The 1153433-nt window shown below is 44.1% G+C and overlaps 1 protein-coding gene, 2 non-coding genes and 1 pseudogene across 3 annotated transcripts; 3 read left to right on the top strand and 1 right to left on the bottom strand.

Moving 5' to 3' along the window:
• The first annotated feature begins 61771 nt into the window (after positions 1–61771).
• On the top strand, positions 61772–61845 carry Trnat-ugu (transfer RNA threonine (anticodon UGU)). Its single transcript has one exon. It is a non-coding gene; the product is annotated as a tRNA-Thr (tRNA).
• A 13247-nt stretch (positions 61846–75092) lies between these two features.
• LOC126178668 (U6 spliceosomal RNA) lies at positions 75093–75199 on the top strand. Its single transcript, XR_007536551.1, has one exon. It is a non-coding gene; the product is annotated as a U6 spliceosomal RNA (small nuclear RNA).
• A 526037-nt stretch (positions 75200–601236) lies between these two features.
• On the top strand, positions 601237–1141293 carry LOC126176013 (GTP-binding protein GEM-like). Its single transcript, XM_049923131.1, has 4 exons — positions 601237–601511; positions 1090748–1090830; positions 1090929–1091118; positions 1139257–1141293. The coding sequence occupies exons 1-4, from the start codon at positions 601472–601474 to the stop codon at positions 1139526–1139528; spliced, it is 585 nt and encodes a 194-aa protein (XP_049779088.1). The 5' UTR covers positions 601237–601471; the 3' UTR covers positions 1139529–1141293.
• LOC126177523 (5S ribosomal RNA) lies at positions 852041–852157 on the bottom strand (annotated as a pseudogene).
• Positions 1141294–1153433: the final 12140 nt, after the last annotated feature.

Below are 1153433 nucleotides of genomic sequence, written 5' to 3'. Positions count from 1 at the left end.
GAGATACTGTGTCAAGCGGTGCGGTACCATATATATTTTAGGCTGAAATTTCATCAGCATAGCATACAGACATACTCCCTGGAGCAGCGTCTGAGATACTGGAGCAGCACGCAAAACTGTCTCCAGACAAGCTCTATGATACCCTGGAGCGGGGTACATACAGTTGTTTCTTGGCTTTGACTTTTCGTTATGTCCAGCATCTACGCCACTTGTATTGCTTGCTGCACCGATCAATGTGGTGTTACTCCCTGCAACTTCAAATGTGTCATTATAGGATTGTCATCAGATCAGGAGTTCAGAGTAGTGTTAATTATTTTGAAAGTCCACGATTTTCTGACATGAAAGTAGGCTGTCAGTTGGCCATCTTGACTTTTATATTTAGTAGAAGTGACGTCCTTCCACAAAGATGACAATCTTATATTTTTTGAATTTCCTGCCAATGTTTAGTCAGGACGACACCAGTGCTTTCACAGAAATACCATAGGAGTGGTGAAAAACTAACACTATTCCACTATTTTCAATTTCTTAATTAATTTTTGAACTTACTGCCAATTTATACTTAGGAAAACAGCGTCACTTCCAAAGTCATATTATAGCAGTGTAGGATCCCGTGAACACTTTTGAATTTCCCTCCATGTTTTGAATTTATCGCCACTTTATACATAGGGCAATTGGCGTACGTCATAGGGGTGCGGAAGGGGGTGGGGAATCTGGTAACAGAGCATGATGTCATAGGAAGAGAGGAAGAGGTGGAGAAATTTGACCCCTCATCGATGACGTCATCAGTGACCTGCTTTGAACCAAAATCGTCAGTAGCTAACTATTCAACAAGCTGGATGACATCCTTAAGGATACACACATCCCTTGCTGCTATTTCCCTGGATGTGCTACTGTTAACAGTATTTTTGAACTATCAACTACGAACAGAACTCTGCCTTTTTGTGTTTGCCTCTCATTTCTCATTTTGCTTCGGTGGAAGACAGCACGACGGACCTGTTGCTTCTGTATAGCTCCTGTCTCCCCTGTACACGGCCCCTAGATCTACGCTGTTGTTGTTGTGGTCTTCAGTCCTGAGACTGGTTTCATGCAGCTCTCCATGCTACTCTATCCTCTGCAAGCTTCTTCATCTCCCAGTACCTACTGCAGCCTATATTCTTCTGAATCTGCTTAGTGTATTCATCTCTTGGTCTCCCTCTACGAGTTTTAGCCTCCACGGTGCCCTCCAATACTAAATTGGTGATCCCTTGATGCCTCAACACATGTCCTATCAACCGATCCCTTCTTCTAGTCAAGTTGTGCCACAAACTCCTCTCTCCCCAATCCTATTCAGTACTTCCTCATTAGCTATGTGATCTACCCATCTAATCTTAAGCATACTTCTGTAGCACCACATTCCGAAAGCTTCTATTCTCTTCTTGTCCAAACTATTTATCGTCCATGTTTCACTTCCATACGTGGCTACACTCCATACAAACACTTTCAGATACGACTTCCTGACGCTTAAATCTATGCTCGATGTTAACAAATTTCTCTTCTTCATAAACGCTTCCCTTGCCATTGCCAGTCTACATTTGATATCCTCTCTACTTCGACCATCATCAGTTACTTTGCTCCCCAAATAGCAAAACTCCTATACTACTTTAAGTGTCTCATTATCCTCGTTTTGCTTTTGTTGATGTTCATCTTATACCCTCCTTTCAAGACACTGTCCATTCCTTTCAACTGCTCTTCCAAGTCCTTTGCTGTCTCTGACAGAATAACAATGTCACTGGCGAACCTCAAAGTTTTTATTTCTTCTCCATGGATTCTAATACCTACTCCAAATTTTTCTTTTGTTTCCTTCACTGCTTGCTCAATATACAGATTAAATAACATCGGGGAGAGACAACAACCCTGTCTCACTCCCTTCCCAACCACTGCTTCCCTTTCATGCCCCTCGACTCATATAACTGCCATCTGGTTTCTGTACAAATTGTAAGTAGCCTTTCGCTCCCTGTATTTTACCCCTGCCCCCTTCAGAATTTGAAAGAGAGTATTCCAGTCAACATTGTAAGAAGATTTCTATAAGTCTACAAATGCTAGAAACGTAGGTTTGCCTTTCCTTAATATATTTTCTAAGATAAGTCGTAAGGTCAGTATTGCCTCATGTGTTCCAACATTTCTACGTAATCCAGGCTGATCTTCCCCGAGGTCGGCTTCTACCAGTTTTTCCATTCGTCTGTAAGGAATTCGCGTTAGTATTTTGCAGCTGTGATTTATTAAACTGATAGTTAGGTAATTTTCACATCTGTCAACACCTGTTTTCTTTGGGATTGGAATTATTATATTCTTCTTGAAGTCTGAGGAAATTTCGTCTATCTCATACATCTTGCTCACCAGATGGGAGAGTTTTGTCAGGACTGGTTCTCACAAGGCTGTCAGTAGTTCTAATGGAATGTTGTCTACTCCCGGGGCCTTGTTTCGACTCAGGTCTTTCAGTGCTCTGTCGAACTCTTCACGCTGTATCGTATCTCCCATTTCATCTTCATCTACATCATCTTCCATTTCCATAATATTGTCCTCAAGTACATCGCCCTTGTATAGACCCTCTGCATACTCCTTCCACCTTTTTGCTTTCCCTTCTTTGGTCATCATCATCATCATTTAAGACTGATTATGCCTTTCAGCGTCAGTCTGGAGCATAGCCCCCCTTATACAGTTCCCCCATGATCCCCTATTCAGTGCTAACATTGGTGCCTCTTCTGATGTTAAACCTATTACTTCAAAATCATTCTTAACCGAATCCAGGTACCTTCTCCTCGGTCTGCCCCGACTCCTCCTACCCTCTACTGCTGAATCCATGAGTCTCTTGGGTAACCTTGCTTGTCCCATGCGTGTAACATGACCCCACCATCTAAGCCTGTTCGCCCTGACTGCTACATCTATAGAGTTCATTCCCAGTTTTTCTTTGATTTCCTCATTGTGGACACCCTCCTGCCATTGTTCCCATCTACTAGTACCTGCAATCATCCTGGCTACTTTCATATCCGTAACCTCAACCTTGTTGATAAGGTAACCTGAATCCACCCAGCTTTCGCTCCCATACAACAAAGTTGGTCGAGAGATTGAACGGTGCACAGATAACTTAGTCTTGGTACTGACTTCCTTCTTGCAGAAGAGAGTAGATCGTAGCTGAGAGCTCACTGCATTAGCTTTGCTACACTTCGCTTCCAGTTCTTTCACTATGTTGCCATCCTGTGAGAATATGCATCCTAAGTACTTGAAACCGTCCACCTGTTCTAACTTTGTTCCTCCTATTTGGCACTCAATCCGTTTATATTTCTTTCCCACTGACATAACTTTCGTTTTGGAGATGATAATCTTCATACCATAGTCCTTACATTTCTGATCTAGCTCTGAAATATTACTTTGCAAACTTTCAATCGAATCTGCCATCACAACTAAGTCATCCGCATATGCAAGACTGCTTATTTTGTGTTCACATATCTTAATCTCACCCAGCCAGTCTATTGTTTTCAACATATGATCCATAAATAATATGAACAACAGTGGAGACAGGTTGCAGCCTTGTCTTACCCGAGAAACTACTCTGAACCATGAACTCAATTTACCGTCAACTCTAACTGCTGCGTGACTATCCATGTAAATACCTTTAATTGCTTGCAAAAGTTTGCCTCCTGTGCCATAATATTGTAGAATAGACAATAACTTCCTCCTAGGAACCCGGTCATATGCCTTTTCTAGATCTATAAAGCATAGATACAATTCCCTGTTCCACTCATAACACTTCTCCATTATTTGCCGTAAGCTAAAGATCTGGTCCTGACAACCTCTAAGAGGCCTAAACCCACACTGATTTTCATCCAATTGGTCCTCAACTAATACTCGCACTTTCCTTTCAACAATACCTGAGAAGATTTTACCCACAACGCTGATCAAAGAGATACCTCTGTAGTTGTTACAATCTTTTCTGTTTCCATGTTTAAAGATTGGTGTGATTACTGCTTTTGTCCAGTCTGATGGAACCTGTCCCGACTCCCAGGCCATTTCAATTATCCTGTGTAGCCATTTAAGACCTGACATTCCACTGTATTTGATGAGTTACGACTTAATTTCATCCACCCCAGCCGCTTTATTGCACTGCAATCTATTGACCATTTTTTCCACTTCCTCAAATGTGATCCTATTTCCATCATCATTCCTATCCCATTCTACCTCGAAATCTGAAACATTGCTGATCACATTTTCACCTACATTGAGCAACTCTTCAAAATATTCCCTCCATCTGCCCAAGGCATCCACAGGATTCACCAGCAGTTTTCCTGACCTGTCCAAAATACTTGTCATTTCCTTCTTATCTCCCTTTCGAAGACTGCTAATTACACTCCAGAATGGTTTTCCAGCAGCTTGACCCATAGTCTCCAACCTGTTTCCAAAGTCTTCCCACGATTTCTTCTTCGATGCTGCAATTATCTGTTTGGCTTTGTTTCTTTCTTCAACATAACTTTCTCTGTCTACCTGGGTTCTGGTATGTAGCCATTTTTGATACGCCTTCTTTTTCCTTTTACAGGCTGCCTTGACTGTATCATTCCACCAAGCTGTTTGCTTCATCCTACTTTTACACACTACTGTTCCGAGACATTCTTTTGCCACTTCTAGTACTGTGTCCCTGTACCTTGTCCATTCCTTTTCCAATGACTGTAATTGGCTACATTCAACTAACTGGTACCTTTCTGAGATCGCTGTTATGTACTTGTGCCTGATTTCCTTATCCTGAAGTTTCTCCACTCTTATCCTCCTACATATGGACCTGACCTCCTGCACTTTCGGCCTTACAATCCCAATTTCACTGCAGATTAAATAATGATAAGTGTCATCAAAGAATCCCCTGAATACACGTGTGTCCCTCACAGCCTTCCTGAATTCCTGATCTGTTATTATATAGTCAATGACAGATCTGGTTCCCCTGCCTTCCCAAGTATACCGGTGAATGTTCTTATGTTTAAAAAAGGAGTTTGTGATTACTAAGCCCATACTGGCACAGAAATCCAACAGTTGTTTCCCGTTCCTGTTGGCCTCCATATCCTCTCCAAATTTACCCATAACCTTTTCATACCCTTCTGTTCGATTTCCAATCCTGGCGTTAAAATCACCCATGAGCAGAACACTGTCCTTGTCCTTTACTCTAACAACTACATCACTGAGTGCCTCATGAAAACTATCCATCTTATCTTGATCTGTCCCTTCACAATGCGAATATACTGACACAATCCTAATTTTCTTGCTAGACACTGTCAAATCTATCCACATCAGTCGTTCGTTTACATACCTTATTGCAACTACGCTGGGTTCCATTTCTTTCCTGATTTAAAGCCCTACACCCCATTGTGCTATTCCTGCTTTGACTCCTGACAGGTAGACCTTGTATTCTCCCACTTCCTCTTCTTTCTCACCCCTTACCCGAATGTTATTGGCTATGCAGTCAAATTACAAATTAAGCCGGACATTTAAAAAGAAGAGCTGATACTAAGTAGAACCGTTCAGCGAATTGTCTAGATCAAAATCCCTAAAGTTCCAAGAAATGCACTCTGGGGAATATCTGCCACCGCCATGTTGAAATTTTCATGTTTTAATCAAAATGGTTCAAATGGCTCTGAGCACTATGGGAAACATCTGAGGTCATCAGTCCCCTAGATCTTAGAACTACTTAAACCTAACTAACCTATGGACATGACACACATCCATGCCCGAGGGAGGATTCGAACCTGCGACCGTAGCGGTCTCGCGGTTCCAGACTCTAGAGCCTAGAACCGCTTGGTCAATCCGATTCGGTTCATTTTTGCCCGAAATTAATGAGTTTACGCATTTCTGTCGTTTAAATTGATGAAATTTAGAACAGTTCAGTTTCGCTTTTCAGGAAGCAATATTTATTGTAACTGAAACCGCGTAGAAAAAAAAAATTGACCAAAAACTTGGCAACTTATGATGCTGCTAATGTGTTTTAATTTCGAGTAATGTTATAAAGTTCTATAGAAACAAAATTAAATGTAAATAATTTATATGAAACGGGAAAACAGCAATACTGTTAAATTATTTTTCAGGAAAGTGGGCAGAGTTTAAGTTCAAACGGTTTCCGAAACGATACTCACACACTGGCCGAAAGTTAATAATAGGAAGACGTTACCTATAACAAAAATTGCTTTACAAAAGGGAAAGAAACAATGGTCAGAACTTTCAAAATTTTGTGCTTATTTACCGTTTTTATGTAAACACGTCGTCTTCGAGGACATAATCTGCCAAGTTCATCCGATTTGTGTACCGTTGACCGGCGCAGTGGCCACACATACTTGTACAAGCGAAGCCGCGTGGCCTGCAGACAGACTCGTTGTTTTCGTATCCAGACATACAGTTGTGGGACATAATGTGGAGTGCGCCTGCCTGCAGCGGTGCTGGTTCGTCTTCAGTCGGAATTGGTTGAAGGGGCTCCGGAAAGGCTCAAATTCATGAAAAGTTCAATTTTTAATTTTTTGCGTTTTCTGAATCTGCCGACTATTACCTTTTAATAGATATATAATTTATTCAATTCCGAAGACTACAACTATTTTTAATTTTTTTTTGAAATGTGTTCTACATGGGCGTGACCCACTGTGGCGCTGTTAAACTGCTGTCAAATGGTGTTATTATTAACGTCCGTGTTCATCAGGTACATTTTAGTGATGTGAGATAAAGTATGTGTTGTGGCTAACCTGTGATGGTTCAAAATATATCGCTGGTGTGATTGTCGATTGTTTCATGTTTATTTACTCTGTCGTTATCTCGAAAATATTCGTAATTAATTCTGTTTCTTGAGTCTCTGTTTTGTTGAAGTATAATAATGTGTAAAAGTACTTGTATAATGATGGCAACATTGTAAGGTGCAAGGTATTTAGAAATATGGGAATGAAGATAGGTTCTAACATGGTACGAGCGATGCTTGCTTTAGACAAGGAGCGCCTTCGGGCTGCAGACAGGGCTGTAAAGAGTCTAGAAATACAAGCAAGAGTAAACAGGAGGAGGAACAAGAGGAAGCTGGAGGAGGAGTTTCCAGAGGATGAAGATAATCCATCCTATGGACCTGGAATGAACAAAAAAGTTAATCCAATCTTTGTCGCTCGATTCCCAAAACTTTTATTTTCTCATACTAATTACATGTTTTCTAAGGATCTTCCAAACATATTTGTTTCAAACTTTCAGTAAATGTTACACAGTACCTTCTGCATAATTTAACACAGCCTTTTTCCAAAAACTGTATATTTTTTAATATATAAATAAAAAATTGCAAAAAAATGTTGTGAATTTTCATTAGAATTGAAAAAAAAATCATCTTTAATAAGTGAACTAAAATTTTGTAAAATCCCTGTGTTAAGTTGTAGCCCATATTCCAATAAATAATCTGTAAAAAGTTCAACTTCCTACCTCAAATACTTTGTGAGGAAAGATGTAATTTATAAGCGTTATTTTAACATTGCAAGTATAGGGCGTTCCGGAGCCCCTTAAGCTGACCGGCATGCACGCTCCATTCCGAATCCCTTCTTGGAAGGTGATTTCCCATCCGTCTTGAATCTAATGATGCGAGTCAGCTAAAAACCCAAGGGTTTACGTTTACGTTTTTTACATTTACCTGATAGTAAACTCGACACGTATGGTGTTCAACCGCTGCGGATGTTGGCTGTAGTGCAGCCAAATCAAATGATGTTTCGACGGAGTGCACTCCAACAGTCCCACAGCGCAGCCGATGTCCGGCTCTGGTCAGTTTGTCTTCAACATCACAGCCTTACAAAGCTAAAAGGAAACGACACCCAGCTTCTGTGATTTCCTTGTTGCTAGCATCCGGTTTGCTGAAGACAGAAAATTTTCCCTTAAACAGACGTCTTCTTTGACCTTTTTGCCTTTTCTGAAGGGAGGAGAAGTTGTGTCGCATCCACCTGCGAAGTGGAAAGAAAGATGGCCTTTACGGAATCTTCAAGGGCTGTGATGAGCTCTTCGCTGTTGAAAACCCGGCATTCGGCATTTTTCATCTCTGGTGTTAGCATTCGGAAGTTAATTCTAGGGCTGGATGTAGTGACCATCAGGAAGAGGTGGTCTGTGTGTTCGCCTTCTACCGCTGACGCCTCACCGTTGTTGTCATTCCGCGTATCAGTCTTCACCACCGCAATATCCGCGCCGCCAGGAACTTGAAATACTCGATCGCAGCCCATGTCAGATGTCTCGATAAGAGACCAACGAAGCGCTCTTTGTTTTAAACACTGGCCAAAAAGGCTCCTGGAGGAGTTGTTGATGGGGCAGCATCGTCAATTAAGGGAGAGTGATTGCACAGCGACGTCCTGACCGCAGTTGTTACTGACGTACTGGAGCCAGAGTTGGCTGCAGTTTCCTGGACACGACCACACGACCCCATGCAGCAGGAGCCCACCACCACCTGTAAGCACTGAGTTGGACGGAAAGTCATTTTTGCGCGGCGTCCGCCTTTCAAGGAAGTCGACGAATACAGACTCGGTGCCTTTTCGCATCAATGTCCCGATAAACAGGGCAGGAGCCCTTGCTGCTAGTTCGTATTTCATTTATTCTCCAATGCGTACAACACACAGCAGTCGATGAGAATGTTGATTTGGAATTGTTTCGACGACACAGTCATTGATATTGGCCGTTTTACATATACCGGCGACAGTCGCGACTTTATTTTTTATCTGTAAGTGGGCATCTCTGTATCACTCACCCTCAATCGATGTCGTTCTTCACGCAGACCGAGGGAGAGAGCCGCGTCACGGGAGGCGGTTGCCACACAGTGGTTCAAATGACTCTGAGCACTATGGGACTTAACGTCTGCCGTCATCAGTCCCCTAGAACTTAGAACCACTTAAACCTAACTAACCTAATGACATCACTCACATCCATGCCCGAGGTAGGATTCGAACCTGCGACCGTAGCAGCAGCGCGGTTCCGGACTGAAGCGCCTAGAGACCAAGCGAGGTGGCGCAGTGGTTGGCACACTGGACTCGCATTCGGGAGGACGACGGTTCAGTCCCGTCTCCGGCCATCCTGATTTAGGTTTTCCGTGATTTCCCTAAATCGCTTCAGGCAAATGCCGGGATGGTTCCATTGAAAGGGCACGGCCGATTTCCTTCCCCATCCTTTCCTCACCCGAGCTTGCGCTCCGTCTCTAATGACCTCGTTGTCGACGGGACGTTAAACACTAATATCCTCCTCCTCCCGAAGCGCCTAGAACTGCTCGGCCACAACGGCCGGCTCCAACCAGTGGACGCGGGCGCGAGAGGGCTGTTACGGCCGTCAAAAGCACTGAAGGCGGCCGGCTCGGTCTCTGCTCAAAATCTGCCTGATCCCGAAATCTGCGAGACACTCTTTGCTCCAGTTGTTGGCCGGAGGTTTCGGAGAATGATCCAGAGAAAAGTTCCGTGGCATCGTTTCCATCTGAACAGCAGACACAGCACGAACCAACCGAACCGACACGGGTTCTGACTGTCCGCGTTAATGCGTGAGCCCGGCGGCCTTGTTCGTATTTCTCAACACCACTTGCTGTATGGTCCTGTCAGTCCATACGCCCGACCAGAAGTTTTCAGATCGTCGGACAGTGAAGAAGCTCTCGTTGACGAAATGGCGATACCCCAAGAGAGTCAGAATGTTTTCAAGCTGTAACATTTGCTCTAGGTAGATGGGAGCCCATCTCGCGTAGCTGAAGTGTCTCACAGAGTGAAAAAAATGGAGTCGTGCATCGGTCGCAGAGCAGGTGAAGGGGCCAGTCTGCCGAATGATGTCCACCATTTCGACATATTGTACCTACAGTTTCACTGTGCGCCATACAGATGACGTAAAGAGTTCTAGTTTTGCGTCGAACGAATCTGCTGCGTGGTCGATGAACTCTGTCAGAGTCAACGGAAATCCCTCCAGAAAGGAGGTCAAAATGTGTTTACTTCAAACGAACGCTGAGACAAGATTCTACTTCTTCCTTAACTGCAAATTGTTCATTGCTTTTAATCACAGGGACACATAACAAATATTCTCCAAAATATACTGGATACTAACTCTGAAACCTGGTAGTCGAGGGAAGGCAGGATTCGGTTACGATTGTGGACGGCGCCGTAATCAGTTACTAGTGGTTGCCTTTTACAGTTACACTCAATTTATTTTGAACCAGTAATTCCAGACTCCACAATAAATAAAAATACCACACGTTATTAATTAAGGAATAAACAACTGTGTAAGTAATAGTGTTTTCAGTCAGTTACAATTTAGTAAATCACCATTAAATACAGATACAGCAGATAATGTTTTAAAAGCAAGCGACTGTGATCTGGCAGAAGGCCTTACACGCCAGGAATCAATAAATTAACAATTTTTTAAAACTCGCTGACAATTGTTTAAAACTCGCTGCAGCTCACAAGTATATTAAAGGCAAGTCGCCACAAACCAACAGAAGGCATCAAACGCCAGGAATAGCACTTAATAAGGTTTTAAAGACTTACTGCGTAAATAAAAATACCAATTAGAATTTTAAGGCAAATGACCACAATCACGGGTGAAGGCCTCACACGCCAGGAACGGCAATAATACAAAAAATTTAGAAACGTGCTATAAAACAGCAAATACAATAGGAAATGTTAATTAGAAAACAAGCAGCTGATCACCCAACGGGTGAAATAAGATAATGGAAAAATTTGTAACACAACTTTTAACATCCACTGAACACTACACTGCTAGATTTATTCCAGAAGGCGACCAGAACTATTAATTAGACATATATAACCTTTAATGTAGGCATTACAAGGTATTGTAATAAATAATACAATAATAAAACACGAGGACCAGTACATAAGTTCCTTAAAGGGTACTGAGGCACGTTATACCCGCAGAAGGCGTGTAGTGAAAGAGCGTAACACTGAACTACTGGCCATCAGACCTCCTTTTAGAACACACATGTCTTACAAGAACCAAGGGGCCACAGACGGTGCTCCAGGAATAGACCTCTCAGAAGGTCCGGCAACAAACACTTTCGCGAGCGATGAGATAGGCAGCCAGGAGCTGCATTCACTTCACAAGATGGTAACTTAGACTAGTGGTAGTCTAACGAATGACTAATGATTATCTATCTGAAGCTACCCGACGTTCGATAAACCAAATGAAACTATGGAACAATACGCCAAAGCCGGAACCGGCGGTCTGCACTACATCCCCAGAATACTGTGTTTAGAGCGCCTGAAACGAGAAACGAATCACCAACCGGCCTACAATCAAGAAAGCCGTAAAAACTACACGCGTTACCGGAAAGCAGCGGCGAGGCGAGGAAATGTACACTGCTATTATATACACTGACCCCCAGGGCAGGTAACTGGGGTGTTAGCGGCCACCAGGCAAGAAAAATTACCACTGGTTGAACTTGTTGTTGTGGTCTTCAGTCCTGAGACTGGTTTGATGCAGCTCTCCATGCTACTCTATCCTGTGCAAGCTTCTTCATCTCCCAGTATCTACTGCAACCTACATCCTTCTGAATCTGCTTAGTGTACTGCTTAGTGTATTCATCTCTTGGTCTCCCTCTACGATTTTTACCCTCCACACTGCCCTCCAATGCTAAATTTGTGATCCCTTGATGCCTCAAAACATGTCCTACCAACCGATCCCTTCTTCTAGTCAAGTTGTGCCACAATCTTCTCTACTCCCCAATCCTGTTCAATACCTCCTCATTAGTTACGTGATCTACCCACCTTATCTTCAGCATTCTTCTGTAGCACCACATTTCGAAAGCTTCTATTCTCTTCTTGTCCAAACTAGTTATCGTCCATGTTTCACTTCCATACATGGCTACACTCCATACAAATACTTTCAGAAACGACTTCCTGACACTTAAATCTATACTCGATGTTAACAAATTCCTCTTCTTGAGAAACGCTTTCCTTGCCATTGCCGGTCTACATTTTATATCCTCTCTACTTCGACCATCATCCGTTATTTTACTCCCTAAATAGCAAAACTCCTTTACTACTTTAAGTGTCTCATTTCCTAATCTAATTCCCTCAGCATCACCCGACTTAATTTGACTACATTCCATTATCCTCGTTTTGCTTTTGTTCATGTTCATCTTATATCCTCCTTTCAAGACACTGTCCATTCCGTTCAACTGCTCTTCCAAGTCCTTTGCTGTCTCTGACAGAATTACAATGTCATCGGCGAACCTCAATGTTTTTACTTCTTCTCCATGAATTTTAATACCTACTCCGAATTTTTCTTTTGTTTCCTTTACTGCTTGCTCAATATACAGATTGAATAACATCGGGGAGAGGCTACAACCCTGTCTTACTCCTTTCCCAACCACTGCTTCCCTTTCATGTCCCTCGACTCTTATAACTGCCATCTGGTTTCTGTACAAACTGTAAATAGCCTTTCGCTCCCTGTATTTTACCCCTGCCACCTTCAGAATTTGAAAGAGAGTATTCCAGTTAACATTGTCAAAAGCTTTCTCTAAGTCTACAAATGCTAGAAACGTAGGTTTGCCTTTTCTTAATCTTTCTTCTAAGATAAGTCGTAAGGTCAGTATTGCCTCACGTGTTCCAACATTTCTACGGAATCCAAACTGATCTTCCCCGAGGTCGGCTTCTACCAGTTTTTCCATTCGTCTGTAAAGAATTCGCGTTAGTATTTTGCAGCTGTGACTTATTAAACTGATAGTTCGGTAATTTTCACATCTGTCAACACCTGCTTTCTTTGGGATTGGAATTATTATATTCTTCTTGAAGTCTGAGGGTATTTCGCCTGTCTCATACATCGTGCTCACCAGATGGTAGAGTTTTGTCATGACTGGCTCTCCCGAGGCCATCAGTAGTTCAAATGGAATGTTGTCTACTCCCGGGGCCTTGTTTCGACTCAGGTCTTTCAGTGCTCTGTCAAACTCTTCACGCAGTATCTTATCTCCCATTTCGTCTTCATCTACATCCTCTTCCATTTCCATAATATTGTCCTCAAGTACATCGCCCTTGTATAAACCCTCTATATACTCCTTCCACCTTTCTGCCTTCCCTTCTTTGCTTAGAACTGGGTTGCCATCTGAGCTCTTGATATTCATACAAGTGGTTCTCTTCTCTCCAAAGGTCTCTTTAATTTTCGTGTAGGCAGTATCTATCTTACCCCTAGTGAGACAAGCCTCTACATCCTTACATTTGTCCTCTAGCCATCCCTGCTTAGCCATTTTGCACTTCCTGTCGATATCATTTTTGAGACGTTTGTATTCCTTTTTGCCTGCTTCATTTACTGCATTTTTGTATTTTCTCCTTTCATCAATTAAATTCAATATTTCTTCTGTTACCCAAGGATTTCTATTAGCCCTCGTCTTTTTACCTACTTGATCCTCTGCTGCCTTCACTACTTCATCCCTCAGAGCTACCCATTCTTCTTCTACTGTATTTCTTTCCCCCATTCCTGTCAATTGTTCCCTTATGCTCTCCCTGAAACTCTGTACAAGCTCTGGTTCTTTCAGTTTATCCAGGTCCCATCTCCTTAAATTCTCAACTTTTTGCAGTTTCTTCAGTTTCAATCTGCAGTTCATAACCAATAGATTGTGGTCAGAATCCACATCTGCCCCAGGAAATGTCTTACAATTTAAAACCTGGTTCCTAAATCTCTGTCTTACCATTATATAATCTATCTGATACCTACTAGTATCTCCAGGATTCTTCCAGGTATACAACCTTCTTTTATGATTCTTGAACCAAGTGTTGGCTATGATTAAGTTATGCTCTGCACAAAATTCTACAAGGCGGCTTCCTCTTTCATTCCTTCCCCCCAATCCATATTCACCTACTATGTTTCCTTCTCTCCCTTTTCCTACTGACAAATTCCAATCACCCATGACTATTAAATTTTCGTCTCCCTTCACTACCTGAATAATTTCTTTTATCTCGTCATACATTTCATCTATTTCTTCATCATCTGCAGAGGTAGTTGGCATATAAACTTGTACTACTGTAGTAGGCATGGGCTTTGTGTCTATCTTGGCCACAATAATGCGTTCAATATGCTGTTTGTAGTAGCTAACCCGCACTCCTATTTTTTATTCATTATTAAACCTACTCCTGCATTACCCCTATTTGATTTTGTATTTATAACCCTGTAATCACCTGACCAAAAGTCTTGTTCCTCCTGCCACCGAACTTCACTAATTCCCACTATATCTAACTTTAACCTATCCATTTCCCTTTTTAAATTTTTTAACCTACCTGCCCGATTAAGGGATCTGACATTCCACGCTCCGATCCGTAGAACGCCAGTTTTCTTTCTCCTGATAACGACGTCCTCCTGAGTAGTCCCCGCCCGGAGATCCGAATGGGGGACTATTTTACCTCCGGAATATTTTACCCAAGAGGACGCCATCATCATTTAATCATACAGTAGAGCTGCATGTCCTCGGGAAAAATTACGGCTGTAGTTTCCCCTTGCTTTCAGCCGTTCGCAGTACCAGCACAGCAAGGCCGTTTTGGTTAATGTTACAAGGCCAGATCAGTCAATCATCCAGACTGTTGCCCCTGCAACTACTGAAAAGGCTGCTGCCCCTCTTCAGGAACCACATGTTTGTCTGGCCTCTCAACCGATACCCCTCCATTGTGGTTGCACCTACGGTACGGCCATCTGTATCGCTGAGGCACGCAAGCCTCCCCACCAGCGGGAAGGTCCATGGTTCATGGGGAGGTGGTTGAACTTAACAAATTGTAACAAGTTGAACACAGTAAATAGTAATAAGAAGCTAATTAGATCCGCCTTCACCAAGTACCCCACTCGCTGCTCTTCGCCTCGGCGACACTACGAGCAGCAACACGAACCCAAGTCACGGGAGAATCGCGAGATATCACAACAGTGGAGGTTTCTCTGCTTGGATTGAAATGCACTCATCTTAAAGCTTGCTGGCTTCGGTTTACGACAACGTCGTGCACCATCGTGATCACAGCCCTTCTATCCGGCAGTCCGTGCACGCTGCGGCGTGTTCCCGCACTGTGCGGACCTGGCTCCTCGTGAGTCTCCAACCGAACTCGCAAACTCACACGACCTGGGATAGGGCAACAGTTATTTCATATCGATAACCGCCGCTGCTGCCACTAGCGGACAGGCAACGCTTGCGAAACCGAGTGGCACCAGACAACACGAGAAGAAGACAAACAACTGCAACCATGCCAACTAAACGATACCGTCTGGCCTCGAACAGAGGGCGGAAACCTGCAAACAGCGCCAACGCGAGCCACAGCATGTCTCAAACTCTTTCTGACTTATTTTCTTAAGAAAAAAAAACACTGTATAGTCAATTATTTTGGCTGTTAGATTGTTACGGCCTAAAGTCACCGCCGGCACACCAGTCGGGAACGACAGAGAAGAGAAGGCTGTGAGGAAGGTCAGCCAATCGCACGCTGACAGACCTCCCTCCAGGACGACAACGCTACAGTAGCGGCCCCTAGGCGAAAACTACGTAAGCGCCGCGCCCGACTGGTAGCAGCTTCAACGTCAGCCACTTCGTTAGCCGACGCATCGAGGTCTCTTCATTACTAATCCCTACATAGTGCAGTTAGATATCAGCAGTCATTGCAATTCAGTTGACAGACTTTCGGTAGAAGCGGCCGCTAGGACCAGAAATGTTACTGTTTGTCTATTCTGAAAAAGACTGATTATTTTGTATGTCGCCCTTTGCTTGCTTGCGACTCGTCTGTTAAATGCACTTGTGGATGATTATACATAAAGGACTACAAGAATTCTCAGATCAAAGTTAAGTATTTGTACCTGTCTCCTTGTAATAACACGAGTTGTTTGATTGTTTTTCCAGCGAACCAGGTTTTCAGGATTCCTAGACACAACATATATTTTTATTTTTGGTTATAATAGACAGCAAAACAAACAGTTTGGTGCAGAAATGAGGCCATTCGGACTCTTGGCCAGTTACTATGATTAAAACTCGAAAATTACAAGGCTTTGGATTTTCCCCAATTTGAATTTTCAGAGGCTTTTCTATTTTTGCTCTGGAGTTCATCCTGAGCGTTTCTGCTAATTTTCAGCTTTTTTTTTTTAATTTCCGAGTTAGGGCGATTTTTTTGTCTAATTTGACTGGACTATAACCACTGACATGCCAACGTCCTTGCCGTAGTGGTAATACCAGGCCCCGTCAGATCACTGATGTCTGCGGATGACACGGCGACCGGTGGGTACCATTGGGTGTTCAGGGCCTGTTCGGGCGGAGATTATTTTCAATACCACTGACACGCCATTCACCATCAAGTAGTCGAGCACCGACGACAGTACGTCAGCTACCTTTGGTATGCCTGGTACATAACTCTCCACATCTCGCCCAAAACAACCGACAGCTTGCCAGCAGTCAGAGCTCACGAACAGCGAGTTACTCTAGTCGAGCCTTCACAGTGGGATTGTGTTGTTACTGGCGCCGTGTGTATTACGTGGCCGATCGTACTAAACTGACTGAAATAGCTATCCTGAGAATAAATTACAGGACCAAGACCCGTCGTGGAGATAGTACCAACAGACGTCTCCCTACAAGATCCTACAGTCCGAGTTTCGTATTTACTTTTATTTTGAAACTCAATTGAACTTTAGAAACATTGAGATCCAACAGAATTTGTTAGATCGCGTGACTATCAAAAGACCGAACTCAAAACGAAATTCCTCGAGCCCCAGGGCTAGGGCGGGTTGCTCTCTCGATATCCTTGAACTTTAGAAACATTGAGATCCAACAGAATTTGTTAGATCGCGTGACTATCAAAAGACCGAACTCAAAACGAAATTCCTCGAGCCCCAGGGCTAGGGCGGGTTGCTCTCTCGATATCCTTTAAACAATTAGTTCATCTACCTGGACAGTTTTCAGGTTGTCTGCCTCTTCACTCTGCGACGGTAGATAGTGGTTTAGCCGACAAAGGTAGCGTTGTCTAAAATTCGAGTAAATACCTACCACACGCAAAGGCCACATGGGCAGTAGCTGAAAGTTAGTTAAACTATGGCGCGTTCGGTATTCTTGCATGAGTCGTGTGAAAAAATGTCGTTTTCCTTTAAGTTGGTTTCTTGTCTTTAATACACGAAAAATGGCTATCAAGTCTGTATTAAATATTCCACCATCAATTATGCGATGTTGGTTACTGTCTCTGTTACAAGTTCACACCCGAAAGCAGCTAGAAGGACCTGATACTTTGAACGTGTTAAACAGCCACTGACCCACGACTAATTGCGAGTCAACACATTCAGTCGTTCAGAAGGCGTCTTGTACAAGGTGTGTTCACGCCGTGATGTCTCGTTACCTGCAGGAAACGCGAATATCTCGTAAAATAAACCACTCACAAAGCTCAAACTTTCGTAAAATATTTTAGTCGATTTTCGTCGACGAGACGAGAACCGATAAAACGCGCGAATTTCTTCGTTTTGGTACAAATTTGATCAGCGCTGTTTAACATAGATATTTACCAGAAGACGGTTCCCGAACCGGCTCTCCCGACTCACAGATGTGAGGCACCAAGCACTACTGAAACGCGTGGCAAACCCTGAAATCCTATTGGCTAGTATGTTAAGCAGCCAATCAGATCATCTCGACCGATTCTACAGTCGCTGTACTTCTAATGTCACTCAATCACATTAGCACAACTAATTTAGGTTAGAAACTTCGTAAATCCGAAACTAAACAAAATTTAATGAAAACAAAATACGATTCCTTTCCACTAAATAAATTTTGTACTCGACACCATTTCTGGTTTGCCTTTTTCAAAATTAAGCTCACTCGGACATACGTGACAAGTTCTCCTATTGCACAACTTCCTTACGCTTACATTTACATAGTTTTAATAAAATATCACATTCTCACTCTACATGTTTCTACCATTCACTCACTCTCTCTCTCTCTCTCTCTCTCTCTCTCTCTCTCTCCAAAACACTCTCACAACCAAAACACGATGAAATAATAATATTCTAAAGTATTTTTAATTACGTCAGAAATCTGTGGTAATGAAACTAAAGAATATTCCAGAAAATTGGATTATGTGAACTTAGCATCTTGATTGTAGTTTCAATTAGTACAGGGCTTCACAACATACGTGCTCGCGGAGCAAGCTGTGAGCAGCAAGGCGCGAGCACAAGCACGGAGCAGCGCGAGCACGCTACCCCCACTACCGGACCAGAGCGGAGAGTGGGGAGAGTCACGTGGGGCACACAACAGCTGCCGCCAGTCAATGTAAATCCGCGGCCACCTGCAGGGATATCACTCACGAATTATTACTGCGACAAATGAAACAAATAAAGGAGAATGTACACATGCCACATAATTTTATTAGCTTAGTGTATGCCTCTACATTCGCATTAATTTGTGAACTGTTTCACAATAAAAGGTGTCACTGAAGTGTGGGATTCTCGGTTATCTCTTACTTTTTGCCCTTTACAATTGCGTCTATGTTCGGAGTAATTGTTCTTGTGCATTTTAGGCGCAGCGTGCAGTTTAAATTTCGATCAGACAATGCGTTTCTCAGGCGCGTCTTGTTACATTTCATTGCAGAGAACAGTTGTTCACAAACATACGTGGAACCGAACATTGATATTATTGTAGCCGCCAGTTTGTGCAAACGAGGAAATCTATCCTGAGGGAAGTGTCTGTAGAATTCCAAAATGTTTTTCTTGTTCTGAAATTTGTCTCTGTATTCTGTCACACTGCAGGTCAATAATTTCTAGTTGCAGCTCAGGACGAATCTCGTAAATATTCGCTGAATATGGTGAGGACAGATCAAAATCACTGTCTAGTGCTGTCAGATCTTGAAAGCGCTGATCAACTAAACTATGTGAATAACGTTCACAGTCTTTGTGAACATCTTGCATGGATGATAATTTAGGAAAATGAGCTAGGTTTCCTGTTTCCAGCTGATTCACCCAAAGTGTCAATTTCATTTTAAAAGCTCGTATTCGATCTATGAAATGACTAATTAGCAGATCTTTACCTTGTAGTAAAATGTTCAAAGCATTCAGATGGCTAGTTAAATCTGCTAAGAACGCGAGATCACATTCAAACGTGCGCGCGCATTTCCCCTCCCTCCCCACCCCTCCCTCCCTACTCCGCGTCCTTGCACCTGCTCGCGAGCACGTGCCTGAGCAGACGCGAGTACTCGCGCTCAAAACCGGCCAGTTGTTAAGCCCTGAATTAGTACGATACATGAACACAGTACAGTCCTTAACTCTAGTTTCACAATGCTAGCACAGTAATAACGTGTTTTAGGTGAAAATTTATATGTTCAAAAGTATCGAAGTTATTGATTTTAATTTTATGTTTGTGTTATCCATGTAATTTGGTACACTAAGTATGAAAGAACACTCGCTGAGCTTCACAGACAGTGTGTGTTGCACGCAGCATTAGGCAGGTGATCGGGCCGCGCGGCCCGGCAGCCAGCGCCGGCGTGGGGACCAGTTCAGTATCTGCTCGCTTCCCGGCTCCAGTGCAAGATGACAGCTCGTGATAATTTGCTACGTTTTACTTTTAGTGGTGTTGGAGGCCTGCTCTGCCAAAGTACTACGAAAATGTCTTCTAGAATAATTAATGATTTTAAATTGCATCAAAATTAATGTCGGACAATTAAAACTTTCTACACAACTTAACATTTTTTTGTTGGGATGGTATCTTCATCTAAGATACGCATGTTTTGACCGTATGAAACTTGAGGAGCACTATTTAAAGTAAATATGTTCGTCCATAAATAAGTAACTTTTACAGAAAACCTAACTTTCTATTAAAATTTTTGTACCTCTTCTCCTGATTCAAATAAAATGATACACTAAGAGAAAACAAAGAACAGTTACTCGTAACGGAAATGTCCCGATGTGTAGTTGGTTCTGTATCTTACAAGGGGAAGCCACGACGTTGGGATCACAGATTTATTTCAGACTTTCTAAACCTTCAGTAGGCCATTAAAACAACATAACGTGAACGTAGTAAGGAGCACTAGTCTGGCAATTCCGAAAAAATCGCAAGAGACGTTTTACGCATCTATTACGTAATTATGTATCTGTGCAAAGGGGCCGGTTGTAAGCAGTCCGTTAGTATGGAGTCACTTGCAGTTGCTGGTATTGACTTTACCAATTCTACATCTACATCCATACTCCGCAAGCCACCTGACGGTGTGTGGCGGAGGGTACCTTGAGTACCTCTATCGGTTCTCCCTTCTATTCCAGTCTCGTATTGTTCGTGGAAAGAAGGATTGTCGGTATGCCTCTGTGTGGGCTCTAATCTCTCTAATTTTATCCTCATGGTCTCTTCGCGAGATATACGTAGGAGGGAGCAATATACTGCTCGACTCTTCGGTGAAGGTATGTTCTCGAAACTTTGACAAAAGCCCGTACCGAGCTACTGAGCGTCTCTCCTGCAGAGTCTTCCACTGCAGTTTATCTATCATCTCCGTAACGCTTTCGCGATTACTGAATGAACCTGTAACGAAGCGCGCTGCTCTCCGTTGGATTTTCTCTATGTCTTGTATCAACCCTATCTGGTACGGATCCCACACTGCTGAGCAGTATTCAAGCAGCGGGCGAACAAGCGTACTGTAACCTACTTCCTTCGTTTTCGGATTGCATTTCCTTAGGATTCTTCCAATGAATCTCAGTCTGGCATCTGCTTTACCGACGATCAACATTATATGATCATTCCATTTTAAATCACTCCTAATGCGTACTCCCAGATAATTTATGGTATTAACTGCTTCCAGTTGCTGACCTGCTATTTTGTAGCTAAATGATAAAGGATCTGTCTTTCTGTGTATTCGCAGCACATTACACTTGTCTACATTGAGATTCAATTGCCATTCCCTGCACCATGCGTCAATTCGCTGCAGATCCTCCTGCATTTCAGTACAATTTTCCATTGTTACAACCTCTCGATACGCCATAGCATCATCTGCAAAAAGCCTCAGTGAACTTCCGATGTCATCCACCAGGTCATTTATGTATATTGTGAATAGCAACGGCCCTATGACACTCCCCTGCGGCACACCTGAAATCACTCTTACTTCGGAAGACTTCTCTCCATTGAGAATGACATGCTGCGTCCTGTTATCTAAGAACTGTTCAATCCAATCACACAATTGGTCTAATAGTCCATATGCTCTTACTTTGTTCATTAAACGACTGTGGGGAACTGTATCGAACGCCTTGCGGAAGTCAAGAAACACGGCATCTACCTGTGAACCCGTGTTATGGCCCTCTGAGTCTCGTGGACGAATAGCGCGAGCTGGGTTTCACATGACCGTCTTTTTCGAAACACATGCTGATTCCTACAGAGCAGATTTCTAGTCTCCAGAAAAGTCATTATACTCGAACACAATACGTGTTCCAAAATTCTACAACTGATCGACGTTAGAGATGTAGGTCTATAGTTCTGCACATCTGTTCGACGTCCCTTCTTGAAAACGGGGATGACCTGTGCCCTTTTCCAATCCCTTGGAACGCTACGCTCTTCTAGAGAGCTACGGTACACCGCTGCAAGAAGGGGGGCAAGTTCCTTCGCGCATTCTGTGTAAAATTGAACTGGTATCCCATCAGGTCCAGAGGCCTTTCCTCTTTTGAGCGATTTTAATTGTTTCTCTATGCCTCTGTCGTCTAATTAATACAACATTCTCGGGTTTCAAGCCGCGTCAAGTGGTTTACTGCCCACGAGCTTCCGGCAAGTGGATGACTGTCGTGTGGTTGTCATTGCTGTCGCTCGTGACGTCACTGGTGCTCGGTCCCGCACCATGTACGGTAATGTTTCGGCCGCGTCACCGCCGGGCCCGCTTTAGCTCCCTCGACACCGGATCCCACGCTGTACTCAGCACCCTATTGAAGGTGGTGTCAGAAATTCTAATTGAATATACCAGTGTTCTAATGTTCAACCTCCTGCAACATCCGTCGTGAACGTTGGTCTGATCGGCACAGATTACAGTGTTACAGTGGAATTCGTTCCGTGGAAATGCATGTCAAACGCAATATTCCATAACATTTACAAGTGTGTGGTTACCGCGTTCTTGTCATGTGTACTGGTCAAGAGGAAACCTGCTTCCTATTTAATGAAAGTGCACACTTTCGCTCTAATTGCCCACGAAGGATTTTTGTATTAAATCCGTCATTAGTGGAGCGTCACAAATTGACAGCTGCTGATATTGTTCCTTCCACTGCCGACGACGGAGCTACTTCTACTTCGGATCATAATGAACAAAAAGTCAGTTGTGATATTCGTGTAAACGAATTTCTGCCTTTACCGCCGCAACAGGTTCAGAATCCTATTTTCCCCACAATAGACCTGTAACAGTGACGAACAAGCGACTTCGCACTCAAGATGGTGAGGCTGAGGATTTGGCTGTGCCTGCTGCCCTCGATGTCGTTCATGGTACGGTGGCGAAGAAGTTGTCACCAACATCCCTCCTGCTCGCGAAATGTCTCCTTCTCAGCTGCCTGTATGTGGAGAAGGAGCGCAGCCCCCCCCCCCTTCATCTTTGTGTCCTCCGTTACAATCTGAGTCGGTGCAACGTCCTCCTGCTCCGTATTCAGCCGCCGACGGTTTCCTGAATTTGCAGTCTACAGCAACTCCCGAGGACAATGAAATTAGAGACCATGTATCACCTGTTGCATTAATAGTTCCACAGAATGCTTCCGTCTTGGTGACTGGGCCTGCATTAGTGACCCTTGTTCTGATGGGCAGATCCCTTCCACACCTCCGTCTGTAGCCGACAGAAACAGCGCATTCAACCTGACCGTGCGGCGGTACGTAAGAAATCGAAGAAGAAGGTTGGTGATGACGGGGTTCTGGTCCCCATTCCACAGTGGACCCTGACTCTCAGCTGTCTACCTAGTTCTGCTCTGAAGTTCTGTAAATCCCTGTGTAGCTGTGATCAATGACCCAAGCCTACACGTTCCTTTCCTTAAATGTTAATCGTGTGAAACCAGAATTGGCTTCGCTGCGTCAGTTCATTTATGATTCATGTGCGGACATAGTACTCCCACAGGAGGCGTTATTTAGGCATTTCTTCTGAAATGGTTTTAGTGTGATTTTTCATGTAGCTCCCAAATAATTTATAGAGACCGTCTTATTCTTTCGCGAAGGCATTCCTATTGCTGAGGTGGAAATGATGGATTCTGGCAGGGCCATAGGTTGCCAATTTTTTAGCCTTACCTTGGTTCTTTTATATGCCCCTGATGGCATTGGTCGCACAGTGGATCCTTCGCGTTTTTATAAACAGGAAATTCTTTATCTGTTGCGTAAGAGTCCTTCGGGTATTCTGTTGGTTGTGATTTTAACAGTGTGTTGCGTCCTGCAGATTAATCTCCAAATTTTAATTTATCTCGTGAATTACATGAATTGTCCGCTGCTTGCGCCTGAAAGACGTCTGGATGTGTAAATACCAGACGTTAGCTAAATTTACCCTATTTACTTCGACTTGTAGTAGTAGGTTAGATAGGTTTCACTTATCGGACTCCTGCCCGATCGTATTCTTAATGTTGAAGTCACTCCAGCCTCCTTTAGGGATCACTGTGGTTCAAAATGGCTCTGAGCATTGTGGGACTTAACATCTGAAGTCATCAGTCCCCTAGAACTTAGAACTACTTAAACCTAACTAACTAAAGGACATCACACACATCCATGCCCGAGGCAGGATTCGAACCTGCTACCGTAGCGGTCGCGCGGTTCCAGACTGTAGCGCCAAGAAACCGCTCGGCCACACTGGCCGGGGGATCACTGTTCTGTGACTACAACTCTCAATCTTGAACGGCAACCAGTCAAATTGTTTCGCAATCCATGGGCGTTAAACGTCGCTCACCTAGCTGACCCCTCTCTCGATGACGTGGTGCGAGCCGTGTGGGAGCGTACTCTACTGTCCGCTCGGAAGTACTCTCCCATCTTTGACTGGTGAACACAGCTGTCAAAACCGAGGCTCAGGAAAACTGATGCTTTTCTGTGCTGCCAAAAGCGTGAGACTTTCGGCGACTTTACGAGTATTACTGTTCCATCCTGCGTGAACTTCATGCTTCTGCGGACCATGCCCCTTCGCGCACTGCGGATGTTTGGTGTATACAGGCAAAATTGTTGACCTCGAAGAGAATACAAATGGAAGGTTTGAAAATGCGATCCAAGCCACGTTCATTGGTGACGGAAGAACTGACTTCCTTGTATCATTTGCGTCGGCATCAGACCCGTCGCCGAAGCGCTTGTATTCGTTCTCTCGTGACAAATAATGATCTATTGTGATCGCGCAAGATGATGTGGTGCGTCTCTTACACCAATACTGTGTAGACATCTGCAGCAGCGATGAATCGAGTGAAACCTTTCACTACCCACTACTCAGCATCTTGGATACGACAATTACACCTGAACGTAATGAAACGCTCTTAGCTGCATTTCAGCTTGAGAAATTTTACAAACCTATTGTGGGATCGCCTTCTCAAAAGTCTCCGTGTCTCGGTGGCCTTCCCAAAAAAATTTACTTGCGCTTTTGGCCGCTGTTCGGTGTTACTTTATTTCCCTTTTGAATGAAATGCTGCATAATACAGTAGTGCCGACCTCGTTCAAAGTGAGAAAAATTGTTATAATTCCGATACGCCCTGTACCGGTTGCTCCTGACAGATTTCGTCCAATAACTTTGTTAAACTTTGGTTATAAGATTGTGGCAATGGCAGTTAATAGCAGGATGTCGGCTCTCATGGAGAAGATTGTCGCAAAATATCAATGCTGCGTACTTGGTCGCACCATTCTTATCCCTACAGTCGAGTGTCGCGACATAGTTTCGGTCTGTGCCGTAACGTCCTTCACGTGTGCCTTTGCTTTTATAGTCTTTGGTGAGGCATTTGATGGTGTTAATCACGACTTATTGCATCGGAGTCTGGAGGCAGCTGGTTTTGATATTGACACACGGCGAGTGCGCTCTAATCTGTTTACGCCGGCCGCTGTGGCAAAGCGGTTCTAGGCTCTTTAGTCCGAAACTTCACTGCTGCTACGGTCGCAGGTTCGAATCCTGCCTCGGGCATGGTTGTGTGATGTCCTTAGGTTAGTTAGGTTTAAGTAGTTCTAAGTTCTAGGGCACTGATGACCTCAGATGTTAAGTCCAATAGTGCTTAGAGCCATTTGAACCATTTTTGAAATCTGTTTACGGGTATTTCAGCTTCGCTGGCTGTTAACGGCCAACTGACACCCCCGATAAATATCCGTCGGGGAGTACCTCAAGAATTCCGCTGTCAATGGCTTCGTGTTGTCTCTGGAGCCCTACTTTGGATGCTAGCATCGCAGCTGAAAGATTGGACTCTTTTTCGCAGTGGCTGTAGCCGTTCGCGCGAACGTGGATGACGTGATAGTTCTACTCCTCAATTCTCCAGAGATACCTCGACTGAATGCTGTAATCGATGATTATTGTCGGAGTTCAGGTACACTACTTAATGAAGGTAAATGCAGGCTACTTCCTTCGCGAGGTTTTCATGACGCCGTTGTTCCATGGGCTACTGCAGTGGATCGGCTATACGTCTCTCGGTATCATCATTAATCGTTGTCCACTAAAATGGCTACGCTTAACAGGGAGCAATATTAGAACATGAAAGGAGTTTTCTTTCTCTCCTCCAGAAGGTCCGAATACTGCATACGTATGCCTTATGCAAAACTTATTACGTGGCCAAAGTTTACCGCTCCCCTCGATGATGGCGAGGAAACCACAACAATTGTCTGGTCGTTTCTTATGGGAAAGACATATATTTCGCTTACGGTATGCGGTGGTCACAAAGCCTCGTTCCTCTGGGGGGGGGGGGGGGGGTTGGACCTGGCTGACATACGAAGGAAGACGCAGATGCTGTATGTGCGACTTACTGTTTCTCTGTGTCCGTCTTGAATCCCCTATTTACGGTGGCCGTGCGGTTAAAGGAGCTGCAGTCGGGAACCGCAAGACCGTTACGGTCGCACGTTCGAATGCTGCCTCGGGCATGGATGTTTGTGATGTCCTTAGGTTAGTTAGGTTCTAAGTTCTAGGGGACTAATGACCTCAGCAGTTGAGTCCCATAGTGCTCAGAGCCGTTTGAACCCTATTTACGTTGGTCGCATAAATTATAAGTTAAAACACATTCGTGACTTCTACTTTGCGGTGAACTATTTAGGGGCTGATATTTTATGGAGACACGTCCTCACTATGAAATTCCTAAGGACTCGTTGTACGAACTTCGTTGAAAGACCTGGACGACAGTTTGGTTCAATATCAGTCTTCCATTTTTGTCGATGTGTGTAGCGTCCTCGGGGCATAAGGTAATAAACAACTTGGTTCCGACGAACGAGTGACTTCCTGTATTGGGCTTCGCGACACGGGTTTATGTAGTCGTTGTACGTGTACAGATACGATACGGTATCGCCTCACTTGTTGAGGTCATATAGCAAATTGCTCTTGGATTAGGACGCAATTGGCCTTCCTCAATCTTCTGAGAATGTATACACCATATTGCGCCCAGATTCTTCCTTCTTTCCATGGTCGAAAACCCATACCGTTGTGTGGTTGTTAGGACACTTTGTTCATTATGTTGTAGAAGGTGAGGGGAAAGATCACATGAACTTGCGGTACATGATCACGGCCCATTGAACATGCTTGCGAATGCGTCTATATCGAGACCTCTTCGACATCATGCTGAATCTTGCTTACCGTCGACAAGGTGTTGATTAATTTTATTTTTCTGATGATAGGTGTTTTCCTTGTTATGCATATTCCCCATCTGATTTGCTTCCGCTCGTTCTCTCCTAATTTCCCTGCTCGTTTCGTTTTGTGTTTTGACTCCATACCGCTTTAGTTCTATCGCATATATATATATATATATATATATATATATATAATGAGGAGCGTATACAATTCTTGCAATCAAATTGGAATTTTTCCTAATTTGCTGTTTAGAGTATAACCTGATTACATTCTATAAAAAAAACTAAAAAATAAATATAAAAATTCAAAATAAACATAAATTTTAAAAATTAATAAAATATCAAAAACGATATAAAAACTATTGATACATGTCATGAGATCTTGTTGGTGGTTTGTCGGCTATGCTCTCGTTGTTTCTTTCCTTTCTCTTTTTCTTTTATCATAATTCTGTTATCATAGTTCTCTTTAACCTAATACTTCAGAGAGTCCTGATAAAGGTAGCAAGCGTAGAGACAGGAACACAGCTGGGAAGAAGGATCAACACCTTGGCCTGTGCGGATGATTCAGTTCTAATAGCAGAGAAAGAGCAAGACCTGGTTGAGGTGACGAGAGCATTAATGGCAGCGGCAATGAGAGCAGGTCTGAAGTTGAATATGGATAAGACAAAATATCTCGTAGTTAGCAGAGAAAATGATGACAGGCCCCTGAAAGTGGAGGACAAAGTCTTTGAAAGTGTAAAAGACTTCAAATATCTTGGGGCTATACTCAATGAAAGGAAGGAGATAGACCACGAAATTACCGCACGAATACAAGGAGAAAAGAGATCAAGGTTTGCTCTAGGAAAGCTGTTAAAGTCCCGGCTTCCATCGACATCCTCAAAGACCAAGATACACAAGACAACGTGTAGTCTCTGGCGTTAGGAAATATTGTTGTTGTTGTGGTCTTCAGTCCTGAGACTGGTTTGATGCAGTTTTCCATGCTACTCTATCCTGTGTAAGCTTCATCTCCCAGTACCTACTCCAACCTACATCCTTCTGAATCTGTTTAGTCTATTCATCTCTTGGCCCCCCTCTACGATTTTTACCCTTCATGCGGCCCTCCAATACTAAATTGGTGATCCCTTGATGCCTCAGAATATGCCCTACCAGGCGATCCCTTCTTCTAGTCAAGTTATGCCACAAATTCCTCTTCTCCCCAATACCTCCTATTAGTTATGTGATCTACTTATCTAACCTTCAGCATTCTTCTGTAGCACCACATTTCGAAAGCTTCTGTTCTCTTCTTGTCCAAACTATTTATCGTCCATGTTTCACTTCCATACATGGCTACAATCCATACAAATACTTTCAGAAACGACTTCCTGACACTTAAATCTATACTCGATGTTAACAAATTTCTCTTCTTCAGAAACACTTTCCTTGCCATTGCCAGTCTACATTTTATACCTTCTCTACTTCGACCAACATCAGTTACTTTGCTCCCCAAATAGCAAAACTCCTTTACCACTTTAAGTGACTCATTTCCTAATCTAATTACGGCAGCATCACACGACATAATTCGACTACATTCCATTATCCTCGTTTTCCTTTTGTTGATGTTCATCTTATATCCTCCTTTCAAGACACTGTCCATTCCGTTCAACTGCTCTTCCAAGTCCTTTGCTGTCTCTGACACAATTACAATGTCATCGGCGAACCTCAAAAAGTTTTTATTTCTTCTCCGTGGACTTCAATTCCTACTCCGAATTTTTCTTTTGTTTCTTCTACTGCTTGCTCAATATACAGATTAAATAACATCGGGAATAGGCTACAACCCTGTCTCACTCCCTTCCCAACCACTGCTTCCCTTTCATGTCCCTCGACTCTTATAACTGCCATCTGGTTTCTGTACAAACTGTAAATAGCCTTTCGCTCCCTGTATTTTACCCCTGCCACCTTCAGAATTTGAAAGAGAGTATTCCAGTCAACATCGTCAACAGCTTTCTCTAAGTGTACAAATGCTAGAAACGTAGGTTTGCCTTTTCTTAATCTTTCCTCTAAGATAAGTCGTAAGGTCAGTTCTGCCTCACGTGTTCCAACATTTCTAGGGATCCAAACTGATCTTCCCCGAGGTCCACTTCTACCAGTTTTTTCATTTGTTTGTAAAGAATTCGCGTTAGTATTTTGCAGCTTTGACTCATTAAAATGATAGTTCAGTAATTTTCACACCTGTCAACACCTGCTTTCTTTCGGATTGGAATTATTATATTCTTCTTGAAGTCTGAGGGTATTTCGCTTGTCTCATACATCTTGCTCACTAGGTGGTAGAGTTTTATTAGGCCTGGCTCTCTAATGGGATGTTGTCTGCTCCCGGGGCCTTGTTTCGGCTTAGGTCTTTCAGTGCTCTGTCAAAACTTCACGCAGTATCATATCTCCTATTTCATCTTCATTCTCTTCCATTTCTGTAATATTGTCCTCAAGAACATCGCCCTTGTATATACCCTCTATATACTCCTTCCACCTTTCTGCTTTCCCTTCTTTGCTTAGTACTGGGTTTCCATCTGAGCTCTTGATATTCATGCAAGTCGTTCTCTTTTCTCCAAAGGTCTCCTTAATTTTCCTATCTTACCCTAGTGGTATGCGCCTCTACATCTTTACATTTGTCCTCTAGCCATCCCTACTTAGCCATTTTGCACTTCCTGTCGATCTCATTTTTGAGACTTTTGTATTCCTTTTTGTCTGCTTCATTTACCGCATTTTTGTATTTTCTCCTTTCATCAATTAAATTCAATGTCTCTTCTGTTGCCCAAGGATTTCTATTAGCCCTCGTCTTTTTACACACTTGATCCTCCGCTACCTTCACTATTTCGTCTCTCAAAGCTACCCATTCTTCTTCTACTGTATTTCTTTCCCCATTCTTGTCAATCGTTCCCTAATGCTCTCCCTGAAGCTCTCTACAACCTCTGGTTCTTTCATTTTATTCAGGTCCTATCTCCTCAATTTCCCACCTTTTTGCAGTTTCTTCAGTTTTAATCTACAGTTCATAACCAATAGATTGTGGTCAGAGTCCACATCTGCCCATGGAAAGGTCCTACAATTTAAAACCTGGTTCCTAAATCTTGCCATTATATAATCTATCTGATACCTTCCAGTATCTCCAGACTTCTTCCATGTGTACAACCATCTTTTATGATTCTTGAACCAAGTGTTAGCTGTGATCAAGTTAGGCTCTGTGCAAGATTCTACTAGGCGGCTTCCTCTTTCAATTCCTTACCCCCATTGCATAATCACCTGCTACTTTTCCTTCTCTTCCTTTTCCTACTGTCGAGTTCCAGTCACCCATGACTATTAAATTTTCGTGTCCCTTCACTATCTGAATAATTTCTTTTATCTCATCATACATTTCATCAATCTCTTCGTCATCTGCGGAGCTAGTTGGCATATAAACTTGTACTGCTGTGATAGGCGTGGGCTTCGTATCTATCTTGGCCACAATAATGCGTTCACTATCCTGTCTGTAGTAGCTTACCCGCATTCCTATTTTCCTATTCATTATTAGACCTACTCCTGCATTACCCCTATTTGATTTTGTATTTTGAACCCTGCATTCACCTGACCAAAAGTCTTGTTCCTCCTGCCACAGAACTTTACTAATTCCTTTTATATCTTACTTTAACCTATCCATTTCCCTTTTTAAAATATCTAACCTACCTGCCCGATTAAGGGATCTGACATTCCCCGCTCCGTCCCTAGAACCTCCAGTTTTCTTTCTCCTGGTAATAACGTCCTCCTGAGTGGTCCCCACCTGAAGATCTGAATGGGGGACTATTTTACCTGCGGAATATTTTACCCAAAAGGACGGCATCATCATTTAACCACACAGTAAAGCTGCATGCCCTCGGGAAAAATTACGGCCGTAGTTACTCCTTGCGTTAAGCCGTTCGCAGTTCCAGTATAGCAAGGCCGTTTTGGTTAGTGTTACAAGGCCAGATCAGTCAGTCATCCAGACTGTTGACACTGCAGCTACTGAAATGGCTGCTGCCCCTCTTCAGGAACCACACGTTTGTCTGGCCTCGCAACAGATACCCCTCCGTTGTGGTTGCACCTACGGTACGGCTATCTGTATCGCTGAGACACGCAAGCTTCCCCACCAAGGGCAAGGTCCAGGGTTCATGGGGGAAATATTAGTAAATAATAATAGTGATGCTGTCACTGTTTGTGTGGCCATTGCAGTAAGTATCATAATTAATTTTTTCTCCCATTTTCAACTTATATTACATGATGATTTGACTATGTGGTCTACAGGAGTCTCGGTTTAGGTTAGGTTAGTGTTTTTTTAACGTTCCGTAGACAACGAGGTCACTGGAGACGGAGCGCAAGCTCGGGTTAGGGAAGGATGGGGAAGGAAATCGGCCGTGCCTTTTCAAAGGAACCATCCCGACATTTGCCTGACACGATTTAGGGAAATCACGGAAAACCTAAATCAGGATGACTGGAGACGGGATTGAACCGTCGTCCTCCAGAATGCGAGTCCAGTGTGGTAACCACTGCACCACCTCGCTCGGTACAGGAGTTTCATGATGGTACCAAGTCACTGTGATAACAAAAAATAAAGAAGAATTGTAGTCATGTGGTTAGAGTTCGCGCGTGATGAGGCGACGGTACGAACTCCACCGGCACTCCCCTTTTTAATCTATATTTTTTCATCACTGGTCTCATGATTTTACCTGTATGACATTTGAGAGTTAATATAATGCAAAAACCCATGAAGTTGTAGTGAATTTCGTGATATTTGTCTATTTACTACTTGTAATTAAATTTTCAAGGACGAGTGACAGGCTTGGAATGACCAGGTCAAACGTCGACAAATAATGATGCGAGTGACATTATTCACAATCAGTGATACAGTAAGTCACAGTGTGCCAGACTGAGACAATAATGTAGAGTTACTTGTCGGATGAGCTCTCGTTGCAAAATGTCATTTGTCATACAGACATGGAAAACATAAATTGAAGCTTCATGAACATGCACTTTTTTTCTTTACATTACCTCTCAAATGTCACAAATTAAATAATGACATTAATGATGAAAAAAGTATTGATTAAAAAATAAGTGTTGGCGGGATTCGAACCGTCGCCTCCTCCACAATCATTGTACAGTGCGCAAACGTTAGCCACATGTCCACAATGAATTCTTATTGTTACATTATTTGCCCAAGTACATGATGTGTATAAACAGACGTGTGCGGACTCGCCCACTCGTCGCTAATATGGTGCCTAGTGGATATTGCCCTCTCGGAATGCTATACAACAATTCAAACGAATAACATTAGTAGTTTCATTTCCGTAAATCAAACTGACAATACTTGACTTTCTTTACAGCAAATGTCGCTAGCGAGAGGCGCCGTGAAAACAATACAGTTCTTGCTATACACCACGTTGCAGACTCGGGCCGACCCGAGCGGCGCTCAAACGCACTCGCTGCAGGGGGTCGCGCGCGGTCCAGATCCGCGCGCCATTGGCCGCCGCTTCCTCACAGCCTCCTCTGCTCTTGCGTTCCGCCTCTTCGTTCCGTCGTTTGTGGTTACGCCAGAACAAGACGCATAAAAATTCTCTTACTATTTTCTCGGAATTTCCAGAGTATCGCACCTCACCACTTTCACATTACGTTGTTTTCATGGCCGACTGAAGGTCTGCAAAGTTTGAAGTAAATCCGTAACCCCAGTGTCGTGGCCTCCCCTTCTTAATATAACTTACTGTATAATTTACATAAAAAATTCCACTACCTATTTTCTTCTACACTGACCTGTCTTTCGCCACTTCTATTTTGCGATGGAAAAGAATCGAAGCGCTTATCTCTCTGATTATCTCGCCAAACAGAATATCGTCACAAGTGACAGAGGCAGGTATTATCAGCCAGTAGAAAGCGAATCCCTCGTTTACGACAAAACATGCCTTCAGCAGTTCCAAGAACTGCAGCGCCTGAATGCAACTGATGAGGCGACTCGCACGAAGATAAAATATTCATCTAAGTAGAAACGGGAACAGAAGGGAAATCAATAATGTATCGTTTTCGTTTCTGTTAATATTGTGGTTGTAAGAAGCACGGTTTTACGCTGCATTGGACGAAAGAGCCACAGTCTAGTTGGATCCCTTAACAGCAGCAGCATCCATCCAGATGTGAGGGAACTGACGACGATGTCTTAACATTCTTCTGTGGACGAGCTTCTGATATGTAACCGAGAATAGATATCTGCAGGCAGGCAGGAACTGCTAAACTAACAGTTTATCGGTGAAGTGATTTATTACGCACCGGCGCTGGTGCCAACTTGACGAAACGCCGTGTCCCGTTGCGAAAGCGCCGCCCGCCAGCGGACCGTCCGTTGTGTGGCGACTTGTTGGAGCCCGCGAGTAAGAGAGAGGAGCGAGAGAGAGGGGCTGGAAACGAGCTCCTCAACTGTTGAGAGGGGAGGCTGGTACAGAAAGTTTATCGACTAGGTACCAAGCCGCCGATTTCCAAGATCCTCCTCATAAACAAAGCACATAGAGTAGAGACTTCTATTCTGATGGGACAACAAGATATGATGTCGTGTTCCCAGGTGAAGTAAATGTATGGCACATTGGCGAGGCTGTTGACGTGTTCACTGTTTTGCCTCGCGTTTCTGTTATTTCTGGGCGCGAACGAAACTAATCTGTCTGTCTGTCTGGTCCCCATGCTCACGCTCGTCAGTGCACAACAAATAATCCAGTTCCGACTCGGGTGAAACTTCCAACAACTGGAGCCTGTAAATTCAAATCCGCGAATATGCGCAACAGATGTTTAATTGAAACTAAGTCGTGCCCAGAATATACCTTTGACTGCGTTCTTGGATAGATTTTCTCCTACACGAAGTATTAAGCTCAAGTCTAAGAGTTTTTATGAACTGCAACGAATGGCCATGCATTTCGGTTCTCGTAAATACATTTCAAATTAAATAAATGTTGCACTTATTATTAAATACCACTCAATTATCACAGTTCATTAGCTTTTAGGAAAAGTTGTGAGGTTCACCAACAGAAAGTGCCTGAAATATCCCAAAACTACTTATATATATATATATATATATATATATATATATATATATATATATATATATATATATATATATATATAGTGTGTGTGCGTGTGCGTGCATGTTAGTGTAAGTTGTCTATTTTCGACAAAAGACTTGTCGGCCGAAAGCTCAATTTCCTACAGTCTTGCGCTTATCTGCGACGCTGCATCTCTGCTATGTGGTGAAAACTGTACTGATAAAATGGGTGTTTCATTACTGATCTGCATATGGTACGAGACTGTTTCCAGAAATACTATCACATAACACGAAGTGTATACAGTTTTCGCTATTTGTGCCGTGAAGGTTCTGCATAATGAGTTATTGTGCAAGTTTACGAGCCTGTGAAAATATGTTTCAAAGCTTACGGACAGCGTAGAGGCAAAAAAAAAAAAAAGTCTTACCGCTTGTCGAGAGGGTATCTGAATCCCAGTAGAGGTTAGGATCAAGTTCATCTAAATCTACATCCATACTCCGCAATCCACCATACGGTGCGTGGCGGAGGGTACCTCGTACCACAACTAGCATCTTCTCTCCCTGTTCCACTCCCAAACAGAACGAGAGAAAAATGACTGAGTATATGCCTCTGTACGAGCCCTAATCTCTCTTATCTTATCTCTGTGGTCTTTCCGCGAAATATAAGTTGGCGGCAGTAAAATTGTACTGCAGTCAGCCTCAAATGCTGGTTCTCTAAATTTCCTCAGTAGCGATTCACGAAAAGAACGCCTCCTTTCCTCCAGAGACGCCCACCCGAGTTCTTGAAGTATTTCCGTAACACTCGCGTGATGATCAAACCTACCAGTAACAAATATAGCAGCCCGCCTCTGAATTGCTTCTATGTCCTCTCTGAATCCGACCTGCTAGGGATCCCAATCGCTCGATCAGTACTCAAGAATAGGTCGTATTACTGTTTTATAAGCGGTCTCCTTTACAGATGAACCACATCTTCCCAAAATTCTGCCAATGAACTGAAGTCGACTATCCGCCTTCCCCACAACTGCCATTACATGCTTGTCCCACTTCATACCGCTCTGCAATGTTACGCCCAAATATTTAATCGACGTGACTGTGTCAAGCGCTATACTGCTAATGGAGTATTCAAACATTACAGGATTCTTTTTCCTATTCATCTGCATTAATTTACATTGTCATTTTGTATCCTCCTACAGTCTCCCAACGACGACACCTTCGCGTACATCACAGCATCATCAGCAAACAGCCGCACATTGCTATCCACCCTATCCAAAAGATCATTTATGTAGATGGAAAACAACAGCGGACCTACCACACTTCTCTGGGGCACTCCATATGGTACCCTCACCTCCGATGAACACTCAACATCGAATTCTTTGTGGTTTCTGGGTTGTCGTATTGTGGCAGAAGGCAGCTTTTTTTTTTCAGAACTCAGACGTAGTTAGTTTCTGACGATATACTTCAGCTACGCTCGCGTTTAGTTTGAGATCCAGATTTTGGGCCCATCTGACCACTGAAGACGTGCCGATATTCACCTCGACGACGGCTGCGCCAGTGCCCACATTTGTATACATAATCCGCAAACATCCGTACGATGTTTGGTGGTGGGTAGCTTACATCACAACTATTCATTCACCACGTAGCTGGACGCAGAACGCGTAATTTTGAGGACAAACGAAATACGCTTTTAAAAATACAGGGGTTTGCAAAAATTAAGGACGAAACTAACTTTGGCGTGCCGTGTCACTGCCAAGTAATATAGCTCGGTGCAACTTGGACCAGACATGCAGTACAGAAGATACGCAATGAGACGGACAAATATGGCGCTTTCATTCAAAGACCGTAATTACACTGAATGAAGTATCCGCGATTTATCACAGTCCCTTGGACATCGTGTTCGTCAAGATTGAGGACGTACCCATTTACGACGAGAAGTGAGAAGCTGCACTGGACCCAAGAACATCGTCCGACACGATTATTTTCGTGGTCAGGTGTTACGATGTGGGGAGGTATAATGTTGCACGGATATACTGATCTCCAAATCTTTCAACTAGGTACGCTTAGGAGTCTACGTTATTGTGAGGCTGCGCTCCTATCCCGTACGTGACTTTTCAGGGTTGCATTCCGCCCTAACATCATTTTTATGGGTGACTGTTTCGAAATGGGCAGGTGGAGCATCCCTCTAGCCGGGCTTAGATTCCATCGAGCACGTGTGGGCTGCTTCGGGGTGACGTGTCGCAGCGCGCCGGCCATCCAGCAGCTGTCAGCCGAGCTGAGGGAGGCCTGGGACGCCCTGCCGTGTGAACTCTGTTACCAGCACACGAGTGCGTTACCGGGAATGCATTCGCGTCAGTGGACTTCACATACCTTATTAAGAAGCGTGTTCCGCGTTTTTTAACGTCCAGGGGACAATCGTAAATCGTCACGACGTCCGGGAAATTATTGTCTTTGAATGAAATTGTCATATCTGCTCGTTTAGTTGCGTGCTTCTTTCAGTTACGTTCTGTTCTATACTCTAGCAGTTATTTCTGTATGTACAGTCCAAGTGCCATAGAGCTATGTCACTTGGCAGAGTCATCCCAGTGGGTTGACTCCACTTTGAGATAGACAAGCGCGGCTGTAGAGATCAGTGAACTCTTGCAATCTTCTTCCACAATACTGGTAGTAAAGCTATGCAGAACTCACGTCCGAGCACGACATAAAATGTGTGAATCGCCTATACGCATTTACATCGTTTCAACAGTCGCCGGATTTCTCCTACCACAACGAACAAGGGAATCGGTTCAATTGCGGAACGCGCTGCGTCGTGTAGCTGCACGTTTGATTCACTGCTGTGGGTTTCAAAATGAGCCTAGGTTGACGACAACTATTGTGAGAGTACGGCGTACATTTATAAATGTCGATATACACTGAAGAGCCGAAGAAACTGGTACACCTATACCCGCGAGCACGCAGAAGTGCCGCAACAAGGCGTGGCGTCGACTCGACTAATGTCTGAAGTAGTGCTGGAGGGAGATGCGCCACGAATCCTGCGAAGTTGTCCATAAATCCGTAAGAGTACGAGGGGGTGGAGATCTGTTCTGAACAGCACGTTGCAAGGCATCCCGGATACGCTCAATAAAGTTCATGTCTGGGGAGTTTGGTGGCCAGCGGAAGTGTTTAAGCTCAGGAGAGTGTTCCTGGAGCCACTCTGTAGCAATTCTGGACATGTGGGATGTCGCATTGTCCTGCTGGAATTGGCCAAGTCCGTCGGAAAGTGCAACGGACACGAATAGATGCAAGTGACCACACAGGATGCTTACATACGTGTAACCTGTCAGAGTCGTATCTAGACTTATCACTCCAACTGAGTACGCACCACACCAGTACAGAGCCTCCGCCAGCTTGAACAGTCCCCTGCTGACATCAGGATCCACGGATTCGTGAGGTTGAATCCATAGTCGTACACAGCCATCAGCTCGATACAATTTTAAACGACACTTGTCGGACCAGGCAACATGTTTCCAGTCATCAACAGTTCAATTTGGTGCTGACAGACGGAAGCGAGGCGTAAAGTTTGCCTCGTGCAGCCGTCAAGGGTACACAATTGGGGGCTTCGGCTCCGAAAGCCGATATCGATGATGTTTCGTTGAGTGGTTCGCACGGTGACACTTTTTGATGACCCAGCACTGAAATCTGCAGCAATTTGCTGAAGGGCTGCACGTCTGTCATGTTGAATGATGCTCTTCAGTAGTCGTCGGTCCCGTTCTTGCAGGATCTTTTCCCGGCCGCAGCGATGTCGGAGATTTGATGTTTTACCGGATTCCTGATATTCACGGTACTGTTGTGTCTAGACAAGACAGTCTAGACACAAGGCGAGGAAACCGAAAGGGCACGCGTCAACTCAGGCCGACTGGCGTGAAGTCTGGAACAGGATAATTAATGAATGCTATAAAGAAAAGTACGTAACTGCTGTGATACTTAACTTTTAATCCATCATTTGTATACAGCGTTCTTGATGATACAAGTGAGACTCTCTATAGAAATGGTTAATGGCGCCTTGCTAGGTCGTAGCCATGGACTTAGCTGAAGGCTATTCTAACTATCTCTCGGCAAATGAGAGAAAGGCTTCGTCAGTGTAGCCGCTAGCAAAGTCGTCGTACAACTGGGGCGAGAGCTAGTACGTCTCTCTAGACCTGCCGTGTGGTGGCGCTCGGTCTGCAATTACTGACAGTGGCGACACGCGGGTCCGACATGTACTAATGGACCGCGACTGAGTTAAAGCTACCACCTAGCAAGTGTGGTGTCTGGCGGTGACACCACAGGTACACTCGTGAAATAGTCGTACGGCAAAATCCCCACTTCATCGCTACGTCGGAGATGCTGTGTCTCATTGCTCATGCACCGACTATAACAACACGTTCAAACGTTGATAACCTGCCAGTGTAACAGCAGTAACGCTTCTAACAACTGCACCAGACACTTGTCTTGTATAGGCGTTTCCGACCGCAGCGCCGTATTCTGCCTGTTTAGCTATCTCTGTATTTAAATGCGCGTGCCTGTATCAGTTTTCCTGGCGCTTTAGTGTAGTGTCGGCTGTTGCTCCCGGCCTTGGGAGTCTGGCCTCGATTACCACCGCGGCTGGAGCGGTCCTCGGGGCAGAAGAGCGCTCAGAGCTCGGCGGAGCCCCCTGGCCGGCGCCGCCCTCCAGGAATAGAGAGGGGCGGCAGGGGGCCGGCTCTAAAAGTAGCCGCCACGCCGCCGCTGCTAATGAGATGGCGCGCTTTGTCCCCACAAGAAGCGGAGGCGACTGCAGCCGCAGCCAGAGCCGCGCCGCGCTGCCCGCCACCGGCTCCTCGGTGGGGTGTGGGCGCCTCCCACTTTGACGCCTGCACATCCACCCCGCAGCCTCAGGACGGCAGCGTACTGCACACGTCGTGCGGCTCCAGGACTAAAGTCAGCACATATGTAAAGTGACGAGCCGAAACGTAATTACCAACCGATGCAGCAGCGGTTCTGCGTGCCGCGGGTTACGAAAGCTTTGCTCCCGGTATGCCACCGGCGGCGTGTGACACCGGGTTTCCGCGCAAAGGTGACGTCCTTCCCGCAGACGGAGACTTGGGAGCGAAGGGCCGGCGCCGAAATCGTCCCACATATGTTCCACTGCGTCGAGACGACACAACTTTAATGGCCGATGGCCGCGACATCGACGCAACTTCACTATCGTGTTCCTCAAAGCACCGTAGCTACAGGGTGTTTCAAAAATGACCGGTATATTTGAAACGGCAATAAAAACTAAACGAGCAGCGATAGAAATACACCGTTTGTTGCAATATGCTTGGGACAACAGTACATTTTCAGGCGGACAAACTTGCGAAATTACAATAGTTACAATTTTCAACAACAGATGGCGCTGCGGTCTGGGAAACTCTATAGTACGATATTTTCCACATATCCACCATGCGTAGCAATAATATGGCGTACTCTCTGAATGAAATTACCCGAAACCTTTGACAACGTGTCTGGCGGAATGGCTTCACATGCAGATGAGATGTACTGCTTCAGCTGTTCAATTGTTTCTGGATTCTGGCGGTACACCTGGTCTTTCAAGCGTCCCCACAGAAAGAAGTCACAGGGGTTCATGTCTGGCGAATAGGGAGGCCAATCCACGCCGCCTCCTGTATGTTTCGGATAGCCCAAAGCAATCACACGATCATCGAAATATTCATTCAGGAAATTAACGACGTCGGCCATGCGATGTGGCCGGGCAGCATCTTGCATAAACCACGAGGTGTTCGCAGTGTCGTCTAAGGCAGTTTGTACCGCCACAAATTCACGAAGAATGTCCAGATAGCGTTGATGCAGTAATCGTTTCGGATCTGAAAAATGGGCCAATGATTCCTTTGGAAGAAATGGCGGCCCAGACCAGTACTTTTTGAGGATGCAGGGACGATGGGACTGCAACATGGTGCTTTTCGGTTCCCCATATGCGCCAGTTCTGTTTATTGACGAAGCCGTTCAGGTAAAAGTAAGCTTCGTCAGTAAACCAAATGCTGCCCACATGCATATCGCTGTCATCAATCCTGTGCACTATATCGTTAGCGAATGTCTCTCGTGCAGCAATGGTAGCGGCGCTGAGGGGTTGCCGCGTTTGAATTTTGCACAGATAGAGGTGTAAGCTCTGGCGCATGAGACGATACGTGGACGTTGGCGTCATTTGGACCGCAGCTGCAACACGGCGAACGGAAACCCGAGGCCGCTGTCGGATCACCTGCTGCACTAGCTGCGCGTTGCCCTCTGCGGTTGCCGTACGCGGTCACCCTACCTTTCCGGCACGTTCATCCGTCACATTCCCAGTCCGTTGAAATTTTTCGAACACATCCTTTATTGTATCGCTTTTCGGTCCTTTGGTTACATTAAACCTCCGTTGAAAACTTCGTCTTGTTGCAACAACACTGTGTTCTAGGCGGTGGAATTCCAACACCAGAAAAATCGTCTGTTCTAAGGAATTAACCATGTTGTCTACAGCACACTTGCACGTTGTGAACAGCACACGCTTACAGCAGAATGACGACGTACAGAATGGCGCACCCACAGACTGCGTTGTCTTCTATATCTTTCACATCACTTGCAGCGCCATCTGTTGTTGAAAATTGTAACTACTGTAATTTCGAAAGTTTGTCCGCCTGAAAATGTACTGTTGTCCCAAGCATATCGCAACTAACGGTGTATTTCTATCGCTGCTCGTTTAGTTTTTATTGCCGTTTCAAATATACCGGTCATTTTTGAAACACCCTGTAGATTGTGGGTTGTGTCACGGGAAGACATCCTGCTGGAGAACGCCGCTGGGGAAGACGTGAAGCGTGGAGCGATGAAGGTGGTCCGCGACAATGCTGTCACAGTGCTGCCGGTTACTAACACAGGTGCGTCGGGAGGCGAGACGAGCGCCTCCCTCGGCGTGACGCCGCCCCCAGCTGCACGTGGTAGTGGCGCGGTGCGGGCGTGTCTCGTGCACACGGCCGTCCAACACGATCGACGGTTCAGTCTCGACGAACCCGTGTTCACTGCGAGCGTCGATGGGTCAACAAAGTAACAAGTAGACGTCGCCTCTTGCGGAGACCTACGTTCGACAGCGTACTCAGAAATACGGTACTCTTGTCGTCATTTCGCTCCTAGGCTACATCGCTTACGTTGGTCGATTTCCCATTTGCAGTCCGTCTCGTCGCTAGTAAGGCTCCGACGTCTAGGGTGGAGACCGACACCGGCTCCGTTGTGGGCCGGCGGAAGAGATCTGGTATTTTGCGCGTCAAATTTTGGCTCTCTTTTTACGGATGTCGCCCTCGTATGTCGATTCCCGCATTCTCCTCTACCCAGACGCCGTTTATTGCGCGAGGACGAAACACAGCGCTATCACGTAGATATGAGCTCACGCGATTCATTATTTATTTGGAGGCGGTGTCAATGAACTCACGGATTTTTGTAAAGCTCCGGAACGCCCTATACTTGCAATGTTAAAATAACGCTTATAAATTACATCTTTCCTCACAAAGTATTTGAGGTAGGAAGTTGAACTTTTTACAGATTATTTATTGGAATATGGGCTACAACTTAACACAGGGATTTTACAAAATCTTAGTTCAGTTATTAAAGATATTTTTTCAATTGTTATGAAAATTCACAACGTTTTTTTGCAATTTTTTATTTATATATTCAAAAATATACAGTTTTTTGGAAAAAGGCTGTGTTAAATTATGCAGAAGGTACTGTGTAACATTTACTGAAAGTTTGAAACAAATATGTTTGGAAGATCCTTAGAAAACATGTAATTAGTATGAGAAAATAAAAGTTTTGGGAATCGAGCGACAAAGATTGGATTAACTTTTTAGTGCATTCCAGGTCCATAGGATGGATTATCTTCATCCTCTGCAAACTCCTCCTCCAGCTTCCTCTTGTTCCTCCTCCTGTTTACTCTTGCTTGTATTTCTAGACTCTTTACAGCCCTGTCTGCAGCCCGAAGGCGTTCCTTGTTTAAAGCAAGCATCGCTCGTACCATGTTAGAACCTATCTTCATTCCAATATTTCAAAATACCTTGCACCTTACAATGTTGCCATCATTGAAAGTCGCAACAGCATCATACACACCAAAGTGAAGTGTTTCTATTCCAACAAATACAGTCTTGGGGATTCTCGACCATATAACACTATTTACACTTTCATTGGGGTTTTGAGTTTTTCCGTGAATACACTTTTTCAACAGTTCAGGTGCTGCCAAGTCTCTGAAAATAGGTTTTATCACCTCCATTATTGCATGAGGCAGACTATGCTTATGAGTGTACACTTCACCAGTTAGCAATCCTTTGTTATATTTACACCAACTGTCTTCTTCTTTGGGACACAAGCTATGTTGGGGATTTTCATCGGTTGAAGAAGTGTGAAAAAAAAAAGCCCAAACAGCCTTCTTCATTTCGTCGACACTTTGTGTATTTTGCGTAATAGCCATTTCATAATAGTTCTGTATTTTGTCAATTACACTGTCAGTTAACCTTCCCTTCCCATCCAACCCTTTACCATCACAGAGTTTTTGTTTTTTGTACGAAGCTTTCAGTCGCCGAAGTCTTGTTCCCATTCGCTTCTGTACGTGTCCAATACACTCAAATTTCTGCACTACAACATCATCACCATAGGGCTTCAGTCCTTGAACATGTTTGAAACTTTTAGAATCACCGTCACCAAGGTAATTAACATATCGCACAGCGCCACAGTGGGTCACGCCCATGTAGAACACATTACAAAAAAATTTAAAAATAGTTGTAGTCTTCGGAATTGAATAAATTATATATCTATTAATAGGTAATAGTCTGCAGATTCAGAAAACGCAAAAAAGTAAAAATTGAACTTTTCATGATTTTGAGCCTTTCCGGAGCCCCTTAAACGTTATTGAGAACCCTAAGTACTTTTCGAACTTCTTGCGGAGCATCTTCCAAGATCCGCTCCGTAGCTTGGTTATTTATAACAGGAGATAAATTTGATTTATTCACTCGAGGAGATGAACAGACAACGGTACCTACACGACATTGCAAGAAGACGTGCCATGAAAATGGGGCTGCGCCGTCCGTGGCGTATCGACGCCGCATGTGCGTGTTACAAAAGTATAGCTCTGGATAAGACGGATTTATTTTTGTCAATAAATAAATGACTATTCAAAAAAAGGGTAGCGTCTTTGATTACTAATAAAAACGACCTCGATCCGGGGTCCCAAACCCGCCATCGCTTCAAATTCGATTAATAAACAGCATTGGCTGCCGAACATTTCCGGCGTAAGAAGTCACCCTCATTCTGCCAACGGCTTTGTCATAGAGGGCGGACCAGCGGACAGAAGTTCAGAGTACTCTCTTGTCTTTGGGATGGGAAACTTCCCCTAATCAACGATGATTAACGGTATGAGGATGCACAAGGCAGTGGAAACCAATGTATTAAAGACGCATAACGCGTATCCACAGGACATGTGCCTGTAATTGAAGAAGTCTCATGGTGATCTCTCCATTGGCAAAAATATTCTGGTATAGCAGCCCACTCCGATCTCCAGGAAGGGACCGCCAAGGGGGGCGTAACCGCGAGAGAAAGACTGAATAACCAACCCAAGGATAACGTTCTAAGAGTCGGGGCGTGGAATTTCAAGAACTTGAACGTGGTAGGTAAGCTATAAAATCTGAAAAGCGACATGCAAAGACTCAATCTAGATATAGCAAGGCTGAATGAGGTGAAATGAAATGAAGACAACAATTTGTGGTCAGGTGTGTATGGTAAGATAGTAATCTCAACAGCAGCAGAAAATGATATAACAGGAGTAGTATTCTTTATGAATAGGAAGGTAGAGCAAAGAGTGTGTTACTGTGAACCGTTCAGTGATAGGGTGGTTGTTATCAAAATCGACAGTAAACCAACATCGACAACGACAGTTCAGGTACATATGCCGACATTGCAAGCTGAAGCTGAAGATGAAGAGGGAGAGAAAGTATGTGAGGATATTGAAAGGGTAATACAGCACGTAAAGGAAGAAAATGTAATTGTTCTGGGGGACCGGAAAGCAGTTGTGGGCGAAGGAACAGAAGAAATGGTTACAGGAGAATGTGGGCTTGGGACAAGGAATGACAGATGGGAAAGACTGAGTTCTGTAATAAATTTTAGTTAGTAATAGCGATGGGCCAGCGAACATAGGCCGGTGTGAGGTTGAGTGTACACCATTAAGTTAAGTAGTGGTTTTGACTTTGTACATATGTACTGTTGTGTTTTCCTTTTCTTTTTCGTTTATAAATGTATAACTATGATGTTCTTTTAATAATTGAGAAAGGTCTTTTTAGGCACTTGTGATTTTATTGTTGTTCTAAAGAAGGTGTAGTTACCTACGCCCAAACCTGGGTTAACATTATGTGCTTTTTACGCAATCGAGGCAGGTATTCAGTTTTTTAATATATTAACCGGCGAATACTGATGCGCTGCGATGTTGAAGGTTATCAGATTTTAGTGCATTTAAGTTGTTGTTTTAATTAAAATTTGGTGCTCAAAATTTTATTGCCTTTAGAGATCACAGGTGTTGTTGTTGTTGTTGTTGTTGTTGTTGTTGTTTTCAGTCCTGAGAATGGTTTGATGCAGCTCTCCATGCTACTCTATCCTGTGCAAGCTTCTTCATCTCCCAGTACCTACTGCAACCTACATCCTTCTGAATCTGCTTAGTGTACTCATCTCTTGGTCTCCCTCTACGATTTTTACCCTCCACGCTGCCCTCCAATACTAAATTGGTGATCCCTCGATGCCTCAGAACATGTCCTACCAACCGATCCCTTCTTGTAGTCAAGTTGTGCCACAAGCTCCTCTTCTCCCCAATTCTATTCAGTACCTCCTCATTAGTTATGTGATCTACCCATCTAATCTTCAGCATTCTTCTGTAGCACCACATTCCGAAAGCTTCTATTCTCTTCTTGTCTAAACTATGTATCGTCCACGTTTGACTTCCATACATGGCTAGGAAAATTTTGGTATTGCGATGTGGCGTTAGAATCTTTTATTTAACCTTCCATTATGCAATTTGTATTTTCTTTCCTTTGCTTAGAATGGGATTTTGAGGTTTACGCGTTGTAAATTGATCCTGAGAGCTGTTCTTTGATGTGTTATTATTCAAGAGACTGTTGGTTAAATAATGCTTCAAGAATTAACGAACTACGTTGAGGATCTTGCAGTTCATGATAACGAATGTTCAGTTACTATTTTAAAATCAAGTTAAGAAAGTTGCAAAATTTTAAAGATAAAAAAAATATGTATTGGAGAAACGGTGCCTGCCCGTACTCCTCCCCACAATTTCCACGTACTCAAGGTATTGGCCTTGGCACGTTCCCTGATGTTTTCGCCGTTATCTGCCCAGGTAACGCCTGCGGGGCCGTGTCAAGTGTATCAATGAAGTGGCGATGACTGCGATCGGAGCGTGTGATCTTGTGTCCGCTCGTCTCGCACGACGACGAGGGAAGGCCTAGAGCAGGGGCGGGCAAACGTTGCACGCGGCTCATGAGCGCACAGCGCTGCACGTGTGCTGCTCGCGTGCAGGCGTCGACCGGGGCTGTGGCGACAGCCGGCAGGTTGCGGCAGTGTAGTGCCAGGCTAAGCTGCGGACATTGATACGAAGCGAGCACTATGTAGTGAACGTTGTATTTCAAGAAACGGAGAAGTGGAGATTTGCTATCTTTTAAAAAGTAATGGGAGAATCATTTTTTCTTTGTGCAAAAACATGAAAATTCAAAATGTTCAATATGTGGCGAGAACGCTGGTCAACGGAAGTTTAGTATTGAAGGCCATTATAATAAATTTCACAAGGACGAGTACAATTCATGTCGAATTCTGAGCGGATGGGGAATTGACTGAGCTTAAGAAGAGCGATCTGACGATACCAGATGAATCTGTCGTAGTTGGCCGGCCGGAGTGGCCGAGCGGTTCTAGGCACTACAGTCTGGAACCGCGCGACCGCTATGGTCACAGGTTCGAATCCTGCCTCGGGCATGGATGTGTGTGATGCCCTTAGGTTAGTTAGGTTTAAGTAGTTCTAAGTTCTAGGGGACTGATGACCACAGCAGTTAAGTCCCATAGTGCTCAGAGCCATTTGAATTTGTCGTAGTTGCTGTTGTCACGAGAGATCTGCGACCTTCTTTCGTCACGTTTCTCATCTAACTGATTTAACATTTTATGGAGCACTGTTTTCAAGTTTTCAGGACGACAACAATAATAGCCCAGCGGTATGTGCAAGTTATAAGACTGCGCTTAATATAGCGAGAGATGGAAAACCGTATTCTGAATTAATAAGTCTCGGTTAAGAGCAAACATCAGTGATGAAAATTTACGTAACTGTTTGTGTTTGTCTGTATGTAGAAATTTTGTTCCAGATATTAAACGTATTGTAAACTCCACCTGTGATAATTAAATAAAGCGTATCGTAGGTAATAGGTACTCCTTCAAACCATGATTTCTTTCAAGCACTTCTTTCATTCACTCAGTAAAGCAAGCTAGGAAACAAAACGCATTACAGAGGAAGGAGCGGATAGAAGGTATGGTGGGGATGGGAGATAAGCGGGTGGCCAGCTTGCCCCTGTGTGCACGCGGAACACCTGTTAACTGCACGCGTGCAAGTGCACCGCACATGTGCAGGATTCCTGCCCGCCCCTGGCCTAGAGGGAGGAGGAGGTGGAGGCGGAGGCACCCTCCCCCCCCCCCCCCACAGCGCTCGCGTGTCCCTCGGCACAAGGAACTGTGAACTGCTGTGAACTGTGGAGACCCACCCGCCGCCAAGGCAGGCTGCTGCGGTGGCGCTCGACTCGCAGGGAGCTCGTTCCAGTCCTGCTGTCGGAAGAAATTCTCCCCGCTGCTATTTTGTCGGCAAGGTGAGGAAAGACAGGCGGTTGTCAGACGTTCTGTACGTGATATCGCTGCGAAACGTGTCGAATTGACTATTCCACGTAGCTGCTACCACCAACGTGCTTATCAAATATGATAAATACGTGCAGCTATGGATCTCTGAGTGCATTTCAGTAGGGCCCGTATAACGTTTTACAGCAGTACAGGAAGTGTTGTAAGCTGCCGCCTGCCTCTGTTTTGTTCGACTTCACCGGGCGTTGCTGCACGGAAGGGAAGCGACGCTGTGTGACCCTCCGCTGGTGCCGTCTAATCGAGCTGTTGCGGAAGGAGTTCCGGAAGGCTAGTCCAGGTGACATCACAGGCAGAGCAATTTAATTCTACTAGTCCTAAGAAGCTATCTAAACGACACTTCACTTAACCGTAGAAACCTGCAAAAGTCAAATGATACTCAGAGCACTTCTTGTGAAACGTGTGGTAATGGGCTGGAGATGTGAAGTTCCAAAGTGACTGAACTGAGACTGAATTGTAAATGTGACGCTAACTGCAATATGAAATGGATACGTTGCCAGACTGTGCGCTAATGCATACGGGACAGTGATTAAAACAACTCTTTCTTATGGACTAGTTTATAACCTCCCCCTCAGTTACCGACCTTAATGACAGTGAAAAATTAAACCGCGTGCACCAATGGAAATTTGGGAAAAGCAATCGTCACCGAAGTTAATTTATCGGTGAAGAGGGAGGAAAGGATTTCATCTAAATGAAAGGAAAAATGCAAATGAAATTGGTGGAAATTAATTTTGAGAAAAGGGTAAAATTAATACAGAAATTAAATGTGCGGTCGTTACGTTAACAATTAACTGGCGTTAATTAGATATTTGAGATTTGGGGAAAATTACAGTCGCCAGTCCTATGGACAACTACTATAACAACTGAAAATGAAAGATTAATGCACATATAATTAGCACTAGAAGCGTGGCAACTGAAGGTTGACACGTGTTGTGTGAAAACTGAATGTTTGTCAGAAGTAATAAATTTCGCTACACTCTGACTTAATTTAGCAAAAGAATTAATTAATAGTCTTGGGCTACCTCAACAATCATTTCAAAAGCTACTTGAATCTATGCAATTTAGAAATAAGAGATTTAACTTTGAACTTGAATTAAATGGTTCTGAAAAATTAACGATAGTAAAATTTAGTACGTACGAAGCTGAGCTGCAGTCACAGGTAAACTAAAATATGGTAACAAAACTCGCACACTTAATTTCTGCTCGTGTAATCTAAATATTGTAGCCAGCTATGAATACCTTAACTGAACTTTGAAATTAAAGCAGTGAAATGGAATGATATTACTTTAATGCTGGCGTATGAATTTCAATGACCCTCGGGTTCATTCCAGAAAAGGAAGGGACCCTGCTTGGTAATGCAATTGGGACAATGAGCAACAAAGGTTCATGCTAAGTTGCCGTATTTTTGTGATGCAACAGTTTGAAAAGCTGAGGTGTGCCATACAGTTCTAAAACTTTACGTTTTTCTTGTTGGTTGACTGAAGGTTTGCAGTCGTCGATCGGGGAGGTGGCGACAGTCACTCATTGTCGGCCGTCGCTGTTGCAGAAGCTGGATGTTGGCGCGCCTTCTTCTCGACACGGTCACCAGGCGAAACGGGCTCTTGACGTGCGCCAGCTAATGCTTCCCGTCCGCGACACCGTGTCAGAAACTATCATAGCAAGTCGAGCGCAATTACATGCTGCCAAACCCCGAAAGCGCGGCAACTCGCGGGAGCGTCACACAACACACCTGCTCCACCGCCCTACTCCAGCCAGACTCTCTCAGCCCTCGCTCCATGCGGCAGAGTTAACACTACCAAAGATCCTAAACACTTTGGTTCTCCACACGACCTATCGATGTAATCGTTCAATAGCATAGTTTTCCCTAGGCCAGTCTCAGCGTAAAAATACAAATAATATTTACAAAACAAACCAATTATACATCGACATAAATGCACAAAGATATATATATATATATATGCGCACACACAAATAATAGAACAATTACAATATATAAAGACACAGAAATGTCATATCTTTAGGTAACAAAATAAGGAAAAAAATTTATAGTACAATAGATGGAAATAGGATATGCATTTCCGGCGTTACAAGTTTTTCAAATTCCTGTTCTGACAACCACTTCTAAGTTTCTCGCTGTCAGCTTGAATCACTTTGAGCGACCACCTTTTGGACAGCATGCCGGAGAGGATCGAAGCGCGTTACAAAAATGCAACACGATTACTGAATGTTACCCACCACCATATTCTAATCTCAAGGATGTGCAAACGTGGCCATTATTGAATCGACTGTTTTTGCTTAGGTTACTGCTTTGTTTTCATTTAACAGTAAAGCTATAGTTTTTAGTGTCATGTGAATGATTCTTTCATTCCTCGATCGCTTTCCGTCGAAGCCAGGACACGTCTGCAGATATGCAGAAAGTGCAAAAATTGTTTTGAGAAATAATATGAACTGCTTTTGATACCGCTGTTTGAGGGAGTAATTAAAAATGAATGTTAAACAAACTTTTTTACCCGGAACGAGCTGCCGGACGTGCATGTTTACCACAGCAGTGGCAGAGTTCAATTTTTCTGATCGCTGCCTGCGGACAAATTCTTTTAATTTCACCTGTCAGACGCTCAGTTTTAAATCATCTACATCTACATTTACACTCCGCAAGCCACCCAACGGTATGTGGCGGAGGGCACTTTACGTGCCACTGTCATTACCTCCCTTTCCTGTTCCAGTCCACGACTGCCGGAAAGCCTCCGTGCGCGCTCGAATCTCTCTAATTTTATATTCGTGACTTCCTCGGGAGGTATAAGTAGGGGGAAGCAATATATTCGATACCTCATACAGAAACGCACCCTCTCGAAACATGGACAGCACGCTACACCGCGATGCAGAGCGCCTCTCTAGCAGAGTCTGCCACTTGAGTTTGTTAAACATCTCCGTAACGCTATCACACTTACCAAATAACCCTGTGACGAAACGCGCTGCTCTTCTTTGGATCTTCTCTATTTCCTCTGTCAACCCGACCTGGTACGGATTCCACACTGATGAGCAGTACTCAAGTATAGGTCGAACGAGTGTTTTGTAGGCCACCTCGTTTGTTGATGGACTACATTTTCTAAGGACTCTCCCAATGAATCTCAACCTGGCACCCGCCTTGCCAACAATTAATTTTATATGATCGTTCCGCTTCAAATCGTTCCACACGCATACTCCCAGATATTTTACAGAAGTAACTGCTACCAGTGTTTGTTCCGCTATCATATAATCATACAATAAAGGATTCTTCTTTCTACGTATTCGCAATACATTACATTTGTCTATGTTAAGGGTCAGTTGCCACTCCCTGCACCAAGTGCTTATCCGCTGCAGATCTTCCTGCATTTCGCTGCAATTTTCTAATGCTGCAACGTCTCTGTATATTACAACATCATCCACGAAAAGCCGAATGGAACTTCCAACAGTATCTGCTAGGCCATTTCTATATATTGCGGAAAACAATGGTCGCATAGCACTCCCCTGTGGCATGCCAGAGGTTACTTTAACGTCTGTAGACGTCTCTCCATTGAGAACAACATCCTGTGTTCTGTTTGCTAAAAACTCTTCAACCCAGTCACACAGCTGGTCTGATATTCCGTAGGGTCTTACTTTGTTTATCAGGCGACAGTGCGGAACTGTATCGAACGCCTTCCGGAAGTCAAGAAAAATGGCATCTATCTGGGAGCCTGTATCTAATATTTTCTGGGTCTGATGAACAAATAAAGCGAGTTGGGTCTCACACGATCGCTGTTTCCGGAATCCTTGTTGATTCCTACAGAGTAGATTCTGGGTTTCCAGAAATGGCATGATACGAGAGCAAAAAACATGTTCTAAAATTCTACAACAGATCGATATCAGAGATATAGGTCTATAGTTTTGCGCATCTGCTCGACGACCCTTATTGAAGACTGGAACTACCTGTGCTCTTTTCCAATCATTTGGAACCTTCCGTTCCTCTAGAGACTTGCGGTACACTGCTGTTAGAAGGGGGGCAAGTTCTTTCGCGTACTCTGTGTAGAATCGAATTGGTATCCCGTCAGGTCCAGTGGACTTTCCTCTATTGAGTGATTTCAGTTGCTTTTCTATTCGTTGGACACTTTGAAAGGGTCCTGTAGCCACCTTTCATTAGTCCGGTAGCCCAATTTCACAAGTATTTCTCTTTCTTTTCCTTGTTTCTCTTTTATCTTTACTCTCATAGTGGCGTGATTGAATGAATGTGGTTGTGTGTCACGTTGCTAGACGGTGGTGTAGTCTGCTGCAGAAAGTCTGCGATAGTGGTACAGATTCAGCAGCACTGGTACAGAATAGCCAACTCTCGTAGTGGTCAAGCAGGCAAAGAGGTTTGCGCTACTTGTGAGAAATCCACCTGCGTTAGGTTGGTGGCGGAAATGGCATCTTTGGGCTTTCCGGTCCACGCGGAGCGTGGAGGAGGCTGGAGAGGAAAAAGGGGGCAGTCTGCCGCCGGTACGGGAAGCGTCCACAGCTGTGCTCCAGTCGAAGAAGGGTGAGTTAGACTGACCGCGTGGCGCGTTGTTACTTGGCGAGGGGAGAGCTGTTAGCTTTTGGTCTCGCTTTTCAAGTCTTTGCCTTGTCGCAGCAAGAAATGCTAAACTTTGGCAGATTTTTCTTTTAGCCAATTTCTGTAGCAGACTTGGATCCGCCGGAAGAGCGCCACACAAAGGTGTCGATAAGAAGTGGGCACTCGCTTCTGTATGAATGTCTGTTTGCCTTCAGCTGTGCCTGTATAAGCTTTCACCTTTCTAAATATTTAGAGCCTTGCCTTCTCGCAAATTTTCCATGCTTTATGTGTCTTTCGTCCGTGGGGAGCCAACCACGTGGTAGAACATTATAGTTGTTGGGCTACCGGCATCACTAACTGTCCGATCGCATGTTTGTTTTAGATAATGTTAACATGATTGTGTGATGTGATATTGTTGCAACTTGCCCACGATACTTCACGAATAGTTACAACTTATTTCGATGTCAGCCATTTTTCCGTTTGTGCGAGGATTTAGAGAAGGAACTGCCACTGCTGATAACGTCTGCGTCGGTCAAAGAGGAAGTGTAAGACTACGGAAAGTGTGTGACCGCAGGACAACAGTGGTCACGCTACTCAGGGGGCTGTTTGTTCCGCCCTATTCCAGCCTCGCCTACGGAGCGTGAGATGGGAAATCTCAGAACCTAGGTGAATTTGTGTCGAAAACCTGAGAGCTATACAATGAGGTGACTAGAGACGTGGGATAGCAATATAAATATGCGCATATGGCCGTAGTACCGCGTACACAAAGTCTAAAAGGGCAGTGCTTTGGCGGAGCAGTCATTTGTACTCAGGTGTTTTTTTTTTTTTTTTCGTTGGAGAATTCAGTATTTCACGATCCACAGTGTACACTGTGTCGAGAATACCACATTTCAGGCATTGCTGCATGACAACGCTTTGGCCGACGACCTTCACTTACGGGCGCAGAGTAGCGACGTTTGCCGTTTGCGGCGAGCTGTCAGTGCTAACATACAGGCGATACTGCATGAAATAAACGCAGAAATCGGTGTGAGACCTACGACGAACGCATCCTTTAGGATGAAACGTCCCCTTAGAACAACTGTATACGAGACAAAAGAATGGCCCAGACAAACATTAAACTATACGTTTCACAAATCACTTACCTCACCAAAAATCTTCCTTACTCGAACTACTGCAATACAGCGAGCGCCAATACTGCCAGCTAAATAAAAGATTCAAACTACGGAAGGCACTAACTACTGATAGGGATAGTTAGCAAATGAAAGATTTTAATGGAGAACAAACAATGTATTTACCTTAATATCATCAAAAGTCATAATATATGTAATTTCAAAACTCCGCCATCTCTCTCCTCACATCCACCACTGCTGGCGGCTCACCTCCAACTGCCCAACGCTATGCGCTGTTAACATCAAGCTGCCCAACAATACAATGTCAGACAACAATGCAAACTAGCCACAGACTGCACACAGCACAGCCAGTGATTTTCATACAGAGCGCTACGTAGCGTTGTTAATAAGAAAACATAAACAGCCTACTTACAAGGAGAGTGCGGTGAAATTTGCCGTTAATGAGATACGGAAGCACATCGCCGACGTGAGCGCCTCTGCTATCAGCACGACATCGCCTCTGCCGGTCTCGTGACCATGTCGGTTGGACCCTAGAAGACTGGGAAACCGAGGCGTTATTACATGATTCCAGATTTCAGTTGGTAACAGCCGATGGTAGGGTTCGCGTGTGGCACTGACGCACGAAGCCACGGACCCAGGTTGTCAACAAAGCACTGTGCAAGCTGGTAGCGGTTCCATAATGGTGTGGGCTGTGTTTACGGGCCGGCCGCAGTGGCCGAGCGGTTCTAGGCGCTTCAGTCTGGAACCGCGCGACCGCTACGGTCGCAGGTTCGAGTCCTGCCTCGGGCATGGATGTGTGTGATGTCAGGTTAGTTAGGTTTAAGTCGTTCTATGTTCTAGGGGACTGATGACCTCAGATGTTAAGCCCCTTAGTGCTCAGAGCCATTTGAACCATTTTCGTGTTCACAGGAAATGGCCTGGGTCCTCTTGTCCAACTGAACGCAGCATTGACTGGAAATGGTCATGCTCGGCTACTTGGAGACCATTTGCAGCCATTCATAGACTCCATGTTCCCAGACGACGATGGAATTTTTACGGATGGCAATTTGCCATGTCACCAGTTCACAACTGTTCCGTATTGGTTTGAAGAACATTGTAGACAGTTCGAGCGAATGATATAGCCACCCAAATTGCCCGAGATGGGACGTAATGGAGATATCAATTCGTGCACAAAATTCTGCACCGGCAGCACTTCCGCAATTATGGACGGCTATAGAGCCAGCGTGGCTCAATATATCTGCAGGGGACTTGTTGCTTCCACTCCACGTTGAGTTGCTGCACAACTCATTCTGTTGCAGTGCTTCTTTTCCGTCACGTATCCACCGACGAGGTCTTCCTATCCGAACATGTAGCTCAAGTTTTCAATGCCTTATGACAACTAAATATACTACCAATACATGGCATTGATTGGCGACTCCGTGGAGTGTTCTGTGCACCACGATCAGATAATGGATATAATTGGAAGGAGAAACAGCATTGGTCGTATTTTTTTGTTTTATTATCCGCAAAATCGATTTTCGGTCACTTAGTGACAATCCTCAGTGCTAGAAGTTAAAAATTTCACATAACGATCAGAGAGTATAAAACAGAAAATCACAACTACACCTGCGCATGAACATAACAGTTGGTAGGAACATACCTGTAATATACAATTAAAATTGGTAGGTACTGGTATCAACAAGCTTAGGGCGATCACATAAACTGAGGCCGCTGTTTACATGCACCTGTTCAGCAGACCTCGGTGTGACAGGGCTTGGAACGCCCTCTATGTGACATGTGTCACGTGAAGACTTAATATTACTGGTTTTGCAAGATATTAACACAAAATAACTCTTGTGCATTTGTGAATCATGAAGTAATTCAAATTTAAAATGTACGTAAAACACGTAGCAGACGAAGGGGGAAGGAAACATCTAAAATACATCGGCGTATTGTTTAAAAAAAAAAAACTTGCAAAACATAAAACACATCGATAATAAGTTGTCAGAGTGCAGGACAGGTAAAAGAGAAAAAGACAATGAAAGAGAATAATATATGAAATGAGGTATAACACAGGTTTTTAAAAAACATAACGCACTCCCTTAACGGATACGTTCGTCGTATGTCTTACACTGATTTCTGCGTTTATTTCGTGCAGTATTGCCTGTATGTTAGCACTGACAGCTCGACGCAAACATACGAGGTGCATTCAAGTTCTAAGGCCTCCGATTTTTTTTCTAATTAACTACTCACCCGAAACCGATGAAACTGGCGTTACTTCTCGACGTAATCGCCCTGCAGACCTACACGTTTTTCACAACGCTGACGCCATCATTCCATGGCAGCGGCGAAGGCTTCTTTAGGAGTCTGTTTTGACCACTGGAAAATCGCTGAGGCAATAGCAGCACGGCTGGTGAATGTGCGGCCACGGAGAGTGTCTTTCATTGTTGGAAAAAGCCAAAAGTCACTAGGAGCCAGGTCAGGTGAGTAGGGAGCATGAGGAATCACTTCAAACTTGTTATCACGAAGAAACTGTTGCGTAACGTTAGCTCGATGTGCGGGTGCGTTGTCTTGGTGAAACGGCACACGCGCAGCGCTTCCCGGACGTTTTTGTTGCAGTGCAGGAAGGAATTTGTTCTTCAAAACATTTTCGTAGGATGCACCTGTTACCGTAGTGCCCTTTGGAACGCAATGGGTAAGGATTACGCCCTCGCTGTCCCAGAACATGGACACCATCATTTTTTCAGCACTGGCGGTTACCCGAAATTTTTTTGGTGGCGGTGAATCTCTGCGCTTCCATTGAGCTGACTGGCGCTTTGTTTCTGGATTGAAAAATGGCATCCACGTCTCATCCATTGTCACAAGCGACGAAAAGAAAGTCCCATTCGTGCTGTCGTTGCGTGTCAACATTGCTCGGCAACGTGCCACACGGACAGCCCTGTGGTCGTCCGTCAGCATTCGTGGCACCCACCTGGATGACACTTTTCGCATTTTCAGGTCGCCATGCAGGATTGTGTGCACAGAACCCACAGAAATGCCACCTCTGGAGGCGATATGTTCAACAGTCATTCGGCGATCCCCCAAAACAGTTCTCTCCACTTTCTCCATCGTGTCGTCAGACCGGCTTGTGCGAGTCCGAGGTTGTTTCGGTTTGTTGTCACACGATGTTCTGCCTTCATTAAACTGTCGCACCCACGAACCCACTTTCGACACATCCATAACTCCACCACCACATGTCTGCTTCAACCGTCGATGAAATTCAATTGGTTTCACACCACGCAAATTCAGAAAACGAATGATTGCACGCTGTTCAAGTAAGGAAAACGTCGCCATTTTGAGTATTTAAAACAGTTCTCATTCTCGCCGCTGGCGGTAAAATTCCATCTGCCGTACGGTGCTGCCATCTCTGGGACGTATTGACAATGAACGCGGCCTCATTTTAAAACAGTGCTCATGTTTCTATCTCTTTCCAGTCCGGAGAAAAAAAATCGGAGGCCTTAGAACTTGAATGCACCTCGTAATACGCAGGTGTAGTTGTAATTTTCTGTTTTATACTCTCTGATCGTTATGTGAAATTTTTAACTTCTAGCACTGAGGATGGTCACTAAGTGACCGAAAATCGATTTTGCGGATAATAAAACAAAAAAATACGACCAATGCTGTTTCTCCTTCCAATAAATGGCAAACACTGACGACATCTTAGTTCCATGCTATTTACTACGATGAAGGAGAATTGTACATATCGTGGTTTACATAAAACTCTATATCATGATATTGGCTTGCACCAGTGAATTCTGTGATTTAATTTAGATTTATATACTTGTTTTTTTTCCTTCAGAATGTTAGTTTATGTGCTTTTATTGTATTTATGTAGATCTTGCAAATTTTCAGTTACTCTCTGTAAGTAATTAGTATCTGCTGAAAATCAAAACTGGAACAACAGAAACATAAAAACAGTATTATTTTTAAATTACAAATTTTAAAATATATGGACAGGAAAGAAGTACTGCATTTTTAAAAAAGGGACTGTGTCTATCTTAGGGTCATATTCTGATACAGGTATTTGAGTGTAGTTAAGATCGTTACACGCTGTAAAAGTTTCTACCGACCTCAGAAAAACTTTCCTTAAAATACCTATGTACACACACACACACACACACACACACACACACACACACACAAACGAACGTTGGTTATTTCAGTTTTCAGAACTATGGCTAAAAATTACAGAGATCAAAAGAAAAGGGATAGAAGTGTTATAGCACATCGATGTTGCCAGATGGAGAACTTCCAAAGTTTTAGATCAAGTGAGACGCTCGTTTCGTCGTCAGATGCGACTTGTATAGAAACCATACTGCAGTCATATGCGAGACGAAGGACGTGACAGGTGGGCAGTAGCTCAGAGCGCAATGAGACAGGTTGTGGCGTGTCCTCCGTGTTATTCGATTTGTTCATTCAGCGAGCAGTTTGCAAAGTGGATCAAAGTTCGAGGAGAACAAACTGAACCTTTAAGAAACTTCCTGGCAGATAAACCTGTGTGCCCGACCGAGACTCGAACTCGGGACCTTTGCCTTTCGCGGGCAAGTGCTCTACCATCTGAGCTACCGAAGCAAGACTCACGCCCGGTCCTCACAGCTTTACTTCTGCCAGTATCTCGTCTCCTAACTTCCAAACTTTACAGAAGCTCTACTGCGAAAGGTCCCGAGTTCGAGTCTCGGTCGGGCACACAGTTTTAATCTGCCAGGAAGTTTCATATCAGCGCACACTCCGCTGCAGAGTGAAAATCTCATTCTGGAAACATCCCCCAGGCTGTGGCTAAGCCATGTCTCCGCAGTATCCTTTCTTTCAGGAGTGCTAGTCCTGCAAGTTTCGCGGGAGAGCTTCTGTAAAGTGTGGAAGGTAGGAGACGAGATACTGGCAGAAGTAAAGCTGTGAGGACCGGGCGTGAGTCGTGCTTCGGTAGCTCAGATGGTAGAGCACTTGCCCGCGAAAGGCAAAGGTCCCGAGTTCGAGTCTCGGTCGGGGACACAGTTTTAATCTGCCAAGAAGTTTCATATCAGCGCACACTCCGCTGCAGAGTGAAAATCTCATTGTAGAACCTTTAAGGATTGATAATGTCATTGCGGTTCTGTCAGAGACGGCAAAGGACTTGGAAGAGCGTTTGAATGGCATGGGTAGTATCTTGAAATGAAGTGAGAAGTTGAACACCACCAAACTTAACATAAAGCTAAAGGAGAGTAGTCGAATAAAACAGGCGATGCTTAGGTAATTAGATTAGGAACTAATGCACTAAAAGTATTACATCAAACTTTTATCAATTAGTAGCAACTCTGCGCTGCATTGCACGGATAGCATTAAGCAGAGGACTTGGGTGGCGGAGTGCATTTTGTTTGCGGGCCACTGCGTAGAGTTATGAATAAGTTTCAGAGAACAGTGTAAGGTAACTGAATATCTTCACTTTCACATAACTTACGCGAAACACGCAGTGCATGGCAGGAGAGCGGTCTGGGGGCATGAATGTTATGCATCCCATATTCAATTGGCGTTAGGAGTGACGTCTGGTGGCAATGATGGGAGTACATCGTGATGTAAATATTATCGTTACACCCAGTGTAAGTACTCTATGCGAATCATGGGTGTGTGTGTGTGTGTGTGTGTGTGTGTGTGTGTGTGTGTGTTTCAATATGTATTGGAGTTTGGCTTAGGTGGCACGAATGAAATAAATAAATAAGGAGAAACACGCACGAAGTACATGTTCAGCTCGTGTCACAGGACTACTCCTCTCAAGTTTAGCACGCCATCTGATGCAGTCTGGAGACTAATTGCCGCTGTTCTTTATCATAAACTCGTTGTAACTAACTTCTTCGCCATGCCACGCAAAGAATCGTGTCCACATCAAGAAAGACAAAGATCCTAGCTGAATCATCGGCTGCACTGCTGAGAGAATGTACTGTGTGTAGAAGAAGCAAAGTTGCCGAAAAGGTTTTCCGGAAAACATTTTACTTGTAGCATAAAAATAAAACACCACATTCGCGTGTTTTTTCGCCACGCAACTGTTTTCAAACGATTACAGGGAAACTACTGGTTAAAAATATTTGATTGTTTCAAGTTGTATGTCTCATCTCGCAGCCTGATGGTCATGTTTATTAGGATACTTCAAAGTTCAGTAACTTTTGCCCTTTGTTCGAAGAATCTTCCGTGAATTAAGAGTGTGAACTATGATTGATAGTGTGAGAGAAGCAGAAAGTGGAAGTCCAAAACTGTCGTTTTTCGACATGCATATCTCTATGTATCGGTTGGTAGGCCATGTTCTGAGGCATGAAGGGATCACCAATTTAGTATTGGAGGGCAACGTGGAGGGTAAAAATCGTAGAGGGAGACCAAGAGATGAATACACTAAGCAAATTCAGAAGGATATAGGTTGCAGTAGGTACTGGGAGATGAAGATGCTTGCACAGGATAGAGTAGCATGGAGATCTGTATCATACCAGTCTCAGGACGGAAGACCACAACAACAACAACATCATCATCTCCATGTAAGTGAGGTGAATGCTAAGTTAAACAGCAGAGTGAATGAAAGTTACCCATGTGGTATTCGATCCAACCACCTCACACTCTCCAGCTGTATGCTGTACGGCTAGACCACCAGAATAGATGTAAATTACGTTCCACGTGCTACGTTCTCAAGGCACAGCCGCTCTCAAGAGTTATGGCAGCTATTCGGTAGGTGGCGTTGGCATCGTCTTCAGAACTTTAATTCATTGTAATTCACACAATTTGTAAGAAAACTTTACAAATTATACAGAAAAATCTTCCTTTTGGATCAGTGTATCTACTAGTCAAAAGTGGATCAAAATCCCTACAGCAGCTTTTGGGGTTAACCTGTATATACAGACGGACATGAGCAAGCGATTTCGATTTGTATATACAGACAAGAGAAGAGAAGAGATATAGACTGTGAAAGTAGTAGATAAGTTTTTCAATTGGGGCAGCAACGTAGCAGTCGATGACTAGAGTGCAGACGATGTAAAACGCCGTTAGGAAACAGCGGGAAAAGCATTTCCGAGAAAGAGACATTTCTTAGCATCGCCTATGTAAATTTAAGAGCTACGAAGTTTCTCCTCAAGGTGTTTGTGAATTAGGGAAAAATTGTGTGCCTCCTATCTTCTGTGACGCCGGCCGGGTGGCCGAGCGGTTCTAGGATCTACAGACTGGAACCGCGCGACCGCTGCGGTCGCAGGTTGGAATCCTGCCTCGGGCATGGATGTGTGTGAGGTTAGTTAGGTTTCAGTAGTTCAAAGCTCTAGGGGACTGATGACCTTAGAAGTTAAGTCCTATAGCGCTCAGAGCCATTTGAGCCTTCTGTGGTGTTGGTCACTAAATGCCTTTTTACCTAGAAGTATTTAACTACCCAGTGAGACAACTGTTGGTGAAATGAAATGTCTTGTGGCTAGGGCATGCCGTCGGGCAGACAGACAGGTCGCCTGGTGCAAGTCTTTTTAGCTGACGCCACTTCGTCGACTTGAGCGTCGATGGGGATGAGACGATGATGAGGACAACACCCAGTCCCTGGGCGGAGAAAATCTCCAACGCAGCCGGGAATCGAACCCGGGCCCCTTAGCATCTTAGATCTGTTCAGTCAGTTTTTTTTTATTATTACAGAGAGTAGCTAACCCTCCGACAGAACACACTGAGCTACCGTGCCGGCCCCACTCAGCTCTCGAGGCAGACAACTGCTGGTGATAACAACTGTTGACATTAATTATTCTTGGAAATGTTGCTTTCTCAAATTTCACAGCCATCGACTTCTCGGTGTGATGTAAACACCCCCGTGTTTGAATTCCAGAGCAATCGGAGCATGGGATGGCAGTAATAAACGAGGAAACTTCTCTGGATGATGGGTGACCATAGGGTGTTCGACATATGCTTCTGTAAAGTTTTCAGTCAGAATTACATGTAAAGGTATCATCTGACAAATGCTGATATTTGTTTCTTCCTTTGGATAGCGTAAAGTGATTAAAGGGAAAACTTGATATTTATTGTCGGAACGATTTGTCTACGCCGTGTTCCCCTCGTCTCTCAGACTCGTTACATACTTGGTAGATCAGTTGTGACGTCTCTGAATGACGAAGATAACTTAAGATGATGACTGCGACAGAGCACACAAACGTACCAACGGGACGTTAGTTACAATATAGAAAGGTAGGGAGGTCCGCCTCTACTGAGCGCTGTCGTCTTGGAGCGTCGTGAAAATTGTGGCCTGTTCCACGGTTAAACACGACGCTGTGATACCAAGGAATGCTCACAAAAGTTCGCTGGCATGCATCCAACAGCCTAATGACGACACATGACCGCAAACAACCTCCGCTAAGCGGCGAAAACGTTTTCGCCTCAACAGGTGCTCCCGACACTGATGGTAGCCAAACGACGCTCCTTCCTTTACTTGCTTCACGCAAAGGGGAGGGGAAGGTGGGGGATGCAGACAGTCAATGGTGTTTCCGCCTCCTGTGGTACGATCCGAGGGCGTCCTTACTTCCTGTGTCCGGTCCTGGCCCCTTTCCTGTTTCACCCGTGGCTTCGCGGCTGTATGGAAATGCCGTCGCATTTGCCAAACTTAAGGGTTAATGGGAAAATCACTTAGTGCGTCCAGAATTTCGCCGTTCCTTTATGCCGTGTTTCTCCTTGTCTGTCGGACTCATTACATATTAGCCTTCGCGTTTACATACATAAAAATACTAAGATGGTATCTGTACTAAGATAGTATCTGTCCGAAAGAACAGATACCATCGGTGACCAAGCAGCTCGTTAGAATGAAATTACAATGAAATGAACACCCTCAGCTCCTTACAGGCGTTGACATACGTCAACGGGGACAGATGAAAATGTGTGCCCCGACCGGGACTCGAACGCGGGATCTGCTTACATGACAGACGCTCTATCCATCTGAGCCACCGAGGACCACACAGGATAGTGCGACTGCAGGGACTTATCTCTGGCACACATCCCGCGAAACCCACATTCTCAACGTATTGTTCCGCACTACATTCGTAGTGCCCCCGCCCATTATACTCATTACTCGCTCCGCGTTGTCGATTCCCGTAAGAGTTCGGGGCACTGTTTGTGTATTCGCACAGAAGAAGAAGATGGTCAAGTGGCCGGTGAGCCTTAACTATATATATACACTAAAATGGTATTTGTTCTTTCGGACATGTCCGAAAGAACAGATACCATCGGTGACCATGCAGCTCGTTACAATGAAATTACAATGAAATGAATACCCTTAGCTGCTTACAGGCGTTGACATCCGTCAACGGGGACAGATGAAAACGCGTGCCCCGACCGGGACTCGAACCCGGTATCTCCTGCTTACATGGCTTACGCTGAGAATGTGGGTTTCGCGGGAGGCGTGCCAGAGATAGATCCCTGCAGTCCCGCTATCCCCTGAGTCCTCGGTGGCTCAGATGGATAGAGCGTCTGCCATGTAAGCAGGAGATCCCGGGTTCGAGTCCCGGTCGGGGCACACATTTTCATCTGTCCCCGTTGACGTATGTCAACGCCTGTAAGCAGTTAAGGGTGTTCATTTCATTGTAAATACATAAAAATGAAAGTCATCGTAGTGTCGTAAGTTGAGCTCCATATAAACTTCATTATTCGGTGTGTGAACACTCCACCGTGCAGTGGGAGGTGGCTGCCGTCAAGAGCGTCACGTGATGTTCAGAGTTTTGAGCAGCCCGCAGCTGAGAGGTGTCCAGGGAATGAGGGCATCTCGTTATTGGGACCGAGAGGAGAAATACGAGTAGGAAGCAAAGCACAAGTACCTCGAGGTAATATTCGTACGAATGTTTCCGACACACAGATTTCGTTTTGCAGAAGCGTATGTGACGGTTTCACGCGATGGAGAGAGCTTCACTTGCCAGCGTGCAGTGAATTTTCGGCATTTGACCTGAGGCGCTGTGCCCACCTGAGGCAGTATCCTATAAGCAGGAGAACTGCTGGTGTGTTCTGAAGAGCATACGAGAAAGAGTAATTTTATTACAGCGTGCACAGAATAACTTGGCAGCTCCGTGTGTCACGAATACCAAACGAGGTTTCCCCTTGCTCAGGAACATTCCCTCGCAGTCTGTACCGTCCATTACACGACGCCCTGTGCCGTGGGCGTCGTCCCTTACACGTTTCTTCGATTGGTTGGTTTGGGGAAGGAGACCAGACAGCGTGGTCATCGGTCACACGTTTCTTCGAAAGCCACATCAAACTTAGAAACTGTTTATTTCTCCGGGCTAGCACTTTTGGGAGAAGGAACTGAAGAATAGTGGCTGACTCGCAGCGTACGCATTAATTCCGGCGCGAAACATCCGCCATGCCTCTGTGATGAAATTGTCTCAGAAAGTAAGACTGGGTGTTGCGCTGCCGCCTTCTCGTCTTTTTACTGGGACAGGGCTTATCACGAGCAGGCTGAATTCGCGCAAACGAAAGTCGAATCAACTTTCTTGTTGCCGATTTTCATACAGAAAACTGTAAAAATTTCGTGCACAAAACAGCAAACAGAACACACGATCGTTATTTTGTTCCTGATGGCTGCAGTACTTTGTTCGTATTTAGGTCTTTAACAACGAGATGAAAAGCATGCAAGCTACCTCACTCTCCTTTGGATTAACAATTTATTTTTTCGAACCTACTTTTGGGTCAAATTCCATCTTGAGACAGCAGCATATATTTCTTACATTCTTTGATCTTGAAGCTAAATTCTTCTTTCTGCCATACAGGTTATCTCACACATTCGTACGTAAAGACCACCATAACTGTATTCGTAAGAAGTGGAAAGGCTGAGTCATAGTTATTAACAACAAAACAATAGAATTGGCCAACTGTTTTTTACGCGTGTTTTCCGAGAGTGTTATTACACTAGCCCATTATACCGTTTCAAAGCTACAAAAATTTCAGTTTCCTCGTGACACAATCGAGAGGAACTTCTGGTTTAGCAGATGAGAGAAACTTCTAGGATTGCGCACAGCTGTAGCAGTCCAAACATTAGTGTACGTAAGTGGATGTTGCTCACCAACGAAACAATACAACAAAAGCGTGCGAGAGCAGAAATGAGAATTCTTAGAAGCATTGCAGGCTGTACCCTACTGGATAGGAAGACAAATGACTACCTCAAATGGGGTCTTAAGGCAGTAACCCTTAAAGAAGAAATAACAACACACAACGAAATGTAAGGAACATGTGACAAGAGTGGATGTAGCCAGAATTGCCATGTATCTAAGCTATAAGAGACAGTCAAATGAAAATGACACTTATTAAAAAAAGTAAATAAACTGTTCATTATTTCAAAATTAATCGCTATAACTGTTAATACATTAATGCCACTGTGAGGTAAGATGGTTAGTACAACCAGGGGGAAAATGTTTGCACTAGCCTATACAACCTCAATTGTTCCCAGGGCTGCACCTGTCCGGCCGAAGCAAATCAGCACTCCTAAAATATGTAAATCGCATGGGGAAAGATCGGGTGTGTATGAAGGATGTGAAACTGCTGCAGGAACACGTGGACACTTCGCAAAAATGTAAGGGTGCCATCCAGTCCAAACGCCCAGGAGTGTTGACGGGCGGCATCAGGCAGGGTCTACGATATTTCCGAACTGTTGGAAAAACTTAAAAAATGACGCGGCTCCCCTAGCTCCACTCAAGCGTTTGAGATAAAGACGTCAAAAGTTTTAAAGAAATCGATTTTTTAAAAATATCTTCATTTCGTAGCGCACATCTTTCTGAAGAGTTCGATATTATGAAACATGTATGTTCGAGGAAACGTAACACATGTTATTTGGTCTTAAGTGTGCCAGAGTGCAGTACCACGCCTCTTTACACAGCATTCTTCTATTGCACGACACTACATGTCGCTCTGTGGAATTCAAACCACTCGGTTTTGTAGCGAAAAAAAAAAAAAAAGGTTGTGTGTGCGATTATTTGTGGCCCTTAGAATAACAACTCTTCAGAAAATTTGCACTCTTTATTCCCTTCAGCTAAGAACTTCCTCTTTTGTGTGACAGCCGGCCGGAGTGGCCGTGCGGTTCTAGGCGCTACAGTCTGGAACCGAGCGACCGCTACGGTCGCAGGTTCGAATCCTGCCTCGGGCATGGATGTATGTGATGTCCTTAGGTTAGTTAGGTTTAATTAGTTCTAAGTTCTAGGCGACTGATGACTTCAGAAGTTAAGTCGCGCAGTGCTCAGAGCCATTTTGTGTGACATAAAAATAAATATAGGAAACGTTAAAGCAGTACAAGACAAGACAATACACATTTTTTCCATTCTTAGGTCCCAGCATTTTTTGTCGCTAATTTTGCTACAGCTTTACACGGCGTGCTTTCATTTCTGTGAAACAATCTTTTACTTCGTAATAGTTCGTCTCACAGGCAATTTTATTTTTAGTGGCTACAATGACGAAGCCAGATAGGCGTTCCTGACTCATTGTTGAACGCCGATAGCTTGTAATTATTTTCAGTTTGCTCAATCTTCGATCACAGCTTGCAGATGTCGTCGGTAGTGTGCAGAATATCCTTAAAGCTGTACTACTGTTAGGAAAAACTTCTTGAAAGTCATGCTTGCACAAATGTCGTAACGAGTCGAACGCTCTTGCTTTTTCATTAATTTCGATTACCAACTTTTTGAATACGGAGAATTCGAGGTAAAATCAACTGCATTCAAGTCTTTTAAATATTTTCGTCCAACATCGGCTCCATTTTTCTGAATATCCTTAGTCGGAATATTTAAAAATGCGATGCTACTGAGGAAGGCGAAATTTTCATGCAGACTCTTTGCGCTTTCTACCATTGTTTCAATTTGTGTTACAATTTTGTCAAATACTACTTTTAAACCTTTGGAAAACAGCTTATCCGGGTCTATTATCTTGATTCGTCCTCGCAGATTTCGTCGCGTTGCCTTTTCTTTCTGAAAGTTTGCTTGCTTTTGAGGACAAGCTTGATTTGCAACTTTTCTGAAACAGGTATAGCTTCTTCGATTCACTGTTCTATTGGTTTCTTTCTCATTTCTTGCAAGACCGTAACAAGGCCTTGCATTAACACCACAGAGCGCGAAATGATGATCTCCTCTTTCTGCATTTCGACGTTCACCCTGTTATTCCGTCGAAGAATACCATCCCAAATTGTTAAGTAGAGGAAAAATTTAAAATCCGTCACCGCATGTTGTAGATGATCAGCTTCGTACTAAGATTCTGCAGCAAGAAAGGGTTCTTCAATTTCTTACAGAGCTCTGACATCTTCCGGTAAATTATTTAATAGAGCTGTAACAGCTAGGTGTTTAGCCGACCGCCTTGTTTTGCTACTTCCTTTAACTTGGTTTTTGTACGCTTCTGCATTATTTTCCACCGTGTGGTGGATCCAACACAAAAACTTCTGTACAACTCCATATAAATTAACTGCTTCTGGACATGATGACCCAGGATGCACGCCCACAAGACTTATAGTGTGTGCTACACGTGGCACAAACTCTCCTAGCTCGTTCATTTCCATAATTCTGGGTTGGACGCCTTTATATACACCGGCCACATTAGATCCGTTATCGTAAGACTGTCCACGACATTTTTGCACATCCAGACCATCAGCTTCTAGTTCTTCTAGTATTCGCTGTGTGATATGTTCTCCAGTCTTCCCTCAACTTCCATAAAATTCGTAACGTTTTTCTTTATTTCACATTCAGTTACTGTTATTTTTATACGACGAGTCACTTGACTAGTTCTGTGTGAGGTACATCAGGAATGCATTCAAACATGATACTGAAATAGTTGGTCCCCTTGATCTCATTGATAGTGGTATTTCGAACGTTGTTTGCCATTACATCGAAGATTTTGTTTTGTATTTTTTTTGAGCAAATACGATACCTGTTTTTTTCACGTGATGTAAGTGGTACCTGAGAGCAGGATCGTATTTGGCGAGCAGAATTATCAAATTAAGAAAACTCGCTTGACTAGGCTGAGGAAAATTTTCAGTGAGATCACTCGGTGTTTATTTGTTGTTGTTGTTGTGGTCTTCAATCCTGAGACTGGTTTGGTGCAGCTCTCCATGCTACTCTATCGTGTGCAAGCTTCTTCATCTCCCAGTACCTACTGCAGCCTACATCCTCCTGAATCTGCTTAGTGTATTCATCTCTTGGTCTTCCACCCTCCACGCTGCCCTCTAATACTAAATTGGTGATCTCTCGATGTCTCAGAACACGTCCTACCAAACGATCCCTTCTTCTAGTAAAATTGTGCCACAAACTCCTCTTCTCCCCAATTCTATTCAATACCTCCTCATTAGTTATGTGATCTACCCATCTAATCTTCAGCATTCTTCTGTAGCACCACATTTCGATGGCTTCTCTTATTGTCTAAACTATGTATCGTCCACGTTTCACTTCCATACATGGCTACACTCCATACAAATACTTCCAGAAATGACTTCCTGACACTTAAATCTATACACGATGTTAACAAATTTTTCTTCTTCAGAAACGCTTTCCTTGCCATTGCCAGTCTACATTTTATATCTTCTCTACTCCGACAATCATCAGTTATTTTTCTCCCCAAATAGCAAAACTCCTTTACTACTTTAAGTGTCTCATTTCGTAATCTAATTCCCTCATTATCACCCGACTTAATTCGATTACATTCCATTATCCTCGTTTTGCTTTTGTTGATGTTCATCTTATATCCTCCCTTCAAGACAGCATCCATTCCGTTCAACTGCTCTTCCAAGTCCTTTGCTGTCTCTGACAGAATTACAATGTCATCGGCGAACCTCAAAGTTTTTATTTCTTCTCCATGGATTTTAATACCTACTCCGAACTTTTCTTTTGTTTCCTTTATTGCTTGCTCAATATACAGATTGAATAACATCGGAGATAGGCTACAACCCTGTCTCACTCCCTTCCCAACCACTGCTTCCCTTTCATACCTCTCGACTCTTATAACTGCCATCTGCTTTCTGTGCAAATTGTAAATAGCCTTTCGTTCCCTGTGTTTTACCCCTGCCACCTTCACAATTTGAAAGAGAGTATTCCATTCAACATTGTCAAAAGCTTTCTCTAAGTCTACAAATGCTAGAAACGTAGGTTTGCCGTTCCTTAATCTTTCTTCTAAGATAAGTCGTAGGGTTAATATTGCCTCACGTGTTCCAACCTTTCTACGGAATCCAAACTGATCTTCCCCGAGGTCGGCTTCTATCAGTTTTTCCATTCGTCTGTATAGAATTCGCGTTAGTATGTTGCAGCTGTGACTTATTAAACTGATTGTTCGGTAATTTTCACATCTGTCATCACCTGCTTTCTTTGGGATTGGAATTACTATATTCTTCTTGAAGTCTGAGGGTATTTCGCCTGTCTCATACATCGTGCTCACCAGATGGTAGAGTTTTGTCAGGCCTGGCTCTCCCAAGGCCGTCAGTAGTTCAAATGGAATGTTGTCTACTCCCGGGGCCTTGTTTCGACTCAGGTCTTTCAGTTCTCTGTCAAACTCTTCACGCAGTATCATATCTCCCATTTCATCTTCGTCTGCATCCTCTTCCATTTCGATAATATTGACCTCAAGTACAACGCCCTTGCATAGACCCTCTGTATACTCCTTCCACCTTTCTGCTTTCCCTTCTTTGGTTAGAATTGGGTTTCCATCTGAGCTCTTGATATTCATACAAGTGGTTCTCTTTTCTCCAAAGGTCTCTTTAATTTTCCTGTAGGCAGTATCTATCTTACTCCTAGTGAGATATGCCTCTACATCTTTACATTTGTCCTCTAGCCAACCCTGCTTAGCCCTTTTGCACTTCCTGTCGATCTCATTTTTGAGACGTTTGTATTCCTTTTTGCCTGCTTCATCTACTGAATTTTTATATTTTCTCCTTTCATCAATTAAATTCAATATTTCGTCTGTTACCCAAGGGTTTCTACTAGCCCTCGTCTTTTTACGTATTTGATCCTCTGCTGCCTTCACTACTTCATCCCTCAAAGCTACCCATTCTTCTTCTACTGTATTTCTTTCCCCCATTCCTGTCAATTGTTCCCTTATGCTCTCCCTGAAACTCTGTACAACCTCTGGTTCTTTCAGTTTATCCAGGTCCAATCTCCTTAAATTCCCACCTTTTTGCAGTTTCTTCAGTTTTAATCTACAGTTCATAACCAATAGATTGTGGTCAGTCCACATCTGCCCCTGGAAATGTCTTACAATTTAAAACCTGGTTCCTAAATCTCTGTGTTACCATAATATAATCTATCTGATACCTTTTAGTATCTCCAGGGTTCTTCCAGGTATACAACCTTCTTTCATGATTCTTAAACCAAGTGTTAGCTATGATTAACTTAAGTGTTTATTTAGAACCTCCAAAAGTATGACAGTTTGCGGCGGCATACATAAGAACGTCGCTTACTACATGCAGAATATGTCTCCACTTTTTTTTCTTGGAGTGAATTAATATCTGTTTTGCCATCGATACCCTGACACGGTTTCATTTATTGCACACGGGTTTTCCATTGGATAATACATTCTTTATTTGTTTGTGATGCTTCATGCACAGATAATCTTGCTGAAGCTTTTTCCAATTAATGAGACCCACCCTACACAAGGCTGATGTAGAAGAGCTGCCGACTAGCTTGCAGTCAGTACAGTAAATTGCTTTTTTTTTTGCTCTTGAATAAACAAGCCAGGATCTTGTAATATTTTCTTGATTTGCTATTGTTTCGATACGTCAAACGCCTGCCGTTGCGTTCAGTGACCCAATCTCTATGATACCTGGTTGTTTATCATTTAGTAATGCAGCTTGTTTGCTGAAGAATGACCTTTGTTGATCTGTAATTTTTTTTGTGGTCCGGCCCTATACCTGGCTCCATTAGATCTATAATTTTGTGTATGCTACCTGTGTGGAGTAAGTCAGCAGATACCAGCTCAGTGTCATCTCCCTACCGAGATAACAGTGGCAATGACGGGTGTTTACCATCATCTGAGGCTCGAACCTTCGACTCTTCAGTCGAATTATCTTAACGTCTAAATTACAAGAACAGTTCGAAATACCTGAAGTCATATTATCAAACGTATCAGTGGAGCTTAATGATGGACATGCTTCGTAAAGCAGTCTTATCTTAGAAGCCGATTTATTGATTTCTTCAACTTTATCCTTAGTTATTTTTCTGTTTTGAGGCCAAGAAAGCGTCTTTCTTGGTGCGCTCATCATTTGCTCTTTACTGCCTAAAAATATAAATAAATGTATTTCAACAGTGTCGTATCGTTCTTACGAGGGTCACTCCAAAAGGAATCCACACTATTTTTTTTAATCCATCTTTTATTCTACACGTTTTAAAGTTTTACAGTGTGTACTTACATCCTTCAGGAATAATATTTTCATTTCTCCACATAATTTCCATCCCTCTCAACTGCCTTACGGCATCTTGTATAACCGCACGGTAAAATTCTGAACCAACCTGTTGGAACCACTGTTTGGCAGTGTGCACAAGGGAGTCATCATCTTCAAACCTTGTTCCACGAAGAGTGTCTTTCAGTTTCCCAAAGAGTTGATAATCACATGGAGCCAGGTTAGGACTGTAAGGCGGGTGTTTCAGTGTTGTCCATCCGAGTTTTGTGATCGCTTCCATGGTTTTTTGACTTACATGTGGCCGTACATTTTCGTGCAACAGCAAAACATCCTGCTTTTGCCGATGTCGAAGGCGACTCAGTCGAGCTTGAAGTTTCTTCAGTGTCGTCACATATGCATTAGAATTTACAGTGGTTCCACTTGGCATGATGTCCAGAAGCAAGAGTCCTTCGGAATCGAAAAACACCGTGGCCATAACTTTTCCAGCAGAATTTTTTTTTTCTTGGGTGAATTTGCATGATGCCACTCCATTGATTGCCTCTTCGTCTCTGGTGAAAAATGATGGAGCCATGTTTCATCACCTGTCACAATTCTTCCAAGACATTCATCTCCACCATTCTCGTACTGTTCCAAAAGTTCGCTGCATACCGTTTCTCTTGTTTCTTTGTGAGCCACTGTCAGCATCCTGGGAACCCACCTGGCACAGACCTTTTTTAACGCCAACACTTTCAGTATTCTGCAAACACTTCCTTCCCCTATCCCAACGTAGCGTGACAATTTGTTCACTGTGATGAGTCTGTCAGCAGTCACCAATTCGTTAATTCTCTGCACATTGTCTGCAGTGTGTGCAGTACGAAGCCTGCCGCTGCGAGGACAATCCTCAATATTGCCGTGCCCGCTTTCATCACGTAACCTGCTTGCCCACCGACTAACTGTACTGCGATCGACAGCGGCATTTCCATACACCTTTTCAACCTCTTGTGGATGTTTCCCACTGCCTCGTTTTCGCAGCACAGGAATTCTATGACAACACGTTGCTTCTGACGAACGTGAAGTGTAGCAGCCATCTTGAAGATATGCTGTGACGGCGCCACTCACGGGAACAGGTTGAACTAAGTTTTAAAACAAGCGGGAAGTATGTATCTACACACTGTACAACTTTCACACATGCAGAATGAAAACCGTATTTTCACAAAAATAGTGTGCATTTCTTTTGGAGCGACCCTCGTGCATGAAAGATAATGGTCATGTTTGTTAGTATGTATATATAATGTATGCCTTTTATATTGCTATCAAACACGCGCTTTTTATGTTAGCCTATTTAGAGACAGTTGTACAATCTCGTAATAAATCCAGTCGGTGGAATAGGCTAACCATGGTATAACTTTGGGGCGTACATAATGATCTTGGGGTTGAAGCTCTTTTTCGTCCGCGTTTGCTTTAACAATACATACGTTTTTGAATGGGGTCCGCCTCCAGCAAAACACAAATTTGTTTTGTATCCCGAACATGTTCCACTGCTGCTGCAGTATCGTCAGTGGGCTTTTATTTTGTAGCTTTTTAATCACAGCTGGTGAACAGTGAAACGTTGACAGTGACAGCTCAATATATAAAACGTCACAGTGAAGAAGATGAGGAAAACAGAAAACATGACAAACTGTGAAAGGAATCAGTCACTGCAAAAACATAACGCATCAGGAAAACCACACCATGTTGTAAAAGCCATAAAATAAAAGACCACTGATAATGCTGCAACTGCAGTGAAACATGTTTAGGATAAAAAACAAAACTGTGCTTTGCTAAAGGCGGACACCATCCAAAACATACGTATTGGGGCGCACATTTTACGACGTCATTTTATTCTCCGGTTAGTTAGTCCTGTCTACGGAATAGCGTACCCATCTAGTTAGGATGACAACAACAGTAGAGCATGCTGCGTAATTTCGCGTGCGTCATTCGTATTTAAAGCCCCTATTACACGGTACAGCTACGGAATACAAATCTGCAGCAGCGCACCTAGCGTACATATCTGGAATTGCAAACTGGTTCACGTCTACCGATTACACGGTGCATGCGGGATACTCAGGGCGTGAATCCGCGCATGTGCACTAGATGGAAAAACGTGCAAAACCAGAATTGGAATGAATGATTCCTTGTAACGCCAAAATAACGGCCACAGAAATAATATGGCTGTGGTTGCGCGAACGCTTTTCACAGTAAGAGCCTGCTGGCATGAGTGCATTTTCTAGAACGGTAAGGTGCGTCGAGGAAAGCGAGAGAATTGCTGAACCGCCTCGCCCCCCTTACCTCACACCCCTCTGCGTCTACACGTTCGCCAGCACGGCCACGGATACGGGCTGGTTTTACAACCCTTACCTGTCCAAGGAAAGGACACACTTTCTCTGTTGTGTTCCCTTTCGAAACCATGAAACATGGGGAGAGAAGAAAAAAAGAAAGAAAAGAATCGCTTTGTGCCTGTATGTAAACGGCAACAACCTTTCTTGAAGTTAGTAAAAAATCAGGTATCTGTTGATTGACGATTAAGAGAACGCTCTAAATTTCTGCACAAAGGATGGGAAAGTCTAAGCAACAGTTTTAGCTAATGAATGACTTCAGATATATTGATAGAGCAGCTACATATAGCCACACAACACTTTAACGAAAGTAACTCGTGAGTATTATGCCCAGAAAAAGGATACAAACTGACAGTGGCCCGTACGCGGAATGTAACTTCTAAGGTGTGTACACTAAAACACACGATTTGATAAGGTTACCAAAATAAGGGCGCCACAGTATGACCTATTCAGATGCAACATTTCTAAGTAAGATAATATTCCATCAAACGTAGTAGCTGTACGGTAGATGATGAACTGTAAGTAGGCACCTAATGCATTTAAAACATGGAAGCCCAATCTGCTTCGTGAAAAAAGTGATCGTTTACAGACTCTTAATGAAAATGTGAGAACACAGACATCGATTTGACAGGCTATTCTAAGACTTTTACTCATTGGCTACCTTGCTCTTGTATCTATGGTTTATAGTTAGAATTGTCGCGGCACCACCGTTTATCATAGGGAAAGTTAGTTTTGTGCGATATTCGGAGCGCGAGTTACAGCCAGGTGTGGGTCAGATTGCGGCAAGTTACGCATTCCAGCAGCTGCGAAGGCAAATAGAGGCCACAGTGGCGTAGAACTGCCGGAGAGGGCGCAAACAGCTGTTTCCGTGGCGCAAGCTACAGCCAGAACAGAGCCACTGGCCAACCTAAGTGTTACGCATACGTGACACGAAGCGACGTGCTTGGCAAAACAGAGGCGCACAGCCGAGTATAAATAGGTGCCGTTTTCTAACGAGATTCATTCAAGAGTGGCAGCTCTCCTGCACGGCGAGGCGTGTCACACCACCAGGCTACACGCAGCAACAGACGGGGCGACGGCATCCCTGTCGACAGCGGGTCGTCGGTTCGAGCCTCTGAGGCCTACGCGGGGTCCCCGGCCAGCCAGTGGCGGGCCACTCTTCGGCTCGCGTCTCGGCTCCCGGCACACGCCGAAGACTTCCGAGGCGAGGGCCGCAGATCCGGACGCCGGATTGCGGGTGGTCGTTGCAGCCGCGTTCTCAGCTACGCCAGCGAGCAAGAAGCAGCAGCGGGGTCGGCATACAGCCACCGGCGGAGTCAACGGGGACGGTGGCCGCTGAGTTGGCTGCTGGAGCAGCCATCCTGACGTAATCGGAACTCTGCAGCTGGCGAACAGGGCCGGCGCACAGCGTTGCCTTTCACAGGCTAACCTTGAATTGTTTTGCAATGTTAATAAGATGTGAATCGGGTATATAAGGAGTAGCGTTGTCTGTATATCATTAGTTTCATTTTGTTAACGATGGGTTATGGAGTCTCGTTGTGGCAAGAGTAGTGGAAAGTTTAAAACGTATACCGTTCGTGGTGAAAAGAAACAATTACCTTGGTCAGCAATACGTGAAATTAATCGTAAACGTGCAGAGAAACGTAAAAGAGGCAGTTTAGACGAATCGTTGGATTTGACGTCTGTTGATACCGATTTTTTCGATGCATTGGGAGAACTACATTTAACTGAATTGTTTGGTGAAACTCCGTCAGAACCAAAACGTCCCAGACAAGAAAGCGAGCCTACAGCAGGACCTTCTTTGAGACCTGACATTCAACCAAACTTGATAGACAACGAATTAGAAGAACGAGGATACAAATTCCAAGTACCTCTGCATCCACGACGATGGAAATAGACGAAGTTCTACAGTCTGCTCAACAGATACGTCAAGGTAGTAACAACAGTAATAATACTTCAACTAGTGGAACCAGTTCTACACAATCAACTCCACTTCAATTGTGGAAGTCAGTGGAACAAATTAAACAAAATAGTGTTATAATTGTTAATACTCACATATTTTTTGTATGGGGTTATGCATATAAATGGTTTGATGTTGTTGCTCCTGAGAATAGTAACAAAGTTGTAGCAAAGAGGTTAGTTACATCTGGAGCACAATTTATGACGAATGAATTACGTCAATTTTTAAGACCGAGGTGAACGGAGCACTGTAGTGGAAACAAATCATTTGGAATCTTGTCGCCGAGTTTTAATACGGCACCTCCTGGCACCCATCCACTGCATTTGGTGTCTTCCTGCTACATTTGGTCATCCTGATACATTCGGTGGTGTAAGCCGCCACAACAGAATGGTTAATTGGTTCAAATGGTTCAAATGGCTCTGAGCACTATGGGACATAACATCTATGGTCATCAGTCCCCTAAAACTTAGAACTACTTAAACCTAACTAACCTAAGGACATCACACAACACCCAGTCATCACGAGGCAGAGAAAATCCCTGACCCCGCCGAGAATCGAACCCGGGAACCCGGGCGTGGGAAGCGAGAACGCTGCCGCACGACCACGAGCTGCGGACAATGGTTAATTCATTACAGCACTAATTGGTGTTCTACAAAAACTAAATTTGCTGAATTATTGATCACTATTTCTGCATCCACTTTTACAGTTTGTGACCATATACAAACCAATTACTCTTATGTGATGGTTATTAATTATTGTATTAGTGTCACATATGGGGAAGAAGTTACCAGGAATTTCAATGAACAATCATAATTCTTATAGATCTTATAATTATATGTTTCCCTTAGACATTTAAGTCTCTTTTTATTATCTACGATAATGATCGAAGCAGACGAAATGAATTTAAATTCTTGCTGTGGCCGGGACTCAAACCTGGGTCTTCTTGCTTGCTAGGCAGAAATGCTAACCATTACAGCACTGCAGTGCTTGCCAATGTCGGAGAGCCCTGGCAGTATTGACAGTATGTAAGAGAAAAAGAATAGAAGTTTTTTCTGGGGATGGCACTCAGCTTAGGTAGTTAGTGCAAAAATCTTGACCATCGTACTGTATTCGCTTCGGCGGTACATATACTAAAATTGGAACGATACAGAGAAGATTAGCATGGCCCCTGTGCAAGGATGACACGCAAAATCGTGAAGCGTTCCACATTTTATAAAAAAATATAAATAAAAAAGAAACCAATATAAAAGAGTCAGCATAGTAGCTCAGCGTTTTTGGTAAGAGGGTAATGTGCCCTCTGTAATAAAAAAAAAACTTAACAGATCAACCGCGAACTTAAATGGATGTCTTACGACGTCCGCCCCGAGCAGATACAACGAACTAAAGCGAACAAAATGAAAATTAAAAAAAAAATTAAATATAGTGGTGTAATGTTAACATGTCTGCCTAGCAAGCAAGAAGACCCGGGTTCGAGTCCCGGTTGGAGCACAAATTTTAATTCATTTCGTCTGCTTCGATCATAATCATAATTCTTTTTATATTGCTGGGGTAGAAGTGTAGCTATGCTCATCATCAAACTGGATGCTGTTGTTATAGTTTGAGGAACAGTAATAGTAGTATACATAACTTTGGCTTATGCAATCATCTCTAGCTGCCATGTGTAGTGTGTGAGGGAAGGGGAAGTAACTGGAGACATAACATATTCACTGTGTTCTTCCTTTTACTGTAAATCTTCTATTTTAAACAGTCAATTTTATTTTCAGAATAAAAACACCTATTCCCAGGTGTGAAAGAACTGGGAAGAGTTGCAGATGGTGCTGCATCAAAAGTAACATAATGAGAACCAGACAATGGCGGAAAAATTGTATCAGATAAAATTTTATTGTGTTCAAAATAATATTTATCAATGATAAATGAAACCAAGGGTTTCAACAAAAAATTAATCCATATACATTAGTTTCTTTTATTTTCGTTTAATCACAACAGAGAACTAAAGTAATGGACAAAACAGTATCTTGTGCATGTTGTACATTGTCATACACACCCTTTTGGTAATCCTGCTGGCTGTCTAGTTATCAATATCAATGAAGTCTCCAACGGAAACAAAGAAATCACCAGACGCAAAGTATCTTAATGTCAATATCAGCTAATTAGTATGTGGAACAGAGTTACTTCTGACAGCAAGGAAAGAGTTACAAGTAACTGTCCTGGACGCCAGGGGTAAACTATCGTGAACCGACATTTTACTAACTTTACAGGAGATTAGAAAAAAGCTTCTGACACGGACTTTGCCACCTATAAAGTAAGTCAGAAACACAATTATGAACAGTCGTGTCTTTTATGTCCTTTCCCACTAGTCTCTATGTACACTTTGTCTTTATTATTATCACTTTCCATTGATCACCGCTAGGTTCTGCTCCCACATACGATTCAGTCACGTCGTTGATTTCCTTTTCTGTGAACTATATACATACGATAGTTTACCACTAAGAAAGTACGACTTAAAGAAGCCACATGCGATAAAAACCTCTAAACCGTCATTTTTGCACTTACGATAGTTTGCCCCCCTGACGTCCAGAATTTGTGTGACAGTTTAAGAGAAATTTAAAAACACTGCTTGTCAGTTAGCCCCCTCTACATGTTACGATTAGGTATATTCAGTAACTGAAGAATGCCAAGTATCAGTGCTCTTACAGCAAAGAACTTTTATTTTATGGTAAGTGTCGATGTTCTCATGCGAATAATACTAATAATTAACAAACACAACATCTATAGTCCGTATCTGAGGAAGCATCATCTTTCTTTTGTTTCTCTTTTCTTTTATTAAAAGGAAAGACAAACTTGCCTTAGGTAAGCGAAAATAGTTTACATGTTTATGAAAACAATACTTAGTGGGACACGCTTCTGCTGCTCTGAAGCATTAATCATCCTTTGGGATAATTAACGTGGTGAGTAGAAGCAGCATTTTCTGGCACATAAAAAAAAACTCAGTAGCTTACTGAGTCAACAATGTGGGCTCTAATATTTTGAGTGAAAGACATTAAGTTGTTCTGTCACTGCTGTACTGTTTACAAATGGATCATTCCCAGTGGGAACTGACGCAATGTGCCTGCGTGAAGTCGGGATCTAGTGCTCTGTCAAACGTTTTGCTACATGATACGAATAGTACCCACGGTTGGTGTGATTTCTAGATTTGATTACGTCAGTTTTGTCACTGTCTGTTAGATAAAATCTAGGAGCTACAGTCTGGAACCGCGCGACCGCTACGGACGCAGATTCGAATCCTGCCTCGGGCATGGATGTGTGTGATGTCCTTAGGTTAGTTAGCTTTAAGTAGTTCTAACTTCTAGGGGACTGATGACCTCAGAAGTTAAGTCCCATAGTGCTCAGAGCCATTTGAACCATTTTTTTGTTAGATAAAACGAACCAGGTCTTTCTAATATTGCAACAATGGTAACACACGCTAAATAAGCTACACTGTTTTGGCACAAAAGGTCATCTTTATGTGCCTCATTAGCACAAATAACATGACAGAATATAATTCACGGGGTAACAATGTCAAACACCCATTAGACTTACTACAAGTAAACAACTTTATGTTAGGAAATAGTTCCCATTTTATTCATTCGCTCCAGTTTCTCACGTATGAGATCCAGAAGCAGTAGTACGAAATTTTTATGTATAAATTTGGAATTGTCATATTCTTCTATATAATTTGTGTGATGTCCCCGCTTGTTTTCCTTCACCGTTCTAACAAACAATCTCGTAATCAATAATTCTGTAACTAGTCCTGCCATTGTCAGAATTTATTCTCCGGTTAACTTGGCTAACCCTGCCAGAATCACCGGCTCAGTTATTCTGTTTCTAAATTTAGGCGTTACTACGTGTTTTCTGTGTCATTCCTGGAATAGAACTCAAGCGCCTGCTAATCTGCGTCTGTACAACTGGCCCTTAGTAGTGTAGCGTACTGCCAAAAACTTTGTCAAAATTTCATTTTCTCGGATACACCGCGAAGATAATATCGAATCTTTCTTACCTGATATTCCTGTTAGTCGTTTATTTCCACTCTGGTAATTTGACTCTATGGATTTCGCGAATAATTATAACAACGCTGATCATTCGCGCAGGCAATCAACCACACGAAACAACCAGCGATTGGCTGGATTCCCCTGGCAGAGAGATCACGTGCACTATGCATACATTCAAAAATCAACTTACAGAAATAAACTCAGAATGTGTTCAAAAATGTTAAATGTCATATGAATAATCGGGAGACCACCGTGCGCTGGATGCTGGGCTCTTGGTGAAACATGGTTTATTTCTTCAAGAGTATGAATTTGGCACCTCCTGAAATTTCCGCCCGGGGCAGCAGATACCCTGGTTTGCCACCGCTCCCCCCCACCCCCTACCCCTAGCTACACCAGGGTCTGGACGGTATTATTACACTCCTGGAAATTGAAATAAGAACACCGTGAATTCATTGTCCCAGGAAGGGGAAACTTTATTGACACATTCCTGGGGTCAAATACATCACATGATCACACTGACAGAACCACAGGCACATAGACACACGCAACAGAGCATGCACAATGTCGGCACTAGTACAGTGTATATCCACCTTTCGCAGCAATGCAGGCTGCTATTCTCCCATGGAGACGATCGTAGAGATGCTGGATGTAGTCCTGTGGAACGGCTTGCCATGTCATTTCCACCTGCCGCCTCAGTTGGACCAGCGTTCGTGCTGGACGTGCAGACCGCGTGAGACGACGCTTCATCCAGTCCCAAACATGCTCAATGGGGGACAGATCCGGAGATCTTGCTGGCCAGGGTAGTTGACTTACACCTTCTAGAGCACGTTGGGTGGCACGGGATACATGCGGACGTGCATTGTCCTGTTGGAACAGCAAGTTCCCTTGCCGGTCTAGGAATGGTAGAACGATGGGTTCGATGACGGTTTGGATGTACCGTGCACTATTCAGTGTCCCCTCGACGATCACCAGTGGTGTACGGCCAGTGTAGGAGATCGCTCCCCACACCATGATGCCGGGTGTTGGCCCTGTGTGCCTCGGTCGTATGCAGTCCTGATTGTGGCGCTCACCTGCACGGCGCCAAACACGCATACGACCATCATTGGCACCAAGGCAGAAGCGACTCTCATCGCTGAAGACGACACGTCTCCATTCGTCCCGCCATTCACGCCTGTCGCGACACCACTGGAGGCGGGCTGCACGATGTTGGGGCGTGAGCGGAAGACGGCCTAACGGTATGCGGGACCGTAGCCCAGCTTCATGGAGACGGTTGCGAATGGTCCTCGCCGATACCCCAGGAGCAACAGTGTTGCTGGGAACTGGCGGTGCGGTCCCCTACGGCACTGCGTAGGATCCTACGGTCTTGGCGTGCATCCGTGCGTCGCTGCGGTCCGGTCCCAGGTCGACGGGCACGTGCACCTTCCGCCGACCACTGGCGACAACATCGATGTACTGTGGAGACCTCACGCCCCACGTGTTGAGCAATTCGGCGGTACGTCCACCCGGCCTCCCGCATGCCCACTATACGCCCTCGCTCAAAGTCCGTCAACGGCACATACGGTTCACGTCCACGCTGTCGCGGCATGCTACCAGTGTTAAAGACTGCGATGGAGCTCCGTATGCCACGGCAAACTGGCTGACACTGACGGCGGCGGTGCACAAATGCTGCGCAGCTAGCGCCATTCGACGGCCAACACCGCGGTTCCTGGTGTGTCCGCTGTGCCGTGCGTGTGATCATCGCTTGTACAGCCCTCTCGCAGTGTCCGGAGCAAGTATGGTGGGTCTGACACACCGGTGTCAATGTGTTCTTTTTTCCATTTCCAGGAGTGTATGTTGAAACATAATGCCCGTACACATTTTGCCAAGATTGTTTCCAATACGCTGCTGAAATATCGCTGAGAAGTCAAAATCTCAATCGCTCCCCATGCGATTTCCATACATTTGGAGCCCCGAAGAAAGCCATTCATTGCTGTCGATTTGTTTCGGATGCAGCAGTGCACGCTTGGGTGCAATTACGGTTCTGCAGGCACTGACCGTCTTGTCTCCTAGTGGGAGAAATGTATTAGCAGTATCGGCGATCGCTTTTGAAGTATTAAACAGTTTACCTTAACTTTTCCCGGCGAATTGAATGTTCAAATGACTTACGGGTTTGCTGCCGGGTGACGAAGTCGACCAACGCCGATATTTCGACAGGAGCACACCCTGCCATTCTAAAGGCACAACTGCAACGAGGAAGCAATGTGCAAGGGAACTTAATACCTCACACAGAACAAGTAACCGCAGAGTCAACACACAACCAAAGAAACCAACATCAGAAATATCGATAGCGACTATTGATCAACAGGTGAGGTAGCACTAATTCTGTCCCTCTGTTTTTTGATGAGAGACAGAGCCGGGTTCCAATCAGTATTTAAACGAAATCCACCATCTCTGCTAACAAGGTTGCTTGATAGTTTGATTTCAGCAGCTTCCTTAATAACACTATCTCAACAGCTAGACGCGCAAGCCAGAATGTCCGTGTTGTTGTATTCCATAGGATGACCGGTGTCAAGGCAATGTTCTGCAATAGCGGATTAGCTCGGCTGTTGTAAGCGCGTGTGACGCTTATGTGCAATACACCGTTCTTCCACAGTCCTGATTGTCTGACCAATATGTGACATGCCTCAACTGCAAGGAATACGATAGACACCAGCCTTACGCAAACCATCTTTTACGGACGCCAACATGGCCTTAATCCTAGAAGGTGGTCGAAAAACACATTTCACATCATATTTCCGCAAAATACGGCCAATCCTGTTGGAAATACTCCCTGCGTAAAGCAGAAAGGCCGTAGACTCAGGTGTCACTTCTTTGCTATCGTCACTCGCCCGTTGCACAGAACGCTGATAGCGAAACGCACGTTTGATCTGCCTCTGCCTATTACTCAGATTCTGGCTTGCACGTCCAGCTATTGGGATAGTGTTATCAAGGAAGCTGTTGAAATCAAACTATCAGGCAACCTTGTAAACAGAGATGGTGGATTTTGTTTAAATGCTGCTTGGAATTGCTTGGAATGCGGCTCTGTCTCTCATAAAAAAACAGAGGGACAGTGCTACCTCACCTGTTGATCAATAGTCACTATCGATATTTCTGATGTTGGTTATCTTTGGTCTTGTGTTGACTCTGCGATTGCTTGTTCTGTGTGTGGTATCTTCCTTGTTTCTCCTCTGTGAACCGAGGTATTAAATTCCCTTGCACTATGCTTCCTCCTTTCAGTTGCGCCTTGAGAATGGCAGGGTGCGCTCCTGTCGAAATATTGGCCGTGGTCGACTTCGTCACCCGGCAGCAAACCCGTAAGTCGTTTGAACAGCTTACTTACATTTTTCCATCTTTCTATCTTTCATTTGACTGTCTCTCATACAGTGCGAAAAACTTAGGAAAGCAATGTCGGACGGTTGATGAATTACTGTCAGGACCAAGACTTGTGAAAGTAGAACAAACCAGGAACTGTCCGAACGTTGATGATGATTACATGTGTCGATTATTATTTCAAACAGCCCTATTTGACTGCTGCAACACTGCCACTCATGGTTACACCTGTCAGCCGCTGTTCTGTGTATTACGTGCTGTTTTATACTGCCTGCGTGTCCTCTTCAGGTCTCTTTTCTGATGTATTTCTTCCCGCTACATAACTACAGGTCATCTGTAAGTACGCACGGCAACGTACTGATTATGCCGTGACAGTTGAAAGTTGTCCAGATTTTTACGAGTGATCGCCTAAGCCATTCGGCTACTTGAGCACACATCTAGTCCTGATTCATGTGCCCCCCCCCCCCCCCCCCCCCCCTCCAGTGACTCAACAGTACCGGTGGTCTGCTGTCCGCCGTTAAACGAAGCGCAGAGCGCTCCCGCAGAGAAGCGCCGAGTGTCGCCGGCCTATGTATAGCACGAGTAGAGGCCGAGTTTAGCTCGAGAACTCTCCCACAACGTACTCCCAGCAGAGATGGGCTGAGTGGTTGTTTTGGAGTATCAGTTATCTCGGTTACTGTTATTTTTAACCGTTATAAATAATTGTCAGTTATTTTTCACTACCAAATTCTCCAGACGGGTTTACAGTTCAATAACTAAGTGGAATCCATCAGGTTAGTTTGTCAGCAACTGCGATTAGAGAGAGCTAAGCGTCAGGAACGTCGCATGAATCGTGCCACAACCTTCACTAATCAACTGTCCAGTACACTTCAATCGATGTTTGAACGCTTATTGGTGTTTCGTATCATGTGTACATAGGTTATCGGTCGCTATTAGAAATTTTATGCTCGCAGCCGCAACAGAAAGTAAACGTAACTTTGCTAAAGCACTGTTAAAGTGAAACGCTAAAAACGCGCTTCCTCAGGTATGAACTAATACATTAGCTCAATACTGTTGGTAGAATTCGAAGCTTAATTTCTGGCGCTGTCCGCGTGATGGAGTAAGTGTAGGGCCTTGTAATACAATAGCCCGCATCTCGTGGTCGTGCGGTAGCGTTCTCGCTTCCCACGCCCGGGTTCCCGGGTTCGATTCCCGGCGGGGTCAGGGATTTTCTCTGCCTCGTGATGGCTGGGTGTCGTGTGCTGTCCTTAGGTTAGTTAGGTTTAAGTAGTTCTAAGTTCTAGGGGACTGATGACCATAGATGTTAAGTCCCATAGTGCTCAGAGCCATTTGAGCCATTTTGTAATACAATACAATGATATACGCAACGTGGTAAGATTCTTTTACTCCTGTAGAAGATAACCCATTTGAGGTAAGTTTTATGTGAGACCTGGAAAACTGCTCGATTTTTTTTCAGCTACCGGGAAGATCGTAATTTTTAGGTGGGAGAATGGCTAATTACACTTGTCCAAGTTTCCAGATTGCTGACTCTCTCTTACGTTTGCATTACTGTATGCAGAATTCCAGTGTATGATTGGTTGTTTTCCCTCTTGTGATCAACACATTCAAACGCCTCAGATGTCATTACTATACCTATTTACTCTGTTACTCTAATTCTTCTTTGGGTATCCAGATTGTGTGATTTACAATTCATAGTATTGATTGGTGGAATACGAATTTGCTTTAAGTTTTCAGAAATCTGTCAAAAACAAAATTTCCTGTCCTGCGGAACACCTCACCTGTCGATTACATGTTTCGCCTTCTTTTTTCAACTTAAATGTGATGATAGTGTACATATTCTGTCAAATATATGAGGCATAACTTGCGCTCTTTCATTATAGTTCATCTCTCAATGTCACCTTCCTACTTTGACTTTTTCCTTTCTTTTTATAATTTAATATCCTGGCTGTTAATTGTCTACATATATAACAGGCTACTTCATGAATGAGACAGATTGTCACTCAAAAGATGCGCTAAGTTTTGTATGTAACAAAACTCAACGCGGTAATGAGTGCACCAGACAAAAAGTTTTTCAGTGTTACCTAACGTAGTCGAAAATGAACTGACTTAAGCTCTTTGAAAACAAAAGACATGTATTATTCAAATATATTCATGTGGTATGCACAAGTACTAGTAGGCTTTAATGTAAGTAAATTTATACTTTTATTTAAATAACATTGACAAATATCTGACCTGATTATTAATGTAAACACCTGTATTCACTCCAAATTTGCCTCCATGAAATACTTAATTTGCCATAAGTATGTCTGACGTGTAAATATTCCATTTGTACAATTTTCCTGTATAAAACTGTTGTACTTCATACTTTGTAGAAATTGTTTACAAGTCAGTAGCTAAAGACCAATAACCATTTGGGATATGATATAATGTCAAGGTAGTCAACTATTTTCCGTTTCAGATCACCTAAAATACTCAAATATTTCAGTGAGTTTAAAGTCTCAAAAAATTATTAACATTATTAACATTACAATACGTCGTAGCTTTCAGTATTACGTACAAGACAAAACACAGTTAGTGTTTTTCTTCACAATAATGCCACAAATTATTAAGTACATTTTTTTGAGAAGGTTGTCTGCTGACATAAGTTTACTAAAAATGACTCTGAGCACTATGGGACTTACCTTCTGAGGTCATCAGTCCCCTAGATGTTAGAACTACTTAAACCTAACTAACCTAAGAACATGACACACATTCATGCTCGAGGCAGGATTCGAACCTGCGACCGTAGCGGTCGCGCGGTTCCAGAGTGTAGCGCCTAGAACTGCTCGGCTACTCCGGCCGGCAAGTTCGATCATAAGGATATGTTTTTATGTTGTGTTGTACGCACATAGACTGAGCGATAATGTGCGTGACGACAGCTTTACCGGTGCATTAAACTTGGACAACATTGGCCAGCCAGCGGTCCAGCTAGCCTGCACTGATGTGATAAATTGCAGTTCAGACATAAAAAGAGACGGGCAAAGAAACAATATAGCTTTGAATGTCACTTAATTTTTAAAGAGAATGAAATAATATTCGGTAAAACTCCAACATTACCGCGCGCTTCTTAGGTGACCAGACGGAAAGTGTAAAACTGCTCTCGTTTTCTCTAGACATATTATTCTAATTACAAACAAGAGTAACGAAAATTCCTAACTTAGGTTAATTGTTCTGAGCGAGCTGTGTGTGATGCAAAAGCATACTGCAGGGATTTCACCGTTCTGTTGAAGGTATTAATTACAGTCAGCCGTGTTGTAATCTCTTCGCTCCTTCCCTGTCGGAATCCCGGAAATCCACGTCCGTACTGGAGCTGTCATCTGCTACGCTGATAACGAGCCGATCAACAACAGAATCCATGAAGCCACCCAGGCGCCGCATTTTCTCCTCTTTTGTGACGTGCCGTTATGTATCCCGCCAACGTTCGGCAGTGACACGCGAAAAAGCTGCGTGCGTCTGGCAGCTCAACAGACACAAATGTTGGCTCCAGATCAGTTCTGTTGAGTTCATATTGTAATGGTACAATGGCAAATGCTGCATTTGTATGGTGTGTTCGATGCTGTGGAAATGATTGTTTCTCATGTTTCTGCGACACATATGTATACATACGTATCTACATCTGTGGTATAAAACAATGGACAAGGTCCAAATAAGTATTTAGTTTTTCATTTTTGCCTTAAACAACCTTCATTAACAGTCTTTAATAAAATACTGATGTTTAAGAAATTGTATATGAAATGAAAACACGAATTTCGAGTTAAATATGCAATTAAAAACAAGAAGACGTGCATCATTCATAAAAATCCCGATGATGAATTTTACAATTACGAGATGTAGGTAATTCATACTGAGCGAGAAAGAAATTGACTCGGGCGAGACTTGAACCAGTGAACCATTTACTGATATGTATTATAAAGTTACGACGCTACCCTTTTTTTTCCAACTTGGTTTGTCACCACAGATTACAATATGATACCACGTATTACGAAACTTACAGTAGTGCAAAACACACATTTAAATTGTATCGTGGCCAAAATACAACTAATAACAGTATTAGAATTCATTCATATATTACTCATTTCGTGCCGGCCGCGGTGGTCTAGCGGTTCTGGCGCTGCAGTCCGGAACCGCGGGACTGTTACGGTCGCAGGTTCGAATCCTGCCTCGGGCATGGTTGTGTGTGATGTCCTTAGGTTAGTTAGGTTTAAGTAGTTCTAAGTTCTAGGGGACTTATGACCTAAGATGTTGAGTCCCATAGTGCTCAGAGCCATTTGAACCATTTGAACTCATTTCGTCTATATGAATAATCATAATCGTCTCAAGGCACGTGAGGGCTTCGGGCTCCTTCTTGCGTCCCCAATCCATCTAAATTCTTCAAGTCTTAGTTCGAGTTTTATTTTCTTCCGAAGTACTTTGTTTTTTTTTTCGTTTGTAATTATTTACAGTGTCAGCTGACCAGCGACGAAATTTCACGGTTCTGCTGAGGCCTTCGCGGCTGTCGTAGCGGCCTGTGGGCGAACGGAGTCTCCACCGTACTTGGCCCTCAGCACCCGCCCCTTGCTTGTTGCCATCACCCCTACACGCTCCACAACAATAAGTTGAGCAGCTACATGTTTCTAATCCTATACCCGACTTCTCGAAATGGATGTTAAGCAAATTTCCAAATTGTAGTTTGTGATCTTTTGATGAGAGTGTGTGAATAAACTCTTTTTCGACATACGTTTGGAACTCCAGTAGGCTGTCATCACCTTTCTCGCTAACAATGTAACCGACACAGTTCCCGAAAAGCCACAGTATGGTGTTGGTTTTCATGTCAGGATAAGCTACCTGATCTGGAACCAACAAGTCGGAGATTTCTACATATTTACTATCAGTTTGTTTTAGCAAAACTATTTTTCTTTTGATGTCCTTCCGTCTATCTAAATAGCGAGAACATGTAAATCTGTGTCTAGGCATTTCTGACATTTTGTGTCTCATAAACCAATAGCATTAAGTCTCCAATTTGTACTTATCACATTATTGACGACTCTGTACCAGGAGTCCTTCACTTCACTTGATAAAACTTTAGTGACAAGATTTTTCCAGTCTGTGTTCCAATTCTTATCTGGAAATTTCTGTTAAATTTTGTTCCGTTTCATAATCTGCATTGTCACTTCTACGATCGAACGGTTGTTTGCGTCTGACTGGTTTCTTCGCCGAATTGTAATAGACCGTAGCTGAGTATGATGTGAAATTGTCGTACATGTTTTAATTTAGGACTTATCGATGCAACATTCGTCGGCGGATCGAGGCACCTGCAGCAGTGCAGCAGTGGCGGTGTCCGGATGATTTTCAATGCACTCTAAATTTCTCTTTAAATACAAAGCTGTTATTTGTTTGTAAATATCTATTAGACCTAGGTCTCCTTCGCCCATATTTAGCGTTAAAGCACTAGACGCGACGTGGAATAGGTGCCCTTGCCATATATAGTCACATACTTAAGTCACATACTTAAGCCAGATACTTAAGTCAGATACTTAAGCCACATACTTAAGCCACATACTTAAGCCACATACTTAAGCCACATACTTAAGCCATATACTTAAGCCACATACTTAAGCCACATACTTAAGCCACATACTTAAGTCATTACCGACTTCGCTATCCCTTTGGGTATTGGCAAACATTGTCCGAAATAAAGTGCTTTTGCCAGAACAGTTATATTAACAAGCTGAAGCTTGTGCAAGACGCTCAGATCTCTGCATCCGTTTTCTCTTGTGGCGGATCTAATATTATGTAACACTGCCTTCGAATTTATGGCATTCATTTTAAGAGAGCACTTACGGAAGACGATGCCTAGGGATGTGTGTTGCTCCGCTTTTTTTGCCCAGTCTAATTTCATCTGTGCAAATCCTCTTAAGTTTAGCATGGAACTTTTGCTCTCACTGATCAATGCTCCTGAGGACTGACTGTAACGGCCCAGTGCAGTTTTCAAAGAAGATCGTCTCTGCTCCTAACATACCCAAGTCGTTTGCATAGCCTTTTCAGTGCCCATAACGGTGATGCCTTCCAAGTCACAGTGTAACTTCCTTACGCTACCGCAGAGACCAACGTCGATTTGTTTTGTGCGCTGGCCATTTATAACTATTTTCGTCGAAATGCCTCTCACCATATTCCCCATTACTTGCGGGAATCCGTTTCAAAAACCCATTTTAAACAATGTCTTGAATAGGTATTTATGACTCACACGATGAAACACTTTTGCGAAATCGATAAATACTGGGGCTCCTTTTGAAATGATGGTAGAGGAAATCGAGATATCACACTCCGACCTGGTAGGCAGCTTTGGTCTCTACTTACCACGCTTCAGAACATTCGTTACGCGTTATTTGACGGCACGGCCTATCGGTTTGTAGTCGGTATCCAGCAGGTATGTTAGGCGTTTTTATTATCTTTAGTAAGCTTCGCTTTATGAATAAGAGTTGTAAGACTTTCTGTAAAATCTCTGGGAAGTGACTCTCGATTTAATACTTCATTTATAATGTCTGTAAATTTTCCACCGATAATGTGCCAGAGTTTTCTATAAAATTCAACAGGCAAACAAACGGGACCAGGTGTTTTTTTCGAAGCCGTAGCAATCTATATGCAATAGATCTTCACTTCCGAAGCATGTCACAAGATCCGTGTTTCCTTCTGTTGAGATCCCATCAAGCAGTTCGTCTACAGAGCGCTCATTGTAAGCAGTTTCACTGTACACTTTGGAGAAGAAATGTCGCACCACACTGATTATGTCATTTTGCTCTTCCAGCAACACATTGTCTCCAAAGATCATTTTGTCGATGAAGGCCTTCCGCTGACTCCGCGCGAGCGTCAGCAGGTGAGGTAACGAGGCACTCTCTGCTTGTAGGGTCGTTCTGGAGTTAAATCATATTGTTAGACCTCTGAGCTGTTTTCGTTTTAAAGCCAGGCGTTTAACTATGAGTTTTTTGATTTCCATGTAGTGTGCAGTGGAATTCGAAGGTTGATCGTAGAGCTCCCTGAGACACGTATAGTAAAATTCAATGGTGTTTTTTTGTTAATTGAACCCTCTCTTTCCCGTACTTAATCACTGCGGATCTTTACTTCTTCTTTGCACACGATGTCTACCAGGCAATATCAGGCTCTGAGAAATGCACCTCAAATGATTCGTATGCATTCTTCTAACTTGTTGTCGTCGAGTCTATTCGCATTCAGCTTCCAATGACTACGCCGCCAGTATGTTTTCTGTTTGCTCAGTTTAATACAACATTTCACGGCACAGTGATCTGTAAAACGAGCCGTGATTACTTCAGCAGAAGAGACACTTCGTTCCAGATTACGTGTTATATACACACCTGGAAATGGAAAAAAGAACACATTGACACCGGTGTGTCAGACCCACCATACTTGCTCCGGACACTGCGAGAGGGCTGTACAAGCAATGATCACACGCACGGCACAGCGGACACACCAGGAACCGCGGTGTTGGCCGTCGAATGGCGCTAGCTGCGCAGCATTTGTGCACCGCCGCCGTCAGTGTCAGCCAGTTTGCCGTGGCATACGGAGCTCCATCGCAGTCTTTAACACTGGTAGCATGCCGCGACAGCGTGGACGTGAACCGTATGTGCAGTTGACGGACTTTGAGCGAGGGCGTATAGTGGGCATGCGGGAGGCCGGGTGGACGTACCGCCGAATTGCTCAACACGTGGGGCGTGAGGTCTCCACAGTACATCGATGTTGTCGCCAGTGGTCGGCGGAAGGTGCACGTGCCCGTCGACCTGGGACCGGACCGCAGCGACGCACGGATGCACGCCAAGACCGTAGGATCCTACGCAGTGCCGTAGGGGACCGCACCGCCACTTCCCAGCAAATTAGGGACACTGTTGCTCCTGGGGTATCGGCGAGGACCATTCGCAACCGTCTCCATGAAGCTGGGCTACGGTCCCGCACACCGTTAGGCCGTCTTCCGCTCACGCCCCAACATCGTGCAGCCCGCCTCCAGTGGTGTCGCGACAGGCGTGAATGGAGGGACGAATGGAGACGTGTCGTCTTCAGCGATGAGAGTCGCTTCTGCCTTGGTGCCAATGATGGTCGTATGCGTGTTTGGCGCCGTGCAGGTGAGCGCCACAATCAGGACTGCATACGACCGAGGCACACAGGGCCAACACCCGGCATCATGGTGTGGGGAGCGATCTCCTACACTGGCCGTACACCACTGGTGATCGTCGAGGGGACACTGAATAGTGCACGGTACATCCAAACCGTCATCGAACCCATCGTTCTACCATTCCTAGACCGGCAAGGGAACTTGCTGTTCCAACAGGACAATGCACGTCCGCATGTATCCCGTGCCACCCAACGTGCTCTAGAAGGTGTAAGTCAACTACCCTGGCCAGCAAGATCTCCGGATCTGTCCCCCATTGAGCATGTTTGGGACTGGATGAAGCGTCGTCTCACGCGGTCTGCACGTCCAGCACGAACGCTGGTCCAACTGAGGCGCCAGGTAGAAATGGCATGGCAAGCCGTTCCACAGGACTACATCCAGCATCTCTACGATCGTCTCCATGGGAGAATAGCAGCCTGCATTGCTGCGAAAGGTGGATATACACTGTACTAGTGCCGACATTGTGCATGCTCTGTTGCGTGTGTCTATGTGCCTGTGATTCTGTCAGTGTGATCATGTGATGTATCTGACCTCAGGAATGTGTCAATGAAGTTTCCCCTTCCTGGGACAATGAATTCACGGTGTTCTTATTTCAATTTCCAGGAGTGTGTATTATGACTATTAAGGTAAATACATTGTTTGTTGTCTATTAAAATCTTTCATTTGCTAACTATGCCTATCAGTAGTTAGTGCCTTCCGTAGTTTGAATCTTTTATTTAGCTGGCAGTAGTGGCGCTCGCTGTATTGCAGTAGTTCCAGTAATGGAGATTTTTGTGAGGTAAGTGATTTGTGAAAGGTATAGTTTAATGTTAGTCAGGGCCATTCTTTTGTAGGGATTTCTGAAAGTCAGATTGCGTTGCGCTAAAAATATTGTGTGTAAGTTTAAGCACAGTCATGTATAAATGTTCAAAGGGGACGTTTCATGGCCACGTCAGTGGCAAGTCAACGGCCGGAGAGGTGGGCCGCGGCAGTTGGGCGAAGCGACGGCGCGAGTGCGTGGTCCGGAGAATCTCGGCTGGCCGTCGCGTATGACCGGTGCTCAACAGCCCGACACAGTGGCGAATGACGGGATGTGTCTCACCAGATCAATTTCCACCTGGCGAACGCCGTTCAGCACAGGCAGTGGAAAACCGCTACCCCACCTTTCGTCAGTGACTGTATATACGAGCCCACATTGAATAAGCGCTCGAACTAGTACGATCAGGTGGAATCTCAGAAGATACACACGCGGGCAGTACGGAAGCCCATTCCTGCATGCGACCTTTCGTCTCACTAATATTCCCACCTGTGTGAGTGAATTGCAAAGTACTGCCACATTTTTCTACAACTCGATTTCACAGTTCGTTATCCGACAGTTTGATGTAAACCACAGCAGCAGTCTGTGACACTAGAATTCCAATTACGTGAGATAAAGGGGATTCCTGTCGGTCCAGTGACAAACATATGAATTTAAAGTGAACTCGTCTTAGGACATTCACGATTGGACGGCAAGTTGATCGTATTTCTACGAGAAATTATATTCATTTCCAAAAATTAAATAAAACAAGCTAAATGCAATTACAGTACACAGCTACGAAGTGCAGCAGCAAAGTAAACACGCTTGCCTCGCGAGCGACAGCCACGCAGACGTCGGAAAAGCGAACGGCTGTCTTCAGGTACCTCCGCTGCCGCCGATTACGCTGACTCGCTCGCTCTCCGACATCGCAACCACACGGCAACACCGTTTAGAGGTGAATTATACTAATTTGATATATTTTTCACGAAATATGCGAAAATTGATGGTTGTTGACATTACTAACCAGCGATATACCGATTCCGCTATACACGAATATGCATTTGTACGTGAACTGCATGTAACATAGTTCCTCGGAAAATTTCAAGGCCGATTATCTCTCTAAATTTATGACAAGCATTAAGAATAACCTATTTGTCGGCACTTTTTAACCGTGTTCCACACGCGTGTCTCACTACGGAACAGGACGCAACCTCATTCATTTTCATACTGCGTATTAACAGCACGACAGTGAAAGCACAACACTGCAGAGACTGTGACTATACCCGCTTTTTGAAATAAAAACTGCATAGCTAAAGCGTGGTTAAGGAAAACGTTGATGGCTGTTAATATATTTGAATATGTTAAAGTTTCATTTAACGTAACTTACCTGCTACACGGGTGAGACCTACTTCTGAGGGCGCAACAACAGCCGTGTACGTGTGCCACGGCTTCTGGCCGATCGTCCCGTTTGGGTTTGTTTGGATCAGGTTTATTCTTATGATGAACGGAGTATAGTATAAGATGAGCAGTCATTACAGTAACTGCTACTTCTCAGTACGCGCTTATTTCTATCAGATACGTTAGTTTTTGCCACCTTTAACTCCCAGACTTCCTCCTCCGTCAAAGATACATAGCTGCTTGATTGGTCGCGATACTTTAGGAATGATGCGTGCATTACATGTCATTGATGATCATGGAAATCAAACACGATTTCTGTAAGTGTCTAATCAACGATAAGACGAATAGAATATAATGCAGTTTTACAGGATGTGACCTGTGTTTTCCGTCAACTTAAAAGCCCAAGGATGGGATTAACGACTTGTAACGTCACCATACTGCATAAAATGAAATTATGAACTGATTAATGCATTCGTTTTCTTTCTTAAGAAGAATAGCCCCTAACACGTTTATGCCGCTGCCAATGGTACGGACCACACCACACTAGGATCCAAAGGGTGAACGGATGCAAATCGCCTGCATCCTTTCCCAGGGCACTGCACTGTCACTCGTGTTAAGCGATTCAGAGAAACCGCGGAAAATCTGTTTCTGGATGATGGCATGTGTATCTGACACGCAGTCCCCCAGAAATAAAGTTCCACCGCTTAGCCGTTACAGTGGCAAGTTCACTCTGTACAGAAGTGGGTCACGTGCAACGCCAGTAATGACCGTAGCATAACCTGTTTAAAAAAAAAGAACGTCCTTCTGAAAACTTCATAATTTATACATGCACTGGTGTGCAAAACGTAAGGACGTAGGTCAGTTCCACATCAGGTATCGCTGCCATGCAACATAGCTTGATCACACTTGGAGCATGCATATAAACAACTGTTGCAGCATAGTAAGGCAGATATCTGAAAGAAATACGCAATGACACGAATACAAATAACTCCATCGAAGTCTCCGCAACTTGTGGTGGTCCCTCGGACGTTATAAAAGGCGGGGCATTGTCCATAAAATGGTGTGTGATCGGCCCCACCCAAAAACTGTTCGCTGGAATTTAAGTTGGAGGAACGGGCGGACCAGTCCATTTGCTGAATATCCGCTCGTTCCACGAGCTCTACCACGTGCACGGTTGGATGCTGTCTCGTGTGCTGTTGTGGTATTCAATCCAGAGACTACTCTGATGTAGCTCTCCGTGCTACTCTACCGTGGGCAACCTCTTCATCTCCGAATAACTACTACAACCTATATCCTTCAGAATCTGCTTATCATACTCGTCTGTTGGTCTCCCTCTACGATTTTTACCGTCGACGCTTCCGTCCATATCAAATTGGTGATCCCTTGATGCCTTATAACCTGTCCTGACAACCGATCCCTCCTTCTAGTCAAGTTGTGGCACACATTCCTCTTCTCTCCAGTTCTATTCAGCACCCCCTCATTAGTTACGCGATCTTCAGCATTCGTCTGTAGCACCACATTTCGAAAGCTTCTATTCTCTTTTTGTCCTCACTGTTTATCGTCCACGTTTCACTTCCATACATGGTTACACTCCATAAAAATACTTTAAGAGCAGACTTTCCAACACTTAAGTCGATACTCGATGTTAACGAATTTCTCTTCTTCAGAAACGCTTTCCTTGCCATTGCCAGTCTACATTTTATATCCTCTCTACTTCGACCATCATCAGTTATTTTGCTCCCCAAATAGCAAAATAGATTAGAAAATGAGACACTTAAAGTTAATTCCCTCAGCATCACCAGACTTAATTCGACTACATTTCATTATCCTCGTTTTGCTTTTGTTGATGTTCATCTTATACCCTCCTTTCAAGACACTGTCCATTCCGTTCAACTCCTCTTCCAGGTTCTTTGGTGTCTCTGACAGAACTACAATGTCGTCGGCAAGCCTCAAAATTTTTATTTCTTCTCCATGGATTTTAATTCCTACTTCAAATTTTTCTTTTGTTTCCTTTACTGCTTGCTCAGTATACAGACTGAATAACATCGCAGATAGGCTACAACCCTGTCTCATTCCCTTCTCAACCACTACTTACCTTTCATGCCCCTCCACTCTTACAACTGCCATCTGGTTTCTGTACAAACTGTAAATAGCCTTTCGCTTCCTGTGTTTTACACCTTCCACCTTCAGAATTTGAAAGAGAGTATTCCAGTCAACGTTGTTATAAGCTTTCTCTAAGTCTATAGATGCCAGAAACGTGGGTTTCCCTATCGTCTAAGTCATAGGGTCAGTATTGCCTCGTGGTTCAACATTTCTACGGAATCCAAACGGATCTTCGTCGAGGTCTGCTTGTACCAGTTTTTCCATTCGTCTATAAAGAATTCGTGTTAGTATTGCGCAACGGTGACATTAAACTGATAGTTCGGTAATTTTCAAACCTGTCAACACCGGCTTTCATTGGGACTGGAATTATTATATTTTAAATTAGCCATCCATGAAAGCGAACTTACGGCCGAATGCACGCCTGAATAGAAGCACGCAGGAAAGGACAGTAACGTTGACAGGTGAGTGTCCAACGGCTCGGAAGTCAGTACACCAATGCAGCGATATGCCTCCCCACGCTTGGATCACCAAAACTATGGCGTTTAACAACGTTCTTGTGTGCATTGTCTGTTCCCACTTCTCGTCATATGAAGATACGTCCAGAATCACGTCGGACATGACATACAAGAAACCATCATTATTGCCTTTGAATAAAAGTGTCATTTCTGTTCGTCACATTGCGTATGTCTTTCCGTTACCTTCTGCACTATACTGCAACAGTTCTTTCTACGCATGGTCCAAATTTCATCGAGCTATGTTATTAGGCATTAACGCATCATGTGAAACTTACTTCTGCTCTGGAGGTTTCCACACCAATGTATATATGTAACGCGTAACATGTAAATGACTTCGTGTTTCGATATTTTTTCGCTACCGGTGTGGGATTTTATTCATCTTTTCAAGTAGATATATGGAATACTCTGGGAAGCCTTTAGCAAGATCATCAGAGCGCAATTGTATTGATCTTGTGGTCTGTAGTTCGAAGACAGGTTAGAAGCGTCTCTCCACGCTTGCTGTATCTGTTCTCCATTACGAAACTGATGAATCGCTGATGATGTCTCAGAACGTGTTCGATCAAAAGATCCTTCCTTTCATTCAGTTTGTTCATACGTTTTTTCCCAAATTCGATTCAGTACTTCTTCCTAGATTGTTCGATCTGCCCGTCTACTAATCAGCATTAATCTGCTGCACCAATTTCAGAAGCTTCTATTATCTTCTTATCTGAACTGTATATCATACGCGAATCACAGCCTTACTAGGCTGTCTTGAACATACGTACCTTTATACAGCCTCTACTTTGGTCATAGTTACTTTGCTGGCCAGACAGCAAAAGTCATTTACTAATTTTAGTACCTGATTCTTTATTTAATTAGCCTACATTACTCTACTCTTACTTCACTTTACTTCAATGCACAGGTTGGCGGGAGGGGGGGGGGGGTGGGGGGCTAGGAGCCCCTCTCTCTCTCTTCTCAACTGCTGCTTCCCTTTGATGTACTTCGGCTCTTATACCTTCAGTCTCATTTCAGTACGACTTTTAGATAACCTTCCGGTCCCCGTATTTTATCCCTAGTGCCTTCAGAATTTCAAAGAGTGTACTCCAGTTAACATTGTGAAACGATGTCTCTTAACTAATTGCTCTAACTACAGGTATGCCTTTCTTCTTGTTTCTGAATAACAAGTGTGAGGTCATACACGTGAGTATACAAATCCATTAAATTTCGGTTACACGATAAATCACACGAATTTACGGGTTTTCCATTTAACTAAATACCTGCAAATTACAATTGCGAAAAACTTAAATTGGAACGATCACACACACAGTGTTCTGGGGAACACTATAAAGATGCAACAGGTCTGCTAAAGAGACTGCCAACATTACGCTTATCCGTCCCCTGCTGAAAATGTCTACAGAAGGGTAGCTCGCTTTATATTATCGTGAAATAAGGGACAGAGTGTCATGAATATGAAAAGGGAGTTGGGGCGGCAATAATTAAAACAAATGCGGTTTTCAAGCGTGCGAGATCTTTTCACGAAATTTCACTCACCAACTTTCTCCTTTGAATGCGAAAATATTTTATTGGTGCAACCTACATAAGGGGAATTATCATCGTAATAAAATAAATCAGATTTCGCACGGAAGACTTTAAGTGTTTGCTTTTCCTGGGGGCTGTAAGAGTGTTCTGGTGGCGAATAGTCAGAAGGTGATTGGAAACTCTCCTTCTAGGCACTGAAGTGTAAGTTGCAAAGAAATCATATACATTGGCTACTATAACTCTGACGGGGAATATTGCCTCGCCTGTTCCTACGTGTTGTACCACGAGGTTGGTAAACAGAGGAATTCGTTTCACTTGTTTGCAAGTCTGACTCGTTAAACTGGTGGTTCCATAATATCCACATCCGTCAGTGCTTGCCTTCCAGAATGAAATTTTCACTCTGCAGCGGAGTGTGCGCTGATATGAAACTCCCTGGCAGATTAAAACTGTGTGCCGGACCGAGACTCGAACTCGGGACCTTTGCCTTTCGCGGGCAAGTGCTCTACCAACTGAGCTACCCAAGCACGACTCACGGTCCCTCCTAACAGCTTCAATTCCGCCAGTACCTCGTCTGCTATCTTCCAAAAAGCGCAGAAGCTCTCCTGCATACCTCTTCCCTCCCTCCGTTTCCCATTCCAGGATCATTTTCGGTATTCTGGCATCCTCCATTCTTCTTACATGCCCATACCATTGTAACTTCCTTCTATCCGTCACGTCACTTTTTTTACTTTTTTATCTTTACTATTTTGTCGTATCTTATTTTCTATTTTCTAGAAATTCTTGCTAATCTTCTTTGGAAGTCCATTTATACTGCTTTAAGTGTTTTGTGTTTCATATTGGTAGCTCATGTCCCAAATCTATTCATAGCTATACTCTTCAGTGTCGATATATACACGTATGTATTTGGTTCGGTGTATTACACTTCTGCTCCATAAGACAGATTGAGCATTCCAGTGACCTTCCTTCCACTGCTAATCCTTTTATTTATTTCTGCCTCTTTTCTTCTTATACGATGGTGGGGAAATATAGACAGAATATGATGACAATGGAGAAAGATTGATGGAAATTTATGATCAGTTTGATCTGAAAATCACCAACACATTTTTAAACAGAAAGATGTTCTTGAATGTACTTTGGAACAGAATATAGAGAACTTCGTTATGTAGTAGATTATTTTATCATTAGACAACAAGTAGTTTCAAGGCAGCAGATGTTAGATCTTATAGAGGATCCCAGTGTGGATCACATCATTATCTAGTAAAAATGAAGAGTTTTTGTCCAGGGAAGAATACAAAGAATGATTCACACTACTAAAACGAATTGTGCTGAGAAAGCTTCAAATATACATTTACGTATTGACAGCCTACAAGATGAAAGGATAGTAACATTCTTTGATGCCAGAATTGAAAGGACATTGGAAGAATCATTTGAAGGAAGTACAGAAGAAATATATGAATACATAAAAACCAGTGTTATAAATGTAGCAATAGAGGTGCTGGATATAAGCAGAAACAATCACAACCATACAGGAGAATGGCGGTCGGAGCAAACAGAGCTCGCAGTCAGTGGCTGAACGATAAATCGGGAGCAACAAGAGCAATCTACAAGGAAAAGAAGAAAAGAGCGAGGAAAAAAATAAGCAATGTAAAAAATGAAGCATGGGAAAGAACATGTGACAATGTCAATAGGAAACTAGGATTTGGGAGAGGAATGAAGCGTGTTCAGTAGCAAAAGCTCTTCGACTAGAGATGAATGCCAAAACCAATCTTCAACTGATAACACCAAAGGAATGGAAAGCATATTTCCCGAAATTATTAAATGAGGACAGATAAGTATATCTGGAGGAAGAAACAGTGGAAGGAAAGGAACAAGAAGTGAAGGAGATCCAAATTTCAGAAAACGAGGTGAGTAAGGTATTAAGAACAGGGAAGAATGGTAAATCACCTGGACCAAGCAATATCAATCTGAAGTTCTTAAAATATGATGGTGACAAAACTGTGAAACGAATAACATGGTTATTCAATAAAATTGTACATGGAGATTCAGTACCAAAATAAATGAATCCAGGATATATTATCACATTTAAGAAAGGGGATCTCAGAAGATGCTCGAACAATCGAGGACCTTGTGTTATAAACAAATTAATAAGAATTTTTGTAAAAATAATTAAAAGTAATCTGGAAATAAATCTCATTTTCATAATTTTTTACAATTTTTAAATTTTGATGTGTACGTCGTAACAACTAAATTATATTCAGAGTCCATGTCTTCCTCTGGAAAGTCTTACAGTTTAATATCTCGTTTCTAAATCTTTTTCCCTCATTATAGATCAGTCTGAAGCATTCTAGCCTCCAGGACTTCTCCGTGTAAACAGCCTTCTTATATGACTTTTTAAAACAAATGTTAACGATGAGTAAATTAAGCTCGATGTAAAATCAGGGGTGTCCTCTTTCATTTTCCCTCCTGTGGAATTTCACTACCCGAATAATTTCTTTCCTCTCATCATACATTATTTCAGTCTCATCGGCATCTGCGGAGCTAGCTGGCGTGTGATGGGTATTAGGTTTTTGTCTGGCGTGGCTACGATATTGAGTTCGCTGTGCTGTTCGTAGTAGCTAACTCTCATGCCTATTTACTTATTCGTTATTAGACCTACTCCTGCAATACCCCTATATGATTTTTTATTTATAATCATGTACTCCGGTTCTTCCTACCACCGTACTTCACTAATTCCTACTATGAAGCAGGCGAAAAATTGACGTTTTTTGCTTTTTTTTAATCTGTAGTCAAAAAGTAAAAAAAGTTGTCACGGATAACACAATACAATATGCATGTCTTTTCATAGCTCATCATTAGTTACTGACGCTGTTAATATTATGTCATTCAGCCGTTTCCCATAGTATCGCCCCATCTTTTTAGTAAAGTTTTTAATCGGCATTTTATGTGTACACTCCTGGAAATTGAAATAAGAACACCGTGAATTCATTCTCCCAGGAAGGGGAAACTTTATTGACACATTCCTGGGGTCAGATACATCACATGATCACACTGACAGAACCACAGGCACATAGACACAGGCAACAGAGCATGCACAATGTCGGCACTAGTACAGTGTATATCCACCTTTCGCAGCAATGCAGGCTGCTATTCTCCCATGGAGACGATCGTAGAGATGCTGGATGTAGTCCTGTGGAACGGCTTGCCATGCCATTTCCACCTGGCGCCTCAGTTGGACCAGCGTTCGTGCTGGACGTGCAGACCGCGTGAGACGACGCTTCATCCAGTCCCAAACATGCTCAATGGGGGACGGATCCGGAGATCTTGCTGGCCAGTGTAGTTGACTTACACCTTCTAGAGCACGTTGGGTGGCACGGGATACATGCGGACGTGTATTGTCCTGTTGGAACAGCAAGTTCCCTTGCCGGTCTAGGAATGGTAGAACGATGGGTTCGATGACGGTTTGGATGTACCGTGCACTATTCAGTGTCCCCTCGACGATCACCAGTGGTGTACGGCCAGTGTAGGAGATCGCTCCCCACACCATGATGCCGGGTGTTGGCCCTGTGTGCCTCGGTCGTATGCAGTCCTGATTGTGGCGCTCACCTGCACGGCGCCAAACACGCATACGACCATCATTGGCACCAAGGCAGAAGCGACTCTCATCGCTGAAGACGACACGTCTCCATTCGTCACTCCATTCACGCCTGTCGCGACACCACTGGAGGCGGGCTGCACGATGTTGGGGCGTGAGCGGAAGACGGCCTAACGGTGTGCGGGACCGTAGCCCAGCTTCATGGAGACGGTTGCGAATGGTCCTCGCCGATACCCCAGGAGCAACAGTGTCCCTAATTTGCTGGGAAGTGGCGGTGCGGTCCCCTACGGCACTGCGTACGATCCTACGGTCTTGGCGTGCATCCGTGCGTCGCTGCGGTCCGGTCCCAGGTCGACGGGCACGTGCACCTTCCGCCGACCACTGGCGACAACATCGATGTACTGTGGAGACCTCACGCCCCACGTGTTGAGCAATTCGGCGGTACGTCCACCCGGCCTCCTGCATGCCCACTATACGCCCTCGCTCAAAGTCCGTCAACTGCACATACGGTTCACGTCCACGCTGTCGCGGCATGCTACCAGTGTTAAAGACTGCGATGGAGCTCCATATGCCACGGCAAACTGGCTGACACTGACGGCGGCGGTGCACAAATGCTGCGCAGCTAGCGCCATTCGACGGCCAACACCGCGGTTCCTGGTGTGTCCGCTGTGCCGTGCGTGTGATCATTGCTTGTACAGCCCTCTCGCAGTGTCCGGAGCAAGTATGGTGGGTCTGACACACCGGTGTCAATGTGTTCTTTTTTCCATTTCCAGGAGTGTATATATACACTCGTAAAAGCGTGATACAGTCGCTGCTTTTCGGCGGCCTGTGATTAATTAATGCTGACACCAAGCACAGAAATACTTTTAATCGTTTATCTTGATATCCACTTTCTATTCAGGAGCCTCGGAGTCACAAATGGCACGAGATTGGAAAGCCGCAGTACGTCATTAATCAAGGGCGATGTTATCCGGCGGCTGCTGCGCTTGCGAAGCCTGGAGCGGCGATACGATAAATCCATTTGGCTGAGTCTGCATGGGGCGAGGATTGATGCGCTGTCGCCCGTTATTAGCCTTTTGTGGACCAGAGTCAAGCCTGAGTGGCGAGTGGGGGCGTGAGAGTCGCCAGTGGGGGAGGGGCCGGAGGCGGCTCCCGACTCTGTTGAGTGATGGAGTCCAGGGGCTGGAGGCGTAGTCCCTCGTTCCCTGCTGCCTCCCGCCACCCCTGCGGCGCCCTACACGCAGGACAGCGGATTTTAATCTGACAGACACAATATTTCGAGGTCACAGCAACTGGGTCGCCCTTTTGGATCCGAAATTTGCAAGCTGCCTGGAATTTAATAGAGATCTATAGTGTTGCGCCTCAGTGTAGCAATAACTTCCAGTTTCAGACTCCGTTTCTTCCCTCGGAGGTTGAAGAAACCTTCGTGCAGGTTCGCTTTTACAGCACGAGAAGTCAGTAACTTGGTGAAAGATATTGCAAAGAGGACGCCAGTGCAGGAAAAAAAAACCATATTGATTCTGCCGTGTGCAATGTTTTCAGAGAGATTTTGTAGGAGCTACACTCCATCAAGAATTTTAACTGTGGATAACATCTTTTCTTCTCACATGATAAAATTAAATATCAAGAACCAACCTCATCTTGTTAAAATAATTAGAAATAAGTTTCTGTAGATTCTGCGATCAGTTTGGGTTTAGGAAACATAAAGACACCAGAGAGGCACTTCTCACGTTGCGCATGTTAATAGAAATGAGGCTGAACAAAAATCGAGACACGATCTTAGGATCGTCGTTCTAGAAAAAGGTTCGACAGTGTAAATAGCTAAAGATTTTAGAAATTCACAGAAAAGTAAGCGTAAGTTTAGGGGAAGGTTGGTAGCATACAATAGGAGCCAAAAGGGAACAATAAGACTGGAAGACGAAGAACAAAGTGCACTAATTAAAAAGTGTGTAAGGCAGGAACGCAGTATTTCGCCCCTGTTGTTCAGTGTTTATATCGAAGAATCTATGATGGAAATAAAAGAAAGGTCAAAGAGTGGTATTAAAATCCGAGGTGAAAGGATATCAGTATTAAGATATAGTGACGGCGTTACTCTCCTCAGTGAAAGTGGAGAAGAATTGCAGGATTCGCTGCATGGGACAATCAATCTAATGAGAATACGGGTTGAGAGTAACCCCGAAAAAAGACAATGCTAATGAGTGTAGCAAAAAGAGAACACGGAGAAGCTTAACATCAAAAGTGGTGAACACGAAGTAGACGATGTTATGGAATTCTGCTGCTTTGGAAGCAAAACAACCCATGACGGAAGGAGCAAGAACATAAAAAGCATGTAACACAGGCGAAGAGGTCATTCTGGGCTAAGAGAAGTTTACTAATATCAAGCATTGGCATCAATTTCAGGCAGAAATTGCTAAGAATGTACGTTTGAAGCACAGAATTGTAGGGTAGTGAATCATGGACAGTGGGAAAATCAGAAAAAAAGATAATCAAAGCGTCTGATATGTGCTGCAAGAAAACAATGTTAAAAATTAGGTGGTCTTATAAGATAAGGAATGAGGAAATTCTGCACGGAATCTGCCAAGAAACGAAAATACGCAAAACACTGACAAGAAGAAGGGACAGGGTGATAGCAAATGTGGTAAGGGATCAGGAAATAACGTGTATGGCACAGAAGGCTGCTCTAGAGGGCAAAAACTCTAGGAGAAGACGGAGATTTTAATTCATCTGACAAATAATTAATGACATAGGTTGCAAGTACTACTCTGAGATGAAGAGGTTGGCGGAAAAAGACTCCGTATGTTAGGAAAACTTTAAAGCTCCCTCAGTGATCAATTACAAGTTAGCCACAAATCATCAGATCATCCTATCATTGCATGGTACCAACGGTAAGAACTCCACATCTACATCTACATCTACATCTATACTCCGCGAGCCACCTTACGGTGTGTGGCGGAGGGTACTTATTGTACCACTATCTGATCCCCCCTTCCCTGTTCCATTCACGAATTGTGCGTGGGAAGAACGACTGCTTGTAAGTCTCCGTATTTGCTCTAATTTCTCGGATCTTTTCGTTGTGATCATTACGCGAGATATATGTGGGCGGTAGTAATATGTTGCCCATCTCTTCCCGGAATGTGCTCTCTCTTAATTTCGATAATAAACCTCTCCGTATTGCGTAACGCCTTTCTTGAAGTGTCCGCCACTGGAGCTTGTTCAGCATCTCCGTAACGCTCTCGCGCTGACTAAATGTCCCCATGACGAATCGCGCTGCTTTTCGCTGGATCATGTCTATCTCTTCTATTAATCCAACCTGGTAAGGGTCCCATACTGATGAGCAATACTCAAGAATCGGACGAACAAGCGTTTTGTAAGCTACTTCTTTCGTCGATGAGTCACATTTTCTTAGAATTCTTCCTATGAATCTCAACCTGGCGCCTGCTTTTCCCACTATTTGTTTTATGTGATCATTCCACTTCAGATCGCTCCGGATAGTAACTCTTAAGTATTTTACGGTCGTTACCACTTCCAATGATTTACCACCTATGGCATAATCGTACTGGAATGGATTTCTGCCCCTATGTATGCGCATTATATTACATTTATCTACGTTTAGGGAAAGCTGCCAGCTGTCGCACCATGCATTAATCCTCTGCAGGTCTTCCTGGAGTACGTACGAGTCTTCTGATGTTGCTACTTTCTTGTAGACAACCGTGTCATCTGCAAATAGCCTCACGGAGCTACCGATGTTGTCAACTAAGTCATTTATGTATATTGTAAACAATAAAGGTCCTATCACGCTTCCTTGCGGTACTCCCGAAATTACCTCTACATCTGCAGATTTTGAACCGTTAAGAATGACATGTTGAGTTCTTTCTTCTAGGAAATCCTGAATCCAATCACAAACCTGGTCCGATATTCCGTAAGCTCGTATTTTTTTCATTAAACGTAAGTGCGGAACCGTATCAAATGCCTTCCTGAAGTCCAGGAATACGGCATCAATCTGCTCGCCAGTGTCTACGGCACTGTGAATTTCTTGGGCAAATAGGGCGAGCTGAGTTTCACATGATCTCTGTTTGCGGAATCCATGTTGGTTATGATGAAGGAGATTTGTATTATCTAAGAACGTCATAATACGAGAACACAAAACATGTTCCATTATTCTACAACAGATTGACGTAAGCGAAATAGGCCTATAATTATTCGCATCTGATTTATGACCCTTCTTGAAAATGGGAACGACCTGCGCTTTCTTCCAGTCGCTAGGTACTTTACGTTCTTCCAGCGATCTACGATAAATTGCTGATAGAAAGGGGGCAAGTTCTTTAGCATAATCACTGTAGAATCTTAAGGGTATCTCGTCTGGTCCGGATGCTTTTCCGCTACTAAGTGATAGCAGTTGTTTTTCAATTCCGATATCGTTTATTTCAATATTTTCCATTTTGGCGTCCGTGCGACGGCTGAAGTCAGGGACCGTGTTACGATTTTCCGCAGTGAAACAGTTTCGGAACACTGAATTCAGTATTTCTGCCTTTCTTCGGTCGTCCTCTGTTTCGGTGCCATCGTGGTCAACGAGTGACTGAATAGGGGATTTAGATCCGCTTACCGATTTTACATATGACCAAAACTTTTTAGGGTTCTTGTTTAGATTGTTTGCCAATGTTTTATGTTCGAATTCGTTGAATGCTTCTCTCATTGCTCTCTTTACGCTCTTTTTCGCTTCGTTCAGCTTTTCCTTATCAGCTATGATTCGACTACTCTTAAACCTATGATGAAGCTTTCTTTGTTTCCGTAGTACCTTTCGTACATGATTGTTATACCACGGTGGATCTTTCCCCTCGCTTTGGACCTTAGTCGGTACGAACTTATCTAAGGCGTACTGGACGATGTTTCTGAATTTTTTCCATTTTTGTTCCACATCCTCTTCCTCAGAAATGAACGTTTGATGGTGGTCACTCAGATATTCTGCGATTTGTGCCCTATCACTCTTGTTAAGCAAATATATTTTCCTTCCTTTCTTGGCATTTCTTATTACACTTGTAGTCATTGATGCAACCACTGACTTATGATCACTGATACCCTCTTCTACATTCACGGAGTCGAAAAGTTCCGGTCTATTTGTTGCTATGAGGTCTAAAACGTTAGCTTCACGAGTTGGTTCTCTAACTATCTGCTCGAAGTAATTCTCGGATAAGGCAGTCAGGATAATGTCACAAGAGTCTCTGTCCCTGGCTCCAGTTCTGATTGTGTGACTATCCCATTCTATACCTGGTAGATTGAAGTCTCCCCCTATTACAATAGTATGATCACGAAACTTCTTCACGACGTTCTGCAGGTTCTCTCTGAGGCGCTCAACTACTACGGTTGCTGATGCAGGTGGTCTATAGAAGCATCCGACTATCATATCTGACCCACCTTTGATACTTAGCTTAACCCAGATTATTTCACATTCGCATTCGCTAATAACTTCACTGGATATTATTGAATTCTTTACTGCTATAAATACTCCTCCACCATTGGCGTTTATCCTATCCTTGCGGTATATATTTCATTCTGTGTCTAGGATTTCGTTACTGTTCACTTCCGGTTTTAACCAACTTTCCGTTCCTAATACTATATGCGCACTATTTCCTTCAATAAGAGATACTAATTCAGGAACCTTGCCCTGGATACTCCTGCAGTTTACCAACATTACGTTAACTTTTCCTGTTTTTGGTCTCTGAGGACGGACGTTCTTTATCAACGATGATAATGTCCTCTCTGGTAAGCCGTCAGGTATTTTATCGTTTCGCCCAAGGGGGGGTCCCTCTAACCTAAAAAACCCCCGTGTGCACGCCACACGTACTCTGCTACCCTAGTAGCTGCTTCCGGTGTGTAAGATCAGTGGAAATATTTATTGTATAGTTGACTACATAAGAGGATGTACACTCAAGTTATGACAGAAACTAAAGACTTCTTTGTTAGTTGTGAAAGGGAGAGTTCTGCTAACAAGTTTTGAATTCTTTTAATAAAGGCATTTGTGAAATCTGTCGGACACATATTGCCCGTCCCATAGGCGTTGGCAACCAGACGCACATTGGACTAGTCCACATGCGCTGCTGGCCAGGCACATGTGGCCCGGGCGGTAGGCAATGGCGGCCAGACACCTGTGGCCTGGCCCATATGTGCTGGTGGCCAGAAACACATGGCCTATTCCACATGTGCTGCTTTCCAGGCAATGGTGGCCAGACACACGTGGCCTGGTCCACATGTGCTGGCAACCACACACATGTGGCCTGGCCCACAAAAGAAAAAAAAATTGTTGAAATGGCTCTGAGCACTATGGGACTTAACATCTGAGGTCATCAGTCCCCTATCCATGCTCGAGGCAGGATTCGAAAGTGCGACTGTAGCAACTGCACAGTTCCAGACTCAAGCGCCTAGATCCGCTCGGTCACAATGGCCGGCGCCTGGTCCACAGGTGCTGGCAGCCAGACACACGTGGCCTAGTCCACACGTGCTGCTGGCAAGGAACATGTGGCCCGGCTGGCAGGCAATGGCGGCCGGACACACGTGGTCTGGTCCACAGGTGCTGGCAGCCAGACACACGTGGCCTAGTCCACACGTGGTGCTGGCGAGGAACATGTGGCCCGGCTGGCAGGCAATGGCGGCCAGACACACGTGGCCTGGTCCACAGGTGCTGGCGGCCAGACACACATGGCCTAGCCCACACGTGCTGCTGGGGAGGAACATGTGGCCCGGCTGGCAGGCAATGGCGGCCAGATACACGTGGCCTAGCCCACACGTGCTGCTGCCCAGGCACATGTGGCCAAACTCGCAGGCGCTATCAGCCAAACACACATGGCCTGGCTCCCTCCCGCCACGTTCTGTTCGCTGCCCTCTCAATCCAGCGACCTGTGACCAAAAAAAAATAGAACCCTCTTCTGCAGTTCAACAAATTAATGCATACTCAGTTCACTCAAAAGAAGAAACACTAATATGCCAGTAAGCTAATGCCCGCGAAAATTTGGGACACAACAGATCTAGCTCAGCCTTGATTATGGAAGACTTATCAAGTCCATTGCTAGTTGCAGTGGATGCCAATTAATTAGGAAACTGGAGGTCTGTACACCATCTATCCATAATGTTCAGAGACAAATTTTATTTTTGGCATACAAGCGACGTAAGCATTGCAACTACCTTTGCAGCTTCAACAGGTTGTCAAAAGAAAGGACATTCGGCCATCACTCTTAAGCTAACTACGCCAAATCGTTTTGTAACCCTGCTGACTCTGTAATGATGCGGGGCAAATGCACAACGAAAAGGAGAATGAGCTGTATTCTTCCAAAATACATAAACACATAGCTGAGATCAGCTATCACTGACAAGTTAGTGCTACTTACATACATGGATAGCAGTTAATGAATGAAAGACAATACGTGCAAGGTCTTTAAGCTGCCCCTGTCGCCGGGTTTTATGCAACTGGAAACACCTTTAAATGTCTCTGGCGATTTTCACATTCTCTCACTTACTATGTGCGAACACTTACTCATACAAAAGAATGAACAGATTTTTTTGTAGGATATTTGTCGTAGTTGAATTCTGTACTGGTATCAGTTTTCGCTAGAGACCATAGTTTTCGAATTATTCAAGGAAAACTTACAAAATGACCTTCAAAATCGAAAACCGGTGTTTAGCTGCTTTGAGTTTTTGTGTAAATGTTTTGGCAGGAGAGGTTCATGAGGACACACCAGACAGTTGTATCCAAAATACATCGCAAAGCTGATAAAAGACATAGACCTGTACCAGAAGGCAAAATATATATCAACTGCAATGTAAGCCTGGTGATGGCAGATACGTAGTGCAAACAGGCAGAACTTCATATGTCAGATACAACGAACACATGAGAACGTCGAAGTATCGGACGAACCACTCCGCATTTGCAGAGCCCCTGAGAGAACATAACCTCTAGCCACTAGATAAGAAGAAACGAAAATAATTGGAATATACAATAAAAAAGACACCTTATAACTGCAAAAAGAAACTACCGCGTACAAAAAACCAAAGCAGGAAAGAAAACCGTGATGAATGATCAAAAATATATAACAAACGGCTTAGGGTTACATTAGTAGATAAAATAGTAGAATAGCCCTCCAACAGATGTCATCATAATGATACAACCCAACCCAACCCCTTTCCCCTTTCTCTTCCATGAACCCACATCTACATCTATATCTACATAAATACTCCACAATCCACCATACGGTGCGTGGCGGAGGGTACCTCGTATCACAACTAGCATCTTCTCTCCCTGTTCCACTCCCAAACAGAACGAGGGAAAAATGACTGCCTATATGCCTCTGTACGAGCCCTAATCTCTCTGATCTTATCTTTGTGGTCTTTCCGCGAAATATAAGTTGGCGGCAGTAAAATTGTACTGCAGCAGCGTCAAATGCTCGTTCTCTAAATTTCCTCAGTAGCGATTCACGAAAAGAACGCCTCCTTTCCTCTAGAGACTCCCACCCGAGTTCCTGAAGCATTTCCGTAACATTCGCGTGATGATGATCAAACCTACCAGTAACAAATCTAGCAGCCCGCCTCTGAATTGCTTCTATGTTCTCCCTCAATCTGACCTGATAAGAATCCCAAACGCTCGAGCAGCACTCAAGAGTAGGTCGTTTTAGTGTTTTATACGCGGTCTCCTTTACAGATGATCCACATCTTCCCAAAATTCTACCAATGAACCGAAGACGACTATCCGCCTTCTCCACAACTGCCATTACATGCCTGTCCCACTTCATATCGCTCTGCAATGTTACGCCCAAATATTTAATCGACGTGACTGTGTCAAGCGCTTCACTTCTAATGGAGTATTCAAACATTACGGGATTCTTTTTCCTATTCATCTGCATTAATTTACATTTATCTATATTTAGAGTTAGCTGCCATTCTTTACATCAATCACAAATCCTGTCCAAGTCACTCAACGACGACATCTTCCCGTATACCACAGCATCATCAGCAAACAGCCGCACATTGCTATCCACCCTATCCAAAAGATCATTTATGTAGATAGAAAACAACAGCGGACCTACCACACTTCCTTGGGGCACTCCAGATGATACTCTCACCTCCGATGAACACTCACCATCGAGGAAAACGTACTGGGTTCTATTACTTAAGAAGTCTTGGAGCCACTCACATATTTGGGAACCGATCCCATATGCTCGTACCTTAGTTAGGAGTCTGCAGTGGGGCACCGAGTCAAAATCTTTCCCTCCACAAAACATTTAAATCCGAACTGCATTCAGCTGAACACCGAAATTTACAGCTAGCCCTAAACACACACACACACACACACACACACACACACACACACACACACACAGAGAGAGAGAGAGAGAGAGAGAGAGAGAGAGAGAGAGAGAGAGAGAACAGAAATGAACCGACACTAGTTTGCAGCATGTAATTCGTCGGGTTGGCAACTTGTAGAGAATCAAACCCGATAGGAAGAGATATGAAGCGAAGCAATCCTCCGCCCTCACAGCTCTGTATGGGGAGTCTGTGGCATGTTACGGGCGTACAGTGGCTCAGTGGCAGACTGACTGCCTTGAAAGGCGAAAACCTCATCTGCCGACAAAATGCGGAGCAGGGGCTTACCACAACCGACTTCTGCAAATTGCAGTGTTTTGGGGACTCGTGCACCACAGGGCAAACACCTGGACCTGCTCGTTTCTAACAATAAAATGTGAAACCTCCTTCCCTAGTTAGCAAACTGTGTACTCTCTTCTGTGTCGTCGTTGACACAGTAGTCTTGTACCATGAAAAGCAAGGAGAGGATGTTGTTTGGTGGCCGGTATCTTCTACAACACTAACTGCACACATTTGTTAACAGGGTTCTTCATTCATAAGAACAAGAAGATACTTGTCTTTAAGCAAGCTGTTGTGGTACAAGCTCTTCCATAATAGTCTACGTTAGCCTCACAGCTGGTTAAGTACAAGTCCCGCTATAGCTCTCATAGCTGGTGATGTAAACTGACAGACGCCAACGAGAATAGTGGCGGATTCTGTGACTTGGCTGACTGTCTGTGACTGACTGGGGCCTCTGGTCCGCGGCGGCGGTCTAAATACTGGCCGTCGAGTGGGCGTTGGCGGTTCGTTGCTTGCGAGTCTGTCTCTGGCCTCTCTCCTGATACACACACACTTGAATCGGCGCCCGTTATGGATCATCTTGCTACCTCTTAGCCGACTGGTGTGCTGGTGACGGCTTATGCCAGCACACTCTCCTCGACAAATAGCGTAGAAACAAGCAGAAAAATAATCAAATATGACGCAGAGACGTGTGACTGTCACATAGATCAATCTAAAAAGGGAGGAGGGGTATTAACCCAATGGATATAGCATTTTGGATTGCAAAAGTTGGAGGAATTATGTGGAGCAATTTGGGTTTTCATGTATGTTTTACGTATTATCCCTCCCTGAAAAATCAAAATTTTAGACCATTTCTCCCTTGTGCATTATCTGCCGCCCTGAAAATACCGCAGATAAATGGTGTGGTCTCAGTTTTTCCTCAGTAACTCGCTGCCAGTGTATTTTACGTAAAAGTATGTCAGTATTAATTGCAAGTTTCATATATATAACATGTTGAAAAATTCAGAACAGCTAGTGTGATACGAGACTGTGAAAACCTACAAAAAGTCAAGAGATCGCAAAACGTTGGATATATCAGTGGTTTCGCCTTAGTACGTTTTTTAGTGCAGTTTTGTACGCGACGCATTGTAGAGGATTTAATTTCCTTCAAGATACATACAAAAAATTTGTAATTACTCGCCGTACAGTCCAGAAATATTGCATTAACAGTTTTGGTGAACGTGGAATCAAAAATGGTTCAAATGGCTCTGAGCACTATGGGACTCAACATCTTAGGTCATAAGTCCCCTAGAACTTAGAACTACTTAAACCTAACTAACCTAAGGACATCACACACACCCATGGCCGAGGCAGGATTCGAACCTGCGACCGTAGCAGTCCCGCGGTTCCGGACTGCAGCGCCAGAACTGCTAGACTACCGCGGCCGGCAACGTGCAATCGAAACTGAAAATACCATCCTTACTCAGGAAAAGTATTCATGAATGTAATAGTATCTTTAAGCCATTCTGTATGCAATACATACTTCTAGTTAATTAGAATCATGTAATTTGTGGGAAATAAGTGCTTTCGAAGAAAAAGAATTTTTTTCAGCTCTTTTACATGCACTCAATTTCAACAAAACACAGCTTAAAAATTGACCTCAAATTTTATTTTAGTGTTATATACAAAACTTTAACTTAAATTTCATCATTTTCTGTTGTTTTGGCTCAATTATGGTCGATGTGTACAATTCATCACTTCGACCAATATTCAATAGGTCACCTAAGTCTTCTTCTTCCATGCTGAATTCAACCTTTGGTGTACTACTGCACGATTCGAATCGACAATGGCAATGAACATATACAATGGACCACAGAGGTGCTTGCAGTAACAAAGATGATCCCTACCAACGCATGAAATATACCCTCTTCACTCAACGTGTTAATGTTTAAGTCGGCATTATCAAATGCAGCATGTGTCCGGGTGAAGCACAGCAGACAGCTGAAGTTTAGAAACATCACAACTGGAACAAAATTCCAGAGATGATATTTACACGAAGTCGTTATCCAAATCTTTTGTCTCAAATAACTACCTACTCTAGTGAGAAGTGATGATAAAAAGATTATTGTCTTACCGCGCATATCAGATAATGTGACAATACCACACACTTTTTCCTCCACCCATCTAGCTCACGTTTGTTGTGTTTCAGTACCACACTTTCAGTGAAACACGGTAAAGAAGGCGGTATCATAGATTCCACATTCTGAAGGAAGTCAGTTGAAGGTGTTTGTGCACTACTGCTATAAACTTGAGAACAAATTTCTTCTACAATTATGTCAGCTACAGGTTTCAGAATTTGAAAAGTGTTGACTTCCAGCTTACTTTTCGTTTTTTTTTTTTTTTGTACCAATTTGTAACCTCCCTCTTCTTAGTCGGTCTACTGGATTGCGACATAATTTACCGTGATCGCGTATGCGTAATGAAATTTTACAGTGACTGAGGCTGCCATTGCCGAAGGAAGATAATACCGTCTAGTAGGAGGAAGGCGTACAATAGGCATTTCTGAAGCAAGAATCTATTCTAAACCTAATCTAAATACTGATGATAATTTTGAAATCGGTAGAAATTTTGCGCACTCGCTCACGAACCATAGAAGAGGGAAAAGGATACCACGTAATATTTAATAGAAAGGAAATACTGATAGTACAAAAAATATTGATAGTTGAAAAGGGGATAATGAAACGGTCGCCAGATCACTAGGGCAATGAATCTCCAGAATCTGAAGAAATGTAATGGCAAAGAAATTTAAGCAAATAATCACTGGCGTGGCAACAGAAGGTTGTCAAGCTTTTCCACAACATAACACCGGGTTTGCAGTTACTTATTCTGAAATACTAAATTTTGAAAGTAAAGTTGAATGAAGTTACTGGTTAAAATAAATTACTGGCTTAACTTAAAGTTCGTTGTGTGAAAAATGACTTTCGCTAACCTCATTGTAACGTAACGCAAAATTTAGAAAAATGCAAGCAACTTCCGATTTTTGAAAGATTGAATTTACTTTAAGCAAATGGACAACTGATTTTTCTGTTAATATAACAACGATAAAGCACACAGCAAGTCAGCAGAAATCACTCGCGAAGCTAAATACAAAATAAACGAAATTGCTCACACTTAATTTGTATTAGTTTTTCCAGTGAAATTTTACGTTACTTTAAGTGAATGAAGTTAGTACTCAAAACTGCGAATTAGTTAAGCCTCTGTTATACAATACAAGAATCAGCAGTTACTGAGTCAGAAAATTTAGACTGAAACTGTTCATTAGCAAACAGACAAAACTGGTAGTAAATAGTTAATGAATTTTCATATTTTTATGTCACTCGGTGGCTGCATGGAAAGGAACCGGTCCCTGCTTGGTAATAATGTCTAAGGACAATGACAGCACAGGTGGCCTACAAGTTTTAAGTATTGCAGATTATTATTCAAGTCTTTAATTCACTCATACTTTTTGAAAGAAATCCCACTGGGAGATGCCTCTACAAGGTTATATTTTTCTCACTTCACAGTAGTCTTACGATGCCTTAGCTGTGTGGACGACGACGACCAACTTAGCCGACGACAATGCTGGGCTGCCGCTGTTGCTGGTGCTGGTTGACAAACCCGAGTCGCCTCCAGAGCCACGGGTTGTTATTGGGCAGGCAATGGTTGGAGTTGCATCTTCCTCCCCCTGTCCACTCCTGCCGTGCTCTCTGAGAGCGCCCGACAAACACTCTTCCGAGACCCATGCTGCTCTCCCTCCTCTCTGCTCGCAGCGCCACAGAGACTCTGCATACGCAAACGTAAACAACTTCGTAGTTGCTACTGATACATTAAATTAAAGTTCCTTTGGCTATTACCCACAAATTTACAATATTCACTTTATAATTGCACAGTCAGAAATAAATACAGTATTACACCCATTGCATTGCATTGTACTGTATTGTACGAGGGCAGTTCAATAAGTAATGCAACACATTTTTTTCTGAAACAGGGGTTGTTTTATTCAGCATTGAAATACACCAGGTTATTCCCCAATCTTTTAGCTACACAACACTATTATTCAACGTAATCTCCATTCAATGCTACGGCCTTACGCCACCTTGAAATGAGGGCCTGTATGCCTGCACGGTACCATTCCACTGGTCGATGTCGGAGCCAACGTCGTACTGCATCAATAACTTCTTCATCATCCGCGTAGTGCCTCCCACGGATTGCGTCCTTCATTGGGCCAAACATATGGAAATCCGACGGTGCGAGATCGGGGCTGTAGGGTGCATGAGGAAGAACAGTCCACTGAAGTTTTGTGAGCTCCTCTCGGGTGCGAAGACTTGTGTGAGGTCTTGCGTTGTCATGAAGAAGGAGAAGTTCGTTCAGATTTTTGTGCCTACGAACACGCTGAAGTCGTTTCTTTAATTTCTGAAGAGTAGCACAATACACTTCAGAGTTGATCGTTTGACCATGGGGAAGGACATCGAACAGAATAACCCCTTCAGCGTCCCAGAAGACTGTAACCATGACTTTACCGGTTGAGGGTATGGCTTTAAACTTTTTCTTGGTAGGGGAGTGGGTGTGGCGCCACTCCATTGATTGCCGTTTTGTTTCAGGTTCGAAGTGATGAACCCATGTTTCATCGCCTGTAACAATCTTTGATAAGAAATTGTCACCCTGAGCCACATGACGAGCAAGCAATTCCGCACAGATGGTTCTCCTTTGCTCTTGATGGTGTTCGGTTAGACAACGAGGGACCCAGCGGGAACAAACCTTTGAATATCCCAACTGGTGAACAATTGTGACAGCACTACCAACAGACATGTCAAATTGAGCTCTGAGTTGTTTGATGGTGATCCGTCGATCATCTCGAACGAGTGTGTTCGCACGCTCCGCCATTGCAGGAGTCACAGCTGTGCACGGCCGGCCCGCACGCGGGAGATCAGACAGTCTTGCTTGACCTTGCGGCGATGGTGACACACGCTTTGCCCAACGACTCACCGTGCTTTTGTCCACTGCCAGATCACCGTAGACATTCTGCAAGCGCCTATGAATATCTGAGATGCCCTGGTTTTCCGCCAAAAGAAAGTCGATCACTGCCCGTTGTTTGCAACGCACATCCGTTACAGACGCCATTTTAACAGCTCCGTACAGCGCTGCCACCTGTCGGAAGTCAATGAAACTATACGAGACGAAGCGGGAATGTTTGAAAATATTCCACAAGAAATTTCTGGTTTTTTCAACCAAAATTGGCCGAGAAAAAAAATGTGTTGCATTACTTATTGAACTGCCCTCGTATGTTAACAGGGGACCTAGAAACGACGGAGTGGCTCCGCCCCCGCCGCAGCCTCAGTGGTCCACAACCCCACGACGACTACCGCAGTCCACTTCACCCCTCCGCCGCCCCACACCGAACCACCCTTTCTGGGTTCTTGTGCGGTTCGGTCCCCGGTGGACCCCCCCCCCCCCCCCCTCTCAGGGAACGTCTCACACCAGACGAGTGTAACCCCTATGTTTGCGTGGTAGAATAAAGGTGGTGTACGCGTACGTGGAGAACTTCTTTCCGTAGCAATCTCCGACATTGTGTAGCTGAGGCGGAATAAGGGGAACCAGGCCACATTTGCCGAGGAAAATGGAAAACCGCCTAAAAACCATCCACAGACTGGCCAGCTCACCGGACCTCGACACAAGTCCAACGGGCGGATTCGTGCCGGGGACCAGGTGCTCCTTATATCGCACGCCTAACCGGGCTGGCATTGCATACTAACTATACTTTCTGTAATAAATGTAATATATTCAGAATGAGAAGTACAGTACACGTCATCAGCGGATATTAAACGCCGAAATATCTTGGATGGTGCATTTTTGGTGTTACAAGCTCTCACTGAGAATTTTTTTTTTCAAACATAAAACTGGTGTTTACCAATATGAGTCAGCAAACAGTAGATCACCTCCATGTGTTTTTACCCCGAAACTTTGCTTTTAAGCCTCTACTGTACGAACGAAACTCTCCTTCAGTTGGTTGATCAAGTCTTCAAACGGGAACTGGTACTCATCACAATTCTGTTCCTAGTAGGAGAAAATGAATTCCATGGATACATCGATGTTATTCTTCATCTCCGTAGGTACTCTACTATATAATTTATTGTAACCTGCTACTCAGTCAGTTCCCTCACGTAGAGTGGAAAAGCGTTGAAGTGTTTCTGTGCCCATTGGTCGCCTCACGCACTGACAACATTGAGAAGTGGTTCTTTCCTGGACAGTTTTCCACTCAGAAATACTCGGCAACATCCAGCCAAAGGGAGTTTTTTCTGTGTCTACTCAAAAGGCTTAGGCACTTCGTTGCCACAGAGAAAAGGCTGAACTTTGAAAGGAAAAACGTGTTATTTCACCGATGTAAACGATGGTTCAGGTGCAGACTGGGGAAGCCTATCTTTGGAGATAAGCTGCTGTTAGCTTGTTATTATTATATCTAATTCCGCACGAAGACTGAACCTGGAGTTTGTTCACGCGATTTAGGAAATCGGAATGTGCTCTTCAGTTTACGCTCTGAAATCGACTGACGTAGTCTATTCACACCTCTCTCTTTCCCTGACGACGTTTCACCTTCATACTTGCAACACAGGTTAAGCACTCATCCTAATGCGAATCCGACATTTCGAAACACTGAGCACTCAGCACAGCATGAACGCGCATTCGTAGGCTTCAGACAGTAACTGACAGAAACCTTGCAGCACTCCAAGGGGGAATGCTGGTGAGAGAAGGGAATGAGGGGAAGACGTGTCAACAATGGGTCAACCATAAAAATGATATAAGTTAATTTTAAAACTGTATTTTTTTTTGAAATGTTGAAAATTTGTGTTTTTTATTTTTCAAAAATTCCTGTTCCCCAGAAATTACACAAAGCTCATCAAGTACCTGTACTGTATATAGCTTATGTAATGGCTTAAAGATATAATTACATTCGGGAATATATTTTTGACTGAGGATTGTATCTTCAGATTGAAGTCGCCTTTCACCAAAATTTCCCGACGCGTGTAACACACCACTTTATTTATTCGTTCGGCATATACAAGGCAAATATTACAGTGTCATTACAATCCACCAGGAAATTACAACACTACACAATGCTACTTATAGTTTTGAGCCAATCTATGGCTAGGTCAGGCAGGTAATGTATGTCCTTCAGTTCACCACTATATCCTACCACTTCACACACCAGTAGGTGGTCCGTTGTCTGGATTTCACCACATTCCCACACGGGACTCTCCGCAAGTCCCCACTTATTCATTAGATGTTTGCATACACTTGTTCTAAGGCGATTTAAGGCAACCAAGAGCTTCCGAGGGAGATAAAAACCATTTATCTTCTTGCTGGGGTCATCGATAAGCTTTTGGTTCTTGTGTGTCCCTTTGCGCCATGATTCCCCCCTGGCTAGCTTTGGGTCGAAGTCCTGTAATTCCCTGCCAATCTTCCAAACGAGGGACCTAGATTTTAGCCTGTTGATGGGTGATAAGTCTTGGTGTATAGGGAGTTCTGGATTGTGTACGATCTTCCTATATATTCTTGAGGTCGCCATGGAGCGCCTTATGTCAGGGGGTTCTATGTTGGCAAGGACTGGGAGCCAGTCACATGGGGTAGCCCTAAGTGTGCCTGAGATAATTCTCATCGTCTCTTTCAATTGGGTATCTACTTTATTTACATGCGCACTTTTCGCCCAGACTGATGAACAATATTCAGCCACGCTGTACACGAGGGCTAATGCTGACGTCCTTAGTGTATTAGCTCCGCACCCCCATGATGATGTTCCGGCCAGTTTAGACATAATGGCATTTCGAGATTTTAATTTCTGTTCGGTGTCTTCCAGATGGGAGCTAAACGTTAGTGTGCGGTCTAATTTTGCTCCCAGATATTTGGGCTTATCTTCATGTCTGATATGACGGTCATTCAGGGAAAGCTGTAGTTTCCTGCTTGAAGCTCTGTTATTAAGGTGCATTATGGTACTGGCACAGACAAAGATATGTTTACTCTGTGGTACTGGTCGTTTTATTGGGGTTGGGATGCAATGCCACTTAAGGTAGTAGGTGTTCAGCGCTTCAAGGTCTGCATTCAATGTTTTTTCAAGATCTTCGAAATTTTTGCTTTGGTATGCGATGGCCAGATCACCCGCATACGCAAATTTACGCGACCTGGTGCTCGGCATATCAGATATGTATAAATTAAAAAGGGTCGGCGCCAGGGCTGACCCCTGCGGCAGGCCATTGTTTATGACCGTGCTTTTGCTGCTCTTTCCATGGAGATAGACCTTGATCTTCCTGCCTGTCAGCATATTTTTTAGTAATGTGTACGTCTGATTGCATCTGATAATTCGAGTAAGCTTGAGCAGTAGTCCTTCGGTCCAGACAGTGTCATAGGCTGATGTAAGATCTATTAATACCAGACCTGTTTTCAGCTTGTTCTGATAGCCTTTCTCTATATATGTTGTAGGGACAAAACTTGTTCACAGCAGTTCCTTCCCACACGGAACCCTGCTTGATAATCCGGGAGGTTCGCCTCAATGTATGGTGCTAGTCTGGCCAGTAATATTCTCTCAAATAGTTTGTAAGAAGTACAAAGCAGTGAGATCGGTCTATAGTTCTTTGGATTATCTCCATCCTTCCCTGGTTTCAGTACCGCTATTACCTTAGCTACTTTCCATAACTTCGGGAGTGCACCTGATTTAATGCATTCCGTGAAGAGCTTGGCCATCCATTTCCTCCCAATGGGTCCCAGCTCCCTCAAAAATTCTGGGAGGATTTCGTCGGGTCTGGCTGCTTTACCTGTTTTCATTAGTGTTAGGGCCTGGGTAATCTCCTCGACGTCTACTGCTTTGACAGTATCTAGATTAGTTGGACTATTGGCTAATTCCTTGGTTAGGTTCCTGGAGATCCTTTTCTTCTCCTCAGTCTTCAGGCGTACTTTGGAGGTCTGTTTCATGGCAGTCGCTATTTCGGATGGGCCCACACCCGCGGCCGATCTTCGTGGTGTTGTGGCACCACCCAGTTTCCGTAGTAGACCCCAGCTCTTCCTGCTAGAATGGGTAAAGTCCAGATTCTCCATTCCCATCTTCCACCTGTTCCTACGTTCCTCGTTCATAGTGTTGATCAGTCGTTCTGCAGCCTCGTCCTCCCCATTCCTCTCATACTGCTCTAACAATGACTCGCACTCCTCTGACCAGCAAGGTATGTATTCCCTCCGGGCCCCTCGGAGGATAGCCTTTAGGGCCCCTTTATATATGAGGTTTACAAACCTTTGGTAGTCTCTGGGCTTGGTGGTATTCGGTTTATTGTCTTGTTAATAAAAGATTTATATTTCCCCCAGTCTGCTTTTCTCAGATTCCACCGTGGAATCGGGGGGCTCTTTATGATCGGGATGGAAAGGCCGATCTCCACAATAATCGGGAGGTGTTGGCTCCGTGGGAAAGCTTCGAGGACTCTTCTTGTAGCTTGCATTGGTACGCCCGTTGCGCCGCGTGTGACAAAGGTCAGGTCAGGTGTCGTCTTTGTGCCCCATACTTTTGAATTGAAGGACGCCCTGTCCTTGGGATCAAACAGAAGGTGTAGGTCCCGGTTGTCAGCCCAGTCACTTAGTCCAACGCCTTCCGGAGTGGATCTCTGATATCCCCATCTAGTGTGCTGGGAATTAAAGTCGCCGGCATAGATTGCTGGATGATTAGCCTGCGATAAGATTCCTATAGGCCATTGCTGCGAAGGTGGTTTGTAGACATTGTAGACACCACTAAAATTTTATTAAAAATAAAATTCAGAGATACCTTACTTTTCGCGATTTTTTGACAGTTTTGCAAATTTTCACAGCCGCGTGTCTCAGTAGCTTTCTGAATTTGTTATACTGTATATAGAACCTGCAGGAAAAATACCTTTCTTTAAAATTGGTAATGGCATCTTTTTGTCTACAATGCATTGCAAGCGAATTACTGAGGAAAAACTGGAAAAATTGCCATTTCTTTTCTGTATTTTCAAGATGGCAGATAAAGCACAAGGGTGGGAGAAGGTCTAAAACTTGAGTTTTTCAGGAGAGGGGTAATACATACAACATACGTGAAAATCAAAATTATTCCACCTCCTGCAACCCAACCCCATTTTACAGAGCTGTCTTCACTGGTCTATATTTACACGGGCTTGGCTGGCCCCGGTTGTGCCGAAGTGTCGGTGTGCACCACACAGCTCCAAGCAGCGCCCTGGCTGGGCCGTGAGACGGTGAGGACGGCCTGCCGCCTGTGTCACGCCAGCGGCTAACTGCAGCGCCACCAGCTTACTAGAGATGGGTCGAACTCGTTCATTCCCGTGAACTGCTTCATTCATTTCACTCTTTGCCGTGAAGCGTTCAAATGAAGTAGTTCATTCATGAAGTACGGAAGGCTGGCGAAGTTGGCCAGTTCGCCGCTCAGCCGCGGCTACGCTCGCTTCGCCTCGCTCGCACAATAAAGCTTCGTAATACTTCATAATTTTACCAACAGATGGCCGAACTATGCACGCAACGTTTTACGCTCTTACAGCGTCTGAGTTAACTTAAATAGAGCATGGTCGAAGGGGACAAAGGAAAGATAAACAGAGAAGCCTGTCACATATAAAGAAGGTATTACATTTAATCTTGCTCGACATTTTCTCATGAAGCGCCCAAAATAGTCTTTATCTGCCAAATCAAACATTATTTGTTGTATTCATGGACTGAAAACTAGGGCTACCAACGAAATGCAGTCCAATTTTATGTTCGTTTTAAAATTTAATCCAAAATAGAATGAGTATGTTTACCACTGTCACAAAGTCTATATACCTAAGATAAGTAATTATTCAGAAGTTTTCCTGTAGATTTTATTTTTGTTGAGAATAATAATCCTCCAGATTCAAAACGTGAACTGTCACCTGTAGTCATTGGTGCGATTTCAGGTAAAATCCCTCTTTTAGTGTTATTAATAAACCTTTTATTTTCATGTTGGCTGTGCGTGCTAACACAGCCAACCCGCTTCGTTTGTATCTTTAATATTCATTTGTCTGCAAGCGCAGCCAACTGTAGGCTACCCGTAGACGCGAAGTTTAACTGCACAAATAGTCACGGGTAATGATGTCTGCACTGCAGGAAGCAGTTGACGCTGCCTTCCCCTCGCCCCTCACCACCCCAAACCATCGTAAACCTATCGTTCCCCATAAACACCGCGCGATTCGTCGACAGGCAGTAGAGGGAGGACTTAAGGTTGACTGAAGTGAAGGGAGGAAGGGAGGGTGAGTGACGTAGAGCCGATGTAGTGGGGGAGGGAGAGGGGAAGAGAGTGAGTGAACTAGAAAAAAGTGTGAAGTGTGCTATCTGTGAAGAGTCTGAAGTACCAGTTCATTGAAATTGAGTGGAAATTCACTGGAGTGAAGCGTTCATTTGAACGACTCATTCACGAGCTCCCCATCACTACAGCTTACATCTGCTGTGCTTCTGTCCATGCAGCCCCGCTTTGTACTGCTTCAGGGGGCTCGTCGTAGTAATTGCGGGCAGTTTCCGAATTTTGCTCAACCACCCGAATACAATAATAACTGCGGCGCAAAGCAATAAACTTCTCGCCAGTCCGCAGCGCACTGTTGTTTCGATTGAAAGTCACGTAAGCTGTCACGGTGCTCCAGAGTTGACCCTGCAGAGACGCGACAGGTGGTGCCACCAGCGCCAGAGTCTGGAAACAGCCCTTGTCAAGGACAGGCCGCTGCTAAACCTCCTCCTACCACGTAGTTGGAATTGCTGAAAGTGAACACAGCATTCCTCATCGATGTTTGCAGGTTAACTCTAATCTAAAGATTAGAGAAGCACAAGCTTGTGAAGAGGCAACATCGAGACAGTAGCAGACGTCTGGGCGCAACGGATGCTCAGTAGCCGCAAACGAGGCGTTACTTCACAAAAGATAAACGTATCCTCAAAACAATGTGTGTCAACACCTCATGCAGTAGCTAGTTACAGTCTCGCAGGGCTCTTTCGCAAATTATAAAGCGCTGTGGTGCCGGACGTTGTCGTTCCTCACTGGAACGTAAACTTCGAGTTTCAGTGAAGTCATTGAAACACCGCTCGTCGCAAACATCTCAATACAGTGATAACAGTTGCATTGTGGACATACCTGAAATGCTCTAGCGTGTCCACAGTTCGCCTCCTCAACCGTTGTCTTTAATCACTTCACTGAAGCTTCATTTTTTCACTTCGGTGACGAATAAGGAGAGAACGTGCACACAGTAAATCAGATTTTCGGAAACATGATTCTGTAAGAACTGCGTGTATTCACGTATTTTGTTGCAAGCAAATGTTCAATTTTTCCCACATCGTATGTCATCTGTAGCTTTGGCAAATTTGCTGGTTATTGTTGTCTGTTATGTGGCATTATTTCTTAAATGACATGTGCTTCTGTACGCTTAGAGTCGTTAACCTTCAAACATCTACTTTAGAAAAATGCAGAGTTTTACAGATAAACGACCTGCAATACTTGGTAGAACGGAGTCATCGTTGTGTTTTTACTCGGTTTCAGCAGTACCAACAACGGTACTTTCCTTCTTTAGGATGTGTTGTGAGAAACTGCGTCTTTAAAGTGATCTTCACCCACTGCCTTACTAAACTGGGCTCTTTTTTGGGTATATTTTAAACTCCTAGATTTACTGCAGAGTATTTTCGTTGAGCCCAGTAATGTATTCTAGCTTGTCGACGAAGATTCGATTTCTGAGATACCATTAATAAAATAAAGAAAGATAGCCGGGCTCTTAAAAGTAGCATAAGCGGAGGTCACTTGAAATCTGTAAACAGAAATAACAAATGAAAGTAAAAATTCTCTTAACGATATTTTGGGCTTGGCATAAGGTGTTTGGTACTGGTTCCATAGTACTGAACCAACGCAAGGGATTTTTCTAACAGGTGGCCTCAAAGAAAGAAGGAAATGACGAACGTAATTTTATCTGCGCAGTTTTGTCAATCAATCAACAGACAAAAACAACTCCTTATCAATACTGCATCAATACGACGGCGTGTTTGGGCTCTTAATTCTAGACGTCTTACCACGTGCCTCGCACTCCCTCACGATGGCCTGGCAACACAGCCGTAGAGCTACTTTTCTCGATAACGAACCGAGTTGGAAGTTCCAGATCTCGCCCAGGATCGGCAGGTGTTTCTTTTCGCCAGACAGAGCAGCCCTGTAGGTCTCGATCGACGGACGACTGCAGCCCCGCCACGTCTGCGCCTTTCCAGTTGCCGACGCCTTCTTCCGATAAGCGACTGCACCGCATGTCACGCGCACTGCCGTCGCATCAGAAGCGCGCACGCCGGTTTTCCTTCCTGCACTCTTCATATTTTCCGGAACAGCCACCTCTTTCTTTCTGCTTTGATAACGTAACGAATATTCTGACCATCAGATATTTATTAATTCGCTTACAGACGGTCAGACTGTCGCAGTAATAAGAGATGTACCGATCCGGCCGTCAGCAGTGACTCCTGTGTAGAATGACGCGCGTGCAGTTCAGTCGGTGGCGCGTACGCCTATGCCCTCGTGTCCGTTTGTGCCTTCTTATGTTTTCGGTCGGTTGTTACAGCTAAAGGTCAAGTGTTAAACAGTTTTAAAACTTGGGTCACGTGGCAGTGCTTAAGTGATGTTTTTATTTGCGGAGTGGCTTTGAAATGTCCCCTTAGAAAAATTAATGAATTACTGTGCTGATAAACCTTTTACATTATTTGATTTTCAAACAGCTGAGCAGAACTGAACGTACTCAGACATTTCGCTCTTTACCTGTTCTAATGGTTCTGAGCACTATGCGACTTAACTTATGAGGTCATCAGTCGCCTAGAACTTAGAACTAATTAAACCTAACTAAGCTAAGGACATCACACGCATCCATGCCCGAGGCAGGATTCGAACCTGCGACCGTAGCGGTCACGCGGTTCCAGACAAGCGCCTTTAACCGCACGGCCACACCGGCCGGCAATTTACCTATTCTGATCAACACTAAACTGACACACAATATTTTTAGCGCAACGCAATCTGACTTTCAAAAATCCCTACAAACGATTGGCCCTGACTAACTATAACCTGTAACTTTCATGAATCACTTATCTCACAAAAATCTTTGTTACTCGAACTACTGCAATACAGCGAGCGCCAATACTGCCAGCTAAATAAAAGATTCTAGCTACTGAAGGCACTAACTACTGATAGGCATAGCTAGCAAATGAAAGATTTCGACAGAAGCAAATAATGTATTTACCTTAATAGTGTTCAAAAGTCATATTAGTTCATGACATCGAGTCTTACAAATTTACTGTCTCTGATGGACACACGTCCAGATCATCCGCTATCAAAACTCCGCCATCACTCTCCCCACATCCACCACTCCTGGCGGCTCACCTCCAACTGCGCAACGCTGCGCGCTGTTAACATCCAGCTGCCCCACACTACAATAGCAAATTCCAACAATGTCACCCAGCCACAGACTGCACACAACACAGCCAGAGATTTTCATACAGAGCGCTTCGTGGCGGTGGCGTTACCAATATAAGAACCTAAACAGCCTACTTACAGCTTGAATAAGTAATCAATCAAATGCAATAGTTACTCATTATGATTTAGGCGTCATTTTCAAGTTTTCTATAAACCTATAAAAACTGACAAGAAAGCTAGATGTGACATATGGAGGGGACTGATGAGGAGAGATGAGGACTAGGGGGCGGGTAGACGGCTGTCTGCCACGTGTGTTGGCGGAACGTCTGCGATTTCCTGGGGTGCGTTGTCACGAGGCAGTGGGATCCCTTGGCGCACCATTTCACGGCGGTGCTCTGCGACAGGCATGCTGCGCCATACACAGCCTTCATTCTCCGATGATTGTCTGCTGGTGTAAGTCTTTCAGCAGCCATCATAACCATAACAGCACGTTCGTCGTGTTCGGACGCATTTGATAACAACGTCGCCATACTTCAAATTTCCGCATTTACCTCGCTCACGTCGAAAAGAGACGAATGCCAGACTAATACCTTGCCGCCATGTGGGTGCTTACATACCCGTTACGGAATCGAGCGAAGTTGCATATCGCTGCAACAACGTTCTCAAGCCGAAACTTTGTGATCGCCCGTCGTAACTTCCATTTCCATTATACAGCAACTAGGCCGTGCGTAATTTCATTTAAGTGATGGGGGGGAGGGGGGCGGCAGGGGGGAGGGGTGTCCGGAATCTCTGGACCTCCCGCTCCCTTTGGCTACGTCTTTGATTGTCGCTAAAACACCAGCAGAAAATACCTGGGAAGTTTGTGTGCATAACCTCTTCTTTTTTTCAGTTTCAGTGAAAGTTTTGGTATCAGAGAACGGACCTTTATTCGCATTAATTGCCTGCAGGGAGTTTCCAAAACTAATTAACTTCTGCGCCTTCCGCTGTGCCCTCGCGCTTCGCTGCACCGGTGAGTGCGCCAGCAATCCGAAAGTCGCAGCAAGTCTGAATAATCTTACCATTACGCAGTGTAAGTTATAAGCATTTTAGGAGTAAAATAATACAGGAGGTGAGTAACTCTGGCAGTGGTAGTTTTTCAGGAGGTTTGTATAGTGGATGCCCCAAATAACAGCTACGCTACATTTTCTTCACGAAAGAACGTCCCGAATTTTAAAGAATATCACTCAAGCGGAAGATATTAACCCCGCATCTTTCTTCTCTCTCAGCCAATGTTTATGATGGCTAAGAGAGAGACAACTAAAACAATATATTTACGAAGAAAACAAGGTTAAAACTATTTATGAGACGACACACACAAGAAACTATAATACTATCAGTGTACACGATATTCGACAAAATTGTCGCCGACCACACAGAAAAAAGATTTGTTGTCTGAAGTCTGCTGTAAGAGGAGATACAGCACGATGGATCGTTTGTCGCTAACGGTACTGATATCCACTGAGAAACAAGGCACTGACTGAAACTGTGTTGTGCATTTCAGATTTATTTGTCAGTGCTACACGTCCCATTAAACGTGATAGACATTCAGAGCTGAAAGGCTATAAAAACAAGTAAATTTCGTTATATCAAAATTAACTTCAAAAGTTCGTTACTTAAATATTTCTGAACTTTTGTGTCAACATCGTGGCACTGTACCCCATGTTTTCACAGCAGTGCGGAGTGTATGCATCAGCTGATCTACACCCGGGTCACCCCTCACCCACCCCCGCCCCTCCAAAGGCACTGGACAAAACGTGTATCAGGAGTGTGTAGTGGAAGTCGTCAGTGACTCACTCTCTCTTTAATATACTTCCAGATATATTCAGATAAATATACTACCTATCCACTGAGATTTTTCACAGACAGCAAATTTTTGGTTTTTATTTATGTGTTAGCAAACGGTAAAAGATTATTCTGTTTATATTCAGTTATAAAAGCATGTAATCAGAAATATATTCAACAGAAACTGAAAATACTTAGAAACTTGTGACAAACGTATTTTTCCAAATTTTGAGAAAAACGTTAGGAAATTATTGTTATTGTTATTTCTACAATTTTCTTTGGATGATGGAAAGCAATAAATAAATAAAATAAATAAGTAATTTGAAAACATTTGTAAATTATGCAAAATATTTCGTCTTTGAATGCTCAAATAGATATCTTGTAATATCTTTGTGCTGCGAGAATTGCGTCGTTGATTGACTTTGCCTAACTTTTTGGAGGGTATTGATGAAGTTCTGTTGTAGAAGTTGTGTTTTGTATTATCAGTTCTGTCCTGTTTCATGTTTGAAAATGCTGTCCATGCTTGGTGACACTCGTTTCAACAGCTAGAAGCGAATTCATCACGTTTTTGATAGCCTTCGAACATGCTAAATCACCTCGAAAGTGTATCGTCTTGAACATAGGATCGAGCATTGTTGATGGTTTCTTTATTTCTGTTACGATGTTGCTCTCAGTTTCGCTGCAATACTCCTGTTCGTACCATTTCAAATACTTTTATATTCGTCATACTGCTTACTGGAATTATTTTACTTTTAACAGAGTACTTATCTAAGCAAATTTCACGAGTTGCAGAATGCCACAAACACCTTCCCGCCCAACAAAAACTTCGCCTGTCAGTATGGGTGGTGCTCCAGCAGGGCCGCTGATAATGCAGCTAACCACTGGACACAGCTGCGAAAATATATCAGACTGAAATATGTTATGTAGAACGTTGAATTACATCTACTTCTTGAATTAACATGTTTCCTGTCTTAGCTCATCATTTGCTACTGGGTTTAGTTTAAATCACGTTACAATCCTTCTTTCAGCAGCAGTCAACTCAGGCAATTGACCAATCTTTCCGACGGATGTTTTCCTAACAAACTGAGCATGTGGGCAGAATCGGTGTACTTCTTGCAAAAGCTATTTATACTTATTTAGCTTTATTTGCTCCTGCGTCGTTCACCACCCGCAGTACTTTGCTGGTGTTTGTTCTCTGTTTGTTAAAAATCCGTAATAACCTACTCGAAATTTATTCACCCGTGTGTGATAACTTTATTTTATTGCCATCAGAATAATGTACGGAAACGAGGTCATTAGAGATGGAGCACAAGCTCGGATTAGGAAAGGATGGGTAAGTAAATCGGCCGTGCCCTTTCAAAGGAACCATCTCGGTGTTTGACTGAAGCGATGTAGGGAAATCACGGGAAACATACATGTGGATAGCCGGACGCAGGTTTGAACCGTCGCCCTCCCGAATGCGGTAACAACTAACCTGATTTTACTACTAACGTCAATGATCGATACTGTTTCTTTAACACTGATGTTACTAAGTTTAAAAGACAACAGTATGTATATGGAAACTTCAGTGTTTAAAATCGCTATAAAGAGCATAGCTATTTGTAAGTGGCCACGTGTCCCCTCCATGCTTTGGTTCAAAAATGGCTCTGAGCACTATGCGACTTAACTTCTGAGGTCATCAGTCCCCTAGAACTTAGAACTACTTAAACCTAACCAACCTAAGGACATTACATACATCCATGCCCGAGGCAGGATTCGAACCTGCGACCGTAGCGGTCGCGCGGTTCCAGACTGTAGCGCCTAGAACCTCTCGGTCCATGCTTTGGCTCCTTAGGCACAAGTTGAGCTTAGTACACCAGCACCTCGTGAAAAAATCGTAGTGACAAATAAATTGGCCAAAAAGCCCTTAATGTAGCACAAGTTTTCCTATAATTTTCCTAAATAATTAAATCATTACGCGACTAGCAGCTTTAATACGGAATGGGAGGAATGGAGTCTGGACCCAGCCCAGTACCACGCGATAAAGGCTTCTACGTCAGCAAGCATGAACCATTTTGAGAATAGGTACGCTGATGTTTTTAACTTCGCGCTCCATTATCACGATGACGACAAACTACCGATAGGGCAAACGAGTGATAATGGCGTGACGAGACATCAAGCAAATGTTCTGATTAAAACGTCATGCCCGATGTTGAAGTTTTACTCCGTGAATAGCGAAAACGGTGTAAGCGATAAACTTTTTTCCTTTCATTAGTTTGTGTGTGTGTGTGCGGGGTGGGGGTTGTGTATCAGGAAGAAAAATTTCGAAAATGTTTGAAATTATGTGTCAAGTTTCTTGTAAGTCGCCAAGTGCTCTCATTCCTAAATGCAGGATGGATGTGGTCTGCGTAATCTGGCGCGCGGTGCGTACCTACCTCAACGCATATAGTGTCTATAACTTGAATACTTGACTTTTTTATTAAGCTTTTAGCTGGGGGTATACCTCTGAATGAGCAGATCACGACAGCATTTAAAATTTTAAAAATAATTATACCAAATTCTGAACATCAGATTTTAGTTGCTCCTGTAAGATGTTATATAGAGAAGCTATAAACTGAGATAGTGCAGCGTGCAGCATTTTACCCGCTCAGTAGTGCAGATGGACAAAAAAAATGAAGGAAGCAACTGTTCTGCAAGTACTATGTCAGTTTCCAGATTTCGATTTCAGTCCGTTTTCAAGAGAGAGACACACGAAAAATCTTAAGTCTCCTGTCGAATACGTCTTTCCTGTGAAGCAATTAATGACACTGTAAGTATTAGCGGTATGAATTCAAATGAATATTTCGGTATAGCTCGGATTGCAAGAATGACTAACATTCACTGTTTCCAACGAACAGCACAAAATAAGGTCACTGTTATTCCAACACTTTGTGAATTATAAGTATTATTATTTAAGCAAAAAAGAACGAGATGTAAATGTTCTTGTACATAAATACCTTTTATTTCCTTGTACAGCAAGCACTTTTTAGGATTTTACTTAACTCAGAGAAAAATGTTGAATCGGTCAGTTATAAATTTGATTGTTTCAATTTATCCGATGTGTGACAGTAATTTTTTTCTGTGAGGAGTGTGCTCACGGACTTTCGTTTTCATTTCAGGTACGATTCCAAACAGAAGACGAGGCTGACTGTGCGCAACGCTGTGCTAGCTCAGTAGGTAAGAACGGCTACGCCGCTTAACGTAAAAGTCTGCTACGCCACACAGTTGTAATACGTCAGGGAATTTCGTTACAGTGCACTCTCCGCTGTGAAGTGAAAATTTCTTTCTCGTTGTGGTTATTAACTTCTCCGCGTAAGTGCTTAAATAGAAAATTTATTATTTTACTTACTTTGTATTACTAAACGCTTATACAGTAATATACACACTGTTGCAAAATAATCAAACAAACTTCGAGGAATGGAGTATGGAGAAGGGTAGTCGTATTAATTTCAGATGAGGAACGCTGAGTCCAGAGTTCCAAAGACGGACGTCTCGTGGGCTGACAGCGCCACTGAAAGACTTCGAAGCCTTACTTGGATCACGTAATAAACTGGTGTATTATGAACGTGAGTGCTAAACTTCTGCGATGGGTAAACACGAGTAACGTGTAGTCGTACGCCACAAATGGTGGGGCTGGGACACACCACCGACGAGTGTGGCTGGACTTTAGTGTGCAAGGAGGCTGAGTGACGCTGTTGTACTACTGTGAATACAGCGCCTGGTGCAAGACATAATACAGTTACTACAGAAAAAAATGTTTCGCTTGGATATTTATCATCGCCAGCTCTTTCTGACATCTCTGGAAGATTGTACTATTAGCATCATCATCATCATCATCATCATCATCGTCATCATGGGGCCATTTTGCAAAGATGGATGGCATCAGTACATTACCGAGTCTTCCTTCTGTTGTCTTTTTAAACTTAAAGAATTAGATCCGATAATTGTTTAAAATGTCAGAGCACTCAACCTCGAGTATGAGTTTTGGTGGAAGTGTTAGTCCGGTAGTGTCTCGTTGGTAAGGTCATGGTGGGGTGCCGATAGCATAGCGTATCGTTGTGTTTGTGAGGGTCTGGATGATGTGTGAAATGAAGAGATGGTTTGGAGGGAAATTCAGCGTAGGCGCAGCGCCTCATCTCACAGCGCCAATCTTGGCGGGGTTCTATGGTGAAGAGGCTGGACCCGCATGCCGTCCAGATTTACTTTTCCCGTTGTTTCGCTAAATCGTTTAAGGCGAATTCTGGGATCTTTCTTTTTCTCTTGCACAAAATTTGGACGGAAATGAAAACTACAATTGTTCAAGTAGGCTGACCAGTGAACACAGAACTAAAAAAAAAAGTACGAGGTAGTCATATATGGGGAAAGTCGTGCAATCAATGAGAAACAGAAAGGAAAGAGTTTGGTACGAAGTATAGCGCGTCGTATACTTTAAGTAATCCGTCCGAAATAATCAGCTAACAGATCGCAGATGAAACAGCTGGGACGTCGTACATTAGCGGTATGCAGCTCAACGGAGAGTTCCGAAAGGCGTAGGGAAGTGGCAGAGCGGCGAGTGCTCTGTTTACTCCAGACTGTTGTGAAGGTGGCGGCCGCGTGCCTTCCTGTGACTGTCTAAACGCTCTTCCGTTCGTGCTGGTGACGGTACACACGCAGCAGGTCTGTCTGACCAGAGCGCAATGGCGCGCCACTGTACTTGGCGCCACAGCGCCAGGAATATACCTTGCAACGAATCGTCTGCTCTCCTGTTAAATCGGGTGGCATTCATCTGACGCTAGGTGAGGAGACGCCTACGTCGTAGTGACGTAACGCTACGTCATTGTCACGCAAATAACCTACATCGACTACATGAGAACGTATATCGATCTTTGCAGTTGTACCACAGAGGTTTCACCGATAACGTGAAAGCTAAATGTAAATAGATGTGTACAATCGAAGTGAGAGCAGCTGCGTGGTATGCTCATCCCACTTGAATTACTTACTAAGCTGTAATCCGAACAATTTTTGATGTTACTGTGCGTTTCTTGAATATAATGAATGTCTGAACAGAGGGACCATAACAATAACGAAAGTCAAAAATAGCGTTTAGTCATTTTTTAAAAAATCCGATTAATGGTGCATGAATCATGGGGATAGAAACGTGAAATAGAGAGAAATTAAAGTGTTCCGTATTTTTATAAAAGCCAATAGATTGTACATAATTCTTCTGGGCATAAACGTTAATAGAGGAATTAATATAGTTCCAAAGATAATTCCGAATGTTGCTGGAATTTTAATTTTGACTCCATGTTGTAGATCAACTTAGAAAATTTTGCTCTTCAGAAATAAATTATTGCTGATGATTATAATGTACTGAACTGTTTATAACACACATTATTTTTCTTTATACGCTGTATACTGTGAAAAACAATGATATTTCGTCTATAATTTTTACTCACATTCTAATATTTAAGCACTATCAACTATAAAAAGAAAATAAGTTTCCTAGTAGTTGCCAAATGATGTCAACACTGACTGTCACAATGGATGAACTATTTGACAAAGTAACCTCAACAGCCCTTTGTTTTTAGCAACACTAAGTGATGTTTCATATGCGATGGTGGAACACTGTGTTTGTTTATTCCCTCAATAAACATGGTATACATTTTGGGGGTGTTTGGCGTGATTACTATAGTTATTTACACATTCCGTAAGAGTCATACAAAAAGTAGCTGAAAATGGCAACAGCAGTCATTGTTTTTAGTTGCTAAAAATGGTGGTAAATGTGAATTGCTGTCATTATTTGTTCACAGTATACAACGTATAAAGAAAATAATGATGTGTATTATAAACAGGTCAGTACATTATAATCATCAGCAATAATTAATTTCTGCAGATCAAAAGTTTCTGAGTAGATGTTCAACACGAAGGAAAAATTAAAATTCCAGCAACATTCGGGATTATATTTGGAACTACATTAATTTCCCAGTTTAGCGTTTATGCCCAGAAGAATTAAGTACAATCTACTGGCTTTTATAAAAATACGTAACACTTTAATTTCTATTTCACGTTTCTATCCACATGATTTATGCGCAATTAATCGGTTTTTTAAAACATTTGACTTTCGTTATTGTTGGGACTACAGACTAATAAGTAATTCAAATGGGATGAGCATACCACACAGCTACTCTCACTACGATTGTACACATCTATTTACATTAAGCTTTCACGTTATCGGTGAAACCTCTGTGCTACAACTGTAAAAATCGATATACGTTCTCATGTAGTGGATGTAGCTTAATTACGTGACGATGACGTAGCGTTACGTGACTATGACGTAGGCGTCTTCTCACCTAGCGTGAGATGAATGCTACCCTGTTAAATCTGCTTCCAGAGTATATATGCGTATGTATAGGATGGCCCCTGCACGCAACAAGGAATGAGAAGCAGCTAGACAGACCAGGGTAAATAATGATCAGGTCACCAGGAGAGTCAACACTCCAATAAAAATAAAACGTTTGCTTACTTTGATCAAACACCACTGACAGTGAAGCATAACATTAGAGCAGTAAGGCAAACTTCATCACATTTGGCCAATGACAGCTCACATATCTGATTGTAAGCCAACGCCAAACATCTGACAACTCGTACCTCTGCTTCCAAGGCACCCCATAGTGCACTCGATGCGGTGGTTCAGCCCTCACTGCAGCCTGAGTGGCGGGTGGAAACGCGTTCGCTTCGCTCGAGGCCAATGTGGAGATCGGCCGTGTGGCCTCGCCCAATTTACCCTCTTTCCGTAGGGGTCCGAGTAGGCACACGGGGGCGGGGTTTACTAGTTGCTGCGAGCTCCAATGCAAGGCGCGTTATGGAGCCCCTTAGCCAGATACCGTTCAGGGATGGAAGGAAAGCCGATGTGCACTCGGTTCGTCCGCCGAGGGCCCCATCCGAGGTGTTTAGGCGGCCTCGCCTGCGGCTGTCGAGCGTGGCGCGTGCAGCGGCCTGCCAGCTGTGGGTCACGTCGGCATCAACGATGCCTATCGCACGGGTTCAGAGGCGATCCTCAGTTCGGACGGGCGGCTGCGGGGGTGGTGAAGGCTGCTGCTGCTGGCCTCGCGCGCGGGGTGCAAGCAGAGATTCCAATTAGCAGCATCGTTCTCAGAGTTCATCGGGGTCCTTTAGTTAGGAGCCGTGTGGAGTGTCTCAACCAAACGCTTCGTCGACTCTGTCTTGAGTGCATATTTCTAGACCTGCGTTTTCGTGTGGAGTTTTGTAACACTACCCTTCACATACATCTACATCCACACTCCGCAATCCACCACACGGTGCGTGGCGGAGCGTACCTCGTACCACAACTAGCATCTTCTGTCCCTGTTCCACTCCCAAACAGAACGAGGGAAAAATGACCGACTATATGCCTCTGTACCAGCCCTAATCTCTCTTATCTTATCTTTGTGGTCTTTCCGCGAAATATAAGTTGACGGCAGTAAAATTGTACTGCAGTCAGCCTCAAATATTGGTTCTCTAAATTTCCTCAGTAGCGATTCACGAAAAGAACGCCTCCTTTCCTCTACAGACTCCCATCCGAGTCCCTGAAGTATTTCCGTAACACTCGCGTGATGATCAAACCTACCAGTAACAAATCTAGCAGCCCGCCTCTGAATTGCTTCTATGTCCTCCCTCAATCAGACCTGATAGAGATCCCAAACGCTCGAGCAGTACTCAAGAATAGGTCGTTTTAGTGTTTCATACGCGGTCTCCTTTACAGATGAACCACATCTTCCCAAAATTCTACCAATGAACCGAAGACAACTATCCGTCTTCCCCACAACTGCCATTACATGCTTGTCCCACTTCATATCGCTCTGCAATGTTACTCCCAAATATTTAATCGACGTGACTGTGTCAAGCGCTACACTACTAATGGAGTATTCAAACACTACGGGATTCTTTTTCCTATTCATCTGCATTAATTTACATTTATCTATTTATAGAGTTAGCTGCCATTCTTTACACCAATCACAAATCCTGTCCAAGTCATCTTGTATCCTACAGCCACTCAACGACGACACATTCCCGTACACCACAGCATCATCAGCAAATAGTCGCACACCCTATCCAAAAAATCATTCATGTAGACAGAAAACAACAGCGGATCTACCACACTACCCTGGGGCACTCCAGATGATACCCTCACCTCCGATGAACACTCACCATCGAGGACAGCGTACTGGGTTCTATTACTTAAGAAGTCTTCGAGCCACTCACATACTTGGGAACCAATCCCATATACTCGTACCGTAGTTAGGAGTCTCCAGTGGGGTACCGAGTCAAACGCTTTCCGGAAGTCGAGGAATATGGCATCCGTCTGCTACCCTTCATCCATGGTTCGCAAGATATCGAGTGAAAAAAGGGCGAGTTGCGTTTCGCAGGAGCGATGCTTTCTAAAGCCGTGCTGATCCATGGACAGCAACTTCTCTGTCTCAAGAAAATTCACTATATTCAAACTGAGGATATGTTCGAGAATCCTGCAACAAACCGATGTTAAGGATATTGGTCTGTAATTTTGAGGATCCATCCTTCTACCCTTTTTATATACAGGCGTCACCTGCGCCTTTTTGCAGTCACTCGGGACTTTACGTTGGGCAAGAGATTCGCGATAAATGCAAGCTAGATAGAGCTAGATAGATCACTTGTGGAGTGCACATGAGTGTTTGGTGTCACGTCATAAGCGAGTGACTGCGTGTGAGATTGCTCTCTAAGTTTTCATATATTTTTAGGTTTCAAATACATATTTTAACAGTTTTTGTGATAATATTTACTATATATGTGACGTATTAGTGGTTTCTTCATTCACCTCTGCCTTACTTGTGTTGTGACCTGATATTTGTGAGTGTTTCGTATCGAGCAACTTAACCTCTTGCCTGTGTTTACATTCCGCGCTGACCAGTTGCAGCTGTAGCGGCGCATCGAAAGCTAAGTACTAATTAATTGTTTGTGTATAGTGGTTTATTTAGGAACTTTAGTAGTCTTCAACCGGTGTTCTTGGTGTTTTCTGGTGAAATAATTTCAGAAGAACCTTTTGGGAACTGTTTACAGCTTCGTTACTGTGTCATTAGACGTTTGATTCTCTTTCTGTATTAGTCTTTTGTCATATTCACATTTGTTGTTTATTAATACTGTTAATAATAGTAGTTACTTCCCTTGTAGAGTAAGTTTGTGATTATTGTAGTCAGGTTTTTAACATATTCTTATTGCACTAGCGGAACTTGGAAAAAGTAAAATTTTACCATGAGTGAGAAGTGTGGGCTTTGCCGTAGGTTCGTGAGTAGTGGATTGCGGTGTGAGACTTGTTCGAAGTATTTTCACTGGGGGGAATGCAGTGGGGAAGCCAGTGGGCATTCTGGTGAGATTCTCTCCTGGAACTGCAGGTTATGTAGCAAGAGTAAATTGATAGAGGAGCAGGAGCGTAAGATCTGTGCCCTTCAGGTGCAGTTGAAAAACGCACAGGAGGAGCTAGATAGGATGAGGAGGGAGAAGGGGGTTGGGGAATGGGAGCTGGCTGTTGGCAAGAGATCTGCTAGGAGAAGAAGATTTTCAGATAGTTTTACTATTGGTGTTTACAATAGATATGACCAACTGTCAGAGTCTAGTGGAGAGGAATCTCTAGTAGCTGTAGATGTAGGAAGTATGCAGCAGACCTCAGTAGTTACTGTGCCTAGAACAGTTGCAAAGTCGGAGAGGAAGAAGAAGGTTCTGCTGTTAGGTAGTTCTCATGGCAGAGGTGTAGGCCAGCAGTTGCAGAAAGTGCTGGGGAGTACCAGGTCACCAGCATTGTGAAGCCTAATGCAGGGTTGGCTCAGGTGACTGTTAACATAGCGGGGTTATGTAGGGATTTTACAAAAGAGGATCAGGTAGTGATTGTGGGTGGGGCTGGTAATAGTATTGGTAGGGATGGGGAGTATAACATAGATGGTGACCTGGACAAGATAGCCACTCAGACTGGCAACACGAATGTGCATTTCGTGGAACTGTTTCAGCGTCACGATCGGCCTCATCTTAATACAGCCGTCAGGCGTAATAACATGAGACTTGGGGGTGCGCTGATGACAGAAAGCATGGGTCACATTTCAGTGGTGTCGGTGGAGTCTATCAGCAGGACGGGTTTCACTAGACACAGCCTGCACCTCAACAGGTATGGGAAGGGGAGGTCGGCAAAGCTTATAGGTGACAGCATAGGTGGGGTTGGTGGGATCACTCATGGGAAAATTCCTGCAGTAGTGGCTGTTAGAGCTGCACCTTTTTTAGATTGAAGTCAGCTAATAGGTATTCCTGCTTAAGGGAAGTCTCTCTAACAAGGGAATCACTTTTGACAAAGCTTAGGTATCCGAGTAATGAGGGAATTAGTATATTTCATCAAAATATACAAGGTATTAGAGATAAAGTTAGTGAACTACTTATAGATGTTGACTCTGAAATTATTGGTATATCTGAACACTTCTTAATTAAGGAGATAATTCAGAGGCTTCCTTTACCAGGATACAGGTTGGCTGGCTGCTTTTCGAGGAGCTCTTTGCTGTGTGGGGGAGTAGCCATGTATGCGAAAAACGGCATCGCATTTGAGTCAATTGATGTTTCAAAGTACTGCACTGAAAAGGTGTTTGAATGTTGTGCAGGTGTGGTTAAATTTAACGGAGCTAAACTTGTAACTGTTGTTATTTATAGATCCCCAGACTCCGATTTCACGACATTTTTGCTAAAGCTAGAGGAGGTTATTGGTTCATTTTATAGGAAATACAAAAAGTTAGTTATATGTGGTGACTTCAATATTAATTGTATAAGTGACTATGCAAGGAAGAGGATGCTGGTAGACCTCTTCAATTCATATAATCTTATGCAAACCGTATTCTTTCCAACGAGAGTGCAAGGGAACAGTAGAACAACCATAGACAACATTTTTGTTCATTCCTCATTACTAGAAGGGCATTCTGTTAGCAAAAAGGTGAATGGCCTTTCAGATCATGATGCGCAAATTTTAACTTTAAAAGATTTTTATGCTGCAACACGTGTTAAATTTAGTCATCAGCTGTTCAGGAAATTTGATCCAGTTGCTGTAGAGACCTTTGCAAACCTTATAAAGGAACAAGAGTGGCAAGATGTTTATAGCGCTGGTACAGTAGACGATAAATATAATGCTTTTCTCAAGACTTTTCTCATGCTCTTTGAAAGTTGCTTTCCGTCAGAACGTTTAAAACAGGGTACTAGCACAAACAGGCAGCCTGGGTGGCTGACTAGAGGGATAAGAATACCTTGTAGAACAAAGTGGCAATTATATCAAAACGTTAGAAACAATCAAAATCTAAATGCAGCAGCCCATTACAAACAGTATTGTAAGGTGCTTAAAAATGTTATTAGGAAGGCAAAAAGTATGTGGTATGCAGATAGAATAGCTAAGTCTCAGGATAAAATTAAAACCATATGGTCAGTCGTAAAGGAAGTGGCTGGTCTGCAGAGACAGGTCGAGGATATAGAATCAGTGCGTAGTGGGAATGTCCGTGTTACTGATAAGTCGCATATATGTACAGTATTTAATAATCACTTTCTGAATATAGCAGGTGAACTAAATAGAAATCTAGTCCCAACAGGGAATCATATAGCGCTCTTAGAAAAAAGTGTTCCGAGACTATTACCTGAAATTCTCCTCCATGATACTGACAAGAGGGAGATTGAGTTAATAATTAAATCACTAAAGACCAAGAACTCTCATGGATATGACGGGGTATCTAGCAGAACACTGAAGTATTGTTCTATGTATGTTAGCCCAGTTCTCAGCCATATCTGTAACTTCTCCTTTAGGAGTGGTCGGTTTCCTGACCGATTAAAGTACTCGGTAGTGAAGCCACTTTATAAAAAGGGAGACATTTGATAATTTTGACAATTTTAGACCTATTTCTATGCCATCGGTGTTTGCTAAAGTTATCGAGAAGGTTGTATATACAAGGTTACTGGAGCATTTAAATTCACATAATTTGCTGTCAAATGTTCAGTTTGGTTTTAGAAATGGTTTAACAACTGAAAATGCTATATTCTCTTTTCTCTGTGAGGTTTTGGACGGATTAAATAAAAGGTTGCGAACGCTAGGTGTTTTCTTTGATTTAACGAAGGCTTTTGACAGTGTTGGCCACAAAATATTACTGCAGAAGTTGGACCATTATGGAGTAAGGGGAGTACCTTACAATTGGTTCGCCTCTTACTTTAAGAACAGAAAGCAGAGGGTAATTCTCCGCAATATTGAGAGTGGTAGTGATGTTCAGTCCCAATGGGGCACTGTTAAGTGGGGCGTTCCCCAAGGGTCGGTGCTGGGGCCACTGCTGTTTCTTATTTATATAAATGATATGCCTTCTAGTATTACAGGTGATTCAAAAATATTTCTGTTTGCTGATGACACCAGCTTGATAGTGAAGGATCTTGTGTGTAATATTGAAACAGTAACAAATAATGTAGTTCATGAAATAAGTTCGTGGCTTGTGGAAAATAATTTGATGCTAAATCACAGTAAGACTCAGTTTTTACAGTTTCTAACTCACAATTCAACAAGAACCGATATTTTGATCAGACAGAATGGGTATATTGTAAGCGAGACGGAACAGTTCAAGTTCCTAGGCGTTCGGATAGATAGTAAGCTGTTGTGGAAAGCCCATGTCCAGGATCTTGTTCAGAAGCTAAATGCTGCTTTATTTACCATTAGAACAGTATCTGAAATAAGTGACACTTCAACACGAAAAGTAGTCTACTTCGCATATTTTCATACGCTTATGTCGTATGGTATTATTTTTTGGGGTAATTCTTCTGATTCAAAAAGGGTATTTTTGGCTCAAAAACGGGCTGTTCGAGCTATATGTGGTGTAAGTTCGAGAACCTCTTGTCGACCCCTATTAAAAAATCTGGGAATTCTGACATTGCCCTCACAGTATATATTTTCTTTAATGTCGTTTGTTGTTAGCAATATTAGCCTATTCCCAAGAGTTAGCAGCTTTCACTCAATTAATACTAGGCAGAAATCAAATCTGCATGTAGTATGCACTTACTTGACTCTTGTGCAGAAAGGAGTGCAGTATTCTGCTGCATCAATTTTTCAATAAGCTACCACAAGAACTCAAAAATCATAGCAGTAGCCCAAACTCTTTTAAGTCTAAACTGAAGAGTTTCCTCATGGCTCACTCCTTCTATTCTGTCGAGGAGCTCCTGGAAGAGCTAAAAAATTAAGCAAATTCCAGTGTTGCATTGTTGATTGTCTTCATTTAAACTTACGACTTGTCACCTGAATATGTTTTTTTTTTTATATTTCATTTTATCTGTTTCTAATATCGTGTTATAATTTCATGGATTGACTCGTTCCATGACCATGGAGACTTCTCTTTAATTTGGTCCCACGGAACAATAAATAAATAAATAAATAAATAAATAAATAAATCGCTAGGCGGTAGTTTGAGGTGCTCCGATGCACTTTCTCCAGTCGATTCACAGCAATGCAAGTCAAACGGCGTCCAGAATAAACACACTTCGACTGTCACAGTTTCATCAGTAAACTGTCAAAGTATTCATGATAAGCTTCCCGAATTTGCAGCTCTCCAGGAAAGTTCTCACGCTCAAACTATTCTTGGGACCGAAAGATGGCCAAAACCCGAAGTGGAGAGCTCTGAGACATTTAGCGAGCCGTTGAACTTACATCGGAGAGATAGATTAGAAGCCGCAGGAGAGGCAGTGTTCATTGCAGTGGACAGAAATATTCTCTCTATTGAGCTGGAATTTGAGTGTGACGGTGTAGTCATCTGGTCGTGTATAACAGGTGTAGTTGAAACCAAGTTAATTGATGGATGTATTTACGGGCCACCCAATTCTGCTGTGACAGTTCTAGAGTCATTAAAAGGGAGTCTACTGCGCTCAACAGCGCGTAAATACCCAGATCATACACTACTAGGTGGAGGCGACTTTAGCCTGCCGAGTCGAGATTGGCATGTCTATGGATTCACTGCGGGGGGGGGGGGGGGGGTACTGAAGTCATGTGAAATATTTTTGAACATGTTTTCTGAAAACTGTCACGAGCAGTTAGCTCGGCAGCCCAGAAACAATGGAAATATGACCTTTTAGCTACAAATAGGCCGGTCCTTATCGACAGTGTCAGTATAGGAACGGGGATTAGCGATCAAGATGTCAATATAGCAAGTATGATTACGAAAGTTAATAAATCAGTCAAGAAGTCTAGGAGAGAGTTTCCTCTGCAGAGAGCAGATAAGCAGTTATTAACATCTCAATTAGACAGTGAATTGGCATCGCTTAGTTCTAGCAAAATGGATGTAGAGGAATTATGGGCAAAATTTAAGCAGATTTTAAATCGTTGTCTGGAGATTTGTGTGTCTAGTAAGTTGATAAAGGATGGAAAAGACCACCATGGTTTAATAACGAATTTCGGCGGATGTTGAGGAAGCAGGAGCTGTTGCACTTTCGGTTTAAAAGGGGACGCACAATGGCGACAAGCGAAGGTTACTAGAGATTCCTCGGTCCGTGGAAAGTTTTATGCGCTTAGTATACAGGGTGTTACCAAAAGGTACGGCCAAACTTTCAGGAAACATTCCTCACACACAAAGAAAGAAAATATGTTATGTGGACATGTGTCCGGAAACGCTTACTTTCCATGTTAGAGCTCTTTTTATTACTTCTCTTCAAATCACATTAATCATGGAATGGAAACACACAGCAACAGAACGTACCAGCGTGACTTCAAACACTTTGTTATAGGAAATGTTCAAAATGTCCTCCGTTAGCGAGGATACATGCATCCACCCTCCGTCGCATGGAATCCCTGATGCGCAGATGCAGCCCTGGAGAATGGCGTAGACAATAGCTTTCAAATGCTCCCATAAATGAAAGTCAAGAGGGTTGAAATCAGGAGAGCGTGGAGGCCATGGAATTGGTCCACCTCTACCAATCCATCGGTCACCGAATCTGTTGTTGAGAAGCGTACGAACACTTCGACTGAAATGTGCGGGAGCTCCATCGTGCACGAACCACATGTTGTGTCGTACGTGTAAAGGCACATGTTCTAGCAGCACAGGTAGAGTATCCCGTACGAAATCATGATAACGTGCTCCATTGAGCGTAGGTGGAAGAAACTAAAATGAGCTCTAACACGGAAATTAAGCGTTTCCGGACACATGTCCACATAACATCTTTTCGTTATTTGTGTGTGAGGAATGTTTCCTGAAAGTTTGGCCGTACCTTTTTGTAACATCCTGTATAACTACCACCTTCACGCCTTAACAGAAGACCTGGAGAAAATCCTGGTCGTATGTAAAATCACTCAGCTGGTCGAAGGCATTCATTGTCTCCTGTTGACCATTTTGGTGTGGCAGTTGAATATAGAAAAACTGAAGCCGACGTTTTAAATTTCACACTCAAGAAATCGTTCACACAGGTGATTCGTACAAACATTACGTTATTTATCGGACTGACTCCCCTATGAACGACATAGTAATAAGCGTACCTGGTGTAGACAAACAACTGAAACATTTGAGAGCAAATAAATCACCAGGTCCGGATGGATTCTCAGTTCGATGTTTTTCAAAGGGTACTTTACGGCATTATCTCCTGACCTATCTTGCATTTATCGTGAATCTCTCACCCAGCTCAAAGTCCAAAGCGGCTGGGAAAGAGCGCGGGGGAGACCAGCATGTAATAAAGGTGACAGAAAAACCAATATCCTTGACTACTGTTTGCTGCATAATCCTTGAACATTTTCTCAGTTAGAGTATAATAAACTTTCTTGAGATTGAGAAGCTTATGTCCACGAATCAGCATGGTTTCAGAATGCATCGCTCGTGCGAAACTCAACTTGCCATTTTTTCATATGATTTATTATGAGAACTGTGGATGAAGGACAACAGGCAGTTCCCATATTTCTAGATTTCCAGAAAGCATTCGACACGGTGCCCCATTGCAAGCTATTAACGGTTGAATCAGCACATGGAAGAAGTTCACAGGTATGTGAGTGGCTCCAGGACTTCTTAAATAGTAGAACCAAATATATAGTCCTCGACGGCGAATGTCCATCACAGACAAGGGTTTCGTCAGGGGTGCCCCAGGGAAGTGGGATAGGAGCGCTGATGTTCTCTCTCTCTCTCTCTCTTTCTCTCTCTCTCTCTCTCTCTCTCTCTCTATATATATATATATATATATATATATATATATATATATATGCGGTTGTTTACCGATGATGCTATGGTGTACGGTACTGTGTCGAAGCTGAGGGATTGTAGGAAGATGAATGGCAGCTAGCCCTGGATGTGGAAATTAATGCGGATGAGTCGGAAGATCAAACCTGTAATGTTTGGTTACAGTGTTATTAATGTGTTGCTTGACACAGTGAAGTTGTTTAAATATCTGGGCGCAATGTGGCAGAGCGATATGAGATGGAACGATTACGTGAGAACTGTGGTAGGAAAGGCGAATGGTCGACTTTGGTTTATTGGGAGAATTTTAGGAAACAGCGGGTCACCAGTAAAGCAGACCGCATATACGACGCCAGTGCGACCTATTCTTGAGTACTGCTCTAGTGTTTGGGATCCGTAGTAGGAGGTCGGATTGGAGGAAGACATCGAAGCAATTCAGAGTCGGGCTGCTAGACTTGTTACCAGTAGGTTCGAACAACGCGTACGTGTTGCAGAGATGCTTCGGGAAACCAAATGGGAATCTCTGGCGGGAAGGCGAGAAACAGTATTGAGAAAATTTAGAGACCTGACATCTGAAGGTGACTGCCGAACAATTCTACAAACATTCGCGTAAGGAGCACGAAGATACGAGAAATTAGGGCTCATGCAGACAGTCTGCTTTCCCTCGCTGTAACTGCGAGTAGAAGAGGAAAGGAAATGACTGAATGACTGAAAATATTAGGCGCTTGGTGGGAAATAAGTGAGCCATTAGAAAACAATGTGCACGATGTGAAACAGAAAATGGAATCTTTACAGATATCTTAGTACTTCAGGTCCAGCTCTCGTGCAAGAGAGAAATTTTAGGGCCTACACAATCGACAACAATTGGAAATCTGTACATGGTACCCTCGGCCACGCACCGTACTGTGGCTTGCGAAGTATCTCTGCAGATGCAGCTGTAGCTGAAATATTCCTGTTCTTTTGCTGAAATATAAAAATAATTTGAGTGCGTTATCATTTGTACACAGGAACACGTTCGTAATGCGACTACGATATTACGATCCTGTACACACTAGCCCAGCGGAGCCCAACGAACGACAGCCAGCGATTCGGCCGGAAGTTGGTCGCTACGAATTGGCATTCGGTCTGTCATTCTCACCAAACCAAGAGGTCTGGGCTAAGGGATTCGGCCGTGTGGAACTGCAGTCGGCCCTGATAACTTGTCGAGGCTGCTCCCAGTTTGTTATTCTTATAAAGTAGTGCTTTGATAATAACTTCACTGGTCGATATTATGAGAGGAAAAAGAGGATTTAACAACCGTCGCATGTGTCACATATATTTTATTGCAGGAAGCTGGTCACCAGAAAAAGAAGAAACGACGCTAGTGGACGATGTATCTTGTAACAAGTAGGGAGCAGTGTGGTGGGACAAAATTAATGTCTGACCCTAAAGCTGAGTTGGAATATGGGCTAGTTCATTTATTTTTTATGTTATTTTTTACGAATGTGAAATACGGATTTCCAATTGTTGTTGATTATGTAGGCCCTAAAATTTCTCTCTTTTATGAGAGCTGGACTTGAAGTAAAATGATAACCGTAAAGATTCCATTTTTTGTTTCACATCGTGCACATTGTTTTCTAATGGCTCACTTATTTCCCACCAAGCGCCTAATATTTTCAGTTTGTTTTTACAGTCGCATATCGTAGGGTCCCATAAACATTCCCGTTACTCCTATTCACGATAAAACTATCAGCTGTAATGCTGTCACCGTGTACCACTTAATACTCAAAACTGTCAGACACAATAAATGCATTCCAGTTCATAGACACAGCAAATCGCTGCTGAACCTACGAACATTCTGCGCGGCGCCCTCGCTAGGAGGTGGGTGCCGAGTCCAACTCATCGCCAACACTTTGAAGTCACCGCCAGCGGCCAGAACCGCAAGCAACGAGCCTCGCTGGCTCCGATTTGCCGCCCGCACGCGTGAAGCAAATTTCAGCCAACGAAGCAGCTTTTTGTCGTTCGTTGGCCATCCTTGTCTAGCTTGTACCCGCCTTAAGGGGCTCCGGAACGCCCTATACTTGCAATGTTAAAATAACGCTTATAAATTACATCTTTCCTCACAAAGTATTTGAGGTAGGAAGTTGAACTTTTTACAGATTATTTATTGGAATATGGGCTACAACTTAACACAGGGATTTTACAAAATTTTAGTTCAGTTATTAAAGATGATTTTTTTCAATTGTAATGAAAATTCACAACATTTTTTTGCAATTTTTTATTTATATATTCAAAAACATACAGTTTTTTGGAAAAAGGCTGTGTTAAATTATGCAGAAGGTACTGTGTAACATTTACTGAAAGTTTGAAACAAATATGTTAGGAAGATCCTCAGAAAACATGTAATTAGTATGAGAAAATAAAAGTTTTGGGAATCGAGCGACAAAGATTGGATTAACTTTTTAGTGCATTCCAGGTCCATAGCATGGATTATCTTCATCCTCTGCAAACTCCTCCTCCAGCTTCCTCTTGTTCCTCCTCCTGTTTACTCTTGCTTGTATTTCTAGACTCTTTACAGCCCTGTCTGCAGCCCGAAGGCGTTCCTTGTCTAAAGCAAGCATCGCTCGTACCATGTTAGAACCTGTCTTCATTCCCATATTTCAAAATACCTTGCACCTTACAATGTTGCCATCATTGAAAGTCGCAACAGCATCATAGACACCAAAGTGAAGAGTTTCTATTCCAACAAATACAGTCTTGGGGATTCTCGACCATATAACACTATTTACACTTTCATTGGGGTTTTGAGTTTTTCCGTGAATACACTTTTTCAACAGTTCAGGTGCTGCTGAGTCTCTGAAAATAGGTTTAGCCACAACACATACTTTATCTCACATCACTAAAATGTACCTGATGAACACGGACGTTAATAATAACACAATTTGACAGCAGTTTAACAGCGCCACAGTGGGTCACGCCCATGTAGAACACATTTTAAAAAAATTTAAAAGTAGTTGTAGTCTTCGGAATTGAATAAATTATATATCTATTAAAAGGTATTAGTCTGCAGATCCAGAAAACGCAAAAAAGTAAAAATTGAACTTTTCATGATTTTGAGCCTTTCCGGAGCCCCTTAACGCGAACTGAAGATTTCACGCTAACAGGCAGGGCAGGTAGGTGGCCAGCGTGGAAGCGCACACCTGCCAACCGACGACAGAGCCCTCTTCTCAGTGCTCAACTGTTCTTCGCTGTCAATCTCCGTGTTGCTCTGATTCAGATACGGATAGGATGATTTCGTACTTTCCTATTACTTCGTTTTTTTTTCTTTTTTGACGGAAGTGCAAGGATGCCACTCCCAGACAGTGGTCTTCCCCCGATGACAAATGAGCAATTATTCAAAAAATGCGCCCCCAGTGGACCGTTTCACGAACCCTCCAGCAAAAGTGGCACCGCTAGTGACGTCCTCGGCAAACAGCGGCCGGCTTGTCAAACCGCTCCACGTAAGCGCGCTGACACAACAACTGCAGCTTACGAAAAATCGTTGTTGACGGGATGTATAACAGCCGTCAAGTCCGCCGCGCGGGATAGCCGTGCCATCTGCGGCGCCTTGCCACGATTCGCGCGGCTTCCCCCTGTCGGAAGTTCGAGTCCTCCCTCGGGCGCGCGTGTGTGTGTGTGTGTGTGTGTGTGTGTGTGTGTGTTGTCCTTAGCGTTAGTTAGTTTAGCTTAGATTAAGTTTGGTTGCGAGGTGCCGGGGCAAGCAGTGTATTTAACACTAAATTCTTCTAGAATCTCCATATGTAAATGATGCTCTAATCCCCCCTATTCTAACTCCGACTTTTGCTGTTGCACATGGATTAAAAAATATACGCGAACTGACTGTAATCAACCCTGCAAGTGGAGTAGAAAAGAGTTTCGCACCTGCAGTAATTTAATTTGATAAATAAGTTAAATAAAGGAAGGTTTCATTAACGTAGTGAGAAATGATGGGTTGCTCTACCGATTAACAGAATGAAAGTTCTGTCCAAAATAACAATATGATTTATTAAGACTAAACACAAAATAATAAACAAAAACACATGAAACATTTATAATACATCAAATTGGCTCAAATTGGATACTCAAACAAACGCTATGAAGGTGAAGTTGTCCCTAAACTAGATTGTGAGGATTATGACGAAGTGGTATGTGGAGCCATTTCCTTGCCACTCAAATCTTAAGAGAGACACAAAGCTAACCCAACATTAATTGCTGCTAATCAAGACAGAACAAAAAAAAGCTCTGATTATCACCTAGGAAAATCCCTATCTGCCGGTGCTGCGGACATACATTACCAAACTGTCTTCTTAACTGCCAGAACACGATCTGGCGTACCGGAGGCGATGGCTGGTTGCTTCGACGTCCTCGACCGAAAGGCGAGAGCCGACTACCTAGAGCACCCGTACAGGCCGAACACACAACATTTCCGCCCCCACGACAGTGGCCGCGGTTAAACGTTCCAATCAGCAACTCGAAAACCGGCGGAAAATTCCACTCTATTGCCGGAGCACTACCATTCCACCAATGGAGATTCTTGGCGCCAATTTCTGCGCTGATTTTGCTACGTCACGGAGCTATGCCCTGAGCAAGCCAATCACAGTTACTATTTTGCAGAAAGCGCTGGAATTTTCCCGCCACAACTGCCTGGGTACACAAGTCATTCCCACACCTCGCTGGTAGCCCGCCAGAAAGTGTTTTCGCTAAGTTTCTGCGAAGTAACGGAATCTCTAGCCCAGCCGCTACTTCAGACCCCTCCGGGCGTGTCTTTTGACAATGTCGGCGTCTGCAAAGCATTCACTCGACTTCCTCACACCCGTCGGCTTAACCCCTCCCAGATCAGCACAGCCCGCCTGTCACCAGACCACCGGTGACGAGAGACGCTGCGTGGGAAGTCCGCATGTGAAGGAATAGCGACTTTTCACTGCATGCAATTAGAGAGGAAAATCGTAAGATAGAAATATGAGAGGGGGCTCATGGTCCCATAGGGACTTACCAAGAATTTCCAAAAAAAATTATCTCAAGTCCCAAAAATCAAATGGCTCTAAGCACTATGGGACTTAACATCTGAGGTCATCAGTCCCCTAGACTTAGAAGTACTTAAACCTAACTAACCTAAGGACATCACACACATCCATGCCCGAGGCAGAATTCGAACCTGCGACCGTAGCAGCAGCGCAGTTGCGGACTGAAGCGCCTAGAACAGCTCGGCTACAGCGGCCGGACTCTCGCGTCCCAGTGCACCTTCGTCTGGTGCCACAGAAGCTACTCCTTGACGTATTTGCACATGTCCTGTCATCCTGTCTCTTGTTCTTATCAGTGTTTTCCACAGGTTCCTTTCTTCGGCGATTCTGCAACAAACCTCCTCATTCCTTATTTTACGAGTACACCTTATTTCAACTCCCTTCTGAAGCACCATACGTTCCCATTCTCTCCTTTTCGGGTTTTTGACACTTCACAGTTGACTACTATACAAAGCTGTGCTCCAAACGTTCATTATCAAGATTACTTGCTCCGGTTAAGAGCAATGTTCGATACTAGCACACCTATCTTGGCCAGGAAAGTTTCCGTACATCCAGGCCTTTTCCAAGCATATCCACTCCTGTTGTGATTTGCGGACAGTGTATTCGCTATTACTGTCTGCAGATTATTGCACTACTCAATTAGTCTTTCTCATTTAACTCTTATTCTGTCCCTTCCGCTACTACCGCGTTCCATCACTGCATGATTAAATCATTATCTCCTTTTACATACTAAATTACATTTTCGACATCCTCATAAACTTTCTTTGTAGCTTCTGAGTGTGACGTCGGCATGTTTACTTGAACTTCCGTACGAGACGTGAAACCGTGTGGCGCTGCCGTGGAGTTGGGACATGCGTAACACCCCACCAGTTGCTTGTCCGATTTTTGCGTGTGTTCGCCCCTCCAAACAACTTACAGAGAAATTGGGAGTGGAACTGTACGCAAAAATGGATAACGCTAGATTTAAATGTGGCCCTGTCACCTCTAATGAATCTGCGGTGGTAGCGTTGACGATAAATCACACCTGTTTTTACTTCCAAACGTGAACGATCCCGAACACTTCGGGTGTTCAATGACATCAGACACATACACAAAAATAAAATAAAACAAAAGGGTGAATTCAGGATCAACTACTGAAAGTAAAGGCTCTACTGAATCACAATAATTTTATTATAACCTTCAGATCAATGTTGAATAAAACACAATGAACAATTTACAAATTATCCTCCTGACTGGCATTGGCAGTGAGCTGTGTTAAAATTGGTCCAAAACGCGATCTCTTATAACATGGCTGGCCGACTGACATCGACACAAAACGTAAAATACGAAGAACCACTACACTCCAAAGTACCGTGAAACCTCTGTGGAAACAGCAATTGCACGTGATCCAACTATTTAGCGTTACTCCTAACACAGGCCGAAGCGGGAGCCATCTCAGCGTAATGTTCCTGCTGCGGCGGCGGTCTCCGACGGCGACGGCGTGGCTGTGCGGTTGGCGTGTGGCGTCTCGGAAAGTACACTCCTACACTACTCGGACAACAGACCGCTGTCCATAAACTTCTCTATTTGCAACGATCTTCCCGGCAGCAAAGAGCTGGCGCGGCTAACGTCCACTCAGAACGAAAGACCAAGACAGGAGACGACTTGGCTAACGTCCTCTCAGTACGAGAGCCCGGAACGGAAGACATCGACTGAGAGTCCAGCAAGATCGCTCTTCACCTTTGTTTTCTCCCCTCAACTTTTACCGAGCGAATCACATCACTAGAAGCTCTCAAAACACCCAGTTTGCCAGTGCCGACCAATGTACGGCCTGGGAATAGCACTCTTTTCCACAATTCTTTTATTTCTACAAAATTTCACAAGTAAACTCCGCCCTCGCCGGCTGGGAAGAACCACAGCTGTGGGCAATAACACGTTTACTGGAAGTTTTTTCCCAAGAGACCACCCGAGATTTTCCCAGCAAGATTCCCCGTCGTAGCGAACACACATTCTTGCATTGAAAGTTTGTTATTCGGAACTCCTGGCCTGCCCCACTTGTTACTCGAAGGCGTAAAATTAGTGGGACATAGGCGAGAGCACGCACAGGAAAGCCCGTCCAGCTATCCACTGCTCTGTTTTGCTGAACACTTGAACACTTGCAGCCGCACGTCCTTCAGAGGTTGGCGACCGCTGTGGCCTCTCTAAACGGACTGCAGAAATCCGCCAGTTTACCATTCATACAGTCAGGCTGTGGCCTTCGGCGGCTAGGCGGGGATGTAGCCGAGCTCTGTCTCGCGTACTGCCTTTCCGCAAAATCTTACAATTAAGAAATCGCTGAATTCTCGCGTGCCAATGCGTTTCCACATAGATTTCCTACACCGCAATGTAGGGTATTACTCCAACAAAACCTAAAGTTTCACGTTAAATGAACTCATGTAGGATGCAAGGCCGTTGCCACCTTACACATGTGCAGCTTATATCGGATGTCCCTCCTACAGGCCGTCAGGCGCATTTTCTTTGATGTTTCAGCAGGTATTTGCCAACGCGTTTCAGAAATGTGTAGTCTAAGTCGGCCCAAACAAATTGTTCTCAGTACATCTTTCACTCGATGCCCAGTGTTGACGGAAAGTGTCGGTTTGTTTCCTGTACGAACAATATTATTTTTAAAGCGGAATTTTACGTGCCCAGTCGACAGAGCGGTCCAGAACTAATCTAGTGCGATGCTCGTTCTATCGACGTGTTTTAACAGCGGCAGGGAAACTGGAGCAGCGACAGAGCAGCGCTGCCGCGCGTCGCCAGCGGGTCTGCGAGGCACCGCCGGGCCGGCGCTGTCCCTCGAGTGTCGCTACCTGTTAACACGTATCGATAAAACAAACGTCACACTGCTCTGATCTGGAACGTTTGCATCGAACGAGCACGTAAAATTCCGCTTTAAAAATCGTTTTGTTTGTAACGGAAAACAATCAAACGGTTGGCGTCGACTTTGGGCTTCGCACGGAACACACGGCAAGCAGTTTTTGTCTGGGTCGATTCCGGCTACACGTTGCGAGAACGATAGTGCCAGTATCCGCCGAAGCATCGCACCCTGTGTGTACTCCAGTAACGTCCTCTGTAGCTGCTTTGTGAATGACCGGCGGTGTCTCCAAGTTCTCCGCTCACGTCGTCAAACAGCGTGTCTGCGGGAACTTGGAACGACTTCACTTCGCAGCTTATACAGGTCTATTACAAATGATTGAAGCCATTTCATAAATTCATTGTAGCTCCATTCATTGACATATGGTCACGACACACTACAGATACGTAGAAAAACTCATAAAGTTTTGTTCGGCTGAAGCCACACTTCAGGTTTCTGCCGCCAGAGCGCTCGAGAGGGCAGTGAGACAAAATGGGGATAGTAGTCGAGAAAGCGTATGTCGTGCTTGAAATGCACCCACATCAGTCAGTCATAACAGTCCAACGACACTTCAGGACGAAGTTCAACAAAGATCCACCAACTGCTAACTCCATTCGGCGATGGTATGCGCAGTTTAAAGCTTGTGGATGCCTCTGTAAGGCGAAATCAACGGGTCGGCCTGCAGTGAGCGAAGAAACGGTTGAACGCGTGCGGGAAAGTTTCACGCGTAGCCCGCGGAAGTCGAAGAATAAAGCAAGCAGGGAGCTAAACGTACCACAGCCGACGGTTTGGAAAATCTTACGGAAAAGGCTAAAGCAGAAGCCTTACCGTTTACAATTGCTACAAGCCCTGACACCTGATGGCAAAGTCAAACGCTTTGAATTTTCGGCGCGGTTGCAACAGCTCATGGAAGAGGATGCGTTCAGTTCGAAACTTGCTTTCAGTGATGAAGCAACATTTTTTCTTAATGGTGAAGTGAACAGAACCAATGTGCGAATCTAGGCGGTAGAGAACCCTCACGCATTCGTGCAGCAAATTCGCAATTCACCAGAAGTTAACGTGTTTAGTGCAATCTCATGGTTTAAAGTTTACGTCCCCTTTTTCTTGTGCGAAAGAAACGTTGCAGGACACGTGTATCTGGACATGCTGGAAAATTGGCTCATGCCACAACTGGAGACCGACAGCGCCGACTTCATGTTTCAGCAGGATGCTGCTCCAGCGCACTTCCATCATGATGTTCGGCATTTCTTAAACAGGAGATTGGAAAACCGATGGATCGGTCGTGGTGGAGATCATGATCAGCAATTCATGTGATGGCCTCCACGCTCTCCCGACTTAACCCCATGCGATTTCTTTCTGTGGGGTTATGTGAAAGATTCAGTGTTTAAACCTCCTCTACCAAGAAACGTGCCAGAACTGCGAGCTCGCATCATCGATGCTTTCGAACTCATTGATGGGGACATGCTGCACCGAGTGTGGGAGGAACTGGATTATCGGCTTGATGTCTGCCGAATCACTAAAGGGGCACATATCGAACATTTGTGAATGCCTAAAAAAACTTTTTGAGTTTTTGTATATGTGTGCAAAGCATTGTGAAAATATCTCAAATCATAAAGTTATTGTAGAGCTGTGAAATCGCTTCAGTCATTTGTAATAACCCTGTAGTTCGCAGAAGAGGAGCTGTTACGCGGCTTCGTCGCCTCCATCCTCCCTTGTATTGTTCTTCCCCCCCCCCCCCTCCCCGCTGCTCATCCTCTGTTTACAAGTGATATTACAGTGAGCGGCGCCGGCGCATTGGAAATGTCTCGAGTCCGACAGGATGCGGCGATGGCTTCCCGTCTGCTCCGCGAGTTCCAGCCGATAACCTGATCTGCGGCCACCCCTGGCTCTTTTTTTTTTTTTTTTTTTTTTTTTGGGGTGCTTAGCGGGCCACTTTCAGACGCGCATGGAAATACCAGCTCCAGAAAGTATCATTTCAAAAACGCTTTTTCTTCATTTTCATTCATTTCGGGTACCACAGTCATAAATTTATTGAAAGACAATTACAGTTTCCTCCGTGGCTGTTTTGCAATTACTGTCATGTACACCACGATCAGACGATTTCGGCTGTTTGCCGTATTAAAGTTGTTACTCTGGTACTCCAAGTTTAGACCGTAACCCTCTATGGTCGTATATAAATGTATATCTGTAATGTTACTACGCAACATCTGTCGCAATACGTATGATCAGAAAACAGCGTTTCGTATTCGTCAACACCTTCAAATAACATTAGTGCCGTAGTGGTATAGGATACGTACATAAACATAGCATCGCGAAGTAATATATCGTGCACAACATTCGTAAACCGGGTTGATCCGCCATTGTCCAGAATTCATAAACAGCTGTGCAAAGATGTATCGACGAACAGTCACTACTTTCCAGGTATCGATAAGTGCCGGCAGCCGTCGTGACCCATTATTATATCTCCTTTGTCGGTGTGTGTAAAATTATTGTTACCGCGTATGTATTGCACACAAATACGTTCATACTTACGTCATGTTATACGAGGTGTGGCTAGAAAAAAACCGGACTAGTACTGGTGAAACAATAAAACGAATGCAATAAGGCTGAAAGTCACGTGGCCTGTCACGTGACTCTCGCTCCGCCTACTGCTCGAGTTTCATCTGCCTCCTGCACTCAGTCTGCCCATGGCGTCTGTTTTAAGTAGTTGACGTTTTGTCTGTGCGTCGGAAAATGTTGCGTGTACAGAAAGAACAGCGTGTTAACATCAAATTTCAAACTAGCAAAATCTGCAAGTGAAACGTTTGTAATGTTACAACAAGTGTACGGCGATGATTGTTTATCGCGAACACAAGTGTTTGAGTGATTTAAACGATTTAAAGATGGCCGCGAAGACACCAGTGATGACACTCGCACTGGCAGACCATTGTCAGCAAAAACTAATGCAAACATTGAAAAAATCGGTAAACTTGTTCGACAAGATCGCCGTTTAACAATCAGAGCAGTGTCTGAGTTAACAGGAGTTGACAAGGAAAGTGTTAGGCAGATTCTTCATGAAAGTTTCAACATGAACAAAGTGTGTTCAAAAATGGTTCCAAAGTGTCTCACAATTGAACAGAAGGAACGCCGAAGAATGATTTGTTCTGACATCCTGGAAAACATTGAAAGTGTTCCCACCTTCTTACAAAATGTTATTACTTGCGATGAATCGTGGTTTTTTACTTACGATCCCGAAACTAAACGCCAATCGATGCATTGGAAAACTCCTGGTTCTCCACGACAAAAAAAAGCACGAATGTCAAAATCGAAATTCAAGGCAATGATGATTGTTTTTTTTTTTTGACATCAAAGGGATTGTGCACATTGATTGGGTACCAGAGGGACAAACAGTGAATCAGCATTACTACATTAGCATCCTGGCTACCCTACGTGAGCGAGTACGGAGAAAACGGAACGATTTGTGGAGAAAAAAGTCATGGATCCTTCACCAAGACAATGCCCCAGCTCACAGTGCGTTGTCAGTGAAGACGTTTTTGGCAAAACACAATATTCCCATCTTAGATCATCCACCCTACTCACCTGATTTGGCCCCCTGTGACTTTTTTCTTTTCCCTAAAGTCAAGTCAGCTTTGAAAGGAACTAGATTTGAGACTGTTGAAGCAGTAAAAGAAAAAGCGACGGAAGTAATGTATGGACTTACCGAAAATGATCTGCAGCATTGCTATGAACACTGGAAAATTCGTATGGAGCGGTGTAGAGACCGAGGAGGAGAGTACATTGAAGGAGATAACATGAAATTGTAAATAATTGTAAATAAATGTTTTTTCCAGCATCAGTCCGGTTTTTTTCTATCCGCACCTCATATAGTAAGTCATTCTATAAAATGAATGCAAAACTTTAGAAAAAAAACAATTTGAACAATTGCAAATTAAAACCCTCACGAGCCTGACACGGTTGTAAAAGTGTCATGTAATTGCTGACTCTCAGACCTTTATGGCGTTACGTTTTACAAAATACACGGATGAATTCTGCAAACATAGTGGTGGCGGTCTCTTTCAAATGTGTTGCCATTGTGGAATCCTTGCACTCGGTAAACCTAGTGTATTCTTTGAAACTGCTGTTGTAATTACCTCTTACCTGTAATGAAATATCTGGTTTTCGTCACAGCTAATTTTCGAGATCGCAGACCTTTGCAAGTTATGCGCTACGTTTTTGTTGCGCACCAACCTATCCAGTGTAAGATCAGTACGCAAGGTGACATGTGTTTTCGTTTTTCTAAACGTGGTTTTACCAATATATGGTACCGTGTCGTATTTTTTTTCCTCGGTATTTAGTCTTCTGTAAAGAGGGTACTGAGTATTCCCAACAGAAAATCCTTTTCCACTGTTGTGTTGGAGTGATGGTTTAGTCAGTACTTGATGTGGAAGTGTTTTGTTCGCGGGAGGGGCCTCTGAAAGCCACCTGCAGACGCTACGATAATGATGGAAGCTGAATAAATGAATTAAAATTTGTGCCACGGCTGGGATTTGAACCCGGGCCTCCTTGCTTACTAAGCGGGAATGCTGAAAATTTATTTCACTGTCAGAAGCTCTTCCAACTCTTTACTTTGGGTGAAGAGCATTATAATATGTTTGACAGTAGTTAAGTGCTGGCAACAGTCCTCCGATGTCAGCACGACGCGGGAACCGTCGCTCGCCTGTCAAAACGACAGGCAGAGATCAAAAGCAGTCTTACGCTACAGTGTGTTAGGGGAACTCCCTTAACTGGCCCGAAAATTTACATGTATTGCTCATAGCGCGTTTCTGTAACTTAGCTCCTTCAGGGGACAACCCAAAACTTTAGCAAATCTCTTAAGAACCAACGATCTTTCGTATTGTGTCCGAATTTCCTTAAGTAATAATAAGTGTGACACTGAATTTACAGAACGGCCCCTTTTAGAAGACTTGACGGCTGGGGTCTGTACTGACGAACCTAAGCCCAAGACCGTTACCCGAAGACGGAAAAAGATTTTCTGGAAAGTATCTTCACTAAAAAAAGTCCACATCAAATTATTAGTGCAAAATACAGCTTGAGGCATATTCTACAAATATACTCGTAATTATGTACGAAACTTCATTAGCATAAGAAAAGTAACTGCATTTGAACCACGTAACAAGTGTCCAGGTGTCCACTAACATGAGGTTGCACGCCTTGGCAAAGTTTAGCCAAATCGTTGTTTGCAGCTGTATTCGGCAGCCAAGTATTCTCCTGTTGCTCTTTCGAATGCATTGTCCTACTGAGATTAACATCGGCTTGCAGACAATTCCAGCACGCTATACACCATCAGCTCGTACAGACTTACAGTGCTGCAAGTGCTTTTCATCTAATCCCTTTGACTTCTGTAGGGGAATTCTCTCAACTTAACATTCGAATACTGTCAACTTTGCGTCTTTCAGTTTCAGATCACGAGTTCGTCGGCGATGCGACAACTTTAATACAGTCTTCTGTATTCTTGTATTTCGTGGAATCTTCTTCATCTCAACGAACTTCCCACCGTCATCATCCATTCTCTGTATTACACGGGTGAATTTTTTTGTATGTTCTTGTTGTTTCTTTCTCTGCTGTGCTGCTCCCACCGTCAAACTCAACAGTACCGAATGCTGAAGCATGTTTCCTCTCCTACGCTATTACCTCCTGGTTTAGTACTTGTCTGTCACCTTGATATTCAATATCCGCCCGTAGCAATCTATTGCATCGCTTGCACTTTCTTCGTCCCCTTTTCCCCATTGCCCACGCGCGCACGGTGCTAAGTCAGAAACAAACCTTCGTTTCCTTTAGTAATCTTTACGAAAACCTTTTTTTTTTCTGTGTTGTGTCTAATTATGTTTTGCTGTTAAACACTCCAAAACACTTCACTCTGTTGACGACATGCTATTGTAACTCTCTTGTAATATTCGCTGAAGTGTATTTTACACTAAAACACGGTCACGTAGACAGAATAATTTTCCTGGAACTAGCTTTTCTTTTGCTGCCTCATTTGTTCTTAAATTTTGCTAACATTTGCCCAACTTCAACCGCCTTTCTTCTTATATGACAAAATTCTTTGACTTCACATCAGCCGCCTGTCGTGTTACTCCATAACGTAAATCTTCCTTTCAACTATTTGTAACTATTAATCTGTAAACCTGTTCTTGTTCTGTGATTATCTGTCTCTGAACACGGTCAGCAGTGCAGCGATCGTCCACAGATCTGTGTGATGTACTTCCCTCCAGGCTCGCCTAAAACTAGGGATCCACTGCTTTACCTTCGCAGCTATTGCCCCACTGTTTACGGCAGCAGTACAGTCTAATCAGCCTTGTGTCAAGTGTCAGTACCAAATTTTCGCGTCGCCATTTGTGTAGAATTAATGCTGAGACTTTCACGTCCAGCGTCCGAAATACACGGAGACTTGGCCAGGCTGGTGGGCCGCATGCCACACATCCGCTCCTCGTCGCACACCGTTTCAGCTACAGCTGTGCCGGATATCTTCAGAGCTCTGGTGTTCCTCTGATGGTTAGTTGTTATTTGGCAGTGAAAACAGATCTGTCGTTCGTAATAAATAGGCGATTCGAAAAATGGCTCTGAGCACTATGGGACTTAACTACTGTGGTCATCAGTCCCCTAGAACTTAGAACTACTTAAACCTAACTAACCTAAGGACATCACACACATCCATGCCCGAGGCAGGATTCGAACCTGCGACCGCAGCAGTCGCGCGGTTCCGGACTGCGCGCCTAGAACCGCTAGAAATAGGCGATTTATTGGTGTTGTTTTCACTGTTTGAACTTCGTAATTATGTGGTATACTCGGTACGTGCGTTGTTGTTTACTATGTATGGCAGCATCAACTGTGGTATCAGCTTTCCTGGGTCGCACGGCGGTGACCTTGCCATTCTTGCAACAGACCGAAACGGAATTTCGCTTTTATGGATTCTGTACAGTCCATAGAAAAGCGGTGTCATTGACAACGTTATCATCTTGGGAATGTGAAGAAGTCTTAGACCATTTGTTGTTGTCGCTCTTCGGTACTAATGTTTCATTTTTGATCTTCAAGTGTTATTACACGACGAGCTCCAAGTACTGAGAATATTTCACTCACTTTTCCTCTAGACTGTTTTTCACAGCAGACTTGTGTGAGCCTGCAATAGATGAAAACGAAGTCAGCACGTATTTATAATTATGTAAATGTACTAGAAACGGCCTCACAGCTTTACTTCCGCCAGCACCTCATCCCCTACTTCGCACTGCGTCCCTGCAGGATTGCCAGTCCCGAAAGGTACGCAGCAGAACTTTCGTAAAGTTTCTTTAATAGGATATGATAAATTTAACCAACATGATAAGGAGGTAACAACTACATGTTCTTGATGATCAGTAAGTAAAAACAGTCAAGATCGCAGAAATTCGATGATCTGTTTTTACTATTTGAGGTAGAAGACGAGATACTGGCGGAACTAAAGCTGGCGGGAGGAGGGGAAGGGGTCGCGAATAGTGCTCGGATAGCTCAGTGATGGAGTACTTGCCCGCCAGAGACAGAGGAGGTCCAAGCAGGTCCGGCACGCGGGCCACGCTGCTCCAATCTGCCAGGAAGCTACACCGCTTATGAGCAACAGCTCATGCATTCGTGTATTCAAGCACCGGTTCTTATTCGGGAAACCAAAAACAAATGGATCGAAATCCTAACGTCCTATTAGTTGAAGTATGATAAATAGTAATAATTCATAAAATGTTTGATCGCCTTAAAACACCATCGATGCGTAACTGTTCGAAATGTGTTAGAGCTGCAGTGTGGTTTGTATAGCACGGAATGAAATGCATACGAAAATGTTCTGACCGACGTACATGAATACTTCTGTCAAACGTGTCCTGTCTTGACGTTACTGTAGAAGAATCAACACCAGCACTCTTGTGAAAGTTTACCTCAACAGAGTGTTACAAAAAGGTACGGACAAACTTTCAGGAAACATTCCTCACACACAAATAAAGAAAAGATGTGATGTGGACATGTGTCCGGAAACGCTTAATTTCCATGTTACAGCTCATTTTAGTTTCGTCAGTATGTACTGTACTTCCTCGATTCACCGCCAGTTGGCCCAATTGAAGGAAGGTAATGTTGACTTCGGTGCTTGTGTTGACATGCGACTCATTGCTCTACAGTACTAGCATCAAGCGCGTCAGTACGTAGCATCAACAGGTTAGTGTTCATCACGAACGTGGTTTTGCAGTCAGTGCAATGTTTACAAATGCGGAGTTGGCAGATGCCCATTTGATGTATGGATTAGCACGGGGCAATAGTCGTGGCGCGGTACGTTTGTATCGAGACAGATTTCCAGAACGAAGGTGTCCCCACATGAAGACGTTCGAAGCAATTGATCGGCATCTTAGGGAGCACGGAACATTCCAGCCTATGACTCGCGACTGGGGAAGACATAGAACGACGAGGACACCTGCAATGGACGAGGCAATTGCTCGTGCAGTTGACGATAACCCTAATGTCAGCGTCATAGAAGTTGCTGCTGTACAACGTAACGTTGACCACGTCACTGTATGGAGAGTGCTACGGGAGAACCAGTTGTTTCCGTACCATGTACAGCGTGTGCAGGCACTATCAGCAGCTGATTGGCCTCCACGGGTACACTTCTGCGAATGGTTCATCCAACAATGTGTCAATCCTCATTTCATCGCAAATGTTCTCTTTACGGATGAGGCTTCATTCCGACGTGATCAAATTGTAAATTTTCACATTCAACATGTGTGGGCTGACGAGAATCCGCACGCAATTGTGCAATCACGTCATCAACACAGATTTTCCGCGAACGTTTGGGCAGGCATTGTTGGTGATGTCTTGATTGGGCCCCATGTTCTTCCACCTACGCTCAATAGAGCACGTTATCAGGATTTCATACGGGATACTCTACCTGTGCTGCTACAATATGTGCCTTTACAAGTACGACACAACATGTGGTTCATGCACGATGGAGCTCCTGCACATTTCAGTCGAAGTGTTCATACGCTTCTCAACAACAGATTCGATGACCGATGGATTGGTAGAGGCGGACCAATTCCATGGCCTCCACGCTCTCCTGACCTCAACCCTCTTGACTTTCATTTATGGGGGCATTAGAAAGCTCTTGTCTACGCAACCCCGGTACCAAATGTAGAGACTCTTCGTGCTCGTATTGTGGACGGCTGTGATACAATACGCCATTCTCCATGGCTGCATCAGCGCATCAGAGATTCCATGTGACGGAGAGTGGATGCATGTATCGTCGCTAACGGAGGACATTTGGACATTTCCTGTAACAAAGTGTTTGAAGTCACGCTGGTAGGTTCTGTTGCTGTGTGTTTCCATTCCATGATTAATGTGATTTGAAGAGAAGTAATAAAATGAGCTCTAACTTGGAAAGTAAGCGTTTCCGGACACATGTCCACGTAACATATTTTCTTTCTTTGTGTATGAGGAATGTTTCCTGAAAGTTTGGCCGCATCTTTTTGTAACACCCTGTATAGCAGGCATAATAGGATTACTGAATGTCTACACAGTGCCAAGAAAAAACTGCGAAATTCGTTGTAAAATTTTTTAAAGTACTTCTTTCACACGTCGCTGCTTGGCCGAAAGTAATCGAAGTCCGCAGTTTTGTCACTTTGCGCTACTCATGAAATCGAGCGACTTGGTTTCGGCGTAGCTTTACTGCCGACTGTCTCTCCTGCCCTGTGTCCCATGCGTTATATGTACTACTAGAGCGTTCCCGATACAAAACACTTGTTGATTTTCACGAGTTACACAGACCTGAAAATAGTCAAGCTTTCGTACAATGAAACATTGAGCCGCTTCTGCTTACCTATACGGGCAGCAACAAGCTTCCCAAAATTTTCCGCAAAACGAGATCACTAGTCTTCTCCTCAGTGCTAAGCGTATCTCCTTATCCATAAAATTGTACCCGAAGGAATCTTTCCTACTGACAAAATTCTGTTTTTACGACTTTACGAGATCCTTCGCAAATTCCTAAGCCCGGCGTTATCGGTTAGGAGGACCTCAAACTAGGGAGAGCTGTCTCGTTTGAACTGACATACGCAATTCCATTATTAATTTTGACCCTGACCTAAATTGAAACTAGTTAATGTAAAGTAACATTACCAAAAAAGGAAATAAACACGAATAACTCAAAAACTACCAAACTAATCATAACAAGGCTCTAATACCATAAATGTAATGTAACACTGAACCTTCGTACGAAATTCTGTGTTCGTAGTCTTAATGTACACCGAATCTGAGTTTCAATCAAACATCGATAAAATACGGTAAATGTTTGGAATGGTTTCAAGTAAATCATTTTGACGGTGGCGGCTCGTGAGCATACGTTCTGGTGTGCATAAATTTTTAGATTCAGATAAATATGAGGGAGGGAAATTAATAGCATCTCCTCTATAATAATTATGCCAATGAACATATTTACACAACTACAGATGCTGCCAGTACTAATAACAGCAGTAATATTAATAATAATAATTCCCGTGGAGGCCTGGGAAAAGAATAGGCCTCCGGTATGTTCTGCCAGTCGTAAAAGGCGGCGAAAAGATCAAACCACTAATAGGGCTAACCCCCCTTTAGTGTAATTAGTTGGTTCAGGACAGAACTAAAGAAGCCTCGGACAAGCGCCGTCATGGTCGGGGACGACGCTTGAACCCTATGCCCGCCCACAATGGTAACGACACTGCTAGCCAACTGGAAAATTATTTAAATCAAAATAGAGGTGTTTTGCAGGATATGCTTCCTGCAATCACCCTAGAAGGAAAACAAAGACAGAGGATGAGATGGTCAGATGAAGTTAATCGACACCTCATGTTCTATTATTACCAAGCAACAAACTTAGGAACCAACAAAACTGGATACAGGTCACAAGTATACACAACATTTATTACCAGATACCCAGAATTAAAATTTTTAACAGAACAACGACTAGCTGATCAGATCCGTGTAATAATAAAAAATAACAGGATACCCCAGTCAGACTTAGAAAACATCAAACAACAAGTACAACAAATACTGGAACAAAATAATGTGCCATCAGAAGAAGCAGAAAATACAGTAATGGACTCAAACATCCCAGAGCAAACAAACAAAGACCAACGCGCATCAATTAAACAATCAGAGGAAAACGAAATCTTAAGACAGCCACCAGAACAAGCACAAATAGAACACGAAGTGACACAAGTGTTAGATATAGAAGAGAAATTTCAGCTGACATATATAGAATACAAATACACAAATACAGACATTAGACCATTCTTGCATAGACCGTCAAATAACCCACAAGTCGAAACAACAATAAAAACTATCAACACAATCATACACAACAAAATAAATGAAAACACAACTATGGAAGAGTTACAACTACTGGTTTATATAGGAGCACTCACTATACTAAATATTCACACTAGGCAGAGATCACAACCAACCAACACACAGAAGAAACCCACAAAACCAGCATGGCAACACAGGCAACAGATCAGAATAGAAAAACTGAGAAAAGACATCGGACAGCTAACACAATTTATAAGAAATGAAATGTCAGAAAAAAAACGAAAAAGGTTAGGTAAAATCTCACAACAAGAAGCGATAGAGCAATTAGATGAAAAGAAGCAGAAATTACAAACATTGGCCAAACGACTTAGAAGATACAAAAAAAGTGAAAATAGAAGGAAACAAAACCAAACATTCAACACAAACCAAAAGAAATTTTACCAGACAATAGATAACACACACATTAAAATAGACAATTCACCAAGCATAACAGACATGGAACACTTCTGGAGCAACATATGGTCAAACCCAGTACAACATAACAGGCATGCACGGTGGATACAAGCAGAAACAGACACATACAAGATGATACCGCGGATGCCTGAAGTGGTAATTTTGCAACATGAAGTCACCCGAGCAATTAATTCTACGCACAATTGGAAAGCCTCTGGAACAGATAAAATAGCAAATTTCTGGCTAAAGTAGTTCACCTCAACACATTCACATCTAACTAAATTATTTAACACTTACATTGCAGACCCATACACATTCCCTGATACACTTACACATGGAATAATCTATCTGAAACCTAAATATCAAGCAGACAAAGCAAACCCAGCTAAATATCGCCCCATAATATGCCTACCAACAATATACAAAATATTAACTTCAGTCATTACACAGAAATTAATGACACATACAACACAGAACAAAATTATAAATAAAGAACAAAAAGGCTGTTGCAAAGGAGCACGAGGATGTAAAGAGCAACTGATAATAGATGCAGAAGTGACATATCAGGCTAAAACTAAACAAAGGTCGCTACACTACGCATACATTGATTACCAAAAGGCTTTTGATAGTGTACCCCATTCATGGTTACTACAAATATTGGAAATACACAAAGTGGATCCTAAATTGATACAGTTCCTAAACATAGTAATGAAAAATTGGAAAACCACACTTAATATCCAAACAAATTCAAATAATATCACATCACAGCCAATACAGATTAAGCGTGGAATATACCAAGGAGACTCATTAAGTCCTTTCTGGTTCTGCCTTGCTCTGAACCCAGTATCCAACATGCTCAACAATACAAATTATGGATACAATATTACTGGAACATACCAACACAAAATCACACATTTGCTATACATGGATAATCTAAAACTACTGGCAGCAACCAATCAACAACTCAACCAATTACTGAAGATAACAGAAGTATTCAGCAATGATATAAATATGGCTTTTGGAACAGACAAATGTAAGAAAAATAGCATAGTCAAGGGAAAAAACACTAAACAAGAAGATTACACATTGGATAACCACAGCGACTGCATAGAAGCGATGGAAAAAGCAGATGCCTATAAATATCTAGGATACAGACAAAAAATAGGAATAGATAATACAAATATTAAAGAAGAACTAAAAGAAAAATATAGACAAAGACTAACAAAAATACTGAAAACAGAACTGACAGCAAGAAACAAGACAAAAGCTATAAATACTTATGCTATACCAGTATTGACCTACTCATTTGGAGTAGTGAAATGGAGTAACACAGACCTAGAAGCACTCAATACACTTACACGATCACAATGCCACAAATATAGAATACATCACATACATTCAGCAACAGAAAGATTCACATTAAGCAGAAAGAAAGGAGGAAGGGGATTTATCGACATAAAAAACCTACGGTATGGACTGGTAGACAATTTAAGAAAATTCTTTATATAACGAGCAGAAACTAGCAAAATGCACAAAGCAATCACTCATATAAATACTCGTACATCGGCTGCACCATTGCAATTTCAAAACCACTTCTACAAGCCTTTAGATCACGTAACATCAACAGATACGAAGAAAGTAAATTGGGAAAGAAAACACTACATGGCAAGCACCCATATCATCTAACACAGCCACACATAGATCAAGACGCATCCAACACATGGCTAAGAAAAGGCAATATATACAGTGAGACGGAAGGATTCATGATTGCAATACAGGATCTAAACACCAGATATTACAGCAAGCATATTATTAAAGATCCCAATACCACAACAGATAAATGCAGACTTTGCAAACAACAAATAGAAACAGTAGACCACATCACAAGCGGATGTACAATACTAGCAAATACAGAATACACCAGAAGATATGACAATGTAGCAAAAATAATGGATCAACAACTTGCCATACAACATAAACTAATAAAACAACACGTTCCCACATACAAGTATGCACCACAAAATGTACTGGAGAATGATGAATACAAATTATACTGGAACAGAACCATTATAACAGATAAAACACCACCACATAACAAACCTAACATCATACTCACCAATAAAAAGAAGAAATTAACACAACTAATCGAAATATCCATACCCAATACAACAAATATACAGAAGAAAACAGGAGAAAAAATCGAAAAATACATCCAACTGGCTGAGGAACTCAAGGACATGTGGCATCAGGATAAAGTTGACATTATACCAATTATACTGTCAACTACAGGAGTCATACCACACAATGTCCACCAGTACATCGACGCAATACAGCTACATCCAAACTTATACATAGAACTACAGAAATCTGTAATTATTGATATATGTTCAGTTACCCGAAAGTTCCTAAATGCAATGTAACATATACCGTACAGTTAAAAGGAAGTCACGCTTGATCAAGGTCCGCGTCACTTTCCATTTTTAGCCGGCCGATGTGGCTGTGCGGTTAAAGGCGGTGCAGCCTGGAACCGCAAGACCGCTACGGTCGCAGGTTCGAATCCTGCCTCGGGTATGGATGTTCGTGATGTCGTTAGGTTAGTTCGGTTTAACTAGTTCTAAGTTCTAGGGGACTAATGACCTCAGCAGTTGAGTGCCATAGTGCTCAGAGCCATTTGAACCATTTTTTCCATTTTTAACCAGACATAACGTCTGAGAAAGGTAATAAATAATAATAATAATATGCACATTTTTCTGAAAAAAGAAAGACTCGTTTTTGGATAATTGAGTACATTTTATGCCAAGAACGAAATAAGGTGTAAGCTTTCGTTACTCTCAATTGCGAATTTTTGTGTAAGTGGGAGCTTCCGTGCTTTCTTATTTTTTCGGACAAGTGTTCATCATCCCTAACGCACTTCTAGTTAGCGAGTTAACTTGCGGGCTGAATACCAGATATTCTTATGTGGCGCCCGCGCTCACACACACACATACAAACAACAACAACAACAACAACTTAACGCTCGTTTTTCTCTTGTTGTCACCATTATTTGATTTCGTCACTTTCTCCGTCAATGGATATGGTCTGGGACGCCCTAATTCCCTTGCGGCTACCTTTTCCTGGTAGTTTACTTTTCTGTTTGCACTTAAAGCTGTTTCAGCAGCGTTCATATTGAGACTACACACGAAAGCAGATTGCAGCACAGTAAACAACCAACTCCAAACACAAACTGCCGTTTGTGGAAATGATTAAATTCATGTAGTACTGTCCGCCAACATGATCACCTGACTGGAATACAATTGAACCATTAGAGCCAAAAGCACACCGTCGTTGATCTCACAATTAACTGAATATAAAAGAAATCAGTGAGACTCCATTTCGTGAGTGTTCATCCGCAGAATGTGGGCCCTCAGCACAGATAAACCTGACTCCTCATAAGATGAACAGATGTCAGAAGCATGAATACATGCTACAGTCTCACAATCGATGATGATGTACTGTAACGCCGGAAATGCATATCCTCCTATTTCCATCTATTATACTATAATTTTTTTCCTTGTTTTGTTAACTGAATATATAACATTTCTGTGTCTTTACATATTGTAATTGTTTTACTATTTGTATATATATATATATATATATATATATATATATATTTATGCATTTATGTCGATGTATAATTGGTTTGTTTCGTAAATATTATTTGTATTTTTACGCTGGGTCTTGCCTAGGGAAAACTGCTATCGAACGATTACTTCGATAGGTCGTGTGAAGAATCAAAGTGTGTAGGATCTTTGGTAGTGTTAACTCTGTCGCGTGGAGCGCGGGCTGAGCAGAGAGGGGGTCTGGCAGGAGTAGCGAGTGGAGCAGGTGTGTTGTGTGAAGCTCCCGCGAGTTGCCGCGCTTTCGGGGTTTGGCAGCATGTAATTGCGCTCGACTTGCGATGATAGTTTTTGACACGGTGTTGCGGACGGGAAGCATTAGCTGGCGCACGTCAAGAGCCCGTTTCGCCTGGTGACCGTGTCGAGAAGAAGGCGCGCCAACATCCAGCTTCTGCAACAGCGACGACCGACAATGAGTGATTGTCGCCACCTCCTCGATCGACGGCTTCAAACCTTCAATCAACCAACAAGGAAACTGGGAGCACGTAAAGTTTTAGAACTGTATGGCAGACCTCATCTTTTCAAACTGTACCATTTTCGTAACTATAATCACAGCAATATGAACATTTGTTGCTCATTGTCCCAATTGAATTACCAAGCAGGATCCCTTCCTTTTCCGGAATGAACCCGAGTGTCGTTGAAATTCAAACGCCAGTATTAAAATAATAATATAGCTTTCACTGCTTTAATTTCAAAGTTCAGTTAAAGTTTTCATAGCTGGCTACAATATTTAGATTACACAAGCACGAATTAAGAGTGCGAGTTTTGTTACCGTATTTTAGCATACCTGTGACTGCAGCTCAGCTTGGTACATACTAAATTTTACTATTGTTAATTGTTCAGAATCATTTAATTCAAGTTCAAAGTTAAATCTCTTCTTTCTAAATTGCGTGGATTCAAGTAGCTTTTGAAATAATTGTTGAGGTAGTCCAAGACTAACCGTATTTTACTGAATTTCGATGTGCTTCAGAAAGAAAGCTCACTATTAACTTCAGTCACTAAATTAACTTTCGATTTTCCGGTTTTATTAATTCTTTTGCTAAATTAAGTCAGGGTGTAGCGAAATTTATTACTTCTGACAAACTTTCAGTTTTCACACTACACGTGTCAACTTTCAGTTGCCACGCTTCCAGTGCTAATTATATGCGTAATAACCTTTCTTTTTCAGTTACTATACTAATTGTCCTTAGGACTGGCGACTGTAATTTCCCCCAAATATCAAATACCTAATTACCGCTAGTTAATTGTTAACGTAACGGCTGCACATTTACTTTCTTTATTAACTTTACCCCTTTTCAGAATTAATTTCCACCAGTTTCATTAGCACTTTTCCTTTCATTTAGATGTAACCCTTTCCTCCCTCTTTACCGACAGATTAACTTCGGTGACGATTGCTTTTCCCAAATTCCCATTAGGTACACGCGCTTTAATTTTTCACTGTCATTAAGGTCGATGAGTGAGGTGGAGGTTACAGTACTTCCTGGTTCTCAGCGCCTCAAATGGATTACTTACTTACCTTCAGAATCCCACAAAATAGGTTTTTCTTTCGGTATAACGTGTATAGATGTCCGATCTAATTTTACTGTATAGTGAGTAAATTGTCATATCTGAGGAGCGTGCTAGCGTGTAGCGGGATTTATGCCAAGCGAAAGGGGATGCTACCATCTGGTGGCATTGACATAGACTTGTAGTTGAGTCGTAAGGAGTAGCACTGCACACCGGGAACCGTGTATGTTGTTTATCCGTACGTATCTGGCCCGTAAAGCAATTACGGCACGCCACTTGCGCATGCGCAAAAGGTCCTTAAAACGTTCACAGCTCAAGGTGTGCTCGCGATCCCGATACCGTGTTTCACAGAGTCTAAACAAGTAGTAGTGACACAGCACAGCGCGGTAGATTTAGCGCCGTGTATTTCAGACTAACGCATCTACATTGCGTTCAACAGCATCCAAAGAAAAGTAGCCAATAACTCCAAAAGCTGTCAAAAGTTAGATGGTTCACGTGCTCTTACACAACATCCACCATTGCGTACTCACCTGGTTGGAAGCTCCTGTTGACTTTGTTTCCGTGTCTGCTAGTTAAGTACGGGACCTGAGCGTTTACTCAGATACCATTTGGGCAAAAATACGTGTGATCAAAGAAAAGATGAGAGTTGCACATAAGAGAAGGTGTCGAGTAATGTGTACACAATAGCAACAGAAAGAGAAACCCGCCAGAGATGCACAACTCGATGGAAAATATGATGTGCTTTCAAAAACTATTGAAAGTTACAAAGAAACTGTAAAAAACAGTTTTCACAAGTAATGTAGTAGACTGTATAAGATTACACTTAGCTGTCGAAACATGTCTGGGCTAATGAAAAGAAAGTACATTCTAATTTGCATATAGCGGAGATTAAAAACACCCAAATGGATATAATGGTAATAAACTGTCTATTGGCTTCTGTCTCGGGTTCTTCGGCCGACGTTCATCTAATGATTTTCCTGACGTTTCGCCAGCACGAGTGGCTGGCATTGTCAAAGCTTCACCCTCCATTGCCGGTGGTGAACTGGAGGCGAGCTCGCGGCCGCAGGCTACATGTACCTGGCGCGCCAACGTCCGAGGGCTTCTCCGCGGTCATTTCCGGTGCGGTTCTCCTCTTGCTACCTGTGACGGTCGTTCGCTGCAGTACGGGAAGCCAGGATCCGTTTACCTTAAGGCTCTCCTCTTTCTTGTTCGCGTGTTTTATATTCCTACAGCTTCTTTGAACAAAAACACGCGAACAGTTTCAACAAGAAAGAGGATAGCCTTAAGGTAAACGGATCCTGGCTTCCCGTACTGCAGCGAACGACCGTCGCAGGTAGCAAGAGGAGAACCGCACCGGAAATGACCGCGGAGAAGCCCTCGGACGTTGGCGCGCCAGGTACACTCTTTGACATAAAACTTGACCGGCGGCCGGCCGCTTCAGAGGCTAAATCCGCGCCGATCGCGACATGGGACAAAGAAACTGGCCAACTCGCTAATTCTCTAAGTCCGGTTATCTGCACAATCTGGCAACACTGTAGACTGCGGCACTTCCTGGAGGAAAACTTGTCCCAAGATAGAGAGACTCTAGGCTGATTACGCCTGTGGTCTAGCGGTAGCGTGCGCTGTTTCTGTTCATAATGTCAGTGGATCGAGAGCAGCTGGCATAAAATATTTTTATAGCCTCTTCTGTCTGAATGCTGAAGACGTGAATGTAATGATAGCGCAGATTCAATCTATTTCGCTTTGTGACACACCGATATCAAAATTTTATCTAGTAACGATTTTGCGGCAGATTTCCTGCAGACTGTCCTCCTCTGGACGCCGTATGCGGCAAAGCTCCGGGATCCATTTGCTGGCTACTGGCAGCGGCCGTGGCGACAGCAGCGGCGCTGCACTCCCCCGTTCTTTATCGAAAGCGCCTGCTACCGCTCATCGCTTTTGATGATTTGAAACGCTTTATTATTAAATGTTGCTCCACAGAAAATTTCTACAATTTCCATTCACGCTCAAAAGCAACGGAGACAGACGCCCTGATTAGTAGGCGGGTAATCGGCAAGAGCTGAGTATGGCCCGAAATTAATTTTATAGACTGGGACGAAATTAAACCACCTCACTACATTCGATGAATTTATAAATGCTTCATACCTCGTTTCTTTTCCTTTCAAACTTAATTATTTGTGCAACGTTTGGTCAATGATTGGATGTTTTCGTCAAGCCAGAGTGAGCGTCTGTGGTGTAAAATGTATTACAGTTCTTGTTTGATTCCTTATGGTAAGTCTATGCGATAAACTGTGTGAATACCTTGCAATGCATGCTCTGTAGCAGTGCAGGCACACTGCACATTTGGAGTTCCATGTATGGGTTCATGAAGTATTTATTGTTGATCGGAAGTGATAGTTAAGGTCATCAGATTTAATCCAGATAAATTTGTCGTTTTGAAGGTTTCAGAGAACGGAAAGGAATTGCTAACGCCGGTGTTAGAAAACGTCTACAGTTAAATGCTATTGCAAAAATTTAGAAGATGTGAACTATATTAATGAACATGTGCACTTCATAAACAACCTTCTGACATGTTAGACCTATATGACGAACAAAGCTCAAATTTATATCGTTGACAGTCGGTTTGAATCTTTTCAGGACCTATTTTACAGTGAAGCACCATGGAATTTGCAAAGCAGAAATCCATGATATTAACTTAATTTACTAAGTCGAAATCGGACGAAGATTGATGTTTAAAGGCATTCTTCAGATTTCGCATAAGAAATGTTTACTAGCAGTTTGCAACTCCATTAATTAAAATGGAAAATAAAAGGTTTTAGTCAGCGGCTTCTACCGTGATTCGAACTTACAGTACAAGCACTGCAACGCACAAGGGAACCTCTGAGCTAACGACACACTGGCGGCCAGAGGCGGACTATAGTCACTGCGATGTTGCCTGAGCCTCAAAACGCAACCTTAAACACAGAAACAGAGGAGGTGGAGATTACTGTTTTAACGTCCCGTCGACAACGATGTCATTAGAGACGGATCACAAGCTCGGATTAGGGAAGGATGGGGAAGGAAATCGGCCGTGCCCTTCCTAAGGAACCATCCCGGCATTTGCCTGAAGCGATTTAGGGAAATCATTGAAAACCTAAATCAGGATGGCCGGGCGCAGGATTGCACCGTCGTCCTCCCGAATGCACACACAAACAGGTGTTACTTATGTGAAGAACGCCGTTCTTGGAGTCCAGAAATTAAATATACTTTCTAATTGTGTCATCTTGCAGCGGATTATATCGTACGAGTCTTCGATGTGGAAAACGAATGTTAAGTGAATTTAGCGAGGTAACGCCGACCTACACCCGGAAGTAAATGCACTATCAGAGTGTTGACAAATACTTGCTACGACGATGCCATTTCTCGGCTCTCTGACGAGGCAGCTCTTCAGCGAAATGCTTGCCGTGATTCTCCGATACGGTTCTTCAGAGTGGAGACGCGCGCGCACGTTTGGTTTTTATGCGGCGTTCTCCCCTGGTGGTTTCTGACGTCGCCTTGTGGGCTATGTATACATATGAGACATTCAATTATCATTAATCCAGAATGATACAAGTTTCAGCTTCCGGCGTGGAAGAAGGCTGTTGACGCCGACATTATATCATTTCAACGTAGGGAAAGCAAAACGGATCATTCAATGTTTCTCATTCAACATAAAGCATGTGAGATAAATTTCCGTAACGTTCATAATCATCTAAAAATACAAACGAAGTAAAAATACACCGGAATCTTATTCGAATTGAATATAATGTAAGATACCAAACGCTTTGCACCTCGATGTCGAATTTGTCCACTTGCAATCGTTTGCAGCATGCACATAGATTGTCATGATTACCACGAGAATGAAGAAATATGTTGGTAAGGATGGAAGCAAGAAGAGACGCAGTCAACAAATATTCTATTCCTCATGGCATTCATTTCATTTGACACGTAAGAAGAGGTAAAGCGGGAATTTACTTTCGTTAACACGAAAGATATGCCGCACATATTTATAACGAGGAAGTCTGCGTCTTCATACGTTTCCTCCTTGAAATCTGTATGCTCTATTATATACTAAGTAGCCCGATCACTGTTTCAGTAATGTTACCCTCTTGTTTGACCCCGTAACGATGAACAGATTCCAAATGCATGTCTCTGCGTGAAAGTAACTGTTCGAACCCTTCCTGGGTTGTTTTTTGTGTTTTATTGCTTGGAATTCCTGAAGCAGACACTGTGCCTTCCCCCCTCGTGGGTTAGGTCTCAAAACTAAACCGCTTTGTATCCAATGGCATAATTTATTCATACAGCATCAGCATAAGACTCTTGCGAGTGAGAGAATGACAATAACAATCGTAACAAGAACAAGCAAATAATGAATGATGTTTATTCCAACGCAGAACGAGAATGGCTTTAAATATAAAAATCTATATCTATATCCATATCTATTGATCTTTGAGTTGGCACAATGAAAATATATTCTTAGCATTTAGTTACTGAATTTAGTTCTGGATGTTTGCAGAGAAAAGGAAAAGTCGGTACTTCTCGCTAGTGTAATATAATGTGAACCAGCAACTACCCTTTCCTTAGAACACGACTCAAGCAGGTCCTCAAGTAGGCACTGCTGCACTCTGTTCCCTGACATTGCTCTGATGTCGGTTAATGCAGATAGTTCCGATTATGAAATACAAAACGTATTGCACGTTAGTTCCTAGGATAGTAACATTAAATTTGCGTTGTAGACGGCACATGAACGTGACGACTATCCATATTACTCATCAATATAAAAAGACAATATTTTGGGAATTTAACAGGATTACTCAAAATGAATTCTGAAATTGGGTGACTGACCGCACAGGTGCTAAACGTCGTCAAGAGTATACGATGTCCTAATCGCATTAGGAATATGAAGATCGTCTTCGACAGCTCGCAACTTTCACATTGCTATCCCCACCCTACTCCAGACAGCTCTCGGTGGAGTTGCACTACGTTGCCGATGTTACGGAAGGCCTTCAAACCGACAACAGACCACATATTGAGAAATACAAGCGAATTCTCTTGCAGCGTAAGCTTATTGTAACTAATCTAAAAATTATTGGAGAGGAACATTGTCCTATTCAAAAAAGTAAAATGTTACACACTGTTGACGTCAAACGGACATTATCTATGTCCTGTCTTGTGTCCTACTCATCTATAATATCAAGTGTACTATGAAAATGATTATATATAATGGATTATAAGGTAATGCATTGATACCAGATGGTGGGGGCCGGCCGATGTGGCCGTGCGGTTCTAGGCGCTTCAGTCTGGAACCGCGTGACCACTACGGTCGCAGGTTCGAATCCTGTCTCGGGCATGGATGTGTGTGATGTCCTTAGGTTAGTTAGGTTTAAGTAGTTCTAAGTTCTAGGGGACTGATGACCTTAGAAGTTAAGTCCCATGGTGCTCAGAGCCATTTGAACTATTTAACACAAAATGACATTAAAAATTTAAGTTATTCACGAGCAGCTAGTTGAGAATATGTATGAACATTAAATGACACGACGAACCGTCATGTTCTGCATATGGATTCAAACCCAGCTCATGCAGACTAAGCAAAGATTTCGTGACTGACGGAAACTAACAGTCATTCCTGATTAGGCATACAGAGAGTGATATACCTCGATTTTAGACAGTATCAGTTAGCAAATATCAACTTTAAATTGCATAACGCAAACATTTTTAACAGACGCGAATTCCTACCCAGCATCTATTGTCCCTGTTAACGAACTACGAGAGATGTTAAATATTGCTTCTTCACAAGTAACTTACTTGAAATGCCGTGAGGTAAAGCTGTGTGTTGGACACGGATTCGAACCCGGAACCTAATCGGATTGCTATCGAAGCACAGTCAAATGTGACATATCGGAATTTCGCAGCAGTAACTAGATGTTATAACTGAAATGACGAGACGAAAAATTAATTTTTTCCTTCCCAGGACTCCAACCCGGCACCTATCGCTGTTATATTCTAGAGAAAACTAACGTTAAATATGGGTTTGTTGCACCAGCAGTGACATGTGAGCATGTTTGAACTGAAATAATATGACGAAGAGTTCAGCGCTCACTGGGAATAGAGCCCCACACATATCGTTGTTGACTACATACAAAGAGACGTCAGCTACCGAATTTTTCTCCACCAGCTGCTCAGAATAGCATCTTGAACTTACAGTCATCTCGCAAATAGTTCTGTGTCTCACTGGGAGTTAAAAACGTTAGATATCGTTAGTGTGACAGCGAATGAAAATACATTAAAAATCAAAATTATTATCCACCAGCAGACAGGTGTTCTCATGCTAGAGCTTGATAATACATAATTAAATCTTTAGTGCCGGGCCAGGATTCGATCCCATTCACGCATAATATGTGAAGGTGTTGAGGAATCTGCAGTTTTGAACAAACAACAAATTGTAGCCGAGCTGTATTGCCACGAAGGGATCAAATTCCGCGTTAAGGGCGGTCTGAGTTGCATTCCCAGTTCAGAACCAATTTTATCGACATACAGAAGCTCAAATAAAAGATGGAATAAGTGTCCTGTGACCATACATAGCGTTTGTGTCGTCACTTGAAATAAATAACTAGTATAAGAAAGGTTACTGGTGGTAGAGTTTCTACATGTCGCCACTCCAGACTTTATTGTGGTTCAACCTACCGTCTACTTGGTAAAGAAGGAATATCATCTTTAATGTGAATTTTCTGACCATGCAGCCATTATATCTCCTTCACTTGGTGTAGCCAGGAGAGAATGGAATCTGTCTCTCCCTGTCTAAAATCATTGACAGAAGTGGGAATCGAACCCAGACCATAGGTATAACAACCTACCATCCGTCCAGCAGGCCACGAAATCCTCTTCTCTGCGAGTCATTTTTCTATCGTAACGCAGTTGTGCCACACTGGATGAGAATTCTGACACACAGGCTCCCTGTAGTAATTTGCAGCATGTTCAGTAAATTCATTTACTTGGTTGACCGAATCACCATGAACTAGCTGCCTCGGCTACCCAGTGCATACATTCGACTATTTTGTAATCACAGAAATAAAATCACGTTACTGCCACCTACACACAACTGCCAACATTGTAGGATGCAGAAGTTTAAATAAGAAGTGTTCCTTTTCACTTGAGCTATTCTATTGCGCTATCTGTTACTAGAAAACGTCGTTCAGTCCAAAAGAAAAGCTGTAACTGTTTGTCTCTCAGAAGTCAAGACATGGCCATATGCATAATCTCACAGTGCTGTGGAATCCAAAAGTTCTGAAGGAATAGTTGCCGAGCTCTGGAGCTGTTGTAGTTCCGTGTCAGCTTGTAGCATAGATAAGATGTCGCGAGTTCGAATACATTCAGTGCTACATTTTTTAAAACGCAATTCTGCTCTCTGCTGAAGTTATCAATCTAATGGAACTTTGAACAAATTCCCTTCACTTCTCAACCCAAAGTAGTCGCATGTGGAAAAAGGACTAACTACTGTGACATTTTGTCCTATTCAGGTTTAATAGACAGCAGGCAGCAGATGCATCTCGAAGATGTGCAGGGAGAGCGCATCGTGCCATAATATGTCAGAAAAGTATTTTCTACATTAGCCGTCGTGTGGTAGTGATATTTTATTCTTCTTCAAACTTTGATTGACAGCTTTAACTCAGAACAAATTTTCTACATGCATGTAATCAATAAACTGCATGTGCATTGTCAGACTGTCATAGGTAACATCAGAGAATTCGCATATATCGTTGATGATTAATTTCTCTCTCATGTTTACTATTGTTTTAACAACACTAAAGGAAACCTTACGAAAATTGTGCACTGTATTATAAGAAATGAAATAAAACTAACGATGATAACCTTACGACGAAAGTATCTGTACACAAGCATGCCTCTATCGACACGAAGTAGTAAAATACTACTCACTTAGATTTTGATAGGGTCTGTGTTTAATTGGTATGCTGTGTCATACTCAAGAGGTATGCAAATGTGGCATTTCATAAATATAGTTACGTATTCCTAGAAACCCAAAATTCGCTTGTCAGCAGCGGAAAGAGGCGTTACCTGTTGTGCAGCATTGTAAGTTTTTCAACATTGCACTATGAGCTGAAAGCATTTTCTTGCGATTTCCGTATTGATGTTTGATCTGACTGCTTGTAGCTCTTTCACAGAAGGGATAAAAACGTTTCAGTCAGTGAGACTGGAACTGCGAACCGCAACAGACGCTGTTTCACATGTCAGCACGTTACCACAGAGCTGGCGAGGGGGTATGGGTCTCAGCTTCCTATTACGACGGCAATAGTAACTAGAACTCGTAAACCGCTATTTAAAGGTCGAGATTAGTTGCGATTTCCACCTGCAACGACTTTCTTGGGCTGAAAACCGTAAATTTTCAATCTTTTGTTACCCTTCAAGCTATAATAACTCAGATTATTCAATGGAAATGACAGGTAAAATCAAGTGAACTTTGAGGCTTAATTCCGTGCACACCAGGAAGTAACTCGTCGATCACAGAGTTGCCAAACATACGTTGCCTTACAAAATTGTTGAGGCTTTCGTGGCCACTTGTTGACAAACTGCCTATTGGCTTCCGTCTCGGGTTCTTCGGCCGACGTTCATCTAATGATTTTTCTGACGTTTCGCCAGCACGAGTGGCTGGCATTGTCAAAGCTTCACCCTCCATTGCCGGTGGTGAACTGGAGGCGAGCTCGCGGCCGCAGACTATATGTACCTGGCGCGCCAACGTCCGAGGGCTTCTCCACGGTCATTTCCGGTGCGGTTCTCCTCTTGCTACCTGCGACGGTCGTTCGCTGCAGTACGGGAAGCCAGGATCCGTTTACCTTAAGGCTTTCCTCCTTCTTGTTGAAACTGTTCGCGTGTTTTTGGATTTCTACAGCTTCTCTGAACAAGCGCGTGTGATAGTGCTTCTCTACAGCCAGAACTTCCGTGTCGGCGAATTTTATTGCGTGGTCGGTCTCATTCAGTGCGTGCTCTGCCACGGCCGATTTCTCCACCTGCCCCAACCTGCAATGTCGCTTATGCTCTTTGATCCTGGTGTTAATGGATCGTCCAGTCATTCCGACATAAACTTTTCCGCATGTGCAAGGTATACGGTATATTCCCGACATTGCAAGTGGGTCTCTTTTCTCCTTCGCCGATCTAAGACACTCTTTGATCTTCCTTGTCGGTTTGAAAATCGTCTTTACGCCGTGTTTGCGCAATATACGGCCGATTCTGTCCGTCACTCTGGGAATGTATGGCAGAAAGGCCGTACCCGACATTTCTTTTTCTGGTTCCTTACTTCGCCGAGTGTTTGGCTCTGTTACACTTCTAATGTAATTTGTGGAGTACCCATTGCTCCTCAGAACAGTTTCCAGGTGTTGCATTTCTCGTTTGAGGTGTTGAGGCTCACATATTCGTCCTGCTCTCTTTACGAGCGTACTAATCATGCCTCTTTTCTGGCTCGGGTGGTGGTTTGACAGTTTGTGCAGGTATCGGTCCGTGTGTGTCGGTTTTCGATACACGCTGTGTCAGAAAAATCATTAGATGAACGTCGGCCGAAGAACCCGAGACGGAAGCCAATAGGCAGTTTGTCATACGTTGCCTTGTTGCCAAATCTCAGTTACAGTACCAGCAGGAAGAAGACGAACCGATGTGATCCTACAGCGGTCTGGGAAGTGACCATAGCTGGTGTCTCCAAGTCGCGGCTGCTACGGCCTGGAATACGTAATGCGTCTGATTCGCTTTCTGTAACTAGGTTTAGGGACTGGAGCGTAGTTACTAATAATACTCAGAACTGACTGCAAACTGAGCATCATAAATCAGTAACTCTCATTGTTGTTTTTATATTTCTTTCGTAAGTGCACTCAAAACTAAGAAAGTCATTCACAGGCGTTTTCCTGCCTCGCCGATAGTCGAGCAGAACATACAAATAAAAATAAAAAAGAATGTGTGTGTGTGTGTGTGTGTGTGTGTGTGTGTGTGAGAGAGAGAGAGAGAGAGAGAGAGAGAGAGAGAGAGAAATAAAAAGCAATGAGAGAGTGTGTAAAAAATTGTTGTAAAGAAATTGAATCATGGTATTTAAAGAAATCTTTCATTAAAATGACACGTTCCACATCATTACGAAATGTCGTATTCATGATCTATGGAACAAGAGTTGATCTAATGTAATGTAATCTAATCTAATCACATCATATTGATTATTAGCCATGAAGAGTCATGAACTACCGAAAGTTTTGCCAATACCAGTAACCAAATCTAAACTTGAAAATAAAAGACGACAATTTTTGTAATAAACCGTGACTCCTATCAAGACCCTTTCATCCCTGTTATCTAACCACGAAAGATGTCTGATATACCTCCATTCTGAAGTAACAAAGTGTGCATGCATTTAAAGATGAAGTGCATGATGTGAAGTTCTGTGACGGAGATACGAACCCAACACGTAATCCGATTGTTAACTAAGAAAAATCAAATGTTACGTATCGGTTTTTCTTACGAGCCGCTAGGTGTCTGAATCTAAAATAAGGATACAAACTTTTGTGCCTAAGCGACAATCGAACTGCACACCTACCGCGCATCCACGAATATAGCTTAAGTATCAGTTGCTTACTCATGAACAGTAAGATGTGTGCGTGTTTGACCAGAAATAACGACACCTGTTGCGATTGTTGGCAACACATGAACAGACATTGAAATTGCGCGTTAATTTTCACTAGCAGGTGGGTGTGCACTTGATAAAGCTAGAAATGAAATTATGAATATTTTTGTACTGGATCAGGTTTCAGACCCACATACTTACCTTTGGAAGAGAGCTAGAGAAGATTGCAGTCTTGGGAAAAGGAACAAAATGACTGAACTATACTGTTCCGAGAGATTCAGATCCTCGAAAGAGGAGATACGAATTCGAATCACAGTCCAGCACCAAATTTTTAAACGTCTCTAGTTCAATCAAGTACAAGTAAAATAAGAGCCCTGTCCCTTTAAATGGCTATCGGTTCATCAAATAAAATAAAATTTTCTAATGTAAGTAAGTTAACTGGCGACTGTATTTCTGTTTACCATGACTTCCGCTTTGTCATTTCCCAACGAAAACTGGCTCTGCTCAGTTGGTTATGAAGGAACGTGATGTTTAATGCGGATTCTGGATTATAACGTCTTTCTCTTGAGGTTACCAGAGGTAAAATAAATCTGTTTGTGCCTCTTAAAAGTAAATGCCTGAACCCACGCATTGCACCTGTGATAGCTCGTTCCACCAGACCATTGTGGCCACATTACCCAGCCCCAGGAGTGTGCTGTAACGGATGATGTGCTTAGCTTACAAAATTAGTCACGGTGGAAAAAATGCGAGTCTATTAAATGGTCAAGTAGAAGCAAGCTTCTGACGCAGAGATTATGCTATTCTCATGTCAGCAGGATGTAAAGACTCTTCTAGGCATCATAGGCTGGATGTGAAGACATTTTGATTTTTCACAAATTCAGCAAATTTCTTAGTTCGAGAAAATCCACTGTGAAGTGTGAAGTTGCCGGATAATTCGATTATTACTGTTATTATTACTATCATTTTATTCGTACCGCTGATGGAACACGACCGTAGTCTTGAGGTAAAACGCGAGACCAGCTAATATGACGTCTTGCGACCGAAAGCACGTATCAACAGAATTTTTATCGCCCCTTTCCTCTCGGTGCTGAAGCTATGAGTGTAATTCAAGCGAATCTACAATATCATATTAGCTGGTCTCGCGTTTAACCTCAAGACTACGGTCGTAGTTTAGAGTAATGTACTAAGACTGGAGTCAAGACATCCTCTGGGAAGTGCCGCAGTCTACATGTTGCTAGATCGAGCATATTGCCAGACATAGAATTCTGAGAGGAGCATGACTGTATTGTCCACCTTACGTGAACGACTCGGCGGTCAATTTTTTGGTCTGAGACTGTATCTACAACACATATTGCTCGCTTAAGACCCAGAAGAATTTAAAAAAAAAAAGTAGTTTATGAGAGCAACGTTAACCATAGCGTTCGAAGTATTCATAGTATTGTATACGTGTGTGTAAACGCCTTCCAGTGACCACTCAAGAAAGACAAGGATACACAGTCTAGCTTCAATATTATAAATACGCCTCAGTTTGTGGATGAACTCAGACTTAAGTTGATAATAATTTTGAAAATATAGCAGCACTGTACCCATTGGTGTTAAACTCGTTTTCAACCAATGATTCCCACAGCTACAGGGATACTACTTGTGATACCTCTTAGACAAAATACTTAAGCAGTGTTATCAGACGAAAAGATCAACCTGACACAAACTGTGGGAAGTTTGTTTTACAACCTTCGTACCTGGATATTCAGCTTTTTCCTATTTGAGATATCTGTGAACGTTGCTGCTTAAGACGATTTAAGCAGAAAATAAATTCCCTCAGCTTCGACAATGTTTAAAGAAATCGTCTTATCGGCACTAAATCGTGATTTGTGATTTGTTTACCGGCTGTACTCTTCCGTATTTTGCCGGTTGGAAGGCGAAAGCTTATTGACAAATTTCACACAGAAATTACTGTTACAGTGTACTTATGGAGCCAAATGAGTCAATTGCGTATTTTCCGGTGAGAAAGAGCACTGGCAAACAGTCTTCGCTACATTAGGTTATTTAAACTGGTGTCACTCTGAGCTAGAATTTATGGTCAGCGACTAAGTGTAAGGTCAACGTTTCGGATGCGAGTTTTGAGACTGTGAAATACTTTTATACATTATAGAAGCGAATATTAAATGTGCACTAATATTGCGAAAATTTTGTACTTGGACAGCTTAGAATGAAAATACTTCTGTTTATTGCAAAGGGAAACAATAGATTTTCTAAAACACTGTCTGTCATACACTACTTGAAACAGGTCATGTCGACCAAATCATGTGGAAGAACTAACAGCAACGTATATCGGAGGGCAGTAAGATCTCTTGCCTTTTGGTTTGTCAGTACTCGATAGCCACTTCTAGGCGAAAGTAAATGAAGAAAGGCAGTGCGTTTTTGTTACCAAGTAACGTCTTCGTCAATTACTTTAGTTTTAATGTAATCTACGAGTAATTGCTGGTGTTTGATATTAACATGAAAAGGATTCCGTAGACAGGGAAAGAACCTGTTCTTGGGAAACTACTTCTATAGTGACCAAAAGATACTAAATGATGTTCAAGCACTTGTGTTACAGCAGCAGTATGAATAAAATGATATTATTAATAACAGTAATAATCGAATTATCCGGCAACTTCACACTTCACAGTGGATTTTCTCGAACTAAGAAATTTGCTGAATTTGTGAAAAATCGAAATGGCTTCACATCCAGCCTATGATGCCTAGAAGAGTCTTTACATCCTGCTGACATGAGAATAGCATAATCTCTGCGTCAGAAGCTTGCTTCTACTTGACCATTTAATAGACTCGCATTTTTTCCACCGTGACTAATTTTGTAAGCTAAGCACATCATCCGTTACAGCACACTCCTGGGGCTGGGTAATGTGGCCACAATGGTCTGGTGGAACGAGCTATCACAGGTGCAATGCGTGGGTTCAGGCATTTACTTTTAAGAGGCACAAACAGATTTATTTTACCTCTGGTAACCTCAAGAGAAAGACGTTATAATCCAGAATCCGCATTAAACATCACGTTCCTTCATAACCAACTGAGCAGAGCCAGTTTTCGTTGGGAAATGACAAAGCGGAAGTCATGGTAAACAGAAATACAGTCGCCAGTAAACTTACTTACATTAGAAAATTTTATTTTATTTGATGAACCGATAGCCATTTAAAGGGACAGGGCTCTTATTTTACTTGTACTTGATTGAACTAGAGACGTTTAAAAATTTGGTGCTGGACTGTGATTCGAATTCGTATCTCCTCTTTCGAGGATCTGAATCTCTCGGAACAGTATAGTTCAGTCATTTCGTTCCTTTTCCCAATACTGCAATCTTCTCTAGCTCTCTTCCAAAGGTAAGTATGTTGGTCTGAAACCTGATCCAGTACAAAAATATTCATAATTTCATTTCTAGCTTTATCAAGTGCACACCCACCTGCTAGTGAAAATTAACGCGCAATTTCAATGTCTGTTCATGTGTTGCCAACAATCGCAACAGGTGTCGTTATTTCTGGTCAAACACGCACACATCTTACTGTTCATGAGTAAGCAACTGATACTTAAGCTATATTCGTGGATGCGCGGTAGGTGTGCAGTTCGATTGTCGCTTAGGCACAAAAGTTTGTATCCTTATTTTAGATTCAGACACCTAGCGGCTCGTAAGAAAAACCGATACGTAACATTTGATTTTTCTTAGTTAACAATCGGATTACGTGTTGGGTTCGTATCTCCGTCACAGAACTTCACATCATGCACTTCATCTTTAAATGCATGCACACTTTGTTACTTCAGAATGGAGGTATATCAGACATCTTTCGTGGTTAGATAACAGGGATGAAAGGGTCTTGATAGGAGTCACGGTTTATTACAAAAATTGTCGTCTTTTATTTTCAAGTTTAGATTTGGTTACTGGTATTGGCAAAACTTTCGGTAGTTCATGACTCTTCATGGCTAATAATCAATATGATGTGATTAGATTAGATTACATTACATTAGATCAACTCTTGTTCCATAGATCATGAATACGACATTTCGTAATGATGTGGAACGTGTCATTTTAATGAAAGATTTCTTTAAATACCATGATTCAATTTCTTTACAACAATTTTTTACACACTCTCTCATTGCTTTTTATTTCTCTCTCTCTCTCTCTCTCTCTCTCTCTCTCTCTCACACACACACACACACACACACACACACATTCTTTTTTATTTTTATTTGTATGTTCTGCTCGACTATCGGCGAGGCAGGAAAACGCCTGTGAATGACTTTCTTAGTTTTGAGTGCACTTACGAAAGAAATATAAAAACAACAATGAGAGTTACTGATTTATGATGCTCAGTTTGCAGTCAGTTCTGAGTATTATTAGTAACTACGCTCCAGTCCCTAAACCTAGTTACAGAAAGCGAATCAGACGCATTACGTATTCCAGGCCGTAGCAGCCGCGACTTGGAGACACCAGCTATGGTCACTTCCCAGACCGCTGTAGGATCACATCGGTTCGTCTTCTTCCTGCTGGTACTGTAACTGAGATTTGGCAACAAGGCAACGTATGTTTGGCAACTCTGTGATCGACGAGTTACTTCCTGGTGTGCACGGAATTAAGCCTCAAAGTTCACTTGATTTTACCTGTCATTTCCATTGAATAATCTGAGTTATTATAGCTTGAAGGGTAACAAAAGATTGAAAATTTACGGTTTTCAGCCCAAGAAAGTCGTTGCAGGTGGAAATCGCAACTAATCTCGACCTTTAAATAGCGGTTTACGAGTTCTAGTTACTATTGCCGTCGTAATAGGAAGCTGAGACCCATACCCCCTCGCCAGCTCTGTGGTAACGTGCTGACATGTGAAACAGCGTCTGTTGCGGTTCGCAGTTCCAGTCTCACTGACTGAAACGTTTTTATCCCTTCTGTGAAAGAGCTACAAGCAGTCAGATCAAACATCAATACGGAAATCGCAAGAAAATGCTTTCAGCTCATAGTGCAATGTTGAAAAACTTACAATGCTGCACAACAGGTAACGCCTCTTTCCGCTGCTGACAAGCGAATTTTGGGTTTCTAGGAATACGTAACTATATTTATGAAATGCCACATTTGCATACCTCTTGAGTATGACACAGCATACCAATTAAACACAGACCCTATCAAAATCTAAGTGAGTAGTATTTTACTACTTCGTGTCGATAGAGGCATGCTTGTGTACAGATACTTTCGTCGTAAGGTTATCATCGTTAGTTTTATTTCATTTCTTATAATACAGTGCACAATTTTCGTAAGGTTTCCTTTAGTGTTGTTAAAACAATAGTAAACATGAGAGAGAAATTAATCATCAACGATATATGCGAATTCTCTGATGTTACCTATGACAGTCTGACAATGCACATGCAGTTTATTGATTACATGCATGTAGAAAATTTGTTCTGAGTTAAAGCTGTCAATCAAAGTTTGAAGAAGAATAAAATATCACTACCACACGACGGCTAATGTAGAAAATACTTTTCTGACATATTATGGCACGATGCGCTCTCCCTGCACATCTTCGAGATGCATCTGCTGCCTGCTGTCTATTAAACCTGAATAGGACAAAATGTCACAGTAGTTAGTCCTTTTTCCACATGCGACTACTTTGGGTTGAGAAGTGAAGGGAATTTGTTCAAAGTTCCATTAGATTGATAACTTCAGCAGAGAGCAGAATTGCGTTTTAAAAAATGTAGCACTGAATGTATTCGAACTCGCGACATCTTATCTATGCTACAAGCTGACACGGAACTACAACAGCTCCAGAGCTCGGCAACTATTCCTTCAGAACTTTTGGATTCCACAGCACTGTGAGATTATGCATATGGCCATGTCTTGACTTCTGAGAGACAAACAGTTACAGCTTTTCTTTTGGACTGAACGACGTTTTCTAGTAACAGATAGCGCAATAGAATAGCTCAAGTGAAAAGGAACACTTCTTATTTAAACTTCTGCATCCTACAATGTTGGCAGTTGTGTGTAGGTGGCAGTAACGTGATTTTATTTCTGTGATTACAAAATAGTCGAATGTATGCACTGGGTAGCCGAGGCAGCTAGTTCATGGTGATTCGGTCAACCAAGTAAATGAATTTACTGAACATGCTGCAAATTACTACAGGGAGCCTGTGTGTCAGAATTCTCATCCAGTGTGGCACAACTGCGTTACGATAGAAAAATGACTCGCAGAGAAGAGGATTTCGTGGCCTGCTGGACGGATGGTAGGTTGTTATACCTATGGTCTGGGTTCGATTCCCACTTCTGTCAATGATTTTAGACAGGGAGAGACAGATTCCATTCTCTCCTGGCTACACCAAGTGAAGGAGATATAATGGCTGCATGGTCAGAAAATTCACATTAAAGATGATATTCCTTCTTTACCAAGTAGACGGTAGGTTGAACCACAATAAAGTCTGGAGTGGCGACATGTAGAAACTCTACCACCAGTAACCTTTCTTATACTAGTTATTTATTTCAAGTGACGACACAAACGCTATGTATGGTCACAGGACACTTATTCCATCTTTTATTTGAGCTTCTGTATGTCGATAAAATTGGTTCTGAACTGGGAATGCAACTCAGACCGCCCTTAACGCGGAATTTGATCCCTTCGTGGCAATACAGCTCGGCTACAATTTGTTGTTTGTTCAAAACTGCAGATTCCTCAACACCTTCACATATTATGCGTGAATGGGATCGAATCCTGGCCCGGCACTAAAGATTTAATTATGTATTATCAAGCTCTAGCATGAGAACACCTGTCTGCTGGTGGATAATAATTTTGATTTTTAATGTATTTTCATTCGCTGTCACACTAACGATATCTAACGTTTTTAACTCCCAGTGAGACACAGAACTATTTGCGAGATGACTGTAAGTTCAAGATGCTATTCTGAGCAGCTGGTGGAGAAAAATTCGGTAGCTGACGTCTCTTTGTATGTAGTCAACAACGATATGTGTGGGGCTCTATTCCCAGTGAGCGCTGAACTCTTCGTCATATTATTTCAGTTCAAACATGCTCACATGTCACTGCTGGTGCAACAAATCCATATTTAACGTTAGTTTTCTCTAGAATATAACAGCGATAGGTGCCGGGTTGGAGTCCTGGGAAGGAAAAAATTAATTTTTCGTCTCGTCATTTCAGTTATAACATCTAGTTACTGCCGCGAAATTCCGATATGTCACATTTGACTGTGCTTCGATAGCAATCCGATTAGGTTCCGGGTTCGAATCCGTGTCCAACACACAGCTTTACCTCACGGCATTTCAAGTAAGTTACTTGTGAAGAAGCAATATTTAACATCTCTCGTAGTTCGTTAACAGGGACAATAGATGCTGGGTAGGAATTCGCGTCTGTTAAAAATGTTTGCGTTATGCAATTTAAAGTTGATATTTGCTAACTGATACTGTCTAAAATCGAGGTATATCACTCTCTGTATGCCTAATCAGGAATGACTGTTAGTTTCCGTCAGTCACGAAATCTTTGCTTAGTCTGCATGAGCTGGGTTTGAATCCATATGCAGAACATGACGGTTCGTCGTGTCATTTAATGTTCATACATATTCTCAACTAGCTGCTCGTGAATAACTTAAATTTTTAATGTCATTTTGTGTTAAATAGTTCAAATGGCTCTGAGCACCATGGGACTTAACTTCTAAGGTCATCAGTCCCCTAGAACTTAGAACTACTTAAACCTAACTAACCTAAGGACATCACACACATCCATGCCCGAGACAGGATTCGAACCTGCGACCGTAGTGGTCACGCGGTTCCAGACTGAAGCGCCTAGAACCGCACGGCCACATCGGCCGGCCCCCACCATCTGGTATCAATGCATTACCTTATAATCCATTATATATAATCATTTTCATAGTACACTTGATATTATAGATGAGTAGGACACAAGACAGGACATAGATAATGTCCGTTTGACGTCAACAGTGTGTAACATTTTACTTTTTTGAATAGGACAATGTTCCTCTCCAATAATTTTTAGATTAGTTACAATAAGCTTACGCTGCAAGAGAATTCGCTTGTATTTTTCAATATGTGGTCTGTTGTCGGTTTGAAGGCCTTCCATAACATCGGCAACGTAGTGCAACTCCACCGAGAGCTGTCTGGAGTAGGGTGGGGTTAGCTATGTGAAAGTTGCGAGCTGTCGAAGACGATCTTCATATTCCTAATGCGATTAGGACATCGTATACTCTTGCGACGTTTAGCACCTGTGCGGTCAGTCACCCAATTTCAGAATTCATTTTGAGTAATCCTGCTAAATTCCCAAAATTCTGTCTTTTTATATTGATGAGTAATATGGATAGTCGTCACGTTCATGTGCCGTCTACAACGCAAATTTAATGTTACTATCCTAGGAACTAACGTGCAATACGTTTTGTATTTCATAATCGGAACTATCTGCATTAACCGTCATCAGAGCAATGTCAGGGAACAGAGTGCAGCAGTGCCTACTTGAGGACCTGCTTGAGTCGTGTTCTAAGGAAAGGGTAGTTGCTGGTTCACATTATATTACACTAGCGAGAAGTACCGACTTTTCCTTTTCTCTGCAAACATCCAGAACTAAATTCAGTAACTAAATGCTAAGAATATATTTTCATTGTGCCAACTCAAAGATCAATAGATATGGCTATAGATATAGATTTTTATATTTAAAGCCATTCTCTTTCTGCGTTGGAATAAACATCATTCATTATTTGCTTGTTCTTGTTACGATTGTTATTGTCATTCTCTCACTCGCAAGAGTCTTATGCTGATGCTGTATGAATAAATTATGCCATTGGATACAAAGCGGTTTAGTTTTGAGACCTAACCCACGAGGGGGGAAGGCACAGTGGTCTGCTTCAGGAATTCCAAGCAATAAAACACAAAAAACAACCCAGGAAGGGTTCGAACAGCTACTTTCACGCAGAGACATGCATTTGGAATCTGTTCATCGTTACGGGGTCAAACAAGAGGGTAACATTATTGAAACAATGATCGGGCTACTTAGTATATAATAGAGCATACAGATTTCAAGGAGGAAACGTATGAAGACGCAGATTTCCTCGTTATAAATATGTGCGGCATATCTTTCGTGTTAACGAAAGTAAATTCCCGCTTTACCTCTTCTTACGTGTCAAATGAAATGAATGCCATGAGGAATAGAATATTTGTTGACTGCGTCTCTTCTTGCTTCCATCCTTACCAACATATTTCTTCATTCTCGTGGTAATCATGACAATCTATGTGCATGCTGCAAACGATTGCAAGTGGACAAATTCGACATCGAGGTGCAAAGCGTTTGGTATCTTACATTATATTCAATTCGAATAAGATTCCGGTGTATTTTTACTTCGTTTGTATTTTTAGATGATTATGAACGTTACGGAAATTTATCTCACATGCTTTATGTTGAATGAGAAACATTGAATGATCCGTTTTGCTTTCCCTACGTTGAAATGATATAATGTCGGCGTCAACAGCCTTCTTCCACGCCGGAAGCTGAAACTTGTATCATTCTGGATTAATGATAATTGAATGTCTCATATGTATACATAGCCCACAAGGCGACGTCAGAAACCACCAGGGGAGAACGCCGCATAAAAACCAAACGTGCGCGCGCGTCTCCACTCTGAAGAACCGTATCGGAGAATCACGGCAAGCATTTCGCTGAAGAGCTGCCTCGTCAGAGAGCCGAGAAATGGCAGCGTCGTAGCAAGTATTTGTCAACACTCTGATAGTGCATTTACTTCCGGGTGTAGGTCGACGTTACCTCGCTAAATTCACTTAACATTCGTTTTCCACATCGAAGACTCGTACGATATAATCCACTGCAAGATGACACAATTAGAAAGTATATTTAATTTCTGGACTCCAAGAACGGCGTTCTTCACATAAGTAACACCTGTTTGTGTGTGCATTCGGGAGGACGATGGTGCAATCCCGCGACCGGCCATCCTGATTTAGGTTTTCAATGATTTCCCTAAATCGCTTCAGGCAAATGCCGGGATGGTTCCTTAGGAAGGGCACGGCCGATTTCCTTCCCCATCCTTCCCTAATCCGAGCTTGTGCTCCTCTCTAATGACATCGTTGTCGACGGGACGTTAAAACAGTAATCTCCACCTCCTCTGTTTCTGTGTTTAAGGTTGCGTTTTGAGGCTCAGGCAACATCGCAGTGACTATAGTCCGCCCCTGGCCGCCAGTGTGTCGTTAGCTCAGAGGTTCCCTTGTGCGTTGCAGTGCTTGTACTGTAAGTTCGAATCACGGTAGAAGCCGCTGACTAAAACCTTTTATTTTCCATTTTAATTAATGGAGTTGCAAACTGCTAGTAAACATTTCTTATGCGAAATCTGAAGAATGCCTTTAAACATCAATCTTCGTCCGATTTCGACTTAGTAAATTAAGTTAATATCATGGATTTCTGCTTTGCAAATTCCAAGGTGCTTCACTGTAAAATAGGTCCTGAAAAGATTCAAACCGACTGTCAACGATATAAATTTGAGCTTTGTTCGTCATATAGGTCTAACATGTCAGAAGGTTGTTTATGAAGTGCACATGTTCATTAATATAGTTCACATCTTCTAAATTTTTGCAATAGCATTTAACTGTAGACGTTTTCTAACACCGGCGTTAGCAATTCCTTTCCGTTCTCTGAAACCTTCAAAACGACAAATTTATCTGGATTAAATCTGATGACCTTAACTATCACTTCCGATCAACAATAAATACTTCATGAACCCATACATGGAACTCCAAATGTGCAGTGTGCCTGCACTGCTACAGAGCATGCATTGCAAGGTATTCACACAGTTTATCGCATAGACTTACCATAAGGAATGAAACAAGAACTGTAATACACTTTACACCACAGACGCTCACTCTGGCTTGACGAAAACATCCAAACATTGACCAAAAGTTGCACAAATAATTAAGTTTGAAAGGAAAAGAAACGAGGTATGAAGCATTTATAAATTCATCGAATGTAGTGAGGTGGTTTAATTTCGTCCCAGTCTATAAAATTAATTTCGGGCCATACTCAGCTCTTGCCGATTACCCGCCTACTAATCAGGGCGTCTGTCTCCGTTGCTTTTGAGCGTGAATGGAAATTGTAGAAATTTTCTGTAGAGCAACATTTAATAATAAAGCGTTTTAAATCATCAAAAGCGATGAGCGGTAGCAGGCGCTTTCGATAAAGAACGGGGGAGTGCAGCGCCGCTGCTGTCGCCACGGCCGCTGCCAGTAGCCAGCAAATGGATCCCGGAGCTTTGCCGCATACGGCGTCCAGAGGAGGACAGTCTGCAGGAAATCTGCCGCAAAATCGTTACTAGATAAAATTTTGATATCGGTGTGTCACAAAGCGAAATAGATTGAATCTGCGCTACCATTACATTCACGTCTTCAGCATTCAGACAGAAGAGGCTATAAAAATATTTTATGCCAGCTGCTCTTTTTTTTTTTTTTTTTTTTTAAAAACTCGAACCCGGGAGCTCCTGCTTACATGGCAGACGCTCTATCCATCTTTTTTTTTTCAGTAAACAAAAATGAGTCGCCTCCGTCTTATTGGCGAAGCAATCGTTTGGAACAAAAAAAGTTTCTCAAAGCCAAACTCAAATTGTGAGGAATAAATAAGGAAATTTTTTGTTTTTTTTTTTTTTTCAAAAGAAAACAAATACTCCAATTATACTGGTTTCGCCTTCCAGTAAACAAAAATGAGTCTCCTTCATCTTGTTGGCGAAGAAGCAATCTTTTGGAACAAAAAAAGTTTCTCAAATTCAAAATCAAATTTCTTGTTCCTTTAAGAACAAACTATGAAGAATAAATAAGGAAAAGCGTTTTAAGTCGTCGTGCGACTTGTAGTTAAAGTCCAGTTCTTACAGGAGCTCCTGAAGTGTCCGCCTACAGCATGCCAGCTCGTCCAAACGTGTCTTCTCATGGCGTAGGCGTGGGTTCCGGGTAGCAGTGCTATTCAGTTCGGTTCGTTTTATACAGTTTTCAGCTTCTCATGGCTTGGACGTTCCAGCTACTAGGTGGGTCATCGAAAGTGCTCCGTAAGAAATTGGAAAAATATTGTTTATAGCGTGGGTTGCGTATCAGGACGCAGTGTCGTTCGTTGAGATAAGTCCAATATCCTAGCGTAGACTTGTCGCCAGAAGTAAAAAGATAGCGGATCGTGTGGCCACAGATCCAATTCACAGAGTTAGTTTTGGCGGAGGGGTAGAAAGTCTTATCGGGGTGCAAAAGCATGTGGACGTCGATCTGAGCCGGTGTCTGGCGAGTAAGAAACGCCAAAATTCGCCGCGCAAGTGTCCAGACGTCTAGCGCTGTGCCACAGTGGAACCGGTGGACATCCGTGTCATCCACTCCACAGTGGGTGCAGAGCGATGAATCGGCGAGATGGATGCGGTGCAGACGATCTCGGTTAACTTGCTTGCCATTCACGGTGATGTACCACGCTGATTGAACGTCTGATTCGAGAAAACGCGCATGGATCGCCTTCCATATGTGTCTCCACACGTACTGTGGATACTTACGTTCGATGGGGTTGGACGGGCGGCACTGTTGTAACAATTCGGAGACTGTTTTCGTGAGGTACAAACGTGTAAGTGGTAAGGACCGGTAGATATAACTGAACTCCAGGAAAAATCGTTGGATGTAATAAAAGGGGGTTGGAATGGTCGATACCAGTACTGGGGCGGACAAGGAGGCCGGTGCAAAGTTGTGAAGCAGGAGGCTAGTAAGGCTCTGCGGGCAACGATGCCAAAGTTTTAGTTGGGAGCTGACGTATAGTGCCTTGACACGAGTCGGCACGTGGATGAGTCCCAAACCGCCACGATCTCGTGGCAGTGCAAGGGATTCATACTGCACCTTGAATAACATCCCCGAGCTGACGAAGGAGCCGAAAGCCATCAACAGTCGTCGCGCCAGGAGATTTGGGACTGGTAGTACTTGAGCCACGTGTGGTATACGGGAAGCATGATACATGTTCACGTATTGCGCGCGTTGGATAATGTCGAGAGCTCGTAGCCGGTGATCTGCGAGATTTGCTCTGATTGTCTGTAGCAAGCGTCTACCATTGATAGTCGCTGAGCGGCGCAGGTCTGCTGTGAAATCAAGTCCAAGACACCGTATGGTGGCGGAGACACTAAGCGGGGCAGCGCATCTCTCCGGCAAGCCCTCACCAATGAGCAGGACCTTGGATTTTGACACGTTGAGGCAGCTCCCCGACGCTTCGCCGTAAGTCGCCACCCATGCCAGTGCTGCTCGTACTTTATCTTCACTGCGCAGATATAGTACTATGTCGTCTGCGTAGGCTGTACAACAAAAACGGTGGCCTTGCACAGCCATGCCTTCCAAACGTTGGCGCATGCCCTGGAGCAGGGGTTCCAAGGCGAAAGCATACAAAATCGTGGAAAGAGGGCATCCTTATCGTACAGATCGTGCGATGACCAGGGACGGTGTAAGACGACCATTGTACATGATTTTGGAGGTTGCACTACTCAACAGGCGCATAATCACCGTTACAATACCGCCAGGAAAACCCATATGCTGAAGAACTGTCCGTAAATAGAAGTGGTCAACACGGTCGAAAGCCTGGCTAAAGTCCAGTGAAGCCAAGGCGCCAGGGAGACGCTGATGATGCGCTAATGCTATCATGTCTCTGTAACGGCAAAGGGCCGTACGGATGTTGTTGTCGCCTCCTAGGGAAGTCTGGTCGCAGGATGTGACGTAACGTGCGACCTTCTTGAGACGCGATGCCAGTAGCCGTGTGAATATTTTCATGTCGCTGTTGAGCAAAGTAATTGGTCGATAGTCCTGGACCCTCGATAACCCACGCGGTTTATGTACGGGGATAATAATTCCTTCTAGAAAGGCGCTCGGGACCACTGTCATCGGTGACATCAGCTCTTGTGCGATTGCCGTCCACGTGGAAGCCAACAAATAGTGAAAACTTTTATAAAATTCGATGGGGATACCGTCAGGTCCAGGAGATCTGTTATCGGAACCCGCCTTGATAGCGTCTAGCACTTCATCGGTGGTTACGTCGTCTTGGAGGTCGTGCACTGCATCCTCTGGAAGAGTGGTCGTAATAAGCTGAGCGACTTCTGTGATCAGTGCTGCAGAATGCGGTACGGCTGCGTATAGCCCGGCAAAATGAGCATGGAGAGCACGACCGATGCTTTGTTGGGTGTCGTGCCGGCGCCCTTCCACATCAGTGAGGACTTGGATCAGAGCTCGTCGTCGTCGTTGTCTTTCCTGAAGGAGGTGGTACATCGACGGACGTTCTTGAGGGATTCGATTAGAAGCTCGAGAACGGACTACAGTGCCTTCCAAGTTACGCCGCATGATCATGGAGATCTGCGCCTTCGTGCGATGGACCATTGACTGCCGGGCTGGCGAGAAAGGCATCGTCGTACAGTCACGTAGAATGGTGTAGTAGAAGTGCAGGGTATTAGTTTGCCACGCCTTTAATTCCTTCCCATAACTCATCAGAGTCTTCCGGAGGGTCGGCTTTGCACAGGAGATCCACCATGATAAGGTGGAGGCATAGGCTTCTCGACGATGGTGGCAGCGTGCCCACGCTTCTTCGACCATACGGCGACAGTCTGAGGAGGTCAGGTGAGCGACATTGAGTTTCCACAGACCACGACTATGCCACACTTGCTGTCGGGCGAGAGTGACGTCACAGATGTACGCATCATGGTCTGAAAAGGCCAAGGGCCAGATTTCCGCATGACGTGTGCCATCAGCAAGGGAGCGGGTAACGTAGATGCGATCTATGCGGCTTGACGAGTGAGAGGTGTAGAATGTATAGCCCGGTTGATTTTTTTTTTTTAAACCTAACTAACCTAAGGACATCACACACACCCATGCCCGAGGCAGGATTCGAACCTGCGACCGTAGCAGTCCCGCGGTTCCGGACTGCAGCGCCAGAACCGCTAGACCACCGCGGCCGGCTATGCTGCTCTCGATCCACTGACATTATGAACAGAAACAACGCACGCTACCACTAGACCACAGGCGTAATCAGCCTGGGGTCTCTCTATCTTGGGACAAGTTTTCCTCCAGGAAGTGCCGCAGTCTACAGTGTTGTCAGATTGTGCAGATAACCGGACTTAGAGAATTAGCGAGTTGGCCAGTTTCTTTGTCCCATGTCGCGATCGGCCCGGACTTGCCTCTGAAGCGGCCGGCCGCCGGTCAAGTTTTATGTCAAAGAGTGTACATATAGTCTGCGGCCGCGAGCTCGGCTCCAGTTCACCACCGGCAATGGAGGCTGAAGCTTTGACAATGCCAGCCACTCGTGCTGGCGAAACGTCAGAAAAATCATTAGATGAACGTCGGCCGAAGAACCCGAGACAGAAGCCAATAGGCAGTTTGTCAACAAGTGGCCACGAAAGCGTTAACAATTTTGTTTAATGGTAATAGCTTGCGAGCTGTTGCTCAGAAGAGCACGAAAGTCCGGCTGCTTGGCTATTCGTACATTCTCAATACAAATCCGGGATTATAATAGTTGGTCATAATAGAAGGCAATTTCAATCATCGGAAAATATTTTTAACGCTGGTGCGGTGACGGGTTATGGCTTGCTGCTCGGCTCCGTACTGTCGTCGTACCCGCACGACTGTCGTTAGCGGGCTCCTCTGCATACTACACGTATAATTTCAAATGTTGACTGGGGAACTTCAGTTGTACTCATATTTCTGTAACTATCGCTGAGATTCACTTGCAGATGCGTACCAACAGGACAGAAGTGCGTTATCACGTGTACTGACAGCTAGTAATACACTCCTGGAAATTGAAATAAGAACACCGTGAATTCATTGTCCCAGGAAGGGGAAACTTTATTGACACATTCCTGGGGTCAGATACATCACATGATCACACTGACAGAACCACAGGCACATAGACACAGGCAACAGAGCATGCACAATGTCGGCACTAGTACAGTGTATATCCACCTTTCGCAGCAATGCAGGCTGCTATTCTCCCATGGAGACGATCGTAGAGATGCTGGATGTAGTCCTGTGGAACGGCTTGCCATGCCATTTCCACCTGGCGCCTCAGTTGGACCAGCGTTCGTGCTGGACGTGCACACCGCGTGAGACGACGCTTCATCCAGTCCCAAACATGCTCAATGGGGGACAGATCCGGAGATCTTGCTGGCCAGGGTAGTTGACTTACACCTTCTAGAGCACGTTGGGTGGCACGGGATACATGCGGACGTGCATTGTCCTGTTGGAACAGCAAGTTCCCTTGCCGGTCTAGGAATGGTAGAACGATGGGTTCGATGACGGTTTGGATGTACCGTGCACTATTCAGTGTCCCCTCGACGATCACCAGTGGTGTACGGCCAGTGTAGAGATCGCTCCCCACACCATGATGCCGGGTGTTGGCCCTGTGTGCCTCGGTCGTATGCAGTCCTGATTGTGGCGCTCACCTGCACGGCGCCAAACACGCATACGACCATCATTGGCACCAAGGCAGAAGCGACTCTCATCGCTGAAGACGACACGTCTCCATTCGTCCCTCCATTCACGCCTGTCGCGACACCACTGGAGGCGGGCTGCACGATGTTGGGGCGTGAGCGGAAGACGGCCTAACGGTGTGCGGGACCGTAGCCCAGCTTCATGGAGACGGTTGCGAATGGTCCTCGCCGATACCCCAGGAGCAACAGTGTCCCTAATTTGCTGGGAAGTGGCGGTGCGGTCCCCTACGGCACTGCGTAGGATCCTACGGTCTTGGCGTGCATCCGTGCGTCGCTGCGGTCCGGTCCCAGGTCGACGGGCACGTGCACCTTCCGCCGACCACTGGCGACAACATCGATGTACTGTGGAGACCTCAGGCCCCACGTGTTGAGCAATTCGGCGGTACGTCCACCCGGCCTCCCGCATGCCCACTATACGCCCTCGCTCAAAGTCCGTCAACTGCACATACGGTTCACGTCCACGCTGTCGCGGCATGCTAGCAGTGTTAAAGACTGCGATGGAGCTCCGTATGCCACGGCAAACTGGCTGACCTTGACGGCGGCGGTGCACAAATGCTGCGCAGCTAGCGCCATTCGACGGCCAACACCGCGGTTCCTGGTGTGTCCGCTGTGCCGTGCGTGTGATCATTGCTTGTACAGCCCTCTCGCAGTGTCCGGAGCAAGTATGGTGGGTCTGACACACCGGTGTCAATGTGTTCTTTTTTCCATTTCCAGGAGTGTATGTACAGGATAACTGTCTGCCTGAGGAAGAAGGTGGTGTAACCGGGCTGTCTCGGAGAGCAGACTGCCGAGCTGTTCCCGTTACCGGTCGTGGCCCTGGACCTCAAGCAGTGCGCCACACACGCGTGCAGGAGAGAAGCGCAGCGCCCGCCTTGAACGGCTTCCAAGGCGCAGATGCGGGAGTGGCGTGGAGCTAATGTGCCGAGCAGTGGCGGCGCAAAGCAAATGTTCCGTGCAATTAAGCAGCCAGAGCCAGTGGCAGTGGCTAGGGGCTGACGCTCGCGGCCCGGCTTCAAAAGGCGGCCGTGTGTGTGTGTGTGTGTGTGGCTCCAGCCTCCAGATGCCCAGCCGGCACTGGATGCAGTTCGCCCCGCCTCGGCCCGGTGGCGCGGTGCTGATCAAATCCGTCAACTGTGTGCTAAATCTTGACCACTCACTGTCATTTACTTATACCTTCTACGTATCGAGTTCTGCCCATTTGAAATGTCAGTAATACGAGCCTTCGTCGTATTCATAGCTACTGTGCATGTTTGTCGGTCGTTTGTTGTCCAGGGTTGGAGACCCAAAGGTCCACATTTGCGTCGAAGATCTTCGTACCTTTGTAAATAACGTTCAGAACTTCGAGTAATGTTCGTTTGTTATTAGTCAGTAGAAAACCGTAACAAAGGTGCTCGCATTCGGGAGGACGACGGTTCAATCCCGCGTCCGGCCGTCCTGATTTAGGTTCTCCGTGATTTCCCTACATCGCTCCAGGCAAATGCCGGGATGGTTCCTCTGAAAGGGCACGGCCGACTTCCTTCCCCGTCCTTCCTTGATCCGACCGATGACCTCGCAGTTTGGTCTCTTCCTAGAAACAACCCAACCCATAACAAAGGTGCGATATACTGAGCTGTGTAGAGGCGTAAGTGTCGGCAGTGCCAGACCAGACGAAAACGCCGCCCTCTCGAGAACGAGCCCGCCTGTCTGGAGGTGTGAGGGCGGGGCGGGGCGCCTGCCAGCTGCTACACGTCACTCTGCCCACAGTTAATTGACTCTACTGCCAAAGTCACGCCTCCCCCGCCTCCGGTCTTTCAGCCGCGGCTGCTCCTTCCACTGTAGAGGCATGTGACATCACTCCCTTAACGTAAAAACAAGCCCTACATCAGAATTACAATGTTTTATGAATCAAATTAAGTTTAATGTAAGTTATGTTTCATGTAAATTAAGTTTCATGTAATTATAAGCTATTTTGGCAGCCTTATATCGATAATTCGAGGCTAAAAATTAACAAAAACAAAAATATCTAGAAAAATTCCGAAATAAAAATCAAACAGGACGTTATCGTGAGGTATATTAAACGATCCCTTTTGATCACAAAATTACGAGACTCTAATTGGATTTTGTCTACATAGTATTATGAGCGTTATCGATATATATATATATATATATATATATATATATATATATTAAAGCATGGGCATATATATATATATATATATATATATATATATATATATATATATATATATATATATATATATATATAGGGTGAGTCGCGTAAGACGTAACACCCCCATTATTCCGGGGGCGATTGTACGTATCGACAAGCGGTGTTCGGCGAATCGTAGCCGACTATGGGGCACATACTTTGGTACATGCACAATAATCACAACGTTTATATTGTCCGAGATAATGATGCAAGTACATGTTTTTTAAATGGGACGCTATACTTTTTTTACCATCATTCGAACGTTCTGGAAAAGACGCGTATAGCGATGTAAGGCATGGTGCTATTGTGATTCAAATTTAGCTTTAAAGACGCTGGGAAATATTGTACGATTGGAGGTCGAGGCGGTCGGAAGCGGCTGCAGACTGTAAACACGCCTCGCGCGACCCGCGAGCCGAGTTGCCGTGCTGTGTGCAGCATGCACGGCCCACGCTACGTAAGTAAATCCTCGTCCGCCCTCTTTTAAGCAAAGTTTGAGTCACAATAGCAACATGCGTTACATCATTATACGCGTCTTTTCCAGAGCGTTCGAATGATGGTAAAAAAAAGTATAGCGTATCATTTAAAAAAACATCTACTTGCATCATTATCTCGGACAATATAAACGTTATGATTATTGTGCATGTACCAAAGTATGTGCCCCATAGTGGGCTATGAGTCGCCGAAAAACGCATGCTGATACGTGCAATCTCCCACGGAATAAAGAGGGTGTCACGTCTTCCGATGTTTTAATTAACTGACAGTCATTAAAGAAGTATATTTGAAGTAAAACTAGCTATTACTATGAGGTATTTTGAGCTCGTCCTTCCACTGAAATATATCAATTGCTTGAGAAGGCTCTTCTAAAAAATAAAGGAAAATTGATGTCAGCAGTGTGTACATAGCTTGCTTGCTTTTTAGGACCGAAAATAGTTAATTATGAACATGTTCACATATTCATTGCGAAATTTAAAAGGAGAGCGACTGTGTTAAAGGGGAGAGCGAGAGCGAGAGCGAGAGCGAGAGAGAGAGAGAGAGAGAGAGAGAGTGTGTCACGCTGTCAGCAGGGCTAATGGCACAGTGGCCGGGGTGTCCTTGGATCTCGCACAGGACACCTTGTCGACGTAGTGCACACCCTGGTTCCTCGATTCTACGCTCCTGGGAAGCCGTCACCGCCAGAGCCAGACAGCGACGTGCCTCTGACGGCTTGCGACGAGCGAGACTCGGCGCCATACATCAGTGGCCAGTTCAGTGCTGGAGGAGGACAAGAGGTTCTGGCTGCGAGGTGCAGAACTCACCACCCCACTCGACCAGGCCTGCCTCTGCCGACGAGGCACACACGAACGCAACAACTCCGCCAACAGGCCATCGAGGAGTGGGAGGGGTCGGCAAGACGGGTGGTGGACGGCACACGTCACACGCCGATCACAGGGCACGGCTACCTCGTGGGACACGTGAGCCAGTACGCTCCTCTTGACTGTAGGTCGCATCCAATACGAGCAGCTGGCGGCAGAATTCTCGTGCTGGGGGGACGTCTCTCTGGAATGAAATCTGACATTGTTTACGGACTATACAGGGTTGGTTGGTTGGTTTGCGGAAGGAGACCAGACAGCGAGGTCATCGGTCTCATCGGATTAGGGAAGGAAGGGGGAGGAAGTCGGCCGTGCCCTTTGAAAGGAACCATCCTGGCATTTGCCTGCAGCGATTTAGGGAAATCACGGAAAACCTAAATCAGGATGGCCGGAAGCGGGATTGAACCGTCGTCCTCCCGAATGCGAGTCCAGTGTCTAACCACTGCTTCCCTCGCTTCAGTCCAGACACTGGTTTGATGCAGCTCTCCATGCTACTGTATCCTGTGCAAGCTTCTTCATCTCCCAGTACCTACTGCAGCCAACATCCTTTTGAATCTGCTTAGGGTATTCATCTCTTGGTCTCCCTCTACGATTTTTACCCTCCACCGTGCCCTCAAATGCTAAATTTGCGATCCCTTAATGCCTCAGAACATGTCCTACCAACCGATCCCTTCTTCTGGTCAAGTTGTGCCACAAACTCCTCCCCAATTCTATTCAATACCCCCTCATTAGTTATGTGATCCACGCATCTAATCTTCAGCATTCTTCTGTAGCACTACATTTCGAAAGCTTCTATTCTCTTCTTGTCCAAACTATTTATCGTCCATGTCTGACTTCCATACATGGCTACACTCCATACAAATACTTTCAGAAACGACTTCCTGACAAATCTATACTCGATGTTAACAAATTTCTCTTCTTCAGAAACGCTTTCCTTGCCATTGCCAGTCTACATTTTATATCCTCTCTACATCGACCATCATCAGTTATTTTGCTCCCCAAATAGCAAAACTCCTTTACTACTTTGAGTGTCTCATTTCCTAATCTAATTCCCTCAGCATCACCCGACTTAATTCGACTACATTTCATTATCCTCGTTTTGCTTTTGTTGATGTTCATCTTATATCCTCCTTTCAAGACACTGTCCATTCCGTTCAACTGCTCTTCCAAGTCCTTTGCTGTCTCTGACAGAATTACAATGTCATCGGCGAACCTCAAAGTTTTTATTTCTTCTCAATGGATTTTTATACCTACTCCGAACTTTTCTTTTCTTTCTTTCACTGCTTCCTCAATATACAAATTGAATAGCATCGGGGATAGGCTACAACACTGTCTCACTCCCTTCCCAACGACTGCTTCCCTTTCATGCCCCTCGACTCTTATAACTGCCATCCGGTTTCTGTACAAATTGTAAATAGCCTTTCGCTCCCTGTATTTTACCCCTGCCACCTTTAGAATTTGGAAGAGAGTATTCCAGTCAACATTGTCAGAAGCTTTCTCTAAGTCTACAAATGCTAGAAACGTAGGTTTGCCCTTCCTTAATCTTTCTTCTAAGATAAGTCGTAAGTTCCGTATTGCCTCACGTGTTCCAGTATTTCTACGGAATCCAAACTGATCTTCCCCGAGGTCGGCTTCTGCTAGTTTTTCCATTCGGCCTGTAAAGAATTCGCGTTAGTATTTTGCAGGTGTGGCTTATTAAACTGATAGTTTGGTAATTTTCACATATGTCAGCATCTGTTTTCTTTGGGATTGGAATTATTATATTCTTCTTGAAGTCTGAGGGTATTTCGCCTGTCTCATACATCTTGCTCACCAGATGGTAGAGTTTTGTCACGACTGGCTCTCCCAAGGCCGTCAGTAGTTCTAATGGAGTGTTGTCTACTCCCGGGGCCTTGTTTTGACTCAGGCGTTTTAGTGCTCTGTCAAACTCTTCACGCAGTATCGTATCTCCCATTTCATCTTCATCTACATCCTCTTCCATTTCCATAATATTGTCCTCAAGTACATCGCTTTTGTATAGACCCTAGGGATACAATATTACGATACGCAGTGCGTGTGCTTTTCTTTAAAGAGATTATCATTTTATCTTTCCATCCGGCCATCCACATTTAGGTTTTCGTGATTTCCCTAAATCGCTTCAAGCAAATACCGGGATGGTTCCCTTGAAAGGACACGGCCGACTTCTTTCCCCATCCTTCCCTAATCCGGTGGGACCGACGACCTCGCTGTTCGTTCTTCTCCCCCCACTCAACCAACCAATCCAATTTTAGTCTTCCTGAGTTGTTCGCAGCTTTCTTTACAAATTAAGTAGAGTAAAAGTGAGACTATTTTACTTTCTAGCAATGTGCAGGTGGGTGGCACTGCACTGTATCCGGAAGCTGACGGGTATCAAAGGGTCGCATAGAACTCTGGTCACAGTTCCAGGTACTTGTCTGGAGTGCTGGCGGCACGGGGACGAGGGGGGTGGAGGAGGGAGGGGAGGAGGGAGCGGGAGCTTGGATGACGGACGTTTCGCCGTTTTATTCGGGCACGTTTCAATGTTGCATCTTCCCGTGATCACGGCACAGGAGGGCGCAGTACAGCAGAGATGAAAAACTTGAACCCCCTTTCCTCCTTCGGATCAGGTTCAGATATCGTCGATTGGTTTTGTGACGGTCCCTAGTGGTTCCAGTCTCGTACCAGGATGAAAATTGCCCTTTCGCTACACTCCGAAAGAGTGACGTCACGGTGTCCTCAGACAAGGGGTGAATCGTCTTGGAGGATATCGACACTGTCATAGGCGGTCAAGAACATCTTTCTGTTGCACATCGCACTGCAGACTGCCGTGTTCGACAGCGAAATGTGTGCCAGTGAAGGATTCCAGGGAAGAAGTGGCCTCATTCGCGTCCTTTTGTGGCACCTCCTGAGGGCTTTTCGAGTCGATTCTGAGCTGCGACGTGTCAGAAATGTATACATCGACCATTCAGAAAAAGAACCCGCGTGATTTCAACGCTGGGTTTCGCGCTCGTGACCTCCATTGTGGAGGCGTCAAGGAAAGGGCGAGACCCAGTTGAGGAGGGGTTTGACGGACTTCCCATCTAGTGACACGCCATGGCGGCGTTGTAAATAATTTTGGTTAAATTCTTCTGCCCTTGTGACCTCATGCCACAGGAGCCACTACTGGCCTCTGGCCTTTCTTTCGTTTGTGTCGACACGTTGCCGTCTGAGGCGTCGCAGAGACCGAGGGTGACGTTGGAGGTCGCCACGGGCACAGAGGAAGGCTGTAGGCACCTCTGAGCAAGGTCTACGCTTCTGTGCCGCAATGGGGGAAAATAACGGGGTTTAAAAAAATGACTGATTATTCCTTTTTCGTAATGTATAAGTAATTAGATATCCGGTTGCGAAACCCGTTTAAAGCTCCATAGAAAAGAGGGCCGCCACGAAGTTAGTTAGTACCTTTCCACCTGTCTCCTGCTACAAACTTTGCGGGGGCGATTGTCTCGTGCCGCTGTGTGGGCGGTGAGAAAGACGCGGGCCAGCAGCCAGCCGGCGGCGACAGCATGGTGTGAGGTGCGAAGCAAAGGCGCCCTGACAGCCGTCCCCCCCCCCCCCCCACACACACACAGGGCGCGCCGGCCGCCCGCCTGTCCGTCCACACGTCCGCCGTCCCAAGCCTCACAAAAGCGACTCGCCCCCGCCCCCGCCCCCGCCCCCTCCCGCCCCCACGAACCCCGCGCCTCGCCTTCGCCACTGCCGACGCCTCCACTTCCTGCAAGAGCAGCGGCGCTCATTCAGCGCGCTGGACGCCTCTATCAGATTCGACCGCTCTATTGAATATTTGCCGCGCATTCGTAGACGATCTTTGACTGCGTACTTTTCCAGCCTCAGTATTTCGAATAAAACAGTCGACCGTTCTCTCGCCCGACGTAAACACGAGGAAAAAAATGTGTGTGCTCAGTTCCCATCTGCGACGTGCATTTTTTCGTGAAAGCGTCTGGATAAAATAGTAATACGTGTTTCTTAGAAATATGTAATTTAATTATCATCCATTTTAATACAATGATTACACGAAGTACTGCCTCCCAACTACATCTGCCGGCCGTAGTGGCCGTGCGGCTCTGGCCGCTACAGTCTGGAGCCGAGCGAGCGCTACGGTCACACGTTCGAATCCTGTCTCGGGCATGGATGTGTGTCATGCCCTTACGTTAGTTACGTTTATTGATTGGCGACTCCATGGAGTGTTCTGTGCACCACGACCAGATAATGGATGTAATTGGAAGAAGAATCAGTATTGTTCGTATTTTGTTTGTTTTATTATCCGCAAAATCGGTTTTCGGTCACTTAGTAACCATCCTAAGTGCTGTAATATACAATTAAAATTGGTATGCACTGATATCAACAAGCTTAGAGCGATCACATATCGCTCTAAGATTGTTCATATCAGTGCATACCAATTTTAATTGTATATTACAGCACTGAGGATGGTCACTAAGTGACCGAAAACCGATTTTGCGGATAATAAAACAAACAAAATACGAACAATACTGATTCTTCTTCCAATCATAGTTAGGTTTAATTAGCTCTAAGTTCTAGGTGACTGATGACCTCCGAAGTTAAGTCGCATGGTGCTCAGAGCCATTTGAACCCAACGGCGTCCGCACTTGACCCGCAGACGTTCGCGCTGTTGCTGGCCAGTATAGGCTGAGGTGACAATGGGTCATGGGGTAGCGATATGCAACTGTGCAGGCAGCGGCTGTATCGCGTACGCCAGGTATAAGAGGGCAGTGCATTGCCGGATCTGTCGTTTGTACTCTGGTCTCGGGTGGTTCCTGTGAAAAGCCTTCCGACTTGATTACGGCCGCACGTTGGCACTTAACAGACTTTGAACGCGGAGTGGTAGTTGCAGCTAGACCCAAGAGGCATCCCACTTCTGAAATCGTGAAAGGTCTCTGTTGGATTCCTTTCATGTTTAATTTCTTAAATCTATTGTCATTTACGGCATAAATTCCTCTTCTAAATTTACTGTGGCGTTTCTGACTATCTGGGAGGAGACTGAGTAGTGGAACGTGTTACTTTTACACATAAACAAGAACGATCTGTCACACTACCACACTTTAAAACACAGTTTATATGTCATTCATGTCACACAGTCTCATACGGAACCTACATCTGCTTTCTTTTATACACTGTGTATGATAAGACACTGTCATCCCCCTTCCCTTCTGTGTGAGAGGATGAATGAGCAAATGTATTTGTAGTTGCATGCTTGAGGGTAGCAGACAAGCCTGTCTGCTAGAGAACAGTAGAACCAACGTCGGAACAGGTAGCTACGCTTTCTAAAAGCAAAGAGGTTTCTATCCTTAGTATGGTCCTGTCCCTCCGTTGTCATGTTGGTATAGGAAGCTGCCCCTCTGGTCACTTCCGTTTGTATTTGGGAAGCACGCTCGGTAGGAGCGCAGGTCAGTCGGTCCGTGGCGAGCGTCTGAAGTGGTAAGATCTCCGGCTAAGCGCGTGTCTGCTAAGTCCGTAGGACAATGGATTTCTTAAGTTCAGCCTAACTGAAAATTTAATCACCTTTATTTCAGGTTTAGCTCTAAAATATCTAATGTTATCTTAAATTGCAGCGCAGTGTAATTCTCGTGCGAAGTTCAGATTATTTTCCGGTAGTTGCTTTGTCACTACTTTGTGAGTAAAGTGGAACCACGTGTTTATCAGTAACTCTAACTAAGATCAATCTTAAATGCGAATGTTTGTGTGATTATAACGTCTCGTCTTGACAATATTTTTCAATATAGCAACTTTTCTTTATGTTCAACCCACGTGGGGTGTACTTTGCGAGACCAGTACCACGTGCTTATATAACTTTTTGACCCATCAGGTTAATAGTAAGACGTTAGTAACCAGTTCGAGGTTTTTCTTTTGTAAATTGCTTTTCGATCTAATTTATTTTAATTATCAAAATTATTGTCGAGTTATACGCTTTGTGTAAACCAAGTTGACCACGTAAAGCATGTGGTGTAATCATCAAAGTAGCCCTCAGCTATTCTTTTTGGGAAGATTTCACAGAGAGTTAGTACGAATTTATACCAGTGTGTGGTAATTACATGACGGACAGGATTGTGCTATGAACGTAATTTCTTTGGGTGAAAACTGAATCTGTTGGTTGTTGTTAATTTCCCCTTGCTTATGTTTCAACGTTCTTTGTGTGTTATTTTTTGAACGCAGTGTTGTATGCAGTCTCCCAATCTTGGTTCCATATTTGATGTGTTCCGTAAGATTGCAAACTCACATTTTCACAGTCCTAAATAAGGCACCAGCTCAGTTATAACTCACGTTTAATATGCTGAAATTTCAATGATCAATGTTAAAATAAATTTCCAAATATAAACTGATTTATTTATTTTTATTTAAATTCACTTTTTTATATATATATCACCGGTTGTCGTATGACTATTAAAAGATTATAATTAATGTTAGTCTGGTTGGGAATTTGGTAAGCTAGACTGGATACCTGGTGAAACAGTTGCGCAGTAATGCAAGGCTAACTTCCCCAGACAGCTCACAGCTTTTAACCCGCTTTTATTGTCCATCAGTACCGCTTTCATCATAGCAAATTAAAGTAACAAACTTATAATCGTTAAGAAATTCAATATTCCGAGATCTACAATGTCAAGAGTGTGCCGAAAATACCAAATTACCTCACTCCATGGTCGACGCAGTGGCCGATATCCTTCACTTAATGACCGAGAGCAGCAGCATTTGCATAGAATTGGCAATACTAACAGGTAAGCGTGGAGTAATCGCTGATATCGATGTGGTTTCTACCGGCAACGTATCCGTAGGACAATGCGGCGAAATCTGGCGGTAATGGGCCGTTGGAGCACACCACCGACGCGAGTGCCTTTGCCGACAGCACGACATCGCCTGCAGCGGGTCTCCTGGGCTCGCACCTTATTCGTCAGACCCTAGGCGACTGCAAAACTCTGACCTGGTCAGATGGATCCCGATGTCAGTTGGTAAGAACTGATGGCCGACGAGGCGCAGTGCAAGCTGGTGGTGGCTGTGCTTACATGGAACTGACTGCGTCCTAAGGTCCAATTAAACCAATCATTGAAACTTCCTGGCAGATTAAAACTGTGTGCCGGACCGAGACTCGAACTCGCGACCTTTGCCTTTCGTGGACAATTGCTCTTGTGTAGCTCAGAGCAATTGCCCGCGAAAGGCAAAGGTCCCGAGTTCGAGTCTCGGTCCGTCACACAGTTTAAATCTGCTAGGAAGTTTCATATCAGCGCACACTCGGCTGCAGAGTGAAAATCTCATTCTGGAAACATCCCCCAGGCTGCGGCTAAGCCATGTCTCCGCAATATCCTTTCTTTCAGGAGTGCTAGTTCTGCAAGCTTCGCAGGAGAGCTTCTGTAAAGTTTGGAAGGTAGGAGACGAGGTACTGGCAGAAGTAAAGCTGTGAGGACGGGGCGTGAGTCGTGCCTGGGTAGCTCGACTGGTAGAGCAATTGCCCGCGATAGGCAAAGGTCCCGAGTTCGAGTCTCGGTCCGGCACACAGTTTTAATCTGCCAGGAAGTTTCATATCAGCGCACACTCCGCTGTGGAGTGAAAATCTCATTCTGGAAACGAATCATTGGCTGAAAATGATTATGTTCTGCTAGTTGGAGACCATCTGCAGCCATTCGTGCTTTTCATGTTCCCAAACAACTATGGAATTTTTATCGATGACAATACGCCATGCCACCGGCTCGCAATAGTTTGCGACTGGTTTGAAAAAAACGTTCTGGACAGTTCGAGCGAATGATTTTCCCAGCCAGATCGCCCGACATGAATCCCACAGAACATTTATGGGACACACTCGAGAGGTCAGTTCGTGCACTAAAAACTGCACCGGCAACACTTTCTCATTACAGGCGGCCATAGCGGCAGCGTGTCTCAACATTTCTGAAGCGGACTACCGACGACTTACTGAGTCCATGCCAAGTCGAGCTCCTGCAGTATCTTTGGCAAAAGGAGGTCCGACACGATATTAGGGGGTGTCGCATGACTTGTGTCACATCGGTGAATATCCGATGGTGCAGCTATATAACTATTTTGCAGCATTTTTTCATTTCCTTTTTCGACGCTGTTTAACTCTCACATTCGATCGGCTCTTTGGATTTCTTCGGACACGAGCTTTGCTCTCTCACTTTGAGTCCCATTAGCGATTCGCACTTTATTCACGCTGACACCCGAATCAGTGTTCTACATCACGATACACCAATGTATAACTTCATCTAAAGCTACAGGTAATTCGTAATAGTCACGTACATTTCCTACACCGGTACTACGACGACACAGGCAAAACAAATACTCTCCGACAAATGAGTACACACGTGACCCACCCGTAGTGGGCTTCACCATTGTTTACGCATTATTAGCCTTGTGCTTAGTAGCGATTCAAATCTAGCAGTATGTTGGCACACAAGAAAGTTCGACAGACTACCACTGTAATGAGTGAATAGACGCGTTCACACCAAAACCATTCACTGTTGGGGTTGACACGATGTTCCGCTTGTATACGCCCGTTGGCAGCATCTGGAACCTCCCGTAGGCAGCCACGATGACGTATGCCGGGGAAGGCCTCGGGAGCGGCAGTACCGTCCCTGACACCGAAGTTCCCGCGTCTGTGCGAACGTCTTTGCTCCCGTTCGATACTCGAAACCGTCCCCCCCCCCCCCCCCCATGTCCTCCTGGCTGTGTACTTCCGCTCTTTCTTAAAACTACTCTCGTCCACTTCCCTTGAAACGGAATCGCAATATAACCAAGCCGAGACTCTCACCGTGTCAAATTGTACATGTTGTGTGCTTTCTCCAGGCAGTGTTCAGCCATGTGTTTTTCGCTATAGTGCAATCGAACAGCAGAGAATATCTTCGCCTATTTATGCACCATAAGTTAAATGTATGTGAGTTCTAGGTTGACGGAAGGCAACCGCAGTGGCTTGCTCGTTTCGGGGTCCACGCTTCGCGCTACCACGGCCACGTTGCAGAGGGAGAGGTTGTCTGTCCCACTGGGTGGGGGATGTCAACACTCTTTACGCTCGCCCAGCCCGTGGAAAAGACGATACACACTAGGCGTTTCAGTAAACTCTAGCCGATTATGGCCGTTGTTCTTCCGGAATGCTAAAGAAAATCCATTCTCGGAAAACCTTCGACCTTCTTGTCTCTGGACCTGTAGAATTTGATCATGCAGTTAAACGATCACCAAATCCTGTATTATTATTCCGTAGTGCCGTATGCCTTTGAAGAGGATCTCAAAACGTGTGTTGCTCCGGATTATATACTGTTTTTCTGACAAAATAATGAGTGGAAAGAATATAAATTTGTATGCGTGAACGGTGCTCCTTCTACGATATCGTGAACCGAGTTTATTTAATTATTACTCAGGGTGTTACGGCAACGCAATATAATTATTTTTTTATTACAGCGTAACTTTTTTCTGCATTGTAGGCTGCTAAGTCAAACTGTGTACAAATTAATTTTAGTCAGGGAGCTACAAACGTTCAGGATTTCATTGTAATTTCATTCATCATTCAATTTCATTCATCATTCAGAAATGTTCAGAGTTTTAGTGGCGGACGCAACGTACTGCAGATAACTGTCTGTACTCAGACGGGTGCTCTGCTGGCGGAACGTTCATTTCAGTGAGGTGTTTAAGGGGCTCCGGAACGCCCTATACTTGCAATGTTAAAATAACGCTTATAAATTACATCTTTCCTCACAAAGTATTTGAGGTAGGAAGTTGAACTTTTTACAGATTATGTATTGGAATATGGGCTACAACTTAACACAGGGATTTTACAAAATTTTAGTTCACTTATTAAAGATGATTTTTTTCAATCGTAATGAAAATTCACAACATTTTTTGCAATTTTTTATTTATATATTCAAAAATATAGTTTTTTGGAAAAAGGCTGTGTTAAATTATGCAGAAGGTACTGTGTAACATTTACTGAAAGTTTGAAACAAATATGTTTGGAAGATCCTTAGAAAACATGTAATCAGCATGAAAAATAAAAGTTTTGGGAATCGAGCGACAAAGATTGGATTAACTTTTTAGTGCATTCCAGGTCCATAGGATGGATTACCTTCATCCTCTGCAAACTCCTCCTCCAGCTTCCTCTTGTTCCTCCTCCTGTTTACTCTTGCTTGTACTTCTAGACTCTTTACAGCCCTGTCTGCAGCCCGAAGGCGTTCCTTGTCTAAAGCAAGCATCGCTCGTACCATGTTAGAACCTGTCTTCATTCCAATATTTCAAAATACCTTGCACCTTACAATGTTGCCATCATTGAAAGTCGCAACAGCATCATACACACCAAAGTGAAGTGTTTCTATTCCAACAAATACAGTCTTGGGGATTCTCGACCATATAACACTATTTACACTTTCATTGGGGTTTTGAGTTTTTCCGTGAATACACTTTTTCAACAGTTCAGGTGCTGCCAAGTCTCTGAAAATAGGTTTTATCACCTCCATTATTGCATGAGGCAGACTATGCTTATGAGTGTACACTTCACCAGTTAGCAATCCTTTGTTATATTTACACCAACTGTCTTCTTCTTTGGGACACAAGCTACGTTGGGGATTTTCATCGGTTGAAGAAGTATGAAAAAAAAGAGCCCAAACAGCCTTCTTCATTTCGTCGACACTTTGTGTATTTTGCCTAATAGCCATTCCATAATAGTTCTGTATTTTGTCAATTACACTGTCAGTTAACCTTCCCTTCCCATCCAACCCTTTACCATCACTGAGTTTTTGTTTTTTGTACGAAGCTTTCAGTCGCCGAAATCTTGTTCCCATTCGCTTCTGTACGTGTACAATACACTCAAATTTCTGCACTACAACATCATCACCATAGGGCTTCAGTCGTTGAACATGTTTGAAACTTTTAGAATCACCGTCACCAAGGTAATTAACATATCGCACAGCGCCACAGTGGGTCACGCCCATGTAGAACACATTTCAAAAAAATTTTAAAAATAGTTGTAGTCTTCGGAATTGAATAAATTATATATCTATTAAAAGGTAATAGTCTGCAGATTCAGAAAACGCAAAAAAGTAAAAATTGAACTTTATATGATTTTGAGCCTTTCCGGAGCCCCTTAAACGAGAGCCCATTTTCCTGAATTCACAAATCGAACCGCCTTCTAAACGGCTTGCGGACGAGATGTGAAGTTGCGACAGGCTTCCTCGACGTGCTGTTTGCAGTCATATTAGGTTACATTGTAGAATGTATCCCTATCCTGGCGTATACAAGGTGCGTGGGAATGCACAAACAAGCGATGCTCAGTCTGTCACGGGTATTGACGTGTGTTAAACATCGAGCGTGTGCATTGACATGTTGATGCTCGACGAACGCCGACGTGATGTTAATCAAGGCCCCGTGGCTTATGCTGTGTAGTTACCTGATAATCGGATAGTTTAGAAGGTGTACTGAATTGTCCCTTCAAGAAAATGGGCACTTGTTTCAGCACCAAAACTTTAGTGAGAACAGAGCTCATAATGTACAGGACTTCCTTGTACTTGGATAGGTACCGCCCTGAGCAAACACAGTTATTGTTGTTTTTGTCGAGACATGTTTCGCTCAAGTTACAGCATTATGAGAGGATTTTGTTTTCCTTATTAAAAAGCAGTAAAATTTGTATCTCCAGTCTGAACATATAGAACTTCAGTTTTTAAAAAGTATACACACATTCGAAAACCAAGAAACTGAATTTTTTTATATATATATATATACCTTGTTAACACATGTTGTGGTTGTTCTCGCTTACTGTATTTTTCTGCCGCAGTCTGTCATCTGCAACCATATAGAACTTAAATGTATAAAAGTTTTTTTTACATCGAAAATTTTCGACTGTCAATTTAGACGGTTGTGGTTAACATCACTTTATTCTATGTCAAAGAAAATGTGTGTACTCGGCATGTTATACGTTCCCACTTACTTTAAGTTTCCCCGTTTACCTTCCCTGTGAAAATGTACTTTTAAAGTTGCACTGTGCCACTGTCTATAAGATACGGAAACAAGATGGAGAACAGTTGAATGTGTTGTGGGTGGGAGCTCTGAATCTTGTCTTTATCTTATTGTTTGAAATGTGTGTTTGACACAGCGCGCTTTGTGTGTGTGTGTGTGTGTGTGTGTGTGTGTGTGTGTGTGTGTGTGTGTATGTGTGTGTGTGTGTGCGCCGGCCGCAGTGGTCTAGCGGTTCTAGGCGCTCAGTCCGGAACCGCGCGACTGCTACGGTCGCAGGTTCGAATCCTGCCTCGGGCATGGATGTGTGTGATGTCCTTAGGTTATTTAGGTTTAAGTAGTTCTAAGTCTATGGGACTGATGACCTCAGACGTTAAGTCCCATAGTGCTCAGAGCCATTTGAACCATTTTTTTTCTGTGTCTGTGTGTTTAAGTAAATAAGTAAGAAAGAATGTGTCAGAGGGATTTTATAATTCCATTTCCTAATTTTTTTACGCTGCTATTGCCGGGCAGCAGTGTTGCTGCCCAGTTACTGCCGAGGTAGCGCCTCTTCTATGTTTTATATAGTCCTTATTATCACATACTGAAAAAACGAATATCGCACTAGACTAACCTCGGACCACTCATCTAATGGGCATGTAACATTCCGCCTTAAAATTCACTGTTTTCTATATGTTGGGAAACAAACCGACAGTGCCCATCGACACTGCATATATGGTGTTTCAAAGTGTTTGCATCAAATATCTGCGGCTGATAGGTCACGTCGTACTTGTGTTCGAAACATAACGTTCACTGCCACTCGCTGGCAGTAGTGGTTATGCCCTTGAGAGATGGCGGGGCGTAGGCACTGCGATGCACGTATGCCTTGTGTGTTGCCCATCATCCTGTCATGTGCGCTGTCTGGAAGGGAGTAGGCCCAGCGATGGTAAAGTTCCTCAAACATCTTTCTCTCCTTAGAAAATCTCTGGTGTTATTGTTGGAAATCAATATTTCAGCGCACCTGGTTATTAGACCCCTTCGGTTGGGAGAAATCTCTTCGCTCCAGGCCGGGCGGATACTAGAGGGCGGCCAGCGTTGCCGGGTTTGTCCCCCAGGACGTTGTCTGTCACCTCAGGTCGTTTGACGAGAAGACCCTGAAACACACATAATTACTTCAGATTATACTGCCTCGGACCAAAGGCCGACCACGTGCAGTGCGTTTGGGTGAGCGCTGCGCCGTCTTTGGACACAGGCCCCACTGCGACAGGTGAGTGGCGGCCTTCAGTCGGGCTCAAACGCGCAGTCTGTTCGTCCGGGAGTCTGCACCTCCGCGCGTTTTCTGTGGACGTTGCAATCCGGAGCGCAGTTTGTCGAGACACCTCCAGGTCGTCCACTGCTCGTCGTGTCCCGGAGGGAGGGAGCCGCTCTGTCGGTGCCGGACTGACCCCGAGGCGCAGTCTCGTGCGTTGCGCTGTATCGTTTAGGCCTCGTGTGGTGCGCAGAAAGCTCTTGCTAGACTGAATCCGCTGATGGGCTGGCACGCAGCGGGTATTTCGCCGATACGAGTGCCCTCGTGTTCTTCTTCTTTCTGGCCGGAGCTTTCCGTCTGACGTCTGCTGGAGCAGTGGCAGCGAGACTGGGCAGGTTGACTTCTCGCGTTGGCCCTGCGCTCTCCGTTACGGTGCAACGTAATTCGTTGAGCAGTATTTCGACCTTCTCGGCACGCCGTGGCGGGCACGCAAACGCGAGGGCCGTGGTGCCTATTGCAGAGGGCTGTGCGACCCGTGTAGCTCCTGCCAGTTTGCGGATGAGATTGTTCGTGGCTGCAGCTCCCTGTTTAATGTTCGTACAGTGCGTTCTGTAGGTCAGCGTTTCTAACCCAGGTGACCCCTAGATATTTTTGAGCCGCGCAGTATTCAAGTGGAGTGCGTAGTATATTACTTTATTATTATAGATTACTTCTGATTCGAGCAAGGCTGTAATACCGGACGTATTACGTATGAGGCAACCACGACAGATGCCGGTACCTCGATACGGCGGCCGAGGAAAGAACTTGCGCTCTTCTCGGCTGCCGTAGTCGAAGCTGGATGCAATTATCCTCTTGCAGCGCGCCAAACAGATTACTCTCACTCATTTACAGTAACTCAATTAATCTTCATACATACTCCAACATAGCGTGGGATGCCCTACCCTCTCAGAACCTACTATTATCATCTACCTAATTACAACATCATTTCGTAGTTAATTTTACGTCGGAAAATTGACGTTCTTGAGAGACACCAATCATCCCGTCCGTGTAACGAATGACTGCCCAACGAAGTGGTTCGCACCGACGAGTGTGTTACGTCTGAGGGCGTAATCTGCGAGAAAGGCGCGTTGTATTGTGAGTTAAGGAATGTGTAATTCGCCTTGTGATATGTTAATACTACAGGGTGTTTCTAAAAGAACGACGTGATTTCAAAACTCCATATTTATTGATAAAAAAGTGCTTCAAACACGGGGTACGTTGCAAAACACTCAAAAAAACCTCAAAGTTTTACTTATGCTATTACAAACGCTCTCAGTGTCCACCAGCAGCAGAAAGAACATCATCAGACCGTAGCTAAATTCGTCATAAATTTCAGACATTGTATCTGCTTCTACAGAAGTTACTGCTGCTGTTATTCAGTTCTTCACCTCTTTATGTCACCAGGTAAATGGGAGATGAAGACGCTCTCCTTCATATATCGCCACAAGAAAAAATATATGTAGCTCAGTTGTTGAATACCTCTACAAATATCTCAGAAACGCGTCACTTTTTGTTTCATTTGTGGTGCAAAAGTGTGAGGATGATGATGATGTTTGATTTGTGGGGCGCTCAACTGCGTGGTTATCAGCGCCCGTACAATGACCCAATCTTTGCTCAGTCCAATTTCGCCACATTCCTGGATGATGATGAAATGATAAGGACAACACAAACACCCAGTCATCTCGAGGCAGGTGAAAATCCCTAACCCCGCCGGGAATCGAACCCGGGACCCCGTGCTCGGGAAGCGAGAACGCTACCGCGAGACCACGAGCGGCGGACGAAGTGTGAGGAAATGTGGTCACGGCTGGAGATTTGCAGGCCAAGAATGCAGGACAGTGTTTCAGGGTCCCGTGCGCCCTGTCCGGCGCGGACGCAGGCTGTCATTGAGAAACTGGTGTACGTTGTTCTACCAGTGTGACGGAGCTCCATGCTGTTGAAATAAAAAGGTCATCGGTATTGTGGAAAGAGCCAGTTCTGCAGCGTTTGAAGACCGCTCAACGCTGGATAGGACCCGCGGGATCCCGGGACACTGCCCTGAATTCTCAGCCTCCAAGGCCGCCAAACATGACCCCGTTTCTTTCTTGTGGAGACGTGTGAAGTAAAGTGTGTTGCTCGTCTCCCCTTTACTCGTGACACAGAAGAAGTCAAGAACAGAATAACAGCCACCATAACTTTGTAACTAACCGGTTACTACGGGTTATTACGTTATTATTGGGAATGTAAATGCTTATTGCTTGTGAAGTTAACTTGAGAAGATTAGGGTCGCCACCGACTCTAACCATACAACTAAACGAAGGTTTGGTCGAGTCGGAAAATAAATTAATTTGATCACAGACCAAAAACTCACAAAAATGCACACGTGGTGAGGTCGCTCATAGCGGATACGATGTAATTAATAGTATTGCCCGTGCACTGTTCACGACAATCAAACATTTACAATAAAATAGAAAATGCATGAACACTGCATAAGATCAGCTCCCAGCAACACGCCTGAAAATAAGACTTAATCCAAAGAATTTGTTATGAAATACAAGGGGAGACTAATCACTGGACCTGTGCGTAAGGAAACGCATTGGATGTGCTAACGGGAAAGCTACGAGGTGAGTGACTTAGATGCAAAAACGTAATCTCGGAACACAAGAGAAAATTGTAGATAAAATCATTTATTCCTAAGGTAAGGATGTGAGGCATGTACACGATTCCTGATAACACGTGGTTTGTGGAGACACAATTTCTAGGTATAGTGCCAAATTCCAACAATATCACATCATACAATCATGTTAACATTATCTAAAACAACATGCGATCGGACAGTTAGTGATGCCGGTAGCCCAACAACTATAAAGTTCTACCACGTGGTTGGCTTCCCACGGACGAAAGACACATAAAGTAAGGAAAATTTACGAGAAGGCAAAGCTCTAAATATTTAGAAAGGTGAAAGCTTATGCAGGCACAGCTGAAGGCAAACAGACATCCATACATAAGCGAGTGCTCACTTCTTATCGACACCTTTGTGTGGCGCTCTTCCGGCGGATCCAAGTCTGCTACAGAAATTTGCTAAAAGAAAAATCTGCCAAAGTTTAGCATTCCTTGCTGCGACAAGGCAACGCAATCTTCCAGATTTGAAAAGCGAGACCAAAAGCTAACAGGTCTCCCCTCGCCAAGTAACAACGTGCCACGCGGTCAGTCTATAACTCACCCTTCTTCGACTGGAGCACAGCTGTGGACGCTTCCCGTACCGGCGGCAGACTGCCCCCTTTTTCCTCTCCAGCCTCCTCCACGCTCCGCGTGGACCGGAAAACCCAAAGAAGCCATTTCCGCCACCAACCTAACGCAGGTGGATTTCTCACAAGTAGTGCAAACCTCTTTGCCTACTTGACCACTACGAGAGTTGGCTATTCTGTACCAGTGCTGCTGAATCTTTACGACTATCGCAGACTTTCTGCAGCAGACTACGCCACCGTCTAGCAACGTGACACGCAACCACATTCATTCAATCACGCCACTATGAGAGTAAAGATAAAAGAGAAACAAGGAAAAGAAAGAGAAATACTTGTGAAATTGGGCTACCGGACTAATGAAAGGTGGCTACAGGACCCTTTCAACTTCTGTAAAAGCAGACAAATTGTCTAAAGTTTATGACGAACTGAGTTATCGCCTAGATGTGTTTCGTGCTGCTTCTGGTGGGCACCGAGAGCATTTGTAATGCCGTAGCTAAAAGTTCAAGATTTTTAGAGTATTTTGTAATGCATCCCATGTTTGCAGTATGTTTTGATCAATAAATATGGAGTTTTGAAATCAGGCCACTCTTTTTGCATATATTGCTCAGTTATAAAGCCATGAAGGACTGAATTTTGATTAAGGAGAATAATTGCTGATGTGTGGTGCGGATTTAATAGGTGTACATCGTAGAAGTTAGTTTGTTAGTTGCTCTGACGAAAAGTACTTGTCATAATTCCTATCAACAGTTGACTCATTATTTATACACTGACACGAGTCGTGGAGAAGTGAACTCGACGTTTAACCGATTACACTGACAACATACACAACAGCAAAAGACAACTGGAAGCGTGTGTTGACTGAATGGCTTCGAAGGATGAAGAAAGTTTGTGTACGGGCGCTGTAGAGTGGAAGTAGAAGTTTGGAACGAGTTGCGCAGGCGGCAGTGCCGGTGAGGGCGTGGCAGGAGAGCTACGTGCTGCGCAGTGATAAGGTATGCACGGCCTCCGCTCCTCTCTTCCCCTCGCACCATACACCACTCAGGAGAGCAAGAAAGGGGAGGAGGGTGGGGGGGGGGGGGAGGGATGTGCTCACAAAGCCCCGAGCCGCTGGCCCGCGGCGCCTCACGTCACGTGACGTCACGCCACCTTACACAGCCGCGACTGCCTCAGAGGAGATTCCTCTCACGCTCTTCTTTTGGTTCCCGTTATCCAAGCCGTTCGACAAATAGCGCCACAGTTCTGGTTCAAAATACATTTTTTGGTTTTGTTTTCACAGATTACATAATAGTTAAAAATATCAATGATTTCCTCCATCGTTGCATGTTAGGACAATTACGTATTTAGTACCTTCTACAGATCAAGAACGAAGTGCTCCGATTAGAAAGGGTGTAAGACAGTGAAACGTCCCCTTAGAAAAATTATACAAGACTGTCCTTAAACTAACACACAATATTTTTAGCGCAACGCAATCTGACTTTCAAAATTCTCTACAAAGGAATGGCCCTGACTAACATTAACCTATACATTTCACAAATCACTTACCTCACCAAAAATCTTCGTTACTCGAACTACTGCAATACAGCGAGCGCCACTACTGCCAGCTAAATAAAAGATTCAAACTACGGAAGTCACTAACTACTGATAGGGATAGTTAGCAAATGAAAGATTTTAGTAGAGAACAAACACTGTATTTACCTTAATAATCATTATATATATATATATATATATATATATATATATATATATATATATATATATATATATATATATATATATAGCAGTTCAATTTCAAAACTCCGCCATCTCTCTCCCCACATCCACCACTGCTGGCGGCTCACCTCCACCTGCGCAACGCTACGCGCTGTTCACATCCAGCTGCCGCTGCCCAACACTACAATGGCAGACAACAATGCAAACTAGCCACAGACTGCACACAGCACAGCCAGTGATTTTGATATAGAGCGCTACGTAACGTTGCCAATAAGAAAACATAAACACCCTACTTACATAGCCCCCATGCTCCCCACAAAAAATTTTACAAATTGTTTTGGCCAGTGGCCAATAATGATTTGATAAAATTTTTCATAATTACAATAACAAAGATATCAAATGCACACACTTATTAATACAATGGTGGTCAAAAGCTAAAATTTTCTCACAGTCCATAAAGACAGTCCTGATCATTCATCACAGTAAAACTGCCGTTTCTTTTATCAAAGTCTGAGCAGTAAAAGACAATGCACACGGAAGTAGTGGATTTCCATGCAGTCTTGAAGAAGTAGTGTTGTCCTTCCAACAGAAAGACAGTGCTGACTCTTGACATGCTGACAGGTAATGGGCCACAACAGAGCAAACCCACAGCAGAGTCAGTCGAAGTTGATGAATATTGGTAGGTAGGTCATCACAGAGTAGACCCACTGTAGTCCTGGTAGAGATTGTGGTATTGGTGGGCCACCAGAGGTGCAGACCCACTGCAGTCCTTGTAGAAATAATGGTATTGGTGAGTCAGCAAAGGTGTAGACCCACTGTAGTCCTTGTAGAAATAATGGTATTAGTGAGTCATCAAAGATGCAGACCCACTGCAGTCCTTGTAGAGATGGCCAGCAGCCATCACTTACACTCAGCCGCGACTGCCTCAGAGGAGATTCCTCGCACGCTCTTCTTTTGGTTCCCGTTATCCACGCCGCTCGACAAATAGCCCCACAGTTCTGGTTCAAAATACATTTTTTGGTTTTGTTTTCACAGCTTACATAATAGTTACAAATATCAATGGATTACTCCATCGTTGCATGTTAGAACAATTACGTATTTAGTACTTTTCTACAGATCAAGAACGAAGTGCTCCGATTAGAAAGGGTGTAAGACACGGATGGAGTCTTTCGCCCCTACCGTTTAATCTTTACAACGAAGCAGCGTTGATGAAAATCATACAATGGTTAAGGATGAAAGGGTATCAGTTGTAACGATTGTTGATGACCTTGCTATTCCCAGTGAAAGTAAAGAAGAATTAGAAAGTCTGTTGAAAGTCTGTTGAAAGTCTAGTACAGAATATGAATTAAGAGTAAACCGAGGAGACACGAAAATAATGAGGATTAGCAGAAATTAGATTACCGATAAACTTCACGGCAAATCTGGTGACCACGAAGTAGACGGAGTTAAAGAACTCTGCTGCTTTGGAAGGAAAATAACACGTGACGGAGGAAGCAAGGAAAAGACAAAAAGCAGACTAGCAGAGGCAAAGAGAGCATCTGTGGCCGAGAGAAGTAGGTTGGTATCAAACCTCAGCCTCAATCTGAGGAAGAAATTTCTGAGAAAGTACGTTTTGAGCACAGCACAGTATGAAAGTGACGTATGAACAGCGGGAAAACGGGAACAGAACAGAAACAAAGCATTGGAGATGTTGTGCTACAGAGGAATTATGTGGACTGATAAGGTAAGGAATGAGGAGGTTCTCCACATAACAGGCAGGGAAAGGAATATATGGAAAACAGGGACAAGAAGAAGGGACAGGAGGCACGGATATTTGTTAAGGTATTAGGCAATAACTTCCATGGTGCTAGATGGAGCTGTAGAGTCTAAAAACTGTAGGGAAAGACAGAGGTTGGAATAGATACAATAAATAAAAAGAGAGAGAGAATAAAAAATTTGTGTGAAACTTTTCATCTTGATTAATCGGGTTTTTGCCAGTTATTCGCGTCTTTGCTGCACGAGATTTCAACTACGTGACTTGCAGTCCTCTTCAGGTGCTGTCTGATATCTGATTCCTGTGTGGAACGAGTCCGGTATTCATGCCTAAGTTCCCTCTGGTGCTATGTCCGTGGTGAGCGCCGACCAATAGTAACGGCTGTAGCGTTTTCTTCTAGCCGCGGCTGTTCCGAACGCTGTGCGCGTACTGCGTGGTTATTATCCGTTGTCAGTACAGGTCAATTAAGTTGTGAATGGCGTCCAATCTGTGCTAGAAGTTCAGTCTTCCGATTGTAGTCATTTGAGTCCTTCCGTGAATTAGGACGATCTGTTACCGTGCTGTGTCGTGTTACACATTCCATCCGAAGTTCTTGCCCCCTCCCCAGTGCTATTCTCAGGCCGATTGTGTTGAAACTGTGGCTCGAGACTCGGAAGAGCGTCCTCAGATACTATGTATGTCGTCTGAGGTGCCATTTTACTTCACTTCCGTCCTTTGTTACGTGTACTGGGCTGTTGGATTCCATCCTTATACTTGTCCCTTGGGGTTTGGATGTTGCCTGCGTTGCGTCTTCAGAAGATAGAGTGCTGGGTTCAAAGCCGAGCTCAGCTGGAAACCGGTGTCCCGGTTAATGAGATTCTGCGCAACCTTAATTTCAATAGAATCTTTGATGACGCTGTCCCGGTATCTCGATGTTTGTGTTAAAATCTTGACATCATCGTACTTCATAGAATGAGTTCTAAACAACGCTCGGCAATCGCTGAATTGGTTGCCTGTCTCCGTCTTTGTGCCTTTGGTGCTCTTTACAACTGATGTCGACCGTCCTGGTCGTCTGGCCGATGTACGCCACACCACATTCACACGGTACGTGGTAAACGCCCGGTTTCTGTGGACGCAGGTCATCCTTCGCACTGCCTAGCAGAGCCTTAATGATGGCGGGTGGATAGAACACGCCTTTAATGTTACGTTTGCGGAAAATACTGCTGATTTTGGTAGGCCATATGACAAAGGTGTCATCCACGTATCTAAAAAAGCACTTCAGTTGATCTGGGGCCGATGTCTTTGTATAGAGAGATTGCCCACCACCGGTGAGAACGGGCTGCCCATTGCCACCCCTTCCGTTTGCTCGTAGAACTGACCCCCGTACAGGAAGTACGTCGAAGTCAGTATGTGTCTGAATAAGTCCAGGAGCGCACCGTCGAATTTTTCTCGTATCAGCTCAAGTGAATCATTTAGTGGTACGCGGGTGAACAGGGAGACCACGTCGAAACTGACCACAGAGTCCTAGATCTGTAGCTGTCTGAGGCGTTGTAGGAAATCCACTCAGTTGCGAATCTGATGGGCACACTTGCCCACATATGGCGAGAGCATTTTCTTAAGGTGTTGAGCATTGAGGTAGGTGGCTGCGCCAATATTGCTGACTATTGTACGTAGAGGAACCCCTTCCTTGTGCACCTCAGGGAGACCATAAAATCTGTGTGGTGCTGGTGTTTAGCTGCTTAACCGTCTTGTCTGGAAGGCCGGTTTCCTTTAGAAGAGCTCTCGTCTTCTTATCCACCTTGTCTTTGGGGTCCCTTTCTATTGCTCTGTACGCCGGGTCGTCTAGAAGTTGTCGCACGCTACCGTCATAATCTGCCTTCTGTAGGAGGACGGCCGCATTCCCCCTATCTGCTGGTAACACCACAGTGTTGCCATCTTCCCGGAGTTGTTTGAGAGCCAACCTCTCGTCACCGGAGATATCTGATTTGGGCAGCCTGGTTTTAGTGAGCACCTTACACGTCTCTCGTCGGACTTCTTCAGCCTCACTGGTAGGAAGTTTCAGGGCCACCTGCTCCACTGCACTGGCGAAGGCCGCAACAGGAATATTTCTGTGGGTAACTGCAAAACTGAGACCCTTGCTCAATGCTGACAGCGGATAATAACCACAAAGTACGCGCACAGCCGCGGCTATAAGAAGTCGCTACAGCCGTTTTTATTGGTCGGAACACAGCACGGACAGAGCGGCAGGCGCGGCGTGGGCGGCGGACGGAACGCCTAGCACAACGTAGGCATAAATACTGGACTCGTTCCACGCAGGAATCAGAATCAGACAGCACCTGAAGAAGACAGAGCCACGCAGTTGAAATATCGTGCAGGAAAGACGCGAATAACCGACAGAAACCCGATTAATCAAGATAACAACGCTTGAAGAGCTTGAAGAAATACATTAGAAGAATGTGTGTGAAACTTGTTTCGCCTTACAAGCACATCATCAGATAATTTTGCCAGGTATGTCCTTGCAGTATAAAAGCCGGTCACAGAACAAATTAATATCGCACAACGTACTCATTTTCTGTTTATCACTGATAAATGTTAGAAGCCGGGGGGCTACACACTGGAAATTCGAGGTACCGTTTGATGTTAAATTTGTTACCATGTATCACCCAGTATGCTCGTTATCCTATGTCATAAATTATTTCGAATGCATTATCTAACACTCTGAGATAACTGTAAAACGACATTCCATTAACACGACTTTATCGAATGCTATGTTACCACACGTACAAGTTTTGCAGTACGCTATTTTGTGAAAATAATTATAATAAAAAGGCAGACAGAAAGCGAAAGCCTTGCATCTGGGTTTCATCGACATAGTAAAAGCATTCCACGGTGCTCTGGGATTACGGCGTTCCAGAGATACGTATTGACCTGGTGTCAGTCTTAAGACAGGTAGCGGTCTCCTTTTATCTCTCTCCTCTCCGCCTCTTCCTTAATCACTGCTAACTTTGTCCAGTTTCAATGCCATCCAGCGTTCTCAGTCTTCTATCAAATCTTCCTTCCGATGACTCTTCGTCGGAGGCAGCCTCTTCGCTACGCACCATCTATCGCAGCCAAGACGTTTCTGTCACTACATCCACTAGTTTTCTTTCCTGCCCCATTCTCAGAAATACTTCTCGATTCGTCATTCTGTCGATCGATACCATTTTTAGCATTTGTCTCCAAAAACAACATTTCAAAACGACCCACGTATTTTTCCTCTTTTTATTTTTGATTGTTGACGACTCGCAACAATTTAATACTGCCGACAAAACTCTGTCTTGTGTTTACGGAAATTATACCTGCTGTCAACAAACATTTCACCATTTGAGGAGCTGTTTTACCAAAAGATATACTGCTTATTTTTTGCACTAGCTTCCATTATTTGTCACCGAACTTCTCAAGTACCTAAAAGATTGTTCTTGCTAAGACGTATTTCCTTCTAACAATATTGTTACTGCACCTTCATTTTCTCTGGGTGAAATGCTGCGCAGAACTGATGTGGGTGCGCGTTACTAATCTGCTGTTGCCAGCTGCGCCAGTCATTCTTATCGTGTTCACGTTCCCTCATTACCTACAAAGAGCGGCTCCCCCCGTCGGAGGTTCGAGTCCTCCCTCGGGCATAGGTGTTTGTGTTTTTGTGTTGTTCTTAGCGTAAATTAGTTTGAGTTAGATTAAATAGTGCGTAAGCTTAGGGACCGATGACCTAAGCAGTTTGGTCCCATAAGACCTTACCACAAATTTCCAATTTTACCTACAAAGAAAGTCTCACACATTGTACTGTGATGACGTCTTGCTTGATGCCACAACCGGACAAAGCCTGCTCAAACAAACTGAAAACAGGGATGATGGACTGCAACACAGCGGTCTGCGTCTGAACGCCCACAAAAGCAAATACGTGGGACTCGTACAAATCTCTTTAACAGGAAGCAAGATTACGATTTAACATCCCGTCGACGACGATGTGATGAGGGGCGAGCTCAAGACCGGCTTGCCAAAGAAACATTTGCCTGGAGCGGTATAGGGAAATCACGGAGAACTTAGATCTGGGTGGCCGAACAGGACTTGAGTCGCCGTCCACCCGAATACGAATCCACTGGCTGCCTCACCACTGCCTTAGATACCTCGCTCGTTGCCATGACACAGCACGGCGTCGCGCTTCCTGGGTGGAGGCGAAACCACGGTGCCGTGAATAACACGGCACGGACGCGACAGCGCAACGACACAGGAGCTCCGTGAGAAATTGCACACCAGGTTAAACTCAAAAGTCCAGCGCGCGCGCCGATCCGGACTGGAGCTCCATTAGTAACTGATGCCGACGTCTGAGTGACGTTAAATAAAGAAACTTGTAATTAATTTCAAAGTATGTCTTCTACAGCATAGAAGATTAGCCACCTACAAATTTCGGGATGAAAGTTCAATTGCGTAGTGAAATTGGCTCTCGATGACGTCAGAGTCCAGTCAGAATGACCGCTGAGGACGACAAGTTTTTTCGCTTCCGCTCTTCAAGAAATTCGTCGCAATTGATGAACTGACTGACAATATTGATAGATGAGACGTTGTATTAATGTGTATGCTGTATTTCTAAGAGCTCTTGAATTGTATCAACTTTGGTTTATTTGTTTTTATGCTACAACACCAATGAGAAAAATGTAGAATTTCCGTAATTTTTCAAGATGTCAAAATTTAAAAGAAAAAACAAGAAATGTGGTATCACGTAAACAAGTAATGGCACGGAGAACTTACAGAAGACGTTTCGATCGAGATGCAGTCCGCATGTGTATGGTATCGCACGGGAGTTCGAACAAAATCGAGGTGTTTGCGAATTTGAATGTTAATTTACGCTCACAACTGCTTCATCATTCCGATATTTTAATAGCGACAGCGTCCACAATTTGACTAAATTATAGCATTCAGCCTCAATGGCTGCCATTGGTTGGACGAATGTGTATCTTTATTTTATAGTAATTGCAACGCAGATTCGGATCTGAGGCTATTTACAAACGACTGTCTCAAAAATGATGGTTGCAACGACAGTAACCACACCACAGTACTCTTTCATCAAGAGGTTGCAGCATTACTCTGTGTTTCATGTTGTCAGTGTTATTTCAGACGTGCTTCATACCGTAAGACAGAATTGAAGAAAATAATTTATTTTACAGAATACCTTTACTGGCTTTCAATATAATCTGATTTCTTGCTTGTGATATCGTCCCAAAGCTTTGGCAACTTCTGCACTCTGGATGAGTCACCTTCCTTGCTGAGCTGTCTGACTACTCGGGACACCTAACTGGAAACTTCATCAGTTGTACACAACGTTTTCCACGGAGTTGTTCCTTCAATTTGAGAAACAGATCAAAGTCTGACGGGCTCATATCAGGACAGCATGGACGTTGGGGAAGAATTTCCCATCCGTATTTGTCGAGCGTTTCTCTCACCAATAGGGAAATATACAATATTGCCGTATCGTGCACAAATAGGGCATCAGCTACATGAGTCTCGAACCTTCTTTGACGTATTTTTGAGGGCGAAACATTTTTTAGAAACAGTTTGTAGAAGCCGCCTATGACAGATGTCCCATGGGGCACTATTTGTAGCTATATTTCCATACATGTCATACAGAAAGATCGTAATCAGTTTCATCTTTGCTTGTGGCGGGGAAATGTTTTCGGATGTGGAGTCGGAACTTCACTGCGACGACTGCGACTTCAGTCCTGGCTCACGATCAAGTGTCCAGGTTTCATTAGGTGCAGCAGTCCTTATCAGAAACCGTTTTCCTTCTGTTCTATAACGTTGAAGAAATTCTTCTGCAATTCTTTTGCGACATGCTTTCTACTCTACACTCGGATCGTGTGGGACCCACCTCGCCGCAACTTTTCTCACCTGTACCTTTCAGCAATGATTGCGCAAACAGAAGTGATAGTCATTTTGACCTCATAGGCAACTTCCTCGCATGTCTTTCACCGATTCCATCTCAAAACGTCATTAACAATGACCTGAAAGGTGTAATATGTTGCAGTTGACGGCCATCCACTTCTCAGCTTGTCCTGAGTGCTTACCGACCTTCACGGAAAAAAGCAGACCACAGTGATGCTGTGCTACCATCGACTACACTGTTACCACACTCCTCTATCAAAGCGTTGTAATTCGTGTTGGGTTCTTAGCACTTGGGGATTCTATTTTCATGTAGGAACTTTGGTCACTACGTGTAATCCGACGTGACTCGATTTCAGCTTCCGGTTTATAACCGAATTACTCGTGGACAGCCACGCGAACCATCAAACACATGCGCGACCGTCGAGACTAATGCCTCGCTCATGACTGACAAGGATCTCAACTCGATCACGCCACCGTAACGGTCCCGCACGCGCAGCGTACAGCACTGAAGTGACCTCGTGTGTTTCGGCTGTTTCGCATTACAGGATTAGGTTAGTGGACAAGGGCCAATTGGTCTGTTTTCCCGTCATTTTCATGGTGTGACACATTATCCTGCTGGAATTAGAGTTTCCTGACAATTTTTTTCTGGAGGGTTAGGTTAGTGGAGATAGCCTTTATGTGTGATTTGGTATGGTTGGGGATATGAATTGAATGTTTATTACATCGAGACGGTACTCGGTGATATATTCCCTGGTTGGAGATCGGAAAGTGTAGCAAAACTAGCAGCCGACTTTAATTCTGGGCAGAGTACAAGTGTGTCTGAATACACAGCACACCAAACAGTCCTAACGGTGAGCCTTTGCATCCGACGAACCACGCACGTACCAACGTTAACGCCACGACATCCGCAGCTACGGCTGAATTGGGCCCTGGACGTTGGCGCAGTGTCAGAGCCGCTGCACGGGCTGATGAAGCCCGATATCTTCTTCATCATGGGAGGGCACGAACCCATCGCATTCCAAGGGAGCAGCTCCTTGACACCGGTACTTAGGGACGGAGACAAGCTGGCGACGACTCCGTTATGTTTTGAGGAACATTCACACGGTCATCCATGGGTCCAGTGCATTTAGTGCAAGGCACCGTGTCTGGCCATGGGTCGTCCAATGGTTGCAGACCACGTACACCCCTTCATGACGATCATGTTTCCCAACGGCAGTGGCATTTTCCAGCAAGACAATGCGACATGTCACAAGGCCGGGAGTGTGACGCAGTGGTTCGAGGAGCGCAGTGGTGAGTTACAATCGATGTGCTGGCTCCCCGACTCGCCAGATCTGAACCCGATGGAACAGATCCACTCGCAAATGGAGCGAGGGAAAGACGACTGTATGTATGCCTCCGTACGGGCCCTAACCTCTCTAACCTTATCTCCGTGGTCCTTACGCGAAAAGTACGTTGGCAGCAGTAGAATCGTTCTGCAGTCAGCCTCAAATGTCGATTCTCTGAATTTCTTCAACAGTGCTCCTCGAAAAGGACGTCGCCTTTTCTTCAGTGATTCCCATTTCAGTTCCCGAATCATCTCCGTAGTACTTGCCTGCTGTTCGGACCTACCGGTAACAAATCTAGCAGCCCGCCTCTGAATTACTTTTAAAAGGACAAACAGGACGTGCCTTCACTACCAGATATAAAGAACACTTGCTAAGAAAAAATGACACTAGCCCCCAAAATTCGTCTTTTGCCGACCATCTTCTAATTACAGGTCATTCACCTAAAGCCATCTGCGATAGCAACATTTTGCACACCGAAAAGAAGAGGCGCAGACTAGATATTCTAGACGAATTAGAGATTTCAAGCATTTTGCTCGAAAGGATAGCTACAGCTACGTAAAAAATTTTTTTTTTCAACGGTATAAAGACGTTACTTGATATCTGACTTCGGATCTCCTTGTGCAGATTGCCGAAAAATATTTTTTTCCTTCTAAGGTAGTCCTATGTTTTTCAATCATCAAATGTTTCTTGGCTGCATTTCACGTCAATATTGCTTTCTATAAGTTATCATTCAGTCCTACCTACATTTTCGTAATCATGTTTTCATGTTTTATCTTACTGTTATAAGCTTTGAGGTAGACAAAATGTTTGCTACTATCAAACAAACATTGCTTACCATTATGTACCAAATGCTGTTTATTTATAGTCATTTCTGCCTATATTTCAATGTTAAGTAACCTAATTGTATCTACGGCGCTCGTTGCAGTGCCATGTTCACCTGGCCGCATTTGTTAACGCGGGCACCTCAGTCCGCTTTGCAACCTGCACCACGCAAGTAACGAGCAGCCCTTAGTGGCTCGCCATCACAGTTTTTCTTTATCTTTAATATTTTTTGTGACTAATGCCCTTTTGGCGTATTTATTATTTTATAAATGACATATAAGTACTGCCAGTCTTTCACGACGATTCCGTACTTATACTCTATCATACGTTCTTAGTCATAATTCTGTGACCATGTTATAGAATATAAACCATTCTTTGATTTAAATTCTGAGGAAGACACTCCTAGCAGTGTCGAAACCAAGTTAATTTGTTAAAAATAGTGACCGAGGGCTGATTTTCTTTCAGTTGTAATTACTTGTATGTCTTCCTTTAATTCGACACTTTGTGGGTTAGAAACAATCGAAAAGTACTCAGCAATGGGTCACTCCGTTACAGATGAGCCACAATTTCCTAAAACTCTTCTAATAAACCGAAGTCGACCATTCGCCTTCCCTGTTACAATCCTTACCTGCGGATTCCATTTCGTACCACTTTGCAACGTTACGCGACATGACTGATGCTGTATTTGAAAATTACGCCTTTGTTTTTCCTACTCATCTGCATTAAGTTACATTTTTCTACATTTAGAGCAAGCTGTCACTCATTACACCAACTAAAAACTTTTATCTAAGTCGTCTCCTACCCTCCTAGATTCACTCAACCGTGACACCATACCGTGCATCACAGCGTCATCGGAAAACATCCGCAGGCTGCTGCTCACCCTGTCTGCCAGATCATTTATGTACGTAGAGAATAGCAACGGTCCTGCCACACTTCCCTGGGACATTCCTGGCGACGAACACATGCCGTCGAGGACAACATACTGGTTTCTGTTACTTAAGTCTTCTAACCACTCACATATCTGGAAACTTGTTCCTTATGCTCCTACCTTCGTTAACAGTCGGCAGTGTGGCATCGTGTCAAATGCTTTATGGAAATCTAGGAATATGTAATCTGCCTGTTGGTCTTCGTCGATAGTTCGCTGCATATCATGTGAGGAAAGGGCAAACTGAGTTTCACACTGGCAGTGCTTTCTAAAAGCGCGCGGATTTGTGGACGAAAGCTTTTCCTTCTGAAGAAGATTTATTGTATTCGAACTGAGAATATGCCCAATGATTATGTAGCAAACTGATATTACAGATATTGGTTCGTAATTTTGCGGGTCCGTTCTTTTAGCCTTTTTATATGCACGGGTCACCTGCGTCTTTTCCCAGTCGCTTGGGACTTTCCACTGGATGAGAGATTCGCGATAAACAAAGTAAGAGAACTGGGATTCCATCAGGATCTGGCAACTCTTTCAGTTGTTTTTCTACACCAAGGATGGTTATTACTCTGTCCTGCATACGGGAGTCTGTGCGGTGGTCAAACGACGGCCCGTTTATACGATTCTCTTGGGTGAACCATTTCTTAAATGAGAGATTTAAAGCTTCGAATTTACTTTTGTTATCTGCTACTGCCACACCAGAATGGTGAACGTGAGACTGGATAGAAGTATTAGACTTACTTAGCGATTTTCCGTAGAACCACAATTTTCTGTCGTTGTCTGCCAAGGTGTGACGGTGGTAATTGTTGTATACCTCACGCATCGGCCTTTTTACTTCTATTACCTTTTACGTCTCGTCATTTTCACGTTCTCTTTTGAGCCGACAGTGCAACGACCTTTGCTTCCTCAGCATTTTCCGAATCTGTTTTTACACCACGGCGCGTCTTTCGCGTCCTTACTACTCTTACTCGGCACATATTTCTAATTTTATTTATTTTTATTTACACGTTTAGTTCCGTTGGACCACACTGAGGAGCAAATCTCCAAGGTCATAGAACGTGTAAGTGCATGAAATTACATCATAAAAGTAATAACAGATAAAATAAAATCTTTATGAACCCAAAAAGAATCAACACATAAGTTTACTTAAAAGCAATCAACAATATAAGATAGGAATCAGCTTAATTTTTCAAGGAAACCTCAACAGAATAGAAGGATTGACCCATGAGGAAACTCTTCAGTTTCAATTTGAAAGTGGGTGGATTACTGCTATTCTTGTGGTGGCTTATCCAAAATGGTAGCATCGGTATACTGCACACCTTTCTGCACAAGAGTTAAAAAAATACGATCCTAATGCAGCTTTGATTTGCGCCTAGTATTAACCGAGTGAAAGCTGCTATTTCTTGGGAATAAGCTGATATTGTTAGCAAGAAACACAGTAAAGAAATCGTATTTTGATAGGCCAACGTCAGAATACCCAAACTAGTGAACAGGGGTCGACAAGATGTTCGCGAACTTACACCACTTATTGCCCGAATTGCCATTTCTGAGCCAAAAATATCATTTGAGAATGGGAAGACTTATCCCAAAATGTGATACGATATGACATAAGCGAATGAAAATAAGCAAAGGGCAGTACTTTCGGGTGTCGAACTATCACTTACTTCAGACACCGTTCGAATAGTAGAAATGGAAGCATTAACTCTTTGAACAGGATCCTGAACGTGCGCTTTCCACGATAGTTTAATATCTATCTGAATACCCAGAACTTTGAACTGTTCAGTTTTACTAATCGTATGCCCATTCTGTGAAATTAAAACGTTGGGTTTTGTTAAATTGTATGTTAAAAACTGTAAAACTTGAATCTTACTGTGATTTAGAGTTAGTTTATTTTCTGAAAACCATGAACTTATGTCATGAACTGCACTATTTGAAACATAGCCAATGTTGCACACAACATCTTTTACTACCAAGCTAGTGTCATCAGCAAACAGAAATATTTTAGAATTACCTGTAATACTAGAAGGCATATCATTCCATATTCCATAACGGTCCAGCTTCTGGAGCAATCTTTTGTGGTCAACACAATCACGTGTTAGTTAAATCAAAAAATATGCCTAGCGTTCGTTCCACTGTATGATCTACAATCCGTTTAAACTTTACCCATATCGCCTTTACGTCCTTGCAAAGCTCTTTCTAGCAGAAATTCTCTCCTACCCTTCCTGAATGATTTATTAACCTCAGTAGCGAAAGTCGCTATGATATCATGGTCTCTTTTCTGACGCCGTCGATCATGTCTTTCTGGATGTCAGGCCTGTTTGTACCTACGAGGTCTGAAATGTTTCGTTTGCTCAAGACAGTGTTCGGAAAACGTGTTCAAAAGAACTTCACGAGACTGTCTGTACCGCCAGTAATGAATCCAGAGACGTCCCAGTCTGTGCTCGATAGGTTTAAGCCGCATCCAATTTATACAGCGTGATCTGGCTATTTCCGCGCTACTGACCGTAGCCTTTCTTTCGTTGACTAAAACCGTCACAGCGGAATCGGGTGACCGGTAAAAACAGCCAAGAGTTAACTTGATTTCAGCTAGACTTGTTATACGCGACCAGATAGCTTCACTGCCGTACTGAAATTCGACCTCAATAGAGACAATATTTTTGTCAACTGCAATGAACAGACCAGCTCCTATATCGTATAATCTTTCTTTTCGTCATACTTTCCATGAATCGCTATATATCTCAGATCTTTCTACTTCGGGTTTCAGCCAGCTCTCGGTCCCGAGAATAATTTTAGATCAAGAAGTTTCCTGGCCGGCAGGAAAATTGGGAAATTCGTTACGAATACTTCGACATATTGCTGATAAGATTTTGACAGTCGAAGTGGCGGTACTCTGAAGGTGATCTGATTTCGCAGGTCCAGAAATTTGCAGCCGAGGACGTCACAGAGTCGACGAAGCCTTTGGTTGAGACCTTCAACTCGGCTCCAGACCAAAGGAGCCCGATGGACTCTGTGAACAATGCTGCAAACAGCGAGCTCTGCTTGCATCCTGGACGTAAGGCCAGCTGCCTTCGTCACCTCAGCCAGCCGCCTGTATGAGCTGAGGATGACCTCAGAACCCAAGCGACAGACATTGTTGTTGCCAACATAAGCCACAACTTGCGGATGACTGCATCCCGCACACTCAATAGTCACAGGCAAGGCCTCTTCCACATTTCGGATACTACCAGCAGGCATACTGTGTGCACATTGGTTTTCTTTCCAGCTTTTATCGCTATCTACGTAAGGGGACCCATAACGCTCTTAACGTTGGAGCTCCCGATAACCAGTAAACCATTCCCCCCATGTGCATGCTTGGACCTTGCTGTGAAAGAGCGGCCACTTGTCGACGCACAGGGTGAATGGGCGAGGACAGACTACCAGCCTCTCCCTCGAGTGACGCACCTGCCACCACTCATCCTCCTGCGAGAGCAGATCCACCGTGTCGTGTACACTGAGAGGTGCCTCGGCGGCAGAGCCCGTGATACCTGAGGTACAATGCGCCACACTCTCCTCCAGACGCAGCTGTTGGCGAACTGCGACCATCTCCTCCTGCGTCCGCACACAACCGTCACGCACACAGCTTACTGATCCTAGTATTACTGAGTCAAGGACTGGCTATACAAGCACAGAAACAAACCTAGACATGCAGCTTGCTAATCTCCTGACCTGTCACCAATGGAGACTGGCCCTGACTCTCAGCAGAAGTGAGAATTGCGGTACAGACGGCCCGATAATACTTTACATTCACAAAAACGCTAGATTACAATTTTAAATAGAAAAAGAAACGGTCATAAAACTTAAGGAATATACCACTAAGAAATCACTAGAGAAGCTAAATACCTAATGAGTCGTTGTCCAGGTGTGTACCAGACGGTGGTAGCAACGTGACGTCAATGTTGGCCAGCACTGTTTGAATAAAATAAACAAATAATGTGAGCACGACTAAAGGGACAGAACTGAAACAACTGGCAGTTACTAACCAACATACTACTGAAGTGTTCGTATGATTCCCACATTACACTTATCGCATTTTTTACAAAAATAACTCGATGTCAACTGTATATTATTCACCATGGTAATATTTATACTTCCATATTGTCCCTTTGATAAACTTGACGTTAGTAAGTTACGAAACACATGCACTCACAAGTCACAACATTCAACGTGCTTACATAGAAAAACAGAAGCTATAATCAAAGGGCTTAGATCTAAGAAGTTCAGAGATGTTAGTGAAAAAAGTAATGTCACTAATTACAATCTTACATGGTTTGCCAGCAACCATTTTACATATTATAAATGACAGTGTGGTTCCATAACCATGTAACAATTTTGTTTTCGTGATCAGTAATATCTGTTACACTCTGTTTGTGTTCCCCTCTTTACTTCTCCGGTCTGCACTCTTTAACCATAACCTCTGTTTTCCTGTATAAACACGTAGGATGTAGTGAGCAGAAGTACTTGTGAAGTTACTAAATTGTACTGTATCTAAGGTATAATATGGAAATGTCAATAATTACCATGGTGAATAATAAACAATTAACGTGTAAAAAAAGGTTTTTTTTCAAAAAAATGACAGATGTAATTCGGATACATCATGGATACTCCAACTGTATGTAAATATTGTAATATTTTATAAAACGTGTCGCTTAGCAACTTTCTATTGTTTCAGTAGTGTCTATTTAGTCATCATCACATTATTAGTTTTTTGATTTAAACAGTGGTCTGCATCACAGAACACGGAAACATGTAGTTAAAAATAAACCATCTGACGATGGTCAAAAGTCCGAAAACGATCAGGCATTAAATGAAATCATATTCTGTTGTGACTGGTAGCGTTTATTATTCTACACCCTACAAACATAAAGGAACACTCACGGAGTTCAATTGCATCCATTATGCATAAAATTCACTTCTCCTGTAACACCATATCTCAAGTACATCGATTCTCTTCTTTCCCTGTTCACCCATGTAACGCAGTTTACTTCCACACAGTGCTGTGCCCTCTCAGAAATGTTTCCTCAAGCTAAGCCGTTAGCTGCCAACGGCAGTCTTCTGCTACCGAGGTGTGTTCCATTTGCCTGTCCTAATGTTCTCCTTATACCCAACTCGCTTCTTCTGTCGCATCTTATTTTGATACCGATGTAGTAGGATTCACTCATTTCGCCTACTATTTATTGCTGGGTATATCTGAGACTTTACTTTCATATTGACTGCCTACAAGAACGAGGATGTTTTATGCTTATACTATGTTATGTAGACGTTTTATGCCGGTTTGCTGCTTGCTTACTGATTTCCACATCTGTGCAGTTGTCCAGAGACCTTTTCTAGATTAGAAGCTCCAGAAACATTGGGATAGGACCGCCGACACAAGTCTCATATTGCTTGCTTTTGGCCGTCTTTTCAAAAACCGGACACACATCCAATCTCAGTTTAGACATATCTAAAATATATTTATTTTCCAGTTAGAAACGAAGCAGCAGTCTCATATAAAGCATCTTTACAACAAGGATCGACGTATGTTTAAGAACTTCCTCGTACTCACTTGTCTGTGTCATACACAGAATATATCGGGATAGGTAGTCTCAACATCTATATTGTATCTTCTCTAAAACGACCACTTCGTCCGTTTCCTCGTCGTCATGTGCAAGGCAGCTATAAAACGCTTTGACTATCTACCCATAGAAATAAAATATATTACTGACAGAGTAAGTACCTTCAAATGTAGATTATAGATCTTTCGTTTCTCCTTAGCAACTCCTTCCATACCATAGAGGAATTCTTGAACATAAATAACTACTCATTTTTACAACAAAAAAACTGTAAAAAAGCAGCACATATACCGTATATAAATATACACCACAGATAATGCGGAAATGGAAAATGCAATTGCCGGCCAGTGTGGACGAGCGGTTCTAGGCGCTTCAGTCTGGAAACGCGCGACCGCTACGATCGCAGGTTCGAATCGTGCCTCGGGCATGGATGTGTGTGATGTCCTTAGGTTAGTTAGGTTTAGGTAGTTCTAAGTTCTAGGGGACTGATGACCTCAGAAGTTAAGTTCCATAGTGCTCAGAGCCATTTGAATCATTTTTTTGAAAATGTAATTGATGTGCGGTTTGCACAGAATGGATTGGTATTCAGGGACTCTTATTTTGTCAACCGATAAAAGTATAGTAGTAACACTTAGAAAGTGTATTTCTTGCGAAGACATACACTTCTTTGAATTGAACAGTGGCTGTTGACATTAACAAGCGAAAATTATGGTGGATTGGAATGTCAGTGGTGTTGTCTGCAGGATTCTCGTGCAAGTTGTTTGCGACATATCGTATTTTGAGAAGCTCTCACACTGACACTTTTACAATACGTGAGGTACCGTACACTAAACAGCAACACACGTGCGTACACTTGTTATGTGGATTCTGACCAGTAACCAGACAACTGAGCATCACAGCTTGTCTTCAAATCCCCACTGGCAGCGGAAATACACTCTTCTAGTCCGGTAAGAAACAACGCTGGTAGCATTTCAGCGGAGATGTCCGAGCAGGCTGCAATAGTGCGTCGTTGCTTATCACGGAGTTTAGACAGCATTTTTCAGCTTTCCCCGCAGAAAAAAAAATCTACAGACGTCAAATCCGGGGAATAGGCCGGCAGAGGCACAGTTCCCCTGCGTCAAATGCAACGATTTGAAAACAAAACGTGAAAACATGCTGTAGTACTTAGTGCACTGTGGGATGGACAGACGTCATGTTGGTACCACAGATTCCTCATAGTCTGCAGAAGAACGTCTTCTGGCATCTGTGGAAGATGGTCTGTCAGGAGGCTGCGATACTTGTTTGCTTTCAGTGTTGCGTCTATGAAAAACTTGCCTATGTGCTAAAGATTCAGTATCCCACACCAAACGTTTACACTCCTTGAGTACCGACATTCCACCTGATTAAGCCAACAGGGTTTGTCAACAGACCAGTAATACATGTTTCGGCGGATTGCCTGTCCATGATTGTCAGATGTTCCTTCAACGCTAAACAAGATACAATGACACATCTGGAGTGTTCTGTCTTAATGCCCTTGTACGGAGCCGGCCGCTGTGGCCGAGCGGTTCTAGGCACTTCAGTCTGGAATCGCGCGACCGCTACGGTCGCAGGTTCGAATCCTGCCTCGGGCATGGATGTGTGTGATGTCCTTAGGTTAGTTAGGTTTAAGTAGTTCTAAGTTCTAGGGGACTGATGACCTCAGCAGTTGAGTCCCATAGCGCTCGGAGCCATTTGAACCATTTTGAACCTTGTACGGAAGTCAACACGATTCCCATAATTGTTTCCATGCAGCTCTTTATGGAGAGATTTGATAAGCAGGGAACGTATGTTGCTGGAAAAGGCTTAGGACAATGGTCTGACTGATGCCACTTCCTCGTGCGATTGCGTGGGAGGTAACGTGCAGATCAAATTCAACAGCTTCATGAACATTAATTTCCCACTCTTCTGTCGTCAGTTTCTTCGTTGTGTTACGTTGTCTCGATGTTACACTACCACGTGCACGTAACTGGTTGGAGAGGTTGATACGTAATTGCCGAGGTGGTTGAAGTCTAATGAGATATCTTGCCGCATACGCAGTACAATGAAGAGCTGCATTCTTCCAATTCTCTCCATACACCACGACCATGTTGGCTCTCCCCGCGTTGGTAAATCCCACCGTCCACTCACGCCCTACTGCTTGGGCTGTCACAGAATAACTGTCTAACGAGTCGCAGTGCGATCAAGAAACACACAAGCACACTGTAAGCAAGGATGGCAATATCGCACTTAACAATTGCGCTGGTTGAATGGCACGAAAAATTACGGGTGTGGGAGCTTTTCAAAGTAGGATACGTTGTAAACGACTCGCACCACAATCCTGCAACAAAGAGCACTGACATTTTAATTTACCCTGTCCTTAGTCTGTTAATGTCAATAGGCACTGATCCATTTTAAACAAAAGGTCTGCGTTTGTACAAAAATAGACTCCCTAAGTATTTATACCATTTGTTTACTGGCTAACAAAAAATGGTTCAAATGGCTCTGAGCACTATGGGACTCAACATCTTAGGTCGTAAGTCCCCTAGAACTTAGAACTACTTAAACCTAACTAACCTAAGGACATCACACGCACCCATGCCCGAGGCAGGATTCGAACCTGCGACCTTAGCAGTCCCGCGGTTCCGGACTGCAGCGCCAGAACCGCTAGACCACCGCGGCCGGCGATAAACGTAACTGGACCATTGAGGGCTCTCTACGTGCAATGTCACGAAATCGGTATAAAATTCCTTTTATAGCTGAAAGATCGGAGACGAAAAGAAAGGACCTGATATGTTATCGCTTTGGTTTGTTTCGGCCAGCTACGCGCCACATTATTTCAATCGTAGAGTTTTGTTTGACCTTGCATTATCTTTGCGTCGATAGCGTCAATAGGTCAGTAATGTGGTAACAAATCAATAGTATTGTTGAAAGAGGAGGGGAGTATGGAACAAGGAGACATAATTATAATGCGTGTACGAAGTAATATACAGTATTTGATAATGCTGTCTTGTTTAGTTTCCATGGGCACACAAAGATATTTGCACGTAACTTCATACTTCACTATCAGTTTCCCGATCAATCTTCATCGGTAGAGCATATTTCATGGTCCTTCCCACCGCCTACTACCTTCTATGGTTACGTTTACACACTCAGTCGCCGTCATTGACCCCAGTGCTTTTATCGACGCTCATGACAAACTGCCTGTATCCAAGTTGTCGGCTGCTCCTTACACCACACCAGCAAACAACCTGAAGGCTCCTCTCACAGCACCTTGTAGGTCCACTGCCTTGCGGCTTTCACAACGTCGCCTTCATTTCTGTTAAGTCTGGACAACCGTTCGAGCGTTTCCGTAGCTGAAAAGAAGTTTCTGAATTTGTCTTCTTTCGACGCTCACACATTATAACCATACTTTCCTCATTTACAGTATCATTGAAGCCTTAATACCGAGACGGATAATTTACTTAAGAATTTCAAAATATTGTAGAAGTCGTCATCGGGGTAGATTAGTTTGGGTTCCGGAGAAATGTAGGAACCTGCGAGACCATAGTTGTTCTACGACTCATCTTACGAGACAGATAGAAAAAAAACAAAGTTAAGTCTATAGCAATTGTAGATTTAGAGAAAGCTTTTGACAATCCTGACTGAAAATTCTGGGCGTAATAGGAATAAAATACATACACAAAATGGTTCAAATGGCTCTGAGCACTATGGGACTTAACTGCTGAGGTCATCACTTCCCTAGAACTTAGAACTATTTAAACCTAACTAACCTAAGGACATCACACACATCCATGTCCGAGGCAGGATTCGAACCTGCGACCGCAGCAGCAGCAGCAGCAGCTAGGTTCCGGACTGAAGCGCCTAGAACCGCTCGGCCACAGCGGCCGGCTACATATACAACTTGTACAGAAAGCAGACTGCAATTAGGAGAATCGAAATACGTGAAACGGAACCAATAATTTAGGAGTGAGTGAGACAGGTTTGTAGCGTACTCCCGACGTTATTCAAGGTATACATTGAGCAAGCAGTAATGGAAACAAACAGAAAACATGGAAAGGGAGAAGAAACAAGAACTTATTTTGTCCATGTTGCATACGTTAACTCCGTGCTCGTTCCACACGAACAAGAAATATAAAATTATTGGATATAAGGTCCACCTGTTATGCAAAAAGCTCTTTTTCCACGTGACGCAGACGTTTCAGCATTCTATCATCAGTGGCTCATCTTTATTAAAACCTGTGAAATGTGAAGATGTATTGAGTGATAAGTAATATTTGAAAATTAGGCCTACAAAGCAGTTTTGTTTGTTTTATTTTTCATTATCTAAATTTTACATCATTATATGCTTCTGCGGAACCATTTCCACATTATGATCACATACAGAAGCCAACAATAGGAGAAAAACAGGCTATAAGTAAATACACTACACTATGCAAAGACACACTACTTAACACGTTAAAGGAACATTGAGAGAGAGAGAGAAAGTAAACAAATTTCAGAGCTGGTGCCAAATTGATTTGATATCAGGTCAATCGAGAATACTTACTGGGACAGGACATCCAATAACCACATTTACAGGGTGAGTTGGCGGATTGAACAGTATACGTTACAAATAAAATTCTGCCGAAAATGAGCACTGTGTGAGTGTGTGTGTGTGTGTGTGTGTGTGTGTGTGTGTGTGTGTGTGTGTGTTTCACAATAACTCACGGGAATGCTAAAGAAAACGGATAAGCCGAAGCAAAACGTAAGTAACTGCAAATATGGGCCTCAACAAAATTACGTTATAACATAAAGAGATGTGTTAACTCGCCGACCAAACCCAGATTAACGTCATTTGGTTGGAGACGAAACGCTGCCAGTACATCATAATGTGCAAACGGTCCTGCAGAAACGTATAGTGGTATAGTGTAAAATTTAGGTAATTACGAAACTAGACACAAACTGTTCTTTAGGCATAGTCATCGTAGATTAGGTACCATTCAAAATATGCTCACACTTCATACATTTTGTCAAAGAAAATACGTTGAGGTGCTGCAACATATTTGGGTCACATGGAAAAAATAGCGTTTGGCACAACAATCAGACCTTATATCCAATAATTTCAACTGCAAATACGGCAAATAGAAGACCAGCGGTTTTCCCATGAGATTGTAATTGTGTGAGAAACATTGACTGACTTGCTAGAGTAGTTGAATGGAATGGATGACGTCTTTAACAGAGGCTATACGGTGAATATCAACGAAACTCGGATAAAATCAGTTTATGCTTAAAGGATTGAGTTGCGAAATGAGACGCTGAAAGTACTTGGACAGTTTATAACTGACGCTGATAGAAGTAGAGAGGGTATAAAATGAGGAGTGTCAAGTGCAAGAAAAGCGTTTCCAAGAGAGGAATTTGTTAACATTTGATGTAAATATAAATGTTAGGAAGTTCTTTTTGAAGTTATTTACCCTGGTGTGTAGGACTGAAGGGAAGGGAGACGTGGACGATAGTTGACATGTGAAGACACTAGAAACTTTTGATATGTGGGTGCTGCTGAATAAAGCTGAAGATTTTTTGGGCGGAACGAATAACTAATGACGGGGTACTGAACTGAAATATGGAAAAAATAAATTTGTGTGACAACTTGGCTAAAAGAAGGTATTGCTTGATAGTACAGTTGGCAAGAGAATCGAGGAGTAGTCAGTTTGGTATTGGAGTGAAGTGCGGAGGTAAAAGTAATACAGGGAGAGCAAGGCAAGTTCTAATGAATGTACGAGCGAGTTGCTGTCGCTGTTCGGAGATGCTGTGGCTTTCACGGGGTAGAGTAACGTGGAGAGCTGCATCAAACCAGTTTCAGGACTGAAGACAGCAACATTAAGAACGTCACGGTATGAACCTCACATTTTTAGCACCCTGTAGTTTATTGAAACATCGGTACTATACTGGTTTTGTCGATTAACGGAGAAATAAAGCCTCGATATACACCTCTGTAAGATACTCGTGGCGACATCTGTGGTGCAGACATAAAAAGATCTGTGCGATTTATGTGGGCGCTTTCCATACAATTTAAAAGGAAGACCAATGTAAAAATTTAAATAGTAACCAGAACGCCGTTGTGGCGGTGCGCCTGCAACGGTTCTCACTCTGCGTGTGGAGTGGGGAGGAGTGGTGGGGCCGAGTGGTCGTTGAGGTGGAGGGGGAGGGGAGGGGAGGGGAGGGGAGAGATAAGGCCGGTCCTCGTCGCCGCCGCCGCCGCCGCCGCCACTACACCAACGGCAGCTGCGGTCGCTCGCCACGCCATGTCGGCCGATCCTCCGCCGCTGTTGTTCGGAGCCGCGTACGGTGGAGCAGTACTGCTGTAGCTGAACTACTAAAATACACCCAAACCCTGTAAATGTTGCCAACACAGGCCCTCATATTACTCTTTGTCCCAGTCTAATACCAACAGCGTCGCAGGTAAATTCACGGTAATCCTCCGACATCTACATCTACACATGACTACTCTCCAATATACACTCAATTGCCTGACAGAGGGTTCGTCGAACCACTTTCACTCTATTTTTCTGACGCTCCTTCCTCGAACAGGGCGCGGGAAAAGCGAACACTGAAATCTTTCCTTGCGAGGTCTGATTTCTCTGATTGATCATTTCTCTCTATGGAGCTGGTTGTCGACGGAATATTTTTTCATTCGGAGGAGAAAGTTTATTATTGAAATTTCGTGAAAAGATCTTACTGTAACTAAAAATGCCATTGTTTTAATGACTGCCAGCTCACCTCACGTATTATATTTGTGACACTCTCCCCCCTATTTCGCGATGATACAAAACGAGCTGCCCTTCTTTGAACTTTCCCGATGTCCACCGTCAGTCTTATCTCCACCTCACAGCAATGTTCTAGCAGAAGATGGAAAAGATAGTGTTGGCATTCTGTTTAGTACAGGTAGACATGTTGCATCTTCCAAGTGTTCTGCCGATAAAACGTACTCTTTGGTTTGCCTTCCCCACAACATTATCCACTGCTGTTTTTCTCGGGAAACGCTAGGGGATGCGTACCCCTAAATTTTATCGTCGACAATGTAATTTTTTTACGATGTTGAGAACTTGGAAGCGAGCCAAAGATTTATTTCACGGACGTAAATTTTTTATTTCATTTTTTCGTGTTGGTAATTGCAATACGACCGATACCAGAGCAGTTTTTGGTGGGAAAAGCGATGTCATTGACTGTTTCAAGCGTTGAGAAGTTGCGGCAAACGTTCTCGACAACTGAATCGCTGGCAGCCAGTTCGACAAGCATGTAGTGCCCTCGCCCGCTAATAGTGGGCGATGATAGTGCTAAATGGATACGCGTACGCTCAAACGCCAGCTACCGACAAATGTCTGTACGGTGCCGCTACCATGATGATGTTGATGACGTCGTGGCTAAAAGCAGACGGCTGGTATCCCATGATTCAGTTATAAGTAATCTTCGCTTCATTATATCCAATGTCAGAGTACCCTCAAACTTTTTTATTTACAAAAAAACACTGACATTATCTATGTGATCGTTCCAATTTAAACCGGCCGGAGTGGACGTGCGGTTCTAGGCGCTACAGTCTGGACCCGAGCGACCGTTATGGTCGCAGGTTCGAATCCTGCCTCGGGCATGGGTGTGTGTGATGTCCTTAGGTTAGTTAGTTTTAATCAGTTCTAAGTTCTAGGGGACTGATAACCTCAGAAGTTAAGTCGCATTGTGCTCAGAGCCATTTGAATCCAATTTAAGTTGTTCGTAATTGTAATTCCTAGGTATTTAGTTGAACTGACAGCCTTCGGATTTTTATCATTTATCGTGTAACCGAAACTTAACAATAAATTAATTACTTTTGAATACATTATGCCGGCAGCTCGTGATCGTGCGGTAGCGTTCTCGCTTCCCACGCCCGGGTTCCCGGGTTCGATTCCCGGCGGGGTCAGGGATTTTCTCTGCCTCGTGATGGCTGGGTGTTGTGTGATGCCCTTAGGTTAGTTAGGTTTAAGTAGTTCTAAGTTCAAGGGGACTGATGACCATAGATGTTAAGTCCCACAGTGCTCAGAGCCATTTGAACCATTTTTTTGACTCATAACGATGTTCGTTCCCGTCGGTGTGACGTGGAACTCCACCTGTGACTCTCGTAAGAACACAACTACTCGCGTGGTTTAGAAATATTCTGTTATCTGTTCGCAACAGTCTTCTCAGTTTGTGCGAACTGGCAAATTGCAATCGTTTATTTTTATTTTTATGCCAGGTTAGTTTCGTGATGAAATAAAATCTCGATTCTTGATTTCGTCATTACGGTCGTTTTTCATATCATACATAGCGAGGATGAAAATTTTCTGACTACTATTCCGTTGCTACGTCCAGTTATTAACAGCGGTCCGACGTAACTCCAGAGATAACTTATGTTGGAGTAAATGTTTTTTTTTTTAGTACGCCGTGATACTGGTTTAAACTAATCACTCTTCACTGTCCATTATTCATGTACTCACTTAGTTACTTAAAATGTTTAAGGAGTTAGGCGACACGCAAGATTTATCTTTTGATTGAGATTTTATTGTTCTTTCGGTAATTAATTGTTTGTCGCTACGACACACGCACACCGATATGTCATTCAAGATTAACTTCTGTTCAGTTCAGTAATCGTGACGCTGACGACAACTTTTGAGTAATCGGCGGTCTTATTTTTCTTCGTGTCTTCGTTTTATTGTGTCCAACTCAAGACTACGAATTGTTTTTCTGTCGTTGATCCATTGCTCTCAAAGTTTTAACTGTTCATCAGTACAGTGTGCTCCCTGCCGCCGTTGGATAAGCAGCTGCAGCAGCAAGTCGTATACTCCTAGCTCACTCATTTGTTACATAGTTTAATTCTTAATTTCTTTGCGTGTTTTTGGTACTTGCATTGTTTAATTCATAAATTTCGAGCGTATTATAGTATTTGATAGTTGTAGCATCGCGTTTTAACACCTGAATAGTGTAAAATCGCGTAGTCTCCTTCCGCCGCCGAGCAGTGTGTCAGCAGTGCGCAAGTAGCAGCATTACTGCATTTAGTAGGCAATCTTGTATTTTAATAACCGTTTAAATTTTGTGTCGATTTTTTTGCGCTCTCTGTAGATTAGTTCAGACGTTCTTTGCACAACAGTTTTTAGCATGGATAGGCACTGCAACTGCTGTATTCGGATGGAGGCTGAGGAGGCTTCGCTCCCAGCTTCAGGCAGTGTTGGCTTCGGTCACACAGCTTGAGGCTGTTGCCAATGGGCATCACTGTGGGGGTCCGGATGGGGGTTTGTCGGGGACGGCCAGCTCGTCCCACGCATCCCCCGATCGAACTACGACTGTGGTTGCCCGGGATACTGCCCGCATTGAGGCTGATCCCTCACCTGTGGTAGAGTGGGAGGTCGTCTCAAGGTGCGGCAGGGGGCGAAAGACATTCCGGAGGGCTGAACGGAAGGCCTCTCCAGTTTGTCTGACGAACCAGTTTCAGGCTCTGTCTCGGGCTGATACTGATCTTCGGCCTGACGTGGCTGCTTGTCCTGTTCCAGAGGTTGCCCCTCAGCTTGCAAGATCCGGGCGGTCGCAGACGGTGGGCTTACTGGTAGTTGGGAGCTCCAACGTCAGGCGCGTAATGGGGCCCCTTAGGGATATGGCAGCAAGAGAGGGGAAGAAAACCAATGTGCACTCCGTGTGCATACCGGGGGGAGTCATTCCAGATGTGGAAAGGGTCCTTCCGGATGCCATGAAGGGTACAGGGTGCACCCATCTGCAGGTGGTCGCTCATGTCAACACCAATGATGTGTGTCGCTAGGGATCGGAGGAAATCCTCTCTGGCTTCCGGCGACTATCTGATTTGGTGAAGACTGCCAGTCTCGCTAGCGGGATGAAAGCAGAGCTCACCATCTGCAGCATAGTCGACAGGACTGACTGCGGACCTTTGATACAGAGCCGAGTGGAGGGTCTGAATCAGAGGCTGAGACGGTTCTGCGACCGTGTGGGCTGCAGATTCCTCGACTTGCGCCATAGGGTGGTGGGGTTTCGGGTTCCGCTGGATAGGTCAGGAGTCCACTACACGCAACAAGCGGCTACACGGGTAGCAGGGGTTGTGTGGCGTGGGCTGGGCGGTTTTTTAGGTTAGATGGCCTCGCGCAAGTACAGAAAGGGCAACAGCCTCAACGGATGCGGAGCAAAGTCAGGACATGCGGGGACCAAGCAGCAGTCGGTATTGTAATTGTAAACTGTCGAAGCTGCGTTGGTAAAGTACCGGAACTTCAAGCGCTAATAGAAAGCACCGAAGCTGAAATCGTTATAGGTACAGAAAGATGGCTGAAGCCAGAGATAAATTCTGCCGAAATTTTTACAAAGGTACAGACGGTGTTTAGAAAGGATAGATTGCATACAACCGGTGGTGGAGTGTTCGTCGCTGTTAGTAGTAGTTTATCCTGTAGTGAAGTAGAAGTGGATAGTTTCTGTGAATTATTATGGGTGGAGGTTACACTCAACAACCGATCTAGGTTAATAATTGGCTCCTTTTACCGACCTACCGACTCAGCAGCATTAGTGGCAGAACAACTGAGAGAAAATTTGGAATACATTTCACATAAATTTTCTCAGCATGTTATGGTCTTAGGTGGAGATTTCAATTTACCAGATATAGACTGGGACACTCAGATGTTTAGGACGGGTGGTAGGGACAGAGCATCGAGTGACATTATACTGAGTGCACTATCCGAAAATTACCTCGAGCAATCAAACAGAGAACCGACTCGTGGAGATGACATCTTGGACCTTCTGATAACAAACAGACCCGAACTTTTCGACTCTGTATGTGCAGAACAGGGAATCAGTGATCATAAGGCCGTTGCAGCATCCCTGAATATGGAAGTTAATAGGAATATAAAAAAGGGAGGAAGGTTTATCTGTTTAGCAAGAGTAATAGAAGACAGATTTCAGACTACCTAACAGATCAAAACGAAAATTTCTGTTCCGACACTGACAATGTTGAGTGTTTATGGAAAAAGTTCAAGGCAATCGTAAAATGCGTTTTAGACAGGTACGTGCCGAGTAAAACTGTGAGGGACGGGAAAAACCCACCGTGGTACAACAACAAAGTTAGGAAACTACTGCGAAAGCAAAGAGAGCTTCACTCCAAGTTTAAACGCAGCCAAAACCTCTCAGACAAACAGAAGCTAAACGATGTCAAAGTTAGCTTAAGGAGGGCTATGCGTGAAGCGTTCAGTGAATTCGAAAGTAAAATTCTATGTACCGACTTAAATCAGTAAGTGGCTCGAAACAGCATATCCAGACACTCCGGGATGATGAAGGCATTGAAACAGAGGATGACACGCGTAAAGGTGAAATACTAAACACCTTTTTCCAAAGCGGTTTCACAGAGGAAGACCGCACTGCAGTTCCTTCTCTAAATCCTCGCACAAACGAAAAAATGGCTGACATCGAAATTAGTGTCCAAGGAATAGAAAAGCAACTGGAATCACTCAACAGAGGAAAGTCCACTGGACCTGACGGGATACCAATTCGATTCTACACAGAGTACGCGAAAGAACTTGCCCCCTTCTAACAGCCGTGTACCGCAAGTCTCTAGAGGAACGGAAGGTTCCAAATGATTGGAAAAGAGCATAGGTAATCCCAGTCTTCAAGAAGGGTCGTCGAGCAGATGCGCAAAACTATAGACCTATATCTCTGACGTCGATCTGTTGTAGAATTTTAGAACATGTTTTTTGCTCGAGTATCATATCGTTTTTGGAAACCCAGAATCTACTATGTAGGAATCAACATGGATTCCGGAAAAGCGATCGTGTGAGACCCAATTCGCTTTATTTGTTCATGAGACTCAGAAAATATTAGATACAGGCTCCCAGGTAGATGCTATTTTTCTTGACTTCCGGAAGGCGTTCGATACAGTTCCGCACTGTCGCCTGACAAACAAAGTAAGAGCCTACGGAATATCAGACCAGCTGTGTGGCTGGATTGACGAGTTTTTAGCAAACAGAACACAGCATGTTATTATCAATGGAGAGACGTCTACATACGTTAAAGTAACCTCTGGCGTGCCACAGGGGAGTGTTATGGGACCATTGCTTTTCACAATATACACTCCTGGAAATTGAAATAAGAACACCGTGAATTCATTGTCCCAGGAAGGGGAAACTTTATTGACACATTCCTGGAGTCAGATACATCACATGATCACACTGACAGAACCACAGGCACATAGACACAGGCAACAGAGCATGCACAATGTTGGCACTAGTACAGTGTATATCCACCTTTCGCAGCAATGCAGGCTGCTATTCTCCCATGGAGACGATCGTAGAGATCTGGATGTAGTCCTGTGGAACGGCTTGCCATGCCATTTCCACCTGGCGCCTCAGTTGGACCAGCGTTCGTGCTGGACGTGCAGACCGCTTGAGACGACGCTTCATCCAGTCCCAAACATGCTCAATGGGGGCAGATCCGGAGATCTTGCTGGCCAGGGTAGTTGACTTACACCTTCTAGAGCACGTTGGGTGGCACGGGATACATGCGGACGTGCATTGTCCTGTTGGAACAGCAAGTTCCCTTGCCGGTCTAGGAATGGTAGAACGATGGGTTCGATGACGGTTTGGATGTACCGTGCACTATTCAGTGTCCCCTCGACGATCACCAGTGGTGTACGGCCAGTGTAGGAGATCGCTCCCCACACCATGATGCCGGGTGTTGGCCCTGTGTTCCTCGGTCGTATGCAGTCCTGATTGTGGCGCTCACCTGCACGGCGCCAAACACGCATACGACCATCATTGGCACCAAGGCAGAAGCGACTCTCATCGCTGAAGACGACACGTCTCCATTCGTCCCTCCATTCACGCCTGTCGCGACACCACTGGAGGCGGGCTGCACGATGTTGGGGCGTGAGCGGAAGACGGCCTAACGGTGTGCGGGATCGTAGCCCAGCTTCATGGAGACGGTTGCGAATGGTCCTCGCCGATACCCCAGGAGCAACAGTGTCCCTAATTTGCTGGGAAGTGGCGTTGCGGTCCCCTACGGCACTGCGTAGGATCCTACGGTCTTGGCGTGCATCCGTGCGTCGCTGCTGTCCGGTCCCAGGTCGACGTGCACGTGCACCTTCCGCCGACCACTGACGACAATATCGATGTACTGTGGAGACCTCACGCCCCACGTGGTGAGCAATTCGGCGGTACGTCCACCCGGCCTCCCGCATGCCCACTATACGCCCTCTCTCAAAGTCCGTCAACTGCACATACGATTCACGTCCACGCTGTCGCGGCATGCTACCAGTGTTAAAGACTGCGATGGAGCTCCGTATGCCACGGCAAACTGGCTGACACTGACGGCGGCGGTGCACAAACGCTGCGCAGCTAGCGCCATTCGACGGCCAACACCGCGGTTCCTGGTGTGTCCGATGTGCCGTGCGTGTGATCATTGCTTGTACAGCCCTCTCGCAGTGTCCGGAGCAAGTATGGTGGGTCTGACACACCGGTGTCAATGTGTTCTTTTTTCCATTTCCAGGAGTGTATATATATATAAATGACCTAGTAGATAGTGTCGGAAGTTCCATGCGGCTTTTCGCGGATGATGCTGTAGTATATAGAGAAGTTGCAGCATTAGAAAATTGTAGCGAAATGCAGCATTAGAAAATTGTAGCGAAATGCAGGAAGATCTGCAGCGGATAGGCACTTGGTGCAGGGAGTGGCAACTGACCCTTAACATAGACAAATGTAATGTATTGCGAATACATAGAAAGAAGGATCCTTTATTGCATGATTATATGATAGCGGAACAAACACTGGTAGCAGTTACTTCTGTAAAATATCTGGGAGTATGCGTGCGGAACGATTTGAAGTGGAATGATCATATAAAATTAATTGTTGGTAAGGCGGGTACCAGGTTGAGATTCATTGGGAGAGTCCTTAGAAAATGTAGTCCATCAACAAAGGAGGTGGCTTACAAAACACTCGTTCGACCTATACTTGAGTATTGCTCATCAGTGTGGGATCCGTACCAGATCGGTTTGACGGAGGAGATAGAGAAGATCCAAAGAAGAGCGGCGCGTTTCGTCACAGGGTTATTTGGTAACCGTGATAGCGTTACGGAGATGTTTAACAAACTCAAGTGGCAGACTCTGCAAGAGAGGCGCTCTGCATCGCGGTGTAGCTTGCTCGCCAGGTTTAGAGAGGGTGCGGATCTGGATGAGGTATCGAATATATTGCTTCCCCCTACTTATACCTCCCGAGGAGATCACGAATGTAAAATTAGAGAGATTAGAGCGCGCACGGAGGCTTTCAGACAGTCGTTCTTCCTGCGAACCATACGCGACTGAAACAGGAAAGGGAGGTAATGACAGTGGCACGTAAAGTGCCCTCCGCCACACACCGTTGGGTGGCTTGCGGTGTATAAATGTAGATGTAGATGTAGAAGGCTATGTCCGATAAACGAACATCACTCTTACTATACCATCGCGTTGAGAACGGTAAAGATTAACTTTCATCAGTCGAATGACTGAGCAAGACTTCAGTCTCTACCTCACTAATTATCAAACTTCTAAAGCTGAAACAATCGAATAACGTTCTCGTCCAGACAACTACCGCAAAAGTACTCTAGAGCGACTCAAGAGCAACTAACTAACTGAACATTTCCATATCCGAGCTGCATTGTAGTCACATTGAATTTCATTTTCGATGCGGCTACGACTCTTTTCCATGGCAAATGTTATCTTTGACTGAATTACGTTCATGGATTCGTTCATATGATTTTGAATTTATTCTATAGATGGTAAAGAATCTATGATAATCATTTCCTTTTATCTCCTCTTTTTGTAGGCTCTTCTCAATATTTGAATAATATAGGTGTTAATCAAAATATTACCAGTATAGATTTTATCGTCAATAGTGCCATCACTGTCAAGATGACTCACTTCCGTACTTTAAGTTTCCACAAAGTTTGTTAATTGGGATTTTCTGTCCTTGGGGCGTTACAGTACACTAGACGGTAAATGACAGCATCATCTTTAACAATCTAAGATGTGGTGTCACCGCCAGACACCACACTTGCTAGGTGGTAGCTTTAAATCGGCCGCGGTCCATTAGTAAATGTCGGTCCCGCGTGTCGCCACTGTCAGTAATTCCAGACCGAGCGCCACCACACGGCAGGTCTAGAGAGACGTACTAGCACTCGCCCCAGTTGTACAACGACTTTGCTAGCGACTACACTGACGAAGCCTTTCTCACATTTGCCGAGAGACAGTTAGAATAGCCTTCAGCTAAGTCCATGGCTACGACCTAGCAAGGCGCCATTAACCATATCTGGAGATAGTCTCATTTGTATAGTCAAGAGCGATGTACCACAATGATGGAATAAAGTTAAGTATTCGAGGAGCTACGTACTTTTCTTTATAGCATTCATTACGTATCCTGTTCCAGACCTCACGCCAGCCGGCGTGTGTGTACGCGTGCCTTTCGGTTACCCGTCACTGTGGACTGGCTGTCTTGTCAGTCCACAACATAAGATGGCCTTTCATACTGTCTTCTAAATCATTTATATAGATTAGAAACAACAGAGGGCCTGTAACATTTCCTTGCGGAACGCCAGATATCACTTCTCTTATACTCGATGATTTTCCGAATTTTGTGACAGGATATCACGAACTCAGTCGCACCCCTGCGACGATACTCCGTAGCCACACGGATTAGAAGTCGCTAGTAGGGAACGGTATTAGAAGCCTTTCGTGAATCTGGGATTACGCATTCAGTTTGAGATCACATTCATCATAATTGCTAACATTGTACGTCATTGTACACAAATTGTGTTTATTACAGGCACATTCGAATAAATTGGCAACAAGTGTTCAGTCTGACCCTGGCCCCATTACGTGCGTGCTAGTCTCTTAGAGTTGGATTTTCGCCCGAGACTCGGTTCAGTGGGAAGTGGCTCCTGATTTACTTTAAAGTGACCTCTTCCCAGTGTGGATCCGTCTGCTAACCGGATGGTGGTCGACAGGAGACCACGAAGATCGATGATTCAAAGGGAGAATTGGTTCCAGTACTGTCGGCAGATTATTTTTTTAACAAAAGCATTGTGCACAGGAGGCTGTGGCGTACGTCAATTGCGAGATCGAACGGGCTGGCATAGAGTTCATCCTCCGGTCTAGTAACCACCTCAGACAATGGCCTGCACCTTGGTGGAATGACGACTGTCGCTTGGCACTCAAAGCCAGACGAACACCTCTGCAGAACTTCGAACACCATCCAACTGCAGAAAACCTTCATGCCTTCAGATCTGTGAGAGCATATGCGAGACGAGTGATAAAAGAACGGAAAAAGGACTCCTGGAAGGTATTCACGACTTCCATTAATCGGTCCACTTACACTGCGCAAGTTTGGGAATCAGTAAGGCGGATTTCAGGCAAGGCCAGTACCCATCCCCTTAGGCCTGGTCTTGGTGGATGCGCCTAAAAACATGGCTCAGGTCTGAGCTGAACACTTTTTTACAGTCACTGCGTCATCCAGACAAGCTTCAGCGTTTCATGTGTTTCATATGACTGTGGAGATGAAAAAGCTCCATTTCTTCTCGCATAGTGAGGAAGTCTACAGCCTTCCATTCTCCATGTGGGAACTGGAATCAGCTCTGTCTGCGGTCAGACACTGCTCCAGGACCTGATGAGATTCCTCATGCCACGCTCTGTCATCTGTGCCTGGTTTGATTGACAGTACCCCACGACTTGGAAGGAAGGACTATTAATTCCATTATCGAAACCAGGCAAGGACTGTAGCGCCCCTAACGGTTATCGAAGTGTAGCCCTTATCAGGGTCAACCGCCGGCTCGTCTGGCTGCTCGAATCCCGAGCTCAGCTGAGCCGCCCCCAGTGGTTCCAGGCGCCACCATTCCACCCTTGCCGAGCTGTCTGGGGCGCTGCAGTCATGGACTGTGCTTCTGGTACCGGCGGAGGTTCGAATCATCCCTCGGGCATGGGTGTGTGTGTGTGTTTGTCCTTAGGATAGTTTAGGTTAAGTAGTGTGTAAGCTTAGGGACTGGTGACCTTAGCAGATAAGTCCCATAAGATTTCTCACACATTCGAACATTCCACCCTTGATAACTTAAATTCTACTGGAGACGGCGATACAGAGAAAATGTTTTATGGAGTAGTTTTTTCGTTTTACTGTTCGATAACATAGTCTATCGTAGAGAAACCGGGAAGAAGGATGTATCTCGTCCGCTTGAAATACATTTCTTATGTTGTGGTACTAACAGCGCCACATTCTATACGACTGATTGGTCGGAAACCCGAGCGATCTAACATTATAACCCGTTTTAAGTGCACAGCGTTGTAACCTTAGGAGTGCGTGTGTTTATGTTCTCTCTTACCAATACCTTCCAGGCACTGATCCTAGACTCTAGAACAAGACTTTAGAGTCGATAGCTTGGTTGATTTACGTAAAAATGCGCCGAACTCCATCCGTCTGGAGCTCCTTTGTGCATAAAAATAATCCGTTTCTTGTTCTTCTTAACCGTCTGCTATTACGACACTTTGAAATCTGCTACTATACATCGATAAGGAGTGCTAACCTCCTCGACATGGGTGCATCTCGAGCAATCTTGTGCACTTGGATGGGTGAGGACTCGGCAAGCTCCATTAATTCACGATACGTGGGGTGCAGTGGCCTAATTCTGGTCGGTTGCAGATTAAATCGGTAACAGTGCTGCAGGGTGGTTTGGTCAATGACAGTGTGAGGGGGTCTTTCACTCTCTAATTTTACCCAAAGACAGCGAGAATGCGCTGTGACTCCCATACGCAGAGAGATAGATCGTAAATTAGGCACTGTGTTCGAGGTGTCAGAAATACACTCCTGCAAATTGAAATAAGAACACCGTGAATTCATTGTCCCAGGAAGGGGAAACTTTATTGACACATTCCTGGGGTCAGATACATCACATGATCACACTGACAGAACCACAGGCACATAGACACAGGCAACAGAGCATGCACAATGTTGGCACTAGTACAGTGTATATCCACCTTTCGCAGCAATGCAGGCTGCTATTCTCCCATGGAGACGATCGTAGAGATGCTGGATGTAGTCCTGTGGAACGGCTTGCCATGCCATTTCCACCTGGCGCCTCAGTTGGACCAGCGTTCGTGCTGGACGTGCAGACCGCGTGAGACGACGCTTCATCCAGTCCCAAACATGCTCAATGGGGGACAGATCCGGAGATCTTGCTGGCCAGGGTAGTTGACTTACACCTTCTAGAGCACGTTAGGTGGCACGGGATACATCATGCGGACGTGCATTGTCCTGTTGGAACAGCAAGTTCCCTTGCCGGTCTAGGAATGGTAGAACGATGGGTTCGATGACGGTTTGGATGTACCGTGCACTATTCAGTGTCCCCTCGACGATCACCAGTGGAGTACGGCCAGTGTAGGAGATCGCTCCCCACACCATGATGCCGGATGTTGGCCCTGTGTGCCTCGGTCGTATGCAGTCCTGATTGTGGCGCTCACCTGCACGGCGCCAAACACGCATACGACCATCATTGGCACCAAGGCAGAAGCGACTCTCATCGCTGAAGACGACACGTCTCCATTCGTCCCTCCATTCACGCCTGTCGCGACACCACTGGAGGCGGGCTGCACGATGTTGGGGCGTGAGCGGAAGACGGCCTAACGGTGTGCGGGACCGTAGCCCAGCTTCATGGAGACGGTTGCGAATGGTCCTCGCCGATACCCTAGGAGCAACAGTGTCCCTAATTTGCTGGGAAGTGGCGGTGCGGTCCCCTACGGCACTGCGTAGGATCCTACGGTCTTGGCGTGCATCCGTGCGTCGCTGCGGTCCGGTCCCAGGTCGACGGGCACGTGCACCTTCCGCCGGCCACTGGCGACAACATCGATGTACTGTGGAGACCTCACGCCCCACGTGTTGAGCAATTCGGCGGTACGTCCACCCGGCCTCCCGCATGCCCACTATACGCCCTCGCTCAAAGTCCGTCAACTGCACATACGGTTCACGTCCACGCTGTCGCGGCATGCTACCAGTGTTAAAGACTGCAATGGAGCTCCGTATGCCACGGCAAACTGGCTGACACTGACGGCGGCGGTGCACAAATGCTGCGCAGCTAGCGCCATTCGACGGCCAACACCGCGGTTCCTGGTGTGTCCGCTGTGCCGTGCGTGTGATCATTGCTTGTACAGCCCTCTCGCAGTGTCCGGAGCAGGTATGGTGGGTCTGACACACCGGTGTCAATGTGTTATTTTTTCCATTTCCAGGAGTGTATGTAGAGCGCTGTCTGGTATACTTTGATGGTGTATGTGTTCAAGAATTAACAATGAATGGATGTGCTGCACAGTCGTCTATCCACATTCGCAATGATCGGCAAAGTGGAGAAGGGGTAGTTTAGGTATGATACTGAAATTGGGAAACATGCTGTTGCATGATTGGTCGGTGTTGAAATTACTCTACAATTACTAAAATTGTTCACACTATTACCTGTGATGCTTATTATTAGAGTACATCGATGGTGTCTTTTTCCATCCTGTCCGTCCACTGGCATGCTGTTGGTTACCGCGTAATGATTGACTGACATCGCTTGTTTGAGCTGGAGAGTTTTGGTGCATGGACAACACCTTCTTTGGTGGACAGCACCGAAACTGTGATCGCGTACATGACTGCAATACGATGAATTAGTCGAAACGGAATGTAGAGTCATCAGCTATTCCATGACTATGACAGATGAGTTCAAATGTAGAGCTCGTGAATCACTTTAGGACTGTAGTTTGGAAACCATCCACAATGCCGCAAAACTCTTCCATTTTCCTTATGTTGTAACTCCCTTTTATTTAAAATCATACCTGTTTGTGGCGTGTTATGGTAGGTGCAGTAAAGACTTTATTTACACCATGCGATGTCTATTTTTCTGCGAGAGGCAATGGATCAGAGCGTGTTAATGTCAGTTTAGAACCTGAAGTCGTGGCAGAAAAACAAAATGTATGGCAGTGTACAACACGTGTCAGAAAACAATGTTTCAAACAACGACACAGGGTCACAGGGAGCATCTCCTGCGATTTACGGTATAGTCTGTGGGATGCGATCATCCTCCTACAGTACAGGTGATGAAACTGTAAACTGGCCTCTGCAGTGGGTCAAAAGCTGTATATTTACTAGGAGTGTCCCACATCGGCAGCAGCATCAGCTTGAGAGGTAAATTTGGTGACGGACGGGGTGTCCCGTTAGGAATGCTATTCTGGGAAGCATTGCGACATCTCTCTATCTGCGCTGGACAACCGTCACAACTATGTGTCATCATGCCAGCAATGGCGCCTAGGTGAGTTCTACATCGGAAGAAGTTAGTGGAGCTTCTATAGTTCGTAATTTTTCTTTGTTTAATGGTACAGAATAACGATGATAGCATGTTTGGCTGATAGGTGTGAATGGACGTAGGTCTGCTTCGGACTAGTACCTGTATCTGGTTTGGAGACCCGCCACAATGCACGCATTTCCACCGAATGGTCAAAACACTGTCCTGTTGCACTAACTGGGGTCGTTCTGTTTCTTCATGTGCTGCAGAATGTGGCGGATATGGCTTTCTTTGACTTCTGCTCAGTTCCGACTTAAACTGGGACCATCACATGCTGCAGAAATCGGGGCAGTTGCAGGATGCATGGGGACTGACAAAAACGATATAGAATTTTACTGTAGCAGACAGGTTCGAGAAAGGTGTCTCGTTTCGAGATATGAGAGTATCAGAAATATGATTCACTTGTAGTTGTGATCCAACACAGGTATGTGGTTCAATGGAGAGACTGGATTCCAAATAATAGACAGCATTTCTAGCATAACACTAGAGATCTGAAAAGCTAGTCATACATTTCTTACGACCTCAATCAGCACACCATCTACTATTGTTTGTGATCCTTCTCAATCAGTCATCGCCTATAGCTCGGTGCATATAGCGCAGAACCTCTGACATGGTATTGAGATGGAATACGTTACACATATTGGAGAAATATCTAGCGGCATGAGGGAGTTTCAGATAGTGGTTTCATACCACATTCCTTAGCTGAAACACTATCAAAACTGAGATATTTTATGACGAGGTTGCATAGTGGGGTATATGTAACCTGACTGCTGGTCTAATAATATACACTCCTACGATAACCGTCTCGGTATTTATCTGGAAAAACCACGTCATTTGTAGGTAATACCATACCTCGATTTATAAAGCGAATATAGCTTGTATAGCTTTTAACATGGATATTTGAGTGCACCTGTAGAACCAAGACCGCTTGTGACAGTAACATACAGTAGTTCTTGCGAACCGGTTTTTTAACATCTGGCCAATTACGCCTCTCTTTCTAAGACACAATGGTAACACTTGCAAGAAAAACTTGTGAGACATGCCCACCCATCGTTGACTTTCTCTCAGTATTACCTTATGTCGTGTGGAATCATTTATTGGCCAAGTATTATACTTAGTAGTAGTAGGGGATGCATGATAGGTTCACCTTGTGCATCAGGCTTATAAAGTATGTGTTTGTGATCAGATGTGTGCAAAACGGAAGGTATGGATTTGATGTCGAACACTGTGATAGCAAAGGGAAGAGTATGTCTAGTTATAAGAATGGTACTGATATTTCGATTTCCAGAGCCACAGGCGTCAGCAGGATGTATTTCCGATACTTCGCTCATTCTCGAATGTTGTTCAGCTGAGACCGCAATCGTAACATTTAGTTTTAAGTACAGGGACCGATTTCTTAGAGTGATGATTCTACCTGTGTGTGCTTGGCGTGCAGTGCTGGTGACCTGTACGGGGATGATTCATGTTTCCCGTTAACGGTAGAAGCCCTCCGAATGGAGATCATAGGAATGTAGACGTCTTAACCGGGTTGTGCTCTAGACGACCGAATATCGAAGTAATACTTAGTATGCATTGGATAGCTTCAGTGATCGCGTGGGAATCTTCAATATGGACATGTGTTTGCGCTGGGCCATTATTCCCTCTCATGTAAATTGCTCGGTTAACTGTTTCTTCACATTTCCCATCTTTATTTTGTTGAGAGAATATAGATTGTGGTGTGTGTGTCTAGCAGGTGGAGGACACGTTTGCTGATTCTTTAGATATGAGAAACACCTTAGTTGGCTTTGTAAATTATAGGGATGATTTGGAATCTGTTACATCAGTATTTGCGAGTGGAAATATCTATTTCCTCTATTTGTTTCAGAGTTCTCACATAAAGGTCTTCACAGACAGGATAAGTTTCTAGTTAGTGGTCTAGAGCACACTCCACTTAGGTAAAGTTTGGGGTTTGTTGAGAAATAATTCCCAGTCTGCATCTTCGGAGCTATGTTGCATGAGTGATTGGTAGGATACTGCAAACCATCCGAAAATATATTTGTTATTGTAATCCAACAGTCTGGAGATAGGTGTAGAAAAAAGCAAGCAGTGAAGCAGTAACGCATTTGTGTCGAGGGGGAACAAGCCCAAATTTGTAGAACATTTCTGAGAGTGACTTCAGCCTGCTGAGGGCGCTTTGGTCACCTATTGGGAGTGGATAACCGCCGACCTCGCAGGGAAATATCTAGTGCCGCAAGTATTACTACACTGCTGTCTTTCTTCACAGTATATATACAAATGATGTAAACAGGGCGATTTTTGAATGGCATAGGATACGTATTGTATGTTTACTGCATCGACACGGTACACAGTGATGTATTGGTGGGGTGGAGATCGGCTTCATGCTCTGATATTCAAGCTCCTGTCCTCAGTCGGAGGGCAGTGTAACAGAGTAAAAGTCTTTCCGTATTTGACGATATGTATGGCACATTGCGAGGTTAAGTTGTCAGTGCAATATGCCGATCAGTGTAAAACAGTTTTTTGCTGCTGAAAGTCTCATCTGCAGAAAGAAAAAGAAAAGGCGGGCGGTACTTCCACACTGACGGCATCAGTAATTCGGCGGGTAAATTCGATAAGAGCCAATCATTCACAAGACATGCTTTGTGCTGGGATATAGGAGTCTCTACATAGCATTGAGAACGTTTGTGTATGTTGAAAACAGGATGGGTAACAGGGGATGGGCGGGGTGCCATGCTAGGACCGTGAGGAAGAACGAATTCGCATTTTCCTTGTTGTTCTGTCGATAGTGATGATGATTACAGTACACCAACCTGCATCGGTGATGCCTTTCCAAGCATTACGTCTGTGGGTGCAGCATTGGCATTCATTATCACACACAGTGCCTGATGCCTGTCCTTCATAACATTTGTTTAAGAGGATCCTGGCAGGATGCATCACTTTCCAGAAGCGCTGATTGTAAGACTTTGTCAGATAATTTCCTAGGACTGAGGAGAATCGAGACAGTGTGAGTGTAGGCATACCATAATTTTTTGGGTGCTGTATGGATGTAAAAGATAACTCACTGTTTCTGTAAAATGTGTATATATTGCATTGTAAAGTTACTGTGGCTTATGTTCTGGCATGAGTGTGTGTCCGTAACAGCTTTGTCCCAATACTGCTGTCCACCATGAGGACATTTGGATACCGACTGGAGTCTTTCAGACTAGCCCAGTCTGAGTCTGTGTGTGGAGGCTGGTGAATCACCAGTCTGGATTCGGTGATGTATCCTTATGGCTCGACAGCCGTGGGAAACCTCAGTGTCACCTCAGTCATTGGCATTTTGTTCAGTGGTCCAACCCACATCTGAATGGCTGTTCAGGAATTGGCCACATGCGACCAAGCCATTTGGGATACGTGCTACTGACTGTATCAAGGATCTGTATCTATCAGATATCCGAATACATGGCCAGGAATGGAATGTGTTGCCAGCTTGGTGTCCTCTAAGGCCCAACGTAATTTTAAGCTTGATGTGGCACAAGAAAACTTGTACTCCTGATAACGTTTTTGCAACTTCGTTTTCTTCCATTTTAAGTATGTATCACAGTTTTGTCGTTGTTTATACATACTGATCCCACCAAAAGAGTGTCCTCGGTTGTTCTGCTGTTTTCTCTGATAGCGTTTTCAAAGTGCGTCTTCCCAAACAATTTGCGAATTATGATGCGGATTTACTTGGCAATATGGTGGCACTGGAGAGAATTCACAGACATCACTGTGCAAGGTTTCTTGAATGTTCCAACTCGCTTAGTTCGCTACAACCACTTCACCAAATGTATCCAGTAGATTAGTTGATTCAGCTCATCCATGAGTCCTTATAGCAGCTCCAACGCTGTGGCAAGGAGGTGACCTTTTGCTGGGCACCCAGCCACATCGGGATACAGGGGAACGACATGGCCGACAAAACAGCCAAGGAAGAATGTCGGGATGGTGTTGTTCGTCAATCTCCCATCCTGGCGCACGCCAACATCTCATTTTTTGACATACACATCATGCATCAGTGGGAGATTAAATTGTTGCAGGTGACAGAAAACAAACTGCGGCTGGTCTAATTGATCATACAGGCATGACGGGCTTCATGTCAACCTCACCGCTGGAAGAAGGTTCCGATTACCAGGTTGACATCAGAAATAGCCCTTTAACAATGGCGGAGGGAGGATCCACCGTTTGGTGACGTTTGTGGTGTGCTGCTTTCAGTTCAGCATATTTTGCCAAAATGTGTGTTACTTTCTGACATCAGAGCAGCTCTCAGTCTCGATAGAGATCCGCCCACCATCCTTACTGATACTGATTCCAGTGTTAGAAAAGTGGTGAAATTTGGTGAACTGCCAGGACCATCCATAAACTGGTGAGGAAGCGAGGCAGACTTTAATGCAATAAAATATGGCGCTTCAGTCTTCGATCGCTATTCTTTATTTTCAATTACCGGTTTCGGGCTAGCTGCCCATCTTCAGATCATGTGTTGTAGTTACAGAGTAACTTGTCCGTACAGAACCCACAGTTCACTGTCATAAGTAAAGTAAATTTACTTTACTTATGACAGTGAACTGTGTGTTCTGTACGGACAAGTTACTCTGTAACTACAACACATGATCTGAAGATGGGCAGCTAGCCCAAAACCGGTAATTGAAAATAAAGAATAGCGATCGAAGACTGAAGCGCCATATTTTATTTAATGAACGATCGCGAAATTCCCAGTGAGACAACCATGTCTAGTTTTGATAGACTTTAATGCATTATAAACTGCTCCGCATGTGGAGACAGCCTTCGTCCTCTCCCATGAGATTGGCATGCTGACTTTCCGGCAAGGTGCTGATGACAATGATGTTGAGCACACCTCACCTAAAATCGTGATCATCATCATCATCATCATCATCATCATCGATCACCTGTATCATAGCTTGTTTGTACGTCTTTAGAATGAAGTATATCACTGATTCTGCATATCAGGCATCCGATAGTTTGTTGTTAGGTTTGTGGAGGTATGTGGCATTAGGTGTCCACGTCCAAGTCGTGTAACTCACGTAAATGATAATTAATTGAAACCCTCAGCTGCCGACAGGTGTTGTTGATATATCTCAATGGGGACAGCTGAAAATGTGTGCTCCGACCGGGACTCGAACCCGGGATCCCCTTCTTACATGGCAGACGCTCTACCCATCTGAGCCACCGAGGACACAGATGAATAGCGCGACTACAGGGATTTATCTCTTGCACGCTTCCCGCGAGACCTACATTCCCAACTGTCCACAATCTACATACGTAATGTAAACAATGGGCCGCTGATTTGCGTACACGGTGCTACCGCCTGTTAGCGACGTAGATGAGTTGCACAGAATTTACGTTAGAATTCGGTCGATGAGACATCATCTTAAGTTCACTACAGTCCTCCTCAAACTACCGTAGCACGGTTCTGGCTCCGAGACCAGCGCAATTACACTGCTGAAAGATAACATCGCCGTCGCGGAATACGTCAAGAATGAAGGGATGTAGTTGGTCCGCAGCTGTCAGCGTGTCTTCGATGACTACCACAGGTCACACGAAAGCGCAGGAGAATGTCTTCACTGCTGACTTTTTTCTTCTTTTCCCGTCTTCGGTTCCATCCTTCTAAGACGTTATTAGTGCGATAGCGCCTTCCACTGCAATTCCACATGTCTCTTGACGTATGTTCGTTATCGAGCCACTGGTCCCCAAAGTAATCATAAAAGTCCTGCGTTCTTCTGGTTTTCAGGCGTACTCATCTAAATACACAGCCGACTATCAACCAACATTTCCAGGGGAAGGTGTCCTAGAGCAGAACACATTCTTATTTGACAGTGGACTTCCTCGTTTTCCTTGTAAGATGGAACGAAGCCACAACACTGAACTTGTTTCCACGAACATTGATTAAAATGACAATTGCAAAGCAGCAATCTCTGTTCCAGGAAACAGTTAGATGCTTGGACGATGGCAGTTTCGAAGTCCATCATCAGAGATGCAGTGTTCCATTCAGGCATGTTAGTTCAATAGCTTTAAAAAAACGTTCATGTGTTTCTTGCTTTTTATTTGGCAGCAAAGCCTGAACAACTGGAATGGTTTTGTTTCCTTCGAAAACTATTGAGGTCGGCATGGATTGTAAACAAATTTTCAAATTGCTTGCTCGAACTTTTGAACGCTCCAGCCACAGATAATAGTTCGCTTTACGCATTTCCCTTTCCGCTAGAAGACAGCAGTTTTCTGTCATTCGGCCCCTGTTATCATCTGCAAGTAAAAAATTGCTCCCGTCACTCATCGGTAAATTATTTCCTTGGAAGAATATTCCTACAGAATCTGTGGGATGTTGTGTTGTTCCCAGATATTTTCGCCTAATTCGATGCAACGATTGCTTCGCACTTCTATATGGTGGTACGATTCCACTAAGTCGTAGCCTCGATTGAAGAGCTGCCCTACTTCTTCATCGTAAACTGACGAAACTGTAGCGCCTGTTTCTTTCGCCGCTACTTTGCGCTGAAGAAACTTCATGTGCTGCTTCATCTGGAATACAAACGGCTACCTTCCCCTAAAACTGTGTTTATTTTTGTGGATAGCCTTCCTTTGCATTTATTCTTTTTAAAGTTTACGCAACTCCAATAAGTCAGTTGTTTGTATAGACAACTATATACTGGTGCCTGTTGTGAATCAGGAAAGGCTTCCCTTTGGTGGTCTCACTGAATTCCATTGTCTCAGCACTAAAACATGAAACATTACTTGCCAGTCAGAGGTCCACTGCAGTACTGAAATAGGGGAGAAAGCCACACACACTACGAACTGGTGTGGGGAACGGGCTTAGGCCTTCCCCATAATATGTCGCACGTAGCGGCGGACAGGCCGGTGTATTCTAATTCTGGAACAGCCTCCCCACTACCTACAGTGTTCCGGGCTCCGTGCAAGTGTCAACACGCTCCCTCTTTGTACAAGTGTCGCTCCGTGCAAGCGTCACAAACTTGCCTGTGACCTACCCATTGTTCCTCTAATCGAAAGTTTGCTAACTTCAAGAATGAGTTCTGATATCTTGAGGAAGCTTCACCATGTTGGAATTCGATTTTGCTGCGGACTTGAGATACTGTGTCCACATGTGTCATAGGTACGGTACACAGAATTCAGTGTTAAGCTGATTCACTCAAGCTTATTCTCAGAACAGCAGGTCGCAGTAGGTGATTCTGCTCATTCCAGAAGACTGATGAAAAAGAAAAGTTGGAAGCAGGTGATAATGACTCTGTATATGCCTTTGTGAGTAAGACGGCATCAGTAGAACTCTGAAGGAGAAACCACAGAATTACGTACACGTTGCCGAATCCTCTGCGGGCGGTAGATATACAAGTTGTGCCCTTTGGTAACGGTTGCGTGGCCAACGGCCACACCACGGCTTTCTGGTAGGAGGGTGACTCTGGGACGACATGCTTGTAATACGACCTTCAACTTTCTGTTTCTGTTGTGACTTGGCAAGACAGCCAAGCCATTATGATTGGTAGCCGAAAGGCACACGTTAAGCTCACGCAGGCTGGCGAGAGGTCTAGAACATTTAAGGAAGTTAGACTTTAGCAAAAAAGGTCGTAGCTGTTGGACTGTTGGAATACTTAACTTTAATCCATAATTGTTGAACATCGGTCTGACGTACATGCATCACAAGATAAATAGCAAATGATAATGGCGCCTTGCTAGGTCGTAGCAAATGACGTAGCTGAAGGCTATGCTAACTATCGTCTCGGCAAATGAGAGCGTAATTTGTCAGTGAACCATCGCTAGCAAAGTCGGCTGTACAACCGGGGCGAGTGCTAGGGAGTGTGTCTAGACCTGCCGTGTGGCGGCGCTCGGTCTGCAATCACTGACAGTGGCGACACGCGGGTCCGACGTATACTAACGGACCGCGGCCGATTTAAAGGCTACCACCTATCAAGTGTGGTCTCTGGCGGTGACACCACAGTTTCTACAAGTAGCTGATGAAGTGCAGCAAAGTTACTGCGGTGTAGATGTCTCCTATTAGGAAAACTACTCTCGTAAAGACAATGACTTTAACCTGTGGTGGCCTTCACCTCACCGTAATGCAGACCGAAGCCAGTTAAAATAAATATTTCGTCGTCCAAGCTATTTACTTCGTCGTCCAAGCTAGTTGCAGAACATCAGAAATACTCAATAACAACTGGCAACACATCGGGAAGGCACAAAAGTAGAACCAGTGCACTTCTCTCTCGGCAATGATTCACACATGTCTCTTAACTGGAAGGTGATCCTCATTCTGACAAGAGAACCTCCCCATCGCAGCCCCCTCAGATTTAGTTATAAGTTGGCACAGTGGATAGTCCTTGAAAAACTGAACACAGATCAATCGAGAAAACAGGAAGAAGTTGTGTGGAACTATGAAATAAATAAGCAAAATATACAAACTGAGTAGTCCATGCGCAAGATAGGCAACATCTCGGACAGTCAGAGCTCTGCAGAGCCGTGGTCCCGTGTAGCGTGAGCAACTGCGGAACGAGAGGTCCTTGGTTCAAGTCTTCCATCGAGTGAAAAATTTAATTTTTTATTTTCAGACAATTATTATCTGTCCGACCGTCTGCCCGATGCGAGGTAACTGCGCCGTAGTATGGGAACGCTACACCTAAACAAACATCGAAACACACTTTTTTGGGAGTGGTTATCACATCCACAAGAAAACCTAAATCGGGCAAGGTAGAAGAAGCTTTTTACCCATTCGCCAACTGTACAAGTTAGGTGGGTCGACAACATATTCCTGTCATGTGATGCACATGCCGTCACCAGTGTCGTATAGATTATATCAGACTGTTTTCCTGTGGAGGAATGGGTTGACCTATAACCTTATGATCAAATGTTTTCGATTCCCATTGGAGAGGAACGTCCTTTCGTCTACTAAACGCACGGTTTTGCGGTGCGGTCGCAAAACACAGACACTAAACTTATTACAGTGAACAGAGACGTCAATGAACGAACGCACAGATCATAACTTTGCGAAAATAAAAAAAGTAAACTTTCCACTCGAGGGAATACTTGAACCAAGGACCTCTCGTTCCGCAGCTGCTCACGCTAACCACGGGACCACGTCGCTCCTGAGCTCAGACCATCCTTGATGTTGCCTATCTTGCGCATGGACTACTAAGTTTGTATATTTTGCTTATTTTTTTCATAGTTCAACACAACTTCTTCCTGTTTCCTCGATTGATCTGTGTTCAGTTTTTCAAGGCCTATCCACTGTGCCAACTTATAACTAAGTCTGAGGGGGGTGCGATGGGGAGGTTCCCTTGTGAGAGCTGTCGTCCCCAATGTGACACTGAGGTTCTGAAACGTTCTGTACAATTCACTAAAGAAAGATACATAACTGTTGCAGTTCCCCCAGAAAGAGCTAAGATTCGCTTTGGCATCAGTCAGACACAAATTGCTATGCAAGGAAACTTTTATACATAACCATGTCTACCACAAGAACTCACGCAAGTTAACCAGTTCATTTGCTTGAAGATCTTACGCGTTAACGAATGTTACGATCCCAGTTACGAACGATGAAACTAAGCAGAAGCTTGATCCAGCCGTTATAACAATAGCCATCTACACCCAGACCCCTACTCAAAGTGCATGGCAGCTGGTATTTCCCATCGTACCATAAATTATCCTATACGTAGCTGGAAGAACGACTGCTTAACTTCCCCTCTGCCGCTGTAATCGGTTTCATTTTGCCTTCGCGGTCCTTGTGATACCGCCACGTAAAAGGCCTTAGTGTACACCATGCGGTCAAAAGTATCCGGGAGCCTGTTAGTGGACTTTAATAAGCGAAGTTCCCACACTCCACTTTTATGACAGCTTAAGCTCTGCTGGATACAATATCGGTGATGTGTCTGGACGTCTGCGGAGGAATGGCACACCATTCTTCGTCGAGACCTGAAACCAAAGCAGGTAATGGTTTTGGTCGCTGGAGTCTGAAGAAAAGTCGAAATTCGAACTCACCCCAGAGGTTCTCCATTGGGTTCAGATTGGGACACTCCATTTCTGGAATGTTGATGTCCAAAAACCATTACCTTACAGACGCTGCTTTGTGACAGGGTGTAATCTCCGAACTGTTCCTCTACTGAACGTAGTGCAGTACAAAATCCTGTAAAATGGGTTCACATTCTCTCACGTTCTGTTTTTCCCTAAGCGCTGTAAGGAGAGACACTCTGCCAAGCGGTTCTAGGAGCTTCAGTCCGGAACCGCGCGACTGCTACGATCGCAGGTTCGAATGCCGCCTCCGGCATGGATGTGTGTGATGTCCTTAGGTTAGTTAGGTTTAAGTAGTTCTAAGTTCTAGGGACTGATGACCTAAGATGTTAAGTCCCATAGTGCTTAGAGCCATTTGAACCATTTTGAACGCACACTCTAACAACGAAATGGCAGCCATACTGTAACGCCACCTCTGCCGTATTTCACATCTGGAAATAAGTGGATAAAGAATGGTAGGTACCCACCATGGTTTGATAACGAGATTCGAAAACCTCTGAGGGAGCAGAATCTGTTGCACTCTCGATTCAAAAGAGGACGCATAAATGACAACAAAGAAAGGTTAGTAGAGATTAGAGCGTCTGTGGAAAGATCTGTGCGCGAAGCATACTACTACTACCGCCGTCATACCTTAGCTAAGCATCTGGCAGAGAACCCGAGAAAATTCTGGTATTGTGTAATATCACTTGTTGACAAATCTGGTGTGGCAGTAAAAGATAGCAAAACGAAAGCCGAAGTTCGAAATTTCACGTTTAAGAAATCGCAGAACATCAGCGGAAATGGTACGAAAGTCCTGTCATTTGACCAACGTAACAGACTCCCGTGTGGACGACTTGGTAAGAAGCGTCTCTTGCGTAGAGAAACCACTGAAGGAGTTGAAAAAAAAAGTCCAGATGGAATTCCAATTCGATTTTTCAAACAGCACCCTACGGTGTTGGCCCCTTACTTAGCTTGCGTTTACTGCTAGTGTCTGGCCTAGCGCAAAGTCCCAAGCAGCTGGAAGGAAGCGCACGTGACTCCAGTGTATAAGAAGGGCAGAAGAACGGACCCTCAAAGTTGCAGACCAATATCCCTAACATAGGTTTGCTGCAGAATCCTGGAACGTATTCTGAGTTCGAATACAATAAATTTTCATAAGACCGAGAAGGTAATGTCCACGAATCAGCATGGTTTCAGAAAGCATCCCCGTGCGAAACTCAGCTTGCCCTTCTCTCACATCATATTCTGCAAACTATGGATGAAGGGAAACAAGCAGATTTCATATTTCTAGATTTCCGGAAAGTGTTCAACACGGTGCCCCATTGCAGGTTGTTAAGGTACGAGCGTATGGATTGTGAGTGGTTCGGAGACTTGTCAAGTTACAGAAGCCAGTATGCGGTCCTCGCCAGAGACGAGCGTATCGTCAGGAGTGCCCCAGGGAAGTGTTGCAGGGCCGCTGTCACTCTCTCTACATACGTAAATGATTTGTGGAGAGGGTGGGCAGCAATCTGCGGCTGTTTGCTGTCGATGCCGTGGTGTAGATGAGGTATCGACTTTGAATGACTGTAGGATGATAGATGGACTTGGACCGTATTCATAGTTCGTGTGATGAATGTCAATACAGTTCTAAATGTAGAAAAACGTAAGTTAACGCGGATGGATAGGGAAATCAAAGCTCTAACGTGTGCATTTAGTAGTGGTCTGCTTGACACGGTCGCGTCGTTAAAATATCTGGGCGTAACGTTGCAAAGCGATGCGAAATGGAACGGGCGTGTGAGGATTGCGATAGGAAGGGTGAATGGTCGACTTAGGTTTATTGGGAGAATTCTAGGAAAGTGTGTTTCACCTGTTAAGGATACCGCATATAGGACGCTGATGCGACCTTTTCTTGAACACTGCTCGAGTGTAGAGGAAAGGTACCTAATATTAGACACACTTTTGTAAACCCATTTGAAAGACCTAAAAGAAAGTGCTATTGTATTTTTATGATGGTAATAAGATCTTACATTATTTAATTTTATCATACAATTATCGTATTTGCAATAATAAACAATCTTTCAGAGTAGTTATTAAATCTTCACAAACAAGGTATTTCATAGAAATGAGATCAAGGTTTCCTAATATGAGACAGTAATAATATTTAGTTTTAATTATTTTATTACATAATAATGACATATGAATACACAATTTTTACATGTTCATTCATTTATGTTATCCTTCACTCATTTCACACTACTTAGGTTTATATTTACGACGTCCGGGACAAACAAAATTCTCTTCTGTGACACCGCAATCTTCATGAGCCCAGCGATAACATTTCGTGCACTGTGCCCATTTCTCCCCGTGTCTGCCTTCAGAAAAGCGCTCAGTACAGAACAGACACTCTGCGTCATCGTCATCACTGCTGTCTGAATCCCCACTGTCATCAAGATGGACATCGGATGCCGAGTCACTACACGATTCTTCTGCTTTAGGTCTACGATTGGAAGATTTTCCACTCTTCCCCCCCAAATAACTTTCTCGCTGCTTTCTTAGCTTCAGCCTCTGATTTCTTCTGTTTAGATTCTTGAAATTGCTTCACATAAGGAGTTGAAGTTAGTAACACAGCAGAGCACGAACGCGATGTTTGACCTACTTGACTAACTCCAGGCGGTTTTGCGATGTATGGGAGAGGTCTGATGTCTGCCGGGCTGACAGGTTGACCATCACCATCAGTAGTTTCATTTTCGCTTTTGCCATCTCTTTCTTGAAGAGCGTTAGCATGGCGATGAATTGAAAATTCATGTTCCCTAAAGATGTTTCTATTGCATGGGATGAGACCTGTTTTTCTGAAGGCATTCACAGATGCTTCCATTTCTGCTGCTCGGTTGTAAGCTGCCCCAAATAACTTGGCTATTAATAATGGGATGATAACACGACCTGGGTTACTTGCCAACCACGTTTCTATCTCTTGGGCATACTAGGTTTTCAAAGGCCCCATAAATCGGACGTCAAGTGGCTGCATTTTATGCGTTGAGTGAGGTGGCAAACATACAATATGAACGTTGTTTTCGCGTGTTTTATCTAACACATCGAGATTCTTTGTGTGGGTATAATGCCCATCAAGAATCAAAATGACAGGGTCATTTGAAGATGGCTCACAAAATGATCAAACCACCGAGTAAAAATGTGAGTTTGTACCCAGTCACTTGGGTGACAAACTGATATTGATCCTGCTGGTGCATCGTCCATCAAGTTCCAGAAAACATTCCAATTTCTAATCATAAGACTAGTCAAAGTAATCCCTGCTTATGATAATTTAATCGAATTCAAATAAACGCAGTTGCCAAAATTTTTCTACAATAAACGATGAAATATTGTTATGATAGTAGTGCGTAATTTACATATAAAAATTCGTGAGAGAACGAGTTCCCCCAATATGCGATAGGTATCGTAATATGCGAGACTGTCACGTATTTGGATCCCCATACTATCGCATATTAGGAATTTTGTCATCTTACACAAAGAATCACGCACTTGCTAACAACGTTCGTTGGAAAATGAACCTAATTATCAATAATTATAGGTAATACTGTTGCAAATAACAACAATAAAAGAGTGCAGTAATATACACTCACCTTTAAGCTGAAATATTGTCTCAATACCAATGTCGGAAAAACTCCAAACACAAGAAATTTTGTATGAACCTCTACGTACTGTGTCCGGCTCAACTACGGCGTCCTGCTCGCTGTGTCGTCGTCGGGCACGCAGTAGACGTGTTTACGAAGCTCTCCACCAGAGTGCAACCCCTAACATGAGCACAGTTAGGGAACTATCGCATAATAGGCACCTTTCCTCTACCAGGTCGGACTGAAGGAAGAAATCGAACTAATTCAGAGGCTGGCTGCTAGGTTTGTTACCTGTAGGTTCGAACAGTACGTAAGTGTTACGGAGATGTTTCGGGAACTCAAATGGAAATCCCTGGAGTGAAGGCGCGTGATTTTCGAGGACAATTGAGAAAGTTTAGAGAACCAGCATTTCAAGATGACTGCAGTACGATTCTGGTGCCTCCAACATACACTACGCATAACGACCACGAAGATAAGATACGAGAAACTAGGGCTCGTACGGAAGCTTATAGCTAGTCTATTCTTCCCCTTCCTGTTTGCTAGTGGAAGAAGAAAGGAGATGACTGATAGTGGTACAGAGTATCTATGTAGATGTAGACGACGGCAGGTGACGTCCTCCACGCATTTGCCAAAGCCAGATCCTTCCGTCAGATTGCCGTAAGGTACAGGATGATTCGCCACTCCACATCGTTCGTTTCGTATCGTGCAGTGTTGAGCAACACGCAGCTCTTGTGTCAGGTGGACTGCTGCACTCTGGAAACCACCAGTGATTCCTTCCTTTGACTTCACGTGGTTTTGCAGAACCACCCTCCACAATGATGGACGGTTCTATCCGTCAGTACGGGGACATCTGTCTGGTCGTGGGTTGTCTGTGATTGTTCCTCCGCGTTTACACTTCACAGTCGCATCAACAACAGTCGACGTAGGCGGCTTTAGGAGCAGCAAAATGTGCCTGGTGGATTTCTTACTCCAATGACTGGACCACATTCCAAGCCGCTGAGCTCTCTTGACAGACGGACTCTGCAGTTGCCGCTTTTCTACTGGCAGCACAATACTCTCTGCCTCCATATGTACTTGCAGTTCCACCTCTCGTGATATACAGGGTGAAAAGGTTGTAGGGGACAGCAAACGTCCGCAGCTCGTGGTCGTGCGGTAGCGTTCTCGCTTCCCGCGCCCGGGTTCCCGGGTTCGATTCCCGGCGGCGTCAGGGATTTTCTCTGCCTCGTGATGACTGGGTGTTGTGTGCTGTCCTTAGGTTAGTTAGGTTTAAGTAGTTCTAAGTTCTAGGGGACTGATGACCATAGATGTTAAGTCCCATAGTGCTCAGAGCCATTTGAACCATTTTTTTGGACAGCAAAACAAATATTTTTCCCTAATGTCATTTTTTCCTATGAGGATTATTTAAACCGGTGGAGGCTGTACTACGCTCTTCAGTTGTTAGAGGCCGTATTACGATCTTCAATTGTTAGAGGGCTTAATACGCTCTTCAGTTGTAGGCAACTCCTGTCCACCAGTGTAGTAGTGCATTGTCTCTGTTTACTAATGGAGCGATACACCTGGAATGAGTACACTGATGCGGTTGGTGTGCTCTACGTAGCGCACCACAACGGACGAGTCGCACAGCGGATTGATCAACAACAAGTGCGGTTCTTCGTTAATGTGTGAGTCGGTGTTGGGGACTGATTAATTGGGCCGTATCTGCTACCTAGGCCATTAAATGGCAGGCACTATTACAATTTTCTCGCCAGAGCATTTCCAGACTTGCTGGAAGACGTCCCGCTCCCTACAAGACAACGCATGTGGTTCCAACATGACGGGGCGCCAGCACATTTCAGTCGTCGTGTGCGTCGATTCCTGGACCGACGGTTCCCAAAAACGTGGACTGGCAGAGGTGGTCCTGCACCACGACCTGCTCGATCCCCAGATATGTCCCCTCCGGACTTTTTTGTGTGGGGAGAGATGCGCAACCTTGTTTACACAACTCAGAAGAACAAATCAGAAGATGATCTGGTAGCCCGGATAGTAGCAGCAGCAGCAGGAATAATTCAAGATACTCCTGGGGTTTTTGCCCGTGTCAGACAGAGCATGATCTGACGGTGTAAACTTTGTTTACGTGTCAATGGAGGCATTTTTGAAAATCTACTGTAATTCAAATTGGGTTGTGTCAATGTGTTGTCTCTTGCTCATAAAAAAATGGAAAAGTGTTTGTTGGTTTAATTAATTTGCCGCCAGAGAAATCTTCCTCTACCGGTTTAAATACTCCTCATAGGAAAAAATGACATTCGTAAAAAATATTTGTTTTGATGTCCCCTACAACCTGTATAGTTCTCAGTTACGCACTACAAAGGGGTGGCCGAATATTTCTGATCAGATAATGTGTCGACAGGTTCGTACCTTAATAAAGGTCCTTGAAAGATTCTAAGTGGACGTTCGTGTGGTAACTGACGTCTAGGAGCAAGAGTTTGCCAGTTCAGGTTTTCGACAGGCTCTGCCACCCTTGCTGAAACATTTCCTATGTGACCTGTCTAGTAGGGGTTGCATACACACGAGCAGCATTCTCTGGTGGGTCGCACGAACGGTTTGTAAGCAATTTTGTTTGTGGACAAACTGTATTTTCGCAGTATCCTACCAGCGAAGTGAATCCTGCTACCTGATTTACTTGCGACTGAGCTCCTATGATCCTTCCATTTCTTATCCCCAAACATTGTTGCGTCTGGGTATTTCTATTTCAGATCCTGTGGCTACGACTGTGTACATTCACTGTATTGTGTCTTCATCTACCTACATCTCCACGGATACTCCGCCTGGCAGAGGGTTCATCGAACGGCGTCAACAAAATATTTTCGCCTTCGGAGGAAAAAGTTGGTGATAGAAATTTCGTGAGAAGAATCGGTCGCAACGAAAAACGCCTTTAGAATGAAATTTTCACTCTACAGCGGAGTGTGCACTGATATGAAACTTCCTGGCAGATTAAAACTGTGTGCCGGACCGAGACTCGAACTCGGGACCTTTGCCTTTCGCGGGCAAGTGCTCTACCGACTGAGCTACCCAAGCACGACTCACGCCCCGTCCTCACAGCTTTAATTTTGCCAGTACCTCGTCTCCTACCTTCCAAACTTCACATTTCTTCCAGGAGTGCTAGTTCTGCAAGGTATGCAGGAGAGCTTCTGCGAAGTCTGGAAGGTAGGAGACGAGGTACTGACAAAATTAAAGCTGTGAGGACGGGGCGTGAGTCGTGCTTGGGTAGCTCAGTCGGTAGAGCACTTGCCCGCGAAAGGCAAAGGTCTCGAGTTCGAGTCTCGGTCCGGCACACAGTTTTAATCTGCCAGGAAGTTTGTAACTTCCCCACAAAAATTTTTAAAAGAAAATGACAATATTTAATACAAATGGGAGCCAAGTGTAACCTCCCGTAATGAAATTTACTGACAATGACAATTAAACAAAAATTAGCAATCTGACTCACAAATAAAAAATGAAAAACAATTCAGTGGTAATGAAAATCAGTGGCAGTGAAAATTCAATTAAACCGAAATATCGGTCTTTGGCCCTGTACAAAAATCAGAATTAAATTCTTACCTCATTGTAACTGCTAGTCACATTTCTGCTCTTATTCTTGCGCACAGCTTGGAGGAACTGCATTGCAAATAATAATATTCCTTTTTTTTTTAATTTAACTGAGACTTTTGTTTAAGGGAAGTGGAACTTCAATCAAATAAATTCTTTTTTGGAAAATTGCTTTTGAAATCCAAATTATTATTGGGGCACTTGTTGGAAATTAATTACAATAAATAAACTTTACATTATCTGATGATTACCTTAATTAACAATATACGTCATTCAGCATCTTGACCAGTGTTGCCCACAGACTGCTCTGCATGACGACTACTAGCGTACTCCACGACGACTACCACTGAACTGCTCTCAACGACTACTAACAGAGTACTGCCCTCAACTAGACAGAGCTACAGACTCGCAACGACTGACTGACAGACTGAGAACCGCTCGCAACACTCGCGCGGTCAAGCGCATACTCTCTGGTCACAGATGCTACAATGCCTCGCCATCGCTGCTATGTTACATACGTGTTTCATAACCCTCCACTGGGGGGGCAAAAATTTGGCAGCGATGGTGAGTCATTTGGACTTGCCAAGCGCGGCAAAATTTTTCTTTAATTAACAAACTTCTATAACTTACAGAATATTTAGATGTAGTACATGAATTAAATGTTGTGCACACGCACTAAGTACAAAATATATCAGACAAAGACAAAATGTGAGTACAAAACATAGTAGCAAATCAGAAAAATGTATATACAAATTATTTGACAGATAACAAAGTGCACAGGCACTGAAAAAATTCTTTAGCATATTCAGAACAAATAAACAGACTGGCAAAAAATATTATGTTGACAAGTGACATGAGTGCACATGCACTGCAGTTGAGAACATATCAGTAAATGATGAAATGTATATACAATTAGTAACAAATGACATAAGTGCATACGCACTGAAGTATTGAATATACAGAATAGTACAAATCATATTGAAAAATGAGAAAAGTGCACAGGCACTGGAGTTCAGCAGAGAACATATTAACACACAACATAAGTGCACATGCACTGTAGTTCTGAACATCATTAAAATAAAATACTAAAAAATTGTATATACAATATAAAAGACAAGAGTGCACATACTGTACTTGAGAACAAATCGAAAAAATGTCTTAGGTATTTTTGCAATAAATAAACATAATGGCAAAAATCATATCGACAAGTGACATAACTGTACTCGCACTGGAGTTCAGCGAATCAAAAAAAATGTATAGTCATGAACATAAATAATGTTAGCAAAAAATTATTTTCACTATGTGACAAGAATTAGGATAGGAAAGGGAAGGACTGCATCATGGTTGTAGCACTTTAGATTGCACACAGCTGTTCTGAAAGTCCATATCTTTCCACAGAAGTACAACACCAAGTGACACAATTTGCAGTTCTTTTCCCATCAGAATTCATCAGTGTAGCCAAGACACTGAACTCTCGTAGTAATATTTCATGTTCTCATTTTGGCAGTACATTAGGTACACCAAACAGTGGGACCATAATAACGTCTTCATCGCTCATGCTGGTGGACAGCATGTCGTGTCAACACCACGCTTTTACAAGACACACCAACGTAGAAGTAGTGCAAACCCAAAGGTAGTGCTCCATGATCACTAGGATAGACAGGACAAATGGACATTGCAGTAATTCAGGGTAGTTGGCTCATGAGGTGAAGGACATTAAGTCACATAATATTGACAATTACAGTTTTCATTTGGGGCATTCATAGCCCAGTGTTGAACATTTCTGTACCATGAATGTAGTATTACAGAAAAATGTTCACAAAATTAAATTATTGGCATCATGGGTAATCGTATTACAATAAACAGTGGCAGTCCTTGGCCGGTTACAAAGCATATTTAGTATGACAGAATAATGTTCATCATTGGCACTCAGTGGCCAGCAAGTATTGAATATTACAGAACATTACACTCATTCTTGGCACTCAGTGGCCCAGCAAATATTGAATAGTACAAAACATTGTTCCTTATTCAGTATTATTTAGATCATTAAGAAGTAATAACAATTCATTGAGTGACATTCAGATCATTACAAAGTCATTATTAAAAATCAGCTAATTACAGTCATAGCATTAATAATCATACACATTATAAGTAGTCTCATTACAATAAACAGTGGCAGTTATTAGCCAGTTACAAAGCATTATTTTATACATATATATTTTTTTTTATCTTTACGAAGTCATTACTGAAGTGACATACTATTCAGAGTTGATCAGTATTATTCAGAACTTTCTCAAACTGGTATCACTATTTGGGACTGGTAATACATTTTTTTGTTAGCAATGCATTGCGTTTGGTAATTATAAGAGAAAGCAAGAAGAGAAAAGGAGAAAAAAAAAATAATTGGTAGTGGGTTGTTCCTGTAAATGAAAAATGTGTAACGTCATTCGTCATGAGTCAGCTGTAGCAAGATTGTGAAACAAGGCAGTAATGTGATCACATGTATAAATGATAGACACAAATGGGTAAAAAAAATAAATGCAAGTACTAGAACAGGTATAATAAGTAATAGGTTTAGTATGTATCATGAAAAACTTCTCCTGGAAAAAATACAAAATGGATTATTGACCTGAAAGAAGAAACGCACACTATGCTGAAAAGTAGTGAACTTCGAATTAACAAGTAGTGAAATGTGTATAAAATGTGTTCCATAGCTGTCCTTTCCAAAACTTTCCGTTATCCTACTATGCAATATAACACCTGCTGTCAAAACAAACTGCAACAAATACTTAAATAACTACGTAGCATAAATACATGACTTCAACATTATCCTCATCTGTAAAGAAAAAACTTCATTATTCATCACTTCATTATCATAATTCCATCATTATCATCACCTGTAAAGAAAAACTTCATTATCCATAGTAGCACACTCTTCATCATTATTCATCATCACTCATTATCATCTGCAAAAAATCACTTCATTACTCATTACACAACTATTCCTTATCTCTAACATATTTCATCACTAAAACTAAGATGTGTAGTTCTGTCTGACAGCCTGCATCAATCACCTTGTATTCTGAAAGAAAAAATTAGTTAAGACTGCTATTCTACGATGAGTATAGTATATTCTTGTTAATGCTTGTTAATCCTGATCCATTTACTCTTCCTCATAAAGTTATTGCATCTTCTATCGTTTATTCCGTAGGTGAAATTCCCATTTCTGTTTAATTTATTTTCTTTACACGTTATTTCTTTCTGAAAATGATGAACAGAGATTAATGTCTTGCATTTAAATCATATACCCACTAAATAATTACTGATTAACGGTAACAGAATCAAGCATACAGCATAACGTGACAGAAAACGTAATATGTCAAAAGCATAGACAGTGTTCAAAGGCAAAAAAAAATGTACACGGAATATCACAATGCAGCAGCAAAAAAAAGTAAAGTAGTCATGATGTTGAGATTTCATAAGGCAAAAATGTCAAAGTCAACTGGTGTGTGTTATATCTTAACTATTTCATAATGCATACTAACAAAACAGAAAAACAATCATGCATACAAAAAAAATGGCAAATATGCACGGTCTGAGGTGTATAACGACAAGAAAAGCGACCTGCTAACCTTACCTCGCCGGGCACTTGCCAAGAAAAAAAATACGATAATCATCAGTAAGTATTCATGAGAGTATAATTGCATACGTGATCATAAAATTAGCAAATGGCATTATAGCTTGTTAAATCATAAAGTGATTTCATTCAATAAACGGTTTAATGTTTGAGACATGGTGGTTGCCTTTCGATTTTCTGGTTCTCAAAGTTTCGACGTGTACAACATTGGGGTGAGGGATGCTGCGAATCCGATATGGACCTGCGTATAGAAGTTCAAATTTACTGCACTTACCTTTTAATTTGCTGGATAAATAGTGTGTACGTACTAATATTTTCTGTCCAACGTGAAAGTCGCGGCGTGTACAAACCTGTTTTTGCTGTCTTCTCCGGCGCTCTGCGGCACGTTTGATATTGTTCAGCGCAATGTCAATTATTTCGTGGTGTCGTAAGCGACGAGATGTAGGAAAATGTACAAATTCTTTAATTTTGTTTGGTGGTTCAACATTTTTAAGTATAACAGACGGAGATAGCATAGTGGATTCATTTGGAACGGAATTAATTACATCTTGGAATGAGAGTATGTGTGTATCCCAATCAATATGTCTTTTGTGGCAGTATATTCGGCACAGCTTACCAATTTCTTTCATTAATCTTTCACAGGGGTTCGAAGAAGCGTGGTACTTGGATATATAGATCGGAGAAATGTTTCTAGCTCGTAACATACGTGTCCATATTGCAGATCGAAACTGTGGTCCATTGTCGGAAATTACTTTCATCACATGCCCTACATGAAATAGAAAATGTTTTACAAATGCTTTCGAAACAGTTTTAGCAGTAGCTTTGCGTAACGGAGTGAAAGTAACAAATTTTGAAGTGAGCTCAACAGCGACAAAGATGTAGCAAAAACCTCTGTTAGTTCTGGGAATCGGACCAAAAATATCTACTGCGGCCATGTGTCTTAATTTAACAGGTACAATGGGATATAAAGGAGGAATATGTGAAGTGGTGTCTGATTTAGCTTTCTGGCAAATTTTACAAGACGCTAAAACTCGTCGTATACGTTTCTCCATGTTGTTAAAATAACAGTTCTGTCTCAGTATAAGAAAACATTTTCTTGCTCCATAATGTGCGTAACTTAAATGAGTGTACCAAATTAATTTGTTAACCAGTTCGTCAGGGATGCATAATAACCAATTGTTGTTGTCAGGATGAGAGCGGCGAAACAGAATGTCATTGCGTACAGTGTAATGGTTTCTAATGGTAACATTATTCCTATCTTGCCAAAGCTGTTTAATTTCTTTCCACACGTTGTCTTTACTTTGCTCTTGTGCTATGTCCTGTAATGACGACGAAATAAAGTTTTCAAATGCTACTTGCTGAATGTACATGACACTGAAATTTGTTTTGCAGAAGTTGGTTGCTACGTCTTGCTGATTGTTGCTGAGAGAACGCGATAGTGCGTCTGCTACTACATTTTGCGTACCGGGAATGTGAACTATTGTAAAATTAAATTCCTGTAAATAAAGTTTCCATCTGCTTAATCTGTCGTGTGTGAATTTAGCTGAAAGTAAAAATTGTATAGCTCTGTGGTCTGTGTACACGGTGGTATGTCTTCCGTAAAGAAAGTGCCGAAATCTCGTAAAAGCCCATATAACACATAATGTTTCCAATTCTGTAACGGAGTAATTTCGTTCAGCAGGTGACAGAATGCGGCTTGCAAATGCGATGTTTTTAATTACTGTAGAACCATCTTCTTCAATTTCCTGGAAAATGTGTACGCCTAAAGCGGTGTTAGAGCTGTCGGTGGCAATGGAAAAATTTCTGGTAAGATCTGGGTGCGATAAAAGTGGAGCATTCAACAAGGCTTCTCTCAGGTTCACAAATTCAGAATGTGCTTGCTTATCCCAAGACCAAATACTGTTTTTACCTGTCAGTTGACATAATCTAGGTGTGTCTAAAGCGGAGTGATGAATAAATTTACGAAAAAAGTTAATTAAACCCAAAAAGCTGCGTAATTGTTTCTTCGTCGTAGGAACAGTAATGTCACGTAGAGCTTGAAGTTTTTCCGGATCAGGTGCAATGCCTTCCGCTGAAATAACGTGTCCAAGAAATTTTATAGAAGTTTTGCCAAAGTGCGATTTACTAAGATTAACTGTGAGTCCTTGTGCATGAAAAGTTTGTAACAGTTGTTCAAGAATCAGATTGTGATCAGACCAGTTAGCTTCTGCAATAAGAATGTCGTCCACATACGTCGTAATTCTGTCCTTAAGTTCTGTCGGAAGTATTGTGTTCAAACCGCGAATAAAAGCTGCAGAAGAAATAGTTAAGCCAAATGGTAATTTACAAAATTGATAACAGTCGCCGAAACAGAGAAAAGCTGTATATTTTCTGCAATTTGGATGAAGTTGAATTTGCCAAAATCCCGATTTCAAATCTAATGTGGAATAAATGGCAGTACCGTGAAATTTCTGTAGAAGTTCCTCTAGTGTCTGTGGTCGATCTGTTTCATTAATAATAATGTCATTAATGTGACGTGAATCAAGTACAAGGCGAAGTGAGCCATCTTTTTTCTTAACAATATGTAGCGGGTTTATGTACGGACTAACTGCTGGTTCTATAATTCCTTGATCAAGCATATCCTGCAATTCTTTTTTAACTTGTTCTCTGTGAATATATGGAATGGGATAATGCTTTGCTTTAAATGTATCATGCGGTTTGACTTGAAATTCATACATAAAGCCGGACATAGTACCAGGAACATTGTCGAAAACTGGAGCTTGCTGTAAAAGAATTTCGTGTAAGTGCGTTCGTTCGTCGTCTGTAGTTGCACTGCTTTGTCTAACTTTATCGGAAATCATTTGCATTACGTCGTAGTCAGCTTCGTCTGGAGTATTATCGTTGTGTACGTACGTATTCGTGAACAATGTGGGATTACAGTCTATGTTACGTGTTGCGGAAATGACCTCTGTGCGGTTAATTGTTTGTTCTTCCGCAGATAAAGAGTGCTGAAATTCTAAAGCAAGTTGTACATTTTCATCCTTTAGCATTAAATAAGAATTTTGAAAATCGATAACTGCGTCGTGTTGTACCAGAAAATTCGTACCTAAAATTACGTCTGTTGTCAACAAAGGAACAATCCAAAAATTAGAGTGGAAAGTATGACCTCCAATACAAAATGATAAATGTGTCTGCAATTTAACGTCTACTCCTTTACTCGATACTGCTCCTTTCACTTTTGTTTTGCCTAAAGGTAATGTCGGATAAGTATTCTCTTTGTTGCACTCGTTAAAAGTCTCCTCATTTATTACTGATATAGGTGATCCGGAATCGATTACTGCTGAGAATTTTGATGAACCAATTTTAATTTCGATGACAGGATGTGAAATAGTTTTCTGAACAAATGGTCTTTCCTGCAAGAGAGTGTCTCTGATATCGTCAAAAGTAATTACATTTTCGTGAACAACATTTTGCGTGTCAAACGTAGTGCTTGTGTTATTGGAAGATGCGTCCTGTACAGTATCTAGTCAGATTCTATCTGACGTGTTATTATTATTAGGAGGATTCTGTGGCATTTCTACTATTTGAACCGTTCTATTACTTCTTCCAGACGTATTACGCTCTGGATGGTACCTACTGTCGGGTTCATTCATGAGAATATGTTCTTGTTGATTACTTTGTTGCTGGTAAGACCGACTGTTATTATATGTACGCTGATAATTGTGCTCATCGTTTTTACGTCTGTCGTGATAGTCACTCCTATACGGTGCATTACGATAAGAATTGAAATATTGTCTTCTTTGTACGTAGTTGTTTCCTTGCTGTCGTGCGTTACTATTTGTTGTATCAGGGACTATACGTGCTCGCGGCGGAACATTATAGCCTGGTTGACCTTGTGCATTCCATTGTTGGTTAGGTGTGCTAACCGGCTGGTTTTGATGTTGTTGTTGTGAAATACCTCTATTGTTACTAAAGTGTGGTTCCTGTTGCTGAAAATTTTGACAATATTGATAATTTGAATTTTGTCTGTTACCAAAGTTCTGGTAGTTGTCGTTCCTAAAGCGTCTGTTACTTTTCCTATTGAAGTTACGTCCCTGATCATAATTACTGTAAGTTTGTTGACCTTGGTTATTATACGAAAAGTTTTTGTTTACAAATGAATAATCAGATTGCTGTACTTCTAAAAGCTGCAACAGATCCCTAAATGCTGAAATGTTTTCTTTTTGCTGACCAGTTAAAAGTGACACTCGTAATGACCGTGGTAATTTAGAAATGCATAATTGAATGAGTGCAGATTCACTATAGGGTTCACTTAAGTACTGGTTTTGTTGCACCATATGCTCGAAAAATTGCGTGACGCTGGGAAAATTTGTGTTCTCATAATTTGGTAAGCTAATTAACTGATCTTTAATTCCGCGCTGTGTCGTCTTCGACCAGTACGCTGACAGAAAAGCATTCTGGAATTCTTCTATCGAGTAACATTGCCTCGCGATCGGTCTCATACGAGTTGCCGGCTCGCCTTCCAAAAAACTACAAATAAATTCAAGTTTGTGCGTTACAGGCCAAGTCGGTGGAAGAGCAAAGCTAAATTGTTGAATCCAATCCAGTGGGTGAATCTGCGTTCTATCATTTTTAAAAACTTTAAACTTTCTCACTGACAGAAAATGTTTGTAATCGAAATTATCATCTCTGTGTGATGCAACAGGTTCAGGATCGTAAGAGTATCTATTGAACTGTGGTTGTTCGGAATCTAAGTCCCGCACTCTCTGTAGATTACTCAAATTATATGCGCTGCGTGAGTCTGGCAAATGTTCATAAAGTGGCGTCTGTTGTGGTATGTTATTAACTGAAATGTTTTTAATCTCTGTTACTTCTTGTTGTAAATTTGACAACTTCCTACGTAACGTGTTGTTAGATGAATCGATCTCATTAATTGTCTGCTGTAAATTCTGAAATTCTGGTGTTTGGTTAAAGGAAACCGGCGCAGTATCGTCTGATTTATTCTCATTAGCACTTTCGATAGCATCAATACGACTGGCCAATTCATCATATTTTTCAGTCAGTATTTTTGCCTGATCATCAGTTTTAGAGTCGGACGCATTAATCTGTTTCTGCAACTTACGCGTAGTTTCGCTCAGTTTTCTAACATCAGCTTTGATAACATCGCAATCCTGTGTTAGTTCTAATTGTTCGAATCTGTCTGTTACTGTTTGAATATCTACTGTCTGTGTATCTGTTTTTGATTTAAGATCAGAAATTTCATTCCGTAATTCCGCGTTCAACTGTTCTATGGTATTAATTTTGTCGGACACTGTAGTAATATTATTGTCTACATACGTCTTCGCTTTCGCGAACATTTTACGTTTGTCTTCTTGTCTTTGTGCAGTGATTGTTTCCATGACTTGACGTTTGACTTTATTTTGATCCTGAATAAATTTGCGGAAACGCGTATTACTGTTTTCTATGTGCTGATTAAAGCGCTCGTTAATCTGAGTGTTCTGCTGTTCGAATTTCGCGTCTATCTTTTCATCCATTGTGCGCGAAAGTTCTGCTGTCATTGCTTTAAACTCGTCGCGTAATTGTGTAGCCTTATCAGAGCATTGTTTAGCGACTCCGCTAATTTCGTCTCTGAGTGTTTCTGTTGCGGCTGTTTGCATTTCCCTTAATTCTTGCGCAACAGACTTAATTTCTTCGCTATTTTTACGTGAACAAGCCTCAATTTCCATGCGCAACTGTTCCTTAGTGTCATGGCACTGCGCGGCAACGGCTCTAATTTGTTCACTAAGCTGTCTGGAATTGTCGTCTAATTTTTCATTTAACCTGTCTTGTTTTTCGTTCTGTTGTTTGACCTGTTCACTAAGTTTGTCTTGTTTTTCGTTCTGTTGTTTGATCTGTTCACTAAGTTCTTTGTGATTTTTGTCTTGTCTTTCATTCTGTTGTTTGAAATCTTCCCTAAATTGTTTGTTATCTTCGCTATTTTTGTCTAATTTTTCATTAAACTGCTTAGTCATTTGTAGCAACAATGCCATAATTGGATTCGACCCAAAGTCAGCATTTCTATTCTCTCCACTGTTTAGTGGTGTACCTGCAATTGTCTCGTTTTGCGTGACCATTTGGTCATTCTGTAATTTACAAAAAGGATTATCATTCGGATGTACACTGTCAGACACTATTTCGGAATTAAATAAATCCGTCGTACTTTCACTACACTGACCATTTTCATTAGACAAATTTGTCTGTACGTTACTTGAATTTTCCAAATCGGGTGCGTTAAGCTGGGCAGCGCTCATTACTATAGACCGCTCCGCGTCATCAATTGTCGTCAAATTCACAGAGGAGACAATTGAGTTGGCTTGTTCATCATTAAGAAAAAAGTCATCATTAATGGTTGGAGTGCACTGATTGTTAGTGAACGCAGGATTGTCATCATTACACTGCGTGTCACAATTACTTTCGGTTAAGTTGTTTGAGTCAGTAATTTCGTTCACAATACCTCGCGATACACTATTCACAGTCTTTCGCGGCATTTTTACAATAGTCACAAATATTCACAAAACAAATAAGAACAAATGCAAAAACAACACACAAATACAACAGAGCAACGAATTGCCGTTGACCTGTAGAAAGAAAGTCACAAGATTAGTAAAAGCGTAGCGCCAAATCCTAATTATATCTAAGCAAATAAGAGCAGATATCTGACTGTTTTTCGGAAGACTCCCAACGAAATACGATCCTGGACTGGGTGTCGCCAAGTGTAACTTCCCCACAAAAATTTTTAAAAGAAAATGACAATATTTAATACAAATGGGAGCCAAGTGTAACCTCCCGTAATGAAATTTACTGACAATGACAATTAAACAAAAATTAGCAATCTGACTCACAAATAAAAAATGAAAAACAATTCAGTGGTAATGAAAATCAGTGGCAGTGAAAATTCAATTAAACCGAAATATCGGTCTTTGGCCCTGTACAAAAATCAGAATTAAATTCTTACCTCATTGTAACTGCTAGTCACATTTCTGCTCTTATTCTTGCGCACAGCTTGGAGGAACTGCATTGCAAATAATAATATTCCTTTTTTTTTTAATTTAACTGAGACTTTTGTTTAAGGGAAGTGGAACTTCAATCAAATAAATTCTTTTTTGGAAAATTGCTTTTGAAATCCAAATTATTATTGGGGCACTTGTTGGAAATTAATTACAATAAATAAACTTTACATTATCTGATGATTACCTTAATTAACAATATACCTCATTCAGCATCTTGACCAGTGTTGCCCACAGACTGCTCTGCATGACGACTACTAGCGTACTCCACGACGACTACCACTGAACTGCTCTCAACGACTACTAACAGAGTACTGCCCTCAACTAGACAGAGCTACAGACTCGCAACGACTGACTGACAGACTGAGAACCGCTCGCAACACTCGCGCGGTCAAGCGCATACTCTCTGGTCACAGATGCTACAATGCCTCGCCATCGCTGCTATGTTACATACGTGTTTCAAGTTTCAAAAACGCCTTTGTTTTAATGTTGTCCATCTCAAATCCAGTTTCATGTCCGTGACAGTCTCTCCCCTATTTCTCAGTAATACAAAACGTGCTGCCTTTTTTCGAACTTTCTCTTTAGTAGATCTGTTACGTTTTCTATGTGTTCTGCCAATAAAACGAAATCTTTGGTTTGACTTCCCCACAACATGTTCTATTTATTCTTTCCAATTTAAATTATTCGTAATTGTAATTCCTAGGTATGTAGCTTAATTTACGGCCTTTAGATTAGACTGATTTATCGTGTTACCGAAGTTTAACGGAGTCCTTTTTGCGCTCGTGTAGATGACCTCACACTTTTCGTTATTTAGGGTCAATCGCCAATTGTGCACCATACAGATATCTTTTCTAAATCGTTTTGCAATTTCCTTCCATCTTCTGATCACGTGAATAGTCCATAAACGACAGCATCAACTGCAACAACCTAAGACGGCTGCTCAGATTGTCTCCGAAATCGTTTACATAGAACAGCAGAGGGTCTACAACACTACCTTGGGGCACACCAGAAATCACTTCTGTTTCCATCGATGACTTTCAGTGAATTACTACGAACTGTGACCTCTGTGACAGGAAATCACGAATCCAGTAACATAACTGAGACGATATTCCAAAGCACGCAATTTCACTGCAAGTCACTTGTGTGGTACAGTGTCAAAAGCCTTTTGGAAATATACAAACACGTAATCAATTTGAAATCCCTTGTCAATAGCACTCACCACCTCGTTTGAGTAAAGAGCTAGCTACGTTTCACAAGAACGATGTTTTCTAAATCCGTGTTGAGTATGTGTCCATAGACCGTTCTCTTCGAGGTAATTCAAAATTTTCGAGCGCAATTCATGTTCCAAAGTCCTGCTGACACGGGCCTGTAATTTAGTGGATTAGTTCTACTACCTTTCTTGAATATTGGTGTGACCTGTGCAACTTTCCAGTCTTTGAGTATGGATCTTTTGTCGAGCGACCGGTTGTACTCTGAAAGGAACCTAATTGGTTTATAGTCTGGACCAGAAGACTTGCTTTCATTAAGAGATTTAAGTTGCTTCACTACTCCGAGGATATCCACTTCTAAGTTACTCATGTTGGCTGCTGTTCATGATTCGAGTTCTGGAATACTTACTTCGTCTTCTTTTGTGAAGGGATTTCGAAACGCTGTATTTAGTAATCCTGCTTTCGCAGGAATGTCGTAGATAGTATTTCCATTGTTATCGCGCAGGGAAGGCATTGACTGTGTCTTGCCGGTAGCAGGCTCTGCATACGACCAGTATCTCTTTGGACTGTCTGCTAGGTTTCGAGATAAAGTTTCGTAGTGGAAACTATTAGAAGCACCTGGCATTGATATCCGCGCTAAATTTCGAGCTTCTGTAAAAGATCACCAGTCTTGGAGATTTTGCGTTCGTTTAATTTTTGTATGCTTTTTTGATTCTCTCTGCAACATTGTTCTGACCTGTTTTGTGTACCAAGGGGGATCAGCTCCGTCGTTTGTTAATTTTTTTTTTGTATAAATCTCTCTATTGCTGCTAATACTATTCTCTGAATTCAAGCCACATCTAGTCTGTACCTACTGTGTTAATCTGGAAGGAGTGAAGAGTCTCTCTCAGAAAAGCGTGAAGTGAATTTTTTGCATAGGTATATTTTTTGTTTATTTTTGGAGGATTTGTAGTTACAATATTCAGCCTAGCTACGACAATTCTGTGTTTACTAATCCATGTATCCGTTTTCATGCTCGCTATTAGCTCAGGATTATTTGTTGCTAAGAAGTCAAGTCTGTTTTCATAACCATTTACTATTCGTGAGGGCTCATTAACTAACTACTCAAAATAAAATTCAGAGAATGCGTTTAGTAGAGTTTTGGATTATGTTTTATGCGTGCCTCCGGATTTAAACATGTATTTCCGGGAACATGTCGAGGGTAAATTAAAGTCACCACCAACTAAAATTGTATGAGTCGGGTACGTGTTTTAACTGCAATAGAAATATTTTTGCGCAGTGGAAACATGAGGTAGACATTTGGTAATGGTAAACCTTTGATCGTGCTGCCAGCTCTTGGGCATCTCTATGAAAATATCAACAAGTCAGTGTAGCAGCGCGCAGCACCTCGTGGCGACAAGAACACGCGGTTGCGGTCGGCTCGGTACTGTTGTTGTTGTTGTGGTCTTCAATCCTGAGACTGGTTTGATGCAGCTCTCCACGCTACTCTATCCTGTGCAAGATTCTTCATCTCCCAGTACCTACTGCAGCCTACATCCTTCTGAATCTGTTTAGTGTATTCATCTCTTCGTCGCCCTCTACGCCCCTCTCGCGGCTCGGTATATTCCACTGTAAAATTGAATGTCGTTAGTGTTATTTTGCACAGTAATTGTTGACTTTATTTATCACAACAGAGATTATTTCATAATTAGTTATTTTAGCGCATAAACTGAATCGAAGTGTACAAAGCATATTCCGAAAGCGGGTAAAGGGTTGGTTGGGTCATTTGTGGGAGGGGACGAAACAGTGAGGTCATCGATTCCATTGGATTAGGGAAGGATGGGGAAGGACGTCGGCTGTGCCCTTTTCAAAGGAACCATAGCGGCATTTGCCTGAAGCGATTTAGGGAAATCACGGTAAATCTAAATCAGGATGGCCGGACGCGGGTTTGAACCGTCGTCCTTCCGTATGCGAGTCCAGTGTGGTAACCACTGCGCCACCTAGCTTGGTGTCTGAAAGAGTTAACTGCTTTTGTTGCTAATGACCTTACGCAATAGACCCTTCTACGAATGATAAACGGTTACCTGGCCTCATAGACCTCCTTACAGGTTACACCGCACGCCTTAAGACAGTTATCTGAAGTCTTCCTCTCTCTCTCTCTCTCTCTCTCTCTCTCTCTCTCTCTCTCTCACACACACACACACACACACACGGAAATGTATACAGTTTATCACGGTCCAGTGTAAACGGACAGGCTTGTTAACAGGAAAGGTCGAGCGCCTCTAAGAGTACAACCCTTCTTCAGGCGCTCAGAATGACAGTTGGGAAACAGAGTGAATTATTTTGTCATTATGCAGCTCCCACCATTATTTTCTATTTTTCTTTCGTGAATTTCTTGCCAACCTTCGCCTCAGTCGGCCGGAGTGGCCGTGCGGTTCTGGGCGCGGTCGCAGGTTCGAATCCTGTCTCGGGCATGGATGTGTGTGATGTCCTTAGGTTAGTTAGGTTTAATTAGTTCCAAGTTCTAGGCGACTGATGACCTCAGAAGTTGAGTCGCATAGTGCTCAGAGCCATTTGAACCATTTGATGCCCCTCCCGTGTTCCACTCGCGAATGGCGTGTGAGAAGAATGATTGTTTTTAAGCGTCTGTATTACTTGTAATTTCTCTAATTTTATCGTCGTGGTCATTTCGCGAGATGTATGGGGAAGGTAGCAATACGTCGTCCGGCTCTACCCCGAAAGCACTCTCTTGAAATCTGAACAGTAAACATTTGTGTGAGGCTCCGCGCCTCTATTGTAACGTCTGCCAGTGGAGTTTGTCTCTGTAACGGTCCCGCACCGCCTAAACGATCTCGTGACGAAATGCGCCGCTCTTCGTTGGAGTTTCTCCATCTCTTATTTCAGTCCTACCTCGTAATTATCATAGACTGATGGATAATACTAAAGAGCCGGTCGAACAGGCGCCTGTAAGCCTGTCCCTTCGCGGAGTTACATTTTCTTAAGATTCTGCCTATGAATCTCAGTCTGACATCTGGTTTTCCTACTAATTTGTTTTATGTGGTCATTCTCCTTAAGGTGGCTCTCGATAGTTGCTCCAGGATATTTTACGGTATAGTAGATTTCTGATCAATAGTGTAGTTGTACAGCAGTGGATTTATCCGCTCCCAATATGGTACTTTTATTTACTTTCAGCGTCAACTGGCCGTACCATTAATCAGTCCTCTGTGGGTGATTCTGCATATCAGCACTGTGTTCAGGCGCTGCTACTTTCTTGTAAATAGCTGCATCGTCCGCAAACAGTCTTAAAGAGCTTCCGACGCTTTCAGCTAGCTCGTTTATACAGATTTATTAACATCGGCCGAGGGAGTTGGCCCAGGGCATTCGACAATAAGAAGGTTCAAGCAGCCGTTTAGATATCCACGTACAGATTTCTCACATTGTTTACTCAAGTCTTTTGAAGCAAATCTAGGAGACGTTCGTTTGATAGGACTGTGGTCGGTTGTCTCCTCGTAGTGTCTGTAAATCAACTCACCCGCCCCCAGCAACGCAAACCCTAACCTTTCTTCCTTTTTATTTTGTCGCACTAATTGATGGACGTCCCCTTCCGCCCTCCCCCTGCCCCTCCCCCTAGACGAAGGGACTCCGTAAGCGTTCAAGCCTGAGTGCAGGGTTTCTACACTGAGACAGCCATTGGTACTCTGCAAAGGCAGTTTTCCTCTCTAGCATAGCACGTCTTCACCGTTTCCTCCAGTCCTGTGGCGCCTCCCTGCGTTCTGTACTCCACAGCAGAGGACACGCGATATACCGGAAACATCCTCACCCCCTCCTGATCCCTTCCAGAAGATGCTTACGAATGAAGAGTCCTATTACTCCCCTATACACTCCTGAATACCACCAATTTTAGTTTTGCAGTCGGTATTCGACGTATAAGTTGTAACGCGTTTTGTGATTCGTACTGAAACACGGACGATGGTCGAAACAGAGAGAATGTAAAATACAAACTGCCGATGCCGTGAAAAGCTTCATTGAGAAAGAGAAACATGAATTAAACTATCAGTAAATCGTTTCTGATCTATTTGTTTGGGGTGCAGCGGTGTACGGGAGTGAATCGATCAGCTTCACAGTCGAGAAGCAGCTTTTGAAATGCGGTGCTACAGAAGAACGCTGAAGGTTGGGGTGGCTTATGGAGATGCACTGGACAGAACTGCCGAGGAAGTAAATTTATGGTACAACCTGGATAAATGAAGGGATCGGTATATACAACACACACTCAGGCACCAAGGAATACTCACTATGGTATTGGAGGCCAGAAGGTGGAGACGACGGGTATGGGGAATGGCTAAACTTAATAAGATGCCGAAAGCTGACTGCAGTAAGCAGGTTGAGGTCGATACATTGTAGGTTGCGGTAGTGATGAATAGACTTGCACAGGTCTCAACATGGTGACAAGCCCCACCAGACTAGTCTTCGGACTGAAATCAACAACAAACAAATTGAGTCCTTATCTTTTGGAATTTGATGACAAAGATGCTGAACGCTCTTCTTGTATCTTCCTGAAGAAATTGCAGTGCCAGTTGTCTTTGAATCGTCGCTATCACCACTGTTAGTGCAACTTGTTAAGCATGTCAGACCGAAGGACAGTACTCGGTAATTGTTCGGACTAGGGTTCGCAACTGGCGTCGCCTTGTTCGTGGGTGCAGTCTGCTTCCTTACGATTCTCGCGCTGTTCGTCCACGAGACTCAGAGGGCCATAGACACGGGTTCACAGGTAGATGCCGTGTTTCTTGACTTCCGCAAGGCGTTCGATACAGTTCCCCATAGTCGTTTAATGAACAAAGTAAGAGCATATGGACTACCAGACCAATTGTGTGATTGGATTGAAGAGTTCCTCGATAACAGAAGGCAGCTTGTCATTCTCAATGGAGAGAAGTCTTCCGAAGTAAGAGTGATTTCAGGTGTGCCGCAGGGGAGTGTCGTAGGACCGTTGCTATTCACAATATACATAAATGACCTTGTGGATGACATCGGAAGTTCACTGAGGCTTTTTGCGTATGATGCTGTGGTATATCGAGAGGTTGTAACAATGGAAAATTGTACTGAAATGCAGGAGTATCTGCAGCAAATTGACGCATGGTGCAGGGAATGGCAGTTGAATCTCAATGTAGACAAGTGTAATATGCTGCGAATACATAGAAAGAAAGATCCCTTATCACTTAGCTACAATAGAGCGGGTCAGCAACTGGAAGCAGTGAATTCCATAAATTATCTGGGAGTACGCATTAGGAGTGATTTAAAATTGAATGATCGTATAAAGTTGATCGTCGGTAAAGCAGATGCCAGACTGAGATTCATTGGAAGAATCCTAAGGAAATGCAATCCGAAAAGAAAGGAAGTAGGTTACAGTACGCTTGTGCGCTCACTACTTGAATACTGCTCGGCAGTGTGGGATCCGTACCAGATAGGGTTGATAGAAGATATAGAGAAGATCCAACGGAGAGCAGCGGGCTTCGTTACAGGATCATTTAGTAATCGCGAAAGCGTTACGGAGATGATAGATAAACTCCAGTGGAAGACTCTGCGGGAGAGACGCTCAGTAGCTCGGTACGGGCTTTTGTTGAAGTTTCGAGAACATACCTTCAGCGAAGATTCAAGCAGTATATTGCTCCCTTCTACGTATACCTCGCGAAGAGACCATGAGGATAAAATCAGAGAGATTAGAGCCCACCATCAGAGGCATACCGAGAATCCTTCTTTCCACGAACAATACGAGACTGGAATAGAAGGGAGAACCGATAGAGGTACTCAAGGTACCCTCCGCCTCACACTGTCAGGTGGCTTGCGGAGTATGGATGTAGATTCTTTCAATAAATCGTAGTGTTTCATCTCTCCCCTCCCTTCCCCCCTACCCCTCCGCCCCACATTTCTACTTGCCGATACGTTTGTGAGTTCACTCCACGCTAGATCGCTCTGACAGATGCTCGTTGTGGTATACCAGTGTGTGTCGCCGATCGTCGAGTAGATATCTAGGTTTGTTTTCGCTGTTTACTCGCCTCGCGTTACATTTACGGTCACCTGCCACTGACTGTATCATCCGCTGGTCATCTTCGCGTCCCGGTGTACTGTGTGGGAACGTGGTGGACGACGCGGCCTCCCCGTGCACCGCCACGTCCTCTCCGAGCAACCGGCAGGCGACTAACATTTCTGTCAGTGAGAGCAGACACGTGGCAAGCCGGAGCGGCGTCCAGTGCGGGAGACGCGGGCCAGCTGCGAGCGGCAGCGCCGAGGCTCGCGGGCCTGGGTTCGGTGCCAGTGGCTGCCGCCTGTTTGTCCCTCACTACGAGCTGACCGGCATTTGTTGGGAGAGCCGAAATAGCTGCGCGACTCTCTCACAGCGGCGCCTCTCTGCGAGGCGCTCTCCGGCGTGCGAAAATATTTGCTTCGCTTCGCCTCCCCGCCCCGCCCCGCCTCCTTGCAGAGTGCGCGGCTGTTTGGACGGCCGGCTCTTCAGTAAGCAAACAGCCCCAGTCTGGTGCGGCCAAGGTCTCCCGCCACAGTACTCATTGTCTGCCAATCGTGACCGCAATCGTAACTGTCGAGAGAAAGATAATTCTGGAAGTTACGTGTACATGAAGATGTCCGCACTTTTGAAACTTGGGAATCGGACAAAAAACTGACATTCTAGCCGGTGATGCTGCCATAATGTAACTAAATTTTGTTTGCCGGTTTCGAACAGAACAATTTTCCAGTATACATTTTTGTTAATAGCAGGTGTTACATAAATACTATAGCATAAAACAAATGTTCCATATATATATATATATATATATATATATATATATATATATATATATATATATATATATATATATATAGGGCTATTACAAATGATTGAAGCGATTTCATAAATTCACTGTAGCTCCATTCATTGACATATGGTCACGACACACTACAGATACGTAGAAAAACTCATAAAGTTTTGTTCGGCTGAAGCCGCACTTCAGATTTCTGCCGTCAGAGCGCTCGAGAGCGCAGTGAGACAAAATGGCGACAGGAGCCGAGAAAGCGTATGTCGTGCTTGAAATGCACTCACATCAGTCAGTCATAACAGTGCAACGACACTTCAGGACGAAGTTCAACAAAGATCCACCAACTGCTAACTCCATCCGGCGATGGTATGCGCAGTTTAAAGCTTCTGGATGCTTCTGTAAGGGGAAATCAACGGGTCGGCCTGCAGTGAGCGAGGAAGCGGTTGAACGCGTGCGAGGAAGTTTCACGCGTAGCCTGCGGACAATTGGCTCATGCCAGAACTGGAGACCGACAGCGCCGACTTCATCTTTCAACAGGATGGTTCTCCACCGCACTTCCATCATGATCTGCGGCATTTCTTAAACAGGAGATTGGAAAACCGATGGATCGGTCGTGGTGGAGATCACGATCAGCAATTCAAGTTATGGCCTCCACGCTCTCCCGACTTAACCCCATGTGATTTCTTTCTGTGGGGTTATGTGAAAGATTCAGTGTTTAAACCTCCTCTACCAAGAAACGTGCCAGAACTGCGAACTCGCATCAACGATGTTTTCGAACTCATTGATGGGGACATGCTGCGCCGAGTGTGGGAGGAACTTGATTATCGGCTTGATGTCTGCCGAATCACTAAAGGGGCACATATCGAACATTTTTGAATGCCTAAAAAAACTTTTTGAGTTTTTGTATGTGTGTGCAAAGCATTGTGAAAATATGTCAAATAATAAAGTTATTGTAGAGCTGTGAAATCGCTTCAATCATTTGTAATAACCCTGTATATCTTAATGTTGTAACACCTCACCCGTCACGTATCTGGTTTTGGTGTGTGTTCATCCCAGGTAATTGACTAAAAGATCAACAGAGAGTGCAAAACTGCCGCAATGTCGGATAATGCAAAGAAAGTAATATGTCCCTGTAACTCCTGATTGAACTGCGGTGGCCGTGTTGTCATTAATTGATTCACAATTGATCCCTTTTAATTAAAAAAGGGGTGCACATTGATGTTATATTCAGCTATTGAACACCAGAGGCAAATATTGAAAATAAAATTAATTAAGAAAGTGACTTGGGATTTCAACTACTTGATTGAAAACAGTTGCAGTCGATTAGCACAGATTTATTTTAACTCACGACCTTCAATCATCACATTACATGACTCTCCGAACAGGCAGTGGGAATAAATTGCGTTTGCGTGGAGTAAAGCGCGATAAAAGTAATTCCTGTCGACTGACCCAGGCGTAATGCGAAGTGCGAAAAGAATTCTACAATACACGGCCCATGAAACCCTCGTGGAAACTTTGCCGACGTGATCCAGCAAATTAATCAGTGGCCGGAGCGGGCGCAATATCACCGAATACAGCGTGGCGGAGCGGTGTCGTTGTGCAGACGTCGGCCGACCTCGTGGTGCTGCAAGGCTGCGCTCGTCTGTTCACTCCTAGCTATCTTGCTCAGTACATAGATGAATCAAAACTTCCTATCTCCAAGCTTAATCATTCCATTTGCTAAGTCCTAAACTGCAGAGATGCTCACTCTTTTTCAGGCAAGCTGAGTAAAGAACGCCACGTCCGCACTCTAGGCATGCTGGGAAGACCTCTATGGAGATTTCTCACAGTTCGCTCTTCGCCTCGGTTTCCCCTCCAGCAAAATCACTTACGCCAATTGCAGCGCAAGTCACGTTAATTATGTGTCGCTTCCCAGTGCTGACCAATGCCTGCTCTCGGAAGTGAACAAATTCCCACAAAATTTCCCTTCCTCTCAACTTCTGCTATTTAGCTCCTCCAAGGCCACCCATTAAGGTTAGCGTCTGCACAAACACGAATTTTTCTGTAATTCTGACTCCCAGGAGAGTACTTCAAATTCCTCGGTTCTATGTTCCCATCGGAGGCCGGCGTTTTTCATTCTGTCGCTCTTCACCTGATTTACTTCAGGCTCTGTGGACCGTGAATTCAGCGTGAAGTTGCTATAGCCACGAACACGCATATTTTGACCTGTGTTGACCACTCCACCGTAGCTTAGCTTTGCACGGCTTTCTCGCATGTTTCACTGAAAACGGGACGACGGACATTTATCAACAGGTGTAAAAGTTCTCCGTCTGCTTCCCAGTACACCAGCATGGGGTCAACCACCCACTCACTGTCACTCATCTTAAGGCAGCTGGAGGTCGCGCCCCGTTACCGCTTTCTCAGAGCTCGAGCCGCCCTAAGCTGCCTATTGTCACTTCCCTTCGCTGCTCCCCTGCCGGCCACGGTCACTCGAATACTTCCCTGGGATAAACTAGCCTCCAGTAAATCGACGCGTTTCCACAAAGTTTTCGTGTCATGTGAATTACTTTAAAACCATCACCTGACATTAATTATTCCAATACGTCCATACTATACCATCTACAAGATGCATTGTGCCTTGTCAGTCATTTTTGTTGAGCCCTAATGTTCGCTCAATGTGAATTAGGTGATCTTTAATGACTTCATGTAAGGGGCATAGTTCTTGCCATCTTACAATGTGACCACCGCGGGTGTTCGACTCCATCGTTCAGTAACCACAAACAGACGGCAGTTGGAAGCACTAACAGTGGAGGGTATATAAAGTGTTTGGTGCGGACACGGGAAGCAGTGCCTTCGTCGTACTAATGGGGGAATGGAGCGATCTGGCGTCCAAATGGGCCTAATCATTGGCTTTTGGGCCAAGGGAGGAAGTATTTCCAAAACAGCTAAGTTTGTAAATTGGTTAAAGTGGATGGCAAAATGGCGCTATCCGTAACCGGTGCCGAGGCAACTGTGGTCCACCACAGCCGTGAAGGACGTCTGCGAGCGAGTGGGCGCGCAGCTGTCGAGCAGCTGACCGCCCAGATGGTTGTAGGCATAGATGGTTTGAAACGTCAGGCAGGAAACAGCCTGCGACAATTGTCGGAAGGGTCGAGGACAGTAGGCATTTCGTGGGTGATCTCGTCAGTCTGGAATGGATCAACACGAGCACGCGTGTTTATCCTCGGAGACCATGTCCACCCCTGAATGCAGTCTGTTTTTTCTCGGCACGACGCCATCTACCACCGGGACAACGTAATGCGTCGCACAATTCGCATCGTACGCGCACCGTTCGAGGAGCATCGGGATGAGTTTCCCTTAGTCCGTTGCCCACCAAACTTCTCTAGAATCTGTAGGATCACCTCGGTCGGGCACTTCGCACCACGTTTCCTCAACCGAGAAACACAGCCCAGGTGGCCACAGCGCTGGCTCTGCACCCCTGTCGGTACATTCTAGAACGCCACTGACTCGACTTCTGCACGTCTTGCGCTCCGCGCTACAAAAATCTGTTATTTACGCTTTTGATAGCTGGTCGCATTATTGCGATTGGACAGCTCCTGCTGTTGACAAAAATTTGTTCTGGATAATGGCCTCTCGTCGAAACGGGTCGTACAATTTTGTTCATGGATGTGACAGGAACGATCACTAGAAACAAAAAAAGTCTTATAAACATGGATTCTAAAATGCATACCTTACTGGCTATGAGAACTAATTCAGCTTCGAACTGTGAAACAAAGGTCTTTTGGTGCAATCTTTTAGCTTTCCATACTTTCGGATGAGATAGTATGGACCAAAACAAGAAAAAAATTGCTTATTAAAAATGGGGTGTAAAATACATATCCGAAGAGCTATGAGCACTTTATATCAATTTACAGAAATTAATACGCGGGAAGCAACATCGTCGATAAGATACTAGAGCGTGTTCGAAAAAGTCCAAAACTATATCCACATGAGACAACGGAATGGAGGTGTTGTCTCGATGGGTACCTGTAATCGACGATATAGTGAATGGTAGTTGGTATTTCGTGTTAATATTAGGTTCCCCCGTCCAATTCGATTCGTGCTATGAGGAAACTGCCGCTATCTGTATGTCATAACCCGCGTCTCTCTTACTGTTGGGGAATTAGAATCGTTGAGCAATCGACTTTATTACTGACAGCACGAGGGGTAAAATATACCTGTAGTACAATCGCCGAAAATTGATCCTTAACATGTGGCAGTACTTGTCAGCTTTCAGTTGCGAAGCGTAGATTGCAGCAACCGAAAACATCGCCTGCACAACTGCCATAACGCTGAGCCGTTGCCATAGAGACGCACACAGAATCGCTCTACTTGAGCGGTTGAGGTCGATCCGCGACTCTCAGCAATCCGCTCTCACCGACCCTACTACAGAACTGTTGCCTTATTATTGTTTTCCATTCTTTACTCTGGAACAAATGTAGTATCTTGTCTAAGCCGTAAGTTTCTGTTAACGTAACTGCAAAGTGAAAAGAACTGTCTACAATTAATCACTTAATTCTTCGTTACTTGCCTTACATTGACTCCCATTTAAGTTGCCTCGGCAACCGTACGGCTACTACCGACTTGTTACGATCCTCGCAATACTCAGTCCACCAAACGGAAATAAAATTCTCTGCATTTCCACACATTCATCAGGTTTTAATGCTCAATTTATACAGATGTTTGTTTCCTGAGGACCTTTTATAAAACCAGTAAAAGATTAGTTCTTACTAGAGCGCCAGGACGCTAATATCAACTAATATGAACTGTACGTGAATATTGGGTTAAGAATTCGTAATTTTAGAAGTGGAAGAGCCTCGTTAAATATTGATCAAGTGGCTCTAAATATTCAAATTTCTTGTGCAGTGCAGGAGCACACGACATACTGTTGCTCAAAACATCCATGTAAGTGGATATGTTAGCCATCTGAAGATGGGTATGGTAGCCCGGGACCGGTTGTGGCATTGAAATAAAACAATTTAAAAGCATTTGTGGCTGGGTTCGTTATTCACCAACAACTAATTCGATCTGGATGTTCACTTTCAGCTACACTTTTCACTGTTTACGTTGACAATGTGGTAACAACTATCGAAAGCAATACATTACACCAAATTTCAGAACTTCATTATTTTCTCACGATATCTGTAAGAGATGAACGTAAGGTCCATGTTGTGTTATATAAATTCAGTTTGCTGTTAAATACGGAATGGAAGTTTCAATAAGTACATCTCAAGGGCTGGTTGGATGCTATAAGAGTGTCGTTATAAACGTACAAAAACATTTAAGTACATACATTATAATTTTCAGCATTGGAAGTAGAAGGATGTGGAAATAAATCACAAAAATTTCAGCGTTTCTGTTGTACAATATGACGAACATTGAAACACGGCTTAAAAACGAAACTGCATAAATCGTACGAAGTTATTACCCTGCGGTTAATGCCCTGTATGACTGGAGATGCGATAGCTAGGCTCCAGTGTCTGGAAAACTCCGCTCCGCTCTATTGCAGAATACTGTAAGGATACGATATTCTAGCGCAGCTATGGAAGCCAGGCAGATGAAGTATATGCGCGGGGTTTGCTGCACTGAGCGGGTCGGCCGCCCGAATGCCGAGTTGTGCCCATGGCATTTTCTGCGCAGTGACCACCCAAAAGGACACAGCACTGGCGCAGCTGGGTTTCCACGAGCAGTAAGGGTTGGTTAGCAATGGCCGGGTGCCAAGTGTAAATCACAAAATTTGAGTAACAGACCGATGATTGAAACTAGAGTTTAGAAGAGAGAAGAAGTAGCACTGGATGGAGACGAGAGTGTCAGAAATCCGCGAATAGAAAGTTGAATAATCAGATATTGAAAGATAATAGCAAAAGTAGAAGTGGGCAGGGGAGGAATGTGATCGGCTGGCAGAACGTGCCAGCTGTCCAGAATGCCCACTCACTTCGTAGGCAGGCGGCACGAATTTCGACTCTGGCCGAGACTTGTCGTCTTTGACTTTTCACGTACGCTTGGCGGACTGGACAAAGACGGGTAGTATACCGTCTTGGTTGTTTGTAGCGGTGTCCAAGCTCATTTCTGCCCGCAAAACTTTAGACACGTATATGTTTCTGTTGAAACTGTTAGATTTTTGTGGACTCGTGTGTTAAAACCAGCAGCGTATTAGACGTGCTGACTTTTGCTTTTCTAACAACGTTAGCGGTGTAGATGTAATAAGGTTTAATTAAGTAGTTACATGTTTCACTGGAGTACTCATACCCTCGGCGACCCGGTCATAATGCGAACTGTAATGTAATTGTCACTTTTCAGCCGACTTCCCCGGCCGCTGTGTACAGGCACTGACTTCGGTATAAGTAAAAAACGGTTCAAATGGCTCTGAGCACTATGGGACTCAACTGCTGTGGACATAAGTCCCCTAGAACTTAGAACTACTTAAACCTAACTAACCTAAGGACATCACACACATCCATGCCCGAGGCAGGATCCGAACCTGCGACCGTAGCGGTCGCGCGGTTCCAGACAGTAGCGCCTTTAACCGCTCGGCCACTCCGGCCGGCTCGGTATAAGTAAATGCACCAAGGCTTTCCTCGTCCAAGCCACGTAAGTTTATAATATTTACTCGTCAGTTCAGGCAAAATGTTGGTATTAGTCGAAAGACAAACCGATTTACTGATACAGTTGAAAAGTATTGAATAAACTGGTGGTGTCCACCAAATAATAGATCAAATGAAAGTCTGTGGTTCCAGAGACCTTTCCAATTCTCAGACATCTATGATGTATGCTACGAATGGAAATTTACGTACGGAAATGTGTACCACGGAGGATCCTCCATTTCTTTAGATGTGAGATGCAATTCCAGTACTGTTGGAGAGCGTGAGCAATGTTGTTCGAGTTTAGGAGCAATACCAAGTGGTATGAGGCGTGCATGGGAATTTGAATTGAGGAGGGAGTCGTCCGTGCTGTGGTGCAAAACCAGCGTCTGTCTGCTGAGCGGAAGACACGGGTTCGAACCCCGGTCTCCGTACAAATTTTCATTCGTCGCTTCAGGCTGCATATACGCATCATAAATAATAGACAGCAGAATTCCTAAATCAGTCTAGCAGTATAATAGCAAAGGAAATGGAAATGTGAAACATCATTCAGAAGGGAAACGTGAGAAATTTTGGGGCGGAACTGGGTAATCCGCCTTATCCACGTTGTTGCTGCTGTGTCCCTCGATTTCCGCAAGACATTTGATACTGTTCCAGAGAGACGTTTAGCGAACAAAATACGAGCTTGACGGCTATAGGACAAGATTTGTGACTGGATACAGGACTTCCTAGCAGTTGAAATGCAACACGTAGTTGTTAAGGGACCAAAACCCAAAACATAATTTCGGGAGTGGCTGCACTATGTTTCCCTCCTCTCGCCACGTGAGGGTACACCCGGTGTTATCGAACACGATCGTTCTGGTGGTCCAGGTGTTAAGGTGACCACCTCAAGAACTCCTTGCCAAGCTCGTGCCCAGCAGGGAGGCACGTAGCACAGCACACATTGGCTTCCGTGGTCATTACACATCCTATTAAGGATCGTATCCCTCTGTTTGTAATGTACACTGTTAGCCGTGGTAAAAATTGCTGTTCTGAAGAGCGCGCCGCAGCGCGTAGTGTGAAGCAGTCGCCCTCCGTTTCCGGCGGTGGCGCCGCTGTGGCAGTCGCAGCTTTGGTGTCTCCCTCTGGTGGGAGAGGGGAAAGGTTGCCTGTTCACGTGTATTTAAGGGGCGCTATGAGCTCGCCAGTGGTCCTTCACACCTACAAATCCATGATCCGCCCCATCCTTTGTTATGCCAGCATCGCTTGGATTTTCGCCCCTCATCGGTTCTATACAGCCCTTCAAATCCTCGAACGCCATGCACTCCGCCTCGCCTTCCGTCCCCCACGCGCATCCTCTATGACCTCATCCCCTTCCCCCACCTTCTCTGTTTCCTTGAACACATCCGCACACTATATATTGTCCGCCGCCTTGATCCCCCTCACCCCCTGGTGTCTCCCTTCCTCTCCACTCCCAACCTGTCGCCGCGCCTTTACCGTTGTGTCCCTCCCTCTCTCCATCTCCACACCCTCCATCTCCTTTCCCAACACAACTTCCACCGTCTACCCCTCCCGGATGATGAGCTTCGCCCTGACATCTACCCTTCCTACCAACTCTAACCCCCTCTTCCTGCCTCCTCCTCCGGGCTCCCTCTCCTCCCCCTCCCTCCTTCTGAGCGGACCATCCTGCCCTGTCTTCCCTTTTCCTCTCCCGCCCCACGTGTCTCCTACCTCTTCGTGAACCCACGGTTGCCCCTCCTCTCTTCATCCCGCCGCTTCCCCAGCTGCCCCATGCTCTCCCCTCCTTTTCCATCCTCTCTGACCTTTCCCTCGGCAGGTCCCACCTGGTAGTTTTACTCTTCGTCGTGTGTGCTCCAAGTGGGTTTTAAGTGTGTTGTTTCGGAGTGTTTTTAATACTGTGGCCAACTTTTAACCTGTACATGAGCATCCAGTGTCTTCTCTGTGTTTTAAGAATCGCCAACTGTGTTTTTTAACTTTCTGGTGACTTTTTTAACTGTCCCCCATGAACGTCTACATGTCCTCCATTTTCTCCCCTTACTCTGTTTTATGTTCCCCTTTTTTATCTCCTTATATATGTATTATTTTATTCTTGTTTTAGTTGTCGTGTCACTCGGCTGAAGAGCGGCGGATTGTGCTCCTGACAGCCCTCCCCTGCCCATATGGGGCAGGGGAATGAAATCACAATAAAGAAAAAAGAAAAAAACTCGCCAGTGGGTCAGTCTGGGTCAGTCTCTCGTCCCCAGCTTGCTAGTCTGTCCGCATTTATTAGGCAGTAAGAGAACTCAGCGAGTTGTTGCCCGGTCAGGGCTTAGTTCCTGCATCTGAGTCTGCGCGTTAGGCTGCCAGTCTGCTTGAGTTTGCTCAGGCAATTGTCATTGGCGGTTGGATTAATCGGTTGGTCGGTCGCGCACTGAGACACAAGATGACTTGTCCGTCTTGAGCGTCGGCGCATGTGAGGTCGCCACTTGAGTCCAGTGGGCCGCGGCGTATAGCGAGGGGTAGTGACTTCGCGGTCGACACGAGAGCAACAGGAGTCAACCCACGACATCAGTCTGGCCGGTGCGAGCTGCGACGCCGTGAGACGGGAGATCGGCGCGCCTTCCTGCGTCCGTTGAAGCGATTGGCAGTAGACGGTTCGGGGTGCTGCGCCAGGTCTTCCCGAGAAATCGCAGTTTATTAGAAGTTCAGTGATTGGTGATATGTTGTTTGATTTACTCTTGTTAAATTCTACTTGTGTTCTTGGTGAGGTCACCAACCGTTTTGCTTTGGCGTCGTTCCACCATTCTTCTCCGTTTGCCCACCTGCGGGAAGGTGGTTGTTTATGAATTGGGTGGTCCGTTTTTCCCTTGTGGAGTAGGGGCGGGTTGTTCGGTAATCTCCCTATCAATCTACCGTACGTTAGTAGCTGCCTCTGTCATGTTTGTCGGATTTGGTGTGTTAACGAATTTATTGCTTAGAGTGTAACGGCCTAATACCTGATGTATGTTTTGATCTTTGGAAACTTTGATATTATTGCCTATGATCTTGAGATGCGGAATCTGTGTAATGTAGAGCATCTTAACTATTGTTTGGCCAACCTTGTAGAATTTTATATAAGATTGCATTTCATGGGCTTTTATTTAAATGATCGTCTCAGTATATAAAGTTGCCACCATTTCACCGTAAACTTTTCTTAGAAGTTAAAATCAAGTTGCACCGCCGGAGGCAAGGTTAATATTTTTATTGTTAGTGTTTTGTACCATTTCCATTCCTCCTACGGTGTAAATTGTTAAAACTCTTAGTCCAAAGTTATTTGGCGTGTTGCAGATTTGCACCAGTGTAGTCTTTCAGAGGCTGTTGTGAGCGGTCGTAACTACGGCCGTGTCAAAAGGGAGCGGCAAGGTTCTCTGCCAGAAAGTTCATACAGTCAAAACTTGTTTCTTCTGCCTCTGAATAAATTGTAACTTTGATATTTAGAGGGTGCTTTCTGATTATAATTTTAAATCTTTCTTTTGTAAAAAAAATGCTTTTAGGCGCTATTATAGTGAATAAAATTCCCATTTGTTAAAAGGAATTTGGTTATGATTTCATCAGTTACTCCCTGGCAACTACTTACATGCTTACATAGTGTGATTAAATGTGTCAATGTTCTTGATGAATCGCTAGTAAATAAAACAAATTCTTAAGAATATTGTTTGAAATTAATTCACGTTTCACACTGTACGACCTCTGTTCGTCTCATTGTGTATTTCTTTCAGTTTTCACTGTGTTCTGCTGCACTGTACTATAACGCAGCATCTGTTCCTATGTACGGTTCAAGTTTCACCGAGCTATGTTATTTGGCAGCGGCACGTTATACGAAAGTAACTTTCGTCCTTAAGTTTTGCACGTCGTACTTTCTCGAGCACTATAGCCGTTCTTTCGGAACACCTTCTTCAGATATCCGATCTCGGAATCTAAATGGCTCACCTCAGTTTTGAATCTATATGTCAGCCTTTGTTAAAACAGTTTCGTTTTCGGTTGATGACGAATCGTTTGCGCACTGACGTATAGGTCAGTACGTGCTGGGTTCCGGTAAGCAGTGACTCAGCCACCCACTTGACTCTGGTCCAAGCAAAACGTCTAAAAATTTGAAACGTTTTTATCTTTTTATCGAAGCTACTATATTTTTAAATAAGTGTAGAGTTAACAGATGTTTGAATATATTCCACGGTTCCTCTGCCAGCTGTCATTTGTTGAAAACCTTTTGTTTTTGTATTTGTTCTGTCTGCACCACACAAGGCAGCGTATAAAAGCGAGAGCTGCTCGGGAAACACCCGCTGTTTCGGTTCAGCATAGCGACGCCTTGTAAGGGAGGGGGCGGCAGTTGGGGTGGAGGCGTGGGGCAGGGTGTTGGTTGGCACTGACTACCCACAGTGCGCTTACAGCTGCAGCGGACAGGAAGTCACACTGCTTCTCGGGCGTCTCTAGTAGCTGATGAAACAAATTAGCATTTCACTCGAAAATGCCTCCAAATGTAAAGTAAATTCTGAAATGCGGCTTTTACTGCCAAAACTCTCGAAGTAGTTCACATTACTCGCTATATTTGTGCTGTAAACGGACCAAAAGCGACGAATGAAAGTGTTTTTGTGTCAGTCGTATCGTCTGTTACGAGTCGATGGTCGGATGCTCACTATGATGCCAGAAGGCACCATTGCTATGTGGTTAACTTCGAACTGGTGCAGCAAATTGACGAAGAAACATTGAAAGCAATTTTTTTTTCGATATCTCAACTGCAGTACAACTTCCCGACGACTTCTCGAAGTGTGTAGCGTGAGATGCTGACTAAAAAATTAGATTGTGGCAAGTAGTGTGCCCGCTAGAGTGGTTTCAGGTCTTCTTTAAGTATTCCAGTATTCTGTGCAGAAGAGCCTACTCTGCTAGTAGTCGTCGGGGGAATGTCCCGCTTGCTGCTAAAAAAGTACAACTACATTTCAGATTAAAACAATTATACGCAATAAAATGACTATTTCTCTTAACTCGTTTCTTGTGCAGCGTGACAGAATGGCACTTGCTTCTTACTCCGTCGCTGGCGGATTTCGAGCCGTCGCTAGGCAACGAAACGACGCTTCCCACATGTCGTTACCGTCCAGCGCGGACGCCCACTTAGTTTTCTCAAGGATCTACGCTGTTTATCTTTCTTCGGAAACTAAAGTAGCTATCGATATAGTGTGCAACAACTCTGTCTGCGTGACAGCAAATTATGGAGTTAGTGCGCAATTAAATTTTACATTTACTTGTTGTTCCAATCGAGGACCGCTGATCTAGAGCGAAACAAAGTTTATGTATTCAGCAGGTTGTAACCTATGTGTAAATACAGTTTTAATACATAAACTGGAAAAAACTGCGAGGAATGTAGAACTCTAGAGCATATTTAAGTCGCTTGTTATAACTTCAGAATAGAAATGCAGACATTTTTGTAATATTGTCGCTTATTCGCAGGTTTTGTTAAATATTTTCATTATTAACCACCTACGAGCGACAGAAGAATCTATCAGAAGATTACAATTACACTCCTGGAAATGGAAAAAAGAACACATTGACACCGGTGTGTCAGACCCACCATACTTGCTCCGGACACTGCGAGAGGGCTGTACAAGCAATGATCACACGCACGGCACAGCGGACACACCAGGAACCGCGGTGTTGGCCGTCGAATGGCGCTAGCTGCGCAGCATTTGTGCACCGCCGCCGTCAGTGTCAGCCAGTTTGCCGTGGCATACGGAGCTCCATCGCAGTCTTTAACACTGGTAGCATGCCGCGACAGCGTGGACGTGAACCGTATGTGCAGTTGACGGACTTTGAGCGAGGGCGTATAGTGGGCATGCGGGAGGCCGGGTGGACGTACCGCCGAATTGCTCAACACGTGGGGCGTGAGGTCTCCACAGTACATCGATGTTGTCGCCAGTGGTCGGCGGAAGGTGCACGTGCCCGTCGACCTGGGACCGGACCGCAGCGACGCACGGATGCACGCCAAGACCGTAGGATCCTACGCAGTGCCGTAGGGGACCGCACCGCCACTTCCCAGCAAATTAGGGACACTGTTGCTCCTGGGGTATCGGCGAGGACCATTCGCAACCGTCTCCATGAAGCTGGGCTACGGTCCCGCACACCGTTAGGCCGTCTTCCGCTCACGCCCCAACATCGTGCAGCCCGCCTCCAGTGGTGTCGCGACAGGCGTGAATGGAGGGACGAATGGACACGTGTCGTCTTCAGCGATGAGAGTCGCTTCTGCCTTGGTGCCAATGATGGTCGTATGCGTGTTTGGCGCCGTGCAGGTGAGCGCCACAATCAGGACTGCATACGACCGAGGCACACAGGGCCAACACCCGGCATCATGGTGTGGGGAGCGATCTCCTACACTGGCCGTACACCACTGGTGATCGTCGAGGGGACACTGAATAGTGCACGGTACATCCAAACCGTCATCGAACCCATCGGTCTACCATTCCTAGACCGGCAAGGGAACTTGCTGTTCCAACAGGACAATGCACGTCCGCATGTATCCCGTGCCACCCAACGTGCTCTAGAAGGTGTAAGTCAACTACCCTGGCCAGCAAGATCTCCGGATCTGTCCCCCATTGAGCATGTTTGGGACTGGATGAAGCGTCGTCTCACGCGGTCTGCACGTCCAGCACGAACGCTGGTCCAACTGAGGCGCCAGGTGGAAATGGCATGGCAAGCCGTTCCACAGGACTACATCCAGCATCTCTACGATCGTCTCCATGGGAGAATAGCAGCCTGCATTGCTGCGAAAGGTGGATATACACTGTACTAGTGCCGACATTGTGCATGCTCTGTTGCCTGCGTCTACGTGCTTGTGGTTCTGTCAGTGTGATCATGTGATGTATCTGACCCCAGGAATGTGTCAATAAAGTTTCCCCTTCCTGGGACAATGAATTCACGGTGTTCTTATTTCAATTTCCAGGAGTGTATAATGTAGCAAGAGTGCTGACGGAGTAGGATTCATCGGCAAAAGGCTGTTCTAATTAATTTGAGACTGCATTGCATTTATTATCACGGTAGAAATTCCAGTCGCATCGGCGTCAGCATTTGAGTCGGTATAGTCGCCTTCTGCGCGCCTCGAACAGTCACCGCCTCCCTCCCTCCCCCTTTCTGTCTTTAAAATCTAGCGTCGCGAGCAGGTCGGAACGTGTCGCATATTTCTTTTTCCCACAACAGCTGTTCATCCTTCAGGGGGGGGGGGGGGGGGGGGGGGCGCCCAGAACAGTCACGGGCATGCTGCCGACCACAGCTTAACGTTAGATACGGCAGTCTCGCCGCAACCTACGCTGTAGTGTCCTTTCCCTGTTGTTGCAACAGTGCCTTTGCTCGATTCCAGAGTTGCTACAGTCCCCTTCACAAGTGCAGCAGAAGGATATAAAAGCGCCCCGTCTTGGTCCTCTTATCTCTGTCACTGAACGCACAAGTTCGCTGGCCCGGTCGCTTTTGTTTCACCTCGTTACTCCACGGGTTGCGTCGAAGTAGCCGTACTCTGGGTTCAAACAGCAATTATCAAACGCTCATATCAAAAATGTAATACGTTACAAACTAGATTTCAGTTTAAAACAGTTAATCGCAATAACATCACGATTTCTTGTGACGCGTTTGTTTTGCAGCGTGACAGAATGGCACCTGCTACCTGCTCGAGCACTTTCCGTCGCAGGTTGGTTACGCACGCTTCTCAGCTTTCGGTACCGACGACACGTCTACGAGACTACAGAGAGCAGAGTGCACGATATGTGACCACTACTGGGGCTTTTTCCAATAATTCCAGGATGTGTGCGACACCGACATGAGACACGATTTAACCCATTCACCAGTCACGCAATGAAGGCAACCAAAAGATTTATGCTTAGACATTTTTTTAACCGAATAAATTTGGAATGCTGACTCTCGTGTCTGGTGCTGTTATCAGGTCGAGGTGTGGCCTGCGTACCGAGAACTTCTCAACTTTCAGCTGGTGATGTCTTTTTAACGACGCTGGCGCCATCGATCGGCTGCTGATCTCTCCAGCACCGATGGCTGCGCATCCTTTTAACCCTCCACGTCAAACGACTCAAACAGTTACGGAGTCTCGGCCGAAACACGTCTGGAAACAACAATCATTGTAGTCTCGGCAAGTCTATCGTCTTGGCTGTGTCCTATTTAAGTGGCGCAGAGAGCGCAGTGGGTTTTTGCTTGTACTGGGCCCACTCAGCCTCGCCAGGTCGCCGGGGACGTGGAGGAGAAGTGGCATCCGCGCCTGGGCAAGACGACGCGCCAACGCGTGCCACAACAATCATCTGACCACAAGGCGTACACCCGCATCTAAAATCGTCACTCCATCGAGTCCACGCAGAGAGAACTTCCCACTGTAATTGTAATTAACGCTTCTACGCCTTCCGTTCGCGTATGTAGCGTGGGAACAGTGATTTCTTAAACTGCCCTGTGCATGCTGCATCTAATCTAGTCTAGTCTTGTCCTCGCGATCCACACGGGAGCTAAGTGTAGGGATTTGTAGCACATCCACATTTAAAGCTGCTGCTTAAATGTTTGTAATTTCCCTGGGAAAAAATGGTTCAAATGGCTCTGACCATTATGGGACTTAACTGCTGTTGTCATCAGTCCCCTACAACTTAGAACTACTTAAACCTAACTAACCTAAGGACATCACGCACATCCATGCCCGAGGCAGGACTCGAACCTGAAACCGAAGCGGTCGCGTTGTTCCAGACTTTAGCGCCTAGAACAGCTCGGTCACTCCGGCCGGCTATTTCCCTGTCAATCAAACGAAGGCTGCCACCTGTTTCACCTGCGACTGAGTGGATGTGATCGTTTCATTTTATATCCCCACAAACAGTTACGCCCAGGTGTACACATATTGTTTGCATGGGGTAGTCAGTTTTTTCATTTTGTCAAGCGCACAATTTTACATCTGTGAGCATCGAAGCAAGTTGCCAATCTTTCCGACATTTTCAAATGTTATCAAGCTCTGACTGAATATCTCCGTCCATAGTTTCAACGCTGATGTAAGAAGATTGCACTGAGCTGCCAATATATTAGCAGTAGCTCTCCCTCTTCAGGCCACGAGTGGCCTACGGACGAGAAACAGACGAGCAACCTGAGGACGAGAGACTGACCAAGGAAACAAGTAGAATTTAACAAGAGTAAATCACACAACATATCACCAATCACTGAACTTCTAATCAACTGCGATTTCTTGAGAAGACCTGTCGCAGCACCCCCAAATCGCTCTCCCGAACCGTCAGCTGCCAGCCTCTTCAACGGACGCAGCAAGGCGCGCCGATCTCCCGTCTCACGGCGTCGCAGCTCGCACCGGCCAGACTGATGTCTTAGTTTGACTCCTGTTGCTCTCGTGTCGACCGCGAAGCCACTACCCCTCGCTATACGCCGCGGCCCACTGGACTCACGTGGCGACCTCACATGCGCCGACACTCAAGACGGACAAGTCATCTTGTGTCTCAGTGCGCTATCGAACAACCGATTGATCCAGCCGCAAATGACCATTTCCTGAGCAAACTCGAGCACACTGGCTGCCTAACGCGCAGACTCAGATGCAGGAACTGAGCTGTATGTTAGCTACTAACATTAAAAGGATTTCCGTTATCCATTTTCCTTTTCAATATCTAAGCTGTTTTTCCGGAAATAGTTTCTAGTTTGGACACCACCATTCTAAACTTCTTCGGTTAATAATCCTTTGCCTTACTTTCGCCAAACACGATAGCAAGGTGACAGACCAGTATGACTCGGATTTATCACATCTTCTTCCAGATTTGTAATTAGGGACGAGACTAAACGTTTTTAGTCTGCGAATTTGATGCTTTGTGTCCATATACTACTGTAAATTTTGAACAATAGGAGTTTCTCATTGAGAGGCATGTGTCGTACCACTGGGCAGTCAGTATAATCCGGGCCTGGTGCAGTGCCCTTCCCTCGGGAGAGCGCAGCGAAAAGGGTTATGTAACGACGCTGTTGTCTTTTTTATATTCTACCTTTCCTCCTTATCCATTACGTCAGGGGAAACTATCATACACAATAACGATTCTAAAAGTTCCTCAGATCGTAGAGGTGTGTGTATATTCATAGTCAGATCGCTTTAAATGTTCCGTATTACATTCCAAATCCTAGTTAATGAAGTTTCCTTGCTAAAGTGCAGAAACTGTGCCACGATTTTTCGTTTTTGTGTCTGAACATTTTCTTGGTTGCTGCTCATGCTTTCTTAAGGGCAAGGAAGTTTGTAATTTGTTAACGCCTGCCTTCAAGCCTTGAGGGATGCGTCACATTCTGTATCCCACCAACAGGCGGATGGCCTATGAGTGGTCCGCTTATGCCCTATTCGAGCCACTGAGACTTCCCCTGCTTTATTGATAAGCGATACCAAGACCCCTACAGTGCCTTTCGGGATTCTCAGTTTCCAGTAGTGTTTCGTATAGGTTCCAATTGCCTTTGGTTGTGTTCCATTTCCGGCTGATTGCTTATTTAACGGTCTCCCTAGGTTGTTCGTTTATTATAATTTGAATTGGCAAGTGGTACCAACATTAAGTATCCGGCATCCCTTCCCATATTGCTTCGGCAGGCAGTGCAAGGGATGATATGCTCAAGTCCACTGTTGGTCGGGGCTTCATTTCATCTGACTATCTTGCGGCTGAGCCATCATTTAGTAGTATGATGTATTCCGAATCTAGTACATACACAAGCATTTTTTCCCCTTGCATTGGCGTTTTTGCAGCCCCACTGATGAAGGTGGTTGTTAAGGTCTGCTAGTAGCAGAAGGGGTTTTCCCAGGGAGACAACGATTGTTTTTGATTGCCATGTGAAAGGTGTGTCTTTAGGTACTTTGTATGCTGAGATCGAAGTCAGATAGAGGTCTTTGATTCGCAGATGAATACCCACCATTTGCAATGGTTCATACTGCACTGCCGTCGCCAGCATCTGTATCTTCTCTAATGACAGAGAAGCCAGAGAGAACGAACGGTTCGTTCGTTTTCACCTACGTTTCTGTGATGGCACAGTTGTCTACTTGACTTTCGAGCAGAAAATGTTGAAAGCTATCTTTGTTTGGCTTGAGGGATCTTGCTTTCCATCAGATGATTTTACAGGCCATTTTGGGCTGTAGGGAGTGGGTTCAAGATATTTTGGATTGACATCCGAATCGATTCTGTTTGGGCGCTACAGTCTGGAACCGCGCGGCCGCTACGGTCGCAGGTTCGAATCCTGCCTCGGGCAGGTTAGTTAGGTTTAAGTAGTTTTAAGTTCTAGGGGACTGATGACCTTAGAAGTTAAGTCCCATAGTGCTCAGAGCCATTTGAACCATTTTTTTTTTTTCGATTCTGTTTGGGTACTTCAGTGGGCCGATTAATAGATATCATTCACCCCTGAGATAATTATACTTAAAATATTGTTAATGAGGTAGTTTCCAACATCACTGTTTTGGTTGAGTCTGTGAAATTGTGGTGGGTATGTGTTGGGACACACGGGGACATCAGGAAGGCAGAGTTCTGGTTGGTCCAGTTGGTCTCTCAGGATCACGTTATGATGGGGTCCTCTGTGTTCTACATAATTTACGCGTTGCTGGTAGGATAGTTGGTCATTCCGTGGTAGGGAAGGGGGCGGTGATACTGGCGTTGAATCCACTGGAGCCGCCGCTGCTGACGTCTGCGGCAGTGTCGTCATGACACGCAGATCGTTGCTGCGGATCATAGGTGCCGGGGCTGGTGGCTGCACTGAGCCGCTATTGAGTTGGCAGGGGCAGGAATTCTGCACCCTGTCTCGTAATGTTTGGTGGAGAAATAACTGCCTTCGCATAAGGCCTGTTTTCAAACACAACTGCAACTAGTCGGAAGGTAATGTTATTGACAGATATTATTTTATTAATTTTCTTGTTTGTAAGGTACGTCGGCCGGGTTCGAGATAGGGCAGTGTGACCGCCGGCATGATGAACGCAACTCGGTTGATTGACCCCCACAGGCATTACTTCTGTGTGGTCCTGCACAGTACGCACATCTTGTGTTACTTCTGTACTGTTTCCTGCTATGTACATGTCGCAAATAATTACAGCATTGTTAAGACTGAGGGTACACACACTGAACAGCGAACAGCATTAATATAAAGCAACTGTAGGAGCCAATGTGATCTAAAAATCACAATACAAATTGGAAACGGCTTTGTTACCTTTCCCCGTTCAGAATTACAATTTTGTTTAATCGCCTGATGGCAGTAACTTCGTAGCAGCAGGTCATTTCAGTGAGTAATTCGTCCTCCGTAATGGAGGTTTCAGCATTATTGATGATGCCTTATTTAGTAGCGAAAAACTTCGGAATTTATGCCTCCGGCTTTGCTTTGTCTAAAAAGGAGTACCGAACTAAGGCATCTGTCATCCTGACAGAGTCTGTTTTCACGCGGCTTTTCCTTGCCGCCGAGGTTTTGATTATGTGCTCGAATAACGACTCTCAGTCCCTCCTAATAAATCTGCCTAGTGTCACGGAGCCTGCCTGTGTTTCTGTCCCTGCTTTCAACAAATAAGAGGAAAGGCCCCTTTTCTGTAGTTGCGTACAGAGTAGCAGCGCAGCTTAAATGTTGGTGGGTGGTGGTACCTTGTGGGTGGCGTCGACACGCAGGACTTGCTTCATTTTGCCTCGCTGGGCGTCGCCCCCCTCCTCCTCTGTGCCATCCCGTTGGGATTTCTGCGAGGGCTCCAGGCCTCTTGCTGTAGTTTCATCGGCGGTCAGAACATGTTTGTGTGCGCGCACGCGCGTGTGTGTGTGTGTGTGTGTGTGTGTGTGTGTGTGTGTGTGTGTGTGTGTGTGTGTGTGGGTGAGTGTGGGTGAGTGTGGGTGAGTGTGGGTGAGTGTGGGTGAGTGTGGGTGAGTGTGGGTGGGTGGGTGGGTGTGGGTGGGTGTGTGTGTGTGGGTGTGGGTGGGTGTTTGCGTTGTGGGACACAGTAATTGCATCTCTAATCAGTGCGTGAACTGCTTCAATATGCATAGCGCCATTGTGCGGCTGGTTTCGTGAGCTTCGTGGAAGGGGGGATGCAGTCGCCACCGTACGTAGCGGTGTTCGCAGAACAAAAGTTTTAATGATTCAGCAGAGGCTGTGGGAGCAGGACAAACACCGAAACGAAGTATCACCATGTACACTGCTCGAGCACTAGCCGGGTAGGAGGTGTTTACACCGTAGCGAGCCGACATTGTTTGTTCTCTTTCACTACTCGGATTGGACTGAACTTTGATACTTGACTTGTTGCGTTACATCTTTAACTTTTGATGATTTGATTAAGACAGCATTTTAAATTCGGTCAATAATTGTATGAAAAATAGACAATAAAACGTTTGTTGGTCCTGGAAACCGTTAGGTAGTAACCCTGGTACTGGGGCCGGGTTAGAGGGTGTTTTGTGTTATCTCGTGACATAGTAAAGCATTTCGGGATCCAGGAGCACATATCACATTGTCTTCTCGTGCGTCCTGAAAGTGTTACCGTATCTCTCTGTCAGACGACGTGCGAGAGATCGTGTAAGACAGCAGTGTACAGCAGTTGCTGTATTCCTGGTGAATTTTGTTTCACGAGCCTCGAACCGTGCCTAATGTACCGTCTGTTAATGCTGGAGACGTCATCAGTGGCTATAAAGATTCAGACAGCAGTTTCAGACTTATACAGTTCCGGAAAGCCCAGTTGTTTGTAATCATCCAAGCAAAGGTCTGTTCGTGACGTCACCGGACCGCAGCCTGAGACCGCAGTGACGTCACCGTGTGCTGCGCAGCTTTGTTTAGTGCTGGCGCCCACGACTTGTCTAATTACAGCCCTCCTTCTTCCCTTCTGTTGCAGTTGTTTTTATACTTTCGAATTTCTATGGCCTCTCTGTACGTCCTAGCATAATAATGATTCGATCATGACTGAACCGAGGTACTGGAGAACGGGTTTGGTCGTTCCCTCGTACCAGTGCATGGACATTAGTATTTACAATATGAGGATTGCTTTGGTCTCCCTTAAACCTGTTACTGTGTAACTTACGTACGCTTGACTGCCTATGCAACAGATTGTGTGCTCTACTGGTTGGGTAAACCGGAGGAGCACGTCCTTCGCATTGTTAAAATATTCACGCAGTTTTCATCTTGGATTAAACGCTGCTTAATACCTGTCTTCTCACCAATCTGCTGATGCGGTCTGTGACTGTTGTTACGAATGGGAGGAAAACTTTCCCTTTGGGGGGATCTATTCCACTAGTACCCTCTCCATTCCGTGCTCATTTCTTTATCAGTGTAGTCGGTTCTTCTGAAAGTAGATCTTAAATTTTCGAGCTGTTCTTCCAGGTATTGCGGTTCACAGATTCCTGAAGGTTGATCCACCGATACTTCGGTCATTCCCATTTGTCCTTCTGAACTGGTGATTGGAACTTCCGTGAAGGTGTTTAATTCGTGTGAGTTGGCTTTCTGCAAACTTTTTATGTCAAAAGATTCGTCAGGTTTTCTAAGTACCTGTATACCCAAAAATTATATTTTGACCTTCTTTTTGTTTTCCTATAGTGAACTTAATATTAGAATTAATATGATTCAGAAAGTTTACAAATTATGAAAGTTTTTATTCTCCATGAAAAGAAGGATACTCTATCATGAACGTACCGAAACCGACAACAGCCTTTTTTTTTAATGAGGTCACGTTACTTCTAGGTGTTACTTTCTTTGTTTTACGATGGAATGTTAGCATTTGTGCCATTCTAAGCAACTACGAACCATAGCACAACGTACTGAGGAAATGTGGGATTAACAGCACGTACAAGCAGTTTTAGTCTGACGTCTATAGCCTTGCAAGATTTTTGACATGACGTTGGGTAGAGATTTCAGCGTAATGTGGATGCACATCGAAGAGCAATCAGTCACTTATCGATTACGACATTCATTTTATGTACTATAATACTGAGTGCATTATGTGCATCGAGAGTGTTTGACACATCTATAATAGTTTAGAGCAAATGTCTAAAAGAATCGAGAAGCATGTGGGCGGGCAAAAGAGTGAATGTTGCGAAGGTTGATATGAGTACGCTAAGACGTTTCACTGAGAGCGGCTCCCTCACACAGCCTCCGTAGGGTCCTCATCTCCCTCTCATGCGGTTTCCATGTGTTTGGAGATCTGAAGAAAGTCGTTCGTGGCCGTCGATTTGCTTCGGGCGAAGCGATGCGCACCTGTGTACAATCGTGGTTCCGTAGTCAACCACATATATTTTGCCACGAAGGCACTGACCGCATTGTCTTCCAGTAGAATAAATGTGTTATTAGTTATGGTGATAACTTTTGATATAATGAAGTTTACTTATTTTTTCTATCTTTCGCGTTTTCTTTTGACTCCCAATTATACATAATCCGCTCAAAATTACGAAACATAAAATGGAATGTCAAGGTCGATAACTGACGGGAATGGCTCACTGCCTGCTCTTTTTCATTCACATTGCGTTGTAATATCTGTCCGATGTCAACTCCCAAGTAAAAAAATTCCTATTATATGAAGATCAAATGCAAAATTGGTTGTACATAGAATTAATCCCGTTTTACATCATTATCAATACGTTGTATTACGTTTTGTAGATGCTTGAAAACGGCACACGTGGCGAAATTGCAATATTGAAATTGAAAACATTCACAGTTAAGGGGGACAGGACGTCAAACGGGCCGACTTGAAGCAGGAGAGGCACCACAGGACACTTCAATTTCCACTGTCCATACTTTTACAAATAAATTCATAAAACTTTGTCATCATGACCAGGAAGGATTCAGAATTTACACTCATAGCAGTGGAAGTTCTAAAACATAACGAAGTAATTAATTTTTGCGTGTGAAATTTCGTCATTTTTTTCCCTTACTAATGGCAGCATATGTTGCTATAGGGACACATTTCTTCATAAGTAAGAGAGAGTTTTCGATGAATTTTACACAGCATACAATTCATACTGAAAGGTGTATGAAACTCTATAATTTTCCAAATCTATTAAAAACTGTGGCAAAAATGAGGTAATTAACTATAAAATTTGTGTTTTTTTAAAAAATGAAGTTTAAAATATAACAGTTCATTCGTTTTTTCATAAATTAAATAAATTCTAGAGTTTCATGCACCTGTGAATATGGTATGTATGCTGTGCAAAATTCATGGAAGAATCTCTCTAACTTATAAAGAAAAGTGTACCTGTAGCAACAAATGCAGTAAGTGAAAAAATGATGAAATTTCGCGCGTAAAAAAATTATTTTGTTATGTTTTCGAACTTCCACTGCAATGAGTGTGAATCCTGAATCCTTCCTGGTGATGCTGACAAAGTTTCATGAATTTATTTGTAAAAGTATAGACACTGGAAATTAAAATGTCCTGAGATGCGTCTCCTGCTCCAAGTCGGCCCGTTTGACGTCCTATCCCCCCTTAAAAGCAACATGAAATCATTTTAAAAATTTCTAGAAATTGTGGGCCCATATTATAAGAAAGTAAGAGGGTTCGCTTCTGGCCATGCGAAGGGCACTTCGATCAAAGTTTGCCATACATAAATTCGTAACATGTACTCGAAAGTCTTCCCCGCAGTCGCGCCGTTAGTTTGCGGTTCTCACATAGTATAAAGCCCTCGAATCAAAATTCATCGAAGACGCAAATACTGGCCTTTGCAAAGTTAGTCTGTGGCAGCTGTCCCACAGTGTTCCTTAGAGGCGGAATCGGCGGGCAGCTGTTGTCGGGCGTTATCGCGGCTAGGGCCGGCCTGGGGTCACGCCCCGGAAGCTCCGCCCGTGCTGTCCACCCCCCGGCACGCCGGGACACGCCCACGCCGGGTATCGACACCCCGCAGGCCGACAAACGCAAACAGAGGGCGGCGCGCCACCTGCGCGCGACCGCGCTAGCCGCCAGCGGCTCCGGTAGCCCTCCCAACAGCACAGAACGGCACAGCACAGCACGAGCAGCCGCTGCCGTCCATCGCCGGCTGCTGCGGGCTCGTTCCCACCGCGCAGCCTCACTCCTCACCTGTCTTTCCATACCAGCCGATCCATTCTCGTTGCCGGCCGAAGTGGCCGTGCGGTTCTAGGCGCTTCAGTCTGGAACTGCGTGACCGCTACGGTCGCAGGTTCGAATTCTGCCTCGGGCATGGATGTGTCTGATGTCCTTAGGTTAGTTAGGTTTAAGTGGTTCTAAGTTCTAGGGGACTGATGACCACAGATGTTAAGTCCCATAGTGCTCAGAGCCATTTGAACCATTCTCCTTCCGCCAGAACTTCGCCTGCGTCATAGCTACCCTGAAACGCGTCCATAAAAACTTGGCTGATCGATTTCGTATTTTCCGAAGGTTAAAAACCTTCAGCTCCCTTAAAAGAGAGTAAAAGTACGGAAATACGAGGTGCATTCAAGTTCTAAGGCCTCCGATTTTTTTCTCTGGACTGAAAAGAGATAGAAACATGCGCATTGTTTTAAAATGAAGCCGCGTTCATTGTCAATACGTCCCAGAGATGGCAGCACAGTACGGCAGATGGTATTTTACCGCCAACGGCGAGAATGAGAACTGTTTTAAATACTTAAAATGGCGACGTTTTCCTTACTTGAACAGCGTGCAATCATTCGTTTTCTGAATTTGCGTGGTGTGAAACCAATTGAAATTCATCGACAGTTGAAGGAGACATGTGGTGATGGAGTTATGGATGTGTCGAAAGTGCGTTCGTGGGTGCGACAGTTTAATGAAGGCAGAACATCGTGTGACAACAAACCGAAACAACCTCGGGCTCGCACAAGCTGGTCTGACGACATGATCGAGAAAGTGGAGAGAATTGTTTTGGGGGATCGCCGAATGACTGTTGAACAGATCGCCTCCAGAGTTGGCATTTCTGTGGGTTCCGTGCACACAATCCTGCATGACGACCTAAAAATGCGAAAAGTGTCATCGAGGTGGGTGCCACGAATGCTGACAGACGACCACATGGCTGCCCGTGTGGTATGTTGCCAAGCAATGTTGACGCGCAATGACAGCATGAATGGGACTTTCTTTTCGTCAGTTGTGACAATGGATGAGACGTGGATGCCATTTTTCAATCCAGAAACAAAGCGCCAGTCAGCTCAATGTAAGCACACAGATTCACCGCCACCAAAAAAATTTTGGGTAACCGCCAGTGCTGAAAAAATGATGGTGTCCATGTTCTGGGACAGCGAGGGCGTAATCCTTACCCATTGCGTTCCAGAGGGCCCTACGGTAACAGGTGCATCCTACGAAAATGTTTTGAAGAACAAATTCCTTCCTGCACTGCAACAAAAACGTCCGGGAAGGGCTGCACGTGTGCTGTTTCACCAAGGCAACGCACCCGCACATCGAGCTAACGTTACGCAACAGTTTCTTCGTGATAACTTTGAAGTGATTCCTCATGCTCCCTACTCACCTGACCTGGCTCCTAGTGACTTTTGGCTTTTTCCAACAATGAAAGACACTCTCCGTGGCCGCACATTCACCAGCCATGCTGCTATTGCCTCAGCGATTTTCCAGTGGTCAAAACAGACTCCTAAAGAAGCCTTCGCCGCTGCCATGGAATCATGGCGTCAGCGTTGTGAAAAATGTGTACGTCTGCAGGGCGATTACGTCGAGAAGTAACGCCAGTTTCATCGATTTCGGGTGAGTAGTTAATTAGAAAAAAATCGGAGGCCTTAGAACTTGAATGCACCTCGTAATACAGGGAAGAGCCAAAGAAACGGGCCCACCTGCCTAACATCGTGTAGGGCCCCCGTGAGTACGCAGAAGTGCCGCAATACGACGTGGCATGGACCCGACTAATGTCTGAAGTAGTGCTGGAGGCAATTGACACCATGAATTCTGCAGGGCAGTCCATAAATCCGTAAGAGCACAAGGGGGTGGAGATCTCTTCTGACCAGCACATTGCAAGGCATCCCAGGTATGCTCAATAATGTCCGTGTCTGGGGAGTTCGGTGGCCAGCGGAAGTGTTTAAACTCAGAAGAGTGTTCCTGGAGCCACTCTGTAACAATTCTGGACGTCTGTAGTGTCGCATTGCCCTGCTGGAATTGCCCAAGTCCGTCGGAATACACAATGGGCGTGAATGGATGCGGGTGATCAGACAGGATTCTTACATACGTTTCACCTCTCACAGTCGTATCTAGACCCATTGGGGCCCATATCACTCTAACAGGACACGCCACACACCATTACAGAGCCTCCACGAGCTTCGACAATCCCCTCCTGACATGCAGGGTCCATACATTCATGAGCTTGTCTCCATACCCGTACACGTCTATCAGCTCGATACAATTTGAAATGAGCATCGTCCGAACGGGAACATGTTTCCAGTCATCAACTGTCCAATATCAGTGTTGATGGGCCCGAGCGAGTTGTCAGGCTTTGTGTCGTTCAATCATCAAGGGTACACGAGTGGGCCTTCGGCTCCAAAAATCCGTATCGACGATGTTTCGTTGAATGTTTCGCACTCCAACACTTCTTCATGGCACGTCACGTTGAACGATTATCTTCAGTCGTCGTTGCTCCCGTTCTTGCAGGATGTTCTTCCGGCCGTAACGATGTTTTAACAGATTCCTGATATTCACGGTACGTTCCTAAAATGGTCGAACTTCATCACTTGTACGCCAACTATAGCACCACGTCCAAACTCGCTAGATCGGTTACTGCTGCTACAATGGCAGATCATCAAGATTTAAGCAACTGCTTCAGACACTTGTGTTTTATAGTTATAGCCGGACGCAGAGTTGTAATCTGCCAGTTTACATATCTCTGTATTTGAATACGCATGTGTATACCACTTTCTCTGGCGCTTCGGCATATAACTGACTGACAGCTCCTGGCAGATACCATTTGCCTTGAGCCACTTTCTTTCAGTTTCGAATGGTAATAGTTATGATAACGAGTGGGCAGCTTTCAAAATCCCGCTGGCAGAGAAGTCAATGACCAGACGGACCACTTAGCAGGGGTCACGTGCTTTCCGGATGACCGTCGAGAAACTGGTGCGCTGTGATGCGGGGCACTCCTACTTTTCAGATCTTTTCGACCAAACGGAAAAGTTACTGCTCCGCTGCGAACATTCGCCGCAGTCGAGAATCTTAAAATGTGATGTCATACGACTTCGTGTGTTTTCACGTCATTTTTCGATATTTCGTGATTTTTTAGTTGTCAGTATTTTTCAGTGAGTCTATTTGATTTCGACCACGACTGAAATGGTGGGCTTCATGGTTTCTAGTAGTTTGAAATGCGTTTTCGGAGTGCTTCACGCTCGACATATTCATTCAACTGATGTTTGTACAATATTTTCGATATTTCACGATTTGAACTGTTTGCCTTTAAAGGCTAGCCCTTCCGTACTGCCTAGCCACCTGTGGTCGTCGCATCTGCAGTGACGAGCAGTCCCTCTCAAAATATACCGACGGTCTCACTGAAGCCTTCAGTGACCGTAATTATCCTCCCATCCTTGTACAAAAACAAATCTCCCTTGCCTTATCTTTCCAGTCTCCCACCACCTCCCAAAGTCCGACAGTCCGACCACAGAAGAGCATTCCCCTCGTAACTCAGTACCATCCAGGAATAGAGCAACTGAATTCCATTCTCCGCCAGGGTTTCGATTACCTCTCGTCATGCCCTGAAATGAGAAATGTACTGCCCACTATCCTTCCCACTCCTCCTACCGTGCTATTCCGCCATCCACCAAACCCACACAATATACTTGTCCACCCTTCCACAACCCCTGCTCCCAATCCCTTACCTCATGGCTCGTACCCCTGTAATAGACCTAGATGCAAGACCTGTCCCATACATCCTCCTACCACCACCTACTCTAGTCCGCACACTATTATCACCTATCCCATCAAAGGCATGGCTGCCTGTGAAACCAGTCATACAAGCTAAGCTGCAACCTCTGTCCTGAATTCTATGTAGGCATGACAACCAACAAACTGTCTGTCTGCTCGAATGGCCATCGACAAACTGTGGCCAAGAAACAAGGGGACCACCCTATTGCTGAACATGCTGCCAAACATGATATCCCTCATCTTAATGACTGCTTCACAGCCTGTGCCATGTGTGTCCTTCCCACCAACAACATCTTTTCTGAATTGCGCAGGTGGGAACTTTCCCTACAATACATCCTACGTTCCTGTAACCCTCCTGCCCTCAACTTTCATTAGTCACTGTCGTCACCCATCCAGCCCCCTCCCTGTTCCCATTCCAGTACTACACAGCCGTCATTTCACTGCCACACCCAATCTTTCAATTTCTTTTATTTTTCTCCTTTCCGCTACTTACCCCCTCCCCCCTCCACACATTCTCTCCTGCCCTCCATCTAAACTGCAACACTTCACTGTCTGCCACTCCCACCATACTAGTAGTTAGATTTTGTAGGTTCTGGACCACCAGACCAATCTTATACAAAATAAAAAATTACTCTTTAGCACTCGCAAATTTTTATGTTCCATAAGATTGATCTAATGATTTCGAACCTACAAAATCTAACCACTATCCTTTTTACATAATAATAATATAATATAATATAATAATATAATATAATAATATAATAATAACTATAGTAAAAATCATTTATCTTGCATACATTTCCCATAGGTGAATGTAATGTAAATAAATAAATTAGGTAATTAACTATTATTTTTTAAAAAAGCATTTTTATAACATTTTCTTAGCTCCAAAAAATGTCCTATTTTCAGAAATTATATTAAAGAATAAGTATATATAATTATTTACTTTCCACTTTAGCAGCCATAAGATTGAATGAAACAAATCAGAAATCATTTAATAAGTACGATACTAAAATTTTCAGTTTTTATTTTTTCTTTCTTAAAATGCTTCAGAAATGTATACAAGCAAGAAGTTAACACTTTCATAAATTTTTTAAGTTTCTCATCCATTTATATAGAAGCAAATGTTAATAATTAAAAACTTTCAGTAAGTATATGTTGTGCATCATATGTGCTGAACATGCTGCCAAACATGATATCCCTCATCTTAATGACTGCTTCACAGCCTGTGCCATGTATGTCCTTCCCACCGACAATACATAATTACATAAGCAAGTGCATCATTTGGAATTTTATCATTAAAAGTTGCACAAAGTTTCATAGTAGTTTTCTGTGTAGCTACAACATTCCTTCTGCATATCATATTGATTACATAAATTGGATAATTATTTATAAAACTAAATGGACTAATATCATATACGTAAAAAAACCACATCGCTATGCTTTCAGATACCTAGTTTCAGCTACTTTTCAATTTTCTATTTTTTAACCTTTTCTACTTCTAGCTACTTTTTGCAAGTCTAAAGGCATTTTTATATCCCTAAATGGAAGCTGAAATTAAAATGTCCACTACAAACAAAAAGAAATATTCCATAACAGAACTGCTTTGAAACAAAGTAAAACTAACTAACAAAAGAATTGGATTATGGTTACTTACAAAGAATTTAAATAATAATAATCTTGTTACAAATATTGGAGGTATAATATACACAAATGAAGAGCAAAAATTAGAGGAATTTAAACCAATTACAGAACCATTTTGCGATAATATAATGATAATTAAGATAACAGATTTTATAGATCGCGAAGGAGAAATGAAAAATGGAAAATTTCTTGTAAAAAAAAAAAAAAAAAAAAAAAAAAAGGAAGCATGTGGTGGTTTTAATAGCATTTTAAGATCTAGATTTTCTAATTTTAATTTGGCAAGACATGGAGTTAAAGCAAAAATTCCATATTTATTTGTTTCCAGTACACAAATAATTAAAGGTACTAAACAAATTATTAACAAAGATATAAAAATTATAGAACAAAGGTATTGTACGTATTGTTATTCCTTACAAAGTAGAATTAGCAGATGTTAAACTCGATACACTTTTAAGAGAGTTACCAGAAATTTTAGAAGAACTTAAAAAGTAACATTATTATTTATTAGATTTAGACATAACACAGGATTTTACAGCAATTTTTAACAAGGAAGAAATGATCGAATACTTAACAAATAATATTAATTTTAGAATGTAAGTACAATATAAATAAAATATAATGTAATAATTAACAACAATAATTCTGTTGGAAAAGACTGTTTAACATGGACTAATTCTAATTCTAGAGTTAAAATCTACAATAAATTTATTTGTCAATGAACAAGTCCTGTTGTTAATAAACAACTTGGTAACCATATTATAGATTTTTTAAATTGTCCAGACAAAATATTAAAGGAAACCTTAGCTTCTACATTAGCTAAAGAAAATGGAATTACAAGATTAGAAGCAACAATTAATAATTACATTAATCCAGATTTCCAAAAATAACAAGAATTTGATCCATTAGCAGATTTTTTATAACTAATAAAAGCAAATATTTCGAAAAGCCCCATTTTATTCTGTTCCACTAGCTAAAATGTGGCAAACAGATACGTTACAAAATAGTTGATGTATTATTTTTAATGATCTTCTACAATATGTATATTGGGGTAACAGAAATACTAATAAATTAACAGGAATACAAATAAAAATTAAAACAGATGATAAAGAAGAAAGAGAAAATTAGTTAAATTTGTTTTATCTGCATTTAGTTTTAACTTGTTGCCTATTAACTGTATAGAGATTTTCAAAGAAACAGATAATGTAATTTCTGTAAAACAAACATGCTTTATAAAATCTGGAGAAACATATTTTTCGAAATCTAATACTTTCTTTGTACAGTACCTAAAGAAATAAATATCGAAGAATTAGGATTAATAAAAACAAACAATATTATTCCATTTGTATCTAGAAAAAGAATCAATACCTACAGCAAACTTTATCCATATTCCATTAAAGAAATCGAACCAATTGATACACCATATTTACAATCCACTAAAAAATGAGAACAAGAAATAGAAAATTTAAATATACAAGAAAGAAAACTAGAATATTTAGATAAAACACAATCTTTAAAGGAAGAATACAAAAATAATTTGGAAAAAGAACAAAAAATAAGAAAAATAGAAGAAGAAATTAAAAATTATTTTAAACAAGAATGGATAGATTTCCCTACAAGTGGAGTTTTTAATATTTAAGCCTTTGTGGTAAACGATAAAAACAAGTTTACATGTGTTGGTGTATTGGGTGAACAAAATGCTAAAATATCTATATATATATTGTTACAGGTTACAATAAAAATACATTTATAGAAATTAAGAAAGATAGAGATATTCTTAAAAAAGAAGGATTTATCTGCATTTCATGTAACAGTGTTTGACAAGAATTAGACATTTTCTACTGTCAAAAGGGAGAACCATTTTTAGAAATGAAAACAGATGGTATTACTACTTTTAATGTACATTCGTTTCCTAAAATAATTCACTTAAAAACAAAAATGATTTTCGAAGACGAAGATAGTTTATTGTATAAAGAAGAAGATAAAGAAATAATTGAAAATGTAAAAATGGACCAAATATTAGGAAAAATAAAAATAAAAAATTGTAAACACTTAGAAGATCTAGAAGAAGGATTACAACTAATTATTTCCAACATTAAAATCGAAAAACATTGAGGAAAAGATGGATATATTTTTTAATTTGAAAATATACCAGATTGTTATTGTTCCAATTATTGGTTGGAAGAAGAAATTAAAAATAAAAATATAGATCTAAATTACAAGATTAAAGTTAAACTCGATAGAATTAAAACACCACCAAATAAACACAAGGAAAGATTAATGTTTGTTGTCTAATTTTTATGTGCTATATATTTTTATGTATCTATTTTAATTGTTTCGAATTTATCTGGAATAACTATATTATTCTGTTTAAAAAGTCTAACATTAATGGTGGATATTCGTAATTAAGTCCAACTACACTTGCTATATATTAACAAATGTAGTATTTTCAAAAAGAATAAATAGGATAAATTAAATTCCATCCTCTGCAGAATAAATATGGTAAACATTATATCCTAAATAACTAAATAATAACAGAAACCATTCTTTTTCTATAGTTTTCTTAGTTATGTAAACAAATACATCTGTTTCCCAAGGAGCAACATCTTTAGGAATAATTAATTTATCCATTTAATCTACATAGATTTATTTAGAAAAAGTAAAATATGACGATGATAAAATTATTAGAAAATCTTAGACCATCCAATTTGAGACATAAAAAAGGTAATGTTAAAAAAACACTATATTTATTAATGAATCTGGATTATTTTCTTTAATTTTAAAATAAATCTTTCTCTAGTTTATTAAAAATATATTGTAGTAAATGGAAGAAGACAGAAACTCTAAAATTATAGATCTATTTTTTAAGAATAAAATGCATTACCAAGATACAAGAGAAAAATTAAATAGTTTATTAGACGAAGAATACCAAATAGAAAGTTTAGATTTAGTTTTACTTAAAAATGGTTGTGCAAAAATTATAGTTTGACAAACAAAAAGATGCTTTTGTAGAATTAAAAGATTTAAATAAACGAAGTAGAAACAAATATATAAACAAGATTCTTATGGTGATTAATAAATGTTATTTGGAAGAAAACGATTTAGATTCTAACGAAGAAAGCGAAGAAGATAGCGATAAATATTATAAAGACGATTTTCCACATAAAGAAGTTGTAAAAGAACACAATCGTGGTTGAATTTACAGAAGAAAGTTTTAAATTTTTATATATTTTACAATACTTTTATGGAGCACTGTTTTAGTGCTACCAAACTGTTTATATCATTTTAGAATATTTTAGGTAGTTTGTTATAATTATTTGCCATACAATAGCAGTCTTTGTTCTAGTAAATTTTCTAATGATGTTGGAGGAAAATGGAGATAAATTAATTAAACTTGGGACAAAGATCAATTAAATTCGAAATTACAGTAAAACAACCAAACGTTGAATAAATGTTAAACAAACTTTAAACTAATTTTATGTGTTAACCTAAACATAAACACTAAACATTAACGTTAACATTCACAAACTCTTTTATATTTATTTTTATGTTAATGTTAACATATGTTTACATGTTTATTTTTAAATGTTAATGTTTACATTTAACATTTAACGTTTGTTTAACGAATGTTGGTTGTTAAAATTTATGTCAAACTCCCGAGATTGTTTGGGGGCCTAACCCTTAATGCTCCAAACGTTCTTAATTGGGAGACATCTGGCAACCTTGCTGAGCAAGATAGGGTTTGGCAGGAACGAAGACGAGCAGTAGAAATTTTCGCTGCACTCCCTTGCTGAAATGTAAGTAGGGGATCGCTTGCCACAAAGGGCAACAAAACGGGAGCGGAGGATGTAGCGCCGTGCCACGTATGACAACCCAGGGGGTTCTGCTATGAAAAGAAGGCGGCACCCCAGACCAGCATTCCTGCACGTCAGCCAGTATGGCGGCCACAGTCAGACTGGTATCCTACTGCGCCGTCTCTCGATAGGTCGTCGCTGTTCACCGGGGCTCAGTTCAAAGCGGAACTCGTCACCGAAGACAATTCTACTCCAGTCAGTGAGAGTCCAGGCTGGATCACCTCCCATTTGGATGCATCCTTTCTGGCGCTTCTTGTTTTTTACTTAGACTTTTCTTGACAGAGGACAGTATTCAGATTCAAAATTACCATCCGAATTTTGGGGCAATTTGGCGATGTTTTTATAAATAAGAACCTATGTTTGTAAATGAAGGCTCAAGTTTTATCATAATTGATTCTGTGTATGGAACCATTCGAAAAACTGATGTTTGTAATGTGACTAGTTAATCTAGTATCTTTCCCTTACTACCTTATATACAATGCGGCAGCCAGTCAGTGATCTCTGCGTGATTTATCCTATGTGTACCTGAAGTGATCGAGTGTAACGTAGCCTAACGATGAAAAATGTGTATTATGCAAAATTCATATTGTGGTTTTTAATGTACACACTATATTATTTTTAAAAATACATAGTGTCGGAAGTTCCAAGCGGCTTTTTGCGGATGATGCTGTAGTATACAGAGAAGTTGCAGCATTAGAAAATTGTAGCGAAATGCAGGAAGATCTGCAGCGGATAGTCACTTGGTGTAGGGAGTGGCAACTGACCCTTAACATAGACAAATGTAATGTATTGCGAATACATAGACAGAAGGATCCTTTATTGTATGATTATATGATAGTGGAAGAAACACTGGTAGCAGTTACTTCTGTAAAATATCTGGGAGTATGCGTGCGGAACGATTTGAAGTGGAATGATCATATAAAATTAATTGTTCGTAAGGCGGGTACCAGGTTGAGATTCATTGGGAGAGTCCTTAGAAAATGTAGTCCATCAACAAAGGAGATGGCTTACAAAACACTCGTTCGACCTATAATTGAGTATTGCTGATCAGTGTGGGATCCGTACCAGATCGGGTTGACAGAGGAGATACAAAGAAGAGCGGTGCGTTTCATCACAGGGTTATTTGGTAAGTGTGATAGCGTTACAGAGATGTTTAGCAAACTCAAGTGGCAGACTCTTCAAGAGAGGCGCTCTGCATCACGGTGTAGCTAGCTGTCCAGGTTTCGAGAGGGTGCGTTTCTACTTACACCCCCCCCGAGGAGATCACGAATGTAAAATTAGAGAGATTCGAGTGCACACGGAGGCTTTCCGGCAGTCGTTCTTCCCGCGAACCGTACACGACTGGAACAGGAAAGGAAGGTAATGACAGTGGCACATAAAGTGCCCTCAGCCACACAGCGTTGGGTGGCTTGGGGAGTATAAATGTAGATACAGATGTAGATGTAGATTTGGGTATTTTAATTGTGTGAGGGTCCTTCAGCAGGTAATGGTGACCGGCTTTGCCACAGTGGTAACACCGGTTCCCGTCAGATCACGGAAGTTAAGCTCTGTCGTCCTCGGCTAGCTCCTGGATGTGTGAGCGTCCGGATTATCGAGCACGGTTGGCAAGCGGGGTGCACTCAGCCCTTGGGAGGCAAACTGAGAAGTAGCGGCTCCGGTCACGGAAACTGACGACGGCCGGGAGAGCGGTGTGCTGACCACATGACCCTCCATATCCGTATCCAGTGGCGCCAAATAGTCCGAGGATGACACGGCGGTCGGTCTGTGCTGTTGGGCCATCAGAGGCCTGTTCGGACCGAGTTCAGTTTAGTTTAGTTCAGTAGGCAATGGAACACATCTTTTTTGTGAAACCTGCTTGTTTTTACTCAGAATTCCAATACACCATGTTGTTCCCACCCTTCCGGCTACAAAACCCCATTTCTTGTGATACCATTCAACTGTGGACTGTGTCGGAGCCGCCGTCTTGCCACATCAGTCGCCTGCCCTTACTGCATCCCGCCGAGTGCATCCTTCATTACACCAAACACGTAGAAGTCGGGAAATACGAAATCCAGGCTGTCGTATAGTTAGTCCAATGAAGTTTTGTGAGCTGCTCTCGGGTGCAAAGACTTCTGTGAGCCTCTTTGTTGTCAAGGAGAGGGAGAAGTTCATTTGTATTTTTGTGGTGACGAACACGCTGAAGTCATTTCTTCAATTTCCTCAAGGGAGCACAGTACACTTCAGAGTAGCCAACGACTCACCGTGCTTTTGTTTTCTGCCAGGTCTCCGTAGATATTCTGCAAGCGCCTATGCATATCTGCGGTGCTCTGGTTTTCTGCCAAAAGAAACTAGATTGCGAGTATCTACTTGGAACGCGCCTCTGTTCCACACTCCGTTTTTAAGGCTCCGTATAGCGCCGCCATCTATCAGAACTTCATGAAGTTACAGGGGTTGAAGCGAGAATATTCCACTATGTCCCACAACAAATTCCGTATTTTCTCAACTGAAACTGGCAGAGAGATAATTGTGTTGCATTACTTATTGAAGTACCAATCCATTCTGTGGAAACCACACGTCAATAACAATTTCTATTTCCACAATATTTGCGGTGCAAGATTTAGGTGATTCACCCAGCATATTTCATATACAATTTCGATTTATAATATGAACTTCAAATGTCAGTGTTAGTTGTTGCGCTGGTTAGTACTATGACAGGCTCGTTGGCTATTCTTTATTTACAGCTGTTCGTTTTGGGAAAAAAATAACTTCACTTTTCTACCTTCTCGTGCATGTATTTGGTTCATAGTGTTGTGATTGTACAAGCTGTCTTGGCAGATTTTGTTACAGTCGTACTGAGCCTCTGACTAAGAAATATCTGGGAACAGTACAAATTTTGCGAAGAGAGTATATTTCTGATATTTCGAAAACGAATATGGTAACTGAGATAAGTGGTGTACGTCGCGTAAGACGATATAAAAAAGGTGTAAAAGTGCTAACGCACCCAAAGCTTCCTTCTGACATTTGATCAGTTGGATAGTCTAAACTCCCTGTTCCTAAACCGCCAAGGGCTTTTTATGGTGATAACCTCTATGTTTATGATGATGTGAATTAGTTTTTCTCCACTGTACACTACTTTTTTTTGCCAAACCATTTTCTTATAGTTTCTCAATGCATTTCTTCCAATCCATCATAGTTAGTTTCTTATATAGTCTATCCCCTCTTAAGCTAACTTAAATCTACTGAGCTCAGATGCTAAACTAAGGGTCGAGGCAATGCAGCAGCACAAAACAATTAACACAAACAGGAATGATAAAAAATACAAATGGCAAAGCAAGCAGCATAAATTAGCAAAGCAAATGCAATATTACAACTAATATAAGGCAATGCGCAGCAAACAAGAAAAATAAATTCGTAGTAAAACTGGCTTAACAGCGTAATACAAAGTCAAATTCAGTAACATTATGCCTGGCAAACATCAGCAGCAAATGCAATAACTTATATCTGAACATGACAAAGCTCAAGCAGAAAAAAAAATATTACACTAAAGACAATAATGCAGACAAGGGAAATGTATATTCACATCTTAATGTCTATGAAATTAATGTGGTGCACCACAAGAAGTTATTCTACAAAAAAATTACCAAGTACTTGAAAAGAAAATTATATATGCAGTTATTGTTATCAGTCCCTTCTTATTGTTCTTTCCATTCCAAGAGCTCCTTTTTCGAAGAATGTGGATCATAAAATAATTATTTAATAGATCTGTTGACAGAAAGTGTTCACATTAGCAAATGCATCTAAGTTTATTTTATAAAACTAATGCTGAAACACAACTGGAAACCAGATATTAAACAAAATGAGCAATCTCTCAACTACAAAGACAATAGATGTAAAATGTTTCTCATCATTTCATTAGGCATTTTAGTAAATATCATAAATTAATAGCTCCACAGTGTTATCATGTTTTCAAGTTTGAGGGTGTCGTATTTACGATGCTTTCTACAAAGGAATGTCAATAGCGAGGATAATGGCCTCCCTTTTTTTTTCTACCTGTGCCTCTGAAAAGGCACACGCTAATGCCTTTCTCTCCAGCCGTCTGACACAGCTGGGTGCCCACGACGCATTACGTGCAGGTGGTCACTTAACTTTCTTACGGAAATATTTACGACAGCAGTTTCCGCTACAGTGACAGTCTCATATAAAAATATTTCACAGGTCAAGAATTTGCGTTACAAAGCTGTAGAAACAAAATCCTATTGATATAACAGTGTCCAAAAATTTTCGTCGGTGTTGTAATACATTCACGCATTTACATACATTTCATAACTCTTAAAGTACGATTCTTGGTTTCCAACAACCTTTTTCACAAACCAGAGTCCCTAAACACTACTCATTATTCCTTACCTTATTCGTCGACACTTCTTAAATATTTCATGATAACAGCTACGTAGCATAATCAAATAACTCGTATAGCATCAGCTTATTGATCATAAACGTACCGCAACAGCATAATACACATAGTCATCGTAATAATAACATCATAACACCTCAGTCAACTCTCAAAATCGTCGTAGCTTCCTCCAATAACTAAAAAAAATCTATGCTCATGTTTAAAGTGTCATCTGCCTCAAACGTACTTTAAAATCATGCTCCCTTACCAAATACGTCATTCAAAGCTCTCATAGTATCACAATGGTTCCAAAAAAATATGAACAGTTCACAAAGTACAGACAAAATACAATTTCATAAGTGTGAAGTTACCCAACTGTGTAATTGCGTAAACATGTGTCACTGATGTAAAAAAAGTTTATCTCTCAGTTAAATGATCAGATAGCTGTGTAATTTATGTGTTAGAGGAATATGGTACCGATGTGTAAAGTTGTATAAGCAAATACCATATTAGCTAGAGCTCCTTGTGCTTGCCAAACACATGGTACACAAAGTAAGCGTGTACTCCCCTGAGGATTAATGTAATTATACCCTCAGGTGTTACAGATTACAAGAATGGAATGAAATGTATTACGGAAAACCTTTGTATCATTGTACTTCAAATATCTTTAAAAATAAATGATTTAAGTACAAAATTAATCACTCAAATACGTGTCCTGTAGCGCTAAATGTGCGTCTTGCTATAAGATAATCTCTGTGGAAGTGTCGTAGTTATTGTCCTCCGAAAATTAAGTTCTGCAGAAGTCAATGTACTTACCTCATGATAAACAAAAGTGAAATGCTTTGCGTATAGATATCTTAGTTATTACGCTTATTGTTGTGATGAAGAAATGACTGTGCTGTAATGTATTGTTGTGCTACGGAAAAGGCTGTCTCATTGTAGCTATACCACAAAAGTTACTACTAAAACATGTTTTACTTTCCAGAAGAATCCAGAAAAACTGTGCAGATGTAAAACAAATACAGCACAAAAGCAACAATGTAAATTGTGTCACACATTAGTAGCGTCGTGATATAATCGTGTAGCTCTCAAAGAAACCAAATCCTAAGTCATCTTTAATCTCACATAAAGTACTTCAAATAAAAAATGGCTTTTCAGGTAAACCAAAATGTTGCATTAAAATCTCATTTGCAGTATATGTTCTAAGTATGTAAGCCTTATAGTCGTTACGTAATCGTGCAACTAACAAGCAAGAATTTACACACACAATAACACTGTGTCGTCTGTTCTCAATAACAATGCATTCGTAATTTCTGTTTAAATAAGTTCTCTTGGTTCTTGACTGGATATTTAACTTCAAATATTGTTGCATGGTAACAGTGTCTAAAGCATACTAGTAATGTGAAGTGAAACGTTTCATGGCAAAGACAAAGTTAAAAAGCAGATTATCTTTCAATAAACGGTTTTACATGTGAAATGTGGTGTAAACCTTTACTCTTCCTAGTACGCAGAGTTTCAACTTCAACGCAATTATCATGTGGTATACGTCGGATTCTGTAAGGTCCATTGTTAACTAGAAAGAATTTGTGACCCAAGTGTTTCTTCTTATGTGACAATGAATGAGCTTTAATGAGAACTTTCTGACCAATACATAATTTCTTTGCATTTGCTTTACCGTGTGGTTTTCTCCTTTTGTCTGCTGCAGATTTTATATTTTTAAGAGCCAAATCAATTATGTCTTTGTGTCGAAGTTTACGTGTATTCGGGAAAGGTACAAGCTCTCTGATTCTGTTCGGTGGTTCTTCATTCTTCAGTACAAGAGTTGGTGGTAAAGCAGTGGAGTCATGAGGCATTTCATTCAGCACGTTTTGAAATAAGTGTAAATATCTGTCCCAATGCTGATGCTTTCTGTGACAATAAAGTCTGCAAAGCTTATTGATTTCTTTCATAATCCGTTCGGAGGGGTTACAATGTGGTGAATACAATGAAATAAAAACAGGTTTGATTTTATGATTCCGAAGCATGCGTGACCAAACAGCAGATCTGAATTGCGGTCCGTTATCTGAAATGACTTTAGCAACGTGGTCAACTTCACGTAAGAAATTTTTAACAAAGGCGTTGGATACAGACCGTCCAGTGGCTTTACGTAACGGAGTGAAAGAAACAAATTTTGAAGTAAGTTCAATAGCGACTAGAACGTACGAAAATCCATTCGATGTTCTGACAAGGGGTCCCAAGAGATCAACAGCAGCAAATTCTTTTAATTTAGAAGGAATAATAGGAAACAATGGAGCACGATGTGAGATAGTAGATGGTTTCGCCTTTTGACAAAGTTTACTAATAGACAAGACTCTTCGAAGTCGCTTTTCCATATTGTTAAAATAACAAGTCGTTCGAAGAATATGATAACATTTTCGTGGGCCAAAATGTGATTAGCTGAAATGAATGTACCAAATGAGCTTATTAACAAAATCGTCTGGAATGCAAAGTACCCATAGCTTGTCATCAACAGTGCAGCATTTGAAGAGTATGTTGTTTCTAACCAGGTAATAATGCCGAATCTGAGTGTGTGTCTTTTCATGCCATTTACTTTTGATGTCTTTCCAAATCGGATCTGTATCTTGTTCATGAGCAATGTCCTTTAAAGATGTGGTGATGAAGTTTTCAAAGGCGACTTTCTGAATGTAAAGAATACTGAAATTTTTCTCAATGTTGCCTTCTGCGTTACTTTTCTCAAGCCCAGCCGGTGCGCGTGACAGCGCGTCCGCAACAATGTTCTCCTTGCCGGGAATGTAGACTATTGTGAAGCGGAATTCTTGCAGAAACAATGCCCAACGTTTTAAACTGTCATGATTTAATTTTGAAGACATAAGAAATTGTAATGCACGATGATCACTGTATACTTTTACGTGCTTACCAGAAAGAAAGAAACGGAATTTGTTAAATGCCCAAACGATAGCTAAAGCTTCTAATTCAGTAACGGAATCATTTTTTTCAGATTTTGTTAGCACTCGGCTAGCAAAAGCAATGGTTTTCTGAACAGTAATGTCATTTTCTATGGCTTGTTGAAATAAATGGGCACCAAGACCGACTTTAGAAGAATCCGTGCTAAGGCAGAAATCTTGTGACAGATCTGGATGAGCTAGTATTGGCGCGTGAAGTAACGCTTCTTTCAAAGAATTGAATTCCAACTGTGCTTGTTCGTCCCAGTTCCAAATAGTATTTTTTCCAGTGAGAGAACGAAGTTTTGGTGTAACAAGAATTTGCATATTCAGAAAACGACGGTAAAAATTTACGAGACCTAGAAAACTGCGGACTTGTCTTTTTGTGGATGGAACTGGAATGGCTCTGATTGCTTCTAACTTTTCAGGATCCGGCTGAATGCCTTCAGAAGAAATAATATGTCCCAAAAACCTCACCTTTGACCTACCGAATTCAGACTTTTCCAAGTTAACTGTAATTCCAGATTCTGCAAAAATACGTAACAAACTGTTGAGGATGCGATTATGTTGTTCCCATGAAGCTTCTGCTATTAGAATATCGTCCACATATAAGGTGATGTGACGTTTTAAGAACTCAGGTAGTATGGAATTTAGCCCGCGAATGAATGCTGCCGAAGAAATGTTCAAACCAAAAGGAAGTTTCAGAAACTGATAACAAACGCCGAAACAAAGAAAAGCTGTGTATTTTCTACATTCTGGATGAAGTTCGATCTGATAAAAGCTGGATCTGAGATCAATGGAAGACAACACTTTTACACCATTAAAATTTTGAAGAAGTTCTTCCATCGTCTGCGGCCTGTCTGTTTCAGGAATAATGATAGTATTGATTTGTCTCGAATCTAAGACAAGCCTGATCGATCCATTTTACTTCTCAACAACATGTAACGGATTGTATGAGCTTACTGCAGGCTCAATAATACTCTCGTCAAGCATAGATTGTATTTCTGTTCTAACACGGTCCCTATAACGTGCTGGAATGGTCTAACACAAAATTTAGTATGTTCACGAACACGAAATTGGTATTGAAATCCCTTGATTGTTCCTGTTTTGTGAGTAAAAACTGTGGAATGTGCTTGTAAAATCTCAAAAAGGTCCTGCCTATCAGTGTCATTACAGTTCACAATTGTTTGAATTTTATTCTGAATTAACTCATTAGTTTCAAATATGCCGTCGATATCATCCCTGTCAGTACTTGCAGAGTGATTGTTAGTGTCTAGTTCCGTAGAAAATTCCGAACTGTTGTCTAACAGAAGGTAAAGCCGATTAATTTCCTCGTCATGGTTTGAGAGCCAGTCTTCAAATTTCAAAGCTATTGACTTACCTTCTTTCTCTAAACTTATTTCAGCATCGTAAAAGCTTAAGATTGCTTTGTATTCATTCAAAAAGTCTACTCCCAGTATAATTTCCGTCGACAATAATGGAACAATAAGAAAGTTCATAGAGAAGCTGTGTCTTTGGCAAAAGAATTCTAAATTGGTTTGTTGGCGTACATCTACACTTTTTCCAAAGATTGCACCTTGTAATTTAATCTTACGTAACGGAAGTGTGGGGCAATCGTTCGATTTGTTGCATTTGCTAAAAGCTGTTTCACTAATTACTGAAATGGGACTGCCAGAGTCAAGTACTGCCGTAAATTTTACGTCATTTACAGTAATGTGAATCACAGGATATGCAATGTTGTTATTTTTTACGTCGTGTTCCTGGAGTAAGATGTCCCTAATGTCTTCCACTTTTACGTAATTACTAGCTACGGCAGCTGCGTCGTCAGTTTCATAAGTACGTTTTGTGGCTGCCAACGGTGTGAGTCATTGCCTATTGTCTCTTTGTTGGCGCGCGTCGTTATTGGAATTTGGAGACCTAACTTCTACAAATTCAGTGTGACGAGAGGGCCCTGCCCTGTTTAAATCCCGCCAGTTCTGATGCTGTTCAGGTCTGTCGTTACGATCATATCGTCTGTCGTCATGTCGGTAGATTCCATAGTTTCTTTCTTGTCGGTCACGTGGTGGAGAATTTATCCCTGACTTGTAACTGCGCGCTGGACCGTTGCGTCTAAAGTTATTCTGTCTCCCTTGATAATAATTATTTTGGTTCCCATATTGTCTGTTTCTCTGATTGTCTCTGTGATAGTCATTACCGCGGAGAGGTGATCTTTCCCTGTAATTATTACTACTCTGCCAATGGTTGTCATACGGGTGGTGTCTGTTTTGGTCACGATTTACGTTGTAAGAATAGCCTTGTCGTGTCCATTTATTATTTCTGTCGTCGCGGAATTGTGACAGATGTGACCTGTAATTGTTGTACTCCTGTTTTCGCGTTCCGCGATTGTCGCTGTCAATTTCCAGTTCTTGTAACAGTCCCTGAAAAGCTTCAATGTCGTCTTTGCAAACGTCCTGCTAAAATATGTCGTAAATGTTCAGGCAGTTTGATTAAGCAAATGCGGATGAGTTCTGAGGGGCTGTATGGGTTGAGATATACTGATTCTTATGCAACGTGTCTCCAAAATATTTCATAAGACTGGAAAATTCAGATTGTTCGAAACGTTTCATCATTATAATGCTATGTTTTACTCGGTCTTGTGTAGCTTGAGACCAATACGCTAAGAGGAAGGCATGATAAAATTCTCCTTCACTGTGACAATCGTGAATGACCGATCGCATTCTTACAGCTGGTTCATTCTCCAAGTAGCCACACATAAATTCTAACCTGTGCGCCAATGACCAGGTGGGAGGAAAACAATGAGAAAATTGATGAAGCCATGCTTGTGGATGAATGTCGTTGTCAGAATTCTTAAATGTTTTGATTTACGTGTAGTAATGAACAGCTTATAGTCGAAATCATCGTGTCGGCGAGTCGCACATCGCTCATTGTTACTTCGTTTCGGCGGTTCCATCTCAAAATCCAATGCGCCTTGCCAGTTTCTTTCATAATTTCCGAAGTGTCCTGTGTTATTATTTTGTGGTTCTTCCGTATTTCTATGTCCCTCTTCCCGTACTGAAGCGCGAGTGTCCTCTGAAATATGTAATTCTTGTATTACCTGCGTCAACTGATCTTGCACTTCCCGGATTTCTCTTTTGTACTGTGTATTGATTTGATTTTGATTTTGTTTGAATTTTCTAATTTGTTCATACTCTTCTGTGTCAGTGAAGGCTACGGGTCTTGTGTCATTCAGATCATCATCTACCTTTGTAGATAAATAAGTGACATGATCCGAAAGTTCGGCTACTTTCTCCGATAGTGAACACATTTCCTCAGTGTGTTTTTCTGAACCAAGTTTCAGAGAGTCCATTTGTGTTGAAATCGAATCTACTGTGTCCTTTAAGTTTTCCTGAGTTTTTGCAAGTTGCGTAACCGAATCGGTAGATGCAACTGAGTCAATTTTATCCCACAAGGTCTCATGATTTTCATAAACAATGGTTTGCAGTTCTTTTATGGCTGCTTCGTGATTCTGCAATGCATTTTCATGCCGCGAAAAAGTAGGTTGAAAATGCTCACAAATTTGTGTTTTTATGTCATTACAGACTTTTTGACATTTCGATTCAATGTTATGTAACTCAGTAGTTAAATCTTCACGTGTTTGTTCAAGCTTATGTTCCACTGAGTCTAACGTTTGAAACTTTTGTTCCATTGCGTCTAACTGTTGCTGTGTTTGTCTCTGGTGTTGTTCCATTGTGTCTAACTTTTGAAGATTTTGTTCCATTGTGTCTAACTGTTGCTGTGTTTGTTTCTGATTTTGTTCCATTTGTTGCATTAATTGCAATAATAATGTATTAGTGTCTGGAATCTGTTTCTCTATGCTTTTTGGCAGTGCATTTTCACCGGCAACATTCACATTTTGACAAGCAGAAAATGTGTCTTGACTCATTTGAGAAAACGGTGAGGACCCAAAACCTAAGTCTACAGTATTTGCAATATTGAGTTCTGTCATTTCGGATTCCTGATGCGAGCTGTTGCCGACCGATCGATCGATAATGCTTCCCTGTTCACTAATTGTTTCACCGTCTACACCATTATTTGCCGCCCGCTCCATTTCCCTACGCACAGTTACCAAATTACTACTTTGAATGTCTGTTAATTCACTACACAGTGGTGCTGATAAGCTACGCTCGTCGTCACTATTATTTCTCAGTTTACTTTGGAGCCTAGTGTTACGTTTTTCACACGCCATTATTGTCACAATATTTCACACGATAACACAGAAAAGCACAATTTGAAGAGCAAAAATAAGAGAACACATTAACATAGCACTGAAAATAATATGTAGTTAATTGCAAGCGCAGCTGCGAAATACTTGGTCCAAATCTACATGCATGCCACAACTGTTTTACTGTACAACAATGAAAGACTGCAACTACAAAGGAGATTCTCTCTACAATTACGCGCTAGCAATAAACAAAATCTACACAAATTACACAAACTACAAGAAAAAATCAGAAGATTCCAGTGAGGTATCCTCGGCTAAGGGTCGACATATGAAACGTCCCCTTAGAAAAATTATACATGACTGTGCTTAAACTAACACACAATATTTTTTTTTTAGCGCAACGCAATCTGACTTTCAAAAATGCCTACAAAAGAATGGCCCTGCCTAACATTAATCTATACCTTTCACAAATCAGTTACCTCACCAAAAATCTGCGTTACTCGAACTACTGCAATACAGCGAGCGCCACTACTGCCAGCTAAATAACAGATTCAAACTACGGAAGGCACTAACTACTAGTAGGGATAGTTACCAAATGAAAGATTTTAATAGAGAACAAACATTGTATTTACCTTAATAGTCATAATATATATAGCAGTTCATAACATCCATTCTTACAAATATCAAAACTCCGCCATTTCTCTCCCCACATCCACCACTGCTGGCGGCTCACCTCCAACTGCGCAACGCTACGCGCTGTTCACATCCAGCTGCCGCTGCCCAACACTACAATGGCAGACAACAATGCAAACTAGCCAAAGACTGCACACAGCACAGCCAGTGATTTTCATACAGAGTGCTACGTGGCGTTACCAATAAGAAAACCTAAACAGCCTACTTACACTTGTTCTAAAATTTAGAGCGTTCGCACTCTAAATGTTGTGTGGGGAACAAAAAAGTTACTAGAAGTGCTTTCCTTTGGGCATAAGCACACTACAGCCATATCGGCTGTCTCTACTATACAGAATTTTGACTCAGCAGACTGTTACCCGCGCGCATGTGTCAATATGTCGGAAAGGATCATTTCGTGAACCCTGTGTTCGGCGATTTTTGTCATGTGCACTAGTATCCAAAATTAAAGCAACAAACCTCTGTTTCCCCAACAAACCTGTTTCCCGTCCTGTGACTAACTCGCGATATAATCATGTAAACTGTCAACAGATTTTCATACGAGTGTGTTGTGCACGGAATACGGCACCATTTGGACGTGTTCTACGCAGAAGATGGCATTCCGGTCAGCGGACGACGACGCCAGTTATGACGTCAGTGCACCTTTCAAACGGAGTAGCGTTTGCCTGGTAGTCCCATATCCGCAGTCGCTGTATACAGTCACAGACGGTGCAGTATGGCACGTATGGTTCAAATGGCTCTAAGCACTGAGGTCATCAGTCCCCGAGAACTTAGAACTACTTAAACCTAACTAACCTAAGGACATCACACACATCCATGCCCGAGGCAGGATTCGAACCTGCGACCGTAGCAGCAGCGTGGTTCCGGACTGAAGCGTCTAGAACCACTCGGCGATAGCGGCCGGCTATGACACGTGAAGCCCCTACCAGACCCTCTGCAGTGAAGAGGCGTAGGAGGAATTGGAGCAGGACATTCGCAAACTGATGTGCCCCTGTAGCTTAACGTAAATTTTCCTGTTGTTTCTCGGATGTGGTGACAGCTTCTAGATACCGAAACTGCATCCCAAAGACCAGGGCAGGCCTGAACACATGTGACATCAGGAAGAGAATAGATTCATTTCGCTGTAAGGGCACGACACTACAGTTTTAGTTCTGCACGGCAACTGGCATCTGACATCGCAGCTTCCAATGGAAGTGTTGTGTCGTGGCAAAGGACAGAGCGGCCTTTACTGTAGGAGACCTGCTGTATGTGTACCTCTGGCGCGTCTACACAGAAGGGAACGTCTGGAGAGGAGTTGTCAACATGTCGCCCGGACAGTAGAACAGTGGGCCAGTGTTCTTTTCACAGAAGAGGCCTGATTTGGTGTGACGAGAGGTTCTCGACGGATTCACATCTGCAGGGAACGTGGGACACGATTTCGGGACCCAAACATTGTGAAAAGAGACCGATATCGAGAAGAAACCCTAATGGTGAGGGCGGGGATAATGTTGACCACTCGAACACCTCTTCATGAAATTGTATGAGTGAATCGTTAAGGTTTAACTGCTGTCACGTATTGTGGCGAGATTTTAGGACCTTATGTGAGGTTGTTACGAGCTGCTGTGGGCCCAGACTTTGTATTGGTAGACTTAAATGCTCGACCTCATACAACACAGCTGGCCGATGTTTTCTTGGAAACGGAACATATTGCACGCTTGGCGTGGCCTGGTCGCGCTCCCGGTTTGAATCCCATGGAGCATGTCTGGGACGCACTGAGGAGACGGGGTGCATCACGCCAGCAGCCACCAACCACTCTCCAAGGCTTACAAGCAGCCCGGCGAGAAGAATGGGCGTTACTGCCTCATCATGAGATTGATGACGTCATTCACAGCATCCTCCGTCTTTGCAAGGCCTGTATCGCTGCCAGAGGTGGTCACACCCTTACTGAGCAATTAACCAGTTGTCGGAATGTGCGTGCAAGTCCGTTAAGTTGGAAAAAAACGAAGAATATTTGTCTACCGTTATGCAGTTGCTTACGTTGTGTATTCTTACATTGTTTCTACTTTACGATCATCTGTTTATACTGTTTTGTGGCAAAATAAACGCGACCTTACAATATTTCCGTTTGTTGCTTTAATTTTGATACAATTTGGGTGTTAGAACACGAAAGCTCTCTGTAACATCGACGTTTCGACTGTCTTTGCATCGGTCACTTCAGGGTGACAAAATGATGTGATCTGGACATAGTGTTTCCTTTTCATATTTTTTATTTTAGGTATGACGAAGAGGAATTATACCTGCATCTGAGAGGGCCCGCAATATCCCTTTTTTTCCGGACCACATAGGCGTCCTTAGACGTTCTCAGTGCTTCAGGCGTTTACGAAATTGGGTGTGAACGGAGCGACATCAACATTAGCGAAACTGGGAGATTGGTTAACACTGGCATGTCCGTAGATACCTTCGACTGGGGCAACGGTGTCTGTGCTGTGGTCGGCAGCCGGTTCTGTAGACACTCGTCCGCCTCCACAGCTGAGTGGTCAGCGCAGCAGAATGCCAAGTGACGGGGCCGAGTTCGACTCCCGGCAGGGTTGGCGATATCTTTTGCTGAGGGATTCGGTGTCGTGATTTCATCCTCGTCGACACGATGGAGCGGCACAACAGCGTGAGCAGGGGGGGCGGCTACAGCCTGGCTGCCACCGATCCCAGTCCAGGGGGCCAGTCCAGTCCAGTCCAGCGGGCCAGTCTAGTCCAGCCACGGCCTTTCGAACAGACTGCGCTCCACAGACTTCTTCACTAACAGCTGTCCAATGACATACCAGAAGCTGACAGCGTTTGTCACATGATAACCGAGGAAATAGTATCCACAAAACTCAGCAGTTTGCTCACCCTGAAGCGCGCGGTTGCAAAGATATTCGAAACGTCTGTTTTGTAGTTGCTTTATTGTTCCATAATGAGTATGTTCGTTGTGCTACTGGAGGAAACTCTCCTGTCATTGCTTCAGTGGAAACTTAGCACAAATGTTTCTGCAGTTGAACGTAATGATGTTAATTGTTACTGTGCAAACTGATGAAAGCTAAACAACATTCATTTAAAACTTTCGAGTTTACATAGACACTGTCAATGAAAGCCTTTTCTATTATCAAACCAAAATTGTCTCCACGTCGATTGTCTTTAGGTTTACTATCTTCGGTCGTGCTGCTGAAAGAGTGTTCCATTGATTCGATTTTGTGCTTGGTTTCGGGTTCATACCAATACTAACATGTCAAGTTGCCCGTAATGCAGTCTGACAAGAACCATTATGTTATTGATTTCGTGTCCACAAGTACAAAAAGAGGCCGTCAAATAGCAATGCGAATACACGGACTCCAAATTGACTGAGGTGACAGCACTATTTCAGAACACTACTAAATACTTTTTGGTCTGCACTCATAAGGTGTACGTCTACCCTTCAGCGAAAAGGAGAGCTGATCCACAGGCCTACGAAACAGTATGCGGCGACTAAACCATTGTGAGTATTTCTAACAACCCTCTGTTCTACAGGGTCAATAATTCCAATAGAAGACTTTCGTGTAACATACAACTTGTCAGTGACACCGCCTTGTAATATGTAGTGAGTGAAAATACCATCCAGTGATAACTCTGTTCCGTCAGACTGACGCAACTCAGCACGATTCTGTGCAATATTGTGCCAGTCCAGCGTGAATGACGTTCAGCTCAAAGTGACGCGAGTTTTCGATACCAGTTTACCACTTTTTTTTTTATTTTGGTCATCAGTCTTTTGACTGGTGTGGTGCGGCGCGCCACGAATTTCTCTCCCGTACTAATCTCTTCATCTCAGAGTAGCACTTGCAACCTACGTCTATTTGCTGCATGTATTCCAATCTGTCTTCCTCTACAGTGTTTGCTCGCTGCTGCTCCCTCTAGTAGCATGGAAGCCATTCCGTCATGTCCTATCATTCTGTCCCTCCTTCATATCAGTGTTTTCCGCATGTCCCTTTCATCTCCGATTCCGCGCAGAACCTCCTCATTCCTTACCTTATCAGTCCACCTAATTTTCAACATTCGTCTATAGCACCACGTCTCAAATGCTTCGATTCTCTTCTGTTCCGGTTTTCCCACAGTCCATGTTTCACTACCATACAATGCTGTACTCCAGACGTACATCCTCAGAAATTTCTTCCCCAAATTAATGCCGGTGTTTGATATTAGTAGACTTCTCTTGGCCAGAAATGCCTTTTTTGCCACAGCGAGTCTGCTTTTGATGTCCTCCTTGCTCCGTCCGTCATTGGTTATTTTACTGCCTAGGTAGCAGAATTCCTTAACTTCATTGACTTCGTGACCATCAATCCTGATGTTAAGTTTCTCGCTGTTCTCATTTCTACTACTTCTAATTATCTTCGTCTTTCTCCGATTTACTCTCAAACCATACTGTGTACTCATTAGACTGTTCATTCCGTTCAGCAGATCATTTAATTCTTCTTCACTTTCACTCAGGATAGCAATGTCATCAGCGAATCGTATCATTGATATCCTTTCACCTTGTATTTTAATTCCACTCCTGAACCCTTCTTTTATTTCCATCATTGCTACCTCGATGTACAGATTGAACAGTAGGGGAGAAAGACAAGGATGTAGTCTTACACCCTTTCTTTCACGAGCACTTCTTTCTTGATCATCCACTCTTATTATTCCCTCTTGGTTGTTGTACATATTGTATATGGCCCGTCTCTCCCTATAGCTTACCCCTACTTTTCTCAGAATTTCGAACATATTGCACCTCTTTACATTGTCGAATGCTTTTTCCAGGTCGACAAATGCTACGAACGTGTCTTGATTTTTCTTTAGTCTTGCTTCCATTATTAAGCGCAACGTCAGTATTGCCTCTCTCGTGCCTTTCCCTTTCATAGAGCGAAACTGATCGTCATCTAGCGCATTCGCAATTTTCTTTTCCATCCTTCTGCCTATTATTGTTGTAAGTAACTTGGATGCATGAGCTGTTAAGCTGATTGTGCAGTAATTCTCGCACTTGTCAGCTCTTGCCGTCTTCGGAATTGTGTGGATGATGCTTTTCCGAAAGTCGGACGGGATGTCGCCAGACTCATACGTTCTACACACATTCTGTCACTCGTAAAGGAAGTCCCGGATAATCTACATACGATACGTGGTCAGTAAGGAGAGGGCACCATATGGAGAACTATCTGCTTGACGTTAGGGAGTGCATACGTCTCAAACAGTGGCAATTTTTGTGTCGTCGTTGCCACTGTAGAGTCTTGTACTGTGGAACAAAACTGCACATATATATTAACAGGGTTCTTTATTAACCAGAACAGTGAGCTACTTATCTTCAAACTGGCCCATGTGTTGTGGTACAATATCTTCCGTAATAATCTACATCAGCGTCACTGCTGGTGAAATACAAGTTCCAGTATAGACACTACACTCTCGTAGGTGGAGATGTGAACTGACAGACACGAACTGGAATAGTGCGTGAGCTACTTACTGAGCTAGAAACTGAGACTACGATCGATAGGGCCCTCCGGTCCGCGTCGGCGATCTAAATACTTGTGGTCGAGATGACGATGGCGGCTCGTTGCTTGCGAGTCTGTCTTTGGCGTCTCACCCGATATGCGCGCTTGCTCCAGCGGCTACTGTCGATCTTCTCGCAACCCCTTTGCCGACCGGTGTGCCGTCGACAGCTTAGCCAGTACAGTAATAGTTCTCACAAAATAGATAGCAGTGACGTATCGTACTGGGTGTAGCCGATAGCCGAAGGCCGCGTGAGACCTCGGCTAAGCTGCGCACGAATCAAAACGGGCAGCCGCGTCGGTTTCCTGCGTCCAGCGGTAGTGCCGCTGGCACGGTTCTGGACCGCAGACTGGACAACGGAGCCACTCGCCACGGCATCTGCCGCGTCGCCGGCAGGCGGAAGCGTGTGTCCGAGCGGGGGGCGGCGGGAGGCGGGAGGCGGAAGCGTGTGTCCGAGCGGTGGGCGGCGGGAGGCGGGGGGCGGCCGCCGCTGGCTATTCTGGGCGCGGCGTGGCGCGGCGGGTTTGCACGCTAGCTGGCGACTGGCGACTGGCGACCGGGTGCCACCGCGCGGCTAGGGCGCTGCCGACGCTCGCAGCGGATCGATTCCTCCGCCGCCCTCCCCCTGGACAGCCTGCCGCCGGCCTCTCACCCCTCGAAGGGACACGCACACCTCCTCGTGATTGCGCGCCGACGTACGTGGCTTTCAAAGTCCCATTCTTGCCTGTCAACGTGCGAGAGGCGCCCAGTATGTTTCCTGTTTACCTGCCAAACAGTGGCGTGCGTTCAGTGGCTGCTAAGCCGGCTTCCCTCATCTCGGTGTATCAAACGCGAAACTGTCACAGTTACAGTTTGTAATGGTAGTTGAATTACGTAACCATTACGGCACCTCACCTCAACCTCTCCATACCAGCAATATTCTACCGTGTTTCCGTATAGTAGTTAACATATTTCTGAGACAACATTCAGATTTGATTTCATTAATGTAGAGGTACTTTGATACATCGATATGTTTATATTGCAATGACATTATTCTTATGTGAATTCTTTCTTTTGTCACTATGATCTCTGACGTATTTGTAACTCTGATTTTTGGGCGCGTAAGCGGTTATTAGAGAGTCAAGTCTTGTTAGTCATGTTGAAAAGACGCAAATTGTAGTCAGTTCATGTAATGTGAACTTTAGCAGTGAGGAAGATGTTTTCAAGTATGTTTTGTATTGTGAAGAGATGTTTTGGAATGACTTGCACGATATTGCAACAAAACCAATAAAAAAGAATTGTAACTTAAATTCAGAGTGCTGATTACTTTTTTTACATCACCATTGTGCTAACTTGCAAAAGTTTAATATTCAAGAATGGTTTATGAAACACATCTATAAAACTTTCGAATATCGCAGAATAACACCTAGGCCTCTTTGCGTGCGAGCTTGGAACCATCACTACCTAGATTTTCGACGATTGAGCCATGAGTTCACAACGAGACCAGCATGTGAAACACGAAAAGATGAGTGCCTAGTTTATCCATTATCTCATGAAATGACTTTAACTGTGCTCTAATGACACCTGCCACAAAATATAGCTTTGTTGTTGTCCGAAAATGCAATATTTAGCAGCGTGAGCAACACTTCAAATCATAATTAATTTCCGACCTCTGTTGTGGTAGGGTTGTCAGAAGTTCTTTCGCTTTCTCTGCGTGTCATTCGTTTAGCCTACTGCCTCCCACCACCGGCGCTTAGACATGAGCTTCCGCAGCGTGCGTACAGTGAACCCCACACCGCCCACTAAAAAAATACTGTGGAAGATTGCACAGCTCACATTTCTCCAGAAGTAGTCTAGCAGAGCTGATCCACAAAACTGCCGTCCACTGTCATCTTTCATTAAATGGCAGTGCGGGACTGTGTCAAATGCCTTACTGAAATCGAGGAGCATGGCATCAACCTGAGCGCCATTGTCCACTGCTCTGTGGACAAATATGTAGTGCTACGTGAATCCTAGAAAGTTTCAGATAGATTATATGATGGTAAGACAGAGATTTAGGAACCAGGTTTTAAAATGTAAGACATTTCCAGGGGCAGAAGTGGACTCTGACCACAATCTATTGGTTATGAACTGTAGATTAAAACTGAAGAAACTGCAAAAACATGGGAATTAAAGGATATGGGACCTGGATAAACTGACTAAGCCAGAGGTTGTACAGAGTTTCAGGGAGAGCATAAGGGAACAAGAATGGGGGAAAGAAATACAGTAGAAAAAGAATGGGTAGCTTTGAGGAATGAAATAGCGAAGGCAGCAGAGTATCAAGTAGGTAAAAAGACGAGGGCTAGTAGAAATCCTTGGTTAACAGAAGAGATACTGAATTTAATTGATGAAAGGAGATAATACAAAAATGCAGTAAGTGAAGCAGGCAAAAAGGAACACAAAAGTCTCAAAAATGAGATCGACATGAAGTGCAAAAAGGCTAAGCAGGGATGGCTAGAGGACAAATGTAAGGATGTAGAGGCTTATCTCACTAGGGGTAAGATGGATACTGCCTACAGGAAAATTAAAGAGACCTTTGGAGAAAAGAGAATCACCTGCATGAATATCAAGAGCTTTGATGGAAACCCAGTTCTAAGCAAAGAAGGGAAAGCAGAAAGGTGGAAGGAGTATATAGAGGGTCTACACAAGAGCGATGTTCTTGAGGACAATATCATGAAATGGAAGAGGATGTGGATGAAGATGAAATGGGAGATACGATACTGCGTGAAGAGTTTGACAGAGCACTGAAAGAACTGAGTCGAAACAAGGCCCCGGGTGTAGACAACATTCCATTAGAACTACTGACAGCCTTGGGAGAGCCAGACCTGACAAAACTCTACCATCTGGTGAGCAAGCTGTATGAGACAGGCGAAATACCCTCAGACTTCAAGAAGAATATGTTAATTCCAATCCCACAGAAAGCAGGTGTTGACAGATGTGAAAATTACCGAACTATCAGTTTAATAAGTCGCAGCTGCAAAATACTAACGCGAATTCTTTACAGACGAATGGAAAAACTGGTAGAAGCCGACCATGGGGAAGATCAGTTTGGACTCCGTAGAAATGGAACACGTGAGGCAATACTGACCCTACGGCTTATCTTAGAAGGAAGATTAAGGAAAGGCATTTGTAGACTTAGAGAAAGCTTTTGACAATGCTGACTGGAATACTCTCTTTCAAATTCTGAAGGTGGCAGGGGTAAAATACAGGGAGCGAAAGGCTATTTACAATTTGTACAGAAAGCAGATGGCAGTTATAATAGTCGAGGGGCATGAAAGGGAAGCAGTGGTTGGGAAGGGAGTGAGATAGGGTTGTAGCTTGTCCCAGGTGTTATTCGATCTGAATAGTGAGCAAACAGTAAAGGAAGGAACAGAAAAGTTCGGAGTAGGTATAAAAATCCATTGAGAAGAAATAATAAAAACTTTGAGGTTCACCGATGACATCGTAATTCTGTCAGCGACAGCAAAGGACTAGGAAGAGCAGCTGAACGGAATGGACAGTGGCTTGAAAGGAGGGTATAAGATGAACATCAACAAAAGCAAAACGAGGATAATGGAATGTAGCCGAATTAAGTGGGGTGATGCTGAGGGAATTAGATTAGGAAATGAGACACTTAAAGTAGTAAAGGTGTTTTGCTATTTGGGGAGCAAAATAACTGATGATGGTCGAAGTAGAGAGGATGTAAAATGTAGACTGGCAATGGCAAGGAAAGCGTTTCTGAAGAAGAGTAATTTGTTAACATCGAGTATTGATTGACGCGCTTGGAAGTCGTTTCTGAAAGTACTTGTATGGAAGTGAAACATGGACGATAAATAGTTTGGACAAGAAGAGAATAGAAACTTTCGAAATGTGGTGCTACAGAAGAATGCTGAAGATTAGATGGGTAGATCACGTAACTAATGAGGAGGTATTGAATAGAATTGGGGAGAAGAGGAGTCTGCGGCACAACTTGACTAGATGAAGGGATCGGTAGGTAGGGCATGTTCTGAGGCATCAAGGGATCACATATTCTGCATTGGAGGGCAGTGTGGATGGTAAAAATCGTAGAGGGAGACCAAGAGATGAATACATTAAGCAAATTCAGAACGATGTAGACTGCAGTACGTACTGGGAGCTGAAAAAGCTTGCACAGGATAGAGTAGCATGGAGAGCTGCATCAAACCAGTCTCAGGACTGAAGACCACAACAACAAACAACGTGAATGCCTTCTGCTGTGCACTTCAGTATCGCTTGCGGAATGCAGAAGTAGATGGAGGTGCTGTTGCGTTCGTTATTAGTGCCCCAGTACAGTAGGCTAGAATACGAGAGCCGTCTTATAAGGGCTTGTGAGGAGGCCCGCCGGCCAGCGAGGCGGCGCCCCTGTTTCAGTCCCAGTGTGAAGGCGACGCGCGGCGCGCGGCGGGCGGGCGTCGGCGGCGCTGCGACCGGCGGCGGCCGCGCCGTTTATTTTCCTGTCGCCGGCCGTCGTTGGCCGCACAAATACGAAAACACGCCCGCTAGGAAAATACACGCGCGTCGCCGACGGCCGGTAAACCGCAGCGGCAGAAAGAGCCGGACATTCACTAAACACTGGCCCGAAATTCTGTGATTAAGGTCCGCCGTAAACTTCTACCCGGCCACTAGATGATCTGCTTCAGGCGGTCTCCGAAGTTCTGGTGAAGTCTTCCAACTGGTGTTCTCTTACAGCCAGTTGTAGATTACTTGTAGTGCAGTGCCAAAGAAAAAATAGTAAGAGGACCGTCAATACGGTCGTGGGAGGAATATAAAATTTCTCTCACACGTTGTTGGTAAACTACTGAATAGACTTGGCCACTGTTTCTATGTTTCGATACAGCGTACCGATACGTGGAACTGTTTCAGTGTTTCGGAACGGCTGTGGTTCACTGTTTCGAAACAGTGGTGTTTCATTCCGCCCCTGTCTCGGGTAACCGGACCAGATTCGATCTCGAGCCAGACACAGAAACTGTATCGTTGTTTCAAAATAAGGCTGTTTCAGTCCACCTCTGCTTGGAACGGACTAATTGTATCGAAACAGTGATGTTTCATTCCACGCTGTGTCGGACGAGATTCGGGCTCGGCAAAGGTACTGAAACACAACATACCACTTCTTGAAACACTTTCAAGAGTGTCGAAATCTTTTTGACAAGCAATAGCATGAAGCTTAAGATATCCGAAAATAAAGTTTCTTTTCTAGCTGACTGTCCTATTACGAAATTGCGTAACATCTGCTTTATAAACACTAACCAAACAATGAAACAACGCGTACTATTCACATTCAAAATAGTAAATATGTGAAAATCATTCGATTAAATTACACTTTTTTTTATAACATACGCGCTTCTCTTTTCGTGTACAGTAATCGTATTAAGAAACGCAAGTAAGCCTACAACATTTTGAATAAAAAAAGGCGTAGAGTGACAGTTATTAGACATTTACATAAATTTGATCTAGGTATAGTTGCAAGCAATCTGTTTGACACATCACTAATAGTGTAATGGTGAACGGGAAAGGCTGGGAAGCATGGTGATTTTATAGTAACGGTTCGAAACACCTTGAAAGCAAAATTTTTTCTGTTATATTTTGTTATTTATTCGAATTATTTGGCGTTATTTGTGAGTCTATAGTCACTGTGCCTATTATCCACAATGATTCCCTTTGTGTGCATGGAAATGAGCAGGATGGGTATATTACCCATACTAACGGAATGTGGGAATCCGAGTAGCATATCCGTTGTTTCTGCAGTTTGGTCCTACCTCCAGTTCCGTTCGTGGTGGTTCTTCTCTCTTCAGCTATGGCTGTCCTGAGCCAATTGAAAAGTATGAAAGTCACACGACACGAAAGCAGCGCATTTGCTGCAGGAAATACGAAACTGCCAAGACGCCCAAGTGATAGTTTCATACTTTCTGCGAAATGATTTGGCGCTCTCGCACCTCATTTGTGTTTATATGGACATACTTATACAGAAGACATTCAAGATGATAAAATGTGTACGTTTATTAGATTACAAAACACAAACTGTTTCACTGTTTCGAAACAGCGTATCGAAACATTACCTTGTACTGTTTCATTTGTTTCGAAACAGTTAAGTGTTTCTGTTTGCCCATCTCTACTACTGAAGTCTCGGACGGATATCTGTATCCGAGTGTTTTGTTCCACCTCATCTGCGTTTTTTAGCCTTGTATGTAAGCGTCAGAACACTAAAACAAAACATTTAGCGTTCTACACTCATTTGATACTAGCACTTTCCCCTAACACTTTCTTCTTCTTCCACTCCTGGTAATGATTTCCTTAAGTCAGTGACACGTAGCCCCGTTATTTTGAGGTCACGTTAAACTGACGGCCCTCCTCTTCCCCCGTCCCCTCTGCGGTTGGACATTTCAGACAAAGGGGGAGGCACAGGACCGCGCCTAGTAAAGCACGCCTGTACTTTCTCTAGCCTTTGCCTCAGGCACATACTTTTCGCTCCCACCCCTCTCCCCGTGAGACGCAGGTTATTCCTAGACTCCTGAGCACTAGGACAGTTGCAAATAGTTCTTGTTCAATGAGCATCTCAAATGTGCTGACAATACTGCAGCCACGTTCGAAAAGGACTTTGGATTACCTCTAAGCTCGTCTTAAGTTTCGGAACATATTTTCAAATGTTTCAAATGGCTCTGAGCACTGTGGGAATTAAAATCTGAGGTCATCAGTCCCCTAGAACTTAGAACTACTTAAACCTAACCAACCTAAGGACATCACACACACCATGCCCGAGGCAGGATTCGAACCTGCGACCGTAGCGGTCACGCGGTTGCAGACTGTAGCTCCTAGAACCGCTCGGCCACACCGGCTGGCGGAACATATTTTCAGGTAATGTGAAAGATACACTTGTGCAATCATTCGCTCTGCCGAATTTCCACAGTGACAACTCTAGACGGCTAGTATTAACCGTGGGTGGCTGCGTGCAGTACATCGGTTACCCGTGTCCACTTGATCACGTCGCTGCTTCGCACACCCAGTTAGGCAGCTCAGTGCGCACCGCAGGACTTCACATCGCAGAATAAGCGTCTGCCGTCATAATCGCAAACACGGGATCCCGGCTGTGCCCACTCGTAAAACAAAACCACTCAAGAACTGCATCGTCAGCCTCTGAAACAAGCTAATTCGCTCTCTGTGCCGTCTCCATGTTGAAAGAGATGCTGAACCACTTCCTTAGTCATCCTCACAACTCTTACTGTCAAAATTAACACACGCGGGCGGCCGTTCTCTGCAGAACGCGACAGGAAACGCTCCCTTTTGTGATAAACCTTCTGCATTTCCTTTATGTTTTCGTCTTCTTTAAAGGCAAAGAGTAGCCCATCATAGAGCCTATGCCTACCGTCATGTATTTTTTGACTTTCAGTTGTTAAAAAACAGAGGATTTCTTATCTGGTACCAGTAGGAGGAAGGAAGGATTCGCGCTCAGCTAGTGAACGAGTGAGAAGCACGCCATTTTTAGCGAGTAATTGTAGACCGCCATTTTGGGGTCGCTATGAATAAGTGAGGAGTATGTATTTCATATGTGCACCGTTTAGAAAAATACAGTATTGTTTTATTAACAGAAAGGTCGTGTGAGTTGTTATTTCAAATAGTACAATAATTACAAGAACTGAAGCCCACCTGTGTACTTTGGAAAATTACGAAGATCCGATAAGCTTAATGGGAACACGGTCAAGACTTCAAAGGTGAACACGGCGACCAAACGTAACATTATAAAGAATGGTAAGCACAAATCTACAGCGGAGAAAGAAACTACTTCGCCCTGCAAAATAATATGAACTAATACGAACTTATTTCCAGGCATAGCTCAGCTTATTGTGCTTGTCATTCATGCCGAAAAATTAATTTCATTAATTCAATACATTTTAAAAAGCCACGCATTTTATTATCATCTATTCCATTATTTTATTATATTATAAAGTGGCGACCGTGACAGGACGTTTTTCAGTTCAGTGCGCAAAATTTTTACGTCGTCTGAAATGTGTGTCATGTTTGTATTAACCTTCTCGATCTCGGACTTTACTGTGGTCATGTCTGCTTGTATCGTTTGTAAACTTCACATTTTAGTCTCTAAACCCGACATTTTTGAATTTATGTTTGCTTTCATTGCATTCATGCTTGTTTGCATGGATTCTGTTGGAGACAGTATACTTTCTCTTTTAGTTTCCCACCCAGTCACGCCACTTTGCTTCCCCCTCCCTTCGTTACTTGTCTTACGTCACGTTCTTCTGTCTCCGCCCTCACTGCCTCTCACCCAGCATCCTCGGTCTCTGTCTGCCTGACAGTAATTTGCCCCCACTGTACCACTTTCCAGGAGCTAACATAATCCGAACAGTTAAGGCTTTCAAGGTCACTGTTAACTTAACGTCTGTGTCGGAAGCCGTGGCGCTGGAACTCGCTTCGCGAAATGCTAGTCCCTGTTTTTGAAAACAGTGTGCCTGCTTCTTACGTATCAGCTTTCATAAATCAAAATTATCATGCCATTATATATTGTCTACTATTGTTAAAAATAAAATTATGAAACCAAATTAAGTGAATTTATGAAAACGGGTCCCTGCACCGCTTTCAATTTTCAGCGTCTGATGCACCGCTGGTAACCCTCTAAAGGGATTAAAAGAATCGTTCAAGTCACCAACACTTTTAGCTCGAATACCAAACTATTCTCATGACATACAGGGAGTTTATTTTTAGTTGAGACAACTAAATAGCTCGATAACGACAAGTCGTACTAGAAAAACATTCCAGGTGAAAAGTTAATATTAGTAAAGAGGACATCTGTTTTACAACTGGCCACCCGCTAACCACCCTTCCTGCGTACGTGACGTCACCTGAATTTTCAGATGAGAACCACCTTTTTTTCCCACATTCGGCTTCTGTGCCGAAAAATAGGTAGTGTTTACCCAAACCATTGTTTCCCATTCGTGGTAGATGGCGCTGTAATCGACATATATTAACTGTGCCTGTTTTTCAAATTAAGAACCGACGCATTTATTTTGCATTTCACTTACAACGCAGATATAAACCTTTGTGTTCTAACGGTAGACATTTATATTCGATATTTACTTCATCGTTGCAAATGTGATTGTACAGTATTATATGATCCGCCATTTCAGTTTTTGGTTACAAACTACGTGTAGCGTAATCCAGGAACAAGGACGTGGATGCTGTTCCCATCGAGATGCTGATGTTTGTGAGTCCCCTTGCCTCTCACCACTGAGGTGCTTGATTTAGGCGAGTATCCATGGCAGGTGCGCCTGTCATTATAAATTGGTGGACAATTTAGTTTTTACAATGGTTGTGGTTTGTATTTCGCCGGTAACTACATGGCGGCCAGCGCGTTACTTACGGTAGTTAAGTATAGAAGAACAAACCGAAAGTAGTCACCCTGGAAGCGGGGTTCGAGGGCAGCCACCGAAGTCAAGCATCTCGACGATTTGCAACTACTGGCGCTATTTGCATAGACAAGCAATAATGGGGTGACTGGAATTCGAGTGTAGGAAAAGGGAGAGAAGGAAACGAAGTAGGTGAATATGGATTGGGGCTAAGAAATGAAAGAGGAAGCCGCCTGGTAGAATTTTGCACAGAGCACAACTTAATCATAGCTAACACTTGGTTTAAGAATCATGATAGAAGGTTGTATACATGGAAGAACCCTGGAGATACTAAAAGGTATCAGATAGATTATATAATGGTAAGACAGAGATTTAGGAACCAGGTTTTAAATTGTAAGACATTTCCAGGGGCAGATGTGGACTCTGACCACAATCTATTGGTTATGACCTGTAGATTAAAACTGAAGAAAATGCAAAAAGGTGGAAATTTAAGGAGATGGGACCTGGATAAACTGATTAAACCAGAGGTTGTACAGAGTTTCAGGAAGAGCATAAGGGAACAATTGACAGGAATGGGAGAAAGAAATACAGTAGAAGAAGAATGGATAGCTTTGAGAGATGAAGTAGTGAAGGCAGCAGAGGATCAAGTAGGTAAAAAGACGAGGGCTAGTAGAAATCCTTGGGTAACAGAAGAAATATTGAATTTAATTGATGAAAGGAGAAAATATAAAAATGCAGTAAATGAAGCAGGCAAGAAGGAATACAAACGTCTCAAAAATGAGATCGACAGGAAGTGCAAAATGGCTAAGCAGGGATGGCTAGAGGACAAATGCAAGGATGTAGAGGCTTATCTCAATAGGGGTAAGATCGATACTGCCTACAGGAAAATTAAAGAGACCTTTGGAGATAAGAGAACCACTTGTATGAACATCAAGAGCTCAGATGGAAACCCAGTTCTAAGCAAAGAAGGGAAGGCAGAAAGGTGGAAGGAGTATATAGAGGGTCTATACAAGGGCGATGTACTTGAGGACAATATTGTGGAAAAGGAAGAGGATGTAGATGAAGATAAAATGGGAGATACGATACTGCGTGAAGAGTTTGACAGAGCACTGAAAGACCTGAGTCGAAACAAGGCCCCTGGAGTAGAAAACATTCCATTGGAACTACTGACGGCCTTGGGAGAGCCAGTCCTGACAAAACTCTACCATCTGGTGAGCAAGATGTATGAAACAGGCGAAATACCCTCAGACTTCAAGAAGAATATAATAATTCCAATCCCAAAGAAAGCAGGTGTTGACAGATGTGAAAATTACCGAACAATCAGTTTAATAAGCCACAGCTGCAAAATACTAACACGAATTCTTTACAGACGAATGGAAAAACTAGTAGAAGCCGACCTCGGGGAAGATCAGTTTGGATTCCGTAGAAATACTGGAACACGTGAGGCAATACTGACCTAGCGACTTATCTTAGAAGAAAGATTAAGGAAAGGCAAACCTACGTTTCTAGCATTTGTAGACTTAGAGAAAGCTTTTGACAATGTTGAATGGAATACTCTCTTTCAAATTCTAAAGGTGGCAGGGGTAAAATACAGGGAGCGAAAGGCTATTTACAATTTGTACAGAAACCAGATGGCAGTTATAAGAGTCGAGGGGACATGAAAGGGAAGCAGTGGTTGGGAAGGGAGTAAGACAGGGTTGTAGCCTCTCCCCGATGTTATTCGATCTGTATATTGAGCAAGCAGTGAAGGAAAGAAAAGAAATAGGTTCGCCGATGACATTGTAATTCTGTCAGAGACAGCAAAGGACTTGAAAGAGCAGTTGAACGGAATGGACAGTGTCTTGAAAGGAGGATATAAGATGAACATCAACAAAAGCAAAACGAGGATAATGGAATGTAGTCGAATTAAGTCGGGTGATGCTGAGGGAATTAGATTAGGAAATGAGACACTTAAAGTAGTAAAGGAGTTTTGCTATTTGGGGAGCAAAATAACTGATGAAAGTCGAAGTAGAGAAGATATAAAATGTAGACTGGCAACGGCAAGGAAAGCGTTTCTGAAGAAGAGAAATTTCTTAACATCGAGTATAGATTTAAGTGTCAGGAAGTCATTTCTGAAAGTATTTGTATGGGGTGTAGCCATGTATGGAAGCGAAACATGGACGATAAATAGTTTGGACAAGAAGAAAATATAAGCTTTTGAAATGTGGCGCTACAGCTGAAGATTAGATGGGTAGATCACGTAACTAATGAGGAAGTATTGAATAGGATTGGGGAGAAGGGAAGTTTGTGGCACAACTTGACCAGAAGAAGGGATCGGTTGGTAGGACATGTTCTGAGGCATCAAGGGATCACCAATTTAGTATTGGAGGGCAGCGTGGAGGGTAAAAATCGTAGGGGGAGACCAAGAGATGAATACACTAAGCAGATTCAGAAGGATGTAGGATGCAGTAGGTACTGGGAGATGAAGAAGCTTGCACAGGATAGAGTATCATGGAGAGCTGCATCAAACCAGTCTCAGGACTGAAGACCACAACAACAACAACAACAACAACAGCAACAATGATCATTTGAATTGCATCTGACTTCACCGGTGATACCTAAATAGTGGTTAAAACCTAGATTTGCGATAGCCAGACTACTGTCGACTGATTTCTGTCGATTTTCGCAACTTGAAGCCCCCATATAATAAGTACATTAGCTACTTCCAATCGCCGGCCGGGGTGGCCAAGCGGTTAAAGGCGCTACAGTCTGGAACCACGCGACCGCTACGCTCGCAGGTTCGAATCCTGCCTCGGGCATGGATGTGTGTGATGTCCTTAGGTTAGTTAGGTTTAAGTAGTTCTAGGGGACTGATGACCTTAGAAGTTAAGTCCCATAGTGCTCAGAGCCATTTGAACCATACTTCCAATCTTTCGAATTCGTGAAACGTATCTTTTGTGGATGTTTTTCGACTGGCGGAATGTTTTCAGATGCCACTTCTGATTCTGCGATTGAGTCTTTCGCTTCAGTTTCTGGAGCAATTATCGATGTAACGTTTGAAATTTTCCCAGCGCATTTCTTCTTCTTACAATTTTCGGGTGTGCAGCCGGATGTCGTCGACATTCTGTCACAATATTTCGGCCCAGAGACATCAGGTCATCTTCAGGCGAGTAGACAATTACCAAACAGCTCAGATACATTCACGCTATTTATGCCGAATCTCGCGTATGCGAAATGTGCTGGCATCTTTCGACGCATGCATCAGGTGATGACATGCGCGGGACAGCCAAGTTGTGTGTGCTGCCCTCGGTGTTGGAAGTGACAGATGATTTAATCATTGAGTATTGAATGACCCTGTCGATTCCTCTGTGACTGGATAATTTTAATTGTATGCTTCCAACTTTTATTCAGTTGAAAGCCGTTGTCGCCATTTATATTATCAGCAAGACGTATTTCCACCGATTCTTTGACTACTGTATACCAAAACCTGGAAACTGGAGCTAACAAAAATTTTCGTTCATAAAAATTTTAGCTCCTGTTTCCAGTTTTGGGGATTTCTGTTCTAAAATTTTAGCTTCTGTTTCCAGTTTTTGGGATTCAGCAATCAAACAGTCAGTGGAAATATGTCTCTTTGATAATCTTATAAATCGAGACAACGGCTTTGAACTGGATAGAAAGTGAAATCCTATAATTAAAATTATCCAGTCACAGCGGAATCGCTTGGTCCTTCGATCATGTCTCACTTCCAGCACCGAGGGCAGCGCAGACAACTCGACGGTCCCGCGCAGAAAGATTCCAGCGCATTTCGCATGCGCGAGTTTCGGCATGAACATCGTGAATGCACTCGAACTCTTTAGAAGTCGTCCACTCACCTGAAGGTGGCCGGACGTCTCTGGGCGTAAACATCGCGGCACAATGACGATGGGATGCAGCTGCACACCCGAAAATTATTAGAAGCAATCGATGTTTCTTAGAGTCCCTTGTAAATAGATATTATAACATTGTCATGTGAATTATTGCCTACCGATTTCAAAGATAGCAGGTAAATTAAATGCTCTAGCAATTTATTCGGGTTATTGTGATCGATGTTGTTGTATACCGTCTTCCAGTCATCATAATGATCCGATTTTTCTCCTTCGTCACCATCGTCTTCATCTTCCTCATCAAAATTGTCGTCTTCTTCTTCTTCTTCTTCTTCACGACCGTAATGGTCGTAAATTAAAAAAACTGAAGATAATGGATGGCGGTAAATCACAATGCGAGATTCGATTACTCATCAAGAAATCTTCGTAATGTGTGTGTGTGTGTGTGTGTGTGTGTGTGTGTACTTCTATGGTTTACTCGTTTTCGTTCTTAATGTTTATGTCAAATAATGCATTGCCTTGGCACAAATTTCATCTCTCTCTCTCTCTCTCTCTTTTCATACGTCACTAATGTTTATGACAAACTACTGGGCTACCTCATCATCAACATATTTCTTGTCTCTATCAGTTTATGTCAAGCACTGAACTGCCTGATCATCAGTAAGTTTCATCTCTGTCTTTGTAATGTATTGCACAGAGTGTGGGAAAGGAAGAAAGAAACCTCACTCAGAAAGTGCTGTAGATATAAAATTTATTTTAAAAAACGATTACATTCCAAAGAAAGTTAAATGCACATCTGACTGAGCACATTTACACACACTCTAAATATGACAAGGTTGTTCAGAATGAAATTCTACAGTGTTCTTTTATTGTTAATTTTTTTTACATTTTTACACACATTTAATGTTTTTCACATTTTTTACACTACAAAAATACTCCAGTATCTTTAATTGTAGTAAGCAACCAGTTTGTTATATTGAAAAAGAATCACTTTTCATGCTACCACACATAGCCTCAATATAAAAAGTCAGTAAACATTCTACTTCATCTGCAACACTCTTTAGAAGAGCATCAATTGCAAACTGTAGATTGTTACAGTTTGAGTAAATATTTGAGAAATCTCCAGAAGCTAACAAGCTGCATCTGTCTTAATAAAATAGAAATGAGACTGAATTACATTTTGTAGGTAAAATGTATACAGTATGAATAATATGCCATTAATTTAATAAGCAGTTAGTTTGCTATATCGTAGCGGAATCACTTCAGTGCAATAAACACATTCATACTTTTCGTACATTGCAAAAGCAACCAAGTGTCCAGAAACCGTAAAGCACTCTTTTTAGAGCATCTGTATTATTATTTTCTTCTTCACTTCTGACAAAGTGATTAGATCGTAACCATGACAAATGACTTTAAATGTGGAAACTCAACACTGTCGCGAATTAAACGCAGAGCCACAAAAGTCTTCTTTTAGAAAATGAACATTAACATCCCATATATTTCTACTGCATGGTATCTTATGAAAGGAAACTGATATTTTTATATGTACTATTTTCTATTAGACACACGTGAAAAAATAAATTAGTTGGTATCATTATTTTCGAAATCAGGTATGTCCGTGAGGTTGAGTCGTCCACAGCATATAATGCACGTGGCGTTGTTGAGAAAGTCCAGCCTCTCTGACAGTCACGCAGACAGACCGGCACTCGCACTCCAGGTCTGGAACGGACGCGTCTTGCTGTCAAGACTGTGCGCCGCTCACCCGTCTCCGACGGTGAAAGTCTTGTGATGCGTATTGCGTTTCCCTCATTACCCAAATGCTGCAGCTGGTTTCTGTAGGGGGAGTGGCCTTTTGATTTTGATAATGCCATTTTTATTGTTCGTATTCGTAACGTTTGGCGAAGTAACAATATAGCCTCGTATTATTTGCTTTCTATTCATTTGCATTATATTACGTCAAAGTCGGTAGCAAAACTGCTTGTCTAAATCGGCAAATTTGTTGTATGTATTCTTAGTCTGTGTTGTGACTTGGCAAGACAGCCAAGCCACTATGATTGGTAGCCGAAAGGCACGCGTTAAGCTCACGCAGGCTGGCGTGAGGTCTGGAACAGTTAAAGGAGTTGAGTCTAGTAAAAAAAGAACGGAGCTTCTGGAATACTTAACTTTAATCCATAATTGGTGAACATCTCTCTTGACGGTACATGCATCACAAGATAAATAGCAATTGATAATGGCGCCTTGCTATGTCGTAGCAAATGACGTAGCTGAAGGCTATGCTAACTATCGTCTCGGCAAATGAGAACGTAATTTGTCAGTGAACCATTGCTAGCAACGTCGGCTGTACAACTGGGGCGAGTCTCTCTAGACCTGCCGTGTGGCGGCGCTCGGTCTGCAATCACTGACAGTGGCGACACGCGGGTCCGACGTATACTAACGGACCGCGGCCGATTTAAAGGCTACCACCTAGCAAGTGTGGTGTCTGGCGGTGACACCACAGTCTGTTTTAAATAAAATGACAGAATAACACTATAAACCACTAACAGAAGTTTAAAAGGAAAGAAAGATAGAGGAGTGACGTATAAAAGAACCACTTATCAAGATTCCTGGAAAGGTAAAAACTCTTCACGACTTTGACTATTACTCTCCAGTACAGAGGCACGGTAGTAAGCTTTCTGGTCGGCTGTTCGGTAATGTGAAAAAAAGTACGCTGAGAAGGAATAAATTGTATCACTGAAGCAGCATCGTGACATCCTCAGAACCATAACGACATCAATGTACTGCATTATGACTCTACAGTTTGGAACAGAAGAGTAGCAGTAATTTAAAGTCCAAATGTCCTTCATCACTGCCAAAGCGTGAGGTATTCAGTAAAAAAGCACTACAAGTTCAATGTCCAGACTTCTGTTAGTTATGCATATTGTGGGGAGTCAGCTGTAGTAGAGATACTCAAAAAGTACAGAAATCCTCGACAGCCATGGACACTGTATAAAAAATGAAAACGATTGAGCATGTCAGATAGCGAAGTTGTCGAAGATTTATGAAGATATATTGAAGGGAAATTGTGCTGCGGATAGTGAAAATATAAGTAAATAGATGGAATTGGATTGCCATAAACTAATAAAAATTTGTCTTAATGTAATTACTGAATTCTCCATGAGTAATATTTAAGAAAGTTACATGTAATATGTTTCTTTATTGTGTTTACTTGGTAAACTGATGAAAAGAAAGAAAGTTGTACATCGATATGTAAAATTGTGTGCCGCATTTACTCTTTGTTACAATATTAAAAAGTTTCCTTGCTGTTCTGTAGTCTTCCATCCTGCATGTGTATAAAATTTGGCTCGGCGTTTTCTGATTTCGTCTGTTACTGTGTTGGTTTTTATATAGAGTTAGTTTTGTTGTCTCTTCGTCAATATGCCGTTTTTGTTGATTTCCCCGTAAATCTTTCAGAGAATTTTTCAATCCTGATTTTCTATCTATCTAATTTTTTAATGACCATCAATCACCATTGTTTCAGCTGCGCAGGTTCCTTCTGGAAGAATTACTGTTCTACAGTGCCTTAATTTTGCGTCTGTTGAAATGGACTTCTTGTTGTAATACATCCATGTTAGCTCGTAGGTCTTCTGGAGCTTGGCGACTCGGTTTAATCCTGAGGACTGTATAGTTTCTCCGAGGTATTTAAAATGGCAGACTTGTGCAATTTTACCATGTTTTGTGATCAAAGAGGATTTACTTTCTGGCTGTCTTTCCGTGTATTTGGTTTTTTCATAAGATATCTGTAGTCCGGCTTTTTTTTTTTGTGAAATTTCTTGTAGTTTTTCCAGAGCGTGAATCGCTTCTGTTCCGTTATTGGTGATAACTGCAATATCATCAGCGAATCCAAGGCACTTGACTTTAATTCGGTTCTCTTTTTTGATACCAGTTGGGTGCCTCTTACATGAGATTCCCATTCCCTGATGATCTTTTCTAGAACAATATTGAGAAGCATTGGAAATAGTCCGTCCACCCTGTCGGACCCCAGTTATGATTTCGAAGGGTTCTGATTTTTCGCCTATGAATTTCACTTTGGATGTTGTTCCTGTAAGTGTCTGTTCTGTGATTTTTCGGTCGAGCCCAAATTCTTCCATGATTTTAAACAGGGTTCCACCGTCCACTGAATTGTATGCTTTCCTGAAGTCGATGAATGTAATTACCGTGTTCCTGCATTTCCTCATTTGTAATATCGTCTGTAAGCACCAGATCTGTTCCTCACATGATCATCCTTTTCTGAATCAGGCCTGGTATTCACTAATTAGTGGATCTGCTTGGGGTTCTATCCGGTTTAAAAGTGCTTCGGAATGGATTTTGTAAGCGGCTGGGAGTAGGAAAATCCCTCTGTATTGTTGCTTGTCTTGTCGCCCTTTTTGTGTTGCGGGTGAATTAAAGCGCATTTCCAGTGCTCTGCTATTTGCTCCGTCATCCATATGTCTGATATTATATAATGTAGTTGCTGCATGAGTGTAGGATCGTTTAGTTTCCAGAATTCAGCGTTGATCCCGTCTTATCCTAATGCTTTGTTATTTTTCAACTGTTTGACTATCTCCATAATTTCTTCGAGATCCGGGGCATGTGAGTCTGGGTGTGTGAATACTGGAGAAGAGAAGACAAGTTTTTGTTGGGATGGTTCGCAGTTGAGGAGGGAACTGAATTATTGGGCTAAGATTTTGCAGTTATTTTTCGTGTTGGTTTCCAAAGAGCGATCGGGGTTTTTGAAACACGACCTAGGCGCTTGGTATCCCTGTAAGTTTTCTCTGAAAGTCTTATAGAAATTACTTGTATTATTTTTGATGAAATCCTGCTGGATTTCGCAGAGTCCGTTGTTGTCATATCCACCTTTTCCTTTTCTAGTTTTTTTAGACCTGTTTTGATGTTTTAAGAAAGTTCTCCACGCAGAAAGTTCTCCACGCAGAAAGTTTTCCACGCAGTATTCGGTTGTCGACTGCCGGATCGCAGGTTGCGTTCCACCAGCGATGTTTCCTGGTGCGAGGAGGTTGTCGTGCTTTCATGGATTCCTGAACTTTCTCTTTAGTTTCTGCTAGTCTGTTGATTTTTCCTGATTGATTTGCATGATGATTTTTTCTTTGTTGAGTTTCAGGTATTCCTGAACTTGTTTTTTACTTTGGAGTCGCGTTTTTACCAATATGTTGGGTCGGAATTTTGTTTTTATTTGGAGAAGATGATGATCTGATGCAAATACACCTTTGCGTGTTGTGAAGTTTAGAATTTCTGTTATGTTTTCCTTGGAAACTGCGACATGGTCAATTTGGTATTCACCCGTCTAAGACTGGGTGATCTCCATGTGGTTAATTTATGAGCAGGTTTTTGAAATCGGGTACTCATGATTTTAAGTCCGAAGTTTCTGCATTTACAGGAGGTATCCGAAGTGATGACCATTGGTATCAATGGAGTGCTGCAATATTCTTATCATGTGTGGATTGGTATTACTTATCACATCGGCACTTAGCGAAGCACATGCTCTGACAATTCTCTCTCGCGTATTTTCAGGTGTAGTTGGAACGTCTTTATAAACAATGTATTTTACGAATTCTCACAAGAAAAATCCACAGGCGTCAAGTCTGGCGAACGAGCCGGCCACGAATCATCTCCCCCGCGTTCAGTCCAACGATTTGGGAATTGTCTCTGCAACTCATTCGTAGTCATCAGCGAAAAATGTGCCGGACACCCATCATGTTGATACCACATTCTGTTCCTTGTTCCTAAAGATATTTCTTCCAATAACAGACCTAATGTTTCTTGCAGGAATGTGGCGTACTTCCTGCCATTAAGATTTTCTTCGATGAAATAGGGGCCTATAATTCTGTCCTCCAGAATCCCACACCATACGTTCACCGACCACGGTTTTTGGTGTGCAACTTGACGCAGACAACAGGGATTTTCAGTTGCTCAATAATGAATGTTATGCAAATTAACATTTCCATGGTTTTCCATGGTTCGTGAATGTAGCCTCGTCAGTAAATAGAATCAAACTAATAAATATGTCGTCCCTCTGAGTCTGAAGATCAGCCCATCGGCAGAATTCAATGCGACGCATACAATCCGTACCAGTTAATTCATTGTGGACATTGATGTGGTAAGTGTGATATTTACGGCAATGCAGAACAGGAACAAAACTACTCTGGCTTATGCCAGATTCCCTTGAGATTTGACGCGAACTAACACACGGATCTAGAACCGCAGTGGCAAGAGTACCAATTTCTGTTTCCTCGTTAGTAACTTTCCTTCGCCACATCTGTTTCCGATGCGTTAAAGATCCAGTGGTTCTAACTTTATCATACACATATTTAAATGTACGACGTGCAGGGTGAGACCGTTGAGGATATCTTTCAGCGTATAAGTCTCTAGCTCTGACTGAATTTCGTTGGCATTGTCCGTAAATTAGAAGCATATCGACATGTTCTCCGAAGGAATACATCATTCCTTACCGTTCCTATTAGTGCTGTATTGCGAAACCATCCAATGGTGTTTACAGGGTGTTTCAAAAATGACCAGTATATTTGAAACTGCAATAAAAACTAAACGAGCAGCGATAGAAATACATCGTTTATTGCAATATGCTTGGGACAACAGTACATTTTCAGGCAGACAAACTTTCGAAATTACAGTAGTTACAATTTTCAACAACTGATGGCGCTGCGGTCTGGGAAACTATATAGTACGATATATTCCACATATCCACCATGCGTAGCAATAATATGGCGTAGTCTCTGAATGAAATTACCCGAAACCTTTGACAACGTGTCTGGCGGAATGGCTTCACATGCAGATGAGATGTACTGCTTCAGCTGTTCAATTGTTTCTGGATTCTGGCGGTACACCTGCTCTTTCAAGTGTCCCCACAGAAAGAAGTCACACGGGTTCATGTCTGGCGAATAGGGAGGCCAATCCACGCCGCCTCCTGTATGTTTCGGATAGCCCAAAGCAATCACACGATCATCGAAATATTCATTCAGGAAATTAAAGACGTCGGCCGTGCGATGTTGCCGGGCACCATCGTGCATAAACCACGAGGTGTTCGCAGTGTCGTCTAAGGCAGTTTGTACCGCCACAAATTCACGGTGAATGTCCAGATAGCGTGATGCAGTAATCGTTTCGGAATTGAAAAATGGGCCAATGATTCCTTTGGAAGAAATGGCGGCCCAGACCAGTACTTTTTGAGGATGCAGGGGCGATGGGACTGCAACATGGGGCTTTTCGGTTCCCCATATGCGCCAGTTCGGTTTATTGACAAAGCCGTCCACGTCAAAATAAGCTTCGTCAGTAAACCAAATGCTGCCCACATGCATATCGCCGTCATCAATCCTGTGCACTATATCGTTAGCGAATGTCTCTCGTGCAGCAATGGTAGCGGCGCTGAGGGGTTGCCGCGTTTGAATTTTGTACGGATAGAGGTGTAAACTCTGGCGCACGAGACGATACGTGGACGTCGGCGTCATTTGGACCGCAGCTGCAACACGGCGAACGGAAACCCGAGGCCGCTGTCGGATCACCTGCTGCACTAGCTGCGCGTTGCCCTCTGTGGTTGCCGTACGCGGTCGCCCTACCTTTCCAGCACGTTCATCCGTCACGTTCCCAGTCCGTTGAAATTTTTCAAACAGATCCTTTATTGTATCGCTTTTCGGTCCTTTGGTTACATTAAACCTCCGTTGAAAACTTCGTCTTGTTGCAACAACACTGTGTTCTAGGCGGTGGAATTCCAACACCAGAAAAATCCTCTGTTCTAAGGAATAAACCATGTTGTCTACAGCACACTTGCACGTTGTGAACAGCACACGCTTACAGCAGAAAGACGACGTACAGAATGGCGCACCCACAGACTGCGTTGTCTTCTATATATTTCACATCACTTGCAGTGCCATCTGTTGTTGAAAATTGTAACTACTGTAATTTCGAAAGTTTGTCAGCCTGAAAATGTAGTGTTGTCCCAAGCATATTGCAACAAACGGTTTATTTCTATCGCTGCTCGTTTAGTTTTTATTGCCGTTTCAAATATACCGGTCATTTTTGAAACACCCTGTACATGTCAATGCCACGTTAGATGGATTCGCTGTATTCCGCGAATATTTACTGTTTCCACGATATACGAGATACAATTGTCAGAGCATGTGCTTCGATAAGTGCCGAAGTGATAAGGAATATCACTGAATCCACGATAAGAAGATTACAGCACTGCGTTGATACCAATGGCTATCACTTCGAACACCCTCTGTAAACCTTTCTGACCTTCTTTACCATCAAAGACCTTACTGTTACACATTATTCGATTCGTCTCGATAGACGCTATCAGAAAATAAGTACCAAACTATAGCATTCCATTAAAAGAAAACGAAGTTGACCTTCACATCTCTTACGCGACCCCGCCTAGCAACATTAACCAACGTTATATTATGGCCCCTGGTGTCGCATGCAACATTTCTCCCACAAACTTTTCAGTCACTATCATACTTTCGGAGTTATTCTAGTTGGAAATAGTTACTAACTCACACTGTATATGCAGATTCGCATTTTTATTTATGAATGTATCAATTCCTGTTTCGAAATTAGTACACTACATTTGAAGTTCGCAAAATTTTCGTCCATGTCCATAAACAGTCGTTCGCATTTCATAAAAAATTACGATTTTGTAGAAAGTAGACCTCAATAGTATAACAAGTTAATTATAAGCAAATACAAATTTTATTAGTAGTAGCGTATAATATACTCATATTTCTTTCTAATTGAGGGCAGCGGTAGTAACAATATCAACGGCATCTTCTACCAGTAGTTGTCTCGCGTTTACACACATTCTGCTGCTGAGACGGCAACTGCTGACTTGTGACTAGTAAAAGTAATTAGCCAGCAAGTCTGTTACACATCCCGTTTTCATATTTCACTGACTATACAACTCAGGACAAGATGGGGCTTGCAAAATGTTTAGTCAATGACTTCACTCTTGCTGATGTCTATTCGACGAGTTTGTCATATTACACCAAGCCAAGAGTCAAATCCAATGGCAGAATCATCGGCCATGTAATGAAATCTCTATATGTCCTCCTTTTTAGAAATGGTCGTGGGACTCGGCAGTTCGATAGAAGATGTCAAATACCTTTCAGCCGTCAATTTTCAGCCTTATTTTATTTGGCAAACACTTTCAGCGTTTTACTCCGCCATCTTCAGGCGCCTGATCAAAATGGTTCAAATGGCTCTGAGCACTATGGGACTTAACATCTGTGGTCATCAGTCCCCTAGAACGTAGAACTACTTAAACCTAACTAACCTAAGGACATCACACACATCCATGCCCGAGGCAGGATTCGAACCTGCGACCGTAGCAGTCGCACGGTTCCGGACTGAGCGCCTAGAACCGCTAGATCACCGCTCAGGCGCCTGATCGACGTGCAGGAAAAACCTACCTCGGTTGTGTTCAAAACAGGGGCCAGCAATACTGGCATTAGTAGATACCTACTTGGTACAGTGATCCCTTCAGCCATCACCTGCCGATTCATCACTGAAGGGATCACTGTAGCAAGTAGATATCTACTAATACCAGTATTGCTGGCCCCTGTTTTGAACACAACCGAGGTAGGTTTTTCCTGCACGTCGATCAGGCGCCTGAAGATGGTGGAGTGAAACGCTGAAAGTGTTTGCCAAATAAAATAAGGTTGAAAATTGACGGCGAAAGGTATTTTAATTTGACATCATGTAATGAAATGGTTTATAGATATATCAAGCATTATTTCACCAAGCATTAGTTATAAAATTAACCTATGTTAATTGTATGATTGTTGATTATGATAAGTAATGGAGTCCTATTGAAATTTCCAACAAATCATTTGGAAAACTGTTATACGTAACTCCAATTCACGCAAAATTAAGATTATTTGGTTATTTTTGGACTCGACTGTAATTTATGCAAATGTTTATTGAAACGTAAGACGTAGTCAGCATCTACAAAAACGAGGTGTGTGCAAATAATGTAAAACAAGGAATACTTCTTACAACATCAGAAGATTATAGTGAAATGGATTGGACACTGAGTGTAAAACCTCTGAAGAGCAAACACAACGATATTTCGATTGTTTGTGGTGTTACAACTCAGATGTCGCTAGTTTCACCTTATAGGACAAGAAAAGAGACTTTTCCGGTGTTGTACCAGACTTTATTGTATTCTTGGTCTTCGTGCCAACAAATTTTGCAGTAGCGAGATTGAGGAATGGCTTTGTACTACGAGAAAGTAAAAGTGACCTCCAAAATGAAGTGTGTTTAAGAGGTGCAGTCGACTGAGATGTATAGCCTTTCACATAAAACACATCTTTGTATCACCATGTTGATTAACAACCATTGCGTTCACTGTTTATGTCGGTTTTAACTATGTTTGACGTACGACTACTTCGCTTCTCTATAACAGGATTCATCACGCATTCGGTACATGATATAAGCTGTCTGTAAATGAAGCATAGAGCGAAAAATAAGTAGTCATTTGGATACTGTAAGTTTGTCTTGGCCACCAACTCGCCTGATCTGAACCGATGGAACACACCTGGGACGCTGTCGGTCTCGAGCTCACAAACCGCAGGCCCGTAATTTACGAGAATTGCGTGACTTGTGCGCAGACGTCTGGTTCCACAGTCTACAGGAAACCTGCCAAGCACTTGCCGAATCCGTACCCCCACAGAATCGCTGCTACAGGAAACCTGCAGAGGAGTTGACGAACCCATGCCACGCAGAATCGCTACTAGAGTGAACCTACCGACGACTTGCCGAATCCATGCCACGCAGAATCGCTGTGTTCCAAAGGTGGACGAGCACGGTGTGAAGCGCGTGGCCACAATATTTTTGCTCGTCAGTGTATAGGGCATCCTCTATGAGCCCTAAAAGTTCGAGTCATAGTCGTAGGAACAACCTTCATAGCTGCGACGGCACTGTCCTGGTGAATGAAATCAAATGTGAAATGTAAGAAAATTATTACAATAAATTCGGAGAGAGTGAAGTAAAATCAGTCATCTCATACACATAAATAAGTCAATATAAGGAAGTATTTGTGTTTTAACCTTGTAACACCGGCAAATGAACTTTCTTTCTAATAATAGAAGCCGCAATCGTTAGAGAAGTTCAGAGACAGTGAGAGTCCTGCACTAAAATCAAATATGCTGGATTTTACTAACAACATCACGTAACACCATCCTGTCATGTGCCAAGTAACAAAAGATACGAGCCCGATGCACAGCTTGATGTCCATGCTGAAGCCTCTGAGCTTCACTTGTTTGATAAGACACTGCGCCGAGAAAGCATTCTTCTGTATTCAAAGAAAAATCGTATCATCTTCGTACAAGGCGCTGTCGCTATTGAATAATACAAAAGAGAACTCTGCCGAGAGCCTCACGAGAACAAAGCTCTCCTTATTCAAACATAGCACCTCGAGGCTTCCTTCAGTATGCAGGCTTCTGCTTCGACGGTATGGTAATGAAAGAGAAGCAAGAAGACTCGCATCGTTTGTCATAAATTTCGCGGGGGAAAGAGAAATATTTACTTCACAAAAATAGCTACGGTGTTCCTCGGGCAGAGAACGCGACGAGATCGAGCCGTGTAGCGTGGGTGTGGGCGTGAACGGTGCCGCTGACAGGTTCTTAAATGAGGAAAGTTCTCACCGAGCCGAGTGTGCCGCCACGGCCTGCCTAAAACGTCACGCAACAGCCCAAGACTGGCAGGCAGTACAAAAAATACACAAACGAGACTCCGAAAACGACGAGCAGAAAGTCGGCAACACAAACTGTGTAGCGTGACGTTCCACGAAATGAAGAAGAAACTTATGCTATCGAGAGCCACAACAGAGTGATTTTTGTACGATAAACTTTAGGGGCTCCGGAACGCCCTATACTTGCAATGTTAAAATAACGCTTATAAATTACATCTTTCCTCACAAAGTATTTGAGGTAGGAAGTTGAACTTTTTACAGATTCGTTATTGGAATATGGGCTACAACTTAACACAGGGATTTTACAAAATTTTAGTTCAGTTATTAAAGATGATTTTTTTTCAATTGTAATGAAAATTCACAACTTTTTTTTGCAATTTTTTATTTATATATTCAAAAATACACAGTTTTTTCGAAAAAGGCTGTGTTAAATTATGCAGTAGGTACTGTGTAACATTTACTGAAAGTTTGAAACAAATATGTTTCGAAGATCCTTAGAAAACATGTAATTAGTATGAGAAAATAAAAGTTTTGGTAATCGAGCGACAAAGATTGGATTAACTTTTTAGTGTATTCCAGGTCCATAGCATGGATTATCTTCATCCTCTGCAAACTACTCCTCCAGCTTCCTCTTGTTCCTCCTCCTGTTTACTCTTGCTTGTATTTCTAGACTCTTTACAGCCCTGTCTGCAGCCCGAAGGCGTTCCTTGTCTAAAGCAAGCATCGCTCGTACTATCTTCATTCCCATATTTCTAAATACCTTGCACCTTACAATGTTGCCATCACTGAAAGTCGCAACAGAATCATAGACACCAAAGTGAAGTGTTTCTATTCCAATGATTATACTTTAACAAAACAGAGACTCAAGAAACAGAATTAATTACGAATATTTTCGAGATAACGACAGAGTAAATAAACATGAAACAATCGACAATCACACCAGTGATATATATTGAACCATCACAGGTTAGCCACAACACATACTATATCTCACATCACTAAAATGTACCTGATGAACACGGACGTTAATAATAACACCATTTGACAGCAGTTTAACAGCGCCACAGTGGGTCACGCCCATGTAGAACACATTTCAAAAAAAAAAATTAAAAATAGTTGTAGTCTTCGGAATTGAATAAATTATATATCTATTGAAAGGTAATAGTCTGCAGATTCAGAAAACGCAAAAAAGTAAAAATTGAACTTTTCATGATTTTGAGCCTTTCCGGAGCCCCTTAATACAACTCAGTATGTTCTGGAGACTGAAATACGACGTGTCCCCTTTACTGTGATAATTCTAAATAACGTTTTGTCTAGAAGTAAACAAATGGAAACACAAGGAAAATGCAAAGTGGTCTTTCGATCAGCTGTCTCGAGTTGAATGTCCGTGCGAATAAAATGTGAGGAAGAGGAGGCGGAACCGAGCGGGGTGGCGCAGTGGTTAGCACACTTGACTCGCATTCGGGAGGACGACGGTTCAATCCCGTCTCCGGCCATCCCGATTTAGGTTTTCCGTGCTTTCCCTAAATCGTTTCAGGTAAATGCCGGGATGGTTCCTTCGAAAGGGCACGGCCGATTTCCTTCCATATCGTTCCCTAACCCGAGCCTGTGCTGCGTCTCTAATGACCATGTTGTCGACGAGACGTTCGACACTAATCTCCTCCTCCCTCCGTCTGTACACACGCATGCAGGAGGCGGAAATGCTGCTCTATTAACAGCCAGAGCGCATGTCGGTGTGTTTCTGTCGATTGGCCGTGAATAGCAAACGTTCGTAGCCAGTCGAGTTGCCAACCCCTGGTCTGCTTCTGGTTTAATGAGGATAGCTATCGCCACGGGACCCTATTCTCCTTCTTCCACAGCCTCCGAACCTCCTCAGTGCTGCCTGTTCCTTTTAAGCACAGCGAGTCGATGTCAACTTCCTCATCTTCAACGGCTCAAGAAAGACCGCTGTTAATGCAAAGTCCACCAGTCTCCAATAAAGCCTGCATTTCAATAGTTGCCTTTCCTTCCACGCAAGAAATTCTCTTCGCTACACCCTCGTCTGCAATAACCAACGAGCCCTTTCCCTGTGTGCTGAACGTTATACTACGGTCTTAACTAACAACCTCTACAGTCCAACATGCAAAGAAAAACCTGCATTATTAATGAGTATGAAACAGATCTGGGACTGCTACCTACACACTTCACCAGGATTTTCCTACCTGTCATTGTAACCAAAAGTGAAGAGAATCCTTACCTAAATCAACTCCCTCTTCCTCCACGTGATATTTCACCTCCCATCCTGTTTGACATATCCTAGTCCAGCCTTGTGCCATGCTTACCCCCCGACACCTTGAGACTTGGTCATATCTCTGTGAAAGAGCTGTCCTATGTACTCACTCAGAATATCCATTTCAGTACGATCGTGGTATTATTTACACCATTAGAAGCGCCGATCACCAGCGAAAAACATCAATTTCTCTGCAAATTGCCGGCCGGAGTGGCCGTGCGGTTCTAGGCGCTACAATCTGGAGCCGAGTGACCGCTACGGTCGCAGGTTCGAATCCTGCCTCGGGCATGGATGTGTGTGATGTCCTTAGGTTAGTTAGGTTTAATTAGTTCTAAGTTCTAGGCGACTGATGACCTCAGAAGTTAAGCCGCATAGTACTCAGAGCCATTTGAATCTCTGCAAATTCTGCTCAGGTGTGCACCCGAAGGAACAGTCGCTGCAGAACTAAGCTGAGCAGCCAGTGGGAAACGTGCCTATGAGCCCAGTAGCTTAACTTCAGCGGCGGCTGCACAACCAGAGCCATTTGGATTGATAAGTATGTTGTCCCAGTTACAAGTACGACTGTTTGCGTACATACATCTGGTAGCAGACTGAGCACTTTACAAAAAAATATTCTGCAGCTCACGGGACACTTGTTCTAAGTGATTAACGACTTCTTACGAAGATGATGTGGATATTACTGACCATATTTCATCAAGTAGGTCTGAATTTATCGGCTGTGAGATTCAGCGCACTTCGAGCAACCTTTATCCCGCATCTCGTGGTCGTGCGGTAGCGTTCTCGCTTCCCACACCCGGGTTCCCGGGTTCGATTCCCGGCGGGGTCAGAGATTTTCTCTGCCTCGTGATGACTGGGTGTTGTGTGCTGTCCTTAGGTTAGTTAGGTTTAAGTAGTTCTAAGTTCTAGGGGACTTATGACCACAGCAGTTGAGTCCCATAGTGCTCAGAGCCATTCGAGCAACCATTCGACGGAGGCGGCTTCAGAACAGTGAGGTAGGCTCAGCGATTAACCCTCTGACTGCTCCACTGGTCGTATGCCACAACATGACATCTAGAAGTGACACTGTGGGGCAAAAGAAAATAGTTTCCGATTCTGCGATAACAGTGGGTGTTCTAGATTCCTGGAGAACAGAAGTGCTGTTTTAATACAGGTGCAAAAAAATTGTGACAGTTGTGCTGTATGATTTCAAGACTCTAGTGTTATCCGGAAACTGGAAAGATGAGCAGAAAACTGAGTCTGTCTCGTTCCTCTTACGCTTTGTGCGCACATTCACTTGTCACGGAGAAAATGCGCCGTGGGGTGTACCGCCCGCCGAGCTCTGAACTGAGTGAGCCACCCAGCTATACGGGGATCTACAGTTTCAAACGAACGCCCAAACAAAAAAATGGTTCAAATGGCTCTGAGCACTATCAGTCCCCTAGAACTTACAACTACTTAAACCTAACTAACCTAAGGACATCACACAACACCCAGCCATCACGAGGCAGAGAAAATCCCTGACCCCGCCGGGAATCGAACCCGGGAACCCGGGCGTGGGAAGCGAGAACGCTGCCGCACGACCACGAGCTGCGGGCGAACGCCGAAACACTTTCTCATTAAGTGTAAACTGATATTAAAATGTGGAAGGACACCTACTTATCCTTATAAAACGAAACTTATTTTAACATAGTTCGCAGCTGAAGTGATGCGTTGCTTACTGTTATATACACCACCACTCATTCTCATAGAGACACGGAATGCAAGTAGGAAAATGTCTTTCTCTCAAAAGGAGACGAAATATCCAGTTTTGGAAACATTTATGTGCACTTCTTAGTGCTCCGTGTGGTCGATTTTGACAAGACAGATGCAAGTGCAATGTGACACTCTACGAACTTCGATAATAGTATTGCAGACACATGTCCGTTTCATCTGGGATGAATACAGTCGAAAATTACACGAAACACTTCTACAGCACAGAAGTCAGTAACAAAGGCATAAGAGAATTGATAAAGTTCATAGCTTACGTAAAGCGACCAATTATTCGGGGTACGTTATCGTGCTGCAATTACGTATGCGGTGCAACACTTTGGTGATGTGATAGTTCCCTCCTTCATAAAACATTAGAATAAATAAGATACGGATCGTAACCAGAAATAAGCAAATAACACTTGACGGATATACTTTTGTGCCTGAGTGCGACATGGCGGATGCTGCAGCCCATAGTAATGCTCGGTTCGGCCACGCAGGGGGTCTGCGACCACAGGCCCGAGTTCTACTCGCAGGTGGCGCAGTCCGGAACCGTCGCGGGGAGTGGGTGATCGAAAGGGGTGGCAGAAATCCCGCCAACACGAAGGGGCAGTCGTCGGTCAACGACGCAGCTGCTGCGTACAGCGGACCACCGTGTGTGCGCCGGGAGCATAAACGCTAGAGCGCCGTTGGCGGCGACTTTCCAGCGCCGCGGCACGGAATCCTGTCAACACGAATGCTGTGCTACAAGTTCAGTCGGATCCACGGCAACTGGCTCAGAACCTGGTGTAGCATCGTGTGACATCTACATTGTAAAACAAATTACCGACATTCAACCGTAATAAATTCTGTTAGTTCAAAAATGGTTCAAATGGTTCTGACAAGGGAACCTCCCCATCGCACCCCCCTCAGATTTAGTTATAAGTTGGCACGGTGGATAGGCCTTGAAAAACTGAACACAGATCAATCGAGAAACCAGGAAGAAGTTGTGTCTAACTATGAAAAAAATAAACAAAATATACAAACTGAGTAGTCCATGTGCAAGATGGGTAACATCAAGGAGAGTGTGAGGTCAGGAGCACCGTTGTCTCGTGGATAGCGTGAGCAGCTGCGGAACGAGAGGTCCTTGGTTCAAGTCTTCCCTCGCGTGAAAAGTTTACTTTCTTTATTTTCACAAAGTTATGATTTGTCTGTTCGTTGATTGACGTCTCTGTTCACTGTAATAAGTTTAGTGTCTGTGTTTTGCGACCGCATCGCAAAATCGTGCGATTAGTGGACGAAAGGACGTGCCTCTCCAATGTGAAACGAAAACATTTGATCGCAAGGTCATAGGTCAACCGATTTCTCCACAGGAAAACATGTCTGATATATTCTATACGACACCGGTGACGGCATGTGCGTCACATGAGAGGAATATGTTGTCGACCCACCTAACTTGTACACTTGGCGAATGTGTAAAAAGATTCTTCTACCTTGCCCGATTTAGGTTTTCTTGTGGATGTGGTAATTACTCCCAAAAAAGTGATGAAAACCTAAGAGTTTGTCACATAAACTGCAACAAATGAATGCAACAGTTTCACAGTCGCACAGTTTTCCCTGTGCTCTGCCAAAACATATGTTTTTAACGTTCTCAAATTTTTCCGTGTGTAGATCGTCAAATCTTGCATACGTCGAAGCAAATCTGAATATGTCCTGGAATTTTGGAGAGCGAAGTTTATTATGTGTGAGTGCCTGAACTTTGATAATTGTCTGAAAATAAAAAATTAAACTTTTCACTCGAGGGAAGACTTGAACCAAGGACCTCTCGTTCCGCAGCTGTTCACGCTATCGACGAGACCACGGTGCTCCTGTCCTCACATTCTACTTGATGTTGCATATCTTGCGCATGGACTACTCAGTTTGTATATTTTGCTTATTTTTTTCATAGTTCTACACAACTTCTTCCTGTTTTCTCAATTGATCTGTGTTCAGTTTTTCATGGCCTATCCACTGTGCCAATTATAATTAAATCTGAGGGGGGTGCGATGGGGAGGTTCCCTTGTGAGCACTATGGGACTTAACATCTGAGGTCATCGGTCCCCTAGAACTTAGAACTTCTTAAACCTAACTAACCTAAGGACATCACACACATCCATGCCCGAGGCAGGATTCGAACCTGCGACCGTAGCGGTCGCGCGGATCCACACTGGAGCGCCTAGAACCGCTCGGCCACATCGGCCGGCTATCTGTTAGTTAGAGTGACGTCTTAAGAACGAAAAATTATTCATTTTCTAACCAAGATAAGTGTTTAACGCAGTAAAGAGTGCCATGTCTCATGCAATTGCTAATGAAGAGTGATTTTTGAAGACTATGTACTGTAGGCGGAATGTTAACGCCCTCGTTCTCACGTTAAAGGCACTCTTACAAATGCGGCGCCGAACAGATACACTTTTTACTAATAATTTTACGTTATTCGTCGATAGCTTCCCACACATGTATCAAACGCCTCATTTTTTTGTGGTTAGCCAGATCACCGAAAGCAACGAATCTGGCTCCTGCCAGTAAATGGGAAGGAAATGAAATTAAAGGGCCTCCCGTCGGGTAGACGGTTCGCCTGGTGCAAGTCGATCGATTTGACGCCACTTCGGTGACCTGCGCGTCGATGGGGATGAAATGATGATGATTAGGACAACACGAAACCCAGTCCCTGAGCGGAGAAAATCTCTGACCCAGCCGGGAATCGAACCCGACCCCTTTGGATTGACAGTCCGTCGCGCTGACCACTCAGCAAACGGGGTGCGGACAATGGGAAGGAACAACTGCCTGTCTAGACGAGGGACATCCGGACGGTTGTTCGCCTCTGTGCCACTGGAGCGCACGCGAGTTGAGCAGCCACGGGACACGCGCCGCAAACCGACGCGAGCGCTGCCCGGTGCTGCCATCACTGCAGCGCGTCCATACAGCTCGAGCCGACCCAATACCGGTTGAAACATAAAAAAATTTAGTCGCAACAGAACAAGCAGCGATAAGAACGTACTGTGTCATTCGAGAACACTGGGCATTTGTGATGGACAACACCTGTGCCATATGACGGACTTGAGACTGGAGACTGTGTACATTTTCGCGGTGAATAACAGGCAGCGCTCGCATTCAGGTGAGAAAGCGTCCGAACTCCCGTTGTGCCTACTCGATTTCATTGTCCCGTGATTTCCCCAGGGCACTGGCGCTAAACGCCGGGATCTTGGATATCTGTCCTTATCCGTTTAAAGCTTCACTGCTGCCTGAAATCGGCTCGACACAGGTGAAATATTAAATCACAGCCCTGTCTTGTTTCCCCTCTGCTCTCAAATCTATCGCCCAATCACCAGGGTGCGTGTCTGCGTTGTTATGCGTTAGTTCTTAGCGGGCAGCAATCGGCGTATGTGGAAGTATACGTTGAGTGTTGTATATCACACAGTGTGTCCCATTTGTATTGCCCAGAACCAAAATAGAAAAAATGTATCGAGGAAATATTGTTTAACTGCCACGGAGATACTAATCAGCACGATTCCCTTTCTTGTAACTTTGTTCGTTGTGAAAATGCAAACAACAGTACGTCATTTTTTAACTATCACCCTATACTTTTCTACTCAGTAAACGTATCTTTAATAGCATTTTGCTCTACTGCAATCTATCGTAAGCACATAAATGGGTGCTCCAAGTGCTACACATGGGTGGTGATACAGGTCATTTCTGACGTACCCCGAGGTAGTGTTACATACCCTTTGCTCTTCCTTATCTACACTCCTGGAAATTGAAATAAGAACACCGTGAATTCATTGTCCCAGGAAGGGGAAACTTTATTAACACATTCCTGGGGTCAGATACATCACATGATCACACTGACAGAACCACAGGCACATAGACACAGGCAACAGAGCATGCACAATGTCGGCACTAGTACAGTGTATATCCACCTTTCGCAGCAATGCAGGCTGCTATTCTCCCATGGAGACGATCGTAGAGATGCTGGATGTAGTCCTGTGGAACGGCTTGCCATGCCATTTCCACCTGGCGCCTCAGTTGGACCAGCGTTCGTGCTGGACGTGCAGACCGCGTGAGACGACGCTTCATCCAGTCCCAAACATGCTCAATGGGGGACAGATCCGGAGATCTTGCTGGCCAGGGTAGTTGACTTACACCTTCTAGAGCACGTTGGGTGGCACGGGATACATGCGGACGTGCATTGTCCTGTTGGAACAGCAAGTTCCCTTGCCGGTCTAGGAATGGTAGAGCGATGGGTTCGATGACGGTTTGGATGTACCGTGCACTATTCAGTGTCCCCACGACGATCACCAGTGGTGTACGGCCAGTGTAGGAGATCGCTCCCCACACCATGATGCCGGGTGTTGGCCCTGTGTGCCTCGGTCGTATGCAGTCCTGATTGTGGCGCTCACCTGCACGGCGCCAAACACGCATACGACCATCATTGGCACCAAGGCAGAAGCGACTCTCATCGCTGGAGACGACACGTCTCCATTCGTCCCTCCATTCACGCCTGCCGCGACACCACTGGAGGCGGGCTGCACGATGTTGGGGCGTGAGCGGAAGACGGCCTAACGGTGTGCGGGACCGTAGCCCAGCTTCATGGAGACGGTTGCGAATGGTCCTCGCCGATACCCCAGGAGCAACAGTGTCCCTAATTTGCTGGGAAGTGGCGGTGCGGTCCCCTACGGCACTGCGTAGGATCCTACGGTCTTGGCGTGCATCCGTGCGTCGCTGCGGTCCGGTCCCAGGTCGACGGGCACGTGCACCTTCCGCCGACCACTGGCGACAACATCGATGTACTGTGGAGACCTCACGCCCCACGTGTTGAGCAATTCGGCGGTACGTCCACCCGGCCTCCCGCATGCCCACTATACGCCCTCGCTCAAAGTCCGTCAACTGCACATACGGTTCACGTCCACGCTGTCGCGGCATGCTACCAGTGTTAAAGACTGCGATGGAGCTCCGTATGCCACGGCAAACTGGCTGACACTGACGGCGGCGGTGCACAAATGCTGCGCAGCTAGCGCCATTCGACGGCCAACACCGCGGTTCCTGGTGTGTCCGCTGTGCCGTGCGTGTGATCATTGCTTGTACAGCCCTCTCGCAGTGTCCGGAGCAAGTATGGTGGGTCTGACACACCGGTGTCAATGTGTTCTTTTTTCCATTTCCAGGAGTGTATATGAGCGACGTTGGTCCACTACGCATCGGATGAATGAATATATCGCAGCTACTTCTGTTGTACTCTGAACATCGTGATAGACAAGTCTTTTCTGCATCCTCAAATAGAAACGTCTGAAGGAGAAAAGTGAGGAGACCGTCCAAGCCAATCCACTGTTCCTCCACGAGCAGACCACTCCATGCGGCGTGATATCTTCGGTTCAGAACACGATAGGGGCGCTAACGATTGTGTGCTGGCCATCCATCGTGTTGGTAACACACAAACATTCTGATTCTTAGCAGCTCTTGATCAAGAACTTGAGAAATAATTCGCCTGAGAATCTGGTACATGTCCTGTCGTTTAGCTTACCGTTGATGGAACTCTGGCCAATAACTGCCGTACCAGGCATCCCACACCAAGCATTAACTCCTCGCTGACACTCAAGCTCCCCCTGTCGGAGTTTTCGGTGGACCAGTAACGCGTGTTCTTTCTGTGACAAGAGACATTTCTCGACAAAAAGAACAGTGGAGAAGAAGCTCTACTTGGTGGGGAATTGCTGCTGAAGAACAGCAGATGACAGCTGGCTCCGTCTGTGCGAGTTCTGAGACTATTTCGTTGCGTTGGGCGGGGGGAGCATTCTCGTTTCCTGAAGTGTGACAAAAAGACGAACAAGTCGAAAAAACATCCTTCGGGAAGGTGGATTCTTGTCAGGATATCATCCTCTGTAGGGTTCCTGCGCCTGAGTAACATTACTCCTACCTCGACCACGATAAAAGGGAAGTATTGAATATGCAGTTTTTAATCAAGGACTGTCTTTACTGTGGACAACATGTAATTTAATATGGTTGTTAAGAATCTTACAGTAATTCTGTGCCTTCCGCAGGTTAGATTTTTGTTGTCTCCTACTTCTCAGACGCTTTGATGCCTAGTAATAACACAATTAATTAGAACACTCTGAATAAGTAATACTTTATTAATTGCAACAAAACTTGTCTTTGCTTGCCAGCGCCTGCCGTAGCTACGAAACTGCGCAAGTGGACTTCGGTTCAGAACGCACTAAATGAGCCACGATTACAGAGTGTCGAACTGATACGTGTTCAGAACGGGTCTACAGTGGCTTCCCTACAGTCACTAGAAAGCACAAGTTCGTAGACACTCGTCACAGTTGTGATACCGCTGAGGCTTGGGCGGAAGTGTCTTCACCGCCCCACGGTTGACGCGGGCTGAGTCACGGCGGGTAGGCAGCACGACGTCGGTACTACTTGCTGGGAGTGGGCAGCATCCGACCTCCAACAGGACAGGACTACCCCCTGGCCTCTGGCGACGCTACCCCAGGGCAGAGGCGCGGATTCCTCCTAGCCTCGCGTCGCGATACCGCTCTCTGCCGTGGTCGGTACTTCTTGCGCCGCTCTCGATACTCGACGGCACCACTGTTCACGTATTTGTTCAAACTGAAATTACCCTGGAATGAACCTCGCAGATACATGGATGGTATGACTGACTGCAGCGATTGTCTTCACATCTGTTTCACCTACACCTACAGCTACCTGATTATTTTGCAATTCCCCGTTAAGAGCCAGGGGGTATGTTCACTGAACACCGCTGCCTCTATATCACATGGTCCCGGGTTCGATCCCCAGCCGGGTTGGGGATTTTCTCTGCCCGGAGACTCGCTGTTTGTGTTGTTCTCATCTTTTCATCGTCATCGTGATTATTATTTGTGCGAGTGACTAGACTGGATTGTGAAAAGAAAATGGACTCTGTAAAAATTGGGACTTCGTACGGGCGCTGATGACCGTGCAGTTGAGCGACCCACAAACCAAACATCATAATCATCATCATCATCATCGAACACCCTCAGACCATTTATCTACCATTCCATTCTCGAACAACGCGCGGGAAAAACGAGCACTTAAAACTTTCTGTGCGAAATCTGATTTGTCTCATTTTATCATATGAGCATTTCTCCCTACGTAGGTAGACACCAACAGAATATTTTGGCAGTTGGACGAGAGAGTCGTTATAGAAATTTTGAGAGGTGGCGTGAGCCACCTCTCATATTTCTATCTTACGATTTTCCTCTCTAATTGCATGCGGTGAAAAGTTGCTATTCCTTCACACGCGGACTTCCCACGCAGCGTCTCTCGTCACCCGGCTGGTCCGGTGACAGGCGGGCTCTGCTGATCTTGAAAGGGTAAGCCGACGGGTGTGAGGGAGTCGAGTGAATGCTTTCCAGACGCCGACATTGTCAAAAGACACGCTCGGAGGGGCCTGAAGTAACGGCTGGGCTAGAGGTTCCGTTACTTCGCAGAAACTTAACGAAAACACTTTCTGGCGGGCTACCAGCGAGGCGTGGAAATGACTTTGTACCCAGGCAGTTTTGGCGGGCAAATTCCCGCGCTTTCTGCAAAATAGTGGCTGTGATTGGTTTGCTCAGGGCATAGCTCCGTGACGTAGGAAAATCGGCGCAGAAATTGGCGCCAAGAATCTCCATTGGTGGAATGGTAGTGCTCCGGCAATAGAGTGGAATTTTCCGCCGGTTTTGGAGTTGCTGATTGGAACGGTTAACCACGGCCATTGTCGTGGGGGCGGGAATGTTCTGTGTTCGGTTTTGTACGGGTGCTCTTGTGGAGTAGTCGGGTCTCGGCTTTCAGTCGGAGTAGGTTACAACACTGAGCTCTCGCTGCTCTGGACAGCCTGCCTTCCGTTGGCTGTCTAATATACTTTTATTTGATTGTAACTGTTTAACGAAGTTGCTGAAGTTTCGACTTCAACGTAACTTTCCGAGTACAGTTGGCAATTGAGCGTTCTGCGTACAAGCGGCGAATGTTGTCTGTCTTGGGCAGTTTTGGCTAAAGTTGACTGTATCGGAGTTACTGTGTGACTTCGCTTGTGAAAATCAATCACTGTACTGTCAGTGATTGTGTGCCGAGCCTTCTTCGTCTCCCTCAGAGGCGCATTTGTATTGATAGGAAGTCTTTAGCCTGGAACAACCAGACCAGGATAATTTGTTTCGTGCTATACTCGCTACATTATCATCACCACGACGGGACGTCGAAGCAACCAGCCATCGCTTCCAGTACGCCAGATCATGTCCTTGCAGCTAAGAAGACAGCTTGGTAATGTACGTCCGCAGCACCGACAAAGCAGGCATTTTTGCTAGGCGATAATCAGAGCTCAGCAGAGCTCGCCTGTTCGTCTTTTCTAACTTTGCTCTACCTTGGGTGTTCATTGTCTGAGTTCTCACTAATGTAGCAGCAATTAATGTTGGGTTAGCTGTGTGTCTCTCTTAAGATTAGAGTTGCAAGGAATTGACTCCACATACCACTTCGTCATAAACGTCAGAATCTAGTTTAGGGACAACTTCACCTTCACAGCGTTTATTTGAGTATCCAATTTGAGCCAATTTGATGTATTGTAAATGTTTCATGTGTTTTTGTTTATTATTTTGTGTTTAGTCTTAATAAATCATATTGTTATTTTGGACAGAACTTTCATTCTGTTAATCGGTAGAGCAACCCTATCATTTCTCACTACGTTAATGAAACCTTCCTTTAACTTATTTATCAAATTAAATTATTGCAGGTGCCAAACTCTTTTCTACTCCACATGCAGGGTTGATTACTATCAGTTCGCGTATCTTTTTAATCCATGTGCAACAGCAAAAGTCGGAGTTAGAATAGGGGGGCTTAGAGCATCATTTACATATGTAGATTCTAGAAGAATTTAGTGTTAAATACACTGCTAGCCCCGGCACCTCGCAATTTCACGAGAAGATCCTGTCGCAACGAAAAACGCTTTTGTTTTGAGGTTGCCACCCCAATCCACGTAATATATCCGTGGCAATCTCTTCCCTATTCTACGATGATGCAAAACGAGCTGCCCTTCTTCGAACTTTCTGGATGTCCTCCCTCAGTCCCACCTGATCCGGATCCCACACCGCACAGCTATGCTCCAGAATAGGGAAGACAAGCGTGGTGCAAGTAGTCTCCTTAGTAGCCCTGCTGCACCTTCTAAGTGTTCTGCCAGAAAATCGCAGTCTTGCTTTATCCGCAACATTATCTATGTGATCGTTCCAGTTTCAGTTATTCGTAACAATAATCCCTAAGTATTTAGCTGAATTTACGGCCTTTAGATTTATGTGATGTATCGTGTACCGAAATTTAGCGCATTCCTTTCAGTACTCATGTCGACGTCTTCACACTTTTCATTATTTGGAGTTAATGCCACTCTTTGCACTGTGCAGATATCGTGTCTAAATCATTTTGACGTTGGTTTTGATCATATGATGAGTTTATAAGAGAATAAATCACTGCATCATCTGCAAACAATCTGAGAGGTCTGTTCAGATTTTTTCCTACGTCGTTTATATAGGTGAGGAAAAGCAAAGGTTATAACATTTCCTTGTACAAACTGCAACCTTTCTGGCAGGAAATGTTGAATTCAGTCACAGAACTGAGGCGATGGTCTACAGGCATGCAATTTAAGTGCATTTATTTGTGCTGAAGGTCAGGTGGCAATCTTAACACAATGCGCTGAGCATCTGCAAGCCGCCGCCCTGCATTTTGTAACATTTTTACGGTTTTCTGACGATGGAACCTGTCTGTCTACAATTGCGGCATCTGCAAGAAGCGTCAGAGAGCTAAACATTTTGTGGCTCTATCACACTTCCTCCTCGTATTCCGGATACCATTTTCGGCTCTAACGAAATCTGCCTACTAAGAACGACGCACTCGGCTGTGATAGCAGGAGGTCTTCGGGCCGCCCGTACAGACTCCATGTGAGTGTGTTTCGTGTACTGGCAGGCGCCACGGATTTGTCCCGAAGGCGTCCCGGAAGAAAAGAAACTACGGTGTTCCGCGCCTGCTGCCTTGTGTCTTTCGTGAATGAAGAGAGCAAGATGAGTTTGACATGAACAGTGCTTGAGAAATTCGTGTTGATTCCTTGATACAAGTCTCCAAAAAAAATTCCATCATAAGTGTGTAGCATACGTGCTCCACAATTCTACTAGAGACAGACACCAGTGAGGCAGGTCTAACATTGTGTCCCACAGTCCAGTGACCATGCTTATGGAATGGTCCCTATACAGTCACGTGGCACGGTCCGCTACTCTTAGAACAGTGTCCGCAGCACATGAAGGTAACATCAGGAGATCGTTACCGTGATGAGTAAGGTGGGAGAGAGAAAGCGGTGGCACATAAGCACAAATCCGGAACGCTTTGAGAAGTGTGAACCAAAATTATTATCCGGAAAAATATACTGATGGTGTAAGACACCACTACCAGCACAAGGGGTGAAGTGGGGTTTTAAAACTGGCGCTATGCAAGGATATTCGAAAGCGAAGTGCGTTAGTGACGAGTCCACAGTTTTCAGTGTCGCTAGGCTGACTGGAGGCAGTCGCGTTGGCACTTACCCCTTAATGATGACGTATAATGCGTAACTCTGGAAAATTTGAACAATGAAATAAAAATTCATCGCGTAAGTTGAGGAGAACAGCTGCCTCGCATTTCTGGACGCCCACATACAGATGAAACGCGATAGCACTCTGGGACATGGGGTGTGCAGGAAAGCCAGCCACACGAACCCGTATCTTCTAGGATCTAGGAAGCAGCTGGCACCATCCAGGGCAGAGGGACTGCATCCTGACAGAGCGAACGCCATATGCGACTATAACGAATTACGGACGGAAATGGACCGCCTAAAAGAGAATTTCGCTTTCAACAGCTACAGAAGGAGTGTGTAGCTTCCCGAAGAATCGGTCGCACTCTGCCTGTGAAATGCATGGAGCCCATATTTCTAAGCCGGCCGCGGTGGCCGTGCGTTTCTAGGCGCTTCAGTCCGGGACCGCGGGACTGCTACGGTCGCAGGTTCGAATGCTGCCTCGGGCATGGATGTGTGAATGTCCTTAGGTTAGTTAGGTGTAAGTAGTTCTAAGTTATAGAGGACTGATGATCTAAGATGTTAAGTCCCATAGTGCTCAGAGCCATTTGAACCCATATTTCTAGCACCTGCAAAAATATGGAGCTTTCCGGGCGACGCTAAAGGTAACCTCGTCCTTCGTACAGTTAGCGCCCATCACACTCCGTCACGTGTGGAAAATCGTACGAATGTCTCTAACTGAGATATTGCTTGCTCTAATGCAGTAACCATTTAGGAATAAAGTCTTCTTGTAACAATGCCGGTTTGTACCTTGTCTGAATATTTTCTGTTGTGTTATGAACTCTAGTCACCCCCTTGCGAATTAATAATCCTATATTCGATCTCATTAGGCAATGATCTAACGATAATGAAGTTCGTCTTAAAAATGTGTTTCGTTCACTAGTAGTGATACTTTCTTACTAGCAATGTATAGTCGGCAACAGATGTTGATGACTTGTAGTTGTCGATGTGTATTTATTAACGTCCTCCCTCCTGAAGAAAGAGCTAGTTATTATTCAGTTTGGTAAAGTTGCACAATTCCCTTACTTTTCACCCTTTCGAATGTATGTGGTTTTCGAAACTGTCCCACTGCATTTGGAATTTTGTTCGTTTTCCACTCATGCATTCATATCTCCTGAAACCAGAATACAGTTTTCTGTCAGGAATTCCCTTCTTAGTTGCGCATACAATAAGTGTTGGAAGATGTCGACTCTCTACTGGAAACCTGAGAGTTAAAGTTGTTTCACTGATACAGTAACATAACACAAGCACGTCCTTCTCGTTTCCTACCAGTTTGCTGCTCCTACAGCTTGCCCTCGTTATTTTGGTTTCAGCTATCGTAACTAAATTTATCTACCTGCCTCATAATTCTCTTTCTAGGCCTGATTCTTTATCGCTTACTCCACGTACATTCCTGGTCGCAGTTCATTTGAAATCCCAACTGCTGTACCTTGGATAGGTGCTCAATTGTGTTTTCCCCCCTGTTCCGACAGCGCTTAGGTATGTGTTGTTTAAGCAGGCTGCCAACCTCTGATAACGTAGCTGTCACATGCCTGCCTCTCATCATGTCTCATCTTCTGTCAGGATTGTCTGTCAGCTGAAGACTTCCATCTTTACAACGTCAGCCCCCCCCCCCCTTCGCCCCGGCCACCAAACTTTCTTACCCCTTCTCCTTTACAGCCTCTCCGATCTATGTGGTACGTGCGAGACGAGTGCATAGCCCAGGGGTTGCAGCTTGGGGGCAGGATTTCCTGGCGGAGCTGGTAAGTGCTAGCAGAGTCGTCGGTCAAGTGCCTACTATCCTCGCGCCTACTCGCCACCAATCTGGGCGCTTTAGACCATTTCAGCACAACGACGAGTGATCAGCTCGTACATAATTAAAACTAATTTTGTTTCCACGGAGGTCATGCGGTCTGTATGCCATGTCGTGGTGTAAAATGATGTACCGACGTTTCGACTGCTATTGAAACTGACGATATCCACGGTATGTTATACTGGCTACGTCTACAACCCAAAAAAATTTTGTGCACATGACTCCGGTAGCGAGAGTCTGCAGGATTGTGCGAGTGAAGAAGAGCAGCCCCTGCTGTGTAGGCTACCGCGGCTCACCCAGGGCGCGTGCCCGCACTTGCATCGCCTGATGGAATCTGTCGCTGCGTTTGAGCGACTCCGCACGATAAATCAGTGTTTTGGAAACAAATTTGCCGCTAGATTTTGCGTTAAAATAAGCGCCGAGTTTTTGTTTTTTTGATCTGTGCAAAAGGTTCCCCAAGCTTTCCCTTTAATTAACGCTCAGTACAAAATGTATGACCACCGTCCAGAGGGCAGCCGCACCTGCCGTGTACAGCAGCTGCCCGCACTCTCTGCCCGTTCGTATCACTCGTGCCTACCCCACTCTGTCACCGTTACGTTTCGGCTCATCTAGCGCCTTGCTGCGTCACTACGGCGCGGGGATTTTGTTGTACCAGGACTGCAAAAATTTACCTGCGAAACAAACAAAATATTATTTGTTTCAACTATATATGATGTTAGTATCTGTTCCCGAAAGAACAGTTACCGTGGATGACCATGCAGCTTTGCTAGAAATGAAATGATAACTAAATGGACACCCTAGCTGCAAACAGGCGTTGATGAACTTCATTGGGGACATATTGAAAATGTCCCCAATGAAGTTCATCAACGCTTGCGAAATGATAATTAAATGGACACCCTGGCTGCAAACAGGCGTTGATGAACTTCATTGGGGACATGTTGAAAATGTCCCCAATGAAGTTCATCAACGCCTGTTTGCAGCTAGGGTGTCCATTTAATTATCATTTCATTATTTGTTTCACATTATTTTTTCGGCGTTATGATTAAAAGTTTGTGACTACCCTCGTACGTCTGGCCACGAAGTGGAGATTAGCTTCTAAGCTCGTAGCTTTCCGACCGTTAAATAGAGTACAAACTTGGTAAGGTTTAGGACTGGTAAGCGGGGCACATGGGCTGATGGAGTGGGTGCCGACCCCATTTGAGGATACAAAAATTTATTTTAACAACGTTAACTAAAACAGAACACTCGTAACAACACAATGATTAATTAGTATTTGCAAATTGCGGTGATCTACACCGATTATTCAAATGTATAAAAGCAATGAGAATAATTCAGCCGTCGGAGCGGCCGTGCGGTTCAAGGCGCTACAGTCTGGAACCGAGCGACCGCTACGGCCGCAGGTTCGAATGCTGCCTCGGGCAGGATGTGTGTGATGTCCTTAGGTTAGTTAGGTTTAATTAGTTCTAAGTTCTAGGCGACTGATAATCTCAGACGTCAAGTCGCATAGTGCTCAGAGCCATTTGAACCATTTTTAGAATAATTCAAAAATTTTAAAAGAAAACAGCCTTATGGCCCTAACTTTAAGGTAACAAAAAATTTCTTTACACTAACATAACTTTAACGTAACTTCAGATCTGACTAGTCAGTTATCAGGCCTTGTCAATATGAAAAGTAACGATTTGTAAAGGTAGAACGTTCAAAAAGAATATTCAAATAGCAATATCTCATAAATACGTGAATTAAATATTATGGAAAACATCCGGCAATATGATGTTATGATAGCCTGAAAGATCTATACACAAATCAGCACATTATCGACATTTGGCGTTGACATCGGCCGCGCTTTTGAATTCCGTGCTCGAGAGCTCAAGTGAGAACATGGTAGGAGGGCCTGCGCACCCCAATAACGGCTTCAAGAACACGCAAACCCAGTATTAACGCACAGTTCACTAAAATGCTGTAACCAACAGCCAAGCACTGGGTAGCGCCAAATGCAGGAAGAGATGTTATAGTGTGACAACCGCAGTTACTATTAAAGCAATAGTTCATTACACAATCCCCAATGACGTGAAATTTCACTTGATAAATAGTTGAAGATGACAATGACCAGACAATCCGCACACAACTTTAAATACCAATGCTCTGTTTGACGGAGTAAAATTGTTACTATTATAGTTGCCAATAAAAAGAAAGTTGGCAATTCCAATTTAAATTTGTGGCTGAAGTTTTCTACAGAGAATAAACTTTGATTCATAAAATTGACCACTTAACATGTTAACAATAATAATAAAAAAGTTTTCTCCTAATATCGGCTACACTTTTAATTCAAAACAAATGCAACGGAACCAGGGCACAGCACAGTTACATGGACTTGATATACCTAGTATAATGGACCCACGTCCAGTTGGTTTAAAGAATGACTAGCGAAAATCAAAGTGGCTACACGGAGTAATTACATTTATTTATTTATTGCCAAATTATAGACCTATTACCTAATGTTCAAAATAGGTCGTACATCTTACAGTTTTTGTATTTCATCTTTTTAGAGTTTTCTTTTCTATTGTTTTATCTACAACATTTACAAAGAATGATACTTTTCAAAGTAACAATAATTTAAGGTTGAAATATAAATAAAATTTTGTTGCTTTTTTAGGGAGAATAGAAAAAGATGATAGCATAGAGGAGAGTATTGTTAGTACCATCACCGAATGTGACTGACAGTGAATATCTCGAAATGCTTTCTTCGAGCCGTTGACCGCCAGTCACACACACACACACACACACACACACACACACACACACACACACACAAATGGTTATTAGTTGAGAAATAATTTTGCTTATCCTATTTATTACTAATCCTATGTATTAACTACTTTAGGCGCCCATCCATGTCTACATCTACATTTATACTCCACAAGCCACCCAACGGTGTGTGCAGCGTTTTGTGATTTCTTGGCTAGATCGCCAGCACCTTATGCTTATTTACTGTCAGATCTCAGCTTCCTCCTGCTGTTCCTTCTCCTTGTCACCATTTTCGCTGTCACTGCGAGTACCGCTGACCACCCTCTGGAGGTTGTTGTTACGCTGCACATAGGCATGGCTGTAATCTCGTGTCCGCATGTACTCTTCATGTGTTGTTTTTGAAATACTGTTTGTCAGTGCGTTTAATTGTGCCCATTGTTCTTCGTCTCTTATTGCTGAGTATAGAGGGTGTTACAAAAAGGTACGGCCAAACTTTCACGAAACATTCCTCACACACAAATAAAGAAAAGATGTTATGTGGACATGTGTCCGGAAACGCTTAATTTCCATGTTAGGGCTCATTTTAGTTTCGTCAGTATGTACTGTACTTCCTCGATTCACCGCCAGTTGGCCCAATTGAAGGAAGGTAATGTTGACTTAGGTGCTTGTGTTAACATGCGACTCGTTGCTCTACAGTACTAGCATCAAGCACATCAGTACGTAGCATCAACAGGTTAGTGTTCATCACGAACGTGGTTTTGCAGTCAGTGCAATATTTACAAATGCGGAGTTGGCAGATGCCCAGTTGATATATGGATTAGCACGGGGCAATAGCCGTCGCGCGGTACGTTTGTATCGAGACAGATTTCCAGAACGAAGGTGTCCCCACATGAAGACGTTCGAAGCAATTGATCGGCATCTTAGGGAGCACGGAACATTCCAGCCTATGACTCGCGACTGGGGAAGACCTAGAACGACGAGGACACCTGCAATGGACGAGGCAATTCTTCGTGCAGTTGACGATAACCCTAATGTCAGCGTCAGAGAAGTTGCTGCTGTACAAGGTAACGTTGACCACGTCACTGTATGGAGAGTGCTACGGGAGAACCAGTTGTTTTCGTACCGTGTACAGCGTGTGCAGGCACTATCAGCAGCTGATTGGCCTCCACGGGTACACTTCTGCGAATGGTTCATCCAACAATATGCCAATCCTCATTTCAGTGCAAATGTTCTCTTTACGGATGAGGCTTCATTCCAACGTGATCAAATTGTAAATTTTCACAGTCAACATGTGTGGGCTGACGAGAATCCGCACGCAATTGTGCAATCACGTCATCAACACAGATTTTCTGTGAACGTTTGGGCAGGCATTGCTGGTGATGTCTTGATTGGGCCCCACGTTCTTCCACCTACGCTCAATAGAGCACGTTATCATGATTTCGTACGGGATACTCTACCTGTGCTGCTAGAACATGTGCCTTTACAAGTTCGACACAACATGTTGTACATGCACGATGGTGGAGCTCCTGCACATTTCAGTCGAATGTTCGTACGCTTCTCAACAACAGATTCGGTGACCGATGAATTGGTAGAGGCGGACCAATTCCATGGCCTCCACGCTCTCCTGACCTCAACCCCCTTGACTTTCATTTATGGGGGCATTTGAAAGCTCTTGTCTACGCAACCCCGGTACCAAATGTAGCGACTCTTTGTGCTCGTATTGTGGACGGCTGTGATACAATACGCCATTCTCCAGGGCTGCATCAGCGCATCAGGGATTCCATGCGACGGAGGGTGGATACATGTATCCTCGCTAACGGAGGACATTTTGAACATTTCCTGTAACAAAGTGTTTGAAGTCACGCTGGTACGTTCTGTTGCTGTGTGTTTCCATTCCATGATTAATGTGATTTGAAGAGAGGTAATAAAATGAGCTCTAACATGGAAAGTAAGCGTTTCCGGACACATGTCCACATAACATATTTTCTTTATTTGTGTGTGAGGAATGTTTCCTGAAAGTTTTGCCGTACCTTTTTGTAACACCCTGTATATCTATGCCTGCATCTGTGTAGTCTAAGTATAGTGTATATCTATTGTTCACGTATTCCCCGCAGAAAAAGACAGTGTGTTCTGGGGAACCTTCTTCCCCGCATGTGCATGTAGGTGTCTGCCTCAGACTCACGTGGCTTAAGTGCGTGGGTTAAGGTCCGTGCCCGGCTAAGAAATGTACCATACCGCGGCTGGGATCGATATGTCTCATTCTCAACCGCTCCCTTATGTCAGGTAGGAAGTCGTGCAGTCTACGTCCCTTATCACTTACATCCCACTCATCTTGCCATGTATCCAAACGCTAACTTTTAAGGTGATGTATCGTCTCTGTCGGCACACCTGTCATTATGTGTACCTTATCTAGTCTCCCCACCTTTAACCAGTAACTTGCAGCTCTGTATTTGATCGTGATATCAATGGGGCATATTCCGAGCACCACACACAGTGCATTCGCTGAGGTGGTGCCGAAGGCTCCAGATAGCCTAAGTAGGACACTTCTCTGCCGTCGTCTCATCGATGCTTTGTTGGTGACCACGCTCAGTCTGTGCCCACGTGCTAGCTGCGAAGCTGAGTGCTGATTCGAAGAGCGCACAGTGGTATACCCGTATGACTGGTAGAGATAGTCTGTACTGTTTTGAATTTAGCCTCACCAGTTTGTGTAGTATTTTTTCAGCTTTGTCTGTTGTTAGCCTTATGTGTTCGTGGAAATTCAATTTTTCATCTATGTGTACTCCAAGATAGCGCGTATCGTGTGCTCGTTTGATGTTTGTGTCCCCAATTTTAAGCGAAGGATTCCTTTGGACTGATCCTTTCAGTAAAGTGTATGTTGTTTTGTTTTCGGCTATCCTGAGTTCGTTGTTGTGACACCACTGAGTAATTGTTTGTAGTATTCCACTGGCTTTCTCTTCTAACTGGGCTCTGTTGTTTGCAGTGACTGCAACTAATAGGTCATCTGCATAGGCGACAATTCCGTCTGACCTGTCATCCCCATTCAGAAGTTGTAGGAGGGGTTCGATTGTTATGTCCCAGAAGATGGGGCTGCAGATAGACCCTTGAGGACAGCCTTTGGTAATTCTTTTAATTCCGGCTGACCATCTGCTATTCGACCACTCGGTCTTTACAGTAGTCTACTGTTGTACAGTGACTGCGGTACCTCCAGATGTCTTAGCCTCTGAAACAGTGCGGCCCACCAGAGATTATCAAAAGCTCCGGCAATGTCAATCATTATTGCCATGGCGTATTTCTGTTGTAGTGTGTTAACTATATGTAGGGCCTGGTTGATGGCATCATCTATTGATCCCCCAGTTCCGAAGCCGAACTGGTGTTGGCTCATACACCTGAGAGCTCTGTGTGTTTTCAGGCGTTTACACAGTTTGCTAGGGTGTTTATTAGGCGTATTGGCCTATAAGTCTTTGGATCTGAAGGATCCCTGTCCGCTGATTTCTTAATAATGACTGCTTTGGAGGTTTTCCATACTGTAGGTACCCTGCCCAGCCGTAAGGCAGCGTTCAGTAACGTTGTTAGGAACGGGATGCTCTGCGGCGCTATTTTCTTCAGTGTTTCCGAGTGAATACCATCTGGTCCAGGCGCTTTCTTGTTTTTGAGCTCTGAGATTGCTATCGCAATCTCTTCTTGCGCAAAATGACAGGTGACAGTTGCAGTGTTGTATGGTGTGTGTAGGTTTTGTCTTAGTGTTGCATGATATTGTGTGTCTGTACCGATAACGTCGTCAGGGAGCAGTTTATACAGCAGAAACTCCCCTGTATTCCTCCATGCCCTCGTCATCGTGCTGTCGTCCTGCCTTAGCGTTCCCAGAACTAGTGGGGTTTTTATCTTCTCTGTCAGTGTTTTGTATGGTTCCCCCCATATATTTTGCTCTTTTTGTGTTGCTACAAATAGCTCCCATGCCTATATGCTTCAAGTCTTATTCGTCTGTCCCTGTCTGCTATCGCCCTTTCGTTTGCGTCTTGCATCTTGTTTGAGTCTGGAGAGTTCGTTGGTCCATGGTACTGGTGATCATTTTGTGTTCTTTGCTGTCGGTATTGAAGTGTTTTGTGCATGTTGTCTCACCTGTGTTTACTTGTGTGCTCTATAATCGATACTTCCATTGATGTATTCTATATCGTATTGTTGGATAATTTCCGTTAAATTGTTCCAGTGTACTTCGTGCAACAAGTATTTGGTGTGTGATTTGGTCATTATGTTCTGAGTGTGAGTTAAAGTGTATGTTATGACATTATGATCACTACTAGTTGTGTTGTCGTGTACAATCCAGTTTGTTACGTATGCCATTGCTGCATTATTTGCTAGCGTAAAGTCGATATTACTGCTCGTACCATCGAATCCTGCTTATGTTGGTACAGGTCCTTCTGTATTCATTACATGTAATTGTGTTTCTTGTATTAGGTCGTTGATTGTGCGTCCTCTGTCATCTGTTCTGTCTGAGTTCCAGGGGGTCGATCTGGAATTAATGTCAGCACTTACCACTAAATTTTTTGCCTCTGGCATACATTAGTAGGTCTCTGATTTAGTCTGCGTATGGCTGTATTCGATGGCTGTGTTGGGCATACATGGATGCAATAACCCATGTCACGTTCTCGTTAGTTATCTCTATGGTAACCAAGTGTTGATTACATAAACGTGTTACCTTATTTATGTTATAGGTTCTATTTAGAATTACTATTGCAGCCTTACAGTCATTCCTGCCTGTTATTGTGGTAGCATGTTTCGGTAGACATAGTAGTTGCCCATTTCTATTATAAGGTTCTTGTAAGCACATGATGTGTGCCTGCAAGTGTTGTGCTATTTTAGGGATTTCCGCGCTGGCTGTCGTACTGTTTTTGGTATTATGTTGTAAGATATTCATTTTTTGTCAATGTGTTCTGGGTGTTTTACGTGTACAAGACATTTACTGCCAGTCTGTGAGTAATCGAAATATGCCCGTCTGTGTGCTCTTACATGATCTATATATATTTTGTCCAAGTCGAATGCTTCTGACCTGCGCAGGCAGACCTGGAGCTAGAGGTCGAGCAGCGGCTCTGCTGAGGTAGGAATATTTCCTGTCCTTAGGATGATTCTGTCCGTGTGCTCAGTTACTGGAAAACAGAGAGAATCTCCCTTTGTATGGCACAATCTAAGTAGCATCCGCTGCGCCGTGACATCCAAAAGTTCCACGATAAAATGGCTCCACATTTGAAGTTAGTCCAGGAGCTCGCCATTAACATGCGCGCCAGGGTAAACTCCCGTGCTCTGCTCAGGATTCGAGGCAGACACGAGTTCGAGGCGAGGCAGACACGAGTTCGAGGCGAGGCAGACACGAGTTCGAGGCGAGGCAGACACGAGTTCGAGGCGAGGCAGACACGAGTTCGAGGCGAGGCAGACACGAGTTCGAGGCGAGGCAGACACGAGTTCGAGGCGAGGCAGACACGAGTTGGAGGCAGACACGAGTTGGAGGCAGACACGAGTTGGAGGCAGACACGAGTTGGAGGCAAACACGAGTTGGAGGCAGACACGAGTTGGAGGCAGACACGACTCTTAAACAGAGCCTACATTGACCGGTGACTGCTTCCGCACTCCAGTTCCTCTCGCCAACAGACCCACGCGCCTCGCAGTGCACCCAGCGCCGACTGACCACTCGCGATGCTCCGTGCGCTGTCTTCCGTCTGTCACTGCCGCTAACCGAGTCTCTCCACCTCGCTAACCACGACCGTCCTAAATGGAGGGCGCTAACCGACCAGGACGCCGCAATGCGCGCAACTTCGACAGAGAAACTATCCTGCCAAGAGCATCGCACGAAGTGACGGCTCAAAACTCTGAAAGTCAAGTGAAACAAAACCAGCAAGAACAAGCTCATAGCGACTCATTTGTTGCATTGTGGGCAGAAACGGGACCGCAGCCGTATGGAGCTTCACGTGGTGCCACGAGGGACGATGCAATCTATGCTGAGACAACGTGGTACCTGTCTGGTACACCCGTGATCAAACCTGACTAGGTGGCGAACAGTTGCTTTATTAAAGTAGTTCACAACTTAGCTTTCCAATGCTACAAGCTACTAAGTAAACAACGAACTTCCACAAACATTAGAATACTAATGTTCAACACCTCATCCACAATTCAGCTGCTACTGTTAACATGCAGCACTAACTGTGAAACACGTGAGCGGCAGCCTCAACTGGCTACCGAAGCGTTCTATAAGGAGCAGCCAAACGAAAACGAGACAGATGGAATAAAAACTGATCATTATTTCAAAATTAATCACCATAACTGTTAATACATTTATCCGACTGTGAGACAAGACGGTCACTATCCTCGCCGTTGCTTACGAAACCGTGACTGCCCCCGGGAGTGCATCTCTTCGTCGGGAGCAAACAGACGGCCACGGGTGTCTTCCTTCGGGGCTCCAGAAACGCTGAAACGACGTGGAGACAGATCGAGACCGTACGAATAATGTGAAAGGGCTTTCCAGCGGAACCTGTGCCACGTACTGGAAACAGCCTTTGCAAGACGTGGGAGCGCACTATCCTGCAGCGTCCCCGGACGTTTGGACGCGGTGGCGCCCTTCAGGATTTGCAAACTGTCCTCGGCATCAGTTGTGGCGCCGTGACTCAGGTCGGTAATTCCTCACATCTTGTCGAGATTATTTCGCTGGGAAGGCCTTACATATCCCCAAAACAGTACCGATCCCTGATCACGCGATTTCCACATTTTTGGAGCCCTGAAGAAATAACTTCGTTGCCCTCGATTTGCTTCGGATTACGGGGTGCACGCACGGGTACAGTCACTGTTCCGTAGGCAACCGCAAACGTGTTTCCGTCGGTTGGATAACTGTATTAATAATTATGGCCATTACATTTGAAACTTTACTTTTTTCCATCAGTGTCCTTTTCATTTGACTACCCCTTATACGTACCCCGCCCGGTTGGCCGTGCGGTCAAACGCACGGCTTTCCGGGCGGGAAGGAGCGCCTGGTCCCCGGCACGAATCAGCCCGGCGGATTTGTGTCGAGGTCCGGTGAACCGGCCAGTCTGTGGATGGTTTTTAGGCGGTTTTCCATCTGCCTCGGCGAATGCGGGCTGGTTCCCCTTATTACGCCTCAGTTACACTATTTTCTCAAAGTACGCCTACACCACCATTGCTCTACCACGTAAACATAGGGGGTTACACTCGTCTGGTGTGAGACATTCCATAGGGGGTCCACCGGGGGCCGAACCGCACAATAACCCTGGGTTCGGTGTGGGGCGGCCGAGGGGTGAAGTGGACTGCGGTAGTCGTCGTGGGGTTGTGGACCACTGCGGCTGCGGCGGGGACGGAGCCTCTCCGTCGTTTCTAGGTCCCCGGTTAACATACAATACAATACAATACCCCTTATACGTGACTAATAGATCATTGTACACTGGCGGCTCTAAATCGGATTAACTGACTGCGATAAACTTGAATTTTTCGTTAACCAAACTTCGGCCGGCACCGGCAGTAACTACAGCAGAGATGGTGCGTTGACGGTGGACCGTCCATCACCCTAATTCCTGCTTAAAAACTCATGGGACAGTAGGTGATATTTTTGTAAATGTAGTCGTGTAGCTACGATCTACGTAGTAAGAAGGCAGACCAACTGACGAAACGAATAACTTGTAAATGGGACTTACTCGCACTTAAAACTAAAACACAGAAAAGACGCAACCTAGTCGGATGGTAGAAACATAATCCAGGTAAAGGAATCACTATGGATATTTATAAGCAGAGATCATGTGACGGAAGTAGTTCTTAACAGTTAAATGAATTTGGTCATGGATTATATAAGACACATTTAAACGCAAAATTCAACAAGCAGACAGCAAGAAAATTTAAGTCTACTTTTACATTTATACTCCGCAAGCCACCCAATGGTGTGTGGCGGAGGGCACTTTACGTGCCACTGTCATTACCTCCCTTTCCTGTTCCAATCGCGTATGGTTCGCGGGAAGAACGACTGCCGGAAAGCCACCGTGCGCTCTCGAATCTCTCTAATTTTACATTCGTGATCTCCTCGGGAGGTATAAGTAGGGGGAAGCAATATATTCGACACCTAATCCAGAAACGCACCCTCTCGAAACCTGGACAGCAACCTACACCGCGATGCAGAGCGCCTCTCTTGCAGAGTCTGCCACTTGAGTTTGTTAAACATCTCCGTAACGCTATCACGGTTACCACATTGTGACGAAACGCGCCGCTCTTCTTTGGGTCTCCTCTCCTCTGTCAACCCGACCTGGTACGGATCCCACACTGATGAGCAATACTCAAGCATAGATCGTCCCTGCACCAAGTGCCTATGCGCTGTAGATCTTCCTGCATTTCGCTGCAATTTTCTAATGTTGCAACTTCTCTGTATACTACAGTATCATCCGCGAAAAGCCGCATGGAACTTCTGACACTATCTACTAGGTCATTTATATACACTACTGGCCATTAACATTGCTACACCAAGAAGAAATGCAGATGATAAACGGGTATTCATTGGACAAATATATTATACTAGAACTGACATGTGATTACATTCTCACGTAATTTGGGTGCATAGATCCTGAGAAATCAGTACCCAGAACAACTACCTCTGGCTGTAATAACGGCCTTGATACGCCGGGGCATTGATTCAAAGAGAGAGTGGATGGCGTGTACAGGTACAGCTGCCCATGCAACTTCAACACGATACCACAGTTCTTCGAGAGTAGTGACTGGCGTATTGTGACGAGCCAGTTGCTCGGCCACCATCGACTAGACGTTTTCATTTGGTGAGAGATCTGGAGAATGTGCTGGCCAGGGCAGCAGTCCAACATTTTCTGTATCCAGAAAGACCCGTACAGGACCTGCAACATGCGGTCGTGCATTATCCTGCTCAAATTTAGGGTTTCGCAGGGATCGAATGAAGGGTAGGGCCACGGGTCGCAACACATCTGAAATGTAACGTCCACTGATCAAAGTGCCGTCAATGCGAACAAGAGATGACCGAAACGTGTAACCAATGGCACCCCATACCATTACGCCGGGTGATACGCCAGTACGGCGATGACGAATACACGCTTCCAATGTTCGTGCACCGCGATGTCGCCAAACACAGATGCGGCCATCATGATGCTGTAAACAGAACACGGATTCATCCGAAAAAATGACGTTTTGCCATTCATGCACCCAGGTTCGTCGTTCAGGACACCATCGCAGGCGCTCCTGTCTATGATGCAGAGTCAAGGGTAACCACAGCCATGGTCTCCGAGCTGATAGTCCATGCTGCTGCAAACGTCGTCTAACTGTTCGTGCAGATGGTTGTTGTCTTGCAGACGCCCCCATCTTTTGACCCAGGGATCGAGACGTGGCTGCACGATCCGTTCCTGCCATGCGGATAAGATGCCTGTCATCTCGACTGCTAGTGATACGAGGCCGTTGGTATCCAGCACGGCGTTCCGAATTACCCTCCTGAACCCACCGATTCCCTATTCTGCTAACAGTCATAGGATCTCGACCAACGCGAGCAGCAATGTCGCGGTACGTTAAACCGCAATCGCGATAGGCTACAATCCGACTTTTATCTAAGTCGGAAACGTGATGGTACGCATTTCTCCTCTGTACACGAGGCATCACAACAACGTTTCACCAGGAAATGCCGGGCAACTGCTGCTTGTGTATGACAAATCGGTTGGAAACTTTCCTCGTGTCAGCACGTTGTAGGTGTCTCCACCGGCGCCATCCTTGTGTGAATGCTCTGAAAAGATAATCATTTGCATATCACAGCATCTTCTTCCTGTCGGTTAAATTTCGCGTCTGTAGCACGTCATCTTCGTGGTGTAGCAATTTTAATGGCCAGTATATTGTGAAAAGCAATGGTCCCATAACACTCCCCTGTGGCACGCCAAAGGTTGCTTTAACGTCTGTAGACGTCTCTCCATTGAGAACAACGTGCTGTGTTTGCTAAAAAAACTCTTCAATCCAGCCACACAGCTGGTCTGATATTCCGTAGGCTCTTACTTTATTAGGCGACAGTGCGGAACTGTATCGAACACGTCTTTGTTGGACGTAAAAAGTTTTCAACGAAATCAATAAATCCAAAAGGAAGCCAGTAAGCTTCAATATTGTTAAGTGACAGCCTGCCCGAGGACTCTGATGTTAACAGACCTAAATATTTGCACATCAAAATAAACTGAAGAGCCGCAGAATCTGGTGCACCTGCCTAATATCGTGTAGGCCCCTCGCGAGCACCCAAAAGTGCCGCAACACGACGTGGCATGGATCCGACTAACGTCTGAAGTAGTGCTGGAGGGGACTGACACCATGAATCCTGCATGGCTGTCCATAAATGCGTAAGCGTACGATAGGCTGGAGATCTCTTCTGAACAGCACGTTCCAAGGCATCCCAGTTATGCTCAATAACGTTCATGCCTGGGGAGTTTTGTGGCCACCGGAAGTGTTTAAACTCAGAAGAGTGTTCCTGGAGCCACTCTGTTGCAGTTCGGGACGTGGGGGGTGGGGGGGGGTGTCGCATTGTCCTGCTGGAATTGCCTAAGTCCATCGGAATGCACAATGGACATGAATGGATGCAGGTGATCAGGCAGGACGCTTACGTACGTGTCAGCTGTCACAGTCATATCAAGACGTATCAGGGGTCCCATATCACTCCAACAGCACAGAGCCTCCACCAGCTTGAGCAGTCCGCTGCTTATATGCAGGGTCCATGGATTCATGAGGTTGCGTCCATACCCGTACACGTCCATCCGCTCGATAAGATTTGAAACCATACTCGTTCCACCAGGCATCATGTTTGCGGTCATCGACAGCCCAATGTCGGTGTTGACGGGCCCAGGCGAGGTGTAAAGCTTTGTGTCGTGCAGTCATCAACGGTACACCAGTGGGCATTCGGTTCCGATAGCCCATATAGATGATGTTTCGTTGAATGGTTCGTACACTGACCCTTGTTGATGGCCCAGCATTGAAATCTGCAGCAGTTTGCGGAAGGGTTGCACTTCTGTCAAGTTGAACGATTCCCTTCAGTCGTCGTTAGTCCCGTTCTTGCAGGACCTTTTTCTAGCCGCAGCGATGTTGGAGATTTGATGTTTTACTGGATTCCTGATATTCACGGTACACTCGTGAAACGGTCAAACGGGAAGATCTTCACTTGGTCGTTACCTCGGAGGTGCTGTCTCGTACCGCTCGTGCGCCGACTACAACACCAAGTTCAAACCCCCTTAAATCTTGGTAATCTTCCATTGTGGCAGCAGTAACCTACGTAACATTTGCGCCAGACACTTGTCTTATATAGGCACTGCCGACCGCAACGCCGTATTTTACCTGTTTACATATCTCTGCATCTGAATATGCATGCCTATACCTGTTTCTTTGGCGCTTCAGTGTGAAACGCTTTAAGTAATATTGCAACGCCTGTATCATGCAGAACATTACGTGTATTACGTTATAAAAAAGTTGTTGTTGTTGTTGTGGTCTTCAGTCCTGAGACTGGTTTGATGCAGCTCTCCATGCTACTCTATCCTGTGCAAGCTTCTTCATCTCCCAGTACCTACTGCAACCTACATCCTTCTGAATCTGCTTAGTGTATTGATCTCTTGGTCTCCCTCTACGATTTTTACCCTCCACGCTGCCCTCCAATGCTAAATTTGTGATCCCTCGATGCCTCAGAACATGTCCTACCAACCGATCCCTTCTTCTGGTCAAGTTGTGCCACAAACTTCTCTTCTCCCCAATCCTATTCAATACCTCCTCATTAGTTACGTGATCTACCCACCTTATCTTCAGCATTCTTCTGTAGCACCACATTTCGAAAGCTTCTATTCTCTTCTTGTCCAAACTAGTTATCGTCCATGTCTCACTTCCATACATGGCTACACTCCATACAAATACTTTCAGAAACGACTTCCTCACACCTAAATCTATATTCGATGTTAACAAATTTCTCTTCTTGAGAAACGCTTTCCTTGCCATTGCCAGTCTACATTTTATATCCTCTCTACTTCGACCATCATCGGTTATTTTACTCCCTAAATAGCAAAACTCCTTTACTACTTTAAGTGTCTCATTTCCTAATCTAATTCCCTCAGCATCACCCGACTTAATTTGACTACATTCCATTATCCTCGTTTTGCTTTTGTTGATGTTCATCTTATATCCTCCTTTCAAGACACTGTCCATTCCGTTCAACTGCTCTTCCAAGTCCTTTACTGTCTCTGACAGAATTACAATGTCATCGACGAACCTCAAAGTTTTTACTTCTTCTCCATGAATTTTAATACCTACTCCGAATTTTTCTTTTGTTTCCTTTACTGTTTGCTCAATATACAGATTGAATAACATCGGGGAGAGGCTACAACCCTGTCTCACTCCTTTCCCAACCACTGCTTCCCTTTCATGCCACTCGACTCTTATAACTGCCATCTGGTTTCTGTACAAATTGTAAATAGCCTTTCGCTCCCTGTATTTTACCCCTGCCACCTTCAGAATTTGAAAGAGAGTATTCCAGTCAACATTGTCAAAAGCTTTCTCTAAGTCTACAAATGCTAGAAACGTAGGTTTGCCTTTTCTTAATCTTTCTTCCAAGATAAGTCGTAAGGTCAGTATTGCCTCACGTGTTCCAACATTTCTACGGAATCCAAACTGATCTTCCCCGAGGTCGGCTTCTACCAGTTTTTCCATTCGTCTGTAAAGAATTCGCGTTAGTATTTTGCAGCTGTGACTTATTAAACTGATAGTTCGGTAACTTTCACATCTGTCAACACCTGCTTTCTTTGGGATTGGAATTATTATATTCTTCTTAAAGTCTGAGGGTATTTCGCCTGTCTCATACATCGTGCTCACCAGATGGTAGAGTTTTGTCATGACTGGCTCTCCTGAGGCCATCAGTAGTTCTAATGGAATATTGTCTACTCCCGGGGCCTTGTTTCGACTCAGGTCTTTCAGTGCTCTGTCAAACTCTTCACGCAGTATCTTATCTCCCATTTCATCTTCATCTACATCCTCTTCCATTTCCATAATATTGTCCTCAAGTACATCGCCCTTGTATAAACCCTCTATATACTCATTCCACCTTTCTGCTTTCCCTTCTTTGCTTAGAACTGGGTTGCCATCTGAGCTCTTGATATTCATTCAAGTGGTTCTCTTCTCTCCAAAGGTCTGTTTAATTTTCCTGTAGGCAGTATCTATCTTACCCCTAGTGAGACAAGCCTCTACATCCTTACATTTGTCCTCTAGCCATCCCTGCTTAGCCATTTTGCACTTCCTGTCGATTTCATTTTTGAGACGTTTGTATTCCTTTTTGCCTGCTTCATTTACTGCATTTTTATATTTTCTCCTTTCATCAATTAAATTCAATATTTCTTCTGTTACCCAAGGATTTCTATTAGCCCACGTCTTTTTACCTACTTGATCATCTGCTGCCTTCACTAATTCATCCCTCAGAGCTACCCATTCTTCTTCTACTGTATTTCTTACCCCCATTCCTGTCAATTGTTCCCTAATGCTCACCCTGAAACTCTCTACAACCTCTGGTTCTTTCAGTTTATCCAGGTCCCATCTCCTTAAATTCCCACCTTTTTGCAGTTTCTTCAGTTTCAATCTGCAGTTCATAACCAATAGATTGTGGTCAGAATCTACATCTGCCCCAGGAAATGTCTTAGAATTTAAAACCTGGTTCCTAAATCTCTGTCTTACCATTATATAATCTATCTGAAACCTGTCAGAATCTCCAGGCTTCTTCCATGTATACAGCCTCCTTTCATGATTCTTGAACCAAGTGTTAGTTATGATTAAGTTATGCTCTGTGCAAAATTCTACAAGGCGGCTTCCTCTTTCATTCCTTCCCCCCAATCCATATTCACCTACCATGTTTCCTTCTCTCCCTTTTCCTACACTCGAATTCCAGTCACCCATCACTATTAAATTTTCGTCTCCCTTCACTACCTGAATAATTTCTTTTATCTCGTCATACATTTCATCTATTTCTTCATCATCTGCAGAGCTAGTTGGCATATAAACTTGTACTACTGTAGTAGGCATGGGCTTTGTGTCTATCGTGGTCACAATAATGCGTTCACTATGCTGTTTGTAGTAGCTAACCCGCACTCCTATTTTTTTATTCATTATTAAACCTACTCCTGCATTACCCCTATTTGATTTTGTATTTATAACCCTGTAATCACCTGACCAAAAGTCTTGTTCCTCCTGCCACCGAACTTCACTAATTCCCACTATATCTAACTTTAACCTATCCATCTCCCTTTTTAAATTTTCTAACCTACCTGCCCGATTAAGTGATCTGACATTCCACGCTCCGATCCGTAGAACGCCAGTTTTCTTTCTGCTGATAACGACGTCCTCCTGAGTAGTCCCCGCCCGGAGATCCGAATGGGGGACTATTTTACCTCCGGAATATTTTACCCAAGAGGACGCCATCATCATTTAATCATACAGTAGAGCTGCATGTCCTCGGAAAAAATTACGGCTGTAGTTTCCCCTTGCTTTCAGCCGTTCGCAGTACCAGCACAGCAAGGCCGTTTTGGTTAATGTTACAAGGCCAGATCAGTCAATCATCCAGACTGTTGCCCCTGCAACTACTGAAAAGGCTGCTGCCCCTCTTCAGGAACCACATGTTTGTCTGGCCTCTCAACAGATACCCCTCCGTTGTGGTTGCACCTACGGTACGGCCATCTGTATCGCTGAGGCACGCAAGCCTCCCCACCAACGGCAAGGTCCATGGTTCGTGGGGGGGTATAAAAAAGTAATGGGTCTGAAATCCACAACATAATGCTGTACGATGCAATGTGGTAGACAGTTGAAATCAGCAAGCATGTGTGAGTGTGAGACGCTGTTAGATGTATTAATAATAACAGCAGCTATTAGCAATCCGAGTGGTTGTATGGACTTGGTCCCCAGTGTTATTTAAATACAGTGGAAATACAATTAAAACTTTGCAGTATGGCGCCTTCTGTAAATTGTTTCGAACAGCTGGTCCCGTGGAAGAAACTTTGGCGCAGGTTTGCGTGTCTCTTGGCTGTAAACGCTTTGTATACACAGGTGGCCATTTTATGTCATTGCAGGTTTCTTCGGAACGCCGTCCTTCCCAGTAACGGCTGTGTAATAATAATTTTCCTTTCTTTATATCAATTTAGGTGTTTTTCCAGAGATGCAATCCGATTCTACTGCTAAAATATCATGACTAGTCTGTCTGGAAAGAGAGAAAATCCGTTTTGGTTAGGGACGTGTTGTACAAATCGCTTACGGCTTCTATTGCTTCTTTTTACGTGTCTTAAAGACAACTAACTTTTTCTCACGCTGTCAGAATATCTGGCGGTCTAGATCTAGTCTAGATCACTCTTACTGTGTTTCTATGCGTTCCTTTGTTTCTCGTCTGTGTTGTGGGTACTGTAAACATCGTGTTTGTGGTTTGTTAAGTTCGTCTGATCGTTTCAAAGCTGTTTCATTTGTGGTTTTGTCGTATGAATCTACTAGTGTGGGCGCTACAGTTTGGAACCGCGAGACCGCTACGGTCGCATATTCGAATCCTGCCTCGGGCATGGATGTGTGTGATGTTCTGAGGTTATTTAGGTTTAAGTAGTTCTAAGTTCTAGGGGACTGATGACCTCAGCAGTTAAGTCCCATAGTGCTCAGAGCCATTTGAACCATTCTACTAGCGTGGTTCTGCCTTTTGCAACACCCTTACATGTTTCGATGTAGCTTCATTTTGTTTCTTAATATCACGTATTGTTGTTTGTAAGGGTGTCATCTGCAATACAGCTGGTATTTTGCTCGAATTTGTCCTTTTTTTGTTGTTTCCTTGTTTTCGTGCGTCTGTGGAAACTATACTTTCTAATAATCACTCTGTCAGTGTTACAGGTTACAGAGTGAGCGTTGGAAAGAACAGTTATCATGAAACCGTGAAAGCAAGGAATCTATTTGCGATACGTGAAATAACGTAGCCGATCCACGTAGTTTTTTGGAAGAACTCTTATTAGTTCCTAACACTGTTTGTAACTTTATTGAGCGAAAAATGTATTATTAAGTGAAGTTGCATTCATTAGCCGACCTTCGCAATGTGTTGACCTAAGCTCTTCAACACCAGAGATAGGAGTGTGTCCACGTCCTTCTGTCTGGACGCACGTCTTTTCCCTTCACAGTGACGGCTGAAAGTCGAGACAGCAGCAGAAATATTTTCCACAAAGGATGTTACTCCCCCGGTCGATAGCGAACACAACACTTGCTGTAGTCCAGAGGAACGCTAATCATCCCACGAACGAGTCGTGTCGCCACAGTGAGACTCAGAGTGCATTCTCGGATGGTCGGAGCTCAGCTTGTTTGGATTTCAGATCGGTTCTCGTCGCGGTCTCTGCTGGGAGGGAGTGCAGCGACGCACTCGCCCTTCCAGAGGTTCCGTTATTGCTCAGTATGTGGGCCACTTTCGCCGTAGATTCCCTAAGTCCAGAGGTACTGCCTCGCCCGGTCCCTCCCCCACAAAAATATAGCCAGCTCTGGCCCCCAGTCGCAGAGCCTTGCATATCGATGTAGAATGGGCGACCAGAAAGTTTCCGTTCTAAGACCTTACGGTCAGAATCGTTACGCCAATCAGGCAGAATCGCCGTGATCACTGAGGCAGTCGTCGCACCGACGCAGCAGATCCGAGGTACTCGTTTGGTAGAACACGGTGTCCTGCTGCGTGGAGAAGCAGGGTGGGAATCGTGGAACGTTCGAGGCCTTTCCCAAGGGGCCGGAAGTGTGATGAACACTTTGGGAGAGATCAGACCTCGGACTATATGTCCTACTTGAGCTGGAGTAACGTGTGCCGTACGACATTCGCGGTATGAGGACGTGCTGTGTGGTCGTGAATCGGCAGAGGTACTCGGCGTACCACTCTGCGACAGTGGTTTTCGACAGACGTGCTGCCGCATACACGTCCTTCACTGTCCGATGGATACGTGCCGATGTTTGTCCTTCGGCAGCCGACAAATGAGTAACAGTAGCTTGGTCCTGATTGGACGCATCTGGTGCTAACGTCAACGCAGTTCACGTTTGTTCATTTACAGGCGCACACGTCGAAAAGACGGGAATGCCACACTAATGCCTCGACTGCACGTCGGTGCTTATGCAGGGTGATTCAAAAAGAATACCACAACTTTAGGAATTTAAAACTCTGCAACGACAAAAGGCAGAGCTAAGCACTATCTGTCGGCGAATTAAGGGAGCTATAAAGTTTCATTTAGTTGTACATTTGTTCGCTTGAGGGGCTGTTGACTAGGCGTCAGCGTCAGTTGATGCTAAGATGGCGACCGCTCAACAGAAAGCTTTTTGTGTTATTGAGTACGGCAGAAGTGAATCGACGACAGTTGTTCAGCGTGCACTGAGAATCCGTGGGAAACAACTCAGTATGAACGTGACTCGCCTAAGGCGAACGTTTTCTGTGCCATTTCAGCCAATAAAGTTTTTGGTCCCTTTTTCTTCGAAGGTGCTACTGTAACTGGACTACAGTATCTGGAGATATTAGAGAATTGGCTGTTCCCTCAGCTCGAACAAGAAGCACAACAATTCATATTTCAGCAGGATGGAGCGCCACCACATTGGCACTTATCTGTCCGTAACTACCTGAACGTCAACTACCCGAGGCGATGGATCGGCCGCCAGGCAGCCCGTGACAGAGCACTTCATCACTGGCCTCCAAGAAGCCCTTATCTTACCCCCTGCGATTTTTTCTTATGGGGGTATGTTAAGGATATGGTGTTTCGGCCACCTCTCCCAGCCACCATTGATGATTTGAAACGAGAAATAACAGCAGCTATCCAAACTGTTACGCCTGATATGCTACAGAGAGTGTGGAACGAGTTGGAGTATCGGGTTGATATTGCTCGAGTGTCTGGAGGGGGCCATATTGAACATCTCTGAACTTGTTTTTGAGTGAAAAAAAACCTTTTTAAATACTCTTTGTAATGATGTATAACAGAAGTTTATATTATGTTTCTTTCATTAAATACACATTTTTAAAGTTGTGGTATTCTTTTTGAATCACCCTGTATATCCGCATCAGAGTCGGTCTATGTTGCATATAAGCTGCAGCAACTCCTAATGCGTACTCCCAGATAATTTATGGAATTAACTGCTTCCAGTTGGTGACCCGCTATATCGTAGCTAAATGATAAGGGATCTATCTTTCTATGTATTCGCAGCACTTTACACATTACACTTTCAGTTCCTTGTGACTTCCCTGTCAGTACATAAAAACTGCGAGATGTTGCCTTCAAAAAGGGCACGAGCGATTTCCTGTCCTATCCTTTAGTAATCCGAGCTTGTGCTCAGTCTCCACGCTGTCGGCGGGACGTGCCTTCCTCTTTTAACTAAGATGTACTGTCTGTTGCACCCTTAAGAAGCAATGTGCTGATGACAGCCTGTTCAGAAGTGGGTTTGTGCGTCGGCACCACTTGTGACTGAGTGGTTCCCTTTGATACTTGTGTGCCGGCCGGAGGCGCTGTAGGTTCCGGCCGCCGCAGGCGTCGAACCGCGGCCGCGGCTAATGAACGGCGCGCCTCATTAGGACAGCGCCGGCTAACAAGGCGGCGGGAACCCACTCTGACGTCCCGAGGCAGCCACTGTCGCAGCCGCTGCGAGAGACAGTCTGCGCGTCACGCCGCCCTCTCTCACACTGTACACAAGACGATCAGGACTTTAGACTGGCACTAGCCAGCCTCAAACGGGAAGCTACAACACTCGTCGCTGCAATTCGAGCGTAAAAAAGTCACTACCGCATGCACACACCCTGACAGGAAATGAGGAGTCGTAATGTTTCGCCAACGACGACAACGGATCCGAGATGCAGACTGGACGGTATCGTGGTCTGGGATGGAGCTAACGCCCTCTCTCCGAATGTTCACCCTGTCGTGCGGGGTCCACTGTGTTCGCGATTTCGCAACCTTTTTTTCTTTTTTATTTTAGCTTTGTGGCCCGATGCCCTTCCGGTCTCCGCAACCGTTAGTTAACCTTAAAACTCTCACCAGATGTCTGTGTATCGCGTAACTACTGCCTGTGTGTTACCGTATTGTAAAGGGAACGTGTTAAAGAGAACTGGGAACTAGCAAATGAGGGGCAGGACGGCCGGCGCTGGCGAGTGGACCGCGCATTCGGCAGCTTCGCGACCTCCTCTCTGCTGACAGCCTGTGCGTGCCGCGAGTCTTCAGCGTGGTACTGCAGCTCAGGTCTTCATACCCAGGCCAGAACTTAATAAGCGACACACTAACCCCGACCTTACCCGGACAAGGAATACTCAACGATGAGCAGAACGCAGCATGTCATTCTCAATGGAGAGAAGTCTTCCGAACTAAGAGTGATTTCAGGTGTTCCGCAGGGGAGTGTCGAAGGACCGTTGCTATTCACAATATACATAAATAACCTTGTGGATGACATCGGAAGTTCACTGAGGCTTTTTGCGGATGATGCTGTGCTATATCGAGAGGTTGTAACAATGGAAAATTGTACTCAAATGAAGGAGGATCTGCACCAAATTTACGCATGGTGCACGGAATGGCAGTTGAATCTCAATGTGGACAAGTGTAATGTGCTGCGAATACATAGAAACAAATACCCTTTATCATTTAGCTACAATATATCAGGTCAGCAACTGCAAGTAGCTAATTTCATAAATTATCTGGGAGTACCCATTAGCAGTGATCTAAAATGGAATGATCATATAAAGTTGATCGTCGGTAAAGCAGATGCCAGACTGAGATTCATTGGAAGAATCCTCAGGAAATGCAATCCGAAAACAAAGGAAGTGGGTTACAGTGCGCTTGTTCGCCCACTGCTTGAATACTGCTCAGCAGTGTGGGATCCGTACCAGATAGGGTTGATCGAAGAGATAGAGAAGATCCAACGGAGAGCAGCCCCCTTCGTTACAGGATCATTTAGAAATCGCGAAAGCGTTACGGAGATGATAGATAAACACCAGTGGAAGACTGCAGGAGAGACGCTCAGTAGCTCGGTACGGGCTTTTTTTGAAGTTTCGAGAACATACCTTCACCGAAGAGTCGAGCAGTATATTGCTCCCTCCTACGTATATCTCGCGAAGAGACCATGAGGATAAAATCAGAGAGATTAGAGCCCACACGGAAGCATACCGACAATCCTTCTTTCCACGAACAATACGAGACTGGAATAGAAGGGAGAACAGATAGAAGTACTCAAAGTACCCTCCGCCACACACCGTCAGGTGGCTTGCGGAGTATGGATGTAGATGTTGTTGTTGTTGTTGTCTTCAGTCCTGAGACTGGTTTGAAGCAGCTCTCCATGCTACTCAATCCTGTGCAAGCTTCTTCATCTCCCAGTACTTACTGCAACCTACATCCTTCTGAATATGCTTAGTGTATTCGTCTCTTGGTCTCACTCTACGATTTTTATCCTCCACGCTGCCCTTCAATGCTAAATTTGTGATCCCTTGATGCCTCAGAACATGTCCTACCAACCGGTCCCTTCTTCTTATCAAGTAGTGCCACAGACGTCTCTTCTCCCCAATCCTGTTCAATACCTCATTAGATATGTGATCTACCCATCTAATCTTCAGCATTCTTCTGTAACACCACATTTCAAAATCTTCTATTCTCTTCTTGTCCAAACTATTTATCGTCCATGTTTCACTTCCATACATGGCTACACTCCATACAAATACGTTCAGAAACGACTTCCTGACACTTAAATCTATACTCGATGTTAACAAATTTCTCTTCTTCAGAAACGCTTTCCTTGCCATTGCCAGTCTACATTTTATATCCTCTCTACTCCGACCATCATCGGTTATTTTTCTCCCCAAATAGCAAAACTCCTTTACTACTTTAAGTGTCTCATTTCCTAATCTAATTCCCTCAGCATCACCCGACTTAATTGGACTACATTCCATTATCCTTGTTTTACTTTAGTTGATGTTCATCTTATATCCTCCTTACAAGACACTATCCATTCCGTTCAACTGCTCTTCCAACTCCTTTGCTGTCTCTGACAGAATTACAATGTCATCGGCAAACCTCAAGGTTTTTATTTCTTCTCCTTCGATTCTAATTCCTACTCCAAATTTTTCTTTGGTTTCCTTTACTGCTTGTTCAATGTACAGACTGAATAACATCGGGGAGAGGCTACAACCCTGTCTCACTCCCTTCCCAACCACTGCTTCCCTTTCATGCCCCTCGACTCTTACAACTGCCATCTGGTTTCTGTACAAATTGTAAATAGCCTTTCGCTCCCTGTATTTTACCCCTGCCACCTTCAGAATTTGAAAGAGTGTATTCCAGGCAACATTGTCAAAAGCCTTCTCTAAGTTTACAAGTGCTAGAAACGTAGTTTTGCCTTTCCTTAATCTAGCTTCTAAGATAAGTGGTAGGGTCAGTATTGTCTCACGCGTTCCAATATTTCTACGGAATCGAAATTGATCTTCCCCGAGGTCGGCTTCTATCAGTTTTTCCATTCGTCTGTAAAGAAATCGCGTTAGTATTTTGCACCCGTGACTTATTAAACTGGTAGTTCGATAATTTTCAAATCTGTCAACACCTGCTTTCTTTGGGATTGGAATTATTATATTCTTCTTGAAGTCTGAGGGTATTTCGCCTGTCTCATACATCTTGCTCACCAGATGGTAGAGTTTCGTCAGGACTGGCTCTCCCAAGGCCGTCAGTAGTTCTAATGGAATGTTGTCTACTCCCGGGGCCTTGTTTCGACTCAGATCTTTCAGTGCTCTGTCAAACTCTTCACGCAGTATCGTATCTCCCATTTCATCTTCATCTACATCCTCTTCCATTTCCATAATATTGTCCTCAAGTACATCGCCCTTGTATAGACCCTCTATATACTCCTTCCACCTTTCTGCTTTCCCTTCTTTGCTTAGAACTGGGTTCCCATCTGAGCTCTTGATATTCATACAAGTGGCTCTCTCTTCTCCAAAGGTCTCTTTAATTTTCCTGTAGGCAATATCTATCTTACCCCTAGTGAGATAAGCCTCTACATCCTTACATTTGTCCTCTAGCCATCCCTGCTTAGCCATTTTTCACTTCCTGTCGATCCCATTTTTGAGGCTTTTGTATTCCTTTTTGCCTGCTTCATTTACTGCGTTTTTATATTTTCTCCTTTCATCAATTAAATTCAATATTTCTTCTGTTACCCAAGGATTTATACTAGCCCTCGTCTTTTTACCTACTTGATCCTCTGCTGCCTTCACTACTTCATCCCTCAGAGCTACCCATTCTTCTTCTACTGTATTTCTTTCCCCCATTCCTGTCAATTGTTCCCTTATGCTCTCCCTAAAACTCTGTACAACCTCTGGGTCTTTCAGTTTATCCAGGTCCCATCTCCTTAAATTCCCACCTTTTTGCAGTTTCTTTAGTTTTAATCTACAGTTCATACCCAATAGATTGTGGTCAAAGTCCACATCTGCCGCTGGATATGTCTTACAATTTAATATCTGGTTCCTAAATCTCTGTCTTACCATTATATAATCTATATGATACCTTCTAGTATCTCCAGGATTTTTCCATGTATACAACCTTCTTTTATGATTCTTGAACCAAGTGGTAGCTATTATTAAGTTATGCTCTGTGCAAAATTCTACCAGACGGCTTCCTGTTTCACTTCTCTCCCCCAATCCGTATTCACCCACTATGTTTCCTTCTCCCCCTTTTCCCACTCTCGAATTCCTGTCACCCATGACTATTAAATTTTCGTCTTCCTTCACTACCTGAATAATTTCTTTTATCTCATCATACATTTCATCAATTTCTTCATCATCTGCAGAGCTAGTTGGCATATAAACTTGTACTATTGTAGTACGCATGGGCTTCGTGTCTATCTTGGCCACAATAATGCGCTCACTATGCTGTTGGTAGTAGCTTACCCGCACTCCTATTTTTTATTCATTATTAAACCTACTCCTGCATTACCCCTATTTGATTTTGTATTTATAACCCTGTATTCACCTGACCAAAAGTCGTGTTCCTCCTGCCACAGAACTTCACTAATTCCCACTATATCTAACTTTAACCTATCCATTTCCCTTTTTAAATTTTCTAACCTACCTGCCCGATTAAGTGATCTGACATTCCACGCTCCGATCCGTAGAACGCCAGTTTTCTTTCTGCTGATACGACGTCCTCTTGAGTAGTCCCCGCCCGGAGATCAGAATGGGGGACTATTTCACCTCCGGAATATTTTACCCAAGAGAACGCCATCATCATTTAACAATCCAGTAAAGCTGCATGCCCTCGGGAAAAATTGCGGCTGTAGTTTCCCCTTGCTTTCAGCCGTTCGCAGTACCAGTACAACAAGCCCGTTTTGGTTAGTGTTACAAGGCCAGATCAGTCAATCATCCAGACTGTTGCCCCTGCAACTAGTGAAAGGGCTGTTGCCCCTTTTCAGGAACCACACGTTTGTCTGGCCTCTCAACAGATACCCCTCGGTTGTGGTTGCACCTACGGTACGGCTATCTGTATCGCTGAGGCAACGCAAGCCTCCCCACCAACGGCAATGTCCATGGTTCATGGGATGTAGATGTAGATGTAGAAAACTGCGTTGCCAGGCGGGGATTTGAACCGTCTTGCTCCCGAATGTGACTTGTTTTAGTTAAATACTATCCATACATTGGCCGCGATGCCCCAGCGGAGACTGTTCCAAGCCATACGAGCGGCTCGGAGACTTCTAAAGTAATAGAGCCCAGCACGTCATCCTCGACGGCGAGTGTTCATCAGAGACAATGTTATCGTCACGTGTGCCCCAGGGAGCAGTCATAGGACAGCTTTTATTCGCTGTATATATTGAAACTTCTTAAAATGATTTTACTTACTTAAACTGAATAACTGTGAAGATGAAACTTGTTAATAAAAATTTTCTGCTTATATAGTTGTGTGAAATAGACTATATACTGTGTCTTTAGTATTCTTTATCGTTTCAACACTGACCCACAGAATTTGGCCTGACAAACAGGACTCAAACTTTTCCTGTTCATTAATTACTCACAGTATTCAAGGATAACGCGATCTGACTGCTTTAAAATTGATAAATTGACTTCAAATAATTAATACAAAAGAATGGCCCTACATTAGAAGAAAAAATGGTTCTGATCACCATGGGACTTAACTTCTGAGGTCACCAGTCCTCTATAACTTAGAACTACTTAAACCTAACCAACCCAAGGACATCACACACATCCATGCCCGAGGCAGGATTCGAACCTGCGACCGTAGCGGTAGCGCGGTTCCAAACTGTAGCGCCTAGAACCGCTCGGCCACTTCGGCCGGCCGCTTAGAAAAAATCCTAACAATAATGACTTCATAAGTCACTTACCTCACAAAAATCATCATTACACGAACTATAGCAAAGCCACAAGCACCAATACTGCCAGGTAAATAAAAGATTCTATCAACTGAAGCGTCTAACTACTAATAGGAAAGATTTTATTGCAGAGCAAACAATGTATTTACCTTAAGAATGTGACAACCAGTTCAAAAATTATATAATCGTGCATCACATGCAGTTCCAAAAATTGTATAATCATCGACAAATTACACTTCCATGACCTCCAGATCGTCCGCTCGCGCTAATACTGCAAACCTCCAACAGTGCTAATTGTTGATCTCCAACCTCCATCACTGTAGACTACTCACTGCCAACTTCCATCTCTGCTGGCCGTTCACCTCCAACTGCGAGTCCGACCAGCCAGAGTCTCCTACAGCGCTGTCAAGAGTTATTAATGCAGAGTCTTACTTAGCACTGCCAACATACAAACACATGAACAGCCTACTTACAATATGTTACGGTAAAAGTGGAAGATTAGGGAAGGTAAGCCTTCCCTAGTGGATTTACACCATCATTAAAATGACCAGTGAGAGCTTACCATCGACTGAAACTAACACCTCCACTAGTGAAGGTGAGTCATCACTGTACTCGGATAGGGAAGGTGTACAGCAGCATATTATCCATTAGTGAGGGTGTACCGTCGCTGGTCCCGGGTTATTAACGGTGCGTCCAACAATGCGACCATGCATCAACATGAATATAACTGTCGTCAACTCGTTATTCTTACGTTATACAGCAGTGCTCTTATGGCTGACAGCGGTGCAGCTGCGGTTCATTTCAGTACAGCTATGGTTCAATCATTGAAGTTCTACGAACATCTCAGAGTGGAACGGGGAAGTCTCAGTTATAATTCTATCTTCATGGACAGAGAAAAGTACGAGTAACTTATCAGCAAGGCTAAATCTCTAAAACCTGGACGAAAAGGGACGGCAACGGGAGCATGTTTTTGAAGAGATATGAAATGATGTAAGTCAATGGAATAACCAAATTAATAGCGTGTTTATGATGCAGAACTGTATGATATTCTGCTGAGGCTCATGTAATAACTGAATGATGAAATGCTGAAAGTCAAAGTTCTGTATGTCCAAATTTATCTTAGCTTGTGTGAGCCTTGTTTACAAAAGCAAAGAGGTCAGAAAAAAGGAATAGTAGTGAAGCCAATGCTGTTCATGGAGCTAAAGTCTGATGTCAAGTTTATATCATCGACTTCCAATCGCAAGCAGATGGAGTTCTTCTTCTTCTGACTGGTTTGATGCGTTCCGCCACGAATTCCTCTCCTGTGCTAACCTCTTCATCTCGGAGTAGCACTTGCAACCTAGCTCCTCAATTATTTGCTGGATGTATTCCAGTCTCTGTCTTCCTCTACAGTTTTTGCCCTCTACAGCTCCCTCTAGTACCGTGGAAGTCATTTCCGCGGTTCTAAGCGCGTCAGTTTGGAACCGCGTGACCGCTACGGTCGCAGGTTCGAATCGTTCCTCGGGTGTGGATGTGTGTGATGTCCTTAGGTTAGTTAGGTTTAAGTAGTTCTAAGTTCTAGGGGACTGATGACCTCAGTAGTTAAGTCCCATAGTGCTCAGAGCCATTTGAACCATCATTTCCTCATGTCTTAACAGATGTCCCATCATCCTGCCCTTCTCCTTGTCAATGTTTTCCACATATTCCTTTCCTCTCCGATTCCGCGAATAACCTCCACATTCCTTATCTTATCAGTCCATCTAATTTTCAACATTCGTCTGTAACACCACATCTCAAATGCTTCGATTCTCTTCTGTTCCAGTTTTCCCACAGTCCATCTTCCACTACCATACAATACTGTACTCCATAGTACATTCTCAGGAATTTCCTCCTCAAATTAAGGCCGATATTTGATATTAGTAGACTTCTCCTTGCCAGGAATGCCCTTTTTGGCATTGCTAGTCTGCTTCTGATGTCCTTGCACCGTCGTCATTGGTTATTTTACTGCCCAGGTAGCAGAATTCCTTAACTTCATCTACTTCGTGATCATCAATCCTGATATTAAGTTTCTCGCTGTTCTCATTTCTACTACTTCTCATTACCTTCGTCGTTTTACCCTCAATCAATAATCTGTACTCATTCCGTTCAGATCACTTTCACTTAAGATAGCAATGTCATCAGCGAATCATATCATTGATATCCTTTCACCTTGTATTTTAATTCCATTCCTGAACCTTTCTTTTATTTGCATCAATGCTTCCTCGATGAACAGATTGAACAGTAGGGGCAAAGGGTTACATCCTTGTCTTACACCCTTTTTAATTCGACCACTTCGTTCTCAGGTCGTCCACTTTTATTATTTCCTCTTGGCTGTTGTACATATTGCAAATGACCTGTCTCTACCTATAGCTTACCCCTACTTATTTCAGACTTTCGAACATCTTGCATCATTTTACATTGTCGAGCTCTTTTTTCCAGTTCTACAAATGCCATGAACGTGTCTTTATTTTTCTTTAGTCTTGCTTTCATTATTAACCGCAAAACCAGAATTGCCTCTCTCTTGCCTTTACCTTTCTTAAAACCAAACTGATTGTCATCTAGCGAATCCTCAATTTTCTTTTCCATTCTTCTGTGCATTATTCTTGTAAGCAACTTGGATGCATGAGCTGTTACGCTGATTGTGCGATAATTCTCGCACTTGTCAGCTCTTGCCGTCTTCGGAATTGTGTGGATGATGCTTTTCCGAAAGTCAGATGATATGTCGTCAGACTCATACATTCTACACACCAACGCGAATAGTCGTTTAGTTGCCACATCCACCAACGATTTTAGAAATTTTGATGGAATGTTATCTATCCCTTCTTCCTTATTTGATCTTAAGTCCTCCAAAGCTCTTTTAAATTCTGATTTTAATATTGGATTCGTCATCCCTTGTAAATCGACTCCTGTTTCTTCTTCTATCACATCAGACAAATCTTCCCCCTCATAGAAGCTTTCAATGTATTCTTTCCACCTGTCCGATCTCTCCTCCGCATTTAACAGTGGAATTCCCGTTGCACTCTTAATGTTATCTTCCTTGCTTTTAATGTCACCGAAGTTTGTTTTGACGTTCCTGTATGCTGAGTCTGTCCTTCCGACAATGATTTCTTTTTCGATGTCTTCACATTTTTCATGCAGCCATTTCGTCTTAGCATCCCTGCACCTCCTATTTGTTTCATTCTTCAGTGACTTGTATTCCTGTATTCCTGAGTTTCCCGGAGCATTTTTTGTACTTCCTCCTTTCATCGATCAATGGAAGTATTTCTTCTGTTGCCCATGGTTTCTTCGCAGTTACCGTTCAATAGGCTCTGAGCACTATGGGACTCAACTGCTGTGGTCATAAGTCCCCTAGAACTTAGAACTACTTAAACCTAACTAACCTAAGGACAGCACACAACACCCAGCCATCACGAGGCAGAGAAAATCCCTGACCCCGCCGGGAATCGAACCCGGGAACCCGGGCGTGGGAAGCGAGAACGCTACCGCACGACCACGAGATGCGGGCGCAGTTACCGTCTTTGTACCTATGTTAACTTCCCAACTTCTGTGATGGTCCTTTTTAGAGACGTCCATACCCCTTCAACTGTACTGCCTACTGCGCTATTCCTTATTGCTGCATCTATAGCCTTAGAGAACTTCAACCATATCTCGTTATTCCTTAGTACTTCCGTATCCCAATGCTTCGCGTATTGACTCTTGCTGGCTAGTGTCTTACACTTCAGCCTATGCGTATTGACTCTTGCTGGCTAGTGTCTTACACTTCAGCCTATTCTTCATCACCACTATATTATGATCTGGGTCTATATCTGCTCCTTGGCACACCTTACATCCAGTATATCTCTGTCTGACCATGATGTCATGTAACTGAAATCTTTCCGTATCATCCGGCCTTTTCCAAGTATACCTCCTCCCCTTGTGGTTCTTGAACAGAGTATTCGCTATAACTAGTCCAAACTTATACCTGAACTATCGTTGTCGGTGTTAGTTTGCTGTCGGTTCTGATAAGAAGAACCCTGTCATTGAACTGTTCACAGTAACACACTCTCTGCCCTACCTTGCTATTCATAACGAATCCTATTCCCGTTATACCATTTTTTGCTGCTTTTGATATTACCCTATACTCATCTGGCCAGAAGTCCTTGTCTTATTTCCACTTCACTTCACTGACCCCTCCTATATCTAGATTGAGCCTTTGCATTTCCCTTTTTCAGATTTTCTAGTTTCCCTACCACACTCAAGATTCTGACATTCCAAGCCCCGACTCGTAGAACGTTATCCTTTCGTTGATTATTCAATCTCTTTCTCATGGTAACTTCCCCCTTGGCAGTCCCCTCCCGGAGATCGGAATGAGGGGCTATTCCCGAATCTTTTGCCAGTGGAGAGATATCACGGAACTTCTTCAATTACGGGCCACATGTCCTGTGAATGCACGTTACGAGTCTTTAATGCAATGCTTTCCATTGTCTTCTTTATCCTCATGGCCTTGATCATTGCTGATTCTTCCGCCTTTAGGGACAGTTTCCCACCCATAGGACAAGAAAGTTCCCGGAACCTCTGTGCGCTCCTCCGCCCTCTTTGACAAGGCCGTTGGCAGAATGAGGGTGACTTCTTATTCCGGAAGTCTTCGGCCGCCAATGCAGTTTAGTAGTCAAAATTTAAGCAGCGGCAGGATACGAACCCGGGGCCGAAAACGTTTTAATTATGAATGAAAGACGCCACCCCCTCCCATTTTTTGTCACTCGTTGCGTTTGGTCTGGGCGGACGTCACAGAACATCCGTTCAATTGGTCGTTGTTTTCTTTTACTCAGTTTTTTTTTTTTTATTACAGGGGGCTAGCCGCCCCTGAAGGTGGCAGGGGTAAAATACAGGGAGCGAAAGGCTATTTACAGTTTGTACAGAAACCAGGTGGCAGTTATAAGAGTCGAGGGGCATGAAAGGGAAGCAGTGGTTGGGAAAGGAGTAAGACCGGGTTGTAGCCTCTCCCCGATGTTATTCAATCTGTATATTGAGCAAGCAGTAAAGGAAACAAAAGAAAAATTCGGAATAGGTATTAAAATTCATGGATAAGAAGTAAAAACCTTGAGGTTCGCCGATGACATTGTAATTCTGTCAGAGACAGCAAAGGATTTGGAAGAGCAGTTGAACGGAATGGACAGTGTCTTGAAAGGAGGATATAAGATGAACATCAACAAAAGCAAAACGAGGATAATGGAATGTAGTCAAATTAAGTCGGGTGATGCTGAGGGAATTAGATTAGGAAATGAGACACTTAAAGTAGTAAAGCAGTTTTGCTATTTAGGGAGTAAAATAACCGATGATGGTCGAAGTAGAGAGGATATAAAATGTAGACTGGCAATGGCAAGGAAAGCGTTTCTCAAGAAGAGGACTTTGTTAACATCGAGTATAGATTTAAGTGTCAGGAAGTCGTTTCTGAAAGTATTTGTATGGAGTGTAGCCATGTATGGAAGTGAAACATGGACGATAACTAGTTTGGACAAGAAGAGAATAGAAGCTTTCGAAATGTGGTGCTATAGAAGAATGCTGAAGATAAGGTGGGTAGATCACGTAACTAATGAGGAGGTATTGAATAGGATTGGGGAGAAGAGAAGTTTGTGGCACAACTTGACTAGAAGAAGGGATCGGTTGGTAGGACATGTTTTGAGGCATCAAGGGATCACAAATTTAGCTTTGGAGGGCAGTGTGGAGGGTAAAAATCGTAGAGGGAGACCAAGAGATAAATACACTAAGCAGATTCAGAAGGATGTAGGTTGCAGTAGATACTGGGAGATGAAGAAGCTTGCACAGGATAGAGTAGCATGGAGAGCTGCATCAAACCAGTCTCAGGACTGAAGACCACAACAACAACAACAGCCGCTCTCTGACCGAACACACTGAGCTACTGTGCCGGCTGCCCCTAGACCACGGGCTCATTACAAATTCGTAATGGTTTATCAGGACCACCTCGCTAAACTGTTTTTCTCAGGCCACTGAAATCCAAAACATCTGAAGAGGTGTGCGATAACATTACTGACATTTTTACGTTGTTAGGCGCTCCCTCAGTACTGCAGTTTGACAATGTAGAGAGTTCAACAAAATTATGAGCAGCTTAACTCAAGTATGGCCATATTTTTAGATTGTCCACGGTAAACCAATACAGAATCAGTGCCACAGCAGCGTAGAGCGAGCAAATCAAGACCTAGAAAACACTAACCACATGGATGGAGGAGCACAACACTGCGGAGTACAGCCGTGCATTAAGATTTTTGCAGCTAATGAAGAATAGCGCTGTACGTTTTGGACTTAAAAGATCTCCATACGAAACGATGTTCGGCTGTCCTGCTAAACATGGTTGTCTTCAACAAGTTTACCTCCTGAAGCATTGATGAACATTCACTCTGAGGATGACCTTTAAAATATAAGCAAGTGAGTGTTGGCAGTGAGACAGGGACTGAAACGTTGCAGGATAATGATCACAGCAAATCTCCATTGCAAGAGGATAACATACCAACCGAAATGGACGTCGGGAACATAGAGAAAGAAAGTATTCCTGACAGCATTGACTACCGCCTGACTGATTTAGACGAGTCAAATCGTGCTATTAAAAAACTCATAACTGAAATTTAGAAGCTCTTATAACAATAAGCGCAAAAGATGCGGCAGTGTTCAGATCGCTGCTTTCCAACAGTGGAAAAGGGCTGTACTATGAGAGTTCCAGTTCCCGACTTCGATAGAGGAAGAGGAGATACTAGGTCGATCTTGGGCATCGTCCAAGAGACAACGGCCGATGACTTTTGCCGAATCGGGACAGAGGTGGTGTGCTGAGCCAACTATACGTACGGCAATAAATTGTTTTTAGATAATTATTGAAGAGACGATAGTATATGCCACTGCGGCATTTTGTTTCAGGTGCCAGTTCAGTACTTGCCCTCTAAGAATAATCGCAGAGGAGGAACTTTCAGCAGAGGAAACTGTTGCCCTGAGGACAGCTGCGACGACGCAGTCGATGGAAAGCGGCCAGGGATTCTTCAGATGCAACTGCCAGCAAAAATGTCAGCTTCTGGGATGTTTTTGCAAAAACAAAAATGTGTTGTGTTACTCAGAGTGCCATGGTGCACGTCCTTGCTACAATAAATGAATTTTACATTATATGACTATGTTTTCAATATATACATCTGCATCTACATACATACGGTGCGCGGCGGAGGGTACCTCGTACCACAACTAGCATCTTCTCTCCCTGTTCCACTCCCAAACAGAACGAGGGAAAAATGACTGCCTGTATGCCTCTGTACGAGCCCTAATCTCTCTTATCTTATCTTTGTGGTCTTTCCGCGAAATGTAAGTTGGCGGCAGTAAAATTGTACTGCAGTCAGCCTCAAATGCTGGTTCTCTAAATTTCCTCAGTAGCGATTCACGAAAAGAACGCCTCCTTTCCTCTAGAGACACCTGCCCGAGTTCCTGAAGCATTTCCGTAACACTCGCGTGACGATGAAACCAACCAGTAACAAATCTAGCAGCCCGCCTCTGAATTGCTTCTGTGTCCTCCCTCAATCCGACCTGATAGGGATCCAAAACGCTCGAGCAGTACTCAAGAATAGGTCGTATTAGTGTTTTATAAGCGGTCTTCTTTACAGATGAAGCACATCTTCCCAAAATTCTACCAATGAACCGAAGACGACTATCCGCCTTCCCCACAACTGTCATTACATGCTTGTCCCACTTCATACCGCTCTGCAATGTTACGCTCAAATATTTAATCGACGTGACTGTGTCAAGCGCTACACTACTAATGGAGTATTCAAACGTTACAGGATTCTTTTTCCTATTCATCTGCATTAATTTACGTTTATCTATATTTAGAGTTAGCTGCCATTCTTTACACCAATCACAAATCCTGTCCAAGTCATCTTGTATCCTCCTACAGTCACTCAACGATGACACCTTCCCGTACACCACAGCATCATCAGCAAACAGCCGCACATTGCTATCCACCCTATCCAATAGATCATTTATGTAGACAGAAAACAACACACTTCCCTGGGGCACTCCAGATGATACCCTCACCTCCGATGAACACTCACCATCGAGGACAACGTACTGGGTTCTATTACTTAAGAAGTCTTCGAGCCACTCACATACTTGCGAACCAACCCCAAATGCTCGTACCTTAGTTAGGAGTCTGCAGTGGGGCACCGAGTCAAACGCTTTCCTTCATCCATGGTTGGCAGGAAATCATGTGAAAACAGGGCGAGTTCCGTTTCGCAGGAGCGATGCTTTCTAAAGCCGTGCTGATGCATGGACAGCAGCTTCTGTGGCTCAAGGAAATTCATTATATTCGAACTGAGAATATGTTCGAGAATCCTGCAACAAACGGTTGTTAAGGATGTTGGTCTGTAATTTTGAGGATCCGTCCTTCTACCCTTCTTATATACAGGCGTCACCTGCGCTTTTTTTTTTTGTCGCTCGGGACTTTACATTGGGCAGGAGATTCGCGATAAATGCAAGCTAAGTAATCAATGAGGCCCTCCGGTCAGCGGCGGCGGCCTAAGCACGAGTTGAGAGGACACTGGTGGCGTCTTGCTTGTCGGCGTGTCCCTGTGCTGGCGACAGCTTACGGCAGCGCAACCAGGTAGTCACAGAGATGAGTGGCTCGCGCTGTAGAGACAGGGACGGCGCACAGCTGGGCGCTCTTCCCGCACTCCAGACACAGAGTCTCGAGTTCGGCGCCGGAGTCTGAGTGGGAGGCAGCCCCGTGTCGAGCGGGCTGCCTGCCGGCCCGGCGGACTAATTGCGTCGCAGTCACTCGATCGGGGTGAGAGGCGGCAGGGAGGCTGCGAGGCCCCAAATGTCAGGGGTTTCGTCCGGCCTCCACAAATGCCAGCTATCCCGCAACCCCGACGCGGTACGAGACGGTACAACACACAGCAGGGTCTGCTCGTCTGTGCCACTTGCTGCGCCCCGTCCTGCTGCTCGCATTTCTAACCGCGTACTGGCGCCGAGTGACGTCACTCGAGTCAAACTTCAGACAAACATACAGGGTGTTTCAAAAATGACCGGTATATTTGAAACGGCAACAAAAACTAAACGAGCAGCGATAGAAATACACCGTTTGTTGCAATACGCTTGGGACAACAGTACATTTTCAGGCGGACAAACTTTCGAAATTACAGTAGTTACAATTTTCAACAACAGATGGCGTTGCAAGTGATGTGAAAGATATAGAAGACAACGCAGTCTGTGGCTGCGCCATTCTGTCGTCGTCTTTCTGCTGTAAGCGTGTGCTGTTCACAACGTGCAAGTGTGCTGTAGACAACATGGTTTATTCCTTAGAACAGAGGATTTTTCTGGTGTTGGAATTCCACCGCCTAGAACACAGTGTCGTTGCAACAAGACGAAGTTTTCAACGGAGGTTTAATGTAACCAAAGGACCGAAAAGCGATACAATAAAGGATCTGTTTGCAAAATTTCAACGGACTGGAAACGTGACGGACGAACGTGCTGGAAAGGTAGGGCGACCGCGTACGGCAACCACAGAGGGCAACGCGTAGCTAGTGCAGCAGGTGATCCGACAGCGGCCTCGGGTTTCCGTTCACCGTGTTGCAGCTGCGGTCCAAATGACGCCCACGTCCACGTATCGTCTCGTGCGCCAGAGTTTTTTTTTTCTTTTTTTTTTTTTCTTTTTGGTTGGGTTTAAGGGCGCTCAACTGCTGAGGTCATTAGCGCCCAGTCACTGTTGTTAGAGCACATGGAATCTGGTAAAACTCAAGGGGATGGAGGGGACACCAGAAGGACCCGACAAAGATGCAGACAAAATAAGTAAAAGGATTAAATGTCTTTGGACAAGCCAGTTAAAGTTATAAAACGCAGAATACGAGCAGCTGCTCGAGCGTCATCAGCTAAAACATCCGGTAAAGTAGATGGCAGGGACAGGACAACACGAAATTGACTAAAACGGGGACACGACAATAAAACATGGCGCACTGTTAATGCCTGACCACAAGGGCACTGCGGGGCTGGGTCACCGGAGAGCAGGTAGCGGTGGCTAAACCGGCAATGCCCAATCCGCAACCTGGTCAGAAGGACCTCCTCGCGCCGAGATGGTCGGGAGGATGTTGTCCAAGCAGTTGGTAGCGGTTTTACTGCCCGGAGCTTGTTTCCTTGGAGGGATGACCAAGCATCCCACCACAACGACACAAGCCTCTTACAGACGTCGCCACGAACGTCGGATGACGGGACACAATGGGAGGCTGGCCGAGGCAGGAGGACTGCAGCCTTGGCTGCAGCATCCGCAGCCTCATTCCCAGGCACTCCTACATGTCCGGGAACCCACAGAAAGCTGACAGAACCACCGTTATCAGCGAAAGAATGGTGGGACTGCTGTATCCGTTGAATCAAGGGATGGACCGGATAGGGAGCTCCAAGGCTCTGAAGAGCACTGAGTGAGTCAGAGCAGAGTACATATGATGAATGGTGGTGGCGGCGGGCATAGTGAACGGCCTGATGGAGAGCAAAAAGCTCGGCCGTAAAGCTGGAACATTGGTCGAGGAGCCGGTATTTAAATGTGGCGGCCCCGACGACAAAGGCACAGCCGACACCATCGTCAGTTTTGGAGCCATCGGTGTAAATAAAGGTGTGACCGGCAAGTCGAGCACGAAGTTCGGCAAACCGTGAGCAATACACTGAAGCCGGAGTACCATCCTTCGGGAGTGAGCTGAGGTCGAGATAAATATGAACCGGAGCCTGGAGCCAAGGTGGTGTCGGGCTCTCACCCTCTCTGAAGGTGGTAGGGAGGGCAAAATCCAATTGTCGAAGCAGGCGACGGAAGCGGACTCCGGGGGGGCAGCAGGGCAGACACATACAACCCGTACTGACGGTCGAGAGAATCGGCGAAGAAGGACTTGTAAGAGGGGTGGTCGGGCATAGACGACAGCCGGCAGGCATACCGACACAGCAGTACGTCGCGCCGGTAGGTCAACGGTAACTCGGCAGCTTCAGCATAAAGACTCTCGACAGGACTAGTGTAGAAGGCTCCGGTCGCAAGACGTATCCCCCGATGGTGGATGGAGTTGAGCCGGCGTAAGAAGGACGGCCGAGCGGACGAGTAGACGAAGCTCCCATAATCCAGCTTCGATCGGACTATGGACCGATACAAGCGAAGCAGGACAGTGCGATCCGCTCCCCAAGATGAACCGCTAAGAACTCTCAGGACATTAAGGGAACGTGTACAACGAGCCGCCAAATAAGAGACATGTGGAGACCAACACAGTTTCCTGTCCAACGTGAGCCCTAGAAACTTAGTTGTGTCCACGAATGGGAGAACAACGGGATCGAGATGTAAGGATGGCGGAAGGAACGCTTTATATCGCCAGAAGTTGATACAAACCGTCTTTTCTTCAGAGAACCGGAAGCCATTTGCCACGCTCCATGAGTAGAGGCTGTCTAGACAACGCTGAAGGCAGCGCTCCAGGAGGCATGTTCTCTGGGCACTGCAGTAGATCGCGAAGTCATCGACAAAGAGAGAGCCTGAGACATTAGGTGGAATGCAATCCATAATTGGATTGATAGCGATGGCAAAAAGGGCTACGCTCAAGACGGAGCCCTGAGGCACTCCGTTCTCCTGGAGGAAGACGTCGGACAATACGGAGCCCACACGTACCCTAAACTTTCGATCCGTTAAAAAGGAATCAATAAAAAGGGGCAGGCGACCGCGTAGGCCCCACCTGTGCATAGTGCGGAGGATACCTCCTCTCCAACAGGTGTCATAAGCCTTCTCCAAGTCGAAGAACACGGCTACCGTTTGGCGCCTTCGCAAAAAGTTGTTCATGATGAATGTCGACAAGGTCACGAGGTGGTCAACAGCGGAGCGGCGGCGATGAAAGCCGCATTGGACATTAGTAAGTAGCCGTCGAGATTCAAGAATCCAGACTAACTGAGCATTAACCATGCGCTCCATCACCTTACAGACACAGCTTGTAAGAGAAATGGGGCGGTAACTAGAAGGAAGGTGTCTATCCTTCCCGGGTTTGGGTATAGGAACAACAACGGCGTCACGCCAACGCATGGGGACTTGACCTTCGGTCCAGACGCGATTGTAGGTACGGAGAAGGAAGCTTTTGCCCGCCGGAGAAAGGTGTGCCAGCATCTGAACGTGAATGGCATCCGGCCCCGGAGCAGAGGACCGGGACAGTGCAAGCGCACGTTCGAGTTCCCGCATAGTAAAGGGGGCATTATAGGTTTCCAGATTCAGCGAGTGGAAGGAAGGTCGCCGAGCCTCTTCTGCCTCTTTCCTGGGAAGGAATGCAGGATGGTAATGGGCGGAGCTTGAAACCTCCTCGAAAAAGCGGCCAAAGGCGTTGGAGACAGCCACAGGATCAACAAGGACCGCATTACCTGAGGTCAGGCCAGGTACCGAGGAGTGGGCCTTAATGCCCGACAGCCGGCGCAGGCTACCCCAAACGACGGAAGAGGGAGTAAAACTGTTAAAGGAGCCGGTGAAAGAGGCCCAACAAGCTTTTTTGGTGTCTTTGATGACTCTACGGCATTGCGCTCGGAGTCGTTTGTATTCAATACAATTCGCCAACGTAGGATGGCGGCGAAAGGTGCGTAAAGCACGTTGTCGAGCACGGATAGCGTCCCTACAAGCCTCGTTCCACCAGGGGACGGAAACGCGACGTGAAGAAGTAGTACGAGGAATGGAACGTTCGGCAGCATGGATGATAACAGCCGTGAGGTATTCGACCTGACTGTCACAACTGGGAAAATCGTGGTCCGGAAAGGTCGCCAGGGATGAGTAAAGTCCCCAGTCAGCTTTCAGTATATTCCAGCTCGAAGGACGTGGGGATGGGGTGTGGTGCAGGAGACGAACGACACAGGGGAAGTGGTCGCTCGAATAGGTGTCAGAAAGGACATACCACTCGAACCGACGGGCAAGAGTGGTAGAACAGATCGAGAGGTCCAAGTGGGAGTAGGTATGAGTGGAGTCCGAGAGGAAAGTCGGGGCGCCGGTATTGAGGCAGACAAGATTGAGATGGTTGAAGACATCTGCCAAGAGTGAGCCTCTTGGACAGGATGCAGGAGAGCCCCAAAGGGGATGATGGGCATTGAAGTCGCCAAACAATAAAAACGGCGGGGGAAGCTGAACGATCAGGTGCATCATGTCAGCCCGACTAACAGCAGACGACGGTGGAGTGTAGATGGTACAAACTGAAAAAGTAAAAGCAGAAAGAGTAATGCGGACAGCTATTGCTTGGAGTGGGGTGGTCAATGGGATGGGATGGTAATAGACGTCGTCCCGAATGAGCAACATGACCCCACCATGAGCTGGGACACCGTCCACAGGGGTGAGGTCATACCGCTCCGAGGTATAATGGGTAAAGGCAATACGGTCAGTCGGGCGCAACTTGGTTTCCTGGAGTCCAAGGACGAGCGGACAGTGCAGGCGGAGGAGCAGTTGTAATTCCTCCCGATGAGATCGAATACCTCTTATGTTCCAATGAAACAACGCCATCGCTAGTCAAAAAGTCGGGGGAACGAGACGGGGGAAGAGCTGGTCACCTCGACGGCCGCGGAGGGCCAGGTTGCGAGGGAACAACGCTACAACAGACGGGAGGCGGATCCGGTTCCATCGACTCGTCGCCAGCTGCGGCCGCTGTCCCTGGTTGTGTAGGAGGGGCAGCATCATTTGCCGACGAAAGGCCAGCTGAGCGCCTGGCAGCAGAGCGTCCCGGCGAAACTGAGGACGGCCGGGAGCGGCGACTCACGGATGGAGCGTCAGTCGAAACGCGCCGGGGTGGAGAGGGGGATCCAGACTTCTTCTTGGAGGCCTTCTTGGAAGGCCGAGGAGGCACAGGGATGGTAGGCTGGACCCGAAGAAGGTCCTCACGCGCGGGGTCCGTTTTGGAACGCCGGACCTCAGAAGCTGGGGTCCGGAACGTTTCCCTGATGGACGCCTGAGAAGAGGATCGCTTCTCAGGTGGCGTGGGGGGAGAAGGAGGAGGAAGGGTGGCCCCTGGGGCAGAGGGGGTGGGGGCCACGGGGGAGGAGGATTTGGAAGGGAGGGATTTGGGAGGCGGAGGCAGAGCCCCCTGATGGGCGGAGGAGGCGGAGGGGGGACAGGAGAGGGGTGAGGATACCGCGGAAGGAGTGGACACAACTGAGGCAAACGAAGTGGTCAATGGCACGGGATGGAGGCGGTCATACTTCTTCCTGGCCTCAGAATAAATGAGCCGATCCAAAGTTTTGATTTCTTGTATCTTCTTCTCCTTCTTTGTGCGCCAGAGTTTACACCTCTATCCACACAAAATTCAAACGCGGCAACCCCTCAGCGCCGCTACCATTGCTGCACGAGAGACATTCGCTAACGATATAGTGCACAGGATTGATGACGGCGATATGCATGTGGGCAGCATTTGGTTTACTGACGAAGCTTATTTTTACCTGGACGGCTTCGTCAATAAACAGAACTCGCGCATATGGGGAACCGAAAAGCCCCATGTTGCAGTCCCATCGTCCCTGCATCCTCAAAAAGTACTGGTCTGGGCCGCCATTTCTTCCAAAGGAATCATTGGCCCATTTTTCAGATCCGAAACGATTACTGCATCACGCTATATGGACATTCTTCGTGAATTTGTGGTGGTACAAGCTGCCTTAGACGACACTGCGAACACCTCGTGGTTTATGCAAGATGGTGCCCGGCCACATCGCACGGCCGACGTCTTTAATTTCCTGAATGAATATTTCGATGATCGTGTGATTGCTTTGGGCTATCCGAAACATACAGGAGGCGGCGTGGATTGGCCTCCCTATTCGCCAGACATGAACCCCTGTGACTTCTTTCTGTGGGGACACTTGAAGGACCAGGTGTACAGCCAGAATCCAGAAACAATTGAACAGCTGAAGCAGTACATCTCATCTGCATGTGAAGCCATTCCGCCAGACACGTTGTCAAAGGTTTCGGGTAATTTCATTCAGACACTACGCCATATTATTGCTACGCATGGTGGATATGTGGAAAATATCGTACTATAGAGTTTCCCAGACCGCAGCGCCATCTGTTGTTGAAAATTGTAACTACTGTGATTTCGAAAGTTTGTCCGCCTGAAAATGTACTGTTGTCCCAAGCATATTGCAACAAACGGTGTATTTCTATCGCTGCTCGTTTAGTTTTCATTGCCGTTTCAAATATACCGGTCATTTGTGAAACACCCTGTATGTACTCCTCATGCCGCTGCTCTGTGCACGGTGGAGGGATGCCTCCGACCAGTATTGTCGATATTCGACTGTATTTACTGCGAAGGCAGCATACCAGCCATACCCTATTTCTTCCGAGGAGTCTCGTTTAATCTCCCCGAACATTTCTTATACAGCTGCATAAGAGCTACTCTTACTGTTGTAGCAGTCCGTCACCGAATTCGTACCAACGTCTATTTTGACAGGCACGTCCAACGCTGGAACTACTGTCCCTGACCGGCCGGTGTGGTCGAGCGGTTCTAGGCGCTACAGTCTGAAACCGCGCGACCGCTACGTCGCAGGTTCGAAGCCTGCCTCGGGAAGGGATGTGAGTGACGTCCTTAGTTTAGTTAGGTTTAAGTAGTTCTAAGTTCCAAGGGACTGATAACCTTAGCAGTTAAGTCCCATAGTGCTCAGAGCCGTTTCAACTATTTGAACTACCGTCCCTAATTTGTCGCGCTAGTGTCTTCTACGAGATTTTCTTCCCAGAATCTTTCCAACAAATCTAAATCTTCCATATGCTTTCTCTATTACTAATTTTACACATTGCTACTTATTTTTATCCCCAAATACACTCTAAGAGAAAAAAAGTTGCATTACGAACGAATTACAGGCATGGAACGGAAATCGGTGGATGTGATGTACCGGGTGATCAAAAAGTCAGTATAAATTTGAAAACTGAATAAATCACGGAATTATGTAGATAGAGAAGTACAAATTGACACACATGTTTGCAATGACATGGAGTTTTATTAGAACCAAAAAAATATAAACGTTCAAAAAATTTCCGACAGATGGCGCTTCATCTGATCAGAATAGCAATAATTAGCATAACAAAGTAAGATGATGTTCTTTACAAGAAATGCTCAATATGTCCACCATCATTCCTCAACAATAGCTGTAGTCGACGAATAATGTTGTGAACAGCACTGTAAAGCATGTCCGGAGTTATGGTGAGGCATTCGCGTCGGATGTTGTCTTTCAGCGTCCCTAGAGATGTCGGCCGATCACGATCCACTTGCGACTTCAGGTAACCCCAAAGCCAATAATCGTACGGACTGAGGTCTGGGGACCCGGGAGGCCAAGCATGACGAAAGTGGCGGCTGAGCACACGATCATCACCAAACGACGCGCGCAAGACATCTTTCACGTGTCTAGCAATGTGGTGTGTTTTTTTTTTTTTTTTTTTTTTTGTTCTAATAAAACCCAATGTCATTCCAAGCACGTGTGTCAATTTTTATCTCCCTATCTACATTATTCCGCGGTTTATTAAGTTTACAAATTTATACTGACTTTTTGATCACCCAGTACATATAAAGACGAACAATATTTTTCTTGGAGGTTACTTTTACGATATGACGTGCTCCGGGTGTAATCTAATAGTTTCGGATTCTTTATTTTTACACTGTGTTAATCTACGTTATAGCAAGCGGAACGTCTGTCCAGGTCTTCCTGCACTTCCTTTCGGCCCCCCAACGACGCTGACGACAGTTCCCTGTAGACAACACCACGTTCAGTGCACAGTATTGTCGTAGATTTTGTCTAACGAATCGTTTATGCATAACGTTAGTTGCGTACGAACCGCCGTCCGACCGACCTGCTTCATGGTTTCTGCGACTTAACCTAAACCACTCGAGACAGAAACAGAAAACTGGACTGATTTCTGGTAGCTTCCATCTCCAAACTCAACTACCCTGGGAGTCAGTCAAGTGGCACACTTCCACTTTCCTAGTGCATGTAATTAAATGATCCAATCAACAACACTTTCGGTTAGACACTGGACTCGCATTGGGGAGGATGACGGTTCAATCCCGCGTCCGGCCATCCTGATCTAGGTTTTCCGTGATTTCCCTAAATCACTCCAGGCAAATGCCGGGATGGTTCCTCTGAAAGGGCACGCCCGACTTCCTTCCCAATCCTTCCCTAATCCGATGAGACCGATGACCACGCTGTCTGGTCTTCTTCCTCAAACCAACCAACCAACCAACAACACTTTCAATTGATTTACTTGTTGACAAATTACGACTTTTTCGACCTCATGGATGGTCAGGATAAAGTGCGCGCATGATACTGGACAACAAGTGTACAGTCACCGTACGGGCATCTAATACTGATATGGAAAGTCTTTTTATACATTACAAGAATAAAAGTAAAAACTGCATATGCTTGCCAATACATGGCACCTCTGTTCACGCAGGTTCGGTGCCAGCTGAGAATCCAGAACTCCAGTCCGAGCTCGCCATCATCAGACATCAAATATCCATCGTTGCAGAGTGGCCTGTAGATTTATGCACGAATTACAATCTTTATCTTCCATTTCGATGGCGTGTCGCTGGTTTTTTTTCTCTTGGAATCCAGCGTAGAACTTTTATAATCCAACCGTATTCACACGCCTGTCTAAACGTCCCGCACCCCTCCAGCCGATTTCCATCGCATTCCTAACTTCCTCTCCCACTCCAGTCTCTTCCCCGACCTTTTCGTCCCTTACTCACCCTTCCTCTCGTAGCAACTCGCATTTCCGCATTTGTTGTATGGTTTCTACTGAAGTTTCATACCTAACAGTCAACACACACACACTAGTTATGAACCCTCCTTTCCACACACATGGCAAACTTAGTCTTGAAAATCAAATTCCGACTAACAAAAGCATTCCTTGTCATTCTTACTCTTCTATCGATCCCTTATTTCATCCATCCAATTGCCTTTAAACAGCCTACACAAAAAATCTGGCAACTGTTTGCTGAGGTCTTCAGTCTAAAGACTGATTTGATGCAGTTATCCACGCTACTCATTCCCGTGCAAGCCTCTACATTTTCGTGTAGCTTCTTCAGCCCATATACATTTGAACCTGTTCACTGTATGTACCTCTTCGTCTCTCACATCTCACATCTATTCATCTATCCCCCCCCCCCCCCCACACACACACACGCACACTTCCATCCAATACTTTTCACAATTCCTTGATGTCTCGGAAACTGTCCTATCAATCGACCCCTTCCTTTTAGTCTAATTATACCTCAAATTTGTTTTCTTCCCAATTCTGTTCAGTACCTCCTCATTACTCCTAATCTTCACATTTCAAAAGCTTCTGTTCTCCTCCCGTCTGAACAGCTTCTCCTCCATGTTTTAGTTCTGGACAGACAAATGCCTTCATATAAGACTTCCTAGCATTTAAATTTATGTTGGATGTTAACAAATTTCTCTTCTATAGGAACGCTTTTCTTGACATTTCCGCTCTCCATTTTATATCCTCTCTACCTCGTACATCATCACTGCCAGATACCGAAAACAATCTGCCGTTTCTAATGTCTCCTTTGCTAATCAAATTATCTCAGCATTGCCTAATTTAATTTGACTACATTGCATTACCCATGTTTTGCTTTTGTTAATGTTCATGTTATATGCTTCTTTGAAGACACTGTCCATTCCGTTCAATTGAGTTTCCAAGTCCTTTTCTGTCTCTGACCTCAAAGTTTTCATTTAGTCTCCCTCAACTTTAATTCCTTTTCTATTTTATCTCACTCCCTTCTCAAACACTGCTTCCTCTTCATCCCCCGCGACTCTTATAACTGACGTCTGGTTTCTGTACAGGTTGTCAATAACTTCTCTTTCCATTTATTTTGTTTCTGTCTTCAGATTTTAATGAGTGCATTCCAGTCAACGTTGTGAATAGTTTCTCTAAGTCTAAAAAGCGCGTGAACATATATTTGTCTTTCTTTAATCTACCTTCTAAGACATCTGGTAAAGTATTCCTAAATTTACCCGGATTTCAAACTGAACTTCCCAGAGATCGCCTTCTACCAGTTTTTCCTTTCTCCCGCGAATAATTCGAGTTAACATTTTGCATCCATGAGTTTTCAAACTGATAGTTCTATAACATTCACATCCACCGGTACCTGCTTTCTTTTCAGTTCTAATTATTATGCTCTCCTTCTACAAGTCTGAGGGCATTTCACCTGTCTCATACATCTTGCAGACCAGATGGAGTAGTTTAGCAATGGCTGTCTCTCCCGAACATATCAGCAGTTTTGAGAGAATATTGTCTACTCCAGAGGGCTTGTTTCGACACAGGTCTTTCGGTGCTCTGTCAAATTCTTCTCGCAATATCTTATCTCCCATCCCATCTTCATTTACTTTCTTTTGCCTTCAAGATCATTTCCTTTGAGTAGTCCCTGTGTACAGGATGGTTCATCTGCCCCTCACTAGCCGGCACGGTAGCTCAGCGCGTTTGGTCAGAGGGGTAGCTGCCCTCTGTAATAAAAAAAAAAATCTGAGTTAATCGATCAATAACGAACTTAAAAGGGTGTCTTAAGACGTCCGCCTCGAGAAGATGCGACGAACAAAAGTGAGCAAAATGAGATTAAAAAAAAAAAACTATAGGTCTTATGCAACCCACAACACCTTCAAATACCACACACAGAATTTTCACTTTCTGTCGTTCGCCACGTTTAAACTACTAGTCCTCCAGAAAATATGAAAGGGCCATTTTGTAGAAAATTTAATGTAGTTCGATTCTGTTCTGGGACACATTTCCGATGGAGGCCATCGTTTTTCTTGAAAAATTTGCAAGCTACGGCCGCTAGCGATAACGTATCCCAGCTTCTTATTTCAGTTTTCTTTATCTTCTTCTATCTTTCATATCACCCACATTTTCAGTTCTTCTTCCTCGTCCGGTAGTTCCTTTGATCTTCCCTTCGATGACATCGTCTATGACCCCCTTGTGCCTAAGTATGTGTCGATCCAGAACAGTTTTCTCCTCCCCTACGATTCTCAGTACATCACCTGGTCCGTACAGAGCAATGCTCCAGACGTAGCACTTCACTAGTTTCTTCCTTAATTCCAAGCTCAGCTTGCTGGTCAGCGGAGTCTCTTTCTTGTCGAATGCGTCTTTAGCCATGGCGATTCTTGCTTGAATTTTGTTTGTGCAGTGGGCATCTTTTGTTATCTAGCTTCTCAAGTACTTGAACTGCATCACGTTCTCCAGTTCTTGATTGTCGACAGTTATCCTCAAAGGTTTCTCCCGTTTTGATGTACTCAGCGCTTCTCATTTCTCGATGTTAGTTTCCGTGCCATATTTACTTCTAATTTCCACCATCTGTTTCATCATGTACAATGTTGTAGTTGTCTTTGACTTATAGCGAACACTACCGTGTCATCTGCATACTTGATAGTCACAATCCTATCCTGAAGTTTCCGCATCCTTTGAAAGCTTCTCTCGCCAACCATTCTCCACACAGACTGAAGGTACTCGGCGATAGACAACACCCTTGTCTTACTCCTTCTCTTATTTCCTCTCTGTTTGTTTCTGTGTAGATAAGTCGCACCTTTACTCTTTGTGCCAGGTACAAGTTGAGTCTCTTCTGTTGAATCCTATTTCCTTAAGGATTTTCATAATTTTTGTGCAGTTGACTCTGTCGAAGGCCTTCTGCTTATCTATAAAACAAGTAAAAACTTCTTAGTTAACGGCCAAAACTCTCTGTGACAAAATCCTCACCAGGCTGATGGCGTCTCTGGTTCCGTTTCCTTTCCTAAATCCAATCTGGTCTTCTCCCATTATTCTTCAATTTTATGTTCCAGACGTCTGTTCAATATATCATATGACAAAGTTCAAAATCTGGTCGGCAAATTTGTGTCTTAAAGTTATATAATCAACTGAAGTCTTGCAGTATTTATGGGTCTGTTGCACATATACAATCTTTTTTCATGATTCTTGTAGCAAATGTAAGGAATGATTTAATTATGCTCTGTCGAAAGATCTACCACGCGGCTCCCTGTTTCATTCCTTTCTCCCAGTCCATATTCTCCTACAACGAGCATAATCTTCTTTGAGGTAATTGTTAACTATCTGAATTACATATTGTTAATCTGTTGAGTTAGATTTTAATCTTAGTACAGTTAATTTGCAAACCTACTTTCAAACATACTATATTAAGTTTCTTGTTCATTGCTGATCTTTATCTGACTTAGACGCAAGGGAAAGAAGGTTTTCTGTAATTATTCTTCGTTTTCTCAATTTAAGAATCTGAAAACTTTCTCTGACGTAAGAATAACTGTGTTATGGAATCACCTTGAAATACTCGATTTTTAATTTTAAACTCCTTACTATCCCGAGGAATTCTAATGGGTATCACAACTTATTGTTCAGTAGTATATACTGACGTACTGTAGGTTGAACAAGTCCCTCGTTCCTCAAGGACCTTTAGTTCAAATTTTGGTGGAACGAAGTCGAAAACTTCCTTTCATTCTATGAATCCCAGGCAATGCCGTAATTGATTTACATTTTTTGTTTATTCCTGATATCTGACGTCCTGTTTTTATGTAAATGTTGTCCACTTTTGTCTGCCGTCTTGTTTCATTCTCTGTTTCCAGTACATCACCCCTACTTCCTCTCTCTCCCTGCCTCTCTCTCTCTCTCTCTCTCTCTCTCTCTCTCTCTCTCTCTCCCGAGCTGAATACTAGACTCCGTAGACTTCTTCTCCAATCGTTAAGGACTCGAATTATACGCATCCACGTTAGTATTGTATGTTTTCCAGCAGCGCCCACCACATTCCATTAGGTCTCCACTTCACTCTTTTCTTCTCTCTTAGAATTTAACAAGCAACTTTCTCGGTTCCTGAAACATTCACTCGCGTGGCTACATTTTCGCCCCGACTTCGCTTCATTTCCACTAACGTGAAATTACGCCTTACATTCCCATCCGTTTGTCTGCTTTCCTGTCTCTCGTGGTGATTCCAGACACGCCCTTATCCACTGCGCGCTCTCTCATTAGAAGCCTACGTTTCACTGGCCAATAACAACATAAGTAAGGACAGTGTGAACCGTGGTCTTACCCTTCAGCAATACGGTACATACAACAATATTTAGTGTCGTTAACCACAGTCTCTATTAGCTCCACTGTAGGAGAAGGTGACTGTACCTAGCCGGCCGCGGTGGTCTAGCGGTTCTGGCGCTGCAGTCCGGAACCGCGGGACTGCTACAGTCGCAGATTCGAATCCTGCCTCGGGCATGGGTGTGTGTGATGTCCTTAGGTTAGTTAGGTTTAAGTAGTTCTAATTTCTAGGGGACTTATGACCTAAGATGTTGAGTCCCATAGTGCTCAGAGCCATTTGAACCATTTTTTTTACTGTACCTACAAAAGCTGAGGGTTAGCAGAGGAGAAAATCCTCCCTCAGCTGCTCCTCAGCGCCTGTCCTCCAGACGACCACCGCCTGCTGCGGAACCATAAACCTTTGTGCACGGCGGCTCCTCGCAGCCTATCGCGTTTACGCGGCGGCCAGTTTGCCATGCTGGACAACAGGCAACAGCTTCGTGTCTCTGACTTACACGGCGGCGGCTGACCCCTCCTAGTAGGCTAACCGGTGGTGGCAGTGGACCCTGACGTGCAATCGAACCGAGTCGTCTGCGCCACAGCGAAAGAACGGATTAAACCGCGGGACTCCCGGAGAGGGCATTTACTAAAACTGTTGCCCTTCCTAGTAACAAATCGTAATAGTGTCACTAATACTCGATGAGACTGGGAAAGTTCCAGCAGATTCTCAAGAGACACTCGTGAGGGTAACAGGAGCGGACAAATAGGAAAAGTTACTGCACAGTGAGTCTAGTACCGCATGAGTCAAACATTTTCACGATTATTTTCCCGGAGAATGAAACAGAAAATTCAAAGTAAGTTGAGCAGTTTTAATTTAGGAGAAGTAAAGACACGTCAGAAACAATTTAGTAGTGGGGCTGATAATACAAGGTAAAATTTAAGAAACACGAGGATAGATGAGCTACGTGTGTTGAACTAGAGAAGGCTTTTGGTAACGTGGAATCGAATAAAATGTTTCCCGTTCTTAGACACTATTAACTACGTGCGTAAAACGGTAAACCTCTATGAACCGTTCCACCGGCAGACCTGTTTTCGTCAAGGCCAAAGATCAGCACGATACGGTTCGTTGATCACACAGCAGTGGTCGCCGAAAGTGAGCACGCGTTTACGCTTTATTGTTGTCTCATATTGATGGTATTCGTATCGAGTGGCGCCATTTATTGATGTGAAACGTGGACAATGAACAGATCACACGAGACGAGAATAGAAGGTTTTGAAATGTAGTGCTACAGAAGAATAGGGAAGATTAGATGGGTGCATCGAATAATTAATGAAAAGCTACTTAATCCAATTGAAGAATCCACGGAGAAGCGAGGTAAGTCACGTTTAGTACGTTATTCGGGAAGAGCAAATTTGAAGTCTCGAGATTAGAAAAATATACTTAACCATTCTAATCGAGTGTAAAGAATATAATTCCGTTGTCAAGTTTAATGGTTGTAGAGGAATTGCGTAAGAAAAAAATAACTTGTAATTATATGATAAAAAAGAGATTACAAGCAAGGAAAGTAAATCTTTGGCACGAAAAGAATATGGTAAGCGCGCAACTTTTTGGTAGGCTTTTGTCCCATCTTTGTGTTCTTTAGCTTTGGACATTTTGTTGGTCTTGAATTTTGGTTCGTTATAGTGTAGACAGAAACAGAGATTTCTTGCGTCTTGGTCAAAAACCTGTTTAAGTTCTTGAAGATCACCATTTTTTTAAGATATTGGCAGGAACTGTGAAAGTATACCCCTAGAATTAGTTACCTGCAAAACAGTCTTCCTTTACCTTACAAAAACTTTAATATTACAAAACATGTATCATTATATCCTCGGTGAGACCATAATAATTCGTCAGGTCGCTGCAATTGATACTCAGGCTACACGTGTAAGCGTACACCACCTGAACATTGCAATTGCTATAACTTATCTCTTTTTAGCTGATTGATAACAGATAGTTTCTCATTGTCTTTTGATGATTCACACATTTTGAAAATCCTAAGACGACCACACAATTAACACACTTCAAACTAAACACTTCTGCTGTAAGGAAACGACACAGTGTAAGAAACTCAATGGATCATGTTTGCTGTCGCAATCTAATTGACCTAACAGGTGTAAGGTGAACAGTGGAAATCCTTTGTATCTCGGTGGCTTGCTACTTTATTACAACGTCATTTTGGCTGCCTTATAGTGCCGACGACTAGCCATCGGAATGGGCCATAAACTCGTTTCCCGGTGATATGGACGTTTTTGCAGGAGGGTGGGGGGACTGAAAGCTAGAGGATAAATGAAATTTGTCGCCCAACTAAAGGAAGAGACCCGCCCAACTAAAGGAAGAGACCCGTTGATAGGACATATACCGTGGCATCAAGGAGTATTCATTTTGGTTACTGGGGTGAATGTGGGGAGATGAAACTGTAGAGGGAGACAAGTGTATGACCACAGTAAGCAGATGCAGAGGGATGAAGATCGCAGTAGTTACGCAGAGATGAAGACACTTGCCCAGGACAGACAAGCGTGGAGGACTGAGTGAAGACGACAACAACAACAACAACTCATTTGACAAATTATAGTGTAATTAATTATTTTTATGTTTTCGTGATCAGGCTGTAAGGCATCTTTAAATCGACAATGGGATGAGTTCTCGAAACTGATTGTGGAATTAACTCAATATATAGAATGTAATTACAGCTGAGGCGGTTTCAGACATACAGTGGCCAACTTAAACAAAATTAATGTTGCGTGGCTCACAATACGCTATCAGACTCTTCAATCGAATTGCCCAGATCGCTTGTTGTTCAGCTAACATGTCTTGGATTTGTTTAAGCTCGTCAACGACGCTACGTTCCAACAGTTTAATTCACAAATGACGTTTTCCTGTGGTTCTTGCCTCGATAGGGCGCTGCCTCATTCTGCGTAAGACTTTGGTCGCATTCAGTGAGGTTCTTGTATCAGTGGGTGTCCTGACGTCCGCCATATTGCCTACATCTAGGAACAACTTGCCGCAACATGTCGGTGCAGGTGGCCGATGCGCAGTGACCAAATTTCGTCCAAAGCGCAGGGCGATTTCATTCGTTTGTTCAGAGGGGCAGGTCAACACTGTCCGCGATGACAGAAGTACGCTTTGCAATCTTTCTCAAGCGATTTTACGGAAACTATCCATTTAAAAAAATTCAATTTTGCTTTATTTGTAATTTTATATGTCAGGTTCATTATGATGTGCCCATCGTTTCGTTAATGTTCATAGTTACTGTGATATTTACGTGGAAGTAAGACACTGCGTGAAATTCGAAAAAGTTTGCAATGAAAAATAGGGGCCGATATGATTTTGCGTTTGGTGCATATTACATAATATCTTACTGCATATGAAATTTAGCTAACATACTGAATTTGTCTTTAGGCTTGGATGGAGATCTCTATCTGTCACGAGTATCGAGAAAATTGACCTGGGTAGCACAATCACTTGCTTTCGTGCCCCACCAGCGATAAAGCCAGAGTGAGATATCTAGAATCATCATCGATTGGATGTATCGAAATGAGATTTTGGCAAATGATAGCACGCAAAGAGGCGAGTGTCTTGTCGTATGGTTATTATGTAAAACTTCTTTTTCTACCGTGTTTTTCCAATAGCTACAGACTTTTTCATAAAGGTGTAATTTTTAAGTGCCATCGATAGCTGGTGAAACGAGAAATGCTATGGGTTTTGGAACAAGATACGTGAAGGAGACGAGTTACTGGCAGAAGTAAAGCTGTGAGTACCGGGCGTGAGTCGTGCTTCGGTAGCTCAGTTGGTAGAGCACTTGCCCGCGAAAGGCAAAGGTTCCGAGTTCGAGTCTCGGTCGGGCACACAGTTTTAATCTGCCAGGAAGTTTCAAGATACGTGAGGACTTTATGTGTTTATTTTGTACCAAGGATGCGCTATTTCACAAGGTACTGCGCTGTTTCATAAGGTACTGACCTTAAGTTTACTCGTTTCCTCCATTAATAAACTTAATAAAGCGCTGTTTCAGAATTCTGTCGCAGTTGCGTGTGCGCAACGTGTTCGTGAACTGACTCTGCGTAAACTCCATTGTGGTTTGACAAAAGAAGTAGATTTTAACACGGTAACAAGAGGTAGTAGGTTTTACTACTGATGACACTTCTGTGAAAGCTGCAAATGGTCAACAAGACAAGCGAAAATAAATTGCTGCATTTTCGGTGAAATTATTTTTAGATACGAACCGAAGCAGATTTGACAGGTATTTTGAATAGTTACTATACCAGTCTCGGCTTGCAGCGGGTCCGCTTAATATTTACAGAATATCTTTTTGTTTCGGTTTAGAACGGCACTTCCTTCCAGCGTACGGCATTTACCCCACACTGCCTCCTGGTAACCCCCACCACAAATGCCCCCCCCCCCCCCCCCCTCACGCGTGCCCTACCCTCTGCACATCTATCAGCCATGATATTCTGTGCAGACCCGATCTGTATAGTGAACTGATATTACTTATGATCTTAACTGCAACACTTGATGGTCACTAAGTCAAACTTAAGAGGCTACCCTTCCTTCGAAAAATGAATAAGGCCAAATACACTAAATGTAATCTGGCAATTTACAGTTACGGTTCTGCAGACATTCTTAGTTATATAGAGCAAATATATGGTAGCATTTTGTTTAATATCTGTAATACTTTAGTACCATATTTTGGTTAACCATCCCACAATTGAATCCAACTTACGTCCATCAAATAACATTTTATATTTGCCTAATAAGGAAGACAGAAACCCATATAAGTATGAAGTTGTTATATTTCGCTGACCACGACCTTGCAGCACCACATATTACAAACACAGTAAATAAAATGTAGGGTAGCCACCGTCACGAATCTCTCGAAGTAACTTACCATCTGTTATCCGAGAATAATTTATTAATCCAAAAAGTGCTTCTTTGTGAACATCTACAACGAGCAGCAATGGTTTTAATTGAAGCAGCTAATTTGAACACGGTATGAGAATATTTAGTTTCATTATTCCCACACTGACGTTGTGCTGTGCCTCAAGTTTGCTCTCTTCCAATATCTCACAAAATGGTACTTCAGTTGATGAAATTTATGAAGAGTGCGAATTTGAAAGATATGATATTTGCGTTAACTTTGTAAATATTACTGTCCTTCAGAATTACAAAAGTCGTATGTGCCGGCAGCGGTGGTCTCGCGGTTCTAGGCGCTCAGTCCGGAACCGCGCGACTTCTACGGTCGCAGGGTCGAATCGTTCCTCGGGTGTGGATGTGTGTGATGTCCTTAGGTTAGGTAGGTTTAAGTAGTTCTAAGTTCTAGGGGACTGATGACCACAGCAGTTAAGTCCCATAGTGCTCAGAGCCATTTGAACCATTTTTTGAAAGTCGTATGTAGTTCAAATCCATTGCAGTTTCTCACACACCTATTGGTCTTACAATTAGCGCAAGACCAGTTCGATGGCGTACATTTCAAGAGGCATAGAATTTTGTAAAACCTATTTGATATCGTGTTGCTAAACTCGATCACGAATCAGAAACAACACGTAAACAGAACAGGGGTGTGTTCCACAGTTCAAACATAGCTAGGCAGGTCATAAAATAAAGGAAGACATTGCCTTGCGTTGCAAAATATCCACATAAAAAGGAGCTATATATGGTTTTTACCGTCACTGCCTCAATTCAAACCTGTTGCTGTCTTGATACAGAGTTCCCTGTCTTTCTGTCAGTGTGTGTTAATAGAGCCACACTTGTTAACAGACCGTATCACTCACGAGAAAAACATAACTTCACCACAGAGCAGTTCGTAGGGAATAGCCTGAAGCAGAACGCCCTGTTTCCCTTTCCAAACACGCAAGCCACCTGTGGCGACCAGGTCCTCGCCGGACACCGGTCTGACTGTAAGCCACTCTCAGCCACATGCACCGCGCTGCCGATGCAGCCGTGAATGTCCGTAAGTCGAGCAGTGTCCACTAATATAACAGCAAAGGTAGAACGGGGATATACGGAGAGTGGGCGGTTATAATTACTATGTGCGCCATGCGGTAGGCCATGCTGGCATGCCTCCCAGGTAATTTATTTATTTTTCCTCCCTAGTCTCACTGGCACTTTGTAATCACACGTTTGTCTGGCCTCTCAACAGATACCCCTCCGTTGTGGTTGTACCTACGGTACGGCTATCTGTATCGCTGAGGCACGCAAGCCTCCCCACCAACGGCAAGGTCCATGGTTCATGGGGGGGGGGGGGGGCGAAACAGGTTATGATACCATTTTTGTGGGCTGAGGCTGAAATATATGATTAAAAATGTTGTGTAGGTGTTGAGCGTAGGTGACGGCGAGCTTAAAATTTTTATCCACAAGTGTTTTAATATCAGCAAAGCGGACCGTCAGCGAGTAAAAAAAATATTCTTGAGAACTGGAGGTATCAGGGAGTCTGTATCAGTTGTCACAAAAACAATGGAAGGAATAGTTTTTGGAAGAAATCGTTTTATTGTTTCGCATGCCTCCGAAACAATTCTGGGAACTTTTTTGAACTATCTTGTTAATACCTAAAAAACACGCTTTTGGCACAATTCGACAGATTCCTAAGAAGATGAAAATTACGGTCTACAAAAAAGTTGTTTTACGTATGCGAAGAAAGAGTAATCGTTAGGCGATAAATGAGGTGAGTGGTGGGGATGAGACATTGCAATTATTCTTTGTTGTTCTCCGTCAATTTCATCCACGACTCGTCGCATACATTTGTTGTATACCATCCACAATTAACTGGTCTTCCATCCTGTATGGCAATAATCACAACTGTTCCGGCGCAAACAAAAAGACGATCCTTTTCCCGGAACTACTTTCGGTTCATCTTGAAAGACGGAGAAAAGTTAACAGATGTTTAGTTTCCGGCTACTACTATGTCAAAATTTCGTCTATATTTAGGTTTTCTAAACCGGATTTAGCATTTCCTCTGTCCAATTTTTTTGAGAGTTTCCTCACACCAACAGACACGATGTTGCTTCTGTACTTGGGCCGAACTGTGCGCCACCCATCGAGGACAGACATTATTCAGAGCGAAACTTTGGTGCATATCGAATATGTGAGAGGATGCTCCTGTTGTCACGGTAAGTCACGTACCGAATCTCTTCAAACATGTTGAGCCCAACTTTTTTTTTTTTTCTAAACAACATACTTTTGTCGACTAACACGTAATTCATGGTTAGCGGAACCAGGACCGTGACAAAATCCGATGCTGTAAACAGTCTTTTCTGAAGATAACTGATTAGTAGAAACTGAACGAACTGATCCTAAATATTATTTTCGAATGGGACGTTAATGAAATCGTAAGAAAATCGTGTCTCCAAAAGTCTTCACGTGAAATTTGATTTTTTCTACAACGTGCTCACTTTATAAACCATTTCTCTAACGGAAATAATATATCCTGGTACGGTCCCATATATACATGGTTCGATATGAAGAGCATCTAGTTTACAGCCTAGCCGTAAAACCATTCATCACTGTAACCCAAATTATTCACTGAATACGAATTTCATGACATCAGCTGCAGCAGATTGTAAATACGAAAATTTGAGCCGGATCGGGACTCGAACCCTGCCTTCCCGCTCGTCGCTAGCAGCCGCCTTCGCCGTTTCCGGTATCCGTGCTGCACGCTGTCAAACAGTGTCCAGACCTCCAAAAAAAGTTACATGCACGGATTGCCGAAATGATCACTGTGGCCGCTCGCGTTAAGAAAGAAGTCTGTGTTCGAGTCCCAGACCAGAACGAATTTTCATGTGTCACAGTTGGGTAACACATTCGTACCTAATGTAACTGATGTCATGAAATTCACATTCAGCGAATAATTTGCAATAATATTTTATTCAGCTGCTGATCGTCGAATCGTTATTCAAGTATCATTTCAACACTTTCGCTTTAAGTAATTCCGAATTCAACTTAATCGCCCAGCTAATCTGATCTGTACTTAATACTGCTATCTTTATAAAAATTTCATTTTTATTCATTTATCGTAAGGTCAGAGTATCTTGCCTAACTTTATTCGTAGGAAATCTATCTTATTCTCTCTTAATAATTAGGATGGGTTGTCACATATAAGTATTGAGTTTATTTTAGATATTCCACGAGAATGATTTATTCTCCAAGTACATTTCATTTGATTTGAATACTTAAAGGAACTAGACTTGTTCACATAATGCGTAGCTATTGTCACTACATTACGAGTACATAAAAAAATTGAATTTGTCGGCATTTCTACATTAAACAGAGACATGGGCGGGCCGGTATAAGTTCACGAAAAACACCTGGTTTAGGATACGATTTTCATAACTACACGCTTGTTCACACATGAATGGACGGTAACGGAAGTAATTCTTCACCTAGAAGCCGTCTGCATTCTTGGCAGAGAAGTCTTGGCTCAACACAGAGCAAGTGCCGAACCGAGAAAAATCCATCGAATTACACAACATAAAAATGAAGAAAAATAATCGACCCACGTAAGAATTCGTTCTGTTCCGCAATATTGTATTGTATTATATTGTCTTGAACTGGGGATCTAGAAACGACGGAGAGGCTTCCCCGCCGTAGCCCTCAGTGGTTCACAACCCCACAACAGGCCACAGCGGTCCACTCACCCCGCCTCCGCCCCACACGGAACCCAGTGTTATTGTGCGGTTCGGCCCCCAGTGCCCCCCCCGGGAACGTCACACACCGGACCAATGTAGCCCCAAATGTTTGCGTCGTGGTGTACGCGTACGTGGAGACAGTGTTTGCGCAGCAATCACCGACACAGTGTAACTGAGGCGGAATAAGGGGAACCAGCCCGCCTAAAAACCATCCACAGGCTGGCCGGCACACCGGACCTCGACACTAAGCCGGCGGGCGGAGGCGAGCCGGGGACCGCTTACGCTTTCCCTCCCCGAAAGCAGTCCGTATAGTCGCACGGCTAACCGGCGGGCATGCTTCCGCAATATTGTTTCTGTTCAGTGCCGAGAAAGAAATAAGTTTTTGTGCGGTCTGAGTGGCAAGTGATTGTACACGCTAGTGTGTGGACAAAGAAACTCTATCTCTTTTGCAAGAGAAATTACATCAAACTAGAAAAATGGTTCAAATGGCTCTGAGCACTATTGGACTTAACTTCTGACGTCATCAGTCCCCTAGAACTTGGAACTGCTTAAACCTAACTAACCTAAGGATATCACACACATCCATGCCCGAGGCAGGATTCGAACCTGAGACTGTAGCGGTCGCGCGGTTTCAGACTAAAGCGTCTAGAACCGCTCAGCCACTCCGGCAGGCACATCCAACCAGAAAAACTGCACATATGTAGTAAAAGCACTGAAGTTGCAAGCATTTGATCTTGTGGGATCGAAACTCAATAAAGCCACCGTCGTTTCAGTCCACGAAATCTAAGAAAAAATATAAAATTCTACTCTCACTTTGCGCAGTTGTGCTCTGCGAATTTACATTAGAGTGACTGTACCAGAGAATGAAGTCAACACCAGGTGGTACCCGAGACACTCCAAGACAAAGCACCCCCACCTCTCAGAAACAGAACAATAACCGTAAATCCTCACTCGAAAGTACTCACATTGACATGAAACGAAGATTGTTGAATAGAAACATCACGCATTAAGGAAATTAAAATACTTCCATCTATAGGATGAAAACAGTCAGTGATAGCAGCGAAGTGTGCAGCTGGAAACCACACGTAGTAGAGGTAGCCACCACACCAACTTTCCAACCAAACCGCGAGCACCTGCCCTGAAGGTCAACTTAAACGTCTCTCCGTTTCTGCATAAGCCACAGCTGTAGGCAAAGCTGCGCCAGCATACAACAGGCAGCGGCCATCCTCAGGAAACTCGTATTTGCTCAACTCATTTACACGTACTGCATTAAAGAATAAGAAAATGATGCCGGAAGGACACATGTGCACAAATAGAAATGTAAATATTGAGAATAAAATGAGACACTACATTGTGAGAGGCATGCTTCCATCACAAACAGTTAGTATGCGTTTATGGAGAACACAACAGGCCTACAATAGCAGGAACAAATATCACGCGAATCTGCCGGATCCGTCTCAAGTCTGAATAAAGAGCTCGGCTAGTTTCTGAGCTGCTATTGTTTTACCAATAACAAACGACAGATATTAAAACAAGGGTATTCTTCGATATCAATAGCGCCACTTAGAAGTCGTTTCTAAAGACTTACAATTTTGACCCCCGATATCTGCTTCAAGTGCACTTCGTTCGAATGTAAGATTTGTGTTGGTTCCGTAATTGGGTCGGTGTTCATGTAGGGCGAAACTCGGGGAGCAAGGTGTTATAACGAGGGCTTGCTGAAAAGAAATACCTCTGATTTTTTATGTGAAAACTCTTAAAAGCTTTCTAATCAAAACAGACGTTTTTAACATTCCACATGATTATTATTCTTGTCTGCGTATTTATTTCTGAACATAGTCATCCTGGCGACAAACACGTTTCTCCCAACGAGAGACCAGTCTGTTGATGCCGTCCCTGTAGAATGTTTCATCCGGTTCCCCTCTGCTTGCACCGCTTCATCACTATCAGAGTCCTCGAAGACGTCCTTTAAGTTTCGGAAAGAGATGAAAATCGGACGGGACAGAGCCGGAGGATAATCGATGACAGTGAAAAATTCGAAATTCCATTACAGCACGCTATTCATCAGGCAACGTCAGAGTCGCGTCGTACGCCGCCATGTTATGCGTTACAATATGGAGCCCTCTATTTGCAGAGGGCTGCAAATATGTAGGAGAGAGTTTTCATGTTTTCATGTAGTAAATTCGGAGACATTACCTTTGAGCACGCCTTCGCACTATTGTACGATGCGTAGATTACTTCCCCCGCTCTGTTGTGACAATGTAGCCAGCAGCTCGACATGCGAACAACGTGCACGGGATTATCGCGTTTGTGCCGAGTTGGGCGAGAAGCATCAGTTTACGCACTGTCTAGGGCTCTGTGCGCTATCCCACGAAGAAATAATCGCTACTGCCACGAATATTCGGACGCCAAAATAACACGCAGGATCCTGTTAATGGAAGTGGGTAGAGCGGCTCATAGTATGCTATTCGTATGCAATCTGTGCACGCTAACAGCTTAAGCGTGCTGTGGGCCGCGGAGCGTACAATACGTGCGTGTGTCCTGGGCAGGGGGGGGGGGGGGGGTGCGAGGCAGCGGAAGTGGGGAGGGAGGGCGGGGCTGGTGTTGGCCAGCTGTTATACCAGCTACCAGCTGCCGGCTGCCAGACCTGCGATAGCGGGCATGCAGCGCGGCGCGGCTCCAGCAGTGTCCAGCGGCCCATCAATCAGCGAAACGTGCGAGCGGCGACACGGATCAGCGGCCACAGAGCCGCAGCGGAGACGGGGAACCGCGCCGCGCTCGCAGCTGTTCAGAAATGGATACGCAGACACGAAGGATAGACACGTGGAATGTTAAAAACGTCTGTTTTGATTAGAAAGCTTTTAAGAGTTTTCACATAAAAAATCAGAGGTATTTCTTTTCAGCAAGCCCTCGTTATAACACCTTGCTCCCCGAGTTTCGCCCTACATGAACACCGATCCAAGTACGGAACTAACACAAATCTTACATTCGAAAGAAGTGCACTTGAAGCAGATATCTGGGGTCAAAATTGTAAGTCTTAAGAAATGACTTCCAAGTGGCGCTATTGATATCTAAGAATACCCTTGTTTTAATATATGTCGTTTGTTATTGCTAAAACAATAGCAGCTCAGAAACTAGGCGAGCTCTTCGTTCACACTTGAGACGGATCCGTCAGATTCGCATGATATTTGTTCCCGTTGTTGTAGGCCTGTTGTGTTCTCCATAAACGCATACTAACTGTTTGTGATGGAAGCATGCCTCTCAATGTAGTGTCTCATTTTATTCTCAATATTTACATTTCTATTTGTGCACCTGTGTCCTTCCGGCATCGTTTCCTTATACTTTAATGCAGTACGTCATGTAAATGAGATGAGCAAATACGAGTTTCCTGAGGATGGCCGCTGGCTGTTGTATGCTGGCGCAGTTTTGCCAACAGCTGTGGCTTATGCAGAAACGTAGAGAAGTTTAAGTTGACCTTCAGGGCAGGTGCTCGCGGTTTGGTTGGAAAGTGGGTGTGGTGGCTACCTCTACTACGGGTCGTTTCCAGCTGCACACTTCGCTGCTAACACTGACTGTTTTCGTCCTATAGATGGAAGTATTTTAATTTCCTTAATGTGTGATGTTCCTATTCAACAATCTTCTGCCTTTACACGGCAGCGCGCTGCCACACTCCCTGCTCCCTGACCGTGCATAAACGCATCCACTTCATCTTCATCCTCCTACGACAGGCGTGACTCCATCTCTTCTTCACAGTTACGGCGGAGTAAGTGAGGCTCGATGATAAAGCTCAGAATAAGATAGCACGACTACACTTAATTAAACAGATTCAGTTAACACCCGCAAACACATTAGTAAGAAAGCTCATATGCTTGATCAAAGTGAAAGGGCATTGAGATGAGTGACAAAAGTACCTGGATAGGAGGTAGAAATTACGGACCAGGCGGCAACGCTCGCTCAATCGAAAAAAACAACACACACAAGTAATCAGAGCACACACACTGTAACTAACCTGTTTCAACGGATTATTACGTTATTATTGGGAATGGAAATACTTATTGCTTGTGAAATTAACGTGAGAAGATTAGGGTCGCCACCGACTCTAACCACACAACTAATCAAAGGTTTGGCCGAGCCGGAAAATAAATTAATTTGATCACAGACCAAAAACTCATATAAATGCATACGTTGTCGTGTCGCTCATAGGGGATGCGATGTAATTAACAGTATTGCCCGTGCACTCTTCACGAGAATCAAACATTTAAAATAAAATAGAAAATGCATGGACACTGTGCATAAGATCAGCTCCCAGCAACACACCTGAAAATAAGACTTAATCCGAAGCATTTGTTTTAAAAATAAGAGGGGGAAACTACTCACTGGACCTGTGCGTGAGGAAACGCGTTGGATGTGCTAACGGAAATGCTACGAGGTGAGTGGCTTAGGTGCAAAAACGTAACCTCGGAACACAAGAGAAAATTGTGGATAAAATCATTTATTCCTAAGATATGGATGTGAGGCATGTACACAATTCCTGATAACATTAATTCCTAAAACATTAAAGAAAAGCATCGATACATTCACCGTTATAATCTACACCTAAAATCATTGGTGTGAATCATTCATACAACTGCTGTTGCCTGATAACTGATCGCAATAACTCGTAAAGCGATACACGTTTCGTAGTACATCCGCGTGCCCACGTGGTTTGTGCAGACGCAGTTTCTAGGTATCGTCGCCAAGTTGCAACAATATCACATCACACAATCATGAACAGTTAACATTCTTTAAAACAAACATGAGACCGGACAGTTAGTGATGACGGTAGCCCAACAAACTCTAATGTTCAACCACGTGGTCGGTTCCCCACGGACGAAAGATACATAAAGCAAAGAAAATTTATGAGAAGGCAAAGCTATTAATATTTAGAAAAATGAAATCTTATACAGGCACAGCTGAAGGCAGACATTCATACAGAAGCGAGTGCTCACTTCTTGTCGACACCTTTGTGTGGCGCTCTTCCGGCGGACCAAAGTCTGCTACAGAAATTTACTAAAAGAAAAATTTGCCAAAGTTTTGAAGGCCTTGTTGCGACAAGGCAAAGCAATCTCTCAGGGCTGAACAGCGAGTCCAAAAGCTAAGAGCTCTCCTCTCGCCAAGTAACAACGCGCCACGCGGTCAGTCTAAGTCACCCTTCTTCGACTGGAGCACAGCTGTGGACGCTTCCCGTACCGGCGGCAGACTGCCTCCCTTTTTCTTCTCCAGCCTCTTCCACTCCCCGCGGGGCCCAGAAAACCCAAAGATGCTATTTCCGCCACCAACCTAACGCAGGTGGATTTCTCACAAGTAGCGCAAACTTCTTTGCCTACTTGACCACTACGAGGGTTGGCTTTTCTGTACAACTGCTGCTGAATCTGAACGACTATCGCAAACTTTCTGCAGCAGACTACGCCACCGTCTAGCAACATGACACACAACCACATTCATTCAATCACAGCACTATGAGAATTATGAGAAAAGAGAAACAAGGAAAAGAAGGAGAAATGCTAGTGAAAATGGGCTACCGGACTAATGAAAGGTGGCTACAGGACCCTTTCAATACAAAATTAAATAAATAAATAAATCACATATTTGAGGGCTAGCGAGAAAGATAATGTCTAACCGTGGCACGTGGCAGTAGAGCGTAGAAAACCGCCCTGTTTGCAGCGTGCAGGCGTCGGTGATCGCGGTGTGGTCGTAATTATGAGTTTTCATCGTAATTGCGGATGATCTGACTGACGCAGCTAGGGCGCCACAAGTTCATCAGCGTTTAGTACGTCCATCCTTCTGACTGAATGTTTGAGGGACTTGGACCGTTCACTTGTGTAATAAAATGCAACATCTACAGATATCATTTCCATGCTATTTATTACACAGCTACCAGTTTCCGTGATTCACTACACCATCTTCAGGTCTTAGCTGACGGTGAAGCGTTTAATTCCAATAGTACACACGATTCCATCAGTACCCACTGGTTTCTGTAGACCGTAACGACGATGTTGTATCTCCAACTTAGTTGGTGGTTGGACACATCATGTATACAATTGGAATTAACCACATCAGAATAAGATAGCACGGTAGCCTGAAGATGGTGTACTGAATCACCGAAACTGGTAGCAGTATAACAAATGAGATCGAAATGACGTCTCTGTGTGTTCCATTTTATTACATACGGGTCATTAACTGTTTCTCCTGCTAACTGGCAATCTTTTATCGACCTTTGGTACCTGTTTCACTCAGTTAAACTGTCTCAATGTGGCTCCTAAAAGTTAGGACGGTACGTTCTGGAGCAGACGCACGATACAGCAAAACAACTCGAATTCCAGTGAGGCAGAGGCGGTGCTGTGCGCTTACTTAAAATCTCCACTTACTGCCCAGAGAGCTCACGTTTCCGCAGCCAACCCGACTGTGCTCGTCCACACGATTTTGGGCAGGCTGCTTACTCGAATTACATTGCCAGACACTAGCTTCTTCTCACGACCAACACTGCTTCTCTGTCGCCTCTCTGATGTATTCGTGCCTGAAGCACCTCCCAAATTTAGCACAAAGTGCTCCCTTACAACAAGGAACGCGAAAGCTACAAACTCCTGAAGTCGTAGCGCTTACGACCAATAAAGGTTCTGGACAATCTCAGGCCCTGATGTGGCGATAATAGTTAGCCACAGCTGGAGAGCGTCACAGGACAACGCTCGTGCAAAACTGAAGAGCACGCGGCTCCTTTGATCTAAACCATTTATTCGAGCACCCCCACGTGTCACACAAGCTCGTAGGACAAAGTACCAGTCCGCCCCCCCCCCCCCTCACCCCGTAAAACAGAAGACTAGTCCTTTTGAAGCCCTGCAAATACTGGATTACTGTTACCGAGCAGACATGCGAGCCTCCACCGACAATTACCTGCCACTCTGATTTAGATTCTCCACAGTTTCCCTCAGCTGGTTAAGACAAATGATGGGATAGCGCCTTTCGGAAGGACACGGCCGAGATCCTTCTCAACACCGAGCTTATGGTCAGTTCCTAATGACCTGGTTGTCGACGGTGCGTTAAGGACAAGGGCAGGAGGATAGCTGTGCGGCGGACGGTACATATCTTCATTTGACAATTAAATACACATTATATGAATGCGCGGTGTCTGTCCTTTCGGACATATCTGAAGACAATGACCACGTCTTTGTATAACTGATTCGCCTTGATGGGCAATGGATCCGCCTTGTTCAGTGCGGACGCACAAGTGCATCCGATCTCCAGGGTGGAGTGTAAAGAGCAGCGAACTTGCAGCCAATGGACAGGGACTGCAGGCGGGCAGGGCAGGGCAGCTGGCGCTCAGTGGCAGCCTGGGTCGGCCGTGCGGCATGCCCAGGTAGTCCGCGCAATTCCGATGTCACCGTGCCCCAGAGGGCGCAGTGGGTACCGTACCTGCCTAGTAAGCAGAAGGTCCCAGGTTCGAATCCCGGTCTGGTACACAGTTTCACCCATCGCTGAAGATTTTGCGTAATGTCCCGATGCAAGAGATACGCATCTCTTTCCTTTCGTTTCTCCCCCTTCCACCTTCAATTCACGTATGAAATACAAATTTACCAACGAGATTAAAAAATACGTAACACAATGGCATTCTGATACTACTTGGATTTACTCATATAACAAACACGGTTAGATAAATCAGCATACAGGAACAATTCTTTCAACATACTAAAAAAAAAAAAAAATTTATAAGAGTGCTGCTGACTCACGTAAAATTTCTTGAGAAACAAGAAAGTAAGTACGCAAATACTAGAAAAAGTTCTAAGAGTTAAAAACATCGCTTGAAATAACGTAGATTTTAAAATACAGGGTGTATGAATACATATAAGAAACATTAACGATTTTTCCTTGACATTAAAACATTACAAAATGTTCATATCAACATGGGTCCGAAAATCCTTAGACGAGAATGTGTATAAGCATTTATTATTCGTGGCACTAAAATAATGCACTTACCAAACACATTTACATTTATAAAATCGAAGTGATCACCTTCGGCTTCCATGCATATCCTGAGTCTGCACTCCATACTTTGCCGGTCATTGTGAAAAACACCTGCTGGGATAAGTGACTGTGTAAGTAGGCTGTTTAGGTTTTTATGTTGGTAACGCCACGTAGCGCTCTGTCTGAAAATCACTGGCTGTGCTGTGTACAGTCTGTGGCTGCTTGGAATTGTTGGAGTATTCGCTATTGTAGTGTTGGGCAGTTGGCTGTGAACAGCGCGTAGCGTTGCGCAGTTGGAGGTGAGCCGGCAGCAGTGGTGGATGTGGGGAGAGAGATGGCGGACGATCTGGACGTGTAGCCGCCAGAAACAGTAAATTTGTAACACTGGATATCATGAACTGATAATTATATATAATGACTTTTGAACATTATTCAGGTAAATACATTGCTTGTTCTCTATCAAAATCTTTCATTTGCTGACTATGCCTATCAGTAGTAGTGCCTTCAGTAGAATCTTTTATTTAGCTGGCAGTAGTGGCGCTCGCTGTATTGCAGTAGTTCGAGTAACGAAGATTTTTGTGAGGCAAGTGATTCATGAAAGGTATAGGTTATTGTTAAATGGTTCAAATGGCTCTGAGCACTATGGGACTTAACTTCTGAGGTCATCAGTCCCCTAGAACTTAGAACTACTTACACCTAACTAACCTAAGGACATCACACACATCCATGCCCGAGGCAGGATTCGAACCTACGACCGTAGCAGTCGCGCGGTTCCAGACTGTAGCGCCTAGAACCGCTCGGCCACTCAGGCCGGCTGGCTATTGTTAGTCAGGGCCATTCTTTTGTAGGGATTTTTGAAAGTCAGATTGCGTTGCGCTAAAAATATTGTGTGTCAGTTTAGTGTTGATCAGAATAAGTAAAGAGGGTAATGTCTGAGTATGTTCAGTTTTGCTCAGCTGTTTGAAAATCAAATAGCGTAGAGGTTTATCAGCACAGTAATTCATTAATTTTTCTAAGGCGACGTTTCAACTGGTCAAATCCATTTCGATTACGTTCCCTCACAACACCGATATCCCCGTACAAACGTACTTATCCGTGTAGATAGACGTCCGCCTTCTTGACTGAGTGGCGCGCGCACGGTAGCTCTGTGATCAGGAAAAAAAAAACTGAGCCGAGTACACAACGGTCACCGTGAAGGACCAAATGATTAGGACAGTAACGAACAAATTGGGAAAAAAAGTGGTCAGCGTGTCTGACTGCCATGCAGCGGGCACGGGTTCGATTCCCGGGCGGGTTGGGGATTTTCTCTAGCTCGGGGACTGGGTGTCGTGTTGTCCTCATCATCAGGTCATCATCATGGACACGCAAGTCACCCAGTGTGGCATCAACTGCAGCTCACTGATGGAATTTCTCCGCGTGCGGACTCCCTGCCACCGGTGCCATCGGATCACTTCATTTCAGTAAACTTGAGCGGAGCTCGGTCAGTAGCGACGAATCTCCCAGTGTCAGCAGCAGCTAGCGGAGCCGAGTGATTCCCATCGAGAATCATCACTAAAGGTAACGACAACGGTATTCACGTCTCCGTCCTCTTTTGCCGTCGTTATCGAAAAGCAGCAAAGTCGACCACACTGACCGTGCAGCAGAGTAAGCGATGCGACAGTGTGTACAGGTTTAGCCTGGAGGAAAGTCTGCAGCAATCTGGGCCGGCCGCGGTGGTCTAGCTGTTCTAGGCGCTCAGTCCGGAACCGCGCGACTGCCACGGTCGCAGGTTCGAATCCTGCCTCGGGCATGGACGTGTTTGATGTCCTTAGGTTAGTTAGGTTTAAGTAGTTGCAAGTTCTAGGGGACTGATGACCACAGATGTCAAGTCCCATAGTGCTCAGAGCCATTTGAACCATTTTGCAGCAATCTGCCCGTCGTGCGCCGCTGAGGTGATACACTGTGACACGACTCGTCAAAGTGGAAGGACAGAGTTCAGGATTGCATAGTTAAGCTAGTTGAAATAATTACTCGGGAAAGCTGTAAATAGTTCCCCAGGAATGCAAACAGTGTTGGTTTCTTTGTGTAATGGTACACGCCAGTTCTCAATTCAGTAACGATTACTATCAAAATATACTCCAACATATACATAGTTTAACGGGTATAAGAGCAGATATCTGTATTGGTCACTGAGGACTGTGTGCTGAACAACATTACATCACAATTTACTATCACATTCACAACACCCTTAGCAGACTAATAATTATCAATGTTAGAACAGGGCACATACATTACCTTTAAAACCCAAAGCACTAACACGAGAAATAGGTACTATAAAAACAATTGCAGTAAGTAATGGTTACTCTGTAAAATCAATTGATAAACTATCTAGAAAAATTCAGACCAATATCACTCACAAAAACACTGATAAGAAAACTACTGACACAAAACAAATGTTCACAAGCATTCCATACTTAGGCACAGTATTACAAAAAAAAAGCTAACTTATTAAAAAAACAATATTAAAATATCTTTCTCCACAAACAACAAACTTGGATACCACTTACCTCACACAGTGAACACAAACAAGCCAATAACACAGTGAACACAATGTAACAGTTGCCTTGCATTTTACATAGGAAAAAACTGGAAGAACCTTCCACACGCTGTATAAACAACACACCGACGCCTTTCGACTAAACCATTTTGAAAAATCTACAATAGCTAATCACATATATATTAATAAATACAGGCTTGACGACATCCACAACAGCCTAACTGTACTTCACCCAGCAGTAAAAAACTTAATCTACTTGAACAGTTACAAATAATGCTACACAAAGAAAAATATTCTGAAAACTTGTTGAATTAACAAACAGAGTTTAACAGCCACAATTTTTTCTACACATTTAAAAGTTTATTTTTTTCCTGAGGAATCAAATCTATCATAGTACAAACAGCTGACAACCTACAACACGGTGCCAAATAATTATTTCAATAATACCTGTGTACTAATAATACTATCTCATATTATCTTCTGTGAAAACAAGAAAATCGTTTATATTTAAAAGTAGAACATCTGTATGAACGAGAATCTTTGGTGTGTTTACGTTCTGCTACTACAATGTGCGAAAAAGTGTGTGACTATGTATATATCCCAGTATGTACTGCAAAATTAAAGATGTGTATTGTGTATACCAACTGCACAACAGAAGCAGACATCATACAATGTTAAATTGTAAGTTAGTTTCATATTATTAACGCTGTTAAACTTATATCTACGCCGGCCGTAGTGGCCGAGCGGTTAAAGGCGCTACAGTCTGGAACCGTTCGACCGCTACGGTCGCAGGTTCGAATCCTGCCTCGGGCATGGATGTGTGTGATGTCCTTAGGTTAGTTAGGTTTAAGTAGTTCTAAGTTCTAGGGGACTTATGACCACAGCAGTTGAGTCCCATAGTGCTCAGAGCCAACTTATATCTACAATATACCATGTTGTAACACAAAAATGTAATATCAACAGGCAAACAACTAAAAAACCTGATGTAGATCATTAAAAAGCACCCGAAGATGAGCCTCCAGGGCTCGAAATGCATAGTGCAGTAAATAAACGCAACTTGTGACTGAAGGCGGTTTGTTCTTCATTTTACGAAAGTAAAACAGTTGCGGACGAAACACTGAAAAACAATGGATAAAATTAAGTAATAATTATAGCCATTACAAGTCTTATCTTCTTAGGTTGGCTATTACATAGACGTACATGTAGCAAGCAAACTATGTATTTTCCCCTGGACAGCGGTCAGGTGTCGAAGTGAGGACGCGTGAACGCAAAACGGTTAATATATACTAACAGCGCAATTCACTTGGTGTAGTATGACTGCTTAGAAAACGGGTCGTAAAATTTGTGACATGTTCGTGGGAAGACTGCACGACGCGGAGAGAAGACAGCCACACACTGGTGAGTGTACGATATCACACATAAAATTGTCAGCACTCACACTCCTTGCACCTTGTGTAGCTGAAATCCATCAGTATCTGCGATACAAAAAATTCTACATATTTTGTGGAATTTTTACAGCAAACATAAAGACAAGTCTTCACAATCAAACACAATGGTTTTCTGTATCCTTTGTTTTGCGCATGTAGATTGCGTTGGAAACTGTTGGATTATTTATGAGTAACAGAAGATTTTCTTCGTTCAAAAACATTTGTTCATTAAAAGTCTACACATTGACGCTTACCAAGTATTTCCTTTGCGAGAAAGAGCGTAAAACAATCTGTACCTGGTAATATAAACATTTTTAAAACCATTCGAGTTATTAATAAGTATCTTCACAACACAAAAATTTGATGCTCTCCGTTATTTCATAAGTTACACACTCACACATTATTGCACAACTGTCTTAGTCGGACACACACAATGTTTTTGTTAGTAATTCCACCTGCTGATTCTCTGTATTTACTCATGAAACAGCCGGCTGGAGTGGCCGTGCGGTTCTAGGCGCTACAGTCTGGAGCCGAGCGACCGTCACGGTCGCAGGTTCGAATCCTGCCTCGGGCATGGATGTGTGTGATGTCCTTAGGTTAGTTAGGTTTAAGTAGTTCTAAGTTCTAGGTGACTGATGACCTCAGAAGTGAAGTCGCATAGTACTCAGAGCCATTTACTCATGAAATAGTAACTATCTCTAGAACAAAGAAGTTTTTTATCCGTCTGTAAGACTCATGACTCTGTGCGAGTTCAACAGTAGCTTCATTGTCCACTCGTAGGCAAGGTTTCGAAATACGATGCCGGGTTTGATTTTATTTTGACTTCTCTTTCAAGATGTTCAGTAAAATTCTTACGTTAACTATCATTCTTCGCAGGAATCAACATGGAGTACGAAGAAAAATCTTTAAAGAACCTTTCTGTCTGATAAAGAGGCAGGAATCAGCTTCATTTATCTGAAATTGTAATTCCATGAATTAATTAGTGAATCTCTCATTCCAGAAAAGAGCAGGCTGTTAGAGGCCACATAAGCAGTAGTCATATCTATATATCCAATGTTCATCTTCTTCGCTGCAGCGCTGAGTGATGTTGAAATGGACGCTATCTTCGCCATAGCGTTGAAATTTTGTTCATAATCAGTCACTTACTTTTGAGAATATGCTTTGATAACCAGTCTAGTTTGCAACCTGTCAACCAATCCATCATCACTCTTCTTCAGTTTTTAGATCCACTTACATGGAGATCCAGAAGGTAAATCTTCCAATGTGCACGTTCTTGATGTGCTCCCATTTCTAGAACCATTGCTGCTCTTCAATCGTATCGCTGATTACGTCACAGAAAATTCTGATTCTCAAAGGTGATTAACTGTATTAAGTAGTCTCGAAGTCTTTTTGGACGATCGCGCAGTTGTGGCATAAGCCTTTCATCGTTAGACTGTTGTGTTCAGTTTCAGCCTGTAAATCATCATAACTGTAGGACTCATTTTCTTCTGCAAAACCTGATTTCACTTTGCTCTCAATTTGGTCTGACAGCTCTTGAGACTTCCGATAAGAGAGATCAAGATTCGCTGGAGCTACTGGAAGGTGCCGTTCCATTCACGGCGTACGCTGCAGAATTTATCATTTCAGCCCAAAACGCCTGAGGAATGTTCCCGAGAGCTCGCATCATAGACCTTGCTGTTTAAACAGGAGTAGGATTTTCTCTTTCATTGTATCAATTTTGCTTTGCGGTGTATGGCATATTGAAACACTGGATTATGCCCTCCTTCTGTAGAATCTCCCTTGTCTGTTTATTGTTGTACTGTCCTCCATTGTCACTTAGAAGATTTTTAATTATGTGCGCAGCAGTCATTGTTTCGGTTATAAATTGTCTTAGTTTATTAGGACATTCTGATTTTCCTTGACGAAGTAAAGAGCTCGAACTTTACTGTAATCATCTTTGAATAAAATAAAGAAGAAAAGCTCAGACCTGGAATTTTCAAAAGGACCACAGACATCCGTGCGAATCAGCTCGCCCGGTTCAGAATGCCAAATGAAATCCAATGTGCCTCACGACAAACACAGCCTTCACAGAGCTCAGAGTCCAATCCCACGTTTATGCCTAAGATCTTGGGCATTCACATCTTGACATGTCGCTTATTTCGATGTCCAAATCTTTCACGGTACATTTGTAGTACTTTTTATCAACTGATTTCATGTACTTCTCCAGGAAGAGAAGGTTTAATGCTTCTCATCATTAATTTAAATTGTCCACCATAGCGATCATGATTGCTAGCTAGTTTTGTCACTTCACCAATTTTAAAATAACACCATTTTGCTGTGGGTAAAAGTCTTTTTTTGGATTTTTACCTTATGCCGCTAGGACCGAAAATATATTCTTTATACTCTTTGGTACATCACATCATCACATCACACAAAAAATGGAAAGCAGTGGTCATATACAGTATCTTCAGAAAGACCGTCAAATTATTTATGTAATTCACCCCGTTCTTCTCGAGATGTATTAAGACACATTATTTTCTGCAGCGTGTCCTCTGTCATACTCGTAGTCATCAATCATTGCTATCTTCCATGCGACAAATATTTAATGCGTTCTTATATGCCTCTTTTACCTGAGAAACAGTATCTTCCGTAGGTTCCACAGGTTAAACTATCCTACCTTGAATAACGTCAGGCGCTCCAGGAACACCATATAGACACGATTCCTTGTACTGCAGTTAAATTGTCCTCCCAGTAATCCAATGCTTATCACTCTTGTCGATTGCAAAGTCGAATTCAAAAACTGACTCCAAAACTTACTCCGACATACGAAAGTCGCAATAAGCTAATTCCAAAATTTACGCAACTTTTTCAACTTATGAAACTTTGAACTCGTGTTTCTTCAATTCGCTTTAAATTACATATTAGCGCTCCTGGGCCCATAACCTATTCGATTATTTAGGAATAACACAAGTTTTTCTTCGTTCAAAAACGTTGGTTAGTTAAAAGTCTTCACATCAACGTTGAACAACGCTAATAATCACTTCTATTGCTGCAAAAAGTGTAAAACAATTTGTGTCTGGCAAGACAGAGATATTGAAATATTTTTGTTGTTGTGGTCTTCAGTCCTGAGACTGGTTTGGTGCAGCTCTCCATGTTACTCTATCCTGTGCAAGCTTCTTCATCTCTCAGTACGTACTGCAGCCTATATCCTTCTGAATCTGCAAAGGGTATGCGTCTCTTGGTCTCCCTCTACAATTTTTACCCTCCACGCTGCCCTCCAATACTAATTTGGTGATCCCTTGATGCCTCAGAACATGTCCTATCAAACGATCCCTTCTTCTAGTCAAGTTGTGCCACAAAATCCTCTTTCCCCAATTCTGTCCAGTATCTCCTCATTAGTTATGTGATCTACCAATCCAATCTTCAGCATTCTTCTGTAGCACCACATTTCGAAAGCTTCTATTCTCTTCTCGTCCAAGCTATTTATCGTCCACGTTTCACTTCCATACATGGCTACACTCCATACAAATACTTTCAGAAACGACTTCCTGACACTTATATCTATACTCGATGTTAAGAAATTTCTCTTCTTCAGAAACGCTGTCCTTGCCGTTGCCAGTCTACATTTTATATCTTCTCTACTTCGACTTTCATCAGTTATTTTGCTCCCCAAATAGCAAAACTCCTTTACTACTTTAAGTGTCTCATTTCCTAATCTAATTCCTTAAGCATCACTCGACTTTATTCGACTACATTCTATTATCCTCGTTTTGCTTTTGTTGGTGTTCATCTTATATCCTCCTTTCAAGACACTGTCCACTCCGTTCAACTGCTCTTCCAAGTAGTTTGCTGTCTCTGACAGAATTACAATGTCATCGGCGAACCTCAAAGTTTTTATTTCTTCTGCACGGATTTTAATACGTACTCCGAATTTTCCCTTTGTTTCTTTTACTGCTTGCTCACTATTCAGATCGAATAACACCTGGGACAGGCTAGAACCCTGTTTCACTCCCTTCCCAACCACTGCTTCCCTTTCATGTCCCTCGACTCTTACAACTGCCATCTGGTTTCTGTAAAAATTGTAAATAGCCTTTCGCTCCCTGTATTTTACCCCTGCCACCTTCAGAATTTGAAAGAGAGTATTCCAGTCAACATGGTCAAAAGCTTTCTCTAAGTCTGCAAATGGTAGAAACGTAGGTTTTCTTAATCCAGCTTCTAAAATTAGTCGTAGGGTCAGTATTGCCTCAAGTGTTCCCATATTTCTACGGAATCCAAACTGATCTTCCCCGAGGTCGGCTTCTGCCAGTTTTTCCATTCGTCTGTAAAGAATTCGCGTTAGTATTTTGCAGCCGTGACTTATTAAACTGATAGTTCGGTAATTTTCATATCTGTCAACACCTGCTTTCTTTGGAATTGGAATTATTATATTCTTCTTGATGTCTGTCTCATAGATCTTGCTCACCGGATGGTAGAGTTTTGTCAGGACTTGCTCTCCCAAAGCTGTCAGTAGTTCTAATGGAATGTTGTCTATTCCGGGGCTTTGTTTTGACTTAGGTCTTTCAGTGCTCTATCAAACTCTTCACGCAGTATCATAACTCCCATTTCATCTTCATCTACCTCCTGTTCCATTTATATAACATTGCGCTTAAGTACATCGCCCTTGTATAGACCCTCTGTATACTCCTTCCACCTTCCTGCTTTCTCTTCTTTGCTTAGAACTGGGTTTTCATGTGAGCTCTTGATATTCATACAAGTGGTTCTTTTTTCTCCAAAGATCTCTTTAATTTCTTAAATGCCATTCAAGTTATTTAATAAACCTGTTGTCAACACAAAACGTTAAGAGGGGCAAAGCTCTATATCATTGCAGTTCGTAAAGTGGAATGAGTGTCAACAATATTTTTTAACCCTCTGCACTGGCCAGTGGGAACCGCGGACATCCTCCACATGAGGAACACCGGAGCGAGGCTGAGCAGCGTACGGCGGCGGCGGTCAGGCCCTGCCTGCCTGGCTGGCTGCCTACCTGCTCAGACCACAGGCGCTCCACGTGGCGGCCTCGTGGCCAGTGGCTGCTGGCGCGTCTCAGCCCTCCGACTAGTGACAGTCGTTCTCGCAGAACGGTGATGCTACTTCCCGACGCTGCTCTCCATATAAACATCCATATCGACACATGTTACAACTTCTAGTTTCCCACATTAGTGTCAGCCAGCTTCGTAAATATATATATATTCAGAGTACTAATTGGGCTGCCTAGTTACTGTGGTGTCACCGCCAGACACCACACTTGCTAGATGGTAGCTTTAAATCGGCCGCGGTCCATTAGTACATATCGGACCCGCGTGTCGCCACTGTCAGTAATTGCAGACCGAGCGCCACCACACGGCAGGTCTAGAGAGACGTACTAGCACTCGCCCCAGACGTACAGACGACTTTGCTAGCGACTACACTGACGAAGCCTTTCTCTCCTTTGCCGAGAGATAGTTAGAATAGCCTTCAGCTAAGTCCATGGCTACGACCTAGCAAGGCGCCATTAACCATTTCTAGAGAGAGTCTCACTTGTATCATCCAGAATGCTGTATACAAATGATGGATTAAAGTTAAGTATTCCAGCAGCTACGTACTTTTCTTTATAGCATTCATTACGTATCCTGTTTCAGACCTACCGCCCACCTGCGTGAGTTGACGCGTGCGTTTCGGTCTCCTTCTCTAAAAACAGTGTCGGCACGTCTGCCGACACTTCAGTTGCAACATTCCTCTTCATTTAATCCTATACCTGTTTTTGCTAACGCAGTAGTTTGTAAAAGACCAGATTTTTTTTCTAGAAAACACTTCAAACGTTTACTGGCGTCATCCGCATCAATAGTCGCGAATAACAGTGGCATTAACATATTACCCAGAGGTACGCTCATAGTTTTAAATAAGGAAATACCGCATCAGCTATGTCTATTCAAGAGTAGCACAATATCTTTAATAGGATGATCTGTCTTCAGTAGTGACATGGGCGAAAAACCTGGGGCTTAAAGTAAATGCAAAAAAGACGCAAGTAATCTTAATAGTCCAACAGAAATTAATAAGTTCAGATTTCCGCAAACGGCTGCCTCGTATTCTGCTCGACGGTACTCCAATACCATATCAGAAAACAGTTAAGAACTTGGGTGTACTTTGAATGAGCATCTCAACTGGGCGGAGAATGCTGTCGCAGTGTGCCGGAAGACGTCTGCTTGTCTCTATGCTCTCAAAAAGTTTCGGAACATGTTTCCACAGGATTTGAAACGCCAGCTCGTGCAAGCACTCGTTCTACCGAACCTCCACTATTGTGATGTAATTCAACAAGGCACGAGTAGTGAAAACCAAAGACGGCTAGAACTAACCACGAATGCCTGTGTGCGTTACACCTGCAACATTCGCCGATACGATCATGTTAGTGCTTCATACTCCGAGCTAGGGTGGCTGCGGCCGGACAAATTGCGTGACTACCACACTCTATGTCTACTTCACAGACTCCTCGTCGCGGAAGCACCCCAGTACCTTGCTTCAGAGATTAAAAACCTGTCATGCCATCATAATCGAAACACGAGGTCACTCTTATTTGGTATCCTAACTGTGCCCACTCACAAAACAAAAACTTTTGCAAACTCCTTCTCAGTTGCCGCTGTCCGCCTCTGAAACAAACTGCCCCTTACCTTGCGCAAAATTCAATCCCCTGCTGCTTTTAAGAAGAAGTTGAAGCATTTCCTATCATCACCCTCATAACGTTCTTCACAAAATTAATGTACAAGGCCAATCCTCTCATCTGTCAAATAGCAAAGCTAGCGTCTCCTATCTTGCTCCTGACATGCCTTCCTCTTCATCTATCTCTATTAGCCAAGCAATCTTACTTTCTTCTTTTCCTTTATATTTCCTTAATTATGTTTCATCATGTCTCTATTCTTCTCCTCCCTTCACCATAAGTCTCCCTCATACTCCCTGCTGCCAGCACTCCTATCTAAAATCTGTCTCTTCAATTATGTCTAATTATAACAGTACTTATCATCTACAAATATAAACTCTATATGTATGTGTTTTTCCAGGTGTCCCTTTGTAATTGTTTATTTCACTTTTTGTACTAGATGTAGTTTAACATGCCTACTAAAACATATGAATGTAAAATAAGTAGAATGCCTGGTTAGATGTAAGAGAGGGCCTGATGGCCCTAATCTTGCCAGGTTAAATAAATATATCCCGGCACAGTCAATCCCGCCACAGTTTACTCCCATTCTCAAGAACTCTGGGAGTTTCCACCAGTACAGTATGCGACGTGTGGGTGTGTGTGTTGTTTCGCTTCTCTGCCCTTGAAGTCCCCTTTTTGTGATTTTACTGCGACTGTAAAATCGGAACATATAATCTTGGAAGTTTTTATGCCTCCGTCAGAACAAAGTATTTCTTCTGTAACTACTACAGGTACCGCACCTCCGTCCTTACGTAGAAATTACGACACACGCAAAACATCGGTCCCATCCCATCTTTCCTTACGTAAAATCATGAGATGCTATGAAGGTTTTCTAAGTTGCAACACAAAAAAAGCAAGTAAAAAAATTGATGTAGAGTAACGAAATTTCGGTAACACATTTGTCTAGGGAACATATTTAAGCGATTAACATTGCAAGATCACAGGTTAATGTAAGAGCGATATAAGCCACTGTAAATGTGAAACGCTGGAACATTAATAACAGGCGTAACCGCCAGGTTGTTGAATGCAAACATGCAAACGTTGTGTTGTACAGCTGCCGGATGTCAGTTTGTGGGATGAAGTTCCACGCCTGTTCCACTTGGACGATCACTGCAGGGATAGCTAGTGCTGGCTCTCCCGCTCAAGGGTTAAAGGCGTTGTTGACTACACATCAACTCACCACCGCGTCCAGTATCAAAGGTAACTGACGCTCGGGACCGTCGCAGTGTGTGTGTAAAGCAAACCTGATTTGCATGCTCGTAGTGGCCCTACCAGCCCTACTCTTATGCGAGTGGTCCCGAATCATTTTTCAGATGAAGGAACACGGCTACCAGTTTTAGTTGATGTCGCACAATTCCTTCTTGGTGTCGCGATTCTTTTTCCGTCATAGTATGAAAGAGACTTTGTGCTTGTGTTACGTGTATACCACACCATAAACAAATAAATACACAACCGAGAAATCACCATTTAAAGCAGGCAAAACGATCTAGGACATTTTCAATGTGCCGTCAGAATTCAGTGTCGTGAAGAGACGACACCGCAGACTCGATGAACCGAAGCATCGCTGCCTCCCCACGCGTGATGTATTGTTACGTTGACGTGACGGCACGCTACACCGCTACCAGCACGGACAACGGCCTGCTCCGCGCCGTGTCCTTAGCGGCCATTGTTCGCCGCTGCTCGAGGCGCGATATGACGTGAGGAGGCATCCACCGTCCTGCCGCCGTAACAGTCGAGCCACTGTCTCCGCTTCTGCCGCAGGTGGTGATGAAATCACACGCGTCGCTGTGAATTACCTTAGTGTCTAGATCTGCGCCAAATCACTGAGCCAAATTCACAGAGCCGTGTTCGTCAGACTCTTGCGTCAATTGTTAGCCGTAAACTGTGTGCAGAACGTCCAAGACGTGTGTGTGTGTGTGTGTGTGTGTGTGTGTGTGTGTGTGTGTGTGAGAGAGAGAGAGAGAGAGAGAGAGAGAGAGAGGGAGAGAGAGAGATAGAGAGGGAGGGAGGGAGAAAAGGGGGGAGAAAACGGGGGGGTTGGAAGGGGGGGTGAGCTGCTGGAGAGTGATGCATTATCGAACTACTGGCAGGGCAATGTGCCCATAAAGTTTTCGTGAGTTTCCGTTAGTTATTCTTCCACATTTCATCAATTAAAAAAAAAAAAATGTGGGACTTAACATCTGAGGTCATCAGTCCCCTATAACTTACAACAACTTAAACCTAACTAACCTGTCACACACATCCATGCCCGAGGCAGGATTCGAACCTGCGACCGTAGCGGTCGCGCGGTTCCAGCCTGAAGCGCCTAGAACCGCTCGGCCACAGCGGCCGGCCACATTTCATCATCAGACAAGTAAATAATAGGGTCTGCAAAAGCTTATTCATCGCTGAAAGCTACTAGGACACCAGACAAATCATCAGGCATTATGCAAAGATAATACAATAGATGAGTAACTGAATGAGAATGCACCCTGCCTAGTGCCGTGTGGTGCACCGTCATCCTGACTACAATGGCGACACGGATTCCACAATAGGAGCAGTGTTCAAAAACTAACAGGAATTTTGTAAGTTCGAGTGCTGTACTAGCCCATTTCACGTGATAGACATTCTTTGGTGGTATCGGCGATCATTTACATAGAATAAAAATGCATCAGAGAGTATGTATTACATTTGGCTATAACAATGAGGTAAAGTACTGCATAGTTTTTTAAAAAAGTTAAACATTGCTATTGGTGAGTTTGTCCTTGCTGTAAGCGCACGCTACTGATACAAACTTTTCGAAGAGGGCCGTGATGACGTTATTTATGACTAGCGTCGCAAACATTCCGACGCATCAACTGACTAAATTGTCAGAACAGTGGAGGAAATATTTATGAACTATCACCGAAACAGAATCACAGAAATCGCTGATGACTGGGTCATGACATGAAATTTTTTCTCATATTTGAGTATGAAACGTGACATCAAAATTTGTTCAAATTCGAAAAAGAACGGCGGCGAATGCAAAGTTGCTCGGGATTCGCTAGATGAAGCCAACAACGGTGCAGAAGTACTGAAATGTGTCATAAGGGATGATGAAGCATGGCTTTAGGGATATGACAACGAATATAAGGTTGCATCGTCCCTATGGAAGTATTATGGGTCTCCAAGATAGAGAATACTCGACGTTTTCTGCGGTCAGATGTAAAGGTTAAGTTCACTGTGTTCTTCGATTTTCACAGAGTCATACGCCATGATTTCTTACCACACGGCAGAACTATCAGTAAAGAGTTCTTCTCACATCTGCAACGCTGTTTGCGTGAACCACCCGAGCCACGCGGGATTAGCCGAGCGGTCTAAGGCGCTGCAGTCATGGACTGTGCGGCTGATCCCGGCGGAGGTTCGAGTCCTCCCTCGGGCATCGGTGTGTGTGTGTTTGTTCTTAGGATAATTAAGGTTAAGTAGTGTGTAAGCTTAGGGACTGATGACCTTAGCAGTTAAGCCCCATAAGATTTCACACACATTTGAATATTTTTTTTGAACCACACGAAAAAGCCTGTATTTGTGTTGGAAAAATTCATGGCTTTTGCCCCAGAATGATGCAGCTGCTCAAAATTTGTTTCTTGTATGGGAATTTTTGACCGAAAACAATAAATCTCAATAACTGCCCTGTGAGTTTTTTTCTGTTCCCAAAAATAAAGAAAACCTTAAAGTGTCTTCGTTTTATACGCATAGCTGTGATTATAAACGCACGACTGAACGAGCTGAGAACTGTCCCAAAGATAGAGTTCGAGAAGGTTTCAGGGCTTCGAGAAAGTGTCGGCATAAGTGTATGGTAACTAACAGCGATCATCGAGGATTATTTTGAATGTGGTAAAATTGTTGTTGACGATGAAATAATATTCTTTCGAAAGAAACAAAAACTCTCTTTCGTTTCTGTGCACACATCGCACATATAGCATAGCCTTCCTGACCATGACTGCAGAACTCAAGGAGGAGCGCATCGCACATCTCTCTCGATGAGGGAGAAAGGTTAAGATTTAATGTCCCGTTGGTTGAGGTACGCAACTGGCAGCGAAGAGGGCAAATGTCACGTGTGTCTGTTGTAATAACAACATGTTCTGTCTAAACTCTAAATATACGAGAGGACTTCAAAAGGTAAGTCACGAACTTATAAGCTTCATAACAATTTAAGCAGCTTGCGGCCGCAAGTATGGTTAGAAAACTTTATTAAAGTCAAACCATCACCGATTTAGGATTTCTTACTACTGCGTCGTCCGAACAAGACACAGCCGGGGCAAGTGCACCACAGGCGCGAAGATGCGGGCTCTTGCCGGTGCCATAGAGAATCCAGCAGCGCCACGGGCGGCGCGGAGGACGAAGATACCGACTTCGCGTCGGCCAGTTGCCGGCCGAGCGCAATCCGTCGACAGCGGACAGAAGCCTGCTCGGAAGGTAGAAGAGCAGCTCTCGCCGAGTTGGTTATAGATCATCGTCCAGGGCCGACGTAGACAGGGAACGTCGTTTAGCGAACAGAAAGTTGTTGATATATACTGTTAAGGCTACCTACGGTTATTTTTAGTTAGCCATTGAGGGCTTTTTTTGTGAAATATTACATGCAGTTTTGCAGACTTAATTATTCGACAAGATACAAAGATAAGTATTTGTGTGATTTTGTACTAATTTGTTGGAGTGTTGTAGAACATTTGTTCTCATGTCCTGTTATCGGACCTTGGGGCAGGGAGAAATTGTCTTAGCGGTGTACTGCATCAGAAGCCGTTTCACGAACTCACAAACTCGACCTACTGTAACAACAGCAGCAACTCGGCCTCCACAACAGTAGCGACGATGCCTTTACAAAACCGGCGACGAGCGTTTACAGAGCTTACAAATCCATCTTACAGATTTTCTTCCTTCCCTACCACGGCCTCGTTTCGTTCACGTCACTGGTTTCGTGCAGTGATGTACATTTCTGTGCGACGAATTCGTCACCAATTTTTACTACGCATTTTCAATTTAACACAGTTTTGCACACGTATTGTGAATATGATTTCATTCCGTGGAAACGGTCTGTGGTGAACGTGCGGGTGCTATTCTGTCGTTCTGCGCAACGGATTAATCTAAGATGTATCCTTTACCCTGTGGCTCCTGCAAGATGCAATTTCCATCCCCACACTACTACAGAAGTCAGACAGGCGCTCCTAACGTTCTAAAGAGAAATGCCTGAAAAACTTTCAGCAATAAATATCTTCTGGAGTCGTCCGCTGTAAGGAAATGACACAAAAATCCACAAAATTTCTTGCGTAACTAGTGGGATACTTGGATGCAGGAGTAGTGCTAGTTAGTGTAAGAAAAACATGAAACTAAGGAAAATAATTATATTTTTTGCAAAAATTCTGAGAAATCACAATGGCACTTTTAGTTATGAACTGAACAAGTTATTTCCGGGTTCTTTTTGGAATGTGAAGTTACCTCTTTAGGATAGAATTCGCTATTGAAATGTGTATATAAGATTGTTACTGACTTGGCAGAATGGCTGAGAGCCGCACCTACTCAACTTGAATAATTATCCGTTAGAATGTTGCTAGGTATGGTCGAGGCTGTCGCGTGTGAAATGCAGTCAAGTGTACTGTTGTGGAGGAAATATGGGGCTCGCAAGAGCTGTACTGCACAATACCGTAAGCTGCGATGACTGCTGTCTGCGCTGCTCGCTGCTGACAAATAAGATAACTCTCGTTCTATCTGGATTGACCTTCTCCAATCAAACTCTCCCTACGCCTTGATGAAGTCAAGGACTCCTATTCGCCCCTAGTCTAACTATTGGCGTGGTACACCGGTCAGATAACCAGTCCACCACAATGCCACTCAAAATTCGCTCGCAGGCGTTTAACTATAACTCTGTCCGTTCACACCGCACATTAAGTGTGGCGGCCAACACAGTGAACAACGCTTAATCGCAAGGACTCGATATAGAAAGTCGCACTTCGATTCGCTCTCGAAAGAGGTGCTCTCCCAGTGAAGTAGTGAAGAGAGACTTGTTCCTCGCTCTTTGAGTACACGTACGAGCGCACACGCGCTCGTTACGTGTTCTCGCTCCAAGAGCGACAACAGAATGGTCCTCCTCCAGGCCAAACATGATTGGGTGTATCTTTCGGTCTCTTCCATTACCCCTTCACCTCAAGGCGTCAGGAATATCGTCTGCCAGTCAGCATTGCTCTTCTAAAACGGGAGAATGACGTTTCGTTTAAGGCGACCAATCCGGAAATCTGTAGCATCGGCGTTTGGCGCTTGCTGTCTCCCTGTGAAAACCTCTGAAACTGCATGCTATGTTTGTCAAGAATGCGTAGGCTGGGTGGTCCCACACAATGTAGCGGAATTTGCTTTTATGCCGAACACGGGGTCATTCTCCCTTTCACTCGGGCAAACGCTGTCTGCTCTACGGGCGGTCGCCGGCCGACGCAGATAGGTTGACTCATCCTCTGAATGGACTGGCGTCCTGGCGTGCGGTTTGCCTCCTGAACTAAAAGCTTTTGTGACCGTCGTGTCTTGAATGTGTGTGTGTGTACGCCAGCCTCGAGTATTTCAACCTCAGTGCGCACTTGCGAATTACTTGTTATTTGCATATCGTTTACATGAATTCGTACAACATTGACTTTGTCTTATCGAGTTTGGGTTCGAATGAAGCGTCTTGATGTCCGGAATATGATTGTGAGGGCGGAATATGTAAGCAATGAAGGTCAGGAGACCACGACGTCTTACTACAGCTTTAACACACAGCATTATATGTTTCTTGATAGCAGACACGCTCAAGCACTTACAAAACGTTGTCCAAATTCACACAAGCAACAGAAACAATAGTTTCAAAGATATCCTGACTTCCTGGTGTCACAGCCACACTGCGGTACGGCCAACAGGTGCGCCACAGCGTGCGACTGAAGTGACGTGGCAACCGGAAACGCACTCCAGAGCTGAAGTTCTATTGTTGAGGGCAAAACGCCTGAACTGGTGCGTACCGTACATTCCCGGAGAGATTCAGTAGGCGAATCGAGCGAATGCTGCGTCGTGTCCAGCCGTGGTGAAATAGCGCCAGCAACGTGACCTAGGCCGCGCAGACGTGGGCATTGCTGACCCAGAATGAATGCCACAGACGACCGTGTGCAGGCAATCGAGTAACCGATTAGCAGCAATCGTAGGTTTTCTGACGCTGACGATTGTTACACAGCGGTTTTCGGGCGACTCTGTGACCATAGCACGGATTTCTGTCGTCGAAGAGTTCAACGATTGGTAGAACGTTCCGACTGTTCACTATAGAGACTTGATGACCATGTAGGAAAAATAAAATAGGGTCTGTATCTCTTTCGCTTTTAAGTGTTGTGCAGAGTCCAGTAACAGTTACTTCGACTCCATAGTAATATATAATTCACTTTTAGACGTCTCCTCGCATTTGCTCATACTCGCGATAGTGGACATATACACTCCTGGAAATTGAAATAAGAACACCGTGAATTCATTGTCCCAGGAAGGGGAAACTTTATTGACACATTCCTGGGGTCAGATACATCACATGATCACACTGACAGAACCACAGGCACATAGACACAGGCAACAGAGCATGCACAATGTCGGCACTAGTACAGTGTATATCCACCTTTCGCAGCAATGCAGGCTGCTATTCCCCCATGGAGACGATCGTAGAGATGCTGGATGTAGTCCTGTGGAACGGCTTGCCATGCCATTTCCACCTGGCGCCTCAGTTGGACCAGCGTTCGTGCTGGACGTGCAGACCGCGTGAGACGACGCTTCATCCAGTCCCAAACATGCTCAATGGGGGACAGATCCGGAGATCTTGCTGGCCAGGGTAGTTGACTTACACCTTCTAGAGCACATTGGGTGGCACGGGATACATGCGGACGTGCATTGTCCTGTTGGAACAGCAAGTTCCCTTGCCGGTCTAGGAATGGTAGAACGATGGGTTCGATGACGGTTTGGATGTACCGTGCACTATTCAGTGTCCCCTCGACGATCACCAGTGGTGTACGGCCAGTGTAGGAGATCGCTCCCCATACCATGATGCCCTGTGTGCCTCGGTCGTATGCAGTCCTGATTGTGGCGCTCACCTGCACGGCGCCAAACACGCATACGACCATCATTGGCACCAAGGCAGAAGCGACTCTCATCGCTGAAGACGACACGTCTCCATTCGTCCCTCCATTCACGCCTGTCGCGACACCACTGGAGGCGGGCTGCACGATGTTGGGGCGTGAGCGGAAGACGGCCTAACGGTGTGCGGGACCGTAGCCCAGCTTCATGGAGACGGTTGCGAATGGTCCTCGCCGATACCCCAGGAGCAACAGTGTCCCTAATTTGCTGGGAAGTGGCGGTGCGGTCCCCTACGGCACTGCGTAGGATCCTACGGTCTTGGCGTGCATCCGTGCGTCGCTGCGGTCCGGTCCCAGGTCGACGGGGACGTGCAACTTCCGCCGACCACTGGCGACAACATCGATGTACTGTGGAGACCTCACGCCCCACGTGTTGAGCAATTCGGCGGTACGTCCACCCGGCCTCCCGCATGCCCACTATACGCCCTCGCTCAAAGTCCGTCAACTGCACATACGGTTCACGTCCACGCTGTCGCGGCATGCTACCAGTGTTAAAGACTGCGATGGAGCTCCGTATGCCACGGCAAACTGGCTGACACTGACGGCGGCGGTGCACAAATGCTGCGCAGCTAGCGCCATTCGACGGCCAACACCGCGGTTCCTGGTGTGTCCGCTGTGCCGTGCGTGTGAATATTGCTTGTACAGCCCTCTCGCAGTGTCCGGAGCAAGTATGGTGGGTCTGACACACCGGTGTCAATGTGTTCTTTTTTCCATTTCCAGGAGTGTATATGTCCAGGCGGAAAAATGTTTACATTTCTAGAACACTGTAGGACTGTGGATGCAAGTAAACGCTAAAAAATTGTCTTGTAACTGTTCTCAGATGTACGCCGTAAATTTGTGGAAATCTGTCGTAAGGTTCTGTGGGATCAAACTGTCTGGGTCATTGGTCCCTAGACTTACTTAATCTAACTTAAACGTATTTAAACTAAGGACAAAACACACACGCACGCACACACACACACACACACACACACCCCTTCCCGAGGGAGGACACCAACCTCCGCGGACCGTGACAAGACGGCTGCTACCTCGCGGTTGATCGCAGTCTTCCTGTGCTCCCCAGGCGAAGAGATCTGACAAGGCACAAGGCTGCGCTACAGGCTACACTCACTCACACGCCACCAGACTGTCGACTGATACCACAAGTAGTTTTCCATCCCTTCTCGAACTTTCTGGAAAGCGCATAGTAGTTGACGGAGGAGGGAGGAGGAGGATATTAGTGTTTAACGTCCCGTCGACAACGAGGTCATTAGAGACGGAGCGCAAGCTCGGGTGAGGGAAGGATGGGGAAGGAAATTGGCCGTGCCCTTTCAAAGGAACCATCCCGGCGTTTGCCTGAAGCGATTTAGGGAAATCACGGAAAACCTAAATCAGGATGGCCGGAGACGGGATTGAACCGTCGTCCTCCCGAATGCGAGTCCAGTGTGCTAACCACTGCGCCACCTCGCTCGGTAGTTGACGGAGGTAACTTTCAGGATTAATCGAGGTGTCTTTTCACGTCTTCAAATTTGCCTTGTCTTGTGATACAATTCACCTTACATCTTGTACGATGACTGTATCTTCACATCCAGCCGCACTCACTGGGGACAAAGCAGCTCACAGGAGGCATCTGGTGCCGCATGTTCGTGTGGTGATGAAGACACAAAGAATGGTTCAAATGGCTCTGAGCACTATGGGACTTAACATCTGAGGTCATCAGTCCCCTAGAACTTAGAACTACTTAAACCTAATGACATCACACACATCCATGCCCGAGGCAGGATTCGAACCTGCGACCGTAGCGGTCTCGCGGTTCGAGACTGTAGCGCCTAGAACCGCTCGGCCACTCCGGCCGGCGATGAAGACACATCTTCATGTATTACGAACAGGGAGTTCAATATGAAATTCGTCGGACCACTCGGTCACACCATACTTGACAGACCGGGGCAAGTCATCAGAGAGAAAAGCAATTGCAATTTACTCGTACTAGGGGACACTGCTTTGGTTTATTTTATTATGGTCCCGCTAATCCTTTCCTGCAAGATCTGTTTCGCTGCTGTTGTGCCCTTGTTTTACATACATAATTTTCATGGCTGCGCTAAAGATCTTCCCTGATGAACCTTTTCAAAAAAATTACTTCTGTGCAAAGGATATTATACTTCAACATTCCATAAGTAGCTTACTAAATGACGAGACAACACACTGACAAAAAATGAGCAAAACATTGGCATGTCAACTTTTTTATATGACAATCTCACCAAACTGGTACTGAGCATTTAGGCAAAAAATATCTTTAACGTAATCACCTCTGTATCCAGTTGACACACACAGATAGCCGCTTACTTTAGCATGCTGCTTACGAGATTTGGGGAAACGCACCATCCTTGCCAGCCTGGAGATCGTCTTTAGACGGTTTTCCACGTCTGACTAGGTGAATACTGGGCTGGTCCCCACGTCCCCCCTCAGCTACATGATTCACGAACATTTCGAAAACGTTCTCAAATTTGCACATACTGTAACGCTAGACGGAGAGAAACTTGTAAGTAGTGTGAGTAAATGGTCGCTATGTGTAAGGTGCGTGAAGCGCACTTCGAATAAGAAAATGCTGTCTTACACTGAAGTCAATGTAAAAGATTGGGTCGCCACCAACTCTAGCCACATGACAAATAAGAGGTTGGGCTGAGTCGGAAAGTTACTTAATTCATTCATAAGAAGAACTCATAAAAGAACATTCATTATAAAGTCACTCATAAAGAATGGGATGTAATTATTAATATGATCCCGGTATTGCTCACGTGAATCAAATATTAAAGTAAAGCAAAGAGTGCGTGGACACTTTGCATAAGAGCAGCTTGCAGCAACATTCCTGAAAACGAGATCTATTCTAAGGCATTTGTTTAAAATAAAAAGGGAACACTAATTATTGGACTTGTGCGCATGGAAACGCCGTGGATGGGCTAACAAGGAAAACTACAAGGTAAATGGCGAAGGTAACGAAGACGTAACATCGGTACACTGGATAAGTTTAGAGATAAAATTATTTATTCCTTAAAACATTGATGTAAGGCATCTACATAACCGCTGTTGCCTGGTACAATTGCTTGTGAAACGCTATACGATTCACAACAGACTCGTGTGCCCACGTGATTCACGGAGACATATTTTCTACTTACCGTAGCCAAATTTTAGTAACATTAAACCACGCAGCCGCGAACAATTAATATTTTACAGAGGACACATTTGAATAGACAACGGGTAATGGCAGAGGTCGAACAAAGTCTAATATTAAACCACGTGGATGGTTTCCAACGGACACTTACTAATGAAACAAAGAAGATTCACGAACTGGCAAAAATTACCAAGGTTCGGAAAATAATAGAATCTACACACACGCAATCGCAGGCGCACAAACCTACGCACTGAACTGAGAGCGCACTTCCTACGCGAGATAGCTTCTGCATTAGGAATCAAACTGAAAGTCTGCAAAATCGTTGCATTCCTTGTTGCGACCCAGTAAAGCAATCCTTATAAGAGGAGACGCAAGACCAAAAGCTAAAAGCTCCCCTCTCGCTATGAGAGAACTTCGAAGAGACCTCGGCCGCAGACCCTCGGCGATCTGGAAGCAGACTGACCGTCTCACACCAAAACTTCTCCCACGCGACCCCGTGGCCAGGAAAACCCAGAGACGAGGCTCCCGCCACCAACGTAGCACCGGTAACTTTCACACGAGGGGAGCAAACCTCTTTGTCTACCTGAAAACTACAAGGGTTGGCCATTCTTTACCACTACCGCAGATTCTCTGGGGCAGAGTAAACCACCGTATAGCAAAATGAAACACGCCCACATTCATTCATTCATTCATTCACTCACGCATGCCAGAGAGTTCTGTATCACTGGAAAGCAAATAAAATGATAATAAACGAGAACTACAGGACCGTTTCAACCTCTCTGCCAGGGTGTGAAACACACATCTTGTACTGAACGAGTACTCACAGTTCTTCAGTTGTGCGTTTTAGAGCCAGTGTTTACTAGACAATTCTTTCTTGTTTTGGTCCATTGCACCTGCTGCCAAAATATGGCGAGCAAACGCCTTCTACTAGTCGAGATGTGTTTCACAGTATCGGAACTGAATAAGTGCTCGTAGCTCTTAAGGTTTTATTAGGCTTTTTCGCTTCGAACGGTTGTTTGTGTAATATCCCTGAATGCTAGCTTGTCAATTAGAAAATTAATTGACAACATTCAAATGGACTTCCAGGAGCTCCAGGATGTTGTCCTGTGGCTCAATACACTGTAAAAACTTTATCCTGTTCGAAATGCGATGCATGATGGGATATGTTGGAATAAAATGGACAAAGGTCGATGCACTTTCAACAATGACAACTACGTAACTAAGCTTTAACTGGCAAATTGTACTTTTATTAATTCTCGAAGCAAATTAAATGATCCGCCCATGGGCCCTATGTTTAGCGTAACCTTTAAAGATACGCTGCTGGCCATCCAAAATGCAGCAACAAGCAGGACCGGAGATATCACAGCCGGAGTGATTTGGGAGGTGAGATAGTGCGTTGTACAAAAATCACACGATTGAAATATACAGCCCCTTGTGAAGTGAGGAAGATGATGCAACTGCTAGCTACAACAGCTGCTTCACGCGTCGGCGTCGAATCGGAGAGGCTGCCGGAGGGTAGCATTCGGCGCCGCTTCCACAGACTCTGGTGCGGCAGCGCGCCGCGTGTCCCGGGCCAGTCGTTCTGCAGCCACCCAATACAGAGCAGGGACGCCAGGGCAGCAGTGCAGTGACCCCGTGGTCGCGCGTTGTCCTGCTGCAGGGTGGCCGTCTGCGAGGTGTGGGAGGCAACAGGCCGGCCGTTCAGTGTGCCGGCAGTGCGTACGAGAGGGCTGCGGAATCCAGTGCCACCCGAAACCACAAAACCGGCTGCAGGACCAGTATGGCGATGCATAACGCAACAGTTCGACAGTCTTTCGTCACCGTGTCTCCAGACTCTGGCCCGACCGAAGTGGAAGTGCAGGCAGAATAGGGATTCGTCGCTGAAAACAACGTCGTTCCATTCGGCTGCCCGTGCCCGTCGTTCGTCGCACAATTACGGGCGGAAACACCTGTGCCGTCGATTCAGTAGTAAAGGCAGCAATGGGCGCCTTGCGGACAGTCTGGATCGCTTCGAGTTACGTCGAACGGTACTTGCGGACACTGCTTGTTGCGCAGCAGGCCGAATTTGTCGTGATGCGGTTTTTGGCAAAGCGAACCGTCACTGCGACGCGCACAGTATGGCTGTCATCGCGCGTAGCGCAACCGGCGATTACAGATCCGCATCGCGGGAGCTCGGTTCCATCCGCCACGATCACCGATTTCTCTGAAGGATAATCTGCAATCCCTACAGGAGTTCAGTCGAACTCCGAAACGTACTCAGGAAACGCTCGCTCTCTTCTACGAGGCGCCCTGAACCTGCTTTGACAAAATAACGGCACTACGGAACAGATTCGGTGCACCCACGCGGCCGTCCCTTGCCCCTTTATACGGCGCTACTGTCGCCCTGCCTGCGCCAAAATTTCTAATCGTGTGCATCTCTCGTCGTCGCAAACTCGTCTCTCACCTGATCTCAGTGCTTCCTTCAGGGTGCTGCATTTCGAGTGGCCGGCAGTCTAATTCCCCGTTCAATGAGCAGAATAATACCTTCCGGTCTCCGCTTGTAATCTCTCCGTAGAACACTAACGTTTGCAGTTTGTTGTTGTTTTTTGGGGAAGGAGACCAGACAGCGAGGTCATCGGAAAGCGATCGTTTTCCACAGTGGTTTGAGTTCCATTTCGTCTCGCGTAATAAATTACAGCATTCTCCCCATCTCCCTCAGTAGACTGTACATGCGATGTTCCAATCTTCTCCTCTTTCCACCATTACTAAAACTGTTCTTCTTTCCGTGAACCAATTAGTTTTGCTCAAATTTATTTCGTAGACGCCCCCAACCATCCAAACACCTTCGACTCCCACTGCAAACTACTCGCGACTCAACTCGCACTTCTTTTACATAGATAACTTGTTTCCTACTGGGCCACAGCTTCCAAAAATACATTGAGGTTAGGTACAATTATACTGAACTATAACATTACAGCTCAAACATTTTCTTTACAATTCCTCATAGTCAGTCATGTAATAAATAAAGGAAAAAATACAATTTTACCATATATTACTACGAAATATTAAATTGGTGCAATGTTGTTGTCTAACCACTGAAGACGTTCAAACGTGCTTGTTACACAACATCCGAGTCACACGATAAGAGTACAAATAGCTGACTTTCTGTCATTATGCACTATGCGAAATGCAGCCATCATTTTGTAGCGGCACCACCGTTTAGGATAGGGAAAGTTGGTTTTGTGCGATATTCGGAGCACGACTTACAGCCAGGTGCGGGCTGGATTGCAGTAAGTTACGCATACCGGCAGTTGTGAAGGCAAATAGAGGCCACAGGGGCGTAGAACTGCCGGAGAGGGCGCACACAGCGGTTTCCGTGGCGCAAGTCCCAGGCAGAAGAGGGGCACTGGCCAACCGAAGTGTTACGCATACGTGACATGAAGTAGCACGCTTGAGAAAACAGAGGCGCACAGCCGAGTATAAATAGCTGCCCTTTTCTAACGAGAATCATTGAAGTGTGACTGCTCTCCTGGGCGGCTGGGGGTATCACACCACTGGGCTACACGCAGCAACAGATGGGGCGACAGCATTCCAGTCCACGGCAGGTCACTGGTTCGACCCCCTGAGGCCGACGCGGGGTCCACAGCCAGCCAGTGGCAGGCCACTCCACAGCTCGCTACCACAAGCTACGCCAGCGAGGAAGGACGCTGCGGCTGCTCGGCGGCTCCCAGCCGAGCAGCGCTGAGTCAACAGGGAGGAAGACCTCTGAACCGGCTGTGGGCGCAGCCCTGACGACGAGATCCTACAGGGCCACTACACTAGGTCGCTGGGGTGGTGGCCTCAGCATTGCGGGACCCTGTGATGCGGACCGAAGTGAATGGAGCGCTGTATTGGAAGCAAATAAATCATTTGGAAAGTTCTCGGCGAGTTTTAATACGGCACATTCTATCTCCTGGCACCATCCACTACATATGGTGTCTTCCCACTACATTTGGTCATTCTGACACATTCGGCGCCTGACGCCACAAAACTTTCTGGTTTCTCTCATTTACAGCTGAAATCGAGCATTTATTTTAACAATTGAACAAATTGTTGTATTAGGAAATAGTTAACCCAATTTCTCCAAAATTCTCAATATTAATGCGACAATTGTCGGTTTTACATTTGGCCATGTGAATGGGCAAGAGACAGTTTGAAACTTTGTACTTACATTCCGTTCATTTTAGAGATGACAGAATCACAGATCTTATGTGAATTGCAGTTTTAGTTGTACTATTAGTTTACCATTTCCACAGGAGTAGAAAGCTAAATGTCAGTTCGGCAGGAAGCATTTAGTTTTGTAACAATTTCTCATCAAAATGCGTGACATATTTTTTTATGTTCTTATAAGAAATGGCCTTCTGTTTTTAAACAAAATAAGCATTAGTTTTGTTTAATCAACTACGGATACCAAACCAGTATCAAGCTAAGAAGCATGTTGTTGTTGTTGTTGTTGTTGTTGTTGTTGTCTTCAGTCCTGAGACTGGTTTGATGCAGCTCTCCATGCTACTCTATCCTGTGCAAGCTTCTTCATCTCCCAGTACCTACTGCAACCTACATCCTTCTGAATCTGCTTAGTGTATTCATCTCTTGGTCTCCCCCTACGATTTTTACCCTCCAAGCTGCCCTCCAATACTAAATTGGTGATCCCTCAATGCCTCACAACATGTCCTACCAACCGATCCCTTCTTCTGGTCAAGTTGTGCCACAAACTTCTCTTCTCCCCAATCCTATTCAATACTTCCTCATTAGTTACGTGATCTACCCATCTAATCTTCAGCATTCTTCTGTAGCACCACATTTCAAAAGCTTTTATTCTCTTCTTGTCCAAACTATTTACCGTCCATGTTTCACTTCCATACATGGCTACACTCCATACAAATACTTTCAGAAATGACTTCCTGACACTTAAATCTATACTCGATGTTAACAAATTTCTCTTCTTCAGAAACGCTTTCCTTGCCATTGCCAGTCTACATTTTATATCCTCTCTACTTCGACCATCATCAGTTATTTTGCTCCCCAAATAGCAAAACTCCTTTACTACTTTAAGTGTCTCATTTCCTAATCTAATACCCTCAGCATCACCCGACTTAATTCGACTACATTCCATTATCCACGTTTTTCTTTTGTTGATGTTCATCTTATATCCTCCATTCAAGACACCATCCATTCCGTTCAACTGCTCTTCCAAGTCCTTTGCTGTCTCTGACAGAATTACAATGTCATCGGTGAACCTCAAAGTTTTTATTTCTTCTCCATGGATTTTAATACCTACTCCAAATTTTTCTTTTGTTTCCTTTACTGCTTGCTCAATATACAGATTGAATAACATTGGGGAGAGGCTACAACCCTGTCTTACTCCCTTCCCAACAACTGCTTCCCTTTCATATCCCTCGACTCTTATAACTGCCATCTGGTTTCTGTACAAAATGTAAATAGCCTTTCGCTCCCTGTATTTTACCCCTGCCACCTTTAGAATTTGAAAGAGAGTATTCCAGTCAACATTGTCAAAAGCTTTCTCTAAGTCTACAAACGCTAGAAACGTAGGTTTGCCTTTCCTTAATCTTTCTTCTAAGATAAGTCGTAAGGTCAGTATTGCCTCACGTGTTCCAGTATTTCTACGGAATCCAAACTGATCTTCCCCGAGGTCGGCTTCTACTAGTTTTTCCATTCGTCTGTAAAGAATTCGTGTTAGTATTTTGCAGCTGTGGCTTATTAAACTGATTGTTCGGTAATTTTCACATCTGTCAACACCTGCTTTCTTTGGGATAGGAATTATTATATTCTTCTTGAAGTCTGAGGGTATTTCGCCTGTCTCATACATCTTGCTCACCAGATGGTAGAGTTTTGTCACGACTGGCTCTCCCAAGGCCGTCAGTAGTTCTACTGGAATGTTGTCTACTCCGGGGGCCTTGTTTCGACTCAGGTCTTTCAGTGCTCTGTCAAACTCTTCACGCAGTATCGTATCTCCCATTTCATCTTCATCTACATCTTCTTCCATTTCCATAATATTGTCCTCAAGCACATCGCCCTTGTATAGACCCTCTATATACTCCTTCCACCTTTCTGCTTTCCCTTCTTTGCTTAGAACTGGGTTTCCATCTGAGCTGTTGATGTTCATACAAGTGGTTCTCTTATCTCCAAAGGTCTCTCTAATTTTCCTGTAGGCAGTATCTATCTTACCCCTAGTGAGATAAGCCTCTACATCCTTACATTTGTCCTCTAGCCATGCCTGCTTAGCCATTCTGCACTTCTTGTCAATCTCATTTTTGAGACGTTTGTATTCCTTTTTGCCTGCTTCATTTACTGCATTTTTATATTTTCTCCTTTCATCAATTAAATTCAATATTTCTTCTGTTACCCAAGGATTTCTACTAGCCCTCGTCTTTTTACCTACTTGATCCTCTGCTGCCTTCACTACTTCATCCCTCAAAGCTACCCATTCTTCTTCTACTGTATTTCTTTCCCCCATTCCTGTCAATTATTCCCTTATGCTCTCCCTGAAACTCTGTACAACCTCTGGTTTAGTCAGTTTATCCAGGTCCCATCTCCTTAAATTCCCACCTTTTTGCAGTTTCTTCAGTTTTAATCTACAGGTCATAACCAATAGATCGTGGTCAGAATCCACATCTGCCCCTGGAAATGTCTTACAATTTAAAACCTGGTTCCTAAATCTCTGTCTTAACATTATATAATCTATCTGATACCTTTTAGTGTCTCCGGGGTTCTTCCATGTATACAACCTTCTATCATGATTCTTAAACCAAGTGTTAGCTATGATTAAGTTGTGCTCTGTACAAAATTCTACCAGGCGGCTTCCTCTTTCATTTCTTAGCCCCAATCCATATTCACCTATTACGTTTCCTTCTCTCCCTTTTCCTACACTCGAATTTCAGTCACCCATGACTATTAAATTTTCGTCTCCCTTCACTATCTGAATAATTTCTGTTATTTCATCATAATATATTATAAAACGTTGCTTAAAGAGAAAACTCTCAAAATCTTCATCATTTATATCGAAACTTTCAGAAGATATGTTGATAGTTTATTTTTATTTATTTATTTATTTATTTATTTTTATTTTTATTTTTTTTATTTTTATTTTATTTTTTATTTTTATTTTTATAAGAACAATACACACAAATTTCGTTGCAGCCAAATGCTACACAACATTTCACTATAGTAATACAGACACCTTTACTGAAATAACTGCAGGTCGGATAAAGATAAAGTGAAAAGTAAACAGTATTCCAGAAGTCGCCTGCAAAAATATACTGCCACTAGTCAGCTGATGGCAGCGTGTTTCAGTATGATGATACCAGGTGTGATTGCGTCATCTATGTTCTAAAGGTGTCCGTAAAATATCAACAGTAATAATATTGCGCAATATAACCAAGGTAGCGACCAGACAGCGAACTAACACTGCACGAACATAGGTCACATCTCGGAGGTGTAAACCTGGCAGATGCGGATGCCAGCTGTTATTTACTACTTGGGCTGACTTTGCGCTGGCGGAGAGAAAAGTGGAAGCTTAGATGAATGAAGGAATCATGTAAGAAAGCAAGAATTTGATATATGTAACTATACTTGGTGGCTTGAGGATAAGCGAGCCAAATGACTGTCAGAACGTAAAGAGAATGGACTCTCGATCATTTTATGTACTTTCGGAAATGATTGCAGCTGTTATTAAGGAAAATGTTTGGAAGCCAACGCGTTCTTATAACTAGTTCGCAATGAACTGAACTTCCTTACTGACTGAAGGTTATCTGCTCCTGGTTACGTTTATCGATATTTTTACGACGTCTAATAGAATTGCTAGGTTTTCTTCTAATGTTTATTACACTCTTTTTACACAGCGAAAGGCTGGCAAGCCTGCTTAGGCTTCCAACAATTTATTCGAAAATGAATGTGTGTTCCGCTGAGTACGAAACCATTGCCACAGTTCACTTCAAGGCGTGTACGCAAGAGGCCAACGAAGGCCAGCAAACGAAGAAGACTGGATTGGGCCGAACTTTGGTCGGCAATACACTGTGCTGGGCTTCTCATCGACACCAAACGAAGGGTTTGGCCCAGAGCACTCGGCCGTGTGGAACTGCACGTGGCTCTGACAACTTTCCGATGATGCTCTCGTTTTGTTGTTGTTATAAAGTAGCGTTTCAGTTGCAATTTCACCAGGCGATATTTATGAGGGAAGGGGAGTATTCAGCACTCGTCGCATGTGCAGCGCTTACTTTACTGCAAGAAGCTGATCAGTAGGAAAAGAAGAAGAAGAAGAAGAAGAAGAAACGACGCTAGTAGACGACCTCTCTTTAATAAAGAAGGGAGCGGTGTGGTGGGACAAAATTGTCTGACCTTAAAGCAGCGTTGGAATATAGGCTATTTCATACTTTTTTCCTAATGAAAGCTAAAGATTTCGAATTGTTCTTGAATTGTGTAGGCCCCAAAATATCCGAAGATAACATTTCAGGAGAGCTCAACCTGCAGTAGAAACTTAATGGTCGCTCTCACTTTTGTTTGCTTTTCTTTGTCGTACACGGTTAAAAATTTCAATAAATACACCATTTTCTTTTCCACATCCTGCATATCATTTTCTAATAGTCATTTCCTTCCACACGTATAATTGTTTCAGTTTATTTCTATAATCGAAGTTCGTAGAGGTCCATAGACATTTCTGTTCACGATGAAACTCTATCGGCTGTAATGTCCTGTCCATATTCCACTCTAGTATTTTTAAACATAATAAATACGCACCCCCAGCATTGTCTGCTGGCTAAATAGCGACTTTTGAAATTAAGTTGTTCGGGACAGCCACAAATCGCTCTCAATATGTTTTATTGACTGGTTTCGCTCTTTAATTTAACAGCCGACTACTGTATGTAAAACTGTAAATTTCAGAGTTTCTGATTATGCCCTTGTTAAATCAAACGCGAAACCAGTCAATAAAACGTATTAACAAAGGGACTTTCCGGTCTCGGAAATCCAGTTCGCGATGAGACGTCGGAGGTTAGTAGTGTACTTGAAGGGTGTCGGTACATGGTAGTCTTGAAGCGCAATATCGAGAAAATTCCGAAAAAGAGAGAGTTGTAAAGTATTAGACGTAACTCGTACACACATCATAGGTTGCAGGCCAGCAGGTGAGTGAAGCAGTTCAGCCCGTGGTGCGCTGGGCTGTCGTTCGGCCGCCCTGTGTTTGTTTCTACCTACATGCCGGTGCGATTACTTTTTTTTAATTGTTTTAAAAATTTAAAAACTGTTAAATAAAGTTAATGACCGAAAGTCACCGCTAGCACCCCGAACAGCAACCAAGGCCAACCGCTTTGTTGCCTCCCATTTACCGCCCGTCCACATAGCGAATCTCGGACAACGAAGTCGTTGGTTGTCGTTCGTTGGCCTATAGTTAAGCGCATTTAAACAGCACAACAAATCACGCATTGAGCCGACGCTGATGTACAACAGCAGTGTGAGACTATGCAGTCTAACCAGTTTGCGAAATTAAATCTCAATTTCAGTAGATCCAATACTGTGCAATAAACTGCATAAACTTCAACCTCGTCCATAGACAGTGAATAATACAGATACTGCCCAGCAAGAGGCAACGTACGTTGGCGACAAAAATCCTGTTCTGCGCATCTGAGTGCTCACTCCACAGATATTACGACTGGTTATGAAGACTTTCGCTTGTGAAGCGCAGTGACGCATTGCTGGTCGGTGGTCTATGGCGAGGAGCCCGGGCGCCACAGTTGGCGACCCTGAGAACAACTGCCGGCGATCGGCAGGCAGCTGTTCGCAGCCGCGCAGGCCCCGCTCACCTCGCGCGTAAACAACCCGTGTCTGTGTGAAAGTCGAGGCGCCGCCTTATCCTCGTCACGCTCACCTAGCGGCAAACAAACGAACTAAATCTACCCCACCCTAAATGTACACTGTGGCGTGGATTTCTCTTTGAAGTCGAGGCGAAAGAAAACATCAAAGGGCACTTCTATCTATATCAGTGTTCACGCCACGCTCCTACTGAACGGAGAGCCTCCCAGGTTATTAAAGTACGGCTACTGTTAAAAAAAGAACAGAACTGCAGCGTTATGGAGTGGAAGCAGTCTTTACCGATGATCTTTATGGTATTGATTGCGGATGAACGCTGTGTATTTTTAACGCCATTACAAAGTAATTTGTCGATGCTTTGTTGGCAGTGACAGTGTATCCTGTCTGGGTGTGATGACCGGAGATCATCATAATCCGTATCCTTCCTTAATTGGTGGACAAAAAGTGTCACCAAAGCGCAAAAGGAAATGTTTCCGATTCTGCGCCCACATGAGCCGCTTCCGTGGGACTTCGGAAATTTCTGGAGAAAAATAAACTGAACTGTTTCAATGTCAGTGAAAAAAGTGTGACCGTTACGCCGTATGATTTAAAAGTCTAGTGTGATTTGTACTATGACAGTCTGAATGGTAAACTGACTTTTTCCTACTGCACTTCCGTTTCATTCATATAATCTGCTGACGTCCAAAACAGTGCTGTGAAATATAGAGGAAACCAATAAATTAGTGATATATATGCCGAACCTATAAGTACGCGTAATTCGTGATGTCTGCTGTTCGAAATAATGTTGACGACTCTCAAATAAAGTTGACATTGTTCGCTCTGGCACGCCACTGTTGCTGGAGTGAACTAAGCAAGTACTTAATTAAGTACCGGCGCCGCCGGCAGATGCTTCGGGATCGGAACATTTGCACGGAGTGACACTTGCACGCAGCCTGTGGCACTTGCCGGGCTAACTTGCTTATCACAGGTACACCCACACCAAGATGTCTCACAGATCAGACCACAGCAGTGAACAACCATGTATCGCTTCATGAAGGCTCACTAACGGATTTCGTGGCAAATTTACAAAAGGCTGTTGTATTAATGAGAATCGACAATGAAATTCAACATCTCTTCTAATATTTTGACGATGCAAAGAACGGGGGGGGCAGCTAAGGAAGTGGTATTTCTTTCTTACAACTGTTGCAGCCTTATGATGACTGTCATTTTAGGATGAAACTGAATTTATATTTCTTTACCGTTTTATTTGAACGTTAAGCACAAAAACAGAGAATTTAGATGAATATTACTTATTCTGCTTTTGACTAAAGGATCAATATCTGGGACCACTTTTCGAGTAATGCTAATTCGAAGACAAGCTCTTAAGCTGAAATCTGGCAGTGAGCTTATGTGGGTGCATTTCGTTCTCTTCATTTCATATTAAAGTGGCATATGCATGTAAGTCTAAACATCGGCATAATTGTAGCTCCAGATTTGTAAAGCCGTGAAAATTTACGTTGAGGAAACAGAAGTCTATGAGACAAATTTAGCTATAAAACGAGTCACACAAACGTCACATCGTAGGTGTATAAGTTCTAACTCAAGCCAAGTTTGCACACTTTCAACCTAACCCGAAAATCAGTGAAACTCCGCAACGCCTTGCAAGCTTAAAAGCAATATGGTAACTTGGTGTAACTGTAGATTCAATCGTTGAATGTACCTGCTGAAAATAAAAATATATTTTCATAATGAAAATGTTGGGAAAATTATCGAGACGTTTATTTCTCTGCATCCATGAGATGAATACTTTCTTCAGTCATATCGCTTAAAAGCGTTTTTTTTTTCCTCGTTGTGTTGAAAGTTTTGAAGCACATTAAACGAACACACAGCCTACTAAGACACAATCGCATACAATAAACACTCAGACTAGGCATCCTGCACTGATATGTTGATGTTGATGTGCCTGACATCTATGAAGTTCCTGATCCGACCATCATGCCACTTTTCATCTCTTTTAAATCAGCTATTCCCCAATTTAAGGGGAGACACTATCCTAAAACTGCAATTTCTTACAGAGAAATTGACAGCTGTTTCACAACTTTACAGTGTTTACTCTTACATCCCAAAAGGATTTGACTGTATTCGAATTACAAGTACGTCTAAGAAATGTTTGAAATATGTATTGTGTAAGGGGCTGTGACACATCGGAAGATGCCAAAGATAATTTTTTATTTTTATCACCATGAAACACAACCATCTTTACTCAACTTGGTGTAAACCCAAACTGGGAAAAGCAAGTTCCAAGATTTCCAGGAAAACTGAAGCGGAACAATTGGCAGCCAGTCGTAAATCGGTTACTTTGCCAGATTCTGATGTTTTCTTCGTCATTGTGACTTCTGTGCGTAGGCCACACAATTCACAAATGATTTTGAGTTCCCATTAGTTTGGAGATTCCTTAATCATTGCCGACCTTTTCCTAGAAACTTCTTGATGCAATAATTTACCAACAGCCGTATGTATTGTAGAAATTTATTTAATTTTATGAACTTCTATGTGCTACTAGTTTCGGCATTACATTCATGCCATCTTCAGGCCCCTGTAGAATGAGTAGAAGAAATGTAATATTATAAAAATTGATAAGATTCATAGTAAAGTTCTCAAAAAAGAAATCCAATTTACTGCACGAAATTACTGTATCCCGGAATGAAAGCAATAAAAAGATACATTCTAACATGGAATTCGTAGCTCCTACCCTTACAGAGTCGCGCAAACGTTCCGTAAAAACGATATAGAATTAGGCTTTACCAGTAAAAACACATTAGCAAACACACTCATTCATTCTATAGAAAAACGCGACCCTCTTATGAGATCTGGATTCTACAAAATGAAATGTAGTGACTACGACGGAATATATGTTGGTCAGACTGGAAGGACATTTAAAGAAAGGTTCCGTGAACAGACAGCTTTGCATACTATTAAGCACTCCACCTTTAAAGAACATTTGCGAAAAACGAAACATACGATCACAAATATTCATGATAATTTAGAAATACTACATATTGTCGATAAAGGAGGGACGATGGATATACTTAAAGAGTTAGAAATTTACATCAATGCAAAGCAAGAGGATAAAAATCTGTTGAATGAGCAAACTGAGTCTAAAAATAACTTCTTTTTCGAAATTTTTCATGATTTATTACCCTGATATCAAAAACATTTAATAGTTCCTGGATACGTTTGCCTCCCTATATCTTGATTTGTAATGCGTCGTCCTCACTAGAGTTCCACTAGAAACGACTATACTATTATCGATCCTTACCAGCAACGTTCCCTATAACCTTTGACACTGTGATTTCATCTTTGACCACACATAGATCTTTGCAAACCGCCTCAGTCTGTGTCGCCTGGCCACCAAGAGCTGTTGCAGAACGGTATGTAGAGCATAAAACGTAGTGTGTTGACATCTTCTTGAAACTCTATTATCCCCCGCTGTTTCGTATTTTAAATTTGATTCACGGATCCAGTTATATCGCTCCTTCCGTATATAGTGATTTTACGACTATAACGAGTGACGAGTAATATATATTTTACTCTATAACACACTAATTACAAACTTCTTTGATTATGCATCATAATATTGCAGAAGGTATTAGACGAGGTGCTTGAAAGGTTATAAGTAGCGTGTGAATTAGATTCTTTTGTATAAATATCTCACCCGATAAAAATATTTTAGGTGTTGATTTTTCATACAGCTTTTTCGTAATGTTTACTTTGTCCAATTACTTCCGACACCTCTCTGGTACATTGGGCAATAGGGTTACGCAATATTTGCATTTCGTCTGTCAGCCTCTTCCTACATGAATCTTAGTAAATGGGTATATTAACTTTTAATACCACGTCAACGCCGATGTTGATGCAGGTGACAGGATGGAAAAAAAAGAAAAAAAAATAGTTTAGACTAAGGTGTAGATAGCCATCGACACGTAAGATAAGGGGTTTTTATCCGAAGTTCACATATGTTATATTTTTAATTTTGACTTGTATGTGTTGAGTGTTTGTGCTTGGTTCATATCAGATTTGTGTTATTTGAACTTAATCGAACCACTGCGTCCCTATCGAATTACGTGGTCTCTGATACATTTGAAGCTAGTGTGTTTTTACACCTATTTGGTAACGTTGAGATGATGATTTTGACTTACATCTGATAACATTACCCGGTTGGGTATTCGTATAACCTTACCACAATTTAGTTATGAGGGAGGGTTTACCACACTGAATATATGGTTTCCCACGCCCGGGTTCCCAGGTTCGATTCCCGGCGGGGTCAGGGATTTTCTCTGCCTCGTGATGGCTGGGTGTTGTGTGCTGTCTTTAGGTTAGTTAGGTTTAAGTAGTTCTAAGTTCTAGGGGACTTATGACCACAGCAGTTGAGTCCCATAGTGCTCAGAGCCATTTGAACCATTTGAACTGAATATATGGTTAGCTGATACCGAGGATGGATCAAGTTTTACAGACACAGCGTTATAGATTTTACTCCCTCAAGATTTAATGATATTGGTACGCTTAAATAGTCAGTGACCTATATTTTAACTTTGTATAGGTCATCAGTGATGTACCAGCAAAATTACTTATATTCGCATAGATATTGTTAGGTCAATGTTGCCACACATCTGCAAATGAGATAATACTCGAGTACTGATGATCATGGGGATTGTAGTATAATACTCTGGAATTTCGTGTACTATACTTGGATGCTGTTTTGATATTTGCCAATATAAGGCACAATAGTCAATACTACATTTTTTCCCTCCCATGGAACTTTTCTAATGTCATAACTGAAAAATATGTCCAACATCATTTTCTAATTCTTTTGTATTACTGTACTGTTCACCTATAATTGCACTCTTGAGTTGCCACTTAACTAATTTTATACTTGATACAACATTGCATTACCTGACATTCAGCTAATGGGTATAAGTACATTATTGTTTGACTTTAACTAGTCAAGTATTTTGACCAGTTTTTAGGTACCGTGACATTTTGACCCATGCAGATAGTTTTCGACTCATTAAGGTCATTGGACAGAATATGATGACACTGGGTGATGTACTTAAGATTCAAATAGTCGTATCATACGCTACTACACCCGGCCTTAATGCAACCTGAGAATGATTTGACGTGGTTGTGATACCCTTAGTCATAGGGATGATATACATTTAATTTTGAGATTTATGTTCAGACATACAGGCGGCCTCTTATATTTCTCTTTTTCTTCCGTTCCTTTTATGCTATCGATTCTACTTGGTATAATTCTGCGTAGTTGTATAGGACTTACATCTAGGGAGATGGACATTTTTTGATACACGGAGACTGAGAATCTTCTTTGTAAGCATGACTATATGAGCCACCTACTGATGTTGCATTAATCCACTCAGCACAATGGGGGGTTGCCCTACATAAGGGTCCTAATGAAATGTTTACGATGACCAGATGTTTGGTTTTATAGTACGATTGCATTGGTTTACTTTGTGAATGCAGTTGGGTTTTAAGACACTCTTTTATGCTTTTTATCAATAATATTGCGGCAGCTGTTGGTCGTACCACACACAATACGACCTAGTTCACACATAAGTAACTATGTATTCTGACATGGTTGTCACATTTTATTGTATTTTAATTTCTTATTGTTATTTATATTATTATTAAAAAATAAAATTCTTCCACTGTTCCGCTGGACATACGAATCTATGCAGTACACCTGATATGTTGCCATCGCCTATTACAACTGTGTTACGGTTTTATGAATAATAGCGTATACATATGTTCATATATCATGGTTTGAGTAAAACAGTGAAAACTATTAACAACAGCATGACATAGGCAACGTTCCATTCACAAGGAATGATTCGCAGTTTGATAAACACGGTTTTCCCTTGTCTCAGGCAAACACCAGTATTCTGTGGTTCAGTCTCCTGTTATCATCCGAAAGTAAAAAATTGCTGCCATCACTCTCATCAGTAAATTATTTTCTTGGGAGAATATTACTCTAGAATCGGTGGGATGTTGTGTCGTTCCCCTACATTTTCGCCTAATGCGATGAAACGATTGTTTCGCATTTGTGTGTGATAGTAACGATGGTACCGAGTCGCAGTCTACGACTGCGACGTAAACTGATGAAACGCTAGCGTCTGTTCCTTTTGCCCGCTTCTTTCCGCTGAGAGAATGTTTTCACGCTCTATTTGCTGCTTCATCTGGAATACAAACATGGCTACCTTCCCCTAAAACTGTGTTATTTATGGTGAATAGTCTTTATTTATTCTTTTTAAAATTTACACAACGCTATGAAATCAGTTCTTGTTTTTTGGTATATACTGATGCCCTTTGTAAATCCGTAAAGAGTTCCATTTGGCGGCGGTCTCCGTAAACTGCGGTATCTCAGTGCTAAGACGCGAAACACTAATTACCTCGACAGTCACGGTAGACTCCACAGCAGCACACTATCGACCGTCTCACTCTCCCAGGTATCCCAACACTTTTGTTGCACTGCTTCCGCGGCTGGCTGGCAGGTCCCTGTCACTATCGCCTGGAAACTAGGCTGTTCACGTGCCTCTCCCCCCCCCCCCCTTCCTTCCCTTCCTGAACGAGTCCATCAGTGCCGTGTGTAATGGCAGAGCTGCTGACGGAACACCGTGTACAAAGAGTGCCGGTGACCGTCGTGTAGGAAACTTACATCGTCTATAATTTGTGGGAGGACATATTTCAAGAAATGTGTTGTACAGTTCAATTCATCGGGAAATAAGAAAGATCCAGCCGCCTAATCCATGACAGTACCAGCCGTACATTCACAGCAACTTTTTTCGAAAGTCTTTGCACTTTTCAAATTGGTACAACACTGGTAATTGCTTCATAATACGAAGTGTGACTGTAAAATAATGGTATTGCCGCTGTAAAATATTTTACTTACAAAAACATGCATATTTACTTATTGTCACTCTCAATATATTTCCCTCCTCCATCCCTGCACCGCCCCACGTGAATTTTCCATTTGTGGAAACAGTGCAGGAAGTCTTACCTCTGTGAGCTCCTCGATGTTCCTTTTAGTGCAGATGTCACCTTGCTAGGCCAGGCGAATGAGGTGAGACCTCTAACACTGGGATGCTGTAACTTGCGAACTTCCTGCTGCACGCTTCCGGCCATTTGTTTCTTACACTGAAGCGCCAAAGAAATTGGTACAGGCATGCGTATTCAAATACAGAGATTTGCAAACAGGTAGAGTACGGCGCTGCGGTCGGCAGCGCCTACATAACACAAGTGTCCGGTGCAGTTGTTTGATCGCTGACAGCTGCTGCAATGGCAGGGTATCAAGATACAAGTTAGTTTGAACGTGGTGTTACAGTCGGCGCATGAGCGATGGACACAGCATCTCCAAGGGAGAGATGATTTTCCCGTACGACCATTTCACGAGCGTACCATGAATATCAGGAATCCGGTAAAACATCAAAACTCCGACATCGCTGCGGCCGGAAAAAAAGATGCTGCAAGAACGGGAACGACGACGACTAAAGAGAATCGTTCAGCATGATATAAGTGCAACACTTCCGCAGATTGCTGCAGATTTCAGTGCTGGGCCATCAACAAGTGCCAGCGTCCGAACCATTCAACGAAAAATCATCCATATCTGATTTCGGAGCAGAAGGACCAATCATTTACCCTTGATGACTGCACAACACAAAGCTTTACGCCTCGCCTGGGCCCAACAACACCGGCATTGGACTGTTGATGACTGGAGACATGTTGCCTGGTCAGACGAGTCTCGTTTCAAATTGCATCGAGCGGATGGACGAGTATGCGGACCCGTCAGGAAGGGACTGTTGAAGCTAGTCGAGGCTCTGTAATGGTGTGTGTGTGGGGGATGGGACCTGTGATACGACTGGATACGACCCTGACGGTTGCCACGTACGTAAGAATCCTGCCTGATCACCTGCATCCATTCATGATCATTGTGCGTTCTGCCGGACTTGGGCGATTCCAACAGGACTGTGCGACACCCCCCCCCCCCCTCACGCCCAGAATTGCTACAGGCTCCAGGAACACTTCTAGGAGTTTAAACACTTACGCTGGCCAACCAAACTCCCGAGACATGAACATTATTGAGCATATCTGGGATGCCTTGAAATATGCTGTTCAGAAGATATCTGCACCCCCTCATACTCTTACGGATTTATGGTCAGCCCTGCAGGATTCATGGTGTCAATTTCCTATAGAACTGATTCAGACATTAGTCTAATCCAGTCCGCAGCTCGTGGTCGTGCGGTAGCGTTCTCGCTTCCCACGCCCGGGTTCCCGGATTCGATTCCCGGCGGGGTCAGAGATTTTCTCTGCCTCGTGATGACTGGGTGTTGTGTGAGGTCCTTAGGTTAGTTAGGTTTAAGTAGTTCTAAGTTCTAGGGGACTGATGACCATAGATGTTAAGTCCCATAGTGCTCAGAACCATTTGATGAACCATATTTTTATTCTAATCCATGCTAGGTCCTGTTGCGGCACATAAGCGTGTTCGCGGGGACCCTACACGATATTGGGCTGTGTTCCAGACTCTTTGGCTCTTTAGTGTATTTTCTCACGGAGCTGAGCAACCACCTCAACGTAGTAATGTTGATCAATAACTTGACCTTCAGGAGACCAGTGAAGATACGCAAGACCATGAATATCTCCAAAAACAATCGTCATCGCTTTGAATCTTCATTTGCTCATTCGAATTTGTTCCACTGTCGTGCAGTTGGGCCCTTCCAGTGCTGTCGCGTAATTTCTGGATCGTTAGTGATGAACTAAGTTTTCGTCACGTGTTATCACACTTTACAAAAAAAATAGGATAATTTTGAATGTTTTTCAAAGTATTAGTAGAAGCAATTTCATGAGCATCTTTTCGTTCGATCGTGAGAATTTTCGGCTCCAGTTTCAAAACACTTTTCTCACGCGAAATTGGTTATGCAAAATTTGGCTTACGCATTGTTTGTCGCAAACGATCGAATGCTCAACTGACAGTCAGATCGAATCAGATTACCCACTTTTGGACATTTTCATCCGTTTCAGATGTTAAATGACGTTCTAGGCGTCAGTAATCTTCATCATCTTATTGATCATCTTGGAAGCGCTTGAATCTCTCACAGCCTAGCATACGTAAAAAAACGATATTCACCTTACACAACTCTTAGTAAAAAATACATTTCAGCAGCAGTTTCTCCAAGTTTCATGTGAAACTTCATGACAATTGATTGTTCCATTGTTACAGTTACCATTTTTCCGGCAAAACAGATTAACAGCTCTTACACAAACGAAGGCCGTGGTTGCACTGATTTGTCTGCCGGCAACAGAGATGCCGCGTTCCTGTTATTTTATAGGCACAACTCTTACATGCGTCTCATGTTATTCAAAATCGTAGTCGTCGTCATCTTATGCACAGGGATTTGACGTATGCATGTTTCGTCTTCAGAAAGTTTATATCCGCTGATTCCTTGGCCGATCTCTGTCCCCGTCCTTTTCAGTTTTATTTTGCTGTCATCTTTCCTCTTAGTTATCTAGTTCTCACTTCCACACAACAGTAACGGTATCGCCATAGTTTCATAAAATTTAGGTTTCGTGTTTCTTCGCGTTTTGTGGTTAACAGTTTTGTTAATTGTTGGATATACAGCTTGAAATATGTGAAGCTTTTCACCTGTATCATTATCAAAACTCGTGTCGCAGCGCTAATATACCTTGTTGTTGCGAAACTCTATTTTCTCCGGTCGGATAAAATGTACAAAGACTTCTCGTAAATGCAGCATGGTGACGTATTCGACAACCGCCGGTATTTCGAGAGAGGCACAGCCTGTTATTTTCAAGGCACACATGCAACGAGCGAGACTGAACAAGGAGATTTAAAACCTTCGGTATGACGGCCGTATTTCCGTGCACAGTGCTCGCGCGTTACAGTTGTTCCTTGAAAATGATTGGATGTACAGCTCTCAAAATATCGGCCGTTGTCGAAGATATCACCATACTGCCCTCCCGTGAGATGTTTTTGGCACTTAGTTGTTGATTACTAGTTTCGAGCATACTGAGTATTTGGTACATTGAGTATTTGGTACATTGAATGACCATAACGTCAGTCTTATCTAATGACATTTAAAGACTGTAGTCTGAAGACACAGTTTAGCCGGTATACTGTTAACGGGAGGTCGTTATTAGTTTTTTGTATTTTAAGATGTGCGAATAGTAATATACACAGACTAGTGTATTTATCTAATTTAATTCCTTTTTTACGGGCACAGTCATTACAAATGTTGCAAAGACTGGATGAAGCGAAATTCTCCTATCCAACTCCTTGCTCAATTTATGTCTCATCTACGCTCAGTAATGAATGATAGTAGTTGCAAACCACACCTCATAAGAGCAATCATAAACTTACACAGTGAAAGAAAATTAGTAATAAATACGGCAGAGAAAAGAAGAAATGAAATAAATATAGTGACAGTTTAGTAGATTTATAGGTTTGAGCTTCGGTCCTAGTTTCTGGCCTTTAGTTAGCCTTTTTTTTTTTTTCCTACTCCTGAGTGGTTTGATGCGACCTGCACGAATTCCTCTCCTGTGCCAACATTCTTGTCTCAGAGTAGCTCTTTCCTCAGCGTCCTAAACTACTTGTGAGATTTACTCCAATCTCTGTCCGGTCACGTCCCGGCACAGCCTCACTATACCAGAATGAAGTAAGTGCGGACTGCGTAGCGCAATGGGTTAGTTATAAATTGGTGTCAACCTTCATATCGGAGATGAGAGGGAGAGAATCTCATTGGTTTGAAGCAAATACGTTTCCTGGAAACAGGTTACAGAATTGCAATAGGCAGAAAAGATTGGTTGGTTTCTATCAAGTTCATTCTCACATACACGTATGTGAGGTGTTGGACCATAAACCCTTTAGCAAGATTCAGTCTATTTATTCGGACCTGCTACTTCAAAGCTAATTGCCGGTACATATAAGAAACAAGTACAAAGCAATCACTTGTTCTTGGTTAGCGCTGAAATCTCTCTAAGTAATTGAGACAAAGACTGACAGCCTCTGTTCAACACTACTCCAATGAAACTCTAAAAATCCTACTTGACCTGCAGTTCCTGAGTGTCCACCAGAGTCTATCACCTTCTTCTCGTAGTTTAAGTCTTTATCAGCTGTTATCAGCTGCTATGGGCCTACTCGGCCCTGCTGTCGTCTCGCTGCGGAATCTCCAAACTGCCAGCACTGGCTCTGAATCTGCACCTGAATCTATGCCTCTAGCTATTCCGCTGCGTGGCCTTATATTTCGTTTCTCATGTACTTGGGTGCACACGTGTTAATTTGTTTCACACGACCCTTTCATTTCTAAGTGATCAGATTGCACAAGAATGCCTATGGTTCCACACGACACTTTCGTTTCTAGCTGCACACAACTTAATTTGGTTCTACATGAGTCTTTTCCGCTGGTGACTGACACTCTCTCTTGCTGTATTATCTGGTAGGAAGTCAAACACAAAGTTATTTGATCAACAAGCCATACTTGGCAGCCTCCGCTGCTTGTCTTGTCCCTACATCCTGGTGGACTATTTCTTAATGTCGGCTAGATGTTTGCCTATGGAGCCTGGACTCCTGTTGTGGTCACAAAAGCAAGAATAAAAATTAAAATATTCTACGGTCACAACAGTCTTCCCGTACAGCTTTTACTCTCTACATCTCCCTCAAGTTCCATGATACTGGTTGGTTGGTTGGTTTGTGGGGTTGAAGGGACCAAACTACAAAGGCCATCGGTTCCTGTGATAGTTATTACTTGATGTGTTAACCTTAACACGTGTCCTGATATCCTGTCCATTCCCAGTGTCAATCTTTGCTGCATCTTCATTTACTTCCTGATTCTGCAGGAGAGAACCCAGTACAATTAATACCGACAGGAATTCCGTCTGTACCCGTGTTAGTACGCGTTTTAGCTGCTCCTGTAAAGTGCATGCTACGCTTTTATGTAATTAAGTGCACTTGTTACTGTGATGAACGTGGTGACAATTAAAAACGAAAGGTAAAATGAAATTTGTGTTCATTAATAGTAGACACTGGAAATGCAGTGAATATGGAAATAATTATAAAAATAAATGAGTCACTTCAAAAGCAAAACAAGGTCAAGTAGAAACAGGAGAGGCGACTTGCATCCAACCTCACACATCCCTCGTGACGTAGAGGCTAGCGAAGTTCACTCATTTTGCAGATTGGAGGTACGTGCTCTGATTCCCGATGACCACATCCAATGTCCATTATGCAGGTCGGGTCTCGACTGAAGGTGACCCAGTCCCGTGTCAGATGAGATACTATTTTAATAAATAAGCAGCAAAATCGATGCACGAGCTGAAAAACCGAGGCTGAACTGTAGCATTTACAGCTGCAATGGGTTTCCATATTTAATGAACGAGCCAAGCCTGTCGCGGGAGGACTAGCGGGAACCAGAAGAGGAGGAAACTGTGGTATACGTTGAGTTGCAAAAAATCACAGGATAGCGATACGTACCTACACAGACCACGGTAGTAATGCGTAGGTAGTAGAACAAAGTTCGTACCAGAGCATTTTGTTACTGCGGGTTTCCTACATCAGGGGCAAACATATTGTTCTCCTTTGATTGACAGGTGATTAACCTATCGTTCTCCTTTGACTGACAGGTCCTTAACAACTGTTCTGCTAAAAGCATACTTCCCTTTGATTGACAGGTCCTTAAACTATCGTTTCCCCATCCCCTCCCCCCACCCCTCAGGAAACCACCAACCACACCCTCCCCCTCACTGCTGCAGGTACACTTTCAGATCTGAGTTATTGGAATAGCCCCTGTCACACTTACCAATTTGATTGACTGCTCGATTAAATTGATCAATTAATTAACTTCTCCCCCTCTGGTAAACTCTCCCGTGCTCCCACCCTCCCTCTGGGAAATTGATGGCAAAAAGACTCAGTTGTTTGGTCATTTGGAGGGAATTTGATTGCAGTGTGTGGAAAATTGGTTAAACAATTTTGACAATGTATAGAATACTGTTTATTTATGGCAGTATATGGAATATGGTTTATTCATTTAGTTACATTATTTGTCTGGAAATCGAATGCAGAGTATGGAATATTGTTTAAACAATTTAGGCAATGTGTGGAATATTGCTTATTTAAATAATTTATAGGATTCAAGGGAGTGTATGGAATATAGTTTATTTATTTGTTTAAAATTTTTTCCATAGAATCGATCCCCCTCCTCGCCACACCATACCCACCTCCCCCACTCACCCCATGACAACTCACCCTCCACTCCTCTGCTTGGAAATGACTCTGCAGTGGAGAGGAAGTATCTCTCGCTCACATTATCTGCTGTTTGGAAAGATGCAGGTCTTGTAAGAAGTAATTAAATCGATCGCATTTCTTTTTATTCCAACAGTGCAAGGAATACTGCCATGAAACACACATCGCACATAATAACACAGTAAAAAACCTTTCGACCATGTTGCACGCACCGGCTGCCAACCCCTCTCCACTGAATGCCACCGCACACGCTCCCAGGAGTCGGGGTGCACCAGCATCCCTGCAAAGCTGCGACGCAGCTGTCAGCTGTCAGTTCCGGTCACGTGAACACGGGGCAGTGGCATCCTTTCATACTTGGAACTTGAGAAATATCTGTCAAAGCGTGTGTCAACCTACACACCATTGCCGATGCGATGGCGCATAGCCTTTGTCCCTGCAGTCCAGCGAGATGTACGCAGAGTGGACCACCACCCTCAGCAAGATGTTTGCATAGAGGCTCACCATCGCAGACGCAGCTAAAAAGTTCTCAATGTTATACTGACATGTGTATGTAAATAAGAGCCAAGTCTACTAAAGTGCCACAGAAATAGTTAACAGTTCATTTTGTAGGAGGTTTCGTGATTTCTCAGCTTGTGTGCACGGAAATTCTTGCCCTTACAGAACTTGTTTACGAAAATAGTCCTGAATGACCCCGAATGCATTCGTCCTGATGATCCTAACGGGACAGCACATCTGTCACTGAATTTACCCTCCAAGCTGCTGCTGCTGCTGCTATTGTGGGACCACCGTCCGCCATTGTTTCCTGCAGACACGACTTTCAGTGGCAAAATTATTTTGTACAGGCCGCCACTGACAGTTAGATCCTGCTAAAGTGGTCTACAGATCATCAAGTACGTCCCATGCACTCACTGTGCATCAGTGCAGCGGCGACAAAGGAAATCGCCGCCATAAGTGCGACCCGAGACCGCAGCCGCGAGAAGTGTGTGTCAGCCAGAGAGAGGCCGGACGGCCATGGACGAAACCCTCACCCTAGGAATGTGAATGCTATCAATGTGCAAACACTCGTCATATTCAATGTCCTCAAATTTCCGCAGAGTATACACACGACACACGCAGCCACAAAGGCGACTCAGTCCAAACTGGGTATTAGTTCACTATTTACCCGTTTAGGGGAGCCACGAGCCAAATATTCGTAAGTAGGAAGCTTTCTCGGACTCTCTGAACTGCTGTACAGGGGATGGGCAAGACCCAGCTCGGAACAAAGGCGTCACTGTTTCTGGCCCCTACCTGCTTCCTTGCCGCTGTGCTTTCTATGGCCGTCTCTCAAGAATATTGGGGCCAGGCAAATATTTATCAGTGTAACTACAATTAAGTGTTAGGATTGCTACTGCATTCTGACGCCGAGCTATGTACTGGAAATGTCTCCTCTTGACAGCCATCGTTCTGGAACGAATGTCAATGTCTACAGTACACATAATTTTCCACGTAAAAAAAAATCTTTCATTCCCCTTACGGCTGAATCTATGCCTCCCTCACGAAAGGATACTCAGTAGGACGAGACGCTAGAACGTACACCGCGAAGACTGTTGCACAAAGGCTGGCTCCGTTCCCCTTGGCACAAAGGTGTCACTTTGTAAGTAGCCTGTTTAAGTTTTTATGTTGGTAACGCCACGTAGCGCTCTGTATGAAAATCACTGGCTGTGCTGTGTGCAGTCTGTGGCTGGTTTGCATTGTTGTTTGCTATTGTCCCAGCTGGATGTGAATAGCGCGTAGCGTTGCGCAGTTGGAGGTGAGCCGCCAGCAGTGGTGGATGTGGGGGGAGAGATGGCGGAGTTTTGAGAGCGGATGATCTGGACGTGTGTCCATCAGAGACAGTAAATTTGTAGGACTGGATGTTATGAACTGATTATATATATATATATATATATATATATATATATATATATATATATATATATAATGACTTTTTAACACTATTAAGGTAAATACATTTTTTGTTCTCTATCAAAATCTTTCATTTGTTAACTATACCTATCAATACTTTGTGACTTCAGTAGTTAGAATCTTTTATGTAGCTGGCAGTACTGGCGCTCGCTGTATTGCAGTAGTTCGAGTAATGAAGATTTTTGTTAGGTAAGTGATTCATGAAAGGTACAGGTTATTGTTAGTCAGGGCCATTCTTTTGTAGGGGTTATTAAAAGTCAGATTGCGTTGCGCTGAAAATATTGTGTGTCAGTTTAGTGTTGATCAGAATACGTAAAGAGCGAAAGGTCCGAGTACGTTCAGTTCTGCACAGCTGTTTGAAAATCAAATAATGTAAGAGGTATATCAGCACAGTAATTCACTAATTTTTCTAAGGGGACGTTACACCTTTTACTGGCCCTGACATATTTGCTTGCTTGCTTGCTTTCTACACCGATCTCCAGACTGGAGAACACGAGTATTTTCACGTGGTTTGCCAGAATATTCTACTAGTTACGCGATACTTCTCGATATCAAGAACGTAGTAGTATGCTACAGATCGCTCGTGCAACATAATTCCGAAGATATAGACTGGAATGTATTTCTCTAGAAACCCGGAACTTTAGCGAGGTAAAGCATGCTCTAAACTACTGAGTAATTAGAAACTTATCCCATCTGTGAAGACCTTTATGTGAAAACTCGAAAAAAATAGAGGAAACTAATATTTCCACTCGCGAATAGTGATGTCGGTGATGTAATAGATTCCCTGTAGTTCACAAAGTCAGCTAAGGTGTTCCTCGCGTGTAGAGAACCAGCAATCGTGTATTCCACCCGTCTCTCACCTGCTGGATGCACAAACCACAATCAGTGTTCTCTAAATTAAATAAAGGTGCGACATGTGCAGAAGCAGTCAACCAGACAATTTACGTAGGCGGGAATAATGGTACAGCGCAAATACACGTCCATATTCAATCCTGCATCTTTCCAAACAGCAGAGAATGATGAGCAAGAGAAATCGAACCCCCTGCAAACTGATTTCTTTGTATAAATAAACAATATACCCTTGAAGTTCCCTTTGTGAGTTCTTTCCTCTCCATTGCAGAGTCGTCATTTCCAGGTAGAGGGAAGGGGGGAGTGAGGTGGCCAGGCGGGGGATCGATTCCATGAAAAAATTTTAAAATAAATAAATAAACTATATTCCATACACTGCCTTGAATCGCATAATTATATTTAAATAAACAATATTATACACTTTGCCTAAATTGTTTAAACAATATTCCATACTCTGCATTCGATTTCTGGAAAATTCTTTCACTAAATGTATAAACCATATTCCATACACTGCCATAAATAATTAAACAGTATTCTATACATTGTCTAAATTGTTTAAACAATATTCCGTACACTGCAATCAAATTCTCTCCAAATGACCAAACACCTTTTTCCCACCAATTTCTGGGGAGAAGGTGGGAGGGGAGAAGGGTATACCAGAGGAGGAGAGATTAAGTAATTGATCAATTTAATTGAGTAGTCAATCAAATTGATGAGAGTGAGAGGGGCTATTCCAGTTACTCAGACCTGGTAGTGTAGCTGCAGCAGCGATGAGGAGGAACTGGGTTTGAGGTTTCCTGAAGGGTGGGGGGTGGGAGAGGGGGAGAACAATAGTTTAAGGACCTGTAAATCAAAAGGAAGGATCCTTTTAGCAGAGCAGTAGGTTAAGGAACTGTCAATTAGAGGAGAACAATAGGTTAATGACCTGTCGAAGGAGATCAATAGGGTTGTGCCTGAGTGCGTACCTGCCCCTGATGTGGGCGACCTGCACCACTAACAAAATGCGCTGCGTCCAACTTTGTCTTACTACTCACGTCCACAAGGTAAGCGCATTGGCGGAGTTGTTCTCACGTACTCCTGGGAAAATATGCCTGATGTGGTTATGGCCGCTCGATGGGAACTAACAACTTCGAATGCAGAAAGGTAGTTGGAGCTAAACACATGGTACAATCCATTTCGGAATTCAGTATTCCGAAATCCACAGCGTCAAAACTATACTGAGAATACCAAAATTCAGGCATTACCTCTCACCACGGACAACGGAGTGGTCGACGGCCTCCACTTAACGACAGAGAGCAGCAGCGTTTGTGTAGAGTTGTCAGTGCTAACAGACAAGCAACACTGCGCGAAATAGCCACAGAAATCAATTCGGCACGTGCAACAAACGTGTCCGTTAGGAGAGCGTGGTAAAATTTGGCGTTAATGGGCTATAGGCAGTAGACGACCGACGTGAGTGTCTTCGGTATCAGGATTGCGTCGCGTGCAGCGGCTGTCCAGGGCTCGTGGCCGTATCGGGTGGACCCTAGACACTGGAAAACTGTGGGCTCGTAAGATGAGTCCCGATTGTAGTTGTTAAGAGCTGATGGTAGGGTTCATGTGTGGCGCAGACACAACGAAGCGATGGACTCAGGTTTTCAACGAACTATGGACGCTGGTGTCGATTCCACAATGGTGTGGGCGGAGTTTACATGGAAAGGGCTGAGACCTCGGGTCCATCTGAACTTATGGTTATGTTCGGCTACTTCCAGACCATTTGCATGCATTTACGGACTTCAAGTTCGGAAGTGTCGTGTCACTGGGGCACAATCGTTCGCGATTGGTTTTAGGAAGGTTCTGGACAGTTCAGGCAAATGATTTGACCACTCAGATCGCACGACACCAGTCCCATTGAACATTTACGGGACATAGTCGAGAGGTCAGTTGGTGTACAAAATCCTGCAGAGGCAACACCTTAGCATTTATAGACGGCTACAGACGAAGCACGGCAGCATTTCTGCAGGGGACTTCCAAGTGTCGTGGAGTCCGTGCCGCGTCGAACTGCTGCAAAAGGATGTAACAGCACTTGGTAGATGTTTCCAGAGAGGCATACGTAACATAAAAAAGCAGATATGTTGTTAGATGAGAAAGATGTGACTGTCACTTTCTTTGAATTCCGGAGAAACAGTGGAGTCTGCGGTGCGTGTTGAGGAAGGGAGTATGCGAACGTATCTGAATAAGATTGTATTTTGAGTTAATACAAAGCGAAATTCGGTGCCTATTTATTTGACAAACAGTTCGTCTCACCGCATCTAAATAGAAGTTTCTTTTATTAGGCGACAGGATCAACAATTAGCAACTTTTGTGGCGGCTGTATTCGAGACGACCATCACAGCAGAAAGACAGGTATAGTTTTCCACCGAGAAGAAAATACACCTAAGAACATCTGCTATTAAATTTGCTATAAAGTTTATTTCAGTTTTGATTGATGGTGTGTGATCGGCAGCCAGCTGCATTTCATTAACTTCCATTTATGACTCACGGTTAAAAGTCATAAAAGTTCCAATTCAAAAGCTGTAATTCATTACCAAGCCAGCAAGTAGTAAAAACAGAATAGAACACAAGGGAGGTGTGACAGGATATCCCGTGACGTTTGTGTGTAAGAATCTGTTAGGAGGCTACCGAGTGTGTTATGACTAGGTGACGAGGATAAAGAGGTACGTGGGTCGCGGGGGGGGGGGGGGGCAGAAGGGAAACACTTCTGATAGGAAGGAAAACAGCTTCTCGTGGGGAGAACAGGACAGTTAGCAAAGCCGTGGCGGAAGCTAATTTGTCAGAGTTTATGAACTGGTCGGTGTTTAAGTCTTTTAAGCGAGAGCCCCGAACTGCTCAAGAATCTGGCCTCGAAAAGAAAACCCCTCTCGTCTCCGCGCAAGAGGAGCAGCGCGTGTACGAGCTGCTCGTCAGTCCTGCGGCGGACACAATGGCCATTGTCGCCGCACGTCGGCAAAACTTCCGGCGGGCCGTGGCGCTCCTCCCAACTTGCACCCACGCAGCCCGCGTCGGCGCTCCACTCCAAACGCCAGCTGTTCCGGCCACCAGAGCGTACAGGCTTAAAGCAGCTACACGAGGCGACGGGGAGCACTAAAAAGTGGTTAGAGTCTACTCAACAATAATCCTGTTACTCAGGACGTGAGCGTAATTGCTTCAGCTTCAAAATCGTGTTAGGCTGACTTTATGCGTTTGTTCCAACAATTCACCCTCTGGTGGAAACAGTTCTTAAGATCGTCCAAATTCTTGCAACATGATACCACTGTAGCTGTGACCAATTTCGTAAGCTCGTGTGGCCGCCAGGTGTGTTGTTGGACTGGCGGCTATTTCGTTACATACCAGTAAATAACGGTATTTAATGAAGAGTAGGGACGTTGTGTCGACAGAATCACCCCGAAGAGATAAGACCTTCCGGTAGAACAGAGTCTCAGATGTCTATCTGCAGCGCTAGCAGCAATTTATTCATCGTTCTCCAGATTGGCGATAACTTTTAAAGCCTTATTGACTGTTAATCGACCGTGTTTGTTTAGAAAATCTGAAAAAGTCTCACAAACGTTTGTAAAATATTTTCACAAATGATAACTTACCTGAACATCGATTGGCGACACCATGGAGTGCTGTGTGCACAACGACCATATATGTTAAATTAAAAGGAAGGTCAGCGTTCGCCGTAATATTGATGTTTTATTGATAGCAGAATCGATTTTCGATCACATAGTGATCATCTTCGGTGCTGTACAAATTAATCTCAGACACTGGTACCAAGTTATCAATGATTGGTAACTTCATACCAGAATCTGAGATTAATTTGTACAGCACCGAAGATGATCACTATGTGATTCTGCTATCAATGAAACAACAACGCTGACCTTCCTTTTAATTTGCCTGGACATCTGCTGCCTCCTCGGCCAGGGCAGCAGGCGCTTCAGGCTCCTACTGATGAGGAATGTAAGGGCAGGGGGACGCCGCCAACTAGTAAGAGGGCTGAACCTCAGTTTATATTATGTATACAGGTACTGAACCCTTAAACACAGTAAAATGTGACGAACCCTTTATGCAGCGGGACAGCATCAATCCAAAATACTGACTTGTCCAGAGTATCTGCACTCCTCCTCGGAAATACGAATTTACAGGAATATTGTAAATTTCTTTACGCCACCTCACAAGACAGTTTCTAGCTTTAATACTTGGCTTATTGTGTTAAACTAGCTTGATCAGCACACTACGGTAGCATTTCAAAGTTTTGAAGTTGATCACTAATATACATATGAACTACCGATAACCAAATTTTTGTGGCCCTTGACGGCTCTTAGAAAGACAACCTGCAAAAGGGATTGCTTGATCGCTTTAGCTGATTAATAATATAGACAAGTGACATGTAGTAACCAGAGCACAAGACTGTTATCACTTACCACATATCTTCTTTCTGTATTTCCATCCATTTTCTGTTTCCGTAAAATTAGTCCAGTGTTCTCTAAGGAGTAAAATTAAAATGGGTTCCATTATCTACATCTACATATATACTCCGCAATCCACCATACGGTGCGTGGCGGAGGGTACCTCGTACCACAACTAGCATCTTCTCTCCCTGTTCCACTCCCAAACAGACCGAGGGAAAAATGACTGCCTATATGACTCTGTACGAGCCCTAATCTCTCTTATCTTATCTTTGTGGTCTTTCCGCGAAGTGTAAGTTGGTGGCAGTAAAATTGTACTGCAGTCAGCCTCAAATGCTGTTTCTCTAAATATCCTCAGTAGCGATTCACGAAAAGAACGCCTCGTTTCCTATAGAGACTCCCACCCGAGTTCCTGAAGCATTTCCGTAACACTCGCGTGATGATGATCAAACCTACCAGTAACAAATCTAGCAGCCCGCCTCTGAATTGCTTCTATGTCCTCCCTCAATCCGACCTGATAGGGATCCCAAAAGCTCGATCAGTACTCAAGAATGTATTAGTGCTTGATAAGCGGTCTCCTTTACAGATGAACCACATCTTCCCAAAAAATACCAATCAACGGAAGACGACTATCCGCCTTTCCCACAACTACCATTACATGCTTGTCCCACTTCATATCGCTCTGCAATGTTACGCCCAAATATTTAATCGACGTGACTGTTTCAAGCGCTACACTACTAATGCAGTATTCAAACATTACGGGATTCTTTTTCCTATTCATCCGCATTAATTTACATTTTTCTATATTTAGAGTTAGCTGCAATTCTTTACACCAATCACAAATCCTGTCCGAGTCATCTTGTATCCTCCTTCAGTCACTCAACGACGACACTTTCCTGTACACTACAGCATCATCAGCAAACAGCGGCACATTGCTAGCCACCCTATCCAAAAGATCATTTATGTAGATAGAAAGCAACAGCGGACCTGCCACACTTCCCTGGGGCACTCCAGATGATACCCTCACCATCGAGGACAACGTACTGGGTTCTATTACTTAAGAAGTCTTCGAGCTGCTCACATACTTTGGAACCAACCCCAAATGCTCGTACCTTAGTTAGGAGTCTCCAGTGGGGCACCGAGTCACGTGCTTTCCGGAAGTCAAGGAATATGGCATCCGTCTGATACCCTTCATCCGTGGTTCGCAAGATATCATGTGAAAAAAGGGCGAGTTGGGTTTCGCAGGAGCGATGCTTTCTAAAGCCGTGCTGGTGCATGGACAGCAACTTCTCTGTGTCAAGGAAATTCTACAACCTGTAGAAGTGTGTAGCATGAATTGTGGAACACCCTGTGTATGAAGATGAATTTAAAAGAGAAAATTGCGAACGATGAACACACGGTTCGTCCATCCCGTTGGCAGTTCTAAAAAGTAAAATGTAAAAAGCATAAGTACAGCCTTGAGACGAAGTGGTGGATATTACTGAGCTTAAGAGAATGAAATCTTAATGGGAAGGGCGGCATGTGCGGTAACTCTTACCAAGCAGCACCGTCGGGACGGAGGGCAGACTAATTCCAGGGATGGCGGTGGCGGTGCGCGACCGCCCACGACGTGACCCTGCCGACGCGATTCTGAGCACGTCCGACTCCAGGGCAGTGGATAGCCGATACGGCGGCAGTCTGTTACCAAACAGCGCCGGCGCTGAAGGTGCAGTTTCGTTAGTGTTACTGCATCGGTGGTATATCTGCACCAGTAGGGAAGTAACTCCTGCAGCCTCGCTTACTGGGAAGGCTGTGCTGACGTCTCCTACGGCTTACACGCGGTTGGTGGGCGGGGGGGGGGGGGAGGGAGGAGGAGGAGAGAATCTACTCGCTGTCTCTTAGCTTGGCCACTCTACAGCGGCACCACTTGGCCACTTTGCGGTGAAAGGATCTAGCTCCGTGACAGTGGCCACCGATCCGATCTGAAGTAAACGACTCGTTTCCTCCAATCGGTCACGCCATATTGGGGTTTTGTTTTGTTAACAACATGCTAGGCACACATTAAAATTTCTTTGACTTTACCTCTGATGGTCCTGTACTTTCGCAACACATTGATGGGTGATACTGAGCAAAACAGATTTTTTGATTTCTTAAATACTGCGAGCTAACACGCCATAGATGTCCGGGCTCGCATGCGGTTCCTCTTCGTCGTAATGTCTTGGCTCACACTCGTCTAGGGATTGGGCCGCACGTGTCGCATTACAAGCCCTAAATTAGACACATGTGACCCTTCGGTTAAATTGTCTGGCTGATGGCAGGTCTGCAAAATACAAAGTTAACATAACATAACTGTAGTAATAATACTGGGAACTAAATTAATGACCCATAAATTTTCAAAGTCGTTTCACTTCCTAGCTGCCTAAGGACCGACCGACCGTCCGCTTTCGCGTCTGCGTCCGAACTGTCCACCGTGGTGCCTCCGGCCGAACTGTCCGCTTTCCGTCTGGCCGCAGCACTGTCTCACTCTGCCCGTCCCCGGCCGAATATCGTCGCTCAACTGACCGGGGCAGGTCCCTTTCCTGAACCCGTCCATCTGATTCGCTACAGCTCATTCTACATTATTTTATATTTTAACATATTTAAATAATCAAAGCTTGACCACTTTCATCTTCTAAATGAAGTAACTACAATACCCATTACACAATAAACGTTAAATTCTTTTACACAAAACCAGTACATTTTCCTTCTTAACTTTGAATGCCACGGCCAGTAGCCTTGCGCCAATGTGCTTACTGATAAATAAATAAAGAACGAAAGTAACTATTATGCACTAAACTTTACAACAAATATTCTGTTACCTAATGATTCAATAAGGTGTCATGCTGTCATCGTTCAATGTGGTTTGTGTGCAGATCATGATCTGATGCTTAACTGAAAATACTGATAATTTTTATTTACCGTATCTTTTAAACAAATCAAGTTACAGTGTTGATATTTACGACATTTGTCATTTTAATGATGCGCTTCTATACGAAATGTCTATCGTTAACATCGACCAGAGCGTTCAGATTTCAGCATTCAGCTCTGTGTTGCAAAACTTGTTAAATTCACTTTAACAGTAAATCCTAAACTATGAGGGCAGTTCAATAAATAATGCAACACGTTTTTTTCTGAAACAGGGGTTGTTTTATTCAGCATTGAAATACACCAGGTTATTCCCCAATCTTTTAGCTACACAACACTATTTTTCAACGTAATCTCCATTCAATGCTACGGCCTTACGTCACCTTGAAATGAGGGCCTGTATGCCTGCACGGTACCATTCCACTGGTCGATGTCGGAGCCAACGTCGTACTGCATCAATAACTTCATCATCCGCGTAGTGCCTCCCACGGATTGCGTCCTTCATTGGGCCAAACATGTGGAAATCCGACGGTGCGAGATCGGGGCTGTAGGGTGCATGAGGAAGAACAGTCCACTGAAGTTTTGTGAGCTCCTCTCGGGTGCGAAGACTTGTGTGAGGTCTTGCGTTGTCACGAAGAAGGAGAAGTTCGTTCAGATTTTGTGCCTACGAACACGCTGAAGTCGTTTCTTCAATTTCTGAACAGTAGCACAATACACTTCAGAGTTGATCGTTTGACCATGGGGAAGGACATCGAACAGAATAACCCCTTCAGCGTCCCAGAAGACTGTAACATTGACTTTACCGGCTGAGGGTATGGCTTTAAACTTTTTCTTGGTAGGGGAGTGGGTGTGGCGCCACTCCATTGATTGCCGTTTTATTTCAGGTTCGAAGTGATGAACCCATGTTTCATCGCCTGTAACAATCTTTGACAAGAAATTGTCACCCTCAGCCACATGACGAGCAAGCAATTCCGCACAGATGGTTCTCCTTTGCTCTTTATGGTGTTCGGTTAGACAACGAGGGACCCAGCGGGAACAAACCTTTGAATATCCCAACTCGTGAACAATTGTGACAGCACTACCAACAGATGTCAAGTTGAGCACTGAGTTGTTTGATGGTGATCCGTCGATCATCTCGAACGAGTGTGTTGCACGCTCCGCCATTGCAGGAGCCACAGCTGTGCACGGCCGGCCCGCACACGGGAGATCAGACAGTCTTGCTTGACCTTGCGGTGATGATGACACACGCTTTGCCCAACGACTCACCGAGCTTTTGTCCACTGCCAGATCACCGTAGACATTCTGCAAGCGCCTATGAATATCTGAGATGCCCTGGTTTTCCGCCAAAAGAAACTCGATCACTGCCCGTTGTTTGCAACGCACATCCGTTACAGACGCCATTTTATCAGCTCCGTACAGTGCTGCCACCTGTCGGAAGTCAATGAAACTATACGAGACGAAGCGGGAATGTTTGAAAATATTCCACAAGAAATTTCCGGTTTTTTCTACCAAAATTGCCCGAGGAAAAAAATGTGTTGCATTACTTATTGAACTGCCCTTGTATTATAGATATGACAAATATTCATGTTTTATTGGGATTACCATGAAAATTTATGGCCGCACGGGATTAGCCGAGCGGTCTGAGGCGCTGCAGTCGCAGACTGCGCGGCTGGTCCCGGCGGAGGTTCGAGTCCTCCCTCGGGTGTGTGTGTGTGTGTGTGTGTGTGGTGTGTGTGTGTGTGTGTGTGTGTGTGTGTGTGTGTGTGTGTGATTCTTTTTGTCCTTAGGATAATTTATGTTAAGTAGCGTGTAAGCTTAGGGACTGATGACTTTCGCAGTTAAGTCCCATAAGATTTCACACACATTTGAACAATTTTTTGAAAATTTATGGAGGATGTCAGATTAAAATTACTGTGGCTTGATTCCCTGCATTACTACAGAATTAAATAGTTTTCATAAATGTTTCCCTTTATGGCCGATCTTAGGTCCGACATATTTAACACTGCTACGTCTCCTTGGCCACAAAGGGCTTCCACTGGGTGTCCCTATGACGTAGGTTCTCGTCCGTCTCACTCGCACACTACAGTGCTTAGGGCTCGACAGACAATAGACGCCTGTGAGTTTCCCTACCTCGTGGTGAATCTGTGCCCTTTGTGGCTCGCAGTCCTGGACGACAGAGTTCGTTTCACAATTTCTGTAGGCTGACTCTTTCGGCCATATATTTAAATGAGCGTGCAGTGCTCGTTAAGTCACAATACTCACGCAGTCGACTCGTGATTGCGGTCATTCCCCTTCCTGTATGAATCTCTGAGTGTGTGAAGTGAATAATTCAGTACTCTTTCTTTGTAAGCAGATGGGCCAAACAGTCGCTAAGGCCTCTCCAAGCGTGTGGGAAAGATCTACTAAAAGTCTCAAGGTAAGTGATTTTTGGTACACCTCACGTATGTCCTAAAATTTCTTACCTCCCTTTTTATTCCAGGGAACAGGCAACCATCAAAGGTGGCCATTGGAGAATCTTTCTCATTACGTTTTCGGCCAAAATCTGCCTCACATTTGAGTAGCGATCGCTGGCCGGTTATTCACGCCATTTCTTTCGGGGTACCAAACTGCACAGGAGGGGAGGAAATTTCACAGCTCACGTCGGTGGTCTGGTAAAACCGTTGCTTTCTCGAATCCAACACACAGGTTGCGGCATCTGTTTCAGTGAAGATACTTTTTCATACGCTAAAGATACTAATTTTGTTTCCTGAACAGTCATTTTGGGCGAGTTTCCCATACTGTCAGCTAATTCATTAATAATTACTATTAAAAACAGTCTTGATCACGATTTATTTAACAAGGTGACCGGTTTCGACCACTACTGTGGTCATCTTCAGAGTAGGAACCTCTTTCTGTTGGAGAATCAATGGAGTAGTGATTCTCTAAGAGAAAGAGGTTCCTACTCAATGGTCTGAAGATGACCACAGTAGTGGTCGAAACCGGTCACCTTGTTAAATAAATCGTGATCAAGACCGTTTTTAATAGTAATTATTTACAAGACATTGATCACTGCTGTTCCCGTAATGCATTCAAAAGTAATTCATTAATATCTTCAAAATAATGCCAGTACGTTACTAAATATTTTACAAGCAGCACAAATCGAAGGAACTTCGGCACATGCACAATACACCTCCCGTCAACAAAAAATCTGACAGGGTTCGTCACTCCACTGGTGCAACCGCAAAATCACACGAAGTGGGTGAGGAAAGACAGACAGGGGGGAAAAACAGGAACACCGACTTTCGCGACTGTATGGGGAAACGACCGACACACACAGCGTTCCCGCCACCCTGACGGTCACACAGCAGTCGTTCTGAGTGGAAAGCTGATAATGGTGACCGCCCTCTTTTGTGTAAATTATTATTCTGGTGAACAATGCTGAAGCGGTGTATCAAATTTTAATGGAAACAGTTAGTTCTTATTCTATTGTAACATTTTATATATGCTATTATTATTAAATCCTAGCGAATTGTGGTACGTTAAAAATGTGAGTTTCAGCAAATTATATTTGGAGGGAGGAGGGGTGGGGGCAGAAGAAAGAGAAATTACCAAATTGTGAAATTTCAGAAAACCTGATCATGAATACGACATTGTTTTCACTGTTACTACTTCATATCTACAAATTTATCTATTGTGTAGAAAGAAACCTCATTCAGAAATTCTTTTAATTTGTTTTTAAGTGCTGGTTCGCTATCAGTCAGCCTTTTCATGTTGTTTGGCAAATCACCAAAGACTTTTGTGGCAGCGTAATTCACCTCAGTCAGATTTAACCCAGAACAGTGAAGATCATCCTGTCTTCTAGTCTTACAGCTACGCACTTCGTTATTATTTTTGAATTGGGATGGGTTATTAAATACAAATTTCATGAGCGAATATGTCTTGCGAAGGTGCTGTGAACAAGCCGAATTCGTTAAATAAATGTCTGCTAGGTGATCTCGGGTGGGCTTCAGCTATTATTGTGATTACACGCTTTTCTGCAATGAATACTTTCTCTCTGAATTAATAACTACCCCAAAATATGCCATATGGAAGCAGTGAATGAAAACAGGCATCGGAGGCTAATTTACTGGTACTTTTGTCACCAAAATTTGCAATAACTCTCATACTATAAGTAGGTGAACCTGTTTTAGCCGATCATCCATTTGTTTCTTCCATTTCAGTTTCTTGTCAGTGCACACATGTTAATGTTGTGCAGGCTTGTCAGTGATAGGTTAATCGGACCGTACGTTCTTCCATTCTGCAGCAGCGGACGTAGATACCGCATCTTTGTGGAAAATGTGTTGCCAGAATTGCTTCGGACGTAGCTCTGAGTGTCAGACACAGGATGTACCTGCAGCACGATGGGACGCCAGCCTATTTCAGCATTGGTGTCAGAAATCACGCGAGAGCCCCCGTCGGGAACGGACGACGTGGCCACTCAGGTCATCTCACCTCACGTGTCTGCATTTCTGCCTCTGCGGGCATGTGGTGTGAAGCAGCTGGTGTGTAGTGGGAACAAGAGAAGGCCTCGTCGCTAGGACTGCCGTCGCCGGTGGCACCACTGCAGACATGCGGGGAATATTCTAACGGATAGGATAGTCAGTAGCCCGACGATGTACAGACCATTGGCCGCGCATTCCAGCAGGTCCTCTGAATATCACTGCTGTAACGAGCATGGTAACCTACTTTCTGTGAAAATCGTCCTAACATCAGAAACTACCATCAAGGACCGCGGTTGCTGAGTTCTTCACAAGTACCTCTGGGTACAGGACATATGGAGAAGAGACATACAGGGTTATTACAAATGATTGAAGCGATTTCACAGCTCTACAATAACTTTATTATTTCAGATATTTTCACAATCCTTTCCACACACACACAAAAACTCAAAAAGTTTTTTTTAGGCATTCACAAATGTTCCATATGTGCCCCTTTAGTGATTCGGCAGACAACAAACCGATAATCAAGTTCCTCCCACACTCGGCGCAGCATGTCCCCATCAATGAGTTCGAAAGCATCGTTGATGCGAGCTCGTAGTTCTGACACGTTTCTTGGTAGAGGAGGTTTAAACACTGAATCTTTCACATAACCCCACAGAAAGAAATCGCATGGGGTTAAGTCAGGAGAGTGTGGAGGCCATGACATGAATTGCTGATCATGATCTCCACCACGACCGATCCATCGGTTTTCCAATCTCCTGTTTAAGAAATGCCGAACATCATGATGTAAGTGCGGTGGAGCACCATCCTGTTGAAAGATGAAGTCGGCGCTGTCGGTCTCCAGTTGTGGCATGAGCCAATTTTCCAGCATGTCCAGATACACGTGTTCTGTAACGTTTTTTTTTTTTTTTCGCAGAAGAAAATGGGGCCGTAAACTTTAAACCGTGAGATTGCACAAAACACGTCAACTTTTGGTGAATTGCGAATTTGCTGCACGAATGCGTGAGGATTCTCTACCGCCCAGATTCGCACATTGTGTCTGTTCACTTCACCATTAAGAAAAAAAATGTTGCTTCATCACTGAAAACAAGTTTCGCACTGAACGCATCCTCTTCCATGAGCTGTTGCCACCGCGCCGAAAATTCAAAGCGTTTGACTTTGTCATCGGGTGTCAGGGCTTGTAGCAATTGTAAACGGTAAAGCTTCTGCTTTAGCCTTTTCCGTGATATTTTCCAAACCGTCGGCTGTGGTACGTTTAGCTCCCTGCTTGCTTTATTCGTCGACTTCCGCGGGCTACGCGTGAAACTCGCCCGCACGTGTTCAACCGTTTCTTCGTTCACTGCAGGCCGACCCGTTGATTTCCCCTTACAGAGGCATCCAGAAGCTTTAAACTGCGCATACCAGCGCCGAATGGAGTTAGCAGTTGGTGGATCTTTGTTGAACTTCATCCTGAAATGTCGTTGCACTGTTATGACTGACTGATGTGAGTGCATTTCAACACGACATACGTTTTCTCGGCTCCTGTCGCCATTTTGTCTCACTGCGCTCTCGAGCGCTCTGCCGGGAGAAACCTGAAGTGCGGCTTCAGCCGAACAAAACTTTGAGTTTTTCTACGTATCTGTAGTGTGTCGTGACCATATGTCAATGAATGGAGCTACAGTGAATTTATGAAATCGCTTGAATCATTTGTAATAGCCCTGTATATGAGTGCATAGAGCGCGTGTGCGAGTTATCACAGATTTCAGCCGATCTGTATGGACAGCATTTGTGAAGCGACAAACAGCAATACGTGCGTGCGACTGCTACGGGCCGCTGCAGCTGACTGCGAAGGAGGAGCACTGGGTCGTCAGTCTGCAGGCGCCAACTGTGCTGAAGCAGCACCGTGGAGCGGGTGATTTCTGTACGTGTTCTGACAGGCCTATCCCCTTGTAACGCGCTCTGGAACTACGTCACGATGTGTATTAGGGTTGTGACGCCAAACCCGTCACTTATCTGGTTTTGGCGTGTGTTCACCACAGCTAATTGACTAACAGATCAACAGAGAGCGCAAAAACTGCCGCAATATCGGATAACGCAAAGAAAGTAATAAGGCCCTGTGACTCCTGATTGACCTGCGGTGGCAGTGTTGACATTAATTGATTCAGAATTGATCGCTTTTAATTAAAAAGGGGTGGACATTGATGTCATATTCAGCTATTGAACACCAGATGCAAATGTTGAACATATAATTAAGAAAGTGACTTGGGATTTCAACTACTTGATTGAAAACAGATGCAGTGGATTAGCACAAATTTATTTTAACTCACGAACTTCAGTCATCACATTACATGACTCTCCGAACAGGCAGTGGGAATAAATTGCGTTTACGTGGAGTAAAGCGCGATAAATCAAAATTAATTCCTATAGACTAACCCAGGCGTAATGTGAAGTGCGAAAAGAATTCTGCAGTATGTGGCCCATGAAACCGTCGTGTAAACTTTGCCGACGTGATCCAACAAATTAATCAGTGGCCTAACTCAAGCCGTAGTGGCCACAATTTCACCGAATTCAGCGTGGCGGGGCGGCGTCGTTGTGCGGACGTCGGCCGGCCTCGTGGTGCTGCAAGGCTGCACTCGTCTGTTCACTCCTAGCTATCTTGCTCAGTACATAGATGAACGAAAACTTTCTATCTCCAAGCTCAATCGTTCCGTTTGCAATGTCCTAAACTGCAGAGATGCTCACTCTCTCTCAGGCAACCTGGGTAAAGAACGCCAGATCCGCACTCTAGGCAAGCTGAGAATGGAAGACCTCTACGGAGACTTCTGACAGTCCACTCTTCGCCTCGTTTCCCCTCCAGCAAAATCGCTTACGCCAATTGCAGAGCAAGTCACATTAATTATGCGTCGCTTCCCAGCGCCGACCAACGCCTGCTCTGGGAAGTGAACAAATTCCCACAAAATTTCCCTTCCTCTCAACTTCTGTTATTTAGGACCTCCCAGGCCACCCATCAAGGTTAGCGTCTGCACAAAACATCAATTTTTCCGGAATTCTGACTCCCAGGAGAGTACTTCAAATTCCTCGGTCCTACGTTCCCAACGGAGGCTGGCGTATTTCATTCTGTCGCTCTCCACCTGATTTACTTCAGACTCTGCAGACCGTGAATTCAGCATGAAGTTGCTACAGACACAAACATGCATATTTTGGTCTCTGTTGACTGCTCCACCTTAGCTTTGTGCAGCTTTCTCGCATGTTTCACTGAAAACGGGACGACGGACATTTATCAACAGGCGTACATGTTCTCCGTCTGCTTCCTGGTACACCAGCATGGGGTCAACCACCCACTCACTGTCACTCATTTTAAGGCAGCTGGAGGTCGCGCCCCGTTACCGCTTTCTCAGAGCTCGAGCCGCCCTAAGCTGCCTATTGTCACTTACCTTCGCCGCTCCCCCGCCGGCCAGGGTCAGTCGAATACTTCCCTGGGATAAACTAGCCTCCAGTAAATCGACGCGTTTCCACAAAGTTTTCATGTCATGTGAATTATTTTAAAACCGTCACCTGACATTAATTATTCCAATACGTCCATACTATACCCTCTACAAGATGCATTGTGCCTTGTCATTGTTCAGCCCTACTGTTCGCTCAACGTGAGTTCGGTGATCTGTAATGACTTCATGTAAGGGGCATAGTTCTTGCCATCTTAGTGTCGAAGCTTTCTCTCAATACCTGGAAGTACTTACGAATAACGTGTAGGTGTGTACACATGCGCAATGTTTCTGTCGGATATTTTGGTCCATTTCTACACAACTATCCTCAAAAATCATCATGTGTATGCCTCCTTCGTCGTACTCCCTCATTATCTGGCCCCTTGTCATTATGATAACCTTCGTAGCATAACTTTAAATGATTTCACGTTGCTCCCCCTGTGACATAGCACCACCCACCCGAGTTCTGTATGTTTTTTTTTCTGGACTTTCGAGGAAGTTCACACGTCCCTTCGTCGTTTAAAGGAGTATTTACAAGGACGTGCAAAAAGCCGTACAGCAAGAAGATGTGCTGCATAAAGAACTGAAATATGTTTATTAAAGTGCACAACTAACTATACGGGGTCAGTTATAAAAGAGGAGAAATATTTCATGCGTGGCGTTACACACTCATTTACAAACACACGATTGTTTTCGTCGTGTTTTCGTGTCAGTAAATGGCAGTGCAACAGTATTTTGTAAAATCGAGAAAATATGTGAAGGGAACTTTTGGGCCATCGGCCACTGTTCCCAGTGCTGTTCACGCTGCTCAAGTACAAGTCTCTGAGCCCGCACCCTACTACGAGGCGGTCTTCCCAAGGCTGGCTGATGCGAATCGTGACTTTGGTGTGTCACGTGATACAACGTGATAGGCTCTCGAAGCTCCTCCGTGTAACGGTAAATGGTAAACTGATATCTCGTATTTTGAGAATAACGACGCTGGGAGGGAAAAGGAGAAGTAATAGTGCAGTGCACAGTTTCGTGCTCAACTGTAAGGAGAGGTGGGCTACGGAGAGGTGCGGCAGCTGCCGTAGTAGCAAAGAGGGACAGGAGCAGAAGTGATTACCGAACAGGGCGACACAGCAAACAGAAGATGTACTTAACTTGTTTTCTCCATGCATACGAAGACTCACTGCAAGTAAGCCACCAAGAAACAGAGTCCAGCTCATAGGACAGCAACCAGGATGGGGCTCGCTGTACGGAGCACGAAAGGAGGTGCCGTCCCAGGTGCAGGGAGGGGGGGGGGGAGGAGGGCTGCGCCCTCCCCCCCCCCCTACTGCGTGGTACGGAGCCACTGGGGGCGTGGCTCACACGCAGACCTGCAAGTGTCAGGCACTCAGGTCTGCACGTCGATAGAGCATCAACCAGAACTCAGATTTAATTGTGCTTCGTACTATGTGCTGTCGCCCAGAAGAACGGGCGTAAACGTTAATTAAAAGTAACACCAGAGGAGAGTAATTAACACGCGTGGCTTCCGTCGTCTGGAGTGCTGTGGGTTCCTCTCTTTCTGTGCGCACCTGGCTCTCCGGCACCGAGGCCCGCGGCTCGTTGCCGCCCCGTGTCGTCGCCGCTGCGGCCTGTCCCCACCTACACGCGCGCTTCCGCCCTTCACTAAGGCGAGCCAGCCATCCTTCCGTCCTCCCCTTCCGACCCCCCCCCCCTCCTCCTCCTCCTCCTCCTCCTCCTACTACTACTAAGGAGCGCTCCCAGACTGTCGCAGCCTAAAGAATGGCGGCAATTTTAAGAATTTATGGAACCGCTTATTTCGCCGTAGTCGTGAAATGATATATGCGCCCGTATTTGGAACAGACAGAAGCCTTTTTTAGTGAAATCGTTCTTCGCATGTCGTCCTCTACCAGAGCTTCTGGTTATTAGAGGTACTCCACACATGCGACACTGGAATAATTCATAACGTCAGATACCTTAAAAATATCTAATATTCGCTGTGTCGGCAGCTAGTTGCCATCTTCAGATATGATTAATCCGCTTAAAAAGCATCGATGTCGACACATGGTAAAAAAGACTCAGTTTTGTCTGTGCTTAACTGTACGTTTTACATATTTTACGCTGATTTTCAACGCATTAGTCACATCTGAGGATGGTAGCTCGCTGCTGACACCAATAATGTGAATATTTCATATTTTTAAGCGATTGTTACGAAATAAATCATTGTTTCATGTAGGTCGCTTACTTGCAACTGACAATATTCCCGGTTTTAAAAATTACTTGAAGCAGATCATATGACAATCACAATTTCTGTGGCGACTCAGGCATCGTGATTCATTTCTTTCGCCATTTCTGAAGCTGCACGGGTCATAGACTATCACGGAATTCCTGAGCTCTCCCATAATGACTTTGCAACCAGAGTAAGCTAACCAGTATTCTCTAGATCTGCTGTATTCTGTAGTAGTGTTTCTGCCTTATACTTTCTATGTTTCCAACACCTTCACGCTACAAAGTCCGCCCCCCGGTACCCGAGTGTTCAGCGTGACAGAATGTCGATCCTAAGGGCCCAGGTTCGATTCCCGGCTGGGTCGCAGATTTTCTCCTAATCATCATAGTTTCATCCCCATCGATGCGCGAATCGCCGAAGTGGTGTCAGATAGAGAGACTTGCAATTGGTGAACCGTCAACCCGCCGGGAGGGGAGGCTCTAGTCACACGACGTTTACATTCTACGCTATAAAACTTACTGTACATAAACTGACGCTTTTATTTAGAACGTTTGCTTCCCGTAAGGAAATTATTTGTAATGTAGTTCAAATAAAGTACTATAAAACAGTTGGTACTAGTCTGATGAGATAAATAGCCCTACAGTGAATTTTTAAATTTTTTTAATGTCTTACGTTCGCCATGGACTACACTATACACACTAATATTATAAATGCGAAAGTAAGTCTGTCTGTTACTTATATGTAGACAGCTTGAGCGTCCAGGAAGAACACGGGCTACTTTAGAAAGTGTGCAGTACAAGATTTTTATTGATCTGAAGAATAGAACGCGAAATATGGAACAGTAATTACTCTTTGGCAAAAATATTTATTCTTTAACTTTTGAACTGTATCATATTTCAGAAATGCTTTTATTGCTTGATATGTTCTACATAATACGGTTTAACGTCATGAATACAATGCTTATACAGTGAGTTCGGAAATTCCCGTTACAAGCTTCTAGGACTTGGTAGATGGCTGTGGGTACATAATATATTTGAACAGGAGCCCATCTCCGGAAGTGTATCGTTTCCGTTGGAAAGTGCAATATTTTTGGTTTCCTTATTTTACGACTGAAGACAAATATGTAAGTATAAATGGCATGTTTAATGTCGCAGTATTAAAACAAAAATACACGATTTTACGCAATTGTCAATGTGACAACAAAAAACAGTTGTCAGGATAATGCATCTCGTCAACATCAAAAATCCTAAACACAACAATATTAAATATTAACTCTCAGAGGGTTAAATTATCCTGAACACGACAATATTAAAGTTTAACTAGAAATTTCTTTACAAAATTTTTCCTGCACTTACGTTACGATGTTGCTCAGTACTACGAAAATCGTCTGATTCCGGTTCGGTACTATTTTTAGGATGACAATCAAGTCTGCGGTGGATGGTTAGCGATGTGACAAATTGAACGAAAGATTACCCGAGGTCGCTCGATTTTACAGTGCACGCAAGCTCGTGAGCCAACAAGTTTATGCCTGTGCACGTGATATTTACTTTAAGCTTCGATGAGCTGTCGTCGGCTACGTCGCTCTCTTCTGCTGAAATTCCTATAAAACTAATTCCACCTTTGCTGAATTTTCCAGCAGAAAGTTTCCCTATGTTTCTCGTTATGTGAGAGAACATGTACTCATACCTTGTCTTAGAATGTGGTGATATACACGCGCGTGGTTGGAGCAGCGTGCATATTGTAGTGCCCTCTCAGTTCTCGCAAGAACGGTTAACTAATTGGCTGGTTCGTTTCTCCACAGTTGGAGCTAAACGATGGTACATCTAATTTCTAGCTGAATATCACCGCTGTGAACGCAGTGTTCACACAAATTAGTCCTTTGTGTCGTACAGAGCGTATGCGCTCCATTCAGCACTTGACGCCAGTTCAGAGAACGAAAATTTCCGTCTTGTCTTACCTATAGCAGAACTGTCTCCCCCTCTGGGTTCTTTCGTTCTTCACATCACGGCTTTTTTCGACCAATAGGAGAGTTCCTCTTATTTTGTGGAAACACTCTGTACCAATCGCAAGGTCACTTCCATTAAATTGCGTCGAAACTTCCGCTCTTTTCTCCTTCCTAGCCCGTTTCCGCCAATCGGACGTTTTGTGCCCGTTCCACTACACTGACTCTCTCATGTGTGTACTAGAGATGGGGGATCTGCTCTTGAACTAATTCATAGAGTTCAATCTTTCAAAGGAGTGAACAATCAGTGATTCAGAAAAAAGAACGGTAGCTTCAAACGTTTCCCACGGCAGAGAGAGAGAGAGAGAGAGAGAGAGAGAGAGAGAGAGAGACGGAGCATATCAGCAGCGCCTCTGCTGGTCAAAGCACAGTGCACGCCACACAACACAGCCAGCGCCGGCCTCTGCCCTGCTTCTACCTTGGCTGCCTGCATTGTGCAGTGCCCCATTGGATTTTGTGTTTCACATATGCCGTGCCGTCTCTGTGCGTCGTCTGCCGCGCAGTGTCTGGCGCAGCGTAACTTCGCATCGCACTCTGTCGGCGATCGTTTCAGTCGCACATCCTGCCCTCTAGGCAGTTGATGCGAGCAACAGGACAGAGCCACCTAGCGGATAACATAGGAACTACTTGCAACAACCTGCTCGTAAGGGAACGGACGATTTGTCTCGGAGCGGGTGAGTTCACCGCTCCCCCCCACCCTCGGAACTCGCCCGCTCAATGCTCACCCCACTGTCTCGACTCTAGCCAGAGCGTTGAGCAAAGCGACTCAGGTGTCACTGTGGTCTCTGCGGTCTCAGCTCACGCAGTAATACAGCTCGCGGCTCGACCTGCTCGACTCAGCACCTCTGCATCGGAGTTCGTCCTTGCTGGATATTGTTCTTCGTAGTAATACCGCTATGTATATTACATTACTATGTTATGTATACATCAATTGTTTTTATTTTATTTTTATTTGTTTAAACTGATTAGATTAGGTTCCTGATGACTCCTCTTACTATAGGATTTTTATTACGGACACTCGAATTTATGCTTTAATTACGAGCGAACCGATAAACATATCGCAAAATGTGATACACCAATATTTTCCTTGTTTTATTCTGCGTAAGGCTATATGCAGCACTTTCGTTTCACAGTCAAATTTATATTTTTTTTTCTTATTCTGGTACGGATTTTGCGATTTTAGGCGTCTTCGGAAGGAAACGTTCACTTTAAAAATATATGGCTTGCGATGTATTTGTATGAGGTTAATGAAATTTTAATACATTATAGCCAAATATATTGTTAATGTAAATCTCAAGTTACAACATTTTCCGATCACCCAAAAAACCACGATAGTGCAAAATAAATCAATAATCAAAAACTTTGTCATATCGTGGAAATTTCAATAAACAATACAAAATTCTTACTCATTATCTGTGTTACTTCAAAATAGGATCAAATAAGATCAAAATACAGGTATGGTACTGGAATAAACCAAGTTTAAAGGGCAATGTGCCTTCCATTTATTTTCTATTGTAAATGAGTGGTGAGTCATGAAAAAGAGCTAATTCATTTCAGGGAGTGAACAGTTCAGATCCAATCTCTGAAAAGAACAGTTTTGCCCATCTCTAGTGTGTACCACTCGCTGGACACATGATCGAAAATGCGTCACTGGTCTTGTTTCGTATCCATTTGGAATTCCGAAGTGTAGTTTTCTAAAAGCTTTCTTTCCTGTCCTCCCTCAGATGGCCCGTTACATCTGGTCTGTCGTTGACTTTCCGTCTGGGACACACCTGTAAGTGGTTTCGGTGGTGCCCCCTGTAGTGCGGCCTTGCCTCTGCATCGTCCCTCTGAATCCCAAACTAAAACGCCTCTCGCTACTTGTTTCACCTTCTGTTCAAAGATGCATTAGAGGAACGGAGTGTTAATTACCATCAATTGAATGTCATCCCTTTTTGCAGTACATACTGCTAGGCAAATTTGCTCATTATCTCCAAATTAAGTTAGGTGCCATATTCACCTTCCCGTTGTGATGTATAAAGCTCTCATGTAAGGCGCGAATCTGACCTTCATTTATTCTGCCACCTTACACCGTTCAGCGACGGTTTTAATTATGATGTTTAACTTATCCACGTCTGCTTGGAGAACTGAATTAGGCATGATGCTATACAATTATTAGACAAAAATTCGAAAGGTAAACATAAGGAAATAACGAATTATCACTTAAGCACATTTGTTTGAATTAATGCGTAACCATTACAGTCTGTGCATACTGTACACTGGGTTCTTTTGCGCTTTGGAATAATGTAAACACAAAATGTTGAAGTATCAATAGAAACAAATGTGCCGAAGTGATAAATCAATATTTCATTATGCTCCCTTTCGAATTGTTACCTGGTAATTGTACTGTCACGCCTAAATCACTTCCTCAAGCAGAAATCGTGGTAGAATGTAAACGGTTCATTTCCGGACGTAGGTTACTGTTGAAAATATTATATATTCACTCCGCTCTACAAGTCCTAGAAATTTGTAATGGGAATTTTCGAACCCAGTACATATCTAAACTTGTTCAATTCATATCCTTATGTAAATATAATGAAATGGAAAAGTAGCTGTGTTGGTTGTGTTCCCACGGCAAACCTCTGAACCTATTTTCATGAAATTTGACAGGAACATATCTTGGGCGATGAGGAAGACCAAAGGCTGCTTTAGAAAGTAGAAAACATAACCGACCCTTAACAGAGTGAAGTCAGGAATGGTGAGTCTTATTGTGCATCAGTGAAAATAAACTTGCTAAAAATTATTTATGAACTTTCCTGCATAATGTACACCTTGCATAGCATACATGCACACGCTCTTCTGCACGCACCGCTCGGTGACACAGCCGTGCGTGGCATGTCAACGCACCTCGGAGGAGTTGTGGAGGGAGGTGACATCACAAGCCGTGCTCATCCAGACAGACAGACAGACACGTGGTGGCAGCTGACATTATTGCACGTGCAGAACCTTACTTGCTAAGTCATTCATCATAAGAGAGGTGCTGATACGTGAGCACACCTGTGGGTGAGAACGAGTTTATTATGATTTCCACATCTGCCGTATCGACTTCTAAATATTTGTTGAGTGATTAAGATGCCAAAAAATAGCAGATATCAACATTAGTAAAATAAGTAAAAAGTTTGTCTCATGTTACCATTTGATACATACATAAATCAAAAAAAGTTTTGCATTACCTCGGTTATGAGAGTTCTGGAACGTGTACAGAAAATTGGAATAGAGATCAACATAACCATCATTTCTGCCCTTTTTATTACTCATGAAAATAACACATTGCATGTTGTACCACCATACAGCGACACCTTCAGAGGTGGTGGTCCAGATCGCTGTACACACCAGTACCTCTAATACCCAGTAGCACGTCCTCTTGGAGCGATGCGTGCCTGTATTCATCGTGGGATAGTGTCTACAAGTTCATCAAGGCACTTTTGGTCCAGATTTTCCCACTCATCAACGGCGATTCGGCATAAATCCCTCAGAGAGGTTCGTGGATCCCATCGTCCATAAAATTTTCAATCTATCCCAGGCGTGTTCGATAGGGTTCATGTATGGAGAATATTCTGGCCACTCTAGTCAGGCGATGTCGTTACTCTGTAAGAAGTCATTCACAAGATGTGCTGGATGGGGGGCGCGAATTGTCGTCCATGAAAACGAATGCCTTGCCAGTACGCTGCCGATATGGATGCACTATCACTCAGAGAATGGCATTCATGTATCGTACAGCCGTTACAGCAGCTTCCATGGCCACCAGCAGCTTACGTCGGCCGCACATAATGCCACCCCAAAACAGCAGGGAACCTCCACCTTGCTGCACTCACTTGACAGTGGGTCCAAGATGATCAGCCTGACCGGATTGCCTCCAAACACGCCTCTGACGATTGTCTGGTTGAAGGCATATGCGACACTCATCGGTGAAGAGAACGTGATACCAATACTGAGCAGTCCATTCGGCATGTTGTTGAGCCCATCTGTACCGTGCTGCATGGTGTCGTGGTTGCAAAGATGGACCTCGCCATGGATGTTGGGAGTGAAGTACCGCATCACGCAGCCTATTGCACAGAGTCTGAGTCGTAATACGACGTCCTGTGGCTGCACCAAAAGCGTTATTCAACATGGCGGCATTTTTGTCAGGGTTCCTCCGTGCCATAATCCATAGGTAGCGGGCATCCACTGCAGTAATAACCCTTGGGGCGGCATGAGTGAGGCATGTCATCGACATTTCCTGTCTCTTTGTATCTCCTCCATGTCCGAACAACTTCGCTTTTGTTCAGTCCGAGACAATGGACACTTCCCTCATTGAGAGCCCTTCCTGGCACAAAGTAAAAATGCGGATGCGATCGAACCGCGGTATTGACCGTCTAGGCATGGTTTAACTACAGACAACACGAGCCGTGTATCTCCTTCCTGATGGAATGACTGGAACTGATCGGCTGTCGGAATCCCCTCTGTCTAATAGGTGCTGCTCATGCATGGTTGTTTACAAATTTGGCCAGGTTTAGTGACATCTCTGAACAGTCAAAGGGACTGTACCTGTTATATAATAGCCACAGTCAATGTCAGTATTGGGCGAAGGCGGTTTCTGGCCCAAAATACCGTTATCCAAGACGGCGGCGATGATGTCATCCAAGATGGCGGCCTTGCTGTCATCCAAGATGGGGGATTTTGGCGGGACGATAGGTCAATTTGGCTACCTCCACTAACCTAACCCCCCCTCCACTCCCCTCCCCCAGAAAAACGGCGGGAAGTCCAAATTCCAACAGGATAATACATCACACCAAGGTTATCTCCACTAACCTAAGTCACCCGACCGCCGCCTCCTCCTAGGGATTCGTGGTAAAATGACTCGACCAGTGTTGGACATTAGTCCTTTTTATTTTGCATGCACTATTTTATTTAAACAAATAGAGGCACTACCACCATCGAGTGTGGTCACCATCGGGTCTGGACTCCAACTGAACTAGTACACAGTACCACTGCCAGAGGGTGCTATCATCGCTCCTGCGGTGTAATCCAAGTTGGTGGGGGGAAATGGCGGGAAAGAATGTGGTCGCCATGGGGTCCGGACTCCAACAGTGAATATAGACAATTTTATTACGAGGGTGCACCGTCGGCGACGTGTAACCGCAATGCTGGTGTCATAATACACACTCTGGCGATCACCATCTACATTCAGTGTCATGGTATTTGTATGGAAAAACCACATCATTTGTAGGTAATGCCAAACGTGCATTTATAAAGCTGGTATAGTCTTTAACGTGGATACTTGAGTGCACCTGACGAACCAAGACCGCTTGGAACAGTAACATAGAGTAGTTGTTGGGATCGGGTTTTTTAACATCTGGCGGTTTATAAGACGATTAGGCATCCTTTTCTAAGACGCAGTGGTGGCACTCACAAAAAAAACTTATGAGACATGTCCACTAATAGCTGATTTTCGGTCAGTATTATTTCATATCGCCAGCGATCTGTTATTGACGAAGTATTATACTTAGTAGTAGGGGGTGCGTGATATATTTCATTAGAGCATCAGGCTTATCAAGAATGTGTTTGTGTTCCAACATATGCAAAGGAAATGACTATGTCCATTCGTAATGATTGTATGAACTCGACGTTGTGTACTGTGATAACAAAGGGAAGAGTATGTCAGGTCGTGAGAATGGTACTGATATTTCTTTTTCCAGAGCCACAACCGTGAATAGGGTGTATTTCCAATACTTCGCTCATTGTCAAGTGTCATTCAAGTGAGACTGCGATCGTAACATTTAGTTGCATGTACAGGGCTAAAATATATGTGATAGATATGTGATTGATTCGACCTGTGCGTGCTCGGCCTGCAGCACCAGTGACCTGTGCAGGGGTGATTCACGTTTGCTGTTAACGGTAGGAGCTGTCAGAATGGAGAGGTCTGTTGGAGTGTAGCAATGTAGATGAATTAACCGTGTTGTCCTCTAGAAGACCGAATAGCGAACTAATACTTAGTATGTGTTGGATGGCTCTCGTGATCATGTGGAAATTTGAGAAGATTGAATATGGAGGTGTGTTTGCGCTGGACCGTTATTCCCTCCCAAGTAAATTGTTCGGTTGACTGCTTCTGCACATTTCGCGCCTTTATTTAGTTGAGAGAAGATCGATTGTGGTGTGTGCATGTAGCATGTGGAAGACACGTTTGCCCATTCTCTAGACATGAGAAACAACTTAGTTGACCTTGTAAATTATAGGGATGATTTTGAATCTGTTACATCGCCAACATCGGTACTCGAGAGTGGAAATATCAGTTCCCACTAATTGTTTCGAGTTCTCACGTAAAGGTCCTCGCAGTTTTGGGTTTGTAGAGAAATAATTTCCAGTCTATATCTTCGGAATTATGTTGCGCGAGCGATCGGTAGGCTACTGCTGTGTGCTTGATACCGAGAAATACCGCGAAAATGGTATAATATTATGGCAAAGCGTGCGAAAATCATGTGTTCTTGCAATTCCAGAGTCTGGAGATGGGTGTAGAAAAGCAAGCAAGCAGGTCCGAACCACAAACAGTAACGCGTTTGTGCCAAGGGGAAGCGAGCCCGAATTTGTAGACCAGTTGTGAGAGTGATTTGGGACTGCTGGGGGTTCTCTGGCCACTTGTCGGGCTTGGATGCCCGCTGTATCTCACAGTAAATATCTAGTGCCGCGAGTATACATACTGTGCTGTCTGCCTTCGCAGTATATGTACGAATCATGTAAAATGGGCTGACTTTGTTTGGTGCAGGATAGGAATTGTATGTTTACTACATCGACATGGTATGTGGTGATACAGTGTTGGGTCAGAGATCAGTTTCACGTTCTAATATTCAAGCTCCTGTCCTCGGTGGAAGAGCAGTGTAATTGAGTAGGAGTCATTCCGTATTTGACGATATATAGGCTACATGGTGATATATTGATGGGTTGGAGATCGGTTTCAAAGTCTAATATACAAGCTCCTGTCTTCAGTCGGACCACAGTGTAATTGAGTAAGAGTCTTTCTGTATTTGACGATATGTAGGGGCACTTTGCAGGGTTTAATTTTCGATGCAATATGGCTATCTCTGTAAAATAGTTTCTTCCTGGTGAAAGTCTCATCTGCAGAAAGAAAGAAAAGGGGGATGGTGCTTCCACGCTGGTCGAATTAGTGATTCAGAGGGTAAATTCGATAAGAGCCAATCATAATGCTCGATTCATTCACAAGACAATATTTTATGCTGGGATATAAGAGCCTCTACATAGCGGAGGGAACGTTTGTGTGTGTTGAAAGCAGGAAGGGTAACACGTGATGGACAGGGTACCACATCAGAACCACATTCTTCTGCGCTATTTTCGTAAACAGGTTCTGTTAGGGAAAGAATTTCCGTCTATACAAGCTGAGACGTCAAGAAAGCGATCGTTAACTATATCTGCGAGGGGAGGGGGCTTAGGTTAGTGGATGTAGCTGTGACAAGTTCGGAAGGTAGGAGACCAGATACTGTCGGAAGTGAAGCTGTGAGGACAGGTCGTGAGTGTGCTTAGGTAGCATAGCTGGTAGAGCACTTGCCCTAGAAAGGCAAAGGTTCCGAGTTCGAGTCTCGGTCCGGCACACAGTTTTAATCTGCCACGAAGTTTCATAATGAAATACATGTTTACTGCTAACTAGGAAAGCGGTCTAACTGAATCCTTTCGATGTTTGTAAACCGGTACGACTAATGTTTCAATTTGGACAGTGGCTACGTAGAAAAATAGATGAGATTTCAAATACGTTGCAAAGTAAGTTTTCTTTCATTATCGTAAATAAAGAAACCTAGAGAAAAAACGTTTTTTAAGCTGCTTTTACATGGATACAAGGACTCGCGGAACTAGTTTGTTGAAAGCAGTAATTCGTAACTAGTTTCGCGAACTGCTAGTCACTGTTCAGTTACGACATAAGTACCGAAACATGATTTTAGTCTGAAGTGACAACTGGGCAGTTCAATTAGTAGTGGTGGAGTTTTTACTCATCTGCTTGAAATCAGTGCAAAAGAAAAGGAAAGAACACATTCGCATTCATGATCGGATAGAGATGAGACATCACCTCCGGTGTTCAGCTCTTTTGTTAAAAAAAAGCTATTGTGCAAGACTCCAGAAGCTACTTTAACCACCTAAGGATTCACAGATCTTCTTAACAGAGTTGAAAGGTCGGGGATGAAGGCCACTGTTCAGTCTGTCTGCTTGCCGGGGGGTCTCATCCGAGATGTGGAGGAGACCCTGCCGGCGGCGATAGAGAGCACTGGGTGCACCCAACTGCAAGTTGTTGCTCATGCCGGCACCAATGACTCCTGCCGTCTGGATTCAGAGGTCATCCTCAGTTCATACAGGCGGTTGGCGGAGTTGGTGAAGGCGGAAAGCCTCGCTCGCGGGGTGGAATCTGACCTAACTATTTGTAGTGTCGTTCGCAGAACCGACCGAAGTCGTCTGGTTTTGAGCTGAGTGGAAGGCTCCGGAGATCTGGGGTGCAAATTTCTCGACGGCCGCTATGCGGTGGAGAAATGTAGACCCCCCCCCCTCCAAATAGGTCAGGCGTGCACTACACGCAGGAAGGGGCTACAAGGGTAGCGGAGTACGTGTGGAGTGCACACGTTTTTTTTTAGGTAGACCCGACAAGACGCCTCCTGAGACAAGACAAGATAGCAGTAGGGAAAACGCAACAGAGAATGACAATATTAATGTGGTAGTAGTAAACTGCAGGAGCGTCTATAGAAACGTCCCAGAACTGCTCTCATTAATAAACGGTCACAATGCCCACATAGTACTAGGGATGGAAAGTTGGCTGGAACCAGATGTAAACAGTAATGAAACTCTACACTCAGATTGGAATGTATACCGCAGAGACAGGCTGGACAGTGAAGGGGGAGGCGTGTTTATAGCGATAAGAAGTGCAATAGTATGGAAGGAAATTGACGGAGATCTGAAATTTGAAATAATTTGGGTGAAGGTCACGGGTAAAGCAGGCTCTAGCGTGGTAACTGGATGTGTCTATAGGCAGGGCTCAGCAGCTGTTGTGGCAGAACACCTGAAGGAAAATTTGGAAAATATTTCGAGTAGATTTCCCAGCCATGTTATAGTTTTGGGTGGAGAGTTTAATTTACCAGATATAGACTGGGAGACTCAAACATTTATAACGGGTGGCAGGGACGAAGAGTCCTGTGAATTTTTTTTAAGTGCATTATCTGAAAACTTGGATTTAAGTGTCAGGAAGTCGTTTCTGAAAGTATTTGTATGGAGTGTAGCCATGTATGGAAGTGAAACATGGACGATAAATAGTTTGGACAAGAAGAGAATAGAAGCTTTCGAAATGTGGTGCTACAGAAGAATGCTGAAGGTTAGATGGGTAGATCACATAACTAATGAGGAGGTATTGAACAGAATTGGGGAGAAGAGGAGTTTGTGGCACAACTTGACAAGAAGAAGGGATCTGTTGGTAGGACATGTTCTGAGGCATCAAGGGATCACAAATTTACCATTGGAGGGCAGTGTGGAGGGTAAAAATCGTAGGAGGAGACCAAGAGATGAATACGCTAAGCAGATTCAGAAGGATGTAGGCTGCAGTAGGTACTGGGAGATGAAGAGGCTTGCACAGGATAGAGTAGCATGGAGAGCTGTATCAAACCAGTCTCAGGACTGAAGACGACAACAACAACGACAACAACAACATCTTGAGCAGTTAAACAGAGAACCGACTCGTGGCGATAAAATATTAGACCTTCTGGTGACAAACAGACCCGAACTATTTGAAACAACGCATAACAGGGAATCAGCGATCATAAAGCGGTTACAGCATCGGTGTTTTCAGCCGTAAATAGAAATATTAAAAAGTTAGGAAGAGTTTTTTGTTTAGCAAAAGTGGAAAAAAGTAGATTTCAGAGTACTTGACGGCTCAACACAAAAGTTTTATCTCAAGTACAGATAGTGTTGAGGATCAGTGGAGAAAGTTCAAAACCATCGCACAATATGTATTAGATGATTATGTGCCAAACAAGAAGGTAAGAGATGGAAAAGAGCCACCGTCATACAACAACAGAGTTAGTAAACTGCTACGGAATCAAAGGGAACTTCACAGCAAACATAAACATAGCCAAAGCCTTGCAGACAAACAAAAATTACACGAAGCGAAACGTAGTGTGAGGAGGGCTATGCGAGAGGCGTTCAACGAATTCGAAAGTAAAGTTCTATGTACTGACTTGGCTGAAAATCCTAAGAAATTTTGGTCTTATGTCAAGGCAGTAGGTGGATGAAAACAAAATGTGCAGACGCTCTGTGACCAAAATGGTACTGAAACAGAGGATGACAGACTAAAGGCCGAAATACTAAATGCCTTTTTCCAAAGCTGTTTCACAGAGGAAGACTGCACTGTAGTTCCTTCTCTAGATGGCTCAAAAATGGCTCTGAGCACTATGGGACTCAACTGCAGAGGTCATTAGTCCCCTAAAACTTAGAACTAGTTAAACCTAACTAACCTAAGGACATCACAAACATACATGCCCGAGGCAGGATTCGAACCTGCGACCGTAGCGGTCTTGCGGTTCCAGACTATAGCGCCTTTAAACACACGGCCACTTCGGCCGGCCTCCTTCTCTAGATTGTCGGACAGATGACAAATGGTAGATATCGAAACAGATGACAGAGGGATAGAAAAACAATTAAAATCGATCAAAAGAGAAAAGGCCGCTGGACCTGATGGGATACCAGTTCGATTTTACACTGAGTACGCGAAGGAACTTGTCCCCCTTCTTGCAGCGGTGTACCGTCGAACAGATGTGCAGAACTATAGAAGAGATAGAGAAGATCCAACAGAGAGCAGTGCGCTTCGTTACAGGATCATTTAGTAATAGCGAAAGCGTTACGGAGATGATAAACAAACTCCAGTGAAAGACTGCAAGAGAGATACTCAGTAGCTCGGTATGGGCTTTTGCTGAAGTTTGGAGAACATACCTTCACTGAGGAGTCAAGCAGTATATTGCTCCCTCCTACGTATATCTGGCGAAGAGACGATGAAGATAAAATCAGAGAGATTAGAGCCCACACAGAGGCAAACCGACAATCCTTCTTTCCACGAACAATACGAGACTGGAATAGAAGGGAGAACGGATGGAGGTACTCAAGGTACCCTCCGCCACACACCGTCGGGTGGCTTGCGGAGTGTGGATGTAGATGTATATATAAGGAGAAATCATAAAGTTTCCGTTCGAAGGCCGTACAGTACAGAATCGGTAAGCCAATCAGGCAAATTCGCCGTAAACATCAAGGATATCATCCCACGACGCACCAGGTACAAGATGCCTTTTCGATAAAATACCGTGTCCTGCTCGCGAAGGAATCCGTAGCTGCCTGCTACACAGCCTCGTCGACCACTGAACGCCTTTAAGGGACCGAAGGCGTGACAACTGCGTGGGGCAGGATGCTCCAGTCTCTCCCACTCCAGTTGGCTCCCCAGATCGACAAGCGTCTTGTGTCGGATTGTGACTAACACGGAACTTGGTGCATCATTCCAGAGCGCTGCTTTTCGACAGACGTACTGCCTCTACATATTCTTTCTCCGATCTTAGGTTACTGATGTTTGCCCTTCGGCAGCCAAGAAAAGAAAAGCAGAACGTTGATCCCGGTTGCACGCGTTTTGTAACAACGTCGTTATAGTTCGTTTTCGCACTTCCGTCGGAAGCACACGAATAGCACACTAATCCACTGCCGTGTGGTGCATATAGGCTGCAGCAACGCCCTGAAGTGGAAAGAACTCCTTATACGTTAAGAATGAAGCTATTGAGTGCGAGAAGCATTATCATCGAATACAAATTGCAGATTACATAGTTTTTACTTTGGCAAGTGAAGATTCTCATTTGTCTCTGTAGTATCCATGTTGCATTCTAAACTACATAATTGTGAAATTTTCTCGAGACATCTGAGATCTCTGATCTGTAGTTCGGAAAGTTTCTTTTCTCCGACTTTCGATTTCTACATCCACTATGTGATCATAAGTATCCGGACACCTCCAAAACCTTCCGTCTTTCACATTAGGTGCATTGTGCCGCCACGTACTCCATATCAGCGACCTCAGCAGTCACTAGACATCGTGAGAGGGCAGAATGGGGCGCTCCGCGGAACTCGCGGTCTTCGAACGTGGTCAGATGATTGGATGTCACTTGTGTCATACGTCTGTACGCGACATTTCCACACTCCTAAACATCCTTAGATTCACTGTTTCCGATGTGATAGTGAAGTAGAAATGTCAAGGGACACGTACAGCACAAAAGCCTACAGGCCGACCTCGTCCGTCGACAGACAGAGAACGCCGACAGTTGAAAAGGGTAGTAGTGTATAACAGGCAGGCATCTGTCAGGACCATCACACAGGAATTCCAAACTGCACCAGGATCCACTGCACGTACTATGATAGTCAGGCGGGAGGTGAGAAAACTTGGATTTCATGGTCGAGCGGCTGCTCGTAAGCCACACATCACGCCGGTTAATGTCAAAAGACGCCTCGCTTGGTGTAAGGAGCGTAAACAGTGGACGATTGAACAGTGGAAAACGTTATGTGAAGTGACGAATCACGGTACACAATGTGGCGATCAGATGGCAGGGTGTGTATATGGCGAATGCCCGTTGAACGTCATCTGCCATCGTGTGTAGTGCCAACAGTAAAATCCGGAGGTGGTGGTGTTAGGGTGTGGTCGTGTTTAACATGGAGGGGGCTTCCACCCCTCGTTGTTTTGCATAGCATTATCGCAGCACAGGCATACACTGATGTTTCAAACACCTTTTTGCTTGCTACTGTTGAACAGCAATTCGGGGATGGCGATTGCATCTTTCAACACGATCGAGGACCTGTTCATAATGCACGGCCTGTGGCGGAGTGGTCACACGACAATAACATCCCTATGATGGACTGGCCTGTCCAGAGCCCTGACCGGAATCCTTTAGAACAAATGGTGCAAATGGCTCTGAGCACTATGGGACTTAACTTCTAAGGTCATCAGTCCCCTAGAACTTAGAACTACTTAAACCTAACTAACCTAAGGACATCACACACATCCATGCCCGAGGCAAGATTCGAACCTGCGACGGTAGCGGTCACGCGGTTCCAGACTGTAGCGCCTTTAACCGCTTGGCCACACTGGCCGGCAATCCTTTAGAACACCTTTGCGCTGTTTTGGAAAGCCGACTTCGTGCCGCGCCTCACTGACAACATCGATATCTCTCCTCAGTGCAGCACTCCGTGAAGAATGGGTTGCCATTCCCCAAGAAACCTTCCAGCACGTGCGTATGCCTGCGAGAGTGGAAGCTGTCCTGTCCTCTAGGTTAAGGGTGGGCCAACACCATATTGAATTCCAGCTTTACCGTTGGAGGGAGCCACGAATTTTGCAAGTCATTTTCAGCCAGGTGTCCGGATACTTTTGAACACATTGTGTATTAAACTTTTTATTTTCACCAGTTAAGTCCACATGGTATTCTTTGTATAATTTCCGCAGTTGCACGGCTGTCTTTACCGAAATATATATTTAAACAGTATCTCCACGATGACTTGAGAGCATTTACCGATTGTTAACCTTAGATTTCATACGTACTTTGCTCAGTAGCTCTGACAGTATCAATATTCTGATTTTTATATGTTGCAGCACTGCGACGTACTTTATTCTGGTAATGATTTTAAAAAATGGTTCAAATGGCTCTGAGCACTATAGGACTTAACATCTGAGGTCATCAGTCCCCTGGAACTTAGAACTACTTAAACATAACTAACCTAAGGACATCACCAACATCCATGCCCGAGGCAGGTCATGATTATCGTTAACGTCCCGCGAACACCGGTGCATAGCAAAACTGCCCATAAGCCAACAATTTTCACAGTTTCCCACTTTGTGTCCTCCTCATTGAAACGTTTCCTGGCGTAAAAGCACACGCAACTCACAGTTTCGTGTCGAGAAAATTGGAAGGCTGAAACTGAATAGTTGCGCCATTGGCTTTCGTCACCGCGCGCCGCGCATGCGCAATGGCTCCAGGACAGTTTCGAACAATGAGTTTAAATTTCATAGAGTGGCTAAACGACCACCATATTTGAAGCCAACTCTATTCCTGTCCGCCGTTTTCTCTGTAGGCAAGTGCTTCGTCTGCTTTATCATGCCCCTCGTATTTACTTTTAGCTAAATTCAGAGAACTCACGTTAACTTTATTTTCTCTGAAAAAGGAACAAGAAAACATTCTCATTTTAGTTTTATTTTCTCTCGAACAAGAAAAAATTAACTGCGGTCATTTCTGTGTGTACTGGCAGCGACAAGTGAAGTTTTGGTCGAAATGTGAAACAACTTTTGGATGCAGATAATTCTGCAGATTTGTGTTCAACATAATGCATTTCTTCGCCAAATTCAGTTGCTACTTACAAATAACAAACTCCTCAGTAGTTGCAGTGAAGTGTGAGTGGGTGAGATAATTTCACAAATTTTCGTAAGTAGCTACGCTGAAGCGGCAAGGAAACTGGTATAGGCGTGTGTATTCAAATACAGAGAGATGTAAACAGTCAGAATCCGGTAAAACGTCAAATCTCCGACATCACTGCGGCCGGAAAAAGATCCTGGAAGAACGGTACCAGCGACGACTGAAGAGAACAATTCAACGTGACAGACGTACAGCCTCACGGCAAATTGCTCCAGATTTCAATGCTGGGTCATCAAGGAGCGTAAATGTGCGAAATATTCAGCGAAACATCATCGAGATGGGCTCTCGAAGCCGAAGGCCCACTCGGGTATCCTTGATGGGTGCACGAAACAAAGCTTTACGCCTCGCCTGGTCCCGTAACAGTGATATTGGACTGAAACTTCGTGGCAGATTAAAATTGTGGGGCCGACCGAGACTCGAACTCGGGACCTTGGCCTTTCGCGGGCAAGTGCTCTACCATCTGAGCTACCGAAGCACGACTCAGGCCCGGTCCCACAGCTTTACTTTTGCCAGTATCTCGTCTCCTACCGGGCGTGAGTCGTGCTTCGGTAGCTCAGATGGTAGAGCACTTGCCCGCGAAAGGCAAAGGTCCCGAGTTCGAGTCTTGGTCGGGCACACAGTTTTAATCTGCCAGGAAGTTTCATATCAGCGTACACTCCGCTACAGAGTGAAAATCTCATTCTGGACATTGGACTATTGACGTCTGGAAACATGTCTGGTAGGACGAGTCTCGTATCAAATTGTATCGAGCGGATGGATGGGTACGGCTATGGAGACAACCTCACGAATCCATAGACGCTGCATGTCAGCAGGGGACTGTCCAAGCTGGTGGAGGCTCTGTAATGGTGTGGGCCGTGTGCAATGGAGTGACATGTGCCCCCTGATACGTCTAGATAAGACTCTGAGAAGTGACACGTACGAAAACATCATGTCTGATCGCCTGCATCCATTCATGTTCATTGAGCATTCCGACGGACTTGGGCAATTTCAGCAGGACAATGCGACACCCTACACGTCCAGAATTTCTACAGAGTGGCTCCCGGAACACGCTTCTGAGTTTCAACAGTTCCGTTCCGCACTATACTCCCCAGACATGAACATTATTCAGCATACAGAGGCGGACAAAAGTATTCAGACAGTGGAAGTAATGAGAGAAGTAAAAAAATATCGAAATCTACAGTGGGCCAAAGTATTCGGACAGCTAGTAGTCAGGATTTGGTAATGCGTCCGTTTCTCTGTATTACAGCCTTCAGTCTTTGTGGCATGGAGTAAACAATCTTTTTCGTTATATCCGAACCGATATTTAGCCATTCTTCTTCTATCAATGCAGGCAAATGTGTCAAACTGCTCACATGTCGTTTGTGTAGTCTCGTTTTCATTTCATTCCAGATGTTTTCGATGGGACTGAGGCCCGGGGACTACGATAGTGTAATGAGGCCATAAAGGCGTGTTGTATAGGATCCACAGTTTGACAATTTCCGCCATATGTTCAAATGTTTGTAAGTTCTTAAGGGACCAAACTGCAGAGGTCATCGGTCCCTAGACTTACACACTAAAACGAACTTACACTAACCTATGCTAAGAACAACACCCGCACCCATGCCCGAGGGAGATCTCGGACCTCCGGCGGGATGGGACGTGCAGTCCATGACATGGCGCCTCAAACCGCGCGGCCACTCCGCGCGACTCCACCGTATGCTCAGGATCATTGTCTTGCTGGAAATAAGTCACCTTCAAGATCCAGCTTCGCAGCACTTTTGGTCAGTTTCGTTTAAGTATATCGATATAGACAAATTTGTCCATGGTGCCTTCAATAAAGACAAGCTCGCCAACACCTCTGGAAGACATGCATGCTCACACCATCATTAAGCCGGGTTTCCACGGGGCGTGACACGCTAGCGTGAGACATGCTGTCGTGGAACACTACCCGTGTGAACGAAGAGACGTGAGTTTGAATGTGACGTCACGGGCAGGCGTGAGGGCTCACGCTTCATATCAAACGTGTTTGATTTTCAGTCGTGAGTTGGCCTCGTCTGTGGCTGTGTCAGATTACAACATCGAGTGCTACGAACAGGAAGATGGCAACTAGTGCCATTAAAGGTCGAGTGATCAAGTTGCAAGACAGTGAAACTTTAGAATTTCTGGAACTTTACACAACTGAGCAGGTCTTGTATGATGTAAGCAGAGAAGAATACAGAGACCGAGAGGCAAGAATGGCTGCTGCCAAAAGAATTAGTGATGCGCTCCAGATTCCAGGATTCGGACCGAAAGAAGTAATTGCGAAATTTAAAAACTTTAGGAGGTCGTATTGTCAGGAACTGAAGAAAATGATCGAAAGCGAACGGTCTAGAGCTGGCACTGACTAGGTTTATAAACCAGAAATCTTCTGGTTTGACAAGATGAATTCTTTCATTCGCCCATTCTCTCAGCAACGACCCACACTATCAAATCTGGCAAGTAAAACAAAAGTTTGTTTCAATATTTGTAATTTTATACATTTTCAAAATTCCTTACATTTACATTATTACAACAGTTTTTATAATGATTATACAGAATACTAGCTATATCATAGGAACTGTACCAGCTTCTTTTAATACAACAATATCTAGCACTGTAACAATACATTCTTATGATAAAATATATCTAGCAATGCATTTACTTTGTGACATACTAATTGAAGACAACCATGTAAAAAATAACTGAGCACAATATTGACAATGATGTGCTCTACGGTTCTGTATTTGGAACGTCACCGAGTAGTACATTTTGCCAGGGCACACCACCTTCACTATTAAAGTAATCACGGTACTTATCCCGAATTTGTTGTGCCTGTCGATCTGGATGTCTGTTAGCAGTTTGCGGAAGGTTCTGTAGGCCAGTAATTTCTTCTCGACGCCACGATCCAGGCAAAATACGATGGTTTTCATCCTCGTAGTCAATGAAACCTCGTGAGAAGTAGGCGGGATCGTTTTCTGCAGCCAGTTGTGCAACGAGCAGCAGGGTAGTACTACTTTGTCCACCGACTGTATTTTTAAAGATACTGGTTTTTCAAATACTCTAAATTTACTCACAAGTATGCCGAAAGTATTTTCTACAACTCTTCGAGCCCTTGAAACTCGATAGTTGTAGATTATTTCCTGTCGAGACATGTTACGCCGGCTGTAAGGTTTCATCAGATAAGTCTTTAGCGGAAACGCATCATCCCATACAATAACAAAATCACTTGGCATTGCGAGGGAATTTGTCTCCAAAGCGTTGTACAATGAGCTGTTTTGAAATATACCACCACCAGAATTTCTTCCTTTAGCTCCTACATCAACATAAAGGAAACAATAATCGTAATCAGCTAAAGCTAGCAATACAATACTGAAACTACTTTTGTAATTGTAATAATCAAATCCATTAGCGGGAGGGGCACGAATGACAGTGTGTTTTCCGTCCAGAGCTACTGCACAGCCTGGATAGTTCATCGTTCTCTAAACCCATACTCTATATTTTTCCATTCATCTGAAGTTACCTGCACCCGAAGCAAAATTAATGTTTTGATTGCAGGTGTCACCAATAAACACAAATGAACAATCACAACTGGAAAGCCACAATCCCTATTTGTAGATTTAACTGCCGCTGACGACCTCAACGAGACCACGCCAAGCACATCACAGATTCCAGCAGAATCTGAGACACCCAGGGCAGTACTAAAACGAAAAGTGCCTTCAACTCCATCGCAGCCTTCATAAAAAAAAACGGCGAAACAGTTCAGCATGATTCCTAGATCGTTTTTTTTTTTTAATGTGCGATTGAGAAATTACAAGGTATTTGAAATCGTGCTGCAGTAATGAACGAAGAGGACTCCTACGACTATTTCGGAAAGTATGTTCCGTCAATGCTACGCAGTATTGGGCCTCCAATTGCCATGAGGCTTCAAGACTCAATTACGTCACAAATAACAAATGCGATGCACCCACCACCAACTCCCTCCAACCAGTCAACACTACCAAGTGAGAGAGAATCAAATATGAGTGCTGATTTCTCAGATGACTATTTATTTACAAATTTATAGGTCGATCTTATTTTATTACTCAAACGATTACTTTCTTTCTATGCTGGTAACATTTTTAATGATCAATATTATTATACTGATCAACCATTTTCGTATTTTTGTTTCTTTCTATTCTTTAAATACTTAGACCTAGAATACTCGTACATTACTATGTTGAAAATTCAAATAAAATAATAAACGAAAAAGTTGTATACTATATGTTATTGTAATTACCTGTATGTATTCCGTAAGTGCCTTGTGGACCGCTTCGCAGGTTTCAGGTATAAATTTACTAATTGTGTTGTTTGGAACACGAAATAAATATTCCAGACTTTTAAAAGAGTCCCCTGCGCCTAAATAGCGTAAAGTTACTTGAAGTTTAATTTTTGCTTTTACTGCTTGTTTCATATTAGTATCTGATGTTGAAATCAGAGGTGAAACGCGTTCCAAAAGGTAGTCAAACTGCGCCTGAGACATTCGTGATAAGCTTTTGAAATCTTCAGGGTAATGGTTTCTTAGTTCCATATCAACCAAATTATGTGCCCTCGATGTTGCTGACCCACCATCGTCTTTTCTTCCGTTTTTCTTGAGGTTCCACCAACCGATTCATTCTCTGTGCCAAAACAGTAGCAAAAACCGAACTCACCACAGCACAGCTCCCGATAAGGAGCTCGTTCGTGGCCGGCTACGCGCGATCAACTTTATCGCGCTTTCGTTGACACTCCACTCCGTGTGCACTGTCCACTCCCCACGACTGATGGTTTCACTCCTGTCATGGCACGAAATCAAGCACGAAAGCGTGGCACACATTCGTGCTCACGCCCCGTGGGAACCCAGCTTAATGCCGCCTGCGTGTTTGACGGTTGCTGGCATGTTTTTGGGCTCCCACCCTGTGTTTGCTTGACGCCACACTAAACAGCGGCCATCCACGTGGCTCAAATTAAATTTGCATTCATCACTCAACAGAATCTTGTTCCAGAAGGTCACGTCCTTGCCGACAAATTCTTCTGCAAAAATTATGCGCTTTTTTGAGTTACTCTTACTGACGAACGGTTTGCGTTTTGGCAGTCTGTCATTGAACCCAACACTGTTCAGGCATCTGCGCAATGTTCTAACACTGACTTCGGCACCGACCCCTTCCGCCAGTTTTGCCGCTATAGCAGGGGCCGTCCTCTGCAGGTCGTTTTTCACCATTCGAACTGTCTTCCTCTTGTCTCTGATCATAAGTTTCTGAGGACGCCCCTGTCGTGGACGACTGACGAGAGTATTTTCTTCTTTCCAGTTCTGGACGATAGTAAATATAGTTTTTCGGCTTCGATTGACTACCTCGCCTGTTTCTGCACACGATTTTCCCTCAATATGCAGCTGCTCAATAAGACTTCCCTCTTTCACATTCGTTTCCCTACCTTTACGGGGCATGGCGCTTCGTCGGTCTTTTTCGACGGGAGCTGCGCCTTCGTGTAGTACGAGACAGCTGCATCGAGTACACTTGATTGCTGGCGCCGAGTTGCGCCTTCAGACTGCGGTTACTTTCTTTAAGCGGGGCGGTGTCCGATTAGTGTTGTCCCGCGTGAAACAGACGCCTGTGATGGTAACACAGAGCTAATCGCTCCTGGTTGAGGGTACGGTGACATTCACACGGTCCATGTCTTTCGAAATATTCCCTGCATTATGGCACATGCGCAGATACAAATCCGTGTATGCATCACTCCCAATTGACCGTGGGATGCGCATGTGAAGTGTGGTTCAAATGGCTCTGATCACTATGGGAGTTAACTTCTGAGGTCGTCAGTCCCCTATAACTTAGAACTACTGAAACGTAACTAACCTAAGGGCAGCACACACATCCATGCCCGAGGCAGGATTCGAACCTGCGACCGTAGCGGTCGCGAGGTGCCAGACTGTAGCGCCTAGAAGCGCTCGGCCACCCAGGCCGGCTGTGAAGTGTGTATGAATACTTTTGTTCGCCTCTGTATCTGCGATGCCTTGCAACGTGCTGTTCAGGAGAGATCTCCATCCCCTTGTACTCTTACGGGATTACGGACAGCGCTGGGTATCAGTCCCCTCCGGCACTACCTCAACAGTCCGTGCCACGAGGCGTGGCCCTACACAATATTAGGCAGGTGTAGCAGTTTGTTTGGCTCTGCAGTGAATACGCCTTAGCAGAATAAAAACGTAGGGTCACAAACTATCTTTCCCGCAGCTGCACTATTCTCCTTTTGTGTCTCACGCTCAGCTCCTACTTTAGTACCACATTATGTGCTTGTACTCGGTAGTATTGTGTTTTCCGCTTTCTTTGGACTTCGAAGACAGTAACTATCTTCGTCATAATCTAGATCTACATCTACATCCATACTGCGCAAACCACCTGAGGGTGTGTGCCGGAGGGTACCTTGAGTACCTCTGTCAGTTCTCCCTTCTATTCCAGTCTCGTATTCTTCGTGGAAAGAAGGATTCTCGGTAGCCCTCTGTGTGGGTTCTAATCTCTCTGATTTTATCCTCGTGGTCTCTTCGCGAGATATACGTAGGAGGGAGCAATATACTGCTTAACTCCTCAGTGAAGGTGTGTTCTCGAAACTTGAACAAAAGCCCGTACCGAGCTGGTTAGCGTCTCTCCAGCAGAGTCTTCCACTGGAGTTTATCTATCATCTCCATAACGCTTTCGCGATTACTAAATGATCCTGTAACGAAGCGCGCTGCTCTCCGTTGGATGTTCTCTATCTCTTCTATCAACCCTATCTGGTACGTATCCCACACTGCCGAGCAGTATTCAAGCAGTGGGCGAACAAGCGTACTGTAACCCACTTCCTTTGTTTTCGGATTGCATTTCCTTAGGATTCTTCCAATGAATCTGTCTGGCATCTTCTTTACCGACGATCAACTTTTTATGATCATTCCATTTTAGATTACTGCTCATGGGTACTCCCAGATAATTTATGAAATTAGCTGCTTGCAGTTGCTGACCTGATATATTGTAGCTAAATGATAAACGATCTTTCTTTCTATGTATTCGCAGCACATTACACTTGTCTACTTTGAGATTCAATTGCCATTCGCTGCACCATGCTTCAATTCGCTGCAGGTTCTCCTGCATTTCAGTACAATTTTCGATTATTATTACCTCCCGATATAGCACAGCATCATCCGCAAAAAAGCCTCAGTGAACTTCCGATGTGATCGACAAGCTCATTTATGTATATTGTGAATAGCAACGGTCCTACGACACTCCCCAGCGGCACACCTGAAATCACTCTTACTTCGGAAGACTTCTCTCCATTGAGAATGACATGCTGCGTTCTGTTATGTAGAAACTGTTCAATCCAGTCACACAATTGGTCTGATAGTGCATAAGCTCTTACTTTGTTCATTAAACGACTGTGGGGAACTGTATCGAACGCCTTGCGGAAGTCAAGAAACACGGCATCTAGCTGGGAACCCGTGTCTATGGCCCTCTGAGTCTCGTGGACGAATAGCGCGAGCTGGGTTTCACAGGATCGTCTTTTTCGGAACCCATGCAGATAATAACAATTTCAGTGCGTAAAAAACTTAAATTATCAGGATGTGTCAGTTTCTCCAGACTTAATCAAAGCCGGAAATTGACGAGCCTGATTTTAAGTAGTTGGACTTGTCTCAGTATTCTAACCGAAGTGAAAATGGCGGCCAAGTTAACGTCGATTGCCGCAAGGAACGCTGTAACTCGTTTCAGCCACTCTGTCATATTTTAACTCGCCGATTTCGAAAAACTTTTCGCAACGTAGTGTCTCCGTGTAAACTACGATGACGCTCGTAGCTGCCGCGCATAATGGGAACTCCCAGGAAGTCGAGAGATACAAACGGGGTGCAGTGTGAGAGCGTCGCGGAACGCCATTCACGAGTATTTGGGAGGCGGGCGCCGCGCCGCCCACCTGGGCGGCTGGGCGGTCGCTCGGCGTCGCAGAGTTGTGCGGCGCGCGCCATTCAACTGTCGACGGCGGGGCGGTCGTGGCCCAGTTGGCGGCCGCTGACGTCAGAGCGCCGGCTGCCAGATAGCCGCCTCCGCTGCCCCTCCTTGACCTCGCCGCTCGAGCAGCCGCAGCCGCAGCCGTCGCGCAATCTCGCCTCTCGACGGATTTGGAACCGCCGCGGCGGCTGGCGGTCCGCGGGCGTGCCAACCGGCTGGCCGTGCCTGGCTGCCAGCAGCCGCAGCCGGGGCGCTTTTGTTCTCGTGCAGAGGCTCACCTAACTCTATCTGTCTGTCTGTGTGTGTGTGTGTGTATGTGTGTGTGTGCGCGCGCACTACACCCCGGCGCTAATGCGGGCCTGTGAAGAGTTCCATAGCTGCAGCGCCACTCGGGGAGGCTGGCGCCCCCAGGGCGTGGGTCGGGAGCCGCTGACGAGACGCGGGTGTGGCAGCACGGCGCACAGCGGCGCCTCGCCTGAGGCAGAGCAGACGCAGGGGGCTAATTCAAATCCCCGCCCAGCCACGCCGACTTAGCTTTCCCATCGTTTCCGTAAAGCACTCGACAGAAATACCTCGACTGTTGCTTACATAACGCACACCCTTACCTGAGTCGACATATTCGCAGCCCTACTAAAGTTACGCAAGCTGCGATACGGTCGCGAATAAAAACAGTGAGCCAGGAAGTACGGGATTTGTTGCTCCAATTCCAGTCTACGATCACAAAACACTGTCGTCGGGCTATCAATTTCCATCTAGAATGAGGTCTTGAGTTCTAATTAAAACACGACTAAGACTAAAGCAAAGTGGCATCAATAGACATAAACTCAATTACTCGCTGTGGTGTCACCGCCAGACACCACACTTGCTAGGTGGTAGCTTTAAATCGGCCGCGGTCCATTAGTACATGTCGGACCCGCGTGTCGCCACTGTCAGTAATTGTAGACCGAGCGCCACCACATGGCAGGTCTAGAGAGACGTACTAGGACTCGCCCCAGTTGTACGACGACTTTGCTAGCGACTGCACTGACGAAGCCTTTCTCTCATTTGCCGAGAGATAGTTAGAATAGCCTTCAGCTAAGTCCATGGCTACGACCTAGCAAGGCGCCATTAACCATTTCTAGAGAGAGTCTCACTTGTATCATCCAGAATGCTGTATACAAATGATGGATTAAAGTTAAGTATTCCAGCAGCTAAGTACTTTTCTTTATAGCACTCATTACGTATCCTGTTTCAGACTTAAGCAAGCCTGCGTGAATTAAACGCGTGCCTTTCGGTTACCCGTCACTGTGGACTGGCTGTCTTGTCAGTCCACTACACTCGCTGTTAAGCTAACTATGTTTTGACGATGGCACTTTCGCTTGATCACAGAATGACATTAACAGTGAGCCCCCACCCCAGATTCTTCAAAGAATCCAGCTCCCATTTATAAAAGAGTTTCAGACGTCTGATCACCTTAGAAATCAGGTGAAGTATCAACCTTCCCATAGGCGCGTGTATGTGTCACATACGCAGCGACAATGTTTGTTATCTTTTCTTGGAAAGCGAGAGGAGGGAAATACCCCCCGCCCCCCTTTGTTCTAGCCTCCTCATTCGATCCTACCCTACTTCAGCCCTGACCGCTGCCCGCTACGGTAGACAGCAATGTGTTTCGTATCTGAGGAATACGCGCGAACCTCGGTGTAAGTTTTTAACTTTAACTTTTCCATTATTTCTTCTTCTTCTTCGCGGATGGATCACTTAGGACCACGCGTAATCAACATTTCTTGGCCTTTCTTTTCGCCCAGTGTTCCTTCATAAACAACGAATGGGCTAGCTTTCGTTGCGTAGACCAGGTATGTCGGTTAGTTTCTCTCTTCCTCCTCAAAACCCCGTGTGTTTGTGATTTTTCTGATTTCATTTCTATCATGTAGATTTGGAGACCCTAATTGTCTCAGGTCTTTTTCCGTCTGTTTGTACCAGTTCGGTCTTGTAGTTTTGTTTTTTAAAAATGTATGGATTTTGTGCGTTAATCTGTTTGAGTCCATTCTTTCTAAATACCCCATGAATTGGATTCTTCTCATGAGGATTGTATCTGTTATTTTGCAGATATTTTTATATATTTCTCCATTGGGTTTTGGATAATGCACACCATCTTTAGTTCTTGGTCCTAGGATTTTCTTCATTATTTAACGTTCTTTCACTTCTAATTCCTCTTTTAGTGTTCTGTGTTGAAGTTTTAGTGTCTCAGATGCGTAGAGAGCTTCGGGTTTAATTACTGTTGTGTAGTGTCGTATTTTGCAGTTCCACGAGAGACTCTTTTTGTTGTAAATGTTTTTTTGTTAATTGAAACGCCGTCTCCATTTTCTGGACTCTTGATCTTTCCACTATTTATTGTTAAATGTTTAATGTTTATTAATAATTTAAAGTAGTGTACATCGTGAGTTTTCTGTATGTCTCGAGTCGACAATGAAATTAAACTGAATCGTATGTGTCAGATACGCGCGACCTTCAGTGCTTGCCTCATGTTATTTATTCAGTATTGTTTTATTTTTATTTCTTAGGTGCTATGGGCGACAGAGAGATGTATAATTTAAACAACTCTTTGGATGTTGAAGCTGCGATAAATGCAGTTCTGCGTGATACCGGCGATGAGGATGATCAGGACAACAGTTCTATAGAGGTCACTGACATTGATGAAGAAGAGCACGTATCGGAAAGAGATGTAGATTCTGATACGGAAATGAGACGGAGACGACGAAGATGAGAGCAATAAATCGACATTTGAAGCTGTTCAAAGGAAAATAAAAAAAATAATCGAGGTTTGGTCATGGCAAAAGAAGCCAAGGAACGGGCAAAGGTGAGGTAAACAAAATATTTTACTTCATCTGCCCGGAGTAATCGGACCTGTAAAAAACGTGTCTTATATTCTAGATGCATGCAGATGCCTCATCTCTGACACAATGATTCGACGTATTGCAGAAAACACAACCAAATTTATTCTTACAATACAACATAACTATTCTCGTTCAAGGGACGCTCAACAGGCAGACACAGTGGAAGTGTCTGCTTTATCTCGCTGGGGAGCACCCCGCAAGTCGTCTGAATCTCGACGACTTACGTCAGATGAATGACTTCCTATCCGTCAGGAGTATAAAAGTATTTCAGATCTTAATGTGATCTGTTCGTTTTGATGATGTGGAAACAAGAGAAGAACGAAGAAAAACTAACCGCCTAGCTCCTATAAGAATTATTTTTGAAGAATTCTTTGTGAACTGCCAAAAATGCTATTCACTTGACGAAAATGTCACAATCGATGAAAAACTCGTGGCTTTTCGAGGTAAATGCGGTTTCATACAATATATTCCAAAAAAAAAAAGAAAGCAAGAAAATACGACATAAAAGTATATGCTTTAGTCCACTCTCGGCTGTGTCATAAATATAATATGGAAACATACGCTGGAACACAACCGGAAGATCTGTTTATTGTTAGCAATAAACCTTCCGACGTTGTGAAATGGCTAGCAGCACCCATTTTCTACAGTGGGAGAAACATCGAGGCCGACAATTGGTTTACGGATTACAGTTTGGTAAAGGAATTGGCATTAAAAAAAATTTCATACGTTGCCACGTTACGTAAAAATAAGCCTCAAATTCCTCCAGAATTCACAGCGACCGGAAATCAAGAGCCCCACTCAAGTCTGTTTGGTTTTCGCAAAGAGGCAACACTTGTTTCATACATGCCGAAAAAGTTCAAGAATGTTTTGTTGACATCCAGCCTCCACAACGATGGAAAAATCGATGAAGGAACAGGTGAGTTCAAGAAACCAGAAATTATAACTTTATATAATCACACAAAAGGAGGTGTTGACACAGTCGACAAACTTTGTGGGCCTTTGAACGAAGCTAGAAACACAAAGTGATGGCCTCTGGTGGTGGGTTTTTTCGATGGTGAACGTTCCTGCCATAAATTCATTTCTAATCTGGAAAGGAAACACCAGCAATAATCTCAAGAGAAGAAAATAACTCAGATATCTTTCGAACGAACGTGTGCAGGAACATGTAAAAAGGGGAAGTACTAAAGTAGCTGCAGACCTCCGTAAAAAATATGTAGCACGCGTAAGATGAGCACCAACAGGAACAAAGAAGAGAAGAACAACCTCAGCAGCCTCTGACGAAAAGATGTAGGTCATGTTTAGTCAGTACGAAAAAGAGAATCACCCGTTTAAAATGTGAAATATATGGACAGTTTATTTGTTTACAGCATTCAAGAAATGTCTGAAATGATTGTATTTCAACTTCTAAATAATCACCCGTTTCAAATGTGAGATATATATACGGTATGTTTGTTTACATCATTCAAGAAATGTTTGCATTTATTGTGTTTCAACTTCTAAATAACTTTAGTACAATGAGAAACCAAAATTTCAAGCGTAATCCTGCATAAATAAGTAAGTATCAGTACCTCGAGAAGCTGTGAGAAGAAAACGTGTGTTTTGAAACACAACTTTATTTTTTTTTAATTTTTACCTTGCTTTTGTTTGTATATTAACAATACATAATATTACTTTTATGATAAAAATTAAATGTTTAAAATGACTTAAAGGTTATTAACAAGTGGTATTTGCGAGGTACGCGCGACCTTGAAGGCGCGTCTTTGACGTTAAGTGTGCGAAACGAATACGGTTGAAAACGCAAAACGCCAATAATGTTGCATTTATTAGTTTTGGATTATTCACGCATAGACTACTGAAAGAGTCGAAACAAAATCTGTCTCTCCGAACTGGCTAGCAACTAGAGTTAGCTGTAAAGAAACAACGAATTAAAGCGTCACGCTTCATGCTGAAGTTTTAGCGCATGACAACACATATTTAGCAAGCAGTCAGATCGTCTACTTTCACTACTTTTTGGAGTTGTATGTGAGAGAAATTTTAGAAAATGATTCATATCGTGTGTAAAATTTGAAGTTTTAAATTCGGAAATATTATATAAAACACTGAAAACAGAATTTTTGCGGTCCACTGGAAGCCGTTAAAGCTGACCCGCACCTGGGGACTCTTATTAGAGCCAATGCAAGCACTCACCACATTCGCTTCGCGTTTACGGAGTAAGGGTGTAAGAGAGAGAGAGAGAGAGAGAGAGAGAGAGAGAGACAGAGAGAGTGAGAGAGAGAGAGAGAGAGAGAGAGAGAGAGAGAGAGCGAGGACAAACTTGGCATACTCCGACGGCAGTTGCCGTAGATTGGCGATGCTGCTTCGCCTAGACGGCCGAATGAGCGCTTCTAAACGGCGAGGCGTGAGGTTCTTGTAACTATAACCGCTTTTAAATACACTCCTGGAAATGGAAAAAAAAACACATTGACACCGGTGTGTCAGACCCACCATACTTGCTCCGGACACTGCGAGAGGGCTGTACAAGCAATGATCACACGCACGGCACAGCGGACACACCAGGAACCGCGGTGTTGGCCGTCGAATGGCGCTAGCTGCGCAGCATTTGTGCACCGCCGCCGTCAGTGTCAGCCAGTTTGCCGTGGCATTCGGAGCTCCATCGCAGTCTTTAACACTGGTAGCATGCCGCGACAGCGTGGACAAGAACCGTATGTGCCGTTGACGGACTTTGAGCGAGGGCGTATAGTGGGCATGCGGGAGGCCGGGTGGACGTACCGCCGAATTGCTCAACACGTGGGGCGTGAGGTCTCCACAGTACATCGATGTTGTCGCCAGTGGTCGGCGGAAGGTGCACGTGCCCGTCGACCTGGGACCGGACCGCAGCGACGCACGGATGCACGCCAAGACCGTAGGATCCTACGCAGTGCCGTAGGGAACCGCACCGCCACTTCCCAGCAAATTAGGGACACTGTTGCTCCTGGGGTATCGGCGAGGACCATTCGCAACCGTCTCCATGAAGCTGGGCTACAGTCCCGCACACCGTTAGGCCGTCTTCCGCTCACGCCCCAACATCGTGCAGCCCGCCTCCAGTGGTGTCGCGGCAGGCGTGAATGGAGGGACGAATGGAGACGTGTCGTCTCCAGCGATGAGAGTCGCTTCTGCCTTGGTGCCAATGATGGTCGTATGCGTGTTTGGCGCCGTGCAGGTGAGCGCCACAATCAGGACTGCATACGACCGAGGCACACAGGGCCAACACCCGGCATCATGGTGTGGGGAGCGATCTCCTACACTGGCCGTACACCACTGGTGATCGTCGAGGGGACACTGAATAGTGCACGGTACATCCAAACCGTCATCGAACCCATCGTTCTACCATTCCTAGACCGGCAAGGGAACTTACTGTTCCAACAGGACAATGCACGTCCGCATGTATCCCGTGCCACCCAACGTGCTCTAGAAGGTGTAAGTCAACTACCCTGGCCAGCGAGATCTCTGGATCTGTCCCCCATTGAGCATGTTTGGGACTGGATGAAGCGTCATCTCACGCGGTCTGCACGTCCAGCACGAACGCTGGTCCAACTGAGGCGCCAGGTGGAAATGGCATGGCAAGCCGTTCCACAGGACTACATCCAGCATCTCTACGATCGTCTCCATGGGAGAAAAGCAGGCTGCATTGCTGCGAAAGGTGGATATACACTGTACTAGTGCCGACATTGTGCATGCTCTGTTGCCTGTGTCTATGTGCCTGTGGTTCTGTCAGTGTGATCATGTGATGTATCTGACCCCAGGAATGTGTCAATAAAGTTTCCCCTTCCTGGGACAATGAATTCACGGTGTTCTTATTTCAATTTCCAGAAGTGTAATTCTTAAAACGACGGTAAGAGTTTGTTGTTGTAACTATTATCATTACCGTCGTTGTTAGTATTATTATGCTATTATTTAGGATTATGCAAGTAACAGTATTGATTTTGTAATTATCATTATTCTCGTTGCTATTATTATTATGTTTTTGTGCGATTATCCGCTATCGCGCAGCGTCAGGCCCTAGTATTACACTGAATAATATCGTATGCCACCCGTTTAAGTACAAGGTCCAACCTCCTAAAGATTAAGCCCAATGAGCGATACCGGATACTGGAAACTATCTGTTAATGTATCTGCATGAATCTGGAGGATATTAAAGGTTACGGTACTCACAGGTCAGCTCTGTAATCCTCTTTGTTGAAAACTTCAATCGCGGACTCGTAGAATGAAACATTTTGTTTCACGGACTTGAGAATCTGTTTTCAGTGGACAACAGAGCATGGTGAGAAAGTCTGGTTTGCGACTTTGTATTTCGAAGTTAACTTTTGATTCTCTTCGATACCGAAAACGATCGTTCTGTAGAAGAACTGGTTGCAGGAATGCTTAAAACTATTTTCATTAGTTTTGATGCTTCATTGAGACGACAGGAGTCAGATATTGACTTTGTCTAAATACTGATTGGTTCCGGGATTCGTCGGATATCACAGCTAATTCCTCCCTTAATCGAGGGATATCAAAATGTCCACCTTAGGATACCTTCGAGAGATTTAATGCAGCTTCAGGGGAGTTATCTGTATATTGGTTATACTTTTCACAGTTCGTAAGCAAAAGAAACTCAAAATTACCCAAGGCACTACATCTATCAGTTAACTGTCGCGAGACAGTATCAATAATTTCCCAAAACAAAGCATAGTACGACGTTTGTTTGTCAATCAAACCATTCCATTGCTACTTTCGTGGAGTCTTACTATCGTTTTCTTCTGCTTCGGCTTCAGACCGCACTTTTTCAGATTTATCACGACGTTCCTGTCAGTCAGTCTCAAACTGGCCAACTTTCTTAAAATAACATCGACATCAAAGAGTTTAGTTTCCAGTATTTTGAAAAGAGCTGCCTGCTTAGGAAGTATACAAAAAGAAAACATAAAGAAATTGAAACTATACTGCTTAAGTGTCAGATAAAAGCCTCATGTTTCACTGTCCCACACACTGCTATAGTCTTTCTTCGAGTTCAGTCCTTGTTGTTATATAACCATCTGGTGTTGGATACTGAAGGAAAATGTCGTTTGATCAATTCATCCAAAGCGTTGCATCTTTTACACTCTTTGGACAAAAAAGAGGCAAAACAAGAGGACGTCTGAAAAAATATTTTGCACTCCCTTGTATGTTCAACAGGCTGTTTCAGAACTGAATTCAGTTAATTATCTTGGCAGCGTACGAAGATAGCTGAGGGGTATTTGCCTCTCACAACTTTTTGTACCCCATTCTGTTGCTCAGCCATGACGCAACAGCCGTCGTACGTCTGAGCTACAAGTTTTCTACCGCAGTGAGATTCACTCGTGCAGCCAAACAGATGCTCTGCTGAGCTAGCAGCACATCAGTTACCACTGACGTAGCAAATACCAAAAAAATTCTCAAACACTTCACCAATGGATAAAATCGCAAAACAGTTGAAAGCTGGGACTAGCTTGAAACGCCTACCATTCCATCCACAACAGCAACAAATGGTGTTTCTTTTTGTTCTTTCTTATGGAATCTATGAGGTCATTCTGTATATCACTCGAGATACCTCGAAAAACAGTTAAAGTCTGCAAGTTATTTGGCAAACATTCATCTTTTTGTGCTATTAAATGTAACAGTTCAACATAATTGCTGAGATTATGATTGTCCTCAGTTTCATCGTGTCTCCAGAAACTAAGTTTTGTGCAGCTGGAAAACATGTGACATAAGTTGAACAGCTCACAAAGTGTCTCTTTTTCTTCATTTGTTCGCTATGCTCCTGACTGTTTAATGTCAAGGCATTGTTCAAACGAAAATCTATCCTTGAGCTGCCAAACTTAATGAATGCCCATACAGATTTAATATGGTCTTTGGAATTTTCGTGTCGTTTCCGTAAGCTGTTGAAATTGTTCATGTCACTCACACCATTTTGTGTCCGCAAGAAAACAGAACACGTCGCCATCACTACAATTTTTATGGCTCTTTACAACCACGTAACCATTTGTAACAGGAGTATCAAGATTCTTGAAAATGCCTGGTATAATTTTTGGTGTAGGCCGTCTCTGTTTGGTCATGCCCATTTCCCCCTCAAAATTAAGTCCTCCAAATGGCTGTTTCCATTGACGTACCAGCACACATTTACAATCTCGTATGTTTGTCTCTTTTGAGTAGTCTGCTACTTCGTCCATATTGCTTCAGCAAACCAAACTAGAATTTACGGAGAAACTAATTTAGAATCATTAAGAAATATGCATGCTCACCAAAATTGTAGTGAATAAATAATAATACGTATTGGAAATGAGCGTTTGGCGACATTGGCCGGGAGGCCCCTTGCGGGGCAGGTCCGGCCGCCTTGGTGCAGGTCTTACTACATTCGACGCCGCATTGGGCGAACTGCGAGCCGGGTGAGGATGAAATTATGATGAAGACAGCACAACAGCCAGTCCATGAGCGGAGAAAATCCCCGACCCAGCCGGGAATGGAAGCTGGGTCCGTCAGACGGCTGACCACTCAGCTATCGGGCGGACGTATAATACGATGGCAGTTCAATAAGTAATGCAACACATTTTTTTCTGAAACAGGGGTTGTTTTATTCAGCATTGAAATACACCAAGTTATTTCCCAATCTTTTAGCTACACAACACTATTTTTCAACGTAATTTCCATTCAATGCTACGGCCTTACGCCACCTTGAAATGATGGCCTGTATGCCTGCACGGTACCATTCCACTGGTCGATGTCGGAGCCAACGTCGTACTGCATCAATAACTTCATCATCCGCGTAGTGCCTCCCACGGATTGCGTCCTTCATTGGGCCAAACATATGGAAATCCGACGGTGCGAGATCGGGGCTGTAGGGTGCACGAAGAAGAACAGTCCACTGAAGTTTTGTGAGCTGCTCTCGGGTGCGAAGACTTGTGTGACGTCTTGCGTTGTCATGAAGAAGGAGAAGTTCGTTCAGATTTTTGTGCCTACGAACACGCTGAAGTCGTTTCTTCAATTTCTGAACAGTAGCACAATACACTTCAGAGTTGATCGTTTGACCATGGGGAAGGACATCGAACAGAATAACCCCTTCAGCGTCCCAGAAGACTGTAACATTGACTTTACCAGCTGAGGGTATGGCTTTAAACTTTTTCTTGGTAGGGGAGTGGGTGTGGCGCCACTCCATTGATTGCCGTTTTGTTTCAGGTTCGAAGTGATGAACCCATGTTTCATCGCCTGTAACAATCTTTGACAAGAAATTGTCACCCTCAGCCACATGACGAGCAAGCAATTCCGCACAGATGGTTCTCCTTTGCTCTTTATTGGTGTTCGGTTAGACAACGAGGCAACAGCGGGAACAAACCTTTGAATATCCCAACTGGTGAACAATTGTGACAGCACTACCAACAGAGATGTCAAGTTGAGCACTAAGTTGTTTGATGGTGATCCGTCGATCATCTCGAACGAGTGTGTTCGCACGCTCCGCCATTGCAGGAGTCACAGCTGTGCACGGCCGGCCCGCACGCGGGAGATCAGTCAGTCTTGCTTGACCTTGCGGCGATGATGACACACGCTTTGCCCAACGACTCACGTGCTTTTGTCCACTGCCAGATCACCGTAGACATTCTGCAAGCGCCTATGAATATCTGAGATGCCCTGGTTTTCCGCCAAAAGAAACTCGATCACTGCCCGTTGTTTGCAACGCACATCCGTTACAGACGCCATTTTAACAGCTCCGTACTGCGCTGCCACCTGTCGGAAGTCAATGAAACTATACGAGACGAAGCGGGATTGTTTGACAATATTCCACAAGAAATTTCCGGTTTTTTCAACCAAAATTGGCCGAAAAAAGATGTGTTGCATTACTTATTGAACTGCCCTCGTACGTATTAAAACTCTACGAAAAACTAAATTTGTTCCCCGATTTGTATCTGAACTCCTTTAACAGTGTAGCGCGTGAAAGAATAAGTCTTTAGAATACTAGACAATAGGACTGTTGATATTATTAAAAACAACAGGAATCCGGTATATGGATGTTTAAAAATATCGAAATAAGTATCGATACATTGACAGAAAAATATCGACGTACCGATCTATAAAAATATCGCGTGCACATTGTAAATATACTGACAGATTTAGAGCTGTATATTTAAGTATTAAGTATTTCAAGTATTAGATATTCTGATTACGTCAGTATTTCCTCTCACACGTCTCTGCCGGCCGCAAAGACCAAGCCAGCCATTTAGAGTTTTGTTCATCATTTTCAGCAACTTGGCGTTTATCTGGTAATAAATGTGCAACCAGTCGCTTTTCTACGATTTGTTCAACCGTAAACATGTTTTTTGAGCCACTACAGGCTCGTCATCAGATGTAGGTGGTACGAGAACATTATGTTGTGGACCAGGTGTAGCTAGATGGAGTATGGTGCTGCTGGAGGAAATAACGGTGATTTAGCAATCGGCGGCGAAACATTTACGAATCCGAATGTGATTTATGTTTGAGGTACTTACAGTGCACTGCCTTGCGGTATTCACACCAGGTTGCTTCTTGTAACGTGCATTATTAAAAGTTGTGTACACAAATAAGCACAGTATGTAGCTACACTTGATTTACACTGGCTCACAGGATGTAACCATTCGATGTTTTTACAAAGAATATGGGTATGACAGATACTGCACTTTAGTACATAATAGTCTTTGGCACTAGATGTATTGTATTATGATACAAATAGTACTAGTACAGATTTTACATTTCAGTAAATGTTTCTAGCTGCATACGAAAGGTAAAAACTACAGGCGAATATTTAATACGTAATTAAAAACTTTTTGTAAGTTACAGAATGCCATAGTCGTCACACACCAAGAACAACAAGATTTACGCGGGAAGATGAATTATTATCATTTTTGTTGTTTTGGTGCCAGGATATCCTGGAAATTATGGAAGAAAAGGTTTTGCGTTGACTCGGTCTGTTGATTCAGGATTTTTTTGGGGTGGTTGCATATTTCTTACCAGATAACCGCCAATTTAAATCACAATCGCATTTCGTTATCCACAGTGGATATATTGAAATTTTCAGCAACTGTTTTTGAAGAATGCCGATCTGAAGAAATAGCACTCAAGTTGCGTTAAAAATTGTTTTTTTAACGCAACTGGTGTGCTATTTAATCACATCGAAAATCTCGTTATTCCATCCACACCGCCACCCTCCCCGCCAGTTCAGTAGGACTTAGTTGTGCCATCTATACTTGCTACCCACAGTCAAAGAGAGAGACTGGACGTTAAGTAGTAAGACTCCTTCAAGGCGGAAAGTAAAATTATGTTCTGCTATAATTTCAAATATTTACAAAAACTTACGAATAAATATTGCCATTTCGACGTCGACGTATCGATACGTCGGGCACAGAAATAATGTCGATACATATCTACGTTTTTTGAAAAAGCTATCAATAACTCGATATTTTATGAACAGCTCTGTTAAGAGTCGTAGGCGCTAGACGATCACCAACTGCCTTTAGCAGCTGCACAGCCCTCTTTCTGTGGTGGAAGCGCGCGCCGCTACCCGCTGTTGCTGGGAAGTTACAGGGGTGAGCCTGCAGCTGACCAGCCCCTTCTAATGAATGCCCTTACTACTTAAATCGATTTTGCTGAAAGTCTTAAGTTACATGAAATCAGCCTATTAAAATCTCTGGTGGAGCCCTTCTTCTTAATATTCAGCGGCTGGCTTGCTAGAAAAGATCTTCACATACGTTATTATTACTAAGCGCTGCATTCAGTTGGGAAAGAATCGATCGTTTTGAACACTTCGTTCAGTTTACGACAGATCTAAAATTTCAGATGTGGACGAAGCCTTTTTGGACGATTTCAATAAAACTCAGAGATTGCAGGCTCTCTTCGTCACAGCTGAAACTTCCCAATTAATTACAGGCCCCAGACAATCATCAACAATTCAGACAGAGAACGCATTCGTCATTCACTCTAAAATGAAATGGTCACAAACCTTATTTCTGAGGAAAATTGTATATTGAATCCATTTCCGTACATGTTCCGTTTCCGTGGATTTTTAGTCTCATGAAATTTACTTTTACAAGTCCTTCTTTCTCTTTGTCTACCCCGCTAGCGGCACAAACTTTCCTGCCTCGCTTTATCGCGAAGAAGAGTAAATAAATCTCCTTTTGCAATACGAAAATCTTCCAACCGATTCTTTCCGAAGCTGTTCCTTTCTCTCTCTTTCTATCTCCCCTTCTAAAACTATAATGACCATGGAGCATACACCTGTGTACCTCTGTTGTTCCAAAGAATAAACGTACTCGAAAAATACCTTGGCGTCGACGAGCTGTCGGCGCATATATTACTAGAAAATCTGCTCAGATACTTTTCATACGTAAATAAATGTGGATGATTTGATTGACCATTATTAATTATTGCGTGGTAGAGGGTAATTTTCCGTGGGGAGATTACAATGCCCCTCGCAGCGAGCGAAGTTTGTGAGGTCAATTTTTATTCACCGAACACACTTCGCGAGCTATCTATTAGCGTGGATAACCCGGAAGTGATGATTGTCAGTCCTCCGACTGAAAAAGAATATTGTGTTTGAACTAGACGAAGAAAAGAAATGTTGAAGACAGAAGAAATGAAGAGACCGGTACCGCGGCTGTATTACTTTTACGTGCATCTAGGTGTTATGTTTGCTGTGCACAACCAAGGAAGATGATCTTTCATGAACGTATGTCAGGGTCTACCCATTCGGGAACTTTCTTAAGCAGGGAAACCTTGGAAAACCTCTTAAGCTTAGACCCCCAGCCTACGGTACATAGAAGATAGGAAAGCCTATAGAAGAACAAAAATAATTTTGAAATTTATCTCTAAAGGAAAGATAGGGCCTAATTAGTACCACGATTTGGAGAAGAGTAGTTTGTGCCTCTAGCAAAAAAAACGTTTTACAATAAATAACGTGAATTTGCGTTTTACAATCTTGCTTCTAGGACAATATATCTTGCGGTGCTAAACTCCCCCGGGTCTTGCATGTCCCCGACGTCCACAGTTGTAGTCGGTCTTCTATGCGGCCCCCTCTGTCGTTGATCTTCTACGCGGCCCACAATGGGAAGAGTAGAAGGGACAGGGATACTCGAATTCACATGCAACATTCATTCCAAAAGGATTAGCAATGACCAAAAGGGAAACTCTTCCTGTAAGAGAACTGATTAGGTAGCACCGTCCAAGATTCTCCTTTTTGAAAGCAAAATCCTTGTGGCTTCATGGATCCTTTTTGTTACGACGTACTTCAAGGAATTCAACTCTTAATTAATGATGTTGCCAAAAGCATCATCCGATTTACTCTCGTTTGAATACTCCTTTTGGCTTTGCCTCCCCACTTGTGCTTATAAGTCCAAAAGTTTTAACAGATTTTCTGTGACTGATTTGTTCTTCGTAATTTAAAGGATTCATGTAACTGACTATAGATTTTGGATTCAAACTATCGAATAATGGAAAGTGTAGTTCATTTTATTTCAAGACATCATCCATATTTCTTTGATAAGTCATATAATTTAGCTATACTCAAAAAAAAACTTTTTATTCTAAATACATATATTTCTACACTTGAGTGCTGAAATGTAGAAGTTATTAGCATTGAAGAATGCGGATTCACTTCTTTCATTTACTCTCTGATTCATACGGCGTTCATCCATGCTCATATATGGAAATGGTTTTTTCACACAAAATTCCCAAATGAACACGAACCATTAAATTACTAGTGAATCTATGAATACTACTTTCTTTAATCATTCAATAAAAAATTAAAACTCTTAGCTTCTAATTATACCACCTATTCCTTTTAAAGTTCAACATGAATCAATTTATCCTCGCGTTTGGTGCGAGTCTCTTACAAAGAATATCTGTATCGTCTATATCGATTTTAATTCTCGCGCTGACGTCAACTGTTTTGCGCGGGAAATAATCGTTGCGGCGTTAACCGTCACTCACGATTCACTACCACAATTCACATATTTACACATTTAAGCGTTCACATGAGATTATATACGAATCTTCACTCGAACCTCTTTAGATTATTCAGCGTCATTTGCAGGGAAACATTTTATTCTTCTTGAAGGTCAGTCAGATCTTTTATACATCTTGATAACATTAGCAATGCTAAAGTTCTATGTTCACCCAAACCACAGGTGAAGCCTATCTCCACTATCCTTTTTTACAACCCTCAATAGTACTAATTAGTCATTACTTCTATACTCTATGTCACTAACTAACTATTTCAATTTAAAGGCTTTTAACATTACACACACACAGTTTATTGTTATATTTTTTACGAGCGTTCATCTCTGTCACTCGGAACACCATTCCTCCCTATCTTCTAATCTTCATTATATCTTTTTAAGTCGTTATGAGGAAATAACCCTTTTATTTTGTTCGATCCCGGGTATGCTAACAGATAAGCTCCAGGATTCGGAATTTGTAGGATAATGTATGGTCCAGTATATAGTAACTCCCACTTCTTTATACTTTTCTTTATTACGGATGATTTGGTATGTCGTTTGACTAGTACCTTCTCGCCGACATGGTATGTCTGTACCCTCTTGATCAATTTGTCATATCGTTGTTTTCTTTGATCAGCCTTTTTCGTCATATTTATGATAGCTTGTCTTATTTTTTCTTCCCAAGGCATCTCGGTTTCCTGAGTTTTGGGGATATGGTGAGTCCAGAAGTTTTCCTCCTTCTCTTCGAACATCAATTCACGAGGTGTATATCCAGTTGAGGAGTGTGGCAGGTTATTGTATATTTGCTCAAACTCTTCCACATAATTTGCCCACGCAGTTTGCTTATTATGGCAATACGTCCTCATAAATCGATTGAATTCTCTAAAAATCCTCTCCACCAAATTACCTTGTGGGTGGTAAAATGATGTTAGTACGTGTTTCACACCTACTTGAGACAAAGTCTGCTTCCGCCGGAGTCCCCTAAATATTTTAGCATTGTCAGTTATGATCGCCTTTGGTATACCCACATGTGGAAGGTAATCTCTTATTAATCTTAATACAATTACTTTTGCTGTAGCCGTCTTTATCGGGTATAGCTTTACGTATTTCGTGCACACATCCAGAAATGCTAACACATATTTAACACCACCTCTTGAAGTAGGTAACGGTCCACACAGATCGCACGAAATTAATCCTTTTGGTTCTTGTACTACTATAGAGCATAATGGGTGCTTAGTCCCTTTTGAATTCGGCTTTGTTTTTTGGCAGATTATGCACCTCTTTAAGACCTCGTGCACTCTGCGCTTTATGTTGGGGAAATAACAGTACCCACTTATCTTGTCTGCACATTTTGTCGCACCGAAATGTCCCCAGGTCAAATGAGTGAACCAGACAAGTTTCTCTATTTGTGCCTCAGGTATACAAACACACCAACGGACTTTGTTTGGCCTTCCACAGCGGAAAAATAATACGCCATTTACTAGCTTGTAATAATTTGCAATCTGATCCGAAGGTTGCTGTTGTAACCTTTGAATGACACTTCCCCATTGAGCATCCTTTTTCTGTAACTGGGCCATATGCACACACAAATTGATGTAGTACGTCTTATATGGATTTTCCTGCAGCAGCAATATCGGGAATTCTGAGGAATTATTTACTTCAATCTCTTTGGTTAAACCCTGCGGTGACCTTGATAGAGCGTCCGCAATAATGTTTTGCTGCCCTGAGACATGTACGATCTGAAACTGGTATTGTTGCAGAGCGAGAGTCCATCTAGCCAGTCTGGGGTGTAACAGTTTACATGTTTGTAAAAACGTTAATGATTGGTGATCGCAATATACGATAGTCTTCGACCCATATAAGTAATAGTGAAATTTTTTAAATCCCCAGACGACCGCAAGGGCCTCCAATTCTGTCGTCGTGTACGTTCGTTCACAGTTGGACAAAACACGACTAGCAAACGCAATCGGACAAAAGTTAAGCTGTCCATTTATCTTGCGTACTTGGAAAAGGCACGCTCCAAGACCCACATTTGACGAATCTGTTGACAAATAGAATTCCTCTTGCATGTCCGGATGGTACAAAAGCGGTGCATTTACTAATTGCTTCTTTATCTCTTCGAATGCTTCTTGACACTCTAATGTCCAGAGCCAGGGCACATCCTTCTTCAGCAAACTATTCAGTGCTGCTGCATTCATGGCCTGATTCGTGATAAATCTTCTAAAAAATGATGCAAGACCCAAAAACCCTTTTAATTGCCTCCTATTTCTTGGTGTTGGAAACTTACTAATCGCCATTAGCTTCTCCTTGGTCGGTAAAATTCCCTTTTCGTCAATTATATGCCCCAGGAACTTGATTCTATTTAGTGCAAAATGTGATTTCTGTAGGTTAGCAGTTATTCCCATGGTTTTGAAAACGTCCAACACCCGCCTCAGTAAAGTAATATGCTCTTCCCAGGTCTTCGATGCAATAAGCATATCATCAACAAATACTGTTATCCTGCTTCTTAGTTCTGGGCCTAATGCGTAATCTAGCGCTGCTATAAAAATTCCAGCACTAATGTTGAGTCCGAAAGGAACTACAGTAAATTGGTAACTTCTTCCTGCATAAATGAAAGCTGTATATTTCCTCGATACCTCATCCAGCTTGACTTGCCAATAAGAAATCCGCAAATCGATGCTCGTCAAATATTGGACATCCTGGAACCGTTGTATCAGTTCGTCTATGTTTTCCGGGTGTGTCCTCACTGGAATTATAATTTTATTTATTTCCCTGGCGTCGAGTACCAGTCTCACAGTTCCATTTGCTTTTGGCACAATCAACAATGGGGAGCAGTATGGGCTTGTAGAGGGTTCGATCAAACCCCATTTCAACATGCGATCTATTTCCTTTTGAACTTGAGCCTTTAACCTCCAGGGAACAGGATAGAAAGTTCTACAATACGTTTCGTGCGGCTTAACGTAGAGATGGCATATGTATCCTTTAATCACTCCTGGCCTTTCATCAAACACGTTTTCATACGCTGATAATAACCCTTTGAGCTGCTTCTTCTGATCTTCCGTGATGCAGTCGGATTCATTTAACTTCTCATCCACTAATTGACCGAAATCTCCTTTGACTTTGAACTCATTATTCACGTGCTGTTTAGAATTTCGTGCAGTCCTGATTACTTGCACACTGATCCCACTATTATATTTTCTGGTAAGGCTTTCTTTTTTCAACAAGTCCAATTCAATTTCTTGTTTATTTACATCTAACCAAATTTTTCCTGTTTTAAAATCTATTCTGCATCCGTATTGACGCAGGCTGTCGACTCCGATAATGCAGTCTACCACCAAATTTTTCACCACAAGGAATGTGCTTAATATTGCTACATTTCCTACTTCTACACTAAGTAGTGACTGCACTTTTACATTCGCCGATCGAGCCCCAACGGCGCCTATTATTTTGCAATTTTGAACTGGAAAAATTGGTACTCGTCTTATATTTCTGATCTTGTTGAATAGAGCCTCCGAAATGACATTTGTGGTTGCAGCTGTGTCTAAAACTGCCACTATAGGTACAGTTTCCAAAATGACTTGCACTTCGGCTACTGCCACCTGTTCCCTATTCTCATCTTGGAGTTCTAAGTCCTCGGTCAATTCATCTGCCATTAATCGTCCATCATTATACGTTAGCATGGGTATACATATCCTGTTGCCCCTCAACCTATTGTTGACCGCTCCTCCGGGGCACGAGTGGGTCCTTACAAGTTTGTTGGATTTTGATTCACCTGGTGGTTGACCTCATCCGTCACTTCGGTAATTACCGGTTGATTCGCGGATGTCCGCCCCCACTGATGTTGGTTATTTGAGTTTGTTCCCCCCGGTTGGTTCCACTTTCTATTACTGTTATTGTTCCAAGCTTGTGGTCTGAAATTCCTTTCGTTCCCCCATACGGGATTATATCGTTTCCCATTCCTGTTGTTCCTTGGATAGCCCCTCGCAAGACTATTGCCGGTATTATTATTGAGATTTTGAGGGGTTTCTCCACTATTTATCGATCTCTGTGCGTTCCCTTGCCTACCATTTGGCGGAGGTTCTATCTCCCGATATTGGAATCTGTTCTTACGGGCTTTCTGGTTGTTCTCTTCTATAATATCTATATGATCTAACGTCGTGAGGAACGACTCCAGGTCTTTATCGTTGCCGTAAATTAATTGATTCCGGATGCTCGTTGGTAATCTTGCTTTAAGTATGTTTATTATGTCTGGCAAAGGCATAGGTCTGTCCCAATATCTAGTTTTATTTATATATTTTTCAAAATACTTCCTAAGGCTTCCTTTCGAAAAGGAGAAAGGCTCTGGGTAGAGCACCTCCTGCCTTAGGCGTTCCTGTACTCCTTCTGACCAGAACTTTGCTAAAAACGCTTTCTCAAAATCGTCATAGGTCGAGCAAACAGAAGTCATATCCGAGGCCCATATCGCCCCTGAACCTTGTATATACCCAGTAACGAAACTGATCTTCTGCCACTCCGACCAATTTCTGGGTAGAACTCCTCTAAAACTTCGAATAAAAACAATCGGATGGACCCCCCTTTTGTCAGTATTAAAAATCTGAAATTGCCGATGCTTTATCATTTTTTCTTCGGCATGGCAAAGGCTTTCGTAATCTCCGTCAGATAAAACTTCACGCGAACAACTAGCTCGTGGCAATTTAATATTTGAGTTACTCACACAAGTCGGTATTGTGTGCGAATGTGCAGTAACTGGCTCTATAGTCGCTGGCAACTTCTGCTGCTGGCCGGTATTCATTTGTTCTGAGCCTTGTTGTGAAACGCGTATCGACTCTGCTATCGTTTGTTTCCAATGCTCGAGATCAGCACCTAACTGCTGTCGCACTTCCTCTAGTCCTTTCGCAAACAAATTCTCTTCCTGTTTGCCGCACAGACTCTGGAATGCTTCTTTAACATTATGCTCAACGTTTTCACACATTAGCCTTTTGTTTTCTAATGTGATTTCGGATAATTTACCCGTTAATACATTAATCTGGTGGTCTATAACGTCTTGACGTTCTGTCAGATGTTCCACACTTTCCTTTATGTTCGTCTGCGTACGTGCCAATTCAGGAAGTTGCGCAATTGCACACGACATGGCATCTTGCTTTTGCACTAATTGCGGAACCATTTCCACCTGTTCGCGTACGGTATCTATCTTAATAGCCACGTACTCCTTCATTTCTACACGTACGCGGTGAGTAGATTCCTCACATTGAGCTTTAACCAGTTCGATTTGTGCAGTTAATTTTCGTTCCGTCTCTTCGGCCTGATCTTTAAGTTCCTTTGTCTTCGCCTCTATCCGTTGTTCTAATTCGGAAAAACTGTCGTGTAATTGCTGCTTAATCTCAGCTTTCAGCTTTTCCTGCCCTTCCGTAACTGATGCTAACTTCGTATTCAAATCATTTTGCCCCTCAGTAACTGAGGCTAACTTCGCGTTAATGTCGGTTTTCAAATTTTCTTGCCCTTCAGTAACTGAGGCTAATTTTGTATTCAAATGGTTTTGCCCTTCAGTAACTGAGGCTAATTTCGCGTTAATGTCAGTTTTCATATTTTTCACGTTCTCCGTTAACCTCTGCATCTGCCTCATGATAATGACCAATGGGTCTAATCCATGTTGCGTACTGGCTGATACATCTCCCGCCGTGTCTACCGGGCGTTCTATTGCGCTATCTGTAGCGATCGGTTCTACAACACTCCTTACTACATCATTATCATCAGTGCTCACAGCTGAAGGCTGTTGCGTATTGCTCTGCTCTGATTGACTCATCTTAAACATTGCCCTCGTTATAACCATATAAATGTTCTCTCCCTTCACACGAATACTTCTGTGGCTACTTTGTTATGGTACTTATACAGGTAAATGCAACTAGGGCAAGTAAATCAAACTACTTCTGTTATGAACACAATTAGAAAATGTTCAAATCTACGACTACTTCCTCAATACAATCAAGTTTACAAAAAAATTATAAATCTGGCCTTTTATTCTGCGTCCAGCGTGCTGCTTTTATTTGTCGATGAAATAATGCGCCTGCGAGTATTTCTTCTCTTTTCCACGTTAAGTTGTCTCGTCGTAGTTCACATGAAACAAAGAACAAAATTATTTTAACAACGTCCAAAAACGTGTCCTGTCACGGATTGGCCATTCTAATGAATGCCCTTACTACTTAAATCGATTTTGCTGAAAGTCTTAAGTTACATGAAATCAGCCTATTAAAATCTCTGGTGGAGCCCTTCTTCTTAATATTCAGCGGCTGGCTTGCTAGAAAAGATCTTCACATACGTTATTATTACTAAGCGCTGCATTCAGTTGGGAAAGAATCGATCGTTTTGAACACTTCGTTCAGTTTACGACAGATCTAAAATTTCAGATGTGGACGAAGCCTTTTTGGACGATTTCAATAAAACTCAGAGATTGCAGGCTCTCTTCGTCACAGCTGAAACTTCCCAATTAATTACAGGCCCCAGACAATCATCAACAATTCAGACAGAGAACGCATTCGTCATTCACTCTAAAATGAAATGGTCACAAACCTTATTTCTGAGGAAAATTGTATATTGAATCCATTTCCGTACATGTTCCGTTTCCGTGGATTTTTAGTCTCATGAAATTTACTTTTACAAGTCCTTCTTTCTCTTTGTCTACCCCGCTAGCGGCACAAACTTTCCTGCCTCGCTTTATCGCGAAGAAGAGTAAATAAATCTCCTTTTGCAATACGAAAATCTTCCAACCGATACTTTCCGAAGCTGTTCCTTTCTCTCTCTTTCTATCTCCCCTTCTAAAACTATAATGACCATGGAGCATACACCTGTGTACCTCTGTTGTTCCAAAGAATAAACGTACTCGAAAAATACCTTGGCGTCGACGAGCTGTCGGCGCATATATTACTAGAAAATCTGCTCAGATACTTTTCATACGTAAATAAATGTGGATGATTTGATTGACCATTATTAATTATTGCGTGGTAGAGGGTAATTTTCCGTGGGGAGATTACACCCTGTGGCCTTCCAGACCGGCACCTGTCGCACTGACAGCCGTTAACGTCTTAAATGCCCTCAGGCTAGCACTGCGCTTTACAGGTATGCCCGCAACTGATATTGTAGAAAAAAATATATACTAAGATTGCGCTTGCATTCACTTGCATACACGCAGCGAACTTAAGAGTGTGCGCATGCGCGATGCACGTTGCTTTCCAACAGAGTTGGGCGAAATTAGTTCCAACGACAACATTCGAATGCAGATGAAGATTATTTTTCGCTATTAACAAATATTATCCGAAACATCATTCATTTACATGAATAAAACATTTGTCATCTGTAAATAAAAAGTGTTACGAAGAATAGGTGAATCTGAAATCGAATGACATTTATTGTTTCAGTTTTTTGTCGCTTGTTTCGAATGTACGTTTTGTTTCTTTTAAATTAGTGTCAAGAAAAACGCTTTCTCAAATATCTCATCAGAAACTTTCTTCGGTTTTCGAAGATTTGCCATTGCGACACTAAAGAACGTACAGTACGTTCCACACATGCAAAGAGGATGGTGGTGCGCGTTGTATCTCTCGAGTTCGTCTTTATTTCGTCATACAATTACATGACTTTCAACTCACAATTTTCTCCAGCATCAAACTAGAAAAATGGTTCAAATGGCTGTGAGTACTATGGGACTTAACATCTGAAGTCATCAGTCCCCTAGAACTCAGAACTACTTAAACCTAACTAACCTAAAGACATCACACACATCCATGCCCGTGGCAGGATTCTAACCTGAGACCGTAGCGGTCACGCGGTTCCCGACTGAAGCGCCTAGAACCGCTCGGCCACACCGGCCGGCCTGAAATCATCAGTAGTTCTGCAGATTTTGCCAGATGATTCCTTGTGATTCGACGTTATCTAATTTCATTCCAAATAAAATAAGTTTCTTTAACTTACGTCTATGGTCACAATATTTTTTTTTCATGAAACAGATATGATGATGGTCATTAAAGACCGAAACCGGTTAAACAAAAAAGATTGTGACCGTAGACGTAAATTAAAGAAACTTACTACATATACGGGTCACTGTGTTTTTTCGGGACGATGTCGCAGCTTGCAAAATAATATATTCTTCTTACGCTATAACATTATTCGAAACTCTTGACATAATTTCTTCGACAGCTCTTTGCTTACTATATGTGTGTTGTCTGTTGTAAACCTCCCTTTGTCATGAAGAGCAATACGTATGAGCAATTTATTTTTAAATTCTGAGTAAGACATTACTGCTATTATTGCAATTGTTGTAGAAAAGCGAACAATCGCTTCCAACAGCCTGTTGACACACTTCTCGATACAAATTTTCCCATGTGGTGCAATATTATGAACTCGTTTGTGTGTTCATGCCCAGTGTTTCCTCCAAAATTTTTGACTCTCATAGACGTACATCGGATAGAAAAACTATTCTACGTTCTAACGTAAGCTTACTAAGGGTTAACCGCAAATCACTTTCGTATGGCCTTCGACGTTAAGCAACATTGCAGAAGTGTTGTAGGAGACTTCGATTTAAAATAAGTTGACGTTACTCATTGGCAATGACTGAATTCTTAAATTGAGCACTCATACTGCAGCAGTGTATACACGAGCGAACTGTGCAATTACATCAACGACACACGCATATCCGAAAGTGTTAGGAATCTCCTCGATACGATGGAGGACGATGCTGCAGATTCAGAGATTCTTTTGGCTGCCTTCTCATCTTCGGTTTTTGCTCACGTTATCGAGGGGAGTGGGCGAGCGCTGGCGAGTGCACAGTCAGTTGAATTGGGCCGCGCCGGTAAAGCCGTCCCCGCCTGTGAAGTACTTACGTGTCACGTTTGTTGCGCTGTAAATCAAGAACAACTGTACTTAACCGCAGGTTGCTTTCAACACTGCAATGCCTTACTAGGCACGGTGGTGTGCCCCTGGCTTCCTCCCTTTTCTGAAACGACTTATACAACTATTTAGGAGGAGACCTACGGTTCAGTGTCTACTCCAAAACGCTGTGAAACTTTATTGGCAGTTGTCTCGTTAGCGATGACAGAAGCGGTGAGTACCACAAAAACTAGGTTATCGAATCCATTTTTAGTGTGGAGTTTAATGCAATGAGCCACTGAGGCTTACAGTGTACAGTCCACTGATGATATCTTTATCAGATGGAAACTACATCAAGCTAAGAGAACAAACACAAGTCACGGAATAATTTCCTTAATGCCTGTGATGAACGTTTTCTTAATCGCAGCAAACTGTCTTCAGTCGTGATAATTACTTCTTGGATCGGAACATTAGTATAAAGATTTGTGATACGATACGAATTTTCCGACTTTTTGTGTTTTAATGTTTATCTTTTTATGCCAAGAATCTTGAGTTTCGTATTGTGCATTTGCTATTATATGTATAGCATTTTTTAGAAGGTTGCTCAGTTTTCTTCTGACTAGGTATGTAGGATTATCTAAGCCATCTGCCACTGGCTCGGTCTGAGCTTGTGGTTCATGTGTTTTTAGTTCTCCACGTAGTCGAGGTGTTCGAGGATTCATCTGTTAGGATTGTGTGACATTGTTTAGCAATTCTTTTTTTGTGCCGCGTATCTGCCTGTGGGGTGGGGTCTCTGTTTATTTTTGTGCTGTTCTTTGCTGTAAAGAAGTCGCTAACGTTTTTGTATACAGTCGTTTTGTTTTAAATTGATGTAATTATTACCTTGTCCTCCCTTTACCGCTATAGCATTGTTGGTTGTCAGTTTATAGTTGAGTTGTTTTGTTGTTATGTCGTCTGTAAGTGCATTATGGTGTTATGCATTTGTATGTTTCGCTTTTTCTGTTGCACTGACTGCTCTAACGGTTACTTCGTTCTGTTGCGTTACTGGTATTTTTGCTAGGTATATCGCCATCTTTGTTATTGCTATAACATGCTTCCTAGACGTAGTGTGAAAGTTAGGTTCATTACTATATTCCAGTCCTTTATCTGATAAACTGTTTTCTTGCTCTGTGAACATAATATCAGTTAAATTTTCGAATCTATTATAAAATGGCAATGGGGAATTTTGGCTTTGCTCGTGGGCTATTGTGATTCCATAAGATGTTGAATTTTCTTTATATGTGTGACTCTGATTTGATGGCTAATATAATCGACATACATGTCTAAAAATTGTGATCAAATATAAGTGGATTTGTAGAATTGCTAAATTTAATTAAGCGAGACAGATGTCTTGATATTTTGTGACCGATTATGAGTTTGTCTCAGATTTCTTGCTGCGTCGACAATTTTGATCCATATTGCTCAGTATCATGCACTAGTTTGGGTATTGCGACGATATTGATGTCGACGTATCCTGGAGTAATTTTCTTCCTGACATGTAATTTGTTGACATTGATCTTTTCAATTAGCTTTAGCTATTTGGTTTTTAGGCGTATAAAATGTAATATATTCTTCATGATGATATAAGACGTAAGAGTCAACCTTTAGGGCCCGCTGCATTGTGTATGCCTTTTAAGGAGGTCATGTAATTGCGATCATGTAGTCAGTTACTGTTAGTTGCACTAAACACACAAACTTTCATTTTCCTAAGAACCACTTAATTATGCATTTCCTTAAAAGGATTATATTAAAACAATACAGCTGAAGGCCTGAGCACAAATTATAAAAAAATTGCTTTAAAGCATACACACGGCTGAAGCCCTTATTTTTTAAAAAAATATATCCCGTAAATACTCAGCTGAAGGCCAAACACAGGACAATGAACAACTCAGGTTTTAGGGCCTGGATAAAAAGAATTTCAGATAGAGCAAATTTAAAAAAAAATTAATTTTAAACAAATCAATTTTCAATATTTTAATTTAAGATGGCTGAAGGCCTTATCTTAAAATTAAAACAAACTAATTAATAGACCGGTGAAGGTGTCGCACAGTACATCAGACTAAAATGAAAATGACAATCTAAAACCAACAGAACAGTGGTGCTCAGAAGTGTTTCGAGGGTCGGCCTGAGGAGGTAGCTGTAACGTAAGGTGAGGTGAGGCAGGCAGCCAAGAGTAAGGTTAAATAGTCGGATGGCGACCCGACACAGGGACGGCTGAAGGACCGACCAACAACCTAATCAATTCCCTTCCGCCCGACCAAGGCACGGCATGACAACGGAAGATACCAGCCGAGGACCAAGATACCAGCAGCACTACGTCTTCAAAATTCGAATCTATAAACAGCCAAGACACTATAACCACTCTAAAAAAAATATGAACCAACAACTAAAAGGCTGTCGACCTACACGCTGTGCCAGACAGCATCAACACGGCGAGGAAAAACACACTGCCAGAAGACTAAGCTGACGACAAGGGCAGGTAACTGGGGCGTTAATGGCCACAAGGCAGACCGCTGGTGCACTTCACTGATAAGTAACAACCAGTTTAATAGTTACAGAGCATACAGGATCGTACCACCCCCCCCACAGCTCAACACGCTTCCCCCAGGCGTGTCCCGGCCTCACGCTGAAACGCCCAAGTCGGCAGGCAGCCGTCGGCCCACACGTGCAGAGTCGGGGCGAACCCAGCAAACGGTGCCGTCAGACCATGGTTTCTGCAACATGGCGCTCACTAAAAAACGATGTGACACCTCAAGTCACCAAACAGTAAATTGAAATAATGAATTTTCAAAGCAGAAGCGGACAGTGACTTACTTAAAACAATTTTTATGGCTGCCAAACCATATGTCAAGAAAATGCGTAGACAATACTGTAACGAAACAGCAGCCTTTCCATCCTAATCCATTCTCGAGTGTTTTAGAGGGTGTGTTACAGCCAAATTCTGATCACCCGATTACTTCAATGCGATTCTACATGCATTCATTAAGAGTGGATGCCTGGCTGAGGGTCCTGCACAGTCTGTAACTCTCAAGGAGCTCGCCTTCTGTCTCGATAGCGCAGACCTTTGTGGTCGCTGTGGTGCGCCAGTTCTTCATGGTGCAAGTTGATGTTTGTTTCTTCAATGTCGACAGTATCCAGTTTGTGAAGAGTAATACATCCATTTCTTCACTTCCCGCACGCTCATTTTCTGTCGCCATCCTGGTGCACATGGCGAGCCATTAGCAGCTGATGTTTTCCGTGTCATAGTTGTAAACACAGCACTTTCAGACGAGTCTCACCAGAGACAGGAGTTGCGACCTCTTACTTCACGGGTTGGTTGTCGGTGAGTCCAGGAACGGCCGGCCGCGTGCTTCCGCAACGTGAGCGCGGGCGCTGCCCACGCGGATGCATCTACGTCACTACTCTGCAACTCATACTTACGTGGTTCCTCGAACCACTTTCACACCATTTACCTACAGTAGCTCTCTCTAACATCGCGCAGTAAAAACGAACACTTAAATCTTTCCGTGCCAGCTCTGATTTCTCTTATTCTATTACAACGATCGTTTCTCCTTGTATAGGAGCGTGTCAACAAAATAGTTTCGCTTTCGGAGGAGAACGTTGGAGATTGGAATTCCTTGAAAAGGTCTGGCCTTTGTTTCAGTGATTGCCACCCCAGTATCCGTTGACACACTCTCCGCTATTTAGCAACAATACAGAACGAGCTGCCCTCCTCTGAACTTTCTCGATGTTCCCCGTCAGTCCATTCTGGTAAAGATCCCATACTGCACAGCAGAACCCTGGCGGTGGACGGACGAGCGTAGAGCATGCAGTGTCTTTAGTGGACCTGTTGCATCTTGTAAGTGTTCCGCCAACAAATCGCAGTCTTTCGTTCGACTCCGTCACATCACTGTACCAATTTAAGTTGTTCGTAATTGGCCGGCCGCTGTGGACGAGCGGTTCTAGGCGCTTCAGTCTGGAACCGCGCGACCTCTACGGTCGCAACTTCGAATCCTGCCTCGGGCATGGATGTGTGTGAAGTACTTAGCTTAGTTAGGTTTAAGTAGTAGTGAAATGCAGGAAGATCTGCAGCGGATAGCCACTTGGTGCAGGGAGTGGCAACTGACCCTTAACATAGACAAATGTAACGTATTGCGAATACATAGAAAGAAGGATCCTTTATTGTATGATTATATGATAGCAGAACAAACACTGGTAGCAGTTACTTCTGTAAAATATCAGGGAGTATGCGTGCGGAACGATTTGAAGTGGAATGATCGTATAAAATTAATTGTTGGTAAGGCGGGTGTCAGGTTGAGATTCATTGGGAGAGTCCTTAGAAAATGTAATCCATCAACAAAGGCAGTGGCTTACTCGTTCCACCTATACTTGAGTATTGCTCATCAATGTGGGATCCGTACCAGGCCGGGTTGACAGAGGAGATAGGGAAGACCCAAAGAAAAACGGCATGTTTCGTCACAAGGTTATTTGGTAAGCGTGATAGCGTTACGGAGATGTTTAGCAAACTCAAGTGGCAGACTCTGCAAGAGAGGCGTTCTGCATCGCGGTGTAGCTTGCTGTCCAGGTTTCGAGAGGGTGCGTTTCTGGATGAGGTATCGAATATATTGCTTCCGCCTACTTATACCTCCCGAGGCGATCACGAATGTAAAATTAGAGAGATTCGATCGCGCACGGAGGCTTTCCGGCAGTCGTCCTTCCCACGAAACACACGCAAATGGAACAGGAAAAGGAGGTAACGACAGTGGCACGTATAGTGCCCTCCGCCACACACCGTTGGGTGGCTTGCGGAGTATAAATATAGATGTAGATGTAGTCCTATGTTCTAGGGGACTGATGACCTCAGCAGTTAAGTCCCATAGTGCTCAGAGCCATTTGAACGATTTTGTTCGTAATTGTAATTCCTAGGCATTTACTCCCTACCCCCATGAACCATGGACCTTGCCGTTGGTGGGGAGGCTTGCGTGCCTCAGCGATACAGATAGCCGTACCGTAGGTGCAACCACAACGGAGGGATATCTGTTGAGAGGCCAGACAAACGTGTGGTTCCTGAAAAGGGGCAGCAGCCTTTTCAGCAGTTGCAGGGGCAACAGTCTGGATGATTGACTGATATGGCATTGTAACAATAACCAAAACGGCCTCGCTGTGCTGCTACTGCAAACGGCTGAAAGCAAGGGGAAACTACAGCCGTAATTTTTCCCGAGTGCATGCAGCTTTACTGTATGATTAAATGATGATGGCGTCCTCTTGGGTAAAATATTCCGGAGGTAAAATAGTCCCCCATTCGGATCTCCGGGCGGGGACTACTCGAGAGGATGTCGTTATCAGGAGAAAGAAAACTGGCGTCCTAAGGATCGGAGCGTGGAATGTCAGATCCCTTAATTGGGCAGGTAGGATAGAAAATTTAAAAAGGGAAATGGATAGGTTAAAGTTAGATATAGTGGGAATTAGTGAATTCGGTGGCAGGAGGAACAAGACCTCTGATAAGGCGAATACAGAGTTATAAACACAAAATCAAATAGGGGTAATGCAGGAGTAGGTTTAATAATGAACAGAAAAATAGGAATGCGGGTAAGCTACTACAAACAGCATAGTGAACGCATTATTGTGGCCAAGATAGATACGAAGCCCACGCCTACCACAGTAGCACAAATTTATATGCCGACTAGCTCCGCAGATGAAGAGATTGATGAAATGTATGATGAGATAAAGAAATTATTTAGAAAGTGAAGGGAGATGAAAATTTAATAGTCATAGATGACTGGAATTCGTCAGTAGGAAAACGGAGAGAAGGAAACGTAGTAGGTGAATACGGATTGGGGGTAAGAAACGAAAGAGGAAGCCGCGTGGTAGAATTTTGCACAGAGCACAATCTAATCATAGCTAACACTTGGTTCAAGAATCGTAAAAGAAGATTATATACATGGAAGAAGCCTGGAGATACTGACAGGTTTCAGATAGATTATATAATGGTAAGACAGAGATTTAGGAACCAGGTTTTAAACTGTAAGACATTTCCAGGGGCAGATGTGGACTCTGACCACAATCTATTTGTCATGAACTGTAGACTGAAACTGAAGAAACTGCAAAAAGGTGGGAATTTAAGGAGATGGGACCTGGATAAACTGAAAGAACCAGAGGTTGTACAGAGTTTCAGGGAGAGCATAAGGGAAGAATTGACAAGAATAGGGGAAAGAAGTACAGTAGAAGTAGTATGGGTAGCTTTGAGGGATGAAGTGGTGAAAGCAGCAGAGGATCAAGTAGGTAAAAAGACGAGGGCTAGTAGAAATCCTGTTGAATTTAATTGATGAAAGGAGAAAATGTAAAAATGCAGTAAATGAAGCAGGCAAAAAGGAATACAAACGTCTCAAAAATGAGATCGACAGGAAGTGCAAAATGGCTAAGCAGGATGGCTAGAGGACAAATGTAAGGATGTAGAGGCTTATCGCACTTGGGGTAAGATAGATACTGCCTACAGGAAAATTAAAGAGACCTTTGGAGAAAAGAGAGCCACTTGTATGAATATCAAGAACTCAGATGGAAACCCAGTTCTAAGCAAAGAAGGGAAAGCAGAAAGGTGGAAGGAGTATATAGAGGGTCTATACAAGGGCGATGGTCTTGAGGACAGTATTGTGGAAATGGAAGAGGATGTAGGTGAAGATGAAATGGGAGATATGATACTGCGTGAAGAGTTTGACAGAGCACTGAAAGACCTGAGTCGCAACAAAGCTCCGGGAGTAAACAACATTCCATTAGAACTGCTGACAGCCTTGGGAGAGCCAGTCCTGACAAAACTCTACCATCTGGTGAGCAAGATGTATGAGACAGGCGAAATACCGTCAGACTTCAAGAAGAATATAATAATTCCAATCCCAAAGAAAGCAGGTGTTGACAGATGTGAAAATTACCGAACAATCAGTTTAATAAGTCACGGTTGCAAAATACTAACACGAATTCTTTACAGACGAATGGAAAAACTAGTAGAAGCCGACCTCGGGGAAGATTAGTTTGGATTCCGTAGAAATATTGGAACACGTGAGGCAATACTGACCCTACAACTTATCTTAGAGGAAAGATTAAGGAAAGGCAAACCTACGTTCCTAGCAATTGTAGACTTAGAGAAAGCTTTTGACAATGTTGACTGGAATACTCTCAAATTGTGAAGGTGGCAGGGGTAAAATACAGGGAGCGAAAAGCTATTTACAATTTGTACAGAAACCAGATGGCAGTTATAAGAGTCGAGGGACATGAAAGGGCTGCAGTGGTTGGGAAGGGAGTGAGACAGGGTTGTAGCCTCTCCCCGATGTTATTCAATCTGTATATTGAGCAAGCAGTAAAGGAAACAGGCGAAAAAATTCGGGATAGGTATTGAAGTCCATGGAGAAGAAATAAAAACTTTAAGGATAATGGAATGTAGTCGAATTAAGTCTGGTGATGCTGAGGAATTAAATTAGGAAATGAGACACTTAAAGTAGTAAAGGAGTTTTGCTTTTGGTTAGCAAAATAACTGATGATGGTCGATGTAGAGAGGATATAAAATGTAGACTGGCAACGGCAAGGAAAGCGATTCTGAAGAAGAGAAATTTGTTAACATCGAGTATAGATTTAAATGTCGGGAAGTCGTTTCTGAAAGTATTTGTATGGAGTGTAGCCATGCATGGAAGTGAAACATGGACGATAAATAGTTTCGACAAGAAAAGAGTAGAAGCTTTCGAAATGTGGTGCTACAGAAAAATGCTGAAGATTAGATGGGTAGATCACATAACTAATGAGGAGGTATCGAATAGAACCGGGGAGAAGAGGTGTTTGTGGCACAACTTGACTAGAAGAAGGGACCGGTTGGTAGGACATGTTCTGAGGCATCAAGGGATCACCAGTTTAGTACTGGAGAGCAGCGTGGAGGGAAAAAATCGTAAAGGGAGACCAAGAGATGAATACACTAAGCAGATTCAGAAGGATGTAGGTTGCAGTAGGTACTGGGAGATGAAGAAGCTTGCACAGGATAGAGTAGCATGGCGAGCTGCTTCTAACTAGTCTCAGGACTGAAGACCACAACAACAACAGGCACTTACTCGAATTCACAGCCGTAGATTTGTGTGATTTAACGTACAACCGAAATTCAACGGAATCCTTTTAGTATTAATGTTGGTGATACCAAACTTTTCATTATGTAGGGTCAGTTCACACTCGTAGAAATCCACGTCTTGAGTAGCAGTAGCAAGCCTGAAGATCCATTGCATCCATATGATCTTCTCCTTGCCTTTGATGTAGATGATGGTATCCTTGGGGTAGAATAATAGAAGCGTCGTCACTGTATCTCCATGTGGAATACCAAGATCATCTCAGTGAATTCCATGGTAGAAACGTGTTAACCACTTTGCACTCCTCTGTGTTTTAGCACATTTCACATCGTTGAAAGCCCTTGGCAATGCAGTGTTTGCTGTGAATGTCTCCATCACACCGCTATCTTCTGTGTATGCAATGACTGCCACATCCCTAAATATTGTAACGTTTTTTTAAAAAATGTACATCGAATGAATTCGTGATCGAGGAATGGATACATAAGTGCCGTTATTGTGTATCGTGTTGTAACTGCAAGTGGCGAGCGTATTGTGTGCTGTTGTCAGCAAAACTTTATACGAACTGAGTGGGCAGTGCAACTCCCAGTACCAATAAAGAAATACAGCCACTGTAATGTTGTTGCATTAATTTGTTCTGAAAGCGGTGCTGATATTCAAGACCATAAAAGTGGGTTAAAAGCTGTGAGCTATCTGAGGAAGTTAACCTTGCATTACTGCGCAAATGTTTCACCAGGTATCCAGTCTAGCTTACCAAATTCCCAACCAGACTAACATTAATTATGATCTTTTAGTACTCATCTTACGATAACCGGTGAGATATATGTAAAAAGAATATTTAAATAAAAAGAAATAAATCAGTTTATATTTGGACATTTATTTTAACATTGATCATTGTTCCGTTATAATTTCAGCATATCAAACTTGATTCATAACTAAATTGGTACCTTATTTAAGATTGTGTAAATGTGAGTTTGTTATCTTACGGAACACATCAAATAGGGAGCCAAGATTGGGGGACTACATACAACACTGCATTCATAAAATAACACACGAAGAACGTTGAAACATTTGCAAGAGGAAATTAACCACAACGAACCGATTCAATTTTCACCCAAAGAAGTTACGTTCGTAGCGCAATCCTGTCCGTCATGAAATTACCACACACTGGTATACTAAATTAATATTAACTCTCTGTGAAATCTTCCCGAAGAGAATAGCTGAGGGCTACTTTGGTGCTTACACCACATGCTTCACGTGGTCAACTTGGTTTACACAAAGAGTGTAACTCCACAATAAATTTGATAATTAAAATAAATTACATCGAAACGCAATTTACGAAAGTAAAACCTTGAACTGGTTACTATCGTCTTACTCTTAACCTGATGGGTCAAACAATTGTATGAGCACATGGTACTGGTCTCACAAAGTACACCCTCGTGGGTTGAACATAAAGAAAAGTTGCTATATTGAAACATATTGTCAAGACGAGACGTTATAATCTCATGCACATTCGCATTTAAGTTTGATGATCTTAGTTAGAGTTACTGATCAACACGTGGTTCCACTTTACTCACAAAGTAGTGACAAAGCAACTACCGGAAGACATTCTGAACTTGACACTCGAAATACACTGCGTTGCAATTTAAGATAATATTAGATGTTTTAGAGCTAAACCTGAAATAAAGGTGATTTAATTTTCAGTTAGGCTGAACTTAAGAAATTCATTGTCCTACGAACTTAGCAATGACGCGCTTAGCCGGAGATCTTACCACTTCAGATGCTCGCCGCGGACAGACTGACCTGGCCCCTACCGAGCGTGCTTAACCGACACAAACGGAAGTGACCAGAGAGGCAGCTTCCTATACCAACATGACAAGGGACGGACAGGACCATACTAAGAATAGAAACCTCTTTGCTTCTAGAAAGCGTAGCTACCTGTTTCGACGTTGGTCCTACTGTTCTCTAGCAGACAGGCTTGTCTGCTACAATCAAGCATGCAACTAGAAACACATTTGCTCATTCATCCTTTCACACAGAAGGGAAAGGGGGATGACAGTACCTTATCATATACAGTATGTAAAAGAAAGCGGATGTAGGTTCCGTATGAGACTGTGTGACATGAATTACATATATACTGTGTTTTAACGTGTAGTAGTGTGACAGATCGTTCTTGTTTATGTGTAAAAGTAACACGTTTCACTGCTCAGTCTCCTCCCAGATAGAAACACCACAGTAAATTTAGAAGAGGAATTTATGCCGTAAATGACAACAGATTTAAGAAATTAACATGAAAGGAATCCAACAGAGACCTTTCACCATTGCAAAATAAATTCATCCTCTTACGCACTGAGTCCTCTGGCCCTTTTCAAGACTGATAACTTTGGTCCCTGAGCACATAACAAATAAGTAAAATTGTCTTACCTCTAAGGCAGCAATGGCGGAACGCGATATATTCTCGTCTCTCATTAAGAAGAATAAAATATACTGTCTACAGCTACAGGCACAGCGATGTGCAATGCTGGCTGTAATACTTCGAAATGTACATGAAATTGTTTTGGCTGAGAAATGAAAACATTTAAGAAATATTCAATGTCTTTGAAAAACATATGACGTGGACAGGTAGGCGGTATTGATTGGGGTGAATTACTAACACTGACTTTTTCAGGAAATTGTGTTCGAAGTTAAGTCTGGCTTTCCAAAACATCTGACAACCGAAATTACATTACTCAGAAAAATTAAATCCTTTCTAGTAATTCATTCGCAGACGATGAGATTTGTACAGCAAGTACACTAAAAAGCATAATTACAAATCATCAAAATACATATACCTGTGTTAATAAATCTTAGAAACATTACAAAAGGGAAATATGTAACTAGCCTCACATAAAATCTGTTTATGTACATTCTTGGCATACTCAACAATTGTAAATTATCAGCCAACTCCTCTGCACTAACGCGCTGGCAAAACGTGAGTCATAAATATTTAACATTTTACCTTGCTTGCAAGGCGACTTCTGCTTCCACATTCGTATTTCCAATAATACTTGCACTCATAATTTCTACATTATAATCTAACACTTGGGGGCTTCACAGAACACACCACGAACTGCCTACTCCAACCTCTTTCGCCCACAGACAGCTGCCCACTGCTGTGCGTCAAGTGCTCTCTTACTCCCACACTACAACCTCAGACCAGAAGCAGTATCTTTGGCTCTGCGGTCGTGTACAGTCTGTGATTCGTTTTATAAAGCCTATCAGAGACATACATCGTTTATATTGTAATAGTTTCATTTCAGTTTACCGTAGTATAATTATATTCTGGTAACGCAGTAGACTCCTTTCAGTATGAACCGTCTACGCTGATCACTACAGAAAGTCTGAGTGTCTGCAACGATGTTCACACCTTGAGATGAATAATGAATGAAGAATAATAAACATCCACACTGTGAGACGCCATTGTGAAATGCCCTGGGTACGGCTCAGCATCTGTTCATTTGTACAGCTCGTTGCGCAGTACGAGTGAGTCATTCTGAACTAGAGCACATGCTGCAGTGTGTTCGGGGAAATTTGTCGAAACTCCGAATTCAATTTGTACATCTATAGATCCAGATTTAACTATCTCGTCCTGTTTTGTGCAGTCTATTATGATGAGAGGCGTCAGCTCCATGAATTTCTGTAGGCCGAGTGGAGACCCTTTCTCTTGTTAGTATGAAGCACGGAACCTCACGTACGTATCATATGCTAGACAATATACATTTTCATTCCACTGGACTCGCATTCGGGAGGACGACGGTTCAATCCCGTCTCCAACCATCCTGATTTAGGTTTTCCGTGATTTCCCTAAATCGTTTCAGGCAAATGCCGGGATGGTTCCTTTGAAAGGGCACGGCCGATTTCCTTCCCCATCCTTCCCTCACCTGAGCTTGCGCTTCGTCTGTAATGACCTCGTTATCGACGGGACGTTAAACACTAACCACCTACCTACCATCAGGTGTGAATTATCATGCGGGTAAAATTCGGAGTTCAAGTAGACTTCGGCATTTGTTAACCTGTAATCGTCAAATTTTATGGAATCATTCGCTAAATTTCCTCTTCTATTGCTCTGAAACGCAAGTGCGATGAACCTGGGGATCTCCAACTGAACAGGGGTTTTAATAGCCCAGATTTGTCTGCTTGCAGTCGGTAGCACTGGGTACTCTAAAACTCTCTTGAATACAAAGGCAACGATACACATACACTGGCTTCAGACCGCTGATCATCCTATACAGTGATTTGTGGCATTTTCCATATTTTATTGATGGTGATCTCATTCTCCTCTTGAACTCCTTGAACATATGAGTTGCTGTCCATTGTACTCTGTACCAGAATAAGTTCCTGTTTGGCGTTCAAACAGTTTGCCGCAAGTCGTCAAAGTATCCCATAAGCAGTTTTAGAGGTATACATGCAGTAAATCTTCCACTGTTCTAGCCACTGTCTCACATATGAACCATGTAGTATTTTCTAAATCGTTCAAATTCGAGGGAGAAGCAGAGACCTATGTTTTAAGAGTTGATGCTACGCCTACATTGCGTGTATGGTCAGTCTCGTCCTTGTTAATTTCATATTATATCTAATGAAACAGGAACAGTAAAGCATTACGTGTAAGGTTCAATGCCACTGTAGCATCACCATCTCTCTTCGTAAATGATCCACCAAGATGTATGAAACTACTGCATGGGAGGTTTTAAGCGTGTTGGTGTTGGATGGCAATACTTATTTTATTGTTCTTGTTAAATGTGGTTGATACATAATGTTTATGTGAGAAGCGTACCTATCGTATAATACACTCATCATATTCCACCTGCCTAGGTATATCGAACCATGTCATTACGAGTATTCAGACCTACTGATTTAAGAAACTCGTAGTTTGGAGGTATTATCACCTTGCTGTTCTGGTGTGAAGTTCCGTGCTCTGCGTTGTGTACATTGGTTTTATATTTTTATACCTGTCTTCGTTGACAATACGAATGTGCTGGAATCTGCTGTAAGTCCCAGCTGGTTGAAGGTCGCCACTGCCGCTTCCAGACTCCCGGCAAGCTGGGGTCTTTTTTCTTGCCGAGAGGTTCGGGTGGACCCATTACGGACTGTGACAGGTTAAAGGTCGCCGCCACTACAGAGCCTCTGCACATTTGAGGTCACTCCTGGTTCTGCTTTAGATGTGGCCGTACAATGATTTCCTCACCACGAAAGTTGATGAGGTCGTTGGCGGCCACTGTGACCGAGCGGTTCTAGGCGCTTCAGCCTGGAAGGGCGTGACTGCTACGGTCGCAGGTTCGAATCTTGCCTCGGGCATGGATGTGTGTGATGTCCTTAGGCTAGTTAGGTGTAAGTAGTTCAAGTCTAGGGGACTGAGGACCTCAGATGTTAAGTCCCATAGTGCTTAGAGCCATTTGAAGCATTTTTTGATGAGGTCGTCATCCTGGTACACAGTGCTTGGTTCTAGATGTCTGAGCTGTAACTGGAAGGCAAACAGCATTGGTAGAGGTGTCAATGATCTTGAACGCTGTTCCAGCCGATGGGAATAACCTGTAAATTGTACAAATTAATCTGTTGATGAGATAAAAGTTTATTGCAATGTTACACTCGACACTGATTATGCTGACTGGAATTATATCCACTGACTGGTGGGATCTATAAAATTTATTAGTTACTTTTTCAAAACCTGTCCTTTTGTGAAACCCAGTAGCCGTCCTACTGAACCTTTCTGGTTGAAGTCGATCGCAGCTTTCTATGTCTTTACTCCGGGCTTAAGTGTATTGATGTTTTCACCTACCACAGTCACTTTTCCAGAACATTTTAAAACGTCGTTTATCTAGTCAATATCATTCGCACCAGGTTCTCTTTCCACAATTTATTTATCCTTCTTCGTAAACGTTAGGAGGGACATGATACACAGGTACCCACACAAGTGTTAGTAGCGATGAAAATTGTAGGACAGCATTTGTCTTCTGTCGGTGAAGTATCGTTGTAACTCGTATGGTGGCTGCAGGTCTCCAAATGAGTCGAAATAGTAGACGTTATTTGTATTTTTCTTAACATACGCCACAAAATGGTTTTCTGGTCTTCCAGCAACATGAAAATTCACACTTCCACATTTTCCAACTTACCACAAAGTCTTCGGTAATGGATCGCGCATAAAGACACCAGGGAATCATGGAGTGCTGAATTTTTGGAAAATACTTGAGCAGATCTGTATTTTTAAGCGGTCTGTCCAGTACTATAGGTATTAGGCCGTCCTTTGTTTATGAAGAGACCTAGTCTTTTTTGGATTGTTTTCGTGGTCGCAGCCTCTTCTGTCATGCGGTTACGTCTTGTTGCTTCTTCCAGCTACCCATGGAAGTCGTGTGCGTTCTCGGCCTTCCTGGTTCCACCAGCCAGTGAACCCATCGCTGAGAGACCTGCGAAGGCAGGAATTAGGAACAGGATGACCCTGCGTGACGTCTTGGGTACTGCCAGAGCCCGATGTGTTTTAATGGCTCCTTTACGCTTCAGAGCGCTTTTAGCTGCATTCATCACTGTCAGTTTTTTTTAAACACCCCTGCGCTGTCTTCATCAACATCATTGTTGTCTTCCTCTTCTTCTTCAGTGCATGAGATGCAGCGTTCGTAACGTGCTCCAAATTCATAACCAGGCCTAACTTAATTTCACCACACATGGTTTTATCAACTACAAATGCTACAGTGTGGTGCCCTAGACCAATATCCTTTCTTACATGTATTGCCTTGGCTTCGTCATCTAAAATTCGATATGCAGTGTAACGTTATAGAGGATCTGTATCTTTTGTGTATGCAATATCGTGTTCCAAATACGCCTTGTCAAATAGATTAAACCCCCTATCACCGCGAGCCAAATACTTTCCAAACAACGTAACAGATCCGCAGTAGTTATACCCCAGAATGCGCAATTCAACTGGAAGTTTGTCAAAGACACCACACCTTGTATGATGTGCCTCCTATCGTGCATGTTATGCTACTGTTCTGGTTGTGGTCTGTGCACCCCATTGTATAGCAAATTGTCAGTGTCAATCGAACTGTTCTGTGTTACGGGAAAATCGAGCCATTTAACTAGTTCTCTAGTCCTCAACGTCTTACGACACACTCTATGAGAAACACATGTGGTTTTGAGCTCTTCTGCATTAACTCTATGTAAACGCGTGCTGAAATTTCAGTGCCACTGCTATCCTGTAAGATGTAATTTTTGGTATCTGTTATATGCACGCTGTAAAGTGTGAATATCTCACTCGATCAGTTTGAGCGTTTGGAAAGTATGACTTCTTAATCGCTGTCTTGTGTTTTGACATGAGCACTAAATCACCCACATTAAATTTATGCTTACTGGATCCAGAATTTTAATGCGATAGCATACTGTATGCATGAATCCATTATCGCGACAATCGATTGGTCTCATTTTTATTTATTGTTATTTGCTATTTTTGGTTTGATTAAGTCTGCAATTATTTCTGGGCGGATATCCATCCTTTTGCATGAGCCATGAAGATTAAAATGCAGCCACATTTGACCTGTTACTGTTCAGAGGTTCTACGATATTCGTTTTCAGATGCGTGAATGTTAAGTAGTGATGTATTCCCTACCGCTGCATCATGATCTTGAAGTACCTATTGTAAAACTCCCAACAATGATCGTGCGGTTCTAGGCGCTACAGTCTGGAGCCGAGCGACCACTACGGTCGCAGGTTCGAATCCTGCCTCGGGCATGGATGTGTATGATGTCCTTAGGTTAGTTAGGTTTAATTAGTTCTCAGTTCTAGGCGACTGATGACCTCAGAAGTTAAGTCGCATAGTGTTCAGAGCCATTTGAAACAACAATGATCAGTTTCGAAGTTGTCGGGCCATCGCTTGTCCCTGCCTGTAACAAATGCTCAAACACCTTTGCAACATCGACGTCTCTCCCCATTTTTGTTTTAACAGACAGATTTGGAGTATGCATCAATAGCCATTAAAATGTACTTGAATCCATTATTAGCATGTGAATGTTCCCACATATCTACGAGATCAGCCTGTCATAAGTCATCCAAGCCTTTAATCATAAAATGTTTTGCATGCTGGTTTTTGTAGTTCTCAATCTACTGTCCACATAGTTATTCAGTTACACTTGTGCCTCTAAGGTCAGATATTACTGAAACAACCACATTCGAATGAGCAGTATTACTGGCAGCAACTGACGCCATGAGCAATCGCTGTCGATCTATTTGCTCTTTGGAGTCGTCTTAGTATATTTACTGTAGGGCGCCGATTGCAGACTCTTTCATACTGGAAGTCAATACCATCACCAATGCTATATAGAGCAACTAGTATAGATTTTATAATAGTTCTGTATTTCGAACTGCGCTGGTTTTCCCACTTTCCTATGTATAACAGCCGGTTGCTGTATTTCACCAATACATCTCCAGATCTTGTGTGAATAATTTACAGGTTTAGTGTGTTTTAGAAAAATGAGGGTCATTAGACCAGTTGTTTTTTTGAAATTCCCTATCGGGCATCGGTATTGTCTTTTCTTTTAAACTAACACGCTGGATGCCAAACATGTACGGTTTTTCACCACTGACACCGAATGTTTTGTCTTTCCTAGCATCGGTGTGACAGTTACTGAAAGCAGCAATACCGTCGTCATTGAGTAATTTCTCCGAGAGTTAATCGAGAAATTGAGTACCTAATTTGAAGGTTTCTCTCAGTGTCTGCTCTCGATCCAAAGGTCCTAACCGTAGCAGTCGTAAGTTCTGTTGAACAGCCTTCTGTGCCACTATGACCTGATGCTTAGTCAATGTTTTGTTATATAATAGGCAGACTCCTTTGCACAGCACATCTTGTATACATTCCATCCAATTCTCCAATTGCAGAAACCTTTACAGTTGTGTACATTCATTTCAATTCCATCGTCCTTTACAGATACGTCGTGTACTTTCTTTCTCAGAACGATGTGGGTGTACGTCTCTAGTTTCTTAAACCTAGCATCTGAGTCGTTGATCAGTCACAGAAGGATCTGGGTATAGGTCTTTAGCTCCTTAACTTTACGTTCCAGGCTTTGAAATTTTCCATCTCTGTATAGACGCAGTCCCTGTCCATGAACACCTATCCTCGCAGGATGAGGGCCTGACGTAAGTGTGAACCTGTTCATCGTGTAATGTAAGCTACTTGATTCATCACTTTTTTCATTGCTGTATGTAAAGAAACTCTGTTGAGTTCCGTCTGTACCTCCTGTCATTCACTTTCCTCGATTTATGAATAACAAGAAACCTGTAATGTCTGTGATTGCAGCAATATGCACATACCTTTACAAAATCATTGAATGACATGTTCGTTCCTACATGCACATGATAAATGTGTTTTAAACTCAAATTGTCTTGTTTGAAAGCTATAATGAGGTTTGTATTATTCTACAGAAACTGGTTTTGGATACTGGGATATGTCTGACAAGTGAAATACATCAGCACTCCTATGGCGACCAAAACAGAAATAATGTAGAATTTTATCCTGGTTTTCTACAGTAACATTGTCAAATATAAACACATTGTTTGGCTTCACTTTTTCTGGTGGAGGGATTTTGAATGCTTTGACTGAATCTCATGTATGTTACACCATCTACACCTTGAATTATCTTTTGCAGAAGCTTGTACTTGGGCTGAAACAGCACTTTTGAAGACATACATACGTGTCCGAAGCAAACTCCATCCGCGTATTTTAGCAGTGAGATGAGAAGATTTGCCTTGCCAAAGATGGATGGACCTACAATTATCATTAGTGTATTATTGGATAGGAGTATCCCATTCCTCTTCTTCTCCTCCTTCTTCCGATTTTCTTCGGCACTATCACATGGCCAGTAGCTTACAACAAAAGTCTTGATGTTTCACACACCCTTCCATGATAGTGACTGCATCAGGTTTTGATGTGCAATGAGCTTTTATAGAAAATATATACATCATCAACTAAGCCACAGGGTATATATATATGAAAGTCTGATCTGTATGTTGACTGGTGATGAGGTGATTCAGACAGCTTGGTGCTGTTGCGGTATTGTAGACTTGCAGTGAAAATACTGGTAGTAATAACATTATTATGACAGGCGTGAACAAAAGAAAAAGATAGTGTTAAGTAACACACATATTTTTATTAAACAGCGATGCACTGGGTGCATTATATTAAGAAGATCATCTGATTATTTCTTTGACTTCAGACCTGCACAGAATTTAGTAAATAAAGCTCACTTGCGTGTACAGAATTAGGCGTGTATTTCTCTCAAACTGATGGTTGGTTCTTTAACTCCTTCTTTTGACACCATATTGATGTTGTGCTCTAAATCTGCTGCGTGCACACTGTACCAACCGAAATAGCTCACAATGACTTTATACACAGTTTGAATACATGGGAGCCCACGTTCAGTCTTTCTGACACAAGGGATGGCGCCATCCATATGCCAAACAAGTTTGTAATGGTGGTTTGTTGCAGATAAACTGATTGTCCTCCAGATCTCACCATGAGTGCGTCGCCATTGTACAATGATGTTATAGATAGTGTCAGACCAGGACAGTAAATATCTGGAATTAGACGAGATGGAGAATATTTGGAGATCATCTGTTGATTGTGTAGGTTTCTGCACAACACAGTTCACCCCATTCCAACTCTGTAAACCATACTGTAACACTTCCTGTTGCATTTTCAAACTCCGTCACAATACACCAGTCGCAGTCCACTGATTCTTCTATATCAGTATTTAAGTGATTCGAAGCTATTAAACTGTAAGCGACACTGAAATTGCATGCCTGCACTACTATTCGTTCCCACTAATTTTGAGGTGGGGAAGGGGGTGAATACTGTGTTCCTATTGGTTGCCATGGGAAGTGGTGGAGGAAAACTGTTTCAAGTGCCCTCTGTGGCAGTTTTGTGAACTAGATAATGGAGGCCCATACCTCTTGTTCATTCTCTCTGGGGTAGTGGAAGGACGAAGTTGTTTCCTACAGTGTGGGTTGACTGAACATTTTTTTAAAAAAAGCATGAACATCTCCAGCATAGGCAATAATCTTCGAGTTGTGAAATCCATCTTCAGCCCATCCTGCTGCATCGCTCTCATTTGCTGAAAAGTATTCACCCTACTCTCATCCATTATCCCCTCCTTCCATTCCTTGTGTTGGAGCCGATGGACGCACTCCTCTGCTGTTCTTCTTCTTCTCCGCGGATGGATCACTTAGGACCACGCGTAATCAACATTTGTTGGTCTTCCTTTTCGCCCAGTATTCCTTCATAAACAACGAATGGGCTAGCTTTCGTTGCGTAGACCATGTATGTCTGTTAGTTTTTCTCTCTTCTTCCCCAAAACCCCGTGTGTTTGTGATTTTTCTGATTTCATTTCTATCATGTAGATTTGGAGACCCTAATTCTCTCAGGTCTTTTTCCGTCTGTTTGTACCAGTTCGGTCTTGTAGTTTTGTTCTTTAAAAACGTATGGATTTTGTGTGTTAACCTGTTTGAGTCCATTCTTTCTAAGTGCCCCATGAATTGGATTCTTCTCATGCGCATTGTGTCTGTTATTTTGGAGATATTTTTATATATTTCTGCATTGGGTTTTGGATAATGTACCCCATCTTTAGTTCTTGGTCCTAGGATTTTCCTCATTATCTTACGTTCTTTCACTTCTAATTCCTCTTTTAGTGTTCTGTGTTGAAGGTTTAGTGTCTCAGATGCGTAGAGAGCTTCGGGTCTAATTACTGTTGTGTAGTGTCGTATTTTGCAGTTCCACGAGAGACTCTTTTTGTTGTAAATGTTTTTTGCTAACTGAAACGCCGTCTCCATTTTCTTGACTCCTTATCTGACAGATTTCTTTTCATTACAATTTTCTGCAATCCATTCACCTAAATATTTAAATTCTTTTACTCGAGAGATGTAGTTATTACCAATTTTTAGGTCAGAAGGTGCATCTTTGACGTCAGTCATAAATTTTGTTTTTTCAAATGAAATTTGTAATCCTATTTTAGCTGCCTGTTCTTGTAATAATTCTAGCTGTTTCTGTGCATCGGTAATGTCTTGTGCGATCAGTGCCATGTCATCAGCAAATGCTAAACAGTCTAATTCTATGCCCTTATGTCTTGGTCCCAGTCTGTGTGCTGGTGCACCTGCTTTTTTCCATTCTCTAACAACTTTTTCAAGAGCACAATTGAAGAGCACTGGGGACAGTACATCCCCTTGTCGTACTCCTGTGTCTATTTCAAATTCTGTGCTCAATTCTCCCATAAATTTTACTTTGGATTTGGTCTCCGTGAGTGTTTCTTTTATGATGTTTGTTGTCTTTTGATCTAGTCCAAATTCTGCTAATACTTCAAAAAGGGATTCTCGGTCTATACTGTCCTATGCTTTTTTAAAGTCGACAAACGTGATGACATAACTTTTGTTTGAAGTACTATGTAAATATTTCATTGAGTTTTTCAAGTTAAGGATTTGTTCTACGTAAGATCGACCTTTTCTGAACCCACCTTGGTATTCGCCTAGTTTTGAATCCAGCTGAGGTTCTGCGCGGTTTAGTAGGGCTTTAGACAGAATTTTGTATGTTATTGACAATAAAGAGATTCCGCGATAGTTGTTGGGGTCTGTTTTACTTCCTTTTTTGTACAGAGGATGTATGATTGCAATCTGTGTGGATTTTTTCAGTTTTCCTGCATTTTTCCATAGTTCTGCGATGATTTGGTCTTCTCCTGATGCTTTGTTATTTTTCAGTGACTGAATTATCTCTTTAATCTCTTGTAAATTTGGTGGCTTTGAGTCTGGGTTTCGTTGTGTACGATGGAACTCAAATTTTTCTGCAGGCTTTTCACAATTCAGTAATTTAGAAAAGTATTTTGCAAGAATTTCACAGTTTTCGGTGTTGGTATGAGCAATATCCCCTTGGCCATTTTTGAACTGGAGTGATGGAGGAGAGTACTTTGTTAATTTTTGTTTGAATACTCTGTAGAAATTTCGGGAATTGTTTTTCTTGAAATCATTTTCTATGTCTTGCAATTTTTTGTCTTCGTGTTGTTTACGGACTGTTCGTATTGCTTTTGTGACTGTTTTCCTGGTATCTTTGAGATCTTGCAGGGTCTTTTGATTTTTGTTGCACAACCAATTTTGCCACGCCTGTTGTCGGAGATTTATCAGTTGGTCACACTCATCTGTCCACCATGGGTGTTTACGTGTTCTTGTTTGCGGTGCTACAGTTTCAGCTGCATTTAAAAGTCCTGCTTGCAGTTGTTTCCAATTTTGTGGTTTTAAATTTTGCGTTTCTTTTGTAAATTGTTCATTGCCATTTATCTTTTGTACATCATATTTACGGTGTGGAGATTTCTTAGTGAATTTTCTTTTTTCTGGAATGACATCTAGGGAGAATTTTGTTGGGTAATGGTCGGAATCTAGATCTAGTCCATTAAGGACTTTAAGTTTCATGATTTCTACTGTATTTACGCGGGAGATCATTACATGATCCAACTGATATTCACCTAGTATGGATTAGGTGAGATCTAAGTTTTCGTTTTCGAGGCTCTTTTCTTGAAAAATGTTGATTTGAAAAATAGGTCATGGTTTTTGCAGATTTCAATGAGTCGCATGCCATTCCGGTTGGTCTGTGTATGCCCTGACCATTTAGCTACCCAATATCGATATTTCTTTTCTTTACCGATTTGTGCATTGAAATCGCCCATAAGGATTTTGACATGGTTATTCGGGATTTTTTGGAGAATATTATCTAACTGATTCCAGAATTCTTCTACTTCTTCTACTTTGTTTTTGTTAGTGATGTTAGTTGGTGCATGTCCGTTGATTAGGGTGTATATCTTATTAGCTGATTTTATTGTCATCGTGGAGAGCCGACCCGAGTAAGATTTGAAAGTTGCGACTGAATCAAGTATTGATGTATCTACTATAAATCTAGTTCCAAATTGTGGACAATTTGCCATGGCTCGTTTTCCAGGTTTTCCTTTGTATATCCTGTATCCTTCCGAATCAAAAGGATTTTCATCTGTATATCGTGATTCCTGAAATGCAATAATTTTGATTTTACGTTCTCTGGATTTGTCCAGGATGTTTTTCAGTTTTCCCATTTTTAAGAGAGAATTTACATTAAATGTCATTAGCCAAATTCTAGATTTTGGTTTGATTTTGTTATGGGGTTTTGAGGTACTCCGAATTACCTCCATGCACACTTCTGTGGTCTCCCCAGAATCCGAATAGACCACTTGCGGTTTTTCAACCGTGGGATTTGACCCACTGGGGTAATTTGTCTTTGAAGGTGCTGTATCCATGTTGATTTAATTGGACTGGGTTTGTGACTGAAATTGAGGTTTCAGTCTGGTTAAGCTCAGAGTTCCACTTCTGAGTTTTATAGATTAGCCGCCACCAACATGTGGAACAGACGCTGTAGGGTTACCGCCACTAACCTGTGGAACCGCCGTGCCCTTTGTCCAAATAACCTTGGACGATAGCTTTTATAGTATCCCAAAAAGCAAGGTTGCCTCTTCCGCCAGTTCCGCCGTACCGATGATCTTCATCTCCGCCTTCGCCGTGTCCCTGGCAAGGGGCCCTCACGAGGTACTATCACCCGGGCCAGGTGAACCAAGGTTTTTTTATGAGGTGTTACTCCTCCCCTCTGCTGTATGTTTAGAGATAATACATTTATTAAACTTCTCTCTCAACATTTTGTCAGTTGAACACCTTATTACAGGACCTTCTCGGGAGGACACTACACACTGAGACGTGCCAGTAACATAGTTATGAACTGAGCTAAAATATCCACCAAAATGCGTACTGTGGCACGTCTCTCAGACAAGTGCTGCACAGAGAGCACTCCACCCATTCCTTGGTGCTTACAGTTATTACATCATGAAGCTGTGGCAGGATGTGCAGATGTGAGCTGTACCTGAGGGGGTTACCCCTGTCTCCCATAAACTGATTAAATAAAAGTATGCAAATTGAATTGAACAATATATTATTATGTTAATTGACATTGATTTGAATTTTGTGTTGTGAGGTCCTTCCCCAAAAACAGCTCAGCATAGACTGTCTTTTTTCCGCAAATCTCCAAATTGAGGAGGGGGAGGGGAAGTGGGGGAGGGTAGTGGAAGAGAGGGGAGAGCTGGGGAATTTCCCAGGATGAGGAAAAGAGGCTCAGAAATGGGGACAGGGTGACAAAAAAGCGACCATTTTCCGAGAGGGTTTGAGGAAGAGGGGAAAAGGTGGGGGAGGGATGGGGGATTTCTCAGAAGGACGGTTTATCCGCAGGGGGTCATAAATTGACCCAGATTGTCATAGACCATTTAGCAGAAGACTAGCTTAAGGGCACTGGGAGGTGAAAGGGTGGTTTAATCGATGAGTTTAGTCGGTACATCAATTTGCTATCAAAACTTTGCCAGAAGTGGCTTTGTCCCACTACCATCAGCATACTCCGAAAGGAGTCTAATTAGTATACAGTTTCGACCAGAACACTTGAGTGATTTAAGCTGCTTTACTACACTGAGGATATATACTCCAAGTTAAATCGTGTAGGCATCATTTCTTGTTTCGAATTGTAGAATACTTACCTCAGCTTCTTTGGAGAAGAAATTTCGGAAAACTGTTTTTAGTAATTCCGCTTTAATGCGTCCGTTACCGGTAACATTAACTTCGATGTCGCAGAGTGAAGGTATCGATTGTGTCTGGACGCCGGTGCGGTTCGCGTACGACCAGAATCTCTCGGGATTTTCTGCCAAATTTCGAGACACAGCTTCGCTGTGTAAAGTATTAAAAGCATCTCGCATCGAAGTTCGCGCTCAATTTGGAGCTCGTGTGAAAGTTCGCTAGTACAGTGCTCCAGTGACAGCAGGTCGACGGAGTAAGCGGAAGGCGCAGAAAGTGGTGCGTTCAGCCGCTGGCCGGCGGCTGTCGACGACAGAGAAGGCGTCGCCGGTCGAGAGGAAGGCTGCGGGCAGGAGGGGGCGGCGGACCGCGGAAGCCCCGGGCAGGCGTCGCGGGCCTTGGCCGGCTGCCAGCCGCACTTGTTGCAGCCGAGGCGGAGCGGCCGCTGCCAGCGCGCCGTCACTTCACGGCACCAGCCTCAAGCCTCCAGCCTCGGCCCGCTGCCCTCTCCACGAGCGCTCCTTCCGCTCACTGTTTGCGGCAGGGACTCGCGAGCCCGCCGGGTCACATCGCGCTGAAACAGCGTGGCGGCGACACGGAATCGTTTCCTTTAAACACAAAAGTGGTAAAAATGGCGGAAGGGCGTGCGTTCTAGATCTGCATTTATACTCCGCAAGCCACCCAACGGTGTGTGGCGGAGGGCACTTTACGTGCTACTGTCGTTACTTCCCTTTCCTGTTCCACTCGCGTATGGTTCGCGGGAAGAACGACTGCCGGAACGCCTCCGTGCGCGCTCTAATCTCTCTAATTTTACATTCTTGATCTCCTCGGGAGGTGTAAGTAGGGGGAAGCAATATATTCTACACCTCATCCAGAAACGCACCCTCTCGAAACCTGGACAGCAAGCTACACTGCGATGCAGAGCGCCTCTCTTGCAGAGTCTGCCACTTGAGTTTGCTAAACATCTCCGTAACGCTATCACGCTTATCAAATAACCCTGTGACGAAACGCGCCTCTCTTCTTTGGATCTTCTCCATCTCCTCCGTCAACCCGACCTGGTACGGATCCCACACTGATGAGCAATACTCAAGTATAGGACGAACGAGTGTTTTGTAAGCCACCTCCTTTGTTGATGGACTACATTTTCTAAGGACTCTCCCAATGAATCTCAACCTGGCACCCGCCTTACCAACAATTAATTTTATATGATCATTCCATTTCAAATCGTTCCGTACACATACTCTCAGATATTTTACAGAAGTAACTGCTACCAGTGTTTGTTCCGCTATCATATAATCATACAATAAGGGATCCTTCTTTCTATGTATTCGCAATACATTACATTTGTCTATGTTAAGGGTCAGTTACCACTCCCAGCACCAGGTGCCTATCCGCTGCAGATCTTCCTGCATTTCGCTGCAATTTTCTAATGCTTCAACCTTTCTATATACTACAGCATCTTCCGCGAAAAGCCGCATGGAACTTCCGACACTATCTACCAGGTCATTTATATATATTGTGAAAAGCAATGGTCCCATAACAGTCCCCTGCGGTACGCCAGAGGTTACTTTAACGTCTGAAGACGTCTCTCCATTGAGAACAACATGCTGTGTTCTGTCTCTTAAAAACTCTTCAATCCAGCCACACAGCTGGTCTGATATTCCGTAGGCTCTTACTTTATCAGGCGACAGTGCGGAACTGTATCGAACGTCTTCCGGAAGTCAAGGAAAATAGCATCTACCTGGGAGCCTGTATCTAGTACTTTCTGGGTCTCATGAACAACTCGGAATTGCGGGATAAATCGGTAACAGTAGTATGCTTATACCGTAATCGTGTTACAGCGTGTTGACATCAATCGAATAAGAGTCTTCTATGAGCTGGGAAGGCGTCTAGCAGAATAATCTCTGAGACCAGACATCGCGGATAACAGTTTATTCCCTATCGAGCAAGAAAATTTTGTGTCTCGGAGATGCTGGTGAGTACGTTCTTGTTATATGCTACAGGTTACGCCGCACTAGATCTGTGTATTACAAGGCAAATTGTGACAGTTTATTGAGTGAGACTAAGGCCCGTAGATGTAGTTAAGCTCTATACTGGTAATGCTTTAGTTACTGGAGGGGGGGGGGGGACCGCGCGAACCGAGGCAAGGCGCCCAAGACCGAGCGGGGTAGCCGTGTTGTTTTATCTACAGGTGTCAGTAGGTGACTCTGATCGGTCGAAGACTGGAGTACTGGTCGTTAGTTTCACTAGTTGTCAGAAGTGGAAGGGTCTAAGAGTGTAACAGAGGCTAGATCACACGTTATTTGTCACTATGTAAAGCAGGTGCGTTTATTAGACAGTATAAATACAGAAACTAGGTGAAATCTTACATGTATAAGTGTAAAACAAGAAAAGATTTGTTAAAGGATGTGAATAAATCTTTTTTACTTTCAATTTATATTGGTTCAAATGGCTCTGAGCACTATGGGACTAACAATTGAGGTCATCAGTCCCCTAGAATTTAGAACTACTTAAACCTAACTAACCTGACATCACACACATCCATGCCCGAAACAGGATTCGAACCTGCGACCGTAGCTCTCGCGCGGTTCCAGACTGAAGCGCCTAGAACCGCTCGGCCACACCGGCCGGCTAGTTTATATTTTCTCGTCCGTTTAACAGTTAGTCTCTCCACGTATATGTATTACACGTCCTACGTGTCATCACTTTTTTTTCAGTGTCCGCTGTAATCTTAGAAATAGTATCTGTATTTCCCAACGGTTCGACGATCCTTAAGAACGGACGCTGAATCTTAGCGACTGTCAGATGGGCCAATAGTTTACGTTTAGAATAATTTCTCTTCTCTCATGGGGTGAGTTTTCAATACTCTGGAGACAGAAAATAATTAGTTATCTGTGTCGTGAGTGGGTATTAAACGCTGCCGATGGCAATTAAGATTATTTATCTAGTTTGTCCGAGGCAGGGACCATTGCAGACTTTCAGCACATGCCACTTAATTAAACACACTGTTGTCCCTGACAGACGCGAAAACAGCCAGTCCTACCTTATTCGCCTGTCAGTTGCGATCTACAGCGTTCTTAGCTGGACGTGAATTTCATACGTTGTGCATAGACATCACTGAAAAGTTTGTCAGTTCATCTACTCGTTTCTAATAAACAGCGTTGATATAGTTTCATTAATTTTCGACATTTCTCAAGAGCCCTGCACATCCGTTACTGTTCATCGCATACCATGACACATCAGAAAGGTTTGTTTTCCTGATCGCACACAATTCCGAATCAGTCAACTTCATGATACCACCCGGCTAGGAAACACGAAAGTGAAAAACTATCTGAGGCTCCCACGAAAACGAGTATGCAGTTTTATAGTCTACATGATACGAATGAACACACAAAAAGTAACTAAAAACATCTGACCATTTCGAGAAAAATATCAAAATGCCAATCGGTTGGTTCAGAGAAGTGACAAAGTACTTAGCTGAGACCAACATTACAAAAGAAGAATATCTACACAGGTCACCTTCCAGGACCAAAGTAGGTAGTATGGAGCTATTTAGGAACAGTCAGGAAGCATAACAGTGTATGGAAAGACGAAAGACGAAAAGAAAGAAGAAAATCAGGAAACAAGACATCGTGAGGAAGTTCACGCGATCAATAGATGGCCAAAATCGAGGAAAGAAGCACTGCTAATGAATGGTTCTTAAATTGTCCAGTTCCACTAGGTTTCTAACGCGCGTACAGTTGTCTTTGCGAGCAGAATAACTCTCTAAACTAAGGCTGAAGTCAAGATCGTCCGTAAAACTCGCCACTGACTTAGTTCCAAAGTGTCTGAGTAGCGAGACGCACCTCTTGTACGAAAACGAGTCGTTGAAGCGCGACTAGCCACTCACCTACAGCTGGACACTGTTTCACCGACATAGTCTGACCCATGTGAGGGTTTTCTCCAAATTCGGCAACACGAGTGTTTTGGCATCGAAACCCATCCACAGACCGAATCCTGACGTAGGTCACGCAAAACGCTTTTCAGGCCTATTTAGCGATCGGGACTGGCTAGTTAAACCGGCCAAACGAGGGCCAGTCTGCCGTTCTTCCTTGAAAGTTCTTCATTGTTTGTTGTGGTCTTCAGTCCTGAGACTGGTTTGATGCAGCTCTCCATGCTACTCTATCCTGTGCAAGCTTCTTCATCTCCCAGTATCTACTGCAACCTACATCCTTCTGAATCTGCTTAGTGTATTCATCTCTTGGTCTCCCTCTACGATTTTTACCCTCCACACTGCCCTCCAATGCTAAATTTGTGATCCCTTGATGCCTCAAAACATGTCCAACCAACCGATCCCTTCTTGTAGTCAAGTTGTGCCACAAACTTCTCTTCTCCCCAATCCTATTCAATACCTCCTCATTAGTTACGTGATCTACCCACCTTATCTTCAGCATTCTTCTGTAGCACCACATTTCGAAAGCTTCTATTCTCTTCTTGTCCAAACTAGTTATCGTCCATGTTTCACTTCCATACATGGCTACACTCCATACAAATACTTTCAGAAATGACTTCCTGACACTTAAATCTATACTCGATGTTAACAAATTCCTCTTCTTGAGAAACGCTTTCCTTGCCATTGCCAGTCTACATTTTATATCCTCTCTACTTCGACCATCATCGGTTATTTTACTCCCTAAATAGCAAAACTCCTTTACTACTTTAAGTGTCTCATTTCCTAATCTAATTCCCTCAGCATCACCCGACTTAATTTGACTACATTCCATTATCCTCGTTTTGCTTTTGTTGATGTTCATCTTATATCCTCCTTTCAAGACACTGTCCATTCCGTTCAACTGCTCTTCCAAGTCCTTTGCTGTCTCTGACAGAATTACAATGTCATCGGCGAACCTCAAAGTTTTTACTTCTTCTCCATGAATTTTAATGCCTACTCCGAATTTTTCATTTGTTTCCTTTACTGCTTGCTCAATATACAGATTGAATAACATCGGGGAGAGGCTACAACCCTGTCTTACTCCTTTCCCAACCACTGCTTCCCTTTCATGCCCCTCGACTCTTATAACTGCCATCTGGTTTCTGTACAAACTGTAAATAGCCTTTCGCTCCCTGTATTTTACCCCTGCCACCTTCAGAATTTGAAAGAGAGTATTCCAGTTAACATTGTCAAAAGCTTGTCTACAAATGCTAGAAACGTAGGTTTGCCTTTCCTTAATCTTTCTTCCAAGATAAGTCGTAAGGTCAGTATTGCCTCACGTGTTCCAACATTTCTACGGAATCCAAACTGATCTTCCCCGAGGTCGGCTTCTACCAGTTTTTCCATTCGTCTGTAAAGAATTCGCGTTAGTATTTTGCAGCTGTGACTTATTAAACTGATAGTTCGGTAATTTTCACATCTGTCAACACCTGCTTTCTTTGGGATTGGAATTATTATATTCTTCTTGAAGTCTGAGGGTATTTCGCCTGTCTCATACATCGTGCTCACCAGATGGTAGAGTTTTGTCATGACTGGCTCTCCCGAGGCCATCAGTAGTTCAAATGGAAGGTTGTCTACTCCCGAGGCCTTGTTTCGACTCAGGTCTTTCAGTGCTCTGTCAAACTCTTCACGCAGTATCTTATCTCCCATTTCGTCTTCATCTACATCCTCTTCCATTTCCATAATATTGTCCTCAAGTACATCGCCCTTGTATAGACCCTCTATATACTCCTTCCACCTTTCTGCCTTCCCTTCTTTGCTTAGAACTGGGTTGCCATCTGAGCTCTTGATATTCATACAAGTGGTTCTCTTTTCTCCAAAGGTCTCTTTAATTTTCCTGTAGGCAGTATCTATCTTACCCCTAGTGAGACAAGCCTCTACATCCTTACATTTGTCCTCTAGCCATCCCTGCTTAGCCATTTTGCACTTCCTGTCGATATCATTTTTGAGACGTCTGTATTCCTTTTTGCCTGCTTCATTTACTGCATTTTTGTATTTTCTCCTTTCATCAATTAAATTCAATATTTCTTCTGTTACCCAAGGATTTCTATTAGCCTTCGTCTTTTTACCTACTTGATCCTCTGCTGCCTTCACTACTTCATCTCTCAGAGCTACCCATTCTTCTTCTACTGTATTTCTTTCCCCCATTCCTGGCTATTGTTCCCTTATGCTCTCCCTGAAACTCTCTACAACCTCTGGTTCTTTCAGTTTATCCAGGTCCCATCTTCTTAAATTCCCACCTTTTTGCAGTTTCTTCAGTTTCAATCTGCAGTTCATAACCAATAGATTGTGGTCAGAATCCACATCTGCCCCAGGAAATGTCTTACAATTTAAAACCTGGTTCCTAAATCTCTGTCTTACCATTATATAATCTATCTGATACCTACTAGTATCTCCAGGATTCTTCCACGTATACAACCTTCTTTTATGATTCTTGAACCAAGTGTTGGCTATGATTAAGTTATGCTCTGTCTAAAATTCTACAAGGCGGCTTCCTCTTTCATTTCTTCCCCCCAATCCATATTCACCTACTATGTTTCCTTCTCTCCCTTTTCCTACTGACGAATTCCAGTCACCCATGACTATTAAATTTTCGTCTCCTTTCACTACCTGAATAATTTCCTTTATCTCGTCATACATTTCATCTATTTCTTCATCATCTGCAGAGGTAGTTGGCATATAAACTTGTACTACTGTAGTAGGCATGGGCTTTGTGTCTATCTTGGCCACAATAATGCGTTGACTATGCTGTTTGTAGTAGCTAACCCGCACTCCTATTTTTTAATTCATTATTAAACCTACTCCTGCATTACCCCTATTTGATTTTGTATTTATAACCCTGTAATCACCTGACCAAAAGTCTTGTTCCTCCTGCCACGGAACTTCACTAATTCCCACTATATCTAACTTTAACCTATCCATTTCCCTTTTTAAATTTTCTAACCTACCTGCCCGATTAAGGGATCTGACATTCCACGCTCCGATCCGTAGAACGCCAGTTTTCTTTCTCCTGATAACGACGTCCTCCTGAGTAGTCCCCGCCCGGAGATCCGAATGGGGGACTATTTTACCTCCGGAATATTTTACCCAAGAGGACGCCATCATCATTTAATCATACAGTAAAGCTGTATGTCCTCGGGAAAAATTACGGCTGTAGTTTCCCCTTGCTTTCAGCCGTTCGCAGTACCAGCACAGCAAGGCCGTTTCGGTTAATGTTACAAGGCCAGATCAGTCAATCATCCAGACTGTTGCCCCTGCAACTACTGAAAAGGCTGCTGCCCCTTTTCAGGAACCACATGTTTGTCTGGCCTCTCAACAGATACCCCTCCGTTGTGGTTGCACCTACGGTACGGCCATGTGTATCGCTGAGGCACGCAAGCCTCCCCACCAGCGGCAAGGTCCATGGTTCATGGGGGGGAAGTTCTTCATGATAGTACGTAAATGTCCTCGCTTTCTAAAGGAAATCCAACAGACCGTAATCTTGAAACATAAAAGGCAGTGAATGTCCCGACAGGCTGGCTGACACAGCGACTCTTCACCGCCCAGCCCAAACCACCAGCGACAGAAACGTGAAATGTGGAGAGGGCGTTGATCCTTCACTATACGCTTCGTTTAAGGATTTTTCGAAATTTAATCCCTACGGGGCTGAAATAAGGGATGAAATGTTTTTTTTTCAAAATACGTCGTTAGTAAAGCAATTTTGAAACCAGGTCTACGAAAACTGGTATTTGGTTTGGGGGTCAGACAGTGCGTGAAAGTAGTTTTGCAAATAATTCATCATTAAGTAACTACTAAATTATTTTTGAAAGCTACATCTGTGAAAACTAGTATCTGACTTTTCGGTCAGAAATAAAAGGAAACGCGCTTCACTGTTTTTTTGTTTCAGAAATTTATTAAGAAAATAATTCGTTATATTAAAAAATTTTAAAAGCTATATCTATGAAAATTATTATTTTAAGTGTCGGTTGAATATAAAGAGATAAATATTAGGGGACGAATACAGATTAGGGGACGAATACAGATTAGGGGACGAATACAGATTAGGGGACGAATACAGATTAGGTGAGAAAAGGGCTAAACTATTCTGTAATACATATATCTGGAACCATTGTTCGTGATTCAAACACATGATGGTACATAGATTAGAATCTGTTAAACCTGAATGGTGGAGAGACTTTCTGAATTGCATAATAGAAAAAAAAACGATCGTACTCACACGTTGAACCAAAAATTTAATCAGCTTTACCGACTTTTCCTTGAAGTCGAGGATAAGTCTCTTGCCGCAACATTTTATAATATTCTTGTGAATTCGTTGATTGAACAAACAAGTGATTGAGCTGGGCGCTTTCGTAAAGGAAATCCAACAGACCGTAATCTTGAAATGAGTGTTCAACGTGCGAAGTCTTGAAATCTCTTTGAGAACTCGTGAGAAAATTTTTCAGTTACTGAAGTGAAGGTAGTCATGTACGGTTGGGAAATGACTCCCTTGAGCTATGAGAAATATTCCATATCATGAATTTGAAGCTGATTTTTCAATAGGAGTAACTTTTGTTTTATAACGTCAATTTTCTCCGCCAAATCTGTTAGCAAACATTCTCCCCTTACATTAAAAGAGTAGATAAAATCAAATAACTGGTGATATCACCCATTAAAGATTTTGTCACTGCTCCGATATCCCTAAAATCAGTTTCTTTCGTAATTACAACGTCTTTGTGCCTGGTGTTGTAACGATGTTCCAGTGAATGTTTTCCCAGCTCATAATAGTGCAATGGTGTATTAAGCACTTTGCATGGCTTTAAAAAAGCAATTCCCCTTCAGCACTGAATGATGTGACTCGTCCAATTCTTTTTTTGAACAAATGCGTAGACGCAAAGGTGTTTCTAATTCAGAACGTAAGTGTAGTGTAAGACGGTTGGTCTTGTCGGCAAATTGTGACAGGCCGAGTGCCTCGCTCTAGCGGCGTCAGGCTGCGGCCTTGCTTTTCCTTCCCCTGTTCCTTCCCCCTCCCCCTCCCCCCTCCTCCCTCCCCACGCCAATCAGCTACACTCGCCGTCACCCCCCGGAGCGCTGTTTGGCCAGGCCTGGTCTAAGTGATGCCAGCTCCCTTCTCTTAAAATGTATAGAATTGAGTCGATATCTTTCTGTAGTTTAGTGCTAAAATTACTTCTGAAAGTGGTGTTAAGATTTTATTTGTTTTACAATGAATAAAGAAAAAATATGAGAAATGCTCTCAAACATACTTTTCAACATGGACTCGTCGTTGGAGGACTTTGCAGTAGCAGACGCTGATTGGAAGTATCTTGCACGATGGAGGCGCGCCTGTTTGGTGAAACATCACGCACCCTCACCCTCGCCTCCGTACGACTCGTCGCCTGCCGCGGGCAGGTGTTGCAGCTGTCCTAGAGGAAGGAAGGAAGGAAGGAAGGAAGGAAGGGTGTCTCAGCCCCAATCGGTGGAGCCCTCTGTTAGTCTCTGTGCCGGCGGCGACGTATGTTGCGGTGGGAGGTCCAGAAAACGCCAGGCATCGGTGCGGTGCTTTGCACTTTTCCAGAGAATGCATTACAGTTTTGCGGTATTGCAAAAATTACCAGCGTGATCCGATTTATGAAAAGTGAATGTGTGCAGCATTGTTATATTGAACCACTGAAATTATCATTCCAATACTGAATTTTCACGAAAATCTTTTGGTACCTCCACAGATCTCATGTTTTCATGTGCATCGGTATCTGATTACTCTGAATGTATAAGTTTTATATTTTTCTTAAGATAAGTGTACGGTTATGGTTTTCCAGAATTATGGTACTCTTCCGCAGCATGTCGTTGGCTCATTTTTGTGTATTTTAATACGCTTTTTTTCATGCTACTTGCAGATCACTTTTTAAAAAAATCCAATATTTTAGAGTTGTGAATAAGCCATAATGGAACCTGTTTTGATTTTACTCCTCAGAGACCACTGGACTAATTTTACGGAGACGGAAAATGGATCGAGATAGAGAAACAAGATGTCAGATACGTGACAGCAGACTGAGGTGTTTAGTCTGGTTCTCTGGTTACTACACGTCAGTTGTCTGGATTACTGATCAGATAAAAGACCACGAAATCCCGTTCGCTGGCTGACTTTCTAACGGCTGCCAAGGCTCAAAAATTTGATTATCAGTACTTCACATTTATATTAGTGATCGAATTTAAAATTTCAAAATGCTGCCATTAAGAGGTGTGACAGATTTAACACAATAAGCCAAGCAGCTCAGTCAGAAACTGCGGTCTCTGTCGTGAGGCAGCGTGAGTCACCGCTCACACGTTACCCGAACCATTATCTGACAGTGAGGGAACTCTGCACGTAATTGCAAATAATTTCAAAACTTGTTCTCATGTCATTACCCGCCCCCCTCCCCTCGCCCTCCCCCTCCTCCACAGACAAAATAATGAAGACCATTACTTTATGATCGCTGTTCATCTAGTAAAATTTCAACATCAAGCATGAACGTTTTAATTTATTACTTCTTTGTTACTAACTCTATTCGCAACACATTTTGCAGGCAGTCTCGGCATATGCTACCGACTCCACGTGAAAAATTGTATCTTTGTGTGACACACAGGTCAGGAGATATATCATAAATAGTGATATACGTGAAGAAATATCTTTCCTTAAAATGGAACTCAAATTACCCTGACTATACTCGTCCCGTGTATTATCCGAAACTAATACGTGCAACACAAACTGGGTTTTGCGCCTTCAGCCGTAAGGGTTTAACATCCTTATCGTCAAACATTTAACACATTAACTCATTTGTAAAGTACTCGGACGTCTGAAGCTGTTTCTTACACGGGAGTGCGATGCTTTTAAAGAATCGAGTGTACTGGTCTTATCTGACACAACACTAAAGAAATAGTTTTCATCTGTCTATGTATGTAAAAGGCAAGGTCCTGACTGGCAAATTCGTCATCGCCCAGCCCATACCGCTATGGACAGACACTTGAAATTTGGAGATGGTGTTGATTTTATACGGCAGGCATCATTTAACAACGGATTTTTCAAAATTCCGCTCCTTAGGGGGTGAAATAGCGGATGAGAGCCTTTTTGAAAATATGTCGCTCTTAATGCAAATCTGAACGTAGTCCTACAAAACTGATATTTAGTTTCTCGATCAGAAATAAATAAATATGTGTTTGATAAATTTTGGAAATTTAATTACTAAGGGGGTGAAATAGTGGGTTAAATTTTTTTGAAAATAAATCATAATTAAAGAGCTACAAAGTATTTTGAAAGCTACATCTGTGAAAACAGGTACTTGACTTTTCGGCTAGAATTTAAAAAATATGTGTTTCACTGTTTCTTGAAATTTGGCCTTTCAGGGGGTGAAATAAGGGATGAAATGTATACTTAAATATTTCATTATGAGAGTATTTTTAAAGTTAAATCCATGAAAATTTTTATTTTGCTTCTCTATTTGAAATAGAAAGCTACGTGTCTCACTGTTTTTGAAAATTCTGTCCCTAAAGGGGTGAAATTGGGGATCAAAATTTTAAAGAAAATGATTCGATCTATGAAAAAAAAATTATATCCAAGTCTGTGAAAATTCGTATTCCACTTCTAGTTTAGATATAAAAAAATATGTATTAGGAGATTAAAATTTGTCTGGAAATGTCAGCACAAGAACGCGAAAGGCATGATTTACGAAAACATTTAACTCCACGTACCAGAATCGCTTTCTTGTCAGAAGTACCTCCGGAAAAGACAATGCTTTAATTACTGTGAATAGTTTAGGTGTTGAGATTTGCGAAGAACATCAAAATTCGATTAAAAAAAAACTATGCATACGATACAGTTTGCGTCGAGCGAAGAAGCGGGTGATAAGCTAGTCTTTGTGTATGGACAAATACAGAAGATATAAACGTATGGTCCCTCTGCCAAGTCATCAGCTATAAAATCACGGAACGCTCAATTTTTTTTATTTGGTCATGAATCGAAATTCCCTCTTCTCCTCTGTTTATATGTAAGATTCATTCATCGGCAGTTTTTTTTAGATAGTGTCTTTCTGAGTAAAGCATATGCATTCACTGTGGAATTTCAAATTACTGTAGCTTCCTTAAAAATTACATTTAATAGAACAGTTTCAATTAATTTTTAGCAAAATATGCGTTAACTTCACATTTGTGTGTGTATATGCAAATAACTTTAATATTAGAACCTTCTATAGTATTTAAAATTATATTTTTGAGGTAATTTTCAACTTTTTTCAATATTTTATGTTACGGTTTTCGTTTAATTATAGGGAAACTATCGCACAGATTGTTCTGAAATTTGATAAATGTGAGTCTCTAAACATTGTGAGCTTGAAAGTAAAATAAAATTAACATCTTGTCATCCAGTCTCAAATCTACGTCATGTATACGGTAATTACACGCTATGTTGTTTTTTAAATATTGATCGCATTATTACAGAAGTAAACATAGAGATTGTGTAGCTATAAATGAACTGGTTACAAAGTGTGACAAAAGTTAATTACTCATATATGCAGAATGAAGCGACATGTGAAAATTTTTTAACAAGGTCAGGATTCAAACCCACGTCTCTTGCTCACTAGGCAGATGCGCAGACCACTTCGCTACCTTGGAACAGTGGCTTCGCACAACTGCACGGGATACCCAGCACGCCTCCCTCCTGTATGCAGAGTCTCATTCACGCCTCAGCCCACTTTGTATCCGCCGTAAACTCAAACAGCAATCCAGAGGCTGTACAACTGTATGGGAAGAGCATCTCAGCATCGAATGGAACGGGGGATTCTGCCTGAAATGCAGGCATAGGTGCTGTAATCAAATTCAACTACATACTCCCAGAGACGTTTTCGGGCCTCAAACATCTGTGATGAATATATGCAGACTGAGGCGACGACTGAAAGTTCGTACCGAGGCCGGGATTCGAATATGGGTGTCCTGCTCACTTAGGAAGACGCGCCTGCCACTCGAGCACAGTGGCTTTGTGCAACTGGCGCGCCTCCACCCTCAGTCAACGCAGCCCACGCGCTGTTTCCCCTAAAGTGAGGACATCTGCCTAGTGTACAGGAGGCGTGGGTTTTAATCCCAGCGTTGGGAAAAGTTTTCATTCCCCTCTTCAGTCTGCATGTAGACATCATAGATGATTAGGCTTGAAAACGTCTCTGGAACCATGTAGTTTCATTTGATAATAGTTAATTAATTACATGCAAACACTGGTCGTATTAACTAATAAAGTGGAATATATGTTAGTTGTGTGCGCTAGTTATAAATACAAGGTATTAATTTGAGGCATTTTGTGAGCCCTCCCAGTTGAGAGATGAACATATCTTGGACTGTTTATCTCTGAAGAACGGAACAGAAATCGCATTCGCATGAGTGACAGGGATGTGCAGGATCGTGGCTGAAGTTTCACGACGTAACGTACAGCTAACATGCTTTTTTATTCCAGTCTCTCATCACAAATGAATTCTTCAGACGATGACTGGTTTCAGTCTGTAATGACCATCTTCAGATCTAAAATATATAAATATATACATCTAGTGAGCAGTGTGTCCTTTAGCATAAAACAGCAATATGTACCACAATATACTGTCATACAACAGGGAAATGTACAGATAAAATATGGTATAACGCACCTTTTTTACACCATGTCCTAAAGTGGATACGGCATCGTCAAAACATATAACCAGCATAGCATCGTCAAATAGATTTAAAATATGGTGTAGAATAGGTCACATGGTCCACATAGTGATTATTGCCAACTAGCTACTGAGGTACAGTAGCATCCAGAAACCTGTTTGCCTACACCCTCCCTACACGTCGCTACTGTGGGCTTCCTTATATGTAGTCATCATTTACGAAAAAAACGTAATCTGATAAAAGCACATTAGATAAAATGCATGTAGCAGACGTATTAAAATTGATGACTATCATAGAAACCAATTGTGATAAAGATGCAGTTACCCATGTAAATTATTAAAAGAAAATATATGAAGAGTATAGGTCTGACACTGTTTTATGGTGAATTTACGGTCAATAATTAATATAGCGTAATACATTGCCTGTGGCAACCTATAAATTACGAAAGATAAAATGTCTATATGGCAGCTGAAAAAGAGAGAGATCAATGAACAGCGCCCTCTGTTGGGTCGGCCGCTGGGATCTTATGTAGGCGCGCACCGATCGTAAGAACTTAATCAACAGAGGGCTTTACATGCATCGTGACATGTCTCCCACAGAAAACTTTTAAACAACATAAAAGCATTCAATAAATAAAATTATATAGTTTAGCTATACATTCCATGAGTAGGTAGCAGATAATCAGTTACAAGATTACAGCGACTAATGTGCGGAAGTCAGGGAAATGCCTTCTGTTTTCAGCATAACACATCGAGTAAGGCTAGGTATAAATACGCGAGGCATTCTTTGGTTATCGTAGTACGTTATCAAACGTACAGGTAAGTTTCTCAGGTCATTGTCTAAACCGTAAAAGAGGTGCAACTCTATTGTCGAGATGTGTCTAGAACTGTGAAAGTTGTCACTTATTTTTTCTGCGACAAATATTCTGGAAGCGCCGGCACTATAGTAAATGCATTTAGTGGAGTTGAGAGTAAAGCCGGCCGCGACCCATCACATTCACGTGGTAGCACCTAACACGTGCCCGTGGAACAAACGACCGCGGCACCAGTCTGGAGCAGCGTAGCACTCCGCGATGGAGGGGGGCGCACCGCGGTTCGCCTCGTGTGGCTGCAGCTGGTGGGCCGGGGGCGGGGGCGGGGGCGGGGGCGTCGCGTCGCCACCTGTGGAGTCGAGTGGAGTGCCCCGCCACCGATGCCGGCTTCAGACCACGTCCACGTAGTTTCTCTGCGTAGCCGAGTGGGCGCTCTACTAATTTCTCTTTCTTTTAAATTTTGGCTTTTGGGCCAAGGCCATACAGCCATCACTTGGTGCTTTAGCAATTCTGGTTCTAAATGGTTGGAGAAAGACCCATGATTAAATCTCATGCGAATTATGGAACTTATAAACTTTGTTTGCCTTAATCGTGTAGAATCAGGATTACGAGGGAATGTTTGGCCGAATTTGTTCATAATATTTCACTTGACTGCTTATTGATGACTGATGTTCGTCTTCGCATTCACGCATTCATGTTTCTGAGTAGGCCCGTTTGAGCAGTGGTCTTCACTAAGTCATCGACCTATTTCACTATATTTAACGTTAGCGCTTCTCTCGATCCACGTCAATTTTAGCTTAAAAACTAAAAACCCGCCTCGATTGCGAAAAAAGCACCTAGTGTTAAGTGTTAACCAAGGTTTCGGCGTAGATAACTACACCCTCTTCAGAACAACAATAAAACTCACAAGTACCTAAGAAGACCTTTGTCAATGATTAAAAGAACACCATAGCTATACATTTATAAACGAAAAGAAAAGGAAAACACAAACAGTACATATGTACATAGTTAAAACCACTACTTAACTTAATGGTGTACGCTCCACCTCACACCGGCCTATGTTCGATGGGCCATGACCCGCCATGAACTGCAGCTACAAACGGTCGCTCACTTACTATGTACATATGTACTGTTTCTGTTTTCCTTTCCTTCTTCGTTTATAAATTTATAGCTATGGTGTTCTTTTAATCATTGATAAAGGTCTTCTTAGGCACTTGCGGGTTTCATTGTTGTTCTGAAGAGGGTGTACTTATCTACGCAGAAACCTGGGTTAACACTTAACACTAGGTGCTTTTTTCGCAATCGAGGCGGGTTTTAAGTTTTTTTATATATTAACCAACGATTGCTGACGCGCTGCGAATTTGAAGGTTCAATTTCATCTTCTTTTCGACACATTCGTTTTCGTTGGTGGTTTTCGTAATGTCCTATACCCAGTGGATTAGTTATCCTGAGAAGTGTAGGTGTTTGCGTTAATTGGAGCAGGTTTCAATGCACCCTTTACTCGCATTCGGGAGGACGACGGTTCAATCCCGCGTCCGGCCATCCTGATTTAGGTTTTCCGTGATTTCCCTAAATCGCTCCAGGCAAATTCCGGGATGGTTCCTTTGAAAGGGCACGGCCGACTTCCTTCCCCGTCATTCCCTAATCCGATGAGACCGATGACCTCGTTGTTTGGTCTACCCCCCCCCCCCCCCCGAAACAACCCAACCCCAACCCCCAGATTTCAATATATTCCTTACTGTGAGGCTCTGCAAGTAATATAAAGAGGAAGTATAGTTGTGGCTTCGGCAGAGGACCTAGCAGTCTCAATGGAAACCGAAATCAGTTCCCCGTTACCCCCACAGGATACAGGAAATCGCAACCCATTGTGCCATTTCCTGTGTTTGTTGGTCAGTTAGTTTCATGTTCCATGAACCAGTTGTACGATATGGAGCGAATTATTTTACATACACATCTCAATTTTTAAATATGGCTGTATGCTCAACATTATAAAGGTTATCTTTTAAACAGAAAAGTATTCGGATGTGAGTTAGTAATTCCTACCAATCACCTTTTACACATTACAGTTATTAGCAGCGTTACAGTTATCAGCAGCGTTACAAAAGGACGCCGGCCGCTGTGGCCAAGCGGTTCTAGGCGCTTCAGTCCGGAACCGCGCGACTGCTACGGTCGCAGGCTCGAATCCTGCCTCGGGCATGGATGTGTGTGATGTCCTTAGGTTAGTTAGGGTTAAGTAGTTCTACGTTCTAGGGGACTGAGATGTTAAGTCCCTTAGTGCTCAGAGCCATTTGAACCATTTTTTATACAAGGACTTCGGAGACGTCAGTATATATGTCCAAACATTCCGGGAAATTATCAGCAATGCAGGTTTTAGTAATTGCATCTGTCCGACGAATGTTTTCTGTTTGAATGCAGAGAACATCTGCTGCTGAAATTATACTTGTAATCGGAACTGAGATATGATCACGTTCTTCGAAACAGTGAAAATTGTCTTTACATCTGCAAAGCTTGTACAAAATTCTACTTCCTGGGCATTATTCGTTATCTGTCCATTTTTCTATTAAACAGTATTCCGAGATTGTGTCACTGGGTGGTCAGTTGCTGGTAGACGTTTCAGGAGGAATATGTCTCTCATTAACAGCCATCGTATGCCATTTGGCATTTCTGCCGCTCCCGCTAATAATCCATTTGTCGGTGTGGACGCATAGCTCCTATACAAGTCCTGATGCAACTGAATTGGATTTTTTCAATATTGGTTTCGTGTTTCCTGCGCAGATTGAACAAGCTGCCGTAGAGGATTTTGGATCTTATTAGACTGCTTACATTAACAACAGAATATTGTGATCCGCGCTCCACCATGCTGTCGTAACGGAACGCACCACATTGGTACAAGGTAGGCCTACGAGGGTCCCCGCTACGAGATACGCTATATGCCCCGTCCCTGCACCGCGTGAGTCCTTCGCCACTCCTAGCAATTTAGTTTGACTGTTTAGTGGGAGGAGCTAATCTGACGCGTGTCAGTTTAGCATCCTTGCCCGACTCCGACATCCAGATCGAGATGGACGCACCAGCAGTGGCCGTCCAGAGTTACTTGGCTGGACGACCGCACCGCACCTTGGGCGATGGGGAGGGACTTGGCGTCAGCTGGCTAAGAGGCGCTTTGGCGGCGTAAGACGGTAGCAAAGTCAGCACGTTTCGCTCGTGCAGCTGTTCAAATGGCTCTGAGCGCTATGGGACTTAACATCTGAGGTCATCAGTCGCCTAGAACTTAGAACTAATTAAACCTAACTAACCTAAGGACATCACACACATCCATGCCCGAGGCTGGATTCGAACCTGCGACCGTAGCCGTCGCTCGTCTCCAGACTGTGGCGCCTAGAACCGCTCGGCCACTCCGGCCGGCCGTGCAGCTATGTCCACGTTTTCGAAGCTTTGCTATCGTCGAGGTTCCTGTCGCATACAGTTATTCCCCCTCTCTGGTTTTTCTCTGGCTGTGGTTTTCCCGTACGCTGTTGACGGTTTTCGGTTTACACGTTTTCGATTACTCTCTGTTTCTCTTATTGGATTTCTATACTGTTTCTGCCGTCGACAGCTCGCAGTTTTCCCTGGCAGTCCCACGCTGGGCCCGCATCTCGTGGTCGTGCGGTAGCGTTCTCGCTTCCCACGCCCGGGTTCCCGGGTTCGATTCCCGGCGGGGTCAGGGATTTTCTCTGCCTCGTGATGGCTGGGTGTTGTGTGCTGTCCTTAGGTTAGTTAGGTTTAAGTAGTTCTAAGTTCTAGGGGACTGATGACCATAGATGTTAAGTCCCGTAGTGCTCAGAGCCATTTTTGAAGTCCCGCGCTGGTGTATGCAAGGGCAGCGCTAAAAGTAGTCCCCGTGGAATCCGTCGCCTGCCTAAGCTAACAGGTTCCCACCGAGCACGTCGCTCCACCCATTACCCTCCCCGTTTCTAGGCTACATATCGTCAGTGCATCGAAGCGCCTGACCGGGTCTCGGCAGCTCGCTCACCTCCACCTGAGTGGTCTGTCTGTCTGTCTGTCTGTCTATTAGCGTCGGCGCGCGAGTGACAGTTGGGGGCGGCGCTGTTGCAGGCGTGGTGAACCGCGGCGACTCGTTCCGGAGGCGGCGCTCGCGCAGCAACAGCCTGGTGCCGCCCCCGTCGCCGTCGCCGGACGGCCAGAGCTCCGCCGCCGAGGCCGCCGCCGCCGCAGCCGCCGCCGCAGCCGCCCCCGCCGCCACCGAGCGCGGGCCGCCGCCGGCCGTCTGCACGTACCGCGTCGCCATCCTGGGCGCGCAGGGCGTCGGCAAGTCGGCGCTCATCTCGCAGTTCATGACCTCCGAGTGCATCAACGCGTACGACAGGCAGCGCGGTGAGTAGCTCCTGCCGCTCGCATCCGACCTCGTCGCCGTTGTGCAGTCGCACGCTGCTGAGCCGGAGCGTTACGACCGCAACTACGGGCCGCACACGCGGAAATCCACTTGCGGCGGCGCGGTTCTTTCCGTCCCTTTACGGCGGACCTTCCACCTACCTGTGAACATTGGCTCAGCAGATCATCAGTAGGAAAGCCGAGTGAAACCTATTGTACTTCGATGTGAACCAGGCTGCAATTAAAGTCACTAATCTACGTTTCGGGAGAATATTTTCACACAAATGAAAGTTTGGAAATTTTGTCCTCAATTAATATATTCTGAAACTTAGGTGAACAAGTATCACTGCCTAGCCCGTGCGAGTCTTAACACAGTCACTCACAATCCCTTTCACTCACGTTAGCAAATTTATGGTGTTGCATTTCCCGAAAACGTAATAGCTACAAAAATACTGATTGTTTTTGATTGATAATGCTCGCCAAATATTAAGTCTGTCGGTACCAAATGCAGTGACAGTTTTTAACCACCGATCTGCTCAATACGCCACGTGGAATACATGTCTTCTCTCGTCACAAAATTCACTTAAAATTCAGAAATTTCTACACACATATCGGAATAATTATGCCGTCACTTTCCAAGACTTTTGATGTCTGAAACACTGCTAGATCCGGCAACTTATCATTTCCATCAGAACTACTACTGCACACGTCCGATCCCTTTCATGGATGGGCTTCGACTCTTCTTTAGAACCCGCTAAGTCTTCTCTACCTGCAGAGAAAGGCGAGCGAAGAATATTGCTTTACCGTTGGTCAGTTTACTCAGCAGCCAATAGCAAAACAACATTCTCCCGCGTCAGTCCGCGCTTTTCATGCATAACCAATCGCAAAATAGTAAACCTCACGACTGCACTTTTTACCGACGTGATTATCTAATATGCTGATGTTTTGCTTATGCATAAAGTTATTTACTATTGTTATTTATACCTGAATTAACTTTCCCTTTACCATAAACTTACTTTACAAATCTATTCTACAAAAATCCCTTTTGGCCATATCCATACTACTTCGAAATGTTCCCATACTAAATCCTACTACATAGCTCGTTAAACAATTATCTTCATCTTAACCTTAAACCACAGTCACGCATCATTCATACTGCTAAAACACATTTATAACATTTTACGTACACAAAAAGAAATAATAACACTTCATGAAAATACTAGAACACTTTATGAAAAACATTCTATTACTTTAGTGCACTCTAGTGGGCACAATCGAAACTAAAATCACAGTCCCCCTATCCAATATTGTCCTCTATCGGCTGATACATAAACTACGTGCACTTCCAGTCTCGCGTCACCATCTGTTACTATCCAGCTCTGAGACACGTCTCCCACTTAACCGCCTCCAAGGCAGGATCGTTATATGGTGCTACGCCTCACACTGACGTAATGTCTTCTACAAACTCCGGTAGTTCTGATTCGGTGCCTGCGTACGAGTGTTTCGGAAACGGCGACGCTGGTCGGTTTCTGGCGTGCTGCTGGAAACTGGATGGAGACTATTAAACCACGACTCGGCGACGAGATGTCGGACGTCCGTACCTCGTTAAACAGGCTATTTCAGAAGCTTACCGACAAAATTTGAGGGATGCCAGACCAAACAGAGACGATCAATTTTTGTTGAGAAACACGTGCGTTCTGGTCCCCCGTTGCTGAGTTACGGGCAAGCTCCGCAACTCCTAGTGACGTTATTCTGTAGTCGTGCCGATCCTGTCACTCGGCTTGTTTCGTTGTAATATTGTGTCTTTTAATTTGTTTTAGGTTACAATTATTACTTTCCTTCTTATGTAAATATTCTGTGTAGAGTTTTTTCCCTTAAATAGCATAACGCTTAGTTATTACCAACACATTTGAAATTATGTGTCAGCACATTAAGGACCAGAGAATTGCGTTCCGGTTTAGCACTGTGGCCAGGTGCTGTGCGCTGTGTGCTGTCTCACTTGCCTGCAGCCAGCACAACACAGCTGTCCTGCAGGTACCGTCACTTGTCTGACAGCATCTTTTCGGCTGGCTGTTGTGTTTTTGCGTCTACCCGTAAACCAATTCACATCTCTTCAACATTGTACTTTCTTTTTCACACTTTTAATGTTTGAATAGGAAACGTTTCTCTGTATTACGAAAAAATAATTCTTAATGTATGCAGAAGATCTTGAACTATAATTTTGTAGTAATTGTAAACTTCGTGTAATACAGTCTTCATTATCCACCAGTCGGATGCCTTAGTCACACTAATTTTGTAGTAATTGTAAACTTCGTGTAATACAGTCTTCATTATCCACCAGTCGGATGCCTTAGTCACACCCTCCCGGACCGGACGATTTTAGAGTGTAATGACTTTTTCTTCTTTCCCTTACACCTAAAGGCCTGGCCAGACAGTATCCGGCCTGCCGCTGCGACGGACGGCGCAGCGGTGGGCCGGGCCAGTCAGCGGCCAGGGACGCCACACAGGCGACGGCCGGCCGCAGCGACTCTTGATGCGTCAGGCTGTGGAAGGGGCCGAAACCCATTATTAAACTTGAATGCGTAGCGCGATTGTCTTGGCGTTAGACGATTTGGAATCCTCACGCGGGACGCGTTATCTTTGTGCGAGGTTTTTTTTTTTAATTGCAGAAATGAGTAGCTCGCACTAGCGATACGAAATGCCACTAAGAAGAGGAGATGTTGGTTGCACGACATTAATAGCAAGAGAGAAAGCTTAGGAGAATACCATCGTCTGTGTACTGATCTAAGAGTCTGACGAAGATAGGTTCTTCAAATATTTTCGCATGTCGCGAGAATGTTTCGAGGAAATGCATCGCCTGATAAAAAGGTAGCACGGAGAAGTGCACAACGAACTGGAGGAAGCCAAGTGATACAAGGCACAGGCTAACCATTTGTTTGAGGTAAGTTTTACCGTTTGTGGCCTCTTTGTGCTTCAAACAGAAGTCACATAAATTATTCCATTTCAGTTTTGCTGTATCATATGAAAGGTTCGGCGGAAGAAAGTGCTATCCCACAACGTAGTTACGAGTGGAGTGATAAATTTATCTGCAGTGTTTACGAATACAGCAAACTATAGTAAGATCTAGTTCCGTATGTCCCGCTAGAGAGAACTTTGTACTTAATAGATTGTTTTGTTTCATTGTATTCATAACATTGTCATTGAATTTAAACGAACATGTCTTTGTTCGTTAACTTATCTATTCGTTCTATCGGCATAATTAATTTTAATCTTTTCGAGATACTTGACTACAGGCGACAGTCACCTGCCAGGCAATATGGACTGTTCTACAGCCCAAGTATTTATTTACATACTCCTACAACAGAGATGTTGAAGAAATCTGAAGAAGGATTTGTAGAACTTTGGGGGTTTGCGGACTGCCTTGGAAGCATACACGGAAAGCCTATCAGGTTAAAATGCCCGAAGGATAGTGGATCCCAGTTCTTCTGTTACAAACAATTCTTTTAGCTGGTTCTCCTGGCGATCGTTGATCCATACTACCGAGTTTACAGTAGTTGATGTTGGAAGTTATGGACGTCACAGTGACAACACTATTTCTGAGAATTCAGCTTTCTATCAACAGTATATCGAGGTCAAAAGTATTCTACCTCCAAATCAGGATCGCGTGTATCATACAAAAAGTTGTATTCCCTCACCTCCTCTATAAGTCTTTCTGTGTCCATGATGCGTGCACAACGAGCTGCAAGACAAAAACCGCCTCGCGCCGCTGCTTCCAACGTTACCACAGAGCGGTTGAGTGCGCCAACAGAGGCACGCAGCCGCTCCGGCTTGCGTCGAATCTGTAATCTGTGACAACCCGGCGGCGGCCGGTGCGGCAGGCCGTATGCCGGTGCGTCAGAGCCGCACTCTGTGTGGCCCACAGCGATCGCAGGGTCGGCGTGGTTACAACGGATTTGGCAATGTTATTTTTAGGGGCGGCCGGATGCCCTTGCTGCCGCCACCCCGTACCCCAGGGACTGAATCAGTGTACCCCAACTGTCTAGGGTCCGCGCGGTTCGTGATATGGCGGCCTCTAACCACTTTTTTGTTTTTTGTGTTTTTATTTGGTTTTTATTTTTGTGTTGTTTTCCTAATTTTTTTTAAATTGTAAATGATTTCCTCTGCCAACCTTTTTTTTATTTAGATGGAAAAAGGCGTCTTTCAGTTACGACAAACAAAATTAGAATGTACATCCGTAGCAACAACAGAACAAGAGCTCCTTGTAAACTATGAAATAGAATTTGAAACGAATAGTGTGATGATAGATAATAAAGAAAGAAAAATGTAACCAAATCCCGCACGCCATTCCATGTGCACGGGCCATCTGCGTACAGATTCCATGTTCCAACGCTCTTGGCTACCCTGGCGGGTACTTCAGAGTGTTACGACTGTTCTGTTTTATTAACTGTCCATTTTACAGTCTTTCTCGGGATTAATCACAATTCCTTCACATTAGGCGTTTTAGTAGTTCTTCCGTGTGTGGTCTTTCACGAAGCACACTCCCTTGTGAAGTTTACGTTGCAGAATGAGCAGATGTAGAGTGTGTCCTTCCTAAACTTTTGTGCGCTGCAGGGCTTGGAAGAGTATTTCTTGGTCCTTGAGCCAACAGTTAGCTCCAGTTTGTGTATCCTCATACCCCATGATAATATTTGAGGATGATCCTCTTCAGGTGTTAGAGATGCCTGGAGTCTTCACCTTACCCTCCGTCATGCCCTTGATCATTCACTTCTGGCTGCTGAGTTCATTCCCTGTCTCTGGCGGCCTGCAAAAGGAGCGACTTGTACTTCTCCTTATTTTTAGGGTTCTGTGAAGACACTGAACAGGACACAAACGATCAACCAGAGGACTATCTTCGTGTTCCATATGACAGTTTTTCTCAGGATTAGGTACTGCGACCAATACTAGTCTGGTCTATCCACCCCCTTCATGTATTTATTGTACTGAAGGATATAGTCAGGATTCTTCGCGACACCTCGCTTGCTTTCTACACTCTTCATCGTAGGTGGATATGCAGTGCTAACAATTCACAACTTCTGCTTGCCCTTCCAACCTTGTATAACCACTTCTACCTTCCGGCAGTATACGCTTTCCCTTCTCTTGGGATTCTTTTCAACGGTCCAAAACTGAGGTTGAACTCCCCTGTTATCCCTTGCTGTCCCACAGACCGCAGTCTTTCGAGCAAGGAGGTTATCTGCAGTTGTCACATCGTTGTAGTAGTTGTCCTGATAGACATGAGGCCAGATGTCTAAGTGTTGTGTCAATACAGAAATAATGGTTTCGTCCAGTCTTTCCCCTTCCCCACTACGTATTTCCAAGTTACGAAAATAGCAGCCAATTCATCTCCAAAACAGCAAGCTGCAACCCCTGACATACTACATGCACAATCGGGAACAGTTATAAGGTCTGGTTGACTTTCGAAAGGTTCCAAATGGATTGTCTTTAGTATAGCTATAGCTTGTATCGACTGCACGTAAACAAACATCCACCTCACCATCACTCCAAGCAGCTCTGTCACACACCAACACACGTGGCTGTTCCCGCCGTTTAGTTGACGTACAGAGCCCAAACTGACTGCCACCATCACTACTATTATCACTGTTGTCATCCTCCGTATCACTTAGTACATCCTGTAATGAATATGCATAAAAATCATGAAACATCTCACCGTCGCGTAAAGCACGTTGACTGTGGCGCGCCATCTTGTGCGTTGCGTTCTGTCTCGTAAGATCACCACTGTGCTCGTGCTGATGTCGCGGCTATCGTGATCGTACAGGGGTTCAGATATAGCTACACTAACATCTACACTCTTGCTACTCCGTGCCTTGTCAGCAGACAGTTCAAACGTTACCCAGCAGAGACTACAACAGGGCGTAAATGATGTCCGAACAGGAAATCGGAGCCGCGGCTAGCCACGGAGACCTCTGGGGGCCGTGATCACTGTATTAAAACATTGTGTGTTGTATTCCAGCCAATCCATGTGGAACATTCGGTCTGTTCTTCTATATAGATAACAGACTAAAAGAAAATAGCGAATAAATGAGACGTACATTTTGCTAGTCTTGAATTCAGGTTTTACCGCTGTTAATACTCAGTTTGATTCTGACGATGAACTGACATTATCTGCGTTGCGACGAGGCGAGGGTAAATGGAAGAGCAGACCTTACCTACGAAAATCCGTTTCCTAGCAGAAGAAAGGACGTCGAACAGATGTGCAGAACTATAGACCTATATCACAACGTCGATCAGTTGTAGAATTTTGGAACACGTATTATGTCCGAGTACAATGACTTTTCTGGAAACTAGAAATCTACTCTGTTGGAATCAGCATGGGTTTCGAAAAAGACGATCGTGTGAAACCCAGCTCGCCCTATTCGTCCACGAGACTGAGGGCCACAGACACGGGTTCCCAGGTAGATGCTGTGTTTCTTAACTTCCGCAAGGCGTTCGATACAGTTCCCCACAGTCGTTTAATGAACAAAGTAAGAGCATATGGACTATCAGACCAATTGTGTGATTGGGTTGGAGAGTTCCTAGATAACAGAACGCAGCATGTCATTCTCAATGGAGAGAAGTCCTCCGAAGTAAGAGTGATTTCAGGTGTGCCGCATGGCAGTGTCGTAGGACAGTTGCTTTTCACAATATACATAAATGACCTTGTGGATGACATCGGAGTTCACTGAGGCTTTTTGCGGATGATGCTGTGGTATATCGAGAGGTTGTAACAATGGAAAATTGTACTGAAATGCAGGAGGATCTGCGAATACATAGAAAGAAAGATCCCCTATCAGTTAGCTACAATATAGCAGGTCAGCAACTGGAAGCAGCTAATTCCATAAATAATCTGGGAGTACGCATTAGGAGTGATTTAAAATGGAATGATCGTATAAAGTTGATCGTCAGTGCAACGTTGTTGCTTTACTTTGATCTGCAAGCGGTGCTGCTATTCAAGACCATAAAAGCGGGTTAAAAGCTGTGAGCTGTCTGGGGAAGTTAACCTTGCATTACTGCGCAACTGTTTCACCAGGTATCCAGTCTAGCTTACCAAATTCCCAACCAGACTAGCATTAATTATAATCTTGTAATAGTCGTACGAAAACCGGTGATATATATATATATTTTAAATAAAAAGGAATAAATCAGTTTATATTTGGAAATTTATTTTAACATTGATCATTGAAATTTCAGCATATTAAACGTGAGTCATAACTAAGCTGGTGCCTTATTTAGGACTGTGAAAATGTGAGTTTGTAATCTTACGGAACACATCAAATATGGAGCCAAGATTGGGAGACTGCATACCACACCGCATTCATAAAATAAGACATGAAGAACGTTGAAACATATGCAAGAGGAAATTAACCACTACCAACCGGTTCAATTTTCACCCAAAGAAGTTACGTTCGTAGCACAATCCTATCCGTCATGAAATTACCACACACTGATATACTAAGCCCGCATCTCGTGGTCGTGCAGTAGCGCACTCGCTTCCCACACCCGGGTTCCCAGGTTCGATTCCCGGTGGGGTCAGGGATTTTCTCTGCCTCGTGATGGTTGGGTGTTTTGTGCTGTCCTTAGGTTAGTTAGGTTTAAGTAGTTCTAAGTTCTAGGGGACTGACGACCATAGATGTTAAGTCCCATAGTGCTCAGAGCCATTTGGTATACTAAATTCATACTAGCTCTCTGTGAAATCTTCCCGAAAAGAACAGCTGAGGGCTATTTGATGCTTACACCACATGCTTCACGTGGTCAACTTGGTTTACACAAAGAGTGTAACTCCACAATAATTTTGATAATTAAAATAAATGACATCGAAACGCAATTTACAAAAGAAAAACCTCGAACTGGTTACTATCGTCTTACTATTAACCTGATGGGTCAAACAACTGTATAAGCACGTGGTACTGGTCTCACAAAGTACACCCCACGTGGGTTGAACATAAAGAAGAGTTGCTATATTGAAAAATATTGTCAAGACGAGACGTTATAATCTCACACACATTCGCATTTCCCCCCAGGGGGTCCACAACTCTTTTGTGGATACGTGCGTAGCGAGCACGGGACCCCGAGCTAATGTGGCCTTCCTTCCTTTCCGGGCTGCATACCTTCCCTTTCCGCATCCTTCCCCATCCCTATCTTCGCCCCTCCTCCCCTCACCTCTGGCTCTTTCCTTCCCTTTCTCCCCATCTGGGAGTATGGTTTTGTGCCTACGTCCGGAGACGGACGCTCATAAATGTACTGCATTCTTCGCCTTCCTTGCTTTTATGTCTTCTTCCTTCCTTTGTCCTTCCCTTTTTCCTTATCTCTTCTCTTTCCCTTTTCTCCGCTGCGGCGTTTGAGACCTCTCTTCTTTCCTTTCCCTTTCTCTTTCTTCCTCCCTGTGCGTGTCTGAAGGCCGACCCACGCCTTTTGTGCGTAGCCGGTGACGGGGTAACGCGTAATTCCCCGCCCCGGGTAGACAGGTAGGACACGTACGTACCCCCTGGTAACGGCCAGGCCCAGGGAGGGGTGATTACCCGAGCTGATACCTTCCGAAAGTGCCGATTGGTCCCTCCGTCCGTTTGTCGGGAGGTGTGACCTGAGGTGTGAACAATCACCTAAGGCGGGAGTGCCCTCAGTGAGGGTCCCCACAAGGGAGGAGCGCGCCATCGGAGACGCCGGTAATCATGGGGGATTCTTCCGCAATGGTTTCCTCACCTTCCACTATGTCTGCTCACAAACGTAAGTATACTGAGTCTCAGCCACAGACGGTTCTTCCATCGTTGCCACAGTTCCTTGTTGTTTCTCGGTCTGACGAAGGTCACGACTTCTCCACGGTCAACCCTTTCATTATTCAGAAAGGTGTCGACGCAATTGCAGGCCCTGTAAAGTCTTGTCCCAGATTACAGAATGGCACCCTGTTGTTAGAAACACATAGTGCTCTCCAGGCACAAAAATTGCTGCGTACTTATCTGCTCCACACCTTCCCTGTCTGGGTGGAACTGCACCCTACCTTAAATTCCTTGCGTGGAGTCGTTTATACACGATCCCTCGATGGATTGTCTGACGAAGAAATTCAGCACTACCTGTCTGACCAGGGCGTAACGGCTGTTCATAGAGTTATGAAAAGGGTTGACACAAACATCATTCCAACCAGCATTGTCTTCTTGACGTTTGACAAAGTTCAACTCCCATCGAAAATCAAAGCGGGCTATGAGATAATTTCCGTTCGCCCTTACGTCCCAAACCCTACGCGTTGCTATCGATGTCAGCGGTTCAATCACACCAGCCAGTCCTGTTCCAATCCGGCCAAATGTGTTACGTGTGGCAAGGATGCCCATGAGGGTGCTTGTCCACCTCCATCCCCTCGCTGCATCAACTGTATGGGTGACCACGCTGCTTCCTCTCGAGATTGCCCCGTTTTTAAGGACGAAAAGCTCATCCAGGAAATCAGAGTGAAGGAAAAGGTGTCGACCTTTGCTGCTCGAAAATTATTCGCCAGTCGCAAGCCCACCGTGCCTCAGACAGGAAAATACAGCACTGTCCTTGCTTCTCCTCGGCCAACAAAGGAGGCGGCCACGCAGACTTGCGACCTCACCTTTAGTACCACGGTCGTCAGATCGGCCAGCGCAAAGATCGCCCGTTCAACCTCACCACTTTCGCCTGCCCACTCTATGGCTCACCCTTCGTCGGGTTCTGCTAAATCTCGAGCCCAAAAGTCAGAAGCCAAGTCTTCGAAAAAAGAGCATACTCGTGAAGAGTTTTTACGTACCGCAACTTCACAACCATCGGTTCCTCCTTCATCTAAACATCATACTTCCAAGAAGGCTACAAAGAAACCCAGTTCATCTCCTCCTCCGCCAAGGCGTGTCCCATCTACAGCACCGCCTGGCGGAAATCGCCCTCGACCGTCTTCTGTGTCGCCGAGGCGCACTGCTGGTGGCCGGTCAACCGGCCGATCGCTGGTGGCAGGGGCTGCTCCTGACCAACCTTTGGATCAGGATCTTCTGCCTTCGGCTGAATGCCATTCCATGCTGTCGGTCGCAAGCTCTGAGCAGTCGTTGAGTTGACAGCACCCTTGGTCACATTCCTCCATTTTCTGTTCACCCTATGTCCATTATCCACTGGAATATCCGCGGCATTCGAGCCAATCGGGATGAATTGTCGGTCCTCTTACGATCCTACTCGCCGGTCGTCTTCTGTCTTCAGGAAACAAAGCTGCGTCCCCATGACCGCTTTGTTCTCCCTCATTTTCAGTCCGTCCGATATGACCTCCCCTCTGTTGAAGGCACTCCAGCCCATGGAGGACTCATGATTCTTCTCCATGATACTCTCCATTATCACCCAATCCCCTTAAACAGTTCCTTCCAAGCTGTCGCCGTCCGTCTTTCCCTTTCTGGATACACGTTCTCTCTTTGTACTGTATACATTCCATCATCCACACCAATGGCACGAGCTGATCTCCTTCATCTTCTTGGTCAGCTTCCACCCCCCTATTTGCTGGTTGGGGACTTCAATGCCCACCACCCGCTTTGGGGATCTCCACATCCTTGTCCACGTGGCTCTCTATTGCTAGACGTCTTCCACCAAACGGATCTAGTTTGCCTCAACACTGGGGTCCCCACATTTTTGTCTGCCTCCACGACAAATTACCTCATTTGGACCTTGCGGTCGGTACTGTTCCGCTAGCTCGGCGCTTCGAATGGTTCGCCCTTGATGATACACACTCGAGTGACCACTTTCCATGTGTCCTTAGACTGCAGCCTCAACTGCCATATATGCGCCCGCGACGCTGGAAGGTTGCCCAAGCCGATTGGACACTTTTTTCGTCTCTAGCGACATTCGATGACCGTCGCTTTCCCAGCGTCGACGATGAGGTCACACATATTACCGACGTTATTCTTACAGCTGCGGAACGTTCAATACCACGCACCTCCGAATTGCCCCGGCGCCCCCCAGTTCCTTGGTGGAACGAGGCATGCCGTGACGCAATACGTGAGCGGCGACGTGCTCTTCGCATTTTCCGTCACCATCCTACTTTGGCCAACTGTATCCGCTATAAGCAGCTCCGTGCGCGATGCCGTCGCGTCATCCGCGATAGCAAGAAGGCAAGCTGGAAATTCTTTATTAGCTCATTTAACACCTTCACTCCCTCCTCGGACGTTTGGAGTCGGCTTCGACGGTTCTCAGGTGCGCCTAGTTTCTCCCCGGTCTCTGGGCTCACTGTCGCGCATGATACCTTAGTGGACCCCGTCGCAATTTCTAACTCGTTGGGTCAGCACTTTGCTGAGATTTCGAGCTCTTCCAATCACCCGCCAGCGTTTCTCCCGAAGAAACGTGCAGCGGAAGTGCGGCCTCTTGCTTTCTCCTCTCAAAATCGCGAAAGCTATAATACTGTTTTCTCTATGCGGGAACTCCAACATGCACTCTCTTCTTCTCGCTCCTCCGCCCCAGGACCGGATGGTATCCACGTCCAAATGTTGCTGCATTTATCAACCCATAGTCTGCATTACCTCCTTCGCCTTTATAATCGAATTTGGACCGACAGTACTTTTCCCAGACGATGGCGGGAAGCTATCGTAGTTCCCGTTCCGAAACCTGGAAAGGACAAACATCTCCCCTCTAGCTATCGCCCCATTTCTCTCACGAGAAGTGTCTGTAAGGTTTTGGAGCGTATGGTGAATTACCGTTTAGCTTGGTGGCTGGAATCCCGCAGTCTTTTAACACCAGCCCAATGCGGATTTCGGAAGCATCGTTCTGCAGTTGACCATCTTGTTGCTCTCTCCACTTATATCATGAACAATTTTCTCCGGAAACGCCAAACGGTAGCAATATTTTTCGATCTGGAGAGAGCATACGATACCTGTTGGAGGACAGGCATCCTCCGCACACTGTTCTCTTGGGGCTTTCGAGGCCGGCTGCCCCTTTTTCTTCGCGAATTTATGGCAGAGCGCACTTTTAGGGTGCGGGTGAACACTGCTCTCTCCCGTACTTTCTCCCAAGAAAACGGGGTACCCCAGGGATCCGTGTTGAGTGTTGTACTATTTGCCATCGCCATAAATCCAATTATGGATTGTCTCCTTCCTGATGTCTCGGGCTCCCTCTTTGTGGACGATTTTGCGATCTACTACAGCTCCCAACGGACTAGCCTTCTTGAACTACGTCTTCAAGGATGTCTCGATCGCCTCCACTCATGGAGCATCGAAACCGGCTTCCGTTGCTCACCCAGTAAGACCGTTTGTGTCAATTTTTGGCGACGTAAGGAGTTTCTTCCGCCCTCCTTACATCTAGGTCCTGTCAACCTTCGTTTTCAGACGTCGCTAAATTCTTGGGTCTTATGTTTGACAGAAAACTGTGCTGGTCCTCCCACGTTTCCTATCTTTCGGCTCGCTGTCTGCGATCGCTTAACACCCTCCGTGTCCTGAATGGTACCTCCTGGGGAGCGGACCGAGTGGTCCTTCTCCGCCTCTATCGCGCCTTAGTGCGCTCGAAATTGGATTATGGAAGCATAGTCTACTCCTCTGCTCGGCCGTCTATTCTTCGGCGTCTCGACTCTATCCACCACCGTGGATTACGTTTAGTGTCTGGAGCTTTTTACACTAGCCCTGTGGAAAGCCTTTATGCTGAGACTGCTGAACCTCCGCTGTCCAATCGGCGAGCAGTCCTCCTGAGTCGTTATGCTAGCCATCTGTCTTCCATGCCTGCTAATCCAGCCCATGACCTTTTTTTCGACGCCTCCTTTGATGTAGGGTATGCAGTCCGCTCCTCTTCCCTACTACCCCCAGGAGTCCGCTTCCGTCAACTGCTCCATTCTCTTTCCTTCCGCTTTCCTAAAACCTTCTTGACAACTTGGGGTACAGCACCGCCTTGGCTCCGTCCCCGGATCTGCCTGCTCCGTGACCTTTGTCGATTTTCCAAGGATGGTACCCCTTCACTTGTTTATCGTCGGGCATTTGCTGCTCTATGTGCACAAATGACGGACGCCACATTTATTTACACCGACGGCTCGAAAACATCGTTAGGTGTAGGAAGTGCCTATATTGTTGGCGACACCCCAAATCGCTTTCGGCTTCCCGACCAGTGTTCGGTTTATACTGCGGAGCTTTACGCTGTTCTCCAGGCTGTCCACTACATCCGCCGCCATCAGCGGATACAGTATGTTATCTGCTCAGATTCTCTCAGCTCTCTCCTCAGTCTCCAAGCTCTTTACCCTGTGCACCCTCTGGTCCACCGGATTCAGGACTGTCTGCGCTTGCTCCACCTGGGGGGCGTCTCGGTGGCGTTCCTCTGGCTCCCGGGACACGCTGGTATCTGTGGGAATGAGGCGGCCGATATAGCGGCCAAGGCTGCAGTCTCTCTTCCTCGGCCAGCTATTCAGTCGCTTCCCTTCACCGATCTACGGAGCGGTTTATGTCGCAAAGTTGCTCATTTATGGCATGCGCATTGGTCAACACTTTCCCGTAATAAATTGCGGGAAGTGAAAGCCCTTCCTTGCGCTTGGACCTCTTCCTCCCGAACGCGTCGTCGGGAGGAGGTAATTTTAGCTAGACTCCGGATAGGGCACTGTCTTTTTAGCCATCGACATCTTTTAAGCGGCGATCCTCCCCCACTCTGTCCCCACTGCTTTCAGCTGTGGACGGTAAGACACCTTTTAATTGAATGCCCCTATTTTAATCCGTTACGCTCCCGTCTACAGCTATCGCCTGATCTATCGTCGATTTTAGCAGATGACACGCGCTCAGCCGACCGCGTTCTCCAGTTTATTAGTGACAGTGAAATGACGTCAGTCATTTGAAGCTTTTTTTGGGGACAACCACCCCCTTTCTGTAGTGGATATTTAAGCATTCCTTCTATTTTTAGTTTCTCCAATTTTATGACTTTGTTCCCATTGCTGCTGGTTTTCAATTTCGGTTTTTTACTGTCTTAAGTCACGGGCTGGGCGCTAATGACCATAGATGTTTTGCGCCCTAAAACCACAAAAAAAACATTCGCATTTAAGATTGATGATCTTAGTTAGAGTTACTGATCAACACGTGGTTCCACTTTACTCACAAAGTAGTGACAAAGCAACTACCGGAAGATATTCTGTACTTCACACGCGAACTACACTGCGTTGCAATTTAAGATAACATTAGATATTTTAGAGCTAAACCTGAAATAAAGGTGATTAAATTTTCAGTTAGGCTGAACTTAAGAAATCCATTGTCCTACGGACTTAGCAGACACGCGCTTAGCCGGAGATCTTACCACTTCAGACGCTCGCTGCGGACCTACCTTCATGACAAGGGACGGACAGGACTATACTAAGAATATGTCTTGTCACATGATAAATATGGAGAAACTTTCCTTAAACATACACAGTAAAAAGAACAATAGTTATTTACACGCCAAAACATTTATATCTCTGCTTTTAGAAAGCGTAGCTACCTGTTCCGACGTTGGTCCTACTGTTCTCTAGCAGACAGGCTTGTCTGCTACCCTCAAGCATGCAACTAGAAATACATTTGCTCATTCATCCTCTCACACAGAAGGGAAGGGGGATGACAGTATCTTATCATATACAGTATATAAAAGAAAGCGGATGTAGGTTCCGTATGAGACTGTGAGACATGAATTACATATAAACTATGTTTTAAAGTGTAGTAGTGTGACAGATCGTTCTTGTTTATGTGTAAAAGTAACACGTTCCACTACTCAGTCTCCTCCCAGATAGTCAGAAACGCCACAGTAAATTTAGAAGAGGAATTTATGCCGTAAATGACAACAGATTTAAGAAATTAACATGAAAGGAATCCAACAGAGACCTTTCATCGGTAAAGCAGATGCCAGACTGAGATTCATTGGAAGAATCCTAAGGAAATGCAATCCGAAAACAAAGGAAGTAGGTTACAGTACGCTTGTTCGCCCACTGCTTGGATACTGCTCAGCAGTGTGGGATCCGTGCCAGATAGGGTCGATAGAAGATATAGAGAAGATCCAGCGGAGAGCAGCGCGCTTCGTTACAGGATCATTTAGTAATCGCGAAAGGGTTAAGGAGATGATAGATAAACTCCAGCGGAAGACACTGCAGGAGAGACGCTCAGTAGCTCGGTACGGGCTTTTGTTGAAGTTTCGAGACCATACCTTCACCGAGAAGTCAAGGAGTATATTGCTCCCTCCTACGTATATCTCGCGAAGAGACCATAAGGATAAAATCAGAGAGATTAGAGCCCACACAGAGGCATACCGACAATCCTTCTTTCCACGAACAAGACGAGACTGGAACAGAAGGGAGAACCGATAGAGGTACTCAAGATACCCTCCGCCACACACCGTCAGGTGGCTTGCGGAGTATGGATGTAGATGTAGATACGCACACAACAGTACTTTTGTTGCAATTCATGGACGCGTATGGGAAACGGGGAGGTTGTGTCCTCACCACGTTAGCGGTGGCGGGCGCTACATGGGGGGTGAAGTCATTCGTAGATTCAGCAAAGAACCGTCAAGCAGTGGCGCAACAGGTCACATATCTATTTACAGAGCACGGCAGGAGTACATAGTTCATCCTACAGCCTACCATCTTGTAGGACCAGCTGATTACTCACATTGTATGCAGCGTTTGGTACACCAAAGAGTGTACAGGTGAGGCCTCCTGACGTGGCCGGTGTTTTAACAGCAGGAGCAGCCGCGTCTGGGACTGTGAGGACCTGCTCTCTGTTGCTGTTAGATCGCACCAGCGAAGGTTCGCCGTCAACATATGGACGGGAACAGTGGATAACCACCTTACAGGGACTGCACTTGGCTTAACTGCAGCATCTTACTCGCAGCTCCTGCAGACCACACTTCTGGAACTGCTGGGCAGTCCACCGCCTGCTGTGCGCAGAGGCCTCTGCGTCCAGCACGGCGGAGCAGCAGCAGCACACTTTAAAGAGTTGCGCGACTGCCGCTGGCGGCGAACATTTGGTAGGAGGAGGACCCGCTGTGTGACGGGCGCTCTCACCTGACTCGACGCTCCTTCATTACTTCCTCTGGGGACGTGTCAAGGATGTGGTTACCGTTACTCCAATTGCCATTAAACCAGATCGTGTGGCCCGAACTACTGATGCATTCGACCCCGTCCGACGCAATTCAGACTTGTTCTGCACAGCTGTACGTGTATTGATACAAAGGTCTTCAGCGCGTACTGAGGCACAGCTGGACTGTTTGAACCGTTCTGTAAATTACTGTCAGAGTACGGCTGATAATAACGAAGGGTAATCTTTGTACCATGGTAGTTATTTATTATTATAACCTTAAGTACGGTGTAGATAGCCGTGCCGTAGGTGCAACCACAACCGAGGGGTATCCGTTGAGAGGCCAGAGAAACGTGTGGTTACTGAAGAGGGGCAGCAGGCTTTTCAGTAGTTGTAGGGCCAACAGTGTGAACGACTGACTGATCTGGCATTGTAACATCAAGCAAAATGACCTTCCTGTGCTGGTGCTGCGAACCGCTGCAAGCAAGGGGAAACTGCAGCCGTGGTTATTCCAAAGAGATTGCAACTCTAGTGCTTTTTGGGCAGCGAAGTAACTGATCACTGTCGAAGCAGAGATGACGTAAAATGTAGACTTTCAATGGCAAGTATAGGGTTTCTGAAGAAGAGCAATTTGTTAACATCGAATATAGACTTAAGTGTTAGGAAGCCTTTCCTTCAAGTATTTGTATGAAGTGTAGCCGTTTATAGAAGTGAAACGTGGACGATAAACAGAGTGTAGGCAGGTATGGATGTGACGCACGGACGATAGGAAGAGAACAGAAGCTATTGAAATATGGTGCTACAGAAAAAAATGTTGAAGATTAGATGAGCAGATCACGTAACTAATGAGGTGGTACTCAATAGCGTTAGAGAAGAAAGAAATTTGTGGCACAACCTGAGTACAAGAAGGGGTAAGTGTAGAGGATACATTCTGAGACATCAAGAGATCACCAATTTAGTATTGGAAGATAGTGTGTGAGGGTAGGAGGGGAGGGCGGGAATCGTACAGGGAGACCAAGAGAAAAATACAGTAATCAGCTTCAGAAGGTTGAAAGTAGCAGTACTTATTTGGAGATAAAGTGGCTTACATAGGATAGAGTAATATGGAGAGCTGCACCAAACAACTTGGTTGGTTGGTTGCTCGATTGGGGGGAGGGGACCGAACGGCGACGTCATCGGTCCCGTAGTATTAGGGAAGGTTGGGGAAAGAAGTCGGCCGTGTCCTTTCAAAACAACCATGCCGGCATTTGGCTCAAGCGATTTATGTAAATCACGGAAAACCTATATCAGGATGGCCAGATGCTGGTCTGAACCGACGTCGTCCCGAATGGGAACCAAAGAAGTCTTCAAACTAAAGACTACAACATCAGCAACAACAACAATCTTAAAGACGCATTTTAAGACTGTATAGCCCCTAATAAAAAATGTCATCCTTGTGTGACCTATGAGTCCTCAAAGTTTGTTGGTAAGGTCCTGTAATACCCAACTGAATGTAGTGCGTGGAGGTTTTTCCTCTCTACAAAGTAGCGCAGGTGGCGATCTGGGCCAGATATGGCGACAGAGCAGGAAACTGCAATGCTCGTGCGGGCACAACTGTTTCAGGGCCCAACGTTCTCCGCACACTGCAGATACACCGACGAACGTGCAGCGGGTGTCAGCCGCCCCTGCACAGCAGCTCCTTGCCACTCCTGATCGCACATCGTGCCAAAATTACTCTTTTACTTACGTTTTGCACACCTCTATGTTTGACTTGTTATTATACATTTACGTAGATTGCAAATGTGCCAGGGATAATGTGTACCTTATTCGGTTAGCGAATTGTGATACAGATGAAAATTGTTTACCAAATTGAAGGATACATCACATAAAATTGTAAGTACCATACACATGTTTAACTTCTTACCATAGTAGAAAATATCTCTGTATGTCGCATTTTATCGCTTACTGGACGGAAAAAAAAGAAATAAAAAAAAGAAAGAAGGAACGTAGTCAACAGATGAACGTATACTGGAAGAAAACAAAAGAACAAAGAACGAAGAATTGAAATTGGTATCTGGTCTTCAAATTGCCTATTCGCAACAAAAGAAACAAAGAAAGAGAGAGAGAGAGAGAGAGAGAGAGAGAGAGAGAGAGAGAGAGAGAGAGCTAACCGTCCCGTTCTTTCGCAGAAGAAACATGTCACTTACATCAAAATCTACTTGATCACGGAGCCAGAGGCTTACAAATACATTTTGCAAGTACTCGTAAATAGTACGTTAAAGTGACTTACAAATAAACAAAATATTTATTGTCTCATGCAAATATTGACTTCACTCCACTTATTCCCACTAATAGACAACTTATCACTAAAAAAAGACATAAAAAATACCAGAGCTACAAGCGCTAATAGAAAGCACTGATGCTCAAATCGTTAAAGGCGCTGAAAGCTGGCTAAAGCCGGATACGAGCCCAGCCGAAATTTTTTCGAAGAACCTAACGGTGTTCCGAAAGGAGAGCCTAACACGGTTGGCGGTGGCGTGTTTCTTGCTGTTAGAAGTAGTTTACCGTGTAGCGAAATTGAAGTACATACTTCCTGTGCGTTAGTATAGGCAGAGGTCATTGTTGGCAACCGCAATAAAATAATAATTGCATCCTTTTACCGACCTCTCAATTCAGATGATGCAGTTGCTGAAAGGTTCAAAGAAAACTTGAGTTTGATTTCAAACACTAACCCGACTCATACAATTACAGTTGGTGGTGACTTTAATTTATCCTCCGTATGTTGGCGAAAATACATGTTCAATTCCGGAAGTACGCATAAAACATCACCATAAATTGTGCTAAACGCATTCTCTGAAAATTAGTTCATCAGCCCACGCGAATACTGAACGGTTCTGAAAACACACTTCACCTCTTAGCAACAAGTAATACTGAGTTAATAACGAGCAGCAAAACTCATACAGGGATTAGTCAACACATGGTTGTCGTAGCGAGGTTGAATGTTGTAACCCCCAAATCCTCCAAAAATAAACGAAAAATATGCGTATTCAAAAAAGCAGATAATTCACTTGACGCCTTCCTGAGAATCAATCTCCACTCCTTCCAAATTAATACTATAAGTGTAGACAAGATGTGGCTTGAATTCAAAGAAATAGTATCGGCAGCAATTGAGAGATTTATACCAAACAAATTAACAAACGACAGTCAATGCCTTCCCTGCGCGAAAGCAACGGAGATGCTATCGCAGACAGTGTCGCCAAAGCAGAGTTACTAGACACAGCGTTTCGAACTGCCTTCACAAAAGAAGTAAATATTCCAGAATTCGAATCAAGAATAGCTGCCAACATGAGTAACGTAGAAGTACATATCTTCGGAGTAGTGAAGCAACTCAAATCACTTGATAAAAGTAAGTCTTCTGTTCCACACTGTATACCAATTAGATTCCTTTCAGAGTGTGCTGATGCATTAGCTCCATACTTAACAATCACATACAACCGTTAGCTCCACGAAAGATCCGTCCCACAGACTGGAAAGTTGCACAGGTAACACCAATATTCAAGAAAGGTAGTAGGGGCAATCCACTTAATTATAGACCCTTATCATTAACGTCGATATGCAGCAGGATTTTGGAACATATATTGTGTTCGAACATTATGGATTACCTCGAAGAAAACATGGTTCTTGTCAAACACAACTAGCTCTTTATACGCATGAAGTGTTGAGTGCTGCTGAAAAGCGATTTCAGATCGATTCCGTATTTCTGGATTTCCGGAAGGCTTATGACGCTGTACCACACAAGCGGCTTGTAGTGAAATTGCGTGCTTACGGAATATCGTCTGAGTTACGTGACTGGATTTGTGATATCCTGTCAGAGAGGTCACAAAATTGTTCAAATGGCTCTGAGCACTACGGGACTTAACATCTGTGGCCATCAGTCCCCTAGAACCTAGAACTACTTAAACCTAGCCTAACCTAAGGACATCACACACACATCCATGCCCGAGGCAGGATTCGAACCTGCGACCGTAGCGGTCACGCGGTTCCAGACTGCAGCGCCTAGTCCCGCACGGCCACACTGGCCGGCAGAGAGGTCACAGTTTGTAGTAACTAACGAAGAGCCATCGAGTAAAACAGAAGTGATTTCTGGCGTTCTCCAAGGTAGTGTTATACGCCCTTTGCTGTTCCTTATCTATATAAACGATTTGGGAGACAATCTGAGCAGCCATCTTCGGTTGTTTGCAGATGACGCTGTCATTTATCGACTAATAGTCATCAGAAGATCAAAACAAATTGCAAAACGATTTAGAAAAGATATCTGGTGCGAAAATTGGCAGTTGACTCTAAATAACGACAAGGGTGAGGTCATCCACATGAGTGCTAAAAGAAATTCGTTAATCTTCGGTTACACGATAAGTCAGTCTAATCTGAAGGCCGTAAATTCAACTAAATGCCTAGGAATTACAATTACGACCAACTTAAATTCGGAGAAACACATAAAAGATATTGTGGGGAAGGTTAACCAAAGACTGCTTTTTATTGGCAGAACACTTGGAAAATGTAGCAGATCTACTAAGGAGACTCGTACACTACGCTTGTCCCTCCTCTTTCAGAATACTGCTGCGCGGTGTGGGATCCTTACCAGATAGGACTGACGGAGTACATCGAAAAAGTTCAAAGAAGGGCAGCACGTTTTGTATTATCGCGAAACATAGGACGGAGTGTCACTGAAATGATACAGGATTTGGGCTGGAGAATTGCGGTTTTCGTTGCGACGGAATCTTCTCACGAAATTTCAATCATGAACTTTCTCTTACGAATGCGAAAATATTTTGATGACACCGACCTACATAGGGAGAAACGATCACCACGTTAAAATAAGGGAAATCCGCGCGCTCTAAGAGATTGGAATAATAGAGAATTCTGAAAGTGATTCGATGAACCCTCTGCCAGGCACTTAAATGTGATTCGCAGAGTACCCATGTAGATGAAGATGTAGAAAATTATGTATCTGCTGCACTGCTAGCTTCCATCCGATATTCCCCACGGTACCTCAGCTAAACTAACAACGTGCAGCACAGCAAAGTTGTAGCAGCAAGGTTACGTGCAGTGAAATGCAAAATTGTGACAAATATTTGATTGATTACTTACATTGTGATTCATCTAGACGTTACACTAGAGCAGACGGACGCACATCATGGTTAGGAGACATAAAAGTGAGTGCTATATTGTACCAATAATAAGGGGAACATTAGCATCATTTAAATCTGCCTCCAAAAGACACCAGATTGTTACAGTTAAGCAAACAGTTATATATCTTTTCGTAAATCCAATAATCTCTTTTGCTTTTCTTTGTAGGCCAATAGCTGCTGTCGGTCCGGCACACTGTTTAGAAAGCGGCAGACGATATTCACGCCAACAGATGCACCGTATATGTAGGGGAGGACGACTTCGATGACGGGCGAATCGCCCCACTTCAATTTAGTGGATTTTCGTCTGCGGGGACACGTTCAGAATCCACATTTCACGTACAGTGCCGTGTTATGATAATCTCGTGAAACAGTGCGAAATCGTCTCCGAAAACTTGAGGACACATCAGACTGTGCCGAGTTTAGTGCATGTGCAAAAAGAGAAAGGACATCATTTTGAACATTGGTTTCTAGAGCTGATCTATGAACTTTGGCCTGAGTTCACAGTTCCAGACATGTAATATTCCATTGTTCCATGCACTTTCAGTTAAAAAACTAATGAGTCATTTCGTACATATGTTTGTGTCTCTTTCTTAAATTATTTTTGGTATGGAGAACCCATGTGCAAAGTTTCTGTTCAAGACTTTAAACTTAATACTGATAACGTTTCTTCGAGAATGCTTTATTCCCCTCACAGTGATTTTATCCTGTCGTTGCTTTTAAACCTAACTACGACGATTGTAGAAGACGTGCTTACGAATTTCAGAAATTTTCCTGACTGATTAGATGATGATGAAGAATACGGTGGTGGTGGTGGTGGTGGTGGTGGTCGTGGTGGTGGTGGTGACGTAGACGGTGACTTGTTAGTTTGGAGCACTCCACTGCTAGGTATCTTGCGCCCCCACTAATCTTTTATGAGATGAGTGGTGGTATTCGTGGAGAAATAATACAAAATTCAACGTGAGCTGAAAACCACAGGCACAAATCGTGTCCAGCAGTGTCTGTAAACATAGAAATTCAATTCAAGAGTCCATAGTAACATGGCAAGTAAAAGTTGGTGGCCGGTCATTGGCGAAGAAAAGGATCGGCCAGACTCTGCAACACACTTAAACGTCCAGCCAGAAAGCTCCAGAAACAGCACAAAAGTTTATAAGGCTTACTACAGTCATCTCGTCGTCAGCAGGTCGGAACTTGAATTGGGTTCTGTCCTCTACTCAGTGTGTGAATTACAGTCAATTGCAACGGAGCGCGCAGTGATTTGTGCGCCGCGGGCATCACAGACCGTTCGCTCCTCCCGCAGTAGGGTACAGCAGTGAGTGAATCGACTTTGTCCCAGCTAGTCTGCGGCGGGTCACGGCGATTTCAGTTACATTGTGTCGTTACAACAGCTGTACCGTTCCCACGATGATGTCGATTGTTAGCTCTCAGTAAGGATCCGCCTTAGCAGAGGCTTCATTATCGAGGTATACCGTTCCGGAACGCCACCCTTACACTGCAGACGCTCCGTTGCCCCAGTGTTCGCGGCACGCTTCTGCGTCGTTATTAGCCGGCGGGCGAGTTGGCGATCGCCGGCAAATGAACTCCGCCTCTCAGCAGTGTTTGGCCAGCCCCTCAGGCAAGTGTTTGCTGAAGCAGACGCAGGCCGGGCCCACAGTGTCAGCCTGCGTTTCCTCGGGAAGTTCCTTCCGGGGAACGGGCCCACGGCACGCGCCGCCTCCCGCCTGGCCCCCGTTACGAGCTGTTTCAGGGCGGCTCCAGTGCGCCGCGAGGAAACGACTCCGTTTCCGCCAATGTGTACGGATCGACCTCGGCGCGGATAGCATTCAGCGGCGACTGTTTGTCGTGATGCGTCGGACGAGGAACACTGAATCTGGTCGCCCAGTGTGAGTTAAAGGTTCTCTATGCAACGGGCTATAAGGGCAAAAGAAAAAAAATCATTTTCGGTATTTCCTATCCACTGGAGAGCCAAAGAAACTGCCTAAGGCCGGTATTACACTATCAAATTTCTTTGTCAAAGATTTGATCAAAGATGTGATCCAATATTCCGTCCAATATATTTGACAAAGATCTTTGACGTAGCGCTAGAGGGGGTATTACACTGTCATCAAATTTTTCGTCAAAGTTCAAGATGGCTGACAACAACTTGTTATTAACCGCAGTAGTTCTAAGTACTCCAATTGCATTGTGTGCACATGCGGAAAAGAAGTGGGGGAAAAAAATGGAACCATACATACGAGGTTGACAGTCTTAAAAGTCCTCGGATTACAACTTGATAATAAATTCAGTTGGGAGGAGCACACCACAGAACTGCAGAAAGGCCTTAACAAATCTGTATTTGCAATTCGAGTGTTAGCAGACATAGGCAACATAAAAATGAAAAAGCTTGCATACTTTCATTCCATAATGTCATATGGGATAATATTTTGGGGTAAATCTTGAAGTCGAACAAGTTTTCAAGGTCCAAAAGCGTGTAATACGTATTATTTGTGGAGTAAATTCACGGACCTCCTGCAGAAACCTCTTCAAAGAACTCTCAGTATATTTACTTCTTAATGAAATTTGTCGTAAATAATATATCTCTTTTTCCAACAAACAACTCAGTTCATACATACAATACCAGGAACAAAAATGATCTGCACAAGGACTTAAAAGCACTTACTTTAGTTCAAAAAGGGGTCCACTACTCAGGAACACTCATCTTCAATAATTTGCCAGGAAACATAAAAAATTTAGTTAGAAATAAAGATCAGTTTAAAAGGAGCCTGAAAGACTTACTACTGGCTAACTCCTTCTACTCCATTGGCGAAATTTTTAATAGAAACAAATGATGTATTGTATTTATTCATAATATTAGTATTGTTATTTCAGCTTGAAAAAAATCGACATGTTCCACATCCACCAGGCTCTCCTCAGCACGGATCTATGGAACGAAAAAGTAATCTAATCTGGGTGAAGCCGTGGGTTTTACGACGACACGATAAAAGCATTCAACAAAACTTGTTACGTGAGTTTACAGTGGACGACGTCAAGTCGTACATCAGTTACTTAAGAATGGATGAGCATACATTTCTGTATGTGCTCAATGAAGTGTATCCTCATATCACAAAGCACAATATTCACTTAAGAACTGCTACATCTTCAGAAGACAGGCTCACTATAACACTCCGATTCCTTGCTACAGGAGAGGGTTATGTTAGGTTAGGTTAGGTCAGGTTAGGTCTCCAATCTTCTTAATCTATTTTTGTATTCAGGGTGCCTCACGTTGTAAAGCGCCTCATCAGCTTCAGACATCTCTATTAATTTTGTAGTTGTCGGCACACACCAATTGTATTTACCGGCAATGGTTATAAAAACACTACAGACGACAGTACGCTGCAGCGATGCTAGCGCTTCATGTGGTAACATGTCACATTGCAGTGAACAGAAGACAAGCGGTTTCTTTGATCAAATATACAGTGAGGCCCTAGATTTGATCAAATATTGGACAACATTTGACAAAGACCCTATTACACTATCACATATCTTTGACAAAGATATTGGACAAAGATATTGGACAAAGAAATTTGATAGTGTAATACCGGCCTAATATCGTGTAGTGCCACCGCGAGCACGCAGAAGTGCCGCAAAACGACGTGGCATGGACTCGACTAAAGTCTGAATTAGTGCTGGAGGGAATTGAGCACGAGTCCTGCAGGGCTGTCTATAAATCCGTAAGAGTGCGAGGGGTGAAGATCTGTTCTGAACAGCACGTTGAAAGGCATCCCGCATATGCCCAATAACCTTGGTATGTGGAGAGGTTAGCGGGCAGCGGAACTGTTCAAACTCAGAAGAGTGTTCCTAGAGTAACTCCGTAGCAATTCTGGACGTGTGGGCTGTCAGCATTGTCCTGCTGGAATTGCCCAAGCCGGACGGAGTGGCCGTGCGGTTCTAGGCGCTACAGTCTGGAGCCGAGCGACCGCTACGGTCGCAGGTTCGAATCCTGCCTCGGGCCTGGATGTGTGTCATGTCTTTAGGTTAGTTAGGTTTAAGAAGTTCTAAGTCCTAGGGGACTGATGACCTCAGAAGTTAAGTCGCATACTGATCAGAGCCATTTGAACCATTTGAATTTTGAATTGCCCAAGTCCGTCGGAATGCACACTGGACATGAATGGATGCAGCTGATCAGGAAGAATGGTGGCGTACGTGTTACCTGTCACAGTCGTATCTACGCGTATAAGGGGTCCCATATGACTCCAACTGCACCCCCCCCCCCCCTTCAGCTTGAACAGTCCCCTGCTGACATGCATGGTCCATTTATTCGTGAGGTTGTCTCCATAGCAGTACACGTCCATCCACTCTATGCAATTTGAAACGGGACTCGTCCGACTAGGCATCATGTTTCCAGTCGTCAAGTGTCCAATGTTGGTGTTGAAGGGCCCAGGCAAGGCGTAAGGCAGTGTGTCGTGCAGTCATCAAGAATACACGAGTGAGCCCTTGGCTCCGAAAGCCCGTACGGATGATGTTTCGTTGAACGGTTCGCACGCTGACACTTTTCGACGGCCCAGTATAAATTTGCGGAAAGGTTGTACTTGTGCTCATACAATGTAAGCTTTCACGGCCGGTATTGTCTTCACTTAAAACTTTCGGGCTGATAGGCCGTGGTCGAAGTACACTCCTGGAAATTGAAATAAGAACACCGTGAATTCATTCTCCCATGAAGGGGAAACTTTATTGACACATTCCTGGGGTCAGATACATCACATGATCACACTGACAGAACCACAGGCACATAGACACAGGCAACAGAGCATGCACAATGTCGGCACTAGTACAGTGTATATCCACCTTTCGCAGCAATGCAGGCTGCTATTCTCCCATGGAGACGATCGTAGAGATGCTGGATGTAGTCCTGTGGAACGGCTTGCCATGCCATTTCCACCTGGCGCCTCAGTTGGACCAGCGTTCGTGCTGGACGTGCAGACCGCGTGAAACGACGCTTCATCCTGTCCCAAACATGCTCAATGGGGGACAGATCCGGAGATCTTGCTGGCCAGGGTAGTTGACTTACACCTTCTAGAGCACGTTGGGTAGCACGGGATACATGCGGACGTGCATTGTCCTGTTGGAACAGCAAGTTCCCTTGCCGGTCTAGGAATGGTAGAACGATGGGTTCGATGACGGTTTGGATGTACCGTGCACTATTCAGTGTCCCCTCGACGATCACCAGTGGTGTACGGCCAGTGTAGGAGATCGCTCCCCACACCATGATGCCGGGTGTTGGCCCTGTGTGCCTCGGTCGTATGCAGTCCTGATTGTGGCGCTCACCTGCACGGCGCCAAACACGCATACGACCATCATTGGCACCAAGGCAGAAGCGACTCTCATCGCTGAAGACGACACGTCTCCATTCGTCCCTCCATTCACGCCTGTCGCGACACCACTGGAGGCGGGCTGCACGATGTTGGGGCATCAGCGGAAGACGGCCTAACGGTGTGCGGGACCGTAGCCCAACTTCATGGAGACGGTTGCGAATGGTCCTCGCCGATACCCCAGGAGCAACAGTGTCCCTAATTTGCTGGGAAGTGGCGGTGCGGTCCCCTACGGCACTGCGTAGGATCCTACGGTCTTGGCGTGCATCCGTGCGTCGCTGCGGTCCGGTCCCAGGTCGACGGGCACGTGCACCTTCCGCCGACCACTGGCGACAACATCGATGTACTGTGGAGACCTCACGCCCCACGTGTTGAGCAATTCGGCGGTACGTCCACCCGGCCTCCCACATGCCCACTATACGCCCTCGCTCAAAGTCCTTCAACTGCACATACGGTTCACGTCCACGCTGTCGCGGCATGCTACCAGTGTTAAAGACTGCGATGGAGCTCCGTATGCCACGGCAAACTGGCTGACACTGACGGTGGCGGTGCACAAATGCTGCGCAGCTAGCGCCATTCGACGGCCAACACCGCGGTTCCTGGCGTGTCCGCTGTGCCGTGCGTGTGATCATTGCTTGTACAGCCCTCTCGCAGTGTCCGGAGCAAGTATGGTGGGTCTGACACACCGGTGTCAATGTGTTCTTTTTCCATTTCCAGGAGTGTATAAAACTCTCTCCTAACGTTTAGTCTCCGACTGCGGGAGACATCCTCGGAGGTACAGCTAACCTCCGAGGATGTCTCCCGCAGTCGGAGACGAAACGTCAGGAGAGAGTTTTTACTTCGACCACGGCCTATCAGCCCGGAAGTTTTAAGTGAAGGTTGTACTTCTGTCACGTTAAACGATTCTCTTCAGTCGTCGTTAGTCCCGTTCTACCACGTAGCTTGTGTGTCCCTTCGCTCGTCCGCAGAGTACAAATCCAGGTTCAAACTCAGTTAAATATTGACAAACCAGCCATTGTAACTAACAACTGCTCCAGACTCTTGTTGTCTTATACAGGCGTCGCCGACCGCAGCGCCGTATTCTGGCTGTTTACATATTTCTGTATTTCAGTATTCCAATTTCTTTAGAGCTTCAGTGTACGACACACTTACAGAGGCATAAAGAAATTTAATTTTCGGTATTTCATACAATTACCAACTCAATTAAAAAATTTAAAGCGCTGTTATAATCTGGCCATTAAGAGGTGTTCTCTTACGTTAAGATGCCGTACACAGGTCCTGGCGGACACATCGGCACCGACTAACCGGCGTGTCGTACTCCGCCAATAGCGGGGATCAAACCCGGGTCAGCCGCGTGGCCGTCAGCGGCGCCGGATCTCGCGTTTGAGGTTTGACACAGTAGGTGAGCTGTTGTGTACTCGCCTCGATGACGGCGCTCAAATAGCCACAGCTGTATTCATCCAGCATTTGAGAACAAGAGCATACAGCGCCTTCCGTCGAACATTACACACACAATTTCGAACCTTTACGAAACTTTTTTCTCTCTAGCGTCCCCCACAAAGTAATGAAAGGAAAAAGATTTACCGCTGTTCGTGGACTAAAACTTCAGCATCAGCCACAGTGTTTTATCTTTGTCAGCCCGCCTCTTCAAAACCCTTTGCCTCAGGAACGATAGGTGTCTCGAGCTGAAATTTATAAGACTTCTTAAGATTCACGGTCCATTGTCGAGGTAAAAAAGTGAAGCGTCTAAGTCAATGCAGTCAAAGGATGTGGCCATTTGATAACCGCAAACTCGCTCATCAAAACCTAGAGGGAAATTCCCATTGCTGTAAAATAATGAAAGAAGATAGTTTTCACAGTACAAGTAAAGGCAAATTTAATATGAAAGTAATTCATACGTTAAAAATATTTTTTTGTCATTTACCATCCGATTTCAAACTTGAAATTGAAGCATTCTCGAAAGTCTTGGAATTCCTGGGGCCGACACCTTGCCAGTATCAATGTGGATAACAGGCAAAAATCGCAGTATCCTCGATTCCGAGAATGTGTGTATACTTCTATACGGAGTCCTCACTGCGAGAGTTCTACTCACACCTTGCCAATTTTCCTCTTAGTTCTTCACTGCTAACTCTACTGCCAACACAATTTTTAGACACTACCCACATATTCCAATTAATGGACCGGTAAAATTGTAGTCTATCATTGTATGACACATGGCGTTCTAAACATTAAGATACGTGAAGAACTAGCTTTTCTTGAAACGAACTGCAAATTACCCACACTATATTCATCCAGTGTTTGCACTTAGCGACTTCCAACAAACTTTAAATATGATTTCAAACCTTTCTTAAAATTTTCATTTGTCTATCAGTGAATAATCCGATGCTAATAAAACGCACATATTTGGGGTTTTGGGTGTCCAAGTACAACTGTTTCACATCCTTAACGCCAAATATTTAACATCTTACCTCATTTGTAAAGCATTCAGACGTTTCAAACTGTTTTATATGCGGGATTTCGAGTCTTAACGAATGGGGTTACTGGTATGGAAGAAGAGAAGGTAGAGTTTCATGTCGAAAGATTGCCTTACAGTTACCTCATTTCTTGGCCAGAACGGGGAAATTGAGCTGTGTTTATTTTGTTTGTGGGAGAATATACTCTCGTGACAAATAGGAATGACATGTGTGTGCACGTGTATCCCTGGGTACGACGGTTGGAATTTAAATAGTGGCAACTATTTATTCACAACCGATACAAAAGAGTTACATGTTTGCACCTATTACTGTCCTTCAAAGTAGTCACCAGCGGGGTATAGAACCCGTTGCCAGCGATGTGGAAGGCGTACTATACCGTTAGCAGAGCCTGATCTGTTGATGGTGCGGTTCTCAAGCGAATGCCACGAAGCCAAAATTGAAACCCCAGTCCAACGAATGGCGTAATTATGGGTCGCCGCGAAAGTCGAAAGTGCGTCAGAGCCCCAGTATGGTGAAAGTTGTTATGATTGTCGTCTACGACTGTGATGGTGTTATAATAACGCATTACGTTCCTCCACGGCAGACCGTCAATGCACAGTAATTCTGTTCGTTTTTGGAGCATCACCTGCGACCAGCTTTGCGAAAGAAGCGGCGACACTTTCTGCGCAACCCGCCCATCATTTTGCACGACAATGCGCGGGCGCTTACAGGGCAAGCTGTGGCTGCTCTGTTCGGTCGATGGGACTGGGAAGTACTGTACCATCCACCATACTGCCCGGACTTAAGTGGTTCGAATGTCTCTGAGCACTATGGGACTTAACATCTGAGGTCATCAGTCCCCTAGAACTTAAAACTACTTAAACCTTGTGACTTTGATTTGATTCCGAAGATGAAGGAACCACTTCGTAGCATTCGCTTCAGAACTGTTCCAGAGATTCGACAGGCAGTAGACCGCTCCATTCTCACCATCAACAGAAGAGGCTCTGCTAACGCCATGCACATCGCTGGCAACGCGTTCTACACAGTGGTGATGACTACTTTCAAGGACAGTAGCAGGTACAAACATGTAACTCTTTCGTATCGGTTGTGAATAACCAGTTGCCACTATTGAAGTTCCAACCCTCGTATTTGCAGCAGAGAAAAGCCGATGGTTCGTTCGTCACTTTACTTCCCGTTTTCTCGTGAATATTCAGTTTTAATTATCAACTTGTAAGTGACCTTGAGATTTGATGGTGGTGTTAGCACTTCTCTGATTATAACTTCAATGTGATACATTTTTCCCAGGAAGATAACTGGGCGGAGACGTTTGCGTAAAATTCTGCACTTTAGCTGTTCAGGAAACGTTTCACGGCGAAATTCACAGCGTCGTAATTTCCGGAAACGCCTGCCACGCAGTGGGTACTTCATCCGAGAAAAGAAGAAGAAGTGGGTGGCTGCAAGTCAGGAGAATCCGAGGGTGAGGCAAAGTTTTTTTTCACGGCGCAAAGGAGAAGCACGTGCGGCGTGTCCCGTGGGGACGTGTCGGGGCAGCTACCACGGCACTTGGACTTCACAGCCTCCGCTAAGCTCGTCACTGGATTTTGGTAGTACCGTGCTATGTAGCGGTTGGCCCCTTACGAGGGCAGTCTGTTAGCACCGCACCGTCACAGTCGCAAAAGACACTGCGCCGTCTTATCCAACTATCAGCCATTTTAGGCGGCGGTGAATGCACGCTTTTCCACTGCTTGCTTTTCTCCGATACCTCGGCGTCGTGGTGATAGACACAGTACTCCTCAGTGGAGACTGCGCGGCAGTGGATGTGACCTGGACTTTCCTGGCGCTACTGCCACACTCCGCTGCTGCCCGGTTCGGTAAGTCTTTCTGCATGTGTGTGAGCAGTCCCGGAATCCAGCGGGCTGCGACCTTTGGTGACGTTTACAGTGTCGTGCGATGATCTGAAATCTGATCCTTGTGTGATCGTCACTTTTTACCCTACCACCACGATCGAGATACGGCGGTCTTCGAGCACCACGGTTTCCAAGTGTATCGCGATTCGCGCCTGTCCACGGAGACACGGCCTGCTACTTGGTTCTTGGTCAGCCGGACTTGTTTGACCACACTTGGAAGAGCCAGCGCTACCTGACCACCGTGTCTTACTGCGTGCATTGCTCTCGCACCCTTCCAGAACAATACGGGTTCTTGCAGCGCTGTTGCGCTTCATGTGCAGCAAACGAATTACCGCACGAGGCGCCACGTTATAAATGGAAGGCCGCGTTTTGTTTTGTTGCCTGTAATAGCGTACTGCGGTACTGTGGCGCGACGGTTTCGTTGTGTACCTGAACTGCAAATACACTAAAGAGCCAAAGAAACTGGTACACTTGCCTAATATCGTGCAGGCCCCCTGCGAGCACGCAGAAGTGCCGCAACACGACGTGGCATGGACAAGACTAATGTGTGAAGTAGTGCTGGAAGGAACTGACACCATGAGTCCTACACGGCTGCCCGTAAATCAGTAAGAGTGCGAGGCGTGGAGATCGCTCTTGAACAGCACGTTGCAAAATGAGATTTTCACTCTACAGCGGAGTGTGCGCTGATATGAAACTTCCTGGCAGATTAAAACTGTGTGCCCGACCGAGACTCGAACTCGGGACCTTTGCCTTTCGCGGGCAAGTGCTCTACCAACTGAGCTACCGAAGCACGACTCACGCCCGGTCTCACAGTTTTACTTCTGCCAGTATCTCGTCTCCTACCTTCCAAACTTTACAGAAGCTCTCCTGCTTCTGTAAAGTTTGGAAGGTAGGAGACGAGATACTGGCAGAAGTAAAGCTGTGAGACCGGGCGTGAGTCGTGCTTCGGTAGCTCAGATGGTAGAGCGCTTGCCCGCGAAAGGCAAAGGTCCCGAGTTCGAGTCTCGGTCGGGCACACAGTTTTAATCTGCCAGGAAGTTTCAGCACGTTGCAAGTCACGCAAGATACGCTCACCATTGTCTGGGGAGTTTGGTGGCCAGCGAAAGTATTGAAACTCAGAAGAGTGTTCCTGGGACCACTCTCTAGCAATTCCGGACGTGTGTGGTGTCGCATGGTCCTGCTGCAATTGCTCAAGTCCGTCTGAATGGACAATGGTCGTGAATGGACGCACGTGATCAAATAGGATGCTTACGTATGCGTCACCTACCAGACTCGTATCTAGACGTATCAGGGGTCCCATATCACTTCGACTGCACACTGCCCGCACCATTACGGAACATTCACTAGCTTGAACAGTCCCCTGCTGAGATGCAATGTCCGTGGATTCATGAAGTTGTCTCCACACCCGTAGACGTCCATCAGCCCGATACAATATGAAACGAGACTCGTCCTACCAGGCAACATGTTTCCTGTCATCAACAGTCCAATGTCGGTGCTGACGGGCCAGGGCGAGGCGTAAAGCTTCGTGCCGTGCAGTCGTCAGAAGGGCTTTCGGCTCCGGAAGCCCATATCGATGTTGTTTCTTTCGTTCAGTGGTTCGCGTGTTGATACTTGTCGATGGCGCAGCATTGAGATCTGCAGTAATTTGCGGAAGCGTTGCACTTCTGTTACATTGATCAATACTCTTCAGTCGTCGTTGGCCCCATTCTTGGAGGATCTTTCTCCGAGCGCAGCGATGTCGAAGATTTGATGTTTTACCGGATTCCTGACATTCACGGTACACTCATGAAATGGTCGTACGGGAAAATCCCCACTACGTCGGTGATGCTGTGTCCCATCGCTTGGGTAGCTCAGTTGGTAGAGCACTTGCCCGCGAAAGGCAAAGGTCCCGAGTTCGAGTCTCGGTCGGGCACACAGTTTTAATCTGCCAGGAAGTTTCATATCAGCGCACACTCCGCTGCAGAGTGAAAATCTCATTCTGGAAACTCCCCCAGGCTGTGGCTAAGCCATGTCTCCGCAATATCCTTTCTTTCAGGAGTGCTAGTTCTGCAAGGTTCGCAGGAGAGCTTCTGTAAAGTTTGGAAGGTAGGAGACGAGGTACTGGCAGAAGTAAAGCTGTGAGTACCGGGCGTGAGTCGTGCTTGGGTAGCTCAGTTGGTAGAGCACTTGCCCGCGAAAGGCAAAAGTTGTGAGTTCGAGTCTCGGTCCGACACACAGTTTTAATCTGCCAGGAAGTTTTATATCACCACGTTCAAACTCTCTTAAATCTTGATAAGCTGCCATTGCAGAAGCAGTAACCGATCTAACAACTGCGCCAGACACTTCTTGTCTTATATAGGCGTTGCCGACTGCAGCGCCGTATTCTGCCAGTTTACATGTCTCTGCATTTGAATACGCATGCCTATACCAGTTTCTCTGGTTCTTCAGTGTATGCGTCTGAAAATAAAAAGAGCGATAAATAAAACAAATTATGTAAATTTATTGTATCATGGTGATAGCTAAGAATAAAAGGCCTCCCGTAAGTTAATGATGACCCCAGGTAAATTTTTACTAGTGTGTCTCCATAGATTTGCTATTTCGATTTTGTAATGTATGCGTGGAGTCAAGCAATAAGTCTCCCTGCCAATTGTAGGATGAAAAAAAAAGGTACGCTATGTTCTAAACAGAGTGCTTAGAGCAGGTAAGGAGAAACACATTTTTATGTGGCATAAATGTCACAGGTACAATGTTTTCCCGGTGGGAGTCGACGGAGGTTTTGACTCTAGTGTCGGAAAGAGTGTTCAAACTGCTGACTGATGAAAAATGTTTGAGGTGTTACTATACAAAAGAGCTCGTTGCCTGTTTGGTCGAAGCCTTAGCCATTATTCGTGTAAGAACTGACTGTTGTCAGCGTGCTTCAGTCATCAGCACGCAAATTCCAGTTGTGCAGTGACGTAAAGGTACATTTTCAGCAACTTGTCTAAAACAATATTCGTCACACGCAGCTTGAACACTGTCTTCGATCATCGCTGGAGCTAGCCTTCGATCCCCGCTAGTGGGGGCATATTTGCCACACAAAATACTGTTTCTTCGCATCTTTTATAACATTCTCGAATTTTGTATCCGTAGTTTGATACTCTGTATATCGCCTGCAGCAGCGATACTCGTTCGCTCCTGGACTACTGGTTACTCTTCATGTCTTGACACCAGGGTGCGATTTGTGCTTCTACCAGTGGGGGGGGGGGGGATGTCTTAGGGGGTTACTAGCTTGGACCGTGGCGTTACGCATGGTTAAACAGCTATTTATAAATAGATGTTAATGCCGAAACTCACTATTGACGCGTATGCATTATCAGAAAAGCCATCCCTTGTTATATCTTTAAAAGAACATTATAGGTAAAGCTTATTTACAAAATCATCTACATACGGGTACAGATATACGAGGGGAATTCAAAACGTAGAGGCACATTTGTGAAAAGTTGTACTTATTCTGATGATAGAAAACTGAAACATATTAATAGTGTTAATAGTAAGACTTATTAAAAACTTTCAGTGTTCGGCCCCCATGGATTTTTACTCCATTGCGTGGGAAATAAACATCCCAGGTTGGGATGCATAAATTAAAACTAGAGGAGGGGATGGTCTGATGCAGAGGGGGGGAAATCCCACCCATCCACCCCTGCAAATCGCACACTGCTTGACACATACAGCTAAAAGCACTGTGTCACGTCCCAGTAAAGTGTTGTAGTGCAGCAGCAACGTTGACGACAATCTGAGGGTTGTTGGGGTGTCCAGCTTTGTTGTCGGAGATGAGAGGGAGAAAGCTCCACGAGGTGGAACTGGGAGGTTACTGGTTGCAGTGGTAATCTTTTAGGATTAATGTCGGGATGGATGTGCTGATGAGTTCAGTTTTTAATTTAAGTAATTCGTTTATTATCTCTTTGATAACTTATAAAAGAGGTGCCAGTTCCTAACCCCTTCTTTAATAAATGTCAGACTCAATTTATTCTTATGAATAGGCCGCTCGCCTAAGATTACAAGAGACAATTACTATTCCGTAAATTGTTCTTGTTAATTACGAAACTGCAAATGCTATATACTCCTTGAGACAAAGACAGATCGTCTATGCTCAAAGCTATGTCCCAGAATAGATAATGATTACTTATATTGCAGTTGATGTGCGTGTCACCAGATCTGATCACAAACTTCTCGCTGAGAATATTACTTCTGCATACTTCTGCTGCTGCTGCTGCCGCCTGGCGTAGCTACACGGTGGCTGCTCAAAGCGGCCACTCGCTAGTCGATCAAACTACTGCCCTCTCTCTCTCTCTCTCTCTCTCTCTCTCTCTCTCTCTCTGACTCCTCTCTCAGAATCCCTCGCTTATATACCGTTCTAAGTCGCGGCTGACCTTCGATAATGTCCGTTCGGGATATTTCCATTAGCTGGCTCCTTCGTCGCGTAAGCACTTTAATATTCGATTTCTCTTATAGGCTTCCACTCGATGTTACGTATACTGGAAAGCTTCCTTTAGCGTCAGGTTTTGTGTCTCTTGGCGCAGTCTCAAACAGATCCATCACGTGTTTAATCCGTGATCCGACTTGCTGCTTGATGTCCCTACTTTACGTAACATATGGTAAACTTCTGTTGATGTCTCACTGCGGTTCAAATAGTGTGTTAATGCGTGTGTATTGATGTTACGCGTCTTATCTCTCTTCCCTTCACAAGTATCCTCCACCATGGTTTCCAAATTTTTAAACTCTGATACTTCTAATTTCATGATACAATTGTTCTCCTTTCATTTGATCTGACAAGTGTAGCTTTCCAGAATGAGATTTTCACTCTGCAGCGGAGTGTGCGCTGATATGAAACTTCCTGGCAGATTAAAACTGTGTGCCCGACCGAGACTCGAACTCGGGACCTTTGCCTTTCGCGGGCAAGTGCTCTACCAACTGAGCTACCGAAGCACGACTCACGCCCGGTACTCACAGCTTTACTTCTGCCAGTACCTCGTCTCCTACCTTCCAAACTTTACAGAAGCTCTCCTGCGAACCTTGCAGAACTAGCACTCCTGAAAGAAAGGATATTGCGGAGACATGGCTTAGCCACAGCCTGGGGGATGTTTCCAGAATGAGATTTTCACTCTGCAGCGGAGTGTGCGCTGATATGAAACTTCCTGGCTGATTAAAACTGTGTGCCCGACCGAGACTCGAACTCGGGACCTTTGCCTTTCGCGGGCAAGTGCTCTACCAACTGAGGAGAGCTTTTGTAAAGTTTGGAAGGTAGGAGGTGAGGTACTGGCAGAAGTGAAGCTGTGAGTACCGGGCGTGAGTCGTGCTTCGGTAGCTCAGTTGGTAGAGCACTTGCCCGCGAAAGGCAACGGTCCCGAGTTCGAGTCTCGGTCGGGCACACAGTTTTAATCTGCCAGGAAGTTTCAAGTGTAGCTTTTTTTTTTTAATTCTTTATTCAACATCAATATTTATACAAAGGAACCCACCACCTTAGTGATTAGTGGGTCATAACTATTCTACAATATTAGATATTCAGCAGCTATTTATTATTATATGGTACTATGTTAATTATTGCAAGCTACAGACAGGATACTACAGGATAATAGGCAGACTACAGCTATTATTCTATTCTACTTGCTAATTGTTAGTTTCTTCCTACTTGTTAATTCCTAACTGCCTGCGGCGTTACGGGAGTGTCAGCCTAGATATAAACCTACTGCTTTAGGCCCTGCTCATCGAGCTAATCCCGATGCGCGTGCCCCTGACACTGGGCTGGCCAAGATTGTTTGTCGCTGCAGGTTCCTAACTTAATATCTATATCTAAAGCTACGACTACTGTGCTAACCTAAATCAGTTCCGGTGCTTTAGTCTTCATTAGTGTACCCGGATCCCCCTAGTCCTGCACGTGGCGGATTGCAACTGAAAAGTCGACCTGTCCACGCACAGGCGGTATAGGATGAGGGTAATTGGACACATTCGGTAAATGTCGTTAATCATGAAAGACCCTCAAGTATCCCGTAATGGGACACATTAGGTATATGTCGTTAATCGTGAAAGTCACTCAAGTATGCCGTCAGTACTTTTCGTGACATCTCGTTTGCCAGTTTGTTTAGAGTTTCAAAAGTTCCTTCGTGTCTTAATAAGTCATATGTGTTATTACGTGGAAGCTGTTGTCTTAGTGTCATTGCTACATCATCGAAAAGGGGACACTCGTAAACCACATGGTCGGGAGTGCCCTCCGAAGCACCACAGTCACACTCGGGTGTAGCCTTTTTCCCAAACCGACACAAGTATGTCGGGTAGGGCCCATGACCAGTGAGAAAATGTATTAGACCCCGCGTTGGCTCGAAGTACTTCATCCCTAGCCTTTCTTTTACATTTGGCAAGAACGCGAAGGTTCTTCTGCCAGTTTCTTGTATTTCCCAAGACTGCTGCCATAAGTACTCGCCCCTTCTACGTATTTCTCCCTTGTCCCTTACCAGTGTTCTCAGGATGTTCTCTATTTTCGCGTTGTTCCCCTTCTTGACCCAATACCATGCTGCTTGTTCTCGAATTTTTATATGTAAAGGACAGAGCCCCATTACTATTAAAAGTGCACTTCCTGGAGATGTTCTGTACGCCCCTATGGATCTTAAAAGCATGTTTCTTTGTACTCTTCTCACTGCCATGGCAGGCACCATCCTGGTGAGCCTATGTGCCCAGACTCCCGATCCGTAACCCACTACTGACGTTAATATGCTATTATGGTACAACTTGATTAGGTGTGGTGGAAGATGAAATCGTTTATGGCCTATTGAGGTAAGGTTGTTTAATAATTGTAATGCTTTTTGGGTTACGGACTCAGTGTGCCTTCCAAAGTTCCACCTTTCGTCGATGATGACGCCCAGGTAGCGAGTCTCTTGTCTTATAACTGGTGATCCTCCGATTCTGACTGTAGGGTTCCTTACCAGCTGTCCCTTCAGTAATAAGTACGTCGATTTTGTCGGTGAGATCGTCATCTTGGTATTTGTGCACCACAGTTGTAATTTGGTCTATGCTCTGTCTATTTTTGGCTCGATGTCCTCGCGGCTCCGGCCGCCGACCAGCAGAAGGAGGTCATCTGCGTAGGCTATCACCTCTGGCACTTCTGCACTCTGTTCCAAACTATCTAAAAGCGGTTCCATATGGATGTCCCAGAACAGGGGACATCCCTTAGTTATAGATTTTCCTACTCTACCGCTAGGGGATGATAGCCAGACCTCCCGCCCTTCACAATAGCTCCTCAGGCAACCATATAGCGACGCTGGACACTCCTTCTCCCGCAAACAGGAGACAAGTGTAGCTTATTAAATTTTTTTCTTTGTACTGGAGAACTGGACTAATGTGTATCGAACACACACATAAAGTAGAACTTAGATTTGTTCACGTCGCGGAGCTGACCGAAGCTTTCCGCTGACAGAGCCGCCCCGGGCAAGTGAAGACTGGCACGTCACGTGTCTGGACTCGATTTGTGTACACACCGCAGCACGGTAGAGAGAGAGCGCCTGTGCGAGACCTTCGCTGGTCAGTTGCATCGGTGGCGCGGTATGGAAGGGAATACGAGGTGTGACCAAAAAGTAATGGGAATCTTGGTTTTCCTTAAAAAATCTTTGTTTATTCATCAAGATCAACCTTTGTCCCCCTCAGCTATAATACACTAGCATCAGCGCTTTTCACAGTCTTGGGAGCGCTTCCGGAACTCACTTTTCATTATGGTGTTCAGTTCCTTCAGCTGTTTAGTTTTTTATATCAGTGGTGGCAAAACGACATACTTTCACGGTTCCTTTTCAGCCTCGGGAATAGAGATAGCGAGAGGTGAATACGGTGGGCGAGGCAACATAACTGTTTTGTTTCCCGCCACAAAATCTTGAACAAGCGTTCAGGTGCGAGCGGGAGTGCTATCGTGGTGCAGTTTCCACAATTGCTATCGCTGTAGTTCTGATCGTTTTCTTCGGATTGCTTCACGAAAACGGCGGATAACGTCCAGGTAGTGTTCCTTATTGTTTGTATGACAGAAACTCGTGGTGAACTATCCCACTGTACTGCAATGAAACCTTCATATTTGATCAAACTCGTCGAATTGTTTTCCGCCTTCGGTCTCGTTTCCATTGGAACGACTGGACCTCCCCTTTCAGCGTCAACTCCTGAGATGTGCCTACGTGACGTCAGTTTTCGTCAAAATTAAACCATTTCGGAACGAACTTTGCTGCTACACCTTTACCGGTAACGTCCGAAACATCAGAAAAAATTGATTGGGATGAGCGAAAGGAATTCCGACATCGTCAGCAACCTCTGTGACGGAGATTCGGCGATTCTTTTCTGTACTTCTTCCACGATTTCGTCAGTAATTGACGTGCTAGGCTGTGCAGGTCGGTCGTCGTTTTCAACGTCTTCTCGGCCTTTTATACCCCTCGTAAACTCTCCTCTTACTCGTAGCAGATTCTCCAAAAGCCACAGGCAATATTCCACATACGGTGCTGCACTTTATTCCATTTTTCAGGCAAAGTTTGATCCATCTTTTTTCCAAAGGAAACATTCGCCGAGCACCCGAAAGCACTTATAACTTTTCAGATTGTCAATAATAGATAAAATATTCAAAACAGCTGAGAATGCAAACACATATCAGGTACACTCCTGGAAATTGAAATAAGAACACCGTGAATTCATTGCCCCAGGAAGGGGAAACTTTATTGACACATTCCTGGGGTCAGATACATCACATGATCACACTGACAGAACCACAGGCACATAGACACAGGCAACAGAGCATGCACAATGTCGGCACTAGTACAGTGTATACCCACCTTTCACAGCAATGCAGGCTGCTATTCTCCCATGGAGACGATCGTAGAGATGCTGGATGTAGTCCTGTGGAACGGCTTGCCATGCCATTTCCACCTGGCGCCTCAGTTGGACCAGCGTTCGTGCTGGACGTGCAGACCGCGTGAGACGACGCTTCATCCAGTCCCAAACATGCTCAATGGGGGACAGATCCGGAGATCTTGCTGGCCAGGGTAGTTGACTTACACCTTCTAGAGCACGTTGGGTGGCACGGGATACATGCGGACGTGCATTGTCCTGTTGGAACAGCAAGTTCCCTTGCCGGTCTAGGAATGGTAGAACGATGGGTTCGATGACGGTTTGGATGTACCGTGCACTATTCAGTGTCCCCTCGACGATCACCAGTGGTGTACGGCCAGTGTAGGAGATCGCTCCCCACACCATGATGCCGGGTGTTGGCCCTGTGTGCCTCGGTCGTATGCAGTCCTGATTGTGGCGCTCACCTGCACGACGCCAAACATGCATACGACCATCATTGGCACCAAGGCAGAAGCGACTCTCATCGCTGAAGACGACACGTCTCCATTCGTCCCTCCATTCACGCCTGTCGCGACACCACTGGAGGCGGGCTGCACGATGTTGGGGCGTGAGCGGAAGACGGCCTAACGGTGTGCGGGACCGTAGCCCAGCTTCATGGAGACGGTTGCGAATGGTCCTCGCCGATACCCCAGGAGCAACAGTGTCCCTAATTTGATGGGAAGTGGCGGTGCGGTCCCCTACGGCACTGCGTAGGATCCTACGATCTTGGCGTGCATCCGTGCGTCGCTGCGGTCCGGTCCCAGGTCGACGGGCACGTGCACCTTCCGCCGACCACTGGCGACAACATCGATGTACTGTGGAGACCTCACGCCCCACGTGTTGAGCAATTCGGCGGTACGTCCACCCGGCCTCCCGCATGCCCACTATACGCCCTCGCTCAAAGTCCGTCAACTGCACATACGGTTCACGTCCACGCTGTCGCGGCATGCTACCAGTGTTAAAGACTGCGATGGAGCTCCGTATGCCACGGCAAACTGGCTGACACTGACGGCGGCGGTGCACAAATGCTGCGCAGCTAGCGCCATTCGACGGCCAGCACCGCGGTTCCTGGTGTGTCCGCTGTGCCGTGCGTGTGATCATTGCTTGTACAGCCCTCTCGCAGTGTCCGGAGCAAGTATGGTGGGTCTGACACACCGGTGTCAATGTGTTCTTTTTTCCATTTCCAGGAGTGTACATGTGTACCAACAAGATAAAAAAAATTGTCAAAATCGCACGTATAAAGCTTGCGGAATTAAAAAGTTGGCGTTACTTTTTCGTCACACTTGGTACAGAACCCCGAGATGTTAATTAGCTCCTTCCCACTGCGTGCGAGGCCTGCTGCACCACGAGCTGCCGGCGGCGAGGCTGGCGGAGTGTTTGGAGGCAGTTAGCTGGGGCCGGGCGGCTGTTCTGCTCGGCTGCTCTGCTCCTCTCCTATCCACTCCAGGCCCGTCCCAAACAGCGCGCTGGGCCAACAGGCAATCACGGCGCCGGAAATTGATTGCAGGCGGCCTGGGGGCTGGGGGGCAGGGGGGCAGTGGGGTGTCTGGTCTTTTGACAGGCAGCCTGTCTAACCGCCTGCCGCTCTTTTCCACACGCCTCCCCAGCCAGACGCTCCTAGCACGTTATTACAAGTTCCGTAACGGGCCCCAACGTACCTTCATCTTCCTCAACTCCAGTGTATTTCGTCATGAGTGAGAACAATTCACGAATGAGTACCCTGGAACATTAGGAATTATATACTGAAGTGACAAAGATATAAAATTAGCTTAAACAGAAGTAGGTGTTAGGACGGGAAGTCAATTAAATTTTCGTTTTATTTCTATTTCTATGTAACAACGTTTCGAGGCAGTAGTCCCGAGAGGAGCATTTGCCAGTCGTCGAAAGCGCGCTCTAGGAGTGGCATCACGGAACAAATCAAGGAAAAATGATTACAGGTAGCGTCAACAGACTTTAAAGTAACCTCTGGCGTGCCACAGAGGAGTGTTATGGGACCATTGCTTTTCACAATATATATAAATGACTTAGTAGATAGTGTCGGAAGTTCCATGCGGCTTTTCGCGGATGTTGCTATAGTATACAGAGAAGTTGCAGCATTAGAAAATTGCAGCGAAATGCAGGAAGATTTGCAGCGTATAGGCACTTGGTGCAGGGAGTGGCAACTGACCCTTAACATAGACAAATGTAATCTATTGCAAATACATAGAAAGAAGGATCCTTTATTGTATGATTATATGATAGCGGAACAAACACTGGTAGCAACTACTTCTGTAAAATATCTGGGAGTATGCGTACGGAACGATTTGAAGTGGAATGATCATATAAAATTAATTGTTGGTAAGGCGGGTACCAGGTTGAGATTCACTGGGAGAGTCCTTAGAAAATGTAGTCCATCAACAAAGGAGGTGGCTTACAAAACACTCGTTTGACCTATGCTTGAGTATTGCTCATCAGTGTGGGATCCGTACCAGGTCGAGTTGACGGAGGAGATGGAGAAGATCCAAAGAAGAGCGGCGCGTTTCGTCACAGGGTTATTTGGTAAGTGTGATAGCGTTACAGAGATGTTTAGAAAACTCAAGTGGGAGACTCTGCAAGAGAGGCGCTCTGCATCGCGGTGTAGGTTCCTGTCCAGGTTTCTGGATGAGGTATCGAATATATTACTTCCCCCTACTTATACCTCCCGAGGAGATCAGGGATGTAAAATTAGAGAGATTCGAGCGCGCACGGAGGCTTTCCGGCTGTCTTTCTTCACGCGGACCATACGCGACTGGAACAGAAAAGGGAGGTAATGATAGTGGAACGTAAAGTGCCCTCCGCCACACATCGTTGCGTAGTTTGCGGAGTATAAATGTAGATGTAGAAGAGGGAGCAGCACCTGAGATGGTGTAAATATTGTGATGTCTAAGAGGGGATTTCAAATCCTCGACAGACTAACCTGTTACTCAAAGAAAAGGAACAGAAAGGATTTTTTTCTTAGAAAAGTGAACATATTTTTACAGCAAGTACATCTTTACTCTCGTTCGGTGCGGGAAATAAATTGAGATAAAGTCAGTTTCGTAGTTCCTACAAGGGTATGCTGAAAAGTAATACCTTCGTACTTTTTTTCGTCTGGAAAATCTTAACGCTTTCTAAATACAAGAAGATGCGAAGAAATAAGATTCAGCAAGTTAGCAACATTTAAAACTTTGGACATAGCTGCTAAGGTTCAGTGACCGTGTCAGAATTATATTGGAACAAATAAGCCCGCGGTCACAAATATTAAGACAAAATTGACCAGGTTTCGACGCTACTATGAGCGTCGTCTTCAGAATTAAACTAACTGTTCTAAAACATGTTAGGTATATAATACATTAATAAAATTAAAGTTTGTACTGACTGGAAAGAGATGCAGTACTTACAAGCCACATTTTAAAAAAATCTAAGCCGGAAAGGCGACGTCATGAATAGCTGTAAATAAGATGGCGAGCCGCTAAGGGCTGCTCGTACTTGATTGAACAAGTCTTGTTGCAACCTTTGTTGATAAGATGGCGAGCCGCTAAGGGCTACTCGTACTTGAGTGAACAAGTGTTGTTGCAACCCTTGTTCACTCAAGTACGAGCAGCCCTTAGCGGCTCGCCATCTTATTTACAACTATTCATGACGTCGCCTTTCCGGCTTAGATTTTTTAAAATGTGACTTGTAAGTACTGCATCTCTTTGCAGTCAGTAAAAACTTTAATTTTATTAATGTATTATATACCTAACATGTTTTATAACGGTTAGTTTAATTCTGAAGACGACGCGCATAGTAGCGTCGAAACCTGGTCAATTTTGACTTAATATTTGCGACAGAGGGCTTATTTGTTCTAATATTAACATTTCTTTCATTTAAAAATCTTTAAGATTCGGAGTCGTCACTTTTCAGCACACTTTCGTTCTTTACGTTCGCCGTGTCTGGTGAAGTTGTTAGCGATGACAGCATTCGAGAAACCTCGCTCAACGCGTTCTGCCCACGTTGCGTGTGAGTCTGTACGCTGCTCGTTATACAAATCCTTACCCTTGAGAAGCTGTTCGGCTGTGGAGGTCAATACGTGGAGACACGATAGTGGAGAGTGTTCACTGGGCCCTGGGCTGAACGGAGTTGGGTGGCGGGACACCCCACACCGAGGCCCGACGGCGCGCTCTTGGCTGTGTGTTCAGTCTCCCCCGACCCACCTTCCCCTCCGACTGCGGTACCACTTCCCCTCGGTGCGAAGACTTGTGGCGGCGCGGCAGCAGTGAATGATTCAATAAAGCCGGAATCGAATTACCCGCCGCGAGACGCTGGTCCCAGTGGGCGTGGCGGCCAACTTCAGTGCGCCCCCTGTCAGCAGCCGGCGGCGGCGACGCGCCCGTCACGGCGCCCGGGGGAACCTAGTCTACCGCCGACTCGGTCAACACCAGCCGCACAGCTTCCGTACGTAGTACTTTAGTTCCAAAAGGATCGCGTACGTTCATTCTTTGTAAAACGTTCCACAGTATGTGTTCAGCTATTTCGTGGAGTATCGCAGGGGCCTTTCAATTACATTAGGCAAAATTACATTCTTGGTTACACAACCCTAGACGTCTTACGCGTGAATGGTAAAACTTTTCCTGAAGGACATACGTACAGTGGAGTGGCAGAGGACACAATACGCGAGATACATTAGTAAAAGCACTGAATATATATTTATACCTGTATCCTCCAGCTGGGCATAGCGATCGTGTGGTTACAACGAGTAATTGACAAAGTCAGACGTAATTACACATCACATACATCTGTGTCACAGTATTATAGGAAATTTACACGCATCGTAAAGTTTTCGTAACCATAGCCGCTAACAACTGCTACAGCCACGGGCCAAGTTCTTTCTCGACCTGAGGAAATGAGTAGCCACACAAAAATTGGAAAAGCGTCTCATACGGTCTATCCATATGCCGTATCACTTACATATTGGTTCAGACAAAATCATCAGACGAGAGTAGGAAATGCTTTAAGCAAAGCAAAGCTCGGGACCACTCAATTTATCTCCTCACACTATGTGACACTGATCATTCCCCCGTTCAGCCCCTATTACACGATGCGCGTAAACCGTACACATATGCACCGGCGCCTCCAAGTGTGTATATCTGTAACCACAGGCCGATTCACGTAGACCTATTACACCATCCACGTGGGATATACCTGGCGCACGTGCGCAGTAGACGGTAATAACGCGCGAGACGCAGATTGTAAAGTCGTTCGTTCCACCGCGCCAAACACAAGGGCCGCTGTGTAAAATATTGGAACGTCATTCGTTCAACATATTTATGTGAGTTCAAGGTTCCCATTTAATAAAATATTGTTTTTATCATTGTTTATTAAGTGGTTGTTATTATCTTACGTAGGTTACTACTGTTCTAAACTACAGACTCAACCATTAGTTTTACATTACGACACTTGGTTACACAGGAATAATTATATATAAATTTACATTTATACAACAGTTTGCACCTAGAGGCCCCACTTGTTTTTGGAGTTATTGCCCTGGCAGTGAGAGTAAATCTTCGGATTAGGGCACAACGATGACGAAAACGAAAAGCCAAACGATGCTCAGTTTGTCCCTGGCTGAAAAGAAGGAACGAAGATATATATACCACGCTTATAAAAGAATTGAGGCCCCAAGATCCGAAGGAATTTCGAAACTTCGTGAGGATGGACATGGCCTGTTTCGAGAAGCTGCTGTTTATGACGTTGTTGTTGTTGTTGTGGTCTTCAGTCCAGAGACACGTTTGGTGCAGCTCTCCATGCTACTCTGTCCTGTGCAACCTTCATCATCACCCAGTACCTACTGCAATCTACATCCTTCTGAACCTGCTTAGTGTATTCATCTCTTGGTCTCCCTCTACGATTTTTACCCTCCATGCTGCATTCCAGTACTAAATTGGTGATCCCTTGATGCCTCAGAACATATCCTACCAACCGATCCCTTCTTCTAGTCAAGTTGTGGTACAAATTTCTCTTCTCCCCAATTCTATTCAATACCTCATTAGTTCTGTGATCTACCCATCTAACCTTCAGCATTCTTCTGTAGCACCACATTTCGAAAGCTTCTATTCTCTTCTTGTCTAAACTATTTATCGTCTACTTTTCACTTCCATACATGGCTACACTCCATACAAATACTTCCAGAAACGACTTCCTGACATGTAAATCTATACTCTATGTTAATAAATTTCTCTTTTTTTTTTTAGAAACGTTTTCCTTTCCATTGCCAGTTACATTTTATATCCTCTCTACTTCGACCATCATCAGTTACTTTTCCTCCCGAAATAATAAAACTCATACACTACTTTAAGCATCTCATTTCCTAATCTAATTCCCTCAGCATCACCCGAATTAATTCCACTACATTCTATTATACTCGTTTTCCTTTTGTTGATGTTCATCTTATATCCTCGTTTCAAGACACTGTCCATTCCGTTCAGCTGCTCCTCCAGGTCCTTTCCTGTCTCTGATAGAATTGCAATGTCACTGGCGAACCTCAAAGATTTAATTTCTTCTCCATGGATTTTAATTCCTACTCTGGATTTTTCTTTTGTTTCCGTTACTGCTTGCTCAATATACAGATTGAATAGCATTGGGGAGAGGCTACAACCCTGTCTCACTCCCTGCTCAACCACTGCTTCCCTTTCATGCCCCTAGACTCTTCCTGTATTTTACCCCTGCCACCTTCAGAATTTGAAAGGGAGTATTCCAGTCAACATTGTCAAAAGGTTTCTCTAAGTCCGCAAATGCTAGAAACGTAGGTTTGCTTTTCCTTAATCTTTCTTCTAAAAGAAGTCGTAAGGTCAGTATTGCCTCACGTGTTCCAACATTTCTACGGTATCCAAACTGATCTTCCCCAACGTCCGCTTCTACTAGTTTTTACATTCGTGTTAGTATTTTGCAGCCGTGGCTTATTAAACTGATAGTTCGGTAATTTTCACATCTGTCAACACCTGCTTTCTTTGGAATTGGAATTATTATATTCCTCTTGAAGTCTTTTTATGATAGGAGATGGATTTAGCGAGTGTGACACATTCATGAGGGAGGCTGTCTCACAATCTCGAAACTAAGAATTAAATCAAATGTTTATACGTTTTTGATCGTACCAGCCTTCATTACTGATAAAATACTGGTAAACGCTCTGTTACTTCGCAAGCTGGTTGTAACATTACGATTCCTGTCGAATGGGGCATCTTTCTTTTAGCCACAGAATAACTCAGCCCACCATTTCAAAAGTTGTGGATGTATGCACTGCAATTTACAGCACTTGAAAGGATCAATACTTAAAGGTGTACTTGTGTTAATTTTCCAGCTTTTGAATATATACTATTCAGAGTTTGTCAGTCCTCGTCTATCGTACTGGGCGAAATTGCACAGACTTTGTCCCCTGTCACTGCCAGTTTCTCTTTACTGGCATGCTGAAATAAACAAAAGGTGCAGTCAAAGCATACATGAATTTTCGTAAGCTAAGGAAAGGAGTAAGACAGGGTTGTAGCCTGTCCCCGATGTTATTCAATCTGTATATTGAGCAAGCGGTAAAGGAAACAAAAGAAAAATTCGGAGTATGTATTAAAATTCATGGAGAAGAAGTAAAAACTTTGAGGTTCGCCGATGACATTGTAATTCTGTCAGAGACAGTAAAGGACTTGGAAGAGCAGTTGAACGGAATGGACAGTGTCTTGAAAGGAGGATATAAGATGAACATCAACAAAAGCAAAACGAGGATAATGGAATGTAGTCAAATTAAGTCGGGTGATGCTGAGGGAATTAGATTAGGAAATGAGACACTCAAAGTAGTAAAGGAGTTTTGCTATTTGGGGAGTAAAATAACCGATGATGGTCGAAGTAGAGAGGATATAAAATGTAGACTGGCAATGGCAAGGAAAGCGTTTCTCAAGAAGAGGAATTTGTTAACATCGAGTACAGATTTAAGTGTCAGGAAGTCGTTTCTGAAAGTATTTGTATGGAGTTTAGCCATGTATGGAAGTGAAACATGGACGATAACTAGTTTGGACAAGAAAAGAATAGAAGCTTTCGAAATGTGGTGCTACAGAAGAATGCTGAAGATAAGGTGGGTAGATCACGTAACTAATGAGGAGGTATTGAATAGGATTGGGGAGAAGAGAAGTTTGTGGCACAACTTGACTAGAAGAAGGGATCGGTTGGTAGGACATGTTTTGAGGCATCAAGGGATCACAAATTTAGCATTGGAGGGCAGTGTGGAGGGTAAAAATCGTAGAGGGAGACCAAGAGATGAATACACTAAGCAGATTCAGAACGATGTAGGTTGCAGTAGGTACTGGGAGATGAAGAAGTTTGCACAGGATAGAGTAGCATGGAGAGCTGCATCAAACCCGTCTCAGGACTGAAGACCACAACAACAACAACAAGGAATTACGATACAAATCGAAATTCATCGTGTGACGTTATACGGATGTTTCCCAGAGAAAAATGGTAGACGATCCTGAGTTCAATAGCCACCTTGCTGGTCACTGGGAAACGTATCTACATGCTGACGGTGTCAACAGCAGTGCTCAATACAGTAACAGGAACGCTTGGGAGGAACTACAAGTGAAATATCAGAGACTGGTGCAGTAACTGAAATTCCTTTACCTTGTTTGTCAGAGATACGGAACATATGGAACTAAACGGAAATAAGTAGTGGATTTTCCTATATTTTTAAATCTTTTTACTGATTTGTTAGACGTGTTGTAATATCACATGCCTTTGACATGCAGGTACATACATATTTCGTTCAGCCAAGTTAGTGGATCCCCTGGGCTAAGAAAGAAAGAAACGGGCCGATGTCTGTGCTACATGGCGTCTCTGAGATCGCTTTGTTTTGATGCGAGTTCTTAGTTGGGTGGTGTTCAGTATCATATGCAATATTATCGATATAGAGAAATATAGACTCCATATATATATATATATATATATATATATATATATATATATATGGCAGTATTGGCGCTCGCTGTATTGCAGTAGTTTGTGTAACGAAGATTTTTGTGAGGTAAGGTACAGGTTGCTGTTAGTTAGGGCCATTCTTTGTAGGGATTATTGAAAGTCACTCTGCGTTGCACTAAAAAAATTGTCAGTTTAGTGTTGATTAGAATGAGTAATGAGAGAAATGTCTGAGTACGTTCAGTTTTGCTCAGTTGTTTGAAAATCAAATAACGTAGAGATTTTCCAGCACATTCATTTATAATTTTTCTAAGGGGATGTTTCAAAAATTACGATTAGTAGTAGTAGTGGCCTGGCCACTACGTTAAACCTACTTACTAATTTAATATTACGTGGTTATCTGTAAAAAGAGTGTAGTTTATTCTGCATAAATCACGCTTGTGACTGAAATCCAACGTGTTCTTGAAACCGGGTTTTAAAGCTTACGGTCCAGTCTTTTTATACAACAAATCAAAAATCTCCTTGTTCATTCCGTGGAAATGACACATTGTGCTCTTCAAACACATTGAATACACCAGCGTGACACACAGAAGTGCATTCGAACGTTGAGCGTGCAGAGCTTCTGACTTCATAGCGTGAAAAAATAACATTCGGCAGGCTTTCCGAATGTACAAAATTCTTCAGTGCAGAGTACCGAGTTCAAGCCCATATGTATGTAAATATATGCCATTTCGAAGCAGCAGAAAACTGAGGATCTCTCAGAAACCCGTAGTAATTGTATAATTTTTTATAATAAAATGACGGGAAACGTCATATTCGTGGGTTGAAGAATTATTGTAATTTGCGTATTGTGAAAGTATGCCGCTTCAACAGAACTACACTTTCAGGATCCGCATTGTTCTTTTTTTATAATTTGCCATAATTAAGTGTCGGTTAATATCGTATCACGATTAAAGCTTTCAGGAGATGGGAAGTATGATAGTAGATTATCCGTGGTCGGTCTAGTGCAAAAACAAATAAATAAATGAGCGAAAAAAAGAGCAACCGTGGGTAGCTCCCCATGCGACCCCAGTCCCAGTGCCGGACCCGTGAGCGGGGCGACACAGCGGCCAGGAAAGGGGGTGGCGACCCCTGCCCTCTCTGCTGCCGCGCTCCACCCCACTTCGGTGTATCTGATAATCGGAATACTTTTCTTCGCCTTTTTGAAGTAAATCATCGGGAGATGTACTGACAATTACACTGGAGAGCCAAAGAAAGTGGGGCACCTGCGTAGTATCATATAGGCCCCTGGGAGCACGCAGAAGTTCCACAACACGACGTGGCATGGACTCGACTAATGTGTGAAGTAGTGCTGGAAGGAACCGACACCATGAGTCCTACAGGACTGTCCATAATCATTAACAGTACGAGGAGTGGAGATCGCTCTTGAACAGCACGTTGCAAGCCATCCCAGATTTGCTCACCATTGTCTGGGGAGTCTGGTGGCCAGTGGAAGTGTTTACACTCTCAAGAGTTTTACTGGAGCCTCACTGTAGCAATTCTGGGGTGTCGCATTGTCGTGTTGGAACTGCCCAAGTCCGTCGGAATGCACAATGGACATGAACAGATGCAGGGGATCAGACAACGCTTACGTACGTGTCATCAGTAGTCGTGTCTGATCAGGGCTCCCACTTCACTCCAGCTGCACACGCCGCACACCATTACAGAGCTTCCATCAGCTTCAACAGTCCTCTGCTGACAAGCAGGTTCCATGTATTCATGAGGTCGTCTCCATACCCGTACACGTCCATCAGCTCGGTAAATCTGAAACGAGACTCTGCCGACTAGACAACATGTTCCCAGTCATCAACAGTCCAACGTCAGTATTGACGGGCCCAGGCGAGGCGTCAGGCTTTGTGTCGTGCAGTCATCGAGTGGACCTTCGGCTCCGAAAGTCTACATCGATGATGTTGATACTTGTTGATGGTCCAGCACTGAAATCTGCAGGCATTTGCGGAAGACTTGCACTTCTGTCACGTTGAACGATTCCCTTCAGTCATCGTTGGTCCCGTTCTTGCAGGATCTTTTTCCGGACGCAGCGATGTCAGAGATTTAATGGTTTACCGAATTCCTAATACTCACGGTATTGTGAATTGGTCGTACGGGAAAATCCCCACCTCATCACTGACTCGGAGATGCTGTATCCCATCGCTCGTGCGCCGACTGTAATACCACGCTCAAACTCATTTAAATCTTAATAACCTCCCATTGTAGCACCAGTAACCGATCTAACAATTGTGCCAGACACTTGTTGGCTAACTGGCTGATTTGCTGGAAGAGACCAAACAGCGAGGCTATCGGTTTAATGGGATTAGGGAAGGATGTCGGCGTGCACTTTTCAAAGGAACCATCCCTCCATTTGCCTGAAACGATTTAGGGAATTGGCGGAAGACCTAAGTCAGGGTGGCTGGACGCGGAATTGAACCGTCGTCCTCCCGACTGCGAGTCCAGTGGGCTAACCACGGGGCTACGTCGCTCTGTCCAGACATTTGTTGTCTTTTTTAGGTGCTGCCGACCGCAGCGTCGTATTCCGCCTGTTTACATACGTCTGTGTTTCAACACGCATGCCTGTGCCAGTTTGTTAGGCGCTTCGGTGTATTTTATTTTTTGTACGTAGTACACGAGTACACCTAAAAGAAGAAACGAGAAAGAAAGAAAAAATCATAGAATGAAAAAAATCAAGCAAAAAAGACAAAATAAAAAGTGTAATGAGTAGAGTTACAAAATTGTAACTCAATAGTTGTTGTTGTTGTTGTTGTTGTTGTTGCTGCTGCTGCTGCTTCGCGTCTTCCTGTATCTAAACCATATTTTGACTGACCTTCGCGTTTGCTAATAGTCTTATAATTTCTTATTATTTTAATGGTACCGTGCTATATTCTGTAATCCTCGGCGTTATGTAAATATAAGTGCGCTGTTTCTGAGGAGTGAGTTCGTTCGATCAGCTTTATCTAACAAGACAGCTTGCGCTAATTGCAATATTTTGAACTTTCTTGTTTCAAGTTTCGTATTGCACATGTTGTAAACATTGTGCTATTGAACAGGATCAGTGATCAACTAAGAATGATATTAGGGTTTCATTAAAAGGTGAGAATGACGAAGTAATTTTTATCGTGAATCTGAAACTCTTGTACATACTTTTTTTCCTTTATTGTCATTTCATATCCCACGTCCCATACGGGTGGGGGGTGGGCAGCCAGCAGTACCATTCTACGCTTTTCAGGGAAGTGAATGGAAAAAAATGAAAATGACAAACATAAAGAGAATTTGGGGATGTGTTCTATTTTAAATTAAAAAAAAGAAAATATATGCCGGGTGATCAAAAATCAGTATAAATTTCAAAACTGAATAAATCACGGAATAACGTAGATAGAGAGGTACAAATTGACACACATGCTTGGAATGACATGGGGTTTTATTAGAACCAAAGAATACAAAAGTTCAAAAAATGTCCGACAGATGGCGCTTCATCTGATCAGAATAGCAATAATTAGCATAACAAAGTAAGACGAAAGTAAAATACTAGGTACCGACTTGACAGAAAATCCTAGGAAGTTCTGGTCTTACGTTAAATCAGTAAGTGGCTCGAAACATCATGTCCAGACACTCCGGGATGATGATGGCATTGAAACAGAGGATGACAAGCGTAAAGCTGAAATACTAAACACCTTTTTCCAAAGCTGTTTCACAGAGGAAGACCGCACTGCAGTTCCTTCTCTAGATCCTCGCACCAACGAAAAAATGGCTGACATCGATATAAGTGTCCAAGGAATAGAAAAGCAACTGGAATCACTCAACAGAGGAAAGTCCACTGGACCTGACGGGATACCAATTCGATTCTACACAGAGTACGCGAAAGAACTTGCCCCCCTTCTAACAGCCGTGTACCGCAAGTCTCTAGAGGAACAGAAGGTTCCAAATGATTGGAAAAGAACACAGGTAGTCCCAGTCTTCAAGAAGGGTCGTCGAGCAGATGCGCAAAACTATAGACCTATCTCTCTGACGTCGATCTGTTGTAGAATTTTAGAACATGTCTTTTGCTCGAGTATCATGTCGTTTTTGGAAACTCAGAATCTACTATGTAGGAATCAACATGGATTCCGGAAACAGCGATCGTGTGAAACCCAACTCGCTTTATTTGTTCATGAGACCCAGAAAATATTAGATACAGGCTCCCAGGTAGATGCCATTTTCCTTGACTTCCGGAAGGCGTTCGATACAGTTCCGCACTGTCGCCTGATAAACAAAGTAAGAGCCTACGGAATATCAGACCAGCTGTGTGGCTGGATTGAAGAGTTTTTAGCAAACAGAACACAGCATGTTGTTCTCAATGGAGAGACATCTACAGACGTTAAAGTAACCTCTGGCGTGCCACAGGGGAGTGTTATGGGACCATTGCTTTTCACAATATATATAAATGACCTAGTAGATAGTGTCGGAAGTTCCATGCGGCTTTTCGCGGATGATGCTGTAGTATACAGAGAAGTTGCAGCATTAGAAAATTGTAGCGAAATGCAGGAAGATCTGCAGCGGATAGGCACTTGGTGCAGGGAGTGGCAACTGACCCTTAACATAGACAAATGTAATGTATTGCGAATACATAGAAAGAAGGATCCTTTATTGTATGATTATATGATAGCGGAACAAACACTGGTAGCAGTTACTTCTGTAAAATATCTGGGAGTATGCGTGCGGAACGATTTGAAGTGGAATGATCATATAAAATTAATTGTTGGTAAGGCGGGTACCAGGTTGAGATTCATTGGGAGAGTCCTTAGAAAATGTAGTCCATCAACAAAGGAGGTGGCTTACAAAACACTCGTTCGACCTATACTTGAGTATTGCTCATCAGTGTGGGATCCGTACCAGATCGGGTTGACGGAGGAGATAGAGAAGATCCAAAGAAGAGCGGCGCGTTTCGTCACAGGGTTATTTGGTAAGTGTGATAGCGTTACGGAGATGTTTAACAAACTCAAGTGGCAGACTCTGCAAGAGAGGCGCTCTGCATCGCGGTGTAGCTTGCTCGCCAGGTTTCGAGAGGGTGCGTTTCTGGATGAGGTATCGAATATATTGCTTCCCCCTACTTATACCTCCCGAGGAGATCACGAATGTAAAATTAGAGAGATTAGAGCGCGCACAGAGGCTTTCAGACAGTCGTTCTTCCCGCGAACCATACGCGACTGGAACAGGAAAGGGAGATAATGACAGTGGCACGTAAAGTGCCCTCCGCCACACACCGTTGGGTGGCTTGCGGAATATAAATGTAGATGTAGATGTAGATGAAGACAAAGCAAAGATCATGTTATTTACAGGAAATGCCTAATATGTCCACCATCATTCCTCAACAATAGCTGTAGTCGAGGAACAATGTTGTGAACAGCACTGTAAAGCATGTACGGAGTTATGGTGAGGCATTGGCTTCGGATGTTGTCTTTCAGCATCCCTAGAGATGTCGGTCGATCACGATACACTTGCGACTTCAGTTAACCCCAAAGCTAATAATCGCACGGACTGAGGTCTGGGGACGAAAGTGGCGGCTGAGCACACGATCACCACCAAACGACGCGCGCAAGAGATCTTTCACGCGTCTAGCAATATGGGGTGGAGCGCCATCCTGCATAAACATCGTACGTTCCAGCAGGTGTTTATCAGCCAGGCTGGGGATGATGCGATTCTGTAACATATCGGCGTAGCTCTCACCCATCACGGTAGCAGTTACAAAACCAGACTCACGCATTTCCTCGAAGAAAAATCCAACCCATACCGTGGCTTTCTCATCGTCGAATGGAGTTTCCACGACAGTTCTAGGATTTTCGGTAGCCCAAATTCTGCAGTTGTGGGCGTTGACACACCCTCGGAGCGTGAAATGAGCTTCGTCGGTCCACAACACGCTACTCAACCAATCGTCATCTTCCGCCATCTTTTGAAACGCCCACACCGCAAATGCCCTCCGCTTCACTAAATCGCCAGGTAACAGTTCATGATGCCGATGGATTTTGTACGGATAGCATCGGAGGGTACGCCTAAGTGCCAACCGAACAGTAGTGTATGGAATGCCGGTGCGACGTGCGACTGCACGTGCGCTGACTTCCCCGAGCATAGACGAACCCGCTACAGTCTCCATTTCTTCCTGAACTGTCTCAGCAGCATTACGCCTTGTGCTCGGTCGGCCACTACGGGGTCTATCGTCTAAACAACCCGTGGATTCGAACTTCGAAATCATTCTCGCCACAGCTGAATTTGTCAACGGACCTTCTTATGGCGATAGGATCGTAACGCTGAACTAGCACATTCCCGTTTCCGATAATACAGCTTCACTAAAAGCGGCTTTTCAGGTAACGTCAACATGAGGCGCATCTGATTTTCTCTCTCATTACAACTCCCTTTATACACGATTGTCATGCACAGTCACTGACGTTTTGCTGTCCAGCGCCATCTGTCGGACTTTTTGTGAACTTTTTTTTGTTCTAATAAAACCCCATGTCATTGCAAGCATGTGCGTCAATTTTTACCTCTCTATCTACATTATTCCGTGGTTTATTAAGTTTTCAAATTTATACTGACTTTTTGATCACCCGGTACATTTCAAAAACACATCACAGAAGGTGAAATTCTTCTGGTAAAAGACTGAAGCACCGCACTTTCACTTGAAATATGGAAGGACCTCCACCAGGATGAGAGGTAATGCCGGAGGATAATTTTCCAAAGGGTTGTGGGACGTGGGTCTGTCATATAGGAAAATCTATGGAGATGAGAGATAGGGGCTGAGGTGGATAATGGGAAATACAGTCGGCGGGAGAGACGGAGGGTGAGGCGTAGTGTTGAGAGGTGGCATGAGCCCCCTCTCATATTTCTATCTTACGATTCTCCTCTCTAATTGCATGCGGTGGAAACTTGCTATTCCTTCACACGCGGACTTCCCACGCAGCGTCTCTCGTCACCCGGGTGGTCCGGTGACAGGCGGGCTCTGCTGATCTGGAAAGCTTTAAGCCGACGGGTGTGAGGAAGTCGAGTGAATGCTTTGCAGACACCGACATTGTCAAGAGGCACGCCCGCAGAGCTTGAAGTAGCGGCTGGGCTAGAGGTTCCGTTATTTCGCAGAAACTTAGCGAAAACACTTTCTGGCGGGCTACCAGCGAGGCGTGGGAATGACTTGTGTACCCAGGCAGCTGTGGCGGGAAAATTCCCGCACTTTCTGCAAAATAGTAACTGTGATTGGCTTGCTCAGGACATAGCTCCGTGACGTAGCAAGATCGGCGCAGAAATTGGCGCCAAGAATCTCCATTGGTGGAATGGTAGCGTTCCGGCAATGGAGTGGAATTTTCCGCCGGTTTTCGAGTTGCTGATTGGAACGTTTAACCACGGCCACTGTCGTGGGGGCGGGAGTGTTCTGTGTTCGGTTTTTGTACGGGTGCTCTTGTAGGTAGTTGGCTCTCGCTTTTCGGTCGAGGACGTCGAAGCAACCAGCCAACGGCTCCGGTACGGCAGATCGTGTCCTGGGAGTCAAGAAGTCGGTTTGGTAATGTATGTCCGCAGCACCGGCAGATAGGGATTTTCCTAGGTGACAATCAGAGCTCAGCAGAGCGCGCCTGTTCGTCTTTTTTTTTCTAACTTTGTTCTGTCTTGGGTAGCAGCAATTAATGTTGGGTTGGCTATGTGTTTTCTCTAAGAATTGAGTTGCTAGGAATTGGCTGCACATATCACTTCGTCATGATCCTCACAATCTAGTTTAGGGACAACTTCACATTCACAGCGTTTGTTTAAGTATCCAGTTAGAGCCAATTTGATGTATTGTTAATGTTTCATGTGTTGTTGTTTATTATTTTGTGTTTAGTCTTAATAAATCATATTGTTATTTTGGACAGAACTTTCATTCTGTTAATAGGTAGAGCAACCCCATCATTCCTCACTATGTTAATGAAACCTTCGTTTAATTAACTTATTTATCAAATTAAATTATTGCAGGTGCCAAACTCTCTTCTACTCCACTGGCAGGGTTGATCAGAGTCAGTTCGCGTATTTTTTTTATCCTTGTGCAACAGCAAAAGTTGGAGTTAGAGTAGGGGGGCTTAGAGCATCATGTACATATGTAGATTCTAGAAGAATTGAGTGTTAAATACACTGCTAGCCCCGGCACCTCGCAGTGTGTCGTGTGGGTACGGCAGTGGTTGCAGCAGGAAAGGGATGGGGACGGACGGAGTGTCAAAGGAGAAAGGACTCCTGATGTGGAGTAGGATAGGTGGGGACGAGTTAAAGTTGGTAGGAGGGATAAATATCGGGGCGGATCTCACTGTCTGGGAGAGGGAGTTGGTTAAAGCTGCGTTGGATACGGAATGAGTGTAGGGACAGAGGGACGTGTTTGTGAAAACGCGGCGTCATACCAGGAGACTATGGGGTGATTTGAACCTAGTTTTCGTACAGTATAGGAGATGCGGAGGTGTTCAACGTGGGTTACAAGGGCCATCGCACTATTTGTAATGGAATTTTTGCAACACGATGTCTTCATTGACTGGACATGGTACTTTCCTTTGTACCTTATAACACGTTCACGGCCGGCCAGAGTGGCCGAGCGGTTCTAGGCGCCTCAGTCTAGAACCGCGCGACCGCTACGGTCGCAGGTTCTAATTCTAACTAGGGCATGGATGTGTGTGATGTCCTTAGGTTAGTTAGGTTTAAGTAGTTCTAAGTTCTAGGGGACTGATGACCTCAGAAGTCAAGTCCCATAGTGCTCTGAGGCATTTGAACCATTTCTGAACATGTTCACGGAAAGTAGAATTTTTATTTATGTATACTACAGTCACAACAACATGACTAACTTACGGACAAGGGAGAAAACATGCGTTTTAATACAGCTGAGGTAGGAATTTTATGCCTGTCCATTGCGTAAACAAATTGCACGATTTGCAAGCCAGGTACAGCCGACAACTGCCGCTGGAGCGCCTTGCGTTCGCTTATATGACGTCGAGACACACGTACCGTATGCACAAGTTGCTTCGTTTCTGAGCGTTCAGCAGCACGTTCACGTTCGAAAGCACGATCCGCGTGTCGACGTCTTATGGATGTTCCCGTGGCCTTTAAACTTTTGTTGGTTGACATTAATTAAGTTGCCTAAAACCATCATCTGGAACATCATTATTCCATATAGTGCGAAACCACTTGCACTAGCGCCGAGCCACGCCCGTACCATGCCACTGCCACGCAACACGCCACGTCGACGAACCACAGCGCGACTCACATCTCGAAGGAATCGGTGCATGGTTTAGCGAGAATCTACATCTACAGCGATGCTCTGTAAATTACACTTAAGTGCCTGGTAGAGGGTTCATCGAACCACCTTCACAATGATTCTCTGTTATTCCACTCTGGAACAGCGGCGGAAAAAACGGGACACCTATATCTTTCCGTGCCAGCTCTGCTTTCCCTTACTTTCTCTGTATGTAGGCCGGCATCAACAAAATATTATCACATTCGGAATAAAAAGTTGGTGATTGAAATTTCGTGTTTTAATTATGTCCACCCCAAATCCTGTATCGTGTCCGCGACACTGTCTCCCACATTTCTCTATAATACCAAACGTATTTTTCTTCTTTGCACTTTCTCGATGTACTCCGTTAGTCTTATCTGGTAAGGATGCCATACAGCGTAGCAGCACACAGAGAGGACGGACAAGCGTAGCGTAGACACTCCGTGGCATATTGTAAATGTCCTGCTATAAATCGCAGTCTTTGGTTCGCCTTCCCCACAACATTTTCTGTGTGTTCTCACCAATGTTAGTTATCGAGTCCGATCAGGCACCAGTACACGCATGCTGTGTACTTGTCTGAGATGATGAAAGCAGTGCCAAATGGACTGGACTACTTCTACGTACATGAATCATGTTTCCCGTAACAACTCCTCCTAAACTGGATGTAACAGTCTACTATAACGCAGTTTTCTGCGGTCATGGATACACTTGCGACTGTAAAATATGTTTCGTATTTTATATGTAACAGAGTTTCCGTCCCTCTGTAGCAGGGGGGTAGCCTTTCCTTGCAGTGTCAGAAATTTCTGAGAGACCAGTTTGTTTCTGGAATGGGAAAGGACGGAGACACTGCGTGCCAATGGCTTAGGAAGGAGAGGGGGGGGGGCAGCGGTAAGTGTGCCAGGAATAGTTATTGACTATCGACCGCTTTTTTGTTTCTAAGTTATGGTCATTTCGCTGTAACACAGACTACCTTCTCTTCTCGATATAGGATCGTTATTACGTTGTGACGCACTCGCGCTAATGGCGATTTGCGACGAAACCGATGACTCTTGGGCCCATCATACGAGCCTGTGGGGGCACTCCACCATCCGTTCAGCTTCACTGTGTGACAGGCGCCTTTACAGAGGTCTGGGCGCGTGCCGTATTTAATGTACTACAGTTATCATATGGTTAACTGCTCGACAAGTCTTCTGTAACAAAGTTAACAGCTAGTTTGTAATACGGATTACTTAGCTGTGTAGTCGTACATGAATATTTATTTCATTTCAACTTTCTGGGTGATTCTTCCCAGAGATGGTTTATTTAGATACCAGTCACTTGACATGAAAACCGTGCACGGACATCTGAATCCTAGCTGGAATCTTAACTTTGTGTAACAACGTTTTGGTGTTGAATGCCACATCATATGTTTTGAGCAGTAATCCGAACATCTGAAACCTATGTCTTATATAACGAATTGATAAGCAGCCAGTTGTATGAAAGAAATTTCTTACCGGTTTCGTGCAGTTAGTACCCTTCTTGAGAAGGTTATACTTACCACATTATTTGAAGAAGGGAACTGAGTGCCCGAAACCAGTAAAAAAAATTTCTTTTACACAATTGGTTGGTTATTATTTCGTTATATCCGACTGCAGTAGTTGTGGATGGAAAAAATACTAAACTTCTGCCTTATGTCTTAGACACAGTGTTCAATAGACTGTCGGAGGGAAATGAAACACTGTCAAGAACTGTCTTCAGAGACAGCAGGGTGTAATACGTGGATAGTGAAGGGTCCGCCTTCAAAAGCGGTCCGTGCGACATTCCGACTGCTGCAGGCCACGTCCTTGACGCCCGCGTAGTACAGTCGCACGTCAAGATGGACGCACTGTGTGAGCAGCGGTGACAGTCGGGGACGAAATCCGGACACACGTTGTACCTGCTGTGTCATCGGGGACCACCGTGGATCATCTGCTTGTGTGCCTCTGGCCAGACTGACACTGACAACACGATGTAGACAAGCACGGATAGTCCAGTGTCTTCAGAGAGTTGACTGGAGGCTCACGTCGACTTCAGTGATGAGAGTTGGTTCTGTCTGTCAGCGAGTGTGGCGCACACCTGGTGAGTGCATTCACCAGCGACACACAGGCCCCACCCAGGCTTCATGGTGCGAGTTACAAATGGTTCAAATGGCTCTGAGCTCTATGGGACTTAACATCTAGAACTTAAAAGTACTTAAACCTAAATACCTCCCTCCCCCCCCCCCTCCCATGAACCATGGACCTTGCCGTTGGTGGGGAGGCTTGCGTGCCTCAGCGATACAGATGGCCGTACCGTAGGTACAACCACAACTGAGTGGTGAGGCCAGACAAACGTGTGGTTCCTGAAGAGGGGCAGCAGCCTTTTCAGTAGTTGCAGGGGCAACAGTCTGGATGATTGACTGATCTGGCCTTGTAACAATAACCAAAACGGCCTTGCTGTGCTGGTACCGCGAACGACTGAAAGCAAGGGGAAACTACAGCCGTAATTTTTCCCGAGGGCATGCAGCTTTACTGTATGGTTAAATGATGATGGCGTCCTCTTGGGTAAAATATTCCGGAGGTAGAATAGTCCCTCATTCAGATCTCTGGGTGGGGACTACTCAGTAGGACATCATTGTCAGGAGAAAGAAAACTGGCGTTTCGTGGATCGCAGCGTGGAATGTCAGATCCCTTAATCAGGCAGGTACGTTAGAAAATTTTAAAAGGTAAATGGATAAGTTAGATATAGTGGGAATTAGTGAAGTTCCGTGGCAGGAAGAACAAGAATTTTGGTCAGGTGAATACAGGGTTATAAATACCGAATCAGATAGGGGTAATGCAGGAGTAGGTTTAATAATGAATAAAAAAAATAGGAACACGGGTAAGCTACTACAAACAGCATAGTGAACGCGTTATTGTGGCCAAGATAGACACGAAGCCCATGCCTACTACAGTAGTACAAGTTTATATGCCAACTAGGTCTGCACATGAGGAAATTGATGAAATGTATGATGAGATAAAAGAAATTATTCAGGTAGTGAAGGGAGACGAAAATTTAATAGTTATGGATGACTGGAATTCGGCAGTAGGAAAAGGGAGAGAAGGAAACGTAGTAGGTGAATACGGATTGGGGGTAAGAAACGAAAGAGGAAGCCGACTGGTAGAATTTTGCACAGAGCACAACCTAATCATAGCTAACACTTGGTTCAAGAATCATAAAAGATGACTGTATACATGGAAGAAGCCTGGAGATACTGACAGGTTTCAGATAGATTATATAATGGTAAGACAGAGATTTAGGAACCAGGTTTTAAACTGTAAGACATTTCCAGGGGCAGATGAGGATTCTGACCACAATCTATTGGTTATGACCTGTAGATTAAAATTGAAGAAACTGCAAAAAGGTGGGAATTTAAGGAGATGGGACCTGGATAAACTGACTAAACCAGAGGTTGTACAGTGTTTCAGGGAGAGCATAAGGGAACAATTGACAGGAATGGGGGAAAGAAATACAGTAGAAGAAGAATGGGTAGCTTTGAGGGATGAAGTAGTGAAGGCAGTAGAGGATCAAGTAGGTAAAAGGGCGAGGGCCAGTAGAAATCCTTGGGTGACAGAAGAAATACTGAAGTTAGTTGATGAAAGGAGAAAATATAAAAATGCAGTAATGAAGCAGGCAAAAAGGAATACAAACGCCTCAAAAATGAGATCGACAGGAAGTGCAAAATGGCTAAGCAGGTACGGCTAGAGGACAAATGTAAGGATGTAGAGGCTTATCTCACTAGGGGTAAGATACATACAGCCTACAGGAAAATTAAAGAGACCTTTGGAGAAAAGAGAACCACTTGTATGAATATGGAGAGCACAGATGGAAACCCAGTTCTAAGCAAAGAAGGGAAAGCAGAAAGGTGGAAGGAGTATATAGAGGGTCTATACAAGGGCGACGTACTTGAGGACTATATTATGGAAATGGAAGAGGATTTAGATGAAGATGAAATGGGAGATATAATACTGCGTGAAGAGTTTGACAGAGCACTGAAAGACCTGAGTCGAAACAAGGCCCCCGGAGTAGACAACATTGCATTAGAACTACTGACAGCCTTGGGAGAGCCAGTCCTGACGAAACTCTACCATCTGGTGAGCAAGATGTATGAAACAGGCGGAATACCTTCAGACTTCAAGAAGAATATAATATTCCAATCCCAAAGAAAGCAGGTGTTGACAAATGTGAAAATTACCGAACAGTCAGTTTAATAAGCCACGGCTGCAAAATACTAACGCCGATTCTTTACAGACGAATGGAAAAACTAGTAGAAGCCGACCTCGGGGAAGATCAGTTTGGATTCCGTAGAAATGTTGGAACACGTGAGGCAATACTGACCCCACAACTTATCTTAGAAGCTAGATTAAGAAAAGGGAAACCTACGTTTCTAGCATTTGTAGACTTGGCGAAAGCTTTTGACAATGTTGACCGGAATACGCTCTTTCAAATTCTGAAGGTGGCAGGGGTAAAATACAGGGAGTGAAAGGCTATTTACAAGTTGTACAGAAACCAGATGGCAGTTATAAGAGTCGAGGGACATGAAAGGGAAGCAGTGGTTGGGAAGGGAGTGAGACAGGGTTGTAGCCTCTCCCCGATGTTATTCAATCTGTATATTGAGCAAACAGTGAAGGAAATAAAAGAAAAATTCGGAGTAGGTATTAAAATCTATGGAGAAGAAATAAAAACTTTAAGGTTCGCCGATGACATTGTAATTCTGTCAGAGACAGCAAAGGACTTGGAAGAGCAGCTGAACGGAATGGACAGTGTCTTGAAAGGAGGGTATAAGATGAACATCAACAAAAGCAAAACGAGGATAATGGAATCTAGTCGAATTAAGTCGGGTGATGTTGAGGGAATGAGATTAGGAAATGAGACACTTAAAGTAGTAAAGGAGTTTTGCTATTTGGGGAGCAAAATAACTGATGATGGTCGAAGTAGTGAGGATATTAAACGTAGACTGGCAATGGATAAGGAAAGCGTTTCTGAAGAAGAGAAATTTGTTAACATCGAGTATAGATTTAAGTGTCAGGAAGTCATTTCTGAATGTATTTGTATGGAGTGTAGCCATGTATGGAAGTGAAACGTGGACGATAAATAGTTTGGACAAGAAGAGAATAGAAGCTTTTGAAATGTGGTGCTACAGAAGAATGCTGAAGATTAGATGGGTAGATCACATAAGTAATGAAGTATTGAATGGGATTGGGAGAAGAGAAGTTTGTGGCACAACTTGACTAGAAGAAGGGATCGGTTGGTAGGACATGTGTTGAGGCATCAAGGGATCACCAATTTAGTATTGGAGGGCAGTGTGGAGGGTAAAAATCGTAGAGGGAGCCCAAGAGATGAATACACTAAGCAAATTCAGAAGGAGTAGGTACTGGGAGATGATGAAGCTTGCACAGGATAGAGTAGCATGGAGAGCTGCATCAAACCAGTCTCAGAACTGTAGACCACAACAACAACATGTGCGAGGAAGTAGTGTGTCGCCCGACTACTTCCGGAACGTAATCCCTCGGACCTTGAGCAGTAAACCTCTCCATGTTGCACAAACTCCTCGCGTGTGGCGTGTGCCACAGTAGACTGTTGAGCATCTCACGCCGACTAAGCGCGCCGCTCTTCGCTACATATTTTCTATCTTCTCTGTTACTCCCAGGCTGATTGACAAGACTCGAGGTCGATCTAACAAGCATTTTGTAATCTACCCCTCTCGTGATAGAATTGCATTTCCTTACGATTCTTCCAATGAGGCTGATACTTACTATCCCATAACTCGTTTTGTAGTCTTCTCACTGTAGTTCAGTCTAGAGAGTTACTCCCAGCTACTGTACGATAGTTAGTGTTCCCAGTGATTTTTCACCAGTGACGAAATCTAACAGTAATGGGTCTCTCGCGTATTTACGCGCAGGTGCCAGTACGCTGTGGCTTCACGCGCGTGGGACAGTCTGGGGATGGTACGGTTGGAATTACGAAGGAGGTGACACGTTTGTCGACTTCACACGTTACGTGAGGACTTCTCGTGCCTGAGTTGCAGGCTAGTAGATTGCGAGACACATGTATTCCAAATGCAGATTGTTCCGAAAATCTGCAGTCGAACAATGACTCCATGTCGTTTAAGATTAGAGGTACGTAGAAGCTGAGGGTTTCGCGACAAGGGACACGCTATTTGGAAAGAGAAGCAGACTCAGTGACAGTTATGTTGATGGGCAACAGGCGATGCGTGGCTGGGCAATAGTTTCGACAGGTCTGTGGAAAATACATACTTTGGCCGACTGTTGTAGCAAAGGCAGCCGAATACCTAATGTTTCCGATGATAGTAATATCGTGTGACCCAGTGGCCTGCTTCACCTCTTTCAATTGGGCGCAGCTTTGGCAAATTTCGTGTCCTTGACTGACACCGGCATCCGACTAGGAAGAGAGGACCCGCAGTTTGAGGTGGAATCCGAAGCACGTGGCGTTCCTGACGAACGTCCGTCATCACTCAGTGACTTTCTGTCCTTTCCCAGTTACGCATTGAACGTACGATGTAATCTCACCTTTTTTAGCATGGCCCATTTGGAAGATACCGATGGATGGATCAGAATTTCTGCGCAATACGCACTCTCAAGATAAACCAATCAGCGTTTCGCATCTCTTTCAAATGTTGTCCTGTAAGTTCCTCGAGCACCTCTCTCTCACTTTGGTACGGGCGATACCGATCTGTTACGATCGTAGGAGTGCATCTGTGAATTATTTCCGTGTATGCCTGCTCCAAATGCTGTAATGGTGCTCCACACCAGATCGCATGAGCGTCTGCTGTGCAGTTTCCTTTACATACGCATCACCATTTTCCAGAGCAGTACCAACAAATCCAATTCTTACAAGTCCCTTTCCTATTACCGAATTCCATAAGAAATAAGGTAGACACACTTGTTCGTCATTTCTAGAGTCTAACAATAAATAGTCAATATCTTATTTCTAAAATAAAGTTTCATTTAAAAATTACCTTGAAAGGCGTCTGTCGGTGAAAGATCCGGTTGGGGATCGATGTTCGTGATGAAGGTGTCCATAAAACAAGGTATCTATCGACATGGAAGGTGGAAAGAGAGAACTTGAATATATATGCAAGAAAAACCTCTGATGTTTGAATGAACTGAGTTGCCGGATCTTCACATTTATGATAGCTGAATAAATATCAAATAAATAACTTGGCCATATTTATTTGTTGCACAACGGATAGCAGTAGGACATAAAAATGGAAGTTTGCGAGGGATTACGTAAGCATGTGCTCTGGTTAAGGAAAAAGTGAACAAACTTACAATCTGAACAACTAATAAATGGATGATAGTTGCTGTTCTTCATAACACTCTCGGTTGTATTACAAAACTACATTCACAACTGCGTCTTCGAGACCCCAGCACGATTTATCGTTAATTATTAGTTATGGAAGGCTCACAGGAATATTTCACTGGCGACATTCATGCACATATATACATATAGTAGAGATTTAGGACAAATATATGAATAAAGAAAAACTTCATTAGTATGCATGTGGTTGGCAAACGGTCGTTGGCTTGGCTTGAGTACACGAAGTAAGTGAACAAGAATTCATCGATAAGAGTAAACCGTTAACAGTTGCACCATAGAAGAAGTTCTGAAACTAATTTGTAAGTTTTACCACGAGAATTAGTAACTGTGACATGTAACGAATCTCGCAATCCGCGAACACAATCGTCGTCACAAACAAAAAATTTTGCAGAAAATGTGTGGTAAAATTCTGAACAGCTGACCAGATTGGACCGGATAGATTACTATGAGTCACGATCTGCAAACTTAAGGCTCTCAGATCCGTACTTCACACGCGCTGAAAAAACAAATACATGTGGGAACAAGTTCAAAACGGTTCAAATGGCTCTGAGCACTACGCGACTTAACTTCTGAGGTCATCAGTCGCCTAGAACTTAGAACTAATTAAACCTAACCAACCTAAGGACATCACACACATCCGTGCCCGAGGCAGGATTCGAACCTGCGACCGTAGCGGTCGCTCGGCTCCAGACCGTAGCGCCCAGAACCGCACGGCCACTCCGGCCGGCGTGGGAACAAGATTCCGAACTGAAATCGAGACTAGCGACGTTACTCGTGAGATCACAAACGAACTAAGTCGGACTGAACGGAGAAAATACATCACGATTCCACATGTTTGAACAGGGATAGAGTAGAACAATGGCTTCCTTCCAAGGATAAGTGTAACTGGTTATAATGTTCCGAAATTATCCAGGAAAATTCCGTATACCGCTCACCGAGCAATGAGCGATGAGAACAACACGTTAATTTTGACTGGAGCTGAAATCTACAAAAATGAATTGACTATGAATAGGCTCGCTCACACTTAAGCCGGCCGGGATGGCCGAGCGGTTCTAGGGGCTACAGCCTGGAACTGCGCGACCATTACGGTCGCAGGTTCGAATCCTGCCTTGGGCATGGATGTGTGTGATGTCCTTAGGTTAGTTAGGTTTAAGTTCTAGGGGACTGATGACCTCAGAAGTTAAGTCCCATAGTGGTCAGAGCCATTTGAACCAACTCACACTTAGTCGGTGTCGCCCGTCCCACGTCTACCCGGAACACTGAGGATCGAACTCGCGACCTGTTCGTCCGGAAGTGCCCAGAGAGCTGCCTACTGCGGGCTGCCAACCTGTACAGGGCGCGCTGCCTGCTGTGCGCTTTGTAGGGTTGGCTGTTCTGTCACAGTAGGAGACTACTTTCACTCCCACAGATCTCTGTACTAAAACACACCTCTTACATTCTCGGTCATTCTTTTCATTCATCAGGTGAAGAAGGAAAGGATGTATATACTGACCTACTGCACATAGATGTTCTGTATATGCGTGAGCGGCTCCGATAGTTAACAAAAATCTTAGTAAAATGTGAGGTGAAATAAAATTTGTATACCTTGTGGCGACCACACACACACTCAGCTCCCCAGTATTTTTTTATATAGTTTACAGTTTGCGCCCAGAATTGAGGTGCCAGTGATAGGTACATTAAGTTAAATGCTAAGCAAAATGACGAAGAGACTCGTGTAGAGGACCTTCATAATACACAGACACCCCGGAGAAAAGACTGTACAGGGAGTGGTTTTGCCATGCAATTGACACGCTCACGCAGGCTTTAACCGTGCCACCGACGCACCGAACGAGGTGGCGCAGTGGTTAGACACTGGACTCGCATTCGGGAGGACGACGGTTCAATCCCACGTCCGGCCATCCTGATTTAGGTTTTCCGTGATTTCCCTAAATCACTCCAGGCAAATGCCGGGATGGTTCCTTTCAAAGGGCACGGCCGACTTCCATCCTCGACCTTCCCTAATCCGATGAGACCGATGACCATGCTGTCTGGTCTCCTTCCCCAAACAACCAAACCAAAGCAACCACCGACGCAAAATTTGTATAACGTTCGCAGAAAAAGAACAAAGACAATGGTTAATATGATACAAATTGAAAGAAAAACAGAACAAACAAAACGAGAATTAGCAAACACGCAAGTGGACAAACGAGCAAACAAGCAACCATCATTTGTAAGTTAATGCTAACAGTTTACAAGTTAAACTTTTGTTTCTGTGACACAGGTCGCATTGTTTAAAGGAATCTTGTTTTGCAACTGAAAACTGAAGCTGGCCGCGGTGGTCTAGCGGTTCTAGGCGCGCAGTCCGAAACCGCGCGACTGCTACGGTCGCAGGTTCGAATCCTGCCTCGGGCATGGATGTGTGTGATGTCCTTAGGTTAGTTAGGTTTCAGTAGTTCTAAGTTCTAGGGGACTGATGACCACAGATGTTAAGTCCCATAGTGCTCAGAGCCATTTGAACCATTTTTGAAAACTGAATTTGATTAACAAAACAATAAGACATTTACAAGAGGAATGAGATGTGAGTGGGTCACAGTTACAAAAATGAGTAAAATCAACATTAAACAAAACTATATGTAAAACAAAGTGTTGAATAACAAATGAAAATTGACTGCAATGACAGAATAAACGTCACACCACTAAAGAACAGAATTTACTTTTGCCAACTCGTCTACATCTACATACATACTCCGCAATCCACCATACGGTGCGTGGCGGAGGGTACCTCGTACCACAACTAGCATCTTCTCTCCCTGTTCCACTCCGAAACAGAACGAGGGAAAAATGACTGCCTATATGCCTCTGTACGAGCCCCAATCTCTCTTCTCTTTGTGGTCTTTCCGTGAAATATAAGTTGGCGGCAGTAAAATTGTACTGCAGTCAGCCTCAAATGCTGGTTCTCTAAATTTCCTCAGTAGCGATTCACGAAAAGAACGCCTGCTTTCCTCTACAGACTCCCACCCGAGTTCCTGAAGCATTTCCGTAACACTCGCGTGATGATCAAACCTACCAGTAACAAATCTAGCAGCCCGCCTCTGAATTGCTTCTATGTCCTCCCTCAGTCAGACCTGATAGAGATCCCAAACGCTCGAGCAGTACTCAAGAATAGGTCGTATTAGTGTTTTATACGCGGTCTCCTTTACAGATGAACCACATCTTCCCAAAATTCTACCAATGAACCGAAGACGACTATCCGCCTCCCCCACAACTACCATTACATACTTGTCCCACTTCATACCGCTCTGCAATGTTACGCCCAAATATTTAATCGACGTGACTGTGTCAAGCGCTATACTACTAGTGGAGTATTCAAATATGACGGGATTCTTTTTCCTATTCATCTGCATTAATTTACATTTATCTATATTTAGAGTTGGGTGCCATTCTTTACACCAATCACAAAACCTGTCCAAGTCATCTTGTATCCTCCTACAGGCGCACAACGACGACACCTTCCCGTACACCACAGCATCATCAGCAAACAGCCGCACATTGCTATCCACCCTATCCAAAAGATCATTTATGTAGATAGAAAACAACAGCGGAACTACCACACTTCCCTGGGGCACTCCAGATGTTACCCTCACCTCCGATGAACACTCACCATCGAGGACAACGTACTGGGTTCTATTACTTAAGAAGCCTTCTAGCCACGCACATATTTGACAACCAATCCGATATGCTCGTACCTTAGTTAGGAGTCTGCACTAGGGCACCGAGTCAAACGCTTTCCGGAAGTCAAGGTTCAAAATGATTCAAATGGCTCTGAGCACTATGGGACTTAACAGCTGTGGTCATCAGTCCCCTAGAACTTAGAACTACTTAAACCTAACTAACCTAAGGACATCACACACATCCATGCCCGAGGCAGGATTCGAACCTGCGACCGTAACAGTCACGCGGTTCCGGACTGCGCGCCTAAAACCGCGAGACCACCGCGGCCGGCGAAGTCAAGGAACATGGCATCTGTCTGATACCCTTCATCCATGGTTCGCAAGATATCATGTGAAAAAAGGGCGAGTTGCGTTTCGCAGGAGCGATGCTTTCTAAAGCCGCGCTGATGCATGGACAGCAACTTCTGTGTCTCAAGGAAATTCATAATATTCGAACTGAGAACATGTTCGAGAATCCTGCAACAAACCGATGTTAAGGATATTGGTCTGTAATTTTGAGGATCCGTCCTTCTACGCTTCTTATATACAGGCGTCACCTGCGCTTTTTTTCCAGTCGCTCGCATCAGTGATTTCATGGAAGAAAATATATTATTGAATTGTGAATGTCTGGTGGCGAGTAATGCACAGCAAAATTGACATGTCTTATTCATCTCTGATAATGCATGGAAAAACAAAAAGAAACACATTATTGAAATATAGTGTATGGTGGTTCAATGACATAATGTTGAATATCGATTTCGCGGCACACGAGATTGACATGGCAGCACGTACACACGAGACGTAGCACTTCGCTGTGAGTCCCTCGTCGGAGAGGGGGGGGGGGGGCAGGCAAGGTTGAAAGAAAGGGGGAGGAGGGAAGGAGGGATTCATCCTCGCAGCTGTCAGTGCGCAAGACCGTTTATGCACAGCACGCGACTCGCCTGTAATCCAGTTCCGTAGTGCTCTCGACGACGACTCGTGCGCAAGCTCTGTTGCTGCTGGCGCGCGTGCCTAGTGATGTCGTCACAGTGTTAATATTAAGCGTTCCGTGGCAGGTTCCCACGCAAGGGTGGCACTCCCCATCGCACCCCCCTCAGATTTAGTTATAAGTTGGCACAGTGGATAGGTCTTGAAAAACTGAACACAGATCAATCGAGAAAACAGGAAGAAGTTGTGTGAACTACGAAAAAGTAAGCAAAATGTACAAACTGAGTAGTCCATGCGCAAGATAGGCAACATCAAGGACAGTGTGAGCTCAGGAGCGCCGTGGTTCCGTGGTTAGCGTGAGCAGGTGCGGAACGAGAGGTCCTCGGTTCAAGTCTTCCCTGGAGTGAAAAGTTTACTTTCTTCATTTTCGCAAAGTTATGATCTGTCCGTTCGTTCATTGACGTCTCTGTTCACTGTAATAAGTGTAGTGTCTGTGTTTTGCGATGGCACAGCAAAACCGTGCGATTAGTAGACGAAAGGACGTGCCCCTCCAGTGGGAAACGTCCGCCGCTCGTGGTCTCGCGGTAGCGTTCTCGCTTCCCGAGCACGGGGTCCCGGGTTCGATTCCCGGCGGGGTCAGGGATTTTCACCTGCCTCGAGATGACTGGGTGTTTGTGTTGTCCTCATCATTTCATCATCATCCAGGAAAGTGGCGAAATTGGACTGAGCAAAGATTGGGTAATTGTACGGGCGCTGATAACCACGCAGTTGAGCGCCCCACAAACCAAACATCATCATCTCTCCAGTGGGAAACGAAAACATTTCATCGCAAGGTCATACGTCAACCGATTTCTCCTCAGGAAAACACGACTGATATATTCCATACGACACTGGTGGCGGCATGTGCGTCACATGACAGGAATATGTTGTCGACCCACCTAACTTGTACACTTGGCGAATGGGTAAAAAGCTTCTTCTACCTTGCCCGATTTAGGTTTTCTTGTGGATGTGATAATCACTCCCAAAAAAGTGATGAGAACATAAGAGTTTGTCACATAAACTGCAACAAATGAATGCAACAGTTTCACAGTCGCACAGTTTCCCCTGTACTCTGTCAAAACATATGTTTTTAACGTTTTCAAATTTTTCCGTGCGTAGACCGTCAGATCCTGCATATGTCCAAGTAAATCTGAATATGTCCTGGAATTTTGGAGAGCGAAGTTGATTACCTAAAAAATTAAACTTTCCACTCGAAGGAAGACTTGAACCACGGACCTCTCTTTCCGCAGGTGCTCACGGTAACCACGGGACCACGGCGCTCCTGAGCTCTCACTATCCTTGATGTTGCCTATCTTGCGCATGGACTACTCAGTTTGTATATTTTGCATATTTTTTATCACAGTTCCACATAACTTCTTGCTGTTTTCTCGATTGATCTGTGTTCAGTTTTTCAAGGCCTGTCCACTGTGCCAACTTTTAACTAAATCTGAGGAGGGTGCGATGGGGAGGTTCCCTTGTGAGTAAGCTCTTGCGTCGCCCGGCCTCCGACACGTTTTGTGTCACCCACCGACTCGGGACGGCGCCGGGCTCGCATCGTGCGTCCTCTCGGTACGCAGCGCCTCCTGCAGTGACAGGGGCGAGTCTAGGCGGCCCACGCGCCCTGCGCCCTCCCCCGGTGACACGGCGGGTGGAGGGGTTGTGCAGTAAGCACTGCCGGCGCAGCTGTGGGTGTTGCTGGTGGCCGGGTAGTGCTGTTGGTACGTGCCTGCCCAGTAGAGGGGTCGCTGGCGAGCCACTGTAGCTGGTCGGCTCAGGCGGAACATCAGATGGCCGCGGAGCTCCCCGGACACAGCAAGTTACGTTGGACTTCCGTCTGCAGCCTCGCCTTGCGATATCGGAGCTGGACTCACAAATGAGACACGAGATGGATTTATACAAATGAATGATTATCCATATTTTCGACGGCAAAACACAGATTGAACAAAATAAGAAAAAACTAAACTGACCTACTGATTAATGAGAAAAACGTTACAAAAAATGGTTCTAATGGCTCTGAGCACTATGGGACTTAACATCTGAGGTCCTCAGTCCACTAGAACTTCGGACTACTTAAACCTAACTAACCTAAGGACATCACACACACCCATGCCCGAGGCAGGATTTGAACCTGCGATCGTAGCGGTCGTGCGGTTCCAGACTGTAGCGCCTAGAACCGCCCGGCCACCCCTGCCGGTAAAACGTTACAGCACGTTGCCATAGAAACTTCACAATTTGGTCATTAAAATAGCTGTAGTCGAATTACCGTCAAGCGATGTAAGATAGTGGATACCTCAGTACTGGAAAAGAACTTAATTATCTTTACAACTGAGATAAATTATGAGTACATTCAACATATGTACCGTGATGCGGTGTGAAACACGATAACTTTAGACGCGAGAAAAACTTAATTCAGTTTATGTATCGTGAAGTGGAGTGAAACAGAATAGCTTCACAAACTAGAAAAATTAAATTCAATTTGTGTCCCGTGATATGGTATGAAATAAGAATAAATTAACAATGAGAAAAAATTAAATAAGATGAAAGTTGAACTCTAAATTGTGTTTTTATATAGCAATTCAGTGAGGCATAATGTCTCTTATTTTTATAAAGAAACATGTCCTAGCAATCGTGGACAAGGGAACAAGGATATTGTTCGCCTTCGTGGCGTCAGCTGTTCAACATTCATTCAGATCAAATAGTGCTAATTACACATGAAACACAACACACACTGCTTAATACTATCTGTTTCTGTACGTGTCCACACATAACACAGCTGTGGTACGACATAATACATATATCATCTAATAACATCTTTATGACGTGTACAGATACACAACACGACCGTAGTGCCACATGTAACATACTATCAGACTTTCTGGCCACAACTAAGTCGCCTGTTACCATTACTATTTGAGCATGGATACGTGTCCGTGATTCTATGGTCGTTGAGGTGCTCGTGGGTTCACGTGCGGATGGTGACAGCGACAGAATTGAAGCAGCTTCGTCTATAACAATCTTTTTAAGGAATAACATTTTATGATCAAGAACATATATTCGCAGCATCTCCCTGAGGATATAAGTTAATAATTGGTTATTTGTACACTAAGTCACAAAAAACTACACACTTGCTGATTAAACTTTACCAACAGTAAAATATGAGAAACAATGCAATGATTAAATTTAACGTAACCCAAACATCCGGCGAGTTTCCCCTTTTCAGCGTCTGCTCATTCGAGGAACGGCCTTACGTTGGAAATGTGGTGAAGTCGTTTTGATCGTTCGGGTCGAAGTATCTGTACCTCCAGCGCCTTGGAATGTCCACCTAATATGGTCCACGCTGAAAAACTTTTGGGAGAGAACGGAACGGTTATTTCAGAGCATATGGTTTCTGATGAGGACCTTTTGTCCTATTTGAAACTCAATTCCCCTAACATCCTTGTTATACGCCTTGTTTCTAGCCTCGGAAGCGTGTTTAATGTTCTTCAGCTCTAAGTCTATGATTACTTGCCGCCGGAGTCTCCGCTCTTTCGGCCAGGAAACTACTACTTTGACCTTACTGGGCGGTTCCTTGTGTTTCAGTACCACTATCGGAGCTAGCATGGTCGATGAACGTGGTGTAAAGCAAAGAAACTTGGACGTCAGTTTCACAGCCATCAATACGTAAGCAAAGCCTGACCTCGTACGGATTACTGTCCCGAACAAATGGACAGCGGCCATGTCACACAGTTTTGTGGCGAGTATTGGGTGGAGAGGTGCAGCGTACGCCACTGCGCTGGCATGACCCGCGTACTCTGGTGTGACACGGCGTATTCACCTTATATCGTTAAAGCAGCATGTCTCTCGGAGTTTATCGAAGCACTTCCTTGCGCCAAAATCCCCGTAACTTATGTGCATGTACCATACTAATTTCTCTGCGAGTACATCTGGAACTACGTGTAGCCAGCGCGTATCGTCTGGACCACGCCTTTTAAAGAGAACGCCGTCTTTTAATAATTAGAAATGCCGAATCGCCGCGTGGCCACGATTGTCTCATTTTTCTTTAATGCCTCTGAACACCTCATCTCTGTCCTGCTCGTGTGCAATGTTCCTGAGAGCGGTTGTAATAGCATTTTCTCCAGCCATTCCGTTTAGATACAGGATGCTGAAGTAGTTGTCTCCAGGACTACCGTCTTCTGTACGTACTAATCAGACAGGTACACGTGCGAGGGCGTCTGCAGTGATGTTTTGGTCCCCGGGAATGTACTGCACCGTAAGCCGGAATTCTTGGGGGTGCAATGCCTACTGCGCAAGACTCTTGTGGGATAACTCAGAGGTCATTAAAAATTGCAGAGCTCAGTAGTCGGTAAATACCCTTGTCGTTCGACCAAAAAGGTAGCATCGGAATTTGGTAAACGCCCACACAATTGTGAGCTGCTCCAATTCCGTGACCGAGTAATTTCTTTCACATCGAGTGAACACTCGGCTTGCAAAAGAACTCAAGAGGATGGAATGGTGGATCGGTGATGTCCTCTGCTTGGAATAGAATGACGCCCACACCGGACAGTGAGCCGCCTGTCATGACATACAAATCTTGCGACAGGTCGGCGTGTGCAAGGATCTGTGCTTTCAGTAAAGCCTTTTTAACTTTCGGGAATTCGTCTTGTGCCTGCTGGTCCCAGATTCATGAAGCATTTTTTCCAGTCAGGGCACAAAGACGTGGTGTGGAGGTCAAGTTTACATTCACAAAGCGCTTGTGGAAGTTACATAGTCCGAGAAAACCTCGTAATTGTTTTTTACTGGTTGGAGTTGCGCATTCCACAGTCGCACTATCCTTGTCCGGGTCGGGTCGTATCCCATCTACAGATATGAAGTGTCCTAGGAATCTCTTTCTTTTTTCTGCCGAATTGTTCACAGCCATACCCCGTCTCTTCAAAGGCTTTCAATAAACGATGGACACACCTCATTGTGGTCAGCCCACGATTTCTCTGCCACGAAAATGTCATCCACATAGAGTGTTACGTGTGATCGCAAGTCTGCAGTGACGGTAGTGTTCCGGGCTCTAATAAAAGCCGCTGATGATATATTAACTCAAACGGAAGGCGTTTGAACCGGTAGCAGATCTCATGATAGACAAATGTTGTGTACGGCCTGCATGAGGGCTGAACAATTGTCTGCACGAGCTTGCGCGTATATCAATTGACGACAAAATTTTTGTGCCATGGATTCGTTGTAGCAGCTCGTCCAAGCTCTGAGGTATGTCTGTTTCCGGTATAAAATGGTGTTCACCTGTCTCGAGTCTAACACTAACCGCGCAGACTCACCACGTTTAGGAACTATCAGTGGCGGTGGATTGTGCGCGCTCACCGCCCGTTCAGTCGCGCGTTGGTCCAGCATGTCGTTCATTTCATTGTCAGCTTGAGTTTTATGTCAGCGGAATCGGCTATGGCTTCACAAAAAATGAATGGTGCTCAGGCAGCCTAAACTGGCAAATGAAACCTTGGATCTCGCCGGGCGCGTCCGAAAACACAAGCGGATGCAAAATATGGTACAATCTCTGTCGCTCAACTTCCACTGCTCCGACTGTGGCAGTACACCACTCTGCAGTCTTTGCGAGGATGGCACCTTTTTGACACTCGTCATACGGATAGCTCGTCTCACGAATGTAGTTCACAAGGAATTGCAGTTCGGTTAGCGATCCGGATCGAGTACGAGATTTTAAGCGGTTCCCCCTACTCGTCACGCAGGACGCACTCGGCAAAAACAAGTACAGTGTGGCCTTGCCCAATTTAACCGTTACGGTTCCTCCACGCAGGTCAGTTACCGCCTGCTTGTACATTTTGCAGGGCCACGATTAGGAAATTCTATTCTAATTATCTCCCTTGAAACATAAATATAATGCGAGTCTGATTTCTGATTTCAGTACTCTTTCCATGCATTGCTCCCCTCACCTTCGGTCTACGCCAGGGGCGGGCAAACGCTGCACGCGGCTCATGAGCACACAGCGCTGCACGTGTGCTGCTCGCGTGCAATCGTCGAACGGGACAGTGCCGACAGCCTGCAGGTTGCGGCAGTGTAGTACCAGGCTAAGCTGCGGACGTTGAAGCGAAGCGACCACTACGTAGTGAACGTTGTATTTCAAGAACCGGAAAATGCACAGTGAATCAAGAAACGGAGAATTGGAGATTTGCTATCTTTTAAAAAGGAATGGGAGAATCATTTGTTCTCTGTGGAAAAACGTGAAAATTGGAAATGTATAATATGTGACAGTATACTCGCTGGTGAGCAGAAGTTTAATATTGAACGAAATTATAATAAATTTCAGTATGTTGCCGTTCTTAGTGCAATAAAAGAGGAATTTCTCAAATGATTTGGGGATATATCTTACTTACCCCAAGGTTTTGAATAGTTCTGGAGAGAATCTGGTTTCTGTAGATGATATTCATCTCAGTTTGCAAATGGAATTAATAGATCTACAGTGTAATTCTCCTCTGAGAGACAAGTTCCTCTTGGCAAGACGTGTAATAGATCTTTATCACGACTTTCCACGGCAAGAGTTTCCTCGTCTCCATCGTGAAGCCATGAACATAGTCAATGTTGAGCTCGACATACTTTTGTGAGAGATTTTTTCTGTTATGAAAATTAATAAGTCTCGGTTAAGAGCAAACATCAGTAATGAAAATTTACGTAACTGTTTGCGTTTGTCTGTATGTAGAAATTTTCTTCCAGACATTAAACGTATTGTAAACTCCACCTGTGATAATTAAACAAAACGTATCGTAGGTAATAGGTACTCTTTCAAACCATGATTACTTTCAAGCACTCCTACTAACCTTATTCCCTTATTTAATAAAGCAGGCCAGGAAACAAAGCGCATTACAGGGGAAGAAGCGGAGAGACGGTATGGTGGGGAGGGGTGAGAGGCGGGTGGCCAGCTTGCCCCTGTGTGCGCTGTAACATTATGTGATTGTCTTATCATTTTAAATCATTCACTAATCGAGCAGTCGCTCGGCAACAGCTACAGTTAGCAAATAATGTTGCGAGAATGTAAAAGGTGAACGACCTGTGACGTAACTTGTTTATTGTCGAAGCGCCGTCAGAGATGCAGTGAGTTATTGACTTTGAAAACCGCGGCGCGGAAAACGGACAGAAGAAGAACACTTTTACACATTTTTTTTTGAGGTACGAGATATTCTCGATGAACAGTTACTCATTCTTCTCTTGTCTCTTGTGTCGGACGCGCATGTCTTGCCGCCGTATTATTATCGTTAAAAATAATATTGTTTTTGTGAAAAGTGAATGTGTAATACTAAAAGTGCCTAGCAGTAGATTTATTGTGCGACGTGTATGTGAAAACGTCGAAGGAATTGTTTTCATTAAGAGAAGTGCCAGTCAAAACGGCATCCATGTTAAATCCTTCATTGCAGTGTAAGTTCGTCTATTAATTGCCATAAATTCAGACTAAATGGAACTGGTGTATGGACTATTTATTTAATATAGAATCTATGTCTCACTCCTTCATGAAGTTATTTAATTTTCTTTATGTTTCTGCCAAATAGAGAGTTCACAGTCACGAATTCTTTCGTCGAGTTCGGACGGAAGTTGCATGCGGCGAAATACTTTCTCCGCGCCATGTTCTACTGGTAAATGCATGATAAACTACGGTCCCTTAGGAAATTCATGTTGAGCTATCCAAAATAATTATATTTTGAATAGGCATTTACTCTCCTATGCAATGCAACTTCCGACTGATCAGACGACGAACGGGGACATTTATAACTGTATGTTTATGTATACACATTACGTAAACATATCGTTATAATTGGCGCCCGAACAGGGACCTGAATTTAAAAAAAATATACTCAAAGGAATAAAAATTTATATAAGATACGCATTGTGGGAATATTCATAAATAATTGTAGCTAATCTTGTGCTTTTTATTTGTTACATGACATCAAACGCCATCCAATAAAATTTCCATTGAGCGAAAGAAACGAGATATTCAAAGAAAATTATGGAAGAGAGATTTTTTTTTTGGAACAGAATTTGTGCGAAAATCTAGTTACAACGCCCAAGGCAGTCATCAGTAACGTAAGTTAAAATTTCGTTAGCCGTAGCCAAGCTTCCTTAATTTCAGCCGACATTAATCAATTTGTGACGATATTTATTAGTTGCAGTAAAATTTGCTTTGAATTCAGTAGATTGCATTTAGTAGATTAGTAATTTCTTCAAGTATTGTTTAATTTCCATTGTTGTGTATTGCATATCATTTGTTTTTAAATGTCCGCTGCCTGTTCACGTAGCTGACCAGCCTTAGTTTTCATTTATTTTGAACAGTGTGCAGCCATACTTTCTTTACGGTCCAGAATAGTCTCTTGTTCTCGTGACGTGCATCTCCCGACATTCCGATCTTGTGACGTAGCAGTGACAACCGACTCGCAACCGATAAATTACATCTCTGTCGACAGCTGACGGCCGTAGCTCAAACGAACTTCATTGACTTACTGTTTGTAAATAAGTGAGCTATGGCAGACGATAAAATGTCATCACTAGATTCAAATGAACGGAATGAAACGAGTGAAGTGTCGCGTCGCTTACGGTCCCGCACGGTAATTAGTAGGGCTGAGACACCAATTGAAACAATTGTAGAAAGTGAAGTGGGAAATCTTACGGACTTTAGTGCCTCACACCATAATGTTACTGGTACTGAACTAGACAATGCCAGCATAGTTTCTGCCACTAGTAGTCGTAGCCATATACCTGTTGCAAGGGAGGCAGGTGAAAGCAATTCAGGGGTAGTGACAGACGATGTATTCAAACAGCTACTGAGTCAAATAAGTCAAATGATGCAGGACGGAAATCGCCAAATGGTGAATTCCATTAAAAATGATTTGAAAGACGAAAATAGACAAATGTTAGCCTCACTTGAAGATGATTTGAAAGACGAAAATAGACAAATGTTAGCCTCACTTGAAGATAAACTTTCTACAGTAATTGAAGATAAACTTTCTACAGTAATTGAAGATAAACTTTCTACAGTAATTGAAGATAAACTTTCTACAGTAAGCGAAGAAATAAAAACTGTTAGAGAAAACGTAGCCAAAGAAGTAGCAAAGCAAGTTAAGGATGCTGTTTCTCAAATGCGAAGTGGAATAATTTTCGAACTGAATGACACTTTAGCTACCATGCAAAGCGAGACAGCTGACATCCGAAACGCAACCAAGAATCTTGACTCCACCGTAACAACGGTTAATCACAGATTAGACAGAGTAACTACGCAGGTAGAAAAACTAACTGAGGGAATGTCAAATTTGACTCTGGAAACGGAAACGAAAGTAAAGGAGAGGCTAGATAGTCATGAGAGAGAATTTAGAGAAAAGTATGAGAACTGGATTGCTGGAAAGGACAAATTTGTCGAAGATAAAATTAACAAAGACCTAGTAGAGACTGTGAAAGCAACCACTCTTGGTATCTTGTCAGCTCCTGGAAGCTCCGGAGATACCGTAATGTCTGAACTCGGTAGCATTAGGCGTACCCTTCAGCAAGAATTACCAAATTGGAAGCAAGAGGTAACGGAACAGCTAAATAACCTGAAGGCACATGTGAGTAGTAGTTCCCGAATACAAAGACCGAATTATCCTAACTCTTTAGCCTCAGAGGAAGAAGATGAATTATTTCAGCAATTCCGAATACCTGTTGCATCTAATGAACACACTTCACCACCAAATATTCTAGTTAGTCACCGAAACCAAGAATCTGACTCAGTAGTAAAAATGATGAAGGGAGAAAGCATGATAAAGCATCGAGTTTTTCAAACCTTTAACCCAGAAAAACGAAATATCCACCCAATTGTTTTTCTTCGTGGATTCTCCGGCATTTTTCCAAATTCGTGGACTGATAGACAGCGTATCCAATTTGTTACCGGATATATAGGTGGCGAATCGGCAATATAGGGAACAGAAATGGTTGATAAGTGTCGAACATATGAGGAGTTTGAGCACTGTTTCCTCAGCAAATTTTGGAGCGAAGGTGTTCAGAAGCGCCTTCGTAAAGAAGTCTATAATGCAGAACAATTTGACCCCAGGAATAGTAGCCTGAGAAAGTACTTCGAAAAATATCTTGGCAAAATTAGGTATTGGGATAACCCCATCAATAGTAAAGATGTAATTATGATTCTCAAGTCTATATTACCCATTTCGATTCGTGAAAAGCTGATAGCCATACCAGATGATGATCCAGATACCTTTCTGTCGATATTAGATTCCCTAGACCTGATCTATGAGGACATGAGAGCTAACAAACCGCGCAATACTCCGCACAATTCTTGGCCACAACATTACGAGAGTAACGGCTATGAAAAGCCAGGGAACGGTTACAAAAATAGTAACGATTGGCAAAACGGAAATAAAGGCAATGGGTATCCGCACAAAAGGAATAGACATAATCAACACAACCGATTCAATCCCGTGTATAACACGACTGGTAACCAGTACGGCAATCAATCGTACAAGCAGAAGTTTGGAAATGGTTTCAGTCAAAAAGGTTGGCAACAGCAGAGCGGATCGCAATGGAATGTACCGTACTCGCGCAGCCAACACTCAGATTACGGGCAGCAACAAACAGCTGATAACGCCCACTCATACCAACACAACTCCGCGCCTAGTAAAAATCAAGCGCAGGGAATGCACAGAAACACACAGTTTAACGGCAACCCACAGTGTGAAGGTGGATTTCACAGTAACAATTCCGGAAATCATAATAGTAATAAAAATTATCAGACCCCGCGAAGGCATTACAATCCCCCTGTATTTTTCGCAAACGCGGAAGACAGTAACACGTATTGGACACCAGAACAAACGCAGCAACATTTTGACACGAGGTTTGTGCATAACAGTAATTTTGTTCCTCAATGTTCTCATAATGTCAGATTGGTCGAACTTTCTAATGATGAAGGCCAATCAAAACCACACAAACAGGAAAACTAAGTTCAGCATCTGAAAGCTCCCTAAGTGATACTGTGAGACAGAATGGGGGCTACCACTTCGACGGAGAGACTAACCATGACGTACTTGTACTGAGATACAATGACGGGATTGACATGAGACAAGAATTATTACAAGAGAAAGAGACAACTGGCGGTGATGAACCGATAGATGACCAAGTGCAAGCTATGACAAAACTTCCTATAGCCGGAATTTTGACGACTGTAATCCTAGATACAGGTGCAAATATTAATGCTATGTCCTTATGTTTCTATAAGCAAATTAGTACATTAATTAAAATTCCAACATTACCCGTCCAAGGATGTTCAATAACAGGAGCCATCGGCTCCCAGACACAAAAGGTCAGTATACGAGCTTGGGTACCACTGGAGATTCAATCAATACCCATAAAATGTATTTTCCTCGTTGTCAAGAATTTGGCAGTGCCATGTCTCTTGGGAATGGATTTTCTACGACGATATAGAGCCCGAATAGATCTTTATATAGGCATTTGCACACTGTTAGTACAGCAAACAGAAGTTGCACTGGAGTTAGTGAAAGAAAGAGTAAAAAACTTTGGCACTTGTAATAGCATTAGATTACAAAGGATAGGCAGAAAACCTTGTCGTAATCATTTCAATTTGTTTTATGGTAACTGTGATACATTTAATGATACAATAGCAGTCATTGACTTACCCTCTCAGCAGGAAATAACCAATAAGACTACAGAATCAACAGAGTTATCCGAACCTCAGCGACAGGAATTATTCAGTTTGTTGTCACACTATATCAACGTGTTTTCAAAACGACCCGGTATTATAAAAGACTATGAATATACTATGGAAGTGGTGCCGCACCAAACTTTCTGTCGCACGACATATCCCATACCGTATGCAAGAAGGGAAGCAGTTCGTAATGAAATTAAGAAAATGTTGAACTGGAAAGTCATAGAGTATTCTAATTCATCATATAGTAGCCCGTTGTTGACGATTTTGAAACAGGATAACACAGTACGACTCGTACTTGACGCACGAAACATAAATAAAATTGTTGTGCCAGTACGAACGAGACCTGAAGCGATTGAAGAACACCTCCAGAGATTTTATGGAGTTAAATATTTGAGTAGCATAGATTTGAAAATATCATTTTGGCAAGTGAGACTAAATCCTAACTCACAAAAATATACGGCATTTATCTTCGCCGGCAGATCCTATCAGTTTCAGGTCATGCCTTTTGGATTGAATGTTAGTTCTGGAGTATTCATCTCCGCCTTAGATCATGTTCTTGGTCCAGATCTTATTGATGAAGTCACTCTCTACGTTGATGATCTTTTAATTGCTACTAAAACCTGGGAAGGCCACGTTGAATTAATACAGAAAGTGTTTCAGCGATTCCTGGAATACGGAGTCACTGCCAACTTGCAAAAGTCACACTTTGGCCGAGCCGAAATCAAATTCTTAGGACACGTCATTTCTTCTGACGGAATCCGTCCTGATCCGGCTAAGCTAAGTGCAATTAAAAATTTTCCTATCCCATCTTCAAAACGACAACTTAAAGGTTATCTTGGATTCGCTTCATTCTTCAGAAGATTTTTACCAAAGCAAGTAATGAACAACCCTGATTTATTGAAATTGTTAAAGAAAAATACTCAGTAGAATTGGACTGACGACTGTCAAAAGGCATTCCTCGATATCAAAGAAGCTTTGTTAAATAGCAACATTCTTTATCATCCAGATATGGATAAGGAATTCTGTGTGTCATCTGACGCAAGTTTTCAGGGATTAGGTGCATGTCTCTTCCAGATCCATGAAACCAATGGAAAACCAGACATCAGAGTAATTAGTTTTGCTAGTAGGGTTCTTACAGAAACTGAACGATCCTATTCTGTTACTGAGTTGGAAGCTCTTGCAGTAGTTTGGGCTTTCAAGAGATTCAACTACTACATTAATGGCAAGAAAATCAAAGTCTATTCTGATCATCAGGCTCTTAGTTTTCTTCTGACGTGTAAACTCCTACATCCTCGCTTAACGAGGTGGTGTCTTTTCTTACAGGAATATGGCTTCGAAATAATCTACATAAAAGGCAAAGATAACATTATTGCGGATGCTCTATCTCGCATGCCTGAAGGCTCTTCGGACAGTACTGAACTTTTGGAACAAATGTCAAATTACAGAATTTTATTGATGAAGGATCCAATACATCGGAAATATTTTCTTGATCTTTGTGACCAGATTGTCCAATTGCAGGAAACTGATCCAAAATGGAGAGGTGTGAAACAGATCCTCGAAACTAATCCTACCCATCGCATGTGCAAATATTACAAATTGCATAATCAAGTTCTTTTCCATCGAACATCACTGTCATCAGAAAATTGGCTAGTATTCATTCCGCAGGAATATGTAGAACACTTACTCTGGTATACACATATTTCGTGGGGACACTTTGGTCCAGAAAAGTGTAAGCGTAAAATAGCAAAGTACTGCTACATCCCTAACCTTCATAGCAGAATTCACAAGCTCTTGAAACACTGTATCATTTGTCAAAAGGCAAAACCTTTTAATCTTTCGAATGTACTGCCTTTGAATCCTATTATCACAGAGAAACCTAGACAAACCCTAGGCATAGATTTGGCAGGACCCCTCCCACGAGGTCGTGGAGGACTAAGGTACCTTGTAGCTGTCATTGATCTATTTACCAAACATTTGAGATTGTACGCTATGAGATCTGCAAATACTCAACTAATCATCAATCGTTTAGAACGTGACTACTTTCCTAGATTCGGAAAACCTGAATCAATTCTCTCAGACAATGGGTCTAACTTTGTCTGCAAAAGATGGAAACTTTTCCTTGCTAGTCATCAAATTAGGCAAATCCTTATCTCCAAGTTTAGACCGCAGTCGAACCCGACTGAGCGGGTGTTCAAGGAGTTTAATCGTTTTATTCGTACTTATATACCAAATCAGCAGACTCGCTGGGTTGACTTTGTGTCACCTTTCGAGGAAATTGTGAATAATCTACCACACCTGTCTACTGGTTTCACTCCGAGTGAGTTGATGTCTTCTGACCAAGAGAAAAATGAATGGGTCAATTCAGTTCCTAAGTGTAACAACGCAAGTGCTAGTTTAGACGCCAGAATAAGACAAGCTCTAACAACGTTGACCACCCAAGCCAATTTACGCAAGAAGGCGTATGACAAACATATTAATAAGGTGTTAACTTATAAAGTGGACGAAAAGGTCTTGCTAAAAACACACTTTAAACCATCGTTGCTCTTACACAAAAATCGAAAATGGCAAAGTCTTTTTGAGGGACCTTACGAGATCCTTCGTGTACCGCATATAGGTTGTTATCTGATTTCTGATCCCGCAAATGGAAAAATAAAAGGATTATACCATCACTCTGATCTTAAAAAATATCATGCTACAGAATAAGTCAAAAGGAAAGCTTTATAATGACAAGAGAAGGTTAGCCGCTAGTGACTAAGTGACAACTGATTTGACTTCGTTAAAAAAAATGCTTAGAATATATATATTACACGACAGTGAGTCTATCTTGCTACACAGCAGACAATTTAAAATATGTTATCTTGAGCCGTAATTTAAGTACAGACAAGCTGATAAAAAAAAAATCTTGTTTAACAAAGAAAGTGATTAACTCCAAGAACTCTAGTTTTAAGATTTAGTTTTAAGGAGATAATATTTAAGAGAGATAAATGAAATATAAAGCGAAGGATGTGCCTAACAAGCCGGCTTCTGCGATATGAAATGCTAAAGAAGTGAAAATAAAACATAGTATGTAAGAATTTTTTTTTAAGTTCAAGGAGCAATGATCCAGAAACGAAATTTATTTTCGTCAAGGACAAGGGTCGCTTGACAATTATTGGTTCCTGATCCCACTAAAAAGGAAAACATGTAACTAGTTTCTAAGTCAGCTATGTCTAGATTAAGTTCCAATGTACATAGAAATCTGGAACAGGTTCATCTCTGCATTAAAATAACGTAATGTTTACGAAGCATGTGAGTTACTTGTAAGTACCAACATGACCACGAAAGCGCTATCCTTCAGCTAGATAAACAAAGTAGCATTAATTGTAATTGCAATACGCAGGACAGATACATTCAAAGCCATAAGTGAAATAAATACCAAGTATAAGAGTGTAAGTGGCAAGGACAAAGCAATTATGACTTAAGGTCATATATAGAGGCCAATGCAGTGTAGTGCAAGCAGGCGTCAAGGCGAGAATAAAATGACAATGAAACCGCCGGCAAAACAAAGTAGCTAGTTTGTAATTGGAGCGTGTACGCAGACGTACGGCGCAAAGGAAAATTAATTTCTGAGTCATAAGGAACAAGGAGTTGTTTGCTAGATTTCTTCTTCTATGTACTATTATATCTATGTCTTTCTTCTGAATTTGTGTAAATATCCTAACCCGCCTAAACCCGTCCCGTAGACTTGACGTCACAGATTGAGAAATGCGGTTGACGTGGAAGGCTGGTTTGGCATACGATTTTCAAAAGGAAGCGCGTGAACGAAATCGGGAAAAGCTAGTTTTGAAATGTCTTTATTTTTCCTTTTAAAGTCAATCCGAGACGCAAACCGAGATCGCGATAAGGAATTTGAAATTTTCTTGAATGGTGTTCTGTTCTCATGTGAGAGGGCAATCAAATGTGACTGATTGATCCTCACATCTAGTAAAAAGAGAATTTTTGTTGAAATGACAGTGATAACTTTAATGAATCTAATAAATAGAAAGAACGATTGAAATGAATTAAAATAATAATAATTGCTAGCAGATCGGAGAAACTAATGTATTGTGACTGTGAACTAAAAGCATAATTAGTCTTAGAGAAAGATGAGGAACAATGTAAAGCGAAATGTTAAGGTAGTTACCAACAAAGTAACAGAAATTGAAATGGACATGATAATCAAAGCTCTGAATTAACAAGCTTCAAAGTGAGACAAACTATTTGATTATAAACTGTAAAAAAAAGATTGTGTACGTAGTAGTGTATAAGTGAAGGCTTAAAATGGTGTGGAAGTCTGCCACAGACACGATGAAAAAAAAAGTGTTAAACGTGCAGATAGGCCGACGGACAATGATAGTCCGGTTGTGTAACCGAAGGCGGTGATGTGATTACGTGCAGTGCATCGGAAACCAAGTGTGTTAGCTGCTTTGCAAAGTGCGAGCGCTAGCCTACCTCAAAATCTTCAAAATCGGCTGGAAAATGTGGAGACAGGGATGGTTTCAATGGAGTCTCTGTCCCTGATAATCCTCGTCCCTCCTCACCAGCCTCAGCAAACCACAAAATACCACAACACCATCGACGCAACGTGTTCACTGAACCGTGCGTGTAAAAGCTGAAGTACCGCGTGGAGGCTAGTTAGTGAGCGCCTCGAGTTGCGATTCAGCTCTAACAATCAGCCTGTGTCAACGTACATCGACGCAACAAACGCGTTAAATTTAAAGTGATGTACTAGCACAGCACTCCCGCTGCAGTTCGACGAAACGGACTTTCCATGAAAGCCGCTCCTAAAATAAAAGACTCTTACATGAGTTCAGAACATATCACATACTATGCTAATGTTATATCCCGTGGATGAAATGTGAACAGCCAAACCACACGCGAATAGTGACAAAGTCAAATTCCTATGAATCCCAAGTCCTAAAATAGATTTAAGCTTAGTTTTTAGACTAATGGGTATTTATATTTCTTTTGTTACATGTAACGTGTGTACGTAACGTGCGAGTGAGACTCGCCCGCCAGAGCTGATGAAAAGTTTATTACTCGGAGACCGCAAAGTAGCGATCCAACTTCTCAAGGCATAAGCTTCACCTGGAGAAGAATCAAATTTTAACTTACCTGTCAATACACAAACAGTGAAAGCGTAAAAATCATGACAACTAGTGATCAATGAAAAATGGACACGTGTGAGAAATTCCATGTGTGAGAATTATATGTGTATAAAAATGGACACGTGTGTGAAATTCCATGTGTGAGAACTATGTGCGTATAAAAAGATGAATCCTATGTGTTTTCTTTCAGGAGCAAAGAGCCTATGAGCTCTGGACAATAACTTGAGGCCACAAAGATGGTCGGTATGAACTCTGTAAAAAAAAAGGATTGTAATGAGTATACAGTCGCTCGGCAACAGCTACAGTTAGCAAATAATGTTGCGAGAATGTAAAAGGTGAACGACCTGTGACGTAACTTGTTTATTGTCGAAGCGCCGTCAGAGATGCAGTGAGTTATTGACTTTGAAAACCGCGGCGCGGAAAACGGACAGAAGAAGAACACTTTTACACATTTTTTTTTTTTGAGGTACGAGATATTCTCGATGAACAGTTACTCATTCTTCTCTTGTCTCTTGTGTCGGACGCGCATGTCTTGCTGCCGTATTATTATCGTTAAAAATAATATTGTTTTTGTGAAAAGTGAATGTGTAATACTAAAAGTGCCTAGCAGTAGATTTATTGTGCGACGTGTATGTGAAAACGTCGAAGGAATTGTTTTCATTAAGAGAAGTGCCAGTCAAAACGGCATCCATGTTAAATCCTTCATTGCAGTGTAAGTTCGTCTATTAATTGCCATAAATTCAGACTAAATGGAACTGGTGTATGGACTATTTATTTAATATAGAATCTATGTCTCACTCCTTCATGAAGTTATTTAATTTTCTTTATGTTTCTGCCAAATAGAGAGTTCACAGTCACGAATTCTTTCGTCGAGTTCGGACGGAAGTTGCATGCGGCGAAATACTTTCTCCGCGCCATATTCTACTGGTAAATGCATGATAAACTACGGTCCCTTAGGAAATTCATGTTGAGCTATCCAAAATAATTATATTTTGAATAGGCATTTACTCTCCTATGCAATGCAACTTCCGACTGATCAGACGACGAACGGGGACATTTATAACTGTATGTTTATGTATACACATTACGTAAACATATCGTTATAGCACGCAGAACACCTGTTAGCTGCACACGTGCATGTGCACCGCACACGTGCAGAATTCCTGCCCGCCCCTGGTCTACGCAATGGAAGAGTGGGCCGAGCCCCGTCTCCTCACATCTTCGAAAAGCCGTCTCGCTCAGAATGCTGAAGGGATTCCCAGAGTCGATTACGCACGTTACACTTCTTCAACTGAGATGATAGCCACCGAGCTAACGGTTGGGACCGTCATGCTACTTGTTTCGCGCACTAATTGTTCCCTCATATCTTCCTTAGCAATAAGCCGTACATTGTAGATTTCCGGCACGTTATGGCTAGTGACGATGCCCTCGGCATCGTTGCTGCTAACGGTTGGGACCGTCATGCTACTTGTTTCGCGCACTAATTGTTCCCTCATATCTTCCTTAGCAATAAGCCGTACATTGTAGATTTCCGGCACGTTATGGCTAGTGACGATGCCCTCGGCATCGTTGCTGCATGTGCGGGGGTCTGTCGTTCGGCCAAATCTCGCGGGGATTGGCTGACCTTACTTCAGTGTCAGGTCCCAGAGACACGTTGTGATTTTGTTGCTCGCGACGGTCATTGGGGAAACGGTCTCGAATACCGTAACTGATTCTGTTGCTGTCCGGTACGTTGCGTTCATCGCGCCAACTGTTCCTCGTATCAATATTCCGATCTCTGCCACCATTGCGATGTCAGTTGTTTCAGTATGGCTGTTGTCGGTTGTGATGCCGGTCCTCCTGTTGCGAGTGGTCTTTCCTCTTTCTACTACGTCCGCGACTGTTATCGCGCGTGCATGGCCTGTAATTGGTTCAAATGGCTCTGAGCACTACGGGACTTAAAATCTATGGTCATCAGTCCCCCAGAACTTAGAACAACTTAAACCTAACTAACCTAAGGACATCACACACATCCATGCCCGAGGCAGGATTCGAACCTGCGACCGTAGCGGTCGTGCGGTTCCAGACTGAAGCGCCTAGAACCGCTCGGCCACACCGGCCGGCCGCCCGTAATTATTCCGTGGGGTTTTCCCGCTGTTTGTTCGGCGCTCGCTCGCATCGCATCGTATTGTAGCGGATGGGTGCCAGGAGGTGCCGTATTAAAACTCGGCCGAGCTTTTCAAATGATTTATTCGTTTCCACTACACTGGTTCGTTGACCTCGGTCCCCGTCACAGGCCCCACATTGCTGAGGCCACTGCCCCAGCGACCTGTGCAACGCAACGCTGTGTGGTGCCGGCCTGGTTCGCCAGCTGTAGAGTTCCAGTTACGTCAATTAGAGATGGGCAAAACTGTTCTTTTCAGAGATCGGATCAGAACTGTTCACTCCCTGAAATGAATTAGCTCTTTTTCATGACTCACCACTCATTTACAATAGAAAATAAATGGAAGGCACATTGCCCTTTAAACTTGGTTTATTCCAGTACTATACCTGTATTTTGATCTTATTTGATCCTATTTTAAAGTAACACAGATAATGAGTAAGAATTTTGTATTGTTTATTGAAATTTCCACGATATGACAAAATTTTTGATTATTGATTTATTTTGCACTATCGTTGTTTTTTGGGTGATCGGAAAATGTTGTAACTTGAGATTTACATTAACAATATATTTGGCTATAATGTATTAAAATTTCATTAACCTCATACAAATACATCGCAAGCCATATATTTTTAAAGTGAACGTTTCCTTCCGAAGACGCCTAAAATCGCAAAATCCGTACCAGAATAAGAAAAAAAAAAAATTGACTGTAAAACGAAAGTGCTGCATATAGCCTTACGCAGAATAAAACGAGGAAAATATTGGTGTATCACATTTTGCGATACGTTTGTCGGTTCGCTCGTAATTAAAGCGTAAATTCGAGTGTCCATAATAAAAATCCTATAGTAAGAGGAGTCGTCAGGAACCTAATCTGATCAGTTTAAACAAATAAAAATAAAATAAAAACAAATGATATATACATAACATAATAATGTAATATACATAGCGGTATTACTACGAAGAACAATATCCAGTAGAGACGAACTCCGATGCAGAAGCACTGAGTCGAGCAGGTCGAGCCGCGAGCTGTATTACTGCGTGAGCTAAGACCGCAGAGACCAGAGTGACACCTGAGTTGCTTTGCTCGACGCTCTGGCTAGAGTCGAGAACGGTGGGGTGAGCGTTGAGCGGGCGAGTTCCGAGGGTGGGGGGAGCGGTGAACTCACCCGCTCCGAGACAAATCGTCCGTTCCCCTGCGAGCAGGTTGTTGCAAGTAGTTCCTATGTTATCCGCTAGGTGGCTGTCTTGTTGCTCGCATCAGCTGCCCAGAGGACAGGACGTGTGACTGAAACGATCGCCGACAGAGTGCGATGCGAAGTTAAGCTGCGCCAGACACTGCACGCGGCAGACGACGCACAGAGATGGCATGGCATATGTGAAACACAAAATTCAATGGGGCACTGCACAATGCAGGCAGCCAAGGTAGAAGCAGGGCAGAGGCCGGCGCTGGCTGTGTTGTGTGGCGTGCACTGTGCTGTGACCAGCAGAGGCGCTGCTGATATGCTCCGTCTCTCTCTCTCTCTCTCTCTCTCTCTCTCTCTCTCTCTCTCTCTCTGCCGTGGGAAACGTTTGGAGCTACCGTTCTTTTTTTCTGAATCACTGATTGTTCACTCCTTTGAAAGATTCAACTCTATGAATCAGTTCAAGAGCGGATCCCCCATCTCTAACGTCAACGGTTGCGCCAGCAGCCGACTCATTGGCCACCGTCCCCGTTGACTCAGCGCTGCTCCGCCGGCAGCCGTTGGCCGGCCCCGCTGCTGCTCCTTCCTTGGCTGGCGTAGCTGCGAACGCGGTGGCAACGACCGCGTCCGAACCTGCGGCCCTCGCCTCGTACAGTGCGTAAACTTTTAGATGGCAGACCTCTCCCTAGTCCTGAATCGGTAGAAGTCGGTAAACATCGGGAGGCTTCGGTAAGCACGCAGTTTCGACTGCTGCCAACATTACGTAGCTGACTGTGTTGTACAAGGTAGCCATTGTCGTCTGCTTCGTTATTGTTTTGCGCTGTACTGTTCTGCGTGCTTTTATTGTGCAGTTGTGCTAAACATTATCAAAATGAGTGAAGAGGCAGTTGCTGGCCCATCTCGGGAGTCGCCAACAACCACAACCCCTACCGGTAGGCCTACGGTTAGAAGGAAACCGGTATTACGTAGCGATGCTCGCAAAATTATATTGCGTGTGATTGAATGCTGCAAAAGGGAAAGGGAGCAGAAAAAATTGCTTCACCCCATTTCCAAATCTTCAGTGAGAGCTGCTACATACACAGGACAAAGCATGCGTAGCATTGGAAGATTCAAACAGTTTTCCAAGAATCATCCTGGTGTATCATCACAAACGCCTGGCAAGAAAAGGTGAGTTTCCATTTCAGATATTTTGTTCGCGATCACTTTGAAGGAGCCCCCAATTTCGTCCGAATTACCTTATATTTCATTTCTCCTTGCTACCGTATTGCTTTGTATGGAAACACCACTGGTTACTGTATTATTTCGAAACTCATTCATATTACAGTACATTGCAATCAGGTGAATGGTTTGTGAGCGCATAGTAGACAAACATATATATATATATATATATATATATTAATGTACATGAAGATTTCAGTTTCGTTTACGAACAACATTTAAGGCGAGTTTTACTTCCAAGCCTTTCGTCTGCTTTCGTGTAAGCATGACGCGCAATTTGTAGTGCCAGCACTGCAACTGGTAGGCGTGCCTTGTCCCCCCCCCCCCCCCCCCTCCAACGGCTCCTCACCGCTCGCCAGCCAACGCTTGCTTCCTCCTCTCCCCGCACTCCCCTCACAACTCTGCCGCCTTACAGTTAACACACTGTAGGTGTCCGGCGTGTGTCGGCAGACGAGTGCCTGCCGCAGCGAGCCGAACAGTGGGCCGCGCTGACTGGCTGCGGACCCCGCGTCGGCCTCAGAGGGTCGAACCGACAACCCGCCGTGAACTGAGACGCTGTCGCCCCCATCTGTTGCCGTGTGTCGCCGGTAGTGCGAGACGCCCCGCCGTCCAGGAGAGCTGCCACACTTGAATGAATCTCGTTAGAAAGCCACACCTAGTTATACTCGGCTGCACGCCTCTGTTTCGCAAACACATCGCTCCGAGTCACGTACGTCCCACACCCCGGTTGCGCCAGTGCGCCCCTTCTGCCTACAGCTTGCGACGTGCGAACCGCTGCGTTAACGCTTTTCAGCAGTTCGATGGTCCCTGTGGCCTCCATTCCACTTCGCAACCGCTGGTCAGCGTAACTTACTGCAATCCGGCCCGCACCTGGCTGTAACTTGGGCGCTCCGAAATATTGCACCAAATCTAACTTCCTTATTCAAACGGTGGTGCCGCTACAGTATACTTGCTCTTGTCATAGGTTTTCGAATGATTCTATATCATCTTTGCATCTACTTGCTAGGAGAACGTGACGAAGATGCGGTGGCAAATTCGCAATACAGATGCGGATGAGCTCCGCTGCTCCATACGGGTTGTACAGGAATTGGTTTCTCTGCACCATGTTGTCGAAAAAGCGTGTGGGACTCGTGAAGCCGGACTGGTTCAAGTCTGGTAATGTTATCGTGCCATGTCTGACTTGTTCCTTAACCGCTTCTGACATATAGGCCGAAAGGAATTCGTTAACTGTTTTGCAGTTCCACGCAAGTGACCACATTCGGAATGCAGGTCCTCATTCTAGGTAGCCGCACATGAGCTGGATCTTTGCACATGAGGCCACGAGGAAGGTAAAGAAAACTGAAATTGGTCAGCCTAGGCTTCAGGGTCAATTCTACTTTTTTCGTCTCTGAAGATCTCAAATCGACTGACGGTGAGGAAATGTTTGTAGTCAAAGTCGTTCCATTCCCGTCTCCGGGAACGCTCGCGAAAATGACCGACATTCTTATCCCACGCGTCATTTCGCCATCGTCCGAGGGGCCAAAGTCGTCTTCATGATCTGAGTCTCTATCTTTGTTGTATCGTCTATTTTATCCTTCCATAAATCTCTCGTACCATTGCATTTGAGGTGGTTCTCGAATAAAGATACGCTCTCGTTTAGATCTTGTGTGACCCTCGCGTCTCTCTGTCTCCTGTTAATTTCGCATTGTCCTTCTCAGAATCTTAGCAGGGACCGCACAGTTGTCGGCACGGTGTGTACACTGCCCGCATGTGCGTTTAAACTACCCAAGGTATCTTTAAGCTTTAGCATGTCGCGCTTCACTTCACATTTTTCCTCCTCGCAATTTAGCTCAAGTTGCTGGGAACGTTCTTCGAGAGAGGAAATGGCGGTTTCATTGTTTCCTATTTTGGTATCCGTGGACTTCTTGTTCGCTGCCCTCTTGCTTTCCACTAACGCTAGGACCATCTCACGTTCGTGTTGGCACTGTTCTCTGAGAGCTCGGAAATCCCGCTCTATTCTGCGCTGCGTTCTTCGGTCGCCTTAGTCACGCGTACCTGCATCGCTTTCATAGTGCTGAGTCGCTGTTCGCTGTACTAAACCCTTGGGCCCAATTTGGCGGCGATTGTTTCTTTAATATTTGATGCTATGTCTCGTAATTCGCCTTGAACATTTGCTATTTGATCAATTAGTTGTTCGTTGTTGGTGGTGATCCTCGCACGTAAGTGTTCGTCGTTGGCGGTCATTTTAAATTTTAGCTTTGGACACCACCATATGCGCGTTGTTCGCGACCATTAGCGCCTCAAATCGCGCCAGTGTGGTGCGCACGGCGCCTGGTTCTTGACCGTGGCGTCAGCGGATGCAGCAAGTGTCTTGTCTGCACTTTGCGAACTCTGCGTCGCACATTGTTTCTCGGAACTGACCGATGGTAGCCGTTGTGCACTTTGCGATTGTAATTATTCCGGTTGCACCACTGACGTCAGGTACGCAGAACGATACGCTTGGGTCGCTAACATTTTGTGAGGCAGGTGAATTGCTTACATTATTCAACATGTTTTCTGACTCGTTAAGCGAAGCTTTTGCTGATGGCACGGTATCTCATATTTTCGTTGCGCCTCGAACTGCTCTTGGAGCGGCTACGCGTGTCCGTCCTTATAGATGATGTCTGACTTATATATGGAGACACGCCTAGCACGAAAATTACTGCACGTCAGCCATAGGTTGAAACGCTCTAACGCTAATAATATCTTCCGCACGCAAAACAACGAAAAATTTTCTGCACCTACTTAAAATGCTCCCTGAGCCATATTGCAAATGCTACACGATCCTCCTTATCAGATTATAAATGAACCAAAAAACAAAAAAATTTAAACACTTGAAGTCAGAAATAGTGCAAAAGAAACAACGGGGCACACAACATAACGCTGTTTTCACGCTCATGGATACAGGAAACAGCGCAGTTGTTCAAGTGCTAAATGGAAAAAAGCTTTTGGTTAATACATTTATACATCCAACGGAATAAAAGTTTTTCACAGAAAATTCCTAGGAAGAGCGTACTCAAAGGTCAGGGTCGCCATATAAAGGGCACCTGTCGGTGAAAGGTCTGGCTGGTGATCGGTGCTCTTGGTGAACGTGTCCAAAAATAAGATATCTTTGAACATCGACGGAGGAAAACCATACCTGGATATACGTAAAAGAAAAACCTTTCATGTTTAAGTGAACTGAGTTGCCGGATCTGCACATTTACGATAGTTGAATAACTGTTAAATAAATAACATGCCCATACTTATCTGTTGCCCAGGACGTCAAAAAGGAAGTTAGCGATGGAACTCGTAAGCATGTGCTCTGGTAAAAATATCACGTTTATTAAGAAACAACTGAACAAACTTACGAGCTAAACAACTAGTAAGTGGATCATAGTTGCTGTTCTTCATAACACTCTCGGTTGTGTTACATAATTATTTACAACTGGGTCTTGGAGACCACAGTCAGACTTATCATTAATTATTAATTATGGAAGGACCAGAGGAATCTTCCAATGGCGACATTAACCCACATATACACATATAATATTCAGGACAAATATTAGAATGAAGAAAAACTTCACCGTGGCTAGCAAACGGTCGTTGCCTTGGCTTGAGTGCACGAAGCAAGTGAACAATAATTCATCGATTAGAATAAACTTAACAGTTGTACCATAGAAGAAATTCTGAAACTAATATGGAAGTTTTGCGCATAGAATCACTAACTGTGACATGTAACGATTCTCACAATCCGCGAACACGTGGTCGTCACAAACAAAAATTCTGCATAAAATGAGTCGTAAAATTCAGAATAGCTGACCAAACTGGAAAGGATACATCACTGAGTGTCACGATCTGCGAACTTAAGGGTACAGGGTACTTTTCCGGCTCAATATTATGTAAAAATCAACACCTATTTCTTTCAGGCACTGTTTATAATGTATGTTTTCCAGATTTTTTTGTTGATATCAGGTAATGCAGCACACTTTCTAAACAAATTGGAAGTATTTTGAATATTTTTGAACCTGCTTAGGGATATTAAAAATATTACGAAAAAATTGATGCAATTTTTTCCAAAATTCTTCCTCAAATTGAGGTACCATTTAATTCAATGTTATACATTTGAAGGAGACCAAATTTTTACGAGATACGCGTGACATTGTGGCTGAGGTACTAGACCTATTTAATTCCACCTATTATGTATATTACAAAGATAAAAAGAATCACATCTTACATTTCAATTTTTATAGTTCTTTTCCTAATAAAAATCTTATTTTTTCTATAATTTAGTTGATTCTGCAGTAAAGCTTAGGTCTACTACATAAGTATAGACTGTTGCAAGTTACAGAAAAAAAATTAGAGCAATGCTTTATAAACTTCAAGAAATATTTGTACCTGAATTCTGAAAAATACATCTCGCGGGAAATTGCGAATGAAGATATGAGTCCAATTAAAATGTGCCTCAGAGCATTCCTGAAGCATAGTCTTCATTCTGCAGCACCTCTTCAAGCTTTCTCTTGGCAATCCTTTCATCACTTTTTGCTTCTTTGGTAAGTTGAAGAGCGAATCTTTCAGCTTCATGCACCCGTTTTCTGTCACACGCAAGCAATTGATCTTCCATATTAAAGCCACATTTTATGCCCAAATTTCTCAGAACTTCCAACCTTCCTATCACTCCATCATTGAAACATACCACTCCATCTAGTACACCAACATTTAACGTATTTAGTCCTACAAAAACATTCTCCTATAATCTTTACCATACGCAATGGTTGAAACTTTCATTTGTATTCTGAGTGCCCATAAGAAGACATTTAATAAGCAAAACAGCCTCACTCAGGTCTCTAAAAATTGGTTTTATTTCATTCATAACAGGATCAGGAAGAGAATGCTTACGACGGTATATTTGACCACTTTCGTTGCTTTTTGGTATCCACACCAAGAATCTGCTCCTTTAGGGCAAAGTCCGTTAACAGGGTGGTCATCTATGGGCAACTTATGGAAGTAGGTGGCCCATACAGCTTTCCTCATTGCTGTAAGATCATTCAGAGGTGCAGTTCGTCTAATGGCCAGTCCATAATAACTCTGAAGGAGGTCGATTTCTGCCCAGGCCAGGCCAGGCAAGGCAGAGATTTTCCATCAGATAGCAACTTTCCTTTCATTTCTCTTCGTAGCTTCCTCAATCTAGCACCTATCCTCTTTTCCACATGTCCACAACACTCCAGTTTTGTTACCAAGGTATCACAATAAACGTTGAACTGATCAATTTTATTGAAAACTTTAGAGTCCCCATCACCTAGGTACTTCGTACATCTAACGTTATAAACGGGCACCGACCTCTGATGAAGCTCTACAAATATTTCACACTCCATATCTCCACTGTAACCATCAGAATTCTTGGAGCACTGATGTTCAATATGTCCTCCAGTGTGGCAGTACTCAGATAAGCACTCAGCATCAGTAACTTTTCCATTCTCCAGAGAAGTAGCACTTAACAACACCATTCAAATAACGATGTCCTCGACGTTGCCATGTCCCATCAAGTGCAACAGCAATGTACCTGGTTCCACTAATATTTACAGTTTCTTCTACTTTATTGATTGGCGACTCCATGGAGTGCTGTGTGCACAACGATCATATATGTTAAATTAAAACGAAGGTTAGCGTTGGCCATATCGCTTCTCAGTTTTGGTTATTGATAACTTGGTACCAGTGTCCGTGTTTAATTTGTACAGCACTGAAGATGATCACTATGTGATCGAAAATCGATTCTGCTAGCAATAAAACATCAATATTACGGCCAACGCTGACCTTCCCTTTAATTCTTCTACTTCGTTTCATAGATGCTTTAGACGCAACCGTCAAGGCATCTAAAAGTATTTTTATGTTCTTGCTGAACCTACTGCGAGGAGGAGGATGAAGGTCCATCAAACCACAAAACGTTTGAGCATCCTTTCTTCCTTTTCATATTACACGCACTGCATACACTAACTTCAAATTCACGTCATGTGAATTATGCACAATGTTCGAAGTCATTTTCGAGGTGGATATATTGCAGGATCTACACGGAACAAATAATTTTGACGCTAAACCGTTCCTGCTACTTTGTTGTTCAGTTATTTCCAGACAGGCTACACAATCTCATTGTTCACAGAATGAAATTTTCACTCTACAGCGGAGTGTGCGCTGATTTGAAACTTCCTGGCAGATTAAAACTGTGTGCCCGACCGAGACTGGAACTCGGGACTTTTGCCTTTCGCGGGCAAGTGCTCTACCAAGTGAGCTACCCAAGCACGACTCACGTCCCGTCCTCACAGCTTAAATTCCGCCAGTACCAAAGACAAAGGTCCCGAGTTCGAGTCTCGGTCCGGCACACAGTTTTAATCTGCCAGGAAGTTTCACATTGTTCACATTTCGCCACTTCCTTTATCAAAGAAGATAAGATGCCCAGATCAACAACAACAAATCCACTACGAACAGTGTTAACACAAAAATTTGAACCACCACGAGGCGTACCATGTGGGAGTTTCTTCCCTGAAGAACTGTTACATAGGTTACGTTCAACAGTGTAGCTTTCTTTGTTTGTGAACTGGTTGCCACGGAATTTCTTTTATTGAATTCCTTGATGCGTGGCATAGTTCGTATTTATTGCACACTAGAGGATATGTACTTCCCCAAATATATGTAGTACTTGGGCAACAAACGTTCAGTAACACGTGAACAAACTGCTTCAGCGAAGCTAAGGCAAATACTAGCAAAGATAATCATTTACAGACACCAGAAACATGCACTGTTACCAACATATACAATGTATCATACGTATAATCGCTGGAAACAGAAAGATCACAGTTCTTTTCGAAATAGTACTGGTTTCTGTAACAGGAATAAAGAGGGCGTTCCGGCATGCATGAGCGTACTTTAAAATTTGGAATATATAGGTCATTTTTTTCATTTGAACCTCTGTAATGTATATATGAATGTAATCAGGAAAGACTATAGAATTTAATAAATTCATAAAAAAATTTCGATTTTTCCACCATGTGTAAGTACCCTGTATTCTTAAGGCTCTCATATCCGTACTTAACACGCGCTGAGACAACAAAGAGATTATGGAAACTGGAGTCCGAACTGAAATCGAAATCAGCGACGTTTCAGAAATCTACTCACTTATACTGTACCCTAGGGCACATCCACACTTGGCCGGCGTCGCCTGTCTCGCGCCTCCCAGGACACTGCCGAGCGAACTCTGTCGGAAGCCATCTCCGGAAGTGGCCAGATAACACTCTATTGTGGAGCTTTGTCCAAGGTCAACAGAAACCGCTTTGCTACCTGGTAAGTGCTTTATAGGGTTGGCTATTCTGCAGACTGCTATTACTCCCACAGATCCATGTACTGAAATATGCCCTGTACACTCCCGTTCATGCGTTTTATTGTTCAGGTGAGAGGAGGAAAGGATGTACGGTATATTCTCGAATAATCCGCGCATGTTTTTTCCCGAATTTTAGGACGAAAAAATGGGGTGCGCGGATTATTCGAAACGTTGTTGGTACTGCTCCGCCTCCAACAATTATACTATTGCATTGTTGCGGACTCAGTCTGTGACGCATCAGTAGCACGTCAGGAGTGAAGTATTAATGTCTTTAAAATTGTTAATTATGGCTACAAGTTCTCGTTATCGCTCGTACACTGCTAAAGAAAAAGTGAAAATTATTGAAGCCGAGAATATTGGAAACCGTGCAGCAGGAAGAAAGTACGACGTGTTGTGAGAGTTGTATTCGCGACTGGCGAAAAAATGAAACGCAGCTTCAGGAAGCTAATTGTTGTATAGCTAGAGAAGGCCGAAGTGCACGCGTTAAACTCAAGCAGTCTGGCGTGAGGTCTGAAACAGGATACGTAATGAATGCTATAAAGAAAAGTACGTAGCTTCTGGAATACTTAACTTTAATCCACATTTGTAGAACATCTCTCTTGATGATACAATAATAGACTCGCAATATAAATGGAATACGGCGCCTTGCTAGGTCGTAGCAATTATAGCTGAAGGCTATGCTAACTATCATCTCGGCAAATGAGAGCGTAATTCTCAGTGAACCATGGCTAGCAACGTCGGCTGTACAACTGGGCGAGTGCTAGTACGTCTCTCTAGACCTGCCGAGTGGTGGCGCTCGGTCTGCAATTACTGACAGTGGCGACACGCGGGTCCGTCGTATACTAGCGGACCGCGGCCGATTTAAAAGCTACCATCTAGCAAGTGTGGTGTCTGGCGGTGACACCACACTAATAGTAATAGTCGGGCATTTCGCGGCCAAAAAGCGAAGCATCCGGACCTCGAGAAAAGGTTCTGCGATTATGTAGATGAGAAGCGGCAGTACGGATGCGCGGTGACGAGTCAAATGTGCCAATTGGGCATTGTCTTTAGCCAAAGAACTAGGCATTAGCAATTTCAAAGCTAGCCGGGGCTGGCTATCAAGATTTTTCAACCGAAATGGTTTAGGATTCCGGAGGAAAACTACTATCGCTCAGCGGCTTCCAGGCGATTACGAGGAAAAGATAGTGAATTTTCATCGTTATGTGATAAATCTGCGCCGTAAACAGTCCTATACAGGGTGAGTCACCTAACATTACCGCTGGATATATTTCGTAAACCACATCAAATACTGACGAATCGATTCCACAGTCCGAACGTGAGGAGAGGGGCTAGTGTAATTGTTTAATACAAACCATAAAAAAATGCACGGAAGTATGTTTTTTCACACAAACCTTCGTTTTTTTAAATGGAACCCTGTTGGTTTTGTTATCACATCTGAACATATAAACAAATACGTAATCAGCGCCGTTTGTTGCATTGTAAAATGATAATTACATCCGGAGATATTGTAACCTAAAGTTGACGCTTGAGTACCACTCCTCCGCTGTTCCATCGTGTGTATCGGAGAGCACCGAATTACGTAGGGATCCAAAGGGAACGGTGATGGACCTTAGGTACAGAAGAGACTGGAACAGCACATTACGTCCACATGCTAACACCTTTTTATTGGTCTTTTTCACTGACGCACATATACATTACCATGAGGGGTGAGGTACACGTCCACACGTGGTTTCCGTTTTCAATTACGGAGTGGAATAGAGCGTGTCCCGACATGTCAGACCAATAGATGTTCAATGTGGTAGCCATCATTTGCTGCACACAATTGCAATCTCTGGCGTAATGAATGTCGTACACGCCGCAGTACATCTGGTGTAATGTTCAAAATGGTTCAAATGGCTCTGAGCACTATGGGACTTAACATCTATGGTCATCAGTTCCCTAGAACTTAGAACTACTTAAACCTAACTAACCTAAGGACAGCACACAACACCCAGCCACCACGAGGCAGAGAAAATCCCTGACCCCGCCGGGAATCGAACCCGGGAACCCGAGCGTGGGAAGCGAGAACGCTATCGCACGACCACGAGATGCGGGCTGGTGTAATGTCGCCGAAGGCTGCCACAATACGTTGTTTCATATCCTCTGGGGTTGTAGGCACATCACGGTACACATTCTCCTTTAACGTACCCCACAGAAAGAAGTCCAGAGGTGTAAGATCAGGAGAACGGGCTGGCCAATTTATGCGTCCTCCACGTCCTATGAAACGCCCGTCGAACTTCCTGTCAAGGGTCAGCTTAGTGTTAATTTCGGAATGTGCAGGTGTACCATCATGCTGATACCACATACGTCGACGCGTTTCCGGTGGGACATTTTTGAGCAACGTTGGCATATTCTGTAGAAACGCGATGTAAGTTGCAGCTGTTTGGGCCCCTGCAATGAAGTGAGGACCAATGAGGTGGTCGCCAATGATTCCGCACCATACATTTACAGTCCACGGTCGCTGTCGCTCTACCTGTCTGAGCCAGCGAGGATTGTCCACGGACCAGTAGTGCATGTTCCGTAGATTCACTGCCCCGTGGTTTGTGAAAACCGCTTCATCGGTAAACAGGTAGAACTGCAACGCATTCTCTGTTAATGCCCATTGACAGAATTGCACTCGATGATTAAAGTCATCACCATGTAATTGCTGATGTAGCGACACATGAAACGGGTGAAAGCGGTGACGATCCAGTATGCGCATGACACTACTTTGACTCAGTCCACCGGCTCTCGCAATGTCCCGTGTACTCATGTGTGGGTTCATGCCAGCAGCTAACACACCAACTGCACCCGCTTCTCCTGTGACGGGCCTGTTACGGACCCGTTTGCGTGCTACGACCATACCTGTTGCATACAGTTGGCGGTAGATGTTTTGCAATGTGCGGCACGTTGGATGCTCTCTGTCCGGGTACCGTTCTGCATACACCCTGCAGGCTTCAGCTGCATTTCGTCGACATTCGCCATTGATGAGTATCATCTCCGCCTTTTCAGAGTTCGAATACACCATGGTCACAGTTCCTACAACACTACACTATCACAGACGTAACACGGTGTACTACAGTTGGTCTGCGTGCGGAGACGAATGCAGAATAACAATAGCAGCAAGCGCTACATACGGACACTGCGACAGCTAGACCAAACCACATGAGTGCACTACAGCCACGCTCGTAAACACGGTCGTCACCGTAAACATGTCCCTGCAGATGCTGCTCGCTGACCGTGGCCCGTGTTTGTTACAACACGCAACTGAACGTCGGAGGTTTGAAGCGTCAACTTCAGGTTACAATATCGTCGGATGTAATTAACATTTTACAATGCAACAAACGGCACTGATTACGTATTTGTTTATATGTTCAGATGTGCTAACAAAACTAACGTGGTTCCATTTAAAAAAACGTTGGTTTGTGTTAAAAAGGTTACTTCCGTGCATTTTTTTATGGTTTGTATTAACCAATTACACTAGCCCCTCTCCTCAGGTTCGGTCTGTGGAATCGGTTCGTCAGTATTTGATGTGGTTTACGAAATATATCGAGCGGTAACGTTAGGTGACTCACCCTGTATATTATCGGAAATTGGTAAAGCGGATCAAACGCCAGTCTATTTTGAGATGCCGCTCGACAACACAGTGAACAGGACAGGAGAATCCAGCATCACGATACGAACTGGCAGCTGTGAGAAACAAAGATGTACAGTGATGTTGTGGGTAACTGGCCAATGACGAAAGCCACCACCTTACGTGATGTTTAAAAGGAAAACTATTCCGAAAATCTGCCAGGAAGTTTTATTCCGAAAATATGAGTAAAAGGCATACCGGTATTAGTGAGAGCGAATCCGAAAGGGTGGATGGATAATGAACTTGTAATTGACTGGGCGACACATGTTTTGCAACGTCGTCCTGGTGCGTTACTGAATTTACGCAGCATGTTGGTCCTGCACAGCTTCCGCTGACATACAACTAAGTGCGAGACAAATTACAAAAAGGGAAAACTGACTTGGTCATTATCGCTGGAGGCCTAACATCCATCCTACAACCACTAGATGTGTGTGTAAATCGGCCATTCAAAGCTGCACTTAAACAGCGATATACGCAATGGATGGCTGACGAAAACCATAATTTCACACCTAGTGGAAAAATCAAACAGCCGGATTTGTCCCAGATTTGTGAATGGGTGAAAAGTGCATGGGACTCAATTCCACAACCACTGGTGGAAAAATTCTTCACAAAATGTGGAATCACAAATTCACTGGATGGAACAGAGGACGACGCTCTATGAGAGGATGGTGAAGACGACAATGATTCTCCCGCTAGTGATGACGATGAAAGTGATGAATAGAGTGGTAAGAGATGAAGCGTACCGGTATTGACTAAAATATTTTATTGCACATATCGTATTAACAAACAAGATAATTCACACTTCTTTTTTTGCTATTGTAGGTAGGCCTAGAGTGCAGGCTGGCGGTGACAACGTCCCCCTGCCGCCCGCCTGTCTAATGGGCAAGCCGGCCAGCCGCGCGCCGCTGAACGGTCGCGTGTTAGCGATGTGTCCACCTGTACAGCAGCGTTGCTTCAAACCAGTAGTTGTTATACATACTTTTGAACACATCATAACGTTGGAACAATTTTTTTGTAAATAAAACAAATTAAAGCAAAAAATAAATTTTTTCCTCTTCCTCAAAATTAGAGTGTGCGGATTATTCGAGGGCGCGGATTATTCGAGTATATACGGTAACTAGTAGAAGCCGACCTCAGTGAAGATCAGTTTGGATTCCGTAGAAATATTGGAACACGTGATGCAATACTGACCATACGACTTATCTTAGAAGCTAGATTAAGGAAAGGCAAGCCTACGTTTCTAGCATTTGTAGACTTAGAGAAAGCTTTTCACAATGTTGACTGGAATACTCTCAAATTCTGAAGGTGCCAGGGGTAAAATACAAGGAGCGAAAGGCTATTTACAATTTGTACTGAAACCAGATGGCAGTTATAAGAGTCGAGGGGTATGAAAGGGAAGCAGTGGTTGGGAAGGGAGTGAGACAGGGTTTTAGTCTCTCCCCGATGTTACTATATCAGTATATTGAGCAAGCAGTAAAGGAAACAAAAGAAAAATTCCGATTAGGTATTAAAATCCATGGAGAAGAAATAAAAACTCGGTTCGCCGATGACACTGCAATTCTGTCAGAGACAGCACAGGACTTGGAAGAGTAGATGAACGGAATGGACGGTGTCTTGAAAGGAGGATATAAGATGAACATCAACAAAAGCAAAACGACGATAATGGAATGTAGTCGAATTAACTCGAGTCATGCTGAGGGAATTAGATTAGGAAATTACACACTTAATGTAGTAAAGGAGGTTTGCTATTTGGGAAGCAAAATAACTGATGATGGTCGAAGTAGAGAAGATACAAATGTAGACCGGCAACGGCAAGGAAAGCATTTCTGAAGAAGAGAAGTTTGTTAACATCGAGTATAGATTTAAGTATCAGGAAGTCGTTTCTGAAAGTATTTATATGGACTGTAGCCATGCATGGAAGTGAAACGTGGACGATAAATAGTTTGGACAAGAAGAGAATAGAAGCTTTCGAAATGTGGTGCTACAGAAGAATGCTGAAGATTAGATGGGCAGATCACATAACTAATGGGGAGGTATTGAATAGGATTGGGGAGAAGTTCGTGGCACAACTTGACTAAAAGAAGGGATCGGTTGGTGGGACATGTTCTGAGGCATCAAGGGATCACCAATTTAGTATTGGAGGGCAGCGTGGAGGGTAAAAATGGTAGAGGGAGACCAAGAGATGAATACACTAAACAGATTCAGAACGATGTAGGTTGCAGTAGGTACTGGGAGATGGAGAAGCTTGCACAGGATAGAGTAGCATAGAGAGCTGCATCAAACCGGTCTCAGAACTGAAGACAACAACTGACCTACTGCACATAGATGTATTGAATATGCGTGTCGGGCTCCGATAGTTATAAAAAAAACTGAGTAAAATGTGGCGTGAAATAAATGTAATGTACCTTGTAGCAACCATAGACACACTCGGCTGCTCTGTAGTTTTCTGTTCGCCCCCAGAGTTGAGGTGCCAGAGTTGGGAACATTAAGTTAAATGCTAAGCAAAATGATTGAGGCTCATGTAGGGAGTCTTCAACTTCTCGTCTTCAAATATTTACAACTTACAGAGCCGGTGAGTCTAATCCTTCAGCAGTAAGGCTTCCTCCGTCTCAGTTGAGTTAACGTTAGGTAGAGAAGGAAAGAAATGCCTTCGTTTCCTCCAACAGAAAAAGTGGACACACACAACATATTTCCACTAAATTCTTCACTTGTGTGGCCGTGCTCTCCGTATCGGCTCTATGTTCACGTAATTAACTTTAAATCCGGTCACGTACCGAATATAAATGCTTGTTTTTTTTCTACTATTCATGTTTCGTTTTATCGACGTAATGCATCGGTAATCTGAAATCAAACATATTTAGAATTTTGAACTGGTTGCATATCTAAAAACAGAAAACATATCGAAACATGAGCTGCTGAAGTGTTATTTTTACCTACTCCATTCTCGTTTATCAGCTCACATCCGGATGTGTAGTCTGAACGCGCATTTTCAGGTATTTTAGCCTTTGGCACCGGTCTTTTGGCCTATTTTCACTTTGATGTGTAGCACTAACATTTCATGACTTAAAGCACGGCTGAATATTGCTTTACTTCGCACACACGCTCCTCCGACTAATCATATGCCTGTGTATATTGTGCTTACTGTGCTGCCAACGTAATACTGTTGCTAGACTCAGTTTTCATGCGTGCTTTGTTGTGTATGTATTACGTCAATTTATGTTACCTTTATTTATTTAAGTGAACTGGTAGATAGGAAATTCTCGATATCTGACTAGCGGTTTAGTGGCGTGTTTCTCTACTGAATTACTCGTTTTGTACACAGTGTTTGTAGCCAGTTTTTTTGGAAATCTGTGGGCTATTTTGCATGTCAGGAACTCTACACTGAGCCAGTTGCCGCAGCTGCTAGTACATTCTGAGGCGCTGCAGACGCAACGTCCTGCTTTCGAGCGCCGGAGGCACGTTTCATCGCGACGTATTTTTCTGCAAATCACGTTTCACACTAGCTGGGGCCGGTTTTGAAAACAATTGCTTAACTTTTGAGTCCACGAAACGGCAATGGCTGCCAGGAAGCAAAGTGTTACGATACGAGCAGAGAAACGAAAGCGGCACAACCAGGGACCGAAAGAGACAACTTTCAAGGTCATTGCCTGCGGTTTCACACGCCAGTACTTCTAAAACGCTGCCTCATAGGTTTGTTACTGGTTGCAACCGGTCACGAATAATATGTCTGCGTTTTAGCTATCCTGTATACGAAGAGCGTAGAGGGGAGAACACGAAAAGCCGGTGTTATAAGCTAGCAGCAGTGTTCATGGATTTTGGTAACCAATCTGCGGCATTCAGTTGCGAAACGAATGGAAATGTCTGCACACACCGTCAGCATGCTGACTACTTTTTACTCTCAAATGTTGTTGTTGTTGTGGTCTTCAGTCCTGAGACTGGTTTGATGCAGCTCTCCGTGCTACCCTATCCTGTGCAAGCTTCTTCATCTCCCAGTACTTACTGCAACCTACATCCTTCTGAGTCTGCTTAATGTATTCATCTCTTGGTCTCCCTCTACGATTTTTACCCTCCACGCTGCCCTCCAATGCTAAATTTATGATCCCTTGATGCCTCAGAACATGTCCTACCAACCGGTCCCTTCTTCTTGTAAAGTTGTGCCACGAACTCCTCCCCAATTCTATTCAATACCTCCTCATTAGTAATGTGATCCACCCATCTAATCTTCAGCATTCTTCTGTAGCACCACATTTCGAAAGCTTCTATTCTCTTCTTGTCTAAACTATTTATCGTCCATGATTCACTTCCATACCTGGCTACACTCCATACAAATACTTTCAGAAACGACTTCCTGACACTTAAATCTGTACTCGATGTTAACAAATTTCTCTTCTTTAGAAACGCTTTCCTTGCCATTGCCAGTCTACATTTTATATGTTCTCTACTTCGACCAACATATTTTGCTCTCCAAATAGCAAAACTCCTTTACTACTTTAAGTGTCTCATTTCCTAATCTAATTCCCTCAGCATCACCCGACTTAATTCGACTACATTCCATTATCGTCGTTTTGCTTTCGTTGATGTTCATCTTAAATCCTCCTTTCAAGACACCGTCCATTCCGTTCAACTGCTCTTCCAGGTCCTTTGCTGTCTCTGACATAATTACAATGTCATCGGCGAACCTCCAAGTTTTTATTTCTTCTCCATGGATTTTAATACCTACTCCGAATTCACGTTAGAAAACTCTAAGCTCTTTATGATCATAATAATCATCTTCTTCACGTCCGAAGCGATCTTGCCTGATCAGGGTTGAAACCTATCCTTGCACAATCTTGTACACCTACTGACTAGACAAAACTTATTTACTACCTGAGAAAATTGGCGTTGCTTCGGTATTTATTGATAGCTGTACCTGAGACTTCGTACGGGTAGAATTTATTTCCGACTTGTAAAGATTCTTCACACACAACGTCTGAAGTAGTACAACTGGGAACACGAATGAAAAGCTTGTTTGCTTCTCTAACACAGGAGAGAGCTACGTAGAACGGGCCGTGCGAAAAGGAGCCGGCACTTAGGTCCACGGCCTTTGTCCTTGCGCTTTGCCATGACATAACGTAAGCTCACCGGGAATTGTACACGTTTAAAGCGAAACGATAAATTGTTAGGAATAAGTGGGATCCGGGGTATAAAAGCTCGCTCGCCTGCACCACGTCCCTTCAGAATTTCCGCTTCTGTGATGTTACGTTCGAAAGAGGTAACTCTGTGAGCGGAGGGTTCTGAAGAGCGAGGTGATGTATGACGCCCTCGATCAGAGTGACGTCACAGCTCTATTTTGGAGAGAGTTTCCAAAGAGCAAATTAAAGACTGAGGTCGTCAAACCGTAGCAACTCTCTTCGCACGATCTTCACTGGATCTCTTGAGACCTCATTATCCTCAGTCTTCTAGCAGTTCTGATGTATTCAGAAAGACTCGAGCGTTTTCTAGGCATTATTATTCGAAAAAAAAACTAAATCAAAGCGTAATGAGTAGATACACAAATCGCAAAGTATACTTAATCAATGCGTTTTTCCCAGCAACGAGTAGAAATGAAACCAATGTCGTTAAGTTTGCAGTACACAAAGCGAAGTCATTAATTCTGGTTGTGCTAACCAAGTACATTCGCTCTTAGTTTGTACTTTTAAAAATGAGACGACGGTGCTGTCACGGACGTAAACTTCCAAAATACTGTGTACATTTATGATTGAAGAATGAATAGTCTCGTAAACGTACTGAATTTTGCACTCACTAAATGTTCTACGAGTGCCTCACGTCCAAGAGAGTCATGTTTGTTCCATACTTCATGTAACAACATCCTGTTATGGTCATCACGGCAGCACTGATGCGTTCTGCGAGTTATTGGAACATTCTTAGCGGTGGGGGTACGTATCACGGTCCTTGACGTGCCCCCAAAGGGAAAAGTGAGGCGTGACGTCAGGCGCCCTAGGCAGCGAAGGAAACAAACCCACATGGTCTTCATCACTTCGCCAAATCCAGTGGTGAAGAAGCTCGTCGTTTATGTAGCGACGAACGTCGATGCTCCGTTAGGGAGTGACCCTTCTTGGTGGAAGATGAAATTCTCGGAATCAGCTGTCAGTTGTGCAAACAAACACTACTACAACATATCCAGGAAAAAGGTACCCGTCTGTCTTCTGACAGACGAAAAATGGTCCACGCTCCTTCGGTAAATCTCGTTCATGCGCGGCAATTTCATGAGAATTTTCAGTGCCCCGCATTGTCACTGTGGCAATTAACCTTCCCAGGTAGATGGGAGATCTCGCATATTCCGTACAGAAAAACTATATACAACTTTTGTATGTGCAACTGCGGAAAAACGGTGGCAAAAAAAAAAAGAAGACAACTTGTATGCAAGAAATCTTCTCTTGCTTCGACGCCACTTTGTCAAAGTACTACAGTCGTAACGTCATCTGGTAGGCACAATGTAAACTCGATGGGTTTACGGTCCTATTCGTGCATCAATCATATCTGTACCATCGGAAAAATCCCACTATCGGATCACATAACAAAGATAAAATACTCTTGTTTTGAAAGACTGACTGAAAAGTGGTGTACCAGCTGCCTCATTCTGTCTTCCTCGGTATCTTTAAAAAAAAATTCCAAAAATTTTGGCATGCGAACATATTCGCGTCCTTGTTGACATACAACTCGCATTTCATTCCCACAATAACCCCCAACCGCATTTAACTCGCTCACACCCACTGGTCCATCGCTGTAAGTCGCTTAGACCCATCCATTTCGACTTGCCCATCCTCACTCACTCATTCAGCCGGGCTCATTGTCACTATCTCTTTGTGTCTCCCCATCACTTTCTCCTGCCTCACAGCCACAGACCCCTTGAACCGTGAAAATCTACTTTCAAACTCTTTTCTTAAAGAATTTACCTTATTTACTAGCGATTCATCAAGAACATTAACACACTATGTGAGCGTGGAAGCAGTTGCCAAGGAGTAACTGATGGAAACAAATTTCGACCAACGGAAATTTTATTCATAAAAGCCTTTTCAAAAACAGATTTAAAATTTATAAGCAGAAAAGAACCCTCAAAATATCAAGTTACAATTTTCCAGAGGCAGAATTTATTTTTTTATTTTTTATTTCCTTATTATTTATTTATTTTTTGTTACAGTAGAAGCCTTCGGGCTTCCGCTCCCTTTCAACACGGCCATAGTCACGACCGCTCACAACGACCTCTGAAAAACTACACTGGTGCAAATCTGCAACACACCAGATTACTTTAAACTAAAAATTTTAACAACTCACACAAACAAATTAACTATGCACCTCGTAAGGGGAATGGAAATGGTACAAACACCCACGCTAAGAAATTACTTGCCACCAAAAGTGCAATTTGTTTTTTAAAGGGCTCTTACGGTGGAAGGGTGGCAACTTCATAAAAATGACTGTTTAAATAATACCCATGAAATTCAGACTTACATAAAGTGAACAACATGCTCTACATTACACATATACCGCCTCGCAAGATGATAGGCAAGATAAAATCATATTGCAGGAATCCGGCCCTTACCTTAATTCTATAAATTCGTTAACACCGAGTCCGACAAACATGACAGAGGCAGCTATTAACGTATGGCAGATTGACGGGGGATAGGGGGGAGGGGTTACTAAACAACCCGAACCGCAGATTGTTCTAAACCTCCCCAGTTCCACAAGGGAAAACGGACCACCCAATTCACAATAACCACCTTCCTGCGGGTGGGCAAACGGAGAAGAATGGTGTCCGCCGCTCGTGGTCTCGCGGTAGCGTTCTCGCTACCCGAGCACGGGGTCCCGGGTTCGATTCCCGGCGGGGTCAGGGATTTTCACCTACCTCGAGATGACTGGGTGTTTGTGTTGTCCTCATCATTTCATCATCATCCAGGAAAGTGGCGAAATTGGACTGAGCAAAGATTGGGTAATTGTACGGGCGCTGATAACCACGCAGTTGAGCGCCCCACAAACCACACATCATCATCATCGGAGAAGAATGGTGGGACGACCCCAAAACAAAGTGGCTGGTGGCCTCACCAAGAAAACAAGTAGAATTTAACAAGGAAATGAAACAACATATCTCCGATCACGTAACTTCTAATAAACTGCGATTGCTGGCGAAGACCTGTCGCAGCACCCCCAACGCTCTCCCGAACCGTCCGCTGCCAGCCGCTTCAACGGACGCAGGAAGGCGCGCCGATCTCCCGTCTCACGGCGTCGCAGCTCGTCCCGGCCAGACTAATGTCTTGGGTTGACTCCTGTTGCTCTCCTGTGAACCGCGAAGCCACTACCCCTCTCTATACGCTACGGCCCACTGGACTCACGTGGCGACCTCACATGCGCCGACGCTCAAGGCTGACAAGTCGTCTCGTGTCTCAGTGCGCGACCGACCGACCAACCGACCGACCGATCCAAGCGCCAATGACCGTTGCCCGAGCAACTCGAGCAGACTGGCGGCCTAACGCGCAGACTCAGATGCAGAAACTCAGCCCCGACCGGGCGACCACTAGCTGAGTTCTGTTACTGGCGGAGTGGCAAGATTCTCATTTTCTGACAAGGTTTGATCCAAACCACAGACATACTCGCACCCCGACGACAGACAGACACTGACTGCCCCACACTGACCAACTGACCAGACTAGCCTCGGCTGACCGACTCTCCACTTCAGATCTCACAGCGCCCCTTAAATTCACGTGAAGAGGCAACCTTTCCCCTTTCCCAACAGAGGGAGACACCAAAGCTGCGACTGCCACAGCGGCGCCACCGCCAGAAACGGAGGGCGACTGCTTCACACAACGCGCTGCGGCGCGCTCTTCAAAACAGCAAATTTTTTACCACGGCTCATTCCTTCATTGTGTTCTGGTGCTTCTATCTGCTCTCACTGTCATTGTCTCCCTCTTGATCTCTCTTTCTGCTTTCATCATTCATTCCTTCCAACTGCTACGGTCTCTCCTCACTGGCTCTCTCTCTCTCTCTCTCTCTCTCTCTCTCTCTCTCTCTCTCTCTCTCTCTCTCTCTCATCCTCGTTGTCATTGCCATGGACTCTGTCTCTCATTCTCACTGGCTCTCACCTACTCCCAATTTCTCCTCCTCTTCATTCCTCTCCCACTGGAACTCCCTCTTTCACTCTTTTCTGTCAACTCTGTGCCACTGCCACTGTGGCCCTCTCTTTCTCTCTCACTCCCAGTATCTCATTCGCTGTTTCTATACCACAACGACTGTCCGCAATCTTACATTATGAAGTGTTGGCAGAAGAGCCAACACTGTGTTGCTAGAGGAGGCCGAAATGCACGCGTTTAATTACACGCTGACGGGCGTGAGGTCTGGAACAATTAAGGGAATTAATAGCAGCAAATAAAGTACGTAGTTGATATAATACTTAACTTTAATCCACAATTGGTGTACATCGCTCTTGACGGTACATGTTATATCTCAATATCAAATGCTATGGCGCCTTGCTAGGTCGTAGCAAATGACGTAGCTGAAGGCTATGCTAACTATCGTCTCGGCAAATGAGAGCGTAGTTGTCAGTGATCCATCTCTGGCTAAGTCGGCTGTACAACTGGGGCGAGTGCTAGTACGTCTCACAAGACCTGCCGTGTGGCGGCGCTCGGTCTGCCATCACTGACAGTGGCGACACGCGGATCCGTCGTATACTAGCGGACCGCGGCCGATTTAAAAGCTACCACCTAGCATGTGTGGTGTCTGGCGGCGACACCACACATTATTTATTACTTTTCTGTCTGTTTCCCACTGCTACTGTCTCCTCCTCCTCTTTCAGCATTAAAAACCGCGAACATAGATGCGGGCCAAAATTTTTGGAAAAAATTTTGGTGGTCCTGAGGAAGGCAGACTGAAGCAGCTCGTGCACCATTTTTCAGTCGGAGTCCTTTAAAACAGGAGCATATTCAACTTTCTTCTGCGCCGCTAGGAGTATTTCTCCAATGGCTTAGTTCTGTTGCTCATAGGAAAGAACTTAATCGGTCAGTAAAATTTTGACTGTTTACTACTGTGTAATTGAAATAATTTTAGCACTCAGACGAGATTTTATGTGTATAAAAAATGTTGTACGTGGTTCAGTATTGCAACTTGGGGTTCTCCGGTTGACGACCCAGACACCTTACATCAGCGCTCGGCTCGCGCCGACCGACACGAAGGGCGCGCACCTCGCGCCCTCTGACTCGCGAACACCACCGAAGAGTGCCGGTAATACGCGATCGACGCCTGATGCTCGAGTTTCTAGTTACAGCATTATTTGCATTTTCGTGATTATTACAGTACGACAATGCAGTGAATTCTTAGGACAGGCCGGATGATGTGGCCGAGCGGTTCTAGGCGCTTCAGTCTGGAACCGTGCGGCCGCTACCGTCGCAGGTTCGAATCCTGCCTCGGCATGCATGTGTGTGATGCCCTTAGGTTAGTTAGGTTTAAGTAGTTCTAAGTTCTAGGGGACTGATGACCTCAGATGTTAAGTCCCATAGTGCTCAGAGCCATTTGAACCATTTCAACTTCAGACAGACTGTAACACGTGCACAGTTTTTCCCCTTGTGTGATCAGCTCGTATTTTACGTTCCATTTTCTTCTGGGCGGAAGGTACCGTTTCAGCTTCGTTCGCAAAACACACCTACCGACGACAATGGCAGGCGATAAAAAAGCTGTTGACCGTCTCCAGGTCGACAGAGGCACCGCACAAACACAAAAATCTGCGCTGTACAGTAATGAATACTGCAGCGTCTCGAAGCAACGCACTGCACGGGTCGACTGCAATTACAAGAAGTTCCATATTCTGTCGTTAATTTTGGCAGAGAACTGTTTTGGGGGACGGTGGTTCAGGGATTAAGAAAAAGAGAATAAAGTACCGCTCTCGTCGACTTAACTTCACGGTCACAGGAACGACGCAAACGTAAAGTGATATTTGTAAAAACAAAGTGCACCCTTTTTTAACCAAACACACAATACCTTAACAATAAAATCGTACTGAGAAGTGTGAAGTTCTGAGCTGACCTATTAGTTATGAAAAAAATCTCTCATCAATGTTTTTTCGCTAGCATGTCGATATCTTGGGTGGCATCACTGGTCATACGGTCAGATCAACGTAAGTAAAACTACTCCTACGATTCGGTTTTGTTAATTTCATTGTTGGAAATACACTCCTGGAAATTGAAATAAGAACACCGTGAATTCATTGTCCCAGGAAGGGGAAACTTTATTGACACATTCCTGGAGTCAGATACATCACATGATCACACTGACAGAACCACAGGCACATAGACACAGGCAACAGAGCATGCACAATGTCGGCACTAGTACAGTGTATATCCACCTTTCGCAGCAATGCAGGCTGCTATTCTCCCATGGAGACGATCGTAGAGATGCTGGATGTAGTCCTGTGGAACGGCTTGCCATGCCATTTCCACCTGGCGCCTCAGTTGGCCCAGCGTTCGTGCTGGACGTGCAGACCGCGTGAGACGACGCTTCATCCAGTCCCAAACATGCTCAATGGGGGACAGATCCGGAGATCTTGCTGGCCAGGGTAGTTGACTTACACCTTCTAGAGCACATGGGGTGGCACGGGATACATGCGGACGTGCATTGTCCTGTTGAAACAGCAAGTTCCCTTGCCGGTCTAGGAATGGTAGAACGATGGGTTCGATAACGGTTTGGATGTACCGTGCACTATTCAGTGTCCCCTCGACGATCACCAGTGGTGTACGGCCAGTGTAGGAGATCGCTCCCCACACCATGATGCCGGGTGTTGGCCCTGTGTGCCTCGGTCGTATGCAGTCCTGATTGTGGCGCTCACCTGCACGGCGCCAAACACGCATACGACCATCATTGGCACCAAGGCAGAAGCGACTCTCATCGCTGAAGACGACACGTCCCCATTCGTCCCTCCATTCACGCCTGTCGCGACACCACTGGAGGCGGGCTGCACGATGTTGGGGCGTGAGCGGAAGACGGCCTAACGGTGTGCGGGACCGTAGCCCAGCTTCATGGAGACGGTTGCGAATGGTCCTCGCCGATACCCCAGGAGCGACAGTGTCCCTAATTTGCTGGGAAGTGGCGGTGCGGTCCCCTACGGCACTGCGTAGGATCCTACGGTCTTGGCGTGCATCCGTGCGTCGCTGCGGTCCGGTCCCAGATCGACGGGCACGTGCACCTTCCGCCGACCACTGGCGACAACATCGATGTACTGTGGAGACCTCACGCCCAAGTGTTGAGCAATTCGGCGGTACGTCCACCCGGCCTCCCGCATGCCCACTATACGCCCTCACTCAAAGTCCGCCAACTGCACATACAGTTCACGTCCACGCTGTCGCGGCATGCTACCAGTGTTAAAGACTGCGATGGAGCTCCGTATGCCACGGCAAACTGGCTGACACTGACGGTGGCGGTGCACAAATGCTGTGCTGCTAGCGCCATTCGACGGCCAACACCGCGGTTCCTGGTGTGTCCGCTGTGCCGTGCGTGTGATCATTGCTTGTACAGCCCTCTCGCAGTGTCCCGAGCAAGTATGGTGGGTCTGACACACCGGTGTCAATGTGTTCTTTTTTCCATTTCCAGGAGTGTAAAAAACACTTTCTCACAAATACGTGGCCCCTAACATACTACAGACTCGGGCAGATATTGAAACAACTGTGGAAATCATGCTCGGGGGAGTTTTTTTTATTTTTATTTATTTATTTATTTAAACATTTCAATACTTTGTGCAGTTGGAAACCTGTCCGTGATCACACAATTACACTGAAACTCAACGAGCTCCAACTAAAGTTCAGCAGATGCACTTTCAACGTCCACTGCAAAAGGAGTTACAAAAGTACTAAAATCAAGTTCAGCTCAATTTAAGCCACTAAATGTGCAATCCAAATTTTGTAACAAAGCCTGTGGGCTGTAACAAATACATCAAAATGTTCGTTCAATGTCTCGCTGCAAAGATTTATTTCATTTATAAGTAGTGCAACTTTTGAAAAGCACGCAAATGAACTTTCTGAAAGTTTCTTTATCGACAACAACAATTTCCTTTTAAAATTCAAAGCCTGGGCCTTAAACATCGGTAATTAGCTTACGACTACCTTGTAAAGTTGTACTCAGGACGTTCAGATGCTTTTTACGGTCAGTTACACACCGAGATTGAATGTCCACTGCAGGTCTTCAAATTCTTTCATGTCCACGAGTAATGCTCTGTTTCACAAAAGTCGAAAAACAGGGGCGCCCGCCCGAGTGCCGAAGCGCTCAGCCGCACTTCACCCCCCCCCCCTCCCGTGGTCACGCCGCGCTGTCTGAGCCCGAGGTGGAGCAGCAGCACACGTGTACACGCGCCGCATTCATATGATAGTCAGTCACGCTGCATGCGACTCGGTTTTGTATTTATCATTTCTCAACAACGTAGATCAGTATTAATCAGTTATTTTTGACGTGCTGAAGACATAATATATTTGTCATCTGCTACAAACTGTCGGCATACAGACAGATGCAGACATTTTCACAGACTGTCGCCCTGGCATTATCGCGTAATCGCGACTTATTTACGTTCAAAATCGAAAAAAATGAAGGTCTTTCACACGAACATCTCGATTGAATTATTGTAGCACTTTCGGAACCTCATTATGGAGACCTGGAAAATGTACCTGAAGAAGCCAATGACGACGACCTGGACAGTTTTAACGTAAAGAGATTTGTCATTGAAACAGAAGTTACCCTGTAGGTTAGTCATTTACATTCGAAATGTACGGGGCCGCTCTCAACTAAAACGGCGAACGGTCTCGAAAACAGCTCTAAAAGAGATGTAAGCCTGACGGTGTCCTCAAAACCTTCACAAAACTATCCGTTTAATTCTTGCAAGGCCAATGTGAATTATTCAGTCGTCGCGCTTTCTTTAACGCCAGTCACCATAGGCAACTGGAATGACTTCGTTAGAATGTGTCTCTTCCACACCGCGATTTTCCTTTTAAGCGCGGCGTGCCGCAGTGGCAGAGAGGTTCTAGGCGCTTCAGTCCGGGACCGCGTGACAGCTACGGTCGCAGGTTCGAATCCTGCCTCGGGCATGGATGTGTGTGATGTCCTTAGGTTAGTTAGGTTTAAGTAGTTCTAAGTCCTAGGGGACTGATGACCTCAGAGGTTAAGTCCCATAGTGCTCAGAGCCATTTGAATCATTTTGAACCTTTTAAGCGCGTCCGCATCAAATCAGAAAGAAGTTACGTTGGAATGTTTTACTGTGGGCAGTGTGCAGTCCAGTCCACTTAGCATAAAATACGAAATCTGCAGTCCATTCGAGGTGTCCTAATTTTCGTTCTTGCACTCCTTTTTACTTCATAAGTTCAACAATAACGAGTTTAAACTGGAAAATGGATTCAGGCATCCCCCTTGAATTAGCCAACTTACTTTGCTGTAACATCCACTTGACAATAGAATAATGGATGCGACTTCAGGAATTTTACTATTTGTACCACCAGTTTGTTCGCGTTCTCAGTGCCTGTAAATTTACCACAAAGTGTTTCTTAATGTGCAGGACTGTGAACCCCGTCTGTCGATCGTTGTAATTTTTTGATTATTCATTGTGGTGTAAATGTTTAAATTCCCTGTGCATGGCCCTGTAATGTTGTTTCATAGCAAATAAGCAGTACTCGCAGAATTCTCATTCCTGTCATTCCTGTTGTCGTTAGTGATTGGGAGTTCTAACGTTAGGCGCGTAATGGGGCGCCTTAGGAACATGGCTGCCAAGAAGGGGAAGGATGCCAATGTGCACTCCGTGTGCATACCAGGGGGAGGGGAAGTCATTCTGGATGTGGGAAGGGTGCTTCCGGGTGCCATGAAGAGTACAGGGTGCAGCCAGCTGCAGGTGGTGGCTCATGTCGGTATCAATGACGTGTGTCCCTTTGGATCGGAGGAGATTCCCTCTGGTTTCGGGCGGCCAGCGGAAATGGTAAAGACTGCCAGTCTTGCTTCCGACATTAAGGCGCAGCTCACTATCTGCAGCATCATAGACAGAACTGATACAACTGACTGTGGTCCTTTGGTGCACAGCCGAGTGGAGGGTCTGAAGTAGAGTCTCAGGCCGTTCTGTGACCGTGTAGGCTGCAGATTCCTTGACTTGCTCCATCGGGTAGTGGGTTTCCGGGTTCCGCTTAATAGGTCAGGAGTCCACTACACACAGGAGGCGGCTACACGGGTAGCGGGGGCTGTGTGGAAGGGAATGGATTGCTTTTTATGTTAGAGGGTCTCAGGGAACCACAGAAAGGGCGTCCGTCTAAAAGGGGGCAGGTAAAACACAGTAAGGTAGTTGTAGAAATGATCGGTATTGTAGTTGCAAATTGTCGTAGCTGTGTTTGGAAAGAACCAGAGCTCCAATCCCTAATAGGAAGCACTGAAGCTCAAATAGGTATAGGTACGGAAAGCTGGCTAAAGCCGGAAATAAGTTCAGCTGTCAGGAGTAGTTTGCCTTGTAGTGAAATTGAAGTAGATAGTTCCTGCGAAATAGTGTAGGTAGAGGTATAGCTGAAAAGCTGACTAAACTCTTAATTGGGTAGTTTTACCTCCCCCCCCCCCCCAACTCAGAAGACATATTTGCTGAACAGTTCAAAGAAAACGTGAGTTTCATTTCAAATAGGTACCCCATTCATACAATTATAGTCAGTGCTGACTTTAATCTACCCTCAATATGCTGGAAAAATTATACGTTTAAAGCCAGCGGCAGGCATAAAACGACATCCGAAATTGTAATGAATGCTTTCTCAGAAAATTAATTTGAACAATTAGTTCACAAGTCCACTCGAAGCGTAAATGGTTCCTAAAGCATACTTGACCTCTTAACAACAAATAATCCTGGACAAACAGGGAGTATCACGACGAATACAGGGATTAGCGACCACAAGGCAGTTGATGCTAGGCTGAATACCGTCAGACCCACGACCATCAAAATGAACCGCAAAGTACTTATATTTAGAAAAGCTGACAAAAATGCTCTCAACGCCTTTTTAAGAGACAGTCTCCACTCCTTCCGATCTGATCACGTAAGGGCAGAAAAATGTGAAATGATTTCAAAGAAATAGTATCGACGGCAGTTGAGAGATATATACCACATAAATTAATAAGTGATGGTACTGATCCCCCATGGTACACAAAGCGGGTCAGATCACTGTTGCAGAATCCCCCTGCGGGTCCGGGGGTTAGAATAGACCCAAGGTATTCCTGCCTGTCGTAAGAGGCGACTAAAAGGAGTCCATCCCCCTCAAGGGGGTAGTTAGCGGCTGCGTCCGGAGACGGACGGTTCCACGACCTATATTTGCGGTCATTTTGGTTTTTCACTTCTTCTGGTTTCTTCCTTCCTTTGGTTGGTTTCTTTCTTTGTTCTTCTCCATCTCACTGTCTTACTTACTCTTTCCCTTGCCTTCTTCTCCTTGCCTTCTTCTCCTTGCCTTCTCTGGTCTCCGCCTCGGCGTTTGAGACAGTCTTTCCTTTCTCTCCCCTTCTTTTTCCTCTTCTTCCTTCCTCCCTGCGCGTGCCTGAAGGCCGACCCACGCGTTCGCACGCGTAGCCGGTGACGGGGTAACGCGTAATTGTCCACCCTGGGTAGACAAGTAAGGCACGCACGTGCCCCCTGGTAAAGGCCAGGCCCAGGGAGGGGTGATTGCCTGAGCTGAAACCTTCCGACCATGCCGATTGGTCCCTCCGTCCGTTTCTCGGGAGGTGTGACCTGAGGTGTAAACATTCACCTAAGGCGGGAGTGCCCTCTGAGAGGGTCCTCACAAGGAAGGAGCGCGCCATCGGAAACGCTGGCAATCATGGGGGATTCCTCCGCAATGGATTTCTCTCCTTCTCTCTCGACTTCTGCCCAAAAACGAAAACTTGACCAGCCACCAGTGACAAAAGTACTACCGCCTGCCCCACAGTTCCTCGAAGTTTCTCGATCTGGGAAAGGATTTTTCCTCTGTCAACCCTTTCGTTATCTAGAAGGGCGTAGATGCCATAGCCGGATCTGTCAAGTCTTGTACCAGGTTGCGTAACGATACCTTGTTACAAGAAACTGAGAGCGCCTTTCAGGCACAAAAACTGCTTCAGGCCACACTCCTGTACACGTTCCCTGTCCGGGTGGAGGCTCACCGCACTTTGAATTCGTCTCGTGGTGTGGTATATACTAGATCACTCGACGGATTGACTGACGAGGAGATTCAGTCTTTCCTCGCTGAGCAGGGCATGACGAATGTCCATAGGGTCATGAAAAAGGTCAACAATGACCTTGTACCGACCCGGACACTTTTCTTGACCTTTGATAGTGTTCAGCTGCCGTCGCGCATCAAAGCGGGCTACGAGGTTATTTTTGTTCGCCCCTATGTCCCGACACCTACGCGCTGCTACCAGTGTCAGCGTTTTAACCACACCCGCCAGTCTTGTTATAATGCGGCTAAATGCGTCACTTGTGGCAGGGATGCCCATGACGGTGACTGTCCACCTCCGTCTCCTCGTTGTGTGAACTGTCAGGGTGACCATGCAGCGTCCTCCCGCGACTGTCCCATCTACAAGGAAGAACGCTGAATCCAGGAAATTCGGGTCAAAGAGAAAGTGTCCACCTCGGCTGCTCGCAAGCTATTGGCTAGTAGGAAGCCCACGCTGCTCCCAGTGGGGAAATACAGTACTGTCCTCGCCTCTCCTCAGACTACCAGGGAGGTAGCAACCCAGACATGCGATCTGACCTTCAGCACCACGGTCGTCCGTTCGGCCAGTGCTAAGATCGACCGGTCGACGTCTCCTCTTCCTCCCGTCACCCCTCAGACACAAGCACCTTCATCAGCTCTGCCAAGACGAAGACCCAGAAGTCAGATGCACGGGCCTTCAAGAAGGAACCGTCCCGTGCAGACTTCCTACGTACCTCGAACTCCCAGCCATCGACCAGTACTTCCACTAAACGACCCTCCAAGAAGGCTCATAGGAAGCACAGTTCTCCTTCTCCGCCACAGCGCATTTCTTCTCCTGCGCCACCCAGCGGTTGCCGCCCCAGGCCGTCATCCGTTTCGTCTGGCCGCACCGCTGGTAGCCGAACATCTGGCCGTTCACCGGCGGAGGAAGCTCCCCCTCCCGGCCATCTTAACAAGTTGGCCGATGAACCTATAGACCCAATGGACGATGACTGTCCGCCTACTGATAGCGGCGGCAGTGCTCGCTCGAATCCAGGCCCTCAGCGGCCTTCGAGGTAACCCCTTCTTGCATCTTCTTTTACTTTTTCTTCTCACGATGGCACTTATTCACTGGAATATTCGCAGCATTCGCTCCAACCGAGAGGACTTGAAGTTGCTGCTCTGCTTGCACCGTCCGCTCGTCGTAGCCCTCCAGGAAACGAAGCTACGACCATGCGATAAAATTGCCTTGGCACACTACACCTCTGTGCGTTTTGACCTACCCCCTGTGGCAGGTATTCCGGCTCATGGAGGGGTTATGTTGCTGGTCCGGGATGATATTTACTACGAACCCATCACATTGCACACCGGCCTACAGGCAGTTGCCGTCCGAATTACTCTCCCCACTTTTACATTTTCCATTTGTACCGTTTACACTCCGTCGTCGTCTGCCGTTACCAGGGCAGACATGATGCAAATTATTGCTCAGCTCCCTGAACCATTTTTGTTAACTGGAGACTTCAATGCCCACCATCCCCTTTGGGGCTCTCCAGCATCCTGCCCGAGGGACTCCTTGTTAGCAGACCTTTTCAACCAGCTCAATCTTGTCTGCCTCAATACTGGCGCCCCTACTTTCCTTTCGGACACATCTCACACCTATTCCCATTTAGACCTCTCTATATGTACTCCCAACTTGCACGCCGGTTTGAGTGGTATGCACTTTCTGATAGATATTCGAGCGACCACTTCCCGTGTGTTATCCATCTCCTGCATCATACCCCCTCTCCGTGCTCAACTAGTTGGAACATCTCCAAAGCAGACTGGGGGCTCTTCTCTTCCAGGGCGACCTTTCAGGATCAAACCTTCACAAGCAGCGATAGTCAGGTTGCACACCTCACTGCTGCTGAATATTACATCCCTCACATTACTTCTTCTCCACGTCGCGTACCGGTCCCCTGGTGGACCGCAGCATGTAGAGACGCTTTACGTGCTCGTCGACGTGCTTTACGCACCTTTAAACGCCACCCTACAGTGGCGAATTGTATCAATTATAAACGATTACGTGCTCAGTGTCGTCGTATTATCAAAGAAAGCAAGAAAGCCAGCTGGGCTGCTTTCACAAGCACCTTCAACAGTTTTACTCCTTCTTCTGTTGTCTGGGGTAGCCTGCGCCGGCTATCTGGCACTAAGGTCCACTCACCAGTTTCTGGCTTGACGGTCGCGAATGACGTCCTTGTGACCCCTGAGGCTGTCTCCAATGCCTTCGGCCGCTTTTTCGCAGAGGTTTCGAGCTCCGCTCATTACCACGCTGCCTTCCTCCCCCGAAAACAGGCAGAGGAGGCTAGGCCACCTAACTTCTGCTCCTCGAATCGTGAAAGTTATAATGCCCCATAAACCATGCGGGAACTCGACAATGCACTTGCCCGGTCACGGTCCTCCGCGCCAGGGCCTGATTCTATTCATATTCAGATGCTGAAGAACCTTTCTCCTGCGGGTAAAGGTTTCCTTCTTCGTACTTATAATCGCATCTGGACAGAGGGACATGTTCCCGCATGCTGGCGCGAGTCTATTGTTGTGCCGATTCCTAAGCTGGGGAAGGACAAGCACTTGCCTTCCAGTTATCGACCCATCTCGCTTACCAGCTGTGTCTGTAAGGTCATGGAGCGAATGGTTAACTCTCGTTTGGTTTGGCTGCTCGAATCTCGACGCCTACTTACCAATGTACAATGCGGATTTCGTAGGCGCCGCTCTGCTGTTGACCAACTGGTTACCTTGTCGACCTTCATTATGAATAAGTTCTTGCGGAAGCGCCCGACCGCGGCTGTGTTCTTTGATTTGGAGAAGGCTTACGACACCTGTTGGAGGGCGGGCATTCTCCGCACCATGCATACATGGGGCCTTCGCGGTCGCCTCCCTCTTTTTATTCGTTCCTTTTTAATGGATCGACAGTTCAGGGTACGTGTGGGTTCTGTCCTGTCAGACACCTTTCGCCAGGAGAATGGGGTGCCACAGGGCTCAGTTTTGAGCGTCGCTCTCTTCGCCATAGCGATCAATCCAATAATGGATTGCCTCCCAGCTGATGATGTATCAGGCTCCCTTTTCGTGGACGATTTTACCATCTATTGCAGCGCGCAGCGTACATGTTTCATGGAGCGCTGTCTTTAGCGTTCTCTTGACCGTCTTTAGTCCTGCAGTGTCGCCAATGGCTTCTGTTTTTCTGCCGAGAAGACGGTCTGTATTAACTTCTGGCGCTACAAAGAGTTTCTCCCACCGTCCTTACGACTCGGTCCCGTTGCTCTCCCATTCGTGGAGACAACAAAATTTTTAGGTCTTACATTTGACAGGAAACTTAGCTGGTCTCCACATGTGTCATATTTGGCTGCCCGTTGTACCCGTTCTCTAAATGTCCTCCGTGTTCTCAGCGGTATGTCGTGGGGAGCGGATCGAACCGTCCTACTTCGCCTATATCGGTCGATGGTCCGCTCCAAGCTGGATTGTGGGAGCTTCGTATACTCCTCTGCACGGCCGTCCAACTTACGCCGCCTCCATACAACATCGGGGTTTACGTCTTGCGATCGGAGCGTTTTATACTAGTCCCGTCGAGAGTCTTCATGCTGAAGCCGGTGAATTGCCACTCACCTACCGGCGCGATATACTGCTTTGTCGGTATGCCTGTCGGGTACTGTCAATGCCCGACCACTCGTCTTATCGTTCCTTTTTTGACGACTCTCGCGACCGTCAATACGGGTTGTATGTGTCTGCCCTGCTACCCCCTGGAGTTCGCTTTCGTCGCCTCCTTCAACACCTTGATTTTTCACTCCCTGCAACCTTTAGAGTGGGCGAGAGCCAAACGCCACCTTGGCTCCAGGCTCAGGTTCGCGTTCACCTTGACCTCAGCTCGCTCCCAAAGGAGGTTACCCCCGGTTCGGTATACCACTCCCGTTTTGTCGAACTTCGTTCGAAGTTCATTAATATGACCTTCATTTATACAGATGCCTGTAAGACCAATGACGGGGTCGGGTGTTCTTTTATTGTCGGGGCACAAAGTTTCAAATACCGGCTCCATGGCCATTGTTCGGTCTTCACAGCTGAGCTCTGTGCCCTCTACCAGGCTGTTCTTTACATCCGCCGCCACCGACATTCTGCTTATGTCATCTGCTCCGATTCCCTGAGCGCCATCCAGAGCCTCAGTGATCCGTATCCGGTTCACCCTTTCGTGCACCGGATCCAACGCTCTCTTCAGCAGCTGGTGGACGACGGTTCTCCGATTACCTTTATGTGGGTTCCTGGCCATGTCGGTATCCCTGGGAACGAAGCTGCAGATGCCGCGGCCAAGGCTGCGGTCCTCCAGCCTCGGACAGCTTCTTGTTGTGTCCCTTCATCAGGTTGTAGCAGGGTCATTTGTCGGCGCGTTTTATCGCTGTGGCATGCCGATTGGGCTGCACTTACGGACAACAAGCTTCGGGCCTTGAAACCTCTTCCCGCGGCTTGGACGTCCTCCTCACGCCCTTCTCGGCGGGAGGAGGTCGTTTTGGCCCGGTTACGAATTGGACACTGCCGGTTCAGCCATCGCCATCTGCTGACGGCTGCACCGGCGCCGTTCTGCCCATGTGGGCAATTGCTGACGGTCCGCCACATTTTAACGTCCTGTCCGGATTTTAATACACTGCGTCTTGATCTTGGCCTGCCATGTACTCTGGATGCCATTTCAGCGGATGACCCAGGAGCAGCTGCTCGCGTTCTTCGTTTTATCAACATGACAAACCTGTCTAAGGACATTTGATAATGCTGTTTTTTTAATCCTATGCCTGTCAATCTGTCTTTTATCGTTTTTTCCCTTTTAGTTGCTGTTTTAAACATGTGCCTCGCGGTGCATTCCTAACGTAGTCTGGGCGCTAATGACCATAGAAGTTGTGCGCCCTAAAAGAAAAAACAAAAAAACAAAAAATAACTGTTGCAGAAGCAACGAAAAAAGCCAGCCAAATTCAAAACAACGCAAAATCCTCAAGACTGGCAAAGTTTTGCTGAAGTTCGAAATGTAGCGTGTACTTCAGCGTGAGGTGCTTTCAATAATTTCCACAACAAAATTCTGCCTCGAAATATGGCAGAAAACCCAAAGAATTTCTGATCATACATAAGGCACACCAGTGTCAAGACGCAATCAATACCTTCACTCCGCGATAACGGTGAAGTTGCTGATGACAGTGCCACTAAAGGAGAGTTATTAAACACGGTTTTCCGAAACTCCTTCACCGAAGAAGACTAAGTAAATATTCCTGAATTCCAATCAAGAACAACTGCCAAGATGAGAAACATAGAAGTATATATCCTCGGTGTAGCAAAGCAGCTTAAATCACTTAATAAAGGCAAGGTCTCCGTTCCAGAATGTATATCAGTTACGTCCCTCTCAGAGTATGCTGATAAAATAGCTCCATATTTAGAAATTACATACCACCGCTCGCTCACAGGAAGATCCGTTCCTAAAGACTGGAAAATTGCTCAAGTCACACCAAACCCAAAAAGGGAAGTAGGAGTAATTCACTGAATTACAGGCCCATATCAATATCACTACCGTCGATTTGAGTAGGGTTTTGAAACCTATATTGTATTCGAACATTATGAAGTACCTCGAAGAAAACGATTTCTTGACACATAGCACGGATTCAGAAAATATCGTTCTTGCGAAACACAACTAGCACTTTATACTCATGGACTAATGAGTGCTATCGACAGGGGATGTCAAATTGAGTCCATATTTTTAGACTTCCAGAAGGCTTTCGACACCTTTCCTCACAAGCATCTTCTAACCAAACTGCGTGCCTATTGGAATATCACCTCATTTGTGGGACTGGATTAGCGATTTCCTGTCAGAAAGGTCACTGTTCGTAGTAATAGACGGAAAGTAATCGAGTAAACCATAAGAAATATCCGGCGTTCCCCAAGGAAGTGTTGCAGGCCCTCCATTGTTCCTGATGTGTATTAACGACTTAGGAGACAATCTCAGTGGCCGTCTTAGATTGTCTGCAGATGATACTGTAATTTACGAACTTGTAAAATCATCAGATAACGAAAACGAATAGCAAAATAATTTAGATAAGAAATCTATTTGGTGCGAAAAGTAGCAATTTACCCCGAATAAATAAAAGTATGAATATAGATAGTGTTGTGGGTAGAGCATGCCAAAGAATGCGATTCATTGGCAGAACACTTAAAAGGTGCAACAGGTCTACTAAAGAGACTATTTACAACACGCTTGTCCGCCCTATTCTGGAGTATTGCTGTGCGGTGTGGGATCCGCATCTGGTGGGACTGACGGATGCCCGCCTGAGTGGCCGAGCGGTTCTAGGCGCTACAGTCTGCAACCGCGAGACCGCTACGGTCGCAGGTTCGAATCCTGCCTCGGGCATGGATGTCTGTGATGTCCTTAGGTTAGTTAGGTTTAAGTCGCTCTAAGTTCTAGGGGACTGATGACCTCAGAAGTCAAGTCCCATAGTGCTCAGAGTCATCTGAATTTGAACTGACGGATGACATCGAAAAAGTTCAAAGAAGGGCGGCTCGTTTTGTATTATCGCGAAATAGGTGAGAGTTCCTAGAGAACAGAACGCAGCATGTCATCCTCAATGGAGAGAAGTCTTCCGAAGTAAGAGTGATTTCAGGTGTGCCGCAGGGGAGTGTGGTAGGACCGTTGCTGTTCACAATATATACAGGGTGTTACAAAAAGGTACGGCCAAATTTTCAGGAAACATTCCTCACACACAAATAAAGAAAAGATGTTATGTGGACATGTGTCCGCAAACGCTTAATTTCCTTGTTAGAGCTCATTTTAGTTTCGTTCTTCCACCTACGCTCAATGGAACACGTTATCATGATTTCATACGGGATACTCTACCTGTGCTGCTAGAACATGTGCCTTTACAAGTACGACACAACATGTGGTTCATGCACGATGGAGCTCCTGCACATTTCAGACGAAGTACGCTTCTCAACAACAGACTCGGTGACCGATGGATTGGTAGAGGCGGACCAATTCCATGGCCTCCACGCTCTCCTGACCTCAACCCTCTTGACTTTCATTTATGGGGGCATTTGAAAGCTCTTGTCTACGCAACCCCGGTAGCAAATGCAGAGATTCTTCGTGCTCGTATTGTGGACGGCTGTGATACAATACGCCATTCTCCAGGGCTGCATCAGGCATCAGGGATTCTATGCGACGGAGGGTGGATGCATGTATCCTCGCTAACGGAGGACATTTTGAACATTTCCTGTAACAAAGTATTTGAAGTCCCGCTGGCACGTTCTGTTGTTGCGTGTTTCCATTCCATGATTAATGTGATTTGAAGAGAAGTAATAAAATTACCTCTAACATGGAAAGTAAGAGTTTCCGGACACATGTCCACATAACATACACTCCTGGAAATTGAAATAAGAACACCGTGAATTCATTGTCCCAGGAAGGGGAAACTTTATTGACACATTCCTGGGGTCAGATACATCACATGATCACACTGACAGAACCACAGGCACATAGACACAGGCAACAGAGCATGCACAATGTCGGCACTAGTACAGTGTATATCCACCTTTCGCAGCAATGCAGGCTGCTATTTTCCCATGGAGACGATCGTAGAGATGCTGGATGTAGTCCTGTGGAACGGCTTGCCATGCCATTTCCACCTGGCGCCTCAGTTGGACCAGCGTTCGTGCTGGACGTGCAGACCGCGTGAGACGACGCTTCATCCAGTCCCAAACATGCTCAATGGGGGACAGATCCGGAGATCTTGCTGGCCAGGGTAGTTGACTTACACCTTCTAGAGCACGTTGGGTGGCACGGGATACATGCGGACGTGCATTGTCCTGTTGGAACAGCAAGTTCCCTTGCCGGTCTAGGAATGGTAGAACGATGGGTTCGATGACGGTTTGGATGTACCGTGCACTATTCAGTGTCCCCTCGACGATCACCAGTGGTGTACGGCCAGTGTAGGAGATCGCTCCCCACACCATGATGCCGGGTGTTGGCCCTGTGTGCCTCGGTCGTATGCAGTCCTGATTGTGGCGCTCACCTGCACGGCGCCAAACACGCATACGACCATCATTGGCACCAAGGCAGAAGCGACTCTCATCGCTGAAGACGACACGTCTCCATTCGTCCCTCCATTCACGCCTGTCGCGACACCACTGGAGGCGGGCTGCACGATGTTGGGGCGAGAGCGGAAGACGGCCTAACGGTGTGCGGGACCGTAGCCCAGGTTCATGGAGACGGTTGCGAATGGTCCTCGCCGATACCCCAGGAGCAACAGTGTCCCTAATTTGCTGGGAAGTGGCGGTGCGGTCCCCTACGGCACTGCGTAGGATCCTACGGTCTTGGCGTGCATCCGTGCGTCGCTGCGGTCCGGTCCCAGGTCGACGGGCACGTGCACCTTCCGCCGACCACTGGCGACAACATCGATGTACTGTGGAGACCTCACGCCCCACGTGTTGAGCAATTCGGCGGTACGTCCACCCGGCCTCCCGCATGCCCACTATACGCCCTCGCTCAAAGTCCGTCAACTGCACATACGGTTCACGTCCACGCTGTCGCGGCATGCTACCAGTGTTAAAGACTGCGATGGAGCTCCGTATGCCACGGCAAACTGGCTGACACTGACGGCGGCGGTGCACAAATGCTGCGCAGCTAGCGCCATTCGACGGCCAACACCGCGGTTCCTGGTGTGTCCGCTGTGTCGTGCGTGTGATCATTGCTTGTACAGCCCTCTCGCAGTGTCCGGAGCAAGTATGGTGGGTCTGACACACCGGTGTCAATGTGTTCTTTTTTCCATTCCAGGAGTGTATTTTCTTTCTTTGTGTGTGAGGAATGTTTCCTGAAAGTTTGGCCGTACCTTTTTGTAACACCCGGTATAAATGGCCTTGTGGGTAACAACGGAAGTTCACTGAGGCTTTTTGCGGATGGCTAAAAAAAAAAAAAAAGGTTCAAACGGCTCTGAGCACTATGGGACTTAACATCTTAGGTCATCAGTCCCCTAGAACTTAGAACTACTTAAACCTAACTAACCTAAGGACATCACACACATCCATGCCCGAGGCAGGATTCGAACCTGCGACCGTAGCAGTCCCGCGGTTCCGTACTGCAGCGCCTAGAACCGCCCGGCGACGACGGCCGGCTTTTGCGGATGATGCTGTAGTATATCGAGAGGTTGTAACAATGGCAAATTGTACTGAAATGCAACATGATCTGCAACGAATTGACGCATGGTGCAGGAAATGGCAATTGATTCTCAATGTAGACAAGTGTGATGGGCTGCGAATACATAAAAAGAAAGATCCTTTATCATTTAGCTACAATATAGCAGGTCAGCAGCTGGAAGCATTTAATTCCATAACTTATCTGGGAGTAGTCATTAGGAATGATTGAAAATGGAATGACGATATAAAATTAATCGTCGGTAAGGCAGATGCCAGAGATTCATTGGAAGAATCCTAAGGAAATGCAGTCCGAAAACAAAGGAAGTGGGTTACAGTACACTTATTCGCTCAATGCTTGAATACTGCTCACCAGTGTGGGATCCGTACCAGATCGGGTTGATCGAAGAGATAGAGAAGATCCAACAGAGAGCAGCGCGCTCCGTTACAGGATCATTTAGTAATCGCGAAAGCGTTACGGAGATGATAGATAAACTCCAGTGGAAGACTCTGCAGGAGAGACGCTCAGTAGCTCGGTACGGGCTTTTGTCGAAGTTTCGAGAACATACCTTCACCGAGGAGTCAAGCAGTATATTGCTCCTTCGTACGCATATCTCGCGAAGAGACCACGAGGATAAAATCAGAGCGATTAGAGCCCACACAGAGGCATACCGACAGTCCTTCTTTCCACAAACAATACGAAGCTGGAATAGAAGGGATAACCCAGAGAGGTACTCAGGGTACCGTCCGCCACACACCGTCAGGTGGCCTGCGGAGTATGGATGTAGATGTAGATAGTGCCAGAGACATGATACGTGAATTGGAGTGGCAATCATTAAAAGGAAGGCGTTTCTCGTTGCGACGGAATCGTCTCAAGAAATTTCAATCACCAGTTTTCTCCTCCGATTGCCAATATTCTGTTGGCACCCACATACCTAGGGAGAAATCAGGGCTCGCACAGAAAACATTAAGTGCTCGTTTTTCCCGCGTGCCGTTCGAAAGTGGAACGGTAGAGAGACAGCTTGAAGGTGGTTCATTGAACCCTCTGCCAGGCACTTTATTGTGAATAGCAATCACGTAGATGTAGGATAGATCATTAGACTGCCTCTTTTGCACAAAGAGCCACTGAACATGTGAACGTCCTTCGTACCACGAACAAATAGCGAAGGTAAACAGCGCTGACCCGACTATTTTGCCGAACTCGGAGACTTTTTCCGATGCCGCCCCGCAGTGCTAAATGAAATGTCGCGCCGCTCCGGATACTTCTGAGAAGGCCCGACTAGAGCCGAGTGTCACACCCCGCCGTGGTCCGCTCTCGTGACGTTTGGCACGCCTTGGCCGGCGCTGTAGACATGTCGACCCAACCAGCGTACTTCACAAAAATACGGCGCAGCACTATAATCACACCCAGCTCCTACAAGAAGGATTTAAACTGCCCATGTCCTAAACCGTGTGACCTCAGTTTATTAACTGTTGTTACAAGAACGTAAGTATTGGGGCAAGAGGCATTCTACCCCAAGGGGGATTCTACCTCAAAGTACCGTTATCCCAGATGGCGGCGATGACGCCATCCGAGATGGCTGCCGTGATGTCAGTTGATGACGTCGTCCAACATGGCCGCCGTGATGTCAGACGAGGGATGACAGCACTCTGTGGTGGTGGTACTGTGCACTAGGTTAGTTGGCAACAACCATTACATCCAATGATCTCACCCAAAGTCAGTGAGTTGCTTTTTCATGTTTGCCATTTCTTCGATGTGTCTGCAAATTATTGCCCACGAAAGAGGAACATTTTCGAGTACGGGAATCTTCGAAGGACACAATACTGTTACGGCAGTATCAAAACACTCTTAAACAAATTGTCCAATGCTGAAGCAATGCACTGTTTTGGCTATTTTAAGAGCTATATGATAGCTTGCATCATCATTCTGGATGACATGGTACTCTTGTAAGATGGCAAGAACTATGCCCCTTACATGAAGTGATTAAATATCACCGAACTCACGTTGAGCGAACAGTAGAGCTGAACAAAGATGACTGACAAGGCACAATGCATCTTGTAGAGGCTATAGTATGGACATATTGGAATAAATAATGTCGCGTGATGGTTTAAAGTAATTCACATGACATGAAAACTTTATGGAAACGAGTCGATTTACTGGACGCTAGTTTACCCCAGGGAAACATTTAGAGTTGACTGTGGCCGGCTGGGGAACAGCGAAGGGAAGCGACAGTAGGCAGCTTAGGGCGTCTCAAGCTTTGAGAAAGTGGTAACGGGGCGCGGCCTCCAGCTGCCTTAAGATGAGTGACAGTGGTTGACTCCATGCTGGTGGACCGGGAAGCAGACGGAGAACTTGTACGCCTGTTGATAAATGTCCGTCGTCCAGTTTTCATTGAAACATGCGAGCAAGCCGCGCAGAGCTACGGTGGAGCGGTCAACAGAGGCCAAAATATGCGTGTTCCTAACTATAGCAACTTCACGCCGAATTCACGGTGCACAGAGTCTGAAGAAAATCAGGTGAAGAGCGACAGAATGAAATACGCCGGCCTCCGATGGGAACGTAGGACCGAGGAATTTGAAGTACTCTCCTGGGAGTCAGAATTCCGGAAAAATTGGTGTTTGTACAGACGCTAACCTTGATGGGTGGCCTGGGAGTAGCTAAATAGCAGAAGTTGAGAGGAAGGGAAATTTTGTGGGAATTTGTTCACTTCCGAGAGCAGGCATTGGTCAGCGCTGGGAAGCGACACATAATTAACGTGATTTGCGCTGCAATTGGCGTAAGTGATTTTGCTGGAGGGGAAACCGAGGCGAAGAGTGAACTGTGGGAAGTCTCGGTAGAGGTCTTCCGTTCCCAGCATGCCTAGAGTGCGGACGTGGCGTTCTTTACTCAGCTTACCTGAGAAAGAGTGAGCATCTCTGCAGTTTAGGACTTAGCAAATGGAACGATTGAGCTTGGAGATAGAAAGTTTTGGTTCAGCTATGTACTGAGCAAGATAGCTAGGAGTGAATAGACGAGCGCAGCCTTGCAGCACCACGAGGTCGGCCGACGTCCACACGACGACGCTGCTCTCACTGATTAATTCGTTGGTTCACGTCGGCAAAGTTTTCTCGAGGGTTTCACGGGCCGTGTATTGTAGAATTCTTCTCGCACTTTGCATTACACCTGGGTCAGTCGATAGGAACTACTTTTGAGTTATCGCGCTTTACTCCACGCAAACGCAATTTATTACCACTGCCTGATAGGAGAGTCTTGTAATGTGATGATTGAAGGTCGGGAGTTAAAATAAATTTGTGCTAATCGACTGCATCTGTTTTCAATCAAGTAGTTGAAATCCCAAGTCACTTTCTTAATTAATTTTATGTTCAACATTTGCATCTGGTGTTCAATAGCTGAATAATATGACATCAATGTGCACCCCTTTTTAATTAAAGTGATCAATTCTGAATCAGTTAATGTCAACACTGCCACTGCAGTTCAGTCAGGAGTCATAGGGCCTTATTACTTTTTTCGCGTTATCCGATATTGCGGCAGTTTTGCACTCTGTTGGTCTGTTAGTCAATTAGCTGGGGCGAACACACGCCAAAACCAGATAAGTGACGGGTGGGGTGTTACACTCTGTGTTATAAGGAAAAAGTGAAATCGAGGGCAAAACCGTACAATGGCACCTTATGTAGGAGGGCTGTTCGGAAAGTAAGGTCCGATCAGGCGTGAAAAGGAAAACGCAGTGAAAGTCCGTTGAAGGTTTGCACAGATATGCCGGGCAGGATCTCTTTATACCCGTCGGCGCGTCACGTCGCTCCTTTCAGTTCTGAGCGCACAGCGAGCACGTAAATACGCCTGGCACAATAGGGTCTTCCACCAAGCGTGCGGGCCAGGTGACAGATATCGCCCGATGTTATGCAGCCCAGATAACATACCTGTCATGCGATCTTCATGACAATACTCGGCTGCACTCTGCAGGGGGAATGGATACACTTCTACAGCGTTATGGTGGGAAGTGTTTGATTACCCACAACACAGCCCCTAGTTGGCTCCTCCCGAGTTTCATTACTGCTCACATGAACAGCCGGCTATGGAGACAACATTTTGGCACAGACAATGAACTGCGCGCCAGCGTAGTGGCGGAGAACGCAGGAGACTGGCTTGTATGACGGGGTACTGGAAAAATTGGTTCAACGCTACGACAACTGTCTAAGTCGGAGAGGCGCCTATGTAGAGCAGTAGCTGGAAGGTGTAGCTAACTGTTGCAAATAAAACATTTTTAATTTTCGTAGCGGTTTCCATTTCCGATCGGTAGGACCTTACTTTTCGTATAGCTCTCGTATACATCAATATTTTCAAGAAATGACATGTATGTGTGTGAACCGTCTTCTTTCTCCCTTTGTGTGTTTCTCTATTTTTCCAGAAGTTTGGCCTTCATAAGAAATCCGTGATAAGTTTGTATACTGAGGAAATGAAGTAGTTGAAAATATTGTGTAACATAGTACTTCTTCGACGCCAATAAAACTATATTACAAAACAGACGGTGAGGTCCGGCTTGTGTTTCGATAATAATAGTAAAAAAGATCTTATTCACACGGTGGGGTGGGGCGTAGGGGTTCGACCGATTTTCTTAATGAGGATCTTAACTCCTCTTCAGCCATTTTCCTCTGACTCGTTTTGTCCTGCCACGAGACTTCGACACCGACAACACTAACGACACGAAGTAGATGGACCCGCCTGCGCGCTGGTAACAAGGGGGTCTTGTTAGTGGAAAGGTGGAGGGGGAACTACTGGCTGACAGCGCCCGTGCCATGCTGCCCGGGCACTCGCGACGTCAGCAGCGCTATTGCCCACCCCTGCTGTACAGCATGTTCCTCCGTGCTGCGTCATTTTATATACCACGTTTCTGCCTCGGACCGGATACTGTGCACGTATTTTACATGTAGGGTAAATTTGAACCTCTGTATCTCGGAAGTGAATAGAGGTGCCAAGAAAATTTTCGAGGTTGTTCGAGATCGGGGTCTTAGGAATATATCGTACAAGTTACTGCCATTTGCTTTTCGTAGCCGTCTTGGAATTCTAAGTTCGTTTTTGATACCCAAAAATCATGTTTTTCAGCTTTCTCAGGAACTGTCCATGAACTAAAGGTGCCACCATTAAGCCCCTTAAAGCGCACAATAGACGTGAAATGCAGAAAGAACCACCAGATTTTCACCATTTGCCCAAGCTGGAGGAAGTGTGTAATTTTTAATCTTTCATCCTGTACTGTAGGATAGTTGCAGCAACGGGATCTCTATGTTGGGTACACAAGTCGTCCCTACCCAAAGGATATCCAAAACACCAATAGAATCCAAGGTATGAGCCCCGGAAAAATCCCGTTTTTTGCGCATGCGTACGGGTTCGTATTTTGCCGCCGACATCGGCGGATTCTGTCGGTGACCGACATCGCCTGAAGACCTCTTCAGATCAGTACGGCAAGCAGGCAGTATGTGCGCGTTCACGTTGCTGCCGGCCTCATTGTCGGAATATACAGGCTACCAACTACGATCGGTGAAAATCTAATCAGTTTGTTTTCTTCGGTCGTGTCGATCGACTTTCACACACCCGAAATATAGACTGTGAGAAACTGATAAGTTTAGTCCAAGAAAGGAAGAGTTCGTGGGCTCATGAGAATGAAAAAAATCACGATCGGAATGTAGCCCGGAGTCTATGGGCTGATAATCGCAGCTTACCGCTGTGGCCGAGCGTTTCTAGGCGCTTCAGTCTGGAAACGCGCTACCGCTACGGTCGGAGGTTCGAATCCTGCCTCGGGCATGGATGTGTGTGATGTCCTTAGGTTAGTTATGTTTAAGTAGTTCTAAGTTCTAGGGGACTGATGACCTCAGATGTTAAGTCCCATAGTGCTCAGAGCAGTTTGAACCATTTTTGAACTTCGCAGCAAAGTACAGCAGACAATATTTTCGTCGGAAAATTTAGTCGTAAATTATAATCTCAAAACCTAATTTATTCAAGTGCGGAGGGTGATGTATCTTACGTTTAAAGTTGCTTGTCAGCGCTTTAGATGTTCAGAGCGTCTTATTCTAAAACTGATGTTTGTTTTTCACGTGCCTGCTGAATGACAGTCGTTGGAGGTTAATTGACATACGTCTCTTTACCTGAATTTATCTCAAGTTGTGTAGAGTGTTTGTAATCTTGCATTTCAACGTCACCAAGAATCATCTCGAGTATGTAACAGAACGTTTATCTCTTCATTTTGTACATTCGTAAAACTTGCCTTGTTCAGCCAGTTACTGATGGAAGTGTGCACAGTACTCGACACGTTCCTTTTGAAACAAACGTGGGTCATTCGCACGCTTTCGGCTTCATTGCAGTAGCAAAATCCGCAATGCAGCGGTGGCCTCCAACCGCAGAAACACCGCGACATCCATCCCGCCCAAGAACGCTCCAGTAAATTCATGCCTCCTCCGTAGAGCACATGTAATCTAATGTAACCTAACCTTCTTCATCGTGCCAAAATCTGATGAAACAGATCGGACGCACTGTGACCAAGTGACCGGCCGACGTTTTGGGGCAACAAGTGGTGGTGTGCTGCAGGGCATAGAGGCACGGGTACAGTAGTTGTCCACGCGCCGGCCCAGTGTAAATAAACCAGCCAGACTGCCCTGCCCTTGCCCTGCCCCTGCATACCGCAGCCGGCAGCGTGCAGCGCGCTGTGCCTTGTGCGGCGAGCACACCGCCTCCCCACCTCACAGCTAAGCTAGCTGCCGAGCGAGAGCTCGCCCCACTACAGCCGCGGCCAGTCCGCGCTATTCTTATTCGCGCAGTTTATAAACTGGCATCCACTGCGTGGCACGGGATACAGCCTTCTCTCTTCACCTCGCTCTGTGCTCCAGTGTTCACACGGGCACAACACTTGTGCCAAAAGCTAGATGTGAACGAGTCCCGAGCAATGCACACTTTCAAGGCCGGTGTTTGCGTTATGTTTCTGTTATGAGCATTAGGCCGTGATCCGAGGTAACACTCAGTGCCTAACATTTCGGCTGCTAATGCTAGAGATGGCACCAAAGGCTATAAAGAGTGAGATGGCAGCTTAAACAAACTCTGCAACCCTAGCTGTTTATACGCATCTCTTACGTCATCAGATCGCTGCCTGAATAAAATCTCAGTCGCGCCGACGCATTTTACGGAGGTTGTGGTGGGAAAGAGATGCCGCTGTCTGTTCTGTTTAGCACTGAGACCCAAAACTTGTCTGTTGACCACTAAAGCACAAAACGTTTCTGATGTTAACCCACCTTCTTTTCTCTCAAAGCTGTTTTGTGCTTCTACGACGTCTCCGTACATCCTACTAGAAAAGTAATTATTTAACTGACAGCGGCAGAGGAACGGATTTGGTGGCACCCTGGTCCCAGTACATAACCTGGTACTGTCGATTTATACGTCTTCACCATACGCTATTGTGACCTTCAAGCTGCTTGTCGAAGCTTTGTCTTGTAATTCCTGTGTGCACAGGACCGCATGTGCAAGACCTTTTTTACACTCCTGCTGCGGCAAGCGGCTGGCGTTGGTTCTTGGCAGTGTTCAAATATTCACGCTCCTCTCTTGCTCGTTTAAACACTGAGCCACTATCGTGTCCTCTCAGTACTTATCAGATGTGAAGTGTGTGTGTTTTTACGAATGGGAGAAAACCTTCCCTATAGCTGTTTATTTTCTCTAAAAGATACAGTTTTTTTACGATAAATACAGCACTGCGCCTATAACACAAACAGTAAAGATCTTGTAACATAGCTCCAGCGGCCTGGAACTGCTTATGAATACCTGCTCATTCTACTCGTACACGCTACGTTCGACTCTTTGATGGTGTTCCACCATCATACGCACAGCTACCCTGGCTGCCTGCAGACTAGTACGGAGATGTCCATACCGTCTGTCTTTTTTACTGCATTATCGACGTACACTGCCTCCCATATCTCCCCTCTACCTCAACGGTAGAGGCTTGTCTCACTAGGGGTAAGATAGATACTGCCTACAGGAAAATTAGAGAGACCTTTGGAGAAAAGAGAACCACTTGTATGAATATAAAGAGCTCAGATGGAAACCCAGATCTAAGCAAAGAAGGGAAAGCAGAAAGGTGGACGGAGTATTTAGAGGGTCTATACAAGGGTGATGTACTTGAGGACAATATTATGGAAACGGAAGAGGATGTAGATGAAGATGAAAGGGGGGATATGATACTCCGTGAAGAGTTTGACAGAGCACTGAAAGACCTGAGACGAAACAAGGCCCCGGGAGTAGACATCATTCCATTGGAACTACTGACGGCCATGGGAGAGCCAGTCCTGACAAAATTCTACCGTCTGGTGCGCAAGATGTATGAGACAGGCGAAATACCCTCAGACTTCAAGAAGAATATAATAATTCCAATCCCAAAGAAAGCAGGTGTTGACAGATGTGAAAATTACCGAACTGTCAGTTTAATAAGTCACAGCTGCAAAATACTAACGCTAATTCCTTACAGACGAATGGAAAAATTAGTAGAAGCCGACCTAGGGGAAGATCAGTTTGGATTCCGTAGAAATGTTGGAGCACGTGAGGCAATACTGACTCTACGACTTATCTTAGAAGCTAGATTAAGGAAGGGCAAATTTACGTTTCTAGCGTTTGTAGACTTAGAGAATGCTTTTGACAATGTTGACTGGAATACTCTCTTTCAAATTCTGAAGGTGGCAGGGGTTAAATATAGGGAGCGAAAGGCTATTTACAATTTGTATAGAAATCAAATGGCAGTTGTAAGAGTCGAGGGGCATGAAAGGGTGGTTGGGAAGGGAGTGAGACAGGGTTGTAGCCTCTCCCCGATGTCATTCAATCTGTATATTGAGCAAGCAGTGAAGGAAACAAAAGAAAAATTCGGAGTAGGTATTAAAATCCATGTAGAAGAAATAAAAACTTTGAGGTTCGCCAATGACATTGTAATTCTGTCAGAGACAGCAAAGGACATGGGAGAGCAGTTGAACGGAATTGATAGTGTCTTGAAAGGAGGATATAAGATGAACATCAACAAAAGCAAAACGAGGATAATGGAATGCAGTCGAATTAAGTCGGGTGATGCCGAGGGAATTAGATTAGGAAATGAGACACTTAAAGTAGTAAAGGAGTTTTGCTATTTAGGGAGCAAAATAACGGATGATGGTCGAAGTAGAGAGGATATAAAATGTAGACTGGCAGTGGGAAAGAAAGCGTTTCTGAAGAAGAGAAATTTGTTAACATCGAGTATAGATTTAAGTGTCAGGAAGTCGTTTCTGAAAGTATTTGTATGGAGTGTAGCCATGTATGGAAGTGAAACATGGACGATAAATAGTTTAGACAAGAAGAGAATAGAAGCTTTCGAAATGTGGTGCTACAGAAGAATGCTGAAGATTAGATGGGTAGATCACATAACTAATGAGGAGGTGTTGAATAGGATTGGGGAGAAGAGAAGTTTGTGGCACAACTTGACCAGAAGAAGGGATCTGTTGGTAGGACATGTTCTGAGGCATCAAGGGATCACCAATTTAGTATTGGAGGGCAGCGTGGAGGGTAAAAATCGTAGAGGGAGACCAAGAGATGAATACACCAAGCAGATTCAGAAGGATGTAGGTTGCAGTAGGTACTGGGAGATGAAGAAGCTTGCACAGGATAGAGTAGCATGGAGAGCTGCATCAAACCAGTCTCAGGACTGAAGACAACAACAACAACCTCAACGGTCTTTTCTGAACAGCATGACGTCTCACCCGTTCCCCTCAGAGTAAATTTCTTTCTGTCCCACTCCACCGTTCAGTCCCTTTCTCGAAGCCCGTCTCCACCTGGGAGCCTAAGACGTTCTTGATGTCGTAGTCGAGCAGATGGAGCTGCGTTCCACAAGACCTCTGTCTACGTAAACCGTGTTGTTTGTTATGTACCGGATTCGCGAGAAATCAGTATGTCCCACATGAGCCTCAGATTTTCATTTCTTCAGGTGAGGCCTGGTTCAGCCTTTCAGAATATGCGAATTCACAGAAGATGTGTCGTTATGCGTCAGGAAACCCCCGTAGCCACAAGGATGAGGTCTAGTGTTCGCATCGTAGCACGGTTCTGTCACCAAACTTACTGCTACCTGGTACGTCCAGACACTTCGGTCAAAATGTGAATCAACTCACAGGAGAAGAACGACAGCGTGGATATTTTGAGTAAGTCGGAGCATCAGACACACCGCTTGACAACCGTACCACGATTATGTGAGGTGTTCGGTGAGAAGAGAACAACCAGCAGAGACAGTGCAGTTTCCTAGCGACCTCGATCAGCTGCGCTCTGTCACTGAGACTTTTGCCCGGGGGCCAGACTGAAAGCTCAGGTGTACTGGAATAGCCCTCAGACGTTGGAAGAGCTCCAGCTGAACGTTCAGGACGCCACTGCTGCCGTCCTTCAGGCAGTGCTGCTACGCACGCAGTTCGATAAATCGAACACATCGCTCAGCGGTGACCGTTTCCAGCATCTTCTGTCATGTTCAAGCCCGAGTCGGTCTTGCTGTAAATATTTTCCGCTCCAGTTTTATTTTCTGCGACCTGTAGAAGAGAGGAAAGTTCTTTCGCATAATGTCTGCAGACTCTCTTGTTACATTCTCTGCTGTCACGTCGCTCTGTTGCCTCAGCTGCGAAGGTAATGGGACTACCTGCCCTCTTTCGTTTCGGTTGTTTGCTTTAATTACGCGTGGGACGTAATTCTTTCGCACAGCAGAATGTTGTCGCAATGAAAGCACGGAGAGAAGAACGGCTGCTAGACGGAATGTTCAGTGATCTGTGTGGAGACGCGTGGCTGCTTGCTTTCGGTGTGGGAGAGTTCTGAGCGAGACGAGCGCAGCTGGGAGTTCGCTCGCTGACCGTCGAGCAACACTCGGCAACTGCTCTAGCAGTGCTTTTGTAGCTAACTCTGTTCTGCCAAACTGATGGCGACTGTGTAGAAAGAAAGTTCGTTTCTTACAGAAATCAATTAAAGATCGTTGTTATTTGTTACGCTTTACAAGTTTGGAACCGACGTGTTTACCATCAGACGGCTGTTCACACATATTTTTGTTAGTTCACTTACGGTGCACACAAACTTTCAACCGTGAAAGTACCTTATTAGCAGAATTACTGTTATATGGAGAATCAAACAATCAGCATTATTTCGTAGTTCTCCGCGCTGCAAACGCCACTGGACCGAGTATCGTGCTAAGTGATCTCCGCCGTCAACTTCACGGAAGTTTGCAGACTATCTGCTAACTCTATCTAGAAGTAGTACTGTCAAACTAACGCACTCAAAGCACACGGTATTCCCTTGGGTTTACTGAGATACTTGGCTGAACCAACCATAATGTAACTGGAATTGGAAGGAAAATCAGCATTGGCCTTATTTTGTTGTTTTATTGTCAGCAAAATCGATTTTCGGTCACTTAGTGACCATCCTCAGTGCTGCAATATACAATTAAAATTGGTAGGCACTGGTATCAAGCTATAACCACAAGCTAGAGTGCTGTGGAGACAGGTCTACTACTTGTAGTTAAACGCCGTAAGGCGCACCCGCCTTAAAATATATGTCAGAACTTTCTCATATCACGACGCATTTCGAAAATTTCCCACAGTTAACGTTTCTGGAACAATTGATATCGAGTGACGTTTTTTAAACAAGTTATAGGTGTGCATAGAAATGCCGGTTGTCTCGATTTAGTACAGGTTTGTGGGAGTGCCCTCTACGAAGTACAGCTGTTACGGGTAGCCAGAAGGCTAAGTTTGCTCAGCCTAATGGTATCCTACCAACCACACGATTTTCATCTTCCACTGCTTACAACGAAAGCGAATCAACAGAGTGGCTGCACCTGTGTTACCGAATCTCTGCTTTGCCACATCATTGACCGACCTTTAATATTGATGTTTTGATAGTACCGAACTTAGTTTTCTGTTTCTGGCGTTACTAATTCTATCTGCTGTAGGTAAGGCGAGCTAAGTTACGAAGTCTCCTTTAGTAAATATGAAGTGCCTGAGTTCTTGCGAATTTTATTTTTGTAAATAACTACAACATGCCGTTAGCGGGAGAAAGCTCAATATGAGGTCTCATTTTCCGAAAGTGTGGCATAACAAATCTTACTAAAATTATGACTACTGGAGACACGTTTTATATGGTGTCTAGCTTAAGCTGCATGGTTTCATAATATTTAAGTCAAATACAAAAATCACGAAGGGCACTGTTTAAGTCAACATGGTGGCTACTTGGTTTGGAACCGTCAGCCAGTCACCGCATAGGATCTCTGACGTCACGGACTCATCACAGTTTCGTCGCGTCAACTCATAAACCCAGCATATTGAACGTCTACGTAAAACAGTAAGTGTCTCAAATTCGGAATCAAAAACAAAAAAAGAAACATCTATGGACCGAAAGTAACAAACATCGCCTTAAAGATCTCCCCAAAACCCTTCTTTTTTAGTGTGGTTGGTTGTGGTACAGTGTAGGCAAATATGACGTCTGCAGTTAAACGTACTACCTATTAACCTTACCTTGGAGTTCAATGTCTAAACTATTTAGAGATCCCTGAGACCATAGTTCCGTTCAGTAAAAGACAGCCTTCTCCAGTTAATCAAGCACGAGTCGCAGCTGCTTTCAAAATATGCGGACAGTTAACTTATACGTGGGGAAACCTCTGCAGAATGGACGGAGGACTTGAAAAGGAGCAAAAAAGTGAAGGTCTATATATACAGTTTTTTTAAGTTACTTAATTTCAGGTACGTTTCTGTCTCGTGCTTTAATCATAAATATATACCCTAGTGATGCTAAATGTTATTTTCTTTACATAAAGAAAAGTACTATCCTCTCAGTAACTTCCAGTCGTGAGCTGCACCCTTAATTATTTATTTATTTATGAAATTAATGAATTTACTTATGGACTTTTGTTGCCTGCGTCTGCGGTCCCCTTCAGAACTCAAATTAATAATAAAATTAAATAAATTAATAACACTGATCATTGAATTGCTGGTGTACCCATGTACTACCACAAAAAAGTAAAATCGGTGGATAGTTGGGGGAATATGAATCAGAACAGTGACGTATTTAAGTTTACAAAGATCATGACAAGTTTTTATTCACCCTTGTCTAACTACAATCGAGCTGATAAATATTACAAAAGAAAAATGACAAACAATAATCAGAAAAGGGATGGTGGTTGGCAAAGCATTCATTGGGGTGGAAACTATACAGATTATCCCCTAAATTTTACAACGCAATCTGACTTTCCTTACATGAATCCACAGTGAGGCCCAATTGTATTCAAATGGAACCGACTAGGACCAAGTACAGAACAAATACGTTGTAAGTTAACTCTCGTGACACACGATATGTCCAAGATAATATACAGTTCCACTGCTGGTACTGTTCGAAACTGCCACTGGCTCTTAGTCCACCACACGTTGCAGACAGCAAGTCTCACACACTAGGGGAAAAACCTGAAGTTCTCCACTAGGAGAGGACCAGTAGACGAATAAGTAAAGAACCACAATCAATTCCCACCAAGTCTCGGTGCAGGAGCCGAATTAGCAACAAAAAAAAAAAACTCCACATTGTAAAAACCAACCGAACTATACTTACTGAATTTCCCCTCTCGACTTTTCTGTTGGCCTGGAAGCCAATCCAGACACAGCAATGGGATTCCCACGCTGGGGGAGCAAGCCTTCGCTCTGCATATCCTGAGAGGTGCCAATCAGCGACTCAAAATTCTCTTGTCTGAAAAAACACGATTATAGACCAGAGAGTGTTCGTTCTCACGGTAAGCATGGCCATGTTTCAGCAAGATACATCTACCTAGGTGGGACCACAGTCCCTCATTTATGGAGAGATCTAATCTTTCCAGTCTGACTCTTTCCAATTTCTGAAAGAAGGCTGTTGAGGTTCTTAGACTGTTGTGTTTCTGTTGTGTTTCTTAGACTGTTGTGTTTCTTAGACTTGTGTTTCTTAGACTGTTGTGTTTCTTAGACTGTTGTGTTTCTTAGACTGTTGTGTTTCTTAGACTGTTGTGTTTCTTAGACTGTTGTGTTTCTTAGACTGTTGTGTTTCTTAGACTGTTGTGTTTCTTAGACTGTTGTGTTTCTTAGACTGTTGTGTTTCTTAGACTGTTGTGTTTCTTAGACTGTTGTGTTTCTTAGACTGTTGTGTTTCTTAGACTGTTGTGTTTCTTAGACTGTTGTGTTTCTTAGACTGTTGTGTTTCTTAGACTGTTGTGTTTCTTAGACTGTTGTGTTTCTTAGACTGTTGTGTTTCTTAGACTGTTGTGTTTCTTAGACTGTTGTGTTTCTTAGACTGTTGTGTTTCTTAGACTGTTGTGTTTCTGAAACGTAAGTTTCTGCCGTTCGCTAATTCAACGTGTCGACTTCCTGGTGCTAGGGGAGTTAGTCTTGTCACCACTAAACACGTGCCCCAGCCGCTCTGTCCGTATTATCCCAGCTTCTAACATGAGAATGCTCAGAGTTTTATAACCGTACCACCATTTGCACGAAAGCTCAGTTTCTAGCAGTCTCTCTTAAATTTCCTCCACCCACTTTCTGCCAACTGGCCACCTTTGTGAGAGCCTGTCACCTGGCCCATGTAAAATGTTTTGTTAACCGGCGTCCTCTGCTCTGACCCTGTGTGGGAAGAGTGGAATGCCGTGGCCCAAAGTTCATCTGCAGGTGCAATCTACAGAGCACTGCTTCCCACAATCACTCGCCCAGTCAGGTTGCTGGGCACACTATTTGCAGTCCGCAGTCATCTTTCTCCCTCTTCTACGTCGCCTCCACTATGGCCCCTCGGGTGAAAGTCCTCTACAGGCTACACATGCACCTATACGAAAATTCTGCCCACAATTTCCTCATGTAAATATTCATAAACCACGCATACCAAATGGAGTACTGAGGAACGCCGATTTCATGACCTACAATGTGAATATTGATCCGGAAATTTGTGGTACGTTCCTATGGGACCAAACTGCTGAGGTCATCGGTCCCTTGGCTTACACACTACTTAATCTAACTTAAACTAACTTACGGTAAGGAAAACACAAGCGCCCTGAGGGAGGAATCGAATCTCCGACGGCGGGAGCCGCGCAAACCAGGGCAAGGTGCCTAAGACCTCGCGGCAATATTAATGTGACTTATAGTGAGAGAGTGGCCTGCCATCTCTCAGCACATACATGATTCCTTTCTATTTTTTTGCTTCTAAATTTCAAGCTTGGTTCTACAGGAAATTTTTCTTTTCAAATGTTGTTTGCGTGGGAAGTGTTAGGTCGAAGACTTTTGATGTTTATCTTTATTGCTACGGTACTACAAAAGAAGCTTTTTTTTTTTTTACTGAGAACACAGTCATCAGTGGTAGTTCACTGTACAGTTATTGGCTCGGCTGTATTCTGACTGGACATGTGTTTACTGCACATTTCTGCCTCATATGTATTGTAATCGGTACATGGCGGACGTTCACTTGATACGGGGTTTTGTAAATTGCAATGCTTTTGAAGCCAGACTTTTATATAGTGAAATACTTTGTAATAGATATTCGGTGAATCATAAGACCTTCGAAAGAATAGACGAACGTCTTGTGCAGAAAGGCTGTTTTGAGAAAAGGTCTTTTCCCAAGTAAAAGGATACGTCGTGGGGCAGCAACGCCTCGACCTATTACATGTCCTGGCCTCAACCCACTGCATTTTTATTCTTGGGGACATTTAAAGAACTTAGTGAATTCAGTGTTGACGTTCTTCGCCAGCGTATACGAGAGGGAGTTCAGCAGATACAGCACGCACCTGGAATGTGGGCGAAATACGGCGTTTAAAAGCTTCTTTTAGATGTAATGGCAGGTAAGTTGAGCAATTCATGTAGCTGTTCGAAGACAAAGAGTTAAAAGAAAAAAAAAAGACCTGTAGAACCAAGCTGTAAATTTGAAAACGAAACAGAAACCAAACAAACGTGTAACGACAAAAATGTATCTCGACTCTCCAGAGGGTTGCCACGTGGTAGTGTGTGTATGTAGTCGCCGCCGGGTGCCGCTGCAGTACCGGGGAGGCGACCGCGCCGGCCGCGGATCTGTTGCCACGCGCGCGCGCGTGTGTGTGTGTGTGTGTGTGTGTGTGTGTGTGTGTGTGTGTGTGTGTGTGCGTGCGTGCGTGCGTGTGTGCGTGTGTGTTCGTGCGTGCGCGCGCGCTGACCCGGCCGTCCCATTTGGCGGGGCTTTTTACGGCCCGTAAACACAGCCGGCCGGCCGGCGCCGGCCTTGGCATTTGGGCCCCGCCGCCCCCGCAGCTGATACGTTCGGCCGCCTCCCTAATCCACCCCCCGACACTCTGCGGCCGAAAACTGTAACAGCGACCGTAGGTGGCCTGGTTTGCCCCTCACCCGACGTGGCAGTGCACAGTCGTCCAACTCGCTTCAAAACCTGGACAGAATAGGGGGGAAAAAAAGGTGCGCATTCCGACTTCACCCCCGCGAAATCTTGCGGAGATTGTGCTGTTGCATGCTTCACCGATGCTGCGGTGTCATTCCTGTACCCACCGTGACAGCTGACGGCATGCAGCGTATCAGACGATGGCACATTTTTTCTCACGTGTTGTTTGTGTGCTTTTTTTGATATATCACAGAGATCTTGCCAAGTTGTCCGGATACAATAAGATGGGTAGCTCCGCCACACGCTAAAAACAGATCCAACAAAACTGCCACTCATGAACTTTTGTCCACACAAAAAAATGGACCAGGGTCTTCCGTACAGTTCTTTGGGAACTGTTCGAAATTGTGATCATAATTTATCTTCATAAATTAGCAAGTAATTTTTTTGTAAGATAAAAATTTGCCGGAGTACTTTTTTTTGCGAGATGCTGCAGAACTATTCAAATGTTATACAGAGAACTCTGCAAAATATCTATCAAGAACTCTGGAAAAAAATGTGTATTTACCGAAAGTCGAGTGCAAGCCTGCCCGGACTCAAATTCCGCAATAACACTTGATGCTGAGTTCAGTTCACACAGTTTCGATTCCTAGGTATTCCGTAATGGAAGCTGCTCCGTTGCCGATTGGACGGCTATGTGGAGATGCGCAGAAATCTCAGGATAACGTACACGACGTTACTGGAAAGATTTTGCAGGTAAATATTTCCGCGAGAGAAAGATGCACGCCGTATTCCATCGGCTTCTGGTATTTTCCGATCCATTCATCTCCAGTCAAGAAAATGACAACTGAAGAAGATGAAAGATCTGCTTTTCGAACCATCTCCAAGTGGATGACGCGCCTTTTGAAAGCAATAATGACATAAGCGACCAATGTGACTACGATTTCGACTGAAAAACGTAAAATACCGAATACGATAAGACAATTTCACCTTCTAATACGTTATTAGGGACCTCACTGATCTTATAACCAAAGTCTTACTCGCACCCCCTAAATTTATAATTTTTGATCTGCCAAATTGGATTCTCCGTTTCGAATTTTGTAGTTCCAACGTAGGATTCCTGATCAGCGACCCAAAGAATCTAACAAGAACACAATTTAGAAGGAGTTTGTATTTATTTTTCTATTATGTCGAGCTCCTGAAGCGAGTTGGCTCACTGTGCGGTGCCACCCGCAAGGGTAAGGGGAAGGGAGGAGGGAGGGGGTGCGACATTGTTCCCTTCAAGGCGAGTTCGACTACGCGACCGCCCTCTCAATTGCAGCCGTTTAGCTAGGCGTACAGGCCGTGCTACCACGTGGTAGGCAGGGACGCCTGGTATCTCGTAAACGGTTCATTGTATCGAATGTGAACGAGCGTTGCAAAGACCTGAATGAGGGCCCCTGGAGTAGACGACGTCCCATCAGAATTAATGAGATCCTTCGGAGCGACAGCCAGGTCAAAACTGTACCACGTGGCGTCCGAGATATACGATACAGGCGAAATACCTTAGGAGTTGAAGCAGAACGTAATAATTCCAGTTTGTAAGAAGACAGATGCTGACAGGAGAGAATGGTACCGAACCGTTTGTTTAATAAGACGTGGTTGCTAAATAGTGACGCGAGTTATTTATAAAAGAATGGAACACGTAAATGTATATTGATCTTCCGCCCTGTCTTACAAGACGGGTTAACGAAAGGTAAACGTACATAAATAGCATTTAGAGATTTACAGAATATTCTGACAATGTTGACTGGAATACACTGACATTCTGAAAGTAACCGGGGTAAAATACTGAGAGCAAAATGTTATAATATGTGCAGAAAGCAGCTTGTAGTTATTATGAGATTCGAAGAATATGGAAGGAGTGGATGGGAAAGGAGTAAAACGGGCCTGTAGTCTGTCACCGATTCTACACTGAGCTAGCGATAAACGAAACCAAACAAGAATTTGGAGCGTAAATTAAAGGCAGAAGAAGTATTGATCTTTGGTGTGACGTCATAAGCGAGTGACTGCGTGTGAGATCGCTCTCTAAGTTTTCATATATTTTTAGGTTTCAGATACATATTTTAACGGTTTTTGTGATAATATTTACTATATAAGTGACGTATTAGTGGTTTCTTCATTCACCTCTGCCTTTCTTGTGTTGTGACCTGATATTTGTGAGTGTTTCGTATCGAGCAACTTAACCTCTTGCCTGTGTTTACATTCCGCGCTGACCAGTTGCAGCTGTAGCGGCGCATCGAAAGCTAAGTACTAATTAATTGTTTGTGTATAGTGGTTTATTTAGGAACTTTAGTAGTCTTCAACCGGTGTTCTCGGTGTTTTCTGGTGAAATAATTTCAGAAGAACCTTTTGGGAACTGTTTACAGCTTCGTTACTGTGTCATTAGACGTTTGATTCTATTTCTGTATTAGTCTTTTGTCATATTCACATTTGTTGTTTATTAATACTGTTAATAATTGTAGTTACTTCCCTTGTAGAGTAAGTTTGTGATTACTGTAGTCAGGTTTTTAACATATTCTTATTGCACTAGCGGAACTTGGAAAAAGTAAAATTTTACCATGAGTGAGAAGTGTGGGCTTTGCCGTAGGTTCGTGAGTAGTGGATTGCGGTGTGAGACTTGTTCGAAGTATTTTCACTGGGGGGAATGCAGTGGGGAAGCCAGTGGCCATTCTGGTGAGATGCTCTCCTGGAACTGCAGGTTATGTAGCAAGAGTAAATTGATAGAGGAGCAGGAGCGTAAGATCTGTGCCCTTCAGGTGCAGTTGAAAAACGCACAGGAGGAGCTAGATAGGATGAGGAGGGAGAAGGGAGTTGGGGAATGGGAGCTGGCTGTTGGCAAGAGATCTGCTAGGAGATGAAGATTTTGAGATAGTTTTACTATCGGTGTTTACAATAGATATGGCCAACTGTCAGAGTCTAGTGGAGAGGAATCTCTAGTAGCTGTAGATGTAGGAAGTATGCAGCAGACCTCAGTAGTTACTGTGCCTAGAACAGTTGCAAAGTCGAAGAGGAAGAAGAAGGTTCTGCTGTTAGGTAGTTCTCATGGCAGAGGTGTAGGCCAGAAGTTGCAGGAAGTGCTGTGGAGTGAGTACCAGGTCACCAGCATTGTGAAGCCTAATGCAGGGTTGGCTCAGGTGACTGTTAACATAGGGGGGTTATGTAGGGATTTTACTAAAGAGGATCAGATAGTGATTGTGGGTGGGGCTGGTAATAGTATTGATAGGGATGGGGAGTATAACATAGATGGTGACCTGGAAAAGATAGCCACTCAGACTGGCAACACGAATGTGCATTTCGTGGAACTGTTTCAGCGTCACGATCGGCCTCATCTTAATACAACCGTCAGGCGTAATAACATGAGACTTGGGGGTGCGCTGATGACAGAAAGCATGGGTCACATTTCAGTGGTGTCGGTGGAGTCTATCAGCAGGACGGGTTTCACTAGACACGGCCTGTACCTCAACCTCAATAGGTATGGGAAGGGGAGGTTGGCAAAGCTTATAGGTGACAGCATAGGTGGGGTTGGTGGGATCACTCATGGGAAAATTTCTGCAGTAGTGGCTGTTAGAGCTGCACCTTTTTTAGATTGAAGTCAGCTGATAGGTATTCCTGCTTAAGGGAAATCTAACAAGGGAATCACTTCTGACAATGCTTAGGTATCCGAGTAATGAGAGAATTAGTATATTTCATCAAAATATACAAGGTATTAGAGATAAAGTTAGTGAACTGCTTATAGATGTTGACTCTGAAATTATTGGTATATCTGAACACTTCTTAAATAAGGAGATAATTCAGAGGCTTCCTTTACCAGGATACAGGTTGGCTGGCTGCTTTTCGAGAAGCTCTTTGCGGTGTGGGGGAGTAGCCATGTATGTGAAAAACGGCATCGCATTTGAGTCAATTGATGTTTCAAAGTATTGCACTCAAAAGGTGTTTGAATGTTGTGCAGGTGTGGTTAAATTTAACGGAGCTAAACTTCTAACTGTTGTTATTTATAGATTCCCAGACTCCGATTTCACAACATTTTTGCTAAAGCTAGAGGAGGTTCTTGGTTCACTTTATAGGAAATATTAAAAGTTTGTTATATGTGGTGACTTCAATATTAATTGTATGAGTGATTGTGCAAGGAAGCGGATGCTGGTAGACCTCTTTAATTCATATAATCTTATGCAAACTGCATTCTTTCCAACGAGAGTGCAAGGGAACAGTAGAACAACCATAGACAACATTTTTGTTCATTCCTCATTACTAGAAGGGCAATCTGTTAGCAAAAAAGTGAATGGCCTTTCAGATCATGATGCGCAAATTTTAATTTTAAAAGATTTTCATGCTGCAACACGTGTTAAATATAGTCATCAGCTGTTCAGGAAAGCTGATCCAGTTGCTGTAGAGACCTTTGTAAATCTTATAAAGGAACAAGAGTAGCAAGATGTTTATGGCGCTGATACAGTAGACGATAAATATAATGCTTTTCTCAAGACTTTTCTCATGCTCTTTAAAAGTTGCTTTCCGTTACAACGTTTAAAACAGGGTACTAGCACAAACAGGCAGCCTGGGTGGCTGACTAGAGGGATAAGAATATCTTGTAGAAAAAAGTGGCAATTATATCAAAACGTTAGAAACAGTCAAAATCTAAATGCAGCAGCCCATTACAAACAGTATTGTAAGGTGCTTAAAAATGTTATTAGGAAGGCAAAAAGTATGTGGTATGCAGATAGAATAGCTAAGTCTCAGGATAAAATTAAAACCATATGGTCAGTCGTAAAGGAAGTAGCTGGTCTGCAGAGACAGGTCGAGGATATAGAATCAGTGCGTAGTGGGAATGTCCGTGTTACTGATAAGTCGCATATATGTACAGTATTTAATAATCACTTTCTGAATATAGCAGGTGAACTAAATAGAAACCTAGTCCCAACAGCGAATCATATAGCGCTCTTAGAAACAAGTGTTCCGAGACTTACCTGAAATGCTCCTCCATGATACTGACAAGAGGGAGATTGAGTTAATAATTAAATCACTAAACTCTCATGGATACGACCTGGTATCTAGCAGAATACTGAAGTATTGTTCTATGTATGTTAGCCCAGTTCTCAGCCATATCTGTAACTTTTCCTTTAGGAGTGGTCGGTTTCCTGACCGATTAAAGTACTCGGTAGTGAAGCCACTTTATAAAAAGGGAGACATTGATAATGTTGACAATTTTAGACCTATTTCTATGCCATCGGTGTTTGCTAAAGTTATCGAGAAGGTTGTATATGCAAGGTTACTGGAGCATTTAAATTCACATAATTTGCTGTCAAATGTTCAGTTTGGTTTTGGAAATGGTTTAACAACTGAAAATACTATATTCTCTTTTCTCTGTGAGGTTTTGGACGGATTAAATAAAAGGTTGCGAACGCTAGGCGTTTTCTTTGATTTAACGAAGGCTTTTGACTGTGTTGACCACAAAATATTACTGCAGAAGTTGGACCATTATGGAGTAAGGGGAGTACCTTACAATTGGTTCGCCTCTTACTTTAAGAACAGAAAGCAAAGGGTAATTCTCCGCAATATTGAGAGTGGTAGTGATGTTCAGTCCCAATGGGGCACTGTTAAGTGGGGCGTTCCCCAAGGGTCGGTGCTGGGGCCACTGCTGTTTCTTATTTATATAAATGATATGCCTTCTAGTATTACAGGTGATTCAAAAATATTTCTGTTTGCTGATGACACCAGCTTGATAGTGAAGGATCTTGTGTGTAATATTGAAACAGTAACAAATAATGTAGTTCATGAAATAAGTTCGTGGCTTGTGGAAAATAATTTGATGCTAAATCACAGTAAGACTCAGTTTTTACAGTTTCTAACTCACAATTCAGTCTTGTGCAGAAAGGAGTGCAGTATTCTGCTGCATCCATTTTCAATAAGCTACCACAAAAACTCAAAAATCTTAGCAGTAGCCCAAACTCTTTTAAGTCTAAACTGAAGAGTTTCCTCATGGCTCACTCCTTCTATTCTGTCGAGGAGCTCCTGGAAGAGCTAAAAAATTAAGCAAATTCCAGTGTTACATTGTTGATTGTCTTCATTTAAACTTACGACTTGTCACCTGAATGTGTTTTTTTTATATTTCATTTTATCTGTTTCTAATATCGTGTTATAATTTCATGTATTGACTCGTTCCATGACCATGGAGACTTCTCCTTAATTTGGTCCCACGGAACAATAAATAAATAAATAAAATAAATAAATAAAAACCTGGAGGTTTTCCGATCGCATTGTCATTCTGTGGAAGAGGAAACGACTTGGAAGACCAGGTGAATGGACATGGTGGCATCTTGCAGGGAAGCTGTAAGGTGGATGTCAACAAACGTAAAACAAGGCTAATGGAATGTAGTCTAATTAAGTCAGGTGATGCAGATAGAATTAAATTACGACATTAGACACATTGAGTAGTACAGGAGTTTTGCAATTTCAGCAGTAAAACAACTGACGACGGCCGAAGGAGAGAGTCCATAAAATTCAGACCTGCAACAGCAAAACAAGCGTTTCTGGAAAAGAAAAATTTGCAGATATCTAAGACAACTGTCAGTGTTATGGGAGATTAGCCTGGTACGGAAGTCAAACGTGGACGATACACACTTCATATATGAAGAGAATATAAGTTTTTAAAATGTCGTCCGAGAGAAGAACAGATTCGTTACTGTTCGTCTTGACTGCTTTAATCTTTTCTAAATGCCAGGTTTCGGTTCAGCATCAACCATCTTGTGATCTGTAGATAAATAAAAAATGGTTCAAATGGCTCTGAGCACTATGGGACTAAACAAGGCTCTGAGCACTATGGGACTTAACATCTATGGTCATCAGTCCCCTAGAACTTAGAACTACTTAAACCTAACTAACCTAAGGACATCACACAACACCCAGCCATCACGAGGCAGAGAAAATCCCTGACCCCGCCGGGAATCGAACCTGGGAACCCGGGCGTGGGAAGCGAGAACGCTACCGCACGACCCGGGACTAAACATCTATGGTCACCAGTGCCCTAGAACTTAGAACTACTTAAACCTAACTAACCTAAGGACATCACACAACACCCAGTCAACACGAGGCAGAGAAAATCCCTGACCCCGCCGGGAATCGAACCCGGGAACCCGGGCGTGTGTAGATAAATACCTGACAAGGGGAGGTCGCGATGTACGAATCACGTATCTACTACAAACATTGTACACTTTTCGTAGCCCATCAGCACAACATTATGTGCAACTAGTGAGGCGTACTACTTAGGCGGTTTCGAGAAAATCTCTAGAGAACTTTTTCGCGTCGAATATGCACTAGTGCATTGCGATTGCGACGGTCAAGTTATTGAACTACTCAATGGCAGCCACACTGATACGAGAAGAAATGCATTGACAATTCCGCAGTGGGTACCACTATGGAGCGTCCATGGGAAAAAATCTAAAAAGAAGTTGTTAGGGCAGCAGCTGCGTCAACACTAGATCACTGGATAGAGTTCTGCTCGTTTTTAATGTATATTTTTCTCGATACTGGTCATATTAATTCATATATATGTCATTTGAAAGGTAATGTAACGATAAAACACGTGCATTTCCATTAACTTTTATTGAATTTACTAATTTTAATTGTACAGTACATTTTGTATTTATAACTATCGACATCAAAACAACCAAACACGTAATAATTTCCTGAAAATTAGCTCCTGTCGTGATTTGCGAAATTCCTTACACCTGCATTCGGGATAAGGCACGCGGTACTGCTTTGCACCTGGACGCTTGGACCTGCCGACACGGATTTTAAGGACGAGAGAGAAATAAAGATGTAAATACCTTTATTCAATAATACAATGAGTTGCAACAGGACATAACATGGGGTAACGTACTAATAATGGTCGGATGTGCTTCGGAGAGCGTATTCTGTACGTGCGAATTTTATGGAAATGACGAAATTTGCATTTTTACTGTAAAAATGGAGGTCACTTCAGATTCTTCGACTATTGTCGATGATGAATGGTTCAAATGGCTCTGAGCGCTATGGGACTTAACATCTGAGGTCATCAGTCCGCTAGACGTAGAACTACTTAAACCTAACTAATCTAAGGACATCACACACATCCATGCCCGAGGCAGGATTCGAACGTGGGATCGTAGCAGTAGCGCGGTTACGGACTGAAGCCCCTAGAACCGCTCTACCACAGTGGCCGGCTCGATCACGAATGTCACGAACATTCAGTGGACAATGCAATTGTAAAACGTCAATTAAAAAGTGCGTTTTCGTACACTGACTTCGTTCTTCGGGAAGTGTACCTTAACCGCAGAAGGCGACAAGGATACATTTTCTGGAAAACTTTGCGTTTTGTCGACAGCTATATTTATTTTAATAACTACAATTAGTAAACAGCCAAATATCCTCGCAAATTCAATAAACGCTCATGTTAACACACGAGTTTCTTCGTTACATTACATTTCGTATATACGTGCCTAGTGTTGACGACAATCTGCATCAAAAAAACGTGGAACGCGACTCGATGCAGAAATTGAGCAATACGGAGCTTTGAACGCTAACCGTCTGGCCGCCACCGTCTCGAGCTCGGAGCCGCAACGCGTAAAACTTCTCTGGAAGTTTTCTCGAAATCGCCGAAGTAATACGCCGTACTACTTGTGCATTATGTTGTCCTAATCGGCTACTAAAGGTTTACAAAGTATGATGTACATCCGTGATCCCAACGTCGTACCCTCGCCTTGTGAGATAAACATATGAGACCAGCTCATTTTGAACCGAAACCGGGCATTTAAAATAAATAAAAAAATAAGGGAATCAATATGAGCAATAAAAATCTGCTTTATCATAGGTGATCGCACATATTTCTCCAAAGACAGTGTGATAATTTCTGCTACAAAATAACGTTGAAAAGTAGATGAGCAGATCAATTAACTATTGAGGAGCCACAGAATCGAATTGAAAAAAAAAAACTGAAAGCGCAGCTTGATTTAAAGAAGGAATCAGTTGATCGGACACATCCTGAGGTACGAAGGGTTGTCAGCTTGGTAGTGGGGGCAAGTGTAGGGAGAGACAAACCGAGAGATGAACTCAGCAGGGAAGGCCAGATGGATGTGCAGGTAGGCTGCTGTAGTAAACCGGAGGTGACGAGGCCAGCACAGGATGGGCCGGCATCGATAGTGAACGAGGCCAGTGAGACGGCCGCCAGACCCGCTGGGCAGAACAGGTGAGTAGGACTGTGGAGAGAGGGACAAATAAGGTGGCGGCCGGGTTTACTCAAAATTGTAGTTTAATAACACCTTTGAACCAAAACGGCACATAGCCGAACCTTCAGAACTAGGAATTTCAAAACGGCAATTATCTCACGGCCTAAACGCCTCCAAACAAGAAATCTTAAAGCAACAAGATAAATCTCAAGTGGTAAAAACATGCAGTTAAAATTGCAAATAAAATAATTAACACACAAGGCTGAGAGCCTCAAGACAAGGATGAATAGACAAACATAAACAAGATGCAATGCAAATGGCTGAAAGCCCATAGTAAAATTTTCAAGATTTTAAAATTAATTACCATAACCTTTCAAGGCAGAAGTCGCATTTTTTTTAATAAGCATTTAAGTAGCTGAAAGCCCTCAGTTGATTTTGCAAAATTCAAAAATACATAAAATCCAGTAAAAGAAATAATTTTTTAATCATTGATTATGATAGATTATAAACAGACAAACACCGGTCAGAAGGACAGTAAAGAAAACGGCACTCAGAAACCTCCAGGGAGGTCGGTCCGCTCTCGTTCACTTATGTGAGACGTGGTGGGCCCAACTACACTTGATCCGTCGGAATCCAACCAGGGGACAGCCACGGACCGACTGGCGAAACGACTTGCTAGCCTTGAATTGGTACGTGAGAAATCAAACACTAAAAGTTACGAACGTGATTATCCACAATGAAATATGTATTAGCTGTCAAAACTACACACCATGTTGGACAGTGGCAACGGGTGAGGAAAGGACGCTGCTTCAAATTACGTCAGTGGCCAGGGCAGGTAACCAAAACACTAACGGCCACAAGGCAGAAAATTCCGCTGGTGCACTTGAATTGTCGTCGAGCAATATAGTTAATTGTACCGCATGGCGGCTAAATTTCAGCAATAGAAACACTCGGTGTTGCTCACAGAAAAACCTCCCCAACAGCGAACCACCGAAACGAACCACCACAACGTGGCTTGGGTAGTTTTATTTATTTATTTATTTATTTATTGTTCCGTGGGACCACATTAAGGAGAAGTCTCCATGGTCATGGAACGAGTCAATACATGAAATTATAACACGATTGTAAAACAGATAAAATGAAATATAAGAAACATATTCAGGTGACACGTCATTAGTTTAAATAAAGAAAATCAAGAATGTAAAACTGGAATTTGCTTAATTTTTTAGCTCTTCCAGGAGCTTCTCGACAGAACAGGAGTGAGCCATCAGGAAACTCTTCAGTTTAGACTTAAAAGAGTTTGGGCTACTGCTATGATTTTTGAGTTCTTGTGGTAGCTTATTGAAAAATGGATGCAGCAGAATACTGCACTCCTTTCTGCACAAGAGTCAAGTAAGTGCATACTACATGCAGATTTGATTTCTGCCTAGTATTAATTGAGTGAAAGCTGCTAACTCTTGGGAATAAGCTAATATTGCTAACAGCAAACGACATTAAAGAAAATATATACTGTGAGGGCAATGTCAGAATTCCCAGACTATTGAATAGGGGTCGACAAGAGGTTCTAGAACTTACACCACACATAGCTCGAACAGCCCGTTTTTGAGCCAAAAATACCCTTTTTGAATCAGAAGAATTACCCAAAAAAAAAATACCATATGACATAAGCGTATGAAAATATGCGAAGTAGACTACTTTTCGTGTTGAAGTGTCATTTATTTCAGATACTGTTCTAATGTTAAAAAAAGCGGCATTTAATTTCTGAACAAGATCCTGAACATGGGCTTTCCTCAACAGCTTACTATCTATCCGTACGCCTAGGAACTTGAACTGTTCCGTCTCGCTTATAACATGCCCATTCGGTCTGATTAAAATATCAGTTCTCGTTGAATTGAGAGTTAGAAACTGTAAAAACTGAGTCTTACTGTGATTTAGCATCAAATTATTTTCCACAAGCCACGAACTTATTTCATGAACTACATTATTTGATAATGTTTCAATATTACACACAAGATCCTTCACTACCAAGCTGGTGTCATCAGCAAACAGAAATATTTTTGAATCACCTGTAATACTAGAAGGCATATCATTTATATAAATAAGAAACAGCAGTGGCCCCAGCACCGATCCTTGGGGAACGCCTCATTTAACAGTGCCCCATTGAGACTGAACATCATTACCACTCTCAATATTGCGGAGAATTACCTTCTGCTTTCTGTTCTTAAAGTAAGAAGCGAACCAATTGTAAGCTACTCCCCTTACTCCATAATGGTCCAACTTCTGCAGTAATATTTTGTGGTCAACACAGTCGAAAGCCTTCGTTAAATCAAAGAAAACACCTAACGTTCGCAACCTTTTATTTAATCCGTCCAAAACCTCACAGAGAAAAGAGACTATAGCATTTTCAGTTGTTAAGCCATTTCTAAAACCAAACTGTACATTTGACAGCAAATTATGTGAATTTAAATGCTGCAGTAACCTTGTATATACAACCCTCTCGATAACTTTAGCAAACACCGATGCCATAGAAATAGGTCTATAATTATCAACATTATCCCTGTCTCCCTTTTTATAAAGTGGCTTCACTACCGAACACTTTAATCGGTCAGGAAACCGACCACTCCTAAAGGAAAAGTTAAAGATATGGCTAAGTACTGGGCTAACATACATGGAACAATACTTCAGTATTCTGCTAGATACCCCGTCGTATCCATGAGAGTTCTTGGTCTTTAGTGATTTAATTATTAACTCAATCTCCCTCTTGTCAGTATCATGGAGGAGCATTTCAGGTAACAGTCTCGGAACACTTTTTTCTACGAGCGCTATATGATTCCCTGTTGGGACTACGTTTCTATTTAGTTCACCTGCTATATTCAGAAAGTGATTATTAAATACTGTACATATATGCGACTTATCAGTAACACGGACATTTCCACTACGCACTGATTCTATATCCTCGACCTGTCTCTTCAGACCAGCCACTTCCTTTACGACTGACCATATGGTTTTAATTTTATCCTTACTATCTATCCTATTCTATCTGCATACCACATACTTTTTGCCTTCCTAATAACTTTTTAAGCACCTTACAATACTGTTTGTAATGGGCTACTACATTTACATTGTGACTGTTTCTAACGTTTTGATATAATTGCCAATTTGTTCTACAAGATATTCCTATACCTTTAGTCAGCCACCCAGGCTGCCTGTTTGTGCTAGTACCCTGTTTTGAACGTTCTAACGGAAAGCAACTTTCAAAGAGCACGAGAAAAGTCTTGAGGAAAGCATTATATTTATCGTCTACTGTATCAGCACTATAAACATCTTGCCACTCTTGTTCCTTGATAAGGTTTACAAAGGTCTCTACAGCAACTGGATCAGCTTTCCTAAAACATTGGTAACTATATTTAACCTGCGTTGCAGCACAAAAATCTTTTAGTCTTAAAATTTGTGCATCATGATCTGAAAGGCCATTGACCATTCTGCTAACAGAATGCCCTTCTAGTAATGACGAATGAACAAAAATATTGTCTATGGTTGTTCTACTGTTCCCTTGCACTCTCGTTGGAAAGAATACGGTTTGCATAAGATTATATGAATTAAGGAGGTCTACCAGCATCCTTTTGCTTGCACAATCACTTATACAATTTATATTGAAGTCACCACATATAACTAACTTTTTGTATTTCCTATAAAGTGAACCAAGAACCTCCTCTAGCTGTAGCAAAAACGTTGTGAAATAGGAGTCTGGGGATCTATAAATAACAACACTACTCAACTATGACGTCCTGGGTCGGTGAACCACGAAGCTGGAAGGGATCGGACAGCTGCACACACGCTCTGACACTGCGCAGGGGTCGCCAGCGGACCCAGCCGACTGCACCGCGCGAAGATGACATCAGTCGTCCGCAGCAGACGACCGACTCCCGCAGAGTGCCGAAAACATCGAAAACAGTCGTCAGTGGAAATAACGCCAGCTACACACACAGGCTGACAAACAGTTGAACGAAGACCTGAACGATACCCAACACTAACTAAGCACGCACGAAGACAAATCGGGAGTCGATGCGCGCGCACACACACAGCCGACTCATGAACGACCGGCGAGCCAAAACGCGTCGTCCGGTAGGACGACCGACCGACCGACGATCCACCAAGACCGTGGCCCGGCTCAAGCGATGCGTGGCGGTAATGGTCGGACGAGCCATGTCGAAGCAGACCTCACTGCTGCTCCAACCCGACTGCACTAGTGCCGCATTGCAACTCCCTGACTGGCGGGTCCTGACTGCGCTCCAGATGCGTTTCAACTGACTGGCAGGCCGAACTCGCTATCCGAACTAATTTACGACAGACAACGACCGGGAAGTAATAGCAGTCGAACAAAGATACTACGATATGCGCTGCTAACGCCGGTCACGGTCAGGCAAAGCAGCAACTCAGTGACAGTAGTAATTTAGATTAACGTAGTGAGGTGGAAGTACGTTAAAAACAGGGTGTAAAGTACATGGTGGCGGGAACAAGAGCCACACACGGCTCAGCCAGTCTTCGGACGATGACAACAACAATGACCGAAACCTCTCAGATGTGCTCCTGGATGTAAGTTTCATATACTTTCCAAATTTGCCCTTCACATGCTCCACTGTGACGTAACCGAGCTGTGATACTGCTGATGGCTGAGCATTCCGTCAGTGGTCGGTGGACCGGCCCACGGCTGACTCTGGTTATGTCTGCCATCTTCTGACCGCAATAAGCAGGCAGCGGCCAGTTTGGGACTGGCCGACGCGAAGCCACGGGCGGTCAGGAGGATGTCAGCGAAACCTGGGCGGAGGCGCCAGAAGTGAAGGTCGAAGGACGGCGTATTAAAAATGTTTTAAAAAATATAGCATTTTACGAGATATATGGGCGAGACACAATTGTGGTAAACTAGATTCAGAGACACTGAGACATGCGAAATCTACCGTAAGTAACGGGAAAATGAAAATGGGAAGGCGGGACAGTTAGCTCTTGGTTGGCTGCTAAAGCGCCAGCTTGTTCTGGAACAGCGGGCGGCTGTTTTACAGACGTTCAGCAGCTGAGGTTGGTGTGCGGAGGACGTAATGCGTACAAGGGAAGTAATCCCAGGTGGAACGCCTAAAAGAGAGTGGAAGTTGGTCTCAAAGTACGAGACTGGAATCTCTGAATTATGTGTCGATTAATGAAGTTAAACGGACCTACGATTACAGGAGCATAGGTCACTTAAGAAACAACAAGCAGACTGACAAATGCATAAGAGTTGCAAATGACACGCTGTTTGGGGAAAAGCTGAACATACACTTTAGGGTTTTACGGCGTTTTACTATTGCAGCACTCTCCGACATCGAACGCTGCTTGCGCGCTATACGATGGGAGCTCACAACACGGTCATCTGAATCCAGCAAACCGAACTACGTATAATACACTCCTGGAAATGGAAAAAAGAACACATTGACACCGGTGTGTCAGACCCACCATACTTGCTCCGGACACTGCGAGAGGGCTGTACAAGCAATGATCACACGCACGGCACAGCGGACACACCAGGAACCGCGGTGTTGGCCGTCGAATGGCGCTAGCTGCGCAGCATTTGTGCACCGCCGCCGTCAGTGTCAGCCAGTTTGCCGTGGCATACGGAGCTCCATCGCAGTCTTTAACACTGGTAGCATGCCGCGACAGCGTGGACGTGAACCGTATGTGCAGTTGACGGACTTTGAGCGAGGGCGTATAGTGGGCATGCGGGAGACCGGGTGGACGTACCGCCGAATTGCTCAAGACGTGGGGCGTGAGGTCTCCACAGTACATCGATGTTGTCGCCAGTGGTCGGCGGAAGGTGCACGTGCCCGTCGACCTGGGACCGGACCGCAGCGACGCACGGATGCACGCCAAGACCGTAGGATCCTACGCAGTGCCGTAGGGGACCGCACCGCCACTTCCCAGCAAATTAGGGACACTGTTGCTCCTGGGGTATCGGCGAGGACCATTCGCAACCGTCTCCATGAAGCTGGGCTACGGTCCCGCACACCGTTAGGCCGTCTTCCGCTCACGCCCCAACATCGTGCAGCCCGCCTCCAGTGGTGTCGCGACAGGCGTGAATGGAGGGACGAATGGAGACGTGTCGTCTTCAGCGATGAGAGTCGCTTCTGCCTTGGTGCCAATGCGTGTTTGGCGCCGTGCAGGTGAGCGCCACAATCAGGACTGCATACGACCGAGGCACACAGGGCCAACACCCGGCATCATGGTGTGGGGAGCGATCTCGTACACTGGCCGTACACCACTGGTGATCGTCGAGGGGACACTGAATAGTGCACGGTACATCCAAACCGTCATCGAACCCATCGTTCTACCATTCCTAGACCGGCAAGGCAACTTGCTGTTCCAACAGCACAATGCACGTCCGCATGTATCCCGTGCCACCCAACGTGCTCTAGAAGGTGTAAGTCAACTACCCTGGCCAGCAAGATCTCCGGATCAGTCCCCCATTGAGCATGTTTGGGACTGGATGAAGCGTCGTCTCACGCGGTCTGCACGTCCAGCACGAACGCTGGTCCAACTGAGGCGCCAGGTGGAAATGGCATGGCAAGCCGTTCCACAGGACTACATCCAGCATCTCTACGATCGTCTCCATGGGAAAATAGCAGCCTGCATTGCTGCGAAAGGTGGATATACACTGTACTAGTGCCGACATTGTGCATGCTCTGTTGCCTGTGTCTATGTGCCTGTGGTTCTGTCAGTGTGATCACGTGATGTGTCTGACCCCAGGAATGTGTCAATAAAGTTTCCCCTTCCTCGGACAATGAATTCACGGTGTTCTTATTTCAATTTGCAGGAGTGTATTTATATAATACCACGATGCTCGGTACTGTGGTCTTCTGTATAACGCATGTACTTTCCATGTTTTGTCGATAATATTTATCGACCTACTGGCGATTTATGAATAAAATAAACGAAAATAATAATTATTAAAATAAGAGCTTCCGCTAGTTTTCAGATGTGTTTTCGAAGTCATGTACGAGCCGCCGAGCGCGGCCTGCAGAGAGTAAGTCAGACAGAAGAGGGATTACGCGATTAAGGGGAACAGTGGTCGGAGTCGGATCGGCCTTCCGCCCCTGCCACCGCAGTTACTATTACTATTGTTAGAGTGCTATGTGTGATTCGACTCTATCGCATCACGAATAGCTATATTGTTTCAGTATTCAAAATTTCCAGACAACTCTCATTGTGTCTCCGTTGGTTCTTTTTCATTTCTCTGTCCATTTTCTTCCCGGTATAAGGGTGACTAAATCCTCTGGCAGTAGTCTCCATTTAGTGATATCTTGTTTGTATAATTTTTTGTGTGTGAGGTGTGAGTGAAGCATTGCTGATTCCCCTCTCAGTCATTTATTGACGTGGAAGCCCCCTTTAACAGAGTGATACAATGTGTCCTCGCGGAAGCGGTGCGGCGGAGTAGCAGCGTGCAGACTGCAGTGAGCGACCGCCGATGCGGCGACGGCTCGTGTCGCAGAGGAGCGCCCGGCGGCGTGTGCTCCCACTCAGCACCGTACCCGTGACCCACTGCGGCGGTGGCGCTGTCCTCTCCTTGTCAAATCGCTCGTTGCGTTATTAATAAGCGGCTACGGACGCGTAGTGCTCCGTCCCGGAATCGAACCAGCGACTCTCGGGTTCAGCGTCTTCTGGCGGAGTTCATCAACGTCTAGGTTCACAGGTGACTCATTGGGCGAGGGCGCAGTCCATACGTCACCAGCCACCTCGGTAAGTACCACATGAAATTCTGTCTGGTAATATTGTAACACCCCACCCGTTGCTTGTCCGATTTTGCGTGTGTTCGCCCCTGACAAACAACTTACAAGAGAAATTGGTAGTGGAACTGTACGCAAAAATGGATAACGCTAGATTTAATTGTGGCCCTGTCACCCCTAATTAATCTGCGGTCGTAGTGTTGACGATAAATCGCACCTATTCTTACTTCCAAACATGAACGATTACGAACACTTGGGGTGTTCAATGACATCAAACACATACACGAAAATAAAATAAAGCAAAAGGGTGAATTCAGGGTCAACTACTGAAAGTAAAGGCTCTACTGAATCACAATAATTTTATTATAACCTTCAGATCAATGCTGAATAAAAGACAATGAACAATTTACAATTTATCCTCATAACTGGCATTGGCAGTAACTGTGTTAAAATCGGTCCAAAACGCGATCTCTTATAACATATATACGAAGAACCACTACACTCCAAAGTACTGTGAAACCTCTGTGGAAACAGCAATTGCAGTTGATCCAACTATTTAACGTTACTCCTAACACAGGCCGAAGCAGAAGCGATCTCACCGTAATATTCCTGTTGTAGCGGCGGTCTCCGACGGCGACGGCGCTGCCGTGCGATCGGCGTGTGGCATCTCGGAAAGTACAATCCTACAGTATTCGAACACCAGACTGCTGTCCGTAAACTTCTCTAATTGCGACAATGTTTCCGTCAGCAATGAGCTGGCGCGGCTAACGTCCTCTCAGAGCAAAAGACCAAGACGGGAGACGACTTGGCTAACGTCCTCTCAGTACGAGAGCCCAGAACGGAAGACCTCGACCGAGAGTCCAGCAAGATCGGTCTTCACCTTTGTTTTCTCCCCTCAACTTTTGCCGAGCGAATCACAACACAAGAAGTTCTCAAAATACCCAGTTTGCCAGTGCCGACCAATGTACGGCCTGGGAACAGAACTTTTTTTCCAGCACTCCGTCTTCAGGCCACAAGTGGCCCATCGGGACCACCCGACCGCCGTATCATCCTCAGTTGAGGATGCGGATAGGAGGGGCGTGTGGTCAGCACACCGCTCTACCGGTCGTGATGGTGGTTTTCTTTGACCGGAGCCGCTACTACTCGGTCGAGTAGCTCCTCAATTGACATTACAAGGCTGAGTGCAGCCCGAAAAATGGCAACAGCGCATGCCGGCTGGATGGTCACCCATCCAAGTGCCGACCACGCCCGACAGCGCTTAACTTCGGTGATCTCACGGGAACCGGTGTATGCACTGCGGCAAGGCCGTTGCCAGAACTTTTTTTCCACCATTCTTTTATTTCTACAAAATATCACAAGTAAACTCCGCGTTGTGGCCGAGCGGCTCTAGGCGCTTCAGTCCGGAACCACGCTGCTGCTACGGTCGCAGGTTCGAATCCTGCCTCGGGCATGGATGTGTGTGATGTGCTTAGGTTAGTTAGGTTTAAGTAGTTCTAAGTCTAGGGACTGATGACCTCAGATGTTAAGTCCCATAGCGGTTAGAGCCATTTGAACCATTTGAAACTCCGCCCTCACCGGCTGGGAAGAACCACAGCTATGGGCAATAACACGTTTACTGAAAGTTTTCTCCCAAGAGACGACTCGAGATTTTGCCGGCAAGATTCCCCGTCGCAGCGGACACAGATCCTTGCATTGAAAGTTTGTTATTCCGAACTCCTGGCCTGCCCCACTTGAGTTACTCGAAGGCGTAAAATTAGTGGGACATAGGCGAGAGCACGCACAGGAAAGCCCGTCCAGCTATCCAGTGCTCTGTTTTGGTAAACACTTGAACACCTGCAGCCGCACGTCCTTCAGAGGTTGGCGACCGCTGCGGCCTCTCTAAACGGAATACAGAAATACGCCAGTTCACCATTCATACCGTCAGGCTGTGGGCTTCGGCGGCTAGGCGGAGAGGTAGCCGAGCTCTGTCTCACGTACTGCCTTTCAGCAAAATCTTATAATTACAAAATCGCGGAATTCTCAGGTGCCGATGCGTTTCCACATAGATTTCCTACACCGTAATTTAGAGTATTACTCCAACAAAACCTAAAGTGTCACGTTAAATCGACTCATGTGAGGCTGTTACCACCTTACAATATCTGGGTTGGTATCTTTAGCATTGACCTATTGGCGAGGTACCGACATCCTCTTTCTGTCGAGCAGCGCAGCAGCTAAGTCGTTGCAGCGAAGTGTGTCGTCTGCTGACTAACTGTCGGTCGGTCCGTCCGTGCAGGCGACGTTTCTCCGTCACTTCTTTCTCCCCTCTAAGTGGTCCTCTTGCCCATTCCTCGAAGCTATTTATTCACTGTTTTCGCCAATGTCGCGAAGTTTCTATGGCGGCGACTGACTCTTCGGTAGTTGATCGATGCTTCTCACGTTGGGCATAAACGTGACCAATGTCCATTGCTTTACCTCTGTGCTGTCGTTGTCGGCCATTGCCCTGTCGCGCTCCTTCACGTCGCCATACGCGTCTCGCACTCGAGATCAGCATGCGGACAGTTCCCGGTGATGTGCGAACTGCGCTGGTCGTCGTTCTCCTTGGAAGCATTACCCGTCTGCTCAGTCGTCGATCTCTCAAAGTGCCGACTGCGGCTGCGCAAACTCCGCTGGTCATCGACCCCCTTGTTCGATTGCTGCCGCTTCGGAACATTTTGGCGTAACGTGTCAAAGACTCTAAGATGTTCACTTAACCTGTAATGAGTGTTTACCTATTTTTCTGCCGGATATCTGCTTTGAACAACCATAAATAAGACATAATTATTACACACAACCATGAATAACACATAATTGTTATACACCCTACACTTGATTTCGGCGAGTATCCGTGTACACTTCACCTTATTATTACAGTGGTTGTGGTGTGTATTCCACCGACAGCCGCATAGCTCGGGAGTTAGGGCGGTTCGATGGAGAGACGTCGACACGAGTCACCCTGATGGCGGGGTTCGAAGGCCTTGTACAACGAATGCGAAACGATGGTATGAGTCAACCGAATGCATTTTATGGCGTAGAATCCGAATATGCAGTAAAATAGGGGGTTACAATTTGAAAATACAGAGTTAATCTCGCCAACACTGGAGGGCTGGTTATGAGGTGGCCAGTTGCAACGCAGACAGATGTCCCCTTTACTAACATTAACTTTTCAACTAGAACACTTTTCTCGTACGATGCATTGTTTTCGAGGTACTTGGTTGTCGCAACTTAAAACGAACACTCCGTATGTGTTGCTATTTTATGGCCGAGTACTGGTGTTCGCGCAGGCCGCTGGTGGCCGAGCGGTTCTAGGCGCTTCAGTCTGGAACCGCTCGACCGCTACGATCGCAGGTTCGAATCCTGCCTTGAGCACGGATGTGTGTGATGTCCTTAGGTTAGTTAGGTTTAAGTAATTTTACGTTCTAGAGGACTGATGACCTCAGATGTTAAGTCCCATAGTGCTCAGAGCCATTTGAACCATTTGGCGTTCGCAGTTGTATTTGTTTTACCCGGCAATATTGGAACTTCAATCCCTCTCTTACATCGAGCCAAGCTTCCTTAGTGAATGAACATTACAGTCTCCATAGAACCTGAACAACATGTGATATTGCTACTACTACTAATAATAATAGTGAAAGATATGGTAACGAATACATGGAATTTCAGAGTTTCAACAATTTTCTGACTACGTTCTTGTCGAATCTGAATAATGACATCTAACAGGAAAATGTTGTTGTTGTGCTCTTCAGTCCTGAGACTGGTTCGATGCAGCCCTCCATGCTACTCTAACCTGTCCAAGCTTCTACATCGCCCAGTACTTAATGCAACCTACATCCTTCTGAATCTGTTTAGTGTACTCATCTCTTGGTCTCCCTCTTCGATTTTTACCCACCATGCTGCACTCCAATGCTAAATTTGTGATCCCTCGATGCCTCAGAACATGTCCTACCAACCGATCCCTTCTTCTAGTCAAGTTGTGCCACAAGCTCCTCTTCTCCCCAATTCTGTTCAATACTTCCTCATTAGTTACGTGATCTACCCATCTAATCTTCAGCATTCTTCTGTAGCACCACATTTCGAAAGTTTCTATTCTCTTCTTGTCTAAACTATTTATCGTCCACGTTTCACTTCCATACATGGCTACACTCTATACAAATACTTTCAGAAACGGCATCCTGACACTTAAATCTATACTCGATGTTAACAAATTTCTCTTTTTCAGAAACGCTTTCCTCGCCATTGCCAGTCTACATTTTATATCCTTTCTACTTCGACCATCATCAGTTACTTTGCTCCCCAAATAGCAAAACTCATTTACTACTTTAAGCGTCTCATTTCCTAATCAAAATCCGGCAGCATCACCCCGACTTAATTCGACTACATTCCATTATCCTCGTTTTGCTTTTGTTGATATTCTTCTTATATCCTCCTTTCAAGACGCTATCCATTCCGTTCAACTGCTCTTCCAAGTCCTTTGCTGTCTCTGACCGAATTACAATGTCATCGGCGATCCTCACAGTTTTTATTTCTTCTACTTGGATTTTAATACCTACTCCGAATTTTTCTTTTGTTTCCTTTATTCCTTGCTCAATATACAGATTAAATAACATCTGGGAGAGGCTACAACCCTGTCTCACTGCTTTCCCAACCGCTGCTTCCCTTTCATGCCCGTCGAATCTTACAACTGCCATCTGGTTTCTGTACAAATTGCCCGCGAAAGGCAAAGGTCCCGAGTTCGAGTCTCGGTCCGGCACACAGTTTTAATCTGCCAGGAAGTTTCATATCAGCGCACACTCCGTTGCAGAGTGAATATTTCATTCTAGAAATTGTAAATAGCCTTTCGCTCCCAGAATTTGCCCCTGCCACCTTTAGAATTTGAAAGAGAGTGTAGGAACATAAGACAAAAATACCAGAGGAATGGACTTGGACAAGAAGCTGAGTGGTGAGAAGAAGATCGAGAAATAATAGGATAGGGTTAGCAAATCAGGTGGAAAAAAGAAATCAGAAGTAGAAAGGGGTGGGAGAGGCACAGACCGTTCGAAATTTTTCGGAGATACTTGTTCACCGTCGGACAGAAAGAAAACAGGAGAAACAGCATACAAAAAATAAAGTTGCCCATCGGGCTGTTGCACACACATCTTACTCAAGCCTTCGTAGCTAGCTCGAGTCGTTTTCACTACTGGCGCCGAATCGAACTACGTCACTGCAGTAAAGATTTGGCAGGACTAAAGACAGACTAATCCTTGTTTAATGTGAACTACAGGTATTTTTCTAAATTTTTAGGTTGCCTGTAGACAGGAGAGCTACATGGTGCAATGGTTTATTCTTCCCAATTAGGTGCTCATACAAGATTATACCAAGATCGTTTCCAATTTTTTGAAACAGTAGTTTGATACCATTAAGAAATATTGCAGAAACTGTTTCACGAAAAGGCCTGTTGGTGAACTTTCGGTGCTACATGAAGATGTCTCGCTGCTCATTAGGGCTCACTTTAACGTCCAGGTGTTGTATCCGCAGACACTTGTCATTCACACATGGCAAGGTAGCAGCAGTGTCCTGGATGGCGCTGAGGTAGAACTGGATATCTTCAGTTCTGCCACTTGGTGGTCGAATGGTGACTGGAGAAAACTTCCAGAAATGCACGTAGTCAAAATCCAAGAAAAATCCCCAAAGATAACGGGAACTTCTTTTTGCTTGAGAAACAGGACAGCGTAATGTGATGTTTAAAGAAAGCTGAGGGAAAACGAAAAAATGATAGTCCAGCGGCCGTGACAACTGCTGAACACGAAGTTCTGACGAAACAGTTTAATGAATATGCCGCTGACCGGGGCGGTCCCTCTACGCCACTGTGAACCGGAATGAAACGAGACGATGAATATTTCATGCGCTCCGGCCCCCATTCACTGCGCTCTCGCTGGCCCCGTAGTCGGAATGAAACTGTCGCTGGAATGTTTCCCCTCTGCGAGCGCTTGTCCCGCCGCCACGTTCTGCAGTGTGTGGTGTCATGATGCTTCCACAATGTGCAACTTTATGTCTGGGAAAAAGTTATGAACGAAATTCACTCATACTTAAATTACATATCTGTCACGTTCAGTTGCAATATTTTAATAATTTAAGGGGCTCCGGAAAGGCTCTAAATCAAGAAAAGTTCAATTTTTACTTTTTTGCGTTTTCTGAATCTACAGACTATTACCTTTTAATAGATATATAATTTATTCAATTCCGAAGACTACAACTATTTTTAAATTTCTTTTGAAATGTGTTCTACATGGGCGTGACCCACTGTGGCTCTGTTAAACAGCTGTCAAATGGTGTTATTATTAACCAATTATTAATAATTATTATTAATAATAATTAATAATAATAATAATAACTGAACTGTTGAAAAAGTGTATTCACGGAAAAACTCAAAACCCCAAGGAAAGTGTAAATAGTGTTATATGGTCGAGAAACCCCAAGACTGTATTTGTTAGAATAGAAACACTTCACTTTGGTGTGTATGATGCTGTTGCGACTTTCAATGATGGCAACATTGTAAGGTGCAAGGTATTTAGAAATATGGGAATGAAGATAGGTTCTAACATGGTACGAGCGATGCTTGCTTTAGACAAGGAACGCTTTCGGGCTGCAGACAGGGCTGTAAAGAGTCTAGAAATACAAGCAAGAGTAAACAGGAGGAGGAACAAGAGGAAGCTGGAGGAGGAGTTTGCAGAGGATGAAGATAATCCATCCTATGGACCTGGAATGCACTAAAAAGTTAATCCAATCTTTGTCGCTCGATTCCCAAAACTTTTATTTTCTCATACTAATTACATGTTTTCTAAGGAACTTCCAAACATATTTGTTTCAAACTTTCAGTAAATGTTACACAGTTCCTTCTGCATAATTTAACACAACCTTTTTCCAAAAAACTGTATATTTTTGAATAAATAAATAAAAAATTGCAAAAAAATGTTGTGAATTTTCATTACAATTAAAAAAAATCATCTTTAATAACTGAATTAAAATTTTGTAAAATCCCTGTGTTAAGCTGTGTTATGTTGTAGCCCATATTCCAATAAATAATCTGTAAAAAGTTCAACTTCCTACCTCAAATACTTTGTGAGGAAAGATGTAATTTATTAGCGTTATTTTAACATTGCAAGTATAGGGCGTTCCGGAGCCCCTTAAGCAGATTTCCATAACTAATACTCGTAAATCGCGTCTTCTTCACGAAATAAGTGCCGATAGTTGGCACAATCGATACTCTATCACGTTAAGACGACTTTTTCGATACTAACGAATGGCTATCTAGCGATATTAGCACTGATAAAACGAGCAGTACTACGTCCTACAATGAAACCAGTAAATTTCTTCTAGTATCTCATCAGAGCCTCACACTCGGGGAATTAGCGTAGTGGAGCATGTGCACCAGTCCCGCGTCGCCGTTCTGCGCAAAGTCCTGGTGGGTGTGGTTGGCTGTTGCCCGAGTCCTATCTGTTGTGAAATGTCGAAGTTGTATCTGTGTCGTGTGGATGATCGTGGTGAGTGGTTGAACATTGTAGTGTGTAGGGTTTGTGTAATCATAAATGAAGGGAAAGGAGAGGGGAGTTGACCCGGTGCGGGCACGTAGTGGCCGCCCCCCACCCCCTCACACAGGGGGTGCCTCCGAGCTGAACGTCCCCTCCCGGCAGACGTAACACCGTCAACAGTGTCACTCCGTGGGCAGGTTTGGAATTTAGTCCGGGACATTGGCGCAGAGATTGGCTATCAACAACTTCGTACCACCCTTGCCGGCCGAAAACACTAGCAGGATTCGAAGCGGCTTGCCTCGGAGTCGATGGGCGCCACACAGGCATGCGTTAGTGACCTCGGCCACGGAGACGAGTGTCTAGGGTCTGACAAACAACGACAAGTTAACACTAGTCAGTACCATCGTTTCATCGTTCAAGTGTCGTATGAAACGATACTTTATTTTTCTTTACGGCCTATTTGTTAAAGAAGAATGTTGAATATTAGGCGGGTATGTCGGAGACAATGATTCGAATCTGAAACAAAAGAACTTTGTGGCAGAAAACTAATTTTAAAAAGAAAGCGTAAATTTTTTTATGAAATGACTTGTCGAAAAGTGAGAAATAAAATAAAATACAGAAACATTTGATGCGCTTCATCTGCTATACGCGATTTCGAGCATCATTCATCATCTGCTCTGGACAAATCATTTCACTTTTGAGCGTCTGATTTTTCAAATCTCTTTTCTCAAGTTTCTTTCAGAAAGAAAAGAATGAAAAGATAAATTTTTTACCGCTTCGCTTGTCTTCCTAGTGTCCGCTGTTACGAAAACGTCCTAAATTTAGTACTTGATGCGAATGAAGACATTATGATGGTTAAAAACAGACCAGTGTTACTTCTTATGCGCATAGGAGCTAGGCCTTAAAGATATGAAGTTCTTGGCACCTCGTAATACACAGCCATCAGAACCTGTTATAGAAAGCACTTATTAAGTTTTTATTCATTTCCATCATTATTTTCAAGCATTTTAGTAGTTCTTTTCCAAAATTAGACCCCTTGCTGGTCAATCTGATACTCCATTTGTCCATTTCCCACTGTTTGTGTGATTATGAAAACTCGGGCCAAAATCCATTGCGTACTTCACAGGGAGCCTTCTAACCGCTCCGCTCAGTGATTTAAACAATAAAGGGCCGGTTGATAGGATACATCCAGAGGCATTCAGGAACAGTCAGTTTGCTAACGAGCGCCAAGTGCAGAGGGCAGAAGCGGCAGTCCCTGGCTACAGTAGGCAAGTGTACCTAGGCTACAGCACCTAGGCAGGATAGACTAGGTCCCAGGTTTCAAGCCCAGTTCAGCACACAGTTTGAATTTTCCAGGAAGTTTCAGATCAGAGCAGTCCGCTGCAGAGTGGAGAATCATTGTCGTATCTTCACTCCCGTGTCTGCCGCTATGGCGATTCCTGCACGCTTATGTTCTTCGGATGCAGGTGTCCGATCAACCGGCTGTTCTGAGAAAACCTGAGTGAGTGCTCCAAGATGTAATCGCCGACTGTGGGAGAAAGGCACACAAAACGGGACTTAAACAGAAATTCTCGTAATTAATACGATTTCACTAATTGTTAATAAGCCACACCTGGTTAATCAGAAGAAGCCGAAATGAAAAATCGGAACTGTGACAGTACGCGAAAAAATAACCAAAGTCAAAAGAGTAATCTCACTGGCACCGTGAAAACAAAATGTCTCGCGCGTAAACTGCTCTCAGTCGTGTTTCAAGAATGTTTGTAACTAAGCTCAAGTCCAAATGACAACAGCATACTTCGTACCCATTCAACAGATGCATTACTCCACATCAAAATTACTGAACACTTCCATCAAAACTCAAAATTAACGTCCAGCTAAAATCTCTGTTTCTCAATTCAGTACATTGAGAAAACATGCACATCCCTGGCTTGGCACTGTGTAGATTAATGCAATTCAGGTTACCTTCCGTTCAGAAAGCTGTTGCACTCAGCTACTGTTATAGTGACTTGCAAAATTATAGATTTCAGCGGTCAGTCGTTCTTTTTAAATATTGTTGATCAGTTCATTTAATACATTGAGTATTCTACAGGGAATTACATGCACTGAGCGAAAATAATAGTGCATTGAGAATGATTAACTTCTAGCCGAAATCTAGATCTGCACGATAAAATTGAAAAAAGACGACTGATCGCTGCAATCTATAATTGACAAGCACTTTTTTTTTATTTTTTAAGTTCAGTCTTCGGCTGTCGAGATTAGTCGATCTACAATGCTAGCTGCATTACCGCCCGGTCGTCGGCTACCCGCTGTGGGAGGCCAGTGATAAGCCTACAAGTAATCCTACAACACATTTTTCAAAGTGATTCAGAATTTCTTCCATTTTGGATCGTGGTTGTACCCTGAGCTGCCTCTTTATAACACATCACGTCCATGCGAGCAGGCTGCGAGGTTGGCTTGAGAGGTGGCATGAGCCCCCTCTCATATTTCTATCTTACTCTGAGTAATTCGATTTTCCTCTCTAATTGCATGCGGTGAAAAGTTGCTATTCCTTCACACGCGGACTTCCCACGCAGCGTCTCTCGTCACCCGGGTGGTCCGGTGACAGGCGAGTTCTGCTGAGCTTGAAAGGGTTAAGCCGACGGGTGTGGGGGAGTCGAGTGGATGCTTTCCAGACGCCGACATTGTCATAAGAGCGGGAGCTACACGCCCAGAAGGGCCAGAAATGGCGGCTGGGCTAGATATTCCGTTACTTCGCAGAAACACTTTCTGGCGGGCTACCAGCGAGGCGTGGGGGTGACTTGGGTTCCCAGGCAGTCTGGGCGGGCAAATTCCCGCGTTTTCTGCAAAATCGTAACTGTGAATGGCTTGCTCAGGGCATAGCTCCGTGACGTAACAAAATCGGTGCAGAAATTGGCGCCAAGTATCTCCATTGGTGGAATAGTACTGCGTCGGCAAGAGATTGGAAAGTTTACCCACGACCACTGTCGTGGCGGCGGGAATGTGTGCTCTTGAGAGAGTCAGCTGTCGCCTTTTGGTTGGGGTAGATTACAAGACTGAGCTCTCGCTGCTCTGGACAGCCTGCCTTCCGTTGGCTGTCTAATATGCTTTCATTTAATTGTAACTGTTTGACGAAGTTGCTGAAGTTTCGACTTCAACGTAACTTTCCGAGTACAGTTGGCAATTGAGCGTTCTGCGTACAAGCGGCCTTTGTTGTCCGTCTTGAGCAGTTTTGGCTAAAGTTGACTGTATCGGAGTTACTGTGTGACTTCGCTTGTTAAAATCGATCACTGTACCGTTAGGGATTGTGTGGCGAACCTTTTTCGTCTCCCTCAGAGGCGCATTTGTGTTGCTAGGAAGTCTTTAGCCTGGAACAACCAGACCAGGATAATTTGTTTCGGGCTATACTCGCGGCATTATCATCACCACGACGGGACGTCGAAGCAACCAGCCATCGCCTGCGGTATGCCAGATCGTGTCCTTGCAGTTAAGAAGACAGCTTGGTAATGTACGTCCGCAGCACCGGCAGATTAGGGCATTTTACTAGGTGATAATCAGAGCTCAGCAGAGCACGCCTGTTCGTCTTTTCTAACTTTGTTCTGTCTTGTGTGTTCATTGTCTGAGTTCTCACTACTGTAGCAGCAATTAATGTTGGGTTGGTTGTATGTTTCTCTTAAGATTTGAGTTGCATGGAATTGGCTCCACATACCACTTCGTCATAAAGGTCACAATCTAGTTTATGGACAACTTCAGCTTCACAGCATTTATTTGAGTATCCAGTTTGATCCAATTTGATGTATTGTAAATGTTTCATATGTTTTATTTATTATTTTGAGTTTAGTCATAATAAATCAAATTGTTATTTTGGACAGAACTTTCAATCTGTTAATCGGTAGAGCAACCCTTTCATTTCTCACTACGTTAATGAAACTTTCCTTTATCAAATTAATTTCTATCAAATTAAATTATTGCAGGTGCCAAACTCTTTTCTACTCCACTTGCAGGGTCGATTACAGTCAGTTCGCGTTTCTTCTTAATCCATGTGCAACAGCAAAAGTCGGAGTTAGAATAGGGGGGGGGCTTAGAGCATCATTTACATATGAAGATTCTAGAAGAATTTAGTGTTACATACACTGCTAGTCCCGGCACCTCGCAGGCTAACAAAGGAAAACAGCCACGGTCGCAGTTATCGGTCCCTCACAGCACTACGGCGCACTCCAGCGGTTCACCGTCCCGGCCGCCGTTGCTGCCACAGGCAGTGGCTCACCGTCAGCCCAGCCACGCTTCCACGACAGCCACTGTGGGGCCTCACTCACACACAAGAGCTATTTCGTAATCTCTTTACCCACCTCACTTCATTCTCAGCAACGATCACAAGCAAACGATAATTCTCTCTGCTGTGAAGGGTAGCCGAGCGCGACCCAGCAGCATTCGGTCCTGTTTGGTTCGCAGTCTCTCGGTTCCCTGGTGTTCCGCTGGTTGTCCGTCTTTCAGCGAATTATCAAAGGAAGTTCGCCTCCTCTCCACTTCAGCCTTAGCAGTATAGGAAGTTTTCGTCTGCTGTCTTGACATGAGTTGCGTGTACCACGGAGTTGTCGAAAAAGGAATGTAATATTCCTGACAGAAGAACATGGAATCATTGGTAGGTCTGGAATCCAAGAGATCTACAGTACAGTGTTGTTGTTGTTGTAGTTGTTGTTGTTGTTGTGGTGGTGGTGGTGGTGGTGGTGGTGGTGGTGGTGGTCGTCTTCAGTCCGAAGACTGGTTTGATGCAGCTCTCCACCTACTCTGCCTTGTGTAACCCTCTTCACCTCCAAATAACTACTAAAACCTACATCCTTTTTATTCTGTTCACTCTATTTATCTCCTGGTTTTCCTCTACGACTTTTAACCCTCGCACTTCCCTTGATGTCTCAGACTGTGCTCTATCATCCTATCTCTTCTTTGAGTCAACCTGTGCGGCAAATTTCTTGGCTCCCCATTTCTGTCGAGTACATCTTCATTATTTACGTCATCTACCGATCTAATCTACACCATTATTCTGAAGCACTACATTTCAAAAGCTTCTATTCTCTTCTTCTCTAAACTTTATCGTGCATGATTCAGTTCCGTACAGATATCTTCAGAACAGACTTCCTAACATTTAAATCTATATTCGATGTTACCAAATTTCTTTTCGTCAGAAACGTTTTTCTTGCCATTTTTATACCCTCTCCACTGGGGTTGTCATCAGATATTTTGCTGCCCAAATAGTTCAGCATATCTACTACTCTTTGTGTCTTGTTTCTTAATCTAATTCCCTCAGCATCATCCGATTTAATTCGGCTATATTCCTTTATCCTCCTTTTGCTTTTGTTGGTGTTGGTTTATATCCTCCTTTCACGACACTGTCCATTCGCTCAATCGCTCTTCCAATTCCTACGCTGTATCTGACAGAATTATAATGTAATATGCAAAACTCAAAGCTTTTATTTCTTCTCCCTGAACTTTAATTCCTACTCCATATTTTTTTTTTGGGGGGGGGGGAGTTTCTTTGCTGCTTAGGGTTTCTTTGCCGCTTGATCAGTGACGTTCGGGATAGTCTACAACCGTGTCTCGCTCCCTTTTCAACCACTGCTTCTCTTTCGTGCCCTCGACTCTTCGAACTGACGTCTGGTTTCTAAGCAAGTTGTAAATAGCCATTCACTCCTTGTTTACCTTCAGAATTTCAAAGAGCGTCTCCCAGTCAACATTGTCTCCCTATAAGCACAAATGCTATAAACGTAGGTTTGTCTTCCCTTATCATATCTTCTAAGATATGTTGGAGGGTCAGTGTTGCCTCGCGTGCTCCTGCATTTATGCGGAATCCGAACTGATCTTTTCCAAGTGGGTTTCTACCAATTTTTCCATTCTTCTGTAAAGAATTCGTAATAGCGTTTTGCAACCACGACTTATTAAACTGATAGTTCGATAATTTTCACACCTGTCAGCAACTGGCATATTTGGAATTGGAATTATTACATTCTTATCTAAGTTTCAGGGTATTTCGCCTGTCTGATACATCTTGCACACCACGTGCAAGGAGTTTTTTGTGACTGACTCTGCCACGGCTTCAGTAGTTCTGACGGAATATCACCTACTGCCGGGGACTTGTTTCGACTTAGATCTTTGAGAGCTTTGTTAAATGGTTCTCGTAGTATCATATCACCCATCGCATCTTCATCTATGTCCACTTTCCTTTCATTAATATTGCTTTCAAGTTCATCTCCATTGTACAGACCGTCTATACAGGGTGTCCCAGCTATCTTGTCCACCCAAAATATCTCTGGAACAATAACAGCTATTGGAAAACGACTTTCACCGGTATCAATGTAGGGCTGGGGCCCATGAATGTACATATTTGGAAACATTCTAAAACGAAAGCATATATGTTTTTTAACACAAACTTATGTTTTTTTTTAAATGGACCTCCTATATTTTTTCTTCAGCAATCCATAGCATGCCAAAGCACATACACAATGGCGTTCATTGCATCGCATTATTCCCAATACATCCCGAGATTTTAAGAGCGAAGTTGACGCTTGAAACACCCGACGTGCGCTATCGTCTACGTTTCGCACCAGGACTAGGCTACACTCTAGAGGGAAAAAAAACCTTCAGAAAACATTTCTGAACGTTTAAGTTTATGTTAGATGTTAGCAACTTCCTCTTTTCTTTCTATTGCCGGTCTTCTATACTTAGAGTATCATCAGTTCTCTTGCTGCACAAATAACAAAACTTACCTACTACTTTTACTGTCCCATTTCCTAATCCGCACTGCGCAAAAGAATTAACGAATTACCTTTTTGAAGCCCTGCTATTTTCCCCATTGCGAAGAAGGCTTAGGCGTGAACCCCATGCTGCCCGTAATCGCGATGTGATTGACATGCGTAATCACACTTCCATACTTATCAAGAGGTCCGAAACGAATAATACGGTCTGCTGCCATACTGCAGCATGGGGTTCACGCCTGAGCCGCAGGACGTTCGCTAGCAGCGCATGTCGGGTGTTTCAAGTGTCAACTTCGCGTCTTAAAATCTCGGGATGTAATGGGAATATTGCGATGCAATAAACGCCATTGTGTATGTGTTTTGGCATGCTATGGATTGCTGAAGAAAAAATATAGGAGGTCCATTTAAAAAAACTGTGTTAAAAAACACATATGCTTTCCTTTTAGAATGTTTCCAAATATGTACATTCATGGGCCCCAGCCCTACATTGATACCGTTGAAAGTCGTTTTCCAATAGCTGTTATTGTTCCAGAGATATTTTGGGTGGACACGATAGCTGGGACACCCTGTATATTCCTTACCAGACTACTCGAAGGTCCAGCTTTGTGCATGAGAAACACTGTATATTCACTAGAAGCTGCCACAGGCAACTACGGAGTGAGTAAACACATGTTTTGTATTTCTTTTCATTGAAAAGACCCGGCCGCAGTGGCCGAGCGGTTCTAGGCGCTTCAGTCTGGAACCGCGCGACCGCTACGATCGCAGTTTCGAATCCTGCCTCAGGCATGGGAATGTGTGATGTCCTTAGGTTAGTTAGGTTTAAGTAGTTCTAAGTTCTAGGGGACTGATGACGTCAGATGTTAATTCCCATAGTACTCAGAGGCATGTGAACCATTTTGAACCGTTGAAAAGAAAGAGGAAAATAAATATTCTTGAAAGTAAACAAGTGCGAATATGTATCATTTATGTTCATACGATTAAACATTTGCGAATGGTTACATCATTCTCGTTACTTAAGTTCATGTTAGCTGAAGCTCTACGTTGGAGATTTTTGATGATTAATAAAAATGATTTATCCGTGGTCGCGGTACCTGCCCTCTTGCAAACTATTATGAAGTAGTTATCTGAGACATCGTATGTACATTTTATATTTCAGTGCTGATACTTCGTTGACATTATCTTCGTGATGCGTACTTTAATATGTACTTCGCATATGACTATGTAGGGATGAGCTACTATGCAGATGCAAAACAATCACTATCGTATATGCCTCCAGTTGCTAATAACCGGAATTACCTCGGTCGTAGGCAATTAGTGTGGTGATTTTAAATGTTCACCTCACTTGTAATAAGAAACCGGACAAAGACGTGTGTGCAGAATTTTGGAGTAATGCTAAGAAAAAGCAGGAGCTGTACTTCAGTGGTAAGTGCGGTACTTCCGCGCATTTCACGTTTATGTACGAATTCAGACACCTAAGTTCTGCCTTTCCTACGTCATTTTGCTTACTTCGTCGAAAACAGTATGATCGCCGTGCAAAATAATCCTGTCCGAATATCGGAGTTTTGCATCCTGGATATAACTATTGCTGGCTGTTGTGGCCAAGCGTTTCTAGGCACTTCAGTCCGGAACCGCGCTGCTGCTACGCTCGCAGGTTCGAATCCTGCCTCGTGCATGGGTGTGTGTGATGTCCTTAGGTTAGTTAGGCTTAAGTAGTTCTACGTTCTAGGGGACTGTTGACCACAGAAGTCCCATAGGACTCAGAGCCATTTGAACAATTTTTGATGAAAAGGATATGACTATTACGTATACTGTTGTGCCCTGCGTGCCTATTATTAGCGTTAAAGAAACAATAATGCAGGATTTATACGCTGTGCTTGTTAACTCGCCTTCTCTTCCGTTGCCTCCAGTGGAAACGCTCGTTCAGAGATACGAAAGAATGTTACAGAGAACTGGTGAACTGGTGAATTGTGTGCGAATGCTCGTTCCCTTATGCTGCCGCTCCTGGTTACAGGCGAGCAACGGACGCACAGCAGAGGGCCGTATCGCTTGCCGGTGAAGGACACTTTCTGGCTATGAGCGAGATGCAGTTCATTTGTCTGCTCTGTGGCGCCAGCCGTCGGCACCTGCGTGGAGGCCCTGGCTTATGGCTTGGGGGGGAGGGAGACGGGGGCGGTCACACGCTGCCGACACACACACACACACACACACACACACACACACTCTGTTCTGACTGTCGACGGCAGCCCCTGACATCAGCGCACACAAGTTCACTCTAATCCAGACAGATTTCGAAGTATTCAAATGGTTCTAATGGCTCTGAGCACTACGGGACTTAACTTCTGAAGTCACCAGTCCCCCAGAACTTAAAACTATTTAAACCTAACTAACCTAAGGACATCATACATACCCATGCCCGAGGCAGGATTCGAACCTGCGACCGCGGTCGTTGCACGGGACCAGACTGTAGCGCCTAGAACCGCTCGGCCACCTCGGCCGGCTCGAAGTATTCCTTATGCGACACACTATGTCGGCGATTGCTGCGCAGACAAGTTCTCCACCATTACTCTACCACGCAAAACATAGGGGTTACACCTGTCTGGTGTGAGACGTTCCCTGGGGGGGTCCACGGGGGTCCACCGGGGGCTGAACCGCACAATAACCCTGGGTCCGACGTGGGGCGGCTGGGAGGTGAAGTGGACTGCGGTAGTCGTCGTGGGGTTGTGGACCACTGCGGCTGCGGCGGGGACGGAGCCTCTCCGTCGTTTCTAGGTCCCCGGTTAACATACAATACAATAAGCCTGTTTATTATATCCGTTATTTTTCACAATGTGAGCATTAAGAAAAAACTATTCGAGCTCAAGTAGTGTTATAACATTCGAAAAACTGCAAGTACTGTATACAGTGTGTATCACAGTTAGTAGTGAAACCTGACATGGATGAAAGTGTACTCATGAAAAAGGGAGTTGGAGGAGGAAGGGGGGGGGGCAAAGACGAAAGGGAATTCTACTATAGTAGCCCTGTTGTAATATTTTCGCATTAACGGAGATATACATTTGAACAAGTGGGACATCTGATTAGAGAGGCTACACGAAGTGCGAAAAAGAATTACTTCATCACTTGAAATTATTATTGTTTTCTCGTTTGACACTTACTACAACTGAAAAGAAATTTTTCACCAGACAGTTTTGACTTACATTTACAAAGCATCTTCTATGTTCACTGGTGTCTCTTCCTCTTGTTTACATCTTTTGATGTCGACTGCTTCTTCCACTGTTGTTAGTGGAGGTTCAAGTCGAGAGAGACATGCTTGCACATTTAAATTTCGCGATCTATCTTGGCTTTTTCTTTTGTGGCATTTGCGAGTTTCTCCACCGTAATTCATTTTTGAAAACTTCACGAAAGTGGTCTTCACAGAAATCTAGCTGTAGTTTCATCTGTTCCACATTCAGCTCTTTTTGCAAACATGTTCCTTCTGACTCTGCCGAAGGAAAAAACAGTGCACTTTAAAATATGTAAACGCGAGAAAGACTCACCAATGACCACAAAAGATAATTTATAAATACAATCGAAATGCTTCTGGTAAAAAGCTGCTTTCAAACTGCTGTAATCTTCAGATGGGAAAAATCAATGAATGTAAATCTGTAAACAAAAGCAAAACAAGTCTGGTGAAACCCTTCTCATAAACTGCAGTAAATTTAAGACGGCAGAAAACAATAACTACTACATAGCACCTGCTGCCGAACATGGCTATGCGAATAAACATGCTGCATTATTTTGTTTCGAAACCATTTAAAAGTAATCAGCAGTAAGCCACAAATAAACCAAATATATCATTCAAAATAGCAATTGCTAACATTCCAAGCATCAGAGGGATGAATTGATTTCTTCAAGAATTTTTGACTTTGCTGTCATTTTACAGAACGGACTGCGCTGCGTCCGGCTCAGATCACGCGCGATGACGTCATGGGCTACTGCACAGGCTCTGTAATACAAAACGATCCCTTCTTTTAGTCGAATTGAGCCATAAATGGCTTTTTTTCGTATTGTGTTCAGTAGCTCCTCATTTGTTATTCGGTATACCTGTTTCATCTTCAACATTCTTTTGTAGCATCACACTTGAAAAGTTTCGGTTCTCTTCTCGTTTGACTGCCTATCGTCTACGTTTCGCACCAGGACTAGGCTACACTCTAGAGGGAAAAAAAACCTTCAGAAAACATTTCTGAACGTTTAAGTTTATGTTAGTTGTTAGCAACTTCCTCTTTTAAAGAAATGTTTTTCTTTCTATTGCCGGTCTTCTATCATCAGTTCTCTTGCTGCACAAATAACAAAACTTACCTACTACTTTTACTGTCCCATTTCCTAATCCGCACTGCGCAAAAGAATTAACGAATTACCTTTTTGAAGCCCTGCTATTTTCCCCATTGCGAAGAAGAATTTAAAAACTGGGCTTATGGATGCCTAAATCCTAGATCGGTCTCTGATGCTGCAAAAGCATGGCGCCCTGCGACGTCACACTCTGGCTCGGGGACGCTGCATACAGGAAGCTGTACACACAGGAGGGATAAAGGCCAGAGCTAAGAAGTTGATGTGTGATGTAAAGTGGTTCAATGATGTCACGTTGACACCAGATTCCACACTAATTCCGCTCGAAGGCACCGTGGACGCGTCCCACGTGGGAAGGACATCGCACCGCCCATCCCCCACCCACGTACCACTCCTTCTTCAGACGCCTCTGCGGTGGAGGTCAGAAGCGTCATGCCCAGGACTGAAATCAACCGGTTTTCTTATGAGTGGCCAAGGAAAACATTTGACGCAACCGCTTCCCAGAATCGACACTAAAAGGCCTCAGGAAGTGGCATAAAAGGCGTCAATGAAACCACCCCTTTTCACTGAAGCGTCCATTTACACTACGACAACCCACGGACGAGTCAATCCTTCTCTAAGGACACCGTGTGCCTATCACCCCTTTGTACGTGATGTGTTGCCTCTGGAGTGTGGCTCGACTACATTTTCTGTGCTGGTAATCAGCGTGGAAGCACTAGGGATCGGTCGAAATCGCCCGATGAAATTTGAACGTGATCCGAATCAGTTGAGGGTGTTTACGTTTTTTTTTAGCCCTCGTCTTTTGTGCTGTGTAATTTTCTGAAGATCGCCTGATTCAGTTCGGCTACATTCCATTACCTTCGTTTCTCTTTTGTTGGTGTTCATCTTACAGTTTATTTCCAGGATACTGTCCATTCGGTTAAACAGCCCTCCTGACAGAATTACAATGTCGGTCGTATTCACACTTCTCCACACGTGCTTTATATATGATTAGAGCAATTGACACCAAAGAAGTAAAGCTTCAGTGGGCTGCTATTTTAGACCAAAGGACTGTACGCAGTCAATAGAAACGTGTCTTTGCTGCGTTACGGTTTGAAAGTAGGATGTAAGTCACGTCACAGAAGCCAAAGAGCCAAGAACCAGTCATTTGCACCGTGCTAAGAGGAGGCAGCAGTTACCATTTTTCTCATTGTAGCTGAAAAAAACGTTGATTTTCAACATTTGGATGACTTGTATTTGTTTTATACATGTTATATTTATATATTTTATATTTAATATGTCAGAAGGAAACTAAAAAAAAAACAATATTAGATACATTACTACATACATACATACATACATACATTATGGTTTATAAATTAAACTAGTCAAGAATGAAATAAATGATTAGACACAGATTGTGTTGTCAAACATAAGGTGATTTTAATCTATACAGTGGATGCCCAGAAATTTGCAACGTCCAGTGCACTTTGTGTAGCGTTTACGAGGTCCTCCATGGTGCACACAGTTGGAGGTAATGTGCATTGTAGTAGATGTGTTGATGTCTGCACGGCAGCCCCGCAGTCACACTGGAGAGAGTCCACCTGGAAGCCCCACCTCTCCAGATTACTCTTGGATCTTGTGACAGAAGGATGCAGGCGGTTGAGTGATTTCCATGTGGACCATTTCTCTTGAACGTCTTGCGGGATCAGCCACTCCTCCAGATGCCGGCATCTGACCTGCCATCTCTGATGTGGAGTGTCAGCGAGTGGTTCTGTACTGTGAAGGAAGCTCTTTCTAGACACAAGTCTTTACTGTGCCGGTTCGTGGTCACGTAGTGGGTGGGCTTCGGATGTTAATGTCTTCTTCATTTCACTCCGTGCTGCTGTATCTCTTCGGATGTCCGGGGGGGGGGGGGGGGGTCGGCTATGCCGGATAAGCAGTACAGTTTTTCCACAGGTGTGGCTCTTAGACAACCCGTAGTGATACGACATGTCTCATTCAGAGCAACATCAACTTTCTTTGTATGTGTAGATCTGCACCATACTGGGCAAGCGTACTCAGCTGCAGAGTAGCAGAGGGCTAATGCGGATGTGCGCACTGTGTCTGGCTGTGCTCCACTTGTTGTTCCAGTCAGCTTCCTAACCACATTGTTCCTGGCAGCCACTTTTTGCTTTGTTTTTAAGCAGTGTTCCTTATATGTAAGAGCACGGTCCAGAGTGACTCCGACGTATTTTGGAGTCTTTCAGTGTTCTAAAGAGGTTTCTTCCCAATCTATCTGCAAGGTTCTACTAGCCTGTCTGTTTCGGAGGTGGAAAGCACAGGTCTGGGTCTTAGAAGGATTTGGTTACAATTGATTGTCCCTGTAATAGGCAGTTAATTCTTTCAGAGCATCAGTTAGCTTCCGCTCCACCCTCTCAAAGCTGTGATCTTGTGCTGTGATTGCTCGGTCATCTGCATATATGAAGCTTTGCGTTCCTTCTGGTAACGGCTGGTCGTTAGTGTATATATTGAAGAGGGTGGGTGCCAGTACACTGCCCTGTGGCAACCCATTTTTCTGCTGCCTCCATCTGCTTCTTTGTCCTTGATATTCCACAAAATATCTTCGGTTCTGCAGAAGATTTCTAATTAGACAGTTAGTTTGTAGTCCTTGGTGAGGTTGTATAGCTTCAGCAACAAGTCTGTGGTTGACAGTGTCGTAGGCGGCTGAAAGATCTACAAACACTGCTCCTGTTATCTGCCGCCTTTGGAAACCGTCCTTTATATGCTGTGTCAAATTCAACACCTGTGCTGTGCAGCTCTTCCCTTGTCTGAATCCTGCCTGTTGAGGGATCAGTAATGGTTCTATCATATCTGCAATTCTTTGGAGGATCAACCTTTCCATTACCTTATACAGGTGGCATAGGAGGGACATTGGCCTATAGCTTTTGGGGTCATCCCGGTCTTTCCCTGGTTTATGTATAGCTATAATTTTTGCTTTCCGCCAAGATTTTGGTATTTTGCCGCTCTTGACACAATTATTCATTAGCTCGAGTAGCCAGCACTTTGCGCCTGGACCAAAGTTCTTGATCTGTTCACTTCTTATGTCATCTACCCCCGCTGCTTTTCCGACTTTGCACTTATTTAGAGCTGAGTCGAGCTCATTCAAACTGAATGGTCGAGACAGAATGTTTCCCTCTTGTTCGGGCTCCCTTTCCAGGGTTCGTCTCCCGATTTTATTGGTATGGTCAGGTTTACCATTTTTCAAAAGCTGGTCTGCGATCTGGTCTGCCTTCACATTTGTATGCGTATTGGGTTGGGAGGGATCATTGTTAAGGTGTCGTAACAATCTCCATGCCTTTTGACTACTTCTACTCATCTCACATTCTGTCATCAGTTTAATCCACTGTTCTGTCTTCGCCTCAGAGATTGAGGAGAGAGTATTTTGCGCAGCCAGATAAGTTTCCTCGCTATAAGGGTTTTCTTCATATAGTCGATAGTATCCGTCCAGCAGAGCAGCTGTTTCAGGTGTCACACCCTGCAGATACATTGTCCTACACCCTCTTGGAATTGATGCCCGGGAGCAATGTTTGACAGTTTGAACAAAGCTGTCATACTCTTCAGGAATAGGTCGCACAGACTTAATCTCCTTGTCCAGCATTTTAGCAAAATTTTTCCAGTCAGCTTTCTTGAAATTGTATCTCCGTTTGAAATTCACCTCCTGTGGCCTTATTGCTGGAAGAACTTGACACAGTAGTGGCCTGTGTTGCGTCTTTGGTATGGGCGAACACACTGATTTGGAGCAAAGCTGTGTGATGTCTTCACTCACAAAGAGGAGGTCAGGGTTAAATCCACGTTGCCACCTGCCTCTGTTGAAGGAAGGGGGTAGCTTGCTGTCATGTACAAGAGACAACTGGCAGGATTCAGCCCAGGAGAGGACTGCCTCCCCATTTTCGTCATCTTCAGAGTATCCTCACAAATGACTACGGCTGTTAAAGTCACCGATTACTACAGACGCCTTGCTGTTATGGAAGTTCCTGGGTGGTGTGAAGGAAAATACAGCCGAAGTGGGCTTATACACAAAGGTAACCACGCAGTTACTCAGCTCCACTGAGATGACTTCGATGTTATTTTCTACGGTGCAGTGAGCACTGATTATCTGAAGCCCTGGTCTTACAAATATAGCACTTCCATACTGAGAGTGCGGTGTTCCTGCAGCTAGTTTCATGCCCGGTATTTTTGGTCGTCTCTGTCGCTCATCTCTATGCGTCTCTTGTATACACAGGACGTCGCATTTTTTGTCACGGCATAGGTTGGATAACAGATGTTCTTTGGCTGATGATCTGCCTTCAATATTTATAGATATGATAGTTAAAGTTGGCTCTGATAAGGACCGTTTATTTACTCGCATGTTTGTTTGCTTCTGGTGTGAGAGAATCAGCCGTCTAGGTATACCTAGACGCCCAGGGGACGCCCGCATGTGTAAGGCTTAGTTGTCAGGACACACCCTCCGTGGAGGCTTCTCTCATGTCCCCCTTATACATGTTGTAATACAGTTAACGTAATTTCTCCGAAAATCCCAGTATTAATACTATGGTTATCATTTTTACATGTGGCTGGTGAGAGGATAACGAACGGTGGCAAACGTTGTATTCCCATTTGTTTATTTTCACTGGCGGCATAATTGGACCTACAGTTCAGCGAATTCCTGTATTTGTTGTACTGCGAGTAATTTAGTTTACTGCATCAACAGGGGCCGGCCGGGGTGGCCAAGCGGTTAAAGGCGCTACAGTCTGGAACCGCGCGACCGCTACGGTCGCAGGTTCGAATCCTGCCTCGGGCATGGATGTGTGTGATGTCCTTAGGTTAGTTAGGTTTAAGTAGTTCAAAGTCTAGGGACTGACTACCTCAGATGTTTAGTCCCATAGTGCTGAGAGCCATTTGAGCATCAACAGGGGTAGAGGATAAAATATTAGCACGTCAGGAAGCATTAAGTCTTCTGTGGATTCCTCAGCACTACATATGGAATGTTTCATTATGATTTTGTAAGAAATGACATCCATTTCTATCCACAATCTCCGGTTTTACACAAAATAAAGACTTTAAGACTTGCTACTTTTGCTTCATCCAGTACAAAACCGGAAGAATATCAAGTTAAGAAGCTTATGAAACGTGGAATATAGAGGAAAATCTTACTGTGAGCTAGGCATTTCTTTCATCTCAAAATCTTCGTCATTCATTGGGTTTTAGAGGTGAGGACCAACGTATTTTACGAAATAGATATATAATCGTTCAATTCGTAATATATACACATGAATGAGTAGCCTGAAATAGGACATCCACATTTGCTTGGTAATGGTATCACTCCTTAATTTCAATCTGATAAACCTCTTACGTAGTGTCAAACATCTTTTTTAAAACAACAAAATACACTTCCTTTCAAGTATTTCTCTGTGCAGCCAAATACTGCACAGGATTTCACTTTTGTAACAAAGAGTGCTTTACTGGAAGTACTACAATTAAGAGAAACTGAATGATCTCCACAAGTAGCTTACAAATGGATGGCGCTACGAGTCAGCTGATCCACATGTCGGTTTCGATCGAGGCCCATAAGAAAGACAGGCTGCAGCACGTACGTCATAGCACGTGGCGCTGCACGTCTTACAAGCTTAGTATTTCTCAAGCGCGCATTTAAATGTTCGCGAGCTCTCGACAGCATACGACAAAGTTAACACCTTTAGTGGGTGTACCTTTCTATTGATATGCCGATTTCTTGTGGGTCCTGCAGCGGGTCGAACTTTCGTGAAGTACAGCGCGCAAGATGACTAAAGTGTGCGTCATTTACGAGGGTGGCCGAGTTTAGGTTCGTTCTGCGCATCTGACGTCACAAAACAGAGTCAGCCAATGGACAGAGAACGACGTTGCCAGAGCTCGACTGCAGTGCAGGGCACGGACGAGTGTCTTCAGTTTTAGAAACATTCAGTCATAAATAAAGTAATTGAACAAAAGGAATGTCTTGATAGCAGACTTTGTATAGAAAGTTTGGAAAAAGCATTCTTTATACCAATTGCTTCATATTCCATTATTTAATTAAACCAAACAAGGAATAAGCCTCCTAATTCAGGCGATAGCAACGAAAGTGTATCATTCTCACAAACCGCTTTTTCGCAATAAAGAACAGCGGTAATTGTTTATTTCCTATTGTACTTCGACGAAACGTGAGTAATTCATAATCATACCAACAGTGTTTGTCGGTATTGTGCGTTATATTTTAAAGCCCTCCAGGAGTTCTGTTAAATGACGAGCTGTGTTAGTGTAATGGTTAAGGTGTTTGGCTACTAAACGAAAGGTTCTGAGACCAAACCTTGTTCAGTGCTTGATATTTTCTTTATATAAAAACAATATCGAAGTGTCTTACTTCATGACTTTTATTCGTTTGAATGTAATTTTTTGAAATTTCTACTGCTTTGTCTCTTCATTACAATCATAAGTTTTTGGTTTTTCTAATTTTGTCCTCCAGTATTTCTTTTCACATCAATTAAAAACAATGAAAAGGCACACATACAATATTCATGTTACATGTTTTGTTTGTATATCTTCTCTTCCGCAATCGCTGTTTTACTATTCATATTGAGATACATTCTTTTGCGACAGTATTAAAAGTATTATTTAGAGCAGAATTTCGGCTCGTACGTTGCCGAGATACTTGATTGTCTGACGCAATTGTTTGCTTCGCTGCTTTGGCAACATCATCATATTCAATGTTTTCGTTGACTCACCTATGTTTTGGCAACTATTTGCTGTCCGTTGTGACAAACACAAATTGTTTGCGCACTGCGCCTCAATGACAATATATTTTAGTTTCTATGTTTTATTACGTCCACAATTCAATTTTGTGTACTTCGCCAACTTTGTTTTAATCAGAACTTTTTTAAAAAAAGCGAAATGACTCTGGTAGAAATAAAACTTTTATTCGTGAAAGACAGAATATTTCTCAATATTACATACGACACCTATCTGGTACTTAAATTAAATGAGATATTGTTATACAGTAAATTTTATATGATATTTAGGTATCTTGTCCATATTTCATTCTCAACATAGTGGCACCTAAAATCGACCATACGGGAAGTATACGCTATGGACTTTCACCGCTGCTAACTCTTAAAAATTTCGTGCAATGGTTCACTACATTTAATGCTGCACAATAACTGCGTTGAACATCGAAACAAAATTAAGCCATTTATGCGGGGAAGGTATCAGTCAAGAAGGAGTGTAAAAATCAGATTTTTGGGCCAAATAGTTTTTGTGAAATCGAATGATAAATGTGTCAAAGCAGTCGGAACACCATGTGTCAGCACAGGCGAGCAGTGCAGTGATGACAAAATCGCGCACATCACGGAACGCAGGGAGCACGTCTCTGTAGCAGCGAAAGGGTTAATGCGGCCGTGGTGGCTTTACTTCATGAATTGCGCGCTCCCCCCTAAGCGTAAGTTTGCGAACTATATTATACTATGGCGCTGCTTCTCTTGGCGCGTGCAACTGGCAACGCAGCAATCTCCCGCGTCTGGGCGGGCATGCGCGAGCCGCCAAGATAAAAGAATTGAACTATAGTGGGACGTAACGAGCTCGTTGGCTAGCCCATTAATTTGTCGCGGGCGCCGACTTTCTGCACGACGTGACGCCCGGTGTACACTGTCGGTGGCCTGAGGGGGGAGGACTGTCGCTGCTTACGCGGTGTGGGGCGGTCGTGGAAGGGCGGGTTCGGAAAGACAGCGCCAGTAATGGCGGCCTCCGAGGCTCGACCGGCGAGCCGCCCTGCGGCCAGATACGAAGTTAACCGTGCCGCCGCGCCGCCGGCGTCAGAGAGATCCGGTTACCTCCGACCTCTCACCTGCCGCCTAATTGCGGCGCCCGCGGCCGCCCCTCCGCCCTCCTCCCACGCTTCCTGACCTCCAGATCGACTTACTGAGGGGAGCCCCGGGCAGCCGAGGCGGGCGCGACGTTCCGACAGTGATCTCTCTACTGCCTGCCTGTCGGACTTTAGCTGTCTGATCGTGCCGCCCATAGATGCTCATATTTCGTTTGTTGCTAAAATACCACATGACAACACCTCATTATAGGAGAATAATGGGTAAATAATAATAATAATGTAATTACTCTGCGCAGTGTGATAATGGCCAGTTAACTGCTGCGGTAGAGCGGTATCACAAGGACAAAGTTAACTCAGTTGCAGGACTTGAGACTTTTAATAGTAGGCATGTCATTGTCTGTCGTGCCTAGCAGATTGGAGAGGGTAAATCCTACTTTACATCTACAATGCCATTCGTACTAACAAGGGAACCTCCCCATCGCACCCCCCCTCAGATTTAGTTAAAAGTTGGCACAGTGGATAGGCCTTGAAAAACTGAACACAGATCAATCGAGGAAACAGGAAGAAGTTGTGTGGAACTATGCAAAAAATAAGCAAAATATACAAATGAGTAGTCCATGCGCAACATAGGCAACATCAAGGATAATCTGAGCTCAGGAGCGCCGTGGTCCCGTGGTTAGCGTCAACAGCTGCGGAACGAGAGGTCATTGGTTCAAGTCTTCCCTCAAGAGAAAAGTTAACTTCCTTTATTTTCGCAAAGTTATGATCTGTCCGTTCGTTTATTGACGTCTCTGTTCAGTGTAATAAGTTTAGTGTCTGTTTTTTGCGACCGCACCGCAAAACCGTGCGATTAATAGACGAAAGGACGTGCATCTCCAATGGGAACCGAAAACATTTCAACGCAAGCTCACAGGTCAACCGATTTCTCCACAGGGAAACACGTCTGATATATTCTATACAACAGTGGTGACGGCATGTGCGTCACATAACAGGAATATGTTGTCCACCCACCTAACTTGTACACTTGGCGAGTGGGTAAAAAGATTCTTCTACCTTGTCCGATTCAGGTTTTCTTCTGGATATGATAATCACTCCCAAAAAAGTGATGAAAACATAAGAGTTCGTTACATACATTGCAACAAATGAATGCAACAGTTTCACAGTCGCACAGTTTCCCCTGTGCTCTGTCAAAACATATGTTTTTAACGTTTTCAAATTTTTCCGTGTGTAGACCGTCAAATCCTGCATATGTCCAAGCAAACCTGAACATGTCCTGGAATTTTTGAGAGCTAAGTTGATTATGTGTGAGTGCCTGAACTTTGATAATTCTCTGAAAATAAAAAATTAAACTTTTCACTCGAGGGAAGACTTGAACCAAGAACCTCTCGTTCCGCAAATGCTCACGTTAACCACTGGACCACGGCGCTCCTGATGTTGCCTATCTTGCGCATGGACTACTCACTTTGTATATTTTGCTTATTTTTTTCATAGTGCCACACAACTTCTTCCTATTTTCTCGATTGATCTGTTATCAGTTTTTCAAGGCCTATCCACTGCGCCAACTTATAACTAAATCTGAGGGGGGTGCGATGGGTAGGTTCCCTTGTAAGGACCAAGAATCATCGAAAAATTGATGAGGAGAAAGGGTCAAGGATCAAGGGTGATCTTGTATCTAAAAATATCAAACTTGTTGGTGATGTATGTCATTATTACAGAAATTAAGTAAAGTTTCCCTAGTCCCAAAGAAAAATAATACACATTGATCTCCCCAAAAGTCGAGAAACTATTCTTCCTGCTATTGTAGCTCTCAGGGGCGCTCTGGGATGGTCTCTCTGAGACACACCTGTGCGTTTTACGTGATTACGGTACCAAGTCTTCCTATCTGCGCAGCTCCGCTAAATTAATCGGACTTGGAAACTTTCGCGCTCAGAGATGACGTCACGCAATGACCACCAAGCGTACATCGAGAACCAGAACACGGAAACACAATACTTTTCGATTCCGCTGTCACATCAGCCTATTACATCACATCTGGACATAAAGTCCAGATCGAGAAATCAGTATGCAATTCTTTGTCACATAGAGACCGATGGGAATTTGTTTGCGAAACTGCAATATGGCGGACGATGCAAAGTACATGAATCTGCAGACACGCCGCAGGTCTGTATTCAGAGACCAGACTTCTTCATCCCGGTTTTATAGGGATTACTGGCTGCACACCAGGCTGTGCCGCTTAATCCAACCTCTGACCAAGTACGACGTCACTGGATTGAAAGCAACATATCCGTCAGTTGACTAGTGGCCGTGACCGTTTGCAGGCGACATCTGGAACACTGCTCAACTGTTTTTTAAAGATGTTCCGGTATTTTCAGCAAATTTTTTTCAAAATACGAAAAAAATAGCGAACACATGTTTTGAGACTAACTTGCTGAATTAACATGCGGAAATAATGCGAATGGTTCTGTGTTTCAGAGTATTTATTGTGTCTAAACGTTATATACCGAATGGTAAAAGTCAATGTAAATCATGCTCGTAAAAATATATGCTAGTTTTCCGTTCAGTTTCATAACTTGTTTTTACAGAGCCTCAAAACTAGCTACAATTTTCCCACTCACGAAGTACAAAGGAGTGTTTAGAGCTTTGCACTTAAAAGAAACCCAAACGACTACACAAAAGTTACGCAGCAAACATATTTCAAAACCATTACAGATAAATTACCATGAATTCAAAGTTAGGATGCATGTTTATGTTTGTCCTCAGATCTTAAACTCGATGAATGACTGAATGTGAATATCTACCTCACTACAACCAACTCACTGTAAGAAACGTTTTCTAATATAATATGCTTATGATCTTGGTATTCTTTCGGGATATCTATTGGATTTAGCGAAAGTCGATTATTTTGCGTAAAAACAGGGCATCACGGACAAAAGTGGATGTCGTTCGCTATAAAAGCATAATATGACACATCATACGAACTGTTGATGAGCAAGATGTATGACAGGCGGAATACCCTCAGACTTCAAGAAGAATATAATAATTCCAATCCCCAATGAAAGCAGGTGTTGGCAGATGTGAAAATTACCGAACTATCAGTTTAGCAAGCCACTGCTGCAAAATACTAACACGAATTCTTTACAGACGAATGGAAAAACTGGCAGAAGCCGACCCCTGGGAAGATCAGTTTGGATTCCGTAGAAATATTGGAACACGTGAGGCAATACTGCCCCTACGATTTATCTTGGAACATAATTAAGGAAAGGCAAACCTATGTTTCTAGCATTTGTAGACGTAGAGAAAGTTTTTGACAGGGTTGACTGGAATATTCTCTTTCAAATTCTGAAGGTGGCCGGGGTAAAATACAGAGAGCGAAAGGCTATTTACAATTTGTACAGAAACCAGATGGCAGTTACGAGAGTCGAGGGGCATGAAAGGGAAGCAGGGTTGTAGCCTATCCCCGATGTTAATCAATCTGTATATTGAGCAAACAGTAAAGGAAACAAAAGAAAACTTTGGAGTAGAAGTTAAGATCCATGGAGAAGAAATAAAAACTTTGAGGTTCATCGATGACATTGTAATTCTGTCAGAAACAGCAAAGGACTTGGAAGAGCAGTTGAACAGAATGGACAGTGTCTTGAAAGGAGGGTATAAGATGAACATCAACAAAAGCAAAACGAGGATAATGGAATGTAGTCGAATTAGGTCGGGTGATGCTGAGGGAATTATATTACGAAATGAGACGCTTAAAGTAGTAAATGAGTTTTGCCATTTGGGGAGCAAAATAATTCATGATGGTCGAAGTAGAGAGGATATAAAATGTAGACTGGCAATGGCAAGGAAAGCGTTTCTGAAGAAGAGAAATTTGTTAACATCGAGTATAGATTTAAGTGTCAGGATGCCGTTTCTGAAAGTATTTGTATGGAGTGTAGCCATGTATGGAAGTGAAACGTGGACGATAAATAGTTTAGACAAGAAGAGAATAGAAGCTTTCAAAATGTGGTACTACAGAAGAATACTGAAGATTAGATGGGTAGATCACGTAACTAATGAGGAGGTATTGAATAGAATTGGGGAGAAGAGGTATTTGTGGCACAACATGACATGATCGCTTGGTAGGACATATTCTGAGGCATCAAGGGATCACTAATTTAGTATTGGAGGGCAGCATGGAAGGTGAAACCGTAGAGGGAGACCAAGAGATGAATACACCAAGCAGATTCAGAGGGATGTAGGTTGCAGTAGGTACTGGGAGATGAAGAAGCTTGCACAGGATAGAGTAGCATGGAGTGCTGCATCAAACCAATCTCAGCACTGAAGACAACAACAACGAACTATTGAGGACTCGTCAGAAAACAAAACGTTTGTTGTCATACCGATATTTTGCTCTCTACTCTTGTTGGACCTGTGAACTAGGTAACTACCAACGCAACAAATAAAGGAATTCACTGAATAACTGTAATTGTGTAGCTTGTCAAAAAGGGGAACTGTCATTACAATGTTCAAGCAGTGTGTTACCCTTTCACGTGGCCAAACCTAGAAATGGTAACCATCACATTAATACTGGAGAAACAGAGGACCGTAAGTACAGTGGTGGGGGCACCGGCGCGGCTACACAGAGCGGGCCATCCTCTACCCGAAGATTAAAGGAGTGGCTAACACTGTACTGTTATACAAAACAGGAACGGACAGACAATTTCAAAGAAGTACGTAAGTTTGTAAATTGCCGATAAAACGTATGAGCTTAGCGATATCAAGTTGTCATACTCGTACTTAAATGATACAGGGCAGGCTTTCGCGGTCGGTATTTGAGTTCTTGCCGATTCTTTGTTTCGTGGGCATTAGGGTGCGCTCGAAAGCGTGTTTCTGTCGTTAACGTTTCGCCTCATAATGCTGGAGACATCATCAGAAGCTATAAATACTCAGATAGCAGCTCCATTCTTAAACAATCTCAGCAAGTCGAACTGCTTATTCGTATCCGTGCAAGTATCGGTTCGTGACGTCATCAAACAGATCGAGATGGCGGAGTGGCGTCGACGTGTGTTACGCAGTTTGTAGCAGGTAACGTTTAGCGCCGTTTGTTTTGTGTAGTATTAAGGCCCACAAACTGTGTCCTTCCTCTTTACTGTTCGAGCTTTTTTTTGTGGTTTTGAACGATTCTTTATGTTAAAGTCGTCTTTTCTGCTAACGTAGTTTTGTGGTTTTGGAGGACTGAAACTACACAAGCTCCGAAACAGTTGGACTCGATGAGTGTGCAGAAGTTTAAAACCGCTGCCTGAAACTTTGTAGCCCCTGATGATGTATAGAGCATTACGACATGAGACTTTACGCACAAAAATATATCCTTGGACCGTAGCCTGATGCCAATAAATGACGTTTACTCGTTCTTGTACGTGCAAAATATTCCACTGTTTTAGCAAACCTAGTATTTCCTTGCAAAGGAGGCTTTTCGTTGAAAGTTACGCCAGTTGCATTCGCCGATGTAGTGTATGAAGAAGGCATGCTTTTGCGCCTACGTGCGAGGCTAATTTCATGTGCGCGACTCTCGGCGGAACAGTTGCGTAGGAGGCTGAACATTCGTGATGTCTGTGCTGGACCATGGGTGCTGGAGCGTTCCAAGCACATTCTAGAGAGTTTTGACAGTTAACATTTTACACACACTCACCATCAGACTGATCATTCGTGTCATCTTTCTCCTACTGGCAATATTGCAAACTGGCTAACCACGTCTGATTAACTGTAGAACATGCAGTTATTTTTTAGAACATGAGAGCTTGGATAAAACATTCAGTTTTTGCAACAGCCGTAGCTTCAGTTGTATACATCTGGATGGCTGTGAATACGGCAGGTAACTCGACACCAGCTCTGCCACTTGTAAGTCCTGTACACTAGACAATTTTTACATTTTTCTTTGCACAAATTTTTTTTATCAACATTAGCTGTGCTATAAACAGAAAGGAAATTGCGTGAAAAACTTCACCCAAAAACTTAAGTGCTTCATTTTGAAGATGTTCGTCGTTTTAGCTACACATACGCCTTTAACATATATAATTCCTTAATACCATGTATTTAGTTACGAAAATCAACCTCACTCATTTGATAAAAGATAGTACTTTAGGCCTAATCACGGGCTCTGTCAGCCTATCTCCTTGCAAAGCTCTTAGAAGTGCTTTTCTACTGCTCGAGTGGTCCATCCTACTCAGATGTTCCAAGTTTCGCGAAGCAGTTTGTCGTATAGTCCTTTGATGCCGGCTATTTCTGACAGCAACCGAGCGATAGGTCGCAGCGATAAGACAGGCACTGAACTTGGATTCGGGGGGGCTGCGATTGGAATCGTCATCCGCCCATCTAGGCACTAACTGTCGTGTCCCGAGAGGCAGTGAGGACACCTTCTGGCTGAGGGCGTACCTCGATCGATGCAGTCAAAGAGCGACTTGACCGTGGGCAGCTCACAGCACTCCACCCTACAAGCTAACGGGGGTTTCAGGATCGCAGAACTTCGCATAGCCCTCAAGAGAGCTGAGGACTAAACGAAGCTCCGAATAACCAAAATCTAGTGGAAGTATTCTCATGGCACTACTGCATAGAAATGAAATGATCGTACGGCATTGTTGGCCGGAAGACCCCATGCGGGCTGTTCGGCCGCCGAAATTGCAAGTCCTTTTTAGCTGACGCCACTTCGGCGACTTGCGAGTCAATGATGAGGAAATGATGATGAAAGACACACAACACCCAGTCATCTCGAGGCAGAGAAAATCCCTAACCCCGCCGGGAATTGAACCCGGTACCCGGTACCCAGTGCGCGGGAAGCGAGAACGCGGACTACTGAATAGAGGTGCTCTGCCTCAGTGTCCTGCGCAGCTCTGTTGATCAGCTGCCTTCGGTCTCGCTATCCACAGTCGGTCTTCTCAGTAAAGCTATTACTCAAAGAGTGCCTCGAACATTACAAGTCTGCAGCCTCCCGGCGACCGACACGGGGGTAGCGCCAGAGGCGGCTACCAAACTGTGTGTGTCTCGTTTTAGGGCGGGTCCCTTCTGTATAGTGTTCCTCTAGTGTCTGGAAGGTTGCCGCTGACGTACCCGGTCCACGTGTACCGACACTGCCATATCGGGTCAAAACACGAGACCGCGGTCACGCGCTCGGTACGGCAGCCGAGTCACGCACGCGGCGGCCACGGTCCGCTCCCTATGTGTGCAGCAGTGAGGCGCCAGGTTGCCGCTGCACGAGCAAACTATTTCCCAAGACAGAACTTAACCACAACGTTAATTCAGTGCAGTCTTTCGTCTCTAAAATCGGCGTACGCGACAGAACGTATTCGGTGATTTCCCCTCAAATCGCTTGAGGCGAATGCCGGGACGGCTGCTCTGAAAAGGATACGGCCAATATTTCCGCACCCATCCTTCCCCTACCCTAATGTTCTATCGTTGTTTCTGAGAGTACCGTTTCCAAAGAAGTCAGAAGCACTTGCAGCGGCCATGCTTTCGGATTCCAAGGACTAAGGTGGTGTATTAATAATTCTTTATAGTGATTTGTACCTAATGTCAAAACGGTAAGATTATGTTTGAAAGGTCTCTGTTGGATTCCTTTCATGTTAATTTCTTAAATCTGTTGTCATTTACGGCATAAATTCCTCTTCTAAATTTGCTATGGTGTTTCTGACTCTATCTGAGAGGAGACTGAGCAGTGGAACGTCTTACTTTTACACAGAAACAAGAACGATCTGTCACACTACTACACTTTAAAACAAAGTTTATATGTAATTCATGTCACACAGTCTCATACAGAACCTACATCCGCTTTCTTTTATATACTGTATATGATAAGATACTGTCATCCCCCTTCCCTTCTGTGTAAAAGGATGAATGAGCAAATGTGTTTCTAGTTGCATGCTTGATTGTAGCAGACAAGCCTATCTGCTAGAGAACAGTAGGACCAACGCCGGAACAGGTAGCTACGCTTTCTAAAAACAAAGAGGTTTCTATTCTTGGTGTGGTCCTGTCCGTCCCTTGTCATGTTGGTATAGGAAGCTGCCTCTCTGGTCACTTCCGTTTGTATTGTGAAGCACCCTCGGTAGGGGCCCATGGCAGTCTGTCCGTGGCGAGCGTCTGAAGTGGTAATATCTCCGGCTAAGCGCGTGTCTGCTAAGTCCGTAGGACAATGGATTTCTTAAGTTCAGCCTAACTGAAAATTTAATCACCTTTATTTCAGGTTTAGCTCTAAAATATCTGATGTTATCTTAAATTGCAACGCAGTGTATTTCGAGTGTGAAGTTCAGAATATTTTCCGCTGGTTGCTTTGTCACTACTTTGTGAGTAAAGTCGAACCAAGTATTGATCAGTAACTCTAACTAATATCATCAATCTTAAAAGTGAATGTGCGTGAGATTATAACGTCTCGTCTTGACAATATTTTTCAATATAGCAACTTTTCTTTATGTTCAACCCACGTGGGCTGTACTTTGTGAGACCAGTACCACGTGCTTATACAATTGTTTGACCCATCAGGTTAATAGTAAGACGATAGTAACGAGTTCGAGGTTTTTCTTTTGTAAATTGCGTTTCGATGTAATTTACTTTAACTATAAAAATTATTGTGGAGTTACACTCTTTGTGTAAACCAAGTTGACCACGTGAAGCATGTGGTGTAATCATCAAAGTAGCCCTCAGCTATTCTTTTCGGGAAGATTTCACAGAGAGTTAGTATGAATTTAGTATACCAGTGTGTGGTAATTTCATGATGGACAGGATTGCGCTACGAACGTAACTTCTTTGGGTGAAAATTGAATCGGTTTGTTGTGGTTAATTTCCTCTTGCAAATGTTTCAACGTTCTTCGTGTGTTATTTTATGAATGCAGTGTTGTATGCAGTCTCCCAATCTTGGCTCCATATTTGATGTGTTCCGTAAGATTACAAACTCACATTTTCACAATCCTAAATAAGGCACCAGTTTACTTATGAACCAAGTTTAATATGCTGAAATTTTAACGGAACAATGAACAATGTTAAAATAAATGTCCAAAGATAAACTGATTTATTTCTTTTTATTTAAATATTCTTTTTATATATATCTCACCGGTTGTCGTAAGATGACTATTAAAAGATTATAATTAATGTTAGTCTGGTTGTGAATTTGGTAAGCTAGACTGGATACCTGGTGAAACAGTTCCGCAGTAATGCAAGGTTAACTTCCTCAGATAGCTCACAGCTTTTAACCCACTTTTATGGTCTTGAATATCAGCATCGCTTTCAGAACAACTTAATGCATCAACATCAAATGTTTTTAAGATGTATCGCTACACTTCGTTCCATACGTTTCTTACTCCTACGAATTATGTTTATCAGAGTGTTAAAAACGCCAAGGAAACTTATGTTTAATATATACAGGATGAGTCACCTAACGTTACCGCTGGATATATTTCGTAAACCACATCAAATACTGACGAAACGATTCCACAGTCCGAACGTGAGATGAGGGGCTAGTGTAATTGTTTAATACAAATCATACAAAAATGTACGGAAGTATTTTTTAACACAAACCTACGTTTTTTAAAATGGAACCACGTTAGTTTTGTTAGCACATCTGAACATATAAACAAATACGTAATCAGTGTCGTGTGTTGCATTCTAAAATGTTAATTACATCCGGAGATATTGTAACCTAAAGTTGACGCTTGAAACCTCCGACGTTCAGTTGCGTGTTGTACCAAACACGGGCCACGGTCGGCGAGCAGCATCTGCAGGGACATGTTTACGATGACGACCGTGTTTACGAGCGTGGCTGTAGTGCACTGTTGTGGTTTGGTCTAGCTGTCGCAGCGTCCGCATGTAGCGCTTGCTGCTGCTGTTATTCTGCATTCGTCTCCGCACGCAGACCAACTGTAGTACACCATGTTACCAGACGTCTGTGATAGTGTAGTGTTGTAGGAACTGTGACCGTGGTTTATTCGAACTCTGAAAAGGCGGAGATGATACTCATCTATGGCGAGTGTCGACGAAATGCAGCTGAAGCCTGCTGGGTGTATGCAGAACGGTACCCGGACAGAGAGCATCCAACGTGCCGGGTGTGTTAGCTGCTGTTGCCACGAACCCACACATGAGTACACGGGACATTGCGAGAGCCGGTGGACTGAGTCAAAGTAGTGTCATGCGCATACTGCATCGTCACCGCTTTGACCCGTTTGATGTGTCGCTACATCAGCAATTACATGGTGATGACTTTAATCATCGAGAGCAATTCTGTCAATGGGCATTAACAGAGAATGCGTTGCAGTTCTACCTGTTTACCGATGAAGCGGGTTTCACAAACCACGGGGCAGTGAATCTACGGAACATGCATTACTGGTCCGTGGACAATCCTCGCTGGCTCAGACAGGTAGAGCGACAGCGACCGTGGACTGTAAATGTATGGTGCGGAATCATTGGCGACCACCTCATTGGTCCTCACTTCATTGCAGGGGCCCAAACAGCTGCAACATACATCGCGTTTCTACAGAATGATCTGCCAACGTTGCTCGAAAATGTCCCACTGGAAACGCGTCTACGTATGTGGTATCAGCATGATGGTGCACCTGCACATTTCCGCAATTAACACTAGGCTGACCCTTGACAGGATGTTCGAAGGGCGTTTCATAGGACGTGGAGGACGCATAAATTGGCCAGCCCGTTCTCCTGATCTTACACCTCTGGACTTCTTTCTGTGGGGTACGTTAAAGGAGAATGTGTACCGTGATGTGCCTACAACCCCAGAGGATATGAAACAACGTATTGCGGCAGCCTGCGTCGACATTACACCAGATGTACTGCGGCGTGTACGACATTCATTACGCCAGAGATTGCAATTGTGTGCAGCAAATGATGGCCACCACGTTGAACATCTATTGGCTTGACACGTCGAGACACACTCTGTTCCACTCCGTAATTGAAAACGGCAACCACGTGTGTACGTATACCTCACCCCTCATGGTAATGTACATGTGCGTCAGTGAAAAAGACCAATAAAAAGGTGTTAACATGTGGACGTAATGTGTTGTTCCAGTCTCTTCTGTACCTGAGGTCCATCACCGTTCCCTTTGGATCCCTACGTAATTCGGTGCTCTCCGATACACACGATCGAACAGCGGAGGAGTGGTCCTCAAGCGTGAACTTTAGGTTACAATATCTCCGGATGTAATTAACATTTTACAATGCAACAAACGGCACTGATTACGTATTTGTTTATATGTTCAGATGTGACAACAAAAATAACGGGATTCCATTTAAATAAATGTAGGTTTGTGTTAAAAACATACTTCCGTGCATTTTTTTATGGTTTGTATTAACCAATTACACTAGCCCCTCTCCTCAAGTTCGGTCTGTGGAATCGATTCGTCAGTATTTGATGTGGTTTACGAAATATATCCAGCGGTAATGTTAGGTGACTCACCCTGTATATATATTATCATACAAACGCGTTAGATTTGGTGTATTAATGTTAGTTTCGAACTTCTCAAGGAAAGATATTCGAAATCCAACCGCCGTCACACGCTGTGACCAAAACATTTGTAGGTGTTCTCAACTGTTTCGAAATACAGGGCTGTTTCTTGAATAGCTTCTTAGCCTCTACAGCGCTTTTGGGGATTAAATTCAAATTGTGAGGTCATAATTTTTGCAGGCTGTTGTAATCGCCACTCATGACGATTGCTCCGTCATAGCCTTGGCTGCAAAACCTGCTCCCACCCAGTCCCTTCTGTTCCAAACGTTACATTAACCGATGTACGTAACCTAATGCAGATTCATCTTTGACCTCCGTAAGGGACGTAAATGATTCGCACCTAGCCCTGTAGGGTTTTCAAAAGAATCTTTCATTATTTGAGCGTAGCGAAAGACTTCTCTTGACTCATCGATTTTGCTAATCTTTCCACTTTACGCCCCCACTTCCATCTCTCCTCATGTTTCCTGACTTTCTTCTCTCCCTGTGCTACAAGATACTCAAAGCAGGAGGATTCGACCACGAGTTCGTCAACCGCTCTGTAGATTTGGTGTTTTCGGATGACCCTATTGTGCACACGCACAACATCGAGCGGCTATGAAAATCTGAAGACTTCCATGAAAAGAGAAGGGCGTCCACGACATGAGACATCTCCCCGGTCAACGCCGCCGCATAGTTTGCTTAATTGTGTGGCTACATTACTTTCGCGTATCCTCTTTCTGTTAGAGTGAACAACAACATCAAATTGCGATGTGACGTATTTCTTAACAATACTGGAGTCCCTTTAGCGGGCCGCGCCGTTGCTTAGCATCAGTCTGAGACGAGGCGACTGGAGAGAAACATGAAGGTTTTCGTCCCCGGGTCAGCAAAATCTCAAGAAAACCGTGAAATTCGGTGAGAACAGGGAACAAGAAAGCTGTGAAATGCAATAAGAGTGCGGAGCAATGAAACCAACCAGGAGGTAAGCAATCTGATTTCCACCAATCGGTAGCACCAAAACCGCAGGCGGCAAATCGATTGCACATTGCTGCGGTCGCATAACAAATTGTGACAGGCATGTGTGTGTGTAATGAATGTAGTGGTCTTCGATACGGTATTTACATTCAGGCTAATTTTGTTTTGCAAGCCAGTCATCTAAACTGTTTATCAAGATTTGTGTGAACCAGTTCGTGTTGGAGATAACACGAATTTTGTAAATCTGGGGAGTACAGGTAAATCGGAAGACTAGAAACTATTCGTCTCCCACAAGGCTTCTCTGCCAAGTGATGTTCTCGCTCGCATGGACTCAGTTGGAGTAGTCGAGTGAGTCACCAAGGTGTCTTCAAACACAAATTTTCCTTGCTCAGATAAGAAATAACACATTTTTATAAGAATTTCTGAAAATAATAGGCGAATCTTAAATGTTAAAGAAATTATATGTTATGGTATGAGACCAAGATGCTGCAATGTTCGATTATACTTTTGGTAATTTCCAAGAATGATTGCCTATCGAAGTCGCGCATTCCAAACGATACATATCGAACGTGCAATCATAAATCGATAATGCAGCTCTGGTGGCGGGCGTTATGATAAATTATTTGTGACCGTCATTTTTATCTGTTTTCAGTCGTTCCCTCAGTTGCTCTAAATTACATGTCTCCGCGAGTTATTTGTGAGTTGCAAGGGAAACCAAGACGATTTATGTCGGTACTGAGTGGGATGTCTGGTGTTCTTGACATTTCTTCGGCGGATTCTCTCTCATGGAAAAATCTGATTCCACGCTTATCCTGCGCAGAAAATTGAGTTTTTGTCGCAAAAAAATGGCTCTGAGCACTATGGGACTCAACATCTTAGGTCATAAGTCCCGTAGAACTTAGAACTACTTAAACCTAACTAACCTAAGGACATCACACACACCCATGCCCGAGGCAGGATTCGAACCTGCGACCGTAGCAGTCCCGCGGTTCCGGAATGCAGCGCCAGAACCGCACGGCCACCGCGGCCGGCTTTTGTTGCAAATATGGAGTACTAACGGACGAGGAAACGAGGGACTATGTAGACTGTGGTGATGCGAAGTGTGTAAGACTTTGTAAGAAGAGTTTCAGTGCTGACATGCCGTTACAATTTCATTGCGAAGAGTGCGGAAAACGAAAGAGTATCAGGAATAATAGTTTCTTCCAAATTATTCATACAGACCAGCGTAATTCTTCTATCTTGCTGGATTCGAGAGTACACCTTGCAAGCAACAGCATCGCAAACTGCCTTATCTGCTAGTACCGTGTGCGACTATTTCGGGTTTTGCAGGGAAGTGTGTTATGTAGTAGTGGCGAGCGACAGTGTACCAATTGGTGGACCGAGTGAAGTTGTGGAAGTGGACGAATCTCATACAGCAAAAAGGAAGAACCAGAGAGGACGACCTTCAAAGAGTGAAATCGATCATATTTGGGTATTGGGTGGAATTGAACGACAGTCCCGGAAGTGTTTCGTTGAGAGAATATTGTCCAGAGACAAGGTCACTTTAGTGTGTCTGATAAAGCACTTAATACTGCCTGGTAGTAAACTCGTGACAGACGTGTTTCAGTCCTACAAGATACTCAAAGCAGAAGGATTCGACCACGAGTTCGTCAACCGCTCTGTAGATTTGGTGTTTTCGGATGCCCCTACTATGCACACGCACAACATCGAGCGGCTATGAAAATCTGTGAAGACTTCCACTAAAAGAGAAGGGCGTCCACGACAAAGAGATGAACTATACTTGTGTCAGTACCTCTATTTCCACAACTTGCGTTTGCAAGGAAAAGTTAACGCATGTGACACTCTACTCGTAGCGTGCACATCACATGGACTTTCACTTGACGACAACACCGACGACGAGTCAGGTACGTCGCCTCCTTTGCAATTACCAGTATTTTTGTAACGCTCTTCTTTTGTCGTTTCTGTAGTGATCACCGTGAACAGACTCATAACGCCCGCCACCAGAGTCGCATGGTCGATTTAGGATCGCACGTGCGAAATGGGTAGTTTGGACCTCGCGACTTCGATAGGCAATCATTCTTGGAAATTACCATACTTTTTTATTATAATAGGCCTATTTCGGGTTCATTGACATCTTTGCGGTATCTATGGAAATACATAGCGGGATGCAATATTTCCTGAACTAGATAATTTAACGTATTATAGAATTATGGTTTGCTACGAACATCAGGTGTTCTCGATGTCCATACGATATCGCTGTTTTTGTTGCTGACGCTACTGTATAAGTTTGCTCCGTTGATGTTGGTGTTAAACTGTAGTTGGAGCATTTACGTTTGAAGTTTTTCAGTTACGGAAGTTTATTTCCTAATGACATTACTTGAAAACTGTATTGGCAGTTGATTCGGCGACTCTATATCGCTACAGCTTGTGTTTTCAGTTATTCTGTTGGTCACATCTTTGTACTTACCAGCTATGTTATTGCTTATATTATTCATGTTTATGTGGTTCTACGCATAAATGTAATTTAATCACAATGTTTTTTGGAAGTGCATGAGATTAGTGACAATTTAGAATTTGTGTGTAGATATATTTCGATCTCTTCGAGAATAATCATTAGTTTTCCTTTTTGTGCAATGCGTAAAACCTCAACAATCTGTTATATACCGTCCGCTGTCGAGATTTGCACATAATGGACCACTAATGAATATTCTTGAAGAGATCGAAATATACTCACTCACACACAAAATTATCCTTCCGAAATTCTAAATGAACACATCGATTTTAAACATAAACATTACATACAGAATTTTATCGAAATTGTCGTTCCAGACACGAGATGAGTGGAAAAACAAAATCTACAAAAAACCCAGAGATCGTGTTACCATGAAAGTAACCACTGAATTACTGGAAAGCATACGGCTGAGAATAAAACAACATTGAGAAATGTCAGAAATGTCGTGCACTAAAAAAAAAATTACAGTAGGATTAAATTACATCTGTGCGTAGAACCAGATGAAGACGAATCATATAAGCAATAACATAGCTGGTAATTACAGAGATATGACCTAAAGAAAAGCATGGAAAGGCAGCCCCTAGCGGTATAGCGTCGCTGGCTAAACTGTCAACACAGCTTTCAAGTAACGTGATTATGGAATAAATTTCATAATTGGAAAACTTCAGAAATAAGTGATCCGGCTAGAGTTTAAAACCTACTACAGCTCCACCAACATCAAAGAAATAAACTTCCACAGTGAAGTCAGCAACAAAGACAGCGATATCGTATGGACATCAAGAACTCCTGATGTACGTAGCAAACCATAATTAACGTTAAATTATCTAGATCAAAATCTGAAATATTGTACCCTACTATTGTACTTTTACAGATAACCTAACGATGTCAATATAGCAGAAACAGGCTTATTATAACAAAAAATATAATCGAAGACAGCAGCGTCTTGATCTCATAGCATAACAATAGTGTAACATATAATGTCCTTATATGACATACACAACGCAGCAGGCCCCGAAGAGTACAAATTAAGCTACATTTTTGACAGAAAATTAATGTTTTTTAAATCCTAGGTGTCTTACAAACCGAATGAAATGCGGTTTAAAAATGGTTCAAATGGCTCTGAGCACTATGGGACTCAACATCTGAGATCAGTCACCTAGAACTTAGAACTACTTAAACCTAACTAACCTAAGGACATCACACACATCCATGCCCGAGGCAGGATTCGAACCTGCGACCGTGGCAGTCAGGCGGTTCCGGACTGAAGTGACTACAACCGCACGGCCACCGGCGGTTTAAAATTATCGTTTCTTCCTTGCGTACAATTCCATGAGAGTACAGTTTCTATCATCATTCCCAGCACAGTTCGCCCACATTTTCGTGGGTAGTACTGAATAGACAGAGACTACTGCAGTTCGCTCTTCTCGCTAGCAACTTCGATGTTCAGAGAATACCCACTTTTAGTGCTGTGTTGCATTTCGATGATACGTAGTTTGTAGCGCTGGTACTTACACGTGGACTCTTCCACCTTTGTAAGGTCCTGGTCTGACACTGTGAGTAGGCTCTCAAGCGGTGGATGGCGGTAGTGTTGTCTCGATAGAAGACCAAGGACTATGTAACCTTTCGGACAGATATTCAGTGGTTTCCAGTCTTAATTTAAAATATTGCGTGGAAAGAGTATCATCATCAAACGTATCAATAAATTAAAGTGATTGCATATTCGTTTACTTACAACATTTCTCTTACGTTTGTTTAACTCCGAGTGTAGTGTCTCCTACGTTTGCTAGTACAAAGACGTCCTGAACACAGCATTCTCTCCCAACTTGACTACATGGTTCGCATATATTTATGTCACAAATTTTTCCAAAACCAACTTCGATTATTTTGATGTAGGGAAAGACTACGCTTGATCGATCGATTTCACTACTGTTCCAATTTTAATTTTTCTCCCGTCCTCATGCTCCGGGATCCCAAGCATTGTCCCACTTGCCCCTGGAGAAGTAAGAATCACAGCACTAATACTGACACAGCAAGAAGTTCAGCTGTTGATATCATATGTAAAAGAAAAAAAAAACTGTTGCTGTCAGCTGCACTTCGCGTGATGTGTAACGACATAAACTCGGCATCTTGTTATCCGTCACATGATTTATGTTTTGGTTTAAATCTAAGCTGGTTGGAGAATCGGCAAATGACTCGACCTGTGAGTAGGAGCGATGCCACTACTCGCCGATGTTGACAGGAGTGGGACAACTGTGGCCGAACACAGCGACAAGAAGGAAGCGGGCGATATAGAGAGACGACAGAACGAGGCGCCCGAGCAATCTTCAGAGCACCAGACTCATCATTATATCAACTCGACGTGATGGCAATCCGGAGCGGTCCATTCGGCATGTTGTTGGGCCCATCTGTACCGCGCTGCACGGTGTTGTGGTGCATGGACCTCGCCATGGCCGTCGGGAGTCAAGTTGCGCATCATGTAGCCTATTGCGCACAGTTTGAGTCGTAACACGACTTCGTCTATCTGCACGAAAAGCATCATTCAACACCGTGGCGGTGCTGTCACGGTTCCTCCGAGTCATAATCGGAAACTTGCGGCCATCCACTGCAGTAGCAGCCCTTGGGCGGCCTGAGCGAGGCAAGTCTTCGACAGTTCCTGTCTCTCTCTATCTCCTCCATGCCCGATCAACAACGCTTTGGTTCACTGCGAGACGCCTGGACACTCCCGTTGTCGAGAGTCCTTCCTGGCACAAAGTAACCATGTGGACGCGATCGAACCGCGGTATTGACCGTCTAGGCGTGGTTGAACTACAGACAACACGAACCGTGTACCACCTTCCTGGTGGAATGACTGGAACTGATCAGTTGTCGTACCCCCTCCGTGTAATAGGCGCTGCTCATGCATGGTTGTTTACATCTTTGGGTGGGTTTAGTGACATCTCTGAACAGTCAAAGGGACTGTGTCTGTGATACAATATGCACAGTCAACGTCTATCTTCAGGACTTCTGGGAACCGGGGTGATGCGAAACTTTTTTTGATGTGTGTACATCCCGTTTTCTTGCCCTTCATCGCAAGAAATCCTGGGCTTACATTTCAGCAAGATAATGCCCGCCCGCTCACTGCGAGAGTTTCTGCTGCTTGTCTTCCTGCTTGGCGAACAAGGTCACCGGATCTCTCCCCAAGAAAGTAAGTCCTCCAACCGGCTCTGGACTTCGACTGTGTACCGCGCCAGCTGGACGCTGGCGACTCGACATCTCTCAGGAGGACATCCAACAACTCTGTCAACCAATGCGAAGCTGAATAACTGCATGGTTAAGGGCCAGAAACGCACCGAGGCGTTATTGAGTGGCCCAATTTGTGAAGCTCTTTTACTTGAATAAATCATCCAATTTTTACGAAATTGTAATCATTTATTTGTCCTAACATATACATCACATTTACCGATTTCTGTCCCATTAGAATAATTCCTCCGTGCAGCATCCTTCTAGTTTTCCCCTTAGAGTGTATTTATCCTGGCAACATGAGGGCCGTCAAGCCGTCTGTTACATCTACCCAGACATTCTACACACACCACATTGTGTTCACATAGTGACATACGCTACGAAGAGAGTTGCATGTACGAGTAATTTGGAATACAACACTTGGAGGTAACTGTAACACCAGAATTTGAATTAGTTCTTAGAAGGAATAATTATGTAGACAGATTGCAATTAGGTACGTACTGTCAGCAAAGGATGTGACGGAAGAGGTGTACGTAGCATGGACCTACGATTTAGGCTGAGAAGTCAGCATCCAGGCTACAAAAACATTTAGCAGAACTAAACTGTCTTTATTGTTCATTGAGAATATATGACATTTCCATCATCAGTGAATAAATCAACGAGAGGGCAACATGTTATTAACAAATTTAGGACTTCATAAGAATTTAATTGTACGATGATGCAGTTCCGGCCTATAGAGAACGCATTCTCACATCAGTCCTATGGACAGTTAAGGCACAACTAAAAGAAAGAGAAGGGACATTGTAAAAGACGCGAAACCTAAAATCGTAAGACCAGCCAAAATCTATCACAAATAACCTACACAGCGAAATGCTTAAGATTCCTTTTAACAACTAAACAACAAGACCTTAACTAATGAAACCTCTAAATTTAGCTCTCGGTAATAAAAAAAAAAAAACTTTAAAACAGGGAACCTTAAAAAACTAAGCAACAAGTAAAATTTAAGGCTTCTGAGCTTTACAGTGGGTAATGAACTCTTTAAGTACATTTAAATAACGATTATCTACTGGAAAACTTCATGAATTTAACTAAAAACTTTAAAGGAAACTCAATAACTCCGCTTCTGGATGACGGCGGACAAATGATTTATAGCAGACAGCTTAGGTACTTGCGGTAGTGCACGACAGTTCACAATGAGGTAACCGATAAATCTGAGTTCCCTAACTTACAGGTCGTGTTAACTTTAGGGTTCAACAACTTGGAAGTTAAGCAGAGAGCAAATGGCTATTAGAAACTGATAATTAACACCACAATAAAATATAAAAATGGTATTCAAGGTGAATCCATAGGACGACCCAGGCAGAGAGCTCGTTTTCAGGGGAACAGCTCATGCTTCGAACACACGCGAGGCTCATGTTTTGCAAACAGCACCCTGCCAAACGGTGTATGCAGTGGATAGCATCAACAGGTTCCACAAACGGCCACCATACTGCAGAATGTACCAGGTCACACACCTCGTCCCCCAAATTACCAAGTACCTTCGACGTCCAACAAATGACTCAGCTCTACCAAGACATCACATAATTGACAAGTGGTGCCGGGCACGAGGAAACACAGGTTTCCCACAGCTGAGTGTGAATGAGGTTCGCCCCTTGCACCCAGCAGACTCGGCCTTCAGTGTTACCACAGCTGCGCCCGCACTCCTTACGGACTATGTGCGTAGCTGCAAAGATGAACATTGACTCATGCCGACAAGAAGTCACCGCCACGAGGCAGAACTTGTCTGCTTCGCCTTCTGGGCCGACTCATCGCATGCGCTCGATCTCACTACGAGGAGCAGCCCTACCAAAACATACGGCAGCGCCACCGGAGTGGCAGCTGCCAACCTTAGGCGAATGATACCACGCGTAAAATAAAACAGAGTTGTCGTACTCGAGATCGAGGCAGCACCAAACTGGCGTATCCTCGCCCACTTAAACAAGGCCACGTGGAAGGAGGCGGGTTACCATCCCAGGGCCCTACAGCCTGGATCTGGCTTTTATGAACCCTAGCTTGCTGCCCTGCAGCCACTGGGCGGGTTGGGTGTCCCAACAAATCCCGGGAGTGCCTCACCTGTAACGTCATCTGCACCACTACTACACAGTTTAAAGTTTTTATCGAGGGCCAAGTCACCCATTTAAAAACAGGCCGGACGCCTCCCACGGTTGTATCGTTCTGCTTGCCGGCGGTGAGCTACTTTAACGTTGTTAAGGGTCCTCCTCCAATCATTTCTGACGGTGGCGGCGTCCACCTTCTCAGGGAGGTCATTCATTCCCCACAGGTTGGAAACCAAACTTGCTGCAGTGGCTTTATGTGCTTCGTGCGCTGCCGTAAAGAAAGTAAAATGTAGCCAGTGCACACCGCGCCTTGTTCTCGTCCACCGTGGCGCTCGAGCTGACAGCGCTAAGCTACGACACCTCACAAGAGCCCGAAACCGGTCGTGTGTTAAACAAAAGAAACTTACACCTGTAGCGGTGTTTTCAATCTCTGGCAAGTAATTGTAGATGAAACGAAATTTCAGCTCTCCTAACACATAATCTACATAAGCCGAATGGCACACAGTTAAATTCAAACAAATTTTAATCATTGCAGAAGGCAGTTAATAGTTTTTCATCCTCCGTAAAAAGTATCTTACGGTAGGCCTGGTTGAGATCTGACACAGAAAAGAAACGGGCTCCCTCGAACCGTGTAAAACAAATCTGCAAATGGGGGAGGGGCACTGTCTCCAGAACTACATTGTGATTTAGTGCCCTATATTCAACAACACGTCTCTACGCTCTACCCCTAAGTTTGAGCACCAGAAACATGAGTGATGCATACGGAGATGTTGAGGGACTGATAACCCCTTCTTGCAAAAGCTTATCAATAATTTTTCTTGTTTCCTTTATTTTGGGTGGGGACAACCTGTAAGGTGGGCGGTGCACTGTGATATAATCAGTCAACTGGATTCGATTGGTAACTTCAGACATCCTGAAATTTTTCCAAAACCGTGACCAAGCGCTCAGAATCTTGCCCTCTTCAAACAAGCAACGTCAGACTCCATTTCACGTGCTTGTACATAATTAGGCCTGACCGTAGAATGATAGCAAAACTGAGACCGCAGACCGGACGCGAACGTAATCCAAAATGATATATCTCAAAAATCCAACATGCAGTTTGCCTTATCAACAAAATCACAACCCAAAATGACATCGATAAACCTTTCGTGATGCCAAATGTAATGTTTCACGAAAAATCGTGTCTTAATTCAAAGGTTCATTTCAATAGTGGTACAAGTCCATTTCTGTTTATTGTGAGATACATAGTCCTAAAGTTATATGGGCGCTGAAAAATCTGCAGTTGAGATACCAGAAATATTCAAGCATATGGCTTCTTGCAAGAGATGAACCTTTCTTTCTGTTTGTTTCGTCCATTAATTTCAGAAGCATTATAGACAGAAAAGCGGAGGTAATGGACTTGTACCACTATTGAAATAAGCCTTTCAATTGAGCCCTCACTTGACCTATAATGGGAACAGAGTCGCCATTAATTGAAAGACACTTTTTCTTCACTGCTCTTAGATGACGAATTTTACAAATGTTTCTATACCTTAAAAACCAGTGTAAACTCATTAAACTCCAATTGCTGCCCCAGTCGCAAACAGCGCACACCGGCTCTCGATTAGCTAAGGTGCGCACGCGTGGCACCGAACTGCATTCCACAGCACTGAGGTTATTCCACCCTCGTCGTACCCCGTACACACGGTCACCGAACAGGCTCAGTGACATGGAAAGGAGGGGGAAGGTGAGATAGAAAACAAATAACTTGGTGGGGGAGGGGAGGTAAAGAAAGTGCCGAGACTGACTGATGAATGTCAACAGCGTCGACAGTTGGCAGGAAAGCCGTTCTGCTGCATGTCGCCCTGCTGACTATCGTCCTTTACGCAAAATGTGTATCAATTAATGGCGCGAGGGAAGGAGTGCTTTCATTGACGCCACGTTTGCCATCTCCCGAAGACTTTTCGTGTCGATCTTGAGCGGCTGTGCGGCCATCCATAAGAAAATCGCGCGATTTTAATGCTGAGCATCGTAGTTGTGACCGCCATCGCAGAACCGTGAAGACAGGGCGTGAGGTGTGGACAAGGAGTTGTGGCGACCTCGCCACGATGTGACGAGTCCACGGTGGCCCTGGACACAGTCGTTGAAACCTGATGGTCAAGGGAGGGCGGGATTCGGTTACGATTATGGACGGGGCTGTAATCAGTTACTATTGGCTGCCTTTTACAGCTACACACACTTTATTTTAAACCAGTAATTACAGACTCAACAATAAATAAAAATACCACACGTTATTAATGAAGGAATAAAAAAATTTGTAAATTATACTGTTTTCAGTGAGTTACAATTTAGAAATTCACCATTAAATACAGATACAGCAGATAATGTTTTAAAAGCAAGCTACTGTGATCGGGGCAGAAGGGGTTACACGCCAGGAATGGCAGTAAAAATTAAGAATTGCTTAAAACTCGCTGCAACTTACAAATTAGGTATTGATATATTAAAGGCAAGTCGCCACAAACACAGCACAAGGCATCAGACGCCAGTAATGGCAGTAAATAAGGTTTTAAAGACTTACTGCGTAAATACAAATACCAAATTAGAATTTTAAGGCCTTACACGCCAGGAATGGCAAGAATATAAAAATGTAGAAACCTGCTGTAAAACAGCAAATACAATAGCAAAGGTTAATTTAAAACAAAAAAACAAGCAACTGCTCACCAAACGGGTGAAATAAGATGGTGTTAAGCTTTGTAACACAACCCTTAACATCCACTGAACACTACACTGCTAGTTTTATTCCAGAAGGCGACCATAACTATTAACTAGACGTATATAACCTTTAATGTAGGCATTCCAAGGTATTGTAATAAATAATACAACAATAAAACACAAGAACCAGCACATCAGTTCCTTAAAGGGTACTGACGCACATAATACCCGCAGAAGGCGTGGACTGAAGGAGCGTGACACTGAACTACTGACCATCAGACCTCCTTTTAGAACACACATATCTTACAACAACCAAGGGGCCACAGACGGTGCTCCAGGAATCTACTGAGCAGTTCGCAAGAGCCCCTCGCTTCTAAACTGATACTGTTATTACTCAGCTAAGCCGCGAGTCCGTAGAGGGTGGGAAGGTGGTATATGTGACGTACAGTATGACTGGTCAGCATTTCCACCCGGAATTTGCGAGTGTAAGTCGGACCTTCCTTGATCCGCCTCGGTGGGTCGTATCGTCGGATTTCCTCCTGCCTGTGCGCGGTGCAGCTCTCGTAAATGTCATCCCGTGCAGATTCTTTATTGGCGCATTGGATGTCTGTGTCGGTGGAAGCTAATTATCTGAAACTGCTGTCTATCAACTTTGGGGTATCTATTTACTCGAAATTAACATTCAGAAATCCGTAATATCTCTTTTATTCCTATTAGATCAATAATGAAACACTCACGTTACAAACTACTCGTAACCGAGAGCATGGCTACCATCGGACAGGAGGAGCTCTTAACTCCGACTGCCGACTTTGGCGCGCAGTCCGTACCTCTTACTAGTTTCGTCATAGTTCGTGGATTTCCGATCAAGTTTGTACTTACTAAGATATGCATTTGTTAATGAACGGGTGAGCTTGTGGCAGAACTTGACTAGAAGAAGGGATCGGTTGGTAGGACATGTTCTGAGACATCGAGGGATCATCAATTTAGTATTGGAGGGCAGCGTGGAGGGTAAAAATCGTAGAGAGAGACCAAGAGATGAATACACTAAGCAGATTCAGAAGGATGTAGGCTGCAGTAGTTACTGGGAGATGAAGAAGCTTGCACAGGATAGAGTAGCATGGAGAGCTGCATCAAACGAGTCTCAGGACTGAAGACAACAACAACAACAATGAACGGGTGTGAATTTTAACAAGGCAAAATTATGACAAATAGTTTTAAACATCCAGAGGCTCCTCCTAGTGGTCATGTTGTTATAAATGACTTTAATTATTAAATATAAGTAAACAAAATCGGTGACTTTGGCGTCAAGATGGCGGTACTTCCCGTCATGTATATTTCCCAGGCGGACGCTTGTTGCTACGGTCCAGCGCCGAGCCCCACCCCACTACGCGCGACATATGGTGGCTTCGTCACCTAGCCCGCCAGCGTGGGAAATGCTCTCCGATTCATGGCCGGCTACGGACTACAGCACTTCCTAACTATCTTGAATACATCAATGAGAGACAATAATTTGTTAAAACTGGTAGAAATGTCTTCCTCACGTAAGAAGCACCTTACAAGTTCTGGCAACAAACACTTAAAAACCGCGAGCAATGAGATAGGCAACCAAGAGTTGCATTCACTTCACATGATGGTAACTCAGACTAAAGTGCGCGTCATTTATGTTGGCGACCGAGTTTAGGTTCGTTCTGCGCATCTGACGTCACAAAACACAGTCAGCCAATGAACAGAGAACGACGCTGCCAGATCACTGCAGTGCATAGCATGGACGAGTGTCTTCAGTTTTAGAAACGTTCAGTCATAAATAAAGTAATACAACAAAAGCAATGTATTGATAGCAGACATTCTTTTATAGAAAGTTTGGAAAAAGCATTCTTTATACCAATTGCTTCATATTCTATTAATTAATTAAACCAAACAAGCAATAAGACTCCTAATTCAGGCGATAGCAAGGAAAGGTGCTTGTATCAGTTTCACGAACCGTTTTTTCGCAATAAAGAACAGCGGTAATTGTTTATTTCCTATTGTACTTCGCCGAAGCGTGAGTAATTCATAATCATACCTACAGTATTTGTCAGTATTTTTCGTGAGGTGTTACAGTCCTTATGGCATTCTGTCGTCAGACGAGCTGCGTTAGCGTAACGGTTAAGGTGTTGGGCCTCTAAGTGAATGGCTACAAGCTCAAACCTTACGTACTGCTTAATATTTTCATTATTTAAAAACAATATCGAAGTGCGTTACTTCACGAATTATGTTCGTTTGAATGCAATTTTTTTTTAAATTTCTAGTGCTTTCTCTCTTCATTAACCCTTTCGCTGCTGCAGACACGTGCTCCTCGCATTCCGCTCTGTGCGCGATTTTGTCATCACTGCACTGCTCGCCTGTTCTGACACATGGTGTTCCCACTGCTTTGACACACTTACATTCGACTTCACAAAAACTATTTGGCCCAAAAATTAGATTTTTACACGTCTTCTTGACTGATACCTTCCCCCCATAAATGACTTAATTTTGTTTCGATGTTCAACGCAGTTATTATGCAGTATTACATGTAGTAATTTTATATGAAACTTAGGTATCTTGTCCACATTTCATTCTCAACATCGTGGGAACTAAAATCGACCATACGGAAAGTATACTCTATGGACTTTTACCTCTGCAAACTTCTCAAAATTTCGTGTAATGGTTTACTATATTTAATGCTGCATAATAACAGCGTTGAACATCGAAACAAAATTAAGTTATTTATGGGGGGAAGGTATCAGTCAAGAAGACGTGTAAAAATCAAATTTTTGGGCCAAATAGTTTTTGTGGAATCGAGTGATAAGAGTGTCAAAGCAGTCGGAACACGATGTGTCTGCACAGGCGAGCAGTGCAGTGACAAAATCGCGCACAGCGCGGAATGCAGGGAGCACGTCTTTGTAGCAGCGAAAGGGTTAATGCGGCCGTGGTGGCTTTACTTCATGAATTGCGCGCTCCCCCCTAAACGTAACCTTGCGAACTAAGCTATACTATGGCGCTGCTTCTATTGGCGCGTGCGTCGTGTACAACTGGCAACGCAGCAATCTCCCGCGTCTGGGCGGGCATGCGCGAGCCGCCAAGATAAAAGAATTGAACTATAGTGGCAGTCTAACGAATGACTAATGATAATCTTGATGAAGCTACCTGACGTCCGATAAACCAAATGCAACGATGGAACAATACGCTAAAGCCGGAACCAGCGGTCTGCACTACGTCCCCAGAATATTCTGCTCAGAGCGCCCAGAGCGAGAAGGGAATCACTACCACCAGAGTAGAAGAATCACCAACCGGCCCATAGGGCAGGTAACTGGGGCGTTAGCGGCCACCAGGCAAGAAAAATTACCGCTAGTTGAACTTAACAAATTGTAACTCGTCTAACGCAGTAAATAGTAATAATAAGCCGAGGAAAGCTAATCAGATCCGCCTTCCCCAAGCACTCCACTCGCTGCTCTTCGCCTCGGCGGCCCTTCGAGCAGCAAAACGAATTCAGGTCACTGGAGAATCGCGAGGTATGACAATGGTGGAGGTTTCTCTACTTGGAGTGAAATGCACTCATCTTAAAGCTTGCCGCATTCGTTAACGACGAGGTCGTGCACCTCGTGACCACAGCATCCGGTAGTCGATGCACGCTGCCAGCGGTCCCGGCGTGTCCCGCACTGTGCGGACCTGGCTCCGCCTGACTCCCCAATCGAATTCGCACACTCACACGACCCGTAAAAACGACGTCGGCCCAAAGATAAGGCAACAGTTGGCGTTGTGTTTCTGAACACCAAGCTTTGTGACGATGTCTAGTGTTCAGTTCTAAGCCGCTACTCAGTGGTGGCACGTAATAGTGTTGACAGTGATCTGTTCAGTCGGGTGGGGACGTTAGGCTCAGATATTCGCATCCATCTACATCTACATCCATACTCCGCAAGCCACCTGACGGTGTGTGGCGGAGGGTGCCTTGAGTACCTCTATCGGTTGTCCCTTCTATTCCAGTCTCGTATTGTTCGTGGAAAGGATTGTCGGTATGAATCTGTGTGGGCTCTAATCTCTCTGATTTTATCCTCATGGTCTCTTCACGAGATATACGTAGGAGGGAGCAATATACTGCTTGACTCCTCGGTGAACGTATGTTCTCAAAACTTCAACAAAAGCCCGTACCGAGCTACTGAGCGTCTCTCCTGCAGAGTCTTCCACTGGAGTTTATCTATCATCTCCGTAACGCTTTCGCGATTACTAAATGATCCTGCAACGAAGCGCGCTGCTCTCCGTTGGATCTTCTCTATCTCTTCTATCAACCCTATCTGGTACGGATCCCACACTGCTGAGCAGTATTCAAGCAGTGGGCGAACAAGCGTACTGTAACCTACTTCCTTTGTTTTCGGATTGCTTTTCCTTAGGATTCTTCCAATGAATCTGTCTGGCATCTGCTTTACCGACGATCAACTTCATACGGTCATTCCATTTTAAATCACTCCTAATGCGTGCTCCCAGATAGCTTATGGAATTAACTGCTTACAGTTGCTGATCTGCTATATTGTAGCTAAATGATCAGGGATCTATTCAACAGGAGCAGCAGGACACGTGCTGGGGCCGAGTTCCATCCTCTTCCTTCCTTTCAACAATCCCGACACTGCACAAGTACACACCACACAGGTGATCATACCACACGGACACACTCTTGGGACTTCGTAACAGATAACCATCTCCACTATGACCGTACCCAGGACAGCAATGTGGTATTACTTCGTCATTTCCTGAGCGTGGGACTTGCACAGTTTGTTTGAATAGACTGTTTTGCTTCATCCCGAGAGGTGTCACACATTACGGAGTAGTGTTGGACTGGGACAAAAGTACTACCGTCTCGCTCACTGTGTCGTTTAGGGAAGCAGTATCGTTCTCAGATGTCGGTTATACTCGACGAAAGACGAGGCTGAAATACTCGACGAAAGACGACGCTGGAACATTCTTGCTGTGTAGCACGATTTGCCACGACTGGAGACAAACATGGCCCGGCCTGTGCCCGCCTCCAGTGCGGACGGGGGAAAGTTGCGCCTCGAGGCGGTGTGTGGCCAGCCAGCGCAGTGTCGCCGGCCGGCAGGCGCGCGCTGTGGATGGCGACCCGCCATTTCCGTCCCTTCCTCCGCCACCTGCCAGGCAGGCAGGCCGGTAACAAACCGGCGGATTTACGGCGCACCGCCTTATCTCTCGGCCAGCCGGGATTTACTGCCTACTGCCCACGTGCAGAAAGTCTGTCAACTGCACCACCCCCTCCCCTGCCCCTCCATTATCCACAAAGTGCGTTCGCTACAAGTTTGCCACTTCTTCGTTAGGCCTACAGTTTCCCGAGGCCGGACGTTGGACGGTCTGCCTCTTTTATTCCCAAACACGGTTCCCACTTCTCCGTGGAGACGTTTCATCAGATGGACCCATCGTCGTGGTAATAAGCTACAGTCGTACAAACATCTCGCCAGCACTGATGATGCCTGAACTCTCACCTGCACCTGCGTGGTGTGTCGCGTGCGCAGAGGAGAGGTTTTTTTTTGTGGTTTTAGGGCGCACAACTACAGAGGTCATTAGCGCCCAGGCTAAATTACGAATGCACTGCGAGGCACAATGTTAAAACAGCAACTAAAAAGGACAACACCATAAAAGGCACATTACCAGGCAAGAGATTAAAGGAAAACAGCATAATCAAATGTCCTTAGACGGGTTTGTCAAGTGGATAAAACGAAGAACGCGAGCAGCGGCTCCTGGGTCATCCGCTAAAATTTCATCCAGAATACATGGCAGGCCAAGATCAATGCGCAGTGTATTAAACTTCGGACAGGGCGTTAAAATGTGGCGGACCGTCAGCAACTGCCCACACGGGCAGAACGGCGCCGGCGCAGCCGTCAGCAGATGGCGGTGGCTGAACCGGCGCTGACCAATCCGCAACCGGGCCAAAACGACCTCCTCCCGCCGAGAAGGGCGTGAAGAGGTCGTCCGAGCCGTGGGGAGAGGTTTCGAGGCCCGAAGATTGTTTGCAGTAAGTGTAGGTGAATCGGCATGCCACAGCGATCAAATGCGCTGACAAATGACCGTGCTAAAATCAGATGAAGGGACACAACAAGAAGCTGTCCGAGGTTGCAGGACCGCAGCCTTGGCCGCGGCATCTGCAGCTTCGTTCCCAGGGATACCGACATGGCCAGGAACCCACATAAAGGTAATCGGAGAACCGTCGTCCGCCAGCTGCTGAAGAGAGCGTTGGATCCGGTGCACGAAAGTGTCAACCGGATACGGATCACTGAGGCTCTGGATGGCGCTCAGGGAATCAGAGCAGATGACATAAGCAGAATGTCGGTGGCGGCGGATGTAAAGAACAGCCTCATAGAGGGCAAATAGCTCAGCTGTGAAGTTCGAACAACGGCCATGGAGCCGGTATTTGAAACTGTGTGCCTCGGCAATAAAAGAACACCCGACACAGTCATTTGTCTTAGAGCCATGTGTATAAATGAAGATCGTATTAATGAACTTCGAACGAAGTTCGACAAACCGCGAGCGGTGTACCGAAGCTGGGGTAACCTCCTTTGGGAGCGAGCTGATTTCAAGGTGAATGCGAATCTGAGCCTGGAGCCAGGGTGGCGTTTGGCTCTCGCCCACTCTAATGGTTGCAGGGAGTGGAAAATAAAGTTGCTGAAGGAGGCGACGAAAGCGAACTCCAGGGGGTAGCAGGGCAGGAGAGTAGAGGGATGGAGAACACTTTGCGGCGCCCCTCTGTCTGTCCCACGCCGTTTCTGCTTGAGAGGTGCACATGTTCTGATGACTGTTGCTGTCTTTATCGATTGTGTTGTTGAGTTATGCCACCCGTAATGACACTGCAGAACGGACGTAGGATTACGGTAGCCAAACTAACACGGTAATTGTAAAACGTTCTACGCACACTGCGAAGTGCACGGCACAGACACTGCCTCGCAGGAATTTTGTCTTTCCTTCGCTTGTTCTTTTTGTTATACGCAGAATAGTCTCGGACATAGCAGTAACTAATTCGATCACCTGTCTAGGTGGAGTGAGCTGTAAACAAACACTGGTAGTGGTCACAGAATTTGACTTCCCGGACAGCTTCGACAGCCTGCTGTTACGACGTTAAATCTACTCAAGCTGATTTGGAGAATGGAGAGACAGTCCTGACGGAAGTGGCGACGTGACGTGCCAGCAGGACGTTAACGCACAGTAAGTCGATGGTGTGCAAATTACTCGAACAGGTCCACAGCGTTGAGGAAAGTGGGATTCAGATACCTGTCCCAGAGAATAAGAAAGGATATGCACGAAATACTCCACTGGGGATATGGATCAGTGTGTGTCACGTTGAAAGTTCTGTGCCGAGTACACAAAGAAATAAAACTGTGCGAAATCTTCACAGCTTTTGTCACACGACACTGAGAGTCGGGGCTGGAAAACAAGCATCGAGAAAAATTATTATGACTGGGATCTGGTTCTAAATGGTGTCAGGCTAAACGAGTCGAGCGTGAAAGCTAGAATGTGGTTTCAAAAAGAGTATACTACATTTTATTTTTGCACAAAATTAAACATCGTAATTAAAGTGGCCAGTGGATTATTCAGACGAAAGGGGAATTCATGCCCATTAACAGTGTGGATAAATGTTGTCAATGTGATTAAGTGCAGAAAATTAGAGAACAATATGTCACACAGAGGTTTACCGACAGTCGTTTTTTCCACGCGTAATTCATGAACGGAGCAGGAATTGGGTGAGCGGTTGTTGCTACCTCAAGTACACGGTACTTCTTATGGTCCATCGTACATCTGAACAGGTGCGGCTTAAGTTACGAAAAGTATTGACAGTTTAATTTGAAATAACTCCGTGCTGCTTGAGAATGTTGCAGCGCCGAAGTCGAAAATAGCCAATACAAACGATGGAACACTGACAGTGGTCGCCTCTGCCGAGAACTGCACACAGCTTACTAATGAATTGTTGCACTGTTCATACGCATTTATCAAGCGGGCAAGAAAAAATATCGGGTAGGGTTGGGCTGGATAACCAACATCGGCGAGCTGCGAGCGACAGGAGTTGGGAGTGGAGGAAGTTTGCGAGGGCGGCTGCTGGTGGCCACGTGACCGCCGGCCGCCGGCGGGGATGGCGGGGAAGGCCCCGGCCGCGTCACGCGCCGCGTATCAGGGCTGCCAACTCTGCCGCCGCAAGCAACCGCTCTGGCTATGCCGGCGTAGATCGTGACAGCGATGTGCGAGTCCGGTTGCGTACGAGCCTGCCCTAGCTACCCGATGTGCCGTTACTTTCACTTTCAGCATCCTTAGTGGAAAATACAGTGGTATGTTAATAAAACAAAGATACTAACCCGCACCTTTCTTTCTTTAACACTCTAGACGACAATACACCTACTCACACGTAGTTCTAGAAACATCTTGTACGCAGGGGCATGTGAACGATAACTTTGTTCGGTGATCCTCCATGTATTTATTAAGATTTACTCAAGTTACAAAAGGCAATTTCAGATTAAGAAGTGTATAACTGCATAAACATATTCATTACATCACACAGAGAATGGTGGTACGTGCAAGAAAATGGCAGCGGATGTGCTGCCGTTTGTGATGACTTACGAATTATACTGTAGATGATGGAATGACAGATAGTTGTTGAACTTAAAGGATGGGGAAAAAACGTGTAAAAATGTAATGCTGACGACAGACTATTGCTCTGGGCAACATAAATGTATCCACGGATAGGGACAAAACCAGTTTTAGTACAGTTTCGAGACGTGTTGTGGCACAAGAACTGCGATCAGCTACATAATGCTACTTTTGGCCAAAGGAGACCATTAGATGTATCAGGGAAAGCACTTCTATAAGTGTATCAGAACTGTATAATGAATCAAAACCATGTACCTCACATTACATTTGTAGGGGGCAGGCAAGTGCACCCCCTTGCCCTCCTTCCAGCCCCGCCGCAGTCATGGGCTGTGCGGCTGATCCCGGCGGAGGTTCGAGTCCTCCCTCGGGCGTGGGTGTGTGTGTTTGACCTTAGGATAATTTAGGTTAAGTAGTGTGTAAGCTTAGGGACTGATGACCGTAGCAGTTAAGTCCCATAAGATTTCACACACATTTTTGAACTTGCAGCCCCCTGCCCGCATTCCCTTGCAGGCGCCTGTGTGGATATAAGGTGGTGGCCACATTGAGGCGGCGCGATATACGACGCGACACGCTGCAGTAAAGGAAGGCCGCGCGACACCACAGGTTATCGGTGCGACACTCGTGTCGGGTTCCCACTGAGGTGGACACCATATGCGACAGGATCCGAGGTACGGCTGGCCGTACGACAAGCAGCATGGCAATGTGAATCACGTGTCCGCGTAAGTTTAAACTGCGATCACGAGCTCTCCTGAAGAGTACATTGTTGTGGCCTACCATTATTTTAGAGCTCAAAAACCTGAAAAAGAAAAGAATATACTGGACGCATCGACACAATGTCATCAAACATAGGTCGGTCGCAGTTTCTTGTGAGGTACGTAAGCACGACAACAATATTTTTTTTTTTTTTTTTTTTTTTTTACGAATTGTGCGGAACCAGTCCTGGCAGTTTCCACTTTTTGGAGCAACTGGTATCAGCTACTCTGACCTGCTATTTGTCTTCCTAAGAAGCTACTCGTTACATTAAGGGTGCTAGGTTGGTCGGTTCGGGTTAGGGGACCAAACACTGAGGTCATCGGTCTCATAGAATTATGGAAGGATGGGGATGAGACGCCAGTGCCGTTTCAGAGGAACCATCCCGGTATTTGTCCGAAGTAATTTAGAGAAATCACGGAGAACCTAGATCAGGATGGCCGTAACATTAATGTAAGTTGGTGAAATTATGCGAATGATGATGAAAATGCCAGCATGAAAAGTAATTTTATTGTAAGACCGCTCAGTATGGTACTTTCTTCAGTGTGGTACATATACAGGGTGAAAAGTATTTAAACCGACAAACTCTGGGAGGTTGTAGGAGGCATCAAAACAAATATTTTTTCCTAATGTCATTTTTTCGTATGAGGATTATTTAAACCGGTGGAGACCGTATTACGATCTTCAGTTGTTAAATGGCGTATTACGCTCTTCAGTTGTAGGCAACTGATGTCCTCCATAGCAGTGTTGAATTGTCTCTGTTTACTAATGGAGCGATACACCTGGAGTGAGTACACTGATATGGTTGGTGCGTACTACGTAGCGCACCACAATGGACGAGCTGCACAGCGGGTTTATGAACAACAATATCCTAATCGCCGTATCCCGCACCATACGACCTTTGCTGCTGTGTACCAACGTCTGCGTGAGACCAGGTCATTTAGCAGATTACCTGGACAGGGACGACGTCGCACGGTAATAACGCTGCAGTTTGAGGAAGCTGTCTTGCAGCGTGTGGAGCGGGATCCTTCAATCAGCACTCGTGCAGTTGCAATGGAGACGAATCAGACGAATGTAAGAACAGTCCTTCGAGAGCAATTGTTACGTCCATTTCACTTACAGCGTGTCCACAACCTGGAAACAGTTGATTAGCGAACCAGAGCACTGTTTCCGCAGTGGTACATGGAACAGGGTGAAATGCATCCTACGTTTCCATCCTCTGTGTTATTTACCGATGAAGCAATGTTCAGGCGTTATGGAGTCTTCAACATGCACAATTCGCATGTTTGCAGTGAGGATAACCCACATGCCACAGTTACTAGCGCCCAAGTGTGGTTCTTCGTTTTTGCATGGGTCGGTGTTGTTGGGGACTGTTTAATTGGGCCGTATCTGCTACCTAGGCCATTAAATGGGCAGGTACTATAACAATTTTCTCGCCAGAGCATTGCCAGAATTGCTGGAAGACGTCCCGCTCCCTACAAGGCAACGCATGTCGTTTCAACATGACGGGGCGCCGACACATTTCAGTCATCGTGTGCGTCGATCGCTTACCGACGATTCCCAGAAACGTGGATTGGCAGTGGTGGTCCTGTACCGTGGCCTGCTCGATCCCCAGATATGTCCCCTTTGGACTTTTTTGTGTGGGGAGAGATGCACAACCTTGTTTATGCAACTCCTGTTGCATAGTATCAGCAGCAGGAACAATTCAGGATACTCCTGGGGTTTTTGCCCGTGTCAGACAGAACATGATCCGACGGTGTACCCTTTGTTTACGTGTCAATGGAGGCATTTTTGAAAATCTACTGTAATTGAAATTGGGTTGTGTTAATGTGTTGTCTCTTGGTCATAAGAAAAATGGAAAAGTGTTTGTTGGTTTAATTAATTTGCCGCCAGAGAAATCTTCCTCTACCGGTTGAAATACTCCTCATAGGAAAAAATGACATTAGGGAAAAATATTTGTTTTGATGTCCCCTACAACCTCCCAGAGTTTGTCGGTTTAAATACTTTTCACCCTGTATAAGTAACGGTTATAAATTAATAAACGTAAGATAGTATTTCCAGAACTGTTCAATTTCGCAAAGTAGTACTGGTATAAGATTGAGCTTCAAGAATATTCAGAACAAACGTTGCTGCATTGGAAGTGTGATCAGTCACCATTGATCGTGTAACAGTGTTTGGTGACTCTGTGTCGGAGTAGACAGTGTGTTTGAAGAAATGAAAGGAGGCCACGATGATAACAAAAATTCCGGCGTGTCGTCTTCGGATTCGTCCAGCTGCTCATTCCGAAGTAACAGGAATTCAGCTTTCAGATCTCTCTTTTGCGTCTCTCATAAAGTTTTCTGAAATAAGGGAGCACAGACTAAAAAAGTACCCAGCCAGCATAATCAGCCGGTGACTCCAGGTGTGATTTACTTTGAGTAAATGTCCATTTCCACCCCAGGCCTGTATCTCTGGCATACACGAAACAGGAGCACGAGGCGGCCCACATTCCGCAAAGCAGGCGGCCGCAGGCGGAAAACTGTAGTCCAGCTCTGCACACCTCGTCGCGGCCGGCCTCCAACACGCGTGTTTTCTCAACACTGCAAAGAGGCATCGCTCTCCTTCCACTGCTGAAAACGATTTCGACATCTCAGCTGTATTTCGTACACAGAAAACATAATCTGCCTAGTGACAACATTCTTCACTGCAAGTTATTTAAAGAAACAATGGTTTACTTGTTATTTCATTGTAAAAATACAGCAACCAGCCACTTTTTAATGCGTTTTATTTATGCCAATATGCATTTCGGGTTTGCACAGGCACAGGCCTGCTGCAGCATCCAAAATGCTGTCGAGATTGTACTACTGTAGTAACTGAAGATCCATGTAATTTGCCAGCTGAAGATGGGTGCAAATGCGAAATGCATATTGGCATAAATAAAACGCATTAAAAAGTGGCTGGTTGCTGTATTTTTACAATGAAATATCATTATCCACGGCCACGGAGCTCAACAGTCCAAATATAATGGACAAATTGTTAATGGTTTACTTATTTGCGAAGTATCACAGTAAACACGGGCAGCAACTGAAAGAAAATCAGTGCATTAGCAACGTACGATACCACACTATAAGACGCGGAAAATCTTTTTTTTTTTCATAACCGAATAGTTACTTCAAAATCGAATGAGAAAGACACAAGAGGAGAGCATAAAGTAATACCAAAACAGTGGTTTTCCATTTTTTATGCCTTGTTCCCGTCTACGTAAAACAACTTCTTAAGCCACATGGAATGGCTTGAAGTTTCCGTCGCCGTGCATCGTACGACACAAGTTGTGTGCGAGCGACCGGCATTCGTCGTGCTGCGCCGCAAGTGCCACAAAATGTGTCGCAGCAAGCCAGCCAAGCCAAACTGCTGCCACTGTGTCGCTGTGCGCTCTGCCGACGCGTATGGCGAGTCCCATCGTGTATCATATCGCATATCGTACCGCCACCGACTGAACCGCACCAAACTGTTACATTGGCACTATGGTGTTGGCGCTTGGTGGCACTCGAAAGTGGATTTTTAGGTCGGAACTAGTTGTGTTACTAAAAAGACGTCTTAATGGAGAAATGCCTTCGTTTCCATGGAACTTCGGACTACGAACCTACCAAAAATACACTTTCTGTCGACAAAAGGTTTTCGGAGACTCTCGGAGATTGGTGAACATATTGTACAACAAATTTAATCTTAACATTCGCTTTTTATGTATTGTCGGAGGACAGACTAGATTTTCATTTTCATATTCTTCTCGCCAAGTCGCAATGAGCGCTTGCTGAAGTCGTTACCGCTCAACGTACGAATACACACCGGTAAGTTGCGCGATGTCATTATGAGACCCTTGCTGAAGGACACAGTTTCTTTACAAAGCCGTATCTACCTTCTAACTGGCTCACGAGTCGGTTTTTTCACCCCCCCCCCTCCCCGCCCCATCTGATACGTAGCGATCCTTTCTAGAAGGTGACACAGTATGTGTACCAAGTTTGGTAGAAGAGATGTATGTGGAACATCGATTTTATACTATGTATGGATAGACGCAACTGTCTCTTACATTCACTTTTAATAGGGAATACTCGTTCTCACATGTTATTGTAATTATGGGTATTCGTAGTGGGTCCGGCAGCGGCGAGTGCGCCACGCCCCAACGCCACGTCGACCACCGCTGACTGAGTGGTACTCCGGGATTCCTACAACTGAGAACATCATCTCGATACTCACATGCACTCGGGATTTGCGCGAACACACAACGCATAACGCAGAGTGGGGGATCGTCGATCCCTTACATTCTCCTCCGTCCCTAATGACGTCGTCGTGGACGAAACGTTAAAGCTAAAAGTTCCTCAAATCACTCAAAGCTTCAGGGTAGTAGTAACCAAGCGCACCTACCAACAAGAAAAGTACATAACTAAAGACAGGACGAATCGAGTCACTTACACTTACACAACAGCCAACCAAGTGGTAATATCATTACTTATTTCAGGAAGATCAATTTTATAGACTTCTCTGGTCTGGAATTTTTGTAGGATCTGTCACGTAAAATCGTACGTTAGTGTCTTACAGGACTCTGATCATATAATCTTTTGGGGGTACTCTATTATTTTGGGAGTCAAGAGCAATAAAAAAATGTTCAAATGTGTGTGAAATCTTATGGGACTTAACTGCTACGGTCATCAGTCCCTAACCTTACACTCTACTTAACCTAAATTATCCTAAGGACGAACACACACACCCATGCCCGAGGGAGGACTCGAACCTCCGCCGGGACCAGCCGCACAGTCCAAGACTGCAGCGCCTCAGACCGCTCGGCTAATTCCGAGCGGCCAAGAGTAATACAATCGTGCAGAAGCCACCATTTTTAAAGGTTCTCGAACAATGAATATTATTTATTTCCACCAGCAAATCTCATGCTTAGACAAAAACCTTTCTCCAGCTTACTACGACCTCTGCAATCTGCCAAATGGCAGACGCCAAAACACAGTCCTCAACAGGTCCAGTCAAGAGCAGCTCCAGAAGTCGTTCGTACCTCATCTGCATTTCCCCTATACTCCGCAAGCCACCGCGAAGTGCGCGGCGCGGGCAGAGTGCCTGCTTAAACGCGTCCGTGCGTGAGTGATACTTACTGGGGTGTAGGGTCTTCTATGACAAGGGAAACTTCCCATCGCACCCCTCTCACATTTAGTGATAAGCCCGTGAAGAACTGAACACAGACCAAGCATGAAAACAGGAAGAAGGTGTACTGCACTGTGAAAAAAAAAAGCAAAGTAGGAACAGTGAACGGTCCAAGACCAAGAAGTGCAATATAAAGCAGGCGTAAAGAGAAATGGGATCATGTTTAAGTGGTTACAGTGTTGGACTGCCACGTAGCCAAGTCGTGTGCTCCAATATCCTTAGCGCCATTTTTATTTTTTATTTTTTCGCTGTTCGTTTAATTCATATCTGTGTCGTCGTGAAAGTCCGTTTGCAACAGCGAGGTGTAAGGTAGGGACCTGTAGTGACAATTGATTCTGCACAACTACTGTATTAGCAGCCGAAAGGGTTTTCGAATGGAGACCGCAGACGTTTGATGACAAGGCGACAAGTCAACCGAATGCTCCACCGGAAAACACGTGGTGTGTCATACGCGACATTGATGACCGTATGTCATATAAGAGCAGTCTCTTATCGACGCACGTAATTGGTACGACTGGTAGGTGAGTGACATAAGCCTCCTTGCCAGATATGGGTTTTCGTATGTGAATATGAATGTGACCACTCCCAAGGAAATTATGAAAACATAATAGTTTGACACATAAGTTTCAACAAATGAACGTAACAGTTACCCAATCATACAGTTTCTCTGCGTTCTGTCAAAACATATGTTTTTGTCCTGTTTGAAGCTGCGTTCCGTTTTGGAAGTTTTGACTCTTGATTTACATTGTTATAACATAGTTCACACCCGTTTACTTGTTGCTTTCATTTCTGTGACACACAATTCATCACGTTTACTTGTGACGGGAACGTATTCTTACTATATTCATATTCTATAACAAACGCATAGTATGACAACTGCTAAGGCTACAGAAAGAGAGCAACCATTTCAGTGACCGTATGAACAGATCATAATGTTGTGCAAAAGTAAATAAATGATTCGAGAGAGTTCTGAACACGACTCGCCCGTTTGTCAGTCCAACACAATGACCACTTATCCACCACACCATTGCTGTTTCAGGCTGCTCTGTACTGCAGACCCTGTTGTTGGACCGTAGTCCATTGATAGAGACCGGGCCAAATATCTCACGAAATAAGCATCAAACGAAAAAACTACAAATAACGAAACTCGTCTAGCTTGAAGAGGGAAACCAGATGGCGCTATGGTTGGACCGCTAGATGGCGCTGCCATAGGTCAAACGGATATCAACTGTGTTTTTTTTTTAAATAGGAACCCCCATTTTACATATTCGTGTAGTACGTAAAGAAATATGAATGTTTTAGTTGGACCACTTTTTCGCTTTGTGATAGATGGTGCTGTAATAGTCACAAACGAAGTACGTCGTATCACGTAACATTCCGCCAGTGCGGACGGTATTTGTTTCGTGACACCTTACCCGTGTTGAAATGGACTGTTTACCAATTGCGGAAAAGGTCGATATCATGTTGATGTATGGTTATTATGATCAAAATGCACAACAGGCGTGTGCTATGTTTGTTGCTCGGTATCCTGGACGACATTATCCAAGTGTCCGGATCGTTCGCCGGATAGTTACGTTACTTAAGGAAACACAAAGTGTTCAGCCACATGTGAAACGTCAACAACGACCTGCAACAAATGATGATGCCCAAGAAGGTGTTTTAGCTGTTGTCGCGGCTAATCCGCACATCAGTAGCAGATAAATTGCGCGAGAATCGGGAATCTCAAAAACGTCGGTGTTGAGAATGCTACAGCAACATCGATTGCACCCGTACCATATTTCTATGCACCAGGAATTGCATGGCGACGACTTTGAACGTCGTGTACAGTTCTACCACTGGGCACAAGAGAAATTACGGGACGATGACAGATTTTTTGCACGCGTTCTATTTAGCGACGAAGCGTCATGCACCAAAAGCGTTGACGTAAACCGACATAATATGCAATATTGGGCAACGGAAAATCCACGATGGCTGCGACAAGTGGAACATCAGCGACCTTGGCGGGTTAATGTATGGTGCGGCATTACGGGAGGAAGGATAATTGGCCCCCATTTTATCGATGGCAGTCTAAATGGTACAATGTATGCTGATTTCCTACGTAATGTTCTACCGATGTTACTACAAGATGTTTCACTGCGTGATGAAACCTTCCCACAAAATTTTCTTATGATGGCAATAATTTGAAACGACAATTACAATCGTGCTAAGTGTAACCTTGGACATAGAGCCAAGTGTAACCTCCCCACAAAAATATAGAAAGACAATAATTTGCCCGCCGACTCGTCACACAACTCGACTATCTCTCGCGCGCTACCAGCACTGACTGCTTACATGCAACTGCACTGTAAACTCGCAACCGACTGCCTACTCTCGCGGCTCGCTACTAACTCTCTCGCAGCAGAACTGAACTCTATGCTCTCTGGTCAGAGATTGTTATGCCTCACCATCGCTGCGTACGCGTTTCATAACCCTCCACTGGGGGGGCAAAAATTTGGCAGCGATGGTGAGTCATTTGGACTTGCCAATCGCGGCAAAATTTTTTCTAACTAATTAACTTTACAATTAAGTATTGAACATATCTTTCTACAACAAACAAACAAATCAAGGAGTGTAATAAGGTGCACATGCACTATAGAAGTCTTTAGTAATTTCAGGATAACTGATCTCATTAACAAAAGAAAAGAAGTGCACACGCACTGTATATGACTTTTTCATTTCACAATAATTAGGGAAGGAATAGGAAGGATTGCGTCATGGTTGTAGCACTTAGGTTGCACGCAGCTGCACTGAAAGTCCATATCTTTCCACAGAAATACAACACCAAGTGAGACAATTTGCAGTTCTTTTCTCAGAAGTATTTATCAGCGTATCCAAGACACTGAAATGTCGTAGTAATATTCGCAGTTATCATTTTAGCAGTACATCAGGTACACCAAACAGTGGGACCATAATAACGTCTTCATCGCTCACGGTGGTGGACAGCATGTCGTGTCAACACCACGCTTTTACAAGGCACACCAACGTAGAATTAGTGCAAAACCAAATATAGTGCTCCATGATCATGAGGATAGACAGGACAAAGGGATATTACAGTAATTCCGGGTAGTTAGCTCAGAAAGTGAAGGACATTAAGTCACATACAAGTCGTCATTAGTAATTACCTTAGTAGTTTGCGGCATTCATAGCCCAACTATTGAACATTTCTGTACCATGAATGTAGTATTACAGAAAAATGTTCATAAAATTAAATTATTGGCATCATGGGTAATCGTATTACAATAAACAGTGGCAGTCCTTGCCCAGTTACAAAGCATATTTAGTATGACAGAATAATGTTAATTATTGGCACTCAGTGGCCAGCAAGTATTGAATAGTACAAAACATTTTTAATTATTGGCAGTCATTGGCCAGTTACAAAACATGAGAAGTCATCATTGAAAACAGGAGCTAATTAATGGCATAATTATTAACAATTCATTTAGTTACATTAATTATTGGCACTCAGTGTCCAGCAAGTATTAAATAGTACAACATTTTTCATCATTCAGTATTATTCAGAAATCTCTTAATTCATTATAAAAAATCAGTTAATTACAGTCATAGCATTAATAATCAGTATTACTCAGAAATCTCTTAATTCATTATTAAAAATCAGTCAATTACAGTCATAGCATTAATAATCATACACATTATAATTAGTCTCATTACAATAAATAGTGCAGTTATTAGCCAGTTACAAAACACATTTTTAAGAAGTCATTACTGAAGTGACATACTATTCAGAGCTGATCAGTATTATTCAGAATTCTCTTAAACTAGTAGCATTATTCGGGACTGGTAATACATTTTTTTGTTTGTTTTTGTGCTAGCAATGCATTGCTTTGGGTAATTATAAGAGAAAGAAAGAAGAGAAAAAAGAAAAAAAATTGGTTCTGGGTTGTTCCTGTAAATGAAAAATGTGTAACGTCATTCGTCATGAGTCAGCTGTAGCAAGGTTGTGAAACAAAAAAAATGTAAGTGCTAGTACAGGTATAATAAGTAACAGGTTTAGTAAGTATCATGAAAAGCTTCTGCTGAAAAAAATACAAAATGGATTATTGAGCTGAAAGAAGAAACGTATACTATGCTGAAGAGTAGTGAACTTCGAATTAACAGGTAGTGAAATGTGTATAAAAAATATGTTCCATAGCTGTCCTTTCCAAAACCTTCTGTCATCCTACTATGCAATATAACACCTGCTGTCAAAGCAAACTGCAACAAATACTTAAATAACTACATAGCATAAATTCATAAACTTCATCATCCTCATCTGTAAAGAAAAAAAACTTCATTATCCATCACTTCATTATCCATATTATCATAACTTCTTTATTATCATCACCTGTAAAGAAAAACTTCATTATTCATAGTAGCATATTCTTCATCATCATTCATCATCACTCATTATCATCTGCAAAAAAAAATATCACTTCATTATTCATTATACAATTATTCCTTATTTCTATCATATTTCATCACTAAAACTAAGATGTGTAGTTGTGTCTGACAGCCTGCATCAATCGCCTCGTATTCTGAAAGAAAAAATTAGTTAAGACTGCTATTCTGCGATGTGTATTGTATATTCTTGTTAATTCTGATCCATTTACTCTTCTTCATAAGGTTTTTGTATCCTCTTTCGTCTATTCCGTAGGTGAAATTCCCATTTCCGTTTAATTTATTTCATTTACGTATCATTTCTTTCTGAAATTGATGAACAAAGATTAATGTCTTGCATTTACATCATATACTCACTAAATAATTACTGATTAACGGTAACATAATTAAGCATACAGCATAACATGACAGAAAACGTAATATGTCAAAAGCATAGACAGTGTTCAAAGGCAAAATGTACAGCAGCAAAAAAAAGAAAAATGTAAAATAGTCACGATGTTGAGATATCATAGGGCAAAAAATGTCAAAGTCAACGGGTGTGTTATACCTTAACTATTTCACAGTGCATACAAACAAAACAGGAAAACAATCATACACACACAAAAAAAATGAAAAATGTGCACGGTCTGATGTGTAACGACAAGAAGAGCGACCTGCTAACCTTACCTTGCCAGGCACTTGCCAAGACAAAATACGATAGTCATCAGTAGGTAATCATATAATTGCATAAGTGGTCATAAAATGTATAAGTTCAAATGGAAAAATATGCACGGTCTGATGTGTAATCGACAAGAAGAGCGACCTGCTAACCTTACCTTGCCAGGCACTTGCCAAGACAAAATACGATAGTCATCAGTAGGTAATCATATAATTGCATAAGTGGTCATAAAATGTATAAGTTCAAATGGAAAAATATGCACGGTCTGATGTGTAATCGACAAGAAGAGCGACCTGCTAACCTTACCTTGCCAGGCACTTGCCAAGAAATAATACGATAGTCATCGGTAGGTAATCATATAATTGCATAAGTGGTCATAAAATGTATAAGTTCAACTGGAAAAATATGCACGGTCTGATGTGTAATCGACAAGAAGAGCGACCTGCTAACCTTACCTTGCCGAGCACTTGCCAAGAAAAAATACGATAATCGTCAGTAAGTGTTCATGTGAGTATAATTGCATACGTAATCATAAAAAAAATAGGAAATGGCGTTACTGTGCGATAAATCATAAAGTATGTTCATTGAATAAAGGGTTTGATGTTGGAGACGTGGTGATTGCCTTTACTTTTTTTCGTTCTCAAAGTTTCGACCTGTACAACATTGGGGTGAGGAATGCTCCGAATCCGATATGGACCTGCGTATAGAAGTTCAAATTTACTGCACTTACCTTTTATTCTGCTGGATAAATAGTGTGTACGTACTAATAATATCTTCTGTCCAATGTGAAAGTCACGGCGTATACAAACCTGTTTTTGCTGTCTTCTCCGGCGCTCTGCGGCACGTTTGATGTTGTTCAGCGCAATGTCAATTATTTCACGGTGTCGTAGTCTATGAGATCTAGGAAAGTTTATTAATTCTTTAATTTTGTTTGGTGGTTCAACGTTTTTCAGTATAACAGACGGAGATAGCATAGTGGATTCATTTGGAATGGAGTTAATTACATCCTGGAATGAGTGTATGTGTGTGTCCCAACCAATATGTCTTTTGTGGCAGTATATTCTACACAGTTTACCAATTTCTTTCATTAATCGTTCACAGGGGTTCGAAGAAGCATGGTACTTCGATATATAGATCGGAGAAATGTTTCTGGCTCGTAACATGCGTGTCCATATAGCAGAACGAAATTGTGATCCATTGTCGGAAATTACTTTCATCACATGCCCTACATGAAATAGAAAGTGCTTTACAAATGCTTTTGAAACAGTTTTAGCAGTAGCTTTGCGTAACGGAGTGAAAGTAACAAATTTTGAAGTGAGTTCAACAGCGACAAAGATGTAGCAGAAACCTCTGTTAGTTCTCGGAATTGGACCAAAAATGTCTACAGCGGCCATGTGTCTTAATTTAACAGGTACAATGGAGTATAATAGAGGAATATGTGAAGTGGTGTCTGACTTAGCTTTCTGGCAAATTTTACATGACGCTAAAACTCGTCGTATTCGTTTCTCCATGTTGTTAAAATAACAGTTCTGTCTCAGTATAAGAAAACATTTTCTTGCTCCGTAATGTGCGTAGCTTAAATGAGTATACCAGATTAATTTGTTAACCAGTTCGTCGGGAATGCATAATAACCAATTGTTGCTGTCAGGGTGAGAGCGGCGAAATAGAATGTTATTGCGTACAGTGTAATGGTGTCTAATCGTAACATTATTCTTATCTTGCCAAAGGTGTTTAATTTCTTTCCACACATTGTCTTTATTCTGCTCTTTTGCTATGTCCTGTAATGACGACGAAATAAAATTTTCAAATGAAACTTGCTGAATGTACATGACGCTGAAATTTGCTTTGCAGAAATTGGTTGCGACGTCTTGCTAATTGTTGCTGAGAGAACGAGATAGTGCGTCTGCTACAACATTTTGTGTGCCGGGAATGTGAACTATTGTAAAATTAAATTCCTGTAAATACAGCTTCCATCTGCTTAGTCTGTCGTGAGTGAATTTAGCTGAAAGTAAAAATTGTATCGCTCTGTGATCTGTGTAAACGGTGGTATGTCTGCCATAAAGAAAGTGCCTAAATCTCGTGAAAGCCCAAACAACACATAATGTTTCAAGTTCAGTAACGGAATAATTATGTTCATCAGGTGATAGAATGCGGCTTGCAAATGCGATGTTTTTAATTACTGTAGAACCATCTTCTTCAATTTCCTGAAAAATATGTACGCCTAAAGCTGTGTTGGAACTGTCGGTGGCAATGGAAAAATTTCTGGTAAGATCTGGGTGCGATAAAAGTGGAGCATTCAACAAAGCTTCTTTCAGTTTCACAAATTCAGAGTGTGCCTGCTTATCCCAAGACCAAATCGTGTTTTTACCTGTCAATTGACATAATCTGGGTGTGTCCAAGGCAGAGTAATGAATAAATTTGCGAAAAAAGTTAATTAAACCCAAAAAGCTGCGTAATTGTTTCTTCGTCGTAGGAACAGTAATGTCACGTAGAGCTTGAAGTTTTTCCGGATCAGGCGCAATGCCTTCTGCTGAAATTACGTGTCCAAGAAATTTTATAGAAGTTTTGCCAAAATGCGATTTACTGAGTTTAACTGTGAGTCCTTGCGCATGAAAAGTTTGCAACAGTCGTTCTAGAATCAGATTGTGTTCAGTCCAGTTAGCTTCTGCGATAAGAATGTCATCTACGTACGTCGTGATTCTGTCTTTAAGTTCTGTCGGAAGTATTGTGTTCAAACCGCGAATAAAAGCAGCAGAAGAGATAGTTAAGCCGAATGGTAATTTGCAAAATTGATAACAGTCGCCAAAACAGAGAAAAGCTGTATACTTTCTACAATTCGGATGAAGCTGAATTTGCCAAAATCCCGATTTCAAATCTAATGTAGAATAAATAGCTGTACCATGAAATTTCTGTAAAAGTTCCTCTAGTGTCTGTGGTCGATCTGTTTCATTAATAATTATGTCATTGATGTGACGCGAATCAAGTACAAGGCGAAGTGAGCCATCTTTTTTCTTAACAATATGTAGCGGGTTTATGTACGGACTAACTGCTGGTTCAATAATTCCTTGGTCAAGCATATCCTGCAATTCTTTCTTAACTTGTTCTCTGTGGATATATGGAATGGGATAATGCTTTGCTTTAAATGTATCATGCGGTTTGACTTGAAATTCATACATAAAACCGGACATAGTACCAGGAATGTTGTCGAAAACTGGAGCTTGCTGTAAAAGAATTTTGTGTAGTTGCGTGCGCTCGTTGTCTGTACTTGCACTGCTTTGTTTAACTTTATCAGAGATCATCTGTACTACGTCGTAGTCAGCTTCGTCTGGAGTGTTATAGTTATGTACGTACGTATCTGTGAACAATGTCGAATTACAGTCTATGTTACGCGTTACGGAAATGACCTCAGTACAATTAATTGTCTGTTCTTCCGCAGATAAAGAGTGCTGAAATTCTAAAGCCAATTGTACATCTTCATCCTTTAACATTAAATATGAATTTTGAAAATCAACCACTGCGTCGTGTTGTACGAGAAAATTAGTACCTAAAATAACGTCTGTTGTCAATAAAGGAACAATCCAAAAATTTGAGTGAAATGTGTGACCTGCAATACAAAATGATAAATGTGTCTGTAATTTAACGTCTACTCCTTTACTCGATACTGCTCCTTTTACTTTCGTTTTGCCTAGTGGTAATGTAGGATAGGTATTCTCTTTGTTACACTCGTTAAAAGTTTCTTCATTAATGACTGACATAGGTGAGCCAGAATCGATTACTGCTGAAAATTTCGATGAACCAATTTTAATTTCGATGACAGGGTGTGAAACAGTTTTTTGAACAACTGGTCTTTCCTGTAAAAGAGTGTCTCTAATGTCGTCAAAAGTAATTACATTTTCGTGAACAACATTCTGCGTGTCTAAAGTTGTGCTTGTGTTATTGGAAGATGCGACCTGTACAGTATCTAGTCAGATTCTGTCTGACGTGTTATTATTTTCAGGACGATTCCGTGGCATTTCGACTATTTGAACTGTTCTATTATTTCTTCCAGACGTATTACGCTCTGGATGAAATCTACTGTCGGGTTCATTCATGAGAATATGTTCTTGTGGATAATTTTGCTGCTGATATGACCGACTGTTAGATGCACGCTGAAAATTGCCCTCATCGTTTTTACGTCTGTCGTGATAGTCATTCCTATACGGTGCATTGCGATAGGAATTGTAATATTGTCTTCTCTGTACATAGTTATCTCCTTGCTGCCGTGCGTTACTATTTGTTGTATAAGGGACTATACGCGCACGCGGCGAAACATTAAAGTTAGGTTGACCTTGTGCATTACATTGTTGGTTAGGTATTCTAACCGGCTGGTTTTGTTGCAGTTGTTGTGAAAAACCTCTATTGTTACTAAAATGTGGTTCTTCTTGCTGAAAATTTTGACGATATTGATAATTAGAATTTTGACTGTTACTAAAGTTCTGTTGGTTGTCATTCCTGAAGCGTCTATTACCTTTGCTATTGAAATTACGTGACTGATCGTAAGTACTGTAAGTTTGTTGGCCATGATTATTATATGAAAAATTTTTGTTTACAAAAGAATAATCACATTGTTGTACTTCCAAGAGCTGTAACAGATCTCTGAATGCCGAAATGTTTTCTTTTTGCTGACCCGTTAGAAGTGACACTCTTAAAGACCTTGGTAATTTAGAAATGCATAATTGTATGAGTGCAGATTCACTATAAGGTTCACTTAAATACTGGTTTTGTTGCACCATGTGCTCAAAAAATTGCGTCACACTGGGAAAATTTGTGTTCTCATAATTTGGTAAGCTAATTAACTGATCTTTAATTCCGCGCTGTGTCGTCTTCGACCAATACGCTGACAGAAAAGCATTCTGAAATTCTTCTACTGAATAACATTGCCTCGCGATCGGTCTCATACGAGTTGCCGGCTCGCCTTCCAAAAAACTGCAAATAAATTCAAGTTTATGCGTAACGGGCCAAGTCGGTGGAAAAGCAAAGCTAAATTGTTGTATCCAATCTAGTGGGTGAATCTGTGTTCTGTCATTTCTAAACACTTTAAATTTTCTCACTGCTAGAAAATGTTTGTAATCAAAATTATCATCTCTGTATGCCGGAACAGGTTCAGGATTGTATGGGAATCTGTTTGACTGTGGCTGTTCTGATTTGTTTGACTGTGGCTGTTCTGATTCTAAGTCCCGTACTCTCTGTAAATTACCCAAATTATACGCGCTGCGTGAATCTGAAAAATGTTCGTAAAGTGGCGACTGCTGTGATGTGTTATTAACTGAAATATTTTTTATCTCTGTTACCTCTTGCTGTAAACTTGACAATTTTCTACGCAACGTGTTATTAGACGAATCGATCTCATTAATTGTCTGCTGTAAATTTTGGAATTCAGGTGTTTGGTTAAATGAAATCGGTGTAGTATCGTCTGATTTATTTTCATTAGTAGTTTCAATAACGTCAATACGACTGGCCAGTTCATCACATTTTTCAGTCAGTATTTTTACCTGATCATCCGTTTTAGTGTCAGTGGCATTAATCTGTTTTTGCAATTTACGTGTAGTTTCGTTCAATTTTTTAACGTCAGCTTTGACGACATCGGAATCCTGTGTTAGTTCTAATTGTTCGAGTCTGTCGGTCACTGTTTGAAAATCTGTTGTGTATGTGTCTGTTTTTAATTTAAAATCAGAAATTTCGTCACGTAATTCTGTGTTTGACTGTTTGAAGGTATTAATTTCGTCGGACACTGTAGCAACATTGTTGTCTACGTATGTCTTCGCTTTCGCGAACAATTTACGTTTGTCTTCCTGTCTCTGTGCAGTGATTGTTTCCATTACCTGACGTTTTACTTTATTTTGATCCTGAATAAATTTGCGGAAACGCGTATTACTGTTTTCTATGTGGTGATTAAAACGCTCGTCAATTTGAGTGTTCTGTTGGTCGAATTTCGCGTCAATCCTTTCATCCATTGTGCGCGAAAGTTCTGCTGTCATTGCTTTAAACTCGTCGCGTAATTGTGTAGCCTTTTCAGAGCATTGTTTACCGACTGCGCTAATTTCCTCTCCAAGTGTCTCTGTTGTAACTGTTTGCATATCCCTTAATTCTTGAGCAACAGATCTAATTTCTTCGCTACTTTTCTTTGAACAAGCCTCAATTTCCTCGCGTAACTGTTCCTTAGTGTCATGACACTGCGCGGCAACGGCTGCAATCTGCTCGCTAAGCTGTCTGGAATTGTTGTCTAATTTTTCATTTAACTGTCTGGAATTGTTGTCTAATTTTTCATTTAACTGTCTGTTCTGTTCACTAAGTTGTTTGAGATCTTCATTATTATTGTCTTGTTTTTCATTAATTTTATTAACCCGTTGTAGTAATAGTGCCATAATTTGATCCAAGCCTAAATTACCTGCTCCATTCTCTGTACTGTTTGATGGTGTATCTGCGATTGTCGCGTTTTGTGTGACCATTTGTTCTGTAATTTACAAAAAGGTTTATCAGTCGGATGTACACTGTCAGACACTATTTCGGAATTAAATAGATCAGTCGTACTTTGAGTATCCTGTTCATTTTCATTGGAAAAATTTATCTGTTCATCACGTAAATCCAGCAAACCGGGTGTGTTAATCTGGGCAGCACTCATTGCAACAGAGCGCCCCGTGTCATCAATTGTCGTCAAATTGACAGAGGACACAATTGAGTTCGCTTGTTCATCATTAGGATGATTGTCAATATACAGTGAATTGTCATCATTACACTGTGTGTCACAATTACTATCGGTCACGTTGTTTAAGTCGGTAATTTCATTCATAATACCTCGCGATACACTATTCACAGTCTTTCGCGGCATTTTTACAATAGTCACAATTATTCACAAAAGAAATAAGCACAATGCAAAAGCAACACACAAATACAACAGAACAACGAATTGCCGATGATCTGAGGAAAGAAAGTCACAAAATTAATAAAAGCGTTGCGCCAAATGCTGATTATATTAAAGCACATAAGAGCAGATTTCTGACTACTTTTCAGAAGATTCTCAACGAAATACAATCCTGGCAGGGTCGCCAAGTGAAACCTTCCCACAAAATTTTCTTATAATGGCAATAATTTGAAACGACAATTACAATCGTGCTAAGTGTAACCTTGGACATAGAGCCAAGTGTAACCTCCCCACAAAAATGTAGAAAGACAATAATTTGAATTTTAACAAGAATAGAACCTAGTGCAACCTCCCAGCAAATAAAATAATTTATTGACAATGACAATTAAATGAGAACTAACAATCTGAGCCATGTATAACCTCCCTACAAAAATGTAAGTCAATTCAATAAATGAATAAAATCTCAGTGACAATGAAAACACAAATAGACCGAAATGTCGATCTTTAGGCCCTGATTAAACTCAAATTCTTACCTCAATAAAACTGCATCTGCTCTTATTTTTCGCCATAGCTTGGAGGAAATGCATCGCAAATATATATATTTTTTTTAATTTAAGGGAAACTTTTCTTTAAGGAAATGCAAGGGAAATATTATTGCAAAAAAGGATTGTTTGTTAAAAATGCTTAGTTTGAAAACAAATTATTATTGGGGCAATTCATGAACAAATTAATTACACTTAAGATCCATTACAATACATTATTAGCTGAGCGCAAAGCTGCTTCATTACCTTATTTAAAAATATACCTCGTCCTGAATCTTGACCAGAGCCATGTCCGCGCCCGCCGACTCGTCACACAACTCGACTATCTCTCGCGCGCTACCAGCACTGACTGCTTACATGCAACTGCACTGTAAACTCGCAACCGACTGCCTACTCTCGCGGCTCGCTACTAACTCTCTCGCAGCAGAACTGAACTCTATGCTCTCTGGTCAGAGATTGTTATGCCTCACCATCGCTGCGTACGCGTTTCAGTGAGAGAATGGCGATGTACTTCCAACATTATGGATGTCCGGCACATAGGTCGCGTGCGGTTGAAGAGATATTGAATAGCATATTTCATGACAGGTGGATTGGTGGATGGCCCGCACGCTCACCGGGTCTGACGTCCCCGGATTTCTTTCTGTGGGGAAAGTTGAAGGATATTTGATATCGTGATCCACCGACAACGCCTGATATCATGCGTCAGCGCATTGTCAATTCATGTGCGAAAATTACGGAAGGCGAACTACTAGGAATGTCGTTACACGTATTGCCAAATGCATTGAGGTTGACGGTCATCATTTTGAGCATTTATTTAATTAATGTGGTATTTACAGGTAATCACGCTGTAACAACTTGCGTTCTCAGAAACGATAAGTTCACAAAGGTACATGTATCACATTGGAACAACCGAAATAAAATGTTCAAACGTAGCTACGTTCTGTCTTTTAATTTAAAAAATCTACCTGTTACCAACTGTTCGTCTAAAATTGTTAGCCATATGTTTGTGACTATTACAGCGCCATCTATAACAAAGCGAAAAAAGTGGTCCAACTAAAACATTCATATTTCTTTACGTACTACACGAATATGTAATAAAAATGGGGGTTCCTATTTAAAAAAACGTTTTGATAGCCGTTTGACCTATGGCAGCTCCATCTAGCGAGCCAACCATAGCGCCATCTGGTTTCCCACTTCAAGCTCGACAAGTTTCGTTCTTTGTAGTTTTTTTGTTTGACGCTTATTTCGTGAGATATTTGGGCCGGTCACGATCAATGGACCACCCTGTAAAATAATGTATATGTATATATGTATATACTTTCTTCCTGTTTTTTTGCTTGATTTGTGTTCAGTTTTTGACGGGTTATCCGGTAGGCCATCTTATTTACTAAATGTGAGTTGGGCTGCGACGATGAATTTCCCTCGCTAGTACAAGCTCCTGAATCTTTAGAAGTAGCTTTTCGGCAGATACCTGGCGCCAAGCTTCAAGCGCCTGAAAGTTAAGGATTTCCAGGATTTTCGTGACTCTTTCCCAGGAGGCAATCAAATCTGTACGGTTCATACCATCCATCTTTCTGTATGGTCAGTGCGCCCTGTTAATTCTGGTTCGAATGGGTGCCAAACACCTGAGCAATATTCTGACATGGGGCGCACGAGCCTTACGTAAGCAGTCTCTGTTGAGTGAATTTTTCCGTTACGCATCTGAAGTTTGCCACCTATTTTACGTGCGACAGAGCCTATGTGATCATTCTATTTCCGATCGCCGTAAGTTGTTACACCCAAGTACTCGAATGAGTTGACGGATTCCAACTGTGACTCACTGGTAATATGTTTTAGCATTTTGTGAAGCACATACAACGTTTACACATTGGTGACGTCTCAGAGAAATGTATCTAGATATTTGCACGTTTTTTTCATAGACTTCTAGATTATAGATACCTCGTACGCCACCTGTCCACCAACTTATTAAAGCACAGACTGATTGGTAACGGTCACAGTACACTTCTGTGGGTCTCGTGTGAATTTGCTTGTTCAACTGTCCATGGTTCTCCATTCAAGATAACTCACTACCTCTTCGCTACCAGGACCTGTTTAATACCATTATAAATTTCTGTTTGCGCTCCTTATGATAGTACACTCAGGAACGGACATTTTATGGTACAAATGAATGCTTTTTGGAAGTGAAGACTGTTTTGATCCGTAGCTTCGTGGATGCTCCTTGAGAAAAGTAGGAGTGTGGTTTCGTGCGACCGCTGTTTTCACAATCCATGCTTATTTGCATTGAGTCGAAATAGATAATTATGTTTGAATTCGGGTTGTTTCACGGTTGTAGAACGGGTAGATGTCACTCAGATTGGACGGTACTGTTACGCATCATCTTCTCATAGAAAAATGTGACCTGCGCTTTCTTCGAACCACTGGACACAGTTCTTTGTTCGAAGGACCTATGTGATGTTATGTTTTGTTAACCGGGGACCTAGAAACGACGGAGAGGTTCCGTCCCCGCCGCAGCCTCAGTGGTCCACAACACCACGACGACTACCGCAGTCCACTTCACCCCTCCGCCGCCCCACACCGAACCCAGGGTTATTGTGCGGTTCGGCCACCGGTGGACACCCCAGGGAAAGTCTCACACCAGACGAGTGTAACCCCTATGTTTGCGTGGTAGAGTAATGGTGGTGTACGCGTACGTGGAGAACTTGTTTGCGCAGCAATCGCCGACATAGTGTAGCTGAGGCGGAATAAGGGGAACCAGCCCGCATTTTCCGAGGCAGATGGAAAACCGCCTAAAAACTATCCACAGACTGGCCGGATCACCGGACCTCGACACAAATCCGCCGAGCGGATTCGAGCCGGGGACCGGCGCTCCTTCCCGCACGGAAATCCGTGCGTTAGACCGCACGGCCAACCAGGCGGGCACCTATGGTACAGTTTGGGTAAATACGAGGGTCTAACTCAGCTGACAATTCTGTATTGCGTTAGAAGTGATCCTTAGTAATTACAACCAAAAAAAGAAAACACAGCGAAGATGGAATACACGACGGAAAACAGAACATATACCAGTAAAAGTATTTCAAAATTAGCAAGTGGCGGAGAGCAACTACTGAAATCGTTCGAAGTGGACAACACTCTCGCCCCGATAGAGTCAGTAGTATCTGTACCGATTATGCGGATTTTAACTGCAATGTACTGTAGATACCTAGAACAAAAAACCGTGCCTGGTCGTTGCGTTAAAGCACAGGTCACACTGGTACAAGAGGCGCAGCAGAAGTCAGCCACAAGGCTGCCGTCCTGTCTCACTCAGGTCGAAATGCTCGCATGGTTAGGTGAGGACTTAGGAGAGAGGCGCTCTTGCTTGTAATATATTGCAGTACTGGAATCCCTCACTGTACCACTTTACGTATTATTCCAGAAACATATGAACCAATATATAAATCGCGTAAGGAGTAATTTATCAAGGTTAAGTAGGTTATTTGTAGTATAATAAATACGTTTGTTTCATTTATGTGCACTCTGAATACACTTGGCTTTACACATCTCCTTCCACATCCTTTCTTTTTAAAGGTGAGCTTAACATCCTCCACAATACTAAAACTTCTAATTGGGAATTCGTGGTCATCGGTCCCTACGCTTACACACTACTTAATCTAATTTAAACTTACTTACGGTAAGGACGACAGACACACCAATGCCCGAGGGTGGATTCGTACCTCCGCCGGGGGTAGCAGCGCGAACTGTGGCAAGGCGCCCCGGACCGCGTGGCCACCTCGCGCGCCACCAACTTCTAATGCAGCTGCTTGTTGCGACTGTTTCTTTGTAGCATTTCATCCAGCTATTACGGTTTTTGTAGTCAGCGTGCTTTGCGTTATGAATAATTTCGTACTGTTCATACTTTGCAATGATTACTGTGTTTGTAGCGACACACGAAAAATTCTTGCCGGCCGCGGTGGTCTCGCGGTTCTAGGCGCTCAGTCCGGAACCGCGCGACTGCTACGGTCGCAGGTTCGAATCCTGCCTCGGGCATGGATGTGTGTGATGTCCTTAGGATAGTTAGGTTTAAGTAGTTCTAAGTTCTAGGGGACTGATGACCGCAGCTGTTAAGTCCCATAGTGCTCAGAGCCATTTGAAGCATTTGAACCAAAAATTCTTCATCATTTTATAGCTTAAATGCACAAAATCGAGCGAGGCGAAATGTAAACAACGGCCACCGCTCTAACCTTTATGAAAGATCTTCGCTAAAAGCTTCCCTACTACACTGTCAAAGATTTGACCATAGGGTTGTCATAAGTATTTATTGTTGGTCACGAACACTACATTTCTCGCGAATGATAGAAAACGGGGTTGAATATTGAGTAAGATGTAGGCCTGGAAATTCTTGCTACCAGCGAGGCGGACGTGACCGGACGTAGCTTACGTGTAATGTTTACTCTTCTAACGAGAGCGGACTATGCTCGAGAGCCGTTACAAGCCGCAACCGTTGCACACAGCGGAGTACGGTCTGCTCCTCACGCAGGCCTCACGTGCTGCCACGTGACACGCACGCAATGCTCGAGAGTAGTGGAAACTTCTGGAACAAGTGGTGCCGGCTGCACTACCGCCTATAAAAAGGCTGGCCACCATAGTGTTGGGGCAGTGGTGGAGTGACGTCAGTGATGGAAATGATGGAGCACCTCGTCAGCCAGTCAGATATGGCTTAGCTGGAGTTACGATGCTGTGAGATTGTAGGGCAGTGCTGCGTAACCGCGAGGAGACTTAGACTCATTTCCATGTAGTCAACACTTAGTCTGGTGCGTCCTCCTCTGGTATATTGGGACTTAGACTCAGGGAGCTATGAGAAGTTACACTATTAAGAAGGCAATATGTAGACTTTGTATATAGAACTGTTTACGAGTATAAAACGGATGTGCCAGGCGTCCTTACAGTAGACAATATCCTCACGCAATGATTTATGGTTGCATCCAGCGTACCCTGAGATCCCAGCCGAGTTCCGTATTCCAACTCACCCTACAGCCCTCTTTTCAGCGGAGCAGGTGCACAGAAGGCAGCCCACGACCACGAGACCTCCTGCCAAGTAACGTCTTTGACGCGTATTCTTGCAGTCCTTCCACTCCCTCTCAGGACTTGTCAGTGGGACACGACAATTGGTGATGTCGATTCTCTCGATTTCCAGGGGAACACGACAATAGGTGATGTCGATTTTCTCGATTTCCGTGATGGATGAACTGTCTATATACATAATTAACTTTGTACAGAACCCTATTGCAAATAGTGCTATTTGCAGTCATCCGGATTTTTTTGTGGGAATAGTTATAAAACACTGAAGAGAAACGACATATTGGTGGGTGTAAGTTTTTCGTATTTGGTTTTTAGCTTTACAGCTCCATGCTATGAAAGTATTTTATTTCAAGGTTCCAGGCGTTGAAGATTGACAAATATGCATCGTTTTTGTTACGGCTTGTTATAACTGAACATCAGCTAATGACGTAATGGTAACTGAAGCTTTGAGGATGTGGTAAGACGATCTGCCATCTGCTGGTTGTAATGTAGTGGGCAGCGACGCTGTCAAGAGCTCTGAGAGCTGCGTGTATTTTTTTATTCACAATCGTCTTTTGTAAAAGATTCTGACACTTTCTTATAAATTTAATGGAAGCACCTTCTGCAATCTTCCACACTTAAAAAGAGCACTCTCACTCTGGGGCTGAGTAGTTTGTGCGTCGGATCGTGCTGGGAAATGTGGACCGATGAGTTACAACACTACCGTCTACATTAACGCCTAATTCGCCGACAATTGAATATTTGTTTACTCATCCAAAACCTTCCAGACTATGCGATACTTAATTCTTTTACAAATATTAACTATAACTGTGTGCATGAACACGAAAATACAAGCGTACATGAAGGAATGCACGCACGCACGCACACGCACACACACACGCACGCACGCACACACACACACACGCACACACACACGCGCACACACACACGCGCACACGCACACACACACACACACACACACACACACACACACACGTTGTGTAGTGTGCATCTGAGGCAAGGGTACCAGCCTGGTATTCACATAGTGGGATGTCGAAATCAACCTAAAAACCACATCCCGGCTGGCCAGCTGACCAGTTCTCGCCGTTAATCCGTGAGGCCGATTGGATCTCCGAATGGCTCGCTTCCCCGGGTTCTGGAAGCGGGTGCGTTAGCAACCTCAGCTATTCGAGTGGAAGCAGAAAATTTAGCCCTAATGTTGCTGTGAATAGTTGTTTCTCCTACAAGAGAGCGTGTTGTACTTACAGTACGAGATTTTGTGCTTTCTTGTTTCGAGACTTCTATTTCACATGTTCTAAATATTTTGCTATCGAGTGCAAGCAATGTCATAATAAGAATGCCCTATGGGTTTTAGTAAAGGGAGAGAATGATGGAATATTTTTTATCTTATGTGGACGACTATTGTAAATTTGTACTGAACTGTTTGTAATAGAAGTTCTGAAGCTGGTGAAGTTACCGACTGGACATGGAACTTTTCTTCTTGGTTTTTTTTTTTACCCTGCTCACAGCCATTCAAACTGTTATTTATGTGTACTAAAGACAGAACAACTTCGGTAGTACACAAACAAGGGAGGATATTGCATTTTAATAGAGCTAACGTTCGTTTTCGTAAACAAACTGTGCGGTGTGCGCGCCAGGTGCAACCGACAACTGCCGCTGGGGAGCCCTGTGGGCGCAGATCACGTTGAGGAGCACGTCACCTCCCGTGTGATGACACAGCTTATTCTAGCTCGCTTCTGAGTGTGCGCCAGCCACATTCAGAGCGCTTCACGACGAGAAAGACGGCCCGTGTGAGGAAGGCCCTAGGTTAACAGAAGAACTGTAGCAGCAGGAACGACGTCTAGCCCCAAAGTTAAAATAAAACGGATTTGCCAAATCAGTGCAGCCGGCACAGCAGGAAGACAGAGACGGAGTTGTGGTTGCCTTACTTATTGAGCCACCCGATACAGCTGTGACACCTTTTCATCGGTAGGAATGTCATCGTTACGGCGGCCAGTACTCATTAGAAAGGAAACACGGCGGCAGACGGTGTTCTCTCAGGAGAAGCCAACAACGAACAGTCGACGCAGTTACTGAGGGCCGTGTTTTATTCTGCCCAGCACCGCGTCCTCCCTGCGCCCCCCCCCCCCCCCCCCGGCACCACCTGAAGGCTACCCCCGGCCCTCGTTAGCAGAGAAAAACTTTTCCGCCTAACCAGACTTTCACTTGCAGATGTTTCCCGCTACGACAACCTCCGGAGGAGGAGAATAAAAAAAATAAAAAAGAGCGCAAATTCCCCGGTAACTGGGCTACGTCCGGCCATCGTTTTTCCCATTTCTGCCAGCTCACATATTTGGCGACGCTTCCCCCATCTGCGTTGCTCTTGAAAGTGTTGACGTGAGCACTGCCTGCCTCGGTACGATGTCATCAGACTGTATCTTTTCCACATCGTTGTTTTTTTATTACTGCTGACGCAGTTTATCTGCCTGCAGAACTAACTGGTTGTAAACTCATTTCGTTTATTTTTCTTGCAATTTTTTTATTCCAAAGCTCCCTTCTTCCGGATGTCGAAAAAAGGACAAGACTGTTCATCTTGTTGGCAAATCGACATATTATGTAGTAGTTCGAAGGTCGTTGCCGTAATTCACGAATTCAAAAACGGAGCACATGCCGCTACCTGTCCACAAAATAGTCGGACTGCTGACTTCATTGGCGCTCACCATTCTCTCTCGATATTCTTCTCCAGTCGGCCTGTCATGGTTAGTACATTCGTTTAATTAACTTATTCATTCCAGTAATTATTCACAAGTTCTGTAACATGTAGATTATGATACAAATAATAAAATCTACAACCAACAAAAAATAATTACTGATCACAGAACGCTTTGCATATTGTCGAAACTTGTGTATTTCTAAAAATTTAAAGCCACGTTATGTTTCGAAGAACCCCAGTATCCTAAAGAGCATAATCAATTTCAAGACAAGGAATGTTCACGTGTACTGTAAACACGACGTGCATGATCGAACTAAAGTCTCGAGAGGGGAGCAACTTCGTTCCCTGTTCCTCGAAATGTACTCGAGTCGGCACGTCTGCGTTTCGTAAGGGCTCCTAACCAACTGTTTAGCTTTTTTCGCGCAACATTGCGAACAACGACGCTAGTTAACAAAACTTTGTTGGAAGGTAAAGATTATTTCTTCTGCTGGATGCAGTTTGACCAGACGTTGCTGCACAATTATCGCGGCTCGGTATGCATTGACATGAAGCTTTAAAACGTGGCGAAAAAATTGTAAATAACTCTCACAGTTTCAGGTCAGCGTTACAAACGACAAACCAGAAATTTGTAAAACCTTTAGTTCACACGTCAGTTCATAATATCGTCAGGAATTCGCTTTTATGTTGCTCTTTTTTCTTACGCACTGTGCGCTGTGTGACCTGGATTCGCAGTGTCTGCCAAAATTAAACCACCTGGAACAGCGGCACAGCTTCTTATGTCACTTCTAAGGTACAGCCACGCAGTCAAATGTACTCACTTCAGTGTGTGAGCTGTTTCTTCTCTCCGTCGAACAGGCTTCATGCAAAGACGTCACGTGATTTCCTACCTGATGTTTTCTACACCGTGTAGTGGATGATTCCTGGCAGTATAGGCTAACCGTTTTTCGTCCACGCTTCAGCACCCGACCTGCCGTCCAGAGCAAAATAAGAACTAACGACTTGCTCTTGCCGCCACACGTACTTAGAGCTATTAGCGAACCTACAAACATACTACTCCTAGTACCTGTAATTGGTGTTGTTGTTGTTGTTGTTGTTGTGGTCTTCAGTCCTAAGACTGTTTTGATGCAGCTCTCCATGCTACTCTATCCTGTGCAAGCTTCTTCATCTCCCAGTACCTACTGCAGCCTACATCCTTCTGAATCTGCTTAGAGTATTCATCTCTTGGTCTCCCTCCCGATGTTTACCCTCCACGCTGCCCTCCAGTACTAAATTGAAGATCCCCTGATGCCTCAGAACATGTCCTACCAACCGATCCCTTCTTCTGGTCAAGTTGTGCCACAAAGTCCTCTTCTCCCCAGTTATATTCAATACCTCCTCATTAGTTATGTGATCTACCCATCTAATCTTCAGCATTCTTCTGTAGCACCACATTTCGAAAGCTTCTATTCTCTTCTTGTCTAAACTACACTCCTGGAAATTGAAATAAGAACACCGTGAATTCATTGTCCCAGGAAGGGGAAACTTTATTGACACATACCTGGGGTCAGATACATCACATGATCACACTGACAGAACCACAGGCACATAGGCACAGGCAACAGAGCATGCACAATGTCGGCACTAGTACAGTGTATATCCACCTTTCGCAGCAATACAGGCTGCTATTCTCCCATGGAGACGATCGTAGAGATGCTGGATGTAGTCCTGTGGAACGGCTTGCCATGCCATTTCCACCTGGCGCCTCAGTTGGACCAGCGTTCGTGCTGGACTTGCAGACCGCGTGAGACGACGCTTCATCCAGTCCCAAACATGCTCAATGGGGGACAGATCCGGAGATCTTGCTGGCCAGGGTAGTTGACTTACACCTTCTAGAGCACGTTGGGTGGCACGGGATACATGCGGACGTGCATTGTCCTGTTGGAACAGCAAGTTCCCTTGCCGGTCTAGGAATGGTAGAACGATGGGTTCGATGACGGTTTGGATGTACCGTGCACTATTCAGTGTCCCCTCGACGATCACCAGTGGTGTACGGCCAGTGTAGGAGATCGCTCCCCACACCATGATGCTAGGTGTTGGCCCTGTGTGCCTCGGTCGTATGCAGTCCTGATTGTGGCGCTCACCTGCACGGCGCCAAACACGCATACGACCATCGTTGGCACCAAGGCAGAAGCGACTCTCATCGCTGAAGACGACACGTCTCCATTCGTCCCTCCATTCACGCCTGTCGCGACACCACTGGAGGCGGGCTGCACGATGTTGGGGCGTGAGCGGAAGACGGCCTAACGGTGTGCGGGACCGTAGCCCAGCTTCATGGAAACGGTTGCGAATGGTCCTCGCCGATACCCCAGGAGCAACAGTGTCCCTAATTTGCTGGGAAGTGGCGGTGCGGTCCCCTACGGCACTGCGTAGGATCCTACGGTCTTGGCGTGCATCCGTGCGTCGCTGCGGTCCGGTCCCAGGTCGACGGGCACGTGCACCTTCCGCCGACCACTGGCGACAACATCGATGTACTGTGGAGACCTCACGCCCCACGTGTTGAGCAATTCGGCGGTACGTCCACCCGGCCTCCCGCATGCCCACTATACGCCCTCGCTCAAAGTCCGTCAACTGCACATACGGTTCACGTCCGCGCTGTCGCGGCATGCTACCAGTGTTAAAGACTGCGATGGAGCTCCGTATGCCACGGCAAACTGGCTGACACTGACGGCGGCGGTGCATAAATGCTGCGCAGCTAGCGCCATTCGACGGCCAACACCTGGTGTGTCCGCTGTGCCGTGCGTGTGATCATTGCTTGTACAGCCCTCTCGCAGTGTCCGGAGCAAGTATGGTGGGTCTGACACACCGGTGTCAATGTGTTCTTTTTTCCATTTCCAGGAGTGTATTTATCGTACATGTTTGACTTCCATACATGGCTACACTCCACACAAATACTTTCAGAAACGACTTCCTGACACTTAAATCAATACTCGATGTTAACAAATTTCTCTTCTTCAGAAATGTTTTCCTTGCCATTGCCAGTCTACATTTTATATCTTCTCTTTGACCATCATCAGTTATTTTGCTCCCCAAATAGCAAAACTCCTTTACTACTTTAAGTGTCACATTTCCTAATCTAATTCCTTCAGCATTACCCGTCTTAATTCGAGTATATTCCATTATCCTCGTTTTGCTTTTGTTGTTGATCATCTTATATCCTCCTTTCAAGACACTGTCCATTCCGTTCAACTGCTCTTCCAGGTCCTTAGATGTCTCTGACAGAATTACAATGTCATCGGCGGATCTCGAAGATTTTATTTCTTCTCCATGGATTTTAATTTCTACTCCGAATTTTTCTTTTGTTTCCTTTACTGCTTGCTCAATGTACAGATTGAATAACATCGGGGAGAGGCTACAACCCTGTCTCACTCCCTTCCCAACCACTGCTTCCCTTTCATTCCCCTCGACTCTAATAACTGCCATCTGATTTCTGTACAAATTGTAAATAGCCTTTCGCTCCCCGTATTTTACCCCTGCCACCTTCAGAATTTTCAAAAGCTTTCTCTAAGTCTACAAATGCCAGAAATGTAGGTTTGCCTTTCCTTAATCTAGCTTCTAAGATAAGCCGTAGGGTCAGTATTGCCTCACGTGTTCCATACGGAATTCGAAGTGACCTTCGCCGAGGTCGGCTTCTACCAGTTTTTCCATTCGTCTGTAAAGAATTCGCGTTAGTATTTTGCAGCCGTGGCTTATTAAAATGATAGTTCGGTAATTTTCACATCTGTCAACACCTGCTTTCTTTGGGATTGGAATTATTATATTCTTCTTGAAGTGTGAGAGTATTTCGCCTGTCTCATACATCTTGCTCACCAGATGGTATAGTTTTGTCAGAATTGGTTCTCCCAAGGTTGTAAGTAGTTCTAATGGAATGTTAACTACTCCCAGAGCCTTGTTTCGACTTAAGTCTTTCAGTGCTGTCGAATTCTTCACGTAGTATCAACACTCCCATCTCATTTTCATCTACCTCCTCTTACATTTCCATAACATTGTCCTCAAGTACATCGTCCTTGTATAGCACTCACTCCATCTTCAGCCCAGAAGTGGCCCATTGGGACTGTCCGACCGCCGTGTCATCCTCAGTTGAGGATGCGGATAGGGGGGGGGGGGGGGGCGTGTGGTCAGCACGCCGCTCTCCCGGTCGTTATGATGGTTCTCTTTGACCTGAGCCGCTACTATTCGGTCGAGTAGCTCCTCAATTGGCATCACGAGGCTGTGTGCTCCCCGAAAAATGGCAACAGCGCGTGGCGGCTGGATGGTCACCCATCCAAGTGCCGGCCACGCCCGACAGCGCTTAACTTCGGTGATCTCACGGGAACCGGTGTATCCACTGTGGCAAGGCCGTTGCCCGTCCTTGTATAGACCCTCTATATAATCCTTCCACCTTTCTGCTTTCCCCTCTTTGCGCAGTAGAAGTATCTGCGCTTATACCCTCAACATCCTGTATGATTGGGTACTGTTTTGTTTGCGCGACAATTTGTGACTTGTACGTGACATTAACTGTATTAACCGGCAAAGCAAGCTGATGACCCGGATAAGGCGGCAGGACCGTCATGGTTGGATTTACTCATACAGACATTAGGACTTTGATTGTCTTGCCAAGAATATTCCGGAACGCATTGTTAATATAAAAAGGCAAACTTAAACTGTGTGAGTAGTTCCTCTCAAGATACACAAATCGGCTGACGACGTTGCCTAACTGATTAGGAGAGCGCGCCTGCGGGTCATCACTAGACCACGGACTTTTAGGTTCCAAAACTCTTAAATTAGGTACTTAAAAGGGGTTCTGTCACTTACAAAAACAGGTTATAAAAATCAGAAAATAGGTGACCAAAATCTGACGTTTTATTGTCTAGAAACATGAAGAGATTGACAGAAATCATCATATTTTGTCCATGACCATAATTACAGTCGCTGTAAATAACTAACACTACCTCTAGATTTTCCGTTAGGAAACTGCATTTCTTGTCTTTTAACAGCGTCTTATATGCCGAGAATGAGCGCTGCACGTCAACAGGTCACCGAAGCATATTTAATTGACGGTATAAGGCGCAATGGGACCGCATACCCTTGTCACCTTGATTCACCTTGTAAGATGTCAGCCACTGTGCAGAGGGTGGTCAGTCCGGCTTTTTTAGTACTGTCTTTAGTTTCTCACTAACTTTCATACCAATAGAACCTTGGACCAAGTTGATTTTTGTTTCTCACCTCTTCTATCAGTAGCCGTTGCGTGTAGATTGGTTTCCCTGAACTCTCTAGAGCTAGGAACCAAGAATGCATAATGAGATTTTATGTATATAATGTCGTTGGAAATTGTTGGGTCCTTTAGAAGATCTTTAGCTGAAGTAATGCTCTCTGCCTCCTCCCGCAATTTAAGAACAATATTCTTAATATCTTCCAAATGACGCTGTAACATTCCACGGCCTCTAGCTACGTTCCCCAGCGAGTAAGTATGGGTTCTGGTGGAAAAGGTACCTTGGGAAGTTCCTCTCGATATAACTGGATTCTTGTAGGTACTGTAATAGAAACCTTTTTGATGGGTGAAACTAGCTTATTTACATGTCGAAATTCGAGACGTATCGTCTCCGCTACACGATTCCTGGCATGGGCAAGACATGTGATACGGAGCAAGGCTGGGTAAAATACTTCCAACAATTCGACAGCAGTAGTCATGTGTGCAGCTGCATCAGTGCAGATTACAAGCACTTTATTTTCATCCAGACTGTTAGGGAACAGTAATTTGAGGGCTTTATTAACAAAGTGAGCAGTTGTTTCCTGGCGAGTCTTTATCTCGTTGCTGCAGATCAGATGACGTACAGAGCGAGTGTCAAGATCTAACATTCCAACAATCAAATTAGCCACATACTGACGTTCTGTGTCAGTTGCCTCATCAACAGAGATCCACATTTATGAATCGCCTATGTCTTCCCGTATCCTGCTCAATGTATTTTCATATAAAGTATCTAAACAGTCTTTTCTCAGTGTGGATTCTGATGGATTGCTGTGGCGATAGTATTTCTCCAGAAAACGTTTGACTTGGCAATTTTCCAACTGCACTGAATGGTATGTTTGCTGCAACAATGGCTCGACACAGGTCAAGATGGAACAAACGATTGTAACTAAAGCAAATGCAACAAGCAAAAACGAATTTCAAGTTTGATTTAGTTTTTCAATTTTCCTCGTGTTTAATCCCTGCAACATGTTGACTTAAATGCGACCTCTCTTAAGAACGTACCTAGAAACAAAAAGAAATGAGAAATAAATTGTGGACGAATTAACTTAGGAGATCTACTTATCAAAATTAACCTACATTAAGGGTTTAGAAACAATATTTATGTATTCGCATTTGTCTGGCCCGAGTTGGGAAAAAACTGTGGCATCATTGCTCTGTGAGTGGGCGTAGCAGACAAAAAATTTACATTTTACTTACGTCTTCGTTGCACACATAACAGTGAATAACTCTCCCGTCTGTAGAGAAATCAGGAAATTCTTGTAACGACTGACGAATCGGAGATGATTTGGAGCTGGCTACTTTCGGCATGCCTGACTTTTCACAAACACACTGTCGCTGTGAAACATTTCGCTATATTCAAGCAGCTCGCTGACCGAGTGAATGCGGACAGCGCAGGTGTTTCAAGCAGGCCGTTCCGACAGGACAGGGCAGGGGGGCTCCGGAGGCAGACCACGAGGCCCCCACACACACCCCGCGCCCTGCCGGCCCATTTGACGGTCCACAGCGGGCGGCGACGCTCTGCGGAGCGGGGCGGGCTGCAACAGCCTGGCGTCTGCTGACGCCGCCTGACCCACGACTGGCGTCTAGGCGCGCAGTCAAACCAGTTACCAGTCAACTACTGTCTCCTAAGTAGCCGGGAAGACCAGAGGAGTAGTTTTAGTCATACAAATTTTATTTGACTGGACTTTTAAAAATTAGATACAGTCACGTTGTAACATGAAATTAAGTATTTTTAGGTGCTATAAAACTAGCATTTTCGATCATAAATTGACATAATTCGTGTATGTACAGCAGGAAATTAAGTATTTTTAGGATTTTTAAAAATGAGATAGAAAGATGATAGAAATTAGAGAGATGAGAGAGAAATTAGGTATTTTAGTACTATAAAATTACAATTTTCGATAAAATATTTGCGTAATTCTTAGATTGGAAGACCTGGAGAGAATGTTAATCAAAAACAAATTTCATTTAATTGGATGCTTAAAATTTACATACATTCAGCTACTAACCTGAAATTAAGTATTTCGATCATAAATTGGCATAATTCCTGTATTTACAACTTTTATTGCCTTTATTTAATGAGGAACAAAATAGGTTTTTACCTAAAATCCGAGGTCTGGTCATCACGCATTTTGTCCACATTTGTGTTACACGCAGAACTGGGCCAGAAGTGAGAGTAACAGATGTGGGAGCTGCAGACGGCCAGGCGCGTTTCTCAGGCGAGACATAAAGTATTTACAGTATGTTAGTGTGTTCCCCAGCTAGCGGAAAGGTTACACGACAGTAATCTGACGTTCGTGGTGTCGAGGATGTATGCGAAAACTTTTTTTTATTTTCATAGGAAAATTTGGAATGGCAAATTAATTTCCAAGATAGATTTATATTTACAGCTTCCAAGACCACTCTACAAGTAACATTTTGTGACGGTATTGTAATTAAAGAGTGCAGGATTTCATGTTCCATTCCTTTAATTTTGACCATGGAGAAGACTGCATCAAAATAAGTTCCATTGTACATCGCCAGCTGCCAATGCCAATATTTGCGTTGTGCTTGGTTTTCAGGCGGGAGAGTAACTTTTATCAATGTAAACCAGATTTTTCTTTCTATAGTAACTTTAGAACAACCATGTAATCGTAAAAATGCGGCATTAAAACATGTACAAGATGCCGAGAAAATTACTGCTTCCCCTTTTCTTGCCATGAATACCACCAGTGCGTGTGTAGATCACTAACTGTAAAATAATAAAAGAATCCAATTTATATACGAAGTTCTCGTGCGCGCTTTACAGTCTCTCCACGGAAATTTATTTACAACACCATATTTTTTGGTCTTTTGTTTTATGCGTCTCGTGAAAATATTTATAAATACAGTACATTGATAATTATTCCGGTTTATTTCAATGTAATTAACATAAAAGCTGAAAACAAAAAAAGGCGAGTCTGATTGCCAGTCTGTGTTCTCCCCGCTGCCCCAAACGCCGCCTCGAATTTACGCTCACCTAAATGGCTCATCCCCCGTCCGACCCGCGCTAAACATGCTATTTTTTCTAAACGCTCCGCAGATGCCGTAACTTCGGACGAAATCAGTGATAACGAATAGGCTCGGGCCCATTGTAAGTATATTCTGAGATTCGGGCTCGTATCATCTCGTATGCAGCTTAAGCTGTACACAGGTCTGGTGGAACACAATTTGAAATATAAGCCCTGTGCAGGCGACGTCGACGTTTACTCAGCACGAGGTTCCTGAACCACGTGCGAGCTGCAGAGCACCCTGTGGACAGCGCGTTTCCGTCGGTCTCGTGAAAACGTGTTGCATACCCGCTCCTGTAAATCAGACAATGAAAAAATACGTCACATTTCAGTCAAATAACAACTACTTGAAATCTAACAGAGGCAGGAACAATGCGAAAGTACGAAGGTACTAAGCGCCATATGGCGAATACTGTGCTGCCAACGGTAGCGCTGGGGTGTTGGGATGTCGGACCCGATGAATAGGTCAGGGATCCACCGCACACGCGAAGTGGCTGCAGGGATATCACGGGCGGTTTTTAGGTTAGAGGCCCTCAGGAAACATCAAAAAGGGTTTTAGTGTCAAAGGGTGCAGATCAGCCATGGGACATTGGCAGGCATAGGAACAATAGGTGTCACAGTAGTAAATTTCCGCAGCTGTGTCGGGAAAGAATCAGAGATTCAGAAGCTAACAGAAAGCACTGAAGTAAAAAATCCTTACAAATACTGAGAGCTGGCTAAAACCAGAATAAGTCCAGCCGAAATTTTTGCAGAGGACCTGATGGTGTACAGAAAGGACAGATTAAATAAAGTTGGTGGTGGCGTGTTTGTTGCTGTTAGAAGTAGAGTATCTTGTGGCCAAATTGAAGTAGATAAGTGATTAGGTGTGGGTTGTCAACCGGAGTAAATTAATAATTGGCACTTTTTACCGACCTCCCTACTCGGATAATACAGTTGCTCACCAGTTCAAAGAAGACGTGAGACTCATTTGAAACGCTACTCATATAATTATACTTGATGGTGAACTCAATCTACCCTCGATGTGTTTGCGAAATTACGTGTTTAAACCCGGTGGTAGGGATAAAACACCGTCCGAAATGTTACTAAATGGTTTTTCCGAAAATTGTGTGGAACACTTAGTTGAGGAGCCCAATTGCAGAGTAAATTGTTGCGAAAGTATACCCGACCTCTTACCAACAAATAACCACGAACAAATAGGAAATATTATGATGGATACAAGGCTTAGTGACCACAAGGTCATTGTAGCGAGACTGAATATCGAAAAACCCAAACCCTCCAAAGATAAACGCAAAATGTATCTGTTTAAACAAGCAGATAAAAATACGCTCGAAGGATACCTAAGTCCCCACTCCCCAATCTGACTATGTAAGCCGGCCGGAGTGGCCGTGCGGTTCTGGGCGCTACAGTCTGGAGCCGAGCGACCGCTACGGTCGCAGGTTCGAATCCTGCCTCGGGCATGGATGTGTGTGATGTCCTTAGGTTAGTTAGGTTTAATTAGTTCCAAGTTCTAGGAGACTGATGACCTCAGAAGTTAAGTCGCATAGTGCTCAGAGCCATTTGAACCATTTGACTATGTAAGGGTAGACCAGATGCGGCTTAAATTGAGAGAAACAGTATTTACAGCAATGGAGAGATTTATACCAAATATATACAAATAAAAATGTAAATCTCCGTTTGTTCAAAATCGTAAATCTACGAATGTTCTTAATCAGTTGCTTTGAAATTCTGACACAGTGTTGTATTTGACAACTAGCGTATTTCTCCTACTTGAGCGCTATATGCCATATAAATTTACTTATAGAATAATGAAGCGGATACGTTGTTAGCAAAAACCTCATGTTCGTCTGTTCAAAATCTTAAACCTCCGAAATTTCATCACTGATTCCTCTGAAATTTTGAAGGTACGATAAATAAAAATGTAATTATGTAATTATATACACTGAACCACAAAAGAAACTGGTATAAGACTGCGTATTCAAATACAGAGATATGTAAACAGGCAGAATATGGCGCTGCGGACGGCAACGCCTATATAAGACACCGAGCGTCTGGCTTAGTTGTTAGATCGGCTATTGCTGCTACAATGGCAGGTTTTCAAGGTCGAGTTTGAACGCGGTGTTACAGTCGGTGCACAAACGATGGGACACAGCATCTCCGAGGTAGCGATGAAGTTGGGATTTTTCTGTGAAACGTCCCCTTAGAAAAATTATACATGACTGTGATTAAACTGACACACAATATTTTTAGCGCAATGCAATCTGACTTTCAGTAATCCCAACAAAAGAATGACCCTAACTAACAATAACCTATACCTTTCATGAATTCTTATCTCACAAAAATCTTCGTTACTCGAACTACTGCAATACAGCGAGCGCCAATACTGCCAGCTAAATAAAAGATTCTAGCTACTGAAGGCACTAACTACTGATTGGCATAGTTAGCAAATGAAAGATTTTGATAGAGAACAAACAATGTATTTACCTTAATAGTGTAAAAAAGTCATAATATATATCAGCTCATGACATCCAGTCTTACAAATTTGCTGTCTCTGTCCAGATCATTCGCTCTCAAAACTCCGCCATCTCACTCCCCACATCCACCACTGATGGCGGCTCACCTCCTACTGCGCAACGCTACGCGCTGTTCACATCCAGCTGCCCAACACTACAATGGCAGACAACAATGCAAACTAGCCACAGACTGCACACAGCACAGCCAGTGCTTTTCATACAGAGCGCTACGTAACGTTGCCAATAAGAAAACCTATACAGTCTACTTACACCTGTACGACCATTTCGCTAGTGTACCGTGAATATCAGGAATCCGGTAAAACATCAAATCTCCGACAAAGCTTCGGCCGGAGAAAGATCCTGCAAGAACGGGACCAGCGACGACTGAAGAGAATTGTTCAACATGAAAGAAGTGGAACCCTTCCGCAAAATGCTGCAGATTTCACTGCTGGGCCATCAACAACTATCAGTGTGCGAACCATTCAACGAAACATCATCGATATGGGCTTTCGGAGTGGAAGGCCCACTCGTATACCCTTAATGACTGCATGACACCAAGTTTTACGCCTCGTCTGGGCCCGTCATCACCGACATTGGACTGTTGATGACTGGAAACATGTTGCCTGGTCAGACGAGTCTCGTTTCAAATTGTATTGAGCGGGAGGACGTGTACAGGTATGGAGACAACTTCATGAATCCATGGACCCTTCGTGTCGGCAGGGGACTGTTTAAGATAGTGGAGGCTCTGTAATGGTACGGGAAGTGTGCAATTGGAGTTATATGGAACCCATGACGGGTGACGCGTACGTAAGCATGCTCTCTGATCACCTGCATCCATTGATGAACATTGTGCATTCCCACTGACTTGGGCAGTCCCAGCAGGCCAATGCGACACCCTACACGTCCAGAATTGCTACAGAGTGGCTCCAGGAACACTCTTCTGGATTTAAATCTTCCCCAGCTACTGAACTCCCCAAACATGAACTTTATTGAGCATAATTGGGATGCCTTGGAACATGCTGCTCAGAAGAAATCTCCACCGCCTCTTACTCTTAGGGATTTATGGACAGCCCTGCAGGATTCATGGTGTCAGTTCCCAGCAGCACTGCTTCAGACATTAGTCGAGTCCATGTCACGTCGTGTTGCGGCACATCTGCGTGCTGAAGGGGGCCCTACACGATATTAGGCAAGTGTACCAGTTTCTTTGGCTCTTCATTGTAGATATACCGGAATATTTATATACCATATGATGCTCCCGTAGGTATATGAAAAACCACATTCGAATGGATCGTTGTGTCAAAATTTCAAAGCTATCGGTGAAGAACTTTGGAGATTTAAGATTTTGAACAAATGAACATTTGTCTCTTTATAAATAAAAATGTAAATCGTCGTTTGTGCAAATTCTTAAATCTTCGGAAGTTCTTCACCAATTGATTTCAAATTTTGACACAACGCTGTATTCGAATACACACTTGCGCGCACACACACACTCGCGCGCAATGTAGTCAGCAAATAAGAAAGTTGTATGTATGGCTTATTGGCTTATAATTAGAATACTACTACGGAAGGTGAATTTGCAATTCCGATAACCAAGGCCCAAGGTCAGAGAGAGAGAAGCAATAGGAGAAGAACTGGAGGTATGAGTAAATGGTCATACAGAGCGGAAAGGAGGAGACTGAGGGAGAGAGGTGATGGGGACGATATTTGGTTTGTTGGGCGCTCAACTGCGTGGTTGTCAGAGCGCCCATACAAATTCCTAATATTTTCACAGTTCATTCTCCCCACATTCCTCAAATGATGATTAAATGACGTGAGTAATACTGACCCAGACCAGGACGGGAATCAAACCTGGACCCCGTGACCCAGAGGCAACAACGACCCCACTAGACCACAAGGTGTGGATTACAGAGAGAGGTGGAAAGAAAAGTTGGGGGGGGGGGGGGAGTATATGGACAGAGATGGAGGAAGGGGTAGAAGCAGATTAAGACGTATATCCAATTAAAAATTTCTTAGACATTACAATACGCAGAATCAACAACAAACATTTTGGAATTTCCAGGAAACTACAGCCACATTACAACCATTGACATCAACTCCCCCCCCCCCACACACACACACACACACACACACACACTGACTCTCAAGTTTCAGTCACACGGTACACAGAACTCAACTGGACAAACTCAGCTGCACATACGAACTAAATACGATGCACTAAATAGCCACAGAGAATGGGTACAACACACAAATGATAAACAAACTGAAAACAAAATTAAAAAGCAAATGAAAAGAGGACAAACCATCAACAAATCACCAGCCACAACAGAGAAAAAAGAACACAAACTCCAGACAAATACAGGGTACTAGCAACACCTTACGAAGAGTACAGCATGGCACATACTAACATACAGTAACAAAAATGTCCACAGAGTGGGAAACATAGTGAAGAAGCAAGGGCTACAAATATCGTTCCGCACACATAACACAGTACAGGAGAATCTAAGCTCTAAGAACACCTCTGTAGACAAATTCTCCAAAGCTGGAATATATCAGTTAACCTGTAGTTCATGCCAGTCGTTCTACATAGGCCAAGCATGCAGAAATTTCAAAACGAGGTACTGCGAACACCTCAAAGCCCTAAGAAGTGATAGTACACACTCAACTTTTGTAGACCATCTAATACGAGAAAACCGCCACCCAAAAAACATGGAGACTGATCTTACGATCCTCAGAGAAAGCAGCAGTGTCTATCAAAAACTCACAGTAAAGGAGAATTACACACAGAAAAAGCAATAATACAGGGAAAGAGAGTCCTAAAAGAAAATACAACACTGTTTGGAACACTCAGTGAACTACACAGAGGCGACTCCCCACAAAAAACATAACAGTCAAACAGACTATAAAAAAGTATATAAAAAACTTTTGTTTTCTTGCTTCCCTCCCCCCCCCCCCCACACCTCTCTCTCTCTCTCTCTCTCTCTCTCTCTCTCTCTCTCTCTCTCTCTGCCCCCCTCCCTCCTTCTCCCTCCCTCCCTCCCTCCCTCCCTCCCTCCTTCCCTCCCTCCCTCCCCCACTCCCTCTCTCCACACGCACACACACAGACACACACACACACACACACACACACACACACACACATATATATAATATATATATATATATATATATATATATATATATATATATATATATATTTTCTACCCTCCCCAGCAGCCACGCTACACCAGTTCTGACGAAACATTGAAACAACAAGCACAAGACCAACGATGGACAAGTGAGCAACGACAATAACATAACACCTCTCACTGAGTATGTTGTCAGAAGTGTATGTTCCGATCACATTTCGCCACATTTTGTGAAAGTGTATGTGAGGTGAAGCAATGAACGGAAATTTGTGAAAAACTGAGTGAAAACAATGCAATAAATAGGAGTTGATCGAGAGACGAACTAGAGACACGAAACAGGGCGAAAAACGTAAGTACAGAAACGTTCATGACCTCTACCCTCGAAACAAAATACGGAATAATTTTCTTCATGACTAGTTTGCAGATGACACGCTGTCAAAAAAAAAAAAAAAAAAAAAAAAAAAAAAAAAAAAAAAAAAAAACTACGGAAACGAGGACTGAAACCGGTGTATAATAATACAGTTCAGTTAATGATGCAATTTTAAGGTGTGCGTCTAAACAAAACAAAGCGAATTGCACAAATCGTAATTCTTAGGCCTACAGTAGTTAAATTATTGTAAATGCGATTTTGCACTTTACAGAAATAAACATTTAACCCACTGAAGACGACACACTGGTGCCCAAACATGTCTGGGTAAATACAAAAATAAACTAATTATGTTTGAATAAGGCTGATTTTCAAAACAACCCAGTTTTTAAATCGCAAACAAGGAACAACAAAAAGAGGAGCTTCAAACCTTAGTAAAATTAGTATGTCCAATTCCCACACATATTAGAAAGATGTCGATTCTCTTTTCTTTTTTCGCATTTAACTAGACTGACCCATAGCTGCGAGTGGCCAGGGACACGTACTACTATAATAACAGACTCAACCGGCTACCTATGGTACACAAGAGAGATCAGAACACTGCTGCAGAAGCAACGAAAATAGCACGCCAGATTTTAAAGAACACAAAATCCCCAGGACTGGCGAAGTCTTATATTAGCTCTAAATTTAGCGCGAACTTCAATGCGAGACGCTTTTAATAGTTTCGGCAATGGAACTTTGTCTGGATATTGCAGAAAATCGAAAGAGATTATGATCACATGTAAAGTACTCCAGCTGCAAGACACAACCAATACTAATTTTACCGAAGACGGTACCACCGAATTGGAATTATTAAATACAGTGTACCGAAATTCCTTCACCACAGAAGACGGATTGCGTATTCCAGTATAAGAATCAAAAACTGCTGCCGGCTTGAGTGACGTGCAAGAAGATATCTTCGGTTAGCAAAACAGTTTAAATCACTTAATAAAGGCAAGTCCTTCAGCCAGATCGTATACGGATGAGATTCGTTTCAAAATATGCTGATGTAATAGTTCCATAGTTAACAATCATATTTAATCAATTTCTCGACGAAAGATCCGTACCTATAGACTGGAAAGCTGCACAGGTCACACAGTTACTCAAGAAAGGAAAGAGGAGTAATCCGATGAATTGTGGATCCATAACGCTGACGTCGACTTGCAGTAGGATTTTCTAACATATGCTGTGCCAAGGAAAATGATCCGTTGACAGACAGACAGCACGGATTCAGTAAATATTGTTCTTGTGCAACAAACCTGGCTCTTTACTCTTCCGAGTGCCCTCGACTGGCGATTTCAAATTGGTTCTATATTTCTAGATTTCCATAACGCTTTTGACACTATTCCTCACAAGTGACTTTTAATGATATTGCGTACCTATGGAGTATAGTGTCAATAGTGCGACTGGATTCGTAATTTTCTGTCGGAAAGGTCACAGTACGTAGTAACTGAAGAAGCGTCATAAAGTAAAACAGAAGTGATATCTCGTGTTCCCCGAGGAACTGTTATACGCCCTCTGCTGTTCATAATCTACATAAACGATGTAGGAGACAATGTGAGGAAGCTGTCGTAGGTTTTTGCAGATGATGCCGTCGTTTCCTTTCAAAAAAGTCATCAGAAGATGAAAACCAATTGAAAAATGATTTAGAGAAGATATCTGGCAGTGGTCCGTGCACTATTAAAAGTGTAAGGTCTCCCAGATGAGTATCAAAAGGAATCCATCCAATTTAGTTCAAATGATGAATCACACAAAACTAACTCCATTCTACGAAATACCTAGGAATTAGAGTTGTGGTGAACAAACGATCACATAGATAATGTTGGGGGGGGGGGGGGGGAGGGAGGCAATCAAAAGATTGCGTGTTATTGGCAGAACACGTAGAAGATGCAACAGGTCTACGAAAGAGAATGGTTACGCTGCGCTTGTCCACCCTGTGCTGGATTACTGCTGTGCAGTGTGGAATTCTTACCAGATTCGACTGACGGAGGACATCAAAAAAGTCCAAAAGAGGGGACGCAGTGCCACGTATATGATAAGCGAAATGGACAGCTATCAATGAAACAAAGGCTTTTATCATTACTATGAGATATGTCTACGAAATTTCAGTGTCAAACCTTCTCCTCTGAATATGAAAATATTTTGTTTGCACTTACATATATTGTTGATAACGATGACTGTAATAAAATAAATTAGAGCTCGCACGGAAAGATTTAAGTGTTCGTTCTACACGTGCGCTATTGGAGACTGGAACGATAGAGAAATAGTGTGAAAGAGGTTCGGTGAAGCCTCTGCCAGACACTTAAGCCTGATCTCTGCAGAGCACTCGTGTAGATACAAATGTGAAAAAAATTACTGTTCTTTTATCTATATCGTGTTTCTTACACTAGACTGAGCCATGTTGTTATTGACGGTATTGTCACGAATGATCTGCCTTCACTCACAGGGGTGTTTAGCATCTATTGAAAGGTGAAAGTAGTTTCACTTTTAATTATTTAGCAACGTTTTTTTCAAGAAACTGACACTGTAGCGACATCTAGCGACCATCATGTGTAGTACTCCACCAGCTAGTTCGTCGTCTTCAATGCAAAATCATCTGCAGTGCATCTCCGTGATCTTTTTCCGATTATTCCCTTGGTTATTTCCGACAAAACGGCGGTTACTAGGAAACTGAAGCTATCCCTGGAGAAATCTCGATGTGTCTGAAAACTCGGTTTGATACTCCTTCGTTATTCGTTTGTCATTAGTGTGTTCGGAGAATCGTCAGGAATCGCGGCTGTCCCGCTTTCCCTTCATTTGTGGAGGTGGTGGATGTAGTCACCTAGCGAGGATTGTGTTTGCCCTTCCATAATGGACAGTACGATCTTTCCACTCCAGTAAGCAACGAGACTGCTTCGCGACGGGGTTGATGCGTCGGTGTTACTGCTTACCTGTTAAATAGTGCACAGAGTGCATACTGCGTTACGCTATTCACCGCAGGGGAGGCGATGGTGCAAGGGAGGTAAACGCGCGTGTACAGTGACGTCACACTGTAGTGTTGCGATACTGCGCTCTCTGCCGAGAAGCCGTACAAAACAGCCGATGTGACATGACATGAACAAACAGTCACACAGTACTAGGTTATTCGCCGGTGCCACATCATAAAATATTTGGCGTTGTAGCTGTTCCTAAATAGTAGGTACACCCTCGAAAATGAAGCGTACGAACAGCTGCCAAACTGAAGTTTCTGGATTTCTGGATGACATTTTAATGAACGGTTTTTTGGCTTTCGGTGCCTGCATCGCAATAAACATTTATCAACTTGTAAGTAGTTCGGAGACTGTTCTTCAGCGACAGCTGAATGAAAAGCTCCTCACGGAAGTTCCTATCAAATAGCCTGCAATAACAAGCATACGTACGCACGCACGCTCTAACCCATGTTTTACATCACACGTGTCGTAACCTCCCCACTATATTGGTTCTTTATGTGATATATCCCAACTACGTTTTACAAAACCACTAATCAACAAACTGTTACTCAGCTTAGACTCCTACGCTAACCTTTTACTAACAGAACCTAATTTGAACTGAACTCCAGCTGATCTGAATGCAATTTGTCTTTATATTGAATGCGTAACTGAAGTAAAACAATTATCTGCCCCTATCAAAATTTCCACTTACCTCGCATCTTGACAACATTGTTGCAGATTACTCGAAAGCACAACAGAAAACAGCAAGCATGCAGCGGCTGAGATAGATTTCTATTTCTGAATACATATTAAAACTGTTGACTATGATAATGCATAATGATAAACAGTGGAATGAAGAGAGTAACTATTCCAATGAAATGATATTCCAAGACAACGATTTTAGAATTAAGTTGTTGTTGTTGTTGTTGTTGTTGTGGTTTTCAGTCCTGAGACTGGTTTGATGCAGCTCTCCATGCTACTCTGTCCTGTGCAAGCTTCTTCATGTCCCAGTACCTACTGCAACCTACATCCTTCTGAATCTGTTTAGTGTATTCATCTCTTGGTCTCCCTCTAAGATTTTTACCCTCCACGCTGCCCTCCAATACTAAATTGGTGATCCCTTGATGCCTCAGAACATGTCCTACCAACCTATCCCTTCTTCTAGTCAAGTTGTGCCACAAATTTCTCTTCTCCCCAATTCTATTCAATACCTGATCATTAGTAATATGATCTATCCATCTAATCTTCAGCATTCTTCTGTAGCACCACATTTCGAAAGCTTCTGTTCTCTTCTTGTCCAAACTATTTATCGTCCATGTTTCACTTCCATACATGGCTACACTCCATACAAATACTTTCAGATACGACTTCCTGACACTTAAATCTATACTCGATGTTAACAAATTTCTCTTCTTCAGAAACGCTTTCCTTGCCATTGCCAGTCACCATTTTATATCATCTCTACTTCGACCATCATCAGTTATTTTGCTCCCCAAATAGAAAAACTCCTTTACTACTTTAAGTGTCTCATTTTCTAATCTAATTCCCTCAGCATCACCCGACTTAATTCGACTACATTCCATTATCCTTAAAGTTTTTATTTCTTCTCCATGAATTTTAATACGTACTCCGAACTTTTCTTTTGTTTCCTTTACTGCTTGCTGAATATACAGATTGAATAGCATCGGAGAGAGGTTACAACCGTGTCTCACTCCCTTCCCAACCACTGCTTCACTTTTATAACTGCCATCTGGTTTCTGTACAAATTGTAAATAGCCTTTCGCTCCCTGTATTTTACCCCTGCCAGCTTTAGAATTTGAAAGAGAGTATTCCAGTCAACATTGTCATAAGCTTTCTGCAAGTCTACAAATGCTAGAAACGTAGGTTTGCCTTTCCTTAATCTAGCTTCTAAGATAAGTCATAAGGCCAGTACTGCCTCACGTGTTCCAATATTTCTACGGGATTCAAAGTGACCTTCCCCGAGGTCGGCTTCTAGCAGTTTTTCCATTCGTCTGTAAAGAATTCGCGTTAGTATTTTGCAGCCGTGACTTATTAAACTGACAGTTCGTTAATTTTCATATCTGTCAACGCCTGCTTTCTTTGGGATTGGAATTATTATATTCTTCCTGAAGTATGAGGTTATTTCGGCTGTCTCTTACATTTTGCTCACCAGATGGTAGAGTCTTGTTAGTACTAGCTCTCCCAAGGCCGTCAGTAGTTCTAATGGAATGTAGAATGAAGTATGTTTTCTGCGTGTAGAGTAAAACTTCGCGTGATCTTCACACATAACATTGGTGTGAATGATATTATGCTTACCAAAGTGAACAATGATTTAAAGAGGGTATAGTATTAACAGAGAATTTCTATGAAGATCTAACAGCATAATCAGTTAATATACACATAAAAAAAAGTTCTGCATCACCCCAGTTTCCAGAACCCCTGAAGATAGACGTTGACTGTGGATATTCTACCTGTCCCTTTGACTGTTCAGAGACGTCACTAAACCCGAACAAAGACGTAAACAGTCATGCATGAGCAGCGCCTAGTAGACGGAGGGAGTCTGACAGCCGATCACTTCGTCATTCTACCAGGAAGGAGGTACACGGCTCGTGTTGTCTTTAATTCAGCCGTGCCTAGACGGTCAATACCGCGGTTCGATCGCGTCGTATTGTTACATTGTGCCAGGAAGGGCTCTCAACTGGGGAAGCGCCCAGGCGTCTTAGACTGAACCAAAGCGATGTTGTTCGGGCATGGAGGAGGTACAGAGAGACAGGAACAGTCGATGACGTGCCTACCTCAGACCGCCCAAGGGCTACTACTGAAGTGGATGACCGCTACCTATTGATTGTGGCTCGGAGGAACCCTGACAGCAATGCCACGGTGTTGAATAATGCTTTTCGTGCAGCCACAGGACGTCGTGTTATGACGCAAACTGTGCACAGTAGACTGCATGATGCGCAACGTCACTCCTGACGTCCATGGCGAGGTCCATCTTTGCAACCATGACTATGCAGCGCGGTACAGATGGGCCCAGCAACATGCCCATCGAACCGATAAATTGTAAGTAGGCTGTTTATGTTTTCTTTATGTAAGTAGGCTGTTTATGTTTTCTTATTGGCAACGTTACGTAGCGCTGTGTATGAAAATCACTGGCTGTGCTGTGTGCAGTCTGTGGTTAGTTTGCATTGTTGTCTGCCATTGTAGTGTTGGGCAGCGGCAGCTGGATGTTAACAGCGCCTAGCGTTGCGCAGTTGGAGGTGAGCCGCCAGCAGTGGTGGATGTGAGGAGAGAGATGGCGGAGTTTTGAAATTTGCAATACTGGATGTCATGAACTGCTATATATATTATGACTATTAAGGTAAATACATTGTTTGTTCTCTATTAAAATCTTTCATTTGCTAACTATCCCTATCAGTAGTTAGTGCCTTCCGTAGTTTGAATCTTTTATTTAGCTGGCAGTAGTGGCGCTCGCTGTATTGCAGTAGTTCGAGTAACGGAGATTTTTGGTGAGGTAAGTGATTTGTGAAAGGTATAGATTAATGATAGGCAGGGCCATTCTTTTGCAGGGATTTTTGAAAGTCAGATTGCGTTGCGCTAAAAATATTGTATGTCAGTTTAAGCACAGTCTTGTATAATTGTTCTAAGGGGACGTTTCAAAGTGTCGCATATTCCTTCGACCAGACAATCGTCGGAGACGTGCTTGGAGGCATTCCGGTCAGGCTGAACGCCTTAGACACCCTGTGCAGCGAGTGCAGCAAGGTGGAGCTTCCCTGCTGTTTTGTGGTGGCATTATGTAGGACCGATGTACGCCGGAGGTGGTCATGGAACGCGCCGTAACGTCTGTACGATATGTGAATACCATCCTCCGACCGATAGTGCAACCATATCGGCAGCATATTGACGAGGCATTCGTCTTCCTAGACGACAATTCGCGCCCGCATTCTGCACATCTTGTGAATTACTTCCTTCAGGATAATGACATCGCTCGACTATAGTGGCCAGCATGTTCTCCAGGTATGAACCCTATCGAACATGCCTGGGATAGACTGAAAAGGGCTGTTTATGGGCGATGTGACCCACCAACCACTGTGAGGGATCTACGCCGAGTCGCCGTTGAGGAGTGGGAGAAAAACAGTGCCTTGATGAACTTTTGGATAGTAAAAATGGTTCAAATGGCTCTGAGCACTATGGGACTCAACATCTTAGGTCATAAGTCCCCTAGAACTCAGAACTACTTAAACCTAACCAACCTAAGGACATCACACACACCCATGCCCGAGGCAGGATTCGAACCTGCGACCGTAGCAGTCCCGCGGGTCCGGACTGCAGCGCCAGAACCGCTAGACCACCGCGACCGGCTTTTGGATAGTATGCTTCGACGAATTCACGGCATGTGTCAATGCAAGAGGACGTGCTGCTGGGTATTAGAGGTACCGGTGTGTACAACAATCTGGACCACCACCTCTGAAGGTCTCGCTGTATGGTGGTACAATATGCAATGCGTGGTTTTCATGAGTAATAAAAATGGCGGAAACGATGTTTATGTGCATCTCTATTCCAATTTTCGGAATCGAGGTGATGCAAAAGTTTTTTTGGTGTGTGTGTATTTTAATGCATGACTCAGGGATGTGGTGTGGTCTTTCTTTCAGCTCTTAGCAAGTTAAGTAGCTGACAGTAATCATTCCTAGCTGCACAGTGCTGCAGTCTTACACCAACTCCTTCTCTTCAAAACATAAGATTATTCAAAATTTATTTTCTCTTCACTTTCTAGAACAGCCATCTTATTCATCCTTGATAATCTTTTACAGTATCCTTCATCTAGCAGATACAAAGTCAACACAGCACTACTGACTACGCCCACCGCACTTCAACTAAGAATGTATCAGACGGCGTTGAGACAAAGACTGTGCCACGACAAGACCAGAGATTGTTTAGCAGTAACGTGATTTCCTCTCTCTCTCTCTCTGACGTACGCATCGATAACATGAAAAAACCAAGGTGACATTACCACTTTACAGTATGTGATTTTAGTATAAAGGATGTGCGATGTACACCACTGGCCATTAAAATTGCTACACCACGAAGATGACGGGCTACAGTTGCGAAATTTAACCGACAGGAAGGAGATGCTGTGATATGCAAATGATTAGCTTTTCAGAGCATTCACACAAGGTTGGCGCCGGTGGCGACACCTACAACGTGCTGACATGAGGAAAGTTTCCAACCGATTTCTCATACACAAAGAGCAGTTAACCGGCGTTGACTGGTGAAACGTTGTTGTGATGCCTCGTATAAGGAGGAGAAATGCGTACCATCACGTTTCCGACTTTGATAAAGGTCGGATTGTAGCCTATGGTGATTGCGATTTATCGTATCGCGAAATTGCTGCTCGCGTTGCTCGAGATCCAATGACTGTTAGCAGAATATGGAATCGGTGGGTTCAGGAGGGTAATACGGAACGCCGTGCTGGATCCCAACGGCCTCGTATCACTAGCTGTCGAGATGACAGGCATCTTATCCGCATGGCTGTAACGGATCGTGCAGCCACGTCTTGATCCCTGAGTCAACAGATGGGGACGTTTGCAAGACAACAACCATCTACACGAACAGTTCGACGACGTTTGCAGTAGCATGGACTATCAGCTCGGAGACCAAGGCTGCGTTTACCCTTGACGCTGCATCACAGACAGGAGCCCCTGCGATGGTGTACTCAACGACGAACCTGGGTGCACGAGTGGTAAATCATCATTTTTTTTGGATGAATCATGATGGTCGCATCCGTGTTTGGCGACATCGCGGTAACGCGTATTGGGAGCGTGTATTAGTCATCGCCATACTGGCATATCACCCGGCGTGATGGTATGGGGTGCCATTGGTTACACGTCTCTGTGACCTCCTGTTCGCATTGACGGCACTTTGAACAGTGGACGTTACATTTCAGATGTGTTACGACCCGTGGCTCTACCCTTCATTCGATACCTGCGAAACCCTACATTTAAGCAGGATAATGCACGACCGCATGTTGCAGGTCCTGGACGGGCCTTTCTGGATACAGAAAATGTCCGATTGCTGCCCTGGCCAGCACATTCTCCAGATCTCTCACCAAATGAAAACATCTGGTCAATGTTGGCCGAGCAACTGGCTCGTCACAATACGCCAGTCACTACTCTTGATGAACTGTGGTATCGTGTTGAAGTTGCATGGGCAGCTGTACCTGTACACGCAATCCAAGCTATGTTTCACTCAATGGCCAGGCGTATCAAGGCCGTTATTACGGCCAGAGGTGGTTGTTTTGGGTACTGATTTCTCATGATCTATGCACCCAAATTGCGTGAAAATGTAATCACATGTCTGTTCTAGTATAATATATTTGTCCAATGAATACCCGTTTATCATCTGCATTTCTTCTTGGTGTAGCAATTTTAATGGCCAGTAGTGTAACGTAGACGCTCAGTCAGCACGTATCATGTGTAGATGACGGCGAGGTACGCTTTGCAGGCACGATGTTCTGTAAACGGCTGGCGCGGCTGGACGCGTGGGAGTAATGAAGATCGTGGCATCAAGTGGCGGCGTACACAACGTGTTTTGAAGATATTTCTCATAATCACTACGTTTACACACGTTCCGAAAGACGAAAATCGAATTTCGGAAATCGTTTCTCGCTGTCGTGTTTAGATGTTAAGGCCTGAAGCGGATTTTCTAGCCCAGTTACATATGGCGTCTTGAAACCAGCTGAACCAGTTTCTTATTCAGTCAACACAATCGTTATTTCTCTTCACTTAAATATTACAGGTTGACAGCTTCATGCTCCGTCTAATATTTATGCTCCTCCTTCACAGCACAATAAGTCGATATTAACTGAATACTCTGTACACACGACGTGACTTGCTAATCCAAGCACGTTTCTTGAAACCAGTTGGTTCAAATGGCTCTGAGCACTATGGGACTTAACATCTTAGGTCATCAGTCCCCTAGAACTTAGAACTACTTAAACCCAACGAACCTAAGGACATCACACACATCCATGCCCGAAGCAGGATTCGAACCTGCGACCGTAGCAGTCCCGCGGTTCCGGACTATAGCGCCCAGAACCGCACGGCCACCGTGGCCGGCTGAAACCAGTTGGAATCCAAAATCTATTGCTGAATTGGAAAACTGACAACTAGAAGCGGATTTCCAGAATCGATTTTGAACTGTTTACATGACCACCCAGAAGCGGTGTTGGGAAATCGGTTCACGTAATCTGGTTTTGGGAACCCCATATAAACGGGATGAGTATGACAAGAGGTAGTAGTGGTCAAAACTGGAAACAAGTTCTATAAACGTGTCAAGAAACCAATACTAGTCACGATACGGGCCATTGGACTTGTTCTGAGAACAATCAGGTACTGAGTGTAGATGGCTGTCATCCGGTTGACGTTCACCGCTCATGTCTTTTTGGTTGCGTACATCTCAGTGCTTAGGCCTCTGATGGTAACGCAGTTGTCAGACGTAGCACTAACATGAACCCGCTACAACAGCCGTTCGGCACGTACTTTTATGAGGCTATGCTTCCATCAGAAAGAGATTAATGATCCACGGGGCGCGACCAGGGTAATCAGTAAAAATGAGTCCTAATATTCCACGCTGGTAACCAACGGCATTAAACGAGAGTCGCGTCTCATTTACGCTGTGCTACAACCTCAACGCAGAGTTATACGTCAAAAAACGTTTAGCATGTTGATCGAGCGACTTGCAGTCACGGGATTCTTCGGAAGAAGAACACGGGGTCACTTTAAGCCTAACGCAGCTCGTACGCTGCGTTGGGAGGCGCGGGTGTTTAGAAGAGAGAAGACTGTTCTTCGCACAAGTGTGAGAATAATTGGAGGTACCAACCAGTTCTGCAATATCCGTCGCTTTATTCGCATCATAGCGCGTGCACTGTCACAACCACAGGTCCACTGTGCCGCATGTACAGTGCTGCCAACAGGTCTTAAGACAGAGCGCTGAAGAGCTGCGGACGGGGGTACCACAGAGAGATTTTAATATTAAGGGTTGCAAATAGTTTTGTGTATTCCATGTTCAGTTTTTATTATCATGGCACGCCTGTTTTTCCAACTGTGTTGTTATTTACTCTCGTAATAGTTTGACTTTGCTTTGCCACAGCAGTATGTAAGCTTTCGTTTTTATTAATTTTTCTGTACTTACATTGACATGTTTAAAATCAATTTTTTCGTGTCGAAACTCCTACATTGCTGTTATGTTACCAGTTTAAATGTCCACTGCATCATTACGTAGAACGTTTCGTTGTTTTTACAATGCCAGTTTCAGATTTCTCTATTCGATGTAGAAGCGGAAACCGGTCTTGGACCACAATAAAAACTTTTCAACAACTGGAGAGGGTATTCAGTCAGTTCAGTACACAGCAGGCGGTGCTCTGCAGACGTGGAGAAGCGAACAAGGCACTGCGCTACCTGCCACGCCTCCCCTGCTGTTGCACTCACACAGTACCTGATTTTAGCGTTTATGAAAACTGGTCTTCAATATACACGTCCTTGGAGACTTGTTCCGCATCCTCAGTCTTTCGCACTCTGATTACTTTTACTTCTTCATTTAACCCACTGATTAGAATAATTTCTGCATGATACATGATTTTTCAAAATTTGCTGAACCTTTCAAATTCTGTTTTTAGCGTTTTCGAAGCACCCAAAGTCTACTTCGCTTTGGATGTAGATACTTTTGGTCTGTTTTCTCGGCCATTTTTCCGAGGAGGTTATCTGAATCGAGGCTAAATTCATATTTGTGGTAAAACATTATTAGAGTAAGAGCATATAGACGAAGACGAGGAAGGAAATTAGACGTGGCCTTGTGAGAGATACGATCCCGATATTCGCTTTAAGCGATACACACAAGCAAAGGACTTGGTAATGTAAATGCATCAGGACCAGATGAGATACCTATAATATTCTACGAAGATTATGCTAGAGAACTTGCCTTCTTCTACTTGCAGTTGATCGTAGATCGCTAGAGCAACGAAGGGTGCGTAGCGACTGGAAAAAAAAGTGCGGCTCATTCCCGCATAATGAAGTGCCGCAGGACAGGTGGGCGTAATTACAGACATACATCTTTGACCTCATTCTGTTTTAGAATTAGGGAACGTGTTTTTTGCTCAAGAAATATGACACTTTTGGGTAACGATAATCTTCTCCATAAAAATCAGCACGGATTCCGTAAGCACAGATCTTGCGAAACTCGGCTGAGTGGGATTCACAGCGGAGCTCAGGCAGGCGCTGCGTTCCTTGATTTCGGGGAGACACTGGACACCGTTCTGCACTGCCGCCCGGCGAACAAAATACGAGCCTATGCAGAATCTGACCACAACTGCGACCGGATTCAAGACTTCCTCGGAGACAGGAAACACGTCAGTATTGACGGAAGAAAATCGACGGACGCAAAGGTTATTTCCGGAGTACCACGAGGGAGTGTGGTAGGACCGTTGCTGTTTACAACGTTTAGAAACGATGTGGTGGGGCAGCGTCGGACGTTCGTCAGTACTGTTCACAGGTGATGCGGTGGCAGCGCCAGAAGGAGATGACCTGCTGAGAACTGATGAACGGTGCAGGCTGTGGCAGTCGAGCCCTGATGTGAATGAATGTAATACATTCAGCACACGCAGGATAAGTGACGACAAACTGCTGGAAGGAATATACGCTGCAAAATATCTGGGAGTCGTCTAACTATAGTGAGCGACAGTGAGAGGAATAACGACATAAACCGAATGGTACGAAAAGCAAATGGCAGATGGACTGAGAGGAAGAATCTTAACAAAATGTAACTCGTCCACGAACGAAGTGGCTTACAAGGCGATTGTTAGACCGACTCTCGAGTACTGTTCATCAGTGTGGGATCCTTACCACGTAGGGATGATAGAACAGATACAGAAGATCCGAAGAAGAGCACCGAGTTTCGTCACGTGATAGTATAGTAGGCCCGAAACCGTTGCAGAGATGCTCGACAAACTGCATTGGCAGTCGTTACAGGAGAGACGAGTTTTGTTCAAATTTCGAGAAATTACATTCCGGGAACAGTCGGGAAACGTACTAGTTCCTCCCACATATACAGGGTGATCAAAAAGTTAGTATAAATTTGAAAACTTAATAAACCACGGAATAATGTAGTTAGAGAGGTAAAAATTGACACACATGCTTGGAAAGACATGGGGTTTTATTAGAACAAAAAAAAAAAACAAAGTTCACAAAACGTCCGATAGATGGCGCTGGACGGCAAAACTGCTACCGTGACGGGTGAGAGGTACGCCGATATGTTACAGAATCGCATCATCCCCAGCCTGGCTGATAAACACCTGCTGGAACGTACGATGTTTATGCAGGATGGCGCTCCACCCCATATTGCTAGACGCGTGAAAGATCTCTTGCGCGCGTCGTTTGGTGGTGATCGTGTGCTCAGCCGCCACTTTCGTCCCCAGACCTCAGTCCGTGCGATTATTGGCTTCGGGGTTACCTGAAGCCGCAAGTGTATCGTGATCGACCGATATCTCTAGGGATGCTGAAAGACAACATCCGGCGCCAATGCCTTCACCATAGCTCCGGACATGCTTTACAGTGCTGTTCGCAACATTATTCCTCGACTACAGCTATTATTGAGGAATGATGGTGGAGATATTGAGCATTTCCTGTAAAGAACATCATCTTTGCTTTGTCTTCCTTTGTTATGCTAATTATTGCTATTCTGATCAGATGAAGCGCCATCTGTCGGACATTTTTTGAACGTTTGTATTTTTTGGTTCTAATAAAACCCCATGTCATTCCAAGCATGTGTGTCAATTTGTACCTCTCTATCTACATTATTCCATGATTTATTCAGTTTTGTAATTTATTCTGACTTTTTGATCACCCGGGATATCGAGAAGTGACCACGACGAAAAAATTCCAGGAATTACAGCTAATCGAGAAGCTTGCCGACAGCGATGACTCCCACTCGTTGGTCGAGAGTGGAACAGGAGAGAGGGGGTATCCGCTAGCGACACTAGCTGCCACACACCATTAGGTGCCTTGCGGAGTACGTTCGAGTTGTAGATGCAAGGTGTAGTCGGCCAGACGGCGGGATTCGAACCGCAGCCCGCACGACTGCGAGTCCACCGCGGGTCGCCCGCAGCGCCACTCGGGCCGGCGCTGAGAAGAGCCCGCGGCGTGAATCAGTAAGGTGTGTGGCTGGGAGTGCTATTGGCTTTCGGGAAGCCGCCACCCCCGCACTCTGGCGGCGCGGCTTTGGCTGAGCTCGGCTCCAGCTCAGAGCCCGGCAGGCGGCCGGCCTCCACCGTATCGCCTCCGCCTCCGCCTCCGCGGCCACGTCCACGCTGCAGGCACGTACCAGCTTCTGGGAGAAGGCGGGAGGAATTCTTTTGTGCTGCCTCCACCCACTCCGCCGCATTGTGCTTCCTTTCTACTCTACTCCCAGCCGGCTCGCGGAATGAATTTCGCCGAAGAAGTCTCCGAACAACGGAGACTGTGCTTGCTGGCCAAAAACGCATTTTTCTCTCTTTGTGGCATTTTTTCTTTTCCCTGTTACACGGCTGAGCGTGAGAAACGGCGATATCGACAGTCGCAGCCATATTGCTTCTCCCTCGCGCCAGATGCTGCTTCTCGGTAAAAGTGTTTCAGACACAAAGCTTTGAGCCGTACCGTCTGCAGAGTAGCACGTTGCTCCAGTGCTGGAATGCAATACGGCAACGATTTTGCGAGGCACGAACTGGACAAGTGTTCGGAACTTTCCAAAGCACGGCTCACTCGACTGCATTAAGTCGAGGGCCGGCTGTTCCCTATCGGCGAGCTGCCCCCCGATAGCTTCCCACATACGTTCCGTCGCGTTCATGTCAGATCACTGTGGTGGCCGACATACCTCTCCGTCACCCTCTCTCACATTCATCGGCCTGGAACCTCACGGAGCGGAGTAGAATTGTCTTCAGTGACGAGCGCCGCTTCCAACTGAGGCCAAGACGTGTCTGGAGGCGCCGCAGACAGCCGAGGGATGTCGCCCACCATACAGCCTCAGCCTGATAACCAGTAGCAACGTCCGCCCCCGGTAGCTGAGTGGTCAGCGCGACGGACTGTAAATCCCAAGGGCCCGGGTTCGATTCCCGGCTGGGTCGGAGATTTTCTCCGCTCAGGGTGTGGTGTCACCGCCAGACACCACACTTGCTAGGTGGTAGCTTTTAAATCGGCCGCGGTCCGCTAGTATACGACGGATCCGCGGGTCGCCACTGTCAGTAATTGCAGACCGAGCGCCGCCAGACAGCAGGTCTAGAGAGACGTACTAGCACTCGCCCAGTTGTGCAGCCAACTTGCTAGCGAAGCTACATTGACAAATACGCTCTCATTTGCCGAGACGATAGTTAGCATAGCCTTCAGCTACGTCATTTGCTACGACCTAGCAACGCGCCATAGCATTTGATAATTAATATTGTGAAGCCTGTACAGTAACGAGCGATGTACAACAATTATGCATTAAAGTTAAGTATTCCAGCAACTACGTTCTTTTCTTACTAGACTCAACTACTTTACTGTTCCAGACCTCACGCCAGTCTGCGTCAACTTAATCGCGTGCCTTTCGGCTTCCTCGCATAGTGACTTGGCTGTCTTGCCAAGTCACAACACAGGGGACTGGGTGTTGTGTTGTCCTAATCATCCTCATTTCATCCCCATCGACGCGCCAAGTCGCCGAAGTGGCGTCAAATCGAAAGACTTGCACTAGGCGAGCGGTCTACCCGACGGGAGGCCCTCGTCACACGACATTCCATTCTACCAGTAGTAACGGTCTGGTGCGACGTTTCTTTGACCCCTTCGGTTGTCTTCCGCGGCGCCCTTACAGCACAGCCGTACGTCGACGATATTTTACGCCATCCCGAGCTTACATTTCAGCAAGGTAATGCGCGCCCAGACAAAGTCATAGTTTCTGTTTCTTGCCTTCGAGTTTGCCAAACCCTAACTCGACCAGCTGGACCTCTCTCCAATTGAGAACGTTTGCAGCATTATGGGCAGGCTCCTGTAACTGGATCGAGATTTTGGCGCTCTAACGCGCCAGGTGGGCAGAATTTCGCATCTCCCACAGGAGAACATCCAACAACTCTGCCAGTCAATGCGTCGCTGAATAACTGCTCGCATAACCTCCAGAGATGGACTGACGCACTGTTGACTTGCTCAATTTGTAAAGTCCTCTCTCTTGAATAAATGAACGAATGTTCATGAAATTTTACTAATTTATCTGTACATGTGTAGCACACTTAGCGATTTTCGTTCCATTCGGATAATTCCTTCGTGGTCGTCGCTTTTGCTGTTTCTGTGAGATGGGGGCTGTTATCCAGCCTTCAGACAAGGGTCGATTAAGACAAAATGGCTGCTGTATCCTTTCCTTTTGGGAAAGAAAGTGTTGTCAGGAGACAGCACCTTACAGAGTCTACTAAGAGTATTGGCCTACTTTGGAGGCTAACTGAGCGGAAGACTTCAATCGAGTAGTTTTGTGGAACACTTGTGTAGCTTGCGAACTTGTGAGTCTGCCGGCGGCCCTCGCGAGGGGAGGGCAGGACTGACGCACGCTGGGGCGCGGAGTCGTGGTTTTGAAGTTGTTGCGCATTACAAAGACTGAGTTCAAAGGTCTTCAGTGACCAACGAAGTTGTTCCTCTCCTACGGAAAAGTGTAAAAGCTGCCACGTGCTGTTTCCGTACATTGGTGTGAAGGGCTGAGCTCTTCTGTAGTTTTTCAGAGAAGGGGAGCGACTTAATTAGCGACCGCATGCTAGGTAAACAGGTGTTCCATATCGGAACGTAGTGACATCGGCTAGATGGAGCTGCTGTTTGATAACAACGAGGCGGAATTTTTGCGATCTTGTAAAAGACAATTCCAGTTGTCGCAGTGGGAACTTGACGTGTTTTTGTGTGTCTCTTTCCCCTTTTTTTTACTTTAGACTGTTACCCTGTTTTGTTTATGGAGGACATGCAAGAAAGCGGTTGGAGGCTGCGCTCGTTTTTCAGTCTGTGGACATATCTGAGAGTCTTCTGAAAGTAGCTGTACTGCTGCAGATCATCTATTGGTGCTGTAGCTGCAGTAGCAATTTAACCCTCTCTCACGGGTCACAGCGGTGCTGTCCACCCTTAGGTTGATACTACACGTCTAGCAGTGCCCAGAATCGATGGAGGTGCATCAACAAACATTTCCGAGGAACTCTACTGAGCAATAATCTCACACGATGCACAATGCTAAGAGTGGGTGCATTCTGGCTGTGGCCGCAAAGATGACAATGCTCGATGCTTTGGAAGTTCTGTAGATTAGACGGAAGCACCATTTCAATTCTTCTTTCATTTCGTCACCAGTCGGTGCAGCTGGTGTGACTTCTGTACGTTGACAACAGCCCACAATGTGTGATAGATGTTTCTGTCTGAACAGGGACACTACTCCCAGCAAATAGTGTGAGGGCACGCAGACATACAGCGTGTTAGGGGTACAGGTGCAGATATTGTGATCATTGGTACCTTCACACGAACCCACTTCAGTTTGTTAGTTGTTTTTTTTCTCTGCATGTTAAGTCTTCCCACACAGACATTATATAATTTAGCAGCTGGCGTTTTGTGCACAGTCACAACTACAGGGTGTAGCAGATTACTAGTGTGAGTGTAGACTATTCGCTCTACATGCACACATCGAAACTTCAATACCTGACCTGCTGCCCAGGGTAAAATAAAAATTATTACCTTGTTTGTGCCATCTGTACTTGAAAGTACTGACCGACATAAAAACACACTACGCATAATAGCTATAATTATTTGTCTGCTTGTGAACTAAATACTGCCGTTATGTTGTTTAGGATACTTCTCTTAGTCATCAGTAGAAATATTCATCAGTAGAAATATCTGCACTTACACCCCTAACACCCTGTATAAAATACAACTCCTGAAATAACTACAGATTTCTATGTCCAAACACTGATTTATTCAGTCACACAAATACTCAAAGTGTAACCTAATCGTTGTACAGGGTGTTTCAAAAATGACCGGTATATTTGAAACGGCAATAAAAACTAAACGAGCAGCGATAGAAATACACCGTTTGTTGCAATATGCTTGGGACAACAGTACATTTTCAGGCGGACAAACTTTCGAAATTACAGTAGTTACAATTTTCAACAACAGATGGCGCTGCAAGTGATGTGAAAGATATAGAAGACAACGCAGTCTGTGGGTGCGCCATTCTTACGTCGTCTTTCTGCTGTAAGCGTGTGCTATTCACAACGTGCAAGTGTGCTGTGGACAACATGGTTTATTCCTTAGAACAGAGGATTTTTCTGGTGTTGGAATTCCACCGCCTAGAACACAGTGTTGTTGCAACAAGACGAAGTTTTCAACGGAGGTTTAATGTAACCAAAGGACCGAAAAGCGATACAATAAAGGATCTGTTTGAAAAATTTCAACGGACTGGGAACATGACGGACGAACGTGCTGGAAAGGTAGGGCGACCGCGTACGGCAACCACAGAGGGCAACGCGCAGCTAGTGCAGCAGGTGATCCGACAGCGGCCTCAGGTTTCCGTTCGCCGTGTTGCAGCTGCGGTCCAAATGACGCCAACGTCCACGTATCGTCTCATGCGCCAGAGTTTACACCTCTATCCGTACAAAATTGAAACGCGGCAACCCCTCAGCGCCGCTACCATTGTTGCACGAGAGACATTCACTAACGATATAGTGCACAGGATTGATGACGGCGATATGCATGTGGGCAGCATTTGGTTTACTGACGAAGCTTATTTTTACCTGGACGGCTTCGTCAATAAACAGAACTGGCGCATATGGGGAACCGAAAAGCCCCATGTTGCAGTCCCATCGTCCCTGCATCCTCAAAAAGTACTGGTCTGGGCCGCCATTTCTTCCAAAGGAATCATTGGCCCATTTTTCAGATCCGAAACGATTACTGCATCTCGCTATCTGGACATTCTTCGTGAATTTGTGGCGGTACAAACTGCCTTAGACGACACTGCGAACACCTCGTGGTTTATGCAAGATGGTGCCCGGCCACATCGCACGGCCGACGTCTTTAATTTCCTGAATGAATATTTCGATGATCGTGTGATTGCTTTGGGCTATCCGAAACATACAGGAGGCGGCGTGGATTGGCCTCCCTATTCGCCAGACATGAACCCGTGTGACTTCTTTCTGTGGGGACACTTGAAAGACCAGGTGTACCGCCAGAATCCAGAAACAATTGAACAGCTGAAGCAGTACATCTCATCTGCATGTGAAGCCATTCCGCCAGACACGTTGCCAAAAGTTTCGGGTAATTTCACTCAGAGACTACGCCATATTATTGCTACGCATGGTGGATATGTGGAAAATATCGTAATATAGAGTTTCCCAGACCGCAGTGCCATCTATTGTTGAAAATTGTAACTACTGTAATTTCGAAAGTTTGTCTGCCTGAAAATGTACTGTTGTCCCAAGCATATTGCAACAAACGGTGTATTCCTATCGCTGCTCGTTTAGTTTGTATTGCCGTTTCAAATATACCGGTCATTTTTGAAACACCCTGTACAAACAGTGTTAGCCTGTGTGAGTGTCGCATTTAAATGGGTGAATACGACTGTTCCCTTGTTGTCGTGGACCCCGCTCCCCGGCAGTGTGTCGCGTTCTCGCTGGTCTGCTCACTTCCCGCCGGGCTCGTCGTCGGCGTGCGCCGCGATTCCTCCGGCGAACAGGTGGGCGGCATGCGGGCCGCGGCGCAACTGCTGAGCTCGGCGCGATTGCAGCTGCCCGTCAAGTCGCGTCTGGACTGCACGGTGACGTCAAACTGCACCCTACTTGTTCCACGTGACTGCTGACATGCAGCATAGCCCCTGTTCAGCCACGTGTGCACCAGGCCAACGAACAACAGCAGAGCATTTCATTGTGCGGTGTTTGCTTCATGTTACGGGAGGTAAATGGGAACCAATGAAGTGGTTGGCCTAGATTTGGGTTTGGACTGTGGGTAGTAACATCAGGACGTCCATTTACCTCTCTCTTAGTGCAGACGCCAGGTCGAATGTTTGTTGGTTCAATAGCAATTTGCTGTCTCTCTTGAATAGGTGTATATTCATTTCGATTGAATGTAGTGGAGTATGGAATTGAAGTCAGCATTAAAATCGTAACAGGAATGTTTATGGGATCGTACAAACTGTAATTATAAGAATAAATTTAAAAAAATTAGACGCTTGGAGGGCAATAAGTGAGTTCTTGGAAAATTATATGCATGAAGTGAAAAACCACATGGCGTCTCTACTGACATCCTTTCTCCGTGAACTAATATTAACGTATCCCCGTAGACTTTGAATTGTAGCTGAACAAATTCTAGGTACAGCCCCCAGATGTGCTGCTTTCATACTTCAAAGACGTACACGAAGCTGCCGTGTGACTCGCCAGTAGCTAAATATCTAAGGGTGACCGTCAATTTTTCTGCTGCAGGTACAGTTCCCCTCAAAGATTTGTCATCCGTGAAATTTTATGACCTACACAATTCAATAACAATTCCAAACATATAGCTTCCATTCGGAGAAAATTATGAAAGAGCCCATATTATAATTCAGCTTGAAGGTCAGATATTAACTTTGTCCCACCACACTGCTCCCTACTTCTTGAAAGAGAGGGCGTCCACCAGCTTCGTTTCTTCGTCTTCTTTTTCTGATGATCGTCTTCTTACAGTCAAATAAATGGTGCACATGTGACGACTACAAAATCCTCTTCTTCCCCGCGTAATGTAATTCGGTAAAACAGTAATTGAAACGCTTCTTTATAACAGTTATAAAATAGGAGTAACATCCACAAGTCATCGGAGCCAGCTACGGTGCACATGACAGAATTCTTTGACCGCAACACCTTGGTTTGATAAGGATGAGAGGTCCAACACCAAATCGATGGCGACCAACTTTGGCCCACTCCATTGCTTCCGTTGGTCTAGCGCAGTGGCTCGCATCGTTTTTCGCCTGCTGCCCCCCCCCCCCCCGCCCCCGCCATGTAACCACAGAATATTTCATGCCACCCTATGTTTATTAATCGTACTTATTTATTTTATTCGTTCCTTCGAAAAACTTTATTTGACAGTATTCTCAAATCCAGATTTTAGTAAATGAGGGTTATCAAATGTAGAGAAATACATTGTTTTAACTAGCTGTTCTTCCACATTCAGAACTATTTCTTTCATCCTATGCTGCACACTGTTGTCGGAAACATGTATCTTGTTGATTTTTCGCTATGTTCTCCAAAAACAATTCTGACAGCTTTAAGAATGGAACGGTTGATTAACGTCTCAAAAATAGTAAGAGGTTTTTTTTTATTTTTGCTATTGAGAGAAAAATTTCATACGACGCTTCACTATCTTTCTCATTTTCCTACTGAAAGGTCGCAATAGAGTCCAGTTTTAAGCAATTTAAAGAATGTCATTGTCCAACAAAAAACACTTTGGTTTATTTTTCAACACCGGATGAGCTGTTAAATGACGTTCCACAGGCACAGACCGCAGTGTGTCGATACTGCAGACATTATGACACACAACACACTGTGGCAGTAGCACGTTGTCTTGCTCAACAAGCCTCAATCCATACTTGATATATTCTTCACTATGACGTTTCACTCAGCCTACAAAATCATTAACAATATCAATAGAAATACTATTTACTTCTACAGCGCTCAAAGGTCGTAATACCGAGTTAAGAAATCAGATTGCAGACTTAAGAGTGTGTTGTGTCCGAATAACTGGGTGTCACATGAGGCAAAGCTGATCCTGCCGACTCTACAAAAAATGAAATGTAATACCTACATAATTTTGTACTTGCCTGACTGCATGTTTCTGTTTTCTTCTGACCTGTCTGCGCCCCTTCCTCTCTAAATCTGTCAACCCTCCGCCCTCCCCCCTCTCAGGGGCTGTGCCCCCAGGTTGGGAACCACTGGTGTAGTGTGTACGCGCCTTTATGCTGCCGACCACTGTCGTAAGACTCTTGAATTGCTGGTGGTGTCGCTCCGCCTGGCGGGTAGGCTGCCCCGCGCAACTTGAAGGAGGCAAGCCTACGGTGCAGCTGGGAACACTCACAAGAGTTTCACTGTGTTGTAAATGATACGGGAAAACAAACCTGTATGTTACTAGAACCGGTAACAAATGTAATCTGTAAAACCTTGCAATGCTCTCAGATGCATACAGTGCATGTTTTATTGCGAAAACGTAACGTTCTTTTCAGGTAGGAACGCACCACACCATAAGAAATGTGTAATTACCCTGCCTGTGTAACGAAAAATTAGTGGTTGATGAATTTCTGTTCTGTTGTACCTCCTGGACATTACCAGCGAAAAGCTGCTAATAAAATAATGAAATTAATTTTGGCAACATATGGTATATAATCATCGCGTCGTGTCAAATGAGAGGCAGACGTATTGACGAGTAATGGCGTGTGCTGCCAATCGTTCAGCTCCGGCCTCGGAACGGCCGTTATGTGACTCTGCTTAAGAGAACAGAGAATATCGTATTTGACGCTCTTATGTGATACCATATTACAGAACTTATGGACTCCACATCTTTGTACCCGAACAGCTGTGGTAAACTTAGGAGGAGGACAAAATACGAACTTGAAGAACGAACAAAATTCTGGTGTATGAAGTGTGACCTTACAACCTGCCTACTGGCTGTTGCCCTCTGGTGTCCCTCATGCTGAACTAGTAAGTAGGATGATTTGACAGGACGAAGCACAAATCACCCACAAAATAGCTGGGCCCAGACCTGCACAGACACGCCGTAGGGGAGGGTACAACGATAGTTGAGTGGTTTGGGGGGGGGGGGGGCTTCCTTGTAAAAGAACGTAGCGTCCTAACAGAATTTTTTTTATTAATTTATTTATTCTGATTCTACGCAACATCGATAATACACCCAGTAATACTTACAACTGTACGAAGTTACGTTAAGAACTGCAGTTAGTGTAAAACGCACAGTAAGCTTACGTTTGTGGATAGTACAACATAGTAAGGAGATAACATTACTCAAGAATCTACTCTTACAATGGTTTCATTGGGACTATCTTATCCAAGATACTTTGAGTCTACATATACACATACAGAGGAAGGAAGGAAGATCATAATTTAGCGTCCCATCGACACCGCGGTCATTAAGGACGGATAATATGCTCGGATTACGTAAAGATGGCCAAGGGAATCAGCCGTACGGTTTTCAAAGAAACCGTACCGGTATTTGCCTGCAGCGATTTAGAGAAACCACAGTAAACCTGAATCTGGATGGTCTGACAGGTATTTGAACCGTCGTACACCTGAATGAGAGTACAGTGTGCAAAAACACCTAAGAAATTCTTCATTTAAAAAGTATACAAAGGAACAATAATTTGAGTATTGTATTCACTGATGAGCCAAAACCTGACGAGTACTGTCCGCCGCGACGTAGGATGCCGCGTGGCGGCTTTTCCGGCACGTGACACGGTAGCAAAATGTAAGCGGAACAGACACGGACGGGAGAACACCCTAGCGAAGATACGGGCTGCAAACGGACAAATACATTGAGATAAGGGGACTTGGAGACAAATGGCAGATTATTGTTGCGCAGAGCCTGTGAACATTTCGGAAACGGCAAAGCTGGGAGAATGTTCACGTGCTACTGTCCTCAGCATCTACGGAAAGAGGAAGGATAGTGAAATTACAACCAGACGCTAAATGGCTGGACGTCCACGCCTCTTCACACAGTGTGGGGTTCGGAGACTTGTCTGCCTTGTAAAGGAGAATAGATGATGATATGTGGCATCTCTGCCAAATGAGCACAATACTGGTGCACGCGCAAGTGTTTCGGAGCGATGGCGAGGCATGGCAGAATCTCTGACCAGAGAGTTATTTATCGTTGCTAGTCTGCGCTTGACCGCCCGAGACGACAGTAGTAGCACGTAACGAGTCGGCAAGAGCAGTTGCGTGTAGCGAGTGGACGGTTGTACTGAGCGGGCGTCGGCATGCGTCGACGGCGTGCTGTTCTTCCGAATCTGGTCAGGATTGTGGGTGACGATATGTATATTATTGTAGAAGATAATGAAGCAGCATTGCTCTCAGCTAATAATGTATGGTAATTGTAATTAACTTGTTCAAGAAATGCCCCAATAATAATTTTCTTATAAAGTAAATCTTTTAAAGAAAAGTAATCATTTCGATTTAAAGAATTTTTCCACTTTTTTTGAAGAAAAAGCATTCATTTCAATTCAAAGAATATTTCCTATGCATTTCCTCCAAGAATCAGAATTAAATATAAGCCAGCGTTGCACGAAGCTGTGGCAAAAAAAAAAAAAAAAAGGAGCAGTATAGATGCAGTTTTACTGAGGTAAGAATTTTGGTTTAATTATTTCACAGGGCCGTAGGTCAGCGCTGCTGTGCCTATAAAATTTGTCAGGTTTAATTATTGCTGTTGAGATGTTACATCCAGTCCATGGTCCAATATTTAATTAATGTTATTGAGGGTTTAATGTTCAATCTACATCCCTTAACGATATTTTGTGGGGAGTTTACATTTGCGCAATTTTTTTGCAAGGAGGCTACGCTTGGCTCATTTTTATTATTCAGTTTTGTGAGAAGACACCATTTGGCACATTTTTTTTTTATAATCATTGAATTTTTAATATTTCTGCGGTGAGGTTACAACCGTTCATGGTACATTGTCGAACATGGAGCTCCATAGCACGCCACTCCCACGTATTCACATGTTGACACAACGACGCCATCAGTTATACCAGCAGTGGCCACGGGACCGTCGGGATTCTACCGTCGGCTATTCGGGTGAGCCACGTTTTTGCTACACTAGGTTCGTGGACATGTCCACAAGAGCCGTCATCGAGGTGAACGGCGGCTCGAAGCGTGCAGCGCACCACGGACGCAGGCTGGTGGGGGCATTATTATGCTACGGGAAGCATTCTCTTGCGTTTGTATGAGACGTGTGGTAGTAATCGAAGACGCGCTGGCAGCTGCGAACAACCTGCATCCCTTCGCGCTCGAAGTCTTGTCACCTTCTACGAGTATAATTCTCCGTGTATCGGAGTCAGAACAGTGCTACAGTCGCTTGAGGAGCGTTATAGTGAACTCACGTCGATGTCTCGGCGACCAGATTCGCCTGTGGAACCCATCTCGCTCAGTATCGGGCGCCATGACCCTGTTCGCAAATAAGCGGCCAGCTATTTACTCGAAATTACGTGGCTTGTGCGTAACCATCGAATGCCACATAACTCCGCAAACCTACCAACAAACTGAAACTTCCTGGCAGATTAAAACTGTGTGCCCGACCGAGACTCGAACTCGGGACCTTTGCCTTTCACGGGCAAGTGCTCTACCATCTGAGCTACCGAAGCACGACTCACGCCCGGTACTCACAGCTTTACTTCTGCCAGTATCTCGTCTCCTACCTTCCAAACTTTACAGAAGCTCTCCTGGGAACCTTGCAGAACTAGCACTCCTGAAAGAAAGGATATAGCGGAGACATGGCTTAGCCACAGCCTGGGGGATGTTTCCAGAATTAGATTTTCACTCTGCAGCACTTGCCCGTGAAAGGCAAAGGTCCCGAGTTCGAGTCTCGGTCGGGCACACAGTTTTAATCTGCCAGGAAGTTTCATATCAGCGCACACTCCGCTGCAGAGTGAAAATCTCATTCTGGAAACATCCCCCAGGCTGTGGCTAAGCCATGTCTCCGCTATATCCTTTCTTTCAGGAGTGCTAGTTCTGCAAGGTTCGCAGGAGAGCTTCTGTAAAGTTTGGAAGGTAGGAGACGAGATACTGGCAGAAGTAAAGCTGTGAGTACCGGGCGTGAGTCGTGCTTCGGTAGCTCAGATGGTAGAGCACTTGCCCGTGAAAGGCAAAGGTCCCGAGTTCGAGTCTCGGTCGGGCACACAGTTTTAATCTGCCAGGAAGTTTCATATCAGCGCACACTCCGCTGCAGAGTGAAAATCTCATTCTACCAACAAACTGTCGGATCCTTGACACGCAGAATCAATGATGTATTTCGTTCCAAAGACGTACAAACAAGCGTTATATATGACGCTTTAGTCCAGCCTGACTACCTCCATAGGATTACTTGAGGCACGTGGACTTACAGTAGCAAGTTAAAATCTTTATAGCGGTATCTCCTTTTAAGTGTACTGCTAACAAACTGCACTTGTGCACTCTGAATCTGTAGAGCAGGACTGAAAGTTTCTATGGAAGTGTAGCCTCCCTATGTAAGACAAAAATATCATTGAATGAAAAAGTAGTAATATCACAAGAAAATCAGATGAATTTACGCTGTTGTATATACAAATATCAAAAAAAGTTTTGCATCACCCGGTTCCCAGAACTCCTGAAGATAGACGTTGACTGTGGATATTGTATCAGACACAGTTCTTTTGACTGTTCAGAAATGTCACTAAACCCGCCCAAAGATGTAAACAACCATGCATGAGCAGCGCCTAGAAGACGAAGGAAGTCCGACAGCCGATCAGTTCCAGTCATTCCACTAGGAAGGAAGTACACGGCTAGTGTTGTCTGTAGTTCAACCATGCCTAAACGGTCAATACAGCTGTTCGATCGCGTCCGCAATGTTACTATGTGCGAGGAGGGGCTCTTAACAAGGGAAATGTCTAGCCGTCTCGCAGTGAACCAAAACGATTTTGTTCGGACATGGAGGAGACACAGAGAGATAGGAACTGTCGACAACATGCCTCTCTCAGGCTTCCCAAGGGCTACTACTGCAGTGGATGACCGCTACCTACGGATTATGGCTCGGAGGACCCCTGACAGCAACGCCACCATGTTGAATAATGCTTTTGGTACAGCCACAGGATGTCGTGTTAAGACTCAAACTGTGCGCAATAGGCTGCACGATGTGCAGCTTCACCCCCGACGTTCATGGCGAGGTCCATCTTTGCAAACACGACACCATGCAGCGCGGTACAGATGGGCCCAACAACATGCCGAATACACCGCTCGGGATTGGCATCACGTTCTCTTCACCGACGAGTGTCGCATATTCCTTCAACCAGACAATCGGCGGAGACGTGTTTGGAGGCAACCTGGTCAGTCTGAACGCCTTAGACACACTGTCCAGCGAGTGCAGCAAGGTGGATGTGCCCTGCTCTTTTGGGGTGGCATTATGTGGGGCCGACGTACGCCGCTGATTCTCATGCAAGGCTCCGTAACGGCTGTACGATATGTGAATATCACCCTCCGACCGATAGTGCAATCATATCTGCAGCATATTGGCGAGGCATTCGTGCACATCTTGGGAATGAATTTCTTCAGGATAACAACATCGCTCGACTAAAGTGGCCAGCATGTTCTCCAGGCATGAACCCTATCGAACACGCCTGGGATAGATTAAAAAGGTCTGTCTATGGAGGATGTGACCCACCAACCACTCTGAGGGATCTACGCCGAATCGCCGTTGACGGGTGGGAGAAACTGGACCAACAGCGCCTTGATGAACATGTGGATAGTATGCCATGACGAATACAGGCATGCATCATTTCAAGAGGATATGCTACTGGGTATTAGACGTACCGGTGTGTACAGCAATCTGGACCGCCACCTCTGAAGGTCTCGCTGTATGGTGGTACAACATGCAATGTGTGGTTTTCATGAGCAATAAAAAGGGCGGAAATGATATTAATGTCGATCCCGATTCCAATTTTCTATACAGGTTCCAGAACTCTCGGAACCGAGGTGATGCAAAACTCTTTTTGATGTGTGTATTTTAATGCTCCATCTTGTCAGTTAAGGCTTTGCAAGTCAATTACTAGGTTCTAAAACAGTCGTGTTATTTTTCTATGTTTGTGAGGGAGGGAAATTTTATTTTTTCTTATGAGACCATCTCTTACTTCACGTTTCACTTTCCTCTGAGCTCGAGTCCACTTTCCACTGAGCTCTGCCGAGGAGAGTGGAACATGGAGGACCAGCTGGTTGGTAGAAGCTGTCAGCAGACGACAGAAAAGCGATTGACTGCCAGCAGGTCGATAGAGACGTAACACAGCAACAAACAAACAAATAAAGAGTAGTCTTTTCACTGCGTAATGCCGTAAGGAAGCAGTAATGTGATACGTTCCGGATTCTTTTATTCTGCTCAGTGCAGGACTGGGACTGGGGTTCGGTGATCAAGAAAAAAGGAGAATAAACTACAGTCCTTCTAGACTTAATTTCCTGGTCCCAAACACAACGCAGACATAAAGTAGTAACCAAAGAACAAAGGCTTTCTGTATTAAACGCCTTTTAACTTAATACTTGTAGTCATACTGAGAAGTGGTAAGTTCGGACACAGCAGATGTTTTACTGCTTATGAAAAATAGATACAACTATTTTTATTAGTCTACAGTTGATTTTATATGTTTTATCACCAGCATGTCGATGTTTGGAGAGAGATTACTGGTCATCAAACGCATTGCCCTAGTCAGTAAGACTACTCTTGAGTTTCGATTCACTTAATTTCATTGATGAGAAAACACTTTCACACAAATATATGGTTTGGAACGTACTCAGACTGGAGCAGCTATTCGAAGCAACTGTGGAGACTGTTGTCTTGTAAACCAAATCAATATTTTGTATAGTGGGAAACTTTCCTCTGAGCGCACGGCTGCACTGGAAGTCAATTAGCTCCAGTGGAATTTCAGGAGACACATTTTCAGCGTCGATTGCAAAAAGAACGACCAAAATACTAAAATAAAGTTCAAATCGATTTAAGTTGAAATCAAAGTGTTTTAACAAACCCTGTAGCGCAGCAACAAATTCATCACATTGTTCTCTCAATGTCTCCCTTTGAACTTCCATTTTATTTGTAACTACTGCAACATTAGAAAAGTGCGCAGGTAACCATTATGAAAGTTGCTTTATCCGCAACAGCAATCTTGCAGAACCCAAAACGCTGTCAAGAACGTTACGAAAACAGAAAGAGTTGCTAGATTGAAGGCTGCTGCTGTAGCAACAAACAGTCTTTAACAGATTCACCGTTGATGAAGAGACAGGATGTTTGGGGTATTTTAAGAGGTCGTAAGTGGTTGGGACGGGAGTGAGACAGGGTTGTAGCCTCTCTCCGATGCTATTCAATCTGTATATTGAGCAAGCAGTAAAGGAAACGAAAGAAAAGTTCGGAGTAGGCATTAAAATCCATGGAGAAGAAATAAAAACTTTGAGGTTCGCCGATGACATTGTAATTCTGTCAGAGACAGCAAAGGACTTGGAAGAGCAGTTGAACGGAATCGACAGTGTCTTGAAAGGAGGGTGTAAGATGAACATCAACAAAAGCAAAACGAGGATAATGGAATCTAGTCGAATTAAGTCGGGTGATGTTGAGGGTATTAGATTAGGAAATGAGACACTTAAAGTAGTAAAGGAGTTTTGCTACTTGGGGAGCAAAATAACTGATGATGGTCGAAGTAGAGAGGATATAAAATGTAGACTGGCAATGGCAAGGAAAGCGCTTCTGAAGAAGAGAAATTTGTTAACATCGAGTATTGATTTAAGTGTCAGGAAGTCCTTTCTGAAAGTATTTGCATGGCGTGTGGCCATGTATGGAAGTGAAACGTGGACGACAAATAGTTTGGACAAGAAGAGAATAGAAGTTTTCGAAATGTGGTGCTACTGAAGAATGCTGAAGATTAGATGGGTAGATCACATAACTAATGAGGAGGTATTGAATGGAATTGGGGAGAAGAGGAGTTTGTAGCACAACTTGACTAGAAGAAGGGATCTGCTGGTAGGGCATATTCTGAGGCATCAAGGGATCAGCAATTTAGTATTGGAGGGCAACGTGGAGGGTAAAAATCGTAGAGGGAGACCAAGAGATGAATACACTAAGCAGATTCAGAAGGATGTAGGTTGCAGTAGGTACTGGGAGATGAAGAAGCTTGCACAGGATAGAGTAGCATGGAGTGCTGCATCAAACCAGTCTCAGGACTGAAGACCATAACAACAACAATAGCTCACTGTCATTGCAGCATCACATCGAATGACATGGTTCTCTTCCTGTAAATACGTTAGAAGGAAGAGATAAAATCGAGGTCAAAGCGTCATAATGCTTAATAAATAATACAATTATTTTCAAGAAGTAACATATGTGTTTGTGAATTTTTTTCTCTCTCTTCTGTTTTAGCTCGAGAAGTTTGGCTTTCCCTTCCTCACTATCCAAAGTGATCAAGAATTTCTCATGAAGGGGTTGAAAATGTCGCTTCACGTTATACTTCTCCCATGCCGATAAAATAGCATTACAAAACAGACACTTAGGCCCAGATTGTGTATCAGTAAAAAAACTAATCTTCTTCCAAACGCATGTTGAAGCGTAGAGAATCCTCAGCCATTTTCCTCTCATTAATTTTGTCCTACAACGAACGCGAAAGAGACTTCGATACCGACAACACTAACGACACGGCCCCTTCCGCGCGCGCTTCAGTAACAAACGGGTGCTGCCAACATGGGGGGAGGGGAACCGAGGGCTGACGGCGCCGCGACCGCAGTGGCGCCATTGCCCACCCTTGCCGGCGTGCCACTCTTACATGATTTAGATCAGCCACGTCAGTTTCATCCCGATGACGGCGTACAGAAATTAGAATTTCTTCACTTAAATGATCGGTGTAACATTCCTGTCCCAGCTCCAAGCGAATGACGGGCATCACGTGACGGTTAGTTAGCTTCACGCAGTCGAGCCACGCTCCAAGAGAGTTGCCCAGTTGTACGACCGCAGCCAGCCGGAGTGGCCGTGCGGTTCTAGGCGCTACAGTCTGGAACCGAGCGACCGCTACGGTCGCAGGTTCGAATCCTGCCTCGGGCATGGATGTGTGTGATGTCCTTAGGTTAGTTAGGTTTAATTAGTTCTAAGTTCTAGGCGACTGATGACCTCAGAAGTTAAGTCGCATAGTGCTCAGAGCCATTTGAACCATTTTTTTGTACTAACGCAAGGATATTTTGCTGGGACACATGCCATTCGCAGATCCATTCATGGTAAGCACCTGTCTTGGTCTTAGGTTTGAAATTAGTATGAGGGATTGCTCCTGTTTGCTAGTTGGTCGATTGTTTCGTTATGTAATATTCGATGACCTCCTTTTGTCCATTTCAAGTATATGTCGACTTCATTTCTGTCACAGTCACTAATATTCTGAAAATACATTTGTTAGTGTGGCTGTCGGATTTTGGATTTTGCTATTTCTGCGTACACTTTGGAGTCCGCGAGTATCAATGTGAAGTGAAATGTCCGGATTACTCGATAAATGATCTCGCTTATGGCGAATAGCTCCGCTGTGTAGATAGAAGTTTGGAGTGGAAGCGCAGTCATTTGGCAGTTGTTATCAGAGAGGCTGAAGAAGGCCTATAAGTTGAGGTGCAGTTCGACAGCTGAAGCGTATGCACAAAAGCATATCTTACATAACTCGTAAGCTACAGCTAGCGAGTTTGTAGATGGTGGTACGAACAGTGGCCATTACTTGGACAGATACTGAAAGGGAATAGGTTGCCTATAGGACGACGAAAAAGAAATAGTGTCATAAATGAAGGATCACCCAAAGCAAAAACAGTGAAGCTGGCGACACTGACAACGAAGAAGAAAGAAATTACATGTCATTATCGTGACAACCTATTATATACTATGTAAAAAGAAAGCTTTCTTTTCCTGCTTCCGGGTGGTTGCGAAGTAGTGAAGCCCTGGGCAGTACTTGTAAATATGATTTCCCCCTCCTTTTCGATGCTTTCTTTTGGTCGATTCAATAGCTATCGGTTCCTGAAATCCTCTGGAGCCCAGTTTTCAACGACACGTTCGCTTCTTCGTTTGCCTCCTCCGACAAAAAGTAGATGACCTAGTTGATTATGAAGAGATGTCTCGTCCCGAGTTGCCGTACTGGTCGTGGCGGAGTCGTAGTGCGATAAGAGTGGAGCAGTGTGTGGCTGTTTACATATCGCCCAAGCGCGAAGCAGTTGCCTCTCACTGAACTTTAACGAAGGATAGGCAACAGACGGAGGAAATGGGTGTGCAATAGCATTACAAGATGACTTTTTTTAAAACTCGTAATTCTCTTCCATTCCCACACACAAATTTGAAATTTGGCACAAAAATGCCTACAGCTGCCCTCCGTGCTGATGCAAAAGCGTGTCGCCCTGCGACGTCACACTCTGGCTGGCAGATGCTTCAGACAGCGAGGCGCTGGAGGCAAGTAGAACCCGACACGTGTCGAAGGGACCAGGGCAACAGCGGAGCGCCACTCAGCTGGGTGGCTGTCGAATTCTCTATGCAGGCACATTTTTAATCTGTTCAACAGAGGTGCACCAAGAGTGAGGAGGGGGGGGGGAAGGGGGGAATCTTAGAGGGATCCCTCCGCCATTTTATCCACACACATGTCGATGTCGCATCCCCTGTCTGCCACCTCCCCTGTGATCACGCCATAGAAGAGCTTGGAGCAGGATGGCTGAAAATGCATAACTACTCACGTTCAGATTTCGTCGAGTGGTTCTGAAGTCAGTAGCGTTTCACCCGCTCACATCAGGCCAAATTGGACTCGTGCAACACTCCAAACGAGTCAGATCGCGTTTCAATGTCCTTAAGAAAGGGTCGAATCGTCCGAGGAGTGTCAGCAGTGTCGAACGTTTCAGGAACGCCTCCTGTCGCTCGTCGTACTGAAAACAGTGGCTTTTCGGCCGCGAAAGAAAGCGTGATTTGGGCACCGCTGGTCGCGGTTCCGAACTCCATCGCACAGGCGTCAAGTGAAGGGGTGAAATGTTGGTAAGAGGTGGTGTGACACTTTCACGGTGGCGTTTGGCGGAACTCGTAAAAGTGGGTGCCAATGTAGCACGATTAACCCACCTTACACTACACATGGACTTATACCAACACAGGCCTCCTTCTGGCAGGGTGAGGCGAGGTGTAAGACCACACGGTACGTGGCCGAGTCGTCACGTTGCTGTGTGAAGCGACGCAGGACGCCACGCTTTCGCACCGTTACAGAGGAAGATTGTGGACACCTATGAGCCAAAGTTGAACCTTTTTTGCTGGAACGGGAGACAATTACGGGGGCTTGAAAGAAGTGATACTGCACAGTGTCGGGACTAGAGATGGGCAAAACTGTTCTTTTCAGAGATCGGATCAGAACTGCTCACTCCCTGAAATGAATTAGCTCTTTTTCATGACTCACCACTCATTTACAATAGAAAATAAATGGAAGGCACATTGCTCTTTAAACTTGGTTTATTCCAGTACTATACCTGTATTTTGATCTTATTTGATCCTATTTTGAAGTAACACAGATAATGAGTAAGAATTTTGTATTGTTTATTTAAATTTCCACAATATGACAAAGTTTTTGATTATTGATTTATTTTGCACTATCGTGGTTTTTTGGGTGATCGGAAAATGTTGTAACTTGAGATTTACATTAACTATATATTTGGCTATAATGTATTAAAATTTCATTAACCTCATACAAATAGATCGCAAGCCATATATTTTTAAAGTGAACGTTTCCTTCCGAAGACGCCTAAAATCGCAAAATCCGTACCAGAATAAGAAAAAAATATATAAATTTGACTGTAAAACGAAAGTGGTGCATATAGCCTTACGCAGAATAAAACAAGGAAAATATTGGTGTATCACATTTTGCGATACGTTTATCGGTTCGCTCGTAATTAAAGCGTAAATTCGAGTGTCCATAATAAAAATCCTATAGTAAGAGGAGTCGTCAGGAACCTAATCTGATCAGTTTAAACAAATAAAAATAAAATAAAAACAAATGATATATACATAACATAATAATGTAATATACATAGCGGTATTACTACGAAGAACAATATCCAGTAGAGACAAATTCCGATGCAGAAGCACTGAGTCGAGCAGGTCGAGCTGCGAGCTGTATTACTGCGTGAGCTGAGACCGCAGAGACCAGAGTGACACCTGAGTCGCTTTGCTCAACGCTCTGGCTAGAGTCAAGAACGGTGGGGTGAGCGTTGAGCGGGCGAGTTCCGAGGGTGGGGGGAGCGGTGAACTCACCCACTCCGAGACAAATCGTCCGTTCCCTTGCGAGCAGGTTGTTGCAAGTAGTTCCTATGTTATCCGCTAGGTGGCTCTCTGTCCTGTTGCTCGCATCAACTGCCCAGAGGGCAGGACGTGCGACTGAAACGATCGCCGACAGAGTGCGATGCGAAGTTAAGCTGCGCCAGACACCGCACGCAGCAGACGACGCACAGAGACGGCACGGCATATGTGAAACACGAAATGCAATGGGGCACTGCACAATGCAGGCAGCCAAGGTAGAAGCAGGGCAGAGGCCGGCGCTGGCTGTGTTGTGTGGCGTACACTGTGCTGTGACCAGCAGAGGCGCTGCTGATATGCTCTCTCTCTCTCTCTCTCTCTCTCTCTCTCTCTCTCTCTCTCTCTCTCTGCCGTGGGGAACGTTTCGAGCTACCGTTCTTTTTTTCTGAATCACTGATTGTTCACTCCTTTGAAAGATTCTACTCTATGAATTAGTTCAAGAGTGGATCCCCCATCTCTAGTCGGGAAAGGTTAGCGTGCGCAGCTGTGTGGCGGACCCGCTGACACTCGGCTCGCCGGCGCTTCCCGTTTCCGGCTCATTAACCGCCGCTGGCCGAGCGCCAGGCTGAACCCGCGGCTGGCCGCCCATCTCTCGTGCAGCGGGACTGCAGTTCAGTCGATACTGGTACTGTGCCTCGCGAAGGCCTCACTCCGTGCAGCGCACGAGGACGCCTCGCGTTGTGCTCATACGTCAAGTAATTAGCTACGTGTCACACCTTGTCTGCCCACTGCATCCTCTGACAAGTGGCACCCAATGAACGTGATGCCGCGAAAGCATCTCAATCGCTGGTGTGAATCGAGCTGTCACCTCGAACACCGATAAAGCGAAGCTAGTCGTGGAGATGTACAGTAAGTGAACAGGAAGGGCAGTAGCACAGTCGCTACAGTGGGAAGAACCCTTAATTGCAATAAAAATCTCTGCTTGCAAGACTTACAAAGCCAGACAGAAAGTACTACGCACTGAAATCGGGAGGAAAACTACACTAGTGTCCATTATCAAATCCACACGGTATCAGGCACGAATAAAAATGAAAAAAAAAACGGATGTAGTTAATGAAGCTGGAATTGCATCGAGAGGAGCGGGCCAGAGAAACGCCTGCAATAAAGAGCAATAGTGAAGCATGATGATGCATCAGGCAGCCTGTGGAGCGTAGCATCTCCTCTTGCGATAGAGACGGCACCTGGCGGTTCTGCAAGGTGTCCTCTGTTCCTAGTCCAGGAGGCTGAACGACCCTACCGGTTTATGTTTAAAAACTCCATCCCAGCCAAGAAGACGGCTCCCAGGGTAGGCACTATTTTCTATCGCCACCGCAAATGGCCGTTCCTACAACGAGGTATCTGTGTCACTGGCGAGGCCTTACGGAACTTACCACATGCTGCCCGGTTGCATTGGCTGCCAACCACCTCCTCGGTATCCCTGCGTTCCTGGCCCCCTTGTTCACACCAGCGAGCTTCCCCGGAGCTGGCTGCGCTCACGCTGCGCCTCGCTGCTGCCTCCTCGCTGCTCGCCGCCGGCCGGTCGCACCGTTCGCCGGCTGCTTCTCGTTCCTTTACGCTGCAGCCTCGATCCTCTCTGCCCGCCGGGAGTAAACTACGCCGCAGCTGTTCACACATCGAGCTGAGTGAACAGCCACACCGCTGGAGACACCCTGAAGCAGCCAGGCGCGGCTCGAGTTCCGGGCCGTAGGGCGAGGGCCGCAGCGCCAGACACAGACCAGCTCGATACCGACGCCTGGCGAAGATTGGGGCGAGCGGCGATGGTGCGGGTTAAAGGGGGTAAGACGTGAAACTGGCCGACTGGAGCAGGAGAGGCACCACACGACATTTTAATTTACACTGTCTATACTTTTACAAATAAATTCATAAAACTTTGTTAGCATGTCTAGGAAGGATTCAGGATTCACACTCATAGCAGACAAAGTTCAGAAACATAACAAAACAAAAAATTTTTACATGTGAAATTTCATCATTTTTTCACTTGCTGTTGGCTGCATTTGTTGCTATAGGTACACTTTCTTCATAAGTGAGTGAGATTCTTCGATGAATTTTGCACAGCATACAAACCATACTTACAGGTGTATGAAACTCTAGAATTTCCCAAATCTGTTAAAAACTGTGGTAAAAATTGAGATAATTAACTATAAAATTCGAGTTTTCTCTAAACACGAAGTTTAAAACGTAACAGCCAATTTATTTTTCCATAGATTAAATAAATTCTAGACTTTCATACACCTGTAAGTATGGTTTGTAAGCTGTGCAAAATTCATTGGAGAATCTCTCTTACTTATGAAGAAAAGTGTACCTATAGCAACAAATGCAGCCAACAGTAAGTGGAAAAAATCATGAAATTTCACATTTAAAAAATATTATTTTTTCGTGTTTTTGAACTTCCACTGCTATGACTGTGAATCGTGAATCCTTCCTGGTCATGCTGACAAAGTTTTACGAATTTATTTGTAAAAGTATAGACAGAGCAAATTAAAATGCCCTGCGGTGCCTCTCCTTCCCGAAGTCGGCCCGTTCGACTTGCTACCCCCCTTACAGGGGCCGGTGAGACGCAGTGGTCTCGATCCGTCGTCTCCGTGCCGCGCCAGCGAGCACCGACCTGACGGCATGAGCGCCCCTTACCTGCTATGACCGTGCGCCCAGCACCTTAACCCTCGGCAATTCGTATACACAGACAAACGTCCTCCTTGGCGCTTCACATCAGATGTTTGTTCTGTGCGCCGGTGAAGTGTAGAACCGTTCTGGCAGATGGCAGAGCTGTAGTACAGCGTCAAATTCAAATGGTTCAAGTGGCTCTGAGCACTATGGCACTTAAACATCTGAGGTCATCACTGCCCCTAGAACTACTTAAACCTAACTAACCTAAGGGCATCACACACATCCGTGCCCGAGGCAGGATTCTAACCTGCGACCGTAGCAAGCAGAGTGCTGTAATGGAATTCTTGTGTGCAGAAAAAGAAACCGTGGTGAACATCCATAAACCTTTGCAATGTATGGCGATGCTGCAGTTGATGGGAGTGCAGCTGGGCGTTGGGTACAGGAAGTTACAGCTTCAGGAAATGCAGAAACAGAGCTCCAAGATCAGCCACGCTCGGGGCGTCCTGTCACAGCCACTGCTCCAGACATGCTCAATCGTGCGGATGCCATTATTCGCGTGGACTGCCTCTTAAAGATTCTCTACGGGGAACACAATTTGAAGATGACGATACTGTCAGTTAGGCAGTGAAAACGTGGCTACGCGTACAGACAAGAGCTTTTATCAGCAGAGAATACATGCTCTTCCACTACGTTGGCGTACGTCCACAGAACGTGATGGGCTCTAGGTAGAAAAATTGGTCATGGACAAGACATGTTGATGTATGTTATCACCAAATTCTGACTCTTAACAATAAATATGTTCTTAACAAAAAAAAGTGTGGGTCATTACTTATCGAACGACCATCGTAGTTAGGGATTTTAACGGCCTGCTAGTTGTATATGATGTTTTCAGAATATATGAAGAATCCTGTTCTGCATTCGCGCTTTTATGATTGCTAGCTTGCACTGGGTTCAAGCGAAACTTAGTTCTGTCTAATAATTCTGAAGATGGACAGTTTAATTTGAAGTGAGACCTGCTGCAAAACTGAAACTGCCAGTTAATTTCTCTTATAACTGTACAGAACATCTGTGACAATTAAAAATTTTGCAGACAGCGAAAGTACGAAAGTTAATCAACATTATGCATTCAGGTAATAATTTCAAGACGTAAACTGAAAATTTGCTGGTTATCTCACTTGAATCGAAATTAACTGTTGTTGCACGTCGAGGATAGGGAACGTGTTAAGCTGACTGGCAATCTGAGAACATTTTAAGATTCCGTTCCCGATGGCAGCCGAGGCCTGTCACCTCCACTTCGTGACCAACAATAGTTACTGCAAGGCGTTGCCTCAAAATTAAACTGGCCGAAACTTATTGCTGTACACGGACAGGGGCTCTACTCAGTGATTTACGTCTTACTCTTATCTCGGCGACACAGAAAATCGGGTAGAAACGTTTTCTTTAAGTCACATCTTTGTTTCCTTATAAATTAAGTGCAATATCAGAAAGTCATGTGACTCATCATCGCGCCAGTTCGTAATAACGTGCAAATAATCATTTTGTAGGCCTTAACTTAAGCCGTCGACACACGGACCGTGCATTCGAACGCTGGGCGCTGAGCGTGTGCAAAAAGCACATTGCGTATTGTCTCCGTACTGGCAGAGCAATATGCAGCATCCCAGATTTCCTGAACGCAGACCAGTGAGCTGGGAGAATGCTGCCTACGTCACATGCACATTGCGCGCCATCCCTCTTCAGTACAGAATCGCGAGACGCCATATTGGCTTTCTTGAAGGCCATAAGCATATATGCCGTTTGTAAGAACCAGAAAACTGAGGGTTTCTTGTAACAAATGATGAGAAACGTTATGGTTAAAGCATTATAGTAACTTGCGTATTACGAAAGTACGCCGTTTCAAATCAACAGCACATTGAGGATGCATCGAAGACGCGATGTTCTTGGTGCAATTGGTTATGATTACGAGGGTAATCCCAAAAGTAAGGTCCCCTACTTTTTTATAAGTACATAGACCTGTTTATTTCTATCATGGTTTACATCAGTTTACAGCTTGAACATTTAGCTATTTTTCGACATAATCACCGTTTCTCTGGATGCATTTTTGTAGACGCTGTGGCAGTTTTAGTATGCCCATGTCATACCAGCACGCCGCCATGCTGTTCAGAAAGTTATGAACCTCTTCTTTCACCTCGTCGTCGGAGCTGAATCGCTGGGACCTCAATTAGCGCTGACAGGTGCTGAGAGACTGTGAAAAAACTCAAACGGGCAATTCAAAACCGGAGAAGTGGAATGTTGAGCAAGAGCGTACACATTCTCCATGACAACGCTCGCCCACACATCGCTCGGCAAACCGTTTCTCTCATGCAACAGTTTCAGTGGAACACAATCATCCACCCACCCTATAGTCCTGACTTGGCGCCCAGTGACTTATCACCTGTTCCCTAGGTTAAGAGAACATTTGGCCGGAAAGCGATTCAGCTCCGACGACGAGGTGAAAGAAGAGGTTCGTAACTTTCTGAACAGCATGGCGGCGAGCTGGTATGACGTCGTTGAGAGGTGAAGCCTAGGTTAAAGGCAGGCTCGAGCTTTCCGCGGTCCGACTGGGATTCGATCCCGCAACTCCTCGGTCCCCAGAGACGCGCATTGTCGCTAGACCACGAGGGGCTCACAGCAAGTGTCTGTGATGTTCACTTGTGTCGATTGCTGGTTAGTTCGAAACAAATCAATATCCTGGACAGACCGACAGAAGCTAGGTATGCTAATTCTCTATTAATAATGCAGAAGCAAAGCGAAGGGAACATCTGAGTTTTACGCACAAATGTATCGACGTAGACAGTATCCAACAAGAATTGCAATTCAGAGAATGTACAAAGAAATCTTGTTGCTACGGCACTAGAATACTGTGCAGGGGATAAGGAGCAGGTAAGCAACGAGCGGAGCGAACGAAATAGGTGTTCTGTCAGCTGCCACTCGTAATCCAGCCCAGCGTTATTCCATGCGTACAACGTGTGACTTCACCAGGTACTTGAGAGTAACACGTCATTTTTTCAAAGAATCATCTTTGTCGCTGAAGGTACGTCTGCGGAGCGTAAAAGCATAATGTAAGAAACATGGGTCAATGGACAAATAGGAATCCGAAGTGCTGAGGCGGTTCGGTGTGAACACCTCGTGCACGACTATTCGAGTCTCCCTGACTCATATTTACTCCAATGAAGAAACGATAACGGACGAAGGATACGCACAACCCCGACCAAGAATGCCTCCGGTTCTCCCAGAGGAAGTGCCACTTGAAACAAGTAGGCGTACGTCACGTGGTACCAGCACGATGGTTACCGGGCTCACCACTCGCTTGTGACGAGGAAAGCTCTCACTCAGCCCTTTCCTGGTGGCCAGGGTAGGATGTGATGGCGTTATCAGTTCCGAGTGGGCCTGCACGTTCTCCTAAATTTTCTTCTCTGCGGTATAATCCTATTCGACGATCAAGTCGATGTGCAAGTTCCTACGACGTAAGAGGACTTAAAACATCACACTGTTGCAGCACGTGCAGTGACATCGAAGGGGTCCCTACAGTCTGGCCAGAGGCCGCTCCACGAGCGACTACAAACGTTTATTCCAGCAGACGGTCGCCATTTAGAAAACATGATAACGTAAACTGAATTTTAAGGAAATGTTGGTGAGGCTATTCTTTTATGACTTCCTTTTTGTCGCTCTTGCTGATGTAATTTTGCAGTTCAAGTGTATATCTTGACGCGAATTTATTATTTAACTTTCCTTATACTGAAACTGTGAACATCAACAAAAGCAAAACGAGGATAATCGAATGTAGTCAAATTAAATCAGATGATACTGAGGGAATTACATTAGGAAATGAGACACTTAGAGTAGTACATGACTATTGCTATTTGAGAAGCAAAATAACTGATGATGGTCGAAGTAGGGAGGACATAAAATGTAGACTGGCAATGGCAAGCAAAGCGTTTCTGAAAAAGAGAAATTTGTTAACATCAAGTATAGTATCGAAGTGAAACATGGACGACAAACAGTGCAGACAAGAGGAGAATACCAGCTTTGGAAATGTGCTACTACAGAAGAATGCTTGAGATTAGATGGGTAGAGCACGTAATTAATGAGGAGGTACTGAATAGAAATGGAGAGAAGACAAATGTGTGGTACAACCTGACCAGAAGAAGGGATCGGTTGGTAGGACACATTCTGAGGCATCGAGCGACAACCAGTTTAATACTGGAGGGAACTGTGGAGGGTAAAAGTCGTAGATGGGGACCAAGAGATGAATACAAAAGGATGTAGGCTGCAGTAGTTACTCGGAGATGAAGAGGTTTGCATAGGATAGAGTAACATGGAGAGCTGCATCAAACCAGTCTTTGGACTGAAGACCACAACAACAACATACTGAAACTGGCTGTTTTACAAATCCGATCAATTTTTTACATGCGTCTTTCATTGAGGGCTCTGGCAGAAACAAGAGCCGAAATGTTATCGTAGTTAACTGGTGATTCGTCCTTAGATGCCAAACACGTAGCTTTCCGATTGGTGTGTCGGTCCATCCACATGTTATCGGCTGTGTTTCGCATCAGTTTTAAATAAATGTTTTGTCCGTTATTCCTATTTTGTTAGTGCACTCTTAGCTGCGTCAAGGTCGAATGCTCCATCAGTTTGAGACTTCAGTTTCGTATAGCAACAAGGACATCTGCGTAAGACAGCAATCGGTTTCGTGTTCAAAACGCAAAAATCCTAAGTCATAAATATTGCAATTTCCGCCAAATCACTAATCAAATCTCCTGGAGTGGAACGCGGCTGAATAGGTGTCTTTTAAAACTACGGTACTAGCGGCAGAAATACTGTTCCTTTTCAGAAAGCGGAGTTGATATCAGTACTCAGTAATAAATATATGTATGTATGTACATTTTTGGATTTTAAAAAGGCCTACGGCTCAGTTGAACGTGAAATTCTTTTCCAAATTTTAAAGGAACAAGGCCTAGATAATAAAACTCTAACAATAGTTAAGGAAACGTTAACCGACACTAGCTCTAAAGTTAAATTCATAGGAGATATTTGTGAACCATTTGATATAAAGGCTGGTGTTAGACAGGGAGATGGACTCTCCCCATTACTGCTTAACTGTCTTTTGCAAAAGTTAATTTCAGAATGGTGAGACAAAGGTCGACTCAAAATATAGATCGATCAATCAGTCAAGTTAGGTATAAGTAATGTTAGAGTAGATTGCCTCTCTTATGCCGATCGTCTGGCAATCTCAACTGGGGATATTACCACACTCGAAAAAAATTTGAAATTCTTTAAGAAGTTGCGGAAGAAGTACGACTACAAATATCATTCGAAAAAACGGAATTTATGACATGCAACAAACAAGCACCAAAGTTTTTGAACACGAAATGTGGAAAAATAAAAAGGGTTTCTCAATTTAAGTAGTTGGGGGAAATCGTATAAGAAAACGGTCTGGGAAAATCTGCAAACGTAATTCGCTGTCAAAAATGGCAACTACATTCAGATTAACACAAAATATTTATAATAAAAACTCACTTTCTAGATTCAGTAAACTTTGTCTTTATGGAGGAGAAACTTTAATTTTAAATAGAAAGAGGAATATTGCAGAAATTGGAAAGAAAGAAATATTATTACGAAACTATTAGGCCTTCAGATTACTGATGGAGAAACTTACAGGCTGCTTATAGGCTGGGTAGTAATAATGAAACAGAAGAATACACAGGCATACACTATGTGATCAAAAGTATTCGGACACCCCAATAAGCATACGTTTTTCATATTAGGTGCAATGTGCTGCCATCTACTGCCAGGTACTCCATATCAGCGACTTCAGTAGTCATTAGACATCGTTAGAGAACAGAATGGGGCGCTCCGCGGAGCTCACCAACTGCGAACGTCGTCAGGTGATATGGGAGTCACTTGTCATACGTCTGTACGCGAGATTTCCACACTCCTAAACATCCCTAGGTCCTCTGTTTCCGATATGATGGTGAAGTGGAAACTTGAAAGGACACGTACAGCGCAAAAGCGTACAGGCCAGTCTCGTCCTTTCACTAAGAGACCGCCAACAGTTGAATAGGGTCGTAATACGTCCCATAGGAATTCCAAACTGCATCAGGATCCGCTGCAAGTACTATGACAATTAAGCAGGATGTGAAAAAACTTGGATTTCATGATCGAACGGCAGCTGATAAGCCACCCATCACCCCGGTAAATGCCAAACGACGCCTCGCTTTGTGGAAGGAGCGTAAACATTGGAGGATTGAACAGTGGAAAAACGTTGTGTGGAGTGATAAATCACGGTACACAGTGTGGCGATACGATGGCAGTGTATGGGCATGACGAATGCCCGGTGAACGTGATCTGCCAGCGTGTGTATTGCCAACAGTAAAATTCGGAGGCCGTGGTGGTATGGTGTGGTCGTGTTTTACATGGAGGGGACTTGCACCCCATGTTGTTTTGCGTGCCACTATCACAGCACAGGCCTACATTGATGTTTTAAGCATCTTCTTGTTTCCCACTGTTGAGCAATTCGGGAATGGCAATTGCAGCTTTCAACACGATCGAGCACCTGTTCATAACGTACGGCCTGTGGCGGAGTGGTTACACGACAACAACACTCCTAAAATGGACTGGCCTGCACTGAGTCCTGACCTGAATCCTATAGAACACCTTTGGGATGTTTTGGAACGCCGACCTGGTGCCAGGCCTCACCGAACGACATCGATACCTCTCCTCAGTGCAGCACTCTGTGAAGAATAGGCTGCCATTCCCCAAGAAACCTTCCAGCTCCTGATTGAACGTATGCCTGCGAGAGTGGAAGCTGTCATCAACGCTAAGGGCGGGCCAACACCATATTGAATTACAGCATTACCGATGGAGGGCGCCACGAACTTGTAAGTCATTTTCAGCCTGGTGTCCGGATACTTTTGATCACACAGTGTACATGGTGACATGAGAAAACGAAAACTTGAATTTTGTGGGAACATTAAAAGAATTGCGCTCAGTAGGTTGACGAAACAAATAGTAGAATTCTACGAAAACAGAAGTAAGGCGAAAACTGAGCCAATTAAATGGATCGCTAGGATTAAGGACGGCCTTAAAGTATCCGGTTTAACTCAGGCAGACGTTACAGATGTAAAAACATTCAGTCAAAAGATACTTGATTGGAAAGTTGGTCAGAGGGAAATTAGAAAACAAACTGCAACATCGTGGTCTTATGAAAGAAAGATACTTCATTTAGAAAGGATGAAGCAAATTTGGACAGAAAACAAGGCCAGCCATCAAAAGCGACATTGACTGATTGTACCTCGTTTGGTGCTATTGGCCCGTACTTGAATAATAATAATAATAATAATAATAATAATAATAATAATAATAATAATAATATCAAATGTTCAAATGTATGGGAAATCTTACGGGACTTAACTACTAAGGTCATCAGTCCCTAAGCTTACACACTACTTAACCTAAGGACAAACACACACACCCATGCCCGAGGGAGGACTCGAACCTCCGCCGGGACCAGCCGCACAGTCCATGACTGCAGCGCCTAAGACCGCTCGACTAAAGCCTCGCGGCAATAAAAATATCAATAGTATTAAGTATGTAAAGAGACATTTGTCATTTAGTGAAGACTGAAGACTGTTTCACAATTGATTTAGGACAAAACGGAATTAAGATATCTTAATCGGTTCGAGAAATATCTGAGATAGACAGCTTAGTTAGATTACCCTTTGTAGGTAAGTGCAAATGAAAGTAAAATACGTGTAGGTAGGGCTGCCCACAGCCTAAAGGTCGTTTAGAAACTGGCCACGCTCTTGCTTGTTCTCTAGGTGGTCTGTTCCCGCCTTCCTCTGTCCTTGGAGCGAACATCTCACCGAGTTACAGTGCTATGTGCGGTTCAGCGTGGGTAGCGAACAGCGGTGGAACGTGGCATTTTTCATATTAAAAAATCTTTGACAAATGTGAAAAAAATGATAGGTGACAGAAAAGTATTCTCGGCCCAGGAAGACACAAGTTACAGGCAAACCAATATTTGTGGAGCCACCGCTGCTTTTCTGCAGCTCAGAAACGACAGAGTTGTGAGAACATGAAACTGACCGATCCAGGTGCGAATCGCGACTCTCATAACGGGGAAGGCTGCGACGCTTACCGTTCGGTAAGCCAGAGAGCTCGAGAATCACACACTACCGAAAGCTAACTGCAAGCTAAGATCAATAGGCAGCATGTTTAGCCGCCAACGAGAAGCATCCCGAAACTATAGCACAACAAACCGTACTTAAAATGACGACTTCTAGAGACGAAGGCGGTGTATCACTTAAACTGCATATTTTCGTAATATGCAAGTGTAAATAGGAAAAGCAACAAATATGGCATATTCGGTAGTAGGAAAATGAAGATAAGGAAAAGCAGCAGGAGGACTCGGAACGGGGGAAAGGAATGAAAGAAGAAAATTCGTGGCAGAATTCCGCACAGAGAATAATTTAATCGTCTCTAACACTTGGTTTCTGAATCATTAAAGATGGTAATATACGTGGAAAGAACTGTGGACGCTGGAATCCATCAGATTAAGAAAGCTTTGAAGGAAGCGGGGGAGAAATTTCGTAAGGGAAGTAAAGTTCAGGGCCAAGAAATAAAAATTATGAGCTTTGAGACTGACATTGTAATTTAGCCAGAAACGACAATCGATTTGCAAGAGCGTTTGCACGGAATGAATAGTGTCTTTAAAAGAAGTTATGATTACCAACTAAAGTAAAGGTAAGAAGGCAGAAAGATGAAAGGTCAGAGTTTAGTGCCCCGTCGGAAAACAGAGATAAAAGAATGAAGTCGAATGAAATCGTGCGGTGCTGAGAGAATTAGGTTAGGAAATGAGACACTAATATAGTCGGTGAGTTTTCCTATTAGCGTAGCAAAGTACTGATGGTAAATACAGGGCAAATTTAAAATACAGACTGGCAATATCAGGAAAAGCATTTCTGAAAAAGAAAATTTCTGAACATGTAATATAATTTTTTTCCAATTCACAGCAAGGATGGTACAGCAGCCAGAAACATACGATGAAGAAACAGTCTTGGTTGCAAGACTGTACTTATTATTTATTAACCAATGACGCGTTTCCTTGAATCAGGCATTTTCTGATTGGCTGACATTAGGCGGTGTTAGGCAGAGTACTATTTGCGGAGCACGAATACGAGCAACTACACCCCCAACTTGTTTACTTGGCGACACTTGTGTGTAGGCCTGATCCTGTTTTGTATTCGTTGGACTACCTTGCACGCCTCAACAACGACGTTGTTTGCCGAGAACAGTTAATTGTTGGGACGTTCTGTGTGCACGGTGTCTCAATTGTCTAACACCATCTAATATCAACCAATCTGAAGATCGCTGAATCAGACGAAACGCGTTGTTGCTAAATAAATAATAATTACAACGCTGCAGCCAAGATTGATTGTGTCTTCATAAATTTAAGTGTTAGCAACTCTCCCCTGAACATATTGCCCTGGAGTGCTACCTTGCATAGAAGTGAAACGTGGACGAATGGTAACTCAGACAAGAAGATAATAGATGCTTCTTAAATGTGAGGCCGGCCTGTCTGGCCGAGCGGTTCTAGGCGCTACAGTCTGGAACCGCATGACCGCTACGGTCGCAGGTTCGAATCCTGCCTCGGGCATGGATGTGTGTGATGTCCTTAGGTTAGTTAGGTTTAAGTAGTTCTAAGTTCTGGGGACTGATGACCTCAGAAGTTAAGTCCCATAGTGCTCAGAGCCATTGAAACCATTTAAATGTGGGACCGTAGAATAATGCTCAAGATTACATGTGTAGATCGATTAACAGATGACGAAATACTGACTCGAATTGGGGAAAGAAGAAATGTATGACACAGATATAACAGCAGAAGGGGCGGTCGACAGGACGCATCTTGAGACCTCAAGGAACTGGCAGGCGTGTGTGGAGGGGAGGGGGCAGTCACCCCTAGAGAAATCATTACAGGTGTCATTTAACACGTTGTAATTTCTCCCCTGGACTCGATAACCGCCTGGATTCGATTAGGAAGTGAGTCCATATGGTTGTGCAGATTCGTCGCATCCAGGTTGAGCCTATCGCAGAGGATTTGATCCCACTGTCCCAACGTGTCCCACAGAGTTTGCATGAGGTTGAAGTCAGGTAATTTTGCAGGTTAATCGAGAGGAAATACGGTGGGCGGGTTTACGGCAAACCATTCACATACTCTTCTAGCCCGTTGAACTCTGCTGCTGTCTTTGTGTCTGCACGAGCAGTGTCCTCTTGAGATGTGACCGACTCCAAGTGATCATTACGTGGAGTTCCCGTTGCAACGTTCTCTCGTTAGCAGACTGGAATGGACCTTCATTCACTGCTTGCAGCAATCCCTCGCGTTTGGAGGCGATTTTGATTCACAAGCCGTGAGACGCAACTGCGGTCCCTCTCAGTCATCATCTTTTTCCGGCCACAATTCTGACGACGTGTTTCACGGCGACCTGTGTTACAGCACTGCCTTACGCACGCTGAACATTCCGCCGCGAAACACCAACAAATCGAGCTGCTTCACACACTGTACGGTCATGGGCACGGCCAAAGAGAACTGTGCATTTTTGTCACTCTGTCACCCTCTTACATTTACTAATGTTTGCGTACCGTGAGTGCATGGAGTGTATATGTCTCTGAAACGTGGGACTTAGGCAAAGCAGGGAAAGGTGTGGACGGGGCCTAATCAGTTGCCGTTGGTTGCACAGTAAACACATACACTTTATTTGTGGAAATAATTTTTTAAAAAGAATCAGCTAAATAAATTGACTGTACCACACGCTACACTGACAGCTGAAGGCCTTATTAACATAGAATTCAAAATTATTTGTCGGCTGAAGGCCACAAGCAATACTTCCAGAACACTTCTTGGCTGAAGGCCTCGAGCAATACTTCAGAAAAATTAGCTGCTGAAGGCTTCAATTACAAATGAGGAGCCGGCCGGAGTGGCCGAGCGGTTCTAGGCGCTACAGTCTGGAACCGCACGACCGCTACGGTCGCAGGTTCGAATCCTGCCTCGGGCATGGATGTGTGTGATGTCCTGAGGTTAGTTAGGTTTAAGTAGTTCTAAGTTCTAGGGGACTGATGACCGCAGCAGTTAAGTCCCATATTGCTCAGAGCCATACAAATGAGGAAGACAATTACATGTTAAAAATACCAAATAATTTTTAAAACAATCATTAAAATTAACTGTAACACGAACTACACTGACGGCTGAGGCCTTATTACGAACGAATTCAAATTATTTGTCGGCTGAAGGCCAGAAGCTATGGGAATAATTTAAACAAAATTTTATTTTTAAACAATTTACACAATCAGACCAAATTTTAAAAAAAAGGGAGTGATCCACAGACAGTACTCGAACAATCGACATGAGAAAAGTCCCTACAGCTGCGTAAGTGGTGCGACAAGCAGCCAAGAGTTATGGTCACCTAACAGCATGGCAACTGAAACTGGGGACAGTTTAAACGGCAATGCCTGCGTGCCGCTAGTGGTCCCGGCCTGCCCTCCTGCTGCCGGATCTGTCTGCTGCTCCACCTTAACCAAACTCCCGACACACCCCGACCCGGATAACACTTCACGTCCTTCCAAAGACAGTACAGGTACTGCATATCGATAAACGCTGCTGCTGCCTCTCGCAGATAGACAACGCCAGAAAACGTAGTGGCGCTAGTAAACAGAAGAAGAAAACGAGACGCCACTATCCCTATTATACGATGCCAACGTACCAGCGGCACCGGCACCGACACGAGCCGCACAAGGCGCAGTCTCTCTGGTCGCTACTGCCTTACGCTCACATAGAGGCACTGCGCGTGCGGTTCTGCACTTGACTCGTACACTGCGCCTAACGATTCATCAGTGTGTGCGCACTGAGGTGACTATTTTTTTTGTCCAGTGAGCTTACAATAATAGTTTGTAAATCGTATTTTGTGAGGCGGGTATTGGGAAAGAGGTCAGCGTTTGCCTAATCGACCGAGGAAAACCGCCTGAAAGCCACACTCTCGCTGACCTCTGTGGTGGGACGAATGGTCAATAATCGATGCGGCTCTGGCTTACCCCCTTCCCCCCACCCGTACCCTCAACTGTTAGCTGTCGCGCTAAGCTGCAGAAGCAGGTGATAAGAAAAACAGAATAAGTAAGAAGAAAATGTTTTTTCGAGGTGGCTGTGTTTACACCCAGTAAACAAGTGGTCTAACAGCTGCTTGTTGTCAGCCTGTGCCAGGTGGGGGGGGGGGGGGAGGTAACCAGGCAACTAAGCCAAGTGGTATCGAGCGCGCGCGGTGCTGATTTCTGCACGGAGGGGCCGCAGAGGCGCTGGCCGCTACAGTGACCGTGTTGGGCGGGTGGAGGTAGAGAGACCCCCTACCGCTAGCAGCAGCAGCAGCTAATGAGGCGCCGTAGCGTGCCGCCTGTTTGCGCCGCTAATTGCTGGCCTGCGGTGTACCGTAAACATCGCGTGGGAGGAGGAAGGGAGCGGTGGGGAGGGGGAGCGGCCCTGGCGGGACTGCGCACCGCTTCGCTGGCCCACCGCGCGGGTCCGAACCCGTGACCTACTGGAGCCGCAGCTGACGCGACCTCACCCCGAGTCCCTCTGCCACTGCATCACCAAAGGGGCGGCTGTGTGCGTAACTGTTGCGACTTGCCGAACCTTTATTTAGCCACCTCAGTAGACACGGTCGCTTTCCCCTGTCCCTGACGCCTCCGCGAAATACCGCTAACTGTAATTAATTGGGTCGCCAGACTCACGGTAAAAGGCTCACCGCGTGAGACGAGGGTAATTTTCTGGCTCCTCATTCCTAAATGCCCCGGTATACGTTTAGAGGTTAGTCGACCTACAGAACCTCACAGCCGCACGAGGCTCATCGTTACAGGATGGTCACTTCTGCGCAACCCTAGTCTGGGAACTCGGGAGGGGGAACACGGCCCAAAGCAGCTAGATAATGTAAGTATTTGGGCGGTCACTTGGACGAGAAGTGTAGCTTTCACACACATGTACATCTCAGACACTACCGAAGCTATTCAGAAGTTGGCAATACTGCGCACCATAATCTTTTAAGATCCCTTTGCAACAATGTAGACTATCGTGCAATGCTCCTCCTATGGTAAGATTTGCTACCTGCGTCTGGCCACACAAACTGCGATACTATCGATACGGGTCAGAGAGAAATGACGGGTCAGGAACAGCAGCCAGACCAGAATTAAAATCCAGGACTCAGATACCCAGGATTGGTACACTAAGTGACATTGTTAAAGACAAAGAGAAATGGCATCTGGAAAACTAGGTGAGAAAGTACCTCGGATGGAACTTGGAAAATATTTATAGTCTAAGAGAAACCCAATAGTAAGTGACCATGATGAAGAGAATACTTTGGCTGAGTGAATGAATATGGACGAGGAAGATGGAATTAATTTCTAGACAAAGAACGGCCAGAAGCAGTGGATATCTGACCAACAACGTGGGAGCTGTGGCACAACCGGCAGCATGTGTGGGAGCTTATAGATTTGGTCTCCCAGCAAAACTAGGCTGTGTGGTGTGGCGTGGTGCGTCCGCTAGACTACCCTGGTTGAGCCGACTGGCGCTGCGGACGATGCCGCTGGCTGACCTCACCTCTGACGCACCGTGTGTTTGCAGTTATTCTGAAACGGTATGGAACTACTGCAATTCTGGTTCTAAAAATTTAGGCTGCTGTCCTTGGCAGTCGGGGAGTCATTCGCGTAGAAATAAGTAAATGTAGCAGAGTCAACGATGTAGAGTTTGGCAACCAGGGCTTCCCGAAGAATATATCTCCGTAATCCCGATGCTCCTTAAGTGGTCAAGAATAGGATCTGCCCGTAATTCATCTGCTGCCTTGGTAGTGAAGATGCTGAACAAGTACTTTTGAATATCCTTAAAATTTCGGGCTTGCGGCCGCCCAAATACTACTTCTTCAACGGACATTTCGGCCCCGTACCGTCCGGCCATCCTCACTGGCGTTAAAGTGCTAAGCGCTGCCCTATATGCTCCACCGCGGCGCTACTGCGTATGCGCTGCACAGATGCTGGTCGGCGGCAAAGAGGTACACGTACACATCCACCACCAGTGTTGAAAGCGTTCTGACGCTCAATTGGCTAATCGATGTAATGTTCGGCTGTGGTAACACATTGACGTCTTCTCTACAATTTAAATACGGCTATTTCCATAATAAATTTAATATAAATACAGTAGAACCTCTACAATGTTCCGTCACAGCTGTCTTGACTACCTATGGTAAGCATGTGTATCTTCGGTGTTCCGCGAACCTACCACGAACTGTGCGTATTGCCTGACTTATATACGACTTATTACAATTTCAGGAAGGTATCTGTTACATACCCACCTTACGAAGCAATAAATCATCCTTGACAGAAACGAGTAAGGCTGCAATCTTCGTAGGAGACCGGTTTCCCGTAGCAGCTCCATCACTCTACTGATAAAATTCAATGCGCAGCCGAAATACCGGTTGAAGTAGTAATATTTACGCGACTACATGCCCGAAATTTAATGGATTATTCATTAGTATGCGAGAACTTAAAAGAGCACACCAGTTATGAAAATTTTTCCTTTTAATTCGTCATTTTTTAAAAGTTTCTGTTTCCCTTACAATTAATTTCAGTAATTTTTAGTAACGCTTAAATTAAAAAACTTTGAGTGGCTGTTTCTAACAGTAGTATAAAACTTTCTTGTAAAATACGACCCGTATTGGATTCCAGGTGGCAGGGAAATCGTAAGCAACAATAATTTTTTTAAAGAAGTGTGCACTTCTGACTCCACAGTAACGTGAGCGGGGAGATGCGGAATGTTATGTCGAGTACTGTGGCGAGTGTGGAGTGAAGAATGCCTAAGCAGACAATAGCGTTCCTTTTTATTCGGCTGCTGACTGCAGCGGTCGAGTGTGTGGGGCGCCGCTGGCAGCGGAGCCGCGATTATTTACGCTGACGCCGGCCGGGTGTGTCGGCTGAGGTGACAGCCGGCACGCGCCTGGCTGTGGCGGGAATGCAGCGTCTGGCGGTGGGTGCTTTGCCACGGCGCGCAGCAGCCTCGTCGGTTGCGGGTTGCGGGCCTTGCCTTGCTGACCCCACGTACCCCTCGGCTGGTTGCAACAGTCCGAGTCCGATGTCACAACGAGCGGTATCAGTGCCAGAAGACCGACAGCGATAAATATAATTAAACCGACACAGACAGGTTCGCTTGACCTCTTCCGTTCGCTGGTATCTATTGTACACGTGAGATTAAGGGCACACACCGGAACACAGTGGCAACACAAAATACCGGTGCCTGAAAACACACAAAAACAGCAAAGACTGACTACTGAGAACGAAATGTCAGCAGAAATTAAAAATCGAGCTCTTTCATTATATCCAGTAATTCTCGATTCGTACCTTTACTCACACTGATGTGTAAGTCTTATTTAAGTCTCAGTGACACGATTATAATTTCCGAGCCCCTCCTCGAGCCGAGGTAAAGTAAAAGAAAACTTCAGTCCCTGCCTTCCTGCCAGCCGTGGCGGAGGGCTGGGCGCGACACTGCAGCCGCCGTTCTTCCTCCCCCCCCCCCCCCCCCGTCACTGGTGCCTCACGCTGCACTCGCCGCCCGCCCTCGGGCAGCCCCACCCACACCAGTCTGACGCCGACTGCCAGCACTCCACACGTCCTGCCCTACACTCACGCACTTTTCCCATTTTTTCCCCTTTGGGTCGGTCGTCTCACTTACATCCACAAAACTGACCCATTGCACTCTCGTCTCCCTTCTACCCCACTTCCGTGCTAGGACCTCCCTAGTGAATATTCCGACATAGCCGTCGTCGGGAAATCCACAAACATTCTTTTTCAAAAGAACAGCAATACTTCGCAGGTAACGACTCACGTTCTTTTCGTATTTATTAATAGGCAGGGAGTTCCTAACATCGCTACGGTTCCATAACTACGCCAGATATCACCCATAAGCAGCAAGTGAAAGGAAAGCGTGAATTGACAATGTTGACTGGAATACTCTCTTTTAAATTTTGAAGGGGGCAGGGGTAAAATACTGGGAGCGAAAGACTATTTACAATTTGTACAGAAACCAGATGGCAGTTATAAGAGTCGAGGGACATGAAAGGGAAGCAGCGGTTGGGAAGGGAGTAAGACAGGGTTGTAGCCTCTCCCCGATGTTATTCAATCTGTATATTGAGCAAGCAGTAAAGGAAACAAAAGAAAAGTTCGGAGTAGGTATTAAAATCCATGGAGAAGAAATAAAAACTTTGAGGTTCGCCGATGACATTGTAATTTTGTCAGGGACAGCAAACGACTTGGAACAGCAGTTGAACGGAATGGACAGTGTCTTGAAAGGAGGGTATAAGATGAACATCAACAAAAGCAAAACGAGGATAATGGAATGTAATCGAATTAAGTCGGGTGATGCTGAGGGAATTAGATTAGGAAATGACACACTTAAAGTAGTAAAGGAGTTTTGCTATTTGGGGAGCAAAATAACTGATGATGGTCGAAGTAGAGAGGATATAAAATGTAGACTGGCAATGGCAGAGAAAGCGTTTCTGAAGAAGAGAAATCTGTTAAGATCGTGTATAGATGTGTCAGGAAGTCGTTTCTGAAAGTATTTGTATGGAGTGTAGCCATGTATGAAAGTCAAATATGGACGATAAATAGTTTGGACAAGAAGAGAATAGAAGCTTTCGAAATGTGGTGCTACAGAAGAATGCTGAAGATTAGGTGGGTAGATCACATAAGTAATTAGGAGGTATTGAATAGAATTGGGGAGGAGTTTGTGGCACAACTTGACTAGAAGAAGGGATCGGTTGGTAGGACATGTTCTGAGGTATCAAGGGATCACCAATTTAGTACTGGAGGGCAGCGTGGAGGGTAAAAATCGTAGAGGGAGACCAAGACATGAATACACTAAGCAGATTCAGAAGGATGTAGGTTGCAGTAGGTACTGGGAGATGAAGAAGCTTGCACAGGATAGAGTAGCATGGAGAGCTGCATCAAACCAGTCTCAGGACTGAAGACCACAACAACAATTGTAATGGGGTTACTTTTACTGTACCTGAGCGCTTATGAGAAATCTGTGATCCTGTTGCATCACTTGACTGAATAATAAACCCACGTCATTCTCTTCCACCATTAGTCACGGACTCGTCATTCTCACCGCAGTGACCGCCGTCCTAAGTAAGTTTCCCTCGTTCCCTTTAACCGAAGACATATACGCTCCGAGTTCAAACGTCCCATCCGATTAACGCCTCACTGACTAACCCTTCTCATCCTTACTAGGAAAAATTAATATCTTCGCAAAGTCAACTCGCACCCTCCGCTGCCACGCCAAAAGTTGTTTTACTTCGGGATTAGTTTCAAGTAGAGCGGAACATATAATAAAGACAAGTGTATCGAGGACCACGTGTCGTGAAATCTCAGGGATGCGTCTTTGCGTGCACTGGCCACGTGGGGCGCTGCAGGGTCTCGACACGTACTGTACAACGGTGTGCGGCGGTCAGGACGACGACCGCCTTTCCTCACTTTGCCAGTTCAACACTGGCAGTGGAAATTTACGCCCTCACCGGGATTCGAACTGGCCAGCTGCGCTACACGACTACACACACACACACACACACACACACACACACACACACACACACACACACCATACCGATGGAACAAGTACTCTTGAGTCTTTGTTTTAAAAACAGAGTGATACGAGGACCGTGAGAACTCGGTCTGAAAGGTACCCTCTCCCATATTCTGTTAGTTACACTGCTCGCATCCCTACAATAAACCAAAAAAGAGTGATCCGAGATCTTAAGCACCACAGATTGTGGTAAAAAGTACAAAATGAAAATAAGCGTATTTGAGACATAGGTGAATAATGGCGGTGTATGTCTATGGAAGAATAACGAGAAGAAGGCTGTGACTGAAACGCACAGATCAAGTTACAAAATATGTATGTGCTTCTATTCCGAAATGAAGAAGAAAGAACGAGTCCTCAGACTGATTGTAAAGGAAGAAGATGGAGACGTTCTAGCGACGTGCAACGTCGACATCCACGTTTATCTTGAAGCGTCCGGCTGTTGATGTTTCTCGGCATTTCAGTGACTGCCTTCCATCGGTCGAGGAACCTGTGTCCAGTCGTGCTGTCCTCCGCAGCACTGCCGGTGCCCGCCCTCACGGCTGAGTAGTCGGCGTGTGTGACTGCCGTGCAGCTGACCCGCGGCCGATTCCCGATGCTGCCAGACAGCATTCAGCCTCGTGATGCTAACTGACTAAGGACTAGCGGCTCCTAGGGACCTGAGGAAGGTCCGAAGATGGTGTGCTGACCTTATGACCCTCCATACTGCATCCGAATGATACGGTTGGCAGACAATGACGCGGCGGTGGGTCACTGACGGGGCCAGTAGACAGAGCCACACAGAAAATATTCCGTCACACATGAACAATACTTGACGCTGGCTCACACGAGTGTTTCCTCTCTTTGTGGACTGACTGCATTCTCCCAGTATCCTGCAAATGAACTAAGTCGGTAACCACTCAGCCTATGCGTTCGTTACATCTGGTATCCCTACAAATTGTTCTACCCAAGAATTTTTATCGATTTGAGTCATTTCAGTTGTGACTCACTGTTATCTGCATTTTTTAAAGTGCATAATTTTTACGTCTCTGAAGATACGAAGCAAGTCGGCATTCTTTGCACCATATTGAAATATTTTCACGTAGTAGAAGGTGTAATTAGATGAATGACGGACACTAACTTCACTTAACGAGGGTTTATTCAGCACTTCCACATACAAGAGAGCGGAGAGAACTGCCTCTCGCCAGAATACGTACAGTATATAAACAGCTACAGAACATTCCAATACAATGATTCTTGACTATTGTGGACATTAGCGATTAGGACCACACAACACCCAGTCCAGGTGAGTTTTGCACTCACGGCCCTCCATGCAGCAGTTCAGTATCATAACCACTACACCACGCAGCTACTCAGCTTCTTCTGCGACATTGTTCCCTCCTTAAGAGAACAGCGTCTCGGTGATACGTCGTCTTAGTCCGGGAACCAGTCACCGATCCTGCATACTCCGACTCCTGATGACTGATCCTTACCATGACGATGATCTTCTTACAGCTTCTTACAACTTCTTTTGCTTCTACGCTCTTCCTCACCTTTCCGCTTTTTGCTTGTCGCTGGAACTTCGAATTTACCCTGGGTTGTAGGATCCTTATAGGGCTTCATTCGAAGGACGTGCACGGTATCTCTGACCTTTCGCCGTCTTGTGTCGGGGTCGAGATCTTCAACTTCATAAGTAACATCAGACAACTGTCTTACAACCTTGTAAGCTCCAAAGCAGCGCCTGAGGAGCTTCTCATAGAGACCGACCTTCCGAACAGTAGTCAAGATCAAGACGAGGTCACCAGGCTGGTAGACAACTGGGCGGTGGCTCGCGTCATACCTTCGGCGATCGTTTTCTTGAGCCTGCAGCGTGCGGAGTCGAGCTAACTGCCGAGCTTCCTCAGCTCTGGTTAACACCTGGCCGATGTAGTCGTCATCCACGTCATCAGTATGTAACAGAAACACGGTGTCCATCGTTGTAGTCGTCGCAAGCGCAACGCCCATGCACCAGGAAAAATGACGTAAATCCTGTGGTGTCTTGTTTGGCGGTGTTATAGGCAAATGTCACGAAAGGTAGCACCTCATCCCAGTTGCTCTGCTTGACATTGACCAACATTGATAGCACGTCGGTCAAGGTCTTATTAAGCCGTTCAGTAAGCCCGTTAGTTTGCGGATGGTAGGCAGTCGTCATGTGATCAGTAATGTTGCACCGACGGTTTATCTCTGTCTCAAGATTCGATTGAAAAACTTTCCCTCGATCCGTAATTAACGACCTTGGGGCATCGTTGTTTAATACAATGTCTTCCACGACGAATTTGGCTACCACGGATGCTACGGCTGTTTTCACGGCTTTTGTAATGGCATAGCGTGTCAGATAATCAGTGCAAACAATAATCCATCTATTGGCACTAGCAGACGTTGGAAATCGTCCGAGGAGGTCAATCCCAACAAGCTGGAAAGGCGTTTCGGCTGGTGGAATTGGTGCGAGTCGGCCAGGTGGTTTCTGAGGAACTGCCTTTCTCCTCTGGCACTCTCGACAGTGCGACACATAATGACGGACACTCCTAAATAAACCTTACCAGAAAAATCTCTTACGGATCCTATCGTATGTCTTAATAAATCCTACATGTCCGGCCTCAAGCGTGTCATGGAATGTCTGTAGGGCATCTAAGCGCATGTTGTCAGTAGCCACCTCTTTCCAAACGGATCGAAGTTTTCTTGCAAAGTAATCCATTAACTACCTTAAATTGTCCACTCACATCGTCAGACCGATTTATGGCAAGCATAATTTGAGATACCTTGACGTCCTCCTTCTGCTCAGCAGAGAGATCCTGGAGTGCAGTGAGACAGTCACTATCTTCATCAAAGTCTTGACGGTTTTGCACAGGGTTCCTTGAGACAGTCGGCATCTAGGTGTTTTCTTCCACTTTTGTGCACTATGGTAATATCATACTCTTAATGACTTAGTGTCCACCTGGCGAGTCGTCCCGTTGGATCCTTAAGACCTGCCAACTAACAAAGTGAATTATGGTCTGTAACAATTGTGAATGGCCTTCCATAGAGATACTGTCGAAATATGCACATGGCCCGGATCACAGCAAGACATTCTCTTTCTGTACTTCAGTAGTTTTCCTCGGATTTTTAAGTGTCCTAGAAGCATAGGCTATAACCTTCTCTTTTCCACCCGAAATTTGCACCAGAACAGCACCGATCCCCTACCCGCTGGCATCTGTGTGTAGTTCTGTAGGTGCTCTCTCATCATACAGACCAAGTACAGGGTCAGTCGTCAGAGCTTTTCGCAGCACATCGAAAGAATCTTGATGAGCACCACCCCAGATAAATTTAACGTCAGCTTTTAGAAACTCTTGGAGTGGCATGGTTTTGATACAAAAGTCTTTGATAAAACGACAGTAAGAAGAACATAATCCGAGAAAGCTTCTCACATCTCTAATACTTATTAGGAATAGGAAATTCCGTTATAGCTCTCACTTTTTCTGGATCTGGCCGCACACCTTCGTTGACACAAGGTGTCCAAGTATTTTGATTTCTTTTGCTCCAAAGAGACACTTTCTTGGATTAAGTTTCAGTCCGCCTTGTTGGAGACACTTAAGAACGGCCCTCAGTCTTTTTAGATGTTCACCAAATGTCTCTAGAATACCATAATGTCATCTAAATAACAAAGACACATCGTCCACTTCAGTTGCCTTAGAAGATTATTCATCATCATCATCATCATCATCATCATCATTTAAGACTGATTATGCCTTTCAGCGTTCAGTCTGGAGCAAAGCCCCCCTTATACAGTTCCTCCATGATCCCCTATTCAGTGCTAACATTGGTGCCTCTTCTGATGTTAAACCTATTACTTCAAAATCATTCTTAACCGAATCCAGGTACCTTCTCCTCGGTCTGCCCCGACTCCTCCTACCCTCTACTGCTGAATCCGTGAGTCTCTTAGGTAACCTTGCTTCTCCCATGCGTGTAACATGACCCCACCATCTAAGCCTGTTCGCCCTGACTGCTACATCTATAGAGATCATTCCCAGTTTTTCTTTGATTTCCTCATTGTGGACACCCTTCTGCCATTGTTCCCATCTACTAGTACCTGCAATCATCCTAGCTACTTTCATATCCGTAACCTCAACCTTGTTGATAAGGTAACCTGAATCCACCCAGCTTTCGCTCCCATACAACAAAGTTGGTCGAAAGATTGAACGGAAGATTATTCATCATCCGTTCAAAAGTTGCTGGTGCATTATACAAACCAAACGGCATACCTTAAACGCACACAGGCCCTCAGGGGTGACGAATGCAGTTTTCTCACAATCAGCCTCATCTACTTTGATATGTCAGTATCCCGAGTACATGTCCATGGTTGAGAAAATCTTAGCCCCATTCAGACAATCCAGTGGAACAGGGTAAAAAAAAACATTTTTTTGTAAATGGTTCAAGTGGGTCTGAGCACTATGGGACTTAACATCTGAGGTCATCAGTACCCTAGAACTTACAACTACTTAAACCTAAGTAATCTAAGGACATCACACACACCCATGCCGGAGATAGGATTCGAACCTGCGACCGTAGCGGTCACGCGGTTCCAGACTGAAGCGCCTAGAACCGCTCGACCACACTGGCCGGCTGGAAGAGGGTAAACGTCCTTTTTTGTTACTTATTAAGCTTCCTGTAATCAACACAAAAGCGCCAACTGCCATCCTTCTTCCTCAGGAGGACCACTGGTGACGACCATGAGCTCTGCGAAGGCTGAATGATGTCATTCATCATCATTTTCTCTACCTCGTCGCGAATTATTCGACGTTCCGTTACTGACACACGGTATGCTCTCTGGCTTATTGGTTGATGGTCTCCAGTGCTAATCCGGTGCTTCACCGTCGATTTGTCTAATTTGCTCTTCACCTGTGGATTGAAGCATTCAGAGAACTCTTGAAGAATGGCAAGTAGCTTCTTCTGTTGTTCCTTAGTGAGATCTGGTGATGGTCGAGCTAGAAGATCTTGTCTTGTAGTGGTGGCGCTAATTTCGCCCACAGACTCGGCATGGGAGGTTTCTATGACGCTCAGCTGTTCTTCAATTAACGGCTCAGCGTTTACTAGGCACATGCGTCTTGGAAGACCGAGCGAGGTGGCGCAGTGGTTAGCACACTGGACTCGCATTCGGGAGGACGATGGTTCAATCCCGTCTCCGGCCATCCTGATTTAGGTTTTCCGAGATTTCCCTAAATCGCTTCAGGCAAATGCCGGGATGGTTCCTTTGAAAGGGCACGGCCGATTTCCTTCCCGATCCTTCCCTCACCCGAGCTTGAGCTCCGTCTCTAATGACCCCGTTGTCGACGGGACGTTAAACACCAATCTCCTTCTCCTCCTCCTCCTCCTCCTCCTCCGTCTTGGAAGGATGTGCGGTTCTCGGCGACAGTTAACTATCAACAATTCACCGAATCCGTTCTTAAACGAGACGACAGAGGCTGGGATGACCATGTTATTCTTCAGTGGTATGCTTCCCTTACATTCCACTAAAAGATCCATTGGTTCATGCATGGCATGACACGTGACAGTTACCTTTGTAGCGCTGACTGCAGGAATGATCACTTCATCTAGCACACACAGTCTCCACACAGTCGGATGCGCATCTTCCTGTCCACAGAACCTCATCTCGTCTAGCATAATCTTCGAGCGACCACAATCTATAATAGCCTGAGAAGCTTTCAAAAAGTCCCATCCGAGAATGACGTCATGACTACACTCTTGTAATACGATGACTTCTAAGGGCTGTGTATGGTCACTTACACCCACACGAATGGTGCATTTTCCTGTTGGTTTTACATATTTCCCATTAGCCACTTTCAGCAGAGATGTTTTTCTGTCAACGAATACGGTTTTCTGCAACTGGTGACGGTACTTCTCCGAAATGACTGAATATCATGCTCCAGAGTCCACAAGAACTTGGGTTGGTCGGCTGTCCATGACGATATCGACGTAGTTTCCTGTCATTTTTGTAGTGGTCGACGGCGGAGGATATTTCTCTTCGGCGGCCTCACCTCCAAGGGAGGTCGCACCCTTTGGTTTTCCAGGTTGCGGCGGCTAGGTGATCGGCTGGAACTTCTAATCAGCGATGGAGACCTTGGTCGACGTGTTGGGGAGCGTCCTCTCCAGCGGCTAGCCTGCGGCGATGGTGACCTACGTCGTCCTGCACCCACATCTTGTTCATCTTCGTCGTCCCGGAGTTGGCGTCGGCTATGATCGGTCTGCTGTCGTCTGGCGCGGGTGTCATCAAATATCCGCCGCCTTTCTCCGCAATAGCGCACCACATGTCCCTGTCGTCCACTGTGGAAGTATACTGGTTTGGTTATCCTGGGCCCTCCAGACGTCAGTCTTCCTTGGTGCCCAAACAGGTTCCTCATGCGGCACTGTAGGAACGTAAGTCCGCCTGGGTCTCGACTTTTTCACCCTTTTAAAGGGAAATGAAGGACGAAGGATTGGGTTCAATGTCTGTTCCACTTCCTCCCTTGTGACCTCTTGAAGCGTCTCGGTTTTGCTCGCCGTGCAATCCAAGTGCCTTCCGAACTTCCTCTCTCACTATCTGACGAAGAACACTTGTGAAATCAGTTTCTTCCTCCATCACAGACATCGATACGACGTTTGGAAGCCGTTCAAACTTCTTTCGTGTAATTCTTTGTTGATGCATTGTCTCGATATACTGGCACCATTTTATGAAGTCGTATGCTGTCGAAACGTCCTTCACGAGTAGGGCTTGATGCATGTCATCAGCAACACCCTCATGAGATGTGCTTCTTCCTTCTTTCTAGGATCCACACAGCTCCAAGACGTCTTGAATGTAGGATGCTCAGTTACTCCTGGGCGCTGTGCCCTGCACTATAATTTGTCTTCAGCCTTGCACTTTCGTCGTTGTGTGTCGCCGAAATACTTGCGCAGTTCCGCCCGGAATACTTCCCAGTTTGTGAACTTCTCCTCGTCGTCCTCATACCATTGCTTGGCAGTGCCCTCCCAGTAGAAAAATACGTTAGCGAAACACATGGTGTCATGCTGTTTGTTAAATTTGGCTATACGCCCATTTACCTTTTACCAGATTCCGATCTGTTGAGTATGGCTCGACCTCGGGTTTCTCGCCACGTAAACAGCGGCTCTGTCGTGGCCTGATGGGAGCCACTGCGTCGCCGATAATGCGCGTATTGGAGGTTCCACTACCCGGCACCTCCACCAGGATATGCCGCGTAGAAGGAGGTGTAATTAGATGAATGATGGACACTAACTTCACTTAATGAGAGTTTATTCAGCACTTGCACACACAAGAGCGCGGAGCGAACTGCCTCCGGCCAGAACACATACAGTGTATATACAGCTAGAGAACAGTCCAGCACCATGATTCTTGACATTTGTGGAAATTAGCGATTAGGACAACACAACACCCAGTCCAGGTGAGTTTTGCACTCACGACCCTCCATTCAACAGTTCAGTTTCATAACCACTACACCACGGAGCTACTCAGCTTCTTCTGCGACAACATTATTACGATCGGACTGAATATTTGTGCAATTGAAAGGGATCAGTCAAATTCGTTTCATATATTTGTTTCATTTAGTTGTTTCTACAATTTGATGTCTGCATCTCTCTGTTGGGAAGGGAGTGAGACACGGTTGTAGCCTCTCCCCGATGTTATTCAATCTGTATATTGAGCAAGCAGTAAAGGAAACAAAAGAAAAATTCGGAGTAGGTATTAAAATCCATGGAGAAGAAATAAAAACGTTGAGGTTCGCCAATGACATTGTAATTCTGTCAGAGACAGCAAAGGACTTGGAAGAGCAGTTGAACGGAATGGACACTGTCTTGAACATCAACAAAAGCAAACCGAGGATAATGGGATGTAGTCGAATTAAGTCGGGTGATGTTGAGCGTATTAGATTAGGAAATGAGACACTTAAAGTAGTAAAGGAGTTTTGCTATTTGGGGAGCAAAATAACTGATGATGGTCGAAGTAGAGAGGATATAAAATGTAGAGTGGCAATGGCAAGGAAAGCGTTTCTGAACAAAAGAAATTTGTTAACATCGAGTATAGATTTAAGTGTCAGGAAGTCATTTCTGAAAGTATTTGTGTGGAGTGTAGCCATCTATGGAAGTGAAACATGGACGGTAAATAGTTTGCACAAGAAGAGAATAGAAGCTTTCGAAATGTGGTGCTACAGAAGATTGCTGAAGATTAGATGTGTAGATCACATAACTAATGAGGAAGTATTGAATAGGATTGGGGAGAAGAGATGTTTGTGGCACAACTTGACCAGAAGAAGGGATCGGTTAGTAGGACATGTTCTAAGGCATCAAGGGATCACCAATTTAGTATTGGAGGGCAGCGTGGAGGGTAAAAATCGTAGGGGGAGACCAAGAGATGAATACACTAAGCAGATTCAGAAGGATGTAGGTTGCAGTAGGTACTGGGAGATGAAGAAGCTTGCACAGGATAGAGTAGCATGGAGAGCTGCATCAAACCAGTCTCAGGACTGAAGACCACACCAACCACCAACCAACCAATTCTCTTTCCCACGTCATAGCCTATGTTTTTATACTGTGTGTGTGTGTGTGTGTGTGTGTGTGTGTGTGTGTGTGTGTGTGTGAGAGAGAGAGAGAGAGAGAGAGAGAGAGAGAGAGAGCGACACGAGTTTGTTTCCTCGTGGATGAAGGCAGCCTTGTAGTCCGCCAGTGCAGTCTCGCCAGCATAGTGTGGCTACGAAGAAGGGCAACAGGCAGAGACAAGTACTGTTGTGTGAAAGTTTACAGAGGAGTTGGTATCAGGCAGCAGTGATGCGTGGTTTAGCGTTGTTCCCCTCTCTGGCTTCTGGAGTGGGTGAGTGCTGGTCGGTCGAATCACTGAACCCTCTCGTCTGACATCTTGACCAGTCAGGTTATGTCGCTTGTACACGATGCGAGGTGTGGATACAGATACCGGAGTGATCTTGGTATTCTTTAACTTTCTTTTATAATTAAGTTTCAGGCTCAGGATGATTGAAGAAATTTACGGTATTCGTTTTGCGTATGATTTCACATGTGTGAAAGTGTTTCTGAATTTTACTCGATAAGTACATTGTCTATAGATCATTTAGCTACAGCATGAGATAGTAAGACAAAAGAACCATGTTTTGTTAAATATTTTATAAAGCTGTTTTATCCCCAACGTTTTTTATAAATAAAGGGGTCTATTTGTGTTTCACGTGGTTTTGGAATTCTAAGTTTTCCGATTTTCAGATTACTTTGTAATTGGGTCTTTATTTCCGCCACATTTTCGTGTGATACTCTGGTGGGATCGACGTCTTTTGCTTTTGTAGTGCTTTATAAGTGTTCATACCTTCAGCGTTTATATATAATCCTGGTGATTATTCATTAACATGTCATTTCGGAGGCTGTGTAGTCGGGTTTAGTGCTTTGCGTGTTCATCAGTGTTCTACCTCGTGTTCACTAGATTATGCTGAGGTGCCTGTTCGTATTCATCAGTGAATTGTGCTACATTTTCTTCATAAAATAAGTACCTATTCATATAGCTAAAGTTTTGTCTGTTTTTTTTCTGATTGAACGTCTTTTCGTGATTTTCTGACTTGACTGTTTATGTCTGCCCGCATGCTCATCACATTATTCCCTTAGTGCTATACATCTCTGTAATCAGTTGCCCTCTTTGTTTGATGCAGAACGTCTATATGTGTAGCGGGATTTTATGAATTTTATTTTTATCAGTTTTACAAAATTTCGCGATTTTCGCTTCTCTATTCAATCGGTAGTGGTTTCAGTAGATACGGTGGTGTGGTAGCCTGTGTCGCGCTAAATCTATTTTTGTACAAGTGATCCAGTGTTTGATTATATATTTAATCGTTTTCCTTATGAATTCATGTGTTTCCTCCCCCCCTCCCCCCTATCCCCTCCCCACCGCTCCCTGCGTTACGATGGAATGGTCCCGGCTTCCATTCGAAATAAATGCAAGTTCATTCCCCATGGTTTGGTTACTCTCATTATGAACACAGATTATTGTTATTTGGAATATTGATTGTCTGATGTTGATGTTGGTTTCTAATGGAACTGAAAATAAATTTAATTTGTGAAATCTTAAACAAATCCAGTCTTCCACTTTGCAAGCCACGTTCCATCCTGATCCATTCAGATGCTGTTCATGCATACTGTACTTGACCTAAATTTAAACAGTATATGTTGCCTTTCCTTTACCTAAGTTAAATTTGAATACTGCCAAAGACAACAGGATATGTTACAGAGCTTGGGTATAAAGTTCACTCAGATGAGAATAAGGAAACGGGAAGCTATTGTTAGGCACATAGCTCGGGATAAATGAAGTTCTATAACCAGTAGGAAATAGGTATCTTTCACAATTTTTTTTCAGGTGCCACTTCATTATGGATAAGTTTTTCATCTGCAGGAAGCCTGAAGGTACGAGGGTAAGTGAATTATTATCCGCAATTTGGTTATATTTTTGTCTAATTTGGTAGTACTGACGTTTTACGTTAATGACGCATGCTTTGTTTATTTGTTGTTACAGCTTTGCAATTTTCAAGCTGCTAGGTTAGTTTCGTTATCGCTACCGTGCTGTTAATCATGCCTGCTCGGCTGTCTATTTGCACCAAGAAAGAACAACGTTCAGTGATCCGTTTTTTGTGGTGAGAAGGCGTACCAGGGGCCGAAATTCATCGAAGACTTTCGGTACTGTACGGGAACACTGTTTTGCCACCACGGGAGTGTCTACGAATGGATTGAAAAATTCCGAATTGGTCGCACAAGTGTTCCGCACGATGAAGGAGCCGGACGACCGTTTACCGCCAGAAATGAAGAAACCATTGCGCGTTCACGTGAAATGATTCTCTTAGACAGACGTTTAACTATTGACGAATTGGCACATCGTCTGCAAATTAGTCACGAAATCACTCACAACAGGCTTGGGTTTCATAAAGTTTGTGCAAGATAAGTCCCAAAACAACTCACACAGTTGCATAAACAAACGCGCTTGGACATCTGCAAAAACATTTGGATCGCTATGGTAACGAAGTGGACAACTTCTTAGACAGAATCATTACTGGCGACGAAACACGGATCCATCAGTGCGAGCCGGAGAGTAAACAGCAGAGTATGGAATGGAAACATCCAAATTCACCGTGCAAGAAAAAGTTCAAGACCCAACCGTCCGCAGGAAAACTGATGCTTACGGCTTTTTGGGACGCACAAGTTCCAGTACTGGAACATTACGGGGAAAGGGGCACGACAATAAACAGTGTACGTTACAGTGAGATGCTTATTGCCCACTCTGCTTAAACTCTACAGAAACTCAAATTTGAAGTACTACATCATCCTGCATATAGTCCCGATCTTGCCCCTTCGGACTATCACTTGTTTGGACCACTCAAACAGGCATTAAGGGACGTCGATTTGCATCGGACGAAGAAGTGTAAGAAGCGGTGCATTCCCGGCTCGCAGTTAAACCGAGAACATTCCTTTGTAGGGGCATCAGGAAGCCTGTACAACGATGGAGCAGGTGCGTTGAAACGGAAGGTGACTATGTCGAAAAATGATGTTGTCGTAAGTTTCTTATTTGATTACAATAAAATTTTATAAGTACTTTGCGGATAATAATGGATTCACCCTCGTATATTAACATCTCTGCGAGCTGATTAATATATTACATAAATAACAAGGACGTTAACAGGTGTCTGGAAATATTTCAATGACTCTCCATCCAGGATAACATGCTGCGTCCCTCTATGACGAGATCCTGAATCCTGTCCCAAATTTCCTTTGATGCTCCGCATGATCTTAGTTTCGGTGATACGCGTTCATGAGGTAATGATACAAATGCTATTCGAAAGTCAGTACGCACTGAATCCATCTGACTGCCTTGATCAGTGTCCTTCGTGTAAGGAAAAAGGTAGTTGTATTTTGCATGATGGATATTTTCTGGCCGGCCGCGGTGGTCTAGCGGTTCTAGGCGCAGGTGGCAGGTTCGAATCCTGCCTCGGGCATGGATGTGTGTGATGTCCTTAGGTTAGGTAGGTTTAAGTAGTTCTAAGTTCTAGGGGACTGATGACCACAGATGTTAAGTCCCATAGTGCTCAGAGCCATTTGAACCATTTGATATTTTCGGAATCCACGCTGTCTGGTATGCAGGAAGTCACTCTGTTTGAGATATATCATTACGCTCGAAATCTGGTTGCCTTTTTTAAGATACTACAGCAGATGGGTATCGATGAATAGGACGGTAGTTTCTGGAAGATGTCTGCTATACTTCCCTAATATGAGCGCGACCTATGTTTCCGTGCGACCACGTGGCTGGGTATTGTGACTTGACAAGACAGCCAAGCCACTATGAGGAAGCCGAAAGGCACGCGTTTAAGCTCACGCAGGCTGGCGTGAGGTCTGGAACAGTTAAGGGAATTTATAGTAGCAAAGAACGTAAGTAACTACTGAATACTTAAGTTTAATTCATAATTGTTGAACATCGGTCTGACGGTACATGCATCACAAGATAAATAGCAAATGATAATGGCGCCTTGCTAGGTCGTAGCAAATGACGTAGCTGAAGGCTATGCTAACTATCGTCTCGGCAAATGAGAGCGTAATTTGTCAGTGAACCATCGCTAGAAAAGTCGGCTGTACAACTAGGGCGAGTGCTAGGACGTCTCTCTAGACCTGCCGTGTTGCGGCGCTCGGTCTGCAATCACTGACAGTGGCGACACGCGGGTCCGTCGTATACTAGCGGACCGCGGCCGATTTAAAGGCTACCACCTAGCAAGTGTGGTGTCTGGCGGTGACACCACAGCTGGGTTCATGAGGATACCGGTAACATTCTAGCCAGGTAAAGGCATGCATTGCCCTGTTCACCGTACGTGCCATCAACAACGAAACTGGCAGGATTTGTGAAGCCACAGCTAGAATGGACAAGTGTAGGGAGTTGAGTAAGTGTAGACAGAAAGGCAAAGACAGTCCCCCCTCCCTCGTACTCCCCCCCCCACCCGCACCACTAATAAAACCACATGGAGGATGAAGGCTAGTTCTGTGAATGTAGGTGGAAACAAATGGAGGAAACAGTCCTTTCCCCCCTTCCCCCCCTTTCCCCCCTTTCCACCCCTTTCCACCCCTTTCCCCCCTTCCCCCCTTTCCCACCCCTTTCCCCCCTTTTCCCCCTTTCTACCCTTTCCCCTCGTTTACACACGGCTTCATGCACTGAGGTGGCAAAAGCCACGGGCCACGTCCCAGTATCGTGTCTGACGCCCTCCTGCCTGGAGCAGCTCGCCTTGGCACGGACTCAACACATCGCTGGGAGTCCCCTGCTGAAATACTGAGCCGCGCTGCCTCTATAGCCGTCCATAGTTGCGCAAGTGTTGCCGGTGAGGGATTTTGTGCCCGGACTGATCTCTCAGTTACGTCCCATAGTTGTTCGATGGAATTCATGTCGGGTGATGTGAGTGGCCAAATAATTCGCTCAAATTGTCCAGTATGTTCTCCAAACTAATCGCGAAAAATTTGGGCCCGGTGATGAAGCGCATTGTCATCCATAAAAACCCCATCGTTCTTTGACCTAAATGGTCTCCGAGTAGCCGAACATGACCATTTCCAGTCAATGACCCGTTTAGTTGGATCAGACGACCCGGTCCATCCCGTTCAAACACAGCCCACACCATTATAGAGCCACTACCAGCCTGCCTTGATGACACCTTGGGTCCACGGCTTCGTCGGGGGTGTGCGCCACACTCGAACCATGCCATCAGTTCTTACCAACTGAAATCGGGACCAGGTCACGGTTTTCCAATCGTCCACAGTCCAACTGATGTGTTCCAAGAGCCCGGCATAGGCGCTGCTGGCGATATCGTTACCAAAGGCAGTCGCGTCGTTCGCCTGGTGCCGTAGCCCATTAACGCAAAATTCCGCCGCACTGCCCTAATGGATACGTTCGCCGTACGTCTCACAGTAACGCAGTGTTGCCTGTCTGTTAGCACTGACAACTCAACGCAAACGCCCCTCATCTCGGCCGGTAAGTGTAGGCCGTCGGTCACTGCACTGCCCGTGATGAGAGGTAAAGCCCGAAATCTGCTACTCTCGGCACGCTCGTGATGCTGTGGACCTTGGAATACTGAATTCCCTAACGATTTCCGAAATGGTATGTCGCACGCACCCTTCCGCGTCCCATTTTAATTCCCGCCGTGCACCCATAATCACGTCGGAAATCCTGTCTCGTGTACCACCTGCATACAAATGACAGATCCGTCAGTGCAGTGTCCTTTTACGTCTTGTGTGCGTCATGGTACCCTTCTATCCCAAGAATTTTGTCACCTCAGGGCATATTCTAGAGCGTTACTGGACAAATCAAAATTAGAAAATGAAAAAAAAAAATTAACGTAGAATCGGAATAGAGCTCTCGAACTCGGGTATGCTGACGCAGAAGTGTGGACTCTACACTAGCTGGTCAGTACAGTTACACAGTAAAGAAAGAAGATACACATCGTACGTGTGGTACTGTTTTTGACGTCCATTCCCTGCCGGAAATATGTATGTGTCAGAATCATCTTAGACACATTTTTGTGTTGATACTACGTGGCAGCTTACCTAGAGTTTCCATTTCTGTTACTTTCTGCTAATTACGTAGTCAGATACAACGTCGTGTAACTGAAAGCGATCGACTTTAGACTTCAGCTTGTTAGTATCATAGGCTGATAGATGCTCTGCCCCTCCCTCCCTTCCCCGACTTTGTTCGAGCCGCCTTTTAAGGGACGCACCCTCGAACGACGAATCGCAGCATTCGTTCGCCAGGTTCGCGATCTGTCCGTCGATCGCAGGCGTGTGTGGGCGCAAATCGCAGTTGGCAGCCATTGATCGCTGATGCCACGTAATCCGCAAGGAATACGATGAATTGCCCGATTGTGGGGTTACGGGTGGCGGCTTCCCTTTTGTATAGCAGTTAATCGTGTTGTGCAGTTGTGTTTCAAACTGCATTGGTCACATTGATTAAGGATGTTACGTTATAACTTCTACGTTCTACAAAACTGGCGTTCTACGGATCAGAGCGTGGAATGTCAGATACCTTAATCGGGCAGGTACTTTACAAAATTTAAAAAGGGAAATGGATAGGTTAAAGTTAGATATAGTGGGAATTAGTGAAGTTCAGTGGCAGGAGGAACATGACTTTTGGTCTGGTGAATACAGGGTTTTGAATACAAAATCAAATAGGGGTAATGCAGCAGTAGGTTTAATAAAAAATAAAAAATTAGGAGTGCGGGTAAGCTGCTACAAACAGCATAGTGAACGCATTACTGTGGCCAAGATAGACACGAAGCCCACGCCTACTACAGTAGTACAAGTTTATATTCCAACTAGCTCTGCAGATGACTAAGAGATTGATGAAATGTATGATGAAATAAAATAAATTATTCAGGTAGTGAAGGGAGACGAAAATTTAATAGTAACGGGTGACTGGAATTCGAGAGTAGGAAAAGGGAGAGAAGGAAACATAGTAGGTGAATATGGATTGGGGGTAAGAAATGAAAGAGGAAGCCGTCTGGTAAAATTTTGCACAGAGCATAAATTAATCATAGCTAACACTTGGTTCAAGATTCATGAAAGAAGGTTGTATACATGGAAGAAGTCTGGAGATACTGGAAGGTATCAGAGAGATTGTATATCGTAAGATAGAGATTCAGGAACCAGGTTTTAAATTGTAAAACATTTCCAGGGGCAGATGGGACTCTTATCACAATCTATTGGTTATGAACCATAGATTAAAACTGAAGAAACTGCAAAAAGGTGAGGATTTGAAGAGATGGGATCTGGATAAACTGACAGAACAAGAGGTTGTAGAGAGTTTCAGGGAGAGCATAAGGGAACAATTGACAGGAATGGGGGAAATAATGGCTCTGAGCACTATGGGACTTAACACCTGTGGTCATCAGTCCCCTAGAACTTAGAACTACTTAAACCTAACTAACCTAAGGACATCACACACATCCATGCCCGAGGCAGGATTCGAACCTGCGACCGTAGCTGTCACGCGGTTCCAGACTGAAGCGCCTAGAACCGCACGGTCGGCGGAATCGGAGAAAGAAATACAGTAGAAGAAGAATGGGTAGCTCTGAGGGATCAAGTAGTGAACGCAGCAGAGGATCAAGTAGGTAAAAAGACGAGGGCTAGTAGAAATCCTTGGGTAACAGAAGAAATATTGAATTTAATTGATGAAAGGAGAAAAAATAAATATGCAGTAAATGAAGCAGGCAAAAAGGAATACAAACGTCTCAAAAATGAGATCGACAGGAAATGCAAAATGGCTAAGCAGGGATGGCTAGAGGACAAATGTGAGGATGTAGAGGCTTATCTCATGAGAGGTAAGATAGATACTGCCTACAGGAAAATTAAAGAGACCTTTGGAGAAAAGAGAGCCACTTGTCTGAATATCAAGAGCTCAGATGGAAATCCAGTTCTAAGCAAAGAAGGGAAAGCAGAAAGGTGGAAGGAGTATATAGAAGGTCTATACAAAGGCGATGTACTTGACGACAATATTATGGAAATGGAAGAGGATGTAGATGAAGATGAAATGTGAGATACGATACTGCATGAAGAGTTTGACAGAGCGCTGAAAGACCTGAGTCGAAACAAGGCCCCGGGAGTAGACAACATTCCATTAGAACTACTGACAGCCTTGGGAGAGCCAGTCATTACAAGACTCTACCATCTGGTGAGCAAGATGTATGAGACAGGCGAAATACCCTCAGACTTCAAGAAGAATATAATAATTCCAATCCCAAAGAAAGCAGGTGTTGACAGATGTGAAAATTACCGAACTATCAGTTTAATAAGTCACAGCTGCAAAATACTAATGCGAATTCTTTATAGACGAATGGAAAAACTGGTAGAAGCCGACCTCGGGGAAGATCAGTTTGGATTCCGTAGAAATGTTGGAACACGTGAGGTAATACTGACCCTACGACTCATCTTAGAAAATAGGTTAAGGAAAGGCAAACCTGCGTTTCTAGCATTTGTAGACTTAGAGAAAGCTTTTGACAATGTTGACTGGAATACTCTCCTTCAAATTCTAAAGGTGGCAGGAGTAAAATACAGGGAGCGAAAGGCTATTTACAATTTGTACAGAAACCAGATGGCAGTTATAAGAGTTGAGGGACATGAAAGGGAAGCAGTGGTTGGGAAGGGAGTGAGACAGGGTTGTAGCCTCTCCCCGATGTTATTCAATCTGTATATTGAGTAAGCAGTAAAGGAAACAAAAGAAAAATTCGGAGTAGGTATTAAAATCCATGGAGAAGAAATAAAAACTTTGAGGTTCGCCGATGACATTGTAATTCTGTCAGAGACAGCAAAGGACTTGGAAGAGCAGTTGAACGGAATGGACACTGTCTTGAAAGGAGGATATAAGATGAACATCAACAAAAGCAAAACGAGGATAATGGAATGTAGTCGAATTAAATCGGGTGATGCTGAGGGAATTAGATTAGGAAATGAGACGCTTAAAGTAGTAAAAGAGTTTTGCTATTTGGGGAGCAAAATAACTGATGATGGTCGAAGTAGAGAGGATATAAAATGTAGACTGGCAATGGCAAGGAAAGCGTTTCTGAAGAAGAGAAATTTGTTAACATCGAATATAGATTTAAGTGTCAGGAAGACGTTTCTGAAAGTATTTGTATGGAGTGTAGCCATGTATGGAAGTGAAACATGGACAATAAATAGTTTGGACAAGATGAGAATAGAATCTTTCGAAATGTGGTGCTACAGAAGAATGTTGGAGATTAGCTGGGTAGATCACGTAACTAACGAGGAGGTACTGAATAGGATTGGGGAGAAGAGAAGTTTGTGGCAGAACTCGACAAGAAGAAGGGACCGGTTGGTAGGGCAATTTCCTGAGGCATCAAGGGATCACAAATTTAGCATTGGAGGGAAACGTGGGGGGTAAAAATCGTAGAGGGAGACCAAGAGATGAATACACTAAGCAGATTCAGAAGGATGTAGATTGCAGTAGGTACTGGGAGATGAAGAAGCTTGCACAGGATAGAGTAGCATGGAGAGCTGCATCAAACCAGTCTCAGGACTGAAGACCACAACAACAACACTTGCAAAACAGGGCATGGAATCTCTCATAATGACCTCGTAGTCTAGAAGATAGAAATAATGACAGTTAGATCGCAATCGGACTTCGAAGACGGACACTCTGATAGAAAATCCTACACAAAGCAGTGACTAGGGGCATAACCACAGAGTATTGAATGAAGATGTTTCTTGTACATGTGATTGTCTTGTCAAACTGCCTGTTTTGTATATACATTTTGCGTCGGAAATATACACGAGATGAAACTTTGTTAGAGAAATTTTTGTACCGTCAGTAGTAGATGGGAGCTATGTCGCTGTGATAGGAAAGTGCACTAATTTTTGTCCACCCTGTACACTTAGTTTCGGCGAGTGTGGCAGTGTCTGAGGCAGGCACACGATTGCAACACTTCGCTGGATGCTCCCACGTTACCACTACATCACAAACGACGACATATTGCGTTTGCGTCATTGTTGGTTGTATATCTTTCACAATCGCAGTTTCAGCGCGTGTCCATTCTCGAGTGATAAGGAAACGTCAAGTGCATCAGTACGTATTCTTTACTCCTGACAGGGACATTGTCCTCCTGTTCAGCCATATTCAGAAAAGTTATTTCACTTGTTCTGCAGATCCGTAAGATTAAACAAATAACATTCCTGCTCGTCTGCATAAAAGGCGGATATAGCACTTCATTTCATTACTTAGTGTAAGGAATTTTTATCAACTTCGGTGTAAATATTGCACTCTTCGTACCATTGTGCGTGCTGGATAAATGTTACCCTGTAGAGCCAAGGAAACAGAAAATTATAAGCAGAATAATTCCTTTCTTCGTAAGCCGACAATTGTACAGTCTCTCTTGTGATTCAGTTCCTGGAGTGGTAGCAGTAAGTTGTGATTAACTTATCAAATTTGTGAATGCTTATTTACTGAGTATTTGCTGCGAAAAACTTACGAACATGTATAATACTGTTCCCGAAACCCATGACGTGTCGGTTTGTGCACGTCTTCTTGTTGTTGAAATAGACTACATTTAGTGTTCAAGAAGCAGATCATATTCCCGAAAAGTCGATTTTTATCACCCTGTCGATAGAAACTGATTTGTAATTATGCATCCGTTATGACAAAGCTATACGTGCGCTACGGAGGCAGTACTGTGTACTTGTTAATAAAGAATCCACACAGTCAGTGTCATGTCTAAGGCAGATAAGAAACGAGCACCACGGCTGACATTTGGGGACACACGGCTCTGAGCCGAGTATCGAGGGGAACTTCCCACAATGGCCGCTTCTTGAGACAGGGAGTGAGAGCGAGGGCGTCGAGATTAGAGTGCTGCGACGCTCAGTGTGTGTCCGGCCACAGGCCGGCTGTCGGCTGGGGGACCGAGCCGCTCGTGTCCGGCCCCATACTGCTCGGCTTTGTCACGTACTCGCCCCATGTCTGTTGCCCGGATAACCGAGCATGACCGATCACCGCTGACGTCTCAACTCGCCTCCCCCCCGGCTCGCTGCACTGTACTATACAAAGCCAATGCCTCTCTCTCTCTCTCTCTCTCTCTCTCTCTCTCTCTCTCACACACACACACACACACACACACACACACACACACACACTCTGTATTTATCTCTGTCTCTCTCTCTCTTTTAATACAGAAGTAACGTTTCCAAGGACGAGTACGTGACACAGCTAAATTCATAAAGCACTTGGAAAGTAAAATGATATTTCAGATAGGAGACATAGCAATTTTATGTCTGGAAGTGATCACAGTCTTCTCACAAACGAAAGTCAAGGCTCGATTTTTAATCCTTAGTACCTCCTCTTAAAAAAAATACATATCTGTTAGTACGCATCAATTACGCTAGTTAATTGTAAATCTAGCGCGTATCATAATGAAACAGTGCTTTTAACTGCAGTAATTACTCACCTGACAGTCAGTGTCGTTGACACTGCAAATTTGTTGCGGTTTGTGAAACCAAAGAAGAAGTAACTGGATTGTCCCTTCTTTTTCGCCTTCTAATTCACCTGTGGCCTCTTTAAATGGCCTCAGAAAATGCGCAATTTTTCCTGCAAGCTCATTATCACATCCTTGCAATCTGTAAGCGGAGTCCTTTTTCGTCAGCAAAGCATCAACTTCGTTATAATGAATGTGTAAGGATTAGAGATGGGGGATCTGCTCTTGAACTGATTCATAGAGTTGAATCTTTCAAAGGAGTGAACAATCAGTGATTCAGAAAAAAAGAACGGTAGCTCCAAACGTTTCCCATGGCAGAGAGAGAGAGAGAGAGAGAGAGAGAGAGAGAGAGAGAGAGAGAGAGATGGAGCATATCAGCAGCGCCTCTGCTGGTCACAGTACAGTGAACGCCACACAACACAGCCAGCGCCGGCCTCTGCCCTGCTTCTACCTTGGCTGCCTGCATTGTGCAGTGCCCCATTTCACATATGCCGTGCCGTCTCTGTGCGTCGTCTGCCGCGTGCAGTGTCTGGCGCAGCTTAACTTCGCATCCATCGCACTCTGTCGGCGATCGTTTCAGTCGCACGTCCTGCCCTCTGGGCAGTTGATGCGAGCAACAGGACAGAGAGCCACCTAGCGGATAACATAGGAACTACTTGCAACAACCTGCTCGCAAGGGAACGGACGATTTGTCTCGGAGCGGGTGAGTTCACCGCTCCCCCCACCCTCGGAACTCGCCCGCTCAACGCTCACCCCACCGTTCTTGACTCTAGCCAGAGCGTTGAGCAAAGCGACTCAGGTGTCACTCTGGTCTCTGCGGTCTCAGCTCACGCAGTAATACAGCTCGCGGCTCGACCTGCTCGACTAGGCGCCTCTGCATCGGAGTTCGTCTCTACTGGATATTCTTCTTCGTAGTAATACCACTATGTATATTACATTATTATGTTATGTATACATCATTTGTTTTTATTTTATTTTTATTTGTTTAAACTGATCAGATTAGGTTCCTGACGACTCCTCTCACTATAGGATTTTTATTATGCACACTCGAATTTACGCTTTAATTACGAGCGAACCGATAAACGTATCGCAAAATGTGATACACCAATATTTTCCTCGTTTTATTCTGCATAAGGCTATATGCAGCACTTTCCTTTTACAGTCAAATTTATATTTTTTTTTCTTATTCTGGTACGGATTTTGCGATTTTAGGCGTCTTCGGAAGGAAACGTTCACTTTAAAAATATATGGCTTGTGATGTATTTGTATGAGGTTAATGAAATTTTAATACATTATAGCCAAATATATTGTTAATGTAAATCTCAAGTTACAACAATTTCCGATCACCCAAAAAACCACGATAGTGCAAAATAAATCAATAATCAAAAACTTTGTCATATCGTGGAAATTTCAATAAACAATACAAAATTCTTACTCATTATCTGTGTTACTTCAAAATAGGATCAAATAAGATCAAAATACAGGTATAGTACTGGAATAAACCAAGTTTAAAGGGCAATGTGCCTTCCATTTATTTTCTATTGTAAATGAGTGGTGAGTCATGAAAAAGAGCTAATTCATTTCAGGGAGTGAACAGTTCTGATCCGATCTCTGAAAAGAACAGTTTTGCCCATCTCTAGTAAGGATTCCAGCATAGTGTACACGCTGTTCCAGCGTGTGCAGACCTCTTGTTTCGACGATGATTTCAAAGACGAGCAGAGGCCACTTTTCTTAATGAACCTTACAATGCATTTTGCAGTATTTATTGTTGATGTGATGTTCGGGGTATGATTTAACAAGAAGTTATCTTCATCTAAAGTATGGCTAAGTGCTGTGTTTATACAATGAGCAGCACAAGGAATCCTTTCGTGATTTTCCAAAGCCTTTATTACATTAGCAACCTGGTCAGAGACAAAAACAAAACTGTGCAACATGTGCGGCGAAATGTCCCGATCAGCCATTCTCTCTTCAATTTCTTTCGTAATATTTACTCCCGTCTTCTTAACGTCAGGGAAGTTTTTTGTAAATAAAACATTGTTCACAGGAGACCAATCTGTGTTGTGTTGTAAGTGTCAAACCGTGCACCTGATTATGCGAATCGGTCCACATATGAACTGTCGCAGCACTTGTTTTATTAATAATTTCCGTAATAACAGAAGGCATTATGCTGCTTGCATTGCATCAGCTTGTCCTTTGACATGTCTGCTTATAGTAGAGGGATGTGGCATGACATCTGCCACGTTAACTTCTCCATAATGCGCACCTAGATGTATTAATTCTTAGCCTAGTTCTCTGAAACGTTTACCGGAAACAGCATCAAAAGGTGTTATATCTTTCGCACATTGCAACACATTTTTCTGTAATACTATTTTTTATTACTGCCAGTATCCCTGAAGGAACTGTATATTTGTGAGGTTTCCTGCAACTGTGTTTCTTTAAATGGGGGGTTCCCGACTGGAAACACAATAATGTGGAGCAGTTTATGCACGATACGTACCCAGTAGACGCACTGTTTTCGTCTACAACCACCAAAACTATGCTCCGTACTTGGCTTCTTAGACCATCCTGTTCCTTCAATGTGTAAATATTGGTTTCAATCGTAGGTCTTACTGCACTGGCTTCCTCGCGCTGAGGAGTACAGAGAGAGAACACACCACAAATGAGAAGCCCGTACTGCAGCAGTCTCACACATGTAATGTGTTTGTAGATAACGTGCTTCGTATTCGGTCACGGCTTCTATGCTCGGTCAGAAGAACTAGTGCAGGCAGCCTATCCAATTGGCGTGTGCTCGCCCCATCCCGTATTTCATGCTCGCGTACTCGGTCATGCGGGACTCTAGTCGAGATCAATCCAAGTGAGGGAAACAGAGATAATGACGGCGACAGCCCTCGTGAAATATACCCGTTAGCAGAAAACTTAACAAAGGAAAATTCTCCCTCATTCCTGTGAGAGGAGCTGGACTACAAGAGCAGTTTGGTTCACAACCAATGAAGAGAGAGAGACAGTCGAGGAGATTCTCTGCAGTTGTCCTCACGGCCGCAGTGTCCTCCCTTTTTCTCTGAATCCAACCGCTGATGAAAGGCCAACGGGTTGTCGTGGACGAACAAGAGCGCACCTGCAGGCGCGCGGCGCCGCCGCCCCCGCCGCCTGCCACCGCCTCCGCCACCTGCCAGTACGACGGCGGGCGGCAAGAGCGCGGCGCACTCGCTCCTCCGGCCGCTCTCGCGGTCGACACGAGTCCGTACTTTGTTCTCGCCACAATCTGTGTGCGTTCAAACTCGTTAAGAATACTGCGCATCGTTAAGCATGTACTTGTCGGTCGATACGTTGTGACCACTGTCCAGCGTGGCGTTGTAGGCATTAGAGATGGGCAAAACTGTTCTTTTCAGAGATCGGATCAGAACTGTTCACTCCCTGAAATGAATTAGCTCTTTTTCATGACTCACCACTCATTTACAATAGAAAATAAATGGAAGGCACATTGCCCTTTAAACTTGGTTTATTCCAGTACTATACCTGTATTTTGATCTTATTTGATCCTATTTTGAAGTAACACAGATAATGAGTAAGAATTTTGTGTTGTTTATTGAAATTTCCACGATATGACAAAGTTTTTGATTATTGATTTATTTTGCACTATCGTGGTTTTTTGGGTGATCGGAAAATGTTGTAACTTGAGATTTACATTAACAATATATTTGGCTATAATGTATTAAAATTTCATTAACCTCATACAAATACATCGCAAGCCATATATTTTTAAAGTGAACGTTTCCTTCTGAAGACGCCTAAAATCGCAAAATCCGTACCAGAATAAGAAAAAAAAATATAAATTTGACTGTAAAACGAAAGTGCTGCATATAGCCTTACGCAGAATAAAACGAGGAAAATATTGGTGTATCACATTTTGCGATACGTTTATCGGTTCGCTCGTAATTAAAGCGTAAATTCGAGTGTGCATAATAAAAATCCTATAGTGAGAGGAGCCGTCAGGAACCTAATCTGATCAGTTTAAACAAATAAAAATAAAATAAACAAATGATGTATACATAACATAATAATGTAATATACATAGCGGTATTACTACGAAGAACAATATCCAGTAGAGACCAACTCCGATGCAGAAGCACTGAGTCGAGCAGGTCGAGCCGCGAGCTGTATTACTGCGTGAGCTGAGACCGCAGAGACCAGAGTGACACCTGAGTCGCTTTGCTCAACGCTCTGGCTAGAGTCGAGACGGTGGGGTGAGCGTTGAGCGGGCGAGTTCCGAGGGTGGGGGGAGCGGTGAACTCACCCGCTCCGAGACAAATCGTCCGTTCCCTTGCGAGCAGGTTGTTGCAAGTAGTTCCTATGTTATCTGCTAGGTGGCTCTCTGTCCTGTTGCTCGCATCAACTGCCCAGAGGGCAGGACGTGCGACTGAAACGATCGCCGACAGAGTGCGATGCGAAGCTAAGTTGCGCCAGACACTGCACGCGGCAGACGACGCACAGAGACGGCACGGCATATGTGAAACACAAAATCCAATGGGGCACTGCACAATGCAGGCAGCCAAGGCAGAAGCAGGGCAGAGGCCGGCGCTGGCTGTGTTGTGTGGCGTTCACTGTGCTGTGACCAGCAGAGGCGCTGCTGATATGCTCTCTCTCTCTCTCTCTCTCTCTCTCTCTCTCTCTCTCTCTCTCTCTCTGCCGTGGGAAACGTTTGGAGCTACCGTTCTTTTTTTCTGAATCACTGATTGTTCACTCCTTTGAAAGATTCGACTCTATGAATCAGTTCAAGAGCGGATCCCCCATCTCTAGTAGGCATGGGGCGCGATAAGAAAATAGAGTAGGCGGAGCGGACACTGACGGGGAAGCAGTCCGGCGGCGGTGCCGGCCGCAAGTGGACAGCGCCGCGCTGGCCAGCGACTCTGGCAGGAGGAGGACTGCGCAGGCCCGGCGTCCGGCACCGGCCGTCCCGGAGTCGCCGGAGCTGGCCGGCTGCCGGGGCGCTGGTGGGCGGCGAGCCGGTCGTCGACGCGCGCGCCTCTTCACGCACCGTGCAGGTCGGCCGCACGCGCGGTCTGTACACGGGGCCAGGCGGCCACGCGTGCGGCATCTGCCGACGCAACACAGCGTCGGGCGGACAAAGTGTTTTTGAACTCACGATTGTCACGAGTGTCGTAGTACCGTTGCTATTCGCAATATACATAAATGACCTGAAGTTCACTGACGCTTTTTGCGGATGATGCTGTGCTATATCGAGAGGCTGTAACAATGGAAAACTGTACTGAAATGCAGGGGGATCTGCAGCGAATTGACGCACGGTGCAGGGAATGGCAATTGAATCTCAATGTAGACAAGTGTAATGTGCTACGAATACATAGAAAGATAGATCCCTTATCATTCAGCTACAAAATAGCAGGTCAGCAAGTGGAAGCAGTGAATTCCATAAATTATCTGGGACTCCGCATTAGGAGTGATTTAAAATGGAATGGCCATATAAAGTTGGTCGTTGGTAAAGCAGATGCCACACTGAGATTCCTATTTATTTGACTCGTTCCACATCATTACAAAATATCGTATTCATGATCCATGGAACTAGTATTAATCTAATCTAATCTAATCTAAGGAAATGCAATCCGAAAACAAAGGAAGTAGGTTACAGTACGCTTGTTCGCCCACTGCTTGAATACTGCTCAGCAGTGTGGGATCCGTACCAGATAGGGTTGATAGAAGAAATAGAGAAGATCCAACGGAGAGCAGCACGCTTCGTTACAGGATCATTTAGTAACCGCGAAAGCGTTACGGAGTTGATAGATAAACTCCAGTGGAAGACTCTGCAGGAGAGACGCTCAGTAGCTCGGTACGGGGTTTTGTTAAAGTTTCGAGAACATACCTTCACCGAAGAGTCAAGCAGTATATTGCTCCCTCCTACGTATATCTCGCGAAGAGACCATGAGGATAAAATCAGAGACATTAGACTGCACACAGAAACATAACGATCATTCCTTCTTTCCACAAACAAAACGAGACTGGAATAGAAGGGAGAACCGATAGAGGTACTCAAGCTACCCTCCGCTACACACCGTCAGGTGGCTTGCGGAGTATGGGTGTAGATGTAGATTCAGCCCACATTGCACAACAAAGGGTTCCGCAGCAGATGGCCAGTACGTTTTTTCCATCTTCACCCAACGACTACGTCAATTACCATTGCAGCGGCGCGGGTTGATAGAGATTGGAGTCCGCAGCTCGTGGTCGTGCGGTAGCGTTCTCGCTTCCCACGCCCGGGTTCCCGGGTTCGATTCCCGGCGGGGTAAGGGATTTTCTCTGCCTCGTGACGACTGGGTGTTGTGTGATGTCGTTAGGTTTAAGTAGTTCTAAGTTCTAGGGGACTGATGACCATACATGTTAAGTCCCATAGTGCTCAGAGCCATTTGAACCATTTGATAGAGATTGGATTCTCGATCAATGGAAACGTGTCGCCTGTTCGGATGAACCACGTTTTGTTACGCCAGCTCGATGGTCGTGTCGGCATAAATGCATATGTGTTATGCAAATGGACGTGTGTGTGCGTGTGTGTGTGTGTGTGTGTGTGTGTGTGTGTGTGTGTGTTTTCTACATCTCCTTCTAAACCACTGCAACCAAACGTGGTACACATATCCCTTACTGTCATGCAACAATCGCTGTGGGGATGAGAAGCACCTATCTGTCATAGTTCATATACAATATAAAAATGAGCTGCGCAAACATTCGGTCGCATCATCCATGATGTTCGAATTTATTACTTGTGTGCTGCTACACCTATTCGCAATAAATTTCGCATACAGTATCCACATATGCTGCCAAACGCATTCACAAAATCATTCTATATCCAAGATACCATTCATAGTTCACGAGATACGACGTCATAGACACAGACATGCATAAGAAAGTGCCCCATCCTTCATGAAGTTTTAATACATTTATACTTTGCTGCTAAGACACAGGGATCACCAATTTAGTACAGGAGGGCAGCGTGGAGGGTAAAAATCGTAGAGGGAGACCAAGACATGAATACACTAAACAGATTCAGAAGGATGTAGGCTGCAGTAGGTACTGGGAGATGAAGAAGCTTGCACAGGATAGAGTAGCATCGAGAGCTGCATCAAACCAGTCCCAAGACTGAAGACCACAACAACAAACAAGACACTCCTTCAGTGTAGTCACCATAAGGGAATCTCTGGCACCTGGCAGCGGGTTTGCAGCTTTCAACAGCGAAGCCCAAACGGCCGTAGGCGAGAACAGTAGCCGTCCGTAGATCTGTCAAGAAGTATTCCCATAGAGATGTTTACAGAATCGCGTTTTACGAGTAGACACGCAAGCAGCTGCGCCCGGCATACACAAAACTGCCCGGCATCATCTCACACCGAGTCTGCTGCAGGAGTGCATGTAAGGTTTCGCTTCTAATAGAATTTTGGCAAAATTTGCCAGTTAGCAAAAAATAAATACGAAGCCGTCTTCTGCGTGGTAACAGAACGCGAGCAACGCTATCTGCGGATGTGAGTGTTGTCGCAGGTCGCTGATCACCTCCCTCAGTGATGTCAGCCGGACACATTAACACCGAGGGGCGAGTTTCCGACCCTGCTTAAGGAATTAGACGGCAAGTCCGTAAAATACGCAGCAAGTGAAAGGGAAGCGTCCGAATACGCTACCGTCCGGCCGAACAACTGCTCGAAAGATGCGACACGGCACCGACTCAGGCCGGTGGGGATGGCGGTATACTGTGAGTGGTATTCGTGTGGCTTTCCGTGGGACTTGTTGCAATAACGTCTGTGGACAATGTACACTCTACTGCATGTCTTCCCGACGCCCGAGACATTTTCCAGCACGATAAGCGTCCGTGTGCCAAGGCCGCAGTGGTTTCAGGAGCACCACACTCAACTCGCATTATTTTTTGGCCACAAAATTCGCCTGACCTGTCGCCGAATCAACACATCTGTGATGCTGTCCCCCCCTCCCCCCCCCCCTCGCCGATTTACGGGAATAGCGTGGCGTCCACGTCCACATAGGCCCCGGAAACCAATCCAGGACTGTGCACAACAGCTGCAGTGCTGAATTTCAAAGGCACCCTACACGCTATTAAGCAGGCGGTAAAAATGTTTTGGATCACACGTGGATTTGCTGTTTACACCAGAATACACGGGTTATTAAATTCTCTTGCATGACCAGCCCATCTTGCAGTGCTGGACTAGATCCACGGCTAATATACCGCTGTCGAATCCGATACTCGTTGATACTGAGCAATTCTTTGAAGCACAAGCTCCGACCTGTTAGCGAATAGAACAGTCATCTAGAAAGTGCACAATAAATTTCTTTATTTCCGTCTACGATCACGAAATTATTAAGTTCTTAGACTATCGGTTTCAGTCAGCAATGACAGTCTTCAGATCTGCTGCAAAACATGGGAAAAGACACAAATGCAACTAATATATAATAAACCATCAGCATCGATTGCGGTAACGAAACCAACCTTTACCTAGGTTTCAGCCCAAGTAATTGAGCCTTCTTCAGAAGATAAACCTGATTCTATAATATGCCTATGAGGGCACAGTCTAGAAATAAAACTAAAACAGCCTGAAAAGGCGTAGTCACATTTTAAAAATGCAGTACATAGGTGGTAGTGACTTGATATGTGACTACGCCTATTCAGGCTGTTTTAGTTTTATTTCTAAACCATGCCCTCGCAGACGTATTATATAATCAGGTTTATCTTCTGAAGAAGGCTCAATTACTTGGGCTGAAACCTAGGTAAAGGTTGGTTTCGTTACCGCAATCGGGGCTGATAGTTTCTTATAAATTAGATTATCATGATTTCTGACTGGGCTGCAATGTTGAAAGTACTAAAAACAAATGCAACTAGTGCATTGTCTACGGCTTAATAAAACTGGACTTATAGAAAAGTGTTACTGACATACATGTGGAAAATACGCCCTTTAAATATAACGAGGCATATGTCCTAATATAATGAAGACATAACACGGCAGCGTCAGTAGATAAACTCAAAATCTGCTTAGCATCCTCGAACATGTTTACAGTATGGTAAATTCGAGGCCACAGTGTCGGTGGAGTCATCTTGTCAACGGCGCTACTGTTCATAACAAACTGCGTAGAGTAAAAAAAAATGTTTGTGTTGCAAGCTCTCTAGATGTCGCTTCTGTAGGCATACGTATATTGGTCTTCCTTTCTCCCACATCGTACAGTTAAATAATAGAACACAATAGGTAAATAGCGGGCTTACCAGGTGTTTAAGTCATCACAGTAATAAAATGCAGTAAACTAAAAACATGACTGAAGTTAGGAAATAGTTAAGAGTGACAATAATTCTGATACATGCTTTTATACATGGATGTGACATACATAACAGCAAGCTACGGAGCTAACAGCATAATATAAATATGATGAAATAAAGAGCAAAAGAAGCCAAACCGATGGAGCAATAGACTGTAGTAAATAAGTTTATTGAGATGTAGACGACCACTAGTTTTGTTTGTTTTTCCCGTGTGTTGCTGCAGATCTGAAGATGGTCACTGCTGGGCGGCCGTTGTGGCCGAGCGGTTCTAGGCGCTTCAGTCCGGAACCGCGCGACCGCTACGGTCGCAGGTTCCAATCCTGCCTCGGGCATGGATGTGTGTGATGTCCTTAGGTTAGGTAGGTTTAAGTAGTTCTAAGTTCTAGAGAACTGATGACCTCAGATGTTAAGTCCCGTAGCGCTCAGAGCCATTTGAACCATTTTGAAAGAAATTTATTTCTCTGAACATTGTTTAAATTAATTTGAACGGTTGCTCTATCAGAGTGATCGCTGAGTAATATTAACAATTAATTCTTGAGTTATTTCAGGTCATAGTTGATCGAGGCAATCAGTGAGCGAAGGGAAATAAGTTAATCACAGATGGAGAGCGACACAGGCGTGTTGTGCCTCTCGGCAACATAAACGATGGCCAGTACTGCGTCTTCACAAGTATCTGTCTAGGCTGAGAAGTAGATGCTGTTGCAGGCATTAATACTGCCTTTTATTACAGAGTACTTGAATTGCTCGTCCGTATATTTCAACAGTAGCAGCCAATCTGAGCAAACGATGTCAAATTTGGTCAAGAGCCGTCTATATTTTTTTGGAACACCTAATTCTACGAATTACGCATATGCACAGGTTTCACTGATGTAAATATCTAATTTATAGATTTCTGCTGTACACCCGGGCGTTGTATGGCAAGACATTGGAATGACTGAGTAAAACATGAGTGCAAATAAAGCAGAACCACTTTTCTCGCGTTTCAATCATTCCTTCCTCTCAGGGAATAAGTGTTTCTCCTGCGTGTGATGGAAGCCGTTCGTCAGCCATTGGGTTAGGGTAGTTTGTGTTCTATCTTTATTGTGTTTCAGTATCTGATACTTGGTGACGGGGCGGTTTACGTCTCGCAGTTGGGAAGCTATTTGAAAGAGATTATCGGGACAGTTCCGGTATTCACCTTACAGTCGAGCTAAAGCTCCAAAACTCGGTCAGAAATCAAACTACGTTTCTCCATAACTTATCAATGTGCGAAGTACACTCGAGTTTTCAAATGATACAGAATTTCACTTTATTTTCATCCGTAAATCTGGAACATCCGATACGATAGGTTCATGTGGTCGCTCATTACGAAAGTATTATCTAGCGAGATGGCACAGTGATTAGCACACTGGACTCGCATTCCGGAGGACTATATTTGAACCCCGAGTCCGGCCGTCCAGATTTAGGTTTCCCTTAATTTCCCTAAATCCTTCCACGTAAATGCCAGGAATGTTCCTTTGAAAGGACACGGCCGATTTCATCCTCCATCCTTGCAATATCCCAAGCCCGTGCTCTACCTTTAATCTCCTAGGTGTTGGCGGGACGTACTTTGTTTTGTGTTGTAACGCTCGGTTCCTTGCTTAACTCAAGCGCGGCGGCAACCAGGTGCAGCCTGCTCCTCCCTTCGGACGCGCAGACAGCGGCAGTTCGGGCAGAGGCACGTCGACGCCAGTCCCCGTCTTACGCGTTTATGAAGCTCTGTGTAGGGAAAGTACTGCCAACTTGCCAGTGGCCGCCATTTTGGGCCCACTGCGCCGCTGGTGATACATTGACTTCTGCAGCATATTAAGCCGTGTATATTAAAGAAGTGCACTCAACCGTCTAAAAATGTGACCCGCCAGGATAGCCGAGAGCGATAGCGCGCTGCTTCCTGGACTCAATTAGGCGCGCCGGCTCCGGGTCGATTCCGCCCGGCAGATTAACGACGACGGCCGGTGTGCCGGCCAGCCTGGATGTAGTTTTTAGGCGGTTTTCCACATCCTACTAGGTGAATACTGGGCTGGTCCTCACGTCCCGCCTCAGTTCCACGACTCGCAGACATTTGAAACACACGCAGACAGCTGGGGTACACTAATTCCGTCCCGGGGGGGGGGGGGGGGGGGCGGGGGGGGGGGTATGGGGTGGCGGCAGGAGGGGCATCCGGTCGCCCCAAAAAATTAACAATGCCAATTCCGTACTTCACCCTGCCGACTCTGCGCACAATGCGGGATGAAGGCAGTAGCAAAAGAAAGAAAGAACTCAACCGTGAAAAAATGTTCAAATGTGATGAATTCCTAAGGGACTAAACTGCAGATGTCATCGGTCCCTAGACTACTTAAACTTACTTATGCTAAGAACAAATACACACACACACCTATGCCCGAGGGAGGACTCCACGTCCGGCGGGATGGGCAACGCAATGCGTGACATGGCGCCTCAAACCGCGCGGCCAGTCCGCGTGGCGACTCAGCCGTCTAATGCACTGCTAATACTGATCAGTGGCTTCAAACGGAACATGTCGGATATTTAGCAAGATAAAATCTCAACAAATTTAAGCTAAATGAGATGAAAAGCATTTGTTTTGGCAAGCATGAAACACAGTTTTTTTCCCCTGCTATCCTTTATTAATAACGAAAGCAGATTTCGCAGTTCTTGTTGCGGTATCGAGTTTGGACATCTGTTTTCGTAATTAGCGTTAAATTGGCCGTATCCAATAGTGAGCAGGTAAAAAGGGACCAATGTAAGTTCGCAAGTGCAAGGAAAAATTCATCGCTAATTTGAAGCTCGATATCGACCTACTTCTTGTGTTCCTTCTACTCGGTAGTACGATAATTCGCCCAATATCTCTTTTGTTACACGAAATAAATCATTGGCTTCAAATATACACATACGTGGTACGTTAGCGAAGGTCGGGACACACACGTCCTGGCCGTGTCAGAGATGAGCGTGGGACGAGTGACGGCCGTGCTGCGGTCCGTTCCTGCAGGGGCCACACGTGACCGGGGCACGGCCGTGTCTCTGTTGCTCCTTGTAGTGATCTGCGTTTCTGTTTGTCAAAGCTGTCAAACATGTTCGCTAATTTTCGTAATAGTGAATTAGGACTTATAGCACTTGTTAGACGAAGAGGAAAAAGAACGAAGGCAAACAAGAAGAAGAAAATTATGGATCCACAGTGCCTGGAAAACAAGACCAGTACAGGCAGAGTTTCGAACATTATTTTCTCATCTCATAAGCTGATGAAACTAAGTTGTATGAATATTTTAGGATGACGCAGTACACCTTCTGTGTACTTTTAAAGAAACTAGAACCGAGACTGAGAAAAAACGACACTTTCTGGAGAGTAACAGTTTCACCCAAAGAACGACTGGCTGTTTTTTTTTAAGGTAGGTTAAAGAAAAGTACACAGAACACAAATAAATAAGAAATTTTAAGGACAGCATTTTTATTTTATTACTTTAGTAATTGAAAGATAAATACATAAGTTAGTATATATTACACTTCAATTTCTACTACCCTAGGAAAAACAAATGAGGACTATTCAGTGAATTAGTTTCTGGAGCTGATGAGGATGCAGGGGAACTTGGAGGATGATGGCTTTGGTTATTTATATACGAATTTTGGGAACCCTTTGCAGATCCAAAAGCTGCTGTGTAGGTTCTTTTGATTCGTTTTCCGCAGGTGAAGGATATGGTGTTGAAACAGATTTTGCTGAAGAAATTGGAGGATGATGGAGTGAATTGATGGACTGATACGTCATTCGTGAGTTGCTTCAGTTCAAAGTCTTGTACAATTGAAAAAATCCTACTTTTAGCTTGATGAAAAAGTAGTGGATGCAACGATTTTAGGGCTGGTGCTATACCAGCCAAAAAAGCATCAACTGGGTTTTGTATTTCTCTCTGTTTTTCAGCTTTTTTTTCTGCCAAAATGTAAGCCATGAGCTGGCTTGATGCAGATTCTTGTGGTTTAACCTCACTCTGAAATTTTCGTTTCAGTGGTCGTTTCATGAACGTGTTCTTATTTGAAGTGACGGACGAATGAGATGAGGACGTCTGGGAATGCCGAGTGAGCTCTATCAAATTCTGTTTCACTACCCTGGGTTTTAATGATCCATTCTTCATCTGCAATGTCTTCTTGTGTAGACTCTCTTTCGTTTTCGACAATAGACTGCTCCTCTTGGGAATCTGTATTTGATTATTGTTTATGCTCATTATTGTCTTGCCTGTAAAGAACATTGGTAACTGTTTCTCGTTCTACCGTGTAAGGTAGCAGGAACTTTAAGAGATCTTCATACTTACATTTATGTTGATGAACGGCAGCTTGTCCTGAAACGGTTTACCTTTTCTGCAGGGTCTTCCTTAGTTGGTCAGGAACAGATGTCCTTTTTTTTGCGTTCCTCTAATCCACCTGCAGCAAAAATATTTTAAATTGCGTTTTTATATTACAAGGTTTAAAATGCTGCAAATATTTTATAGATTATACAGTATTTCTCATCTTATACAGTTCAATTTTTTTTTCAGGTTCCTTACTACAGTAGATTCCTTTAAACCTATTTCCTTCAGCTACAGGTTGGGAAAATCCACAGTTGGAGCTATCGTCCATGACACCTCTAGAGCAGTTATCGATTTATTGTTAGAAGAGGTGATGCCTGTGCCGAATGAAGAACAATGGAATGCTATAGCTGAGGAGTTTTGGACAAAATGGCAGTTTCCTAAATCCATGGAATCTTTAGATGGAAAGCACGTAACAATACAGGCTCCAAACAACTCAGGAAGTCTCTATTGGAATTACAAAAAACATATTCCATTGTGCTTCTTGCTCTGGTTGACCCATGTTATAATTTTATTGCAATAGATGTGGGAGCGTACGGAAAAAACTCTGATGGAGGCATTCTAGTAAATTCAAACCTTGAAAAGTCATTGGAAAACAATACGCTTAGTGTCCCAAAGAGTAAAACTTTACCTGGAACTGATGTTGAACTTCCAATGGTAATTGTAGGTGATGAAGCTTTTCCTCTCAAAACACTTGATGCGACCATATCCTGCCATAAACTTAACAAATGACAAGGCTATATTTAGTTATCGTTTGGGTCGGGCAAGAAGAATATCCGAAAATGCATTCGGTATATTGCAACAGAAATTTCGAATATTTAGAAGAATCCTTCCGGGAGATCCTAATAACCTTACAATGACTGTGACGGCTGCGTGTGTACTGTACAACTTTATTCGAAAAATGGAAGGTTATAGGGTGCCCGAACAGAGGATGGATCAAAAGGAAACTGCTGAGGGATCCGGAAGATGAACCATGCAGAACTAGCACTCCTGAAAGAAAGGAGAGCTTCTGTAAAGTTCGGAAGGTAGGAGACGAGGTACTGGCAGATGTAAAGCTGTGAGGACGGGGCGTGAGTCGTGCTTGGGTAGCTCAGTTGGTAGAGCACTTGCCCGCGAAAGGCAAAGGTCACGAGTTCGAGTCTCGGCCCGGCACACAGTTTTAATCTGCCAGGAAGTTCCATATCAGCGCACACTCCGCTGCAGAGTGAAAATCTCATTCTGGGTCCGGAAGATCATCAAATCTTCGAAACCTACCTCGAATTCGTGGGAGATCAACAGATGCTGCATTTGCTGTACGAGAACAACTCAAAAAATTCCTGAATTCTCCACAAGGGACTGTGGAATGTCAAGAACATGTCGCCTTGGCGATATAAAGATGACATAAACCAAACATCTGTTTGTAAAATAAAAAGTAAATAAGTATCTTTCGGGTATTAAAACTTGTACAGCTTTTACAGGGTGTTTCAAAAATGACCGGTATATTTGAAACGGCAATAAAAACTAAACTAGCAGCGATCGAAATACACCGTTTGTTCCAATATGCTAGTGACAACAGTACATTTTCAGACGGACAAACTTTCGAAATTACAGTAGTTACAATTTTCAACAACAGATGGCGCTGCAAGTGATGTGAAAGATATAGAAGACAATGCAGTCAGTGGGTGCGCCATTCTGTACGTCATCTTTCTGGTGTAAGCGTGTGCTATTCACAACGTGCAAGTGTGCTGTGGACAACATGGTTTATTCCTTAGAACAGAGGATTTTTCTGGTGTTGGAATTCCACCGCCTAGAACACAGTGTTGTTGCAACAAGACGAAGTTTTCAACGGAGGTTTAATGTAACCAAAGGACCGAAAAGCGATACAATAAAGGATCTGTTTGAAAAATTTCAACGGACTGGGAACTTGACGGATGAACGTGCTGGAAAGGTAGGGCGACCGCATACGGCAACCACAGAGGGCAACGCACAGCTAGTGCAGCAGGTGATCCGACAGCGGCCTCGGGTTTCCGTTCGCCGTTTTGCAGCTGCGGTCCAAATGACGCCAACGTCCACGTATCGTCTCATGCGCCAGAGTTTACACCTCTATCCGTACAAAAGTCAAACGCGGCAACCCCTCAGCGCCGCTATCATTGCTGCACGAGAGACATTCGCTAACGATATAGTGCACAGGATTGATGACGGCGATATGCATGTGAGAAGCATTTGGTTTACTGACGAAGCTTATTTTTACCTGGACGGCTTCGTCAATAAACAGAACTGGCGCATATGGGGAACCGAAAAGCCCCATGTTGCAGTCCCATCGTCCCTGCATCCTCAAAAAGTACTGGTCTGGGCCGCCATTTCTTCCAAAGGAATCATTGGCCCATTTTTCAGATCCGAAACGATTACTGCAGCACGCTATCTGGACATTCTTCGTGAATTTGAGGTAGTACAAACTGCCTTAGACGACACTGCGAACACCTCGTGGTTTATGCAAGATGGTGTCCGGCCACATAGCACGGCCGACGTCTTTAATTTCCTGAATGAATATTTCGATGATCGTGTGATTGCTTTGGGCTATACGAAACATACAGGAGGCGGCGTGGATCGGCCTCCCTATTCGCCAGACATGAACCCCTGTGACTTCTTTCTGTGGGGACACTTGAAACACCAGGTGTACCGCCAGAATCCAGAAACAATTGAACAGCTGAAGCAGTACATCTCATCTGCATGTGAAGCCATTCCGCCAGACACGTTGTCAAAGGTTTCGGGTAATTTCATTCAGAGACTACGCCATATTATTGCTACGCATGGTGGATATGTGGAAAATATCGTACTATAGAGTTTCCCAGACCGCAGCGCCATCTGCTGTTGACAATTGTAACTACTGTAATTTCGAAAGTTTGTCTGCCTGAAAATGTACTGTTGTCCCAATCATATTGCAATAAATGGTGTATTTCTATCGCTGCTCGTTTAGTTTTTATTGCCGTTTCAAATATACCGGTCAATTTTGAAACACCCTGTATCTTACCTTTCGCTTGTAGATCTATTGAATTGTCTTCCAAACTCTGTCTTTGTACTCGATGTTCCTGTAGTTTTCACTTCCCTAATCGTAAAGAACAGGAAACTTACGAACTTCTTCTATTAGTCGTTCCACATCCGTGTTTTGTACACAGAGCAGTCTTGCGTAGTTGCACAGCTCACAAGACGATTCTACCGCCAGGCGGTGTCCGTCACGTGAAAAACTAAACACGGCGAATCCCGCCCGGCCGCGTGCACGGCCCTGTCAAGTGGGGCCCGCCGCGCTGCATTTGTTCTGATGACGTATTTCGTTGTCCGGGTGACGGCCGATACTCGGACGAGTCTCGGCACGGACACGGTCCGGACATGTGTGTCCCGACCTTTACGCATCCTTTGTATGTTTGTCAGATCTATCCCATAAAATTTTATCTGCAAATTGTTCTATCTCATTAGAAGAATAATTTCTATTGTATTTTAATAATCAACATTTTTAAAATGTGTTCGAATAAAACTAGGCCTGCGATAAAACGTAGGCCTTTGCCCGCATCTCGTGGTCGTGCGGTAGCGTTCTCGTTTCCAACGCCCGGGTTCCCGGGTTCGATTCCCGGCGGGGTCAGGGATTTTCTCTGCCTCGTGATGGCTGGGTGTTGTGTGCTGTCCTTAGGTTGGTTAGGTTTAAGTAGTTCTAAGTTCTAGGGGACTGATGACCATAGATGTTAAGTCCCATAGTGCTCAGAGCCAAAACGTAGGCCGCAGGAAACAGAAACAACTGTATTCCTGTCAGTACAATGTAGATTAGCGGCCAGGTTGCAACAGTAATAACAGTCTCGTGGTGACGTTAGTGGATACTTTCGAAAGGTCATAGGTTCGGTACGTGCATAGTTCAAAATCTTTTTTTTTTCTTTTTGTACATTATATTGTGTGGAACAAAGTACAGTTTATTATTGTGAGCATCCTAAGTGTAAATATAAATATAAGTTTAAACCATACTTCACAGTTAGGTCAAATTTTTTACCAGCCATGATAACTTTGTACGGTACCACTCACTATTTTTCAACAGTGGCAGTTTTACCTGTAGGATTTCGATTTTGTAATTAAATTACCATTAAACCATCGTATTAGCTATTCTGACTTTTTTTTTTTTTTTGCTGTTCGTATGGATTCGAAACGAAGTAACAGATATGTAAAAAGGAGACAAAGAAAAATGCCAGAAATGAAAAAAAAGCACAGCACTGATGCATTATTCTAGTTAAAACTTGGAAAATACGCAGCACTTCCTATGCTTCACACGTAACGCTTGGGCCTACAATAGTTGCTAATGTCACGTGAACCGCGGACGGCGGCAACCGCAGGGGAGCAGGTTCAAACGGCTCTGAGCACTGTGGGACCTAACATCTGAGGTCATCAGTCCCCTAGAACTTAGAACTACTTAAACCTAACTAACCTAAAGACATCACACACATCCATGCCCGAGGCAGGATTCGAGCCTGCGACCGTAGCGGTCGCGTGGATCCAGACTGAAGCGCCTAGAACCGCTCGGCCGCAGGGGAGCAGGGTGGCCATACTTGCCTTTATATGCGTTTACGCTACACGGCGCCGCACGATGTCACTTGTGCGGAAATTGCCGCCCCCTACACGAGTATCACTATGCGTGGGCCGCCGTGTGCGTCTGTTGGCTTGCGTATGTGTACCGAAGCGATCGTTCCTGCTAAATACTTTCATTCCGCACGGCGATCATCGCAGCGCAAACTGCTAAATGTCGAACGAAAGGGTAAAGCTAATGGCCGACGCAAAATTGCTTCCATTAGTAGCAGCAATGTTTGGCAGAGAGAGAGAGAGAGAGAGAGAGAGAGAGAGAGAGCGCAACTGAATTAAACATGTATGATTCGGCCGGTATTGTGGCAGTGAGCGAATAAAGCTGTTGTGAACGCCGCATTTGCAGTTGGAAGAGTGAAACCGTTTTAACAGCGCTGTGACAGCTGGCTGCGAGAATGCCGTCGGAATGCTTCGACGTGCACGTGGTGAGTCTGGCCCAGGGAGCTCAGTCAGCCCTAGGCGATGCAAATTTATGCCGAAATGTCAGCATATTTTTTGTTTTAGCTAGCAGTAATAGCTAACAATCACGTGTTGCTGTTCTCTGGTTGCTTCAAAGTACTCCAGTTGACCGAATTGGAAAAAAAAGAAATGTTGCTGATTGATGTTGGGTTGCTCAGAGTAAGAGCAACGCTGTTATAATGAACTTCTAAAATTCGTGTACTTAACCGTGCATGATGTCTGGGGCTCTCCCCCATTGATCCGCAACACTCCTCTTCATATTTAAACTGAAACACCGTATTTTAAAATTGAGAATAATGCTACTGTGCTAAAAAAATGCTGCCTGACTAAAAAGGGGGAGGACAGGACAGGAAATAAAACCTTACGGGTTGAGGAGGTGCGGGATGTTATTTCAGCGATTACATTGTCAAGTATGAGGCTTTTTATCAGTTTGACGTTGCAGTCCCCCCCGCCTGGAAGCACGCACTGATTCTACAGTACCCTGTACCCGCAGTTGTTGTAACTGGTGTGCGGTAGGCTGGAATGAGCTGGTGCCACACGTGCTCTACTGAAGACCAGTCTGTGGATGCTGGCGGCCACGGGAGACCTCACCACCGTGGAGACGGGTCATAGAGACACCTTCCGTGTGTAATCATCACATCAGACTGCGGAATGAATGTTCGAAATGCCGTCCACCGCAACATGTACACGGGGATGTACAGTGGCGCAACGTGCGACTTACATACAAAAGTCCAGTGCGCCTGTCCCCCTCTTCTCGTAACTGAATTCTAGCCAATTTGCATACCTCGCGTCTTGTAGATCTTTCCCCAACTAGTTTCTTCTCCGTCGGTCGCGAGCTCAAACACTTGTGCACTAAACAGTGCACAATAATGTGGTGAGTGTGGAGGTTCAAATGCTTGAGCATAATGACAATCGTAAAATGTTACTATGCCGACTAATTTTATTTCTCCAACCGCAAAATCAGTAAAACGATTTCTAGAGCTAGTCTATCGTTAATATTCGTAACAAGATACCCGGACATTAATCATTTGTTCCCGACCACCGCAAGAGTCACAAAATGCTTCACACGATCTTAGAATTCGTATCAGATACCACAAATACGTTTTCCGAGGCAACGTCAACAGTTAAATGCATCTTTACGCGGAACTGCACTTCGCACACCAGCTCGAATATTGCCACCTCGAAAACCGATTAACGCAGCATCGCACAAGTATGACATCCGAGGCAATTCTTCAACAAACAGTTCCGCGTGTTTAGATGAGTCAGGTTTTATACACGAATTCACGTATTACCTCCTTGGAAACCGATTGTGGACTAGTTACTGAGCTATACAAGCAGTTTGGCGCCTGCCCTTTGAGGGCGCACTTTCGGCTGGTCCATCCTATCCATCAATAAGCACTAATATAACTAAAATTTGTAATTAGCATTTCCTGAGGAATAGAGTGATTCCGAAGTTATTGTCAACAAGTTCTCAGTGCAAGTAACGCCATCAGCACGGTTGGAGCTGTATATTACTTTTTTAAAAGTAAATGTAAATAATAAAAGACAGGCTTCTTGTCGCCAGCGTGGTGGGTGAACCCCCACCGTGAGTCCCTGCTCCAGTGAGATACGGCTGTTGCTCTCGGGGCCGTTCTCACGCTGAGAGATCATCTGGCTATGAGTCTGCGCTATGACCTTACCTACCCGCTAGCCTCTTTCCACGTTGTGCACTAAAATATAGCAACAAAATATAATAAACGTGGGCACGGATCTGGCATAAACGCCACAGTGTAGACGAGCATTGCCCAGTTGAAATACGGCACCACGAGACGGTCGCATGAGGGATAATGTACGAGGATGCAAGATTGCCGTGACGCACTGTTCTACCAACAGTGACTTCATGTCACATCCGATGATTCCCCCACACCATAAAGTCAAGAGTAACGCGCCAGTGTACCTCCCCAAAACGTTGTTAAGGTACTCGCCAACAACGATCATCCGGTGTACTTCAGAACGGCGATTCATTGCTGACGCCAACAGCTGCCGTCTGTGTTTTGCTGCTAACGGCATCTGCCGCGTGGGACGACAATTCCGCAGTACGGTTGCTGTTTGTCTCTGGCTAATGGGGCAGAATGCTGCAGGGGGTCCAGCTCTTCTTCTGACTGGCGTAGATGTGAAGGGGTTACGACGTTTTTGGCGCACACTACGACGCTCCTGCCTTGTGGTGGTCAAGCGTGGTCTACCGGAACCGTGACGGCGAGTCTAGCCGCCCTCACGCCCCACGCATTCGAAGTCGAACTTGGGGCACTAGTACATCCGAAGACACCACAAATTTGGATACTACACGCCTCGAACACCTGGCCAACTGATGACCAGCTACGAGCCTCCTTTCAAAATGTACCAGGTGCTGATAATGCTGTCTCAACGTGTACCCAATATCCGGTCTTGCAAAAACACTAAACCCTAACGACAGTGATCTTTCTACCTGCCACGGAGTACTGGAAATGTAATCACTTACGCATCTGCCGATGGCGTCTAGTGAACTGTCTTGCCGGTGCTTCAGTTTTTTTGTCAGGCAGTGTGTATCACTAAAAAATTAGCGGAGTAGCAGCTAAATGAAGAAAACAAGATATGGCGACGGGTTGATCGAGAAAGAGAGAAGTGAGCAAGCCTCATGTAAACATACTAAAATGTCGCTGTTGACACCTCCGGAATGTTTTTGTATGTCTATCTTTCTGACTGGAGCTTTGAGAGACTTCGGCCTTTCACTTATGTAATAAAAATGGTACACCTACAGCCGTCCTTACGATGTTATTTAGTATATGGCTACCAGTTCGGCGTTTCAGTACACAATCTTCAGGAGACTAACTCCAATAGTATACACGATTCATCAGTGGCTAACATCTATGAACTGATGAATGGCGGGCTCCATGTGGTTCCCAAGTTGTGCAGCGACCGTAAACCCTAAAATTACCAAACAAGCAGCAACCAGTCCCAAATTATGATTTATTTATTCACTTTTGCAAATCGATGTCAACTGATTAACAGCCATCATCGGTGCTTTCAAGGAACATGTGCCCCGAGTAGGCACATATTCGCTGAAAGCACCGATGATGGCTGTTAATCAATTGAAATCGATTTGCAAAAGTGAATAAATAAAACATGATTTTGCGACCGGTTGCTGCTTATTTGGTAATCTATGAACTGCTTATAAATTATACAGTGTTGCAATCAGTCGTCTTTCTCTAGATTTTATTGCGCAAATCCAGATTTCGGCTAGTGGCTAGCCATTCTCAATGCAATATTTTCTATTCTCGATGCATGTAAGTCCATGTTGTTCTTTGAATACCAACAAAGAAATGTGACTTACACCCGAACAACAGGAACTTACCATGCATCGAGAATAGAAAATATTGCATTGAGAATGCAAATGCACCACAGAAATTAAAACAAGGATAGCAATGGCAAAAGAGGCGTTTTATAAGAAAAGAAGAATTTTCTGCAGCGGTCTGGACAGAGAACTCGGGAAGAGACTCATAAAGTGTCTTGTGTGGAGTGTTCTTCTATATGGTGCTGACACATGGACTATGAGGAAGAAAAAGAAAGGCTGGAGGCTTTTGAGATCTGCACATGGCGGAGGATGGAAAGAATAAGTTGGATGGACAGAGTAAAAAATGAAGAGGTACTGAGAAGAGTGAGAGAGAAAAGACAGTTACTAGATGTAATAAAGAAAAAGAAATTGGATAGGGCATATATTAAGAGAGAATGACGGACTGATCAAAACAGTTTTAGAAGGTTTTGTAGAAGGGAAAAGGAAGCGAGGAAGGAAGAGATTCCAGATACTGGATGACATGATGGACGGTACAACATACAGCAGTCTTAAGAAGGAAGCAATGGATCGCAGAAAATGGAGAGGCAAAGGACCTGCTAATATAGCAGATAACTGATGACGATGAGCCACTAGCCGAAATCTGGATTTGCGTAATAAAACCTAAAAAAGGTCGACCGATTGCTGCACTTTATAATTTATAAGCCACATAGCAGTCGCTGAGTGCGCCCACTTTTCGAATGGAAGGTAACCTGATCTATGAACTGGTTTTCGCAGACTATCTGTAACAACGATTCTGTGTGTCCAACCGTCAACCGATACACAAAGTCGTTGTTACAAGTTGTCTGCGAAAACTAGTTCATAGATGTTAGCCACTGATGAATCGTGTATACTATTGGAGTTAAATTTCTCAGCGTCAGTTAAGGCCTGGAGATGGTGTACTGAAGTACCGAAACTAGCAGCGATGTAATAAACAACATTGTAAGGACGGCTGTATGTGTTCCATTTTATTACACCTTTGGAAAGAGGTCAGGCTACAAATCTTCGTGTACACTGTGACGATATATTGTCGCTCAGTTACGTCACGTGTGTGTGGTGTGTCGTGTTCCGGCCGAGGTGTCGTCAAGTCTTTGCGCACGTTCGTTGTCGGTGCACGAAAGAGGGAAGGACGTGCAGCTATAATGCAGGAGAGAGTGGCGAAAGAGGAAAAAAACTCATCGCAGTCCCGTTTGGCGTCAAGGTTTTTCTGCAGACAACAACTTCCTTCGTAACTGGTATAGATAAAAATAGCCACTGTCCGTCGTCCGCTGGTCAAATTATCTCGAACAAATTTCCGTAGATGCAACAGTTTTGCCAAAACCCTAAAACTATAGCGGTGGTTAGTTAAAAAACACTGAAAGTCGAATTTCTCTAAAGTTGTTGCTTTTGTTGTTGTCGTGGTCTTCAGTCCTGAGGCTGGTTTGATGCAGCTCTCCATGCTACTCTATCACGTGCAAGCTTCTTCATCTCCCAGTACTTACTGCAACCTACATCCTTCTCAATCTGCTTAGCGTATTCATCTCTCGGTCTCCCTCTACGATTTTTACCCTCCACGCTGCCCTCCAATGCTAAATTTGTGATCCCTTGATGCCTCAGAACATGCCCTACCAACCGCTCCCTTCTTCTTCTCAAGTTGTGCCACAAACTCCTCTTCTCCCCTATTCTATTCAATACACCCTCATTAGTTATGTGATCTACCCCCCCCCCCCCCTACACATGGCTACACTCCATACAAATACTTTCAGAAACGACTTCCTGACACTTAAATCTGTACTCGATGTTAACAAATTTCTCTTCTTCAGAAACGCTTTCCTTGCCATTGCCAGTCTACGTTTTATATCCTCTCTACTTCGACCGTCATTAGTTATTTTGCTCGCGAAATAGCATAACTCCTTTACTACTTTAAGTGTCTCATTTCCTAATCTAATTCCCTCAGCATCACCCGACTTAATTCGACTACATTACATTATCCTCATTTTGCTTTTGTTGATCATCTTACAACCTCCTTTCAAGACACTGTCCATTCCGATCAGCTGCTCTTCCAAGTCCTTTGCTGTCTCTGACAGAATTACAATGTAATCGTCCAACCTCAAAGTTTTTATTTCTTCTCCATGGATTTTAATACCTACTCCGAACGTTATTTTGTTTCCTTTACTGCTTGTTCAATATACAGATTGAACAACATCGGGGAGAGGCTACAACCCTGTCTCACTCCCTTCCCAACCACTGCTTCCCTTTCATGTCCCTCGACTCTTATAACTGCCATCTGGTTTCTGTACAAATTGTAAATAGCCTTTCGCTCCCTGTATTTTACCCCTGCCACCTTCAGAATTTGAAAGAGTAGTCCAGTCAACATTGTCAAAAGCTTTCTCTAAGTCTACAAATGCTATAAACGTAGGTTTGCCTTTCCTTAATCTTTCTTCTAAGATAAGTCGTAAGGTTAGTATTGCCTCACGTGTTCCAATATTTCTACGGAATCAAAACTGATCTTTCCCGAGGTCGGCTTCTACCAGTTTTTCCATTCGTCTGTAAAGAATTCGCGTTAGTATTTTGCAGCTGTGGCTTATTAAACTGATTGTTCGGTAATTTTCACATCTGTCAACACCTGCTTTCTTTGGGATTGGAATGATTATATTCTTCTTGAAGTCTGAGGGTATTTCGCCTGTCTCATACATCTTGCTCACCAGATGGTAGAGTTTTGTCAGGACTGGCTCTCGCAAGGCCGTCAGTAGTTCTAATGGAATGTTGCTTACTCCCGGGGCGTTGTTTCGAGTCAGGTCTTTCAGTGCTCTGTCAAACTCTTCAGGATAGAATTTCTCTAATACTGTGCTGTATTCACAGCCAAACGATTCCGAATTAAAATTTAACACGAATTTATCACGCATTTGACTATATTACGAGATGAGTAATGCCCACGATCTTCACAAAAACAAACAGGACTTCTTGTCACAGACAAAAAGGAAGTTTAGTTGGCAGCCATTCTGGGTTTTTCCCCGTGAATTGTGCGGACGCGGCGGGGTTCCCGGGGCAGCGACGGCTTCCGGCGCGGCGTGGCGGCCACGCGCTCGCCGTCCTACTCGCTCTCGCGAAAGGCTGCGCGCGGCCGCGTCGTTCGGCGGCGAGCGACAGAAAGGCAACGTGCTCTCCTGTAGTAATACGTGCAGCAAACAAATCCGACACAATGTACGTACGACACACTTTTTCGATCAATCGAGTAAACAACAAAATAAACCGTACAGTCTGCCAGCTATAATAAGCCGGTGTCCGTAGATTTGGGACGCTACACAAAAGTCACAAAAGCGTCTTACGCCGTCTGGCACGCGGTACTTGGTGCATCACCGTGACTTTCCTCTTACCCGTCCCGATGGCGAGTTTCTGTGACTCCCGTCACGCTGTGCGGCGCTGTTGTGACAGGCGCCGACGGCGGGCGCGGTCTGCATTATCTGGCGTAATGAATGCTGTCGGGCCTACTGCGCGAAATTCCTTCTTGCGGTCGGTCGGCGTTACAGCACGTCAACAACCGTCTGTTTCGATGTCCTTTAAGCGTCGCACACGGGCTCCTATCCTCAAATCGTTCCTCGAGACGGTGTAATCCCTGCAAGTTTAGCACTTTCGCGTTCTTAGACTATACGAAAGGCTGTGTCACAGCGGCTGTTACTAGAGATGGGCAAAACTGTTCTTTTCAGAGATCGGATCAGAACTGTTCACTCCCTGAAATGAACTAGCTCTTTTTCATGACTCACCACTCATTCACAATAGAAAATAAATGGAAGGCACATTGCCCTTTAAACTTGGTTTATTCCAGTACTATACCTGTATTTTGATCTTATTTGATCCTATTTTGAAGTAACACAGATAATGAGTAAGAATTTTGTATTGTTTATTGAAATTTCCACGATATGACAAAGTTTTTGATTATTGATTTATTTTGCACTATCATGGTTTTTTGGGTGATCGGAAAATGTTGTAACTTGAGATTTACATTAACAATATATTTGGCTATAATGTATTAAAATTTCATTAACCTCGTACAAATACATCGCAAGCCATATATTTTTAAAGTGAACGTTTCCTTCTGAAGACGCCTAAAATCGCAAAATCCGTACCAGAATAAGAAAAAATATATATAAATTTGACTGTAAGACTAAAGTGCTGCATATAGCCTTACGCAGAATAAAACAACGAAAATATTGGTGTATTACATTTTGCGATACGTTTATCGGTTCGCTCGTAATTAATGCGTAAATTCGAGTGTCCGTAATAAAAATCCTATAGTAAGAGGAGTCGTCAGGAACCTAATCTGATCAGTTTAAACAAATAAAAATAAAATAAAAACAAATGATGTATACATAACATAATAATGTAATATACATAGCGGTATTACTACGAAGAACAATATCCAGTAGAGACGAACTCCGATGCAGAGGCGCTGAGTCAAGCAGGTCGAGCCGCGAGCTGTATTACTGCGTGAGCTAAGACCGCAGAGACCAGAGTGACACCTGAGTTGCTTTGCTCAACGCTCTGGCTAGAGTCGAGAACGGTGGGGTGAACGATGAGCGGGCGAGTTCCGAGGGTGGGGGGAGCGGTGAACGGCCACCAGTCACCCGCTCCGAGACAAATCGTCCGTTCTCTTGCAAGCAGGTTGTTGCAAGTAGTTCCTATGTTCTCCGCTAGGTGGCTCTCTGTCCTGTTGCTTGCATCAACTGCCCAGAGGGCAGGACGTGCAACTGAAACGATCGCCGACAGAGTGCGATGCGAAGTTAAGCTGCGCCAGACACTGCACGTGGCAGAGGACGCACAGAGACGGCACAGCATATGTGAAACACAAAGTCCAATGGGGCACTGCACAATGCAGGCAGCCAAGGTAGAAGCAGGGCAGAGGCCGGCGCCGGCTGTGTTGTGTGGCGTGCACTGTGCTCTGACCGGCAGAGGCGCCGCTGATATGCTCCGTCTCTCTCTCTCTCTCTCTCTCTCTCTCTCTCTCTCTCTCTCTCTCTGCCGTGGGAAACGTTTGGAGCTACCGTTCTTTTTTTCTGAATCACTGATTGTTCACTCCTTTGAAAGATTCAACTCTATGAATCAGTTCAGGAGCGGATCCCCCGTCTCTAGCTGTTACACGCTTCTAGGGGTTGGAGGTCGGACTGTAGCCGACGTTTGGATAAGGGACTCGTGTCCGGAAACGTTCCGTTCGGATGCTAAGTACGTTTGAAGACTGGATCACTGCTAAATCTGCATGAGGCACAGCGAGGAGGGCGCAGAAGCGCAGCGGACGCGATTGGAGCGACCCTGGCGACGGCAGGTGGTCAGTCCGCGGACACGGGGACGACGGAGCTGGCCGACTAGCGCCAGCGCTGCTGTCGCCAGCGTCCGTGGACAGTGGTGTGAGGACGGTGAAGCCACGAGGTGGCGGGCAGAGGCGCCGCGGCGGCCCAACTCCGACTCAAGGGAAGGCCTGGGCGCTTGTTGGTGACGTCACGTCAGCTAGGCACGGCCAACGCCAGGTCTGTTGCAGGCACTGACGCCTGGCGTGCTTATCACTATAAATCTCTTATTTTTGGACATATTGTTTGGTATTGTTTTGGATTCTGCAGTTTTATTTAGATGAAAGTTTTTCTTACTATCGTAAAGCTACAAATGAAGATCGTAGTTCTGTGTTACTGTATCCTGTCGAAACAAACGTAGATCAATATGAGAAGATGCTTTGCCCCATTGCAAGCTTCGGAAATTTTACATTCAAGTAACTATATTTACTTGATCTATTTTGTTATCGAAACTTACCCCCACTCCCCTTACAATGAACTCGTTTCTTTTATTTATTTATTTATTTATTTTCGTTTGACATCGTCTCTGGAAATGTGAACTAAGTTACATGTGTAAATGTCCAACTGTTGCTAGTCATTAGATTACAGTCGTTTTCAACGAAAGGAATTCTAAACAGGAAACAAAATAGCTTCATACATCGAAAATACTGGTGAGCTTAAACGTTTTTAAACATGCACATTAGAGAAGATAAATATTCCCCTCTTGCAACTGAAAGGAGAAACTTTATAAGATAAAAAAATTTTATTTGATAAAACGAGTATCTCTCTTTTGCCTAGCCGGCCGCGGTGGTCTAGCGGTTCTAGGCGCTCAGTCCGGAACCGCGGGACTGCTACGGTCGCAGGTTCGAATTCTGCCTCGGGCATGGATGTGTGTGATGTCCTTAGGTTAGTTAGGTTTAATTAGTTCTAAGTTCTAGGCGACTGATGACCTCAGAAGTCAAGTCGCATAGTGCTCAGAGCCATTTGAACCATCTCTTTTGCCTCTTCTTCTGTCCCCCACCCCATCCCCAAACGCGTACAATCGCAAGATATTTCATTGACATTCAGTGCTCCTCACCCAATAGTCAACCAAGATACCTAAAGAAGAGCACCAATATGTTCACAGTTTCTTGTAAAAGCAACCCAGTACAAACGTAACTTCCTCAGATTTACAAATAAGGTAAAGAAGCACGAATTCTGTTGCTGCTGGACCATGAAGTTGTTTTTGTATGTCAATCCTTAAAACAGGTGGAAATTTAAGTCCTGGAGTATACTATTTCTTAAGAAGTGTAATAAATTGCACAATTAATTGATTGCAGAAATCTCTCAGAACAATGTGTGTTGACCGGTCGGAGTGGCCGTGCGGTTCTAGGCGCTACAGTTTGGAACCGAGTGACCGCTACAGTCGCAGGTTCGAATCCTGCCTTGGGCATGGCTGTTTGTGATGTCCTAAGGTTAGATAGGTTTAGTTAGTTCTAAGTTCTAGGCGACTGATGACCTCTAAAGTTAGGTCGCATACTGCTCAGAGCCAACAATGTGTGTTGGTCAACTACCGCCAATAGTTTCACATTTTCCTGTGTCAGAGAGGGAGACACCACCATTATAAGTATGCCCGCAACAGACGTGGCGTTCGCCGTGCCTAGCTGACGCGACGTGACGTCACGAACGAGCGTGAGGCCTTCCTTTGAGTCTGTGTTGTCGCGCCCCGCCACGGCCAGTATCCGAACCCGGCCGCTGCTCGGCAAGCGGCGCACGCCGGGTGCTGCACTGTTGCAGGCGCGAAACGCAGCCTCTGTGGCCCATTTCTTACTCCTCACAGTTTTTGCCGACACAGCAGTATACATCATGTCCGGTGTCACATTGACATAATTAAAATAGCTATAACATCAGGAACAAGATGGAACAAGATTGTTACTTAAATATCCACTGTTGCTTCTGTTAAATCAACTTATTATGTGCGTGTGGGAAACCTCTGTACTTTGTGATGCAGTGAAAATAGTTAACTTTATTAATCTCTATCCTACTAATTGGCGAATTTTTGTAATACTTAGGGTGAATACTTACCTAAGTATTTGAAAGCTTTTATGGACTAACGCGTATGTAAGATGTTTATATCGAGGCAGAACTCTTCTCGTACTGTATGACGTTTATCTTTTTCTCACGAGATGCACCTTTCCCTACGCAAACTCTGGTTCCCCACTGTGGATTATTTGACAGACATTTTGTTAAAAATAAACGGTTCAAGTTTAGTATTTCACCGACCTAACACAGAGGTGTGTAACGTGCAAGATTGTATCGAATCGTTCATTAAAATCCTTGGAGTTTCGGAAAGCTGTCTAAATTCCAAACAAATTGAGTGGTTCGATAGCCTTCACAATTTGCTAGACGGAATTCGTCTTACTTCGGATGCAAATCTCAAGAACAAAAGTAACGAACATCTGAAGAGATTTGTCAGAATTTCAGTGACTATTTCCCTGCTCTGCCTAATGATAACAACTGGATATGCAATCGCTAGGAAAAGACTACAATTTACGAATCCACATGAATCAGAAATCGAAACGAGCAGCTACTCGAAACTTGCAGTAACTAAGTTACAGAAAACAAACTTTCGTCTCCGATAAGTTCCTGGTTGAGCGTAAACACGGAGTTTCCAATGCTGTCAAATAACCCGGTAACAAGTTTATTACCTCTCTCGTCCATCTATCTGTGCGAAAAGGCTTTTCCTCCTTACACATATATGACAAGTAAATCCAGAAACAAACTTCACAGCGAAAGTAATTTGAGACCGTCTTTACCTTCTGTGGTTCCTCATTTCAGAGTTGTGCCACATGCAAAGGGTTGAGCCACTTAGTTCCATAATGAAAACTTGCGGATTAAAAGGAAAGTGCAAAATAGTTACAAGAGAACCTCCCCATCGCACCCCCCTCAGATTTAGTTATAAGTTCGCACAGTGGATAGTCCTTGAAAAACTGAACGCAGATCACTCGAGAAAACGGGAAGAAGTTGTGTGGAACTATGAAAAAAATAAGCAAAATATACAAACTGAGTAGTCCATGCGCAAGATAGGCAAGATGAGGTCAGGAGTCCCGTGGTCCCGTGGTTAGCGTGAGCAGCTGCGGAACGAGACGTCCTCGGTTCAAGTCTTCTCTCGACAGACAATGATTTTGCGAAGCTGTACAGGTACACAGAGCAGTATTGTTTACGTGATCGTGTGTCAATCATCGAAGTTCAGGCACTCACACATAAGCAACTTCGCTCTCCAAAATTCCAGGACATGTTCAGATTTGCTTGGACATATGCAGGATTTGACGGTCTACACACGGAAAAATTTGAAAAAATTAAAAACATATGTTTTGACAGAGCAGAGGGAAATCTGTGCGACTGTTGCATTCATTTGTTGCAGTTTATGTGACAAATTCTTATGTTTTCATCACTTTCTTGGGAGTGATTATCACATCCACAAGAAAACTTATATCGGGCAAGGTAGAAGAATCTTTTTACCCATTCGCCAAGTGTACATCTTGCGCATGGACTATAGTTTGTATATTTTGCTTATTTTTTTCATATTTCCACACAACTTCTTCCTGTTTTCTGGAGTGATCTGTGTCGAGTTTTTCAAGGCCTATCCATTGTGCCGACTTATAACTAAATCTGTGGGGGGTGTGATGGGGAGGTTCCCTTGTTAAATATTGAATGCTCGACCTACCCGTTGTGCAAAAGTTTTATCAGCCCTTTTGATGTGGTAGAAGTGAAATGTAAAGCATTATAAAAGTATTAGGGCTATTAAAACATTGTTTTTTTTTTTTTTTTTTTTTTTTTGCTCGCATCTCGTGGTCGTGCGGTAGCGATCTCGCTTCCCACGCCCGGGTTCCCGGGTTCGATTCCCGGCGGGGTCATGGATTTTCTGTGCCTCGTGATGGCTGGGTGTTGTGTGCTGTCCTTAGGTTAGTTAGGTTTAAGTAGTTCTAAGTTCTAGGGGACTGATGACCGTAGCAGGTAAGTCCCATAGTGCTCAGAGCCATTTGAAATCATTTTTTTTTTTTAATTCAGTTACTTCCGTGTTACAGTAAATACCTTTTTTGTGTTATATCCACGATGCACATTTTTCTCTGTAAAGGATCAAGGGCGCCCTGTAACTAGCATATCAAACCTTGACGATTGAGAAAGCGATTCCGCCTTGCCAGCGCCGCCTGCCCCCCCCCCCCCCCCCTGTTCCACCGGGCCCTGCTCACAGCGGGGCGCGTCGCTGCGTTCCCGGCACAGCAGAGCCCGACTACCCGCGGTGCGGTGCAGTGCGGGCGGCCGGTTCCGCAGCCGCGATGCACGGCTGGCTCTGTGTCGGACTATCAGTGTGAGGGCTGCCGGCGGTGTGAGTCAGACGTGACGGCGCAGTGCAGTGCTCAGGTGTTTCGGAGCAGGCAGTCCAGCGCACGTCGTCGACCGGGGGGTTCGGCAGCAGACGAGTCCCTCGAGTTGCCGTCAGTTACGACTGCAGTGGGCACGAGAAGTCGAGACTGGACCGCGAATGGTTGTCGCCTGTTCGGACGATGCACTTTCCTCGTTACACTAGGTCGGTCGGTGGTTGCGCTCTATCCGTGCACCGCGCCCGTGTACGGGCCTCCGGGGACCCTGTCGTGCTACGGGGAAAGTTCACTGGGCCTCCCGTCGGGTACACCGTTCACCGGGTGCAAGTCTTTCCATTTGACGCCACTTCGGCGACTTGCGCGTCGATCTGGATGAAATGGTGACGATTAGGACAACACGACACCCAGTCCCTGAGCGGAGAAAATCTGCGACCCAGCCGGGAATCGAAACCGGGCCCTTAGGACTGACGTGTTTTTTATTTAGTTTTTATTTTTTTTTACGTCCGATGTTGCTTAACTTCGCTGATGGGACGAGAACCGGTGTATTTGTCATTTTTTAATTTTTTTTATTTTTTCTTTGTTTTTTATTTTTGTTATCTTTTGTTATTCCTTTCTTTTTGATTTTTTCTATTTTTTCTTCTTTTTTCTTTTTGTTTTTATTTTTTATTTTTATTTGCTCTTTTTTGTTTTTCTTTTTTGTTCAATTTTTGTTTTTGTTTATTTTTGTTTTCTTTTTTATTTGTTTTTTTTTTTAGACTCTTCAAGTGGTACCGCATCCTATTACTCAGTTTCTCTCTCTCTCTCTCTCCTTTTTTTCCTAATAACATATATATACTAGTTTATAGGTAGGCATATAACAAAGATAGACAGATACATGGAGACGGTATATTTCACCACCTGACGCTGACTATATATCTAGACTTATTTTTGCTAGAACAACATGTAAGACGCAAGAATGAGATCAGTGTGCGAATCGTCAAAACTCAATTGCTTTACTACGAGCACAATTGAGGGAAATTAAGACGAGCTGGCACACATCTTAGAGTTGTTTCTCATATGCCTGATGCAATGCAGCTGATAAGCAATTCGCAAAACATTCATGATGTTTTTCACTGTTTTAGATCTTAGAATATTGTTCCCAAATGTAAGTGAAAAACGTGAGTCCATCGTGAATTTGCCGATCGATGAGGGCGTAGACTGTATGGCCCAACAACCACACAGCAGTATTGTGTTTTGCACGTGGGAAATATTTAAAATCCGGTACAATGACACTGTCAGCTGAGATGTGGGCCGGCGTAGTTCGCGCGATGAGGGCCACCATTATCTGGCAAGTCCTCCACACATCGGAAACATCACGGCACTGCAGGCGGTGTTCTCTGGTGTCAGGCACGCCACACCTGCCACAGTTGGGCGAAGCGAGAAGCTGAATATCGGCTGAACGCTGACTGGTGGGCAGTGTGCTGTTGACCGTCGCGCTGGCCACTCAGCTGCCGGGGGGGGGGGGGGGGGGGGGGGCCTGTGGACGCCCTGGCAGCTGTGGACTACGTGCACGTGGTTGCCGACCACCCGAGCGCCTTTATGCTCGTTCTGTTCCCTGACGGCGACGGTATCTTCACGTGGGGTAACACACAGCAGGCCTGTACAATCTGCTCACAACATTTTACCTAACTTCGTTGCAGGGAAGTATCTTCCTAATGATGTTAAATTGTATCCTTCTCTCACAGAAGATATGAAAATCTCCCATCTTTCATGTTTTTGTATGAAACACTCGAGGACCGTGGAGGCACGATCGAAGATAACCTTTGTGCTCAAGGACAAAGAAAAATTGTCTAGTTCCTAATGTTTCCAGAAATGACGCTTTAAATTACTACTCAGTACATTCTGTAGCATTGGACTTGCATTCGGGAGTACCAAGGCACAAATCCCGTTTGCTCATCCAAATTTAGATTTTCCGCAATTCCCTTGGATCGACTGAAGCCAATGCCGGGTTGGTTCCTTTGAAAGCGACACGGCCAGGTTCCTTCGCCATCCTTGCGTTCTACTGGCTTGGTCTCTGACGACCACGCCGCTGACGGAATTTAGAAGATTATTCGTAGTTTTCGTTTTTTCTTCTCTGTTTCTTATAGTTTACCATACAACCAACTACTAGTCATACTAATACGTTATGAGCGTGTATATGACAGTAAATTGACGCTCCACACTTCCAAATTACACAACATTCTCTTTAATAAATGAATATTCGTAGTGTTTCATGTCTACCAAAGATTTTTAATACCAGGTTCCCTGTTTTTGGGTTCGTCAGTTTCGCCGTTCCATGCAGTACTCCACGATTCCTCCCAGTCTACATGCAGTAGTCGCACACTTTAGTGTCTGTCGTTCGTATTTCTATAAATGTATGACAAGGTACGGAGAAAAAGTTTTTAGTTTCAAATTGTAATACCGCTACGTTACCAAAAGATTAGTAACTTATTTGACTTACGTATGATATACTGTTAAGTATCGGGGATTACGTGCGTAGGAAGATACAATGGAGTGATATTTCATTTCATTGCCACAGCTTGGAGATTAGCTGTTTACGATGCAACTCCCATGCGATGAATACTGTATGACGTTTGCGAAGGAGGCTCATAAATATATAACGATACGTGCGTTGCATAACTCATGCATGAATCCATTACTTTTGGGCGCGAAGGGGCTGGTAACAAAGAGAAGGTACACCCCAGGCAGTAGGTCCACATCCAGTGCCTCACTCCTCTGAACCATCTGACACATAGCAGCTGTTCATAAATATGTTCCATAATGCCAGTTAATGATAATCGGTTACAGCAGTTATTTTTATTGTACCAATTTCGGACCATGCTTCTCGTACACTGAGTGACAGCAAACTCTGTGTCAAGGCCAAACCGTGAACTTGCTCTAAATGAGTCTCCACGATGTAACGTCGCTACTCCGGGAAGCGGAAGGCGGTTCTTCCAGATCTGCTTTTAGCATCGCTGTTGGTTTCGATTATTCCCGTTCTTGTGAGGACTTACAAGAGACGTTCCGATGCTACTGACATGACTAAGTATCAATAGTTTTGTTTTCATACCTATGCCATTGGAACGATATCAAATCTTCGATCATTTTATAGTAACACAAGAAAAATGGAGAGCTTCAATATCGGAAGTAACAAATATTGTTGTAGAAAAGGATGGCCTTTTCCTGTTACTAAAGGTTCCAACACGGAAGAGGTCATTTGGTTTTAATTTTTATTTACTTCGCTTCCAGAATTGTACTCCATTTAGCCATCGAAAACATGTTTATATATAATAGATAATTGTTGAAAGAAACTACATAAATGTTTATTTACACAAGTGAACAGTCAAGCCTTAATGTTTTCCCTCAACAATTTTTAGGAAATAGTACAATAAGTTAACTAGACTTTTTATGTATTTGTTTTTGGAGAGCAAAACAAGTTTTTCTTTTTCTTTTTATTTCACAGACATGTTTCGCTTGAGTTTCAGCATCATCAGTAGGTTTGTTGTTATCTCCTATGGAGCTGGAAAAATGCTTTTTACTACTGGTACACATATAAATAAGAGTTTTTAAAGATAGTATTTACATATCAGAAAAACAGACAAAATTTTGTATATATACCATGTTACCTTGTTTCATGGATTTTACGTAATTTAGTGCAGTTGTTTAGTTTCACAGTTTTGTCATCTGCAACAATATACAACTTAATGTAGAATAGTTACTTCGAAAATTTACGACTGAGCATGTTATTGTTGAGCTTACCATTAACTAATGCTATATGGAAGATTTGTGTGTGTGTGTGTGTGTGTGTGTGTGTGTGTGTGTGTGTGTGTGTGTGTGTGTGTGTGTGAAGGCGGAGGGGTTGATGGGTCTAGGGGTATGAGTTTTATTTATTTAATAATTACTTTTTATTTTATTTTTCATTTTATGCGTGTGTGTTTGGAAGTGAGTGTGTTTCTGGGTTGGTGTTGTGTGATAGTTCTTTGAGTACACAGTTTCCAGCAATGTAACTCCTTTCTCTGCCCTCATTTATAACTTGTTTGTAGTGCTGATGTTTCTTGGGCTCTTTTTCATGTCCATAAGGTGTTCAGCAAATGTAGAATGACAGCTGTTACTTTTTAATTCTGTTCTGTGTTCTGTGCATATGGTACTAAATTTTTCTTGTCTCCCGTATTTAAATTGATTTGCAGTCGTGGTATGCCAGTTGGTAAATACTGGAGGTCTTGTGTTGATTGCTCTTATTTTTCTCTGCATTGAGTTGTCTGTCCTGTAGGCTAAGTTTCGCCTTGGGTTTTGAATGTGTTGCCTATTCCATGGGTTGCTTTGTTGTTGTAAGTAAGAGATACCAATTGTTTGTTGTTGTGGGTGTTTCTTGTTCATGCGTGCTTGTGTGTGTGTTCTATGTGTTTGTGCTATGTGTGTTTATGTTCTGTGTGTCTGTGTGTTAATGATAGGTTGTTTCTGTTTTTGTGTGCTGAGTGTCCCCTTTTTTGTCTTAATTTTATGATTCAATTTCTCTATAATGTTAGTATCATTACCGTTCTCTATAGCTGTTTTGTCTGATTGTCTGTAGTTCATTTTTGTAGATGTCTTCACTGAGTGGAGTTTTCTTCAGTCTGTGCAGCACATCTTAAAAACGAGTAGTTTCTGCGCGATCGGATGATTAGTGTGTTTCTGTGTACGGCTGTTCCGGTGGTGGTGATTTCCCTGTATGTGGAGAATTGGTGTTTGTTGTTGTCTCTGTGTATTGTGAGGTCAAGGATGTTTAAGCATTTATCGTTTTCTGTTCTACGGTAAATTTTATTTTGGAGTGAAATGTGTTTATATCAATATACAGTTGTTGGATGCGACTGGGTGTTTCATCCAGATGACATATTATGTTATCTACATAGAGAGACCAGTATATTGTCTTGTATTTTTTGGATCTTACTACTAAATATCTTGTTTTCAATGTGACTGAGAAAGATGTTGGTTAGAAGTCGACTGCCGGTGGCACCATGGGAAGCTTTTTAAGTTATTAATTCCTACTGTTTCTTACATTTAATAACATGAATACGTATAAATGAATATGTTAAAATATTTACAAATTTTTCCCAGCGATCCTAAGAAAATCAACAATCACTTTATAAAGGTGAATGTCTTTAGAAATCATGAGATAGAATGTTGATTGAGGGAGATGGTAATCCATACTTACACAAAATTCCTGTCGTCGAATGTCAGAGTGACGTAAGCTAAAGGAAGAATGTGCTGAACCCGGCACGTGGTTCCCGATATAGAACGCGTGTGACCGGATATTCCCACCGCTCTCGCTGGTCAACACGACAGATTCCAAATGAAATGCACACACTCCCACCGCACGCCCAGTTATACCTGCTCTGGCGATTGCATTACGCCGTGCAGTATTATACAGGACGCACGCGAAGCCGCTGCAGTGGTGCGAGTCCATAACGCAATGAATGGGTCGCCGGCGCGAGCAGGGGGAATTACGGCGCTCGGATTACACGAGTGGGGCGCGCGCTAAGCACCCTCCGCCGGGGAGCAATTGCGCGCAGCAGCTCATTGCGAGATGCGGTGCGGGCTAACGCACATGGTCAACTGCAGCGGGCAGCCTGCCCACACCCACAGCCAGCACATGTGCTCAGTTCAGGCTAAACGTGTCCAGGCGGCCGGCTACGAACACCAGCTAAATGTGCCGGACAGCTGTCACTACTTCTCTGTTACGGGCACTAAAGGCCAAAGAGGAGCCGCCCACAGAGGTGCAAACACGCCCAGTATCTATTGCTAAACAATATTGTGTCAGTATATTGCACGGAAGATCGAGGCCAAAACGGCACAACATCGTTACGCAATATACACTCCTGGAAATTGAAATAAGAACACCGTGAATTCATTGTCCCAGGAAGGGGAAACTTTATAGACACATTCCTGGGGTCAGATACATCACATGATCACACTGACAGAACCACAGGCACATAGACACAGGCAACAGAGCATGCACAATGTCGGCACTAGTACAGTGTATATCCACCTTTCGCAGCAATGCAGGCTGCTATTCTCCCATGGAGACGATCGTAGAGATGCTGGATGTAGTCCTGTGGAACGGCTTGCCATGCCATTTCCACCTGGCGCCTCAGTTGGACCAGCGTTCGTGCTGGACGTGCAGACCGCGTGAGACGACGCTTCATCCAGTCCCAAACATGCTCAATGGGGGACAGATCCGGAGATCTTGCTGGCCAGGGTAGTTGACTTACACCTTCTAGAGCACGTTGGGTGGCACTGGATACATGCGGACGTGCATTGTCCTGTTGGAACAGCAAGTTCCCTTGCCGGTCTAGGAATGGTAGAACGATGGGTTCGATGACGGTTTGGATGTACCGTGCACTATTCAGGTCCCCTCGACGATCACCAGTGGTGTACGGCCAGTGTAGGAGATCGCTCCCCACACCATGATGCTGGGTGTTGGCCCTGTGTGCCTCGGTCGTATGCAGTCCTGATTGTGGCGCTCACCTGCACGGCGCCAAACACGCATACGACCATCATTGGCACCAAGGCAGAAGCGACTCTCATCGCTGAAGACGACACGTCTCCATTCGTCCCTCCATTCACGCCTGTCGCGACACCACTGGAGGCGGGCTGCACGATGTTGGGGCGTGAGCGGCGGACGGCCTAACGGTGTGCGGGACCGTAGCCCAGCTTCATGGAGACGGTTGCGAATGGTCCTCGCCGATACCCAGGAGCAACAGTGTCCCTAATTTGCTGGGAAGTGGCGGTGCGGTCCCCTACGGCACTGCGTAGGATCCTACGGTCTTGGCGTGCATCCGTGCGTCGCTGCGGTCCGGTCCCAGGTCGACGGGCACGTGCACCTTCCGCCGACCACTGGCGACAACATCGATGTACTGTGGAGACCTCACGCCCCACGTGTTGAGCAATTCGGCGGTACGTCCACTCGGCCTCCCGCATGCCCACTATACGCCCTCGCTCAAAGTCCGTCAACTGCACATACGGTTCACGTCCACGCTGTCGCGGCATGCTACCAGTGTTAAAGACTGCGGTGGAGCTCCGTATGCCACGGCAAACTGGCTGACACTGACGGCGGCGGTGCACAAATGCTGCGCAGCTAGCGCCATTCGACGGCCAACACCGCGGTTCCTGGTGTGTCCGCTGTGCCGTGCGTGTGATCATTGCTTGTACAGCCCTCTCGCAGTGTCCGGAGCAAGTATGGTGGGTCTGACACACCGGTGTCAATGTGTTCTTTTTCCCATTTCCAGGAGTGTATATGCACGCGACGCCTCAGAACCCTGCCTACGTAGCGAACAGGTCGGCTCGCGAGTATTGCGATTTCACTTGGTACTTCCTGCTAAATGAAATACAAGAGGAAGCAGCGATGGGCGAAAAAATTGGCTTAGATGGCGTTCTACACACTTTAGTGCTCACGGGCGTCAGCAGCTCTGAGTTACCGGGGGGAAGGGGGGAAGGCATCTAGGGTGTAGATCACAATGGTGTCTAAACGGGACGGGCCCTTGAAAAAAATTGGTAATTAAAACCACTTTCTGGAGCGTTCTGGATGCTTTAGACCGTATACTGGGTGATCAAAAAGTCAGTATAAATTTGAAAACTTAATAAACCACGGAATAATGTAGATAGAGAGGTAAAAATTGACACACATGCTTGGAACGACATGAGGTTTTATTAGAACAAAAAAAAAAGTTCACAAAATTTCCGACAGTTAATAGTTAATTCACCTCCCAATAAAGTCTGGATATGCATTTTATTTAATCAGCACTTTAGACGTGTTGGCACACGAAGTTGTGGCGAGATGTGACGATTAAACGCTTCTCTGTGTCCCTACCGTTTTCCCCTGCAGTCTAGAAACTAGTGAAATATTATTCCCACCGATATATGCAATACTTATATACAGTGATGGTGCAAAATATGATGACCGTTGACCACCGCGAGACAGTATAAAAGCGGGGCAGAGAAGAATGGGAATCCTTTTAAGGGGCTCCGGAAAGGCTCAAAATCATGAAAAGTTCAATTTTTACTTTTTTGCGTTTTCTGAATCTGCAGACCTTTTAATAGATATATAATTTATTCAATTCCAAAGACTACAACTAATTATAATTTTTTTTGTTTGAAATGTGTTCTACATGGGCGTGACCCACTGTGGCGCTGTTAAACTGCTGTCAAATAGTGTTATTATTAACGTCCGTGTTCATCAGGTACATTTTAGTGATGTGAGATAAAGTATGTGTTGTGGTTAACCTGTGACGGTTCAATATATATTGCTGGTGTGATTGTCGATTGTTTCATGTTTATTTACTCTGTCGTTATCAAAAAAATATTCGTAATTAATTATGTTTCTTGAGTCTCTGTTTTGTGGAAGTACAATAATGAGTAAAAGTAAAGTTATTAGAAATCCTCTGAAGGCTTTTAAGAAAAGGAGAAATGTTGGAAAGCCAAAGGTATGTGTTATTACTGTAAACAATAAAGACGATAACCAAGTGAGTGAACCTAACTTGCTTTAGACAAGGAACGCCTTCGGGCTGCAGACAGGGCTGTAAAGAGTCTAGAAATACAAGCAAGAGTAAACAGGAGGATGAACAAGAGGAAGCTGGAGGAGGAGTTTGCAGAGGATGAAGATAATCCATCCTATGGACCTGGAATGCACTGAAAAGTTAATCCAATCTTTGTCGCTCGATTCCCAAAACTTTTATTTTCTGATACTAATTACATGTTTTCTAAGGATCTTCCAAACATATTTGTTTCAAACTTTCAGTAAATGTTACACAGTACCTTCTGCATAATTTAACACAGCCTTTTTCCAAAAAAACTGTATATTTTTGAATATATAAATAAAAAATTGCAAAAAAATGTTGTGAATTTTCATTACAATTGAAAAAAAATCATCTTTAATAACTGAACTAAAATTTTGTAAAATCCCTGTGTTAAGTTGTAGCCCATATTCCAATAAATAATCTGTAAAAAGTTCAACTTCCTACCTCAAATACTTTGTGAGGAAAGATGTAATTTATAAGCGTTATTTTAACATTGCAAGTATAGGGCGTTCCGGAGCCCCTTAACGACGACGCGGACTACAAATCCGAGGGCGCGCGCTGGTGGCCGGCGCCTCGTAACACGGGAAAGGCGGGGCAGGTCGGCTCTTCTCTTCTCTTCGCGAGCTCCTGTCGTCAGAATGCGTGGCCAGTGGCTGAAGGACGGGGGCCGATCTGCGCCGGACAGTGCCGCTGGAGGCAAAAGCGTTTCGGCGTTAAACTGTGTTCCACATCACATGCAGGGGTTGGACGAAATTATGGAAATAACGCGGGAAATGCATGCTTGAACATAAATGAAGACGTTAATGAAGCCTACACGTGGTGCTGTTGTGCGTATTCGAACAGGAACGGCACTTCTGCAATGTCCTCGATACGTTGCATCAGTTGTGGTTAGAACAGTGCTCTACGTTCTTGCAGGCGGATTATGTCGGAGGGGAGTGAATATGGACGTAGGCACATTAAGCACGGCATTTTTAATGTAGCCACGCGTGAAGATTCGCAACGAAATTCAGTTAAAAATCATGTAGTGCCACACTTATGTCAATACAGTTATTGACAGAAGAGGAAAAAGTAGGCGGTAACGAGTATGAAATTCTACGACAGTTTCATATTGACATCCACAGGGCGCCGGTACAGAGCAAAGGTAGCAATAAAACGTATTGGGGGCTCGAGAATTTCTTAAAATTGTTTTACTGATAGTCTAAGAATGGGACGGTAGAGAAATAGTCCGAAGTTGGTTCGATGCACCCTCTGGCTGGCACGTAAGTCTAGATTGCAAAAAAATCCTGTAGATGTTGTCATGTAGATGTAACAACGAAATTATGTTGTAATTGCGACATGCGAGTTACATGTCATTTGAACATCGAAGTTGTTTGCTGTTTGTTTATTTTTTGTTAATTATTTTCAGCCATACACAAACACCTAGGTGCGTTAAATTGATACTGAAATAAAGTGTCATCCATGGACCAATAACAATAAATTCATAACACCTTGTTATAGTACTTCAGTATCTGCCAGCGTCTTCAGAAGTGGATGTGGCATACGACTCTCCTAGGGTGTTTATAAGTGGCTATTGCGGAAGACTTCGAACAAAATTTGAATGTAGCTTCGTGAAAGTTCCGTGATCAAACGATCTGAGTTGCTGGCGAATGCAGTTTATCCTCACTAGACAGTATATATTATCATTATACATGAGGTGACACTATAAAACAGTTACACAACCAGAAATAACGTATGCAGCTGAAACTATCTTCAAAACAACTAATACAGCAGAAATTGACAGAATACTAAAAATAGAAAGAAGAATAATTAGGACATGTATAAATAAACAGTATAAAATAAATGGACATTGGAGAATAGCATCAAATGAAACAGTATATAAGAAAATAGAACCAGTCATGAGCACAATCAGGAAGAAACGCGTCTCATTCTTTGGACATCTGATGAAAACTCCAGAAAACAGAATTAGTAAAAAAAATAATACAAAAATTGTGGAATAGCAAGAGCGACATTAAATGGATCACAGAAATTAAGGAAGATATAAAAGAACTTCAAATTACAGTAGATGACCTAAAAAACAAGATAGAGAAAACCAGAATACTGCAAGACCCGCAAACCAGACTACAAATGGAAATCAATAAAAGGAGTACAAAAAGAGTTGTCTCAGATGAAGAAAGAAAGAAAATATCTGAAAGAATGAAGAAATATTGGGCAGACAGAAGAGCAAAACACCTTTCATATAAGAATAGCCTCTAATAATTATATTACCTAAATATATTAAGTTATTGTCGAACCAAATTGTATCCATTTGTAACAACTTGTTTAGAACTTTGTATTTTTGACTACAGTGGTCCAATGAAGGCCATAAAATAAATAATAAATAAAAAATAAATAATAACATGAGGTGAAAAGGGTTTAGCCGGGTGCGGTGGCCGAGCGGTTCCTTTATTTTCGTTGTGTTTGGTCGTCGCGGACGTCACAACACATCCGTTAGAGTTCGTTTGTTGATCCTTCCACTCAGTTTTTTTTTATTACAGGGGCCAACCAGCTCTCTGACCGGACACGCCGAGCTACCGTGCCGGCGTTCTAGGCGCTTCAGTCACGAACCGCGCGGCTGCTTCAGTCGCAGGTTGTAATCCTACCACCGGCATGGATGTGTGTGATGTCCTTAGGTTAGGTGGGTTTAAGTAGTTCTAGGTCTATTGGACTGATGACCTAAGCAGTTCGGTCGCGTAGTTCTAAGAGCCATTTTTCGTCCTTTCGCGTAAATTTTCTTTACATAAACGGCCGTATCTTTCGACTGCGCTAACATAGCTCACTTTTTTACACCACCAAGGGACCATATACCGCAGGAAGTGCGATACATATCCGCTTATTATATCTACCCATACTCGAGGCAAACAGGTTTTAAGGGTTGGGTAGACAGATAGACGGTCAAGAAAGTGAGACTAGTAGGGTTCCATTTTTACCGATTTAGGTGACGAAAATAGCTACGACAGTTACTGAAGACAAGGGCCGCATAAATAATTACCCGTACTCTTTATTCGAAATGTTCTAGTTGCAGTCGATACATCAGCATATTACTCGTAGCTACGCTTTCGATACAAATCACGTTTACAGGAATGCAAATAAAATCCATTTGCCTATACACGTGGTAATTCAGATCCCAATATTAATGCTACCGCGTTTTAGAAGTGCGAGCATTTCCATTGCTAGCTAGCTTAAGAAACACTTAGGCTAATGAACGTTTTCTGGCTGTGGCGAGTCTAATGGAGAATTCGAAACCTCGTATAAACCGGTTTGGTAGCTTTGTAGCTGTTTATTTCCTGGGGTGGTGCAGAATTATCCTACTAAATTTACTCGGTAGTAACAGTATTTTGTTATTTCGATAAATATCCCGAATGATTGTCACATAAACGGTGACATAAAGGTAGAAAATACATATTTTTGAGTCCAAAAAGCTCTATGCAACAGAAACTGTAAATCATTTTGCCATTTTCATTGTGAAATTGCCGACTTATTCATGTCTGCGGTAATAATAGAGGGCTGTTTGCCTGGGTTGTCTGCCAGAATGGTGAAAGGTGTATGCTACTGCAAGGCAGGTCTGGTTTTCTTTTGGTTCTAATGTCGATGGAGACATATAGACTATCAGTAAAGCAACTTTAAGAAATTATCGCACCCCCAATGCGTTTTATTGATACCTTTATTCTCTACCGGCGCCCTGTGGATGTCAACATGAATTGAATTAAGTGTGGCACTAAATGATTTTTAACTGGATTTCCTTATGAATCTTCACGAATTGCTAAATTTGCACACTTTCATGGTAGGTCAGCAACGGTAATCCAGTATCACTGGTCTGAACGTTGACACAAACCGTTTCGCGGCCGAGTGCGCGTATTATTTTGCTAATTCGTAACGATCTGGGTTACTGTGTATTACTAAAACAGTTATGTTATCTCGATAAGCTGAAATTCATTTTTATTAGTACAGTTCATACTCATTAGCGTTTCTTCTTTCATTTATATCTTATATTTACGTGTTGTGTTTAACACACTAATCAGCATTAATATAGTCTTAAACATGAATGAAAACAGTCTGACATAGTTCGGATAGTTTTTCAATTTCACGCCTGTGCATAGTATGTTGGTAGCACTTCGTCTCCTTGCCTGTTACGCTGTGTAGCAGACTTAAACCTGTGCGGATCAGCATAACGAAAAGGCAAGGGGTCTCGCTCGTTTTGTGCACGACTGTACATGTCTCGTTCACATTCCTCCGAAAACCCACCAGATACTTGTGGGACCCATGGCACGCAGAGTGGCTGCAGTTATGAGTTTCAGAAGAGGACCATCACGCTATTTAGCAAGTGGTATTAATGTTTCGGCTGATTAGTTCATGGAGCGCATTTGTCTCTTAATAGGGCTGATGGGAATGGGATTCCGCATTTAAATGGCCGTCGACCGGACCTATATCCGTCGATCGCCGCTTATGGCCGTGTAGAGGCGACGTAGCGTCCACTCCTCGGACAATTGTGCCTCTCCTGTGCCGTGGCTTACGTGTGTGGGAATATTGTCTGTGATATTGAAGGTCCACGTCCCGGACCTTTGGAACGCGAATTCTTGTGAAGTCTGTGGTATACAACATTCTGGCCCAGACAACGAGCTGCAGACCAGCGAGGACAAATGGTGTAAAGCACACAGGGCTGCCTTCTGTGACGAGCGCGTTTTAAAATGGCACAACGCTGTGACAAATGACCGTCGTTGCGGCAACAATGTAGAGAAGTAGCTATAACGAACTGCAGCAAATAAAATATTTCTGTTCTTCACCGTGGTTTCCATTTCGCGACCAACCCCACGCGTCTCGTACAGATTGCCATCCCTGTTCTGAGTCCGTTAACTCGCTGCCGTGTTGGCCACATACCTGTCTGTACCAGACTGTCGGTTAATTGGCACCAGCTAGTGACCACACTCGCACCATGGCCGCATCCAGCTTTAGGCCCGTTGCACACATACTAGGATGGTGGCTCAAAAATGGCTCTGAGCACTATGTGACTTAACTTCTGAGGTCATCAGTCGCCTAGAACTTAGAACTAGTTAAACCTAACTAACCTAAGGACAGCACACACATTCATGCCCGAGGCAGGATTCGAACCTGCGACCGTAGCGGTCGTTCGGCTCCAGACTGTAGCGCCTAGAACCGCACGGCCACTCCGGCCGGCTACGCGGATGGTCCGCGTTTAGTGCGCGGTTGCTAGTCACGTATTCGAATGGGGCACCACACAGTTACGCAGACGCCCTTGCGCGCCGCGGACCGTCCGCGTCAGTTGAATACACAGAAACAAGTTGGTGCGTGCACATCCCTGCGGATACCGCGCGCGCAGTAGAAGCAAAGTACCTCATTTCAGCCGTAGCATTCGACTAGTGTGGTAAATATGGGTGCGATTGAAGAAGTTTCCAGGGTGTCTTGTGAAATCGATACAGACATGTTAATTGCCGAAGTTGAAGGAAGGCCTCGCATATGGGATCCATCGCATGGGGACTACAAGAACCGTGAAATGCGATTGAAGCCGTCACTAGACGTCTGCGCAAATATAATACTCGGCTTTGAAGGTTTGAACGAGGCAGATCAGAAAATGTGTGGTAAGTACACGCATACTTTCCTTGTGTTTTTATTGTAGTTCTATACAAAATACTATGATTGTAGACATTCACAAGTTCAGTTTATGCACAGTACATACATTGATTATGTAGAAAAATTGTACACAACCGCAAATGTCTGTCATTGAGATAAATGGCCTAGTAGACGTTGTAGATAGTGTCGGAAGTTCCATGCGGCTTTTCGCGGATGATGCTGTAGTACACAGAGAAGTTGCAGCATTAGAAAATTGCAGTGCAATGCAGGAAGATCTGCAGCGGATAGTCACTTGGCGCAGGGAGTAGCAGCTGACCCTTAACATAGACAAATGTAATTTATTGCGAATACATAGAAAGAAGGATAGGTTATTGTATGATCATATGATAGCGGAACAAACACTGGTAGCAGTTACTTCTGTAAAATATCTGGGAGTATGCGTGCGGAACGATTTGAAGTGGAATGATCATATAAAATTAATTGTTGGTAAGGCGGGTGCCAGGTTGAGATTCATTGGGAGAGTCCTTAGAAAATGTAGTCCATCAACAAAGGAGGTGGTGTACAAAACACTCCTTCGGCCTATACTTGAGTATTGCTGATCAGTGTGGGATCCGTACCAGGTCGGGTTGACAGAGGAGACAGAGAAGATCCAAAGAAGAGCGGCGCGTTTCGTCACAGGGCTATTTGGTAAGCCTGATAACGTTACGGAGATGTTTAGCAAACTCAGGTGGCAGACTTAGCAAGAGAGGCGCTCTGCATCGCGGTGTAGCTTGCTATCCAGGTTTCGAGAGGGTGCGTTTCTGGATGAGGTATCGAATATATGGCTTCCCCCTACTTATACCTCCCGATGAGATCACGAATGTAAAATTAGAGAGATTCGAACGCGCACGGAGGCTTTCCGGCAGTCGTTCTTCCCGCGAACCATACGCGACTGGAACAGGAAAGGGAGGCAATGACAGTGGCACGTAAAGTGCCCTCCGCTACACACCGTTGGGTGGCTTGCGGAGTATAGATGTAGATGTAGATGAAGTGGGCTGTGTTCAGTGAATTTTTGATTCCTGCCAGGGCACAGCTCCTCTACCGACAAAATATTCCGCGAATTTATCTCGTACAGTATTACCCGATATACTGACAGGTGTAGTTTCTGCCACATCTTCGAAGCCGGTAACATACAGGGTGTCTCCAAAGTTGTATCCGTCTCTTACTCGAACAAAATAATGCAAAATGCAGCACGTTTAGACAACAGATACTGATAGATCAAGATTATCATTCAGGGGCTGGTGAAAAACCCTCCACTTGTGGCTTAATATTCCGAAAGTACATTCAATAAACATTCGGGCTCGGGTAAGTCGGTAATTGAAAATATTCTTTTTGTGAGTCATGTTTTTTCCCGCATACGGCTTTAATGCGAAGCCTTCGTCTGCCACAAGAACAAATGGAACTGGAGAGTCGTGTGTACCCGGCAGTGGCATTAGTGGGGGTAACGCTAATTTTCCCCCAAAAGACGCTGTTTTTAAATATATTTGAATCACAGTTCCTTCCGTATCCTCCGACATCAATGAACGTGAAACAATAGTTAGTGTCACAGATGGCCATAAGAATAATGGAGAAATAATTCTTGTAATGGAGAAAAGTGATCCACTTTTGATAGGTTTTACTAAACGAATATGTTTTCGACCCAGGGCTCCAGTGCAATGAGAAAAATTGGTGACATTTTGCAGACCATAGCTAATTTCGTTCCATTTTTCTGTTGAGGGCTAAGGCATGCGTTCTTCTCTTAGCGTAGTCCAAGTAGTGGCGCTCACCTGCTTCGGAATCTGTCATATTGTTGATGCAACCATTAAATAAGAGTAATGCAGATCTGTAAATGTGTTTCCGCTTGCAAGATACCAGTAACGTGTAAAGCATATATTTGATATTTATGTACAATCACAGAGGAAAACAGACTTAATTCTAGGTATTAAGTCGGCTACGCTGACATAAAACCTTAGATGTATTCCTTCTTGAAATAATATATGTACGCGTCCTCAGCAATAAAAGACTTATCGGCCTTGTTTTTTCAGTCAACAAGGTCCAGACGAGATGGCAAACTGTACGGGATGCCTATTTTAAAACCCTCACTAGAATAAATCAAACGACGTCCGGATCAGCAGCAGCTAAGAGACCAAAATACGTCTACCATGAGCAGTTACACTTTCTTGACCGTCTCCGAGATGCAACAACAGAGAATAACTTTGACTCAGTATCGGTCGTCCAAGATAATCTGTATAACAACAATGCACTCGCAGAAAACAATCTAGACGAACCCTCTGAAAAACAAATCGATGGTATCCGACTGAATCTCAACACCGAAAAACGATCCTTCAAGAGGAAGAAGCCTATCAAGAACACAACATTTGAAGATAATTTACTTATATTATTAAAAGATGGTAAGAAAAAGGAGGAAGACGACCACCGAGCGTTCTTTGTTTCGCTGTTGCCCTCTATGAAGACATTAAATGCTGATCAGAAGCTATTATTTCGTACTCAGGTACTTCAACTGCTTATGCTGATTAAGCAAAGGAATCAGGCTAGTTTAAACATACACCCCCCCAGCTCCCTTCAGCTCTTTCCACTATCCACCGACCTCCTTTACCTACGCCCCACCTTCAATATCCCAACAGCATCCTAACCAATGCCGTACCGCGAGGATCCGTCCGTACAGACCCAACTGGTGACTCCCCATCCCTCTCCAGCCCAATCAACGTCATCATCATCTTGGGAGATGTTATAAAAATTATACGAATTCAGTAACAATACAATACAAATGTAAAACTGTTGCCAAACGAATGTAGTACATAGTTGTAGCATAGCTTTGAACGAATAAATATATTATTAAAATTAATCGTCATCCGTATCCGTATTCATATTCTTACCTTACTGCTACTCGTTCTGTGGGAGCAATAGGTATCCTTTTGAGATTTTCAAGTGTCAGCTTGTCTTATATTTTACCGACAAGCTCGTCAAAGCAACGAATAGACATACGATAATATGTATTAAATTTGTCTTCGTCTTTGAGCAATTCGGAATAGAGTGTGACGAACGCTCCTTTCGTACTTCTTTGTTCCTCCTTAGGATGCACCCAAAACTGTCTCTCGCGCGTGGAATTTCTCTTTTTGTATATCATATAGGCTGAAATGACTTTTACTTGCAGCGAGCGCATCTCCATACATCCGACCAAACAGAACGATGTGCTACACCACAGATGAGATCCAGCACAGTGCAGGGAAGACCGCGTTCACTCGACTGCGCATCCGCCCCACTGTGTGAACTAGACTTGGCCACTGTTTCTATGTTTCGATACAAGGTATCGATACCTGGAACTGTTTCAGTGTTTCGGAACGGCTATGGTTCACTGTTTCGAATCAGTGGTGTTTCATTCCGCCCCCGTCTCGGATCTCGAGCCAGACACAGAAACTGTATCGTTGTTTCAAAATAAGACTGTTTCAGTCCACCTGCGCCTGGAACGGACTAATTGTATCGAAACAGTGATGTTTCATTCCGCTCTGTGTCGGACGAGATTCGGGCTCGGCACAGGTACTGAAACACAACATACCACTTCATGAAACACTTTCAAGAGTGTCGAAATCTTTTGACAAGCAATAGCATGAAGCTTAAGATATCCGAAAATAAAGCTTCGTTTCTAGCTGACTGTCCTATTCCGAAATGGCGCTACATCTGCTTTATAAACACTAACCAAACAATAAAACAACGCATACTATTCACATTCAAAATAATAAATATGTGAAAATCATCCAGTTAAATTACACTTTTTTTATAACATACGCTTCTCTGTTCATGTACAGCAATCATATTAAGAGACGCAAGTAAGACTACAACATTTTAAATAAAAAAAAGGCGTAGAGTGACAGTTATTAGACATGTACATAAATTTGATGTAGGTATAATTGCAAGGAATCTGGTTGACATATCACTGATAGTGTAATGGTGAACGGGAAACATCGTAAATTTATAGTAACGGTTCGAAACACCTTGAAACACAAAATTTTTTTCTGTTATATTTTGTTATTTATTCGAATTATTTGGAGTTATTTGTGAGTCTATAGTCACTGTGTCTACTATCCACAATGATTCCCTTTGTGTGCATGGAAATTATCAGGATGGGTATATTAGCCATACTAATGGAATGTGGGAATCCCAGTAGCATATCTGTTGTTTCTGCAGTTTGCTCCCACATCCAATTCCGTTCGTGGTGGTTCTTCTGTCTTCAGCTATGGCTTTCCTCAGCCAATTGAAAAGTATGAAAGTCACATGACACAAAAGCAGCGCATTTGCTGCAGGAAATACGTAACTGCCAAGACGCCAAAGTGATAGTTTCATACTTTCTGCGATATGATTAGCGCTCTCGCACCTCATTTGTGTTTATATGGACATACTTATACAGTAGACATTCAAGATGATAAAATGTGTATGTTTATTAGATTACAAAACACAAACTGTTTCACTGTTTCGAAACACCGCATCGAAACATTACATTGTACTGTTTCATTTGTTTCGAAACATTTACGTGTTTCAGTTTGCCCATCTGTAGTGTGAACCATGGCGCGGGTCCGCCAACCGCGCGCGGGACGCGGACCATCCGCGTAAGTGTGCGACGGGCCTAAGCAGTTGGGCGTCAAACGCGGCACATGTTCAAGTGGGGTGTTGGGAGCTATGGTGTGGGGGGGGGGGGGGGAGAGTGGTAGTCAGAGTTGTTGGGTACTAGTGTAGTGCGTTTCGCCCGATGCGACGGCTGCACGGGAGGCGGCCGCTCGCCCCAGCTGTCGGCGGCTGGGATTGGCTGGCGTCGTCTAAGGCCGGTATTACACTATCAAATTTCTTTGTCCAATATCTTTGTCAAAGATATTTGATAGTGTAATAGGGACTTTGTCAAATGTCGTCCAATATTTGATCAAATCTAGGGCCTCGCTGTATATTTGATCAAAGAAACCGCTTGTCTTCTGTTCACTGCAGTGTGACATGTTACCACATGGAGCACTAGCATCGCTGCAGCGTACTGTCGTCTGTAGTGTTTTTATAACCATTGCCGGTAAATACAATTGGTGTGTGCCGACAACTACAAAATTAATAGAGATGTCTGAAGCTGATGAGGCGCTTTACAACGTGAGGCACCCTGAATACAAAAATAGATTAAGAAGAGTGGAGACCTAACCTGACCTAACCTAACCTAACCCTCTCCTGTAGCAAGGAAGCGGAGTGAGCCTGTCTTCTGAAGATGCAGCAGTTCTTAAGTGAATATTGTGCTTTGTGATATGAGGATACACTTCATTGAGCACATACAGAAATGTATGCTCATCCATTCTTAAGTAACTGATGTACGACTTGACGTCTTCCACTGTAAGCTCACGTAACAAGTTTTGTTGAATGCTTTTATCGTATCGTCGTAAAGCCCACGGCTTCACCCAGATTAGATTAGTTTTTCGTTCCATAGATCCGTGCTGAGGAGATACTCGTGGATGTAGAACATGTCGATTTTTTTAAGCTGAGATAACAATACTAATAGTATGAATAAATACAATACATCATTTGTTTCTATTAAAAATTTCGCCAATGGAGTAGAAGGAGTTGGCTAGTAGTAAATCTTTCAGGCTCCTTTTAAACTGATCTTTATTTCTAACTAAATTTTTTATGTTTCTTGGCAAATTATTGAAGATGAGTGTTCCTGAGTAGTGGACCCCTTTTTGAACTAAAGTTAAGTGCTTTTAAGTCCTTGTGCAGATCATTTTTGTTCCTGGTATTGTATGTATGAACTGAGTTGTTTGTTGGAAAAAGAGATATATTATTTACGACAAATTTCATTAAGAAGTAAATATACTGAGAGGCAGTAGTTAGTATACCCAGTTCTTTGAAGAGGTTTCTGCAGGAGGTCCGTGAATTTACTCCACAAATAATACGTATTACACGCTTTTGGACCTCGAAAACTTGTTCGACTTCAAGATTTACCCCAAAATATTATCCCATATGACATTATGGAATGAAAGTAGGCAAAGTATGCAAGCTTTTTCATTTTTATGTTGCCTATGTCTGCTAACACTCGAATTGCAAATACAGATTTGTTAAGGCCTTTCTGCAGTTCTGCGGTGTGCTCCTCCCAACTGAATTTATTACCAAGCTGTAATCCCAGGACTTTTAAGACTGTCAACCTCGTATGTATGGTTCCATTTTTCCCCCACTTCTTTTTCGCATGTGCACGCAATGCAATTGGAGTACGTAGAACTGCTGCGGTTAATAACAAGTTGTTCTCAGCCATCTTGAACTTTGACGAAAAATTTGATGACAGTGTAATACCCCCTCTAGCGCTACGTCAAAGATCTTTGTCAAATATATTGGACGGAATATTGGATCACATCTTTGATCAAATCTTTGACAAAGAAATTTGATAGTGTAATACCGGCCTAACGGCCGCGGATCCGAGATCCTAGTAACGAGTACGGGTGAGGGGACGCGGGGGGGAGGGAGGGGGGGGGGCGCACTCGCTGCTGTTTCCCCGGCGCACACCTACGGAGCTGTCCAGGCGGACGCAGTTTTTACGCGGCCGCTACGAGGGCGCGACGGCGGCAGTAAGAGCGCAACGGTCTCCTGCAAGCAGCCTGTGCAGGCGCGTCGCCACAGCCACAGCTACGGCCCCGCCCCGTAATTGCCAATCACAGGCGCAGCCAGGCCTGACGCCGGGCAGACGGCCGGCCGGCTGTGCGCTGCGCGCCGTCCAGCTGCTGCTGCCCAGCTGTCTGTGCGCCGACCGTTCCCCCTCCCCTCCCCTCCGGTCCACACAGCGGCTCTGTGTGTGGCTGCCGGCGTGGGAGGGGACCGGGTACCGCAGAGTACCGCCCCCCCCCTCCTCCCCCATTCAGTCGTTCCACGTCCATCAGCGGCAGCACCTCATGCCATTCTGACTACATAGCCCCTCATCTCTGCACATCTGTTTTCTGATCTTTCTCTTTTTTTTAGTACGAACTGTAACACATCGGTTCAGTTCACAGTGATAAAAGCTATAGAAAGAATAATTTAAAATTAAGAATAGAATTTTTAGAGGGGAAAATAGTGTAGAATCGGAGGTACCGGTATTCAGATATTAACGTGTGTACTTTCGAAAGTGTCGTGTCCCGTTAGTTGCGAATCTGGACGAAAAGCGCCTGCATATCGGCATTTGCGGACTATTTAGATTCCTCCAGGCTACCAACCTTTTAAATAGACCCTCATCCATCACCATCTTAATCCTTGAGTATAGAGTGAAAGTGAAATACAAGAGTGTTGTACTTACTTCATTTATCTAGTACTAGTCAGTGAAGGTTTTACGGAACCAAAGCTATTCAGCAGTAAGTCAGCACCATCTAGTGGAAAGCGTAAGCATTAACTAACACGCTAACTGAAGTGAACGTTTACGTGTTTTACGGTCTGCTGAATATGAACTTTTGTGACTCTTTGACGTCCTCACTCCCTCCGAAGGGTCGCGCAGGCTGTCTTAACCACAAAAGGGGAGAGTTTCAGCTGGGCAAATTACTAAATAAAAGCGATATTTACGAGACTCGCAGTAATAGCAAAACACAAGGCTCGCACCTCGTGGGAGAGTCGTCGCTGTCACGTCGGGAAGTAAAGCCGGAAAACCTACCGACGATACGTACCTACGAGCAGACGTCGACGTGGAGTACCTAAAAACGGAACCACAAGAGAGCTGGGGATGCTTCAGAACGCAATGGCGACTTTAAAATCCGACCTTCGATCGTGGCGATGCCTAGTACTCGCTTCGGCGGCACGATCGTGATGCCTACGTGCAGGGGCAGCATCAATCGCACGGCCACGGCCATCCTGTCCCCCTTTACCCTCCCTTCCCTTCCCTTGCCTTTCCCAAGCCACGCCCCCCTTTTTTGTTTAAATAAGCCAATCAGAGAGCATCTAAGCCAGCGCAAATATTTAGCTTTCCCACCAACAGTTCGGTATGTTTCTGGCGAATCATATTTTTCAACCCTTTTCTTTCGCAACCTGGAGAAAACCGCGTAGAATACTGAAATTTGCAAGAGGGACAGAATTATGTCTGGTACCAAAGTTACACTGGCAGTTGCGAGTGAGAATACCGGTAGACACTCGCCGGAGGCCGGTCGGCGTCACTTTTAAACCTTCTGGCGTCAGCCGGTCACAGCCGACTCAAAACACTGCGCCCCCAATTCTTAACTACAGTGGCAGATTTGTCTAACGTCTTCTTTCGCGAAGCTTACCATATGCGATGAAGCCAATAGAAACAGACCCGTTTACCGACATGCGCAGGGCAGTTGTAGACATCTCTTACATATCAGATATTTTACGTGATTTTTTACTACAAGATACATGCAGCTTTAAACGTCAGGTGGTCACCAGTTCAAATCGCACTATAGAGGTAGCGGTCTGGCTCTGCGAGAAATATCCATTTTGCGAAATCCCAGTGTAAATGGCGGAGTTGTCGACGAGGACGAAACAATAAATGGGCACATGTTTCCGGAAACAATTTTAAACCAGAGCTGGAAGATGACGCAACTATAGAATATGGAGTATCATTCGCGAATTGCGCTGTCGTATGTTAAAATCCCTTTATTCCGATACCTGTTCCTGATTCTCGCTGTTCACAATTTCCTTTCCTTTTGGGCTTCTTTTTATGAGCTGCTTCTCAGTCGGAAAGTAACATAAATTAAATGTATCATTGTTTCAAGTTCTTTGAGGTCCGGGAACGATTAAATTTACTAAATTCGATAATTTGTTTGTTAAGATTTTTCACTATATTCTACGTGGCTTATGGTAACGTTTAACTGATTTTCATGAGAAAATGGGATATTCAGCACTGATTATTACAAGGAGCGATCAAAAAGTTTACGTGTGAGGGCGTTGCTGCTGCGTATATGCAACGTAGCGCGACTCCGTTGTGGGTATATAAGCACCGACATGTGGACAGGGGATTAGTGTGACATTCGTGTCTTTGCGACATACGTGCGGCAAATGTGCGTCCAGAAAGGAGCAACGTGTTGTTATTCTTTTCTTGGCTGCCGGAGGACAAAGACAAACAGCGGTAAGCGTCTATTTGAGAACGAAGAATGTGAATGGGACAATGCTGTCATCCATCATCCCCTCGTCCCAAAAAGTTCAAGAGAAAGCCATGTGCTGTTGCTCACCCTGTTGTACGATTACCAGGGGCCACTGCTTACTGATTTCAAGAAGCCTGGTGTCTCAATTACTGGCGAACGGAACCCAGCCGTGTATCACGCCCGTGGTTCCGTAAAGAGAGCCTTCAACGGTCGTCTAGTCCGTTAGACGAAGATGTGCAACAGGCATTTAGGACTTCCTCACGCAGCAAGACACTGTGTTTTACTAAATAGGCGTCTTCAACGAGGTGCATTGGTGGGACGGTTGCCCCTATGCTCACGGCGATTTTGCGTGATTAGCAATTACCGATTCTAGCCGGTACAGCCTTCGAAGCAAAGTTTTTGATCGCCCTGTATAGTAATTATTTTCTATTATGATCTTTTGTGTTGTCACAGTGATTTAAAATGAAATGAAGTTATTTGTGGTAACTCTTTTGTCGTGCCCGTTGTCTGCTTGTCTGCTTCGTTTGTAAATTTACTTAAGAGCTGTTTTTGGATAAAATGTGCCTGATTACGTACCTGGAAATTGTGTGGTAGCATACAAATCCTGGGTTTTAAGGAGTGCGGTGTCAAAGTTTCTTTGATGCACTAGTGTGTCTTTTTTTGAAGACTGTTTACACAAGTCTTACATTTAGAACAGCTACACTAACCCCTTTCAGTACTTGTACTCTGAAGACCGCAGATATGATTCGAAGGACATGAAAGGCAAGAGGTAGTTGAGAAAGGAGTGAAACAGGGTTGTAACCTATCTCTGATGTTAGTGTGTCTTGAGCAAGCTTTGAAGCAAACCGAGGAGAAATTTGGAAACAGAATGAAAGTTGAGAGAGGAGAAATTAAAACTTTGAGGTTTGCCAATGAACCTGTGGCTCTGTCATAGATGGGAAAGTAATTGTAAGAACAGTTTAACCGACCGGATTCTCGGATGAAAATAATCAAAAGTGAAACAACAGCAATGGAGTGTAGCTGAATGAAACGTTCCCAATCCAAGTTCATCTCACCACCTCTCAGTCCTTCCCCCTATCTGTGTCCATCCGTCCGTCCATCTCCTCGCTTTCTGCGTTCATTTCCTCCTCTCCTCTCTCTGTGCACTTCCTTCTCCCTCCTATCTCTCCGTCCATCTGCTCTTCCCCATCTCCTCTCACCATGATCGATCCCCATCTCAGTAGCAGATTGGTGGTTCTTACCGCCACAGTGATTCTTGCCACACAGTAAGTGACATGTTAGGCCTCGAAGGTACAACAGTACACCTACATACACATACAAGTACATAAATACATTTCATAATACTTATGTATTGAAACGATTTCTGGCAAATCACAATACTACATTTTTATAGTAAGCAACATAATATGTACGTATATACAGGGTGTAACAAAACGATACCGTCAAACTTCGAGGGATTGGAAAGGGTGTCGCGAACAACAAGTCTAGGGTAGAAATTCTTCTCTATAAACGTCATCGAATGACGCTTCGGAGCGCTGACTGCTCGCAAGCGAAACTTTGGCAATGGCTCTCACGGCGTTTGTGAAGTCAAATGGCGCCCAGAGGACACACGTGTCATCCTCTCATAACCTGGTCATCGTGTTTTGGCAGTGTGCTCCTGCGATGGCTTAGCCCTTAAGCCGTCGGCACACGGACCGTGCATCCGAACGTTGAGCGTTGAGTGTGCCCAGTTTCTGACGTCATAGCGTGGAGTCTTCCCGAACGTGCAGGGCAATATCTGGCATGTCAGATATTCTGAGCGTGCGGCTGAGCGTTGACCAATGAGATGGCACAACGCCACCTACGTCACATGCACGCCATCTCGCTTCAGCACAGAGTTGTGATCCGCCATATTGGCACTCATTTCAAGCCTATACGTAGATATGCCGTTTATGAGCATCAGGAAATTGAGAATTACTCGAAAACCCGTTGTTAACTGTGTGTTTCGTTGCAAAAAAACATAACGAGAAACATCTTATTCGTGGCAAAAGTATTATTGTAACTTGCGCGTTATGAGAGTATGCCATTTGAATGCAACGACACAAGCAGGATCCAACGTTGTCAGTGTAGCGTAGTGAGTAGCATTACCAACTTCTACCTAGCTGCAAGAAATAACTTTGGTTCGCGTCTCGCGCTGTCTAATTTTTTCCCCCCTTTCGTGTAATAGGTTCTGATGCATTATTATTAGTTTAATATAAGTTTATACTATAGTATTTGATGTGATGTAAATATAAGTGCACCTTCTTTTGAGGTGTGAGTTTGTTCGATTGGCTTAATCTACAGGACAGCTTGCGCTACTTGTATAACGATATTTTGCTCCTTTTCCTTTTACGTCTTGTAATTCACATGTTGTAAAAATTCTGCTCCTGGGTACGAACAGTGATCAAGTAAGAATGACCTTAGGGTTTTGCTAAAATGTGGGAATGCTGAAATAATGCTTATCTTATGTGGAGAACTATTGCAAATTTGTATCACACTGTTTGTAATAGAAATTTTATAAGTCTGTGTTCTTACTTACTATAAGTCTGTGTTCTTACTTACTAGACATGGTACTTTCCTTTTCGTCTTAAAACATTTACATGGTTATTCAAGTTTTTATTTGTGTATATTACATATAGAACAACGCGACTGGCCTATGGGTAATGGAGGAAATGTGCGTTTTGATAGAGTTAATGCGGGAATTTTACGCGCACCCGTTTAAGTAAACAGTGTGATTTACGAGCTAGAAACATACCGCAACTGCCGCTGGAGTGCGTTGTGATCGCGTATAGCACGTTGGGGCCCACGTACGGTACGCACAAGTCGCATTTTTCCTGAGCGTTCAGCAGCACGTTGAACTTGGCAACGTTAACGTTCGACAGCACGGTCCGTGTGCCGACGGCTTTAGGAGCGGAACCTGCCAGCAGCACAGCACACCACGGTCAGCATCAGCCCGCTTGGCGACGGCTGTGTCTCGTGGTGGCCACTGCACGTACTGCCACCTCTGCAGCTTCGTATCGGGGCCATAGTCGTACCCGCAGCACTCCTCCCTGATCATCAGGCGACAAAACAAGTCGTCCGGAATGTTATGACGCAGCTGCAACATTTCGGCAGCTCGAAGAACCTTGCAGTCGGCGGCCTTTGTCGTGTTCAAAATGTCGCACGTGACGTTTAGAACTGCTCCACTGTCGCTTCGATCCCCAGGGTGTCCAGTTCTGTGGCGTTTCTCGGTTACTCCAAGTCCGTTCTTCGGCATTCAGACTTTTTTGACCACAGGGGGTGCTACTGGCTGCGCTCGACGGTGCACCGCACGGTGCCGCACACTTGCATCAGCTCGGCATGTATCGTTCCTGCCTTGTTCCCCTTCAAAACGGGCAGCTAATTACCTCACTGAAATGTGTATTCTTATAGGACAACTATCCGAGGAGTTCCACCCAATAATATCCAAACAGCAGACTCTGTACACAATTTATTAAATTGCCAACACTAAACTCTTTTAAATAACAACAAATTCTTATAACTTACAAAACTTAACAAACGGTTAAAGAGTGAGCTTTAAAAACAATAACGGCGGCTTGCCACCATAAAATCGAGAACCTTTTACAATGGTGCTTTTAGAGTTTACCCAAAAGACAAAATCCAATAATAACTTAACTTGGCATTACAATTTAAAATGATTTATATAAAAAACTTTGAGAAAGATAATGGCGCTTGGGACCATAAAATGAAAGAAGCGCAACACACAACCAATAAATATAATAACAAAATAATAATTTGATACAACCAAAGGGCGAGGGCAACTCCGAACGCAATCACAGACGAGCGAGCTCTCAACACTTCGGAGCCTTCCCACTAGAAACGGTCCCCGAAATAAACCGCTGAGAGCTCCCCGACATGCCTCCCACAACTGCCCATCACTTACGCACCTTGGTTATGTTTTGTAACACACGACAGATAATATCAACACAAGATAAAATTCAAAAACACAGTATAACATCCCGACAGCACATGATAACCACGGCGCCGTTAACTCGGACGCTCTTAATAAGTGCCGGAAGCCAACACACACAAATCTCAAACAATTCTCGCTTCTTAGAACGAAACAATAAAAGCCAAGAGCACATGAATAGTCAAACCACAGTCTTAGAAGTGCCTTAACGACACCAAACGCGACTATTCCACCAAGTTAATAATAACACAGCAAAAAAAAATACAGAACATACTACTAAATGCTGTTACACAACCAAATTGACGAGATCGTGTTGTTCAGGTCCCAGAAGACCACATATACCAAGCAGCAGTAATTCACAACGTATGTACTGTACAAAACCGCCCTTCTTAGGCAGACTTTACCTAACACATCGACAGCCAAATGTACCATACATGAACGCAACTCCGAGCAGGAATCCAGTCGAGCAAATAAATTAGTACCAACAAGTATCGTAACGAGCTACACACACAGCAAAAAGTTCCAACAACACCGACCCACATCAGAAAAGTTCAGAAACCGCTGCTGGAGCTTCCAGGGGAAAATCTGAAGAGCCGACCTAGCCCACACACTAACCTGGCAGACGACTCCAAAATTCCGCAACTAGTTGTCTCCGGGCCAGAGTATCACAGAACCCCACCGGACCTCCGCATCAGACAGGATGGCAGAACAAGCAGAACAAGCAAGCAGATGATGCTGTGGTGTATCGAGAGGTTGTAACAATGGAAAATTGTACTGAAATGCAGGAGGATCTGCAGCGAATTGACGCATGGTGCAGGGAATGGCAACTGAATCTCAATGTAGACAAGTGTAATGTGCTGCGAATACACAGAAAGATAGATCCTTTATCATTTAGCTACAAAATAGCAGGTCAGCAACTGGAAGCAGTTAATACCATAAATTATCTGGGAGTACGCATTAGGAGTGATTTAAAATGGAATGATCACATAATGTTGATTGTCGGTAAAGCAGATGCCAGACTGAGATTCATTGGAAGAATCCTAAGGAAATGCAATCCGAAAACAAAGGAAGTAGGTTACAGTACGCTTGTTCGCCCACTGCTTGAATACTGCTCAGCAGTGTGGGATCCGTACCAGATAGGGTTGATACAAGACATAGAGAAGATCCAACGAAGAGCAGCGCGCTTCGTTACAGGATCATTTAGTAATCGCGAAAGCGTTACGGAGATGATAGATAAACTCCAGTGGAAGACTCTGCAGGAGAGACGCTCAGTAGCTCGGTACGGGCTTTTGTCAAAGTTTCGAGAACATACCTTCACCGAAGAGTCAATCAGTATATTGCTCCCTCCTACGTATATCTCGCGAAGAGACCATGAGGATAAAATCAGAGAGATTAGAGCCCACACAGAGGCATACCGACAATCCTTCTTTCCACGAACAATACGAGACTGGAATAGAAGGGAGAACCGATAGAGGTACTGAAGGTACCCTCCGCCACACACCGTCAGGTGGCTTGCGGAGTATGGATGTAGATGTAGATGTAGATGTACGCCGACTCCAATCAATCACCACCGCACGGCCAGCACAGCGGCGAGTCGCCTCCGCCCCAGACCACTCTGCTCACATTGCGAGGCACAACGCCCTTAGCGCTAGTCACCAGCAGGTCAGGCAGAGCGAACTTCACGTTCCGTGCCAATACCCGGAGAACCAACTACCCTCTCGCTTTCCGCCGGCCACCGCAAACGCACGCCAGCGACGTCATAGCAAATCGCCACCGGAGCGCCACCCGCACCAGGACAGCGAACTATAGTCGATTACAGTGCGCGCTCTGAACAAGATCACTGGATAGCGACGCGCGCCATATCAGTTACAATACCCCATTTTGGCAGAGGTCCGCCCCCTTTTGTTGTGACCACTTGAGCGTCGTGCTTCGGTACTCTGGCGCTGCCATTTCAGTGTGTACCACTTACTTGCGTAACCTTATATTTTCGAGGTGATAATTAAAAGTTTACGCCTACCACTCGTGTGACCTGACAGGAATGGAACGCAGGTAACTAGCGTACAGTTCTTATGATGTTAGGCTTTCTTCCTTTTGCAATCTCGTAAGCAGCGTGCGACGAAACGCTGCCTAAGTGGCTCAGTGCGCGCTGTGATCCGCCTCTCTCTTCTTCGCTGGCCTCGCGGGCGCGACACGTAGCGGAATGAACGAGACATCTTGGTTATGCACCCGGTGCCCGTTAACGGAACTTGGAGAGTGTGCTTTCGCGGAATAGTTGCAGTCGTCAGCCAGGTCAAGGTTTCCGTGCCGCCCTTCTTTGTACAAGTTCAATATCCCTGTTAATCCTGTGTGTCACGCACCCCGAACTCTTGAGCAGTATTGTAAGATAGGAAGCACAAACGACTTTTAAGTAGTCTCCTCTGTAGAATGACCGCATTTTCCCACAATCGTGTCAGTGAACCGAACCCTGCGACGTGTGTTAGACAGGACTGAGCCTCAACGAAACGACAAGTTTTCTGTTACCTGTTACTGTTTCTTGATAGGAGGCAGTCAAATGAAAACCGAACACCCGCCACGACGCGACCACGAAACGGTTCCATTCAAAAGTAATCGCCGCAGGTGTTACGATCTTTGTCCCACTACGAGACGAGACGATCAGTCCCTGTTTCGTAGGACGCGGTCGGCAGCTGACGGATCCGTAACCGCACCCCTTCTTGCAGCTCCCCGTCCGACTGAAACGGAAGTCCACGCATATCTTTCCTCAAGTCGCCAAAGATGTGAAAATCACACGGTGAACGACCCGGGATGCACGGAGGACGTTGCAGTGTTTCCGAAGCAAATCTCTGAAGCGTAGTCTTCGTCCCATTGCCATTGCGGGGACGAGCATTGTCGTGCAATGGTACGGTTCCGTCCGACAGCATCCCTGGGAGTTTCCACTTTACGGCGCGTCGCAATCTGTACAAAGTGCCTTCATAGCGCTGCGCACTGACTGTGGCTCCACGCACGAGGAACTTGCTGAGCAGAGGGCCAATTTACTCAGAGAAGAAAGCCGTCATTATCTCACACGAATATCCGTCAACAGTTCTGGAGTTTTTTTTATTTTTTGGCGTTGGAGATTGGGATGTTTCCATTGTTTGTTTTGCCGTTTACCCTGAGACCCGAAATGGTGGCACCGCGTGAGGTCACGAAGACCACCTCCTGCGATGCAGGGGACCTCTGCTCGCCGAGCTTCTCGAGCGCCGAACCACAGTCAGTGTGAAGACACTTTGCAGAAACGGCGACGCCTTATAAATTCAAAAGGCCCAGTAATGCTGCTGGAAGGAATCGTCCCATTGCACGAAAAAGGCCGGCTCCACACTGCCAATCGAACGAAGGCTACACTTCAGCCATTTGGTTGGGAAACACTGCAACATACTCCGTACAGCGCAGATCTTTCACCGCGTGATTCTCACATCTTTGGCGACGTGAAGAAAGATAAGCGTGGGCTTCGGTTTCAGTCGGAAGGGGAAGAGCAAGAGTGGGTGCGGTTATGGGTTTCGTCAGCGGCCGACCGCGTTCTAAGTAACAGGAATTGATCGTCCCGTCTCCTAGTGGGCCAAAGGTCTTAACGCCTGTGGTGATTACTTCTGAACGGAACTGTTTCGCTGCTACTTTGTGGCAGCTGTTCAGTTTTCATCCGGCTGCTCCTCATACTTCCACAACGCGTTTCGAAGAATTAAACTTCCACCATGAGGTGGATTTATGTCGATTAAAATGGAATGTATGTTTAGTGTTACGACTATTGAATAAATTATGGCACTGTCTAGTGGAGATAAGCAAAACACCTTTTCAGAACAATGTTCATAGTTTCGTGGAGGTCTTTGACTAAAGGATGAACTAAACTGTAAATCTGAAAGTAGAATTACTACAATAAAATAGTTCCAGTGGTCACGGACTGCTTTCCCTGTCACGGTACATCACAGCACCAAAACACTTCGTAAACAAGGAGGAAACGAAGGCGGCTCCGAGAAATAAATAATTGCAAAGAACATACAGCAAAAATAAAAACTGTTTCAAAGTGGGAAGGACATACAGCAAAATAAAAACACTATTTTGGAACGAATCCTAAAGCATTGTCGCGATCTTTTTTGGCGTACATAAATAGAAATGTGAGTCTAAATACGAGTACCTTCTGTAATCTCAGATTCTTTTCTCTCAAGTTTACGTATCTTAATACTTCGTACACATTTATGTAATCGATATAATTATGTTGACAACATTGGCAAAGTTAATTCATAAACAAGAATTTACTTCGTCAAATTTCGGGAGAGCGGAAGGATAAACTTCGTTTCTTCTGTTGCAATATTTCGGCTGTATATCTTCCGGCCATCTTCAGAGTGAGTGAGCCATCCGATTAAGAACCAGGTGTGTGAGGCAAGTCCTTAACCCTGTCACATATAAAGTGTCCCACACTTGCCAGGGAGCCTATATGTCCCCCGCTATTCGCCGCTCCTGGGACGACGACATTAGACCGATGTAGCGGGTTCTACCAAAGACGTGTGCTGCATCTGCATACTGTCTACCACAGATTGACTGATTTTCGACAAGAAAACTTGAACAGTGAGTGTCTGTACGCAGAGAAAGATATTTTAGGAGCGAATCTTTTGCTCGAACTGCTTCCTTTCACACGGAGCGGATGACACGATTACGGGCAACACTCACTGCATGGACGTTGCGGACGGTTGGGTTGTTTGGGGGAAGAGACCAAACAGCGAGGTTATCGGATTAGGGAAGGACGTGGAAGGAAGTCGGCCGTGCCCTTTCAAAGGAACCATCCCGGCATTTGCCTGTAGCGATTTAGGGAAATCACGGAAAACCTAAATCAGGATGGCCGGACGCGGGACTGAACCGTCGTCCTCCCGAATGCGCTGCGGATGCGTACGTACTGCCGCCCTTCAGGGGCATAACCACTACAAAAGGACGCCTACCGTCACCGTGTCGCGAATGATTAAAATCAAGTATGATGTTGTTGTTCCTGTGGTCTTCAGTCCTGAGACTGGTTTGATGCAGCTCTCCATGCTACTCTATCTTGTGCAAGCTTCTTCATCTCCCAGTACCTACTGCAGCCTACATCCTTCTGAATCTGCTTAGTGTATTCATTTCTTGGTCTCCCTCTACGATTTTTACCCTCCACGCTGCCCTCCAGTACTAAATTGGTGATCCCTTCATGCCTCAGAACATGTCCTACCAACCGATCCCTTCTTTTAGTCAAGTTGTGCCACAAACTCCTCTTCTCCCCAATTCTACTCAATACCTCCTCATTAGTTATGTGACCTACCCATCTAATCTTCAACATTCTTCTGTAGCACCACATTTCGAAAGCGTCTATTGTCTTCTTGTCCAAACTATTTATCGTCCATGTTTCACTTCCATACATGGCTACACTCCATACAAATACTTTCAGAAACGACATCGTTACACTTAAATCAATACTCGATGTTAACAAATTTTCTTCTTCAGAAACGCTTTCCTTGCCATTGCCAGCCTACATTTTATATCCTCTCTACTTCGACCATCATTAGTTATTTTGCTCCCCAAATAGCAAAACTCCTTTACTACTGTCTCTCATTTTCCTAATCTAATTCCCTCAGCATCACCCGCCTTAATTCGACTACATTCCATTATCCTCGTTTTGCTTTTGTTGATGTTCATCTTATATCCCCCCTTCAAGACACAGTCCATTCCGCTCAGCTGCTCTTCCAAGTCCTTTGCTGTCTCTGACAGAATTACAATGTCATCGGCGAACCTCAAAGTTTTTAAGTAAGATGTAGGCTTGGAAATTCTTGCTACCAGCGAGGCGGACGTGACCTGACGTAGCTTATGTGTAATGTTGACTCTGCTAACAAGAGCGGACTATGCCGCATCACGAGGCTGGAGAGCCGTCGCAAGACGCAACCCTGGGACAGCGGCGTATGGCCTGTTCATCACGCAGGCCTCACGTGCTACCGCGTGATGCACACGCAATGCTCAAGAGTACTGGAAACTTCTAGAACAAGTGGTGCCGGGTGCATTACCGAAAGGCTAGCCACCATATTGTTGGGAGAGTGATGGGAGAGAAGGCAGTGGTAGAGCAGCAGGGGTGTCGGTCAGATACGGTGTAGCTGGTGTTCTGATGCTCAGAGATTGCAGTGCAGTGCTGCCTAACTACGAGGAGACTCGGACTTATTTCCATGTAGTCAACGCTTAGTCCGGCGCACCCCCCCTCTGCTATAATTGGACGTAAACTCAGGGAACTATGAGAAGTTACACTACTAACAAGGTTATTAGTAGACTTTGTACGTAGAACTGTTCATAAAACGGATGTGCCAGGGGTGCTTTTCAGTGCGTATATCCTCATGCACTGATTTGTGATTGCATCCAGTGTACCCTGAGATCCCAGCCGAGTTTTGTATTCTAGCTTACCCTACAGCCCTCTTTTCAGTGGAGCAGGTGCACAGAAGGCAGCCCACGACCACGAGACCTCCTGTCAAGTAACTTCTTTAACGCGCGTTCCTTCTACTCCCTCTCAGGACTCGTCAGTGGGACACGGCAACAGGAAACGTCAGCTACCATTTTATTTCCAAAAAAAGTTGTTCCCCGTGACGTGATTTGTCACCTCTGGAGTTAATGAAAAGACTTTGAAACACCCTGTATATGGGCAGATACTTGCTAAGCTCGTATTTTATTCGCTAAGGATTTTGTTTCCCAAATACGTACAAAGTCAAGGAAAATTTACGTCAGCGCCAGTCAGAAGGACTCTGAGACCTCTAAGACCTGCGTGAGCAACAGTCGCCTAGGGATTACGTAAGTGTTGTTAATTTCGCACTTCTCGTGTCACGAACTACGCTACGAAAGGAATTGCGGAGAGTAATTACGTCGCGGCTACTTACCTGAAGCAGATTCTATCGCTTTCAGAAGAAGGCTCGCAGAGTGGTCTGTGCGCGTGCTTACCGCGTCAGACAGAGAGAGCCGTGAACGCAGCGCACACCCACAGAGGGGCCCCGTAAAACGCAGAGCGCCGGCGCTGGTGGCGGAGTAACCAGCCCGGCTGCAGGAGTGGGGGCAGTCACCCACTGCTCCCGCTGATGGCAAACTACATTCTTATCACCACACCAGAATTACGATTATTAGAGATTAATCAGTGTTTGAGGCTAGCAGCCATTGTTCTATATCAAACAATTAATCTGACTTTAATTTGATTCGTGATTGTACGTGTGTCGCGAATGGCGGACGAGATACAAAGGAATGATGCCCTGCTGTAAAGTTACTCTCCACTATTATTGGTGGTCGTAAACGCAATTAATTCAAAACGTGATAAAACTCTGAACATAGCTACTAAGGTTCAGTGACCGTGTCAGAATTATATTAGAACAAAGAAGCCCTCGGTCACAAATATTGAGTCAAAACTGACGAGGTTTCGACGCTACTATGAGCGTCGTCTTCAGAATTAAACTAACTGTTCTGAAACATATTAGGTATATGATACATTAATAAAATTAAAGTATGTACTGACTGGAAAGAGATGCAGTACTTACAAGTCACATTTAAAAAAAAATCTAAGCCGGAAAGGCGACGTCATGGTTCAGATGGCTCTGAGCACTATGGGACTTAACATCTGAGGTCATCAGTCCGCTAGAACTTAGAACTACTTAGATCTAACTAATATAAGGACGTCACACACATCCATGCCCGAGGCAGGATTCGAACTTGCGACCGTAGCAGTCGCGCGGTTCCGGACTGAAGCGCCTAGAACCGCTCGGCCACCGCGGCCGGCTGCGACGTCACGAATAGTTGTAAATAAGATGGCGAGCCGCTAAGGTCTGCTCGTACTTGAGTGAACAAGGGTTGCAACAAGACATGACGTCGCCTTTCCGGCTTAGATTTTTTTAAAATGTGACTTGTAAGTACTGCAACTCTTTCCAGTAGGTACAAACTTTAATTTTATTAATGTATTATATACGTAATATGTTTTAGAACAGTTAGTTTAATTCTGAAGACGACGCTCATAGTAGCGTCGAAACCTGGTCAATTTTGACTTAATATTTGTGAGCGAGGGCGTATTTGTTCTAATACAAAACGTGGTATTTTTCCGTTGTAAGAGGTGTTATTATGCTAAGTTTGAGCGGTCCTCCTCACACGAGTACACCAAAGAAGCGCCAGAGAAGCGGCTCTCGCTGTCATGACAAGGTAGCGTCCAGCTACGTAAAGTAAGAAAGGTTAACCAAACTGCGCCTCGTCAGGTCGGCTGCTCTCTTCCCCAGCGATAGTTCTCCTGTCGCCAAGATGCTTTTCCGGCGTCTGCTACAGCCACGCCCCAGGCTACACGGTTCCACCGTTTATGCGCCGTGTTGAGAGGGTTTAACGGATTGCTATAGGCACGACGAGGTCGGTAAAATTTGTCGGCTAGTCTTATAAATAGTTAATGAATTTATTGGTCGCTAGTTTCAACAATCACGTCGTCCGGAATTACGGTGGCAACTCGCACGTCACCATTAGACACTACGTCTCTCAGTTACATGTTTCATTTCTTCATTTTGTGCATGTCCTGTGAGTACTTAGGCGTGAGACCTTTCCTGATTGACCGAGCATTGCCTCATGCTTCAGTTGTAAGTAGGCTGTTTATGTTTTCTTATTGGCAACGTTATGTATGAAAATCACTGGCTGTGCTGTGTGCAGCCTGTGGCTAGTTTGCATTGTTGTCTGCCATTGTAGTGTTAGGCAGCGGCAGCTGGATGTGAACAGCGCGTAGCGTTGCGCAGTTGGAGAGGAGCCGCCAGCAGTGGTGGATGTGGGAAATGAGATGGCGGATTTTTGAGTACAGAATGGATATTATGAACTGCTATGTATATTAAGCTTTTTCAACACTATTAAGGTAAATACATTGTTTGTTCTCTATTAAAATCTTTCATTTGCTAACTATGCCTATCAGTAGTTAGTGCCTTCCGTAGTTTGAATCTTTTATTTAGCTGGCAGTAGTGGCGCTCGCTGTATTGCAGTCGTTCGAGTAACGGAGATTTTTGGTGAGGTAAGTGATTTGTGAAAGGTATAGATTAATGTTAGTCAGGGCCATTCTTTTGCAGGGATTTTTGCAAGTCAGATTGCGTTGCGCTAAAAATATTGTGTTTCAGTTTAAGCACAGTCGTGTACAATTGTTCTAAGTGGACGTTTCACAGTAACACAATATCTCGTATCCACGCTCATTTCCCAACTATTTACGTGCCTTCTGACCCTGTTCGATCATGTGATGTTCATTATTTATGTAGTTTTCGGTCTTTTACCAAACTATGGATATTTAATTGCTACCGTAGTCGTGTCTTCTTGAAGCAGAGTTGCGCTATGCCTTTCTGTTCCTAATCTATCATCGCGCTTGGACTACTCCACCGTAGATGAAATGAAAAGATGCAATCACATCTGAAGTATGAGATGACTTCGATGGCTTAGACGCCGTCGGGGCAGGGAATCGATTAACGGTGCCCGTTTCCAAGCCATACAGTGCGGAACGTGTGTTCACCTTATCACATCCTGTCGCGAACCTTGGCACACGAGCCATCGATAGCGCTTATGGGCGAAATGCACCAAAAATGTGCATCTCTGAACGGGTGGAACTGTGCGAGACCGTGTCATACCAGTTAATCGTGAATGTAGTGTGTAATACGTCCGACTGCGGCGACTTTCCCCTGGCGTGCCGGCAGCGGCCGAGCCGGACGTCCTGGAGCGAGCCCCGGGCGCGGCCACTCTGGGAAGCCGGGGCGAATGCCCTCGTCTCGCTCCACGGAGGGAGACGTTGCGGACCACCCCCCTCACGACGGGCTGCCCATTAAGACGGAATGTCCAAAATTTATGCGTCAAAGTATGAGGGCAGTTCAATAAGTAATGCAACACATTTTTTTTCTCGGACAGTTTTGGTTGAAAAAACCGGAAATTTCTTGTGGAATATTTTCAAACATTCCCGCTTCGTCTCGTATAGTTTCATTGAGTTCCGACAGGTGGCAGCGCTGTACGGAGCTGTTAAAATGGCGTCTGTAACGGATGTGCGTTGCAAACAACGGGCAGTGATCGAGTTTCTTTTGGCGGAAAACCAGGGCATCTCAGATATTCATAGGCGCTTGCAGAATGTCTACGGTGATCTGGCAGTGGACAAAAGCACGGTGAGTCGTTGGGCAAAGCGTGTGTCATCATCGCCGCAAGGTCAAGCAAGACTGTCTGATCTCCCGCGTGCGGGCCGGCCGTGCACAGCTGTGACTCCTGCAATGGCGGAGCGTGCGAACACACTCGTTCGAGATGATCGACGGATCACCATCAAACAACTCAGTGCTCAACTTGACATCTCTGTTGGTAGTGCTGTCACAATTGTTCACCAGTTGGGATATTCAAAGGTTTGTTCCCGCTGGGTCCCTCGTTGTCTAACCGAACACCATAAAGAGCAAAGGAGAACCATCTGTGCGGAATTGCTTGCTCGTCATGTGGCTGAGGGTGACAATTTCTTGTCAAAGATTGTTACAGGCGATGAAACATGGGTTCATCACTTCGAACCTGAAACAAAACGGCAATCAATGGAGTGGCGCTACACCCACTCCCCTACCAAGAAAAAGTTTAAAGCCATACCCTCAGCCGGTAAAGTCACGGTTACAGTCTTCTGGGACGCTGAAGGGGTTATTCTGTTCGATGTCCTTCCCCACGGTCAAACGATCAACTCTGAAGTGTATTGTGCTACTCTTCAGAAATTGAAGAAACGACTTCAGCGTGTTCGTAGGCACAAAAATCTGATCGAACTTCTCCTTCTTCATGACAACGCAAGACCTCACACAAGTCTTCGCACCCGAGAGGAGCTCACAAAACTTCAGTGGACTGTTCTTCCTCATGCACCCTACAGCCCCGATCTCGCACCGTCGGATTTCCATATGTTTGGACCAATGAAGGACGCAATCCGTGGGAGGCACTACGCGGATGATGAAGACGTTATTGATGCAGTACGACGTTGGCTCCGACATCGACCAGTGGAATGGTACCGTGCAGGCATACAGGCCCTCATTTCAATGTGGCGTAAGGCCGTAGCATTGAATGGAGATTACGTTGAAAAATAGTGTTGTGTAGCTAAAAGATTGCGGAATAACGTGGTGTATTTCCATGCTGAATAGAACAACCCCTGTTTCAGAAAAAAATGTGTTGCATTACTTATTGAACTGCCCTCGTATCTGAGTTTCTTCTTGCCAGGTGGGAGTCACTCTACCTGCCTTATAAAGCAGGCATGTGACGACAATTTCCAACACCACGAGCTGATGGACACCAACAGCCATTAAGACGGAACGTCCAGAACTTATGCGCCAAAACATCTGAGGTTCTTACGGCCGCGCGGCAGCCATTCTACCTGCGTTAGAAAGCCGGGATGTGCCGACATTTTCCAGCACCCCACGGACACAGGAAGGAGCGTACGGAAGCGCGGGGGATTGGCGCAGGGAGGCGTGCGAAACAGGCCAGCGTTCTTCGGAGTGTGAACCCGTGAGAAAGTTGACAATTCACAAGTTATACGTCTGCCCACGCCAGATAGAAAATTTCCACCCTGCACGGAGAGGCGTGCCGATGAAACGACGATCTGTCATTGGGTTACATTAAAAATTTCGTCCGCCAATGACAATAATGTTTTGGAAGAGCTAAGAGATGGGAAGGAGAAGAAAATAAGGGAGTCGTGGAGGCACCGCGGAAGCGAGAGGATATGGGCGCTCTTCAACCCATCTGCAACATACACGCCTTCCGACGCCGTGATAGCACATCTTCGGCCACGCAACCAACAACGGGGAGACAACGCGGAGAGCGCACAATTAATTGTTGGCTTCTAACGTGAGGCAATCTTATCAGTCATCAGCCCGTCATTGCACGTCCGACAGCAGACAAAACAACTTGTCTACACTACAACAATTTTTGGCGCCCAGCGTGGGGCCTCCTCATTTTACTTTCAAGAGAGTACAGTTCACTACCACAACAGATTAAGCTAAATGTATCCTGCTTTTGGTAAGGTAGTTCAGGAAACGTGTGTAATGTTTAACTGGAAATTTGTGGTAAGTTCTATGGGACCAAACTGCTGAGGTCATCGGTCCCTAGACTTACACACTACTTAATCTAATTTAAACTAACTTACGCTAAGGACAACACACACACCGATGCTCAAGGGGCTACTCGAACCTCCGACGGGGGGAGACGCAAAAAATAAATAAATAAATAAATATTGAAATGTGTGTGAAATCCTATGGGACTTAACTGATAAGGTCGTCAGTCCCTAAGCTTACACATTGCTTAACCTAAATTATCCTAAGGACAAACACAAACACCCATGCCCGAGGGAGGACTCGAACCTCCGTCGGGACCAGCCGCACAGTTCATGACTGCAGCGCCTCAGACCGCTCGGCTAATCCCGAGCGGCGGGGGAGACGCACGAACCGTGGCAAGGCACGGAATGTGTAATTCTTACTCGCCATAGCTGTACAGATATCTTTTATCTATCACGCGATGTAACCCTCACAGCCGCATTTATCATCTCTGCCCATTATGTGTTAACTACAGTAATTACTGTCTCGCCACTCACTGCCGTATTCATTATTGGCTGCCACTTCTGCGTCAACGCTGTCCACTTTGTACATACCTCAATCCTATTCCTTCAGTTTACATCAGATCATGTTGAAAAGCAGTCAGCTATTCGTCGCATCTCTTTTCATTTATTTGTGATGAATAATTCACATGGATGGGAGTTGATTCAGACAAATTCTGCCAATATAAATGTTTAGACGGATTATTCGGACTACAGTAACTGTATGTTTAGACTGGATTTCCCCCTTTCTAACATTCTTCAGTTTACCCTGGTGCAAGCTATATTTATTGCTTTTCTGGGTAATCATTACAGTTGAGAAGCGCTGAGAATACAGAGCCAGAGTCACAAGTGGCACGAGGAAAGTGGCCTCCTGTGGGGCCAGAGAAACGCAGCCTTCATGGAGCAGTGAGTGGGGGAGCAGCAGGCAGAGCTGCCCTCGGAAAGCAGCCTCGGCCGGCGTCATTCTGGCCTCTGCCGGCTGCGCAGCTGAACACAGATATCCAGTCTGCACTGATAAGCTGAAAGCATTCGTGCCAGATGACGGAACTCTAGACTCCATCAGCAGGAGACAGGAATTCGCACGGCGTTCAGAAAAGTGCATTCAGCTGATAAACATCTCCCAGCTTTAAAAAATAATGCAAAACAGCTCTGACATACAACAGGTTCAGAAGACACCACATAATTGCCAGCTGGCCTCGAGCACAGTTTTTTAGCCTTTCCCTGGGCCTGCGGTGCGAGGCTAGCTACTGCTTGAGAAGGCACTGACTGCTGAAATTGATGGCACGTCAGGAGGAATGTAACAAGTAGCGCGAAGGTTTTTTTAGAATACTGGGTAGAGAATCGACATTAACGGTTTTTTGATGTTTCGCCTGTGTCTGACAGTATATTTTGCAAAGGAAACAATCACGCCATTGGCAGGTCGATATAGCTTCAAAGAGGATTGGCTGCCGATATTCGTGCGGGAATAGGGGTGCAATCAGCTTTTTGCTGACCGGACAGAAGAGGACTTCGTCTCTGGACTTTGCGTCGAACACGTCAGCAGTCTACAGGCTGCGCTCTCTCCTGGATTGATATACTCCATCAGCAGAGTGGGGTTCAGTGGCCAAGTCCGTGGCAGGGTGATTCTAGCATCGTACTGGACGGCAGCCAGTCACAGCGTCGCTGTCTCCTGCTCATACCGAATCGACGGTAATGGTGAGTACAATTACTTGCTCTGTCATGTTAGGACCATCACGGATAAGAAGTTAAGATTCATGACTGGTTTCCTTTTCCCCTGCTTATTAACTCATTTGCATGGGTTTCTTCGGCTTTCTGCACAGTCAGTCAGCCACTGCAATTGATGTGCAGGCTGGTCGGTATACATTTCACGAAGTCAGATACATGGTTATTAACTAATTGAGTAACTTTGCCAAATAATAGTTCTCTGTTTCTGTATCACAGTTAGCTCAGATTCAGGTAAATTCACTCAGAGGCACACGGGGTCTTGCAATGTGTTCGTATCAAACTCCTCTGAGGCATCAGGTCTTGCCTGTGGAGGCAATGTTGAGAGAGCCAGACGAGTGCAGAACAGTTGTACACAGATCACTGTGAAATGCACGACAAAGGATACTCCCCAATCTACCATTATGAGCTGCTTCACTGCCTCTGCGCACGCTGTAATTGGTCGAATCTCGTCGTCATCGCCTCTGTAGGTGCAACACGTAGTATAATCCAGATTCTTCACGAGAATACTGGTTCTCGAAACGTTTTAAGTTGGCTTTCGCGCGATAATTGGTGTCTATCTTCAAGCGTGTACAAATTCTGATTTTTCAGAATTTCCGTGACATTCTCCCGTGAGAAACAGACGTATAACCACTCACGCTGCCCGTCTTTGTATCCCCTCGGTCCTATTTAGTGAGACGTCGCTCACACTTGAGCAATATTCTAGGATGGGCCGCACGAGCATTTTGCAAGCACACTCCGTTTGAACACTGCTGTATTTTCCCAGGATTCTGCCATGACACGATCTCTACCACCTACCTTATGTACGACCGATTCTATTTGATCATTCCATTTCAGACCCGTACAAACTGTTAGAGCCAAACATTTGTACACGTCGAATGATTCAAATTGCAACTCATTGGTGTTCTTCTCGTAGTGTACCACTTTCTGGCGTTTCATGAAGAGCAGAACTTTCCATTTCTACATATTTAATACAAATTCCGTATATTTGCCACTTTGAAGTCTTATCAGGATCTGACATCACTTTGCAAACTACATCGTTTGCTGAACTTCTTAGATTACTGTTAACATTGTCTGCAGGTAATCCATGGAGAACATGGACAACGACCGTCCCAATACGTTTCCTTGGGGCAATGCTGACATTTTTCTTACAGCTGCCAATGACTCTCCGTCCAAGATAACTTGCTTGCGCTCTCTTTAGCAACAAATCGTCAAGCTATTAAGAAATTTCGTTTGATATCTCATATGAACGCACTTTCCCTAATAAGGACTGTAGTAGTACTGAGCCATATAAATTATTCCACTGCGCTATTTCGTGCTCTACTATGGCATAGATACTCTGATATCTAAACCGCCATGCGTGCAAGCTTGCTGTTTCTCGCGTTAAAATGTTATCTTCGTAGAAGCTCCTACAAATTAGAAAGAGGTTAGAGAAACTTTCAGAAGTCTCTCGGCATTAGCCACCTGAAGAATTGTATACGTTTTGAAACTGACAATGCTTCAGATAATAAATAACTCCATAGATAAACTCAGGTTTTTGCTGCAAGCAAAGTTGCCAGTGACGTCTCCGACGTGATGATCCGCCTGATACGTAGGCAACCGCGCAATGGACATTAGTAGCAGTGCTGCGCACAAACCCAGTCCAGCGTATAGATTGCGGGACAGTAACTCGAGGAATTACAGTAGCCAGGATCTGCGTTTCGATTATATGCTTTTATAGTCTCGCGTTTAAAAAATTACACAATCGTACGATATCTCCCCATTCTCTCCGAACAGATTCTGCTAAGGAATTTAATTGGAGGATTGCAAGGCTATTCGCAGAAAATCTCGAGTAGACAAAACAGCCTTTCATATACAATCCTGGAAATTGCAATAAGAACACCGTCAATTCATTGTCCCAGGAAGGGGAAACTTTATTGACACATTCCTGGGGTCAGATACATCACATGATCACACTGACAGAACCACAGGCACATAGACACAGGCAACAGAGCATGCACAATGTCGGCACTAGTACAGTGTATGTCCACCTTTCGCAGCAATGCAGGCTGCTATTCTCCCATGGAGACGATCGTAGAGATGCTGGATGTAGTCCTGTGGAACGGCTTGCCATGCCATTTCCACCTGGCGCCTCAGTTGGACCAGCGTTCGTGCTGGACGTGCAGACCGCGTGAGACGACGCTTCATCCAGTCCCAAACATGCTCAATGGGGGACAGATCCGGAGATCTTGCTGGCCAGGGTAGTTGACTTACACCTTCTAGAGCACGTTGGGTGGCACGGGATACATGCGGACGTGCATTGTCCTGTTGGAACAGCAAGTTCCCTTGCCGGTCTAGGTATGGTAGAACGATGGGTTCGATGACGGTTTGGATGTACCGTGCACTATTCAGTGTCCCCTCGACGATCACCAGTGGCGTACGGCCAGTGTAGGAGATCGCTCCCCACACCATGATGCCGGGTGTTGGCCCTGTGTGCCTCGGTCGTATGCAGTCCTGATTGTGGCGCTCACCTGCACGGCGCCAAACACGCATACGACCATCATTGGCACCAAGGCAGAAGCGACTCTCATCGCTGAAGACGACACGTCTCCATTCGTCCCTCCATTCACGCCTGTCGCGACACCACTGGAGTCGGAAGACGGCCTAACGGTGTGCGGGACCGTAGCCCAGCTTCATGGAGACGGTTGCGAATGGTCCTCGCCGATACCCCAGGAGCAACAGTGTCCCTAATTTGTTGGGAAGTGGCGGTGCGGTCCCCTACGACACTGCGTAGGATCCTACGGTCTTGGCGTGCATCCGTGCGTCGCTGCGGTCCGGTCCCAGGTCGACGGGCACGTGCACCTTCCGCCGACCACTGGCGACAACATCGATGTACTGTGGAGACCTCACGCCCCACGTGTTGAGCAATTCGGCGGTACGTCCACCCGGCCTCCCGCATGCCCACTATACGCCCTCGCTCAAAGTCCGTCAACTGCACATACGGTTCACGTCCACGCTGTCGCGGCATGCTACCAGTGTTAAAGACTGCGATGGAGCTCCGTATGCCACGGCAAACTGGCTGACACTGACGGCGGCGGTGCACAAATGCTGCGCAGCTAGCGCCATTCGACGGCCAACACCGCGGTTCCTGGTGTGTCCGCTGTGCCGTGCGTGTGATCATTGCTTGTACAGCCCTCTCGCAGTGTCCGGAGCAAGTATGGTGGGTCTGACACACCGGTGTCAATGTGTTCTTTTTTCCATTTCCAGGAGTGTAGTATTACAAATACAAAACGTTGCCATTAGCGGCGCACTATACTCGAGGCAGGAAGCGAGACCCGACTTGCACGTGTTGTCTACAGTGTGATCATTAGGGACGCTGCTTAGATGGACAAAGGTACGAAATTACTTTAGCTACGGCCTATTCGCCTTTTCATCAGTCAGGATAGCACCGAAAAACTATGTATAGATTTCTGGTTCAAAAATGGCTCTGAGCACTATGGGACTTAACTTCTGAGGTCATCAGTCCCCTAGAACTTACAACTACTTAAACCTAACTAACCTAAGGACATCACACACATCCATGTCCGAGGCAGGATTCGAACCTGCGACCGTAGCGGTCGCGCGGTTCCAGACTGTAGCGTCTAGAACCACTCGGCCACAGCGGCCGGGTTAGATTTCTGGACTGGCTCATGTTCTTGCAACATTGCAGGCCTTAATGCTGAAACGTCCCTTTAGAACAATTGTACATGACTGTGCTTAAACTGACACACAATATTTTTAGCGCAATGCAATCTGAGTTTCAAAATCCCTACAAAGGAATGGCCCTGATTAACATTAACCTGTACCTTTCACAAATCACTTACCTCACAAAAATCTTCGTTACTCAAGCTACTGCAATACAGCGAGCGCCACTACTGCCAGCTAAATAAAAGATTCAAACTACGGAAGGCACTAACTACTGATAGGCATAGTTAGCAAAAGAAAGATTTTAATAGAGAACAAACAATGTATTTACCTCAATAGTGTTCAAAAGTCATAATGTATACAGCAGTTCATGATATCCAGTATTACAAATTTCAAAACTCCGCCATCTGTCTGCCCACATCCACCACTGCTGGCGGCTCACCTCCAACTGCCAACGCTACGCGCTGTTCACATCCAGCTGCCGCTGCCCAACACTGCAATGGCAGACAACAATGCAAACTAGCCACAGACTGCACACAGCACAGCCAGTGATTTTCATACATAGCGCTACGTGGCGTTACCAATATAAAAACTTAAACAGCCTACTTACATTGCCTCCTAAGATACCTTCTTCGTAATTCAACCAATGTATAAGCAGATGTTGGTAATAAGCAAGACGACATTGGCCATATTTAAAGTTTAGTTGAAATGCGTTTACAGAAAACACACTCATCATGATCAATTAGTGTTACCAAGATCCATAACGTTTAGTAAACAGGGCAGCGATGTGTACATAGACCTCACAGAGACTAACCCAACTACACGAGATAATAACTATTCCACTGCAGTTCCAATGATTTTAGTAAAGACGGATGAACGTGACTACGTCTCAGCAGTGACTGACTGTGAATGAAGTTACTGAATGATTGCTGATGACTATAAAAATATTATTCTACTTTCTTCGGTGCTGTCTCAATAGCTCATACTGATTCAACTGAACTGTGGTTCGCGTGGAACGGTTTTTACAAGATATTAAAATGCAGAGAAACTGCTTGTTTAATGACAAGTTAAAAGGCAGGAATTGTAAGCAACTGTTTCACACATTTAATGATTAAGTTATTTTGATTAACTATCGTCCCTACATTCTTTAAATGACACTGCTACTGGGTTCTATTCGAACAGGTGGATTTTTTGGCACGCACTTTTGAACACGTTTTCTAGTAAAGCCTGCCAATAAATAGTATTCCAGAAAATATAATATTATATTTAAGATAAATCATTGACTAAGTTGTTTTCTCAATAAAATCATTCGTGTTTGAAGACAGAAAAATCTGGGTTTGAAAAGTGTAGCATTTTATTTTTAAAAGGTTTTCATTCTAAAAATCGTCTTATTATAACTACAGCTTTGAATAGTGATCCGGCCGTGGTGGCCGAGCGGTTCTAGGCGATACAGTCTGGAACCGCACGACCGCTGCGGTCGCAAGTTCGAAAGCTGCCTCGGGCATGGACGTGTGTGATGTCCTTAGGTTCGTTGGGTTTAAGTAGTTCTAAGTTCTAGGGGACTGATGACCTCAGAAGTTAAGTCCCATAGTGCTCAGAGCCATTTGAATAGTGACATTTGCTGAACTACAAAGTTTTGAAAGGAGACAAAAATGTTTAATTACGTAAAACAGAAACACGACTTTCAAATGAGGTATGTCAGTCCTAAAATATTACCGCGCTCAAAATTAAGTGGGTGTTATGTTTCTGAATCTGCTTCCTTCAGAATTTCAAAGAATGTAAGTAGTCAACATTGTGAAAGGTCTGTCCGATATCTACAAATGCTATAAACGTCGATTTACCTTTCTTCGACCTATATTTTAAGATGCATGATGACAATTATTGAAATATATGAAAAATTTAGTTACGAACTACGGCGTGCACGCACTTTATTCAACATGTAAACGTCACTGCAAATATTCGGGTTTAGGTTATGACATTATCGATATACCTGCCATTGGCGATGATATAGCGCAGACGAATAGCGAATTTCTGCATGACCCGCTAAAGTGTCGCAACAACGATGCTGTCTATGACCTCGTGAATGGCTGTTTTCAGCTCAGCAATGGTTCTGAGGCTATTGCTGTCTTGAATACAGCTCCACAAAAAGGAGCCGCTTGTGTTCATATGCGGAGAACATGGCTGCCAATGGAGGCCCACGCCAGTGGCCTGTGGGTACCCAGAGCCAGAATGCTCGTCCAGGACATCAGGCGCTTTCCTGCTTCGATGGGGTGGAGCGCTGTCTTGCATCAACCACGTCTCGTTGAAACCACGGTCACTTTGAATGATGGGAACGAAATCACCTTCCAAAACCTTCACGTACCGTTCGGTAGTGACTCTGTCATCAGGGAACATCGTACCGATTATTCCGTGACTGCACATTCCACACTACATAGGCACCCGTTGAGGGTGGAGAGACTTGGACCGGCTGTCTTTAACTCGAAATCGGTTGCAAACTTCCTTTGACCTGCAGTTGGGCTCTTTTTTCCTCGCATACTAGGCCTTCAGAAGCGTTATACGGTCAGGCACGCTGTACAGTGACATTTCCCATCATGCGCTGCGGCCAACCGTGTAGTTTATACGTGCTGTAACTGGGTAACCTCTTTCGATGCTAGTCAATTGTCAGGATGAGCATTACTGCAAAGGGCATTTGATTCTAAAGCATTACTACAGGGTGAAAAACACTAAATAAATTACTTTTTCTCTCTTAACAACACGTGGGGAGGATGGGTTCTTTCTTGGCTCGGGTATGAGGAAGAATGAAACAGCATTTTTACGTAAGATAACTTTTATTGCGAGATTTGTACAAAGGTTTCCTTACTGGATTGTTCTGGCTATGAGAGCAGCAGCTGTGTCGTTTGCGAAGCCTTCTGCTGCGTGGGCGGCGGCATCTGATTACGCCTGGCGGTGTGTATCTCGTGTCGACGTCTCGCCCAGTTGACTGTAGACGCGCCTCGTGCGGTGGCCCGTTTAATTATTGAGAACGAAGTCGTGCATCGGACGGTGATACCTCGGATGTGGCGTCCCAGTGTTTCTCTTCTTTAAGCGGCCGCGTGTGTCAGTGTTGTGCGTGGACCAGCGGAGCGGCGCGGCGGGGGAAGGCCAGTGTCCCGGACTCGAACAACGGACTCCAGCTTGCCAGTCTTCAGGTGACAGATCTTCATCACCAGCTCACAGGTGACTGCTGATGTGAGGCCGTCTGCTTCCCGTCCTCACGAGTCAGCCGGGTACGTAAAAAATCAGTCTTCAAATACCTTCTAACTTCTGTCTTCTGGCGGCGAGGCAGCTGCTTGCTATTCCATCACAGCGGCGGACTTGGTGCTTCTGTGTACGATGTAGTTTCTTCCTGCATGACGGTCTTCAGCACCGAAACTGAACTGAAAACTACTCTGTCGGGCCCACTGCGTCTCACGTATTTATTTACTTCAGTTCACTGGAGGTGAACGACTTCACGGTCGTGAACGACTTCACGGTCATTGCCTCTTCTGTCACATTGAAAAGCTTCTCGAAGAATCTTAACGTCGGTCATTGGTTCTTGGGCATTTGATCAAATGTGACAATTGAGAAACACGTGAGCCGGTCGGGCGATGCCCTGACGGCTGAATCGACAGCTTCCGCTTATCTGGGGAGGGCGATGGCTTCTCTTGAACGTGCTGACTTCACGGTCATTGCCTCTTCTGCTCTGCCCGCTGTTTGCCAGTGTGTAACTCTTCTAAACTACACTAAGTTTTTCATTTATTTCCTAATTTCTGCTTCACTTCACATTTATTTCATTAATTTATTTTCCTATCTTAAGTACGACTCAACAGTGCTAACGCAAATGGTTCAGAAGCTAGGACAATTTTATTTCATATAGTTCAATAATTGTCAATCTGTAAATGTAGGATCAGTATTGCCTCGCACGTGCCTACATTTCTTCGGGACCAAAATTGATTTCTTCCAAGGACGGCTTGCACCAGTTATTTCTGCCGTAAACAATCCGTGTCACTATACTGCCACCGTGATGGTTCAGCAATATTCAGACCTATCGGTACCTGGGCTCTTTGGATCAGAAATGGTTTTCTGTACGCGAAACGGAGACACACGCGCTGAGAGAATGCGCGGCACGTCTCGAGGCTGGGGCCCGCGCCTCCCCTCCCCTCCCCCGCTGACGTGACGCCACCCCTCTCCACTGTAGCGCCGGAGGAGGCGCGCCTGCCTGGCCACCTGCAGGTTCTTCCTCTGCGGACGTCGACCGCCACGGCCCGCACAGACCCGCCACACAAATTACCCGCCACACTGCCATTTCCGTCCTAAAGCACAAAGCTTGTCTTCTGTTTTCCTGCATCTGCGGGGTGAACGAGTAATTTACTGGTAATTTACTGCCCCCTGCATTCCTTCACACGTCTGTAACCTGCTGAGTCACGCGGAAACGCTACCCAGTGCTAAGGTGTGTGCCGAAATATTGATGTCTCTCTCGTGGTGTGCATAGAGGAACGTAGTGTACAATACGTGTAACACTAATTACTAGACCGATCTTTCTCCACTTCGTAATATGCAGTGGGTAACAAAACAGGCCCGCCGAGTACAGGCTGACCCAAAAATTAGTTACATTTGGAAATTCAATACTTCACGGAGTAATGCAGATAGATGACGTTTTATTGAAACCAAAAAGAAAGTGCACAAAATGACCAACAGATGGCGCTTCCTATGATACAAATGCAATTATTAGTCTAACAGCAGATTTTTAGCAAACACCGTGTACTTTATAACAAATGCTGAACAGGCCGGCCATCATTAATCAATAATACTGCAGTAGGGATGGTGAGAAATTGCCACGCATGTTGTATTCTAGCATCCTTAATGAGTTCGGACGGTCGCTGTGACTTCAGGTAAGCCCACAACCACTATTTACAGGTCTGGGGACATGCGAGGCCAAGCTTGAAGGAAGTGGAGGTTCAGCACATCATCCTCACCAAACGCTGCGCGCAAGAGATCCTTCACACGTGTAGCAGTATGGGATGGAGCGCCATCCTGCATAAAAGCCGTACGTTCCAGCAGGTGTTTTCAGCTAGGCTTCGGGTGACGCGATTCTGTAACATGCCAGCGTACCTCACATCCGGCACTTTGAGAGTCTGAAAAACAGCATCCCGTATATCCACGAAGAAGAGGGCCCTATCGCGACTGATGACTTGCTAGTCGTCCAATGAGATTTCCACGACAGTTCTAGGATTTTCGGAAGCTCAAATTCTGCGGTTGTGGGTGTTGACAGACCTTCCGAGTGTGAAATGGGCTTCGTTATTCCACGGCACGTTAAACAACCGAACGTCAGATTCCCCAATTTTTTTGAAATTCCCGCACAGCAAATGTCCTCCGCGTCACAAAATCACTGTACGTATACCATTGGAGAGTCCGCCTTACTGCTCCCCATAAAGTAGTGCGTGGCATGTCGGCTCGGCGTGCGACTGCACAAGCACTGACTTAACCAACCGGAGATGAACCCGTTGAAGTCTACATTTCTTCCTTAACTGTCCGAGCGGCAGTAGCACATGTCAGGTAGCCTACTACAGGGCCGATCATCTAAACAACCAGTGGCTTTTGTTGATCGTGTTCATCGCAGCAACAGTTGTCACAAGACCTTTATCCGTTCGAATACCCTCCTTCTGTCGCTAGCATCGTATAACTGGAGTAGCAGATCGTCCATTCTCCCAGTAAAGTCAACATACCCAAATTTGTGGCACATCTGACTCTCACTACAGTTTATTTTATAGACGAGCCTCAGACGGTGTCAGAGGCGTGTTGCTGGTCAGTTTTTGCACTCGCGCCTGGTTTCAATAAAACACCATGTCATTTCAGGAATGTGTGTTAATTTTTACCTCTCTGCCTACATTATTCCGTCAATGAATTTTCAAATATCAATGGACTTTTGAGTCGCTCTATATTTCGTGCACCTTAAAGTAGACAAACCAACATACATCATCCGTCCAGGGGAAAACGATGAAAGTTAGGTTGCTTGACTCTGTCCGCCCGAAATATTTTTCGGGGAGTTTTGTATTGCGCCCATCCTGCACGTCACAGAGAGGAGCTCAGTGCAACGGATGAGGTTATCCAGCACTCGGGTGTCTGGTGTACTGAGATTTCACTCAGCCCAGTAAAGGTAGCCATACTTTATGGTTTGGAAAACGATGGTCAGCCTCTCCATCACGCACAGACCGCAACTGTCAGTTGCTGTGGAGGCGTCTACTTAGACTGGAAGTCGATGCTCTGCAGTTGCTCTGTCCTGTTTTAGTTTTGTCTCCCGTTGACGATCATTTCTGTGAGGGGACGTTAGTGATTCGCCAGTCATCTGCATCGATGCTGCGCAAACCGCATGCAAGAGGGTACTTCCAACAGTAGTGGCAGTTAGGGCTTGTTAACGTTCCACTGCCGTATGGGGCGCGCGAAGAATGACTGCCCTTGTGCGCGCAGTAACTACGTTGTTTAACTTCTCATATGGTGTCCTTTAAAAAATACTTATTTCCGACAATCGTACGGGAACGATACGCCGGGGGATAAGCGTCTGTTTCCACATCCCTCTCCTAAAGCCGGTCTCTGGAAGTTTGTAGGAAGTTTGTATATAGGCTTGCGCAGGGCTTCTGCACCTGCCTTGTCTACATCTCCGTGGCGTTTTCCTATCGGACGAACAAACGTGCAGCCTGTCGTACAGCCTCATTGTGTACGTTCAGTATCTCCTCTTAGTCCTATCTCGCATGGGTCCCACATAATTGAACTATACTCGAAAGCTGGATGCCTTCGTAAAGTGACTGGAGTTTTTCAGTAACTTACCAGTTAACGGAATCTGACACCTGCTTTGCCTATATGTGAGGCTGTGTGATCATTCCATTTCATACCCTGCAAACTATTACACACAGGTTTTTAGCGTTAGTTGACTGGCGTTCTAGTCATAGGATACTAAGTTTTTACGTTTTATAATTATGAACATTTACAGCAGCTTGCCAGTCTTTGGACCAATCTGAAATTTTATCAAGATCTAAATGCATATCTGTGCAGCTTTTCCGAGAGTACTTTATTATACTGTAGATAGCATCATCTACAAAAAGTCTGTGCTTATTATTGATATTACCGTTGTACGGAGTGTATCAAGAAGAAAACTAAACATTTTAGGAGGTGGCAGTATAGGTTCAGAGCTCCCAGAATGTAACCGAAACAAATGCTCACGGATGGTGTTAAGCAAACTTACGCTGAAGCGCCAAAGAAACTGGTATAGGCACGCGTATTCAAATACAGAGATATATAAATAGGCAGAATACGGCGCTGCGGTCGGCAACGCCTCTATAAGACAACAAGTGTCTGGCGCAGTCGTTAAATCAGTTACTGCTACTAAAATGGGAGGTTATCAACAATTAAGTGGGTTTTAACGTCGTGTTACAGTCGGCACACGAGCGATGGGACACAGCATCTCTGAAGTAGCGATGAAGTGGGGATTTTCCCGTACGACCATTTCACGAGTGTATCGTGAATATCAGGAATCCGGTAAACCATCAAATCTTCGACATCGCTGCGGCCGGAAAAAGATCCTGCAAGAATGGGACCAACGACGATTGAAGTGAATCGTTCAACGTGACAGAGGTGCAGCCCTTCCGCCAGTTGCTGCAGATTTCAATGTTAGGTCATCACCAAGTGTTAACTTGCGAGCCATTCAATCGACCATCATCGATATGGGCATTCGTTTACCCTTGGTGACTGCACGACACAAAGGTTAACGCCTCACCTGGGCCTCTCAACACCGAAATTGGACTGTTGATGAGTGGGAACATATTGCCTGGTCGGACAAGTCAAGTTTCAAATTGTATCGAGCGGATGGAAGTGTACGGGTATGGAGACAACCTCGTGAATGCATGGACCCTGCATGTCAGCAGGAGACTGTTCAAGCTGGTGGAGGCTCTGTAGTGGTGTGCGGCGTATGCAGCTGGAGTGATACGGGACCCCTGATACGTCTAGATACGACTCTGACAGGTGACACGTACGTAAGCATCCTGTCTGATCACCTGCATCCATTCGTGTCCATTGTGCACTCCGAGAGACTTAGGTAATTCCAGCATGACAACGCGACACCTTACACGTCCAGAATTGCTGCAGAGTGGCACCAGGAAAACTCTTCTGAGTTTAAACACCTCCGCTGGCCACCAAACTCCTCAGACTGAGTATTATTGAGCATATCTAGGATGCCTCGCAACGTGGTGTTCAGAAGAGATCTCCACCCCCTCGTACTCTTACAGATTTATGGACAGCCCTGCAGGACTCATGGTGTCAGTTCCCTCCCGCACTACTTCAGACATCAGTCGAGCCCACGCCACGTCGCACTGCGGCACTTCTGCGTTCTCGCGTGGGCCCCACAGGATATTACTAGGCAGGTGTACCAGTTCCTTCGGCTCTTTCACTGTAAATGAGAAGTTCAAAGTTGATGTTCATAAATTTCATCTCCGATTTTAACGTACTTTCAGATTGTCTTGAAAACACCTCTTGTAGTTCTCCTGAGATCGTCTTAGTATTCTTTTATGACGGCAGCGCTGTAATCCGAACTATCAGTTCGTCTCTTGCGTTTACTTTTTCTTATCAGCCTTCGCCTTCAGTCATCCCCATAGTCAAAAATCCAAATGGGTGGTAAAAAAACGTGAATATTTCTGCCGATCTATCTTCCGAGGAAGGCATGCTGTAATGTAATCTAAGGAATTGCTGCCATATAACGCTGGAAGCTCGTCTTCAAGTGCGTCTACATAACGATGTGGTAACATAATATACCCTAGCAAGTGACTGCCTAGCTCACTGCACCAGATATTTCTAAAGAAGCGTTCTTGAAAAAGTTCATTCAGATCAGAGATGGAATGATGAAAATCAGATTTAACTTAATTGTTACCTTACCTTAACATCTTCTGCGAGTCTCTGTTCGGATGACATTCTAGCAGCTGTTCCACTGCAACCAATAAGAATTGGACACGTTATAGGAAACATTCCACTGGAATTAATCTGTAATACTACCTCCTAAAGTACTTTCTACAGTACGTACACTCAATATTGTGTTTTTCATTTACATTTACTGTTCCTCCTGAAACAGCTTGTATATCGTTGAAATGCTATACCGCGCTACGAAATTCTCGGACTTCCTTTCAAAGCCGCCTCTGTCTTGTCAGCTTCGACTAAGCCGGATAGAGTAATTGCAAGAGCGCGAGAACGGGTGGGAGAGTCATGCGGCCGTCGGAGCGAGCCGGCCCTGCTCTCTGTAATACTGGTTGCTGCGCGACGCCGGACACGACACCTAACAACCTCAACAGTAGGGATGCACACACACAGCGGCCCGCCTCTCGCCGTTTGTTCTCGAAAATTCTTTTCACTCATCTTTCATTCCCTCCCGCAGTGGAGGTTTAACTGAGCACAAATTAGTTCCTTTGAGCCACATCAGTCGAGTTGGCGCTGGGGCAAGGGTACCCAGTTGCAAGTAATAACCTCTTCTGTTTCTCTGTCGCGGCCCTCTCATAGTCACAGTGAGGAATCTGCGACCCGTAATACTGGCTAGTGTATACAGCCCTCCGACCATAAATATAATACAGTAGACTGGCCTTGACGTCATTTTCGTGGCTCCAACATCTCTGGGCTAAAGTCACGTGAATGTTGGCAAAACATGGTTGTTTCGTGTTGCGCTTATGGCTGTACTCAGCGTTTTGTCGGGAGAAATGGCATTACATTTCACGTGTAAGCGTTTCTATGATAATGCAGATGCGTTTATTGAAATCTGCTGAAGTGACTTTTATATGTTTTTTACACTTGAAATAGAGTATCACGTAAATTAAAGTGTTGAAAGTGATGCCTGTAAAGGCAGACTCATATTACATTTTGGAAAGTATCTGTGATAGTTCGGTTACAGAAATAAGTATAAGTGTTTCTCGTTCCTACTCATAGGTTCCCTAAGGATGAAAACCGAAGACAGCTTTGGATACAGGCCCTGAAACGCAAAAACTTTAAGCCATCTGCACATAGGCGCCTTTTTGTATATACAAGTGAGATTATAATAAGGTAAGAGCACCTATAGTCGACACATGAAGAGCATTTTTTTCTACCTTCTAATACAATTAAATAAATGTAGGTTCCAAAATTATTTTCTGAAACTTCAGAGTCTCACCTTTCATCTAAAATATCATTTTTTTAAACTGATAGTTTAAACTTTTCTAAAAATAATAGGAACTGAACGTTTGTAGTGCACCTAAAATTGATACTCTAAAATGGACCTGCTCGTAAAGTCGACAATTTTGGGACCTATAGTTGACATAGTTCCCATATCCCATTTTCTTTTATAAGTGACTAGAGCTCAAAACGCGGCGAATCCAGTATTTAAAGTTTTGACACGAGCCCACTCTTACTGTTTAAAAGAATTTTAACGACATTTTACTTTAACTAATAGTTTATAGTAATTTAGTCCCACTGCCCACCAGAGGGGCCTTCGATATATTTTTTAGATTTTATAAATGGTACTGTGAACAAATCCAGGTCAAATGTAGTTCTGACATAATTTTTCGCAAATAAAAAAGTAATTTTTGTTGGAAGCGTTTGGCAGTCAATTGAGAAATGTGGGTAAAATACGATACAAACACAGGATGGCAGACCGCTCATTTGAAATCCCGTCACGTCTTGCCAACAGTCACGTGGTTTATGTTGGAGCCACACCAGCCCTATAGCTTCTGCACAGCAAGGCCAGTCTACTAGTATCTATGGTCGAAGATACAGCCCCGCTGTGCAGAGATAAAGTTGTTGACAACACTGCAGCCTGCCTCTCGACAGCCGGCTCCGACGATTAGGGGGATCGGGCTTGAGGTTTGTTGTCAGTGCGAAGCAGCATTGGTAACGCTTCCCTGGGAGTCCTAACGCCTCAATACGCACTCCGTGTAATTGTCGCGAGCTACGCAGGCGTGGCTGATCTCTCCACGTTAATACCGCAACACGCAGTCCGTTTGTTGGGTTCCGACTGCTGCACGATACACAGATATTGCTGCGCGCATGGTACTCGGCTTATTCGCGCGAGCTTCTGATAACAAGTGTGTGTAGTCAACGGGCAGACGCCGCAGCAGTTTGCGATCTGGTCGATATGTTTGCGCCAGTTGCCACGACGCTGTAACAGCAAAAGGCTTTCCCATCGATTTGCTGGAAAGACGCCGGTGTGGGCAGTTGGCTCGATTCATTTCCCGGCTGGGCTCGCATATTTCTCTCTATATTTAGAAGCAGTTTTACCCAGTTGCGTTCACTGGCAGACGACACTCTGCACAGTCTTGAGCTACAGACGCGTGCTACTTTCACTTTCCTCGTCCTGCGTAACTACGGCAGCCTGCATCCACTTAGGTCTGCTTCCTCTATTCTAGCCTTGATTTCCCTCCACGATTTTTAATTTTACTCCCTCCCCCCTCAACCTTTCTCTGTACTATCGGGAAAATAATAAACAGAGAACTTATTTAGTAAGAATTGCTGATATCGATAATTTCCTACGACCTCGAGTTTCAAAATCGCTGTCCACAGTCTACTTACTTGAAGCTTTAGCGAAAATTATGAGAGGTATTTTCAAAGTTTATGGAGACTACTTTCGTCTTGTAATCGTATTGATACGGACGCTGATCGATGTATGTATTTTACTCGTATGTATATATGCGTACATAACGCGTTCTTTAAACCTCTTTTTAGAAATTAAATTCTCCTTTATGTGGCTTAAAGAACCTCTGGTATATGACCAAAGTCCTGTTACAAGATTGATAATTAACCTTTCACTGGTATATTTATCGTAATTTACGCCCTTACCGAGTTTACCGAGCGAGGTGGCGCAGTGGTTAGACACTGGACTCGCATTCGGGAGCATGACGGTACAATCCCGCGTCCGGCCATCCTGATTTAGGTTTCCCGTGATTTCCCTAAATCGCTCCAGGCAAATTCCGGGATGTTTCCTTTGAAAGGGCACGGCCGACTTCCTTCCCCGTCCTTCCCTAATCCAGTGAGACCGATGACCTCGCGGTCTGGTCTCCTTCCCCAAACAACCCAACCCTTACCGAGTTAACTATTCCTCGATGCTTCTTTTAGTCAAGTAGCGCCCTTTACTCTGCACTCCTGCTCACTACATCCTCATTTGTTGTCCGATCTACTCATTTAATTTTGAGCGTTCTTCTGTGTTACGGCGTAAAGTCAAGCGTCGGTATGCCATTCGGGAAGGAAAGAGAAGAGAAGTCTGTGAGAAGAAGACGAGCGAATCGCACGCTGACCGACCCCTCTCCAGGACGACAACGCGACGCCAGCGCCCCCCATTCGCAGAGGACATAAGCGCCGCGACGGACAGGTGACGTCCAGTTCTATAGCAGCGTCAGCTCTAGCCACTTCGCTTGTACACTCTGTGTGTCACAGACTTGGGAATTGTCTGGACTGAAGAAGATTGTTTATTTTATATGTCGCCTTCTGCTTGCAACACATCTGTGTAACTGTCAAAAGTTAAGTATTGTATCTGTTGTTTTAGTAATAAAACTCGTTAATACGATTTGTGTGAATGTTTGTCTAGCGAACCGAGTACGTAGGCTTGCCAGACACGGCATTCAGTAGGATCAAATTTCGAAACATTATGTTCGCTTCTTTTCTGTAGTTGTTCTGTAAGTTTCACTTCCAGATACGAAATTAGTCCAAAGGTGTCCTAGCGCTTGTAATTATCTGCCCGGGCAGCTGTGCGCGTTAACGTGCCGCTTCCGAAATTCGGGGAGGCGAGCCTTCCGCTGGCGAGCTGGCCAGCCTGGACGTTGTTTTCAGGCGGTTTCCCACATCCGACAAGGTGAATACTAGGCTGGTACCACCTCGTGTACACGCTTCACGGACATGCAGCACACTCGAACACGTGATATGTTTCGCACGCAGACAGATGCGGTACGCGAATTCCGTGGTGGCGTCAGGTAGGACATCCGACCAGCCCCTGTCAGCAACTTTGTCAAAACCCGACCCTGTAGAGAAATGGGGAACGGCGAAGAAGAGCAGCTTAGCACTTACATTTTTTCGAAACGGTAACATATTTTCCTATTCCCACTATCCTTTTTATATGCTGTCCACTTCTGCCTCTGGCTGCCGAAATTATTGACTCCTTTTAGTCTCTCGTTTCCTAATTTATTTCCTCAGCACCATCGTATTTAATACGATTACACTTCATTACCCATGTTTTGCTTTCGATTGTGCTCACCTTGTAAAGTATTTTTCAACACACGATCCGCCGCGTTTAAATCATTTTCTAAGTCCCGTGCCATCCGAAATAACTACACAGTTGTCGATTTTAGTTCAGAAGTTTTACGGTTTGCATTCCAGTTGTCTTTTTAGCCTTACACGATATTTCGACTCCGTCCCTATGTGTCGAGCACAGATTTCGTTGCATTCTGTTTGGACTCCAAGCAGACATTTTCCGGGAAAAAAGCTGAAGTAACGCATTCACTTCTTCTTTCTACTTCCTGAACTCCCTGAATTCCCTTTCCAAATATCCCTTTGTTTCCTTTACTTCTTGCTAATTGCTGGAAATGTTGATCTCAAGCAGTATCGAAATTGCACGCTGTTTTCTGCAACATGTTTCAAGTTTAATCTCTGGGTGGCTAAGGGTGCTTCCGAGCAACATACAAGTTCTCATATACAGCTATATTCTGTTGTCTCTGTTTCCGAATCGTGTACATCTTCAGCAAACATCTTGCAAGGTTAAGTGAGCATCAGTTACGGTGTAGCCGTTTCATTCGATTTTGCGGCGCTTTCTTTTATTGTGCAACAAAAGCTTCTTCTAAAATGAAAGAGGAAGTCTTGAGGGGGAGTTATTACACAAATATGTTAGCGAATTCTTACCTGGGACATTGCAAATGAACTTGTGTTTTCTGGGAAGAAGTAGTCTGGCTTTGAGTACTGGACGGACGACGAGACCACCAGAAGAAGTAAACAACAGCTCGTGTGCCAGTGAATGTTGTTTTGTTCATGATAGTTTTGCTCACTGGGCAGAGCATGAGCCAAAAGGAAAGATGCAGACTTTGCACCCGGGGAAAGTCGACTGTAAAATACGGGAAATGTAGAAATGTTTTGTGCTTTGTCCAAAAAGGAATTGCTTCAGGGCATTACACGCGCAGTAGTGCAACCATTTTTCAACAACAGAAACAACATTGTAGTACTTTTAACACCCATGTGCCTTTGGTGGGCAATGATACTTGCAGGTAACGTACTGTATTTTGAAATAATGAACGAAAATCGTTTCGCCTGACCGTATACATCTAATCTAAGCAATTTAATACCTTCTTCACAATATTTCTGTGTGTGCCAAATAAAGGGTTAAGGTGTATATCGAATAACTTGGCGGATGGGCTGCAACGCTGTCAGTCCCTTGTCAACTTCTGCTACCCTTTCGCGTTATTCGAGTCTTTTAACCTGCACTGTGGTCCCTGCATAAGTTGTAGGGAGCCGTCAGCTCCCTGTATTTTATTTATGGTAACTTCATAATGCCGATGAGTATACTCCAGTCATCGCTATCAAAAGCTTTCTCTGTCTACATAAATGATAGAAATGTGTGTTTGTCTTTCTTCAGTATATCTTCGAAGGCAAATCATAAGTGTCAGTATTGCCTTGATCATTCCTACACTTTCCCAGAAATGAAACTGATCTTTTCTCAGGTCGGCTTCTTTTCGTTTCATCCTCCTGCGACAATTCGTGTTAGTATTTTACAATCGTTACCTTGTAAACTGTTTGAGTAATACTCACACCTGTCAGTACCGTCCTTCTTTGGTATTAGGTTGTTGGGATTACTACATTCTGCTATAAGTCTGACGCTTTCCGCCTGTGTCGTGTATCCAGCTGGTAGTTGGTAGCCCTGACAGACGGACAGAAGCACTCGGAAGGAAACAGCAGCAGTGGTGTAGCGTTACGAGTTGTTTCGAACACAGTGCAGTGCTTTCCATAATTTCTGGCTTATTTCTGTTTCACACGGTTCTTACAAATATCGTGCTTCTTAGAGTTTTCATTCGTTTCGTGTCTTCTGTGATTTAAAACCTACGTTATGTGAAAATCGATGGTGTGTTAATAAGGTAGCTTTAACTTCTGCTCGCCGTAAAATCGTTACGTGTTGTCTTGGATCCAACACGTATTTTTAATCAATTAGGTCGAAGGGGAAAAGAGACAGTGGGAGCTGGGGGAAGGTGGTAAGTAATAGGCAGAAGGAGAAAACTTCAGGAACAGCCTGGCTAGCAACTTACAAAATAACATTAATAGTGACCTGGACGAAATAGGAACACCACCACCACCATACTCGCGTGGGGTTTGTCAGAGTTTTGACAGCCCTGGGTTAGCACGGCTGTTGGAGCTGAGCGAACTGTTTTTGACTGAAAAAAAAAATCTCTTATCTGTGCCGTGCGTGTTGCCGCGATTGCGAGGTGGGGATACATTAATCATGGCCTGCGCCTGAATGGGAGGGGTAAGGAAAGATCAGTTGACCGACGTGCTGAAAGTGTAAGGGGGGGCCACAAGCACACGAGACAGAATCCCTGTGATTTCTGGAATCAAAGGGGCACATTCTTTAAATTGGAGTCCAGTTACAGAGAGAGAGTTAGTTCAAATGGCTCTAAGCACTATGGGACTTAACATCTGAGGTCATCAGTCCCCTAGACTTAGAACTACTTAAACCTAACTGACCTAAGGAGAACACACACATCCATGCCCGAGGCAGGATTCGAACCTGCGACCGTAGCAGCAGCACGGTTCCGGACTGAAGCGCCAAGAACCGCTCGGCCACAGCGGCCGGCAGAGAGAGAGAGAGAGAGAGAGAGAGAGAGAGAGACAGAGAGACAGAGAGAGAGAGAGAGAGAGAGAGAGAGAGTACTGAAAGAAATTGGAGAGGTAGAAGACGGTAATAGGAATAGGCATGACAGTGTCGAGAAATATAAAATTAATTTGTTTCATCAGAACATTAGAGATGTGAAGACGACAGACGAGCGTAAGGTGTACGTATAAGATGTGGAAAATTCTGATGTGATAGATGTTGTGTGCCTCTCTGAACACCTTGTAGCCACAGAGATGGAGAAGTTAAATATCATGGATTATACACTTGCGTCATTTTCGTGTAGAGTTAACTTGGAGAAATGAGGAGTTGCAACAAAATCAAAAATATTGAAACACACAGTTTTTGTGTTAATCAGAACCTACAAGCCTGTGTTTGCGAGTTGTTATTGCAGAATACGTCTCTGATTATTTTAACAGTCTACTGACCCCTGTAGACTTTCAGCTGTTTATTAGAAACCCAGATGCATTATTGAGCTACCTATCAGACACGAATAAACAGCGTAGACTTCTTAAAAGGTACGGACAGGAAAAATGAACTAGAATTGCTATTTGGATACTTCAGTCTAATTTCAGTAGTCAGTTTTCCAACTCGTCTGCAGCAAAATAGTAAGACACTAGATGACAAAATTTTTGTAGCTGATCATGACTCACAATTAATGGAAGTAAACAGTATGGGACCGTACAACCTTGAGGCAGGTTCATACAAAGCAGTGAGGCTTATTGCTGAGAACAGGATACAATGTTTTAAAAGTAAGGTAATAGGTGTGATATGGGATGAGCTAAATGTGAAAAAAGATGCTAATGTTAAATCCAATTTATTCCATTGCAAACTTGTGTCAATATTTGAAAGATGCCACTGCAGTTCACGTATCATGTCAGTGGCACTATCTCCCCTACTTCGCGATTGTACAAACTGAGCCTCCCTTCTTTGAACTTTTTCGATGTCATCTGTCAGTCCCACCTCATGCGGATCCCACACCGCACAGCAATACTCCAGAATAGGGCGGACAAGCGTGGTGTAAGCAGTCTCTTTAGGGGACCTTCTAAATGTTCTGCCAATGAAACACAGTCTTCGGTATGCTCTACCCAAAACATTATCTATGTGATCGTTCCAATTTATGTTATTTGTAATTGTTATCTCTAAGTATTTAGTTGAATTTACAGCCTTCAGATTTGTGTGACTTATCGCGTAATCGAAATTTAGCGGATTTCTTTTAGTACTCATGTGAATAACTCCACACGTTTCTTCCTTCGGGGTCAATTGCCACTTTTCGCACCACGCAGATATCTTATCCAAATCATTTAGCAATTCGTTTTGGTCATCTGATGACTTTATAAGACGGTAAATGACATCATCATCTGCAAATAATCTAAGAGGGATACTCAGATTGTCTCCTATGCCGTTAATATAGATCAAGAACAATAGAGGGCCTATAACGCTTCCTTGGGGAACGCCGACTATTACTTCTGTTTACTCGATGACTTTCCTTCTATTACTACGAACTGTGACCTTTCTGACAGGAAATCACGAATACAGTCACACAGCTGAGGCGATATTCCAATAGGTACGCAGTTTGGTTAGAAGACGTTTTTGAGAAACGGTGTCGAAAGCTTTCTGGAAATCTAAAAATATGGAATCAATTTGATATCCTCTGTCTATAGCACTCACTACATGAGTATAAAGAGCTAGTTGTGTTTCGCAAGAACGATATTTTCTGAATCCGTGCTGACTACGTGTTAATAAATCGTTTTCTTCGAGGTAATTCATAATGTTTGAACACAGTATATGTTCCAGAAACGTACTGCAAATAGACGTTCGTGATATGAGGCTGTAATTCAGCGGATTACTCCTATTTCCGTTTTTAGGTATTGGTGTGACCTGAGAATTTTCCAGTCTTTAGGTACGGAACTTTCGAGCGGTTGTATATAACTGCTAAATTTGGAGCTATTGCATCTGCATACTCTGAAAGGAACCTGACTGTTATACAATGTGGACCGGAGGCCTTGCCTTTATTAAGTGATTTAAGCTGCTTTGCTACACCGAGGAATATCTACTTCTACGTTCCTCATCTTGGCAGTTGTTCTTGTTTGGTGAATTCAGGAATATTTACTTCGTAAAACCGTGTTTAATAACTCTGCTTTAGTGACACTGCCATCAGTAACTTCACCGTCGTTATCGCGCAGTGAAGGTATTGATTGCGTCTTGCCACTGGTGTGCTTTGTATATGTCCAGAATCTCTTTGGTTTCTCTGCCAGATTCCGAGACAGAGTTTCGTTACGGAAATTATTAAAAGCATCTCGCATATATTCCGAACTTCTGCAAAAATTTGGGAATCTTGGGGATTTTGCGTTGTTTTAATTTTGGCAGGCTTTTTTCGTTGCTTCTGCAACAGTGATATGACCCGCTTTGTGTACCATGGGGGATCAGTACCATCACTTATTAATTTATGTGGTATACATCTCTGTTCAGCAACTATATCTTCTGAGTCGGGGGGTCCATAAAACGATCCTATTAATAGTTTAATCCGATTGTCAGGTATAACATCTACCCATACTATTTCGCAGGAACTGTCTAATTCAATTTCACTACAAGGTAAACTACTTCTGACAGCAATAAAAACTCCACCACCAACTGTATTTAATCTATCCTTTCTGAACACTGTTAGGTCGTTTGAAAAACTTTCGGCTGAACTTATATCCGTACCTATAACTATTTGAGCTTCAGTGCTTTCTATTAGGGCGTGGAGCTCTGGTTCTTTACTAACACAGCTTCGACAATTTACAACCACAATATCGATCGTTTCTGCAACTACCTTATTGTGTTTTACTTGCCCCCTCTACCCGTGTATCCAGAAGATCCAATGAAGGAAAAAAAAAGACAAGTAAGCCACTGACAACTAAGGGAGTTTATGTAAGAGGATGCGGAAATTTATGTAAAGGACAGACTAAGTTAAAATCCGATATTACTTGCACACTAAAAAAAAAATACTGTAGTATTTTAAGGAAAGTCATTAAATGTCTAGAAGTATACGTGTCCTGATGGGACATTGTCCAATGGGAGGCAGGGCAGCCAGTCAGTGTACAAGATTGCATTACAATTAAAGTAAACGACAATCTTGTGACTGATGAATCACAAGTTGTAAATACTTTTAACAATCACTTTCTAAACGTAGTAGCAAATTTGGATTAAAATTCTCAGCTGAAGAAGCAAGAGAATATATTAAAAATGGAATTCTACAAAACGTTCAGGAACTAGAAGCAACATCAACGTCGTTCACTGAAATTAATAGAGTTAAAAAAACTCATGCGGAGTTGGAATTTCAAACAGAATTCTGGGTAATGTCCTTAGTGATATTTGCGATGCATTACTGGCACAGGGAATTTTCCTATGTAGGTTAAAATATGTAATTGTTAAACCAATTCGTAAGAAAGGTAACAATACAGACTTGAACAACTGAACGTCGTTATGCAATATGGAACCAACTCCAAAATCTAAATTTTGAACTCTACAAATAAAAGTCAAATTTGACACTATCCCAAAAGAAACTGACGCATTATAAATATTTCTAATGTTCTATCAGATAAATACTTTAGTTCTCAACATTTATTGATCCACAAAGCGTAGGGGAACGAAACTAGAGTGATTCCTTCTTGCTTATCTTTGAATTTAAAACCAGGAATCGGTTCTTTTGGCTTGTAGTCAGCAAGAACGAAAATGCGGCAACCCTTATATAACTAAAACAATTACACATCGGACTTGCTGTTTGCACAATCTTTTATTCACAGGGTCAAGGTAAGAGTAGCAAAATGAAGAACTAGTACAAAAGTGGTTGAAACATTATATCAAATTCAAGACTTTCTATTTATACATTCACTCATCAGTTAGCACAAGTCTTAAGTAATAATATATCCTGGTGTTCTTTTTTCTCTTTTTCCGAAGGAGATTATTGTGTAGATCATGGTACTCTCTCTTAAATAAATTCAAGTTTTATGAAACAGACGGCTTTGCACAATGCTGGTTTGAATCATACTTGACAAACAGAGTGCAAAAAGTTGCGCTGAACAGTTCACACAGTGGTGGAAAGGTAGAAAGTTTTAGTGACTGAGGAATAAAAATCACAGAAGGCGTCCCACAAGGTTCACTTTTGAATCCACTCCTATTCCTTATACACACATTAAAAAAATGTATTGCATCACCTCGGTTCCGAGAGTTTAGGAACCTATACATAAAATTTGAATGGAGATCAACATAAACATCATTTCCGCCCTTTTTATTGCTAATGAAAATCACATCGCATGTTGTACCGCCATACAGCGAGACCTTCAGTGGTGATGGTTCAGACTGCAGTACACACCAGTACCTCTAATACCCAGTAGCACGTCCTCTTGCATTGATGCATGCCTGTATTCGTCATGGCATACTATCCACAAGTTCATCAAGGCATTGTTGGTCCAAACTGTCCCATTCCTCAACGGTGATTCGCCGTGGGTCCCTAAGAGTGGTTGGTGGGTCACGTCGTCCATAAACAGCCCTTTTCAATCTATCCCAGGCATGTTAGATGAGGTTCATGTCTGGAGAACATGCTGGCCACTCTAGTCGAGCGATGTCGTTATCCTGAAGGAAGTCATTGACAAGATGTGCACGATGGGGGTGCGAACTGTCGTCCATGAAGACAATATGCTGCCGATATGGTTGCACTATCGATCGGGGGTTGGCATTCACGTATCGTACAGACGTTAACGGCGCCTTCTATGACCATCAGCGGCGTACGATGGCCCCACATTATGCCATCCAAAACAGTAGGGAACCCCCACCTTGCTGCACTCGCTGAACGGTGTGTCTAAGGTGTTCAGCCTTACCTGGTTGCCTCCAAACACGTCTCAGACGATTGTCCGGTTGAAGGCATATGCGACACTCATCGGTGAATAGAACGTGATGGCATGTGGCATGTTGTTGGGCCCATCTGTACCGCGCTGCATGGTGTCGTGATTGCAAAGATGGACCTCACATGAACGTCGGGAGTGAAGTTGCGCATCATGCAGCCTACTGCGCACAGTTCGAGTCGTAACACGACGTCCTGTGGCTGCACCAGAAGTATTATTCAACATGTTCGCGTTGCTGTCAGGGTTCCTCCGAACCATAATCGGTAGGTAACGATCATCCACTGCAGTAGTAGCCCTTGGGCGGCCTGAGCGAGACATGTCATCGACTGATCCTTTCTCTCTGTATCTCCGCAATGTCCGAACAACATCGATTGGTTCGCTCGCAGACACCTGGACACTTCTCTTGTTGAGAGCCCTTCCTGGCACAAAGTAACAATGCGGACTCGATCGAACCGCGGAATTGACCGTCTAGGCATGGTCGAACTACAGACAACACGAGCCGTGTACCTCTTTCCTGGTGGAGTGACTGGAACGGACCTCCTCCGTCTAATAGGCGCTGCTCATGCGTTGTTTACAACTTTGGGCGGGTTTAGGGACATCTCTGAACAATCAAAGGGACTGTGTCTGTGATACAATGTCCACAGTCAAAATCTTCAGGAGTTCTGGGAATCGAGGTGATGCAAAACTTTTTTTGATGTGTGTATATATGAGTGACTTTTCACTTAACCTTCAACAAGGTAAACTGATACTTTTTGCTGACGATACTAATATTATAATAAATCCCATTCGAGAGAAAGCAACAGAATAGTTGGTAAATGATATTTTCCAAACAATTATTAAGCGGTTCTCTGAAAATTTCCTCTCTTTACATTTTGAAGGCACTGTAAAACACATAGTCATACCAATAATTCATGTAGCACATGAGCAGGGTGGAATGCTCCAAATTTTTGCGTGTACATATTCATGAAAACTTGAACTGGAAGGAGCATATTATTGCAATGAAGTTGAGCTACTTTTGCACTTCGTATAACTGCTAATCTTGGAAACTAACTATCAACCTCCTGGTATATTTTGCATATTTCCACTCAGTAATGTCGTACGGAATAATTTTCCTTGGTAACTTGCCAATTAGAAAGAGAGTATTGATTGCACAGAAGCTAGCAGTAAGAATAATATGTGGTGTTCACCCACAGACGTTATGCAGGTACCTCTTCGTAAGCAGCTAGGGATTTTAACTCCGCCGTCACAATATATATATATTCGCTAATGAAATTCGTCATTAATAATGCACCACAATTTGAGAAAAACAGTGATATACGTACCTACAACGCTAGGGGGTAAATGACCTTTATTAGTTATTGTTAGAGCTGTCGGTGGCTCAGAGGGAAGTTTCAGTATGCAGCAACAAAAATTTATGATCATTTGCCCAGTAACGTAAAATGACTGACAGGTAGCGAAGCGAGTTTTAAATATAATTAAAAATCATTTCTCCTGGTCAACTTATAATAGACTGACGAAGTTCTGCTTAAAAGCTGGCAGCCAGCAACAAAAATAATAAAAAAAATTAGTGGCGTTGCATGCGTAGGACTGAAAATAATAATGTGTTCGATAATATTAACACTAATCGTGTATATATCTCTTGCAAACCGACTCGTTTCGATAAAAATATCGTTGAAATGATCTATGACACAGTTAACTAACTAACATGTGGTATAGTTCTGTTATGGTTGGCTCTCGCGAGGATTTTAATTACTATGAAAGAATGCCAGCTATTCTACATATCCTGTATCGACACATGTCGGTTAGCACTCTTCACCAACTCCTGTTTCTCCTTTCTCAATATTGTCATCAGTTTTCTTAACATTCTATAGCCCTTCTATGTATTCTTTCACCGTTCAGCCTTTTCTTCTTTTCATACAGAAACTTCTCTCCTGTCCAGAGACTTTATTATATTTACCTATAAGCGTCATTTACTTTTCCTGTAGCCACTGGTGCTTCCACGTCTGCATTTCTGCTTTAGCCATTCCTCTACCTTTCTAGAGCACCGCACCTCAGCAGGTAAAAGCGGAACCCTTATAGGATCGCTTTGTTGTCTTTTTGCCTGTCCGACTGTGAGAAACCCTCTTTCTCAGGAATGGGTGGACGTATCAAGCTGAAACTGATGTCACGTACTACGATCTATGCTCCCTTGGCGGTATAATAAATGTTAGCTCGTAAGTCAATGCAGTCATAATACCACACAGTTTGATACTCGCAAACTCACGCATCACAACCTACAGGATACCTGCCGTTGACCTTTAGTCATGAAATATGGCAAGAAGCAAGGTTTCACTGTACAGGTAAAGGAAAAATCTTTTGTCATTTGTTCTCCGACGTCAAACCTGAGATCAAAGGAATCAGTAGTTCTGTATACAAGTCAACTGAGTCGCAATGGTAAAAGTCAAACATCAGGCAAGAAATGACTTTATTGCTAATATGACGCGTTTCGGAGTTTATCCGTCATCAGGTATCCAGGAGCGATTACTGCATGTAGATATGGTGATTGGAGTAGTGTCTGAAACAGACATTCGCAGACCAGTCTGCCTGATATGTACAATAAAGTCGTCGATGTTCGACTTTTACCACTGCGACACGGTCAGCCCGAATGATGAACTACCGATTATTATAACAATAGTCGCCTGCCTCAGCATGACTTCATGTCACATTTGTATTATTGAAATAAAAACATTTTCGAAAATGTTGGAATTCTTGGGACCGATATGTTAGCAATGTCGAGGTGGATAACAGGCAAAAATGTCGAGATACTCGGTTCCCTGAGTGTATTCATAATAACGTTTGTACGGACAAGTGAGTGCTCGAGCCCTGCTCACACCTCGCCTGTTTTGTCTCTACTTGCTGCCAGTCTCATTTTATAGGCACCTGTATTCGATTTTCACCATTCACCAATTAAATTCCAAATTTTCTGTTGGCTCGCGACTTTTTGCCTGGTTGATCCTGTGCTCGTAAGTTGTCGTATGTCAAACCTACGCTGCCCTGTTCCTTTCTTCTAGTTCGATCGAGTGTTGTGTGATATCTCAGGAATCTCTGGTTGTTTAAACTCATCCCGGTACCGTCTTCTTAGTTCCCTACCTTTTTGCATATTCTTCAGCTTTTCGTAATTCGAGGGGAAAATCACAGTAATGGAACAGTGTGAAAGTTGAGCTTCTCCCGCAGCTCCGGAATCTGAAACAACTTACGGGAAAACAGCCGGGCAGAGACGTCGACAGCCGCTGTTATTTCGGGAGGTGAAGAACTCGTCCCGTTCCAGGCGCAAATGAATCTAGAGACCGCTGTACATGGCAACTGAAATCGTAAAGTGTTTTGGCTGTGCCGCCCAGGAAACCAAAAGACGTCGTGTGCAGAAACATGGTACTCACAGTAAACAATCAGCGCCACCAAAGATGACGAAAGTCAGATGTTATCGATAGTGAAAAGTTAACCAACAACGCACGAACAAGTAGTATTAACTCGGCCTTTCTGTTGTTTGACTACGAAGAGAGCATAATTCAAGTAAAAGCCTGCGTCTTTAATTGTATGGTCTTGACATTTTAATCTCACCAACTTCATTAATGACACAGTGCCTTTAACCAGACGTGCGCGTGCCAGAGTCGCTGTGTTACTGTATTCCATCAGACGACCAGTAGCGACGCAACGATCTGCTCAAACTGCAGATTTTCCCAGCTGCTGTAAGCGTGTGCTCTGTTCACGGGCCGTCCACGGTCCTGATGTTGTGACCGACGTATGACGTGCCACTGCTGCAAGAGGAAACGATAGACGTCCGCCTTACGTAAATCATTACAGAACCTGAAAGGACCCCAATCTTAGACGGTAGTCGAAAAACACGTTTCACAGCATGTTTTCTCGCAATACGACCAATTCTGTTGTATACACTACCTGCGTAAAGCAAAAAATCTAGACTGACATGCCTTTTCGTTATTCTCATTGCTCACCAGATTCACGTTTGGTCTGTAGCCCAATGTACATCTGGTCATTTTCTGTATCAGCCCTGACGAAAGCTAACGTCGATGTGGACCGACACAAATGGCAAACTTCCGGAGTCTGAGGTGACACAGGCTCTAGCACATGAGCGGCTTTGTGAAAGGGTCGGTTGTTGTGGTCCGAAAATCTCGGAAAAATGGTGAAGCTCGTCGGCTGTTTTGCTTGTTGCCGTCGCGAGCATCCTCGGAAACAGCGATCGTGTGAGACCCAACTCGCTTTATTTGCTCATGAGACCAAGAAAATATTAGATGCAGGCTCCCAGGCAGATGCTATTTTCCTTGACTTCCGGAAGGCGTTCGATACAGTTCCGCAGTGTCGCCTGATAAACAAAGTAAGAGCCTACGGAATATCAGACCAGCTGTGTGGTTGGATTGAAGAGTTTTTAGCAAACAGAACACAGTGTGTTGTTCTCAATGGAGAGACGTCTACAGACGTTAAGGTAACCTCTGGCGTGCCACAGGGGAGTGTTTTGGGACCATTGCTTTTCACAATATGTATAAATGACCTAGTAGATAGTGTCGGAAGTTCCATGCGGCTTTTCGCGGATGATGCTGTAGTATACAGAGAAGTTGCAGCATTAGAAAATGTAGCGAAATGCAGGAAGATCTGCAGCGGATAGGCACTTGGTGCAGGGAGTGGCAACTGACCCTTAACATAGACAAATGTAACGTATTGCGAATACATAGAAAGAAGGATCCTTTATTGTATGATTATATGATAGCGGAACAAACACTGGTAGCAGTTAAGTCTGTAAAATATCTGGGAGTATGCTTACGGAACGATTTGAAGTGGAATGATCATATAAAATTAATTGTTGGTTATGCAGGTGCAGGTTGAGATTCATTGGGAGAGTCCTTAGAAAATGTAGTCCATCAACAAAGGAGGTAGCTTACAAAACACTCGTTCGGCCTATACTTGAGTATTGCTCATCAGTGTGGGATCCGTACCAGGTCGGATTGACAGAGATCCAAAGAAGAGCGGCACGTTTCGTAACAGGATTATTTGGTAAGCGTGATAGCGTTACGGAGATGTTTAGCAAACTCAAGTGGCAGAGTCTGTAAGAGAGGCGCTCTGCTTCGCGGTGTAGCTTGCTCGCCAGGTTTCGAGAGGGTGCGTTTCTGGATGAGGTATCGAATATATTGCTTCCCCCGACTTATACCTCCCGAGGAGATCACGGATGTAAAATTAGAGAGATTCGAGAGCGCATGGAGGCTTTCCGGCAGTCGTTCTTCCCGCGAACCTTACACGACTGGAACAGGAAAGGGAGGTAATGACAGTGGCACGTAAAGTGCCCTCCGTCACACACCGTTGGGTGGCTTGCGGAGTATAGGTGTAGATGTAGAAACTGGCTGAACCGCGAGCAGCCGACGAGGTGTGGGACATGTGCGCCTCAGCCTCAGCGCGGCTTGTCCATTCTGTGAAGCAGGACAGGCAGCCGTGTGTGGCAGAGCAGAGCGGGTCTGCAGTAGAGATGGGGGATCCGCTCCTGAACTGATTCATAGAGTTGAATCTTTCATAGGAGTGAACAATCAGTGATCCAGAAAAAAAGAACGGTAGCTCCAAACGTTTCCCACGGCAGAGAGAGAGAGAGAGAGAGAGGGAGAGAGAGAGAGAGAGAGAGAGAGAGAGACGGAGCATATCAGCAGCGCCTCTGCTGGTCAGAGCACAGTGCACGCCACACAACACAGCCGGCGCCGGCCTCTGCCCTGCTTCTACCTTGGCTGCCTGCATTGTGCAGTGCCCCATTGGATTTTGTGTTTCACATATGCCGTGCCGTCTCTGTGCGTCGTCTGCTGCGTGCAGTGTCTGGCGCAGCTGAACTTCACATCACACTCTGTCGGCAATCGTTTCAGTCGCACGTCCTGCCCTCTGGGCAGTTGATGCGAGCAACAGGACAGAGAGCCTCCTAGCGGAGAACATAAGAACTACTTGCAACAACCTGCTCGCAAGAGAACGGACGATTTGTCTCGGAGCGGGTGACTGGTGGCCGTTCACCGCTCCCCCCACCCTCGGAACTCGCCCGCTCAACGCTCACCCCACCGTTTTCGACTCTAGCCATAGCGTTGAGCAAAGCAACTCAGGTGTCACTCTGGTCTCTGCAGTCTTAGCTCACGCAGTAATACAGCTCGCGGCTCGACCTGCTCGACTCAGCGCTTCTCCATTGGAGTTCGTCGCTACTGGATATTGTTCTTCGTAGTAATACCACTATGTATATTACATTATTACGTTATGTATACATCATTTGTTTTTATTTTATTTTTATTTGTTTAAACTGATCAGATTAGGTTCATGACGACTCCTCTTACTATAGGATTTTTATTATGGACACTCGAATTTACGCTTTAATTACGAGCGAACCGATAAACATATCGCAAAATGTGATACACCAATATTTTCCTTGTTTTATTCTGCGTACGGCTATATGCAGCACTTTAGTCTTACAGTCAAACTTATATATTTTTTTTTTTATTCTGGTACGGATTTTGCAATTTTAGGCGTCTTCGGAAGGAAACGTTCATTTTAAAAATATATGGCTTGTGATGTATTTGTACGAGGTTAATGAAATTTTAATACATTATAGCCAAATATATTGTTAATTTAAATCTCAAGTTACAACATTTTCCGATCACCCAAAAAACCAGGATTGTGCAAAATAAATCAATAATCAAAAACTTTGTCATATCGTGGAAATTTCAATAAACAATACAAAATTCTTACTCATTATCTGTGTTACTTCAAAATAGGATCAAATAAGATCAAAATATAGGTATAGTACTGGAATAAACCAAGTTTAAAGGGCAATGCGCCTTCCATTTATTTTCTATTGTGAATGAGTGGTGAGTCATGGAAAAGAGCTAGTTCATTTCAGGGAGTGAACAGTTCTGATCCGATCTCTGAAAAGAACAGTTTTGCCCATCTCTAGTCTGCAGTGCTGGCGCAGGGACCAGTGTGTCGCTTCAGCCCGGTCTGTGCACGCTGTTGGACGCGCAGCTCCGGAGCTGGCGATGCCTCCGTCTTCCCGTGCTGGCGCAGGGACCAGTGTGTCGGTTCAGCCCGGTCTGTGCACGCTGTTGGACGCGCAGCTCCGGAGCTGGCGATGCCTCCGTCTTCCCGTGCTGACCTGACGACGCCGTCAGTTACAACTGCAGTGTGCGAGGGATCATCGAGACTGGTAGTCCGTATCGGGCCGTAGTTTACGAGAATCACTTGACCTTTGCGTGGACGTCTGGTGGGAGAATTGTCCGGAAGCCTACCGGGGATCTGTCGGATCCGTGCTAAGTGGAGGCGCTGCTGTATTGTGTTCTGAAGATAGACCGACATGCTGTCATAATGTTTTATGCATTTTTCTTCCGTTTTTGAACAACACTAAGTGCTCATCGATGTAATTCGCATGTGACACGGAGGTAGTGACGCTGTTGAATAGCTCGGCGTACCCACACGGCGGAGGTCGACGCTTGCCACAGTGAGCAGATAACCCCAGTCAGTGTTGCTGGCACGAGGCGCGTCCCACAGCTGTGGGCGCATCTGCAGTGGTGTCGAGCCGGCGGCGACCCGCCCGCCGAGTTGGCAGACCCTCAGCGCTCGGCGCCAGGCCGCAGTTGGGCCGTCAGCGCCGCCGCTACAGGCCGTGCCGACGAGGGAACTGCCGACCTGGCCTCCGGGCCTCGTCAACGAATCACAACAAAACTAAGTCGGTGCTAACGCCGTATTGGCCAAACTCTTCTCATCTTCTTCGACCGAAGATGGATTGAACAACGACCAACTTAGTTCGCCACACTCCAGAAACAGCTATTTCATAACGAAATTTTCTGATCATTTGTAAAATCAGCTGCAACGTGTATCTGTTTTAACATTTCCTTGAAAAGAGGATACAAGGTTAAATGTAGTATTGTGACAGAGTACTTACTATCTCAGTGGAGCTCTGGTGAAGGAAGTCAGTTTTAGCGCTATTCTCAGAGATGATCGCAGAATTCGCACAAAGTTAAACAGAAAGTGGAAAACCAAACACTGGCTGTGCAGCATCTCCTCCGTGACTGTGACTCGGGTGTAACAGCAGCCAGCCACTGCACACGGCTGGTGGAGGAGGGACTGTACACTTCTCCGTATTGTGTAGATAAGAAACTTCAACATCGCAGCGCTTCAGCAATCGTTGGTTAATATATTAAAAAACTAAAAGCCCGCCTCGATTGCGGGAAAAGCACCTACTGTTAACTGTTAACCCAGGTCTCGGCGTAGATAACTACACCTTCTTCAGAACAACAATAAAACCAACAAGTGCCTAAGAAGACCTTTGTCAATGATTCAAAGAACACCATAGCTATACATTTATAAACGAAAAAGAAAACACAAACAGTACATATGTACATAGTAAGTGACCGACCGTTTGTAGCTGCAGTTTATGGCGGGTCATGGCCCATCGAACATAGACCGGTGTGAGATGGAGCGTACACCATTAAGTTAAGTAGTGATTTTAACTATGTACATATGTACTGTTTGTGTTTTCCTTTTCTTTTTCGTTTGTAAATGTAGAGCTATGGTGTTCTTTTAATCATTGACAAAGGCCTTCTTAGGCACTTGTGAATTTTATTGTTGTTCTGAAGAGGTGTAGTAATCTACGCCGAAACCTGGGTTAACAGTTAACAGTAGGTGGTTTTCGCAATCGAGGCGGATTTTTAGTTTTTTAATATATTCTGTAGATATCGCATGGTCGTACGTCCGTTCACAGCACTCACTTTGACTGCGATGAGAATCGCTACAAATGTATAACAGGCTCCTTGGCTATTGCCAATGGCTACTTAAATAGATTTTTAGCAATGCTGTAATTCCTTTTTATTTGCAACGAAAGCTATCCTTTTGCAATGTGTACCACTTGTAATCACAAACTCTTTTTATAATAATCACAAATGGAGGAAGTAGAATAAAATCCGTGCTGTTTACAACACCCTCTCGCGATATGTAAGCTTACGTCTATCTGCATGCGCGGACTGAAGCCACGCCTTGCATGTCAAGCTGCTCCCGAGTCTCTGTTCTCAAATGCTAGGTAATCAGAGGCGACAAAAGCAGCGCTTCCTTATAAGGTCTTGCTTTTATTACCCAGTGGGAGACGAGAAACTACATCTACATACATACTCCGCAATCCTCCATATGGTGCGTGGCGGAGGGTACCTCGTACCACACCTAGCATCTTCTCTCCCTGTTCCACTCCCAAACAGAACGAGGGAAGAATGACTGCCTATATGCCTGTGTACGAGCCCTAATCTCTCTTATCTTATCTTTGTGGTCTTTCCGGAAAATATAAGTTGGTGGCAGTAAAACTGTACTGCAGTCAGCCTCAAATGCTGGTTCTCTAAATTTCATCAGTAGCGATTCACGAAAAGAACGCCTCCTTTCCTCTACAGACTACCACCCGAGTTTCTGAAGCATTTCCGGAACACTCGCGTGATGATCAAACCTACCAGTAACAAATCTAGCAGCCCGCCTCTGAATTGCTTCCATGTCCTCCCTCAATCCGACCTGATAGGGATCACAAACGCTCGAGCGGAACTCAAGAATAGGTCGTATTAGTGTTTTATAAGCGGTCTCCTTCACAGATGAACCACATCTTCCCAAAATTCTACCAACGAACCGAATACGAGTATCTGCCTTCCCCACAACTGCCATTACACGCTTGTCCCACTTCATATCGCTCTGCAGTGTTACAGGCAAATATTTAATCGACGCGACTGTGTCAAGCGCTACACTACTAATGGAGAATTCAGACGTTACAGGATTCTTTTTCCTATTCATCTGCATTAATTTATATTTATCTATATTTAGAGTTAGCTGCCATTCTTTACACCAATCACAAATCCTGTCCAAGTCGTCTTGTATCCTCCTAAAGTCACTCAACGACGACACCTTTCCGTACGCCACAGCATAATCAGCAAACAGCCGCAAATTGCTATCCACCCTATCCTAAAGATCATTTATGTAGATAGAAAACAACAGCGGACCTATCACACTTCCCTGGGGCACTCCAGATGATACCCTCACCTTCGATGAACACTCACCATCGAGAACAACCTACTGGGTTCTAATACCCCAGTCCCTCTACGTGGTCGAGCACACACCCAGCGAGTGCTTACGGCGCGTCATGTGTGGCCCGGTCGATTTTAACCCGTACTGCGCAGCATTACAGTTCCCATATACCGCGCTATTCGGCTCGAATGACTGTCTCTCATAAGGGAAACTCCCCATCGCACTCCCCTCAGATTTTGTGGTGAGACGTCCCAGTGGACAGCCCGTCAAAAACTGAACACAAATCAAACATGAAAAGAGGAAGGAGGTGTCCTGATAAACTGCGAAAAAAGAAGTAAAATAGAAACAATGAACGGTCCAAACTCAAGATGTGCAGCGTCGAAGGTAGTTGTATAGCTACAGCGTGGTCACTGTGTTGGACTGCGAAGGCCAGACCCGTGTTCAAATCTCGCTCGTGCACCCAAACTTTTTTCACAAAATTATGAACTTAGCGTCCGGTCGTTGACGTCTCTGCAGTTCTTCTGTAGTCTTGGCAATTCTCATGCTGTACATTCGTTACAGAATACGAGCCACGTGGTAAGAATGTATTACAGTCGCAAGTAAATCTGGTGAATAGCGCCAGCAGGCGAGATGCCGAAATAGACCTTTCACAGAAATGAAAACAACAAATAAGAGCGTGTGAACTATGTTACGACAAAGGAATTCAAAACTCAGAACTTCCAAAACGGAACGCAGGAGTCGTAACATGTGGCACTTGCGTAGAACAAATAGGAAATACAACGTCTGGAGGTTCCTTTCTTAAACCTCGCTGTTGCAAACAGACATTACACTACGGTACAGACACAAATCTTAATGCAGTGAACGGACAAGTCAATAACCGGACGGACGGTTAATAATTTTGTAAAAAGAAAAAAAGGGTATGAGCGAGATTTGAACACGGGAATTCCCCGCTACGCGATCCACCCCCGTGACCACATAACCACGACGATGTAGCTGCAGAGCCGTACTCGATGTTGCACATCTTGAACTTGGACCGTTCACTGTTGCTATTTTGTTTCTTTTCGCACAGTACAATACACCTCCGCCCTGTTTTCACGCTCGGTCTGTGTTCCGTTTTTGACGGGCTGTGCATCGGGCCATGTTACCACTAAATTTGAGGGTGCGCTTGCGGTGGGGAGGTTCCCTTGTCAGAAAATGAACATCATGTTTCAGATTTGGCGGCTCTCAACATAGCGCCATTCAGCCAAAAATATTACAACTCGCCTGAACTCCTAAAATGAAAGTGCAGAATTTTGAGAAATGTACCATCTAAGCGTCTATCCGTGGCGGACTAATATGGTAGACATATATTTATCGTAAGAACTCTAAGAACGTGAGATTCACGCGCAGATGGGCTAGCTTACAAAAGCTTTTCTAGAGTACTATTCGTGGGTCTGGGATCCTTAGTAAGTTGGATTACATCTTATTCTGCAGTGGACAAATGAATTTAAGGTGTGTAGCGGAGGGCACTCCCGGCAGCGCTAACATTTTCCCCATGTCCCCCCTCTCCCTGTTCCAGTCGCGAATGGTTCAAGGAAAGGACTGAACGAAGCGAGCTCAAATGGCTCTCATTTTCTCGTCGCCGTGAAAAATAATTAAGTCGTACAGCACGATTGACAGAGTGTATCGAGCGGAAAGTACAAGCGCCTAATTGGAAAAATTGTTCTTCCTTTGTGTACAACTGCACTTTGTCATCGTGAAGTCTGATAGCTGTGTGCCAAGTACACCTGTCGATTGCTGGTGGTTGTAATGAGCGTGTTTGTATAGTGCGGTATGGTTTTTGCGCTGTGCGGTGGTGAGGGAATGAACGGGGTGAAACTCGGTTCACCTAGCTCGCAGTACCCATGCGACGGACACATCACCATCGCCGATGCACTTTGGACGAGTGTGGCGTGCGGCAGCAGGCTGTCGTCCTCGTCATTTCGTGGGATGCGTGCAGGAGGGAGGAGGAAGGAGGAAGTAACGTGTCTTCCGGCTCTTCACGGGACGCACACTCTTCGTGATGCGCAGCGGCTGCCTCAGAACATCTGCCGCTGGAGCTTTTTCAAAATCTAAATAACGATGTCGTGGTTATTAAACGATTCTGTGGCGAGATGTGCCGCCCTTCATTGGATCTTCTGTATCTCTTCTCGGGTTCTGCTTCATAACGGTCGACAACAGATGAACAATACTCGACAACTGATCGAAAAATTGTTTCGTGTGAGCCGGCCGGAGTGGCCGTGCGGTTCTAGACGCTACCTGGAGCCGAGCGACCGCTACGGTCGCAGGTTCGAATCCTGCCTCGGGCATGGATGTGTGTGATGTCCTTAGGTTAGTTAGGTTTAACTAGTTCTTAGTTCTAGGTGACTGATGACCTCAGCAGTTGAGTCGCATAGTGCTCAGAGCCATTTGAACCATTTGTTTCGTGTGCCGCTTCTTTCGCGGAAGAATTAATTGCTTTAAGATTCTTCCAATGAATCCCTTTGACTATTTACTTTTTTAAATTTGTTTATGTGGTCATTCGAGGTCAGGTTACTCCGGACAGTTTCTGCCAGGTGTTTTATAATAGTTACTGCTTCCGTTGATTTCTCGTCGCAAGTGTGATCGGACAGCGGTGGATTGTGTCCTCTGTTTGTGTCCGTTACGTTACGTTACGTTACGTTCCCGTCAAGTACCAGTCCGTGAGGGACTGCCTGTCTTCCTGCGTGTCACTACAGCATTTATCTGGCGTTGCTACCGTCCTACAGAGCTTCTGACGACGTCTGCTCACACTTTGTTTTAAACGTTTTGTGGGGGTACCTTAAAAATTATCTTTCCCGAAACGTGTAGAGATCTACCTGCTGTCAAAAGGTTCGAATCAAAAATCTGGTGCGATACTCGGTAAGCTGGTATGTTGTTCACTAAACGCAAGTCCGAACTGTATCAAATGGCTTCCGGATGTGACGGAACAGAGTATACCCGGGAGCCGTCGTACACTGCACCCTGGACATGACAGACGAACAGCGCCAGCTCAACTTTGCAAGAGCTCTCTTTGCAGAATCTGTCCTGAATTTTGTAGCGGAGACGGTCGTTCTCCAAAAGTGAATATGTAACGATGGAGGTACACAGGATCGGACACAAACGTGGAAACACAGCGAGACGTAAATGCAGAGCCTGCAGTAGGCTGCGCTGCTGTGTTCGACCACAAACGGCACCTGTGCAGTGCCTCGGCGTGGTGCTACTCTCACTCGCAGTCACAACAGTGTTCTGTGTGCTTCTGAGAGCGTTACTTCGGAGCTGAACGAATTCGAACGTGGACGGAAAATTGTTCGTGTACGTATGGCTCAAATGGCTCTGAGCACTATGGGACTCAACATCTTAGGCCATAAGTCCCCTAGAACTTAGAACTACTTAAACCTAACTAACCTAAGGACATCACACACACCCATGCCCGAGGCAGGATTCGAACCTGCGACCGTAGCAGTCCCGCGGTTCCGGACTGCAGCGCCAGAACCGCTAGACCCGTGTACGTATGGTGCGTGCTTCTGTGATCAAGGCAGTCATAGTGTTTAGTGCTTCGAGAGGCATCGCATGCAAAATTTACACCGCATACAGCGAAAACGGTAAAACATCGCCTGCTAAGTCACAATGCGGACGCATGTTTGTGTCGATTTATCGTGGCAGACGGTCGTTGGAGAGGATTCTGTCGAAAAAAGAAGAGAACGACAGCTGCAGAAGACACCGTAGAACAGAATGTCGCACTCGCGAACCCTGCCTGCAGCAAAACAGTGCGAAGGCAGCTCCTTAATCTGGGAATTCAAGGGCGCGCTGGAATTCCGGAACCACATATCAGCAATGCAAATCTCCGTATCTATAAAACGTGGTGCCTAAATCGTGAAATCTGGAATGTAGAGCAATGGAAGAAAGTCCTTTGCTAGCATTAGTCTTGTTCCACCCTGTTTCGAACATCTGGCGGGCTTTACGTCCAAAAAGTGAAACACGGTGGCTCTTATCCGATGATTTTGGTAGCCTTATCGTAGTATTCCATGGGCCCAACGGTTATTCTGGAAGGTCGAATTACTGCTAATGATTATGTCACCGTTTTGGCTGGTTAGATCTATCCCGTGGTACAGTATTTGTTCCTCAATGGTGAAACTGTGTTCTAAGACGACAGCGCGTCTGTTCAAACATCTTGCATCATCCAAGATTTGTTTTGTTAGCACGAGGATGAATTATTCGCATCTCCTCCGACCACGAGAGTCAGGAGATCTCACTATTATGTATCGTTAGTGATTTACTTTGGAGAGTCGTGATCGCTATTCACATCCATAATTGTTACTGAACTTGTCTCTGTGTTGCAGTAAGAATAGCATGAGGTTCCTTTCAAGATCATACAGCACTTTTACTCTTATACGAGGTGCATTCAAGTTCTAAGGCCTCCGATTTTTTTTCTCCGGACTGGAAAGAGATAGAAACATGCACATTGTTTTAAAATGAGGACGCGTGCATTGTCAATACGTCCCAGAGATGGCAGCACCGTACGGCAGATGGAATTTTACCGCCAGCGGCGAGAATGAGAACTGTTTTAAATACTTAAAATGGCGACGTTTTCCTTACTTGAACAGCGTGCAATCATTCGTTTTCTGAATTTGCGTGGTGTGAAACCAATTGAAATTCATCGACAGTTGAAGGAGACATGTGGTGATGGAGTTATGGATGTGTCGAAACTGCGTTCGTGGGTGTGACAGTTTAATGAAGGCAGAACATCGTGTGACAACAAACCGAAACAACCTCGGGCTCGCACAAGCCGGTCTGACGACATGATCGACAAAGTGGAGAGAATTGTTTTGGGGGATCGCTGAATGACTGCCGAACAGATCGCCTCCAGAGTTGGCATATCTGTGGGTTCTGTGCACACAATCCTGCACGACGACCTGAAAAATGCGAAAAGTGTCATCCAGGTGGGTGCCACGAATGCTGGCGGACGACCACATGGCTGCCCGTGTGGCATGTTGCCAAGCAATGTAGACGCGCAACGACAGCATGAATGGGACTTTCTTTTCGTCGGTTGTGACAATGGATGAGACGTGGATGCCATTTTTCAATCCAGAAACAGAGCGCCAGTCAGCTCAGTGGAAGCACACAGATTCACCGGCACCAAAAAAATTTCGGGTAACCGCCAGTGCTGAAAAAATGATGGTGTCCATGTTCTGGGACAGCGAGGGCGTAATCCTTACCCATTGCGTTCCAAAGGGCACTACGGTAACAGGTGCATCCTACGAAAATGGTTTGAAGAACAAATTCCTTCCTGCACTGCAACAAAAACGTCCGGGAAGGGCTGCGCGTGTGCTGTTTCACCAAGACAACGCACCCGCACATCGAGCTAACGTTACGGAACAGTTTCTTCGTGATAATAACTTTGAAGTGATTCCTCATGCTCCCTACTCACCTGACCTGGCTCCTAGTGACTTTTGGCTTTTTCTAACAATGAAAGACATTCTCCGTGGCCGCACATTCACCAGCCGTGCTGCTATTGCCTCAGCGATTTTCCAGTGGTCAAAACAGACTCCTAAAGAAGCCTTCGCCGCTGCCATGAAATCATGGCGTCAGCGTTGTGAAAAATGTGTACGTCTGCAGGGCGATTACGTCGAGAAGTAACGCCAGTTTCATCGATTTCGGGTGAGTAGTTAATTAGAAAAAAAATTGGAGGCCTTGGAACTTGAATGCACCTCGTATTTACCCATTTCGAGACGACTGGAGTCTGTTACGAATGCGGACCAACGGTTTCCCTGCACCGTATTAGGCGTGGTAATGTCTTGTTTTTCTGCTACTTCCATATTTTGCCCACCCCCTGTATAATATTCATATAAACATGAAGAATGAAGAGGTGGCGCCGGCCGGAGTGGCCGACAGGTTCTAGGTGCTTCAGTTTGGAACTGCGCTACTGCTACGGTGGCAGGTTCGAATCCTGCATCGGGCATGGATGTGTGTGATGTCCTTAGGTTAGTTAGGTTTAAGTAGTTCTAAGTTCAAGGGGACTGATGACCTCAGAAGTTACGTCCCCTAGTGCTCAGAGCCATTTGAAGTATTTGAAGAGGTGGCCGTAACACGCCAGACACAAATTATTAATAAATAAAGCTTATAGCCGAAGAATTCTATTTGGTGAAATGGACCAAAAAACATGAAATCTTTATTTTTCAGCTATGAAAGGGAAATCTATCTTACTCGTTCTATTTTTATGGACATCAGTAGCAGCCATTTGTGTGCCACTGCTATGTAAACATGCCTTATTTTAATAAACGCTTCTATGTCGATACTGCAAGCTTTCTGTCGTCACCCGCATTCCATTAGATTCTCATCTTGGTTTTTGTGGCTGTCTTTAGGTGCAGCAACGATATTCCCAGCTCCTTCTTGTTCCTACAAGTCCTGCTGAACTTCATCTGAGTTTTCTCAATCCTCTCTCCTGTGTACCTTAATCGTTTTTTTTTTCTGTTGTGTTTCGTTCCTATTAACATTTGCCTGATACTGTCACCTTGCGTCTGATAGCTGCCTCGTTGATGTGCTTTTCCTTTGCCTCTTCACCTGCAACATCGTTTCTTCTTGTGCAGGTTGATGATCAGCTGCCTCATGTTTGTTTCCCAGAAAGCGATCCATAGAGGTTTAACCTCGTCACTACTAACACTGCATGACGTGTGGGCGGTCGTCGGAATTCACCCTGTCGGTTCCTCGAATCACCAGTAAAATTATACGTTTCGTAAAACACAATGCAATGCGAATGAAATGTATGCACTAACGCTGCCTTGCTTTTTATCGCCCTTCACTGCAGTACTCTAAACGTCAAATCGACCACGAACGAATTAGTGACATAAATCCAGTTCGATTCACACGGCAGGCAGGTCACAAAACGACAGCTGTTATTATCACACGGGTTGCAGTTATGAGCTGCAACAGCTGCCGTCGGTACATAATGGAAACACACAGACACGATAAACAGCTTCCCAGTCGGAGCTGAAACGCTCTTCAGCGATGAAAGGGGTTCTATCAAGAGCAGTGCGGTGTTCTAACGTGTCCGCGACCTAACAACATGCCGACGAGCTCTTTTCATTCCGGAGTTCCGCTTAAGCTTCTCGTCTGAGGTGGGGGAGAGCCCTTAAATGCGAAGCCCTCGCGAGCAGCATTCGGAGCAGGGTGCGGCGTTAGCCAGCGAGGCGAGAGCGCCGCCCTCTGTCCCTGCTGAGGGTCCACTTCTGTGCGTAACGAGATTACGAGCTGGAGCTGCCGTAGGGCTCCCCTCGAATTTAAATGGGCCAACCCTACCTCCGCCCCCTGAGAGCGCGCCAGCCAATTGCCGCCCCCACTGGTGTGGGGGAGTGGGGGCAAGGAGAGTGGGAGGGAGAGTGACGCGGTCCTCAGGTGGGAGGGGGCCGCTTTGATGTGTCCGCCGCCAGTGCCTCATTTGGCGTCCGGAAATTCACCGGCAAGCCGCCTCTGGGAACACTTCCTTTCCTGCTGACACAACAGTACGCTAGCTGGACACTGACCGCGATACAGAGTCTGCGGTTCTACGAGGAACTGTGGTCGTGTTCCTCGGCCTCCATACAGTTCCACATCGCCGCCTAATGAACGAGATATGGACGAGCGGAACATCAGAGCCACCGTACAGATGGCGGACTGGGCGCTCCAAGCGACCTGCACCTCCGCGGATCCAGTGTGAAACATTTACTGGGGGGCCCGTATTAACTCGTATTGCTACACATGCAAAATCTTTCTCAATCATGGTTACCAGCCCGACTTTGACCCGTGACACAGCGTTAAAACTCCTCGTTACTCCAAAATCAACTATTAAAACCGCCGTAGCGATCTAGCCACTTCGCAAAAAGATTCCGACATGTGACCACCGGACTAGAACATTTTACCGCTGACACTTCAGTACACCGCCTGCATCTGGCTCCCAGCAACTTCCGCCGACAGTCACAGCAACATAAAAGTGGGACTACAGTTCAAAATCAGTACATAAAGAATGACAGAAAACTCATTCAAATTTGCACGGAAAACAAAACAGATTTACATTGTTTAAGTAAACCTACATCTAGATGACTGCTCTGCAGTTCACAGTCAAGTTCCTGGCAGACGGTTCTTTCGCACTACTTCTGTACCGTTCCAGTCTCTAATAGAGCACGGGAAAAACGAACATTTAAATCTTTCCGTGCAAAGCTCTGGTTTATTTTATTACAATCATCTTTTCTGCGTCTGTAGAGGAGAATGTTGGAGATCGAAATTTCGCGAAAAGATATCGCAGCAACGAAAAACCCCTTTGTGTTATTTATTGCTATCCCAACTCGGTTATCATATCCGTTATACTGTGTCCTCCATTTTGCGTTAATACAGAACGAGCTGCCCACTTTTGGACTATTTCGATGTCCTCCGTCAATCCCAGCTGCTAAGTCTCCCGTACTTCACAGGACTACTCTAGCAGAGAACGGACAAGCGTAGTGTAGCCAGTCTCTTTCGTAGACTTGTTGTGTTCTGCCAATAAAGCGTAGTCTTTGGTTTGCCCGCCCTTCCCCCCTTCAACACCTGCATCATCTATGTGATCGTTCGTTGTTAATAACTGTAATTCCTAGGTATTTAGTTGAGTTTACATTTATGTGCTTAATCACGTAACCGAAATTTAACAGATTCCTTTTAGTACTCATGCGAGAGACCTTACATTTTTAATTGTTATGGGGCAAATCCCACTTTCCGCAGTATACTGATACCTTCTCTAAATCATTTTGCAATTGCTTTTGATCTTCTGGTGACTTTTTTGGAAGGTAAATGACAGCATCATCTGCAAATAATGTAAGAAGACTGCTCAGTTTGTCTCCAGAAAAGATTAGGAAATAGGAACAGGAACAGCAGAGAGACAATAACACTTCCTTGGGCAACGCTACATATACTGCACAGGTCCGTTATTTGATTACATGTCACTTGTGAGGAACTGTGTCAAAAGATTTTTGGAACTCCAGAAATATGGAATCAGTTTCTCCTCGCTTGTCGATGTTACTTAGTCCTACATGAGACCAATTGTGTGATTGAAGAGTTCCTAGATAGCAGAAAGCAGCATGTCATTCTCGATGGAGAGAAGTCTTCCGAAGTAAGAGTGATTTCAGGTGTGCCGCAGGGGAGTGTTGTAGGACCGTTATTCACAATATACATAAATGACCTTGTGGATAACATCGGAAGTTCACTGAAGCGTTTTGTGGATGATGTTGTGGTATATCGAGAGGTTGTAACAATGAAAAATTGTACTGAAATGCAGGAGGATCTGCAGCGAATTGACGCATGGTGCAGGGGAATGGCAATTGAATCTCAATGTAGACAAGTGTAATGTGCTGCGAATACATAGAAAGGAAGATCTCTTATCATTTAGCTAAAATATAGCAGGTCAGCAACTGGAAGCAGTTAATTCCATAAATTATATGGGAGTACGCATTAGGAGTGATTTAAAATGGAATGATCATATAAAGTTGATCGTCGGTAAAGCAGATCCCAAACTGAGATTCGTTGGAAGAATCCTAAGGAAATGCAATCAGAAAACAAAGGAAGCAGGTTACAGTACGCTTGTTCGCCCACTGCTTGAATACCGCTCACCAGTGTGGGATCCGTACCAGACGAGATAGACAAGATCCAACGGAGAGCAGCGCGCTTCGTTACAGGATCATTTAGTAATCGTGAAAGCGTTACGGAGATGATAGATAAACTCCAGTGGAAGACTCTGCAGGAGAGACGCTCAGTAGCTCGGCACGGGCTTTTGTTGAAGTTTCGAGAACATACCTTCACCGAGGAGTCAAGCAGTATATTGCTCCCTCCTACGTATATCTCGCGAAGAGACCACGAGGATAAAATCAGAGACATTAGACCCCACACAGAAGCATACCGACAATCCTTCTGTCCACGAACAATACGAGACTGGAATAGAAGGGAGAACCGATACAGGTACTCGAGGTACCCTCCGCCACACACCGTCAGGTGGCTTGCAGAGTATGGATGTAGGAGTAAAAGTAGATGTAGATGAGCATAAAGACCTAGTTGTGTTTCATAAGAACGATATTTCCCGAATCCGTGCTCACTTTGTGACAGTAGATCTTTTTCAAGAAAGTATTTCATAATATTCGAACACAGTACACATTCTAAACTCCTACTGGGAACAGAAGTCAGTGGTATGGCTCTATATTTCACTGGATAATGTGTGTTCCACTTCACTATCACATCGAAAACAGTAGAGCCAGGGATGTTTAGGAATGTGGAAATTTCGCGTACAGACCTATGACACAAGTGACACCCAATCAACTGACCACGTTCGAAGTCCGCGAGTTCCCCGGAGCACCCCATTCTGCTCTCTCACGATGTCTAATGACTACTGAGGTCGCTGATATGGAGTACCTGGCAGTAGGTGGCAGCACGATGCACCTAATATGAAAAACGTATGTTTTTGGGGGTGTCCGGATACTTTTGATCACATAGTGTACCAGACAGTGTGGGAGCGACGTCCGCTCCACGCGCAGTTGCTCACGCCCTCGTTGACGTGTTCCCATCAATGTGATGCTGCAGTAAGACCTTCCGATTCGGGTGTGCGTCGCTCCGTGGAGCAACACTCAAGCCTGCTGACGGTGAAAGTACCCTTTCTCGAAGGCGTTACGTAGTTGTGGCGAAAAGGCGTTGCGATGTGCCGGACGTTGTGTATAAAGCTCTTGATAAAGGCGCCGAGCAGCTCCTCCAGTACAGTGAGTTTCGCCATACAGAAGGATCATGTCGGCGTGTTCTGAGCGCGTGTACTCAACCATGTTGCTCTGACACGTGAATGAATGGGCCTCGAACCAGGTCAGAGAGGCACAACAAACGCCAAATGAAATCAGCCATTCCGACGTAAGCACCCCCAACTATGACTATCCTCTGGCAGACCTACGTAGCAAATATGTTTTCGAACGACTGTAGCACGGGAACCTGACGTTTCCGGACATGGGTTCCTGTCAAAATTATTATGTACCCACTCTCCTCTACAAGTCCTAGAAGTTTATAACGGGAATTTCCGGACAACCTGTAAATCTTCATATACACTCCTGGAAATTGAAATAAGAACACCGTGAATTCATTGTCCCAGGAAGGGGAAACTTTATTGACACATTCCTGGGGTCAGATACATCACATGATCACACTGACAGAACCACAGGCACATAGCCACAGGCAACAGAGCATGCACAATGTCGGTACTAGTACAGTGTATATCCACCTTTCGCAGCAATGCAGGCTGCTATTCTCCCATGGAGACGATCGTAGAGATGCTGGATGTAGTCCTGTGGAACGGCTTGCCATGCCATTTCCACCTGGCGCCTCAGTTGGACCAGCGTTCGTGCTGGACGTGCAGACCGCGTGAGACGACGCTTCATCCAGTCCCAAACATGCTCAATGGGGGACAGATCCGGAGATCTTGCTGGCCAGGGTAGTTGACTTACACCTTCTAGAGCACGTTGGGTGGCACGGGATACATGCGGACGTGCATTGTCCTGTTGGAACAGCAAGTTCCCTTGCCGGTCTAGGAATGGTAGAACGATGGGTTCGATGACGGTTTGGATGTACCGTGCACTATTCAGTGTCCCCTCGACGATCACCAGTGGTGTACGGCCAGTGTAGGAGATCGCTCCCCACACCATGATGCCGGGTGTTGGCCCTGTGTGCCTCGGTCGTATGCAGTCCTGATTGTGGCGCTCACCTGCACGGCGCCAAACACGCATACGGCCATCATTGGCACCAAGGCAGAAGCGACTCTCATCGCTGAAGACGACACGTCTCCATTCGTCCCTCCATTCACGCCTGTCGCGACACCACTGGAGGCGGGCTGCACGATGTTGGGGCGTGAGCGGAAGACGGCCTAACGGTGTGCGGGACCGTAGCCCAGCTTCATGGAGACGGTTGCGAATGGTCCTCGCCGATACCCCAGGAGCAACAGTATCCCTAATTTGCTGGGAAGTGGCGGTGCGGTCCCCTACGGCACTGCGTAGGATCCTACGGTCTTGGCGTACATCCGTGCGTCGCTGCGGTCCGGTCCCAGGTCGACAGGCACGTGCACCTTCCGCCGACCACTGGCGACAACATCGATGTACTGTGGAGACCTCACGCCCCACGTGTTGAGCAATTCGGCGGTACGTCCACCCGGCCTCCCGCATGCCCACTATACGCCCTCGCTCAAAGTCCGTCAACTGCACATACGGTTCACGTCCACGCTGTCGCGGCATGCTACCAGTGTTAAAGACTGCGATGGAGCTCCGTATGCCACGGCAAACTGGCTGACACTGACGGCGGCGGTGCACAAATGCTGCGCAGCTAGCGCCATTCGACGGCCAACACCGCGGTTCCTGGTGTGTCCGCTGTGCCGTGCGTGTGATCATTGCTTGTACAGCCCTCTCGCAGTGTCCGGAGCAAGTATGGTGGGTCTGACACACCGGTGTCAATGTGTTCTTTTTTCCATTTCCAGGAGTGTATTTTAACATTCAATGGTTTTAACCTTTGATGATCTTTGGTGTATCTTTGAAACATGAACCTGATATCTGTCAGTTATATTTACGCAACCTGTTATACGACTACCCATTTATGTGATTTATGACATCAGCAAAATTTTTCATATCACTCTGGAAGATATTTGCATTTCGTATAGTTGAAACGTTCCCTTAGAACAACTTCTGAATTACTGTGCTGATAAACCTCTTACACTATTTGCTTTTCAAACAGCTGAGCAAAACTGAACGTACTCAAACATTCACTAAAGTGACACACAATATTTTTAGCGCAACGCAATCTGACTTTCAAAAATCTCTACAAAAGAATGGCCCTGACTAACATTAACCTATACGTTTCACAAATCACTTACCTCACCAAAAATCTTCGTTACTCGAACTACTGCAATACAGCGAGCGCCACTACTGCCAGCTAAATAAAAGATTCAAACTACGGAAGGCACTAACTACTGATAGGCATAGTTAGCAAATGAAAGACTTTAATAGAGAACAAACAATGTATTTACCTCAATAGTGTTCAAAAGTCATAATGTATATAGCAGTTCATGATATCCAGTATTGCAAATTTCAAAACTCCGCCATCTCTCTCCTCACATCCACCACTGCTGGCGGCTCACCTCCAACTGCCAACGCTACGCGCTGTTCACAGCCAACTGCCCAACACTACAATGGCAGACAACAATGCAAACTAGCCACAGACTGCACACAGCACTGCGCAACGCTACGCGCTGTTCACATCCAGCTGCCTCTGCCCAACACTACAATGGCAGACAACAATGCAAACTAGCACACAGAGCGCTACGTAACGTTGCCCATAAGAAAACATAAACAGCCTACTTACATACTGATGCGTCATTTGTGAATATTACACAGTTTTGATCCATCTTTGTAAGTATGAATTATGGTTTTGATGTACCATAGGTACAATTCTGTAACTTTTTGTTCTTTTTGTTTGTTTGCAATACTTACGTTTTCTGATGTTGTTCAGTCTTCCAGTGATGACGATTATAAAAATCTGAACCGGTAATGAATAAAGTTGAATTGTACAGCTGATGGTTATAAAAATGGTCTGCTTCAAATATTTAGCAGCTATAGCAAGTTACCAATATAAAGTAACATGTCATCCAGTTTCGTACTGTCAGAAAGTTCCCACCCTTCTATCACCCCAGTATGCCAGTAACAAATAATAAACTGAGTAGAAAGATCTTGTTCTTAGGTGTACATGCTGATGAAAACTTAAACTGGAAAAATCGCTAATAGACTTGCTGCACGTTTAGGTTCGGATACTTTTGCCATAAGAGTAATTGTCAACTTCGGGAACATAAAAGTGAGCAAGTTGACATATATTGCGTATTTTCATTCACTGATATATTATGTATGTTTTGACTTTACGAGCGCTCAACGGCGAGGCTATCGGCACACTGATACGTTATAATACTCCTCACTCAGGTACAAAGTATTCATTGCACGAAACAAAGTAATAACAATGTATGTGGTTTACACATGGGCATCTTGCAGACATCTCTTTAAGCCGTCTTCATTTATTTCTCTGCAACAAACAGACTTTCTTTAGGGTACACATCGTCATATGAAGCAACTCCACGTCTAGAATTTCTGTAAATATTGAAACTGACCAGCGGAAAAATGCTCCTAACAGTACACAAAAAAAGTGTACGCTCCCATTTGAAAAGACTGTGACTGAAATGGGAAGTACCAGCTGCTTCATTCAACCATCCTTAGCACCTTCAACTATTCACAAAAATTTGGCACGCGAACATATTGGCGCGGCGGTCGTATTGCTCTGCTCCACACTGCTACTGGCTTGTCTGAAATTAAGTATATAATGCGCAAGCGAGTTTAGGGAGCCACTGAACACTAAACGCAACACTGTCCTACGTCAGGTACGAATAATTATATTCTGAGACGATAAGAAAATCGCAGGTTGCACTGTTTACAGTGTAAGTCGTAATTTTTGATGCCAGTTAACCTTCTTGATGATAACCTGTCCACAATATCATCTGTATGAGCGTACCCGTAACCAACACGACGCGGGTGATAGTTGTTTATGCGGAAACCGAATAATCGAAAGAAAGTTCTTACGCTCGTCACGCATACACACATGTTTGGTACCAGTCCTCCTCGACACAAGTAATAATGTAACACTGTTCATGAAGTTTAATCTATAGGCCGGCCGGAGTGGCCGTGCGGTTCTAGGCGCTGCAGTCTGGAGCCGAGCGACCGCTACGGTCGCAGGTTCGAATCCTGCCTCGGGCGTGGATGTATGTGGTGTGTTTAGGTTAGTTAGGTTTAATTAGTTCTAGGCGACTGATGACCTCAGAAGTCGCATAGTGCTCAGAGCCATTTGAACATTTAAATTTTCAGTTCTCAGTTCTCGCTTGTACGAACGTGCGCGTGAAGGCCTGGCCAGACAGAATGCGGCCTGGCCGTCCGGCCTGTGGCCTTGAACCGCAGCCGGCAGGCCGCATTGTTGAATCTCTCGTTACTGTATGGCGGCGGTCACACTGAGTGCGGCTCTGACGCACCGGCATACGGCCTGCAGCACCGGCTGCCGCCGGGTTGTCACAGATTACAGATTCGCCGCAAGCCGGAGCGGCTGCTTGCCTCTGTTGGCGCACTCAACTGTTCTGCTGTTACACTGGAAGCAGCTGCGTGAGGCGGTTTTTGTCTTGCAGCTCGTAGTGCATGCACACAGAAAGACTTATAGAGGAGGTGAGAGAATACAACTTTCTGTATGATACACGCGGTCCTGATTTGGAGGTAGAATACTTTTGCCCTCGATATACTCTTGATAGAAAGCTGAATTCTCAGAAATAGTGTTGTCACTGTGACGTCCATAACTTCCAATATCAACTACTGTAAACACCGTAGTATGGATCAACGATCGCCAGGAGAACTAGCTAAAAGAACTGTTTGTAACAGAAGAACTGGGATCCACTATCCTTCGGGCATTTTAACCTGATAGGCTTTCCGTCTAATCTTCCAAGGCAGTCCGGAAACCTCCAAAGTTCTAGAAATTCTCCTTCAGATTTCTTCCACATCTCTTTTGTAGGAGTATGTAAATAGTTGGGCTGTAGAACAGTCCACATTGCCTGGCACACTTATTTCACAATATCTGAGACTGTTGAACGTCCTAACGGAAAAGACAAAGCTATGGTCTGGTGACTGTCGCCTGTAGTCAAGTATCTGGAAAAGATAAAAATCTGTTATGCCGATAGAACGAATGGATAAGTTAACGACCAAAGATATGTTTATTTAAATTCAATGACAATGGTATGGATACAATGAAACAAAACAGTCTATTAAGTAGAAAGTTCTCTCTAGCGGGACATATGGAACTAGATGTTACTATCGTTTGCTGTATTCGTAAACACTGCAAATAAATGTAGCACTCCACTCGTAACTACGTTGTGTGATAGCACTTCCTTCCGCCGAACCTTTCATATGATACAGCAAAACTGAAATGGAATAATTTATATGACTTCTGTATGAAGCACAAAGAGGCCACAAATGGTAAAATTTACCTCAAACAAATGGCTGGTCTGTGCGTTGTATCAATTGGCTTTCTCCAGTTCATTGTGCACTTCTCGGTGCTACCTTTTTACCAGGCGATGCAATTCCTCGAAACATTCTGGCGACATACGAAAATATTTGAAGACCTATCTTCGTCAGATAAAATCACGAAATTTTTGTCAACATTTGTGTTATACCGACTTTTTCGTAATGATAATATTTATTTCCAGCTAAATTTTCCCCATGAATTACTGCTAATCTGTCGATCCAAACATATTCAACTGGCTTTTTTGTATTATTTGTTCTTAAACCTTCAACAGTTTTTTCATAACCATTTTACAGTGAATTAATTAATATAAATTTTAATTTATCTGATGGAATACTTATAAAGCAAATGGGTCATTTTCATTGAGAAACTATTATTATCGCTTCATTCAAGCTTAATGCTAATTCATGAACCACATTATCCTATATATATTCCGATTTTTTATCCTATTCAAGATTTCAAAACTACTACAAATGATGAAAATGACAGTTTAATTGACTTTAATAGTACTTGTGTAATAATTGTTCCAGAAATGTCTTGATAATTTTTTACTTAATAAATCATCAACAAAATCGAAAATTATCGGATTTACTGATTTGCTATGAGTGAGAAGACTAAAAATAACCCAAACTGGCCCAACAAGGCCAGAGAGATAAATATAAATATTGGAAATGTTTGGGTTCATCCTAATCATGCTCAGCTGTACATGAGCTTCCGTATTCTTAGAGCTCATGATACAAATTATCCAACTTATGATGGAATATCCAGTAAAAGATTAATTGATAAATATGTTTGTAAAGGTGTTTGGAATTATCACCAGAAAGAAAGGAAACAGTATTTTGTCTGTATATATGTTTTTGGATGGAGTCCGCCTTTAGCAAAAAACAATTTTTTTTCATCCTAAACATGTTTCACTCTAATTGTAGCATAATCAGTGGCCTATTATTTTATGGCTGTTAAAGATAAACTGTTTCTTTATTGTTTGTTTACATGTAAATGTTAGTTTTTAAAATGGTAATTATAGATTTTTGAAGGTGTTCATACCTTTTTACCACATGGTGTGGTTTTTCTGATGAACCATTAGAATTATTTTTTAAAGATTGCAAAGAAGTAATGTGGAAAGATTTAACTTCAATTTTTACTTTGAGATCTAGTGAGAATGATACATTTCTGAAACAGACTGACCATAATCAGGCCAGTGTCAAAGATGCAAGCACACTTTATAAGTGTGGTTTTTTTGCTGTTCTTAGTCTTATTTACCTCCGCCTGCCGCCGGACTAATAGTTTCCTAGTTGGGTGAGTACTACCACTGATTTACGTCTTAGTGCTGCTACCAAGGACCTGGGACAGACGGTGTGATGCCCGCATCACTGATACTTCCACATCCATGCTACTTTAGCCAAGTCACCTCGTCCCTACTCACGGTCCCGCCATCCAGCGACCACTTTCGATGAGTACTGACGATAGCAGTAACGGAAAACCGACCAGCTTTGCCGTTTCCGAGACGCCGTCTGTAACAGTCTGGAAGGTGAGGGATTTATTGCAATCCCCCCCCGGGAACGTCTCATACCAGATGAGTGTAACCCCAAATGTTTGCGTGGTAGAGTAATTATGGTGTTCGCATACGTGGAGACGCTGTTTGTGCAGCAATCGCCGACATACTGTAACTGAGGCGGAATAAGGGGAACCAGCCCGCAGTCGCCGAGGCAGATCGAAAACCGCCTTAGAAACCACCTGCAGGCTGGCCGGCACACCGGACCGCCACCGGGCGGATTCGTGCCGGGGACTGGCACGGCACGGCACGGCACGGCACGCCTTGCCTCTAGGGGGAACAGCGCGTCAGGCCGCGCGGCTAGCCGGACGGCCGCTTATTGAGGCCGGTATTACACTGCCAAATTTCTTTGTCCAATATCTTTGTCAAAGATATTTGATAGTGTAATAGGGACTTTGTCAAATGTCGTCCAATATTTGATCAAATCTAGGGCCTCGCTGTATATTTGATCAAAGAAACCGCTTGTCTTCTGTTCACTGTAATGTGACATGTTAGCATATGGAGCGCTAGCATCGCTGCAGCGTTCTGTTGTCTGTAGTGTTTTTATAACCATTGCCGGTAAATACAAATGGTGTGTGCCGACAACTACAAAATTAATAAAGATGTCTGAAGCTGATGAGGCGCTTTACAATGTGAGGCACCCTGAATACAAAAATAGATTAAGAAGATTGGAGACCTGACCTAACGTAACATAACATAACATAACCCTCTCCTGTAGCAAGGAATCGGAGTGTTACAGCGAGCCTGTCTTCTGAAGATGTAGCAGTTCTTAAGTGAATATTGTTCTTTGTGATATGAGGATACACTTCATTGAGCACATACAGAAATGTATGCTCATCCATTCTGAAGTAATTGATGTACGACTTGACGTCTTCCACTGTAAGCTCACGTAACAAGTTTTGTTGAATGCTTTTATCGTGTCGTCGTAAAACCCACTGCTTCACCCAGATTAGATTAGTTTTTCGTTCCATAGATCCGCGCTGAGGAGATACTCGTGGATGTGGAACATGTCGATTTTTTTTAAGCTGAAATAACAATACTAATAGTATGAATAAATACAATACACCATTTGTTTCTATTAAAAATTTCGCCAATGGAGTAGAAGGAGTTGGCTAGTAGTAAGTTTTTCAGGCTCCTTTTAAACTGATCTTTATTTCTAACTAAATTTTTTATGTTTCCTGGCAAATCATTGAAGATGAGTGTTCCTGAGTAGTGGACCCCTTTTTGAACTAAAGTTAAGTGCTTTTAAGTCCTTGTGCAGATCATTTTTGTTCCTGGTATTGTATGTATGAACTGAGTTGTTTGTTGGAAAAAGAGATATATTATTTACGACAAATTTCATTAAGAAGTAAATATACTGAGAGGCAGTAGTTAGTATATCCAGTTCTTTGAAGAGGTTTCTGTAGGACGTCCATGAACTTACTCCACAAATAATACGTATTACACGCTTTTGGACTCTGAAAACTTTTGTTTGACTTCAACATTTACCCCAAAATAATATCCCATATGACATTATGGAATGAAAGTAGGCGAAGTATGCAAGCTTTTTCATTTTTATGTTGCCTATGTCTGCTAACACTCGTATTTCAAATACAGATTTGTTAAGGCCTTTCTGCAGTTCTGTGGTGTCCTCCTCCCAACTGAATTTATTATCAAGTTGTAATCCCAGGACTTTAAGACTGTCAACCTCGTATGTATGGTTCCATTTTTCCCCCACTTCTTTTCCGCATGTGCACACAATGCAATTGGGGTACGTACAATTGCTGCGGTTAATAACAAGTTGTCGTCAGCCATCTTGAACTTTGACGAAAAATTTGATGACAGTGTAATAATACCCCTTCTAGCGCTACGTCAAAGATCTTTGTCAAATGTATTGGACGGAATATTGGATCACATCTTTGATCAAATCTTTGACAAAGAAATTTGATAGCGTAATACCGGCCTAACATACTGAAGCCGGCTGCACACACGGCGGATTTTTCCGCAGCGGTTCCGCCGTTCCCACAGTGGTGCACAGGAGTAAGTCAGAGCTTGCACATTGAGCGGAAGAAAAAAGGAGCGGTGAATGTGACGTTGGCAGTAGCTGTGTGACCGCCGGCTGCCACAGGCGCCGACGGCAACGCTACCGGCACGGCCAAAGTAGTGGCGCACTTGACCACATGCACGCTTACACACTTAGCGGTGTGAATAGAGTCGAGTCGTGGTGTTCACAGTTGTTACCTGGTTTCTTCTTTCACACAGGAATAATCTAGACATAGTTAATGAATTCTTCCACAACAATGGACATCAATTTCTAATACTATATTGTCTACTAATGTGTGTTTGTTTGTTTAAAGTTTTGGTAATGTAGAAATTTTGTATCTTTCTTCGGAATTTTATCATTAGATACCGGTACTTTAAAGCTAGTTTGAAAATGATTATCCCGAACTTACCTCAGTGTTATTGCCAGCATTTCTACAGGCTGAATACAATTGCTCATTTTGGTATTTTACCGCTGAATAGTATTTCAACAGCCCGTGGAGCCTGTCAGAGGTAGACACCGACATTCTGAAATAATTGAAGAATTTCGTGCCATCCTGCCTCAACTCTTCAAACAACGTGCAGAAAGCTCCAGCCTCCCTTCTTCTTTCATTAATTGGATGCACCCAAATTAATCGATTATTTCTTCTCCTTTTCATTCGTCGACGTAATAACAATAAACTTATAATTCGCAGTCCGTTCATTTCAGACGACACAGTGTGCTTAAAAGCAACAAATACTTCAAATAAAGTAGTAAACTTGAGTGAACTGGTTTGATCGTGAACGAGCACTGCCAGTAAAAAAATTGCCTGACTCGTTTAGATGTCCTAGCGCGCCGCAAAGCGAATAGCCTGCAACACGTAAGCTGCTAACGACGGAGATTTTGCCGCCAACCGATAACACCCGTTATTTTTTCTTTTATTATTTTAGATGTGGCGCAGGTCATTCACACATACCGTCTCAAACGTGTTAGCAGTGCCTGAAGTGGTTGAAAATTTTTGTCACTAATCTATTCTGTCCATTCGCGTTATTTCTACTGACATTCTTGTCTGCAGCAAGTGATTGTTTGTGCGAGGCGGCGGTGGCCTTGCTGTCGGTCAGCTCGCAGCCTGCCTGACCCTCGCGATACCAGCTCGCCGGCTCGTCATTTAAGCGATCACTGCGCTCGGTTACGACCCGCAGGTCGTAAAGCGCGACCGGTCGTAACCGCGCGCAGGCCCAGCTGCGCCCTTTCGCGCTCCTTTTCTCTCTCATTTCCCGCCGTTTTCTCGTCTCTCTCACAGGTGGTTGTGGAGCCTTTTTCCACTCTCCTGCCCGAAGAAGCGGACGTGTACGACGGGAATTTGAGTGCTCGAATTTCCGCGACGGCGCACTCGGCCACCACTCTTTGTTTTACTGCAGCGCGAGGCTTAAATGATGCCTCGAGCTGTCATCGACTTTGTGTCGTCAGACTGTCATAAACACTCAGCTGACAGTCAAGCTGGAAGACACCGTCGGAAGTATGAGATATTACACTCCTGGAAACTGAAATAAGAACACCGTGAATTCATTGTCCCACGAAGGGGAAACTTTATTGACACATTCCTGGGGTCAGATACATCACATGATCACACTGACAGAACCACAGGCACATAGACACAGGCAACAGAGCATGCACAATGTCGGTACTAGTACAGTGTATATCCACCTTTCGCAGCAATGCAGGCTGCTATTCTCCCATGGAGACGATCGTAGAGATGCTGGATGTAGTCCTGTGGAACGGCTTGCCATGCCATTTCCACCTGGCGCCTCAGTTGGACCAGCGTTCGTGCTGGACGTGCAGACCGCGTGAGACGACGCTTCATCCAGTCCCAAACATGCTCAATGGGGGACAGATCCGGAGATCTTGCTGGCCAGGGTAGTTGACTTACACCTTCTAGAGCACGTTGGGTGGCACGGGATACATGCGGACGTGCATTGTCCTGTTGGAACAGCAAGTTCCCTTGCCGGTCTAGGAATGGTAGAACGATGGGTTCGATGACGGTTTGGATGTACCGTGCACTATTCAGTGTCCCCTCGACGATCACCAGTGGTGTACGGCCAGTGTAGGAGATCGCTCCCCACACCATGATGCCGGGTGTTGGCCCTGTGTGCCTCGGTCGTATGCAGTCCTGATTGTGGCGCTCACCTGCACGGCGCCAAACACGCATACGACCATCATTGGCACCAAGGCAGAAGCGACTCTCATCGCTGAAGACGACACGTCTCCATTCGTCCCTCCATCCACGCCTGTCGCGACACCACTGGAGGCGGGCTGCACGATGTTGGGGCGTGAGCGGAAGACGGCCTAACGGTGTGCGGGACCGTAGCCCAGCTTCATGGAGACGGTTGCGAATGGTCCTTGCCGATACCCCAGGAGCAACAGTGTCCCTAATTTGCTGGGAAGTGGCGGTGCGGTCCCCTACGGCACTGCGTAGGATCCTACGGTCTTGGCGTGCATCCGTGCGTCGCTGCGGTCCGGTCCCAGGTCGACGGGCACGTGCACCTTCCGCCGACCACTGGCGACAACGTCGATGTACTGTGGAGACCTCACGCCCCACGTGTTGAGCAATTCGGCGGTACGTCCACCCGGCCTCCCGCATGCCCACTATACGCCCTCGCTCAAAGTCCGTCAACTGCACATACGGTTCACGTCCACGCTGTCGCGGCATGCTACCAGTGTTAAAGACTGCGATGGAGCTCCGTATGCCACGGCAAACTGGCTGACACTGAAGGCGGCGGTGCACAAATGCTGCGCAGCTAGCGCTATTCGACGGCCAACACCGCGGTTCCTGGTGTGTCCGCTGTGCCGTGCGTGTGATCATTGCTTGTACAGCCCTGTCGCAGTGTCCGGAGCAAGTATGGTGGGTCTGACACACCGGTGTCAATGTGTTCTTTTTTCCATTTCCAGGAGTGTATTTAAATCGCGACGAGAAATCTGACAGAATTTTATCCCACATTTTAATTATTTTACGTATTATAAGAAACATACTGGTCATTTAATATTATAAAAATCTCGTAAAAGGTAAATGGTAAACTCTCTCTTATAGTTATTAAAACTGTGTTCGTTGTATGATGAAGATAAAGATGGTAGACACACAGCAGGTAGTCCCGAAGTTGTCGAAGGTAAGTGGGGAGAGACAGCAGTACAGCATTGGAGGGAGGTATAGGGCCGGTTGAAATTTGAGTTAGTTTCTGCTTAGTAGTAGTTGAGAGTGCAGGTAACAGGACAGGTGTGTCACCACAGTTACGGGAAAGAAAGAAGAAACGTGAAGAAGGAAAGACAAGAGTGTGTCGGTGTGTGATATGGCGAGCAACTTGATGCGGTGGGTTTGATCTTACAGGAGGAAAAGACAGGAGATCAGTTTTCAACATTCCCCAAGTCAGTGTGCGGTGTATGGCAGAGTGTACATCGTACCAATATTACCGATCCCATGTCCTATTCCATCCGCGCGTAGAGCGAGGGAAAATGACTGCGCACATCTGTAATCGGTTTACCTTGTTCTCGTACACTCCGTCCGAGACTTACGATGGTTTCCACGGAATTTGCGTACAGTGTTCTGCGAATACAACTTGTCACACGGGGTTTCGAGACAGTTACACCTTCTTCCTTCTATTTGTCATTTAAGTTCCCCGAGCATTTCTGTTACACGTTTCTGGACCGTCATGAAATCATCCTAGCAGTCAGTCCGTGCATCCGTGTGATGTCTGCTGTCGTGACTATTCGATAAGAACTCCAGACACTGAAACAGCACTCTACATTTAATTTTATTCCTTGACCTTCAGAGGAGTGTAATGTGTGTGTCTGTCTGTAGCGTATCATGGACGCAAGCAGAGTTTCGTAGCCGCACTGTTTGTTGTTCTGTCCGTCTTCAGTTTCAAGACCGGCTGTATGCAGCTTGGCTGGTTACTGTATACTGTGCAAGCCTCTTACCTCCAAACAATTGCCACAACCTGCGACCACTCGTCCCTCCCTACAGAAGTGGAGCCTTGTTCTCCATCAAACATCACCCGCCGCTCTTCCTTCTGTTAACTAAAACAGCTCTTCCTCGATGCCTCAGTATTTTGTCCCACCAATGATACCTTATTTTGAAGAAGCTATGTCGTTGCTAATCCGATGTAGCCCTCTAATCTTCAGCATTCTTCTGTAGCAACACATACGAAAAGCTTCTATGCTCTTCTAGCGTGTCGCATACACCTAGTACATGCCACTGTGTTATCAGGCCGCAGCTCAGACAACTCCACGTTTCACCTCTGTGCAAGGCTCCTGATACCATCAGAGAAGACGTCCTCACACTCACATTTCTATGCGATGCTAACACATTCTACTCGCCAATAACCGCCTACTGTCCCCCAGATTCTTTACAGAAAAGAGCTTCCATGTGTAAAACAGCTTGAGGTGTCAAACAGTGGAACTTATAGTCTAGGTAATTCGTGAACCTGTCGAAGAGAAGGTCTCAAAGTATATGACCGATCTACTTCCCGAACTGAGCATCGTACAGTAATGTAGTTTTGCAGTTACATTCAGTGGTATTCGTGGATACTGTCTGCAAAATATGTTAGCAACATTGAAAGTATCAAAGAAGTGGTAAATCGAAACATCACGGCTGATGCTGATGTGCGACTGCACGAACAGCGCAAATGTAGTATGCGACAAACGTTTTTTGCTTTCGTTATTTTGTGGGACATGTCTGAGAGGAAAAGTTTCGGAAAGGTTTTAAATAATGTGAAAAGTTCGCTGGAAGTCACGAAGTGCTCTCATTCTGAAATACTCGATGAATATAACCCGGGTAATTTTCGCTCCTTAAGTTACACTGCCTGAAGACATACAGGGTTATTACGAATGATTGAAGCGATTTCACAGCTCTACAATAACTTTATTATTTGAGATATTTTCACAATGCTTTGCACACACATACAAAAACTCAAAAAGTTTTTTTAGGCATTCACGAATGTTCGATATGTGCCCCTTTAGTGATTCGGCAGACATCAAGCCGATAATCAAGTTCCTCTCACACTCGGCGCAGCATGTCCCCATCAATGAGTTCGAAAGCATCATTGATGCGAGCTCGCAGTTCTGGCACGTTTCTTGGTAGAGGAGGTTTAAACACTGAATCTTTCACATAACCCCACAGAAAGAAATCGCATGGGGTTAAGTCGGGAGAGCGTGGAGGCCATATCATGAATTCCTGATCATGATCTCCACCACGACCGATCCATCGGTTTTCCAATCTCCTGTTTAAGAAATGCCGAACATCATGATGGAAGTGCGGTGGAGCACCATCCTGTTGAAAGATGAAGTCGGCGCTGCCGGTCTCCAGTTGTGGCATGAGCCAATTTTCCAGCATGTCCAGATACACGTGTCCTGTAACGTTTTTTTCGCAGAAGAAAAAGGGGCCGTAAACTTTAAACCGTGAGATTGCACAAAACACGTCAACTTTTGGTGAATTGCGAATTTGCTGCACGAATGCGTGAGGATTCTCTACCGCCCAGATTCGCACATTGTGTCTGTTCACTTCACCATTAAGAAAAAAATGTTGCTTCATCACTGAAAACAAGTTTCGCACTGAACGCATCCCCTTCCATGAGCTGTTGCAACTGCGCCGAAAATTCAAAGCGTTTGACTTTGTCATCGGGTGTCAGGGCTTGTAGCAATTGTAAACGGTAAGGCTTCTGCTTAAGTCTTTTCCGTCAGATTTTCCAAACCGTCGGCTGTGGTGCGTTTAGCTCCCTGCTTGCTTTATTCGTCGACTTCCGCGGGCCACGCGTGAAACTTGCCCGCACGCGTTCAACCGTTTCTTCGCTCACTGCAGGCCGACCCGTTGATACGCGCATACCATCGCCGAATGGAGTTAGCAGTTGGTCGATCTTTGTTGAACTTCGTCCTGAAGTGTCGTTGCACTGTTATGACTGACTGATGTGAGTGCATTTCAAGCACGACATACGCTTTCTCGGCTCCTGTCGCCATTTTGTCTCACTGTGCTCTCGAGCGCTCTGGCGGCAGAAACCTGAAGTGCGGTTTCAGCCGAACAAAACTTTATGAGTTTTTCTACGTATCTGTAGTGTGTCGTGACCATATGTCAATGAATGGAGCTACAGTGAATGTAAGAAATCGCTTCAATCATTTGTAATAGCCCTGTATATACAGTTTCTAACTTCTACGCTTGAGTTACGATCTTAAATGTTGTAGGAAAGTTGTGGTGTTGTCTAAGTACTTTTGGATTACAGCAGACCACTCACCGAAAAGGAAATGTTGAGTCGTTGATAGGCACACACAAAAAGAAAGATGACTTGTTATTTTGCGCAGTAATCCTATTTCGGACTAAAGTACACTGAGAACACACACACACAACACATACACAGGCACACACACGTCAGCAGGTGGACTGGGTTGTTGTGGTGGCAGTTGCCAGGTGGAGGGGGAGAGAGGCGGCAGGCAGGGAGATGGGTCAGAGGCAGGCGCCCGCTTTGTCGGCTAGCAATCTGGGAGGGTGGGAGGGAGGGAGGGCTAGGCGCGTGGTGCGCAGGTTGGGAGTGGCGCACAGACAAGGGCAGGAGCTAGCGTGGGAGAGGGCGACAGGACTCAGGAAGGGAACCTCTCGGGTGGAGAGTGTGACGTCAGTGGGTCCCCGGAGAAGCAGGCCAGGACGGCCTCGGGAGCACAGAATGTGTTGTGAGGGTGACTCCCCTCTGTACGGCTCAGAGAAGCTGGTGGTGGGGGCGGAGGATCCAGACAGCCCGAGTGGAGAAGCAGCCACTGAAACTGAGTGTGTTGTGCTCAGCTGAACGTCACTTCCTGCTTTCAATAGGCTTCAGCTGCAGTCAGCTGTGTGATCTTCCCGCCCTGGAACTTTCTCTGTGTTCGTTTTTAAGACCTATAGAAGTTACTCTTTTATTTGTCGCTACTGTTGTTCATTGTTACCGTTATTCGCGGTTACTGTTACTTATTGAGAGATAGTCAACGATGTCAATGGGAAGTTTGTCGAAAGTCGTAAGTGGAATGGTGTAATGTTGATGCATTAATTTGTTCTCAAAGCGGTGCCGATATTCAAGACAATAAAAGCGGGTTAAAAGCAGTGAGCTATCTGGGGAAGTTAACCTTGCATTACTGAGCAACTGTTTCACCAGGTACCCAGTGTAGCTTACCAAATTCCCAACCAGAGTAGTAGTCATCTTACGAAAACCGGTGATATATATATATAAAAAGACAATTTAAATAAAAAGAAATAAATCAGTTTATATTTAACATTTATTTTAACATTGATCATTCGTCCGTTAAAATTTCAGCATATTAAACTTGATTCATAACTAAATTGGTGCCTTATTTGGGATTTTGAAAATATGAGTTTGTAATCTTGCGGAACACATCAAATATGGAGTCAAGATTGGGAGACTGCATACAACACTGCATTCATAAAATAACAGACGAAGAACGTTGAATCACACGGAAGAGGGAATTAACCACAACCAACTGATTCAATTTTCACCCAAAGAACTTAGGTTCGTAGCGCAATACTGTCTGTCATGAAATTACCACACACTGGTATACTAAATTCATACTCTTTCTCTGTGAAATCTTCCCAAAAAGAATAGCTAAGGGCTACTTTGATGATTACACTACATGCTTCACGTGGTCAACTTGGTTTACACAGAGTGTGTAACTACACAATAATTTTGATAATTAAAACAAATTATATCGAAACACAAATTACAAAAGAAAAACCTCAAACTGGTTACTATCGTCTTACTATTAACCTGATGGGTCAAACAATTGTATAAGCACATGGTACTGGTCTCACAAAGTACACCCCATGTGGGTTGAACATAAAGAAAAGTTGCTATATTGAAAAATATTGTCAAGACGAGACGTCATAATCTCATGCACATTCGCATTTAAGATTGATGATCTTAGTTAGAGTTGCCGATAATCCACACGTGGTTCCACTTTACTCACAAAGTAGTGACACAGCAACTACTGGAATATATTCTGAACTTCACACTCGAATTAGACTGCGTTGCAATTTAAGATAACATGAAATATAAAACCTGAAATAAAGGTGATTAAATTTGCAGTTAGGCTGAACTTAAGAAATCCATTGTCCTACGGACTTAGCAGAGACGCGCTTAGCCGGAGATCTTACCATTTCAGACGCTCGCCGCGGACAGACTGCCCGTGGGCCCCTACCAAGGGCGCTTCCAGATACAGAACGGAAGTGACCAGGGAGGCAGCTTCCTATACCAACATGACAAGGGACGGACAGGACCATACTAAGAATAGAAACCTCTTTGCTTCTAGAAAGCGTAGCTACCTGTTCCGACGTTGGTCCTAATGTTCTCTTGCAGACAGGCTTGTCTGCTACCATCGAGCATGCGACTAGAAACACATTTGCTCATTCATCCTTTCACACAGAACGGAAGGGAGATGACAGTATCTTACAAAAAGGTACGGCCAAACCTTCAGGAAACATTCCTCACACACAAATAAAGAAAAGATGTTATGTGGACATGTGTCCGGAAACGCTTAATTTCAATGTTAGAGCTCATGTTAGTTTCGTCAGTATGTACTGTACTTCCTCGATTCACCTCCATGATTTCATACGGGATACTCTACCTGTGCTGCTAGAACATGTGCCTTTACAAGTACGACACAACATGTGGTTCATGCAAGATGGAGCTCCTGCACATTTCAGTCGAGGTGTTCGTACGCTTCTCAACAACAGATTCCTGACCTCAACCCTCTTGACTTTCATTTATGGGGGCATTTGAAAGCTCTTGTCTACGCAACCCCGGCACCAAATGTAGACACTCTTCGTGCTCGTATTGTAGACGGCTGTGATACAATACGCCATTCTCCAGGGCTGCCTCTGCGCATCAGGGATTCCATGCTCGGAGGGTGGATGCATGTATCCTCCCTAACGGAGGACATTTTGAACATTTCCTGTAACTCAGTGTTCGAAGTCACGCTGGTACGTTCTGTTGCTGTGTGTTTCCATTCCATGATTAATGTGATTAGAAGAGAAGTAATAAAATGAGCTCTAACATGGAAAGTAAGCGTTTCCGGACACATGTCCACATAACATATTTTCTTTCTTTGTGTGTGAGGAATGTTTCCTGAAAGTTTGGCCGTACCTTTTTGTAACACCCTGTATAAAAGAAAGCAGATGTAGGTTCCATATAAGACAGTGTGACATGTTACATATAAACTGTGTTTTAAAGTGTAGTCGTGTGACAGATCGTTCTTGATTATGTGTAAAAGTAACACGTTCTACTGCTCAGTCTCCTCCCAGATAGTCAGAAACACCACAGTAAATTTAGAAGTGGAATGTATGCCGTAAATGACAACAGTTTTAAAAAATTAACATGAAAGGAATCCAACAGAGACCTTTCAATGGAGGGGAAACATATAGCTGACCAGCGACGCCGTTTTTTAAGGAATTTTCATAGTATAAACATCGACAAAGTGGTGAGGCTTGAAGAACGGTGAGTCAGTTCTGCTCCCGTTGTCAAGTAGGTCTGGACAGATCGACACTGGCAATGTCATCAGCCAAAGGGGGGAGGGGGGAGGGGGAGGCGGGCAGCAGACCTATTCGTCTCCATGCAGGCACCTCACAAGATTTTCTCCTACACAGTCTCCTGTCTTTTACATAGAAAAAAGACAGGAGATTATCACGAAGAAGTGAACCACGTTAAATTTACAAACTAGTTGGAAGATTCACTAATAACAAATCTCGAAAAACCAGCAACAAATATTCTAGCTAACGCTCCTTACAGTTCTGTTGTTCACAAGGCATATACCATGACAAAACCGAAAAGAACAAATGATTGACTGGCTTCAGCGCCATAACGTCGATGTAAGTGGAGACGCGAAAATTGTGGAGCTTATGAAAAAAAATCTCTCTCCATAAGACGCAGTTCTTCTTGTTCGAAATCGACGAACCGGCAAAACTACATGGGCACAGAGTCGTTAGGCTACGACTGCCATTTCAACCCAGTGGAGTTAATATGGGCGCAAACTAAAGACTACGTTGCCAGAAATAATAATAAATTTACCGTCTGTGCAGTCGGACCAGACACAAGAGAAGATGGCGGGAACTCACTCTTGAAGATTGGAAGAAAACCGTCAAACATGCGCAGGGCATCACAGGGCAGAACGAAACTCTTGTGGAAGACTCAGTGGAGGAGGTGATAATTTCACTATAGTGACAACAGTCACTCTATAGTCCTTCACAGCGACGAGAGAGATGGCAGCGGAGTTTCTCTGTTATCCCCGTAGAAACGGGGCACACGAGGGTTCAGCTACATGTATGGCGTGCGCGGTTTACATCTGCAACTACCTACATAGCAAAATTACATCCTGGTAAGTTTAGAAATTTTGACAAGAAGTCTTAGCAACTAATTTCAGAGAAACGTCATCTTAGGAATTCAGTCTCTATCACACGAAGTAAATATTACTGTATACACATAACTGCTGTAGTGCGGAGGCCCTGTATCCGTGATTTCCCTAAATCGCTCCAGGCAAATGCCGGTTCCTTTGAAAGGGCACGACCGACTTCCTTCCCTAATCCTATGAGACCGATGACATCGCTCTCTGGTCTCCTTCCCAAAAAACAACAGCAACAACAACAACAACTCATCAGAAAAATTAATAACAGTTTCATTACAAAGGTATGGCGATCTGTTTCGCGTGTCGAACCGTACGGGCGCACGATTAGTAGTTAACGCGCTAGCGGACCATTTTGCGACATATTTAAATCGAATTATCTCGCATTAGAGATCTCCTACAGAGTTCTGGATTGGAATATATGAAATTCTTAAAATTTCTTTCTCATAATGAATTCACCTAACTTCAATAACAAAAAAGTTTCCGGCATGTCGAATTTTCGGAAACGCCTTGAGGAAATACATTTTTGCAAATTGTCCACAAATCGTCTAATAATTTGTTGCTGCAGATTAAACTAAAATCAAAACGTAGCGTAACTCTTCCAGGACACACTGACAGAATTGTCTTATTTAAAAAGTGAAGAGCTTGCCTGTATGGGCGAGTTGCAAGAGATGTAGTATCACGCGCGTGTTCTGTGTGGGACGTGGCAACTCTGCTTCGTGCCTATCGTGTCAATCCTGTAGTAATTTCGAACAGACTATAGTCCATCTGGCGAAATGCAGAACTTGCACTATTAGTCCAGCCGTCACCATATAGGGCACATACGCAAGTGTGTATGTACGTGTATTTTACTCAAGTTCGAAAAATGACTACTGAGAAAGCCTAGCGAGTCTTCTTTCTTTTCGTGTGCGCCTAATGACGGCAAAGCAATTTTGCTTTTTGATGACACGTCCGGTTTAATCCAAAACCATTTATTATGATAAACCTTCGTCCTCCTAATGAGTTGATTATGACAGGGTTTTAAATTTTTATATTTGGTGAATAACTAAATGCGAAATAGTTGATACACACGAGAAACGCCTCACTAGCAGTTCGCATTATGCATTTGATATCCCCTTTAGTTTTACCTTGATGCCCGAGTAGCAAAACGTGCCTACTGCTTCTAGTGTCTCATTTCCTGGTCTTTAATTTGGATTATCTTCACTTCGTGTATACTTACAAGCTGACAGAGCAGCCCAGTGAATACGGTAGCGTGCGGTGGGCGGTATGCCGCTCCGGTGACGAGCGCGTCAGAAGGACGGGCTATTATCGCGCCCACAGCAGTCGGTGAGCCCGGCGTGGTCGATACTGCCGCCTTTGGGGCCGTGTCGGTGCGCCGCCAGCCGCTATCGCCAGCTGTCGGCGTGTCTTTGTGGCGCGCCATTAATCAGCCAGCCACAGAGCGCGCATGCGCCGCACAATTGCCCGCCTGTCTTTCAGCCACCCGCCACAGTCTCCAGTCCAGAGCTGTAGAGATGGGTCGAACTCGTTCATTCCAGTGAACTACTTCATTCATTTCACTCTTTGCCGTGAAGCGTTCAAATGAAGTAGTTCATTCGTGAAGTACGGAAGCCTGTCGAAGTTGCCCAGTTCGCCGCTCAGCCGCGGCTACGCTCGCTTCGCCTCGCTCGTACAATGAAGCTTCGTAATACTTCACAATTTTGCCAACAGATGGCCGAACTATGCAGTAACGTGCCCGCAACGTTTTACGCTCAAATAGAGCATGGTCGAAGGGGACAAAGGAAAGATAAACAGAGAAGCCTGTCACATATAAAGAAGGTATTACATTTAATCTTGCTCGAAATTTTCTCATGAAGCGTCCAAAAAAGTCTTTATCTGCCAAATGAAATATTATTTGTTGTAGTCATGAAGTGAAAAATAGGGCTACCAACGAAATGCAGTCCAATTTTATGTTCCTTGTAAAATTTAATCAAAAATAGAATGAGTATGTTTACCACTGTCACAGTCTATATACCTACGTTAAGTAATTATTCACAAGTTTTCCTGTAGATTTTATTTTTGTTGAGAATAATAACCCTCCAGATTCAAAACGTAAACTGTCACCTGTAGTCATTGGTACGATTTCAGGTAAAATCCCTCTTTCAGTGTTATTAACAAACCTTTTATTTTCATGTTGGCTGTGCGTGCTCACACAGCCAGCCCCTTCATTTATATCTTTAATATTCATTTGTCTGCAAGCGCTGCCAACGGTAGGCTACCCGTAGACGCGAAGTATAAATACACAAATAGTCACGAGTAATGTCAGCACTGCACTTAGCAGCTGACGCTGCCTTCCCCTCACGCCTCACCAGCCCAACCCCTCGTAAACCTATCTTTCCCCACAAACACCGCGCGATTCGTCAACAGGCAGCAGAGGGAGGACTGAAGTGAAGGGAGAATGAGTGACGTAGCGCCGATGTAGTGGGAGAGGGAGAGGAGAAGAGAGTGAGTGAACTAGAAAAAAGTGTGGAGTGTGCTATCTGTGAAGAGTTTGAAGTACCAGTTCATTGAAATTGAGTGGTTAGTTCACACATCACTGAAGTGAAGCGTTCATTTGAACGACTCATTCACGAGCTCCCCATCACTACAGAGCTGACGCCGCTGCGTACGATCTTCTCCACCGCCTAAGTAACCAAACAAAAAACTTGGTATACATCGTACTTCTATCACCCAAGTCAATGTTTAGTAAACAGTAGCGTAGCTAGAACCACAAAACTTTCGTAAAATATAACTCTGTGTATAGATAAACAGCTTGTATGTAAAATAATATAAACTGTCAGTCGACAACATGGCGGATAACGCAGTGCGCCTGTGTAAAATACGTGACAAAAAGCGTTTGTGCTGTTACAAAAAAGAAGAAAAGCCAAGAAAAAACAACGAGAGGAGAATGTAAGTAAAATAAAGAACTGATAGTGCGGTAACTTAAAACTCGCGAAATTGAAGTAAATGATTGGAATCGTTGCTTTTGCACAGGCCAGCTGCAGAATCCAAACTGCTGTCGGTATTGTACCACTGCAGAAACTGAAGATACTTGTAATTTGCCAACTGAAGATGGGTGCATTAAAAAAAGAAAGTCTGGCTGGTCGCTGTATTTTTATAGTAAAATATCATTACCCACGGCCACGGAGCTCAACAGTCCAAATAAAATGGACAGATTGTTACGAAGAACAAAGATGTAGAATGTTAATAACGCTGGTTTTATTTAAAAAACTGTGAGGGCTTTCGCATAAAAATTTCGGAACCATTACTTTTCAGCACGCCCTCGTACATATAGCGCTGCAAAATCTTAAAGCAACTGAGCAGAATAATTAAAATTTGGGAAAAACATAACTAGTAATGGACATAGCGTCATTCAACAATTAAAGATACAAGCGTAAAATATGTGAATGAAAGTCATTCTAACATATTTACAGAATGGAAGGAGCGCTGGAAGCTGACATCGGGGAGTATCGGTTTTATGCTTCTTTATTTTGAGATTTCATTCAGTTCAGTTATTCAAAAACGTTCAAATGTGTGTGAAATCTTATGGGAGTTCCCTGCTAAGGTCATCAGTCCCTAAGCTTACACACCACGTAACGTAAATTATCCTAAGGACAAACACACGCACCCATGCCCGAGGGAGGACTCGAACATCCGCCGGGACCAGCCGCACAGTCCACGACTGCAGCGCCCTAGACCACTCGGCTAATCCCGCGCGGCAGTTCAGTTATTCAAATATAATTATTATGAAACGCCTTTTATCGAACCAGTGAACGTAATAAGTGTCATGTTGAAGTTTCGAACTCAGTCCTTGTCCTTGAAGAAATTAGTTTACTATTAATAAATGTCTTATATTATTGGAATGAAGATTATTTTCGTAACACAAAAATAAAAATAATTATACCCGTAGAAAGCGTTCAAATTTAAGGGGCTCCGGAACGCCCTATACTTGCAATGTTAAAATAACGCTTATAAATTACATCTTTCCTCACAAAGTATTTGAGGTAGGAAGTTGAACTTTTTACAGATTATTTATTGGAATATGGGCTACAACTTAACACAGGGATTTCACAAAATTTTAGTTCAGTTATTAAACATGATTTTTTCCCAATTGTAATGAAAATTCACAACATTTTTTTGCATTTTTATATTTATATATTCAAAAATACACAGTTTTTTCGAAAAAGGCTGTGTTAAATTATGCAGAACGTACTGTGTAACATTTACTGAAAGTTTGAAACAAATATGTTTGGAAGATCCTTAGAAAACATGTAATTAGTATGAGAAAATAAAAGTTTTGGGAATCGAGCGACAAAGATTGGATTAACTTTTTAGTGCATTCCAGGTCCATAGGATGGAGTATCTTCATCCTCTGCAAACTCCTCCTCCAGCTTCCTCTTGTTCCTCCTCCTGTTTACTCTTGCTTGTATTTCTAGACTCTTTACAGCCCTGTCTGCAGCCCGAAGGCGTTCCTTGTCTAAAGCAAGCATCGGTCGTACCATGTTAGAACCTATCTTCATTCACATATTTCTAAATACCTTGCACCTTACAATGTTGCCATCATTGAAAGTCGCAACAGCATCATACACACCAAAGTGAAGTGTTTCTATTCCAACAAATACAGTCTTGGGGATTCTCGACCATATAACACTATTTACACTTTCATTGGGGTTTTGAGTTTTTCCGTGAATACACTTTTTCAACAGTTCAGGTGCTGCTAAGTCTCTGAAAATAGGTTAGCCACAACACATACTTTATCTCACATCACTAAAATGTACGTGATGAACACGGACGTTAATAATAACACCATTTGACAGCAGTTTAACAGCGCCACAGTGGGTCACGCCCATGTAGAACACATTTCAGAAAAAATTTAAAAATAGTTGTTGTCTTCGGAATTGAATAAATTATATATCTATTAAAAGGTAATAGTCTGCAGATTCAGAAAACGCAAAAAAGTAAAAATTGAACTTTTCATGATTTTGAGCCTTCCCGGAGCCCCTTAATGCAGTATATTATTGGTCCAATAAAGACTCTTGTCGGGTCAATTCAGTATTTACTTTCTTTAAAAAGGCTTTCGTTGTACCAATTAAGTATTTGATTTACGGTAAACTGTTATCTACGAAAGTGAGCAGCAGCTCGATTACGGACGTGGTTGCCTCTAAAGAAGCCGGCCGGGTGGGAGCAGCACGCGCGCCCTGAGGGGTCCACAGCCGCGGCGGGGCGCGGGGGCGGCCGCGCGCTGACGGCGTCGTCGTAATAGTGGACCACTCGCATCACTTCAGCTCGCATGTGACGACTGCGTGCGGCAATACTTTCCTATTCTCGTTGTGGTCTTCAGTCCAGCGACTCGTTTGACGCAGCTCTCCGTGCTACTCCGTTCTGTGCCAGCCTCTTCATCTCAGACTAACTACAGCCTTATGAATCTGCTTAGTGCATTCATCTCTTGGTTTCCCTCTACGATTTTTACACGCCACCCTTACCTCCAATACTAAATTGGTGAACCCTTAATGCCTCAGAACGTGCACGAGCAACCGATCCCTTCTTTTAGTCACGTTGTGTGACAAATTACTCTTCTCCCCAATTGCATTCATTACCTCTTCATTAGCTACGCGGTCTACCCATTTAATCTTCAGCATTCTTCTGTAGCACCACATTTCGAAAGGTTCTACTCTCTTCTTGTCTAAACTATCGTCCGTGGTTCACTTCCATACAAGGCTACACTCCAGACAAATACTTCCAGAAAAGACTTCCTGACACTTAAAGCTATACTCGATGTTAACAATTTTCTCTTCTTGAGAAACGCTTCCTTGCCATAACCGCCGGCCGGGGTGGCCGAGCGGCTCTAGGTGCTTCAGTCTGGAACCGCGCGACCACTACGGTCGCCAGGTTCGAATCCTGCCTCGGGCATGGATGTGTGTGATGTCCTTAGGTTAGTTAGGTTTAAGTAGTTCTAACTTCTAGGGGACTGATGACCTCAGAACTTAAGTCCCATAGTGCTCAGAGCCATTTGAACCATTTTTACCATAACCACTCTGCATTTTATACCCTGTCTACTTCGGCCATCATCAGTTATTTTGCTCCCCAAATGGCAAAACTCATCTACTACTTTATCTCGTTTCCTAATGTAATTCCCTCGGCATCACCTGACTTATATAGACTACATTCCATTATCCTTGTTTTGTTTTTGTTGATGTTCCTCTTATATCCTCCTGTCCATTCTGTTCAATTGCCCTTCTAGGTCCTTTGCTGCCTCAAACAGAATTACGATATCATTGGCAAACCTCACAGTTTTTATTTCTTCTCCGTGGATTTTAATTCCTATTCCAAATTTTTCTTTTGTTTCCTTTATTACTTTCTCAATATACAGATTGAATAACATCGACCAGGCTACAACCCTGTCTCACTCCCTTCCCAACCACTGCTTCCCTTTCATGTCCCTCGACTCATAACTGCCAACTGGTTTCTGTACAAATTGTAAATAGATTTTCGCTCCCTCTATTTGACCACAGCCACCTTTAGAATTTGAAAGAGAGTATTCCAGTTAACATTGCCAAAATCTTTCTCTAAGTCTGCAAATGCTACAAACGTAGGTTTATCTTTCCTTAAACTACCTTCTAAGATAAGTCGTAGCGTCAGAATTGCCTCACCTGTTCCGTCATTTCTAGGGAATCCAAACTGATCTTCCCTGAGGTCGGATACTACCAGTTTCTCCATTTGTCTGTAAAGAATTCGTGTTAGTATTTTGCAGCCGTGGCTTATTAAACTCATAGTTCAGTAATTTTCACAACTGTCGACACCTGCTTTCTTTGAGATTGGAATTATTATACTCTTCTTGAAGACTGAGGTATTTCGCTTGTCTCATACATCTTGATCAGCAGATGGTAGAGTTTTGTCATCGCTGGCTCTCCCAAAGCTATCAGCAAATCCAGTGGAATGTTGTCTACTTCCCGGGCCTTTTATTGACTTACGTCTTTCAGTGCTCTGTCAAATTCTTCACGCTGTATCATATCTCCCATTTCATCTTCATCTACCTCCTCTTTCATTTCAGTAACATTTCCCTCAAGTACATCGCTCTTTTATATACCCTCTACATACTCCTTCCATCTTTCTGCTTTTCCTTCCTTGTTTAGGATTGATTAACCATCTGACCTCCTGATATTCATATTCTTTTCTTCAAAGATCTCTTTAATTTTCCTGTAGGCAGCATCTATCTTACCACTAGAGATACGTGACCTTACATCCTTACATTTGTCCTCTAGCCACCCTTGCTTAGCCATTTGCACTTCCTGTCGATCTCACTTTTTAGACGTTTGTATTCCTTTCCGCCTGCTTCATTTACTGCATTTTTTATATTTTCTCCTTTCATCATTTAAATTCAATATCTCTTCTGTAACCCAAAGATTTCTACTAGCCCTCGTCTTTTTGCCTACAAGATCCTCTGCTGACTTCACTATTTCATCTCTCCAAGCTACTGTATTTCTTCTACTGTATTTCTTTGCAGTTTTAATCTTCGCTTCATAACCAACAAATTGCGGGCAGAGTTCACATCTGCCCTGGAAGCGTCTTACAATTTAATCCTAGTTTCCAAAACTCTGTCTCACCATTATATAATCTATATGAAATCTTCCAGTGTCCCCAGGTCTCTTCCACGTATACAACCTTCCTTTATGATTCTTAAACCAAGTGTTAACTATGACTAAGTTTTGCTCTGTGCCAAATTCTACCAGCCGGTTTCCTCTTCCGCTGCTTACCCCCCATTCCATAGTCACCTATTACTTTTCCCTCTCTTCCTTTCCCTACTATCGAATTCCAGTCCCCCATGACTATTAAATTTTCATCTCCCTTAACTATCTGAATAGTTTCTTTTATCGCATCATACATTTCTTCAATCACTTCGTCATCTGCGGAGCTAGTTGGTGTACATACTTGTGCGTGTGGGCTTCGTGTCTATCTACATCTACATCTACATTTATACTCCGCAAGCCACCCAACGGTGTGTTGCGGAGGGCACTTTGCGTGCCACTGTCATTACCTCCCTGTTCTGTTCCATTCGCGTATGGTTCGCGGGAACAACGACTGTCTGAAAGCCTCCGTGCGCGCTCGAATCTCTCTAATTTTACATTCGTGATCTCCTCGGGAGCTATAAGTAGGGGGAAGCAATATATTCGATACCTCATCCAGAAACGCACCCTCTCGAAACCTGGCGAGCAAGCTACACCGCGATGCAGAGCGCCTCTCTTGCAGAGTCTGCCAGCTGAGTTTGCTAAACATCTCCGTAACGCTATCACGGTTACCAAATAACCCTGTGACGAAACGCGCCGCTCTTCTTTGGATCTTCTCTATCTCCTCCGTCAACCCACATTGATGAGCAATACTCAAGTATAGGTCGAACGAGTGTTTTGTAAGCCACCTCCTTTGTTGATGGACTACATTTTCAAAGGACTCTCCCAATGAATCTCAACCTGGTACCAGCCTTACCAACAATTAATTTTATGTGATCATTACACTTCAAATCGTTCCACACGCATACTCCCAGATATTTTACAGAAGTAACTGCTACCAGTGTTTGTTCCGCTATCATATAATCATACAATAAAGGATCCTTCTTTTTATGTATTCGCAATACGTTACATTTGTCTATGTTAAGGGTCAGTTGCCACTCCCTGCACCAAGTGCCTATCCGCTGCAGATCTTCCTGCATTTCGCTACAATTTTCTAATGCTGCAACTTTTCTGTATACTACAGCATCATCCGCGAAAAGCCGCATGGAACTTCCGACACTATCTACTAGGTCATTTATATGTATTGTGAAAAGCAATGGTCCCAAAACACTCCCCTGTGGTACGCCAGAGGTTACCTTAACGTCTGCAGACGTCTCTCCATTGATAACAACATGCTGTGTTCTGTTTGCTAAAAACTCTTCAATCCAGCCACACAGCTGGTCTGATATTCCGTAGGCTCTTACTTTGTTTATCAGGCGACAGTGCGGAACTGTATCGAACGCCTTCCGGAAGCCAAAGAAAATAGCATCTACCTGGGAGCCTGTATCTAATATTTTCTGGATCTCATGAACAAATAAAGCGAGTTGGGTCTCACACGATCGCTGTTTCCGGAATCCATGTTGATTCCTACAGAGTAGATTCTAAGTTTCCAAAAAAGACATGATAAGCGAGCAAAAAACATGTTCTAAAATTCTACAACAGATCGACGTCAGAGATATAGGTCTATAGTTTTGCGCATCTGCTCGACGACCCTTCTTGAAGACTGGGACTACCTGTGCTCTTTTCCAATCATTTGGAACTTTCCGTTCCTCTAGAGACTTGCGGTACACGGCTGTTAGAAGGGGGGCAAGTTCTTTCGCGCACTCTATCTTGGCTACAATAACGCATTCACTATGCTGTTCGTAGTATCTTATACGTGCTCCTATTTTTTAATTCCTTATTAAACGTACTCCTGCATTAACCCTATTTGATTTTGTATTTATTACTCTGTATTCACCTGACCAGAAGTCTTGTTCCTCCAGCCAACGAAGTTCACTAATTCTAATTTTAACCTTTCCATTTCCCTTTTTAAATTGTACAACCTATCTGCTCGTTTATGGGCTCTGACATTTCAGGATCCGATCCGTAAACGCTAGTTTTCTTTCTCCTGATAACAACGTCCTCCTGAGTAGGCCCCTCCCAGAGATCCGAATGGGGACTATTTTACACCCGGAATATTTTACCCAAGAGGACGGCATCATTATTTGCTGTATGCCCTCCAGAGAAAGTATGGCTGTAGTTTCCCCTTGCTTTCAGCTGTTCGCAGTATCAGCACAGCGAGGCCATTTTGATTGATGTTACATGGCCAGATCAGTCAGTCATCCAGACTGCTGCCACTGCAACTACTGAAAAGGCTGCTGGCCCGCTTTGGGAGCCACACGTTTGTCTGGCCTCTCAACCCGCTACCTGTATCGCCAAAGCACGCGAGCCTTCCCACCAACGGCAAGGTCCATATTTTTCTATTATTCAGTATTTAACATATCAATATTTTTCTACACTTATAGCCAAAATAGCGCCCCTACGTTCTGTTGCCCCGACCAATTATCTGGGTTGCAAGTCCGTATAGCGGGCTCTGCTCTCGACGTACTCTCACGGTCGTTCTGTATCTCTCTCACCATACTTTCATGGTCCTTCAGTATCACCATACTCACATGGTCCCACTGTATCTCTCTCATCGTCCGCCATAGTTTCTCAGTGTCTCTCTGATGGTACCTCTGTGGTCCTACGGTATGTCTGTCACTGTACTCCCATGGTTGCACTGTATCCCTCTCATCAAATGCCAGTGGTAGCTTCATATCACTTTCTACTTACTCCTGCTGCCCCACTGTATTGCCATGGTCTCTCCATCTCTCTCTCACTGTGCTCCACTGTCCTCCTGTGATCCCTCAGTATCTCTCTCACTGCACTCCTCTTTTCCCTCTTTATCTCTCTCACTGTATTTCCACGGTCCCTCGCCTCTCACTGTAATTCCGAGGTCTCCCTGTATCTCTGTTACCATAGTACAGGGCTATTACAAATGATTGAAGCGATTTCATAAATTCACTATCGCTCCATTCATTGACATATGGTCACGACACACTACAGATACGTAGAAAAACTCATAAAGTTTTGTTCGGCTGAAGCCGCACTTCAGGTTTCTGCCGTCAGAGCGCCCGAGAGCGCAGTGAGACAAAATGGCGACAGGAGCCGAGAAAGCGTATGTCGTGCTTGAAATGCACTCACATCAGTCAGTCATAACCGTGCAACGACACTTCAGGACGAAGTTCAACAAAGATCCACGAACTGCTAACTCCATTCGGCGATGGTATGCGCAGTTTAAAGCTTCTGGATGCCTCTGTAAGGGGAAATCAACGGGTCGACCTGCAGTGAGCGAAGAAACGGTTGAACGCGTGCGGGCAAGTTTCACGTGTAGCCCGCGGAAAATTGGCTCATGCCACTACTGGAGACCGACAGCGCCGACTTCATCTTTCAACAGGATGGTGCCCCACCGCACTTCCATCATGATGTTCGGCATTTCTTAAACAGGAGATTGGAAAACCGATGGATCGGTCGTGGTGGAGATCATGATCAGCAATTCATGTCATGGTCTCCACGCTCTCCCGACTTAACCCCATGCGATTTCTTTCTGTGGGGTTATGTGAAAGAGTCAGTGTTTAAACCTCCTCTACCAAGAAACGTGCCAGAACTGGGAGCTCACATCAACGATGCTTTCGAACTCATTGATGGGGACATGCTGCGCCGAGTGTGGGAGGAACTTGATTATCGGCTTGATGTCTGCCGAATCACTAAAGGGGCACATATCGAACATTTGTGAATGCCTAAAAAAACTTTTAGTTTTTGTATGTGTGTGCCAATCATTGTGAAAATATCTCAAATAATAAAGTTATTGAAGAGCTGTGAAATCGCTTCAATCATTTGTAATAACCCTGTGTATTTGGTACCCCCACATCTCTCTCATTGTACTCTAATTGTCCATCTGTCTCTCTCTCTCTCTCTCACCATACTCCCATGGTCCCTCTGTACGTCTCTCACCACGTTCCTATGGTTTCTCAGCATCTCTCTCACTGAACCCCATGATCCCTTATATTTCTCTCACCATATACACGTGGTCTCTCTGTAACTCTGCTCTGCACTTTTGCAGTTCCTCTGTGTTTTTCCCAACGTACTGCCGTGGGCCCCAGTGTCGATGACCATGCTCCAATGTTCCCTTTGCATCTCCCTCACTGCAGTCGTATGAAGGACCCTCAGCATCTCTGTCACTGTACTCCTTTGGTCCCTCTGTATCTTTCTCACACTATTCCCAGGGCTCCACTGTCTCTCTCATTGTACTTCCAAGGTCCCTCTGTATCTGTCTCACCATACCCTCATGGTCTCCACACGCGACAGTCATGCAGTCCTCTTCGAATCCTGCTTTTTTAAATTTTTCAAACAACATTTCGCAAGAGCAACGTAGTGTTTTGTCTTTTTCCAATATCCCTTTTTAAGACCGTGAACGCCTCTGCGTCACTTATATTCAGTCTATATCAACTTCTTGGGATCGTAGCAGTGAATGTCGGATTTTATTTTTGTGTTCTCTCATGTGTGATTAATTGTCAGTCCAAACGCTGGAGCAGTACAAAAAGACTGGTAGCACCAGCGTCTTGTATGTGACCTCCTTGACAGCTGCTCTGCACTTTCCCAGAACCCTTCCAAAAAACGCAGACCTTCCATTTTCCGTCCCTAATGCTCATTTTGTGTGTTCATCGCTATTGATATTGCTCCTCAGGATGTTCGCCATTAATCTAGTAGTCGAACAGACTCGGGTATTTCGTCTTATAGGCGTTATCTCGCGTTTATCCCCATTTAATGATAACTAACATTCATTATACCAAATGGAAGTTATATCTACATCATTTGCATTTTCTTGTAATCATCTAATGACGGTATGACTAGGTAAACATTCCTGGCATATTATTTGACTATGCTATTGTCCTGTATGCGGCCGGTGATGCAGTCATCTTGACACAATAATTCAGCAATTCTTCTGGCCGACATCTTCAGCTCTTCTTCGATTCACCCGACAGAAGTGCATACTCCTAGCGATTCATTATGTCTGCGTCTTTTACGACTGGGTGCTGTACCTACGATATGTGTTATGGGGCAGCAGCGATAATTTCTCTCGCAGGCACTTTTATTCTCCGTGGCACACCATTGCAATTATCAGTTCTGGTGAGGCGTAGCAAAGTAGGTTCTCAGCTGAAGATGGCGGTCAGATGTGATGCCGAAATATTCAGTCAAGGTAATTGTATGATCCGATTCCAGATACCACAAGAATACAATCCAATGATGATACTTTCTTGTAGGAAACAGTCATAATCGAACAATCTAGTAGTACTGCTAAAGTTATAAATTGGTTCTGTATGTTGAGAACATTGTTGGGTAATGTGTCAAGATTTGGATACTGTTGTATTCACCGAATACGCTTGACGTTAAGCATATGAAATGTGGCAGGAGCAGAATCCCACCGAATCATTTCTCCATGGAATCCTGTTTGAAGACGTCCATTTTTATTGTCTTGAAACGTCCCCTTTCAACAATTATTCATGACTGTACTTAAACTGACACACAATATTTTTAGCGCAACGCTATCTGACTTTCAAAAATCCCTACAAACGAATGGCCCTGACTAACATTAACCTATACGTTTCACAAATCACTTACCTCCGAAAAATCTTCGTTACTCAAGCTACTGCAATACAGCGAGCGCCACTACTGCCAGCTAAATAAAAGATTCAAACTACGGAAGGCACTAACTACTGATAGGCATAGTTAGCAAATGAAAGACTTTAATAGAGAACAAACAATGTATTTACCTTAATAGTGTTCAAAAGTCATAATGTATATAGCAGTTCATGACGTCCATTCTGTACTCAAAAATCCGCCATCTCTCTCCCCAAATTCACCACTGCTGGCGGCTCACCTCCAACTGCGCAACGCTACGCGCTGTCCACATCCAGCTGCCGCTGCCCAACACTGCAATGGCAGATAACAATGCAAACTAGCCACAGACTGCACACAGCACAGCCAGTGATTTTCATATAGAGCGCTACGTAACGTTGCCAATAAGAAAACATAAACAGCCTACTTACATAAAGAAAACATAAACAGCCTACTTACAGTCTTTGGCAACTAAACTCCTGTCTGTTTACTAGTATAATACCTCCTCTTTACAGTCCGTGTTCCTGTTAGTTTCACAGATCACGCCGTCGTCATGTAGTCCTAATATTTTGCCAGCCAGACTTCGTAACGACATATTAAGAGAACAAGAAGAACTTTAGAATCTAGTTTTTTTTTGTCTTAGTACATACATTCAATGAAGCGGATGAAAAAAAATGCCTAACGTTTACTGCCCCGATGGCCAGGTATGATCTCATGATGTGTTAACGTAGTTCTTGTTGGGATCGCCCGCTCTGGAGCTTGACCGAATTGACCAGGGGGCCGCGTCCACCCGCCATCACCGATTTCGTCGAAATTCGTGGTACCTGCAGGACTTGGCTAGAAATGAAAGAGACACAAGCGGGACATCTAGAGGCCCAAGCGTTTAAGAAAATACATGGTAGCATTTTTGTCTTAGGTCGTGTGAGGCATGAGCCTTTTGTGGTAACTCGTCTTACAGGTTCGCGCAGAAGTACAGAACGGTCATCAACGGCTCAAGAGGTCGAGTCCTTCTGCGGGAACCTTATTTCCAATTTTTACATAAGTTCCACTGCAGATAAACCATTATAATGTTGCATATTTTATTTATTATTATTTTCATGAAAGGCATGGAAAAGGGAGGCAAAGGAAAATTTGGTGGACGAGTACTCGTCATTACTTCAGCAAAATCTGGAAAACTTATAACAGTCCTACACAAAAAAATTTTCCTGGTGTGGTTAAACCTTACGCGTAGGAGGACAAATTGCATGACTTATCGCACTCGTGGGGAGGAGAAATAGATCGACGACAAGATTTTTGATGATGAATGATAGCCATTATGATTCCTCCCAAAAGTGAACTCGCTAGTGCAAACCAGTGATGTTTACTTTTACAGTTAGGCGAATAATTTGATTAAAAGGCTTGAAAACTGCTCTATCTCATCGAGAGAGAAAAAGAAATTACATCCCGAGAGGACGTCACGAAAATACATTCCATTGCCAATATTTGGTGAACTGATGTGTTACGCATGGAGTGGTGACGCAATGTGCGATGAGAGACAGCTTTTATAAGTATAAATAAGGTTCGTTTTTCTGTTGAAATTTCAAAACCACCATGTGCCATGCGGCGCTTATAAGATGTGCATTATGCCAAGACAATTGCTGTTTCCGCTGTTTATAAGACGAACATCACCCCAGCACGTGTAAATCATCTACTGTAAAATAATAAACGTAACTAATTTTGTGTACGAAATTCTCGTGTACGATTTACAATCCCTTCCCAGAATTTATTTCCAATCCCAAATTTCCCTTTGCTTTCTTATTACGAAAATATTAATAAACACGATATATTGGCCAATATTACGGTTTATTTGCAGCGTAAGTAACTTAAAAATAGTAAATGGAAAAATTCAGTTTTCGCCTAAAGATTCGACCCAGCGACCTTCGGATTATCATTCTGCACTGTTTGCACTGCACCATCTGTTGCCCGAAAACTACGCTGACACAAATGGCTCACGTTCCACTCGACCATTGCGAAAAATACTACTTTTCCCAAACGCTCGACCATCTAGAACTTCTATTTGTGGCCACGCCCTGCGGATACCATAAATAGGGACGAAATCGGTGACGACCGGTAGGCCCGCTCCCCGTGTTAAGTTGCGCCTGACACGTTCTACGGAAACTACGGCCGTATCTTCTGGGAGACGGAGCGCATACTGTGGACAACCTCGACCGTCAAAACGCGTTGTATGTCTGTGCTTCGCTACCCCCTGGAGTTCGCTTTCGTCGTCTCCTTCAGCAACTTGATTTTCCACTCCCTGCGACCTTTAGAGTGGGCGAGAGCCAAACGCCACCTTGGCTCCAGTCTCAGGTTCGCGTTCACCTTGACCTCGGCTCGCTCCCAAAATATGGTTCAAATGGCTGTGAGCACTATCGGACTTAACATCTGAGGTCATCAGTCCCCTAGAACTTAGAACTACTTAAACCTAACTAACCTAAGGACATCACACACATCCATGCCCGAGGCAGGATTCGAAGCTGCGGCCGCAGCAGTGCCGGACTGAAGCGCCTAGAGCCGCTCGGCCAGCCGGCCGGCTTGGTCCCAAAGGAGGTTACCCCAGCTTCGGTATACTGCTCGCGGTTTTTCGAACTTCGTTCGAAGTTCATTAATACGATCTTCATTTATACAGATGGCTCTAAGACCAATGACGGTGTCGGGTGTTCTTTTATTGCCGGGGCACACAGTTTCAAATATCGGCTCCATGGCCATTGTGCGGTCTTCACAGCTGAGCTATTTGCTCTATGAGGCTGTTCTTTACATCCGCCGCCACCGACATTCTGCTTATGTCATCTGCTCCGATTCCCTGAGCGCCATCCAGAGCCTCAGTGATCCGTATCCGGTTCACCCTTTCGTGCATCGGATCCAACGCTCTCTTCAGCAGCTGGCGGACGACGGTTCTCCGGTTACCTTTATGTGGGTTCCTGGCCATGTCGGTATCCCTGGGAACGAAGCTGCAGATGCCGCGGCCAAGGCTGCGGTCCTCCAGCCTCGGCCAGCTTCTTGTTGTGTGCCTTCATCTGATTTTAGCACGGCCATTTGTCAGCGCATTTTATAGCTGTGGCATGCCGATTGGTCTACACTTAGAAAACAAACTTCGGGCCTCGAAACCTCTCCCCACGGCTCGGAAGACCTCTTCACGCCCTTCTCGGCGGGAGGAGGTCGTTTTGGCCCGGTTGCGGATTGGACACTGCCGGTTCAGCCACCGCCATCTGCTGACGGTTGCGCCGGCGCCGTTCTGCCCGTGTGGGCAGTTGCTGACGGTACGCCACATTTTAACGTCCCGTCCGAATTTTAATACACTGCGCGTTGATCTTGGCCTGCCATGTATTCTGGATGAAATTTTAGCGGATGACCCAGGAGCAGCTGCTCGCGTTCTTCGTTTTATCCACTTGACAAACCTGTCTAAGGACATTTGATTATGCTGTTTTCTTTTAACCCCTTGCTTGCTTATATGCCTTTTATAGTGTTGTCACTTTTAGTAGTTGTTTTAACATTGTGCCTCGCGGTGCACTCATAACTGTAGTTGTGAGGCCTAAAACCACAAAAAAAGAAACTGTGGACAATTTATTTACGTATTTATTTGCCGTCGTGGTGACGCGAGCTTCCTCTGTTTGTTTCAGATGTGCCAAAGGAGCAGTCGGTGTTCATCATGCTGAACGGCGAGGAGTCCGAGCTGTGCTTCATCAACATGACCAACCCGAAGGTGAGGCTCGCGCGCGACTAGCAGTAGCAGTGGGTTGGGGGTGGCGGGGGTGGGAGTGCCGGCGGGCGCTGACCTGGGGGCGGGCGCGCGTGTCGCAGGTGGAGCTGGACCGCCAGGAGCCGCCGGACGCGTTCGTGGTGATGTACTCTGTGATCGACAAGGCGAGCTTCCAGCGCGCCGAGGGCGAGCTGGCGCGCCTCGCCGACTGGGAGCTGCTGCGCGCGCGCCCCGCCATCCTCGTCGGCAACAAGGTCGACCTGGTGCGCAGCCGCGCCGTCTCCTCGCAAGGTGCGCACTGCGTCCTCCTGTCTACTGAAATCCAGCGAAAAAAAACACCTCCCCTCTTCCATCTACCCAACCCTTCCACTATGACTGTAGCTGTTTCGTTATTTTCTGTAGTGTTGGGTTCGTTCGTCCATAAAATACGAGGCGTGTTCGGAAAGAAAGGTCCGATTAGGCACGAAATGAAAACCACTGTGCACAGATGTGTTGGGCAGTGTCTTTAGTGTGCCTGGTGATCGCTTCACGTCGCTCTTTTCGGTTCGGCCGGCCGCGGTGGTCTAGCGGTTCTGGCGCTGCAGTCCGGAACCGCGGGACTGCTACGGTCGCAGGTTCGAATCCTGCCTCGGGCATGGGTGTGTGTGCTGTCCTTAGGTTAGTTAGGTTTAAGTAGTTCTAAGTTCTAGGGGACTGATGACCTCAGATGTTGAGTCCCATAGTGGTCAGAGCCATTTGAACCATCTTTTAGGTTCAGAGCGCAAAGAGTTCACGTAAAAATGCCTAAAACAACAGTGGGTTCCGCCAAGTACACTATGTGATCAAAAGTATCCGGACACCCCCAAAAACATACGTTTCTCCTACTAGGTGCACTGCGCTGCCACCTACTGCCAGGTACTCCGTGTCAGCGACCTTAGTAGTCACTAGACATCCTCAGAGAGCCGAATGGGGCGCTCCGCGGAACTCGTGGACTTTGACCGTGGTCAGCTGATAGGGTGTCACTTGCGTCGTACGTCTGTACGCGAGATTTCCACACTCTTACCATCCGTAGGTCCACTGTTTCCGATGTGATAGTGAAGAGGAAACGTGAAAGGACACGTGCAGCACAAAACCGCAAAGGCCGACCTCGTCTGTTGACTGACAAGAGACCGCCGACATTTGAAGAGGGACGTAATGTGTAATAGGCAGACATCTATTCAGAACATCACACAGGAATTCCAAACTGCATCAGGACTCACTGCAAGTACTAAGACAGTTAGGCGGGAGCTGAGAAAACTTGGATTTCATGGTCGGGCGGCTGCTCACAATCGACACATCACCCTAGTAAATTCCAAACGACGCCTCGCTTGGTGTAAGGAGCGTAAGCATTGGACGATTAAAGAGTGGAAAAACGTTGTGTGGAGTGACGAATCACGGTCCACAATGTGGCGATCCGAGTGCAGGGTGTGGGTATGCCAATGCCCGGTGAACGTCATCTCCCAGCATGTGTACTGTCAACAGTAAAATTCGGAGGCGGTGGTGTTAGGATGTGGTCGTCTTTCTCATGAAGGGGACTTGCACCGCATGTTGTTTCGCGTGGCACTATCACAGCACAGCCCTATATTGATGTTTTAAGCACCTTCTTGCTTCCCTCCGTTGAAGAACAATTCGGGGATGGCCATTGCATATCTAAACACGATCGAGCACGTGTTCATAATGCACGTCCTGTGGCGGAGTGGTTACACGACAGTAACATCCCTGTAATGGACTAGCCGGGACAGAGTCTTCACCTGAATCCTACAGAAAACCTTTGAGATGTTTTGGAACACCGACATCGTGTTAGGCCTCACCGACCGACAGCGATACCTCTACTCAGTGCAGCACTCGGTGAAAAATGGGCTGCCATTCCCCAAGAAACCTTCCAGCACCTGATTGAACGTATGCCTGCGAGAATGGAAGCTGTCATCCAGGCTAAGGGTGGTCCAACACCATACTGAATTCCAGCATTACCGTTGGAGGGCGCCACGAACTTGTAACCCATTTCCAGCCAGGCGTCCGGATACTTTTGATCACATAGTGTATGTGGATCTGATGAGAGTTTTCGCTCGAAGCTATGCAGCCCACATAACGTAAGTGTCACGCGTTTCTTTCTTCGAGACAAGTTTGAGCCGCATTCTGCAGGGGCAATGAAGACGCCCCTGCAGCGTTTACGATGGGGAGTGTTTGATCGCCCACAGCACAGCCCTTAATTGGCTCCCTCCGTTGTTCATCTGTGCTCACATGAACTGCTGGCTATTTTGGCACAAACAACGAAAGGCAGACCAGGGTAGAGCATTGGCGGAAAGCACAGGCGGCTGCTTTCTCTGACGAGGGTACTGAAAAGTCTGCACAACGCTACGACAAATGTCTATGTCGGAGAGGCGACTATTTAGAGAGCTAGCTGGAAGGTGTGGCCAACTGTTGCGAATAAAAAAATTTTGATTTTTACTGTAGCTTTCATTTCGCGACCGATCGGACGTTACTTTCCGAATAGCCTTCGTAACTTTCTCTGCTGCATGTAGCGACTTCCTTTTATTTTCTTGCAGGCCGCTTTTCTGGAAACGATCCCCATTTTCGTGTGGTTTGCATAGTGTATTATGGCATCTGTGCGTGATGTTTTATACGTGTGAGCTGCTGTCTTATTCTGTTGCTTGTAGTACACACAGAGTGTCCATTTCCGTTAGGAGTGCTTAAGTGAAATTCCAGCTGCAGTGCTATCTCGTTGACAAGCTGTGAAGTTCGAAAAACAGCTATGTAGAAGGTCATCGCGCTAGCACTGCTGCAGCAGGCAGGCATCCTGCCCGCGACTCGACCGGTTCGTGTCCGACGCTCGTCCGAAAATGGCAGTGAAGCCGTCAGGCAACATCGAAATTTTTTCAGGCGTGCGGCGCTTGTGGGCGGGATTTCGTAGAATTCGACCAGAATAGCGAGAGGTAGGTTCATTGTTGCTCCTCCGTGGCGACATCCCGACACGCGAAGCGAAGACTGTCCACAAGTTGTTGGCCACAGCTGGTTGTTCCCCAAATTGAAGTAGGCAGTGAAAGAACGTTATGACGCAGTTCAAAATCAAAATGGTTCAAATGGCTCTGAGCGCTATGGGACTTAACATCTATGGTCATCAGTCCCCTAGAACTTAGAACTACTTAAACCTAACTAACCTAAGGACAGCACACACCACCCAGCCATCACGAGGCAGAGAAAATCCCTGACCCCGCCGGGAATCGAACCCGGGAACCCGGGCGTGGGAAGCGAGATGACGCAGTTAAGGACAACCAAAGAAACTCTACTGCAGTGCGAAATGCAACTCCAAAAAGGACTACAGTCACTGTTTTAAAATGCTTTTACAATGATTCTATCTGTGTTTTTATTCAGGGGAAGACTATTTTTAATAAATACAGTGATTTTGTGATCACGATCCGTGACTTTCAGTTTTCATAGGCACAGTCCTAATGGAATCGGGACACACTGTGTATAAACACGCGCAATTTTGTAATTAATGATGTATCTTTATATACAGTTAGTGGCAAATTTGGAAAATGAGCTTTTGTAACTAGCGATCAAAAAGTTTTTCTGTTTGAGGGCGTTGCTGAAGCAAATACGCAACGTAGCACGTCTGAGACGCGGGTGTACAGACAGTACAACCACCGGCTCTTAGGCAGGGGATTACTGTGCCATTCGTGTCTTTACGTCGTGCGTGCGCCGAATGCGGAACCGGGAACTACGGCGACGCTATTGCCGAATGGGTCCAAACAGGACCAACGTCCTGATACGCCGGCCGCTGTGCCCGAGCGGTTCTAGACGCTTCAGTCCGGAACCGCGCGACTGCTAGTTAGGTTTGAGTAGTTCTAAGTTGTAGGGGAATGATGACCTCAGATATTAAGTCCCACTGTGCTCAGAGCCATTTGAACCGTTTTTTCGTCCTGATACTGTTGTTTTGGCTGCCGAAGGACAAACACCAGTAATCATCCACCGGAGAATGAAGAATGTGGATGGGTTAGCATGTCTGTCAGGAACTACCGTTCTGGAATGGTGCACCAGATTCCATGCTGTAAGCTGCTTTTTCATGATAATGGACGTTCCCATATCGCAAATGTCGTAACCCAGAAGTTACATCCACTCAAGTGGGGGACAGTCGAGCGCCCTCCCGAAACTCCTGGTCTTTCCCCCAAAAAAAGGTGTCGAAGGGTCGAAGATTCCTGTCGGACGACGATGTTCAGCAGGCAGTTACGGCCTTCACGCATCAGAGCACAGTGGTTTACTAAACTCGGATCTTCAACCCGGTAAGTCGGTGGGTTGGTTGCCTCAGTTGTCACGGTGATTTCGCCTGATTGGTGTACCCATTCTAGGCTCTACGACCATCGATCGGAAACTTTTTCGTCGCCCGTTATATTAAAAGTCACGAGCAAAATTTACGGGCACAATATAGAAAGGTGCTGAAAACTCTGCAGATGAGATACCAGAAATATTCAAGCATGTCGCTTCTTGATAGAGATGAACCTTTCTCTCTGTTGGTTTGGCTCATTAATTTCAGAAGCATTATAGACGGAAAAGTGGAGGTAATGCACTTGTACCATTATAGAAATAAGCCATTCATATATTGGTTAGAAAGGTACTTATTTCTATGTAACACTGTTTCATTTGCTCATTTAAGGATAGTATCGAAGCATCTGAAGAAGTCCAATGAGTTACTTCCCCGTTTTTCATTCAGTATGTTTTCTTCATATTTTATTTATGAGATGAATCCTAACAGATCGTATTATGATCTTGTAGTTTCAGTATATTTCCAGTTCTTTCAAGACTTTGTAAGTTGTGCTAGTGATGTTCAATATGTGTTTCTGCGTAAGATAATTACAAGAAAAAACGTAAGTAAATGTTTATTTTCCAGAGTCCCCATTATCTATATATAAGGATACGTAATTAATTACAAAATTTCGGGTATTTATGTGTGACAGTAAATCAACAAGATGAAGCAGGAACTCCAACATCGAGAACATCTTCCACAAATGCAATAACACATGTAGAAACAAACGTGAAACCGGGAATCATGTCCCTAACGCGTCTTCCAAGAAATGTTATAAAGAAAATCGTGACTGGCACCAGAAAAATTATTTTGGCAAAAAACACGCCCATTGTTTTTACAGTTGCAGGCTTTCTCCAGCCACTAGCAACAAATGAAGTTTGGTATGGGTCTTTGCAATATGGTGCAGCAAATATATTACTGTTCGTTATAATGCCCTAGACTATCGACATGAAAATCACGAAAGATTGGGTAACTATGCGCACGTGACGTCTATACTACCTGGACGTTGAACTCTGATATCTGAGCACTCAGCTTCCCCGACCTGCTGTTTCCTGGGCACTGCCTCGTTCGCCATGTTGTAATTGAAAAAAGAGTTTCGATAGGTCTGCGCGTGATTAAGGATTACAAGCGATTTCAAATTACAAAACATTTTTGACGGACTATAAAAGTAAATCAAGTAGGGAACTGTCCGATCAGCAAAACATCGTAATACTTCATTAGAAGAGGCCCACATACCCATTATAATTGCTCCCTTTATGTATGCTACGAATTTTACTACCTCCTTCCTGGTTTGCCTCCTAGAAATGGTAATAGAAAATGTAGCGTTTCAGCTATACACACTAACCGAAAAAAGATGCACGAAAGAGGAATTTGCCGAATGAGAAGGAAGTCGGTGGATGTGAAGTGCTTGTACAAGCAAACAAATGATTACAGTTTTAGAAGAATTGGGTGATTTATTCGAGTGAAAGAGATTCACAGATTGAGGGAGTCAGTAACGTGTTGGTCCACAACAACGTTTCACCAGGCAACGCCGGTCAACTGCTGTTTGTGTATGAGAAATCGGTTGGAAACTTTCCTCATGTCAGCGCGTTGTAGGTGTCGCCACCGGCGCCAACCTTGTGTGAATGCTGTGAAAAGCTAATCATTTGCATATCACAGCATCATCTTCCTGCCGGGTAAATTTCGCGTCTGTAGCACGTCATCTTCGTGGTGTAGCAATTTTAGTGGCCAGTAGTGTACCTGTTTCCGTCTCATTCGGATAATTCCTTCGTAGTGAGTAGTTTTTTGTGTTAATGTGTATTTCGTATACTTTGTATCGTTACTGTGGTGAACTGACAAGCATTCTGAACACCATTTCCGAAATGTGTCCTCTTGCTCCTGTCCTCTATTGTCAAAGTAGACCACATGTAGCACCTATAGGTGGAGCTAATTTTCGTGAAAACTAGGTATTTAAGCCTTGTCGAAGGAAACAGATTGTCAAATTTACCGTTTTTGTGTCTATGAAGTTGACTGGCAAGATAAATGCTAGTAGGCAATGCATCACTTCAGACAGTAAGTGCGGTATGTAAAAACGTGGACTGAGATGTAGCCGCAGTTCCACATTTTAAAATGACTTCGTATTTCATTGTTCATTCGTAAAATTTATCAGTAGTGACACGTCAGAAACCGGCGGAATCTTTGTTCAAGAGGCGCCTCCATTGTTTACAACACTCGAGTTATTTAAAGGTTTGGCTAACATAGCACCTAATTTATTGCTTGCTGCTGCTGCCTTTGCATGACAGTGGAACGTTATAGGTAAACAAAAGTGCAATAAAATAGAATCAACTTTCTGCTCATCATATCAGTACCCAGATCACAGGAGATTTTTGAAATGATGACCAGCGCACGCCCAGTCACCTTAATTTCATTTTCTTAGCGCTCGTAATTACGTCTTTCACTCCGTTCTGTGGAGTGATAGGAAAACATGCATCCCTCCATTTCTTGTTGAGAGTTCTATAACCGTACTATACCGTGATTGAATAAAATGATTTCTCTTTATGCGTACGTTATATTCCGCTGCACCCTATCAGTTCTGTTGTAAGAAGAAATTAATCTTCTCTGCTGTCTGATATACCGTGAGAGACAACGTCCATATACTGCATGATCCGCAAATAAAACGAAAGCGCTTTCTGCTGGAAATAAACATCTTACATACTTTCTTTGCTTCACCTTTAGCATAGGACTCATTCAATACATGCACTTATACGTTCAATCAGATGCGCAGCATCCACATGATGCAAATTTAGATGGTTGTAACACTCGTGAAAGAAATTAAAAACAATAACTAAATAAAGTTTTGAAAGTAACTGAGAGCTTTCTAAGATTACACAATCCACAACGAGTAGGTGTTGAAGCCGACTTTCGGGTGCGGCGGCAGTGTTATCAAACCCACGAAACCGACAGAATCAAGAGTATGACTTTATAATGGTCTGGTGGTTAACCTTATTCTTTTATTACTCGTGTATTGTGCCGTGTCTTGGGATTAAGCTTAAGTTCGAATTTCTAACTTGACATAATGTTGTCACTACACAACAGTTTAAGAATTTCATTTTCTGTTGCATAGCTGAGTACCTTTTTGTGACCCGAAGATGAACGGATTCATGGACGAAATTAATCGTCTTTAACAAAAACAAAAAAGGACAGCTGTGTTTTATATGATGCAGTTTTTAAACCTCTGACCTATATACAGGGCTATTACAAATGATTGAAGCGATTTCATAAATTCACTGTAGCTCCATTCATTGACATATGGTCACGACACACTACAGATACGTAGAAAAACTCATAAAGTTTTGTTCGGATGAAGCCGCACTTCAGGTTTCTGCCGCCAGAGGGCTCGAGAGCGCAGTGAGACAAAATGGCGACAGAAGCCGAGAAAGCGTATGTCGTGCTTGAAATGCACTCACATCAGTCAGTCATAACAGTGCAACGAGACTTCAGGACGAAGTTCAACAAAGATCCACGAACTGCTAACTCCATTCGGCGATGGTATGCGCAGTTTAAAGCTTCTGGATGCCTCTGTAAGGGGAAATCAACGGGTCGGCCTGCAGTGAGCGAAGAAACGGTTGAACGTGTGCGGGCAAGTTTCACGCGTAGCCCGCGGAAAATTGGCTCATGCCAGAACTGGAGACCGACAGCGCCGACTTCATCTTTCAACAGGATGGTGCTCCACCGCACTTCCATCATGATGTTCGGCATTTCTTGAACAGGAGATTGGAAAACCGATGGATCGGTCGTGGTGGAGATCATGATCAGCAATTCATGTCATGGCCTCCACGTTCTCCCGACTTAACTCCATGCGATTTCTTTCTGTGGGGTTATGTGAAAGATTCAGTGTTTAAACCTCCTCTACCAAGAAACGTGCCAGAACTGCGAGCTCGCATCAACGATGCTTTCGAACTCATTGATGGGGACATGCTGCGCCGAGTGTGGGAGGAACTTGATTATCGGCTTGATGTCTGCCGAATCACTAAAGGGGCACATATCGAACATTTGTGAATGCCTAAAAAAAACTTTTTGAGTTTTTGCATGTGTGTGCAAAGCATTGTGAAAATATCTCAAATAATAAAGTTATTGTAGAGCTGTGAAATCGCTTCAGTCATTTGTAATAACTCTGTATTTGTGTGCAGTGTTGTCACAAGCTACGTCGTGTATTGGTCTACATGGAAACTGACATAAAAAAACTGTTGCGAGGAGGCAATTTCTAGCATGTCGTTATCCAAGTATTTGTTGGTTTAACGAAACACCTACTCTTTGACAGAGTAAATAGTGGGGACAACGATAAAGCAAGCGAGATATAAAATTCAATTGATAAAAGGAAAAGATAGAATAATGCATCAAAAGAAGCAGGCTGTAGTAATGAGACTCTCTAAAAGTGTTAAAAGGCAGAGCAGGAACGGCAAGAGTATAAATGCAACGCTGTAGAAACATGTTTGACTATGCCACGTGTAGGAAATAACAGGAGAAAAAGGAAGACTGCTGCAGGAACACAAACAGCTCAGAAGGCAAACCAGTAATACGGAACAAAGAGAGGGCTGAAAACTGGAAGCAATATATGGAACATGAATTTTGTTATTTGGACAGCAAAATAAATGTTAATGGCAGAAGCCATCTACACTACTACATAAAGACAAGACGTTGCTTAACGTTGATTCCAAATACCTCGAAAAGTTCTTGACCGATTAACTTCAAATTTCAACGCAGTACTCTAATAAACGCTTGCACGGGCAGAGGCTACAAATATACAGGGTGTACATAAAGTCTGGGAACACTTTCAATTATTTATTGCACAAGAACTAAACACTGTACAAATGTCATAAGTCTTGCATTTTGAAGAGAAACTCCGAAAGTTTTTTTTACAAACATTCGATATGCAAACCATGAGTGACCCGGCAGACGTCAATACTGTAATCGTTCTTGCCATACCCGTCCCAGCATGGCATCGTCGACTGTGGCAGGCGCTTCCCGTATTCTCTTCCGGAGCTCTGCTACATCACTTCGTAGAGGCGGTACATATATCAGATCTTTAATGTGTCCCCACAGAAAAAAGTTACACGGATTGAGATCTAGTGATCGGGGAGGTCATTTCGTGAAACAGCTCGCTCCTTACCTGAACTCGCCATGTTTGCCACTAGCGCTGACTATCGGCAAATTACCAAACTACGCTGTGGCGGTATACATGAAAAAAAAAAAACTTTCAGGGTTTCTTTTCTTAATGACGTATGTATGATATCTGTACAATGTTTGGTTCTTGTGCAATAAACAATTGAAAGGGTTCCCGAAATTTATGTACACCTTGTGTGTGTGTGTGTGTGTGTGTGTGTGTGTGTGTGTGTGTGTAATGCACAAAGGGGAAGAATTGTTATCTTAGATCTCGAAACGTTCTTGACCGATTACTTCACTTGTTGGCGCTCTAATGAACGTTTGCACAGGCATATATATATATATAACTCTCGAAACGTTTTTGACAGATGTACGTAACATTTGTACGTGATGCTCTAATAAAAGTTTGCACTGACATGGGTTACATAATATTTTCAGTAGCAATGTGCAGGTTTTCTGTTAAATCCGATTGCGAGGAAGAAAATGCTGTGCTGTGTAATCCTGTGTTTTAGTTTTCTTTCTCGTAGTCACGTTTAACTACAATAGCGCTGTATGTTAACAATTAGACAAATGGTTCCTTCCATGTAATATCTTTCCTTATAATTTTAAACAAAAATTGTATACGCAGCGATGTGTTGTTTTGTTTTCTTCCACGCTATGAGTTTTAGCAGATGACAGGAATGTTGTATTTATGGCTTATCGACCTAAGATTACAATACCACCACGGGGTCTGAATCGTCCGGAACTTTGTAATCCTACGCGTTTGGATATTAAAACTATAGGAAACACTGTCATTGAAACTACTATCCCCATAGATCCAGCAACTGGACGAGTCTCTCTAGTATCCCATGTATCGAGGATCCCAACCAGCTTATGAACGTATTTTAAGCGACTTCAGTTCCCAATCAACGTTTCCTTTCCGTAACAATACACAAGGCTCACGGGTAAGGAGAGGGAGGGGGAGAGGAAAGAGGGAATGGAGCGAAGGAGGGGATGGAGGTGGTGGAGAAAGTGACGGAGGAGGAGGAGGAGATGGACATAGAGGAAAAGGAGAAAGAGATCAGAGACTATATCCAATTCCCAAAGATGTTTAACAATTTTGAAGCATTGTTGGATCCAGTAATAGGATATAAAACGGAGATTTACAATTTCAACACAATCTTTTATCAAAAACAGAAGTGTGTTAATGTCGAATATTACTTCAAGTGTTAGGAAGTCTTTTCTGAAGTCATTTGTCTGGATTCAAACGTGTACAGTGTACGGTAAAGACGAGATGAGAACAGAAGTTTTTAAATGTGTTGCTACAGAAGAATGGTGAAGGCAATAGTTGGAATCACAAAGGATGGCGGTCGAGTTTAGGCTCGTTCTGCGCACCTACGTCACGCATTCTACAGCCAATGAGAGTCCAGTAATGTTCGAACGCTTTTACTGTGAATGTCGTACCCAGTGCGAGCATTAAACGTGATTGTACCGAGTTATGTAGTGAATTCTTATTCCATTTGTTGCGAGCTGTCACGGCTGATAATGGAGGTACGCGACAATTCTACACAAGCAAGCTAAAGACATAATTTGTAGAATACACGCTTACATCAAGCGCAAAGCGCGTGTGCGCGCGTGCTGGTGCTAATGCAATCGCAGTCTCTGTTTCTCGACCTGCGCGAACCGGAATCGTTCGTGGGTCGGACTATAGTATAGGTAGAAAGATCGTACTGCTAATAGAGACCTACTAAATCGAATGAAGGCGAAAAGAAATTTATGGCACAACCTGACTAAAAGAAGGGATCCGTTGTTAGGACACATCCTGAGGCATCGAGGAATTGTCAATTTTGTAAAGAAGGGAAATGAGGGGAGAGACAAAAGTTGACTACAGTAAGCAAGCTAAAACGGATGTAAGTTATGAAGAGAGCAAGAGGTCTGCAGAACGCAGAGTGGCGGGGAGAGGCGAATCAAACCAGACTAAGGGCTACAGTAAGAATAGCTCTACGTGGTCGTTACACTTTAAGTCGCTCTGGACGCCTACTACCAGATATTTTTCGGATGTTGCAGTTTCCAGCGACTGATCGACAAAATACACCACTGGCCATTAAAATTGCTACACCACGAAGGTGACGTGCTACAGACGCGAAATTTAACCGACAGGAAGAAGATGCTGTGATATGCAAACGATTAGCTTTTCAGAGCATTCACACAAGGTTGGCGCCCGTGGCGACACCTACAACGTGCTGACATGAGGAAAGTTTCCAACTGATTTCTCATACACAAACAGCAGTTGACCCGCGTTGCCTGGTGAAACGTTGTGATGCCTCGTGTAAGGAGGAGATATGCGTACCATCACGTTTCCGACTTTGATAAAGGTCGGATTGTAGCCTATAGCGATTGCGGCTTATCGTATCGCGACATTGCTGCTCGCGTTGCTCGAGATCCAATGACTGTCAGAAGAATATGCAATCGGTGGGTTCAGTGGACGTTACATTTCAGATGTGTTGGCTCTACCCCTCATTCGATCCCTGCGAAACCCTACATTTCAGCAGGATAATGCACGACCGCAAGTGCAGGAGCTGTACGGGCCTTTCTGGATACAGAAAATGTTCGACTGCTGCCCTGGCTAGCACATTCTCCAGATCTCCCACCAATTGAAAACGTCTGGTCAATGGTGGCCGAGCAACTGGCTCCTCACAATACGTCAGTCACTGCTCTTGATGAACTGTGGTATCGTGTTCAAGGGGCATGGGCAGCTGTACCTGTACACACCATGCGAGCTCTGTTTGACTTAATGCCCAGGCGTATCAAGGCCGTTATTACGGCCAGAGGTGGTTGTTCTGGGTACTCATTTCTGAGGATCTATGCACCGAAATTGCGTGAAAATGTAATCACATGTCAGCTCTAGTATAATATATTTGTCCAATGAATACCCATTTATCATCTGCATTTCTTCTTGGTGTAGCAATTTTAATGGCCAGTAGTTTATAATCGAACAGTAATTCCTCTTTCCGTCTATTTTGCTAAAAACGCTTCACTTACTCGCATCGCTAATACGCCAGGCAGTAATAGGACAGACACAAGAGTTCGTGACGTCTACTGATGTCAAATCCAGAAGGCCGGAAGCAGCATTGTTGAATGTCTGACCCATCCATAAGAGAGTAGCCCACATCGAGGGATGAAAACGGAAATCGTAGACTTGTGCGGCAACCTTCAAGCAGCATCAGAGATTGTCGGCGACGCAGATTCAATCGGCTCTAGAAAAGCGGTCATTCGGTGAACAGAGGAGAACAGTCAGGACTGTTCCCACTGCGGAGGCTTTGGGCACGTCGTGCGCTGCTGTGGAGAAAGAAGAAGTGCCTCGGGAGGTACTGCGCCGTGAGACGTTGAGTGAGCAGGGCAGCCAGGCAACTGCAGCCGACCAGCCGGCGACAGTAGCCCGCCCGGGGCGCCGCAGCCGGGCACGTGTTCCAGAAGTCTGGACATCTGGCGACCTGCTACAGTCTTGAGGGCCTCGGAGTCGGCAGGTGTAAAACTGTCGGGAAGTCGTGACCTCGTCACTGACCGCCAACCCGATTAGGCCCATAATTTTGTATGGTATCAGAACGTGAAGAAGATTTTTTAGTAGGATGGGAACCTATGTTGTGAGAATAACTATCAATGACATATCACTGTCTTTCAAATTTCCAATTTGATCAGGATGTAGCCATAATGTCATCCTTGCATAGAACTTTTTGCAGGCATGAGAAACACTCATAGACGGTATAAGATAGGCGCTCCAGGTTTATGAAGGTACTCCAACAAGCTCACGCAACGAAGATCACTCTCGGCGATTTTCTGCCATTGAAGACACAGTTATTCTCCCGTCATCGACTTGACACGTTCCAGTGAACAATCAGGACTTTCGAGTGAAACTATAATTCTCCAGTTTGGTGTAGAAAGGTACTGAGCCTCACAAAAGGCCATCGACGATGATAGCCACTAGTAGTGAACACAGAGAAATATGTATCACAATTTACAACAAACAGTCCCAAATCATCCCGTAATCAGTTTTCCAAAGAGGAAACAAGCCAGGCCAGACGACCCAAATATAGTATTAAGACTAGGAAGAGCTCTTTGGAGGGCGTAAGAATTAGTGCTCCATTGGAAGAACAATACAGTGCTGGTGTAAAACCAGCTATCACTCCACTAATGAACAAAGAAAGGATCCATAATTACTGAAGACGGTTGAGGCCCTAGAGAAGGGAAGAAGAACTCAAATGAGATTTGTGACTAATAGATGGAATGTTGTGAAAAAGGTATTGAGGCTCAGTGGGTTGGAAATGGTTGCTCCTCATTCCAGCTCGTTTATAGCCAAACGTTCTGATGCTTTTCCTTGTTGATCACATCACTTGGGATTGCCGCGCGGGGTAACTGGCGCGCGGTCTGGGGCGCTTGGCCGCCGTCCGCGCCGCTCCCCCCGTCGGAGGTTCCAGTTCTCCCTCGGGCGTGTGTGTGTCTGTGTGTGTGTGTGTGTGTGTGTGTGTGTGTGTGTGTGTGTGTGTTTGAGTGTCTGTGTTTGTGTCTGTGTCTGTGTCTGTGTGTGTGTGTGTTTTGTCCTTAGCGCAAAGTTAAAGTTAGATTAAGTAGTGTGTAAGCCTAGGGACAGATGACCTCAGCAGAGTTTGGTCCCATAGGAACTACCACGAATTTCCAATTTCCATCTGGGATTTCTCCAAGACCCTTGACAGTGTCAAAACCAGATACCATTGGGCATGTCTCTGCAGGGAAGCATGTGCAGCAACCATCCCGCCAATGCACTGCCATTTTGTACCTCGTGTACGCAATAATACCGCCATCTGTATGTATGGATATTGCTATCCCATGACTTTCGTCACCTCACTGTACTTCATAAAAACACATACAATCACCAGTGCTATTTACTTACCTACTTCGTAAAAATAGTCTAAAAATCAGTCAGTTGATGACGGTGGCATGGTATGTTCTTAGACCCAATTTCAGTCATTTAGGGGTCAAGCTCTGCATGCGTTCAGACGGTAATCAATAAATTACACAGCCTCACAAAAAAGGGTGAAGCAGCCAGAAGGGCAGGAGGAAACAAAATGAAACTTCACGGGCTCAGAGGCTGTGTGATGTTACTTCAGTGATTACAGCATCGAGTAGAGTTTACAAAGAAGTTGGTAGTGGGAGCCCACTCATCAGCGTGATGTTTCGCCCAGTCTGGCCCGACTGCATGCACTCATTACGTTGCGCAAGGTGCCACAGATCATAAAGCGGAAAGCTGGTCCACAACTGTTCTAACGGGTCCCAGGTGTTCTCTACACTGACCGTGGGACGGAGCTGACGTCCGAGGCAGTCCCACTCGTGATCTATCAGGAACGTATCCAGAGAGCTTGCACTGAGCGTGGGAGTCCGTCACCATAGCGCAGAAAGTTGGCAGGTACACGTGCCATGTGTAGACGAGCATTTTCCTGTCGAAAAACAGCACCACACGATACTGTCGCGTGTGGGGTAACACGAGAGGATTCAGGATGTCCGCTGGCCGAGTTCCATCAGCCACTCTCAGCCCTGATCTGAAGTCATGTCCTACGGCTCCCCAGACAGTGACTAGAGGAGTGAGACCGCTGTGCTGTGCCTCTCCAAAACAATGAAAGAAACGTGACTTCTCTCCAGCTCACAGCCATACTCGCCAACGACAGTCATCCGGGGTAGTCCAGAACCACGATTCCTCACTGAACACAACGCGGCGCCATCCGACAGCAGCCCGTGCGCTGCGGTCTCGAGAGACTCCTGATGGAGCTGTTTTTGTCGTAGTGTTAACGGTAGCCAGCGCATGGGACAATAATTCCCTAGTACAGCTGACACCGGTCTCCGACGAAACGGTTGCAGGATGTCACTGAACGTTGCCAGAAATCCGTTACTTCTTCTCGGATGTCAGGGGGTTACGATGTGCCTGGTGCACAATACGGATATCCCCCCTTGTGGTGGTGACAGGACCTTTGATGACACAGTCCAAAAGTCCAACATTGAACCACTGTCACACCAGAATGCGTCACTGATATGGACCAGCCGGCCAAATGGAGATCCACAAGAAGGTCTCTTTCAAAATCTATCAGATGCTCATAACGCCGTCTCACATGAATGCACGGCATCTGTATCCTTCAGTGATCTATCATCATCTGACGCAGCTCACACCCGTAATACGCCATACCACGCCTGCTAACAACACCAAACACGAACAGCACTAATGCACCCTGGTAGCCTTTCTACCTTTCACAGAGGACTGCAACACTTTGTAACACCCGCAGATGGTGTGTACATGAATGAAGTTACATTGCCATCCAATCATATCTTGCCAAGTAGTCTAGATGCAAAGATAGGGTGTCCCCAGTTAGTTCGATCACAGTGAATTCGAGACAGAACATTCGGTTCTGGGATTGAAACTGCCAACGTGACTGATAGCGGAGTTTTGCTTAGTGTATTCATCTCTTGGTCTCCCTCTACTATTTTTACCCTCAACGCTGCCCTCCAATACTAAATTGGTAATCCCTTCATGCCTCAGAACATGTCCTACCAACCGATCCCTGCTTCTGGTCAAGTTGTGCCACAAACTTCTCTTCTCCCCAATCCTATTCAATACTTCCTCATTAGTTATGTGATCTACCCATCTAACCTTCAGCATTCTTCTGTAGCACCACATTTCGAAAGCTTCTATTCTCTTCTTGTCCAAACTATTTACCGTCCATGTTTCACTTCCATACATGGCTACACTCCATACAAATACTTTCAGAAATGACTTCCTGACACTTAAATCTATACTCGATGTTAACAAATTTCTCTTCTTCAGAAACGCTTTCCTTGCCATTGCCAGTCTACATTTTATATCCTCTCTACTTCGACCACCATTAGTTTTTTGCTCCCCAAATAGCAAAACTCCTTTACTACTTTAAACGTCTCATTTCCTAATCTAATTCCCTCAGCATCACCCGACTTAATTCGACTACATTCCATTATCCTCGTTTTGCTTTTGTTGATGTTCATCTTATACCCTCCTTTCAAGACACTGTCCATTCCATTCAACTGCTCTTCAAGGCCTTTGCTGTCTCTGACAGAATTACAATGTCATCGGCGAACCTCAAAGTTTTTATTTCTTCTCCATGGATTTTAATACCTACTCCGAATTTTTCTTTTGTTTCCTTTACTGCTTGCTCAATATACAAATTGAATAACGTCGGGGAGAGGCTACAACCCTGTCTTACTCCATTCCCAACCACTGCTTCCCTTTCATGTCCCTCGACTCTTACAACTGCCATCTGGTTTCTGTACTAATTGTAAATAGCCTTTCGCTCCCTGTATTTTACCCCTGCCACCTTCAGAATTTGAAAGAGAGTATTCCAGTCAACATTGTCAAAAGCTTTCTCTAAGTCTACAAATGCTAGAAACGTAGGTTTGCCTTTCCTTAATCTTTCTTCTAAGATAAGTCGTAAGGTCAGTATTGCCTCACGTGTTCCAGTGTTTCTACGGAATCCAAACTGATCTTCCCCGAGGTCGGCTTCTACTAGTTTTTCCATTCGTCTGTAAAGAATTCGTGTTAGTACTTTGCAGCTGTGGCTTACTAAACTGATAGTTCGGTAATTTTCACATTTGTCAACACCTGCTTTCTTTGGGATTGGAATTATTATATTCTTCTTGACGTCTGAGGGTATTTCGCCTGTTTCATACATCTTGCTCATCAGATGGTATAGTTCTGACAGGACTGGCTCTCCCAAGGCCGTCAGTAGTTCCAATGGAATGTTGTCTACTCCGGGGCCTTGTTCCGACTCAGGTCTTTCAGTGCTCTGTCAAACTCTTCACGCAGTATCGTATCTCCTATTTCATCTTCATCTACATCCTCTCCCATTTACATATTATTGTCCTCAAGTACATCGCCCTTGTATAGACCCTCTATATGCTCCTTCCACCTTTCTGCTTTCCCTTCTTTGCTTAGAACTGGGTTTCCATCTGAGCTCTTGATGTTCATACAAGTGGTTCTCTTATCTCCAAAGGTCTCTTTAATTTTCCTGTAGGCAGAATCTATCTTACCCCTAGTGAGATAAGCCTCTACATCCTTACATTTGTCCTCTAGCCACCCCTGCTTAGTCATTTTGCACTTCCTGTCGATCTCATTTTTGAGACGTATGTATTCCTTTTTGCGTGCTTGCTTCATTTACTGCATTTTTATATTTTCTCCTTTCATCAATTAAATTCAATATTTCTTCTGTTACCCGAGGATTTCTACTAGCCCTCGTCTTTTTACCTACTTGATGCTCTGCTGCCTTCACTACTTCATCCCTCAAAGCTACCCATTCTTCTTCTACTGTATTTCTTTCCCCCATTCCTGTCAATTGTTCCCTTATGCTCTACCTGAAACTCTGTACAACCTCTGGTTCTTTCAGTTTATCCAGGTCCCATCTCCTTAAATTCTCACCTTTTTGCAATTTCTTCAGTTTTAATCTACATTTCATAACCAATAGATTGTGGTCAGAGTCCACATCTGCCCCTGGAAATGTCTTACAATTTAAAACCTGGTTCCTAAATCTCTGTCTTACCATTATATAATCTATCTGATACCTTTTAGTATCTCCAGGGTTCTTCCATGTATACAACCTTCTTTCATGGTTCTTAAACCAAGTGTTAGCTATGATTATGTTGCGCTCTGTGCAAAATTCTACCAGGCGGCTTCCTCTTTCATTTCTTAGCCCCAATCCATATTCACCTACTACGTTTCCTTCTCTCCCTTTTCCTTCACTCGAATTCCAGCCACCCATGACTATTAAATTTTCGTCTCCCTTCACTATCTGAATAATTTCTTTTATTTTATCATACATTTCTTCAATTTCTTCGTCATCTGCAGAACTAGTTGGCATATAAACTTGTACTACTGTAGTAGGTGTGGGCTTCGTATCTATCTTGGCCACAACAATGCGTTCGCTGTGCTGTTTGTAGTAGCTTACCCGCATTCCTATTTTCCTATTCATTATTAAACCTACTCCTGCATTACCCCTATTTGATTTTGTGTTTATAACCCTGTAGTCACCTGACCAGAAATCTTGTTCCTCCTGCCACCGAACTTCACTAATTCCCACTATATCTAACTTTAACCTATCCATTTCCGTTTTTAAATTTTCTAACCTACCTGCCCGATTAATGGATCTGACATTCCACGCTCCGATCCGTAGTACGTCAGTTTTCTTTCTCCTGATAACGACATCCTCTTGAGTAGTCCCCGCCCGGAGATCCGAATGGGGGACTATTTTACCTCCGGAATATTTTACCCAAGAGGACGCCATCATCATTTAATCATACAGTAAAGCTGCATGCCCTCGGGAAAAATTACGGCTGTAGTTTCCCCTTGCTTTCAGCCGTTCGCAGTACCAGCACAGCAAGGCCGTTTTGGTTATTGTTACAAGGCCAGATCAGTCAATCATCCAGACTGTTGCCCCTGCAACTACTGAAAAGGCTGCTGCCCCTTTTCAGGAACCACACGTTTGTCTGGCCTCTCAACAGATACACCTCCGTTGTGGTTGCACATACGGTACGGCTATCTGTATCGCTGAGGCACGCAAGCCTCCCCACCAACGGCAAGGTCCATGGTTCATGGGGGGGGGGGGGGGGATGCCTGGAAGGGGGTTCATTGAACCACCTTCAAGCTACAGAGGTATTTCTCTATCGTTTCAATCCCGAACAGAGCGCTAGAGAAACCATCTCTTAAATCTTTCCATTCGAGCTCGAAGTTCTCTTATTTTATTATGTTCGTCATTTCTCCCTATGTAGGTCAATGCCAACAAGAAATTTTCAGATTCTGAGGAGAAAGTTGTGACTGAAAGCTCATGAAAAGATCGTGCTGCAACGAAAAAGCCTTTGTTTTCATGATTGCCGCGCTATTTCCCGATAATACTAAACGAGGTGTCGTTCTTTGAACTTGTTCGATGTCCCCTGTCAATGTTATCTCATTCTCTTAAATGCACCTGTAGCATTTTCTGAGTGTGCTGCCAACAAATCTCAGTCTTTGGTTTGCTTACCAATGTGTCATTCCAGTTTCAGTTATTTGTAATTGTAATTCCTAGGTTTTTAATTGAATTTACAGCCTTTAAATTTGTTTTATTTATAGTGTAACCGAAAATTGGCGGTTTCCTTATAGTACTCATGTGGATGACCTCACACTTTTCATTGACTGGACTCAGTGGATTCCTTTCACTACTCACTTTTCATCATTTGGGCTGGATTGCCACTTTTTGCACCATAACATATCTTACCTATATCTTTTGGCAGTTGTTTTTGACCACCTGATGACTTTACAAGACGATAAATAACAACACCTTTTAAAAACTTCTAGGAGGGGTTCTCAGACTGTCTCCTAAATCATTTTCGCAGATCAGAACAGGGACAATAACGCTTCCTTGGAGAACGTCAGATATTATTTCTACTTTGCTCGATGGCTTTCCGTTAGTTACTACGAACTGTGACCTTTCTGACAGAAGATTACGAATCCAGACGCATACCTAAGACGATAATCCACAAACACGCCATTTGAATAGAAGTCACTTGTGAGGAACGGTGTAAAAGCGTTCTGGAAATCTAAAAATATCGGATCAATTTGATATCCCCTGTCGATAACTTTCATTACTTTGTGAGACTAAAGAGCTAGTTGTGTTTCACACGAAAGATATTTTCTGGTTGTTTCTTAATAAATCATTTCCATCGAAATAATTCACAGTGTTCGAGCGAAGTACGTGTTTCAAAATCCTACTGCAATTCGACGTTAGTGCTATGGGGCCGTAATTCAGCGGATTACTCGTAGTTCCTTTCTTGAATGTTGGTGTGACCTGTCCTACTTTCTAGTCTTTGGGTACGGATCTTTGGACAAGCGAGCTGTTGTATATGGCTCCTAAGGATGTAGCGATTATATCACTACACTCTGGTAGCAATCTAGTTAGTGTACAATCCGGACCGGAGCCCTTGCCTTTATTAGGTGATTTAAGCTGCTTTGCTACGCCGAAGATATCTACTTCTAAGTAACTCATATTGGCAGTTGTTGTTTATTCGGTTTCTGAAATACAGGGTTATTACAAATGATTGAAGCGATTTCACAGCTTTACAATAACTTTATTATTTGAGATATTTTCACAATGCTTTGCACACACATACAAAAACTCAAAAAGTTTTTTTAGGCATTCACAAATGTTCGATATGTGCCCATTTAGTGATTCGGCAGACATCAAGCCGATAATCAAGTTCCTCCCACACTCGGCGCAGCATGTCCCCATCAATGAGTTCGAAAGCATTGTTGATGCGAGCTCGCAGTTCTGGCAGTTTCTTGGTAGAGAAGGTTTAAATACTGAATCTTTCACATCACTATGCGTGAAACTTGCCCGCACGCGTTCAACCGTTTCTTCGCTCTCTGCAGGCCGACCCGTTGATTTCCCCTTAAAGAGGCATCCAGAAGCTTTCAACTGCGCATAACATCGCTGAATGGAGTTAGCAGTAGGTGAATCTTTGTTGAACTTCGTCCTGAAGTGTCGTTGCACTGTTATGACTGACTGATGTGAGTGCATTTCAAGCACGACATACGCTTTCTCGGCTCCTGTCGCCATTTTGTCTCACTGCGCTCTCGAGCGCTCTGGCGGCAGAAACCTGAAGTGCGGCTTCAGCCGAACAAAACTTTATGAGTTTTTCCACATATCTGTAGTGTGTCGTGACCATATGTCAATGAATGGAGCTACAGTGAATTTATGAAATCGCTTCAATCATTTGTAATAGCCCTGTATTTATTTATCTTCTTTGATGAACAAATTTTGAAGAACCGTGTTTAGCGGCACTGTCCTTAGCGACATCACCACCTCATCTCCCTCTCGAACTTTCACTTGCCACCCTCTCCACCATTACCAACTGCTCGACTTCATGCTGTGACAATACTACAGTTCGATTCAGTATCTCTTCGTTTATTATGCGATCTCTCATCTAATTTTCAGCCTTCTGTGGCACCAAATTTCAAAGTTGCTATTTAATTTCCGTTTGAGCTGTTTATCGTCAACGCTTGACTACTGTAAGAGGCTGCATTTCAGGCAAATACCTTCAGCAAAGACTTTCTAACACTTAAATTTATATTCAGTATGATAAATTTTCGTAATTATTTCTCTTACTATTGCCACTCTATATTTTATATCACCTCTACTTCGCTCATTGTCAGTTATATTGCTACCCATGCACCAAAACTCATCGGCTACTATAAGTGCCTCATTTCCTAATGTAATTCTGTCAGCCTCACTCGATTTAATTCGACTGCATTGCATTGCGCTTTCGTTTACTTGTGTCATGTTCCTCTCATAACCTATCCATTTAGTTCAACTGCCCATCCAAACAGTCTCTGACAGAATTACAGTGGCATTGGAAAACCTCAAAGTTTCTATTTCTTCTCCCTGAACCTGAATCCCTTTTGTAAATTTCTGTACGATCTTTTCACTCCTTGTATTTTGTCCATTTATCCCTCCTGCCTTCAGAATTTAAAAGAGTGCAGCCCATCCAAGACAGCAAAAACGTTCCTCTATGTCTACAGATGTTACGAATGTGGACTGGTCTTTCTTTAACCTATCTTGTAAGCTATTTATAGTGCCAGTATAGCCTCGTGTGTTCATACATTTCTCTGCAGCCCTACATGATCTTCTCATAAGTCGACTCTCCATTCTTTTGCAAACAGTTCGTTTCAGCATTTCGCAACCACCACTTATTAAACTGAATGGTCTGGTAATTTTCACATCTGTCAGTACATGCGTTCTTTATGATTGGAATAACTACATTCTTCTTGAAGTCTGAAGGTATTTCGCCCGTCTCGTAGAAGCCGGGTGGAACAGCACTTTCACGGTTGGCTCTCCCAAGGACCTGTATAAGTTGGAGGAATGTCGTCTACTCCAGGGATCTTGTTTCGAGTTAATTCTTTCAGTCTTCTGTCAAATTCTCCTCGAAGTATCTTCCATCTAATACTCATCTTCTCCCTGCCCTGATTCTATAATACCGTCTTTAAGTTCATTTTCTTTGTATAGCCCTTCCCTATTTGCCTTCCACATTTCAGATTTCCGTTCTCTGCTTACAAGGGAACCTCCCCATCGCACCCCCATCAGATTTAGTTATAAGTTGGCACATTGACTCTTGACTCTTGAAAAACTGAACACAGATCAATCGAGAAAACAGGAGGAAGTTATGTGGAACTATGAAAAAAAATAAGCAAAATATATAAACTGAGTAGTCCATGTGCAAGATACGCAACATCAAGGACAGTGCCAGATCAGGAGCGCCGTGGTCCCGTAGTTAGCGTGAGCAGCTGCCGAACGAAAGGCCCTAGGTTCAAGTCTTCCCTCGAGTGAAAAGTTTACTTTCTCAATTTTCGTAAAATTATGATCTGTCCGTTCGTTCATTGATGTCGCTGTTTGTTCACTGTAATAAGTTTGCGATCGCACCGCAAAACCGTGCGATTAGTAGACGAAAAGACATGCCTCTCCAATGAGAACAGAAAACATTTGATCGCAAGGTCATAGGTCAACCGATTCCTCCACAGGAAAACACGTCTGATATATTCTATACGACACTGGTGACGTTATCGACCCACCTAACTTGTACACTTGGCGAGTGGGTAAAGAGATTCTTCTACCTTGCCCGATTTAAGTTTTCTTGTGGATGTGATACTCACTCCCAAAAAAGTGATGAAAACATAAGAGTTTGTCACATAAACTGCAACAAATGAATGCAACAGTTTAACAGTCGCACAGTTTTCCCTGTGCTCCGTCAAAACATACGTTTTTAACGTTTTCAAATTTTTCCGTGTGTAGACCGTCAAATCCTGCATATGTCCAAGCAAATCTGAACATGTCCTGGAATTTTGGAGAGCGAAGTTCATTATGTGTTAGTGCCTGAATTTGATAATTGTCTGAAAAAAAAACTTTTCCACTCGAGGGAAGACTTGAACCAAGGACCTCTCGTTCCGCAGCTGCTCACGCTAACCACGGGACCACGGCGCTCCTGAGCTCACAGCATCCTTGATGTTGCCCATCTTGCGCATGGACTACTCAGTTTGTATATTTTGCTTATTTTTTTCATAGTTCCACACAACTTCTTCCTGTTTTCTCGATTGATCTGTGTTCAGTTTTTCAAGGCCTATCCACTGTGCCAACTTATAACTAAATCTGAGGGGGGTGCGATGGGGAGGTTCCCTTGTTAGTACTGAGCTCTTGATATTCACACAGCTGCTTTTCTTTTCTCCATACGTCTCTTTAATTTTCCTATAGGTGTCATCTGTATTCTGCAGTGTTGCATTTGGCCACTAGCCATTTTTGCGTAACTGTTTTGCACTTTCTGTCAATCTGTTTCGATTACTTCGCCGGCCGCTGTGGCCGAGCGGTTCTACGCGCTTCAGTCCGGAACCGCGCTGCTGCTACGGTCGCAGGTTCGAATCCAGCCTCGGGCATGGACGTGTGTGATGTCCTTAGGTTAGTTAAGTTTAATTAGTTCTAAGTTCTAGGCGACTGATGACCTCAGAAGTTAAGTCGCATAGTGTTCAGAGCCATTTGAACCCCCTTGTGGTGGTGACAGGACGTTTGATCCCTGGTTACCGTGAGCAGCTGCGGAACGAGAGGTCCTTGGTTCAAATCTTCCCTCGAGTGAAAAGTTTACTTTCTTTATTTTGCCGGCACGGTAGCTCAGCGTGTTCGGTCAGAGAGCCGGTTGGCCTCTGTAATAAAAAAACTGAATGTAAGGATCAATCATCGAACTTGAACAGGATGTCTTGCGACGTCCGCAACGACCAAACACAACGATCAACAATGAACAAAATGAAAAAAGGAGCCATTTGAACCTTTTTTGTTTTTTTTGTTTTGCACTTTCTGTCAATCTGTTTCGATTACTTCATTTAAGGCATTTTTATATTTGCTCCTTCCGCCAATATCTCGAGTTTTATCCATGGATTTCTAGTGGGTCTTGCCTTTTGGCCTGTTTGATTCTCCACTACTTTCACTCTTTCATCTCTCAAAGCAAACAATTTGTGTTCTATTGTATCGGCAGTTTTACTCTAATGTTACCTAATGCTGTCATTTAAACTCTCAAGATCCTTTGTTTCTTTCAGTTTACCTCGATCCTGTCTACTTAATTTCCTTCATCTTTCAGTTTCTTCAGTTTTAGTATGCACTTCGTAGCCAATAAGTTGGCGTCGGAATCCACATCACTCTCTTGCATCATTATAAACTGTGTTATATGAATGATTTGTAGAATACAAATCTCCTTTACGGAAATGAGTACAGATTCTGCAAATCGATGCCGCAAAATTCGCAGATCAGTGATACAGGGCTATAATTATTTAGTAGCATTGCTAGCAGTTCTACTTATCGGTCCAGCATATTTTATAATGATTTTGGACACAAAAACAGTTTTAACAATATATGAAACGTGTACATATTAACTTCAGATACAGAAACACAAGAGAGAGAAAATTTTCTACGTTATAAAACGACTATTTTTACAGAGGTAAGTGCTAACAATAAGCTCGGTAACACATATCTTACAAATATAAACAAAGTATACAAAAAGTTATGTATGTCTGTCTCACCACACACACACACACACACACACACACACACACACACTAACTATAAGAATATGTGAATTAGCAGCGAAAACACCGTCCCCCACTCAAACTATACAGGAGCATTGCCTTTCTCTATATTCTCAACATTCCTCTCAGTTGTCTTCTCTGCCTTCCTTCTGACCTATATCTCTGACGTGTGGAATTTTGGAACATGTTTTATACACGCGTATTAGAGAGACCGAAAATGTCTCTCTTGAAATTAACATGGGATCCGAAAACAGTGGACATGTGAAGCCTAGCCCGTTCTGTTCGTCCACGAGACGCAGAAGGAAGTAATCACTTCCGGCAGGCGTCCAGTAAAATTCTGCACCGCCACCTAATGAGCAAAATACGAGTGTACAGAATATCAGACCAACCGTGTCACTGGACTGAATAGTTTGTAGCAAACACAGCGCAGCATGTCGTTCTGAATGGAGAGAAGTCTTCAGATGTAAAAGTACCTTCGGGGGTGTCCCAAGTGAGTGTTGTTGTTGTTGTATTCAGTCCATAGACTAGTTTGATGCAGCTCTCCATGCTACTCTACCCTGTGCAAGCCTCTTCATCTCCGAGTAACTATTGCAACCTACATCCTTCTCAATCTGTTTGCTGGATTCATCTCTTGGTCTCCGTCTACGAGTTTTATCCCCCACGCTTCCCTCCAGTACTAAATTGGGGATTCCTTGATGCCTCAGAATATGTCCTACCAACCGATCCCTTCTTCTTGTCAGGTAGTGCCACAAATTTCTCTTCTCCCCAATCCTATTCAGTACTTTCTCATTAGTTACTTTATCTATCCATAGGATTTTCAGCATTCTTATGCAGCATCAAATTTGAAAAGCTTCTATTCTCTTCTCTCTGTTTGTCGTCCATGTTTCACTTCACTTCCATACATGGCTACACTCCATACACATACTTTTAGAAAAGACTTCCTGACACTTACATCTATACTCGATGTTAACAAATTTCTCTTCTTCAGAAAAGCTTTCCTTGCCATTGCCAGTATACGTTTTATATCCTCCCTACTTCGACCATCGTCAGTTATTTTGCTTCCGAAATAGCAAAACTCAACTCTGTTTTAAGTGTCTCGTTTCCTGATCTAATTCCCTCTGCATCACCTGATTTAATTCCATTATCCTCGTTTTGCTTTTGTTGATGGTCATCTTCTATTCTTCTTTCAGGACCCCGTCCATTCCATTTAACTGCTCTTCGAAGTCCTTTGCTGTCTCTGACAGAATTCCAGTGCCATCGGTACTGCTTGCTCAGTATACAGATTCAATAACATCAGGGATAGGGTACAACACTGTCTCACTCCTTTCTCAACCACTGCTTCCATTTCGTGCCCCCTCGACTCTTATAATTGCCGTATGGTATCTGCTGGCGCATTCCTACACTTCTCCGGAATCCAAACTGATCTTCCCCGACTTCGGCTTCTACCGGTTTTTCCATTTGTCTGTAAAGACTTCGTGTTAGTATTTTGCAACCGTGACTTATTAAACTTATATTTCTGTAATTTTCACACCTGTCAGCACCTATTTTCTTTGGGATTGGAATTATTACATTCTTCTTGAAGTCTGAGGGTATTCCGCCTGCCTCATACATCTTGCTCACCAGATGAAAGAATTTCGTCAGGGCTATCAGTAGTTCTAATGTAATGTTGTCTACTCCTGGGGCCTTGTTTCGTCTTCAGTGCTTTGTGAAATTCTTCACGCAATATCATATCTCCCATCTCATCTTCGTCTAGGTCTTCTTCCATTTCCATAATAGTGTTGCCCTCAATTACATCTTCCTTGTGCAGACCCTCTATATACTCCTTCCACCTTTCTGCTTTCCTTTCTTTGCTTAGGCTGGTTTCACATCTGAGCTCTTGATATTCGTCCAAGTGGTTCTCTTTTCTCCAAAGGTCTATTTAATTTTCCTGTGGGCAGCATCTATCTTACCCCTAGTGATATATGCTTCTACATTCTTACATTTGTCCTCTAGCCATTCCAGCGTAGCCATTTTGCACTTCTTGTCGATCTCATTTTTTAGAGTTTTGTATTTCCTTTCGCCTACTTCTTGTATTACATTTTTGTATTTTCTCGTTTCATCGATTAAATTCAGTATCTCTTGTGTTACCCAAGGATTTCTCCCAGCTGTCGTCTTTTTACCTCCTTGCTCCTCTCCTGCCTTCACTATTTCATCTCACAAAGCTACCCATTCTTCTACTGTATTCCTTTCCCCTGTTCTTGTCAATCGTTCCCTACTGCTCCCTCTGAAACTCTCTGCAACCTCTGATTCTATCAGTTTATCCACGTCCCAACTCCTTACAATCCTGCCTTTTTGAAGTTTCTTCAGTTTTAATCTGCAATATATAATCAATAAATTGTGGTCAGGGTCCATATATACCCCTAGAAATGCCTTACAATTAAAAAATGGTTCCGAAATCTCTGACTTACCATTAGATAATTAGTCTGACCCTTCTGGTGTCTCCAGGTCTCTTCCACGTATACAACCTTCTTACATGATTCTTAAACCAAGTGTTGGCTATGATTAAATTATGTGCTGTGCAGAATTCTACCAGGTGGCTTTCTCTTTCATTCCTTTCCCCCAGACCGTGTTGCCCCTCCCGCCGGAGGTTCGAGTCCGCCCTCGGGCCTGGGTGTGTGTGTGTGTGTTGTTATTAGCATAAGTTAGTTTAAGTAGTGTGTAAGTCTGGGGACCGATGACCTCAGCAGTTTGGTTCCTTAGGAATTTACACACATTTGAACATTTTAACATTTTTCAATAGACCGTATTCATCTACCACTTTTCCTTCTCTTCGTTTTCCAACTATCGAATTCCACTCCCCCTTGACTGTGAAATTTTCGTCGCCCTTAACTATCTGAACAATTTCTTTATATCATCTTACGTCTACTCCTCATCTGCAGAGCTATTTGGCATATAAACTTGTACTGCTGTGATGGGTGTGGGCTTCGTGTTTATCTTGGTTACAATAATGCGTTCACTACGCTGTTCATAGTAGCTCGTGCGCGTTCCTAATTTTTTATTCATTGTTAAACCTACTCCTGCATTACCCGTATTTGATTTTTTGTTCATAATTCCATATTCACTTGACCAGAAGTCCTTTTTTTTTCTTCTTCCTGCCACCGAACTTCACTAATTCCAACTATATATAACTTTAAGCTATCCATTTCCTATTTTAAATTTTCTGACCTACCTGCCCGATTAAGTGATATGACATTCTACGCTCCGATCTGCAGAACGCCAATTTTGTTTTTCCTGATAACGACGTCCTCCTGAGCAGTCCCCGCCCGGATATCCGAATGGGGAACTATTTTATCTCAGGAATATTTTGACCAAGAGGATGCCATCATCATTTAACCATACAGTAGAGCTGCATGCCCTCAGGATAGATTACGGCTGTAGTTTTCCTATGCTTTCAGCCGTTCGCAGTATCAACACAGGGAGGTCGTTTTGTTTTATGTAACAAGGCCACATCAGTGACTTATCCAGACTGTTGACCCTGCAACTACTGAAATGACTGCTGCCCCTCTTCAGGAACCACACGTTCGTCTGGCTTCTCAACAGATACCTCTCAATTGTGGTTGCACCTAAGTTACGGCTATCTGTATCGCTGAGGCACGCAAGCCTCCCCGCCAATGTCAAAGTCTGTGGTTCATGGGGGAGGTAAAGGAGGGGGGGAGGAGTATTCAGTAGAAGTCTGTATTCGAAAGTGATCACCTGAGTCCTAGTAAAACTATACCACAGTTTCAAGAGCCAAGCGAATCCCTGTCCCCGCAATTCCTGTGGTTGTGGCAGAAGCCAGTCCTCCACTGCGTCCAGTTTGTTGTCCAGGTTGTAGCACTCCCCTCTGAAATGTAAACACACGGAAGTCACAGAGTAACATGTCCATGCTGTAGGGTGGATGCTCAAACTGGTCCGACTTGAACTTGGTCAATACAGTTTGTGTGACCTTGGAGACACTCGAACGCACTTGATGATGGAGCAGAATCACTCCGTCCGTGGGCAGCGTTGATCGCTTGCTCTTGACGGACTTGCATAGGCTGCGGAGTGTCTGAGAGCCTCGCAGTAGATGTCGCTGTTGTTAATTGAGGAATTCGATGAGTCCTGGACCTCGGACGTCGGAAAAGACAACGAGCCTCACCATGCCTGCCGAGGGCACAGCTTTCAACTTTCAGGGGTGGATGGCGACACTTCATTTGCGTCCCTATGTGTCTCGCCACTTAAAGTAGTAAAGGAGTTTTGCTATTTGGGGAGCAAAATAACTGATGATGGTCGAAGTAGAGAGGATACAAAATGTAGACTGGCAATGGCAAGGAAAGCGTTTCTGAAGAAGAGAAATTTGTTAACTTCGAGTATTGATTTAAGTGTCAGGAAGTCGTTTCTGAAAGTATTTGTATGGAGTGTAGCCATGTATGGAAGTGAAACATGGACAATAAATAGTTTGGACAAGAAGAGAATAGAAGCTTTCGAAATGTGGTGCTACAGAAGAATGCTGAAGATTAGATGGGTCGACCACATAACTAATGAGGAAGTTTTGGTAAACATTTTTGGAAAGCAGTGATCAATTAATTGTTATATTTTGACTAAAGTTCAGTCTTGATCACTCATGTATGTTTTAATGATATAGGTAACCGGTTTTGGTTCTTTCTACAGAACCATCATCAGACCTGTGGATAAATTTTAAGAAATACTAGATACCAATCTTTAAATAAAATGAAAGTGTCTAATGATGTCAAAATTTAACAAGATAAGATAAAATTAATTATACCTATGGCTCCCTTAGGATGGTAGGCGGAGTTCTCCTCGCTGCTACGCACTCAACTGATGGTTTGAGTGCTGAGCACGAGCTTAAATATGCAGAGGCTCCGCCTACTTCCTGTCACACTACTTCACAACTGCCAATCAGCGTTCATAATATGACGCCATCGTCAAAGTATAAAAGTAGGAAATACACTAATAACATAAAATTGATTCATTTAAATGTCTGATTAAAAGATAGTTAGTATGTCTACAGCTTATTTACATTTTGGATAAAAACAGTGAACTACGATGTGTAATAGTTGTGCCCTCTATGGGCAACCTTAGTACCGGTGCCGGTTACAACAAAGATGCAATTATGATGCAGGCGACTCTGTATAATCGATATATACCACAACGCCAAAGACTTTCACATCTTTGTTCTAACCGGCACTGTAATAGTACTAAGGTTGCCCATAGAGGGCACAACTATTACACATCGTAGTTCACTGTTTTTATCCAAAATATAAATAAGCTGTAGACATACTAACTATCTTTTAATCAGACATTTAAATGAATCAATTTTATGTTATTAGTGTATTTCCTACTTTTATACTTTGACGATGGCGTCATATTATGAACGCTGATTGGCAGTTGTGAAGTAGTGTGACAGGAAGTAGGCGGAGCCTCTGCATATGTAAGCTCGTGCTCAGCACTCAAACCATCAGTTGAGTGCGTAGCAGCGAGGAGAACTCCGCCTACCATCCTAAGGGAGCCATGGGTATAATTAATTTTATCTTATCTTGTTAAATTTTGACATCATTAGACACTTTCATTTTATTTAAAGATTGGTATCTAGTATTTCTTAAAATTTATCCACAGGTCTGATGATGGTTCTGTAGAAAGAACCGAAACCGGTTACCTATATCATTAAAACATACATGAGTGATCAAGACTGAACTTTAGTCAAAATATAATGAGGAAGTATTGAATAGGATTGGGGAGAATAGAAGTTTGTGGCACAACTTGACCAGAAGAAGGGATCGGTTGGTAGGACATGTTCTGAGGCATCAAGGGATCACCAGTTTAGTATTGGAGGACAGCGTGGAGGGTAAAAATCATAGGGAGAGACCAAGAGATGAATACACTAAGCAGATTCAGAAGGATGTAGGTTGCAGTAGATACTGGGAGATGAAGAAGCTTGCACAGGATAGAGTAGCATGGAGAGCTGCATCAAACTAGTCTCAGGACTGAAGACCACAACAACAACAACATGTGTCTCGCTACATTATTCTCAAAGAGGCAAGTGCAAACTTCAACCGGTTTGGCTGTTACGACGTTTCATACCTTTTCATTTGAACATTCCTTATATAAATGACTTAGGAGATACGTCGGAAGTTCCATGTGACTTCTCGCGGATAATGCTGTTATATACAGTGAAGTCGCAAGGCCAGAAAATTGTCGTGAAATGCAGGAAAACCAGGAGAGGATCGACACTTGGTGCAAGGAGTGGCATTTGACTCAACATAAACAAATGTAACGTGCTGCAAATACATAGACAGAAAGACCGTTTAGTGTATGATTACACGATTGCAGAACAGTCACTGGAAGCAGTTACTTCCATAAAGTACCTACGAGTATGCATAGAGAGCGATCTTAAGTGGACCGACCACATACAATTACTCGCTTGCATGATATCAGACACAGATTCATTGGAAAAATCCTCAGGAAACGTTTTCCATCAACAAGGGAAGTACATTACAGAACACTCACTCGATCAAGATTGAATATTTCTCGTCAGTATGGGATCTGTGCCAGATAGAATTGATAGAGGAAATAGAGAGGATTCAAAGAAGAGCTGCACATTTTCTTACAGGTTCGTTTAGTAAGCTCGAAAGCGTTTACTGTTAAAATTTCAAGAACATACGCATTTAGAAGAGTCAACCAATATATTGCTTCCTCCTGTATAACGTGTGTTTCGAAACAAATATCACGGATTTATGTCCTAGTAGCATTTATTACATTCAGCTTACAATTATAAACGACACATCAAATGAAAGAGCAACTCAAATAGTTTTTCTTACAAGTGTTCGATGTGAGCATCAGTAGTGGGACGAACCGCATGGGGCCACACTCTCCATTGTTGCAGGATTTATTCAAGATGGCCGATCCAAGATAGTGGCTATAGATATGACTACGTCACAATGACGTCATGGTGCAAAGTTCAAATTTTGGTGGGAAGATAGGTCAATTGGACTATCTTCACTAACCTAACACCCTCCCCTCCATTATCCCCCTCCTCCTCCCCCCTCCACTAAGCAATGAAAACGGCGGGAAAAAAGATCATTTGGGCTACCTCCACTAACCTAAGTCATCCGACCGCCACCTCTTCCTTAGAACTGGTGGAGAAAGGACTCAGCCTGTGCTGGGCTGCGAGATAGGATGAACATAAGGCTTTATTTTGCATGCAGTGTTTACTTAAACAATTTGAGGCAGTAGCACCATCAGTGTGTTTACCAAGAGATCCGGAGTCCAACTGACCTAGTACATAGTACCGCCACTGTAGGGGGCTGTTGAATCTTTCATGATGTAATCCAAGATGGAAGTCTGGGGGGAAAAATGGCAGGAAAAGGACTCAGCCTGTTGTTTTGGAACAATTTATTTAGGGATGGATTTCACATAGTTTATTTATTACACTGATACAAAACACTCACTCTGACGTGCTCTGACGTCACACTACATAGCCTACAGACCTGCAAACTACTCGTAAATCACCGAAATAATGCAGTACAATGATGTGCAGACGTGAAAACAACTCGTAAATTGTCAAAATAACGCTCTGCAGACACGCTCACTAATTCTTAACTATCGAAATAATGCATGTAGAAGGCTCTGCAAACAAACTCGCTAACTCTAAACTGTCGAAATAATGGATTGCACAGCATACAGACCTGCAAACTACTCGTAAATTGTCAAAAGATAATGCATGTGAAACGCTCTGACAACATGCTCACAACGCTTAAACAGCCGAAAATAATGTAGCGCTCTCTGACTTGTGTTCAATTCTGACTTAAATTGGATTAGACACTTGGGCAAAACTGCAGGGAAACAGGGGTAGAGATTGAGAAACAGTTGGAAATTCCAGAGGGACTGTCTAAATAACCACACTGGAGTTTTTATATGGGATCCTTAGCAGATAGTTTCGAAAAAGGTAACTCGATTCGAGATATGAGAATGACACGAATACGATTTACGAATGGTTGAAATCATGGCAAGACCTCTCCATAGGATCCAACACAAGTACGTGATCGAATGGATAGATTTGATTCCAAACTGCATACTGCATTTCCACCAGAAAGCGTAACACTATCAGTGACTCTAATGTGTGCCTCTTGAACCAATACCTTATTTTTTGCAGCTTGACAGTGACATAGTCATCATGTTTTTAATAGCACAGTCATTATGTGAAAAATATTTTGCCAGCAGCAGAATCCTTTTGCGGTCTGCTTCAAATGTCGGTTTTCAATAGTGTTCCTCAAAGACAACATCCCTCCAGTGATTCGTAATTGAGCTACCTGGTGAGTGTAATCCAACTGCTTAAAAGAAATTACTCGCAATGCAAAGTGACTCTCATGACCAATTTAATTAATTAGCCTGTCAATAATCATCTTATGTGTTGCAGTTCTTCTTATGTCCGTGCTTGCTAAGAAAGTAGGACGAGGAATTCCACCTTAACACAAGACACCTTTTTCAGTTTTGTTTCATCCAGACATGTTTCAGCAGTTTATGTGCTATCTTCAGTGGGTTATTTTATTTTATTACTGTAAAATTGTTGTTCAATATTAACATTTAGAGTAACTTTTGGTACGAAATATTTACAATTGTGAATGAATAATTGTTGTAAAATATTATACAGAATTTGTTTACAATTCACAGTTGAGATATGTATTAACGACATGATGCACAGTATGTTTTTTATAACATTACGTCTAAAGTTCTAGTTATAGTTCAGTTGGCAATAGAGTGGATATATGCATAAGTTTACATATCTTACAATGAAGCTACTGGGTATTTATTTTCGTAGCTAGTCTGCTACCCAATATACAACTTGTCATCTGCAAACAGCAAAACGTAATTTTTATTTCTCTCTTTATTCACATTTACAAACGGAAATGAATATACATCAAGTTTTTTGTGTATAACTACGGCTTTGATATTGTTGTGTTTTCTCATATATTGTCGACAAGGTGAGTACGCTGATTTCTGTGACCTATGATTTGTGTGTGTGTTTTCAGGACTGGAAAGAGAGAATATGGGTGCTTTTTCTTCTTTTTTTTCGTGAGTAGTTTTGTAATGCTGTTATTTGTATAGTTCTTCAATTGTGGCAAAGAGGGTTTTATTGCACAGTGATGTCTGTTCATTCATTGCTTTCTTCCCTTGGTCTATTGATTTTTGATGTGGTTGTTTTCTTCTACAGTTAACTCTGTTGTAAGCTGCTACTAGTTATAAGGACCCGTGTGTCAGTTTCAATGTTTGTTGGGTGGTGATTGTGTGCTATCAGGTGATGTAGTGGACTGACCCGACAGCCAATCCACTATGACTTGTAACCGAATAGCACGCGTTTAAGCTCACGCAGGCTGGCGTGAGGTCTGGAACAGGTCAGAGAAATAAGACTAGCCAAAGAAGAGTAACTGGTAGAATACTTAACTTTAATCCACAATTGGTGAACATCGCTCTTGTTGATACATTATATAATCTCAATATAAACTGGTCATGGCGCCTTGCTAGGTCGTAGCAAATGACGTTGGTTGGTTGGTTGGTTTAAAGATTAAAGGGACCAAACTGCAAAGGTCATCGGTCCCTTGCTTCATAAAAACACAGAGCACAGTGAAACCATCCACCAGTCAGGCGAAGCACTAAAATAAAAATTCCGGGGGAAGAAAAGCCCCATGGTCAATGGTAAGACAACACGGAAAACGGAGCACAGCAACAAAAACTACATAGAGAACAAAGGCAGAAGGAATTAAAACTGCACAGCAGAGGACTGTGGCTGGCTGATCACGAAAATAATAGGATGAGCCAGCCACTCTGCAACACGTTAAAACCTCCAGCCTAAAAGATTAGGGTGGAGTCGAATTACAACACAAAACAAAGTAAAAGATACAGCACAAAAGAGGGTGATGTAATAAAATTAAATGGGCCTATAAAAGCCGCTTGCGCGAATAAAACTTAAAACCCGATCTGCCAGAGAGACATTGTCACCTAAAAGAGATGATAAATCACCCTGGAGATTAAATGCACGCCTGAGAGCGGTTAAAAGAGGACATTCCAACAACAGATGGGCCACCGTCACGGTTTCACCACAGCGACAATGAGGGGGGGTCCTCTCGACGCAGCAGATGACAATGCGTCAGATAAGAGTGACCAATGCGGAGCCTACAGAGAATAACAGAATCCCTGCGAGAGGCCAGCATGGAGGAACCCCACACGGTCGTGGTCTCCTTTACACGCCGCAGCTTGTTGGGTACAGACAGAGTGCGCCATTCGTCTGCCCACATCCCAAAGACCCGACGGCGTAACACCGATCGAAGATCAGTGGCCGGGAGGCCAATCTCCAACGGCAGTTTGCGGGTGGCTTCTTTAGCTAACTTGTCGGCGTGTTCGTTTCCCGCTATCCACCACTGAACGTCCACGCTGTTCAAGAGCATGAACGGACTCCTGGATGGCAACGACAATGGGATGGCGTGAGTAGCACTGGTCAAGAGCCTGCAGACTACTGAGAGAGTCACTGAAAATGACAAAATACTCTCCAGTGCTGGTACGAATGCGCTCAAGGGCACGAAAAATGGCTGTTAGCTCTGCGGTGTAAACACTGCAGCCGTCCGGCAAGGAGCGCTGGTCTACATAGTCCGCATGAGCATAAGCGTACCCCATACGGCCATCAACCATCGAGCCATCTGTGTAGATAGCCTCCGAGTCGCGGGATGCGTCAAGGAGAGCAAGAAATTGGCGGCGCAAGACTGCAGGAGGAACTGAATCCTTTTGCCATTGTGAGAGGTCCAGCCGAAGCTGCGGCCGACGAACACACCAAGGTGGTGTATGTTGGTGGACCTGAAAAGCAGATGGAAGAGGCAAACACTCGAGGTTACTAAGGAGTGACCGAACACGGATCCCAATGGTATGGCCCGATCGAGGCCACCGGTGTGGTGTATGGACTGCCGCATTGGCGAAAAGGAGACGGTAGTTAGGGTGACGAGGCGAACAACGAACATGGGCAGCATAGTCGGCTAAGAGTTGTAAACGCCGATTGTGGAGCGGAGGAACCCCAGACTCAGCAAGTAGGCTATTAACAGGACTGGTGCGGAATCCTCCTGTTGCCTGTCGAACCCCACAGTGGTGAACGGGGTCCAGCAGTTGCAACGCTGAGGGCGACGCCGAGCCATACGCCACACTCCCATAATCCAGTCGGGACAGCACAAGGGCTTTGTAGAGCTGCAGCAGCGTGTTACGATCTGCACCCCAAGTTGTGTTGCTGAGGCAGCGGAGGGCATTCAGATGCTGCCAGCACTGACGCTTGAGCTGACGAATATGTGGAAGCCAAGTAAGCCGGGCATCGAACAGCAATCCCAGAAAACGGTAAGTGTCAACAACCCTGAGCATAGCATCCTGAAGATAGAGCTCAGGGTGGGGATGGACAGTTCGACGCCGACAAAAGTGCATAACACAAGTCTTCGCATGAGAAAACTGAAACCCATGGGCTAGGGCCCACGCCTGCGCCTTGCGTATGGCTCCCTGCAACCGACGTTCTGCAACACCAATGGTGGAGGAGCTGAAAAAGATGCAGAAATCGTCAGCATATAACGTGGGTGAGACAGACGACCCGACTGCTGCTGCAAGGCCATTAATGGCCACAAGCAAAAGGGGCACGCTCAATACAGAACCCTGTGAAACGCCGTTCTCCTGGATATGAAGTGAACTATGGGATGTGCCAATTAAAACGCGGAATGTCCGTACAGATAAAAAATTCTGAATAAAAGTGGGGAGAGAGCCCCGGAGACCCCACCTATGCAACGTGGCGAGAATATGGTGCCGCCACGTCGTGTCATATGCTCTGGAGAGATCGAAAAAGACGGAGACGAGGTGTTGGCGCCTGGAAAAAGCAGTGCGGATTGCAGACTCAAGAAAGACCAAAGTATCGGCGGTGGAACGGCCCTGACGGTAGCCGCTCTGGCACGGAGCCAGAAGACCCCGAGACTCGAGCAGCCAACACAGCCGTCGACTCACCATGCGTTCCAATAGCTTGCACAGAGTATTTGTCAAGCTGATGGGCCGATAGCTATCCACATTAAGCGGGTCCTTACCAGGCTTCAGCACCGGAATGAGGGTACCCTCCCGCCACTGCGACGGAAAGACACCATCACCCCATATGCGGTTGAAGATGGCAAGAACACACCGCTGACATTCCGGGGACAGGTGTTTGAGCATCTGATTGTGGATGCCATCTGGCCCAGAGGCTGTATCGGGGCACTGTGCCAGGGCGCTTTGGAGTTCCCACAAACTAAATGGGGTGTTATACGCCTCAGGGTGGCGAGAAGCAAAAGAAAGCCGTTTGCATTCCTCCTGGCGTTTTAGCGCGCGAAACGCGGGCGGGTAATTCCCCGACGCAGAGGCCCGAACATAGTGCTGAGCGAAATGCTCGGCGATTGCATCGGCATCGGTGGATACCGCCCCGTTGATGATAAGCCCTGCGACACCTGTAGAGTGCTGCAATCCAAAGATGCGCCGAATCTTCATCCACACCTGGGAGGGTGAAGTACGGGAACCAATGGTGGAAACGTACCTCTCCCAGCACTCCTGTTTCCGCCTTTTGATGAGCCGCCGTGCCTGAGCACGGAGACGCTTGAAAAAAATGAGGTTCTCCAAAGACGGGTGCCGCTTATGTCGCTGAAGAGCCCGCCGACGTTCTTTAATGGCTTCAGCGACCTCCGGAGACCACCAAGGCACTGACTTTCGCCGGGGGCACCCTAATGAACAAGGAATGGTACGTTCCGCAGCGGAAGCAATCGCTGCAGTCAGTGTCTAGACCGCCACATCGATGGTACCGTGGGGGAGAGATTCAACAGTGGCAGCAGAGGAGAACGTTTCCCATTTTGCCTTGCTAAATGCCCATCTAGGCAGTCGTTGATGGGATCGACGCTGGGGTAGTGAAAGGAAGATGGGAAAATGGTCACTACCACACAAGTCGTCATGGACTCTCCAGTGGACCAATGGTACAAGCCCTGGGCTGCACAACGACAGATCTATGGTCGAGAACGTGCCATGCGCCACACTGAAATGTGTGGCGGCGCCAGTGTTTAAGAGGCAGAGGTCGAGTTGGGAGATGAGATTCTCGACCTCTCTGCCTCGGCCAGTAACCTTCGTTCCACCCCACAGGGGATTGTGGGCGTTAAAATCCCCCAGGAGAAGAAAAGGCGTGAGGAGTTGGGCGACAAGTGCAGCCAATTCGGTCAAGGAGACTGTACCACCTGGAGGGAGATAGACAGTGCAGACGATTATGTCCTGGGTAGTCCTTACGCATACAGCCACAGCTTCCAATGATGTTTGAAGGGGCACAGGAGCACTATATACAGAGGTAAGGACATACACGCAGGTTCCACCTGACACACAATTGTAAGTGCTACGGTTGCAGTAATAACCCCTGTATCCACGAAGGACAGGGGTCCGCATTGCCGGGAACCAGGTTTCCTGGAGGGCAATGCAGAAAGCCGGTGTCATGCTTAGAAGCTGTCGTAGCTAAGGGAGATGGCTAAAATAACCGCCACAATTCCACTGGAGGATTGTACAAAGCATGTCCTGTAAGGGCATTAAGGTACTGAAAAGCAAATTACTTCACAGAGTCACATGCTGCCACCGACTGAGTGACTGACGTCGCAACTGCCATCGTTTCTGAGACGGCGAGATCCAGGTCATCAGGGGACGCAAAGAGCTCGACCTCATCCTCAGAGGCTGAGCTGACAGGAAGCGTTGGCGCGGGAACCACTGGGTCCTTAGGCTTCTTAGAGAGCTTCCTCTTCTCTCTCTTGTCTTTGGGAGGAGGGTTCGCATGCTGGGAGGGCTTTCCTGATGCATTGGCAGGAACAGAGGAAGAGCGGGAAGCCCTTCGACCAGCAGCTGGTGGCTTCCTCAGCCACTGGCTAGCGTCTAGCGAGACACTGGTAAAATCCTTGGAAGGGACTCCCCCAAGGGACCCCTTCCAGATGAGTGAGGCCTGAGGAGGCTGTTGCCTCTCCGGCTGAGCAGCCAGAGGAGGCTGTTGCTTCGCCAGCTGAGGAGCCGGAAGAGGCTCTTGCCTCTCCGGCTGAGCAGCCGGAGGAGGCTGGTGCCTCTCTGGCTGAGAGGTGGGGATGGATGTCCCCAGTTGTTCGGGGTCCACTGCTCCCAAACCGGGTGTTTTGGGAGCAGTGGAAGAGAGTGTGGCCCCTACCAGCGGTGGGGCAGGCGTAACTTTACTGTTCTGTGGGCCAACTGAGAAGGGAGACTTTGCAGGAACTGGTGGCGGCAGAGTTGCAGCAGCATAACTCCTCAACATAGATGTGGGGTTGAGCCGTTCTAGCTTCTTCCTTGCCTCTTGGTAAGTTAAACGGTCCAGGGTCTTAATTTCTTGTATCTTCCGCTCTCTTTGGTAGACTGCACAGTCTGGCGAGCAGGGAGAATGATGCTCCCCACAGTTAACGCAGGTGGGAGGCGGAGCACATGGAGCATTAGGATGTGAAGGTCGTCCACAATCACGACATGTGGGGCTGGCAGTGCATCTGGAGGACATATGTCCGAACTTCCAGCACTGGAAGCATCGCATAGGGGGCGGGACATAGGGCTTGACATCGCACCGGCAGATCATGACCTTGACCTTCTCAGGCAAGCAGTCGCTCTCAAAGGCCAGGATGAAGGCACCGGTAGCGACCCTATTATCCTTGGGCCCCCTAAAGACACGACGGACAAAGTGCACACCTCGTCGTGCCAGGTTCTCCCGTAGCTCGTCATCAGACTGTAGCAGAAGATCTTTATGAAAAATAATCCCCTGGACCAAATTTAAGGACTTATGGGGAGTGACATGAATGGGGATGTCACCGAGCTTCTCACAGGCGAGTAACGCTCGTGACTGTGCAGATGAAACTGCTTGTATCAAAATAGCCCCGCTCCTCATTTTGAAAACAGATGCCACTTCCCCAAACTTATCTTCAAGATGGTGAACAAAGAAGAGAGGCTTAGTCCCCAAAAACGAATCCCCATCAGTTCTGCTGCACACAAGGTATCGTGGTGAATATGGCTCCTGTCTGTCCGCAGCCCTACGTTCCTCCCATGGCGTGGCTAGGGAAGGGAACGATTTGGGGTTATATATCACAGCATTAAATTCTGTCTTACCGCGCTTAGAGACGTTGGCGGTCGTGCGACCACCGGATTGAGACTTCACCCGCTTCATTGCGGGGCATCCGCCCCGATGCCACCCACTCCGACCAGGGGCTCTCCCCACGGGCGCCACCCAGCCACAGCAAAGGCCACCTGGCAGGATGGCCATTGCCGGGAGTCCTGATGCCCCAGAGAGACGAGCATCGACTCCTTGGCTTACGTGGGGAGGTGTCAGCTCAGGCATCAGCAGTACGATCCCTGTGTTGTCAGCAGGCTACAACATAGAGGGTACATGACGACCCCACCACAACGGGCTGGCTACCGTGGTGGATTTTGGGTGCCATGGGTAGTCCATAGTGATCGTGTGTGCAGATGGTGAAGCACTAAGGGCGTTACGTACACAATCCATCAGGTGTGTATGCCCAAAATGACGGATGGAGGGTGCAGTTACGACGCCAAGACGATCAAGAGTGCCAAGGCCTTAGGGCACAGAGGACTGATGGTGCACCACGTAAGGTGTCCTTCCCCAAAAGGCTCGTACTTCTGTGGAATTTGGAAAAATGGAGGTCAAACCCTAATGGGGACCATCACATTAAGGCTGAAACGTTTGAGACTCCTTTTAGTCGCCTCTTACGACAGGCAGGAATACCGCGGGCCTATACTAACCCCCGAACCCGCAGGGGGAGCAAATGACGTAGCTGAAGGCTATGCTAACTATCGTCTCGGCAAATGAGAGCGTATTTGTCAGTGTAGCTTCGCTAGCAAGTCGGCTGTACAACTGGGGCGAGTGCTAGGACGTCTCACTAGACCTGCCGTGTGGCGGCGCTCGGTCTGCAATCACTGACAGTGGCGACACGCGGGTCCGACGTATACTAGCGGACCGCGGCCGATTTAAAGGCTACCACCTAGCAAGTGTGGTGTCTGGCGGTGACACCACAGGTGATATGCAAATTTTGAGTGTGAACTATTGCCTTTCAGTGCTCTGAGATGTTCTATATGCCTGGTTCTGAATTCCTGCATATTTGACCCACATATACAGATTGACAGCAGTTGCAAGTAAGTTGGTGTATACCAGACTAGCTGTATTTGTCAGTGTTGGCGGCATTTCTTCCAAGTCTTTGTATTGTGTTTTTGGTTCTGTATACTATGTCGAGTCCTTGTTTCTTTAGTATATTACCCACCCTGTGCGTGACTTTGTTGTTGTAAGTCATTATGTGCCATTTGTTGTTTACTGTCTGCTTATTTGTTTTGTGTTGGGTTGTGTCTGTGTGTGAGTTTCATGGTTATGTATTGCTTGTTTTTGTATTTGGTAGTTTATTTTATCTACTCTCTTTGCATCATATCCATTCTCCCGTGCAATTTATTTTATTGTGTTCAGTTCTTCTGTGGAATCATGTTTGTTTGTGGGTGGTTTGTTCAGTCTTTGTAGTAAATATCTGAAGCTGGTCTCTTTGTGAGTTATGGGGTGATTGGATTGGTTATGAATAATGGTGCTGGTGATTGTGGATTTCCTGTAGATTGTGAATTCATGTTTGATGTTTCTCTTGTGTATAGTGAGATCTCGTAAATTAAGTACTCAATTGTTTGCGTTTCAGTGGTGAACTGTATCTGTGGGTGGACGGAGTTTATGTTGACATGAAGTTCTTTCTTGCGAGGCTGAGGTTCATCTATTAAGCAAATTATATCATCTATATATCTCAACCAAAATATTATTTTGTACTGTTTTGTTATTACTATTTTGTCAAAGATTTGTTTTTCTACCTGACTGAGGAAAATGTCAGCTAGTAGATCACTGATTGGGGATTGTATGGGTAGTCCATCTTGTTGAGAGTAAACATTTTTGTTGAATGTGAAGTAGTTTTGCTCTGTGATGAGCGTGAGTATGGCAGATAAATAAAAATACGTTTTGCTGTTTGTAGATGACAAGTTGTAGTTGGGTAGCAGACTATCTACCAACACAAATACTCAATAGCTTCATGCAAGGTACCTAAAGTAATGCATACATCCTCTCTTTTGCCAATCAAGCAATAACTAGAACTTTAGACATAATGTTACAATCACCATACTGTGCATCAGGTCGTTAATACATATCTCAACAGCGAACTATAAACAAATGACGTATAATATTTTACAACAATTGTTCATTCACAATTGTAAATATTTTGTACCAAAAGTTCCTCTAAATATTAACATCTAACAACAATTTTACAGTAAGAAAGAAAATAACTCATTGAAGACAGCACAAAAAGTGCTGAAACATGTCTGGGTGGAATGAAACTGAAAAACGTGTCTTGCATAAGGCGGAATTCCTTGTCCTATAGCCTACCAATGTGATATCAGTGAGGTATCGCCTGGTGAGTGGTTAAGGTATCTCGGATATGATTCTTGAGTTGGAAAGTAATCAGGCTTTTTTCCACAGCGGCGGCATATTTTAACGAAATTTCAATCTCCCACCTGCACAGGAAGAGATGAGAATCATAATAAAATCATATGTATTCCTAAATTATGAAGTGATAACTAGTATAAACCTGATATTTATTTACATCTTCTCTGTGCTGTTATCTCGAAAGACTTTGTTTACTTTAAGTGAGTTTGAAAGTGAGGTGGCAGGAGGGGCAGAGGTGCTGCATGTTCTTAGCACTCCCTCGTGAGCAGGAAATGAGTTTAATATTCTAGTCCTGTGTTCTATGACATAAAACATATTAAGCTGATCAGAACAGATTTCTTCTACCTGATAAGAAAATACTTGGAGGGAACGTAGGATTCTCACAAGTAACGATGCTTTAGCAATGTGAAAAGCGTGTATGCTCTCATTCCTTCTGTCTTCGAAAATAACTTGTATAACAAGGTGAAATCTACACTTTGCATGACAAATTCGAGGTGTGTGGTCGACATCACTGCTGTCTTGGATTGGATGAACTGGATTTGTTAAACGGGGCAGGGTTCTTTGTCAGGGTGGAACTGTATATTCCTGTACACACCCAAGGTGCAGCTGTTTGTTTTGCAGTGCGCCATGGCTGGCTGCAGGAGTGGTCATGAGGAGTCAGCAACTGGAGGCTCAGCCTGTGATGGGCGGTTAAGCAAAAGGAATGAGCCGACCTGTCTGCTCTTGCTTGCAGTTGAGTTGGGGTAGAAGCTGACGTGTGTTGCGTGAGAGAAGATTCGAAATGACAGGTTTTTACGTTGGACGTATTGATAACATCTCCGGAGTCCCACCATGACTGGGGTGGTGCACTCTGGCATACACGTGCATCCACAACTGTGGCTGCGGCTGTGGCAGTCATTTTCACAGACCTCACAGCGTTGACACCAATGGAATATGAGGGAATTGGCAGCGCTTGTGGACATCGGGACATGAGTGTGTGGGATGTGCGAGTGTTTCAGCGATCTCTGACATCTAGCCAGGACAACTGGGTACTGGTTTAAGTGTGTCATCGCAGTGGACTCTGTCTTGTAGTGGTATTTGCTGTTAACTCGGCCCTAGGCCCTTAGTCCTTCCGAATGTAGTGGAGAGAAGTTCAGGAATTCTACAGTGCTTTAAAAACCCAATCACAATGTCAATTTCCCAATTGATCAGTTGATTGTTTCCGATAGTTGTATTGCAAGCTTGCATCTGTCTGTCCACTCCCACAAACTGGTTAAAGACATAGCATGCAACTCAGCCTAGTTTGAAGTTTTGAGTTACCTCCAAGGTGATGGACTTACTACCAAAAGACCAAAGTGTGCCAATATCCACCGATAGGAGGCAAGGGAAACAAAAAATCCAGTAGGGTTTGGAAGCGAGGTGGTTTCAGGATCAAATACTGCCATATATTCCAATAGTATTAACTACCAATAGAAATCACTGTCAAACTGTCCCATTAGCCAAACACTCTGAGATAATCAGGGACTAAAAAAAATGGTTCAAATGGCTCTGAGCACTATGGGACTCAACTTCTGAGGTCATCAGTCCCCTAGAACTTAGAACTACTTAAACCTAACTAACCTAAGGACATCACACACATCCATGCCCGAGGAAGGATTCGAACCTGCAACCGGAGCGGTCGCGCGGTTCCAGACTGTAGCGCCTAGAACCGCTCAGCCACTCCGGCCGGCAATGAGGGAATATTTCTGTCATCCACAGCTGCAGGTTTCCCAGGTAAGTGCTGATTTGTTTGCAGTCGATCCAACTGCGATCAATGGTGTGTGCAGAACTTGCAGTGGCATACTGCAGGACGTGACTGTTTGAGAAGAAAGAGAGAGACAGAGTGAGTGTATGTATTTTGACAGGAATTTCTCAGGTATCAAGTACCAAAGGAATGCCGCCACCTGACGCGTTTTTGGGAGATTAGCGTGACATCCGGTCTTTGTGCCACACGGGGCTGATGGATGGGCGAGTACAGCAGTCACGAAGCCCCAAATGGGCATAGTATGGTCTCTTGGCCACCACACAGTTCGTTCCTGCAGGCTGTTGCACTGGCAGGCGGTGGACAGTGCATGCTTTGCAATCTAAAGATTTTTAACGGTCTAATTATGTGTGATGAGTGTTTCATGATGGTATTCTGTGCGTGATTGAAATTAAAAAAAGTGATCGATTTAATTAATTCATTTACATGTATTTTACAAGACCTGCATATTTTCAAACAAGAGAGAATGCTGAGCAAGAGAGATCTTACCCCTGGAAATTGAATTACAAATAAATAACATACATTTTGCTGTATAATTGAATTTCCTGTCTGAGACGCTTCCTCTTCACCACAGAGCCAATACCCAGTGGGTATGAAGGGGGGGAAGTGGGTGAGGGGAGGGGTGGGCTGGGGGATTTACCACAGTCTGAGGGGTTAATTAATTGATCAATTTAATTAACTGGTAAATCAAGCTGATAGAGTGGGAGTGGGCTATTCAAATAACTCAGGCCCCAAAAGTGTACTTGTATCAGTGAGTAGGAGGTGGAGGGTTAAAGGTTTCCAGAGGGGTTGTGAGGAGGATGGGGAGGGGGGAGGGGAGGGATGGGGGAGGTTTCTGAGTAGGATGGATTATCCCCAGGGCGTCATAATTAGCTTAGCAGAACAATGCGTCAAGGACCTGTCAATCAAAAGAAAACAGTAGGTCTGCACCTGAATGTATGCTTTCCCCTGACGTAGGCAACCTGTACTAACAAATTGTTCTAATGCTAGCTGTGCCCCACTACTCTCTCCATTACTAAACTGGTGATCTCTTGATGTTTCAGAATGTGTCTTATCAACCGATCCCTTCTTGTAGCCACAAATTTCTTCTCTCCCCAGTTTTATTAGGTATCTCATCATTAGTTACATGATCTACCCATCTGATCTTCAGCATTACTAGTCTACATTTTATATCCTCTCTCCTTCTGCCATCATTAGTTATTTTGCTCCCCAAACCTTAAAAGTCTTTGTTTCTGCTCCCTGAATATTAATTCCTACTCCAAATTTTTCTTTGGTTTCTTTTACTGCTTGTTCAATGTACAGATTGAATAATACTGGGGACAGGCTACAGTCTTGTCTCACTCACTTGTCAACCACTGCTTTCTTTCATCCCCCTGGACTTTTATAACGTGTCTGGTTTCTGTACAATTTGTAAATAGTCTTTTGCTGCTTGTATTTTACACCTGCTACCTTCAGAATTTCAAAAAGTGTGTTCCTGTCAACATTGCCAAATGCTTTCTTTATGTCTACAACTGTTATAAGTGTAGGTTTGCCTTTCCTTAACCTATCTTCTTGTCTGGTGTTAAATATAAATACTGTAATAGTGAAAAATCCCTTATGTTTAGTGAGGACATAATAAGTAAGAAAAGATGCCTATCCACCAAAATTGTTGTAGAATGTCAAGTGTGTAATGGAACAAAGTGTACAATGTCACCACCTTGCTTATGACATGAGGTGTATTATGTAGGGAAGAAACCAGCCCAGATATTCTGTACTTTGATGGATCTCCCATCACCACCTTTCGAATTTCACAGGTGGTATATACATTTTCATAATGCCGTAACAGAAGAATCTATGCAGAGGACAGCAAAAGAAACTACAGGTCCACTGACATTGTTGCTGCATTGGATGGTTCATGGAAGAAGAGGGCCAATACATCACTGAGTGGGGCTGTCACAGTTACTTCTGTATACACAGGCAAGGCACTGGACAATGAATGTCTGACCAAACACTGCCAAGGCTGTGCCAATAACATAAATGATTACAAACGTGACAGAAACTTTGAAGGTGTGGAAAGCAAGGGTGCATTCTCAATTTTTTTGAAGCAGGTCAGCTGCTATACCCAGCCTGCGATAAACCCACTAAATTGGTGATGGTGATGTGAAAGGTTCAATAGTGTTATGGCAGCCAAACCATATGGAAAAACTGAAGTAAAAATGGAATGTATAGGTCATGTGCAGAAGAGAATGGGGGCAAGACTTAGGAAACTCTGCAAGGACATGACAGGAAACAAACTCCGATGGCAAAGCAATTGGCAGACAAAGCAGATTTATCAAATCATAAATGGAAAATAGGAGAAACAGCCAAAATGTCAGTGAGATGAGAAAAGTAAATTGGGTAACTCTGTTTCACAGAATATCCACTAATGAGCATCCATGGTACAGTCTCTGGGTAAAAGGTCCATGGTGCAAGTAAAATAGGTGTGAAGCAAATGCACAAACCCATACAAATGCACATCTCATGCAAGAAACAGTTATGATGGAACTAAAACCAATATATGGAGATTCTAGACACCTGGAAAAATGTTTGCATGGCAAGCACAGTATACAAATGAATGCTTCAGTTGTTGCATTTGGGAATGCTTGCCAAAAACTGTTTTTGTTGGCATGTCAGCTTTTCAGATTGCTGTGATGGCCACCATAATATGTTTTAATGATGGCAGTGACAAGCAGATTAAAAACTGGGGACAGCATAAAAAGTGGGCTGCTGTGAGTGGACAGGTAACATGTCACTGAAGATAAAAACTTGCTGAAACATAAGAAAGGAGACCAGAAAACAAAGAAAAGAAACAAAACTATATAATATGAAAATGACAACCACAATCAACAAGATTACAGAGCTATAATGTTTTACCATGTTATTATTGGGAAGAAAATATGATGAAAATTAGTTTCAGTTTCCCATAATGAGCAGTTTTATGTACTTAGGTATCATTATGTTATCCATTATTAAAGCTACAAAAACAAAATTTTGCATGAATAATAATATAATGCTTGCCTTTTTGCAACAATGTATTAATATTTTATGTTGGAGCAGTCATATTTAATTAATTTATTAGAAGAAAAAAATTCAGTTCTAAAACAACATTTTTTAAAAGAGACACAAAATAACAAATCAGTAAATATTCCTGTTTTACTGTATCAAGTTGATAGATAAAAGAAAAAAAATTGTTTTCTTCTTTTATTTTGAGTAATATGGAAGTACATTGTAGCTAAAATAAAAATTGCACCTAAATAAGTATGTAAGATAAAAATCAGTATTCACTCTACTATGTATTCCAAAGTTTTTAATTTTTTTACATGGAGGTCAAAATGTAGGCTACTAACTGCTTGGTTTAAGTTTCATTCCACTATCCATTAAAGTTTTTGAGTTATTAAATTTTAAAATAAAGTTACTTAAAATCCGTCTTGATTGCAATTTTTTTTTTTATTCATATGACCGGTTTCGGTTCATTCAGAACCATCTTCAGATCTGATATTTCAGTTAGAGGAGTAACACGTCCAAATCCAGCAACTTTCACATGCTACGCCACATGTGACGTAGATCTGAAGATGGTTCTGAATGAACCGAAACTGGTCATATGAATTAAAAAAAAATTGCAATCAAGACGGATTTTAAGTAACTTTATAAAATCACTGATTGCTGTTATCCCATAAGACATTATGTCTGTTTTTGCAAAATTTTAAAATACTAGTAAAAACTACTGGCTGTGACATACCCTTCCCATTAAATACACTGAGAAAACACTTAATTTTTAACTAAGTTACACAGCTTGCTATACACAATTATTTCTAGTTGCAAACTCTGCGAATTCTCTGGTTGGAGAATTTTTTTAAAAAAGTATATCATCATTTTACAGCTGTTGTCAACATAAATGCTATGATAAAGTAATATTGTTGTGTCAGATATTATCAGTGAATTATAAATCAAAAAATTAAACTTTCTTCTGTTTTTCTGTAACCTTTATAGGTGTCTTGTTTTTGTTGCAGATGGAAAATGTCTTGCATGCACCTACAGGGCAAAGTTCATAGAAATTTCTGTGGGAATCAGCCACAATGTGGATGAACTACTAGTCGGCATTCTCAACCAAATTCGATTGAAAATCCTGCACACAGTCATTTCTGAGCGTGAAAGCTCAACTCACTGGTATAAGAGCCGTGGCGTTGTCCGTGCAAGTATGAAAGCCCGCCAGATGTTTACGTGGCTGTTTGGAAAAGAAGATTCCAAGTTCAAAAATTGTGAGAATCTCCATGTTCTTTAAGTTAATGGGGTATGAAGTGCAATATAATATTGTAAATAAGTTTCATCTAAGAATAAAATATTTATATGTCATAGTAGACTCTGGTTGTGCTTTTCATCACCACTAAGAGTTCATCTGTCTTTCAGATATTCAGTTTAGATTCTTTTTCAGCCTTAAAGCCTATTTTGTCAGTCCTTGAATATTGTTGACAGTTTACAAAGTGGTGATACACTATTTGAATAAAAAATCTCTGTCAAAAGGTCAACAAAAAAATTCTTCCATATATTTTGCAAATGATGAAAAGTGCTGCCTCAATTTCATGAAGAAATTAATACAAGAACTTTTGTTAATAAAATGAGTGAAAAAATAGATGGATGTAATTGTACAGAAAATTTATACTGCAAGAATACATGTTCAAAATATATTTACAGCATGATATAAGTAGCTGACAAGTCCACAATAGATGACCATAAGGTTTATCTTTGTTTAGTAGATAGCTATTGTTGAATGAAATGTCATTCATATACTAAAATACTGAAAATAGCATTAAATTGAGAAGTGGACCATATCCCTTTGTGAAGATTGAAGGCTGGTCCTCAATACGTTACCTGAGGTCACCTGACCTCAAAGCCACATTCTAACTGGTGCTGAAGACATATATGCCAAAATAAGGAGTTCTGATAATATATACTTGCCTTTCTTACTTTAAGAACTGTAAGCACTAAACATTTTTGATATACTGTATATGACACCTATTATTTAGAAAGAAAAGACCATCATTTTGACTAAATTTTGATCACAAACATTATCATATTTCCACATAAAAAACAAATAAATAATTAATAAAAGAATCCATATATATGCTGGTCCCTTACATCACAATGTATTTGAAGTGTAGCTTGAAGGAAGAATAGTATGTGAGTTCAAATGAAACCTAACAGTGCCTTTTAGTACATTTTTATTACAGTTTATAACTTATAGAGTTTGATTTCTATTTAGTAATTTAATATAACAAGAGTAAATAGCCATTAAATAAAGTGAGTGGATAGGATTTTGTTAGAAATTAGTGTATTATTTTTTATTCATTGTGTGCTGATACAAAATTAAAATGAATTATGACACTCTGCAATGAAGTAGCATGAAGTAAATAAAAGTGAGTGTACATTATTGTGAGATTGCATTGTTTGCTTATTGTGAAAAGAAAGAAACACATGGAACTGCTCTACATCCTTCAGCAACAATAATAAAGGTGCTAAACAACTAATAATTCATCACTATTTCATTAAAATTAATTTCTTTGTAACTTTGACAAACTATTTAGGAAGCTTAAATACTTAATTTCTTTAACATTCTCATTCATCTGCTGGTAAAAAGAATGCTTTTGTGTTATTCTTCTGAAAGTTTAATTTTTTAAATTATAGAGTCTGCTTCAAACAGTATATCCACGCAGTTAGAGTCGCATTGTCAATGGTTATCAATGATTATTATTTCCATACATTCATCAATAAAATTGAGTTCATGTGTCATGACAATACTACAATTAATACAATATTTATTCTGGTATGATTATAATACTAAGAATGTATCACATCTAGTGCTAGAACTAATATGTTGTGTCAGATTTTCATTAGCGCAGTAATTTATCACTTAGTATTAGGAATGTATGGTTAAATAAATAAGAGGAGGTCATAAATGTAATGTGCCACACAGTGACCAATGGCGCATTATTGTAACAGTTATGTACAGAGTGTAAAAGCAGAAACAATAAAGTTTATTTCAAATTTTATGAATTTTACTTTGAAACATTCCTGATATTATAAAGGGGAACAGTAAAAGGTATGACCCGCTTACAATGTTCTTGAAAATAAGAAACAGGTTAGGTGTATTAGTATCAGTGGTGTGAGTATGTTGTCTGTCAAGCTGTGTATGTGTTTCCTAATTCATTCAGTACATATGAGAAAATCATGGCTTCCACAAGAACGAATAGTCAAGATAAATGTAAATAATGTGTGACTGGGGCCTCCCATCGGGTAGGCCATTCGCCGGGTGCAAGTCTTTCGATTTGACGCCACTTTGGCAACTTGCGCGTCGATGCGGATGAAATGATGATGATTAGGACAACACAACACCCAGACCCTGAGTGGAGAAAATCTCCGACCCAGCCGGGAATCAAACCCAGGCCCTTAGGATTGACATTCTATCACGCTGACCACTCAGCTACCGGGGGCAGACATAGTCAAGATAATGCAGTAGGTTATTATTAAGCTAGAAGAAATCATAGTATGTAGTAGTAATTAGACCAGAAATGTACACTGCTGTAAGGTGTAGCATGGCTGTAGCCTGTTGTGTTGCTCTCATAGAAAAAAAAATTACCAAGCATATCCCAGGTTGCTTAAAAATCTCAAGAAATTGACAACTACTTATCATACAAAAGAAACTTCAGTGTAGTAGCAAATAGCTGCAGAACAGTTACTATTGTCAACCTGCTATGACTGATCCAAGCTCATCTTTTATTATACTTATAAACCAGAAATATCATCATGTGAAATAAAAATCGACTTCAACTAAAACAGGGTCCCTAAGCCCCAACCACTATCTCAATATCATTCATCATCATCATCATTGTTATCATCTCATCAGTAACTTCACATAACTATTATATACGTAAACCACATGCATCATATCATCAGTAATCAACATCATCAAATATATAAATACACAGTAAACTTCATAATACAACTCATCTGAAATATACTAAAATAAAATTCCGTGTTCTGTCTATATAAGTTGTCTCCCACACGAAAAACAGCTCATAGCCGTAAGCATAAAATATCCAAATACTGTAAACAAAACAATTGCAATGACAACAGAGGAGAAGCTGGAAGACGCTGGCATCGTTGACGGGGCCCTCCTGTGCGGCCCTCTTGCCCGCGGCGATGGACGTCAGACGACTGAGCGGACCGAAATGGCGGGAACCACGGAAGCAGACCGTAGAGGAAAACAAGTTCACACCAGCACCATAGATATATAAATCGCCCTATGCTTTTTAGATCGTATAAAAATAATTTTACTGTTTTTTAATTCTGACAAGTACAGATTTTAACCTTGACATCTACATATTTTAATTAAGTATTTTTAATATAAAAAAAGATCTACTGAATACAGTATGTGCAAATGGAATGTAACAAATGTACCAGACGCCACCTGTCGGTAATAGTGTTATAATTAATATAAATGACGTGCACTCTGTCAACCAGTTTTATGTGACGTAGCATGTGAAAGTTGCTGGATTTGGACGGGTTACTCCTGTAACTGAAATATCAGGTACGTTCTGGTACATTTGATGTTGATTAGATAGGATGAAAAAGATTTGCTTCCGTGAAATAGTAAATCAGTATCATTATTTTTACAGATCTGAAGATGGTTCTGAATGAACCAAAACTGGTCATATGAATAAAAAATTTGCAATCAAGACGGATTTTAAGTAACATTATAAAATCACTGATTGCTGTTATCACATAAGACATTATGTCTGTTTTTGCAAAATCTTTGTGATCACTATAAATCTTGTCAAATAAGAAGTGTCGGAATTTGGCAAAGGCCCACACGACTTGACATTGACAAATTGTTGTTGACTTCGGTCGTCTCAGAACCAGTTGGAGCTTTTTGCCGCAAAGTTGGTACAAACGTGGGGTATCGAGAGCCCTGTAGTGCACAAAACGAAGGAAAAAACTGACAAAACCGAGAAAACGTCTGACTTGTCGTTTTGAAGTGCGTGTGGGTCACAGATAGCTTGCAACACATCCGAGTCAGGTTCAATGCCAGAAACAGAAATGAAGTGACCCAACATTTTATGTCATATTTGTCAAATTCAGATTTGCTGAGGTTGACTCTAGCACAATGGGTCAGAAAAGACTTGTAACAAAGAATTCAAGGTATCACTGTGCTCATCCCGCGTCTTTTCGGATATGAGAACACCATCGACATAAGTGGTAATATTATTTTTCAAATGCTCTGGTAAAACAGAATTTCAATCTCTAATGAATACTGTAGACGAAATATTTAATCCAAAAGAAAGTTTACGGAACTGATAGCATATGCCAAAACAGAGGAAGGCCGTATATTTGCGGCAATTATGGTGCATTTCAATCTGCCAGAAACTATATTTTAAATCGAGGAGAAAACTGTGACGTCAGGAAATTTTTGATAAATCTCCTACTAGGTTTGCGGTCTACCTGTTTCTGGTATAATGTTGTTGATTTGTCTCGAATCGAGAACAAGCCTCAGTGAACCAACTTTCATTCGCACAATATGAAGCGGACTGTTATAACGACTGGCTGCCGGCTCAATAATACCATGTTGAAGAATGGAATTCATTTCTTCTTTGACTTTCAGACGATAAACAAAAGCAATGGTATAGTGTCGTCTAACAAAAGCAATGTGTGGCTTAACTCGAAATTCATAAAGAAAACCACGAATAGTGCCAGGTACATGATCAAAAACGTGAGCATGAGTTCGTAAGATTTCCAGTAATTGTTGTTTATGAAAATCAGAGGTGGCTTTACAATTGTCAACCTTGTTCTGAATCGTGTCGAAAATGTCAGTCACAGTGCCGCCATCGTACTGCTCACGGTACGGGTCAGCAGAATTAAATGTGTGGTGTAACAGTTTATATTTCTGTTTGAGGAAAGAAAATGCAGGCGATTGACATCTTGTTCCTCGGTAGAGAGGCTCTGATCAAAATTTAAAAATATCATATTGTCGTCGTTTTGTAACGTAATACAGGAGTTGTTAAACCCAGCACTGCTTTATACCTGTTTAAGAAATGACTTCAGTTGTTAAAAGTGGAACGATAAAAAAGTTAGCGAAAAACGTGTGACCTTGAGTAGAAAATTGTAAATGAGTTTGAGATTTGACTTCAACGCTTGTACCAGGTAGAGCACCATTTATTTCCATTTTGTAACATCGCACAAGATTCATCAAAAATGCAGCGGTTGGATGCTGCGTCACTGACGGCAATAGCAAGGGAACCAGAATCGTCCGCCGAAGTGGCCGTGCGGTTCTGGGCGCTAGAGTCAGGAGCCGAGCGACCGCTACGGTCGCAGGTTCGAATCCTGCCTCGGGCATGGATGTGTGTGGTGTCCTTAGGTTAGTTAGGTTTAATTAGTTCTAAGTTCTAGGCGACTGATGACCTCCGAAGTTAAGTCGAATAGTGCTCAGAGCCATTTGAACCATTTTTTGAACCAGAATCCACAACTGCTTTTAATACGTGTTTGCCTACTTGAATGGTAATAACAGGATAATAAAGATGCTTCAGAGGCTGGTCAATTTCACGTAACAGTAAATCCGTGATGTCTTCTAAGCGGATCATATGCTCTATAATGTGTGCAGAATGCGATGTACCCTGTGTTGGCGCAGCATCGGCATAATCTGACGCCTGGTCCGCTAGTCATTGTTGTATAGCGTCTGAACCATTCGGTACGTTGGCAGAAGCGACTACAATTATTTGAACAGTGCGCTGAGGTTCTGAATGATTTAGATTACCTTGTCGCGGGTGAAAATGTGAATCTGGTTCAAATGGCTCTGAGCATTATGTGACGTAACGTCTGAGGTCAGTCCCCTAGAACTTCGAACTGCTTAAACCTAACTAACCTAAGGACATCACATACATCCATGTGCGAGGCAGGATTCGAACCTGCACCGGAGCGGTCGCGCGGTTCCAGACTGTAGCGCCTAGAACCGCTCGGCCACACAGGCCGGCGAATCTGGTTCATTTAAGCATAAAGACTAGTTGTTATTAAAGTGCCCTTTATTCCTGTAATTATGATTAAAATGTCTGTTTCCCTGTTTATTTCCACTATGACCTTGGAAATGCTAGGCATTGCCATAAGAGTTTTCTGGTACGGCTGCTGTCTGTAGTTACGGAAATTGTTCTTGTACAAAATTAATGCCATAATCATTTTGCGAGAATGTTTGCTGCTGTGACAGCTGTTTTGGCAAAGGCTTATTTATGTGTTGTCTGACTAGACTATTGAAAATTATGATTCTGCTGTAGATAGTTATTAGGAAGACTTTGGTTCTGCAGAAAACATCGTTGCTAATTACAATTAAAATTCTGGTTGTTGTTGTCAAAATTTCTGTTACGTCTTACATTCCCAAAATAATTACTATTATTGTGATTGAAAAACGACCAGAATGACCATCGTTGTGTTTGTAGTGAAACTTTCAGTTTTGATCAATCTCAAGTAATTGTAAAACGCCGCGAAAAGCTGCCTGTTCACCTGCTCTTAAGGCACATTTCAAATTTCCTGAAGTTTTGAAATACAGAGGTGGATCAAACCTGACGGGCTGAATGGCTCAAGTAAATGCTGGTTTTGTTGTATGTTAACGTTTCAAAATTCGAGTTGGTGAAGTTCGGTAAATTTATCAGTTTGTCTTTTACAGCATGTTGTCGTCTCAGACCAGTATGCTGCGAGGAAAGCGCTTTGGAATTCTTCTACTGAAAAAAAACAACCATGCAATCGGTCACATTCTCGTCGACGGTTCCCCTTCCAAAAATCTACAAATATAAATTCTAATTTATGAGAAACAGACCAATTTGGCAGCAAAGAAAAAGTAAATTGCTGAATCCAGTACAAGGGATGCAAACAATTAGGACCATTACGAAATACTTTGAATTTTCTGATATAAAAAATGCTTTTAGTCAAATCTATCGGTTCTAAAATTATCAAAATAATTTTGTCGACTGAAAAAAGTGGGAGAGTTGTCATGTAATTGCAAAAAGTCTCTTTCCCTGATTGGATTAGGAAACTGAGGTTGCGAAGAATTTTCTATATTCTGATCGATACAAAAAATACGGTAAGACACAACAGAAAAATGGCTCGAATGTGAAGTAATTAGGTCACCCATACCACAGCTGTGTCAGTGGTGTTATGCATCTGATGCCTCTGCTTGGCTGCAGCATGTGGTAACTGTCTCATTTTAGAGGCAGTATTTTCCCTATCAGCAGATGGTCCCTGAGGTAACTGCATGTGCGAGACTTCGGTCTGACCCTCAATACCTACAGCAATGTTGTTATTTCATTCAGTCGTGCTCAAAAATAGCGGTGGATCTTCAAAATCTATTGAAACATAAAATACAAGATCATTTACAAAAACAATTCTTACACATGTAAAAGTGGCACCAAAGTTGGTGTCCAGATATGAACAGTAATTGAGGGTAGCAATTTTTTTTTTTTTTTTTTGTAAGTATTTCTTTGGGAAAGAAAATCTAGGAGTGTGCTCTCAATTTAATTCTTGCACCACTGCAAAGATGAGCGAAACAGGTTTCAGTGTCAATGGTAGTGAGAAATAGCTGAATTTAATAAAATTCAACAAAACCCCAGGGCCTGAACAAATCGCTCTCAGATTCTAAACCGAATTTGTGACTGAACTAGTGCCTAAAGAGGCTCACTTTTTAATTAAACACAATAAGAAGAAATCCTAAGAGTGCTAAACCTTCTCCTCAGCATTTGAGTCAGTACCACACCTTTGCATATTATCGAAAATATGAGGTGTCAGACGAAATACGTGACAGGGTTGAGGATTTCTTGGTAGGGAGGATGCAGCATGTTATCTTTGATGTAGAGTCAGCAACAGATGTAGCAGTAATTTTGAATGTACCCCAGGGAAGCATGTTGTGTCTTTTCTGCTATTCATCACCTATATTAATGCTCTTGCAGACAATCTTGGTAGTAATCTCACACTTTTCACAAATGATGCAGTTATCTACAACAAAATACAAACAAAGCTGTATGAAATGTTCAGTCAGACCTGGATAAGATTTCAAATTAGTGCTTTAAATGTTCGAAACTGTATAATGTGCATTTCACACAAAAAAAAACCATAGTATCCTATGAAAATAAAATTAGTGAGTCACAGTTTGAATCTGGGTATAACACTTACTAGTGGAATGTTCACATAGGCATACATGGGTATAGCAGTTAGGGAACTGCAATCAGTTTACAAACGAGATTGCTTACAAATCACTTGTGTGACACATTCTAGAATACTGTTCAAGTGTATGGGGCCCATAGGACTGGTGGGGGATACTGAATGTATATGGAGGAGGACAGCCCAAATGGGCACAGGTTTGTTTGACCCATGGGAGAGTGTCTCTGAGATGTTGAAAGAACTGAACTGGCAAACACAGATAGACAGAATAGCACAGACAGAAAGTGCCCCGAGAAATTCTACTAACAAAGTTTCAAGAACAGGCTATGCATATGCTACAACCCTGTACATATTCCTCCCACAGGGATCGTGAGGATAAGATTAGATTCATTGAGTCACTAAAAATTAAAACACTCTCAAGGGAGGTCTGTTAATAAACTGAAGGGCTCTGGTAATGGCTATTATCTCTGCTCTAAAAACACTACATGTTGTCCAGTGGGAAATTTAACAGCGTACGGTTAAAGAGCCTCCAGCTTAAAGGATGTTAGCAGCATCCTGATACTGCGAAGAACTGAGAGAAACAGATACTGGAAGGTCATGGGGATGACTTAAACTTTAGGTCCTTGAAACAGATTTGTCTTAGGAGACCTGAGGAATATATAAAGAACAAACCCTAAGTGGAATAGGTGGAGGTCCCATCAGAAAGTCAAGACATGTTCAGGAGATAGTCCTCCTTCTGTGAAAAAAGGATGTATTTGATAATCAAATGATTTGGATATTGTTATATGGTGACTGCTTGTGCATAGGTGAGCAAGAATTGGTGCCATCAGAACTAAGAAGTAAGATCCCCACTTCAGTGAGGAAACCACCTATAGGGCTGGTCTGGAAGGTGCCAGTAGCTAGTCTGAGTCCACAATGAAGTAGTGGGACCAATAATTTCAAACACAAATGTGCCATTGAACTGCAAAATGCAATCATAGTCCAATTGGGATGAGACCAGGACATGCTAAATACAGTCCAAAAATGTAGAGCTCTGAATTGGAGTTAACTGTGGTACAACAGCAGAAATGAATGACTCATGTATTTGTGGAAGAAAACTGGAAGCTGTTGGAAAAATTCCAAATGAAGGCCTTCCAGATGGCTCCTTGTAGCTGACGTTTAGTCAAGGTGACAGATTGGGAGCTGTACCACATTCAAAAGGTGTCAACATACAGAGGTGGGGGGGTGGGTAGGGGCATCTGATAGAGGTCACTAGTCCAGAGTCGCTGATAAGGATGAACATAACACTCAGCACAGAGCTGAGCAACATAACAATTCTTAAATTAAAGGGTTGAAAGAGCCCCAGTCAAGGGAGGGTTTAGTATAATGCAATGACATGAATCAGTGTCATATGCCTTGTTTGAGTCAAAAAAAGACTAAAATGAGGAGTTACCATTCTGCAAAAGCCTTTTGAATTGCTTTGTCGGTCCTCTCTCCTCAAAACTTACAGGATGACAAAAGGCCATGTTATTAAAGAATCTATCATAATCATTTGAGCTCCCATATTTTCAAGCAGTTTACAAAGCATGTGGGTTAATTTAATTGGTCAGCAGCTGTCAATGGACATCAGGTTTTTCCACGGTTTAAGGATTGTAGTGGTGACACTATTTCTCCATTGTGAAGAGAAAATTTCATATAGCGAAATACAGTTAAAGACTCCAAGTAGAGGGAGTCGGTGAGTCACACACAGGTAATGGATCATCCAATTATAAATGAAACCAAGTGCCTGGGACTGTATCATGTGACGATTCAAGAGCACTAAGCGGTTCTCTGTCAATGAAAGGTTCATTATTTACGAGGGCAGTTCAATAAGTAATGCAACACATTTTTTTTCTCGGCCAATTTTGGTTGAAAAAACCGGAAATTTCTTGTGGAATATTTTCAAACACTTCCGCTTCGTCTCGTATAGTTTCATTGACTTCCGACAGGTGGCAGCACTGTACGGAGCTGTTAAAATGGCGTCTGTAACGGATATGCGTTGCAAACAACGGGCAGTGATCGAGTTTCTTTTGGCGGAAAACCAGGGCATCTCAGATATTCATAGGCGCTTGCAGAATGTCTACGGTGATCTGGCAGTGGACAAAAGCATGGTGAGTCGTTGGGCAAAGCGTGTGTCATCATCGCCGCAAGGTCAAGACTGTCTGATCTCCCGCATGCGGGCCGGCCGTGCACAGCTGTGACTCCTGCAATGGCGGAGCGTGCGAACACACTCATTCGAGATTATCGACGGATCACCATCAAACAACTCAGTGCTCAACTTGACATCTCTGTTGGTAGTGCTGTCACAATTGTTCACCAGTTGGGATATTCAAAGGTTTGTTCCGCTGGGTCCCTCGTTATCTAACCGAACACCATAAAGAGCAAAGGAGAACCATCTGTGCGGAATTGCTTGCTCGTCATGTGGCTGAGGGTGACAATTTCTTGTCAAAGATTGTTACAGGCGATGAAACATGGGTTCATCACTTCGAACCTGAAACAAAACGGCAATCAATGGAGTGGCGCTACACCCACTCCCCTACCAAGAAAAAGTTTAAAGCCATACCCTCAGCCGGTAAAGTCATGGTTACAGTCTTCTGGGACGCTGAAGGGGTTATTCTGTTCGATGTCCTTCCCCATGGTCAAACGATCAACTGTCGGAAGTCAATGAAACTATACGAGACGAAGCGGAAGTGTTTGAAAATATTCCACAAGAAATTTCCGGTTTTTTCAACCAAAATTGGCCGAGAAAAAAACTCTTCAGAAATTAAAGAAACGACTTCAGCGTGTTCGTAGGCAGAAAAATCTGAACGAACTTCTCCTTCTTCATGACAACGCAAGACCTCACACAAGTCTTCGCACCCGAGAGGAGCTCACAAAACTTCAGTGGACTGTTCTTCCTCATGCACCCTACAGCCCCGATCTCGCACCGTCGGATTTCCATATGTTTGGCCCAATGAAGGACCCAATCTGTGGGAGGCACTACGCGGATGATGAAGAAGTTATTGATGCAGTACGACGTTGGCTCCGACATCGACCAGTGGAATGGTACCGTGCAGGCATACAGGCTCTCATTTCAAGGTGGCGTAAAGCCGTAGCATTGAATGGAGATTACGTTGAAAAATAGTGTTGTGTAGCTAAAAGATTGGGGAATAACCTGGTGTATTTCAATGCTGAATAAAACAACCCCTGTTTCAGAAAAAAAATGTGTTGCATTACTTATTGAACTGCCCTCGTAATTCAGAGTTATGGGGAGTAAAGAGCAGAAGGATATCATCAACTCGGCTTTTATACATTCAAAAGATATCCACATAAGAAGACGACACTGGCATTCTGGCAAAGTGGGTTGGGAAGTGTTCAGCAGGAAACAACACATTAGTAGAAGTATTACCTTGAAGGAGGAAATCTGAAACAGTTGTTGATCTTTGGTGGCCAAGGAGGTTGAAAGGCTTGGCCCACATCTGAAATGAAGAGGAATGTATTACTGAAGGAGAAGATGTAGCATTCATCATATTCCTTCTTGCTATGTTTAATTAGGTAGTGAGATGGGTACAGAGGCTGTTAAAAGGGCTGAGAGTGGTCTGTAAAAGATGTCACTTGAGTTATTGTAGAGCCCTCTGACAGCCCTGAACAGATATAGCAATGTTTTTGGTCCAACACGGTACTGGCCACCAGTGGAGAGGGCCATAAAAAGGGTGATAGCAGTTCTAGCAGTGGGAGGATTGCATCGGAAATGTGTCTGACAGCCCCGACAGTACAATCTGCTGATGGCAGTAGTGGACAATTGCCAGATGGTGCTTTGGAGAGGCCAATATGGGAATTTGTCTCTTAGGCAGTGACAGGGAATGGACAGAATCACCAGAAAGTGATCACAAACACAAAGATCACCACATAGAGACTGTTATAGAGAAACCACAAGATTGGGGGGAGAGATTGTAAGGTCAATAGCCAAAAAGGTGTCATTGGTGGCATGTGTGCAGGGCACTGGAATTGGGAGACACAGATGAATATCAGAAAGAAGTTGATCATCAACAGACCCATACTAGATGATGGGTGTGGTATGCGTTGAAATCCACATGTCGGAGAAAGGATGGGGGTGACTTGTCAGATTACGATGACCATCTTCCCCAACTGGGGGCAAATAAATGCATAACATGCATGATTGCTGGGGTCATTCACACTCACACTGCTACTGCTTCCGGTGTGGTACGGAGGGAGTACACTCTCAAATGATCAGTATCAACGAATGTACAGACCCCTCCTGATGCTCTCTCAAGACTAGTCAGTTCTAACACAAGCCATGGTAAGCTTAAAGTGTTGGACAATGATTATCAGTAAAATGCATTTCTTGGAGGGCAATACAGATCACAGAAGGTGACTTTAGTTGTTGTAGTTGTAGTAGGTGGCAATAATATTCATTGCACTTCCATTGAATCATCATGTTAAGAATGTCCTGGAATGGTATGAAGGGGCTGTGCCCAGTGGGGATGGAACAACATAAATGAACATGAGTTCAGAGTCCAATAGTATGGGGATCTGCTGCGTCTGGGGCCAACAAATCTATTTTTCACAGGTTTCTTGTTCTTGTGCTTAACTACTTTAGAGGGTCCTCTAGCACAGCTTATTTTTTGAGGCTATGAGTGGAAGAGAAGAGGGTAGATGTGGAACTGGCAGTCTGTACATAGCGCCTTCATCCACTTGCTGGTGCCTGTTCATTGCTATGTAGATTTCCAGGAAGAGGGTTCCCTACAGAGCGCCCTGTCACTGGTACAAACAGAGAAGGATGCTGCTTCTCCTCTGGGTGCAGGGAGTAGAGTTCCCCAAAGATGGTGCTGCAGGTACTACAAGAGGGCAGGGCCTACTGCACCAAAAGGGCAAATTTACTTGCATGTTAACCAGAGATTACATTAAGGAAATGTTAGTAGTAAATACTTGAGGAACTGCTGATGAGTTGGTCACAGAAGTGGCAAAAGTTGATATCATTGGGATGTAATATATAGAATCACACTTACGTTTGAGCTTAATAGACGAGAAATGACTGAAGACTTCAGCTTCTGGATTTTTCACGTTCCTCAGTTAGAATCGGGAGGATGATCATAAATGCGATTAATTCAGAAAGATGGTCTCATACGTAGAGGGTTTTCACAAAGCAGCCTACCACAGTCTCCACAATTTGAGTTGCTCATGAAGACATATGCCTGAAACATTGGCACTTAAAGCACCATATTGGGGGTGGCAAATACAACTTCACATCACAACAGTAGACCATAATTTTGACTTTCTCAGGAAGTGAAATCCCCTCAAAAGGAGGGTGAGTACTACAGCGCAATCTTGTTGTCGGCATCCCTACTTCTACATCTATAATTTACAAATCACTGTGAAATGCATGGCAATGTGACTATCCCATTGAACCAGTTATTAGGTTTTTTCCCACTCCATCTACGTACGGAGTGCAGAAAGGATGGCTATTTAAATGCCTTTGTGTATGCTACAATTGATGTAATCTTGCCTTAATGATCTCTATGGCAGTGATACGTAGGTGGTTGTAGTATATTCTTCGGCTCATCATTTAAAACTGGTTCTTGAAAGCGGTAATTTAAATCCAAGGCTGTTAGTTCAGTTTCTTCATCATCAGTGTGACACACTCCCTTGGGTGAAACAAGCCTGTAACCATATATGCTGCCTTTCTCTGTTTATGTTAAACATCCCGTTAGTCGCCGGCCGAGCGGTTCTAGGCGCTACAGTCCGGAACCGCACGACCGCTACGGTCGAATCCTGCCTCGGGCATGGATGTGTGTGATATACTGAGGTTAGTTAGGTTTAAGTAGTTCTAAGTTCTAGGGGACTGATGACCTCAGAAGTTAAGTCCCATAGTGCTCAGAGCCATTTGAACCATTTTGAACCCTGTTAGTCCTATTTGATATGGGTCCCACACATGTGAGGAATATTCTAGGATAGGTAACATGAGTGATTTGTAAGC

This window comes from Schistocerca cancellata, chromosome 3 (assembly GCF_023864275.1).
Source record: "Schistocerca cancellata isolate TAMUIC-IGC-003103 chromosome 3, iqSchCanc2.1, whole genome shotgun sequence".
Lineage (NCBI taxonomy): Eukaryota > Metazoa > Arthropoda > Insecta > Orthoptera > Acrididae > Schistocerca > Schistocerca cancellata.
Note: the sequence above shows the minus strand (reverse complement) of the source record. Positions and strands in the feature narration are given on the sequence as shown.

Excerpts from the sequence above, each read along its gene's own strand:
- LOC126176013 (XM_049923131.1), top strand. The coding sequence starts at position 601,472 with ATGACCTCCGAGTGCATCAACGCGTACGACAGGCAGCGCG. Across the intron at positions 601,512-1,090,747 it reads CGCGTACGACAGGCAGCGCG|ATGTGCCAAAGGAGCAGTCG; the intron begins GTGAGTAGCTCC and ends TGTTTGTTTCAG. Across the intron at positions 1,090,831-1,090,928 it reads TCAACATGACCAACCCGAAG|GTGGAGCTGGACCGCCAGGA; the intron begins GTGAGGCTCGCG and ends CGCGTGTCGCAG.